Genomic DNA, 1,125,781 nt, shown 5'->3' on the forward strand with positions numbered 1-1,125,781 from the left:
CACACGGTGCCCAAGTCTCCTACGATCGGCAGCATATTTTGCAATCTCCTGGCCTTCAGGTCTGCAGTGAATGTAGAATCTGTGCCTGGCCGTGAGGATGCTCTGTTTTGGTTGTTGTTGGTCGTGAATTAGTTCAGTCAGCTCATCGTATGTCTTATCCTTGGCCTTCGTGGGTGCCAGCAAGTCCCTGACGAGGCGGTAGATCTTGGGCCCACAACTGGTCAGCAGTATAGCCTTGCGCTTCTCCGCCAATGTGTCCATCTCCCCTGCCAGGTCGTTTGCCACAAAATATTGCTCGAGCCTTTCCGTGAAGGCTTCCCAATCATCACCCTCTGCGAAGTCTTTTCGTGTGCCAAAGGTAGCCATAATCGCGTGAAAGTCCGTATTCTCATCTTATTATGTCTGTAATGCACTTATGAATGACTCCACGAGGCAATGTGTTGTGCTCAAACTGTCGTGATCTTGGTCCTTTATTCGTAACTCTAGAGTGAGGCACAAGCATGGTGGGCAGCCTTTTATGCTGGGCCCTGCACAACTATGCAGGTAACCCTCAGGTCTCCCACCGCAGTGCCCTTTTGTGGACAATCTCTGCCACAGGGGCAGGAAACTCCGGTCTCCCCCAGTTGCACCCTCTAGTGGTGCCAGCATAGTATATACACAGTGTAAACCTTATTGATAATAGATCAGGTAAACAAGTCTCCATCTTATGCAACTATACAGTGACTACACAGAGAGTATATCTATAGTCTGCATATATAACACTATGATTAACCAACACAAGTGAATCCTTATTTTCTTGAAATCCTACAGGACAATGACTTTGAGCAAAGAGCTCCAAGCAGATTGAAATGGTTTGCTTTGTTAGCCTGTGACCTTGTATGAGCAAAAAGAAAAGCCAATCCCAACAGGTCAGACTGTGTAATGTCAACCCTCCATCTCCTCATTTCCTCTCTGATCAATCACCATGTTCTTCCACGTGTTCAGGATGGAGCTACGAATCCTTCGCCACCTAACTGTACTGCCCTGACTAAAACCAGCAATATCAAAAATGTCAAAACTCATCAGCTCCTCTGAAGAAACAGCTGATGATTTGTGACACATGCACTCAGGAGATAGTAGACCCAGGTCATATTTATACAGATGTCATATTGTACCTTACAGCTAAATCTTTGTCAGGGAATTTCCGTTCCTTTTCTTCTGATAGCTGTTTGCAGTGCCTGCACTAGACATGAGATCATCATCATCATCATAGGCAGTCCCTCGGAATCGAGGAGGACTTGCTTCCACTCCCAAAGTGAGTTCTTTGATGCTGAACAGTCCGATACAAGAGCCACAGACCCTCTAACAGGTGGGACAGACATTCATTGGGGGAAGGGGTCAGTCGGGCTGGTTTGCCGCGCGCTCCTTCCGCTGCCTGCGCCTAGCCTCTTCATGCTCCTTGCGTCGAGACCCAAAGAGCTCAACGCCTTCCCGGATGGACTTTCTCCACCTCAGGCGGTCTGCGGCCAGGATCTCCCAGGTGTCAGTGGTGATGTCACACTTTACCAGGGAAGCTTTGAGGGTGTTCTTATAACATTTCCGCTGACTTCCTTTGGCTCGTTTACCATGCAGAAGCTCTGCATAAAGCATTTGCTCAGGGAGTCTCGTATCTGGCATGCGTACTATGTGGCCTGCCCAACGAAGCTGATGGAGTATGGTCAGTGCTTCAATACTGGGGATGTTAGCCTGGTCGAGGACACTGATGTTGGTGCGCCTGTCCTCCCAGGAGATTTGCAGGATCTTGCGGAGACATCGTTGGTGATACATCTCCAGCGACTTGAGGTGCCTTCTATACAGGAGGGCGGGTATTACTACAGACCATGTGTTTGGTGATAGATTTGAGGGCCTGGTCTTCAAACACTCTTTTCCGCAGGCGGCCGAAAGCTGCGCTGGCACACTGGAGGCGATGCTGAATCTCCGCATCAATGTCTGCCTTTGTTGATAAGAGGCTCCCGAGATATGGGAAATGGTCCACGTGGTCCAGGGCCGCACCGTGGATCTTGATGATTGGAGGGCAGTGCTGTGCGGCGATGACACGCTGGTGCAGGACCTTTGTCGTATGGATGTTAAGCGTAAGGCCCTTGCTTCCATATGCCTCAGTGAATACATTGACTATATCCTGGAGTTCAGCTTCTGAATGTGCACAGACGCATGCATCATCCGCATACTGCAGCTCAATGATAGAGGTTGGGGTGATCTTGGACCTGGCCTGGACCTGGCCTAGCCATGAGAACACAGGAATTAGATTGTGGTGCATGAAAAAGTAAGAAAAGTTTTAATAACCGTAAATATTAACCTCAAAAGCGTCTTGCTTCTTGTAGAAAGTGAAGCATTTTTATTTTCTTTCACTGTGCTGTGTTCCCCCCTTGCCAACTCCTCCAGTTAATGAAAGACTTTCATTTGTATCGCGCATTTCACGACCACTGGGCTGAAATTGCCCCTCCCAGATCAGGACTCTGGCCGCTACAAAATGGCTGCCGACTCTCCGTGGACGGGTAGCCAATTTAGAAATTGCCCTACCTCAGGAGCGGAGTGGTGTCTGGGACCGGTCATCCCGTTTACCCGCCATGGCGTGCATGCCTTTCTGACTGGCGGAGACCTCCTTGCGAAATTGCCCCTTACCCAAAATTGATCCACAGGAGAGGCCCTGCCACAGCCCTCGATAGCTTTTGCTGTCAGTGCACTCTGTGAAATGGCGGCACGGCTGCCCTTAAAGGGCCACGGCTGCCATGTTTTTTTTGGGGCGGCCGACTGCCAGGTCGGCTCGACAATAATGCCCCCGGGTTCAACCGGGCCACCAATGGTGACTGATGACTGAGCGGGGCCGCAGAGCCGCTGCGAGGTCACATCTGCCCTGCACTCGACCGGAACAAAAATAAAGTGCTAAATTTCTCCGGTATATCCGCTCCATGGACTTAGGTGGAGAAAAACTTAAAAAAATGTTAGGTGCACCCTGTTTCAGGTGGAGCACAATTTCTACCCCATAATTTTCACAGAACTAGCTCCCACAAACAGCGATATGATAATGATCAGATAATCTGTTTTTTTAGTTATGTTGATTGAGGGATAAATATTGGCCAGGACACCAGGGATAACTCCCCAGCTATTAATCGAAATAATACCATGGGATGTTTTACGTCCACCTAAGAGAGCAGATGGGACCTCGCTTAACATCTCATCTGAAAAACGGCACCTCTGACAGTGCAGCACTCCCTCAGTACTGCACTGCAGTGTCATCCTAGACTTTTGTGCTCAAGTCTCTGGAGTGGGACTTGAACCCACAACTTTCAGAGCACAACAGTAGGACAGCTAAGATCATGCGTAACTGACCTGACAGGGGAGTAACCATGACCAGAAAGTGGTTCTTCCTGGATCAGGAAGGTGGTTCTCCTATGCTTTTTGGAAATAGGAGGCGGGTGGGGTGGCTTGACCCATCCACCTCCACGGAGGTGGGTGGGGGGCACACACCCACCTCCATGGCACGAACCTGGTATTGCAGTACTTCCAGGAACGGTGCAATGGCTCTAGGCCTTTTGGCTAAGAGCATTGGCGCAGAGTGATCCTTGACAGGTGCAGGGTGACCTCTGGCGTTTGTGATTTGACAAAGAATTGGAAAGATTGGCAACGAATAAAAAATTAAAAAAAACAGTAGGACAGCACTTGTTCCATGTCGTCACAACATTATGGCATTGTTGCAGTCTTTTGGGTACAGTGGGCGTGTCATAACTGGACTACATTTCATGCAGTTTTGGTTGAATATTGTTTTTCTGTCATAAGTCATAATCAAAAGGGTGGCTTTGGGCTTATGCCTATAACTGACAAGTCTGGTGCCCTCCAGTAAATCCAGAGATCAATCCTGGGGTTGGGAGAGAATTTAGACTACATTGGTGCCTGATCCAATCTGCTTTAGTAAGGATGTATCTACATGAAGTTGAAAAATTTAGTCTGTGTTGCACAGCTGGAAGACTTTAATGGCCATTTTAGTGGGAGGAAGTGAACTCCACACTCGTGATCTAGTTAATGGTAGCATAGCAAATGTGGACAGTATTCTTGCTAGATTGTCTAAAGAGTACCTATTCATGGCTTAGAACTCCTCATCTTGCAATAAAAGAGCTTCCTTTGGTCCATGTGCCAGACCAAGGACCAAGCTATGAGATAGATTTGTGGCAAAAAAAAGGGGAAATGGTTGCATGCAGGGAGGATCTTAGCTGGAACTGACTTTTTATTGGATTTTCTGGAAGAGTGAGATACTTGTCCTTGCTAAAGCTAATCACATGAGGACCTGGATTAAACAATTGATGATGTGATGATGCAGCATTTGACTTGGATGCTTTGTCAAAATTGGCAAACAGGTTCAGAGCGAGTATGGTCCATCCAGCCCACTGAAGTTCCAGTATACATTAACGACTTCATTTTGGCATCTAAGCATATTTTCAATAACTCCCAATGTTTTTGACTTCATTGCTGGTAGATTATTTCAAACATTTAGCACTCTATGATTAAATAACATTTCCTGTATCTGTTCTAAATTAATTTTTCAATAATTTTCAATTACATCCTCTGGTCCTACTATCCTCGTTCTCTTTGAAGTAATAATCTGAGTATGCTTTATCTATACCATTTAACATTTTACATACTTTGATGACGTTCCTTCTATCTAGATTGTAAAGCTTAATCTGCTGTAATCTTTCTCAGAGCTGGGACTGCACATTTCCATTTATATTTGATTAAATTTTATGATCTTTGGAAAGGAGAAATTTCATGCATTTGTTTTAACTGAGTGAAGTTTGTCACCATTGTTTGAATATAGATGCTATGTTTGCCTGCTTCCAGTTCTGTGGAGTATAAGAACATTAGGAGCAGGAGTAGGCCATACGGCCTATCGAGTCTGTTCCACCATTCAATAAGATCATGGCTGAACTTTTACATCAACTCCACTTTCCTGCCCGAACCCCATATCCCTTGATTCCCTTATCATCTTCAGCAATTACTCCATTACGTTGGTCAATGACCGGTCTACCTCAGCACCTTAGTATATCCATCATCTGACCCAAGTAACTTGAATCATCCTTAGTTCCCCCTCTAACTTATAACTACCTCTAAACAAAATTCTCCAAGATGCTGGGTGTATTACAGAAAATTGCTACAGGTTCGACCTCCAAAATCCGGAGTTCCGGAATCGAGAACATTCCAGAATCCGGACACCGGGCTGATCCGTGGCGGGGTCGTCCGGAAACCAGAAAATGTTACAATATCCGGACTCACCCCACCTCGGCAAACCAACTTTGCCCGCCCCGAATTTGCAGGGTCCGACCTCACCCCGACCCGACTTCGCCCCAGCCCCCTCCCTCCCCTTTACCTTGGCTGCCCAACCCCACCTACCTTGGGCCAGACAAGGAACTCCTCCACGGCGGCGGGGCCCTGCCTGAACACTTCCTCGGCGGTGGGCCCCGCCCGAACATCTCCACGGCCGTGAGGCCCCACCCGCCCGACGACCCGAACAGCTCATCGACGAGCACCCCCCCTCTCTTCCCCCCCCCACCCCACACCCTTTTCTGATGTTCCAAAATCCAAATATACCCAAACCTGGGCTCGGGTGTTTCCAGATTCGTGACGTCAGAAAGACGTTCTAAAATCCGGCAAAACGCAAAATCCGGAATGGCCTCTGTCCCGAGGGTTCCGGATTCGGGACGATGCACCTGTATCACGTTATTGTTATTCTCTCTAGTCAATACTTCGACAAAATTATTAAATATTCCAACCTCTGATTGGTCTTTTGTGAGTCCGCTGTTCCTTCACCATATCATTGCTGGCAGAAGCTTCAGCTGCCCCAGCCTTACACACTGTAGTACCTTCCCTAAACCCCTCTATCCCTCCAGTTTCTCTCTACCTTTAACACTTACTCAAATCCATCCTTTCAAGCAAGGTCGGAAGTGCCGTCTTTGAGATGAAATGTTAAACCGAGGCCCATCTGCTCTCTCAAGTGGACGTAAAAGATCCCATAGCACTATTTCGAAAAAGATCAGGGAAGTTGTCCCTGGTGTCCTGGCCAATATTTATCAATCAATCAACATTGCAACAACAACAATTATCTGGTCATTATCACATTGCTGTTTGTGAGAGTTTGCTTGTGCGCAAATTGGCTGCCGCATTTCCTACATTACAACAATGACTACACTCCAAAAGTACTTCATTGGCTGTAAAGCGCTTTGAGATGTCAAGTCATCGTGAAAGGCGCTGTATAAATCCAAGTCTTTCTTTATTTTAAGGTTTTGGTCGCCTCTCCTTACTCTCATGCCACGGTTTGTTTTCTATGTTAAGGGTGCAACATAAATGCGTGTTGTTATCTAATATTTCCAGACTTTCTTGGAAATTTCACTTGTAGTTCACCCAGAATACATAAAATGGAGCATCTGTGACAGTGCAGATCATGTCTGTTCAATATTCTTTTCCCATTGTAAGGTAGAAGTAGATATATACAATCCTCAAGAAAGTTGTAACTCCTTCCCTCCCAGAGATACTCTGATTTTGATAGGTATCAGCTTGCCAAGCATTTCTGTAGGAAACCCTTTTCAAAACAGCAAGTCCGATTTTCTTGTTATGACAGCTGGAGATATTGGCTCGCCTGGGCTGAGCAAACAAAGGTGCAGGGGAAGACCAGCTGGTCCATCAAACATGTCCTTTTCCATGTGCTGCAACCCATTCACACCATTACGCGCCCCCCCCCCATCCCCCACCCAACAATTTACAGGAAAATTGGATGGAGAGTAATGTTCCTCCAGCTATGATCTTATTGAATGGTGGAGCAGCTCGAGGGGCCAAATGCCCTACTCCTGCACCTATTTCTTATGTTCTTACGTTCCTATTTTTTTTTGGTGTGTTGTCCCTTTAACGGGCTGCATGGCCCATTCAAAATTTCACATATTCGCGAAATGTCCCACCAAAAGCCAGTGATTGGCCTGTGCGGGACCTCTAGACAGCACCCAGCTTAGCGGGAATGTTGGTGGAGAGTTGGTGGACACCCCTAATGTCTGATTTTCCATTCATTAGTTTAAATGGATAAAAAGTTGGGCAGGTTCCAATGGGCCTGATATTCCTGTATTCCCTGCGTCTAGGCAATCCAGGTACAAGAACAGTAAATTCTGCCCCTGTATTGATCCTAAAATTTCCTGTAAAGCCCCAAGTACCTGAAAACGGATGATTTATTATAAATGACTGTACGGGCACAGTTCAAAAAGAAGATGGTTCTTTTTCAGCACTTGCATCTCAACTATCAACCAACAGGTAAAATATGCCCACTAATAAAATGAATCTTATTATCACAGTAATCCCTGCTGTTCATATGAGAAAGTTCAGCAAATCAAGACTGTGAGCAAAGTAACAACAGTTGTTTGATTCCGTTTCCCAGTTTAATTCTCGAACAGCTAATGGGCAGTTGACAAGCTAAATTGTTGGACAGGTATATCAGAGAAATAAATAGGTATATTTTCCTCCAGGCAATAAGTATAACAAAAAAAAGACCTGAGTAATTTGAGAGAGAGTATCAAGTAGTTGAGTGAGTTTATATACAGGACGATGGACAGGGAGTGGGTTTAAGGCCGTAATCTTATTATCAGGTTAGAATTGTCAAATTTTGCAGCATAACGGAAGCCATTCAGCCCCTTGTTTTGTGCCAGGTCTTTTCTAGAACAGTTCAAAAGGAATCCCACTATCCTGCTCTCTCCCTGGACCACCTTCTGTTTCAAATATTTATCCAGTTCTCCCTGAAAAGATCCAATAATCTCTGCCTCAATCGCATCTTGAAAATGGAATTCAGATGAATAGAAAGAATATGGTTTCTTGGAAGTACATTGTGGGATATAATTTAAATGAAATTATGGGCTTGAAAACCAATTTTAGGATTGGGTTAGTGTACTTGATGCTGTGGCACTGAGCCATTCCATTCAGGAGGAATCCATCTTTGATCCCTTTTTTGTACTGAGTTATCTGGGCTGCTCTAGAACAATAGTCTGCAAAAGATTCTGCAGTCATTCCCAAAGCTGGTTAGAATGAGGAACTCGCTACCACAGGAAGTGGTTGAGGCAAACAGCTTAGATGCTTTCAAAAGGAAGCTAGATGAGTAGATGAGGGAAAGGGAATAGAAAGATATGCTGAAAGGCTGAGATGAGGTAGATGGAATGGGAGGAGACTTGTGTGGAATGTAAACACCAGCACAGACTAGCTGTGTCGAATGGACTGTTTCCATGCAGTATATTCTATGTCATTCTAATACCTCTCAATTATTCACTCCCATAAATATCAGTCCAATTCTCGCTTAAATTGTTCCAGACTTCCTGTTTACAGTTTACTTCTACAATCAATTCCACACATTCATGACTCTTTGCGTAATTTATTTGAATCTAAACTGTCTGTACATCTTCCTTCTTCTACGTTTGAGCCCATGTCTCCAGGGTTTGAGTATTTGCGGCAATCTCAACATATTTGTATTCCTTTTATTTATTTCCTTAAGAAACTTGAATAATATCTTCCCTGATCCTTCACTTCTCCAGAGTAAACAATCCCCACTTTTCAGCCTCTCCTCCTACTTTGGATGCCTTATACCAAGTACAAGTCTGTTTGCCTTTTACTACACTACTTCCAATACCTGGAATCATGTCGAGTACTCTAGGTATGGCCATCTCGGAATTTTGTATAGATTTATTGGGCTCAAAATTGCCCAGGAGTTGCTCCGTTTTTTTTGGAGCAACTTGCTTTTTCTGGAGTAACCATTTTGCACATTCAATTTGCGCCAGTGTAAGTGAGTTAGTTAGGATTTTTTTAGTTTAGTTTAGTTTTTTTCAAAAGGGGGGCGTTACCAGCCATCTACACCCGTTTTAGCCATTTCGGTCACTTTAGACAGCTAATAGTTACTCCAAACTAACTTAGGCCAGCATATGTGGCCAGTTGTGGCTGCACAGAAAACTCTTGTGGAGAGTTAAGAAATCAGTGCAGGTTGGTACATCGGAGGCCAGCAGAACTTAATGACTTGACTAAAGAATGTGAATAGGATTAAACAGCTATACAGGACATCATATTACAAACTTCGTAAAGTTAATTTACTATACAACAGAAGCATTCATGGAAGCTTAAATTATAAAAATAAACAAGTAGAGAGACAAGACATATTTACTTAATTTTTTCAAAATATCCAAATAAAAAATAGAAGTACCTTCTGCTTGTAATTCTTATGTTCTTATGTTCTCCCAGCCGCCTAAGCTCACGCACCATCATAGAAATATTTTATACCATATAGCCAGGAAATTTACTGTTTCTTTTATGCTTTTAAATATTTTGAAAATTCAAGCAAAATTATTCCACCAAATCTAATGTTCAAGAATTGATTATGATGTATTTGAAAGTATTTTCTGTTAATTTGGTTTGGAAACAAAACATATTGGCAGATGGAATACAATGTTGGAAAATGTGAGGTCATCCACCTTGGAAAAAAAAACAATAAAAGGGAATATTATTTGAATGGGGAGAAATTACAACATGCTGCAGTGCAGAGGGACCTGGGAGTCCTTGTGCATGAATCCCAAAAAGTTAGTTTGCAGGTGCCGCAGGTAATCAGGAAGGCGAATGGAATGTTGGCCTTCATTGCGAGAGGGGTGGAGTACAAAAGCAGGGAGGTCCTGCTGCAACTGTACACGGTATTGGTGAGGCCGCACCTGGAGTACTGCGTGCAGTTTTGGTCACCTTACTTAAGGAAGGATATACGAGCTTTGGAGGGGGTACAGAGACGATTCACTCGGCTGATTCCAGAGATGAGAGAGTTACCTTATGATGATAGATTGAGTAGACTGGGTCTTTACTCGTTGGAGTTCAGAAGGAAGAGGGGTGATCTTACAGAAACATTTAAAATAATGAAAGGGATAGACAAGATAGAGGCAGAGAGGTTGTTTCCACTGGTCGGGGAGACTAGAACTAGGGGGCACAGCCTCAAAATACGGGGGAGCCAATTTAAAACCGAGTTGAGAAGGAATTTCTTCTCCCAGAGGGTTGTGAATCTGTGGAATTCTCTGCCCAAGGAAGCAGCTGAGGCTAGCTCATTGAATGTATTCAAATCACAGATAAATAGATTTTTAACCAATAAGGGAATTAAGGGTTATGGGGAGCAGGCGGGTAAGTGGAGCTGAGTCCACGGCCAGATCAGCCATGATCTTGTTGAATGGCAGAGCAGGCTCGAGGGGCTAGATGGCCTACTCCTGTTCCTAATTCTTATGTTCTTATGTTCTTATGAAAGTATTTTCATCAACAGGGTTAAGGAAAGTCTTGAGTATGCTCATTAAAATTATTGGTTACACAATTATCACCCTCCCCCCCCCCTGGGGATCAAAACTCCCCCCCCCCCCCAACCAGATCAAAACTCTTTCCCCCCCCACCCCTCAATCAAAACTCAACCCCCAACCCCCACCCCCCAACCTCTCCCGCCACCCCCAACGAAAATATAATTGAGTGTGCGGAAAATTAAACTGGCAACCTCATGACGTTTATAATCGTTTTGCTACAAAAATACCTGGATATAACTTTTAAGCTGGATTTCAAAATAAACAATTCTACCTGAACCTTTGAATGGCAATATCCTCAAGTCTTCAAGTTGTGTGTAGAATATTGACATAAAGTGGCAATAATGCAGGCAGTCAACAAAGGAACCAAGTGCTTTGGAAGAAGGCCGGCTTCGCTATCAAAGTCTCATTACTGTGCAGTAGGCCACTCGGCCCGAGATAGGGGTGGGACGCATTGGGTCCCAAGCTGCAGCACGCACACAGAGACTGGGGGCAGGAGCTACTGCGCATGCGCGCATACTCCAACAAGCATGTGCAGAGCTGCCGGCACTGTTTCTGGTGCAGGGCCCTAGCTCTGCCCCCCAATCGATTGGCCATGCGCCGCCAAGCCCCAGGAGAGGCAACACAGTGGCCAGAATTGGGGGAGATTTTTTAGGCGCCATTTTCAGCCCACAAAGTCGGCGCATCTCTGGTGAGTGTGCCGAAAAAAAGGGTGAGCCAAATTTGAGCCCATTATCACCAATTATTAATAGTTGCCCTCGGGGTTCCTGAGATCTTTGAAGGTAAATATCAGTCAGTAATTTCTCATCCGATTGCTGAAAAGTGCATGTTTTGGATAGTATTGGGCTTCTGTTTAATGTTCACAGGGTCAAATATAGTGCCAGCAATCACTGTCTTGGCTCACACGTGAAGAATGGTTCAGTAAGTGAGGTACTGGAAGGCTGCCAGTGCTTCTAGAATTGTACCCAAGCAAAAGTCAGTACCCTGGGATGAGTGGAGAAAAGCCCTGCTACTGCGGGTTTGGAGGCAGGCCCGCTGTCAAAATGGCGTTGATTGACAGCGCCTCAGTGTGAGTTTCTCAACTGTCAGGTCAGCGTGCAGATAGCAGACCCGACAGCAAGCGATGGGACAGGTACTTAACATTATTAAAAGGCACTTAAATGATAGTTAAGATAGTTAAAAGCAGGCACGTACAATTTTATCAACCTTTTGTTGGCTTTGCCGTCCTTCGGGTTTCACGCCATGTAAGTGTGTCGAGTTCTCAGTGAGTCTCCATGGCTAGCACAAGTGGTATAAAAGCTACCATTTTACAGCTGTTCACTTTACAATGTCAGAAGGTGAAGCCTTCAGGTTTTGGAAAAGATTTGTGAACTGTATGTAAACTTTGGAAGTGTCTACAGTGAACTCTCTATTCACTCACCTCCTTGGACCAACATCACTCACCACTGTCAGGGTTCTTCTATCATCTCGACCTCACCTGTCATCTATTCCAGCAGCATCGGTGCCCATTGAAAAATCTCAACTTAGTCCTCAGAATCCCACAACGATCAGCCCCAACACCAATATCACTAAACACACCAACATCACTACCAACAGCACCAACCTTGTCCACAATCACCTGATGCTGCACAGTAGACAGGACATCAGCACCCAACCATAATACTGCCCGGGAGGCCAGTGATGGCCTCAGCTTGGCCACCTTTACTTAACTTTACGCTGTACACCCTGACTGCCACATGATGCATCAGGTTGGCACCACTCCATACAGCATTCCTGCAATGTCCAATCCATTCCTTTCACACTCATCACCATTGTGGAGGTACCCTTATATATTACCATTCACTACAACTTACTAAACCACTTCCAAAGGTGCTTACAAATCTGCCCAAGAAAGCAAAGTCCTGACAATAAATATTTCAATGTTTGACAATATATCAATATAAACTATACATGAACATTGGCTAAAGGACCCAAGTACCTACCCTTGTGTGTTGTTAGTTGATATGATTGGACAAAAATGAGGGAGTGCATGAGGGGTGACTAGTGAAATGGGACACTGATGTTGTAAACATAGAAAAATCGAAAATAGTTGCAGGAGTAGACCATTTGGCCCTTCGAGGCTGCACCACCATTCAATATGATCATGGCTGATCATGCAACTTCAGTACCCCATTCCTGCTTTCTCTCCTTACCCATTGATCCCTTTAGCCGTAAGGGCCACATCTAACTCCCTTTTGAATATATCTAACGAACTGGCCTCAACAATTTTCTGTGGTCGATAATTCCACAGGTTCACAACTCTCTGAGTGAAGAAGTTTCTCCTCATCTCGGTCCTAAATCGCTTACCCCTTACCCTTACACTGTCAGCCCTGGTTCTGGACTTCCCCAACATCGGGAACATTCCTCCTACATCTAACCTGTCCAATCCCATCAGAATTTTATATGTTTCTATGAGGTCCCCTCTCATTCTTCTAAATTCCAGTGAATATAAGCCTAGTCCATCCAGTCTCTCCTCATATGTCAGTCCTGCCATTCCGGGAATCAGTCTGGTGAACCTTCGCTGCACTCCCTCAATAGCAAGAATGTCCTTCCTCAGATTAGGAGACCAAAACTGTACACAATATTCAAGGTGTGGCCTCACCAAGGCCCTGTACAACTGCAGCAAGACCTCCCTGCTCCTATACTCAAGTTCTCTGAAGGCCAACATGCCATTTGCCTTCTTCACCGCCTGCTGTACCTGCAACGTTTTCACTGTGGAAACTTTCAAATCAGGCGTCAGTGGCCGGACACGCCCCCTTTTGAAGAAAAAATTCTGATCCAAAGTAGAACTGTTCTACCTGAATAGAACTGCAGAAAAAAAAATGTGGAGAATTGCGATTTCTAAGATAGTCCGTTCTCCACCAGTTGCTCCTAAAAATCAGGCGCAAATCATGTGGAAACTTGGGCCCAAAGACACTCTCCACCGGTCTTCCCTTCTTTAAGATGCTCCGTAAAGCCTACCTCCTTGACCAAGCTTGTGATCACCTGTCCCAATATCTCATTCTGTGCCTCGGTGTCACAATTTGTTTGATAACGCTCCTGTGAAGCAATTTTAGGGCCTGAAGTTGCCCCAGTTCTGAAGGGACGGGACAGGTTAAATGCGGGTAGAATGTTCCCGATGTTGGGGAAGTCCAGAACCAGGGGACACAGTCTTAGGATAAGGGGTAGGCCATTTAGGACTGAGCTGAGGAGAAATTTCTTCACTCTGAGAGTTGTTAACCTGTGGAATTCCCTGCTGCAGAGAGTTGTTGATGCCAGTTCGTTGGATATATTCAAGAGGGGGTTCGATATGGCCCTTACGGCTAAGGGGATAAAGGGGTATGGAGAGAAAACAGGAAAGGGGTACTGAGGGAATGATCAGCCATGATCTTATTGAATGGTGGTACAGGCTCGAAGGGCCGAATGGCCTACTCCTGCACCTATTTTCTATGTTTCTATGTTTCTATGCCAACTTTCAATGACTGATGAACCATGACACCCAGATCTTGTTGCACCTCCCCTTTTCTTAATCTGTCACCATTCAGATAATATTCTGCCTTCCTGTTTTTGCCACCAAAGTGGATAACCTCACATTTATCCACATTATACTGCATCTGCCATGCATTTGCCCACTCACCTAATCTGTCCAAGTCATCCTGCAGCCTCTTACCATTCTCCTCACAGCTCACACTGCCACCCAGCTTAGTGTCATCTGCAAACTTGGAGATATTACATTCAATTCCTTTGTCGAAATCATTGATGTATATTGTAAATAGCTGGGGGCCCAGCACTGAAACTTGTCTTACACCACTAGTCACTGCCTACCAATCTGAAAAGGACCCGTTATTCCTACTCTTTGCTTCCCATCTACCAACCAGTTCTCTATTGTAGATAGAGAGCGAGAGATAGGGATGAGTGGAGGTGCAAGCTAAGTTAGTATTAGTAAGGATGTGCAGGAGTAGGATAAGGAAGGCAGAGTGATGGGGATGTGATGAGTGGCACAGCAGCATGAGATTGAGTGTGGCTTAGCAGTAATGTTTTGTTATCTGCTGAGATCATTGAAGGGTTCGTGCCTCTGCAGCCTGGTCCTCCTGACAATGTCCCTGCTTGTGTCTTTCTGTGCAGTGTGCAACTAGGCTGCGTTGGTTCCTGGGGAGGTACCTTCCGCCCATGGGAAGGGAAGAGGACCTCCCTGTGTGCTGTGACTCCCTCCATAAGCATCTGGAGGGACACATGGGAGAGCCTGGGTGCAGCCGCACACCTCTGTGAAGTGCTTCTCAGTGTTTGCAGCTCCTTAATGCTGCAGGACACTGATAGAAGAACTGTCAAAACAAGTGTGGGGATGGTCCCTTTAAGGAAACCGGCTGATGACGTGTCATCAATTGACGTTATCTGACCGGATTCCTCTTAATTGGCCTGGAGGCCCACAGGGCGGGCTTAACAAGCACAATCATTGGAAGATTCGGCAGAGACAGTGGCCTCAAGTCGGGAGCAGGCTGTCCACTGCCAGTAACCCCGACTGCATCGATCCCACCGTGTGTGGAGAAATCCCGGCCAAAGTGGGGAAACCCAAAAATAAAAGAAATCTGGTATAATTTCATGATGCAACACAGTTAGTACAATTAATCTTTGATTTTATGTAATAGGTGAGGAGAAAATGGAATTTTGTTCATTCTATATTGGTGAAATTCTTTCTTCCTCCATCTCTGCAGATAGTTAACAGTCCAAGAGGGGGAATTGAAATTCTGAAATGTCTGATGTGCAATTTCCATTTGCAGATGTCTTTTGGATTACATCGGATTACATAAGATATACAGCACAGAAACAGGCCATTCGGCCCAACCAGGCCATGCCACGTTTATGCTCCACTCGAGCCTCCTCCCATCTTTCCTCATCCAATTCTATCAGCATAACCCGCTATTCCCTTCTCCCTCACATGTTTATCTAACTGCCCCTTCAATGCATCTATCCTATTCGCTTCAACCAATCCCTGTGGTAGTGAGTTTTTTTCTGAATTCCCTATTGGATTTCTTGGTGACTGTCTTATATTGATGGCCTCTAGTTTTGCTCTTTGCCACAAGTTTATCTCTCTGTATCTACTCTATCAAAAACCTTTCATGAGTTTAAAGAACTCTATTAGGTCACCCCTTAGCCTTCTCCTTTCAAGAAAAAGAGACCCAGCCTGTTCATCCTTTCCTGATAGGTATACTCTCACATTTCTGGTATCATCCTTGTAAATCTTCACTGCACTCTCTCAAGTACCTCCATATCTTTTCAATAATATGGTGACCAAAATTGCACGCAGTACTCCAAGTGTAGTCTAACCAAGGTTTGATGCACGTTTAGCACAACTTCACTACTTTTCAATTCTATCCCTCTAGAAATAAATCCAAGTGCCTGGTTTGCTTTTTTAAATGGCCTTGTTAACCTGTGTCGATACTTTTAGTGATTTGTGTATTTGTACTCCGAGATCCTTTTGCTCCTCTACCCCATTTAGATTCTTATTTTCCAAGTAATATGCGACCTCTCTATTTTTCTTACCAAAATGTAATACCTCACATTTATCTGTGTTGAATTTCATTTGCCAATTATTTTAATATTAAAAATTGTAATACAATTTACAATTAATATAAAATCATCCTATGGTTCACTGCATCTCCCTAAATCCATTCACTTGCAGATATTTATTAATAGCTTCTTTCACAAAAATCACTCAGTAGGTGTATAACACAAAGGACACGTTTGTGTTGTGTGGTCGTCAGATTAGTCCCCTCATCTTTTTCCATGGGATCAAAGATGAATGTTTTTGTACAATCTTGTACTCGCTGTTCAAGGTTATCGTGATTGATCAGTCTTGCCAGATGAGGTTGTCATGATTTGAAAGAAGAATGGATAAAGCTCCACTTGTGACTCGAGGGACTGCTTTAAAACATTTCGAACTATCGGTGCACCAGAATTAAAGCAAAAAAGTGTCAATTGCTGGCATTTGGTTTGTGCCTTCTTCTTGTGAATAAACATCAGCTCCTGCATATTCATTTCAGTGCTTCCATTCATTTGTATTGGCTTGAATTAGTGTCATCTATCATTTATCACAATCTCTGCCCCTTATCACTCTTTCCTATTAATCAGGCACAGTTGATTGCCCTTTGTCTCTTTGACATTCGCCATCTCTGTTTCCTTCTCCTTATCCTAATGTCTCATTCTTCCTCTCACTTTCCATTCCCTTCTTCTCATAATTTCCTCTTTGCATCTCTCCCTTTCTCTCATCCCTTCTCAGTGACATCTTCTCTCCTTGGTTTCTTTTATGTGTTCCCTTATCAGACTGCAAACACACTGAGCTGGCAGGTAGTCATGCAGAGTGACTTAATTGTGATAAAAATAAAACCCTGTTATTGTCGCTTCTCAGTAAGTCTCGCTGTTTGTGAAAATGAAAGTGACAAGGGGCGGCAAGCCACGTATGAGTCATGTAAGCTGTGTCATTCAGAGAGACAGATGCAGTGGTTTCCTTTTCGGCGAATCTCCGGTTCTCCCCCAAATTAAGATCAATGTTTCGGAATTCGTCGCAAAATATTGATACTTTACAATTCATGCTGCTTTTAATTGGACGTTGCAGCTCAGGAACTGGCTGTTGTCGGTAACCATTTCTCATCAGACTGGGCTAAAGTAGGCTGGGAAAATAGATTAAAGTGTAGGACGGTTGATCAACAGTGGTGTACATTTAAGGAGATGTTTCACAACCCTCAAGAAAAATATATTCCAGTGAGGAGGAAAGAGTGTTAGAGAAAAGAGAGCCATCCGTGGCTAACTAAAGAAATAAAGGACAGTATCCAATTAAAAACAAGGGCATACAAAGTGGCCAAAACTAATGGGAGGACAGAAGACTGGGAAGTTTTTAAAAGCCAGCAAAGAATGACTAAAAAAATGATTAAGAACGGGAAAATAGATTATGAAAGTAAACTAGCACAAAATATAAAAACAGACAGCAAGACTTTCTATAGGTATATAAAAAGGAAAAGAATGGCTAAATTAAATGTTGGTCCCTTAGAGAACGAGACCGGGGAATTAGTAATGGGGAACATGGAGATGGCAGAAACTCTGAACAAATATTTTGTATCAGTCTTTACGGTAGAGGACACTAACAATATCCCAACAGTAGATAGTCAAGGGGCTATTGGAGGGGGGAGGAACTTAACACAATCACAATCACTAAGGAGGTGGCACTCAGTAAGATAATGGGACTAAAGGCGGATAAATCCCCTGGACCTGATGGCTTGCATCCTAGGGTCTTAAGAGAAGTAACGGCAGGGATTGTGGATGCATTGGTTGTAATTTACCAAAATTCCCTGGATTCTGGGGAGGTCCCAGCAGATTGCAAATGCAAATGTAATGTCCCTATTTAAAAAAGGACACAGACAAAAAGCAGGAATCTATAGACGAGTTAGCCTAACATCTGTGGTTGGGAAAATGTTGGAGTCCATTATTAAAGAAGCAGCAAGAGGACATTTGGAAAAGCAAAATTCTGTCAGGCAGAGTCAGCATGGATTTATGAAGGGGAAGTCATGTTTGACAAATTTGCTGGAGTTCTTTGAGGATGTAATGAACAGGGTGGATAAAGGGGAACCAGTGAATGTGGTGTATTTGGACTTCCAGAAGGCATTTGACAAGGTGCCACATAAAAGGTGACTGCACAAGATAAGAGCTCATGGGGTTGGGGGTAATATATTAGCATGGATAGAGGATTGGCTAACTAACAGAAAACAGAGGGTCAGGATAAATGGTTCATTCTCTGATTGGCAACCAGTAACCAGTGAGTTGCCGCAGGGATCGGTGCTGGTACCCCAACTATTTACAATCTATATTAACGACTTGGAAGAAGGGACTGAGTAGCCAAGTTTGCTGACAATACAAAGATGGGAGGAAAAGCAATGTGTGAGGAGGACACAAAAAATCTGCAAAAGGACATAGACAGGCTAAGTGAGCGGGCAAAAATTTGGCACATGGAGTATAATGTTGGAAAGTGTGAGGTCATGCATTTTGGCAGAAAAAAATCAAAGAGCAAGTTATTATTTAAATGGAGAAAGATTGCAAAGTGCTGTAGTACAGCGGGACCTGGGGGTACTTGTGCATGAAACATAAAAGGATAGTATGCAGGTACAGCAAGTGATCAGGAAGGCCAATGGAATCTTGGCCTTTATTGCAAAGGGGATGGAGTATAAAAGCAGGGAAGTCTTGCTACAGCTATACAGGGTATTTGTGAGGCCACACCTGGAATACTGCGTGCAGTTTTGGTTTCCATATTTAAGAAAGGATATACTTGCTTTGGAGGCAGTTCAGCGAAGGTTCACTTGGTTGATTCCAGAGATGAGGGAGTTGACTTATGAGGAAATGTTGAGTAGGTTGGGCCTCTACTCATTGGAATTCAGAAGAATGAGAGGTGATCTTATCAAAACGTATAAGATTATGAGGGGGCTTGACAAGGTTGATGCAGAGAGGATGTTTCCACTGATGGGGGACACTAGAACCAGAGGGCATGATCTTAGAATAAGGGGCCGCCCATTTAAAACTGAGATGAGAAGAAATTTCTTCTCTCAGACGGTTGTAAATCTGTGGAATTCACTGCCTCAGAGAGCTGTGAAAGCTGGGACATTGAATAAATTTAAGACGGAAATAGACAGTTTCTTAAACGATAAGGGGATAAGGGGTTATGGGGAGCGGGCAGGGAAGTGGAGCTGAGTCCATGATCAAATCAGCCATGATCTTATTGAATGGCGGAGCAGGCTCAAGGGGCCGTATGGCCTACTCCTGTTCCTATTTCTTATGTTCTTATGTTCTTATCAGGCTGTGAAAGCTTACAATCGAGAAAGATTCACTCAAAAGGTGACTGCTACCATTTGGAAGAACGATGCATCACAATCGCAACATTTAGCTGCCAATGCAAAGACATTTTGCAGTGTAAATAATGTTATTAAAATCAAATTGCATTTTTGCACTATATATTTAAGAAAAAAATAATAAAAATCCAACATTTCAAGGGCAGCCCAACTTGCATTTAAATAGTACTTTCAACATAGTAAAACAGGAAGGTAATCAGATAAAATTTGTTGACAGTGGTAAACATGGTCCCAATATTTACTAGGAGCTGGGAAGATAGCGGGGGAGAGGATTTTCCTGTCACATCAGACATCATGGGGGATGGGGTATCAGCCAATCGCAGGGGTCTGATCGTGTGGAGGTAAGCTTGGTGGGCCGGGGGAAGCAATCCTGCTCCTCCTGGCCCACATGCTGTGCAATAAAGGCACTTACCACTTGTCTCATGGATCTGACCATTCTCACCTCCTTTGACCTGTCAGGATTCCAGAGGCCTGGGAATCCTGGCCTCCGTGCGTAAAAAGTAACAATTGAGATAAAATGGAGGCACGCAGCCTCCTCAAAAGATTTTAGTGACTACCCCCTGACCAACCTCCGTTAAAACTGGAAGTGGGCGGGTTGGGGTCGGGTTTGAGAATTATAAAATTATTACCTTCCCACCCACTACTCTCACTCCCCCCAACCCAACAGTCCTCGGGGGTTAAAATCCCCCCCCCACCCCCCCGCCAGGATTTTAGATAGAAACAGATTTTCAGATTCTCTTCAATGAACAGACCTATTGTACAGTCAATGCCAATAACATCAGGGTGTAGGTGTCCTATTTTATTTCAAACATTATTTAATCAAGTCATACAATGCCTGCTCAGAGAGCTGTTGCTAAGGTCACATTTTATTTGATTTTGAGTAGTGTCATAACTAACACTGAAATACCACTGTCATCCATTAATGCAAGTCTCAAATCCCCATAAAAGCATTAAGTGACCTCACCAGCTGCAGGCATATCCCTGTGATTTCTAAAACCTTCACTTGCTGCTTTCAAAATGACCCAGTGCCTAATATTTTGTTCAGCATTCAGGCAATACAAATGTGATATGCAGCGACCAGCATTAAGTGGGGGTTTGTCTCAAAGAATCTGAAACTCCAGCCCATGCACAAAACATTACTGGTGGCGAATTTCAATTATGCCTCGATTTCAAAATTCTCATCCTTATTTTCAAATCCCTCACCCCTCCCGATCTCTGTAATCTCCTCCAGCCCCGCAACACCCCCCCCCCCCACACCCCGCGAGATGTCAGTGCTCCTCTAAGTCTGCCCTCTTGAGCATCCCTGATTAAAATCGCTCAACCATTGGTGGCCGTGCTTTCTGTTGCCTCGGCCCCAAGCTCTGGAACTCCCTGCTAAACCTCTCCGCCTCTCTACCTCCCTTTCCTCCTTCAAGACGCTCTTTAAAACTTACCTCCTTGACCTGCGCTAATTTCTACTTATGTGGCTCGGTGTCAAATTGTTTATCTCATAATTCTCCTGTGAAACACCTTGGGACATTTCACTGCATTAAAGCCGCTATATAAATACAAGTTGTTGTTGTGGAATACACTGCATCCTGCTTTGGAAGGTTTTTTTTCCACTATTCATTTTTCTGGTTTTTTTTTGGCAATCTCTGGCAGACGGTTCATTTCACTAATGAGAAGAATTCTAGAAAACGTTCCTCCAAAACTTCTAATGTGCACAGCACCACTATCAGATCGTTGCTTTTTAAAAATGTCAATGCAAATTACTGCAGCTCCCTTCCCCAACCTGCAACAGCATTGTTTACCTCAATGGCCCTAATTTACCATGCCATTTTGAGATGTTTCAGTTGATAGACTTTCAGTCTCATGATCCACTTGAAGCCTTTGTTAGTTTATGTACTCTCTCAGTACCAGATAAATCCCATGGCAACAAGGTCGCTTGAAAGTAGTAACCAAAATACTTTGTCAGAGACCTTAATGCACCATCTTTTCCGGATTTATTTTTCCGTCTCTGTTCCCTTGTTTTCCCCTGTTTATCTTCTTTTTGGGCTCCGTGACAATCGCCCTATGATCATTGGTCACTGCAGCTTTAAGGGAGAACCAGACAAGTTGCTATTGACCTTTCGTGAGCTCGGCTCTTCCATATAAAAGGTTCTGCACTGACCCAGTTACTGCCAAGTAGCATCAGGGATCCTCTTCGGTTTTGTGCATGCATGCAATTCAATGCTAAGTGTCAGCTGTGGCTCAATGGGTAGCACTCTTGCCTCTGAGTCAGAAGGTTGTGGGTTTAAGTCCCACTCCCGGGACATGAGCACGAAAATCTAGGCTGACACTCCAGTGCAGTGATGAGGGAGTGCTGCACTGTCAGCTGAGCCATTAAACTGAGGCCCCATCTGCTCTCTCAAGTGGACGTGAAAGATCCCAATGCACTATTTAGAAGACGAGCAGGGGAGTTATGCCCAATATCCTGGCCAATATTTATCCCTTAATCAACATCACAAAAACAGATTATCTGGTCATTATCACATTGCTGTTTGTAGGAGCTTGCTGTGAGCAAATTGGCTGCTGTGTTTCTGACATTACAAGAGTGACTACACTCCAAAAAGTAATTCATTGGCTATAAAGCACTTTGAGACATCTGATGGTTGTGAAAGGCACTATATAAATGCATGTCTTTCTTTTACAAACAACAGATTCCTTCTGAAACAATATGTCATCCTTGCCGCAAAACAGAACCTGTTGAAAATACTGAGGGCCAGCCTCTCGAAGCCTTTGCACTTGCAGGTGAATGCAGTATTGCCAACATTGGAACACTGGGAGTTTGTGGGAATAAAACAAATCCAATTACTTAAGAAGCATAAAGGAAGAGGTCACCTTTGTCACAAAAGTGAGCATTGACCGATTTCTAGACACACTTTAACATTGAGAAGGGTAGAGACTCATTCACAATATACATTACCCTCGCCATATTTACCCAGTAGGAATCGTATTTGCTGCTGTGTTAGGACAGTGTCTTGTAAAAACTAGGGAACCGCAGGTCATACATCCTGGCAGTCTGGTAAGCTGAAAGGTCACAAAACCTGTCCAAGATATGGCTCGAGAATTTGAGGAACTGACCATCTTTGATCTGGAAAATTGTGTTAAAGGTCCTGGCCCCTCTTTATTTTGTGTCTTTATTATTATTAATGGCACTTTCATACACTTGCATTTCTTGTAACTTAATCAGTGGAGTCTGCTGCATGAAGTGACTGAGACTGAAGGTGGGAGGAAGCTGTACTAAAAAACATGCATCTGACACAGTGGATATATGCTCCCTTGCACTGTCAAGCTTTCCAAGTAAATGTCCCCATTTGAATGTCATCAATGTTCAGCAATTATAGGGAGAGAGTACCTTGTTTCTGCACAAAGATATTTCTTGATAATGCAGTAACATTGTAGCATTACTGGTCACATCCATCCATTAAAATGTGCACATCTTCTTCATTAAATCTCCCGTATGAACATTTGTTTGCCAGACATACTTTTCCAAAAACTAGCACCACTTCAAACAAAAACATTTAATAGACTTGTTTTAAAGGAGGTGCAAATCCCTTTTCAAGGGTTAAGAATCCATCAGTACTGCAGTGCCCTTCCTATCATTGAGCGACTTGACTTATTTTGTTAACAAGTTGAATGATAGTTCACCTAGGATCTATAATTACCAACAGAAATGTTTTTTCAAAAGAAGCTGCTTTCAGAGAATTCTGCTCTAAATGGCTGTTGTTGCCGTAGTAACGTATCTCTCTTGTGCATCATTCGGCGTGATGATATTATTCCATCTTGCACATCAGTGTATGAGTTAAAACTCTAAAAATGGGTGTTTATATACATAAGGATGACTTAACAATAGAGAGGATCGCTATTGTTGACACCTGTCATGTTCTGGGCTTGAAGGACAGTGAGTCAGGAATGAAAGAGAAAAAACTAAAGTCAAATCAGTCCGTTCTTTCCTTGTTCAGAGACGGCTGTCGATGCTTAGTCAAAGTGAAACGAAATAGATGACGCAAAATAGCTTTAAATTGCAAACACAACGAGTCTGTGGATTTGGGGAGAGATGTGGTGTCAATGTGTGTAAAATAATGCTCTCCACTTAGTTTGGGATAGTGTGAACATACTGTGCCAATCCCAGATAAAAGTAGGTTCTTTGGGGATGTTACGGGCTATATTGTTTCCTGGGAGAATAACACGTCAATTCCCACATGAGCATATTAAAACTTTCTTGCAGTCTTAAGAAATGTTGAGAGCTCTCTGATACTGAGTTTAGTTCTTCTCAGATCATTGCAGTGAGCCAATGGATCTTTTCTCATCCTGAGTATATGACATAGCATGATATTACAAGACATGATATAAAATTATGCTTCCAACTGTCTGACAAAATAACACAAAAATGTTCCTTCAGTAAAGAAAGAACTTGCATTTATTTTGCTCCTCATCACTTCATAACTAGAGACCAGCAATAGAAGATAGTCGCCAAGAAATCCAATCGGGAATTCAGAAACAACTTCTTCACCCAAAAAGTGGTGAGAAAGTGGAATTCACTACCACAGGGAGTGATTGAAGTGAATAGTATAGATGCATTTAAGGGGAGGCTAAACAAACAGATGAGGGAGAAGGGAATAGAAAGAAAGAAAAACTTATATTTATATAGTGCCTTTTACGACCACCGGATGGCTCAAAGTGCTTTACAACCAATGAAACATAGAAACATAGAAAATAGGTGCAGGAGCAGGCCATTCGGCCCTTCGAGCCTGCACCACCATTCAGTAAGATCATGGCTGATCATTCACCTCAGTACCCCTTTCCTGCATTCTCTCCATACCCCTTGATCCCTTTAGCCGTAAGGGCCATATCTAACTCCCTCTTGAATATATCCAATGAACTGACATCAATAACTCTCTGCGATAGAGAATTCCACAGGTTAACAACTCTCTGAGTGAAGAAGTTCCCCCTCATCTCAGTATTAAATGGTTTACCCCTTATCCTTAGACTGTGTCCCCTGGTTCTGGACTTCCCCAGCATCGGGAACATTCTTCCTGCATCTAACCTGTCCAGTCCCGTCAGAATTTTATATGTTTCTATGAGATCGCCTCTCATCTTCTAAACTCCAGTGAATACAGGCCCAGTCGATCCAGTCTCTCCTCATATGTCAGTCCTGCCATCCCAGGAATCAGTCTGATGAACCTTCGCTGCACTCCCTCAATAGCAAGAATGTCCTTCCTCAGATTAGGAGACCAAAACTCAAACACAATATTCCAGGTGAGGCCTCACCAAGGCCCTGTACAACTGCAGTAAGACCTCCCTGCTCCTATGAAGTATTTTTGGTGTATAGTCACTGTTGTAATGTAGGAAAAACGGCAGCCAATTTGTGCACAGGAACTGCCACAAACAGCAATGTGATAATGACCAGATAAACTGTTTTGGTTATGTTGATTGAGGAAAAAATATTGGCTAGAACACAACTCCCCTGCTCTTCTTCAAAATAGTGCCATGGGATCTTTTATGTCCACCTGAGAAAGCAAGGGGGGGCCTCGGTTTAACGTCTCATCTGAAAGACGGCTCCTCCAACAGTGCAGCACTCCCTCAGCATTGCACTGGTATGTCAGCCTAGATTTATGTGCTCAAGTTGTTGGAGTGGGATTCGAACCCACAACCTTCTGACTCAGAGGCGAGTGTGCTACGCACTGAGCCACAGCTAACACAATGAGTGATGTGCTAATAGATTTTGATGAGGAAAGACGGGACGAGGCTCGAGTTAGAGGAAAAGAGTGTTCGAAGACCATGCCCTCAAATCTACCACCAAAGCTAATGGTCAATAGGGCTGTAGTAATTCCTGCCCTCCTGTATGGCTCAGAGGCATGGACCATGTACAGAAGATACCTTAAGTTGCTGGAGAAATACCATCAACGATGCCTTCGCAAGATCCTACAAATCCCCTGGGAGGACAGGCGCACCAACATTAGCATCCTCGACCAGGCCATCATCCCCAGCATTGAAGCACTGACCACATTTGATCAGCTTCGCTGGGCAGGCCACATCGTCCGCATGCCAGACACGAGACTCCCAAAGCAAACGCTCTACTCGGAACTCCTTCATGGCAAACGAGCCAAGGGTGGACAGAGGAAACGTTACAAGGACACCCTCAAAGCCTCCCTGATAATGTGCCGACACCTGGGAGTCCCTGGCCAAAGACTGCCCTGATTGGAGAAAGTGCATCCGGGAGGGCGCTGAGCACTTCAAGTATCATCGCCGAGTGCATGCAGAAAGCAAGAGCAGGCAGCGGAAGGAACGCGCAGCAAACCTATTCTACCCTCCCTTACCCTCAACGACTGTCTGTCCTACCTGTGGCAGGGTTGTGGCTCACGTATTGGACAGTTCAGCCACCTACGGACTCATTCTAAGAGTGGAAACAAGTTTTCCTCGATTTTGTGGAACTGCCTATGATGATGATGATGAAAATGCCAGCATGGACTGGTTGGGCCGAATGGCCTGTTTTTGTGCCGTCTATCCTATTTAAACTTCCTCAGTCCTGAAGTGCACCTAAACCAATGAATTACTTTTGAAGTATAGTCACTATTATTCACATTCGGACCGGGGTCAAGCAAGGCAGCGTCATTGCACCAACGCTCTTCTTGGTCTTCCTTGCTGCAATGCTTCATCCCACCCTCGGCAAGCTCCCCGCTGGAGTGGAGCTAAATTACAGGACAAACAGGAATCTGTTCAACCTCTGCCAGATCCAAAGTCGTCCCATGCTCCGTCATTGAATTACAGTGCGCAGACGATGCTTACGTCTGCGCACACTCGGAGTCCGAACTCCAAGCCATCGTCAACACCTTCACCGAGGCGTTTGAGAGCATGGGCCTTACACTAAACATCTGTAAGACAAATGTCCTCTACCAACCTGCCCCCGCCACACAGCACTGTTCCCCGGTCATCAAAATCCATGAAGAGGCCTTGGACAACGTGAAACATTTTCCATACCTTGGGAACCTTCTGTCAACAAGGGCAGACATCAACGACGAGATCCAACACTGACTTTAGTGTGTCGGTGCAGCCTTCGGTCACCTGAGGAAGAGAGTGTTTGAAAACTAGGACCTCAAACCCGACAGCAGTAGTGATACCCACTCTCCGATATGGCTCAGAGACATGGACTATGTATCGCAGGCACCTCAAAACACTGGAGAAGTACCACCAGCGCTGCCTCCGCAAGATCCTGCAAATCCATTGGCGGGATAGGCGCACCAATGTCAGTGTTCTCGCTCAGGCCAACATCCCCAGCATTGAAGCATTGACCACGCTCGACCAGCTCCATTAGATGGGCCACATCGTCCTTATGACTGACACGAGACTCCCAAAACAAGCGCTCTACTCGGAACTTCGACACAGCAAGCGAGCCCCAAGTGGGCAGAGGAAACGCTTTAAGGACATCCTTGAAAAAGTACAACATCCCCATCGACACCTGAGAATCCCTGGCTCAAGACTGGAAAGTGGAGGAAAAGCATCCGGGAAGGTGCTGAACACCTCGAGTCTCTTCGCCGAGAGCAAGCTGAAGCCAAGCGTAGACAGCAGAAGGAGCGCACGGCAAACCAGGCACCCCACCCAGCTGTCCCTTCAACCACTGTCTGCCCCACCTGTGATAGAGACTGTAAGTCTCGCATTGGACTCTTCTGTCACCTGAGAACTCATTTTTAGTGTGGAAGCAAGTCATCTTCAACTCCGAGGGACTGCCTAAGAGAAGAAGTTACTGTTATTATGTACAGTTGGAGAAAGGAATAGGTAATCACCCAAGAAAGAACAAATAACGCCAGTACACATGCTAGGTGTGTATAAAGCTGGCAATAATTTTTCCAGGAGATGAATGCTGTTAATATGAGCAATTACGCCATTTTACATGATGACTGAACCTGACTGTGCTCCAACAATAACAAAGACCACCAGTTCCTCAACTAGCAGGATATCTTGCTGCATACTTCAGTACCGATTACTCCCTTGTGATCGAGTATCACTTATCCATGCATACAGTGCACAGCACTCACAAGAGCATATATGAAAATGCCTGCCTGTGCCCTTAAAAGCTTAGCTTACATTAGACATATGCTGTCAACTCAGAACCAGTGGGAAGCTGTTTAACCTACGCCGCCTCCAGGCCAGGTCCAAGATCACCCCAACCTCTGTTGTTGAGCTATAGTACGCAGACGATGCCTGCGTCTGCGGTCATTCTGAGGCTGAATTCCAGGATATAGTTGATGTATTTACTGAGGCATATGAAAGTATGGGCCTTACGCTAAACATCCGTAAGACAAAGGTCCTCCACCAGCCTGTCTTCGCCACACAGCACTGCCCCCCAGTCATCAAGATCCACGGCGCGGCCCTGGACAACGTGGACCATTTCCCATACCTCGGGAGCCTCTTATCAACAAGAGCAGACATTGATGCGGAGATTCAACACCGCCTTCAGTGCGCCAGTGCAGCCTTCGGCTGCATGAGGAAAAGAGTGTTCGAAGACCAGGCCCTCAAATCTACCACCAAGCTCATGGTCTACAGGGCTATAGTAATACCCGCCCTCCTGTATGGTTCAGAGGCATGGACGATGTACGGAAGACACCTCAATTCGCTGGAGATATATCACCAATGATGTCTCCGCAAGATCCTGCAAATCCCCTGGGAGGACAGGCACACCAACATCAGTGTCCTCGTCCAGGCTAACATCCCCAGCATTGAAGCACTGACCACACTTGATCAGCTTCACTGGGCAGGCCACTTAGTTCGCATGCCAGACTCGAGACTCCCAAAGCAAGTGCTCTATGCGGAGCTCCTTCACGGCAAACAAGCCAAAGGTGGGCAGCAGAAACGTTACCCTCAAAGCCTCCCTGATAAAGTGCGACATCACTACTGACACCTGGGAGTTCTGGCCAAAGACCGCCCTAAGTGGAGAAAGTGCATCCGGGAGGGTGTTGAGCACTTCGAGTCTCAACACCGAGAGCATGCAGAGGTTAAGCGCAGGCTGCGGAAGGAGCGTGCGGCAAACCAGTACCACCCACCCCTTCCCTTGGCGATTGTCTACCCCACCTGTGGCAGAGTCTGTGGCTCTCGTATTGGACTGTTCAGCCACTAAAGAACTCACTTCAGGAGTGGAAGCAAGCCTTCCTTGATTCAGAGGGACTGCCTATGATGATGACTGTCAACTATATGTACTTAAAAGTTTCTTTTTGGCCACCAACATTTCTTCCCACTTTTCAGTGCCCATGATACATTGGTTATCTCGTCCTATTCACTCCCATCCCATTCTCTGCAAACATCACAAATACTGAAGTAATACCAGCAACAACACAAAATATGATTTATGACATGTCAAGAATACCAAAGCCACAGAAATTCCACTTGATTAGCAATGCAGACTGCAAGACCTTGTCATGGTAACAGGGCATCCTTGACTCACATTTAAAGAACAGAAAATAAAAGTTGGGTATGTGGATTATAAGAAAAGCTAATAATATTTTCTCTAACCGGAATGAAAATGTACATTAACATTGTATCAAGGACATTCCCTTTTCTATACTGAACTTAGTGATTTGAGTTTTCAATTGAATATATTGGCAATGAACACAATCTGATACCTTGGAACATAGGTATTTTCCCCAGGTTTTTAGGTATGTTGTTGTGTGTATATTGTTTTTGCACACAGTAGGGTAGAAATTGGGCACCGTTTTGACTATATTTTGGGGATAAAATGGGGGCAAAAATTAGCAATTTTGTACGATTCTGTCCGATCCCCTAAATACTATATTGGCTCGAGTGATATTCAGGCATCCCAGGCAGCTGATTTAAATCGGCCATCGGCCCTTTGCATATGTTAATGAGGGGTCGATCACTTGTTTAAGGACCTTGCTCCGAAATTATTCAAAAACGAGGTGGATGATGCGCTGCGCAAGCTCCAACTAGTTCTTCAGGCTCTACAACAACCTAACAAGCAGTTCTTAACGCAGGGACCACTGGAGGCAACTGACGACACATAGGGGCTGAAATTAAGCCCCACCCCAAAAGGGGCGCACCTACTGTTTTTTGAAAGTGGGGCGGAGATATTGGAGAAATTCACATCTTTGACATTTTATTTTGCCTCGCTGTGCTGTTCCGGTCGGCTGCGGGGCGGAGGTGCCCTTGCAGCGGGTCCACCACCCCAACCATTCATCAGTTAAAGGGGAGGGCCGCCGTGAACTCTGCAGCCACTTTCGTGGCAAACTCTGGGCTACCAGGGAGGGTTTCGGCCCGGCCGAGCCTGCGGCCATAATTGTCGGCTCGACCTGGCAGTCGGCCGACAAAAAAAATATAACATGGCATCGCCGGCAGCGCCACCTCCCGTTTAAGGGCGGCCGCGCCGCCAAGACACGGCAAGTGCACCGACAGCAAAAGTTGTCGGGGGCACCGGCTGGCAACAGCGCCACTCCTGCGGGGCAATTCCGGGAAAGGGGCAGCTTCGGGAAGGTGTCGTCGCCGGTCAGTAAGGGGTCGGCTCGTGCACGCCGCGGCGGGAAAACAGGCAGAGCGGTCCCATACACTGCTCCAAACCTGAGGAAGGGCAATTTCTAAAATGACGGCCCCTTTGCGCAGCAATACGATGAGCCACTGTCGGCCTGCACATGCCTTCCTCCCGTTCGGCTCCCCCTTCCTTGGACCTACCTGAGGGCTACAGTCACCAGCTGATCTTCATCTTCAAAATGGGAACCTAGATTTAAAAGTCAGGCATGGCCTGCGTCGTATATGCATTAAGCAAGCTGATGATGACAAAAGCATTGGTTATTCCTCGCTTATTTATTTTACCTAATGCCACTGCATATCTGCAAATGTCTTGCTGTATTTGGGAGCAGATGTGCAGCTTTCCAATTTCAGTGTGGTTAAATGATACGCAGACTTCATCAAAATCAATATGGTTGTCTGTTTTTTTTTCCTGTTTGAGGAGGGATAAGAGCCAAAAGCCCCACATTGGTTTCAGTGCTGCCCACACAGGTGGCACACTGAAGTTTATCAGTGCCGTTTTCAACAGCATTAAGGGCTCTATAATTGCACATTGGCATAGGAGCAGATGACAGTACAATGCATTCATCTGAAGTTCCTCTCTGCTACTTCAGCAGCAATGTTAACCCATTTATTTTAAATGGACTAGCGCTTCCACTAAAATCGCAGAGAGAGGAATTTCAGACGAATGCATTGAGTGTTCAGCCTCTCCTATACTATGGAGTCGTTTCAGGCACCACATATTGATAAAAATAACAATAACTTTTATTTATATAGCAGCTTTAGCATAGTAAAACGTCCCAAGGCGCTTCACAGCAGTGTTAACTAGACAAAACAGATAAATTTGACACTGAGCAACAAAAGAAGAAATTAAGGCAGATGACCAAAAGCTAGGTTAAAGAGGTAGGTTTTAAGGAGCATCTTAAAGGAGGAAAGAGGTAGAGAGGCGGAGAGGTTTAGGGAGATGTTCCAGAGCTTAGGGCCCAAACAGCTGAAGGCGTGGCCACCGATGGTTGAGCAGTTATAATGAGGGATGTTCAAGAGGGCAGAATTTGAGGAGTGCAGACATCTTGTGGAGTTGTGAGGCTGAAAAAGATGACAGAGATAGGGAGGGGCAAGGCCATGATGTGATTTGTAAACAAGAATGAGAATCTTGAAATCGATGCATTTAACCGGGTGACAATGTAGGTCAGAAAGCACTGGGGTGCTGGGTGATCGTGACTTGGTGCGAGTTAGGATATGCACTGCTGAGTTTTGGATGACCTCAAGTCATCCTCGAGTTTGAAAGCAAGTGGCCAAAAAAGTTTTGAGAAACATTTTTTCACAAGGCCAGTGTCCCTTTAACAAACACCATCAGCGACCACCAGTTTCTTTACAAGCACAGCAGTGATTTGGTTTCAAATGCTAGCTTTTTAGCGGAAAAACTGATCAGTTACAGTACTGCAAAATAACAAATTAATTCCCCCCCTCCTCTAAGTTCTGAAACATTTATAATAGGAGCTCGAAACCAATACATTGGATTTCTTCAGGGAGAATTAGTAAGTCTGAGCCCGAGTATAGAAAAATAGATTGCTGCTAATGTAAACTGTGTATTGTACCAGATTTGAACAGCTGCTGCATATTTTGCGCACAAAGGCACTAGTGCATAAGTGAAAACATACTTGTAGTTTCAAATAACATTCACCTCGTGGGACTATCAGATTATGGAAGTTATATATCTGAGTGAAGCATAACTAAAATTCAGATTTGCTAAGAACACGGTTCACTGATTAGCATTATAACATTCTCGAATCTTTAGATATGGAGCAGGTGCGGCCCAACCAATCTCCCAACTCTGGGTTTAAAGGGTATGTTGTCTCTGTATTGAGGAAATTTCAATCAGACTTGGTCCCTGGAACAGTCTGGTAAGAATCAGCTCCTGAAATGCGCTGAAATTGAGGTTTGTTGACTATTGGAGAGGAGTGGAATTACCACGGCTGCTCCAGTGCCAGCTCTTGTGCTGAGTGGAATTGTGAATGTGTCTGTGTGATTGTGTCTTTAACATTTATTGGGGCTGGTGTGATAATTAAGAACATAAGAAATAGGAACAGGAGTAGGCCATACGGCCCCTCGAGCCTGCTCCGCCATTCAATAAGATCATGGCTGATCTGATCATGGACTCAGCTCCAGTTCCCCGCCCGCTCCTCATAACCCCTTATCCCCTTATCGTTTAAGAAACTGTCTATTTCTGTCTTAAATTTATTCAATGTCCCAGCTTCCACAGCTCTCTGAGGCAGCGAATTCCACAGATTTTCAACCCTCTGAGAGAAGAAATTTCTCCTCATCTCTGTTTTAAATGGGCAGCCCCTTATTCTAAGATCGTGCCCTCTAGTTCTAGTCTCCCCCATCAGTGGAAACATCCTCTCTGCATCCACCTTGTCAAGCCCCCTCATAATCTTATACATTTTGATAAGATCACCTCTCACTCTTCTGAATTCCAATGAGTAGAGGCCCAACCTACTCAACCTTTCCTCATAAGTCAACCCCCTCATCCCCGAAATCAACCTAGTGAACCTTCCCTGAACTGTCTCCAAAGCAAGTATATCCTTTTGTAAATATGGAAACCCAAACTGCATGCAGTATTCCAGGTGTGGCCTCACCATTAAATGACATGGTGTTAGAATCGTACCTCACTTTGCTTTCAAATCAATTGAAAGATCTCCACCAAATCCAAGTAATATTGCTTAATTTTTTTAATTGAATTCGCAAAAGTGTAAGTTGTGTCTATATTGCTTTGGGAGTGAAACTTCACATATATTGAATGAAGCCAGTGCACATTTTGATTGAACGGTACCTGCTGGAGGAGTGCATTGATAATTCAGGTGTTTCAGTCTGACTGTGCTTGCACAGTTACCACTGAAGGTCCAGGGGTTGAGGCAGCTCGATGAAGGAAGCTTGCATTCAAACAGTTGAAAATGCAAGAGCATGCAACTCTTAGCTCGGACTCCTGAGCTTAAGTTCCGTTTGCAGCAGATGTTCACACTCTGGTTTCCCCTGGGAAGGATGGGTCCTGCGAGGTTGAAAATTCTTCGAATTTCAGCTGAGGTGGATAAAACTGCTTGCCATCTTACATGCTGACTTAAGAGCAGTGTTGACCGTCTCCATGGAGATGGCTGCAGGCTGGATCTAACTGAGGAGTACGGTACAGATCCACAGTGTCAACGGTATATATATTTTTTAAAACACATCAAATTTAAAAAGAACTGGCACTTGGATCTAAGTAACAGAGTTTTTAATGTTTCTATGTACCCAGGAATACTTTGCTCGATTTGTTTTGTGATGCAGTGGTCTGTAAGTGTTGACATGCTTCCCGTATATTGAAGATCTATCTTCACATCAAGAATAAGTCACAAGCAGTTCAAAGTGCATTGTCATTTTTTTTGTGGTGATAACAGAAAGCCCATCGGTGCAAACACAATACTGAATTTCCACTTTTCAAGCTGTTCTCAAACTATGAATCCATCGCACACTCCATTTTGAAGATAATAAGCACTCCAATTTTCTGATTAATGATTGTATCCTTCAGCAACAAAGCAACTGAAAACTCCCAATGGTCTGAGGTAGAAATGGGGCGGGGGGGTCGGGGGGGCGGGGGGGAGGAAAATGGAGGAGTTTTTTCCTTCATACAAAGAAAGGGGATGGGTTCAAAGAGCAATCCAATCTTCACTGCTCAGTCATTACCTATCAGCAATTTGGTTCAACAGCAGCTTTCGATAGAACGAGATCTGGAAGCACACCCTTCAGCTTAATGTTTGGGTTTAGGGTTCACAAATGCATTTGGGGCAATGGGAAATGCCATGGTTACGTAACAGGATGGGACGAAACAGCTTACAAAATAGGAGTCTGTATTTTCTGAAATTCAACACTACTGTAAAATAAAATTAATTAAACTGTTCACTGAATTTCATCCTCGTCGGTGAAACCAATTTATAGATGGTCCAACAAAGGGATAAAGCAGGGGAAGGGAGTGTGACGCTAAGATCTGAGCCATCTCCCTCTCAGCCACTGTAGTGATAATTGCCAACAGAAAATACTAAAATCATTTTTGAAGTAGACATTAAAGTATTGATGGATTTCCAATCTTTTTGATTCAGACCAGTGGACATTAATATCTCTTTCACTCTAACTCACTGTATTGTATCAAAAATACATGCCAGTGTGTGCTGAAAGTGTGACAGACAGCAATGCTCTCTCTGTGACTGATTGTTGTGCATTGAGACAGAAAGATGCAAGTATTGGCAATTTATTACTAAATTACGTTATTAACTTTGTATAAGCCATGCTTTTTAAATCTGATTCACAGTCAGAATAACAATGAACCTCAAGTCTTAATAATAAAACAAATGTAAATTAAGCTAAATAAACCTTTATGTGACTGGAATAAAAATTGAAAATGTACAACAAGTTGGAAGAGGACAAACAGGTTAACATTGTGGTCTGTCCCTTTATTGGAAAGAGGGAATTAGCTTGCATTTATATAGCACCTTTCTCATCCTCAGGACCTCCCATAGCCGAGTGTAATCACAGTTACTGTTGTTTTGTTGGTAAATACAGCAGCCAATCTGCACATAGCAAGGTCCCACGAACAGCAGCCAATCTGTTTTTGGTGGTATTGGTTGAAGGATAAATGTTGGCTGTGATAACTCCCCTGCTCCTCTTCAAATTGTGCTGCGCAATTATTCACACCCACCTGAGCAGCCAGCCAGGGCTGCAGTTTAACATCTCATTCGAAAGACAGCATCTCCAACAATACAATACTCCCTCAGTATTGCACTAAATTGTCAGTTTTAGATTATGTGCTCAATTCCTGAAATGGGGCTTGAACCCACGATCTTTTGATTCACTAAACTGAGGCTGACACACATTGCAGCTACAGTGTTGATCTCTTTTTCTCTTTGAGATACCAGTGGGCCTGCTGCGCATTTCCAGCACTTTCTGTTTTCATTTCAGTATTCATGATTTTTATTTTATCTGTCCAGCAACCACATGCTGACTCTAGTCAGAAAATTTTCTGATCTTGATCTGAATCAGATATCCTGCTATTTAACCTGGGCAAGTAATTGGGCTAATCTCGATACAGAAACCTCACTTAGGCCTGTGCCAACATTCTCAGGATAAATTTAAAAAGCATGCATTTGATAGCAAATTACAGTCACTTGAAACATAAATATGTTAAAATATAATTGAACTATTACTTTCCCTGGTACGGGACAGATGGAAATGCATTATATGGACTGTACACTTGTTCTAGTATTGTATGCGCTTCACATTATCACTGGTCCTGTACACATGGCAGTGTAGTGTATGAACTGAACACTTGCCCTTGTATTACACAGGCTAGGTCTAGTTATGCAACAACAATAACTTTATATAGCGCATTTAACACAGTAAAGTGTCCCAATGCGTTTCACAGGAGAGTTGTCAAACATGATACGACATCGCCATATAAGGAGATATTCGGACAGGTGACCTAATTTTGTTTTAAATCCAAGGACCACAGCCTCGATTTCAGTGTTTGCTTTGTCTTGCAGACTCCACAGTCGTCCTTCGCTTTCTTCTGCAGTTCTGTTTAAAAAAAAATACAGTGCTTACTCAATTTGTGAACTGAGTGTTGAGCTCGTAAACATTCACCTCTACTTACCTGGATCAGCACATTCATCAAACCTGCCAATCATTAAACTCTTGAATGTTGAATAACTCATCAAAACTTAGCATATAGTTCTGCAGTATCTGCAGAGACCACAATCGAGCCACTCTTGTAAACTTGTCAATCACTGAAATAATATTTGTTTTTAATTATGGCTTTTCTTTCCTGAATGGAAAGCGGCAGAACTATTTTTAATAGATTCTTGATCTCAGGAAGTTCAGTTTGAGAAGTAGAAAAAAAAAATGTCTCAAAGTGTAGAGTACAAGAAATGATGGCCTAGAAATTCGTCTCAGCCAGTGGCGTAAAACGGGCCACCCATTATATGCAGCACCTGATATTCAGTACCATTGCAGTCAATGGAATTAAATATCTAACACTGCATATAAAGGGCAGCCGATCTGACACCGCTCATTTTGCACTAATTTCTGGCCCGGTGTGTACTTAACTTGAAATAAATGCTAAATTGTGAAAGTTTGCCTACATCACCTTTTCATGTGTATCGGTCAACTCAGCTAGAAAGTCGAACCTGCAACCCTCCCGGCCTATGAGGCTCAGCTACTTGCTGGCTAAGGTTATCAGGGGTGTTCAGAGTGTTCAAATATTCCCCACCAGCATTTCTATGAGTTTTTTTTCTTATTGGACCATTCCTTCTTTCAAAAGAACATCCCTTTAATAGAACACAATAACAGTGGATCTTCTTTCAAAGCTAGCCAGTAGTCTGCAACTTTAACGAGTGAAAGCCAATTACTTGGGCTTGCTTTTCTTAATGTTCACCGGGATATTGCAGTGAATAATAGCAAGGCTATTGATAGACTAGTGGCCCATAACCACGATTAGACTTTGTGCTTTAAAGTTTTGTCTGACAAGAGAGGTTTATTTCTTTTCATTTGCTTTATTTGAATAATTCAATTAATGGAAATAATAATGTTTCTATTAGGGCTTTATTGTGAAAGTCCAATTTGAAAAATAGACCCTTTTGACGCAGTTTTATTTGGTGTGGCAAGTTAATACCCCAAACATCCCAATCTTTCCTCAAAGAAATCCTGCTGGCACCACAGCTTTAATGAACTTAAAACCATTTTTTTCTGAAGAAAATAGGTTGGCACTTGAGATATACTTTTGTGTTTGCTCCACAAATGTTACGGCGCAGCTCCGAGGACATTGTAAGACCAAATTAATAGAACCACAGGAGGAGGCCATTCGGCTCCTTTGCTAATCCACAGCATCCAAAACATGCCGGGCAATCCACAATGTACTTTGAATAACCTACAAAATTGCAGTATGCTCTCAATGTATATTTACTTCCTTTAAATGATAGAGTAGAAATGCTACAGCAGCCCTCAAAGGACCAATTAAAACGGCAGCATTCATACTGTGAGCTCTCCAGTATCAAAACGGTGGAGTCAGGGGCCCTAGTAATCCCGCTTTCAAAGTATCCCCTCTCTCTCCTTGACTCCAAATTGGCACTAATTAATAATTTTTGAAATTGTGCAAATTTTTCATTTTTCTTCTTAATTCTTAGTAAGCAGAAATGCTAATATGACTTAACAGCTCTCTAAATAAATAAAGTGTGGCATATATAAGGTTAGATATTTAAAGGAACGTTACCAGCATACCAACAACTGTGGATAGACTGGGAACAACCTGCTCCAAATATCTCTGCTCAGCTTAGCTATCCTTTGGCGTCTTCATACGTTTTAATATGAAATGTGTACTGCTGCATGTCAAATCATCTCCTGAGAATGTATAACATCCTAGAATAAAATAAATTGTGTAACTACAACCAGGTGCCTATTTTTTAACAAATGTACAGGGATTCTCCCCCGCCTCTCCCTCTGACTACGGGATGCCAGAAGGCTTGCACTCTCACTGGAAATCTCATTTTTAAAGAGGAATCATCGCAAAAAAAGCATTTGGTAAATCTTTTTCTGCTCGGTTGCAATCTAAGATGAATCATGTTGAAACATGCCAGCAGTCACATGGCTTTCCTCACTATCCACTTAAAAATAACATTTGCAAATTCTTCTTGTGAAGACATTGCCACTTTAAGTACATTAACTGGTTTCAAAAAGCGTTCAAAATCTGAGCAGCTCTCACCATTACTAAACAGAAAGAGGGTGCTGGGAGCATTGGGTTAAGTGCTGAAATTCAATGCCTCAGTACTCCCAGTCTGTAGCAACCTGACAAAAGATGAGAAAATGCTAGCTTAAATCCGACTGTCTGCCATATGTAAATGCAGCTTTTGAATTCATTTTCACAAGAAAAATAAGTGCAATAATAGCTAAACTAAACAAAATGTAGGGGTGGTGTAGTTATTTAAAATAGCGTTCATTCTGCTGTGGTTCCTGAATTCAAATCAGCAGAGACTGATAGGCGATGGCTGAAAGCCGCTTCTCTCTGCTGTCGGTAAGGGTCCTCAATGAAATGAGCTTGGGGCCATCTCTGCACAGTTCCTAATGAGTCCAAGTCCACAGCACAAAAATGTCCATAATTTGACATTAAATTGGTGGTTACATTCAGCACAGCTACAATAATGGCCGGTGTGCAAACTGGAAATGTCACACTCATGCAGCAGAGGTGGAATTCTGATGGGGGTTAAAGCATAGTCGGCGATAAAGTACAGGGACCTTTATTTGAATCTAAATTACCCTATTAAAAAGCAACAAAAAAGGGTCTCTTATCTGTTATATTCTCAGATGCATCTATTATATGGCTTTATTTAGGATTCTTCCCTTAAATAACCTGTTTTTCCTTTACATTTGTGGAATCAGGTTATGAATACGGTAGTGGCAAGATGACCTCAATGCAGATGAGTGCTACGTTGCTCGAAATGACATGGTCAAGCTCAAGTACTCCTCTTTTGCTAAATCACCGGCATGAATCCATATCCTGCCATTCAATGACACAATGCACTAAATCTTCAATAGGCAGCCCCACTGCTCTGCTCTTTAACATTATTCATCACTTTTTATTATTATCTTGGGTACCTGACACTTGTGGAAAGTCATGACCATGTTTAAGAGCCTCTGAAACCATGTACGAAGTATCCTAATTCCCAGTGGCAGGTTTACTCCTTTAAATTCCAGTCATAAGCCAAACTGGCTGGTCAATCATCAACAGTGTCCCGTTCTACAGGCCAGGCTGCTTCAGGTATCAGATTAGTGAGTCTGCCGCAGAGAATTGATATGGATCTAAATGCCCATCACTAGGCATGTCATCTTGGAGCCCTTCAACTCCAAAGAGATCCCACTTCGTTAGCAGTAACAGGACATGTGATGTGACTTGATTTGCACTGTAGTAGAATTCGTACTACATAGATAATAAAGCATTTGGACTGTGGCTTTGGCTGTGGTGAAGAAACTTGTAAATGGAGCTTATATATTGAGTATGGTTGAATATGCGCTGCACTGTATTTGTCTGAAAAAGAAAATTTGCTTGAAAAAGCAAATGTTGCCACTCTGGTATGCACACCTGTGTGTGTGCTCGCTCTCATTTACTCATTCTCTCTCATTCGTTTTCTCTTCTCCCTTGCACACACAGACCATGAATTAAGCTACTTTGCAACATTCTTGAATAAAGTTCTGCCAGTCTATTGAATGTTGCAGTGTCTGCAGAAACAATTCTCAGGAGTGTCATTCATTTTTTTTAACCTGATGCATTTGTTTCTTTGGCTGATGATCCTCCAACAGCTTTTTGGAGGTTCACATTTTAAAACTGTTAGGTCTATAATGTACTTATGAATGACTCCACGAGGCAATGTGGTGCAGGCTCGAAGGGCCAAATGGTCTACTCCTGCACCTATTTTCTATGTTTCTCAAACTGCAGTGACCTTGGTCCTTTATTTGTAACTCCAGAGTGAGACAGCTGCATGGTGGCTACCCTTTTATACAGCCCCTGCCACCAGGGCAGGAAACCCCGGTCTCCACCAGTTGCACCCTCTAGTGATGCCAGCATGTATATACACAGTGTAAACCTTATTGAAAGTACATCAGGTAAACAAGTCTCCATCTTATGGAACTATACAGTGACTACACAGACAGTATCTCTATAGTCTGCATATATAACAAAAACAATCATTGCAAAACAATCTTACTCAAAAATTAATCTTGGGTTGACGTATTTTGAACGATTTGTCAACAGGAGCAATCTTACACTCACCAGAGTATAAGAAGGGCCTACGTTGCCTGCATCATTTGTCTTCACAGAAAGATGGCAAAGACAGACTATCTTTAACATTGCCCGGTCAAAACCCATGCCTTGATTCATGTGATAACGTCCGTCATAAAAAATGTGTCGACATTATGGCATTTCCGCAATGCAATGAATTCCCTCGATTTGCTCGACACAGTTTATCTTTTGCTGAAACCTTCATCCATGCCTTTGTTACCTCTAGACTTGACTATTCCAAAGCACTCCTGGCCGGCCTTCCACGGTTCTACACTCCATAAACTTAAGCTCAACCAAAACTCTGCTACCTGTGTCCTAACTTGAATCAAGTCTCTTTACCCATTACTCCTGCGCTTGCTGACCTACATTGGCTCCCAGTTAGGCAACACCTCGATTTTAAAATTCTCATCATTGTTTTTAAATCCCTCCATGGCCTTGCCCCTCCCTATCCCTGTAATCTTCTCCAGCCCTACAACCCTACCCAAGATGTCTATGCTCCATCAATTCTGGCCTCTTGAGCATCCCTGATTTTAATCGCTCCATCATTGGTGGCCTCGGTCCGAAGCTCTGGAATTACCTCCCAAACCTCTCTGACTCTCTACCTCGTTCTCCTCCTTTAAGTTGCTCTTTATAACCTATCTCTTTCACCTGCCTTAATATCCTCTTATGTGGCTCGCTGTCAAATTTTGTTTGATAACGCTCTTGTGAAGCACTTGTGGCTTACTGTGTTAAAGACACTATATAAATGCAATTTGTTGTTGTTATAATTTATGCCGCATCTTTTTTTAATTGCAGTTGGTGCCCTTTTAAGATACCTTGATTTGGTGGTGTGGGCAGTGCAGGTTAAGGAACTGATTCAGTGGAGGATAAAGAATAGGATGTAAATATCAATGTGCCAACCTTTAAAGGCTTAGGTTGTTTTCTGACACTGAAGGGTATGAAGAAAATCAAAATTTGAAGTGCCTGGTGGCTGGATTTTTGAGATGACAAGGGTGAGATTAATTTTTATTTCTCGTGTTGCTATGACAGCATTAAGCTGAAATAGTCTCATCCTCCTGTACTGTAATTAAAGAACAGGACACTGTTTATTATATACTATAAAGTCCTATCAATAAAGTACCAATTGTCACTAATACATAATCTGCAAGCTTCCCATGGGAGTATAGATTTACTCAGATAACAAATTCAGTGCACAGCATATTTAGCTAACATTAGCATTGACTTGAAGGGAAAAACAAGAAAAGACTTAGACATAGACATAGACATAGAAAATAGGTGCAGGAGTAGGCCATTCGGCACTTCGAGCCTGCACCGCCATTCAATGAGCTCATGGCTGAACATGCAAATTCAGCACCCCATTCCTGCTTTCTTGCCATACCCCTTGATCCCCCTATTGCGCTTTTCACGACCTCAGGACATCCAAAAGCACTTTACAGCCAATGGCATACTTTTGAAATGTAGTCACTGTAGTAATGCTGGAAACGTGGCATCCAATTTATGCACAGCAAGGTCCCACAAACAGCAATGCAATAATGACCAGATAATCTGTTTTAGTAATGTTGATTGAGGGATAATGGGTCCAAAATTGCCCAGGAGTTGCTCCGTTTTTTTGGAGCAACTTGATTTTTCTGGAGTATCTTAAAAATCTCCATTTTGCACATTCAATTTGTGCCAGTGTAAGTGAGTTAGTTAGGATTTTTTTAGTTTAGTTTTGTTTTGTTCAAAAGGGGGTGTTACCCATCCACCCACGCCCGTTTTGGCCATTTAAGCCACTTTGGACAGCTAATAGTTGCTCCAAACTAACTTAGGCCAGCGTCACTTGTGGCCGCACAGAAAACCCTTGCGGAGAGCTAAGAAATCAGCGCAGGTAGCCAGAGATAGCGGGGGGGAAGGGAAGCAGAGAGGAACTTGCAAAGCACTAAACACCTTCACAACAACATTCAAGAAGCATAAAAACCATCAATAATAAAAAAAAATAAAACTTAAGTCCGACCTTCCTAACTCGGCCTGGGAAGTTAGCGGGCCAGCCGATGCGAGAGGCCACTCATCTGTGGATAGGTGCAGGCGGGACGACCGGGCGGGAGAGCACAAGGAACTGGCCATAGGCTCGCAGAACATACACACAGGCAGGCTGGGCTGGGCTCACACAACACACAGGCTGCAGGAATCAACAGACAACAGGCCAGGCGGCTAGTGTGAGAGGCCACTCGGCCCGGGATAGGAGCGGGACGCATTGGGTCCCATGCTGCAGCACGCATCATCATCATGGAAGGAGCTCCTGCACATGCGCGAACACTCTAATACGCATGCGGACAGCTGCGGGCACTCTTTCACGTGCAGGGCCCTAGCTCCGTCCCCCAATGGAATCGCCATACCGCGCCAAGCCCCGGGAGAATCGACAGAGTGGCCAGAATCCGGGGACAGCTTTTTTTTGTGCCGTTTTGAGCCTAGGAAGTCGGCGCATCTCACGTGAGTGCACCAAAAAAACGGGTGGACCAAATTTGGGCCCAATAATTGGCCAGCACCTGGTAGGAGAACTTCCCAGCTCTTCTCCAAAATAGTGCCATGGGATCTCTTCTGTTCACCTAAGAGAGCAGGCGTGGTCTGAATTTAACATCATATCTGAAAGACAACACTTCCAACAGTGCAGCACACCCTCAGTACTGCACTGCAGTGTAAGCCTAGATTTTAAGCTCAAGTCTCTGGAGTGGTACTTGAACCCACAACTTTCTGACTCAGAGCTACCCACTGAGCCATGGCTAACATGACAAAGGGAACCCCTTTTCATTTTCACTGAAAGCAGGCTCTCATAAAGAAATAGTAGTCCTGATTTTAACCCTGCACAACCAGACAGGAATGGGATGGGTAACATGGTGGTTGGGGTACATCCTGTTGCATTCCCGACACATTCGCGCCTTTTAATTGGAGTATTTTTTCATTTAAGTGAGGTCACCTCCAAATGCAAATGTAGGGCTCACTTAAGTGTAAAATTTGTATACTGATGATGTCATTCGGATGGACTCCACTGCTATTTTAACTCAAAATTCCAGAAGCCCCACCCATTCTCAGCCCCACCAGTGAAACCTGTCCAGTTTGGTGTGTAAGAGTTACTGAAGTGAGATGGTGAGGGGATCTCATCTGCAGCTCAGTGGATAATAGGGTCTTTTGCGGTCTGTTTTTTCAGGAGAGCTTACAAATTCCAGTTCAGTTCTTGCACTTCTTTTGTCCTTATCACCTCCAATAAACTTCCTGTACTTAATGTGGGTGCAAGTTGCTACTTTATGCACCGTGCAGGTGCAATCAATTTTTTCAGATCCTCAGCACCCAACCGGTGGTCATTAACGGATGCCGCTGGAGGCTGTCACCCGAAAGGTAAGTTTTACATTGGTTTGTGACGAACGATTGCATAAATTGAGCCCATTCTCACCAGAAAACAAAAGGTTGGAAGGTGATATGATGGTTGTTTTTAGGATTCTAAAGGGACAAGATAATGTAGACCATGAAAGCTATTTCAACTTGTCCAGAACAACAGAACCAGAAGACGCAGCCTGTGCTTGAAGGGGGGAAAAGTCAATTCTAATCTGTGGAAACGTTATTTCAGTGAGAGAGTGGCAAATGTATGGAGCAGGCTCCTGAGGGAGATGGTTAAAGCAGGTCATGTTGATTCATTCCAATGCAAAATAGAAAATAATATTTTGGGATCCAGTGCATGAATAATTTGAGACATGACATATGGTAAGTGTAGAATGCTTGAGTGACTTTGGATCTATGATTCGCAAAGATTCCATCACTTAGGGTTTTCCTCACCTCTTGTCTTGGTCTGTTGTAGACTAATTGATTATAGATTGATTGCCATGATTAGTCAACAACTCCATTATTGTTCTATCATGCGACTACCAGGATGGTAGAAGGTGAACTAGATGAACCTTGGGCTTTTTTCATCTAATAATTCAATGTTCCTAATCTGCAGCCAAGCCCTCACAACAGGAGTCCTTGAGGCCGAAATTCAGTCGCGCAAGAAAGCTGGTGCACCGATGATTTTTTAATGTTCTTACTCCATAGATCCATAATGCGGCCGGATGATCGATTTTCAAGACTTTGATATTTTTTCAACGTCCCAAAGGCAATCGGTCATAGTGGAGGCAGGAAATAGACAGGAAGGCAGGCTGAGGGGCTGAATTTGGGTCGGGACCAGGACTCCGCCACTGTCAATCATATCACCTTCCAGCCTTTCCTTTTCCGGTGAGAACTTGCTCAATTTTTTGCAATTGCTCATCATAAACCACAGAAGATGAGTGACTCTTTCAAAGCTCCTATCTAATCGGTTAACCTGTCTCTCGAAATTGGAGCCTTGGGCCTGAATAGCAGCCACCACAGCTGCAAAGCATGCAAACAAGGGGACCGAAAATCAGGGTCTCAGAAGACCCGTTACTGCCCGTTTGCGGCGGCCACGCGTCGGAATCTCGTGGCTGCTGCTTTGTGGTCAACTGGCCGACCCGACCCAAATTCAGGTCGGGGATTTTTCGGCCTGGACCCGATTCCGCCCCGATGCTGATGAGCGCTGCAAGAATTTCATCAGAATGTGCACCACCGCTCTCCCTCACCTGAAAAATGCACCGACCGAAATTCAGGTTGAAAAATCATAGCCCTACTGCACAGTGCACCTTATCCAGAGTGTGTGTGGCCCAGCAACACAGCAGCCCTTCAAGGGGAAGGCCCACTGCCATGGCTGCCATTTATTTATTTTTACTGGCTGACTTCCCGCTCGGCTGGCAAGACAGTGCCCCTCTTAGGTGCCAGGCCACTGGCCCGGCCGAAACCCTCCCTGGTGGCCGAAGATTTAAAATGCCCGATTCTCTCCTCTTTAACGGAGGAGCGTGAGCATTGTGACACACATGCGCTGTGACATCACCACTACTCCACCGCTGATTGACAGTGGCGGAATCCCAGTCCCGACCCAAATTCAGCCCCTCAGCCTACCTTCCTGTCTAACACCCGTCCCCACTATGACCGATTGCCTTTGGGACTTTGAAAAGCCCAGAAAATCGATCATCCGGGTCCCATCATGGATCCCTGCGGTACGAACAGAAAAAAACTCATCGGTGCGCCAGCTTTCTTGCGCCACTGAATTTTGGCCCCAAGAACTCCTGTTGTGAGGGCTTGGCTGCAGCGCCCCTGGAGGTGACCACACTCTTCAGGATAGACAGCAAAGTGCTGATCCCATGCGCGATCCCATGCGGACTCCACCATATGGTGCAGCTAATGTGTAGGAGAACTGTGTGTGTGTGTGCTGTTGGCTACACTTTTATAACATCAAAGTACTTATAGACATCCTAGTGTTTTGCTATGGGATAGACATGCTTTCCATATCTGGTTTCTTATCTGAAGCTGTCAATCATTCCCTAACCAGCTGAGTGCACATCAACATTCATCTGGTACTGCATCAGGAAATGAATGGCAGCGCCAGATCAACATGTAGGAAGAAGAAAGGGATTTCACCAAGCAACAGCTCAGTGACTGAGCCCAGAGTTGGTTGAACGTCAATCAAGCCTCTGCCTGATCTGAAATATCAACATATGTGTGGAGCTATAACTTTGCAAACTTTTCCTCAAAGACCATCCATTTCTTTAAAAAGAAAGCCCAAGTAAATCAATCTCTAATTCCTTTAATTTTTGGAGTTCAGCAATTTCATAAATTGGCATACCTTCAAAAGCAATCAGCTATTGTCAGGCAGGAGGATGCAGCCGCATGCTGACAGCCCCAACGCAGTCTCAACTTCCAAAACTCTTACTAGTAAAGGAAAGAAAAAGAACTTGCATTAATGTAGCTTCTTTCACAACCCAGGGCACAGCCAATGAATTATTTTTGAAATGTAGTCGCTATTTGACTCTAGGAAAATGCAGCAACCAATTTGCAGACAGGAAGCTCTCACAAACTGCACTGAGATGAAGGAACCCATTAAACTGTTTCTTGGTGGTGTTGGTTGCAGTATAAATGTTGGTCAAGATACCTGGAGAACTCTGATGCTCTTCGAGTAGTGACAATGGGAGCTTTTACGTCCACCTGAGAGACATTACACTGAAATGTCAGCCGAGATATTGGGCCAGATTTTGCTGTCACAGGATCTCTAACAGAATCTTCCCAGACTTGCCCGGGCACCCTTCAGCTCAAAAGAAATCCCACAAAATTGCTGAAAATGCGTGCTAATACGTCGCAGCGAGGAAAGCAGGGCATCGGGGACCTGATTGAACAGGGCAATCATCTTCTTAACCAATGAGACTTAAAGATTTGGAAATAAACAGTGGAAGGACTGAAAAGGAAGGTGAATTCAATATTAAATCAAGTCCAGGAAGAGAAATGGAGAAATGAAAAGAAAGACTGGAGTAAGACAGAGCAAAAAGAGAAAGAAAGGAAAAATAAGAGAAAAAAATTAATTTAAAATTTGATTTTATAAAAATCTCCTAAAACAATTCACAATCTGAAGGATCCTTATAATCGTTCATTTCCGGTGCCAGAGAGGTTAATTGGCAGTCATTAAGAATTATCGCGATATTAAAAGAGTACTTACGCTTGTAATTATTAGCCCTAAAGTTCATATCTACAATGCAAAGACAGCAACTTCCCAGCCTTTAATGCATACCAATGGTGAGGCAGACATCAACATTTTCACGAAGCTAACGACGGAGCAGCTCAACTTGGACAACAATTTTTGGTAACCGCACATTAGCCTCTCGCTTAAAGTTGCTATACCATTTACACATAAATAACGGCAAGCACCATTAGCCTCACCATTATTTTAACAGCAAAATTTGGTCCAATATACTCAAGTCTCTGGAGTGGGGCCCGAACCCACAATCTACTGACTCTGAAGCGAGATTGCTACCACTAAGCCAAGGCTAACACTTAAGTATATGCCTTCAGGTCATTGAATTCAAACGGCTATGGAAATCACAATATATATTTTAGGATTAGCGAGATTGATATGATGGAAGGCATATGAATATAAATAACATGGTTACATAAGCTGTGACACATATTGTAGAGGTATATAAATAATAATATTGTAAAGAAATGCCCCAAGGGTTCAGTGGGATAAGCAGTCTTTGTTTCAAAATGCATACACGTTGACAGAAGTGGATTGCAACTCATTTTGTTACTGAAATTGATTTTGGTTGTGCTTGGTTTACCCACCACAAACGATCATGCAATATACAAGATAAGCTACAATTAAATATTACACAGTTTCATCGGGATGTGATTTCAACAGCTCGAGCTGTTAGTTTACTTCACTTATATGCAATCAATACGTCAAATATCGGGGAGTTAAACAATTATTATACCACCGTACACATTAAATCAACACTATTCTCTCAGAGGCTTGGATCTGCTGCTGGTTCAGACCTGGTTCCCTCCTTTCCCAAGTTCCTGGGCTATATCTTTGGGTTTGTCTTTGTTTATTTGCTGGTACACTGCAGAAGCTGACCCCATTGTGCGTTGTGGGCAATTGTAGCACCTGTTGCTGCCTTCCCCTCTTGCATTTTACTGTTAATCAGAAAATATACCTCGGCGCTATCAGGGCAATTTGCCTTATGTTTTTGCAGCATATTGCTTTCCGCTCGTCTGGAGATTTAATATTAACTCAACCTAGTACTGACTCAACAATATGCTTGATCCGCACCCTATGACATTCTCGATGATTTCTTGGCCTCAACTGTTTACACAATATTGAGTGTCCTGGTATTCACCTGGCACTTTCCAATACTATCCACATTCGGTACCTCAGCTGTTGATGTGCATACCTTGAGTAGGAAATGCCTATTTTCTTTTTAAATTTCTCCTTTGCTGTTTCAGGAGACTCATCTTCATTTTGGCTTAGTGGTAGTGATCCCATTTCTGAGTCAGAAGGCCATGGGCTCAAGCATTGATAGAGATGCCATCTATTGCATAAGATATTGACCAAGGCCTGTTCAGGTGGACTTAAAAAGAAAGACTTGGATTTATATAGCACCTTTCACGACCACCGAACGTCTCAAAGGGTTTTACAGCCAATGAAGTACATTTGGGGTGTAGTTCCTATTGTAATGTAGGAATTGCGGCAGCCAATTTGCGCACAAGCAAGCTCCCACAAACAGCAATGTGACAATGACGATCTGATTTTTTTAAATGTTGATTAAGGGATAAATATTGACCAGGACACCGGGGATAACTGCCCTGCTCTTTTTCAAAATAGTGTAATGGGATCTTTTACATCCACCTGAAAGAGGAGAGGGGGCCTCGGTTTTAACATCTCATGCGAAAGACAGCACTCAACTGAGATTGTCATCCTAGATTTTAGTGCTCCAATTCCTGGAGTGGGATTTGAAACCACAAGCTTCTGACTCAGAGGCAAGTGTGCTTACCCACTGAGCCACAGCTGACTTAAACAATCTCTGGGAGAGCATGAGGCATTCTCCTGGTGTCCTGACCAACATTTATCCCTCAACTAATACCACTAAAACACATTAACTGGTCATTTGTCTCATTGTTTGCAAATTGACTGCTATGTTTGCCTGCATAACAACAGTGACTAAGCTTCAAAATAAGTAACTAAGTGTGAAGTACTTTGAGATACGCCTGAAGTACTTTGAGATACACCTAAAGTACTTTGAGATACACCTAAGAACTCATGTTAAGAGTGGAAGCAAGTCTTCCTCGATTCCGAGGGACTGCCTACGGATGACTTTGAGATGTTCTGAGGCAATGAAAGGTACAACAAAAGTGCTTCTCCTTTTATTCCTTCCATCTCTAATTCCTTTGTCGTTTTCCTCTTCTCTCAAACTGAAGGACAACAAACCTAATTGTTAATGCTAAGTGAATGAGAAAACTTACTTTTTGAAAGTATACGATGTAACCCCTTTACCTCTTTATAATGTGGTGAGCTTGCAGCGTTCTCCTAGTTTCAGTTATGAAAAATGATATTGAAAAGAGGCAAAAGATTTTCTATGTACAAAACCCATCAGATTAGTTTGTCATTTTATGCTGCAGAAATAAAGGTGAGCATATTGAAGGAGAAAACTGAAAACTCAAGCTGTGTATAATGCTAGGGAAGGCTCTTAAATTATGTAAGAGCGGATGCAGCCCCCGCCAGCTCTCCTGTATACAGATGATCCCTCTCGCCCATACTCTGTATATGGTCCTGCAATTGCACCTGGTTGCAGTTAACCCCTCTCACTTCTTCTTCCAATATAGGGTTATTGAAATCACAAAGTGTGCTTTGTATGGTTAGTAAACCTGTAATACATTTTGCGCAACAAACACGCCACAATTATGAATGGTCAGCAGTGACCAACAAGGTAGTAACTTATTTGATGAGTTCAGATTATGTCATTAACTACTCGAGCCAAACTGAATCATTTGAGGCAAGAGATTGTGTTGCAGCCTGTAACACTTGATCCAAACCAGTGGTTATTTATATGTACAACTTGTATTGGAAAATTTACATTTAAATCAAACCTTCTTGTTGTGGATCTTTGAGATTGAAGTCAGTTACAGCGATGTGTGATAGGAATGACAATGGAGCAGCTTTTGTGATGCAAGCAGTCACATGATAGGAAAGACAATTATGATGAAGGCCTTTATTAAGAAGGCAGTCATGTGTGAATCTTTGGAATTCTCTGCCCCAAAGTGCTATGGATGTTCAGTCATTGAGTATATTCAAGGCAGAGATAGATTTTTGGACTCCAGAGGAACCAAGAGATATGGGGATAGGACAGGAAAGTGGAGTTGAGGTCAAAGATCTGCCATGATCTTATTGAATGGCAGAACATCCACGAGGGGCTGTATGGCCTACTCCTGCTCCTAATTCTTATGTTCTTATGCAACAGGACTAGCGGTGGGTCAGTATTTATGATGTCACAATTACATGACTGAAATTACTAGGAGGCAACCTTTGTGATGCAGGCAGTAACTTAACAAGTATAACAGTGGAACAGCCTTTGCAATGGCAGGATTAATGTGGGACAGCCTTGATGAACCAGACACACACACATATTACTGGAATGAATGGGGCAGCCTTTGTGATTCAGGCACTCCTGACACAAATAACAATGCTGTAACCTTTGTGATTCATGCAGTCATGTGGATAACAATGGGCCACCTTTGTGATGCAGATACACATGTGAAAGGAATAACAATGGACAACCTTAGTTGATGCAGGTAGTCACATGACATGAATAATAACCTTTGTGATGCAGGTAGTCTGTGACAGATATAGTGTACATGAATAATAACCTTTGTGATGCAGGTAGTTTGTGACAGATATAGTGTACATGAGATGCACTGAAAGATGTTGAAGAACAATCATTGTGGCCAACAAGTGAATGAAACACACTATAATTCATGAGCTATAGTGGGTCTCCTTTATAAGTGATATTCAATTTTACCTGCACAATTTTTCTATGTTACGTAAAAGAAAGAAAGAGTTGGATTTATATAGCGCCTTTCACGACCACCGGATGTCTCAAAGCACTTTACAGCCAATTAAGTATTTATGGAGTGTAGTCACTGTTGTAATGTAGGAATTGCAGCAGCCAATTTGTGCACAAGCAAGCTCCCACAAACAGCAAGGTGATAATGACCAGATAATTTGTTTTTGTTATGTTGATTGAAGAGTAAATATTGCTCAGGACACCGGGGATAACTCCGCTGCTCTTCTTTGAATAATGCCTGGGGATCTTTTACATCCACCTGAGAGAGCAGACGGGGCCTCGGCTTAACGTCTCATCCAAAAGATTGCACCTCTACTGGAGTGTTAGCTGAGATTTTTGTGCTTAAATCCCTGGAGTGGGACTTGAACCCACAACCTTCTGACTCAGAGGCAACTGTGCTACCCATTGAGCCACAGCTGACATTCCATTAAGAATGAAGTCTTGGTTTGTAATAATTTTTCTTTTATGAAGCAGTATGTAAAAGCACTCCAGAATATTCAGGGGCAGTTATGTCATATCTCAATTTGCTATTGAAAATATAAAATGTGGGTGTGGGTGTGGACTTCCCCAGTGTTAGGAAATGGTATGGTCTGTTTTATTCAGGTTGCATGCCTGTGATTTTTTTTAGGTGAGTTGGCTGTAACTCTCATTTGCATAACTTAATCTCCCATGGGAATTGAATGTAGCCAACTCCAAGCATGCTGCGGTGAGGGAAAGGAAACAGATTTCTCATAACATGTAGCAGGAGCACTTCAGGATTTGCTCCAAAGATTATTTAAAGTACTTGCTCCTACAGTAATGTTCCACCTTAATGCTCCAGAAGACTTTGCACTGGCACTGATAACATGCATTCTATTAATGCTTACACTAAAATCAGGGAGGTGGAAACCTAAACTAGCTTTGTGACAGCTTATTAAAACATACAGTTGTTGGGGCTGTGCCTCTCTATAATTGCTAAAACTAATCCCTATTAACAGGATTTTAACATGGGAGAAGACAATCTGGAGAAAGATGAAAGCAACTTCTGCATGTGTGATAACAAAGGAATAAAATAAACTGAATTAATTATACAATCAAACTAAATAGTTTGTACTACATTTGTGCAATAAAGTGAGGGAATCAAGGGATATAGGGATAGGGCAGGAAAGTGGAGTTGAAGTAGATGATCAGCCATGATCTTATTGAATGGGGGAGCAGGTTCGAAGGACCATACGGCCCACTCCTGCTCCTATTTCTTATGTTCTTATGATTCTATGTTGTTTGGGTATAATACAGCCGAGTATATTTGGTTAACTAATATGCTAGGTATTGCTAGGTGTTTCACTCCATGATATAGTCTGTAGTACTGACAGAGCTCCCTTGTCATTGCTCAAAGGATATGGTTTTTTATGAAATATTGTACATTTAATGTAATATTCTGCTGAGAAATGAAAGAAAGAAAAAAAGAAAGAAAAATAAAAAACGCCATTTACGCCATTCACGACCACTGCTGTTGCAATGTGGGAAACACAACAGCCAACTTGCACACAGCAAACTCCCACAAACAGCGATGTGATAATGACCAGGAATTTGTTTTTGTTATGTTGATTGAGGGATAAATATTGGCCAAGATGCCAGGGATAGCTCCCTGCTCTTCTTTGAAATAGTGCCGGGGATCTGTTAGGTCCACCTGAGAGGGCAAAGAGGGCCTCGGTTTAATGTCTCATCCAAAAGATGGTACCTCCGACAAAGCAGCGCTCCATCAGCACTGCACTGGAGTGTCAGCCTAGATTTTTTTTTGTGCTCAAGTTCCTGGAGTAGGACTTAAACTCACAACCTTCTGACTCAGGCAAGCGTGCTACCCACTGAGCCACAGCTGACACTGACATATGATCAAGCTAACTGTATGTGATCTCTCAGCTCTGAGATATGAGGAATGACTGGAGAATCTTGGGCTTTTCAGCCTTGCAACAAGGCAATTGAGAGGTAATCTTATAGAGGTATCTGAGAAAGTTGATAGTAAGTGGCATGGAAAAGATTGTTACAGAAAATGACTTTAACCTTAGTTGCAAGAAGAGTAGGACAAGGGGACGCAGGTTCACATTCATAAAATGAAAATTTAGGACTGATATCGGGCACTTCTGCACAGTTAGTGATCCATACATGAAATGAACTGGCAGGTAGAGAATGCGGGGGAAAATCCTGAAATCATTTAGAAACAATTTGATTCTAGATGGATAAAGTAAGATGGATCCAAGGGCCTTCCCCATCTGTGTGTATCTTATGATCTGGTGACTCTGGACATTATGAACCCAGTGTAGTAATAGCTGCAAGTTTAAGGAAACAATCGTGAGCTTACTGTGAATCAGGTGGCAGATTTATTCTGATACAGAGGCCGAATGTTTGTGAATAGTTGCACTGCATGGTTCTTGGAGTCCTCGCTGTATCAGCTTAGTTAAAGCAACAGGAGTCAAATTGAGTTCTTATACACCAGTTCCTAATTGGCAGAAATTCATGGCACAAAACTACCAGTACTTTGGCACAAATCAGTCTTAAATTGGCCATTTTACTTACAGAAGCCACAACAATGGTTGACGTGGGAAATAAGAATTTAATGTGAGGACAGAAGGATGTATTCTTTTGAGGTTGGAAATAAAGCATATTTTGAGCGATTGCCAATGATGCTATCCTCATCCAACTCATTCTTTCACTTGTATGGGAGTATTGGATCCTGATACCGCATGCTAAAAATAAAAAAATGTTCCATTTCCCCCAACATTGACATCTTTTACCTTAACGAACAAAATATGAATAAGTTACGCAAAAATAAAGAAAACGCAGTCCCGTTGGACTCTTCTCCGGATAACATTTCAGACTGCTGCTTCTGTGTGGATGTTGCATCAGTGAACTGTAAAAGGGCATTTCATTGACAGGACTGAAGCTATTTTTTTTAAGTTGCTTTTTTTACACACACAGCTGCCAGAATCCACAGCGAACATTTTTTTAATAATAAGATGTTTTGTTAATAATCATCTATTAATGGTGGAAAACACTGCTGTAAACTTTAACACCTTGGCAATTATATTTACTCTGGAATCTTTATTTCCAGCAATTTTCACACACTGCATAAATATTTTACTTATAATACTTAACAATGTATGCTGTAGCATTCACTGCTGGTGTGCATAATACACACTCAGTCAGTTACAATACTCTTTGTCCCGTAACACATAACTGTCAGTTGGATTGTTGTCTGCTCTATTCTACACACCGTGTCAATCACACTGCTGTAGGCCCAATAATACACACTGTCAATTAATGCCATTGTGCACAATAGCATATACTGACCATCATGAAGCCATGCTGCATGCTGCCCCTTGGCGACCTCATCCGAAAACACAACGTCAATTTCCCCATGTACGCTGACCACACCCAGCTCCATCTCATCACCACATCTCTCAACCCCTCCACAGTCTCTAAATTGTCAGACTGCTTGTCCGACATCCAGTTCTGGCTGAGCAGAAATTTTCTCCAATTAAATATTGGGAAGACTGAAGACATTGTCTTTGGTCCCCGCCACAAACTCCGTTCCCTAGCGATTGACTCTATCCCTTTCCCTCGCATCTATCTGATGCTGACCCAGACTGTTCGCAACCTTGCTGTCATATTTGACCCTAAAATGAGCTTCCGACCACATTTCAGTGACATAACTAAGACTGCCTATTTCCACCTCCGTAACATTGCCCGTCTCCGCCCCTGCTCACCCGCTGCTCAAACCCTTCTCCATGCCTTTGTTAGGTCTAAACTTGACTATTCCAATGCATTCCTGGCCAGCCTCCCACATTCTACCCTACGTAAACTTTGAGGTCATCCAAAACTCGGTTGCCCGTGTCCTAACTCGCACCAAGTCCCGTTCACCCATCACCCATGTGCTCGCTGACCTACATTGACTCCTGGTAAAGCAACGGCTCGATTTCAAAATTCTCATCCTTGTTTTCAAATCCCTCCATGGCCTCACCCCTCCCTATGTCTGTAATCTCCTCCAGCTCCACAACCCTCCAAGATATCTGTGCTCCTCTAATTCTGCCCTTTTGAGAACCCTCAAGTATTCTGCTCCTCTTTTCAGGCCCCATGTGCCCCGTTCTCATTGGGTGTGGTAGGTTAAATTTGGGACTATTGATTCTGACATTGTGAGAGTACTGATTCGAAACTTGGTTTGAAGATTAAGCTATTTGGTTTATGATTGTATCTGTGTTAATGTTAGTCCTACTCCCTCACATTAGTTGGGCTCAAAAACCCATCCCCTCCAGATGATGATGTTAGCAGTGTTAACCCTTAAAACATTAGGAAAAACCAATCAATCGCATACATGCTAATCACACCCTATGTCAACCGTGTACATTAATGATCTTAGTTTCCTGCCTGGACGTAAAAGATCCTATGGCACCATTTCAAAAAAGAGCAGGGGAGTTCTCCCCAGTATCCGAGACAATATTTATCCCTAAATCAACAGCACTGAAACAGATTATCTGGTCATTCTCACATTGCTGTTTGTGGGAGCTTGCTGTGCGCAAATTGGCTGCCGTGTTTCCCACATGACAATAGTGACTACACTCCAAAAAGTACCTCTGTAGACCGCTTTGGGACATCCAGTGGTCATGAAAGGCTAAATACTTTAGAATCTTTAGAGGAATATAGAAAGTTAAGAGGCAAAATTAAAAAGGATATTAGGAATGCTAAGAGAGAGTATGAGAAATTCTTGGCCAGTAAAATTAAGGAAAACCCTAAGATGTTCTATAAATATATTAAGAGTAAGAGGGTAACTAAGGAAAGGGTAGGGCCTATTACAGACCATGAGGATAATCTTTGTGTGGAGGCGGAAGATGTTGGTGGGATTCTTAACGAAGACTTTGCATCTGTTTTCACGAAGGAAAGAGGTAATGCAGATACTGCTATCGAGGAGGAGTGTGATATTCTGGATGAAATAAATATAGTGAGAGAGGAAGTATTAAGGGGTTTAGCAGCTTTGAAAGTAGATAAGTCCCCAGGCCCGGATGAAATGCATCCCAGGTTGTTGAGCGAAGTAAAAGAGGAAATAGCAGAGGATTGACCATCATTTTCCAGTCCTCTTTGGATATGGGCATGGTGCCGGAGTATTGGAGGACTGCTAACATAGTACCCTTGTTTAAGAAGGGAAAAAGGGATAGAGCAAGTAATTACAGGCTTGTCAACCTAACATCAGTGGTGGAAAAATTATTGGAAAAAATCCTGAAAGACAGGATAAATCTGCATTTGGATAGGCAAGGATTAATTAGGGACAGCCAGCATGGATTTGTTAAGGGAATATCGTGTTTGACTAACCTGATTGAATTTTTTGAGGAGGTAACCAAGAGGGTCGATGAGGGTAGTGCATACGATGTAGTATATTTGGACTTTAGCAAGGCTTTTGATAAGGTCCTGCATGGTAGATTGATCATGAAGATTAAAACCCATGGGATCCAGGGCAAAGTTGGATCCAAAATTGACTTGGAGATAGGAAGCAAAGGGTAATGATGAATGGATGTTTTTGTGACTGGATGTTTCCAGTGGGGTACCGCAGGGCTCAGTACTTGATCCCTTGCTTTTTGTGGTATAGATCAACGATTTAGATTTGAATATAGGGAGTATGATTAAGAAGTTTGCAGACGACACTAAAATTGGCTGTGTGGTTGATAACGAAGAGGAAAGTCATGGGCTTCAGGAGGATATCAATCTACTGGTTAGGTGGGCAGAGCAATGGCAAATGGAATTTGGGTGGGCTAATAAGGAAAGGGTATACACATTAAGCGGTAGGCCACTTAATAGTGTAAATGAACAAAGGGACCTTGGAGTGCTTGTCCACAGATCCCTGAAAGTAGCAGGCCAGGTAGATAAGGTGGTTAAGAAGGTATACGGAATGCTTGCTTTTATTGGCCGAGGCATAGAATATAAGAGCAGGGACGTTAAATTGTATAATACTTTGGTTAGGCCACAGCTGAAGTACTGCATGCAGTTCTGGCCGCCGTATTATAGGAAAGACGTGATTGCACTAGAGAGGTTGCAGAGGAGATTTACTAGGATGCTGCCTGGAATAGAGAATCTTAGTTATGAGGACAGATTGGATAGGCTGGGCTTGTTCTCATTGGAACAGAAGAGGTTGAGAGAAGACCTCATCAAGGTGTACAAAATATTGAGGGGCCTGGACATAGTGGATAGTAAGGCTCTATTTCCATTGGTGGAGGGGGCAATTACGAGGGAGCATAGTTTTAAGGTTGTTGGTGGAAGGTTTAGCGGGGATTTGAGGGGGAGGGGGCTTCTTTTCGTAGAGGTTTGTGGGGATCTGGAACTCGCTGCCTGGAAGAGTGGTGGATGCTGCAACCCTCACCACTTTTAAGAGATGGTTGGATGGGCACTTAAAGTGCTGTAACCTGCAGGGTTATGGACCTAGAGCTGGTAATTGGGATTAGACTGGATGACCTTTTGTTGGACGGAGCAGATATAATAGTTAGTACTGCAGGGAATAGAATACAGTCAGGGTGATCTCCTGGACTAGTTTCGATCGCCTGGATGGGTCGGAGAGGAATTTTCCCAGATTTTTTCTCCCAAAATTGGCCTGGGTTTTTATCTGGTTTTTGCCTCTCCCAGGAGATCACATGGCTCCGGTTGGGGTGGAGTGTAGATGTTTTTTAGTATAGGGGGTATTGCGTGGTGTGGGGCGGACTGGTTGGGCTGGGTGCACTTTGCCTTTCCGTCATTGTTCATGGCTTTGTATGTAACCTTTAGGGCTGCTGATGAAGGGCCGTGCGGCTCTTTGTCGGCTGGCGCAGACATGATGGGCTGACATGGTGGCCTCCTGCCCTGTAAATTTCTGTGTTTCTATATAAATGCAAGTCTTTCTTTCTTTATTTCATCTTTTTGTCTTCTCTCTCTGATTGCTCCAAAATAGAGGCATGTGTATTCCTTAGGATATCCCCATACATACACATGTCCTATTAACTAGCTAGTTTTATTTGTGAGTTCAGTCATTAACTGTAAGATAATACATTCATAGGCAAAGTTTCACTTATTCAAGCTTTAATTCTCCAAATAAGATAAAGTACTTACAACCAAACAAAGCTTAGTTGAGGAAACATTGTCTCTCAACTTATAGTTCTTGAGTTCAATCTTATCAGTTCAAATCCAAATTCACATTGCAAAATGTTGAATTTTATACATTTCCTTTCTTATTTAAATGCCTTTATGTGGCATGTCCAGTGACTTAATCACACCTGGTTCACATTATTTCTTTATTTCTGAGCCAGGGTACATGATTTAATAGTCCTATGATATGAGTGATGCTGACTTGACCGTAAATAATTTTGTTATCAACTTCTCCTACTTGCAAAAGTCCTTTTATCTTTACTTTCTCAGGTCTGCAGACCCATTTTCAATTAAGTTTAGTGACAGTCTGTACCAAATGTGGATAGTTTGAAGGTTCATAGAATGCAGGTGCAAATTTCCTTTTTAGCAGATAGAAAATTGTTTCTGTCCAAATTTGTGTTCTGTCTTTATTTTGCATTTAATCTTTTTCACTCATTTCACCTAATAATCTCTTGCTTGGTGACTTCAAAGCATTTGAGGTCAACATTTAATTTGAAGCATTCCCCCAGAAAATTCAGATTTTTCACTTTTTTGTGCATTTTGGAACCTTCTGTAATTCAGATGTTCAAGCCAAAAATATGATTTTCTGGAAAGGGTGAGAGATTCGGACTGCAGTGGTTCAAGAAGGCAGCTCACCACTACCTTCTCGAGGGCAATAAATGCTGGCCTCCCCAGCGATGCCCACATCCCGTGAATAAATAAAAAAAAGATATTTTAAATATGGTAATAAAAGTTATGTGCAGACTTCAATATGTAAGAATAAATAGATAAGAACATCTGTTAAAGCACCAGATAGAGGAATGTGAAATTAATGCGGTATGTGTTTGTCTGCAATTGTCACCAACAGTAAATTCTAGCTGATTTTGCTCTGTTGAACCATTCCATGTTGCAATAATTAAAATAAATAAAGTGCACAAAAGTATGATTTTGAGGAACACATAGAGGGAAGCTGAATGTTATGCTTTTCCATTATTTGTCTGACTGCCTTCTGTATGGGGTTGGCCATTTTACCCTTATTGCTGATTAATGTCGCTCTTTCTATAAATCCATGGATGTTGACCACTCTAAGATCAGTGGTATGGGCTCTTTTTCCAAAGTAACAAAGTGATCTCAAGCATATAAACAAACTGAAAACAGCTGAGTTACAGAACATAAAACGGGCACCATTACACCAACAGTCTGCGTCACACATTACAGCAGTAAAATCCGAAATATGGGAATCTCTGTGCAATTTGCTTCAGTAAAGCTGATAACCAATTCTACTCTACTATGCAGATAATTTTAAGTTAACCCACCCAGCAGAAATGTAATGGGATTGGATCAGCTGCCCATTGAATTCAATGGAAAATAAAAGGGAGCAGCCAATCCAATCCCGTCAGTTTCCCGCTGGGTGGATAAGGTTAAAATTGCCCCCTACATTTCAGTAGAAATGGTGATGAATTTTACTTAGCTCAAAGTTAACTTACAGTAAAGTGAAAGAATGCTCAGTAAAACTGCAAAATGCATTCTCTTTATCTCAAAAAAGTGGCAGAAACTAAACCTTCAGATGCTCCAAAGCTGCATCTTAGCAAATTAAATAGTTCAATGGGTGATACACACCAAATATAAATTACTTCCCTCACCCCCCCCTTTCCCTGCCTCTGTACTTACTTCAAACCTATTACATCTCTAACCTTTTCCAGTTCTGATGAAAGGTCATCGACCTGAAACGTTAACTGTGTTTCTCTCTCCGCAGATGCTGCCTGACCTGCTGAGTATTTGCAGCATTTTCTGTTTTTATTTCAGATTTCCAGTATCCGCAGTATTTTGTTCTAGTAAATATAAATACCTGTAACTCTGATTCTCAGAAACCATCAACAATCTTACATAGAATCTAGAGCACAGAAGCAGACCATTCGGCCCAACTGGTCTATGCCAGCATTTATGCTCCACACGAGCCTCCTCCCACCCCATCAGCATTATCTTCTATTTCTTTCTCTCTCACGTGCTTAAAACTTTTCCACCTCAAGGTTGTGCACAACCAGCAATTGGAGAAAATAATTGGTTTGTTCAGCCTGCAGTTGTTCTTCCAAGTGATCTGACTGGCTCATATTGACAATCTCAAATCCAGTGGGGAAAAAGCTGATTTTTCATGTGCAGAATGAGGCATGGGTTGAAAAGCTGGCTTATTGGACAGTTGACATGGACGAATGAAAGTTCCCTGATCACCCTCCAGAAGGGGAAAGCCAGGCCAATATGAGAAGAGAACGTAATAACACCGAAAACATGCCCTTGTATAACTTCTTTAACACAAAATAGCCACAAAATGAAAATAATGCTGGGAGAAGAGTGAGGTGTGATTTCTGAAGGCATGATCAAAGACCTAGGTTTTGAGAAGGCTTTTGAAGAAGAGAAAAGGATGCAAGGTGGCGGGCTTTAGGGATAGTTTTTCAGAATATGAGGCTGAGACAAGAAGCCTCATGTAGCAACAGTCGAGGATTCATGTAGGAATAGAAAGAATGCTGATGTCGGAAAAGTGGAGGAAATTGGACTGAAAGAGGTAAGAATATAGAAATATAAAAATTTACAGCGCAGAAGGAGGCCATTCCGGCCCATCGTGTCTGCGCCGGACAACAAAGAGCCACATGGTCCTTGGTCAGCAGCCCTAAAGGTTACATATAAACCTATGAACAATGACGGAAAGACAAAGAGCACCCGGCCCAAACAACCCGCCTCACCACAACTGCGACACCCCTTATACTGAAACATTCTACAATGCACCCCAACCGGAGCCATGTGATCTCCTGGGAGAGGCAAAAACCGGATTAAAATCCCAGGACAATTTAGGGAGAAAAAATCTGGGAAAATTCCTCTCCGACCCATCCAGACAATCGAAACTAGTCCAGGAGATCACCCTGGGCAGTATTCTATTCCCTGCAGTACTTACCATTATATCTGCTCTGTCCAACAAAAGGTCATCCAGTCTAATCCCAATTACCAGCTCTAGGTCCGTAACCCTGCAGGTTACTGCACTTTAAGTGCCCATCCAACCATCTCTTAAAAGTGGTGAGGGTTTCTGCATCCACCACTCTTCCAGGCAACGAGTTCCAGATCCCCACAATCCTCTGCATAAAGAAGCCCCCCCCCCTCAAATCCCTCTAAACCTTCCGCCAACTACCTTAAAACTATGCCCCCTCATAATTGCCCCCTCCACCATCTACTATCCACTATGTCCAGGCCCCTCAATATTTTGTACACCTCAATGAGATCTCCTCTCAACTGCCTCTGTTCTAATGAGAACAAACCCAGCCTATCCAATCTGTCCTCATAACTAAGATTCTCCATTCCAGGCAGTATCCTAGTAAATCTCCTCTGCACCCTCTCTAGTGCAATCACATCCTTCCTATAATACGGCGACCAGAACTGCACGCAATACTCCAGCTGTGGCCTAACCAAAGTATTATACAATTTAACTTCCCTGCTCTTATATTCTATGCCTCGGCCAATAAAGGCAAGCATTCCGTATGCCTTCTTGACCACCTTATCTACCTGGCCTGCTACTTTCAGGGATCTGTGGACAAGCACTCCAAGGTCCCTTTGTTCATTTACACTATTAAGTGGCCTAATGTGTAATACCCTTTCCTTATTAGTCCTCCCAAAGTGCATCACCTCACACTTCTCTGAATTAAATTCCATTTGTCACTGCTCTGCCCACCTGACCAGTAGATTGATATTCTCCACACAGCCAATTTTAGTGTCGTCTGCAAACTTCTTAATCATACTCCCTGTATTCAAATCTAAATCGTTGATATATACCACAAAAAACAATGGTCCCAGTACGGAGCCCTGCGGTACCCCACTGGAAACATCCTTCCAGTCACAAAAAAACCCATCAATCATTACACTGAGGGACATGTAGTGGAGGACAAGGATTTTAACATCCTGACATTGACATTGGGGTAGATTGGCAAAAATAAGGGGGATAGGACAGCAGGGCTTCGTGTTGGATGGGACACAAAAGATGGAATTTTGGTGAGTTGTGTCTTGTGAAGGGCAGAACATGGGATGTTGGCAAGGAGAACATTAAAGTAATTGAATACGGAAATGACAAAGGCATGGATAAATGTTTCTGTGGCAGTGGAAATCAGGTGGAGATCAGCAGGTTTTCAAGAATGGAAATAAAAAGTTTTGGAGGTTGTTACTGTCTATGGAGAGCATTGTCCCTGCATATATTCAACCAGAAATTTTGGAAATGCACCAGGTCTAACACCTGGAAAAACAGAAGACTGGTTGATATTGTGGGTAGAAATTATTTGTCAGTGCAGTCTAAATGCACCAATATGTTCACCCATTGTACAATAAAGTGTCACTGTGACTTTGTATATGAATATTTCTGATTTAAGTTTTGGGATGAAAAACTGGAGGAAAAATGAAGCTGATTTATGATTAAACCTCCTTTTGAAAATGTGCAAAAGCAGCCTGAGGTGGCTGTTGCTCGGATTCTCCAACTCTGCTTACCTCATCGTGCAGATAACATGTTGGCAAACCTGTATTCTCCCGTGTGGGACAGAGTCTAACTGAATATCAACATGCCGTGGTTACATATTGCCAGTTTGTTAAACTGTAGATGAGACGTTCTAAGCAGTGACCTAACCAAGTAATAAATCCTGACTGACACCCAAACAATCAAGTATTCCATTATGAGCCTAATATCCTGCTTAATCAAAAAATAATAAAAATGTAAAAATCTATAGGGAGTTTTAGACTAATTATTTATAGACAAGAATCTGTTGTAGTTTAATTAGACTGATGAACTAAAAGTGAGGTGTCTTGAGAAACAAAAATTATTGGAATGTGGGTTTTTTAATGGGTTTGGAATATCTCAGGTATGCTATTTCCAGTCATGCAGTGAGTTATTTTATTTCTGATTTCCTTGGAGGCATTCTTCTCATTTAACAATCATTACGCAGCCAGTATTTTTAGCATGTAGCTTCTCCCTAAGACAGCCTTTAGATAATGGGGCACTTCAGGAGTCCTGGCTGGTTGACAGCACAAGTCGATGGTAAATTAATCCCACCCTCCCGGCTTTCCTACACAAGACACAACAGCCCAGCAGTGTAGAGTCTGTCTCAGACAGCAGGGAGTTCTGCTATGACCCAGTAGGCAGGCACAAGCAAAAGCTCTTCCTGTCCTTAGGCTACCTAGCAAGGTGTCAATGTGATGTAAATTGGTCTATGTACTCAGTAGCCACCTGAGAATGACTTATTACTTATGTGGCTGCATGTTGACCTTGACAATCACGAACATGTGGGTTTCTTAGTCATTGGTTCTGTTCGAAGCAGAAGACTTTATAATTTTTTTATGTTTTGAGGCAGTTACCTCATCAGTGCGTTGTGTACATTGCTGTGTAAACAGTCTGTAAAATGGACTCAATGACCTGGGTGGTATAAAGTTCCATTCGTGCTTGAAAGGCGATGCTAATGTAGTACAGTATCTGTATAGGAGCTGTATTGTACAAGAACTCACACACAGGGAACTTCTCCCCGGTATCCTGGCAAAGATTTCATCATCATAGGCAGTCCCTTGAAATCAAGGAAGACTTGCTTCTACTCCAAAAGTGAGTTCAAAGGTGACTGTACAGTCCAATTCGGGAATTACAGTCCCTGTTGCAGGTGGGACAGACATTTGTTGGAGGAAAGGATGGGTGGGATTCGTTTCCCGCATGCTCTTTCCGCTGCCTGCGCTTGATTTCTGCATGCTCTTGGCGACGAGACTCGAGGTGCTCAGCGCCCTCCCAGATACTCTTTCTCCACTTAGGGTGGTTTTTGGCCAGGTGTCGGTGGGGATGTTGCATTTTATCAAGGAGGATTTGAAGGTGTCCTTGAAACATTTCCTCTGCCCACCTGGGGCTCACTTGCCATGTAGGAGTTCCGAGTAGAGCGCTTGCTTTGGGAGTCTTGTGTCTGGCATGCGGACAATGTGGCCCACCCAACGGAGCTAGTCAAGTGTGGTCAGTGCTTCGATGCTGGGGATGTTGGCTTGATCGAGAACACTGACGTTGGTGCATCTGTCCTCCCAGGGGATTTGCAAGATCTTGCGGAGGCATCGCTGGCGGTAGTTCTCCAGCAATTTGAGGTGTCTACTGTATACGGTCCACGTCTCTGAGCTATACAGGAGGGCGGGTATCACCACAACCCTGTAGACCATAAGCTTGGTGCCAGATTTGAGGGCCTGATCTTCGAACACTCTCTTCCTCAGGCGGCCGAAGGCTGCGCTGGCGCACTGGAGGCGGTGTTGAACCTGGTCGTCGATGTCTGCCCTTGCTGATAATAGGCTCCTGAGGTATGGAAAATGGTCCACGTTTTCTCGGGCTACGTCGTGGATCTTGATGACTGGGGGGCAGTGCTGTGTGGCGGGGTCAGGTTGGTGGAGGACCTTTGTCTTAGTGTAAGGCCCATGCTTTCGTATGCCTCGGTGAAAACGTTGACGATGACTTGGAGTTCAGCCTCTGAATGTGCGCAGATTCAAAAGTCATCTGTGTACTGTAGTTCGGCGACAGAGGAAGATTTATCCCTTAGCCAACATAGAAACATATAAACATAGAAACATAGAAATTAGATGCAGGAGCAGGCCATTCGGCCCTTCAAGCCTGCACCGCCATTCAATAAGATCATGGCTGATCATTCACCTCAGTGCCCCTTCCCTGCTTTCTCTTCATACCCCTTGATTCTTTTGGCCATAAGGGCCATATCTAACTCCCTTTTGAATATATCCAACGAACTGGCCTCAACAACTTTCTGTGGTAGAGAATTCCACAGGTTAACCACTCTCTGAGTGAAGAAGTTTCTCCTCATCTCGGTCCTAAATGGCTTACCCCTTATTCTTAGACTGTGACCCCTGGTTCTGGAACTCCCCATCACTAAAAACAGATGCTGGTCATTATCACATTGCTATTTGTGGGAACTTGCTGTGTGCAAATTGGCTGCCGGGTTTCCTACATTATAACAGTGACTACACTCTAAAAGTACTTCAATGGCTGTAATGTGCTTTGGACACCCTGAAGTCGAGAAAAGGCTCCATTATAAATGCAAGTTCTTTCTTTGTTTCACATCTAAGGTTTGTAAGAGAGATGTACGATTTCAATAACTGCTGTGCCATCAAATAACGGAGTATCACGCACTCCATCACCAACTGAGCTTGTCACACTGTCAAGTACTGACTCCTCTGCAGCTTACCCAGTTTACCAAGTATCTGTGTAGAAGTTGGCACTGATGAATGCAAAACCTTCAGTATTACTCACTTGGTGAAGCAGGGGGTAGTTGTCTCATGCTGGGACATGAATGCCCTCAAGAGATTGACCAATTCTATTTAATAAGCCCGATAACTTGCAAGAATCAAAAGAGCAGCCAGTCCAGACGATAGTACCTTCAGTATGCTGAGTATTTACAGGGTTTGGTAGCAGTGAGTATTTAATGCATTTTGTAGTCACTGTCACTCTTGAAATGTTTGGGAGAGCTTTTCTGTATTTGTCATTGCTTACTGTCGAAGCACACACTGTATTGAAAAAACATCTTATTGCTTGCATATGGTGTCGTTGTGGTGAAAATGAAGTCCAGACAGCTAATTTTGTGTATTATGTACTGCTAAAATCACTGAGCTAAAAGCTTACCAGCCCATCTTGTATGCTGAGAGGGCACAGTAAAAAAGCAGGAAGCACACACCATGCCACAATATGGCAGTACCCTGTTGTTAGCCCATACTGCTCTTATCTCTGCGTTCGTTATTTTACTCTCTATTAAACGTTGTCACTCACATTCGTCAGAGGCTTTTCTATCCTTCAATTACATTTGCAGCGACACTTTTCATAACAACTTATATTTATATAGCACCTTTAATGTAGTAAAGCATTCAAAGGCACGCCACAGCTGTTGTTATCAAACAAAATTTGACTTGAGCCACATCAGGAGATATTAGGGCAGGTAACCAAAAGCTTGGTCAAAGAGATAGATTTTAAAGAGCATCATAAAAGAGGAGAGAGAAGCTTACGGAGGGAGTTCCAGAGCTTAGGCACAGCCAGCACAGTTGCCAATGGTGGAGCGAAGAAAATTGGGGATGCGCAAGAGGCCAGAATTGGAGGAGTGCAGAGATCTTGGATCATTGTAGGGCAGGAGGAGGTTACAGCGATAGGGAGGGGCAAGGCCATGAAGGGATTTGAAAACAAGGATGAGAATTTTACAATCAAGGCATAAGAAGTATTGTTGCAGTAAAATTCAGTCCTCTGCAAATCTTTCTCATGCACATACCACGAGGTAACACGTGCCCAGGAGGTCACAAACGTGTAATTGAGGAAGAGGACATTTGCCTCCTCGCTTTTATTTGATCTGCTGTAAACAGCCCAAGCAATCCAGTCCAATGACAGAGTTTACAGGCACCGAAGACTGTCCTTGCAGAGAGGCAGAACCTGAGCTTTCTTAAAATTCCTTCTCAAAGTGAGGTGAGATGGGCCAATTAGGTGCAGCTGCTGACTGACATAAATTTGTCATCTGTGTGACAGATGGTGTCTGTGAGGCTGACAAAAAGTCCTCTGTGGCAGGTTTAGAAGGGACCCTTAAACAAGTGAGCGAACAGACGATGCAACAAGGATTCAACATTCCAGAGGAGTGTTAATTAAAGAGGAACGGAAATGTAAGTTTTGCAGAGCAGAGCAGTTCGTACTTTACATTGCGCAGTTCACGCAAGGTCACCCAAGCTCTTTTCTTTTATCTCGAGAACACTAGGCAATATTAAACACTTTTTGCATGCATACCTCTGACAAAATCAGATGGGAATTTACAATGACTACAGTGCGAGTTAAGTGGAGCAGCTCAACACCGGCAGTTGGAACTGTGCGACATCCAATTTGGCATACCCGGCATAAAGTGCATTTTTGGCTGGTGGCGGATTGTTATTTGGATGTGATGATGGCCACTTGTACAATGTGAAGGGGAAGGCATCGGTGTGAACTCTCATTTATTTATTTCTTCTTCTGAAGCTGACATGGTCCAGCTCAGTTTTACACAAAAGCCCATGTCATTCCCCGTGTCAGTTTGAAGTATGATGTACTGTCCTGGTGTGTTTGAGGCCAGTAATAACAGGGTGCAACAAAGCCTGATTAAAGCTTGGTGGCTTTTTGAATTTTAGTCAATGCACAGTGGCAGATTGAGGATCCAAGTGAAATGTTACTTTATCATGCTTAATAAACAGGAACTCTGCACAGATCAAGTAGCACTTACCCTGTTGAGTAAAAAGGAAACCCAGACGGTTGCACAGTGAGGAGCACTCAACCTGCTAGATAAGCATGAATTCCATACAGCCACACAGTAACCCTTACCGTGACAAATCATAGACTCTTGCAGCACAGAAGGAAGCCTTTCGGTCCATCGTGCCTGTGCCGGTTCTTTGAAAGAGCTATCCAATTAGTCCTGCTCCCCCGCTCTTTCTCCATAGCCCTACAAATCTTTCCTTTCGAAGAATATATTCAATTCCCTTTTGAGAGTGACTATTGAATCTGCTTCCACAACCCGTTTAGGCAGTGTGTTCCAAATAAACTGGCCCTTTACACAGTATGCACAGAGAGGGTATCCTTGAAACATTTCCTCTGCCCACCTGGGGCTCGCTTGCGTGTAGGAGTTCCGAGTAGAGCGCTTGCTTTGGGAGTCTCGTGTCGGGCATGCGGTCGATGTGGCTCGCCCAACTGAGCTGGTCGAGTGTGGTCAGTGCTTCGATGCTGGGGATGTTGGTCTGAGCGAGAACACTGACGTTGGAGCGTCTATCCTCCCAGTGGATTTGCAGGATCTTGCAGAGGCAATGCCAGTGGTACTTCTCCAGTGCTTTGAGGTGTCTACTGTATATGGTCCACGTCTCTCAGCCATACGGGAGGGCAGGTATCACTACTGCCCTGTAGATCATAAGGTTGGTGCCAGATTTGAGGTCCTGATCTTCAAACACTCTCTTCCTCAGGCGACCGAAGACTGCACTGGCACACTGGAGGTGGTGCTGGACCTCGTCATTGATGTCTGCCCTTGCTGATAGTGCTGAGGAAACATTTCAAGGGCACCCTCAAAGCCTACTTGAGAGAGTGCAATATCCCCACCGGCACCTGGGAATCCCTGGCCCAAGACCACCCTAAGTGGAGGAGGAGAATCCGGGAGGGCGTTGAGCACATCAAGTCTCGTCGCCGAGAACATGCAGCAATCAAGCGCAGTCAGCAGAAGGAGCGTGCAGCAAACCAGGCTCCCCACACACACCTTCCCTCAATCACTGTTTGCACCACCTGTGACAGAGACTGTAATTCCTGCATTGGACTGTACAGTCACCTGAGAACTCACTTTTGGAGTGGAAGCAAGTCTTGCTCAATTTCGAGGGACTGCCTATGATGCTAATGATGATGCACAGAGAATAATTCTTCCCCCATTGAATAAACTGGTGGCCTGTACAGTTGTGAGGTGAGCAACCCTTACACGATCAAGCCTGATCCTGCCATTCAATGTCCACACACGCACTTTCATAGCAACAAGATAGTGATCAGGTGTGGGAACCCTAGCTGATTTTAGCTCAGGAACAAATGGCCTGGATATTAACAGGGTGGGTTATGTAGGTGGGGAGGGGTGGACAAGCAGCGGAGCTTCGGACAAGAAACCTGGACATCCAAATCAGATGCTGCTGAGATATTATCGTGGGGCCCAGAGAGGCAGAAGTGGCTCACAAAAGCAATTTCAAACTTGGCTTTGCTGGGCCTCTTCAGCACTATCTGGATGAGAGAGTGCACAGTGCATGCTCAAACCAGCCCTCTGCTATAATGGCAATCTGTACATGGGACTCCGATTTGCATATTAATGGGGACCTATTGCCTGAAGCAGGTAGGCATTTTGGTCGCCTTGGTGTCGGCCCCATTCAAAATGGCAGTGGCTGCAATGGAGGCTCAAACAGGGCGGTACGTACTGCACCACCACTTTAGCTATCTTATTACCTCAGCTCTGCCAATTGGGACATGTTAAAATCAGGCCCAATGTCATACCACATGGTCCATTGACCTCTGAGCCATTGGGGTGCAAAGTTTTGGTGGTGGTTGATCGTGATCTCACATGCAAAAGGATCTTTCTATAAACGGAAATGTTATGAACATTCAATTGAAAACATTAAAAACAGGGTTATATTACCCTGCTTTTTTATGATTTTAATGAATGTTTTTCTGAGACGATTGCTAAAAAGAGATAAGTTTAAAAACAGTCGCTTCTCAAGCACCTCTCCTTCCCGATTCTGTGTTGCTCTACCTTTCCTTCAAGCAACTTCTTTGGCATTGGGTTGATCTTTAGCACCAGTACTCTTAGATTGAGGTCCCTTATCTGCTTTTTAAGTAATTATCTTGTCATTTTTTTTTCATGTAAAAGATCTTATGGAATGTATATTTAAAATTAAGTTTAATTTAAGATTTATTCAATGTCTAATATAGGGTGTTGATTATAACTCAGTAGTATAATTAACTAAGAGAGAGGAATATCGTATTCTTATTTGTGCTCTTTCCCAAAAACAAATTCATTCATCTGTTTCTTTCCCCGGAGATCTGCCATTTTGGGTCTCATTGCACTGGGGATCGGAAGGGAGATGCCATACATTGGCGCCGACGTACAACCTGGATGTAATTTCAGAGGGCCTCAAGAAGTTAGCAAATATGCAGCAGTCCCCAGTTTCACAGGGCTGCAATAATACCCACCCTCCTGTATGGCTCAGAGACATGGACCATGTACAGTCGACACCTCAAGTCGCTGGAGAAATACCACCAACGATGTCTCCGCAAGATCCTACAAATCCCCTGGGAGGACAGGCGCACCAACATTCCCGTCCTCGTCCAGGCCAATATCCCCAGTATTGAAGCACTGACCACACTCGATCAGCCTTGTTGGGCAGGCCACATAGTTTGCATGCCAGACACGAGACTCCCAAAGCAAGCGCTCTACTCAGAACTCCTTCACAGCAAATGAGCCAAAGGTGGGCAGCGGAACCGTTTCAAGGGCACCCTCAAAGCCTCCCTGATAAAGTGCGACATCCCCACTGACACCCGGGAGTCCCTGGCCAAAGACCGCCTTAAGTGGAGGCAGTGCGTCCGGGAGGGTGCTGAGCACCTTGAGTCTCATCACCGAGAGCATGCAGAAATCAAGCGCAGGCAGCGGAAAGAGCATGCGGCAAACCAGTCCCACCCACCCCTTCCCTTAACGACTATCTGTCCCACTTGTGACAGAGTCTGTGGCTCTTGTATTGCACTGTTCAGCCACCAAAGAACTCACTTTAAGAGTGGATGCAAGTCTTCCTCGATTTTGAGGGACTGCCTATGATGATGAATTTCAGAGGGCCTCAAGAAGTTAGCAAATATTCAGCAGTCCCCACCACTAAGGTGACCTTCCAAAAGCCACACAGGTCAATCCTCAATGTTCTGCACAGTAAAATATGTTACATTTTGTCTTGTTGTGATAGATTGGAGTTCAGTTTATCTTTTGTTGCGTAAATTTTCTCCTTTAAATACAGTCAGTGTGAAATTAATTATATCCCCCAGAGGGTTTTAATTAAATGCCTTTCATAACAGTGTTGAGTAATTGCAGTCCTGACCATGGTCTCTGCAGCCCATTCTGTGTATTTCTGCCCCTGAACCCTTCTCCCGTTATCCACATCCTTCTGCCCAGGAGTACCCCAGTATCAGCTTGTGTGCTCTGCTTCCTGATTGAGTGTGTGTGAGGGGTGGGAAACTAAAGGTGTTGAGGAACAATTAAAATCAACCTTTTCCCTTCCGAATGTAATCTGACATGTAATTGTTTAAATAAATATAACTTTCAGTTACTTACATTTCTTTCTCCATTAACATACAAAAAGTTGACTTTACTGTTACACTTGTACCAAAGTAAAGGCCTATGTTCATGTTAAGAGTCAGCAGGGCTAAATCTTACCTGATGATAACTTTTTTATTGACTTAATTTTTTCCGCCTACTTTTTTCCCACCAATTTTGTTCCCTCCCCTCAAGAAATCAGTGACTTTTTAGTGGGGTACAATCCCTTGGGCGCTGTGTGAGCCTAGACTGGGAGTATCAGTGGGCTGTTTAACTACATCTACAAGAGCAGATCAGAGGCTGGTTATTCTGCAGCGAGTGTCTCACCTCCTGATTTCCTCAAAGCCTTTCCACCATCTGCAAGGCAGAAGTCAGGATTGTAATGGATAACGCTCCACTTGCTTGCATGAGTGCAGCCTCAACAACTCTCAAGAAGCTCAACATCCAGGGCAAAGCAGTTTGCTTGATTGGCATGCCATCCACCACCTTAAACATTCACTCCCTCCACCACTGGCACACCGTGGCTGCAGTGTGTACCATCTACAAGGTGCACTGCAGCAACTCGCCAAGGCTTCTTCGGCAGCCCCTCCCAAACTCGCAACCTTTACCACCTAGAAGGACAAGGGCAGCAAGCGCATGGGAACACCACCATCTGCAAGTTCCCCTCCAAGTTACACACCATCCTGACTTGGAAGTAAACCACCGTTCCTTCATTGTCACTGGGTCAAAATCCAAAAACTCTAATCTAACAGCACTATGGGCCCAAGTTTCCATATGATTTGCACCTGATTTTTAGGAGCAACTGGTGGAGAACGGACTATCTTAGAAATCGCAATTCTCCACATTTTTCTTTCTGCAGTTCTAGTCAGGTAGAACAGTTCTACTTTGGAACAGAATTTTTTCTTCAAAAGGGGGCGTGTCCAGCCACTGACGCCTGATTTCAAAGTTTCCACAGTGAAAACGTACTCCAAACTAAGTTAGAATGGAGCAAGTGAAGATTTTTGTAGAACTGAAAAAACCTGTTCTACACATTAAAAAATCAGGCGCAGGTTACAAATTAGGCGTCCAGAACGAGGTGGGGGGGGAGGGGGGGGAAGGAAACTCATTAAATTCTACAATAAATCCTTATTTATACTTCTACAAATATTATACAAATAAATCCAACCTGAATAAACATTTATAAGCAAAGAAAAGATTAAATAACCATCTTCCTACCTGTGTGAAAGTGCTTCAGGCACGGAGAATGCTGCAGTCAGCCTGAGGCGCCCGTTCTTCCTGCGGGGGGTGGAGGGGAGAGGAGGCGCCCGTTCTTTCCCGCGGGGAGGGGGGAGGCGCCCGTTCTTTCCCGCGGGGGGGCGGGGGAAGGAGACAGTGAGAAGCCTCAGTGCTGATGTGCTGATGGCAATGTTCTTTTATTAAAAAAATGTTCAAAAATTAAACAGCTACAAAGAACTACAAAAATGGCCGAGTGCCAATGTTTTTTTCACACTGAGCATGCGCGAACGCTCCAACGCGCACGCGCAGCGTTGCTGGCAGGAAAAAATAATAATTTAAATAGTACCCGCCCCCTCCCACTTACAAAATCGGCGCGAGTGGTAGGCTCCGCCCCCCCGGGCGCCACGCCAGGCAGACAAGGAGCTGAGAATGCTCCAGAATTGCGATTTTCTTTTTTAAGCGCCGTTTTAGGCGCGAAAAACGGGCGCCCAGCTCGGAGGGGCACCCGTTTTTTATCGTGTGGAAACTTGGGCCCATAGTGAGTACCTTCATCACATGGATTGCAGCAGTTCAAGAAGGCAGCTCAGAAGGCAATCAGGATGGTCAATAAATGCTGGCCTTGCCAGCGATGCCCATATCCCATGAACGAATAAAAAAAAGTAATAAGTATTCAAGCCCAAACCTGTCCACATAATTACAGCAGGTGTCACTGGGCCGGGATTTACTAGCGGCAACCCTGGCTGAATATTTTCCCTTCCCAAACTGAGGCGCTGAGGCAAATTGGAATGCTTGGCTGAGATCAGTGTAATTAGCAGAGACTGCAAAACAAACCTCGGATCTACAGCAGCCTGAGTGCAGTAGCTAGTCACTGCCATAACCAGCTGAGCATCAATGTGTGTCACTGGTTTAACTTTTGAGATAGACGTGGGGTTGTATCATGAGGCATGTGTTAACTGATTAATGTTACTAGAATAAAGGAGCTTCAATATTTCAGCACTGGTTTCAGTGCTATCTCTGTCCTATCTACACTTCCACCAGGTATGATTCTCTATCAAGTACCAAGCAGAAGCAGAACCAGAAAATCTGTCTATAGCAGCTAAGACCCAAAAAGTGGAGCCCTGCCACTGCTGGAACAAGATTAATCAGCAACTTTATACTATTAACTGTGGTCGACATGAAGTTAAAGTGCCATAGCATTAACTACGATACTGTACTTCAATCATCAGGAGAATAAGAGGGAGCAGTGTTGTAAATTCTGAATCCGTTCTTTTAGTTACTGGTTCTCCTCAGGCCTGAGTGATGCAGTTCATCAGTATCACATCTTTTAACCTCTGGGGCCTGGGTCTAGATCTGATGGAATGAAAGCCTCCTGTCCCTGCTGCATTTTAAGAGGTTGAAGTGAAATGAGTCTGGACAATCTAATGGCAGTGGCTGCATGTCCAGAACACAAAGCTGCCCATGATTCAACAGTAATTGGGTCGTCTCAATCAGAAAGGTCAAAAGGATGTGACAAATGAAAACATGGAAGAAGCTGTGTTCTCTGAGGCTATTGCTATGGCAATCAGTGGTCAGTCATGGCTCAGTGGGTAGCACTCTCACCTCTGAGTCAGAAAGTTGTGGGTTCAAACCCCACTCCAGAGATTTGAGCACATAATCTAGGCTGACACTTCTGTGCAGTACTAAGGATAGCCACTGCCATCAGATTGTCCAGACTTATTTCACTTAAACCCCTTAAAGGCAACAGAGAGAGGAGACTATAATGCCATCAGATCCAGACGCAGGCTGCACTCTTGGTGGTGCAGTCCTTTGCATGAGATGTTAGACCGAGGCCCCATCTGCACTCTCATGTGGACAAAAAAGATCCCACAACAATATTTCAAAGAAGAGTCAGGAAGTTCTCCTGGTGCCTGGCCAGCATTTATCCCTCAATCAAAACCAAAAACAGATTATCAGGTAATTTATTTCATTGCTGTTTGTGGGAGCTTACTGTGCATAAATTGGTGGTTGCATTTCCTACATTACAACAGTGTCTACATTTCAAAAGTACTTCATTGGCTGCAAAGAGCTTTGGGACATCCTGAGGTCATGACAGGTGCTATATAAATCCAAGTCTTTCTTCTATCAATGCAAAAAGATATTTACCATGCGTCTAGTCTGTGCCATACTGAACCTGGAAGTGTGAGATGCTGAAACTGAATTTCCAAAAGTTGTGGCTTAATTATCTCCTGCCCACAAAGCCACCCCTGTGGCCAGAGGCACAGCCACATAGGTAGAGTTGGAGAGAATATCAATAGCAATTCTGGGATATGAAAGAACCGAGACAGAATCCATAGCAAACTAAATTTGTGGGTGGGGAGAACTGATACATACCACCTTCAACCCCCTGATGGTTAGCACCAATGCGGGTAATTTTTCTCAATGTCCATTTTGCAACAATTAGTGTTGAATTACGTGCAGTTTTATGCTGTACACTCGCACCACAAAACTGCCCTAATCTCACACCAGTTAGGATCTTTATAGCCAGCAGAGGGAGGCTGGATTCAGATTTACCCCAGAAGTGAAACAACAATGCCACTCTGGTCTTCCTCATTCATGAACCCTCAGAGTTTAATGTGTTGCACTCCATAGGTTTTTGGAACCGTGGTGCAAATTAAAATCCTAACATTTTGCATTTTAACAGACGACAACATTAGAAATGCAACACGTGCAGTTCATTAAGATAGTTTCTGCTGGTTTGTGAATAATTCCTGAACATGGAACTTTCCATGGCTTTGGTGTCTAACCTGACTGTAGTGCAATCTCCCTAATTTGACCTCTGTTTCAAGGGCATGCATGCAAATTTAATAAATACCACCATTCTGCTGGCTGTCACATGGCAAAAGGCTGTTGAAGTTGTCATTCCCATAGGGAGCCTTAGCTTCTACTCAGCTTTAACGTAACCGTCTCTGGGTCCTAGGGTGCCCTTGAGCACCCAACTTGTATAATCTTTGACAGCTCAGAGCTCCTGTAATATTTTAGAGATCACAGTCTAGTGGGAGCATGTGACTGTTAGAATTCCATGAATTTTAAACCTGGATAGCTGCAATCTTTCAGACAAATTGGAAGAAAGAGAATTATATATTCTGTAACGTTCTTTGATTTATTTTCATTGATTCACAGTTACTTTTTAATGAGTTTCTTTGAACGTGAAGTTACATAAATGTTTTTTTCAAAAAATCGTAGATCTCCATTTGTTTCCAGGGTTTGTAAGTGCGGAGGAGCAGAGGGGGATTATTTGGTGTTCTTTCTTTTTACAAGCCTTGTTTGACTGAACTGCAACTGGAGTCTAAAGCAAATAGTGTGAAGTGAATGACGGGGACTGACTGCCTCTGGCAGAATCTGTGAATCCATCAGTCCAGAATCTGTAACCTTTACGACAGTCACAAACCTGAGTGTCAGTCATTGCCGTTTGCTTCAAGCTGTGAAACTGTGTGTCTCTTTTTTTTTCTCTCGCACCTGCAATTTTTTTCCTCTTTGCTTATCTTTGGTCTCTTTCCCTATTTGTGTTTGTCTCCCTATATCCTCCTCCGCTCTTGTGGTATTTAAGGGGGATAATAAGTGATTAGACATTATTTGGCAGTGTTTCATTCCCTTTGTTTTGTAGCATATTTTGTAGGTGTAAAATTGTTCCCTTTTACAGAGCTTGTACAGCACAACACAGCATCCGATCACTTTCAAATCAGTTTACTTTCAAGGAGCAAGCTTTTATAATCAGTGCACTGATATCACAGTCGGAGTGATGAAAATACAAACTTCATTAATAACTCGCTCTTAGAACATCAACTGTACTTAAAACACAAGGTCCTCATCTTATCTGGATATGGTTCCGCCATTTTGAGTAGTGAAGGTGGTGTGTAATGCCATCATGCTTGACATGCAGTCGCTGAGGATTCTGTCCTGTTGTTCCTATCCAGAAGTCATTCATTAATTATAAGGGGGCTTCTGCTAAATGTACTTTTCAAATGAAACAACATCACTTTGTGAGCCTTTTACAGTGGCAGAAGGCAGCTTTGAGTATTTTAAGTGGAGCCAGGAAGAAATTTTCCTTCCATTCACCATACTAGATTGAAATTGACTCTGATGTAAGAATATTTGGATCAGTCTGGTGTAAGAAACCCGATTTAACTCCCGATGCATCTCCTGTTCCAGGTTAATTCCAGTCAGAGGAGCGCCAACAAATTTTGCAATTATTAAAATGTTCTTTTCATCCAATTATTTCTTCTGCCCACCCCACCCCCACCCCTCTTTCCCAGTATAATTCTCCAGCAGAGTGGTTTGCCAGGCAAACTGCCCGAGGTCCCTGCCAGTCTGTAGGGGGTTTAACAAGTTGCACAAGAATGGAGCATGTTGGCTTGCCTTCTCATATTCTCCCCGGGTGGTGGTCAGAGCAGCTTCCAGGACCCTGGGAGAGCACCACACCTTGCCCCATGGCCTGATGCCGAATGAGAACTCACCGCATGGGGAATTACTGGTGAGAGCCTGCGTTGTACTGTTATTCCTACCTGTCACTTTGATGCTCTGATAGTGTAACAGGTCAGATACAGCTCAACATAAAAGTAGAAAAGGTGATTTAAAAAAAAAACATTTTTCAGATTTAACTTGGTAACGTCACCTGTTTTTTCTAGTGGTTCAGTTTAGTAAAAGTTTTCCAGTTATCTGTTTTTTTGGATTTAGTAGAAATGCACTACCCAGTTCCCACCTCAGCTATCACGTTCCATCCGCATAGCGCTACCAATAAATGTGTCTTTTATAATATTTTCCCACCTATTTACAGTACATACCCCTCCTGCCCACATCCATAATGAATCTAGTGCACACTGTTATTTTAAGATATCTCACGACCCGCTTTAAGCCCAGGGGAGAAATGCATGCTCTGAGATCAGGAGACCGTCCACCTTTTTTCAGCTGCTGTAATCCAACTGAGAAGCTAGGGAAATAAATACTATATTCTTATCACCAGCACAACTCATCCAGCTCTCAAATATCAACTCCTCTGTTACAGTGGGGACATTTACACAGTGTCTGACAGCAGAGCTGGTGCTAACCTATTGAGGTTCAGACATGGATGCGAGATGTTTAGTCCCAGACATTAGAAAATTATCTGCTGGTAGCCAATGTGCATTGTATACAAATTATTTTCTTTTTCCAGAACTGGACATCTAGTGGATGGACATCTAGACTCAAGGCTATGTTTGTATTTTTTGTTACAGGTTACTGTGAGCTGAAAATCTTCTAAAGCACGAGAATACGGTTTGTGAAGTATGGACGTCAAAGACCGTAGACACCGCTCCTTGACACGAGGCAGGTGTGTGAAGGAGTGTCGGTACACGAGCTCTTCACTGGACAGCGAGGAGTGTAGGGTGCCTACACAGAAATCCTACAGCTCAAGTGAGACCCTGAAAGCATATGATCATGATGCCAGATTACATTATGGGAGTCGTGTCACAGAATTGGTCCACAGGGAATCTGATGAATTCTCTAGGCAAGGTAAAGGTGGTTGAGTTTTTTTATGTTGTAATTGAAGAAAAATTAAATATCAGAGACATGTCTCGTCTCACGCAGTTCTCAAAAGTTCATCCCACATCCATGATTTATCTCATACTCAGACTGAAATTTATTGAGGATCTTATAAAGACAGTGAGCAGAAATGAATAATACACTGTATCTTAGAACTGAATCTCAGGAAAAGATTTCTCATATAGCAGGTAAAGGTTTGCAGTAACGTTTGTAAATCTATCTGGAAGGGGAAATGTATATTGTTTTCAAAATGTGCAGTACTTTTAAAGGAAGTGTGGCCCATCTGGGATGAGAGCAAAAAGGATTTGAAGTTCCTCAAGTCCTGTCCCATCGGCCGAGGCACTTTGGGCGAGGTATTCCAGCTGCCAGTCTGCTCCAGTGTTCACCAGTCCTAAATCCTGGAGAAAGACTTATTGCCATTTATGATGCTTACTGGGTGTCTGCCCCATGGAGGACCAGGAATTTCAAAGCAATATTCTGCCACTGTGTCAGGGGGCTTTCGGGACATTACTCAGCGATCAGTTAGCATTAGGAAACCAGCATTTGACCCGACCTGCATGTTTGTCCAGTAAGCATGTCTTCATCATGCAGGCATATTTTCTGTTGGCTGTAAAAAAGTTAGAAGTGCCAATTTTTTTATTGCTGAGGATATCATCCCACCAATCCCACCTCTTTGAGAATAAGATAAATAGAAATGACCACCATTGAATGTAGTGTAATTCTGGAACCATCTTCGTGAATGCAGTATGGTTTCTTGAGATAACCATTGTGGACAGTTAATCTGGACAGATGATATGTGTTAGGATCTGGAGAATGCTATCTGTTCTTTATTTTTTCATTTTCCCCTAAAAGAGCCACTCAAACTGACTGAACGCCAGGTGCAATTCCTTTCATTTCACTACTGTTATCGGTGTTTCATTGTTTAGGTTTCCCAATTTTTCTAAAACACTTTGTCGTGTCAAAAAGCCGCATCCCTAGATTTTAGCAGAATTATTGAGGTAATATTAAGTATTTTAATGGTGCTCGTAATGCTGCTTTAAGAGCGAGCTCTCAAAGTGGTCTTGAAGCAATGTGAGAGCAGTACAGTTTTAGCAAACTGCTGTCATTCCCATTAGACTCTATTGCCTTCCTAAGCAAAAAAAAATGAAGAAAGCCATTGGAAAGGGGGATTGGAAGCAAAGCATCAATTATTAAAATTCTATTAAGGATAAGAAAATAATTACAAGCCTGTGTTTGCAGTTCTTTTACCAGACAGAATAGGTGAAGTGGCAGAAACTAGGTTTGTCATGGGGCAGATTAACCTTCTGTGGGGTTCTCCGTGTGAACTTTTCCCAAACAATACAACAAGATGTGGTAAGCAAAAACTATTTTATAATATTCGAGCCGCCTCCCCTTACTTGTTTCTACAAAGGATATCAATAGAGGAGCTACATGCCTGCATTATTTGGACATCATACTTTAACATAAAGGGAGATTTCTATATTTCTTGTACGTGATTTCAGATCGGTGAAATCCATTTTTTAAATGGCTTCAGACAGCTGTGTCTCTGGGAGGTCTGTATGATAATGCTGCTGTGGAAAAGTTGTTATATGGTGAGCATGTGACTGGCTTCAAGCAATTAGACACAGTTATCATATTCGACAGGCAACATTTAAAAGGGAATTATTTGTTTTTTCAATGTCATTGTTCACAAAACCAATGAAGTCAAAGATTTCTTGGCGGCTAAAACTATTTATTTGAAATTTTAAGTTGTTCAGATTGTGAGGCAGTGGAACAGATGATTCTAATCGTCCTGAATGCTGTATATACCATTTAGGCAAATGTGTGGAGGAAGTGACAATATCCAAACATTTAACATCTCAGCTCATGAGATATGAGATCTGTTAACTATGTTTCTCAGTCTACTTCAAAAGAAATGGCGATAACATAAAAGACACTGCGTGACATAAATCATAGCTCCGGCTGTTGAGCTTTGGTTCTGGCAAGAGATCTGAACTGCTTGGGTAAACTGGAATTTACATCATCGACATGCAACACTGCATCTTAAAGGTTCAGCAAGAGATTAATCTGACTCTTTCATTCGAAAGTATTGTTTATCATTATGCTGTTTAAAAAACACATATTCTAAAAAGGGTGGCCTGATTTATTTTTTTCTGCATTTTAAGTATTGTGCTGTATTAGTATCTTGCTGTTAAATGCATTTTCAGTTCAGAGCGATTTAGTCTGCTTAGAAAACTGCCTTTTAGTTGTACACACAAGGCAAAAATGTTGGATAAAAACCCAAACTGAAATACAAGATATAAACTGATGTGCCTCCATGTTTCTCAGCTACCACTGTTGATGCCCAGAAGGGACTGAATGTCAAGTTGGCTAGTTTTACTTATTTGTTTATGTTGGTGTATTCGCACAGCCTATTTGATTTTTATTATGATGATCAATGTCTAATTGCTTGTGGATGTTCATTTCTTACATTTTTGCTCTGGATCTGGGAAGCAGCAATATGGGAAAGCCTCATTACAACCTTGTGTTTGAGAGCCATCTTAAATAAAATATGAGGAGATCACAAGTTATAAAAGATAAGTTGCAGGGTAGTTAGGAATAGTGAGATTCATGAGTCACTGTGGTTTCCTGCAGCTTGCTTAATTGCCTTAGGGGGTTGGAGAGAAATTTCCCCAGAGTTTATCCTAAATTGGCCACTTTTTTCCCCCCGTTCCCTGGAGATTGCATAACTCAGGGGTTGGTGGGCATCAAGTCGATGGTGTATGTAGCTGCACGATGTCTGGATAGGGAAGGGTTTATGGACCGAACAGTATTTCCTATCCTTTGAGTATATTTATCTAAATTGCTGCAGTGGGAACCATTTTTAAAATACTTCGTCCATGACAGGTTAATTTTCATTCCTTTCCTGCTATTTAATAATAAAGTATATATTCTCTCTCCCTATCCTTCATCCCTCGTGACAGAGCCTAGTTTCTTGCCGAAAGCTTGTGCAGAGTCCTTGCTCTCGGGGATTCCCCATACAGCCGTTAGGAAGTCGAAGATCAAGTCTCAGGCTGAGTAATTCATTGCTGTTTGCTCCGGTTCCTACCCATGAGGAAGCATGTGGCCATCACTATCTGTTTTAGTCCGGTAATAAGGTTGAGATTGCAAACCTCCAGATGCTCTGTGGCAGCCCCCTATGAACAGCAAACTTTCACATCTACTCTCGCTCCAGTTTAAGGCATTCCATCTCCCACACAGCAACATTAATTTGCATCAAGGAGTTAGCTATTATTTACATTTTAGAATCTGATCTCTTTAAAAACCATGTGAATTTCTATTTCCAAAATAGTTAAACTTTTAAAACCCTATTCTGCTTATATTGGGGACCATCTCCAATTCTGAGATTGGTGGACTAATTGGCAAACCCCTTTCAATCCCAAGTCAGCGACAATATCTGACATTCTTGAATTTGAACCTATCCTTCACATCGTGCAGTCATGTTTGCTTTCATCTTCCTCTTTTTTAAATTTTTCCTTCCATTTTTATTTTCATCAGCGATTCACACTCAGTTTCCCCACAGTTCTGGAAAGCTATGTCCACAATATCTGCTCGGTCTTTTGACACTGATTTTAACAGCTTGTGTTTCTTGTTTCACCACTTGAGCACTTGCTTGTTCTTCAGGCGCTGCACCCAACTTCTGAAGACATCCTGCAACATGTCCTTATTTCAAATTATTCTGCTATTCTAAGTGGCTCCACATTTGGGTTAAAGATTTAACACTCACATAAAGCTGTCGACTAAACATGACATTCTATCGTCTTCGATGTTTGATGTTGGACTACACTGCTGCTTGGTCCAGTACTTTTATGTATGTTGAACTTTGGTCACAGATAATATTTTTCCAATTATAAAATCCTTGTGAACATCACTAAAAAAGAAAGAAAGACTTGCATTTATTTCTTCTCTTAGGAAGTCCCTCGGAGTCAAGGATGATTTGCTTCCACACTAAAAATGAGTTCTGGGGCAACTGCAGAGTCCAATGTGGGACCTACAGTCTCTGTCACAGGTGGGACAGACGGTGGTTGAAGGAACGGGTGGGTTGGGTGGCTGGTTTGTCGCATGCTCCTTCCACTGTCAATGCTTGGCTTCAGCTTGCTCGGCGAAGAGACTCGAGGTGTTCAGCGCCTTCCCAGATGCTTTTCCTCCACTTTGGGGGGTCTTGGGCCAGGGATTTCCAGGTGTCGATGGGGATGTTGTAGTTTTTCAAGGAGGCTTTGAGGGTGTCCTTGAAGCATTTCCTCTGCCCACCTGGGGCTCACTTGCCGTGTCGGAGCTCCGAGTAGAGCACTTGTTTCGGGAGTCTCGTGTCAGGTTTGGATGATGTGGCCCGTCCAGCGGAGCTGATTGAGCATGGTCAATGCTTCGATGCTGGGGATGTTGGCCTGAGCGAGAACACTGATGTTGGTGCACCTATTCTGCCAATGGATTTGCAGGATCTTGCGGAGGCAACGTTGGTGGTACTTCTCCAATGTTTTGAGGTGCCAGCTATACAGAGGCCATATCTCTGAGCCATATAGGAGGGCGGGTATCACTACTGCTCTGTAGACCATGAGCTTGATGCGGGGTTTGAGGTCATGGCCTTCAAACACTCTCTTTCACAGACGACCGAAGGCTGCGAGCGTCCTCTGCATACTGTAATTCAATAATGGAGGATGGGACGACGTGAATCTGGCCTGGAGGCGGCGGAGGTTGAACAGATTCCCGTTTGTCCTGTAATTTAGCTCCATTCCAGCGGGGAGTTTGCTAAGGATGAGATAGAGCATTGAAGTGTGGAAGATTGAGAAGAGCGTTGGTGCGATGACACAGCCTTGCTTGACCCCGGAACGAATGTGGAATGGGTCTGTGGTGGATCTGTTGATCAGGATCATGGCTTGCATGTCATCCTGGAGCAGGCAGAGGATGGTGACAAACGTTTGAGTGCAGCCGAATCTGAGGAGGACACTCCATAATCCCTCACAGTTGACAGTGTCGAAGGATTTTGTGAGGTCAAAGAAGGCCATGTATAAGGGTTGGTGCTGTTCCCTGCATTTCTCTTGTATCTGCCGCGCGGTGAATATCATGTCCATTGTGCCCCTTAGTGGGCAGAATCCGCATTGCGACTCTGGAAGGAGTTCTTCAGCCACAGGGAGAAGGCGATTGAGGAGGATTCTTGCAATGACTTTCCCGATGGTCAACAGCAGGGAGATTCCTCTGTAGTCGGACTTGTCACATTTCTTGAAGATGGTCATGATTACAGCGTCTCCGAGGTCTCCTGCCATGATCCCCTCCTTCCAGATAAGAGAGATGAGGTCATGAATACTTTTATGTATGTTGAACTTTGGACACTGCTAATATTTTCCAATTATAAAATCCTTGTGAACATCACTAAAAAAAGAACGACTTGTATTTATATAGCTCCTTTCACAGCCTCAGGATATCCCAAAGCACTTTGCAGCCAATGATCTACTTTTTGAAATGTGGTCACTGTTGTAATGCAGCAGCCAATTTGTGCACAGCACGCTGCCACAAACAGCAATGTGTCAATGACCAGTTAATCTGTTTTAGTGATATTATTTGAGTGATAGTTTCTTAGGACCAGAGTTAACACCCCAGCTCTTCTTTGAAATAATGCCAAGTGTCTTCTGCGTCCACCTGAGAGGACATACAGGGCCTCGGTTTAACATCTTATGCAAAATATGGCACCTCCGACAGTGCAGCACTCCCTCAGTACTGCAACAGAGTGCCAGCCTGGACTTTGTGCTCTAGTCTTCAGAGTAGGGCTCAAACCCATGCCCTTCTGACCCTGAGACGAGAGTGCTACCCACTGAGCCATGGATGACGATGGTGTAAAGATGCAGTATTTGGAGGAATCCGCCAATAAATTTGAAAGTCACAGGATCGCAGCAGCATCGTGACATTGCACAAGTGTGCTTCACAGTGGAGATCCCGCTTCTCCGTGAGCACTCCAGGAAGTTACTCTGTCTGCTCAGAAACACAATGGGGGCTAGTTGGGTTCAATGAGTTTTTATGGACAGCTTTTCTGCTGTATGGTGACACCTATGGTGCCTGGTGGTACCTAAAATGAACCGGATTACTGATGTCTCAGTTGACGATCCATTGCAGCACCTGTGAAGAAGGGCGGGAGACCATGAAACTGAGTGCTAAATGTTGCATTTAAATATGTTGTGGTGGGAAATCGCACCCAGCACTGAGTCATTAGCACAGAGCCAGATTTACTTTGCAGTTTTTTTTAGCTTTTGTGGTTAAAACAAGCTCCCATAGAATGGCAGTATTTCTGATGGAACCGCAGTTGTGCAGAAGCACGGCATACTGCACAGATTTTCTATTTATGATGGGCTGCCATTGTTTTGACTGTTTACAGGAGGTATAGACAGGCAGACTGCTCATTTGTCTCTGTTTAAACGGGGGGAGAGTCAGAGTCGTTTTTTTTTCATAATTTAAAAAAAGGGAATTGCACTGCTTTCCTGGTGCAAGTTGTACACCTCTTGTGCCTCCTGCACCCACAAGAAACCATCCCCGCCACTAAAAGAAATCCACAAATGGCTAGAAAACACCTCTGCGCTGGTTGCTTCTGTGACAGCTGTGATGATGCTGGAACATAATCCTGTTTGTTTCTCTGACTTGACAAACTAATCTTGTTCGTGACCACCTTGGCGTGCCTGACAAACTGTAATGTTGGACGTTCCCTCCGAAACACAACAATCACAGCATGTCACGGTTTTATTGGCACTGCATTCCAGGGTGCTGATCAGTTATCAATGTGCCTCCAACTGGGGTGTAATTGTGTTCGAGTTCCTCCTGAACTGTCTTTATCCAGGCCGTGACAAGCACAAACTGGTTTACCTCCTATCTTTTCATTAAATTCATTAATATCTATTTTGGAAGTATCAAGATTGGCCGTCAAAGCATAAAACACAAATAGTTCATTAGTGTTTTCCCTCAGAACCTACCACTTTTTCATGAATAGTTACTTCTTGAATAGATTGATCCAATAGAGGAATCTAGGCTCTAATGTGTCTCAGCCCAGTATCACCGACTGCACAACCTGGATTTTCCACTGCAGGCCATCTGTTGCCGTGGCTTGTAGTGGAAAATGGATGGGAATTTCATCCTGTTAAGACTCCACCCACTTTATGTCATGGTGTCGTTTCCGGGGAATGGGACCAGCAGCTTTGGAAGTTTCCACTGCCAATAGACAGGACTTCCATTTAAATAGGCATTCGGGATGTGTCCATCTGCAAGCTACTTCCCATTTGAGGATGGAAGACACCAATCCATTCAAAATTGTTAACATCTGCTGTAACACAATTGCATTTCCATGGGATTCCGCTGTGAATTGTAACATGCTGCAATATTGTTTCTTTTCACTGAAATTATGATTAACGTCGCATTGAAGTAATTTGCCTGCTAATATGATATAATTTTCTTCAAACTTTGAGACTGATGTTTGGAATGTGACAAGTCAGGTGGGTTGTTGCATTTTGATTCATCCCACTGCTTATTCCTCACTCAGCTTGTGTTAATTGGCTGTGATAACAAACCTGTCCTCGGGTGCGATTAAAGTTTTTATTTTCGATTTGACTTCTGATTTCCCACCACATCAGCCCTGTGTTTAAATGCTCCAGAAGTATTTATATATCCATCATTTGCAACAGGCACACAGATGTCCTGTTTTGGTTGTAAATGTTCTTTTTTAAAATGAGATGAATTGCTTTTCACAACTTTTGAAGTGACCACTGGCTGTTTTTTTACTGTCTCTCTTTGTAACCACGTATGCGTTTGAATTCTTGTTCCTACTCATCCCTGCGTGACTGGTGTTTGGCAGACAGCCAAAACAGTGCAGTGATGATCAGAAAGCGGGATAATGGAGACATCAAGCCACTTTAAACCATTTCAAGGACACCAGTTATTTATTTATTTTTTAGGTTTTAAAAAAAATTGTTTTCTGAATGATTTGGTGGATGGCGGAGGGATGCACTGCAGTAACACAGAAGTTGCAATATCTTTCGAGGCACTTGCACTGCACGTTAATGCTAAAAGTATGTACTGCAAAGCGTGAGTCCCGTCCCGAGCTGGTGATGAAACTAAGCGAGATGCAACTCCTCCACCAAGGGAGTCTCACACTGCTTCACTCCAGCAGCAGATTTGAACCCTGATGCCGGATTCGGGTTGCATTTACACAATCATTGCAAGTGTTGGTGTGAAAAGAAACCACTTCGCATCAGCCCTACACCTGTAGTGTAAATTCAGTCTGATACAGAAGGGCTAATCTCAACTCATGAAAAAGCAGAGTGCAGGGCAGTAGAAGTTATTCTGCTCTGCCTCTGTTTGGTGGCCAGATCAACTGAAAATTGGCATTTACTTAAATTCTAAAGCCACGATGAAGTCGACTGGATGAACTGATTGGTGTTCAAGTGGTTATCTGTGACCTAAGGCATGCTGATGCCTTGTGAACCTAAGAACATAAGAATTAAGAAATAGGAGCAAGGGTAGGCCATTTGACCCCTCCAGCCTGCTCCGCCTTTTAATAAGATCATGGCTGATCTGATCTTGGGCTCAGCTCCACTTCCCTGCCCGCTCTCCATAACCCTTCACTCCTTTATCGTTCAAAAATCTATCTCCACCTTAAATATATTCATGACCCAGCCTCCACAGCTCTCTGGGGAAGAGAATTCCATAGATTTACGACCCTCTGAGAGAAAAAATTCCTCCTCATCTCAGTTCTAAATGGGCGACCCCTTATTCTTAAACTATGCCCTCTAGTTCTAGATTCCTCCATGAGTGGAAACATCCTCTCTGCATCAATATCTTATATATTTCAATAATATCACCTCTCATTCTTCTAAACTCCAATGAGTATAGACCCCCAACCTGCTCAAACTTTCTTCATAAGACAACCCATTCAAATTAGGAATCAGATAAGCATTTACACTGTCAATCACAATACCCATGTGACTGCTTGTTTGACTAACAAAACACTGGAGAAGTGTTTGATGGATTAGTGCATGTCCATTGAGCTACTTTGACTCTGATCCAGACATTTTTATTTAACATGTCAAATTTACAACATATTGCATTGACATAGCATATTTAACGTGGGAAAGTGACCAACCTCCAATCCCAGAAGCATAATCAGACAAATATTGACACCGAGCCAAAGAAGGAGATATTAGGAGGGGTGACTAAAAACTTGGTCAGAGAGGTAGGTTTTAAGGAGAATCTTAAAGGATGAGAGAGAGGTGGAGAGGTTTAGGGAGAGCATTCTAGCGATTAGGGTTTAGGTGGCTGAAGGCTCCGCTGCCAATGATGGGGTGAAGGGAAAGGAGGATATGTAAGATGCCAGACTTGGAGGAACACAGAATTCTCAGCGGGCTGTCGAGCTGGAGGAGGTTACACAAATAGATAGGAGCAAGACCACTCCATCTCTTCCCCATCAACTAACATTTTAAAGTTGAAAATGTTATCAGTCAACCTGCCCCCGCCCCCCTTTGTAAACACAGTAAGCATGATGATCTTATTGGTGCAAGAGCATTTCCTTTGCTTTGCCAGTTTCATGCATGTTTGGGATCCTTACTTTCACAAATTAGGTGAAGTTAAAAATCAATGAATATGGGGAAACATAACAATGTTATCCCACAGAATGGATACGTTTAGAAAGACACAACATTTCAGGACTGAGATTACATGTAAAAGGCCAAAATGATAACCCTTTAGGGAACATTGTATAAAGTTGTTTAATAAAACTTATCAGGGGTCATAGCAACCATTTGAATAGAGGGCAGTGTATTTAAATAAAATTGTACAGCATAAACAAAACAATACTACCCTGCTCCCCTTCACCCTCTGTTTTGATTATATCTTAACACTGCACTACATGAGCAGTCTGTGTCCTAACTTTTCAATTCGGGATGGGCCATAAATGCTGGTCTTGCCAGTGACGCAGGCATGAATGAATTTTTTTAAAAACTCCATCTTGCAGTGCTGCAGATATTCATTCACATTTTGAATTGCAGAAGGAAAGTTCAGTTTTTGACAGCTACAGTTCTTCTTGGCCCTTCATACTAGGTCCACCCATAGGGGGAAATTCTCAATGAATTTGTGTAACCAACATTTTGGACATGTAGAAAACATAAGGTTTACGTAATGGAGAATTATGGATAAGTGAGTTTGATATGGTTGTGTTTGGTTTCTTAGACTGGTCCATATGATCTTAAGCTGCTCATTTTCAGCACTTTAGATTACAAAAGTCATGTCTTTCTGCTTCAGGGGAAGTTGACATTTTCATTCACTGGCCATATTTGTGATGATTTTTTATTGTTGCAATCTGCCATGTCAATTTGTGGAACTGACCACGAGTAACCAATTTAAAAAAAAATCAATTTCCTAAAGAAGTAGGCCATACGGCCCCTCGAGCCTGATCTACCACTCAGTAAAATCATGGCTGAACTTCTACATCAACTTCACTTTCCTGCCCTAACTCCATATCCCCTAGTGCCCAAAAATCTATCAATCTCAGTCTTGAACCTATTCAGCAACTCAGCATCCACAGCCCTCTGGGCTAGAGAATTCCAAAGATTCACAACCCTCTGAGTGAAGACATTTCTCATCATCTCAATCCTAAATGGCTGACCCCTTATTTTGAGACTATGCCCCATAGACTCTCCAGCCAGGGGAATCAGCCTCTCAGCATCTACCCTGTCAAGCCCTCTAAAAATGTTATACATTCAATGGGATCACCCCATATTCTTCTAAACTCCAGAGATTATCATAATTTCATAACTTGACATGTTGGGATTTGAACTCACAACTACTGAGTTGCTATCATAACTACTATGGCTACTGTATACTCAAGTGTCAAGATCCTAAACCTGTTTATGCAGTTTCCCAACTAAAGGAAAGAGGTGTGAAGTTTAAAAGCTGAATACCAAATGCCAATCTGGTAATGTTGTGGTAAGAAGATAGCTCCATAACATTGCAGATCTATGTTGAAGACCTGGGGCTGTCTTAACACTCTAATCCCAGGCATGCATGCACATATCAGCATGCCCAATTTTATCATATGATGCTTGCTGTTCTACACTCCATAAAACAGTGCTAAACTTAACATTTTCTATCAGTTGCTGTGAGCTTCAGGAAGTGGGAGGTGCCCTCCTTTGTGAACCTACATTTATTAATACAGTGGAACTGAATATTATAACACTCCATTTGTGTAGAACTTTTTGTTCACACAGGGAGGAGGTCTGGTGCAATGATCTGCAGGCAGATGCAAAATCATACAAGAAAGCATGATGGACATTAACAGGCAAAACATTATGTGTGGGCACAGCAGATGCTTTGGATAGGTGTAAAAGACATATTAACATTGCCTGAAACTAAAATGGAATGTGGCAGTGATTTAAAAGGCGAACAGAAAAAGGTGAGTCCATCGTCAGTTCTGAGAAAGAAAAAGCTCCCTACCTCAGACACCAAATAAGGGGGCAAAAGTAAGGCAGAAACAAGCGCTTGAGATGTGAGACTAAGGGAAGGGACAAGAGAGAGGGCAATCTTCTGAGCTGCAACAGAAAAAGCAGCAAGATGGAGGGAAACACTGTAAAATTATGAAATAAAAACGAGTGGCTGTCTAGATCATAAGTAGTGAGGTGAAAACAGCTCATTGAGTATGAGGCAGAGAAAAAAAGACAATGGTTCCATGAGAGATAAAATTAAAAAAGGCAATCTAAGTACTTCCAACATATAGAATTTTGCTCATCACAGAACATTGTTTACATTATTTAAAGGGAGAATATCACTATGCATTAGTGTCTCAGACTGTAGTTTGTTAACAAACCATTAATATCATTATGACTTATCGCTTTTCGATGATGACTTTATTGCAATCCACTGGAATTGTTTTACAGTGCTTGCACTCAAATCAATTTTTATCATCATCTTACTGCAGAAACAGCAGTCAACCAATTTTTGAATAGCTACTATATTTTTGTACTGTAGAGTGCCTCTCTGAATTTCACAAAATGCACAACAGTTATCATTGTCATCTACATATGAGCCTGGAAATTACTTTCGGTGTTGTCAGTAGATGAATGCTTAATGTTCTTGTATGGCACTCCCTGTGCTTTTATAGGGGGGGAGTCAGCCCATTTAAAATTAATGTTTGTGTTAAAATAGCAGACAGAATGTGATATGGGTGTGTTAATCTTTTGTCTAATGCTATCACTAGCAGTAATTTCTCGGCAGGCAAGAAAAAGATGAATCCTGAAATGTTTATGTTAAACTTTGATATCATTCAGCACATTTGCTGGTGAGATATTTTAAAGAATGCTATTATTGGAATGGATGTATGTCAGCCATACCATTTCTAATCATTCAATATATTTATCCCTCTACCTCCAATCCTTCAATGGGTTTAACTCTCTATCTCCAATCCGGCAGTGTGTTTAACTTTCCATATTTGATTCTTTAGTCTGTTTATTCTGTCATTTCAAATTTTATCTCACCATCTCCAATCATTCAATGAGTTGATTTCTCTATCTCCAGTTGTTGGCTGAATTTATCCCACCACCTCCATTCAGTTTATCTCTACTCTAATCCTTCACTCTATTTATCTACCCTTCTCTAATACTTCGCTCTGTTTATCTCTCCTTCTCGAATCGTGAAGGGTTGGATGCAGGGATAATAAATGTACTCCAACCCCTCACTACATTTATTCTCTCTGTATCCAGTCCTACAATTCATATCTTTACATTGCCAATCACTCATTGATTCTTTCTCTGCTTTCATGTAACATCTGACTCTTTGTAACCGCGTTGTTGCTGTTCCCTGATCCATTTTTTGATCAACAGCAAATGTACATTTAATTTTTCTTTCAGATAAAAGAGCTGTACTCACTATATTTTTTATTTCTTCTTAAAAAAAATATTTCAAAAAATATCTTTATATGCAAATAACCAGCCTGATAATCAAAATAATGAGTTTGCTTTTAAGCTTGTTAGATAATATTTCCTTTAAATCAAATGGCCTCACATCCCTACTCCTTCATGTCTCCGAATCAAGTGCACCAATTCATCCAATAATGAGCCTGTCACCTCTGTCATTGTACCATATATTGTCTATAAAATGGGGTCAGGCTTCAAGTGGTCAGCAACTTGTACATACAGTAGTTCCACGTGCCTGTCGTGAGAATATGGACATTTGAAATATTTTCAGGAGTTAAAGGATAAGATTTTGTGCTTTCCTTTCTTAAGATAGACCTTTTAGTTGCCAGTTTGTTGATGGTAGAATCAGAACTCCATTGTCTGAAAGCCATTCACAGCTTCTTTTGATTCAAGTGACAAAATTCAACAAGCAACTTTTGATGAATAGAGGTTACAAGATTATTATTCCATTTTATCCATTTTTACACATTTTGACCTTTGTTGGAATGCCAACAACCAGCTTTCAGGCCTCCATTACTGTTGCTGTCTGAACAGCCATTACAAAATGAGTAAGCACTAAGCTGATTTCTTAGATTCTAGTTGAGGGCGTAGAAAAACGACATGATGTCATTTAGATTGAGGAGTTTCAACTCAGTGTTTTTTTGGCTGAATCAGTGATGTAAAAATGGGCTGGCGTGCTCACATTAGAACATTAGAAGCTCTAGTTAGAACATGGTAATTTTGCCTCTGGGGCCTGAGTTTCAACCTGAGTCAGCTGAAGGGGATCTGTTGGGTGATGATGGCAGGCCCCATTTAATGCTCATCCCTAATGCCCCTGAGAAGGTAGTATTGAACAGTTACAGTCTTTCTAGTGATGGTGCTGCCCCAATATTGTAAGGTAGAGAATTCCAGGAAAAATTATGCAGCCACGCTGAAGGAACATCAATGTAGGTCCAATTCAGGATGGTGTGTGACTTGGAGGGGAATTTTGGAAGTGATGGTGTTCCAACAACATTGCTGCTCTTGTCCTTCTTGGTGGTAGTGTTCACAAGGAAAGGGAGGTGCTGTTGAGGTAACCTTGGTGAGTGGCGACAATGCATCCTGTAGATAGTACATACTGCAGCCATTGTCTAGTGATAGAATGGAAGGATATTGAATACAAAGACAGGGGCGCTAATCAAGCCAACTGTTCTTTCTAGGAAGGTGTTGAGCTGCTTGAATGCTGTTGTGGCTGCACCCATCCAGACAATTGATGAGTATTCCATCACACTCCTGATGAATTTTGTGGAGGAACTTCTGAGTAAGGAGGTGATCCACTTCTTACAGAGTACCCAGCCTCTGCCAGGTTCTTGTAGCCATGACATTGATATGGCTGGTCCAGTTAAGCTTCTGGTCAAAGTCATAACCTATCTTTTTCTCGTTACCTGCTATATATTTCAATTATTTTCTGTTTTTATTTAAGATTTCACCATTTGCAATGTTTTTCTTTTTATTTCCTTGCTTATGCTGTTGTTACCAAATACTAGGAGGGTAAAATTGCCCTCCGCCCCATAAGGGGCGCATCTTCCGTTTTTTAAGTGAAATTCAGCTCTTTGGGTTTTTTTCGGAGTGGGGTGGATGTGGGATTGTCAGTGGGGCGGAAGTGCAGACGGGTCAGAACGGGCATCGCTCCGAGTCATTAGCGATGTGCTGATAATGCCAGCGCGACGCGGAAGTGCCATGTAACACTGAGGTGTCAAAATGTCCCTCTCCTTCAGATAAAGGGGAGGGCTGCTGTGAACTTTACAGCTACTTTAGTGGCAAACACTGGGCCACCAGGGAGTGTTTCGGCCAAGCCAAACCCATGGCCACCATTGTCGGGTTGACCTGCTAGTCGGCCGACAATTAAAATAAAATGGCGGCCGCAGCACTGCGTCCTCCCCTGTAAAGGCTGATGCGCCGCTCAGCCACAAGAAGCTTCCTTGCCAGGGAAAGCTGTTGGGGTCACTGAGCCGATCCACTCCTGCGGGGCAATTTCCCACGCGAGGTGGAAAGGGGGTCGCCGAGGGCCGGTAAGGAGTCGGCGCATGCCCGACAGGGCGGGAAGACGGCCAGGGCAAGTCCTGTACACTGCTCCAAAAATAAAATAGGGCAATTTTCAAATTGCAGCCCTTCCGCGTCGACCGAGCAGTGAGTCCTTACCGACCTGTGACCACCTCTTTGAGGCAGTCACAGCTCTTATAGAAAGCGGCAATTTCAGCCCCTAGATATTCAAGAATGCCATGGGCATATCAACCATCCGCTCTCTTGTTGGGAAGAGAGAGGGCCTTCCTTAATATCTACTTCTACAATCTGTATATAGCATCATTTTTTATTTGTTTTTAGGAAGTGGGCATCGCTGGCAAGGCCAGCATTTATTGCCCATCCCTAATTGTCCTTTAGAAGGTGGTGGTAAGCCGTCTTCTTGAATCGCTGCAGTCTGTGTGGTGAAGGTACTTCCACAGTGCTGTTAGGGAGCGAGTTCCAAGATTTTGATTCAGCGGCAATGAAGGAACGACTATATATTTCCAAGTCAGGATGGTGTGTAACTTGGAGGGGAACTTTCAGGTGATGGTGTTCCCATATGCCTGCTGCCCTTGTCCTTCTAGGTGGTAGAGGTCGTGGGGTTTGGGAAGTGCTGCTGAAGATGCCTTGGCGAGTTGCTGCAGTGCACCTTGTAGATAGTATACACTGCAGCCACGGTGCACTGGTGGTGCAGGGAGTGAATGTTTAACGTGATGGATGGAGCGCCAATCAAGCGGGTTGCTTTGTCCTGGATTGTGTCGAGCTTCTTGAATGCTGTTGGAGCTGCACTCATCCAGGCAAGTGGAGAGTATTCCATCACACTCCTGACTTGTGCCTTGTAGATCGGTGGAAAGGCTTTGGGGAGTCAGGAGCTGAGACACTCATTGCAGGATATCCAGCCTCTGACCTGCTCTTGTTACCACGGTATTTATCGTGCTCTACTTCTGTGATTGGTGGGCTATTCAGCTGTATGAGCCTGATCTTTTTCTGTCCCAATGTCCACATATGTGCGGTTTCTTGCAAGGGTCACTGGCTAGCAATCGAGAGGGAGAACCCCAGCTGATTCTTTTTTTCCTACCTCCCCAGTTCAGCATCCTGGCTGAGAGCAAAATGCAGAAGAGATAGGGAATCAATCTTGAGACTTTCCGGCCAGCAGAGCATAGTGCTGCGACAGACATGCCTTTTCCAACTAGGCCTCCCGGATAGTTCTGCCTGTCTGTTTTTAATAAAAAGTTGTTCAGAGCTGGTGAGAAAATTAGCAGAATAAAAGAAGTCAAAAGGGCTGTATACTTCCATTTTAACTGAATCATTGGGGGTAATTATAATTCCCAAAAATGGGTGGTTTGAGTCGGGAAGTTAAAATGTTAAAAATCTACAGGTACCCAACCTGCCTCGAACCTGCCCACTTCTGGTTTTAACGGAGGCGTGACTGGTTGGGGGGATTGTGTGACCAATCCACTCCCAGGAAGTGAGTCAGTCATTAAAACATTTTATGGATTCTGCGGGCTTCTGTTTTAACAAACGTTTCATTTTTAACTCATGTCGTCTGCGTTTGCCGGACCTCCAAATACCTAACAGGTAAAAGGAGGTGAGAAGGGCTGGATTCATCAAGTAAGTGTCTTTACAGCACTGCTTGCGGAACAGGAAGAGCAGGAGTGTTTCTTCCCAGCCCAACAAGCTAACGTGTAACCCTCCCCTCCCCCATGATCTATCTGACCCCCACCCCGGCCACCATCTCCACCGCTTCGCTATTGGCGCCCCTCGGCCAACATCACCTGCCCCCGACCACCATCTCCACCCCCCCAACATCGATCTCCCCCTCCCGACCATCATCCCCCCAACATCGATCATCCCCCAACCACCATCTCCACGCCCCCCAACATCGATCTCCCCCTCCCGACCACCATCTCCACACCCCTAACGTCGATCAGCCCCCAACCACCATCTCCACCCCACCGTGATCGAACCCACCCCGACCATCATCTCCGTGCTCTCTCCCCCCGCCCCCCGACAAGGAACCCTCCCAACCTGCTCCTTCGCTGCGTGCTGTCGGCTTTCCCACCCGACAGGCCACCAATCCGTCTCTCAGGCAGGCTGTCAGGAGGGAAAACTGGAGAGAAACCTTAAAGGTTCAAAAACTGCAAGATGTTCAGGTTCGGGTTTCCCTTCCATATCACCTCGCTCCTGCTCCGAGCACGCAGCCCCATAAATATTGAGGCCATTGTATTTATTTGGGAACACAAGACTTGGCCCAATCGTGTGGTATGCACCATTCTGCAGTGAGTTCCTGACTTGGTTCCAGACCTCTGGTTTTGTTGTTATGTTAGCGGCTGGCAGATACTTATTTTGCACCATTCTGAATCAGCATATTGTCAGACCCTGTAGTCTCATGTTGACACTGACATGGTGGGAAGGGGTGAGGCTACAAGGTGAGTGTCGTAGAGCATCCTGTCAGATCCTCAATAATGAGCTTGAGTATACACCACAAAACTTGGGTTTAGAAAAAAAACTGCTTTGCTTTTACACAGACATTTGTCTTTGTCACAAAGAACAGAAAAAAGCCTAAACAGTCATACATCATTTTTGGTGCAATAAAATCGTTGACTCGTAACAGAATGATAGGGGCGGATTCTGACTTTGTGCAATTGTGTAAAATGGGTGCTGGCGAGTCGGCAGCCTATTTTATATCTCTTCAAAATCAGGAGCGATGTAAAACGGGCTGCCAACTATTACTGGTTTTATACTATCGCACAAAGTCAAGATCTACTCCATATTTTCAAGGCAATGTGGCACACTGCATCATTGCATTGGTTGTTAGATAAATAAAAGTAGTTTTACCAATTGCTTATGTGAAAGGACAGTTCCTCCTTTAATATATTTTGCTCTCTTACATTTAACTTATATCCATGCACCACATGTTATTCCACAGGATAAGAATGTGGACAGATAACATTCTTCCTAAACCTTTATCAGTGATATACCACATCACACTTCGAGAAGAGACACCAGAGCTGCCCTAAAACGGCATGTTGTCTGATTATCCACCCCGCACCCCGTCCACAGTCCTTCCTCTCTCATGAGGGTCCTCAAGCCACTGCATTTGGCTCCCGTTGGCACGGAGAGGAATGGGAATCATTACGTGAGGAATCCTGTGTAAACTATAGCCCAGCCCCCCGTACTGCAGTGCACTGGGACATCAGTCCACTGTTCCACTTCCCAGAAGTGAACGCTTCAAGTTTCGCTTTCCTCTTTAAAGCTGCGACCAATTCACTAACGCGTACAGACGTTATTTACTCTGTCATCTCAGTCGTGGAACAGATGTTCACAGGATCAGGTTTCATAATTGATTTCTCCGATATAATCATGGTTGTACTGTTAATTGTAAATATTAATATTGCTATAGAACTCTAAGATGAAGCAAATCTTGAACAAAACCTTTGGACATTTTGCCAAACTCTTAAGCCCCTGCAGAATTTCTAAATCACACTATTGATGCTGTGTGATGCAATAACACAGGATATTTTCTGTAAGATTTACCTTTAGTCCCATAGGATATTGAAGGATTACTTGTAAAACACTTTACGAATCCGACAGGACATTTTATTTTTGGCAGAAAGCCTGGTGAGATTTTTTTTGCTGGCAAGGTAAGTGAAGAAGCAGCAAGTACAGGTTTGGTTTGATGGTTTTATCAGTTATCAGTCTGTGAAGAGGGAAAATAGAAATTCATGGGTGAAATAAAAATCTACTGGGAATATAAAAATACGTTCACTAAATTTGGCAGAAAACGTTTAACATGCATTAACAATGGTTCATTATGGGAAGAGGACCTATTGGACTATTCATCTACGTTTGGTGCTATTCTTAATACTACTATTGTCCAAAAATGGGTTCATGAATATTAACAGAAAGTGCGATCATTATTTTTCAGTTTTTAAGGCCTTGTTAAAAGACATTCATGAAAAACTTGAGAAATTACGTGGAGTGAGGGATAATCGAAAAATTACCATTTTGTTCCAAATTGCGACTGGACTCGGCGAGTGTAGCAATAGCTGAACCCTTGATGTATCGGTACAGTAGATAACCGATACATCAAAGAGAACTGGCTTTTTGCACCACAGCAGAGCATAGTGAGCAGGTGCCTAACCGACCAGCAGCGTGAGGAGAACAGGGACCACAGAGGGTCCGGGAGGCACAGCTGGCAATATCCGAGGCAGTGGGGGGGGGGGGGGGGATTATAAACACACTACCAGGGTCAAATCAATGGGAGGAAAACCTGACGTGTTCTACAATGGGTGGGCGATCCGTTCTGACAGATTCCCGCCCAGGCGATGAAACTGAAAATTATCTGTAGAATGTCTACAGCAACACTGTCAGATACCTGGATGAATCATATATGAGTAGATTCAGTCTAAGTATAGAGGCTGAGAGAGTTGTGCCATCTGATCCAAAAAGGCTTGTCAGGACAGTCTTTCATACCTCCTTAAACCTCGCCACCTCTTTTTCCGACGCTCATTAAAACCTGCCTCTTTGACCAAGCTTTTAGTCACCTGCCCTAATATCTCTTTCTTTGGCTCGATGTCAATTTTTATCTGATTATACTCCTGTGAAACGCCTTGGGACGTCTTACTACATTATAGGCGCTATTAAAATGCAAATATGTTTCATTTCCTTCAGTACAACAATTTCTGTTTTAAGCATATTCAACAGCCTATCTCTAGTTTTGTTGTCTCATTTTGAAAATAGTGTGGTTCATTTTAACTATTGCGAAATGTGTAAACGGGCCGATATCAGATCGGCCGCGCGTTCTACACCTGTCCCGATTTTGGTTTGAGAAGTCACATGCAGACGCTGTTCGATTATGAGCACTGAGATAACTTGCCCAATGACTGTGTCTAATACTCAGTTTTCATTTGTTAATCAAAAATGCAGTCTGCATTCACAAGTGGCCACGTGGGGCTAATGCTTTGGATAGCTTTGACTTAAATAACTGGAAAATAGGGCATTTTCTCCCTTTTTGAATTTACTGCTGTGCATGCTGCTAAGTGTTCGGGAATGGTGTGATTCTGATCTAACTCAAGGGTGATTGGCGATAGATTAGCTGCCAGGGCAGCTTTCACAGTTATATCCTACGTATGCGGATGAAGAAAGAACAGAGGCAGAACTCTCAAGCTGCAAAAGCTTCTCATCCTTTCCCCTTCATCCTTCTCTTTTCTCCTCTAATCCTGTGCCTTTGTTGATGCTGGAGGTCCCACATTCTTACATGCAGCTCTGGCACTGGTATAGGTCCAGCATTATATCGGTCTGTCACTAATTTGTAACATATTTTCTTGATGCTGCCAAATATCTCCTGGGAAATAGAATAAGAACATGTACTTTGACAGCGCAATCTTTGGTTTATGATGTCCGTCATATGCGTGGGAAGGGGGGAAGAAAGTGAATCGTACCTCAAAGCTTTGCATAATGATTCGGTTTTTTAATTTTATATTTATGAGCACGATTCTTTGAAGTGTTTATCTGGCAACTTTCAATGACAAAAAAAAATCAAGGCCAACTGTTTAATCCATTCAATGCTTCGAAGTATGCCAGTGCTAGCGGCACACGGATGTGTTATTTTGTTGTTCTGTTTTTTTTAAACCCATACTGTGTGGAGAGGAAAAAAATAACGGCATGAAAAGGAGGATTAACAAAGCTGCAAGAGAACACTACGTTTTTAATTGTGTTCTGTCATTCAACCAAAAATGCCCAATTTTCCACGTTTAACAGCTGCACTGACTGATACCTGCTGTACCAGATATCGCAGATACCAGATGTTGAGGCAGGGCAGCGCTCGCTTTCTTTGAAGCTTCCTTTGGCAGTGTTTGGCTTCAAAGGTTCTTTTTTAATTTGAAAAGCTCAGTTCTTCAGAAGTCAGAGTCTATTTCTGTCTTTCCTTCTCTTTTTTTAAAATCTTCTTTCCCCTGGTCCGAATTCTTTGCTCATCTATGAGTCGCTTATTTCTGTTTGATATGTTTAACTTTTGCTACTGTTATTCAAGACCGGTTTTTACCGTATTTAATTTAAACTGGTCAATGTTTTTCCTTAGCACTAAGAGAGTGTAGATGAAATGTTTGATGCTGGCATTGTTTGATGGTTTTACTGGCGTTTATGTTAGGTGGGTTTGTCGATATATTTTATCAGTTTTGTAGGCTATGTTTGGGGGAGTTGTGCTGGGTTTTGAAAAGCTTTCTTGTCCAAATGCAGTCACAAAATATTCGTAAATAGTTTCTCTTCTGCTGCTTGCGGTTACTTCGTGTGTCACGTGGCTCCATCCTCGACTCTCTGCTGCTCATTTCCATACTAGCCCTCAGCAGCATCATTTGCAACCATAGCTTCTATATGGACAATGATGAGAGCAATTCTATCCTCCTCCACACCTCACACCCCGATTCTGCACCATTGTGGCATCACGTCCGAGCCGAGAAGAGTTGAGACTTCCTATAGTTCAATGCTGCCAAACTGTAGCTGTACTGCTTGGGTATATGCTTCTGGCAAAGACTCCATCAACTTCCTATTCACTTAGGCTAACTCTGGTGTTTCAAAACCTTGGCATTCTTCTCAATTCTGAGCTGATCTCACATCTGGTTCATTGCCAAAACCATCTTCCTTCACTTCTGGCTCATTGACTGCTTACAGCTCGACCTCACTACACTGCTGAAACCATCTTTTCAAGACTTGTTTTCTCTAATGTTCTCCGGACTGATGTCTGCACCACCATCCTTCATCAGCTTAATTTATTTCAGATCTGTGCAGTCCATGTCTACTCCTGCACAATCATACGCATTACCCCATCTTTGCATGACTCCAATGGTCCCCCATACCTTAGCAAATCAACTTCAAGACTGTCGTGTTTACTTTCAAAGTCTTCCAAGGCCAGATAACTAATCAACAACAACTTGTATTTATATAGCGCTGAACCATCCCAAGGCGCTTCACAGAACCACGATCAAACGCAATTTAAAACCGAGCCACATAAGGAGATATTAGGACAGGTGACCAAAGAGATATGTTTTAAAGAGTGTCTTAAAGGAGGAGTGAGAGGTAAGAGAGGCAGGGAGGTTTAGGGAGGGAATTCCAAAGCTTAGGGATGAAGGGATTTGAAAACAAGGATAAGAATGTTAAAATCGAGGCATTGCCAGACCAGGAGCCAATGTAGGTCAGCGAGCACTGGAGTGATGGGTCAATGGCTCTTACACGAGTCGGGACATGGGCAGCATGGTTTTGGACGAACTCAGGTTTATGAAGGGTAGTAGGTGGAAGACCGCCGAGAGAGAATTGGAACAGTCAAGTCTAGAGATACAAAGGTATGGATGAGGGTTTCAGCAGCAGATAAGCTGACGCAGGGAAGAAAATCTGTAATGCTATGGAGATCGAAGTTGGCGGTCTTGGTGATTGAGTGGATATGGGATCGGAACCTTCTAATAGCCTACCTATTTCATTGTGCCTTTAGTTTCTATCCTAGATGTCTTTACCTACTGCTGAACTCCCAGCTTTCCCCCCATATAAAGAGCTCTAAAAATTGTTTCTTTTAATGAGAAGTACTACATACATTTTGAGCAGGAGTGTCGGGCTGTATTTACAGGTTTTCCAGCAGCACTTGGTACAGGTTTGCTGGAGTGCACTTTAAACAGGTGTGCCGGGTGCATTTTAAGGAGTTTGCTGAAGTGCATTTTGTTCAGCTAGATTGTGTATCTTCTGCGGAGTTTACTGGAATGTAGCGTAAGCCGGTTTCCAGTGTGTTTTTGGATGAGTTTACCGAGGTATTTTCTGAGTATGATGCATGTTTTGATTGGGATTGCTAACAGTGTTTTGGGCAGGTTTGCTAAGGTAGGTTTGGGTGGGTTTTTGAGGGGGATGCTGGAACAAATTTTAGGTGGCTTAGCAGCATGTATTTCAGCAGGTTTACTCAGGTGCATTTTACTGAATAATTGAGCAATGATTCTTTGCTGAAATATTCCTGGAGTTCCTATTTTAGCATACCAAGGATATGGTTAATGGCTTATCCAGTAAAAATAAATAAATCACCCTGAATAGTCCCCCTCCCACTGACTTGTCTGTTGTATTTGATCCAGGGCAGTGTAGTTGTGAAAATTCCCAGCCCCATGAAGTGCTATACCACTCGCTGCTGCCATCTTAATTTCCTGCACGTGTGGAATGATCGGTACACATGCATAATCAGCAGGTCGGCTCCCCTGAAATACACAAGTCACATAGAGATAAGAAAATAGAGTGAAAGAGGAAACAGCAGGTGAAGGCTGTCGCTGTGAGACAGGTTCCAGGAAATGGAAAACAGCTGCCGAAAGAGAAGAACAGGTGGTCAGAGCACGGAAAGGTGGATCCAGGGTTCAGATGCTCAGGTAGAGGGAGAAGGGGCAAGGTTTCAAAAAAGAAGTTGCAAAAGCTGACGAGATCAAAATCACTCGAATAATCGGAAACTGAGACATAATTCTGTGGGGAGAGACATCAGTGCGTAGGGACTGAGAGACTGTGGGAGATACTGCTGGATAAAGAAATAGCGGCAGTGAGATAGGGAGTTTTGAAGAAAAGTGGAAGAGATAAAATCTGAAAGACTGAGCTGAAGCAGATGGTTAGATTCCCAGCAAAAGCAGCGAATGCTATGTTATTAACTCCTTCCAGAGAAACTGGATAGATATCTGTAAACAATTGCGGTTTAAGTTTGTAACAGCACCAACAGCAACGCACAAGATGTCCCAATGATCTTAGCATAGGAAAAAATCAGGGGATCTGATGTCAAGACATGAGAGAGATTCGGAGAGATGACCGACAGCTGGGTTGAAAGGAATGAGAAATATTTTAAAGGTCAGAGAAGTGGAGAATTGGAGGGATTTTAGAGGGGATTCCAGAGAGTAGTGCTGAAGTACATAAGGCTCTGGCACCAATTCATGGGGTGAAGGGAAGGGGGATGTGCAAGAAGCTGCAACTGGAGGTGCAGAGGGGAATGCAGGACTGGTGGAGGTTGCAGAGGTCGGGAGGTATAAGGCCTTGGAGAGGTTTGAACATGAGGACAAGGATTTTAAATTGGGTGTAATGCAGTATGGGGAGCCAGTTAAGGTGGGAGTGTTGGGCTGGAGGTCTTGGTCTGGGACAGGATACAAGTGACTGCATTTTGCAGAAGTTCGTGTTTGTGGATGGTGACGGATAAAAAGTCAGTGATGACAGCGATGGACTACTTGAATTTGGAAGTGACAAAAATGTGAATTGGGGTTCTGGTGTGTGGGGAGAGGGTCTGAGGTAGAAGAGACGGGCAGTGTTGCTGAGGTGAATGTAAATGGACGGTGATGGGCAGTATCAAGGGAATGAATCTTGATAAAACAGGATGCTGAGGATATGTTTAAGTACAGAGAGAGTTATTCAAGTACTGCAAGGAAGACTGTGTGTTCAAATAAATGTGAAAGGAAGTCAGACAAGGTTGAATAGTGTGTGGGGGATGGGTAGATAGGTTACGTTTGATTATTTCTGAGAGTTAAAGGAGATCGTTCTCTCTCAGGCGAGTAATGGGCAGGTAATAGTCCATGATAGTGTAAATTTTACATGGTCTGTGGAAGGAACTCAATGGGCCTTTGTCATTTCAAGTTCAATGCTTTCATATGTTTTGTGTTAGAAAATCAAAATCTAGGCTAAGGATGAAAAAGAAGAAAAAGTGATTATGGTAATTCCAAACTATTTGTCCTATAAAGCACTACTGATCTTAAGTGTCCTTCTTGAAAGACAGGAAGATGAAAAACTCATTAGAGCAATGTGTGGGGGAAGGGATCTGGCACAGAGAACAGTAATGAGAGAGAAGGATACAAAGAGCAGAGGTGCAAGAGAGAGGGTGCCGAGTCTGGAAAGCCCTTGAGATATTCAGGCAACATAAATGACGAAGAGAAAGTGAGTCAGATTGTTAGCAGGATACTGGCAGAAGACCTTGGAGATTACAGATACAAATGAGTGTTCAATAAAATATAAATCTGCAAGTTTGAGAAATGTGGATTCACAAATGGTTGCTGTTCATTTGACTGGAACTGAAAGACCAAGATGGTGCAGCTAGAAAACTGTTGGTTTAGAAATGGCCTGTTTTTGCAGAACCTTGTCATTAGAATATTAAAAATGGAAAGATGCTCTACCTCGCCCACCCACCCAATAAAGCAACTTGGAAATGGTAAGATTGGTTATAAACTGTCTCATGATGCTGCTCTGATGAGTCTCAAACAATGTATTTGTCCCCCATCGCCCCCCCCACCCCATTCCCACCATACATACATACACACACACACACATACACACACACACACATACATACACACACACACACACACACACACACATACACACACACACACACATATACATTGAATGAAGCCATCCTGAGGTCTGCCCGACAGCAATCTGAGACATTTACATGAGGATATGATAACCGTGTGAGGCCATCCACAAAACGTCCAATCCTTCAGTAAGGCGTGCACAAGACCCGACTGTACACAAGAGATGGATCCGGCTCTCGGGAAATAAAGAACAATTAATGCTTCTAGAAAGTGGCAAACATAAACTTATTTTTCACCAAGACTTTTGTGTCTTATTGGGAGAGCCTTCATAGCAGAAGATTTATTGCCGCTGTCATCCCAGCTTTGACCTTCATGGTTATCATAACCAAGGCCTGAAGCTGTTAATCCAGGATGAGAAGGGTTAAAATGGATCTCGGCTATCTCTTAAAGAGGAATATAAAGACTTCACATCTAGCTGTTACTCCACACTTTGTCTTCCTTGATGAAGAGGCGGAGCAGAGGAGGCCCCTCCTGCATTGAAGGAGAGTGAGAGTTAAGAATTTACAAGTTACCAAACCATACAGAACACACCACACTTTACCTTCAATTTTCTAAGGATCAATACTTGAGACTCATTCCAAAAGGAAGTGCTCCATGAGTTATGCAGGATCCTCGAACCAGACCTGTAACAATCATCAAGGAATGCCGCTGCTGTTAAGTGGAAGTGAAAATATCCACAGCGCTAGCATTTTATGCATCAAGAACATTCCAATTAAGTGCACAAGCTCTCTACAGTATTTCACAGTCAGTGATCCATCAGGCAGGTGATTTATGCACTGTTCATTTGAGCTGGCCAGTTCATTTCATTTCCCATGGTTGCAGCTTTTCTCCATGAGAAGGCATTGGGATTTTTCAGGGTGGCAGGTTGCTAAAACCAGGATATAAAAGACACACATGTGGCCATCAGATTGCCAGTGGAAGGTAGTGTAGCATATCTTCAGATGGTCTGTGACAACAGGCTTAAGTTACGCCGTGTCAAGTTTTTTGTCTTATAATACGCCTGTGAAGTGCCTTGGGACATTTCTCTACATTAAAGGCACAATATAAATACAAGTTGTTGTTGTTGTGTCAATCTGAGATATCCTGGCAGTTGCTTTGATGCATTTATAATGCAACAGTCTTCTATACCAGACCTTTGTGTCAAGTTGGGTGTCCAGATGGCTTCTGGGAGATAAGGGTGAGCCTATCCAAGCCTTGCTAATGATTTTTTTGAATTCAATCATGGGATGTGGGCATTGCTGGCAATGCCAGAATTTATTGCTAATCCCGAATTGCCCTTTAGAAGGTGGTGTGAGCCATCTTCTTGAACCACTGCAGTCCGTCAGGTGAAGGTACTCCCACAGTACTGTTAGGAAGGGAGTTCCAGGATTTTGACCCAGCGAAGATGAAGGAACTTTGATACATTTCCAAGTCAAGATGATATGTGACTTGGAGGGCAACTTGCAGGTAGTGGTGTTCCCATGCACCTGCTACCCATGTCCTTCTAGGTGGTAGAGGTCAAAGGTTTGGGAGGTATTGTTGAAGAATCCTTGGTGAGTTGCTGCAATGCATCTTGTAGATGGTACACACTGTAGCCACAGTGCACCTGTGGTGGAAGGAGTGAATGTTTAAGGTGGTGGATGGGGTGCCAATCAGGCAGACTGCTATGTATGGTGTCGAGCTTCTTGAGGGTTGTTGGAGCTGCACTCATCCAGGCAAGTGGAGAGTAAGTGGAGATTAAGTTTATCTAGGGGTTAAGTCATGGCAGGAGAGCTCGGACACATGTTATGCTCCTCCTGTACTATGTGGGAACTCAGGAACGCTTCCGGTGTCCCTGACGACTACATGTGCGGGAAGTGTATCTGCCTGCAGATCCTAACGGATCACATTGCGGCACTGGAGCTGCGGGTGGATTCACTCTGGAGCATTCACAATGCTGAGAATGACGTAAATAGCACATTTAGTGAATTGGTCTTACCGCAGGTAAAGGGTACACAGCCAGATAGGGAATGGAAGACCAACAGGAAGAGTAGTGCAAGGAAGGTAGTGCAGGGGTCCCCTGCGGTCATCCCCCTGCAAAACAGATACACCGCTTTGAGTACTGTTGAGGGGGATGACTCATCAAGGGAGAGCAGCAGCAGCCAAGTTCATGGCACCGTGGCTGGCTCTGCTGCACAGGAGGGCAGGAAAAAGAGTAGGAGAGCGATAGTGATAGGGGATTCTATTGTAAGGGGAATAGATAGGCATTTCTGCGACCACAACCGAGACTCCAGGATGGTATGTTGCCTCCCTGGTGCAAGGGTCAAGGATGTCTCGGAGCGGGTACAGAACATTCTAAAAAGGGAGGGTGAACAGCCAGTTGTGGGGCATATCAGTACCAACGACATAGGTAAAAAACAGGATGAGGTCCTACGAGACGAATTTAGGGAGCTAGGAGTTAAATTAAAAAGTAGGACCTCAAAAGTAATAATCTCAGGATTGCTACCAGTGCCACGTGCTAGTCAGAGTAGGAATTGTAGGATAGCTCAGATGAATACGTGGCTTCAGCAGTGGTGCAGAAGGGAGGGATTGAAATTCCTAGGGCATTGGAACCGGTTCTGGGGGAGGTGGGACCAGTACAAACCGGATGGTCTGCACCTGGGCAGGACTGGAACCAATGTCCTAGGGGGAGTGTTTGCTGGTGCTGTTGGGGAGGAGTTAAACTAATATGGCAGGGGAATGGGAACCTATGCAGGGAGACAGAGGGAAATAAAATGGAGTCAGAAGCAAAAGATAGAAAGGAGAATAGTAAAAATGGAGGGCAGAGAAACCCAAGGCAAAAAACTAAAAGGGCCACATTACAGCAAAATTCTAAAGGGGCAAGGTGTGTTAAAAAGACAAGCCTGAAGGCTCTGTGCCTGAATGCGAGGAGTATTCGGAATAAGGTCGACAAATTAACTGCGCAGATAGCAGTTAATGGGTATGATGTGATTGGCATCATGGAAACATGGTTCCAGGGTGACCAAGGCTGGGAACTCAACATCCAGGGGTATTCAGCATTTAGGAAGGATAGACAGAAAGGAAAAGGAAGCAGGGTTAAAGAGGAAATTAATGCAATTGTAAGGAAGGACATTAGCTTGGATGATGTGGAATCGGTATAGGCGGAGCTACAGAATACCAAAGGGCAGAAAACGCTAATAGGAGTTGTGTACAGGCCACCAAATAGTAGAAATGAGGTTGGGGACAGCATCAAACAAGAAATAAGGGATGTGTGCAATAAAGGTACAGCACTAATCATGGGCGACTTTAATCTACATATTGATTGGGCTAACCTAACTGGTAGCAATGCGGTGGAGGAGGATTTCCTGGAGTGCATTTGGGATGGTTTTCTAGACCAATATGACGAGGAACCAAACAGAGAGCTGGCCATCCTAGATTGGGTGATGTGGAATGAGAAGGGACTAATTGTGTGCGAGGCCCCTTTGGGAAGAGTTACCATAATGTGGTAGAATTCTTTGTTAAGATTGAGAGTGACAAAGTTAAATCAGAAACTAGGGTCCTGAACTTAAGGAAAGGTAACTTTGACGGTATGAGGCGCAAATTGGCTAGATTAGACTGGCAAATGATGCTTAAAGGGTTGACGGTGGATAGACAATGGCAAACATTTAAAGATCATATGGATGAACTTCAACAATTGTACATCCCTGTCTGGAGTAAAAATAAAACGGGGAAGGTGGCTCAAGCATGGCTAACAAGGGAAATTAAGGATAGTGTTAAATCGAAGGAAGAGGTATATAAATTGGCCAGAAAAAGCAGCAAACCTGAGGTCTGGGAGAAATTTAGAATTCTGCAGAGGAGGGCAAAGGGTTTAATTAAGAGGTGGAAAATAGAGTACGAGAGGAAGCTTGTCGGGAACATAAAAACTGACGGCAAAAGCTTCTATAGATATGTGAACAGAAAAAGATTAGTGAAGACAAACGTAGGTCCCTTGCAGTCGAATTCGGGTGAATTTATAATGGGGAACAAAGAAATGGCAGACCAATTGAACAAATACTTTGGTTCTGTCTACACGAAGGAAGACACAAATAACCTTCCGGACGTACGAGGGGACCGAGGGTCTAGTGAGAAGGAGGAACTGAAGGAAATCCTTATCAGGCGGGAAATTATATTGTGGAAATTGATGGGATTGAAGGCCGATAAATCCCCAGGGCCTGATAGTCTACATCGCAGAGTACTTAAGGAAGTGGCCCGAAAAATAGTGGATGCATTGGTGATCATTTTCCAACAGTCTATCGACTCTTGATCAATTCCTATGGACTGGAGGGTTGCTAATGTAACACCACTTTTTTAAAAAGGAGGGAGAGAGAAAATGGTTAGCCTGACATCAGTAGTGGGGAAAATGTTGGAATCAATCATTAAGGATGAAATAGCAGCGCATTTGGAAAGCAGTGACAGGATTAGTCCAAGTCAGCATGAATTTATGAAAGGGAAATTATGCTTGACAAAACTTCTGCAATTTTTTGAGGATGTAACTAGTAGAGTGGACAAGGGGGAACCAGTGGATGTGGTGTATTTGGACTTTCAAAAGGCTTTTGACACAGTTCCACACAAGAGATTGGTGTGCAAAATCAAAGTACATGGTATTGGGGGTAATGTACTGACGTGGATAGAGAACTGGTTGGCAGACAGGAAGCAGAGAGTCAGGATAAATGAATCCTTTTCAGAATGGCAGGCAGTGATGAGTGGAGTGCCGCAGGGCTCAGTGCTGGGACACCAGCTCTTTACAATATATATTAATGATTTAAATGATGGAATTGAGTGTAATATCTCCAAGTTTGCAGATGACACGAAACTGGGTGGCGGTGTGAACTGTGAAGAGGATGCTAAGAGCCTGCAGGGTGACTTGGACAGATTAGGCGAGTGGGCAAATACATGGCAGAAACATAGAAACATAGAAAATAGGTGCAGGAGTAGGCCATTCGGCCCTTCGAGCCTGCATCGCCATACAATGAGTTCAAGACTGAACATGCAACTTCAGTACCCCATTCCTGCTTTCTCGCCATACCCCTTGATCCCCCTTGTAGTAAGGACTACATCTAACTCCTTTTTGAATATATTTAGTGAATTGGCCTCAACAACTTTCTGTGGTACAGAATTCCACAGGTTCACCACTCTCTGGGTGAAGAAGTTTCTTCTCATCTCGGTCCTAAATGGCTTACCCCTTATCCTTAGACTGTGACCCCTGGTTCTGGACTTCCCCAACATTGGGAACATTCTTCCTGCATCTAACCTGTCGAAGCCCATCAGAATTTTAAACATTTCTATGAGATCCCCTCTCATTCTTCTGAACTCCAGTGAATACAAGCCCAGTTGATCCAGTCTTTCTTGATATGTCAGTCCCGCCATCCCGGGAATCAGTCTGGTGAACCTTCGCTGCACTCCCTCAATAGCAAGAATGTCCTTCCTCAAGTTAGGAGACCAAAACTGTACACAATACTCCAGGTGTGGCCTCACCAAGGCCCTGTACAACTGTAACACCTCCCTGTCCCTGTACTCAAATCCCCTCGCTATGAAGGTCAACATGCCATTTGCTTTCTTAACCGCCTGCTGTACCTGCATGCCAACCTTCAATGACTGATGTACCATGACACCCAGGTCTCGTTGCACCTCCCCTTTTCCTAATCTGTCACCATTCAGATAATAGTCTGTCTCTCTGTTTTTACCACCAAATTACCACATTTATCCACATTATACTTCATCTGCCATGCATTTGCCCACTCACCTAACCTATCCAAGTCACTCTGCAGCCTCACAGCATCCTTCTCGCAGCTCACACTGCCACCCAACTTAGTGTCATCCGCAAATTTGGAGATACTACATTTAATCCCCTCGTCTAAATCATTAATGTACAATGTAAACAACTGGGGCCCCAGCACAGAACCTTGCGGTACCCCACTAGTCACTGCCTGCCATTCTGAAAAGTACCCATTTACTCCTACTCTTTGCTTCCTGTCTGACAACCAGTTCTCAATCCACGTCATCACACTACCCCCAATCCCATGTGCTTTAACTTTGCACATTAATCTCTTGTGTGGGACCTTGTCGAAAGTCTTCTGAAAGTCCAAATACACCACATCAACTGGTTCTCCCTTGTCCACTCTACTGGAAACATCCGCAAAAAATTCCAGAAGATTTGTCAAGCATGATTTCCCTTTCACCAATCTATGCTGACTTGGACCTATCATATCACCTCTTTCCAAATGCGCTGCTATGACATCCTTAATAATTGATTCCATCATTTTACCCACTACCGATGTCAGGCTGACCGGTCTATAATTCCCTGTTTTCTCTCTCCCTCCTTTTTTAAAAAGTAGGGTTACATTGGCTACCTTCTACTCGATAGGAACTGATCCAGAGTCTATGGAATGTTGGAAAATGACTGTCAATGCATCCGCTATTTCTAAGGCCACCTCCTTAAGTACTCTGGGATGCAGTCCATCAGGCCCTGGGGATTTATCGGCCTTCAATCCCATCAATTTCCCCAACAAAATTTCCCGACTAATAAGGATTTCCCTCAGTTCCTCCTTCTTATTAGACCCTCTGACCCCTTTTATATCCGGAAGGTTGTTTGTGTCCTCCTTAGTGAATACCGAACCAAAGTACTTGTTCAATTGGTCTGCCATTTCTTTGTTCCCCGTTATGACTTCCCCTGATTCTGACTGCAGGGGACCTATGTTTGTCTTTACTAACCTTTTTCTCTTTACATATCTATAGGAACTTTTGCAGTCCGTCTTAATGTTCCCTGCAAGCTTCCTCTCGTACTCTATTTTCCCTGCCCTAATCAAACCCTTTGTCCTCCTCTGCTGAGTTCTAAATGTCTCCCAGTCCCCGGGTTCACTGCTATTTCTGGCCAATTTGTATGCCACTTCCTTGGCTTTAATACTATCCCTGATTTCCCTTGATAGCCACGGTTGAGCCACCTTCCCTTTTTTATTTTTACGCCAGACAGGGATGTACAATTGTTGTAGTTCATCCATGCGGTCTCTGAATGTCTGCCATTGCCCATCCACAGTCAACCCCTTAAGTATCATTCGCCAATCTATCCTAGCCAATTCATGCCTCATACCTTCAAAGTTACCCTTCTTTAAGTTCTGGATCATGGTCTCTGAATTAACTGTTTCATTCTCCATCCGAATGTAGAATTCCACCATATTATGGTCACTCTTTCCCAAGGGGCCTCGCACAACAAGATTGCTAATTAATCCTCTCTCATTACACAACACCCACTCTAAGATGGCCTCCCCGCTAGTTGGTTCCTCAATAAATTGGTCTAGAAAACCATCCCTCATGCACTCCAGGAAATCTTCCTCCACTGTATTGCTTCCAGTTTGGTTAGCCCAATCTATATGCATATTAAAGTCACCCATGATAACTTCTGCACCTTTATTGCATGCACCCCTAATTACATGTTTGATGCCCTTCCCAACATCACTACTACTGTTTGGAGGTCTGTACACAACTCCCACTAACGTTTTTTGCCCTTTGGTGTTCTGCAGCTCTACCCATATAGATTCCACATCATCCAAGCTAATGTCCTTCCTAACTATTGCATTAATCTCCTCTTTAACCAGCAATGCTACCTCACCTCCTTTTCCTTTTATTCTATCCTTCCTGAATGTTGAATACCAATGGCTGTTGAGTTCCCAGCCCTGATCATCCTGGAGCCACGTCTCTGTAATCCCAATCACATCATATCTGTTAACATCTATTTGCACAGTTAATTCATCCACCTTATTATGGATACTCCTTGCATTAAGACACAAAGCCTTCAGGCTTGTTTTTTTAACACCCTTTTTCCTTTAAGAATTATGATGTAGCGTGGCCCTTTTTGTTTCTTGCCTTTGTTTACTCGGCCTTCCATTATTGCTTTTTACCTTTCTACCATCTGTTTCTGACTCCATATTACTTCGCACTATCTTGCTGCATAGGTTCCCATGCAGTATAATGTAGATAAATGTGAGGTTATCCACTTTGGGGGCAAAAACACGAAGGCAGAATATTATCTGAATGGCGGCAGATTAGGAAAAGGGGTCATCAATCATTGAAAGTTGGCATGCAGGTACAGCAGGCGGTGAATAAGGCAAATGATCTGTTGGCCTTCATAGCAAGGGGATTTGAGTATAGGAGCAGGGAAGTCTTACTGCAGTTGTACAGGGCCTTGGTGAGGCCTCACCTGGAATATTGTGTTCAGTTTTGGTCTCCTAATCTGAGGAAGGACATTCTTGCTATTGAGGGAGTGCAGCGAAGGTTCACCAGACTGATTCCAGGGATGGCTGGACTGACATATGAGGAGAGACTGGATCAACTGGGACTTTATACACTGGAGTTCAGAAGGATGAGAGGGGATCTCATAGAAACATATAAGATTCTTACGGGACTGGACAGGTTCGATGCGGGAAGAATGTTCCCGATGTTGGGGAAGTCCAGAACCAGGGGACACAGTCTTAGGATAAGGGGCAGGCCATTTAGGACTGAGATGAGGAGAAATTTCTTCACTCAGAGAGTTGTGAACCTGTGGAATTCCCTGCCGCAGAGAGTTCTTGATGTCAGTTCATTGGATATATTCAAGAGGAAGTTAGATATGGCCCTTATGGCTAAGGAGATCAAGGGGTATGGAGAGAAAGCAGGAAAGGGGTACTGAGGTTGAATGATCAGCCATGATCTTATTGAATGGCGGTGCAGGCTCGAAAGGCCGAATGGCCTAATCCTGCACCTATTTTCTATGTTTCTATGTATTGCATCACTGTTTTGACTTAGATGGTGGAATGTTTTTAGGGTGTCAGGAGGTGAGACACTCAACACAGAATGCCCAGCCTCTGACCTGCTCTTGTAGCTGCAGTATTTATGTGGCGGTCCAGTTAAGTTTCTGGTCAATGGTGAATGTCTAGGAGCGGTGGTTAGACTCTCTCTTGTTGCAGATGGTCAATGCCTGGCACTTGTGTGGTGTGAATGTCATTTGTCACTTATAAGCCCAAGCCTGAATGTCGTCCAGGTCTTGCTGCATGTGGCCACCGACTGCTTCATTATCTGAGGAGTTGCGAATGGAACTGAACACTGTGCAATCATTAGCGAACATCCCCACTTCTGACCTTATAGTGGAGGGAAGGTCATTGATGAAGCAGCTGAAGATGTTTTGGCTTAGGGACACCGCCCTGAGGAATTCCTGCAGATTCCAGTCAAGATTGCTTGCAATAACGATGAGAAGAGATAGAACAAGGCCCATTCGGCCACCAGAGTCATAAGAGAGTAATTGTTTGGAATGCTAATCATAATAGAGCACCAGTTTGTAATGCTAAAGGTACAATTCCACTGTGTGGACAGGTCGAGTGACTAATTCTCCAGCCTGAGTATCCAGAGCTGCCATCATCTACTACATGCTGCATAACTATACACTGGGGACCAGATGCAGGAAGAGGAGGAGAAACCATTATAGGATAGGAAAGAAGATGCAGCAGAGTATAGGGGAATAAGGTTGAAGGACATTGTCTGCCCAGTCCAAGAAATGTCAAGTGCTTTGATCAGGGACACATTGTCTGAGAAATAAGTGACTCATAAGCATATTCATATAAACACCCAGTATCTACTCTCATCACAATCTCCCCCAGTAACTAATTCCCAGTAACTAATTCTCAAAGTCTCGTCCTCCTCCTTATCCCAATAGCTCATTAATGCCAAACAAAAGGTGAAAATTAGCGTCAGTGATGGTGATAGACTTCTCCAGAAGACCAAACAGTAAACAGATGCAGCACAGTCTGGAAAACAGTCTGCAGTGCCTGTACATGATTCAGTACTCTATTAGCATCGTTCATCTGAAAGCAGGGACTATAATTATAATCCTGTACACATCATAGCGGAGGAAGAAAAAATAGGAGAAGCTGCATAATCCTTTCTCAGGTAGGGGGACTAGTTATTTATCGAATGTAAATTCAAAAAAAATTAAATCAAAAGTCAATTGCTTTATATCTTTAAAAATAGCTCTGCAGGAAGGGACTGAAAATCTTCATGTTAATTTTAATAAAGTTGGTGTAAATATAAACAGCACTGCCATTTTGTTCTCCCGCTGACGTTTTCCTCTGAAATTATTGAGAGGAGTTTCATTCTCTAAATATTGAAAGCTTTAGTTCTACATTGATTTTTACAGCCATTCTCTCACTGAGGGACAAAATCAGAGAGAGGATCTTCCCAAGTGGCTGTCGTGCATCTCTGCATGACCATCTATAATGCAATCTCTGGAGTCTCTAGAGCGGTCTCTCACCTGGGATGGTGAGAAGACAGAAAAGTGGAAAAATAATGAAGTTATTTACAAAAAAAAATGCAATACTCCCATCGCTAATCACAACACTTAAAATAAAGTAACTTTAAAACTGTTATTAATTCAGTCTGAATAGTTCACAATGTATTTCCAGTAATGCATTTCTGTTTTCAGCCAGCTGTATTTAGGTGTTAGCTACGGCTCAGTTGGTAACACTCTTGCCTCTGAGTCAGAAGAATTGTGGATTCAAGTCCTACTCTAGCGATCTGAGCACAGTCTAGGCTGACACTCCAATGCTGCACTGAGGGAGTGCTGCACTGTTGGAGGTGCCATCTTTCAGATGAGACATTAAACCGAGGCTCTGTCTGTCCCCTCAGGTGGATATAAATGATCCCATGGCATAATTCCGAAGAAGAGCAGTGGAGTATTCCCCAGTAGCCCAGACAATATTTATCCCTCAACCAACATCACTAAAAAAAAACAGATGATCTGGTCATTATCACATTGCTGTCTGTGGGACCTTGCTGCCTGCAATTTGGTTACCGCGTTTCCTACATTACAACAGTGACTATATATCAAAAAATACTTCTTTGACTGTAATGCAAATTAAGCGCATTGGACACTCTAAGATTGTGAAATGCACTTTATAAATGAAAGTCATTTTTTCTTTAAAAATGCAGAAAGCACAGTTCATGCCTTTACAACACGAGGAAGACGATAGTTTGCATAAGGAACAGTTGAGTGGAGGTGCACTCTGACAGGCTCACTCGTAGGTCAAAATCTAATCCACTGGAAAGGACTTTGATCAGTGCTGCTGGATTTTTTTTTTCAAATCAATCTTCACCACTGCATGCTTACCAAAATTCGTCAGTTGTGTGTTTGTGACTACAAAAAAGGAGCGCTTTCTTGGAACAGAATGAAGAAATGAAAGCAGTGTTGCTTTAGCAATCTGGATCTGCATCTTAAAAGTCGCATACGACATATAATGTTGAGTGTTGTCCTGGTCTCTTTACAAGTGAAATTTAAGACCGAATCCATTCTTGAACATATGTTTTGTCTTGCTAGGAAGCCGCGCTCCCACCGTCTGTATCTTGCTGTACCTGCAAAGGCAATCGATAGGAGTGGTAATATCTCCTCAACATCACTAAAACTCATTGAATTGTTAGAGTAATGGAAAACAAGAATTATGCCAGCCAGAACAGCTGGTAAGAACAGATAAATCCTCAACAGCTGTTCTTAACTGTTTTTTCGTTGGGACTTGACAGACTGGGAGAGATATAAACTTATTATGTGAGCTTAGTGCTCTTCAAAGTCTGAGAAAAGCTTATAGCAGTAAATACTGGCTTTTCTTGCACAGTATCTGGAGTTTGCATTCGGACAGTCGGGAGGCGCCCTCTGACCACTGCAAGTGAATCGCACTCTATTAAGTACTATTTTAATGGCTATATTTTAACAGGGCACTTCACATAACGTCTTGCTTCTTTGGGAACTGTTGTTGAGCAAGACTCAGCTTCGGCAACAACTTGTACAAAAAACATTGCTGATTCTCAACAAAAGATGCTTTTGTCGTAAAATTCCAATCACAAAGCATAAGAAAAGATTTTTTTCGAAATATGTCTTTTTCTATTTTGAAGGTGCTACACAGATGCAAGATGTTGTTGTGGGAAGCTGAGAGTTAGAGGCTGTAACACATTCTTTGAACGCGGATGATTTTTGAGGATATCTGTAAAGTGGGTTACAGACTTATTAAAAAAATCAGCCCTGGTTTATTCTCTATGTAACATGAACCCTTGGCAACGATGACACAGTTCTGAAAACCCATAAGACAGAGCCAATTGAAACTGCCTCTCATCAGCTATATTAAAATGAGGTACATGGGAATAACTTGGTAACCACTCCCAAGTACCGATTATTCTCCATGTAATAAATACAAGACTTGCTGAAGTGTGTTTTCTTTCTAATATTGTGACTGTACATGGGAAAAGTAAATGAGCTAAATGGCGAATTGGAGCTGGTAACGGAGAGAGGAGATTTGCTGGCAGACTGAGTACAACAGCATGGGATGAATTGGCTATTGTTGTATTGTGACATCTTAACTGAAATGATGTCAGATCCATTTATGAGGAAGTTTGGCATGTACTCTGTGATTAGTGAATTGTTTTTCAGAGGTGGGAAAGGCACCTGTCTTCTGTGGTGATCACAAGTATCGTTATTGTTAGAATTGATCTTTAATACCACCCGGCAGCAGAAATAATTGCTAAAAAGTCTAACAATATTTTAAAACAGTCAGCACTGCTGCTTTGGAATATGGATTCCGTGTATGTGGGCTACCCTATGTCACAGTTGGCTTTAACACCATCATAATTTATATTTTTATCACAAAAAAAAATAAACCCTGATTTGTAACATTTCTGACAAAATGCTAAAGAGCAACAATTTGTTCATTTCAAAGGGCTTTTACTCTGCTGCATTCATGGAATGCACTCCTTTAACATGTGCCCTGGTGTTTTGGTGTTTCCTCAATTTATTTTGCTTTACCTCTAATTGCAGTAAAGGAACTGTAATGGCTGATCCACAGAGCTCTCTTTGTCCCCACCTTGACTGATGAATAAAATGTGCTGTACAGTGGGGAAGAAGAGGGGCTGCTATTCCTGATTATTCTTCTCTCCCCTAATCCAGCGCACTCTCCTGTTGTGCCTTATTCCGAGCAGCATGAATGCAGGTGGAATTCTAATTCAGTGGAACGATTTGATGGTGAATGTTAGTGATAGTCAGAGTCCAGATCCACCAATCACTTAATGTGAAGCAAGTGCATGATCTTTGAGGATATGTGGCACAGTATTAATACAATATGAGATCAAAACATTTTGGAGCGAAAATGTGGTATGGATCATAATAGATATTCTTCTCATGGTTAAATGATCCATCTCGAAAGGCAAGATAAGGTTAACGTGCCAGTCACTCTACTTATGGGAGAAAGGGTCTCAAGATAACCAAAACTTATTAGCTGGGCTGCACTTATGAAGCAATGCAGGCCTGTTAAGTTGAGGCCTGAGTTTGAAGGTATGGAGATGCAAAGCAGTATTTGTGCAAGGAGAGAGTCTCAGATCTGCAAGCAAGGGCAATTGACAAGCTGAAGATGTCAGGTTGACAGATACAGAGCCCAAGTTTCCAGGAATGATAATTGGTATGGCTGAAACAGCCAGGAAAGAGCGTGGAATGCCACCAAAACAAAGGTAGCTAGCGGTAGAACATGCTGAGGAAGGGGCAGTTAGAAAAGCACACTGGGCATGAACGGCATCTGGAGAAGAAGAAATAGCCATGAAAAGGCAACTAGGTCCAGAAAAAGACCAGGAAGGGACAGCCGGGGAAAGATATTGGACATAAAAATTAGCTAGGACTTAGATAATAGCTAGGAGGATGCAGTTGGATTGAAAAAATGGTCTGGTGGGGCAGCTGGGAACATATACTGGGTACAAAGGTCGTGGAACTTAGGGGAAAAATCTATGAAGGAGCATCTGGAAAACTCAGGAGAGGAAAACATAAAGAGATATAAAGCAATACCAGTCATGACAGGCAATAACGCCCAGATATGCAAGCAAAAAATTATTTTTCTCTTCAATCAGTCATAAGTACACTTCTTGCTGCAAATACACAGAATTCATCTGTGATAAAACTGAAATCATAGTAACTTTTATTTGAACCATTGATGAGGCAGAATCACTGCCACATGAGATGCCAGACTAATTATTTCTGCAGTGTGAAGATAATGTTAACATTATCTAATCTCAAATTCTGAGGTCAGCACACCTTTCACCTTTCAGATGGGAGCCTTCAAACAGCATTGGTTTCACAGCTCTGCTACATTGAAGGTATTATTAGAAAATACCAATGAACACATTGGAAGGAGAAAATAGCAACATGTGTATTTCAGCAGCAGTACTGAGGATGTAGCTATAAGAGACCTAGGCATCTTCATTGCCTCAATGCTGAACATATCCAGCCAATACAGAGTAGCAATCAACAAAACGAATATAATGTTGAACCAAAAACAGAAAATGCTGGAAACAGTCAGCAAGACAGGCAGTATCTGCAGAGAGAGAATCAGAGTTAACGTTTCAAGCCGATGACCGTCATCAGTTCAAATGAAAGATCATCAACCTGAAATGTTAATTCTGCTTCTCTCTCTACAAATGCTGCCTGACCTGCTGAGTGCTTCCAGCATTTTCTGTTTTTATTTCAGATTTCCAGCAAATGTAATATATTGCTTTTGTTATAATGTTGAACTACATACCCAATACAGTGGAAAACAAATTAAAGGAAGTTGCGAACAAACTGTGCCATTATTATATCTCTGTGATATATTCAGGGATTCAAGAATACAAAAAGTCAGTATACAGGTATAACAAGTGATCAGGAAGGCCAATGGAATCTTGGCCTTTATTGCAAAGAGAATGGAGTATAAAAGCAGGGAAGTCTTGCTACAATTGTACAGGGTATTGTTGAGGCCACACCTGGAATACTGCGTGCAGTTTTGGTTTCCATATTTACGAAAGGATATACTTGCTTTTGAGACAGTCCAGAGAAGGTTCACTAGGTTGATTCCGGAGATGAGGGGGTTGACTTATGAGGAAAGGTTGAGTAGGTTGGGCCTCTACTCATTGGAATTCAGAAGAGTAAGAGGTAATCTTATCGAAACGTATAAGATTATGAGGGGGCTAATAAGTGGGTGCAGAGAGGATGTATCCACTGATAGGAGAGACTAGAACTAGGGGGCATAATCTTAGAATAAAGGGCCGCCCATTTAAAACTGAGATGAGGAGAAATTTCTTCTCTCAGAGGGTTGTGGATCTGTGGAATTCGCTGCCTCAGAGAGCTATGATAGCTGGTACATGGAATAATTTGACAGAAATACACAGTTTCTTGAACGATAAGGGAATAAGCGGTTATGGAGAGTGGGCAGGGAAGTGGACCTGAGTCCATGATCGGATCAGCCATGATTGTGTTGAATGGCGGAGCGGGCTCGAGGGGCCGTATGACCTACTCCTGCTCCTATTTCTTATGTTCTTAATACTCAGCAGAAATGCTCATAGCAAATATAAACTGGTCAGACCACACTTTGAGCACTCTGATCGCCAAGAAACAAAGGAGACGTTCAAGAGTGCTGGAGGCAGTGCAGAGGCTTATCTCCAGTATCAGGGCTCTGAATTATAAGGAAAGACTGACTGCAGAGACGTGAGCTTGTCATCCTGCAAAGAGGGAAGTGTCTGAGAGGTGATATTAAAGAGGTTTTTAAAATAGTAAATGGTATGGAAAAGGACTATCCAGAATACTATTTTAAATTTAAAAAGTGGGACTAGGACAAGGGGACACAGATTCAAACTGGAAAACGCTAACTTTAGGACTGATATCATGAGGTTCTTCTTCATGGAGAGAGTGATTAACTTGGAATGGCCTTCTGAACATCAATCGGGTGAATGTAAGGTTTTTGAGGATGGATGCATTAAGATGGGCCCAATGGCTTTCCTCATCTATAAGTATCTGGTGATCTTGCAAACACTAAAATAGCAGTCTTCATTAGGCATTGAACGTACAGGTGCACCAGCGCCTGGGGGTATCTGGAAGCTGGCCATAAGACTGCAGTTCCTGCTCAGTCACCACAGGCTGTTACGCTACTGTGAGCACTTCATGTCAATCAGATGCAGGTTGATGTTAATCAGCCTACAGTTTCCAACAGCAGATTGTGGAGCAGTGTTAAAACCAAATGGAAGGAGCACTTGACACCATCTGGAACATTTACAGTATATTTTTAAAGCCTCAGAAACTACCAGAGCCTTGCCCTGAACAGAACAGGAGTCTGGCCCTGTGCCTTCCACACAAATCAGCCACAATATATTCATATTTAAAATTGCTCAGCCAAAACCTACCAACCTGGGCTGGACAGCAGAGCTGACCTGCACCAGATTGGTGGAAGGCGATGGCAACCATGGTTTTTGGGATAAAATGCTTGCATCTTACTGACAGATAATTTAACTACGCAAAATGTCTTCTGCTTCACAGCTTGAAATACCCTGGGGCAAAGGCCACTGCTTTCTGGTGGTGGTATTTACACCCATTTGACAGGAAATTGGCCATTGCTAAATAAATAAATACTTGCTTCATAAAATTTGTTGCTAGGTATTTGGTTAATGCACGTAACCCATACAGCGGCGAACTAATGCAGTCGGACCAGTTGTCCACTTTGCAACCCACCCGATTTACTTTCCAATGAAATCTCGAATAGAATGGGGCAGCTTCCCAGTCGGTTTTAAAAAGTAATTCATTTGAAGACTATGCGTAACAATTTTTGAAGTGCTCCTCTTTCCTTTCACCTCACAGATAATGGGGCATTTTTGGTGTTACTATACAATTTGATTAGGAATCAAGATAAAGAGCTCAGGCTGGAACTGGATAAGTTCCTTGCTGCTGCTCACTGTACAAATCTAATACTCTTGAGTATGATTGCACTGTCTCTGTAAGTAGGGAGTGCGTGATATGTATCCTTCTTTTGTTTATGTGCAGGAGCCAATTTCACACTGACAGAACTGGGAATCTGTGAGCCCTCCCCTCACCGCAGCACTGCTTATTGTCCAGACATGGGGCTCCTCCATCGTGGATATTCCCTGAGCGACGCAGACTCTGACACAGAAGGTGCCATTTCTCCAGAGCATGCTATTAGGTTATGGGGGAGGGGCATCAAATCCAGACGCAGCTCAGGGCTGTCCAGTCGAGAAAATTCAGCCCTCACATTGACCGATTCAGAGAACGAGAAGGAATCTGATGAGGAAACAGGTATGTGCGTTTAAAAGCCAGTAATAGTATAGCTTTCAGTCTTGCCACCCCTTGGAAATGAGAAGCTGCTGTTCATTTTGGTGCCTACTATTTTTGATGCAGTGGCACGGTAAACAAGATAAGTTTGTAAATAAATCCATTTTTCTCCTTCTTCAAGGGGACCTTATGTCATTGTATCATGGTGTTCATGATACTTTAGAAGGCATATTTTTATCTCATGGTTTAGGTCTAGAGAAAGATCATAGAGTGGCCACATAAGATAATGAACCGTCAGTGATGAAGTCATAGCACTGGCATCTTACCATGGGCCAATACCCTGTTTAGTGTCTACAGTTTTGAAACAAATTATTAATTTTGCTTATATAAAGAGATTCCATAATAAGATGAGGATCAACATGTGACCTTCTGATGAAGGTATAGCGCTATGTTCCTACTTTCAGGGCACCAAAATATAAACAACTGAGTGTCTTTTTCCAAACATATGTTAAACATAGCCAGTACTGGTGAGGCTAAAATTATTTAATGAATAATTTTAAACTCTTGCACTATTAAAGCACTGACTTGTAGCAATCTAGCTGACTGTAATGTCCTGTGGTAAGATCATAGCGCTATACCTTCACCAGAGGGTCACATGTTGACCCTCTCATCTTATTATGGAATCTTTTTATATGAGAACAACAAAGTGTTTGTATTGTAACTATGGTACCAAGTTTTAGTTTGCTGTGAGGTTTCCTACTTCCACTAGTGAATGTATTAGCACAACATATGTCCAATTTATATGCCAACACCTATTTGCTCAAGGAGAAGCTAATCATTAAAGCAGGATTTGATTATGCTTTAGCTGCATCTTTTGACTTCTGGTTGGTCACATCTTTGTGCTTTTGTGTACTTTTTGTGCATGTTGTTAGAAATAACCAGTTTACGGCTATCTCTGGTCTCTTTAAATAATTAGGTTTGAGTGCAAACCAATATGGTGGATGTGTTGTGTTTAATCAGAGTTTAAGATGGAATATAACACATTAGTTATACAGCAAAAACATACAACCGTGACAAGTAGCTGGTACCGATCCAATCAGACAGAGGGTTGGCGCATGTGAGCAGTCCTCTGAGCGGCCTCTCTTCCTTTCGTCTAGAACCTCTTTAAAGCATAGGACCTCTCTCAAAAATGCGTTCGACCAGTCCAACTTCTGTATAGCTCTCACCTCCACCATCTGTGATCAAGCCCGCAGGAGGTTACTTTTATTCTCTTTTTAGGGATGAGCCTGAAATTAGATATTGACAAGAAATTTTGGCCCATAGAGGTTCCCTTAAAAACTCAGTACCCAATGGGGCTTTGAGTTCTTTGTTTCAATTCTTGAATCAAAGCCCTCTCTAAAGATGTCTCATGATCTTGTTCATATATCTTTCCTTTCTATACTTTCTCAGGGTTCCTTTATTGGAATTCATGTCTTATCTCCCTGGTCTCTATCCTTTCGGATACAATTAATACAAGGCCTGGCCCTGTACCCTCTCAACCATGAGGCCCAAAGCCAGAGCTGTCTCACTTCAATCAGTTGTTACCATCTTTACGATCGAGCAAACGACTCCATTTTGAGATTGTGTTTACCTTAACTTCGCAAACAGTCTTGTTAAACTAACTTCAATCCCTCCCAAGCAGTATACATAAAATACATAAACAAGATTCAAGTCTAAACTTAAAACAACAGATAATCACTTGGAAACAAGGAGATTATATATAGTACAGAATGCTATACCATCCGCAGGAAACCAAAGCACATTAGCCCGAAGAGACTCCTTGTCTCCAGCTCTAACACAATCATATAAACACAGCATTATTTGTGTCAATGTTTTGTTCGCATAACCATATATGTTTAGGTATCCCTAATTTCTTACAATGTGTATGTCCAATTTGGGTTCCCATACATGGTGGATATCAACTCTATGGAAAAATTGCAGGGGAGAATTGTAGAATGATACCTATCCAAAGAACTCGTATGGTGATAGGGTCCAAGATGTGGGGCTGTTTTCGTGGTGATATGATTGAGATTTTTAAATGGATGAATGGATTGAGTCTGTTTGGATAGGTCAGTGAAGATGGATAAGGATCGTTGGGCTAGATGGCATGTATAGAAAATATGTAAACAAAAAGCTAGGTTAGATGCCATGAAGTATTTTTCTCAAAGAGTCATTGCTCTCTGGAAAATAAATACCTAAAATGCAATAGGTGCGGATACATTACAGTGTTTTGAACGGGAACTTGACAAGTTCCTGAGTGAAGAGGATGTTTCTAGTTATAAATGGTAAGCTGCTAGGTAACCGTGAAGAGTTATGAGTCACAATGATCTTCTGGATCCAGTCTTGATTGCCTTCAAGAGTTAGAAAGGAACTTCCGAGAGATTTTCCTGAATTGGCCATTTTTTTTCCTTTTTTCACCTCTGAAAGATAGGTTTAAGTCAGTGGTGTATGTGATTGCAGCATGTCAGGACAGGATTGGCTTGATGGGTCTGAGGTTCTTGCCCCACCTTTCTTTGCATGATTGAGTGTGTGAGACAACCTGTTATATTCTCTGAGGCAGCAAAGCAGAGGTGGGGACAATATGTTTTTTTCAAAACCTTAAAATATTAACAGTAGGATTAAGGTTAACATTGATAACATTTTTATTGTTAGATGAGCACACTGAGTTTCTTCTGGCTATCTGAAGCTTCTTTCAACATACATAGCCGCCTCAGGCCCAAATGTTGATCGCACACATCAAGGTCAAACATACATTAGATCAAACAAGCATAAACAAGCTACAGCATACATTTACATTTCATAGAATCATACAGCACAGAATGAGGGCATTCAGCCCATCATGCCTATGTCAGCTCTCTGAAAGAGTTACCAATAGCCTTGTATTTTTTTTCTTTTTAACTATATATCTAATTCCCCTTTGAAAGTTACTATTGAATCTGCTTCCACCACCCTTTTAGGAAATGCATTCCAGCTCATCATAACACACTGCATAAAATAAATTATCCTCTTCTGTGTCCTCTGGTTACTAACCCTCTTGCCAGTGGAAACAGTTTCTCCCTATTTACTCCATCAAAATCCCTCATAATTTTGAAATAATTTAAATAGAATGAAGATGAAGCTAGTTAGTGAGATATAATTGAGCAGAGTATGTTTTCACTGAATGACTCAGCCTTGCAGTCTTACCCTTCCATTAAAATGCATTCCCTTGGTCAACTGTCTTGTTGGCTTGTTGTCCATTGTTGCTTAAATTGATCTTGATCATTCTTCTGTTTTTGGTACAATAGCTGCACTGATAATATTTTGGAGCAGAAACTCTTTGCTACCACTCTTTGCTACCGCTAGATGTCACTAATTCACTGAACTACCATGCTGCCCTTTGCTGGGATTGCATGTGTTTTTAAAAGTTCACCAACGTAGCAGTGGATAATTGCGCAGCACTGTAGACCTCCAATATATTTTATCCTGGGTCATGCTGCTTTAATGTGAATGGGGGATTTGTTTCTGTCTCTGCCTCTGTCTCTGTTCAATTAGGCGGTATTGGTTGTAGGTGAGGAATTATCTGTCTCGGTGAAAAGTTCGGGGGAGGAGACAGCTGCTATGCAAATGAGTGGCTATCAGTCTCAGTGTAAGTAGAGGAGGAGGACTGTGATTATCTCATTGTGCAGTGAGGCGCGAGTGCCTCAGTGCGAATGGGAGCCCATCGATGTGGGCATGCAGCTGCTTCTATGAAAAAGAACTGTGCCTGGCTCAGCTTGAGTGGAGGCCTGTAGTTATCTCAGTGTGAGTGTGAGCCTGCCGCTGTGGCAGTGCGAACAGGATTGTGCCCCTCATTCTGTGCAAATGCAAATCTGCCCCTGTCTCAGTAGGAAGGAGAAGCTTTCTGTCTCACTAGGAATACTGGCTGTGCTGGTCTTAGCCCACAATGCTCTATTCACATTGAAACTTGTTAGCCTTATTCTGACACTCTTCAGTAATAGATCTTACTTCCTGCAGTCTCAGAAGGCCTTGTTAGCCTTGTAAGATGAAAACGTGGTTTAGGTAGCAAGTCCCCAGTTGAATTTTGGTGGAAATGTTATCCAATACTATGCCCAACAATTGAAAGTGGCCACATCGGTGTCAGAAGCTATGCACACAAAAAAATGCAAATAATGACAAAGAAAGCCAGAGTTAGATAATTGGGTGAAGTTGCTTGTACAGAGCTCCCATGCAGTTTCCTTTTCTTTTTAAATGAGTGTCTTCCTTTGTTTTGTCTTACCATGAGAGTTCTTAATATTATAAACTGTTACAAACATTTGACACGCCTGACTGCCCACAGTTCTGTCCAGAAGTTTTGTTGTAAGGACACTCTAAAAGAACAAATCTTTTACAAATGGGCTGCAGGCCACATCCCTCTCTATACATGCCCAGATCTCACTACCCAGCTTGCCTCGCAATCTGGCCGTGTCAGCACCTGTGTGTGTGCCTTGCTGCTCAACCCTGTCAGCAGCAATCTGTGCTTCACTGCCTAGCCTTGTCAGTAAACCGTGTGCACTTCACTGGTTAGCCCTATTTGTACGTGCTTCTGTCTCACCACCCAACCTCACATTGTGCACATCGCTGGCCAGCCTCCGGCAGTACAGACCAGCATCTTACCACAAGCCCCACAGGAACAGTGTACACCTCACAGGCCAGCCCTGTTGGTACATGCCTCACCGCTCTACTATGTCAGTAAATGCTTGTGCCTCTCTGCACAGTTAAGAAGGAGCCTGTGTCCCACTGCCCTGTCGGTCCTGAATCTCATTGCTTGGCCCTGTCGGTACCAATCTGTACCGGACCAACCAGCCCTGGCAATGCCAATCTCAGCACCCAATCCTGCCTGCACCAGTCTGCACCTCAACACCCATTTATGTGCCACAGGCCCCCAGTCAGCATTAATGTCTGTGTAATAGCAGGAGATGAGAAGACCACTGCTTCAAAAGTAATATTTGCACTGTGTTAATGAAATTATTTCTGAGTGTCTTCACCTAGAAACTTGACTTCATAAAAAAAATAGAAGAAGCTTTTTGGGATTGTTTTAAGAAAATCAGTGGGTAGCTCGGTTAATTGTTACACTGTGATGTCATGTTGTCTATGGGCAACAGTAGAATACCATGTGACTCAAAGCAGAGAGACGGGAACAAGAAGGAAAATTCAACCCATCAAAGTTAATCCCTGTGGAATCTTAACTCCTTCATCAAAGCATCCAATTGCATTTGGAACAAGCCAATGTTTTGCCTTTATCACCCTGACTGTTGGATTATTTGAAACATTTATCATCACCCTTGGAACTGATATTTCAGCAGGACAACATATATTCTATATTTTACAATTTTCACATAATGTGTACTTATGTCAAGCATGGCCACCAGTCACTGAAGGGTGAGACGCTGCAATGATACTATAGCTCTGTCCTTGTGTGCCCATATGAAATGCAGTGTTTATGGAGTGTTTTCCTCGTGCTTGCCAATTTCAGTAAACAACAAGGTAGCAGACAAGAGAAATCAATGCATTTCAATTGATCTGCTGATCCTAAATTAGCTGTAATATAAGATGGTAATGCAGTAGTTTATGTAAAATAAATGTGCAAATCTTCTGTGCTGTAGTAGATTTCCATACAGTGCTCGATCAGTAGGACACCTTGGAAAATGAATTTATTCTTAGAGATACTGGCTTGACAAAATAAGCATTTTGCAATTGGGTGTCATGCCCTTAAATAGTGGTACCAAATTGATGGTGCTTGGTGTAAGGTTCAAGCATTGAGTAAGTGGTTTTATTTGGACCCAGGAACCTTGAAAGCTGTGTGTTGACAAGCTCGCCTGAGAAGTAAGATAAGCCTTTGATTGCTGAGTGGCTAATGAGAAACTGATGGATTTTGTACAATGGTTTATGAATTGCAACCAGCAGTCTCTGTTTTTCTTATCCTTTTCCTTGTTTTTTTTAAGCATAGGAGGTTGCAATAAGTTTGCTTCAAGTCTTCCCTCGTGTTTTACGATCTGTGAAAGGGACCAGGAAGATCTAGGGAGTTTGCGCTATTTCGTAGATTCATCTGTGATCCTGGCTCCATATCAAAACAATCAGTGCATGGTCAAAGCAAAGTACCAAGGAAAGTACCAAGTGTAGAATTGTTAACCCGAGAGAATGGTGCTTGTTAGAAAAAGAAATCAGTTCCAGCGGGAATGCAGAAGTTTCTGTATTGGACAGGGGACGCATGAGATTTGGGAGCTCTGGCTATGGCCCAAACAGAACAGCATTTTCAAAGCTACTTTCCAGCTTTCACAATTTATAAAAGAATAAAAAACTTGCATTTATATTGCACCTTTCATGAGCCCGGGACATCACAAAGCGCATTACAGCCAGTGAAGTATGTGAAGTGTAATCTTTGTTGTAATGTAGGAAACGCGGCGGCCAATTTGTACACAGCAAGCTCCCAGAACAGCAAAGTGATAATGGCCAGATAATATAAGAACATAAGAAATAGGAACAGGAGTAGGCCATACGGCCCCTCGAGCCTGCTCCACCATTCAATAAGATCATGGCTGACTGATCATGGACTCAGCTCCACTTCTCTGCCTGCTCCCCATAACCCTTTATCCCTGAGAAAGAAATTTCTCCTCATCTCAGTTTTAAATGGGCGGCCCCTTATTCTAAGATCATGTCCTCTAGTTCTAGTCTCCCCCATCAGTGGAAACATCCTCTCTGCATCCACCTTGTCAAGCCCCCTCATAATCTTATACATTTCGATAAGATCACCTCTCATTCTTCTGAATTCCACTGAGTAGAGGCCCAACCTACTCAACCTTTTCTCATAAGTCAACTCCCTCATCCCCGGGATCAACCTAGTGAACCTTCTCTGAACTATATCCTTTCGTAAATACGGAAACCAAAACTGCACGCAGTATTCCAGGTGTGGCCTCACCAATACCCTATATAGCTATAGCAAGACTTCCTGCTTTTATACTCCATCCCCTTTGCAATAAAGGCCAAGATTCCATTGGCCTTCCTGGTCACTTGCTGTACCTGCATACTATCCTTTTGTGTTTCATGCACAAGTACCTCCAGATCTTGCTGTACTGCAGCACTTTGCAATCTTTCTCCATTTAAATAATAACTTGCTCTTTGATTTTTTTTTCTGCCAAAGTGCATGACCTCACACTTTCCAACATTATACTCCATCTGCCAAATTTTTGCCCACTCACTTAGCCTGTCTATGTCCTTTTGCAGGTTTTTTGTGTCCTCCTCACACATTGCTTTTCCTCCCATCTTTGTATCGTCAGCAAACTTGGCTATGTTACACTCAGTCCCTTCTTCCAAGTCGTTAATATAGACTGTAAATAGTTGGGGTCCCAGCACTGATCCCTGCGGCACCCCACTCGTTACTGATTGCCAACCAGAGAATGAACCATTTATCTCGACTCTCTGTTTTCTGTTCGTTAACCAATCCTCTATCCATGCTAATCTATTACCCCTAACCCCGTGAACTTTTATCTTGTGCAGTAACCTTTTATGTGGCACCTTGTCAATATGTTGTAGTGGTGTTAGTTGAAGGATAAATATTGGCCAAGATACCAGGAGAACTCCCCTGCTTGTCTTTGAATAGTGCCATGGGATCTTTTGCACCTACCTGAGAGGGCAGACTAGGCCTCGGTGCACTCAAGTATCAACCTAGGATTTGTGCTCAAGTCTGTGGAATGGGGCTTGAACCCACAACCTTCTGACTCAGAGGTGCTAGTACTACCAACTGAGCCAAGGCTAACACCTTGAACGAGCAAAATGTATTTACATAGAAGGTTGTTACAGCAGGAACTCCTTTGCCACAGGAATTGGTTAAGGCACACACGATTGCAATTTTGAAGGAATTCTTGGTAAGTAGAAACAGGAAAATATATGTCCATGGGGAGAGAGTGGAGCTGTGGGGTTATATTTGGACTGCTCTAGAAAAGAGTTAGCACAGATACAAGGGGCTAAGTGGTCTCCATTGGTGTTATAAATTTATATGGTTCTAATTTAATGTAAGTCTTATATGTAAGTTGTGAGGAGGAGGCAAAGAGACTTCAAGGGGATATAGATAAGCTAAGTGAGTGGGCAAGAACATGGCAAATGGAATATAAGGTGGAGAAATGTGAAGTTATCCACTTTGATTGGAAAAATAGAAAAGCACAGTATTTTTTAAATGGAGAGAGATTGGGAAATGTTGGTGTTCAAAGAAGCTGGGTGTCTTTGTACACAAATCACTGAAAGTTAACATGCAGGTACAGCAAGCAATTAAGAAAGCAAATGGTATGTTGACCTTTATTATAAGAGGATTTGCGCGTAAGAGTAAAGATGTTTTACTACAATTATATAGGGCCCTGGTGAGACCGCATTGTGTACAGTTTTGGTCTCCTTACCTAAGGAAGGATACACTTGCCATTGAGGGAGTGCAATAAAGGATCACCAGACTGATTCCTGGGATAGGAGGATTGTCCTATGAGGAGAGATGAGTAGACTAGGTATATTCTCTAGAGTTTCGAAGAATGAGAGGCGATCTCATTGAAACATACAACATTTGCAGGGCTTGACAGGGTAGATGCAGAGAGGATGCTTCCTCTGGCTGGGGAATCTAGAACCAGGGGTCACGGTCTCAGAATAAGGGGTCGGCCATTTTGGACTAAGATGGGGAGACCCTTCTTCACTCAGAGGATGGTAAGTCTTTGGAATTCTCTACCCCAGAGAGCTGTGGAGGCTCAGTCGTTGATTATATTCAAGACAGAGATCAAAAGATTTTTGGATATTAAGGGAATCAAGGGATATGGGGATAGTGCAGGAAAGTGGAGTTGAGGTTGAAGATCAACCATGATCTCATTGAATGGCGGAGCAGGCTCGAGGGGTGGAATGGCTGACTCCTGTTCCTAATTCTTAAGTTCTTATGTTCTTTGGTATGGTATGGAATAGAAAAGTATATTCCAAGTTCAATCGACACTTAGGAGGAAGTAGTATATTTGTCCCTCCCATGTCCCTAGATTAAAAATGGGGAAAGGCAGCATGTGGTCCCACTTATAGTTGCTGCCCAGTGACCCTGGAAGGTTTACTTTTATTAAAATCAGCTAAGAATAGGATTAGGCTTGGTCCACTGTGTACCGTGTAGTTGAATAGCTTGTTCCCCTCGTCCAGACTCGGACAGGTTGAATGACCACTTGGATAAGGGTATCTCAGGCTTACATTGAACTGTACTTGCACTTTCAGGACAGTGATGACTTTGCTGAAATGTGGCTGGATTTTTCAATGTAAAGTTTGGACAAGTCACTGTCACATATGTGGAGATCACTGCTGACTTTGAAAGGACCTCACAGAACAAGCAGGAGGACTGGATGCACTCTTAGATAATTACTTTAATTTATTACGTAACTGTCTCCCAGGTTACCAAAGTTGACACAGTAGCCTAGCTAATGTGAACTGCTCCCATTATAAGGTTGGGATTCTCACTGCCATTTAACATTACTGGAGGAAATTAATTTGAAAGAATGAATGAAATACAGCCTTGGTATGAAGGACAGGAAAAGAAATAGAGTTGAGTAGGAGGCAGAGATGTAACCAAGGATCAGAGCAGCATAAGCAGGCAGAGATGCAGAGAAAGATTGGAGTAAGACAGTTGGCTTTTCAGCTCTCTGCTACTGACAACTAGCTCCTTGCCATGGGGGTTTCCTATTTGGCGTATTCCCGTCTCCTTCCCACAGACAACAGTACCAAGGCTAAGAAAGAGTGACATGTACATGGATGGATTTATTTACTGTGGCTGGCAAAAATGCATTCAAACTGATTTAAAGGAAATGACTAAAGGAAACTTGTGTCTCATGGCTTTAGCACTTTGGGAAATTGCTACTTGGCTGATTTTGGCAGGAGAGATGCTGTGGTCCTTCCAGTGCTCTCAGTATGGTGGGGGCCATGATGATTGAAAATAAGGATTATAAAAAAGCAAAGATGTGTCAAAATATTTCCTACAAAGGATAAAGTAGATACTTCCTCTGGCGGGGAAATCCAGAGTAAGGGGCATAATCTTAAAATTGGAGCTCGGCCATTCAGAAGTGAAATGGAGAAGCACTATTTCACACAAAGGGTAGTGGAGATGTGGAATTCTCTCTCCAAAAGATGTGTATGATGGTTCAAAACTAAGATTTACAAATTTTTCTTAGATAGGAGTGTCAAGGATGTAACTCAATGGCAGGTAAATGGAGTTGAGGTACAGATCCGTCATGATTTTATTGACTGGCGGAACAGGCCCGGCGTGCTGAATACCCTACTCCTTTTCTTGTGCTGCATTAATGGCTCCCCAGCTAAAGGGTTTGAGAATTTCTATTCTTTTCTACTAAGTGAATATCTTACAATATTTTTCATATTCAGGCATTTGCATTACACTACTTACAGTAGCCAATTGGACAGAAGATATTCTGGGAGACACATTGATCAGGAGAGCGACAGAGAAGAATACAGGATTTGAATTCTGTACAACTTGTTTTTAAAAGAAATTCTTCCCGTATGCCATATTTTCAGTGAAATCTCCATGCAATAGGATGGGAGCACTGCATTATAGGGAGTAGGCTGAGATACTACAACTACTTTTTATACTTCACTAAATTTAGAAGTGTACTATACCTGAAAGATGGCAGGAACCTTTTATTTGGCTTGTGTTGGGATCAGTATGAACATACAAGGAAAGAGTGATTCTGTGAATGGTAATACATTCATACCATCACACTTGTGATGTCATCGATTAAATTTGTTCTAAAATTGTGTTTTAAGTGTCTGATATGAAGCATTTTGCGGCTGTTGATTTCAATTTCATTTTCACATTTGTACAATACAATTAGTTGGCACGGCTCAATAATTCCATTACCATTTATCTACTGATGGTCATAATGAAAGATTTCAGCGTGGTTTATGCTGCATGAAAGGACTTGTGCTTTAATCAGCTCTCTGTCCACTATCCTAGCACAAAACACATTAAAGGCATTTCTAAAGGATATCCCAGTTCAGCTTGAAAACGTATGTACAATGAATTCTTGCCCAAGGCCATCAAATGAACACTGTGCAGCACGGCATGGCCGCAAGCAGAGATATAACACAAGCACACAAATAAATGGAGCTGACATAGCACAGTACTCAGAATAGATTGGACACCACATTGCCATACAGGAGATGATAAAGGTATACACACAAGTCACAATAGTATAACTTTCTTATTTCAACATTGTTAGCTCAATGCCACTATCATTTGGCAAGAATGCCTGACCTTTAGTTGACAACTCATCAGGCTGAGCATTGACCCAACACAGATGAGGAGTAAAATTGTCTTAAAAACATTATATGCGCCCAAATTTACTAATGTGTTCAGAGATAAACAGATCAGATAAACACATACTGCTGCCTCTGGCATTCTGCATGAACCAATCTTGAATAAATAGGGACTAAATTATTTGATCGCATATATTGTAAGGAAGAAATACAAGTCCTTGACATTGTTGGTTAAGTTTGGAAAAAGTTATTTCCTGCAAAGTTCTAAAATTGAAAACAAAATTTGGGTAGAGGCCATATGAGGAAAAACATTGATCCAGCTTCAGAGACATCTGCATGAAAATGATCAAATGCCATCAAAGATGAAAATCTGAAATGTTTTTATTTCTACCCATAAGCATCCTTGCGTCAGCTCATGATTCTTGAAAATGTGACTGATTGAACTTGGCATGCCTAGCTGAACAGTTAGTCTCTCACTCAAGCCAACGAATTGAGTGCAGGCTAGGTTTTCCTGTGGGGATGCATAGGAATAATTCTCCTTCATTTAAAAAAAAAAGAATAATTGTTTCATGATCAAACAACTTCTATTATGACTTAGGCAATATACCAACTCACTGGTACCAGAGACAGCAGTTGTGAACTGGCTGGTTCTCTGGGCAATGGGCAATGAAAATAATATGACAGGATATGATCACTGCATATGGGGATGGGGGCCTGCCTTTCCACAACCCTCTTATAAGACATAGCCAATGGTACATACACCCCTAGAAAATGCACAAAGTGCAAATACAGGTTAAGATATTTTGTGATTTTGACTTTGCCTGTGCACTGTATTCAGATTTTGTTTTTCAAATTTATCCCATGATATTGGGACTGAAAATCAATAAACAATGAATTAAAAAACAAGCATTTAAGGGGGCCAAAATTCATGCATGAGAATCCAACGGCTGCCGCTTTGGGGTCAACTGGCCGACCTGATACTGCCCGATTCTGAAGACCGCTGAAAGCGTGTCATCAGAATGCACACCACTGCTTTCCCTGACCTTAAAAATCTTCCGACCAATAGTCAGCTGCAGAAATTGATCCTCCACAGCGCGATGCCCCCGACAGGTTTTTCTGTCAGTGTACCCTCTAAAGACTGTGAGCAGCCTGGCAGCACAGCTGCCCTTAAAGGGGAGGGCCCACTGCCGTGGCCACCATGTATTAATTTTTGCCAGCCGACTTCCCGATCAGCCTGCAAAATAGTGCCCCCGGGTTCGGCCAGACCGCCAACAAGCAGCCTGGCTCCCCTTCTTGGGTGTCAGGTAACAGGCCCGGCTGAAACCCTCCTTGGTGACCCAGTGGGCGAAGATAAAAAAAAAAGACAGAATCTCTTCCCTTTAACGGAAGGGAGAGAGCGTGGTGACACACACACGCTGCGTCATCACCACTACTCCACCGCTGATTGACAGCCGCGGAGTCCCTGTCTGACCTATATTCAGCCACTTAGCCTGGCTTTGAGTCTATGGCCCGCCCCCATTCTGACATATTTCCTCTGGGACTGCTGAATTTCGGCCCCAAGATGTCAAGAGTTCCTCGACCCCTTTTTACTGATGGAAGGGTTGGAGAAGTGTAATAATTGGCATAGCCATGCTGTTTCTTATGGCTGCTACAGATGAAATCTTGTGTATAACAGCACACCTTTCATGGATAAATAGAAAATATCACATGGGTCCTGGTGGAATATGACATTTAAATTGTGAGTGGAGTTAGCCACCTAATAAGTGAACAATAATGTTAAGAATGGGGAAAGTTCAGTTGATTATTTTAAAATTTGTTCATGAGCTTTGGATGATGCTGCCAAGGCAGTACTTATTGTCAGTGTTTCCGGTAAGCTGCACAGCCGTGCGGCGCTCTGGACCACCCTCCCCCCGCTCAGCCGGATCACCGTCTTTTAAATGGGGAAAACCGCACAAGCGTGGTATTTTGAATGGGCCGCGCACCCAAAAAAAATTAAAGGGAATATTGTTTATTATCCCTCCGTTGTTGCACTCAAAAAGAGGTGGTGGGCCCTCTCGTAGAAATGCTGCAGTCCTTGTGGTGATGTTGCTCCTATTATGGTGTTCGGTAGAGAATTGCAGGCTATTGACCAAACAACAATGAAGGAACTGCAATATATGTCCAAATCAGAATTTATGATATTTGGAGGGGCAACTTTGAGGTGATGGTGTTCTTGTCCTTCTCGGTGGTAAAGGTCACAGGGGAGGGAGGTGCTGCTAAAGTAATCTTGGTGCTGCAGAGCAGATTATATGTTCTACAACCACACTGTATCACTGGAGGGTGAAAAAGAAGGGCGGCAAGAGAAGGGATAACCAGCCGTGGATAACCAAGGAAATAAAGGAAAGTATCAAATCAAAGACCAATGCGTATAAGGTGGCCAAGGTTAGTGGGAAACTAGAGGAGTGGGAAAATTTTAAGCGACAGCAAAGAATGACTAAAAAAGCAATAAAGAAAGGGAAGATAGATTACGAAGGTAAACTTGCGCAAAACATAAAAACAGATAGTAAAAGCTTTTACAGATATATAAAACGGAAAAGAGTGACTAAAGTAAATGTTGGTCCCTTAGAAGATGAAAAGGGGGATTTAATAATGGGAAATGTGGAAATGGCTGAGACCTTAAACAATTATTTTGCTTCCGTCTTCACAGTGGAAGACACAAAAACCATGTCAAAATTTGCAGGCCACAGGAATGTGGGAAGGGAGGACCTGGAGACAATCACTATCACTAGGGGGGTAGTGCTGGACAGGCTAATGGGACTGAAGGTAGACAAGTCCCCTGGTCCTGATGAAATGCATCCCAGGGTATTAAAAGAGATGGCGGAAGTTATAGCAGATGCATTCGTTATAATTTACCAAAATTCTCTGGACTCTGGGAGGTACCAGCGGATTGGAAAGCAGTTAATGTAACGCCTCTGTTTAAAAAAGGGGGCAGGCAAAAGGCAGGTAACTATGGGCCGGTTAGTTTAACATCTGTAGTGGGGAAAAAGCTTGAAACTATCATTAAGGAAGACATAGCGGGACATCTAGATAGGAATAGTGCAATCAAGCAGACGCAGCATGGATTCATGAAGGGGAAATCATGTTTAACTAACTTACTGGAATTCTTTGAGGATATAACGAGCATGGTGGATAGAGGTGTACCGATGGATGTGGTGTATTTAGATTTCCAAAAGGCATTCGATAAGGTGCCACACAAAAGGTTACTGCAGAAGATAGAGGTACGCGGAGTCAGAGGAAATGTATTAGCATGGATAGAGAATTGGCTGGCGAACAGAAAGCAGAGAGTCGGGATAAATGGGTCCTTTTCCGGTTGGAAATCAGTGGTTAGTGGTGTGCCACAGGGATCAGTGCTGGGACCACAACTGTTCACAATATACATAGATGACCTAGAAGAGGGGACAGAGTGTAGTGCAACAAAATTTGCAGATGACACTAAGATTAGTGGGAAAGCGGGTTGTGTAGAGGACTCAGAGAGGCTGCAAGGAGATTTGGATAGGTTAAGTGAATGGGCTAAGGTTTGGCAGATGGAATACAATGTCGGAAAGTGTGAGGTCATCCACCTTGGGGAAAAAAAACAGTAAAAGGGAATATTATTTGAATGGGGAGAAATTACAACATGCTGTGGTGCAGATGGACCTGGGGGTCCTTGTGCATGAATCCCAAAAGGTTAGTTTGCAGGTGCAGCAGGTAATCAGGAAGGCAAATAGAATGTTGGCCTTCATTGCGAGAGGGATGGAGTACAAAAGCAGGGAGGTCCTGCTGCAACTGTATAAGGTATTGGTAAGGCCGCACCTGGAGTACTGCGTGCAGTTTTGGTCACCTTACTTGAGGAAGGATATACTAGCTTTGGAAGGGGTACAGAGACGATTCACTAGGCTGATTCCAGAAATGAGGGGGTTACCTTATGATGAAAGATTGAGTAGACTGGGTCTTTACTCGTTGGAGTTCAGAAGGATGAGGGGTGATCTTATAGAAACATTTAAAATCATGAAAGGGATAGACAAGATCGAGGCAGAGAGGTTGTTTCCACTGGTAGGGGAGACTAGAACTAGGGGGCTCAGCCTCAAAATAAGGAGGAGCCAATTTAAAACCGAGTTGAGAAGGAATTTTTTCTCCCAGAGGGTTGTGAATCTGTGGAATTCTCTGCCCAAGGAAGCAGTTGAGGCTAGCTCATTGATTGTTTTCAAATCAAAGATAGATAGATTTTTAACCAATAAGGGAATTAAGGATTACGGGGAGAGGGCGGGTAAGTGGAGCTGAGTCCACAGCCAGATCAGTCATGATCTTATTGAATGGCGGAGCAGGCTCAAGTGGCTAGATGGCCTACTCCTGTTCCTAATTCTTATGTTCTTATGTTCTTATGTTTCCCTTTGATCCCCACTGATCAGTTTTGTTGGGGCATCTTGGTGCCATATTTGGTTGAATACTGCCAAGGGCAGCTATGCTTAGCTCTCCTTTTGGCATTCAGCTCTTGTTTGCATTCCTGGATTAAGGCAGTGATTAAATCTGGAGCAAAGCCTGAACTGAACAGGTTATTAGCAAGTTGGTGTCGCTTGATGGCATTATTGATGACTCCTTCCAACACTTTGCTAATGATTGGGAGGAGACTGATAGGGCAGTAACCGGTTGGGTTAGATTTGTCTTGCTTTTTATAGACAAAACATACCTTGTGTGTTTTCACATCGTCGGTTATATGGCATTGTTATAGCTACACTAGAATAGTTTGGCTCGGGGCTCAGTAATGCCAAACCCACCATCTTATAAACCATGAGACAAACGCTTAGAAATCATGAGATTTGGTAAGAAATCATGAGTTGCTAATTTTTTCAGACATAAATCAATATAGATTGAAATTCATTTATAAACCTTATTGGTGACTTTAATTAATCTCTAACAGGTCACAACTCTTTACAAAAGCTATACTACTGCATCTGAAAATGCTTTTCAAAAAGCGTTTTTTAAAAATCCTACGAGTTATCACCATGCTGCCATTCATCTCAGTTTAAGGTTACGATGACTGATATAAAATTAGTTCTACAATTAAGCATATATATTTATGGCTTGGGCCACGTGCCAGAAGGAAGGGGTGAGCATTCCACCCACTGCCCGCTTGTTTGATGTCTGATGTTAAAATCAAGCCTCAACGTTCCTGTGAACCAAAACCTGCGCTATTATACATGCTGTGTCTGAGATAGTCGAGAAGTAACAATACATTTTATTGTTGTTTTTGGCCACCACCATAAGCTCTGCTCCTTGTCACTGACTCCATCCTCCTCCCCACTCATTCAGGCTGAACCAGCCCATGTGAGACTTTGACCTCTGTTTGACCTAGAGCTGAGCCCCAAACACCACATCCTACCCATCCCCACAACTCCTTGCCTCCACCTCTGCAACACTGCCTGTTTCTGCTTCGACCTCAACTCCTGCATTGCTGCAATGCTTTACCATGCTTTTGTCACTGATGCACTCTTTCTGGCTCTGATTCTCCAAACTGCGTGATGTCTGACTCGTCCAAAACGTAGCCACTCTTACTCTTTTCTGCACTCAGTCCTGTTCACCCATTATCCTCATTTTCACAAACTAGCTTTGGCTGCGTGTCCCCCAACACTGATTTAAATTTAGAATCTTTGTCAGTATCTTCGAATCCCTTCATTACCTCAACCCAACTTTCTGTTACCTCCTCCAGTTTTGTACCCCGTCCTGCATCCTTTAGCCTTTCTTGTGTTCCCAGTCCCTTCGCCTCACCATTAATGGCAGAACCTTTAGCTGCCTTGTCGCTTTCTTTGGAACTCCCTCTCTAAACCCTTTCACCTTTTGCCTCTCTCCCACCTTGAAAAACCAGCTCAATACACTATGTGCAATTTTAGCCAAAATAAAGTGAAGACAATTTAAGAAAATTAATGTCTGATGCCTTTGAACTGATAGATTCCACATTGGATTTTTCAGTACAATATTTATTGCATACTGTGGCCATTGTGCAGGATCTAGTGTAAATATTTTCTACACCTACTTTCATAAATTGTTCCCCTTTATGCGACAACTGTCCTCACACCTTAGTTTCTGGATTTCACACATGGTTTAAAGTAAACCTATTGTTGCACACCTCATAGTTTTGAAGCAGTTATCCCTGCCCCCTCCCTGGACCATCTTGCAGGGTCAATCAGTCAGTGTCTTACTGGCATGGTCACGCTTCCTTTATGCTTTGCAAAGATTCCATTGAAACGCACCTGTCAAATCAATCAGCGCCCAGTTAACGGGGGCCCAGCCCCGTTTGGAATTGGAACATTATATGTAGGGGCACGTGGGGCACGCAGGCAAAGTTTGTTTTTTTCTCATATAGAAGTTGTGGTTTTGAATTAATCAGCTGAAGGTTCTGCCACCAATGGGGAAGTGAAGGGACAAGGAATGCACAGAGGCTAAAGATGCAGGAAGAGGTCGCAGAAAGTTGGGTTGAGGTAATGGGATTTCATCAACTCGTGTTTTCTGGGGTGAATCATGAGATCGCGTGTTGGGGGGGATTTTCATTAAAAATCACATGTCTTGTGACTAAATTGCGAGAGTTGTCATTACTGGGGACTAGCTAATTCTGGTGCAGAGGTCTTAAGCAGTACAGCCAGGGTGTTGTCAGGTTCTATGGGCCCGAGTTTGGTCAAACCTAATTTCTGCCCATGTATCGTTGAAAGGGCCGCTAAGATCCTGACAGGTACTTTGGGCAGAGGTTTGGTGGAAAAATGGGGAAAAATCCGCCCGACGGAAAAATGGGCCTTACACGTCGATGCTGGGCGGCAGCGGGCGGTAGGTCAGATTCTGGGTGGCAAATGCGATCCTTGGCGAAGCAATGCCGAAGATAGAGTCTGGGAGGGAAAAAAAAAACATTTTCAACAAATGGAAAAATAACTTTTACAAATCCTTCAGAGGACCCTATCCATCAAAATCGCTGCAAAAGAAATGAAGAAAACAAGTGCGCTAACCTTTTCTTGTCGGTCTTCGTACTTACCATTCAGGTAAGACCTGCCTCCACGCGGTGGTCTCTTCTGCTGCTGGAGGGGAGGACCGCCCGGACCAATCTAGGGGAGGGAGTGGGCGGGAGGACTTTTGTCGGCGTTGCATGCCAGCGCACACCAGCGGACGCCACCGGACACTCCCCAGCGGTCTTCTCTCCCCACCGACGTGAGGGCCTCACCAAACTCGCTCGGAGGGGAGAGCGCCCAGAAAACAGGGAGATCGCCGAGAAAACTTGGTGGCAGCCGGCGGTAAGTCCATCAAATTCGGGCCCCATATCTCTTGTTGTGCACTTAGCCGCTTCTTAATATCATGTGAAATGAAGTAAACGGAAATTAAATTGGCTGTAGACTGTCATCTATGACGATGAGGGCTTCAGGAGGAGACTGAGGAGAAATGGGTCAAAACAGTTCCAAAATGAGTAGGAATTAAATGGGAATTAAGTGGGAGGAAGGGGCAAGAAAATAAGGGACAGTTAAGATCCAAAATTGTTGAAGTAATGTTCATTGACTTGAGTAATTTATTTATTGACTTCAACAACTCATTCTTTATAAAGGGGTTTATGATTTCATGACATTCAGAGCATAGTGGAAATCTTGCCCAGTGAAGTTATGAAACACACACAAAAATTTAACTTTGAGCAGTAACCAATGATATTTTATTGTAATATCTACTTTTATCAATTCCCTTGAGATAAATTTCCATTATTTAATAAATGTATTAAACCCAGGTTCAATATACTAAATAGAATTCTATATAATGAAAGAAATCACGTAGAAAATGAAATTAAAAATCAAGGCAGTAATTTCAACAGGTTAATGAAATATGCCTGCCAAGGGAACTATAATGCATGTGACCATTTAATGCATAGGAATGCAAAGTGAGAGCTAAAATGGGACTTCAAGCATATCTTACACTGGTCCAGGAAGAGATTATATAAGTCCCAGTACTAAGTCTTCCAGCCCAATAACAAAAAGCAGGCTTCATTGGTTTCCCAGGTTTTCAGGAAGTATAATGTGAACCCGAAATTCTTGAGTTAGTTTTTAAACACATGTCATGCAGATACAGTAAAAGATTATAATCTTGAAACAAACTAAAATGCTTATGAAATGTAATGTCACAACTATATATGTTTCATAATCCTGTTGTAGTCTTAAGGTGCAGTTTTAAACTTGAGCTCATCCAAACCTCTGCATCCTGGATCCTAACTTGCATCAAGCTCCGTTCACCCATCATCTCTGTGCTCACTAAGCCACATTGGCTTCCGATCCGGCAACAATTTGATTTTAAAATTCTCATTCTTGTTTTCAAATCCCGCCATGGTCTTTCCCCTCACTATCTCTGTAACCTCCTCCAGCCCCACAACCCCCCGAGATCTCTGCATTCTACCATTTCTGGCCTCTTGCGCATCCCCAATTTTCATCGCTCCATCATTGGTGACTATGCCTTCAGCTGCCTTGGCCCTAAGTCCTGGAATTCCCTCCCTAAATCCTTCTCTCTCTTCTTTTAAGATGCTCTTTAAAACCAACCTCTTTGATCAAGTTTTTGGTCACCTGTCCTAATATCCTTATGTGGCTTGGTGTCAAATTTTGTTTGATAACGTTCCTGTGTGAGTGCCTTGGAACATTTTACTATGTTGAAGGCACTATATAAATGCAAGTTGCTGTTGTTGTCTTATTTCATGGGTCAATGTATTTTACAAAGTTTTACATTGGTTTCTAATGTGAATTTAACAATAATAAACCAAGGAGTAAAGCAGCAAGTGATGGTATCAAAATATGATGTGAAAGGGCAGCCTCAATCTTCTAAAGGCAGCTTCTAGCTCTTTGAGATACTTGTTTGAAGCACCTTTTCCCTCATTGTAAGGACATAAATGCTGATCAGCCAGTGCAGCCCTAATGGTCAAAAGGACTCCTATCAAACAATTCCATGGAACCTGTTTGATTTTCATTTCCATTTGAAATCAAAGTGAACGGGAGTCGGGAGGGTTCTATAAGGGGCGGGTGATCTGCTCCGTCAGTTTATGCCCCAGCCAGTAAAGATGAAGACTATTCCTGTTGCTTTCACAAGGTAGGTTGAGATGGAGAAGGTCCTTCAGCCTATTTGATCTCATCCTTCCAGGAATACAAAATCTTCCCTCTTCCATTATAGCTTCAGCTGTTTCTTAAATGGATCAAGTCTTGACCTCAGCAATCCTTCTAGCTCATAATCACTCTCTTTCTAAAGAAATACTTTTTGATCTCTGTCTTAAATTTGCCCTTCACAACCCTAAACCTGTGCCCTGTTGCCCTGGAGTGTGTGGAAGTATTGTTTTGGGCCTACTTTTTCTGTTTGATTAAGTATCTCATACTTCCATAAGGCATCTCTTTTCAAAGCTTGTGCACTACATTCAGAAAGAAAGATTCAGATCATAATACTGCAGGGCTTAAAAGCAGAGTGATTTTATTATATAACAGTTGATTTCATCTTTAGACTCCCAGCAACCCTCTCTGCTATAACTTTGCTAGGTAGATCTCACTCGGCTTTACACTGTATTACTGATAAATTGAAATCATTCTTTGCACTAAAAATAAATTATGCAATTAAACAATGCAAATAAAGCAGCAAAGTGGGAATTTAGTGCTAAAAATTGAATTATCAAATAATTTGAATTAAGCAACTGTAAATTAAGAGTAGATCATGTATTGTGTACACAAAGAATTTACTGTTTGGGCATCTGAATATTACAAGAAGAGTTACATTGAGGAAACCCGTAAATTCAGGGCTACAATTAACGAATGCAAACTGAAGCAAAATTACTTACCAATTTCTTCCAGAATAGCTATTAATAGTTCCTTCAACAGTAATGAACAATATCCAACTATCTTCATTGAAATGTTAAAATAAACTCAATCATTGTGCTCTTATTAACTTAATTTTAAATTGTGAAGTTATTAATCATTCTATTGCCAGTAGATTATAATGAGAAAAATGAAATATATCTTCATAAACAAGCAAATGAATTGCTGTTACAATACAAGTGCCTTTATAGATAACATCTCCATGTGATGATTAGGACTGGTTTTGATTACCTGAGAGAGTCTGAGAGGAATTTTCCGAAGTATTTTTCCCCTTGTTAGCCCAGGGATTTTTTTCTGTACCTTTGTGGTGGGCGTGGGGGAGCGGGGGGAGGAGGGCGGGAGCCAGGACCGGGGAGTGGGGTGGGAGGCAGAAAGGGGCGTGGGTGCGGGAGGAAGTGTTGAATCAAGATGCTCCAGGACATCGCTGCAGGAGTTCCTCAGGGCAGTGTCCTCGGCCCAACCATTTTCAGCTGCTTCATCAATTACCCTCCCTCCATCATAAGGTCAGAAGTGGGAATGTTCGCTGATGACTGCGCAGTGTTCAGTGCCATTCACAACTCCTCACGTAATGGAGCAGTCCATGCAGTAAGACCTGGACGACATTAGGCTTGGGCTGATAAGTGGCAAGTAACATTCACACCACACAAGTGCCAGGCAATGACTATCTACAACAACCATCACCCCTTGACATTCAACAATATTAACATCGCCAAATCTCCCACGATCAACATCCTAGTGGTCACCATTGACCAGAAACTTAACTGGACCAGCCACATAAACACTGTGGCAACAAGAGCAGGTCAGAAGCTGGGTATTCTGTGGCAAGTGTCTCACCTCCTGACTCCCCAAAACCTTTCCACCATCTACAAGGCACAAGTCAGGAGTGTGATGGAATACTCTACACTTGCCTGGATGAATGCAGCTCCAACAAGCTCAACACCAAGGACAAAGCAGTCTGCTTGATTGGCACCCCATCCGCCACCTTAAACATTCACTCCCTCCACTACCAGCGCACCGTGGCTGCAATGTGTACCATCTACAAGATGCACTGCAGCCACTCACCAAGGCTTCTTTGGCAGCACCTCCCAAACCTGCGACCTCTACCACCTAGAAGGACATGGGCAGCAGGCGCATGGGAACACCACCACCTCTAAGTTCCCCTCCAAGTTACACACCATCCTGTTTTGGAAATATATCGCCGTTCCTTCATCGTCGCTGGGTCAAAATTCTGGAACTCTCTCCCGAATAGCACTATGGGAGTACCTTCACCTCATGGACTGCAGTGATTCAAGAAGGCAGCTCAACACCATCTTCTCAAGGGCAATTGGGGATGGGCAATAAATGCTGGCCTTCCCAACGATGCCGACATCCCATGCACGAATAAAGAAAAGAAACAAAAAGTTGGGATAGGCTTAATGGACCAGCTGGTCTTTTCCTGCCCATCAATCTTATGTGTTCATGTACACTTTAGCTTGCGACACACTGATTATCAACTAACAGCAGCTTGTTTGCCATGTTTGAAGAGTTGGGTGATGTGTCTATGCCGATAATCTCCCTTGAATGATAATAGATGGATACCAATTCTCTTGTGTGTGGTTTTTCTGGGTGTGGAGAATATATTTTATACATTTAGCAAGAGCCAAGTTGTAGAAACTGATGATAGAACTTAAGAAAAGGGTAAGGTGGTCTGCCTAGTGGCCATATTGATGTATAAACCTGCCATGCAACCAAGTACCCAGGCTATTCTACTGAATGCAGATGGGAAAAGCAACAGCTAGGACAATCATCAACCATCAACCGTCTCATCGAGCCCCTGGAGGCTTGGATCTTGAAATACGTTTCCTTCTTGCCCACTCAATCGAGGAGCCCTTCTCAAAATTGAGAATAAATTAATCTAAAGAAATTGATGAAACAAAGCATGTTTTATTTCGTTTCTCCTAATTTATTGAATTTATCTTGGTGTCACATGACTTTGTGCCAATATGTTCTGAATAATTCATTAAAAGCACGCAAAATCAATGTACACATTTCAGGATGGTGTCAGATCCAGCCATTCATTTGAGGATCCAATGGATAGCTGATGTTGCAATTAAATAAATTAGACATGATCCAGTGAATAGGCTGGTGTAGTATTGAAGTTCTGCCACCAGATGTCACTACCACACTGTATCAATGCTATGTAAACGACTTTATTTATAAGCCACACTGAAGACATCTAGGGGTAGGAAAATATAACTTCATGTTTTCAATTCACATTATAACACTGTCAAATCAAATTATAGCAGTAAATACACTCAGATATTGTGGATAGTTTTATTACTATAAACTATTACAAATAATTTAAAATAAATGTATGATTCATTCTCTTCGCCCTGTTTGTATAGTTCTGTGCTGCCAGCTCTGTAACACGGCAAAGCAATCACTGCTGTCAAACGGATATGTGCAATATAAATGCACCAAAATAGTTGTAAAACACCAAACTTCCACATCCATGACAGTAAATTTGACTTTTGTACACAATAAAATCCAGTGTAAACGTTACTAGTTTTGACACATGATTTTACTTTGATTGAGTTGTTCAAGAATTTACCTACTTGCTCTGGTCTTGCTAAAATACAGAATGTCGAAGCACATGCTACTTTGCAGATTACATGATACTGCAAATAAAAACATTGAGGATCATATCCAGCCAAACGGTTCGACATGCCTGGGTGAAGTTGCTAGTTGGCAGAATCAAGATCAATTTTTTGTCAGGAGACGAAAGTCACAAGGGGAAAGAGAAGAGGGAGAATGAATTTAGGCATTTCTGCACACTGATTTGGGGTATTACTTGATAGCTATGGGAGGTTATGGAGTTGGATGGGAGATGGAATCATAGAATCTTACAGCACAGAAGGGGGGCCATTCATCCTGTTGTGCCTGTGCCAGCTCTTTGAAAGAGGTGTCCAATTTAATCCAACACCCCTTCTTTTTCTCTATAACTGCAAATTAATCCTCTTCCAGTATGTATCTAGGTACATTCCTACAAGGGGGAAAGGAAGGGCAACCAAAGCCAGAGCTCCCTGGATGATGAAGGGATTAGAGAGTAGGATGATGCAAAAAAAAATGAGGCATATGGTAAATGTCAGCTTGATAATATGAGGGAAAATCAGGCTTAATATAAAAAGTACAGAAGAGAAGTGAAAAAATAAATGAGGGGCAAAGAGACAGTGCAAGAATAGATTGGTGGCTAACATAAAAGGAAATCCAAAAGGTCTTCTAGAGGCATATTAACAGTAAAACAGAGGAGCAGTGGGGCCGATTAGGGACCAAAATATAGATCTGCTGGTGAAGGCAGGAGGCGTGGCTGAGGTACTAAATGACTACTTTGCATCGCTGTTTACCAAGGAAGAGGCTGTTACCAAAGCTATAAATGAGGAGGTTGCTGGGATACTGGATAAGATAAAAATAGATAAAGAGAAGGGAATAGAAAGGCTCGCAGTACTTAAAGTGGATACGTCACCTGGTCCAGATGGAATGCATCCTAGGTTACTGAGGGAAGGAAGTAAGGGTAGAAATTGCGAATGTGTTGGCCACAACCTTCCAATCCTCCTTAGATACGGGGTGGTGCCAAAGGACTGGAGGATGAAAATGTTACACTATTGTTCAAAAAAGGCGAGAAGAATAAATTTGGCAATTACAGGTCAGTCAGTTTAACGCCGGTGGTGGGTAGGTTTTAGAAACAATAATCTGGGAGAAAATTAACAGCCTCTTGGACAAGCATTGACTAATAAAGGAGAGCCAGCGCAGATTTGTTAAAAGCAAATCATGTTTTACTAAGTTGATTGAGTTTTTTGATGATATATCAGAGAGGGTGAATGAGGGCAGTGCCATTGATGTTGTGCATATGGACTTTCAAAACGTGTTGACTAAAGTACCACATAATAGGCTTGTTGGCAGAATTGAAGCCTATGAGATAAAAGGGACAATAGCAGCATAGATACAAAATTGGCTAAGGAATAGAAAATAGAGTTATGGTGAATGGCTGTTTTTTAACTGGAGGGAGGTCTTCTTCTTCTTAGGCACTCCCTCATATCGAGGGTGACTTGCTTCCACGCCAAAAAGGGATGAGTTCACAGGTGTTTCAATGAAGGCCCTAATATTCCAGGTCCTGAACTACATGTTGAAGGGTGGAAGATGCCTGTGCATGGATTTTTTTAACGTGTGGTGGCCATTGCACACCAGCCATCACACGAGCTTGACAGAGTTAGGTCTTGGTCCAGTGACAAGGATTAACCAAGATGACTGAAGACCAGCTATGCTGCATGGACCGAGTGCGCACACATATCGCAGTGTGGGTGGGCCCATGCTGCCTCTGGGCCCTCGTCTCTCCTGGGCCCCGATCACAATGCTCTGCAATCTCTCGCCGCTCCTGCAGCACCTGCCCATGCTCCAATCACTGACCTGGGTTATGGTGATGCCCAATCCAGTCACCCACTTCAGTGCCGTCGCCCTCCTGCACCAGCTCGCGCTGCTTCCTGGTGTGGTATGCTCCTTTTAAGGTATCGGCCTGCCGCAGATGTTCCTCGCAGGCATCCAGCATCCGGCATCTAGTGTGGCCCCGTACATCTCGAGGGAGGTACACAGTAGAGTTCCCCAAGGTTCAGTACAAACCACTGCTATTTTGGATATGCATTAATGACTTGGGTGACACAAAACCTGGAAGTGTATTAAACACTGAGGAAGATAGTAGCAGACTCCAAGAGGATATAGACAGGCTGGTGGAATGGGTGGACACATGGCAGATGAAATTCAATGCAGTAAAGTGTGAGGTGATGCATTTTGGTAGGCAGAATGACAGGAGACAATACATGCTAGATGGTACAATTTTAAAGGGGGTGCAAGAAGAGAGAGACCTGGGGTGTTTGTGCACAAATCTTTAAAGTGTCAGGACGGGTTAACAAAGCAGTTAATAAGGCATATGGGATCTTGGGCTTTATAAATAGAGGCATAGAGTACAAAAGCCAAGAAATTATGCAAAATCTCTATAAAACACTAGCTTGAGTATTTTGTCCAATTCTGGGCACCACTACTTTTGGAAAGACATGAAGAGAAGGGATTTAGGAGAAGAGATTTGGGAGAATGGTTTCAGGGATGAGGGATTAGAGTTACATGGATAGACTAGAGAAGCTAAGGTGGTTATCCTTGGAGCAGAGAAGGCTAGGAGGAGATTTGATAGAGGTGGTTAAAATCATGAATGGTTTAGATAGTGTAAATAATCCAATGACTAAAGGGTTGATAATGAAAGGGCACAGATTCAAGGTGATTGGCAAAAGAACCAGAGACGACATGAAGGGAAACCTTTTTATACAACAAGTCGTTAGGATTTGGAATGCACTGCCTGATATGGTGGCGGATACAGATTCAGTTGTAGCCTTCAATCGGGAACCGGATAAATACTTGAAGGAAAAACATTGCAGGGATATAGGAAAGAACGAGGGAATGGGACTGACTGGATTGTTCTTTGAAAGAGCTGTCACAGACTCAATGGGCTGAGTGACCTCCTTCTGTGCTATACTATTCTATGATTCCATGTCCAGTTGTCTTTTGAAAGTTGCAGTGGAATCTGTTTCTACCACCATGTCAGATACTGCATTCCAGGGATAGCCTTGCCGCCAACTGCTGCCCACTGCCGCCGACATTTCTCCTCGTGTTGCGCCCAGTGGCAGTTTCGATTTGGGCTGCAGCGGGCGGGAGTTGAGGACCGCCGGGAACCGCCCGCTGACGTCAGCGGACGGCCGAGTGGCATAAGTGGACTGCCGCCCGCCGAGATGCCAGATTGGTGCGGGTGGGAGTCGGCGCCAGAACGGGTGTAGACCGCTGCGAGGAGGCTGGTCTGTCCCCGACGGTAGGTATGAAGAGCTGAAAATAAAGGTTAGTAAACAATTGTAAATTTTTTTTCTTTACAGCGACTTACCTTCATGGGGTCCCCTGAAGGTCTTCCGATGTTTTCAAACATTTTTTAATGCTTTTTATTTGCAGCTCTTCGACCTCCGCGGGCCCAACTCCATCCTCAACAGCACTTGGCCGGCAAGTGCCTTTGCCGCCGAGAATGAGAGCTCCCATCCGCTGCCACCCAGATTGACGGCGTAAGCCCCTCTTTTGCTGCGGGCTGCCTTTCAAGGACCTATTTGCCGAAAACCCCGTCAGGTATCTCGGCAGCCATCGGCGGTCCTTTGGGCGGCACTTGAGCGGCCCTTGCCATTCACCAATTTCGGCCCCCAGATCTTAACACCCTCTGTGGGGAAAAAACATTTCCTCAATTTCCCTCTAATTCTTTGTTAATTAATTTAAATCTATGAGTTCTGCTTACCGACCCACTTGCCAAAGGATACAGTTTCTCCCCTTAACCTTCTCTGCTCAAAGGGGAACAATCCCAGTTTGTCCAATCTCTCCACATAACTCAAATCCATCATCCCTGGTAACATCCTGGTAATCCTCCTCTGCCCTCTCCAAGGCCTTGACATGCTTCCTACAGTGTGGTGCTGAATTGTATACAATACTTCAGCTGAGTCCAAACCGGAGATTTGTGAAGGTTTAGCATGACTTTCTTGTTTTTGTATTCAGTGCCCCTATTTACAAAACTCAGTATCCCATATGCTTTATAAATTGCCTTATCAATTTGCCTTGCCTCCTTCAAAGATTTGCGAATATGCACCCCCAGGTCCCTCTGCTCTTGCACCCCCTCGATAGTACCATTTAGATTATACTGCCTCTCCCTGTTGTTTCTCCCAAGCTGAAGATGGCAAGGAATGTTTAAATATATAGAATATACAGCACAGAAACAGGCCCTTCAGCCCATTTAGAACCAGTCCATACTGGTGTTTATAGGCCTAACCTATCCATTGAGTGATCAGCCTCGGGATTTCTTCGGTTGTGGCATCTTGCTGGATATCTGAGGTGGACCTGTAGGTGTTTTCTGCTGGTCAAATTAAAAATACAGTCAAAGTGGAAGGTCTGCTAGACAGAAACTTAATTTCAGAGTGTAAATGATCTTCACGAACCTTTCCAACTTTAGCTTTGAGGTTTATGACATCATTTCAAGCCATCAGTAAAATTACATCTCATTTCCTATTCATAACCATCCATTATTGTATCTGATTTTAATTAGGACACTTGGCAAGAGTGACAAAAAGAGTAAAGAAATAAGAGGTTGCCTGTCATTTGAGAGAAAGCAAGATTTTATTTCAACATGACTATATATGTCATTTTAGACCTAATTAGAAGCTGGTTGAAGGCAGTTTTTTATTCTGTCTTATTTTCCTGCATTTTTTGTAGAATAATCAGATTTAGGGTCAGCATTGAGGGGTTATAGATTCCATGAGGGATAATAGATACTGGGAAAATCATAGGAAAGCTCCTGGATTCAATAATATAAGTTTAACCATCCAGATTTAATTCTCTGCTTTATTTCATTTCATTTCTGATTCCCCAAAAGGAAATTGTACCTTTAATATTCTTTATGATCTGAAAAAGACTGCGTTCTGATTGAAGTCTGATTTGATTCCTCTCGCATCACAAAGTACACTTCAGTATGTCTGTACTGTGAAGAAATGAATTGGGAATGTCAGTGCCAACGTAGCTTCAACTTCTGCTCAGAGGTTAGATATTTCAAAAGACTTGGTTGTTCAAAAACATACAGATGAGTTGAATCTAAGAAGTTTTTAATCCAGTTGGCGCAAGGCAAAAAAAATAATAACTTAACTCACAGATAGAATTCCATGTTACACTTCTGGATCCAGGCAATGGGAATCAATATTGCATGGATCTGCCACGTGGAATAATATTAGATGCTCCCCTGTCAGAAATGTTGGTTGTTATCAGTAGAATCATCAATTTCTGATTGGTAAGAGATCTCCAGACAGTACGAAGAGCTGGCTGATTATAATTCAGTGCTTCAGGCATAGCAATCTGTAATGGGATTTCTGTGTTTAAACCTGACACATAAAGGCCACATTCATGCTAACGAGAAAAACAATTTTCAAGTGATTTTTAATGGCTGCTATTGAAAATCTGTGACAGGGTGGGGTAGATATTTAACCCCAGGCATGGGATGGGTGCAGGCGGGGGTGCAGAGGACCGAATGCCTACCCGTTGCTGTGATATATTTTTTGCGACATCACTAAGCACACTACAGTAGTTCATTAGGTGGAGCAGAAGTCCACTAGGGGGAGCTCAATATTACAGTTGCCGCCAAGAAGACGCAGTCTGCTTGGATGGCATAGCCGTCGTACCATGCAGCCAGCAAGCTCCGCGCCCCCCAGAATGGGCATCTTGCTGCGGCTCACTCTGATAGGTCAACAAATTTAAGAACTTAAGAACAAATCAACATAAGAACATAAGAAATAGGAGCAGGAGTAGGCCATTTGGCCCCTCGAGCCTGCTCTGCCATTCAATAAGAACATGGCTGATCTGATCATGGACTCAGCTTCACTTCCCTGCCCGCTCCCCATAACCCTTTACTCCCTTATCACTCAAAGATCTGTCTATCTCCGCCTTAAATGTATTCAATGACCCACCCTCCACAGCTCTCTGGGGCAGAGAATTCCATAGATTTACAACCCTCTGAGAGAAGAAATTTCACCTCATCTCAATTTTAAATGGGCGGCCCCTTATTCTAAGATTATGTCCCCTAGCTTTAGTTTCCCCTATGAGTGGAAATATCCTCTCTGCATCCACCTTGTCGAGCCCCCTCATTATCTTATAAGTTTCAATAAGATCACCTCTCATTCTTCTGAACTCCAATGTGTATCGGCCCAACCTACTCAACCTATCCTCATGTCAACACCCTCATCTCCGGAATCAACCTAGTGAACCTTTCTTAACAGTCTCCAATGCAATTATATACTTCCTTAAATACAGAGACCAAACTGCACCCAGTACTCTTGGTGTGGCCTCACCAATATCCTGAAAAGTTGTAGCAGGACTTCTCTGCTTTTATACTCCACCACCTTGCAATAAAGGCCAACATTTGATTTGCCGTCCTGATTAGTTGTTGTACCTGCATACTAATTTGTTGTGTTTCATGCACAAGTACCCCCAGGTCTCTCTATACTGCAGCAATTTGCAATTTTTCTCCATTTAAATTATAATTTGCTTTTCTATTATTTCTGCCCAAGTGGATAAGCTCACATTTTCCCACATTATACTCCATCTGCCAAATTTTTGCCCACTCACTTAACCTGTCTATATCCCTTTGCAGATTTTTTTATGTCCTCCTCACAATTTGCTTTCCCACCCATCTTTGTATCATCAGCAAACTTGACTACATTACACTCGGTCCCTTCATCCAAGTCATTAATCTAGATTATAAATAGTTGAGAACCCAGCACCAATCCCAACGGCAACCCACTAGCCACTGTTTTCCAACTGGAAAATGACCCATTTATCCCGACTCTCTGGTTTCTGTTAGTTAGCCAATCCTCTATCCATGCTAATATATTACCATCAACCCCGTGTGCTTTTATCTTGTGCAGTAACCTCTTGTGTGGCATATTATCGAATGCCTTCTGGAAATCCAAATACACCACATCCACTGGTTCCCCCTTATCCACCCTGCTCATTACATCCTCAAAGAACTCCAGCAAATTTGTCAAACCTGATTTTGCTTTCATAAAAATATGCTGACTCTGCTTGACTGTGTTATGCTTTTCCAAATATCCCGCTATTGCTTCCTTAATAATGGGACTCCAGCATTTTCTCATTGACAGATGTTAGGCTTAACTGGTCTATAGTTTCCTGCTTTTTGTCTGCCTCCTTTTTTAAATAGGGGTGTTATATTTGCGGTTTTCCAATCTGGTGGGACCGCCCCAGAATCCACGGAATTTTGGTAGGTTACAACCAATGCATCCACTATCTCTGCAGCCACTTCTCTTAAGACCCTAGGATGTAAGGCATCAGGTCCAGGGGACTTGCCCGCCTTTAGTCCCATTATTTTACCGAGTACTACTTCATTAATGATAATGATTGTATGAAGTTCCTCCCTACTATAGCCCCTTGATTATCCACGATTGAGATATTTTTAGTGTTTTCTATCGTGAAGACCGATGCAAAATATTTGTTCAACGTCTCTGCCATTTCCCTGTTCTCCATTATTAATTCCCCAGTCTCATAAGGGACCAACATTTACTTTAGCCACTATTTTCCTTTTTATGTACCTGTAGAAACTCTTATCAGCCATGATCTTGTTGAATGGCGGAGCAGGCTCGAGGGGTTAGATGTCCTACTCTTGTTCCTAATTCTTATGTTCTATCATAGAAACATAGAAAATAGGTGCAGGAGTAGGCTATTCGGCCCTTCGAGCCTACACCACCATTCAATAAGATCATGGCTGATCATTCCCTCAGTACCCCTTTCTTGCTTCCTCTCCATACCCCATAGAAACATAGAAAATCTGTTTTTATATTTCACGATAGTTTACTTTCATAACCTATCGACCCTCTCAATCATTTTTTTAGTAATTCTCTGCTGGCTTTTAAAAATTTCCCAATCCTCTGGCCTCTCACTAGTTTTGGCCACATTGTATGCCTTTGTTTTCAATTTGATACCCTCCCTTATTTCCTAGTTAGCCATGGATGGTTGTCCCTTCTCTTACAGTTTTTCCTTTTCGTTGGGATATATTTTTGTTGCAAATTATGAAATATATCCTTAAATGTCTGCCACTGCTCATCAACCGTCCCATTCTTTAGTCTATTTTCCCAGTCTACCTTAGCCAACTCTGCCCTCATACCTTTGTAACCTCCTTTATTTTAGTTTAGGACCCTAGTTTGAGATCCAACTTTCTCACCCTCCAACTGAATTTGAAATTCAACCATATTATGGTCACTCATTCCAAAGAGGATCTTTTACTATGAGATCATTTATTAATCCTGCCTTATTACACAGTACTAGATCTAAAATAGCCTTCTCCCTGGTTGGTTCCGCAACGTACTGTTCAAGGAAACTATCCCGGATACACCCTATGAACTCCTCCTCAAGGCTACCCTGGCCAATTTGCTTTGTCCAATCAATATGAAGATTAAAATCACCCATTTAATACCCTCCCTTATTTCCTTAGTTAGCCATGGATGGTTGTTCCTTCTCTTACAGTTTTTCCTTTTCATTGGGATATATTTTTGTTGCAAGTTATGAAATATATCCTTAAATGTCTGCCACTGCTCATCAACTGTCCCATTCTTTGCCGTTCCTTTATTACAAGCCTCCATTATTTCTTGATTTATACTCCGCCGAACAGTGTAGCTATTGTTAGGGGGCCTATAGACCACGCCCACCAGCGACTTTTTCCCCTTATTATTCCTTATCTCCAACCAAACTGATTCAACATCTTGATCCTCTGAACCAATATCGTTTCTCACTAACGCACTGATCCCATCCTTTATTAACAGTGCTACCCCACCTCCTTTTCCTTTCTGTCTGTCTTTCTGAGTTGTCAAATACCCCTGAATATTTAGTTCCCAGCCCTGGTCACCTTGCAACCATGTCTCTGTAATGGCTATCAGATCATATCCTTTTGTATCTATTTTGTTACGAATGCTACGTGCATTTAGACAAAAAGCTTTTAAGTTTGTTATTTTACCCTTTTTCCTGCTTGTTTCCTCTGTCCTTCAAACTCACGTTCTACATTTTTGCTTTCTAATTCCAGCTTTATTCCCCTCCCTGCTGAATCTATTCTCAGGTTCCCATCCCCCTACTAAGCTAGTTTAAACCCTCCCCAACAGCGCTAGCAAAATCCCCGCAAGAATATTGGTCCCGGCTCTGTTGAAGTGCAACCCGTCCGGCTTGTACAGGTCCCACCTCCCCCAGAAGTGGTTCCAATGCCTCAAGAATCTAAAGCCCTCCCTCCTGCACCATCTCTCCAACCACGCATTCATCTGCTCTATCCTCCTGTTTCTGTACTCACCAGCTCGTGGCACCAGGAGTAATCCAGAGATTACTACCTTTGAGGTCCTGCTTTTTAATCTCTCTCCTAGCTCCCTAAACTCTGTCTGCAGGACCTCATCCCTCTTTCTACATATGTCATTGGTCGCGATATGGAGCACGAGCTCCGGCTGTTCACCCTCTCCCTCCAGAATGCCCTGCAGCCGCTCGGTGACATCCTTGACCCTGGCACCAGGGAGGCAACATACCATCCTGGAGTCACGTCTGCGGCTGCAGAAACGCCTGTCTGCTCCCCTGTCTATTGAATCCCCTACCACTATAGCTCTTCCATTCTTCTTCCTCCCCGCACCCTTGCACCCCGCCCCCCGTGCAGCTGAGCCACCCATGATGCCATGGTCTTGGCCCCGAGGCACCGTCGCCCCCACTGGTACTCAGAAGAGAATACCGGTTGGAGAGTGAGATGGACTCAGGGGACTCCTGCACCACCTGCCTCATCCTCCTCTTTCTGGCGGTCACCCACCCTCTCTCTGCCTGCACACTCTTAAGCTGCAGGGTGACCACCTCTAGAAACGTGCTATCCACATAGCTCTCAGTCTCGCGGATGCACCGCAGTGACTCCAGCTGCCGCTCAAGCTCCAAAACGCAGAGCTCGAGTTGGTGCAGCTGGAAACACCTCCTGCACACATGGTCGTCCCAGCTGCGCGAAGCATCCAGGACTTCCCACATGCCACAGGATGTACAATCCATGGGACTAAGCTGCCCTGCCATCCTTCTAGTTAGACTCAGGACTATCAAGCAAATATAAACTCTAAATCTTAGCAAAATACCCCCAGCAACTACTCAGCAATCAGCTGATTTAACTAACCTTTATTTAAAGACAAAATACTAACTTAACTAATACGTCCTTACTATACACTATAAATGCACACGAGGCCCATACTTGAGAGAAGGTCACTCTGTGACCAGTTACCTTTATTACCAAGACCTCAAGAGACAGACAGTGGGTGGAGCTTCCCCTTTTATACCGGAAAATCCAGGTTAGGAGTGTCTCCCACAGGTTCGCCCCCTGTGGTCAGTGCTCTCAAGGTGTACAACTTAGGTCAGCTTATACACGGGTTACAATGACAGTTGACACATGACATTAACAGGGGAAAAAAAACACTCATCAATCAGCTACTTCCCTTGTGCCGACGTCACTTTTAAACTCTGACGTCCCTTTCAAATGTTGCCTGTTGAGCCTTGCCTTTTAAACCTCCGCCTCAGCTCCCGCTGCTACTCCCACGCAGATGCGCTGCCTCTGAAATATCAGTTACCTATTTGTAATTTTAAAATTAATCTCCTCTTGTCCAAATTCCCACTCTTTCCAAATTCCCAAATAAACCACTCTGTTTAACTCCACTCCATTTAAGACCTCTCTGTGCAGATCACAATTTAATAAGTGAGCAATTGAGGCATACAAACCAGGGAGACCCAAGGTTTAAGTCCTGTGTTCTGAGGAATTAGCTGACCTCAATCAGAATGGTAGGGGAAAATCGGTCAGGTTTTCCACTCCTGATTGCCCCCCCAACTGGCCCCTGTTGGAAGAACTTAGATTTGCTATGATTGATGAGCCCAACATGAAATATCAGCAGAATTAAGAAGTAAATCTTCACCATTCTCTTGATTCCAGCAATCATCTTCATTTACAACAATGTACTAGAGAAGCAGAGTTGCCTAAATGTCTCTGCTGTTCCACTATCAGCAAATCGCAATCTTTCTTGTCATTGTCACAGCTTCCCTTTTCATGGCCCTTTAAGAGTTTCTCCCTTGCTGGATTTTGCATTCTCCAGTGTGGTGCACTGCAGGCCAAGCTCTATGGGCAAGCTTTTTTTGTGTTTGGACCTTATTCAAAGTAGATGGTACGGCTTATATTGTTGACTTTCAGCACAGCCTATTTGTCATGCTGTGGGTACAGGTCTGTCCCTACAGTGACCATGCACGCACTCAACATTTTCATATTGCAAAATGCTTAGCTATCCAAAGAGAAATATGTTAGGCAGATTCCGTCAGATTGTATTTGGACATGAGTCTATACCAGAATGTTGCCCATAATTAGACATACATTGGCACCATTTTGACTGCCACATGTGGAAAGGTCAAATGGATGGCTTCTATCGAAAGTATAGCAGACGGTGTCCTTCGGGGGTTGAGGTTAATGTCCATTGTTGAGGTAGAATAGAGGGCAGCTTTTAATTTGCATCTAACCTGCGCTGTTTGTGTCATAGAAATGCTTCATGCAGGCACGGAATGTAATATATAAAAAAAATGTTTGACATCCCACATCTTTCAGAGCACAAATTAATAGGGCATCATTAACTGGAAAGTGTCATAATGATAACAGGCATTTACCTGTTTACAGGCTGTAACATATTTGCTTCAGAGACAGAAATTAAAAATTTAAGTGATGGAATTAAAAAATGAATCGGTATGTGACTATACCGAACATGCTACCATTATAATTTCAGACCAAGTGTGCAATATTTGCAGCTGGATTAATTTGCAAAAACACTGTATGGTAAACTTCCTCCTCTCAAAACAGTTTATTTTGAATTGCCACAGAATATAGATTTCTACCACATAATTCAAAAATCTGCTATTTTTACTGCATTATTGCAAAGTGTCCTTGGACAAGGGACATGTACCATATAAATAGATATTAACTAACCTCTTTTAAAAAAAAAATGAGAATCCTGGTTTCTGTGGAGTGGTAGAATACAATTTCTAAATAAATGCCGAGTCAGTGTGATTGTTTTGCAGCTTACCATTCTCATGTTAAACATAATGAGAGTATTAAAACTCTGAAATAAGCAGGCAGCCCTGTGCTTTCATTACATAGATTTATTCAAGTAGTACATGTAACCCCGACAGAATAAATATTAATATTGCACCTACTGTTTGATCTTTAAATGAGTAAAACCTATGGCTGTTCCTTGAACAGTGTCTCCTCCTCCATTGCACAATGTTGAGAATGGGCACCATTATGCGATTCATTGGGTTGCACGATTAAGCAATTTGCATTCGAATGTACAGGATTAGACACACAGCAGAATCCTTCAGCACTAAATGTTTTGCTTTCATTATTTAGCAATGATATTTCTAATGAACGTCAGGAAAATTAAAGAAGGACGCACTTAAGTTCTCAATTGATTTTATTTCTACATTTGTAAGGGGTTTAATTGGTGGGTCCTTCTGTTCTGCCGGATGAGCAGGGATTTTCATTAGACTCTAGTGAAACATAGAGATCAAACCATAAAAAATATAACATAAATAGATGGAATTGCCTTTGAAGATCTAACTATTACAGAAACAGTGCCCAACACATGCATATTCAAGAAAATGAACTCTGTTTAAAAAAAAAAAATTATTTTAAAGAAAACATAATGCAAGTGACTTGCAATGTATTGAATGTAACATTGGAATATTCTGCAAGCCAATATGATTATATACAGTTTGAGTGCAGCTTGAATGTTCTGGGAATTAAACATGCCTTAAATGCCCCTTTAAGCACGGAGTAAAAAATAATCAAGGATTATTTGGTCAAGCCTTGGTTTTCATGGCCATCAGTAGGTTACTGCTGGCCGTGAATCTTACCAATTGGTGGAGATTTTGCACTACTGCCAAAAACCAGCAAATTAAAGTATTCATAAACCATCTGTTGCAATTTGAGCCATTCCCACAATACTTCAAACTTGCGTTTGCAGCAAAAAGACAGTTTACTTAATCCACCGAAGTAGCAGATGAGCAGAAACTTGCACGTTTATGCATGCCGAGAATTAGATACTATGCCGCAGGTCTCCAGTAAATATAGCACAATATATCTGGTAGAGAACATGTGGGATGGTCACCATGCTCTCCAGTCTACTCTGAAAGGTTGTCCATATCACACTGTCAGACTTAAGTTCAGGTTAAAACTAATATTTCAGTTTATTTACAAAAGAATTACACAAACACTCAGGGCCCATGCTACATATAGGACACAGCATAAATTGTGTTTGCCAATAACATAATTATACAGAAGAAGAAAAATGCAGCAACACACTGATAATGTGGGTAGCACACTCACCTCAGAGTCAGAAGGTTGTGGTTTCAGGTCCCACTCCAGGGACTTGAGCACAATATCTAGACTGACACTCCAGTGCAGTGCTGAGGGAGTGCTGCACTGGCAGAGATGTCGTTTTTCAGATGAGACGTTAAACCGAGGCCCCGTCTGCTCTCTCAGGTGGACATAAAAGATCCCATGGCACAATTTATCCCCCGTGTCCTGGCCAATATTTTTCCCTCAATCAACATTACTAAAACAGATTATCTGGTCATGATCATATTGCTGTGAGCAGATTGATTGCCACATTTCCCACATAACAAGAGTGACTACACTCCAAAAGTACTTCATTGGTTGTAAAGCGCTTTGAGATGTCCAGTGGTCTGAAAAGCACTATATAAATGCAAGTCTTTCTTTCTTAATGTAAATTCTTCAGGACGTCCCAAAGCACTTTACAGACAATTAAATACTTTTGAAGTGTATTCACAGTTGTAATGTTGGAAATGCCAAAGCCAATTTGCACACAGCCAGATACCATTAGCAACAATGTGATAATGACAAGATAATCTTTTTAGTTGTGCTGGTTGAGGGACAAATATTTACCTGAACAACATAACACAGTTTAAAATTGATATTCAAGGTTGCAAGGTACTGCTTTGAAGTTAGAAGTAATTTCAAAGGGACAAGCTTATTCAATTGCAGGTGCTATAAAAACCTTACTGTGACACTTTGAATTTTTTTGTTGTTGCCATTACTACCCGAGTTTGTTCTCCAGCTTTGCGCCATTTGCTGAGAGGTTGAGAATGCTCCCTCATTTCAGACAGAGCACGTTGGGCTTCCCATTGGGAATTCCTCTCCAACTTTGCTTGTGGGAAGAAAAGAAGGAGGATGAGAAATGGAGGGAGGCCAAGTTGGTGACACTGCACTTCAGCCAGACAGCAAGCATTCACCAGTTACTCCCACAGCAGTGTATAATGGCTGAAGCTTTGCATTACACACAAGACTATCACAGAGTTACACCGCTTTCTGGAGGACCTGCACCCCAACTTCACTGCATCCATTGCTCTGGAGGTGGCTGTTAAGGTCATTATTGCCTTTAACTTCTGTACTACAGGGCTATTCCAGATTGCCACAGGGGACATCTGTGACATAAGCCAAAGCAGCTTTGCACAGATGCATCAAGCAAGTCATGGTTGCATTATTCTATAGAGCTAGTGGCACAAGTGTTTCACTTGACAATGCTCCATTGCCACCATGTAAAACAAATTGCTGAAGATTTGAGCAAAATACAGGTTGCCGTCAGGAAACTATAAACCCAGGTCTTGAATAAGATCAAGAAGGAAAGTAAGAAGGGGGAGAGATTGCAGTCTGACAAAACTTCAGCAGTAACAACGGATCTGTGTGTGAGAGAGACAGATTAAGTGCTGTAGCATTAGTGTCTCCACAATCAGCCTTTCACAGCAAGGTAATAAAAATGATGATGGCATGTGCTTCGGCTCCTGAAACATGGACTGTAAATTTACAGCAAGCAAATAGGAAGTCACAGCCTGCCCGCATTTAGTTAATCTGCAGCCATGAAAATACATTTCTTGTTCATTTACGAGGTTAAAAGTAACGGCAACTTTCAAACGAGAGCAAAATGGATTTTAATGTGCAATTCAAGTAGTTCTTAATAAACATTTTGAATAACTTACGAGAGAGAACTGCAGGTGCCGCAGGTTGATTTATGCCTGTAACATATTGTGTCGGATGTCTATCAGCTTGATTTCCATGAACAGAATATGGCCGCTTGTTTTTTTTCTTTCTTCCTGTTTTTTTTTGTCTATAGGTGTGAAAAAATAATGGGTTCCTTTGGGAGTAGTCACCATTTCTTCATGTTGTGTTTCATAATTAAGGAAACTCACCATTGCCAATAACCTGGCACAGTCAGTGAAACATCAAGGACACATCTGTAGTTCTCAAAAATGTGCATTGCAAAGGAATCTTATAATGTGCATCAGGTCGCAAACGACAACATAGTCACTTAGCCAGGCCAGCACATCACAGGACTGATTGTCCTATAAGTGACTGTGTCTATAGCAGGACTGACTGTGTTTCTATTAGGACTGGTAGTCTCAATACTGTCTGTGCCTATAACAAGACTGACTGTCTCAGTAGTCTATTCGGACTGTTAATGCTGACTGTCAGTAACAGGACTGGCTGCCTCAGAACTGACCGGGGGTGAAATGTATCTTGGGCTGAAGTGCAAAATGGTTCATAGCGCAGCGGCAGCCATTTTTAATTTCTGCCTGATTTTCGTTTCCATTGAAGTCCATGAAGGACCACCTGCTCCACCGGCGGGCTATCCAATGCTTAAAATTTCCCCTAATGTCTCCTTACTGATTGTTTCCACAGGAGGATTGACTGTCCTCGATTGACATAGTCGATAAATGGATAGGCTGTACCAATGCTGACTGTTTAATTGAAATATAAAAGTTACAGCACAGAAGGAAGTAATTTGGCCCATCATACTTGTACCAGTGCGCACTCATGAATAATCTGCCCTAATCCTATTTTCCTGCCTTTTCCCTGTATCACTTTATATTTTTGGATTTCATGATGCAATTCTCTTCCAAATTATGTTCTAACCTCTGCCTCAGTAGTGCAAAACTATTCCGACATCTAATTAATCTTTGTGTGAAAATAGCTGTTCTAATTTACCCCTTCATCTACGAATGATAATCCTGTGTCCTCCTTGTTATCGATTCAACAATCACTAGAAAAAGTTGATATTTACTCCCCGCAAACCCTTCATATTTAAAAAAAATAACCTAGTTCAAGTCTCTCTATAAACCTCTCTTTTCCAAGTCAAAAAAAATCCTCAATTTTTTTCATTTCTTCAGTCTCCATTCTCATTGTAGTACTTCTCAATGTAGTACATCTTATCTAAGAGTGAATATAAGAAATAGGAGCAGGAGTAGGTCATTTGGCTCCTCGAGCCTGCTTTGCCATTAATAAGATCATGGCTGATCTGATCCTGGCCTCAACTCCACTTCCCTGCCCGCTCCCCATAACCTTTGACTCTCTTATCCTTCAAAAATCTGTCTATCTCCATCTTAAATATGTTCAATGACCCAGCCTCCACAGCTCTCTGGGGTAGAGAATTCCAAAGATTCACGACCTTCTGAGAGAAGAAATTTTTTCTCATTTCCATTTTAAATGGGCATCCCCTTATTCTGAAACTATGCCCCCTAGTTCTAGATTCCCCCAAGAGGGGAACATCCTCTCTACATCTACCCCTGGCAAGCCATCTCAGAATCTTATACGTTTCAATAAGATCACCTCTCAGTCTTCTAAGTGTATAGGCTCAACCTGCTCAACCTTTCTGCATATGACAACCCCTTCATCTCAAGAATCAACCTCATGAAACTTCTTTGAACTGCCTCCAAAACTTTTGTTCACAGTTTTCTCAGATATCCTTCCTTAAATAAGGAGACCAAAACTGCATGCAGTACTCCAGGTGAGGTTTTACCAACGCCCTGTACAGTTGGAGCAGGACTTCCTTACTTTTATACTCCATCCCCCTTGCAATAAAGGACAGCATTCCATTTGTCTTTCTAATTAATTGCAGTACCTGCATGCTAACTTTTTGTGTTTCATGTACAAGTACCCCCAGATCTCTCTGTAACGTAGCATTTTGTAATCTCTCCCCATTTAAATAATAATTTGCTTTTTTATTTTTCCTATCAAAATGGATAACCTCACATTTTCCCACATTATACTCCATCTGTCAAATTTTTGCCCACTCACTTAGCCTATCGATATTCCTTTGCAGATTCTTTGCATCCTCCTCACAACTTGCCTTCCCACCTATCTTTATATCATCAGCAAATTTGGCTACAATACACTCGGCCCCTTCATTCAAGGCATTAATATAGATTGTAAATAGTGGAGGCCCCAGCACTGATCCCTGTGACATCACACGAGTTACAGTTTGCCAACCTGAAAATGATCCATTTATCCCGACTCTCTGTTTTCTGTTAGTTAGCCAATCTTCTATCAATTACCCCCAACCCTGTGAGCTCTTATCTTGTGCAGTAACCTTTTATGTGGCACTATATCGAATGCTTTCTGGAAATCCAAATACATGACATCAACTGGTTCCCCTTTATCCACCCTGCTCCTTACATCCTCAAAAAACTCCAGCAAATTTGTCAAACATGATTTCTCTTTCAGAAAACCATGCTGACTCTGCTTGACTGCATTATGATTTTCTAAATGTCCTGCTACTGCTTCCTTAATGATGTACTCCAGCATTTTCCCAAAGACAGATGTTAAGCTAACTGGTCTATAGTTTCCCGCTTTCTGTCTCTGGCAAGAATATTATTCAGGAGTTATATGTCCTTTTTACAGGAGCTGTTCAGCCTGTGTACAGTAAATGGGTCATTGATACAGCTGCTGAATCTTTTGGAGCTATCGGACAAATGATAACTGATTCTTCCAGCATCAATGTAGCTTGTCCTTCTCAATCCAGTGGCTAAAAAAAACTTACCCAGAAATGTTAGAACAGTTAGTGTTGGGAGACGCGATTGCCACAGAATACTGGATGCAAATCAATTGCCAGCTTTAATTTCATGTACGCTGTACATGGAACTTTTAATTTGTCACAAATTGGTACTGGTGCATATGAAAATATTTTATTAATAATAATGAACACATGGTTCCATCTGTTCATTATAGCTTCTTAACAATCAACTCCACGTTTATATGAAAGTGAATCTCTTTCTTAATAAAACAATTCCTTAAAAATACATAGATTTTCATCTCCAAAAATAATTGTTCCCTCAAGTGTCGACAATCTATTCTACAAGCACAATACTCTCCAGATTACAGAAATACTCGCTGCTATTTTTCAGAGAACAATTTACTCTTCAAAAAAAACATTCTCTTGTGCCTTCTGAATGGGATGTGACATTTCAATTCATGCACAGTAATAGTTTAGATTTCGATTGCGGAGGAAGGAATAGGTATTGTTTTGTAATGGTCTTTTTATTCACTGGTGATTATACTAAATTGACAGGTAAGACTGTATCACACTGTGAAAGTGAGTGTTATGCAAATGACATGTTTACTATCATTCAGCTATGTTTGCGACAACTAAGGAACTGGTGGAGTAGCTGATAGTTTTCTGTTCATGAATCTGCAATGAACCAGACCTGAGTAAGAATGGTGGAATGTCAGAAAAGAGTATCAATGGATTAATTTTCTGTGTTTAGCATACTCTTGACATTCTTACCCCTTGAGAGCAGGATTAAAATTCTAGTGAAAACTTGTCGGGGAGTGTGGGGAATGCCATCTAATATATTAAACCCTTGGTGAAGATCATTGATGAGAATTTTTGCAGCATTTGTCAGCTCTGGAGGTATATTGAATCATGAGTATTTAACGTCAATCTGGCATTAATGGGGACAACAAAGGCAAAGACCAGAATTTTCCTGACCTGGGCGGGTCCGGTGTGGCCGGTGTCCCAAGCGGGTCACGACCCCGCTGCTGGCTCCATCTCATTGTAGAAAGTGAATTTGCCTTAATGGGGCCTTAATTAAGCCAGCTCAGTGTGTTACCCAGCCCAATTAGATGGAGCTGTTCTGATGATGTCATACATGATGTGTTTTAAGCTAGGATCCTTAAAAGGACGCTGACCACATAACATTTTAAGTTTAATCTAACATAGTGGGTGTTGAATCTTTACAATAATAACTTATACATGAATGACAAAGAAATATTAAAATATTATTATCATTAAGTATTATGACTCCATCTACAAGTACGATCAAGAACATAATTTAAAAAGTACATTAATTGTGAAGTTATTGATGCTTTACAGTTAGAAAAAACCTTTTAACAGCTATCTCTGGTCACTTTAAATAATTACATTCGAGTGCAAACCAACATGGTGGGTATTTTGGACTCAATTTTCCCCAGGAGTTCTGTTTTTTTTGGAGTTGGCTGCTTTTTCTGGCCTAACTTAAAAATCCCCAGTTTCCCCAATCAGTTTGCACCAATGTAACTCACTTAGTTACATTTTTTTTAGGTTAATTTTTTATCTCAAAAGGGACGTTGCCAGCTACCTAAGCCAGTTCTGCCCATTTAGGCAACTTTGGCCAGCTAATCGTTATTCCATTTCTACTTAAGCCAGCGTATGTGGCCACTTGAGAAAACCGTTGCAGAGAGTTAATGAAATCGGCGCAGGTAAGTACATCGGAGGCCATTTGGTCTGGGATAGGGGCGGGAAGCAGAGAGGACCTGGACCTGAACCAATCAAGCCTGAGGGAACAACAGACTTGCAAAACCATCCTTCCTTAGGCACAATTAAAATAATAAGAAATAAAAAATTAAAGTCCTACCTTCAGCATCAAACTGCAATTCACCTTTCTGCACTTGGCCCGGGACTCTCAGAACGCATGCAGGAGAATTCACAGAACTCACTGGCAGACAAGAGAACTCAGAGATTGCACCGGGAGGTGAGTCGGCCAGGGCTAGGGGCGGGAGAACTCACCGGCAAGCAGGAGATCTCAGAGATCGCACCGACAGGCAGGAGAAGTCACAGAACGCACGCAGGAGAACTCTCAGAACTCACTGGCAGGCAGGAGATCTCAGAGATCGCACCGACAGGCAGGAGAAGTCACAGAACTCACCGGCAGGCAGGAGATCTCAGAGATCGCACCGGCAGGCAGGAGAACTCTCAGAGCTCACCGGCAGGCAGGAGATCGCAGAGATCGCACCGGCAGGCAGGAGAACTCTCAGAACTCACCGACAGGCAGGAGAACTCTCAGAACTCACCGGCAGGCAGGAGAAGTCATAGAACTCACCGGCAGGCAGGAGAACTCTCAGAACTCACCGGCAGGCAGGAGAACTCTCAGAACTCACCGGCAGGCAGGAGAACTCACAGGTTGCCATGGCAGCCCAATCTTTTTGGCGCAGATCAAGGCTCCACCCCCTCGGGTTAGGCCACGCCAAAATGAAGAGATCCTAAGGGGAAACTTACAACACTTTTTTTTTGGCGTACTTGGGGCACAAAAAATCGGGCGTAACTCTTCAAGTACGCCCAAAAAATGCTTTGGGGAAAATTGAGCCCATTGTGTTTAATCAGAGTTTAAGATGGAATATAACACCTTAGTTATACAGCAAAAACATACCACTGTGACAAGTAATTAATACCGATCCTATTGGACAGACAGTTGACACAAGTGAGCAATTCTCTTCCTTTCGTCTAGAACTTCTCTCTCTCTCTTCCGTCTTTGAGCCTGCTACTCTACAGGCTTTTATTCTATTGTTAGGGGTGGGCCTGAACCGGGATATTGACAAGACCTTTTGACCTATAGAGGTTTCCCTACAAACTTGCTATCCAATGCTGTATCAAGTTCTTTATCTCAATTCTTGTGTCAAAGCCCACGCTAACGATGTCTCATGATTTGGGCCATATGTCTTGTTGTTTATACTTTCCCGAAGATGCTTTCCTGTGGAATTTGTTTCATCTCTCTTTCGTCCCTATCCTGCCTTTGATTCCGTGAGGCCAAACCAGAGCTTTCTGACTCCAACCGGTCATTACCTTCTTTACAACGTAGCAAACTGCTTTGTGTTTACGCTATCTCCTACCAACTTCCTTCCATTATCTTCGCAAGCAGTTCTGTTAAGCTAAGTTCAAATCTTACCTTAGCATTATATATGAAATACATAAACAAGGTTCAGTCTTAACTTAAAAACAACACATAATTGCTTAGCAACAGGGAGAAAGTATGCTCCATAGGGAACCAAAACATTAGCACTTCTAAGCATCTATCTGGTCTGAGAAGACTTTCCCTCTGCAATTCGAACATAAACATTTATACACAGTGTTGTTTGCATCACAGTTTTAATCGCATAACCACATACATTTTTAGGCATCTTTATTTTCTCGCATAAATCTAAAGACTTTTGTATCAGTAACTAGTACAAATAAAAGATGTGTATGTATAGGTAACACATAAAACTAAGCAGATTTTAAATGGAAATGTAAAGGGGTGGATTTACAAACTTTTGCAAGCTCAGCGGAAGAGCTGTGAAATCCCTGACAAACAGTATAAGTGATGCTTACATTGTGTCTCTGGGATTTCTGCAGCTCTTCTGTTTAAGTTAGCAATGGACAAGTGAGAGAACCTCTGCAGAAATTCACCCTAAAGTCTCAGACGGAAAAATTAAATGAGTCATATTCAGGGACTGAAAGCAAATTGAACCACTGGAATGAGTGATAAGAATGAAATTGTTGCGGTTGATGTCTTGATTTAATGTGTAACTCGATAATCACAGTATACTGTGAGAAAACCCTGACCAGAAACAACACAAGGTTATTTAAATGGTATATGTCATTTTTTTATAGTGCAGATCAATTCAATGCAATTACTATTGAGTTGGAAGGCAATAGCCGAGAATGGCCAGTGAAAAATGTATTTCCCTCACCATCCAGGGTAGCACTTACATCCTTTTTGGAATTTCTGAATAAACATTTACCCGTAGCCGTTCAAGTCGAACAAAATCTCCATCAATCTGTTAGCTGATGTAATCAACACATTTTTATTTTGTTTTTTTTCCCATGCTGTCAAGTAATCAGCTGGCACAATGGCCATGGAACTCACACCTCAGATTAACAGACACGGTTCACGAGCTGCGTGAATCCCGTGGCCATGCAAGGAAATTTCAAAAGTAAGGGGAAAAGGCTCTTAACTGCCTGTAAAGTATCTGATAATTATTTAAATTGGGTCCCTGCTGCTGCAGGTCGGGTTGGCTCCACGATGACAGACACACCTGTGGGAAAGGTGTGTGAGAGTGAGATGACAGCGGGTCGGAAAACATTTTCCCACCTGACCCGCTCCCGATCGTGCCCGCTACCACCATGGAAAATTCAGCCCAAAGAGTTTTGAGAAGCAGCAGTGGAGTGAATGTTGCAGTTTTCTGCCGAATCCATTGCCATGCAGTGGCAGAGGCAGTGAGAGGTTCCAGAACTCAGAGAGCATTGTTGACTCCCAAGTCATGGTGAGTATTAACTGAGGTTTACTGTAATAGAGTAGGTCCGCTCCCGCCTATAGGGGGTCAGCTACCTTTGGCACTTTGGAAGAGCAGTATCTGAGAAGGCTCACTCTCACAAGGCAGGCTGTGACTGTGATGTCCCACTGGTGCACAACTATCCATAGAAACGGTCAATGACTACACTGCTTGTGTTAATGAAGGCCATCACGGTCCTCAGCATTTATGTCACATGGATTTCTAAGCATCCTGTGCTTCCTCATCCTTAACAATTTCCTGCAGTACCTGAGTTGATGCCTGCTTCAATTGGGTGTGGTGAAAGGTGGTGCTTAGTTATGTGGCAGTCTTCAGATGTACCTGGTGGTCCATTAGCTTCTTGCCCTGTGAAGATAAATGGTATATTATGAGTACGTAAGCGTACTTGTCAATTTGATGACTGCATTGTTATTGCACATACTGTTATGTGCTTCTATATAGTTAGGACATAGCCATATAACATACCGTGGAAATCATAGAATACCTGACGAATATGGTAATTGCCCCAGTTCCTCTCTCCAATCTCAGAGGAAGAATCCAATTTCAGATCATAATAATCTCTATGTTATATATTTCCATCGGAATTTGGAAGATACCAGCATTTCAACAATGTTAAACTAGATTCTGTGACTGCATTCTGGGAGAGTATTTATTGTTGTTATTTCTTTGTATTGGATGAATATGGGGAATGCACAACCCTGTCTGGTATATTGGTGCCCACTTCAAAACAGAGTGATTTGCCTTCATGCTTAACAAGATTATGAGAATCAAAGCCCGCACAGGTAATAGAAAAGATTAATATTGATAATCTGTCAATTGCATAAACTTACAGTCTGACGTTTGAATTAAATTAAACTACACCTTGTTTGACAATGTTATTTGCTGAAGTTTATGGATTCTTTTTACCTTTGAACTGTCATTGCGAGAAATAATTCAGAGTAAAGCATGTTTGGTTAATGGAGCATGAGATCCTCTTATCTTGCCTTATGCCAGCCTGGATGTCAAAAGGAAGAGAGAGATATGTGAAGGATGTTATGGGGGGTTTCCCAGTTTGCTGTGTCACTATATGGATAGAGATTGACTGAGAGATTGTGTGAGGTTCATTTCTGATGTAAAGCTTTTTGCCTAGTCTCATGATCAAATATTGTTGAAGAGAAGGGAGAAACCATTTAAAGCTAAGTGAAGTGTTTAAATCTATTGCCTTGCTCTTGCTTCTATTTAATCCTGCGTCTTAATAAATGCAAACTAGTAGTTTTAGTCTGAATTAATGGTCCATTAGTAAGGTATTTGAGAGCGTTGACTTTAAACATAAGAGCAATAGGAACTGAGGCATCATAATTTGGTCCATAAAAATTCCTTAATGTGGCACATTCTCCAATCTTTGCATGTACAGTTGAACCTCTCTGGTCCGGCACCCTTGGGACCTGACTGGTGCCGGACCAGAGAATTTTACTAACCACTGGAGGTCAACTAGTGACAACGCTGCCGCCAACGACCCAGACTGCGCAGAAGCCTACTGCGTAGCATTTAGTCGTCCAGAATCACACTGTTTTTTTAAATCCTCAGGCCCCGCTTCAGCGCCTCAGTCAGCGCCTTCCCTTCCCTTCCCTTCCCTTCCCTTGCCCGGCCCGCTTACCTCAATGAACACCAACACCTCAAAAAAACACATACATACACACATAGATAAAGTGGAGGATAAGGTCAAGGAGAGATGCCGACCCTTACCCACGATCCTACTCCCGGCGCCAGTCCGTGCCGTGAGCAGAGCCTGACTGGTGGAAGCGGCAGCCTCCTTGCACTGAGACACACACAGAACAACCCTCACCCCTGAGACCGGGGTGAGAGGCGAAAATATTGGCTCAACCTAACGCTGTACGCCCGCCACCAATCAGGCAAGGAGAGGCCGCCTCAGCAGCGAGGAGCGTGTCAAAGCACAGCACCAGCCAGTGTGTAAAACCTCCAGCTGGCCAGGGCAAGGCTGTCAAGATTTGTCATCCAAAATGCATCACACATACTTTTAACATGTGGAACCACAATCTTTTTTTCAATGGACACCACCCACGGTAGTACTGATGCCGGACCAGGGATGTTTCCAGAATAAAGAGTCCCGGACTGGAGAGGAACAACTTGTATAATATAATTTGCATACCCTTTTATTTTCATTCCTCTACATCTTTTCCAATATTTCTCTGGATAAGTACAATGGTTTTTATCCTTTATAACTAACATTTCCTCATCAGTAAATATCCTGTGCTCCTACATTAAAGTAATATTCATGCATTACCTTCATACTTTCCTCGACATTATGTAGCTTCATTCAGACCTCCAACTAGGTTCCCTGCATTATAGAGTAAGCATTGACATTGGATAGGCTGGGGTTGTTTTCTTTGGAACAGAGGAGGCTGAGGGGAGACCTTATTGAGGTGTTTAAAATTATGAGGGGCCTGGATAGAGTGGATAGAAAGGGCCTATTTCTCTTAGTAGAGGGGTCAACAACCAGGGGGCATAGATTTAAAGTAATTGGTGGAAGTTTAGAGGGGATTTGAGGGGAACTTTCGTCACCCAGAGGGTGATGGGGGTCTGGAACTCACTGCCTGAAAGGCTGGTTGAGGCAGGAACCCTCATCACATTCAAAAAGTACTTGAATGTGCACTTGAAGTGCCTAACCTGCAGGGCTATGGACGAAGAGCTGGAAAGTGGGATTAGGCTGGATAGCCCTTTGTCGGCCGGTGCCAACACGATGGACTGAAAAGGCTTCCTTCCGTGCTGTAAACTTCTATGATGCTCTGATTCTATGACATTGTTTATGATGTAACACCACACTTTATGCCTTCTTTATAATCTGGAGTATTTGCGTCCACCCCAAAAATGACCTTGTGTCACTTGATATGATGATCTTTAGCACGATTTGCAGAAGATCCTTAAACTGCTTTTGTACAGCGACATTTTCACCAGGAATTGAGTGTTCCACGGCTGGACTTTTCAAACTTAAAATGAATCAAGTGATTTATTAGTATCTTATTGAACTGGTCAAAAATCATCCTTTTTCTCACATTTTTTGCAAACAGAGGAATATTGGCCCTCAGGAGACTATTTTAAAGGGTACATATCAAGCGTATCTAACTAAGCTTGTGGGAACATGGGTTTTTAGTTCCTTCAGCTTCCTTAGAGGTGAAGTTGTGCTCCTGCAGTTACAGCAAATTCCCTTGTGCACATGTGATATTTTAATGATCTCACTTAATGATCTGTTTATGTCCCTCTGTAACTTCTTACTTCCATCTGCACAATTTACTCTGCCTCCTAACTTAGGGTCATCTGTAAACTTGGATACACAACTCTCTATTCCTTCATCCAAGTCATTGATATATACAATGAAAAGCTGAGGCCCCGATACAGATCCCTGGGGAACACCACTTGTCACATTCCACCAATCAGAGATTGTTCCTTTTATCCCTACTCTCTATCGCCGAACTGCCAAAGAATTAGCAACCCACATGACAAGGTTACCTGCAATTCTGTGCATTTTCATTTTTGCTAATAATCTCTTGTGTCGAGCCTGATCAGTTGTCTTCTGGAAGTCCATACAGACACCATTCAAAGAAACTCCACTATACTCCATGATGGTGACCTCAAAAAAATTCAACGAGATTAGCCACACATCCCCGACCCTCCATAAATCCATGCTGACTGTCTTTGATCAGCTCATACTTGTCCAACTGCTCTGTCTCTCTGTTTCAGACAATAGATTGCAGTAACTTCCTCACAAGTGATGTTAAACTGATGGGTCTGCAGTTACCAGGTTTCTCAACAACAACAACAACAACTTATATTTATATAGCACATTGAACACAGCAAAACGTCCCAAGGTGCTGCACAGGAGTGTTTTAAGAAAAAACAAATAAATTTGATACTGAGCCAGATAAGAAGAAATTATGGCAGATGACCAAAAGCTGGGTGAAAGAGGTAGGTTTTAAGAAGCGTCTTAAAGGAGGACAGATAGGTAGAGAGGCGGCAAGATTTAAGGAGGGAGTTCCAGAGCTTGGGGCCGAGGTAGCTGAAGGCACAGCGAGCAATGGTTGAGCAGTTATAATCAGGGATGCTCAAGAGGGCAGAATTTGAGGAGCGCAGACATATCGAGAGTTGTGAGGCTGAAGGAGGTGAAATAGGGAGGGATGAGGCCATGTAAGGATTTGTAAACAAGGATGAGAATTTTGAAATCTCCTTCGTTTATAATGGTATAAAATTATAGGTAGACTGGAAGTATCTTAAGTCAAGTAAATTAGCTATTAGAGTTGTGATCTGTTTATTATTTTACCCTTTGGGGAATTTAGAAAATAGTTCTACTGTAATTTTGTCACTCTATTACATCACTGTTTATTCACTTCATTTGTTCATTGTTTATTTTATACATTTGCTTTGTCTATTACATTTTAAACAAGAGCATTGTGAATATAGAAACATAGAAACATAGAAAATAGGTGCAGAAGTAGGCCATTCGGCCCTTCGAGCCTGCACCACCATTCAATATGATCATGGCTGATCATTCACCTGAGTACCCCTTTCCCACTTTCTCTCCATACTCCTTGATCCCTTTAGCCATAAGGGCCATATCTAACCTCCTCTTGAATATATTCAATGAACTGGCATCAACGACTCTCTGCGGCAGCGAATTCCACAGATTAACAACTCTCTGAGTGAAGAAGTTCCTCCTCATCTCAGTCCGAAATGGCCAACCCCTTATTCTAAGACTGTGTCCCCTGGTTCTGGACTTCCCCAACATCGGGAACATTCTTCCCACATCTAACCTGTCCCATCCCGTCAGAATCTTATACGTTTCTATGAGATCCCCTCTCATCCTTCTAAACTCCAGTGTATAAAGGCCCAGCTGATTTAGTCTCTCCTCATATGTCAGTCCAGCCATCCCTGGAATCAGTCTGGTGAACCTTTGCTGCACCCTCAATAGCAAGAACGTCCTTCCTCAGATTAGCAGACCAAAACTGAACACAATATTCCAGGTGAGGTCTCACCAAGGCCCTGTACAATTGCAGGAAGACCTCCCTGCTCCTTTACTCAAATCCCCTAGCTATGAAGGCCAACATGCCATTTGCCTTCTTCACCGCCTGCTGCACCTGCATGCCACCTTTCAATGACTGATGAACCATGACACCCAGGTCTCATTGCAAATCCTCTTTTCCTAATCTGCCCCCATTCAGATAATACTCTGCCCCTGTGTTTCTGCCACCAAAGTGGATAACCTCACATTTATCCACATTATACTGCATCTGCCATGCATTTGCCCACTCACCCAACCTATCCAAATCACCCTGCAGCCTCTTAGCATCCTCCTCACAGCTCACACCACCACCCAGTTTAGTGTCATCTGCAAACTTGGAGATATTACACTCAATTCCTTCATCCAAATCATTAATGTATAAAGTAAAGAGCTGGGGTCCCAGCACTGAGCCCTGTGGCACTCCACTAGTTACTGCCTCCCATTCCGAAAAAGACCCATTTATCCCGACTCTCTGCTTCCTGTCTGCCAACCAATTCTCTATCCACGCCAGTACATTACCCCCAATATCATGTGCTTTGATTTTACACATCAATCTCTTATGTGGGACCTCGTCAAATGCCTTTTGAAAGTCCAAATACACCACATCCACTGGTTCTCCCTTGTCCACTTTACTAGTTACATCCTCAAAAAATTCCAGAAGATTCGTCAAGCATGATTTCCCTTTCGCAATTGCATGCTGACTTGGACCGATCCTGTCACTGCTTTCCAAAAGCGCTGCTATTTCATCTTTAATAATTGATTCCAACTGATGTCAGGCCAACCGGTCTATAATTACCCGTTTTCTCTCCCTCCTTTTTTAAAAAGTAGTGTTACATTTGCTACCCTCCAGTCCATAGGAACTGATCCAGAGTCGATAGACTGTTGGAAAATGATCACCAATGCATCTAGGGCCACTTCCTTAAGTACTCTGGGATGCAGACAATCAGGCCCCGGGGATTTATCGGCCTTCAATCCCATCAATTTTCCCAACACAATTTCCCGCCTAATAAGGATATCTGTCAGTTCCTCCTTCTCACTAGACCCTCGATCCCATAGTACATTCAGAAGGTCATTTATGTCTTCCTTCGTGAAGACAAAACCAAAGTATTTGTTCAATTGGTCTGCCATTTCTTTGTTCCCCATTATAAATTCACCTGAGTCCAACTGCAAGGGACCTACGTTTGTCTTCACTAATCTTTTTCTCTTCACATATTTATAGAAGCTTTTGCAGTCAGTTTTTATGTTCCCGGCAAGCTTCCTCTCATATTCTATTTTCCCCCTCCTAATTAAACACTTTGTCCTCCTCTGCTGAATTCTAAATTTCTCCCAGTCCTCAGGTTTGCTGCTTTTTCTGGCCAATTTAAATGCCTCTTCCTTGGATCTAACACTATCCTTAATTTCCCTTGTTAGCCACGGTTGAGCCATCTTCCCTGTTTTATTTTTACTCCAGACAGGGATGTACAACTGTTGAAGTTCATCCATGTGATCTATAAATGTTTGCCATTGCCTACCCACCGTTAACCCTTTAAGTAACATTTGCCAGTCTATTCTAGCCAATTCGCGCCTCATACTGTCGAAGTTAGCTTTCCTTAAGTTTCGGGCCCTAGTTTCTGAATTAACTGTGTCACTCTCCATCTTAATAAGAAATTCTACCATATTATGGTCACTCTTCCCCAAGGGGCCTCGCACAACAAGATTGCTAATTAGTCCCTTCTCGTTACACATCACCCAGTCTAGGATGGTCAGCTCTCTAGTTGGTTCCTCGACATATTGGTCAAGAAAACCATCCTTAATACACTCCAGGAAATCCTCCTCCACCGTATATGTAAATTAAAGTAGCCCATGATAACTGCTGTACCTTTATTGCACATATCCCTTATTTCTTGTTTGATGCTGTCCCCAACCTCACTACTATTGTTTGGTGGCCTGTACACAACTGCCACCAGCGTTTTCTGCCCTTTGGTATTCCGCAGCTCCACCCATACCGATTCCACATCATTCAAGCCAATGTCTTTCCTTACTATTGCATTAATTTCCTCTTTAACCAGCAACGCCACCCCGCCTCCTTTTCCTCTCTGTCTATCCTTTCTAAATGTTGAATATCCCTGGATGTTGAGTTCCCAGCCTTGGTCACCCTGGAGTCATGTCTCTGTAATGCCAATTACATCATACCCATTAATTGCTATCTGCGCAGTTATTTCATCCACCTTATTCCAAATACTCCTCGCATTGAGGCACAGAGCCTTCAGGCTTGTCTTTTTAACAACTTGCCCCTTTAGAATTTTTCTGTAATGTTGCCCTTTTTGTTTTTTGCCTTGGGATTCTCTGCCCTCCACTTTTACTATTCTCCTTTATATCTTTTGTCTTTGCCTCCCTCTTTTTTCCCTCTGCCTCCCTGCATAGGTTCCCATCCTCCTGCCATATTAGTTTATCTCTTCCCCCACAGCATGAGCAAATACTCCCCCTAGGACATTGGTTCTGGTCTTGCCCAGGTGCAGACCGTCCGGTTTGTACTGGTCCCACCTCCCCCAGAACCGGTTCCAATGCCCCAGGAATTTGAATCCCTCCCTGCTGCACCACTGCTCAAGCCACGTATTCATCTGAGCTATCCTGCGATTCCTACTCTGACTAGCATGTGGCACTGGTAGCAATCCTGAGATTTCTACTTTTGAGGTCCTATTTTTTAATTTAGCTCCTAGCTCCCTAAATTCGTCTCGTCGGACCTCATTCTGTTTTTTACTTATATCGTTGGTACCTATGTTCACCCTCCCTTTTCAGAATGTCCTGCACCCGCTCCGAGACATCCTTGACCCTTGCACCAGGGAGGCAACATATCATCCTGGAGTCTCGGTTGCGGCCGCAAAAACGCCTATTTATTCCCCTTACAATTGAATCCCCCATCACTATAGTTGTCCCACTCTTTTTCCTGCCATCCTGTGCAGCAGAGCCATCCACGTGCCATGAACTTGGCTGCTGCTGCCCTCCCCTGATGAGTCATCCCCCTCAACAGTACCCAAAGCGGTGTATCTGTTTTGCAGGGGGATGACCGCAAGGGACCCCTGCACTACCTTCCTTGCACTGCACGTCCTGTTGGTCACCCATTTACTATCTGGCTGTGTACCCTTTACCTGCAGTGAGACCAACTCACTCAACGTGCTATTCACGTCATTCCCAGCATCGTGCATGCTCCAGAGTTAATCCACCCGCAGCTCCAGTGCCGCAATGCGGTTCGTCAGGAGCTGGAGGCAGATACACTTCCCGCACACATAGTCGCCAGGGACATCGGAAGCGTCCCTGACTTCCCACATGATACAGGAGGAGCATAACACGTGTCCGAGCTCTCCTGCCATGACTTCACCGTTAAATAAACTTAATTTGGCAACAACAATGCTAAATGCTACTTACTGATAAAGAAGGACAAAGAGAAGCTACTTACCAATCACCAGCCAATCACTTACCCCCTTGGCTGTGCCGTCAACTTTCGATTTCTTTCTACTTCTTTATTGCCTTCTCCCTGCAGTTGCACAAGCACGCCTTTATAGGCCTCTCCGATCCCCGGACTCTCGCCTCAGCGACGCACCTCCCGACTCCTGATCTCGCGGCCTTTATAGGCCTCTGCTTATCCGCAGATTCTCGCCTCAGCGACGCACCTCCCGACTCCTGATCTCACGGCCTTTATAGGCCTCTGGCGATCCCCGGACCCTCGCCTCAGCGACGCACCTCCCGACTCCTGATCTCACGGCCTTTATAGGCCTCTGGCGATCCCCGGACTCTCGCCTCAGCGACGCACCTCCCGACTCCTGATCTCACGGCCTTTATAGGCCTCTGGCGATCCCCGGACTCTCGCCTCAGCGACGCACCTCCCGACTCCTGATCTCACGGCCTTTATAGTTATATTTAGTTTTGAAGCTTGAATTGAAATCTTCTCACAGCATACGGTATCTAATAATCATTATCACACATGGTTGGTTAACCCAGGCAAATACCAAAATCTTTCCCAGAGATCCTAATGAAAATAATCTTTCTAGAAGTCTTCAAGAGTTGGAAATCATCCATGAGTGGTTTAAAGCATGAGTGCCAGAGCAATGCAGAATGAAAAGACCCAAAAACTTGGCGTGGATATTTAAATAAAGAACTATTCTGATCAAAGCTGCCCTAGATGAAGATGAAGGATTGTCTTATAGAAACATAGAAAACATAGAAACCTACAGCGCAGAAGGAGGACATTTCAGCCCATCGTGCCCGTGCCGGCCGACAAAGAGCCACACGGCTCTCGGTCAGCAGCCCTGAAGGTTACATATAAATCTATGAACAATGAACAATGGTGGACAGCTAAAGAGCATCCGGCCCAACCAGTCTGCCCTACACAACTGCGATACCCCATGTATCGCAACATTTTAAAGTCCACCCTACCTGGAGCCATGCAAACTCCTGGGAGAGGCAAAAAACAGATAAAAACCCAGGCCAGTTGGGGGAAAAAATCTTGGGGAAAATTCTTCTTCGACCCATCCAGGCGATCGAAACTAGTCCAAGAGATCACCCTGGCCGTATTAGATTCGATGATGTACTTACCATCGTGTCTGCATCAGCCAACAAGAGGTTATCCAGTCTAATCCCACTTACCAGCTCTAGGTCAGTAACCCTGCAGGTTAAGGCATTTCAAGTGTCCATCCAAGCACCTTTTAAAGGTGGTGAGGGCTTCTGCCTCCACCACCCTTCCAGGCAGCGAGTTCCAGACCCCCACAACCCTCTGCGTGAAGAAGCTTCCCCTCAGATCTCCTCTAAACCTTCCAACAACCGCCTTAAACCTATGTCTCCTCATAATTGACCCCTCCACCAAGGGGAATAGGTCCTTGCTATCCACTATATTCAGGCCCCTCAAAATTTTATACAACTCAATGAGGTCTCCCCTCAGCCTCCTCTGTTCCAAGGAGAACAAACCCAGCCTATCCAATCTGTCCTCATAGCTAAGATTCTCCATTCCAGGCAGCATCCTCGTAAGTCTCCTCTGCACCCTCTCCAATGAAATCACGTCCTTCCTATAATACGCCGACCAGAAATGCATGCAGTACTCCAGCTGTGGCCTAACCAGTATATTATACAATTTAAGCATAACCTCCCTGCACTTGTATTCTATGCCTCGGCCAATAAAGGCAAGCATTCCGTCTGTCTTCTTAACCACCTATCCACCTGGCCTGCTACTTTCAGGGATCTGTGGACAAGCACTCCAAGGTCCCTTTGTTCATCTACACTTCTAAGTGGCATACCATTTAATGTGTATACCCTATCCTTATTAGCCCTCCGCAAGTGCATTACCTCACACTTCTCTGAATTAAATTCCATTTGCCACTGTTCTGCCCACCTGACCAGTAGATTGATATCCTCCTGTAGTCCATGACTTTCCTCTTCATTATTAACCACACAGCCAATTTTAGTGTCATCTGCAAACTTTTTTTATCATACCCTCTATATTCAAATCTAGTCGTCCTGGTTCAACCCTTGCCACTGGATAAAGGCCTAGCTCTGTCAAGCCCGTGTGGTGGCTGCTATGCAACGGCCACCACATGTTAAAAAAAATCCACGCACAGGCATCTTCCACCCTTCAATTGGAGTTCAGGACTGGAACATCGGGTTCTTCATTGAAACATCTGTGAACTCTTGTGGAAGCAAATCATCCTCGTTCGAGGGACCGCCTATGATGATGATTTGAAATCTAGATCATTGATGTATACCACAAAAAGCAAGGGACCTAGTACTGAGCCCTGCGGAAATGCACTGGAAATGTCCTTCCAGTCAAAAAACATCCATCAACCATTACCCTTTGCTTCCTACCTCTAAGCCAATCTTGGATCCAACTTGCCACTTTGCCCTGGATCCCATGGGCTTTTACCTTCATGACCAGTCTATCATGTGGGATCTTATCAAAAGCTTTGTTAAAGTCCATCTACACTACATTCTACACACTACCCTCATCGACCCTCTTGGTTACCTCCTCAAAAAATTTAATCAGGTTAGTCAAACACGATCTTCCCTGATTGTCCCTGATTAATCCTTGCCTTTCTATATGTAGAAACATAGAAACATAGAAAATAGGTGCAGGAATAGGCCATTTGGCCCTTCGAGCCTGCACTGCCATTCAATGAGTTCATGGCTGAACATGCAACTTCAGTACCCCATTCCTGCTTTCTCGCCATACCCCTTGATCCCCCTAGTAGTAAGGACTACATCTAACTCCTTTTTGAATATATTTAGTGAATTGGCCTCAACAACTTTCTGTGGTAGAGAATTCCACAGGTTCACCACTCTCTGGGTGAAGAAGTTTCTCCTCATCTCGGTCCTAAATGGCTTACCCCTTATCCTTAGACTGTGACCCCTGGTTCTGGACTTCCCCAACATTGGGAACATTCTTCCTGCATCTAACCTGTCTAAACCCATCAGAATTTTAAACGTTTCTATGAGATCCCCTCTCATTCTTTTGAACTCCAGTGAATACAAGCCCAGTTGATCCAGTCTTTCTTGATATGCCAGTCCCACCATCCCGGGAATCAGTCTGGTGAACCTTCGCTGCACTCCCTCAATAGCAAAAATGTCCTTCCTCAAGTTAGGAGACCAAAACTGTACACAATACTCCAGATGTGGCCTCACCAAGGCCCTGTACAACTGTAGTAACACCTCCCTGCCCCTGAACTCAAATCCCTCACTATGTAGATTTATTCTGTCCTTCAGGAACTTTTCCAATAATTTTCCGACCACAGAGGTTAGCCTGACAGACCTGTAATTATTCGGCCTATGCCTTTCTCCCTTTTTAAACAAGGGTACCACATTAGCAGTCCCGAGTCCTCCAGCACCATGCCTGAATCCAAAGAGGACTGGAAAATGATGGTCAAAGCCTCTGCTATATCCTCTCTTGATTTGCTCAACAGCCTGTAATGCATTTCATCTGGATCTGGGGAATTATCCACTTTCAAAGCTGCCAAATCCCCCAATACCTCCTCTCTCATTATGTCTATTTTGTCCAGAATTTCACACTCCTCCTCGATAGCAGTATCTACATGGCTCCTTTTCTTGTGAAAACAGATACAAAGTATTCATTCAGAAGCATACCAACATCTTCCACCTCCACACACACATTATCCTCATGGTCTCTAATAGGCCCTACCCTTTCTTTAGTTATCCTCTTGCTCTTAATATATTTATAGAACATCTTTGGGTAATGGGGAAATGTAGGGCAGTTTGGGCCTGTACTCATTGGAGTTTAGAAGAATGAGAGATGATCTTGTTAAAATATATAAGATTCTGAGGGGGCTTGACAGGGTGGATGCAAAGAGGATGTTTCCCCTTGTGGGGGAATCTAGAAGTAGAGGACATAGTTTGAGAATAAGGGGTTGCCCAGTTAAGATGGAGATGAGGAGGAATTTCTTCTGAGGGTTGTGAATCTTCGGAATTCTCTACCCCAGAGACTGTGGAGGCTGAGTCATTGAATATATTCAAGGTGGAGATAGACAGAGTTTTGAACTACAGGGGGCTCAAGTTTTATGAGGAGCCGGCAGGGAAGTGGAGTTGAGGGCAAGATCAGATCAGCCATGATCTTATTGAATGGCGGAGAAGGCTCGAGGGGCCAAATGGCCTAGTCCTACTCCTATTTCTCATGTTCTGATGTTTTTATGTTCTTAAACCTCAAATGCATTTAAAGCTACCAATGGATCCTCCGTGGTGCTGTGGTTCCTTTTGTTTGTGGCCCACAGTTGCATTGCACTATACTAGTGCCTTGCAAAACTAAGGAAAGGGTGAAACGGGCTAGCAAATCATAATCATTTTGAGGAACTAGGACAGCAGGCAGAGAATGGATATCCAACCAAAGTCTCGTTAAGCAGGATTTGCATAGCAAGCCAAAAATATGCAAAGCAGGAATGGGGTAGTAGACTATAATCATGTCAAGGAGCACAGCAAGTCACAACCACATCAAGGAAATAGAATAGCTAGGGACGGGCTTGCAAGCCAGAAGTCATTGTGCCCAAGTTTCGGCCTCAGTTGCTCCTGATTTTTTGGAGCAACTGGTGTAGAACGGAGTATCTTAGAAATTCAAATTCTCAGCATTTAGTTTGCTCCAATTCTAGTCAATTAGAACAGTTTCACTTTGGAACAGAATTTTTTTTTCAAAAGGGGGCGTGACCGGCCACAAACGCCTGTTTTCAAAGTTTTGGCAGTGAAAACTTACTCCAAACTAACTTAGAATGGAGTAAGTGAAGATTTTTGTACGCTCGAAAAAAACCTTGTCTCCACTTTAGAAAATCAGGCATAGGTTACAAATTAGGCGTAGGGAACGAGGTAGGGGGGGGAGGGGGGAGAAGGGAAGTCATTAAATTCTACAATCAATCCTTAGTTATACTTATACAAATATTATACAAATAAATCCAACCTGAATAAAAATTTATAAGCAAAGAAAATAAACCATGTTCCTACCTGTGTGAAACATCAGCAGCCTTCGAGCTGCTGTGCTTCAGGTAGGTCTTTCATGTTGGAGACAGGCAGGGGTGTGGCGTCAGTGTCTCGACAGCAGCCCCAACAGCGGCAGCAAGCAGCCTTCGAGCTGAGCTGCTGTGCTGCAGGCAGGCCTTCATTCTGTTAGTGGCTGGCCGGCAGCCGAAGGATCAACACCAGACGCACGCAGCTTTTCAAGGGGGCTGAGGCCATTCGGCCATGGGATAGGAGCGGCGTCAGTGGCTGGCCGGCAGCCGAAGGATCAACACCGGACGCACGCAACTTTTCAAGGGGGCTGAGGCCATTCGGCCATGGGATAGGAGCGGCGTCAGTGGCTGGCCGGCAGCCGAAGGATCAACACCGGACGCACGCAACTTTTCAAGGGGGTTGAGGCCATTCGGCCACGCTTAAGGGCCGGCGTCAGTGGCTCGACGGTAGCCGAGTCCTTTTAAAAATGGCCGAGTGCCAATGTTTGTTTGACACTGCGCGTGCGCGCATGCTCCAACGTGCACGCGCAGGGTTGCCAGCAACACGTTTGCTCATTTAAATTGGACCCGTCCCCCACTACTTACAGAATCGGCGCGAGTGTTTGGCTCCGCCCCCCACTTTGAAGAGCGCGCCGCGCCAAGCTAAGATTGAGCTCCGAGGAGCCGGAGAATATCGAAGTTTTTTTCTAGCGCACTTTTAGGCGCAAAGAACAGGCTTCCAGCTTGGAGGTGCGCCGTTTTCGGCGCGGGCCGAAACTTGGGGCCATTATAACCAGGCAGCCAAGATATAGGATCGAAAACTTTAACCATTTCAAACAGGACATAAGATGGCAACCACACAACATAATGGGCCCAAGTTTCCACATGATTCGCGCCTGATTTTTAGGAGCAACTGGTGGAGAATGGACTATTTTAGAAATCGCAATTCTCCACATTTTTTTTTCTGCAGTTCTAGTCAGGTAGAACAGTTCTAGTTTAGAACAGAATTTTTTCTTCAAAAGGGGGCGTGTCCGGCCACTGACGCCTGATTTGAAAGTTTCCACAGTGAAAATGTACTCCAAACTAAAGTAGAATGGAGCCAGTGAAGATTTTTGTAGAACTGAAAAAAACCTGTTCTACACATTAAAAAATCAGGCGCAGGTTATAAATTAGGCGTCCAGAACGAGGTGGGGGGGTGGGAAGGGAAGTCATTAAATTCTACAATAAATCCTTATTTATACTTCTACAAATATTATACAAATAAATCCAACCTGAATAAACATTTATAAGCCAAGAAAAGATGAAATAAACCATCTTCCTACCTGTGTGAAAGTGCTTCAGCCAGGGAGAATTCTGCAGCCGTTTGTGTCGCTGAGCGGGAGGGGGAGAGAGAGAGAGAGAGAGAGAGAGAGAGAGGGGGGGGGAGGGAGGGAGAGAGAGGGGAGGGAGGGAGAGAGGGAGGGAGGGAGGGAGAGAGAGAGGGGGGGAGGGAGGGAGAGAGAGGGGGGGGAGGGAGAGAGAGCGGGGAGGGAGGGAGAGAGAGGTGGGGAGGGAGGGAGAGAGGGGGGGGAGGGAGGGAGAGAGAGGGGGAGGGAGGGAGAGAGAGGGGAGGGGAGGGAGAGAGAGGGGAGGGAGGGAGAGAGAGGGAGGGGAGGGAGAGAGAGGGGGGGAGGGAGGGAGAGAGAGAGAGGGGGAGGGAGGGAGAGAGAGAGAGTGAGCGGGGGGGAGGAGAGAGAGAGCTGCGGGGGGGGGGGAGAGAGAGAGCGGGGGGGTGGGGTGAGAGAGACAGCAGGGGGGTGGGGGAGAGAGAGGGGGGGTGGGGGAGAGAGAGGGGGGGGAGAGAGAGGGGGGGGGGAAGGGAGAGGTCGGATCGGATCCAGTCCAGGAGTCGGGAGTCGGGTCCAGTGGGGGGGGGGGGGTTCGGGTCGGGGAACAGGAGCACGGGTCGGGTCAGTCGGAGGGGGGGGGGGCGGGTCGGGTCGGGGAACAGGAGCGCGGGTCGGGTCAGTCGGGGGGGGGAGCGGGTGTCGGGTCTTGTCGGGGGCGGGGAGCAGGAGCAGGCCCCAGTGAGGCCATTCAGCCAGGGCTCGGGGCTGCGTGCTTCGGGCCCCTCCCACACAGTTCGGCGCCTGGAGCTACTGCACTTGCGTGCCGACTGTAGCGCGCATGTGCAGAGGTCCCGGCACTGTTTTCAGCGCCGGGACCTGGCTCCGCCCCCCCCACAGCTCGTGCTGGCTGCGCCGAGGGCCAGAGGACCTGTACGTAGGTGGAGAATACCGAGGATTTTTTTAGGCGCCGTTTTAGGCGCGAAAAACAGGCGCCCAGCTCGGAGGGGCGCCCGTTTTTTTTCTTGTGGAAACTTGGGCCCAATGTGCCTATACAAAACAAAACAGGGAAACCACAACATGATTAGAATAGAAAAAAAAACACCTGCATTAAAAATAAGAGTCATGTAGTGCTAAGGAATTAACTCAGTATATAACTGCAGTGTACCCATGAGCTGTGATTGCTAACACTGTACATTTCCAATATAAATGACTAATTTATGCCAATACAAGAAAATCCAGTCATGATTATGATTGTACCACTGTAAATTATTTATGCATGCTGTTATAATACATTCCAGCCTTGAACTGCAGGGTGCCATCACTAACTGACAGAAGAACAAATTTTACTATAAAAGAAGAGTTGCAAACTGAAGCAGAAACAATGCCATATTTGCTTATGATTGTTCACAGTATTGGACAATGCATGAATGCAACACATTTTTTTATGAAGCACAGATTTATCTGATTGTGGTAAAACTAATAAAAAAAAAAAAATTCTCCTCCAACTCGAAAGTCCGGATCCAAAATAGAATCAGCATACACTAAACTGTTGGGGACACCATCGCACACCGGCACTGGAGGTGAGGGATTCTGCTTATCCAATAGCACGAGACTACCAAGTGTTTGGAAGCACATAGTTCACCTATAGCACCACAAGGCCACAGGGAATCAGATACTTTAATGTAATCAGATACATGCAAACTCTCAGGCCAATAGAAGTATGCTCCTGATATGGCCAGGGAAGTAGACAAACAAAACCCCAGATATCACTGACAGAGCCCAATTTTGAGTGTTGCACCATTAGAATTCATTCTGGCTGTTCAGCTGTTTTAAAAAAATTACCAACATCTTTGCTTATAAATCTGCAAACATTGGGTCTATGAATCTCTGATGATGACTGTTCAAAGACAAAGCTGGAGAAATGCAAAGACCCAAAGAACAGTGGGATAATATCGTAACACAATAACAAAAATGTCACCTTGCTGCGTTTTTGATTGGGGGAGGAAAGTGAAGTGTTACTGCAATTCTCAAAGGGTTGGATGCAAAGCATCCGAGTTCTTTAGTTAAACAGTGATTAGATTAGTTCACAACCAACAGAGTGAAGCACCTCAGAATGTATTCAGTAACTAGCACACAGGTAATTAGTAGCAGCACCAAACTGTATATCATCCAGTTTTCTCAAAAACAGTTCAGGGGTGCTAGCAAATTTAGGCACGTTTAATATGTAGAGCCCCATTCAGCATCTTTACTTTTTGTAACAACACATATCATAATCTTATTATTTTAAAGTCTCTGCAGGTACCACATCCATCCCTGGATCCACTTTAACCTGATTCAATTAACTGGCAGACTTTATACGGTGCGAAGAGCCTGATAATCATATTATAGAATTAATATAGTATGATGTATTGTCATACTGAGTAACTGTGACAACCCGAGCAATGTGCACTTACGTCTTCACATTACAGTAATTTGAAAGTCCTGTTTTTTTTTTCTATCAATTTTACAGGTTTGTTTAGCGGTTCAGCATTCTCAGCAGTAGGAAGCAATGGGGGAAGAAGATAAATTGTACTGTAGCATTGCAACGAATGTAGCCACTGCACTGTACGATTGTGAGACAAGTGATGAAAAGCTTTGTCATCATTTACCTTAAACCGCAGTTTAGAACTGTTTCGAACGACTTTGTTTTTAAACTACACTGGGAATGATGAGAAAGGGCAACTTCCTGGTGATCGCTGTTTTATGTTCGTTTCTGCGTCTCCATGAATGTATCCAGGGAATCGCCACGTCTTATACATCAGGTAGGAGCCAGGTTCAATTCCTGGTCTGTGCTAAATGAGCTAATCTCACCAGGGTAGCAGTCGAGGCACTACAATTGGTTCCAATGTCCTTGGGCTATTTAGTGACCCCTGCTGGAAGCATACGGTGATGAGATGAGACCGATATTGAATATAAAAGGAAAGTTTTTTAAGAACAAGAATTAAAATGTGGAAAACAAACATTTATCCAAAATCAAAAGAAGGAAATGTGGTAAGAAAAAGCCAAGGTGGCTGACTGGCTATGTACAAAGACAAATAAGATATAGACAGAAATGTTTCTATAAATTAAAAACATTTAATACTCAAATAATACAGGGTTGAATACAAGGAACAAGTAAAGAAAACGAAGGCTGCTATTAGATCAACAAAAAGGCTAATGGAAAAAAAGGATTGTAGACAACTGTGGCAGTGATGGGTAGAGCTTTTTTAGTTATGTGAAGTGTGAGAGAACTATCAAAGATTGTATTGGGCCACTGACGGGTGTTCAAGGACAGGTTACAAAGGACTCACGAGGCATGGCGGAAATATTAAATGAGTACTTTGCATCAGTTTTCACCCTTGAAGATGATGCTCGAATATTTGTATTTAATAATACTAGTTTTGTTACTAACATTAACATAGATAAACATATTGTTTTAGAAAGAATTAAGAACTTGAAAATAGTTAGAGCAGCCGGGCTGGATGATATCCACCCGAGGGTCCTTCGGGAGATGGGACATGTGCTGTGCAAGCCCCTGGCCTGTATTTTTAATAGCTCACAGCACTCTGGAATGGTTCCTACAGATTGGAAGGAGGCTAACGTAGTCTCCATTTTTTTTAAAAAGGTGACAAGACAGACCTGGGTAACTATATGACTAAAAGAGGCCATGTATCACAAATCTAATTGTATTTTTGAAAAAGTTACAAAGTTGGTGGATGACCGAAGCCAAGTAGACATTGTCTACTTAGATGTCCAAAAAGCTTTTGATAAGGTACTGCATAAGAGGCTTCTCTATAAGATCGGAGAGTCTGGTACAAGTGGAAATATATAACTATATCAGTTTAATATCAGGAATAGAAAGAAAGAAAGACTTGCATTTATATAGCGCCTTTCACGAGCACCGGACGTCTCAATGCGCTTTACAGCCAATGAAGTACTTTTGGAGTGTAGTCACTGTGGTAATGTGGGAAACGCGGCAGCCAATTTGCGCACAGCAAGCTCCCACAAATAGCAATGTGATAATCACCAGATAATCTGTTTTTGTTATGTTGATTGAGGGATAAGTATTGGCCAGGACACCGGGGATAACTCCCCTGCTCTTCTTCAAAATAGTGCCATGGGATCTTTTATGTCCTCCTCAGTTTAATGTCTCATCTGAAAGACGGCACCTCCAATAATGTAGCACTCCCTCAGCAATGCATTGGAGTGTCAGCCTGGATTTATGTGCTCAAGTCCCTGGAGTGGGGCTTGAACCCACAACCTTCTGACCTAGAGGCAAGTGTGCTACCCACTGAGCTACAGCTGACACAAATAGGTAATAGGTAAGATGCTTGAAGGAATCATAAGGGATGCAATATATGAATAAAATAGGGAGGGACATATTCGGGACACCCAATATGGCTTCATAAAAAGAGATCATATATCACAAATCTAATTGTATTTTTGAAAAAGTTACAAAGTTGGTGGATGACGGAAGCCCAGTAGACATTGTCTACTCAGATGTCCAAAAAGCTTTTGATAAGGTACTGCATAAGAGGCTTCTCTATAATATCGGAGCGTCTGGTACAAGTGAAAATATATTGATTTGGATTCAAAATTCATCATCATCATAGGCAGTCCCTCGAAAGAGGATGATTTGCTTCCACATGAGTTCACAGATGTTTCAATTGAGTATATGATGAGACGTACAGTTTTGACCTTGTACAAGACCTTAGTCAGGCCGCACTTGGAATACTGTGTCCAGTTTTGGTCTCCTCACATGGTGGGTGATATTGAGGCTCTGGAAAGGATGCAGAAGAGGACCACTAGACTAATTCCAGTCTAACACATCTTAATTATCAAGATAGGCTAAAAGAGTTGGGACTCTATACCTTAGAGCAGCGTGTACTTAGGGGGAATTTGATTGGGGTTTTTAAGGGAATAGACGGTGTACCAGCTGACGGTTTATTTCAATTAAATAGGTTATGCAGAAATTTAAGTTGTATAGGGCTAGATCTAGGTTAGACGTCAGGGGATGGTTCTTTTCCCAGACAATAGTAGACCTCTGAAACAAGCTGTCGTTTCATGTGGTGGATGCAGACTCGCTGAATTCCTTCAAACTAAAGCTGGGTTTGTTTCTGGCTGCGGCAGAAATCACCTCTTACAGAAGGTAGGTACTGCAGGGAATTCAAGGCCAGAGTGATCTCCTGGGCTGGTTCTGATCGTAAAGATGGGTTGGAGAGGAATTTCCCAGATTTCATTTTCCCAAATTGACCTGGGTTTTTTATCTGTTTTTTTGCCTCTCCCAAGAGATCACATGGTTTCGGGTGGGGTGGAGTGTATATGTTGTGATACACAAGGTATCACAATTGTGTGGGACAGGCTCAATGGACTAGATGGTCTTTACCTGTCCGTCATTGTTCGTATATTCGTATGTAATTTCAATGAGAACAGGGTTTGGTTTGACCGTTAACTCCTAGGATTAAATAGGCTGCCAATACACGCTGCTAAAGCTTCACAAATCATTGAGGGGAGGCGAGGGGTGGTAGTAAAGTGCACCTAACATCTGTAAAACTGTGCCCCAGCAAGGGGTCATTGGCTTGGATTTTGCTCAACCCACCAGAGGAGGGTTGGGGCAGCAAATAGAAGTCCTGCCTGACCCCAGTCCAGTGTTCTCCTTGGGCCTCGTTAAATATGTCGGACAGGCTACCGGTACCATCCCCACCATCAAGAGGGGACCCAATACTTCCAAAGTAGAAAATACATCAGCGATGTGGGAGCGGCAATTAAAGGGACAAAACAATCATTATATTTTACTGAAGGTTTTGGACGGGAGGGAATCCTTCAACAAGTTAGTATTTGGCCCATTATGGAAGGACAGCAGGTCCTACACAAACATAGAAACATAGAAAATAGGTGCAGGAGTAGGCCATTTGGCCCTTCGAGCCTGCACCACCATTCAATATGATCATGGCTGATCATTTTTCAACTTTAGTACCCCATTCCTGCTTTTGTTCCATACCTCTTGATCTCTTTACCCGTAAGGGCCACATCTAACTCCCTTTTGAATATATCTAACAAACTGGCCTCAACAGCTTTCTGTGGTAGAGAATTCCACAGGTTCACAATTCTCTGAGTGAAGACGTTTCTCGTCATCTCGGTCCTAAATGGCTTACCCCTTACCCTTAGACTGTGACCCCTGGTTCTGGACTTCCCCAACATCAGGAAGTAGGGGCTTGCTGTTGATAGCCCAGGGACTACTGCTATCGTGGCAGCAGCCCCTGGGATTGAAAATATCAGGGACAACACAAAAAGAAATCAAGAGGCTAACCGTCATCTATTTAAAGTGGGAAAACTTCTTGACTGGCCTCACCACCCTAGTTTCCCATTTTTCTGCTGATATCCCAGCCAATTTAGAGCAGGAAAGGTGGTGGAAGAAATTGATGGAGTATTGTCCTCCTGGAAGACAAGAATGAATGAAGAGTTCAGAACTAATAAAAGTTGACCTGAATAAAAACTAGCTCTTGACAGACAGTTCATCTTCTCCATTGGGCAATCTCACCATCTCCAACCAAATGAAATGTTTTTTATAGTTTTGCTACTGCAACAACAACAACAATTTGTGTCTATATAATCTCTTCAACGTAGTGAAACATCCCAAGGCGCTTCACAGGAGTATTATGCAATAAAAATTTGACACCAAGCCACGTAAGTAGAAGTTAGTGCAGGTGACAGAAGTATGTTTTAAGGAGCGTCTTGAAGGAGGAAAGAGAGGTGGAGAGGTTTAGGCAGGGAGTTCCAGAGCTTGAGGCCCAGGCAGCAGAAGGCACGGCCACCAATGGTTCAGCGATTATAATCAGGGATGCTCAGGAGGGCAGAATTAGAGGAGCGCAAACATCTCCGAGAGCTGGAGGAGATTACAGAGATAGAGAAGGTTGAGGCCATGGAAAGATTTGAAAATAAGGATGAGAATTTTGAAATTGAGGCATTGCTTAACTGGAAATCAATGTAGGTCAGCAAGCACAGGGGTGATGGATGAGTAGGACTTGGTGCGAGTTAGGACATGGGTAGCTGAGTTTTGGATCACCTCTAGTTTACATAGGGTAGAATGTGGGAGGCCAGCCAGGAGTGCGTTGGAATAGTTAAGTCTAGAGGTAACAAAGGCCTGGCTTTAGCAGTGGATGAACTGAGGCAAGGGCGGAGATGGGCGATGTTAGGGAGTTGGAAATAGGCGATCTTAGTTATGCTGCGGATACATATAATCAAACATCACAATATATCGGATAGCTTTGGAGAGAGGGTGTTTTATGGAATTTCTTTGTGAGGGAACCATCGATCATGTGACTTACAGCAGAGATCACAGTACTATTGTGGTGCTTTGTAGTGAGTGGATACTATAAATAGATAGACAGTTTTAAATATCTTGCTAATTTTTCTCAACGTATTAGTGTAAAAAGCTGTTCTCTTGATCAGGTCAAAAGGGCCATCAAGCATTATAGCTCATCAGCAATTGGAATCAGAAACCAGAGGTATTGACCAGTTTTAAATGATGCTGTCACTTGAGTACTGAAATACACCATCTCTACAATGTGCAGAGCCAGACCCAAAACGTGACATTTTTTGGCACTTGATGAAGGGCACATCAACAGACTGTCACCATCCATTTACCATTTATTATAGCACTGCTGGTGTATCACTCAGGACGTGACTGCGAGGCTGCAGTGTAATTGACAGGATCAGGCCATTTATGTATCAAATAATGAGCACCTAGGAGACATTGTAAGGTTGGAATCCAATCAAGGGTTTTGCTGGTCAAATACAAGGCGCCAAGCTAATTTTGTATGTAGAGCCCTCTATTAACCATACAAGAGGACTGCTGTAAAGGAGGATGCTAAATGCACTGCAAAGAGATGTTTTTGGAACCGCTGTTAATGAGCGAGCCACAAAATGCATGCTGTATCTGGTGTCGGCATTCTTGTCGTGACAAACCTGTTATAAGAGACATAGGGTTAGAAATTGGTATGCCTTTCGGCCGTACCACAAAGCGACAGACCACACAGGAATAGCGCAGAAGTGTGCGCAACGCTATATTGGTTTGGGCGCTCGTTAGGCGAAACAAACCAAGCATCTTTACGTTGGCCCGGATTTTGTGGTTGTAATGACAGTGAAACTGTCAGGGTCTGCCATCATTACTCTGTGAAACTGAAAGCAACTTCTGGCGTCCACACATGCGCAGTTAAACACGGAAATCCAGACGTTGCTGCCAGTGATACCCTGCTCCCCCACACGGTGTGCTGTTGCAGTCTTCGTAATGGAAATCTTTAGCAATAACTTGATTTGAAACAAAGAAGACTTTTATTTATATAGCGCCTTTCAAGACCACCAGATGTCCCAAAGCACTTTACAGCCAATGAAGTACTTTTGACGTGTAGTCACTATTGTAATTTGATGTGAACTTCGGCTTTTTACGCTCTATTCTCGCTGTAAAAATCTTAAAGTTAAGCCTTGTTTAATGAGGTGTAACTGATTTTTTTAACGGCATACTGCTAAACAAACTCCCTGACCCTGAAAAACTAATTTTTTATGTGGAGTCACATTTCCTGCATTACTTTGTAAATAAAATTCCATGATTTTTAAAATAATTTTTTTAAGTTTGTTTATGATATTTCAGTGTCTAGCTTAATCCCATGTGTAAGGCCTAATCTTTATTTCATTCTCTGTAAAAATGATTAAGAAGTGAAAGATAATCAGTGCATTTTACTTGCTGGTTTGCTGTGTGTGAGAATTCTTCAATGTGATTGGCTGCTTAACCGGGTTGATGACATCACCATTAGTGGATGCTGGAGATCCCCTATAGGTGATGCCAGAATAAAATTAACATTGGGAAAGGTAAAATCCATGCCACAGACATTGCTAGAACTTAGTGGGCAGCTTTCTTCGAGATCAGCGGTGAGCTCCAGCACTTTGCCACTGACTGCAAAATCCAGAACAATATGTTGTTCATGGTCCTACGCTTGAATCAGGACCCTCTTGATAAATTGGTGTCTGATGTTACTTCTTAAACCTGCCCAAGAAATCAGGATGGGAACAGTTGGGACCCAACATTCAATGCAACCCACACTTCCATTCAGGTAAGTTGCTGTTTAGTCATTTTAGATCTGTAGGGGGCGTCTGTTTTTTTTTTTGGCTGTTTTGGCTCGTGTTTGGCTGTGAGACACTTTGAGAGTGAGGCCAGTGCACTTGGAATGTCTGTGAGGATTATCATCATGAAGGTGGGCAGGTGAAAGGGCATTTAGGTGCTAGTGGCCATAATTCAGTTAGATTTAAGGTAGTTATGGAAAAGGACGAGGTTAGACCAGTAATAAAAGTTCTAAATTAGGGAAAAGTCAACTTTGCTAAGCTGAGAGGTGATTTAGCCATAGTGTACTGGAAACAGCTACTTGAAGGTAAATCAGTGTCCGAGCAGTGGGAGACATTCAAGGAGGAGATCCGCAGGGTTCAGGCCAAATATGTGCCCTGAAAGAAAAAGGGTGGAACGAACAAATCTAGAGCCCCCTGGATGTCTAAGGACATACAGGATAGAATAAAGAAGAAAAGGGAAGCATATGACAGATACCGAGGGCTAAATACAGCAGAATTTCTCAAGGAGTATAGAAAGTCCAGGGATGAGATCAAAAGGGATATTAGGAAAGCAAAGAGCAAGCATGAAAAATTCTTGGCAAGTAAAATCAATGTTTTATAAATATATTAAGAGCAAGAGGATAACGAAAGAAAGGGTAGAGCCTATTAGAGACCATGAGGGTAATCTGTGTGTGGAGGCAGAAGATGTGGCTATGATTCTTAATGAATACTTTGCATCTTTTTTCACAAAAGAGAGGGCGATGCAGACACTGCTATCGCGGAGGAGGAGGATGAAATATTCGATTAAATAAACATAGTGAGAGAAGAGGTATTAAGGGATTTAGCAGCTTTGAAAATAGATAAGTCCCCAGGCCCAGATGAAATGCATCCCAGGCTGTTAAGTGAAGCAAAAGAGGAAATAGCAGAGGCTTTGTCCATCATTTTCCAATCCTCTCTGACTTCAGGTGTGGTGCCAGAGGACTGGAGGACTGCTAATGTTGTACCTTTGTTTAAGAGGGAGAAAGGGACAGACCGAGTAATTACAAGCCAATCAGCCTAACCTCAGTTGTGGCAAAATTATTGGAGAAAATCCTGAAGGACCGGATAAATTTACATTTAGAAAGACATGGGTTAATCAGGGACAGTCAGTATGGATTTGTTAAGGGAAGGTCATGTTTGACTAATTGGATTGAATTTTTCGAGGAGGTAACTAGGAGGGCCGATGAGGGCAGTGTGTATGATGTAATGTATATGGATTTTAACAAAGCTTTCGATAAGGTCCTACATGGCAGACTGGTCATGAAAGTAAAACTCCATGGGATCCAGGAAGAAGTGGCAAGTTGGATTCAAAATTGGCTCAAAGGCAGGAAGTAAAGGGCAAAGGTTGATGGGTGTTTTTGTGACTGGAAGGCTGTATCCAGTGGGGTTCCACAGGGCTCAGTAGTAGGTCCCTTGCTTTTTGTGGTATACATCAATGATCTAGACTTGAATATAGGGGGCATGATTAAGAAATTTTCAGATGATACAAAAATAGGCTTTGTGGTTGATAATGAAGAAGAAAGCTACAGACTGCAGGAAGATATCAATCAACTGGTTAGGTGGGCAGAATAATGGTAAATGGAATCTAATCTGGAGAAATGTGAGGTAATGCATTTGGGGTGGGCTAACAAGGACAGGGGATACACATTAAATGGTAGGTCATTGAGAAGTGTAGAGGAACAAAAGGACCTGGGAGTGCATGTCCACAGATCCCCGAAGGTAGCAAGCCAGGTGGATAAGGTGGTTAAGAAGGCATACAGAATGCTTGCCTTTATTAGCTGAGGCATAGAATATAAGAGTAGGTGGGTTATGCTTGAACTGTATAAAACACTGGTTAGGCCACAGCTGGAGTACTGCATGCAGTTCTGGTCACTGCATTACAGGGATGTGATTGCACTGGAGAGGGTACAGAGGAGATTTATGAGGATGTTGCCGGGAGTGGAGAATCTTAGCTATGAGGACAGATTGGATAGGCTGGGTTTGTTTTGCTTGGAACAGAGGAGGCTGAGGGGAGACCTCATTGATGTGTATAAAATTATGAGGGACCGAGATATCGTGGATAGAAAGTGTCTATTTCCCTTAGCAGAGGGGTCAACAACCAGGGGGCATAAATTTAAAGTAATTTGAGGGGATTTGAGGGGAAATTTCTTCACGCAGAGGGTTGTGGGGGTCTGGAACTCACTGCCTGAAAGGGTGGTAGAGGCAGAAGCCCTCACCACATTTAAAAAGTATTTGGATGTGCTGTGACCTGCAGGGTTACGGACCTCGAGCTGGAATTTGGGATTCGGCTGGATAGCCTCTTGTTGGCCGGCGTGGGCACGATGGGCCGAAATGGCCTCCTTCCGTGCTGTAAACTTCTATGATTCTATGATCAGTCTTGTATGGTGGTTCCTCAATGTCATCATCTGTGCCCCCTGCAGCTGCCCTATCCTTCTGCCCTTGTTCCTTTGAACAAGCACTAGATGGCAATCTCTATGCAGAACCCTCCAGTCTAGATCGAGTGATGCTTCCTCTTCTGATGTGCTGCCTCTTGTTCTTCTCCACGAGGGTCCTGAAATAGAAGAAAGGGACAAATATTAATAACAAGGGTAATGAGAGACAGATGCATGGCTTCTGAAGACCACAGCAATTTGTCACGGATAATGTGAGAGAAGGGGACATTTAGTTAAGAAGGGAAGGAGTGACGTTCTCTAGTCACTTGTTCCTGACATGACCCCTGCCCATGATGTCCATCACTTGTTCATCCGCAGTCCCCCCCTCCCCGCAGTCCTGTGGTTGCCTGCTTCCTCTTATTGCGTGCAAGCTTGTCCTGGCAGAAAACATTAGTATTAACATAGTGAGATGTTTTGAAGAGGTGAATGTCAGCGTAGAATAGTTTTGGTGGTGTTTGAAAGATGGCAGAGGTGTGTGGAGATGAGGGAAGTAATAGTGAATGAACCATGAACAGCTTGAGTAACGGGCTGACGATTCTCTATCACCTGTTTTGTGCAACCACTGAAGACCAATTTTAACCCCCATAAATGATAGAAAGTAGGTGCATTAGTAATCTCAGTCACTGTTGTCACCTGGAGCTTGCTTTATAGCTTTCAAAGATTGAAAAAGAGAGGAATTGCCCAGTCTTTTTCCTGAAAAATTTTGTATTTTTGTTTCTCCCAGGAGACTGCGTGATTGGGGGAGAGGGGGTGGGTTGATGATACGTGTAGTTTGCAGCCTGTTGGATTGGGACATGCTTGAAGGACCAGTTGATCTTTTCCTGTCTTATTTCACACAATCGAGGAGTGTGATGGCTTTGGATGCAAAAATATCTGAATATTACAGTGAGGGATTTTGTCTTTCAGAACGTGTTTCAGTGAGTGATTTGGTATGTTAGAGAATATTATAGTGAAGGCTGAGGTGACATAACAAAGTGTTACAGAATGTCTCTGTATTTTTTTAATTCCAACTATAAATAACAATAGTTATAGCACAGAGCTCTGAAAAAATTCAACATTTTTTTTAGGTCAGTGACAAATAAGTGGAAAGGCTACTGCAATTAGCATATGAGTGCAAAGAAAGTATGTCATATACGATTTGCAAAGTATAATCTTTTATATGCTGCGTAGATCATTTGTACAATGAGCTTTTTAATCTTCAACATGTATAGGTATTGCAACCTAGGTATTCATACTTCTTGAGCAAAGATTCACCTCAGTGAATTCCACTATAGATTGAGAGCAACACTTATTTGCTAAAGATTTGTTAGATGCAGCTATTGTAAAAATGATAGTGGCTCAATAACACACAACTTCTACCTATGGAACTTTCTCCCACATAGCGTTTGCACCTGAACCGCTGTCAAATCTCAGAGGTTTACTTCAGACTTCCATGGTTGCATATTCAAGCCCAGAGGTCACACTCCAGCCCCCTTTCTGATGGTAATGAGTTTTGTTGCTAAACCTGTCTGTGCTCTCAGCGTATGGTCAACCAATTGAGTGCAATTTATGTTGGAGGATGAAGATGGCCTTGGCAGGTGTCCTGGCATCTTTTTCCTGGACGAAATTGGTTCAGACACAGCTGGCTGTAAAATCTATTGAAAATGAAGGTTAAAATAGAACTTGGTAGTAGCTTGTGAGCTCAATCGCATTAAAATGCCGACGCTGTCATCAAGATGACCAGCTTTGTTGCTAAAGTGGGCATGTGGATTCATGTCATTCCATCCTGACTGAACAGGTAATGATAATTTATTTGATTAAAAATTACTTATTTTCAACTAATCTTTGTAAAGTTCACGTTGAGGGAGAGGGTAAGTACCTGGAGACCATGGTGCCAAAAGTGTTCCTGTTTTCAATTTGAAAATTATAATTATAATAATTGCCTATAAATAACATCTTATTTTGAAACATCACAAAGTACTTCACACATTGAATCATTTTTGAAGAGTGGTGGTAGTTCTGTAGACAGACATAGCGCACCAGCAATATCTGTCATATAATCATGACAGATCAATATGCATTTTTTGATGGTCAAGGTGCCAGGAAAAAATCCTGTCCTTTAGATTTTTTTACGTCCACACAAGCAGCTAAGTAAGTTCTCAGTTCAACAATTCATGCACCTCCAACAATGCAGCACTCCGTTGATATGGCATGAGAGTGTCAGCCTTGATAATGTGACAAGACTTCAGGTATTGGGTTCAGTTAATTAAATAAAAATTTAATAAAAAATTAGTGTCAGTAATGGTGACCATGAAACTACCCGGATTGTCGTAAAAACCCATCTGGTTCACTCATGTCCTTTAGGGAAGGAAATCTGCTGTCCTTACCTGGTCTGGCCTATATGTGACTCCAGACCCACAGCAATGTGGTTGACTCTTAGCTGCCCTCTGAAATAATGGCTCACCACCACCTTTTCGAGGGCAATTAGGGATGGGCTGGCCTTGCCAGCGACGCCCACAACCTGTGAATGAATATTTTTTTAAAGCTCTGAACCAGTGGCAAGAGTAGTACCAACTGTGCCAAACTGACATGCTAAATGGGCTGTTCTTGGCCATTCCAGGAAGTGAGCATTCCAAAAGAACTCCAAAAATGATTATATAGATCTTATCAATAACCAGGAACTAAATGAGATAGAGAAATACATTTTTCTTGAGAGGTAACATAAGACACATGAAACCTAATCAACTTCAATGGGGAAGAAAATTGGCAGATTGCAAAACGGGCTGCTGGTTCGCTATTGTCCATTTTGCCAACCAAGACGGATTTATACCTCAAATGTTCTAGACTAGGCTTTTATTGTTGTTATGAGTAAATATAGTATCACTAATCTAAGGAAAAGAGGCAGGAGTGTCAGTGAATTAGTGTAACAGGTGTATGTGGGTTTTGTTTACTTTCAGTTGTTGTCCGAGGTTAAATAAATCAAGTTGAATCCTGATAAATATGCGAATCGTTTGCCAAAAAATTCTATTTTTGGATTAAGTTGTATGGTTTTTTTTGGAATGAAGATTTTCTATAAATTGCAGATATTAATGGCTAATTTACAGATCTTTGTACCACAACCCATTATTCACTTGGCAATTAGATCAAAACACTAGTATAAAACACTTCATAAATAACATATTTTACACACAAGTGATTGGGCTTCTAAATTGTGCTGTGTCTCCAAATGAGATTTCTGTACGTTGGTTCTTTCTTGAATAATGTAAATAAATTACAGAGGAAACACTGTAAACTGGAATGAGGAATTTTATACAATTGGAGTGAATGAGACGGGATTCCATTGGAAATTTATGCCTGGATTACGTACCCATTTATCTTGAATAGATTGTGTTACTTTATGGATTAGGATAAAAGTGGGTACTGTTTGGCTGAGATTGTTCTGCATCCAAGCATTAACTTTAATGGATAGAAAATCATGAGCAACTTGTACTTGAATTAGAGAAAAATGTTTCCACTCCACCAGGCTCTTATGATTGTTCCCAAAACCCTTATACCTATATATACTTTGATCACTTCAAGACTTCTTACTTATATCTTCCCATTCTCTTCTATCCATTAGCTTCAGTTTGTTCAACACACAGCTGTCCGTATCCTATCTTGCACTAAGTGCTCTCGCCTATCACCCTTGTCCAAACTGATCCATACAGTCTCTTCCCCCCACCCATTGGATTTAAACTCCTGGTCTTCATCTTTAAATCCCTCCACAGCCTCACTCCATCCAATCTTTGCAACCTCCTCCACTCCTACAGCCGCTCCTGCACCCTTCAGTCCTCTGACTCTAGCATTCTATGCAACCCTCCCTCGATTTGTTCCACCACTGGTTGCAGAACCTTTATGCAGAATTTTGATGTCATTGGACAATGCTTAAAGTCCAAGTGAATGGCACATGAGACAACCTGGCATTGCATTGTGCCAAAAGTGATAGTGTAGGTAGGAGACAGGAGAGGAATGGCTGCAGTAAGAAGCAGGTTAGATAATAGCCCATTCTCTTTGAAAAATCTGAATCTCAATTTTGTTTAAATAGAAGTGACGCTAAACTGTTATCAATCGCAGCAAGGAACGAATGCATAAACTGGCAAAGAGGTAGCATGTCAAGTCTCATTCTACTGAGGTTATACTCAGCACCATAGAGAGATATGAAAAAAAGGAAAAGCTGTATGATCTCTCCAGGGAATTCAGAATCCCAGTGCAATTTCTAAGTGACTGGAGAAAAGAAACAAACATCAAGGTTTGGAGTCTGTTGAAGCATGTAGGGAAACTTAAGCCCCTGGGTTAAAGATGTAGACAAAATCTCAACAAAAGCCTTATAAAATATCCTGGAATCTGTCTGATTTTTTTTCTCGTATCCTTGTTAGTATCATGTGCAATTTAAAATTAAGCAACATTTAATGACCGGGAAAATGCATGTTTGGAATTTTACCAAGGCAGAACAGAACATCAAAACAAATCTGTTTTTTTTAAACTACTTGCACATGCTTTGCAATTCATTATGGTCATTAGACGATGAGAATGTTGGGCAAAATTATTAGTGTGTGGTTTACATATGAAAGCAGAGGAATAACTGCAAGAAAAAGAATACAGGGGGACTGTTTGAATTGAGTTATTTTCAGTCCCTTATTAGATTCACACCTTACACCATTTCCAGACCACCATCTTGGCCAGACAGCCTGCCCTCAGGTCTCTTGTCAGTGTGAAGCAGCTCACTGACCCAGTCTCTTAGCCAGGGAATGATGTATAATGTGAGAACAGTCCTTATATAATGAAGAAAGGGGCAACTGGCTGGTATATTAGGCTGTAAGAGTGGCCTTTTACCTCTGGCTTGAAGGTGCCCTCTCTGACTGCTCCCAACGGCCATCATGCACTGAAAACAAAAAGCAAGAGAATTGCAGAATCTGGAAATATAAACCAAAAGACAGAAAATGTTGGAAGCCCTCAGCGGGTTAGTCAGAATCTGTGGAGAGAACAGATGAGTTAACATTTCAGATGTAGATACTTTGTCAGTACTGAACATCTTCCATTTCTGATAGAGAGTCAATACCTGAAACATTAGCTTATCTATTCTCTCCACAGCTGTTGACTGGCCTGCAAAGTGTTTCCAGTATATTGTGCTTTTCGCTTCGTGCATTGAGATTGAGTCTCAATTCAGTTGCATATTGATTGAGTCCACAGTACAGAATTGCCCATCATTAACTCTCAGTTAGCACCCAGACATCACATGGAAGTTTGGTGCGAAAATGAAAATGCTGGGCTCTTAAATTGTTTTGTTACGGTAGAGTGCAGGAAACTTTAAGCTTCATCTAAACATGGCTTTAACTGATCTGGAAATGCTTAATGGGGATACTGGCACAAAATGTGAAAATTGTACCATTCCCCATCAGTAGAATCCTTACCTTTATTGGCACAGAGATATATATAGAATAAAAAAAAATAAACTAATACTCTTTCCAAGTGAAGTCAAATTCTTTTTGAACAATTTCTTCTGTTATTTGATTCCTTTGGCTAGTCTGTTTACTTATAATTTTGTTAAATTATTGAAAATTCACCCTTGTCATGTTAGCACAATGCACAGATGTTGCTTATGCTCAAAGGATTAATTACGAGGTGTTATGAAGTGCATTCTACTTGTTCATGATGACTGGTCCTGCTTCAGAACTGTAATAACCACAGGTAACTCAGACGTGTGTTTGTAGAATGCAGATCAATGTCGAAGTCATTTTTAATATACAGTGGATAAAATATTGAATTTAATTCCAAAAGCTGTGCCACGTTTCATGATGCTAAAACACACTAATTGGCTCAATTCAGTTCAGCTCTGCTGTAGTGAGATTTACAATCGTGAGGTGAAAGGCCACTTGCCTCATTTTGGTCTGTCAGTAGCCTCTTTTTCTCACACTATTGAACAGACAATGCTATTAGCTTCTTCAAGGATTTTTTTCACACTGTGGGAATAAAGCATCAGATAAGGCTGAAAATTACTTTGAGGATGAAAGGTGGCTATATATTCTTACAATCCTGACTGAGGGAGAATTCTTTTTAGTGTCACTGCTAATCCTATTAGGTGCTGTGCCATATTCAGTAATCACGGCGTAAATCCTGTAATGTTCATTTTGTTGAGTATCCCATGGTGTGGTTTATTACAAGGCATTCCCTTCATTTTGGATGTGAGGTCAAGGCAAAAAAAAATACTCAAGACATTGATAAAAGTTAGTAGTTTCACCCACAGCAGCTATAAAAATGGTTGGATACATCATACTTATGTAATAGGGACACTTTGTCTCAGCTGGGGTCAGTGGCAGATTGCTAGGCTATCATGGAAGGACCTTTATTCTTTGACTAACCCATTCTGCACCTTATCTGAGAACAATTAATGTTGAGAAAAGTGGAAAAAGTAGAGAAATATTTGGTTTCTCCACACTAACGTCCCTCATCTTCCTAACCATAAAGTTCCTACCGTTCCCAACAAATGCCTTTCCAAGATAAAATACTCACCATGGGCCCGAAATTGAAGAATTTGCTGCCGACACTCTTTTGCAACATCTGCTCAGTGCCACTTTTGACGTGGCCTGGAGTGGGCTGGAGGAAGCACCCGCCGCCAAGCTGCGATATTGATGTCGGCGGCAGAACGGGAGTGGACCGCTGGCTGGAGGCTGGTCTGTCCCCGACGGTAGTTGAGAAGATAGTGAAAAAAAAGTTAGTCATTTCTTTTCTTTACCAGGTACTTACCTGGATCGGGTCCCCTGAAGGTTTTCAGATTTTTAAAAAATTCTTTTGCTTTTCCGTGGGCCCGACTCCATCCTCGATGGCACTTGAGTGGCAAGCGCCTTTGCCGCCGAGAATGACAGCTCCCGCCGGCTGCCACCCAGATTGGCGGTGTAAGTCACTTATTTGCCACCCGCCGACCTTCGAGGGACCTCTCCGATGAAAATCCCGCCGAAAGTACCTCGGCAGCCATCGGTGGTCCCTTGGGCGTGCCCCATGTGTTTTTGAACAGACCAATTGTCGACCAGTTACATGCTACCACCTTATTTTGGCATGACTGGTTAATTCTGTTCCCATTTCTATCCTCCATTGGATTCTAGTTGTACTGAATCATGAGCAATATTGTGGGGCGATGATGAGATGGCGATATGGCATCTTTTGAATCGAAATAATGGACTCAATTTTCTTTTTAGGGGTGGAAAGATAGGGTAGGTCTTCTCCTCTAACTCCGCCCTGACCCAACCTATTTTTTCATGGATGGGGCCATTAAAAATGCAGGATTGGATTCCAGAGGAATGCAGAGAGACCAGGGAATATTGCGGTGGTGCTAAAGCAGCAAAGGCCCACAGGAGCAGAAGAGCACCAAATATCAAGGAAGCTACCAACTTTGTAGGTCTTGGCAGAGACCGAGGTTCAGAAGGATAGGTGTATGGGAGGCCAAATTGGAGGGAGAGCAAGCCAATGATAGGCTCTCTCTATCTAGTAACAGAAGTTGGGGCCTACAAGTGTAAACCCACTAGGAACCCAGGCCTCATCTCCCCAACAGTATTGGAGAAAGGGTGGCTAGTGAGGGCAAGGGGAGGGACATTTGGGATAGGAAGGCAGAAGTAGGATTCACTGCCCCATTTTTCTGCCATTTCCACACTCCTGCTCAATTTTGAGCAAGGTAATAGAGGAAAAGCATGGGTGGACAATTGAAATTTTCTTGTGTACACCTCCTGAGATATTTTTGATTAACATAGGGCTTCCATTATGCAATCAATTAGTTGGTGTCAATATAAGGACAAGCAAAAGCCATACAGATGTATTTTGGAATAGACAGTGTTCTAAGTATTTCCACAAACCAAAATCAAGATTTTTTTTTGCTTATTGCACATGGACACTATGTTGCAATTTTATTTTTGTAATGTAAAACTAAATAAGGAAATAAGTAACTACCCATTCCAGAATCGCCAAATGCATTTCAAGCAAGCAGTTTAACAACAAACTGACAGTTTTTAACATGGGAAATGTTCAACACCACTGGGCAACTTAAAAGCAAAAACTGAAAATGCTGGAAATATGAAACAAAACCAAAAAAGTCTAGAAAACACAGCAGATTAGTCAATATGTGACGAGAACAGATACGCTAATGTTTCAGGTGTCAGAACTGTAAAAAAAAAAATTACATTCTTGTCTCTGAATCAGAAGGTTGTGGGTTCAGGTCCCACTCCAGGTACTTGAAGACAGAATTTATGCTGACACTCCAGTGCAGTACTGAGGGAAAGCTGCACTATCCGAAGTGCAGTCTTTCAGATGAGACTGAGGTCCCGTCTGTTCTCTCAGGTGGACAGTAAATATCCCATGGCAATAGATAAAGTCAGGAAGATGGATTGAAAGCCTTAAATTTAAACAGAAGCTGGCAAAATAGGATGGGGTCTTCCAGCCCCACATAAGGATGAAAAGCAGGTCAACCAGTAGCTATTTGTTTGCCATACAGATAAGAACTGTTCTCCTTGATGTTCTGTCAGCTGAAAATGTTGTGTGCAAGTGTAGCTGCTGTTGTGACAAGCTCAGTCCATTAGCAATACTTTAAAAAGACTAAAATGGTTTAATTTTGTCTGGTAGTGCACTGGTTAACATGTTTGCATAAAAGCATGTGTTTTTTTAACATGGTTGTTAACCTGTCTAAAGCAAATGTTATAAGCAATGGGCTACCACAGACAGAAAACGGAAGCTTACTTTGACATACTATTGCAATGGCAGCTGAGGATCCCATTTAGACAAGACTGTGGTATTCTCTGGCATTTATAATGAAAGAAAAATTGTCATTTTAAATTTATAAACTTATCAGCAACTTTTAATGAGCTTCGAAGAATTTAATAGAACTTTGGAGACATAACAACCGCTGGGGAAGATTGCCGCCTTTAAAATCATTTGTCAGTTACATTTTTAATCAATTTTGTTGCTCATCAAGGTGAGAGATAGCAGTGCTAGGAAATGAAACATTATTCCTCATTTGGTACCCGATGTCAGTATCAAGTATTGCCAAGCATGAATTGTGTTCAATGCGAAGATACCTCTACATTACTCATCAAATACTCAGAAGTTTAGAACTAACTAGGTGCAAGGTATTGCTCACATTGCATAACCACAACATTGCACATTAAAGATAATTTCAGATTGGCAATCCCTTTCCCACCACCTGTATTCCCTGCACCAGCTATTATTGTGACTCCTGATTCATTGCCCATTTCTGGCAAATTTTAAGTTGGGTTGTGACTACGCATTGGAAACTGAGTTCAGATTGCTCCAAGCACATTTTCCTCGGGCTTCTTATAGCCAACAGTAAGGAAACTGTCATCCCATTAACCCTTGTCGGGTTGAAGCTCAGGTCCCAGAGGTGAAAGGACAAAATGACAGCCCAATGAACTGCCCAAGTCCTGGATGGATTTATTTCAATAGAACGCAACATTGTTCCACAGCAAATTATGGAAACTCCTCTGTCCCCTTATTATACCCCTATGTCATAACTGCTGGTCAGAAATCTTAAAGAAGTCTAAAAAAGGACTGTCTTGGTGTGGTGATGCAACACATTGGCATTTGATTTATTTTGCCATGAAGATGATAGTTTGTGATCTTATTCTGAAATTGGTGGAAGGCCCGACATTTTGAGGATAATTTTCAATTTACTGTTGCAACTTAAAATTGGCATGGGGGGTCAGGAGCCCATTATAGAAACCGTTCAATTTTCCTTTCCATTCCACTCACTTTCTATAACGGGCCCTCAACCTGCAATCCCAGTTTTATCTTCCAGCGGTAAATTGAAAATTATTCCCTTTATTTCAGGGTATTCAGCAGAATCAGACACTGTCTTGTGCGCCTCCTGGTGGCATTTACATGGACTTCAGAGAAAACAGGACATCCAAACTTCTTGTCAGGGCTTGGTGGAAAATGAGGAGAGAAACATTTTTAGCAGAAAATTCAGTAATCTCCTTACTTTATATGGAAGGGGAACCTGCAAATTAGAAAGCTATTTTCTGATTGAATTTGTTTTTCCAACATCATTTTTAAAATATCAACGTGAAAATCAGCTAACCGCGTAAGGCCAAACTGAAATGTCTTGTGACATCCTTCCTCACATCCAAACACCCCCTTCCTTTCTCTCAGAACATACCCATTCCCATCCTAAGCACATCTTCCACTGAAGCCCGCTGTACAAATACAAGTATTATTGATGGTTTGGTAGACTGTCTACAGCTCCCATTAGACTGTATTTTATTTCTGAAATACATTATGCATACTATACCTACCATACGTCTGAGTTTTCATATGCCTTCCCAAACCTTTTAATCCAAAAATCTGTCATAAAAAATATAATTTCGCACTCCCCCCAGTGTCTCACTTATGCACGCAGCAGATGGCGCTGCAATGTGTGTCGTCAGTTAATAATCCATCTTGCTTCTTAAAATATTCATATTTATGAACCAAATAATTTTAATGAGATGAAAACTAGAGGCTAAAGTAGTTTTAACACCCAGCTGTGAATCTGCAGAGACCCTCAGAATGACAATAACTTTGGGCTATTATTTAGACATCTTCAAATATTCCCTTTTTAATTTATAGATTTTTTTTACAGTTAAACATTGTCTCGGCAATTTCATATACAGTACATATGAGGGCACATTTGAATATATAAGAACACAAGAAATTAGGAACAAGGAAATTGGCCAGGCCCTAATTCCTGGCAATCTGGCCATTGAAACCCCAGAAAATCAGCACTATTTGCACCTGTATTTTTTACTCACAGGTTTGTCCTGTTACATTTTGTTGGCTTAAACATACAGATCTGTTAGTTTGAGCAACTTGAAATATATCCTGCAGTGTTCCACAAAGAGAAGGGGAATAGTTAGGGGATTGGGCAGGTGAGCAAAGAATTGGTTGAAGAGGTAGGTTTTTGAAGGTAGGGAGAGGGAAGTAGCAAAGTGATGAGGTTTAGGAAAGAGAATTCCAGAGTGCAGTGCTGTGATGCTGAAGGTTCTTCCACTGGTGTTGGAGCAGTAGAAGAAGGATCATACACTAGGCTAGAGTCAAAAGAGATTTCAGGGATTGGGTGGAATGAGGCTGTGGAAGGATCTGTATAAGCAACAAGGATTTTGAAAATACTGTATATTCAGAAAATATAGCATCTAACCCTGTCATTGGTGTGACATTTAGAAAGTACAGATAGCGGAAATTATATTCAAACCTGCATTCAGTTGGAATGGAACAGCTAATCGCACCCTCACAGAGAGGAAAAATTGAAAATGGGGTGAATTCCCATTTCCGTCCCACCCAGTCTACCCTCTCATACACCTGATGCTCATGGCAGGTGAAGAGCAGTACCCAGAGACCTGCTCACCCAGTCAAGGATTGGTCTTTGCATAATGGGGCAAAGGGAGAAAATAATAACAACTTACATTTATAGAGCACATTTAACACAGCAAAACATCCCAAGGTGCTTAACAAGAGCAATATCAATCAAAAACATTTTTGAACCAAGCCACAGAAGAAGATATCAGGACAGATGACCAAAAGCTTGGTCAAAGAGGTAGGTTTTAAGGAGCATCTTAAAGGAGGAGAGAGAGGTAGAGAGGCGGGAAGGTTTAGGGAGGGAATTCCAGAGCATAGGGCCAAGGCAGCTGAAAGCACGATCACCAATGGTTGAGCAAATTAATTCCGACATTTACAAGAGGCCAGAATTAGAGGAGCGCAGAGATCTTGAAGGCTTGTAGGGCTGGAGGAGGTTAAAGAGATAAGGAGGGGTGAGGCCATGGAAGGATTTGAAAACAAGGATGAGAAGTTTAAAATTGAAAAGTTGTCGAACCGGGAGCCAGTATGGGTCAGCAAGCACAGGAATGATGGGTTAATGAGACTTGGAGCAAGTTAAGATTTGGGGAGCAAAATTTTGATTGAGCTTATGAATTTATGGAAGGTGGAAGATGAGAGGCCGACCAAGAGAGCATTGGAATAGTCAAGGCTGGTGGTATCAAAGGCATGAATGAATGATTCAGCAGCAGCTGAGCTGAGGCAGGGCGAAGTCAGGCGATGTTTCGGAGGTGGAAGTGGGATGTCTAGGTTGAGCGGATATGTGGTTGGAACACAATACCAAGGTTACAAATGGTCTGGATCAGCTTCAGACAATTGCCAGGGATAGAAACTATGGCCAGGGAACGGAGTTTGTTTTGGGGACCAATCTTCCTAATACTTAGTTGGAGGAAATTTCAGCTCATTCAGTATTGAATTTCGGACAAGCAGTGCAACAAATCAGAGACAGTGGAGGGGTCCAGAGAGGTGGTGGTGTGGTAGAGCTGAGTGTTGTGAGCATACATGTGGAACCTGATGTTGTGTTTTTGGATGATATCGCTGAGGGTTAGCATGTAGATGAGAAATAGAAGGGAGGAATAATTCTTCTCCTCTTAGGCAATCCCTGAGAGTCAAGGATGACTTGCTTCCACACTAAATGAGTTCTCAGGTGACTGGTGAGACTGATGATGATAGATTGAGTAGACTGGGTCTTTACTCGTTGGAGTTCAGAAGGATGAGGGGTGATCTTATAGAAACATTTAAAATAATGAAAGGGATAGACAAGATAGAGGCAGAGAGGTTGTTTCCACTGGTCGGGGAGACTAGAACTAGGGGGCACAGCCTCAAAATACAGGGGAGCCAATTTAAAACCGAGTTGAGAAGAAATTTCTTCTCCCAGAGGGTTGTGAATCTGTGGAATTCTCTACCCAAGGAAGCAGTTGAGGCTAGTTCATTGAATATATTCAAATCACAGATGGATGGATTTTTAACCAATAAGGGAATTAAGGGTTATGGCGGGTAAGTGGAGCTGAGTCCACGGCCAGATCAGCCATGATCTTGTTGAATGGCGGAGCAGGCTCGAGGGGCTAGATGTCCTACTCCTGTTCCTAATTCTTATGTTCTTATGTTCAATGTGGGATCTGCAGTCTCTGTCACAGGTGAGGTAGGTAGTGGTTGAAGGGGCAGATGGGTGAGGTGCTTGAGTTGTCATGAGCTCCTTCGCTGTTTGTACTTGGCTTCCGCTTGCTCCTGGCGAAGGAACTCGAGTTGTTCGGTGCCTTCGTGGATGCTTCTCTTCCACTTTGAGCGGTCTTGGACCAGGGATTCCCAAGTGTTGGTGGCAATGTTGCACTTTTTCAAGGAGGCTTTGAGGATGACCTTGAAGCATTTCTCCTGCCCAGTTGGGACTCGCTTGCCATGTCAGAGCTCTGAGTAGAGCACTTGTTTTGGGAGTCTAGCATCAGGCATGCGGACGATGTGGTCTGTCCATCGGAGCTGATCGAGCGTGGGCAATGCTTCGATACTGGGGATGTTGGCTTGAGCGAGAACACTGACATTGATGCGCCTATCCTGCCAATGGATTTGCAGGATCTTGCAGAAGCAGCGTTGGTGGTACATCTCAAGTGCTTTGAGGTGCCTGCTGTACATAGTCCATGTCTCTGAAGCATATAGAAAGGCAGGTCTACTGCTCTGTAGACCATAAGCTTGGTGCCAGGTTTGAGATCCTAGTCTTCAAACATTCCCTTCCTCAGGTGACCGAAGGCTGCACTAGCACACTGAAGGAGGTGTTGGACTTCATCATTGATGTGTGCCCTTATTGATAGTAAGCTCCTAAGGTATGGAAAGTAGTCCACGTTCAGGAATGAACAAGAATTTTAGAATAAGATGGATAGGCAGCACTGTGATACAACACATTGATGTTCCATGGAAAGTGAGAGCGAACCTTGTTCCCCTGATCTCTCCTTCCTTCCTCTCTGAATTGCTGAACTCTTCCAAGCTGCGGTGGGGCTGGAGAGTTAAAGAGACATTCATTTCTGGGACATTGTCAAGCATCTCACAGCAGCCGGGTTAGTACTGGTCTGGGAGACAGTTGGTTGTGTGCCCTTTGGCCACAAAGAGGAAACAGGAGATAGAGAGAAAGAAATAACTAAAAAAAAGAAGTCTTGTCCACAAAAGGTAAAATAAATTATAAATAAGATGCTTGCATTTCTATACTCCAAAGGAATGGTAGTTTCAGTAAGTGTTGTGTGTTTATGAGGTTTTTATTTTTTAAATCATTGGAACAGCTGAATCTTGGATTCATTCCACACGAAGGACTGGATCTTTCATTTTGATCTTCATTTCAAACGTATTCATGTTAAGCAATGGCACACAGATGTCTGCTCTTTGTTAGTAAGCAGCAGCAAGGCCTGGCTTGAACGAGGGCTCTGATCTGACTGATTCTTTGAATCTGACACAACAGTTCAGCAAGAGGACTGAGAAATTAGCTACATCTGTGTTTTCCAGTTGAAAAAGCCACATATTGTTAAATACTCCTTGTTTTAAAATCATAGTTACGCCATCTGGCAGCTCTTGCCAGGAGCCATAATAACCATTTATGTCTGAAAGTTTAAAGCCGAAAAACCTGCCTGCGCTACTAATTTTGTCCAACTGTAGCGTGAGCTCCCGATATAAATTGCATAATGAAAATACATTTTATAACACAAAGGATTTAAAATCTCATTTAGTTACTTCGATTTTCTCGAGGATTCCAGTCATTTTTTCCCCAAAAGAATATTATAAATTAAAGTGACTGGAAAAGTGTCTGTACAGTTTATACATCATCATCATCATCATCATCATCATCATCATCATAGGCAGTCCCTCGGAATCGAGGAAGACTTGCTTCCACTCAAAATGAGTCCTTAGGTGGCTGAACAGTCCAATACAAGAGCTGCAGGCCCTGTCACAGGTGGGACAATAGTCATTGAGGGTAAGGGAGGGTGGGACAGATTTGCGCATGCTCTTTCCACTGCCTGCGCTTGATTTCTGCATGCTCTTGGCAGTGAGACTCAAGGTACTCGGCGTCCCTCCAGATGCACTTCCTCCACGTAGGGCGGTCTTTTGCCAGGGACTCCCAGGTGTTGGTGGGGATGTTGCACTTTATCAGGGAGGCTTTGAGGGTGTCCTTGTAATGTTTCCTCTGCCGACCTTTGGCCCCTTTGCCGTGAAGGAGTTCCAATTGGAGCGCTTGCTTTGGGAGTCTCGTGTCTGGCATGCGGACAATGTGGCCCGCCCAGCAGAGCTGATCAAGTGTGGTCAGTGCTTCAATGCTGGGGATGTTGGCCTGGTCAAGGACGCTAATGTTGGTGCGTCTGTCCTCCTAGGGGATTTGTAGGAACTTGCGGAAACATCGTTGGTGTTATTTCTCCAGTGACTTGAGGTGTCTACTGTACAGTTTATATCATGTAAACGTGCACTATCGTGATATAATCTATATCAAGAAAACTCACTGCATATTCAAACCACATTTGTGCCACTTGTGTGTAAGGTCTTTGTGACAAATATGATGCACAGCTTATCGTGGCGTTGACTATTAGTAGAGTAGATGTTGCTTGAAATGATTAGTTTCTGCGTTCAATAACTGATCAGCAAAGAAAAGCATTATTTGTCACGAAGCGCCCTAAATCTGACATTTCAATTCATTATTTTATTAATAAATGGTTATCCATAGGATGCTGTTTTTTTGTATTATCTTCCAATGGTCAGTATATGGAGCCCATTAACAAATGTGAAAAAGCGAGGAAGGTTAATATTTGGTTGGCGGGAAATTAATAGGTTGAAAATGGTTCAGTGAGAAAGGCAAAAAATGTCAAGCATGATGGTCATTAGGTATGAGGAGATGTCAAAGATCACCATCTTCAGGTTCATGCTTCTTAATCTGTTGTTAATAATGTTTGGTATAAGGGACGAGCAGCGGGAAGCAGAGGCCTCCAGGTAGGTACACATCTCCAAACTCTACCATTTATAAATGGTGCGACACTGACTAGTGCCCTATTCCCATTGTACAAAAAGTCACAAGGTTTTAAAAGTCAGCATGAGGTTTTCATTCCATGGGATACAAGCAAGGGCTTTGAGGGAATGCTTATGAAGATTACAGTGGTCTGCTCCAATTAGGGTCCATTTGTTTCCTTGTTCTACTTCTAGATTTAGTTCAAATTTGATGATTTTACTCGATTGTTCATGAAAAAGAGTGACGATGATGAACAATGTGGATAACTGGAGGTCAATTTGAAAGAAGTAGCCGCATGGGTGTTTTTTTTTTAATGAATTAATTGATATATGTCAACTTGTTAAGAACATTATTCATTAATGTCTGCTTTAGCATCTATTAACAAACTGAAATTTCGTGTCAATTAGCATCTAATTAATTTGAAGTAATGTAATAACATTTGTCTAAGACCATGGGGAACCTTAATGTAATTTTAAAGAGAGTTAATGAAAAGAAAACGAGTGCTTTCGAAAACATAAATAAACCGACTATTGAAAAAGGATTTATAAGCAATTACTTACGTTAATAATTGCAACATATTTTGTCAAAATCCAACTTGGAAGCAGCAAAGGTTACATCGGATACGAGGACAGTGAGATAAAGGGTAGGTGGCCTGAATTACTGTCATACACAGACCTTTGCTCAGAATCTGTATTCATCAGTCAGGCTGGCAAGGTCATTGAAGGTGTTGTATTTTGCTCCTTTTTTTTGTCGCACGTTACATTCCCTTCAAAGGTGCATTCTGCCCCTGGAAAAGTATTGGCAAACCTTTGCTTTTGCACGGGAATGGTGAAGAAACTGCATACCATTTAAAACACAATGAGACCAAGCGTCTGTGCACATGCAAACCATTGCATTACTTGCACCATGTGCAGGCCCAGTGCTTACCCACTGGATTCTGTTCACTGAAGGTTTTGTTGTAATGGAAAAAAAAGAAAAAAATGAAATAACATCCTGACATGGATTTGTGTCACTGTCGCATGTTCCCCCCCCCCAAAATTTCCACTCAGACAGAGCAGCTTTAAATCGAGCAGTGACGCACTTCAGGACCTCAATTGAAACAATTGCAGTTACTCAACACATTTAATTAGTTTGTGCCACAAAAAAGTGTGTGCCTTAAAAGCTTTTGGGCAGTGAATTCAAGGGGTATTTGTGCAATTTGCGGACAGAAGGAGGAGTAATTGTTCTAGAGGTGAGCATGTTATAGATGAAAGTGTCTGTGCTCAACATCTGACATGAAAATGTTTGAACTTTTGAATTTCTAGCTGAATTCTTCTCAATTATTGGTGTTTTGTTTCACTTTTCTCACCTCAGTATTCTTACAAATGTTGCAATTCGAGGCAGCATTATTACCTCAACATGCTCAAGACACTTACTTTGCATCAAGCTCAGAGTGGCTATTTCACCAGAACTTCACTGATGATGTTTTTAAGCAGCTACTCTATCATTCTCAACTTTACACGAAAGGGAAAGAAAAGTACCAGTTGGTATGTGTCCCATCCCACCAGGCCGCTGAAATTAAGTGTAATGTGCTTGAGTGAAAATCACCGACTTCCATTTTTGACATTGATGCAGTGTTTTAAATCTGGCCCCTGCCTGGTGGCCTTGGGCTGTTAATAATTAAATACAGCCAGTATGAAAAATCATTCTGAAAAGGAACACAAGGCAGCATTCCATATCGGTTAATGTCCCTGGAAAGTGAGGGTGCAAAACTGCATTTTATTTGGTCCATTAATCAAAACTAATGCTCAGTTATTGGATATTGGATCACATTTTAATTATTACCTGCTTTCTCCTCCACGTGTGACAAAGAAGCCACAGACCCAAACAACTGTGGATCAAGTAGGAATGCTTCCATGGTCACAAGATGGAGATGATGAAGACCATTGGTCATCCTAGCTCATTCAATAAAAACCCACAACATTCAATTTTATTATTTAATTCTCAGGTTTTACAAGACATCTTGTACCTGTCATATAGTCTGAAGTGTGGGAAGGTTGGCTGGAACAATAATAAATGGGGAAGTAAGTCAAATATTGACAGTTCAGTTAGATGCCAGCTTAATGATAGCACCAGGTGATGCAGACAAGTGCAAGTTTCCAAGATGGCCTGTTGGGTTTTGCCCAGAAATCCTCATACTTTAGCACTCAATTTTGATAGAGTAGACACTTGTGGGGAAGAGCAAAACTAGGGGCCATCAATATGACATAGACACCAAGAAATGAAATAGGGATTCAGAAGAAATGTCTTTACCCAGAGAGTGGTGAAAATATGGAACTCGCTCCCACAGGGAGTGTTTGAAGCAAATAGTATAGATGCATTTAAGGGGAGGCTAGATAAGCATATGAGGGAGAAGGGTTATGCTGATAGATTTAGATGAGGAAAGACAGGAGGAGATTCGAGTGGAGCATAAACGCCGGCATAGATTGGCTGGATCGAATGACCTGTTTCTGTGCTGCATATCGTATGTAATCCTATGTAATACCCAACATATGATCAGTTGGTTTCACGGAGCATAACTGGCTAATCCTGGTGCAAGTGAGACCCACCAAATGTTCACGACCATGTTGCAGCCCCAAAAGATGAAGAGGCCAAAAAGTGTTCGAGGCAGTTGCAATTTTGGGAGGGGAGGAAAATGAGGAGGGGAAAAATATTCTCCAGACATAAAAAGGAAAATTGAACCAAAAAATTGCTGAAGAAAGCGGATGAAATGAACAATATATTGGAATTACACTGATTTCAGTAAATCCTTTTTATTGATGCTTTTTGTTCTGCCAGAAGGTAGAAAAATGGAGGGGAGAGACAAAGATAGTGAGAAAGGAATAGGGCAGAATGAAAGGAGGCAGAGAGAGAGAATAGAAAAGAAGAGGCGAGGAGAGAAATAGGGAAAGAAAAGAGACACACGGAGGGGAGAAGAAGGAGAGGTGAGCAAGACAAAGGAGGGAACAGGAAGGAGAAAAAGAAATATCCCACTGACCTTTTGCCAAGTGGTACAGAAATAAGAATGTGTAATTGTTAGAGTTGATGTACTGTTAGAAAGCTGAAAAATCTATATTACAGATGTATTTGAGATTACCCTTGCTCTTTTGAATGAAGATTTGTGTCATTAGCTTACCATCCTGCTGCTTTGTGTTAATCAACTTTTATTTCACAAAAATAGAATGAGGCAAACTGGGAAGAGAAATTATTTACATGCCATCAAGTCATTTTTTTCTTCAAGGCCATTTTAAATGATGACTCCCAAAATCCCCAGAAACCTTGTAACAGTCAGCTAACTCCTTTATTACATGTATACGTTGCAATTCAGCCATTACACTTCCACCTGTCCTCCCTGAGGCTCAATCTTGATGCATCATGGGACTTGATTCCTCACCTAGGATTCTCAAAAAGCCAAAGGATAGAATTACAAAGGGGCCAAAATTGCCCTCCGCCCCAAATGGGGTGGATAATTCAAATAAATTGAATATTCTCCGCCCTAATTCATGGGGTGGAGAATATAGGGAAATTGCTTTTGATTCTGCAATTCAAAGTGGCGGTGTTTGGGGCGGAAATGATTTTGGAGCGGTGTGGAAGGTGGGTGGGGTCATGAGCGCACGCTGAGCACGCCACAGCATTCCTCCCTTTCATTTAAAGGGGCGGGCCAATGGCCCGGTACCCAAGAAGGGGTGCCAAGCTGCCTGTTGGTGGCTCGGCTGAACCCGTGGTCGCCATTGTCAGGTCAACTTCAGAGTTGGCCGACAATGGTGGTCGCGGCATTGCACCCTCCCATTTAAGGGCGGATACTCCGACCAGCCACTGGCAGCTTCCCACCACGAAAAGCTGTTGGGGCACCAAGCGGCAGTGGCTCCACTCCCGCGGGACAATTTCCCTCGCGGGACGGTAAGCAGTCGCCACCGGGCGGTAAGGGGTCGGTCTGTGCATGACAGGGCGGGTACGCTGGGTGGGGCGGAAACCTGTTTCAGCTACCCCCGCCTCATGGGCAATTTCTGATGGGTCGGCCCATCTGGCTGCCCCTGGTCGGAACGGCCTTACTGCTCCTCTTAAAGAATGCGCAATTTCCCCCCCCTGGATCTCTGTATATAAAAGAGGGGGGCAATTTTGGCTCCAAAGCCTTTTAACTCCTCAGATCTCAAAAATCACAAGAAGCTCAATGGAAATTACTGAGGCATCTGAAGAAATAATAATACATAGGTCACGTATGCTGAAGACACCCAGCTCCACCTCACCACCATTTCTCTCGACCCCTTCACAGTTTCTAAATTGTCAGACTGCTTGTCCGACTTCCAGTACTTGATGGGCAGAAATTTTCTCCAATTAAATATTGGGTAGACCAAAACCATTGTTTTCAGTCCTCGCCACAAACTCTATCCCTGAGCCAATGACACCATCCCTTTTTCTAACATCTGTCTAAGGCTGAACCACCCTGCTTGCAACCTTGGTGTGTCATATTTGACCCTGAAATGAGCATCCGACCACATATCAACGGCATAAATAAAACCGCCTATTTCCACCTCCGCAACATCGCCCGTCTCCACCCTTGCCTCGGCTCATCCGCTGCTGAAACTCTCATATAGGGTCCTAACTTGCACCAAATCCCATTCACCCATCACCCTTGTGCCCGCTGACCCACATTGGCTTCTAGTTAAACAATGTCTTGATTTCAAAATTCTCATCCTTGTTTTCATGGCCTCGCTCCTCCCTATAGAAACATAGAAAGTAGGTGCAGGAGTCAGCCATTCGGACCTTCGAGCCTGCACCACCATTCAATATGATCAGGGCTGATCATGCAACTTCACTACCCCATTCCTGCTTTCTCTCCATACCCCTTGATCCCTTTACCCACAAGGGCCACATCTAATTCCCTTTTGAATATATCTAATGAACTGGCCTCAACAACTTTCTGTGGTAGAGAATTCCACAGGTTCACAATTCTCTGAGTGAAGAAGTTTTTCCTCATCTCGGTCCTAAATGGCTTACCCCTTACCCTTAGACTGTGACTCCTGGTTCTGGACTTCCCCAACATCGGGAACATTCTTCCTGCATTTAACCTGTCCAATCCCGTCAGAATTTTATATGTTTCTATGAGATCCCGGCTCATTCTTCTAAATTCCAGTGAATATAAACCTCTGTATCTCTGTAATCTCCTCCAGCCCCACATCGAGAATTTTTTGAGGATGTTACTAGTAGAGTGGATAAGGGAGAACCAGTGGATGTCGTGTATTTGGACTTTCAAAAGGCTTGTGACAAGGTCCCACACAAGAGATTGGTGTGCAAAATTAAAGCACATGGCATTTGGGGTAATGTACTGACGTGGATAGAAAACTGGTTGGCAGACAGGAAGCAGAGAGTCGGGATAAATGGGTCCTTTTCAGAATGGCAGGCAGTGACTAGTGGGGTGCCACATGGCTTAGTGCTGGGACCCCAGCAATTTACAATATACATTCATGATTTAGATGAAGGAATTGAATGTAATATCTCCAAGTTTGCGGATGACACTAAGCTGGGTGGCGGGCGTGAGCTGTGAGGAGGATGCTAAGAAGCTGCAGGGTGACTTGGTTAGGTGAGTGGGCAAATGCATGGCAGAGGCAGTATAATGTGGATATATGAGCTTATCCAATTTGGTGGCAAAAACACAAAGACAGAATATTATCTGAATGGCGGCAGATTAGGAAAAGGGGAGGTGCAACGAGACCTGGGTGTCATCGTTCATCAGTCATTGAAAGTTGACATGCAGGTACAGCAGGCGGTGAAGAAAGCAAATGGTATGTTGGCCTTCCTAGCTAGGGGATTTGAGTATAGGAGCAGGGAGGTCTTACTGCAGTTGTACAGGGCCTTGGTGAGGCCTCACCTGGAATATTGTGTTCAGTTTTGGTCTCCTAATCTGAGGAAGGACATTCTTGCTATTGAGGGAGTGCAGCAAAGGTTCACCAGACTGATTCCCGGGATGGCAGGACTGACATATGAGGAGAGACTGGATCGACTGGGCCTGTATTCACTGGCGTTTAGAAGGATGAGAGGGGATCTCATAGAAACATATAAAATTCTGACGGGACGAGACAGGTTAGATGCTGGAAGAATGTTCCCGATGTTGGGGAAGTCCAGAACCAGGAGACACAGTCTAAGGATAAGGGGGAAGCCATTTAGGACTGAGATGAGGAGAAACTTCTTCACTCAGAGAGTTGTTAACCTGTGGAATTCCCTGCCGCAGAGAGTTGTTGATGCCAGTTCATTGGATATATTCAAGGGGGCGTTAGATATGGTCCTTGTGGCTAAAGGGATCAAGGGATATGGAGAGAAAGCAGGAAAGGGGTACTGAGGTGAATGATCAGCCATGATCTTATTGAATGATGGTGCAGACTCGAAGGGCTGAATGGCCTATTTTCTATGTTTCTATGTAAACCTCTCCACCTCTCTACCTTTCTTTTCTCTAAGATGCTCCTTAAAATCTTTGACCAAACATTTGGTCATCTGCTATAATTTCTCCTTATGTGGCTCAGCGTCAATTATTTTGTCATAATACTCCTATGAAATGCCTTGGGACATTTTACTGCATTGAGCATAAGAACATAAGAAATAGGAGCAGGAGTAGGCCATCTGGCCCCTCGAGCCTGCTGCACCATTCAATAAGATCATGGCTGGTCTGATCTTGGCCTCAACTCCACTTCACTGCCCTTTCCCCATAAAGGCTCTATATAAATATAAGTTGTTGTTGTTGTATTTCTACATTTAACAACACATCTATCATGTTCAAATAACTACCCCCTTCTTTGAATCGTCCTCACCTAACATGTGCCAGATGGTGCTGTGCTCTGTGTTTGAACGCTAGAACTAACATAAAAGACTCTGGGAAGAGGCTGCTAAATTATTGGCAACAGTTATTAAGTCTCTTCAACAAATTACCTATGCTGCTGTTTGCTAATTATACCATGAATAAAATCCAGTCATTTCCACTGATTGCCTAAGTTTACTATCCCTGATATTGACGATGCCTCCGCAGAAACCCCCAAGAAACTGTTGTTCTGCATATTGAAGCAAATGATCAGTTTTCAACAATTGGTTGACATTATTTATTCAATGCAGTTTTCATCACTCTGTGCCACTCAGCAGAGTTTTGTGCCTTATTTTTGAATGCCATGGAATATTTTTTTTTCCCCAAACACGGCCATTATCTGCATATTATATGAATAATTTAACGGACCTTCTCTTTAGCGAACCTCAGTGGCAATCATACATTAGTGCTGAGCTCAGGTCATCTCATACTGAGAAGCTGGGAGTCATTCGTGGTCGGTAGGAGATGGGTGCCATTCGCAAAAGGAGGCCCTGCTCGTAGACATCTGAACTTTATAAGCTGGATGAAGCGGTGGTTAAGGGCATTAACATGCACACGTCTGTTCACTTTAAGCCGGTTAGTTTATATATATACTGCATAAGGCATCACAAAAGTGGCGATGCTACATTGCTTAACTCAGAAATCAACTGAACAAATATCTGTTTGGGAATGTGATTGAATGTGAGAGAGATAAATATAGGTTAAGTTTATAAAAATCTTTCACAGGACACAATGGTTCTTGTGCTTCTGAGACACAGGGCTAGGGAAATCAGGTTTTAACTCAACTCTTTTTTATCCCAGGAATAGAGGTTTCATTTTCAGGAAAAATATGTTTGTTTTGTATATGTTTTTCATAACTCAGAATCAGTGGGAGCAATTTTTACCAAAACCGCCCATTGGGAAACTACAATGTTGGTTTTACACCCAGTCCGATCTTACTTCCCATTAAAGTTAGTGGAGAGTAATATTGCGCGGGGTGTTAAACCGGCATTCTACCTGTGAAGAGAAAAAAATGAGTAAGTCCCTTGCAGTCAGAATCAGGTGAATTTATAATGGGGAACAAAGAAATGGCAGACCAATTGGTTCTGTCTTCACTAAGGAAGACACAAATACTAGGGGACCAAGGGTCTAGTGAGAAGGAGGAACTGAAGGAAATCCTTATTAGTCAGGAAATTGTGTTTGGGAAATTGGTGGGATTGAAGGCCGATAAATCCCCAGGGCCTGATAGGCTGCATCCCAGAGTACTTAAGGAAGTACTTCTAGAAATAGTGGATGCATTGGTGGTCATTTTCCAACATTTTATCGATTCTGGATCAGTTCCTATGGATTGGAGGGTAGCTAATGTAATCCCATTTTTAAAAAAGGAGAGAGAGAAAAAACAGGGAATTATAGACCGGTTAGCCTGACATCAGTAGTGGGGAAAATGTTGGAATCAATTATTAAGGATGAAATAGCAGCGCATTTGGGAAGCAGTGACAGGATCGGTCCAAGTCAGCATGGATTTATGAAAGGCAAATCATGCTTGACAAATCTTCTCGAATTTTCTGAGCATGTAACTAGTAGAGTGGACAAGGGAGAACCAGTGGATGTGGTGTATTTGGACTTTCAAAAGGCTTTTGACAAGGTCCCATACAAGAGATTAGTGTGCAAAATTTAAGCACATGGTATTGGGGGTAATGTATTGACGTGGATAGAGAACTGGTTGGCAGACAGGAAGCAGAGAGTCGGGATAAACGGATCCTTTTCAGAATGGCAGGCAGTGAATAGTGGGGTACAGCAAGGTTCAGTGCTGGGACCCCAGCTATTTACAATATACATTAATGATTTTGACGAAGGAATTAAATGTAATATCTCCAAGTTTGCAGATGACACTAAGCTGGGTGGTAGTGTGAGCTGTGAGGAGAATGCTAAGAGGCTGCAGGGTGACTTGGACAGGTTAGGTGAGTGAGTAAATGCATGGCAGATGCAGTATAATGTAGATAAATGTGAGGTTATTCACTTTGGTGGCAAAAACACAAAGGCAGAATATTATTTGAATGGTGACAGATTAGGAAAAGGGGAGGTGGAACGAGACCTGGGTGTCATGGTACATCAGTCAATGAAAGTTGGCATGTAGGTACAGCAGGCGGTGAAGAGCAGGCGGTGAAGAAGGCAAATGGCATGTTGGCCTTCATAGCGAGAGGATTTCAGTATAGGAGCAGGGCGGTCTTACTGCAGTTGGACATGGCCTTGGTGAGGCCACACCTTGAATATTGTGTACAGTTTTGATCTAATCTGAGGAAGGACATTCTTGCTATTGAGGGAGTGCAGCAAAGATTCATTAGACTGATTCCTGGGATGGCAGGACTGACATATGAAGAAAGAGTGGATTGACTAGGCTTATATTCACTGGAATTTAGAAGAATGAGAGGGGACCTCATAGAAACATATAAAATTCTGACGGGATTGGACAGATTAGATGCAGGAAGAATGTTCCCGATGTTGGGGAAGTTCAGAACCAGGGGTCACAGTCGAAGGATAAGGGGTAAGCCATTTAGGACCGAGATGAGGAGAAACTTCTTCACTCAGAGTTGTTAACCTGTGGAATTCTCTACCACAGAAAGTTGTTGAGGCCAGTTCATTAGATATATTCAAAAGGGAGTTAGATGTGGCCCTTGCGGCTAAAGGGATCAAGGGGTATGGAGAGAAAGCAGGAATGGGGTAGTGAAGTTGCATGATCAGCCATGATTATATTGAATGGTGGTGCAGGCTTGAAGGGCCGAATGGTCTACTCCTGTACCTATTTTGTATGTATGTATGTATCCCGTGGGATTCCCATCTGCCAAATTAGGTCAAACTCACCCCCAATTAATTTAATTCTTCGAGGATAATTCCAAGCTGGCCAGTGCCTAACTACATGTCATTTTCCAGTCTGTGATCTTTGTGTTAATTTTATAACAATCCTCAATTTAATTTATCTGCTAATGTAATTTTTTTTCACTAACCTGATATTATCTCTGCTTTTATTAATTGTTTCTCTGCCTTCATTGCAGATGTCTTTTACTGTTTCGAATGCGGTGTACTTCTTAGAGTCTTTTTCGTCTTTCTGCATAAATAACCTTGCTTTGTATTCTTTTCCCTGATGGTCATACGCCTTCCATTACATTACACATTCTAAGATCAGACATATTGGGGATGAAGTTCAAATTGGGCACTCACGCAAAATGGGCGATAGCGCATCGACAGCTCTGCCTGATACTCCTTCCCATTGACTCCATTGAATGTTAAACAGACTGGAAAATGTGAATTGATAACTCTCACCCGTTTTCTCTGAGGTTACCTCCTGTTTCTCCTGGCCCACAAGGTAACAAATACATTTTTTAAAATAACTCGTGTTTCTCGTCCTCCCTGTCCCAAATCTTCTTGCCGGCAGATTGTCCTTGTGAGAAAGATACGACGGCTTAGCGGACAAGCCTCAGGTTAAAACTGCAGTCCGACCTCAAGAGCAGCACTCATCCTCGGGCGTCAACTGGATCTGGACCTCTTCCCTGCTTCAGCGACCTTCTCTGGCAATCTGCTCCTTCGACATCGACTCTGCTGCCCCACCCGATCCTCGACGACACCCGGCGAGCCAGGTGAGCCTCCAGCGGCGACCGGACCACCTCCAACGGCGACCGGGCCTCCTCCAACGGCGACCGGGCCCCCTCCAGCGGCAATCAGATCCCCTCCAATGACGATCAGACCCCCTCCAGCAATGACCGGACCCTCTCCAACGCCGACAGGCCCCCACCAATGGCGACCGGACCTCCCCCAACGACGATCGGGCCCCCTCTAGTGACGATGACTGGACCTCTCCTCTTCAGCGATGACGGCTGGCCTCTCCTCCTGCCTCAACGATGGCAGGACCTCAACTCCTCAACAGTGATCGGGCTTTCTTCCCTTCAACGATGACTGGACCTCTCCTTCCCCGCTGATGACCTGGTCTTTTCTCCCCCAGCACGTGGTGAGTACCATGGCTGTGACCACCTGACCTTCCACACTGAACTCCAAGGGACCGCAGATCTCCTCAATGCCTGCCCCCAACCAAACAGCAGGCCACCTACCATCAAGGGCGCTACTCAGCGCCGAGTTTGCGGCTAACATCTCGCCGTAGGCAACTGGTCTCCAGTCCTCTTGGACCCCCTTGCCTCTGGACCAAGACCATGCTCAGCTAAGCCATTGTGGTGGTCGGTGTGCAACGACCACCCCACGTTAAAATAAATCACGCACAGGCATCTTCCACTCATTTAATATGAAGTTCGGGGCCTGGAACGTCAGGACACTAATGGACAATTCAAACAGCGACAGGCCAGAAGGCCACACTGCCATAATTGCCCGGGAACTTAGACTTTTTGACATTGACATCACCGCCCTAAGCGATACCCGGCGGGCAGGGGAAAGCCAGCTTAAGGAACATGCAGCTTATAGATTTTTCTAGAAAGGAAAACCAGAGGAAGAACGCCGTCTTCATGGAGTCGGCATCGTCATCAAAAATGAACTGGTCGGCTGCCTCAAAGACTCCCCCTGTGGGATTAATGAACGCCTGATGACCCTTCGCCTTACCCTATCCCAGAACCAATGCGCCACAGTCATCAGTTCATACGCCCCAACACTCGATGCAACAGATGAGGCTAAAGAGGGTTTTTATTTCAACCTTGAGACATCCTTGTCCTGCGACCCCAAGGACGACAAATTTATCCTCCGAGGAGACTTTAATGCCAGGGTCGGCAAAGACACAGCCCTCTGAGGAGGTGTGATTGGCAGAGAGGGGGTAGGGAAATCCAACTCCAAAGGCACCCTATTCCTGACAAAATGTCTAGAACACAAACTCCTCATCATTAACACCCTGTTCCGCCAGAGGGACAAATACAAGGCATCGTGGCAACACCCTCGCTCCAAACACTGGCACCTGCTGGACTATGTCATTGTCCGAGCCAAGGATCACAAGGATGTACGCATCACCCATGCCATGACAGGAGCTGACGACTGCTGGACGGACCATTGCCTAATTCGATCCATCATCAATATTAACATTGCCCCAAAGCAGAGGGGACAGCAGAAGCAGTGCCACAAAAAAATTAATGCCAGGGCACTTAAAGACCAAGCTAAGAGAGCCCTATACAGCCAGCGCCTCACAGCCAATCTGGCATGCCTTGATGTCCCTGAGGTGCTCAATGCCCACAGCGCTTGGTCTGCCCTCCAGGCCTCCATAACCAGTACCTGTGAAAAGACACTTGGTTACTCAACCAGAAAACACCAGGACTGGTTTGATGAAAATAATCAGGAGATCCAAGAACTAATAGATCGCAAGCGCCGAGCATTTTTGAGCCTCAAGCAACAACCAAACTTGGGAGCTACAAAGCAACGTTACAGACGCCTCAAGGCTGAGGTCCAACAAAAAACCCTAAACAGGACCTAAAGAACAGGTGGTGGATGGAGAAAGCGCAGGTGATACAACAACTAGCCAACAGCCACGACATAAGAGGATTCTTCACTGCAGTCAAGGCTACCTACGGTCCAAACTCCCAAGGCCCCACCCCACTCTTGGCAAAGAACAGGGAAACACTCATCAAGGACACCGAGACTGTCAGGGCCCGCTAGAAGGAGCACTTTGAATATCTCCTCAATCAAGACTCTGCCTTTGACTCGAGTGTTCTCAACTCCATCCCGCAGCATGCAACCCTCCACCATCTCAGTGAAACTCCAACGCTGCAAGAGGTAGACAAAGCCATAAAACAACTCAAGAATAACAAGGCTACGGGTGCTGATGGAATTCCTGCTGAGGTTCTAAAATATGGCAGAGAGGCGCTGTTGGCGTGGATGCAAGACCTCATTTCTCTCATTTGGAGGGAAGAGAGCATGCTGGGAGAGCTCAGCGATGCAGTGGTCGTGTCCATTTTTAAAAAGGGGAACAAATCCGACTGTGGCAACTACAGGGGAATCTCCCTGCTATCAACCACTGGGAAGGTTGTCGCTAGAGTCCTCCTCAACCGTCATCTCCCTGTGGCCGAGGAGCTCCTCCCGAAGTCAGTGTGGATTTCATCCCCTACGGGGAACAACGGACATGATCTTTGCAGAACGACAACTGCAGGAAAAATGCAGGGAGCAGCACCAGCCCTTATACATGGCCTTTTTCGATCTTACAACGGCCTTTGACACTGTCGACCGTGAGGGCTTATGGGGCGTCCTCCTCCGTTTTAGGTGCCCCAAAAGTTTGTCAACATCCTTCGCCTGCTCCACAATGACATGCAGGCCGTGATCCTTACCAGCGGATCCATTACAGACCCATTCCACGGAATCAAACAGGGCTGCATCATTGCTCCAACCCTCTTCTCAATCTTCCTCGCTGCCATGCTCCACCTCACTGTCAACAAGCTCCCCGCCGGAGTGGAACTAAACTACAGAACCAGTGGGAAGCTGGTTAACCTACGTCGCCTCCAGATCAAGAGGCCTACTGAATTTCCCGACGGTAGGCTGCCGGCATGCAAATTGAAAAAAAAAAATGTTTCTGACAATCACCCACACCCACACTTCCCCACTGGTCCCATTGATACATAAATGGTAAAAAAAAATAAACATAACCACTTGCCTTGATTCCTGGATGCTACTGCCCCAGGATCCCCAATGTCCCGCCGCTTTTCCCAGGCTGTACGAAAACCTACCGGTAAGGCCACCGTAATTACCTCATTTTGCAGTCGCGGCGGCAAAGGGGTATTGCACGTTCGATGATGTCACCACGTGGGTAGTGACAGAGCGCGCAGCGGTACGTCTTGGGGCCGCCCCCACCACCCAACTAAATTTACAGTGAACCGAGGAACCTGGTCACTGCTGACGTTAAGTATTTAGCCACCCGTTAGCCGCCGTTAGCTGCCCTTCTCCAGCGGTAACGGGTGGCATTCAAAAATTAATTTTGACCCCTTGCTATTTGGTTGGTGGCTTTAGGCCGCCGGAAAAATCCAAGAAACTGAGCGGAGCATACTCGGCGAGATCCAATTTCGACCCCTTTGAAACATCTGCCCTATTAAAATTGTCTTCAGCTGCACCTTGTTGTTAACCCACTAAATATTTGAAAAAGCAGTTTTCATTCAAGAGGATTTCACAATCTGCGTCTGATTTTCACAGGACTATATTTTTTGCGAATGTTACCATTTCGATGCACAAACATCATCAGCACCAACAGCTTTCCAGTAGCCTGGTTGAGAGGAATTTTCCTATCTTTCCCATTTCAAAGCTGTATCCTTGGTTGCTCAGTGTTCCCTTGTCCCGCTGTTGTCTTGAAGCTGATGTGTTGAATTGTCTGTTTACGGCAGGATGTCATTTTGTAGATTGCCTGTGCATCATGCCCTGTTGTTTTGAGAACCCTTTGATAAGCTTCTGTCTGTAGGTTTCCTTTTTCTTTTCCTGGTAGTTACTGCTTCTACATCTGTGTTTTTTGGACTGTTGTTGCTCTGTTTTTTTTGTTGTGCTGCCTCTCACTTGAGTGGATCTCAGTTGTGGAATGTGTCTCTCGTGCTGTGTACAGTAATTCAATCCAGCCCTTCTGGTTCGTGCACATCAGCAGAGATTGAATTGCTTACTTAAATCCATTGTCAGACATTTTTTCTTTATTTTATATGGTGTTTATTTTTTTTAACGTTTACATTTGAGACGAACAAAATTTGCTCTGAATGTGGCAGAGGCAGCATGACGTAGATGAAAGGGGACTGAAGCTGACAGTGATTTAGTTGAAGGTATAACAGCATTGCACCACTTTTATGATAGAAATAACAGGGTTACAGCAAGAGAATGCCATGAGTTATGTTGTTTAATTTTACATTTAATGCAATTTTTTAGAACGCGATATAATACGATAAGCTATAAACTGTATAATATCCATTATATATCATTTCAACAACAAACACTCTTTCAAGAGACATATGTTTGAATATAGAATTTCTTGATGCATTGAGAATTCCATGTGATAAGTCTGGCTTGCATCTTTTCCCTAACCTTAGAGCTGTGAAGAAAATCTTCCTGGATGTTCCAATTCCCCATCTCAAGTCTTATTCAGCTCTCTGTTAAGTGTTAATGCTCAGGCGCAGGTGGCCATTAAATAATCTCCCACTTTACATGACAATTCTTGTTTGATAAGATGTTAATCTATTGTGTGACCTTGAAGTCAGGAGTTATTGTAGATGTGCTGCAGGTTATCAATCCGAAGGCAACAACAACTTGGATTTATATAGCGTCTTTAGCATAGCATCCCAAGGTGCTTAACAAGAGCGTTATCAATAAAAAGATTTTTGACATTGAGCCACAAAAGGAGATATCAGGACAGATCATCAAAAGCTTACTGGCACCAGAACTGGGGTAAGAGGGAGCAATTCCATTGGGGCAGGCTCCACTTGAACCATGTTGTGACTAGAGTCCTGGTGAATCAAATAACTAGGGCTGTCGAGAGACTTTAAACTAGTGCGGGGAGGGGGAAGGATTCAGGTGAGCAACAATGCAAAAAGTTAAAGAGAAAGGAAAAGGTAATAGAGCAGGGTAGCAATGAGGAAAATGTTACCAGAGTGTGACAGAAAGGGGCAGAATGTATAAACATGAAAACATAGAAAATAGGTGCAGGAGTAGGCCATTCAGCCCTTCGAGCCTGCACCGTCATTCAATAAGGTCATGGCTGATCATTTTCTCAGTACCCCTTTCCTGCTTTCTCTCCATACCCCTTGATCTCTTTAGCCATAAGGGCCATATCTAATTCCCTCTTGAATATATCCAATGAACTGGCATCAACAACTCTCTGCGGAAGGGAATTCCACAGGTTAACAACTCTGAGTGAAGAAGTTTCTCCTCATCTCAGTCCTAAATGGCCTATCCCTTATCCTAAGATGATGTCCCCTGGTTCTGGACTTCCCCAACATCGGGAACATTCTTCCCGCATCTAATCTGTCCAGTCTCGTCAGAATCTTATACGTTTCTATGAGATCCCCTCTCATCCTTCTAAACGCCAGTGAATAAAGGCCCAGTTGATCCAGTCTCTCCTCATATGTCAGTCCAGCCAACCCTGGAATCAGTTTGGTGAACCTTCGCTGCATTCCCTCAATAGCAAGAACGTCCTTCCTCAGATTAGGAGACCAAAACTGAACACAATATTCCAGGTGAGGCCTCACCAAGGTCCTGTACAACTGCAGTAAGACCTCCCTGCTCCTATACTCAAATCTCCTAGCTATGAAGGCCAACATAACATTTGCCTTCTTTACCGCCTGCTGTACCTGCATGCCAAATTTCTATGACTGATGAACTATGACACCCAGGTCTCGTTGCACCTCCCCTTTTCCTAATCTGCCACCATTCTGCCTTTGTGTTTTTGCCACCAAAATGGATAACCTCACATTTATCCACATTATACTGCATCTGCCACGCATTTGCCTACTCACCTAACCTGTCCAAGTCACCCTGCAGCCTCTTAGCATCCTCCTCACAGCTCACACCACCACCCAGTTTAGTGTCATCCGCAAACTTGCAGATATTACACTCAATTCCTTCATCTAAATCGTTAATGTATATTGTAAAGAGCTGGGGTCCCAGCACTGAGCCCTGCAGCACTCCACTAGTCACTGCCTGCCATTCTGAAAAGGACTCGTTTATCCTGACTCTCTGCTTCCTGTCTGCCAACCAGTTCTCTATCCATGTCAGTACATTACCCCCAATACCATGTGCTTTGATTTTGCACACCAATCTCTTGTGCGGGACCTTGTCAAAAGCCTTTTGAAAGTCCAAATACACCACATCCACTGGTTCTCCCTTGTCCACTCTGCTAATTACATCCTCAAAAAATTCCAGAAGATTCGTCAAGCATGATTTCCCTTTCATAAATCCATGCTGACTTGGACCGATCCTGTCACTGCTTCCCAAATGCGCTGCTATTTCATCCTTAATAATTGATTCCAACATTTTCCCCACTACTGATGTCAGGCTAACCAGTCTATAATTACCCACTTTCTCGCTCCCTCCTTTTTAAAAAAGTGGTGTTACATTAGCTACCCTCCCGTCCATAGGAACTGATCCAGAGTCGATAGACTGTTGGAAAATGATCATCAATGCATCCACTATTTCTAGGGCCACTTCCTTAAGTACTCTGGGATGCAGACTATCAGGCCCCGGGGATTTATCGGCCTTCAATCCCATCAATTTCCCGAACACAATTTCCCACCGAATAAGGATATCCTTCAGTTCCTCCTTCTCACTAGATCCACTGTCCCCTAGTACATCTGGAAGGTTATTTGTGTCTTCCTTCCTGAAGACAGAACTGAAGTATTTGTTCAATTGGTCTGCCATTTCTTTGTTCCCCATTATAAATTCACCTGAATCCGACTGCAAGGGACCTACGTTTGTCTTGATTAATCTTTTTCTTTTCACATATTTATAGAAGCTTTTGCACTCAGTTTTTATGTTCCCTGCAAGCTTCCTCGCGTACTCTATTTTCTCCCTCTTAATTAAACCCTTAGTCCTCCTTTGTTGAATTCTAAATTTCTCCCAGTCCTCAGGTTTGTTGCTTTTTCTAGCCAATTTATAAGCGTGTATCAGAAAGTGGTGTCAAAGCAGGGAAAAATGGTAAAAAGACAAAATTAAAAGCTCTTTATCTGAATGCACACAGCATTTGTTGCAAGATAGATGAGTTGACGGCTCGCATAGATACAAATGGGTATGATCTGATAGCCATTACAGAGACATGGTTGCAAGGTGACCAAGGCTAAGAACTGAATATTCAGGAGTACTTGACAATTCGGAAGGATAGACAGAAGGGAAAAGGAGGTGGGTTAGCTCGGTTAATAAAGGAGATCAATGCAGTAGTGAGAAATTATATTGGCTCAGAAGATCAAGATGTAGAATCAGTTTCGGTGGAGATAAGAAATAATAAGGGGAAAAAGTTGCTGGTGGGTGTAGTCTATAGCTCCCTAATAGTAGCTACACTGTTGGACGGAGTATAAATCAAGAAATAATAGTGGCTTATAAGAAAGATATGGAAATAATCATGGGCGATTTTAATTTTCATATTGATTCGACAAATCAAGTTTGCCAAGGTAGTCTTGAGGAAGAGTTCATAGAGTGTATCCGGTTTCCTTGAACAATATGTTGCGGAAACAACTAGGGAGAAGGCTATTCTGGATCTGGTACTGTGTAATGAGAAAAGATTAATAAATTATCTCATAGTAAAGGATCCTCTAGGAAAGGGTGAACATAGCATGATTTGAATTTAAAATTCAATTGGAGGGTGAGAAAGTTGGATCTCAAACCAGTGTCCTGATTTTAAATAATGGCGATTACAAAGGTATGAAGACAGAGTTGGCTAAAGTGGACTGGGAAAATAAATTAAAGCGTAAGATAGTTGATAAGCAGTGGCAGACATTTAAGGAAATATTTCACAACATTAAACAAAAATATATTCCAGTAAGAAGGAAATACCATCCGTGGCTAACTAAGGAAGTAAAGGATGGTACTAAACTGAAAACAATGGCATACAAAGTGGCCAAGATTAATAGGAGGACAGAGGATTGGGAATTTTAAAAATATCAGCAAAGGATGACTAACAAAATAACAAAGAGAGGGAAGATAAATTATGAGAGTAAACTAGCAAGAAATATAAAAACAGATAGTAAAAGCTTCTACAGGTATATAAAAAGGAAGAGAGTAGCTAAAGTAAACATTGGTCCCTTAGAGGATAAGACTGGGGAATTAATAATGAGGAACAGGGAAATGGCAGAGATTTTGAACAAATATTTTATATCGGTATTCACGGTAGAAGACACCAAAATCTTCGCAATAATAGATAATCAAGGGGCTATCAGGAGGGAGGAACTTAAAACAATCACTATCACTAAAGAAAAAGTACTTATTAAAGGTTGACAAGTTCCCTGGACCTGATGGCTGGCACCCTAGGGTCTGAAAAGAAATGGCTGCAGAGATAGTGGATGCATTGGCTGTAATCTACCAAAATTCCCTAAATTCTGGAGTAGTCTCAGCGGATTGGAAAACTGCAAATGTAACGCCCCTGTTTAAAAAACGAGGCAGACAGAAAGCAGGAAACTGTCGACCAGTTAGCCAAACATCTGGCATTGGTAAAATGCTGGAGTCCATTATTAAGGATGCAGTAGCAGGACATTTGGAAAAGCATAATTTAGTCAAGCAGAGTCAGCATGGTTTTATGAAAGGGAATTCATGTTTGACAAATTTGCTGGAGTTCTTTGAGGATGTAATGAGCAAGGTGGATAAAGGGGAACCAGTGGATGTGGTGTATTTGGATTTCCAGAAAGTATTCGATAAGGTACCACATAAAGGGTTACTGCACAAGATAAATGCTCACGGGGTTGGGGTTACAGGTAGAGCATCCGAAATCCAGAAACCTCGGGACCGAAGCCGTTTCGGATTTCGGAACGTGTTTCCAACATTCCAGATCCGGAAATGTCCGGGCTGAGGTTTGGATATTTCTGGGTCTTGGAACGTCTTTCTGTAGTCCTTTGCTGCTCTCCCTATCTTGTGTGTTTGTTAATCCAGAGTCTCCTGTATCTGTATGAAGCTAGTCTGATCTACTGTACTGTTTTGCCCTGCTGAAACTGATTGGACAGTCTATTACTTTTCGGATAACTGTTTTGTTATGCCATTGGGGAGTTTTGGCACGCCTGTGTTCTGGCCGAGGGAAGATACCCAGAGAGGATCAGCGTTGCTGTTCCAAGAGCAGCGGTGCCTGTGGGTGTGAAGACCTGCAAGAAGTGGTGGGTTGGAGTTTTTGTTTATTGATTCTTTTTCAGCGATTTAGTGGGTGGGGGTTTTGTGAGTTTTTGGTTTTTTTTGGAATTTCCCTGGGTCCTGCTCGCGGCGGTAATTGGTTTGGAATGGTGTCTGGGTTTCGAATCTTTTTCCGGATTCCAGCCGGCCCCGCCGCTGATCAGTGCGGTGTCTGGGTTTTGGAACATTCCTAATTTAAGGTGGAGATAGACAGATTGTTGAAACATAAGGGAACAAAGGGTTATGGGGAGCGGGCAGGGAAGTGGAGCTGAGCCCAAGATCAGATCAGCCATGATCTTATTAAATGTTGGAGCAGGCTCGAGCGGCCAAATGGCTTATCCTGCCTTATGTTCATATTGATATGTTCTTCCAGAGCTTAGGGCGTCGGCGACCGAAAGCATGGCCACCAATAGTGGAGCGATTAAAATTGGGGAACACACATGAGGCCAGAATTGGAGGAGCGCAGAAATCTCGATGGCTTGTAAGGCTGGAGGAGGTTACAGAGTTAGGGTGAGGCAAGGCCACGGAGGGATTTGAAAACAATGATGAGGATTTTAAAATTGAAGCGTTGTCAGACTGGGAGCCAGTGTAGGTCAGCAAGCACATGATTGATGGGTGAATGTGAATTGTTGCGAGTAAGGATACGGGCAGGAAGTTTGGATGAGGGTGGAAAATGAGAGGACGTCCAGAAGTGAGTTGGAATAGTCAAGTCTAGAGATGACAAAGATATGGAGGGTTTCAGCAGCAGATGAGCTGAGGCAAGATTGGAATTGGGCAATGTTACAGAGGTGGAAATAGGTGGTTTTGGTGATGGAATGGATATGTGAGGGGAGTCGAAATTCAGTTTTTAACGCCACCCGTTAGCAATAGAGAAGGGCAGCTAATGGGCGGCTAAGGACTTACTGACGCAGCAGAGCCTGTCCTCATCTCCCGAAAACTTTAGTTGGGTGGTGGGGGCGGCACTACGAGGTAGCGCTGACGTCATCACGCATGCAATGGCACCTTGGAGCCGCAGCAGCAATCTCGGCAGGCGCTTTTCCCAACTGGGAAAACTGTCGGTACATTAGAGATCCCGGGACGGTCTCATCCAGAGAGCAAGGTAAGTTGTTAAGTTTAATTTTTTTAGCTTCTTTTTATTTATGGCAACAGTGGGGAAGTGTGGGTGTTGGTCACTGAAATTTTCGCAAACTTTTTTTTTTCATTTTCAGGCGGCAGGGTGTCGGCATCCTCACACCAGAAAATTGAGTAGGCCTCCTGAGCTAGCATTCCGTTGGTGCCCCAGGACGAGTGTGCAATGACTCTTTTAGTGCTCCACTCTCATCTTTGGGGAGAAAAACTAAATTTTGTAATTTGAGGTAGTAATTACCGCCTGGCAGTAAAATCACCGCCCAGGCGGTGTCACAGCCTCAAAATCGGTGGCGTCGAATTTCGACCCCTGGCATTTTTATTTTATTGCAACTTATCTAGCTGTTCCAGAAGGTTACCTTCTGTGCACAATTGTTCTTCTTTTACTTTTGGTGTGGAGCACTGGTCTCTGCTATATAATACAGGGATCCAGTGTGTACACGACAAGACAATTCACCACTTGTACTTTACATTTATACATTTATACCTGGTGTGCAGGCAACAACAGGAGAATGGGCATCATTAGTCTGTAAACTGTAAAAGTGTCTCTCTATGAGATGTTCTGAGAGTTCCTTTATATAAGACATCTTATTCCGAAATCAGATTTAGAGCCCTGTGTTTTCATGGGTCCAAAGCCCACGTAGATATGGAAGGACAAAAATAGTGGTGGAAGCAGGAGACATAATAGCTTTTAAAAGGGAAGATAGATAAATATTACATCAAATTTACAACATAGAAACAGGTCATTCGGCCCAACTGATCCACGCCGGTGTTTATCCTCCACACGAATCTCCTCTCGCCCCTCTTCATCTTCATCATTACAACAGTGACTACACTCCAAAAGTACTTCATTGGCTGTAAAGTGCTTTGAGATGTCTGGTGGTCATGAAAGGCACTATATAAATGCAAGTCTTTCTTTTCACCCTGTCAACATAGCCTTCTATTCCTTTCTTCTTCATGTGTTTGTCTAGTTTTCCCTTAAATGCATCTATGCTGTTCACCTCAACTACTCCGGATGGTAACGAGTTCCCGTTCTTACCATTTTTTGGGTAAAGAAGTTTCTCCTGAATTCCCTATTGGATTTATTGATGATTATCTTATATTTATGACCCTGAATTTTGGTCTTCCCCATAAGTGCAAACATCTTCTCTACATCTACCCTATCAAACCCTTTCACATTCTTCAACACCGCTAAGAGGTCACCCCTGAGCCTTTTCTTTTCCGGAGAAAAAAGCCCCAGCCTATTCAATCTTTCCTGATAGGTATAACCTCTCAGTTCTGATATCATCCTTTTTTGTACCTTCTCCAGTGCCACTATAATATGGGGCTCAAGTTTCGGCCTGAGTTGCTCCTATTTTTTTGGAGCAACTAGTTCAGAATGGAGCATCTAAGAAATTGCAATTCTCGGCATTTAGTTTGCTCCAGTTTTAGTCAGTTAGAACAGTTTCATTTTAGAACAGATTTTTTTTCCAAAAGAGGGGCGTGTCCAGCCACTCACGCCTGTTTTGCAAGTTTAGGCAGCAAAAACTTACTCCAAACTAACTTAGAATGAAGTAAGTGTAGATTTTTGTACGCTCAGAAAAACCTTGCCTACACTTATAAATCAGGCGTAGGGAACAAGAGATGGGGTGGGGGCGGGGCGGGGGGGGGGGGAGGGAAGTTTACAAACATTAAACACTTCACTTTTACAAATAAAGAGCCATTATCAATAATAACTGATAAATAAATCAATAAATCAACCAATAAATCAATCAAAATTTTTTAAAAAAACTAATAATAAATCAATCAATAAATAAAATAATTAAGTTTCTACTCACCTACTGCAGCACTGGGAGCCCTCAAAAAGCGTGCTGTGAAGGGGCCCCCCCAGTGTCTCTCCCTCTGTCTCTGTCAGTGTCTCTCTCTCTCTCAGTGTCTCTCTGTGTTTCTGACAGCGGGGTGAGGGGGAAGAGAGGAGGTGGGGAGAGGGAGGGTTTGGGGGGAGGGAGAGGGTAGAGGAGGGGGAGGGAGGGGGGAGAGGGGGATGGGGAGAGGGGGGCTAGGGCTGAATGGGATGGGGGGGGCTGAACGGGAGGGAGGGGGAGGCTGAACGTGCCCCGCCGACGACGAAGAAGCCGGGCTGCCGCCACCGACACTTCGGGCGCGGTGCGCCCCCAGCGAGATGCCGGGCAGGCAAGCCCCGCCGATGATGTGGGGGTGGGTGGGGGGGGAGGCTGAACGGGAGGGAGGAAGGGAAGTGGGGCGGGGGGGAGGGGGGCTGCTGAACGGGAGGGAAGCCCGAGTCCCGATCTTCAATGCCTGGTGAGCCCATTCGGCCAGAGCTAGGGGCGGCATTCTTCGGGCCCCTCCCACGCAGCCTGCACAGATTCGGGCTGCGAGGAGCTACTGCACATGCGTGCACACTCTAGTGCGCATGTGCAGAGGTCCCGGCACCGTTTTTAGCGGCGGGACCTAGCTCCACCCTCCACGCATTGTGCTGCGCTGCGCTGCGCCAAGGGCCTGGATCGACCGGACTGCGTAGAGAATACCAAGGCGCCATTTCTGTTCAAAAAGGTCGGTGCACCACAGGGAGGTGCACCATTCTAACCCTGGGGACAAACTTAGGCCCATGGAGACCAGAACTGTATTCCAAGTGTAGTCCAACCAAGGTTCCATACAAGTTTAACATAACTTCTGAATATTTGAAAAAGGAAAATGTAAAATGGTAGGCGAGAAGGGCAGAGACATGGACTAATGCCAGCTTGGGGTGAGGGGCCAAATAGCCTCCTTATATGATGTCGCGTTCTCTGATTCTATGGAGGACAACTGGTTGCTTACAGCCTAGCCATTTATACCTGGTGTGCAGCCAACAACAGAAGAATGGGCATCATTAGTCTGTAAAATGTAAAAGTGTCTCTAGGTGAGATGTTCTGAGAGTTCCTTTATACAGGCTCTATTTAGTGTTAATATTGTTGGCCACTGACCAGGAATGGGGCGACGACAGTTTTGTTTTGCAAGATACAAGAACAACTTGGATTTATGGTATATTTTCATCCAGCACTGAAAGCAGATAACTGAATTACATGTGCCGACTTGTCTTTTCTTGATGGTTAAAACATTTCCATCATGTATTATTTACCCATAAAACATTATAATTTATATATTTTTTTAAATATTTCTGACATTCTTATATTGTTTATTCTATCTGCATTTCTGATCTTAATCTTAATGGCTTCCAGCTTAATGCACAATCAAAAAAATAAAACAAATGTATAAAGGTTTAGAATTGTTTTTCTAAAAATATAAACAGTAGGAGTTACAAATACCAGAATTGCCTTTGGTGACTATGTGACGGAAGTGATAATATCGATGTTCAGAAAAGGAAAGGGATTTTGGCGGGGAAACTACTCCTCTTCTGTTGCTTAAGTTAAATAAGGCAATCTGTAAAATAAAAACTCCAAGATGATTTGTCAAATGTAACAGCTGGTGGAGAAATGCTCCATAACAATTGCAGCACTAATATCGCTGAAAGCTCTTCCTGTTTGACATTTATAAGAATAACTGAAATATCTTTTCTTAACTGGCATTAATGTGACAGATCTGTTTGCATTTATTAGATTAAGTTATTCCTCAAAGTAGGACAGAGTGAACTTTCCTTCCTACTTAACAGCAGGCTGCAAAAACATATTAGTGGCTTACCATCTAATCGTTAAGGTTGCTTTTGCAGACATTCAAATGTCTGAGTACAACATGAAAATAGTCTTTGCTGTCAGTGCCTGGTTCACTCAAAGTGTATACAGAAGTAGGAGGTGTGTCAGGTAAGTGGCAGAAAGGTATTTCAATTGCAAAATTGCATTAGTGACAAGGACAGGGTTTGTAGCTGCCATTTTCCACAGAGGTTCTGGATCTTTCTGGTGCTCTTCTTCCAAAGTGCAAGAGGGCGGAAAATCACAAGGCAGGTCAACCTGGTCTACTTTGGCATACTTTCTAATACCAGGTTGCAGAGTGTTATTGATAGACTCTGAGGGGCAGATATCCTGCTGTTTAATTTTTCAGATGAAAAATAGTGGTGATGGGAAAACTAGAAAAGGGAGAAGAAAAATAAAATTAAAATGGAAGGGGACACGTAATTTACAGTTCTTGTCATCCCCACTGCACTTTGCAATACTTTAACCTAACAATAAGCGTCTGAACATCTGGTACTCTGATCAAATAGTTTAGAAACTCAAATAGTCAGTATGCCAAACATTTTAGAACCAATCTGTTGGTACTTCACTGTCAGGTTAACACATTACAGGGTATAGGAGCTGCTGCACTGTAGTAATGATATATTTAAGCATCACTAATTAGGCTTCCTGGATTTTGCTATCTTCAGCAATAATGCAGGTATGTTCTGATTTAAAAAAAACAGAACTATGCTGTCAAGAACCAGTTTGATCAGATACCTGGATCAGGATTTCCATCAACTGCAGGTAAAAATAGCCAATTTGCAAGTCTTTGCTTTGCTGCCTATTTAATCATTAATTCAGCAGTTCAAACAAAATCAACGGGAAATAGTGAACAATTTAAATCAAGTTAGATTTCTAAAATACAGCTGCTGTGCCTTGTTAAAATAAGGAAGCTGAACATTAAAAGGAGAAATACCTGATTTTGCAGAACAAGTGTCATGATGGCTCACGGTATCCAAATGGTAAATGCATTGCCTGTTATTGTACTGAGCCATGCAGACCAGAAAGTGCCAGGTTTAATCGCCGGTCTATGCCGAGTTATCTGATCTCACCCGAGCTATCAGTTGGGGTCCTTCAATTGATCTTAGGGAATCCGTTTTTTTAAATTCCTGATCATTGTGTGTATGTGTATGTTTGGCAGGATAAGATCACACACACACAATACAATAGCAAAATACTGCAGATGCTGGAATCTGAAATAAAAACAGAAAATGCTAGAAATCTCAGTGGGTCAAGCAGCATCTGTGGAGAGAGAAACAGAGTTAACATTTCAGACCTCTAACATTAACTCTGTTTCTCTCCACAGATGCTGCCTGACCCGCTGAGATTTCCAGCATTTTCTGTTTTTAGGATCACACTCAGCTGTATTTCCCCCAACTTGCTGTCGAGGCTCACGTGTGCTTTTTTTTCATTTATTCATTCGCGGGATGTGGACATCGCTGGCAAGGCCAACATTTATTGCCCATCCCTAATTGTTCTAGAGAAGGTGCTGGTGAACCACCTTTTACAACTGAGTGGCTTGCTGGGCCATTCAGAGGGCAGTTAAGAGTCAACCACATTGCTATGAATCTGGAGTCATGTGTAGGCCAGACCGGGCAAGGACATTAGTAAACCAGATGGGCTTTTAATGACAATCAGGTAGTTTCATAGTCACCATTACTGATAATAGCTTTTTATTCTAGATTATTTAATTAACTGAATTTAAATTCCCCAGCTGCCATAGAAACATAGAAACATAGAAAATAGGTGCAGGAGTAGGCCATTCGGCCCTTCTAGCCTGCACCGCCATTCAATGAGTTCATGGCTGAACATTCAACTTCAGTACCCCATTCCTGCTTTCTCGCCATACCCCTTGATCCCCCTAGTAGTAAGGACCTCATCTAACTCCTTTTTGAATATATTTAGTGAATTGGCCTCAACAACTTTCTGTGGTAGAGAATTCCACAGGTTCACCACTCTCTGGGTGAAGAAGTTCCTCCGCATCTCAGTCCTAAATGGCTTACCCCTTATCCTTAGACTGTGACCCCTGGTTCTGGACTTCCCCAACATTGGGAACATTCTTCCTGCATCTAACCTGTCTAACCCCGTCAGAATTTTAAATGTTTCTATGAGGTCCCCTCTCATTCTTCTGAACTCCAGTGAATACAAGCCCAGTTGATCCAGTCTTTCTTGATAGGTCAGTCCCGCCATCCCGGGAATCAGTCTGGTGAACCTTCGCTGCACTCCCTCAATAGCAAGAATGTCCTTCCTCAGGTTAGGAGACCAAAACTATACACAATACTCCAGGTGTGGCCTCACCAATGCCCTGTACAACTGTAGCAACACCTCCCTGCCCCTGTACTCAAATCCCCTTGCTATGAAGGCCAACATGCCATTTGCTTTCTTAACCGCCTGCTGCACCTGCATGCCAACCTTCAATGACTGATGTACCATGACACCCAGGTCTCTTTGCACCTCCCCTTTTCCTAATCTGTCACCATTCAGATAATAGTCTGTCTCTCTGTTTTTACCACCAAAGTGGATAACCTCACATTTATCCACATTATACTTCATCTGCCATGCATTTGCCCACTCACCTAACCTATCCAAGTTGCTCTGCAGCCTCACAGCATCCTCCTCGCAGCTCACACTGCCACCCAACTTAGTGTCATCCGCAAATTTGGAGATACTACATTTAATCCCCTCATCTAAATCATTAATGTACAGTGTAAACAGCTGGGGCCCCAGCACAGAACCTTGCGGTACCCCACTAGTCACTGCCTGCCATTCTGAAAAGTACCCATTTACTCCTACTCTTTGCTTTCTGTCTGACAACCAGTTTCAATCCATGTCAGTACACTACCCCCAATCCCATGTGCTCTAACTTTGCACATCAATCTCTTGTGTGGGACCTTGTCGAACGCCTTCTGAAAGTCCAAATATACCACATCAACTGGTTCTCCCTTATCCACTCTACTGGAAACATCCTCAAAAAATTCCAGAAGATTTGTCAAGCATGATTTCCCTTTCACAAATCCATGCTGACTTGGACCTATCATGTCACCTCTTTCCAAATGCACTGCGATGACATCCTTTAACAATTGAATTTAAATTCCCCAGCTGCCATGGAGGGATTTGAACTCCTGTCTCTGGATTGCTAGTCCAGTGACATAACCACTATGCTACCATACCCAGACCACTTCAGTGACGTATCAGATGATGGCCAGCAATGATAGAATGATATCTTGGATAATTGTTGCCTTCAGGAGAAAAATGGAGCAAATTGGCAAATAAAAAGCTGCAGTTGGATCAAGAATTTTGTACAATATATAAGCAACCAGGAAGGGCCAAATTCACTATATCTGTAGTGGGAAAAATGCTTGAAACTAGTTTAACATCTGTAGTGGGAAAATGCTTGAAACTATCATTAAGGAAGAAATAGCGGGACATCTAGATAGGAATAGTGCAATCAAGCAGACGCAGCATGGATTCATGAAGGGAAAATCATGTTTAACTAATTTACTTGAATTCTTTGAGGATATAACGAGCATGGTGGATAGAGGTGTACCGATGGATATGGTGTATTTGATTTCCAAAAGGCATTCGATAAGGTGCCACACAAAAGGTTACTGCAGAAGATAGAGGTACGCGGAGTCAGAGGAAATGTATTAGCATGGATAGAGAATTGGCTGGCGAACAGAAAACAGAGAATCGGGATAAATGGGTCCTTTTTGGGTTGGAAATCGGTGGTTAGTGTTGTGCCACAGGGATCGGTGCTGGGACCACAACTGTTTACAATATACATAGATGACCTGGAAGAGGGGACAGAGTGTAGTGTAACAAAATTTGCAGATGACACAAAGATTAGTGGGAAAGCGGGTTGTGTAGAGGACATAGAGAGGCTGCAAAGAGATTTAGATAGGTAAAGCAAATGGGCGAAGGTTTGGCAGATGGAATACAATGTCGGAAAGTGTGAGGTCATCCACCTTGGGGAAAAAAACAGTAAAAGGGAATATTATTTGAATGGGGAGAAATTACAACATGCTGAGATGCAGAGGGACCTGGGGGTCCTTGTGCATGAAACTCTTTTTGGAGTTCACCTGCAAAACATAAAACATTAAACGGTGCCACCCGACCTGGGTGACACTCCAGACATTTACAAGGCCCTTTTTTGTTTTTTTCCCCCCTTTTTTTTGTTTTTTTTTGTGTTTTTCTTTTTTTGGTTTTTTTTTTGGGCACTAAAATCACAATTTTCCCCAGTGCCCCCTATAAAAGGGAAGGGGGACACTAAAAGCACCGGCAATTAAAACAAATTAAACTTAAAAAATGTAAAATCAAATAAAAATTTGGTTGCCGGGCGTGATGATGCACTCCAGTCCCTCCGGTGCCCACCTCTCGCGGAAGGCCGCGAGCGTACCGGTGGACACCGCGTGCTCCATCTCCAAGGACACCCTGGACCGGATGTAAGAGCGGAAGAGAGGCAGGCAGTCAGGTTGAACGACCCCCTCGACCGCCCGCTGCCTGGACCGGCTGATGGCACCCTTGGCCGTGCCCAGGAGCAGTCCTACGAGGAGGCCTTCGGACCTACCCGCTCCCCTCCGCACAGGGTGCCCAAAGATCAGGAGAGTGGGACTGAAGTGCAGCCAGAATTTCAGGAGCAGCCCCTTCAAATAATGGAACAGGGGCTGCAACCTTGTGCACTCCATAAAAACATGGAACACGGACTCCTCCAGACCGCAGAAATTGCAGGCGGCCTGGGAGTCCGTGAACCGGCTTAAAAATTTATTGCACGGCACTGCTCCGTGCACCACCCTCCAGGCCAAGTCCCCGATGAATAGTGGGAGGACCCCTGCGTAGAGTGCCCTCCATCGGGGACCCCCGCCTCCTCCGGACGGCAAGATGGTACGCCATGGCGTGTCCGGACGGCCGGCGAGGATGGCAAAGTTGAGGGTGTGCAGGAGCAGCCCGTACAGGAAACCCCTCCGCGCGGAACTGAAAGGCACGGAGGGGATTTCCCCGAGGCGGCTCAAGTTGTGAGGCGCCGGCCCCCGAGGGAGGTTCCGGGGTTTGGCGCCGATGAGGAATTCCGTCCGGACGGGGGTCAGTTCGGACGGGATCTCCCCACGTGCTTGAGCCTCCTCGATGCACCTAACGGAGTCAGGGCCCAGAGCTGTTTTTAGCGACTCGATGGCATCGGCCGCGTGGCGGACGTTGGCAGAGTTTAGGCGCCGCGCCAGCGTGTCTGGCGCCATCCAGCCCGCTCCTCCGCCATCGAGCAGGTCTCTGACCCTGGTCACCTCACCAGCCACAGCCCTCTCTTCCGACCGCCACATAAAACCTCGGCCGTGGAGGTACGGATTCCCGAGCAGCGGTTCCTGCAGGACGGCCGCCACTCCAGCCGGCGGAGAGCTGCGCTTGGTGGAGACTTTGTTCCAGACCCTGATGAGTTCCCTGTAAAAGACAGGCAGCTCCCGGAGGGCGGTCCTGGCACCCCCCAAGTTCACAAACAGGAGCTGCGTGTCATAATTGAGGTCGCGCTGCTGGCGGAAGAAATACCTCGCCAGAGCACACCACCTAGGAGGGGGCTCGACGTAAAGGTATCTCTGCAGGGTCTGAAGACGGAAAGTCGCGAGCTGGGCGCTGACGCACACCAACGACTGACCGCCCTCCTCAAGCGGGAGACTCAAGACCGCGGCAGAGACCCAGTGCTTCCTGTTGTTCCAGAAGAAGTCCACCAGCTTCTTCTGTATCTTGGCGACAAACGCAGGGGGAGGGGTCAAAGTGACCAGCCGGTACCACAGCATTGCGGCCACCAGCTGGTTTATGACTAGCGCTCGACCCCTGTAGGACAGCACTCGGAGCAGTCCTGTCCAGCGCCCTAGGCGAGCGGTGACCTTGGCCTCCAGCTCCTGCCAGTTCGCCGGCCAGGCTCCCTCGTCGGGGCTAAGGTAGACTCCCAGATAGAGGAGATGGGTCTCCTTGTGCATGAATCCGAAAAAAAAGTTAGTTTGCAGGTGCAACAGGTAATCAGGAAGGCGAGTGGAATGTTGGCCTTCATTGCGAGAGGGATGGAGTACAAAAGCAGGGAGGTCCTGCTGCAACTGTATAGGGTATTGGTAAGGCTGCACCTGGAGTACTGCGTGCAGTTTTGGTCACCTTACTTAAGGAAGGATATACTGGCTTTGGAGGGGGTACAGAGACGATTCACAAGGCTGATTCCGGAGATGAGGGGGTTACCTTATGATGATAGAATGAGTAGACTGGGTCTTTACTCGTTGGAGTTCAGAAGGATGAGGGGTGATCTTATAGAAACATTTAAAATAATGAAAGGGATAGACAAGATAGAGGCAGAGAGGTTGTTTCCACTGGTAGGGGAGGCTAGAACTAGGGGGCACAGCCTCAAAATACGGGGGAGCCAATTTAAAACCGAGTTGAGAAGGAATTTCTTCTCCCAGAGGGTTGTGAATCTGTGGAATTCTCTGCCCAAGGAAGCAGTTGAGGCTAGCTCATTGAATGTATTCAAGTCACAGATAGATAGATTTTTAACCAATAAGGGAATTAAGGGTTACGGGGAGAGGGCAGGTAAGTGGAGCTGAGTCCACGGCCAGATCAGCCATGATCTTATTGAATGGCGGAGCAGGCTCGAGGGGCTAGATGGCCTACTCCTGTTCCTAATTCTTATGTTCTTGAGAAGGCAAGACACTTCCCTCGAAAGAAGGAGAATAGGTCACTGCATGAGGTCTCTCTCATCTGCCTTCTCATGGTTAATCACAAAATGGCATTGCTAAAGACTGGTTCGAAAAAACATTTCCTCACCCTATAGACCTGATGGACAACTTTGAATGAATAAGAATTTTTGCCACAGGGTTGCAGGTTAATGAAAATGACTTCCACCAAAAAAGTTGTGTCAATTAGCTTCCTGAAAGGGGAGCTTCAAGAATATTTGGTTATGGAAGGAATAGAGGCAGTAGGGATAAATTTAGGCGCTGTTGACAAAGTGTACTGTGACTCTAATCGAGGTTAGACCACCAGATTTATTATCTGTGGAATGCAACTAGTCAGACTTGGAAAACATAGATGATCATTTTAGACTGATACCCTAAAGTATTTGTGGAATTACCGACTGGGGTCAGTGAGAATTTTTATCGTGTTCTTTTCTTGAAGGTTTTACTATGTGTTTTTCACCTCCCTCAGGAGATTCGATGAATTGGAGAGAAATCTTGGCTGTGCAAATTTCACTCTGTCTTTGGAAGGACTTAGCTCAATGGACCAAATGGACATTTGTTATGCAAATGGACTTTCTTATGCTAGTGTCAGCTGTGGCTCAGTGGGTAGCACATTTGCCTCTGAGTCAGGAGGTTGTGGGTTCGAGTCCCATTCCAGAGACTTGAGCACATTAATTTGGCTGACACTTCAGTGCAGGGTTGAGGGAGTGCTGCACTGTCGGAGGTGCCATCTTTCAGATGAGACGTTAAACAGAGGCCGCGTCTGCTCTCTCAGGTGGATGTAAAAGATACTGTGACACTATTTCAAAGAAGAAGAGAGGGGAGTTATCCCCGGTGTCCTGGCCAATATTTATCCCTCAATCAACATCCCTAAAACAGATTATCTGGTCACTATCACATTGCTGTTTGTGGGAGCTTGCTGTGTGCAAATTGGCTGTCACGTTTCCCACATTACAACAGTGACTACACTCCAAAAGTACTTCATTGGCTGTAAAGCATTTTGAGACATCCGGTGGTCGTAAAAGGCGCTATATAAATGCAATTATTTCTTTCTTTAATGCCATTCTTGTATACCAATGCAGAATAGAGAGTAGATTATCCCTCTACACCTTATCAACAAAGCTGAGCAAGAATACCTCTGGCAAGTCATTCATTTACTGTCATGCGAGTGCTTTGCTTGCTTGTTTTAGTGGACTGTGTGCTTAAATTTATGATAGCATGTGAACTATTGTAACCCATTCCTGTCCCATTTCTGTTTTTATGCCCCCATACTATCTATACTGTGGACCAGTCAACTATTTACACTCAAATGTTTGACCTGCTAACACTTCAGCAAATAGAATCCATGAAGTTAATGAATTTAAACTGTATAAGCACTGGGAGGAATGTTGCAACATTCTTGCAGTCGGACTGATTCAGTCAAAGCAGTGAATGTGACCCAGAACCATAATGCATAGGGCACATTTGGAGTTATTTGTTGGGAATGTTTTACTTTGGGGAGAGGGGAATAAAGCACACGGCACAGATACATTGCAATACACCAAGTTAGAACAAAATGGGTTATCCAAGCAACACGCCAGAGAGAAAACAACCCTACTCTTGAGGTTGGGGAATTGAGTTCATTTCTCTCAAATCTGCAGCTAAATTACTTCATCTAACACCGGCAAAGAGTGTAATTTGCAAAGTGCATATCATATGAAGTGAAGCCACACTGCATAAAGTACATAGTGTGTGCACCTAAAGATACAATTCACAGGCAAAACTAAGCTTTTTCTGATTTCATGATCATAGAATCATACAGCACATGAAGAGACCATTCGGCCCAATTATCCAATGAGTTCCACTCCCCTGCTTTTTCCCTGTAGCCCTGCAAACGTTTCCTTTTTAAGTATATACATTCCCTTTTGAAAGTTACCATTGAATCTCCTTCCATGCAGTGCATTCTAGATCATAACAACTCGCTGCATTAAAAAGTTCTCCGCATCTCACCCCCACACTCACACCCCTTCCTCCCGCCCCCCCCCCCACCCACCCTGAGTTTTTTGCCAATTATCTTAAATATGTGTCCTCTGGTTACTGACTCTCCTGCCAGTGCAACAAGTTTCTCCCTATCTATGCTATCAAAACACCTCATAATTTTGAACACATCTATTAAATCTCCCCTTAATCTTCTCTGCTATAAGGAGAAAAAACCCAGCTTCTCCAGCCTATCCACATAACTGAAGTCCCGCATCCCTGGTACTATTCTGTAAAACTCCCATGTACCCTCTCCAAGGCCTTGACATCCTTCCTGAAGTGTGGTGCCCAGAATTGGACACAGCACTCCAGTTCAACCTAACTTCCTTGCTTTTGTACTCAACTTCGATGGGAGCACTTCGAGAGCATTGAAGTATTGCTTTCAAAGTTATATTCTTTATCTTATTTCATTTACATTCCGGTAACAAAGTAATCATGAAATCTCATAATTTTTTTAACAAAGAGCCTAAGACATAGAACTGGTGAACAGTTTACTACTGAGGGACAATTTTTAAGGTAAAACCTCAATTAGTGAGAGATCAGAATAGTGGATTGTGAAAAAAAGAAAGACTTACATTAATATAGCGCTTCTCATGACCAACGGACGTCTCAAAGCGCTTTACAGTCAGTGAAATACTTTGAGTGTAGTCACTGTTATAATGTGTGAAACGCAGCAGACAATTTGCACAGACAGTATTGTGATAATGACCAGATAATCTGTTTTTGTTGTGTTGATTGAGGGATAAATATTGGCCAGGACACTGGGGATAACTCCCCTGCTCTTCTTCGAAATAGTGCCATGGGATCTTTTACATCCACCTGAGAGGGCAGACAGGGCCTCGGTTTAACGTCTCATTTGAAAGACTGCACCTCTGACAGTGCAGCACTCCCTCAGCCTAGATTTATGTGCTCAAGTCCCTGGAGTGGTATTTAAACCCACAAACCTCTGACTCAGAGGCGAGTGTGCTGCCCACTGAGCCACAGCTGACACTTATGATTGTGATTATGATTATGTTTGAAGAATGTTTTTCTAAAAGTCATTTTTGTTCTAGTTTCATCCATGACTTCAGAGGGATTTGGGGGGTAAGCATTGCACAGCTCTTGGCTTAGTCGTATCATTTTCAGAGTTCTGTATGTAGGTACCATCCTGTCACTCTCATCTGCAGAAAGATGCATTCCACAAGAGCACTAAAGAAGGGAAAAATACATTAAAAATGTATCTTATTGCATGCTGCTTTATTTTATAGTCACAAAATTGCATAACTATGTATTTTGGGTATATTTCTGCGCAGCGTGGTAATACAAAAGAATTTCTTTGCAGCTCCTGGGCATAGTCAATTGTTGTAATCTGCCAGGCTCCTGGGCATAGTCAATTGTTGTAATCTGCCAGGCTAGCATGGCCTTGGGCTACTGAGCTGGGATTGTCAATCTAACACCATTGGGGTACTTTACCAAGTGGCTGTTGGTAACAAGTTAAGACACCGATTGAATCTAATCTGTCAGGATTGGAATAGTCAGTCAGGAGAGATGTATGACTAATGATTTGCAGTTGTAGCATGGAGTCATTTGATGACGCAAATATATACTGTAGAATACACAAGCCAGGCTTTGCAAAATGGACTATTATTTGCATTATTGGTTACATTTACTTTGATTTTCCAAGTATGAAAGCAGTGGGGCGAGTGTATTGTGTGTATGGTTTCTTCTTCCCCACTCCAAAATAAAACAAAATACTCCCAGTGGACAACTCCAAATGTGCTCTGTACATTATACTTTTAGGTCACATCCAATATTTTGACAGAAATATTCTGACAACATGAATGTTGTGACATTCCTCAAAGTATTTCAACAATTCTAATTCAATAAGTGCATGGAATCAATTTGCTGAAGTGATTCCAGCTCAAATTTTGAATGGGAGTTAAAGGGATAGAAATTGTGGTCGGAAGCTTCCCGCAGGCAGATGCATCCGACGTTCAAAAAATCTTCCAACTTACTTGATGGGCCGGGAGATTCAGCAACTTGGGCTCCTGGGCCTGTACACGTAGGCCTGCACAGAGGCCCATGTATCCCAGGGATGTAGGCATTTCGCAAGCGTCCCTGGGATCATGTGGACCGGCCCAATCAATAAAAGAAGGGAATCTCCATTCTTGTTTGAACGGAATCCTCATAAGTATGAATGGGAATCACTTAAAAAGTACACAAACACATGAAATATTTTTTTAAATTACATATTTAAAATTAATTAAAATGCCATTTAATTAAATATTTTAAACAAAATTCATTTTTTGATTTTTTCAAAATATATTTTAATGGGGCTAAAATAAACTTACCTTATTGGACAGGATTTTTATTGTACAAATAAGTGCTAAAATTTTATTTTTCTATTTTTTTAAAAACCCTTGCACTGGTAAAAGCAGGCATAAGAATTTCAAGGCTATTCGCTGGACAGAAGTTGGGCAAATAGCCCAACTCTCCACCAGAGAATGCTCTATTCCCGGATGTCGTACGACCTGTCAAGAGGATTCTTGACAGATCGCAAGTTCCGGGTTTCAGTGCATTCGCAGTGCATGCCTAAACCCGGAACTTGTGGGGCCTCAATGGGTGCGTGTGCACCTTGTATTCACATGGAGGGGCTGCAAATTCAGCCCCAATAGTTGACTGATCCAAAGTATAGATTGTATGGTAGCATAGAAAAAAAATTCACTGGGACTGGGTCTTAATCAAGGAGTGGAAAATCAAGGGCAGTGCACACATGATTTTCCAGTGTGCATTGGCAGGGTTGCACCCAGCTTGCGCTTAATTAGAACATTTTTCTTCAGGCATACACTTGGTTTAGTAACATCTTTGTTAGCAATAATAATATAAACAATAAGTACTCTTTCAGTTTGGTAACAATTAGTTCATAGATTATCAGCAACAGACCAGAGCCAGTACAGACAAGGCTGGAATCTTACCAGCCCTGCGAGTGCAGGTTTGGAGGTGGGCCCGCTGTCAAAATGGCCGTGATTGACTGTGGGGCGGGATCCCGCTCTGAACCCGCCTCCTTGTAAGTTTCCACAGTGGTGGGTCTGGCTGCGGTTCACAGACCCGACACCAAGCGGCGGGTCAGCCAATTAACATTATTAAGAGGTGCTTTAAAGGTATTTAAGAAGAATTTTACCAGGTACTTACCATTTTTCCAAGTTTTTACCGGGTTCACTTCCCATGGAGATCACGTCAGGTGAGAGGGTCGGATTCTCAATGATTCTCCATTGCTTTGACTAGTTGACCACTGCAGAAGTGGAATAAAAGCTACCATTTCATAACTGTTCACTTTCCAATCTCAGAAGCTGAAGCCTTCAGGATTTAGAAGACACTTTTGAGCTGTATGCAGGTGGTAAACTGTAATGTATGCACCTGTGAGTATACTCACAGGTTTGTAGAGCTGTTGCATATGGAGGGAGTCATGGGAGAGCCTGGGTGCAGCCGTGCACCTTTGTGCAATTCTTGTTAGTATTTGCAGCACTTCAATGCTGTGGAACACTGACAGCACAAATATCAAAATCAATGCGGCCACAGTCCCTTTAAGGAAACCGGTTGATGACGCTTCATCAAATGACGTCAACAGACTCGCTCACAGGGTAGGCTTAACAAGCCCAATGTAGGAAAGATTCTTTTTACAGTGCGGGCTGTATCCAAGACTGGGTTCGCAACCTACCACAGACCCGGGCCGCCACAGACCCGCCACGGTTGGTGAAATCGCAGCCTAGGTTTGGTGGTGATACTTTCGCACATTTCTTGTGTGGAAATTATTAGTTAATATTGGTTCTGTCTCGACATACACTTAGTAAAAAGTTTAGTAATACTTCTTTTGTTGGGAATACATGCTTGGTTCAGTAACAGCTTTATTGCCATCAACTATGTGAACAATGGGCAGGTGCTTGGTTTTTTAAAAATTTGTTGATGCCTTTGTTACCTCGAGACTTAACAATTCGAATGCACTCCTGGCTGGCCTCCCACATTCTACCCTATGTAAACTTGAGGTAATCGAAAACTCGGCTGCCTGTGTCCTAACACGAAACAAGTCCCGCTCACACATCACCCCTGTGCTCGCTGACCTTCGATTTCAAAATTCTCATCCTTGTTTTAAAATCTCTCCATGGCCTCGCCCCTCCCTATCTCTGTAATCTCCTCCAACCCCACAACCCCCCCAGAGATATCTGTGTTCCTCTAATTCTGCCCTCGAGCATCCCTGATTATAATCGCTCAACCATTGGTGGTCGTGCCTTCTGTTGCTGGGACACAAAACTCTGGAATTCCCCCCCTAAATCTCTTCACCCCTCTAACTCACTTTCCTCCTTTAAGACACTCATTAAAACCTATCTCTTTGACCAAGCTTTGGTCATCTGTCCTAATTTTGCCATATGTGGCTCTGTGCCAAATAATTTATCTTATAATACTCCTGTGAAGTGCCTTGAGAAATTTTACTGCGTTAAAGGCACTATATAAATACAAGTTGTTGTTCTTTTGATTGACAGTAATAGACAGTATAATGAACACACATATTGGTAATGATTAGCTGGTAGTTTTAAGTATGCATTTTATTTTATCTCAATGGAAAAACAAGTCAGAAAAGTCAGGAAGCCTCAGTAGCAAGAAGATGGTTAAATACTGAGGTCCTGAAATTAATGCTGTGGAATATTAGAATTTGAGCATTTAACACATTTAGATAGAAAGTACTTGTGTTTATAGTGTGCTGGTCACATCCTCAGGAAGCCCCAGAGCATTTCACAGCCAATTAATTGCTTTTGAAGTGTAGTCACTGTTGTTATGTCGGGGTACACCACAGACAATTTGCACACACAAAGCTCCAACAAACATTAAATGACCGGTTAATTTGTTCGTGGTGATGTTGGTTGTATTTATATGGCTTATATTTATATAGTATTGTTAACATAGAAAATGTCCCAAGCTGCTTCAAGAAACAGAATCAGTCAAAAATGGGCACTGAGCCAAGGAAAACAATATTAGATGAGGTGGCCCAAAGCTTGGTCAAAGAAGTGGGTTTTAAATGAGGAGTGGGAGGTGGAGAGTCGAGAGGTTTAGGAAGGCAATGCCACAGCATAGGGTCTAGAAGGCTGAAGGCACATTGCGATTTGTAAGGCAAAGAAATTTTGGGGTCAAAAGAGGTGTTGGAGAGGTCGAGTTGTCAGTGTATATGTAAAAGCTGAGCCCAGATCTTCAGATGATATCGCCAAGGAGTAGCATGCAGGTGAGGAAGAGGAGAGAGCCAATGACAGATCCTTGGGTGACTCCAGAGCTAACAGTGTGGGTGCAGGAAGACAAATCATTGCTGGAGATGCTCCGGCTACAATTGGATAGGTAACCAAGCGAGGGCAGCCCCACTGAGCTGTACAACGGAGGAGAGGCAGTGGAGGAGGATGGCGGTAGTTTTCCGGCATAGGCTGAATGGCCTCCTTCTGTGCTGTAACCATTCTATGATTCTACATCTTTGGGAAGCAACAACATGTTCAAGAACTTTGGAGAGGAAAGTTTTGTAAAGAGAAAGAGGCCAAGGATAGATTGCGGGATAAATATTGACTAGAATACTGGGAGAATGTTCTTACTTTTCTTTGAATAGTGCCACGTGATCTTTTATGTCCACCTGAATAGACGATTTGGTATCAGTTGAATATTTGGAAGATGGCACCGCTAGCTCATCATTATAGGCAGTCCCTCGGAATCGAGGAAGACTTGCTTCCACTCCTGAAGTGAGTTCTTTAATGGCTGAACAGTCTAATACGAGAGCCACAAACTCTGTCACAGGTGGGACAGATAGTCGTTGAGGGAAGGGGTGGGTGGGGCAGGTTTGCCGCACGCTCTTTCCGCTGTTTGCGCTTGATTTCTGCATGCTCTTGGCGTTGAGACTCGAGGTGCTCAGCGCCGTCTCGGATGCATTTCCTCCACTTAGGGTGGTCTTGGGCCAGGGACTCCCAGGTGTCAGTGGGAATGTCGCACTTTATCAGGGAGGCTTTGAAGGTGTCCTTGTAGCGTTTCCGCTGCCCACCTTTGGCTCATTTGCTATGAAGGAGCACCGAGTAGAGCACTTGCTTTGGGAGTCTTGTGTATGGCATGTGGACTATGTGGCCTGCCCAGTGGAACTGATTGAGTGTGGTCAGTGCTTCAATGCTGGGGATGTTAGCCTGAATGAGGACGCTGATGTTGGTGTGCCTGTCCTTCCAGGGGCTTTGTAGGATCTTGCGGAGATATCGTTGGTGGTATTTCTCCAGCAACTTAAGCTGTCTACTGTACATGAGCCATACAGGAGGGCAGGTATTACTACAGCCTTGTAGACCATGAGCTTGGTGGCAGTGTTGAGGGCCTGGTCTTCAAACACTCTTTTCCTCAGGCGGCCAAAGGCTGCACTGGCACACTGGAGGCGGTTTTGGATCTCGTTGTCGATGCCTGCTCTTGTTGATAGGAGGCTCCCGAGATATAGGAAGTGGTCCACGGTGTCCAGGGCCGCACCATAGATCTTGATGACTGGGGGCAGTGCTGTGTGGTGAGGACAGGCTGGTGGAGGACTTTTGTTTTACGGGTGTTTAGCGTAAGGCCCATGCTTTCGTACGCCTCAGTAAATACGTCGACTATGTCCTGGAGTGCAGCCTCTGTATGTGCGCAGACGCAGGCGTCGTCCGCGTACTGTAGCTCGACGACAGAGGTTGGGGTGGTCTTGGACCTGGCCTGGAGACGGTGTAGGTTGAACAGCTTCCCACTGGTTCTGTAGTTTAGTTCCACTCCAGCGGGGAGCTTGTTGACTGTGAGGTGGAGCATGGCGACGAGAAAGATCGAGAAGAGGGTTGGGGCGATGACGCAGCCCTGTTTGACCCTGGTCCGGACTTAGATTGGGTCTGTGATGGATCCGTTGGTAAGGATCACGGCCTGCATGTCGTCGTAGAGCAGGCGGAGGATGGTGACGAACTTTTGGGGGCTTCCGAGCAATACAGCACTCCCTCAGTATTGCACTAAAGCACCAGCCTAGATTATGTGCTCAAGTCCCTGAAGAAGAGCTTGAATCCACGACCTTCTTACTCGGGCAAGAGTGAGCCAAGCTAGCATTTGGCTGAGACCTATATTTTAGCTGAGGCATTACACATGCATTTTAAAGCAAAATACTGCGGATGCTGGAAATCTGAAATATAAACAGAAAATATTAGAAATACTCAGCAGGTCAAGCAGCATCTGTGGAAAGAGGAACAGAGTTAACATTTCAGGTCGATGACTTTTCTTTTAACTTACGGAGTCACTCCTGCCAATGAACCGGAAGATACTGGAAGCTGCGCAGAAGCGCATAACTGTCAGGTTCCAAATTTAAAAAATAACGTTCACCACAACGGACAGAGGATCTGAGAAGTGCTGAAGCTCATCACTAATAAAGTTTTATTCATGTTACTAGGTTGGGTTAATGTTACTAGGTTGGGTTAATGTTACGGGTGATTTTTCCAGTTTAAAAAACGCTGCCTCGAAGGACAAACAACAACTTTAAAAAAATAAACTCACAGTTTGAATTTTATTTAAAATTAACGGTTCGAACAGAATTCTCTAAATCTGCTTCTTTATTCCACATTTTGGGAAGTCCGGCGACAACAAAAAAACCCCACTGGAACTGCACATGTGCAGCTACCTTTGGTTCACTGGCAGCAGGCAGGTCCTTTATTTTAAGTAGTTTAACACCTCCACTAAAAGTGCAATTTCAGATTAACTAATTTGGGTTTCGTGTGGTAGTATCCACAGCATAATTCAGATCTTACCACAGTTATTTGTTTATTTTACCTGAAATGTAAGATTTGAATTCAATGAATACACAACTGACATAATTTAAAGTCAAAACTAGACTAGTATTTCACATTTTGCAAGCCCATTTCTGTCAGGAGATAAACTCACCCATGGCTAAATTTGTGAATATATTAGACTTTATGCAGTGGAGGTGGTGAGGTTGTCAAATTTCCTGTGATCTAAATGAAGCAGATTTATAATTAGGCCTCTTTTATAGGGAGGGGTTAAATAGAAACTGCTCTTCATTGACATCTTTGTTAATGAGATTCCTTTGGTCAGAGGTGGAGAATGTATTCAGAATGGGTACAATGACTCAGCTTCATTTGATCCCCTTTTTCGCATGTTTCATCCTCCAGATCACTTCTAAATTCCCATTAATCTGACTGCACAATTATATCATTTTGTAGGAAAACTCATTCTGAATCTTAATCCAAAGTTAAGAGGCTTTGAGTATGGCAGTTTAATGCCAGAGATGTTGAGTATTAAGAATGTCCTTTGCTTAACTCAGAGAACTAGATAGGAACATTTAATGTAATGTAAAACCTTTCTTTTCCTCTGTGCAGCTCTTACCATTTTTAACCAGCTGACTCGGGTTTTTTTTTTAGGGAACTATTAAAAAAAGCATTCCCAGCAACCCTTCCAAACTCTGTGAATTAATAAAAAGCAGTGATGTCTTAAGATACATATGATGATAATATACAGTAATGTCTTAATATACATGTAAGAGAATCAAGGAATATGGAGATAGGGCGGGCAAGTGGAGTTGAGATAGAAGATCAGCCATGATATTATTGAATGGCAGAGCAGGTTCAAGGGGCTGCATGGCCTACTCCTGCTCCTATTTCTTGTGCTCTTATGCCTATTATAGGTTTAGGCATTTTAAACAGATAGACTTTCTGGGTCAGCCCGTAAGTAGGAAGTGTTAAAGGTTGCCTGCAAGTAAAATGTATCCTTTTGATATTATAGGAACCTAATAATAACCAACGCAGATTATGTAACAAGGCTGCAATGTAAGGGGAGATTAAGTGATATCCCAGCTGTTTCTTAATAATAAGCACATTGTACCTTATTCTTCTCATACTCTCAGTTCAGCTATGGCTGGGTTTTACTGCAGAGTAAAGTGCCAATATGCTTTCATCCCAACTTCAGAAAAACCTTATTGCACTCGTGTGATAATTCTTTTGCACTTACACATGTTCCAGTGGCTTCTTTTAGTGAGACTACCAATCTAATGTGGGGTTGTGCCAGACTGTGAGTAGTTTGGTGCTGTGAACTTGTGGGAATGGAAGTATTCAAATTAACTTCACGTTAGGACTTCACAGTCAGTGTGGAGACAGAGGGTACAATTTCATCTCATCAATCTGGGCTGGATTGTAACTCGGGTCCTGCAGGTGAAAGGACAATACAATAACTGACTCTGCCACTCAATCCTCCTCTTTAGTCGATATTAGCTATGTGTCTCCATCTAATTATTTCTTCTTCGTGTTTTTCTTTTGATTACCATGAGGTAATTTCAGTTGCACCATGGGTTTACTTGACATTTTCAAAGATCAGGGAGCACTCAAACAACCTTTTCATAAATCTCCCTGGCGGTGGGGTCTAGTCAGTAATTGATATGTAAGTATAAACAATAGAACAACACCAGAGCATCTGCGACCTGCCTGAGCCGTGCTGTCATATTTAAAGCTCTGATAACTATACGAGAGTAGATGATGTGCTCTTTAAAGACCCACTCTGTCTTTTCATTAACCCTTTCACTGCCCAGTTCTGCTCAAGCAGATGTTCGCAGAATGATGCCCAGCTGTGGTTGCTTCGAAGTTATCTCCAGTGCTATTTTTCTTTCCCTGTTTACTACTGCCAAGGACAATCATTTCCTTCCAAAAGCCTTCATTGCTTTTATACCTGTTTCAGTCACAAAATGTTTCAACATTGTGAAATGTCATTTGAACAAAAAGGTGGAGAGCAGTGCAAACCGAGATAAAGAATATTGCAATCTTTAAAGTAAATTTTTCGAGCTTCGGTACGTAACATTAAAGCACATTGGTCTGAACTAAATTTTTGATCATCTTTCGAAAACTAGGTTTATAATTGTGTCTTAGTTTTTAAGTTCTGCAAACACAATTCTTTGGAAGTAATTGCTGAATGCTTTGGGCACTGGCTGTAAATTGATTTCTCATGATTGTATAGATAGTATAATGTTTGTACTGTTGGTGCTGTCTCAGACTAAAACATGTAGAAGAAGCATCTGTAGCTCATCAACTTTTTTTGTGCTTGTTCCAACGTAAAGAATAACCCAACTTTTCCTCTATCATTTTTTGTGCAATTTTGTTTAAACGCGAGAGAGTTATTTTGGAAGGCGAAGCTCTTAGCATGAGTGTAGGTTGGAGATAGGGGTTTCACACTCACTATCTGATTGTCTGACCAATGCTGATTGCTCGCCTTGCAAAATTACCAACATTGAGATATCCATTTGAGAGAGTGCTTGCGTCTGATTGTATGAGTAATGACATAAGTGTACAAATGACTGAGGTACCACAAAATGGACTAAACTAAATGTATTAACATTCCTATTAAAATAGTGAACAATAACTATTTGTGTATTATCACATAATGTAACTCCCAGGCTGTAGTCATCAGTTGTGAATGCTAACATCTCATCCATCTTTCGGATGAGATGTTAAACCAAGGCCCCACCTGCCCTCTTGGGTGGATATAAAAGATTCCATGGCACTTTTCGAAAAAGAGCAGGAGAGTTCTACCTGGTGTCCTGGCCAATGTTTATCCCTCAAATGACAGAACAGTGACTACAATTCAAAAGTACTTCATTGGCTGAAAAGTGTTTTGGCGCATCGTGAGGTCATGAGAGGTGCAATATAAATGCAAGACTTTTTTTTCTTTCTTTTTAACTGAACTGTGTCACACAATTGGGACTCAGTAACTCCTCTAAGCCAAATAACACTCTATCGCTCTATCGGCACCCTATCCACCACATTAAACATTCACTCCCTCCACCACCAGCGCACCATGGCTACAGTGTGAACCCTCTACAAGATGCATTGTAGCAACTCACCAAGGCTTCTTTAACAGCATCTCCCAAACCCACAGCCTCTTCTGCCTAGATGGAGAAAGGCAGTAGGCACACAGTAACACCACCACCTCCAGGTCACACAGAATGCTCTCTTGGAAATATATCACAGTTCCTTCATCATCGATGGGTCAATATCCTGGAACTCCTTACCTGTGGGAGTACCTTCATCATGCAGACTGCAGCAGTTCAAGTCGACCATTCACCACAATCTTCTCAAGGGTAATTAGGAATGGGCAATAAATGCTGGCCTTGCCAGCGATACCCACCTCCTGTGAATGAATTTTTTAAAATCCAAATGCGTGCAGGAACTGGGGAACCTTACCAGCTAAGATCACGTAATGGTGGGCAGTTTGCCCGCAATTATCCAATTTGCACTGCTTGGAAGGAAAGGATATTGAGGAGGATTTTGAAAGCAGTGAGGGGGATGGTACAATGGATGGGGCCTAGGTAAGGAGCTCCAGGAGACAGGAGATGAATGAACTAACACCAGAGAAGGGGTTGCAGGAGTGGAGGACAAGGAGTAGGCTCGAGTTAGAAGAGTAGAGGGTCCAGGTGGGGAGATAAAGCTGAAGAAGATCACCAAGGTAATATTGGGTGATGTTCTTAAAGGATTTGAAACAAAAAGGTGCAACCAGCAGCAGAGATGAAAGCAGTTGGAAGCTGCTTTTAAATCTGACGGTATATTAATTGTATCTTCTGGACACTCCTAATGTTTACATTTGGAATCAACTTCAACAAGACTGGACTTCCACAATGTGTTCTGATGGTGCTCATGGGTCACAGATGAGTAGAAATACAGCTATTCTGACTGATAAACAGTGCAAAGCAACTTTAGAAAGAGAGAAACCAGATTGAAATGATTGGAAATGAAAATAGGAGGGTTTCTCTAACTAGAGGCTGATCTGTAATGCCAATTTTACACCCGGGTGGTAAGTTGAAAATCTACCTCAAACATAGTTAGTTTGTAGCTAGTTTTATGAATATATTCAAACTTTGAGCCATTAAAATAAAAAGGGAAATGCATCCAACATGGGAAATAACGGAAACTGGGAGAATCCAGATTCTTTAGAGTACAAAGGCCAGGTTTGAAAGCTTTTGTTGGAAATAATACCAACGGCTGTAAGTGAGCCAAGCTCCATGCTTTGGTCTGCTGTTAATATTTTAAATAAAATATACCATTACCAGTAATCTATGAGTCCAATTAGCAAATATTACCTCAAAAGGAACTCCGGGAGCCATTGCACAGTGTAATGTGCGTTCCTTGGTTGGTGCTGGAAATTCCTCATTGTTACTAATATTTCAAGCTTCATTTTTACCGCATTTGCATGACATATTGCCATGCCCAGAGGAAACATTATTTCTCTGTAAATCTCACTGATAAGTTTCTGCTGGGCCATCTGGCATGGCACTGTGTGTAAAGGTCTTTTGGAAAGTTAGATTTTGATTTGGTGTTCTGCCAGCTTTTAGAAATGTTCAGTAAAACAGCGGTTTCCATCAACTATTGCAGATAAAATGTAGACATTGAACTGTCTACTACCCAAACTGGGGTTGAAGAGATGGAAAGCAATGAGTGGAGAGGGAAATTGTTTTTCCACAGAGAAGGGGAAGTAACATTTTGCAGGATGGATCAATCTCTCAGAAGCTCACTGAATAGTGGCAAACTCGCACCTTTGAGAGGTCAGTTGCCCGAGTGCTCATCTGGAATATAGATGTTTGACATTGGTGATGAGGATTAGGGAACGAAAAAGGAACAATAATTTGAAAGCAAAGATTAGAAATCTATTAAAGCACTGAACTTCCAATCATAAATTGTAGCTTCAGACAGACATTCGTGAGGTTTGACTGGTTTATCTGGGGCAGGGAAGTAAATGTGGTTGGGGGCAGAGGATAGTGTAGATATAATGTGAGTTGGGAGAGGGCAAAACATGGAAGAAAAGAAAAATCAGTCAAATCTCAACAGATATGCAATGCCCAATATAAGCATCTCTGAGAATAACAGGAAAATTCAAGTGTTGAATAATCCTGGGACTGTTTTTGTTGAGAGTCACGACATAACACAGCAAATATTGAAGCACAAAATATGCCTTTGTCATAAATGCTTTATTTTTGCTCCATTGTGAAGAATGATTTACTTCTATCTTCATGGACACATTGTAGTCCATATACCTGAATGTTCCCCATGAATATGTCTGACAATGCTGCCATGATGGTCACTTTTGCGGAGTGTACATCATCAAATTCTATGCGGCACAGTAATCTAATGTTTTGAATAGGCATTTGCCAAATGCAAGGTAAGCCTGACTGTCAGAGTTGTTTTCCCCCCTTCCTGCTGGCTGTCCAGTCAAATTATCAGAGAAAGGTCAGCTAAGTATTGGATCATATCAGCTTTGTTCTTGATCAATTGTCCACTGGAAAGAATTATATTGAATACCTGAAGTGGTACAAAATTCTCCTGGAGAAAAGGAGGGAGAAGGAAGCTTTCCTACTCTAAAAGAAAACAGGAAGACTTGCATTTATATAGAGCCTTTCATGACCACTGGATGACCCAAAGCGCTTTACAGCCAATGAAGTACTTTTTGAAGTGTAGTCACCTGTTGTAATGTTGGAAACGCAGTCGCCAATTTTCACACAGCAATCTGATAATGACCAGATAATCTGTTATAGTGATGTTGAGGGATAAATATTGGTGAAGACACTAATTAATTCTTTCCCAAACGCTCCAAACAATGGAATACCTTACTTACTTCTTTTCCTCAGGCAATTTACACAGTGGATTGCCACGTAGCACTTTGAGTGGAGACTTTACTGAATCATTTGAAAATTAAGTGGTTAGCTTTCTGATTCAGTCAGAATGAAAGGATAGAGCTTGTCATGAAGGTTGAAGGCCAATGAGCTGAATGGTCATTTCTTGTTCCTACCCTTTTAAGTCCTTATACAAAAAATGTTTTCCTCATGTCACCTAAAGCTACACTGCATGTTACTATGTCTTGCAAATCATTTTTACCTGTATATAGAGGGCAGCTCAGTGACATAATCAGTGACATAAAAAGGATGACTAATCAACAGTAACAGAACAAATTACTGATTTTGTTGTAAGTCAGGATAAAAGGGTAAAATTACAATTCAAAAAATGGAATAGGGTAGCATTAGGGAAGGTTAAGCTGGTAGGGTTAGAAGAAGTAGGTTGGGAGGAGGCTGGTGTGGAGCATAAACACTGGCATAGAGCAGTTGGGCCGAGCGGCCTATTTCTGTGCTGTAAATTCTTTGTAATTACTGTCTGCTGTGATGTGAATGGAGGCTGACGGAGTGAAACTTTTTTCTGGGAAATCTAGATCAGGGGTGAACACACATTGTACAGGATAGCATGTGGGTTTGAGACAGCAGGACTGAAGATGAGGCAAATCACAATTGTGTTATCCTCCCAATGGATTATATGAAGTGAAAGAGGAGGAAGATAGAAGAGAGGTACCACAGTTTAAAGGTCCTAGGAAAGAGTGAGTGAGAATAATAAACTGCAACAAATTGTGCAATGATCCTTCAATATAACACAATAATAATGCAGAGAGGAGGAAGTGTTTGTAGGTTGGTGTCTGTAGCTTCAAAGCAACTAGCGAGGAATGTTCAGAGAAGCAATGACCGAAGCAAAGGACACGAATGATCGCGATGGAATGAGAGATTGGAGGTTAGAATTCAGAGGGAGAAGATGACTATTCTATATGATTCATGAACCAAGCGTGGTCAAGAACTCTCCATTTCAGAGACATTAGAGGTAAAATCCAACTTCGACAAGGGTGCAAAAGGGACGGCAGCGGATTGGCTGCCTGTTATATACCCTGCCTTACCATGGAAAGGAAAATCTAGCAGAATGTATAATGGTGGCTGATGTGCCTCTTCCCGATTTGCACCCCCATAAAAGTTTAATTTTATCCCCATTGTGCCTTAACTAGACCAAAGACATTACTACTGTAAAGATAATTGCAGTGTGATCATCTAATCCTGATTGTCAAATAAAACATGTTGAAAGCAAAGCTGTTGTATTACAAGTCAGACATCTCCATTGTCAGTTTAATGACTGAGTATAACTACTGTAATTATTCATTTAATTTCTCACTATGATTGATATTTGCGATTTTATGTTCATATTATTACTATACTTCAGTTAAATACTATAAATTACAATTATAAATTCTTATTAAGCAGTACAAAGAGCAATTTTACTTGATATTGGATTTAAGAAGGGTTTTGATCAGCTCAGAATTGTTCCTTTCCCAGATAAAAGCACATAATTTATCCCCGATGAGTTGCAAATGATGGGGAAGTCTTACTTTGTTTGACATAGTCTCACAGTCTCTTTGGTTTCCTAAATCAGCATGAAAACTCATAACCTTCCATCAAAACTGTCACTGCAGACCTGGGAGGATCGTAAGCGGTTGTGTGAGGTTAAAAAGTAATAATTAAATTTAATGAACAATAAATCCTCTAATGAGTGGCAGGTTTGTGTGTGCATCTAGGATTTAGCACAATTTATTTTAGCAATCAAATTGGTTCGCGTCAAAATGGCAAGAGCCCAGTGACAAAGCAAGATGTTGCTCTGTCTCATGTATGATAAGATGCAGAGTTTCGATCCATGACTTGTCCATGCGGTGAATTCTCAATCATTGACGACCCTTTTGGGGTGGAGGAAGAGGGGAAGAAGTGGAATTGTATCCGAGAGCAGTTGGAAATGATTCATCAGCCAATTCCCCTCCTCCTCTTGTGTGAAAAATCATGCAATGGAGGTGGAGTATATTGGATAACAAACTGGAGCACGTCACAAAGGAATAATGTATTGAGGGGTTTAGCGATATGTCATAAACGGCCAGAGTGCACAGTGAAATACAATTTAGTCTGTGCTGTTCCTGTTGAAGCTTTGTAGTAAAAATATAGTGTTATTATGGACAATTTTACAATTTTTCTTAATGATTTGCAACCATAAAAATTAACATGACCAAATTCATTCAATTAATTTGAGTGAGAATATTGAACAAGGCCCACTTTACACTGGAAAAAAAGATGGAGATGTTAGGGACTAAGATCATTATTTGTGTTCTTTATGAGAGATGAATTCTCCAGCCAAATTGTTTGATTTTATATATAAAAAATCTATGGTACAGAAATTACACTGCACTCTCCATGCATAAAGATAGTATGCAGTTTTTGAAAAATCTGTGAGATCTGAGATATTCTCAGTGAGGTTGTGAGAACAGTCCCAAACCTACAAGACTACATCCGTCTATAGATGAGAGAAATTGGGTGCGATCACTGAATGGGTTAATATTAAACAGAGGCTGCTGATTTATCAAAGGCTTGATCACACTAATTAAAATGTCTGTCGCTTGCATGAAAATATCAGAGCTGGAATTCCAGATTGATTGTTTATCAAAGCTCGTCAAGTACACATTCTATTTTCTTTACCGTACTGGAGAAGGCAGTGTGATGCTAGCTAAAGAAGGTATAAAACGGAAGAATATTGATGTCTTATTTAAATCCATGTATATTTTTTTAAATGGAATTATTGAATATCTGTGTTCCTGGTCAAGGCTAGATGAGTGCATCCACCCTAGAAAGCTAAGCTCCCCGAGTGCTGTGACTGAATAAAGCACAGCTGGATTGCATAATAGCAATGTGTACACAGAGAAAGAAACATTTCAATTCATTAAGTGGTGCAACTGTCTGTAATACAATTTTGCATAGGAACCAGCTTGCATATCAGACATACGCCGTGCTACCACGTAGAATCATTTTTATTGTGTGGAGAATTAGATGGCTGTTGCCCTGGTACAATTAAAGTAAACTCTAGTCATCTAGTTCTTCCCTCAGCAAGTCTGCCCCTTTTTCTCATTAATATACGAACAGAATTTTATTCTCGGAACTGAGTTCTTGTTAAGGATAAATCTCCCAATTTTATCCTATGTTTTTACTAATTCAAGATGAATTATCTTAATTCTTCTGGGATAATTCCATCCCTGATTAGTACCTAACTACATATAGTTTTCTTATTTTTATTCATTGTATTTAATTTTTGACTCGTCCATTTTCATCAACATTCTGTTCACTGACCTTGTTTACTATCTTCCTTTACTAATTCTGCATTTTTTTTCTTCCTGTACTGCAGACTTTCATTCTTACTTTCAATTTTAAAAGAAATCAGATTATTTTAAGCTTTCTAATTTTTCTAACAATGTCTGCCATTCAAATAATTTTTTCTACATGAACGCCTTCTATGTATTCCATTCCCTGGCCTTTGTACTTTTTTCCATTACGTCTGTTTCTTACTGCGTAGCACTGACGGCCAACACTCACCAGGGACTTGTGCCCCTCTTGCAATCGCCTCTTTCTTGGTCTCATCAATGTCACTGGCTATCTTGGCTGCCCTCTGGTTTTGCTCATTTAATTATTTGCTTTTGCCTCTGTGGATTGCTGTCCAACTTGTATCAAATCCCATTACTAACTGAGTGACATTTTGTGTGCTTCAGAAACTGGTTGAGGCACTGCTAACTCACTCTGCTAATTCTCAAGTTGGAGTTCTACATCCAAGTGAGAATTTTTTGGAGGGTATAACTTTCAACTCATCCAGGTGTTGGGAATCTCAGCGCTGGCGACCACAATTGTTTTTCCATTTTTTTGTAACTATTATCAGGATCAGCTACTTCTAAGGATAATCTGACATTGAATAGATGCTGAGTGGACCTTGTATTCTTTTCCAAGTATTTTCCTGTTCATATTTTAAATGAAAAAGTACAATTCACAGAAGCAGCCCTTAACAACACCAGTGTGAATTTTAGGTTACCCATGCCAGCCATTCTTCTATAATTACAAATATTTACAGCACAGAAATTGGCCATTCAACCCAACAGGTTCATGTCAGTATTTGTGCTCCACACATGCCTCCTCCCACCCCTCTTCATTTAACCTTCTATTCTTTCTCCCTCATGTACTTATCTAGCTTGCCCTTAAATGCATCTCGGCTATTCGCCTCAACTACCCCTTGTGGTAGTGAGTTCCACATTCTAACTGCTCTTTAGGAGAAGAATTTTCTCCTTAATTGCCTATTGGATTTATTAGTGACTATCTTGATATTTATGGCCCCTAGTTCTGGTCTTGCCATATTCTCTACATCTATCCTATCAAGAGAAAAGGGCCCCATCCTGTTCAATCTTTCCTGATAGGTATAACCTGTCAGTTCTGGTATCATTCTAGTGAATCATTTTGTATCTTTCTCCAGTGCTGTTATATCCTTTTTATAATATGGAGACTAGAACTATTCTCCATATGTGGTCTATCCAAAGTTCTATCCAAGTTTAACATAACCTCTATTTTACATTTCTATCTCTCTAGAAATGAACCCCAGTGCTTAGTTTGCTTTGTTAATGGGCTTATTAACCTGCTTCACTACTTTTAGTGATTTGTGTACCCCAAGGAGTATGTGGCCTCCTTATTCTTCCTACCAAAATGTATTACCTTGCACTTATCTATATTGAAGTTAATTTGCCAATTATGTGCCCATTCTGCAAGTTTATTAATGTCTTCCTGTATTTTGTCGCAGTCCTTCTCTGTATTAATTACATCCCCAATTAAAAATAGAAAATGCTGGAAACACCCAGCAGATCAGGCAGTATCTGAGGAGAGAGAAACAGAGTTAACGTTTCAGGTTGTTGACCTTTCGTCAGAACTCCATTGTTTGGTTCAGGCTGAATGAGAATTCTAGTCAATGTTCTTTCGTAGCAAATTATAGTTTGTTTTGTGCTACGGCTTTGCGCCCACTAGGAATTGGGTTGGATTTTGTCCATTTGAATTTCCCATTGGATTTTGACTGTCCACTCAGCTTCTACCGGACTGAGCCATGTTCTAACCAGTTATCCCATCACTCCCCAAATTACATTTTAAACTAAAATCTGGGAAAGTGCAAATCCATACTGCCTATTGGTTGCCAAACAAAGGCATTGAGCCCGATAACAACCAACACACTATCACTTCAACTTGCTGTACTTGCTCTCTTTGATACCTCAATTCTTCCATTAGACTGAGGGCATTCTAAATCACTGTGAAAATGCAGCACACATCTAAAATGTAAAATGTAGAGCATACTGTTCATTTCTCGTGCATGACACAGGATTTGGATATGATCATTCTTTTTCATTTTTATGTAAGTCAGTTGATTCTGGAGTTCACAGCTCCAGGTTGCCATGACTGTGACAAGGCCCCTAATGTAACTGAAGCCTGGTGTAGTTCTACCATAGCAGATCAAGAGGTTCAGGATGCATCACAAACCTTGACAACTGAGTTTGTGTTGTTACCGACAGCCATCCAAAGCAATGATATCAGATTACAGGCTACAAATTACTCAGCTAACATCATCTGAACCCTGAGAAGAAGTTAGAGCCTCAGAATCACTCCAGGGGATCCATTATTTTTATAATATATACTGTGAAGCTCATGGGATGGTTTAATTTAGTTCTGTCCATTTTTTAAACTGACGGTGGATCTCCATTGGAATGTCAGTGACTAGTCAACATGTTATTGATGCATGATAACATTCACGCTGAAGGATTAAAAATGGTGACGCTTCAAGTTTATTTTAAAAATTCAGTTGATTATTATATAATAACATTGCTTGTGCATATTATAGAACACATCATTGTCATTTCCCATGGTGGCATAACTTACTTGAAAGTTACAAGCAGAGTAGTAGTACATTCATGTGTTCATTTACAGGAAAGATTATGGTATGATCAGCCCAGCCCCACAGATTATATTATTGCCCTTTAACATTGCAGTATCTGATTCCTAATCGATCTATTTGTCAATTCCAGATCATAATTACAGAAATTCAAACAAAAACCACATACTGTTACAGTTTCTTATAGATTTTATGCACAGAAAAAAAAACACAAGAAACCCCCGCTTTAATGTTTCGTGACTTTTTGTGTCCATTAAAGTGAGCATTGTTGGCAAATAGAATATTTGTTTTCTCATTTTGCACCCAGTGTCAGCATCAAGGTTATCTCAGGTGCTATATTGCAGGAATGAGCTACCAGGCAAATCATTTACAATATTGCCACCTCATGTGTTCTAACCTTAAATAGAAGAATCCCTCCTGTAAAGATGTGACAGTTTGCAGTTTCCATACCAGACATTTTGTAGCCTTTCTGAGGGAGCCTACCAACTTAGTGCCAACTGATGTCAAATTTTGAACTGTTCTGTGCCATTGACTCACTTCTTCAAAGAAATTGGGGTTTAGCTGGGCCAAACCTGTTTCACGTGGAAGCATTCAAACTTTCAGAAAAGGGAAGGCAACAATAACACAAAAAACCCTCACAGTGCAGGCACAATGGGCATTAAGGTGCCAATCACTTCAATGTGCTTTTCTCTGATTACATCCAAGAATCTTTTCTTTTATGACTCTTGTCGCTTAATATGTGCAATTTATAAAATTGCATTTATGGTTTTTTTTTTGTCATAGTATCCTGTTCTCCTCCTTTCAAAATTACTCTAAATTCTTGCAAATGAAAGCCAGGTCATTAAAGTCTGTCAGGGTTTCTGCCATCAGGGCAATCTCAGCCTTATGGGTTTCTGCAGCTTAAATGTAACCACCTATGAATCCATTCCAACAGCTCCTCTGTGGAGACTGCATTATATATATATAATATAACTTATTTATGAACTTTGAAGGTTATAATTTTGGACACTTCTTGTTCATTAATGAAATAAAAACCTTTTGACTCCGTAATTGCTCCTTGAAGCCCAACGCACCTCAGTCAGTTCTTCCAACAAATTCTTGAGTGTATTTCCCTTACTTTACATGTCTACACATCTATGTCCATTGCCACACTTTTATTTTTTCATTTCTTTTATCTACAGAAGACACTGCCCTTCATCTGTCTGAAGCTAATCTAATAGTACCTCACTATCATCCTGGAGGAGTGCTTTATACAGTCAACAGTCCCAACCTAAACTCAGGTACCTACGTTTTTATTCCAGAGAGTTGTAATTCCAATCCCTCACACGCTCCTATTCCCTCTCCCTCAAGTTGAACACGGTTACCTAAATTTCAAAGAGTCCATCTACTTTTCAAAGCCTTGCCTACCTTTCTCCTCCATTCTCTCCACCTCCTCCAAAATCAAACCGAGCATAAGTAGATTTGAATCACAATCTGAACCCAACTCTCTCAAAACTATTGCACACATTCCCTCCGCATAGGATATTTGCCCTCACTAAACCTTCATTGACTCTGGGGACCAAGTAAAGTAGTCATTAGGAACATTGTTCTTGGTTTGAATCTAGCTTCATCCAATTGGAAACAGCGTTTGCCATTTCTGATGGTTTTAAGGGTTCTGAGTGAAATTGGTCTTGGATAGTCCATAGCTCAGAACTGCCTATAATTGGCTATAAATGTTGACTGATGGTGATATATTATAGAGAGCACTTTACTTTGTAACTAATAATGGATTGTTATACACTGTATTTAGTGCTAATTTCCCCAGGAATGACATCCTTCACCTGGCAGGCAGCAAAAATAAAATAATTTATCGTGGCAAAATTAGCCCATAATTGAGCAAACAGCCATCTGAAAATCAAAACTTCTGTCTGGCAATCAAAATTGGCCAAGTTATCTTGGCCAGGTTGGTGCCCGTTTTGATCCATATTCACCCCAGGCAGCACTTGTACTGTTGCCAAACCAGATTTGTGCCGATCTAAACAGGATAAAAGAATTGTGATCAACTTCCACCTGGGGTAGTTGTTCCTCTGCATGCACTTTGCTCTGCCTGCCTTACATTCCCACTGTCATTTCAATAGCATCGTATCTGGGAAAAAACGTGTTCACACTTGCTCACAGAATGCGTGCGAGATGGGCATGTATACATGTGCTCGTGCATCTGTAAAGCTGTAACGTTGAGAAGTATTTGTTCATGCACAGTGGCATATTTGCAACTTTAGATATAGAACCCAGATCATGTCATTTATTAATATACACAGGACTTCAAAGTGGCATTAAAATGAGGATTATATTTATTATCACTAACTTCATCCCCCTTTGACAATTCTGCCAAACCTGCTTTGAAACCTCATTTGTTACTGTATGTAACCTTATTCCTTTTATCTATCGATATCTGAATTAGAGCTGGGCAAATCAAACCTTCCACAGAAGCTACAGAAATGAGTGGCACTTATTCAGGCTGTTAGCTCCACAGATGCTAATGAATGCCCCCTGGGAGCAGAGACAGGTGCAAGTGTCTTGAAAGTAGATATGATGACACCTGTGGTCATGAACTGCACTGTAGTTGTTATTGACATTTTCTGACAGTATATTCCTCGTGTCCACTGTACTTTTCTGTTGCTATTTGTCTGGTCATTCTCCACTCTGCCAAAGTGTGTTTTTTGCTCTTGTACTTTTTTTTGTTGTTGCACTGAATGTGATCCTTACACGGCCCTTTTTTTTACTGCTTTGTGTTTGCGCATCGTGCATTCAGGAATAGTCTTGACATTGTTGCCAATTTGGTTCAACGTAAAATCTCTATTGTGTACAGTTGATGTCATCTACAGTGCATTCCAATATTAGAGATGACTGAAAGGTCTTTTACTTGTGCATCTGCAAGCTGTTTAGGACAGTGTCTTGTCAATTTGAACTTCAGCCCATTTATATAGAACGTATAAAGATCTAAAGAAGAGGGCTTTATTAGGCTGTAATTTGTGTGTGGATGTGATGACATCCTAAACTGTGAGTGATGCTCAAATTGTTTATAGAGTCACCTGGATCATGCTGGTTAAATCCTCCAATTTCACCAAGGTATTTGCTATTTTATAAAATGTGTACTTTAGCGTTACTAAAAACAAAATGGATCGAGTATATCAGCTATGGATCATTTTCAATATTATGATACAATACACAAGATGATGCATTTTAAAGTGATTTATATCATGTCTTTATAAACAAGGAGGGAAAAATTGGCAAACAAATTTTAATAAGAACATAAGAACAAAAGAAATAGCAGGAGTAGGCCATTTGGCCCCTCGCGCCTGCTCTGCCATTCAATAAGATCATGGCTGATATGATCTTGGCCTCAACGCCACTTCCCTATAACCCTCGACTCCCTTATCATTCAAAAATCTATCTATCTCCACTTTAAATATATTCAATGACCCAGCCTCTCTGGGATAGAAAATTCCAAAGATTCACGACCCACTGAGAGAAGAAATTCCTCCTCATTTCCATTTTAAATGGGCGACCCCTTATTCTGAAACAATGCCATTTAGTTCGAGATTCCCTCACGAGGGAAAACATCCTCTCTGCATCTACCCTGTCAAGCCTCCTCAGAATCTTGTATGTTTCAATAAGATCACCTCTCATTCTTCTAAATGATTAATGATTACAGTATCCTCTAATAAAAATAGGCAACAGCCAGAAATGTTCCATGGAATGTATGAAATATCACAACACTCAATAGAGTTTGAGAGAAGATATTAAATTAAATACAAATGGAATTAAGTGACTATTTTACCAGAAGTGCTCTTGAAGGTTAAGATGCAGTCTGATCGGTTACATAAGTATTGAACCCAAAGAAAATTAAGCCACAGTACATATTCACAGCTTTATAGCTTCTGATATATATTGGCCCAGAATGTTCAGTCCTGATGACGGCGAACTGGCAGCGTTTGCTGTCAATTCACCATTGAAACTGACCGCAGCTTCATGATTTAGCGCTGCACAGCCTATCACAGAAATCCTGAAGTTGCAGTCTGTGATTCACTGCTCCTACACAGGCTGCACTATGCTCCCACTCCACCAACCCCGCTCTCACACCCCCCCCCCCCCCCCCCCCCCCACCCCAGAGCCTGAATCAGTAAAATCTCTCAAATCACGGAAACTGATGAAAACATCGGCTCTTTCACAATAAGTACGCTGTTAAATTCCCCACTAAAAGTTGGACCCAGAGGTATAACTGAGGTTTTAACAGCTAAACAAAAGTTATGATCCTGAAAAACAAATTTTAATTTTGAGCAGTGTCAAATTTATCCATTTTAAGAAAAATTTAATTTTTTTTTTAAGTTTGTTCATCTTTATATCCCCATGTGAGAGCTTCAATCTTAGTTTTGCGCTCCCTAACATTTGCTTAAAAGTTAGAATTTTAAGAGCTTACCCACTTCCTGGTTCACTATCTGAGAATTATTTGGGGGAGAAATTGGCCAGCCCTACGCACGTTTTTTTGGCGATATTTTGCCTTTTTTGTTGGTAAAAGGTACCTAAATTGGCCAAAGTTAACAAATGGCGGTTTTGAAATATCGCCGAAAAGCAAATCGACCATGTGCAACGCCCCCAAAAAATACACCAAAATTGGCTGTTTGGCGAACCCATACTCAGGGTGAAAAAAAAACACTTGAGAAAAGCCTGCGTTGAAGCCCCAGAAACAGTGGTAGGTATGAAGACCTACAAAAAAGGTAAGTTGAAATTTTTATTTTTTAATTGTTTTTCAGCGATTCGTTAGTTAAGTGTATAGTGAATGTTTTCTGATTTTTTATTTTTTTACTTGTGCAATTTTTTTTGTGTTTTCTGCCCTCCCAGGGCCTGTATTTTTGGTGGTGATAGGCCTCAGGCTAAAGTTGCCGAGGACCGCGGTTTCCACCGCGAATCCTCATGCAATGCCGATTTTTACCGTCGGGTGCATTTTTTTGCGGGAAAAAAACGATGATCGCCAAAAACTGATTTTCTAGCCCTTTGTATTGATTGGCTGCTTAGACAGCTTATTGACCCTTGCGCGAGAGGTTCCCTACTGTACTACTTTGATGTGAATAAAGCGTCGCAAAACCCGAACTTCTCGCCACTGAGATCGCGAGATCTTTGTGTGAAACTTAATTCAGGGCCAGTGGAGAACACCTTTGCTTCGCCGCTGACTGCAAATTCCGGGCCATTATATTTAGTGCTCCATGTTGATGATATTTATTATATTTTTTGGTTAATATTCCTGCAGCACGTTTAATATTTATTGCTTTATATTTTCCACACAGCAGCAACATATTTACTTGGTTAAGACACCATAGTATATATGTATTGGGTTAATGCCTTGCAGTATACATCATGTTTTCTAGGTTATGCCCCTACAGTATGCATTAACTGGGCTAAACCTCTGTCGTATCTATTGTATTACTAGGTTATGCCCCCATAGTATATGTTCACTGGGTCAAGCCTCTACAGTGTCTGTAGAATTTATTGGGTTATACATTTACAGTTATAAATGATGTGTAATGAATTATTCTCTTACAGTATATATTCACAGGATTTCATCTCCACAGGATCTTTTCCATCCTGCCCCACAGTGTATATTTTCAGTGTTAATTCACCACAGTATGGATACTATTTACTGTGTCTGTCATGCCATGACAGATTAATACACAAAGGCATGGTACAGTGGGAAATATTTAAAGGACTCTGAGCAATTTGTAAAGACAAGTATTAAAAGTCTGTTCAGGTTTTTTTTGTTCATTACACTTTTCAAAGTGTCACAGCAGTCTGCTCTGAAGTGCCATGCTGTGGGTTTCTGTTTTTCGGCCTTCCACTCTCTGTAAAATGCACACTGTGCACACAGGGCTGCAAATTGAGATTTTTATTTATTTATTTAAATGATTTCCAGAAGGTCTGTTCACAGATTTTTTCATCATCTCCTTTGAATCTTAAATTGGTTTGAGTGCAGTGCGCTAAAAAGAAATTGGAACATTATCCTGCTGTACCAGGGAGTGGTGGGATCCACTCACTCGGCAAACAATTCCCCACACATCAAATTGCAATTTTGACAGTGATGCCGATGAGGAATGGATGATGGAAAAAAATCTATTGCTGCTGTTGTGCAGCTCATGTGATTGTCTCAGATTGGCACTACCAGAGGCCCAGGAGTTGGTTGCCTGACTAGGCTAGGAATAGTGCACAGTGTCTGACAACTGAAAAGAGGATAAATGCACAAGAAAAGACAGACTTGCATTTATATATTGCCTTTCACAATCTCAGGACGTCCCAGAGCCCACAGCCAATGAAGTACTTTTGAAGTGTAGTCACTGTTGTAATGCAGGAGACGCGGCAGCCAATTTACGCCCAGCAAGTTCCCACAAACAGCAATGTGATCATTGGCCAGATCATCTGTTTTAGATGTTGGTTGAAGGATAAATATTGGCCAGGGCATCGGGATAACTGCCACGCTCTTTCGGAAATAGTGCCACGGGATCTTTCACAATTAGAATTATAAATGATTATAATTATGTACCTGGGAAAGCAGATGGGGCCTCGGTTTAACGCCTCATCTGAACGACAGTACCTCTATCAGTGTAGCACTCCCTTAGTACTGCACTGAAGTGCCGGCCTAGATTATGTGCTCAAGTCTCTGAAGTGGGGCTTGAACCATCAACCTTCTGACTCTCGGGTGAGAGTGCTACGACTGAGCCAAGCTTTGCATAAAAAGGACATTAGGAGGCTTTACATCAGTTCATTCAGTATAATTTTACAGATGCTTTGGTGCCATATAGTGTCCTTGATAGTATTCTGATATCATTCCATTTATACTGCCAAACTTTATGTAATGCATGAAAACAATGTTGAACTCAACAACAACTATTTGAATTGCTTTTAGTGTACGGAATGTCTCAAGGCACTTGATAAAAGGAGAAAAGGAACAGCCGTTGAGCAAGAGTATAGCAGAGGTAAAGAGATGGGGGCCGAAATTGCCCCCTGCCGGAAACGCGGCAGACCTACCGTGTTTCGACTGTTTTCTCCACCTGCGGTAGATGTGGTAACCATTTGCACGAAATTCCGTTCTTTGGCTTTTTTTTCGAGCTACCCGAAAGTTGGTCATAATGTGGGCGGAAGTGCGGCGGTGAGTAGAAGATGATGTCATCATGCTGGCATATCACCACGTCTCTCCCCTTCACTTAAAGGGGAGAGCCGCTGCGAGCTCTGCGATTTTTTTAAAGTTAGGTCCACTGGGCCACCAGGGAGGGTTTCGGCCGGGCCAGCGGCCTGGCACCCAAGAGGAGGTGCCAGGCTGCCTGTTGGCAGCCCTGCCGAACCCGGGGGCATAATGGTTGGCCTGACATGGCAGTTGGCCAACAAAAAAAAAATAAGTTGGCGGCTGCGGCAGTAGGTGCTCCCCTTTAATGGCAGCCGCACTGCCATTTTAGAAGCACTCCAAGTGCAGCGCACTGACAAAAAAAGCTGTCGGTGGCACCGTGCGGTGAGAGCAAGGTTTTCTGTGCGGAATTTTGCATTTGGGGGGGGGGGGTGGGGCACATCGGTGGTGTGAGCTCTGATGATGCACTTAGGATGGATTGGCAGCAGCGGAGCGGTAGTGGGGGGAGCAGGTCACCGCCGGGATACCACAGAAGCAGAATTTTCAAAATGGTGGCCATTTGACTAAAAATCGGTGGCCATTGCACTCTGCAGCGTGGTCACCGATTTCCGGCGGTAACAGGCCTTAAGGGAAGGGTCAATTTTGGCCCCATGATATTTGAGAAGGCTTTTAAAGGTGGGAAGAACGGTAGAAAGAGGGAGGATTTATGGAGGGAGTTCCAAAGAGTAAAGCTGACGTGGCTGTAGGCTCTGCCACCCAAGGTAGAGAGGAGAGTGAACAGGGGGCCATAATTTGAAGATCAAAGGATACAGGGAGGACATAAAGCTAGAGATGGTTGCAGAGGTGGGAAAGGACAAGGCTACAGAAAATTTGTAGAGGATTGTAAGGATTTTAAAGTTGTTCCAGTTTGGGCATTACAATTTTATGATCAGCCATGATCTTATTGAATGGTGGTGCAGGCTCGAAGGGCCGAATGACCTGCTCCTGCACCTATTTTCTATGTTCTATGTTTCTAGACATTGGCCAGAATTTTCCAGGGTGGTAGCAGACGGGACGGGTGGAAAATTTGAAACCTGCCGTCATCTCACCCCCACGTGCCTTTCCCTTGGGCGGATTTGCCGGTGCGACAGCGACCCGACCAGCAGAGGTGGGCGACCTAATTCAAATCATTATCAGGTAGTCTACAGGCACTGAAGAGCCTTTTCCCCCCGACATTTCAAATTTCCCAGCACGGGATTCACGCAGTTCAGGAAGCACGTCTGTGAACCTGATGTCAAAGTTCCGTGACCATTGCTCCAGCTGATTATTTGACAGCATTAAATGTACAGTAAAAGCTCCCACCTGACAGATGATCACTTTCCTCAGGCAGAAGCTGTTGCTCAGTCCATTTACAGCACAGATTCTGCAGGCTTCAAGTGTTTCCAGCGAAGTCTCCATCCAGTGTCGCCTCATTGGAAGATCTCTCTCACCATTGACAGAATGCTTCTGGCATCTGTACTTCAGCTGGCATCTATTCCATCAACATGGGTGCCCTTTATACTGTCTCACCTTGGCCCTCAGAATCGGATCATGATCAGCCCCAACACCAGCAGCACCAACAACATCAATCTTCTCTGTAATCACTTAATTCTGCACAGGACACAGAAGCATCTGAACACATTGCTGCCTGGGAGGCTAGGGATGGCCTCACCATGGCCAGCTATAGTTCATTGTACACACATATGGCTGTCACATGATGTGCCAGGTTGGCACCACCCCACACCAATACCATAAAGCACCCCTACAATGCCCAAGCCATTGCTTTCACACTCATCACCATTGCAGGGTGTGCTGTTATGTCTCACCATTCACTGCAATTCACTAAGCCACTGCCAAAGGTGCACACAAATCTATTCAAGACCAGAAAGTGTTGCAAATAAATATTTTTATGTTTGACACCACATTAACAGAATCTTTATGTAAACATTGAATAAAACACCCAAATGGCTACCCTTGTGTGTTGTTAGTTTGTATAATTGCACTAGGATGAGGGTGAGTACAAGGGGTGACTAGTGAGATGTGGATGTGATAATGTAGATAGAGAGATGGGTGGATATGCAAGGTATGTTGGTGCAAGTAAGGATGTGCAGGATAGGTTAGGAAAGGCAGAGTGATGGGGATGGGATGAGAGGTGCAGCATGATGAAGTTGAGTGTGGCTTTGTAATAATGTTTCCTGATCTAATGAGATCATTTGCGACTCTGCACCCAGGTCCTCTTGACCACATTCCTGCTTGTGACCTCTTTTGCAATCTGCAACCAGCCTGGGGTGGTCTTTTCCAGCCATGATAAGGGAAGAGGACCTCTCTTTGTGCTCTGACTCTGTCCATAAGAGGAGGCTGGACACGCATATGAGGTAGAAGGGAATAGAGGGTTATGCTGATAGACTTAGATGAGGAAAGACAGGAGGAGGCTCAAGTGAAGCACAAATGCCGGCATGGACTGGTTAGGCTGAATGGCCTGTTTCTGTGCTGTATATCCTATGTAAGCTATTTATAACATAAAATTAGACTGAAGAAATAAATATGCACCCATGAAGATGGGTTGAATGAATTTTCACAGGTAAAAGAAAATTCACAATATGTCTTATCACTTATAAGTATGTTTATCTTGACATATCAGATACACAAGTCAGAACATTTGTGCTTTATATATATATATATATACTGTATTACTGTGAGAACAGAAAGGACAGTTCATGCTCTCAGGATTGTAAAAGTTTGGAAGCTGCACACATATAAATCATTTGTCTAATTGTTTTAATTAATTCATTGGATGTGGGCATCGCTGGCAAAGCCAGCATTTATTGCCCTTCCCTAATTGCCCTTGAGAGGATGTTGGTGAACCACCTTCTTGAACCACTGCAGTCCTTGAGGTGAAGGTACTCCCGTAGTGCTGTTAGGGAGGGAGTTCCAGGATTTTCATCTCGTGACGATGAAGGAACAGCGATATATTTCCAAGTCAGGATGGTGTGTAACTTGGAGGGGAACTTGAAGTGATGATGCATCCATGCACCTGCTGGCCTTGACCTTCGAGGTGGTAGAATTCGTAGGTTTGGGAGGTGCTGTCGAAGAAATCTTGGCCAGTCAAGGATGATAGGAAGTGGGCAGGGAAATGGAGTTGAGGCCAAGATCAGATCAGCCATGATCTTATTGAATGGCGGAGCAGGCTCAACGGGCCAAATGGCCTACTCCTGCTCCTATTTCGCATGTTCTTATGCTGCAGTACATCTTGTAGATAGCAGCTACAGGGAGAAGGCAAAAAAGAAGTAGAAAGAAACAGAAAGGTGACGTAACAGCCAAGGGGGTAAGTGATTGGCTGGTGATTGGTGAGTAGTTTTTCTTTTTCTTTCTTTTTTTATATCAGTCAGTAACTTTTAACATTGTTGTTGCCAATTTAAGTGTATCTAAGGGTTAAGTCATGGCAGGGGAGCTCGGTCACGTGATATGCTCCTCCTGTACCATGTGGGAACTCAGGGACACTTCCGGTGTCCCTGATGACTACGTGTGCGGGAAGTGTATCCGCGTCCAGCTCCTGACGGACCGCGTTGCGGAATTGGAGCTGAGGGTGGATTCACTCTGGAGCATCCACGATGCTGAGAATGACGTGAGTAGCACGTGTAGCGAGATGGTCGTACCGCAGGTGAAGGGTCCACAGCCAGCTAGGGAATGGAAGACCAGCAGGAAGAGTCGTGCAAGGAAGGTAATGCAGGGGTCCCCTGTGGTCATCCTCCTGCAAAACAGATACACTGCTTTGAGTACTGTTGAGGGGGATGACTCATCAGGGGAGGGCAGCAGCAGCCAAGTTCATGGCACCGTGGTTGGCTCTGTTGCACAGGAGGGCAGGAAAAAGAGTGGGAGAGCGATAGTGATAGGGGATTCAATTGTAAGGGGAATAGATAGACGTTTCTGTGGCCGCAACCGAGACTCCAGGATGGTATGTTGCCTCCATGGTGCAAAGGTCAAGGATGTCTCGGAGCGGGTGCAGGACATTCTAAAAAGGGAGGGAGAACAGCCAGTTGTCGTGGTGCACATTGGTACCAACGACATAGGTAAAAAAAGGGATGAGGTCCTACGAGACAAATTTAAGGAGCTAGGAGCTAAATTAAAAGGTAGGACCTCAAAAGTAGTAATCTCGGGATTGCTATCAGTGCCACGTATTAGTCAGAGTAGGAATCGCAGGATAGCGCAGATGAGTGGTGCAGCAGGGAGGGATTCAAATTCCTGGGGCATTGGAACCGGTTCTGGGGGAGGTGGGACCAGTACAAACCAGACAGTCTGCACCTGGGCAGGACCGGAACCAATGTCCTATGGGGAGTGTTTGCTAGTGCTGTTGGGGAGGAGTTAAACTAATATGGCAGGGGGATGGGAACCAATGCAGGGAGACAGAGGGAAACAAAAAGGAGACAAAAGCAAAAGACAGAAAGGAGATGAGGAAAATTGGAGGGCAGAGAAACCCAAGGCAAAGAACAAAAAGGGCCACTGTACAGCAAAATTCTAAAAGGACAAAGGGTGTTAAAAAAACAAGCCTGAAGGCTTTGTGTCTTAATGCAAGGAGTATCTGTAATAAGGTGGATGAATTAACTGTGCAAATAGATGTTAACAAATATGAAGTGATTGGGATTACAGAGACGTGGCTCCAGGATGATCAGGGCTGGGAACTCAACATCCAGGGGTATTCAACATTCAGGAAGGATAGAATAAAAGGAAAAGGAGGTGGGGTAGCATTGCTGGTTAAAGAGGAGATTAATGCAATAGTTAGGAAGAACATTAGCTTGGATGATGTGGAATCTATATGGGTAGAGCTGCAGAACACCAAAGGGCAAAAAACGTTAGTGGGAGTTGTGTACAGACCTCCAAACAGTAGTAGTGATGTTGGGGAGGGCATCAAACAGGAAATTAGGAGTGCATGCAATAAAGGTGCAGCAGTTATAATGGGTGACTTTAATATGCATATAGATTGGGCTAACCAAACTGGAAGCAATACGGTGGAGGAGGATTTCCTGCAGTGCATAAGGGATGGTTTTCCAGACCAATATGTCGAGGAACCAACTAGGGGGGAGGCCATCTTAGACTGGATGTTGTGTAATGAGAGACGATTAATTGGCAATCTCGTTGTGCGAGGCCCCTTGGGGAAGAGTGATCATAATATGGTGGAATTCTGCATTAGGATGGAGAATGAAACAGTTAATTCAGAGACCATGGTCCAGAACTTAAAGAAGGGTAACTTTGAAGGTATGAGGCATGAACTGGCTAGGATAGATTGGCGAATGATACTTAAGGGGTTGACTGTGGATGGACAATGGCAGACATTTAGAGACCGCATGGATGAACTACAACAATTGTACATTCCTGTCTGGCGTAAAAATAAAAAAGGGAAGGTGGCTCAACCGTGGCTATCAAGGGAAATCAGGGATAGTATTAAAGCCAAGGAAGTGGCATACAAATTGGCCAGAAATAGCAGCGAACCCAGGGACTGGGAGAAATTTAGAACTCAGCAGAGGAGGACAAAGGGTTTGATTAGGGCAGGGAAAATGGAGTACGAGAAGAAGCTTGCAGGGAACATTAAGACGGATTGCAAAAGTTTCTATAAATATGTAAAGAGAAAAAGGTTAGTAAAGACAAACGTAGGTCCCCTGCAGTCAGAATCAGGGGAAGTCATAACGGGGAACAAAGAAATGGCAGACCAAGTGAACAAGTACTTTGGTTCGGTATTCACTAAGGAGGACACAAACAACCTTCCGGATATAAAAGGGGTCAGAGGGTCGAGTAAGAAGGAGGAACTGCGGGAAATCCTTATTAGTCGGGAAATTGTGTTGGGGAAATTGATGGGATTGAAGGCCGATAAATCCCCAGGGCCTGATGGACTGCATCCCAGAGTACTTAAGGAGGTGGCCTTGGAAATAGCGGATGCATTGACAGTCATTTTCCAACATTCCATTGACTCTGGATCAGTTCCTATCGAGTGGAGGGTAGCCAATGTAACCCCACTTTTTAAAAAAGGAGGGAGAGAGAAAACACGGAATTATCGACCGGTCAGCCTGACCTCAGTAGTGGGTAAAATGATGGAATCAATTAATAAGGATGTCATAGCAGCGCATTTGGAAAGAGGTGACATGATAGTTCCAAGTCAGCATGGATTTGTGAAAGGGAAATCATGCTTGACAAATCTTCTGGAATTTTTTGAGGATGTTTCCAGTAGAGTGGACAAGGGAGAACCAATTGATGTGGTATATTTGGACTTTCAGAAGGCTTTCGACAAGATCCCACACAAGAGATTAATGTGCAAAGTTAAAGCACATGGGATTGGGGGTAGTGTGCTGACATGGATTGAGAACTGGTTGTCAGACAGGAAGCAAAGAGTAGGAGTAAATGGGTACTTTTCGGAATGGCAGGCAGTGACTAGTGGGGTACCGCAAGGTTCTGTGCTGGGGCCCCAGCTGTTTACACTGTACATTAATGATTTAGACGAGGGGATTAAATGTAGTATGTCCAAATTTGCGGATGACACTAAGTTGGGTGGCAGTCTGAGCTGCGAGGAGGATGCTATGAGGCTGCAGAGTGACTTGGATAGGTTAGGTGAGTGGGCAAATTCATGGCAGATGAAGTATAATGTGGATAAATGTGAGGTTATCCACTTTGGTGGTAAAAACAGAGAGACAGACTATTATCTGAATGGTGACAGATTAGGAAAAGGGGAGGTGCAATGAGACTTGGGTGTCATTGAAGGTTGGCATGCAGGTACAGCAGGCGGTTAAGAAAGCAAATGGCATGTTGGCTTTCATAGCGAGGGGATTTGAGTACAGGGGCAGGGAGGTGTTGCTACAGTTGTACAGGGCCTTGGTGAGGTCACATCTGGAGTATTGTGTACAGTTTTGGTCTCCTAACTTGAGGAAGGACATTCTTGCTATTGAGGGAGTGCAGCGAAGGTTCACCAAATTGATTCCCGGGATGGTGGGACTGACCTATCAAGAAAGACTGGATCAACTGGGCTTGTATTCACTGGAGTTCAGAAGAATGAGAGGGGATCTCATAGAAACGTTTAAAATTCTGATGGGTTCAGACAAGTTAGATGCAGGAAGAATGTTCCCAATGTTGGGGAAGTCCAGAACCAGGGGTCACAGTCTAAGGATAAGGGGTAAGCCATTTAGGACCGAGATGAGGAGAAACTTCTTCACCCAGAGAGTGGTGAACCTGTGGAATTCTCTACCACAGAAAGTTGTTGAGGCCAATTCACTAAATATATTCAAAAAGGAGTTAGATGAAGTCCTTACTACTAGGGGGATCAAGGGGTATGGCGAGAAAGCAGGAATGGGGTACTGAAGTTGCATGTTCAGCCATGAACTCATTGAATGGCGGTGCAGGCTCGAAGGGCCGAATGGCCTACTCCTGCACCTATTTTCTATGTTTCTATGTTTACAGCCACATTGCGCTGGTGGTGGAGGAGATACCAATCCACAAGTACAAAGTTATGTCAGCAACAGGAACAGAGTATTATCAACCATTTGGCTCAGCAGACCTATGCAAAGAAGGTTTCAAGACAAAAATGGCTCCATACTATAAATATAGTGTTTGTTTTCGACAAACTATAAGAAGCTTGTTTGTAAGATTATATTGTTCTGAATAAAGGAGTCTTTAATTAAGTATAGACTAAAATATGCATTAAATGTCTCGGGCATAATTTTAAATTTCTGCACTTTACCTGTTCCTGCATGGACTGCAAATTTTGGTGGGTAAATTCCTCACTGTCAACTTGAGTTCCCAGCAGCAAACATTGCGTAAGCTGAGCAAAATCCACAACATAGTGTGAGATCTAGCAGCTAAAATCAACTGATTAGTCAACAATCTTAACAATAGATGGAGATGAAAAATGGCCTTGGGGTTTTCAATGTCTCATTCAACTAAAGTGAAGACAGTATTTGCAAGTAAGGTGTTTACTTGTAGTTAAATTGAATGTACCAGGAAATTTACTCAACAACGTACTGCTGTTCATTTCTCTCTGTCAAGGGAGAAGAGAATCTCCAGGAGATTGATAATGAAAATTCAGCTCAGGCTGGTTATTTTTTATAAATGTAAGGATGTCTGAATTTGGTCAGAGGCAAGGAACAGGACATATTTGTATTATAAGGTTGAATCTGAATTAAAGTTTCATTAGAGACGCATACAAATTAAAAAGCATTTTGTGAATTGAGGTATACGATGCCTGTAGCAATTGGACTGTTAGCATTTTAATAGAAATCAGTCATTAATTTGAAAAACAAAAGTAGTACTGTATCCCAGCACTTACGAAGAGCTGGTAATTGGACTAACAAGTTCTGAATTTCCAAATGCTTTGGTGAAACCAATTACCATCCATTTCATCAAAAATTCTGTTGTGTATAGAGACATCTGGTGTATCGTTCACAAAGCCCACTACCACACAACGCTGTGGTTCACATTGGTTATCACCACAAGGATGAGAAACGTTCCTACATTGGATACGAAAGATGAAGCATTTTCCAAAACAAAATGGGCAAGCTCACCGGCTCCATATTGTTCGATTATGCTGTCACTCTATTTGACTCCAGGTGACTCAAATACAATCATGCAGCACTTCAGCTTCACTTGGGGACCAATCAGCTGTTTCAATTTTCGCCGTCAATTGGGTTTTCCATTGCAGACACGGGAATTCAGAATTTAGCAAACTTACCTCTATTCAATAGCCCTGGCACAGGGGTGGGGAAGGGGGAAATTCTGTATTCTCATCAGCTAATAATTATTTTATCTTCACCTGAGGTTTTCTCAGCTTGTTTGAGGATGCCTTTCCAATTCGGGCCGAACATCTCACTACACTGCTCCATGTCTGACAAGAAAATACCTCAGTTCTAAATGGCATAATCTCTCCTGCTTCTTCTAAGGACTAATTTTCTTCAATGTTTTGAAAGGCAGATTTTACAAGAATGACATGCACTGTGTACTGCAGCAGATGAATTGAGGAAAGAGCAGTCAATCAAATGATAAAAGCCACCCTTTCATTTTTTTTATCCTCCATTTCAGTTTGAACTGTAATCTATTTATTCTTTATTGTGCCTTGCTCTCATTCATCTCAGCATCCATGGTTGTTATGAGATCTATGTTTCTGCTCAGAATGACACTATTGAGATCCAGTACTTCCCTGTGGATCTCCTGGCTTCTATCATATAATTTCCCATAGATAGCATTGTATTTTATGGAGCTCTTCTCCGCTTTTGTGTTATGGCTGTCCACATAAATGATCTTGAATGTGATGGACTCGGCATCTATTTTTACCTCATTGGTGAAGTAGTAATATGTAATGACTTTAATCATACATGATTTATAGCATTGTGCTGATGCATCAGTTGATTTCTTTTAATATGAGACAGAGAAGAAAAGGGTAGAATTGCCAGGAATTTCCAGGGGTTCTTCCAGTCTTCTGCCGTAACTTTGTTTATGCTACTTCTCTGGGGATCCAGACGATTTTTCTTCTGACGTCATAGTGGGAGATCAGGGAACTCGCATGGAAATTCTACCGCAAATTGTTTGTTGCTGGCCTTAACAGAGCTAGAGCACATGTACAAAAGCACACCTTCAAAAAGGTAACATTTTGCTTTCAGAATGACTTCCAAGAGTCCGCTTATTCTCTTGTGCATCCCTCATTTCCGTCGCCTTCCCATTGGCGGCCGTGCCTTCAACTGTCTAGGGTTGGCTCTCAGCTCTGGAATTCTCTCACTAAATCACTCTGCCCCTACACCCCCATCTCCTCCTTTAAGATGTTCCTCAAATCCAACCTCTTGGACCAAGCTTTTGGTCAATAGTAAGTGAACAGTCTAGGTGCATGCAGATATGGTACATTCTCGATGGAAGTCCCTTGATGAACTTTGAACTTCAGTCAACAGATGGGCAAGAATAAGCAGGTCTGCATTAATCATAAAGAAAAGAAAAAGTCCACTGTAAAGCTGTTTACTAATTTTGATTGAACTATATTAACATACATTGAACCCTAATAAATCAGAATAAGTGCAGTATGAAACTGTACAGTGTTGTAAGAAAAAACATATTTTAATTGGAACTGTAATAATGCACAATGAACCTTAATACAGTAATGGCCAAAAACAAACAAGCCAACGAAATTAACTCAACAGAGCAAGTGAAAAATCACTCGTCATGCTGTTACAAAGTAGCTCCCAGGAGTAAGAAGGAACTAAAGGAGATGGACTCAGCAAACAGATATTCACCCTACCCTTTTGACACACCTTGGGGCCTATTGGTCAAGTTCTCTATTGCATCTAACTCTATCCTTGGAACCATGAAGGTGCAAAGTGGGGTCTTCTGACAATAGAAGGGTCATGGAGTTGAGGTGGTTCTTGACTTACGACAGCTGGTTCCTTTGCAGCCTGGGGTTGCCTGCCACATTCCACTGGCATGGTGATCTGAGGTGGGGGGTAGGAAAGGCCGGAGCCCTTGTAAGTTCTGTCATGCTGAGAGTCGGCAGCATCAGAGACGTGGATTGCAACCATAGCCCTTCCACTGGGCCCTGGATCTGCAGCCCCAGTCATTAACTGGTGTGATGGCAGCCACCAGATCGTGGAAGCTCCGAGTCACCGCAGAGGTCAAAGACATGGAAGGCAAAATTCAAGATTTCCTCCAGTGCCGCAAAAGCTGCAGCCTGAGATTCCATGGAGGTGGAGAATCCGACTGGTCCCTGTCTGCCTCCTACCTGAAAATCCACTGCTGGCCCCAATGTAGCTGCTACTTGCTGGATTAGTTCATATCGAGCTGACTTCGCCTCCACAACGTTGCTGTATATCAGAGCTGTGCGCTCTGAAGTCAGAATTGTGAGCTGCCAGATCACTTGTGGTGTTCCTGGAACATATGTCTCAGGGGAGTGCTTCCTGGGCCAATATTTATCTCCTAATCAACATCACTAAAACAAATGATCTGGTAATTATCTCATTGCAGTTTGTTTCCTACATTACAACAATGATTATACTTCAAAAATACGTCATTGGCTGTAAAGCGGTTTGCGACGTCCTGAAGTCGTGAAAGGCGCCATATAAATCCAAGTCTTTTTCTTTCTCTTCTTTCTTTCTCTCTCTCTCAATGCTCTCACTCATAAGGTCTGGGTATCATGAGTCTTAAATTCTTGGCTGTCTTCCACTCTTGCCCCTGTGGAGGATTAGTCACATCCCCATCCCTTTCCTTCAGAGGACTTTTCCTGATCCCTGACCTATCGGATTCAGCCGGCAGGCTTACCTGATGACATCAACCTGGCTGCCCCCGCAGGCCTGTCTCTACATCGGTGCCTGGAACAAGTGAGCTAGTTGACACTCAAGAATGAGATCGAAAGGCTTGCAGGTGGTGTGGAAGGTATGCTCCCAGAGAAGAGAAGAATAGAGCTGTTACAGGATTATGTGGTACAAAAAGAAAGACTTATATATCACCTTTCACAACCTCAGTACGTCCCAAAGAGCTTTACATCCAAAGTACTTTTGAAGTGCAGCTGCTGTTATATCGTAGGAAATGCGGCAGTCAATTTGCAGATAGCAAGTTCCCACAAACAGCAATGTGATAATGACATGATAATCTGTTTTCAGTGATGTCAATCGAGGGATAAATATTCGCTCGGAAACCGGGGGTAACTCTCTTGCTCTTCTTCAAAATAGTGCCGTGGGATATTTTACATTCACCTGAGAGAGCAGCCGGGGCCTCAGTTTTAACTTCTCAACCAAAAGACGGCATCTCCGACAGTGCAGCACTCCCTCAGCAATGAGTGTCAGCCTAGGTTTTTGTGTTCAAGTCTCTGGAGTGGGGTTTAAACTTTCTGACTCAGAGGCAAGAGTGCTACCAACTGAGCCACGGCTGACACTGTGGTGCCCTTTAGTCAAGTGCAGTCCAAAGTGTCATGTGTGTGAGTGTTGTTTTGAGACCACTTGGAATGTGGTCGTGCCCAGGACGGTCAAGGAAGAAAGGGAGAGCATGATGAGTGATTAAGTTTCAGTGGTTAGGTTATTACATTTTCTGCACTGAGGTCCTGGGAATTACAGAGGTGTCCTCACTGTCTGTGCCACCTTTCTCCAGGAAGTGGTCTCATTTGATCTCCTCCAAGACAGCCTGCAGGCCTTTATCTGAAAAGTTGCAGGTCCTCTTCCTGCTAGCCTGGCTTCTCCCAGTTCTCCCCTCAGTTGCCATCTCTCAGTGAAAATTGAGACACTGGAAACACACTGAATCAAAACAAATTGAACCTCCAAACCTCACGCTGAAACCTCCTCATTTTTCTTTGTTCCACGTGTTGAAACTATCCTTATTATCAGGGGCCTCTTTGTGGAACTCTATCTATAATTTCTTGCTGAGACAAAATGTGAATCAGCATACTGAAGTGACGAGGAGTAGAACTCCTCTTGGCGACAGGAAACAACTCTTTTAGAGACAAAATAAAACATTTAAATCAAGTACCCCCCAATCTGGGGGGCCACTCCAAACATTTTCCAATGCCCTTTTTTTTTGTATTTTTGTAGTTTTTTGGGGGTTTTTTTGGGCATTAAAATCGTGAATTTTCCAAGTGCCGCCTATAAAAGGGGAGGGGGACACTAAAACCGGCAATTAAAACAAATTAAACTGTAAAATAAATAAAATCAAATTAAAATTTGGTTGCCGGGGGTTATAATGCACTCCAGTCCCTCCGGTGCCCACCTCTCGCGGAAGACCGCGAGCGTACCGGTGGACACCGCGTGCTCCATCTCCAAGGACACCCTGGCGCGGATGTACGCGCGGAAGAGAGGTAGGCAGTCAGGCTGAACGACCGCCCGCTGCCTGGACCGGCTGATGGCACCCTTGGCCGTGCCCAGGAGCAGTCCTACAAGGAGGCCCTCGGACCTACCCGCTCCCCTCCGCTCAGGGTGCCCAAAGATCAGGAATGTGGGACTGAAGTGCAACCAGAATTTCAGGAGCAGCCCCTTTAAATATTGGAACAGGGGCTGCAACCTTGTACATTCGATAAAAACGTGGAACACGGACTCTTCCAGACCGCAGAAATTGCAGGCGGCCTGGGAGCCCGTGAACCGGCTTAAAAATTTGTTGCACGGGACTGCTCCGTGCACCACCCTCCAGGCCAAGTCCCCGATAAATAGTGGGAGGACTCCCGCATAGAGTGCCCTCCATCGGGGACCCCTGCCTCCTCCGGACGGCAAGATGGTACGCCATGGCATGTCCGGACGGCAGGCGAGGATGGTAAAGTTGAGAGTGTGCAGGAGCAGCCCGTACAGGAAACCCCTCCGCGCGGAACTGAAAGGCACGGAGGGGATTTCCCCGAGGCGGCTCAAGTTGTGAGGCGCCGGCTCCCGAGGGAGGTTCCGGGGTTTGGCGCCGATGAGGAATTCCGTCCGGACGGGGGTCAGTTCGGACGGGATCTCCCCACATGCTTGAGCCTCCTCGACGCACCTAACGGAGTCAGGGCCCAGTGCTGTTTTTGGCGACTCAATGGCATCGGACGCGCGGTGGATGTCGGCCGAATCTAGGCGCCGCGCCAGCGTGTCTGCCGCCATCCAGTCCGCTCCTCCGCCATCGAGCAGGTCCCTGACACTGGTCACCTCACCAGCCACAGCCCTCTCGTCCGACTGCCACCTAAAACCTCGGTCATGGAGGTACGGATTCCCGAGCAGCAGCTCCTGCAGGACAGCCGCCACTCCAGCCGGTGGAGAGCTGCGATTGGTGGAGACTTTGTTCCAGACCCTGGTGAGTTCCTTGTAAAAGACAGGCAGCTCCTGGGCGGCGGTCCTGACGCCCCCCCAGCTCACAAACAGGAGCTGCGTGTCGTAGTTGAGGCCGTGCTGCTGGCGGAAGAAATACGTCGCCACGCACGCCACCTAGGAGGGGGCTCGACGTAAAGGTATCTCTGCAGGGTCTGAAGAAGGAAAGTCGCGAGCTGGGCGCTGACGCACACCAATGACTGACCGCCCTCCCTAAGCGGGAGACTCAAGACTGCGGCAGAGACCCAGTGCTTCCTGTTGGCGACAGGAAACAAACTTGCTGAGTTTTTTTCCAGCTGCAAATCAGATCAATTCCGTTAACATTACATTTAAACAGACCAATTCATGATTGCAGGTTGCAAACAGAATAATCCCATTGACAGCAATGTTTAAGACAGGTGCCGGTATTAAATCGACTGCAAACAGACTGAACCCATTGCTTCTAATGTTGAATAGATCAACCCCATTGATTCTATTATTGAACCAACCAATCTCATTGACAGCAATGTTGAACAGCCCAATCCCATTGACACCAGTGTTAAATAGATTGATCCCATTGACAATGATGTTGAGCATCCAATTCCATTGATATCAATTTAAAACTGATCAATGCCATTGACAGCAATATTAAACAGACTAACCTCATTGATACCAATGTTGAACAGCTTAATCCCATTACACCAATGTTAAACCATCCACTCCAATTGATACCAATGTTAAACAGACTGATTCCCATTGACACTGATGTTGAATAGCCTAAATGTATTGACATGACTGTTAAGCAAACTATTCTATTGACACTAAAATGACCTAATTCCATAATTTCTACACCGTTGTGCTGCTTTGTATTTAGCTAGGCAGGTTTTACAGTTATTGACCCAAAATTGGGGTTCCTGAAAAATTTATATGTCGATTTGCTGTTTCTGTGTTGTATAGCTTAAACAATTGATCAGGCAACATACTCTGCCAACAAACCCACCCCTGTATAACCACACTCAAAAAGTTTCATAGTCTGAAGTATACAGAGCTTTAGTTGACTTCATCTCACCTTTCCAGTTACTTGCAGAATCATTGTTTACTTGATGTGGTCTTTGGGCACTTGAGAACATCATGAATTGTTTTGAAACATGCATTGCAACACAAGGATGAGCATTGTATCTTGTTCCAGGAACGTGGTTTTCTATTCTGGCACAGCGCAGTGTAATGCCGAAATGGCTATGGAGCAAAGTGGAACCCACAAGTGTATAGTTATACCTCCCTTTATCCCACGTCACATCTTTAGTGCAATAGATATATGGAAAGATATTCCCGTTCTCTTGTTGTCCTGTGGTTCAAATGAAAAGATAGTAGCTTGTTCTGCCAAGTGTGGCAGATATATCCAGTTCAAACCATCGACCGATTACAGACCTATTCTGTGGGTCTTTATTTTGAATACATTCCTTCTTTCCTATTTGTACCGAGGTAATAAAGCTAATTATCTGATTGCAGCTTTCCAAGGTAGAACATTGCTGTGTTGGACAACAGAAAAGCTCAGTGATCTCACAGGAGTGGGTGGCCATTTTGCAACACCTGAATGTAGTCTCATAGCAGATTAAAGGAAGAGCATACACAGTGTCAGCAATGCTAACAACACACTTAAACATGATACAACTTTCTGGTCTGGCAGAGGGATTCACAGTAACCTTGTAATTGGAGTTGTTTCTTAAAATGCTGTTGTAACTTTGCACCCAATTACTTTTCCAATTAAATCATTCTTGTTCACCTCTTCATATCATCAAACGAGATCTAGTGCTAGCTTTAATTGCTTTCCTGATGAGGGCAGAATTATTCAGATAGAACAGCCTTTATCTTTTTTCCGACTGTTCTCAGCCATTTAGTGCCCATTGGCACCAAATGATCCTCTTCTTGCCAACTTATGGCACACACTGCCCATTGTTATCAAAAATCCTTGTTAGTGTTTAATCAGTTTACACATGGTTACTTTTCGACTGAAACGTTGCTTTGTTGGCATTTACTGAAAATTTCAGACAGTTTTATCCTGCTCTACTGTGGCTTTAATTTTTATTGTGCAGTTATTAATCGGGGCCCTCCTGATCTTACCTATAGCCACTTGTTATAAAGCCACTGAGCTAATCCAATATAGTTATTTTGTTAAAAGGATACCTCAGAATAAGGCCCTATTACAGCTTTATCCTTGACTATGACAAAAATACATTTCAGTGTCTTATTCTAGAATATTCCTTCATTAATTTTTAATCCCCAATTAAATAATCATATTATCTCCTCTGACACACTTATGGTATCTGAATAAAGGACAGGCCTGTTGGCCTGTGACCTTTTGCCCTTGGATGGTGTAAGGCACAAGAAGACTTTCAAAGGGGCAAAATGGTTAAAATGATAAATAGAAACATAGAAGAAACATAGAAATTTACAGTGCAGAAGGAGGCCATTTCGGCCCATCGTGTCCACGCCGGCTGACAAAGAGCCGCACGGCCCTCGGTCAGCAGCCGTAAAGGTTACATATAAACCTATGAACAATGACGGAAAGGTAAAGAGCACCCAGCCCAACCAGTCCGCCCCACACAACTGCGACACCCCTTACAATGAAATATTCTACACTCCACGCCAACCGGGGCCATGTGATCTCCTGGGAGAGGCAAAAACCAGATAAAAACCCAGGCCAATTTGGGGGCAAAAAATCTGGGAAAATTCCTCTTCGACCCATCCAGGCAATCGAAACTAGTCCAGAAGATATTCGATTCCCTGTAGTACTTACTATCATATCTGCGCAGGCCAACAAGAGGTTATCCAGTCTAATCCCAATTACCAGTTCTAGGTCCATAATCCTGCAGGTTACGACACGTTAAGTGCCCATCCAACCATCTCTTAAATGTGGTGAGAGTCTCTGCATCTACCACTCTTCCAGGCAGTGAGTTCCAGTTCCCCACAACCCTCTGCATAAAGAAGCCCCCCCTCAAATCCCCTTTAAATCTTCCACCAACCACCTTAAAACTATGCCCCCTCATAACAGACCCCTCCACCAATGGAAATAGGCCCTTGCTATCCAGTATATCCAGGCCCCTCAATATTTTGTACACCTCAATGAGATCTTCTCTCAACCTTCTCTGTTCCAATGAGAACAAACCCAACCTATCCAATCTGTCCTCATAACTAAGATTCTCTATTCCAGGCTGCATCCTAGTAAATCTCCTCTGCACCCTCTCTAGTGCAATCACGTCCTTCCTATAATATGGCAACCAGAACTGCATGCAGTACTCCAGTTGTGGCCTAACCAATGCATTATATAATTTAAGCATGACCTTCCTGCTCTTATATTCTATGCCTTGGCCAATAAAGGCAAGCATTCCGTATGCCTTCTTAACCACCTTATCTACCTGGCCTGCTACTTTCAGGGATCTGTGGACAAGCCCTCCAAGGTCCCTTTGTTCATCTACACTATTAAGTGGCCTACCACTTAATGTATATACCCTTTCTTTATTAGCCCTCCCAAAGTGCATTACCTCACACTTCTCTGCAAAATTCCATTTGTCACTGCTCTGCCCACCTGACCAGTAGATTGATATCCTCCTGCAGCCTATGACTTTTCTCTTCATTATAAATCACACAGCTAATTTTAGTATTGTTTGCAAACTTCTTAATCATACTCCCTATATTCAGATCTAAATCATTGATATATACCACAAAAAGCAAGAGACCCAGTACTGAGCTCTGTGGAACCCCACTGAAAACATCCTTCCAGTCACAAAAACATCCATCAACCATTACCCTTTGCTTCCTACCTCTAAGCCAATTTTGGATCCAACTTGCCACTTTGCCCTGGATCCCATGGGCTTTAACCATCATGACCAGTCTACCATGTGGGACCTTATCAAAAGCTTTGCTCATGTCCATATACACTACATTGTATGCACTACCCTCATCGACCCTCTTGGTTATCTCCTCAAAAAAATTCAATCAGGTTAGTCAAACACAATCTTTCCTTAACAAATCTATGCTGACTGCCCCTAATTAATCCTTGCCTTTCCAAGTGTAGATTTGTCCTGTCTCTCAGGATTTTTTCCAATAATTTTCCCACCACTGAGGTTAGGCTGACAGGCGTGTAATTACTCGGCCTATCCCTTTCTCCCTTCTTAAACAAGGGTACTACATTAGCAATCCTCCAATATCCGGCACCACGCCCAAATCCAAATAGGATTGGAAAATAATGGTCAAGGCCTCTGCTATTTCCTCTTTTACCTCGCTCAACTACATGGGATGCATTTCATCCGGGCCTGGGGACTTATTACTTTCAAAGCTGCTAAATCCCTGAATACTTCCTCTCTCACTATGTTTATTTCACACAGAATATCACACTTCTCCTCAATAGCAGTATCTGCATTGCTCCTTTCCTTTGTGAAAACAGATGCAAAGTATTCATTAAGAATCATACCAACACCTTCCGCCTCCACACAAAGATTACCCTCATGGTCTCTAATAGGCCCTACCCTTTCTTTAGTTAGCCTCTTACTCTTAATATATTGATAGAACATCTTCGGGTTTTCCTTACTTTTAGAAGCCCAGAATTTTTCATGCTCTCTCTTAGCATTCCTAATATCCTTTTTAATTTTGTCTCTTATCTTTTTATATTCCTCCAAAGATTCTATAGCATTTAGCCATTGGTATATGACATAAGCTTCCCTTTTTTTCTATGTCCTCCCCTGTAAGTCCCTAGACATCCAGGGCTCTCCAGAATTGTTATTCCCACCCTTTTTCTTTAAGGGCACATGTTTGGCCTGAGCCTGCTGGATCTCCTCTTTGAATGCCTCCCACTGTTCCAACACCCATAAGTAGCTGTTTCCAGTCCACTGTGGCCAAATCACTCCTTAACTTAGCAAAATTAGCTTTTCCCCAATTTGGGACTTTTATTCCAGGTCTATCCTTGTCCTTATCCATAACTAACTAGAATCTGACTGAATTATGATCACTGGCACCCAAGTGCTCTCCCACTAATACCCCTTCAACCTCCCTAGCTTCATTCCCCAAAACTAAATCCAAAACCGCCCCCTCTCGTGTTGGGCTTGTTACATACTGACTAAAAAAGTTCTTTTGAATGCATTTCAAGAATTCCGCACCCGCTGTACCCTTCACACTACATTTGTCCCAATCAATATTTGGATAGTTAAAATCCCCTACTATTACTACCCTACGGTTTTTGGACTTCACAGCAATTTGCCTACATATTTGCTCCTCTATCTCCCTCCCACTGTTTGGGGGTCTATAATACACGCGCAGCAGTGTGATCGCCCCTTTTTTATTTTTCACTTCGACCCATATGGCCTCATTTGATGATCCCGCTTACATATCATCCCTCCTCAATGCTATAATATTTTCTTTAATCAGTACTGCAACGCCCCCCCCTTTTTTTAACCCCCCTCTCTGTCTTGTCTAAAAATCCTGTAACCACGAATATTGATCTGCCAAACCTGCCCCTCTTTCAGCCATGTTTCTGTAATGGCTATAATATCATACTCCCAAGTATCTACCTGTGCTCTTCGCTCATCAGCCTTATTCGCTATACTCCTTGCATTAAAGTATATATCATTTAGCATAGGAAGACCTCCTTGATTACTACTTACTAACCCTTGTTTCCTCTATCTTACAGATTCACTTTCTAAATTCTTGCTATCCACTTTCTGCTTTACTTCCTTCCCTATTGAATTTGTTCTCAGGTTCCCATCCCTCTGTCAAGCTAGTTTTAACTCTCCCCAACAGCATGGGCCAAACTCCCCATGAGGATATTGGTCCCGGTGCTGTTGATGTGCAACCAGTCTGGTTTGTACAGGTCCCATCTCCTGCAGAAGCGGTCCCAATACCTCAAGAATTTAAAACCCTCACCCCTACACCAACTCTCCAGCCACATGTTCATCCTCTCGATCCTTCTATTCTATTCTTGTACTCAATAGCACATGGCTAACATGTCTAAAAGTAACTCAAGTTATATATCAGAAAATCTTCCTTTCAAGAGTAGACAAATAATTGTACACTGAATGTTTCTCTGAATTCCTCGTTGGTGAATAAATATCCAGGCAAGCAAGTTCCTCCAGAAACAGCACCTGAAAGTAATTTCCCCAGTAAATCTGGACTTCTTACTCCGTGAATCAGAAATGAGAAGTAGCCTGTATTGATGGCTCCTGCAGTGAGTCTTGTGGCCCGGGATGCACCAAGGGACCTGTAACCTGCTGGCAGCATCATCCTGCCAATATACATGCCCTGTGCTGCATCTGGACTTATAGAGCCATTGGATTTGCAAAACCGAGGCAGCTGACAGTTTGAGTTGATATTTACTGTATTGTTTTTACAGAGATTAAGCATAACTGTTCGTCCCTTTTTGAAAAACATAAATAAAATTCCATGACTATCATTTTGCCAAAGCTTAAGACGGCCCTTGGTTTCAGTGGTGATATGGCTCTTGTGGTAGTTGCATTCACAGCTGTGAGAGTCACTGCAGGAACTCTAAAGACAAGTGTCTCTAAACCATTGGGAATCTGATATCTGAAAAGTGTAAGTGCAGTGGATTAGACCCAGATTAACAATCAATGCCAGCCGTGGCAGTTCATGATTCTATTGAGTAGATACGTGTAGCAGTAGCTTGGAGGAGAATGTATTATGGCACAGCCTCACAGTCCACTCAATGCCAACTTTATTGTCTTGTCATTGTCAATGACACTGTTAATCCGATATCCTGAACAGTGAGCTCCTCCAAACTGTGCTTAAAAAAAAATTCGGGAAAGGTGATGAAATTATGGGTCCAAGTTTCGACCGACCCGTAGAACGGCGCACTTCCGAGACGTCCGCCAACTTTCTAGAACGAAAAGCGCGCCTAATATTTACCTCGGTATTCTCCACCATGATCAGGCCTGCTTTGGACTCGGCGCAGTGAGGGGGGGAGGGCGGAGCTACAGCCTTGCGCCGAAAAGAGTGCCAACAGCTGCGCGCGTGCAGTAGAGTCTGCACGCATGCGCAGTAGCTCCTGGCCCTCCCAGCGTGTCCTGTCTCCGGATGACCCTATCCCTGGCCAAAGGGATGATGCGATATTCGCCACCCCTATCACGAGCCGAGTGGCCTGTCGCTGAACAGTTCCCATGGCAACACGGCAGTATGGAGCATGAACACAGGGAGATTTAGGCCACTTTGTTTGCAGTGCTAAGGAAATAATATTGGCAGTCTATATAATATACTCCAGTACATAAACTTAATTACTTTGAGCATGCATATATGACATATTTACCTAGCACTCTTTTCAGGAGGCAGGACCCTTTATTCTTGGATTAGCAGCGCTACCAGAACTTACCCCTTTGATGTCTATGTATCTCAAATAGTATCAGCATTTTACACGATGACTAAGTATGCTGCAGTCGGTGAGGTAGGAACTTTAAATTTTTTATTTATTGATTTATTTATCATTTATTATTGATGATGATTCTTTATTTTTAAAAGTGAAGTGTTTAATGCTTTGGAAAATCCTCTAACTTCCCTTCCCCTTCCCCGCCCCCGCTCCCCTCCCCCCCCCCCCCCCCCGGCCAACCATCTCTGGCTACCTGCGCCTGATTTCTAAAGTGTCCGCAAGGTTTTTCTGAGCGTACAAAAGTGGACACTTACTCTGGCCTAAGTTAGTTTGGAGTAACTTTTCCCTGTCTAAACTTGCTTAAATGGTCAAAACAGGCGTAAGTGACTAGTAACTACCCCTTTTGAAAAAAAAAACTGAACCAAAAAGAAACTGAACTCACTGACTGAAACTGGAGCAAACCAAATGTGGAGAATTGCGATTTTTAGGATACTCCAAAAAAAAACTAGTTGCTCTAAAACAATAGGAGCAACTCCTGTCGAAACTTAGGCCCGATAAACCTTTCTCGTCTCAAACAGAAGTGGATCCAGAATGGTCTGTTCCTTTAAGAAGGGATAGTTATCTGGTTTTGACTTTTTTGGAGCACATTAAATGTTGTTTTTTAATTTTATTGGTCATTTTATTTTTAATTGTTATGTTATTTCCACTCCTGAGCCCCAGATGGACTCTCACCTCTGCTCCATCAACCAGCGCTTACTGTAATGCAATTTTGAATAGTGAGATCAAAAGATTTAGCTTTGAAGGCGATTTCAAACAATTTTTGATCTTTTTAAAATTTTATGTCACAATGCACAACAATCTTTCTCTCCGTTCACAATCTGACAGTATGACTTTGGTAAAACAGAGGTGTCAGAAACATCTGGTAATCCGACCACTATTTAAACAGGAATCAGCAAATGGCCGGGTGCATGTTACAAGGATGTAAAACACTCGAGGGGTTTGGATGACATTATAAACCAGTTTATAAATGATCCTTCATGTGTTATAACCTTGACTATTCTTTCAGCCATTTTTGGGTTATAATTTCTAACATATTGTTCTTGAAAATCTTGCTCAGTTGCTTCCTATTTCTTGAATATATTTTTTGATTATAATGGCAGTTTGTATTCATTCTTTTTTCCACTGTTAAGAGCATTTAGCTTTGCTGTGAAAGGAATCCTCACTGTTTAATGTTCCTCACTGCAACAGTCTATTTGACGTCAACAGTCGAATTTCTCATAGCATGAATGTATTTTTTTTTCAGTTTCAGTTCGTGACACTAGACCGGGTTTATAATAACAGCATCTTACTGAATGGTAACACGCTCTATTTTTAAGTTGAGTATATATTATATTGAGAATAAATAAATACCTGGGAGTGAGTTTCATAACATCCAGCTAGGAGTAGGCTGCAATTAATTGAGAGATTTAGGTGATGCCGTAAACTATAAAGTCATGTAATTAAAAAAAATAATTTATATTTTGCATTACCACATCAAAATATATCCAAGAACTTCACACAATTAATTATTTTTAGAGTACAGTGACTATTCTTAATAACGCAAATGTGGCAGCCACTCTGTACCAGCGATGTTCCACAACAAAGCAGTTAAATTAATGACCAGTTAGTCAGTGGTTTTGGTGATATTGGTTGACGGATTAGTGGTACCATAAGATTTTTAACGGGCATTTGAACAGGTAGGCAAGACCTTGGCTAAATACTGAATAAATAGATAAGCTAGCAGAATGGGCAGACAAGTGGCAGATGGAATTTAATACAGAGAAGTGTAAGGTGATGCATTTTGGCAGAAGTGATGGAGAGGCAATATAGACTTTGTGGCAACATTCTAAAGAGTGTGCAGGGACAGAGGAACCTGGGGGTTCAGGTGCATAGATCTTTGAAGGTGGCAGGACATATTGAGAGAGTAGTTCGCAAAACATGTGGGATTTTGGGTTTCATAAATAGAGGTATTGAGTACAAAAGCAGGGAAGTTATGCTGAACCTTTATAAAACTCTGGTTAGACTACAACTAGAGCACTGCATCCAGTTCTGGTCACCACACTTTGGGAAGGATGTGAAGGACCTTGAGAGGGTGCAGAGGAGATTTAGCAGAATGGTTCCAGGGATGAGGGATTTTAGCTACACGGTTAGGTTGAAGAACCTTGGGTTGTTTTCCTTGGAACAAAGGTGGTTGAGGGGAGATTTGATAGTGTACAAGATTATGATGCATTTGGATAAGGTAGACATAGAAAGGCTGTTCCCATTAGCTGATGGTACAAGGACAAGAGGATACAGATTTAAAGTTTTGGGCAAGACATACAAGGGGGATGTGAGGAAGAACTTTTTTATGCAGCGAGTGGTAATAACCTGGAACTCGCTACGGACTGAGGTTATGGAAGCGGAGATGATCAATGATTTCAAAAAGAAATTGGATAGGCACTTGAGGGAAATAAACTTGCAGGGCTATGGGGATAGAGCAATCAATGGGACTGACTAGATTGCTCTACAGAGATACAGCATAGACTCGATGGGCCGAATGGTTTCCTTCTGTGTCTTAATAACTCTATGGGCCCAAGTTTCCACACGATAAAAAACGGGCGCCCTTCCAAGCTGGGCGCCCGTTTTTCGCGACTAAAACAGCGCCTAAAAAAAAACTTGCGATTCTGGAGCGTTCTGCAGCTCCTTGTCTGTTTGGCGCGGCATGGAGCCGGCAGGGGCGGAGCCTACACTCACGCCGATTTTGTAAGTGGGAGGGGGCGGGTATTATTTAAATTAGTTTTTTTCCTGCCGGCAACGCTGCGTGTGCGCGTTAGAGCGTTCGCGCACGCGCAGTGTGAAAAAAACATTGGCACTTGGCCATTTTTGTAGTTCTTTGAGGCTGTTTAATTTTTGAACATTTTTTTAATAAAAGCACATTGCCATCAGCACATCAGCACTTGCAGCCTTCTCACTGTTTCCTTTAACCTCCCCCCCACGGGAAGAACGGGCGCCTCCTTCCCCCCCCCCCCGCGGGAAGAACGGGCGTCTCCTCCCCCCCCCCGCGGGAAAGAACGGGCGCGCCTCCTCCCGCCCCCCGCGGGAAGAACGGGCGCCTCCTCCCCCCCCCCGCAGGAAGAACGGGCGCCTCCTCCCCCCCCCCCCCCCGCGGGAAGAACGGGCGCCTCCTCCCCCCCCCCGCAGGAAGAACGGGCGCCTCCTCCCCCCCCCCCCCGCGGGAAGAACGGGCGCCTCCTCCCCCCCCCGCGGGAAAGAACGGGCGCGCCTCCACCCCCCCCCGCGGGAAGAACGGGCACCTCCTCCCCCCCCCCCCCGCGGGAAGAACGGGCGCCTCCTCCCCCCCCCCCCGCGGGAAGAACGGGCGCCTCCTCCCCCCCCCGCGGGAAAGAACGGGCGCGCCTCCTCCCCCCCCCCGCAGGAAGAACGGGCGCCTCCACTCCCCCCCGCGTGAAAGAACGGGCGCCTCCTAACCCCCCCCGCGAGAAGAACGGGCGCCTCCTCCTTCCCCCCTCCCCCCCCCCCGCGGGAAGAACTGGCGCCTCAGGTTGACTGCAGCATTCTCCGTGCCTGACGCACTTTCACACAGGTAGGAAGATGGTTTATTTAATCTTTTCTTTGCTTATAAATGTTTATTCAGGTTAAATTTATTTGTATAATATTTGTAGAAGTATAAATAAGGATTTATTGTAGAATTTAATGACTTCCCTTCCCCCCCTCCCACCCCACCTCGTTCTGGACGCCTAATTTGTAACCTGCGCCTGATTTTTTAATGTGTAGAACAGGTTTTTTCAGTTCTACAAAAATCTTCACTTGCTCCATTCTACTTTAGTTTGGAGTACGTTTTCACTGTGGAAACTTTGAAATCAGGCGTCAGTGGCCGGACACGCCCCCTTTTGAAGAAAAAATTCTGTTCCAAAGTAGAACTGTTCTACCTGACTAGAACTGCAGAAAAAAAATGTGGAGAATTGCGATGTCTAAGATAGTCCGTTCTCCACCAGTTGCTCCTAAAAATCAGGCGCAAATCATGTGGAAACTTGGGCCCTAAGACTCTACTTTGGACAATGCACTGAAAGTGAACCTAAATTATGTGCTCGGACTGGAGCTTCAACCCAGCCATCTAGCCCAGAGGTGAGAGTGCTCACAACTGCAGCAAGGTAGTAACATCTGACTCCCAGCAAGTATTAAGTCCCTGGAACACATTTTGGCTTCTCTCCGCCACCACCCATTCCTCGGCAATCTTCATTTGGTGGAACAGCTTAAACAGTCAGTAAATCTCTTTGCTTTGCCACTTCCCACCCCACTTTTAAAGGCCTCCTTAAAACCTACCTATTCAACCAAGTTTTTGTCAAATTTCCCAATTGTTCCTATTGCTCAGTCTCTTCCTTTGTGTACAGTGCCTTGAATGTTTGATTAAAGGTTTATTACAAATGCAAATTATTGATGTAGCCTGCATTATTATTTATAAAATAAACAGGTGGTGTTTTTTGAGGGGCACAGTTATTCAGTTTTTGCAATTTTTTTGTTTGTCAGTGGCAGATGCCATTGCAAGATATTAGCCTAGGCATGCAAGGTACAATTCCTGCTCCTGAATGTTTTTCGCGAGCCAACGAGCTGTGCAGGGCTGCCAGCAAATCAAGACTGAAGCTCGGGCCACAAGATGAAAAAGGATGAGCAATTGGGCCTCAGGCTGGAGTGGCAGGGTGAGCAATCGGTGAATGGAGATTGGGCGATCGTTGGCCAGGGAGTGAGGTAATGTTGGTAATAATGGCTGGGACCGGGTCGGGGGTGTCAGTAGCTGGGGGTGGGTGGTGGGCAGCTTGTCCCGACTCCATTTTTGGATCATTTTGGGGCTTTGCTGTGGGTCAGCGCTACGTTGTGCTGTGCAAGTTCAGCACGTGGCGAGAGAAGCTCTGGGGTATTCGAAGATCGATAATGGATCCTGCAAGAAGTGCCAGACTTTAATTTAAATAAATTATTTCCCAATTTAGATGCGACAGCTCAACTACCGTATCCAATGTGGCGGGCTGTGCATTCCCAGCCAGAAATGTGTGCGCAAATCCTGCCTTAAATATTGGGAGCATAGTAGGCCATTTAGTGCCTGAAAGTGGTGCTGCACAACCAAATATCCAGGCCGTTGTGTTGAGCACTCATGTTCGAATCAAGTGATTCAAACTGGTGACACTGGGTTCTGTTTCACTCTAGTATAGTATTAGGCAGTCCCTCATATTGAGGATGACACGCTTCCACATCAAAAAGGGATGAGTTCACAGGTGTTTCAATGAGAGACCTGATATTCCAGGTTCTGAACTACAGCCTGAAAGGTGGAAGATGCCTGTGCATGAATTCTTTTAATGTGGAGTGACCGTTGCACAGCAGCCACCACACGGTCTTGAGAGAGCAAGGTCTTGGTCCAGTGGCAAGGGTTAACCAAGACGACTGTAGACCAAGCTCTGCTGCACAGACCTAGTACGTACACATACTCCTACTGTCCATAGATCGCAATGTGGGCTGGCCAGTGCTGCATCTTCCCTGCCCTGACCCCACTGTTGTTATACGTGGTGAGGCAGAGGCCCAGGAGTGGTGCACACTATAGTGGAGTAACTAAGGAGGTTACTTTATAATCATTATCCAAATGTCAGTATATTGTTTTTGCTGGTTTTTTCCTCTAGTATTTTACATTAGTTTACATAGTTGTACAGGTATAATATTTCCTTACATGCAAGAACACAAGAAATAGAAGTAGGAATAGGCCATTTGACCCCTTGAGCCTGCTCCGCCATTTAATAAGATCATGGCTGATCTGATCATGGACTTAGTTCCCCTTCCCTGCCCGCACGCCATCCCCTTATCACTCAAAAATCTGTCGATCTCCACCTTAAATAAATTCAATGACCCAGCCTCCACAGCTCTCTGCGACAGAGAATTCCACAGTTTTACAACCCTCTGAGAGAAGAAATTCCTCCTCAACTCAGGTTTAAATGGGCGGCCCCTCATTCTGAGACTAAGCCCCCTAGTTTTAGTTTCCCCTATGAGTGGAAATTTTGGGCTCAATTTTCCCCAAAGCATTTTTTTGGTGTACTTGAAGAGTTACGGCCGATTTTTTGGGGCCCAAGTACACCAAAAAAAATATTCTAAAGTTTCCCCGTTGGATTTCTTCATTTTGGCCTGGTGTAACCCGACCTTTAGTTTTGGGGGTGGAGCCTTGATGTGCGCCAAAAAGATCGGGCTGCCATAGTAACCAGGGACACAATGTGAAGCCTACAGTCAGTTCCCAACAATTAAAATAATTGAAAAACAGATAATGGCAACTTACCTCCAACCCTGCCGGAAGGGCTTGCCAGTCCAGTCACATTCTCGATCCCGACCGGTGCATTCTCCTGCATCTAGGCTTGGCCGAAGGGCTTGCTGGTGAATTCTCCTGTAGGTGCGTTCTCCTGCCGGTCCGCTCCCCCGCCCCTAGCCCAGGCTAAGTGGTCTCCTCCCTCCCGGTCCCCGCACCTAACTATACCCGGAAGGCTCCCCCCACCCCCTCTCCCTTCCACTACCTCTCTCTTCCTCCCCCATCTCTCTCTCCCCCTCTCTCTTACCTTTCCTGCTGCTGCTGTCTGGGTATCTGCTGCACTTACCTGCACCAATTTCCTTACCTGCACCGATTTTTTAACTCTCCACAAGGGTTTTCTCAAGAGGCCACATATGCTGGCCTAAGTAGAATTGGAGTAACTATTAGCTGGACAAAGTTGCCGAAATGGCCAGAATTAGCATAGGTGGCTGGTAACGCCCCCTTTTGAGAATAAAAAACTTAGCTGAAAAAAACATAACTAACTGAGTTACACTGGTGCAAACTGATTGGGGAAATTGGGGATTTTTAAATTAGGCCAGAAAAAGCAGCCTACTCAAAAAATATTGGCGTAAATACTGGGGAAAATTGAGCCCATACTCTCTGCATCCAAATTGTCGAGCCTTCTCATCTTATATGTTTCAATAAGATCACCTCTCATTCTTCTGAACTCCAATGAGTATAGGCCAAACCTACTCATCCTATCTTCATAAGTCAACCCCCTCATCTCTGGAATCAACCTAGTGAACCTTCTCTGAACAGCCTCCTATGCAAGTATATCCTTCCTTAAATAAGGAGACCAAAACTGCACGCAGTACTCTAGGTGTGGCCTCATCAATACCCTGTACATTTGTAGCAGGACTTCTCTGCTTTTATACTCTATCCCCCTTGCAATAAAGGCCAGCATTCTATTTGCTTTCCTAATTACTTGCTATACCTGCATACTAACTTGTTGTGTTTCATGCACAAGGACCCCCAGGTCCCTCTGTACTGAAGCACTTTGCAATTTTTCTCCATTTAAATTATAATTTGCCTTTCTATTTTTTCTGCCAAAGTGGATAACGTCACATTTTCCTACATTATATTCCATCTGCCAAATTTTTGCCCACTCACTTAGCCTGTCTATATCCCTTTGCAGATTTTTTGTGTCCTCCTCACAATATGCTTTCTCACACATCTTTGTATGATCAGCAAACTTGGCTACATTACACTCGATCCCTTCATCCAAGTTATTAATATAGATTGTAAATAGTTGAGGCCCCAGCACCGATCCCTGCGGCACCCCACTAGTCAATGTTTGCCAACTGGAAAATGACTCATTTATCCCGACTCTCTGTTTTCTGTTCGTTAGATAATCCTCAATCCATGCTAATATATTACTCCCAACCCCTCCCAACTTTTATCTTGTGCAATAACCTTTTATGTGGCATCTTATCGAATGCCTTCTGGAAATCCAAATACACCACTTCCACTGATCCACCCTGCTCGTTACATCCTCAAAGAACTCCAGCAAATTTGTCAAATACGATATCCCTTTCATAAAATCATGCTGACTCTGCTTGATTGAATTATGCTTTTCCAAATGTCCTGCTACTGCTTCCTTAATAATGGACTCCAGCATTTTCCCAACAACAGATGTTAGGCTAACCGGTCTATAGTTTCCTGCTTTCTGTCTGCCTCCTTTTTTAAATAGTGGCATTACATTTGCGGTTTTCCAAACCGCTGGGACCTCCCCAGGATCCAGGGAATTTTGGTAGATTACAACCAATGCATCCACTATCTCTGCAGCCACTTCTTTTAGGACACAGGATGCAAGCCATCAGGTCCAGGAGACTTGTCCGCCTTTAGTCCCATTATTTTACCGAATACTACTACTTCTTTAGTGATAGTGATTGTATTAAGTTCCTCCCTCCCTATAGCCCCTTGATATTTTACATTATTACACATTATTACATGACATTTGAAGAAATATTTGTTGATACAATTCATGTATTGGCATAATTCATGTAGTGATATAGGACCCAAATTTCCCCAAACCCTTTTTCCGGCGCATTCACCCGAGATACACTGACTTTGTGCGCTCAAAATGGCGCCAAAAAACTTACTCACGATTCTGGCCGCTCTGCTGTGTGTCCCGGGTCATGGTGCGGCATGTATAGTGGAGTGGGAGGCGGAGCTACAGCCCTGCACCGAAAACAGTGCCGGCAGATGTCCGAATGCGCAGTGGAGTCTGCGAGCATGCGCAGTAGCTCCTCGCCCTCCCAACGCCTCCTGCAGGCTGTGAGCGGGAATCGATGCTCACCGCCCCTATCCCTGGCTGAAGGGACAACCCGATGTTCGCCGCCCCTATCCCTGGCCGAATGGTCTCCCACATCAGCCCGCGAGCTATTGAACAGATGAAACCTGCTGTGCTAACTTGTTTCTGGCAAAAATATGGCGAAGTTGTTTCTATTTTACACATTTTTTGGGAGTATCTCGGCATAAAGCCTTTGGAGCCAATTACTTAGAGAATGGAAACATCGCTCAGCTTAACTTGTTTTAGGGAGATCCCTGTACAGGTAAAAAAAATGATTGTGAAGGAGACCTGTAAAAATGTGTAATTAGTGACATGGAAAAAGCCCTGTGCATGTGAGTGGTTGCTTGTGTTGCTGCAACTACTGTGACTGTGTGTTTGCAGAGTTCCTTTATTTTCTTTTAATCTTTCCTTAAAACTTTGTCAGTCTTGGTGCTTTAGATGCAGGTCTTCTCCGCTTCCATCAATTTTGTATTTGTTATTGAATGCTTTTTGTGCTTTGTAAGTCTTGGTGCTTTAGAATGTACTAACCTGTGCTGATTTCTTAATTCTCCGCAAGAGTTTTTCTGTGCGGCCACAAGTTGCCACATACGCTGGTCTAAGTAAGTTTGGAGCAACTATTAGCCGTCCAAACTGGTTTAAATGGCCAAAACGGCTGGTAACGCCCCCTTTTGAAAAAAAAAACAAAACTAAAAAAAATCCGAACTAACTCACTTACACTGGCGCAAATTAAAGGTGCAGAATGGGGATTTTTAAGATACTCCAGAAAAATCAAGTTGCTCCAAAAAAAACGGAGCAACTCCTGGGCAAATTTGGGCCCATAGTAACGTGTCGCTTTTTACTTTCTCATGTGTATTGTTTTAGACAGTGTATTCTCAGGTTTATTTTCTTGCCATTGCACATTAGCTATCCTGAAAGGGTGTTTGAGGGTTTAAGGCCCCATAATGCAAAAGCGGAGGGTTTACGCTTAAATATCTTATCGGAGGAGAAGGCACTTTATCATGTAATGGGATCTGTGGTGTTATCTGTTTTACCCAACCGATGGATCCTATGCTATTTATAGTTTGTTTCAGAAGCTGTTAAATTGCTAATGAAAGTTTTTAATAAATTTCTATGCTTTCATTGTTTTCTGCATGAAAATATATCCCTTGGATATTATTTATGCGGTACCCTTGCACAGGGATTGAGGCTAGCTACATTGATCATTCAGTGCTGTAAGCCTGCTGTGTTATCTCAGCAGTCAGTGGATTAGGGGTGAGCATCATCCTCAGCAAAGCCTGAATAAATATTGCCATTAATTTCACCCACTGTGTCATTTGCAGAAGGTCTAGTTCTTGATGTAATGATCTGGGGAGTGCTGAGAAGCAGCGTGTGCTTAAGCAGTCCCACAGGTACCCCATACAATTCAGAGCAAGGCAGTATTTTTGGAAATGGCGTACACGAGTAATGAGAACTGTGGCTCATCGTGTCCAAGGGAACAAAAATGAATGAAATATCTCACGGGTCTACTTGTATGGCCAAAGTTTCACAATTTCCACATGGTCATGTTGTATTACACTTCAGTTATTCAAGATTGCATTTAGCCTAAATAAACTGTTGCAGGCTAGATATTCAACATTACTCCCTTTAACTGGTTTGAGCATTGTTGTCCAGTTAAAGTATTTCCAACAGCAGCAGTATGAATATGCCCTCAAACATGATTGCATCTGCCTATTTTATTTGTTCTGCACCCATCGAACCTGTATAAAAGCAAGATTAATTGGTGATAAATAGATTTAATATTCATTCACAGATTCGAGGATCTCTGGACTTTATTGTATTTAAATGCACTTTTAAAAAATTAGCAAAGTATTTTTGACGTGTTTCAGATATATTGCAATATATTTTCTTTTTACATGAAATAAGGGGAAGACTTGAAAGTGGCGACATGCTGGTGGCCAGAAATATTGGTCAGATCATGTTGTATATTTGGTGTTGTACAGAGAAACCCTGTGTTAATGTACGAGAGTATTCTATCCCAGTAAAATAACCTATCATATTCAAGAATGTTGTACTAAATAATGTATTGTATTGTATAGTATAGGGAAAATACTATAAATGCTGGGAATCTAGAGATAAAAACATTAAATGCAAGAAACACATAGCAAATTTGTTAGCTTCTGGAAAGAGAAAAGCTAGATAGTTGTTCATGATGCTTACTCTTTGTTAATACCACAATATACTGAATAATATCTGCAGGAGTATTGAACTCCAGTATTATGGAGTATTTTATATAGTAGTGGTGTACCAAGCAACGAGGTATATTAATTTACAATATGTACATCATACCTCAGTAACACACATTATCTGCATGCAGCTACTACAACACATCAACAGAGTGTATTATTATGTAAGATTTGCAGAGTATCCTTGTGAGAGGCAACTGAATAAAGTCCAACACCATTGCAGTTCAGAACATACATGATTTGATCTTGGGAGCCATTTGCCGTTACACTGAAGGCCAGCAAAAATGTTATTTCACCAACAATGAACTAAAGCTTTCCCCAAAAGCTCCGCCACTGTATAGAATGATACAGACTGGAGTACTTTTGGAGGATGTAATCCACCATGGGATTCAGATGATGTTGATGAATCCTTCATTTGTTACAGACATTTGACATATTCAATGTATTATCCTGTGTAAGATGTATGCAGGTGTGTTATAACCAATTAATACAGAGCATATTATGTATAAGATTAATGTTTAATGGAATCCAGTGACATGTTATTACATACAGGTGTATTGTAATCCGGGTAACAGATGGAGTATTTTGTTAATATATATGTACAGGAAGACACAATTGTTGAATTCAAAACCAGTGTAAAATACATGATCAGTTTGGTTGTGTTGGAGGAAAAAAAAACAATGTTATCTAACCAGGATCAGCTGTCCTTTCTTTCTCGTTATTCCATGGAAGAAAATGGTCTTTCACAAACCAGTCAAGTGATTAGTGAAAAAAACAGGTGTGACATGTCACTTGACAGTTGACAGCTGTGTCCAGGAGCTTATAAATAGCTGCAAGGACTAATATCCGAGTTCCAACTTTATTTTTAAAGGGGCATTCTCTAATGGTGAATTGCCCGGCAGGACATCTTGCCAAGTAAACAGAATAAGAGTGTAATGATTTGAACAGCAATGTGATGGGGACACCATGCCCCTGATTGGATCGTTGCAACAACAACAACAACTTGTATTTATATCGCACCTTTAACATAGTGAAACATCACAAGGCGCTTCACAGGAGTATTAGTACAGAAGTGCAGAAGACCAACTACCTCTTTCTGACTTTTAGTCGCACTAGCTGTACCAAGCTCCCCCCACGATCAACATCTAAGCCGATGAATGTGCATAGACCATGGAATTTTAAACTGGGATCCCTTATTTAAGGGTCCGCAATGAAATCCTGGGGTGGGACGTGCTACAATTTTGGATATTGCCCTAGCTACCTTCTGGGGTTCAGTATCGTTAATTGGCTCCTGTAAGCAACAACGACAACAGCAACTTGTATTTATATAGTGCCTTTAACATATAAAGTGTCCCAAGACACTTCAGAGGGGTATTATAAGACAACAAATCTGACACCGAGCCACATAGGGAGAAATTAGGGCAGAGGACCAAAAGCTTGGTCAAAGAGGTAGGTTTTAAGGAGCGTCTTGAAGGAGGAAAGAGAGGTGGGGAGGTTTAGGCAAGGAATTCCAGAGCTTAGGGCTTGGCAACAAATAGCACAGTGAATATGCACCATTTCCAAAAGAAGTTGTGTCAGCACATCTGAAGTTTTTTTTGGTAATGTCCAAAAAGTGTACCATTGTTTCATAGACATAAGAACCATAAGAATATCTATGTGGATTTTTCAAGATGCATAACTTTTCCAGGATAGCTTAAGTGCTACATTTTAGAGTGGATGCTAAAAATATTGGCCCGGAATTTGCAGTCAGCGGTGAAGTGATGACGCCAAATCAAGTGAATGCTAAGTGTGCAGCAACAGTGAGATCATCAAGCTGGCTAAGCAGCTAATCACACTGAAGAATTCTCAGGCAGCAAACCAGGAAGTAAAATTCACAGATTCTAAATGACTTTTTATAAGTTTTACACAGAGCAAATATATGATTAAGGTAGAAGCTGAAATATCATAAATTAAAAAAATATATATTATATTAAAAACTTGTAATTTTTTTTCAGGGCCAGAACAGTTGTTCAGTAGTCGGTATGCTGTTTAAAAACCCAGTCACATCTCTTTCAACAAGGCTTAAAGTTTTAAGGGGGATTGAATAGCGATATTCCATCATAAAAGGGGAAGTTTTTGTCCTTGTATGGGATTTAAACTGATTTCCGGCTCTGGAGAGTTCCACAGCGCAACCTGTGGCGGAGCAGTGAATGACAGTCTGCAACATCAGGATTTTCACATTTAATTGCGGTCAGTTTTAGAGGGGTAATGATGGCGAACGCTGACAGTTACCCTGTCATTACCACCACAAAATCCCAGCCATTATTTTTATTTTTTATTTTAACAAATCTGCTGCATTACAAAATATAAAATAGACAACATGACCAACTTTGGGATGTGATTGCTTGAGTATTCTTAACGTAGGACATGTTTTTTTTAAAACTTTGTCATACCTCCTGCTAACTTAAATATTTGGGTCACCAAATATTCTTCAGCAAAATATCATCAGAGCAATTTGTTTGCTTCTTGATGTATTCTCACGAAAGGGAATTTACAGGGAAAATGGTCAGAAGCTTGTAGGGAAAGCACAGGAAGAATAGCACAATATACAAGAGAGACATAATCATGATCTGTGAGTCCTAATATCAGAAGAGATGTATCACTCTACCACAGTGATTTGTGCATTGAGATATTGCCTGGGATTTATGGCAAATTCAATCATCCAATTTACTATCTCACTTTCTGCAAATTTCCTCATTGTTGACATAGTACACTCCTGAGGACGTGTAGACGTGAAACACATGCATTAAGGAGACAGAAAAAGAATCTAGGTGTCTGACAATACTTTTCTTTCTGGTAACTTGATGATTTACTCTTCAGTTATATAACTGTATGTGTAGGACCGACCGTCTTATATTTGTCTATGATGTAAGGTACTCACTGTAATGGTAACGCACTGCAACACCAGCGATAGATTTTCTTTGTGCTATGTGTAAATAAAATTGTAATTCTGCTTATAAAAGAACAGGTTTACAATTTTTCATAGTACACAGAGAAAATCTTCTCCCAAAATGTTACTATAACTACAGAGAATTTCAAACCTAAGGAAGATTACAGGTCCGCATTATACTGTGGTACATCACAGCATGAATTCAGACTGGTTACTCCACACACACTGAGCTGCTGATCTCTACAGTGTTGACATAGGCAGGTTCCAAGTGGGACACAAACATTTCCCCAGGGGGAGAGAGGGAAAAGAGGAAACTCAGTCACTCTGGACATTCTCCCACACCATGTAACATCTGGTTACAGTCTCGAGCAGCATTGACAAAAATACCAGGCAGCAGGTCTCCCAGGCAATCCTATCGTCTGGGGAAGGTGCTCAGCATGAAACTTCAAAAAGGAAATAGGACGAAGAAGATAGAAAAGTTGGAATCACATTAAATTGATCAAATATACAGGGTCGAAATTGGTTGTCTGCCCATTTCTCGGCGGTATGCCGTTTCATACCGCCGGGTACCGCTGGGGCGGAGTGTATGCGATTTTCGTCACTTTTTTCTCAGCAAAGTGCAGCGGGCGGAGCAGAGTGCAGCCAGCGGTGTGTGAGCGGTGAGTCATTTTCACTCGGGAATCTTTGGGTCCCGAGTTGTGTGCACACGCATGCTGCTGCGAAACTCCGCTCCCCAAGAGGCACAGACGAGAATCCACAGAGACTGCCGGCCTGAGAGCGATGTGCGGGGGGATCAATGTTGTGGAGGCAGATCGCTACTTGGGGGTCGGGGGGGGAGATTGCTTCTTGGGAGGGGGGAGATCGCTTCTTATGTGGGGGGGGGGGGGGGAGATCGCTTCTTGGGGGGAGATCAATTCTTGGACGGGGGAGATTGATTCTGGGGGGGAGATCACTTCTTGGGGGGCGCTGGAGGAATCGCATCTTGAGGGGGAGATCGATTCTTGGGGGGGGAGGGGAGATCGATTCTCTGGGTGGGGGGGGAATCACTGCTTGGGTGGGGTGGTGGGGAGATCGCAGCTTGGTGGGGGGGGGGGAGATCACTACTTTGTGGGGGTGGGGGGGGGAAGAGACTGGGGGTGGGAGAGACAAGGGGGCTGGGGGTGAGAGATAAAAAAGTTTTACAGATAAAGATGCATACCGCCGACTGAAGATCGACTTAAAACCACCTTTTCCAGCGGTCTGCAGGGTCGGCGGTATGTCGGTGGCAAGTGATCGATTTGGCAATTTTGGGCAGTGTGCAAGGGCGGACGGTATGCATACCGCCCGGTCGTATGTGGCTGATGAATTTTCTGCCGGTCAGTATGTAGGTATTTTTCGATCAATTTGGTGATTTTGGGCGGTATGTTGGCGATCCGTAGGCGGTATGTCCACCAATTTCAGGCCCATAGAATATCTCACCAATAGCAGCACATTCCCAGTAGTAAGACTTTGAATTCAGTCATGGCTGTGGTCCTTGAAAGTTATGGCCCTGTGACCTCTGCTCATGACTAGAGATGAGTACACAATCAGTAAGCCTCAAGCGAGGCTGGAGATTATTGGGGGAAGAATTCTTCTGCATTATGTTATCAATAGATTTTTGATTAAAAGTAGCCAATACATTGTAAATTAACTTTTAAAAAGGACTTGATTCTAAAAGGGATTGGAGAAGGATAAATTCATATCAAATACACTCATATATAAGGCAGTCCATGTATTAGACATCATATATATTACTTAATCTGCCAAGAAAGTTGGGTTTTATTTTACTGGACATTGGCTTTTCCATGTGATGCCAGCACCACAGGACACAGATAGCGAGCAGGAGCCTGAGAGAGGGCACCAAATAATGGGGAGCCTAAGAGAGAAGACTGGGAGCTTGGGGGAAGGAAATAGACTATGATGTAAAAATTCATCTGGGCTTGATTTTGGGCCAGATTCAGCACTGCACAGGGAGCGCACGCCCCAACCAAGAGGCCCAGAGCCGTTCTGAAATTGGGCCTTGTGCCACATAACAATAGCTTCAATAACACCCACATTCAGCTTGCACATCTTCAAAAATGAATTTCAGGCCTTTTGCCTCACAGCAACAACCCTCAGATAACAGTTGTGAAGAGGAAAGGAGGACAGTGGGAATGGGATCAATCACAGCCGGTAGTGGCCACCAGGAGTGCCATGGAACACAGAGGAGCACTCGTGCTCCTCCTGCCCTCACATCATTCTTAAAATGAGATACATTTACTTACCTTTTGGGTGATGAGCACTGGCTATCCACACCTAGAAAACCTAAGTGGAGCAGGCCTGAAGCCTGCTCCGATCGGAGCAGCCAATGTCCTGGAGAGTTCCTGAAACAGGTGCTGGGCTTTTTATTAGCATATGTAAAGAGCCTAGCACCTGTTTTAGGTGGCCGTTCCAGGCGCCTGAAAAATTGCCCTATCCAATTTCAGGTCGGATGTTTTTCAGGCATCCTTGAGGGATTAGGACATTAGTCCCTGAATTGGGCATTCTCGTGCCCATTTTATGCCTGTAAAATGGGTACAGCAAGGTCCTATTTCTATTCCAATGGCCGAGGAGATGATTAGCACGAGAGAGTTTTGAATAAACAAGGGTGTGGGACCAGGCCTGGAGCATGGGTTTCCAAATGAGGTCCAGATGCATCCAAAACAATGACTCACATATAAGATGACACCCTTGCTTTGAACTCTCACTCAATGACCCAGATTTTGAGTTGTATACTCTGGTATCTACAGTATTTTATTCTAGTGGAAGCAGCTCTGCAATGTACCCAATTCTATAAAATTCACCTGACTCGATTTGGTTGACACTCTTTTTGGCTTACATTGTTTTAAACAATTAGCCCAATTAAACAGATTTAAACAGTAACATCATAACCAGTGTCAGAGGAAGGTAGTACAGTCCAGCATTACCTTTGCCACTGACTTGCTTCTAGAGACAGGAAACAAAGCCACCTCGTGAGGCTTGCAGCTAGCTCATTTATGTTCTCGGCGGAGGTGGGTGGGGTGGCTTGACCCATCCACCTCCACGGAGGTGTGTGGGGTGGCTTGTCCCATCCACCTCCATGGCACGAACCTGGTATTGCAGTACTTCCAGGAACGGTGCAGTGGCTCTAGGCCTTTTGGCTAAGAGCATTGGCGCAGAGTGATCCTTGGCATGTGCAAGGTGACCTCTGGCGTTTGTGATTTGACAAAGAATTGGAACGATGGTTAAGAATTTATAATTTAAAAAAAAAAAAAAAAATTTATGTTCTCGGCCTTTCGCTTCTCGGCCTTTTGGCTAAGATCATGCGTAACTGACCTGACCAGCCACCATGACCTCCGGGTGGTTTCTCCCTGGTTAGGAAGGTATATGCTTGCTTTTTTGGAAACAGGAGGTGGGTGGGGTTGCTTGACCCATCCACCTCCACGGAGGTGTGTGGGGTGGCTTGACCCATCCACCTCCATGGCACGAACCTGGTATTGCAGTACTTCCAGGAACGGTGCAGTGGCTCTAGGCCTTTTGGCTAAGAGCATTGGCGCAGAGTGATCCTTGGCATGTGCAAGGTGACCTCTGGCGTTTGTGATTTGACAAAGAATTGGAACGATTGGTTACGAATTTATAAAAAAAAAAAAAAATTTATGTGCCAACAGGAGGTGGGTGGGGTGGCTTGACCCATCCACCTCCACGGAGGTGTGTGGGGGACCTGACCCATCCACCTCCATGGCACGAACCTGGTATTGCAGTACTTCCAGGAACGGTGCAGTGGCTCTAGGCCTTTTGGCTAAGAGCATTGGCGCAGAGTGATCCTTGGCGTGTGCAAGGTGACCTCTGGCGTTTGTGATTTGACAAAGAATTGGAACGATTGGCTACGAATTTAAAAAAAAATAAAAAATTATGTGCCAATAATTCCTCCAGTGGCTGTAACACAAAAGGGGCAGTAGACAGATGTGATTGAATACTCTCATGAATATTATGGTTGCAGTCCTGTTCTGGCCACAGGAATTTCATCTGCAAAAAGCAACAGGTCAAAGCTGAGTTATGGTAGATTCTGAAGAGTTTTGCCCAATTGCTTTTGGGCTCAAATCAAAACTTCCACAGTTTTCTCTTGACGGTGTTTCCTGTAGTTATTTGCCTCCCTCAGGAAACAAAGTAAACTGTGGAGAGAGTTCATGACAGTGCAAAGTGTGTGTGATTAATTGCACTGAATGAACTTGATGGTCCAAATTACCTTTTTGTTTCAATATGTTCTCATGTCCTTATGCTACTTTAATCACTGCAGAATAACCATCCCTATCTAACCTGCACCGATGCACCAGTGATCTATCCTCTATGTAATGCTGCCATCACTGGAGAGTGACTGGCATCTCAGCAACATAAAAGAAACTTAATAATGTCTCAGCTGACTGCAGCTGAATAGTATAGTAAGCAGAAAGAACTGGAAGCATTAATGTATACTGAGAACAAAAACTCCCCTCAAAAATTGGTGAACAGCACAACATATAAAATAAATCCTTGCCATGCTTTTCTTTTTCTTTCACTGGCAGTACAGTACTGAGTTTGTAATGCACACTGCAGACTGCTCAGACCTTTCATTAATCAGCATACACATGGGATGCTGTAAATGAACCTCGACCATTGTACCGAGCATCCCTGTATGACAGAACTGCTTGCCCCTTTGCCTCATAGTTCCATGTGGAATCTCGATTTGCACGGATACTTTAAAGTTGCTAAGTTTGATTTTTTTCTAATGAACATTTTAGTGCTGATTAACAGAAGAATTATAGTTTATGCTTCCCTATTGTGACATGAAAAATGCTGGTGAATTCATCATAACGGCTGGTAAATGGGAGGGTTTTGAGGTTTGTTTACGATGCTGCACTAGACCATTAAGAACTGATGGGCAGCACTGCTTTTGATTAGCAATGGGCCTTTTACCAGGCATTAAGCCCACAGTGAATCAGACCACTCCCTTCAATTAAAGAACTGGTTCACACCTCGATCAGGGGGTTTCTCAGTCAACAATGACATCTTGCATTTATATAGCGTCGTTAATATTGTAAAACGTCCCAAGGCACTTCACAGGAGCATTATAAAACAAAATTTGACACCGAGCCACATAAGGAGAAATTAGGGCAGATAACCAAATGCTTGATCAAAGAGGTAGGTTTTAAGGAGCATCTTTAAAAGAGGAAAGAGAGGTAGCAAGGCGGGCGCCACTGCTGTGTTGTACAGTGGTGAAATGTCTGGCTGATAAGAAATGCTATGTTTAATGCACCACAAACTTTTACAGCGCTTAAAAAAAAATTTCACCTTGGGTTGTATCAAAATTGAAACAACAAAAGTAACAAACTGCAGTGTAAAGGAGGTCAGCAATGCACTGACATTATAGTAAAGCTGAGTGCTTTCACCTGGATTATGCAATTTAAAAATAACAGTCGTAATTTTATAAATAAGGCAAAGTTTACTGCAAACTATTTACCACAACAAATCCTGTCATTTTTATCTCTCCAACTCTAATCGTATTAGTCCTGGGTTGGTTCTGTCTTAAACTTAAGGCAGGCTCCTGAATCCAAGGTGAATCAAAAACTTATCCCCAAGAGAAATGTAGTCAGAAGTCCTCCTTCCCACTGTTGCTGACTGATTCACAGATTGGTGCATCAATGGTAAATGCTAAGCCACTTGCACTAACTTGTAATCAGCAATCCATTACTTTAAAAAAACTTTTTTTGGATAGCACAGTGCAATTATTCAATTTTTTTCCCTTTCCTTGCCTCTTTCCTAAAGACAGCCACTCATCTTGAGTGTGCTTCACTAGGCACCTGTTGTTATCTGGTTATTAACTCAAATAGCCATTCTTCACCTGTGATCTTAGATAGTGAGTGTCATCAGACTATTCGCTCGTGGTTAAGTCAGCACAGACTAGGGACTGAACCTGTCATGTTTTCAATATGTAAGGCTAGGTACTAGAGTTTAAATGGTAAAAATAGCTTATAATGTAAAAATGTCAAGTGTTACAGCGCAGACTATAGCCTAGAAATCCCGGTTGCCTGCTTCCTGCGGGCGATCGGGTAATAAAGTTTAAAAAGATGCGCACTTAGCTGAAGCTGCTGCGCCCATGAGGATCCCGGTCCTGAGGCCTCCACTCACTGCGCATCGGAGCGCTGCACGTCAGTACGTCCGTAAGCTGGAACTGGAGTCACATGGCTCTGGACAGCCAATCCAGGTAAAGTATTTTCTCATTCATAATAATGGGAATTCCGAAAGTTGGAGTTCCCATTATTATGATTGAGAAACCCCCCCAAACACCCAAAACACAAATAAAAAAATAGAAAAAATACACCACATATTTTTATTAATTTAAATTAAAGTTACTTATGTATTATAAAAATATATATTTTTATGATTTAAAAAAAAAAGGTTTTTAAAATTATGGTTTAAAATAAACTTACCATAGTGGGGAGGGTTTTTAAACAACAAAATGTATTTTTTAAATTTTATTTTATTATGTTTTTGTGTATTTTAAAACCCTTACACCTGTAAAAATAGGCTATGCACCTGCTTCTATCAGGCGCAAGAGTTTTCAGGCCTTCCGCTGGGCAAGATATGGGTAAAGACCGCAATCTTGCCCAGGCAAATGTCCTGGCTGTGGGGATATGGAGGATCTGTCAAGTTCCAGCTTGACAGATCGGAAAAGCCGTTTTTCATTGCATGCGCATTGTGCGCTGAAAACCAGCTTTTGCGATGCCTTCCCGGGTCCGTACACACGCCGTACGGACCTGGGAGGCCGGAATTTCTGGGCCATAATTTTGGAGGGTGTATATTTTGGACGGGGATATAAATCCTCTTATTTTGTGTTTTTCTCTTTGCTGCCCCATCGCCTTTTCTAAGCTTTTCCTTTTGCTTTTTTGCATCAGCACATCCGTCAGAGGGTGCCCTAGATTTTCTGATCTCCGTTATCTTAACACTGGCGGTAACCCACTTACTTTAAATGGTTACCGCCGACATTAAAATAACGCCGATTGGAAAATCTAGGCTTGTGTGTTATTCAACCAATGTCATCGAGTGATTGGAGAGGGCCTGGTCTCAAAGAAGGAATCAACCTGTGGATTAGTCTTACAACACTTGCCTCTGCTTCCTGCTGCAGTACAGCTGTCTGTTATTACTGAAATGTTGTTTTGTTTCATCACTTTGCCTTTCACGGTATGTAACACTTTTTAGTTGAGTATCACTCTTGTAGATGATGCTCTAAGTGCCATGGGGACTTCAGTACTCAGAGGGCTAATGTGCCTGAAACACTTCATAATTTTGAACAGATAAAATCTCGCTCTGCTTCTTTTTGACCTAACTATGCTGTTGTCACAAAAAAATTAAATCCTCTCACCATGTCTTATTAAATTTAAATTGACAAATCTTTGGGGAGAAAAGGAAAGACAGTTTAGTTTCAGTAAATATTCACTCTGAGAGGTAAAATGTGAGTTTGATGGGCCTGCAGACAGAGATGGATGGTTGGTGTCTGAAGCATTCTGATTTTGATTAAAGGCAGCAATGTTTTTAATGGATATCGTTAGCATATTTGGGGAAATTTCTAGAACGACTAAATTGCCGGAGCAGCCAGGTAGTCTCTACTAAGAAAATGCAGCTGAAAATCTGTCATATTAGTTACCAGAATAGTCCGTGCTGTGGTAGGTACAATGGTTAATTTAGTAAGAACTTGTCTGATACATTTTTTTCCCATTACTTAGAATTCAATTTAGACTTGTAGGAATGGACCCTGGGTGGCACAGTGGGTATCAATAATATTCATTTGCCTGTGAAGCCGAGGCAAATCCAGCCCAGATAGTCTCCTCCCACTAATGATGAGAGTTCTATGTAAAACTAGTTTAGGCATTACAAACTAAGTTCTTAATGACTGGAGGCCCGCAGTACAAGACTGGCTTTGATTGTCTCAAATTGGGACAAAATTAACAACCTACTTCAGATCACCAGGATAGCTGGTATATGAAGTGAAAAAATGACACTGGTGTTGTGGGAGATACACTTTAGAGACTGCTGTTCAGACATGAAGCATACACGCTTATAGCACAGAAGGAAGCCACTTGGCCCAGCGTTTCAATGCCAGATTTTGCAAGAGCAATTCAAAACTAATCCCCTTGCTTTGATCTCTCCCCAGTCCTGCATTTTCTTTACTTCACATGTTTATCTGCTATTCCCTTAAAAGACTCAATATCTATGACAAGGCACTCCATGCTCCAACATCATCATCATCATAGGCAGTCCCTCGCAATGAGGATGACTTGCTTCCACGCCGAAAAGTGATGAGTTCACAGGTGTTTCAATGCAGTACCTAATATTCTGGATCCCGAAGGGTGGAAGATGCCTGTGCGGGATTTTTTTAATGTGTGGTGGTCATTGCACACCAGCCACCACACGGGCTTGACAGAGCTAGGTCTTGGTCCAGTGGCAAGGATTAACCAAGACGACTGGAGACCAGTTCTGCTGCATGGACCTAGTGCGCACACAATCGCAGTGTGGACTGGCCCGTACTGTCCCTAGACCTCGCCTTTGGGCCCCGAACTCTTGCCTCTCCTGGGCCCCAATCACATCCCTCTATGAACTCTTGCCACTCCTTTGACCCGACCTCGTCATTCCTGCTATACCTGCCCGCATTGCAATCAGCCGTCGCCCTCCTGCAGCAGCATGCGCTGCTCCCTGCAGTGGTATACCGCCGCACGCTGTTCGCTCTAATGGTCCCGGCCTGCTGATGGTCTTGCAGGCCGGGACCATGCCGATTTCCGGGCCGGGCCGCCACACGCTGCTCACTCTAATGGCTCTGGCCTGCTGATGGTCTTGCAGGCCGGGACCGCCGAGATCAACAATGCTCTGGATAAAGACATTTCTCCTAACCTCTCACCTCACTATTTTATTTTACTTCACATATAACCTATAACAACAACATGTATTTATATAGCACCTTAACCTAGTAAAATGTCCCAAGGCACTTCTCAAGGGTGTTGGAAAACAAAATTTGACACGAAGCCACATAAGGAGATATTAGGGCAGATGACCAAAAGCTTGGTCAAAGAGAGAGGTTTTAAGGAGCATCTTAAAGGAGGAAAAGGAGGTAGTGAGATAGAGAGGTTATGGGAGGGAATGCCAGAGTTTAGGGCTTTGGCAGCTGATGGCACAGCCACCAATGATGGAGTGATTAAAATCAGGGATGTTCAAGAGGGCAGAATTAGAGGAGCACAGATATCTCAGAGGCTTGTGCAACTGGGGGAGATTACAGAGATAGAGAGGGGCGAGGCCATGGAGGGATTTGAAATCAAGGATGAGAATTTTAAAATCGAGGCATTGCTTAGCCAAGAGGCAATATAGGTCAGCAAGCACAGGGGTGGTGGGTGAACTGGATTTGGTGTGAGTTAGGACATGGGCAGTAGAGTTTTTGATCACCTCAAGTTTATTGTGGGTAGAATGTGGGAGGCCAGCCAGGAGTGCATTGGAATAGTCAAGTCTAGATGTAACAAAGGCATGGATCATGGTTTCAGCAGCGGATGAGTTAAGGCAGGGTTGGAGTAGAGCCATGTTCCAGAGATGGAAATAGATGTTCTTAGTGATGGCGTGGACATGTGATCGAAAACATCATTTGTTTTTAATAAAAATGTAGAAAAATATTTTTCTAAAATAGAAATTCCTTCCGTAAAATATGACACCAAGTTTGCAAACAGTCTGATTCAGCTTCAGACAGTTGCCAGGAAGAGGGATGAAGTCGGTGGCTAGGGAATGGAATTTGTCACGGGGAAATTTCTGCTCATCCAGTACTTGATGTCAATCAAGCAATCTGACAGTTTAGAAGGGATTGAGTGAAGTGGTAGTGAGGTAGATAGAGCTGAGTGTTGTCAGCGTACATGTGGAAACCAACGCTGTGTTTTCGGATGATGTCGCCAAGGGACATCATGTAGATGACAAATAGGAGGGGGCCACGGATAGAACCTTGGGGGACACCAGAGGTAATGATGCAGGAATGGGAAGAGAAGCTATTGCAGGTGATTCTTTGGCTACGATTAGATAGATAAGAAAGGAATCAGGTAAGTGTAGTTCCACACAGCTAGACAATCGCGGAGAGGCGTTGGAGGACAATGGTGGGTCAACTGTGCCAAAGGCTGCAGACAAGTCAAAAAGGATGAGGAGGAATAGTTCACCTTTGTCACAGTCACAAAGGATGCCATTTGTGACTTTGATGACAGCGGGTTTGGTGCTGTGGCAGGGGTGGAAACCTGATTGGAGGGATTAAAACATAGAGTTCCGGGAAAGATGGGCACAAATTTGAGAGACGACAACACGTTCAAGGACGTTGGAGAGGAAAGTGAGGTTGGAGATGGGGCGGTAGTTTGCAAGGATGGTGGGGTCAATGTTTGTTTTTTGGAGAGAGCCTATGACGGCAGATTTAAAGGATAGGGAGGCAGTACCTGAGGAGAGAGCATCATTAACAATATCAGCTAACATTGGAGCCAGGAAGGGAAGTTGGGTGGTCAGCAGTTTAATGGGAATAGGGTCAAGGGAGCAGGAGGTGGGCCTCATGGACAAGGTGAGCTCGAAGAGGGCATGAGGGGAGATATGAGAGAAACTTGAGAAAGATGCAAGTTCAGGGCTAGGGCAAGGGGGAACCTTAGTGAAAATTTGGCCTGGTGGGCTAGGGGAAGGAGGTGAAGTGGCAGAGGCAGTTGAACAGATGGTCTCAATCCTAGTGACAAAGAAGTTGTTGGAGGTGAGGGTGGAGGAGATAGGAAGAGGGGTTTAAGAAGATGGTTTGGGTTATCTTTGCATTCCAGGATGATCCTCAAATAGTGAGCAGTTTTGGCAGACGAGAGCAGGACCCAATAGTGCTTTATGTGGTCCAGTTACAACTGGCAGTGAATAACTAAACCAATTGTCTGCTATATCCGTTCAGATCTGTGTCCCTTGGACGTAAGGGAGCTAAGATGAGGGTCATACCCATGGAATGGCCAGGGTGAGAGAGGGTAATGGTTTTAATGGGGACAGGGCATTGAAGATGAAGGTGTGAGTGTGGTTGAGCAAATTGGTAGCTGCAGAAACGTTGTGGTGAATGGAAGGCTAAAGGCTAGACAGCTGTGATTTTGAAAGTGCAGTTGTAAATGAATTGGGAGAGGGTTTTTTTTTCCAGGGGCGGGCACAGAAGTAGGGTTGGGAGGGGGAAGGGGATCGGGTTAGAGAGCAATACAAGGAAGTGATCAGAGATGGCCTTATCTATGGTAGTAGCAAGGCCACGTGAGATGGCAAGGTCAAGGGAGTGGCCGTGAATATGGGTTGGGAATTTACATGGAGGGAGAGCTTAAGGCAGGATAGGAGGGCAATGAACTCAGAGGGGAGTGAGCATGATGAATTAAGGTGGAGATTGAAATCACCTAGAATGAGAAATCACTCAGTGCAAAGGCTGAGGGAGGAAGGCAGTGAGGATCTCACGGAGAGAAATTTTTTTATGGTACTTGGGGGAACAGTAGAGAACAAGAATTTTAAATGATGTGAGAGGAATAGAATGCAGTGAGATGCTTAAAGGAGCAGAAAGTGCCAGAGGAGTTGGGGGATAGACCAAGGTTGATTTGGTGAAAAAATCCACACTGCCACTGCAACAGTTTGGGCAGGGTAAGTGGTAGAAGGTAAAGCCATAGTATATCTAACTTGACAGTGCTTAATACAAATAATGTTTGTCGCAATGGAAAAATGTTTCATTTTTCAGCACTGATATCACACGCCTTGACGAGTGCAATAATTTGCTGGTGCTATTTATGACATGGTCAGTGAGTGCTGCATGTTTCTCTATTGAGACACGTGTAAGGTGTCTTCAAGAACTCTGTGTACGGGAAATGTTGGTATGCAAACTCGCAACCTCCCATTCCACAGAAGCTCGAGCTGCCAAATGTTCTGCATCATTGCAGCACCCAACTGTGACATTGGCCCCAAGTTTCCACATGATTTGCTCCTGATTTTTAGGAGCAACTGGTGTAGAACGGAGTATCTTAGAAATCAGAATTCTCCATATTTAGTTTGCTCCAGTTCTAGTCAGGTAGAACAGTTTCACTTTGGAACATAATTTTTTTTTCAAAAGGGGGCGTGTCCGGCCACTTACGCCTGATTTCAAAGTTTCGTGAGTGAAAACTTACTCCAAACTAACTTAGAATGGAGTAAGTGAAGATTTTTGTACGCTCGAAAAAACCTTGTCTACACTTTAGAAAATCAGGCGTAGGTTACAAATCAGGCATAGGGAATGGTGGGGGGGGGTGTTTAAAGGGAAGTTTACAAACATTCAACACTTCAGTTTTACAAATAAAGAGCCATCATCAATAATAAATGATAAATACATCAATAAATCAACCAATAAATCAATCAAAAAAAATCAATAAATAAAACATTTTCTACTTACCGACTGCAGCACCGGGATCCCTCCAACAGTGTGCTGGGATGCCCCCCTCAGTGTGTCTCTATCAGTGTCTCTATCTCTCTGTCTGTGTGCCTCTCATTCTCAGTCTGTCAGTGTCTGTGTTTCTGACAGCGAAGGTAGAGGGAGAGAGGGGGAGGGAAGGGGGAGAGAAGGGGGAGGGAGAGGGGGAGAAGGGGGAGGGATGGTGGAGAAGAGGGGGAGAAGGGGGAGGGATGGCGGAGAAGGGGGGGGAGGGATGGCGGAGAAGGGGGGGAGGGATGGCGGAGAAGGGGGGAGGGATGGCGGAGAAGGGGGGGAGGGATGGGGGAGAAGGGGGGGAGGGATGGCGGAGAAGGGGGGGAGGGATGGGGGAGAAGGGGGAGGGATGGGGAGAAGGGGGTGGGGGGGAAAAGGGGGAGGGATGGGGAGAAGGGGGGAGGGGGGAGAAGGGGATGGGGTGGGGGAAAGGGGATGGGTGGGGGAGAAGGAGATGGTGGGGGGAGAAGGAGATTGTGGGGGGAGAAGGAGGTTGGGGGGTGGGGGGGGAAGGAGATTGGGGAGGGGGGAAGGAGATTGGGGGGGGTGTGGGGGAAGGAGATGGTGGGGGGAGAAGGAGATTGTGGGGGGAGAAGGAGATTGTGGGGGGAGAAGGAGGTTGGGGGGGTGGGGGGGAAGGAGATTGGGGAGGGGGGAAGGAGATTGGGGGGGTGTGGGGGAAGGAGATTGGGGGGGAAGGAGAAGGGGGAGGGAGGCTGAACAGGCCGGGCCCGAGACTTCGGGAAGGGCCCGTCCCCAGCACCAGATTTACAGGTAGGTGGCGTTGGGTCGGGGGAGTTGGTGGGAGGGAGGTCGGTTGGGTTCGGGTCTGGGGAAGGGAGAGAGAGGTCAGGTCGGGGGGAGGGAGGTCGGGTCGGATCCAGTCCGGAGGCGGGGGGGGGGGGGGGGGAGCGGGTGTCGGGTCCGGTCCGGGGGCGGGGGGGGGGTAGCGGGTGTCGGGTCCGGTCCGGAGGCGGGAAGCGGGAGTCGAGTCGGGTCGGGAGGAAGCAGGAGCTGGCCATGGGAGGAGCCTTATTCACGCAGCCCCAGTGAGGCCATTCGGCCAGGGCTAGGGTTGCGTGCTTCGGGCCCTTCCCACACAGTTTCGGGCGCCTGGAGCTACTGCACTTGCGTGCCCACTGTAGCACGCATGTGCAGAGCTCCCGGCACTGTTTTCGGCGCAGGGTCCTAGCTCCGCCCCCTACAGCTCCTGCTGCGCTGCGCCGAGGGCCAGAGGACCTGCAGGGAGGTGGAGAATACTGAGGGTTTTTTTAGGCGCACTTTGTGGCGCGAAAAACGTGCGCCCAGGTCGGGACTGCGCCGTTCTAGGCGCGGCTCGAAACTTGGGCCCATTGTACGGTTCTGTTGCATCTTGCAAATGTGCTGTTACAAATTTTGCAGACTAATATTTTTCTGCAATTCAGAGGAAATTGTTAACTATTTAAGTGCACTAGCTTTGAAATTACACTGTGATTACTACTATATGAATACTCATTCGTACAAATTTATTTTGTGCACTATTATAAGAGACAATATAACATAAATATCTGGGTTAAAATAGTGGACAAAGGCATTTTATGCAAAAGTGTTAAGTGTTCATCACCTGATATTGACGCAGCACAATTTCAAGTCTTATATTAATTATCAATCTAAGTATATAAGGTATTGAAAGGGTTAATTAATTACCTGCATGTGACTGTGAAGCTATATTCTGATAAAAATGTAATCATCAGCTAATACTAAACTTGCATAGTTACGGATTGGTGTCTGTGTTGCAATTACTGCAATTAAGTGACTGCTATTGTTTGTAATATTTGTTTCAACTCTATGTGCACGTGTTTGCCTGGGTGGGTTACACTTTAGCCACATTTTGTGCTGGTAGTCAGGGCACTCCATATTCTCGATGCATAATGGGGTTCACACAATGGTTATTGATTGTGATATAATTTCTGACTTTATAGAGGAATGATCCACAGATGATTATCAACAAAATCATTACGTAGTATATATCATCATGTAGATAAAAATCTAAACCAGGGAATAATTATAAAGCATGACATTTATTGAGGGGTTAACATGAGCTCGTAAACCCCAAGAGCAAAGCTCTAGTGGATTATAACCACTTTTCTCGTATGGTTTATGATTTTAGCAGGACCCTGAGATCTTTATTGCAGAATAGAATATTGTTCCCATCTCCCCATTACATTGTGGAGTTGTTAAGAGCATATTTTTGGCAACAGGTATCATAATGGACTTCATTGGCCAAGATGCTTCATGTAGTACAAACGCAAAAGACTGCGGATGCTGGAATCTGAAATAGAAACAGAAAATCTTAGCGTGGAGAGATTGCCTGACCCGCTGAGATTTCCAGCATTTTCTGTTTTTGCTTCATATAGTTGCCGCTTACTGAAGGATTAGTGATTGCAGTAAAATCATTGCAAGTTTGTTGATAATCTGGAGTTGATTATCATAAAATAATACATGTAAAAGTATAGAAAATAGTAAATACCAGGGACTGGTAGCAAGGAAATACATTAGCTTGGAGGTTCAAGTAACTTTTTAACCTGTGAGGAGAAATGCAAGTTATTTGTCATCTGGGCCCAGAAATGAAATGACAACCTTGAAAGTACTCGAGCATCTTATTATTATTACATACGATGACGTTGATAACTTGCTCTATTTTGTTTAGCTCTTTGTCAGCAGCAACTATCTTGGCAGATACCAATGGCCAATTCACTCTGTAGGCAAAGCCTAATTATGTCCAATGTAACAATAATGTATTTGCTTGTAAGTTTATCATCCCTCTGTCAATTCCAACAAATTATTTTAAGCCTGAAATTTTGAAGGTTTTTCTAGTGACAATTAGAAACTGCTCAGAATTCACCTCTCATGGTTTATGGGATCACCTGAACCCATTGCTTAAATCAATGTTTTGAAATCACTCCCAAATATCTTGTATTATTCATTTAAAATTGTATATACTCCATAACTATGTTTTACTGCAGCTAGAAGGAGCTAGGTAAAAAAAAAGGGTGGGTTGGGATTTACTCATATCTGTTCGGAAGATACTTAAGGAGTGATCTGTGCAATGTGTGGACTGCACTGCTGACCTCCAAGCGTTTGTATTTCTGCCTATAAGGGACCCAGTCAATCACCCCTGCAAAAAAATGGATTATGTAATGAACAATGATATTTTCACAGGAATGGTCGGTGTTCCTCTCAGGTTAGGGGGGAATTGAATTATAGAACAAATGCTGCTTTAAAATACGATCAGTATTATTGGTAGAGAAGTATGCAATGGAGAAAAGAGAATGTAATGCAAGTTTAATTGCTGATAGATTTTACTTCAACTCTCTAAATAATGACAGAATAGAAACGAATCTTTTCTGGCATAGAATGAATGCGATGTGTGGTCTAAACATGCATGTCTGTTTAGAGCTGTCAATTCCCTCCACTAGTCTGAATTTGTTGTTGTTGAGTAAGTAGGAGTAAAAGTGTCTATTTTAGAATACTGGTTTAACGCTTGTGATCTGCACCGTGGTGGTGAGTGGCCAATCTCCTTTTTGCCACCATAAGGAGACACCAAGCATATTCTAAGCACTTCTCCACAGTGAGAGAGCAAAACTCAGGCAGCTAGTAACATTTGTTTTGTGCACATACTCATGGCTAACAGTAGCATTGGTGGAGATCCAGGAACAGGTCTCCAGCTCGTTCTGTCACCCGGGGAATATATTTGATGCTGATAGACTGTGGAATCGAGATAATAGTAAAAGTTATTCCAATTGCCACCCATTCTGAAGATTACTATCAGGAAATGTGCTATTGTGCACTCCGACAACTTTTTTGCTCCAGGTTATTTTGTGACTATTAGGAATCCCCCTGAAGTGGTGGTGGTTAGAGGGAGGGGGAGACGGAAAGCCATGGATGTGACTGCACTAATCCTGCATTCCTCCAATTTATCTCAATTGGGAGAATCTCGATATCTTTCATGACAGATGTTGTTGGGGGAACTTTTTGTTTGTTTACTGAATACACTGGTTTGTTCCTGACTTTAGGTCAAGGATTTGAGGAGGAGAGGTATTTTTGTGGCTTTAAATTTACTGTAACTGAGACATACCTGAGATGTTTAATCTCACACGGTTAACTGGGGATGGGGGGGGGGGGGGGCGGGGGACCATTGGGAAGGGAAAGGGAAAGATTGTGTAAGTACAGTGAAAAGCTCTCATGTTAACAGTAGAGTGGATCCAAACCGAGACTCGATATTCCACAAAGATACAAGGAAGCTTTCGCTCCCGGCATCTTTCATCGCCAAAAAATGTTTCTCCTTCACACGTCAGATGCTAATTAGCAAATATCTAATTAGGAATAGAAGATTAATCGCTCCTGGGAGCAGTTCAGTCTTTGAGGTCTGGTGGTTGTACGAGTGTCTGCGTGTGTGTGTGTGTGTGTGTATGAGAGAAATAGAGATTGACTCTCACACACTGTCTGTCACACGAGCATCGAGCGGTTGCCAGGAAAGCAAAGCGCGCGCACACACACACACATATATATATATATTTCTGTGGGCGCGGAGTCGATGTAATGTGTTGAATTTGTATCATTTTTGGATCGAGGATCAGACTGATCTGGCCGTGGTGGAGAGGGGCAGAGTTGAGAGTGTTAAAGGCGGGCGGGGGTGCGGGGAGAGCATCAGATCAAACTGTACTTTGCCCTGCCTCGGCTGCCGTGTTGTGTGTGTATGTGTGTGTGTGTGGGGGGGGAGAGGTGCCGGGGGCCCGGGCACAGCTGCCGGCCAAGTGTCTGCTTGTGGCTGGGCGGTGGTTCCAGGGGGAGGGGGACATCTGCTGAATGTACACCTGTCTGGTTGGCAGCCGTCAGTTGTCACGGAGTCACCAGTGTAGGCATCAGCGGTCTCCGAGAGAGAGAGAGGAGAGGCTCGCACACAGCCCGGGTCCTGCGTTTTTATTGTCGTCTATTCTCAAGTTCTCCAAACCGCGGACTTATTTATTTTGCCCCCGCCGTGTTGCCAGCTATTTCTGCTCTCAGACCCTCCCTCCTCCTGTTCCCCGAGATGAAAGACAAGCCGAGGCAGGGCTAGCCACCTCTTTCTCTCTCTGACGTTTGGCTCTCTCCACGATATTCGGCTTTCCTTTTTTTTTTGCTTTTCTGTTTATTTTGCCTTCCCCCCCTTCCTCCCTTCATTCTCCGGGTTGTCAGAGCGAAGTACCCGAGTTATAGTCTTCTGAAGCCGGCTCCGGGCATGTCCCAGCCTCCAGTAAAGCTCACCATCGGACTGCCTGGCAGCCGGAGACGGTAGGATCGGAGCTTGCCTCTCCACAAGCCCTCTCTCTCCTCATCCACTCCCTCCCCCTCCCTCTCTCTCTCTCCCGTCTCTCTCTTATTTCCTTCGTTCCTTTCCGCTCTCCTTCATTTCCTTCCTTCCCTCTATCCTTCCGTCCCTCCTTCCCTCTCTCTGTCTCTCATTTCATTCCTTCCTTCTCTCCTTCATTTCCTTCCTTCCCTCTCTCTCCTTCATTTCCTTCCCTCTCCTTCACTTCCTTCTCTCCGTCCCCCTCTTTCTTTTAATTCCTTCCTTCCCTCTCTCTCCCTCATTTCCTTCCATCACTCTCCATTTCCTTTTTTCACTTCCTCTCTTTTATTTCGTACCTTCCTTTCCTCGCTCTCCTTCCTTCCCTCTCTCCTTTATTTCTCCCCCTCCCCCCCCCCCCCCCCCCCCCCCGCGTCTCTCCATCGCCAGTCGAGAGGAGCGAGGTCAGAGCCCGGACTTGTATCTCTAACCCAGGGCGGCCACTAGCGTGGGATTCGGTGGGGCTGGCGAGAGCTGGCAGCTTGTGGACGTTCTCTCATCATCACCATCACCATTGCGGTCGGAGGGTGAGGCGAGCCCCCGGGGGCACTCTGCCCCCAAGCCCCGGACATGCTGCTCTCCAGCGCGGTCAAGCCCAAGAAGTTCCCGGCAGAGACAGGTAGGTGCGAGCTGGGACTACCACCCATTCATCCATCAGTCCGCGGATCATCCATCATTCTGTTAGACATTCATTCACTCGCTCCGGCTGCAGGGCAAACTGTTGGCTATTAGAGGGGAAGCGGGAGTGTGCTCACTTTAAAAATATTAATATTCATTCTAGGAACCATATCGTGTACCATAAAGTCTCATTTTATTGTACCAAATAGTAGGTTTACAGGGGCTTGAAAAAAGATAGACTTCGAGGAGTGTTTCCTCTTGCTCTAAAAAGTTGAATAAGAATTACCAGCTCGCTGTGCTCTCCGATCTTCCCATTTTGCTACTTGTATTCTCTCAAATGCAGAGCTGTTAGATTTGCCGAGTGTTCTCTGTATCTCAGTTCCGTACCATGTGTGTGGGGGGCGGGGTGCTTCACCCATTGACTCCAGTATACTGACCATGTCAAGAGTTACATGTTTAACTCTTTCCTGCCATTCCATTTTAATCTTTTTTTTTCAATCCCTCAAAATATCAGCAGTTCATTCAACAACAAAAAAGTGATTTTATTCTAAGTGTCGATTCCCGTCCTTTTCTGGGAGGTAAAATACATTTTGAGCCTGTTTGCGGCTGATAGCAGCCAGTTCTGTGTCTGTGCCGCGTTGTCTCTGAGTGCTGCAAGCGCTATTTGCAATCCGAAGTCGTGTTGTTAATGTGCTTGCTTTCCTTTCCCAGCCCAGTGCCGGGCTGTCAGTGCCCAATTTCAATTTGCAGCATTTGATTTTCCAATTGTCGAGCAATTTAGAGTAAGAATACACCGAGGTAGCTGTTTCTAAATGGCTTTCTGCCTTTTGTACCATCCTGACAAAGCATGGGGCAGCTTCAGGTCACACCGAACTTGAAAGAAACGTTTGGGCAAGAGGGAGAAATTCTGCTGCTTTAGTGAGGAAGTACCTGTAGTAATTTTAAAGCTTTAAAACCATCCTCAAATACTTCCCAACCTGCCTTCTGTTCCTTTAAATTCTTCAATTATTTGATTTGAGCTAAAGAACAGCTTCCCATCGGTTTCGTTGGCTTCTCAGTTTGGTACAAGTCTGTTAAATGTCCCTTCTGTTAGTTTACAAGTCCCTGTTTCACCAAACTTGTTTGGGTTAAATCATTCATTTACTAACATTTGGGAGAAGAAATCTAATACATAAGTAGGAATAAATTATAGCAAATGTGTTTGTTTTCCCATATTGACTCTTAAACCACTCTGAACGTTGATTCTCTGGTAACTTTAAAAATATGACACAGTTTGCACCCCACAAATTCTGCTGATGGGTCCGAGATGTCAAATACGAAATATTCTAAGATAGAATTAAGGGAACAGGACTTTCTATACATCTAGATTTACAATGTGCTTGGTCCTTACAAAACTTGTAAGAAACTTATTTTTTTCCCCAAATGTTTTGGGTTGTGACAATTCTGACCTAGCTCACAATCTCTTTTCTCATATACAACATCGCAAGGAATAGAACATTCAAGCCTCAGTGGTGTTATCAAAATGGTAACATCTGTTGTTTTTATTTGATGACAAAGATTTACCGAATAACTGAAATGACAGTATTGGGTGATTCTGAACATGGCAAATGTGATGGTGTGTTTTACCCTTGTACAGGAATAGAGGAGAATCATTGTTAAGAGTGATATACTATCAGGGGAAATCTTTGATATTGATACAAAGAATATTCTGATCTGTTCTTTTTAAGCAATTCTGTCTGTTTGAAAATGTTCAGAACATATTTTTAAGGCTATTCTTAACTGAAAACATTTTAGTAAATTAACAAGCGTGTGTCTCGTAATAATGTCTTTCAAATCAACTTTTACATGTTAAGGAAAACACGGCAGCTTCTAAAGCAATTCAATCTTAATGAATAAAATCACTTCAGAATACACATATATTCTACGATATTATTCTTGACAAAAATCTTCACTGTGCCCTTACCTACTATCAGCTCGGAGTGGAAAAGTTTATTTTGCCTATGTAAAAAAAATCCATATAACTCACAATTTCCCTACAGTTCCATTCCAGTTGTCTGGAACTGCAGAATGAAATGGTAGTTTTAATGCACATTTTACTGAGGAAGTGGCTGACTGGCTAAATTTCTTTTTTGGAAATACTGGTTATAATATTCCACTGACAGAATAGTTGCACATGCAAACACTATGATACTGGGAGATTATGGAGAAGCAAAAATGACTTTTTTACGGTTGGAGAAATGATTGTCATGTGAATGGGGCTTGATATAGTTTAGATTATCTTTTGTTTTTCTCATTCACAATATAAAGTTTACTTTCCACTCTTTACCATTTATTCTCCCATGATATTGACTGTAGTGGCAGTGAAATTCATTTTGTAATCCATTATATCCTACCTCTGTTTTCAACGTACCTGTAGTCTTGGGAGCTGGTGCTAAGGGCATACTGATGGATGTAATAAGTTTTTATATAATTTGTGGAGTTTTTCTCATCACCTTTCCAGTTTTGTGTGTGTCTCTCTCTTTTTATCCCTGCTGCTGGTAAATTAGATGCCTTCAACGTTAGCGTGCAAACGCTTAATGCATTTGCATCAAATTTGTCCACTATTTTAACAGCAGCATTAATCAATTTAAAATAAGCATGTTAAAAATATTATGTACTTGTACACTAATTGTCAAAGAGCTTAAATTGCATAACATGTATGTTTCCCAATATGCTTGGACCTCCGTCTCAGGCTCTAGCTTTTAGCTTTACTCTCACTCTCTCATGCTCTGTTTCTTGTTTATTAATTTGTTCTTTTGTCTTTGCATGCAGCATATACATTGATGTAATTCCCATATCACTCTAGCATGAAAAGTCTATGGCTGCAGTTATGCTAAGGCTACCTATCTCAGTACCTGCAGAATCTGATGTACAGTGAGCAGACCTGAGCTACTGCCAACTGCTTAGCCAGAAAGTTGATCTGTGCATGCATGCTAGTTTTTAATGTTAGGGTGTGAATGAGAGTACAGTCTCTCATAACATTAAAACATCAAAAAATGTAAGGTTATTGACCTTCCAAAAGACCCAGTGGATTTCCAGGACACTTTTAAAATGCGGATTCTCGCTGGACAGGAGTTCAAGTGGTGGTGAGACTACCTACAAGAGATAGTGTCTCTCTCGAGCGCACTTGAATTATGTTGCTAACCTGACTGCTGAGTTATACTACCACTTTTGCATCGATGTGTGTTCAAAACCACTTTGAATTGGCGTGAAAGTGGCATTATAACTGCCCAATCCAAGCTGATTTGTACTCAAGTCTTTAATGTTGTCAATGCATAAAAGTTTGCTTGTGAAGATGTTATACCTTCCACATGCATCAACACAACTCACAGCGCCTGCTTATGACAGCTAGCTTTAGTAAAACTTGAACCCATGGATCCACATAAAGGGTTTTGGGACTGCAGTCACAACACATTGACTTCTATGTGTGTGACTTCTATAGGTGAAGTACAGACTGCATACAGACTGCATACATGTAGCTGTCTAGATGTAATAACTGTTGCACTGTACCTCATTATTGATTGAAATTTATAATAATCATGAACACCTTTATGCTGGCAGTCTTGCTAATGTTGAAAATGTAGATCGCTTCAGCAGATGTGCAAACTTTTACCTGTGTGAATTTTAACAGATAATTCATAATTTTCATTTCAGGTGAGACTTTGGTGCTTCCCATTGTTAGGCTGCATGCATTATTGAAAGGAAAATCAATTTGCAGTAAATTCAACATTCCCCCCCACCACCCGACCGAGAAAAAGTGTTTGTAAAACTATATCAAATTAAAATCATACGCGATAAGAAGCCACTGATTTAGTTTTCTCGTGAAAAATGGATGGAAGTGCAGAAAGCAAACCCATAAGAGCCTGTAAGAATTTCTGAATCCCATATATGTAAAGTATAATTTGATTTATTGACTCATCATAACCCAGTGGCCTTGAAGATTACCAGAGGGAAATCTTTCCAAAAGTTCAATGGGTGAACGGTCCAAATAGTGTTGTGCTGTGGTAAAATGTTATCTTGGCAGAGCAAGCGTGATAGGATGATTCGTGTTTCCCCACCCCAATTCCTATTTATCGAACCATGAGAATGGCTTACTCACGAAGAATGGCCTCGTCAACGAGGTACCAGTGGTCTGCTGTTGCCTGTGAAACCATACCCCATATTGAAACAGAGGTAGAGTAAGGTGGAGAAATTAGAGAAAGAAAGGAAATTACTTTTTTAAGTGAAAAAAAATCTTCTAACTTTCACCATGCCTCACACTATTTCTCAGCCAAGGGGTGGTGTGGTGTGATGGGGTGAAATAAACTGTCATACTGGACCCAGGGATTGCTCCCTTGAACCTTTGCGACAAATAGCGCAACATATAGGTGCAGTGAGAGGATAAGAAAGTGTCCCATGAGAAGCGAGAAAATGGAGTGGGCAGGAAGGCAAATGAGAGCGACTGGAGGGGGGTGTGTGAGAGCAGCGAAAATTAAATAGAGACAGTGCATGCGTAGCACAAAGAAAGCAAGCCAAGCACAGGTTGCAGTGATCTTTATATATGTATATATATCCTAAATGAAAATGGTTGTATGTTACACCCCATATCAACAAGAGCAGCCCTTCATTTTCAAACAGATCAACATGGCGAATATATTGACAAATCATTTGACATGGTGAGAATAATTCTTGAATACAGGTCTTCAGTCCCGCTCATGCAGGTCAGCATTGTGGCTTTCCATTTCTATCCACAGACATTCCACTGGGGGAGGGGAAGGTACATGACCAGAAATGAAAGTTGTGACTGTGACTTTCAAACAACGTTTGCTGCCACTGCTGTGAAATTGGCCGTCAGCACTCACAGCCCCAGCATATTGCAGAACCATTTCTACTCGAAATAATCCTGTAATGTAACATAGTATGCCTTTAACATAGTGAAATGTGTCATGGCAGCTTCACAGGAGCGTTATCAGACAAAATTTGACACTGAGCCTCATAAGTAGATATTACGACAGGTGACCAAAAGCTTGGTCAAAGAGGTAGGTTTTAAGAACCATGGGCTAGAAATTGCATTGGTTCACCGCCCGGTTTCTGGGCGGTACTGGCTGTTTTGGGTGATAACCGGGTCGGCGAGAAATTGCCCACCTGAGTTCTGCCAGTGCTTTCGAGGTACAGCTGGGAAGCGGACCGCTGGCGTGCACTGGCATCAGATCGCCCTGGCATGATATTTGGCTCAGCGGTGATCCGTAGGTAAGTTTTAAAAACAACCCCCACGAGAATCAGCGGAGCTGGGCGGTAGGTGGGTAGCTCTGCAAGAAAAAGGAAAGTAATTTTTTTTATTAATTATTTTTAAATTCTGTTGTGGTGATTTAAGTTAAAAAGGTCCAGAGAATGTATGAATGATTTTTTTATGTTCTGTTTTTTGAAAAAATATTTTTAGTGCTTTTCCTCAGGGTAAAATTTTAGTGAATTTTGACATTATTGTCCATTTTCTTTAAGAACTGCCCAATTGACCCTAAATTCCACATTTTCTGCCGAGAATCGGGGTGCAACGGCTATTTTTTTCGCTGGGCAGATTTTTTTCTTTTTTTGGGGTAAGTTTTCGGCGCCAATAATCTTGGGAATCTCAGCGGCCTTTTGGGCAGCAATCGGGCCCTGGCGGGCTGTGAGAAAATTCTAGCCCATAAGAATTTGGGCCTGCTCTGCCATTTAATAAGATCATGGTTGATCTGATCATGGACTCAGCTCCACTTCCTGCCCGCTCCCCATACCCTTTACTCCTTTACCGCTTTAAATACACCTGGGATAATCTTTGACTGGTATGAAACTACAAGGAGTGTCTTAAAGGAGGAGAAAGAGGTAGAGAGCTTTAGGGATGGAAAAATAGAAAGGCTTACATTAATATAGCAGCTTTCATGACCACTGGACTTCTCAAGGTGTTTTGCAGCCAATGAAATACTTTTAAAGTGTAGTCACTGCTGTAATGTGGGAAATGCAGCAGCTGTAGTGTACCGCAAGCTCCGACAAACAGCAGTGTGATAATGACCGGATAATTTGTTTTTGGTATGTTAATTGAGGGATAAATATTGGCCAGGACACTGGAGATACCTCCCCTGCTCTTCTTTGAAATAGTGCCATAGGATCCGTTATGTCCAACTGAGAGGACAGGGCCTCAGTTTAACATCCACTCTGACAGTGCAGCACTCCCTCAGCACTGCACTAGATTTATGTGCTCAAGTCCTTGAACCCACAACCTCCTGACTTAGAGGCGCGTGTGCTACCAACTGAGCCACGGCTGACACAAAGCTTAGGGACTTGGCAGGTGAAGGCATGGCTGCCAATGGAGGAGTGTTGAAAATCGGGAGATATGACTTGAATTTGTGCCTTGTAGTTCCATACCAACCAAGGATTATCCCAGGTGTCATCTGGAAAGCAGTTGTAAAGACATGTATAAACTATACAATATAGTAATAATTGCTTTAGTGAAAACAGCTGTGGTAGACTTTTAGCTGATTCTGAAGAAACTGTTTTCAAGAGCCACAAATAAATTATTAAATATTTTCAGTACACTTTCAGCAATTTTGAAAATTTAATTTATATAGGGGAGAAATTCGGGTCGTTTGTGCCTCCCATTATCGCATCCAGGAGCGCTAACATGGCTCAAACGACTTCTCGCCTGGGGCATGGCTCCACCACCGACTTCTGCGAAATTCCGCGGTAGTTAGCGGCGGCACTAACCAGTAGCACTCAGCTTCTGCCATTAGCACCCGGGAGCAGCGACCCGTTTTCACCCCTGAGCGGAAATTCAGTCGCGCCCCGTGAGCCTGCCGTGAGCAATGCCCGCACCAGCTTTGCGAGGCGCGTGTTGGGCTTCAATTCTGCTCGTGGGACGAAAATTAAAGGGGAGGTGCCACGCTGACATTTTTTCAAATGGCCGATTTTTTCAAATGACCAACGTTGCAGCCCTGCATTCCGCTTCTGTGCCGGGCTTCTGCCACGGCACCCCGTTCCCCAGTGGTGCAATGGTGGCCCCTACTCCCCAATGCAGAGTTCACACCGTGCCTACCTTTTTAATGCAAAGGGAGGGCCCTGTGCTCTTGCCAGTGCTGCGAGCCTTTCCGCGTAGCGCTGGAAAATTCCAGAGGTTAGTGCCCCAGTCCCACCCCTGAGAGAAAGTGGAGCACGAGAATTTGCACTTCACCTCCTCTCGGGGGCGGTACGCTCAATTTAGCTGCCGGAGCGGGACACGACATCTGGCTCAGGAAGTCCCGCCTCGTAGCTGTTACTGCCCCCAACCGGGGCGATACGTGATTTCGCCCCCTATGTTTCTTACACTGATTTGCTATGAAAATGTATTGATTGCAAGATATTGTCAACTCCATGTATAAAAATTCCCGTTAAATAAGTGGTATTCTGAGATCAGAAACCATCTTGTCTCGGCATTTACTTTATCATCATCATAGGCAGTCCCTCGAATCGAGGATGACTTGCTTCCACATCAAAAAATTCACAGGTGTTTCAATGAAGGACCTAAAATTCCAGGTCCCGAAATAAATCTTGAAGGGTGGAAGATGCCTGTGCGTGGACTTTTTTAACGTGTGGTGGCTGTTGCACACCAGCCACCACACGGGCTTGACAGAGCTAGGTCTTGGTCCAGTGGCAAGGATTAACCAAGACGACTGGAGACCTGCTCTGCTGCACAGGCCTAGTGCGCACACATTGCAGTGTGGGCTGGCCTGTGCTGCCTCTTCTGGGCCCACTAACTATACAGTCCTGCTAACTATATAACTTTTTAACTGTTTACTGCTGTTAAATAATGGGGCTGAATTTGCGGTCCCTATCATTGTGTATGAGGTACGCATGCGCCCATAGGGACCCGCAAGTTCTAAGCTTTAGGCATGCACGACGAATGCGCTGAAACCCGGAACTTGTGATCTGTCAAGAATCCTCTAGCCAGATCGTATGAATCCGAAAGAAAAGGCATTTGTGGGTGGAGAGTTGGGCTATTTGCCTATCTCCTGCCCAATGAATACCCTTGAAATTCTTATGCCTGGTAAAAGCAGGTGTAAGGCCTGCTTTAACCAGCGTAAGAGTTTTAAAAAATAGAACAATAACATTTTATTACTCATTTATACATTTAAAAACCCTGTCCAACAAGGTAAGTTTATTTTTTAGCCCCCTTAAAACATATTGGGGCCGAAATTGATGAAACACAGGGTCCGCCCGTTTTTCGCCGGTCCCCGGGCGGTGCATCATTTTTTACCGCCCGGTACCGCTGGGGCCGATTAGGCGGGAACTTCATCCCACTTTTCTCGGCAGTAAGCCGAGCGGAACACAGTGGGCGGAGGCAGAGTAAAACCGGCGGTGTGCGGCAGAGGAGGCCTTTTGACTTGGGATCTTCGGCTCCCGAGTTGTGTGCGTGCGCGGCTCTCAGGCTCCACCCCCCGAGAGGCACCGATGAGAGGCCAGAGACAGCCGGCCTGAGATCGCTGTATGGTGGGGGGGGGGGAAAAAGAGAGATCGCTGTGTGGCGGGAGGAGATCGCTGTGTGCGGGGGGGAGGGAGAGATCGCTGTGTGCAGGGGGGGGGGGAAGAGAGAGATCGCTGTGTGCAGGGGGGGGGGAGAGATCGCTGTGTGCGGGGCGGGGGGTGGGGGGGGGGAGAGAGGAGAGAGAGATCGCTGTGTGCGTGGGTTCGCTGTGTGGCCCGGGGGGGGGGGGGAGGATCACTGTGTGGCCGGGGGGGAGTGGCGGGAGGAGATCACTGTGTGGCCGGGGGGGGTGGGGGGGCGGGGGGAGAGATCGCTGTGTGCGGGGGGAGAGAGAGATCACTGTGGGGGGTTGGCGGGGAGATCACTGTGGGGCGGCCCAATATCGCTGTGCGGGGGAGAAGAGATAGCTGTGGGGGTGGGGGGGGGGGAGAGAACGCTGTGGGGGTGGGGGGGGTGGGGAGAGAACGCTGTGGCGGGGGGGGAGAAGAGATCGCTGTGTGGGGGTGAGAGAGACTGCGGATGGTGAGAGAGAGAGAGACTGGGGGGGGGTGACAGAGAGACTGGGGGGGCGAGAGAGACTGGGGGGCGAGAGAGAGAGTGACTGTGGGGGGGAGAGAGAGCAAGACTGGGGGGTGAGAGAGAGACTGGGGGGTGAGAGAGAGACTGGGGGCGCGAGAGAGAGAGCGACTGGGGGGGGTGAGAGAGAGAGAGACTGGGGGGTGAGAGAGAGAGGGGGGGTGAGAGAGAGACTGGAGGGGTGAGGGAGGGACTGGAGGGGTGAGAGAGAGACTGGGGATGGTGAGAGAGACTAATAACATTTTTATTATTGTTCATTAATAAAGGAGTAAATAAGGCTTTATTAGACCATATGTATTATTGCCTAACACTACAAAATACTACAATTCATTAAAAAATACATCAAATTGTGGAGAACGATAAAGATCTGTGTAACATCAAACAAACCTCTCGGCTCCATGTACATATCGCCCACTTAAGATCCACTTAAAAGCACCTTCTCCAGGATGGTATGCATTTCCGGTGTTATATCGATGGTCTACATGGGCAGGCGGTGTGCATATCGCCCGGCGGTATGTCACTGATGAATTTTCCACCGGACGGTATGTCGGTGTGTAGATTTCTTTTCACCAAAATTGCATTTTTGGACGGTTAGTCGATGAATTTCGGGCCCATTAAAAAAAAATTCAAAAAATTAAATTTTTGTTTAAAATATTTAATTAAATGGCATTTTAATTTATTTCATGTGTTTGTGTATTTTTTAAGTGATTCCCGTTCATACTTATGGGGTTTCCGTACAAACAGAAACCCCAAAAATATGAATGGGGATTCCTTTCTTTTATTAGTTGGGCCGGCCCACGTGATCCCAGTTGTGCTTGTGAACCGCGTGCGCCCCTGGGATATGTGGGCCATTATCCGGAGAGGCCCACGCACGCGACTCTACGAATCTCCTGGACCACTAGGTAAATTCGTAGATATTTTGCAGGTCGGAGGCATCTGCCCGCGGGAACACGCAAATTAATCCCATTCTTATAAGAGCACCCATTCTATATAACATCAGTTTCCCACACTGTCAATCCCTATAGAATCGCTGAGTGAGGCAATATATTTTAGTGCCCAATTATGGACAGTTTTGCTTTGAACTCGTGCCCACTGGAAACTGGATTGAGATTAACGCAAGCTAAATTTAATTTTGGAATGTTGATTTGACCTAGATCCCAGAGGTGGAAGAACAAAAGTTCTGACCAGCTATGGCACCCAGTTCCCCTGAGGGTATGAATTCAATAAGGCAGAGCAGTAAAATTCTTGAGCATTGTTAATTTAATTTCAGTTTGATTATTTATGGGTCATATTTTTCCCTAAGTAAATTAGAATAATCACTAGGCAGATATTCGACCATCCAAACTGTACTTCTCTATGTATGTATGTATGTATATGCGCACACACAGTATGCAGTATCACCAGATATCAGACAAATTGCAACATGAAAATGTTAAAGAAAGAAAGACTTGCATTTATATAGTGCCTTTCACGACCATCGGACATCTCAAAGCGTTTTACAGCCAACGTACTTTTGAAGTGTGGTCACTGTTGTAAAATGTGGGAATGCGGTAGCCAATTGGTGCACAGCCAGCTCCCACAAACAGTAATGTGATAATGACCAGATAATCTGTTTTTGTTATGTTGATTGAGGGATAAATACTGGCCAGGACACCGAGGATAACTCCCCTGCTCTTCTTCAAAATAGTGCCATGGGGTCTTTTACGTCCCCCTGAGAGAGCAGACGGAGCCTCAGTTTAATGTCTCATTTGAAAGACGGCACCTCCGACAGTGCAGCACTCTCTCAGCACTGCACTGGAGTCCCAGCCTAGATTTTAGTACTCAAGTCCCTGAAGTGGGACTTGTGTCCACAACCTTCTGACTCAGAGGTGAGGGTGCTACCCACTGAGCCACAGCCAATACAATTGCTGAGCAATTATGCATTTTAATATTAGTCAGATCAATGTTGAGTATGTTAATTTAAGACCCATACACTATGCTGATTATGGTTATTCAGAAGAACATTTTTATAGTAACCACAGTAAAACTGATATTGGAGCCAGTCTAATTAGTGAGCACTCCTAACTAACAAGACCTCTCTCCGTGTCAGGGGGAGCACTGCCGAGTTTTTTGGTGTTCTCACAATTTTCTCTCTCCATTTTGTCCTGATCATATAGCCGTATTAAAAGGACATTTTGTTTCTGACACTTATAGTCAGTAGAAAAGATTTGCCATCGAGGTAGAAGGAAAGTTAAATATGAGTGCTGGAGTGGATCCATCTGGTGATTTCTCCTGATCTGGCTGCCAGCAGTGTGGTTTATTTTAAAGACAGGTGATCGTTTTTATGTATCGAGGTGGGCCCAACAAGACAAAGCAATAGAAGTGTACAGCTTTTTGTTAGTTAATCCGAGGCAGTGGCTGACCTTATTTTTGATCAAAACCAGATTAAAATATGAAAACAATTTTGAAAACGAGAATAAAAATCAACGACCCAGCAGTTAAAGCTTTTGCCACAGTATGAACGCACTCCCGTAGCCAATTCTGGATGTGCATGGAGTGCACCAGACTGGCTTGGTTTCACTAATGACCCACTCCAAAACTACCTAATATGGCAATGCTGCCCTTTAAGGTTTCGATAAGCACGCCAATGATATTGGCCGCCCATCGGCAAGTGCAAAAAAGTAATTACTCTCCTTTTTTTCCTCCTGTATTCATTGAGAAACCGCTCCGAGTTTGCATGGGGACGTGCTCGTTACATTTCACAGTAGATTAATTGTCAGGGAGTGCTGTCAGCATAACTGAAGATATTTTGATAATGAATTGGTAGCCTCTCTTCATTTAGTTTCTTCCCCATCTGCTTTTCTGCATAAGTATAAGTACACCTTAGTTTTCCCATTTTCAGAGTTTTCCTGACCCAAGCAATTGTTTTTCTGCGGCACACTATCCATCTTCATGCAATCTAAGTATCCTTTCAGCCTGCAAAAAAATAACTCCTTAGACTATTGTACAGAGTACAAAATCGGTTCTTTCCAGCATCCTCTGCTGTAATCCTTGGTCTACGAGTTGGAACTTGACTTAAGCCCTTTTTTCCCCAGACATTGCCATCCTTAAAATGCTGTGTTCTTTTCTCCCCCGCCCGCTATGCTCCTTTCTGTCTCCTGAGGGAAAGCATATCCTGCAGCTGATTAAATGTGGGATAGATAACCTGATCAGGCTCTACCAGTGCTGTTCTTCAGCTCGCCACTAGGAGGAGCTAAGAGAATAGCACTCTCCAATTTTCCTACCCCGATACCACAAACTGCAGCAGAGTAGACGATGGAGATTTCATCCTCCCAGTGCTCAATGTCATTATGTTGATGCTCTGACATGCTTTACTGTCCAAAATGAATAATTAGCTAATTGATTTTAAAATGCTATTTAAAAAAAAAAGTGATCCTGAAACAGCAAACCATTGTGCAATAATAATTGTGCTGATGATTACTTTGTTGACTAGTTTTCTGGCTTTTGACAACTAATCCTTCAAATTATGCAATGCAAAGCGGAGGCTGGCAAAAGAGTTACTTTGTCATCAGGATCAAGAAAAAAAATCAGATGTCATGAAATTGCAGAATTGATTGTATGCCAAAATATGTCAACAAATCTTTTGACACAAACACAATTGAACAAAACATTGACACGATGTATAATAATATATAGCTGGACTTTAAATTTTTTTTAACTCCTTCATTGCTGAGATTTAATCCGGCCTACAAAGAAACCAGAGTGTGAATGTGTAATAATGTTGTCCAGAGTATTATCACAAAAAAGCATTGTTTTTTTCTTGCCTCACATTCAGTTAAACCCACCTCGTAATATAACATGCTGCACACCATTGACCTGTGCCAACAGAGCTTCTGCAGTTGCCACTTCTCCTGTGCCCATGTGATCATTGCTGTTGAGCCCCAAGGCTCCGTCCTTGACCTGCCCCTGCTCCTTGCCTCTTAACAACATTTTTCATAAGCGTGCGGTCAGCTTGCACATGTATAGTGACGATGCCCAGCTTCACCTGTTCATCATTCTCAATTGCACCACAGCTGTTGTGCGTGACATCGTCATTGAAGAGCCAAAACATTATGCCAAATACAAAATAGGATACTGACATGTTGTACACAAAATAGGACCCTTTCATGTTACGTATTTCTAAATATGTTTGGGTGAGGTAAATAATGCAGGAGAAAAGTTTTGGTGGTGTTCCTTTTAAGGGGCGAGGGACACTTGATTGTGTTCCTGGTGGGTCAGGTTGTCTAGCTCTAAATACTGACCTATCATCCTTCTATTCACTGAGCTATTCACTGGCTCCCTGTACCTCAGCGTATTGTTTACATAATCCACTACCTTCTTTTTCCCTTTGACCCTGCTGAAACCCTCTGTTATAATGACTCTGGTCTACTACATGTATCTCCACTTCACTGTTAGCAACAAAAACTTTCATTCAACACTCCGAAATTCTTGACCTAAAGCCATGATTTATCTTTTTCCACCTTCAATACTCATGATATACATAAAAAATCCTATGAAGAAGAGCAGGGGAGTTCTCCCTGGTGTCCTGGCCAATATTTATTCCTCAATCAACATAATAAAAAAATATGGTCATTATCACACTGCTGTCCGTGGGAACTTGCTGTGCGCAAATTGGCTGCCACGTTTCCCACATTACAACAGTGACGACACTCCAAAAGTACTTAATTGGCTGTGAAGCACTTTGAGACCTCCGGTGGTCATGAAAGGCGCTATATAAATGCAAGTATTTCTTTCTTATAATTTATTTGTTTTTGGGATGTGGGCAAATGCTGCCAAAGGTTCATTTTATTGCCCATCCCTCGATGTTAGAAGGTGGTCATGGGCTTAATTGAACCACAGTAGTCTTTGCAGCGATGATGCTCCCATCATGATCTAAAGTAGGGAATTCCAGGATTTTGTCTCGGCAATGATAAAGGCTTTATTGGCATCCTTGAAACCTACAGCTATCCTCCCTTCGCACTTGTCCCAATTTCTGTTTTGGTCGGATCTCAAATTTATGAAGTGGCTTAGTGCATTTCACTCCATTAAAGGCACTGTGTAAGCGCGGGCTGTAATTTTAATACTGTTGCTGAGAAGCTGCTGTCTTTAGTAATAAAGGCACAATTTTATGATTTTGGAATGCAGCCTGTTATTCTACTTTTAAACTTGTGTTCTGCACTCTTTGAGAAACGGGTCCATTTTTTTTTAAAGCAACCGGTTCCACAAAACTGTAAGGAAAGAAAGCACAGATTATGAAGCCCTATAAAAAGATGGCAGGTCAGATATGGAAATATCAAGTAGCAAGATGTGAATTTGTGTGTTTCATTTCCACTCTTGCCCAAGGCTGGATAATTACCTCCCTCCCTGCCCCACAGGGAAGGAGGGGAGAAAAAAATCAGGGTGTGACTTAGCAAATGCTGAGAGCAGGTTGCCTCCCCGCCTTTCCATCCAAATAACTTGAGATAGCAGTGGGAGATGAGGGGATGAATATAAAAACCTAAAGAAATCAATGTGAAAATCAAAAGATAGCTATTCCGTTTGATGTAAGGACTGATCATTCAACTTGGACTTAACAGTTGGCTTTTTCTAGCATCCATGCAATGAGCATTTTTTTTAAAATTCTTTAATGATATACAAAAGCATTGTGTTGGCTATCACACGACACCGTGAAAAGATGCAGCACATGTGTCCCTCTGTTGATAGAATTCTTGCAATAAAATAGAAAGCAAGATTGTATTCTCCTTTAATATATTTTGATTTTGTGCAGGAAACCATTTACATCGTCCTAAGGCCAAGTTCTATTTAAATTTAAAGTCATTTGTGAAGAGTCGAAGATTTTCAAAATGTTGGTTATGGGGTTTTCCTGTTTTTTATTTTAAAAAAAGGAATCCATATATTTAGAAGATTGGTTTAAACTATCGCCGCCCCCTACTGGTATCACAACTGGCATTTATGACAGGATAATCTCCTGGCAATGAAGAGAGGATCTGTGAGTGATGAGATACTGCTCACTCGCGAGGAGAACATTAAAGCAGATATGTACGTGCCAACAAAGACCCTTTAAACCTTTGCAGAACTGAAGGACTTTAATCGAAGAGGGCAGCCCTTTTTATACAGATATTCCTTTTTCTTTGCATTTGGCAACACAGAAATACAATGACTGTGAACAATGCATCGTGTTCTGCAAAATAAATTAATAGATTAGAATTCTGCTTCTTTTGAGAGAAATGCACTAAAATATGTAAAGCAAAATAAATAAAATGAAGAATTTTGCTATCTTCATGGCGGTTTGTGGTTTTAAATATATGTATAAATGCACGGCTGTGATGTGTACATCAATTGAGATTTTAACACCTTATTTATTTTTGTCATAAAACGGCCAACCTGGACGCAAAGCTTAAAACTGACTGTGAGGTTTCCGAGTTACTTTTGCATAAGATTTGTTTTTCCTACAATATTGCTGTGTATTTTTACAAGAGGCAAAAACGAGCAAGAGAGAGAGAGAGAGAGGGAAGAGAAAGTGGGCCAAGCAAATTAGCTGCTAACACAATCGGCTCCAGGAGAAAGCCATTTGGGTCTGCCTCGCTTCACAGTAAATGACCTTGGCTGAGGATGATGACAAAGTATCATCTTGCTGATCCTTGACAGGATGCCATTCCTTGGAAGTTGACAAATAGTTCACATTAAAACCAGAGCATTTTAGGAATCAACCCCCATCGCAATTCATCAGTTCTGATTACAACACAAATGCCAACACCAGCTCGAAGCAGATTTCTCAAACAGTGTAAAAACTGTCGTTAGCGAAAAAAAAGAAACAACAACACAGCGGCTTGTCACATAAATGTTGTATCGCACATTGCTACCAGCCTTCGCAAGCACCAATGGAAATATCGTACAAGTACAAGAGCATACCCTGGATGAACACCAACTGATCCAGGCACAGAAGAAAGCGGGTATACTGGCCCATTCCATTAATTCCCATTAGAGGTGACGTTACGATCGAAGCGTTAAATATTCCTGGCAAATTAGTTATGCGTTTATCAAGATTTAAGCTATTTTGCTTTCATCTCACTGCAAAAAAAGGATTACTGTCACTAAGCTTACCCGTAAAGCTCCCGCAGTCATTCTTGTTGCTTCAAACACGGCTCTGATACGCTGGCTGTGTCGCCAGGAGTTGCCAGTATAATACAACTTGAAAAATTCTTTGTTCATGTTCATTTTCAGTGGTAAGAGCAATGTTTCGAGAAGAATTCCTTCAAGGAGGGGGTGGGGGTGGAGGGGCTGTATTGCATAGATTTCAATAACTGTCAGATAGGCGGGTACATCAGCAGCTATGTTTCAAGTCTAAGATATGTGGGTGGTACAGTGTGTTAAAAGAGTGCCTTTTTTCCCTCTGCAACCAAGGTTTAAATCCAACCCAGACAGATGGGATGAAAGCCGTCTCTCTCTAACAGCTGTTAAGGGCCATTAAGTAAAATGACTTTGGGCCAACTCGATTCCTCTTGCACAAGACAGAAGGCCACAGCACAAAACAAGCCTCGGGTTTGGCAAAATAGTGCCAAGTGTGCCAATCTCTCACAAAAGGGTCAAACACTCCTCCACAGGTAGAATTGTTACCTGGGGTGGCAGTAAATGGTCCATAATCTTTCAAAAGAGAGTTGGGACAAATTTAGTCGAGTCCTTTTTGGAAGATTTGGAATATTTGTTGAAGATGGAAATATTACATTGGTGGATCATGGTTGAAAAGGAACTGGAAAAACTCTTTGATGTTGAGGGTCTGGGATTTAGCACAGATTTCCATCTGTTCAGTGCTACATGTCTAATCTAGATGTGTTCAGTAATGCCCCTGGGTACAACACAGAACATCTCCCTTAACAGCATTGTTATCTCTAGGCGAAATCACATCTACCAAAATAAAATAAAATCTGATTGCAGGGAATTAAGCTGACAAGTCAGTGAAGAGGATAATGTTTGCTACATGTTGAATAGCTGAACATTTTCTTTACTGTAGAGTCCTTTATGGTTAGCTTCACTGAATCTTTTCCCAGCTCTCCTAAAGGTGCTGGGGTACAGTTCCCTATCCAGTGCCCTATCCAAATGACCATTCTTCAGGTATAAGCTTAGAAGAAAGGAAGAACTTGCATTTATATAGCACCTTTCATGACCTGAGGACGTCCCAAAGTGCTTTATAACCAATTAAGTACTTTTGAAGTGCAGTCACTGTTGTAATGTTGGAAACGCAGCAAATTTGCACACAGCAATGTCCCCCAAACAACAATATGATAATGACTAGATAATCTGTTTCAGTGAAATTGGGTGAGGGATAAATATTGGTCTGGACAGCAGGGAGAACACCCCTGCTCTTCTTCAAAATACTGCCATAGGATCGTTTATGTCGACCTCGGCTCACTTGAAAAATGGCACCTCTGACAGTGCAGCATTCCCGCAGTATGACCATGAACCCACAACCTTTTGATTCAGAGGTGAGAGTCCTACCACTGAGCCACAGCTAACACCAAATGGTGAGAGTCAGCAAGTTATTTTAATAGTGGGGTACACTATCCCGGGGACAGTGATCCAGTCCTCATTTGACAATAAATCAGGAGCAATAACCTTAGAAATAGATCATGTAGTGAAATACTGAGTCACACAGATCAGGAACACCCCAATTTTGACCTCTGCTCCATGCTAAATTTTCAGTCAAAAAACTATACACCAACAAGCAGTCTCATGAAAACTGAGATCAAAAAAGGCAAGAATGATGAACAATTCTTCAGTTGAGCAGTGTAATACATCTGAAAAGATATAAGCTACTCCTACACATTAAATAATATTTGGTTCCTATAGGAACTAGGCCAGCAGCCAAGTTCATGGCACCGTGGGTGGCTCTACTGCACAGGAGTGGGAGAGCTATAGTGGTAGGGGATTCTATTGTAAGGGGAATAGACAGACGTTTCTGCGGCCGCGATCGAGGCTCCAGGATGGTATGTTGCCTCCCTAGTGCAAGGTTCAAGGATGTCTCGGAGCGGCTGCAGGACATTTTGAAGGGGGAGGGTGAACAGCCAGTTGTCGTGGTGCATATAGGTACCAACGATATCGGTAAAAAACGGGATGAGGTCCTACAAGACGAATTTAGGGAGCTAGGAGCTAAATTTAAAAGTAGGACCTCAAAAGTAGTAATCTCAGGATTTCTACCAGTGCCACGTGCTAGTCAGAGTAGGAATTGCAGGTTAGCTCAGATGAATACGTGGCTTGAGGAATGGTGCAGAAGGGAAGGATTCAAATTCCTGGGACATTGGAACCGGTTCTGGGGGAGGTGGGACCAGTACAAACCGGACGGTCTGCACTTGGGCAGGACTGGAATCAATGTCCTGGGGTTGTGTTTGCTAGTGCTATTGGGGAGGAGTTAAACTAATATGAGAGGGGGATGGGAACCTATGCAGGGAGACAGAGAGAAGTAGAATGGGGGCAGAAGCAAAAGATAGAAAGAAGAAAAGTAAAAGTGGAGGGCAGAAAAACCCAAGGCAAAAAGCAAAAAGGGCCACATTATAGCAAAATTCTAAAGGGGCAAAGTGTGTTAAAAAGACAAACCTGAAGGCTCTGTGCCTCAATGCAAGGAGTATTCGTAATAAGGTGGACGAATTAACTGTGCAGATAGCAGTTAACGGATATGATGTAATTGGCATCATGGAGACATGGCTCCAGGGTGACCAAGGCTGGGAACTCAACATCCATGGGTATTCAACATTCAGGAAGGATGGACAGAAAGGAAAAGGAGGTGGATTGGCGTTGCTGGTTAAAGAGGAAATTAACGCAATAGTAAGGAAGGACATGAGCTTGGATGATGTGGAATCGGTATGGGTGGAGCTATGGAATACCAAAGGGCAGAAAACACCAGTGGGAGTTGTGTACAGACCATCAAACAGTCATAGTGAGGCTGGGGACAGCATCAAACAAGAAATTAGGGATGCATGCAATAAAGGTACAGCAGTTATCATAGGCGACTTTAATCTACATATTGATTGGGCTAACCAAACTGGTAGCAATGCGGTGGGGGAGGATTTCCTGGAGTGTATTAGGGATGATTTTCTAGACCAATCTGTTGAGGAACCAACTAGAGGGCTGGCCATCCTAGACTGGGTGATGTGTAATGAGAAAGGACTAATTAGCAATCTTGTTGTGCGAGGCCCCTTGGGGAAGAGTGACCATAATATGGTAGAATTATTTATTAAGATGGAGAGTGACACAGTTAATTCAGAGACTAGGGTCCTGAACTTAAGGAAAGGTAACTTCGATGTATGAGACGTGAATTGGCTAGAATAGACTGGCGAGTGATACTTAAAAGGTTGACGGTGGATAGGCAATGGCAAACATTTAAAGATCACATGGATGAACTTCAACAGTTGTATATCCCTGTCTGGAGTAAAAATAAAACAGGGAAGGTGGTTCAACCGTGGCTAACAAGGGAAATTAAGGATAGTATTAAATCTAAGGAAGAGGCATATAAATTGGCCAGAAAAAGCAGCAAACCCGAAGACTGGGAGAATTTTACAATACAGCAGAGGAGGACAAAGGGTTTAATTAGGAGGGGGAAAATAGAGTTTGAGCGGAAGCTTGCTGGGAACATAAAAACTGACTGCAAAAGCTTCGATAGCTATGTGAAGAGAAAAAGATTAGTGAAGACAAACGCAGGTCCCTTGCAGTCAGATTCAAGTGAATTTATAATGGGGAACAACGAAATGGCGGACCAGTTAAACAAATACTTTGATTCTGTCTTCATGAAGGAAGACACAAATAACCACCTGGAAATACTAGGGGACCGAGGGTCTAGTGAGAATGAAGAACTGAAGCAAATCCTTATTAGGTGGGAAATTGTGTTTGGGAAATTGATGGGATTGAAGGCCGATAAATCCCCTGATAGTCTGCATCCCAGAGTACTTATGGAAGTAGCCCTAGAAATAGTGGATGCATTGGTGATCATTTTCCAACAGTCTATCAACTCTGGATCAGTTCCTATAGACTGGAGGGTAGCTAATGCAACACCACTTTTTAAAAAAGGAGGGAGAAAGAAAACGGGTAATTATAGACCGGTTAGCCTGACATTAGTAGTGGGGAAAATGTTGGAATCAATTACTGAAGATGAAATAGCAGCGCATTTGGAAAGCAGTGACAGGATCGGTCCAAGTCAGCATGGATTTATGAAAGGGAAATCTTGCTTAATATATCTTCTAGAATTTTTTGAGGATGTAACTGGTAGAGTGGACAAGGGAGAACTAGTGGATATGGTGTATTTGGACTTTCAAAAGGCTTTTGACAAGGTCCCGCACAAGAGATTGGTGTGCAAAATTAAAACACACGTTATTGGATAGAGAACTGGTTGGTAGACAGGAAGCAGAGAGTCTGGATAAACGGGTCCTTTTCAGAATAGCAGGCAGTGACTAGTGGGGTGCTGCAGGTCTCAGTGCTGGGACCCCAGCTATTTACAATATACATTAATGATTTAGATGAAGGAATTGAGTGTAATATCTCCAAGTTTGCAGATGACACGAAGCTGGGTGGCAGTGTGAGCTGTGAGGAGGATGTTTAGAGGCTGCAGGATGACTTGGACAGGTTAGGTGAGTGGGCAAACGCATGGCAGATGCAGTATAATGTGGATAAATATGAAGTTATCCACTTTGGTGGCAAAAACACGAAGGCAGAATATTATCTGAATGGTGACAGATTAGGAAAAGGGAAGGTGCAACGAGACCTGTGTGTCATGGTACATCAGTCATTGAAGGTTGGCATGCAGGTACAGCAGGCGGTGAAGAAGACAAATGGTATGTTGGCCTTCATAGCTAGGGGATTTGAATATCGGAGCAGGGACGTCTTACTGCAGTTGTACAGGGTCTTAGTGAGGCCTCACCTGGAATATTGTGTTCAGTTTTGGTCTCCTAATCTGAGGAAGGACGTTCGTGCTATTGAGGGAGTGCAGCAAAGGTTCACCAGACTGATTCCCAGGATGGCAGGACTGACATATGAAGAGAGACTGGATCGACTGGGCCAGTATTCACTGGAGTTTAGAAGGATGAGAGGGGATCTCATAGAAACGTATAAAATTCTGACGGGACTGGACAGGTTAGATGCGGGAAGAATGTTCCCGACGATGGGGTAGTGCAGAACCAGGGGACATAGTCTAAGGATAAGAGGTAGGCCATTTAGAACTGAGATGAGGAGAAACTTCTTCACTCAGAGAGTTGTTAATCTGTGGAATTCCCTACCGCAGAGAGTTGTTGATGCCAGTTCATTGGATATATTTAAGAGGGAGTTAGATATGGCCCTTACAGCTCAAGGGATCAAGGGGTATGAAGAGAAAGCAGGAAAGGGGTCCTGAGGTGAATGATCAGCCATGATCTTATTGAATGGTGGTGCAGGCTCGAAGGGCCGAATGGCCTACTTCTGCACCTATTTTCTATGTTTCTATGTTACACACGTTATTTGTCCCTTTGTGACATTGCTTAACCACAGAAACTATCGCAGACATCTCTGCTTCTCAGAACTTTGATAGAATTGCACAAGGATTAAAGAATAGGCTGCGTCTATTTGTACTAACTGAAAGGCAGCCATTTCTCTGATTGGCTCTCCATTTTCATATGACCTATTGCTAATTGGCCACCTTGGAGGATAAGCCACACCCTGAAGTTCCTCTGGAATGTGTAAGTGGAACTGCCAGCCCAAGTTCTGAGTTACTTCCCAATTTGTAATTCGATCCATTTTGACTTCAGAAGCTACAGAGGATAGATCTCCCCAAAAGCCACCAAGTTCCAGCCAAAGTCCTTTACCCCAGTGCAAGTGCATCCCTCCGCCAGCTGAAGTCTCTTAACCCAGCACATGTGCTGCCTCTTACAGCCAAGTTCCTGCCAAAGTCCCTTACCCCAGCGCAAGTGCATCCCTTCCCCAGCACATGTGTGAGACTCCCAAAACAAGCGCTCTACTCGGAGCTCTGATACGGCAAGCGAATCCCAGGTGGGCAGAGGAAATGCTTCAAGGACACCCTCAAAGCCTCCTTGAAAAAAATGCAATATTTCCTCCGACACCTGGAAATCCCTGGCCCAAGACTGCTCAAAATGGAGGAAAAGCATCCAGGAGGGCGCTGAGCAAGCCCCGCTCACTCTTCCTCCCGCCCCACCTCCCAAGCAGATGCTTGCGGTGTTGCAGGCGGCTTGGGGCTCGGGTGGCTCGGCACTGTGGGTGGCTTGGGGCTCGGCGGATGCATGTGACTGCTCGGGCCTCGGGACTGATGCTGGATGGATCGGAGGCACCGTGGTGTTGGACGCATGCACAGAAAAGGATTAGTGGGAAATGCGCTGTGGGGGGGTGGGGTGGGGCGGAGTCGGTGATACTGACTTCTGACCTCCTCACTCTAATGGCACGAAGGCACATTCACAAAGACTTCCAGCGAATGCACTATGGAATGTCAGATAGTGGACCTCACTGTTGCTTCTGCGCATGCGTCGGGTGACGCATGCACAGAAGGGAGACTTCGTACAAATAGTTACTCCATAAAGAATAATAACGCACACATGGAAGGAGTGAGTTACCGGCTGTAATCTAATTGACGGATTCAAAGGTATATATAAAATAATAGATATCTGGGAACATTGAGGGATTCACATATTCAATTCATAGACTAATTGGTGGGTAAAAGTGATTACAAGAAAATTATCCATTTAAGGGTTTCAAACAACATCATAATCCACGAGAGTATAGCAATTTATAAGAAGATAAGACAGATGAAGGAGAAAGAAAGAAAGACTTGGATTTATATAGCGCCTTTCACAACGTTCCAAGCGATTGACAGGGTAGACACTGAGAGGTTGATTCCCCTGGCTGCAGTGTCGAGAACTAGGGGGCATAGTCTCAGGATAAGGGGCAGGCCATTTAACTCAGAGATGAGGAGGAATTTTTTCATTCAGAGGGTTGTGAATCTTTGGAATTCTCTGCCCCAGAGGGCTGTGGATGCTCAGTCTCTGAATATATTCAAGGCTGAGATAGATAGATATTTGGAGTCCAGGATTATGAAGGGATATGGAGATCGGACGGGAAAGTGGAGTTGAGGTTGATGATCAGCCATGATATTGAATGGTGAAGCAGCTTCGGGGCGCCATAGGGCCTACTCCTGCTCCTATTTCTTGTATTATTTACAGCCAATGGAATGTAGTCACTGTTGTAATATAGGAAACTCGACAGCCAATTTGCGCACAAGCAAGCTCCCACAAACAGTAATGTGATAATGACCAGACCCATCAAAACTCATCCCTGTGGTGCCCCAACTCTTCCTTTACTACATCCAGTTGCATTTCGAATGTCCCTAGTTTTTTTTTTTGCTTCTACTACCCTGTCAGGCAGATTACTTCAGATATTTATCGCCTATTCAGTAAAAATATTCTTCCCCACACCGGTTTTAATTTGACTTTGTACTAATTTAAATTTGGTTTCTGGATCTACCCTACTGGTTAAGTTTGAAGTAATGAAGGTTTATTAGGTAAGTACCATTCAATGTACCTCACTGAGGTTCCCCTTATACTCCCTTCTGGATTTGACTGCTTAGATTTCTCCAATCTTTCCCCAAAGTTCATCCCTTTTGTACATTGGATAAATCCTGTTGCTGTTTTCCCTTCCGTCCTAAATGCAAGTCACTGTTTTTTATGCCATAGTAACTGGAAATTAATATAGTACATCAATGGGATTCTGATCAGTGCATCGTAAAGCCTTAACATAACCTCTGGAGACTTGGGGCTGGGCTTTCCTCCATTTTGACACCCAAAATCAGAAGGTATCGTGGCAGAAAACCAGGGACAATTAGGCAGTGAAGCTTACCACCACATCCCTGTTCAAGTTGAACTTCCTGGCCTCTTCTCCAGCAAGGAAGGTCACCGGCAGCCCATTTACCCCCCCCCCCCACCCACACCACAGCGGGGCCCGGAAACCAACCTGATTTCCCTGTCTTCTGTCGCAGGCACCACCGACCTCTGAGACCGCCAGTGGTGGCTGCAGTCCCTGGAACTGCAATAGGAGGCCCCGTTTGAAGGGAAACAGCCCAGTAGTGGGTATGTCTACCTCTCCCCAGGCCAAAATAATTACCTGGTTTAGCATTTGCATAAAAAATAATTCTAATTGTAGATCTTCAGGGCTCTCTTGCCCCCTTTAAATTGGCTCTTCTATTCTGGTGCTGCGCTGATTAAGCACTGCCTATATTAACCTCAGTGATCATGGTTGACGCCCTCGTGGGGGCAGAGATCCCACCGAGAGCTTGTTCTGCAAGAGAAATGATCTTGGACTTCGGAAGATGGATCAGGGAGATTGGGGAAGTGAACAACAGTTCCTCCTCTGGTGGGAATAGGGAAATCTGATGCCTCAATACTATTTTTCTCTCTAGATATCTGAATGTTACTGTTTTAACTGTTTTGCCACACAGATATTATAAGAAATGCACCAATTCCTTCTGGTCCAGTGCTCCCAGCTCCAGCATCAATACTCCACAAAATGTATGAGTGTTAAATGTAATAAGCTACTTTTCTGCCTGATGGATAAGACACTAGTGTTATGTGAAAATATGTGCAGCTTGCATTTGATTTCAATATCCATACACTGACCCTGATGGACTCTACCCAAAACCAGTATTTCAGAGGATTGTCTCAAGGACTGGAGCTTTGGGGTTGTTCTAAGATCAGAGTTGACAGGAAATGTGGTCTGGTGTTTCTGAGCCCCTCAGGAGGAGTGGGGGAAGCCTGGAGAGGAGCATCTTGGGGTCCAGCAGGATTGGGAAGGGGGTTTTGAGGGAAATTCCTAATCTTTTGTGGTATAAGCGATTGCTGGGATTTGGCAATATTAGGACGGGCAGCAAAGTCTATCAGCTTTGTGTGCGGAGGCAGTAGGGGTGGGGCTGGTTTGGGAGTATGGAAACGGGTCTCTTTTAAACCTGTCAGCTTTTTCCTTGACTAATCCGTAGTCCCTTGTGCACCCTCAGATACTCCTGCACTGTTTTGCCCATTGTCAGCAGGTTTCTGTTTTTATGACCTTGCCTTTACGGGTGATATTTCTTAAAATTAGGAGATGAAAATCATAGACAGGGGACATGTAATTTCCTGATGAGTGCTCCTGGCATGCAGCAGGAGCACAGAAGCCTTTTAGTGCACTATCAGTAAATTTGCCAACATACAGTCTTTAGCAAACATAAATTCCCATAAACATATATTATGCCTCAAAATTGATCCAAAAAAGAGATTTTATTAACTGGATTTTCAGTGGTAAAGGTGTGAGAGACTGCAAAAGATTCCTGATAAGCAGTGTCGTTCTAACGATCAATAAAGAAATCGTAATCACAGGTGTGCTGCGAATCGCAAGTGTTGCTGATCACAGATGAGTCTATCAGCAATTCATAACGGAACACAATGGAGTTGAAATTGCCCCCCGACCAAAACAGGGCACACCCACTGTTTTCTTTGTGGATTTACTGCCCCAGTCATGTCCAGGAGAGGCATGAGTCTGGGGCCCAGAAGAGGCGAGGGCCCAGGGAAAGCATGGGCCAGCCCACACTGCTATATCTGTGTGCGCTAGGTCCGTGCAGCAGAGCTGGTCTCCAGTCATCTTGGGTAATGCTTGCCACTGGACCAAGACCGAGCACTGTCAAGCCCGTGTGGTGGCAGGTGTGCAACGGCCACAAAACGTTAAAAAAATCCACGCACAGACCTCTTCCACCCTCCAATATGTAGTTCGGGATCTGGAATATTAGGTCCTTCATTGAAACACGTGAACTCATCCCTTTTTGGCATGGAAGCAAGTCATCCTCGCTTTGAGAGACTGCCTATGATGATGACGTTGGGGCGGTGTCGAACGATTTTGCTGTCTCTTCGATGTTCTGGCGGGGCAGTGAAGTCGGGCTGCGGTGGTGCGGAAGATGGGCGGATTCATGAGCGCCGTGCTGACCATGCCAGCGTGATGCTTATGACATAGAAACATAGAAAATAGGTGCAGGAGTAGGCCATATGGTCCTTCGAGCCTGCACCACCATTCAATAAGATCATGGCTGATCATTCCCTCAGTACCCCTTTCCTGCTTTCTCTCCATACCCCTTGATCCCCTTAGCCGTAAGGATCATATCTAACTCCCTCTTGAATATATCCAATGAACTGGTATCAACAACTCTCTGCGGTAGGGAATTCCACAGGTTAACAACTCTGTGAGTGAAGAAGTTTCTCCTCATCTCAGTCCTAAATGGCCTACCTCTTATCCTTAGACTATGTCCCCTGGTTCTGGACTCCCCCAACATCGGGAACATTCTTCCTGCATCTAACCTGTCCAGTCCCATCAGAATTTCTATGAGATCCCCTCTCATTCTTCTAAACTCCAGTGAATAAAGGCCCAGTTGATCCAGTCTCTCCTCATATGACAGTCCAGCCATCCCTGGAATCAGTCTGGTGAACCTTTGCTGCACTCCCTCAATAGCAAGAAAGTCCTTCCTTAGATTAGAAGACCAAAACTGAACACAATATTCCAGGTGAGGCCTCACTAAGGCCCTGTACAACTGCAGTAAGACCTCCCTGCTCTTATACTCAAATCCCCTACCTATGAAGGCCAAAATACCATTTGCTTTCTTCACCACCTGCTGTACCTGCATGCCAACTTTCAATGACTGATGAACCATGACACCCAGGTCTCGTTGCACATCCCTTTTTCCTAATCTGCCGCCATCCAGATAATATTCTGCCTTCGTGTTTTTGCCTCTAAAATGGATAACCTCACATTTATCCACATTATACTGCATCTGCCATGCATTTGCCCACTCACCTAACCTGTCCAAGTCACCCTGCAACCCCTTAGCATCCTCCTAACAGCTCACACCGCCACTCAGTTTAGTGTCATCTGCAAACTTGGAGATATTACATTCAATTCCTTCATCTAAATCGTTAATGTATATTGGAAAGAGCTGGTGTCCCAGAACTGAGTCCTGCGGCACTCCACTAGTCATTGCCTGCCATTCTGAAAAGGACCAGTTTATTCCGACTCTCTGCTTCCTGTCTGCCAACCAGTTCTCTATCCATGTCAGTACATTACCCCCAATACCATGCGCTTTGATTTTGCACACCAATCTCTTGTGTGGGACCTTGTCAAAAGCCTTTTGAAAGTCCAAATACACCACATCCACTGGTTCTCCCTTGTCCACTCTGCTAGTTACATCCTCAAAAAATTCCAGAAGATTCGTCAAGCATGATTTCCCCTTCATAAATCCATGCTGACTTGGACCGATCCTGTCACTGCTTTCCAAATGCGCTGCTATTTCATCCTTAATGATTGATTGACATCAGCATGATGTGGACGTGCCGCATTGCGCTGACACGTCACAAAGTCCCTCCCCTTCACTTAAAGGGGAGGACCGCTGCGAGCTCTGCATTAACTTTAATAGGAGGGTTTCGGTCAGGCCAGTGGTCCAGTACCCAAGAGGGGGTGCCGTGCTGCCCTGTTGGCAGTGCGCCCGAACCCATTGTTGGGCTGACTTCAGAGTTGGCCGACAATTAAAATAAAATGTCAACCAGGGCAGTGCAGGGGAAGGACGTTGTGACGTGTCAGCGCAACGCGACACGTCTGCATCGCGATGACGTCATAAGCGTCACGTTGACATGGTCCGCCCACCCGGGGAAAACTGTAGGCGGCACCGAGCGCCGGCCGATCCGCTCCCATGGGGAAATTTCCCATGCAGGGCGGAAAGGGGTTGCCGTGTGCCCGACGGGGAGGCGTCGTCCACCGCCAGAAAAATAAAGGAGGGCAATTTACAAAATATCGGCATTTCCCCCCCCAACTGAGTGGTAGCTGCTGACTGACCCCTTTACGCCTCTTTGAGGCGGGAACGGCTCTTTACAAAAGTGGCTATTTTGGCCCCCAGTTGTGAAGTAAAAAATATCCAGCTGATGCCCAGATTTTTGAGGTAGGTGAGAACTTGGAGGTTAAAAAAAAGTTAGAGCTAATATTTTCCACATCTGCGGGTTGCATGTGAGGTTTGACTCATTGGTCAGTTCCTTGTGTCCTCGGCGATGGAGAAATACCACCAACGATGCCTCCGCAAGATCCTACAGATCCCCTGGGAGGACAGACGCACCAACATTAGCGTCCTCAACCAGGCCAACATCACCAGCATTGAAGCACTGACCACCCTTGTTCAGCTCCGCTGGGCAGGCCACATTGTCTGCATGCCAGTCACGAGACTCCCAAAGCAAGCGCTCGACTCGGCAAACGAGCCAAGTGAGGACAGAGGAAACGTTACAAGGACACCCTCAAAGCCTCCCTGATATAGTGCAACATCCCCACTGACACCTGGGAGTCCCTGGCCAAAGACCGCCCTGAGTGGAGGAAGTGTATCGGGAGGGCGCTGAGCGCCTCGAGTCTCATCGCCGAGTGCATGCAGAAAACAAGCGCAGGCAGTGGAAGGAACGCGCGGCAAATCTGTCCCACCCATCTTACCCTCAATGACTGTCTGTTCCACCTGTGGCAGGGACTGTGGCTCTCATATTGGACTGTTCAGCCACCTAAGGACTCATTCTAAGAGTGGAAGCAAGTCTTCCTCGATTGTGAGGGACTGCCTATGATGATGGTGTCGACTAGCAGTCAGGGAATAGGCGTGGGTCTGACAGCATTGTTTGCAGGGGGGTGGGAGATGGAGTGGGAAGGTCCCATGTATGGCAGCAATGCTTTGTGACTTTCACACGGTCACAGCTCTGGACAAAAATATAAAATGCAAGCCCAAGCTTTTGGAAGAAGGCCTTCAAATAAATACTTCAATGAAGGCATTGAAAGACACAAAAGACAATTGAATGGATAAATGTAATCATGTTACTGTGAAATATATATATATTTTTTTTTAATTTTAAATTGCTATTTTGGACTTTGGAAATTTTAGTTAACAAGGGGAAAGAAAATGGTGGATGACAGAAATTTTCAAAAAGCAATTTGTGGGAACCAGGTAGCCAGATTGTGCCTTAGACTGGTGAATTTACATAGCAAATCCCATACTAAGGGCCCAAGTTTCCACACGCGCCTAGAACGGCGCAGTCCCGACCTGGACGCCCGTTTTTCGCGCCACAAAGTGCGCCTAAAAAAATCTTCGGTATTCTCCACCTACTTGCAGGTCCTCTGGCCCTCGGCGCAGCCAGCACGAGCTGTGGGGGGGCGGAGCCAGGTCCCTGTGCTGAAAACAGTGCCGGGACCTCTGCACATGCGCGCTACAGTGGGCACGCAAGTGCAGTAGCTCCAGGCGCCGAACTGTGTGGGAGGGGCCCGAAGCACGCAGCCCCTAGCCCTGGCCCAATGGCCTCACTGGGGCTGCGTGAATAAGGCTCCTCCCACGGCCATCTCCTGCTCCCCCCCCACCCCCCCGACCAGACCCGACACTCGCTCCCCGCCCCCCCTGCCTCCGGACCAGACCAGACCCGACACCCGCTCCCCCCCCCCCCCCGCCTCCGGACCAGACCAGACCCGACACCCGCTCCCCCCCCCACCCCCGCCTCCAGACCAGACCAGACCCGACACCCGCTCCCCGCCCCCCCCTACCTCCGGACCAGACCCGACACCTGCTCCCCCCCCCCCCTACCCCCCCTGCCTCCGGACCAGACCCGACACCCGCTCCCCCCCCCCTGCCTCTGGACCAGACCCGACACCCGCGCCCCCCCCCCCCTGTCTCCGGACCAGACCCGACACCCGCTCCCCCCCCCCTGCCTCTGGACCAGACCCGACACCCGCGCCCCCCCCCCCCCCGACTGACCCGACTCGACCTGCGCTCCTGTTCCCGCTCCCCGACTGGACCCGACCCGACCCACGCTCCCGCCCCCCCGACCCGACCCCCCCCCACTGGACCCGACCCGACTCCCGCTCCTGAACTGGATCCGACCTGACCTCCCCCCCCCCTTTCTCTCTCTCTCTCTCTCCCCCTCCCTCTCTCTCTCTCTCCCTCCCCCCTCCCTCTCTCTCTCTCCCTCCGCCACCCCTCTCTCTCTCTCCCTCACTCCCTCTCTCTCTCTCTCTCCCTCCCCCCCTCCCTCTCTCTCCCCCCCGACCCGAACCGAACCTCCCCGACCCGACCCGACCCAACCCAACGCCACCTACCTGTAAATCTGGTGCTGGGGACGGGCCCTGCCCGAAGTCTCGGTCCGGCCCGTTCAGCCTTCGGTCCCGAAAGGCCTGCCTGAAGCACTTTCACACAGGTAGGAAGATGGTTTATTTAATCTTTTCTTTGCTTATAAATGTTTATTCAGGTTGGATTTATTTGTATAATATTTGTAGAAGTATAAATAAGGATTTATTATAGAATTTAATGACTTCCCTTCCCCCCCCCCCACCCCACCTCGTTCTGGACGCCTAATTTGTAACCTGCGCCTGATTTTTTAATGTGTAGAACAGGTTTTTTCAGTTCTACAAAAATCTTCACTTGCTCCATTCTACTTTAGTTTGGAGTACGTTTTCACTGTGGAAACTTTCAAATCAGGCGTCAGTGGCCGGACACTTTTGAAGAAAAAATTCTGTTCCAAAGTAGAACTGTTCTACCTGACTAGAACTGCAGAAAAAAAAATGTGGAGAATTGCGATTTCTAAGATAGTCCGTTCTCCACCAGTTGCTCCTAAAAATCAGGCGCAAATCATGTGGAAACTTGGGCCCTAAAATGTGGACATGGGAATTTCTAAAATACTTTGACACAAATTTTGGCAATAACTTGGCAATAGGAAATCAGGTTGTGCAAGTCGGAAGTGATGCTCAGATGTTAATTATTTTCAATAAGATGCAGATCTATGCATATGTATATATATATATAGGAGCTTTGTTTACAATTCTAAGCTGAAGGTCTTGTGTTTCTTGTATCATGGCTGATGTTGAGAAGTAACCCAATTCAGCTATTGCACATTGACATTCCCGGTGAAATTTGTGCTCTATAATCACTGGAGATTTTGGGAATTTAAGGAACCACTATCTTTAAAAAGTCTTTGGCAAACATTTGCTCTATGTTTACCAAATACTGATGTGCCTTGATAGAAATAGCATTGAAACGTGTCACTGCATTGCAAAAACATCATTACAGGTGAAAATGACAGTGCATTTTTTGTTGTTGTTCCTGTCCCACAACCAAGATATCACTTTTCCAATCTTCAGTAGATTACTGGAAAATAAAACTGTTCTCTATATAGATTATGGATATATGGTAGTTATTCCAATGCTATAATCTAATCAAGGGTTTCAGGTAGCTTATGCTTTGCAATGGATACCTAGGATCATGTTGCATTCTGTAATCTGATTGAGGGGTTCAGATACGGTTATATCTTAGTTGAATTTTGAGATGGGATTACAGCCCTGAAATTGCTTTAGGGTATCTTTTTTTTTTATACATATACTGCAAAGTCAGTGCTCCAATATCATGATCATACTTTTCCACTTTACTGTATTTTTTTGTGATGTGTTTCTTCTTTTGTTTTCCTTTATGTGCACAAATGTGAATACCTAAGTTCCCATATTATTTCCATAACCTCCATGCGTGTATGACGCTCGCATTTGGATAATTCAAATTCTCAGATCAATAGCTTATTTCAGTTATGCTTTCAGTTAATGTCAGCCGTGGCTGAGTTGGTCGCACTCTCATGGGTTCAAGTCCCAGTCCAGAGACTGAGTACAAAAATCTAGGCTGACATTCCAGTGCAGTACCGAGGGAGTGCTGCACTGTCAGAGGTGCCGTCTTTCAGATGAACTGAGGCGCCCTCTGCCCTCTCAAAAGATCCCATGGCATTATTTCGAAGAAGAGCAGGGGAGTTATCCCCAGTGTCCTGGCCAATATTTATTCTTTAACCAGTATCACTATAACAGATTATCTGGTCATTATCACATTACTGTTTGTGGGTCCTTGCTGTGTGCAAATTGACTGCCGCGTTTCCCACAGTGCTAAGGGGAATGGGCAAGGGAGTGGGACTAGCTGAAATGTTCTTGCAGGGAGCCGGCATGGGCTCAATGGGCCTAATTGCCTCCATCTTGCTGCAACCATTCTATGATTCTATGATTACAACAGTGACTGCGCTTCAAAAGTTCTTCATTGGTTGTAAAGCACTTTGGCACACCTTGACGTCATGAAAGGCGGTATATAAATCACATCACACAGAATGTTGAAGGAAATTCAGGAATCTTTTATAACGTCTAAAACATTTCTAAATCATTGGGAATATTAAGGATTTGGATACGACTATTGGTCACATTGAAATATTTCATATAAATAGGGGCATCCTATTGTCAGAGGGATCGAAGAAAATATGTAAATGGAAGTAACATTGGCAGATTTTGTCCAGTACAGACAAGTGCAAGGTAATGCACATTGGCAGGAAGAATGAGCATGACACAAATGCTGTTGATGGCATAGTTGATGGTAAAGTTGAAAGGGCATCCTCAGAGGATGCTGGTAAATTTGGTATTTAACATGTTAAATCACTGTCAAAAATCAATAAGCAAAACATATAGCATGCTACATTATATTGCTAGATTCTCAAACTTGCTTTCAATCTCTCCATGGCCTCGCCCCTCCCTATCTCTGTAATCTCCTCCAGCCCCACCGAGATATCCACGCTCCTCTAATTCTACCTTCTTTGTCACCACTCCACCATTGACAGACATACCATCAGCTGCCTCAGCTCTAAACTCTGGAGTTCCCTCCATAAACCTCTCTGCCTTTCCCCCTCTCTCTTTAAGGCGCTCCTTAAAACCTATATCGTTGAGCAAGCTTTTGGTCACCTGTCCTAATATCACCTTATGTGTCAACATTTGTTTGATAATGCTCCTGGGAAGCACCTTGGGACATTTTATTATGTTAACGGAGCTATATAAATGCAAGTTGTTGTTGTAGATTGGTAGAGTCTAAGTCAGAAGACATCATCCAATTCCTAGCCAGACCACAGTTATGTATTGTGTATGGATTTTGTCACCAAGAGATAAGGGAAACATTTGTGCCATGGAGGAGGTGCAGAAAAGAGAGTCATCCCACCAGTCACAGGTTTGAATTACCAGAAACACTTGAAGGATTGATCTTGAAGAAACACTGGGGCTCTTCAGCCTTAAAATAAGATGACCTGACTGGAAAATTTAAGAAGTATGCTCAAATTTTAACTGACATTGGGGCAGAGGGACTTTGGTGTGCAGATACGAAGTTCATTGAATGTGGCAGCACCACAGATGGAAGAAAGCCTCATCACAGTCTTGATGGAGCAAGTCAACTGTTTCTCTGCTCTCATGTTCTATGATTTTTGGTAAGTATACAAAATACTAAACAATGTTAGTCAGGCAAATCCAGAACATGAAAGCAGGGTGAACCAAGGCACTTGAACAAGTGGGTATGTGCTAAAGCTGTATGAAAGGACAATTCAGAACAGATATTATGGAAATTTTCAGACTAAGGTCGATCAACACTTGCAATGTCTACCATATTCGGGTACTCTGAGAGTAAACCTTAATTTCTCCCAAGATGCAGTTAGATGATGTGATAGGGGACTGTTATGTTTTTCTCTGTTCTGGGTGAAGAGGCTATGAAGGGCCAAATAACTTCTCTATTTTTAACTAAATGATCTTGTGAAAGTTGTTGAAGGGGATTCAGGGAAGAGAGATGGGTAATTAGAACTATAAATTATGATAAAAAACTCAGAGTAGAATTAAGTGTGTTTTTATTCATGAAAAGATGATTAAGAAGGACCATGAACCAGGTCTTAAACTGCAGAGAGGCTTGGATAATTTGGATGTAAGCAGGTTATTTGACTTGGACTGTGATCACAGTACCAGAGGATATGCATACAAATTAACAGGCCTCAAGCAAAGCAGATTAAAAGAATTTATTCTCCCAGAGTGACAGATATGTGAAACAGATTGTGTGCAAAATCACTAATGCAGTGTCAATTAACTCTTTCAAGGAAGAGATGGATAATATCTGTTTAAGAATGTGATTTAAGGTTAAAGGAATAAGTATCAGCTGTGATGCTCTAATAATCCATGGAACACAAAGGTCTCTGTTCTGTTGGGACCATAGATATGTCCAGGGCTGAATAACACAATATGTTAAAGGCACTATACAAATGCAAGTTGTTGTTCTTATCACTCTTATTCTGTCTATGTTCCAATCATTTATTTGAATCAAAACTAAAAGGAGTCCCAGTACAAATCCCTGGGAACACCAGTAGCCACAACCCACCAACCCAAAGAACGTCCATATACCCCTACAGTATGGTGTCTGGCGCCTGGATAGCCCTATATCCAAGGAACTGCATTCAGCACCTTATCAAATGCCTTTCGAAAGTCCATTTATGCAAATACACTGAATTCCCTTTATCTATACCAATAATGGCAACCCCACCGTCTCATAAATCACGAGGCATACTCTTAAAAATTAGGAGATTTGGTAAATCCTGAGGTGCTACTATTTTCAAACATATTGATTGACAGTTCATTTATAAATCTCATTAGTGGCTTTATTTCATCTCTAACAGGCCACAGTTCTTTACAAATACTATATTACTGCATCTGAAAATTCTTCATAAAATTTTTTTTGAAAAATCCTACCTGTTATCACCACATTGCTATGATTGGGTACTCCTCGAGTTTCGGATGGGTGATTTTTCAGTATCAGATAAGCACAAAATTATTGTATTCTGAACAAAAATTGCCAAATCTGTACACAGTCTATTAAGTACCTACTTCCACATTCATGCTGGTGTTGTACCTTAGGGGAGGGATATTAGCAGCACATGTAATGTACATTCCAAGAGATTGGCAATTAGGGGCAGGATATACAGTGTTTAAGAGGCCACCTTGACTTGTATTTACCAGAATCGGGCTGGTTTTGCTTAATGTTTTCAGGGTTTTACTTTTCTATTTTATTTTGTATCCAGGGATCCTTGAGATCTCTTAAATACGAAACCAATGCAAACTTAATCTTGGTTAGAGATTAATTTTCCTTTTATAAGTGGTACACAAGCATTCAACTGGGTGAAAACAAGTCCGATTGTTTTTGCAATATGAATAATATTGACAAAAGCAAACATCCCTCAGTTACATCTCTAATTTAGATTGTATGAAACCTGAATCTAATCGACTGCTCCCACCCTACAGTGCTTCCTTTCCCTCAAAAGCATTGACCACAGTGCTTGGTTTGTATGGTTTATTGTAAAACCAGCCAATCACTTTTAAGGGCTATGCAGAGTTGCCTGCAAAGTAGCCAATGAGCACGGTCAAAGAGTGGAAGCTCGTTATCATGTGTTTGATATGTTATGTGATTCAAAGAGACTTTTCAGGGCATCGTGCAAAATCCACAGAGTAAATGCTCGCACAGTGCAGCCTGTGGTCCTGGTGAAACAAACTCCACATTACATTTCCTCTCAAAACCCAAGTGCTTTTGTGACTGGGAGGCTGTTTCCAGTAATGTTACACGGGGCTCAGTACCAGGTCCCTTGCTTTTGGTTATGATTAAGAAGTTTGCAGATGATACAAAAATTGGGCGTGTGATTGATTGTGAGGAAGATAGTTGTAGACTGCAGGAAGATATCGATCGACTGGTCAGGTGGGCAGAAAAGTAGCAAATGGAATTCAATCCGGAGAAGTGTGAGGTAATGCATTTGGGGAGGGCTAACAAGATAAGGGAATACACAATAAATGGTTGGACACTAAGAAATGTAGAGGAACAGAGGGACCCTGAAGGTAGCAGGACTGGTAGATAAGATGGTTAAGAAGGCATAAGGGATACTTTCCTTTATTAGCCGAGACATAGAATATAAGAGCAGGGAGGTTATGCTGGACTGTATAAAACCACAACTAGAATACTGCATAGCGTTCTGGTCACCACATTACAGGAATGATATGATTGCATCAGAGAGCACACAAGAGATTTACGAGGATGTTGCCAAGACTGGAGAATTTTAGCTATGAGGAAAGGTTGGATCGGCTGGGATTGTTTTCTTTGGAACAGAAACCCTCATCACATTTAAAAAGTACTTGGATATGCACTTGAGGTGTCGTAAACTGCAAGACTAGGACCTAGAACTGCAAAGTGGGATTAGGCTGGATAGCTCTTTTTTTGACCAGTGCAGACATGATGGGCTGAATGGCCTCCTTCTGTGCTGTAAATTTCTATGATTCTATAATTTGATCCCACCTTCGGGCCTATATTTTCATTTCAAAGAATGGCTGTTACCAATTTAAATGTGATAGTTGCTGCTCCCTTTTTTTTTTACTTGATCCTTTTTATTTGTATTATCATCAATACCATCAAAGGGCCCGTTCATGAGTTACAGGAAAAAGGCAGCTTTCCCTTAGATACCTCAGTATAAGTTCTCCCAAGTTCTTTTGTGCTTCCACCAACCAAATTCTGTTCTGTTACAGTTGCCTCCAGTAGTACCCTGTTGAAATGATTCTTAATATTAAAAAAAACTTGTGGAACACCAAAATTATTCATATACCTGATGGGGGCACATAACATAAGGCAATTGCAGTATTACTTAGGATTACATAGGGTATACGGCACTGAAACAGGCCATTTGCCCCAGCCAGTCCATGCCGGTGTTTATGCTCCACTCGAGCCTCCCCCTGTCTCTCCTCATCTAAATCTATCAGCAGAACATAAGAACATAAGAAATAGGAGCAGGAGCAGGCCATTTGGCCTCTCAAGCCTGCTCCGCCATTCAATAAGATCATAACTGATCTGACTTGAGTAACCCTCTATTTCCCTTCTCCCTAATATGCTTGTCTAGCCTCCCCTTAAATGCATCCATACTATTTGCTTCAACCACTCCCTGTGGTAGCGAGTTCCACATTCTCATCACTATTTGGGTAAAGAATTTTCTTCTAAAATCTCTATTGGATTTCTTGGTGAGTATCTTAAATTGACGGCTTCTAGTTATGCTCTTCCCCACAAGTGGAAATATTCTTACTGTGTCCACTCTATCAAAACCTTTCATAATTTTACTGATCTCTATTAGGTCACCCCTCAGCCTTTTTTCAAAAGAAAAGTGACTCAGCCTGATCATCCTTTCCTGATTTGTGTACCCTCGTATTTCTGGTATCATCCTTGTAAATCTTCTCTGCACCCTCTCCAATACCTCTATATCCTTTTTATAATCGGGCGACCGGAGCTGTACGCAGTACTCTTAAGGGTGGTCTAACCAAGGTTCGATACAGGTTTAGCATAGCTTCCCTACTTTTCAATTCTATCAACTCTTTTCAAATTATAAATGGTACCTTCTAATATTCATGGCTATCTGTCACTCTAGGGTATCAGGGTAGCAATGTTAGAAGGTGGGATTGCATGGTCTTTCCTCCCTCATATTGCATCATCATTTACTGTGGCTGTCAGTGATGTGGAAAGGATCTTGCTCTGTGTGCGTTGCTGATGACTGGATCACACATCCAGCTCCCCTGCCAGCTGTGTCCTGGTGATCTTCCAGGTGGTAGGAATTCCTGCAGGAACAGTGAGGACAAGCTCTTTAGTCTGAAAAGTAAATTTATATCTAATTTTGGAAATCGAATTTTGAAACATATGGTAAAGATTTGTGCATTTCTAGGAATGCAATAAATAATTCATATTACTTTTAACTACTTGTACATACTGAATTTCAGTATAGACCTGCTTGAAGTAACCTCAAACTCATAGGCTCAAGAATTGCATCATTTGCCTCTTTTGTTTAATTTGTCCTGTATGTATGCTAAAAATAATCAGTATTTTAGTATGCATTTATACTGTAGCTACTGGTCTGAGACTGGTAGCTACATGGGCTCCAGCCAGGCAGTACCTTATTTACACTGCCAGCCAGGACATAGCTCAGTGCCGGCAAGTTAATATACATATACCTCTGTTCACAACCATTGCATTGAAAATATTTTGAAAGTGTGTGTGAGAATCCAGGAGGTCCCCGAAATCCCCCTGAAATTCTTTTAAGCCTGATTTGAAAACAAGTATGAGACTTTTAAAATCGGGGCGTGGCTTAACAAGCAGCCAAGATAGGTCAGCGAGCACAGGGGTGATGGGTGAACGGGACTTGGTGCGAGTTAGAATACGGGCAGCAGAGTTTTGGATGGGCTTAAGTTTATGGAGGATGGAAGATGGGAGGCCGGCCAGGAGTTCATTGGAGTAGTCAAGTCTAGAGGTAACAAAGGCATGGAGGAGGGTTTCAGCAGCAGATGAGTTGAGGCAGGAATGGAGTTGGGTGATGTTAGGGAGGTGGAAATAGACGGTCCTAGTGATGGCGTGGATATGTGGTCGGAAGCTCATCTCGGGGTCAAATATGCCACCAAGCTTGCAAACAGTCTGGTTGCAAACAGCCAGGGAGAGGGATGGAGTCGGTCACTGGTATTTATTGTCGACATCTATTAATACAACTGAGTGGCTTGCTTGGCCATATCAGAGGGCAGTTAAGTGTAGGACTGGAGTCACATATAAGCTGGATTGGGTAAGGACAGCAGGATTCCTTCCCTAAAGGATATTGTGAACCAGTTGGGTTTTTACAACAATGGTCACCAATACCAGTGTTTTTATTTAAATTTACTTTTTAACTGAATTCAAGTTCTCACACTGCCTTGGTGGGATTTGAACTCACATTCTCTGGATTATTGTTCCAGGTCTCTAGATTCCAGTGACATAACCACCTTCTGTATTCGAGTAGTGTCTGCTTTGATGGTGTGATAGAAGTGAAAACCTGTACTTTTTTGAACTTAAATCCATTCAGCAAGTTTGAAAACAATTGCTGGATTTTTTATGCTTTGATGGGGTGGAGGGATTTTACTATGCATATGTAATCTATTCCCACCACTCATGCCCGAGAGAGGAAACAGGCTTTGTCAATTATGCACAACAAAAGTTGTTTATGTGAAAAAAGTAACCTCCTTCTAGGTGTTTCCGTGTGTTTCAAAAATTTTTTTATGAAACCTCTCTTTTTGTTTGCAAACTGTGTCACTGTTACTCTCAAAAACCTCTTTGTTTCCAGTAGTGTAACCTTGACAAAGAATATGAGCAGAACTGTTTCTAACAGCTTGAGGCTACATGAACGAATGGCCTAGTTGGGTGTGAAAATGACAAGGTTCACTTCAAATATAAAACACATTTTATGAACTACTTGGCAGAAACTTAAATTGGTCTGTGAACCACTCAAACTCAGAGTTGACTCTAATGCTTCCAAATGGATGCAGTACAAGGTCACATAACTGCAAATAGCAAGTAAATTAATTGATTTTTGGGAAAAAAGCACATGGCTCCACAGTTGCCTCAGCTGCTACAATAAAGAATGAATTTATATTTACATAGGTCCTTATCATTTCTCTCCTAAATGTTTATTGCTCACAGACAATGAAATACTTTGAAGTGCAGTCACTGTTATGTAGGCTAGCTTTACTGGCTAGGAAGGTGGCAGGTTTGATCTCTGGTTTGTACTGAGTTAGTTAATCTTCATTGGGACATTGATGAAACACTGGCATTATAACACTGGGCTCGGAAAAGGAAGAATTAGAATGTGCTTCTGTCTTTCTGATCATGACCTTATAGATGGTTAACCAGATCTCTGGCATGCATCATGTTTAAGATTTATAAATAAAATGAGTAAGAAATGCTTATTTATAGTGCTGTTGTTTGCCTGGTGTTAAGTGCACTTTCTCTCCCCATAAAGATTAATCTAAACCCAGGGAACTCAGATGTAGATTGCCAATATCTAGGACTTAGGGACCCCCTCGTGTGTGGAAACTGAAACAACACAGTTTACCCTGCACAGACCACTGGTCAGACGCTTGCTGATTGTCCAGCTAGGTTTACCCTACCCATTTAAAGCATTGGCTTGCAGAGTTTTCTGGAACAGAGTGCAAAGAATCCCAATTGTAGTGGCATGCCAAAGGTACCAAGTAAAATATCCTGCTCAGCCTCCTTTTGAGGTTTCCGCCATCATAGACAGCAATATCATGTTCATTCAGTTCACTCCACAGGACATTAAGAAACTACTGTGTCCATTGGACATATGGAAGGTTATTAGACCTGATAACATCCCAGCTGTAGTGTTGAAGACATGTGCTTCAAAACAAGCCAGTCCCCTAACCAAGTTCTTCCAGTGCAGATGTAACACTGGCATCTAACTGACAATGTGTAAAATTGCCCACATCTCCAAAAAGCAGGATGAATCTTACGCAGCTATTTACTACCTGATCAACCTTCACCCAATCATCCAATCATCAGTAAAGTAATGGTAGAAGACATCAATGTTGCCATCAAGCAATCCCCACTAATCCACTGATGCGCTCAGTTTGGGTTCCGGCAGATCTACTCAGCTCCAGAACTCATCACAACTTTAATCCAGACATGGGCACAAGACTGAATGTTGCAGAGAGCAGAGAATCACTGCCCTTGACATCAAGGCTGCACTCAGCCAAGTATTGCAACAGAGGGGCCTGAGCAAAACTGAAATCAATGGGGATCACTGATAACATTTGCACCACATGAATGCCAGGCAATGACCATCTTCAATGAGAAAAGACCCAACTGCCTCTCCTTGAACTTCAATCACCTCACTGAGTCCCCAATCATCAATATCTTGTGGGTCACCAATAACCGGCACTCACCTGGATGGATTCAGGCATAGCAACACTCTGGAAGCTTGACAGCATCCTGGAAAAAGCAGTCTGCTTGAATAGTGCCTCTCTGCTACTGAATTTGATACTCAACCCTTCACCACTGTTGCAATGTAGCTTTGCCAGGTTGTGACTAGTGGTGTACCCCAGGGATAGGGGAAACTAAAACTAGGGGACATAGGGCTCAATTTTCCCCAAAGCATTTTTTTGGCGTACTTGAAGAGTTACGCCTGATTTTTTGGGGCCCAAGTACGCCCCGTTAGATTTCTTCATTTTGGCCTGGCATAACCCGACCTTTAGTTTTGGGGATGGAGCCTTGATCTGTGCCAAAAAGATCGGGCTGTCAAGGTAACCAGGGACACAATGTGAACTGAGGCTGCAAAGTGAAGCATACAGCCAGCTCCCAACACATTAAAATAATTGAAAATCACATAACAGCAACTTACCTCTAACCCTGCCGGAAGGGCTTGCCAGTCCGGTCCCATTCTCGGCCCCCACCGGTTCGATTGTCTGATCTCGTTCTCTCTTTATATCTGGCCGAAGGGCTTGCCAGTGCGCTCTCCTGCCCCGAGCCCAGGCCGACTGGCCTCTTGGTCCGCTCCTCCGCCCCTAGCCCAGGCTGAAGGGCTTGCCGGTGCGTTCTCCCACCCCTAGCCCTGGCCGAAGGGCTTGCCGGTCTGCTCCCCCGCCCCATCTCAGGGTCTCCTCCCTCCCGCTCCCAGCACCTAACTACATCCATAAGGCTTCCCCCCCCATCCCCTACCCCAGCTCTCTCTCCCCCATCTCTCTTACCTTTCCAGCTGCTGCTGTCCGGGCATCTGCTGCACTTACCTGCGCCGATTTCCTTACCTCTCTGGAAAGATTTTTCTGTAGAGACCACATACGCTGGCCTAAGCAGAACTGGAGTAACTCTCAGCTGGCCAAACTTCCATAAATGATCAGAATTGGCGCAAGTGGCTGGTTACGCTCCCTTTGGCTGAAAAAAAAATTGACCTAAAGAATTCGTAACGAACTGAGTCACACTGGTGCAAATTGATTGGGGAAACTCTGGTTTTTCAACTTAGGCCAAAAAGAGCAGCCTGTTCCAACAAAACGGCGCATATCACTGGGGAAAATTATAGTCTTAGAATAAGGGGCCACCCATTTAAGACTGAGATGAGGAGAAATTTCTTCTTTCAGAGGGTTATAAATCAATGGAATTCTCTGCCCCAGAGAGCTGTGGAGGCTGGGTCATTGAATATATTTAAGGCGGAGATAGACAGATTTTTGAACGATAAGGGAGAAAAGGGTTATGGGGAGCAGGCAGGTAAGTGGAGCTGAGTCCATGATCAGATCAGCCATGATCTTATTGAATTGCGGAGCATGCTCGAGGGGTCAAATGTCCTACTCCTGCTCCTATTACTTCTGTAAATAGTGTAGGTGAGAGCAGAAAGTTGCAGTGGGACATCGATAGCAAAACTGGCAGATGGAGTCCAATGTGGGAAAGTGTGAAGTCATCCATTTTGAAGTAAGAAAGATAGATCAGAGTATTTTGTAAATGGCGAGAAGCTAGGAACTGTGGAAATGTGAATGAGAATTAGGGGTCCAAATACAGAAATCACTAAAAGCCGGTACAAAAAATAATTAGAAAGGTGGCTGGAATGTTGGTCTATCTCAAGACAAAGAGGTAAGAGAGGTAAGAGAGATGGGGGAGAGAGATGGAAAAAAAGGTTCCTACCGAGACCACCGGGGAGCGGGGCTGCCGATCGCGGCACAGACCCCATGTTCAAAGCGCCAACAGGACGCCCAAAAAAATCATGGATTTTTTTTTAACAGCAGCACATCTCCACTTAAAATTTCACCCCACTAGCGGCCGGCCACCCGGTACGTATCCCCTGAAGCTGTCACTGTCATCGCCCGGTGCAGCTTCAGGGCGCAATACCCAATTTAGCGTCTGGGGCACTAACGGGGCACTGCGTACGGTGATGATGTCAGTATTGCTGGCGCAGCAGAGCGAGGCACTATGGGTTACTGCTGTTGAACTTAGCGGGAGTCATTAGTGGTGCCGCGCCCCGTTGGCAAAGTCATTTGCGCTCCGTGAGCGCCCACCCCAGGGGCGACTATGCTTCCCACTGAGCCAGAGCTGGCAATTAAGAAAAAGATTTGTCCTCCAGGTCTTTAGGAACAGAAATAGGCCATTCAGTCCCGTGAGCCTGTTCCGCCATTCAGCCAGTTAATGCCTGATCTGTATCTCAACTCAATTTTCCTGCCTTTTCTCCATATTTCTTGATACCCTTACCTAATAAAAATCTATCCATCTTAGTTTTGAAAATTTCATTAGCCCCAGCATCCACAGCCTTTTGGTGGAGACAGTTCCACATTTCTATTACTCTTTGGGTGAAAAGTGCTTCATTCTTAAATGGCGCAGCTCTAATTTTAAGTTTGTGCCCCCTTGTTCTGGATTCCCCCACCAGAGGAAATAGTTTGTATGTCGCCGCTTTATCGAATTGCTTAATCAATTTAAATATCTTAATTAGATCATCCCTCAACCTTCTAAACTTGAGGGAATACAAACCATTCATACAACCTGTACTCATAATTTAACTCTTTAAGCCCCCAGTACCCTTCTGGTCCCAACAATAAGCCAGGTGCACTCGTCAATCATCAGCTTTGCTCTGGAGTATTGTGGATCTGCTTGACTCGGATGTCAAATTATCAAGTCTGGTGCAAAGGATTGATTCTGCTCCAATCTCCCATCCCAAAGTGTGTCATTTTGAAGCCAGCTCAACCTCGAAGAGGCACTGTCCCTCGAGGTGGTCCACACTCACTCAGACCTCACACTGAGACTGAGGCCATTTTGGTGTCTCCAGGTACTTTTCTCCTCATGCTTATTACTGCAACATTTCACTGGCTGTAAGGACTTTGGAATTTTCTCAGCATATGAAAGGCACGAACGACATCAATACAAATTCTTCTCTTTCATGCATCATGTTCCAGGAGGGCAAAGTCCCCTTTCCCTGTTCTACTTTTACATTTGTTTTGGGGAGCGGTGTTCTTAAGATCACCGGCATCTGTTTTGATATGGGACCAGCCCTCTCTTCTCTTCTTAGACAGTCCCTCAGAGTGGAGGATGACTTGCTCCCACACTAATATGAGTTCTCAGGTGACAGATGAGTCCAATGCAGGACCTACAGTCCCTGTCACAGGTGGAGCAGACTGTAGTTGAAGCGATGAGCGGGTGGAGTGCTTGGGTTGTCGTGCGCTTTTTCCGCTGTTTGGCTTCCGCTTGCTCCCGGCGAAGAGATTCGAGGTGTTCAGCGCCTTCCCGGATGCTTCTCCTCCACTTTGAGTGGTCTTGGCCCAGGGATTCCCAGGTGTCGATAGGGATGTTGCACATTTTCAAGGAGGCTTTGAGGGTGCTCTTGAAGCGTTTCCTCTGCCCATCTGGGACTCGCTTGCCTTGTTGGAGCTCTGAATAGAGCGCTTGTTTTGGGAGTCTAGTATCGGACATGCAGACGATGTGGCCTGTCCATCGGAACTGATCATGGTCAATGTTTCGATGCTGGAGATGATGGCCTGAGCGAGAACACTGATGTTGGTGCGCCTATCCTGCCAATGTATTTGCAGGATCTTGCCAGGGCAGCGTTAGTGGTACTTCTCCAGTGCTTTGAGGTGCCTGCTGTACATAGTCCATGTCTCTGAAGCATATAGGAGGGTGGGTATCACTACTGCTCTGTAGACCATGAGCTTGGTACCAGGTTTAAGATCCTGGTCTTCAAACACTCTCTTCCTCAGACAACCAAAGGCTGCACTGGCACACTGAAGGCGGTGTTGGACTTTGTCATCGACGCCTGCCCTAGTTGACAGTAGGCTCCCGAGTTATGGAAAATGGTGCACGTTGTCCGAGGTGTCTTCTTGGATCTTGATAATCCGGGGGAGGGCGGGGTGGGGGGTGGGGGGGGGCAGTACTGTATGGCGGGGGCAGGTTGGTAGAGAACCTTTGTCTTACGGATGTTTAGTGTAAGGCCCATACTATCGTACGCTTCGGTGAAGGTGTTAATGATGGTTTGGAGTTCGACCTGAAACTGAATTCTTTACACTATGGAGTGAAAACTGAGGGAAGAAGGCCCATGAATTTCCAGCCAGCTGCCCTCCATAATATAACTGCTCCTCTTGCCAAATAGACTGGTGCATGAACTCCACTCTCATGTCTTGCACACTTAAAAGAAGTGTCACTGTTCCGATCCTCCTACTGCCAGCCTGCATTCTGTGCAGCAGCTGCCTCCCAAACAACATTGGCCATTTTGTGGGGACTGTCTGAAGAAATCTAGGATTGGAATTTCTTTAAAAATAAATACTATGCGCTCATTGGCAAGGTAGGGAGAGTCACCTGGATGCCTGCAGATATATAGTTTTTTCTAATTATTTTTTAGATTTTGTTAAATTCCTCTTTGTTGGGTAATCAACCATGGAAGAAAAAGAAATGCTGGCATTGGTATTAATTTTAATCTCCTGTCAGTTCATAAAACCATTCCAAATTTAGTTTAGGGAAGCTTTGATCTCGGAACAAACGGAAGATTTCTCTGTGAATTTGGCTAGATCCAAGGCTTGTTGAAACACCAAACATTGAGCTAAAGATAAATGTAACATTGTTTAATGGCACATATAATTATATCATATGAATAGGGTGTTGATAGCTTCAACGTTAAACTATTAACACCTCCAGCTAAACATCAGCAAAACAACAGCTATTCGCTTTGTTTCACAGAAATTTCAGTCAGCAACGGAAAAGTAGGGCACGGAAACTGCATCATATTGGTTTTCAGTCTAGAACAAATGTGGTATTCAGATCAAGCAGGGCTAGAGGGCCATGGATAACTGGATCTAAACATGGGGAGATGATGGGAGAGGGCTAAAGAGAGAGTGTGGGAGCAATAGAACAGAATCAGGGAATAGAGGTGGAATGGGGAGAGGGTGCAATGAAGAGGGGGATGGGAGAATAGGGGCATAGGAAAAGTAGAAAGCTAGAGGGGTAGGAGAGAAAGAGCATGAGGAGAGGGTTAGTGGGTGTTTGGAGGTTTAGTAGTGGAGAGAGCAACAGTTTCCCAGTGATGTTGTGCACCAGGAATGATTTCCCTGCTCAGTGGGAAGGTGAGGGTTGCAGGGATCTTTGCTCACTTCAGTGCAATGGGAGCGAGAGGCAAAATGTTGCTCATGGATGGAGGAGAAAGGCCGATAAACTGGTCAGTGTTCTATAGTGCTCCTTAGTGGAAGGGGAAGGGAGACCTGTAATGATTCTCAGTCAGTGACAGCATTTAGAAGACGATGGGGAGAAGGGGGTAGTTGTTAATGTAGGGGCCAACTGCTGTTCTGTGATTTGGAATGGGGATTGCACTGCCAAGGGTCTTAGGTAGGGATCTACAGGCTACAAAGCATGAGTCAGTGGGAGGGGGAGGAACAGAGGTTCGAAAGGGAGATCGGAGATTGATGGGATTGGATCAGAGAGAGAGAAAGGGATTGGAGAGAGAGAGAGGGGTCAGAGAGAGGGCAGAGAGAGAGAGACAGGGGGCAGAGGGAGAGGAGAGAGAGAGAGACATGGCGGTCGGAGAGAGGGGAGACAGAGAGAGAGAGGGAAAAAGATAGAAGGTGTGGGGGTCGGAGGGAGAGGGGGGAAGTGGAGGGAGGGAGGAATGAGAGAGAGAGGGAGAGGGGAATCGGAGGGAGAGGGGGGATCGGAAGCGGAATTCCAGAATTGTTTACGAGGCTTGTAAACGCAAATTAGGGATTTTAAAAACTCAGCATTCTTTTGTGGACGTGCTTATTTGTAACATCTAAAGCTCTGATTGGGTCCCCTTGATCACATGACTGATTGCTGATTGGTTTCCTTGGAGGATAAGACACACCCAGCAGTTTCTCTGGAATGTGTAATTAGAACCGCCCTGTTTACGTAATCAGTGACTTTGCAAAGTGTATTTCGAGCCATTCTGACTGACTCCAGACAGAATAGAGCTCACTCTCACAGGGAAAGTCCTTCTCCCCCAAACAAGTTCCTGCCCCACCCCCCTCGTCCAACTTCATGACCTAATCCCCCACACCCTTCACCCAAGTTCCTGATCTACTCCATCCCACCCCCTACACACCCAGCCCAAGTTCCTGACTAATCACCTCCCACCACCCAAGTTCCTGATCTTTTTCTCCCACTGACCCCCCCCCCCCCCCCACCCCCGGTTCCTTTCTTCTCCCCCTGTCCAGTTCCTCCCCCACGGATTCATGACCTCCCCCCACCCCTCCACAACAAGTTCCTGATCTTCTACCCACCTCCTTCCCAGCCGTCGAGGGGCATTGTGTGTGGGTCACGGATTGTTAACCGGTTTATTGGGTATAAAGTGACCTGTGACAATGTCGTGACTTCTGTATTTCGTCCAGTCCTACCATCTGGATCACGTTCTCAATTCCCTCCCCCCCCCCCCCCCCCCCACCTTAGACCTGGATCACATGCGTTCACCATCCCCACTGTGCACTCCGTACTCCTTACACCCACCCCCCACACTGAGTTCGACCTCCTCTCCCTTCCCACCTGATTGCCACCCCTCTCCCTCCGATCACTCCTCCCTCTCTCTGATCCCCCCCTCCCCCCCATCTCTTTCCCCTCTCTCTCTCTCTCTCTGTCTTCCCTCTCTCCGGCCCCCAGTCTCTCTCTCTCTCTCTCTCCCTCCGCCCCGCTCTCTCTGTCTCCCTTCTCTCCAATCCCTCTCTCTCCTCTCTCTGTGACCCCTCTCTCCGATCCGACCCCATCTCTCTCCGATCTCCCTTTCAAACCTCTGTTCCTGCCACAGATCCAGTGACGGGCCTCCTCCCACAGAGCTGAGGAAAGTATGGTCCACGCTGCACTGCAGCTGCAACTGTGGGGTACTCGGTGACGTTGCGCATGCGCAAAAAGGGGCGAGCCGACCGGGCTCATGCACAGAAGGACACAAAAATGTTCTTGCAGATAATCACTCTGTTGTTTTGTATCTATGACTCAGTGTCATACCACTTACGCATTGAGCTATCAGAATAGCACTTCAAGCCTGTTTTTGAACTGAATACACATTTCCACAAATGAGCGACTTCATTTCAAATTTAGTGTTCAACCTAAGCACCGATCAATTGTGAGTTTTGGTCCGTTGATGGTCGTGCCTTGTTTTGTGTCTATAACATGGAGTGATTTGAAATCTAGATTTAGACTGAGGCTTTGCTCAGTTATGCTCCATTGTGGAATGGTCGATACATTATTCCACACAGTTGCTGATCTCAACTATGTTTCTGCGTGGCACTAGAACATAATTCAGAGAGAGGAGGAGGGAAAATCAGAGGTCCATTCATCCCAAAGTTCTCATGTACATCTTTCAGCAGCAAGTTATTGTTGAAGGCCTAGAAAGACTGAGGGATGGGACTGAGAACAAATTAATTTTAAAAACCTGTGCACGATTGTGTTAAACTGGAGTCACTGATGCAATGAAAGCAGAATGGTATTTAGTAACTGAAAAATAAAGATGATCACTATATTAGAATCGACGTATAAATGTTTTGAAATGTTGCAGTTTACACTTTTTATATGAGGCACGGTACGAGGTTTCCTCTCACCCAAAAATACTACCCACCTTGCAAGAGATTAAATCGAGCTTTGCTTGCTCGATCTGCCTGGCACAGTATTCACTCAGTCACACTGAATGGAGAATGTGTCTCACATCCTCATTAGATTAATGCTGTTCCCCATATATAGGCTGCATTCATTGAAGGGCCACATCAACGATGTGAATAAAATGGCAATTACCATGTATAAGTAAAAGTGTTTTTTGTCCCGTTGCTCATTTCTTCTACAACTGGATTATGCATTAATGCTCCAATTAAATTAACTTCCCACTGTTGAAAGAAATTTAGATTTATTTTCTTGGTGGTGGGGGAGAGGGGGAGCTTGTTTCTGTACCCTAATTTTACAATATTACTGTTTGTTCTAATAATTTTGATGATTGCAGTTCTAAAATGTTGATTTGTTGAAAACTCAAACTGAAATGTGGATGCTCTATTTAATTTTTTTTCACAAAGCACTTTCATCTGAATCCTTTTGTTTCCAATTTATTAAAAAACATGGGAATATGTCAATTGTGACTTCCATCCTTATTTTGTGTATGGTTTCAGGTGAATAAACCTTGCTCATGTAATGAAAGAAGAATGCTTTATTCGGTTCCATGTGGCATGGTTGCCTGTGATGATGGGAGGGCTATTTCTCTGCATCAACAGCTGTTTCCATGTCAACTGTTGCCAAGATATATTTAATTGTGAAAGATTTCTTTTTAATTATGATTGAACTCCCTCTAGTTTTAGTGAGGCATCTGGGAATTTCTGATTCTCCTCTTCAGGAACCACTTGGAGAGATAAAGGGCAGTTTGAGCTGAAAGTGCAGCTGCCCGACTGTTTCCCCTTGTGTCCTCCTGCTGTTGATGAATGTCACATTGAAATGCAAAATTTCTCTGAAGTGTTTAATGGCGAACCGAGGGTGGCACGATGATAAGAGTTTTTTTGCTAATGTTTTGCTAACTTTCCTCATGATAATACGATCATAAAACTGTCATCATCTATGATAACATCAAAATGACCTGCCATTTCCCGAACATGTCCTTGGTGCGAATGATGGCAGTCTGCAAACAGGACTGCTGCTCCTTATGCTGGCACGGGGCTGAGTCTGGGCGCAGTCCTGAAGACTGGTAAAAGCATCAAGCGAAATGCACTGTGGTTGGAATACAAGCGTTTACCAAGTCTGCCGAGTGCAACAATACAACGTAGAAGGATGACCGTTTGACTTGTAAATGAGATTAGAGAATCTCACGCCACAGCAGATTTCAAGGTGTTTTGAGTCATTAAGAAACCTTATCAGCAATCATTTCTTCCCATTGTTGTGCTCTCAAGCATTTGTGAAGTGAGCAATGCAGCAGTTGAGAACATAATAGTGTGACTGGCACTGTAGGCGGAAAATGAACAATGCCGCAGAAAAGTCTCACGGGTGTAATTAATGTTTGGTTGATGGCAGTGGGGCCGGTGGGCGGGGGCAGGGGGAATGGTTGTCAGAACATGCAAGCTGACCGCCAAGTTGGTGCAGGGGGAGGACCATTTCCAGGGCTAGGATTCATTTGAATAGAAGCGGCAAGCTGCCCGCTCGCGATGCGTAACACATTGCAACTTGCCAGATTCAGGCTGGCACAATATCAGGCCCAGCCGGCAGAGAGGTACATCCTGGGGTGGGGGAGCTCACGGTCATGTTTTTTCTGTGAGGCTCAGAGGAGTGCTCCTGCTCCCCCGGGCCTCCACAAAAATATTTTTCTCACCTACCTTTTGAGGTCTTCTGCTTCTTGGTTTATAAGTTCTACTGAGTGGTACATCCATGGTGGGCACTCCACCTATTGAACTAGCAGTGGGAAGATAGCGGCAGGGCAGCAAATCAATGGTTAATCTACCACTTTGATTTGAACTTACAATGCTGCCTTTTCCTCTGGAAAGCCCCCTGCTCCCCCATTCAATCTGAAAATATCTGCTAGTGAGGGAATAGGAGTAATTACAACTCCAGATGTTTATAAATTATTTGAGCACCTTCTCAAAATGAATACTCTTTCAGTGATTGTCTCTTCTTGCCCTTGATAAATACCTCCAATGCCATGTGTGATGGCTCTCATTGTAGGGGATGGTGTTCCAATGCGAAACCTCTGCTGATGCTAATGTATAAAGAGCTGCTGGCAGGTTGGAAAAAGCAGGAAGGGATGACTTGCCCTCCAATTTTCTGTAATTCTGTATATAAAAGAACATCGGCTTGCTCTGACAACAAGGCTAAAATCGAGATCTCAAATTGTGGGACACTGCAATATTATGTTTTATATCTGTTAATCTGAGTGATATTATCATATAATCACTTGGCACGCTTGTATCAAATTTCTCTTGGAGCTGATTGAACAAGGTTTTCGTCCATTTAGAATAAAAATGGTTGGCACTTCTGTTAATAGAGTGGAGAGAGGAATTTTTTTCAAGAGCATGAAGCATTCGGATAACATTTTTCACAATCATTTCCAACTTGTATTTTTCTTCTGAAGTTGGTGCTCATCCAGGTATGAAATGTTTGTACTAAGCAATGGAACAGTTTTCATTTGGACACTTAATGTTGTGATCAAGCACTAGCAGGCTAGGCGTAGCATGGTTCAGTACAGAATAAAGCTCATAAAACCACAGATGCCTGGAAAAGTAGCAAAAGCATGCTATTAGCTTCAGAAAAGCTGACGCAGCATCAAAAACCTGGTAACTCAAAAGCAGTCGTGAATATAGGCTTATGACATGTAGTTGCACGGGACTTGTCAAGATTAAGCTGCAGGCAAATCTGACCTTCTGTCACTTGTACAGCAGAAGATTGTGGCAAAAATTGAATGGATTTGTTCTCATTTCTTGTGGAGAAATTGCAAACTATTGTGGATGTGTGCTGGTAGTCTCTTTTGGTAAATTTGATAAATGATTTTCAAATTGTCACAGTGACGGGCACTGTCTTTTTTCCTGTCCTCCAGCTTGCAATAGCTCTTGGGATATAGGTACAGGAGGAGTAGGCCATTCAGCCCCTCAAGCCTGCTCCACCAATCGGTTAGATCGGGGCTGATCTATACCCAACTCCATTCTTCCTCCCTTGGCGCCCTAGTTCACACTGGGACTCTCCTGTTGCCGCTCTTCTACCCTCCCTCTCCAGTTCACACTCGGCATTGTTTTGCCCGAATGCCTCACCCCATCCCCTCACCTCTACTCCTGGCTTCTGTCTGATGTTGTAACTGGAAGATCGAACTCTGCAGGATGTGGTGAGTGGGAGTTCCTGATCTCATAAAACAATCACGAGAATTCCTCCCAGCTGCATTCATAACTCTTATATCTCCTGGAACAGGAGCAACATCAGTTAGGGTCTGGGGATGGTGTTGATGGGGCAGAGCTGGGAGTGGTGCTGATTTTTGTCACACACCATCCTGACTTGGAAATATATCGCCATTCCTTCATTGTCGTTGGGTCAAAATCCTGGCACTCCCTCACTAACAGCACACTGGGAGTTCATTCACAAGGACTGCAGTGGTTCAAGAAGGTGGTTCACCACCACTTTCTCCAGGGTAATTAGGGATGGGCAATAAATGCTGGCCTTGCCAGTGACGCCCAAATTCCATGAATGAATTAAAAAAAGCAGATATTGGCTATGAAATGCTGATGTTTGTGTGAAATGTACAACCCATTCCCATGCTAATTTGGAGTCATGGGGCCATAATTTGCTGTGGCGTATATTTAATGGTGTTCGACATTAGTTCGACTTGACCTTACACATTGAGGTTTTTAAATTTTTTGCATGGCAACTTGCTGAAAATGTGAGCTGATAAGGTCGCAGGAAGAGAAACCAGGCATCTGGGACATGAGTGAATAGGAAAAGCAACTGTGTACTTCCTTAACCAATCAAATTGAAAGATTGTGAAATTAACAGTGCACAGATTGAGAAGGGAAGTGTAAATCAGAGTGGCTGAATTTAATGGTAAATCGGGTACAGAAGAGACATAAAGGGAGGGAAAGAAAGATTGAATTAAGAGTCAGAAAAAAAAGACAGAAAGGAAAAGTAAAAAAAAAATGAAAATTTAAACCCTCCCAACAATAATTCATTCCTGAAGGAATGAAACTCCATACTTGTAAGTTGATTTTCAGTGCCAGAGAGGTTGACTGACAGTTATTAACATTTGCTTGTCATTAAAACGGTACTTAGACTGAAATGGACAAGACTTAACTTTCTGTGGTGAGGTTAGAATCTTAGAATCATATAAAGTTACAGCACGGAAGAAGGCCATTTCAGCCCATCGTGTCCGTGCGGCCAACAAAAAGCTATCCAGCCTAATCCCACTTTCCAGCTCTTGGTCAGTAGCTCTTCAGGTTACAGCACTTCAAATGCGCATCCAAGCACTTTTTAAATGTGGTGAGGGTTTCTGCCTTCAGGCAGTTAGTTCCAAACCCCCACAACCCTCTGGGTGAAGAAATTTCCCCTCTAAACCTTCGACCAATTATTTAAATTTATGCCCCCTGGTTGTTGACCCCTCTGCTAAGGGAAATAGGCCCTTTCTGTCCACTATATCTCGGCCCCTCACAATTTTATACACCTTAATGAGGTCTCCCCCTCAGTCTTCTCTGTTCCAAGGAAAACAAACCCAGCCTATCCAATCTGTCCTCATAGCTAAAATTCTCCATTCCTGGCAACATCCTCGTAAATCTCCTGTGGACCCTCTCTAGTGCAATCACATCCTTCCAATAATGCGGTGACCAGAACTGCGCTCAGTACTCCAGCTGTGGCATAACTAGTGTTTTATACAGTTCAAACATAACCACCCCCTGCTCTTGTATTCTGTGCCTCAATTAATAAAGGCAAGCATTCCATATGCCTTCTTAACCATCTTATCTACCTGACCTGCTATCTTCAGTTCCCTTTGTTTCTCTACATTTCTCAGTGTCTTACCATTTAATGTGCATTCCCTTTCCTTGTTAGCCATCCCCAAATGCATTACATCACATTTCTCCGGATTAAATTTCATTTGCCACTGTTCTGCCCACCTGATCAGTTGATTGATATCTTCCTGCAGTCTATAGCTTTCTTCTTCATTATCAGCCACACATGCGATTTTAAAATCATCTGCAAACTTCTTAATCGTACCCCCTATGTTCAAGTCTAGATCATTGATGTATACCATAAAAAGCAAGGGACCTAGTACTGAGCCCTTCGGAAGTCCACTGGAAACATCCTTCCAGTCACAAAAACACCCATCAATCATTACCCTCTGCTTCCTGTCTTTGAGCCAATTTTGGATCCAACTTGCCACATTGCCCTGGATCCCATGAGCTTTTACTTTCGTGACCAGTCTGCCATGTGGGTCCTTAACTAAAGCCTTGCTGAAATCCATATGCACTACATCAAAAGCACTACGTTCATTGACCGTTCTTGTTACCTCCTCAAAAGGTTTAGTTTGTATCTACCAGGCAAATAAAGCAACTTCACACCGTTCAATGCGAGATGCTGTTTTTTGCAAAGCTAGTGGCAGAGTGGCTCAGACAGCAATTGTTTGATATTTGAATTTACCCGCACAACTGTTCCTCGCCTGAAGCTGCTATCCCATTTGGCCATAAGTAACGGCGAATGCCATTCGCTTCACCATTATTTGACAGCAAATTATACCGCATTGTCTTTTCCTTTTTTTACAAACCTCAGAATGACTTACAAGCTAGTTTATCAGGGCAGTGTCCCTTTAACAGCAAGTTGAATTTGCCAGGAAATGAAAACACTAATCTCCTTTTCCAATGTTACTGGCTAATCACAAAACTGATCCATGTAGATAAATTGCTTCCGACCCAGAGACATTTATGTGGAGAAACCTATAAAGCTCAGTTCAATGACTTTTTGAAAGCTACAGCAAAATGAGTCAGACAGTGAGAATTCGACCACTCAGTCAGACAATTCTACTTTCCCACCATTGCTGTGTACATTGAAATCAAAGAATATGCTCACTTATAAGAGGAACTTATAAGATATATTATTTTGAATACTGTTGGGGGAGATGGCTCATCAGGGGAAGGCAGCAGCAGCCAAGTTAATGGCACCATGGGTGGCTCTGCTGCATAGGAGGGCAGGAAAAAGAGTGGGAGAGCTATAGTGGTAGGGGATTCTATTGTAAGGGGAATAGATAGGTGTTTCTGTGGCCGCAATCGAGACTTCAGGATGGCTTGTTGCCTCCCTGGTGCAAGGGTCAAGGATGTCTTGGAGCGGCTGCAGGGCATTCTGGAGGGGCGGTGGGTGGGGGACGGGGCGGGGGTGAACAGCCAGATGTCATGGTGCATATGGTTACAACGATGCAGGTAAAAAATGGAATGAGGTCCTACAAGCTGAATTTAGGGAGCTAGGAGTTAAATTAAAAAGTAGGACCTCAAAGGTAGTAATCTCAGGATTGCTACCAATGCTAGTCAGAGTAGGAATAGCAGGATAGCTCAGATGAATGCCTGGCTTGAGGAATGGTGCAAGAGGGAGGGATTCAAATGCCTGGGATATTGGAACCGGTTCTGGGGGAGGTGGGACCAGTACAAATCGGACGGTCTGCACCTGGGCAGGACCGGAACCAATGACCTAGGGGAGTGTTTGCTAGTGCTGTTGGGGATGGTTTAAACTAATATGGAAGGGGGAATGGGAATCTATGCAGGGAGACAGAGGGAAGTAAAATGGGGGCAAAAGCAAAAGGTAGAAATGAGATAAGGAAAAGTGGAGGGCAGAGAAATCAAAGGCAAAAATAAAAAAGGGCCACATTACAACATAATTCTAAAAGGACAAAGAATGTTTAAAGAAAAGCCTGAAGCTCTGTGTCTCAATGCGAGGAGCATTCATAATAAGGTGGATGAATTAACTGTGCAGATAGCTGTTAACGGATATGAGTAATTGGGATTACGGAGACATGGCTCCAGGGTGACCAAGGCTGGGAACTCAACATCCAGGGGTATTCAATATTCAGGAAGGATAGACAGAAAGGAAAAGGAGGTGGGGTCACATTGCTGGTTAAAGAGGAGATTAATGCAATAGTAAGGAAGGACATTAGCTTGGATGATGGGGATTTTGTATGTGTAGAGCTGCAGAACACCAAAGGGCAGAAAATGCCAGTGGGAGTTGTGTACAGACCACCAAACAGTAGTAGTGAGGTTGGGGATGGCATCAAACAGGAAATTAGGGATGCGTGCAATAAAGGTACAGCAGTTATCATGGGTGACTTTAATCTACATATAGATTGGGCTAACCAAACCGTAGCAATACGGTGGAGCAGGATTTCCTGGATAGTATAAGGAATGGTTTTCTAGACCAATATGTCGAGGAACCAACTAGAGAGCTGGCCATCCTAGACTGGATGTTGTGTAATGAGAGAGGATTAATTAGCAATCTTGTTGTGCGAGGCCCCTTGGCGAAGAGTGACCATAATATGGTAGAATTCTTCATTAAGATGGAGAGTGACACAGTTAATTCAGAGACTAGGGTCCTGAACTTAAAGAAAGTTAACTTCGATGGCATGAGATATGAATTGGCTAGGATAGACTGGCGAATGATACTTAAAGGGTTGATGGTAGATAGGCAATGGCAGACATTTAAAGATCACATGGGTGAACTTCAACAATTGTATATCCCTGTTTGGCGTAAAATTAAAACGGGGAAGGTAGCTCAACCGTGGCAAACAAAGGAAATTAAGGATAGTGTTAAATCCAAGGAAGAGGCATATAAATTGGCCAGAAAAAGCAGCAAACCTGAGAATTGGGAGAAATGTAGAATTCAGCAGAGGAGGACAAAGGATTTAATTAGGAGAGGGAAAATAGAGTATGAGAGTAAGCTTGCAGGGAACATAAAAACTGACTGCAAAAGCTTCTATAGATACATGAAGAGAAAACGATTAGTGAAGACAAATGTAGGTCTCTTACAGTCAGAATCAGGTGAATTTATAATGGGGAACAAAGAAATGGCAGACCAATCGAACAAATACTTTGGTTCTGTCTTCACTAAGGAAGACACAAATAACCTTCTGGAAATACTAGGGGTCCGAGGGTCGAGCAAAAAGGAGGAACTGAAGGAAATCCTTATTAGTCAGAAAATTGTGTTCGGGAAATTGATGGGATTGAAGACCGATAAATCCCTAGGGCCTGATAGTCTGCATCCCAGAGTACTTAAGGAAGTGGCCCTAGAATTAGTGGATGCATTGGTGGTCATTTTCCAACAGTCTATAGACTCTGGATCAGTTCCTATGGATTGGAGGGTAGCTAATGTAACTCCACTTTTTAAAAAAGGAGGGAGAGAGAAAACAGGTAATTATGTTAGCCTGACATCAGTAGTGGGGAAAATGTTGGAATCAATTATTAAAGATGTAATAGCAGCGCATTTGGAAAGCAGTGACAGGATCGGTCCAAGTCAGCATGGATTTGTGAAAGGGAAATCATGCTTGACAAATCTTCTAGAATTTTTTGAGGATGTAACTAGTAGAGTGGACAAGGGAGAACCAGTGGATGTGATGTATTGGACTTTCAAAAGGTTTATGACAAGGTCCCACACAAGAGATTGGTGTGCAAAATTAAAGCACATGGTATTGGGGGTAGTGTATTGATGTGGATAGAGAACTGGTTGGCAGACAGGAAGCAAAGAGTAGGAATAAACGGGTCCTTTTCAGAATGGCAGGCAGTGACTAGTGGGGTACCGCAAGGTTCAGTGCTGGGACCCAGCTATTTACAATATACATTAATGATTTGGACGAAGGAAATGAATGTAATAATGTAATATCTCCACGTTTGCAGATGACACTAAGCTGGGTGGCAGTGTGAGCTGTGAGGAGGATACTAAGATGCTGCAGGGTGGCTTGGACAGGTTAGGTGAGTGGGCAAATGCATGGCAGATGCAGTATAATGTGGATAAATGTGAGGTTATCCACTTTGGTGGTAAAAACATGAAGGCAGAATATTACCTGAATGGTGACAGATTAGGAAAAGGGAAGGTGCAACGAGATACATCAGTCATTGAAAGTTGGCATGCAGGTACAGCAGGTGGTGAAGAAGGCAAATGGCATGTTGGCCTTCATAGCAAGAGGATTTGAGTATTGGAACAGGGAGGTCCTACTGCAGTTGTACAGGGCCTCGGTGAGGCCACACCTTGAATATTGTGTACAGTTTTGGTCTCCTAATCTGAGGAAGGATATTCTTGCTATTGAGGTAGTGCAGCGAAGGTTCACCAGACTGATTCCTGGGATGGCAGGACTGACATATGAAGAAAGACTGGATCGACTAGGCTTATATCCACTGGAATTTAGAAGAATGAGAAGGGACCTCATAGAAACATATAAAATTCTGATGGGATTGGACAGGTTAGATGCAGGAAGAATGTTCCCGATGTTGGGGAAGTCCAGAACCAGGGATCACTGTCTAAGGATAAGGGGTAAGTCATTTAGGACCAAGATGAGGAGAAACTTCTTCACTCAGAGAATTATGAACCTGTGGAATTCTCTACCACAGAAAGTTGTTGAGGCCAGTTCGTTAGATATATTCAGAAGGGAGTTAGATGTGGCCTTTATGGCTAAAGGGATCAAGGGGTATGGAGAGAAAACAGGAATGGGGTACTAAAGTTGCATGATCATATTGAATGGTGGTGCAAGCTCGAAGGACCGAATGGCCTACTCCTGCACCTATGTTCTATGTTTCTATGAACAATTTGCTCTTATTAGGTCTTCAACGTTAAAATGTTGTAGGGAATCCATACAGTGAGCAGATTGGTGCCACTTCCTTGATACTTAAAGGGACATTATCTTCATTCTTACTCAGCAGAATAAAGATAATATCCAAACCAAAGTCCTGGTTAGCCCACACCTGGTGTACTGTGAGCAGTTTTGGGCACCACACCTTAGGAAGGATATATTGGACGTGGAAGGAGTACAGCATAGATTTAACAGAATGATACCTTTACTCCAAGGGTAAAATTAGAAGGAGCGATTACACAAACTATTGTTGTATTCGCTGGAATTTAGAAGGCTGAGGGGTGACTTGATCAAAGTTTTCAAGATATTAAAGGGAACTGATAGAGAGAAACTATTTCCGCTGATTGGGAGTCCAGGACTAGGGGGCATAGTCTAAAAATTAGAGCCAGACCTTTCAGGAGTGAAGTTGGTTAACACTTCTACATGCAAAGGCTGGGAGAAGTTTGGAACTCTCTTCCTCAAGTTGCAATTAACGCAAGATTAATTGTTAATTTTAAATCTGAGATTGATAGAGTTTTGTTATCACAGAATCATAGAATGGTTACAGCACGGAAAAAGGCCATTCGGACCGTCGAGCCCGTGCCGACTCCCAGCTAGTCCCACTCCCCTTCCCTTTCCCCATAGCTCTGCAAATGTTTTTCCTTCAGATACTTACCCATCTCCCTTTTGAAAGATAAGAGTCTATCTCCATCACCCTTTCAGGCAGTGCATTCCAGAACCCAACAACTCACTGTGTAAAAATGTTTTTTCCTACATCGCCTTTGGTTTTTTATGCCAATCATCTTAAATGTGTGAACCTCTGGTTCTCAACCCTTCTGTCAATGGAAACAGTTTCTCTCTATCTACTCTGTCCAGACCCCTCATGATTTTGAACAGCTCTATCAAATCTCCTCTCAATCTTCTGTGCTCCAAGGAGAACAACCCCAGCTTCTCCAGTCTACCAGGGTAACCGATGTCAATCATTCCTAGAATAAGAACATAAGAAATAGGAGCAGGAGTAAGCCACCTGGTACCTTGAGCCTGCTCCCCCATTTAATAAGATCATGGCTGATCTGATCATGGGCTCAGCTCCACTTCCCTGCTCGCTCCCCATAACCCTTTATACCCTAATCACTCAAAAATCTGTCGATCTCCGCCTTAAATATATTCAATGACCCAGCCTGCACAGCTCTCTGGGGCAGAGAATTCCATAGATTTACAACCCTCAGAGAAGAAATTGCTCTTAATTTCAGTTTTTAATAGGTGGCCCCTTATTCTGAGACAATGCCCCCTCGTTTTAGTTTCCCCTATGAGTGGAAATATCCTTTCTGCATCCACCTTGTCGAGCCCCCTCATTATCTTATATGTTTCGATAAGATGACCTCTCATTCTTCTGAACTCCAATGTGTAGAGGCCCAACCTACTCAAACCTATCTTCATAAGTCAACACACTTATCTCTGGAATCAACCCAGTGAACCTTCTCTGAACAGTTTCCAATGCAACTATATCCTTCCTGAAATACGGAGACCAAAACTGTACGCAGAACTCTCAGTGTGGCCTCATCAATACCCTGTACAGTTGTAGCAGGACCTCTCTGCTTTTATACTCTATCTCCATTGCAATAAAGGCCAACATTCCATTTGCCTTCCTGATTACTTGCTGTACCTGCGTACTAACTTTTTGTGTTTCATGCTCAAGGACCCCCAGGTCCCTCTGTACTGCAGCACTTAGCAATTTTTCTCCATTTAGATTATAATTTGCATTTCTATTTTTACTGCCAAATTTGATAACCTCACATTTTCTCACATTATACTCCATCTGACAATTTTTTTGCCCACTCACTTAGCCTGTCTATATCACTTTGCAGATTTTTTGTGTCCTCCTCACAATTTGCTTTCCAACCCATCTTTGTATTACCAGCAAACTTGGCTACATTACACTCGGTTCCTTCATCCAAGTCATTAATATAGATTGTAAATAGTTGAGGACCCAGCATCGATCCCTGCGGCACCTCACTAGTCCCTGTTTGCCAACCGGAAAATGACCCATTTATCCTGACTGTTTTCTGTTAGTTAGCCAATCCTCTATCCATGCTAATATATTACCCCCAACCCGTGAACTTTTATCTTGTGTAGTGAACCTTTTATGTGGCACCTTATCGACCCTGCTCATTACATCCAGCAAATTTGTCAAACATGATTTCCCTTTCACAAAACCATGCTGACTCTGCTTAATTGAATTATGCTTTTCCAAACGTCCTGCTACTGCTCCCTTAATAATGGTCTCCAGCATTTTCCCCACACAGATATTAGGCCAACTGATCTGTAGTTTCCTGCTTTTTGTGCCTCCTTTTTTAAATTAGGGTGTTACATTTGCGGTTTCCCAATCCGTTTAGACCACCCCAGAATCCAGGGAATTTGATAGACTACAACTAATACATCCACTATTTCTGCAGCCACTTCTTTTAAGACCCTAGAATGTAAACCATCAGGTCCATGGGATTTGTTCACCTTTCGTCCCATTATTTTATCAAGCACTACTTCATTAGTGATAGTAATTGTAATAAGTTCCTCCCTCCCTTTTGCCCCTTGATTATCCACTATTGGGATGTTGTTAGTGTCTTCTACCGATACAAAATATTTGTTCAATATTTCCCTGTTCTCAATTATTAATTCCCCAGTTTCATCCTCTAGGGGACCAACATTTACTTTAGCCACTCTTTTCCTTTTTATGTACCTGTAGAAACTCTTACTCTCTGTTTTTCTATTTTGTGCTAGTTTACTATCATAATCTATCTTCCCTCTCTTTATCATTTTTTTTAGTCGTTATTTGCTGGCTTTTCGAAGATTCCCAATTCTTTGGTCTCCCACTAGTCATGGCCACATTGTATGCCCTTGTTTTCAAATTGATACCCTCCCTTATTTCCTTAGTTAACCACGGATGGTTATCCCTTCTCTTCCAGTTTTTCCTTCTCATTGGGATATATTTTTGTTGTGAGTTATGAAATATCTCCTTATGTTAATCTATTTTCCCAGTCCACTTTAGCCAACTCTGCCCTCATTCCTTTGTAGTCTCCTTTATTTAAGGTTAGGACACTGGTTTGAGATCCAACCTTCTCACCCTCCAACTGAATTTGAAATTCAACCATGTTATGGTCACTCCTGGAAGATTCTTTACTCGGAGATGATTTATTAATCCTGTCTCATTACAGAGTACCAGATCTAAGATAGCCTGCTCCCTGGTTGGTTCTGCAATATACTGTTCAAGGAAACTATTCCGGATACATGCTATGAACTCCTCCTCAAGGCTACCCTGGCCAATTTGCTTTGTCCACTCAAAATGAAGGTCAAAATCGCCCATCATTATTGCCATTTCTTTATTACAAGCCTCCATTATTTATTGGTTTATACTCTATCCAACAGTGTAGCTACTGTTAGGGGGCCTATAGACTACACCCACCAGTGACTTTTTCCCCTTATTATTCCTCATCTCCACCCAAACTGATTCAACATCTTGATCTTCCGAGCCAGTATTGTTTCTCACTAATGCACTGATGGCATGATCTTATTGAATGGTGGTGCAGGCTCGAATGGCCGAATAGCCTACTGCTGCGCCGATTTTCTATGTTTCTATGATCTCATCCTTTATTAACAGTGCTACCCCACCTCCTTTTCCTTTCTGTCTGTCCTTCCGAATTGTCAAATACCCCCTAATATTTAGTTCCCAGTCCTGGTCACCCTGTAACCACGTCTCTGTAATAGCTATCAGATCATACCCATTTGTACCTATTTCTGCCGTCAACTCATCTGTTTTGTGATGAATGATACGTGCATTCAGATAAAGAGCTTTTAAATATGTTTTTTTTACCATTTTTTCCTGCTTTAACCCCACTTTCTGATGCACCTTTATGTTTATACATTCTGTCCCATTCTGGCATGCTTGGTTTTCACTTCCCCCAGTCCCATCCTGCTCGATTGCCTTCTCCTTATACATTGACTTTTTAAAATTTTGCTCAGCTGAATCCTCCTCCACACTAATTAGTTTAAAGCCCTCTCTACAGATCTAGTTATTTGATTGGCCAGGATCCTAGTCCCAGCACGGTCTAAGTGGAGCCCGCCCGAACGGAACAGCTCCCTCTTACCCCAGTACTAGTGCCAATGTGCCACGAACCAAAACACATTTCTCCCTCACCAGTCTTTGAGCTACATGTTTAACTCTCTGATCTTATTTATCCTTTTGCTTGTGGCTCAGGTACTAATCCAGAGATTATTACTGTTGTGTACCTGTAAAGCATGCACTCCCATGTTCCCCCACCAGGGAGCGCATCCCCTGAAGTCCCAAGGGATCCCAGCATCCCTTGGGAGCACTGTATATAAGCCGACCCCAAAGGCCTGTGTCTTAATAAAGACTGAGGTCACTGTTACTTTAACCTCCCTGTGTGCAGTCTCATCTGTGTTAGGAACACAATAACTGGCGCCGAGTATACGAATCCAACGCAAAGCTGCAGCAAACTGTGGGCATCCTGGAGAAGTTCTCGAAAGGTGAGGACTGGGAAGCCTATGTTGAACAGCTACACCAGTACTTTGTAGCCAACGAGCTGGACGGAGAAGGAAGCGCTGCAAAAAGGAGAGCGGTTCTCCTCACGGTCTGCGGGGCACCGATCTACAGCCTCATGAAGAATCTTCTGGCTCCGGTGAAACCCACAGATAAGTCGTATGAGGAGCTGTGTACACTGGTTCTGGAGCATCTTAACCTGAGGGAGAGCGTGCTGATGGCGAGGTATCGGTTCTACATGTGCCAGCGATCTGAAGGTCAGGAAGTGACGAGCTACGTCACCGAGCTAAGGCGACTTGCAGGACAATGTGAGTTTGATGGCTACCTGGAGCAAATGCTCAGAGACTTTTTTGTACTGGGCATCGGCCACGAGACCATGCTACGAAAACTTTTGACTGTAGAGATACCGACCCTCAGTAAGGCCATTGCGATAGCACAGGCATTTATCTCCACCAGTGACAACACCAAACAAATCTCTCAGCACACAAGTGCTAGCAATGTTCATAAATTAACTGGAACTGCATTTGTGAGCAGAAATGTACAGGGCAGAACCCACGAGTCTGCAACTGCCAGCAGGCCTCAGGTGACTCAGATGACTCAGAGTCCGTAACAAAGGATGAATGTAAGACAGTTCACACCTTGTTGGCGTTGTGAAGGCTTCCATTCAGCCTATTCATGCCGCTTCAAAGAGTATATTTGCAAGAGCTGTGGAACAATGGGGCACCTCCAACGAGCTTACAGACGAGCTGCAAACTCTGCAAAACCTTCTAACCACCACATGGCAGAGGAAGATCAGTCCATGGTGGATCAAAGCAATTTCGAGCCTCAGCGAGAGGAGGCAGATGCTGAAGTACACGGAGTGCACACATTTTTGACGAAATGTCCACCTATAATGCTAAATGTAAAATTGAATGGCTTACCCGTAGCTATGGAACTGGACACTGGCACTAGCTAATCCATCATGAGTAAAAAGATGTTTGAGAGACTGTGGTGCAACAAGGCGCTCAGACCAGCCCTGAGCCCCATCCACACGAAACTGAGAACGTACACCAAAGAGCTTATCACTATCCTGGGCAGCGCCATGATCAAGGTCACCTATGAGGGCACGGTGCACGAATTGCCACTCTGGATTGTCCCGGGCGATGGCCCCACACTGCTTGGAAGGAGTTGGCTGGGCAAAATCCGCTGGAACTGGGATGACATCCAAGCGCTATCACATGTCGATTCGGCCTCATGTACCCAGGTTCTAAACAAATTTCCTTCCCTTTTTGAGCCAGGCATTGGAAACTTTTCCGGGCGAAGGTGCGGATCCACTTGGTCCCAGAGGCACGACCCATTCACCACAAGGCGCGAGTGGTACCTCACATGATGAGGGAGAAAGTGGAAATCGAGCTGGACAGGCTGCAACGCGACGGCATCATCTCCCCAGTGGAATTCAGTGAGTGGACCAGCCCGATTGTTCCAGTACTCAAAAGTGATGGCACAGTCAGGACTTGCGGTGATTATAAAGTAACTATTAATCGTTTCTCGCTTCAGGACCAATACCCGCTACCTAAGGCAGACGACCTATTTGCGATGCTGGCAACAGGCAAGACATTCACCAAGCTCGACCTGACTTCGGCCTACATGACGCAGGAGCTGGAGGAGTCTTCGAATGGCCTCACCTGCATCAACATGCACAAGGGACTATTCATCTACAACAGATGCCCATTTGGAATTCGGTCTGCTGCAGCGATCTTCCAGAGAAACATGGAGAGCCTGCTCAAGTCGGTATCACGCGCGGTGGTTTTTCAGGACGACATATTGGTCATGGGTCCGGACACCGTCGAGCACCTACAAAACCTGGAGGAGGTCCTCCAGCGACTGGATCGCGTAGGGCTGCGGCTGAAAAGGTCGAAATGCGTCTTCATGGCAACCGAAGCGGAGTTTTTGGGGAGAAAGATCGTGGCAGACGGCATTCGGCCCACAGACGCCAAGACAGAGGCTATCAGGAATGCGCCCAGGCCACAGAACGTCACAGGGCTGCGGTCGTTCCTGGGACTCTTCAACTATTTTGGTAACTTCCTACCGGGGTTAAGCACCCTCTTAGAGCCCCTACATGTGTTATTGCGTAAAGGTGAGAACTGGGTATGGGGAAAAAAACAAATAATTGCTTTTGAGAAAACCAGAAACATTTTATGCTCCAACAAGCTGCTTGTATATCCCGTGTAAAAGACTTGTGCTAGCATGTGATGCGTCGTCGTACGGAGTCGGGTTTGTATTACAACAAGTTAACATTGCGGGGAAGTTGCAACCTGTCGCCTATGCCTCCAGGAGCTTGTCTAAGGCCGAGAGGGCCTACTGCATGATTGAGAAAGAGGCATTAGCGGGTGTGTTCGAGGTAAAGAAAATGCATCAGTACCTGTTTGGCCTCAAATTTGAGCTGGAAACCGATCAGAAGCCCCTCATATCCCTGTTCACTGAAAACAAGGGGATAAATACTAATGCCTCAGCCCGCATACAAAGGTGGGCACTCGCGCTATCAGCGTATAACTATACCATCCGTCACAGGCCAGGCACCGAGAACTGTGCGGATGCTCTCAGTCGGCTACCATTGCCCACCACGGGGGTGGAAATGGCGCAGCCTGAAACTTGTTGATGGTGGCGCAGCCCACAGACTTGTTGATGGTCATGGAAACGTTTGAAAATAATAAATCACCTGTCACGGCCTGCTAGATTAGGACTTGGACCAGCCAAGATCCTCTGCTGTCACTAGTACAAAACTGTGTATTGCATGAGAGCTGGGCCAGCATCCCAGTTGAAATGCAAGAGCCAATCAAGCCGTTCCAGCAACGAACGGACGAGCTGTCCATTCAGGCAGACTGCCTGTTGTGGGGTAACCGCGTAGTGCTACCCAAAAAAGGGCAGGGAGACGTTCGTCTAGGATCTCCACAGCACAAACCCAGGTATAGTAATGATGAAAGCGATAGCCAGATCCCACGTGTGGTGGCCCGGTATCGACTGTGACTTAAAGTCCTGTGTAAGGCAATGCAGCGTGTGTGCTCAGTTGAGCAACGCGCCCAGAGATGCACCACTAAGTTTGTGGTCCTGGCCCTCCAGACCATGGTCGAGGATCCATGTCGACTATGCGGGCCCATTTCTCGGTAAAATGTTCCTGGTGGTGGTGGATGCTTTTTCAAAATGGATTGAATGTGAAATAATGTCGGGAAGCACCGCCACCGCCACCATTGAAAGCCTGAGGGCCATGTTTGCCACCCACGGCCTGCCTGACATACTGGTCAGTGACAACGGGCCATGTTTCACCAGTGCCGGATTTAAAGAATTCATGACCTGCAATGGGATCAAACATGTCACCTCGGCCCCATTTAAACCAGCCTCCAATGGGCAGGCAGAGCGGGCAGTACAAACAATCAAACAGAGCCTTAAACGAGTCACAGAAGGCTTACTCCAAACCCACCTGTCCCGAGTACTGCTCAGCTACCGGACGAGACCCCACTCGCTCACAGGGGTGCCCCCGGCTGAGCTACTCATGAAAAGGACACTTAAAACCAGACTCTCGCTGGTTCACCCCAACCTGCATGATCAGGGAGAGAAGGCGGCAGCAACAAAATGTAAACGATGGTGGCACCATTGTGTCACGGTAAATTGATCCGAATGACCCTGTGTATGTGCTAAACTATGGACATGGTCCCAAGTGGATCGCGGGCACGGTGATAGCTAAAGAAGGGAGTAGGGTGTTTGTAGTCAAACTAGACAAGGGGACAAATTTGCAGAAAGCACCTGGACCAAATGAGGCTGCGGTTCACAGACTGCCCTGAACAACCCACAGCAGACACCACCTTTTCGAGCCCACAACACACACCCAAAGGATCAACGACATCACCCCGGACCAGAAAATCAAACCCATCACGCCCAACAGCCCAGCAAGGCCAGGCTCACCCAGCAGCCCTGCAGGGCGAACAACACGTCAGCCCAGTGAGGGCACAGCCAACACACCAGAACAGACATTTGTACCGAGGCGGTCCACCAGGGAAAGAAAGGCTCCCGACCGCCTCACCTTGTAAATAGTTTTGACTTTGACTTTAGGGGGGAGAGTGATGTTGTGTATCTGTAAAGCATGCACTCCCATGTTCCGCCACCAGGGAGCGCATCCCCTGATGTCCCAAGGGATCCCAGCATTCCTTGGGAGCACTGTATATAAGCCGGCCCCTAAGGCCTGTTCCTCACTCTGGAGTGTCTTATTAAAGACAGAGGTCACTGTTACTTTAACCTCCCTGTGTGCAGTCTCATCTGTGTTAGGAACACAATAATTACCTTTGTGGCTCTGCTTTTTAATTTGGCCCCTAGCTGCTCATAATCCCTCAGCAGAACCTCTTTATTTGTCCTACCTATGTCGTTGGTACCTACGTGGACCACGACAACTGGATCTTCCCCCTCCCCTTCCAAGTTCCTCTCCAGCCCTGAGAAGCAGGCAAAACAGCCTTCGGGACTCATGCTCACGGCTGCAGAGAACAGTATCTACCCCTCTAATGATATTGTCCCCTTCCACCACAATGTTTCTTTTTACCCCCCCCCCACTTGAATGGCCCCCTGTACCATGGTGCTGTGATCAGTTTGTTCATCTTCCCTGCAGTCCTTGCTCTCGTCCACACACAGTAAGAGCCTCGAACAAGAGCAAGGGCTGAGGCTCCTCCATCACTCCATCCTGGGTACCCATACCTTCCCCACTCATAGTCACACCCTCCTGTTTCTAACTACGGATCAAATTTGAATTAATTAATTCTAATTGGTGTGACTGTCTCCTGGATCGCGGCGTCCAGGTAACTCTCCCCCTCCCTGATGTAGTTTCTGCAGCTCAGATTCCAGCTCACCAACACAGAGCAGAAGTTCCTCGAGCTGCAGACACTTGCTGCAGATGTGGTTAATGGGGTCAACCAGCTCCCACATGTTGCAGCAGAAACACATCGCCTGTCCTGCCATCTCTAATGTATTTCATTAATTAGATTTAGTTTTTAGTTATTAATCCCAGCCCCTAATCGAAGGCCCTTAACTTAAAGCAAGAAAAGAGAGAGAAAAACTCACCAACCAATCACTTCCCTGCTTTCCTGAGACGTCGAATGTAGTCGCCCTCTCTCACCTGCTCCCTGCAGTGGCTGCTCGTTCTTTTAAGCTCTGCTCCTCCTCAGGTGTTCCCTCCTAGGTCAGGAGTATCGGCGCTGTAAATCTTTTCTGCACCCAAAGCCTTCACATCCTTCCGAAAGTGTGGTGCCCAGAATTGGACACAGTACTCCAGTTGGGGCCGAACCAATGTTTTATACAGGTTCATCATAATTTCCACACTTTTGTACTCCATACCTCTATTTATAAAGCCCAGGATTACGTAAGCCTTTTGAATTGCTTTCTCAACCTATCCTGCCACCTTCAAAGTTTTGTGCGCACATACCCCCGGGTCTCTCTGTTTGTGCACCCCCTTTAGGTTTGTACCATTTAGTTTCTATGTCCTCTTCTCATACTTTCTATGAATGTATATGGAGTTCGGTCACAGATCAGCCATGATCGCATTGAATGCGGAACAGGCTCGAGGGGCTAAATACCCGACTCCTGTTCCGATGTTCCGATGAGAAAGTGTATAGCATACCTTTTGGGTGCAGAACCAAACCTCATTTAGTTTACAGTTACTTTGCTCACAAGTGAAGGAATAGCAGGGGTGCTAACACGGCACAAACCATTTCTCGCCCAGGGCGTGGGGACGCTAACTCCCCCCGCGAAATTGCGTGGGAGTTAAAGGAGGTGCAAACCGGCAGCACCCTGCTCCCTGGCTGCTGCACCGATGATGATGTCATCACTGTGCACAGTGATTCGCGTTCGCCTGGAGTGGAAATTGGATCGCGCCCCGTGCAGCCGCCTCGTGAGTCGCGAACCGGTCCACATCCCGCTCGCGGGGCAAAAAGTAAAAGGGAGGTGTGTGCCGCCATTTTTTTTCAATTGCCGACTTACCGGTCCGGCTTTTCGTTGAAGATTTTGTGCGGTCTGTGCCGCGATGGTGCAGTCCGACACTCCGCTTCTGGGCCAGGCTGCGGCCACGGCACCCCTTGCTTTGGTGGCATAGTGGTGGCCCCTCACCTCACAGCGTGCTGTCCCCTTTAACAGAAGGGGAGGGTCTTGTGCTCGCGCCCCGCTTAAAACTACACGACACTCCGCATAGTGTTGGGAAATTCACGCGCTTACCGCTCCATCCCGCCCGAGAGGAAGTGGAGTGCCCAACATTGCGCTCCACGTCCTCTCGGGGGCGGTAACCCCAATTTCACGGTCAGAGCAGGACTTCCATGCCGGTTGCAGGAGGTCTCGCCTCGCCTCATTTTCCGCCCCCAAACGGGGCGTACCCGAATTTCAGCCCTGGTATTATTCAACAGGATGGATATCTTCTATTGTGCTTTTAAAAACAAATTAAAATAGCTTTGCCAAATACTAATAAAGGCAATTCATCTTTAAGTGATGTGATTGGTGTGTTTGTTTATATCAATACAAAAATCTCCTTCCATTGCTGGTTGTAATAGCCCTGCAAGAAATTCGTTTGTACAGTCTCAACTAGGTTCACTATACACCACAAAACAGCCCAAGGCGAGGGACCAAGTCTAACAGTGCAGAAACCCCAAGGTTGGAAAGAGTAAAAGGCAAATTAGAAAAGAATTGGGTGACACCAAGCTTGGATTTTAACATCCTGAAGTTTGTCGGAAGAAAGACAGGCTGAACGAGATAAGAAGTTTCACAGCTTGGTAAGAATATCTTGGAGTAAGAGACTGCAATAAATCTTGATTCAATGCAGTAGAGATGTAAGGAGAAGGAGAACCTTGTAGGATGGTGTGTTGCCAGATTAGGAAGAATGAGAGGAAAAGGGCACTAACAACAGCAACAACTTGTATTTATATAGCGCCTATAACGTAGTAAAACGTCCCAAAGCACTTCACAGGAGTATTTTAAGACTAGAAAATTGACACTGCGCCACATAAGGATAAATTGGAGCAGGTGACCAAAAGCTTGGTCGAAGAGGTAGGTTTTAAGGAGTTTCTTAAAGGAGGAAAGAAAGTTAGAGAGTCGCAGAGGTTTAGGCAGGAAATTCCAGAGCTTGGGGCCTAGGCAACAGAAGGCATGGCCACCAATGATTGAGCGATTATAATCAGGGATGCTCAAGAGGGCAGAATTAGAGGAGAGCAGATATCTTGGTGCGGTGGGGGGAGGGTTGTGGGACTGGAAGAGATTACAGAGATTGGGAGGGGCGAGGTCATGGAGGGATTTGAAAACAAGGATAAGAATTTTTAAATTGAGACATAGCTTAACCAGAAGCCAATGTAGGTCAGTGAGCACGGGGTGATGGATGAGTGGGATCTGATGCGAGTTAGGACTCAGGCAGTTGAGTTTTGGATGACTTCTAGTTTACATCGGGTAGAATGTGGGAGGTCAGCCAGGAGTACATTGGAATAGTCAAGCCGAGAGGTAACAAAGGCATGGATGAGGGTTTCAGTAGCGGATGAGCTTAGGCAAGGACAGAGACAGGCAGTGTTACAGAGGTGGAGATAGGCCGTTTTAGTTATGCTGCGGAAAAATAGTCGGAAGAAGATTTCAGGGTCAAATATGACACCAAGGTTGCAAACAGTGTGGTGCAGCCTCAGATAGATGTTGGGGAGAGAGATGGAGCCAGTGGCTAGGGAATGGAATTTGTGGTGGGGACTGAAAATGATGGCGCTGGTCTTCCCAATATTCAACTGAAAAAATTTCTGCTCATCCAGAACTGGATGTCTGACAATGTAGAGACCATGGAGTGATCGAGAGAAGTGATGGTGAGGTAGAGCTGGATATAGAAACATAGAAACATAGAAAATAGGTGCAGGAGTAGGCCATTCGGCCCTTTGAGCCTGCACCACCATTCAATAAGATCATGGCTGATCATTCCCTCAGTACCCATTTCCTGCTTTCTCTCCATATCCCTTGATCCCTTTAGCCTTAAGGGCCATATCTAACTCCCTCTTGAATATAGCCAATGAACTGGCATCAACAACTCTCTGCGGTAGGGAATTCCACAGGTTAACAACGCTCTGAGTGAAGAAGTTTCTCCTCATCTCAGTCCTAAATGGCTTACCCCTTATCCTAAAACTGTGCCCCCTGGTTCTGGACTTCCCCAACATCGGGAACATTCTTCCTGCATCTAACCTGTCCAGTCCCGTCAGAATCTTGTAAGTTTCTATGAGATCCCCTCTCATCCTTCTAAACTCCAGTATATAAAGGCCCAGTTGATCCAGTCTCTCCTCATATGTCAGTCCTGCCATCCCAGGAATCAATCTGGTGAATCTTTGCTGCACTCCCTCAATAGCAAGAACATCCTTCCTCAGATTAGGAGATCAAAACTGAACACAATATTCCAGGTGAGGCCTCACCAAGGCCCTGTACAACTGCAGTAAGACCTCCCTGCTTCTATACTCAAATCCCCTAGCTACGAAGGCCAACATACCATTTGCCTTCTTCACCGCCTGCTGTACCTGCACGCCAACTTTCAATGACTGATGAACCATGACACCTAGGTCTCGTTGCACCTCCCCCTTTTCTAATCTGCCGCCATTCAGATAATATTCTGCCTATGTGTTTTTGCCCCCAAAGTGGATAACCTCACATTTATCCACTTTATACTGCATCTGCCATGCATTTGCCCACTCACCTAACCTGTCCAAGTCACCCTGCACCCTTTTAGTGTCCTCCTCACAGCTCACACCGCAACCCAGTTTAGTGTCATCTGCAAACTTGGAGATATTACACTCAATTCCTTCATCTAAATATTGTAAAGAGCTGGGGTCCCAGCACTGAGCCCTGCGGCACCCCACTAGTCACTGCCTGCCATTCTGAAAAGGACCCATTTATCCCGACTCTCTGATTCCTGTCTGCCAACCAGTTCTCTACCCACATCAGTACATTACCCCAAATGTCATGTGTTTTAATTTTGCACACCAATCTCTTGTGTGGGACCTTGTCAAAAGCTTTTTGAAAGTCCAAATACACTGGTCCTCCCTTGTCCACTCTACTAGTTACATCCTCAAAAAATTCCAGAAGATTTGTCAAGCATGAATTTCCTTTCATGAATCCATGCTGACTTGGACCGATCCTGTCACTGCATTCCAAATGCGCTGCTATTTCATCTTTAATAATTGATTCCAACATTTTCCCCATTACTGATGTCAGGCTAACCGGTCTATAATGACCCATTTTCTCTCTCCCTCCTTTTTTAAACAGTGGTGTTACATTAGCTACCCTCCAGTCTATAGGAACTGATCCAGAGTCTTTCGAATGTTGGAAAATGATCACCAATGCATCCACTATTTCTTGGGCCACTTCCTTAAGTACTCTGGGATGCAGACTATCAGGCCCCTGGGATTTATCGGCCTTCAATCCATCAATTTTCCTAACACAATTTCCCGCTTTATAAGGATATCAGTTCCTCCTTCTCACTAGACCCTCAGTTCCCTAGTATTTCCGGAAGGTTATTTGTGTCTTCCATCGTGAAAACGGAACCAAAGTATTTGTTTAACTGGTCCGCCATTTCTTTGTTCCCCATTATAAATTCACCTGAATCTGACTGCAAGGGACCTACATTTGTTTTCACTAATCTTTTTCTCTTCACATATCTATAGAAGCTTTTGCAGTCAGTTTTTATGTTCCCAGCGAGCTTCCTCTCATACTCTATTTTCCCCTTCCTAATTAAACCCTTTGTCCTCCTCTGCTGTATTACAAAATTCTCCCAGTCCTCAGGTTTGCTGCTTTTTCTGGCCAATTTATATGCCTCTTCCTTGGATTTAACACTATCCTTAATTTCCCTTGTTGGCCACCTTCCCCATTTTATTTTTACTCCAGACAGGGATGTACAATTGTTGAAGTTCATCCATGTGATCTTTAAATGTTTGCCATTGCCTATCCACCGTCAACCCTTTAAGTATCACATGCTAGTCTATTCTAGCCAATTCATGTCTCATACCATTGAAGTTACCTTTCCTCAAGTTCAGGACCCTAGTCTCTGAATTAACTGTGTCACTCCCATCTTAATAAAGAATTCTACCATATTATGGTCACTCTTCCCCAAGGGGTCTCGCACAACAGTGTACATGTGGAAACAGACGCTGTGTTTTCAGATGATGTCGCCAAGGGACAGTGTGTAGATGAGAAATAGGAGGGGGTCAAGTACAGATCCTTGAGGGACACCAGAGGTAACATTGCGGAAGCAGGAAGAGAAGCCATTGCAGGTGATTCTTTGGCTACCATTAGATAGATGAGAATAGAACCAGGGGAGTGCAGTCCCACCCAGCTGTACCCCCTTCTATAGGAAGGGGGTACTGAAGTTTCATGTTCAGCCATGAACTCATTGAATGGCAGTGCAGGCTAGAAGGGCTGAATGGCCTGCTCCTGCACCTATTTTCTATGTTTCTATGGTGAAAAGGCATTGGAGAAGGATGGAGTGGTCAGCGTGTCAAAGGCTGCAGACATGTCAAGAAGGATGAGGAGTGATCATTTGCCTTTGTCACAGTCACAAAGGATGTAATTGTGACTTTCTTGAAAGCCGTTTCGGTACTGTGGCAGGAGCAGGAACTGGATTGGAGGGTTAACTAACCAAAGTATTATGGGTAAAATATAGACAAGAAAGGTTGTAATAGCAAGATGGACAAGATTGTGATAGATAGCTGTGAAATTCGGGGTGAAAAAGAGCTCTCTTATCAGAATGCAACTTCTTTTATAACCTATCTAGGAGTGCAAGATAGATATTAGAACAGACTCTCGATAAATGGGAGCAGAATTGAAGTTTTTGGAAAAAATGTGATCTTTACACCGAGTGAAAGTTGTTGAGGGGAAAAGTGTTTGGCACAAAAGGGGATATGAAGCTTGGGCCAATCATATGAGTGAGTGCTTCTGCTTCTGACTTTACTGTACCTGACCTGGGGATCATTGATACACTGGCTACCTAGTGAACTGGTTATTTTGCACAGTTCGCACATCTCTCACCTTGATGAGCATAAATATTGAACAAATCTATACATTTATTTAATTCACAATGTCATATGGTGTTATAAGAATCCTTTATTCAATCAATGTCTTATGCCTCACATCCCATCTGCTGTGCTATGTGCACCTGCATGTAATGTATAATTTATATCAAATCAATAAATTCTGTGTATAGTGTAGCAAAGATTGGGTGTTTTACAGGAACTGAGTGACGCAAAAGACCTGATTGACCTAGTTAGCAGGGCTGTGCTAGTTGACAGCCCTCGTAATTGAATATTATATTGATCACTGATGATGATTAACATTGCAGTATAGTCTTTTCAGTATTTGCAAAATCATTCATCTCAGTGAGCTCAACTCCTAATGAACATAGTTTTGGGGGGAAAAAATCCAATTTACTTACTCCAGACCTGATGCCAGTTTTGTGAAATCTCCTGCAATTTGCTCCATTTTAAAATGAGTGAAAATATGAAATCAGCGGTGCCCAGTCAATGCCTGATTGATCTGATATCTGTATTGATGGAATCGTGGTGCAGTAACGGGATCCAAAATTCCTGGGGTAACCCTGTTGAGGTGGGGCGGGGATGGGGAAGGAGATCTGGGGTGGGGTAGAACTTCCAACTGACCCCCATCCCGAATCCTGGGGTATTTGCATATAGTGGGCAGGAACTTGCACCGTTTGCAGCACTGATAAGGAATTCGGTTCAGCTGGTAGAGAGATGGAGGGAATGGTATTTAGCAGTCACTGCATAAATGGGCCAGCACTGTTAGCCCTAAAAGATTTGCATCTTAAAAATTGTGCTGTTTTTTGTGGAGGTTGGTTTCCTGAAAACAATCAATTGCTTATAGATGCGCTCACCCCCAAATCCACTGAATATTTTGCTGGGTGCATAAAGCTGCAGGCACTAGATGGAATAATCCTGCTGCAGAAACTCTAGAGGAGTATAAGAAGTGCAGGGGTGCAATTAGAAAAGATATCAAGAAAGCAAAGAGAGAGCATGAAAGAATGTTGGCAAGTAGAATGAGGGAAAACCCATAGATGTTTTATAAATACATTAAGAGCAAGAGGATAACTAGAGAAAGAGTGAGGCCTATTAGAGACCATAAAGGAAATCTGTGTGTGGAGGCGGAAGATATGGGTAGGATTCTTAATGAATACTTTGCATCTGTTTTCACAAAAGAGAGGGGTGATGCAGACTTTGCAATGAGAGAGGAGGAGTGTGAAATATTAGATGAGATAAACATAGTGAGAGAGGAAGTATTAAGGGGCTTTGAAAGTGGATAGATTCCCAGGCCCAAATGAAATGTATCCCAGGCTGTTAAGAGAAACAAAAAAGGAACTAGCAGAGGTTCTGACCATCATTTTCCAATGCTCTCTGGCTACAGTGTGGTACCAGAGGACTGGAGGACTGCCAATGTTGCTCCTTTGTTTAAAAAAGGAGAAAGGGACAGACCGAGTAATTATATGCCAGTCAGTCTAACCTGTGTGGTGGGAAAATTATTCGAAAAATCCTGAGGGACAGGATAAATCTTCATTTGGAAAGACATGGATTAATCAAGGATAGTCAGCATGGATTTGTGAAGGGAAAGTCATGTCTGACTAACTTGTTTGAATTTTTCAAGGAGATAACCAGGGGGATCGATGAGGGCAGTGTATATGATGTAGTATATATGGATTTTAGCAAAGCTTTTGATAAGGTCCCACATGGCAGACTGGTCATGAAAATAAAAGCCTATGGAATCAAGGGCAAAGTGGCAAGTTGGATCCAAAATTGGCTCGGAGGCAGGAAGCAAAGGGTAATGGTTGATGGGTGTTTTTGTGACTGGAAGGCTGTATCCAGTGGGGCTCCTCAGGGCTCAGTGCTGGGTCCCTTGCTTTTTGTGGTATATACCAATGGCTTGGACTTAAATGTTGGGGGTATGATTAAGAAGTTTGCAGATGACACTAAAATAGGCTGTGTGGTTGATAATGAAGAAGAAAGCTGCGGACTGAAGGAAGATGTCAATGTACTGGTCAGGTGAGTAGAACAGTGGCAAATGGAATTCAATCTGGATAAGTATGAGGTAATGCATTTCGGGAGGTCTAACAAGGCAAGGGAATACATATTAAATGGTACGGTACTGAAAAGTGTAGAGTAACAAAGGGACCTTGGAGTGCAGGTCCACAGGTCCTTAAAGGTAGCAGGCCAGGTAGGTAAGATGGTTAAGAAGGCATATGGAATACATGCCTTTATTAGTCGAGGCATGGAATACAAGAGCAAGGACATTATGCTTGAACTGTATAAAACACTGGTTAGGGCACAGCTGGAGTACTGTGTGCAGTTCTGATCACCACATTACAGGAAAGATGTGATTGCACTGGAAAAGGTACAGAGGAGATTTACAAGAATGTTGCCTGGACTGGAGAATTTTGGCTATGAGGAAAAATTGATGATGCTGGATCTGTTTTCTTTGGAACAGAGGAGGCTAAGGGGAGACCTGATTGAGGTGTATAAAATTATAAAGGGCCTGGACAGAGTGGATAGGAAGGATCTTTTTCCCTTGGCAGAGGGGTCAACAAGCAGGGAACATAGATTTCAAGTAATTGGGGGGAGATTTAGAGGAGATATGACTTCACCCAGATGGTGGTGGGGGGTCTGGAACTCACTGCCTGAAAGGGTGGTAGAGGCAGGAACCCTCAACACATTTAAAAGATACTTGGATGTGCACTTAAAGTGCCGTAACCTGCAGGGCTACAGACCAAGAGCTGGAAAGTGGGATTAGGCTGGATAGCTCTTGGTCAGCCGGCGCAGACATGATGGGCCGAAATGATCTCCTTCCGTGCTGTAAATTTCTATGATTCTATGATCAGGTCCCACCCCAGATTTCATCCCCACCCACTCTTAAACTGCTCTTTATGCAGTCCTAGAGCAGCAAGGTTTCAGTTCTAGAGTGTATGTACTACTGGCACGAAGATCCAATTCTATTGGAAGTGAGTTTTACTGCAGATAAGGTTTGTTTCTCCTTCGCTATCAGTGAAGGTTGATCGATTCAAGATATTTTTGAGCAATCTCAGATATTTATCTTCATGTTACACCCTGTGATGATTTGAAATAGTGATTGAAAAACATTCTGAAGAAATCTTCATCAACACAAAGGACGGGAACTGCTCAGGAAATGTTTGGATCTAATGACACTTCGGTGTCCGGTAGGATTTTTCTCTGTCAGGTTTTTGACACAAACTATATCTTGCATGGTTATGCTGCTGCTTTTCAATGGAGCAGTGTGTCTCACCAACCATAATTCCAACCAAAGTGTTGTTTGAGAGCCATTTCCCAGAATGCTGTACCATGGAATAATGGGTTATGGGCCTGCACCTGCAGTTTAGTCCACCGTGAGCCCATGATATCATTCATGCCATAAGGACATAAGAACTAGGAGCAGGAGTGAGCCATACAGCCCCTTGGGCCTGCTCCGCCATTCAATAAGATCACGGCTGATCTTCTAGCTCCACTCGTTTCCCACCCTATCAAGATTGTGGCCAATTGTCAAGTGAAGGCCGAGCACTTCCCTCAGGAAGAGGAAAACACCATAGGTCCAATAATTCAATTTAAACCATTTTATATTAATGGTGCCCTTTCACTTGCTAAATAGAAGCTGGTATAACTCTGCCTCCTAATATAATTGTCTTGATTTCTTAAGTGGATAAGAGTTAAAGGAAAGCAGACAGCGCACAACTTAAAGTAGTTATTAGCCCTGCTGTGGTTATTAGTATTGGATTTTGTTTTGCAAAGTAGAACTGGTAACTTAGCATCACCAGGCTAATTCTTATTCAAGAATGCCGAGGGCATTGACTTTAAAGAAAAAACTTCTTTCCATAAAATTTATTATTTTGGGTGACTGAGTTATAAATACAGTATGAGAGGTTGCTAAATATAACTATAACATTTATCACACAATGCAAACTGTTCGAAAAAATCGAACAAGTTCTGTTTTACTGAGACATTTGGTGACTAAATTAGTGCTCACCTTTTTAAATTAATGCCCATGGGTGATCTATGTGTTGGTTAGTCTTCAGAAGAAAATAGAATTGATTACATGTATTCGAAATGTGTCATCGGGTGGCTTTTCGACACTTCTTGTGTGGGCTTGGTGTTTTTCGTTATTTCTCAATCACTGGATCATTTGTCAATACTTTGTTTTCTCTTTTTTCTATTTCCCCATCTTTCTTGTCTTCTTTCCTGAAGGCACAGCATAGACTCTCGTTAAGGTACAATTCTCTGGTTCCTGACACATTATCCAAGTAGCTAAGCTTCTATCCAAAGCAGCGAACGTCAGTGGGCTATTTGACTGTAGAGAGCATCGCAGCTGAGTCTGCTTGGATCCTTACCGAACATTCAAACAAATGCACTATCCAGCAGCAGTCACTGCATAGTGGTCAGGAGCAGGAATACTGGCTGATTTCACCCCCCCGGCCCCACCTGTTCTCCAGCCCTGGGGGCTTGTGACTGCTACCACACTGAGTGTTGCCCTAGCTAAGATCAGCTAATTCAGAAGAGTCAAAGGGCTGGATTTTCGGCTTTTATGTTTTCGGGGCGAAAACTGAGGCGGGGCGGGAAAGTTACCTGCCGGGAATAGTTTGCGCTTTAGTCTGCAAGTTTGGGCATCTGGCGTCAAGGGACGCAGTGCTAAGGGAGGCGTTGTACACCCCTCGTAGAGCAAGGAAGGGAAACTCCCGAGCTAAAGAGCTGGGCTGTGTGCGCTCCGAGAGAGGCCTGGGAGGGTGGAAAAAAAACCTAAAAAAACGTAGCGAAACATTCCTAAAACATTGCCCACACCACCGCAACACAAATCGCATAAAAATTAAATACAAAAAACACTCGCACTTACTTTTGGGGAACTTTACCTTCCTCACCGCTGCTGTCATGGCTGGACCACTCTGATTTCCCAGGTGGTCATTGCAGGTGTACTTCTGGGTGGACGGATCGGGCAAGAGTCAAAACTTGTGCTGGTGTCGCAACCAGGGGCATTGCACATCGGGTGCAGCTCTTCCCAGTGGTCCTGCTGGGTGCCGCCACAAAACCCAACCGGAGGATTGCGACGGGGCGCAGGAGAGCTCACCGCCGCCTTTCACGTCACTCCGGGCCGAAACCCGGAGCGCAAAGGACCAGAAATTCCAGCCCCAAGGGTTGCACCTTGGATCTTCTTGAGGTTCTGGGCAGTAATTTGACCTAGCAAGTTATCTGTGGAATTGGCATTTCATTGCAACTTTCGTGGCCCTTTAACGATCTGAGGGTAGGTCGCAGTAGACTTGGTAAAAACTGAGTGGAACATGCTCGATACATGCTCCGAGTTTGGCAACAGGTTTGCGGGATTTAAATGAGGCCCAGTAGTGAAAATAGCCCAGGCTGGGGGCAGTGGTGGGGGGCGGGGGGGGGGGGGGGGGGGGGCGAGGAAGGACGGTTAATGTTCACTCTACCACCGCAAAACCCAATGCCAGTTAAAATGCCCCCATGATGTTTGTAGTCAGTGTTTACAAACTAACAGGAACTGTGCGACGTGGACAACCCAGCTTCTTGTAAACAATTAAACCAAATGTAGCTACACAGTAAGGAAGCATTATGGTCTAATTTCCAGCAATATTGCTACCACCTCCTGACTGCTGTACTTGTGTTCGGCCCTATGTTATTTTGTGATTATATCTTCCTCTGGGAGCAGAATTTTGCCCACACTTGACTTGCTTTTGAATAATTTGCTGCACTATGCAAAGATGAAAATGTAATGCAGCGTGAGCCTGTTGTGAGGCAATGAGATGAGTTCAGGATGCTAAGAGCCCGGTGAGTGCTGAGCTCTGCATCAAACCACATTGGGGATTGAATGCAAGAGATCAGTTCAAGGATTGTAAAGAATACATGTGGAAAAGGGACTTTTAGCTTTTCCCCGCTGGCTGGGAATGGAGTGAGCTTGCAGTTAAATGGAGCGGCTCTATTTCCTGCTCAGTTCCTGCCCATCTCCGATTTCTATTGGTATTGGCAGCTGATGAGGTGCCCACCAAACCCAGGCAGGAGCCTTGTGCCTAAATTGGAAATTGGGGGGGGTCCCGTGACATCAATAAGACGACGCCAGCCTTTTAACTGGGGACTGAGTGGGGAGAAGCGAGCCTGGAGTTGCTCTGAAGGGACCCTTAAGGTAAGTGTAAAACACTCCTTTGTGGGATCACGAGAGACAGGTATGCTCTTCTGGGTCCACAAGGAACATTGCAGCTTCCTCTGTCCCGGATTTCCCCTCCCACTTCCCTCCCGCAAGACCATTCCGAAATACCCTCTCCGTCACTTAAATGGAAACCATCAAACAGCCGAGGACAATCTTCGCCTGCCCGATTTGGCTGCTCTGAACCCTCTTCACGCCTGTGCTAGGCGGGAAGTCGAGCGGTGACATTTAAACAAGTTAAAATTGCCGTGGCCTCCTTCTGCCTCTGCCGGGCGAGAAATCAACCCGCCTGAAATCCACACTGAATTAAAATCCACCCTATGATATCCGCTGCCTTCTATTTTGAGAGCCAGTCAAAGAGAGTAACTGTGTTCAAAAGCATCGGGTGGTCAACTCACTGCCTGATCCCTCTGGTGGGAGCCCCGGTCCATTCATATGGCGGTGCCTCATTAGCATGCTGCAGGCCAGCTGCATGTCCCGAACTGGAGTCCCGCTGCAGCTCACTGGCCCCGGGCCGATGCAATCTTCGAGCAACTCGGAGGCCAACCTGCCAGATTGGCAGATCTGTGGGGACGTTCATGATGACAGTGGTGAAGCTCGGGCGACAGTAGCCCAAATTATTCTTGTGGGGGTCCCAGAGCACCTGCTCCTCCTGGCTTCACAAAAATAATTTTAGACTTGCCTTTCTCTTCCTCTTGACCAACAGGTTTTACTGAATGGAGCGTCTGTGGTACACGTCCATCCAGTGGACCCTCTAAATTGTATTGGGGTCCTGCATAGGTCGCAGGCCCCTGATGTGCATAGATTAATGTTGCTCCCGCTTGATTCAGGTGGACGCTTGGGCCACCTGACTGAAGCTGCCAGTCAAACTGATGGTGGAACAGGATGGTAAGTCAACCAACCACCTTGATTTTAACTCCTCTGCTGCCCCGTTTCCACCAGGTGGAGCGAGTTAAAGTCACTCCTGTATTTTCTCCCATTTTCTCTCTGCAGTATTTCTAGAACATTTACAATGCCCACAAGAAAGAAAACATGTAGGTCATGTGCTCCCCAGCTTAGGCCAGTGGAACTTCATAGCTAGCATGACTCACCAACAGTTTTCCCACCTGCCCGCAAGGAAGTGCCTGGCCTTCATTCTGTAGTCCCCACATTACAACACGTGGACCCGTGCACTGTATATTTCAGGGAATCATATAGCACGGAAGGTGGCCATTCAGCCCATCGTCTCTGTGCCAACTCTTTAAAAGAACATCAGCCGTGGCTCTGTTGGTAGCACACTCGTCTCTTAAGTCAGAAGGTTGTGGGTTCAAGTCCCACTCCAGGGACTTGAGCATAAAAAATCTAGGCTAACACTCCAGGGCAGTGCTGAAGGAGCACTGCATTGTCGGAGGTGCCGTCTTTTGGATGAGACGTTAAACCGAGGCCCCATCTGCTCTCTCAAGTGGACGAAAAAGAACCCATGGCACTTTTTCGAAGAAGAGCAGAATAGTTATCCCCGATGTCCTGGCCAATATTTATTCCTCAATCAACATAACAAAAACAGTTAATCTGGTCATTATCACATTGCTTTTTGTGTGAGTTGCTGTGCTATAGCTGACAGATCCCCTGGGAGGACAGACGCATCCTCGACCAGGCTAACATCCCCAGCATTAAAGCACTGACCACACTTGATCAGCTCCGCTGGGCAGGCCACATAGTTCACATGCCAGACACGAGACTCCCAAAGCAAGCGCTGTACTTGGAACTCCTTCATGGCAAACGAGCCAAAGGTGGGCAGAGGAAACATTACAAGGACACCCTCAAAGCCTCCCTGATAAAGTGCAACATCCCCACTGACATCTGGGAGTCCCTGGCCAAAGACCGCCCTAAGTGGAGGAAGTGCATCCTGGAGGGTGCTGAGCACCTCGAGTCTAACGCTGAGAGCATGCAGAAATCAAGCACAAGCAGCGGAAAGAGCATGCGGCAAACCAGTTCCACCCACCCCTTCCCTCAATGACTGTCTGTCCGACCTGTGACAGAGACTGTGGCTCTCGTATTGGACTGTACAGCCACCTAAGGATTCATTTTAAGAGTGGAAGCAAGTCTTCCTCGATTCCGAGGGACTGCCTATGATGCTATATAAATGCAAGTCTGTCTTTTTTTTTCTATCCAATTAGTCCCACTAGCCTGCTTTTTTCCCATCGCCCTGCAAATTTCTCCTTTTCAAGTATTTATCCAATTCCCTTTTGAACGCCACTATTGAATCTGCCTCCACCACCCTTTCAGGAAGTGCACTCCAGATCATCACAACTTGCTGCTCAAAACAATTCCTCTCATTCCAACCCGCTCCCCCCGCCCCCGGATTTTTTGCCAATTATCTTTAAATTATCTGTTTTTTTTCTATTTAAATAAAATTAATTACAGAAAAATCATTTTTAGAAAAAGGTATTTGGAAAACAATTTTAATGCAGGATTACATGATATTTATGCCATATGGAGCTGATTATGTGAGTTTAATTTGATGATGATGATGTTGATGTTGTCACAAGAGACTGAATAATTGATGTCTATTTTGAAACTGTTTAACTTACAAGCCCAGCTTTCAGGTAAGTATGTCATGTTGTGCATCACTTTATTCGGCATGATCTGTAAATCGAATAATTCACAATGCACATTTGGTTCAACATTATACAATGTATTATAATGCTGTTAACATTAAAAGAGCAATTATTAAGATGCACTTAATTTAAAATAAACAAACAGTCATTACACCCCATTAGCTACAGTGTTGGAGTGGTAGGCCTGTACACTTCGAATCCCAGTAAAAACAACCATTTACACTGGACTTACAGTTCAGATTTTTGTCACTGGGATTGTGTCACTTTGTGCACCACTAATGCACCTCCAGGCTGGCCAACGACTCAGCAACAGCCTTTATGAATGCATCTGGGAGTTGCACTATAGTGGTCGATAATATTCTGGTCACCACATTACATAAGAACATAAGATCATAAGAATTAGGAACAGGAATAGGCCATCTAGCCCCTCGAGCCTGCTTCGCCATTCAACAAGATCATGGCTGATCTGGCCGTGGACTCAGCTCCACTTACCCGCCCACTCCCCAGAACCCTTAATTCTCTTATTGGTTAAAAATCTATCTATCTGTGATTTGAATACATTCAATGAGCTAGCCTCAACTTCTTCCTTGGGCAGAGAATTCCACAGATTCACAACCCTCTGGGAGAAGAAATTCCTTCTCAACTCGATTTTAAATTGGCTCCCCCGTATTTTGAGGCTGTGCCCCCTAGTTCTAGTCTCCCCGACCAGTGGAAACAACCTCGCTGCCTCCATCTTGTCTATCACTTTCATTATTTTAAATGTTTCTATAAGATCACCCCTCATCCTTCTGAACTCTAACGAGTAAAGACCCAGTCTACTCAATCTATCATCATAAGGTAACCCCCTCATCTCCTGAATCAGCCTAGTGAATCATCTCTGTACCCCCTCTAAAGCTAGTATATCCTTCCTTAAGTAAGGTGACCAAAACTGCACGCAGTACTCCAGGTGCAGCCTCACCAATACCCTGTACAGTTGCAGCAGGACCTCCCTGCTTTTGTACTCCATCCCTCTCGCAATGAAGGCCAACATTCCATTCGCCTTCCTGATTACCTGCTGCACCTGCAAACTAACTTTTTGGGATTCATGCACAAGGACTCCCAGGTCCCTCTGCACCGCAGCAAGTTGTAATTTCTCCCCATTCAAATAATATTTCCCTTTACTGTTTTTTTTTCCAAGGTGGATAACCTCACATTTTCCGACATTGTATTCCATCTGCCAAATCTTAGCCCATTCGCTTAACCTATCTAAATCTCTTTGCAGCCTCTCTATGTCCTCTACACAACCCGCTTTTCCACTAATCTTTGTGTCATCTGCAAATTTTGTTACACTATCTGTCCCCTCTTCCAGGTCATCTATGTATATTGTAAACAGTTGTGGTCCCAGCACCAATCCCTGTGGCACACCACTAACCACCGATTTCCAACCCAAAAAGGACCCATTTATCCCGACTCTCTGTTTTCTGTTAGCCAGCCAATTGTCTATCCATGCTAATACATTTCCTCTGACTCCGCGTACCTTTATCTTCTGCAGTAACCTTTTGTGTGGCACCTTATCGAATGCCTTTTGGAAATCTAAATACACCACATCCATCGGTACACCTCTATCCACCATGCTCGTTATATCCTCAAAAAATTACAGGAAAGATGTGTTTGCACTAGAGAGAGCACAGAGGAGATTTACGAGGATGTTGCCTGGACTGGAGAATTTTAGTTATGAGGAAAGATTGGATTGGCTGGAATAGTTTTCTTTGGAACAGAGGAGGCTGAGGGGAGACCTCATTGAGGTGTATAAAATTATGCGGGGCCTAGATAAGAATGGATAGGAAGGACCGATTCCCTTAACAGAGGGGTCAACAACCAAGGGCCTTAGATTTCAAGTAATTGGTAGAAGGTTTCGAGGGGAAATTTCTTCCCAAGAGTGTAGTGGGGGGTTCAGAACTAACTGCTTGAAAGGGTGGTAGAGGCAGAAACCCTCACCACATTTAAAAAATACTTGGATGTGCACTTAAAGTGCTGTAACCTACAGGACTATGGACCAAGAGCTGGAAAGTGGGATTCAACAGGATAGCTCTTTGTTGGCTGCGTAGACACGATGGGCCAAAATGGCCTCCTTCCGTGCTGCAACTGTTTATGATTCTATGTATGATGCTAATGTATAGACGCAGGTTAGCAGTTGTGAGACGAGAGCTGCTAATTACTGCACTGGGAGAAAATCAAAATAGGAGGCAAAAGTTATCTTCGTGTAATAATTTTTTTAATGAATATCATTTTCATCATGATAAAAGTCAGAAACCTGCAATTTTCAGATGTTTTTGGCAGCCTGTCCACCAGCCGAAGAGTTGAATCATGAAGGTGCAACTTTCAGGAATGTGCAAAGGGGTTGTCACAGCGAGGCAGGTGGAGCTGTGCCACAGAGCGGGTAGGTGAGAGTTTGCACCAGGGAGTCCAAGCAAGAGAGTTTGCAATTGAGCTGTACCATCAGAGGAAGGATGCTGAGCCGAATCTCAACATTGAGCAGCAATGTGATGCTTCACCAAAGCGTGAATGAAGTGATACCCTCAGCAGCAAAAGCCTTTCTATATTTTCAATAATGGCGTAAAACCTGTATGTCCCACTTTAACAAAACTCGTGGAGGACAATCTTTTCTCCGTTTGGGGAACAGATTAATGACTTGCGCTAATTGGATCAAATTGAACTGTGAAAATGAGTTGATTAGAAAGTAGACTTTCTCTTACAACTCAGAAGCCATCTATCTCCTATCTATGCAGCGCTGAGAATATAATTTTTATGCTACTGGGGAAAGCCGATTAATGATTTATGTTAATGAGACCTAACTTACACAGACAAATTCTGTATAAGTGTCAGTTATTGAAAGCAAAATATGCAGGAATCATGCTAATTACACCGATCCGTTTCTTTCCCCGGCAACAGAAGGGCAGCAACAGCAGCTCCAGATTCATCAATGGTCTCCATTAAAATTGTTTAAAAACACCAAAGTAAGTCCAGTCAGAGGGTGCATCAAAATATCTGCTGTGTTGGTTCAGTTTATTCCCAGCCCCCGCAGTGTTTCAATTGTTTAACATGTCTATTAAGAATTTTTTTTAAATTATTGCTGCAAGCTGAATTTCTCCAGAGCAAAGTTGGTGGTGGTGAGTAGTAGCATTGAAGCTTAGACTTCATGGCCTAGAAATTTGAGCGCGCAGGAGGCCCTGGGACAGTCACCATACCTGAATGGCTCGGCACGAAGTGCACATAATATTTGGCCTCAATATCATCTGGTGAGCTGCCTGAGAATGACCATTAGGTGTCTGCAGCTTGCCAGAGAAGTGGACTGAAGAACAGGCCACTGCACTGCTAGCAGCAGCTCTGCGCTCAGTCCTTGAAGGGAACCGGGAAGGGGGGTCGACCGCTTGAGAGGGCAATCGGCAAGGTGGAGTATGGGTGATCAAGAGGGAAGGAATGAGGTGATTGAGAGGGAGGGGAGGGGCGATGGGGAGGGAGGGTAGGGAAATGGGGAGGGAGGGTTGGGGTGATGGGGAGGGAGGGTAGGGGGGCCGGGAGGGAGGGTGGGGGACACACGAGGGTGGGAAGGTGGGACAGGGAGGGGGGGGATGGGGAGGGGGGGGTGGAGAGACGGGGTAGGAGGGGCAATGGGGAAGGAGGTGAGGGGGATGGGGAGGGTGAGGAGGGGCAATGGGGAGGGCGGGTCGAGGAAGTCAGGGAGGTTAAAGCCTGGATTGAGGAAGATATAGGCTGGGATGGTGAGGGGGGCCTAGGTTGCGATCGGGAGGGAAAGCCCAGTAACAGTCCGCATGTTTTGTCCTGTTTCTCCCGGCTCCACAATCAGAAAAGTATATTTTCAACACTTACCTTGTTGGTTGCGCTCTGCACAGTTCCCTGTAAGGACCTTGGATGTATTAAATGGTAATGTGGCAGCAGAATATTCAATGCTTGCAATCTCATGAGATGATAATGATGTTCATCCCCCATACACAATTCAATATATTTGCTCGAAGAAATAAGACTCATATCTTTGAGACATAAAACACTTAACAGAAACATTCTGGCAAATTGCAGTAAGCGCAGAAGTAAATTGAAAAAAAGTATTGTCATTAAACACCACAGATAATCTCGCAAATATGTTGAATCCATCCTTTTAATGGAGATGGCTTCTGAAGTATAAATGCTTTTAGATAGGTCACTCAAGGCATTTCCTGTGCCCGTCTTGTGACATGTGGGCCCGAGAATTGCGGTCGGAGGCTTCCTGCGGGCGGATGCCTCTGATGGAAATTTTTTTAATGAAAATACCTGGTGGTCCCGGAGGAACATCAGATTGCACTCCAAGGCCTAGTTGCGCAGTCCAGGGTACGGGAACATGTCTTCCAGGAGCGTATCCTGGGGTCACATGGGCCTGGACCACCAATCACAATGTAATATTCTTATTCATAGTAATGGGAGCTCCGAGCTGCCACTACTATCAATGAGAATACCCCTAGAATCAAATAAAACATCTACATAACTTAAAAATAAACATTTACTTTTAAAAAAATTAATAGATATTGTGTTTAAATGTTTTAGAGAAAAATTTATATTTTTAAAATTTGTTTTAATAGTGTTAAAAATAAACTTACCTTCATCGACAGGGTTTTTAATATAAAAATAATTATAACATTTAATTATTCTATGTTTTAAAACTCTTACGCTGGTAAAAAATAGGCTATACACCTGCTTTTGACAGGCGTAAGAGTTTGAAGGACATTCACTGGGCAAGAGTTGGGCAAATAGACCAAATCTCCGCCCGCAACTGTCCTTCTCCTGAGGATCAGTTGGAACTGTCGAGAGAAATTTTGACCGATCGCAAAAGACGGTTCTCGGTGCATGCGCACTGCGCACCATGAGGCGGCGTTTGCAAGGCCTCTTCCGGTGTGTGCGCACATCATACACACCCAGAAAGGCCGCACTGTTCAGGCCAATATTTCTGCTAAGTTCATAAAATCTGAAAGACAGAAACCGCTCCCTCTGCACGGATTGCGCTCATTCTCATTAGCTGATAAACGTTTGCAGTAGTTTCTTGTCAGTTGTCCAAATTGTCCATTCAACCAGTCGACATGATCGACACTTCATCATTAGCCTAAACATCCACCCCCTCCACCACTGGCATACCATAGTTGCTGCAGGGCAAGGCTTCTTTGGCATCTCCTCTTAAACTCACGACCTCCCCATCTAAAAGGAGAAGGGCACCAGATACATGGCCCCGAACTTGGTGGAAGCTAAGTTCCGCCCAAAGGACCACTGAGATCCTGACGGTACTTTGGGTGTAACTTTCATGAAAAAGTCCTTAAATGACCGCCCGGCGGCAGAAAAAGGACTTACGCTATGAATCTGGGCGGCAGCGGGCGTGAGATCCCAATCTCAGTGGCAAATGCAATCCTTGGCAAAGTACTGCCGAGGATTGAGTCGGGCCCAGGAAGGGGGGAACAGATAAAAATAAAAATTTCCAAAAAGTAAAAAAAACTCTGGAAAACCTTCACGTGAATCGCTGGAAAAAAAGTAAAGAAAAGGAGTGGACTAACCTTTTTTTGAGGTCTTCATACTTACCTGCCTCCACCCAGCAGTCCTTCCCCCTGCTGCAGCAGACTCCCGCCCGGACCAAATTGGCAGCTTGGCGGGCGGGAGGACACTTGCATGTGTTGCACGCCAGCAGATGTCAGTGGGCAGTCCCCAGCAGTCTTCTCTTCCCGCCAGAGTGGAGACCATCCAGAAAACTCGGCGGCAGCAGGCAGTGAGTCCACCAAGTTTGGCCTCACCATCACTTCCAAGTTCCCCTCCAAGTCACACACCATCCTGACTTGGGCATATATTGCTGGGTTCAATTCCTGGAACTCCCTACTTCATAGCATTGTGGGAACACCTTCATGTAACGTCTGTAAGCTTGTAATGTTTGTAGCTCCACACTATGGATGTGAACGTATTGCGTACTGCAATTGCACAGTTAATAATTAAACAGAACCAGGCAGATTTCCGGAGGCTTCCGAGAGACCTGCCTGCCATGTTAGGAGTGTGTGTGCGTGAGCTCTGTGAAGATATCACATTTGGCGATTGAGATGGAATTTTTTTCAGATGATTTAAAGCTTAAATTTTGTTGGTGAAGGATTCAGCCAGCCGACAGAGAGACTTCGAAAGTTTCTGTCTTTGGAAAAAGCTACAAAATCCAAAGTAAAATACAGCACACGGTGTGAACAGCTAGAGATTAAAATGGCAGGTGTAATCGGACATTTTATGGGAATATAAACATGACCGGGAACATTTTAAAGTGTATGTGGATCGGCTAGAAATGTATTTCACAGCAAATAACATAATTGAAGTTCCAGACAATGCAGTCCGAAACCGGGCTGAGTTGGAACGTAAGAAAGCAATCTTCTTATCGGAGGCAGGTCCGGCATTATATGAAACCCTTGTAAATCTGCTTGTGCCTGACGAGCCAAAGGACACAACGCTTAAAGATATTTTAACAAAGCTGGAGCAGCACTATAACCCCAAACCGTTAGAAATTGCTGAAAGCTATAATTTCGGGATTCGGAATCAAAAGGCTGATGAAAGTATCAGTGATTACATCATAGCATTAAAAAAGCTAGCGATGCACTGCAACTTTGGAAACTTCCAAAACCGAGCATTACAGGATCGTTTGGTTTGTGGGATGAAAAATGATGCAATCGGAAGGAAGTTATTGACGACAGATGACTTGACTTTTGAGATTGCTTGTCAGACAGCGAGGTCGATGGGCATGGCCGAACCATATTCCCGAGAATTAAATAATAATTACAGTCGTCAGCCAACTGAGGTAAATCACCTGCAGGTTCAAAGTAAAAGACGGTGGGGGCCCAAAGTCTCAGAAACTGGAAATTCTAACAGAGCGTCGAAGTTGTGCTATAGGTGCCTGGGACAACACATAGCTCAAAGTTGTCCATACGTGAAGGCAGAGTGCTTCTTCTGCAGTAAGACTGGGCATCTTGCGAAGGCTCGCTGATTGAAGGGTAAATCAGTTTTTAAAGCTCTGAGTCCAGCATTCAAAGCTATGAGTAGAAATCCCAAGAGACGACATAGCATGGAAGAACAACAACAGGATGAGGAGATGTTAGAGTTACACATCATCAGGAGCACGAGGTTAACGGACAGCGATTCAGAAAGCATCAAAATCCACACACATGTTGCGGGATTCAAGATACCAATCGAAATTGACATGGGTGCATCTGTGAGTGTAGTACTGGAGTCACTATACCGCGAGAAATTGCGTGATTTCCAACTGGAGAAATCCAAGATAGAGCTGCAAGGCTACTCGGGAGAGAAAATTCCTGTGGTAGGTCGTATCACCGTACCGGTGAAATATAAAGATCAATTTCAGAACTTGCCTCTAATAGTAGTGAAAGGAGACAAGTCTGCCTTACTTGGAAGAAACTGGTTGAGCACACTGAAGCTGGATTGGAGTAAGATTTTCTGTGTGTAAGCGAGATTTTCATCAATGGATGAGGTTATCAAGGAGTATCCGAAGGTGTTCTGCGAAACGGGCAGTCCGATCCAAGGCTTCAAGGCGAGTGTCAGGGTACAGAAGGACGCTAGATTAGTTTACTACAAGCCACGTTCCGTACCATATGCACTCAAAGAAAAAGTTGAGCAAGAACTCAAAAGACTAGGGACTGAGAACATTATTTGTAAGATAGATCGATGTAATTGGGCTGCACCCATTGTTGTTGTACCTAAGTCCGATGGTAACGAAAGATTGTGTGGTGATTATAAAGTAACTGTAAACAAGGTTCCAGAGGGTAATGTCCCCAATACATTGTCGAATATAGAAGATTTGTTCACAACACTGACAGGTGGTCAGATCTTCTCAAAACTGGATCTTACGAATGCCTACTTACAGCTTGAACTAGATGAGGAGTCCAAGTCATGTTTGACTATAAATACTCATCTAGGCCTATATCAATTTAAAAGGCTACCGTTTGGAGTGTCTTCCACCCAAGGGGTAATGAACCAGATTTTGCAAGGTATTGAAGAGGTAGTATGTTATTTGGATGACATATTAATTTCAGTACCAAATAGGCAAATTCATAATAACACATTGAATGAAGTCCTCAAACGGCTAGAGAAGCACAGAGTACGAGTGTCTGCTCATAAGTGTGAGTTATTTAAAAACTCAGTAGAGTACTTAGGGTACAGAGTGGACAAAGATGGTTCACATCCAACCATGGAAAAATTGGATGCAATTAGAAATGCACCCACTCCCAGGAATTTCACTGAACTTCGTTCATTTGTTCAACTATTATGGGAAGTTCCTACCAAATTTGGCTACAGTATTACATCCACTGAATGAATTTTTGAAAAAAACAAGTGCATTGGAAGTGGTCAAAAGAATGCGATACAGCATTTAAGAAGTGTAAAAGCAAATTGGTAGAGAGCACCATGTTAGTTCCCTATGACATATCTAAGAAGATTAAGCTAGCATGTGATGCCTCTCCGTATGGAGTTGGGGCAGTGATCTCTCATGTATTAAGTAGTGGGGAGGAGAGACCAATTGCTTTTGCTTCACGCACTCTCAGTGCTAGTGAGAGTAATTATGTGCAAATTGAAAGGGAAGCTTTGGCATGAATTTTTGGGGTCAAGAAGTTTTACAAATACTTGTATGGTCGTAAGTTTACCATCGTTACGGACCATACGCCCCTAACAGCAATCCTCCATCCAAAGTCCCCAGTTCCAACATTAGCTGCAGCCCGAATGCAGAGATGGGCTTTGATTTTGTCAGCATATACATATGATATTGAATATAGACAATCAGCTGATCACAGTAATGCTGAGGCAATGTCTAGATTGCCTTCCCCATCACAGGTTACATCCGATAGGGAAGAAGTGTTTTATTTTTCATACATTGATGAACTGCCAGTCACAGCTGAAGAGATTGGTAGAGCAACCAAATGTGACCCAGTGATGTCAAAGGTGTATGATTATATTGCAAATGGATGGCCAAACCAGGTAACAGACAAAGATATTCATCCATTCTTCATTCGTAGGAATGAATTATCAGTCGATAAAGATTGTATCATGTGGGGTGCAAGAGTGGTTATACCAAATAAATTCAGGTCCAAATTATTAGGAGACCTCCATGACCAGCACCTGGGAATGTGCTTGACCAAGAGTTTTGCACGCAGTTATTTATGGTGGCCAGGTCTTGATAAAGATATAGAGTACATCGTGAGTCAGTGTACGACATGTCAATCGGTAAGCAAGCAACCACCACCAGTACCATTACAGCCATGGAAATGGCCTCCCAGGGTGTGGCAAAAGCTACATATTGATTTTGCTGAGTTAGAAGGACAACAATTGTTCATTGTGATTGATAGCCATTCAAAGTGGGTTGAGATGTTTCCAATGTGGAAAATAACAAGAAGTAAAACATTGGACATTTTACGAAAATTATTTTCTTCATTTGGCCTCCCTGAAGAAATTGCTTCGGATAATGGACCACAATTTCGTTCAGAAGAATTTGCACAATTCACGAGCAAAAATGGTGTGAAACATACCAAGGTTCCACCATACCATCCTGCTTCGAATGGTGCAACAGAGCGCACTGTACAAATTGTAAAACATGCCCTCATAAAACAAATGTTAGATCCAAATCCAAGGAAACGACAGTTGTCATTGGATCACAAATTGGCTAAATTTTTGATTACATATCGAAATACTCCTCATACAACAACTGGTAGAACACCAGCAGAGTTGTTTCTCAAACGACAGTCACGAACCAGATTCTCGTTGTTAAAGCCAAATTTGGCACAGTCCGTAGAAGAGACACAATTAAGACAGAAAGAGAATCATGATAGAGGTAGAGTAAAAGAGAGAAGTATGAAATTAAACCAGAAAGTGAGAGTGAAGAACCATCACCATAAATGGTTAAAGTGGCTACCAGGAAGAGTGGTGAAGATATGTGGTCCTCACACATATTTGGTAAAGATGTTTGATAATGGACAGGTTAGGTTTGTTCATATTGATCATATTTTACCTACAGACATGGAAGGAGTTGAAGGTGGGAATGATTCAATTATTTCTGACTCATCAGATAGTTTTGATACACCAGTAGCAAATCCTAAATCGAATGTACTGGAAAGAAATCCAGGAGAGAATCAGAATGAAAGTCTGAGTCCGAGTCAGGAAAACAAAGAGCCTGAAGTTAGAGTGAGTTCAAATGAAAATCAAGGAAATTCCGTGGAGGAAAACATTCCTCAGGATGAGCCTCGAATGAGTTTAGATTCGACACCATGTTTGGAAGGTTCTGTTCGAGAGCGAAGGTATTCTCTTCGAAACAGAAAACAAGTGGTAAAGTTAAATTTGTAAATGTGGAAAAAAAATAAGTTTATATCCTGTGTTATGTATAAACATGAAAGTTATGTATGATGTTTGTTGTAATAACTTCTTCATTCAGGAGGGAGAAGTGTAATGTCTGTAAGCTTGTAATGTTTGTAGCTCCGCACTATGGATGTGGATGTATTTGTACTGCAATTGCACAGTTAATAATTTAACTGAACCAGGCAGATTTCCGGAGGTTTCCAAGAGAGCTGCCTGCCATGTTAGGAGCTGTGTGTGTTGTGCTGTGTGAATATATCACACTTCACTGCATCGATTCAAAAAGGCGGCCCATCAGCACCTGCTCAAGTGCAGTTAGGGATGGGCAATAAAAGCTGACCTTGCCAGTGATGACCACATCACATGAATGAATTTTTATGAAGTTAGGAAAGATGTAAAAGCCTGTCAGTGCTCACTGGAGTAAACTACAACGTGTATCTTTGTTTGAAATAACAGTGTCAGCTAGATATTAAAAATGATTTCTGCCTCTCGCACACTCTGTATCTGTTTCCTTACATATATCTTTGGAAAACTTACACATTTTTTTAATTGGATTTTTGCCAGGTTTGGGCTTCAAACGTTTGCTTTGGTTATTTACTGTTGATGAGCTGACGTTTTATTTGGTTAATGGGTTTCTTTTTATAGCTTACAAATTACTGTTGGCAATACTAGCGGATGATGCTTAACACTCTCAGATGGCATTCATCTGTTATTTTAATGGCAATGTTAAATCATTTATTTTAAATGGGTTAACATCTCTTAAAAAAGCAGAGTATCATGGAAATCTGTTAAATCTTTGTCCACTAATATCAGCCTAATGTTTATCCTTCAGTATCCATCACTTCTGTGAGAACATAGGAACAGGGGCAGGCCATTCAGCCCCTTGAGCCTATTCCACTGTTCTATTCGATCATGGCTGATCTGTACCTCCTCTCCAGTTACCCACCTTTGCTCCATAATCCCTAACAAATATATGTTGATGCATATCATTGCAAATAGGGTGTTGCTCAGATATTTAATCTTCCCTGTATTAAAAAAATATATTTCCATACTCTGATCCTTCCTACCCCTATGGTCGCCTCCCGCCCTTCCCTCTGTATCCAAATTGCAGGTGACTTACTTTTTTGAACTACCAGATTGGAGTGCAACAGAACAGTGGCCTGATTCACTTTTTCTAAATTAATTGTTCTTCCTTTTCTTGCTTTCTTCTGAGGAAGTATCTAGTCCCCATGTCCCATTTGGTCTCTAATACCTTTGACATACTTCAAGAAATTATTTAGTAAGTGAGTTATGGGAATATCAACTGTGTTCTATCACTGGATATCAAAGCAAGTCAGTACATCATGCAGTATCTTTAGCTAACATTAGTAGACAAATGTGCTGTCCTAATCTTATCCAAATAGACACTTTCTTCACTAATTTTCTTTTAATGCTTCCCAGTTCATTTGAAGCAAGTTCAAAGCTTTATTTTTCTCTTTTTATAAAACCATGAAGTAATGTTTATAATTTTGTACATAAGAAAGAATTTGCATTTTTAAGTGTCTTATACCACTCACAAACATCTCAAAACTGAAGTGCAGTTATTGTTGCTATGTCGATGGTGTGGCAGCCATCTTGGACACAGCAAGGTCCCCCAACCCACACTAAGATCAATGACCAGTTCATCTAAATTTAGTAATGCTGATTTGGAAAGTATTTTGGCCAGGATACTGGGAGAATTCCCACAGTGTCTTGCGGTCTTTAAGGTTTACTTAACAGAAGGGCCCTTGATGAAATGTTGTATCTGAGGGATAACATCTTAGATAAGGCAGCACTGCATCAGTATTGCACTTTTGGGTGGAATTTGAACCCACAAACTTTTGACTTAGATGTGATTGCCCTGCCAACTGATACAAATTGATACTTTTGTGTTACGTGGACTGTTGCACTGCTTTGTGCTTCATCGAGTTCTTTGTGGAGGTAAGACATTTTTAAAGCGTAGCATTTTCCAAAATTATTTTTAGTCATTTTTAGTCGGACCTCAGTGAACATAGGATTTAAATTTTTTTTCTTACAAGTCCAGAGGATAATGCATTGAGTGGGAGTTCAAAACCTATTGTCTGAGGTACATCATTATACCACAACTTTCATTTTAAATTAATAATTAATCTATAGACTGCAATATTAGATCTCTGACTGGTAAATGTACAGAGCAATGCACAGCCTGCAGAAAAATGTTATTCTGTCCTCAGTGTGGATCATACTGAGCTCAGCAGCAAAGGTGTCTGTGTATGCATATTTGGAAGGATACACAGACCAATGCACATTGATGCAAAAGTGGGAGTGTAACGTAAGAGTTTGAAAAGCACTACTGTACAGCACCAAACATTGATGAACTATCTGCTTTTGCTGCATTGTAAAATATAGCAAAACTTAGTTAAGAATTAATACGATAAGACAAAATCCCACTTAATTCCGATCTGATTACTGAAGACATTAAAACCGTTCGCAAATGGGGTGACATCTAGTCAGTAGTCTCATGCTGTTTGAGCTTTTCACTCCTTTGGGTAGTGTCGTTCCTCTGGGTTATCAACCCATATTTTAAAAGTGATCTGTTGGAACTCTGGGGAACTTTTTAACCTCAGTATGGAATCTTTGCAAAGGAGTGACACCCCTGCCTGCATTCTCATAATGTACAAATTTAGTCGCCCGCAGATATAACTCTGTGTCCAGATCCAAGCTCACATGTGCAAAGCGGCTTTGTCACCGAGGTCGGTGTGATCCACAATAACTTGTGTCTGCAGGCTATACATTGCACTGTATAAATACTGCTCTGAGACGGGTATCAATAGCATTACAGCTGCCCAATATTACCATCTGCAGATTAAGATAATACGGGGGTGAAATTGCCCTGTACCTCGACTGGGGGCGGTAACCTTCCAGGGCCAGGACTTTTAGCAGCCACGACGCGGAATTGCCCTTACCATCACTAAAAGCGATGCTCCATTCCTTTAGGTCCCAAGGCACTACTGGGGCGCAGTGTTCAGCGCGCTGATGCGCTTCAATGCCCCTCCCTTCAATGAAAGGGGAGGGCCGCTGTGCACTCTGCACGACCTCTGATGGCCTCCGCTGGGCCACCAGGAATGCGTGCGACCAGGCCAACAGCCCAGCATCCTAGATGGAGTGCCGGGCTGCACGATGGCAGCCTGGACCACGCGAGGGCCACCATCATCGAGCCAACCTGAGAGTCGGTCAACTAAAAAAGATTGTGGCCTGGGGTGCTGGCGCCCTCCCCTTTAATCATTGCCCCGAGAGCGGATGTCGGCCAGCCTCGTGACCTGCGAGGGGTGGTGAGGGATCGCCGCGCATGGTGATGACATCATCGGCGGTTGCACGGCGGCTCGGCGCGCTAACTGCAGGGCGCAGCACTGCCATGGCAGCGCCTCCGCAAACTCCCGGGCAATTTCCAGGGGAGCGGTAGTGCCACCCCTTCCCTGGGCAAAAACTGTCTTGCGCTAACCGGAGGCGTTAACGGGATTATAAAAAGGGTCAATTTTGCCCCCTACATGTGTAAACTGTGCGATTACCAAGAGTTTTTGGGTTAGATCACCTCTTCTTGACTATCGTGTCTGATTTTCATGTCATGAATTCTGATGGTGCAGGTAGGATGAGGTTGCTCGAGGACTAAGCAGAATTGTACCTTCTTATAACTAACCTTAAGTAGGCTCTGCTATATCTTATAGTGCAACAAAAACAGCTGGTTCATTTGTTTGGTACTGTACAGCAGTGATTTTCAAACTTTTATATGAATGGGATTCCCTGCAAATACTGTCAAGACTCCTGGGCATCTCCTCCAAGTATGTTAGCATACTCGCAGATACTTACTGCTCTAAGTGATGAAAGGTAGTGTCGGCTATCCAATGGGAATCTGTGCTATCATTGCAGAAAGTATTCTTTTGTTAGTGCACAGCAACAGAATAAACATGTTTGTTATTCAACAAATACAGAAATTGAATGTCAAATGGACAGAAACCTAATGAGCTTGCATAACAGTTAAGAACTCCTCGCACAACCCTCGGGTCCAGGGACCCCCATTTGAAAACTTGTGCTTAGGGCACAATACACACCAGGTAAAAGGAAACATTTCACTCACATCCGCTACTGTATAATTTGCATATGTAAGTGGAGTGAGTTGTATTCTCACAATAGAAGAAATCGGCGCTTGGAACGCCGCCCAAAGACTGCAGCCCGAGGTTCACTGAAAGCTGGACTTCGGGCCTCATCTGCCTAAAACCGGCGAGCTGCAGACACCAATCGGGGCCTCTGGGAATCCAGCTCTGATGCTGAGCTGCCGCGCAGGTAGCTCCTGGAAGCGGGGAGCCAAACCAGAAGCAGGTGAGCCCAGGCCGGCCGCACATGCAATACAGAAGTCAGGAAGAGCACTCCTGCTCCTTCTGGCTCCGCATAAACGGAAGTTTAAAAAGAAAATATTTAACCTTTTCGTCAGCAGCCTCCAGCGATCCCTTTGTACTGCATTTGAGTGTCCGCCAGTGGGTAGCACACTCGCCTCTGAGTCAGAAGGTTGTGGGTTCAAGTCCCACTCCAAGACTTGAGCTTAAAATTCTAGGCTGACACTCCAGTGCAGTGCTGAAGGAGCGCTGCACTGTTGGAGATGCCGTCTTTCGGATGAGACATTAACCTGCACGCTCAGCTGTACGTGAAAGATCCCATGACACTATTTCGAAGAAGAGCAGGTGTATTTTCCCTGGTGTCCTGGCCAAGATTTATCCCTCAACCAACATCACTAAAACAGATTATCTGGGCATTATTGCATTGCTCTTTGTGGGAGCTTGCTGTGCACAGATTGGCTGCCGCGTTTCCTACATTGCAACAGTGACTACACTTCAAAAAGTACTTCATTGGTTGTAAAGCACTTTGGGATGTCCGGTGGTCATGAAAGGTGCTTTATAAATGCAAGTCTTTTTTTTTTTCTTTGCCTCTTTAAGGATTGTTGGTTGGGCTGCAGTTGATCCTGCTGTAAAACAGGTGTTGGGACCCTGATTAAGCATGTTCAAGGGACCTAACGTTTGTTTTAGGCAGACGCGCTGGACATGTGGAAGTCACCAGCTGCGCCGCACTTCCGAGGGAGATCGGATGCATGAGATTGTGCCTAAAATTGGTTCCCCCCCAACGCTAAATCTTCGCCAAAAAACAGGTGCCACGGCAACCAATTTCTCCCCCATTAAGTTTGAGAGCAGGATAAGTCGTGTTGTGTGACGGGCGTTCTCAATGTATCAAGCATCTTGGATAAATATCGTCACTATCACTATCTCATGATCCCATGCACCTTCCTCTTTGAATATAATTCTGTGATCAAGCTTTTGGTCACCTGCGCTAATTTCTATTTATGCGGCTTGGTGTCAAACTTTTAATCTCATAATACTCCTGTGAAGCGCCTTGGGACATTTCACTACGTTAAAGGCGCTATATAAATGCAAGTTGTTGTTGTTGATCCATTCATCCTGTCCAGTTGGCATACATCCCCAACTTGACCCGTGCAATCCTTGTACCAATGTATCGCGGTTCCCCATGCAGGGCGTGTTATATGATGCAAGGGTCATACTGGATGAGAAGCAGTTAATAAAGACAGCTTGTGTTCCAAATTAACCCATGTAATGATCAGATGGCTCCGTTAGGAATTGAAGGCTGCTGGAGTTGCTTAAAAATCTGTTTGAAGTGAGCCTCTGTGAATTGCTTCATCTGACTATGTTCTTTAGCTGATGTCAGCTGGGTGGTTGTACAGGAGACTAACATCAGAGGATGAGATTTGATATGATTCCCATTGGATTTCATGTACCCTTTTTCTCTCTTTTTCTTGAGAATTAGTTAATTCATTGCATGCAGTTTCTTTGGGAGGGGAAGAAGAGATACGAAAATCATTTGAAGATTCTGATGAAGGTCTGAATCATTCGATAGGACTATTTTTCTTAAAAATCTTTAATCTCTCGCATTTGAACTTCAAAGTGCGGGGGTGGTGATTTTTGAATTATTTTGGTTGTTGTAATTAAAGCAGCAGTAGTGTTTTATATGTTGGCTTAATGTGCTCCAAAAGCATCAAAAATACATTAAACGGAGTCTCCTTTGAACAAACGGACATCATTCCAGAGGTTGTTTTGACTTTGAATGTAGCGATCGCATTGTGCAAATACCTTTGATCGGAATGTGTATGATCATATAGCTCTCTCCCTAATCATTTTTAACATCCTTCCCTAGTCATTCATTGCTGATCCATATGCATCCTGTGTGTTGGGTGTTTAATCACATTTGATTGGTTAGTTAAAAATGTGCTCTATCATGGAATTAACAAGATTTGGGATCTGAAACTGTTGTTTATTTGCTCAAAATGTTTCACTTTTTTTAATGCACCATCGCGTTACCTCCATCCCGATCTCATCCATCGAGCAGTAGTCACTTTTCAAGCAAAATGGTTCTCTTGGACTTTTAGGCAGAAAAATACAAACAAATGTTAAGATTATTGTAACTGTTACTTTTCTAACTATTTGATTTTAATAAGAGGTTCCATTGCAAAATCTACTTTTCAAGAGGGATCCAATGTTTTTCTCTTGCAAGGTTGTACAGGACAGGCTGAAACGAGTCGGAGAATATACAAGGTAAACATAGGAGTTCATCAGAACATAACATAAGAAATAGGAGTAGAAATAGGCCATTTGGCCCCTCGAGCCTGCTCTGCCACTCAATAAGATCATGGCTTGATAGTAGTGTTAGATGACATCATACTTGCATGTTCAAAAGCTGTAGATTACAAGAAGAAAAGACTGGGAGATGCAGAGTGCAGAGAGCCTCCTTGATAAAATGCAACATCCCCACTGACACCTGGGAGTCCCTGGCCAAAGACCGCTCTAAGTCGAGGATGAGCATCCGGGAGGGCACTGAGCATCTCGAGTCTCATCATCGAGAGCATGCAGAAAGCAAGCGCAGACAGCGGAAGGAGCTAGTCTTCCCACCCACCCTTTCCTTGCAACGATTGTCTGCCCCGCCTGTGACAGAGACTGTATTGGATTGTTCAATCACCCGAGAACACACTTTTAGAGTGGAAGCAACCTCGATTTCAAGGGACTGCCTGTGATGATGACAGTTCAAGAGAATGAGTTGGAGTAAGAAATGACACAATAAACTCTGAGATCAACTCTGAAGATGGAGGAATGCAGGAAAGTAGGATTAACCTCATGTACAGTATTTGGAGCCATCAGAGAGGATTTTGCTCCTTGCACAAGTAACCTGGACTGTTTTCTATGAATTGAAAGTACAGTACATGTTCTGAATGTGCAGGGCCTACTTACAGGGTAGTAATAATTGAATGAATGAGGTCAAGTGGCGGTTCTATGGTAGTCTTGCATGCATAAAGAGCCAATTCTGAAGAACCTGTAATAAAGAAAGACTAATTAATGAATTAAATATTTTCAGTTGTACTGACAGCAACCTTTGGAAATTAATGTTCCATGAACAGATCTGACATGAGATGGGATGAGTACTCCGTACAACCCATGAAGAATTCAAGGTGTTTGTTAATAGAAGTATATTACTCCTGATAGAGCCAACCACATGTATCAGTTGAAAATAAAGAATATATTATTCCTTTTAATCTCAGTAGCACTGTTCCTGTCTAACGGTATGGAATAAGGACTGTTTTCCTCCCAGCTGTGTGTTAGTATAGAATAAAGAGCATTTTACTTCTTTACTCCTCACAATGTTGTCTTGAGTACTGCTATAGAATAAGGAGCATATTCTGTCTTTGTGTACAGATGCAAGGTAAGAAATATATTACTCCTGATCACGCTGTCCCTGTATACTGGTACAGAATAAGAAGTGTATTATTATTTACACTTAACAATGCAACCCCTGTGTACTAATACAGATTAATGAATATAGTACCATTTACAACACATCACAACACCTTTGCTAGTGTTGACCTGCGAAACTTCTCCCTTATCTCTCCTTTGACACCTCATAATCAACAAATCACTCACTGTCTTGCATTCATGTTGTTCCTGGGCACAATCAACTTCTTTGCTCCCTTAATTCAGAGGCATAAATTTCAGCATACTTGGATCACAACTGGCCTAGTTATTCATTGCCAGATCTGGTTTAACCATATCAAGCATACCTCACCATATTTTGCTCTCCACAGCCAAAACTGCCAATGACCAGGATAATCCTGGAGAACAAGGGCAACCCAAGCTATTCTTCTCCATGACCAACTTCCTCTGCAAAGTCCTTTTGTCTCTTTCCCGCGACCTTAAACTTCAATATCAAGTGTGAAGAGCACATGAATTTCTTTGTCTCCACGATTGAGACAACCCATGTGTGCAGCGGCCTCTGCTGCTACCTTCCTTTCTTCTACTTTCGACTTCCTCCACCAGTATCCCACGCACTGCAATCCAATCCCCACTTTGGGATTCCCTGCCCATGGCCCCACCCCAATTATGTCGATGGCCCTGTAAGGACAAGCAGAGGCTACACTCGCACAAAACCATACAGGGAAATTATTTCTTAAGGCCAGGACCTGTCATATATAGGCCCCAGTTAAATTTGCTGTTGTTTTTATCTCAATGCCTGGCAGACGCTTAACACCGTTTACTGATCTCGAATAAGGAGTATATCATCCTTTGCTCCTGGTCTGCTGCCTTTGGCCCTGATTTCAAAATTCTCATCCTAATTTTCAAATCCTTCCATGGCCTCGCCCCTCTCTATCTCTTTAATCTCCTCCAGCCCCACAACCCCCGAGGTATCTACGCTCCTCTAATTCTGCCCTCTTGAGCATCCCTGATTATAATCGTTCAACCATTGGTTGTCGTGCCTTCTGTTGCTTAGGCCCTAAGTTCTGGAATTCTCTGCCTAAACCTCTCCACCTCTTTACCTCTCTTTCCTCCTTCAAGATGCTCCTTAAAACATACCTCATTGATCAACATTTTGGTCACCTGTGCTAATTTCTACTTATGTGGCTCAGTGTCAAATTTTTTTATTCTCATAATACTCCTGTGAAGCGCCTTGGGATGTTTCAGGCCTATATAAATACAAGTTGTTGCTGTTGTCTACAAAAGGCAAGACAGTTGTCATGGAAATAGAGTACGAGTTACATTTATTGATTCAGAAAAAAATCCTGTATGTTGTATGTATATTGTTTGCAGCAAATAAGCTAAAATCCATTATTCTATTTCTATCCTTCAAAGAACTGTGGCAGTTAAAGGATGAAGAAGGATTAATGATCCAGTAACTTAGCTGTTCTGTTCTGTGGTGCTCCTTCAAAGATTTGAATTCAAAGGAGATTTTTAATGGTATCTGAGATAAAGGCACAACCCTCAGATTATTTTTAAATGAGGATTACATTTACATTTCTGATAACTAGGACATGAAGAGGACTGTATTTAAAGGAAAGTTAGAATTTTATATACACACGTATTTCAGACAAATATGCTCAAGATTTCAAGAGTTTGTGTATTCCATATGCTCAGCCTAGTTTTGAACTGATGTGCATCCATCAAAGCTCACAGCACTAAACAATGATGCATTGTAAAACCATCAAGCTTTCAAATTCATTGCATTTATAATTAAAATATTTTTGTCCAGATGTTTACAAGTTGACTTCCTTCCAATCAACAATTAATGATAGAGTCGGATGTCTTCACATAAATCTGATGTTTAGACTGGGTAGTTTTAGCATTACTGGCGCCGTGTCTTTAATGATGCTCAGTCAATCTGCTCATGGCTCGGTGACATAGTTTAGCTCTGAAAACTAGAAAGGAAGTGGCAAATGTGCTGTCGACTAAATTTGTCTTAAGACATAGGCTGGCATTGAGACTAAATATGTGTCTCAAAATCTAGAGAAATCATATAACGAAAGAAAGAACTTGGAGTTATATAGCGCTTTTCACCACCTCAGGACGTCCCAAAATGCTTCACAGCCAATGAATTACATTTTGAAGTGCAGCCACTGTTGTAATGTCAAGAAACGCAGCCAATTTGCGCACCGCAAACTCCCACAACCAGCAATAAGAATAATTATCAATTAAACTGATTTAACAGTGCAAGTTGAAGGATAAATGTTGGCCAGGACACTGGGAGAACACCCCTGCTTTCTTAAAATAGTACCATGGGATCAATTTGCGCCCACCTGAGAGGGCAGACTGGACCCCAGTTTAATGTCTCATTCAAAAGACAGCGCCTCCAACAATGCAGTACGGCCTCAGTACTTAATGAGTGTGTTCGCCGAGATTATGTGCTCAAATCTCTGGAGTGAGACACTCGAGAGACTTGAGCACATGATCTTCTAACTCAGGTGAGACTTCCCTGGAGTGTTTATCACTGAGCCACGACGGACACCTGCAATTGATCTGTGGCACTGCACATGGGAAGTCAAGACCAAGTGTCGTCTTCAAGTGATTTGTGGTTAGAGGGCAGAAGATAATGGAACCAGGATGCTGAGACGTAATTCAATCAACATTTTAAAGTTATACATTCTGGCCATATCTTTATCTATTTTCAAAAATGTTGTATCATCATTTGTATTTAAATAGAAATACTTATGGAAATTTGAGAAAGAGAGAAGTAGGACTGGATTTTAGGCTTTTCTATTTCGGGGCGAAAACAGAATTGGGGTGGGAAAGTTACCGGTCAGGAATAGTTTACACTTTAGTATCTAGGTTTAGGAATCTGGGCCCTGCATCAGGGGGCACAGCAATAAGGGCGGCATTGTAAACCTCTCATGGCGCAAGGATGGGAAACTCGCAAACTAAAGAGCCGGGCAGTGTGCACTTCAAGAGGGGCCTGGGAGGAGGTAGTGGGGGTGGGGGGCGGTGGGGAGATGGAAAACCTAAAACAAAAAACAGCAAAACATTCCTAAAACATTGCCCACGCCATCGCCACACAAATCGCACAAAAATTAAAATCAAAAAGCACTCAGACTTACTTTTATAGCACATTACTTTCCTCACCGCCGCCGGCATGGCTGGACCTCCCTGATTTCCCAGGCGGTCATTGCGGGCGTACATCCGGCCGGATGGATTGGGCAAGAGTCACAACTTGTGCCGGTGTCTCAGCCAGAAGCATTGCATACCCGGCGCAGCTCTTCCCGGCGGTCCTGCTCAACGCTGCCCCAAAACCCAACCGGAGGATCACGGCGAGGCGCAGGACAGCTCACCACCGCCTTTCACGCTGCTTTGGAGTGAAACCCAGAACGCAAAGGACCAGAAAATCCAGCCCGTAGAATTAATTAGAGCATCAAAACATAGAAAATAGGTGCAGGAGTAGGCCATTCGGCCCTTCGAGCCTGCACCACCATTCAATAAGATCATGACTGATCATTCACCTCAGTACCCCTTTCCTGCTTTCTCTCCATACCCCTTGATCCCTTCAGCCGTAAGGGCCATATCTAACTCCCTCTTTAATATATCTAACTAACTGGCATCAACAACACTCTGCAGTAGAGAATTCCACAGTTAACAACTCTGAGTGAAGAAGTTTCTCCTCATCTCAGTCCTAAATGGCTCACCCCTTATCCTTAGACTGTGTCCCCTGGTTCTGGATTTCCCCAACATCAGAAACATTCTTCCTGCATCTAACCTGTCCAGTCCCGTCAGAATTTTATATGTTTCTATGCGATCCCCTCTCATCATTCTAAACTCCAGTGAATACAGGCCCAGTCGGGAATCAGTCTGGTGAACCTTCGCTGCACTCCCTCAATAACAAGAACATCCTTCCTCAGATTAGGAGACCAAAACTGAACACAATATTCCAGGTGAGGCCTCACCAAGGCCCTGTCCAATTGCAGCAAGACCCCCCTACTCCTATACTCAAATGCCCTAGCTATGAAGGCCAACATACCATTTGCCGCCTTGACTACCTGCATGCAATGACTGATGTACCATGACACCCAGGTCTCGGTGCACCTCCCCTTTTCCTAATCTGCCGCCATTCAGATAATATTCTGCCTTCGTGTTTTTGCCCCCAAAGTGGATAACCTCACATTTATCCACATTATACTGCATCTGTCATGCATTTGCCCACTCACCTAACCTGTCCAAGTCACCCTGCAGCCTCTTAGCATCCTCCTCACAGCTCACACCGCCACCCAGCTTGGTGTCATCTGCAAACTTGGAGATATTACACTCAATTCCTTCATCTAAATCATTAATGTATATTGTAAATAGCTGGGGTCCCAGAACTGAGCCCTGCGGCACCCCACTAGTCATTGCCTGACATTTGAAAAGGACCCGTTTATCCCGACTCTCTGCTTCCTGTCTGCCAACCAGTTCTCTATCCACGTCAATACATTGCCCCCAATACCATGTGCTTTAATTTTGCACACCGATCTCTTCTGTGGGATCTGGTCAAAAGCCTTTTGAAAGTCCAAATACACCACATCCACTGATTCTCCCTTGTCCACTCTATTAGTTACATCCTCAAAAAATTCCAGAAGCTTTGTCAAGCACGATTTCCCTTTCATAAATCCATGCTGACTTGGACTGCTTTCCAAATGTGCTGCTATTACATTTTTAGTAATTGATTCCAACATTTTTCCTACTACTGATGTCAGGCTAACCAGCCTATAATTACCTGTTTTCTCTCTCCGTCCTTTTTTAAAAAAGTGGTGTTACATTAACTACCCTCCAGTCCATAGGAACTGATCCAGAGTTGATAGACTGTTAGAAAATGATCACCAATGCATTCACTATTTCTAGGGCCACTTCCTTAAGTACTCTGGGATGCAGACTATCAGACCCTGGGGATTTATCAGCCTTCAATCCCATCTTTTTCCCGAACACAATTTCCTGCCTAATAAGGATTTCCTTCAGTTCCTCCTTCTCAATAGACCCTCGGTCCCCTAGTATTTCCGGAAGGTTATTTGTGTCTTCCTTCATGAAGACAGAACCAAAGTATTTGTTCAACTGGTCTGCCATTTCTTTGTTCCCCATTATAAACTCACCTGATTCTGACTGCAGGGGACCTACGTTTGTCTTCACTAATCTTTTTCTCTTCACATAGCTATAGAAGCTTTTGCAGTCAGTTTTTATGTTCCCAGCAAGCTTCCTCTCATACTCTATTTTCCCCCTCCTAATTAAATCCTTTGTCCTCCTCTGCTGAATTCTAAATTTCTCCCAGTCCTCAGGTTTGCTACTTTTTCTGGCCAATTTATATGCTTCTTCCTTGGATTTAACACTATCCTTAATTTCCCTTGTTAGCCATGGTTGAGTCACCTTCCCCATTTTATTTTTTATTCCAGACAGGGATGTACAATTGTTCAGTTCAGGGAGAGGAACTAGGAGATGCATTTCTGAGGTGTTATATCAGTACTTATAGTTCCAGCAGAACTCGTTCATTTAGGCAGTTTCCATTATATATGTGGACATAGGAATTTGGGTAATGGAGAAAAGTGTGAGAAAAACATGATGACAGGAAGTGCATGCAGGCATAAGATTTTTAACATATTATAGAGTTTGTGCACTAAAACAGAGTTGTCTAAACTCATGGTTCAGATATTCACAATCTATTTTTACTTTCAAGTATAATAAATATAATACTTCACTTGTATAGTGCCATATCACCTTGAAATATGTCAAAGCACTTCACACATTTAATGACTTTTGAAGTGCAGTGATTGTTGTTATGCAGGCAAACACAACAGCCATTCTGTGCCAGCAACATCTCACAACCAGTTATTAGATGCATGCCCAGTTAATTTGGTTTATTGATATTTGTTAATGGAGGAATGTTTGCCAGGTCACAGGGAGAGATATCCATGCTCCTCCTGTAGCTATATGGCATCTCTAACATCCAGCTGAATCACTGAAACAGGTTGATGGCACCTCTATTTAACAAATATTAGATGAGACCTTTTTTTGATTGCTGCCTCATGGGTATGCAATTAAAGTGCTGTCTTTTAATTCACCGCTCTCCTACTCATGAATTATTATTGCTGGTTTGTATTTTCTGAAATATATAAGGCACAGATGGCACACCAAGATGGCTCCTTTTAAGAAAACTGATTTGCATTTACAAAATCCTTTAATGTAGAAAATGTTCTAAGACTCTTTATAGAGTTAGGAGAGATGATGAAAAGAATCATCAAGTAGTTGAGTTTAAATGAAGTTTTTAAGGGTGAAGAGAGGGGTAGCAATGTGAAAGGTTTTAGGTTGCGAGTTCTATAGAGTAGAGCCAAGATGATTAAATGCTAAGTCGCTGATGATAGTACGGAGGGAAGAAACAAATGTTCAGGGAACCAAAGGGCACGAGTAAATTTCCAGAGAAATCCAGAGGTAAACTGGAGCAAAGTAATGAAGAATTTTGTAAATAAGGATGAGTATTTTGACTTTGATCTATTGGGGGAGAGGCGGGGGGGGGGGGGCAGCGGGGGCGGGTGTGATGGGTGAGTAGAACTTAATGGGATTAAGCAGAATATTGGACAAGTCACAATTTTTGAAGTCTGAAACTTGGTAGGTCAGCAAAGCAGGCATTGGAAAAGTCAGATCTCGACAGACTGAAATCATAGAATAAAGCTTTGGTGGCAGTTAGAGAGGTGGAGGCAGAAGGGGAAGTAAGTGGTTTTGATGTTGGTTAGGATATGGTCCCTGAAGCTCAGGTCTGGATCAACAGGCCACCAAGGTTATGCAGCATCTGATCAGTCTCACTGAGAAGTCAGGGAGGTCGATGGAAAGAGAGGCAAGGGTATGGAATTTTTGATAGGAATCGAATATGATGTCTTTGCTTTTCCCATTGTTCAGTTGGAGAATGTTGTGGCTCATCAATGACTAGATGTCAGAAGGGCACTTTAATAGCACATAAGAGGTTGTGAGTCAAGGGAAGTAGTGAAGAGATAGAGCTGGCATCATTGGCACATGCAGGGATCCCATATTAAAGATGATTTTACCAAGGGATCATATCTAAACAAGGAAAAGGAACGGGCCACGGATGAAGCCTTGGAGGATACCAGAGGGTTCAGGAAGAACAGCCATATTTGGAAATGGCTTGACTGCAATGGGAGACTTAGGAGTACAAGCAATGAAGATAATCTGCTAAGGAGGAAAGGCAGAGTACTATTGTGTATTTGACCATGTCAGGAGCCACAGAGATGGAGAACAAGAAGTGATGGCATGTTGTAGTCACAGTCAGAGAGAATATTGTTCATAATTTAAATTGGATGGTCTCAGTGCTGTGAGCAGGGTGAAACCCTGCCTGAAGGATTGGGAACCATGAGTCATGTAAAAGGTAGTCATAGAGCTGGGAGACTCGTACAAGGGCTTTGAAGAGGAAGGATAGATTAGAGATGGAAACAATAGTTGGAGAGCATGCAGAAGTCAAGAGTGTGTATGTTAAGAAGGGAGTTGATGATGGAATTTTGAAAGGGAGAAGAAAGCCACTTAAGCAATTGCAGGCTTCAGCACTTTTATTGGGGAAGGAAGTAATTGAGTGATCAGGAGTAGGGTGGGTAGAGGGCTCAGGGAACAGGATGTGGACATTGTGAAAGTGCTGACTTTAGAGAGGAGGAGCTGCTATAGTGATCGTGTGTTCGATCCAGAATGATGGAGTGATTATGGGCTCAAGGACAGCGGGCGGAGAATGACAGCAGAGGTAGCTGCATAGATGGTCTCGATCTTTGAGACAAAGAAGTCAATAAATTCCTTACACCCTGTCTCAGATATGAGGGTGGAGGGGCATGGGCAAATGATTAATTGTTTACAAGGAATCTAGGGTTGTGCGTTCATTCCAGGAATTATCTTTTTTTAATAAAATTTGGTAGTAGTGAGTGAAATTCAGTTTTGCTTGAGATGGTCAAGACCTGTCTTTGAACAAGGAGGCCTGCCATCTACCAGCTGTACTAAAGTCTGAGACCATAGAGTTAAAAGTTTGTTTCCCTGCGACCACAGGGTTGAAAGCTGGAAACTATACCAAAAGATTGTAGACGACCAGTAACTTGATGGGGATGAAAGCACGGAAGAACATAAGAACATAAGAAATCGGAGCAGGAGTAGGCCATCCGGCCCCTCAAGCCTGCTCCGCCATTTAATACGATCATGGCTGATCCAATAATGGACTCGGGTCCTAAATATGACCTCCAAGAACCCATATATCAGCCCCACAACCCCTTATACCAGCCCTATACCCCTGCGTGACCCCCCAATAACCCCATACATCAGCCCTATACCCTGTGTGACCCCAATAACCCCATACATCAGCCCTATACCCTGTGTGACCCCAATAACCCCATACATCAGCCCTAGAACTCTGTGTGGCCCCTCAATAACCCCATACATCAGCCCTATACCCCTGTGTGACCCCAATAGCCCTGTATGCCCCCCCCCAATATCCCCTTATACCAGCCCCATACTCCGTATTGCCGCCAATAACCCCATGTATAAGTCCATAATCCTATATGACCCCCCAATAACCCCTTACACCAACTCTGTGTGACCCCCAATAACCCCATGAATCAATCCTATAAGACCCCCCAATAACCCCTTATACCATCCCTACAACCCTATATGACCACTCAAATTCCATACATCAGCCCTATAACCCTGGATGACCCCCAATAACCCATGAATCAGCCCTATAACCCTATATGGCCCCCAATAACCCTTTATACCAACCCTATAAACTTATATGACCCCCCAATAATCCCATGAATTAGCCCTATAACCCTGTGTGACCCCAAATAACCCCTTATACCAGCCGTATAAACCTATATGACCCCCAATAACCTCATGAATTAGCCTTATAACCCTGTGAGACCCCAATAACACCATACATCAGCACTATAACACCGTGTGACCCCCTATAACACTGTGACCCCCCCTATAACTCTGTGTGACACCCTATAATGCTGTGTGACCCCCTGTAACCCTGTGTGACACCCTATAACCCTGTGTATCCCCTATAACCCTGTGACCCCCTATAACCTTATATGCCCCCATAACCCTATAAACCCCCCATAAACACCTTATACCAGCCCTATAACCCTAAATGAACCCTATAACCCCATGAACCAGCCCTATAACCCTGTGTGCCTCCTAGAACCCTATATATCCCCCTATAACCCTGTGACCCCCCCATAACCCTGTGTAACCCCATATAACCCCATGAACCAGCCCTATAACCCTGGGTGACCCCAATAACCCCTTACACTAGCCCTATAACCCTGTGTGACCCTCTATATCCCCATGAACCAGCCATATAACCCTGTGTGACCCTTTATAAGGTAGAATCAAGGGAACATTTGAGCAGGTCAGCAGTGTCATGGAGGGTAGATGGAAACTCAAAGAGGCCAAAATTGCCCTCCGCACTTACCGTTTTTTAAATTCCTTTCTCCGCCCCAATGCATGGGGCGGAGAGTAGAGTGATAGTCAGCTATTTAATATTTATTTTGTGTCGGTGCGGCTGCAGTGCGGAAGTGCCGTTGGATCGGGTCAGCCGCCGCTCCGAGTCATCAGCGCTGCGCTGATGTATCACAACGTCCCTCCTCATCAGTTAAAGGGGAGGGCCACTGCGAGCTCTGCAGCCACTTTAGTAGCACCCACTGGGCCACCAGGAAGGGTCTCAGCCGGGTCAGTGGCCCGGTACCTAAGAAGGGGTGCCGGGATGCCTGTTAGTGACTCGGCTGACAATTAAAATAAAATGGCGGCCGCGGAAGTGCACCCTTCACGTTAAGGGCCGACGCGCTGCCCAGCCACAAGAAGCTTCCCACTGGGGAAAGCTGTCAGTGGCACCGACCGGTGGCTGATCTGCTCGCCTGTTGCAATATCCCTTGGGGCAATTTTCCACGTGGGGCGAAAAGGGGGTCGCCGCCGGTCGGCAAGGGGTCGGCGCGTGACCAACAGGGTGGGAAGGTGGCCGGGGCCCATACACTGCTCTAAAAATAAAGGAGGGCAATTTAGAAAATGTCGGCCCCTCCGCGCCGACCGAGCGGTGCGTGCTTTCCGCACCGTTGCCGCCTCTTAAAAAAGAAATGGGCAATTTCGGCCCCTGAATGTCAATAGTCTCATCCAAAAGAAAGTTGGGGATGGTGAAGCCTTGTTCACTGGAGAGCAAATGTTTTGTAGGGTTATACATGGGCATGAACATTGTGCTGAGCTTTATTTTTAGAACTATGCCTGGTTCCTACAGGCTATCATGTATTTCTAGTTTGTAAGCTATGTTGCCCCATCCCATAGAGCAAGCTTGAATCCTCGGAGTTTAGCCATGTACTTCTCCCCATCTTGGGATCTTTGGATGTTCTATTGAACTGGTCACCAGCCTGCACATAAGGATCTGTCACTTCAGACTAAAATTCTATGGTCCCACCACCCTGATAAACAACTCATTGCTGCTCTTCTTCCAGGGGAAGAAAAATGTCACCACACCTATGGTGAAAAACTGCAATGTCACAAACTGAGGAGACACAAAACAAAATATTTCCAGTGACCTCATTATTATGAGCTGTGCTGTTGCAGACTAACCTCTTCACTAGTACTGGTGGAAATGGTTTTCTGCCATCCCCATAGGTTTGTAATGAAGATGTTGGGTCGTGAAACGGGACAAGAGGAGTGCAGGAGCTCACACGGAGATTTAACACATGGAGATTTAACACTATTAAAGTAGTATGGATTCTCCTGGAGCTCTAGTCTGACATACTGGTTAACACTTTACTAATTGGATTTAAAATATGCAGTCTTCATCTGGTAAAACATCTACCTCCAATTTTCCCCTGGAGTTGGTTACTCAAAGTGAGCAGCAATTTCATGCATGCCAGAAACACATTGGTATCTTGTCAAACTGACTGATCTTAACGTGTGAGCTTGGGCAGCCAGTGTCAGCAGGCCATATACCTGTGGGTGAGGGAGCACTGTAGGTCAGCTTGACCCTGGCATTCACATAACATCATGTCAATTCACATTCACTTTCACCAGATGACAATCCGGAGAGGGAAGTCAGGCTGATTTCCTTCCCCATCCAGCGCAGAGATGTTTGAAGCCAGTTGTCATGCCCTCACCACTGACGTGGCTGAAAATGTACCTATTTTGAAGTATAAGTATTTGTTATAAATATCACTTCATTTTTTGGTGCTATTATGACCAATTTTCTCTATCAGTTATTCTCCTCCGCTCCCCATTGCATAAGGTATTGACTCCAATGTTAAGTACAGTTCCAGGGCATCTGATGTCCTCTTGAGCCTTTTGGCCATCCAGCCCAGCCAGCTAGTGTCAGCAAGCAGCTTAACCCAAGAAGGATCACAGCCCAGCCTAAACATGCATCGTCTAATGCCCACTGGTACATCCTCCAGCATGCTGTGCTCAATAGTGATCAAAAGCACAAACCTTAACCAATCCTCCCCTTTGAACACAAGATCCCGGCCAAGATTGATTAATTCAGCACAGGTTGGTGAGCGAACCTGGGCCCCATCTAGTCTGCATGGCTCACCTATCACTGGGGAGCCATATCATTTGATAAACTGGTATTTTGATGGTGGGTAATTGGACCAGTCACTGTAGTACTGACTTGTATAGATCAGGAAGGTCTTAAGTTTGATCTCGGGCCTGTGCTGAGTTAGCAATGGGATATTACAATTAGCCTAGGCGTCCCTGCAATAGGGAGAGGGAAAAACATCAACCAAGCTTCTTACTCCTGATTATTATCCAAGGATTCCTGTTGAAATGTGCGTGTCTGTGGCTATAAGATTGGAGTCAATTGTGACGCCCAGTATAGTTCACTAAAAAAATGACCGCTTGGCCAAGTTACCAGAGGGCTGCCAGTGACTGTGAATCACGCCCAAGGACAAGTTGCTGCTTTCAGGAAGGGAACGCCTCTGTTGCTATCATTTCCAAGTGGGAGGCAAATGTTCGCACCATGGTCATTTTCCATGCCCTTTTTCAATCCACTGTTCTGGGTTGTGTGAGAGCAACACTACATGGCACTGAGCTTCATTCCATATTTCCTTTCTCTTCCTCACTGGTGTTGGAGGGTCTTGGAGAGTTATCCTACCACCGACCTTCAATACATCAGTACAGGAGCCACCTAAACCAGAATGCTGCATTTCAAGAAAGGAGAGTCACAACACACAACGCTCACAAAATAACATGCCCTGAGATTCCCAGGGAGGCAGTATTTGAGCCTGTATTAGCATGAACTTAACCAAAAGCTGCTGAACCATCTGTGTGTTCAGAGTAATTTACATACGAGATTGGAAGAGGGGAAACGCAAGTATTATTAGGAACAGGAAAAGGGCATTTGGCCAACAAGTCCATCCTTTTTTCAAGGATTGACACCACCTACCCAGTTCTCTCTATATCCCTCAATCCTGTCTCTGTCCATAAATGCATCTAATTATCTCATCAATCCATTTACATTGTGTGCTTCAGTGGCCTTTCCTAGTCACTATTCACTGACTCTATTGCCCTTTGGGTGAAAAGTTGTGTTAGACTTTCCTTTTTTATTGCAGTTGCTCTTTTGCTACAATACAATATGATAACAAATACATTACATTTGTGGGATACAACAACAACAACAACTTGTATTTATATAGCGCCTTTAACGTAGTAAAACGTCCCAATGTCTTCACAGGAGTGTTATAAGACAAAATAATAAATTTGACACCGAGCCACATAAGAAGAAATTATGGCAGATGACCAAAAGCTTGGTCAAAGAGGTAGGTTTTAAGGAGCATCTGAAAGGAGGAAAGAGAGGTAGAGAAGAGGGTTATGGAGGGAGATCCAGAGCTTAGGGCCCAGGCAGCTGAAGGCATGGCACCAATGGTTGAGTAGTTATAATCAGGGATGCTCAAGAGGTCAGAATTTGAGAAGCGCGACATCTCGTGGGGTTGTGAGGCTGAAGGAGATTGCAGAGATGAGGAGGGGCGAAGCCATGGAGGGATTTGTAAACAAGAATGAGAATTTTGACATCGAGGTGTTGCTTAACTGGGAGCCAATGTAGGTCAGTGAGCGCAGGGGTGATGGGTGAGCGGGACTTGGTACGAGTTAGGACATGGGCTACTGAGTCTTGGATGACCTCAAGTTTACGTAGGGTAGAATGTGGGAGGCCAGCTAGAAGTGCGTTGGAATCGTCAAGTTTAGAGGTAACAAAGGCATTTATACAATATGTAAGGTGTACCTGATGCGGAGTAGCGCTGAGTCTGCCTTGATGAGTGATTTGTGGATAATGTTGGAGTTTGATTGTGAAGGATGGTTGTGATGTTGCTGTGTGCTCTGTTGAATTTGCCCATTGATTCAGTTCTGATTTAGGTTTATAAGTACATCCTTGGCATTGTGAGTTGTGATACTCAGGTAGGGTGAAGCAGGTCCTCTTGTGTTATCATACACTTGTACATAGACAATGTTGCTAGGGTGACAGCCAGTCACTGGCAGAAGATGAGGAGCTATAGTTTGAGTTTTAAAAATGTTGCCTAATTCAACCTCAGTGAAATGTGATTTTCTTGGACCGGCCTATTATCCATGGGCTGGAAGCCCAGTTTGATTGGGTTAGATGGGGATGGGGATCCCTGTTACCAAAAGATTTAGGGGGCGAAATTACCCCGTGCCCCGTTTGGAGGCGGTAACCTTCCGGGGCCGGGACATTTATCACCCGGCCTGGAAGTTCTGGCCTCGGCGCGGAATTCGGCCCTTCTGCCCCTCAAAGGAGGCGGAGCGATATCGGAGGAGCTCCACATCCATGGAGGTTTGCTCCCAGGGCGGCAGAGTGACGCTGAGTCCAGCGGCGCACTCCTGAGTGCCGCGCTCCTGGGCCCCACTGGCAACGTCAATGCTGCGCGGCGGCAGAATGTCCCTCCCCTTCATTTAAAGGGGAGGGCGGCTGCATGCTCTGCATTCCCTTTGGCAGCTACCACTGGACCACCAGTGATGCCCTCGACTGGGCCAACAGCCCGGCACCCATAATGGAGTGCCGGGCTGCAGGATGGCGGCCCGGTCGAGGCAAGGGCCACCATTGTCGGGCTGACGGATGAGTTGGCCAACAGAAAAATATGGCAGCCCACGGCACAAAGGGCCTACCCTTTAAGGGGCGCCCCGGGGGCGGATGTCCACCATCTTCACAATCCGCAAAGCTGGCGGTGGCATCGGACGGCGACATCCTTACCACCCACGGGGAAATTTCCCCTGCAGGGCACAAAGGGGTCAGCGAGGGGCAGTGAGGGGTCAGCGTGTATGCCAATGAAGTCATCGCTGTGTGCGCGCCAACCTGCGACGCAAATTGTGGGGCGCGGCACTACCGGCACAACACCCTCCCCACCCCCCCCCAAACATCCGGGGCAATTTTACCGGAGGTGCTATTGACCCCTTCTCCCAGGCAATAACCTCTTTACACTCCATTAGCGCCCGCACCCCCGGAGGCGCTACTGGGGCTTTAAAAAAAGACAACTACGTCCCCCTAATATCTTCATCATCAATGAGCTGCACCATACTGCAACTGGTTTCTCTCATCCTTAATTTTCACATATTTATTTTATTATCCTCTGGTAAATTAATAATTTAGATTAAATTTGATTCTTCCCTTGATAATCTTGAAAAATATAGGTCAGAAACTGTCTTTTGATTTGGACTTGGTGAAAAAAGAATTGTCTGTGTCAGCCAGTTAGACCATTGTTTCAGCTGGTTGAGACAGATTAATGTGCTTTTTTGTTGTTATTAAAATATTTAAAAACTACATGAAAAATGTATATTTTTATTAGGAAAGTGGAGTGCTTCTAAAAAGGCATAGATCATAACGTGCGACAATTACTAGCCACTCAGGTTTCAGTCAGGCTCTCCATATTCCCGGGTGACTGAAGTTTCTAGTAAGCTCTTTATGTCGACCATCAAGACATCCCAGCACAAAATTTCTTCTGCAGCATTTTCAAAATTCAGATCATAATAAAAAATTTACAGTCCCCAAGGTTTTTTTTTGTCTTTGATATGTTCTGTAAGGTCATACAGTAATTATAGCAATGTACATCCCAGACTCATTTTTGTAGTAGCATATCCCGTGTATGCTTGCAACTGCCTACCCGATTCTTGGTCAGCTTTCGAGATTCGGGGTATCATTTGGAAGGAGTTGAATATTGTACAAGCTCTGATGCCAAGCAGGACGTTGAATGTAATTACTGTGATGGGGAATCTCCGTTGCAAGGAGGTACTGAAAACATCTGCCAGCATCGTGGTCATCAACAAGAGTGGTTGGGTCCAAGGGCTCCACCTCGTCAATAATGTGGGTAAGCATAAACCCATTCAAATGCATCTGGAGACTTACAGCTAGGGGGCTGCAATCCGATACTGATTCATTGTGATAGTTGTAACTTATGTGATTATGCAAAAATGTGATGTACCTTGCTTCAAGGGCAAGATGACCTGCTAATGTACGATAAGTTATTTTTCATTCAAGTAGGGCCTCGTTCGAGGTTTGAACTGGTAAGTTCAGTTTTGGAGATGGCCACCCATTATTCTCATACCGACAACCAGACAGCATTTGTAGTTTGTCATCCTTGTATTAAAATAAGATGCTTCAATCTATGCAGATGCAGGTCAACCCTGCAATCTAGTTTTGGACCGGGGAAAAAAGTAGTGACCATACATGATGATTGCGGATTAACTGTGATGTTGCAGAACCTAATGGGCAAAGCATCGAATTGCAACCCTTTAGTCCCATCTGAAGCCCTGTCCTTGTTCAGTTTTAAGCTGGGCAAAAGGTGGCAGTCATACCCCAATCCAAGGATACTGAGATCTGTTATGTATCCTAACCATTGCCTTGGCTGATATTAGCTGCCCCAGTATAGCTTATCAATTTTTATCAAAAGTCTTTCACGAGCACTGTGTCTTCCATATGTTTGTTAAAACACCTCATTACTTTAAAAACAAATCACCTCCATTTATACTGAGCATATGCATTGTCTGCAATACAGGGTATTTTTATAAATATATTTTTATTTCATTGCGGCATTGAAGAAAAATTGGCCGATATGGGGTGTCTTTAAAAGCGAGGAGCTTGAAAGTGTCAACGTAACTGAACGCAGGAAGCGATACTCGTTTGACCAGCATTTGTTGAGTAAATAAAGCCGCCAGTGTACCATGGAGACAAAAAGTTAAATAAGTGTCCTACGAGGTTAATATAGATGAGAAGGTGAGCCACGTATTGACGGATATTGATTTAACAGCCCATTTTCTCTCTGTATACATTTTCTGCTTTTCTTTCGCTGTGCCATTATTTCTGGATGAAAGTTCTTTCCATGTCATAGTTGGCCACTGTATTTATCATATACTTGAGCTCCAAATATGAAGTATGGTTGGTTAATGGGTTGTCATATTGCAGAAGATAGTAGCCACACATTGATTGCGAGGGTTGAGGATTACAGTTGGAAGTAGAGATAAGCAAACTAATGTACAAGTGTGTATACCTGTATACATTGAGAAGTCTTGATATGGTGCACATTTCCTGTGAATACACCTAACTTCCTGTTGTCGCAATTTTCTATCACTGTTTTGATATTAGTGTTTTGTAATGGCAAAGCCCCATCTCAGCACATCAACATTTTATATGGCAAAAAGATATGTCAACATTTTTATAATGGAAAAAGCCAATCAGCTTGTCATGCCACTAGGTGACACTGTTGCATCTCAACCCTTACATTGTCTATCTGCTCATATATTTATTAAAAATCAATCTTCGCTTCAGCAAGTTCCCTGCTTAGTTCCCATTAAATTACATTTTATTAAAAATTGTTTAAAAAAAATAGCCCCACTCCCAGGTTGCTCTGCCCCACCATTAGCTGAGGCAGCCTTTGCTGCTGGTCTCCTGCTCCTGGCTGAATAGAATCATAGGGCCCAAGTTTCGAGCCGCGCCTAGAACGGCGCAGTCCCGACCTGGACGCCCGTTTTTCGCGCCACAAAGTGCGCCTAAAAAAACCCTCCAGATTCTCCAGCTCCCTGCACGTTCTCTGGCCCTCGGCGCAGCGCAGCAGGAGCTGTAGGGGGCGGAGCCAGGTCCCTGCGCTGAAAACAGTGTCGGGACCTCTGCACATGCGCGCTACAGTGGGCGCGCATGTGCAATAGCTCCAGGCGCCCAAAACTGTGTGGGAGGGGCCGAAGCACGCAGCCCCTAGCCCTGGCCGCATGGCCTCACTGGGGCTGCGTGAATAAGGCTCCTCCCACGCCCAGCACCTGCTTCCTCCCGACCCGACTTGACTCCCGCTTTCCGCCTCCGGACCGGACCCGACACCAACCCGACTCCCGCTTCCCCCCTCCCCCACCGCCCTCGGACCGGACCCGACCCCCCGGACTGGACCCGACCCGACCCGACCCAACCAGACTCCCGCTCCCCCCCCGCCTCCGGACCGGACCCGACACCGACACTGACCCGACTCCCGCTTCCCCCCGCCCCCGGCTGGATCCGACCTGACCTCCCTCCCCCCGACCTGACCTCCCTCTCCCTCCCTCCCCCCGACCCGACCCGACCCAACGCCACCTACCTGTAAATCTGGTGCTGGGGACGGGCCCAGCCCGAAGTCTCGGGCCCGGCCCGTTCAGGCTCCCTCCCCCTTCTCCTTTCCCCCCCCCATCTCCTTTCCCCCCCATCTCCTTTCCCCCCCCATCTCCTTCCCCCCCCATCTCCTTCCCCCCCCATCTCCTTCCCCCCCATCTCCTTTCCCCCCATCTCCTATTCCCCCCCCGAAGTCTCGGGCCCGGCCCGTTCAGGCTCCCTCCCCCTTCTCCTTTCCCCCCCCCATCTCCTTTCCCCCCCATCTCCTTTCCCCCCCCATCTCCTTCCCCCCCCATCTCCTTCCCCCCCATCTCCTTTCCCCCCATCTCCTATTCCCCCCCCGAAGTCTCGGGCCCGGCCCGTTCAGGCTCCCTCCCCCTTCTCCTTTCCCCCCCCCATCTCCTTTCCCCCCCATCTCCTTTCCCCCCCATCTCCTTTCCCCCCCATCTCCTTCCCCCCCCATCTCCTTCCCCCCCCATCTCCTATCCCCCCCCATCTCCTATCCCCCCCATCTCCTTTCCCCCCCATCTCCTTTCCCCCATCTCCTTTCCCCCATCTCCTTTTCCCCCCCATCTCCTCTTCCCCCATCTCCTCTTCCCCCATCTCCTTTCCCCCCATCTCCTATTCCCCCCCCGAAGTCTCGGGCCCGGCCCGTTCAGGCTCCCTCCCCCTTCTCCTTTCCCCCCCCCATCTCCTTTCCCCCCCATCTCCTTCCCCCCCCCATCTCCTTCCCCCCCCATCTCCTATTCCCCCCCCATCTCCTATTCCCCCCCCATCTCCTATTCCCCCCATCTCCTTTCCCCCCCCATCTCCTTCCCCCCCCATCTCCTTCCCCCCCCATCTCCTTTCCCCCCATCTCCTATTCCCCCCCCGAAGTCTCGGGCCCGGCCCGTTCAGGCTCCCTCCCCCTTCTCCTTTCCCCCCCCCCATCTCCTTTCCCCCCCATCTCCTTTCCCCCCCATCTCCTTCCCCCCCATCTCCTTTCCCCCCATCTCCTATTCCCCCCCCGAAGTCTCGGGCCCGGCCCGTTCAGGCTCCCTCCCCTTCTCCTTTCCCCCCCATCTCCTTTCCCCCCCATCTCCTTCCCCCCCCATCTCCTATTCCCCCCCCATCTCCTATTCCCCCCATCTCCTATTCCCCCCCATCTCCTTTCCCCCATCTCCTTTCCCCCCCATCTCCTTTCCCCCCCATCTCCTTTCCCCCATCTCCTTTCCCCCATCTCCTTTCCCCCCCATCTCCTTTTCCCCCATCTCCTCTTCCCCCATCTCCTCTTCCCCCATCTCCTTTCCCCCCGTCTCCTTTTCCCCCCCATCTTCTTTCCCCCCCATCTCCTTTCCCCCCCATCTCCTTTTCCCCCCATCTCCTTCCCCCCATCTCCTTTCCCCCCCATCTCCTTTCCCCCCCATCTCCTTTCCCCCCATCTCCTTCCCCCCCCCATCTCCTTTCCCCCCATTTCCTTTCCCCCCATCTCCTTCCCCCCCCCCATCTCCTTTCCCCCCATCTCCTTCCCCCCATCTCCTTTTCCCCCATCTCCCCTTTATCCCCTTCTCCCCTCCCCCCTTCTCCCCATCCCTCCCCCTTCTCCCCCATTCCTCCCCATCCCTCCCCCTTCTCCCCCATCCCTCCCCCTTCTCCCCCATCCCTCCCCCTTCTCCCCATCCCTCCCCCTTCTCCCCCATCCCTCCCCCTTCTCCCCTATCCCTCCCCCTTCTCCCCCATCCCTCCCCCTTCTCCCCTATCCCTCCCCCTTCCCTCCCTCTGCTCCCCCCCTCTCTCCCTCTACCCCCCTCCTCCCCCTCCCCTCGCTGTCAGAAACACAGACACTGACAGACAGAGAATGAGAGACACACACAGACAGATAGAGACACTGACAGAGACACACTAGGGGGGCATCCCAGCACGCTGTTGGAGGGCTCCCGGTGCTGCAGTCGGTAAGTAGAAAATGTTTTATTTATTGATTTAAAAAAAAAATTATTCCTTATTAATTTTTTTTGATTGATTTATTGGTTGATTTATTGATGTATTTATCATTTATCATTGATGTATTTATCATTTATTATTGATGATGGCTCTTTATTTGTAAAACTGAAGTGTTTAATGTTTGTAAACTTCCCTTTAAACCCCCCCCATTCCCTACGCCTGATTTGTAACCTGCGCCTGATTTTCTAAAGTGTAGACAAGGTTTTTTCGAGCGTACAAAAATCTTCACTTACTCCATTCTAAGTTAGTTTGGAGTAAGTTTTCACTGACGAAATTTTGAAAACAGGCGTAAGTGGCCGGACACGCCACCTTTTGGAAAAAAAAATTCTGTTCCAAAGTGAAACTGTTCTAACTGACTAGAACTGGAGCAAACTAATTGACGAGAATTCCGATTTCTAAGATACTCCATTCTACACCAGTTGCTCCTAAAAATTAGGAGTAAATCATGTGGAAACTTGGGGCCATAGAATGGTTACAGCACAGAAGGAGACCGTTCAGCCCATGGAGCTCGTGCTGGTTCTCTGCAAGAGAACCTCAGCTCGTCCCACTCCCCCGCCCTGTAAATGTTCTTCTTTCAGGTACTTATCCAGTTCCCTTTTGAAAGCCACAATTCAATCTGCCTCCACCACCCTTTCAGGCAGTGCATTCCAGATCCTAGCCACTCGCCGTGTAAAAAAAAGTTTTTCCTCATATCGCCTTTGGTCTTTTGCCAATCACCTTAAATCTGTGTCCTCTGGTTCTAACCCTTCCACCAATGGGAACAGGTTCTCTCTATCTTCTCTGTCTAGACCCCTCAAGATTTTGAACACCTCGATCAAATCTCCTCTTAATCTTCTCTGCTCTAAGGAGAACAATCCCAGCTTCTCCAGTCTATCCACGTAACTGAAGTCCCTCATCCCTGGAGTCATTCTCGTAAATCTTTTCTGCACCCTCTCTTAGGCCTTCACATACTTCCCAAAGTGCGGTGCTCAAATTGTACACAAAACCAGTGTTTTATAAAGGTTCATCATAACTTCCTTGTTTTTGTAGTCTATGTCTCTATATATGCTCAGGATCCCGTAAGCTTTTTTAACCACTTTCTCAACCTGCTCTGCCACCTTCAATGCTTTCTGCATTCATACCCCCAGGTCTCTCTGTTCATGCACCCTCTTTCGGATTGTACCCTTTAGTTTATATTGGCTCTCCTCGTTCTTCCTAACAAAATAGCTTTCTGCGTTAAATTTCATCTGCCACGTGTCCGCCCATTTCACCCGCATGAAGTCTATCACTATCCTCCTCATGTTCACTATTTTTCCAAGTTTTGTGTCATCTGCAAATTTTGAAATTGTACCCTGTACACCCAAATCCAAGTCATTAATGTATATCAAGAAAAGCAGTGATCTTAGTATCGACCCCTGGGGAACACCACTGTACCTTCCTCTAGTCTGTAAAACAAGCGTTCACGACTGCTCTCCATTTCCTGTCACTTTGCCAATTTCGTATCCAGGCTACAGTTGCCTTTGGCCCGCCAGTGCCTGGCCCTTCTCCCTCTGCTTCTATCCTCAGATGTTATTAAATCGCACACAGTGGTTCTTAAGTTTCAAGAGCACAATTGTACTATTTCCTGAGTTATCCTTCTACTTCTGCCCCAAATTCCAACTGCAGTGCCCAAGCAATGGCTATTTTTTTGTGGTTTTAATGTTCCAGCTTCATCCTCCACGTGCTGCTCTTCTCTGCTTTCTTTGTGGGTCTGGGGGCAAATATACAACAGCTCTACTTAGTACATTTTACTGTCTGCCCAAGTATTGTTATGTTTATTTTCTCTGCCTTCCATTAATGCCATTAGAGTGCCCATTCCTCGGTTGTTCATTAGTCATGCCAAGCAATATAAGACAGAGTAATTTGAATAAAGCACAGACCTATATTATATTACTACAGTGGTGCCTGTTTCATCATTAATGTATTATTTTGCTGGTGCCCACTGCAGTATTAATTTATTAATTCACCACTGCTCACTGCTATATGAATTTCTTAGTTCACTGGTGTGTGAGACTGTTAATTTATCGATTTGCTGACATGCCTGCTGTTCTATGAATTTATCAATATACTGATGCCCACTGCTCCATTAATTTAGTAATTCACTTGTGCCCCACTGCTGTGTTAATTTACTGGTGAATACTGCTTGTGAATTCATTGCTTCAGCTATGGCCAGTGCTTTGTTAATTTATTAATTCACTGGTGCCTGCTTAGTTGTGCTACAATGTTCATTAGTCGCATTTTGTCACCATGTCTGAGTGGCCATGCATGTTGTTTCACTATTTGTTATTTTTGTCATAATTTATCTTCTCCATTTTAATCCATTAATTTTTAATCTCCATGTCATCAAAGTGCCAGCTCCTGTCCACTGTTTTAGGCTTTGCTATCATCCTATTCTTTTGAGACATGGAGATAAAACTTGGCACGACTGTATAGACCTTGGCTTCTCACGTGCCACAGGAGATTGATTTGTGTATATAATAACTCGCATACCGCTAGCACCTGTGTGCATCACATCTCGTGCATCACACTTGGGAATCATTACTTTTACATACAGATTTTTTTTTGTTATACTTGCATCTGATTGAAAGAAGTTTTGTGTTCATAAAACAGCAACAAATCACCACCAGACAGGTAGGGAATATGGGAATCAGAAAGTACCAAACAGGAATGAAACTACCAACGTGAAGTCCCAACAACTATAACTTAAAAAATGGGCAGTCAGTAACAGCCACCCATGAATATAAGGAAAAGCTGAATTAATCAAAATATTCCCAAAAAATGTTCGTGAAGTTGGTTTGAGCCCCATCTTGAATTTCCCAGCTGAAAATGTACAGGTTGAAGTAATGTTTATAACCTTCAAACTTGATTCCCGATCCAAACGGTGTATCCTCTTTTAGAGACACCAAGACGAGAGAGAACGGGAACAGTGAAGGAGACTAACGGCTGAGTGGATTGCAATTCCATCCTGGGTGATTGTAAAGGAGAGAGATTGAGAGGTTAAAACAGGGGTAGGACGTCTTTTCAGTTCTCTTCAGATTTAGTTTTGCTTTCTGAAGAGGGAGTGAAGGAATTCACTTTAACAGCAACATTATGCAGATTTGGTGCAAATCTGAAAACAGAGCTGGTCTGAGACTGTTGATATAGTTTATACAAAGCAAACTGTTGGATCAACGGATCAAATCAAGCAATCGTGGTGTAGCATTTTTTTCTCTCTATGATTTTTGAGCAGATACAGAATAAACCGGGACTAGCAGTACAGCTCTTTTAAACAGGCACAGAAACCGCCTGAAATCGTTGCCGTGCTTAATACGTTTTAAGCAATGCCTATGGTACTGGCAAATGATTGGCACCCTTTGCCCGATAAAGGCGACTGCCTGGGCTAAGAGTGGACAGTCGTGGGGACTGCACTTACAAACACCTTCCTAACAGTGAGTGTAAGGCTTATAAGTCTATAATTTGATGATTCATTCTCTACCCCTTTTTTGCTATTTTTGCACATTTGCTATTTTCCAATCCTTTGGGATTTTGCCCGAGTCCCGAGAACTCTGAAAAGTAGCCGCAAAACTCACTCAATCATTTGAGCCAATTCCTTCAGAACCCTGGGATGAAAGCTGTCTCACCCAGGAGCTTTATCTATCTTGAGTGTCATCAGCCTGTGTAATATGCCCACTCTTGTGATTTTTAACATTTCTCAGTCTGCATTTACTTTTAAACTGTTCCTTTTGTGAACATTTAAAACAAATTGTATACTTTCTCTTTCACCCTATTGTCTTTCACTTTGTTAGTAATCCAAACTGGTCTTACTCTTTTATTTTGTTCCTGCACATCTTTTCTTATCGGTAATTCGTCCCATTTTATCATTCCCATGCATTCTCTCAAAATCAACTGTTTTCAAATTTAGCTTTTTAATTGGCTTCCCTTTGTTCCCTGAATGTTAGAATATTATGGTCACGAGATCCCAAATGTTCCCTTATTTCTACTTTGCTTATTGTTCCCTCTTCATTCATTAAAATTAAATCCAATATTGCATTCCTCTTGAGGGTTCCTCAGTGTACTGTTTTAGAAACAAGTCTTTCGCAATTGCAATAAAATTGTGCACATATGCAGACGGTCCCCATCCTGCACTCCAGCCAATACAAGGAAGATTGAAATCCCCCAGGGTGACTCGACTTGGAACTCATCTGTCTTATTGGCTCTCTGAAAGCTGTCTCAACCTTCCTTTGATTATTTGGTGGCTTGTAGCATATTCCTATTACTAACTTTTTCCTTTATCGTCCTTTCATTCTATCCAAAGAGACTCAATGCCACTTCCTACGTCCAACTGTAACGAGCCTCTCTCTAATAAATACCACCACACCACCTGCCTACCTTCCCAGTCCTTCAAAAAACACACACAAACCTGCACGTGAACTCGCCAATTTTAATGCTTGCTGTGTGACTGCAGCCATGTTTCCTGTTCATTGTGCTGCCACAGCTTCTGCTGTCTCTCTGATTGTGGCTATTTTTAAGCCTGGTTTTGTGCCCTTGGTCACTTTCAATCGTGCCACTGTGCTCCCCTCCAGTTGCTTCACTTCTCCAGTTGCAGTTCAGGCCACTCCTCCAGTACTGCTAAGCCCTTTCATTTCTCCTCTTTCCCCCCCCCCCCGCCAACTCCCCACCCCAGTGCCAAGGCAAATGCTACCACCTCAGCAGCAGAGTATGCGTTGCATATTATGTGGTACAACAGTATTATCCTTTACAAAGCAACCTATGATCTGACTCACATGAGCAATGCCACGGGAGACCCATGAGCATATCAACAAGATTTGTGACATGCCATCATGCTTCAGATGTCAGACGTTATATAAAACTTCAAAAAATTGAAGCAGCTAAAATGCTGGAAGCCAACGCTTGCTCCTTTACCTGTTGTTTTCAAAATAGCGCCATCTTGGTTATACAGCTGAATGGATCCAATTCTAAGTGGAAAGGATTTGAGAAAATGAACAGTGGTAGAAGTCTGCAAACTGTGGGGTTCGTAATTGTTCACTGTGTGACTCAGTGGTTCTGGAAATAATTTATTTTCTTTCGATATTGTTCAATATTTACGTTCAGTTTCATTGCAGTAATTTTTTTCTGCCTCTTTTGACTCCCACCCTGGCACCTCCACAACACGCACAACCATAGAAAAATTACAACAAAGAAGGAGGCCATTCGGCCCATCGTGTCCACGTCGGTCGAAAAAGAGCTACCCAGCCTAATCCCACCTTCCAGCATTGGCCCGTAGCCCTGTAGGTCAATCTGTCAACAACCCTTCGAATCTGTGAAAAAATGTGTATGAGCAAGATAATCCAAATAAATGTCAAAGGCATGAGGTGTTGCAAAATTGTCTGGGGATTCAGCGGCTGCTTTAGGCCCCAGAAGCTGTGGATTGTCACTAACTCTTTGTTTACTGTCAAATATATCAGTAAACAAAGCGGATAACTCTGTGTATATTCAAGAAAAGGACTTTTCAGAAATGGGGGTCTTGTCCTTAAAATGAGAGTGTGTTAATTGGTCTGCATGTACAACCAGGTGGTGGGGAAGGGGTTGTAAGTTATGTTCCTAAGCCTCTGCCCTGCACTGCTTTCAATGTTTGTGCTGAGAGCAAGGTGACAGCATTACCGGTTAACATGCCATTCATTTTTCTACCCGCGCTCTCTCTCTGGGGAACATCTGCTAGAGTAAAGATTGGGAAGCTGCAGGTTGGGAATATGGGAGAGCTGTGAAAGAGGGGATTTTGAACCCAGCATCTTTATCATTTCATGTCACAGCGTGTCTGTTGTTCTGCCATTATTGGTACTGCCTGGTTGGTGTTCTGGATGCAAACACATAACTCGTTAAAAATGTATTTCAAACTGTCTCCCAATCATCACCCTTCCTGTCTCTTTGCCAAGAGTTTAGAAACATCAGGAAGAGTCTGCTGAATTGCTGTTAAAGTTTAAAGTTGGTCTCCTTATTATGGAGAGAAGCACCCAGGCACGAAACTCCTGAGAGATTAATTTTCACTGCTGCCGTTTAGAATGTCGGCATTTCAATGGCTGTCAATCACTGGCAGTGAAATGCTGGTGGTGAAAATCAATCTCAGCAGAGTCCTGAATTTTAATGAGTTTTTCGCCCTGATTTGTTTTTCTTCTTTCTTTTTTTTGCTTTTCTCCTTTCTAATTTCAGCCCGAGGAAATGGGAAGCAGGTGCTCAGTGACTTTACTGTGCCACGGTAGTCCCTCCTTCATGTGGAAATAGAATTTTTATTTCTTGGGCTATCCCTCCCAATGAGGGTAAAATACATTCCGAGCAGTATCCACTGTACAGCGCCCTTATATCTCGGTGACACACTTGTCCCCAGCTTTCAGAAAACGTGCAAGAGGGATCCCAAGTTGGCTTGCCTTGTGAATTTGTCTCCCTGTGGCAGGGAGGGGTCGAGCTGGGCCTTTGCTTGCTTCCCTCAACCTAATTGGTTGAGATTATCAACCTAATGTATGTAGAAACACAGATATCAATCTACATCACACCACTCCATAGAACATGGTGCTTGTACTCGGTTGCTGTAGAAACTTAATTGGGCTAGCCACATAAATACTGTGGCTACAAGAGCAGGTCAGAGGTTAGGTATTCTGCAGTGAGTGACTCACCTCCTGACTTCCCAAAGCTTTTCCACCACCTACAAGGCACAAGTCAGGAGTGTGATGGAATACTCTCCATTTACCCAGATGAGTGTAGCTCCCTCAACAATCAAGAATCTCGATACCATCCAGGACAAAGTAGTTTGCTTGAACAGCACCCCATCCACCACCTTAAACATTCACTCCCTCCACCACTGGCGCACTATTGCTACAGTGTGTACCATCTACAAGATCAACATTCTGGAACTCCCTACTGCACTGTGGAAGTACCTTCACCATATCGACTGCAGCGGTTCAAGAAGGCGGCTCACATTCACCATCTCAAAGGCAATTAGGGATGGGCAATAAATGGTGGCCTTGCCAGCAATGCTCGCATCCCATGATTGAATGAAAAAAATGGTACTACCCCAAATACTACATATAGTTTTGTAAATTCAAAATATATTAAAATGCTTATAAATTTTACAGTTATACTTCTTTTCCACTTGGTGTCCCAGTATCAATTCCTCTCTCCGAAGAGGAGGAGAGGCAGCTGCCTGCATTTCTAGAGATGCCCTGGTTCCTTTCACATTATTTCCCTTTCCAGAACATTTTTTCAATTTTCTTTCCTGTAGTAAAAACATACAACTGATCATATTTTGACATTTTGAATTATAGAAATTCAGATGTTCAGGCTGTTACATTGGGAATGTTATGCCCAGTAACAAGGACTGTTATACCTTAGAAGAGTGCATTGTTGCAACCCATTTACACACTTACTGTCAGCTAACATTATTCTAATGCTACTCCAGCATCGCAGTTTCATAAATAAACAAATTTAAAACATTTTTCTGTCGTGTAGCAACACTTGGTGATTGTATGAGAAATATGTGACCATCTTAACAGAAAATATACAGAAAACTGTGAGCGCTGGAGCTTGAAGCACTTGCTGAGATTTTTGAAGGTTACAGGCCAGATTAGGACAAGGGGAATACTGTGGGGTCGAAATTCGGTTTATACCACCACCTGTTACCACGCGCGGGAAGCGGCGTCCACGCCCCGGCTGAAATTCAGTTAACTCTTTGGCAGAGGCGCCAAGAGACAACGCTGCGCCGGCTAGCACCACTCACATGGCGACATCATCCAGCATGCAACGCCTCTGTCGCGATATTTAGTTTGTACGGCTGCTGTACCAGCAGGCGGCCATAGAGCCGGATAAAAGTGGTGGTTAAACAGCGGAACTCAGGCGGAATTGGCCAGAGAGCAAGGTAAGTTTTTTTTTCTTTCTTTATTTATTCTTTTTTTCATGAGTTTTAACAGTGGGGAAGTTTGTGTGTGGGTCGGAGAAGTTTGAGGTTTTTTTCTTTATTCCCTTTTCTTCCCGTTTCCCAGTTAGCTTGGCGGCAGCCTCCCGAGGTGAGATTCAGTAGGCCTCCTGAGCTTCCGCCTGAGGATGAGTGTGAACCGCCACTTTTTAGCGCTGCTCTCTCATCTTTGGGCGTAAAAACTGAATTTAGCAGTTGGAGCCTGCAACTAACGCCTGGCGTTAAAATCAGCACTCAGGCTCTGACACCGCCTCAAAAAACGGCGGTACCGAATTTCGACCCCTGTGGTTCGGGAGTATTGGGGAAAGGATCCTGAGGTTTGGCTGAAATGGAGGTTCCTGGAGTGTGACAGACACGGGGAGGATCTGAAAAGACTTGGCAAGATACCTGGATGTTTGGGTGGGTTGGAGTGATTTGGTAGAAGTGGGCAGAATCTCTGAATGTGTAAGCATTGAAAGGGATTGCGGGACATCTACGAAAGGATTCCAGAGTCTGTGAGTATTGTGGATGTGTATGAGGGAGAGTTTTCAAGGCTCAGGGCCTGTGAGTAGTGGGAAGAAAAGATCTGTTGGTGTCAGAGCAATGGGGACGGCTTGTCCAGAGTATGGAAGGACGAGGGGATCTTGGATACGACCTTACTGGGAGCAGGATCCTGGCAGTTGGAGCTAACTTGTCCAGGTGTCCTGGTGTCCAGCAATTGTGATAGAGGCTCCCTGGATCTGGAAGCAGTGCATGAGGAGCTCGGGGAGCACTAGGAGTGGTCCCAGAGAGCAGGGGTACTGGGGAGAGCTGCACTGCATCCTTGGGCAGAGCAGATCTTTAGGCTGGTAAAAATAGGTGGCAAGGGATTGGCATTATTAACAACAGCACCTTATATTTATATAGCGTCTTTAACGTAGTAAAGCACCCCAAAGCGCTTTAAAGGAGCGTTATAAAACAAAATTTGACCGAGCCACATAAGGTGAATTTATGCCATATGTCCAAAAGCTAAGTCAAAGAGGTAGATTTTAAGGAACATCTTAAAGAGAAAAGAGCGGTTTAGGGAGGGAATTCCAGAGCTTAGGGCCTTAGCAGCTGAAGGCACGGCCATCAACAGTTGAGCGATAAAACTCAGGGATGCTCAAGAGGCCAGAATTAGAAGAGCGCAGGGAGGTTGTGGAACTGAAAGAGATTGCAGAGAAAAGGAGGGGCGAGGCCATGGAGGGATTTGAAAACAAGCATGAGAATTTTAAAATTGAGGCGTTGCTTAACCGCGAGCCAATGTAGGTCAGCGAGCACAGGGGTGATGGGTGAACAGGATATGATGCGAGTTAGGATATGGGCAGCCAATTTTTTGATGATCTCAAATTTACGCAGGGTAAAACTTGGGGGTTCCAGCCAGGAGTGCGTTGGAATAGTCACGTCTCGAGGTAACAAAGAAATGGATGAGGGTTTCAGCTGAGGCAGGGGTGGAGTCAGGCGATCTTACCGAGGTGGAAATAGGCTGTCTTAATTATGGCATGGATATCTGGTTGGAAGCTCATTTCAGGGTCAAATTTGACACCAAGGTTTCAAACAGTGTGGTTCCATCTCAGATCAATGCTAGGTAGAAAAATGGAGTCGATGGCTAGGGAACGGAGTTTGTGGCGGGGATTGAAAACAATGGCTTTGATCTTCCTAATACTTATTTGTTAAGGGAGAAAACTAGCCAAGGAAATGAGGCCAGGCAACTTCACCTCTCCTCAAACCCTGATTGAGTCCATAGACCAGGAAGAAGCTCCTTGTATACAGTCAACATCTTCTTCTTAGGCAGTCCCTTGTAGTCAAGGGTGACTTGTTTCCACACTAAAAGTGAGTTCTCAGGTGACTGAAGAGTCCAATGTGGGCCCTACAGTCTCTGTCACAGGTGGGGCAGACAGTGGTTGGAGGAAGGGGACGTTGGGGTGCTTGGGTTGCCACCGCGCGATAACTACAAGAGAAATGCAGGGAATAGCACCGACCCTTGTACATGGCCCTTCTTTGATCTCACAAAGGCCTTTGACCCTGTCAACCATGATGGACTATGGAGCGCCCTCCTCTGTTTTGGCTGGCCTCCAGAAGTTTGTCACCATTCTCCACCTGCTCCATGATGACATGCAAGCCATGATCCTGACCAACAGATCCACCATCGACCCAATCCACATCCGGACCAGGGTCAAACAGGGCTGCCTCATCACGCCGATGCCCTTCTCGATCTTCCTCACTGCAATGCTCCATCTCACTCTCAACAAGCTCCCCGCTGGTGTGGAACTGAACTATAGAACCAATGGGAACCTGTTCAATCTTCATCGCCTCCAGGCTAGATCCAAGGTCGTCCCATCCTCTGTCATCGAACTACAGAATGTGGACGATGCTTGCATCTGCGCACATTCAGAGGCTGAACTCCAAATTGTTATGTATGTAACTATGTAATACTTGCCACCAGAGGGCGCGACTGTTGGAGTCCTAATGGTCACCTGCACACACGTGCAGGGCCAGTATAAAAGTTTGGCTGCCATGTTGTTTAGGCACTCTGGAGTTGTAGTAAAGAAGAGTAAGGTCACACTAAGTTTAGCTCACAGGACTCAGCCTCGTGGAGTTCTTCTATACACAACAATTGGCGACGAGTAACAGAATACGAACCTTCACGCAACCATGGCTGCCGTTGGAATATTAGTTTCATAGAGGGTGACGATTGGGAAGCCTTCGTCGAGAAGCTCAACCAGTACTTCGTGGCCAACGAGCTGGAAGGAGACACTAACGCAGCCAAGCGCAGGGCTATTCTCCTCACCTTCTGTCAGCCTAAAATATACGGCCTCATCAAGAATCTGCTCGCATCAATAAAACCAACAGAGAAGGAATATACAGAGTTGGTGCACGCTGGTTTGGGACCACCTCCAGCCGAAGGAGAGTATCCTCATGGCCAGGTATCGTTTGTACGCACTCGAACACTCCGGGGGCCAGGACGTGGCGGATTATGTCGCCGACCTGAGACGCCTCGCGGGACCTTGTGATTTTAGAGCTGCGTTGGGGCAAATGCTGCGGGACTTTTTCGTGCTGGGCATCAGCCACGAGGTCATTGTTCGAAAGCTGCTGGCTGTCGAAACCCTGGACCTGAGCAGGGCCATTGCGATCGCCCAGGCATGCATGGCCACGGACAATAACACCAAACAGATATCTTCTCAACATCAAAGCTCACTGGCAGGAACAGTGCATAAAATGACGTCGCTAGCAAGCTGAACTGCATATGGCAGGGTCTATACGTCTGCCGCTGCAAGATCTGTGATGACTCAGAGTCTGCCATCAGAGGTGAATGTGAATCCATTAGCACCGTGTTAGCACTGCAGGGGTAATCACCGGGCCCATCAATGTCGATTCAAGCACTACGTGTGCAAAGGCTGCACAATGATGGGGCACCTCCAGCGAATGTGCAAACATGCTGCGACATATCACGTGGCAGAGGATGATCGATCAGGCGTGGATCATCGAGCACAGGCAACTCAACCCGAGGAAGAAGTGTATGGGGTACATACCTTCACCACTAAGAGCCCTCCTATAATGCTGAAAGTCAAATTAAATGGAGTTCCAGTATCCATGGAGTTGGACACGGGTGTGAGTCATAGAAATATAGAAAATAGGTGCAGGAGTAGGCCATGCGGCCCTTCGAGCCTGCACCACCATTCAATAAGATCATGGCTGATCATTCACCTCAGTACCCCTTTCCTGCTTTCTCTCCATACCCCTTGATCCCTTTAGCCGTAATGGCCATATCTAACTCCCTCTTGAATATATCCAATGAACTGGCATCAACAACTCTCTGTGGTAGGGAATTCCACAGGTTAACAACTCTCTCAATCAATAATGAGCCAGAAGGCTTTCGAGAAACTGTGGGGCAATAAAGCACAAAGGCTCAAACTGAGCCCGATTAATGCAAAGCTGCGTACCTACACCAAAGAGCTCATACCAGTCATTGGACGTGCGTCAGTGAAGGTATCGCATGATGGAGCTGTGCATGACCTATCATTGTGGATTGTTCCAGGCAATGGCCCAATGCTGTTCGGCATAAGCTGGTTAGAAAAGATTAGATGGAATTGGAACGGCACCAAAACACTATCTTCAGTGGATGATGCCTCGTGTGCTCAAGTGCTGAGCAAGTTTCCCTCGCTATTTGAAGCAGGCATCGGCAACTTCACAGGCTCCAAGGTACAGATCCATCTAGGCCCCGATGTACGGCCCATCCATCACAAGGCTCAGGCGTTTCCGTACATGATGAGGGAGAAAGTCGAGATCGAACTGGTCCAGCGCGAAGGAATCATATTGCCAGTTGCGTTCAACGAGTGGGCCAGTCCAATTGTTCCGGTGTTAAAAAGCGATGGCACGGTCAGAATCTGCGGAGACAACAAGGTAACGATTAACCGAGTCTCACTACAGGACCAGTACCCGCTGCCCAAGATGGATGACCTGTTCCCAATGTTAGTGGGGGAGGGGATAGTAGTTCACCAAGTTGGACCTAACCTCCGCCTGCATGACACAGGAGCTGGCTGAATCTTCGAAAAGACTGACGTGCATCAACACACACAAAGGGCAGCGTTCGTTCCTGGGACTGCTCAACTATTTCGGTAACTTTCTAACTGGGTTGAGCACATTATTAGAGCCTGTGCACATGTTGCTATGTAAGGGTGATAACTGAGTTTGGGGCAATTCTCAAGACACAGCCTTTGAGAAGGCTAGGAACCTGCTATGTTCAAATAAGTTACTTGTACACTATTACCCATGTAAACGTTTAATGCTAACTTGTGACGCCTCATCGTACGAGGTCGGCTGTGTTACAGCAAGCCAATGTATCGGGTAACCTCCAACCAGTTGCATACGCATCTAAGCCGTTTCACCGACGCAAAGATGAAATGTCCATCCAGTTGGATTGTCTCTTATGGGGTAATCGCGTGGTTTTGCAAAAAAAAGGCAGAGAAACATTTATACGTGACCTACACAGTACCCACAGGCATTGTCTTGATGAAAGCGATTGCCTGGTTGCATATTGCCTGGTGGCCCGGCATTCACTCGGACTTGGAGTCATGCGTGCATCAATGCAACACTTGCTCGCAACTGAGCAATGCACCAAGGGAGGCTCCACTGAGTCTGTGGACATGGCCCTCCAACCGTGATCCAGGATCCACGTAGATTTTGCTGGCCCCTTTCGAGGAAAGATGTTTTTAGTAGTTGTGGACGCTTACTCCAAGGGGATTGAATGCGTAATCATGTCATCCAGGATGTCCACAGCCACCATTGAAAGCCAGCCATGGTTTGCCCGACGTCCTCGTCAGCGACAATGGACCGTATTTCCCCACCTCGGAATTCAACGCGTTTATGACCCACAATGGCATCAAGCATGTCAGGTCTGCTCCGTTTAAGCCCGCGTCTAATGATCAAGCGGAGCGGGCAGTCCAAACAATCAAGCAGAGCATGAAACGCGTGACGGACGGCTCCCTGCAGATCCGCTTGTCTCTCATTCTGCTCAGTTACCAGACGTGACCCCACTTGCTCACCGAGGTTCCCCCTTCAGAATTGTTAATGAAGAGAGCCCTCAAAACCAGGCTCTCCCTAGCCCACCCGATCTTAATGATCAAGTGGAAACCCGGCGACACCGGCAGAAGATGTACCACGATCGTGCGGCTGTTTCACGTGACATTGATGTTAACGACCTTCTCTTTGTCCTAAATTACAGTCATGGTCCCAAGTGGGTTGCTGGCACTTTTTTGGCCAAGGAAGGGAATAGGGTGTTTATAATCAAACTGTTAAATGGCCAAACGTGCAGAAAGCATTTAGATCAGACCAAATTGCGATTTACTGACAACCAGGAATGACTTGAAGAGGACATCACTATCAACCATTCACCAATTCACACCCAACCAGCAATCGACCTTGCTGTCAATCACGAGGATGAACCCACCATTCCTGACAATCCGGTCAGACCAGCCATGGTACAGTGCAGCTATGGTCCGGCCAACTCACACACGCCAGGGTTTGAACTTAGACGATCAACCAGGGAGCGAAGGGCTCCGGATCACTTCAACTTGTAAATAACTTGTACCAAAGACTTTGAGGGGGGAGTAATGTTATGCATATAACTATGTAATACTTGCCACCAGAGAGCGTGACTGTTGGAGTCCTAATGGTCACCTGCACACACATGCAGGGCCAGTATAAAAGGTTGGCTGCTATGTTGTTTTGGCACTCTGGAGTTGTAATAAAGAAGACGAAGGTCACACTAAGTTTAGCACAGTCCTCAGCCTCGTGGAGTTCATCAACACCTTCATCGAGGTATACGAAAGCATAGGCCTTACCCTAAACATCCGTAAGACAAAGGTCCTCCACCAACCTCACCCGGCCTCACAACACTGCCCTCCCGTCATCAAAATCCACAGCGCAGCATTGGACAACGTGGATCATTTTCCATATTTTGGGAGCCTACGATCAGCAAGGGCAAATCTCGAAGACGAGGTCCAACACCGCCTCCAATGTGTTGGCGCAGCCTTTGGTCGCCTGAGGAAGAGAGTGTTTGAAGACTAGGACCTCAAATCTGGCACCAAGCTTAGAGTCTACAGAGCAGTTGTGATACCCGCCCTCCTATATGGCTCAGAGACGTGGACCATATACAGCAGACACCTCAAAGCACTGGAGAAGAACCACCAGCGCTGCCTCCGCAAGTTCCTGCAAATCCACTGGGAGGATAGAAGCACCAATGTCAGTGTTCTCGATCAGGCCAACATCCCCAGCATCGAAGCACTGACCACACTTGACCAGCTCTGTAGGGCGGGCCACGCCACATTGATCGAATGCCCGACACGAGACTCCCAAATCAAGTGCTCTACTCGGAACTCCTACACAGCAAGCAAGCCCCAGGTAGGCAAAGAAAACTTTTCAAGGACACCCTCAAAGCCTCCTTCATAAAGTGCAACATCCCCACTGGCACCTGGGAATCCCTGCCCCCAGATCGCCCTAAGTGGAGGAAGAGCATCCGGGAGGGCGCTGAGCACCTCAAGTCTCGTTGCTGAGAGCATGTAGAAACCAAATGCAGACAACGGAAGAAGCGTGCGGAAAACCACACTACCCACCCACTCTTTCTTTCAACGACTGTCTGTCCCACCTGTGACAGAGACTTTAATTCCTGTATTGGACTGTTCAGTCATCTGAGAGCTCACTTTTAGAGTGGAAGCAAGTCTTCCTCGATTTCGAGGGACTGCCTGTGATGATGATGATGATGATGAAGAGTCCAATGTGGGACCTACATTCTCTGTCACAGGTGGGGCAGATGGTGGATGGAGGAACGGGAGGTTGGTGAGCCTTGGTTGCCGCTCCCTCCGCTTCAACGCTTGGCTTCAGCTTGCTCTCGCTGAAGAGACTCGACATGTTCAGTGCCTTCCTGGATGCTTTTCCTCCACTTTAAATGGTCTTGGGCCAGGGATTCCCAGGGGATGTTGCACTTTTTCAAGTAGGCTTTGAGGGTGTCCTTAAAGCGTTTCCCCTGCCCACCTGGGGTTCGCTTGCCATGTCGAAGCTCCAAGTAGAATGCTTGTTTTGGGAGTCTCGTGTCAGGCATGCAGATGATGTGGCCCATCCAGCGGAGCTGATCAAGGGTGGTCAATGCTTTGATGCTGGGGGTGTTGGCCTGAGCGAGAACACTGACATTGGTGAGCCTATCCTGCCAATGGATTTGCAGGATCTTGGGGAGGCAGCGTTGGTGGTACTTCTCCAGTGTTTTGAGGTGCCTGCTGTACATAGTCCATGTCTCTGAGCCATATAGGAGGGTGGGTATCACTACTGCTCTGTTGACCATGAGCTTGGTGCCGGGTTTGAGGTCCTGATCTTCAAACAATCTCTTCCTCAGGCGATCAAAAGATGCACTGGCACACTGAAGGCGGCGTTGGACCTCATCTCCGATGTCTGCCCTTGTTGACAGTAGGCTTTCACATATGGAAAATGGTGCACGTTGTCCAAGGCCTCGTCGTGGATTTTGATGACCGGGGGGCAGTGTTGTGTGCATCATTGTAAGCAGGGAGTGACAGCAGAGAAAAATGAGAAAGGCACAGAATCTGAGTTGACCTGAGACCTACCGTACAATTTTGTCCTATCCTGTGCTATCTCCCCAATATTTCCAGATGCCAGAAATCCTCCAGTAGACTAATCCCCAATTTCCAGCCCCAGTACCCCAAATGCCAGACCCTCCCTCTGTCGTACTGCAATACCACATAATCCCAGCCAAGTGAAGCCACCCCACTCCCCCTCCCCCCACCCCCACCTATATCTGTTACTAAATATCCTCCCCAAGACTCCAAAACCCTATATAAATACCACCAATCTGCTGCATGTTCCCTAACGTCTTCCTATGTATCCTTGGCTTTATATAAGGCAAAAGCTAAAAATGAAATACATAAAGGAATGTTTTGTAATAAAGGCCACTCATTAAAGATCATCATGGAAAATTTAACAGTCGGGAACTCAATCCGCAAAACACTGATAAAAGTACTATATAATAAAAATAGAATTTAATTTACTCAGTCACTGTAAACCAGTTGTCCTCATGATACATTGTGTATTACATGGAATAATATCCCTATCATTATAAAACAGTGTGTTCCCAACTCACCCTGAGCAGCGTCATTTACAGGTACAATAAATCTTCAGGTCCTATACCTGTCATCAGTTTTTTTTTAGATATTTTGTGTATTGTCTCACGCCCCACTATGTAACTTTCACAAAAGCTATTTTTAAGTTTTTGAGGAAAAAAATAACATTCACTTTAGTATTTTTAAGATTCGCAATCATGTGGAAGTGTACTTAAGGCAATCATTCAATCTCATGACTCTGATGATGATTGTAAATCACTCAAGCCTCACTCCTCGATATGTTGCAGAATTGTAACATGCTCATAGCTGTCAGCTCATTACATATATATGTGACAGAATAATCAATGTCTGACAGCATTTTACAGGCCACACTCCTGAGAAATGTGGATGACATCAGGAAGTGCAGGAATGCAGCTGAAGTGTGTGTTTATGTTACAGCCTTGAGCCTGCTCCAAAAACATGGTTCAGGCTGTGAAACATAAAACAGTTCTGCCCAGTTCATCATCTTTCATGTTTTCAGTTCATCATTCTGTTAACATAGGAACATCGAGAAAACGGTAACAGCGCCATTATGGTGCTGAGTTTTTCCCTGAAGCTTTATGAAAGGAACAAGTATATTTGACAACATTGGGGGAGTTGACCAGGATAAGGCTTGGCTGACAAGTGTAGTTTGCCTTTAAAACTGAGAAACAATCAAATCTGTTTAACATCAGTCTTACCCTCATGTGTATATGTATATGTATGGATGTGTATGTATGTGTGGTGGTGACTATCTCTTTATAAGAGGGTCTGTTTATTTTCTGCTGCTGTTAATTCCAAACAGCAGCCAGTTACTCGGGTCAGCAGACAGGAGTATGGTTTGCTAGATCATTACTATTTAATATCCTATTAACAAAATAACTTCAACCTGCCACTGTGGTCTGAAGTAAGAGCGTAAGCCAACACTTTGTGTCAGAGTGGTCTGTTATGAACAGAGTGCATCTGTTGCAAGTACAGCTATACTTTGCACATTCAGCATATCGTTCAGCTAATGGCGAGGCGTTGTGTGGTGCTTTTTCTTTATTGACCAATTAACACGGTGCAAAAATGTAATTGCTGTATCAATAATTAATAATGCAATATATTGTTAATGGAGGGCAAGGACAGTGCTGAATCAGATAATAATTCTAAGGACAGGTTTAGAATGATTTGACATTGGTTCTGTGATTCTATGGTTGCTGGTGGATTGAAAGAAGAAAAATCCCAATGCTGTAATTCCTCACTGTGACTATGTGAGGCACTGTGCCCCCTCTCTGTGACTTATTACGGCCCCTTTCCTGTGATATATCGTGCTCCTTTTGCTGTGGTCCACTATGCCATCTCACTGTGATGCATTATTCGCTCCTTGTTGTGACACAACGTGGTCCTTATAGTGAAGCTTTGTGATGCACTATGCCCTCAGATGTTATGTGCTGTGATGTGCTTCTCTTCTATCAGAGCAAAATTAGCGAAAACAAATTCTCTGAAAAATGCGCCTCTCAAACGGTGATTGAACCTGGATTGCATATGACCCGCTCAGTAGTACACACACCATGTTGTAACCCCAATGCTGCAGCTCTTCACTGTCACAATCCCAACATCATAACACTTTGTTTCTCTGGATGCCAAAGACAGCATAATGGAGGGCTGATCGTCATGCAATGTGACATGATGGCATCATTCATCAGAGCACCAACCAGCAGTGCATGGTGGGAATGCCCCGTTCTGAAAGATAGAGCTACATTTATGTAGTGCAACACTTGCAAATGGCAAAATGTTTCATGCTGTGAATTAGGATGGAGTACAGCAGCAAATGTTATGCAGCTCTGCAGAGTTCTTGAGTCATGCCAAGGGGAGGGGCAGGAGGGTAAGGGGGAGGGGCAGGGGCCCAAGGGAAGCCCACCCTTACCATGCACCCGAGAGGGCAATTTGGATGGGGAGTCTCCACTGGTTCAATCTCATGCCTTCCGCAGGAGCTCGGCATTCCTTTTCAATGAAAACTGAGAGCATGTCCATTATTCTCCATAATAAACAATCTGCTAATGGAATCACGGGGGCATGCAACTTTGAAACATGTGGGACCCGATAATTACTGCGAGGGGGGAAGTGGTTGGTGGTGGGGGGGTGAACTTTAAGAAGACATAAACAGGCTGGTTGAACGGGCTGCGCATTGGTCGCAAGGTGAGTTGGACATCGGAGGTCAGGGTTGGAGGCTGGAGTTGGACATCAGAGGTTGAATATTGGGGGTCGAACATTGCGCGGTCAGACATTGGGGGAGTTATGGGGGGGGGGGGCGGTGGAGGCTGGCTGAGCAATTGGGTTCGATCGCTGGGTGGTTAACAGGGTTGCTTGGTGGGGTCTGGGGAACACTCCTGCTCTGCCTGGGCCACAAGAAGTGCTGAAAAACCACTAACCTCGTCCATTCAGCCCATCCCGCCTCCCTTCGGCTGCCGATTTTCCTGAGCTCCGGGAAAACCCTGCTGGAGAGGTTAAATTCGAAGCTCAGTGTAATTCAATTTAAAAAGACCTAATTAACATCTCAGAAGGATATTAATTGCTGCAATACGTACCCGCTCACCTGCACTAATTGCGATGAGTGAGTTACTCATAGGCATCCAAACATGCCTCCGCTAAACCCGAAAGTGGGCGTGTTTGAGCCCGGGTTGCAGTCGTGAACCAAAAATCAATTACATTGACTCCCCACCTGCCCCCAAACCACCCGTTCTTGGCGATTAAAATTCCTCCCCCGATGTCTGTGAATGCCTTCTGCAGCCAGTCAACCAAATGCACTGGCGATAGCCTAAGAGCAGCCCAGCCGAGCCAGGAAGGGAAAGGCAGCAAAGGAAAATGTGAGGCAACAAGGGGCTGCAAGCTTCACAGGAGGGGATGTACCACCAAACCATAATTGTAACAGTCATTTCATTTTTACACGCAGTTGCTTTCTTTAAACAGTTGGTGAGCTAATTTCCTCTGCTCTTTTGTTTCATCATCCCCAGCATTATATTGCTGTAACATAAAATAAAGCAAAATGATTTGATTTTTTTTTCCCACCTCTCCTGAAGGCAATGACTTATGCTGGAATATGATTGTATGGACACTGGCAGCCCTGTGGTGCCTCACTCAAATTGGTATTTTCACACAGGCCCAGACAATGAATATCACTGAGTTACGACTGCCTCGCGAGCCATAATCTGTTATAAGTCACCACCTACAAGAGGAGAAGAGAAAGATTGCAGGGCAGGGGCTGAGGATTTGGCAATGAATAAGGGAGGATAAACTCACACGTCAGTGAAATCGCAGTAATTTAATTCTGGATTACAAGCATTACCATACATTAATGGTACATAACAAATCGGCGGTTGGCGTCCAAATTGACTGATCCTGCGAAAAACAGAGTCAAAGTTAAGCAAGAGCACCCATGTGAAGTTAAAACTGGATATTATAATAAAAGGTAATGAAGCAATTGTAAAATGCTACTCTAACTTGATGTTCAGATGACTCTTAGAAATCACCTGAGCTTAAGTTTTGTTGTTGAGGACATCATCTGAATCACTTCATTAAATTGCAGTATTGCCTTATATAGAGGACAGTGAGTTGTTGTATCATTGAACTTGGAAAACGACATAATATTTTACAAAGTACTGCCTACCACCAAAGGAACATGAAATCTATTATACAAGCAAAATACTAACGATGCTGGAATCTGAAATAAAAACAGAAAATGCTGGAAATCTCAGAGGGTCAGGCAGCATCTGTGGAGTGAAACAGAGTTAACATTTCGGCTCTGTGACTCTTGGTCAGAACTGGAAAAGTTTGAGATGTAACAGACTCTTAAGGAAGTGCAGGGGCACTGAAAGGGGGAGAGGAGGAAAGAACAAAAGGAAAGGTGTGTGATCGGGGGGAAGGCAGGAGTGATTTGAGAGACAAAAAGGATGATGGGCAAAAATGAGATGGCAATGGCACAAGTTAGGAAACAAAAGATGAGTGGAGATGGGGTGTGAATGGCAGAATCACCACCAGCTGCCATGGGAAAGAGAAAAAAAAGAGGGAGTTTGTCAAAAAAAAAAGTGTGGAAAGGGAAAAAAATTATGGGCAGAGGTTATGATCTGAATTTGTCTGGTGGTCACCGACTTCCCCTCTACCTGCACGCCTTTAAGCTGCGGGGTGACCACCTCCTGAAATGTGCTATCCACGTAGCTCTCAGCCTCGCGGATGCATCGTATTGACTCCACCCGCTGCTCCAGCTTCAAAATGCGGAGCTCGAGCAATTGAAGCTGGAGACACCTCCTGCACACATGGTTGTTTAGGCTGCGCGAAGCGTCCAGGACTTCCCACATGCCGCAGGATGTGCACTCCACGGGACTGAGCTGCACTGCCATCCTTCTAGTTCGCCTTATGTAGTTTAAAATCTACTTAAAAAGAAAGAGAGAAAAGAGAGCTTACTCACCAACTCACCTCACCGACCTCCGAGGCCTCCGAACTCCCAACTCGTTGACCTCAGGGCCTATCGACTCGCCGACCTCACAGGACCTACCTACTCGCTGACCTCGGGGTCTACCGACTCATCGACCTCATCGGGCCTACCTACTTGCCGACCTCAGGGCCTGCTAACTCGCCGACCTCACAGGGCCTACCGACTCACCGACCTCTGCGGTCTCCCGAAGTCACCGACCTCTGCGGTCTCCCGAAGTCACCGACCTCTGCGGTCTCCCGAATCACCGACCTCTGTGGCCTACCAAACTCACCGACCTCCCGAAGTCGGACTCCTCCGGAACTCAGACTCTCCCGAACTCAGACTCCCCTGCTCTCCGACTTTCCCGGAACTCCTGACCTCTTGACCTCTCGGAACTCCCAAACTCTCGACCTCTCGGAACTCCCGAAATCACGACCTCTCGGAACTCCCGATCTTGGCTAAGACTTCAGTGCTGCACTTTTAGATGAAATGCTAAACTGAAGCAGAAGAGCACAGAGTGAGAAGCAACAAAGAAAACACATGCTCTGGGAACTCCGCCCCCTCTATATCCTTCACACTAATTTTGTCCCAATCAATATTTGGATAGTTAAAATTCCCTATTATTACTACCCTATGGTTTTTGGACTTCACAGCAATTTGCCGACATATTTGCTCCTCTATCTCCCTCCCATTGTTTGGAGGTCTATAATACAAGCCCAGCAGTGTGATCACCCCTTTTTTATTTTTCAATTCGACCCATATGGCCTCATTTGATGATCCCTCTAACATATCATCCCTCCTCACCGCTGTAATAGTTTATTTAATCAGTACCGCAACCTCCCCCTGCCCCTTTTTACCCCCCTCTCTATCTTGTCTAAAAATCCTGTAACCAGGAATATTGATCTGCCAAACCTGTCCCTCTTTCAGCCATGTTTCTGTAATGGCTATAATGTCATACTCCCAAGTATCTACCTGTGCTCTTAGTTCATCTGCCTCATTCACTATGCTCCTTGCATTAAAGTATATACCATTTAGCACAGGAAGACCTCCTTGCTTACTACATATTAAGCCCTGTTTCCTCTATCTTACGGATTCGCTTTCTAGATTCTTGCTATCCAATTTCTGCTTTACTTCCTTCCCTTTTAAATTTGTTCTCAGGTTCCCATCCCCCTGCCAAGCTAGTTTAAACACTCCCCAGAAACACGAGCAAAACTCCCCGCAAGGATATTGGTCAAGAGAACTTTTTTAGTCAGTATGTAGCAAGCCCCACACGAGAGGGGGTGGTCTTGTATTTAGTTTTGGGGAATGAAGCTGGGCAGGTTGAAGGGGTATTAGTGGGGGAGCACTTGGGTGCCAGTGACCATAATTCAGTCAGATTCAAGTTGGTTATGAATAAGGACAAGAATAGACCTGGAATAAAAGTTCCGAATTGGGGAAAAACTAATTTTGCTAAGTTAAGGTGTGATTTGGCCATAGTGGACTGGAAACAGGGGGCATAGTTTTAAAGTGGTTGGTGGAAGGCTTAGAGGGGATTTGAGGGGGGGGGGGGGGGCTTCTTTACGCAGAGGGTTGTGGGGATCTGAAATTCGCTGCCTGGAAGAGTGGTAGATGCAGAAACTCTCACCACTTTGGATGGACACTTAAAGTGCAGTAACCTGCAGGGTTACAGACCTAGAGCTCATAATTGGGATTAGACTGGATGACCTTTTGTTGGACGGAGCAGATATAATGGTAAGTACTGCAGGGAATAGAATACGGCCAGGGTGATCTCCTGGACTAGTGTCAATCGCCTGGATGGGTCGGAGAGGAATTTTCCCAGATTTTTTCTCCCTAATTTGGCCTGGGTTTTTATCTGGTTTTTGCCTCTCCCACGAGATCGCATGGCTCCGGTTGGGGTGGACTGTAGATGTTTTCAGAATAAGGGGTGTCGCAGTTGTGTGAAGCGGACTGGTTGGGCTGGGTGCTTTTTGCCTTTCCGTCATTATTCATAGATTTATATGTAACCTTTAGGGCTGCTGACCAAGGGCCGTGTGGCTTCTTGTCGGCCGGCGTGGACACGATCGGCCAAAATGGCTTCCTTCTGCGCTGTAAATTTCTATGTTTCGATGTTTCTTGCATTGAGCTTCATTGGAACAGTGTAGGAGGCAGAGGACGGAGAGGTCAGAGTGGGAATTGAGCGGAAAATTAAAGTGACAGGCGACCGGAAGCTCGGGGTCGTGCTTACTGACTGAACGATGGTGTTCTGCAAAGCGATCACGCAATCTACGTTTAGTCTCGCCAACATAGAGGAGACCACATCATGATCTATTATCACTGGAATTAGAATTGACAATGGTATTTTTTTTAAATCACCAGCCTCCATACGTTATAAATAACACTGGATGCCTATCAATGGTTTAGACAGAAATCGAGCCAAAAGAGTTCCAGCTAAAGTGCAAACCCAACTTCTCTCTCTCTCTCGGTTTATAATGGCATCTAACCCTTATCTTGGATCACTGCCGTGTAATATGCTGATAGCCATCCAACATCCTTGTAATCTCTTTCAGGTATCAATTAGCTCCTGTGTAATCCTGTTACAGTTTACATTCTTGATGCAAAATTGCCAAAAGGTTAATGAGCAAAGCTCTTAAACTGCCTTGTTAAATACCAAATGCTTCAGCAATTTGTCAGCTTATTTTTGGACGAACTTGTCCCAGATGTTGCAGCTGTTTGGGCTGCCTTGCCCCCATGTATGGAAAGGATGTTTCTGCTGCATGTGATAGTGTTGCGGCAGCTGAAGACTGGGAGGTCTCAATAATGACTTTGTGAATTTCCACAGACATTCATGTGACGAAGACATGATAATGTGATTGCTGAAGTTATGAAAAATGCACAACGCAATTAGATGTGACAGCAAGCAGACAGCTTCATGAATCTATTTATCTAGTGCATTTATCTCGACCACCTTATCTGTCTATCTGTCCAGTTTCAATCCTCCCAATGGTGTTTTGAAGGACAAGAGTGCTGAGGAAATAGAAGAGGAAACCTTTTTCTGAAGTACAGGGCTGTAATCTCGATGAGCAGATTTTAAATCAATTTTTCCCTCTTTCTGAAGCCTTGTTATAATCTCGTAACCGGGTTGCTGTGCTGAGTGGCTTGACTGTAGAGGCCCATTCAGTTTGTCTCATAACCATCAAAGAATGTTCGCTTTCACCCACCTGTTAGATGTTTCACTCCTAAATTACTCTCGTCCTGTCACATGAACTAATCTCTGAAGCTGAGCAAACTTTCACCTGCACAATGGACACTATCACAGCACATCCTACCTGAAGCAATCTTGTCTAACCAGACTTCAATTTATTTTATTGATATATATATATATTTTTCACAAACCTTGATGTAATCTTTTCAAAGGTCATGGATCTGAGGAATTGGATAACAAAAAGTCCAATAATTTCTTTTGATGACTCCTTGGCTTATTCTTGGTCTGAGTGTTTCATCTACAAAGCCAATCGGTTCTACTGCCAGTGCAAAATAATCCTTTTGATTTGACAGTGGTTGTCTGCCGTCTATTTGTTATTGTTGTGTCATTCAGGTGGCCAACTACATTGTGTGATGTTAGTCTTTTTTCCTCTTCTCTTGTTCGATCAAAGGAATTTTTTTTTAGGAATCCAAGTATTTTTTTTCTTCTTCTCCTGGTTTCTCTCGGAGGCTAAGTATCAGCAGCCCTGGGAGATTCTCCTTCCCTTTCCAGTTACAGTTTTCACCCTGCCTTGAAATGCCTCTCTTCAATCCAGGGGTACTCACTATGCAGTCTGTGAATTAGCTGTGGCTTGTGCAACCCTCTGTTGTGGCCTTCAGCTGTCCAGCCCCACTGAGCGCTGCCTACAGCAGGTGGCCAAAAATCTGGTTTTCAACCAGAAAGCCTGTTTTAACATCAGACAGGAAAAGTCTGATTTTCAGCAAGCTTGTGAAATCCGACGCTGGTCGCGCATGTGTGGGTATTGGTTGAGGACAGGATCTAGCTTGGTTCCTGTGATTGAGTGATCTGCCAATGCTCAAGAATTGCCACTTGGCAGAGATGCAAGAGAGTAACTGGCACCTCTAAAACCATTTTCCAGAAATAAACCAACACCATCAGAAAGTTAACACTCCAGTAAAAAAAAAAGTGGCTTCTCTTCTTTCCCCTTCCATCTATTCCCCCACCACCATCATTCCCAGAAATCACAATGTTGACCATCTGGGATGATATCACTTGGGCTCAATATATCCTCCTTGTGTTCACAGGCAATGTTTATATTCAGAAACTATTGGGGAAAAGATACCAAACCAGTCAAATCTATTCAGAAGTGATATACACCTGCATGTGATAGCAGTGATTATCAATGGTTTGACAAGAGGCCCATGTCTTTGTGGTGCAAGTGTGAGAAAGTCCTTTTCTTTTGTGGTGTTTATTTTCTTCCATTTCTGTTAAATCAGTGTTTAGCTTAAAATTGGGTTGGGCCAAATGCATGTGCATTGCCTCAGATTGCTTTCCTGTTTAAGGGCTGAGTGTGCTAAACAGTGACACTTTAATAATTTGTTTTTAGCGTGTAAGAAAGAGAACTGAGTGAAACTGATTTTTTTTTAACAAAACCCGATAGATTATTAATATAGTTTGGTACTGACATCTTTAAAAGCTGTGTTTGCTCGAGAACATAATGGCAGCACCATGTCTCTTCATGTATCAACACTGAAGTTGACAGTAATACATTTGGATCCCTTGATGGGATATATCACAACTCTCACTATATAAAAGGCCCTTCTTTATAAACCTTGTATTAAATTCTGTAAAGATCCCATGAGGCAATTTTTTCTCTCTTTTCTTGAGACTGTTTTGTGCCTCGAATATACAGAGATGCGAGATGTTTTTATAAACTCTATCAAATTAGAAACAAAAATCTTAGTACAAAGCACAGCAGCGTGTCTGGAAACATCATGTCAGTATAATGGGCACAATGGTGTACACTAGTTTGCACTAGTTAGCTGTCCAGCTAAAGATGAATCATTACCAGTGCATAAGTTACAGTCTCAGTTATTCAGCTCAGGTAAAAACCTGCAAAAAGGTGCAATTATACACCAGAGTATACAGTACTTCCCTCCCACCAGCTACTGCCATAAATCTGCTGTATTCAGGCTTTTTGCACCAGTTGCACGAAAGTTACTGATGGCCATCGGGAATTGAAGAAACCATTGTTTTGTGTGGAAGGCAATGGAGAATTTGACAACAGATTTGCAATGTTCTGTCTTCGTTTGGACTGATGAAATTAAATATTCACACCGGCCCCACGACTCACTCCAAAAGTTTTATTTTAGACTCAAATAGTCCATTGTATCTGTATAAAGAGGTTTATCAAGATGCTAGTCACATCTGGAGAGAGACAAAAGGTATCCGTACAAGATTATGGGTTAGTATTAAAGCACTCTGACTGAAATCCATATTATAATGGAATAAATCTTACATATTTTATTCAAATCATAATTTCTCCAAAGCCTGTGATATAAAGAAAATATACAATTGGGAACAGCATGATACCCAAATCCCTCCAATCAAGTAGAAAAACCGTTATAATTCGCATATGACCTTGTTCTTTGCAGGATAACTGTAATATATGCTCCTGTGAGTATAGTCAGATGTTTGTTGTAGAGCTGTCAAAAAAACAAAAAAAACCCACAAAAAATGGCCTTGAAAAATGTTTGGAGTGTCCCCCAGATTGGGGGCACTTGATTTAATGTTTACTTTTTCTCCCCAAAAAGAGTTGTTGTAGAGCTGTTGCATTATGAGTGCCTTAGCCAGTCAAGTGATGTTCACAAGACTCAATAAAACCCCAGTCAGCTGAGTCTAGGTCATCCATGAGGTGTGCAGTTGTAAGCCTAGTGGGTGAACTGGTAATGCGTAGTGTGATTGTTAAACTTTTGTTAATAAACCAATTTGTTCTTAATAGCAATATGTTGCTATGCATTCTTAAGCAAAGAACCCATGAAGCAGATATATTACAGTAACCTTTCATATTTATTTTGTAAACTATATTTATGTTAATATAATCTATACATACTATATTTAAGTCAATGGGGCCTTATGTCACGTGAAGGATATGTAATTTCTTTCGTGCCCATCAAAGTGAGGAATATTAATTCAAGGAATATAATTTTCACAAGGCCTCGTTAGTCAGGTGCAGCAGGGATTTAGATGCAAAATAAAAACCCCCATCCCACACTGCCCCGAATAGAAACATAGAAACATAGAATGATGTGCTTTAACCTGAATCTCAGAAGAACATCAATGTAGCATTTCCATTGTCCACACCCACAATCTTTATAAGCCAAGTGACTGATACTGATAGTTTTATGTCATTTAGTGCCAAATGATATGCAACTTTGTGTTGTGGGATATACTTAGAACTGTGTTCGATTGACCAAGCTAATTACTATTGGGACTATTGCAACTAGCAAAGACAGGAGACTTTCACCCTTTCGGTTGGGCATGATTTGGGTCAAATCGCACAAATGAAAAGAGGTATATTAATCAACAAAAACTTTGGTTATTGCAGGCGATTTTTATATGATTACACTTGAAAATGATCATTTTGTATTTAAATTAGCCACATCTCATTTAACCATATCACTGGGAATCCAACAATTTTTGTCATGTAATAAATGTCACTGTTTCTGTAAATGGCCCTATTAATATTTTTAGACTGCTAGAAAATTATACTGCTCATGAATATAAATTTTAAAATAACCCTGTAAAATTAGCTGGGATGGTAGAGTACTTGGGTATAGCTCAAAGGTTATGGATTTGAATCCCACTGAGTTCCAACGAGTCTTGCAACTTCTCAACATGGGTGAAGTTTGGCCCACCAATGAGAAGTCTTGGTGGAATCCAACCTCTTGTTCTAGAAAATGAACCCTACAAACATTCGACATAAGTAAGGTCCGTGGAAGTTTGCAAATTAAGTTCCCTAATCAAGGTCAAAGAAACAGATAGGCACTTCCCCTGAAAGTATGCAAAATGGTAAGAGATTGCCGAGGACACCAGCATCAAATATCATTGAATTATGTTTCTACATCGATTGGGGCATTTTCACCAATTCTCATCAGGACTGTTCTGCTTTCAATAGTTTAATCTGGTAACAAAGAATCATTTTTGCAGATATTGATCTGACAATACTGTTTTTTTTGAAATTTTTCATCTTTATGTTTCCCCTTTTGTCTTGATAGAGATTATAATCACAGATTTGTGCTGACCCATTATATCATGTGGCCTGGTGCTTGCCTTGATTTCAAATGACACTGCAATATGGAAAATCCTCTTGCTGTATTGCATTACCAGGCTGCAATAGTCTTTTTTTTATCTGAACCATTGGCTTGAATATAGCAATTAATACTAACCAGGGCTCTGGATGGTATCAAGAAGAACATGAGCTTGTCATCTTCCAGCTCTGGAATTAATTCCAGTCCCGACAGATGAAAAGATACAATGTGAAATTAGTTTTCAGGAAGTTTCGCCCTGCACTTCCTCATAGGCACAGATCCACTGTACAAAAGTGCTTGCAATCTGGCAGATTGCAGTAAATTAATAGTCACATGGGCCATGTGACTTTGCAGTGGGAATCGTCTGAGATTAGAATTAAAACGTACTCTTTCAGCAGATTTGAATGGGCATTATCCTGGAACTGGCCTCTGATATTAAGGAATAGCATTCCATTCCCTAGCATTTAAAAGCTTCCTGTTGATTAGCATGCAAAGGCCTACAACAGGACACAAGAGCAGCGCCGAAGGGGTGCTGCATTGTCAGAGGTGCCTTCCTTCCCATGAGATGGACAATGATTTCTTTGGATGTTCAAGATCCCATGACACTGTTCAAAGAACAACAAGGAGATCTTCCAGTGACATGGCCAGCATTCCTTTCTCAATGTGCATCACCAAAGACCAATTAACTGGTTCAAAGCCAAAATACTACAGATGCTGGGAATCTGAAAGAAAAATAGAAAATGCTGGAAATGCTCCACAAGTCAGGCAGCATCTGTGGAGAGAGGAACAAAGTTAATGTTTCAAGTCAATGACCTTTCATAAGAACTGGAAAAAGTAAGACATATAACAGATTTTAAGCAAGGGCAGAGGTAGAGAAATGAAGAGAGGAAAGAACAAAAGGAAAGTCTGATTGGATGAAAGGCAGGGGTGATTAAATGACAAAAGGTATGATAGTACAAAGTAAAAGGAGATGGTAATGGGACAAGAAAAGAAACAAACGAAGAAGAATGAGAGGTGATCTTATCAAAACTTATAAGATTATGAGGGGGCTTGACAAGATGGATGCAGAGAGGATGTTTCCACTGATGGGAGAGACTAGAACTAGAGGGCATAATCTTAGAATAAGGGCCGCCATTTAAAACAGAGATGAGGAGGAATTTCTTCTCTCAGAGGGTTGTAAATCTGTGGAATTCGCTGCCTCAGAGAGCTGTGGAAGCTGGGATATTGAATAAATTCAAGACATAACCCCTGGAGCGGGCAGGGAGGTGGAGCTGAGTCTGTGATCAGATCAGCCGTTATCTTATTGAATGGCGGAGCAGGCTCGAGGGGCCATATGTCCTACTCCTGCTCCTATTTCTTATGTTCTTATTAAAAGATGAGTCTGGAAGAGGTGTAAATGGAAATGGCAGAATCATCAACACTGCCATGTGAAAAGATAGGTTCAGAGATTATGGTCTGAAATTGTTGAAAGGTGGAGGAGGATTTCCTGGAGTGTATTAGTGATGGTTTTCTAGACCAGTGTGTCAAGGAACCAGCTATAGGGCTGGCCATCCTAGACTGGGTGATGTGTAATGAGAAAGGACTAATTAGCAATCTTGTCGTGCGAGGCCCCTTGGGGAAGAGTGACCATAATATGGTAGAATTCTTTATTAAGATGGAGCGTGACACAGTTAATTCAGAGACTAGGGTCCTGAACTTAAGGAAAGGTCTTACCGCAGGAAAAGGGTCCTCAGCCAGATAGCGAATGGAAGACCAGCAGGAAGAGTAGTGCAAGGAAGGTAGTGCAGGGGTCCCCTGTGGTCATCCCCCTGCAAAACAGATACACTGCTTTGAGTACTGTTGGGGGGGATGACTCATCAGGGGAGGGCAGCAGCAGCCAAGTTCATGGCACCGTGGCTGGCTCTGCTGCACAGGAGGGCAGGAAAAAGAGTGGGAGCGCGATAGTGATAGGGGATTCAATGGTGAGGGGAATAGATAGGCGTTTCTGCGGCCGCAGCCGAGACTCCAGGATGGTATGTTGCCTCTCTGGTGCAAGGGTCAAGGATGTCTCGGAGCAGGTGCAGGACATTCTGAAATGGGAGGGAGAACAGCCAGTTGTCGTGGTGCACATAGGTACCAACGACATAGGTAAAAAAAGGGATGAGGTCCTACGAAACGAATTTAGGGAGCTAGGAGCTAAATTAAAAAGTAGGACCTCAAAAGTAGTAATCTCGGGATTGCTACCAGTGCCACGTGCTAGTCAGAGTAGGAATCGCAGGATAGCGCAGATGAATACGTGGCTTGAGCAGTGGTGCAGCAGGGAGGGATTCAAATTCCTGGGGCATTGGAACCGGTTCTGGGGGAGGTGGGACCAGTACAAACCGGACGGTCTGCACCTGGGCAGGACCGGAACCAATGTCCTAGGGGGTGTGTTTGCTAGTGCTGTTGGGGAGGAGTTAAACTAATATGGCAGGGGGATGGGAACCAATGCAGTGAGACAAAAAGGAGGCAAAAGCAAAAGACAGAAAGGAGATGAGGAAAAGTGGAGGGCAGAGGCAAACCCAAGGCAAAGAACAAAAAGGGCCACTGTACAGCAAAATTCTAAAAGGACAAAGGGTGTTAAAAAAAGCAAGCCTGAAGGCTTTGTGTCTTAATGCAAGGAGTATCCGCAATAAGGTGGATGAATTAACTGTGCAAATAGATGTTAACAAATATGATGTGATTGGGATTACGGAGACGTGGCTCCAGGATGATCAGGGCTGGGAACTCAACATCCAGGGCTATTCAACATTCAGGAAGGATAGAATAAAAGGAAAAGGAGGTGGGGTAGCATTGCTGGTTAAAGAGGAGATTAATGCAATAGTTAGGAAAGACATTAGCTTGGATGATGTGGAATCTATATGGGTAGAGCTGCAGAACACCAAGGGGCAGAGAACGTTAGTGGGAGTTGTGTACAGACCTCCAAACAGTAGTAGTGATGTTGGGGAGGGCATCAAACAGGAAATTAGGGGTGCATGCAATAAAGGTGCAGCAGTTATAATGGGTGACTTTAATATGCACATAGATTGGGCTAGCCAAACTGGAAGCAATACGGTGGAGGAGGATTTCCTGGAGTGCATAAGGGATGGTTTTCTAGACCAATATGTCGAGGAACCAACTAGGGGGGAGGCCATCTTAGACTGGGTGTTGTGTAATGAGAGAGGATTAATTAGCAATCTCATTGTGCGAGGCCCCTTGGGGAAGAGTGACCATAATATGGTGGAATTCTGCATTAGGATGGAGAATGAAACAGTTAATTCAGAGACCATGGTCCAGAACTTAAAGAAGGGTAACTTTGAAGGTATGAGGCGTGAATTGGCTAGGATTGATTGGCGAATTATACTTAAGGGGTTGACTGTGGATGGGCAATGGCAGACATTTAGAGACCACATGGATGAATTACAACAATTGTACATTCCTGTCTGGCGTAAAAATAAAAAAGGGAAGGTGGCTCAACCGTGGCTATCAAGGGAAATCAGGGATAGTATTAAAGCCAAGGAAGTGGCATACAAATTGGCCAGAAATAGCAGCGAACCCGGGGACTGGGAGAAATTTAGAACTCAGCAGAGGAGGACAAAGAGTTTGATTAGGGCAGGGAAAATGGAGTACGAGAAGAAGCTTGCAGGGAACATTAAGACGGATTGCAAAAGTTTCTATAAATATGTAAAGAGAAAAAGGTTAGTAAAGACAAACGTAGGTCCCCTGCAGTCAGAATCAGGGGAAGTCATAACGGGGAACAAAGAAATGGCAGACCAATTGAACAAGTACTTTGGTTCGGTATTCACTAAGGAGGACACAAACAACCTTCCAGATATAAAAGGGGTCGGAGGGTCTAGTAAGGAGGAGGAACTGAGGGAAATCTTTATTAGTCGGGAAATTGTGTTGGGGAAATTGATGGGATTGAAGGCCGATAAATCCCCAGGGCCTGATGGACTGCATCCCAGAGTACTTAAGGAGGTGGCCTTGGAAATAGCGGATGCATTGACAGTCATTTTCCAACATTCCATTGGCTCTGGATCAGTTCCTATCGAGTGGAGGGTAGCCAATGTAACCCCACTTTTTAAAAAAGGAGGGAGAGAGAAAACAGGGAATTATAGACCGGTCAGCCTGACCTCAGTAGTGGGTAAAATGATGGAATCAATTATTAAGGATGTCATAGCGGCGCATTTGGAAAATGGTGACATGATAGGTCCAAGTCAGCATGGATTTGTGAAAGGGAAATCATGCTTGACAAATCTTCTGGAATTTTTTGAGGATGTTTCCAATAAAGTGGACAAAGGAGAACCAGTTGATGTGGTATATTTGGACTTTCAGAAGGCTTTCGACAAGGTCCCACACAAGAGATTAATGTGCAAAGTTAAAGCACATGGGATTGGGGGTAGTGTGCTGACGTGGATTGAGAACTGGTTGTCAGACAGGAAGCAAAGAGTAGGAGTAAATGGGTACTTTTCAGAATGGCAGGCAGTGACTAGTAGGGTACCGCAAGGTTCTGTGCTGGGGCCCCAGCTGTTTACACTGTACATTAATGATTTAGACGAGGGGATTAAATGTAGTATCTCCAAATTTGCGGATGACACTAAGTTGGGTGGCAGTGTGAGCTGCGAGGAGGATGCTATGAGGCTGCAGAGTGACTTGGATAGGTTAGGTGAGTGGGCAAATGAATGGCAGATGAAGTATAATGTGGATAAATGTGAGGTTATCCACTTTGGTGGTAAAAACAGAGAGACAGACTATTATCTGAATGGTGACAGATTAGGAAAAGGGAAGGTGCAATGAGACCTGGGTGTCATGGTACATCAGTCATTGAAGGTTGGCATGCAGGTACAGCAGGCGGTTAAGAAAGCAAATGGCATGTTGGCCTTCATAGCGAGGGGATTTGAGTACAGGGGCAGGGAGGTGTTGCTCCAGTTGTACAGGGTCTTGGTGAGGCCACATCTGGAGTATTGTGTACAGTTTTGGTCTCCTAACTTGAGGAAGGACATTCTTGCTATTGAGGGAGTGCAGCGAAGATTCACCAGACTGATTCCCGGGATGGTGGGACTGACCTATCAAGAAAGACTGGATCAACTGGGCTTGTATTCACTGGAGTTCAGAAGAATGAGAGGGGACCTCATAGAAACATTTAAAATTCTGACGGGTTTAGACAGGTTAGATCGAGGAAGAATGTTCCCAATGTTGGGGAAGTCCAGAACCAGGGGGCACAGTCTAAGGATAAGGGGTAAGCCATTTAGGACCGAGATGAGGAGAAACTTCTTCACCCAGAGAGTGGTAAACCTGTGGAATTCTCTACCACAGAAAGTTGTTGAGGCCAATTCACTAAATATATTCAAAAGGGAGTTAGATGAAGTCCTTACTACTCGGGGGATCAAGGGGTATGGCGAAAAAGCAGGAAGGGGGTACTGAAGTTTCATGTTCAGCCATGAACTCATTGAATGGCGGTGCAGGCTAGAAGGGCTGAATGGCCTGCTCCTGCACCTATTTTCTATGTTTCTATGAAAGATAACTTCGATGGTATGAGACATGAATTGGCTCGAATAGACTGGCGAATGATACTTAAAGGGTTGACGGTGGATAGGCAATGGCAGACATTTAAAGATCACATGGATAAACTTCAACAATTGTACAGCCCTGTCTGGAGTAAAAATAAAACCGGAAGGTAGCTCAACCGTGGCTAACGAGGGAAATTAGGGATAGTGTTAAATCGAAGGAAGATGCATATAAATTGGCCAGAAAAAGCAGCAAACCTGAGAAATGGGAGAAATGTAGAATTCAGCAGAGGAGGACAAAGGATTTAATTAGGAGGGGGAAAATAGAGCATGAGAGTAAGCTTGCAGGGAACATAAAAACTGACTGCAAAAGCTTCTATAGATATGTGAAGAGAAAAAGATTAGTGAAGACAAACGTAGGTCCCCTGCAGTCAGAATCAGGTGAATTTATAATGGGAAACAAAGAAATAGCAGACCAATTGAACAAATACTTTGGTTCTGTCTTCACGAAGGAAGACGCAAGTAACCTTCCGGAAATACTAGGGGACCGAGGGTCTAGCGAGATGGAGGAACTGAAGGAAATCCTTGTTCGCCAGGAAATTGTGTTGGGGAAATTGATGGGATTGAAGGCCGATAACTCCCCAGGGCCTGATAATCTGCATCCCAGAGTACTTAAGGAAGTGACTCTAGAAATAGTCGATGATTTGGTGATCATTTTCCAACAGTCTATTGACTCTGGATCAGTTCCTATGGACTGGAGGGTAGCTAATGTAACACCACTTTTTAAAAAAGGAAGGAGAGAAACAGCAGGGAAATATAGACCGGTTAGCCTGACATCAGTAGTGGGGAAAATGTTGGAATCAATTATTAAAGATGAAATAGCAGCGCATTTGGAAAGCAGTGACAGGATCGGTCCAAGTCAGCATGGATTTATGAAAGGGAAATCATGCTTGACAAATTTTCTAGAATTTTTTGAGGATGTAACTTGTAGAGTGGACAAGGGAGAACCAGTGGCTGTGATGTATTTGACTTTCAAAAGGCTTTTGACAAGGTCCCACACAAGAGATTAGTGTGCAAAATCAAAGCACATGGTATTGGGGGTAATGTATTGACGTGGATAGAGAACTGGTTGGCAGACAGGAAGCAGAAAGTCGGGATAAACAGGTCCTTTTCAGAATGGCAGGCAGTGACTAGTGGGGTGCCACAGGGTTCAGTGCTGGGATCCCAGCTATTTACAATATACATCAATGATTTAGATGAAGGAATTGAGTGTAATATCTCCAAGTTTGCAGATGACACTAAGCTGGGTAGCGATGTGAGCTGTGAGGAGGATGCAAGAGGTTGCAGGGTGACTTGGACAGGTTAGGTGAGTGGGCAAATGCATGGCAGATGCAGTATAATGTGGATAAATGTGAGGTTATCCACTTTGGTGGCAAAAACAGGAAGGCAGAATATTATCTGAATGGCGACATATTAAGAAAAGGGGAGGTACAACGAGACCTGGGTGTCATGGTACATCAGTCATTGAATGTTAGCATGCAGGTACAGCAGGCGGTGAAGAAGGCAAATGGCATGTTCGCCTTCATAGCTAGGGAATTTGAGTATAGGAGCAGGGAGATCTTGCTGCATTTGTACAGGGCCTTGGTGAGGCCTCACCTGGAATATTGTGTTCAGTTTTGGTCTCCTGATCTGAGGAAGGACATTCTTGCTATTGAGGGAGTGCAGCGAAGGTTTACCAGACTGATTCCTGGGATGGCAGGACTGACATATGAGGAGAGACTGGATCGACTGGGCCTGTATTCACTGGAGTTTAGAAGAATGAGAGGGGATCTCATAGAAAGATATAACATTTTGACGGGATTGGACAGGTTAGAGGCAGGAAGAATGTTCCCGATACTGGGGAACTCCAGAACCAGGTGTCACAGTCTAAGGATAAGGGGTAATCATTTAGGACTCAGAGAGTTGTTAACCTGTGGAATTCTCTACCACAGAAAGTTGTTGAGGCCAGTTCATTAGATATATTCAAGAAGGAGTTAGATATGGCCCTTATAACTAAAGGGATCAAGGGGTATGGAGAGAAAGCAGGAAAGGGGTACTGAGGTGAATGATCAGCCATGATCTTATTGAATTGTGGTGCAGGCTCAAAGTGCCAAATGGCCGACTCCTGCACCTATTTTCTATGTTTCTATGTTTCTAACTTGATGTTGAGTCCAGAAGGCTGTAAAATGCCTCATCGAAAGATGAGGTTCTGTTCCTCGAGCTTACGTTGAGCGTCATTGGAACAGTATAAGAGGCCGAGGTCAGAGTGAGAGGTCAGAAACAAAGAGACAGGCGTCCGGAAGCTCAGAATCATGCTTACAGGCTGAACGGAGGTGTTCCACAAAGCACTCACCTACTCTGCTTTTGGTGTCCCCACTGCAGAGGAGACAGCATCGTGCGCAATGAATACAGTGTACTAAATTACAAGAAGTACAAGTAAATAGCTGATTCACCTGGAAAGGGTGTTTGGGATAGTGGACAGTGGGAAGGGAGTTGATAAGTCAGGTTTTGCATCTCCGGCGCTTGCACAAGAAGGTGTCGTGGGAAGGGGAGAGGATGTTGGGGATCAGGATGTCGCAGAGGGAGCAGTCCCTTCGGAATGTTGATAGTAGAGGGAAGGGAAAAATGTATTTGGTGGTGGGATCACGCTGGAGGTGGGGGAAATGGTGGAGGATGATCCGTTAAATGTGGAGGCTGGTGGGTTGACGGGTGAGGACAAGGGGAACCCTAACGTGGATCTGGGAGGGAGGTGGAAGGGATGAGATCAGAAGTGCGGGAATTGGAACGGACACGGTCGAGGGCCATGTCAAACATGGTAGAAGGGAATCCTTGGTTGAGGAAAAAGAAAGACATATCGGAAGAACGGGTATGAAAGGTGACATCATCAGAACAGATGCGACAGAGACGGAGAAACTGGGAGAATGGAATAGAGTCCTGACAGGAAGTGAAGTGGGAGGAAGTGTGGTCCAGGTAGCTGTGGGGGTCACTGGGCTTATAGTGGATGTTTGTCGATAGCCTATCCCAGAAATGGAGACAGGCAAGACAAGGAAGGGATGAGTAGTAGATGAACCATGTGAAGGTAAGGGAAGGATGAAAATTGGAAGCAAAGTGAATCAAATTTTTTAGTTCAGGGCAAAAGCAGGAAACGGCAGCGATACAGTCATCTAGACACTGGAAAAAGTGTTGAGGGTGGGGACAAATTATGTTCCACATATCCTATGAAGAGGCAGGTAGCTATGTGGGTTCCCATGGCAACACCTTTAATTTGGAGGAAGTGAGTGGAGTCAAAGGAGAAGTTGTTCAATGTGAGAACAAGTTCAGGAGGGTGGTGATGGATGGGGACTGGTTGGGCCTCTGGTCAAAGAAAAAGCGGAGCACCCTCAGGCCATTCTGGTGGGGAATAGAAGAGGAGAGGATAGTGACAAGGAGATGGTTAGGGCCAGGAAACTGGTTACGGTTAAAGTGGCGGAGGGCATCAGAAGAGTTGCGGATATAGGTGGGAAGAGATTGGACAAGGGGAGAAGAAATAGTCGAAATCAGTTCTGTAGGGCAAGAACATGCTGAAATGATGGGTCTACCAGGGCGATCCTGTTTGTGGATCTTAGGAAGGAGGTAGAAGCGGACTGTGCGGGGTTGGGAAATTATGAGGTTGGCGGCATGGAGTGAAGATCTCCAGAGAGATGTCTTGGAAATGATGGCTTTATGTTCGTTAGTGGGGTTATGGTCCAGGTGGAGGTAGGAGGAGGTGTCAGAGAGTTGGTGTTCAGCCAAATAACAACAGCGTGACCCTTGTTAGCAGGTTTAATGACAGAGTTGGGGTTGGATCTGAGAACTGGTTATTCGTCTTATTGTTATCTGTGGCATCGCACTGTACACAGAGAATGGATGCTGCATTTTCCCACATAATAGTAAATGTATTTCAAAGTAATTCATTGTAAGGTGCGAGATGTTTGAGAGATATGATCAGGCACTATTTAAATGCAAGTTTTTCTTTCTTATTCATCCAATGATAGATATTATTGTAAAAAAATGGGTATAGATGTTAATGTTGAGTATAGAATGCACTATTATCTTCTACTGAGGGAGCAAACTTTTAGAGAGAGTGAAGCAGAGGAAAAAACTGAGAGAGATTTCTGTCAGTCCATGGAGATCTACGGAACTTGAAAGATGCATTAAGCAGTACAACTATAGAATTCCCCTTGTCCCTGGCAGTGAAGAACAGCACTCGAGTGAAGAAACCATGTACTCTTCCCTCTTATTCCCTTCCCCCTCTCAATAAAAAATCAAAAGCATAAAATAGTTGGTAATATGATCCTGGGTAAAAAATTCTAATCATAAAAGTATTATTAGCATTGTGCATTGTTTTACCCTTTGCTGCGGATGCTGGCACTAAAAGCTAATAATAAATTATGGCCCAGATTTTGCGGTAGAAATAATGGTGAGCAGTCACCGTTATTAAAATGTAAGAACGTAAGAAATAGGAGCAGGAGTCGGCCATTTGGCTCCTCGTGCCTGCTCTGCCATTTAATAAGATCATGGGTGATCTGATCATGGACTCCACTTACCTGCCTGCTCCCCATAACCCTTTATTTCCTTATCGCTCAAAAATCTGTCTATCTCCGCCTTAAATATATTCAGTTACCCAGCCTCCACAGCTCTCTGGGGCAGAGAATTCCATAGATTTACAACCCTCAGTCTTAAATGGGCGGCCCTCTATTCTAAGACGATGTCTCCTAGTTTTAGTTTTCCCTATGAGTGGAAATATCCTCTCTGCATCCACCTTGCCGAGCCCCCTCATTATTTTATAAGTTTCAATAAGATCATCTCATTCTTCTAAACTCCAATGAGTATAGGCCCAACCTACTCAACCTATCCTTATAAGTCAAACCGGCTCATCTCCGGAATCAATTAAACGTTCTCTGAACAGCCTCCAATGCGAGGAAATCCTTCCTTAAATACGGAGACCAAAATTGTACGCTGTACTCTAGGTGTGGCCTCACCGAAACCCTGTACCATTGCAGCAGGACTTCCCTACTTTTATATTCCATCCCCCTTTGTAATAAAGGCCAACGTTCCATTTGCCTTCCTTACTTGCTGTACCTGCACACTAACTTTTTGTGTTTCATGCACAAGGACCCCCAGGTCCCTCTGTACTGCAGCACTTTGCAATTTTTCTCCATTTAAATTATAATTTGCTTTTCTATTTTTTCTGCCAAGGTGGAGAACCTCACAACCTCCAACAACCGCACATGTTAAACCCGGAAATCAGGATGTTGTTGTCTGAGTTTCCCTGCTCCTCCAGAAGCTGTGCTATACCGGTATCTCGCCGAAAGACTCGGCATTGAAATATATAGAAGGGTGTGAAGTTGCGGTACTTATGTGATAGATACCCAATAAACTCGGCAGAAAATGTTGTGGCTTGTCCATTCTAATGTAAATATATTTTTAATGCCGTGTTATGTCATAACTTAGCAGTCACGGTTTTTTAATCTGAAGTGTTAAGGAGATACACATTTGCTTGCCCTGTTCACCTAGGTCCCAGATCCCCTGTCGAGGGCCCGGTGCCGAAATGGCTTTTGAATCACAGCAAGTTTCAGTGCAAAAGCACATAGAAAGTCTATGGGCAAGTACCAGTGTAATGAACGGCTGTCACTGTTCATTCAGCACTGTGAGCAAAAACGAGCCTTACATCATCTATGCTGGAAGAGATAATGGATGATGCCATCTGTGTTGTATACATAGCTGAAAAGTAACAAGATTGTCAGTTTGGGGTTAAGGCCAATCTCACAAATAGCACATTTGAATCTCATGGGAAATCACTCATATAAAATCACTTCAGCCCAAGAAATGTGGTCAATGGAAGCTAATGTTGCCAGTATGAAAGGGTTAATATACATTTCTATATTTTTACATGCAGTGATTTATCATATTAAGAATTCAGCTATCTCAGCTTTCCAGTAACACTCTTGGAGCATTCCTTTGCACTGATGCCAAATAACTGTGTCTATTTTGCACTTAGACACTTATATTAATTTAAAAGACTGCTCCACAATCACATTTAGCTGGGCATGCTCAGTGTTAATGCTGTTTTATTCATTGTTTTGAAATTATGAATGTCGAAAGATCTTCCACTCAACAATCAAGTCTCTTCCCACTGAGTACCAAGGGTCTGGCAAAGAAATTGAGTTAGTTAGAGTGAATGAGCTTACTTTTAAATTTCAATTTTTTTTACATTTTATTATGCATTACTGTTTGTTTGAGATACCACTGACAAAGAGAGACTCATATTTCTACAATGCTTTATCACATCGCTAAGAAATGTCTCAAGCATCTCACCTTTTTTTAAAGTGCTGTCATTGATGTTATGCAGCTAAATGCTGCAGCCAATTTGCACAAAGCAAGAGTCCCACAAATCACAGTGATCAGTTAATACATTTTGCTTGAGGAATAAAGTTGGCCCAGGATACCAGGAAAATGCCCTTCTCTTTTTTGGAAAGTGTCACGTGTCTGTAACATCCACCCAAGCAGGCAGGCATAGCCTGAATTTAATATTTCATCCAACACTGCAGTGTACCTTCAGTACCGCATAGGAATATCATTCGATATTATGAGCTGAAGTCTTGTAGTAGGAGTGTACTCATAAACTTCTGACTCAGAGGTGAGAGTACTACAAATGAGCCAAGCTGACTAACGAAGTCTGAGAAAGTAATGGAGAGATGGAGCTATCCTTTTATCCACATCCCCTATATAAATATAACCTCACTTGCAATTAATGCTCCCATTAATTCTTTTTGGGTGCGTGGGGGGTCCAGGGAGGGGACAATATAGACACACACTTTCTGGCCACGATATTATTTACCGAGGCTGGCTAAGTGCAATCAAGGTAAGTGGTGGACTGCGACCCCACTCTCGCTTCCATGGAGCTCCGTTGAACTTAATTCTACATTGATGGGGCTTGTTAAGCCCGCCTTGCGTGGTTCCTGGCCAAGTAACAGGAAGCGGGTCTGATGACGAAATCTGATGAAGGGACCATGGACCACTTTTTTTTGACCGTTCTGTCAGTATTCTACAGCATTGAGGTGCTGCAAACACTGATAAGCAAAAAGGTACATGGCTGCACCCAGACTCTCCTATGATTCCGCCCAGATGCTTATGGAAGGAGTCACAGCACGCAGGGAGGTTCTATTCCCTTCCAATGGATGGAAAAGACTTCCCCAGGACACCAACGCAGCCTGGTTGCACATTGCACAGGATGGCACAAGCAGGGATGTTGTCAGGAGGATCTGGTTGTAGTGGCACAAACCTTTCAATGATCTCAGTGGATCACGAAACGTTACTGCAAAGCCACATTCAACCTCATCCTGCTGTGCCACTCATCACATCCCCATTACTCTGCTTTCCCTACCCTACTCCTGCATATCCTTACTCACAGCAACTTACAACTCCACCCACCCCCCTCTCTATCTACCTTACTACTTCCCCATCTCACTAGGCACCCATCACACTCACCCTCATGCTTGTCTAATCATATCAACTAACAACACACAAGGGTAGGCACTTGGGTCTTTTAGCCAATGTTCATGTAGCATTTCTGCTCATGTGTTGTCAAACATTCAAATCTTTATTTTGAACACTTTGTGTTCTTGGACAGATTTATGTGCACTTTTGGAAGTGGCTTAGTGAGTTGTAGTGAATGGTCAGATGTTAGGGTACCCCGCACAATGGTGATGAGTGTGAAAGGAATGGCTTAGGCATTGCAGGGATGCTTTATGGTGCTAGTGTGGGGGAGAACATTGGAAAGTGAACAGATGTGAAATGGTAGCTTTTATACCACTTCAACTAGCCAAAACAATGGAGAGCCACTGAGAACCCGACACACTTACCTGACCTGAAACTCGACGGACAGCAAACACATTGAAAACTTGGAAAAATGATAAGTGCCTGGGTAAAATCATTTTAAATACTTTTAAAATTACCTCTTCAGCATCTTAATTGACTGGCCTGTCGCTTATTGTCGGGTCTGCGATCCGCAGGTAGACCCGACAGTTGAGAAAATGACACGGGGCGGGTTCAAAATGGACTTCCTCCCCGCTGTCAATCAGGGCCTTTTTGACAGCAGGCGCAGCTCCAAACCCACACTCGCAGGGCTGGGAAAATTCCGGCCTGTATGTGAGGCGGTCGCCTTGGTAATAAAATATTCCTTCTTATCAATAAGAGAAAAACTTTTAAAATTAAATCAATAAATGAAGTACTTATAACATTGAGGGTGGTATTAGGATCTCAGTCACCTTGCAAAAGTATTTTTTTCCACATTTAAAATCTAACATCAGTCATAGAACGACACATAGATCTCGTTTGAACTCCATGAGAAAATGCCATCAGGCCCATGCTCACTTGTCCCATTTCTTGCTGTTTTCAACCTCAATATCCTAGCCTTCCTTCTCTCCCACCTCCTATGGATGGCAAAAAAAGAGAGACCCATGGCCAATTCAAGAAACCTCTTTGAAAAATTCCTCTTCAATCCTGCAAAGATATTCAGGCAAGCACCCGGAGGCCACAAACTCAATGATTATTACCTGGAATCTTACCTTCCTTCTGCCATGATCACAGAGTGGAAATTTCAACTTTGCCGACATTGGATCGACGACCATTTTCCTTTCCCTGGATTTCATCAGAAAAGGAAATCACGCAGTCTGTATAATGGGTGGCAGATTCAATCCTGACCATTTTACTCGCCCACCGAAGTTGAAAGTTCGCCCATAGTTTGGGCATCCAGTGCTCCCTCGAAGGACTGCAAGGACTTGGTCCTCACCAATGCTGCTCCACGGGTCGGTCGCCCTTGAGAAAAATAAAACTTTTTTACACCCAACCTTACTCTCTGGTTTCTCAAGTTGAATGTATGATGTATACAAGACAATTTACATTTCCCCTTATCAGGCAGGAACAGGGTGATAACATGATGAAAGTTGCAGCACTTACCGCACCGTTCTCCACCATTTTAATAAGGGCGGTCTTGAAATAAGTGGCCCAAGAACCCACCCGGACACAGGCAGGCACCTAATTAGCCCATTCAAATCGGGGTCCTATGATGATTGTAGGACCCTGATGCAACTTTGAGATACCTTAAAAGGACCCTTCCGATTGGCTGCCAGTTTTCTTATTGATGAGAAGGAATATTTTATTGGTTCCCAAAGGGAGTGTCTGTCTGTGTCTTCCCTTCCTATTGAGAGCGCAAGGCTAAGTTAAGTTCTCCTGGTATAATGTAGTGTTTGAGTTATGGGAAAGGACTGAAGAAACTTGGGCATTTCAGCCTGGAAAGGATGTGTCTGAGGAGTGTTCTCATGGAGATTTATAATATTGTTAAGGAAATGGAAAAAGTAAGCCCACCATATTACAGCATAATACTGAGAGTAGGACAAAGAGATATAGATTTAAACAAGTATATGATAAATTTGTAACTCAGGAAATTCTTTTTTACACAAAGAGGGATCAACATATGGAATAGACTTCCAGAACATGTTTCAGGGACCTGGAGTATTGTGTGCAGTTTTGATCTCCTTACCTAAGGAAGGATATACTTGTCATAGAGGGAGTGCAACGAAGGTTCACCAGACTGATTCCTGGGATGGGGGGGGAGATTGTCCTACGAGGAGAGATTGAGTCGACTAAGCCGAAATTCTCTAGAGTTTAGAAGAATGAGAGATGATCTCATTGAAACATACAAAATTCTTACAAGGCTCGACAGGGTGGATGCAGGGAGAATGTTTCCCCTGGCTGGGGAATTTAGAACCAGGGATCACAGTCTCAGAATAAGGGGTCGGCTATGTAGGACTGAGATGCAGAGAAATTTCTTCACTCCGAGGGTGGTGAATCTTTGGAATTATCTACCCCAGAGTGCTGTGGAGGCTCAGTCGTTGAGTATATTCAAGACAGAGGTCAATAGATTTTTTGAAATTAAGGAAATTAAGGGATATGGGGACAGTACAGGAAAGTGGAGTTGAGGTTGAAGATCAGCCATGATCTTCCTGAATGGCAGAGCAGGCTCGAGGGGCCAAATGGTTTACTTCTGCACCTATTTCTCATGTTCATAGGAGAACATTGGAATTTTTTCAGAAACAATTGAGTAATGAAATGACTTTTAGGATCTTTCAAGGTAGGTGAACTAAGCTGAGCCGATTGGCCTCCCTCATCTGTAGCTATCTTGTGACTGCACTGATACATTGGGCTCAAGTTTGCCCCGCTGGTTAAAACGGCGCACCTATCTGAGTTGCGTCAACTTTGTAGACGAAAAACAGCGCCGAAAACTTACCTCGGTATTCTCCCCGCTCCTTGGAATGTTGTAGGCCTTGGCATGGCGCAGCAGAAGCAGTAGGGGCATGGAGCCAGGTCCCAGTGCTCAAAACAGTGCTGGGACCTCTGCACATGCACGCTAGAGTGCGCGCATGTGCAGTAGTTCCTCGCCCCAAGAATCTGTGTGCGTGTGCTGCAGGCTGTGCGGGAGGGGCCCGAAGCACGCCGCCCCTAGCCCTGGCCGAATGGGCTCCCAAATCAGCAGCCAGTGTGTGCAGAGTTTGCTATAGACTCTGTGCAACAGTACCCAGCTGCTAGTGTTTTTCTGCAGTAAAGCCTTGCTAATTTATTTATTTATTTATTGATTGATTGATTATGTGGTTCTAAATTCTTGTTTGATTTACATTTAAGTTTACTCTTCATCTGCTTTCAAAAGGAATTCTGTAAAATAGTTTGGCTGAAACTCTTATTTATAGGACTTGCTATAATGTATTTGCTAGTTTACCAATCCATTTTTAATCTAGTTGTTTAGTGCTTTGTAAGTCTTGGTGCTAGGTGCAGGTCCTCTCAGCTTCCTTGTATTTCTTATTTGTTATTGAATGCTTATTTTGTGCTTTGTTTAGTGTTTAGTGCTTGGTGCTTTAAATGTACTCATGCTTCTTTAATGTTGTGAAGGTGTTTAGTGTTTTGCAAGGTCCTCTCACTTCCCTTCCCCACCATCCCCATCTCTGGCTACCTGCACTGATTTCTTAACTTACCGCAACGTTTTTCTGTGCAGCCACAAGTGGCCACATACACTGGCCTAAGTTAGTTTGGAATAACTTTTAGCTGTCTAAACTTGCTTAAATGACCAAAACAGGCGTAAGTGGCTAGTAACGCCCCCCCTTTTGAAAAAAAAAACTTTAAAAAAAAGCATAACTAACTCACTTACACTGGAGCAAATTAAATAGGCAGAATTGCGATTTTTAAGATATTCCAAAAAAATCTAGTTGCTCCAAAAAAAACGGAACAATTCCTGGGCAAACTTGGGCCCAATATGTGTACTGTTTCCCAAATCAATTAAAGTGCCAGATCCAAGTATCTAATATTTATTGAACAGAATAATTAATTGTAATTAAAATAATCATGAATTGGTTTGCCATGATCTCTTTTATGTAACACTATCTTTTACCAAGTTGTTTATTGAAATTATTTCTGTTTTAAGTTGCAGCTTACAAGCGTTCTAAATATCGGAAGTTTTTAGCCTGATGGCATAAGGTGCACTTGGGTTATTGTGACAACAAAAAAGTTATGTTCATTTAGAGCACATTTTAGTCAAATGGTAAATTCCAATAAATCTAGAAGCAGAAATGAAAATGCTTTGTAAGCTTATTGCTACAATGAAAGGTTTGTGTTCAAAGATGAAGTTTGTTTATCTAAGTCCAACAATAAATCCTTTTTTCACACAAAAATAAATCAGAGAGCAGGAAGAAATAGCACCTGCAAGAGTTAACATCTAGGTGTAGGACTTCGCAAAGCATTTTTCCCCCCAGAATTAAACACGGCAAAGTGCAAAGGAGAAAGATTTATATGAACGTCCATTTTCATCTGAATAATTTTGTTTGTTGAATTGAATATGCATTTAAGAGGGATTTGCTGCAGTAATGTGTCTTTTGCTCAGCCTTTGCAAATCGTCTCTTGACAGATCTATTTATGTAGCAACCTTGTCACATCTTGATCGGGCACAGGAATGATATGTGGGATTTTCATACTAAGCACAAGAAATGACAGGATCGTCCATTGTAAAATGACAATTTTTGACACAGATGTATAGCACATTTGAGTCTTAATGGAAATCAGATGCCAACCATTGGATGGAGACTGGAAAAGTTTGCTGTGCTATGCACATTCAGGTTACAGCGAGTCTAGGTTCAACAAAAAGATTATTTCACAGATTATTTTTATTTTAATAATTTTATTTTCCTGAAGTGCGTTTGTTTTAAAAACACACTGCATGTCATGGATGCTGAGGTTTATAAATTTGAAGAATGCCAGTGGTATTTTATTGACAGTACAATGCTTCAAAAGCTGATAATCCCCTTAAGAGCTTCAAACAGTGGTTTGTATTTGTCAGGGGAAGACACACAATAAAAATTCACTTTGTTTCTTTTTTTAATCCCTTCCCACCACCACCTTTTTTTATAACAATAGTTCACAACTCAAATCCTCCAGCTTCAGTGTCTCGTATGTTTTAAATCCTAGGGTTTTGAAAGATCTGCAGCCAAAAATAACTGCACATTCTACAAGCTCCGAAGGTTTATATTGTGAGTGTAGGAGAAGTAAACATTAATTTATCAACAAGTCAGAATAATCTTCAACCTTATAAAGGCTGTGGTATCTTTGCTGAAATGAAATTGAATCAGTGAATTAATCAGTATTTTTCCAGTTGTCTAAATTGTATTGTATATTTTACCTCAGGGGTACAACACCTCACACCCCATGTTGTTGAATGCAACATATCTATAGCTTGCTTTACTAAAGCACAATGGTATAGTTACCGGGCACAAATTTTCATTCTGAATTCCCACATTCTTGTCCACAAGAAAAGGGATGAAAAACGATAGTACAAATTTCTTCTCCTACCCTGGGGCCACTCTGCACTGACTGGTTACGGACTGGAATTGACAGGACTAGGAGCAATGATGCATGACCCTTAAGGATCTAATGAGGAGGAATAATACAATTAAAAAAATGGGGTGAGGGAGAAGCAATGAAGACCATTTAGCACTCAGCATGAAAGTAAGTACTGATGCTTGTACTGTAAATTATGTATCAGACTAAAGGACCAATATTGTCTTTGATACTCTTAATGTGCGAGGGTGATCATCGTAAGATTTCAGTACCTTGTGCTGTTGACAGAAAAATGCATTGAGTTTAAATTCTGTGACTTCCCAGCAATCAATTTATTTCAGAGTGATTAAGAAATAAAATCACAGTCATTATTACTGTGCTGAATCGGGCTAGAATTTCCCCGATGGTTTAATCGGCAAGTTATACCAAAATTTATGCCGGTTTCTATGCCAATTTTGGTCAGTACTTACGCCGAAATTTTCTGCCAATCTCATTAGCATACAGCAGTCTCTGCAACTGTGGGTGGGGAGAAACAGCAACTTTGAGAGTCAGGCAAGATCCAAGGCAGCAGGGAGAAGCTGCAGTATCATGGCTCAGGAAGTGGGTAGAACCAACAACAACAACTTGTATTTATATAGCACCTTTAGCGTAGTAAAATGTCCCAAGGCGCTTCACAGGATCGTTACCAAATAAAATTTGACTCCGAACCACAAAAGGAGATATTAGAACAGGTGACCAAAAGCTTGTTCAAAGAGTTAGGTTTTAAGAAGCATCTTAGAAGAGGTGGAGAGATTTAGGGAGGGAATTCCAGAGCTGAGGGCCAATGGTACAGCGATTAAAATCGGAGATGCACAAGCAGCCAGAATTGGAGGAGCACAGAGATTTTGGAGGGTTGTAGGAGGTAACAGGGATAGGGAAAGGTGAGGCTATGAAGGGATTTGAAAACAAGGATGGGAATTTTAAAATTGGTTCCTGGTCCAGGAACCAATATAGGTCAGCGAGCACAAGGGTGATGGGTGAAAGGGACTTGATGTGAGTTAGGATACAGACAGCAAGGTTTTAAGTTTATAGAGCTTGAAAATTGGGAGATCAGCCAGGAGAGCATTGGAATAGTCAAGTCTAAAAGGTATGGATGAGGGTTTCAGCAACAGTTGAGCTAAGACAGGGTCGGAGACGGGTGATGTTACCTAAGTGGAAGTAGGCAGTTTTGGTGATGGCAGCATTTAGACTCAGGCAATCGAGGAAGTTAGAGGCAGCAGAATTGGTGGCTATTGCATCTGAGCATGGCGAGGAGGACACTAGAGCCACATATGCTGGGATTGTGTCTGAATGTCTCCATTTAGTATCTTCTGTGGTGGATTCTGTCCATTGGGGGAGCAGAGGTGAACCTGCAACAACTAGTTGCTCCAAGGTGAGCTACTCTCCTTCCCATCCTCGACCAGTACAGAACCATGGAAAATAATCTTGATACATAAAGGAAGGGATTAAAAGAAACATTTTCACCAAAGTGGTGTTGGAAAGTGAAGTGCATTGACATGAGTGCTAAATTGTAAACAGCATTCAAAAAAGTACTGGATAATTAATTCAAGAAGAATTTAGTTTGGGTATACAGCAGGAAATTATGACTGCGTAAAATCAGCCGAAAAAGGCCCAGGACTCTTTAAATGCAACCCCAAAAAGGGATCTAAGTTCATTGTAGGCAAGAAAGGCTGAATGGCATCTTCTCTGCTAAGGCTTTGATGTTAACCCCTCCACAACGGCAGGAGAGGGACGCAGGCGGATGGGGGTTAAAAAATGAATTATGGGGAACGCGAGCCCAAATCTGCGTACATGCGCCCGCCACCTTTTTTGCGGCTGCAATAACATCTTTAAATTGGGCTCCCACAGTGAAATTCAGAGCCTGATTTAAAATGTACCCTTGCTGCCTGGGTTTCCCGCAGTGAAAGGGAGGCAGGAGCTGCTGGCTCCACAAGGTAAGGGCCTCTTTCAGCATTCCATGTAGGCCAGGAGGAGCAGGAGTGCTCCCTGCAGCCCCTCAAGGAAGCTTTTGTCTTTCCCCCACACCCGATTGCCATTAAGAGCGGCAGGACCACCACATCCCCAGCTTTGCCAGGTTCTTGGGCCACTTTTGGCCTCACCCGCACTGTCCCCGCCTCCCCTGTAAGTATCAGGGCCTATAATTCTATTGATGAGCTCTATTAATAAAAAGTGCTCACCTCTGGAAAAAACATCTGACAGCAAAAAGCTAAAGATTTTTTTTTTAATTGCTGACAGAACTACTGACTTTTTTAGCTGGAATGCGCTGGATTTACACGTGCCTCCCACTCAATCCGTCGTCTTGTCCACCTTCAGTCTGGTCCTGGCCAAGCATTGACAACACAGCAGGTCCTAACTGAAGTGCTGCTGGGAGTGCGAGGCATATCTTGACCCAGTGTGCTCCTAGTGAGAAAGCCTACTGACGTTTCTGACCGCAAGAGAGATGTGTGGACCAGACAAATTTGGGAAGTGGGTCAGATTCAGCCTGCAGGCCAGGGGTGATATTCCAGTGCAGTACTGAGCGTGTGCAGCATTGGTGGACCTGCTGTCCTTCAGGTGACATGTTAAGCCGATCTCTCCTCTGTCTGTTCAGATGAATGTTCACGATCCCATAGCTCTATTTGAAGAAGCACTGCAAGTTCTTCTGGAGGCCTCGCTAATTTTCCTCCCTCAACTAGTCACACCTTTGAGACATTGCTGCTGCAGTATGACTGCCAAGTTGCCCATGCAGCAAGTCACTGTGCATTGAAAATTAATTCTTGAAACACTTTGAGGTATTTCAGTCTCTATAGAAATGAGAATATTGTATTATTCATTATTGTACATATAAAGCATCTGAACTGCTTGATTAGATTCGAGCCTGTAGATCGCTATCAGGTGTCCATTATATATATATATATATAAAAACCATCTAAACTGCTCAATTAGATTACAACCTGTAACTCACTGCCAGGTATCCATTCTTTTATATATATATATATAAACCATCTGAAACTCTTGATTAGATTACATCCTGTAACTCACTGTCAGTTATCCATTATTCTCAATGTGGCACATGGTTAAAACCAAATTGTTTAAAAAAAATATTTAACATTATTATTCTCAAGAACACCAGTCCTGTTCGCACTGTACTGAGAGAACGTGTTTCTCTAGAATCATCAGATGATCCCAACTTTTCTCAGCTTTCATACTGTAAAACGCAGGGAAAGAAAAGAGCTTGCATTTATGTAGCGCCTTTCACATCCTCAGGAGGATCCCAAGTCCTTCACAGCCATTGAATTAATTCTGAAGTGCCGTCACTGTTGTTTTTGTAGGCAAACATGGCAGCCAATTTGCTCTTAGCAAGGCCTCACAAACAGCAATGACTAGTTGTGGTGCTGTTGTTTGAGAGCTGACTGTCAACTAGGATATTGGGAGAACGCCTTGTTCTTATTCAAAAAACAATGCCTTAGGATCTTTTATATCCACCTGAACAGCAGAGTGGGTCTCGGTTCAAGGTCTCATCTGAAACATGGCACTTTCGACGATGCAGCACCCCCTCATTACTGCGCTAGATTGTCAGCATACATTTTGTGCTTAAGCCCCTGTATTGGGACTTGAACCCAAATTTCTGGCTTAAGAGGCGAGAGAACTACTGCTGAGTTGAGAGGTCATAAATCAACTCATATTTTGTGTGAAACAATCCGTTGTGATGTCATGTGAACGAAGACTGAAATCTGCTTTCTGGAAACAGTGGGACACTGATGGTAAGCTGCATTAATTATGTCATCATAGCAGAATGTTCTGCACAAGATGTCTGCTGACAGCTAGCCTTCCAGAAACTTTTATAACCAAGCATCAGCGGTTATTACCGATATTCCTTTGCAGTAAACGGGGCAATTTATCTGCTCAGCAAAAGAGCCAACGTTCAGGAAGAGGCAAAAGTCTGCAGGTGATGGAGAAGCCAATGTTCATTTATCTGATGCCTGTTTACACACGGTACACTTGAAGCATTCTTGGGCATTTGGTTATCTTGTGAGATGGTTACATAACCAATAAAAACAATTTCAATATCTGTACTGCAACTGTTGAACAGATATTTTGAATATAAAGAAATTTCCCCATGCTTCACTCCAAAATGATGCTTATTGGTGGTTACTTAAATTTAGAACCCAACCAAAAAGATAATACGGGCTCTGTGGTTTTACCTAACAAGTGGAGTAAACATTTTACTGTTCCTACAAAGGCATGGGCACTTTAAGGCTAAAGCTTCAAGTGCTAAATGATGTACTCCCAGCCTCACTTGTGCTTACCAGCTTCCTTAATGTTCCTTTCAGTCACTGAGAGATGGAGCAGCCCAGGCAGTGTTTGAAAGCTATTTCTGTAGCACTAAAAATCACGTTAATAGAACAAAATTGTGAGAAATGCCTGAGAGAGAGATTCAGCGGCTTGAAACTATGTTGTATGAATATTAATGAATATTAAAATGTTAGTACTCGAATATTCGCACAGTGTAATTTCAGGGCTATCGTTTTTTAATTCTTCGTTTTTCAATTCCTTAATGCTCAGTTACGACCCAGAAGTTAATTTTCATCTATGATATATATTTTAACCTAGTTGGAAGGCATACATCAGGGATATTACTGATATTAAACCCACACTCAACCAAGTTTTAGGCCAGATTTGAACTCGTTCATCTTCATTCTTAACATTTACTGAAAAAGTTGTAAAATAACCCCAGATTAATTGTAATTATTATCTCTCCACTCCATTGCAACTGCGACTTAGGAACAGATTCAGTGGCATAGATTTTCAACTTTCCGCCCCAGCTTAAAACTGGCGAATGGATTGACCAGCTACAATACAGACTGTCCCAATTTTCATTGACATTGATGTAAAAGGATATGAAAACAGGGCAGTTGTTGATCTGCAACACCAGTTTTATGCCTGGGCAGTGTAATGTATGCACCTGTGAGTATGCTCACAGGTTTGTAGAGCTGTTGCATTGTGAGTGGCTTAGCCAGTCACGTGATGTTCACGACTCAATAAAACCCCAATCAGTTGAGTCTAGGACATCCACAATGAGTCATACAGTTGTGAACCCAGTGGATGAATTGGTAATGTGTAGTGTGATTGTTATACCTTTGTTAATAAACCAATTAGTTCTTAATAGCAATGTGTTACTATGAATTCTTAACCAAAGAACCCATGAAGCAAATACATTACAGGCGGCAAGTTAAAAATCTACCTAGTCTTTCAAAGGTCATTGTGTTTTATTTTAAAAGGAAATTGGATAAATATTTTCTGAAAGAAAAATGTTGAAACGTATTGCATGGAGCTGGAGAATGGGACTAAGCTCTTTCAGAGACCCTGCAGAGGTACTATGGGCCAAACGGCCTCCTTCCGTGCTGTCAAGCTACCTGTGGCTTAGTTTTCATCTTCGGTGTATGTCGGACAGGTGATGGTGGAGTGATCGCAACGCTTGCCCGATGTCACCAGCCACAAGCCCAATCATTTAAATGGTCAAGCCGTATTTCCATTCAATTGGTCAGCTGAGAGCACATTCTGACCGAGGATAGATAGCTCGCCATTTTATTGGGGTGGGGAATCATCCACAAAGCTTAGTCCTGCAGTAGCAGATTAACGAGGACGTCAGTTAAAGGGCTGATAGAGGGAGGGGAAAATAGCAGCAAGATATATGGAGAGCAATTGTGTCCAAAATTGCTCTCTTAGAAAGTGGCAATTAAATTAAATGTTTATTGCTTCCAGAGCTGCTTCCAGCGATCGCTTTAAGGGATGCTGTTTCTAGATGTTAACCGCTGTATGTAGTGGGCGTTTCCAGGCACCGCGCTCAACTGCGGCAAAGCAGCATCGGGGTGCTAAAACCATCATGGGCCCCTTATTTGCATTGAGTATTGAGGCTCCTGCCTGTTTCTGGATGGAGCACTGGTGGCCTAAATCGTTGCCTGCTCGAAAATGACAATGGGGCAGGTTTCAAGCGGTAACTCTTTCTTTGCCATTTTGGTCTCGCTACCTCTCCATTCCCCCTGAAAAATGAGGCAATAGAGAAACCAAAATTGAGACCAATGATTCTACATGATAATTATTTATTCTGAGGGGAGGTGTTATATTAAAGGTTAGCGAAATGATGCCAGTGCTTGCGAATAAAATATTTTCCCCTCTTTTATTTTTACACTCACTGTCAGTATCAAGCAGTGCCAGGCCTGGAACGATATAGGTTATATGCAGAATAATGCTCCCAGGACTTTTCCACCAAATTTATATTAGTAGCAATGCAAAAATCCTGCTTGTAGAGCAGTCAAGTCAAACCCTAATTCATCGATTTCATTTCCAGCAAGACTAGCTAAGTAGGTGGATGAACAGTGGTGGGGCGGGGGGAGAAATATTGCGGACAGAGGCTTCCTTCGGACAAACGCTTCCGATCTGAAAAAAATCTACGAAAATATCTGTTGTTCCCAGAGGAACGTAGGATTCCGGTCTGAGGCCTTCATTTGCTGTGCAGCGTACGGGAACGTGTCTTTCACATACGGATTCATATGCTGGAATCTCGTGGGCCTGGACCACCAATCACTATCTAGTATTCTCATTGATAATAATGGGAACTCTGTTTTTACAAGCTCCCATTACTATCAATGAGAATATTCCCCCCTAAAACAAAAAACACAACACAATAACTAAAAAAAACACCTCACATATTTAAAATTAATTGAAATTAAATGTAATTAAATGTTTTAGAAAACATTTTTTTTTAAATGTTTTTAATGTGTTTTTATAAGGTTAAAAAATAAACTTACCTTAATGGGCTTTTAATATGAAAATGAGTGATTAAATTAAATTTTTCTATGTTTTAAAAATCTTATGCTGGTAAAAATAAGCTATGCGCCTGCTTTTACCAGACGTAAGAGTTTGAAGGACATTCGCTGGGCAAGAGTTGGGCAAATAGCCCAATCTCTGCCCCGCGGATGCCCTTCCTGCGGAAATGCGTTCAATCTGCCAAAAGAAATTTTGACAGATCTGAAAAGGTGGTTCTTGGCACATGCGTATCGCACACTGAGAACCATCATTTGCGAGGGCTCGCGGGGGTGCGTGCGCACATCGTACGCACCCGGCGAGGCCGCAACTTTCGGCCCATGGTTTTTAAATAAAGTACAACAACTAGAATCAGTAAAGCTTTCCAGAAACGGTTGTGCATCATGACCTAATGTGTATTGTGGAACAAGTATATTCCACATGACTCGTCTTCTCCTTGTAAGGAGATTTAAGTGCACATGGACATGTACAGTGGGCTGCATTCACTGGATCCTCCAGTTTGTTCTAAAATTAGAGTATGATTGTATATGTACGAGCACATACGCGTGGCATCATGTGGCACACATACATGCTTGTGCAGTCACAACTCTAAACTTCAAAAGAAACTGCAACGATGTTGCCAAGGATAATTGTAACCATATCTGTACAGTGATGGCCGATGTGCTTCATGCATCTCGCCCGTGCTGGGGCCCTTAAAAGAACACAGCCTTCAGTTTTGCTCCATTATCTTGCTTTGCCCCTGACTGAATCACTGTGACACTTCACTTCATTATTGCCATCCTGATAACTCTGAGTGAAGGTGTCAGTAAGTGCCACATTCTGCTTTAGGCGCGCACTCACTTCAAACTGGGTCCATAATCTTTAGTATCGTATAGCTTAGGACCATTGTGTCAACAGACAGACAACAACATCAGCCCATCAGTCTTATCTGGAATTTTACCCTGCGTCTCAAAGTGGAAAGGCTGATGTTCAAACCACCTCGATCTCTGAGGCCCCATTTTTATTTAATTCAGCTTGAATGTGCCATGAATGACTAGCCCCATCAGAGTAAACACAGGGTGACATTACTTTTTAACATGGAGCATTATTTATCTGATATTACCCATTAGAGTCAATTAATAGAATTCAGATCCTTCATCAGTCAGGTATAACAGTGTGTTTAAGAGGTTCTTGTAGAAAATCTGCTTATTAGAATTCTGTCTTTGATGCGGAAATGGTTTCCGGATGTTACTGATATATTTTATATAATGTTAAAGCTTGGTAATTGCTCTACAAATACTTAACTGCCACAATATTGCTTTAATCTGATTAATACTGATCCTATTTAACACGCTGGATGTAATATTAATCCAATTCATAACTGTTACCTCAGCATTTGCAATATATTCCTAAAAAAAATCCTCTGGTAATAATCACGATAACACAATGAAGTTGTATTTGAAACACCATTATTCAAATTAGTGTACCTATTATTAGTATGAGCTTCATGCTGCTGTATTGTCAATGATTAAAAATACAGTACAGATGTTTCACGACCATATTTTACACCATTTGAAAAGCCAGGTCGCTCATTAAATTCCATGTGAAAGCAATTTTTTTTCTTTTACGCACAACTTTCAGTTTCAGCTGCTGCCAAATGTTGTTATGACAGATGTAGGCAGTGTGGTTTAGACTGAGGATGCAAACCTAGGCCATTACCTGACTGGGATACCTTTCCATTTCTTCTGCTTCAAAAATTCATAAAGTCTGTCAGATTTCCCACTGCATCAATTAGGTCGAGCAGTGTCCACTTCAGTGAAAGAGAGGCAGCATGAGAGGTGAAAACTGGCACACACTGGGGGCCAGTGCAAGCTCCACGGGACTCCAAGCTGAAGCGCATCGCCTGTTTAAATTAGCACAGAAAGAGCTGCTTATTAATTATAGCCCCACAGAAGATGACAGCACAACACCATTGGGAACAACTCGCCTTCTGATTCCATTACACAGGTTGGTGTAGATCACACAAGAATAGTGTGGGTCAATTTCAGGAGTAATAGAGGAGCAGTTATTTAGGGTAGGTCATTTTACCCATAAACTCAAGTCCTGCATTTCCCCATCATCATAGCTATAGTTAGGGACACTGCTCAGAAACCTGAGATTCCATTCAGAATCTGATATTTTGATGCCAAATTTGGCTTAACGTGGAGAAAAATCCATTGCAGCAATAATATCCTGCACCAAGCCTTTGTAATGTGTTAAGGCAGAAATTTCAGAAGTCTCACTCCATCGTCATAAGTGTAGCTGGGTGGGATTTCTGCCCGCTGCTTTGCCCTTTCCTGTCCCAAATCCAGGGGACCTAGTCACTTGAATAATAGGGCTGGCAGTGATGGCAATTTTGAGGCACCTGCCCAGTAAAGGTAGCGGGTTTTCAGAACTGTACCTTGCCATTCCACTGGATGGGGGTGGGGAGATACACAGGCTGGTGTGGCATAATCCCAGAATGTTGAATAGTTTACCCGCCACCATTTCTGCTGGGACAAGCTAACTGAATATAGGCAACTGATCAAATCTGGAGGCTCTCGGGCCTATATGGCTGAGTGTACACCATGTAATCTGTCTATCCACTCAGCATCAGGCAGCAGATTTGTTCTGCACCAGTCTTTATTTTGATTGTTATTACACTTGCAGACCACTCAAATTGGATAAATACATCAGTTGTATGGGGGGGATCATTTTAACTTTTGATGATGGTGTACAACAGACGATAGGGGATTGGTCACACATTTGACACCACTGCGTGTGTATAATGGGCAGCCAATCCAATATCACCTGTTTTACAGCATCGCCACAAGTTAAATTTACCCCCATGGTGTCTTAAATGTAGCATAAAATGTCAATTGGTCAATTGAACTTATCACGAGACCGAACAGTGCTCATTGATACAAAGTCCATTATCATTGGAGGCTTAGTTGGCACGGTTTTCATCTTGAATAACAAAGTTACAGATTAAAGCCCTGCCTACAATGATTTAAACTTATTTCATCTGACTGCTTCTTGTAACAGTGTTAAGCTCTATGATGTACTGTACCTGGATTTCCAAAAACCTTCAATAAAGTTCAACGTGAAAGACAGCTCCTCAAGCTAACGGTAGCTGCACAAACTGACATCTATGGATGCCCCAAGCAAATTGGAATTGGATACAGCTGAAATAAGGAAAGCAGTAGATGTTGGTTAAGGGAGGATGTTGGGGTGAGGTGATGTACTAAATGGCATGAAAGGTAGTGAGGCAGAGAGGTTTAGGGAGGGAATTCCAGAGCTTAGGGCCCAGGCAGCTGAAGGTACGGCCACCGAAGGTTGAGCAGTTATAATCAGGGATGCTCAAGAGGGCAGAATTTGAGGAGTGCAGATATCTTGTGGGGTAGTGAGGCTGAAAGAGATTACAGAGATGGGGAGGGGCAACACCATGGAGGGATTTGTAAACAAGGATGAGAATTTTGAAATCGAGGCGTTGCTTAACAGGTTTGCGAGCACAGGGGTGATGGATGAACAGGACTTAGTGCAAATTAGGACATGGGCTGCCGACTTTTGGATGACCTCAAGTTTACGTAGAGTAGAATGTGGGAGGCCAGCCAGGAGTGCATTGGAGTAGTCAAGTCTAGAGGTAACAAAGGCAAGGATCAGGGTTTCAGCAGCAGATGAGCTCAGGTAGGAGCGGAGACGGACAATGTTATGGAGGTGGAAATAGGCAGTTCTAGTTATGCCGCAGATATGTGGCCGGAGGCTCATTTCCGGGTCATATATGGCACTTAGGTTGCGAACAGTCTGGTTCAGCCTCAGACAGATGCTAGGGAGAGGGATGGAGTCAGTGGCTAGGGAACAGTGTTTGTGATGGGGACCAAAGACTATGGCCTGGAAATCCCGGCCTCCCCGGGTCCGTATGAAGTTTCTATGGACCCGGGAAGACATCGGAAAAGCCGGTTTTCAGCGCACAATGCGCATGCGCTGAAAACAAGCTTTTCCAATTTGTCAAGGTGATCTGCAGATCGGGAGCGAGGACATTTGTTTGGGCAAGATTGCAGGATTTATGCATATCTTGCCCAGCAAATGTCCTCAAAATTCTTGCGCCTGAAAAAACAGGCACATAGCTTACTCTTACAGGTGCAAGTTTTTAACAACATACATAAACATAATAAAATTAAATTAAATAAACACAATTTATTGTTTAAAAACTGTGCCCACTAAGCTAAGTTTATTTTTAACCCGAATTGCAAAACTTTTTTTAAAAATCGGAAAAATATTGTTTTTTTCCAAGGCATTTATTAACTTTAATTTCAATTAATTTAAATTATGTAAGGTCTGTTTATTTTTTATTTGTTAGTGTTTGTTTTTTTTTCCATTAATAGCAATGAGAACTCATAGATACGGAGTTATCATTGCTATTAATGGTAAACTGTGGAATACTTTATCTGATTGGCTGAGCAGTCACACGTGACTGCATCTTCTGCGTGGGAACGCTCCGGATGGGAACGCGCTTTGCAGCGCGGAAAGAGAACGCCTCCCCAGCGGAATCCAGGGCGCTTCCAAGACCACCAGGTAGATTCATAAAAATTCTCCGGTTGGAGGCAATTGCCCGCGGGAAGCCTCCGATCGGAATTGCAGGGCCAATGGCTTCGGTCTTCCCAATATTTAATTGGAGAAAATTTCTGCTCATCCAGTATGGGATGCCAGACAAGCAGTCTGACAATAAAGCAACCAACAAATGATAGAAAGGCCTTGAAAATATTTGAAAGGGAATATTGCAACTGAACTTCAAAACATGCGAATCCAAGGTGTTAAAACATTAAAAGAAAAGAAAGTGATGACATATTCAATGGGTGGTGTCAAACTGACTAGGTGACAGTCTGAAATATATCAAAAAGTGATTGTAGACACAGCAGTTACCACATCCAATCATTGTCAAACAAAATCAACAAACAAGCAGAATATATAAATGTGAGGCCATCATGCTGAAATGGTAATCATCTCTGGTCAGGCTGCACCTTGAAAATGATAGCCCTGAGTATTACTTCAAGTTAAACCATGCCTACAGTAGTGGAAAACCTAGGCACAAACTAGTAAAAGGTTGAATGTAATGAAGTATTCGAGGTAGGGTAGTGAAGACATTTGGGTTGGATTTTCCTCATCAAGGTGGAATTCTGCCTTGACCCGGACCCATATTTCTGGGTCAGGAGTCATTCACAATACACAGGATTCACGCCTCCAAAATGGAACCCATCAGTTGGAGAATCCCAATGGGGCACCACTGTGGCACCAACAAAAGGTGGCAAGGGATCTTACAGGGTTGGAAGCACCCTAAATACTGCACTAAAGCTTCCACTGATGATAGGGTAAGATTTGGGAGAGGAGGCCTCATCAAGGTCCTCTCCCTCGATCCTAGGACCTCGGGGCCGCTTATCAGCAATTACTGTCATTTTCCACATGACAGCAATAGGAAATAGTGGTAAGTGAGGCAGACAAGACGGAAATCCACCAGGGACCAAAGCCTTGCCTCCATTTGCATGCAACAGATGGGGAAGGAGCAGTTAGTGGCAGGGTTGAGGTGGTGTGATGGCAGTCGGCCACTCTGCTTGAATTTTCTCTCACGCTCCACTTCTACCCTGCCTGATTTTGAGCTAGATCATGAATCCAACCTCAAAAACTCAACAACCTGTTGGATTCTGTGCGGTGACACTGTAGTGGGTGGGGTGGCGGGCGGCAAGGTAAAATTCAAATTCTGCAGATGCACAAAACCCAATGGGAAAGAAAATCAGGCCAGGTGTAAATGTCAAATTGCTACAGCCCGTTTGTACTGCAAAGTAGAATTTCACCCCTCGGTTTCTATAAAAGGATGGCCTCCCTCATTTGTACTTCCGTTTGCTAATCTTTGTGAGAAATTCTGCTCTTTAATGAAAATTAGCCATAGTCCCCATTAACTCCTGGCCAAAATCCCTGACACAAGAAAATTCTTCCCAAATGCTTTGCCTCCTTGTGGTCTGTGAACTCGCACTGCTGCTCTATGCACTTTGCTCCGCGAGTTCTGCCTTGGTGATTGACATTGGGAAGCTTGCTGAAGCTAAAGCTGTGTTTGAAAACTAATTTTCAAAGACTGATGTCAACGTAGCTGAAAATACTTAAGTAGTAAATTAGTAGGCACATGGCGTCTCTCCAGTACAGTGCTCATGTAGTACCCTATTTACAATGTGTGAAAATTAACAGCATCTGCAACACTGCTGTACAGGAGCATTCAGTGGAATGCAAACCCTTCTGCAGTCTCAGTCTGTTGTTTTTGATTGGATTGCCAAAAGTTTCCATCATTATATCATCAAGGAGAGGAACTAAACAGGAGCTAGCCAGTTCTCCACATGGTTAGAGGAGCTAGATTTGCAACACTCTATGATGGTGTCCCACACCACAGTGTCAGCTGTAGCTCAGTGGGTAGCACTCTCACCTCTGAGTCAGAAGGTTGTGGGTTCAAGTCACACTCCAGGGACTTGAGCACAAAAATCTAGGCTGACACTCCAGTGCAGTGCTGAGAGAGTGCTGCACTGTCGGAGGTGCTGTCTTTCGAATGAGACATTAAACCAAGGCCCTGTCTACTCTCTCAGGTGGACGTAAAAGATCTCATGGCACTATTTCGAGGAATAGTAGGGGAGTTATCCCAAGAGTCCAGGCCACTATTTATCCCTCAATCAACATAACAAAAACAGATTATGTGATCATTATCATATTGCTGTTTGTGGGAGCTTGCTTGTGTGCAAATTGGCTGCTGCGTTTCCTACATTACAACAGTGACTACACTCCAAAAGTATTTAGTTGACTGTAAAGCGCTTTGAGATGTCCAGTCGGTGTGAAAGGCGCGATATAAATCCAAGTCTTTCTTTCTCATAGAAACCAGTTACAGGGTGGTGATATAGCATCGTCCTGTCTGCAGCCAATAGATCAGGTGCAGTGTCTTAAAAAGCATTTCACCAGTTTACAGTGTTGCTTTTATATGAAGCCTACACTATGCTTTCGGGCACAAATTGATTTAAAGTATCCACTTTTTGCACCTAGTGATAGTATGAAGTCTTCTCAGCTCGGGTTCAGCATGATCTGAGCCTCAAGCTAAGTGATCAATATACCTATATCCAAGTTTCAGAAGTGCACCCGCCTACTGTAATGCTGCGCTCTTTACTGCGAGATTCCATTGTTAGGGTAGGCTCTACTTACTCATTTGTCAGCATTTTCGATTTCCCACAATCATCACAAGACTCATGAAATTTCAATTTAATGTCTCAAACGCACAGCATTTAACTCCCAGTGTCTGTGCTGCAATAGAAGATGCTTGCACTTGTAGTATTTCAAGAGTTGGTCGATGTTTTGTTGACTTTCTAGGAAATGATGCAGAGTAACGGATCACTTCATATATAATTTCTCTCTGTTTCCAGTTTCCCCGTGTTCCTCCTCTTCCTCTCTCTTGAAAGCATTAACTCCTCGCTGGCGTCTGATTACGCAGATGCGAGTGCCCTCCAGTGCCTCATTCAAGTGGCCATTCTGCATGTGTGAACCTTGATGGTAACTGCTGGAAGGCAATTCAACTATGAGTGGCATCACAGCAGACCTTATCCTGCCCATACCCAATGTCCACATACTCTTTCAGCAGGAGGGCCAGTGGAAAGCAGTCAGGAGCAGAAAACCTAGCTGATTTTTCCTGCTAAATCTAGGGGAATTGAAGCCAATTGGAGTCACCACTGTCCCCATTGAGGTTGGTATATTTAACAAAGAATTGATACTGAGATTTTCCCAGTCAAATGGTTCAGCTACTCATTGCCTTAGCTGGTTGAGAGATTGCGGCAGTTCATAATTATTTTTAAAGAGATATTTTATCTGCGTCCTTCCCTCCTCTCCTTCTCCCCGCACCCTCCCCATTCTTCTCCAAGCAGCTCCTTTTCATGATGGTTAATCTGAGATTGAGGAAGTGCTGCCATAAATTCATATGCTGGGCTACGGCAGCATATGTTACTGGTCTAGTAATCCAGAGGTCTGGACTAATTATCCAGAGACACAAGTCGCGTCAGCTGGGGAATTTAAAGTCAGTTAATTAATTAAATCTGGAATAAAAAGTTAATGTCAGTAATGGTGACCATAAAACTGCCAGATTGTCACTAATGTCCTTGAGGGCAGGAAATCTGCTGTCCTTACCCGGTCTGACCTACATGCGACACCAGACTCTTATCTGCCCTCTTAAATGGCAGCTCACTACCACTTTCGCAAGGGTGATTAGGGATGGGCAATAATTGCCAGCGACGCCTACATAGAAACATAGAAAATAGGTGCAGGAGTAGGCCATTTGGCCCCTCGAGCCTGCACCGCCATTCAATAAGATCATGGCTGATCATTCAACGTAAGTACTCCTCTCCTGCGTTCTCTCCATACCCCTTGATCTCTTTGGCCATAAGGGCCATTATCTAACTCCCTTTTGAATATATCTAACGAACTGGCCTCAACAACTTTCTGCGGTAGAGAATTCCACAGGTTAACCACTCTCTGAGTGAAGAAGTTTCTCCTCATCTCGGTCCTAAATGGCTTACCACTTATTTTTGGACTGCGACCCCTCGTTCTGGAATGCCCCAGCAACGGGAACATTCTTCCTGCCTCTAACCTGTCCAACCCCGTTTGAATTTTATATGTTTCTATGAGATCCCCTCTCATTCTTCTAAACTCCAATGGATACAAGCCCAGTTGGTCCAGTCTCTCCTCATATGTCAGTCCTGCCATCCCGGGAATCAATCTGGTGAACCTTCACTGTACTCCCTCAAAAGCAAGAATGTCCTTCCTCAGATAAGCAGACTAAAACTGAACACAATATTCCAGGTGTGGCCTCACCAAGGCTCTGTACAACTGCAGTAAGACCTCCCTGCTCCTATACTCAAATCTTCTAGCTATGAAGGCCAACATTTACCTTCTTCACCGCCTGCTGTACCTTAATGCCAAACTTCAATGACTGATGTACCATGACACCCAGGTCCCGTTGCACCTCTCTTTTTCCTAATCTGTCACCATTCAGATAATATTCTGTCTTCCTGTTTTTGCCACCAAAGTGGATAACCTCACATTTAGCCACATTATATTGCATCTGCCATGCATTTGCCCACTCAACTAACCTGTCCAAGTCACCCTGCAGCCTCTTAGCGTCCTCCTCACAGCTCACACCGCCACCCAACTTTGTGTCATCTGCAAACTTGGAGATATTACATTCAATTCCTTCACCTAAATCATTGATGTATATTGTAAATAGCTGGGGTCCCAGCACTGAACCCCACTGATCACTGCCTGCCATTCTGAAAAGGACCCGTTTATTTTGACTCTCTGCTTCCCGTCTGCCAACCAGTTCTCTAACCACGTCAATACATTACCCCCAATACCATGTGGTTTAATTTTGCACACTAATCTCTTGTGCGGGACCTTGTTAAAAACCTTTTGAAAGTCCAAATACACTACATCCACTGGTTCTCCCTTGTCCACTCTACTCGTTACATCCTCAAAAAATTCTAGAAGATTTTTCAAGCATGATTTCCCTTTCTTAAATCCATGCTGACTTGGACCGATCCTGTCACTGCTTTCCAAATGCGCTGCTATTTCATCTTTAATAATTGATTCCAACGTTTTCCCCACCACCGATCGTCAGGCGAACCGGTCTATAATTCCCTGTTTTCTCTCTCCTTTTTAAAAAAAGTGGTGTTACATTAGCTACCCTCCAGTCCATAGGAACTGATCCAGAGTCAATAGAATGTTGGAAAATGATCACCAATGCATCCACTATTTCTAGGGCCACTTCCTTGGGTACTCTGGGATGCAGCCTATCAGGCCCTGGGGAGTTATCGGCCTTCAATTTCCCGAACACAATTTCCTGACTAATAATGATTTCCTTCAGTTCCTCCTTTTCACTCGACCCTCGAACCCCTAGTATTTCCAGAAGGTTATTTGTGTCTTCCTTCGTGAAGACAGATCCAAAGTACTTGTTCAATTGGTCTGCCATTTCTTTGTTCCCCATTATAAATTCACCTGATTCTGACTGCAAAGGACCTACGTTGGTCTTGATTAATCTTTTTCTCCACATATGTATAGAAGCTTTAGCAGTCAGTTTTTATGTTCCCTGCAAGCTTCCTCTCATACTCTATTTTCCCCCTCCTAATTAAGAACATAAGAACATAAGAATTTGGAACAGGAGTAGGCCATCTAGCCCCTCGAGCCTGCTCCGCCACTCAACAAGATCATGGCTGATCTGGCCGTGGACTCAGCTCCACTTACCCGCCCGCTCACCATTACCCTTAATTCCCTTATTGGTTAAAAATCTATCTATGTGTGATTTGAATACATTCAATGAGCTAGCCTCAACTGCTTCCTTGCGCAGAGAATTCCACAGATTCACAACCCTCTGGGAGAAGAAATTCCTTCTAACCCCGGTTTTAAATTGGCTCCCCCGTATTTTGAGGCTGTGCCCCTGAGTTCTAGTCTCCCCGAACAATGGAAACAACCTCTCTGCCTCGATCTTGTCTATCCCTTTCATTATTTTAAATGTTTCTATAAGATCACCCCTCATCCTTCTGAACTCCAACGAGTAAAGACCCAGTCTACTCAATCTATCATCTCCGGAATCAGCCTCGTGAATCGTCTCTGTACCCCCTCCAAAGCTAGTATATCCTTCCTTAAGTAAGGTGACCAAAACTGCATGGAGTACTCCAGGCGCAGCCTCACCAATACCCCTGTACAGTTGCAGCAGGACCTCCCTGCTTTTGTACTCCATCCCTCTCGCAATGAAGGCCAACATTCCAATCCCCTTCCTAATTACCTGCTGCACCTGCAAACTAACTTTTTGGGTTTCATGCACAAGGACCCCCAGTCTATCCTCGCCAATTCACGTCTCATACCATCGAAGTTACCTTTCCTTAACATCCCAGGAACGAATTTAAAAAACTGCACACTGAAGTTTCACGATGATGCCTGTAATAATGCTTGAATCATCATGGGATGCACATGCACCATTTCACAGAATAACCTCTGCCTGGTAATATCATACAATATATTACATATTGCTGACGGAATTATATGTGTCTGTTTTGCAAATATTTCTGGGTGAAAGGGAAGTTGTTTATGGACAGCTAGACATAGTTGTGACAGTTCGGGGGCTTGAGAGCACAAAATGAAGTGGAAGACGATGAAAGGAAGTGACAGACAATGGCAGCAAATTGTTGCAGCACAGTGATGAGGAGTGGGCTGAGGATTAGTGTAATGCACATGCAGCTGAGGAATTGCTGACATCTCCTTTCAATTTGTGCCACTGAGAATTACAAGTCACAGCACAAACACAACAATGGAAGCAATTCCTACCAGAGAGCGAGGGAGAAAGCTAGAGAGAGAGAGAGCTCTTCTTAAGCATTATTTTTACTCTCATCCTTTTGCAGCCCACCTGGCGAAAGTGGCTAAGAGCCAGAGGAATTAAATGTTCCTCAGCAGAAAGCAGAGTGAGCCTCGCAAGATAAAAGCATCTGGCATTATCCTTCTGAGAGTGCTGTTTAGCCAGTAGATGCAAGAGACGGGGCATAGTGAAATGAATTTGTGGTGCTATTCCGCGAGTACTGCAAGCTTAAAAGAGCATTTGAGATTGCCACAGGGGCTGAGTGGCACAATGCAACATCGCAAAGCAGCAGAAATGGATATATGTATTTCTGATCTAGGGCATCATCTCCCCCAGTGGTGCAGTGTTTTAGCTTCATTTGAGTGATAGCTAGCCATTAAATTAATATTTTTTCCCCTTAATTGTCGGTGAGTTGCAGAGAAAGTGTAATGATTTCAGAAATCCACCTACTTTTCAATAGAAATTGGAATTTGTATCTAATGTGATGTGCATGTGCTTCACTTATTCAGGACACAGCTCTCCTTAACTGTTCGTCAATGGTGTTGTTTTAAATATATATAGCAGGTGGTCTTCAAAGAGAAATGAGCACAGGAGCCTCTTTATGTTCTATGACCCAAAGAAATGGCAGCTGAGAGCAGTAAGCTTGTAATTAAAAATAGGGGCTGTATAGTTTATTTTGCAAAAAATGTCCCCAAGCAGTCTTTATAGATTCTAATTTTCTTTCCCAGCATTTATTGGACGGTTTTCCTATATTTATGTATATCAACACATAAGTGAGAACACTTCGGGTACTTTTACTTCAGGTGTTTGCTGCAAACTCATGAAAAAGTGGCATTTACAAGAAATGGATACAATTATTTAGAATATACTTTGTTTTCTTTTACTCTGTGTCGCCATTATTTTTGTTCCTGACCCTTGGTGTTTGTTTCTTCCATTTGAGTTTCTCTCTTTGCTATAGTGCTACTTCTCATTTCTTTTTTAAAATTGCGCCATTAACCCTCATGTCAACAAAGAGAGAGAGGGAGAGAACAAGAGACCATGGCAGTGAGGCTTGCTGTTCTTCCTATCTGGTGCTCACTCTGTCCACTTTGTCTTGTGCTCTCATTCCTTGTTGTCATATGCTCTCCCTCCGTATTGCTTCTGCTTGTTATCTGTCTTGCCCTCTGTCTGTATGTCCCTCTCCATCTTCCCTAACCTTGCTAGTTCTTTCACATCAGCAATTGTCACCAACCCAAGTCCTATTGCAGAGATGCAAGAGAACCCGAAAATCCATAGACTATCCGGATTTTCCATTTTTATCGCACATCTGATGATATGACAAGATTTTTTAAATTCTGAATTAGAGAGAAGATTTAGCATAATTTAGCATTTGGAGAACTGAAGGGACATGGGTAATTAAAGTTAATTTAACTTAAAATGGTTCATTATATTCATCGCATTATATAAGGAGGATATCTGAAAAAAGTCTAACTGGAGAGGAGGCAGGAAACATCACTGAGAAGCTGCACAAATGAAGTATTTTAGAACAATTTGGGCTAATTGACAATATGACCTCTTGAGCAACTGCAAGTGCTCACCAAAATGGTTCGGTGTTGACTATCTCCAGTGGAACTCACTGTCTATAACTCTCTGCTGTACCATTTGAAAAGTCACTCAGCCACTTTTATTCATTCACAGAAAAGGTAACTGGTCAGTTGTGATGATAAATATTATAAAGAATAATTGGAGCAATGTGCGAAAATCTACAACTTGTTAATTAGCACTTATCAATCTATAACCTTGATTGATTCTAATGTATTAAAAGCTAGGTTCATTATCAGGATTCCCTTCATAAATGTAAGGTACAAACACACAGGGCCCGAAATTGGTCGACATACCACCCACTACCACATCCTTACAACCTGCTTACTGCCCAAATATGGAATTTTGGTGAAAAAAGCACCTACATACCACTGCCATACTGTCCGGCGGAAAATTCATCAGTGACATACCGCCGGGCGGAATGCACACCGCCCGCCCATGCAGACCGCCCAAAAGTGCAAAATTCATGACATACTACCGACTTACTGCTGGAAATGCATACTGTCCTGGAGAAGGTGCTTTTAAGTGGATCTTAAGTGGGTGGTATGTACACAGAGCTGTAAGGTTTGTTTGATCTTTATAGTTCGCCACTGTTTGATGTTCTTTAAATGGATTGTAGTATTTTTTAGTGTTAGGCAGTAATATAAATGTTATAATAAAGCCTTAGTTAGTCCTTGATTAATGAAATATAATAAAAATATTACTAGTCTCTCTCACACCTCAGTCTTTCCCATACCCCAGTCTCTCTCTCGCTCTCTCTCAACCCCCCCAGTCTCTTCCCTCCCACAGCGATCTCTCTTCCCCCTCCCCCACAGCAACAGTGATGTCAGGCTGCCCCACAGTGATCTCCCCCCACCTCCCACCACAGTGATCTCAGAACGGCAGTCTCTGGCCTCTCATCGGTGCCTCTCGGGGGTAGGGGGGCGGAGCGGAGCGGAGCTTCACAGTAGCCTGCGCATGCGCATAACTCGAGAGCCGAAGATTTCCGAATCGAAAAACCTCCTCCGCCACACACCGCCGGCTGCACTCTGCTCGGCATACTGCCGAAAAAAATTCGATGAAATTCCTACCCACTCAGCCCCAGCGGTGCAGAGCGGTAAAAAATGATGCACCGCCCCCGGGGACCGCCGAAAAACAGGCAGACCTTATGTTTGACCAATTTCGGATCCCACAGAGTTTATGTCAACAGAGACAGTTATTCTCCAGGGGTTAATAACAATTCAACTTTGCATGTGTTCATTCAGTCCCTAACACTACTGTAATCAGTAACATTTCCCAGCCAGTTGCACAATGATGCTGTCAACACTCAATGTATATATTTTTTTTTTAAATTCTCCATTAACAATTATTTTCACTTCTCAATGCTCTGACTCTCTGGTACCTCAGCCAAGTGACCAGTCTTCATCTGTTAGCTCGGCAAAGAGTGTTAGCAGACTGTTTGACCATGGTTGCAGGGGAGGGTTGGCCTGTACTGCTGAGTCCCATTTTGTCTTCGTTCCACATTCACACACTTGTACTTTTCAGTAAATAGTAGACTCCCTAGCCCAGAGGCACAGATACAAATTCTGAGCCTAATACACTGAAGTCAACAACTGCAACAATAGAATTAAAAAGCTGCCTGGTCATTATGGCTCAGTTCCACACAGGTTGGTGCAGTTAACATCGGGGCAGCTCTGCATTAAAATGTTATACAGGTATAAGAACAGACAGAAAAATAACACAACTGATGTTGAAGTCACTTGACCTTTGTGACATTGTTAAAATGGGACAGTGCTGATGGCATTCTGATAGTCGTTTTATTTTGTGGTAAATACGGTTGTTCTCAGCAGCGCTGTCACTGCATTGAAATGAAATATGTGGTACAATCTAATCACTCATGTAAAGAAAATGCTATTCACTTAAGAAGGCTCTAATTCTTTGCTCTATATAGTGTCTGCATTGCTTCACTTTAATCATTTGCTGAATACTTACCAATTAGGCTTGATATAATTAAGTGCCACCATTATCTATTGTTACTAAATTGTGATCAAGCTTTTCTGTACAAATATTCTTCTTACAATTTACACGCTTTTCCTCTATACACTTGACCAAAGTTCATGTACACAGGAACAGAACATTGCATAAGATTCAGAAAAACGTAAGTTAACGGGCTCAATTTTCCCCGAAGCCATTTTTTTTGGCATATTGCCAGAGTTACGCCCGTTTTTCTAGGCCACAACTGCTCCAAAACTAAATGTGGCAAGTTTCCCGATTCTATTTTTGAAATTGGTGCCGAACAGCCAGTCCTGTAGCCTCGGGAAGCGTGGAGTCTAATGTCTGTGCCAAAAAAACGATGCCGCCCCTTCTGAACATGCGCGAAAAAACCCAAATGTTTTTGATGTGATTCCGATGGGTGCGCATGCGCAGTACAGCTCCCGGTCTGCAATTGGCCATTTTTAAACAACCAGTTGTGTGTGTGAGAACTTTGAGTGCTGTGTGGGAACTTGGAAAAATCGGAGCTGCAATAAAAGATGCAACGCGGCGCAAGGACCAAGAATTTCTTACAGGATGAAGTGGAGGCATTAGTTACTGTGATTGAGGGCAGATGGCAGGGGCTGGAAACCAGCAGAGGTCACATAAAAGTTCCACCCAAAGAAATGAAGAAACGCTGGAACCAACTTGCACAAGATTACTGTGCAATGGTGACCACCCCGAGGTCTGGAGGCCAGTGCAAAAAGAAGTGGCAGGACCTTGGTCAAGTAGCCAGTGTAAGTAATATTTTCATTTTCTAATGGAATTGCAATTGTAAATGTGACCATCTGTGTATGTCCCACCCAGCAGAAAGACTCTCTCTAAAAAGTTATATTTTCATCTTTGCAGAGGAAAGTGGCACACCACAAACGAGAAAGAACTCGAACAGGAGGAGGCCCAGCAAACTTGCACCCACTGACACCCTTGGGAGAGAGGGTCGCTGCTTTGATGGGTCATGTCGGGAGGAAAGCAACCACCACTGCACAAGCTGGGCCCACATTCGAGGGAGAAAGTAGGTCCACAGTCTGGCTTTCTTAAATGTTAAGTGCTGTGCGGGCTCGCCATGCTTCGATTCATGGGGATGTCTCCCTCAACTACGCTTTGCTTGATGCAATGTGCTATCATTCATCGTGGTCATTCAAATCAGCCTGCTGCCTGCACTGTGTGAGCCTACTCATGCCACCCACCCTGCCCCCTCCTCTGCTGCTTACCATTTGTCTGTTCTGTTATATTTTGCAGAACTTGAGGCCAACCCTGACGATGCAGAAGAAGATTCAGATGAGGATGAGCCTGGAGAGGAGAACATTTTACAATTCCACCTTCCAGACCAAGAGCATTGGGGTGAGAGGGAGGGGGAGGTGGAGGTGATGGATGAAGCCCCTACTGTTGTACTCACTTTGGAGGAGGTGCAGGTGCCGCCCATTGAGGTACTAGCCCCTTCCCTGAGTATTGGTTTGAGTGTTGGTGAGACATTCCATGGTTTCCCACCGTCCGAGGCTGGGGATTCCAGTGGGGTGCAGTGAGGCACACCCAGGGCCCCACAGTCCAAGGCTGCGGGTCCCAGTGGGATGCAGCAAGGCACACCCAGGGTGAGGAGGGGAAGGAGAGCTCGACGGCGCTCTCCTGAGGTGCAGGATATAACAGATGTGGTTCACATGATGGCAATGAGAGCAGAAAGCATTGACCTTACCCAATCACTCCCTGACACCATCAGTGGGGTGGGTGATGAGGTATCGGGACTGTCGGGAGAAGTAACAACACTCTCATGAGAAATGGGAACGCTGTCCGGGAACATGAGGGGGTGAATATCTCAGTCAGCAGAAACAAACAAACAATGTCGGTGCACATGAGGCGGGGAATGTCGCAGGTAGCTGATGCGTTCAGTGAACATGAGGGATGGAATGTTGCAGGTAGTTGACACATTTTGCTCAATATGAGGGCGGGCATGTCAAAGGTAGATGAGACACTTTTGGCGAACATGAGGGAGGGAATGTTGGAATTAGCTACTGCAAGGAGGAAACATGCCTCGATCCCGCGCCCATTGACAGAATCAACAGCCACTAATAGAAACATCGAAAATAGGTGCATGAGTAGACCATTTGGCTATTCGAGCCTGCACCACCATTCAATAAGATCATGGCTGATCATTCCCTCAGTACCCCTTTCCTGCTTTCTCTCCATACCCCTTGATCCCCTTAGCTGTAAGGGCCATATCTAACTCCCTCTTGAATATATCCAATGAACTGGCATCAACAACTCTCTGCGGCAGGGAATTCCACAGGTTAACAACTCTCTGAGTGAAGAAGTTTCTCCTTAACTCAGTCCTAAATGGCCTACCCCTTATCCTAAGACTTCCCCAACATCGGGAACATTCTTCCCGCATCTAACCTGTCCTGTCCCATTAGAATCTTAAATGTTTCTATGATATCCCCTCTCATCCTTCTAAACTCCAATGTATAAAAGCCCAGTTGATCCAGTCTCTGCTCATATGTCAGTCCAGCCATCCCGGGAATCAGTCTGGTGAATCTTCGCTGCACTCCCTCAATAGCAAGAACATTCTTCCTCAGATTAGGAGACCAAAACTGAACACAATATTCCAGGTGAGGCCTCACAAGACCCTGAACAACTGCAGTAAGACCTCCCTGCTCCTGTACTCAGATTCCCTAGCTATGAAGGCCAACATACCATTTGCCTTCTTCACTGCCTGCTGTACCTGTATGCCAACTGATAAACCATGACACCCAGATCTCGGTGCACCTCCCCTTTTCCTAATCTGCCGCCATTCAGATAATAATCTGTCTTCGCGTTTTTTCCCCCAAAGTGGATAACCTCACATTTATTCACATTATAATGCATCTGCCATGCACTTATCCACTCACCTAACCTGTCCAAGTCACCCTGAAGCCTCTTAGCGTCCCCTTCACAGCTCACACCGCCACCTAGTTTAGTGTCATCTGCAAACTTGGAGATATTAGCCCAATCAATATGTAGATTGAAGTCACCCATGATAACTGCTGTACCTTTATTGCATGCATCCCTAAAGTCTTGTTTGATGCTGTCCCCAACCTTACTACTATTGTTTGGTGGTCTGTACACAACTCCCACTTACCTTTTCTTCCCTTTGGTATTCCGTAGCTCCACCCATAACGATTCCACATCATCCAAGCTAATGTCCTTTCTTACTATTGTATTAATTTCCTCTTTAACCAGCAATGCCACCCCACCTCCTTTTCCTTTCTGTCTATCCTTCCTAAATATTGAATACCCCCGGATGTTGAGTTCCCAGCCTTGGTCACCCTGGAGCCACGTCTCCATGATGCCAATTACATCATACCCGTTAACTGCTATCTGCGCAGTTAATTCGTCCACCTTATTCCGAATACTCCTTACATTGAGGCACAGAGCTTTCAGGCTTGTCTTTCTAACACACTTTGCCCCTTTAGAATTTTGCTGTAATGTGGCCCTTTTTGCTTTTTGCCTTAGGTTTCTCTGCCCTCCACTTTTACTTTTCTTCTTTCTATTTTTTGCATCTGCCCCCATTCTACTTCCCTCTGTCTCCCTGTATGGGTTCCCATCCCCCTGCCATATTAGTTTAACTCCTCCCCAACAGCACTAGCAAACACTCCCCCTAGGACTGCCCGGGTGCAGACTGTTCGGTTTGTACTGGTCCCACCTCCCCCAGAACCGGTTCCAATGTCCCAGGAACTTGAATCCCTCCCTTTTGCACCACTCCTCAAGCCACGTATTCATCTGAGCTATCCTGTGATTCCTACACTGACTAGTACCTGGCACCTGTAGCAATTCTGAGATTACTACTTTTGAGGTCCTACTTTTTGATTTAGCTCCTAGCTCCATAAATTTGTTTTTTTACCTATATCGTTGGTACCTATATGCACCACAACAACTGACTGTTCACCCTCCCTTTTCAGAATGCCCTGCACCCACTCCGAGACATCCTTGACCCTTGCACCAGGGAAGCAACATACCATCCTGGAGTGTCGGTTGCTGCCGCAGAAACGTCTATCTGTTCCCCTTACAATTGAATCCCCTATCACTATAGCTCTCCCACTCTTTTTCCTGCCCTCCTGTGCAGCAGAGGCACCCATGGTGCCATGAACTTGGCTGCTGCTGCCCTCCCCTGATGAGTCATTCCCCCCAACAGTACCTAAGGCGGTGTATCTGTTTTGCAGGGGGATGACCGCAGGGGACCCCTGCACTACCTTCCTTGCACTGCTCTTCCTGTTGGTCACCCATTCCCTATCTGGCTGTGTACCCTTTACCTGTGGTAAGACCAACTCACTAAACGTGCTACTCACATCATTCTCAGCATCGTGGATGCTCCAGAGTGAATCCACCCGCAGCTCCAGTGCTGCAATGCAGTCCGTCAGGAGCTGCAGGCGGATACACTTCCCGCACACATAGTCGTCAGGGACACCGGAAGTGTCCCTGAATTCCCACATAGTACAGGAGGAGCATAACACGTGTCCGAGCTCTCCTGCCATGACTTAACCCTTAGATAAACTGAATTTGGCAACAACAATATTACTTACTGATAAAAGAAAAAGAAAAACTACTTACCAATCACCAGCCAATCCCTTACCCCCTTGGCTGTGACGTCACCTTTCGATTTCTTTCTACTTTTTTGCCTTCTCACCCTGCTGCAGCTGCACCATCTGGCCTCTCCAACCACGAACTGCTGCCGGGTCTTTTATAGACCTCCCCCACACTGCCTCATGAACGACTGCTGCTCCCCGCTCCAATCCCCAGACCAATCTCTGAAGAGGCCCAAGCTGGGGCCTCCATATTACTGGCTGCAAACCCCCCATCAAGAAGTATGCATTACCCAAGATGTTCAAAAGAATAAGCTTGGTACCAACCCGAGAAACACTGCGCCACCGTCTGCGGGTAGGGGTGGTGCAGTCACCAAGACCAAGCACAGCGGGCGGTCTTAGAATAAGGTGGAGGAGAGATGGGTGCAGCCTTTCTTTGCTGCTGTTGTTGTTATTATTGTTGTTACTGTTGTAACTGTTCTCAAATTAAAAGCTTTTGCAAGTTATGTAAATTTACAAGTTTAAAAGTTAGTAAGTGATCTTAAAGTTTGTAAGTGATCTTAACTGAAAACTTTAAAGTTTGATACAAGAATATGTTTATTAAAGTTAAGTTAAGTACAAACAAATGTTAAACTTTTGAATAAAATATATTTTAAATTATAACTGAATCATTTACATTATTTGTTCCATTATTAACACAACTTTTGAAATTCAAAAAGAATCATTTCCATTATTTGTTTCATTATTAACACAATTTTTTTGAGTAAACAAGAATCATTTCCATCACAACACAACACAACGGAACAGGTCCAAACAGTAAACATGGTCCATGTGGAATAGTTGCCACTGAGCCTTCAGGCAACAAAGCCTTCACGGATGAGCTGCTGGTCAAGGCTCGAGCAATCGTTAAAGGGTGCCCGCTGTCATGCTCCGGGTTCAGGCAGTTGCATGACTTCTTCATCCTCTTCTTCCTCCTCCTCGTTATTTGCATCTTCCTCATAATTATCATCAGACACTCTCACCTCAGGTGGGCCTTCTACTACCAGCTGCTGCTGCCTCATGATGGCTCAGTTATGCAACTGCAGCACACAACAGTGAACTGACCGACAATCTCAGGGGAGTATTGCAAGTAGACTCCGGAATGGTCCAGGCATCGGAAATGCTGTTTCAAGATGCCAATGGTCCTTTCTATGATACTGCACGTCGCAATGTGCGACATGTTGTATTCCCGGTCAGCCTCCATCCGCGTTACGCGTAGGGGCGTCATGAGCCAGGTGGCGAGGCCATACCCTTTGTCTCCCAGTAGCCAGTTCTGGCCTTCTGGCTGCTGCTGAAACATGGCAGATATAACACTCTTGCATAGGATGAACGCATCATGGGTGCTCCCAGGGTATCTTGCATCGACTGACATGATGCGATACGCAAAAGCTGCACATTAATGCAGTCGAAGCCTTTTCCTGTATATCACAGAATCCTCCAATGGTGCTCACAAGACGATGTGGGTGCAATCAATGCAGCCCTGTACCTTGGGAAAGACAGCAATCCTGGAGAAGCCCACAGCCCTGTCAGGCATTGCCTGGGCGGTCATGGGGAACTTTATGTAGTCATTCCTCCGGGCATATAGTGCAGCAGTCACCTGCCGAATTCAGATATGTGTTGCATGTTGAGAAATGGTGCACATATCCCCAGTTGTAGCATGGAATGATCTAGATGCATAGAATGAAAGTGCAGTTTAACCTTCACTTCAACTGACAAAGCAGTCCTCCTGACGCTTCTAGGTTGCAGGTCTGCTTTTACTAACTCACAGATCTCAGTTACAACTTTGCGGAAACACAACCTTCTGACACGATCTGCATCAGCTGCAGGTATGAACGCCTGTCTCGATATACCCGACGTGGGTAAGGCCTCCTGCCCATCACCCTACGGGCTCTGAGGTTCCTCATGCGATGACGTCGAATCAATTGTCTCCTCTGCAGCACCATCATGCAGAAGGCTTGCACAAGGTATGGCATTGTCAGTATTGCCCCCATGATTAAATTTTATCTTTGCAAAAAGCTCAAAACGGCAGGCAGGCAGGACAAGGTTCTTTGTTCTCTCTACCCACAGGTCTGTATGGACCACACCCAGGTCTGAGCAGGTGCAGTGATCGGGAACCCCCCCACCTTCCACCCTGGGCTACATTTGATGCGTAGTGCAGGCTGCTGATGCCTTCTGTATGCCTTCCACAGCCTCCCACACCCCCTCAGGCTTCTTTTGCAGCCGAGCCCTTGTGTCCGGGCGAGTATCAGATTCTGCCGGCCAACGCTCCAACCCTCGAGCCCTGTTTGCAGACGCTCGGTGATGGCATATTAGTTTATAAAAAATGAAAACTTACAGATTTCCATCAAACTTCCATTTACTGCGTTTTAAGGTAAAAGAATATAATCTTTATTATGTATATTTAAGTTTTCCTCGCTCCCTCCAAAACTTCGCTGAAAAACAATGGCGTCTTTGTGCACTGATTTTTCAATGCGCGCTGGTTATCCTTAACTCACCAGAAGGTTTTTCGGGAGTGGTCACACAGCCGACCTAAGAGAAATTTTTTTGAGGCAAATTTACATAATTGAGAAAAATTGGCGCAGACATCAGGTTACGCAAAAAAAAAAACGAACCTAAAAGAATAATTACTGACTGAGTTACTCTGGCGCACATTCATTGGGGGAACTTTAATTTTTTAACTTAGGTCAAAAAAACGGCGCAAATCACTGGGAATAATTGAGCCCTGTATAATTTCTATCTAACTTTGCTTATCTCTGCACCTTTATTTTTGATTTTCCTCTCCTTGGACTCAATTTTCCCGGGTCATTTGCACCGTTTTTTTGGCGCACGCCGTTTTTTTCTGCTGTAATTATTTAATTCAAAGTTTCCCCCTAGAATCTGTGCCGGTGTAACTGCTTTAGTTACGATTTTTCTACGTTATGTTTTTTTTGACCTTCCCTCATGTCTGTGCCAGTTTTCAGCATTTTTTGCAGCTTGCCCAAAAATGTTTTAATCTAGGTCGGCATATCTGGCCACTCCCGAAAGACCTTCTGGTGAGTTCACAGAAAGCAGTGCACATTGAAAAATCGGCGCTGAAAGACACCATTGTTTTTCATCGAAGTTTTTGGAGGGAGTCTAAAACTTTTTTTTAACCTTTCAATGGAGTACGTGGGAGTTTCATGGATTTCTGAAATTTTCATTCTTTTCTTTACTCACATGCCATCACCGAACGTCTTCAAGCAGGGCTGGAGGGGGGTCGTAGCGTCGGCCGTCCGAATTGGCCCCGCACCCGGACACAGGGGCTCAGGGCTCGGCTGAAAAACAAGCCCGGCGTGGGGGAAGGGAGGCGTCGATCGGAAGGCTGCTGCACCAGGCACAAGGCTGCAATGAGATTGGGGGAGGGGGGGGGGGGGAGAAGGGAAGAAGTCACAAGAATTCAATTATTTGGCGGAGGAGGGGAAAGAGGGAGGAGAAATCACAAGACCTGGGTGTGGTCCGTCCATACGGACCTCTGGGAAAGAGAACAAAGAACCTTCCTGCCTCCCTTCGTGCCATTTTGAGCTTCTTGCAAAGGTAAAATTTAACTATGAGGGCAATACTGACAATGCCAGACCTTGTGCGAGCCTTCTGCATGATGATGCTACATAGGAGACAATTGATTCGATGTCATCGCATGAGGAACATCAGAGCCCATAGGTTGCTGGGCAGGAGGCCTTACCCATGTCGGGTATATCGAGACTGACATTCGTACCTGCACCTGAGTGATGCAGACTGTATCAGAAGGCTGCATTTCTGCAAAGAAGTTGTAACAGATCTGTGAGGTGGTGAAAACAGACCTGCAACCTAAAAGCGTCAGGAGGACTGCTTTGTCAGTTGAAGTGAAGGTTACAGCTGCACTTTCATTCTATGTCTCCGGATCATTTCAAGTTGCAACTGGGGATGTGTGCGCCATCTCTCAACATGCAACACATGTCTGCATTTGGCAAGTGACAGCTGCAGTACCTGCACGGAGGAATGACTACATAAAGTTCCCCTTAACCGCCCAAGCAATGCGTGAAAGGGCTGTGGGCTTCTCCAGGATTGCTGGCTTCCCAAAGGTACAGGGCTGCACTGATTGTACCCACATCGCCTTGTGAGCACCTTTGGAGGATTCCAAGATGTACAGGAACAGAAAAGGCTTCAACTCCATTAATGTGCAGCTCGTGTGTGACAACATGCATCGCATCATGTCAGTCGATGCAAGATACCCATGATGTGTTCATCCTATGCAAGAGCATTATATCTGCCATGTTTCAGCAGCAGCCAGAAGGGCAGAGCTGGCTACTGGGAGGCGAAGGGTATGGCCTTGCTACCTGGCTCATGATGCCCCTACGTGTAACTCGGACGGAAGCTGACCGGGAATACAACATTTCGCACATTGCGACGCGCTGCATCATAGAGACGACCATTGGCATCTTGAAACAGCGTTTCAGATGCCTGGACCATTCCAGAGGCTACTTGCTATACTCCCCTGAGAATGTCGGTCAGTTCACTGTTGTGTGTTGCATGCTGCATAACTTAGCCATCATGAGGCAGCAGCAGCTGGTTGTAGAAGAGCCACCTGAGGTGAGAGTGGCTGATAATAATGATGAGGACGGTGCAGATGACGAGCAGGAGAAGGAGGATGAGGACGAGGAAGCCATGCAAGTACCTGAACCCGAAGTATGATGGCAGAGGAGGGCGGGCCATCGTGCCCCTTTAACGGTTGCTCGAGCCTTGCGCCAACAGCTCATCCATGAATGCTTTGCTGCCTGAAGCTTCAGCGACAACTATTCCACATGGACCAAGTTTACTGTTTGTACCTGTTCCGTAATGTTATGTTGTGTTAATGAAACAAATGATGGAAATGATTCTTGTTTGCTTCAAATAATGGAAATTATTCAGATTTAATGTAAAATATATTTTATTCAAAAGTTCAATGAACAGTTCTTTGTACTTAACTTTAATCATATTATTCTTGTATCAAACTTTAAAGTTTTCTGTTACGATCATGTAAAAACTTTAAGATCACTTACTAACTTTTAAACTTGTAAATTTACATAACTTACAAAAATCTTTTAATTTGAAAACAAACGTTACAACAGCAACAATAATAATGACAGCAGCAGCAAAGAAAGGCTGCACCCATCTCTCCTCCACCTAATTCTAAGACCGCCCGCCACACTTGTTCTTGGTGACTGCACCACCCATGCCCCCAGGCAGTGGTGCAGTGTTTCTGGGATCAGTACCAAGCTTATTCTTTGTAAGTTCTCGGGTAGTGCGCACCTGTTGTGGGGGGGGGAGTGGGGGGGGGGAGGGGAGTGGGGGGGGGGGGGAGGGGAGGGGGGTGGGGTCGGCAGGGGCAATGTGGAGGGCCCAGCTTGGGGCTCTTCAGAGGCTGATGTGGTGATTGAAGTGGGAGTAGCAGTTGATGCTGTCAGTGGGTGCGGGGTCTGGGCGTGTTCCCTTATTGCAGCTGCTAACTCCAACATGCCGTCCCTCAGGCGCCCTGACAGTGTCTCAGTGACCTGCAACATTCCCTCCCTCATGTTGAGCAAAACTGTCTCAACTACCTGTGACATTCCCTCCCTGATGTTCACTGACAGCACATCAGCGAACTGTGACATTCCCTCCCTCATGGACACTGGCATGGTTTCAGCTGACTGAGATATTCCCTCATTCATCGTCCCGGACATCATTCCCATTTCTCGTGAGATTGCTGTTACTTCTCCCGACAGTCCCGAAACCTCATCACCAACCCCACTGATGATGTCCAGGAGTGATCGCATAAGGTCAAGGCTCTCCCCATTCATTACCATCATCTGAACCACATCTGTTAGATCCTGCATCTCAGAAGAGCGCGGCCGAGCTCTCCTTCCCGTCCTCACCCTGGGTGTGCCTTGCTACATCCCACGGGAACCCGCAGCCTTGGAAGGTGGGGCCCTGGGTGTGCCGCACTGCACCACACCACTCAGACTCGCAGCCTCGGACGTTAGCAATCCATGGAATGTCCCACCAACACTCAAACCACGAGTCACGGAAGGGCCTGGCACCTCAATGGGCGGCACCTGCACCTCCACCAATGTCAGTAAAACAGTGGAGGCTTCATCCATCTCCATCCCCTCCCCTCCCCCTTCCACTCTCCCTCACCCCCATGCTCTTGGTCTGGAGGATGGGATTGGAAGATGTTCTCTTCTTCAGGCTCGTCCTCGTTTGAATCTTCTTCTGCATCATCAGGGTTGGCCTCAAGTTCTGCAAAATATAACAGAACACACACAGCACAGGCAGCAGGCTGATTTGAAGGACCACGATGAATGATAGCACATTGCGTCAACCGAAGCGTAGCTAATGGCGACATCCCCAGGAACCAAAGTGATAAGTCCTTACTATACAGTATAAATGCACACGAGGCCATACTTGAGAGAAGGTCACTTTATTACCAAGACCTCAAGTGATGAAGGTGGGTGGAGCTTCCCCTTTTATGCCTGAAAGTTCAGGTTAGGAGTGTCTCCCACAAGTTCGCCCTTTGTGGTCAATGTTCTCAAGGTGTACAACTTAGATCAGCTTATACATGGGTTACAATGATAGTTGAATACATGACCCAAAGCATGGCTAGCCCGCGCAGTACTTAACATTTAGCAAAGCCAGACTGTGGAATTTGCAGAACTTACCCTCTCCCTTGAGTGTGGGGCCAGCTTGTGCAGTGGTGGTTGCTTTTCTCCAGGCAGGACCTGTCATGTATGTATGCTTGGGGTTACTAGCCACCAGGTGGCGCCACTGTCGGAGATCATTGGGCTGTGCGCACGTGTATACAGCCCAGGTATAAAAGGCAAGCCATCATGTAATGTAATCACTTTGGGCCCTATTAAAGCAGAGCCAGGTTTGTACCGTGTTAGTTTACAGTATTCAGTCTATCGAGTTATTACATACATAACAGGACCCATCAAAGCAGCGACCTTCTCTTCCACGGGTCAGTGGCTGCAGATTTGCAGGGCCTCCTCCTGTTCAAATTCTTTCCCTTTTATTATGTGCCACCTTCCTCTGCAAAGATGAAAATGCAACGTTTTAGAGAAGGTGTCTTTCTGCTGGGTGAAACATATACAGCTGGTCACATTTACAATTGCAATTCCATTGAATAAATGAAAATATTACTTACACTAACGACTTGATCAAGGTCCTGCCATTTCTTTTTACACTGGCCTCCAGATCTCGTGGTGGTTACCATTGATTGAACATTAATCTTCTGCAACTTGGTTCCAGTGTTTCTTCATTTCTTTGGGTGGAACTTTTATATGACGTCCGCTGGTGTCCAGCTCCTGCCATCTGCCCTCAATCACAGTAACGAGTGCCTCCACATTATCCTGTATGAAATTATTGGTCCCTGCACCGCGTTGTATCTTGTATTGCTGCAGATCTGATTTTTTTTAAAAGGAGGAAGAGAGAAAACGGGGAATAATAGATCGGTTAGCCTGACATCAGTCGTAGGGAAAATGTTGGCATCAATTATTAAAGATGAAATAGCAGCGCATTTGGAAAGCAGTGACCGGATCGGTCCAAGTCAGCATGGATTTATGAAAGGGAAATCATGCTTGACAAATCTTCTAGAATTTTTTGAGGATGTAACTAGTAGAGTGGACAAGGGAGAACCAGTGGATGTGGTGTATTTGGACTTTCAATAGGCTTTTGACAAGGTCCCACACAAGGGATTAGTGTGCAAAATTAAAGCACATGGTATTGGGGGTAATGTATTGACGTGGATAGAGAACTGGTTGGCAGACAGGAAGCAGAGAGTAGGAATAAACGGGTCCTTCTCAGAATGGCAGGCAGTGATCAGTGGGGTGCTGCAGGGCTCAGTGCTGGGACCCCAGCTATTTACAATATACGTGAATGATTTAGATGAAGGAATTGAGTGTAATATCTCCAAGTTTGCAGACGATACTAAGCTGGACAGCAGTGTGAGCTGTGAGGAGGACACTAAGAACAGCAGGATGACTTGGACAGGTTAGGTGAGTGGGCAAATGCATGGCAGATGCAGTATAATGTGGATAAATGTGAGATTATCCACTTTGGTGGCAAAAGCATGCAGGCAGAATATTATCTGAATGGTGGCAGATTAGGAAAAGGAGAGTGGCAACGAGACCTGGGTGTCATGGTACATCAGTCATTGAAAGTTGGCATGCAGGTACAGCAGGTGTTGAAGAAGGCAAATGGCATTTTGACATTCATAGCTGGGGGATTTGAGTATAGGAGCAGGGAGGTCTTAATGCAGTTGTACAGGGCCTTAGTGAGGCCTCATCTGGAATATTGTGTTCAGTTTTGGTCTCTTAATCTGAGGAAGGACGTTCTTGCTATTCAGGGAGTGCAGCGAAGGTTCACTAGACTGATTCCCATGATGGCGGGCCTGACGTATGAGGAGAGACTGGATCGACTGGGCCTGTATTCAATGGAGTTTAGAAGAATGAGAGGGGATCTCATAGAAACATATAAAATTCTGACGGGACTGGACAGGTTAGATGCAGGAAGAATGTTCCCGATGTTGAGGAAGTCCAGAACCAGGGGTCACAGTCTAAGGATAAGGGGTAAGTCATTTAGGACCGATATGAGGAGAAGCTTCTTCACTCAGAGAGTTGTTAACCGCTGGAATTCTCTGCCGCAGAGAGTTGTTGATGCCAGTTCATTAGATATTTTCAAGGGGGAGTTAGATATGGCCCTGACAGCTAAAGGGATCAAGGGGTATGGAGAGAAAGCAGCAAAGGGGTATTGAGGTGAATGATCAGCCATGATCTTATTGAATGGTGGTGCAGATGGCCTACTCCTGCACCTATTTTCTATGTTTCCAATGCTCTCACACAGCACTCCTTCTCACACAACTGGCTCTTTAAAAATGGCCAATTGGCAACCCAGAGCTGTACTGCACATGCGCGTCCATTGATGTAACATCAAAAATTTCATTTTTTTTGTCACGTATGCGCAGAAGCTGCGGCATCATTTTTTCGACGCAGACAGCAGGCTCCACCCCCCGAGATGACAGGACACGCTGCACGGCGCCAAATTTGAATTATACATGGGGAAACTTTGGCAAAATATTTCTGCTGCATTTCTAGCCTATAAAAACGGGCGTAACTCTGGCTATGTGGCAGAAAATGGGCTTGGGCAAAATTGAGCCCCTTGTTTTTACTTCTTAATGATTCTTGTTTCTTAGGAGTCAAATTTGACCTGGAGTATATTTTGGGCGGATGGGAGGGAATGGGCAAGAGTAAAACACTCTCGCTGGCTAAGTTTTAGGCCCGGAGTATTTTAACTCACTGTCCTCATTTAAATGCCACCAGCCCACTTACTACAGTGAGAAGGCACAGACTGGCTGCCGACAGGCAAAGATTAGGTGGGCTCTGGCCGACTTTCTGCTTCAAAAAGGAGTTTGGTAAATATTTGTTTGGGAACAGGATTGGGTATTAAAGGGCTAAGAATAGACTCAGGTAATCAAATGCCACAGGACATAATATTTCCTGTACAGTTGATGAGGAAAGATAGAATAAGAAAGGCTTGCATTTATATAGTCAACGAAGTACTTTTTTGAAGTGTAATCACTGTTATAATGTTGGAAACACAGCAGTCAAATTACCGCAGCAAAGCCTCAGAAATAGCAGTGTGATAATGACCAGATAATCTGTTTTAGCAACATTGCTTGAGAGATGGGCCAAGAGGGAAAGGGTGTATTTTTCTTGAGTGCAACAGTTCAGGTTTGAATGGTGGAGGTGGATTAAGTTGAATATTCTGGAGGTCTGCTTGATTACACTTGGACTATTTATGTAAACTTTCCCTCAGGAGATTAAGTAGGTAGCGTACGAATGGACATGGTCTAGGAGGTGCTTGCTGATGGGCCAAATGGAGGATTCCCATTCTGTACTTTCTAATATTGTTGCATGTTGCAGAACAGTTTGAGGATTTTTGTCATGCAGTAGTCCGGTAGAAAAGATGATCCTCATTGTAGGCCATGCATTCAGCAGTAGCATTTGAGCTGTGCGGTTCTGTGTCAGTGAAGACCCAAAAAAGGCATCGCTTATGGATTTTTGCTAAGTCACTAGTTTTTTCATCTTGTATTTTTTTTATGCCTGAAGCTTTGATCCTTCAACTAAATAAATGCACGTTTTGTCAAACCAAACCACTAAAGGTTTGTTTTATACCTTGGCCAAAAGGGAGTTTGATATTGAAGTCAACAGGAGTATGAAGCGGTGTGCGGTGGAAGCAAAGTTAAGGATGAAAAGGGAGTGTGTGATAAGCAATAGAACAAAGCAGGATTTTATGGGGCGGTAAAGGGGGGAGGAACAAGACTGGGTAGAAGAGGGTCAGAACAAACATTTTTGTAAGGTGCATTTTTAAGCTTTAAATGCTGGGGGAAAAACAAGCACAAGTTTTTGAAGCATCCAGAGTTACCAGATGCAGCTCTGTTGTTCCCACAGACTTTCAAATGTGGCTACATTCTTCCTCTGTTTGTTCCACAAGCTCCAACTGTAGGAAACCAAAGATTGGCCGCTGCTGTGTTTTTTTATAACAGATTTTTTTTTCTAGGAGTTACGTTAACATTTATTTGCTCAAACTGAGGATTTATTTATTTATTTATTTGCTCGCAATACTGATAAAATGTAACCTGCAGGGGACTGACAGATGTCAGGATTTGATGGAAAACTCGGTGTAATAATCTCTTTTGAAAGAAAAAGCTTTTATTTATTTTGGTGCGCTGTGTACCTGCTCCATTTACAGATGCCAATTTTGACTTGATCTGCTATCTTTCACATTCAGCCTCCCATTTATCATTCTCCCATAGTGTTCTGATGTGGTTCGGTGTTTTCTTCTTAAATAGCAATGTGTTCTGAAATGTGCTTAATGCTGATAGCAAATGTCAAAGCTGCCACGCACAGAAGCATGCTAGCCTACTGATACTTGAAGAAAATGGACTGCTTGTCTCAACTAAATATGACGATCTGCGCACCTTTCCCCCTCCCCACGGTCCACAATTACACTGATTCACAGAGTGAAAAGATCACCTATGTTTGTCCATTTATATTTTTCATTTATTTGTCTACTTCCTCTGCTATTCCATTCTGGGCCATTCCTAGACTGAGATAACAGGTGGAAGCCCCGCTCCATCACCTCTTCTGCTCTGTGACCAGCTGCGAGCAATGTGTGAGAGCAGCCCAGGGTGAGTTGAACAAATGTACTTTTGTTTTTTGTCTGTGGCAACCTCCAAAACTAAGTCTCATCAATGACCTGAATGAAACCAGGAACCTGCCGTAAAGCAAACCACAAACACAAAACCGTGCTGCGGACAGTGTGTGATGTTGAATTTACTTGAAACCTGGAGACAGAGTTAATGCTCGGAAGGAAAATGCATTTGTCAAGTTTTCTCATCGTAATTTCAGGCTGCATTTTCTTGTAAATTTTAGGGAGAGAACTTCACATCGTTTGTGCCTGCCGTTAGCGCCCCAGGGGGCATAAACCGGGCGCAAATGATGTCTCGCCCCCGGGGTGCGGGGCCACTACCGCCGCCCATGAAATTGTGCTGGAGTTGGCTGAGGCGCAAACCAGCAGCGCCCGCTCTGGCCGGGAGCATCCCGGGCCGCTGCGCCAGTGATGATGACATCTTCGCCGTGCACAGTAACCCGTTTTTTGCCCTGGAGCACAAAATAGGTAGCGTTCTGTGAGGCCGCCGCGGGCAATGTTCACGTCTGCCTTGCGGGTCATTTTCCATTCGCGGGATGAAAATTAAAGGGGAGGGGCGTGGCATCATTTTGGTTCAATCGCTGACTGACCGGTCCAGCCTTTCGGTGAAGATTTCGCGGAGTCCGTGTTGCAGCCCAGCTGTCCACTACTGTGCCCGGTTGCTGCCACGGCACCCCGCTCCCCAGGTGGAGACGTGGTGGCCCCCTCACCCCATTGCAGAGCTTGCAGCGTGCCCTCCCCTTTAATGGAAGGGGAAGGCCCTGTTCTTCTGCCAGCGCTTCGCAGCACCCCGTGTAGCGTTGGTAAATTCCCATGGTTAGCACCCCAGTCCCGCTCCCCGAGAGGAAGTGGAGCGCCCGACATTGTGCTCCACTTCCTCTCGAGGGCGGTAACCCCAAATTCATGGCCGGGGCGAGACTTGCGTGTCGAGCGCAGAAAGTTCCATCTCGCCTTGGTTACCAGCCCCCAAACGGGACTTACTGATTTCTGCCCCCTTAAAGTTTCTATAAAGTTTTTGGGGGGCAGGGAATATGTTGCACTTTCATTTGTAAAACTTTCATTGAACACGACGGAAGAAAAACAACTTATATTTTCTCTGCAATCAAACCCTGAAGAGACTACTATCACGTGATCTCTCAAATTTCATCATCTAGTTAAAAACTGACTTGCGTAGATTCAGATTAGTCAAGCCTGACCTTTGTCACTGTTTCTGCAATGTCCCAGAATATCATTTTTCCCACTCTCACTTATATCTGATTTACTTTGCTAATTTAAGTAGGTGGGCTGGAATTCATTTCATGAAATATTATTTGTGCTGGTTTGTTTGTTAAATCCACGAGGCTTTTTGTGATTTGCGACACTGGCCCTATCATTCTTCCAAGAGGAATATCCTCATGGCACATTGCTTCAAAATGGCCACCGGGTGTCATTTTAAATGTGGAGAGAGGTAAAAGGACAATGCAAACCCTAATAAGGGAGAAAGACCATGTAATTACATAGCACTTTTCACAACCTCAGGATGTCCCAAAGCGCTTTACAGTTAAACATTGCAGGTAGGAGAGTGAAACAAGCTTTGAAGCGGGAGGGAGGATTTATATAAATCTGTTTGGAAGAGTCAGTGCCTAGATAATAATTTGGTTTGGGAGTGGTCAGTAACCAGGTAATGGTTCTGTTTTTGAGGGTGTCAGTGCCCAGTTAATAATTTTCATTGGTGTTAGGTAGGAAAATTCAGGATTCTGAAAGTGTAGTCTTGTTGTAATGTGGGAAACACAGCAGCTAATTTGCGCACAGCAAGGTCCCACAAACAGCAATGTGATAAATGACCAGATAATCTGTTTTAGTGGTGTTGGTTGAGTCAAAATATTAGCTATGACACCAAAGAGAACTCCCGCTGCCTTTCCTACAATAGTACCATGGGATTTTAAACACCCACCTGAGAGGGCAGACAGGGCCTCAGTTTGACGTCTCATCTGAAAGGTAGTGCAGGACTCCGTCAGTACGAAACTGCCAGTTTAGATTATATACTCAAGTCTTTGGAGTAGAACGTGAACCCACAACCTTCTGCCTCAGAATCATGGAGGCAACCCACTGAGCCACAGCTGACACCTGTAGGTTTGCAATGGTTTATAATTTTCTTCTCTGTATTTCACTTGTTGGTCTTGAAACCTTGGTAGATCTGGAAATGCACTATCCATGTGAACTAGTTCAAGTAAGATAATTTTTGTCATTATTTTGTTTTATTATTATTATTTTGCCTGGTGGAAAAGAGAACTTTTTTTATGAAGTGCACTTGTATGTTCATAGAATGTTGTTGCACTATGGCACCAACAGGCTGTGCAGCAGAATGGTTGATGAGATTGTCAAGCACAGCAAGTTTTCTGATGTTGAGCCGTTGTTCTGGGGGATTGGGGGGGAGGAGTTGCAGATTGGGGCCTGTAATTTCCTGCATATATGTGCCCAGAGACACGTGCAATTTTTATTTTTTATTCGTTCATGGGATGTGGGCGTCACTGGCAAGGCTGCAAAAAAGGTATGTTAAAGTTTATTTTTATTTTTAAATTATTTTTCAGAGCGTTGCTAGCTATGGATTTTGTGAATGTTTTTTGCAATTTTTTTCTCTCCCCCTCCCAAGGCCTCTCTCGCAGCGCTCCCGGACTAAATTTGGTGAAATTCGCATTTGTGCGCCACGAATCCTCGTGCAACGCCCCCACGACATAAAACCCAAAAGTTCGGCCGAAAAACAGTCGTGCAACGTAAACTTTAATTTTTACATATAGCTACCGTTTTCGCTGAAAAAACTCAAAAGCTGAAAATCCAGCCCAATGTGTGTAATTACAATACGCTCAAAAGTCATTATGATCTTCTATCAATCAATCCTCCCAAATGCGGTCAATAACCAGGGGGCATAGATTTAAAGTAGTTGGTAGAAGGATTGGAAGGGAGAGGAGGAAACATTTCTCCACCCAGAGGTTGATGGGGATCTGGAACTCAATGCCTGAAAGGGTGGTGGAGGCAGAAACCCTCATCGCAAAAAAAAAGTACTTGGATGTGAACTTAAAGAACCGTAATCTACAGGGCTATGGGCCTAGTACTGGAAGGTGGGATTAAGCTCTTTATCGACCAGCACGGAGACGATGGGCCGAATGGCCGCCTCCTGTGTCATAATTTTTCTATGATTCTATAATTCTATGAATGCATCTGCACACATAATAAAGTCCCTGACCACATGTTACAGAGTCCTGTATGCCATTTTCCTGCAATTGCACTTGCTCAGAGGCTCTGTTCAAATTATGATCTGATTTTCAGGCGCAGCAGGAAACAAAGTTATTTTGTTGGTGTTTTATTGCAATTATTTGAACATTTCTATCCTTACTGAGACCTGTTATGTAATTTCTGTTTCTTTTGATGTATTTTTATGGCATAAGTAGAAGTCACATTAAAAATTGAAAAGCTTCCCCGATTGCAGGATCTTAAGCATGCTGTGCCTAATGTGCATGAATGATGGTTAAATGAGTTGAAACTTTAATTTTCATACTTTAAGTAGGAATATATGGTGTGAATTTGATGCTTCCCTTGAGCCACGATTGCTTCCGCCAGTTTTTACGTTCCGGATTATACTCATGAGATCGACAGGAAATCTGAGTGTAACTTGACACCAGCAGACTGGGCATGGGGATGGGCGCATTTTCAGACGTAATTTCTGGGTGACAGCCACAGAAGGAATTCTAGGTCCCAGAAGTGAGGCAACACCTCTGACAATCGGGGAGAAAACCCCAAAGGATAGTCAAACATGCACTGTTGTTTCATACAGCAGTTGTGCCGAATAGCAATATTTGCAGAGGCCAAAGTGGCTCAGTGCTTGCCCCTACCCTTTCCATCATAGAAAAGTAGGGGAAGAATTTAAATAGACAAGAAAAAATTACTTTAAAAAGTGTCATGGTAAGGAATGAGCCATAGTTTGAAGCATAAACTTTGGGCAGTAGTAAAAAAAAATCTATTGAGGAAATGCTGCAGATTAATAGTGTGCTGTCAAAATAAATAATTCCATTGATCCCTAAAGTAATCGGCATCTCACCTCAATTATAGAAGTTTTAGGATGGAGAAATGAAAAATTCTGCAATGAAAATACATCCAGGTAAGAATAGCAGTTTTTTTAAATAAGGTCACGGTACAAAATAGGAAGATGGTGGTTTTGAGCTGTGGATGATAAATTGCTGTCATTGCAATTGTAATTTGTCACAGTTCCATGCGAGTGCTTCCCAGCTGTCACTTTTTTGTCAACATATTACACAGTGGACATATGTAGACAAAACCGGGGATGATGGAAGGGTCCATGAAAGAAGATAAATAGCATAATGGCATCTTGGATGCCTCTAAATATGCGGGGCAAATATGTTTCAACGTATAGTACATCCCGTGCAAAACCTGACAATTCAATCATCTGGTCCTGTACATCTCCTTCAGCTTGTGTAACTGTAGAATACCCGCCAAGTAAAAACCTGACACTGTACACCTTAAATGACTCATTTTTAACTCTGGGTTAAAGGCAGAGAATTGGCCCACGCATGGTGCTAATTGTGTGCTTTTGTCACGTTCCTGTACACAAACAGTATACAATGAATTCAGCTCACTAACAACTGTTACTGGTTATTTAAATTCGCGTATCACCGCCTGTCCTGTATGCTGTAAATAATATAAATTATAGCCAGCCATACCGAATGAGCTAGTATTTGAGAGACAAATTGTTTTTGGTGGTACAAAAACCTATTTATTCATGAAGCATCCTGGATAGATATATTAGCTGTGCAAATATGTGAACCTTCTGTGTAAATACTATAAGTCTCCCATTTGAATAGCACACAGGTCTCCTGATGCATTTGACAGTGTCTTTTTATATCTGTAGTGTGAACTGCAGCTTCAAAAATTGGGTAAACTTCAGAAAATACAGTGAATGGATTACTTTGCCCTGTGGTCTTTTGCAAAGCTGATTGTTATTTTTTACTAATTACTGTAATTAACATTTTAAATGGCTCAATTTATAATTATTATTTTTTTATTTTCTTTGGAGTTCAAAAAGACGATTATTTCTGCAGTTTCCATGGAATGGAATCAAACTGAATCCAGGGATCAGTTCCAAATCAAAAAGTGACAGAATTTGAAATGAGCATTCACTTTGGCTGGTGGTGCACAGGTGTAGTGTGCCAAAACACCCCATGAATCACACGGTTCAATCACCATTTGAGAGCACTGCAAAACAGAGCAGCCTTTAATCTTTCGTTTTATCTAAACTCTTTTAATTCTAACATTTTTATGTAATTTTTTTCAAGTTAGAATCGTAGAAACTTAAAGCACCAAGGGAGGCCATTCGACTCGTCATGCCTGTGCTGGCTCTTTGAAATAGCAGTCGTATTTAGTACCCGCCCCCACCCCCCCCCCCCATCGCCGCTTTGTGTCCCTATCCCTGTAAGTTCCTCATCTTCGAGTACCTGTCCAACTCCCTTTCGAAATTATTCAGAGAGTTGGCATCCACCATCTTTTCAGATAGAGCATTCCTGATCCGGACAACTCTCTGAGTTGGGAAAAAATCCTCCTCATCCCAACGGTCTAGATCTTTAGCCAATAACATTAATTCTATGATGGCTGGTTATTGACCCACTCACCTACCTACTCTATCAAAATCTCGAATCATCTTCATAACTTCTATTAGCTTCCCTCTTAGTTTTTAAAAAAATGCTTCATTACTGCTAATCGTTAAATCTGCTCGAAAGCAAGCAAGGATTTTAGCATGGGCAGGTCAATCAGACAGTTACCTTTCAATTAATCCTGTCAATGAATTATGGAAACGATTTCCAAAATGGTGGTTCATTGAATGGTGATACTGTGGTCCCTATTTTTTCCGTTGAGTATTTTCATGAGGGAATGTGAGAAGGTAGCGGTTTCTCACCAATATTGCTTCAAATTTTTTTGTGGCCCCGCGGCACCTCTAACGGGTGCATGGCCCGTGCATGCGCAGTTTTTTCAATTTAAAAGCCAGCTCACAGGACCTCCAAAGCGCTACACAGCCGGAAGATTGAAGAGAACATTATTCCCACTTCTCAAAAAACTGTAATATCAAGTCAGTTTCAGAATTTTATAATGAGTCATTTTTCTAGAGTTAAAAATATTTTTCTTTGAAATTATACAAAGAAATTCCTGTCGATGTATGTTTATCAGACCATTGAGTTCCTGATCTCAGCTGTGCTGTACTGGGGAAGTGACAAGCAGAGACCCAGAATGAATAGCAGAAAGCCGGGTTAATTTTCCATTGAATAGCAATGTTACTCACAGTTCCAGAGAAAGCCTTCAGAATTTAGTCTCAGTATTAAGTGTGTCTGACTGCCAAACACAGAAATATGATTATAGTTAGAGATTTAGAAACGTTTTGTCACAAATTTTCAGGACCAATTACAAAATGTAAAAATGAATGCCAGCAAAGCTTTCACAAGGTCGAGACCAGTGCAGCCATATAGCTTGGGGTCACTTCAGATTTCTGTTTCTGCATCTTTATAGATATCTCAGAAAATAATCTGAAACCTATTTTAAGAATAAATTTACCTTTAATATGTTATTAGTGATGATAATTCCAATCCCATTAGGAATACAAATACCCTCATCGACATTGATTGACTGAAGGTAAATTGCTTGGTATCAGGCAGAGTGTGCTGCAGATAGAAAAACAGCAATCAATGTAAATGTTCTGGAAATTGATTGGCAAGACCCAGAAGATATGTTACACTGTTATAAATTGACCAACGAGACAGAGTTTGACAATGTCAAGGATTTAAAAAAAAGTTCTGGCTGATTTGTCTGGGGACGATTTAATTTGATGTTCAAAGTGACATTTAATTTTTACTGGCGTCTGATGAATTGTAAAAAACACTATTAACAAGGATGAAAGCAGTGAGCTTTGCCCCAACATATGAAAAATAAACTCTATGGAATTTGAGTGCAGAATGAAAATAGGAATTAAAACTTTTGGGGAACTGAAGCTCCACACTTTGGATGCTTCACATAAGACGATTTTGGGGCTTCTTCTCCAACTCAATCAAAACAATATGGTGCTTACAACTCTTAACAATGGGACTTTTAGCATTTGTTTTCCTCTTTTCCTCCCAGCACCCCCACCCCCCAAACCCCTGCCAAACATCATATCCATGCAGTCCTCAACCTTATGCACAGGTAGTACCTTTTTCATTGCTATCAATGTTGTTCCTTGCTCAATGCTCCAGGAGGTACACTCGAGTGATGAAGGAAGCTTGCTCTTGGATGCTCAGGCCACAAAATTCGGCTCCATAATGTGGGTAGTTTTGGCCGGTTTTGAAGAAAAATTGGCACCCAGCTCGCTTCCGCCCACTTCCATCATGGCCCACACTGAACGCAGCAAACATAGAAACATAGAAAATAGGAGCAGTAGTAGGCCATTCGGCCCTTCGAGTCTGCACCGCCATTCAATATGATCATGGCTGATCCTCTATCTCAACACCATATTTCCGCTTTTCCCCCATACCCCACGATGCCTTTTGTTTCGAGAAATCTATCTATCTCCCTCTTAAATAGATTCAGTGACTCGGCCTCCACAGCCTTCTGTGGTGGAGAATTCCACAGGTTCACCACCCTCTGAGTGAAAAAATGTCACCTCATCCAGGTCCTAAGTTTCCTACCCCGGATCCTGAGATTTTGACCGCTTGTTCTAGACTTCCCAGCCAGGGGAAACATCCTCCCCGCATCCAGTCTAACCAACCCAGTCAGAATTTTATACGTTTCAATGACATCCCCTCTCATTCTTCTAAACTCTAGTGAATACAGTCCTAGTCGACCCAATCTCTCCTCATACGACAGTCCTGCCATCCCAGGAATCAGTCTGGTGAACCTTCGCTGCACTCCCTCTGTGGCAAGTATATCCTTTCTTAGGTAAGGAGACCAAAACTGCACACAGTACTCCAGGTGCGATCTCACCAAGGCCCTGTATAACTGTAGTAAGACATCCTTGCCCCTGTACTCAAATCCTCTTGCAATGAAGACCAACATACCATTTGCCTTCCTAACTGCTTGCTGCACCTGCATGTTTGATTTCAATGACTGGTGTACAGGGACACCCAGGTCCCTCTGTACATCGACACTTCCCAAGCCATCACCATTTAAATAATACTTTGTCCTTTTGTTTTTCTTACCAAAGTGGATAACTTCACATTTATCTATGTTATACTGCATCTGCCATGTGTTTACCCACTCACTCAACCTATCTAAATCGCCTTGCAGTGTCTTTGCATCCTCACGACTCACAGTCCCACCTAGTTTTGTGTTGTCAGCAAACTTGGAAATATTCTATTTGGTTCCCTCATCCAAATCATTTGTATATATTGTGAACAGCTGGGGCCCAAGCACTGATCCCTGTGGTATCCCACTAGTCACTGCCCGCCACCCCGAAAAAGACCCGTTTTTCCTACTCTCTGTTTCCTGTCAGTTAACCAATTTTCAATCCACGCCAATATATTACCCCCAATCCTACATGCTTTAATTTTGCACACTAACCTCTTAAGTGGGACTTTATCAAAGGCCTTCTGAAAATCCAAATACACTACATCCACTGGTTCTCCCTTATCTTTTCCATCATTACATCTTCAAAAATCTCCAGTAGGTTTGTCAAACATGATTTTTCTTTCATAAATCTATATTGACTTTATTTAATCTCGTTGATATTATCTAAGTGTGCTGTTATCACATCCTCTATAATAGACTCCAGCATTTTCCCTACTATTGATGTCAGGCTAACCGGTCTGTAGTTCCCCGTTTTCTCTCTCCCCTCCTTTTTTAAATAGTGGGGTTACATTTGCCACCCTCCAATCGGCAGAACTGTTCCATAATCTGTAGAATTTTGGAAGATGACAACCAATGCATCTACTATTTCCATGGCTACCTCTTTTACTACTTTGGGATGTAGATCATCAGGCCCTGGGGATTTATCTGCCTTCAGTCCCATTAGTTTCTCCAGCACTATTTTCTTACTAATAATCATTTCCTTTAATTCCTCTTGCTCATTATACCCTTGGTTCCCTAGCATTTCTTGAACGTTATTTGTGTCCTCTTCCGTGAAGACAAAACCGACGTATTTATTTAATTGTTTTGCCATTTCCTTGTTCCCCATTACAAATTCTCCCGTTTCTGTCTGTAAAGGACCTACATTTGTCTTCATTAATCTTTTTCTTTTTACATACTTGTAGAAACTTTTGCAGTCGGTTTTTATATTCCTTGCAAGTTTACTCTCATACTCTATTTATCCCCTCTCTTGGTCCTTTTTTGCTGAATTCTAAACTGCTCCCAATCCTCAGGCTTGCTACTTTTTCTGGAAACTTTATATAACTCCTCTTTGGATCTAATACTATCCTTAATTTCTTTTGTTAGCCATGGTTGGGCCACTTTTCCTTTTGTGTTTTTATTCCAGAAGGGAATGTATAACTGTTGCAATTCATGCATTCGTTCCTTAAATATTAGCCATTGCCTATCCACCGTCATGCCTTTTAATGAATCTTCCCAATCTATCATTGCCAATTCATTCCTCATACCTTCGTAGTTTCCTTTGTTTAGATTTAGGACTCTAGTTTCAGATTGGACTACTTCACTTTCCATCTTAATAAAGAATTCAATCATGTTATGGTCACTCTTCCCTAAAGGGCCCCAAGCAACAAGATTGTTAATTAACCCTTTCTCATTAAACCTGAGGACTGAGAGAAATTTAGAATTCAGCAGAGGAGGACAAAGGGTTTAATTAGGAGGGGGAAAATAGAGAATGAGAGGAAGCTTGCTGGTAACATAAAAACTGACTGCAAAAGCTTCTATAGATATGTGAAGAGAAAAAGATTAGCCAAGACAAACATAGGTCCCTTGCAGTCAGAATCAGGTGAATTTATAATTGGGAACAAAGAAATGGCAGACCAATTGAACAAATAATTTGGTTCTGTCTTCATGAAGAAAAACCCAAATAATCTTCCGGAAATACTAGGGGACCAAGGGTCTCGTGAGAAGGAGGAGCTGAAGGAAATCCTTATTAGTCGGGAAATTGTGTTCGGGAAATTGATCGGATTGAAGGCCAATAAATCCCCAGGGCCTGATAGTTTGCATCCCAGAGTATTTAAGGAAGTGGCCATAGAAATAGTGGATGCATTAGTGATCATTTTCCAACAGTCTTATCGATTCTGGATCAGTTCCTATGGACTGGAGAGTAGCTAATGTAACACCACTTTTTTAAAAAGCAGGGAGAGAGAAATCGGGTAATTATAAGCCAGTTAGCCTGACATCAGTGGTGGGGAAAATGTTGGAATCAATTATTAAAGATGAAATAGCAGCGCATTTGGAAAGCAGTGACAGGATCGGTCCAAGTCAGCATGGATTTATGAAAGGGAAATCATGTTTGACAAATCTAGAATTTTTTGAGGATGTAACTAGTAGAGTGGACAAGGGAGAACCAGTGGATGTGGTGTATTTGGACTTTCAAAAGGCTTTTGACAAAGTCCCACACAAAAGATTGGTGTGCAAAATTAAAGCACATGGTATTGGGGGTAATGTACTGACTTGGATAGAGAACTGGTTGGCAGAGAGTTGGGATAAACGGGTCCTTTTCAGAATGGCAGGCAGTGACTAGTGGGGTGCCGCAGGGCTCAGTGCTGGGACCCCAGCTATTTACAATATACATCAATGATTTAGATGAAGGAATTGAGTATAATATCTCCAAGTTTGCACATGACACTAACTGGGTGGCGGTGTGAACTGTGAGGAGGATGCTAAGAGGCTGCAGGGTGACTTGGATAGGTTAGGTGAGTGGGCAAATGCATGGCAGAATCAGTATAATGTGATAAATGTGAGGTTATCCACTTTGGGGGCAAAAACACGAAGGCTGAATATTATCTGAATGGCGGCAGATTAGGAAAAGGGGAGGTGGAACGAGACCTGGGTGTCATGGTACATCAGTCATGGAAAGTTGGCATGCAGGTACAGCAGGCGGTGAAGAAGGCAAATGGTATGTTGGCCTTCATAGCTAGGGGATTTGAGTACAGGAGCAGGAAGGTCTTACTGCAGTTGTACAGGGCCTTGGTAAGGCCTCACCTGGAATACTGTGATCAGTTTGGGTCTCTTAATCTGAGGAAGGACATTCTTGCTATTGAGGGAGTGCAGCGAAGGTTCACCAGACTGATTCCCGGAATGGCAGGACTACATATGAGGAGAGACGGGATCGACTGGGCCTGTATTTAATGGAGTTTAGAAGGATGAGAGGGGATCTCATAGAAACATATAAAATTCTGATGGGACTGGACAGGTTAGATGCAGGAAGAATGTTCCCGATGTTGGGGAAGTCCAGAACCAGGGAACACAGTCTAAGGATAAGGAGTAAGCCATTTAGAACTGAGCTGAGGAAAAACTTCTTCACTCAGAGAGTTGTTAACCTGTGGAATTCTCTACCGCAGAAAGTTGTTGAGGCCAGTTGGTTGGATATATTCAAGAGGGAGTTAGATATGGCCCTTACGGCTAAAGGGAGTCTGGCGAGAAAGCAGGAAAGGGGTACTGAGGTGAATGATCATCCATGATCTTATTGAATGGAAGTCTCGAAGGGCCGAATGGCCTACTCCTGCACCTATTTTCTATGTTTCTATGTTTTTATGTTAGTGAGGGTGATAGTGCAGGTGGTAAGTGCTTGTACCAGCAGTCTGCAGAGTAGGCAGATCATGACATAATTCAATGGGGGGAAAATTTCAGTTGGAGGCTTCCTTTGGACAAACGCCTCCGACCCGAAAAAACTTACGGAAATACCTGGTGGTCACTGAAGTATCGTCGATTCCAGTCGGAGGTCTTCATTCGATGCGCAGCGTACGGGGAGATGACTTCCCTGTACGTACGGAAATGCTGAAGTCACATGGGCCTGGACCACCAACAACTTGGTAGTATTCTCATTGATAAAATTGGGATCTCCATTTGTGCGAGATCCCATTACTATCAATGAGAAAACCCTCCTATAACAAGAAACACAGCATAATAAATTTAAAAAACACCTCAGATATTTAAAATTAATTGAAATGAAATGTAATTAAATGTTTTAGAAAAAATTATATTTTGGGGAATTTTTTTGTGTTTTAATAAGGTTAAAAATAAACTTACTTTAATGGACAGGGTTTTTAACATAAAAATGAATGATTGAATTTAATTTTTCTATGTTTTAAAACTCTTACGCTGGCAAAAATAAGCTATGTGACTGCTTTTAGCAGGCGTAAAAGTTTGAAGGATATTCACTGGGCATGAGTTCGGCAAATAGACCAATCTCTGCCATGGGAATGTCCTTCTCTTGGGGATGCGGAAGATCTGTCAAGTGATATCTTGACAGAACAGAAAAGCCGTTTTTTGGCGCAAGCGCATTTCGCCCCGAAAACCGGCATTTACGAGGCTTCGCCGGGTACGTGTGCACTTCATACGGACATAAGAACATAAGAAATAGGAACAGGAGTAGGCCATACGGCCCCTCGAGCCTGCTCCGCCATTCAGTAAGCATGGCTGATCTAATCATGGACTCAGCTCCACTTCCCCGCCCGCTCCCCATAACCCCTTATCCCCTTATTGCTCAAGAAACTGCCTATTTACAACTCTCTGAGAGAAGAAATTCCTCCTCATCTCTGTTTTAAATAGACGGCCCCTTATTCTAAGATCATGTCCTATAGTTCTAGTCTACCCGACCAGTGGAAACATCCTCTCTGCATCCACCTTGTCAAGCCCCTTCATAACCTTATATGTTTCGATAAGATCACCTCTCATTCTTCTGAACTCCAATGAGTAGAGAACCAACTGCTCAATCTTACCTCATAAGTTAACCCCCTCATCCCCAGAATCAACCTAGTGAACCTTCTCTGAACTGCCTCCAAAGCAAGTATTTTATTTCGTAAATATGGAAACCAAAACTGCACACAGTATTCCAGTTGTGGCTTCACCAATACCCTGTATAACTGTAGTAAGACTTCCCTGCTCTTTTTCTCCATCCCCTTTTCAATAAAGGCCAAGATACCATTGACCTTCCTGATGACTTGCAGTATCTGCATACTATCCTTTTGTGTTTCATGCACAAGTACCCCCAGGTCCTGCTGTACTGCGGCACTTTGCAATCTTTCTCCATTTAAATTAATAACTTGCTCCTTGATTTTTTTCTGCCAAAATGCATGACCTCACACTTTCCAACATTGTACTCCATCTGCCAAATTTTTGCCCATTCACTTAGTCTGTCTATGTCCTTTTGCAGATTTTTTGTGTCCTCCTCACACATTGCTTTTCCTCCCATCTTTGTATCATCAGCAAGCTTGGCTATGTTATACTCAAGTCATTAATATAGATTGTAAATAGTTGGGGTCCCAGCACTGATCCCTGTGGCACCCCACTAGTTACTGATTGCCAACCAGAGAATGAACCATTTATCCCGACTCTCTGTTTTCTGTTAGTTAGCCAATCCTCTATCCATGCTAATATATTACCCCCAACCCCGTGAACTTTTATTATGTGCAGTAACCTTTTATGTGGCACCTTGTCAAATGACTTCTGGAAGTCCAAATACACCACATCCACTGGTTCTCCTTTATCTACCCTGTTCATTACATCCTCAAAGAACTCCAGCAAGTTTGTCAAACATGACTTCCCCTTCATAAATCCATGCTGACTCTGCCTGACCGAATTTTGCTTATCCAAATGTCCTGCTACTGCTTCTTTAATAATGGACTCCAACATTTTCACAACCACAGATGTTAGGCTAACTGGTCTATAGTTTGCTGCTTTTTGTCTGCCTCCTTTTTTAACTAGGGGCATTACATTTGCAGTTTCCAATCTGCTGGGACCTCCCCAGAATCCAGGGAATTTTGGTAAATTAGAACCAACGGTGAGGTCGGAATTTTTGGCCCAATGTTTTTTCGTGTCCAATCCAATTCTTCGCCCCAAATCTCTCATTTTCTCTCCGTTCCATTCCCACTGTTTTATTTTATCTTGCTTGTCAGTTTCCTTTTCATGCTCACCCTCACTCAAGCCCTGTTTCTAACCATTGTCCCGCATTTTGTTCACAAAAGCAGGACAAGTCCAATCCGGTCAATTACCGCCCCATCACTGTACTCTCAACCATCAGCAAAGTGATGGAAGGTATTGCCGACAGTGCTATCAAGTGGCACTTACTCACCAATAACATGCTCACTGATACTCTGTTTGGGTTCTGCCAGGACTTCTCGGCTGCAGACCTCATTACAGCCTTGGTCCAAACAAAGAGCTGAATTCCAGAGGTGAGGTGAGAGTGACTGCACTTGACATCAAGGCAGCATTTGACCGAAAGTGGCATCAAGGAGCCTGAGTAAAACTGAAGTCAATGGCAATGGGGGAAAATGCTGCACTGGCTTGAGTCATACCTAGCACGAAGGAAGATGGTTGTGATTGTTGGAGGTCAATCTTCTTAGCCCCAGGATATCGCTGCAGGAGTTCCTCAGGGCAGTGTCCTAGGCCCAACCATCTTCAGCTGCTTCATCAATGACCTTTCCTCCATCATAGGCTCAAAAGTGAGGATGTTCGCTGATGATGGCACAGTGTTCAGTTCCATTCACAACTTCTCAGATAATGAAGCAGTACATGCCCGCATGCAGTAAGACCTGGACGACAATCAGGCATGGGCTTATAAGTGGCAAGTAACATTCGCGCCACACAAGTGCCAGACAATGACCATCTCCAACAAGAGAGAGTCTAATCACCGCCACTGACATTCAACCGCATTACCATCGCTGAATCCCACATCATCAACATCCGGGGGTCACCATTGACCAGAAACCTAACTGGACCAGCCACGTAAATATGTGGCTACAAGTGCAGGTCAGAGGCTGGGTCTTCCACAGTGAATGTCTCACCTCTTGACTCCCCAAAGCCTTCCCACCATCTACAAGACGCAAGTCAGGAGTGTGATGGAATGCTCTCCATGTGCCTGGATGAGTGCAGCTCCAACAACATGCAGGAAGCTTGACACCATTGAGAACAAGGCAGTCCGCATGATTGGCATCCCATCCACCACCTTAAGCATTCACTCCCTGCACCACTGGTGCACTGTGGCTGCAGTGTGTACCATCTAAAATGATGCACTGCAGCAACTTGCCAAGGTTTCTTCGACAGCACCTCCCAAACCCGCGATCTGTACCACCTGGAAGGACAAGGGCAGCAGGCGCATGGGAACACCACCACCTCCAAGTTCCCCTCCAAGTCACGCACCATCCTGACTTGGAAATATATCGCTGTCCATTCATAGTCGCTGGGTCAAAATCCTAGAACTCCCTCCCTAACAGCACGGTGGGAGTACCTTCACCACACGGATTGCAGCGGTTCAAGACAGCGGCTCACCACCACCTTCTCCAGGGCAATTTGGGATGGGCAATAAATGCTGGTCTTGCCAGCGATGCCCACATCCCAGGAACAAGAACAACTTCTCAAAGTTCCCTCTTGTGTGCTTATTCTTTCTCTTGGGCACTTTTTCTAGTTACTTTTTGTCTTCTCTAGGTCTCTTCCACTTTTCTTCAGCGTGCTCCTCAACACTTTCCTCTTTTCTCTATTAAATCCAGGTTAACCTTTTAGATGCTGTAAAATAAACGAGCAAGGAAGAATTGCTGATGGTAGAAAATGACTGTGCTCTCTTTGTACTGATGTCCAGTTGTGCTACATCCATATTAGATTTAATGGCCCATTTTAAATTGTTATGGCCGAAATTATGCAGCCACATGAGGGTGAACTCGAACTCTCTTTCTGCGCCTGCTGTGCGTTTGAAGCTGGCAATATGGTTCCACAAAGTAACAGAGCACGTTCCAGTACTGTGATACTAGGGGAGATAAAAGCAAATAGTACACTAAAATTTCTGCCTACTTCTCTTTTATGCACAGAAGTCTGAGCGCACCAAGAGCAATTATTGAAGGAATAAACGGTAACTATCTACAAATGGTAATAGCATGCCTAGGAGTGACCCTCAACTATCTGGGTACTGGCGATTGACTCCTGGTTTGGCAGCCAGTAGCCACCTAACTAAAGCAATGTAGGAGTGCTGAAGAGAATGCAACGGGGTAAAGTTGGTCTTCGCCAGTTGCGTGAAACACACTCATAATGAATTGGCAGCCCGTTTTGCACCACGCCAATGAAAAATCGGGCAGAATGTAAAACAGGTTGCCGATTTGGTATGAGTGCAATTGCACGATTGGCACAGACCAATCTTTTCCCTCTCTGAAAGTCAGCTCCGGTCTGGGACCACTTATTTCCTGCCTGCTCTGTCTGTAACTTGTTTTAAAAGGCAAAACGGACCAAAAAAATGTTAATACATTATTAATATTCTTGAAACATTCTGCCCATATGAGACTTTTAGTATTACCAAGTTTTTGGTACTGCATAGTGATGTGAATGATTTACATAATAATTTCGCTCCTTTGAACAGTCATTAAAGGAATGGCTGTGTTTGACTATCGTTGATGAGTATTACACAAACGTTTCGGCTGAAATGAAAGCCTTTTTAATGAGACATTGGCAGGATTGAATGGTTTGAGGGAGTGATAGAAAGAATGCCTGCTGTTAATTATGGCATGCCCTGTATTTTCACACAAAGTATTCATCATTCAAAGTGTGATATTTCTTCAGAATGTGAATTTTATTTTTAAACTTAATTCTTCTCCCTCCCCATCTCCACAACTGTGCTGACCTTTTTTCGTTCTGCAGTGTTAATTGCCAAATGAATCAACTGGGTCATTTTCTTCCTGTGCCCTCCGGAAACACAGTGATAATTCCAAGGATGGTTTGACATGTTCACCTAAAGCAGCAATGTTCATTTCTTTGCTTCTCGGGATAGATCAGTGCTCATAAAGAAAGCTGGAAGTCTCTTTGTTTTTGTTGAGATGAAAAACTCTGCATCGCTGTTAGATCTTGGGTTCTGAAGCTAGAATGTCTCTAGATATCTGAAATTCCAGGTAGAAACTGGTGCAGCTGTGTTAATTTTCTGTCCCGACATAAAATAATGGGCCGGATTTTGTGATAGATCTAACGGTAAGGCTGCCAGCCCTCACCGTTATTTACGTGGAAATCGGACAGCATCTTCCAGTGACCACACACGCGCAGTTAAATGCGCAAATCAGGTAGCTGCTGTCCGAGTTGCCCTACTCCTCCAAAAGCTGCGCAATAACGGTACCTTGTCATCTGAGTCACCATTAAACTACATTGAACGGTGTGTTGCCGTTGTTACCTCATAGATATGGACTAACCTCGGCAGAAAAAGATGGGGCTTGTCCATTCCATTGTAAGTATCTTTTTAATGCCGCAATAAGTCTTAATTATTGCCAAGATATTTCTCTGCCACTGAAAATTAACTTTTACAAGCGTGGAATCTCATTACTTCAGATTTTAATTATTGTTGGAGATTTTTTTAAATTTACATTTAAATGAACTTTTTATTTCTGTCTCTTTTATCTCTCTCTCTCTACTTATCAAATCTTTCTTTCCCTCTTTATTTTGCTTCCTGTACCTGATTTGACATTCTAATTGACACTTCCTGGTTCAGACTCTGCGCTGCTCATTATCAATTCTTTAATCTGATTGGTTAAGGAGACGAACAGTTGCTTTTCTTATTCACACAGGCCCCAGATGCCCTGTAGAGGGCACCATGCTGTTTTGATAATTGGCTGACAGGAGTATCCAGTGCGAAAGTCGATGGGCAAGTGCAAATGGCACTGCTCATTCGCCACTCATCTCAAAATCCGGCCCATTATTTATTACACATGCACAAGTGAAAGAAAATTAACGTTTCATCAGCTTTTTTTAAAAAATAGTTTTCATAGGCTACCCAACTTGGTCAATTCTCAATCTTTTCATGGTATCAGAGTGGAACATCAGTTCTTGGATATATGTCTTTACAGTGTTTTGATTTCACCATCCATCACTTGAAAGATGTACACCCACAGCAGAATCATTACTTTTTATTTTAATTATACGGGGAAACACATAAGTGACAGGTGTGAAAGGTGAGTGAGCTACCCAGGAGTGAAACGTCATTTGGAATTCTTGTCCATGTGCTTTCTTTTTGTTTGATATGTGGAAATTGCATTTGGTAATCCACAAGCCCCCACCCAATCATTTATAGAGTAAAGTTTTTTTTGCCAATAACGTGTTTTGTTAAGATAAATCTTTGGATTTGTTTCGCACAAATTTGTCCTGAAAGTGTTGTTATTCAAATGATTAATGGTTCATTGTCTCCCTCATGACTGTAGCCAATAACTATCTTTACTCATCAAGGGCACACATCTCATGGTGCAGAAATGGGGTTAATATTTTTGGTTCCCATCATGAAGTTAAGAGTCGTAGCCAACAACAGCTTGCCTTTAATATAATGCCTTCAATATAGTGAACACCCCATGATGAAGAGTTTTGGGAGGTAACCAAGGTATGGCTGAATACCTAGATTTTAAGGAAGTTTTGTAAAGGTGGGGAGAAAGTTAGCAAAGCAGAGGGTTTAGGGAGAGAGTTCCCGAGACTAGAGTAGAAATGGCTAAAGGTATCTGCTGCTGATGGTGGGGTGCAGAGAGGGCAATGCACAGGAGGTCAGAAAACTGGAGGATGCAAGGTTAGAACAAAAAGATGGAGCACTGTACAGGGGTAGAGTGGGACAGATTTGTAAATGAGGGCAAGTATTTTGAAACCATTCTGTTGAATGATGTGGAATGAATAGAGATCATCAACATGGGTGATTTGTGAATATGAATGAGAGTGTTTTGGACAAGTTGGAATGTTCATAGCCGCCAACCTTTCCAGAGCCCTTGATAGAATATCGAGGCCTCATTGTGAAGTTAGCTATTATTACATAACTGTTCAGCGGCGAAGCAATTTTCTGCATCGATCTAGCCTACCCTTTGTATTTATTCGTCTGGCTGTCACTGGCAAGGCCAGCATTTATTTCCCATCCCTAGATGCCCTTGTAAGAGTTTGCCTTCTCACAAGGGAGTTCAGACCCCAAGACTTGCTGAAGAATACCCTGACAAAATCAAATTTGAGCCAACTCTAACTTTATTAGCAATTGATCGATAGTTCTTGCACTTACTATGCTCAAATAAAAAACCTATAGGGCCAAAATTGCCCTCAGTGAGAAATTGGGGTGGGTACTTTGATTTAAGTGGAAATTTACTACCTGGAGGAAGATGGAGGGAAGGGCTAAATATTTGACTCATTAACTCTGACACCGCCTCCCAGTGCTTTGGGGAACTGTTGGCGGTGAGATCGAGTCGGGAGGGGGGCAGTGTCCATCACCGCTGCACTGACCATGTCAGCGCGGTGGTGTTGACGTCAGCGCGACGCAGATGTGCCGCGTCGCGCTCATGCATCGCAATGTCCCTCCCTTTCACAAAGTGGAGGGACGCTGCGAGGCCTACGTCGAGCCCACTGGGCCACCAGGGAGGGATTCGGCCACCAGGGAGGGATCGGCCACCAGGGAGGGGTTCGGCCACCAGGGAGGGGTTCGGCAAGGCTAGCGGCCCAGCACCCAAAGAAAGGTGCCAGACTGCCTGTCGGCCGACAATTAAAGCAACACGGTGGCCATGGCGGTGTGCACTACCCTTTATGGCGGCCGCACCGCCCAGCCACTGCCAGCTTATCGCCGCGCGGAGCTGTTGGGGGCAGCGACTGGCAGCAGCCGCTTTCTGTTGGGCGGTAAGGGGTTGGCGCGCAGCCAACAAGGGGTCAGCGCGATGGGAACACGGGGCGTGGCAGAAATCCGGTTCCGCAATCCCCGGTCCGGGGGCAATTGTGGAAGGATCGGCCCCACCTCCTATCCCAATCAGAAAGACCTTACGGTAACCGGCCTTAAAGAAGGGAGAAATTTCAGCCTCCTATGGCTTTACACAATAATTACAATAATCGTTAACTTATACATACAATCGCCCACGAGCGGTCAGGTCATGTTGACTGTAGTTCCTCTGGTTTCGATTTGACCAGATAGTCCTTTCTTCTTCCAACTGCAGTACCAAGGGTTGATTGCTCATTCCTTATTTTCCGTTTGACCTCTTGCTGAGTCATTCACGTTTGGCGCCTTTTTCCCTTATCCTGTCAGCAGGAACTCTCAAGTATAACTTTGAATCTGATAGACTCTGTCTCTCGGGAAACACTTTGAGCTGACTCATTCTGTGTTGATGTAGCTTTATCTGGTGCTGAGTTATTCTGTATGGTGGATGATTGACGTCCCACGTTTGTTTCTGTTCATTCTTGGAATTTCGGCCTCAACCACGAGCATGCGATTAACTATCTGCATCCCACAGCTGTTCCATGTGTCAGTCCATTTCTTACACCCTTGAGAATATTGATGCAACTGAATGATTTTAGAGGGCAGTTAAGAGTCAACCATGTAGGTGTGGGACTATAGTCAGATATGAGACAGCCCAGATAACGACAGCAGTTTTCCTTCTCTAAAGGACGGTCTGCACCTGGGCAGGACTGGAACCAATGACCATTTTATTTCCCTCTGTCTCCCTGCATAGGTTCCCATCCCCTTGCCATATTAGTTTAACTGCTCCAAAACAGTGATTGCTAGTGCTGTTTGGGAGCAGTTAAATTAATATGGCAGGGGAATGGGAACCTATGCAGGGAGACAGAGGGAAATAAAATGGAGATAGAAGCAAAAGATAGAAAGGAGAATAGTAAAAGTGGAGGGCAGAGAAACCCAAGACAAAAAACAAAAAGGGCCACTTTACAGCAAAATTCTAAAGGGTCAAAGTGTGTTAAAAAGACAAGCCTGAAGGCTCTGTGCCTCAATGCGAGGAGTATTCAGAATAAGGTGGACGAATTAACTGTGTAGATAGCAGTTAATGTATATGATGTGATTGGCATCACGGAAACATGGCTCCAGGATGACCAAGGCTGAGAACTCAATATCCAAGAGTATTCAGCATTTAGGAAGGATAGAGAGAAAGGAAAAGGAGGTGGGGTTGCGTTGCTAGTTAAAGAGGAAATTAATGCAATTGTTGGGAAGGTCATTAGCTTGGATGATGTGGAATCAGTATGGATGGAGCTACGGAATACCAAAGGGCAGAAAACGCTGGTGGGAGTTGTGTACAGGCCAACAAACAGTAGTAGTGAGGTTGGGGACAGCATCAAACAAGAAATAAGGGATGTGTGCAATAAAGGTACAGCAGTAATCATGGGCGACTTTAACCTACATATTGATTGGGCTAATCTATTTGGTAGCGGTGGAGGAGGATTTCCTGAAGTGTATTAGGGATGGTTTTCTGGACCAATATGTCGAGGAACCAACCAGCGAGCTGGCCATCCTAGACTGGGTGATGTGTAATGAGAAGGGACTAATTAGCAATCTTGTTGTGCGAGACCCCTTGGGGAAGAGTGACCATAATATGGTAGAATTCTTTATTAAGATGGAGAGTGACAAAGTTAATTCAGAAACTAGGGTCCTGAACTTAAGGAAAGGTAACTTTGATGGTATGAGGTGCGAATTGGCTAGATTAGACTGGCAAATTATACTTCAAAGGTTGACGGTGGATAGGCAATGGCAAACCTTTAAAGGTCACATGGATGAACTTCAACAAGTGTACATCACTGTCTGGAGTAAAAATAAAACGGGGAAGGTGGCTCAACCGTGGCTAACAAAGCAAATTAAGGATAGTGTTAAATCCAAGGAAGAGGCATACAAATTAGCCAGAAAAAGCTGCAAACCGGAGGACTGGGGGAAATTTAGAATTCAGCAGAGGAGGACAAAGGGTTTAATTAAGAGGGGGAAAATAGAGTATGAGAGGGAGCTTGCCGGAAACGTAAAAACTGACTGCAAAAGCTTCTATAGATATGTGAAGAGAAAAAGATTAGTGAAGACAAACATAGGTTCTTTGCAGTCGGATTCGGGTGAATTTATAATGGGGAACAAAGAAATGGCAGACCAATTGAACAAGTACTTCAGTTCTGCCTTCACAAAGGAAGACACAAATAACCTTCCAGATGTACTAGGGGACCGAGGGTCTAGTGAGAAGGAGGAACTGTAGAATGTCCTTATTAGGCGGGAAATTGTGTTAGGGAAATTGATGGGATTGAAGGCCGATAACTCCCCAGGGCCTGATTGTCTGCATCCCAGAGTACTTAAGGAAGTGGCCCTAGAAATAGTGGATGCATTGGTGATCATTTTCCAGCAGTCTATCAACTCTGGATCAGTTCCCATGGACTGGAGGGTTGCTAATGTGACACCACTTTTTAAAAAAGGAAGGAGAGAGAAAATGGGTAATTATAGACAGGTTAGCCTGACATCAGCAGTGGGGAAAATGTTGGAATCAATCATTAAGGATGAAATAGCAGCGCATTTGGAAAGCAGTGATAGGATTGGTCCAAGTCAGCATGGATTTATGAAAGGGAAATCATGCTTGACAAATCTTCTGGAATTTTTTGAGGAAGTAACTAGTAGAGTGGACAAGGGAGAACTAGTGGATGTGGTGTATTTGGATTTTCAAAAGGCTTTTGACAAGGTCCCACACAAGAGATTGGTGTGCAAAATCAAAGCACATGGTATTGGGGGTAATGTACTGACGTGGATAGAGAACTGGTTGGAAGACAGGAAGCAAAGAGGTGGGATAAACGGGTCCTTTTCAGAATGGCAGGCAGCGACTAGTGGGGTGCCGCAAGGCTCAGTGCTGGGACTCCAGCTCTTTACAATATATATTAATGATTTAGATGATGAATTGAGTGTAATATCTCCATGTTTGCAGATGACACTAAACTGGGTGGCGGTGTGAGCTGTGAGGAGCACGCTAAGAGGCTGCGGGGTGACTTGGACAGGTTAGGTGAGTGGGCAAATACATGGCAGATGCAGTATAATGTGGATAAATGTGAGGTTATCCACTTTGGGGGCAAAAACACGAAGGCAAAATATTATCTGACTGGCGGCAGATTAGGAAAAGGGGAGTTGCAACGAGACCTGGTAGTCATGGTTCATCAGTCACTGAAAGTGGGCATGCAAGTACAGCAGGCGGTGAAGAAGGCAAATGGTATGTTGGCCTTCACAGCTAGGGGATTTGAATACAGGAGCAGGGAGTTATTACTGCAGTTGTTCAGGGCCTTAGTGAGGCCTCACCTGGAATATTGTGTTCAGTTTTAGTCTCCTAATCTGAGGAAGGATGTTCTTGCTATGGAGGGAGTGCAGCGAAGGTTCACCAGATTGATTCCAGGGATGGCTGGACTGTCATCTGAGGAGAGACTGGATCAACTGGGCCTTTATTCACTGGAGTTTAGAAGGAAGAGAGGGGATCTCATAGAAAGGTATAAAATTCTGACGGGACTGGACAGGTTAGATACGGGAAGAATGCTCCCGATATTGGGGAAGTCCAGAACCAGGGGACACAGTCTTCGGATAAGAGGTTTTTAGGATAAGAGATATTTAGGACTGAGATGAGGAGAATCTTCTTCACTCAGAGAGTTGTTAATCTGTGGAATTCCCTGCCGCAGAGAGCTGTTGATGCCAGTTCATTGGATATATTCAAGAGGGAGTTAGATATGGCCCTTACGGCTAAGGGGATCAAGTGGTATGGAGAGAAAGCAGGAAAGGGGTAAATCAATATCATTTACTGAGGGAATGATCAGCCATGATCTTATTGAATGGCGGTGCAGGCTCGAGGGGCCGAATGAACCAGTTCTATGAACCAGTTGTGTATTTAAATGACAGTCTGACATATACCCCGAAGGCACACACCTTGTGAATCAGACTGTTATATGGGACACTGCCAAGTGCCTTTTCGAATTCCAGTTAGATATTATCCACTGACTCACCTTTACCCACCAGAAATTGGCCAGGCACAATCTACCCTCTTCTCAATTCAAGTTGGTTCTTTCTAATAAGTCTCTGTCATTCCAGATTATCTCTTGTGCTATCTCTCATCAAAGTCTCAAATATTTTGATCATGATAAATGAACATTCATCATCTTATTACATTGATATTCTTATTACATCTGTGCAAGTATCACTCAGAGAGTGTAAGGGGAGCTTGGGGTGTGGGTTCGAATCCACACTCCCCTGAGGTTCTGTACTTGCGATTTATGAGGATGGGTGAGTAATGAGGCACCAGACACAGTGGGTAAGAGTGCAAAATGGCTAATGTTGTTTATTTAGAATAGTAAACACAAAGACAGGGGGCATAGGAAGAGGTCGTAAATAGCAGTAATGGCACAATCTCACTCAACAACACGAAAAATTCTCGCAACAGGGAAGGGGAAGATACGAGGTTGAAACATTCCACTCACACACAACCCCACCTCCCACTTCCACCCTTCTTACCAATTCCTATCCTAAATTGAGTCTGTGAGGGGGTTTGGGCTCTACTCACAATCCTATCAACTCCGGGGTTCTGGGGGGGCACTTATTTCAGCTCGGGGTCCCTCTGGGGTGGGTTTTACGTTGTTGGTCAGTTCGGTTTTCCTCCTCGATCTTGAGTTGGTTTCTTCTATTTGCCTCTCTGTTGGCTCCTAACTGTTGGAGTTAAGCACACCTTCCCCAGAGCGAGGGCCCTGTGAAGAGCTGACTCAACTCCCCTTTAACTCAACTCAACCACAACGAAAACTGACTCCCACCTTCTTAACTCAATTCTACAACTCAATGCAAAAGCTGACTCCAACCTCCAACATCCAACATCCAACTTCCAATCCCCAACCTCCAACAACCTTGTGTGTTTTTGCAGCATTTTCTTATAGTCTGTTCATCTTCGCGCCAAAACTGCATGCCATTGTCTTGGGTCTTCCTTGAATAAAATGGGGTGCGAATGGCAGTTCGATGTGTATCGATCTGTCTGGAATGGGAGATTAGCCACACCTGTATCCTGTCGCTCGCTGATGGGGTGAATAAAGATGATTGTTCACTAGCTCGTCAGAGGTGCCACTCTGTCTGGGCTGGCCAAAATGATTGCATCAGACCTGTTGGCCTTGGTTTAATTATTCAAACTGATACCCTTTGTGTTGCCTTGTGTATTATTGGGGAGATTTTGCCTGAACATGTTGCCTCTTCTGTGAGGGTTTTACACGAAAAGCTGGAGAAATGTCCTTTTAAAATATAAAGTTGCCTTGTATCCATTTTCTGGAAGAACCGAATGTACACTTTTCCCCCTTACGGTAGCTGGCTCATCTCCCATCCGATTTCGTGCCCCTGCAACACTGTCTATTACTGTACAGGGTGGCCAGAGTCCCATCATCCTCCGCGGTTTACAGGCTGTTGGTCATTTTAAACATGGCATCTTCCCATTCTCCCTGCCACATGTCTCTGTGGTTGGTTTTGCAGAACCTTACAAGAGGGATTCTTGTTTCTGTTCTGTTTTATGTCCTCTCCAATGACCTGATGGATATCATCAAATTGACATCAGCTGTGACACCATTTTCTGCAATGCGGTTCATCCCCATCTAAAAAAGAGAGTTTCTGACCACATCATTGTGGGCAGCTGAAAAAAACTGAACAGAAGCAAAAAACAGTGTTATGTTATCTTCAGGGCTGAAAATAGGATGACAATAACTGTTGAGAGAGATTGACCAGCCATCTTTCGTAAGGGATGCAAACTCTCTTTCGTTACAAACAATCATCTCTCTACTGTGATAATCACATCTGATCTCATGTGGGGCAAACAGTGAGTGAAGGTGGATGAAAGTGGGTATCCTCAAGAAAAATTGTAAGCCTACTTGTCATTGCAAATAACTTGATTTCCTATATCGGCCTTATGTTGGAGCAGGAAGAAAATCTGCAAATTTTAGAAATTGGGGGAAAAAATAGAAAATACTGGAAAATGCTCAACAGATCTGTCAACACCTGAAAAGAGAAAAAATAGGTTAATGTTCAGGTAAACAAACACTACATCAGAAGGGTTGAACAAAATGATGGAGAAAGAAGAATAATGGACTAAAATCAAGAGATAGGTATGCTCAATCCTGGCACCAAGGGACAACTCCCTCTTACCTGTGCTGTCACCTGGCACTACTTACCTTGCATCAACAAGTTAAAATGTAAAACCATGGATGGCGTAGTATGCATTTAGCCACCAGGAATGCGACCTGCTTGTTGATACTCAAGAATAGTGTCTCCAAGTCTTTCTTTGTTCCCAGCAACCACCGGGTCAAATTTGCAAAACGCCTGCCTTTGTCTCAAACTAACCCACGTTGCCACGGGAACTCCACAAAGATTTTTAAAATAATTAAGCGCCACTCAGTAGCTTTTCCTACCGTATCCAGGGTCTTCCATTTATGTTTGAACAAATACACTTCCGTCAGCTGTTAAGATTTGTGTTTTGTTGTAAGACAAGCCCCCGGTTCTGATTTCACCCAGCTGTGTCCTGATTTTTAGAGCTCCATGCTTAGATGCATTTAAAATGTCATGTAATTTCAAATGAGCTGTCATCGTATTTCCCCACTCTCAAATATCACTGCAGAATCTTGCAGAGCTGAACATTTCCCTGCTATCCCCTCCCACTCCCACACTAAAGTCAGTGATGTGTGTCCTCAGATATCGTCTTCCAAAACCAATCTCACCTATGGAAATGCGTATGTCGTGACTGAATTATTACTCGTGTATTTATTATAAATTGAAGTGTAACCAGCCTACAATATACTAAACATAAATGCAACTCTTGGGCATTTAGAGAAGGCGTTGAAATGAAATCTCAAAGCCTTAATGTGACTACATTGTTGAGTAATTCTAACAAATTAAAAATAAATATTAGGGAACAAAGGTGACAGCTGGTTCTGCACAATCAAGTGTCACCCATTTTAATTGGGTCCCAGAGAAATCGCTTTGTACTTTTAAAAATTAATATTTTAAACATTCTGTAGGATGTACAACCAACGCTGATGTTTGAGTTTACTTTTGAGTCATGAGCATATTAAGGTACAATTTAATTAAAGCTACAAAAAGTTAGACTGCATTTTATGGAACCATTCTTCCAGGACCGATTCTATTAATGATTTATATGATAACTATGTCTGACTGCAGAGCCTTAATGTAACAGTTACAGAGTTAGGTTTATTTTTGACCCTTCCAAGTGAAACCACTGTAATGTACACACTCTTGCAATTTGCACAAAAGGTGTTCTTTTATAAGCTGGGGATTTTTCTTCCAAGCAAGCACAGTCTGAACATTCCCATATGAGCCACATGGATGAGCTAGGTCAAACATACAATCCTCAATCTGTGCTAATTCGGCCAAGACTACAAATGATTTCAGTATTCCCAGGCTACGGAGGAGAAAAAATATTGCTGAATGACTTCGAGGGGAAAGACAATTGGGAGGGTGTAATACGGGCAGCCTATCGCCTATTTTGTGCTACCAGCCAAGATAAAAACACCCTAGAAGTTTTCATTTATTTATTAGCTTCCTTGATTGGCTCAAAGTAAAACAGCAGCAAATCTAAATTGAAATAGGTAACATATGAATCAACAACAACAACTTATATTTATATAGTGCCTTTAACATAGTAAAACGTCCCAAGGCATTTCACAGGAGTATTATGAGATAAAAATTTGAATCAAAAGCAGAGGATATGGCTAGGTAACTACCATTGCTCATATGTTCCCCAAAAGCAACCCATGCCCCCCACCCCCACCCCCACTTTAGTACTAGCTACTTCTTTCATAAGTATTAACTTTCCCTTTAAAACTCTATCCTAAGTACCTGCTATATTCCAAATCCGCTCTATTTTCCATGTCCAACTGCTAACTTCCCCCTCCCCTTTCAAATACTTATAAAGCCAGCATCAGAATATCAACTTAGTTACAAAACAGTGTTCACTCATTTCCCATACGCACCACCAGAGGAGATGAACTTATAGGTGTAAAAAGGAGCACAGGGATTACTTTTCAGGCATTGAACTTTGTTACAAATGCAAAAAAATATTGAGATGCTATATGAATTTGAGCTAGTTCCTGAAATGGGAAAGTAAATTCCAATTTGCAAAATCCTCCTGATCAAAAAACAATTGAACTCTGAATGACCTATGTCTCTGTTTACTTAACAATTACACTATGTGGTCATAAAGAAACACAGATCCACCTCACCAGCAGAATAATACATTATGCATTACATAACACTCCTGCCCTTATAAAACCGTGCAGCATCCAACTAACCACGAGCAATACCGCAGAGGATCCTTGTGTGTCTCTGTGTATGGTTATATGCACACTTATGCATGCATGCGTGTTTTGAAACATTTCAAAGAAAATCAACAGCACTATTTGTTTCTCCACCAGATACTACCTATTGCAGTTGAGGCAGCACATTTTTCTCAGGAAAAATATAGTACTGGTATATTTGGAGACCAACCTGAAGTATTGTGGACGGCTTGGTTCGTCTTACCTAAGGAAAGAGGGAGTGTAATGAAGGTTCACCAGACTGATTCCTGGGATGAGGAGATCGTCCCACTGTTACCCCTTTGGGGTTTTGTTTTTATTTCTTTTTTGTGGATTGCATTCAATAAAAAGATTTCCTCTTGGAAAATTTGAACGTGTAACATAATATTTCCTTCCCAAAAGTATTGAAACAGTGTAGATCTGAGCAACAGGATTCTTGCATAAAATCTTGTTTGAAACGATAGCTCTCTGATTGTGACTTTAAAGCCCCACTGCTTGAAGATCACATTAAACAACAGTGTGTACTCATTAGATACAATGCAATATACAGGCCCTATAAAGATGTCAGAGTTCCTTTCAATTTTCTCTTCAGATTATTTCTGTCTGTGGAATAATGAGACTGTCAGGCACTTACACTGGGTGAAGTTAATTGGAGAGAGCAAAGGGGCAACGTCATGGTTATGGAAAAGGGTAAGGGTTTGGAGATTGAAGACTCACTTCAGATAGCGAACTAAATCAGTATCCTGTTCTTTCGTCCCATGAATATGATTCAGGTTGGGGTTGGGGGTATTGCCTCCTCTGTGGTGTCTTCTCTCTTTATCTTCCCTTTCCACCAACCGTGTCAGAACATATTAATGCAATACTATATGAATAGTCGAGTTATTTTTTTTCCATGCAAGAGTAGATTTTTTTCAACTGCAATTATGAAAATTCACCATTTGAAAATGACTTTATTTGCAAAGATGCTCCTTGCCTTTCAAGGATAATAATTGCAAATAAAACAAAAAATATCATGGTACATCCATGGGGATGAGTGATTAATTAAAATATTTGTTTTACCTGCTTGTTTTGTTTCATTGTTCTTTGAAAGGGAATAGGATGAGAGCCTGTCTCATGATTGGAACCAGATTGTATTTGTGGAAAATTAGCTTATGTAAACAGGCAGAGATGCAAAAAGCATCATGTGGTTCAGCCTAATTGTTGAAATACAGATTTAGCAAATGCCTAAGCTGTCAGGACCGAACAGTTAACATGACCTGATATCAGCTGCTTTTATTAAGATTGCATGGAAGTATGAGCTTGGAAAATGTGGCTTAATACAATGAAGGCGACCTGCCGCCTTGACTCCAGTGATTTCAGGGGTTTCCAGAAAAAAGGGGTTGTTAGACTTGCAACCTGTAGAGAGAAAAAACGACCACACATCATATTAATGTTAATCTGCAAAGCAGTATTTTACAAGTATTTATATTCCCATTTTTTGTTCATTTTGCATGTAGCCCCTTCCCTCCTCAGTGCCCCACTTTGCACCACATATCATTTCCTCACTGAGGGACGAAAGCCGATCACCAAATCTCTGCAAGCTAGACCACCCTTGAATTGTCTGCTGAGTGCATTTGAAAACCAGCATGAATCACCACCACTCCTCCCCACTGAGTGAGAACCCACAGAAAAAAGGTTAATTTAAAAAAAATAGATTTGAATGCGAGATACAATTTTAATTGCTGACTCAGATGAGAAAACAAAGTGTTCTGTTCTTCCGAGAGTATTATTAGCTAGCTACAACTTAACTCTTTGAGTACGGAGCTTCCTTTTGTAGCTTTATAATGTACATATTTTCTATTTGTGTAGCTCTGTATTGCACATCTTAAGTCACTGCTGCTCTTGACAGGTTTTCTATCCTGTTTTAGACACCCCAACACCAGCAGCAGTACATGAGACATAAATTCTAACAAAGCAAAGTGGATGTTTCCTGAATTGCAATGGTGTAGCCCTTAAATCACTTGCTCAGAAAGAGGGTCTTTTCATATGAAAGCTCTATACCAAGATAACCGATAGTTGTCAACCCTCCAGGATTGTCCTGGAGTATCCAGGAATGAAGGATCGATCTCCTGGATACTGCTGCAAGTAATCCAGGAGAAAACTCATCGGGGCATGAAACAAAATGGTGTGATTCTTTTCTTTCATTTTCTTTGAACACTTTTGTTTATTAGCTATAATAATATTGGAGATGGAAAAAAGACTATCTGACTGGGTGTGGCAGTCAGAGGTGGGAGATCATGTGATGAAATGTCCAGGAATATGTCCAACTAGAGTTGGCAACCCTATGATAACCCCATGTGGTGTGTTCGGAAAAGTGTCAAGCCCATATGTTTTGAGAGATGGCATAATCTTCCTTTGCACATTCGTATTGAGCTTGTTAAGTAATTCAAAGATGTTCTGAAGGGTAGGAGTATCGTGAGACTTTCCACCCTAGACCATTGTCGGGCAGGAGAGATAAACACAAAAGGACTTACTACCAAATGTGATGGTAGTTGTAAACAAAAAGCAGACAGTAGCAAATCTAATTACTCCTCTGGGTAAATGTACTTTCAGCAGGTAATTGTAAATGGACTGAAAATCAAATGAGGAGATTTGTGCCAAAGGAGTGAAGCACATAATGTTGGTTCACAAGGCAACACTGCACATACTGTAAGCAGGTATAGGAGCAGACCACTTCCCCAGGGCTGGTGACTGGTGGAGAAAAACAAAAAGGGAAAGAGGAAATATAGCTGAAGAAAGATTGGTTTCCACCAAATGAAGAATAAATAGTTACTGGTTTGAGTAAATAAACTTAAAATTTGACATCAATCAAATGATCAAGTAGCTTTTGATGTCATTTTTTAACTGATCAAACAATGAGGCAGTCATGGATTGTTCACATGCTGATCAAGATCATGGAATTGGTGACTATTTTCACTAATCTAGTTAATCAATTAGTTACTAAAGTTTGTTTACAGGAAATTGGCTGCTTGTGATTACATGGTGACAAATGCTGCAATTTGTTTACGGGAAAAATAAATTTGCATAATTTTTCCATACACCAGATATTGAGAAATTCAGGATTTGCCAGCTTTAATATTGACTATTTATAAAATGGTTAAGTTGAAGATTTATTTTAATTAATGAAAAAAGTCAATGTGGGAGCTAACCTTCGCAACTTTAATCAGATGGCTCCTTCAACTTCTTTGCTCGAAGTCGATGTACTTTTGGGATTTAAATGCTGGAAATCTGAAAAAATAAAAGGAACAGCAGGTTGATCAAGGTAGCACGCCTTCCCTCCACCCCCACCGGGCGAAAACTGTTTTGTACTCTGTTAGCACCCCCCGGAGGCACTAACCGGCATTGCAAATCAGGACAATTTTGACCCCTGGAAGTGTTCGCATTTTTTCAATAAATTTTGAAGAACCAGTTTGTCATTAAATTAGGAACTTGTCTTCACATCTGTGGCTGCAGAATTAGCCAAACAGCCAAATACAATCTGCTGACACAAATGTGGATAATAAAATGTATGTCAGAAGGTGCTATGACATATTCGGGCTGAAATCAACTGGATATTGTTGGGGTTAACATCACTTGCTAGTGCCTGAAGTGAAGTGTCTGTTGCTTTTTCATGTGCAAACAGTAAAGATAGATCACTGCACCTATCCGTGAGAAATCTCAGCTCTAATGGGCACCAAGAACAATGCGATTGTGGTCAGCAATCAAGTCATAGTTGCTCTGTTGTTCCTTGTGACCAGAATAAAAAGCATTTGAAACTTGTAGAACATTCAAAGAAAGATTTGTATTAGTACATTTATAAGTGCAAACAGATACAATGTTGCATTAATGATACATCTCACAGCAATATCTGAACTTTACAAGAGTTAATATATGTATATAAATTGTTTGTGGGAAGGCAATTGCTTAAAGCAGTTACATATATTACATCAAAATTATTCAAACTTTTTAATGCCCAGAACCAGTATAATCGTTCTGCAATAGGATTTTTATTATTCCAGTAACTTTTATAAAAAATGATTTTATTGATCTGTATCCCTAACATTGTCAGGATCATCATTTTGGAATCAGGTGCTCAAATAGATGGGACACCCGATCATTCATTTGTTATAGGACTGTAGTAGGAGTGGTAGGGGCCTTTAAAATTGGTGTGGCATTCCTGGGTTAGGAAGGGAAAACTCGGACAGGGTCCCAATTTTTGATCCCTGTCCAATTTTTGACCCGGCTGGAAGTGTACATGCGTGGACATCAGGTAAGGCAGATTTGGATTCAATTATGATGCCCCTCACAGTCAAATAGTCTGCCAGTGTTCACCATCAAAGCTCACACAATAATAATGGCCACTTGGCAAGGAATCCAAGGGCAACTGGTACCCTGTGGAGCCATATTCAGCAAGGAGTCAATACTTTCAGGAGTGGGACTTTGACGAGAAAGTTGGCACACAAAAAAACTTTAATAGTAACCTATTTCATATCTATAAAATAATAGATTCTTCTGTTGGAAAGTGCTCAGCACTTTTCATCAGTTGAAATAATCTTTGGGAAAAACTGTTCCCATCTATTCCTTGTATGAAGCATACTCTCGTTCTGAACGCTTAGCTTCTGGGTGAATCAGATTGTTGAACTTGGCCTGCCTCACTTCTCAATCTGTTTTATACACAAACAGGCCAATTGAGAAAAAGATAGTCCCTCACAGCGCTGCTTTTTTGGGCATTGCACAGTTATGGTTTTTGATGCACTTTAACTGAAAAATTGTGCATCATGTGATTTAACACCATTCAACAACTGACCCTCTTTTCCCCAGGTCGTCCCATCCCACATTCATCATCGCCCAGCCATCCATTTGCCCAGCAGACCAGCACCCATCTTTCATCATCTAGTGTGAAAGACTACCAAATGCCATTGCTTGACAGCAGCGTCTCTCATCCAGCCCTCGAGTCCAACCCCAATGAGGAGTTCGCCATAAACTCATACCTATTGCGAGCGGGTTCTGGTGCACTGCCACCTCCCAGTAATGGTAAGAACATATACTTATATCTGCCTAAAATCAAATTCAATGCTAGCTTGTTCTTTTTGTGGGTGGTTTGTCCTCTCAGTCTGTCTGTGTGTCCTTCTTTTACTTATATTGTAGTCACTTTCTCTCCTGCATGTTGATTGGTCTTGTTTGTTGTTAATCAGCAGGCGAAAGCCAGTGAGTTATTGAAATTCCCTGTTGTTAAATAAATTGATAATACAACATATTGGGAGATATGTAGAAATATCTTTTCTGCTGGAATAACATTATAGTAGGGTATCATATTCCAGAAATGTGTTCTTATTACAAATTTTAAAAAATTCTATTTCTTTGTTTTCTCTCTCTATTTAGCAGTTCTGAGTTTTCTTGTTCATTAATGACATTTTCCAAGATTCCCTTCATCAGTGATGCTGTTTCCTATTTTGAACCCACTTTCTTCTTTGTGATAATTCAGAGTGCAGATTGGAAAGAAATATAATTACGGTTCTTCTAAGGACCCATTACATCATTGTGGTAATTCATTTAGTATTTGTAGAAGGGACATCAATCATAGCTGCAGTAACTGTCCAGGCAAATGAATTTAACTGTTTTAAGGCAAAGTAATTGGGAAAAGCAACCTTGAAATTGAATTGGTAAATGGAAGATTTCCACTCATGTTAGGATAATGGAATACTTTCCCCAAAAACGCACAATTTCAAAACATCATTAAATAGTAAACTGCTGCATAAACCGTCTCAATTTCTGACCAAAACTGACATTCCAGTGAGTCAGAAAATGGGATGTGCCTATCATGTTCCCTCCTTCCCTTGTTACATAGAAAATAGGTGCAGGAGCAGGCCATTCAGCCCTTCTAGCCTGCACCGCCATTCAATGAGTTCATGGCTGAACATGAAACTTCAGTACCCCCTTCCTGCTTTCTCGCCATACCCCTTGATCCCCCGAGTAGTAAGGACTTCATCTAACTCCCTTTTGAATATATTTAGTGAATTGGCCTCAACTTCTTTCTGTGGTAATAATGTTTCTGCCCGGGATCGAACCAGGGACCTTTTGTGTGTAAAGCAAACGTGATGACCACTACACTACACTTGCCCCTTGCCCACAACTTCCTATTTCCTGAGTTCCTTTTGCGTGAGAGAATTTATTTTTTGAACTAGTGACCTAATGGCCTCTTCTTCGTCCCCTTTTCATTGCATCATCGAATCATACAGAACAGAAGGAGACCATTCGGCTCATCATGTCTTTGAAAGAGCTATCCAATTAGTCCCACATCCCTGCTCCTTCCCCATAGCCCTGCATTTTTTTCCTCTTCAAGTATATATCCAATTCCCTTTTGAAAGTTATTCTTGAATCTGCTTCCACCGCCCTTTCAGGCAGTGCATTCCAGACCAAAACAATTCACTGCGTAAAAAAATGACTCCTCGTTTCCCCTCTGGTTCTTTTGCCAATTACCTTCATTCACACTCACAATTATATTATCTTGTGGTCCACTGCAGCAGCTAGGAATGTATATACACAAGTCTGAAAAATAACTCAAAGGAAGGAAAATTGAGCAACTCTCTCTCTGGAGAGTTTCACATTTAAACAATATTGCTGACTCTGCATTTTAATAAAATACAGTATGAAATTGAATGTAATTAATTGTGGTGGTCAGCAAATCCTATAACGTTGACACTGGAGATGATGTAGAGACCATTTTAAATGTATAGATGATGGCTTCAAACATTGCAGCTTGCCGGTAAGGTCCTTTCACCATCCATCTCAAATGAGTGTGCAATGGAAAAGCTGGACTCATTTGTTTTTAATTGCAATTGTTCTGCATTAAAATGTATAATCAGTGATGCAATTACACATTGGCATAGTGCACAGAAAACATGATTTAGCGCCTATGATACCGAGCTCCAAATGGCCCATGGGACTGTAAAGCGGTATTGGTTTTTATCTGCACTGCAGCAATGTCTATGAACATTGGATGTTGGATTCTATTTTATCATTTATTTTTGAGATTTTTACACTCCTGACTGTACTATATGCTGTTGAAGCAGATGTCACAATTTTAGTGCTCTTCCATTGTGTTGCAAAAGGGAATATACAGTAATCTGCTTTTACAACAGAATCCCAATAGGGTCAGATGCTGCTATGTTCTGATGAAATATCTCAATATTCTCAATCATGCATTTTTTTTTACAAAAAGCAATGTAAATGTGTTCAACAACTAGAACCTATGCAATGTTGGTTTTGTCAACTGAACTGATTTAATCTGAAAATTCTTCTTGGAAAAATGTTCTTATACTGTCTCCTCCACCCCCCGCCTCCATCACCCCTACCCCAGTAAGAAGATATTGAATAAGAAAAGGCCATTTGGCCCATTAAGCTTATTCCTCCAAGTACTATTTGCTCTCATCGTCTGCACTCAAGCAATTCAAGTCAACCACAGGTAAACTGACAAGAAGGTAAACCTGTTTTTCTCTCGTACATAATGTAATCAATCAAAGCCGCAGAATAATCCAGTCTCTCAACCCAAACTAGTTAATCCTGACCAGTTACTTTCAAGAGATGAATCCTCACGGACCAGCAACATACCTGTCTTGCACTAGTGGACAGGATATAAACTGGGCTATGCCTCACTCACTTCTAACCTCTCTCGTCATCACAACTTTTCTTGAGTTTCTTTCTTTTGTTATTACCCTGATCAGTGCTCCTGAGCTTTCCTCTCTTGTGCCAAGTAAACTTGAAATATCTCTTTTGCATTCTCAGTGTGTTGAAGTCCAGAATCATCTCACAGATTTGAATTTCTTCCTTCTTACCTGCTTACCAAAATGTCTTGCCTTCATACTACAAGCTTAAGGTTTTTAAAACCTGAACTTAGTGTCATCTCGTTACAGTCTCCTTATTTAACAGCTTCTATCTTATTCTTCTGAAACTCGGTGGTGTCCTGCACTATGATCCTTGCCTTTTATTTTGATTTGTCAATTTAAAAAACAAAGAAACATCATCTGCATTACACATTATCTTCATAAGCGTCCTTAAAAATTCCCTTTTTAAACAGATATTTAGCCCTCTATTTTTCTAAAAGAGTTTGTAAGAATATAGTTATCTATCTTATGAGGTCTCGGTCAACATTATAAATCCCATGACAAGACGATTTGAAGCAAAGTAGGGAATTCTCATACAAAAGCAAAAAACTGCTGATGCTTGAAAAATGAAATAAAAACAGAAAATACTGAACATACTCAGCAGGTCAGGCAGCATTTGTGGAAAGAGACACAGAGTTAATGTGTTAGGTTGATGATGATGGGCCATCTACCTGAAACGTTTTCTCTGTTTCTGTCTCCACAGATGCTGCCTGACCTGTTGAGTATTTCCGGTATTTTCTGTTTTTATTTCAGGGAATTCTCATGGTGTTATGACCAATATCCTCACTCAAGCATCTCCACCAAAAATGGACTTGGTAGTCATTCATTGAATTGCTGTTTGCAGGATCTTGCTATGTGTAAAATGCTTAAGAAATTTCACCAAATCACAATATTTTTCACATTTCAAGTAATTCAGTGGCTTAGAAATGTGCCTCAAAAGGCCAGCAGCAGGGCTATGTCAAATTTGTCCGTCGGCCTCATTCGCTTCTTGCTGGCTAGCTGCAGACACCAGTCGGGGCCCCTGAGGCAGCTTATCAGTCCCAAGATTGTAACAAGAGTCGAGGAGGCAATCAGGAGGGGGCAGAGTGGTTGTTGGCTACGGCTTGCAAATATAATGTGCTCACAATAAGGTAAGGAAACAAATTTAAAACTGACCTTCCCAGCGACCCCAAGCGCCAGAAGAACATGACTGCAGCATGCACAATCCAACTTTATGAACGGGGCCTCAAACATGTGCCAGGCCCCCTATTTGCATTTGAAAGGGTCTAACACCAGTTTCAACCGCACGCCCTGAACAGCTATGCAGGAGCCTTTACCAAAATGGCAGGCAACCCACTTCCGGGGCAGAATGAATGTGGACTCGCCGTTGAACCATTTGCCACCTGTTTTACACCTTCCAGTGTGAACCAATTTCTAGGCCATTGTTTCGAGTAATCAGCCTGTAATGTGGAATGTTGTCATGAATCAACAACATGAAGCCATATACTTGACAGTATATCTGTATATGAGACGTATAAAAATATAAATACTCTGGAGTAATTCGGTCTCAAATTTCAGACGAGTGCTATTTCTGATTTATGCTATCATCTGAATCCCTCGATCAAATTACTGCACTGAAACAACTCCCAGATTGTCAATATTCTATACCTAATTCGAATGCACTTCGCAATGACTGTGAAGTCTGTGCAAATGCAGAATAATATTTCATTGTAGTGAGGCATACTTACTATTCATTCATTCTTGGGTTCAAAAAGGGCCACTGGAAGAATGATTGGAGTGACTAGCTTGCTGTGATTGTCAGCAGTGTTATCTGGATGCTCTGAAGGCCAATACACAGTGAGGTATTTGATCTGCCTTTTATTTCACAAAAGAAGAAAAAAAAGCCTGGATAAGGTATTCACGTTTGTGAGTTACACATTTTCTTTGCTCATGAAATCAGGTGAATCACACTGCTCAGCAATGCATAATTCTCTCTGTGCTCTGTAATATACATGCAGGGTGGCTGATGGCCAACTGTTCTTGCACCTGTAACTGTGAGAAATACTGAAGATTGTTTTGACTTGAACTGCCAGGAAAATCCCGGTAGCATTGTTCCACATAATGGTTTTTTTTTTCATTCCTGCTTTACATGCCAGTTTTCTCCCCTGTCCTCATCCTCTCTCCTGAAGGCTTTTACTCCATGCTGGTGTACGATTAACAGTGCCAGCTGCCCTTTGATGCCTTGACAAAGTGTATGTCTAGGTAGTGAGAGACTGCAGGCAGGCTCTTTTTTCACAGGGAATGTCACAGCTGAGCCCTTTCCTGTGCTTAACCCAATGCCCAAGCTTTAGCGGGGGGTCCCTGGCCAACTTTATCCCTGAGGGTTGAGGCCAATTGTAGCCCCCTGACTGCTGCTGAGATTATTTACAGGGATTATAAACAGGGATTGTGGACTTTGCTGGTCCGTGGTGGTTCAACTGACATTGCACCCCCTGCAAACCTTAGTCTGTCCAATATCTAAGTGTATATACAACAACAACTTATATTTATATAGCGCCTTTAACGTAGTAAAGCATCCCAAGGCGCTTCACATGAGTGTTTTAAGACAAAACAAATAAATTTGACACCAAGCCACATAAGTCGATGGCTAGGGAACGGAGTTTGTGTTGGCTTCGGTCTTCCAATATTTAATTGGAGAAAATTTCTGCTCATCCAGCACTGGATGTTTGACAAGCAGTCTGACAATTTAGAGACTGTAGAGGGGTCGAGAGAAGTAGTGGTGAGGTAGAGCTGTCTTCAGCGTACATGTGGAAACTGACGCTGTGTTTTTGGATGATGTTGCCAAGGGGCAGCGTGTAGATAAGAAATAGGAGGGGGCCAAGGACAGATCCTTGGGGGACACCAGAGGTAACAATGCAGGAGTGGGAGAGAAGCCATTGCAAGTGAAACCCAGGGCTTAAACAGGCAAGAGTTGCCATTGTACTCCAGCTTATTGGAATATATCACGTCACCCATGTGATCTCAGTAGGTGGCAGAATATATCTTGTAGCACACTGTGACTCAGGCTGTATTTAACATTATGATTAAACAGATAAATGTACTGTGTTCTGTACAAACAATATGTCTAGAGTAATTACAAACTTTACTATTCATCTCAAAATGTCAAAACAACTAAGATACTTAACCTGCACTCATTCTCAACATAAAATTAACCTTGATTGACGCTTGTTCACTTCTTAAATGGCAAAACACTACCACAGAGCTCTGAACAGCTCTGTACTTCTGTGTGCTTCAGATTGACTGCTCAGGTAAGTACAGGTGGCCAAATATAAGCCCACAATTGGAAGCAACTAGACACATGACAGTCCATCATAAAGACTACAAAGAATCACTGCCTTGCCCCTTTTACAGACCTGACCCACATCTTCACCCCCAACACAGCTGTCAGTCAAGCCCTATACTTGTCTCTGCCTCACCCAGAGTTAGGAATATCAGACAGACTGACATGTATAATGTTTGAAAAATCAGCAAGCAGCAATCAATTTTAAATAAAAATGCTTCATTTTTGTTACCATCATATCCTTTCATAATGGTGTAAGCCATTTCATTACTACCTTATTTGTAACTTTTAATAAACGGTGTCATCCGTGGTTCAGTGGTAGCACTCTTGCCTCTGAATCAGTGGGTTGTGTGATCAAGCCCCAATCCAGAGAGTAGGCTGGCATTTCAGTGCTGAACTAAGTGAGTGCTACACTGTCAGATGAGCCCCCTCTGACCTTCCTGGGGTGAATGTGAAAGATCTTCTAATACTTTTCAACACAGAGCAGTGGAGGAGGGGGGGGGGGGGGGTGGTCCCCTGTGTCCTGGCCAATATTTATCCCTCGAACAACATCACTAAAAACAGATTATCATTTTATTTATTTCATAACTATTTGTGGGATCTTGCTGTGCACAAATTGTCTGCTGTGTTTCTCTGCATTACAACAGTGTCAAAAGTACTTTGTGGTTGTAAAACGGTTTTGGATTTTCTGAGGTCATGAAAGGCACTATCTAAATGCAGTTCTTATATATACATATATATTCTTACATATTTTTATACATCAACATATCTATCGATTCAGAAGAATAGTTTGTATAATAGCAAGAGAGCAAGCTCAAAAAACCCTTGATCTGTTACGCAGCGTGCAAATTACTTCTTTAAAGCTAGATCACAAGATAGATTCAGATAAAGAAGGTCCTTAAGCCCATTTGATTTAATCCTTTCAGAATTTTAGCTGCACCCTCTTCCTGCTAAGGAGGTTCAGTGCTCTGGTCTCTACTAGCCTCCCTGCTAACCTGTTTCAGCTGTTGAACATCCTTTGTGTTTCAAAAAAGGTCCTTAGTTTTATCCTAAATATGCCTTTTGCAGTGATACACCTCTATCCTCTTCTCCTGTTTCCTTAAATGTATTTTTGAATTTATTATTTCTAACCCGTTGCGTAACTTATCACCTCTGAGACATTTCTTTTCGAGGCTAAAGAATCATATAATCATAGAATAGTACAGCACAGAAGAATGTCATTCGGCCCATAGAGTCTGCATTGGCTCTTTCGAAGAGCAATCCAATTAATTCCACTCCCCCACTCTTTCCCCATATCCCTGCATTTTTTTCTCTTTGGCCCTGAGATGAGCTTCCAGCTAAATATCCGCTCCATCACCAAGACTGCCTACTTCCACCTCCGTAACATCGCCTGACTCCGCCCCTGTCTCAGTTTATCTGCTGCTGAAACCCTCATCCGTGCCTTTGTTACCTCCTAGATTTGACTATTCCAATGCTCACTTGGCTGACCTCCCATCTTCCACTCTACATAAACTTCTGCTCATCTGAACCTCTGCTGCCCGCATCGTAACTCACTCCAAGTCTTGTTCACCCATCATCCCTCCGCTTACTGACCTACACTGGCTCCCAGTACAACAGCGCCTCAATTTTAAAATTCTCATCCTTGTTTTCAAACCCCACCGAGGCCTTATCCCTCCCTATCTCTGTAACCTTCTCCAGCCCTACAAGCTTTCAAGATCTCTGCGCTCCTTCAATTCTGATCTCTTGCATACCCCACATTATAATCGCTTTCAGCTGCCTTTTGTCCCAAGCTCTATAATTCCTTCCTTAAACCTCTCTGTCTCGCTACCTCTCTCCTCCTTTAAGGTGCTCCTGTAAAACTATCTCTTTGACCATGTCCTGATATCTCCCTTTGTGGCTCTGTGTTAAAAATGTTTTTATTGATATCGCTATTGTTAAGCGCCTTGGGATGTTTTGCTGTGTTAAATGCACTATATAAATCTAAGTTGTTATAATTCTAGCTTGTTAAATTATTTCCTCCTTGTTTTTCCCTCTCACTGCAGGGAATCATCCTTGTAGCTCTGCTGTGCACCATCTCCAGGGCTTGGTTGGCTTTCATATATCACAGTCACCTCACACTGTTTACAATGAACAATGAAACAACTTTACAGTGGAGGTTCTTTTCAACTTTGCCTTTGGCAACTCCAATCCCACCTTTGGAGTGCCACTCAAACTTCTACTTTTACTTCCCATATGCCCTGCATTGCATTCATAGATATTGAACATAATTTGCCGCTGATCAGCTGCACTTCCAAACCTTGTTGAGCTCTCTTTTGAAAATATTTTCTATCTCTGCTCTGTTCACTACCTTTCTCCTACCAGCTTTATTCTACAGTCAGGTTAAATGTACAGAGAAATCGTTATGATTAGATTCACTTAGTTCAATCCATACGACTTAATCTGTATATTATATTAAAATAATGAATATGCCACACGAACCCACTTCCATGATTTATCTTATCTTAAACAGCTTCTCTGTTGCAAAAGCTGGACAACCTGGTAGCTGTCTGTAGCCCTGTTTTATTCCTGACAATTCACTCATAAGCAGATCAAAAAGCTTCCAACAGAATGGGGGTGGGTACGGTGGGAGTGGTGGGTTTCCGTGGTGGCTCTTTGTCTACCGTAACTTCAGCAAAACTCCTTGAAAAATGGCATAAACATTTATTACGCAGTTTTTCCAGATTTTCTGCAGCTCTTCCATCCAAGTTACAAAGGATGATCTGGAGACCCCCTCATGGAAATTCATGTCCTGTGAATACGAGGTGTTTATCAATTACAGAGACTCATTACTGCATCACTTCTTGTTTGTAGTCAATGAGGAAGCAACATCATTTGCATCTTAACTACTTACTGTCTCCGACGCTGTTATTTTTATTTGCAGGAATACACTATGGGCCTGGATTTTCGGTTTTGTCGTTTTCGGGGCAAAAACGGAGGTGGGGCGGGAAAGTTACTGGCCGGGAAAAGCCTGCGCTCTGGGGCGAAATTTTTGCCATCTGAGCCCTGCACCAGGGGTGCAGCGTGAAGGGAGGCGTTGTACAACTTTCGCAGCACAAAAATGGGAACCTCGCCAAGTAAAGTGCGGGGCCGGGAGCGCTCCGAGAGAGGCCTTGGGAGGGGAAAAACAAAACAAAACAAACAAAATCACAAAAACATTCCAAAAACATTGCCCATGCCACCACAACACAAATCGCAAAAAAAATAAATAAAAGAATAAACACTCGCACTTACCTTTTCTGCACTTTATTTATCTCACCGGTGCTGGCATGGCTGGATCGCTGTGGTTTACCTGGCGGTCATCGCGCTTCGGGGCGTACGGGTCGGGTGTGATTCAAAACTCACGTGTTGCACACCTGGCACGGCTCTTCCTGGCGGTGCTTCTAAGCGCCACCGCCAAACCCGACCGGAGGATCGACACCGGACGCAGAAGATCTTGCCGCCCCATTTGTCGCTGCTCCGGAGCACAAAGAACCCGAAAATCCAGCCCTATGGGCGTAATGGATCAGCCGCCCATTATACAAGTTTCAATGAGTTCAATGGCAAGCAATATCAGACAGATTGTAAAACAGGCTTCTGATCGATTGCTCTTTTGGTGCCCTGATAACGTTGAATTTTACTATCATAATCAGGCTAATGGGTCTGTCATTGGTCAATGTGGCTCCATCACTCCTCTTCAACTTAGAAACTATATTTGCCTGTTTTTTTAGTATGTTGGAACCTCCCCAGTGTTACTTGATCATCTATGCCTCATAATTCCCCCCTGCCCCCTCCCCCACCTTTTGTCTCTCTCTACCCTGGGGTATAGATCATTCGTCGCAGGCATTTATTCATTTTCAATCTCTTCAACCTATCTGGAATCTCTCTTTCTCTAATGTTAATGTCCTGGAGTGTGTAGGAAATGACGTTTTCTATTGGATGGTATATTATTAATGACCTTACTTGTTAAAAACCTCCAAGCAGTAATCATTTAGCATATTAACTATCTCCTGTTCATTGTCATGTTTAACTCCAAAGGTTCGTAGGATATTAAATTCCTCCCTGACTGGCCTCTTTCTGTTATAGCACTCGAAGAAGTTTTAGCATTGCATTTTGCACCTGCTGCTATCAGTTTTCTGTTAGTGCACCTCTTTTTATAAACTTGCTGTTATATCAACTTGTACTCAGCTCAATTATTACTTTCTGCCATTTCCTTTTTTTTTAAGTTTCCCGTTGATAATCGAATACTCACTAAAATACAGAGGATGTGGAATTTGTAATTCTATATAATTATGGTTATATACCCTGTGGTTTGCTTTCTGAGATTACTGTTTATAAAATTTAGTAGTCATAAGAAAAAAAATAGTTTTTCTTTTTAATTCTGATGCCTGACAGTCTGAGACATTACAGGTTATTATTAAAATGTTCTCACCATATGAAATTGTGTGATCCCAAAAGCTTCTGCATTTTAACTCATATGCAAGAAGTAATGCAATTCAGGATTAATGTAATCAGACAAAATAATCTTGGGAGTCTGTCTGTCTCTTTCGCTGACTCTCTCTCCCTACCTGCACAAACATGGATTACAGTTCATTTTTCATTTCAGAAGTAGCTCAGTTCATTATGGCCAATTGTTTACTGCACATCAGTGACTGTCACATAACTGGTGCATCACAGTGAATTATCTTCATGCAGTTAGATATCATCTTGAAAGCTGTAATATTGATTCCATCATGTTCTTGCTATCGCAAACACTGCAGTTTTTTTTAGAAATGGCACTTTGTCAGCTGTGGCTCAATGGGAGCACTCTCACCTCTGAGTCAGAAGGTTGTGAGTTCAAGTCCCACTCCCAAGCTTCAGTACAAAATCTAAGCTGACACTTGAGTGCAGTACTGAGGGAGTGCCGCATTGTTTGAGGTGCTGCCTTTTGGATGAGACATTAAACCAAATTCCTGTCTGCCCTCTGAGGAGGACGTAGAAGATCCCATGGCACTATTTTGAAGAGCAGGGGAGTTCTCCCCGGTGTCCTGGCCCAATACTTTCCCTCAACCAGCATCACTAAAATAGATTATCTGGTCATTATCACATTGCTGTTTGCTGAACCTTGCTCTGTGCAAATTAATTGCTGCGTATCCTATATTACATTAGTGACTTGGCTGTAAAAACGCTATAAAAATGCAAGTCTGCTTTTACTTTGAGTGAAAAACTGTGATACAGCCACATTTGGAAATCTCCAGTCAATCTTGTGCAGATTTTATTAAATGCTGTGCAAATGCAATCAGCTTTTAGGTTCAATGAACAAAAGACAGATTTGATGTGCAAGGATTATTATCTTTCAGTATTTGTACAACACGGCATCTTGTAATGCATGCACAATTCAGGAAGGTTAACATTTAGGTGGAGGAGTTAGTCTAATATTAAGGACTGCATCATTTAGTCTGGGAGATAACACGTGCGCATTTATCGTCAGAACACTTCTATCTATATATTTGTCGAGGCAGCTCACTGCGCTGACTTAAAATTTGAACTGGTGGTACCAAAGCATCATTGTATTAAAGTTCTCAACCCACTGCTCCAGGAACATCCTGAAAAGCAAAGATAACCCCCGGCTTCTTTTGACTTGCTCTGACTGCAGCCTCTTATGTATCTCTTCCTCACCATGCTTTCAGCTACCTACTAATTTCACTCTCTGAAATTCCCTCCACCTCTCCCTCTCCCCTTAAAATGCTGCCACCATGTTGCCAATGATGGGGCCCAGAGGCAGCACGGGCCAGTCCACACCACGATATGTGTGCGCACTAGGTTAATCCTTGCCACTGGACCAAGACCTAGCTCTGTTAAGCTGGTGTGCAACGGCAGCAACACATTAAAAAAATCGACGCACAGGCATCTTCCACCCTTCAAAATGTAGTTCGGGACTTGGAATATCAGGTCCTTCATTGAAACACCTGTGAACTCATCCCTTTTTGGTGTGGAAGGAAGTCATCCTCGAGATGAGGGACCGCCTAAGAAGAAGATTAAAAAAACAAATGTTGCCTTGACAATGCTGCAGCTCTGCGTGACATCACTACCGCGCTGCATTGAGTCTACCATAAATTTATTATTTTTTCAAACATTTTCACATTTTAACCCTGCAGTACAAATGCAAAGTCATGGCTGGCTTCCACTGGATAAGATATTGTACGACAGAGAGACAGGTTATCATAATGCTGTCCTGAATCTGTCACTCACTTCATATTCAATCAGGTTTCTCCCACAGTAAAATATGATAACAAAAGCATGTCTGACTTATATCCTTGATTTGTGCGAGTTCTTTTTTCCATTCACTTTTCTCCCCTTCTTCTCTAAAAGCTATGACTCATGCTGGGGTTTGTTTCCACAACCTTCTGGTACATTTGTCTAAATGGCCATTCTAAACTATATGAGCCAAAGCAGAGAATATTGGCACACTATTCAACAATGGAGGCTTTCAATGCCATGCCTGAACCTATTCATGGAAGATTCAGGAAAGAGTAAATTTAAAAGCAGCAAGAGAAATGTCAAGGCTCTAGAGTGGAGTAAGGTTTGGGACAGAGAGAGTAAAAAGGTAATAAAGCATCAGCGGCGAAGATGATATCAGGGAAGAATTGAAATAAGTCAAAGCTAAAGGTACTATATCTGAATACATGAAACATTCAGATATAGTGCCTTCAGCTTTGACTTATTTTTATTCTTCCCTGATGTCATCTTCGTCATGAAGCATTCACAACAAAATAGATGAATTAATAACGTAGATAGAAATTAATAGGTTTGATCTGATAGCCATTACGGAGACATGGTTGCAAAGTGACCAAGGTTGGGAACAAAATATTCCGGGATATTTAACTATTAGAAGAGATAGGCAAAATGGAAAAGGAGGAGGGGTAGCCCTCATAATAAAAAATGGGATAAAGAAATAGAGAGAAAGGATCTTACCTCAGAAAATCAAGAAGTAGAATCAGTTTGGGTGGAGCTAAGAAACAGCAAGGGGCAGAAAACATTGGTCGGAGTTGTTTATTGGTCCTTAAATAGTGGTTGTATTGTAGAGCAAAATACCTCCTGGAACTAGTGGAGAACCAAGTTTTTAGCAGGAATGAGGAACTGAAAGAAATTAGTATTAGTCAAAATATGGTCCTGGGGAAATTAATGAGACTGAAAGCCGATAAATCCCTTGGACCTGATGATGGCCTACATCCTAGGGTTTTGGCTAGAGAAGTAGTGGATGCAGTGTATTTGGATTTTCAGAAGCCATTTGAGAGGTACCACACACAGGTTATTAAACAAAATTAGGGCTCATGGGATTGGGCATAATATACTAGCATGGATTGGGGATTGATTAATGGACAGAAAGCAGAGTGTAGGAATAAACGGGTCATTTTCAGGTTGGCAGGCTGTAACTAGTGGGGTACAGTAAGGATCGGTGATTGGGCCTCAGCTAGTCACAATCTATATCAATGATTTGAATGAGGGGACCAAATGTAATATATCCAAGTTTGTTGATGAAGCAAAGCTAGGTGGGAATGTAAGTTCTGAATAGGATGCACAGAGATTCAAGGGGATATAGACAGGCTAAGTGAGTTGGCAAGAACTTGGCAAATGGAATATAATGTGGAGAAATGTGAAGTTATTCGCTTTGGTAGGAAAAATAGAAAAGCAGAGTATTTTTTAAATGGTGAGAGATTGAGAAATGTTGGTGTCCAGAAGGACCTGGTGTCCTTGTACACAAATCGCTGACAGTTAACATGCAGGTACAGCAAGCAATTAAGAAAGCAAATGGTATGTTGGACTTTATTACAAGAGGATTTGAGTATAAAAGTAAAGATGTCTTACTGCAATTATATAGCGTCCTGGTGAGACCATACCTGGAGTATTTTTGTACAGTTTTTGGTCTCCTTACCTAAGGAAAGATATACTTGCCATAGAGGGAGTGCAATGAAGATTCACCAGACTCATCGCTGGGATGGGGAGATTGTCCAATGAGGAGAGATTGAGTAGACTAGGCCTATATTCTCTCGAGTTTAGAAGAATGAGAGGTGATCTCATTGAAACATACAAAATTCTTACAGGGCTTGACATCATAGATGCAGGAAGGATGTTTCCTTTGGCTGGGGAGTCTAGAACCAGTAGTCACAGTCTCCGAATAAGAGGTACGACCATTTAGGACTGAGATGAGGAGACATTTCTTCACTCAGTGGTTTGTGAATCTTTGGAATTCTCTGCCCCAGAGGGCTGTGGAGGCTCAGTCGTTGAGTATATTCAAGACAGAGATCGATAGATTTTTGGATATTGAGGGAATCAAGAGATATGGGGATAGTGCTGTCAAGTGGAGTTGAGATAGAAGATCAGCCATGATCTCATTGAATGTTGGAGCAGGCTTCAGGGGTCAAATGGCCTACTTCTGCTCCTATTTCTTATGTTCTTATTCTTTCTCAACAACATAAATGTTTTTTGTTTTTTTCTTCCCCAGTTTAGAGGTACTGAGGCTAGTTATAGTTAAGGTTGCCAATCCTCCAAGATTGCCGTGGAGACTTCAGGAATTAAATATTAATCTCTAGGACACTTTTCCGAGCAAGCCAGGAGAAAAATCAGAGGGCCATTAAAAAATAAATTATGCGCCTATTTTCATTTTCTTGGAATGTCACTAGTTATAAAAATATATGGGACGGGATCAAATGGCTATTTGACTGACAGCGAAGCATCCTGAGTCGGGCAATTTAGAACCTGTTCGCTTTCCAGTTGGCGTGGGAAGGCAGTACGCTGTAAAGATGGATGTGACGGGCGATCAATGGCAGGTGCGTGGGGGCGGGGCGGTTGGAGGCAGGAGGTCATGTGATGAAACCTCCAGGCATACGTCCGACCAGAGTTGGCAACCTGAGTTCGAGTGCCCCTGCCCTGACTGAGATTGACTAACTCCAACCAGGGGCATAGATTGAAAGTAATTGGGGGGAGGTTTAGAGGGGATATGAGGGGAAATGTCTTCACCCAGAGGGTGTGGAGGATCTGGAACTCACTGCCTGAAAGGGTGGTAGAGACAGAAACCCTCACCACATTTAAAAAATACCTGGATGTGGACTTGAGGTGCCATGACCTACAGGGCTACGGACCAAGAGCTGGAAAGTGGGATTAGGCTGGATAGCTCTTTGTCGGCCGGCGCGGATACGATGGGCCAGAATGGCCTCCTTCCATGCTGTAAATTTCTATGATTCTATGAACTAAGCACAGAAGAAGAAAATTTTTGTTTGATTCAAAATCATAAATAGAGTTGGCTGCAGGCATCATATCTGAGCTCAGTTTGTACATGTTTTGGAATCTTCCACTGGACCCAATAATTTTCATTTTTGAGATTATCTTAGTTTGTTGGAGAAAGGTGTGGTCCACAGCAGCGGCCTTGGAAATAGTTGTAGCTGAGTCACATCACTGCAAATTCTTACCCAGAATGAGGAGAGTCAAGGTAACCTTCACTTGCAATAATTGAGAGTTGAGTTCGGTTTTTTCTGAGTCCCATTACGCTTAAACCCGTGCTTGATCAATTTTGACAATAAAAAATAAATGATTTGTTTTTAAAGGCCTATATATTGATGCACTAAAATGTTTTCCATGTACTTGGATTGCAACTGAAAAAGGACTAAAATAAGCAACAAAGCACTTGGGAGAAATCCCAGGACTGGCTGAGAGAAAACGTGTCAGAAGATGCTGCCGTCAGTTCCAATTAGCATCAGCTGCTTTTATTTTTAGTCCAATATGGAAGGTTTAGTTAATGCATACAGTTCAAAGGTGTTGCACAAACTTAACAGTACAAAAGTGGTTTATGACATTTTAATAACGAGAGGATACACACCCAGGACTGGGTTTACACAGAATAAACCACAGCATCACGAAATACTTAACTCATTCACAGCAGTCATGACATGAGCAGCTTGTTTTGCAGAGGCCACCAATTCCTTGATATGCATCCAGTACCTACAACATATAGCGTCAGATTTGTTTGTATCAAAAGTTTTAAAATCTATTTTCAGTTACTTTAGCTTTCGGTTACAATCCAAGTACATGGAAAACATTTTAGTGCATCAATATGTAGGCCATTCGCCGTTCCTTTCTTGGGGTCCATGCATCAATCGTGCCGCCCAGCACTCCGTCTCGGTGCCGGACTGTGGTCATGGCACCCCTTTAGCCCTGGTGGCCCAACGGCGGCCTTCAAAGGGCCTGCAGAGCTCGCAGCGTCCCTTCCCTTTAACGGTAGGGGATGGACGTTGAAACGTTACATTGCTCCCGAACCCGCCCGCGCAGCGCCCCCGAACCCGCCTCAAAAGGAAGTGGAGTGCGCGACATTGCACTCAACTTCCTGTGAGGGGCGGTAACCAGAATTTCGCCTGGAGGTGCCAGAACAGGACAATTTCGGCCCCTGTTGAATAATCAATCACTTGCTTCAAGGAAACTCTCCATGGTTCAAAGTGTTGCTTTAAAATTGTGTCAATGAGTTTCCAATGATGTGAGGAAAACAGCAAATAAGGCCAATAATTGGTGGATAGATTGAAGTGTACATATTTTACAGTTTCCAAATACTTATGTGGCCTGCACACAATGAGTATACACCAAGCACCAAGTTCTGAGCTGTTCTTTATAGGATAAACATTTCACCAAAAGGAGAACTTCATAACATTTGCTTCTGTTGTGGCTGCCAACATCCTTTCTAAGAAGGAACAAGGCACAATATTGGCAGACTCTGAAGAGCAAGCCATACCGGGGCCATAAGGTCATATCTAATATTAACAGAGGAGCAGTGTCCATGAAGACTGAAGCTTTGCTTGAAGCAAATTATTAGTTTAGCAAATGGTTGTAGATGACTTGAAGCTGTGCCATGTCACTGGTCTGCTTTACTTATGGCTGTAAACTGTTTCCATGTTGAATTATTCCAGTCATCTGAAGGTGCTTTCTCTAAATTTTCCAACACTCCTTAGATGTGGGAGGGGTGCCAGAGGACTGGAGTATTGCAAATGTTACACCCCTGACAAAAATGGGAGAGGGATAAACCCAGCAATTATACCCCAGTCAGCCCAACATTGATGGTGGGGCAACTTTTAGAGACATGGGAGCGGATTTTCGGCTCCTCTCTGCTCTGTTTTTCACCCCGGAGCGGCGGCAGTTGCGGCGGTGAGGTGTTCTGGCCGGGCAGTCAGCCTCCAGCGCCCCGCAGCGATCCTCGGGTCCGGTTTTGCGGCAGCGTGGAGCAACACCGCGCGGAAGAGCTGTGTCAGTGTGCAACATCTCCGGTTGTGACACCGGCGCGAGTTTTGAATTTTGTCCAACCCGTACGCCCCAAAGTGCGCCCTGCAGTGAATGCCTGGGAAATCATGCAGTGTAATGATACCGACAGCAGATAGGTAAGTCATGGACTCCTAAGGTATTTTTTTTAATGATTTGTTTTGTGTGACGTGGCAATGTTTTGGGAATGTTTTTGGTGGCTTTTGTTTAAGGTTCCCCCCCCTCCGCCAGGTGTCTCTCGGAGTGCTCCCAGCCCAGCACTTTAGCTCGGGAGCTTCCCATGCTAACGCCCTAAGAGAGGTGTACAATGCCTCCCTTAGCGCTGCACCCCTGACTCAGGGCCCAGCAACCCTATGTTACTTACTGAGGCACAAACTGTTCCCGGGCACAAACTTCAGCGCCTGCCGCCATTACCGCCTCAGAAAGATCAAAGCCGAAAATCCAGCCATTAGTCCGGGGCAGTCCAATTGATGTTGTGTGCATCGACTTTCAAAAGGTGTTTGACAAAGTACCAAATAATAGACTTGTTTGCAAAATTAAGACCCATGGGATTAAAGGGGCAGTGGCTGCATAGATACAAAATTGGCTAAGGGACAGAAAGCAGAGATGAGTGGTGAATGATTGTTTTTCAGTCTGGAGGGAAGTGTATAGTCGTGTTCCCCTGGGGTCAGTGTTGGAACCACTGTTCCTTTTGATAGATATTAATGACCTGGATTTGGGTATAAAGGGTATCATTTCAAAGTTTGCATATGAAATGAAATTTAGAAATGTAGTTAACAGTGAGGACTTCAGGATGACAAAGACAGATTGATGAAATGGACAGACACATGGCAGGTGAAATTTAACGCAGAGAAGTGTGAAGTGATTAATTTTGATAGGATAAATGAGGACTGGCAATATAAACGAAGTGATATAATTTTTAAGGGGGCGCAGGAATAGAGAAAAAAAGAAAGAAAGACTTGCATTTATATATTTCCAATTTATATATTGGCAATTTCCCCCATGGGGCGCTAAGGGGTCGGCGCCAGGAGAGACCTGGGGACGTATGTACACAAGACTTTGAAGGTAGCAGCACAAATTGAGAAGGCTGTTAAAAAGGCGTATAGGAACCTTGTTTTTTTTAAATAGAGGCATAAAGTACAAAAGTAAGGAAGTTATGCTAAGCCTTTATAAAACAATGGTTAGGCCCTGGCTGGAGTGTTGTGTTCAATTCTGGGCACCATATTTTAGAAAGGATGTGAAGGCCTTAGAAAAGGTGCAGAGGAGATTTGCTAGAATGGTACCAAGGCTGTAAAAGACTTTAGTTTCATGGAGAGACTAGAGAAATTGGGGCTGTTCTCTAGATTTAAAATACTTAATTGGAGAAAGGCCAATTTCAGTGGGTCAAGAATGGATCTGCCTGGGTAAACTGGAATCAAAGATTGGCAGGCAAAACTGTAATTGAACAATGGGCTGCCTTTAAAGTAGAGATGGTTCAGGTACAGTCGAGGGACATTCCCACGGGGCAGGGGGAAAGGTAGGACAACCAAAGCCAGAGTTCCCTGGATGACGAAAGAGGTAGCGAGTAAGTTGAAGCAGATATAGGGTGCCTATGGAAGATGTCAGGTTGAGAATACAAGTGAGAATCAGGCGGAATAAAGAAAGTTCTCCACTTGTCTGGATGAGTACAGCACCAACAGCACTCAAGAAGCTCATAACCATCCAGGACAAAGCAACCCACGTGATTGGCATGCCATCTACCACATTAAACATGTGGTAGATGGCATGCCATCGACCACATTCCATCCACCACCAATGCACTGCAGCAACTTGCCAAGGCTTCTTCGGCAGCACCTCAAAAACCTGCAACCTCTACCATCAAGATGGACAAGGGCAGCAGGCGCATGGGAACACCATCACCTGCAAGTTCCCCTCCAAGTTATATCGCCGTTCCTTCATCATCGCTGGGTCAAAATCCTGGAACTCCCTCCCTAACAGCACTGTCAGAGTGCCTCCACCATACGACTGCAGCGTTTCAAGAAGGCGGCTCACCACCACCTTCTCAAGGGCAATTGAGGATGGACAATAAATGCTGGCCTTGCCAGCAATGCCCAAATTCCAGAATGATTTTTTTTTTAAATTGTATTTCCTTGACTTCTCATCACCTGAATTTAGAGCTTATTCTATGCCAAGACAGAATTGCATGTAACAGAGAGAACAAAATGGTGATTTAAAAGGATATGTTGTGCCCTTTGAATGTTATGTCTGCCTACAGTGCACACTTTGTGGTCGTCTCTTGTGATCCCCATATACTTCCCACCTTGTGGCCATGTATTGTGCACTCCTGTACTCATACCTCATGGTGGTGAAGTGTGGCTCATCCAAAAGAAAACTTTCATTTTGTTCTGAGAGAATGGAGAAGATGGGATTCATGCAGCTGGTTATCTCCTCTCTTGCTTCTTGGTTTGTAGATTGCCCTGTTCATTACAATAACTGGTACTTCGGTCAGCCTTTTGATTATAGAAGCCATAGCTCTCATGTTTCTGATCAATATGTATGGATTGCCGGACAATTTGGTTTCATACAGTGGTCATGTTGATTAAAGTGCTATGATTATCATGACAGAACTCTGATTTGGTAGGTTAAGTCCCTAGTGTCAGGTATCAAGGTACTCCTAACAGGAAACTGCTCTGTTCTTGTGTGTTCATGCATTAAGTGGCTTTCACAAGCGATTACTCCATTAAGCGTCCTAATGGGTAGCACCCAATAACTTGAGGCTGAGGATCTGGAGAGTATGACTGCATTGAGTGAAATTTCTGCATGTGCATATTGTGCTTCAGCACCTGCTGACAGCTAATAATAGCTACGATAGTAACAGTACACTAACTGTGGACCTTTCTGGTCATTAAATGCAGAGTTGTATTTCATGATCTTTTGTGACAGCGCTGTAATGTTTGAAATGCTGTCTGCAGTGAAACATGCATATTAGCTCCCTTTCATATCAACAGAGTTCCTGTCCTCTCTCTCATGCATTACTTTGAAAGAAAGCTGCTCTTACACACCAATTTTCCTTCTGAAAATGTATTTCGCCAACTGCGTTGCAGCATCTTCTGACTGTGGGAGCCACAAAAGTCAACGCTGAGCCTTGGTGCAGTCTTGAGGTCAGGTCCTTGCCCATGGAATGTAGGGGAAGGCAATTGTAACAGGTATTGTGCCTGGCCACTTAAGAGTTTACTCCTGGCCAAGTCACAGCAGCATTGATGCAAGCCTTGGGAACAAAATAAAGAGATTCATAGAGGACGAAATTGCCCCTTTTTGAGAGGCCCGTTAGCATCTCTGAGGGGCGCTAACGGTGTGCATAACACTTTGCCCAGGAGTTTGCGGAGGTGCTGTCACAGCAGCGCCATGCCCCGCGAGTTGCGAAGCTGGCTGACACCTGCTCGCAGGGCAGAAGTTAAAGGGGAGATCGCCAGTGTCCCATGCCGCCATCTTAGTTTTTTTGCTGACTCTCAGGCCAGCTAGCCGATTTGTTTTTTTCCGTGGTCCGGGCTGCCATCGTGCAGCCCCGTCACTCCATTTTGGGTGCCGGGCTGCAGGCAAGGTGCCATGCTGCCCCGGTGGTCCAGCGGAGGCCATCAATGTCCTTGCAGAGTGCACTGCGGCATTCCCCTTTAAGTGAAGGGGAGGAGCGTTGAAGCATCCGCGTAGCGCTGCATAACTCTCCCCGTTAACGCCGCTGAAACCGCCCCCAAAGGAAGTGGAGCCCGCGAGATTGTACTCCACTTTTTTAGAGGGGCAGTAAGCCCAATTTAGCGGCTGGGGCGGGACTTCTGCACCAGGCACAGGAAGTCCCGCCCCGAACAGGTTACCGCCCCAAATCAGCAAATTCGCCCCCATAGATTCTCTAATTTCCTCCAAATCCTCCATTATAGCCATACAACCTTGATAAGATAGGCCCTTTCTCTACTCCCCCCGCCTCCCCACCCCACCCCAATCCCACAAAAACTGCTCTCCTATTCCCATAAAGGTGGAAATAGGCGGTCTTAGTCATGATATGGCATAATTATTATCACATTGCAACATTTTTGGCTCATTTCTGGGGAGCCATCAAGGCACAACTTTAGATGCTTGTTCAAAAAAGGCTAAGCGACTTACTTCTATAACTGTTCAAATACACAATGATTTCACCTGCAAAAGCCCCAGCAAATGTGAGTTACTCTTCTTGTCTGTCTCCATTGTGATATAAGATTAGACGTTCCATTATTCAGTCAGATGTACAAACATAAGTATCACATAAATGATTATACTCAATCAACCTTTCACTTTCCTGTATAATCAAGTCTTGCAGTTCCAATTAACAGAGCATTCTGCTGCTAAAAATGTAAGTGAACAATGTCAACATTTCCCCTAATTGCTATAAACAATTGCCCACAACCAATATTTCCTGGTTAGCTGACTGATTTAAAATTTAAAAAAAGTGATGGAGTACATTTAATGTTATAATATTAAAGCACTTCAAGCTGTCTCAAGTGACCTGAATAAAATGTAAAAGCACCTAAGCTTGGTGGACTAGAGACATATTACAGTCTGTGAGTGCTTAATATCGGAGCACAATAGTGGAGAGTTGAAAACCCATTTTATTCCACAGAGTGAGGAGAATTCAGTAAATCCAGAATAAAATGAAATGTTCCTCAATGTGTAATGTAAGTGTGGGCTTTTATATTAAATTTTAGATCATGCCCCAATGACTACTTCAATGCTGAATGTTCATCTCTGTTATTCAAGGCGAATACCCCCCTCAAAACTAATGAACAGTGCTCCCCCAATGGCCCAGCGAGTTAATCCAATACTTGAAGGGGAGAAAAGTGCAGGTCTATTGGGTACAAGCTGGGTTGTGGAGCTAATTGGATAGCTCTTTCAAAGAACCAGCACAGGCACGATGGAGCAAATGGCCTCCTTCTGTGCTGTGCTGTATCAGTTCCACCCACCCTTTCCCACAACGGCTATCTGTCCCACCTGTGACCGGGACTGTGACTCTCGTATTGGACTGTTCAGCCACCTAAGGACTCATTTTTTGAGTGGAAGCAAGTCTTCCTCGATTTCGAGGGACTGCCTATGATGATGATAATTCCATGATCCAGTCAATAGATGAGCCATTCCTACCAGGAATGTCTTATAAACTATCCCAGATATCCCACTGCGGTGGCAGTGTGGCTCTCATCACCAAATCTGTCTGACCCCAACTCCTCTGACACGTTCTCCTCTTTTGACCACCTCATCTTGTTCCACCCCTCTCACCTCTCATTTAAAATTCTCATTCTCTACCACGCACCCAAGTACCATAAACATTTTATCAACAAAATATCTTAACTGCTTTCCTCCTGCAGCCTCTGTGCCGAGCGACTTCTCATCCTTGGTGATTTCAACCACCATCTCAATTCATCATGCTCTCTTGCCTCTGAGTTCAACTATTCAAATTGTGTCAATCACGGATAAGGCCATCTTTGACTACTTCGTTATATCACTGTCCACCCACATCCCCCTTCTCCCCCCTCCCCCCACCCCCACCTACTTCCTTCTGTGTCCGCTCCTGGAAAAATCTCACAACTGCACTTATGAAATCCCAAATGTCAAGCCTTTGGCCCTCCATTCATCGTGTCATTTCTACACAATCCCACCCTCACCACCAACTTTGATGCCATAGTTCCTATGAAAATCTTTACTCTCACTCTCACCTTGGCCGTTGCCCCTAGAGCAGCCCTCATCTTCGCTCCCTTAAGTCAAAGGGACGCAGACTTGAATGGATATAGCTATCAACTGGTTTAGCCATTCTCCGCCAGATCTGGCTGGACCACATAAAGAATTATTGGGTCCTGCTCTCCCAAAACTGCTCACTATTCCAGGATCACTCTGGAAGGCAAAGATAAACCCTGGCTTCTTTGCTCTACTGCCAACCGTCTTCTTAAATCCCACTCCCCATCTCTTCCACCCTCACCTCCAACAACAATTGCAAAGAGCTCATGGAATTCTTTGTCTCCAGGATTGAGACTATCTGATACGCTGCCTCTGCTACATCCCTCCTTCTCCGAGCACACCGGGCCAAACGTCCTCTAAGTTTCGCCCCTGTCCTCACCCTGAACTCCCATCTTTCTCCAGTTTCTCTCCAATCCTCCCATGACCTCTTCGTGCTCATCTTGTCCATGAGACCGACATCTTGCTCCCTCGACACTATTCCCACCAAACTGCTGACCACCCAACTTCCTTTTCTGGCTCCTCAGGTATGGTCCCCCTCTCCGTCAAATCTGCTGTCACCACCTCCTCGATATAAAAACTAACCCTTGACCCCTCCGTTCTTGCAAACTACCGCCCCACCTCCAACCTTCCTCGCCTCTCCAAAGTGCTTGAACATGCTGCCGCCTCCATTGACCATCTTTTCCTGTTTGAATCCCTCCAATCAGGTTTCCGCCCCTGCTACAGTATCGAATCAGCTCTTATCGAAGTCACAAGTTACATCCTATGTGACTGTAACAAAGATATACGATCCCTCCTCGGCCTTCTCGACCTGTCTGTAGCCTTTGACATAGTTGGCCATCTATTCCTTTCCAACGCCTCTCCACTGTTGTCTAGCTGGTGGGACTGCACTCGCCTGGTTCCATTCTTATCGATATAACCATAGCCAGAGAATCACCTGCAATGGCTTCTCTTCCCAATCCCACTCATTACCTCTGGTGTCTCCCAAGGAGCTATCCTTGGCTCCCTCCTATTTTTTCATGCTGCCTCTTGGTGACATCATCCAAAAACACAGCATTAGTTTCCATGTGTACGCTGGTGACACCCAGCTCTACCTCACCACCACCTCTCGACCCCTTCACTGTTTCTAAATTGTCAGACTGCTTGTTTGACATCCAGTACTGGATGCGCAGACATTTCCTCCAAAAAAATATTAAGACGACCAAAGCCATTATCTTCGGTTCCCGCCACAAAATCTGTTCCCCAGCCACTGATACCATCCCTCTCCCTAGCTGATGAGGGTGAACCAGAATGGTGTCATATTTGACCTTGAAATTCACATATCCACACCATAACTAAGGTCGTCTATTTCCACATCCATAACATTGCCCATCTCCACCCTTGCCTCAGCTCAGCTGCTGCTGAAACCCTCATCCATGCCTTTTTTACCTCTAGACTTGACTATTCCAATGGCTGGCCTCTCACATTCTACCCTACATAAACTTGAGGTGATCGAAAACTCGACTGCCCGTGTCCTAACTCGCACCAGGTCCCGCTCACCCATCACCCCTGTGCTCGCTGACCTACATTGGCTCCTGGTTAAGCAACAACTCGATTTTAAAATTCTCATCCTTATTTTCAAATCCCCCCAGGGTCTTGCCCCTCCCTATCTCTGTAATCTCCTCCAGCCCCACAACCCCTCCCTCCCCCCGCCCCCCCCCCCCCCCCCCAGATATCTCCACTCCTCCAGTTCTAGCCTCTTGAGCATCCCTGATTACAATCATTCAACCATTGATGGCTGTGCCTTCAGCTGCTAGACTCCTCTATCTGGAAATTCCTCCCTAAACCTCTCTGCCTCTCTATCTCTCTCTCCTTAAAATGCTCCTTAAAACCTACCTTTTTGAACAAGCTTCTGGTCATCAGCCCTAATATCTCATTATGTGGCTAGTCAAATTTTGTTTCATAATATTCCTGTGAAGTGCCTTGGAACATTTTATTATGTTAAAGGCGCTATATAAATACAAGTTGTTGTTGTTCAGTCTAACTTGAGTTAGCTGATTTCACTTAAGGCAAAGTTAGGTTGCGACTGCCCTTAACACTTCTGGATTAAGGAGGAGAAAATTACTCCAAATTTCTCCGGTAGTCCTTCGTGTGTGTGTGTAAGTGTGTGGCTATTGGGTGAGGATGGAAGCTAGCTGAGCTGCGCTGGGCTCTTTGACTGAATAGTTTGCTAACGCCCACCGTCAAGCCTCACACATGACTAATGTCCATCATCATCATAGACAGTCCCTTGGAATCGAGGAAGACTTGCATTCATTCTTAGAATGAGTCGTTAGGTGGCTGAACAGTCCAACACGAGAGCCACAGTCCCTGCCACAGGTGGGACATGCAGTCGTTGAGGGTAAGGGAGAGTGGGACAGGTTTGCCGCACGTTCTTGCTGCTGTCTGCACTTGTTTTCTGCATGCACTTGGCGATGGGACTCAAGGCGCTCAGCACCCTCCCGGATGCAATTCCTCCACTTAGGGCAGTCTTTGGTCAGGGACTCCCAGGTGTCGGTGGGGATGTTGCACTTTATCAAGGAGGCTTCGAGGGTGTCCTTGTAATGTTTCTTCTGTCGTTTGCCATGAAGGAGTTCCGAGTTAAGCACTTGATTTGGGAGTCTTGTGTCTGGCATGTGGACAGTGTGGCCTGCCCAGCGGAGCTGATCAAGTGTGGTCAGTGTTTCAATGCTGGGGATATTGGCCTGGTTGAGGACACTAATTTTGTTGCGTCTGTCCTCCCAGGGGATTTGTAGGATCTTGCGGAGGCATCGTCGGTGTTATTTCTCCAGCGACTTGAGGTGTCTACTGGACATGATCCATGTCTCTGAGCCATACAGGAGGGCAGGTATTACTACAGCCCTGTAGACCATGAGCTTGGTGGTGACTAATGTCCAGCAAGCAGGCAGCAACGTCTTCTGGAAAAGAAGAGGAGGAGGTGTCGGTGAGAAAATGGGAAGGAAAATTGATCGTTTTGCCATTGGTCACTTTGGCTATATACAACATACAGAAGTACAAAACTGTTGGTATTAAGCAGCTGAATATGGCGTTCGCCTCAATAGCAAAGAGATGTAAAGGTGGAAATCACGCTGGTAATGCTGCTGTTGCACATATATGCGTTAAACGTGGTACAGTCTGCTAATATATAAACATGGCCATTTAATCAATCAGTTATGATATTTACAAGATCCAGTCTCTTTTCTTATTTTTCCTTCATTATTCAAATGTATCGTTTTTTTTTCAAACTTGCTTTCTATTCCAAACCATATTCTGTTGCCTACCTGAGAGGGTAAGCAGGTGATCTGCTCCCTCATTTCTGCTGATGCTTTTCTGTGGTAGCTACATTCGATTATCTTTCCTCCTCCCTGCCTGTAAACATGATTGGTAGCTCACTATGTTCCCGATTGCTGGAGTGAGCTCGTGTTCTGCTGCGATTCCACTGGCTTGGAATGTGCAGTATGTTCATTGAAAATTGTAGGCACACGTCACCTTGTCACAAAGTAAAGCCCATTTCTTTTGAAATAATTGGAAGGGATCTGCGCGAGTGTATTTGTCAATTTATTGAGATTGGATGGTTGATGATTTTCTTTATGAAGTTACATGGGTAAAATTGGTATTGTTGATGGCTGATTCAATGTTGATGAACTGGCTTTAATGCAATATTAGTGCTAAATGTGGAGTTAACAAAGTCTTATTTATAGCGGGTTGATACAAAGAAACTATGGAACAACTGCTAAGTAAATTAATTAGCTTGATAATAATGGTTTACACAATGACATCAATTGTTTTTTACTGCTCTCGAACTAAGAACTGTAAGCCCACTGCATGTTTAAAACATGATCAATTGTCCTGCAGGATAGTTTGTTCATGAGAAGGACACTACAACATCATTGTGTTAAAGTCACAACTGCCAGTACAATTTGTGTAACTTTCAGTGAGAATGAAGATGAAAATGGGAAATGTTGCAGTACAAAGGTTTGCAGTGGGACAGGTATTTCAGCTGCTAAAGCACAGGTTTTCCACTGTGATGGTGTTTATTAAGTTTTCTTTTGAGGTGCAGATTGTGCCCGAGGTTAGAGTTTCCGCTAGTTGGAACCAGTTTTATCAGCGCAAAATAGGTGAAATTGACTGAACCAGCTCAAAAGAGTGAGGAATTTTAACTGTAAATTACGTCAAGTGTGAATTGAGTTTCCGTGATCGTCAACACGGGTTTAAAAATCGTTTTGCTTGAAGCTGGCCCCGCCTACAAAATTGGCTGCTCCCTCGGATCGAAATAACGAGGCTGCTGAGTTTCTGCCGATTGCGCCCATTTATGGCCGTTCGAGGAGGCTCTTCAAATTGAACTCGTTGTTTAGACGCACAGGCACTAGCAGACATGTTTTAAAAGATTTTGGGCTGTAATTTCCGCTTGTTGCCGCCTCTCTTCTTGCCCCAGAGGGCCGGCAATGGCGGCAGTAAGCTCTTCCGGTCGGGCAACCAGCTTCCAACGCTTTGCCGGGGTTTTCGGGGCTGGTTTTGATGGGGTGTGGAGCATTACCACCCGGAATAGACGAGCCGGTCTGCAATGCCCCTGGTCACGACACCACCTCGATTTTTGCCTCCCGCCCAATTCGTAGCGCTCTGTAGAGTGCCATGCGAGGACTAGCTGTGAAAGCGGGCAGTCCGACCTGTAGTGAGGTATGTAATGTCCACCTCAGGTAAGTGTGATTTTTTAATTTTGTTTTTTTTTGCGATTTATGTTGTGGTGGCATGAGTTACTTATTGGGAATGTTTTTGGTGTTTTTTTTCAGGTTTTTTTCTCCCCAGGCCTGTCTTGCAGTGCTCCGAGGCCGGCTGTTTAACTTGAGATTTTCACATGCTCAGCCAGCCTAGCGCCCAAAGAGAGGAGTGCAATGCCTCCCTTAGCACTCCGACCTGCACTCAGGGCCCAGCTGGCCAATTTTGTTGACTGAGGTGCAAACTGTTGCCTGCCGCTATCAGGACCGCCCAGCCGACATTACCGCCCCGAAGCCAAAATCCAGCCCTCTACATATTAAAAAGTATTTTAATTATTAAGAAACTAATTGGTGTACCCCAATGAACTAGTAAATGGTTCAGTATATTTTTTTAAGTCATTTTCAGTTATTTAAAATCGGGTTACTCACAGGTGGTAGACTAGACACTCTTATTAAAAATGCTTATTGTTTTGTGATGAACCCATTTTCAGCTGTATTAATAAAACTGCACCATGATATTACTCTGAAATATATCAATGCATATTTTTTAATGCAAAAGAAAAAAATTATACTAATCTGTTACGCCGAACAAGCTGGTTCCTGAAAGATCTGGCGTTTGTGATTATGCAAATGAGTTTGGGCGGAAACTTGAACCATAATTTCACTTTGGAAAAACAGCAATTTCAAGCGCAATTTGCACCCAGTTTCCCGATTGTGCCTAATGCAGAAACTCTACCCTCTTCCCCCTTCCACCTCCTACCCCCGCCACCCCTCAGTCTAATCAAAATATGGTCAAGTATGGTGAATCTGGAAAGAGCTCAGGCGAAGTAGTAAGATATATTTAGGAGCAATTTCCAGTTAAATGATACGATTAGGGAACATCTTCTGATGATGGGCTGTAAATTTGGTAATACTCATCATCCTGCGATGCAGTATAATTGCCATGCATGTTCAAACCATTGCTCAACCTGCTCAGGCCTAGTTTTAAACAGACTGTGACTTGCTGCATGCCAGTCAACTTAGCATGATCCTTTCTGAAATCGTGTCTACTTAATATTGAAAATAAATTAATGTCTTCACTGCATTTAGGCTTGTGTGAAATAAAAGTGTAGCTACCTCTAAAGAATGTCCTTTGAAGTGCAAGATTCATTTTATTTCTTTTAAAGCAAAAAGGTATTTTCACCAGTTCTACTTTCATGGTGGGTGGGTAGCCCCCTCCCAGGCCTCTGGCAATGCAATTTTTATGCTGATTACCAGGAGATTCAAGAGAGCCATTAAAGATGCCTATATTCCCCCCCCCCCCCAACCCCATTATTGAGCGGAGGGAGGAAATTGTTCCATTCAGTTCATCCCAGTGGCAATGTGGCTGAGATCAAGACTTTACATGGAATTACATCAGAGTCTACAGCACAGAAACATGCCTCCTACCACCCCTTTTCATTTAACACTATCAGCATATCCTTCTGGTGTAGATTTAAAGTAATTGGTAGAAGATTTAGAGGGGATTTGACGGGAAATATCTTCACCCAGAGGGTGGTGGGGGTCTGGAACTCACTGCCTGAAAGGGTGGTTAGAGGCAGAACCCTCACCACATTTAAAAAGTACTTGGATATGCACTTGAAGTGCAGGAATAAATCCATAGTTTGGTGTGGCACAGTAAACATTGTACTGGTACGTTCTGTATATTATTTTCAGTATTTCTCATATATGTCGAGATGTAGCAGTTTGGCCCGGCATTGTAGCTGTGTTATCCATGATATCATAGATTGGTGAGTCATGGGTTCTCGAAGACAGGCTGTTGTCTGCTACTTTTCTAATCTTGGATGTGTTGCCGTGGAGCATCCACAGAGAGGAAGTCAAATGATGGGAAAGTTAGCACAAGGTCAGAGAATCATAGAAATTTGCAGCACAGAAGGAGGCCATTTTGGCCCATTGTGTCCGCACCGGCCGACCAAGACCTATCCAGCCTAATCCCACTTTCCAGCTTTTGGTCCGTAGTCTTGTAGGTTACGTCACTTCAGGTGCACATCCAAGTATTTTTACAATGTGGTGAGGGTTTCTGCCTCTACAACCCTTTCAGGCAGTGAGTTCCAGACCCTCACCACCCTCTGGGTGAAGACATTTCCCCTCAAATCCCCTCTAAACCTTCTACCAATTACTTGCTATCTATGCCCCCTGGTTCTTGACCCCTCTGCTAAGGGAAATAGGTCCTTCCCGTCCACTCTATCTAGGCCGCTCATAATTTTATACACCTCAAAAAGGTTTCCCCTCAGCCTCCTCTGTTCCAACAGAAACAAACCCAGCCTATCCAATCTTTCCTCATAGCTAAAATTCTCCAGTCCAGGCAACATTCTTGTGAATCTCCTCTGTACCCTCTCTGATGCAATCACATCTTTCCTGTAATGTGGTGACCAGAACTGCACGCAGTCATCATCATAGGCAGTCCCTTGGAATTGAGGATGACTTGCTTCCACTCTTAACATGAGTTCTTAGGTGGCTGTACAGTGGTGCGCAGTACTCCAACTGTGGCCTAACCAGTATATTATAAAGTTCAAGCATAATCTCCCTGCTCTTGTATTCTATGCCTCGGCTAATAAAGGCAAGTATTCCGTATGCCTTCTTAACCACCTTATCTATCTGGCCTGCTACCTTCAGGGATCTGTGGACATGCACTCCAAGGCCCCTTTGTTCCTCTACACTTATCAGTCTCCTACCATTTAATGTGTATTCCCTACCTTGTTTACCTTCCCCAAATACATGGGCCCAGAAATTCCGACGTCCTGGGTCTGTAGGAAACAGATCCGGAACGCATCGGAAAAGCCGGTTTTCAGCACGCAATGTGCATGCACTGAAAACCGGCTTTTCCGATCTGTCAAGCTGGAGCTTGACAGATGACCCGCAGATCGGGAGCGAGGATATTTGTACGTGGAAGTTTGGGCTATTTACCCATATCTTGCACGGCAAATGTCCTCAAAACTCTTGTTCCTGAAAAAGCAGGCGCATAGCCTACTTTTACAGGCGTAAGAGTTTAAAAACATATAAAAAACACGATTAAAATAAAAATTTAAAAAACACATTTATGTTAAAACCCTGCCCACTCAGATAACGTTATTTTAAACCCTAACCCTAACTTTTTTTAAAAATTGGGAATTTCTTTTCTTCAAAAAACATGTGTAACATTTTTAATTTCTATTAGTTTATTGTGTGAGGTGCTTTTTAAATGTTTTATGTAGTGTTTGTATGTTTTGGGGGTTTTCTCATTCAGAGTAATAGGAGATTCATAACTTACGAATCTCCTATTACTCGGAATGAGAAAATACTTACCTGTGATTGGGTGTCCAGGCCCACGTGACTCCTGCGGACGTCCTGACGTGCACGCACTGCCGTCGCAGGGAGAGGAGGCCTGTGGATCGGGAGTTCCAGTGGGCGCAGAGGCTTCTGGTAAGTGCGCATTTTATTTCTATTTTTTCTTGATTTGCCCGAGGGACGCCCTCCTTGGGATTTCTGCCCCATTATCTCAAACTTCTCCGGATTGAATGCCATTTGCCACTGTTCTACCCACCTGACCAGGTTATTGATATCTTCCTGCAGTCTGCAGCTTTCTCCTTCATTATCAATCACATAGCCGATTTTTGTATCATCTGCAAACTTCTTAATCAAACCCCCTACATTCAAATCTAAAGCATTGATATATACCACAAAAAGCAAGGGACCTCGTACTGAGCCATGCGGCACAGCCTTCTGGTCACAACAGCACCCATCAACCATTACCCTTTGCTTCCTGCCTCTGAGCCAATTTTGGATCTAACTTACTATTTTGCCCTGGATCCCATGGACTTTTACTTTCATGATCAGTCTGCCATGTGGGACCTTATCAAAAACCTTTGCTAAAATCCATATGCACTACACAAACGCACTACCCTCATTGACCCTCCTTGTTACCTCCTCAAAAAATTCAATCAAGTTAGTCAGACACGACCTTCCCTAACAAATCCATTCTGGCTGTCCTTGATTAATCCGTGTCTTTCTAAATGAAGACTGATCCTGTCCCTCAGAATTTTTTCCAATAATTTTCCTACCACTGAGGTTAGGCTGACTGGCCTGTAATTATTCAGTCTATCCCTTTCTCCTTTTTAAACAAAGGTACCACATTAGCAGTCCAGTCCACTGGCACCACAGCTGTAGACAGAGAAGATTGGAAATTGATAGTCAGGGCCTCTGCTATTTCTTCTTTTGCTTCTCTTAACAGCCTGGGATACATTTCATCCAGGCCTGGGGATTTATCCACTTTCAAAGCTGCAAATCCCCTTAATACTTTTTCACTCACTGTATTTATTTCATGCAATATTTAACACTCCTTCTCCCTGATTGCAATGTCTGCATCGCCCCTCTCTTTTGTGAAAACAGACGCAAAGTATTCATGAAGAACCATACCCACATCTTCCGCCTCCACACACAGATTACCTTCATGGTCTCTAATAGGCCCTACTCTTTAGTTATCCTCTTGCTCTGGAAGTATTTATATAACATCTTTGTGTTTTCCTTCATTTTACTTGCCAAAATGTTTTCATGCTCTTTCTTTGCTTTCCTAATTTCATTTTTAATTGCACCCCTGCACTTTCTATACTCTTCTTGAGTTTCTGCAGTATGGAGCCCTCGGTATCTGTGATAAGCCTCCCTTTTTTTCTTTATCCTACCCTGTTATGTCTTTAGATGCTCTGATAATGACGCCACGAGGCAAAGTATTGCACTTGAACTGTAGTGACCTTAGTCCATTTAATATAACTCCAGAGTGATCATTACACATGGTGGCCAGCCTTTTATACTAGGCATGGCACATCTGTTCAGGTAACCTACAAGTCTCCCACTGCAGTGCCCCCTGGTGGCACACCTTAGTGACCATACAGCTGGTGGACAAGTTTCCCATATTAGTGCCCTCTGGTGGCACATCATATGTAATAGTACAAGCAGTAAACATGTCTGGATACATGACATCACTCTCCCTCAAGTCCTTAGTGCAAATCGCCTTCATACATTGACTGTGCTCTGGGCTTAGCTCTATCTGGTTGACCCTTGGTGGGTCGTTCCCATCTTGGGTGAGTAGGTGGTGTTTCGTTGACAGTAGAGGTGCTGGTGGTTTCTGTTTGTGTGTTCGTGACCACTACGTTGTCTTCTCCCCCACACATATAGATTATGCCGGTGGCTCATTACATTCATATACATTCAAGTCCAGAAAAAAAAAATTGCATTTACATCATTAATTTGTGGTACAGTGTGAGGCAAGTACATTTGACTGGTGAGATACATTCTTAATACATACTTGGAATCAGTACTGGTGTCAGCACCGGTGCATGAGGACAAACTAGTTCCAGATCTTCTGGATGGTGTCCAGGTAGTCTGGTGGCGGCGCGGTGCCCAGTGCTGGCAGTGGGAACCCGGTTGGCTCGAGTTGCCTGCTCTTGGGGCCTTTGCCGTTGCTCCTAGCGTCGGGCAGGTTCATAGATGCCTGTGACCTCCCTGTCCTTTCCTTGTGCCCCGGATCGCTGCTGCTCCCTAAGGAGCAGTCGTCTGGCAGTGCAAAGGGAACTGCTGACTCGCTTGCCTTATTTGGTTTGGGATCCCGGCTGATCCCGATCCCATTTGGGAGAACCGTTGCGGGTGACCCTTCGTTCCTGGGTGTAGCCTTGGTGGCGATGGGGTCTGGGGGCTGCACCTTAGCGCAGTTTGCTCTTTCAGGCTCGTGGCGGTTGGTGCCATTGGGTGCCTGAGAGGTGGAGCAGATCGGGGCAGGGTATCGATACTGGTGCCGTTGCCCTCCTGAGATCACTTGCTCTGCAGCTTGTCTATGTTAGCTGCTTGTGGCCACATTCCGTGGTGCATCACTGTGGTCCCAGGGACGCAGGCTACAGCATTGGGTAGCTCGCTGGACCTGTGTGCTCCCGATGGGTGTTTGCCCGCTACATTATCTGAATACGGTTCAAATCCTGCATCGCACAACGTTTCATTACTCATTGTAGATAAACTGTAACTCCGATCGCAATCACACGACTTTTCTTTGCATATCACATGTATAAAACTCTGATCATCAATTACAAACTTTACATTTAACTCACAGTTGCTGTTACATTGAGTGAGAATGTGGGACTGTCCCTTTAAGTGTGGTGGGTTGCTGGCCTCCTTTCAGAGAGCCTTGCTATCTTTACCCCAACCATCTTCGCTTGGTACCACATGTTGCTCCATCACTGTTGCACCTCGTGGTCTGGCCACCACCATCTTTTTCTTCAGCGCTTCACCTCATGGTTTGGGCACCATCTTTTTTCCATCCATGATGTCAACTGCTGTGATCCACTTCTCCCCGGGTTCTGCCACCAAAACTGGGAAGTCGCCTTTGGATCCGATTTTCTTCCTGTGGAGCCCTGCCACTGGAGCCTGGAAGGTGTGTTTGGGTCGTCTCAGCTGGATCATCTCCACGCAGTCATGCTGAGCGGTCTGTGCCTCGGGTGCTGTGCTAGTCTGCTCTCTGGTGCCGGATCCAACCTCAGGTGGGGGCTTGCTTTGCCTCTGAGCGTGGGGGATGTCGATCGCTGGAGGGATGAAATTTTCCCAGCTCCAATAGATCTTCTCCATCCACCTTCTTCTGAGTAGTGTTGGTCCATCACCTGCAACAATCCACAGTGGTAACTTGTGCACCGCGCCATCATGGAGTATCTTTACATCCATACTACCAACGACTGGGATAAGTTCATTGCTGTAGGTGCATAGCTTTGCCTGAACCGGGACCAACTTGGGTCGTTCAGCTTGATTGTCCCATAGCCTCGCAAAAGCTTCTTGATTCATTACTGACTGGCTCACCCCCGTGTCCATCTTCATGAAGACTGGAGCACCGTTTATCTCGACTTCCATTCTCAACGGGGAACATTCTATGATGCAGGTAAACATTCCGTACACCTCATCGTGGGGCTGAGCTGCCTCTCTGACCGTCTCTTCATAATCCGCGCTGGATTCATGGCTCTCTGCAGACTCTTCATCAACACGGTGAGTCCTATTTCTTTTACACACTCGCTGGAGGTGGCCCTTTGTGGTGCACACTTTTGCACACGTAGTCCTTAAAACGGCACTGGTGAGCCCGGTGCTTTCCTCCGCAACGCCAGCATGGTGCTAACCGATTAGCCCCCCTCGGCAGACTCAGTGTTACGGGACTCGGGGGCCTGTTCTCTCTCCCCTGAGGAGATTCACGTTCTACAGTCCAGCCTCTGAAAGGCGCCATTCTGTGCACAGTACTTGCCGGGTTTGAGTTCTGAGGATGAGTCATCCGCCTAGAGCCGCAGGTCGAGGTCATGAATGCCTGGCTCATGGTGATGGCCTTCTGCAGTGTGACTGTGGTATCTGCAGATAGTAGCCTGTGAAGAAGGCCCTCATGGCCGATTCCGATGACAAAGATATCCCGCAGCGCTTCGGTGAGGTGTTCACCGAAATCACACGGTGCCGCCAGCCTCCTGAGGTCTGCAGCATATTTTGCGATTTCCTGGCCTTCGGGCCGTCGGTGGGTGTAAAACCGGTGTCTGACTGTGAGGATGCTCTCTTTGGGCTTGAGTTGTTCCTGGATCAGTGTTACAAGCTCCTCGTACATAGACGGTGGGCCCACAACTGATGAGCAGGATAGCTCTGTGCTTATCAGCCAGTGTGGCCGGATCATCGCCTGCCAGGTCGTTTGCTGTGAAGAAATGGTCGAGCCTCTCCACAAAGGTGTCCCAATTATCCCCATCGGCGAACTGCTGCAACGTACAAAAGTTAGCCATTTTTGCGTGAAAGTCAGTAACCTCTTCGCCAATTGTTGTGACTTTAAATGCTCTGATAATGACTCCACGAGGCAAAGTATTGCACTTGAACTGTCGTGACCTTTGTCCGTTGAATAATAACTCCAGAGTGATCATCACACATGGTGGCCTGCCTTTTATACTAGGCCTAGCACAACTGTACAGGTAACGTACAAGTCTCCCACTGCAGTGCCCTCTGGTGGCACACCTTAGTGACCATACAGCTGGTGTACAAGTTTCCCATAGTGGTGCCCTCTGGTGGCACATCATATGTAATACTCGATGCAGTAAACATGTCTGGATACATGCCATACCCTGCATGTCTCTTGAAATCCAGGGGTCTCTAGATTTGTTAGTCCCTTCGTTTTTCTTTAAGGGAATATACTTGCTCTGAACCCTCAGGATCTCCTCCTTGAATGCCTCCCACTGCTCTGACACTGATTTACCTTCAAATAGCTGTTTCCAGTCCACTATGGCTAAATCACCTCTCAGCTTATCAAAATTGTCTTTTCCCCAATTGAGAACTTTTATTCCTGGTCTATCTTTGTCCTTTTCCATAACTACCCTAAATCTAACTGAATTATGATCACTAGCACCAAAATGCCCTTCCATCTGCCCAACTTCATTCCCTAAAACTAAGTCCGGAGCCGCCCCATCCCTTGTTGGGCTTGCTACGTACTGGCTAAAAAAGTTCCCCTGAATGCATTTTAGGAATTCTGCACCGTCTGTACCTTTCACACTAATTGTATCCCAATTAATATTAGGGTAATTGAAATCCCCTATTATTACTGCTCTATAGTTTTTGCACATCTCAGAAATTTACCTACATATTTGCTCTTCTATCTCCTTCTGATTGTTTGGTGGGGGCTCCATAGTACACTCCCAGCAGTGTGATCGCCCCTTTGTTGTTCTTCAATTCAACCTATATGGCCTCATTTGATGATCCTTCCAACGTATTATCCCTCCTCACAGCTGTAATTATTTCTTTCATCAATACTGCGACCCCCCTCCTTTTTTACCCCCGTCTCTATCCCGTCTGAAAACCCTGCAACGAGAAATGTTGTGCTGTCATACCTGCCCTTCTTTCAACCATGTCTGAGTAATAGCTATAGTATCATACTCCCATGTGTCTATCTGCTCTCAGTTCATCTGCCTTATTCCTTATAATAATTGCATTGAAGTATATACCATTTAGCACTGACAAACTTCCTTGTTGTCTATTTTCTAGCCCTTTTTTCGTATGTCTTCCAAATTCACTTTCTACTTTTTTGCTTTCCAATTCTAGCTTTGCTTTTCTCCCTACTGAATCTATTCTCAAGTTCCCATCCCCCTGCCAAGCTAGTTTAAACCCTCCCCGACAGCACTAGCAAAGCCCCCCCCCCCCACTGCAAGGATATTGGTCCCGGCTGTGTTAAGGGTGTGTCTCTCATTGACTGGCTCAAGAACAGTAGTGGCATAGGCCTAGTGACAGCTAGCTACCTGTCCTCTTGGCTACAGCTTCCATGTGGTGCAGGAAACCTAAATAAGGTGAGGGAGAAAATAGCTTCAAAAAAGTAGAGGAATATTTACCCTTGTTCAATAAAAAGATTGCAAGCCACATACGTTCAATTATAGACTGCAGGTAGTCTTGGCAGCAGTGACCAAATAGTCATGCTGCTTAACAGCTTTCAGTCGATTCAAAGGGAGACGGTTGGAACCCATATACCTTCCACCAGAGAACATTCTGTTTCCATGCCAACTCTCATTTAAATTTCTCCAGTGCATAATTAAATTAGAAAAGGAGTTAGTATATCATTAACTGCAAAATTATTTTATGCTATGTTGATGGCAGTATAGTTAAATAATAAAAAAATTCTAACTTCACATGGAATCACTATTAAGTTCAGTTTAACTAAAAAAAAGTTAAAAAGGAACAATATCCAATCTATCAACACATTAGAATTCCAAATATTCAGTTTGCTATCAAATTTGTACAATGCATTCTGAGGTAATCTCACCATTTAGTCTTATCCTTATATATCCTGCAGTCACAAGTTATTTTGACTTTTTCAATTTGTTCTGCACACTTCTCTGTACCTACCCACAGCAACATGGCTGAGCAAAAGGGGAAATACTTTTAGTCCCGTATATTTCTCGCCTCGTTTAAGGCACTCCTTAAAACCTATCTTTTTGACCAAACATTTGGGGGCCGAAATTGGTCATCCGCCCATTTCTCGGCGGTATGCCGATGGTATGTTGTTTCATACCACCAGGTACGGCTGGGGCGGAGTGCTGGCAACATTGGTCCAGACGGTCTTGAGCGGTGCGTCAGCGGAGTGCGACGGACGGTCTGCTCCGGCAGTGCAGAGTAAGTTGTCTGGGACTCGGGACTCTTTGGGTCCCGAGTTCTGCGTACGCGCGCTCTTCCATCAACCTCCGTTCCCCCCATCCCCCCACTGAGAAGAGCAGTCCAGAGGCCAGAGACTGCTGACGTCAGGTCGCAGGTAAGAGTCTCGAGGTATTTTTAATTGTTTTGTGCAGTGCTTTTGATTTATTTATAATACTTATATTGTTATTTATTTATTTATTTATTTTCACGTTTTTCTGAGGGGGGGGCCGAATAGATCTCTGGTGGGGGGGAGGAATAGATCTCTGGGAGGGATTAGATCTCTGGGGAAGGACTAGATCGCTGGGGGATTAGATCTCTCGGGGGGGACTAGATCTCTCTGGGGCAGGAGGACAAGATCGCTACGGGGGAGGATTATTTCTCTGGGGTGGGGGAGGGGAGAGAAATAGATCGCTGGGGGGAGGAATAGATCTCTGGGGGGGATTAGATCTCCGGGGGGGATTAGAACTCCGGGGGGGGGGGATTAGATATCTCTGTGGGGAGGACTAGATCACTGGGGGGGATTAGATATCTCTGTGGAGGATTAGATCGCTGGGGAATTAGGTCTCTCTGGGGGGGGGGGGATTAGATCTCCGGGGAGGGAGGACTAGTTCGCTGGGGGGGGGCGCGAGAGAAATAGATCGTTGGGGGGGCGGGGAGGGGGGGTGGGGCGGAGGAACATTATAGTTTACTGACAAATCCCGACATACCACCGGCATAAAACTGCCTTTTTTCAGATGGTGTGCAGCTCCAGTGGTGTGTCGGCGGTATGCTACCAATGTCAGACTTTTGGGTGCTCCGTGTGGGCGGACGGTATGAATTTCCCTGCCGGGCGATATATTAGTATTTTTCGATTATTTTTGTGATTTTGGGTGGTATGTCTGCGGTGGCACACCACCAACTTCGGGCCCTTGGTCCTAATATATCCTTATGTGGCTCGGTGTCACATTTTGTTTTATAACGCTCCTGTGAAGCACCTTGGGATGTTTTACTACGTTAAAGGCACTGTATAAATGCAAGTTGTTGTTGTTGAGAGCTGTTTCCTCCTTGAAGGAGCTATTCTCTGTCTCATCTTAAAAGGCAGGTGCCAATTTTCATCTACATTTTCAAGATGAAGCATAGTAGTAGTGAGCCAAAAATCGTGATGCACCATTTAACACCCTGTTCCTGCTGACATTTGGCATGCCACAGTTTGGGAGCATGGATGATTTTACACTGTCTGTAGGACCCCAATACAATTTAGGTGTTGCACTCAGCATAATGCTCTGCCAAGTGAAATTGAGTGTAGAGTAACCAAACAAGAGGTCCTTAGAGAAGCAACAAAACAACCTGTGCCATTGATTTTTATGGGGCCAAACATCTTCCCACCCACTGCCAGTCTCTCGGTTCCCCACGGGATTACCTCCCTCCCCATTTATAGAATCATAGAATGATACAGTACAGAAGGAGGCCACTTGGCCCATTATGCTTGTGTCGGCTCTTTGGTAGAGCTGTCCAATTAATCCTACTCCCCTACTCTTCTACTATTTTCCCTTCACGAGTTTATCCAATTATTTTTTGAAAGTTACTATTGAATCTGCTTCCACCACCTTTTCAGACAGTGCGTTCCTGATCTCAACAGCTCACTGTGTAAAAAAAAATGTTTCCTCATGTCACCTCTGGGTTTTTTGCCAATTACCTTAAATCTGTGTCCTCTGGTAACCGACCCTTCTGCCACTGGAAACAGTTTCTCCTTGTGTACTCTTATCAAAACCATTCATGATTTTGAACACCTCTATCAAATCTTCTCTTAACCGTCTGTGCTGTAAGGAGAACAACGCCAGCTTCTTTAAGGACATACTTCTGGCTCAGCTCTGCCAATTTCCCATACAATCCCTGTCCCTCGCTGCCCCTCCCCTGCCTCCCCCCTCAAACATTCAACACTGTCAACTCGCCAAAAGTATTCTAATGGAGGCTGACCATGTTAATGGTTCAGGCCTCCTGCTGGTGCCATTGGGTGGTCAGTGCAATTGCCCTGTCAGATGTCCACCCCAAATTAAAATTGGCGCAAAGAAGGGAGATGGGGTGTGGCAATGTCCATCCTTAGCTCAGCATTAGTGGGCCGTCAAACAGTTCTGATATTCTCCATCATCATCGTAGGCAGTCCCTCAGGGTCGAGGATGACTTACTTCCACACTAAAAATGAGTACTCAGGTGACTGATGAACTCATTTTAAACAGTGGAAGATGCCAGTGCGTGAATTCTTTTAACGTAGGGTGGACATTGCACACCAGCCACCACACGGGCTCTGACGGAGCAAGGTCTTGGTCCCGTGGCAAAGGGATCCAAGACGACTGGAAACCAGGCTCTGCCGCATGTGCCAATACATACACACAAACTCAAACATACTCCTACTGTCCTCCTTCCTGCCTCCTTCCCACAGGACCTCTCCCAACGTGGAATTCATAGTACGCAATGTGAGCCTCACGACCTCACAGCCTCACTACTGTCACGCGCTGGGCCTTCCCTTGGTCTTGTCCACGCTGTTCCACCACTGGGCTCCGACCTCTCTGCTCCTCCGTGGCTTGGCTGTCCTCTCCTCTCCGCTTCCGATCTCCGGACCTCGCCAGTCCCGACCACCGGACCTCGCCCATCCCAGTCTCCGGACCTCGCCAGTCCTGACCTCCGTTCCTCGTTGGTCCCTCCCTCCACTCCTTGCCCACTCTGACCTCCGCTCCTCGCTGCTTCCAACCTCCGCTCCTCCCCGATTCCGACCTCCGCTCCACGCCACCTCCGACCTCCGCTCCTCGTCGCTTCGGACCTCTGCTCCACGCCGTTTCCAACCTCCGCTTCTCGCTGCTTCCAACCTCCGCTCCTCCCCGATTCCGACCTCCGCTCCACGCCACCTCCGACCTCCGCTCCACGCCACCTCCGACCTCCGCTCCACGCCACCTCCGACCTCCGCTCCACGCCGTTTCCAACCTCCGCTTCTCGCTGCTTCCAACCTCCGCTCCTCCCCGATTCCGACCTCCGCTCCACGCCACCTCCGACCTCCGCTCCACGCCACCTCCGACCTCCGCTCCACGCCGTTTCCAACCTCCGCTTCTCGTTGCTTCCAACCTCCACGTTGTTCTTGCTGCTGATGCGGTGGCTAGCTTTTTTAAATATCATCCACAGTCTGGATAAAGGATGAAAATATAAGACTTGCCAAAGGTAAAAATCAACAAAGGAGGTCTATAATAAAGAAGATAGTTATAAATAATGAAGGTTGAACGTAAATTTAAAATGTACCCAGAGGAAAGAATCAACAGGAAATCTACTAGCTGAGCAATTAAGATAGGCTTTTCAAATCTAGGTGTTGATAGGTTCAAGTCCCAGAGCTGCCCACAGGTAAATCTTAGTTGCTGGTTGGAACAATTACCTCAATGTCACTGTATCACACAGCCTAAATTTGAGGTTTATTCTAATACAGTCATGGGGCCGGATTTTGCTCTGCGGCAGCTTTCCTGCCGGAGGAAGGTTGAGGTGGAATTTTTGCCTGCCTCACTGACCTTGTGTTGACTCAAACCCTTTTTTCCAGGTTCTAGGTCATGACTCATGCAGGGCTTACATCCAGTGGCGATTCTGCTCTGTGCAGGGAGCCCACCACTTGCCAGCAAAAGAAATATGGCCAGTGCTGAAGCAATGACATCTGCTGTAGCATCGGAAGAGGGAGGATCTGGTATTGAAGGTTGCGGGGGCGGGCGGTAAAAGCACCCCAATTTAAAATAAAAGCTTTCGATGAGCCAGAGTCTTCCAGAAATAGGTAAAGGGCCTGAAGTCCTTTCCCTACAAAAGGGCCTTTGGAAGGGCTTTCTGCCACTGCTCGAAGGATGTACCACCACCCTTTTCTGATGGTAGTTGGGGTTGGCAGTACTTGAGGTGGAGGCAGGGAAGTCAGTCTCCCTGCCCCTCCCCCCAGCCCATTGTAACATAAATGCGATTGGGTAGTCAACATCGGGTGTCAGGTTCCTTACCATGGGAACTAGAAAAATTGCTGATAGTGCTGTCAGGGACAAGGATCTAAGCCTCTCTACCCCGTTACCCGCAGTTTGTCACTATACTGCCTGACTTCAGATGGCAAAAGGCAGGAAAATCCAGGTTTCCACCCTACTTTAGCCATTTGTAATTTCTACTGTGGTTCTTTAGTTGAAATTAGCTGAAGGCAGGGATTTGCAATTTCTCAATCAGTAAAGTTCATGTTTCTCAATAGCTTTTTCACACCGTCGACCTCACTAACTGCTTCACACTAGTTTTCCCAAAAATATCATTAATCAACACTATTCAAATAATAGAATCAAAAATGAACAGCTCTTCTGAGGTTAGGGTTGAGGCATAAGGTTGGGCCAATGGAAGGAGCTTTACTCTAACTAACGTGTGCTGATGTTGACTGTAAAGTCCTGTCCCTGCAGTACAGATTCACACGAGGCACATACTGAAGTCAAGGTCACTCAGGACCTGCACCTTTATTACACTTGCCTGAGACCTGTCCTTATATACGTGTCTGGGACAGGTATCCAGTGTCTCCTGCAAGTGCACCCCTGGTGGTAAGGTAAGCTAGTGGTTACAGGTCATCTCTAGTTACAGTCATGTGTAGCATGGTAAGATACAGTTATGTACAGTAGTGTGAGATACATGACATCACCCTCCCCCAAGGTCTTATTGTCTTTATAGGTTCAGTCTCTCAGGTGATCTACGCTCTCGCGTGGAGCGTCTTAGTTGTGGTTCAGTTGTTTGCCTTGGTGTCTGTTTTTCTTTCGGTGTGATTGCTGGTATCTCGCCTGGGCTGTCTGTTTCGTTCAGTATGATTGTTGGTGTCTTGCCTGGACTGTCTGTTGGGATTGCCCTTTCCTCAGGTTGTTCCCTCTGTCTGTCCACCAGGTGTGGTGTGAGTTCCATATTGTCGTCTGCTTCTGGTTCAGCAGTGTTGTTGGTAAATCTGTTTTTGGCTTGGTCGACATGCCTCCGGCAGGTTTGGCCATTGTCCATTTGTATCACCAGTAGCCTGTTTCCCTCCTTGCCTGTTACTGTCCCTGCAAGCCATTTGGGACCCTGCCATAGTTTAACACCAACACTTTGTCCCCTATCTCATTCCACCTCCCCCTCGAATTTCGGTCATGGTACTCTGTTAGCTTACGGCGCTTTGCCTCAACGATTTCATGCATGTCTGGGAGGATTAATGAGAGCCTTGTCTTTAAGGTCCGTTTCATCAATAGTTGCGCAGGGGGACTCCAGTCAATGAATGCGGACGAGATCTGTATGCCAGCAGCAGTCGCGACAGGCAGCCCTGCAGCGTGGGACCTTGGATTTTGAGCATGCCTTGTTTAATGATCTACACTGCTCGCTCCGCCTGGCCGTTGGAGGCCGGCTTGAACGGTGCCGTCTTAACGTGATTTATGCCGTGGTCACTCATAAAATCTTGGAATTCTGCGCTGGTGAAGCACGGACCATTATCACTGACCAATATGTCAGGAATGCCGTGCGTTGCGAACATAGTTCCAAGGCTCTCCACATTGGTGGTGCTCGAGTTTAAAATGGTGCATTTGATCCACTTTGAAAATGTATCTACAACTACGAGGAACATTTTGCCCATGAATGGGCCCGCGTAGTCTACGTGCATCCGTGACCACGGTTTGGCGGGCCAGGGCCAAGGGCTCAGGGGGTCCTCCCTGGGGGCATTACTGAGTTGGGCACAAATCTTGCACCATCGGACGCAGAGCTCCAAGTCCACGTCAATGCCAGGCCACCAGACGTGGGATCTGGCTGTGGCCTTCATGAGAACGATCCCCGGGTGCTCGCGGTGGAGCTCCCAAACAAATGCCTCTCTGCCTCGCAGAGGGCATAACAACTCGGCTGCCCCACAGCAGGCAGTCTGCTTATAGTGACAGCTCATGCATGCGCCTATGGAAAGGTTTGATCTCCTCGGGGCAGGCATCGCGAGCCTCTGCCCAGTCACCAGTTAGGACACATCTTTTTACTAGGGATAACGTGGGGTCGCTGGTCATCTAGGCTCTGATTTGGCGAGCCGTCATGGGCGAACCTGTGGACTCAAAGGCATTGATTGCCATGACTATCTCACAGTCCTGTTCGTCAGACCCTTCCGTGGTCGCCAGGGGTAGCCTGCTAAACGCGTCGGCACAGTTGTCTGTGCCTGGTCTGTGTCTTATGGTGTAATCGTAAGAGGCCAGCATGCGTGCCCACCGTTTAATGCGCGCCGAGGCGTTGGCGTTTATTGCCTTGCTCTCGGATAGGAGGGACGTGAGGGGCTTGTGGTCGGTTTCTAACATGAACTTGGCCCCGAAAAGGTATTGGTGCATCTTTTTGACACCGTACATGCACGCGAGCGCCTCCTTCTCCACCATTCCATACCCGCGCTCCGCCCGTGAAATTAAGCTATGGGTTGTAATTTACCCGCACTATTGACATGTTGTAAAACGCACCCGACCCCGTACGCTGACGCATCACATGTAAGAACTAGCTTTTTACCTGGGCCAAAGAAAGCCAAAAAACTGTTGGAACACAGAAGGTTGTGTGCCTTGTTGAAGGCGCATTCCTGGGCGTCCCCCCAAAACCAATCGCACCCCTTTCTGAGTAGCACGTGGAGAGGCTCCAGCAGCGTGCTTAAGTTCTGCATAAAGTTCCCAAAGTAATTGAGCAGCCCGAGAAAGGCGCGCAGTTCTGAAACATTCCGGGGCCTGGGTGCCAGGCGAATTGCTTCGGTTTTGGACTCTGTTGGGCGGATTCCATCAGCGGCAATCCTTCTGCCCAAAAACTCAACCTCGGGCGCAAGAAACAGACACTTGGATTTCTTAACTCTTAGGCCTACCCGATCCAACCGCTTTAGTACTTCCTCCAAATTGCGGAGATGGGAGTCGGTGTCCTTGCCCATGATAAGTATGTCGTCTTGAAATACAACCATCCCCGGGATGGACTTGAGCAGACTCTCCATGTTGCACTGGAATATAGCAGCTGCCAACCTGATGCCGAATGGGCATCGATTGTACATGAAAAGGCCTCGATGTGTGTTGATGGTGGTGAGTAGCTTAGACTCGTCGGTCAATTCTTGCGTCATATACACAGATGTGAGATCTAGTTTTGAGAAAAGTTTTCCTCCAGCCAATGTGGCAAGTAAGTCCTCCACTCTGGGCAGCGGGTATTGGTCCTGTAGGGAGACTCTGTTTATGGTAGATTTGTAGTCCCCACAGATTCGTACGGATCCATCAGGCTTCATGACTGGGACGATGGGACTTGCCCAGTCGCTAAATTCCACGGGTGAGATAATGCCTTCCCGCAGAAGTCTGTCCAGTTCATGTTCAATCTTTTCCCTCATCACATAGGGCACAGCTCTAGCCTTGTGATGGACCGGTCTAGCATCCTGTGTGATGTAGATTTTGACTTTAACCCCTTTGAAGGTGCCCACACCTGGTTGAAAGAGATGTTCAAATTGACTTAGAACTGTTGAGCAGGAGGTTCGTTCTCCTGACGACATGGCGTGAACATCATCCCATTTCCAATTTAGTTTTGCCAGCCAGCTTCTCCCCAGCAGTGCTGGGAGATCTCCTGGGACAATCCACAGGGGAAATCGGTTCACTGTCCCTTTGTGTGTGACTGAGAGCATGGCGCTTCTAAGGACTGGGACGATTTCTTTGGTATAGGTCCTTAGTTTGGTGTTGACCCTTGTGAGTTTTGGTCTGTCTCTTTTATGCGGCCACAGCTGTTCAAATTATTGAGCGCTCAGGAGAGATTGACTCGCTCCCGTATCCAGCTCCATGTTGACAGATATCCCGTTGAGTAGGACCCTCATCATTATTGGAGGTGTCTTGTTGTAAGAGCAGTGGCCATTGATCGTGTTGACCCTCTGTACCTCGGTGTACCGGGTACTGTCCCCACCGTCTTCTGGTCCGCTTTCCGACCCTTCCGATTCGTATACCAGCCGAGGTACCGTTTTTCTGCACATGCGGGCCAGATGCCCTGTATAGTCGCAGTTTCTGCAAACAGCATGCTGAAATCGACACCCCCTTGATGAGTGCCTTCCCCCACATCTCCAGCACAGACCGCTTCCATTGTTTCCAAAGGATAAGCTGCGTCGAGCTGATCTCTCTTGAGCTTCTCTCAGTTTGTAGTTGATTGCTTGCATTGTGGGTTGATGAGGTGTGAACGACCGTTCATGTGGCCCTTGATGGCTTCTGGCGCCACTGCCTGCTGTTGAGGGCCTGTTATCCTGCCTTTGTCTGTGTGTGGGGGTAGCGGCTTGTTTCACGCTGTGAACCCCTTGTTCCGATGTTTCGTTAGTTGTCGTACTTGCAGTGTCGATCAACCTCATTTCTTCTTCTCCTGCCAAGAATGTCTGTGCAACCAGTGCTGCTGCCTCTAGGGTCAAGTTCTTGGTCTCTATGAACTTTCAGAATATGCCTGCGTGGCCTATTCCTTCAATAAAAAAGTCTCTCAGTACTTCTCTCCTTAGTTCATCGGAGAACTCACATAAGCTAGCCAACCCTCCGAAGATCCGCCACGAAGTCGGGTATGCTCTGGCCCACACAGCATCTGTAGTTGTAGAACCTGTGACTGGCCATGTGTAGGCTGCTCGCTGGCTTCAGGTAGTCTCTTACCAGTGTGCTCAACTCTTCAAACGACTTGCTTGCTGGTTTCTTGGGTGCCAGCAGGTCCTTCATCAGGGCGTATGTTTTCGAGCCGCAGCTGATCAAGAGATGGGCTCTTCTCTTGTCTGCCTTATCGTCGCCTAACCAGTCTTTGGTTATGAAGCTTTGCTGGAGCCTTTCTATAAAGTCCTCCCAATTATCTCCAGCATTATATTTTTCATCTGAGCCGTTGGTCGTCATTCTGTGGATTCTGTAATCCCATAACTTGTCGCCACTGTAAAGTCCTGTCCCTGCAGTACAGATTCACACGAGGCACATACTGAAGTCAAGGTCACTCAGGACCTGCACCTTTATTACACAGCTCTCGAATGCCACACTTGCCTGAGACCTGTCCTTATATACCTGTCTGGGACAGGTATCCAGTGTCTCCTGCAAGTGCACCCCTGGTGGTAAGGTAAGCTTGTGGTTACAGGTCATCTCTAGTTACAGTCATGTGTAGCATGGTAAGATACACTTATGTACAGTAGTGTGAGATACATGACATTGACGATAGCTGCTGAAAGTGGGAAATTATCCTCTTCCCCCAGCACTAACATTCCCCACTTTGAAGAGTCTAAAACAAGGCAAGAGTATTATCAACTGTGTCAGCTTGGATCAGTTAATAGCATTCTTGCTTCTGTTTTTTTTTGTTCTTAGGATGTGGGCGAGGCTACATTAATTGTACATCTACTTTTCCCAAGACGGTGATGGTGGTATTGGTGGTGGTGGGTGTTATGTCCTTGGATGTTCTGATAATGACTCCACGAGGCAATGTGTTGCACTTGAACTGTAGTGACTTTAGTCCTTTATTGATAACTCCAGAGTGAGGATCACACCTGGTGGCCTGCCTTTTATACTAGGCCAGGCACACCTGTACAGGTAACCTACAAGTCTCTCACTGCTGTGCCCTCTGGTGGCACACCTTGTGATAGTACAAACAGTAGCCATGTAGGGCACATGCCATCACTCTACCCCAAGCCTTTAGTGCAAATCGCCTCTGCATTGACTGTGCTCTGGGCTGAGCTCTATCTGGTTGACCCTTGGTGGGTCGTTTCAATCTTGGGTGAGTGATTGGTGTTTCGTTGGCAGTAGAGGTGCTGGTGGTGTCTGTTTGTTAGTCCATGACCACTCCATTCTCTTCCCCCCCACACATATAGATTATGCCGGTGGCTCATTGTATTCATATATATTCAAGTCCAGAAAAACAAATTTGCATTATATTTGTGGTTCAGTTGTGAGACAAGTACGTTAGACTGGTGAGATTTATTATCGATACGGTAATGGGGATCGGTAACCGTGCATAAGGACAAGCTAGTTCCAGAACTGCTGGATGGCGTCCAGGCAGTCTGGTGGTGGCGCGGTGCCCAGTGGGAATCCAGTCTGGCAGTGGGAATCCGGTTGCCTGCTGTTGGGGCTGTTGCCATTGCTCCTAGCGTCGGGCAGGTTCACCGATGCCTGTGACCTCCCTGTCCTTTCTTTGCACCCTGGGTCGCTGCTGCTCCCTGAGGGGCTGTCGTCTAGCAGTGCACAGGGAACTGCTGACTCGCTAGCCTGGGCGTTGTTTGGTTTGGGATCCTGGCTTGTCCCTGTCCCCTTTGGAAGGACTGTTGCGGGTGACCCTTCGTTCCGGGTATGGCATTGGTGGCGATGGGGTCTGGGAGCTGCGCCTTAGCACAGTTTGCTCTTTCAGGCTCATTGCGGTTGGTGCCATCGGGTGCCTGAGAGGCGGATCCAATCAGGGGCAGGGTATCGATACTGATGCCGTTACCCTGCTGAGATCGCTTGCTCTGCAGCTCGTCTGTATTGGCTGCTTGTGGCCACACTCTATGGTGCATAACTCTGGTCCCATGGATGCAGGCTACAGCGTTGGGTAGCTCGCTGTTTGACCGCTGCATTGGCTGTGTGCAGTTGAAATCCTGCATCGCACAACATATCATTACTTATTGTGAATACCCTGTAGCTCCAATCGCGATCGCGCGACTTTTCCCTCCTTGTTGCATGTACACAATTCTGATCATCAATTACACATTTTACATGATCGCAATCGTGCGACTTTTCCTTGCTTATTGCATGTACACAACTCTGACCATCACTTACACATTTTGTCTCTAACTTACAGTTGCTATTACATTGCTTGAGTGCGTGGAACTGTCCCTTTAATTGTAGTGGGTTGCAGGCCTCCTTTAAGAGAGCCTTGCTTTCTTTACCCAATCCTCTTTGGTGCCACGTGTTGCTCCATCAGCGCTGCACCTCGTGGTCTGGCTGCCGCCATCTTTTCCTTCAGCGCATCACCTCATGGTTCAGGCGCCATCTTTCCTCCATCCACGATGTCGACTGCGGGGATTCTCTTCTCCCCGGGTTCTGCCTCCAAAGCTGGTAAGTCTCCTCTGGATCCAATTTTCTTCCTCCGGAGTCCTGTCATTGGAGCCTGGAAGGTGCGTTCAGGTCATCTCAGCTGGATCATCTCCAAGCAGTCGTGCTGAGCGGTCTGTGTCTCGGGTGCTGTGCTGGTCTGCTCTCTGGTGCCAGATCCAACCTCAGGTGAGGGCTTGCTTTGTCTCTGAGTGCAGAGGACGTCAATCGTTGGAGGGGTGAAGTCTTCCCACTTCCAATGGATCTTCTCCATCCACCACCTTCCGAGTAGCGCTGATCCATCACCTGCAACAATCCACAGAGGTAACTTGTGCACCGCGCCATCATGGAGTACCTTAACATCCTCACTACGAACGACTGGGATAAGTTCATTGGTGTAGGTGCGCAGCTTTGCCTGAACCGGGACCAACTCGGGTCGTTCAGTTTGATTGTCCCATAGCCTCTCAAAAGCTTCTTGATTCATTACTGACTGGCTCGCCCCCATGTCCACTTCCATGAAGACTGGAACGCCATTTATCTCGACTTCCATCCTCAACGGGGAACACTCGGTGGTGCAGGTAACCATGCTATATACCTCGTCGTGGAGCTGAGCTGCCTCTCTGCCTATCGTTTCATAATCCGTGCTGGATTCATGGCCATCTGTAGACTCTTCATCGACACAGTGAATCATATTTCTCTTACACGTTCACTGGAGGTGGCCCTTTGTGCTGCTGTCTTTGCATACATGGTCTTTAAAATGGCACTGGTGAGCCCTGTGATTCCCTCCACAACGCCAGCATGGAGCTACTCGATTAGCCCCCCTCGGCGGACTGTGAGTTAAGGGACTCGGGGGGCCTGTTCACTCTTCCCTGAGAAGGTTCGCGTCCTACAGTCCAGCCTCTAAAAGGCACCACTCTGTGCACAGAACTTGCTGGGTTTGAGTCCTGAGGGTGAGTCATCTGCCTAGAGCCGCAGGTCGAGGTCATGAATGCCTGGCTCACAGTGATGGCCTTCTGCAGTGTGACTGTGGTATCCGCTGACAGTAGCTTATGAAGAAGGCCCTCATGGCCGATTCCAATGACAAAAATGTCCCACAGCGCTTCGGTGAGGTGGTCGCCGAAATCACACGGTGCCGCCAGCCTCCTGAGGTCTGCGGCGTATTTCGCGATTTCCTGGCCATCGGGCCGTCGGTGGGTGTAGAACCAGTGTCTGGCTGTGAGGATGCTCTCCTTGGGCTTGAGTTGTTCTTGGATCATTGTTACGAGCTCCTCGTACGTCTTGGTCGTTGTCTTCGCTGGTACCAGCAAGTCTCTGAAGAGGCCATAGATGGTGGGCCCACAACTGGTTAGCAGGATAGCTCTGTGCGTGCCAGCCAGTGTGGCCGGATTGTCACCTGCCAGGTCGTTTGCTGTGAAGAAATGGTCGAGCCTCTCCACAAAGGCGTCCCAATCATCACCATCAGCGAACTGTTGCAACGTACCAAGGGTAGCCATTTTTGTGTGAAAATCCATAATCTCGTTGCCAATTGCTATGTCCTTGGATGCTCTGATAATGACTCCACAAGGCAATGTGTTGTTCTTGAACTGTAGTGACCATAGTCCTTTATTTGATAACTCCAGAGTGAGGATCACACCTGGTGGCCTGCCTTTTATACTAGGCCAGGCACACCTGTACAGGTAACCTATAAGTCTCTCACTGCTGTGCCCTCTGGTAACACACCTTGTGATAGTGCCAACAGTACCCATGTAGGATACATGACAGTGGGCCTTTTCCTTCACCTGCTGCAGTTCGTGTGGTGACAGTGATCCCAAAGTGGTGTTAGGTATGGTAATTCGAGGATTTTGACCCAGTGGCAATGAAGGTTCCAACATCATACCAAGGTTTGAGCTGATCCAAATCTAAACTGATAATCCAGTACAATAATGAAAGAGTACATTATTGTCATTTGTGCTGTCTTTTAAATGAGAAGTTAAATTGAGACCACTGTGCTAGTACTGGTGGTTCAGAAGCTTGTTACAGATTACATGGCACTGTGTATTTGAAAAAGTGCAGAGTTCATGCAGTGTCCAAGCCAATTGTACCTCCCTCAACCAATAAAATTAAAAACACGTATTAACTGGTGATACATCGCGTTACTAATTTATTTTTTCTTCCCCCGCTTCTGGGGAGACACCTTTCTTCTTGGTGCCTTTCCGAATAGTATGATCCAGATTAGGTTGGAGGCAATCACAGGAGCCATTCACTCAGTATTAATTAGAGAGGAAGTTAGTGGTACAGAATGATTACTACATTTCTGACATAAAAATCACAAAAATTCAAAATAGTTCACTGTGTGTGAAGCACTTTGAGACATTTCAGTGTGATAAGCACAATATACACACATATTATTTATTATTAACAGGACAAACCAAAAACCTACTGACAGAAATTCTTTCTTCACGAACAAAAAATCAACCAAAGTGAATTTTAAAAGGGCCCCTGATAGTGAGACTTCCTCTCGAATATAATCAAAACAGAGTTACTGGCACCTTGCTTCTGTCATTTCCTTAAACTTGATCATGGTTATATTGTGGGGACAGACACAAAAGAAAGACTTGCATTTATATAGCGCCCTTCACGACCACTGGACGTCCCAAAGCGCTTTACAGACGACCTTTGGAGTGCAGTCACTGTTGTAAACATAGAAACATAGAAAATAGGTGCAGGTGTAGGCCATTCGGCCCTTCGAGCCTGCACCGCCATTCAATAAGATCATGGCTGATCATTCCCTCAGTATCCCTTTCCTGCTTTCTCTCCATACCCCTTGATCCCCTTAGCCATAAGGGCCATATCTAACTCCCTCTTGAATATATCCAATGAACTGGCATCAACAGCTCTCTGTGGCAGGGAATTCCACAAGTTAACAACTCTCTGAGTGAAGAAGTTTCTCCTCATCTCAGTCCTAAATGGCCTACCCCTTATCTAAGACTATGTCCCCTGGTTCTGGACTTACCCAACATCGGGAACATTCATCCTGCATCTAACCTGTCCAGTCCCGTCAGAATCTTATACATTTCTATGAGATCCCCTCTCATCCTTCTAAACTCCAGTGAATAAAGGCCCAGTTGATCCAGTCTCTCCTCATATGACAGTCCAGTCCCTGGAATTAGTCTGGTGAACCTTCGCTGCACTCCCTCAAAGCAAGAATGTCCTTCCTCAGATTAGGAGACCAAAATTGAACACAATATTCCAGGTGAGGCCTCACTAAGGCCCTGTACAACTGCAGTAAGACCTCCCTGCTCTTATACTCAAATCCCCTAGCTATGAAGGCCAAAATACCATTTGCCTTCTTCAACGCCTGCTGTACCTGCATGCCAATCTTCAATGACTGATGAACTATGACACCCAGGTATCGTTGCACCTCCCCTTTTCCTAATTTGCCACCATTCAGATAATATTCTGCCTTCGTGTTTTTGCCCCTAAAATGGATAACCTTACATTTATCCACATTATACTGCATCTGCCATGCATTTGCCCACTCACCTAACCTGTCCAAGTCACCCTGCAGCCTCTTAGCATCCCCCTCACAGCTCACACCGCCACCCAGTTTAGTGTCATCTGCAAACTTGGAGATATTACACTCAATTCCTTCATCCAAATCGTTAATGTATATTGTAAAGAGCTGGGGTCCCAGCACTGAACCCTGTGGCACTCCACTAGTCGCTGCCTGCCAATCTGAAAAGAACCCGTTTATCCCGACTCTCTGCTTCCTGTCTACCAACCAGTTCTCTATCCACGTCAGTACATATCTCCAATACCATACGCTTTGATTTTGCACACCAATGCGGGACCTTGTCAAAAGTACGGGACCTTGTCAAAAGGCTGGAGGGTGCTGACCTCTTGCTCCCAGTGCTGGCCCTGGTGGCCAGAGGGGTAGGGCCGATCTGGGGCCCCTCCGCTGATCGCTGGCCCTGCAGTGGTTAAGCTCTCACTGTGTGTGGCCACACTCCCTGGGGCATCACCTTGGTCCCGGAGGCGCAGGCTACATGATTGGGTAGCCCGCTGGACCTGGGTGCTTCAAACGGGAGATTGCCCTTGGTTTTGTCGGCATGTAATGTGGGAAGAAGTTACCAAGAAGAATGTAAATGCTCTCTCACGGTGGGGGCGGGGGATTGTCACCAAGACGAAGGTACAGGCAACTCTCGATTATCCGTGCACGGATCCAATGGGAAACCGTTGTAATGGGATTTCAAATTCTGTTGCTGACAAGTGAAAAGACAGTTCCAAATAATTTGGAAAAAATCGCCTTCCAAACACTGTGCTCATTTGTATTTGCTCATTCTCTCTCTCACACACACATTCTCTCTCTCTCTCTCTCTCACACTCGCATATTCTTTCTCTCTCTCTCTCTCTCTCACTCACTGTAAAAATCACCCTCCTCTGCCCTTGCTTTGCTGGTGTATGTGTGAGTGCTGCTGCAGCCGCTGTCTCTCGCGGCCGCCGCTGACGTTGGGAACGGGGGCAGTGCCGGCACCGGGTTCCAGGCACAGAACCTGTACACGCATGCTGGTAATGTCCATCTTTTGTTACTGTTTGTAGCTGATTGTATTGGTTCATTAAAGTTTTACCTTATAAATGTAAACTCGCCCTAACGATTGTATTTATTCATTAAAGTTTTAACTTTAAAATGTAGACTCACCCGAACGGAAAAATCGTTTACCCGGAATAGCCCAATCTCCGAGGGACCCGGATAATCGAGAGTTGCCTGTAAATGCTTTCTTACAGTAGGGGAGGGGGGAGAAAAGCAAAACAGGTGGGACTTGATCATCACAAGCCGTTTTCAGATACTTCCTTGTGACCAGCAAATTAATATCATTGTCAGTGGCCTGCGAGCAGCTTGTTTGGCCACTGTCTTGGCCAGAGAATTGTGCATTGTGCCGGTAACCCAAAAATGAGAGAAGTAAAATAACTTAAAATATGAGGCATTTTATTTAATAACTAGAAAGCACAAGTAAATATTGTAAGCAGTTCAACAGTATCTTTAGGCACTTTAAATTGTGTCAATGTTAGTGTTGTATTTTAGATGTAGCTTGGCTTCTCAGACCCTCTCATGCTAGATGCTGTGGGGGCGAAATTGTCCTGCGCCTCGATTGGGGGCGGTAACCATCTGGGGCAGGGACTTTCTGTGCCCGTGCAGTAGTCCTGCCCCCGCTGCAGAATTGCCCTTACCTCCCCACAATCTCGTGTGCTCCATTTCCTTTGGGGGCAGTTACCGGTGCACTACTGGTGAACTGAGGGACGCGTTACGCGAATGAGCTGACGCACTTCAACGCCCCTCTCCTTCACTTAAAGGGGAGGGCCGCTGCGCACTCTGTAAGGCCTTTAATGGCCTCCAGTAGGTGACCAGAGCAGCATGCGATTGGGCCTGCAGCCCGGAACCCATAATGGAATGCCGGGCTACATGATAGCGGCCCAGACCACGCTAGGGCCGCCATCGTAGAGTCGACCCAAGAGTCGGCAGGCAAATAAAGATGGTGGCCTGGGGCGCTGGCGCCCTCCCCTTTAATCAGTGCCCTGAGAGTGGATGTCAACCAGCTTCGCAACCTGTGGCAATTTCCCCCGGCGAAGGGTCGCCACGCACGATGATGTCATCACCGGTTGCGCGACGGCCCGGGTCACTGACCGCGGAGTGCGGCGCTGCCATGGCAGCGCCTCCACAAACTCCTGGGCAATATCCCCCTCCCCAAGGTGAAAAGTCTCCTCCGCCCCGCTAGCGGCACTAATAGGGTTATTAAAAAGGGGGCAATTTCGCCCTCTGTATTCCTTTTACCTCTTAGTGAAGGATTTTCCATTCTGTTTCCTAACAAACTTGCATATCCATGGTTACTACAAGCTGTGAGCTAACAGTCATTTACATAGCACATTCACAACAGTCATGTTGGATAATGACCCTCTGCGCTGAGGACACCATTTATGCAGCTTGCGCTCCTTAAATGCTGACCCATCCATTATCTTCTTTCAGGCTATCAAGTTATTTGGAGACCCGAAAGCTCTCCTCCACTCAATCTCCCCTCCTTTGTATCCTGTCAGCCTTTCGAATAACGGGTATCTTAAATACCCCTCTAGGCGTTGCAAATTGAAAGAGGGAAAGAACGAAGACTGCAGGAAAATGTGACCTTTTTTTTTTTAAAGAGATTTTGAAAATACAATAGTTGGTACCGAACCTATTAAGGCACTCTCGGGTTGGGTATGAATAAAAAGCAATGTCGCGTTTCATTTTAATAGTAATGTTTATACCAGCCTCAGCAAGTGAACAACACCAGATTCCTTTGGACAAATTGCTGAAGAATATGTGGATTTTCATAAGCTTTCAAAATACTAGACCATTGTGATTCTTTTTTCCTTCTTGAAAGATTGCAATGATTCCTCTCTCCGCCCCGCCCCCCCATTCCACACACACATACACATCCAATTTAATTTGTTATTTCTTGCATATAAATTTTATTCACTGTTTTCAGCTCCTTGTACAAGATCCAGACTCCAACATGACCAGCTTAACCAGCCCTTTGCATCTACCTGAATGACCAGTGTTATTGTCATGGTTACATACCTTGATTCACCGCACTTCTGGTTTTCTCAGGAGAACGTGCTTCCGTTCTGCTCTTAAGCTTCCTGAGAGAACTGGGTTTCGTTTCCAAATTCACAGGTTTGAACCTGCACTGTCGGCAGTGCACCTCCCCACAGAGCTGCCTTCTCATACAAATGTACAGTCTTTGCCACTTAATGTAAAAAAGAAGCATGTACATTTATTTCGCAAATATATTTGTGACATTCATGAATAAAAGTGCCCGCGATGTACAGTACCTATATTGCAGAAGAAAAGTTAAACTGGAGTGATTCCAGATATGTAATCTCATCTCAAGGGGCTCGGATGACAGATTTATGAAGCCTTTAAATGTGATTACTGCCTTGTAATCACTGCCGGGTATCCATTATTCTATATATAAACCATTTTAAGCCCTCGATTAGATTACAGCCTGAAACTCACTCCCAGGTATCCATTATTCAAGTAAAATGTGATTTCAGCCAGCTACAGTATCTTTTTTTGTTATGACTATTGCTTTACAGTATTTGCCTACATTCCAAAAGTGACTACATGCCAAAAGTACTTCATTGGCTGTAAAGCGTTTTGAGATGTCCGGTGGTCGTGAAAGGCGCTATATAAATCCAAGTCTTTCCTCCTTTCTTTTACAAAAGGTACTTTTGTGATTTAGCACATATTTTTAGACATGGCTTTGAGAAGTAGTTACAAAACATGTGGGATCCCGACAAACTAGGCAGACGTATCTTTTAACAGTAGCATATTTACTCTGTGGTATACATACTCAAGCAGAAGGATAACCACTTGAGTGATGGTGGAAGTTAAGAAAGGATTAGATTGGGCTCTTTGTGTTTCAATGTATTTTCTTGAATGCATACACAAGGCTTGTATTGCTCAGGTAGTCTCCTACAGACAAGTTTCAAATCTGTTTGTTGTGACTTGGTTAACTTTTGGAGCCCTGACTGGACAATTTGGGTGTTATAGGTCTTCAGTGCTGAAGACTTTTCCTTACATCCGAACATTTTGTCACCCTCCCATTGCACCAGCAAACATTGTAATCATGCAATTGATCTTCAATTCTGCTAAGATTCTTCCAAGAGTAGACTTTTGAGAACAGAAGTCCCAACACGAAGCTTAGTTTATTCTATTTCCGATGCTGTCGCAGGATAAAAAAGTATTTTTGCATATTGAGAGAGCCGCAACGAAAATTCATTCCTCAGAGGAGAAACATATCTGAAGAAAGCTTCAGGCTCAGACAAAAGTGCGGTGATATTCCAAACAGGAGTATTTTTCCATGTAATGTTTCCTCTCCCTCCACTGAAATAATCTATTTTGAAATAAAAGGGAGAAAATATATCATTGCCTTGTTCGAACAAGAAAATACACAATATAATCTAATTTATGGATTACCCCCCAAAGGTGAAAATCTATCCCGTTGACTTTGCGGCTGCCATTTTCAGGAAATACCTATGTTCCCCAAGCCATTACCCTATATTTAGAGCTTGAAAAATATATTGAAGGTGCGATTTACACACTGGATTTATTTAGCTGTTGCACGATAGCTTCAAATCAATACTTTTGTTTGTATTTCCGAGCATGTATCAATATATCAAGTCAGCATTTTTGTTTAGTTTAGGATTGTGCACCCTGCACATACTGAATTTCTCTGTTCAACTATTCTGTATGCTTCTAATAAGAACATAAGAACATAAGAAATAAAAACAGGAGTAGGACATACGGCCCCTCGAGCCTGCTCTGCCATTCAATAAGATCATGGCTGATCTGATCATGGACTCAGCTCCACTTCCCTGCCCGCTCCCCATAACCCCTTATCCCTCAAGAAACTGTCGATTTCTGTCTTAAATTTATTCAATGTCCCAGCTTCCACAGCTCTCTGAGGCAGCGAATTCTACAGATTTACAACCCTCTGAGAGAAGAAATTTCTCCTCATCTCTGTTTTACATGGGCGGCCCCTTATTCTAAGATCATGCCCTCTAGTTCTAGTCTCCCCCACCAATGGAAACATCCTCTCTGCATCCATCTTGTCAAGCCCCCTCATAATCTTATACGTTTCGATAAGATCACCTCTCATTCTTCTGAATTCCAATGAGTAGAGACCCAACCTACTCAACCTTTCCTCATAAGTCAACCCCCTCATCCCAGTAATCAACCTAGTGAACCTTCTCTGAACTGCCTCCAAAGCAAGTATATCCTTTCGTAAATATGGAAAGCAAAACTACGCACAGTATTCCAGATGTGGCCTCACCAATAACTTGTATAGCTGTAGCAAGACTTCCCTGCTTTTATACTCCATCCCCTTTACAATAAAGGCCAACATTCCATTGGCCTTCCTGATCACTTGCTGTACCTGCATACTATCCTTTTGTGTTTCATGCACAAGTACCCCCAGGTCCCGCTGTACTGCAGCACTTTGTAATCTTTCTCCATTTATATAATAACTTGCTCTTGGATTTTTTTTCTGCCAAAGTGGATAACCTCACATTTTCCCCACATTATACTCCATCTGCCAAATTTTTGCCGACTCACTTAGCCTGTCTTTATCTCTGCAGATTTTTTGTGTCCTCCTTACAATTTGATTTCCCACCCATCTTTGTATCATCAGCAAACTTGGCTACATTACACTCAGTCACTTCATCCAAGTCATTAATGTAGATTGTAAATAGTTGAGGACCCAGCAACGATCCCCGCGGCACCGCACTAGTTACTGTTTGCCAACCGGAAAATGACCTATTTATCCCGACTCTCTGTTTTCTGTTAGTTAGCCAATCCTCTATCCATGCTAATATATTACCCCCAACCCCATGAGCTTTTATCTTGTGCAGTAATCTCTTATGTGGCACCTTATCGAATGCCTTCTGGAAATCCAAATACACCATATCCACTGGTTTCCCCTTATAGAAACATAGAAAATAGGTGCAGGAGTAGACCATTCGCCCCTTCGAGCCTGCACCGCCATTCAATGAATTCATGGCTGAACATGCAACCTCAGTACCCCATTCCTGCTTTCTTGCCATACCTCTTGAACCCCCCAGTTGTAAGGACTACATCTAACTCCTTCTTGAATACATCTAGTGAACTGGCCTCAACAACTTTCTGTGGCAGAGAATTCCACAGGTTCACCACTCTCTGGGTGAAGAAGTCTCTCCTCATCTCGGTCCTAAATGGCTTACCCCTTATCCTTAGACTGTGACCCCTGGCTCTGGACCTCCCCAATATTAATAAGAACATAAGAACATAAGAATTAGGAACAGGAGTATGCCATCTAGCCCCTCAAGCCTGCTCCGCCACTCAACAAGATCATGGTTGATCTGGCCGTGGACTCAGCTCCACTTACCCGCCCGCTCCCCATAATCCTTAATTCCCTTATTGGTTAAAAATCTATCTATCTGTGATTTGAATACATTCAATGAGCTAGCCTCAACTGCTTCCCTGGGCAGAGAATTCCACAGATTCACAACCCTCTAGGAGAAGAAATTCCCGACCAGTGGAAACAACCTCTCTGCCTCTATCTTGTCTATTCTTTTCATTATTTTAAATGTTTCTATAAGATCACCCCTCATCCTTCTGAACTCCAACGAGTAAAGACCCAGTCTACTCAATCTATCATCATAAGGTAACCCCCTCATCTCCGGAATCAGCCTAGTGAATCGTCTCTGTACCCCCTCCAAAGCTAGTATATCCTTCCTTAAGTAAGGTGACCAAAACTGCACGCAGTACTCCAGGTGCGGCCTTACCAATACCCTGTACAGTTGCAGCAGGACCTCCTTGCTTTTGTACTCCATCCCTCTCTCATTGAAGGCCAACATTCCATTCGCCTTCCTGATTATCTGCTGCACCTGCAAATTAACTTTTTGGAATTCATGCACCAGGACCCCCAGATTCATGCACTGCAGCATGTTGTAATTTCTCCCCATTCAAATAATATTTCCTTTTACTGTTTTTTTTTCCAAGGTGGATGACCTCACATTTTCCGACATTGTATTCCATCTGCCAAACCTTAGGTTAAGCGAATGGGCTATCTAAATCTCTCTGCAGCCTCTCTGTGTCCTCTACTAATCTTTGTGTCATCTGCAAATTTTGTTACACTACACTCTGTCCCCTCTTCCAGGTCATCTATGTATATTGTAAACAGTTGTGGTCCCAGCACCGATCCCTGCGGCACACCGCTAACCACCGATTTCCAACCCGAAAAGGACCCATTTATCCCGACTCTCTGCTTTCTGCCAGCCAGCCAATTCTCTATCCATGCTAATACATTTCCTCTTACTGTACCGTGTACCTTTATCTTCTGCAGTAACCTTTTGTGTGGCATCTTATCGAATGCCTTTTGGAAATCTAAATACACCATATCCATCGGTACACCTCTATCCACCATGCTCGTTAGATCCTCAAAGAATTTCAGTAAATTAGTTACACATGATTTCCTCTTCATGAATTCATGTTGCGTCTGCTTGATTGCACTATTCCTATCTAGATGTCCCGCTATTTCTTCCTTAATGATAGCTTCAAGCATTTTCCTCACTACAGATGTTAAACTAACCGGCCTATTGTTACCTGCCTTTTGTCTGCCCCCTTTTTTAAACAGAGGCATTACATTAGCTGCTTTCCAATCCGCTGGTACCTCCCCAGAGTACAGAGAATTTTGGTAGATTATAACGAATGCATCTGCTATAACTTCCGCCATCTCTTTTAATACCCTGAGATGCATTTCATCAGGACCAGGGGACTTATCTACCTTGAGTCCCATTAGCCTGTCCAGCACTACCCCCCTAGTGATAGTGATTGTCTCAAGGTCCTCCCTTCCCACATTCCCGTGACCAGCAATTTTTGGCATGGTTTTTGTGTCTTCCAATGTGAAGACCGAAGCAAAATAATTGTTTTAGGTCTCAGCCATTTCCACATTTCCCATTATTAAATCCCCCTTCTGATCTTCTAAGGGACCAACATTTACTTTAGTTACTCTTTTCCGTTTTATATATCGGTAAAAGCTTTTACTATCTGTTTTTATGTTTTGCGCAAGTTTACTTTCGTAATCTATCTTTCCTTTCTTTATTGTTTTCTTAGTCATTCTTTGCTGTTGTTTAAAATTTTCCCAATCTTCTAGTTTCCCACTAACCTTGGCCACCTTATGCGCATTGGTTTTTAATTTGATACTCTCCTTTATTTCCTTGTTTATCCACGGCTGGTTATCCCTTCTCTTACCGCCCTTTTTCACTGGAATATATTTTTGTTGAGCACTATGAAAGAGCTCCTTAAAAGTCCTCCACTGTTCCTCAATTGTGCCACCGTTTAGTCTATGTTCCCAGTCTACATTAGCTAACTCTGCCCTCATCCTACTGTAGTCCCCTTTGTTTAAGCATAGTACGCTCGTTTGAGACACTACTTCCTCACCCTCAATCTGTATTACAAATTCAACCATACTGTGATCACTCATTCCGAGAGGATCTTTTACTAGGAGATCGTTTATTATTTCTGTCTCATTACACAGGACCAGATCTAAGATAGCTTGCTCCCTTGTAGGTTCTGTAACATACTGTTCTAAGAAACAATCCCGTATGCATTCTATGAATTCCTCCTCAAGGCTACCCCGTGCGATTTGATTTGACCAATCGATATGTAGGTTAAAATCCCCTGTTCCTTTTTCACATGCCTCCATTATTTCCCAGATTATTGTCCGCCCCACCGTGAAGTTATTATTTGGGGGCCTATAAACTACGCCCACCAGTGACTTTTTCCCCTTACTATCTCTAATCTCCACCCACAATGATTCAACATTTTGTTCATTAGAGCCAATATCATCTCTCACAACTGCCCTGATATCATCCTTCATTAACAGAGCTACCCCTTATCCACCCTGCTCGTTACATCCCAGCAAATTTGTCAAACATGATTTCCCTTTCAAAAAAGCATGCTGACCAGGCTTGATTGAATCATGTTTTTCCAAATGTCCCGCTACTGCTTCCTTAATAATGGACTCCAGCAATTTCCCAATGACAGATATTAGGCTAACCGGTCTATAATTTCCTGTTTTTTGTCTGCCTCCTTTTTTAAATAGGGGCGCTACATTTGCTGTTTTCCAATCTGCTGGGACCGCCCCAGAATCCATGGAATTTTGGTAGATTACAACCAATGCATCCCTGCCGCCTCGTCTCTTAAGACCGTAGGATGTGAGCCATCGGGTCCAGGGGACTTGTCTGCCTTTAGTCCCATTATTTTATCTATTATTATGTTGCAGGTAGAAGTAAGTTAGTGTACCATCCAGGAACCAGATATTTCTATATAAACACAATTAAAATGATTATAAACCTCTTTCTATTTTCATGATAAACATAAAAAGGGAAGCTTTCATAATCTTATACATATGTTGGACTAGTTTCCTTCCTTCCATCCGTTTCTCCTCCCTTTTATCATTACTGTTTATATATATCGAGGGCTGTGTGCCTCTTGGTCGGCCGGCGCAAACACGATGGGCCGAAATGGCCTTCGAAACGTTTCTATATTTATTTTTAAATCGAAAATTTTCTGGTTTTATATCTTACCATAGGGCAGAACCCTGGAAGCAAACCTGTAATGCTAGTAGTATGATGGCTGTTTGCCATGCTGACCACTTTGTTCTTTCTCTCATATTCCTGTGATTGATTCACTGAATTTTACACTCGTACTGTATTGAAAATAGTATCGATTTCATTCTGTGTGATTTCAAGTGTAAATTCCCAAGCAGCCACGAGAGTATAACATTGAATAATCTTTGTCCATTAATAATTTGTTTTAGTTGAGCATTATTTACATTGTACAATTCTGCTGGATACTCACACCAAGTTAGACTCATGTGGGAAATCAGGAGTTTTCTCAAGTGCCCCTGTGAATGGTGTTATGGTGCCGAATTATCAGCCTTCTACCCCCCCCTCCCCCACCCCCGCATGAATCCCAAAGATTTACCTGGCTTCGGTGCCTTATTCTGGCTCTGCCACAAAGATCAAATTGCTTCCCCATCATCTGGAACTACCTCAGCTGCATATGATAATGTGGATTCTTTTTCCTCAATCTGGTTCAGCGAAATTACTGAGTCGAATACCGTTTCTGCATTAAACAAAGCAAGCTTTTATTTCAAAGCAAATCCCGATCGGGGACTTTATCAGACAGAAGGAATGCTTTCTGATAGATCGCACCCACTTCCTACGGACAAAGTGACGTTACATTGTAAAGGGACGACGGTTATACATTTTCGGTAAAAGATAACAAGATACAATTAGAGTGACATCCTAGTTCAGCCTATCCTCTTTGACCCTCTTTCCCTTTGTCCACTCATAAGCCGATCTAAGAATGGTCTGATTTTACACAAAGGCCCATTATTCCCTTATTGTTAATGTTTCAGGTTAGCAATGTGAGTTAATACGACCTTGAGGTTTTTTGCAAGCTGTGGGTTTTTTTTTAAACTGTGTTAGTATTGTAACATTTTGCAGTCTCGAGTCTGAGATGTCATGGCTATTCCTCCATGAATTCTTTGTTAGCTTATACTGTCCATATATAATTCCCACGTTCTAAACTTCTCGACTTAAATGTCTGTATACATTTAATATCCATGTTCGGTATGCATTCTCACATATATAACACCTCCTGCCACGATGAGGATGATTACCAGTTGCTCAGGTAATTGTCAAGCACAAGATTGCACCAGTAGCAAGAGCTCACCATAAAATGGAAACATGTCATGTCCCATTAAAGAATGGGACATCAGTTGGAAATAAGGAGCTTACACAGCAGCCACTTCCTCTCCACAACTCAATCAAGGTATACACTAAAGCCTGGATATATGAACAGATGTTCACATACCCAACCTCCAGATAGCCCTTTCATCAGCTCAGAGTTCCCTTATCAACTATGTGATGACATCTGCCTTCAGTATCAAAGAGCCTCTGCAGGACAGCTTGCAATTGCCCACTTACCCTGATGTTCTACCCCTCCAAGTTTGATGCCACGTTCCAGACTTATTGATCCAGGTCCTCACTTTGGCAATCTTACAGCTTGATTCTGGATCTTGCACTTGGACTGAAGACAGCCTGGAAGCACCAAGTTATGAAGGAAAACTGTTTGGACAAACGCCTTATATGGCATCTGCATTGGGACTTTCCTCAAGAGAAATGGGAAAGACCACTTTGTCCATCGTCCTGTCCCAGCTTGGTCCTCAAGGATTGTGTCCAAGCTTCAGACACCAAGGTGACGAAATTGCCCCCTTTTAAAGGCTCGTTAGTGCCGCTGGGGGATGCTAACGGGGCGGAGCAGAATTTTCGCCCGGGGGAGGGCGGTGCGGAGGGGCGCTACCATCTTGTGGGAAATTGCCCAGGAGTTGGCTGAGACGCTGCTATGGCAGCGCGGCAGCCCGGGGTGCTAACTGCCTTGCGCGGCGACCCTTCACCGTCCCACGCCGACCACTTAACGCCCCCCCACGGGCCACGAGGCTGGCTGATATCCACTCTCGGGGTGCTCCTGAAAGGGGAGGGCACCACTGTGCAGCCCAGCACTCCACTTTGTGTGCCGGGCTGCAGGTCCGGTCGCACGCTGCCGTGGTGGCCTAGTGGAGGACAACAGAGGTCTTGCAGAGTGTGCAGCAGCCTTCCCCTTTAAGCGAAGGGGAGGGGCGTTGACTGCGGAGCATCCGTGTACCGCTTCCCTCAACGCCCCAGTAGCGCTCCGGTTACCGCCCCCAAAGTAAATGGAGTGCGCGAGATTGAGCTCCACTTCCGATGAGGCGCAGTGAGGGCAATTCCGCGGTGGGGGCGGGACTTCTGCGCCAGGCTCAGAAGGTCCTGGCCCCCTGATAGTTACCGCCCCCCAATCCAGGTGCAGGGCAATTTCGCCCCCTAAATATGGTCAATCCAGTGAAATTTTCAACTAAAGACATCCACATGCACTGAAAGTTTAATCACTTTTATGCAAAGGTGGAAAGTTTTTTCAGTTTTGTTTGAATAGAGTTGCTGAGTGAATGATTAAAAAGACTATGCAACAAAGATCTGAAAATTGGCTGTTATTAAATGCAGTTTATAGAAGATTTGCTTAAAGCATAATCCAGATGTAAATATAACATCAATTGTAAAACTAGTAATACATTTATCAAGATGTTGTGGGTTTGAAAGTGATGGCCAAAAACTATTTCTGCACTTGATTAGGTGATTGCATCTGGCATGGCACTGAGATTTATTTTCTTTTTCATCCGTCAATCAGCCTCCTGTTGCTCAGGATATTGCTTCAGAGCACTCTGCTCTTTATGTTGGCGTATCAATCTGTGTGCAATTTCAGGAGAGCAATGATAATCATCACATTCTTCTCCTCAGATCGAGCTTTGATTGTGTCTTCAAAATCAATGATTTTGTCCGTTTGCAAATTTGTATCTTGTTACTCAGACTTGGACAGTCCAGGTATCTCATATTTGAAATTATCATATTTTTTCTTTTTTCTTTTGTCACTTAATACCTGAGTTATAGTTAACACCTGCAGGTATTGGTCTAGAACAGAGACCAAAGGCTAAAACTAATATGAAGTGTTGCCAAGTAGAAGGCACATTGGTATTCATTTATGTGTGGATTGTAAAGATGTCGCCCCAGAAATTCAACCTGCCCAAAACAGGTGCAAATTCAGTGGACCAACTGCTCTGCCCACCGGCTCCTGCTGGCATGAGACCTGAACTAAACTTTGGTTCGGACCTCATTTAAAAGCTATCAGCAAGCTGCTGGCACCAAGTAGGCGCCCCCCTGGTTGTGGGAGGGTGGAAAATCAGTTGGTTCCTCCACTGAGCCGGATAATAGGTAGGTCAGAGAGCTAAGCTGGGGAGTGGCTCGAATGCTGGCAGCAGCCTGTAGTTTTTTGTGGGGCCCGGAAGAGCACTCATACCTTTCCTGAGCCCACAAATATAAAAGCTCAAAATTTTCCAGGCCTTCTTCTGGGCAGCTTCTCTTTAAGCAAATCTGGTTAGACTACTCAACACCCAGTAGAACGAGGTGGAGCGCACGCTCCCTCATTTGAACCTGAATTTTGCTATCGAGGCCTTACAACCAGTGTATATCCCCAATTTGCTTATTCAAGCAGCCTTTCGGCTGTTTCCGGCAGATGGAGGCTGCTTTTCCAGTTTCAGGCCCGCCTGTGTATTGCATCAAGCGACCCTTGGCGTCAATGGGACGACCAAGATAGCCCGTTGAATTTTTTCCAGGGCTTACCATTTTCTAAGCGCAAAACAGTGAGTTGAATTTCTGCCTCATAAATTGTCACTGACAGTTATCCACAAACTGCTTGTGGGGAGAGAGCAGAACAGACACCAATTGAGAGGTTAGCTCATTCACCAGAGAAAGGGGGACAAAAAATCAAGAGTAGACCACCTCAGCCTTTTAATTTTGAAAATCGTGAATGGTGGCTGGAGAGAAGAAGTGATGCTGGCCTTTGAGCGATTTGTATGTCTCTTTTTGGCCAGTGAGACAGAGATCAGGGGGGAGGTAAAGTAAAGGAGGAGATGGAAATGATAAATTCAGCACTCCTGGCATTGAAGTGCACTCAAATGAAACTTAGATTTAGGGCTTGTTAGATCTCTTAATTTCCAATGAAATACGAACTCTGATTGTAGTTTTAACTTCTTTATTTTTTGGCAGACAGCAGGAACAAGTTCTTGGCTTTAAGCCAGGTCTTTGTCCTTCTGAAACCACATGGTCAAAATGGTTGTACTTATACCTGGATCAATTTACAGAAAAGAACTCGCCTTCTTTGACCTTATTGGCTCAATTAATAGTCTTTTAACCTTTTAATTAGCTCGCTACCCAAGGGTCCTAAAATGTCAAGTTGATTGATGACTTAATGCAACATGCTGAACTGCAAGTAGCAGCCTTGACTTGGGGGTCTATGAATTTTCACAGTCTGTCTAAATGCAGCCTGTTTGAATTCTCTATCAATCCCCCCTTTGATTCTGTCACAAACTGAATCATAAAACATCAGGTATCACTGGTTAAACATTCTACAAAATAATTTCATACATGTTAATTGAGTTTCCTTCTAAAATTTGTTGATGTGTTTCGCCACATGTCCGGACTAGTAGCTTCCACACAAATTTACACCAACCCGAGTTCCATCGTGGCCACAATGGAAGTCTGGTTTTAGTAGGTTAATTAACCTTATTCCAATTTAATCCAAATCAATATCTTAATTCAACCAGTAAGCAACCTTCCCTTAAGCATAACATACCCCTGTGCCACGTACAGACGGTCTGCTGGGACCTGCAAGGTGTCTCACCTGCGGGACAGCAGCTACAGCCGCCTGGTCGCAACAACATTTAATCAACATAAACAAACAATATAAAAGTAAAACAATTACAACAAATAGAATGAAACCTTCCACCAATGAAGTTCCTATTGAACCTAGCCATTCAGTGGCTCCACCCCACAAAGTGAATGATGGGGGTTGCTTAAGTTTTTCTACCTCCTTTTGGATATGCTCCGCTAAGTGGGTAATTTCTTCGGAGATATCTGGGATATATGTGCAACACTCAGTTCTGAGTAGGGCGCAAGTACCTCCCTTTTCAGCCAGGATGTAATCAAGGGCCAGTCTATTCTGTAGGGCTACTGTGCGGATTGCTACCATTTCTGCATTGATTTTAACTAGGGCCTCTGAGGTATCATTGGCTACCCGTTCCACAACGGATGCCATGTTAATGGATTCCCTTGCCAGTCTGGCGGTCCCATACCTGGGGATCAGAATGGCAAAGAACCTCTCTGTTTCTGTGATAGCTCTTAGGATGGTGTAAATGTTCCGACAGTGACTTTATATGATACATATAAGGCACAATGTAGGCTAAATAGCAGGATCCCATCCAATTCTGGTGCAGCTAAGGGTAGGCCTTGTGGCCACACACCCAATAGATGCCATTATATGCAATGAATGTTAGCTGTTTCTTTGTCAGCAACACTCCGGGGCCTGTCCAGGCTTTTCCATCTGTTTTATTCAGAATCCCCGTTACGTTAAAAATTCCCACATCGGCCCAGTTTGGACGGTTCCGTGGCTTGATTATATTATAATTCCGGGAGCAGTTACTATACCCCATATTTTGGCCTCCTTTGATGTTTCTAATCAGACAGACCGATTCCCCCGGTCTTCCTATTCCCGTTGTATTAGTGATAACAAAAAATGGGGGCCGTTTGGAATTATTGTAGCACGGTTGGTATCCCCCTTCAAAGGTAGTCATCTTAGATTGTAACCTGCTCACTTCCATTTACATGCCCAGTTTTCCGTATCCTGAAACGCATTGCCTGTTTTGTTTTGATTAATTATCCACTCAGCCATTTCCGAGATATTCAAGGGAATTGGCCTCAAGGGAATCCCTCCCTTTGAGTGAATAGGAATATGCGCACACACCCAACAACTAGAAATGTTACCTTGTTTGGCATAAATGTATGACATATATAAAAAGGTATTTACATGTAATTCCCTTGCTACCCTACTATTTCCCTTTGGTGCAGAAAGTCGGCTAGTAAGAAGTAGGCCTATGCCTAGAATACCTACAATCAATAATACAGTACATTTATACATTTTCGCAAAAAGTAATTGTCCTTATTAGATTTCAGCTTCAGTTCGGGTGCTCGTTTAACGTGTGAAGCGTGGATCCAGGCTTTCTTTCCTTGGACTTTAACAGCTGCCTGGGTGGTCAATAACACTTGATAAGGTCCCTCCCACTTGGCACCCAAAGGTTCTTTATGCAACTTTTTCACATACACCCAGACTCCCGGGATGATGTCGTGTCCTCCTTCGGGTGGATTACCCCAAGCTGCCGATATCTGTCGGGAAACAGAACTAATAGCATTGGTTAAGTTCTGACAGTATGATAACAAAGTGTCACTCATTAAGTGAACATCAGCTTTCCGTAAATCGATAGTTCCTGGCAGCGACATGGGTCTTCCTGTTATAATTTCAAATGGGCTTAGACCTGTAGTTCTGTTCGGGGTTGCCCTAATGCTACATAGCACTATTGGTAGTGCCTGGGGCCATGGTGTTCCTTCTTGGTGATATTTGGCAAGCCGTTGTTTCAAAGTTCGATTCATTCGCTCTACTTGTCCTGATGATTGTGGATGATAAGGACAGTGTAAATCCCACGTAATGTTCAGTAACCTACAGACTTCTTGACAGACAGCACCTGTGAAGTGTGTTCCCTGATCTGAGTCAATGCTACTCGGGACTCCCCATCGGGGAATGTAATCCTTACACAAGACCTTTGCAGTGTGATTGGCTGTGGCTCTTTTAGTTGGGACAGCGTCTATCCATCTAGAGAATCTGTCGACCATGACAAGAATGTTAGTGTATCCTTGGCATGAAGGAAGAGATATATAATCAACCTGCAGATGCTGGAATGGTCTGACAGGGGCAGGGGGCCTCAGTTGGGGCATTACCGTGATGGATCCAGAATTATTTTTCTGGCAGACCACACAGCGGTCTGTTACCAGCTGGGCATGTTTTTTAAATCCCTGACCCCACCAGCTTTTCTGGAACCATGCCATCATCTGTTGTGAGGCCAAGTGTCCCCACGAGTGGATCTGTTGGGCTAAAAAAGGCATAAGTGCTTGTGGCGCGACTGGCTTGTCGGTAACTCTTTGTCTCCAGACACCATCTTCGCATAGCTTAATTCCTGCCTCAATCCATGTCCATTTTTCCGCTCGGGAGCACTCGCCTTGCATTGTTTGAAGGTCTCGTGTCAGAGTCCTGAGTGCTTTCAATCTGCACATCTGTGTTGGTTCTTCTGGAGGAACGCCCTGTGAGGCGGCATCTTTAGCTGCCTGGTCGGCTAGAGCATTTCCCTGTGCTTCCGTGGTATTTTCCTTGGTATGGGCCTTACACTTCAGGATGGACACTTCCTGAGGTAATTGTATGGCCTCCAGTAGGTCTCGGACTTCTTTTCCATTTCGGATAGGTGTACCAGCAGCAGTGAGGAATCCTCTTTTCCGCTATAACAGACCAAAGTCGTGAGCGACTCCAAAAGCATAACGTGAATCTGTGTAGACATTAGCTGTCTGTCCTTCTGCTATTCGACATGCTTCTGACAGGGCCCGTAACTCGGCCTGTTGTGCTGAAGTTCCTGAGGGTAAACATCCTTTTGCCACTACCTCATATACGGTTGTAACTGCCCATCCTGCTTTTCTGGTACCATTGTCAACAAAGGAGGAACCATCTGTAAACAGGATGAGGTCTGGGTTGTGCAGAGGCTCCTCTGCTGCTAAGGCTGCTTCTTCTGTTTCTTTTAAAATCTCCATGCAGTCATGCTCTTCACATTCTCCCCACTCTTGCTCCCTCGATTCTGACATCGGCAGCATAGTTGCGGGATTAACCGGGCTGGCCCGGACGATATGGAGATTAGGAGCTTCCAAAACTGCTGTCCAGCGCGTCCATCTAGCTGCCGTCACCTGAGACATTCTATTCATAGACAGCAAAGCGTGTACGGTGTGCGGACTCTTGACAATCAGCTTTTGGTCGAGGACTAGACCCGCAGTGGTCATTACCGCTCGACATGTAGCTTCCATGGCCCTTAGGCAACTTCCCCATCCGAGGGCTACCGCATCCAGTTTTGCTGAATAATAGCCAATAGGTCTTTGCCAATCCCCATGTTCTTGTGTCAGTATAGCTGTCATATATCCTTCTTTCTCATGGACAAACAGGGTAAATGGCTTACCACTGTCGGGGATTCCCAGAGCCGGTGCTGAACACAAAACCTTTTTCAAACTCAGGAAGGCCTCTTGCTGTTCTTTAGTGAGGGTGATGGCTTCTTTAGAGGCACGTTTCCCCTTTAAAATATCATTCAGTGGCTGAGCAAGCTGTGTGAAGGAGTCAATCCAATTTCTGTTAAAGTTACACAATCCCAAAAAAGACCTTAGTTCCTGAATAGTGGTGGGTTTTTTAGCAGCCCGAATGGCTGCAGTTCTATCCTGGATAAGTTCTCTCTTTCCTTGTGAAATCTTTTGTCCCAGGTATACAGCCTCTTCTTGGGATATTTGTGCTTTATCGATGCTGGCTTTATGTCCTTTCAGCCGAAGGTGATCCAGCAAAGCTCGTAAATCTTGTTCATGCTGGTCTTCCGTGTTTTAAGCTAGCAGGATATCGTCTACATATTGGATGACTGTGGATGACAGGGGAGGTAATTCTCGCAAATGGCTTTGTAAAGCCATGTGGAATACCGTAGGGCTGTTGTGGAAACCCTGCGGTAATCGGGTCCAAGTATACTGTTGGCCTTGGACCGTGAAAGCAAACCACTGTCGAACCTCCGGTGCCAGAGGCACCGATCAAAATCCGTTGGCCATATCTATAACCGAGAAATATTTATGTTCCGGTTTGAGGGCATTAAAAATGGTGGAGGGATCTGCGACCAAAGGAGCTTTTTGATCAATACACTTGTTAGCTTTCCTATAATCGACAGTCAAACGCCAAGTCTCATTAGATTTCTGTACCGGCCACACGGGGCTATTGGAGGAGCTATGCATTTTAATAAGCACCCCTTGTTTCTCCAATTGCTGAATAACCGGTAAGATTCCCGCGATGGCAGTTGGACTGATGGGATACTGTTTAGTGCATGGAGGCTTGGTCCCTGTAAATGACGCAGGCTCCATCTGGAGTAGGCCACAATCATTCTTATCTTTAGCCCATATCGGGTGTTCCTTCAATTCTTCATTCTTCAAAGTTCTAATTGACCATGTCACCCGACCATCCTCGAAATGCAACGATGAATCTACTTGGATTAGAACGTCCATTCCCAAAAGGGGTTGATCTACTCGGCCTATCCAGACCAGCGTGGTTAGTTCATGTGGATCCAGCCCTATAAGTACCGGTGTTGTCCTTTTAATTTTCATTTTATGGCCCCCAACTCCATAGGCTGTACGTGCCCTACCATCCATCGGCAAAAAGTCTCCATATTGTAGGGGTAAGCATGTTAATTCCGCCCCTGTGTCTAAAAGACAGTCCACATCCTTATCGCCCACCCTCACAGTTATAGATAGCCCATCTCCCCTTTGTTGTATTATTGCGAGGAGGGGGGCCAGGGTGGGCTCTAATCGTTTTTTGCTATCCCAAGTAACTCCTTCTGTTGTTGTATTGTCAGTCGCTTAAATGCTTCTATGAGGTAATTATCTTGTGACAAGCCTGGTTTGTTGGCTGAATTGTATCCCTGGCTGCGTCCTCTTCCCCAGCCACGACCTTTCTGTTTTGCCCTGCACGTCTTGGCCCAGTGACCTTCTTTCCCACAATAATGACATTTTCCGGGTAATTTTCCGAATGACTGTTTATCGGAATCCTGGGATTTCCATCCCATAGCCTGTACAGCTCGGACTTTAGTTCCCATATCCCGGTCTAATTGGTTACATCGATCCACCAATGCTGCAAAGGTAGTTCCTCTACCTTCCCAGTCCGGTAACACTACTGTAAGCATTTTGGACAGTTCTGGCTTTAGACCTGCCACGAAAGCTGCTTTCAGGGGTCCAAACACTTGTTCATCCATTTCCTCATCCGTATTATTCATACCCGAATGTTCTAGCCACGTGCATCTAAACCGCTCGTCATACTCCAGGACCTCCTCTGTTCCTTTCTGTTGGCAGGCTGCAATTTTTCCCCAGTCTGTCTTAGCTGGACTGAAGGCTTGCAGCCAGTGTTTAATCGCCTCCCATCCTGCATCTAAATCTTGCTCATCCTGCCCCAAAGCTTCTTCTACCTTGTCGTGCAATTTTCTTCCCTGTGTTTTTGGCACCATTATGGCCAAAATTTGCACTCCGTCCCAGGGATGAAGTTGATATATATTTCTTAAGCGATCCAATTAGTCCCATGTTTTTACTCCCCCTTTCTTTGGATTGGGCAATTCCTTGGACCATTTATCAATTTTCTCTGGGTCTGCCGGAGCATGAACTAAGTATTCTTCGTACACCCTTCTCTTTGTTTTTTTGGTTCCGCCCTCATCCGCAGTCTTTTCTGATTTGACTACAACTCGTCTTTTTTTAAACGGGGCAAAGCGCACCCCTAATTCGTCATCCTCCAACCCTGTATCGTCGGAGGATTCAGAATCCGTATCTATTCCTCGGTCGTGTCTTCGGGTTTGCGCTTTTAATTTATTCAAACATGGGTACCCTGGGAATTGATCAATACATTTTCCTTTTCCTATTACAGTCTCTTGACCTAATGATTTTTTCCATTCTTTAATTTCACCTTTAAGATCTTTAACTTCCGGTTCCAGCTTTTCAAGTTCAAGCTTTTTCTGTCGCAGCTGCGCACAAACAGCTTGTAATTGATCCTTTGTACTGGTCAGTTCTCGATCATGTTGGGAACGCATTATGATTTCATTCCGCTTTTGAATCTGGCCCATAACCGCTAGGGACCATCTAGTTCGCTCTTTATTTTTCATACGGGTCGTTTTTCCCTCGACCCTTTTAATCTCGTCCAAGGACCATTGTCCTTTGGAGGTTCCGTACTTTTGTTCGATCTTAATACAGGTTTTAGATAAGTTGAATTGTTGCTCTTTGTATTCTTTCAACTGTTCGAGAATTAAATCTAGCGAAACTTCAGATGGTGCTTGCCCACCTTTAACAGTTGTAGGCAATTCTTTGCTCTTATCTCCTGCTGCCATAATACCGATTTCTTTACTGGGGTCTCGAGTCGTAGGCTTTCCAGCCGATCAATAGGTCGGTGATTAATTAACTAACACACCGCCGAAGTTTAGATGTCTATGGGACCTCGAGCCGACTACCAAACGGAGGGTTCGCAAACCGGAGGCTTTCGGAATCGCGTAGAAGGAGAGGCGAATTTCGACTTTTGACCGAGGACTTTTTAAAAAAAGAGGTGTCCTTACCTCAGTATGTAGGTCCGATGTCCAAAATTCAGTTTCTTTCCTCAGTGATCCTGTTCGTGACGCCAAAATTGTTAGATCTCTTAATTTCCAATGAAATACGAACTCCGATTGTAGTTTTAACTTCTTTATTTTTTGGCAGACAGCAGTAACAAGTTCTTGGCTTTAAGCCAGGTCTTTGTCCTTCTGAGACCACATGGTCAAAATGGCTGTACTTATACCTGGATCAATTTACAGAAAAGAACTCGCCTTCTTTGACCTTATTGGCTCAATTAATAGTCTTTTAACCTTTTAATTGGCTCGCTACCCAAGGGTCCTAAAATGTCAAGTTGATTGATGACTTAATGCAACATGCTGAACTGAATGTAGCAGCCTTGACTTGGGGGTCTGTGAATTTTCACAGTCTGTCTAAATGCAGCCTGTTTGAATTCTCTATCAGGGCTCCAGTCTTCTAGCCCTATCTTTGACCCAAACTCCCTTCAAGCGCACTTTAAAAGCTGCCTTATGGAAAAATGAACAATGTTTTCCCATGTATTTATTTTTTTTCCCCCCTTCTTTTGACTCCCTGCCCCACATATTGGCTGGGAGTTTGCCAACAGGGGTGAGTTCGATGTGGGTGGCTTTGGTGCAGAGTGGGAACCCCGCTCCGAAGTGCAGTCCACCCCCTCCCTTCAATCTTCCATGTCTGGGCTTGTTAAGTCTGCCCTGCGGGTCTCCCAGCCAGTTAACTGGAAGCCAGTCTGATGACATCATTTGATAACACATCAGCCGGTTTCCGTAAAGGGACTGTTCCCAACATTGAGCTCATGCAAACACTGACAAACACTGCACTAAGGTGCATAGCTGCACCCAGGCTCTCCCATGACTCTCCAGATGCTTATGGAGGGAGTCACAGCATGAAAGCAGATTCTCTTCCATCCCAATGGAAGAGACCTCTAGAGGAGACCAATGGGCAGCCTGGTTGCACATTGTACAGGAGGGCACAAGCAGGGATGTCGTCTGGAGCTGTAGTGGCACAAACCTTTCAATGATCTCAGTCGATCACAAAACATTACTGCAAAACCACACTCAACCTCATCCTGCTATACCGCTCCTCACATCCCCATCACTCTGCCTTCCCTACCCTACTCCTGCACATCCTTACTCACACAAACTTATCTTAAACCTCCACCCAGCCCCCCCCTCTCTCTCTATATATACATTATCATTTCCTCTTTTCACTAGCCACCCCTCACACTCGCCCTCATCCTTGTTCAATCATACCAACTAACAACACACAAGGGTAGGCACTCAGGTCCTTTAGCCAATGTTCATGTATAGTTAATGTTGATGTGTTGTCAAACATTGAAATCTTTATTTTCAGCCCTTTCTTGGACAGATTTGTGAGCATCTTTGGAAGTGGTTTTGTGAGTTGTACTGAATGGTGAGACATAAGGGTATCCCCGCAATGCTGATGAGTACGAAAGGAATGGCTTGGACATTGCAGGGGTGTTTTATGGAGCTGGTGTGGGGTGGTGCCAACCCTGGCGCATCATGTGGCAGTCAGGGTGCACAGCGTGAAGTGAAGTAAATGTGGCCATGGTGAGGCCATCACTGGCCTCCCGGGCAGCAATGTGGTCGGGCGCTGATGCCTTGTGTCTTGTGCAGCATCAGGTGATTGTGGAGAAGGTTAGTGTTGCTGTTGGTGCTGCTGGTGTGTTTTTGATACTGTTAGTGGGGCTGATCGTGGTGGAATTCGAAGGACCAAGGTGAAACGTTTTCAAGGGCACCGATGCTGCTGGAATAGATGGCAGGTGAGGTTGAGATGACTGAAGCGCCCTGTAAATGGAGAGAGAGGTTGATCCAAGGAGGTGACAATGAATAGAGAGTTTACTGCAAACACTTCCCAAGTGCATACAGCTCAAAAGTCTCTTCCAAAAGCTGAAGACTTATGCGTCTGACATTGGAAAATGAACAGCAATAAAATGGTAGCTTTTATACCATTTCTGTCGCTGTCAACTAGCCAAAGCAATAGAGAGTCACTGAGAACCCGTCTCCATTTATCTGACATGAAACCCGAGGTACGGCAAACCCGTCAAAAGGTTGGTAAAATTGTGAGTGCTTGCTTTTAACCCTCTTAACTGCCATTTAAGTACCTTTTAATTATGTAAATTACCTGTCCTGCTGCTTGTTGTGTAATGAGAGAGGATTAATTAGCAATCTCATTGTGCGAGGCCCCTTGGGGAAGAGTGACCATAATATGGTGGAATTCTGCATTAGGATGGAGAATGAAACAGTTAATTCAGAGACCATGGTCCAGAACTTAAAGAAGGGTAACTTTGAAGGTATGAGGCATGAATTGGCTAAGATAGATTGGCTAATGATACTTAAGGGGTTGACTGTGGATGGGCAATGGCAGACATTTAGAGAACGCATGGATGAATTACAACAATTGTACATTCCTGTCTGGCGTAAAAATAAAAAAGGGAAGGTGGCTCAACCGTGGCTATCTAGGGAAATCAGGGATAGTATTAAAGCCAAGGAAGTGGCATACAAATTGGCCAGAAATAGCAGCGAACCTGGGGACTGGGAGAAATTTAGAACTCAGCAGAGGAGGACAAAGGGTTTGATTAGGGTAGGGAAAATGGAGTACGAGAAGAAGCTTGCAGGGAACATTAAGGCGGATTGCAAAAGTTTCTATAGGTATGTAAAGAGAAAGAGGTTAGTAAAGACAAACGTAGGTCCCCTGCAGTCAGAATCAGGGGAAGTCATAACGGGGAACAAAGAAATGGCAGACCAATTGAACAAGTACTTTGGTTCAGTATTCACTAAGGAGGACACAAACAACCTTCCGGATATAAAAGTGGTCAGAGGGTCTATTAAGGAGGAGGAACTGAGGGAAATCTTTATTAGTCGGGAAATTGTGTTGGGGAAATTGATGGGATTGAAGGCCGATAAATCCCCAGGGCCTGATGGACTGCATCCCAGAGTACTTAAGGAGGTGGCCTTGGAAATAGCGGATGCATTGACAGTCATTTTCCAACATTCCATTGACTCTGGATCAGTTCCTATCGAGTGGAGGGTAGCCAATGTAACCCCACTTTTTAAAAAAGGAGGGAGAGAGAAAGCAGGGAATTATAGACCGGTCAGCCTGACCTCAGTAGTGGGTAAAATGATGGAATCAATTATTAAGGATGTCATAGCAGCGCATTTGGAAAATGGTGACATGATAGGTCCAAGTCAGCATGGATTTGTAAAAGGGAGATCATGCTTGACAAATCTTCTGGAATTTTTTGAGGATGTTTCCAATAAAGTGGACAAAGGAGTACCAGTTGATGTGGTATATTTGGACTTTCAGAAGGCTTTCGACAAGGTCCCACACAGGAGATTAATATGCAAAGTTAAAGCACATGGGATTGGGGGTAGTGTGCTGACGTGGATTGAGAACTGGTTGTCAGACAGGAAGCAAAGAGTAGGAGTAAATGGGTACTTTTCGGAATGGCAGGCAGTGACTAGTGGGGTACCGCAGGGTTCTGTGCTGGGGCCCCAGCTGTTTACATTGTACATTAATGATTTAGACGAGGGGATTAAATGTAGTATCTCCAAATTTGCGGATGACACTAAGTTGGGTGGCAGTGTGAGCTGCGAGGAGGATGCTATGAGGCTACAGAGTGACTTGGATAGGTTAGGTGAGTGGGCAAATGCGTGGCAGATGAAGTATAATGTGGATAAATGTGAGGTTATCCACTTTGGTGGTAAAAACAGAGAGACAGACTATTATCTGAATGGTGACAGATTAGGAAAAGGGAAGGTGCAACGAGACCTGGGTGTCATGGTACATCAGTCATTGAAGGTTGGCATGCAGGTACAGCAGGCGGTTAAGAAAGCAAATGGCATGTTGGCCTTCATAGCGAGGGGATTTGAGTACAGGGGCAGGGAGGTGTTGCTACAGTTGTACAGGGCCTTGGTGAGGCCACACCTGGAGTATTGTGTACAGTTTTGGTCTCCTAACTTGAGGAAGGACATACTTGCTGTTGAGGGAGTGCAGCGAAGATTCACCAGACTGATTCCCGGGATGGTGGGACTGACCTATCAAGAAAGACTGAATCAACTGGGCTTGTATTCACTGGAGTTCAGAAGAGTGAGAGGGGACCTCATAGAAACGTTTAAAATTCTGACGGGTTTGGACAGGTTGGATGCAGGAAGAATGTTCCCAATGTTGGGGAAGTCCAGAACCAGGGGTCACAGTCTAAGGATAAGGGGTAAGCCATTTAGGACCGAGATAAGGAGAAACTTCTTCACCCAGAGAGTGGTGAACCTGTGGAATTCTCTACCACAGGAAGTAGTTGAGGCCAATTCACTAAATATATTCAAAAGGGAGTTAGATGAAGTCCTTACTACTCGGAGGATCAAGGGGTATGGCGTGAAAGCAGGAAGTGGGTACTGAAGTTTCATGTTCAGCCATGAACTCGTTGAATGGCGGTGCAGGCTAGAAGGGCTGAATGGCCTGCTCCTGCACCTATTTTCTATGTTTCTATGTTTCTATGCTGTCAGGTCTGCGATCTGAACTCAGACATGACAGTTCAGAAACTCACATGGAGGCGGGTTTAGAGTGGGATCCTGACCTGTCAATCAGGGTCATTTTGACAGTGGGCCCGCCTCCAAACCCGCACTCACAGGGCTGGGAAGATTACGGCCATTGTTTTTCTTTGAGAAGACAGGTGGTCTGTTCCCAAATCTCCACCACTAGTCTAGGATGAGACTGGACCATCTGGCCCACTGAATCTCATTCCTCTAGCCACATTAACTCTCACTTCACATTATCTAAATGTATTGCGAATGGTTTTTGCCTCCGCAACCTTGTTTGTAAAGATCATTCTAAAAAATATATATCACTCTTTGGGGTTCATCTTGACTTTGTGCGATAATGAAAAATGAAGTCAATGGAAATAAAAATCAGGAGAGATGTGAAATGGGCTGCTGACTTGTTATTCAACACTATTGTACAAAGTCAAGATCTACCCCTTTAAGTGAAGGTTCTTTCTGATATCTTTTTATTTTTAGATTTCACTAATTTCCTTCTTTCCCCTGTCCTATTTTTCAAGCTCATGGTGAAGTCCTGATCTGGATGCATGTACCTTATCTATACTCTTATATCCCTTATATACTTGGATGATGAGTCCCCACTCCCTCACCCTGCCCCCCCCTCCCCTTCCACCTTCTTCCGAGACTGTAAAACTCAAGCTTCTATAATCATTCCTCATCGTAAATCTCTTTGTACTTAGGATCAATATTGTTGCTTTTCTCTGTATTTTATCCAATGCATCGATATCTTCTGTGGTGTGATGATCAAAACTGAACACAGTGTTGTAAATATAGTGTGAACAATGTATTTCAAAGCTTTAAGCTAACTTCTAAAGATCTGTATTGACACTAGATTGATTCCTGGGATAAGAGGTCTTAAGTGGTTTCTCTTAGTGCTTTCGATGCACCCCCACGTTACAATAGTTCTAGACCTGGGAGTGATTACTGTACTGAACAGGTGAATGCGTCACGGACAAATACCTCGGTCTCAACCGGCAATGCTTTTATTAAAGCAAAACAAGTAAACACAGTGATGATGTAGTACAATAAAATACTCTGGCGTGTCTAAACCATCCCTATCGCGAAGTACCCAACGTCTAAACCCTCTGCTCGGATCCACAGTGTACGCCCCTATGGTCCTTGCAGCAAAACCTCCCCACTAAAATCCTTACTAAGGCTTGGTTGGGAGAACCCACTACACCTCCTCACACAGTGGCTGTGATCTTAAAGATGCATGGGCAGGGATGATGCTCACCGATTTGTTGGCTTACTCACTGCTTCTCCTAGTGAAAACGTGTCTCTTCTGGTTCCGTACTGGTTTCTTCTCTCTGTCCCAGATGGGCTGCTCAGTTCTTGTAGAGACAAAGCAAGCAAGAGCAAAGACAGAGAGATATGTGGCCACACGGCTCCTTTTATTTGCAAAAACTGTTTGCCTTTTCTGGCTCAATAAAGTTTTCCTTGTTTCGAGGCTTCCTGTTTTAAGTCCAGTGATGTATTTTTGCTTCCGACTGGTCTGGGGTTTAATGGCTTTCTATTGTTCTGGTTTCCCGCCTCTTGGGGTTACCTGTGGTGAGTTGCCTTATCCTGGCCATTGTCTTTCCAGACCACCCCTGCCCATCAGGTGTGGATTTCAAGTACAACATGGAAAGGTGCCTGGGCCCTTCCCACAAACAGGCTTCCAGTTTTTTCTGCAGTGAGAAAATATTAAAATGCAATGTACAAATAACAATCCTTGGGGAGTCGATGCCTAGAGAGGGTTGTCCTATGAGGAAAGATTGAGTAAACACTCTCTGGAGTTTAGAAGAATGAGAGGTAATGTCTTTGAAACATATAAGATTCTGAGGGGAATTGACAGGGTAGATGCTGACGGTAGAGTCTGGAACTCAGCGACATAGACACAGGGCTACGGGGTCGGCCATTTAAGATTGAAATGAGGAGGAATTTCTTCACTCAGAGGTTTGTGAATCTTTGGAATTCTCTATTCCAAAGGGTTGTGAATGCTGAGTCTTTGAGTATATTCAAGGCTGAGATAGATATATTTTTGGATTCAAGGGGAATCAAGGGATATGGGGATTGGGCAGGAAAGTGGAGTTTAGGTCAAAGATCAACCATGATCATATTGAATGGTGGAGCAGGTTCGAAGGGCCATATGGCCTACACCTGCTCCTAATTCTTTTGTTCTTATGTACTCTACTGTTCTGCCAATGTACCTTTGTATTCTATTACCTTTTTTAATTGCTTTATCACATTAACTAGACATTGAAAGGAATGTGCCTTGTTTGCTCCCGGGTCCCTTTTTGTGCCCCTGAACTAATTCAGTTCCTTTCATTGTATACTTGTGACCTACATTTTCTCAACCTTTTTCGCAGTGTTTTACATTGATATGTCTGTTAAATTCCATTTGCTATTTGTCTGCCAAACTACATAATCAATCTGAATCCTTAGCTGTATTTCCCCCTCTCGATTACTTTTCTTAATTTGTGTCATCAGTAAATTTGGCAAGCCCACAGTTCGTGTTTGTATCTAGGTCATTCATGCAAATTAGAAATAACAGGAGTCCAAGAACTGACCCTGTGGAACGTTATTTTTTTACTGTCCCCTCTCCCCAGTCTGACATTACATCTCTGCGGAGTACCCATCAGTTTCCCATTTTGCAATGAGCTTCTTATCTCGTCCCATGTTCCACGCTAATTTCCTTTGGCCTTCAATGTAATTGGAAGTCTTTAATGTGGAATTATGTCAAAAGCTTTCTGAATGTCTAAAATAACTATATTATTACACAGAATTACATAGAATTTACATCACAGAAACAGGCCATTTGGCCCAGCTGGTCTGTGCCTGTGTTTAAGCTCCACAACCAGCCTCCTCCCACCCGATTTCATCTAATCCTATCAGCATATCCTTCTATTCCTTTCTTCCCCATGTACTTAACTAGCTTCTCCATAAATGCATCTGTGCTTGTGCCCTCCACGACTCCATGTGATAGCGAGTTCCGCATTCCAAACCACTCTCTGGGTAAATAAGTTTTTCTTGAATACTTTATTGGATTGATTGGTGACGATCTTATATTTATGGCCCCTAGTTTTGGACTCCCTGACAAGTGGAAAGATCTTCTCCATGTTATTATTATCTATTTACTTTATCTATAACATCCTCAAATATTTTCCTGAAACGGGCTGCAGGGAGCTACCCCACAGCAGAACAGGGTGACTCTTCTGATTTTACTCTTCAGCTCTGGTGGAGTGGCTGGACTGCATGCAATGGCAAACCTGAGATCAGTAAGCATTTCATGGAGCATCCTGTTCACAGGCTGACCTGCTATGTCACCTGTTGAAAAAAAAAAGGGAAATTTTATGCAAGAAAGACAATTGGTAACCAGAGGACATAGATTTGCTATAATTGGCAGAAAATCTAGGGGGGAAAATGAGGAAAATATTTTTTATGCAGCGAGTTTTTATGATCTGGAATGCACTCCCTGAAAAGGTGGTGGAAGAAGATTCAATATTAATTTTTAAAAGGGAATTGGATATATACCTGTAAAGGACAAGTTTGCAGGACTATGCAGAAAGAGCATGGGAAGTATGACTAATTGGACAGCTCTTTCAAAGAGCCGGCACAGACACAATGTGCCGAATGGCCTCCTTCTGTGCTGCATGATTCCATAAGACACAAAGTTAAAGTTAGAGCTTTAAATAGAACCCGAATTTACCCAGGAACTAGCGTTTTAAACTATTGTTAGAATAAGTGATGATTAAACCAAAAGTTGGAATTGCTGTTGGAGAAAAGCTGCTCATCGCTTGTGGTTGAAATCTACGTTTACTATTAATGCATCTCTACAGCTTCATTAGTGCTGTTTTTATGATTCCTTTGAGTCTCATAGTATATGTATGAAATTTTTAATTAGACGTTATGCATGACCCAGTAATGAAATCTGTCCCAGAAAATGGCTATGATTCTACATTTAGTAAATTAAAGAGCATAATTTAAGTTGACCTGGTAATAAGGAACAGTTAAGGTGTGTGATAATTAGTACTTTTCTTCTAACAGGTGGTAATTAAACCTGATGCTCCCTGCATGTTGATTACGCTGAAACAACCTGGAGCTGCGCTCGACTTACTTCACTTACATCATCAGTAACCGTTGGTTCTTTGAGACTTCAGTTAAATGAGGAATACCTACAGTAGTTTTTTTTTTACCCCATTTCCTCCTCAAGTTTTAAGCCAGAGATAGGATTGATAAAACTTGGAGCAATTGATTTTGGAACCATATTTTATTGTCGCTTGTTTAAAATATATGGCCTTTTCTATGTTGTGACGAAGTCAAACATGTCAGTCTGCACTTTTAAACCGATGGACTTTTACGTGTTGTATGTTGCACTTTCTATTTAGCTGGCTGTAGAATTAGGATTTGAGGAAAGGGATGCACATCAATGTACTATACATGGAAGAGGCAACTTGGTGACATATTCAGACAGAATGCTGCCCTTTCATCTCTGGGACCTTGGTCAGAATCCAGTATCAAGCTGATGAGATGCAAATCTTCACTCGTTCTGCTAGCTGCAGGGTTTCAAAGTGAAATTAAATTGTGCAGTTTCAACCTTTACCATGTATGTGCATTCAAAATAATATTGAAGATACATAATTTCTTCTACAAGAGCTCTTTCTTTATACCTATTCAGATTTTTCCATTCAACAGCATACCTGTTAATCCTCTATCCATCAGCCAGAAATTTACAAAATAAATTATAACATTAGCTTCAGAACTCAGCTTTGTCTGTTGCATACTTGTCTAATTACATAATATATAATGTTAAACACTACAGTTCCTAGCAGTAATGAGTCCATAGCCCAAAACAATACATAATTTGTTGCTAATTTGAAGTAAATCATTCTGCTCTACTGAGCATCCCCAACATAATGATGGAGAGAGCTGACTTGCTCCCAATGCCATCCTATACCAGCTGGCACTGTATAAGAGCAGCCCCAGAGTGACCAGCAAAGTAGTCTCCTTGATTGCCTCTTTTGTTTGTGAGGAGCTTTTCCTCTACTCACCGAGTTTCTCATTGAAGGCATAGGAACAAGAGTGGCCATTTAGCCCCTTGAGCCTGTTCCCCCATTCAATGAGATCATGTCTAATCTGTACCCTAACTCCATATACCCTTTGGCCCATATCCATTAATACTTCTGGTTAACAAAAATCTAGCAATCACAGATTTAAAATTAACAATTGACCTAGCATCAACTACTGTTTGCCGAAGAGAGTTTCAAACTTCTATCAACCTTTGCATGTGGAAGTATTTCCTAACTTCACTCCTCAAAGGCCTGGCTCCATTTTTAGGCTATTGCTCTAGTCCTGGTCTCCCCAAGCAGCAGAAACAGTTTCTCTCAATCTACCCTATCAGTTCCCCGTAATATCTTGAAACTTCGATCAAATTACCCCTTAATCTTCTACCGGGGGATACAACCCCTCGTAATTTAACCTTTGGAATCCAGGTATTATTCTAGTAAATCTATACTACACACTCTCCAAGGCCAATATATCCTTGTGGTACCTAAGAACTTACTGGTGGAGAATTGCAAATATAAAGCCACATCCTGCCATTCTATTGTGCAATCTGGAGATGTGGGAAGAGAGAGAGAGAGAAATAACAAAACTTCACTTTTGACTGGGAAGAAACCTTTTCAATTTGCAAGAGCACAGTTGTTGCATCTAACCATGTAAACCATTGGCAGCATCTTTAGGGCTTTCCTGACAAGACCTTTCAATGTCTTTGAAGAAGAGCAGCGGTGTTAATCCCGGTGTCCTGGCCAATATTTATCCCTCAATCAACATAACAAAAAAAACAGATTATCTGGTCATTATCACATTGCTGTTTGTGGGAGCTTGCTTGTGTGCAAATTGGCTGCCGCTTTTCCGACATTACAACAGTGACTACACTCCAAAAGTACTTCATTGGCTGTAAAGCACTTTGAGACTTCCGGTGGTCGTGAAAGGCGCTATATAAATCCAAGTCTTTCTTTCTTCAAATTAAACTGTGATTGGTCCCTAAATTCAGTTTTGGATTGTTGCTCATTATTGAGTTCATTAGGTTAAAAATTCAGCAATCAGATGTAAGAATCAGTTTACATAAAAGGCTTTAGAAGTTTTATGACAGTCCAGTGAGACAACAAACCAGATTTTTGTATCAATCTTCAGCACATTGGCCTAGAAATCCGTCTCGGGTGTTGCCACAAAATGGGTGATATCGGATCGCTCGCCCGTTATACGCAGCACGTGATAATCAGTTTCATTGACTGCAATGGTACTTAAAACCAGGCACTGCATTTAACGGGCGGCCAAACTGATACCCCAATGGCCAGTTTTATGGCAATGCCCGAGACAAATTTCTAGACCTCAATGTCCTGGGAAAATCCAGTTCAACGAAACTTGGAGCAGGTCCAGTAGTAATAATATATCGCTCTCAACAGAATTGTTCTGCAGATTTCTCCATTGAATTTTGGCCCATCTCCAAATATATCTCCAATGTAAGTCAAAAGTGTAGGATTTTAGATTCTGCTCCAAATTAGAGCAAATACTTTCCAAATATCCAAGGCTTAATTTAGTTTTTTTTTACCCAAGGCATGAATCTAATGTGAAACTGATCAATACCCACAGCTTTCCCATTAACTTCAAGATGGGAAAGACATGTGTCGGATGTTTCAATGCATTAATTGTGGAGACAAAAATTATAATTTAGAAAAGTAATTTGAAAAGAAAAATTCTGAAAATATCTGATTTAGTCAGTGGACTGATGATGAGCAAATAATAAAAAAAGGCTAATGGAATGCTAGCCTTTTATAGCTAGAGGACTTGAATACAGCTATACAAAGCTCTGGTTAGACCTCATCTGGAGTACTGTGAGCAGTTCTGGGCACCACACCTTAGGAAGGATATATTGGAGTGCAGCATAGATTTACCAGAATGATACTTGGACTCAAAGGGTTAAATTACGAGGAGAGATTACACAAACTAGGGTTGTATTCCCTGGAATTTTAAAGGTTAAGTGGTGATTTGGTTGAAGTTTTCAAGATGTTAAGGCAAACTGATAGGGCAGATAGAGAGAAACTATTTATGCTGGTTGGGAGTCTAGAAAGAGGAGGCATAGTCGAAAAATTAGAGCCAGGCCTTTCAGGAGTGAAGTTAGGAAACATTTCTACATACAAAGGGTGGTAGAAATTTGGAACTCTCTTCTGCAAACAGCAATTGTTGCTGGGTAGATTGTTAATGTTATATCTGAGATTGCTAGTTTTTTGTTAACCAAAGATATACAGGGATATGGGGCAAAGGCAGTTATATGGAGTTAGGTGACAGATCAGCCATGATCTCAGTGAATGGCGGAACAGGCTTGAGGGGCTAAATGGCCTACTCCTGTTCCTATGGGTCCAAGTCTGCCTCCTCTGCTGAGGTGCGCGGACTTTGTAGTACAGAAAGGGCGCCGATTTCTTACCTATGTATTCTCCTGTGGCCTGTGGCGCAGCGCATCGGAATGCGTGGTGGGCGGAGCTACAGCCCTGCACCGAAAAGAGTGCCGGCAACTGCGCGCATGTGCAATGGAGTCTGCGCGCGTGCACAGTAGCTCCTGGCCCTCCCAGTGCATCCTGGCTCCGGGTGACTGGAGGGGCGACACGATGTTCCCCGCCCCTATACCTTCCCGCGCTGAGGGCTGCAAGAGACAGGTTGGTGGGGGGAAGAGTTTTGATTGGGGAGGGGGGGTGGGGGGCAAGAGTTTTTGATGGGGTGGGGAGGGGAAGAGTTTTGATCTGGCGGGGGGGGGGGGGGAAGAGTTTTGATCTGGGGGGGGAGGGGAAGAGTTTTGATCTCGTGGGGGAGCAGGGAGGGTAAGAACTTTGATTAGGCAAGGCGGGGTGGGGGGGGGGAGAAGAGTTTTGATCCGGTGGGGGGGGGGGGAGGGGAAGAGTTTTGATCTGGGGGGGGGGAGGGGAAGAGTTTTGATCTGGCGGGGCGGGGGGGGGAAAAAAGAATCTTCAAAGATTTTCCAGTACTTTAATATCTAGCTATCTCCAGTAAAAATATACTCAGTTTAATCAGGCTGATAGCACCTACACTCTATCCAGTCTCGCTGTTTGTGATTTAAAAAAAAAACCTAGCATTCCTATCATAACACTGTCATTTAGAGGCTACCTGCGCTGATATCTTAACTCACCACAGGGTTTTTTTGAATGTACAAAAGTGGCCACTTACTCTGGCCTAACTTAGGTTGGAGTAAGTTTTAGCTGGCTAAACTTGTTTAAATGGCCAAAACAGGCATAAGTGGCTGGTAACGCCCCCTTTTGAAAAAAAAACTGAACTGAAAAAAAAACCGAATTAACTCACTTATTTTTAAGTTACTCCAAAAAAATTTAGTTGCTCCAAAAAAAACGGAGCAACTCCTAGCTGTAGGGGTCAAGCAGGGCTGATTCATCGCGCCAACGACTGTAATTCCCGTATTGGACTGTTCAGTCACCTGAGAACTCACTTTTTGGAATGGACGCAAGTCTTCCTTGATTTCGAGGGACTGCCTATGATGATGATGATGTAGGAACTAGCAAGGTTCCAGATTCAATCCTGGCAGAGTTAAGCAGTTAAGGCAATGAGTTTGCTGTAATCTGTTTTACCAAGCTGGGAAGGGGGAAATCTGCAAGGTTCCCCATTCCTGTAGTTTTCATGAAAACAGATAATGTACTAAAGATCCACTAAAAAAGAGAGGATTATTGGAGTTAATAGGGTTTTGCATTCCTAAAAATACTTGTGCAGTGATGTTGGCTCCATGGATAGAACCTATACATCAGGGAATGGTGTCCAGAAGAATTTCAGCTATTGCTCCCTAGAAATGAACTTCTTCAATCTCTGCCCCTGCCATCACCGCCAAAATAAATCTGACAGCTGCCGTTTCAAAAATGGATAGATTATATTTCTGAAAAAAATTAAATCATAATCTTCATTTGAAATTGACATTTATGTCTTCTGTTCCATTATTTTCAAGCAGGGGACAGTGCTTGACACTGGTGATATTCTGCGATTTGTTTTAACCTGTGACAATTCGTTCATCTTCCCATACATGGTTCATGCTCCACTTTATGCTGTTTAACCAACACAAATATCACATTCATTGAATGTGCTGTTGCTGCCGATAATAATCTTGATGCAGTGGCTTTTTTTCCCTAATTTACTTCTTTTATTGTGATATTTTTCTTCTATTGTCATCTAACTTATATACTCTGGCTTTTGAAATGTCAAGTGAGTCAATAGCTCGAGCGAAGACCGCAGGGAGGCTCTTCTCTGATTGTGCCACGTACATAAACCAGTCTTTCATTTCAGGACATACACATTCTGTTGACAAGATGATGGGTATGCCAACACATTGAATTGTTACGAAGCAGGCTTGGAACCCTCAATCTCCCACATGGGAGTTCCCATTCTTGTCTGTGTAGTTGTGGAATCACAGTGAGTAAAGGCCATGCACTTCCTTCTCTGTTTCCCTCTCCAAAGGAGAAGGAAAGAGGAGAAAATCCAATAGCAAGTCATGCAGAGCACATTCAGATATACCTCCAGGCAGCTAGTAACTGTAACTTTGGCAGAGGCCTGAGACCAGACCATCTATCTTCTTGACTTGGGAAGCCCTGGGGAGTCGAAAAGGAGGAAAATAGGAAATGTCTCTCTGTTTCCCCCATCCCCAGCTCCCCATGTCTCAACTCAGTATCTAATGGGTCAGATGCCTCTGCCAACAATTCAGCACTAATTTGCAATCTCAACCAGAGCATTTCTTGTGGGAAGTTGAAAAATGTACAGCAGAGGGTGCTCTTCCACAATTTCGTCAAGCAGAAATTGCTCGTCGCTGTGCCCGTTCATGGGGAAAACAATGACCAATTTCACAGGGCTATGCCATTCGCCCCAATGATGCCTGAAATACATCCAATGCTATAATGGCATCAACCGATTTTCAGGCCTCTGCAGCAGCTGCCTACAACAGCCATTAGGACCTTTGCATTTGCTAATGAGAAGCCTCACGCCAGTTTTAAAATTCTTCAGGTAAGTTGAGCTGCCCTGAGCGGAGCAGGCATCGGGACTGCTTTGTTCAGCTGTTCCAGACACGGATGCGGCCTAGGAAGTGACTGCCAGCAAAAAGCAATAGTGCTCCAATGGCTCCAAGGCAATCACAACGGCTGCTGTTGGATCCCGTGGGCCCCTATCCGGCTGCCCCCCTTCCCAGCCACCCCACCTGCTGCACTTATCTGGGCCGCTTGTTCAAAGGGGCCCCATTTTCTACCCCATTGATGGAGAGAGTAGAAAGTCTTTATTCTCAGGCCTGCAAGTGTATCATGCTGACGCTGGGTTTCCAAAACAGAAAAAAGTTATTTTTGCGGCAACAACAACAACTTGCATTTCTATTGCATTAATGAAGAAAAACTTTCCAAGGTGCTTCACAGAGACGTCATCAGAAGTAAATGGATGCTGAGCCGAAGGAGATATTGGGAGGGTTGACTAAAACTTTGGTTAAAGAAGTAGGTTTCAAGGAGGAGAAGGAGTTTGAGGGACGGAGGGGTTGGAGGAGGGACTGTCGGGGTAGGTGGCTGAAGGCACAGCCGACAATGCTGTGGCAAAGGGAAGGGGGATGCACCAAAGGCCTGAGTCGGAGGAACAGAGAATGGCGGGGGAGGGGGGGGGCGAGGTTTGTTGTAAAGCTGTAGGAAGTTATAGAGATAGGGAAGGGTGAGGCCATGAATTGATTTAATCACGAGGGTGAAAATTTTAAATTGTAGGATTTACCACCTTCACTCACTGTGATGAGCACAAAACAATCACCTAAAAAAAAACATGAAAGCAACAAAAAGCAATTAGTGAGTGCTGATAATTTCCTCAGGGAACGAGCTAGGAGGAGTTACTGGCTCCAAGACACTGGCAATCGAAAAAGCTTAATCCCCAAAGCACTCTGGGTTAATGACGATAGCTCTGAATACTGTCGGGCTCAGTAAATTCTCAAGTTATTACCACCTCCAAAAATATATTATTTTTACAATCCACCAGAATGCCGCAAATTAAAATAACAGCATTAAACCATTCTTTTATATTTTTTCAAATATCAAACTACAGTTATAAGAAACTGTGGAATAGAAAGGGTTCACTAATATTTTACACTGACTTCTGATCAATTAATTAAATTCTCCAGCAAGGAAATCATTCGCTAAACAGAAATTGCTTAGAACCAGCAGTGATTCTCTCAATGAATGGACCCATCACTATGGCACTGTCATATGCAATATTATCCAGTGGTTGGATTCTACTGAATACTGCAGTGACTGGTGCATTATGATGGCGGGTCTGTCCTCTAAATAAATATTGTATCCAATGGGTTACCCATGGGTATAAACTAAAAGAATTGTTTAAAAATACCAGAAAACTGCTGGGCTACTGGATCTAGAAGCCCTGAAGTGATATAACGTGTTGTGATATTATGCAATTTTCTGCAGTGTGGTGACAGTGGGAATGTCAGTGACATTAGTTCTGTTGTGCACAAATACTTTGGGGACAGCTGTTCTTGTGTTTCAATATGCTGTATAATCTTGCACCCCACTACCAAGTCCACTCATCTCTGAATAGCACCAATGTTACATTTTGATTTGTTACATCAAGTGTAAGGCCTTGTGGTTTCTCTCAGTGGAATGAAAAATTCACTGTAAGTCAGTGCTAAATTATGGGCCGTTTCGTACTGTCAACGTATGGCCATTTCGGAATTAGAATCATAGACTGGTTACAGCATGGAAGAAGGTCATTCACCCTGTCGAGCCCGTGCCGGCTCTCTGCAAAAGAGCACCTCAGCTCCCCCGCCCTTTTCCTGTACCCCAGCAAATGTTTTTCCTTCAGATACTTATCCAGCTCCCTTTTGAAAGATAAGATCGAGTCTGCCTCAATCACCCTATCAGGCAGTGAATTCCAGATCCCAACCACACACTGTGTAAAAGTTTTTTCTTACATCGTCTTTGGTTCTTTTTTTTGCCAGTCATCTTAAATCGGTATTGTCTGGTTCTCGATCCTTCTGCTAATTGGATTAAGGTCATAAAAATAATTTCACATACATCCGGCCAAACGTCTGTCTGGACTGAATTTATCCCAAAGATGGAGGACAGAATTCTAACTGGTGCATAATCTTTCTATTTCTATAATGTTATTTTACAAATGTCAGAGATGTTAGGTGTAAATATAAATATCAGTCAGTCTTCCCCACCCCACTCCATCCCAAAAAGCTATAGCTGTCATTAGTAACAACGACAATGACTAAAATTTAATATCTCATTTCAGCTTGGCTCACATTGCAAGCACTCTTACCTCTGAGCCGTAAGTTTGTAGGTTCAAGCATTAACTCCAGGACTTGAGCGCAGAATCTCGGCTGACATTTCAGAGCAATACTGAGAGAGCATTGCATTGTCAGAGATGCCATCCTTTGGGTGAGATGTTAAACTGAGGCCCTATCTATCTATACAGGTATATATAAACAATTCTGTATTATTTGGTGAAGAGTTGGGAGTTTTCTCAGTGGCCTGGCCATCATTTAACCTCACCAAAATAAATTAACTGGTCAAATATCTCATTGTGTTTGCAGGATCTTGTTGTGCATAAATTGGTGACCTTCATAACAAAATTGATTACACTGTAAGAGCATAAGAAATAGGAGCAGGAGTAGGCCATTGGCCCCTCGAGCCTGCTCCGCCATTTAATAAGATCATGGATGATCTGATCTTGGGCTCAGCTCCACTTCCCTGACCACTCCCCATAACCCTTGACTCCTTTATCATTCAAAAATCTGTCTATCTCCACCTTAAATATATTCAAATAAAAGTAATTCTTTGCTTGTGTAGCGTTTGGAACATTCTGAAGAAATACAATTTATTTCTTTATCTCTTGCAAGTCCAGAGAAATTTGACTGTAATAAAACTCTTGTGATATAGCCACCATATCTAATGCATTTTTTAAACGAGTTAATTGCCAAAGAATAATCATTTACTAATTACTAAGTCGTGAGCTTAAAATTATTGAATTGTTCAGTGCCCTGCGTACCTGAAATTCTAAAAGAATTTGTTTTCTCTAGGTGTCTGAGATGTATTGAATACAGTGGGAAAGCAATTTGAATTCATTAAACTGAAAAAAAGCCTTTTAAATAAAATTTGTTTCATGGAGATGGGGGTTGAAGGGCTTCACAGCAGATAGGACATTTTCAGTGTATTTTTTGAATTATCTACCGTTGACCACTTTGAGGGCTGCCAAGTGCTGCATTTAAGCAAGATGAAGCCATCAGAAACAGCAGAAAAGAAGCTGAGATTGTTTTCCATGTCATTTGATGCTGTACGCTGAGTACACTGTTTGTGTTATTGTGCATCCAAACTCCAATTCCTGCAATATCTTATGAAGGTTTATCGGCTCAATCTTATTTTTTTAAGTAGCCATTTAAAGAATGCAATGCATGAATTGTTATTTTATTGTCATTTCCTGTGCTTGTGTCTGGCTCTAAAACCCATCAAATGAGTCAAGTGATCCTTCCCTGTGAAGGATTGATCTATCACCTTCCAGCTGTTCAGAGCTAGGGTGCTGATTATGGGCTAGATCTTGAAATACCAAGATTTTGCGAACTATTTGATTTGTGTCATTTTTTTGTTTCTCTCATTTTTGTGTTATGTATTTCCTCTTTCAGATTCTGCATCTTATGTTCTCTCCATCTTTCTGTTTCTCTACCTCCCTCACTCCCTTTTGTAAATCGATGAAGAAGAATATGGTGGGAGGTGAGGGAGTTTCCGAGTGCATTTTTCCCCATCCTCCTTCTCCCATCAGTGCCATCAAGTAATTCCAGCTCTGGTACAAAGCACACTTCCTCTATATTGCCTTGTCAATATGCCAGCCTAAAACTAGCAAAGCTTATCATGTTTGCAGCAGGTGGCATGTTGGCATCTGCTGGGACTTGTACCCATGATGACAAAAATGCTAGCTAAGTGGGCTCAAATTGTTCCACCCTCGATGAGCTGCTTCAGTTTTTTAAAAGCATCCTGTGGGATTTGAAACATGTCGCAGATAGCAAAACCCAGTGGTGCATGGATGAGTCATTGTAAGGCCCATGTAAATTTTGGTTGTGTTTTATTTTGCTTATGCAATTTATTATAAATAATTTTGTATCATAGTTGACAACTACAAGCAACTGCGATCTGGGCCTGCAGTTTTTACATGAGAACTATTAGAACATTTGCAGATGAGAATCATCTATTAGAACCTAGCAGTGCATTTTGCCACTTCAAAATGGCTCTTGCAATCCTTGCCTTAAAGAAACTGATCCTCTGGAAGCAAGGGTATATCTTATTTGAAGAAAAAGCTATAAGCCATCCCCCTCCTCAAGTCAATTCAATCAGTGAGTGTAACTGTTGGCCCATCGACCGAATTAGAAACATGTGGGACAAGAAAAGATGTCACCTCAAATACAGAGAGACTCTATTAAATGTACAGATATTTTCGTGTATAATATTTGACAATTCAGATGAACAGAGTTCCACTTCAAGATTAATACTTATATATACTATGTTCAATAAGTTGTGTTCTTTACACTGTACCAGTATACAGGGACAATGCTATCTGGTACAAATGGGTAATATTCCTTATTTTGTACTGGTCTTCTAGTGTTACTGACAGTATTTAGAGTGAACAGGGCAGTATGCTCGTATAATTAAAACTATTCAAAAGGATCACTACAGTCTCTTTGTTACATTTTCTTCAGAATCTGCTTATTACCCTGACGTCTACCTCAGCTTGTTAAGTATAAGCAGGTCTCCTCATTATCGCAATTGTTGCTTCACTCTGTGCAGTCCACACAATTTAATTTGAGTACTCTTTAGATTTCCATGGTGTAAAATTAACTGCTATACAAATTTCAACTGGAACTCCTGCAAATATCCATTGGTGGCAAACACTTACTGGAGGATAAAAGACAGCAAGGAATTTGTTACAAGTCAGTAACACATGAAGGAGTTCTGACATAAACCACAGGTGCGAAGCTCAAACAGTTTATTAACGTCATCTGAACCCCCAAGATACGGAGCTGCCTTGAAACAAACTCTTAAATAGGCTATTATTTATGATATAGATTAAAAGATAAATGCTTAGCATTGAAAAAAACAGCATAGCAGAGTTGAACGGCAAGTTCCCAGATGTGGGAAACAAAAATGGATGAACGCAGCAGGGCTGTGATTACATGTCTTTACTGCAATGCTGGGAAGCTTTATTTGACTGAATTGCAGGGAACAAGCTTTCAGTATATATAATGGAAACAAGATATGTGAAGCTTGTGGTAATTAGATGCCATTTTTCCCCATTGGAATAAGTGTCAACAGATTTATGAAAGGTATTTTTTTTAATCTTGCCCACTTAACTTAGTGAAAGAACAGTGTGTATATAACAGCATGCTGATGATTGTGATCTTCCCTTCTCTGCAGGCCCTCCAAACCATCACAGCCAGTCCACCCTCCGGCCACCTCTTCCACCACCTCACAACCAGACACTCTCGCACCACCACTCGTCTGCCAACTCCCTCAACAGAAACTCTTTGACGAACAGAAGGAACCAGATTCACGCCCCTTCCGTTGCACCCAATGAGTTGCCCACCACACCAGAGTCTGTTCAGCTGCAGGACAGCTGGGTTCTGAACAGCAACGTGCCACTGGAGACGAGGTATTGTAAAAGAAGGTTTATTCTTATCTTGTATTGCTCAGGCTTGTTGGCTTTTATTGCACCTGATAACTTCTCAATCTGTTACCCAAGCCATTTCACCAAAACACTGTAGCACCTCTTGCTATGCCATGTCTTTTCCTGACTCAGTTCAGAACCTTGCACTGTGGGGAATGAGCTTCCTCTTCCTCTTTGTTATCATGGACCAGTATGTTAGCACACTGAAATCAATCAACTTTCAGCTCAAGCTTCCTCATGACATGTTCCGTGGCTCAACACACCATGGAGAACTTCAGGAGGCAGACCCCATGCAACTAAGCTCAGGCATATGTGAAAAGTGCTGCTCACAAGCCTCCCAGCAGCAATTTGATTTTTAATGAGTGAATAATAGAGCACCAGAGTTTGTTTTTAACTTTTTTGGGAAGGTTTCACACTAGGTGCTTCTGTACACCTGCCCACGTCCACTCTTATAAGTGTGAGATCACCTCTTCCAGATGTCTTTGCTAACACATTTGCCAATTTTACTATGCGCTTTAGTTGTTGGGCTGTGCCCAAGGTGAGAGATTTCAAATTGGAGCTCAATATTAGCCTGAATGAGCGATAGGTGAATAGTCAGAAGGATGTGCCTGATTTTTGTGGGTTATTTCTCTGTTTGACTGGTTCAGAGATTGAGAAGTATATCTGGAGATGGCAGCACATTTTCGAAACGCATCCCCTTAATATAGTTTCTCATTTTTCTTCACGTTGGATTGTTGAAGTTAATGACTTACAAACTGGTGTTTTGGTTTTTTTCTTCTGTATTCTATTGAAATCCTCCCAGATGCAATTCTGAAATATCTTGTAAAAATAAGTTCATGCTAGTTAAAAGCAAAACTGTTAAGATTCAACTACTTCAGAAAAATGTTGCGAGCGGGAGCAATGAGTTAGTGTCGTGGTGCCATGGCGATCAATCTCTGTACAGTGCTGGCGTGGGGAATTGAACAGTGCAGCTTTCACAGAGGTGTAGGCTCTTGACAGCACTTGTCCAGTGATTGAGCTTTAATCAGTTAGATTCTCATCCCGGTTGCGGTGCTTTGGTTCACGTTGGTTTTCCCAGTCGGAAAAGAGTATTCGCTGGGGAAATGCCATTGCCACTTGAATGGAAAGAAAATAAATTCTGTAGCTGGGAAAAAAATAAGTTGCATTTGAGCTCTGCATGACACTATGGGCCCAAGTTTCCACAGGATAAAAAACGGGCACCCCGCCAAGCTGGGCGCCCGTTTTTCGCGCCTAAAACGGCGCCAGAAAAAAAACGCGCTATTCTCGAGCGCTTTGCAGCTCCTTGTCTGTTTGGCACGGCGCCCAGGTGGGCGGAGCCTACACTCGCGCCGATTTTGTAAGTGGGGGGGGGGAGCGGGTACTATTTAAATTCGTTTTTTTCCTGCCGGCAACACTGCGCGTGCGCGTTGGAGCGTTCGCGCATGCTCAGTGTGAAAAGAACATTGGCACGCGGCCATTTTTGTAGTTCTTTGTAGCTGTTTAATTTATGAACATTTTTTAATAAAAGCACATTGCCATCAGCACTGAGGCTACCCTTCTCACTGTCTCCTTCCCTCCCTCCCCTCCATGGCAACAAACTGCTGTCTCCTTCCCCTCCCTCCCCTCCACGGCAACAAACGGCTGTCTCCTTCCCCTCCCTCCCCTCCGCGGCAACAAACCGCTGTCTCCTTCCCCTCCCTCCCCTCCGCGGCAACAAACCGCTGTCTGCTTCCCCTCCCTCCCCTCCGCAGCAACAAACGGCGGTTTCCTTCCCCACGGGAACGAACGATGGCTGAAGCACTTTCACACAGGTAGGAAGATGGTTTATTTAATCTTTTCTTTGCTTATAAATGTTTATTCAGGTTGGATTTATTCGTATAATATTTGTAGAAGTATAAATAAGGATTGATTATAGAATTTAATGACTTCCCCCCCTCCCCCCCCCACCTCGTTCTGGACGCCTAATTTGTAACCTGCGCCTGATTTTTTAATGTGTAGAACAGGTTTTTTCAGTTCTACAAAAATCTTCACTTGCTCCATTCTACTTTAGTTTGGAGTACGTTTTCACTGTGGAAACTTTCAAATCAGGCGTCAGTGGCCGGACACGTCCCCTTTTGAAGAAAAAATTCTGTTCCAAAGTAGAACTGTTCTACCTGACTAGAACTGCAGAAAAAAAAATGTGGAGAATTGCGATTTCTAAGATAGTCCGTTCTCCACCAGTTGCTCCTAAAAATCAGGCGCAAATCATGTGGAAACTTGGGCCCTATATTACCAGTTAGTTCCAGCGGCATTCTCATTTCAGGCATCGGGGGCTGCTAAGCACTTGTTGGGATGGCATTGCTGTGTTCGTGGCCATTTGTAAGCATAGGAATTTCTCAGATAAGGTTCTAGAGAGACTGTGCAGCAATAACCAATTGAAATGATAAATCGCCCACTGCCACATTTAAAATCCATCTTGATGCTTTACTGACACCATCAGTGGGCAGAAGTCAGCTTTCAGGCAGTGGCTGATCTTCGTCCCTTAAAATAGGTTAGTTTTCTTCCATATGTTTTAACTTTTTGTTTGCTTATGTTTGCTGTTGTGTAAAGCACATTGAAATCCTCGCTTTATTTTCTAAAATCAGAATTTGCCAGGTCGTTAGATAAGATGTGTGCAGTGCATCATGCGAAGGGAAGGGGAGGAAAGTGGCTCACCCTCCCTCACAAATGCTGCACACTACATTCCTGATCTCAGTTTAGGTCGTCCTGGGTGAGAAGAAGGTGAGGTGCTTTCCTGAAGACAGATGGACTAAGTGTTACATCGAGTCTGTAGTGCAGAAACAGGCCATCCGGGTAATTGGTCCATGCCAGCGTTTGTGCTCCACATGAGCCTCCTCCCACCCCTCTTCATCTAACTCTATCAGCATAACCTTCTATTCCTTTCTCCCTCATGTGCTTATCCAGCTTCCCCCTAAATGCATCTATGCTAATTGCACAATTTAGTTGTTTGTAGAAAAATATCACCTGCGAACAGAGGCCCTTGTGATTAGAGATTCCATATAAAATCTGATCTGTGCTAATAGATCAACATTCTGTAGTCTGTTACCAGATAAATATTAATAAAGTAAAGCTTTCTCCCACATGTTCACACAATAAAACAGTGCCTCGTATAATAGAGGTTGTTTATGACTCCCTTTCCAATAGACTAATCTTATAAAACTTGCATAACACTCTTTGATGTAATGCACTTTGATGTAACTTCCATTGATTGATAATGGTTCTGTATCCAATAGAGTTGCTAAATAAAAACATTAGTTGGAATTTTCTTCACCTGGGCAGTTGCCGAGGCGGGTCACGACTCCGTTGCTGCTTCCATCCCATTCCAGAAATCGACTTTGCACGAATGGGGCTTATTAAGCCCGCCCAGCGCGTCACCCGGCCCAATCAAATGGTGGGTCTGATGACATCATCCATGACACATTTTCAGCCAGTAGGTTTAAAGAAGCCATGACCACATTGCATTTGAAGGTTCATCTGGAAGTGTGCAGTCACTGCAGTGGAACATTTGATTGTTCCAAATACTAGGAAACCTGACTGCACAGAGGCAGAGGGCTGCCCCAGGTTCTCCAATGACACCCTCCATATGCTTGTGTCATATGTGTGTGGGTCACAGATTGTTGACAGGTTTATTGGGTATGAAGTGAATAGTGATAGTGACCTCCGGATTGCGTCCAGTCCAATAATATCACTTGCCATACACGCACCGAGCTTTCTGAGACATCAACCAGGGGTAGAGGTAGGAGAGAGAGAACGTGGTGCGGTTGGAAGAATGTGATCCGTCTTACCATCTGTATCACGTTCTCGCTCTCAACCGCCCCGCCCCTCCCTCCCCTTTAGACCTGGATCACGATCCTCCCCCATCCCCACTGTGCTCTCTGTGCTCTTTACCCCACTCCCGCACTCCCCAACCGAGTTCCTGACCTCTTCACCCCAGTCTCTCCCCACCTCTCTCTACCCCATCTCTCTCCATCCCCCCTGTCTCTCTCTCTCCCCCCCCCCCCCCTCGTCTCTCTCTCTCTCTCTCTCTCTCTGCCTGTCTCTCTGCCTGTCTCTCTGCCTGTCTCTCTGCCTGTCTCTCTGCCTGTCTCTCTGCCTGTCTCTCTCCCTGTCTCTCTCCCTGTCTCTCTCCCTGTCTCTCTCCCTGTCTCTCTCCCTGTCTCTCTCCCTCTCTCACACTCTCTCTCACTCTCTCTCTCTCTCTCTCCCACCTCTAATTTCCTCTATCTCTCAGAAGGCCGCGAAAATGTTTGTGGAGATAATTGTAGGCAAAAGCCCTGGGGATAACCCAATAGCAGGCTTAGGCTCGAGCAGCAATGAGCTCCACGTGGTTCGTGGTTCAGCCCCACTTCCAGCTTCCTCGTTTATTGTACATGAGCGACTGGATCGAGTGCGCATTCGCAAATAGGGGCGGAGTCCAATGCACGCATGCGCAGATGAACACACATATTTTGTGCAGATAATCACTCCATAATTTTATGCCCACTAGTTATGACTCACCAGACAGTGGAAATAATTTGTCTGGATTTACCTTACCAAAGTTTGTTCTAATGACAAGAGCCAGAATTTCTATAATCTCACTTTATATTTCCTCTTTTTAAGTCTCATTATAATTTTAATTTCTCCAAATTTGTGACATTACAAATGCAATCTCAAGCAATTATAGAACATGTTTATATTTATAAAACAATTTTAACTCCATCTTAATTGTGCCTTGGTGATTTTTGACATCAGGCTACTAACTTCATCTTATCAAGTATTTGACGCACTTTCTCCAGCTTGTGCCAATCTTCAGGTGAATAAACATGACTCGTGTCGAAAACTGTTTACCACAGTGTCATCTAGGCAGGTACTTGTGCAGTTACACGCTATTTAAGGACATGCTTTTCCTGTTGAAATTGAAACTAGACATTTAGCCTTAAACACAGTGGGAAACATAGAAACAGAGAAAATAGGGGCAGGAGTAGGCCGTTCGGCCCTTCAAGCCTGCACCACCATTCAATAAGCTCATGGCTGATCATTCACCTCAGTACCCCTTTCCTGCTTTCTCTCCAGACCCCTTGATTCCTTTAGCCGTAAGGGCCTTATCTAACGCCCTCTTGAATATATCCAATGAACTTGCATCAACAATTCTCTGCGGTAGGGAATTCCACAGGTTAACAAACTCTCTGAGTGAAGAAGTTTCTCCTCATCTCAGTCCTAAATGCTTAGCTCTTATCCTTAGACTATGTCCCCTGGTTCTGAACTTCCCCAACATCAAGAACATTCTTCCTGCATCTAATCTGTCCAGTCCCGTCAGAATTTTATATGTTTCTATGAGATCCCCTCTCATCCTTCTAAACTCCAGTGTATAAAGGCCCAGTCGATCCAGTCTCTCCTCATATGTCAGCCCTGCCATCCCGGGAATCAGTCTGGTGAACCTTTGCTGCACTCCCTCAATAGCAAGAATGTCCTTCCTAAGATTAGGAGACCAAAACTGAACACAATATTCCAGTTAAGGCCTCATTAAGGCCCTGTACAACTGCAGTAAGACCTCCCTGCTCCTATACTCAAATCCCCTAGCAATGAAGGCCAACATACCATTTGCCTTCTTCACCGCTTGTTGAACCTACAAGCCAACTTTCAATGACTGATGTACCATGACACCCAGGTCTCACTGCACCTCCCCTTTTCCTAATCTGTCGCCATTCAGATAATATTCTGCTTTCGTGTTTTTGCCACCAAAGTGGATAACCTCACATTTATCCACATTATACTGCATCTGCCACGCGTTTGCCCACTCACCTAACCTGTCCAAGTCACCCTGCAGCCTTTTAGCATCCTCCTCACAGCTCACACCACCACCCAGCTTAGTGTCATCTGCAAACTGCAAAATTAAAATTAAACCATAAGAAAGCCAGAGCTGAGGGTTATAGCTATTTGAAGTACCAATAGCATAGCAAAGGTCGTACACAAGTGCAGGCCCCCTGCGCTGGCAAATTTAATTGCTGTGGGCACTGGTCAAGCAGAGGCTAGGTGCTATTGCACAAGGGGAGGAAAGTGTGAAGGAAGAATCATTTAGCTCAAGGGGGCCTTTTAAAAAGACCTGGGAGGAAAATTACCATCTCACCCGCTAAGGTCAAGATGGTGCATGGTCCACAAATACCAGAGGAGAAAATGGAGGAATTTAACACCCTAACAAATAAAAAAAAAAATTAAATTTGAAAAAAGTCGTTTCTTAGCTTATCACGTCAGCACAAAGAACCTCTCTGCATTCATGGCACCGTTCTCCTGTGTAATCCTACTGCTACTCTTATCTAGAACAGGCAGGAATGTCAAGTAGAATTTGAATAGATCTTGAATTCAGTGAATTCAAACAGTCCCAATTCCATTTGACCTACTGCTTCAAAAGCTCACCCCTACAGACATTGAGTCACAGCAGAAACTTCTAAGTAGTAAAATTGAGCAAGCACTCAGCTCCCAGTGTATCAAATTTAGCTGCCTGATAGTAACATGTTTTTCTTGTTGAAAAGATGATGATATACAGCTCATGCATAGTTTGAAACCTGTAAAATGATATATACACTATAATCAGAAACCACCACATATGCAAGGCAAGATATTACCACTGCAGTGTCAAATTCAGATAAAATTATTTCTGATGTACGTGAAGAGTTCCAACGGGCCAGTCAGTCCCATGTTACAGAATTACAATGGATTAAACCTTTCCAATTCAATCGCATTTACACAGAATTTCAGTGTACCAAACCCCTTCCCACTCAGTCTCATTTTATAGAATCCGAATCACCCCCTTTCCCAGTCAATCCTTTTCCATGGAACACATGACTGAAGTGTAACACTTACGTTCACCAGTTATTTGGTTTATGGTCTAGCAACAATTAACTGGCAGTTTTAATCTAGAACCAGGAAATGCTGACTTTTGTTCGTTTCTTTTTCTGTTTTTGTTTCGATTCAATTGTTGAATTAATAATCAGACAGACTGTGGGGCAAATATTTTGAAACTGGCAGTTTTTATCTGCAGTTTACGAAAATCCTTCCTCATCTGAGCATAACATTTCTTGGCAAACTAGTTATGCATTTACTAAAATTGAGCTGTATCCAAAAAGCCTTTTTGTTATTTTTTTCTCACTAAATCCCACGTGCATCTGTTGACACCTTTAAGATAATCTTGGTATACCTTTGAAGTTAAGTTTGATGGTTCCTGAACTTTTTTTAAGCTGCTTGGCAGATATATCCAGTTTCGTATTTGTGTTAGCATTCTTTCATATTGTTTTTTTCCCCATAAGATTGAGACTGACTCGGCTAAAGGATCAGGTCTGAGGAAACATCCATTTATACCAGTTAATTTATTACTGGTCTGAGGAGACGAGTATATTTAACACAGACCAATTACTGACATTGTAGCTCAAATATAGCACCTGACAACATGACCCCGCTACAGTTGGGTTAAATTTTACTACTTTGACCCCATTTTTCCTGTCTTTCTGTAGGATGTGGATTACATTCATGGCCAAAGTTTAACTGTCCTTGTCTTTTTTAACAAAAGAAAACTATTTAAAATCTTCCAGTAATCTGAATCAGAATGCAGCTTACAGTGCCAGATCATGTTCAGTCAGAAATTACTGCTGATTTGTAGTGGTTATTTATGTAAATAGGACAGAATTATTGGATTAGGTATTTGCTTTGCAGTGATTCTCCCAACGCTGATTAGTACAATCAAGTTAAAAGCAAAGGAATATCCCATGTATTATTTTTGTTTTACTTCTAAAATTCAATCAAGATATATTTTAAGAGTTCCTCTTCAGAGCCCAAAATGTTCACTGCTTGCTGAGGGTAACAGTCAAGCGGGGATACTCCACTGATATCATTTACAGTCATCCCTTTGAAAAGAAAAAAGGAAGACTTGCATTTATATAGTGCCTTTCATGACCATCGGACATCTCACAGCGCTTTACAGCCAGTGAAGTACTATTTGGAGTGTAGTCACTGTTGTAATGTGGGAAACAAGGCAGCCAATTTGCACACAGCAAGCTCTGACAAAAAGCAATGTGATAATGACCAGATAATTAGTTTTAGTGATGTTGATTGGGGATAAATATTGGCGAGGACACCAGGGATAACTCCTCTGCTCTTCTCCGAAATAGCATCACAGGATCTTTTACATCCACCTGAGAGAGCAGACGGGTTGTCTCATCCGATAGACAGCACCTCTGACAGTGCAGTGCTCCCTCAGCACTGCACTGAAGTGTTAGCCTAGATTTATGAGCTCAAGTCCCTGGAGTGGGACTTAAACCCACAACTTTCTTGACTCCAAGGCGAGTGTGCTACCCACTGAGCCACTGGCTGAAAATTTGGAATGATGACCCTACTTCTTTACATTTTGTACATTCTTGTTCAGTTTATTCCAGGTCCATCCAAGCAATCTTTAAAAAAATTCTGTCTCCATCACGTTTTTATAAATATTGACCATTCTGTCAGCCGACTAAGAACCTCCTCCAAGTTCTGCAAATGCTCTACTGTGTCCCGACCTGTAACCAAGATGTCATCCTGGAAGACCACGGTGCGCGGGACCAACTTCAGTAAGCTTTCCATGTTTCTCTGGAATATTGCCGCGGCTGATTGAATCCCAAACGGGCATCTGTTGTAAATGAAAAGACCTTTGTGCGTGTTGATGCAGGTGAGGCCCTTCGATGATTCCTCCAGTTCCTGCGTCATGTAGGCTGAGGTCAAGTCCAACTTCGTGAACATCTTTCCTCCCGCCAGTGTCACAAAAAGTTGTCTGCCTTTGGTAGTGGGTATTGATCCTGCAGGAAGAAACGATTGATAGTTACTTTGTAATCACCACAGATTCTGACGGTGCCGTCTCCCTTGAGAAGTGACACAATCGGATTGGCCCACTCGTTGAATTCGATCAGCGAAATGATGCCCTCTCGTTGCAACCGGTCCAGCTCGATCGCCACCCTCTCTCTCATCATGTACAGTACTGCTCTCGCCTTGTGATGGATGGGTCGTGGAATTAGGTGGATCTGCACTTTTGCTCCTTGGAACTTCCTGATGCCTGGTTCGAATAGCGAGGGGAACTTATTTAAAACCTGGGCACACGAAATGTCGTCGACGGACGAGAGCACTCGGACGTCGTCCCAGTTCCAGCATATCTTCCCCAGCCAGCTGAAGGCATGTGAGGCCTGCCCTGTACATTGCGATTCGAAAACAACATTACTTAGTTCACAGTACTTGTAACAGCACTCGTGTGCTGAGAGATTTGCTTGGTATTGTCACTTGTGGCAATGAACACCTGGGCTATCGCTGTGGCTTTACTCAAGGTTTGGGTCTCTACACTCAAAAGTTTGCGAAGTATCACTTCATGGCAAATGCCAAGTACAAAGAAGTCCCTGAACATGAGCTCCAAATGTCCTTCAAATTCGCAATGTCCTGCAAGGTGTCTTAGCTCGGCAACATGGCTCGCCACTTCCTGGCCTTCAGACCTTTTGTACATGTAGAACCGATACCTCGCCATCAGAACGCTTTCCTTCAGGTTAAGATGCTCCCGGACCAGTGTGCACAAATCATCATACAATTTCTATGTGGGTTTCGCTGGAGCAAGCAGATTTTTCATGAGGCCATATGTTGTTGCCCCGCAAACGGTGAGGAGAATCGCCTTTCGTTTGGCAGCGTTCGCTTCTCCTTCCAGCTCGTTGGCCATGAAGTATTGGTCGAGTCGCTCCACAAAAGTTTCCCAATCATCTCCCTCCGAAAATTTCTCCAGGATGCCCACTGTTCTCTGCATTATTGCAGTGGGGTTCGTCCTCTGTATCTCGTTGCCAGTTGTTATGTATGAATAAAGAGTCATACCAGATACTGTGAGCTCAAAGTAAAGTATGACCGTAGTCTTTTATTACAGGTCTCCAGAGTGCCTCTACAGCCTGTGAGGCCTCCTTAAGTACAGGTGCTGCCAAGGGATTGTGGGATCCCTTGGAACTCCAGGGGATGAGCCCTCTGGTGGTTACACAAGTTATTTACAGGGTTACATATATAACAACTTCCATGTTAGTTTTAAAAAAAATATACATTTGTATTGGAGGTGGTTGAAACAATGGTGTCATTCCATACCCTTCACTGTTTACAAAATTTGGCAAGATGTGGACATCCCACAAGAGACATCACTGAGCCAACAGTCATCCTCTCCCAGGGCCGCACGAGAATTTCATTAAATCTTCTGCCAGAAAATTAGAGTTGGGATTGTGCATGGGCTTACAATTTGCTAACTGCTGATACATGAACTGGATCAGAAAGTATTGGCAGGTCAGTCAGCATCTGTAAAGAGAAATGCCTGGTTATGACATGACAAAGAACCATAGATGTTTACGGCACAGAAGGAGACTATTCTACTCATTGTGTTTCTACTGGCTTTTGCCAGAACAATCGAAAACTAATGCAACTGCCCTGCGCTCTACCCATTGCCTTGTTCCTTTCTCTGCTTGAATGTTCTCTTAAAATAATCAATGGTCTCTGCCTCAACCACTTCAGAGAGTAAAGCCTTCCACCTTCCGGCAACTCTCTGTGTAAAGAAATTTCTCCAAACCACTTTACTCATTCACTTAGTGACAATCTTAAATTGATGAGCTCTTCAACCAGAGGAAATAATCTTTTGCAATTTACTCTATCATAGAAACATAGAAAATAGGTGCAGAAGTAGGCCATTCGGCCCTTCGAGCCTGCACCGCCATTCAATGAGTTCATGGCTGAACATGCAACTTCAGTACCCCATTCCTGCTTTCTCGCCATACCCCTTGATCCCCCTAGTAGTAAGGACTACATTTAACTCCTTTTTGAATATATTTAGTGAATTGGCCTCAACAACTTTCTGTGGTAGAGAATTCCACAGGTTCACCACTCTCTGGGTGAAGAAGCTTCTCCTCATCTCGGTCCTAAATGGCTTACCCCTTATCCTTAGACTGTGACCCCTGGCTCTGGACTTCCCCAACATTGGGAACATTTTTCCTGCATCTAACCTGTCTAAACCCGCCAGAATTTTAAACGTTTCTGTCATGTATTCAACCAGCATTGTAACCATTGTATAAACTGACCTAAGTTGTACACCGTGAGAACACTGACCACTAGGTGGGAGACACTCCTAACCTGGACCTTCAGGTATAAAAGGGGAAGCTCCACCCACCTTCATCATTTGAGTGCTAAGGAATAAAGGACAGGTCACAGACTGACCTCTCAAGCATGGGCCTCGTGTGCATTTATACTGTGTAGTAAGGACGTATCAGTTTCTATGAGATCCCCTCTCATTCTTCTGAACTCCAGTGAATACAAGCCCAGTTGATCCAGTCTTTCTTGATAGGTCAGTCCCGCCATCCCGGGAATCAGTCTGGTGAACCTTCGCTGCACTCCCTCAATAGCAAGAATGTCCTTCCTCAAGTTAGGAGACCAAAACTGTACACAATACAAACTGTACAAAACACATCATCATTCCAATACTCACAATTAAATTTGATCTCATCTTCTCTGTTACAGTGGAAATAGTCCCAGCACTTCAAATCTTTTCTCTCTGGCATCATCCTTCTATAGCTATACTGAATGTTCTCTGTGGCTTTAATGTCCTTTCTATAACAATGTGCAGTCAGTACTTCTAACTGTGGCCTCACTGATGTCTTGTATAAATTCATCATTATGTATTTACACATGTGCTCTATGCACTACTTATAAAACTCAAAACTCTATTGGCCTGTTATTATGGCTTCATCTACCTACACTCACATTTTCAGGGAATTATGCATTTAAATATATTTCCAAATCAGGATGGTGTGACTTGGAGGGAACTTTGAAAGGATTTCATCCTGTGAGACCCACTGTTCTTTTATTCAGTGTGCTTAAACCAAAATGAGCTGGTGGTTGGGAAAGGTGGGGCACTGTAACCTGATGTGGACCTCAGTGGATAAAGGAGTACAATCCTCATCCTCACCTTCAACTTTATCTGATGTAACGTCAAAATAAATTTGGGCTTCCTTTTTCCAAATTTCCTGATCGTAAATCAGGAACTCACAAACCCTTGATCCACTAACACACTAACTTACAGGATTTGGGACTTGCTACTAACCCCAACTAATCAATATGCCAAAAGCATGGCCTTCAATCCACACACAAGAGAGATGAAGGGAGCGTAGGGCTCTCAGTGACAGAGAATGCTGTCAGCGCAACCCTCAATCCAGGCAAGTGCTGAAATGAAAGAAATTAGATAAATGGTGTCTGGACCTCTTGAAGTAAAAGACCAGCTAACAGAACAAACCTGCATTATTGTCCTTGATCCACAAGCACACAGAATAAAGGGAGAGTGGGTCTCGCAGGATGAAGTCCTCACCAGCACAGTGATCTGACCATGTGACTCTTGATCTGAAAAGGCAGTTCGATGAAGGGTACCAGTTGTCATGTATGTATGCTTGGGGTTACTAGCCACCAGGTGGCGCCACTGTTGGAGGTCATCAGGCTGTACGCATGTGTGTGTGGCCCAGGTATAAAAGGCAAGCCATCATGTAATGTAATCACTTTACGCCTTAATAAAATAGAGTTAGGTTTGTACCTGTGTTAATTTACAGTATTCAGTCTATCGAGTTATTACATATATAACATTTGGTGACGAGGTAACTTAAGAACCTTCGCATGCAAAAATGAGCACAATTGGAATTCTGGAGAGATTCATGGAGGGAGAGGACTGGGTAGATTTTGTAGCTCGCCTGGACCATTACTTCATGGCTAACAAAATGGAGGAACCCATTGACGCAGTTAGGCGCTGGGCAGTCTTCCTCACGATTTGCGGTCCGAAAATCTATGGACTCATAAAGATTCTTCTCTCACCTGCAAGTCCATTGGACAAGGACTATGAGGAATTGTGTGCTCTGGTACGTGACCATCTCAAACTAGAAGAAGGCATCATCATCTCACGATATCGATTCTACAAGTACGTTTGTTCTGAGGGCCATGTGTCGGAATTCATTGCTGACCTAAGACGACTAGCTGAACCGTGTAAGTTCGAAAACACGTTGGGAGACATGCTGCGGGACGACTTTGTAATCGGCATCAACCACGAGGTGATCCTGCATAAGCTACTGGCGGCGGAGACACTGGATTTTAGCAAGGCCAGCAGAATTGCCCAGGCATGCATGACGACGGACAAAAACTTAAAGCAGATATCATCGAAAAATCGGAACTCAGCAAGTACTGTAAACAAGATTGTATCGTCATATGGCAGGGCCTACTCGATTGCGTATGCAAAACCTGTGGCTGCGCAAAGTCCGCCAACGGGAACGAATCCGATTTCACCATGTTGGCGTTGTGGGGGCAGTCATCAGCCTCATCAGTGTTGGTTTAAACAGTACATTTGTAAAGGCTGTTCGAGACTGGGGCATCTCCAGCGCATCTGTCCGCAACTGAGCAAAGCATGCTGCGACACCACATGGAGGACGATGACCAGTCTAGCATGGATCCGGATATGCAATCCAAGATACCAGAGGAAGAAGTGTATGGACTGTATTCATTCCTAACAAAGAACCAACGGATAATGATTAAAGTGAAACTTAACAGTGTGCCGGTACCAATGGAATTGGACACGGGTGCGAGTCAATCAATAATGAGCCAGAGGACATTCGACAAGCTGTGGGATACTAAAGCTGTGAGGCCTAAGCTGAGTCCAGTCAGTGCCAAGTTGCGTACGTACACTCAAGAACTCATAAAGGTGATTGGCAGTGCAATAGCCAAGGTGTCGTATGATGGTGTGGTTCATGATTTACTATTATGGATTGTTCCATGCAATGGTCCAATGCTGTTCGACAGGAATTGGCTAGAAAAAAATCAAATGCATTTGGAACGAGATCAAAGCAAAGTTGTTGGAGGATGATATTCCATGTGCTCAAGTACCGAGCATGTTCCCCTCGCTGTTTGAACCAGGCATCGGCAATTTTACAGGAGCCAAGGTGCAGATCCACGTAAACTCGGATGCAAGACCCATCCATCATAAAGCTCGGGCAATTCCGTACATGATGAGGGAGAAGGTCGAAATCAAACTGGACAGACTCCAGCGTTAAGAGGTCATATCACCGGTCGAATTTAACGAATGGGCCAGCCCCATTGTTCCTGTGTTGAAGAATGATGGCACTGTCAGGATTTGTGGAGACTACAAGGTTACGATCAACTGAGTTTCGAAACAGGATCAATACCCGTTACCGAAGGCTGATGACCTGTTTGCAATGCTAGCCAGGGGGAAGTCGTTCACGAAACTGGATCTGACGTCTGCCTACATGACACAGGAGCTGAGCGCGACATCGAAGAAACTTATGTGCATCAACACTCATAAAGGACTGTTTATCTACAACAGGTGTCCTTTAGGAATTCGCTCGGCTGCAGCCATATTTCAGAGGAAAACGAAGAGTCTACTGAAGTCCGTCCCTAGAACCGTCGTGTTCCAAGATGACATCCTGGTCACAGGTCATGTCACCGCCAAACATCTGAACATCCTGGAAGAGGTTCTACATCGTCTGGACAAAGTGGGACTCAGATTGAAACGTTCAAAGTGCGTCTTCATGGCCCCGGAAGTTTAATTCCTGGGGAGGAAAATTGCTGTTGACGACATCAGGCCTAAGGACTCAAAAACCAAGGCCAGCAAAAATGCACCCAAGCCTCAGAATGTGATGGAGCTGCATTTGTTCCTTGGTCTACTCAACTACTTCGGTAATTTTCTTCCCAGATTGAACACTTCATTAGAGCCACTGTACATGCTGCTAAGAAAAGGTGACAACTGGGTTTGGGATGCATCTCAAGATAGAGCTTTTGAGAAAATTACTAATCTGCTTTGCTCTAACAAGCTGCTGGTACATTATGATCCATGTAAGCGTCTAGTATTGGCCTTCGTCATATGGCGTTGGTTGCATGCTCCAACAAGCTAATGAGTCGGGTAAACTGCAACCTGTTGCGTATGCTTCCAAAAGTTTGTCAAAGGTGGAAAGAGCCTACAGCATGGTAGAAAAAGAAGCATTAGCCAGAGTGTCTGGGGTTAAAAAGATGCATCAGTACCTGTTTGGTCTTCGGTTTGAACTGAAAACAGATCACAAGCCACTCATTTCATTCTTTTGCAAGACTTGAGGCTTGGGTGCATTTTTGCTGGCCTTGGTTTTTGAGTCCTTAGGCCTGATGTCGTCAGCAGCAATTTTTCTTCCCCAGGAATTCAACTTCCGGGGCCATGAAGACGCACTTTGAACGTTTCAATCTGAGTCCCACTTTGTCCAGACGATGTAGAACCTCTTCCAGGTTGTTCAGATGTTTGGCGGTGTCATGACCTGTGACCAGGATGTCAATGCAAGATACCAATGCAAGGTCCCGCATCCAGAGGTGGGCGCTGACATTATCTGCCTCTGATTATGTCATTTGCCATAGACCTGGCACCGAGAATTGTGCCGATGCACTGAGCCGTCTGCCGTTTCCCACACCGGAGGTGGAGACGCCACAACCGGCAGACCTACTGTTAGTCATGGATGCTTTTGAAAGTGAAGGAACCCCTGTCACGGCTCAATAAGTTGAGACCTGGACCAGCCAGGACCCGATATTATCGGTTGTGAAACATTGTGTTCTTAGTGGTGATTGGTCTGCCATAACCAAGCAAATGGGTGATGAGACCAAACCCTACAACCGTCACAAAGACGAACTATCCATTCAGTCAGATTGTTTACTGTGGGGTAATCGTGTTGTTATGCCTAAGAAAGGCAAAGAGAAATTTGTACATGATCTACATAGCACTCATCCCGGTATTGTCATGATGAAAGCCATTGCCAGGTCTAATGTATGGTGGCCTGGAATTGACTCTGATCTGGAATCATGTGTGCATCAGTGCAACACTTGCATACAACTAAGTAAAGCACCAGCGAAATCGCTGCTGAGTCTCTGGTTGTGGGCATCTAAACCATGGCCCAGGATCCACATCAACTTTGCACGCCCCTTCCTGGGAAAGATGTTTTTAGTTATGGTGGATGCATATTCCAAGTGGATAGAGTGTATAATCATGTCATCCAGTACATCCACAGCTACCATTGAAAGCCTTCGTGTCATGTTTGCCATTCATGGTCTGCCCAAAATCGTTGTAAGCAACAATGGACCTTGCTTCACTAGTTTGGAGTTTCAGAGTTCATGAAATCAATGGTATTAAACATGTGAGGTCAGCACCATTCAAACCCGCATATAATGGTCAAGCAGAGCGTGCTGTCCAAACCATCAAGCAGAGTATGAAAAATGTAACTCAAGGTTCACTGCAGACTCGCTTGTCATGCATCTTGCTTAGTTGCAGGACAAGACCCCACATGCTGACTGGGGTCCCCCCTGCTGAACTATTGATGAAGAGAAACCAAGCTCTCTCTTGTCCACCCTGACTTGAATGATCATGTTGAATACAGACATCAACATCAGCAGTGGTATCATGATCGCGCTGCTGTGTCACGCGGCATTTCTGTTAACGATCCTGTGTATGTACTATGGTCAAGATCCCAAGTGGATCGCTGGTACTGTTACGGCCAAGGAGGGTAACAGAGTGTTTATCGTCAAGCTCAAGAATGGGCAAACATGCAGGAAACATGTTGATCAGATAAAGCTGCGGCACACGGATGAACCGGAACATTCTGAGGAAGACACAATCAGTGACCAACCAACCTACCCTCAGTCATCAGAGGACCCCGCTGTCATCAATGAATCTGGACTTTCAATCCCTGACATGGTCATTGCCACTCCCATCAGATAGGCTACCCAGCCCCCAGTCATAACAGACTCAGAACGCTCGTCCAAGGCTGGTGTTGAACTGAGACGATCAACTCGGGAGCGGAAAGTCCCGGACCATCTCAGTTTGTAAAAAGACTGTTACCAATATCTTAAAGGGGGATATTGTCATGTAAGTATGATTGGCGTTACTAGCCACCAGGTGGCGCCACTGTCGGAGGTCATTGGGCTGTACACACGTGTGTGTGGCCCAGGTATAAAAGGCAACCCATCATGTAATGTAATCACTTTGGGCCCTAATAAAGCAGAGCCAGGTTTGTACCTGTGTTAGTTTACAGTATTTACTGAACACTGTATTGAGTTATTACATACATAACACCAGTGAAGCCTGAAACAGCAGGGAGCCTATTTACAAAAGTAAGTCAAGGCACTGTGCCATATTCAAGATTCCAATGCAATCTTGGTCTGCTGCTGGACGTAACGCATACTCGATGAATTCCCAAACTAGCAACCCTTAACGCTGTAGTCCTCTCAGAAAAATATTTTTGGAAAAAGCTTTGCCAATGATTTTTGTCAGGCCAAAAGAAGCATTAGTCATCCTCCTGGCCCTATAAAAATTTTCTTGCGAGCTGCTGGAGCCCCTCAGGATTGCCTGCCCCTCCCTCTCCCCCCCCCCACCCCCCAAATCAGCAAGCTGCCTGCCTGCACTCATTCAGTGCTGAAGGCTCGCCACTATTATTGCAATCAGGCCCAACTGTGGAAAAACAAAAATCACCCCTGTAGATTGCACACTGGTAAATTGCCCTAAAATCCAATGTGGCACTCATCTCACTCGTGAAAATGGCACATTGAGAAACGTGCTATTGGCAAACTGCAAACGAGTGATAAACAGTCTTCCTGCTATTACTGAATGGTACAATGGGCCGATGTTGAGTTTGTAAGCTCCAGTTTTTAAGCTTGTGTAGTCTGTCAGGCCCGAGATAGTTGACAGATTCTCTGCCTATCGCTAATACAGCCCAGTTCTGTGGGCTGGTTAATTTGATGTATGATGTTGAGAGCTTATTGGGTTGAGCTGAACTCCCTCTCAGAAATGTATGTTATGTAATGCAACACATTTGAAAGGATCCATTAGGTACACCTTGCCGCTCTGTTGAGATTGCTTCCGTTAGTTTTGTCCATATCCAAAATCCCACAAGATTGCAACATGCAAACTCAATATCCTGCAGGATTATGTCACTTTGTACATAACTGGTTGAATCTATGGGAATGAAAGACAGGATTTTTAGAGAAACATTCAATATTTTTAACAGCTTAACAGCATACTTTTGATTGAGCTAGCAGCTCCCCTTTTAAAACCAGTGTTGAAAACCTTGCCCTTTAAAATGTTGTGATTCATTTAATGCTGTGGCTTGTCTGGGGCACAAGTGTTGGGAACTGTCGGGCACCCCTCAATTTACTGTCCTTTGTGCTTTACCACTTGGCGCAAGTCATTCTGATTTCATGAATCACGTGGGCAAATGACATCTTCAGTTAGTATTTAATTGCAAAGCATTTTATGTTTATTGAAGTAAGGGATGCCAATACTTATGGAACAGAATATTTAGTTTCTTTTTTGCACCTTGTAGTTGGTGGAGCCACCTCTTTGGTTTCAGGGCTGGACAGATTGCTTTTCAATTTCCCTTTGTGAGTGTGTGTGTAAAACCAGGTAGCAGAAGTATGGTTTTCTAGGTTTGTGTCCACTTCTTGGAATTCACAGTAAAAAGAAACACACAGATTAAAATCCAAGTGTCCCTGCAGGTGCAAAGAACGACGAGGGTATCAAAGTGAAGTTCGGCATCACCGACAGGTACACAGGCAAACTGGTTCTGGGAGTTAAAATATTAGCTCTGCATATAAATCTCATGCTTCTAAACAAACAGCGGGGAAACAGGCAGGAGCCGGGAAATCTTGCAGCTGTGAAACAGAGACACTGCATTTAAATAAATGTACATTACATCAATTGAATGCCAAGGTATCACAGTAGCTGAAATAATTACGTCAATACAGTTTTTGAAAAGTCTTTTCATAGTCTTCCACCCTTCTGGATGTAGTTCAGGTCCTTCATTGAAACACCTGTGAACTCGTCCTTTTTTTGGCGTGGAAGCAAGTCATCTTCGTTCAAGGGACCACCTATAATGATGAGTCTCCCACTCCACTGTCCAATTTAAGACCTGGTAAAAGGTGGTTCCCCTCCCCCACCCTCTCCACTCCCCTCCCCCTCCTCCCGCCCCCAACGGTGCAAGGTAGCAGGGCTTATAGAAATTTAGCAGGGATTATAGAAAACTTTTAAAATAAATCATCTCCTTTCAATCCATGAAGAAATATTTAAGATCATGCATCACAGTTCAATCTTAGAAGCAGGCGATGTTTATAATGATGTGGCTGACCTCTGCTCTTTGCCTCTGTGACCCCAGAACAAAGAGCAAGGACCAGAAACGTCATGCGGGTACAGACAATGTGGTCGCCAAATTGACCTCTGCTGTTTAAAAAAAAAAAGATTTTTGCAGTGATAAATTTGTGATTTTCATAAATTTGGATATTTATTTTGTCAGCTTTTGTCTTGTGTGTTGGGAAATATTTTTTGTATTAGCAATGATGACGAGGCTTTTAAATAAGTACTGAAATAACAGGAATACACTGAACCAGCAGCCACAAAGGAGAATTGTTTCATATTGCTATGGTGCTGTATCTTAATCAGCCAACAGTTCTGCCTCTTCAGCAATTTACAGCAGCTTCTCAGAGTAATAACTCATCTATCCAGTTGCCATTGGGCTACAATAAGTGCAGTAGTAGGGAGCAGGGGAAAAAAAGATCAATATTTGACTCAGAGGGGGTTTTATTTGTACTAATTCTCATTTGAATATAATTTTGCCTGCATTCAGACAAAATGTACTGTGCAGCCTACAATTGGATAGGATATCCATTTCACCGTTCTCGGAGTACGGATCTTTAACTTAGTTAAAAGCTAAATTGCAACAGCTAGCCTTCATTTGCACTTGGAGCTAATTTTTGTGGACTTTTTTTAATTCACAAAATTAGCAGAAATGTAAATCCCATGGAAGTGAAGTGTTTTTCTGTAAGTTCGAATGATGATGTGCATTGGGTCCACTTTGAAAACATGCCCTCTGTCATAGTGCTCTTTCAACACTTACAGTCATGTTACCAAGGTTCTGAAAGAGATTGGTTCTGCCTATTCTACTCTTTTTTTAGTGTACGCCAAAACAGAACAGTTTAGTGCATTTCCCCTATTTGCCTCTGATCCGCATCTTGCACTCTTGTTGCAAGAGTGGTCGAGTAACCAACAGCCATGTCTTGCCTTGTTCTGATGCATAAACAGTCACGTGGGGCTGGGTGATGCCTCTGTGAGGTTTGGCAACTCTTCCTCCAATAGTCCCACCATTCCTGTGAAAGAAAATTCTGATCATCTCCCCTCCTCCAGCATGGACCCGTGTTCTCTCGCTCTGTGGCAAAGCTTGTTGTTGCTGAGCTGGACGTCCCCCACTGCCCCGACCCCCGCCCCTACCCACCCAATTCACTTTGCCCTCCCATCAACAGTTTACATTTGCCTTTTAACCACTTTATGTGCTTCATTGGAATGTCATTATTGTTATTGTTATTTTCTTTATAAATATGTCTCCAGGGTGACTACGAATAAATATGTTGTCATTCCATAAGAGATCAATCATTAGCACAGCCTAACTCGGTGCTGAAATATGTCACGTCCATACCATCTGGAGCTCAAGGCTGTTGCTGTAATGAAACTCGGATCTCCACAGGGTAAAAAAGAAAACCTCCAAAAATGTGTCACTCTTTTTAGCCTGTGGAGATCATTACTGAAGTGTAGCCTGTGACTGCAGAAGAGCTCAATAGGCTGGTGTCAGTCAGATTACATATATTTTTTGGCAGGTTACCAGTTTTGATCAGTCCATACATTTCCAAATCTCCCAGAATATTTGGTAGTTTCAATCAAATTAAAGACAGAGCCTTACCATCAGCATATCTTTCTAATGTCTGGCATTGCAATTGTACTCCTCAAGTTGAAGACTGTCAGTGTTGGGCATCGGAATATATTTGTTTTTACTTTTCATGTCCAATGTCAACATCAAGTGCCCGAGGTTAGGTTACAGCAGAGATTTTATTTAGAGCAAAAGAATGTTCCATAATATGTGTCAACCCTAACCTCAGTTAAATACCCAACACACCTGCACATGCATCAGAATGACATTTTAATTTGCTGCTCCAGCCATTCTAATGCCTTCGCTGTGTAAGATTACCAATACAGTGTCAATTAGTGCCAAACTATGAGCTGTGGATTCCTGCCCACAAGGAATTGGGTTAAGATTTTTCCCAATCTCATTATTCTTAAGACCTTACTGCTAATAATGAGAAGAAATGTTCATGCCATCAGTCTAGCCTTGCTCCAAATTCATATCACGGAGTTTAACTGACACTGCCGCCTAATTTTCTGCCATCAAAGTACCTTACGAAAATTAAGCTTTCCATATGTATTGTACTTAACTTCATTAAACAGCGAAACTAGCTCGGAGGAGTTGCTTTGCTCAACCCTGTGAGGGAGGTGAATTAATATCAGCAGAGACCTCATTAACCCAGGTGCTTCAGGGATCATGTCACTTCAGCTGAGTGAATAGAATTTAGCACCCTCATACTGTCAGGCTCAGTAATCCCTCCAGTTCCTGCAACGATTCCAACGTTCACTATTTAAACAATAACATTAACAGGTTAAAAAAAACCAGAAGATGCACTTCACTTCACAATTACGTTATAAGACTTCAGTAATTGGAATAAGTAAACTGAAAATGGTTTGGTTTTAGAATTCTCATTCAAGTGAGTATTGTGTCCAAATTAATTTGTATTCCTTAAAAAAAAGTCTGTGTGCTTCTTCTACAAGCTGTTCTGAAACATAGACATTTAAAGTAACAGATGGGTGACAGTCAGTTCAGAGACAGTAACAAATGGCAAGAGGGGTTTGTGGGATCTTCCGAACCCAGTGCTTGGTTGCACTCACTCCAACCAATACTATGTACAGCGAAAGCAAAATATTGCGAATGCTGGAAATCTGAAAAATAAACAGAGAATGTTGGAAATACTCAGCAGGTCAGGCAGCATCTGTGGAGAGAAACAGCAATATCATTTCAGGTCGCTGGCCTTTTGTCAGAACTGGAAGATGTTAAAGATATAACAGTTTTTAAGCTATTTTGTACAGTATCTGATAGTCGCGATTTTCACAAGTGGATTTATAATTCAACAGCACAGGATAGTAGTCGATAGACATAGGCAATAGACAGCAACAGGTTCTTAAGTCACATGAATGGACAGAATGTGTAAAGAAGCAGTAATATGCCATCAAAGGTTACCGTCGGATACCACAGCACCCAGCACTCACTCATTCTTCAGGTTCGCGCTGAATTATTCTGACATCTGTCACTGGGGCAAAGCATGAGGTGAAAAGTAATGAATGCTTCTTCACCAAAGGGCACATCCCTGACATAGTGCTATTGATGCATTTTAATACTCGCCAGCATTTACAAAAAATAAAAGCAGCTTAAGAGACTGATGGAAAGTTGTATTTAAGGAATTGGTGAACATTTCAAAATATGAATGAAGCTGTTGATTTTATTTTGCATAAATATATATATGTGTCTGTATATATCCATAAATATACTACATATATATCTATACTGTGTGTATATATTATATACACTTGAATTGCAGTGGAGATATTTTCAGTTGTTATTGAAAGTGCTTTTGAATTATTTATTCAACCAGTTTGAAACTGCTTCTGAAGGCAACAAGCTGATGAGGTGGTGGGAATTTGACTTATTCTGTATTTTTTATATGTGGATGAAAGCTACATTTTTTTTTCTTTTTCAATTTGTTCATTTTTTTTCCAGAGGAGGTTGGAGTCCAAATGTATTTCCTATCTAGATATTTTATCAGTGTTTGGCACCAAGGTGATAAGGGGTCAAAGGTATTTATAAAAACAGACATAATTATGAGTCAGCGCCAATTCTGTATAAAAATAATCTCCCTTGATAAGATAATTGTTATGTTCTCCCTTCCCTTTTTTTGGCCCACGCTAAACATCATTCCCAAAGATGTACTGGCCTCTGTCAGCAGTGTGCTGTGATAGGAAACCAGAATGGTGTGCAACAGCAGCTCATGTGGTGACACTCCCAGCAATTTCCCCTCCCACCCTGTGCAGACCGACAGATCAGGAGTGTCATGTATGTAACCTTCATGTAACAACACTGCAGTACCATATATACTTGAGAAATGCACACATTCACCACAAGGGGCGAACGTGTGGGAGACACTCCTCACCTGGTTATCCAGGTATATAAAGGGAGGTCCCACGCAGGGTCATCACTTCTTGGTCTTGTGAATAAAGGTGACCTTGTCCATAGAATGTGCCTCGTGTAGATTTGTGGTATTGTGTAAGGACTTTACAGTGGCGACGAGAAACGGGAATCAACGACCCACGAGAATGGCCACCGGTAGCAAAAAGGAACGATAATGTGTTGGTGAGGACTGAGACGATTTCATTGAGAGGGGCTTCAGCAGAGCTTTGTCACGAAGGACTGGCTGGGAGATGCAGCGGCCGACAAGCGAAGGGCTCATCTACTGAGCAGCTGTGGATCTAAGACTTACGCGCTCATGAAAGACCTGCGAGCACCCGAGAAGCCGGCAGACAAAACCTTTAAAGAGCTCAGCAAGCTAATCGGTGAGCACCTCAAACCGGCGAGCAGCATACACATGGTCCGACACAGATTTCATACCCACCGACGTCGAGAAGGACAGAGCATACCGGACTTCGTTGCGGATCTCCGGCGCTTGGCCAGCTTCTGTAAGTTCACAGACACCTGCAGGGGGGAGATGCTAAGGGATTTCTTTATTGAGGGCATCGGTCATGCCAGGATTTTCAGAAAGTTAATTGAGACCAAGGTCTTGACCCTGGAAGTGACGGCGTTGCTGGCTCAGACTTTTATGGCAGGGGAGGAAGAAACCAAGATAATATACGTGCGCAACTCTGACTCCAACGATGGATCAGGGGGTCAATATCATAAACGCGACTCATAACCCAGCAGGCAGGCAAGGGCAGTTTGACACACCCCAGGCAGCAATAGACCCCAGAACAGGTTTTTAACACAGACAATGGCAGGCTGAACGGACATTTACGCGCCCCCCCCAGTGGACAATGCATTCTGGGATGGGGCCATTGACACCCACATTGACATTAACAGGGTGCTCAAGAACAGTCAAAGGGACAATCAACGAGGAATGCCTGGTAACAGCTCCTTTGTTCACAACAATGGGAATCTCAGTTCTTGCTGCTAAGACTTGCAGGTTTCAACAGTTCGCCTGCAGAAATTGTAACCTCACTGGCCATTTAGCTAGAATGTGCAGGAAGCCGGTGACCAGGCTAATTTACGAGGCAGATGGACCAGAAGAGGGGTCTGCGATATAGGATGGCGCGTGGGGCAAATCACTGGACGCTGAAGTTCAGCGGGTTCATGTAGCAAACATTCACAACTCATATACCAAAACGTCACCTATGATGATGAAGGTCCAATTAAATAGCATCCCGGCACACATGGAGCTGGACACGGGGGTCCAGCCAGTCACTCATGAGCGTTCAACAATTCGAAAAGCTATGGCCACTCAAAGCCAGCAGACCCAAACTAGAATGCATTGAGACTCAATTACGGACGTATACCAAAGAAATCATTCCAGTGCTAGGCAGTGCAATGTTGGCTGTCACACACAATGGATCAGTGAACTGGCTGCCGCTCTGGATTGTCCCAGGCAATGCTCCCGCACTGTTGGGGAGGAGCTGGTTAGCTGAGATGAACTGGAAATGGGGGGATGTGCATGCATTGTCATCTGTGGAGCGAAGTTCATGCTCACAGGTCCTACAGCAATTTGAGTCGCTATACCAACCTGGCGCGGGACGTTCAAAGGTACTAAAGTAGTGATTCGCATCATCCAGGACGCAAGACCAGTGCACCACAAAGCCAGAGCTGTGCCGTATGTGATGCGGGAGAAAATTGAAAGCGAATTGCACCGTTTGCTGAGAGAGGGCATCATCTCGCCCGTTGAATTCAGCGACTGGGCAAGCCCCATCGTTCCTGTCCTAAAAGCGGATGGCTTGGTCAGGATCTGTGGTGACTACAAGGCCACTATCAACCGGGTGTCCCTACAAGACCAATACCTGCTTCCAAGAGCGGAGGATCTTTTGCCACGCTGGCAGGCGGCAAGCTGTTCACCAAGTAGGAGCTCACTTCAGCCTACATGACCCAAGAACTGGCCGATGAATCCAAACTACTGACCACAATCACCACGCACAAGGGACTGCTTGTTTACAACAGGTGCCCATTTGGCATTCGATCAGCGGCCGCGACCTTTCAAAGAAACATGGAAAGCCTGCTTAAATCCATTCCTGGAACGATCATATTCCAGAACGATATCCTCATCACGGGTCGGGACACCGAGGAACACCTCCACAACCTGGAAGTGGTGCTACGCTGACTGGACCGGGTAGGCCTGCGACTCAAGAAACCTAAGTGTGTTTTTTGGTTCCCGAAGTCGGGTTTCTGGGCAGGAGGGTTGCTGCAGATGGGATTCGGCCTACCGAATCCAAAACAGAGGCGATTCGACGAGCGCCCAGGCCCTGCAACACATCGGAGTTGCGTTCATTTCTGGGACTCTTGAACTATTTTGGGAACTTTCTGCCGAACTTAAGAACATTGTTGGAGCCGCTACACGTGCTCCTGCGTAAGGGTTGTGATTGGTTTTGGGGGAACTGTCAAGAACGGGCTTTCAATCGGGCGCGTAACCTACTCTGTTCAAATAAGTTGTTGACCCTGTCCAACCCCTGTAAGAAATTGGTTCTGACAGGTGATGCATCGTCCTATGGGGTTGGGTGCTTATTGCAGCAGTGCAATGCTGAGGGGCAACTCCAACCTGTGGCTTATGCCTCCAGGTCGCTCTCTCAAGCTGAACGGGGATATGGGATGGTTGAGAAGGAAGCACTCGCATGTGTCTATGGGGTGAAAAAGATGCACCAATATCTTTTTGGCAGGAGGTTCGAGTTAGAAACGGACCACAAGCCGTTAACATCCCTGTTGTCAGACAGCAAGGCTGTCAATGCCAATGCATCAGCTCACATACAGCGATGGGCTCTCACGCTCGCTGCGTATGACTACTCCATCCGGCATCGGCCCGGCACTGAAAATTGCACTGACACGCTCAGCAGGCTTCCACTGGCCACCACTGAGGGGGCAGTGGAGCAAAGCACTGAGATGGTCATGGCTGTCAATGTCTTTGACAGCGCAGGCTCCCCCATCACAGCCCACCAGATCAAAATCTGGACCAACAGAGATCCCCTCCTATCTTTGATTAAGAAATGTGTCCTGACTGGGGATTGGGCGCCCGCACACGGAGCATGTCCTGAGGAGGTCAGTCAATTTCACAGGCGAATGGATGAGCTCTCCATCCAAGCCGACTGCCTCCTATGGAGCAGTCGGGTAGTCATGCCCCAGAAGGGAAGGGAAGCATTCATCAGGGAACTCCACAGCGAGCACCCAGGCATCGTGCTAATGAAAGCCATTGTCCGGTCACATGTTTGGTGGCTAGGAATTGATTCAGACTTGGAACACTGTGTTCGCAGGTGCACGACGTTTGCTCAGCTGGGAAATGCCCCCAGGGAGGCCCCACTCAGCCCGTGGCCCTGGCCCTGGCCCTGGCCCATCAGGCAATGGTCACGCATTCACGTAGACTACGCGGGCTTGTTCATGTGGAAAATGTTTCTCATCGTGGATGATGCGTACTCGAAATGGATCGAGTGGATCATTTTGAATTTGTGCACGACATCCACCACTGTGGAGAGTTTACGACCCACGGTTTGCCGGACATCCTTGTTAGCGATAATGGCCCACGTTTCACTAGCTATGAATTCCGGGAGTTCATGTCGGATAATGGCATCAACCATGTCAGGACAGCACCGTTCAAGCCAGCCTCCAATGGCCAGGCGGAATGTGCGGTCCAAATCATAAAACAAGGCATGCTCAGGATTCAAGGACCCTCCCTTCAATGCCGCCTATCGCACCTCCTGCTAGCCTATAGGTCTCGACCGCAATCGCTCACGGGGGTCCCGCCCGCGGAGCTCCTTATGACACGTACACTAAAAACTCGGCTGTCCCTCATTCATCCTGTATTCTCCGACATTGTTGAAGGCAAGCGCCAGTCCCAAAATGAGTACCATGACCGTAATTCAAGGGGGAGATGTATAGAAATTGGTGACCCCGTATTTGTTCCCAATCACGCTTTGGGGCCCAAATGGCTTGAAGGTACTGTAATAGACAAAGGGGGGAATAGGATCATCGTGGTTAAACTTAACAATGGGCAGATAGGCCACAAGCATCTGGACCAAGTAAAAAAAAAGGTTCAACATGGACTCTGAGGAACCTGAAGAAGATCATGAGATGGTATTCACACCACCGCCAGTGAACGAGCAACAAGAACATTCAGCAGCATGCACAGTCCCTGCGGTCAGCCCGGACAGGCTGGAATCACCACAGGGAACAGACACGCAGACCAAGGCTCAACAGCCAGAGCCCCAACTGCAGCGCTCCACGAGGGAGCTCAGACCACCCGAAAGACTTAACCTGTGATCCCAATAAGATGTTGCGGGGGGCGGGTGGAAGTGATGTCATGTATGTAACCTTCATGTAACAACACTGCAATACTGTATATACTTGAGAAATGCACACATTGACCACAGGGGGCGAACTTGTGGGAGACACTCCTCACCTGGTCATCCAGGTATATAACGGGAGGTCCCACGCAGGGTCATCACTTCTTGGTCCTGTGAATAAAATTGCAGGTCACAGAGTGACCTTGTCCATAGACTGTGCCTCATGTGGATTTGTGGTATTGTGTAAGGACTTTACAAGGAGCTCCCCAGGTGGACAAATGCAGGCATGAAAAATAACATCCTGCGTCTTGGTGGTGCAGCACACATCATACAACACTAGACGTCCAATCCAGTCGCCCTCTTCACTGCCACCGCTCTCCTGCACCAGAGGGCGACTGAATTGGACGTCACCATAATCCAGGTTGGTGATTGGAGCGTGGGCAGGTAGAGCAGGAGTCGGGGTGAAGGAGCAGCGAGAGATTGCAGAACGACGTGATCGGGGCCCAAGAGAGGCGTGAGTTCAGGGCCCAGAAGAGGCGAGGGCCCAGGGACAGCACGGGCCAGCCCACACTGCGATGTGTGCGCTCACTAGGTCCATGCAACAGAACTGGTCTCCAGTCATCTTGGTTAACCCTTGCCACTGGACCAAGACCAAGCTCTGTCAAGCCCGTGTTGTGCAACGGCCATCCTCGATTCGATTCGAGGAACCGCCTAAGAGAGAGAAGAGACAACACTAGACCGGTGTACAGAACTTGAAGGGACAATGCCGTTATATGACATTGTGTCATGTTAAACACAAAGGGAGAAGCACTGATGTGGGTTGGAAACACACCGGTCATGCTGAGGGAGCCTGACCTGCTGCAGCTATCACATCTGCTGCAAGCAGGAATTACCAGCAAAAAAGTGACTTTGCGAAGGGTGCAATTACAGGATTGGCTGTTCTCAGCCTAAAATCGAGTTCAAAAATCCCTAATAAGGCAAACACCTACAAACAGATGAAAATGATGGGGAGGAAAAGAGCAGCTGGTCCTTCAAACATGCCCCACTCTCATATTAGCAGGAGCTTCAGGACTAAATGCTTCCCCCCCCCCCTCCCCTGCAGCTATGTAATCTGGTAGGAGAGGGAGAGAAAATCAGAGAAACACCCAGGGTCAATGAGGAAAAAATACATTGGAAAATTCCTCTCCGACCCTCTCAGACAACCAAAACCAGTCCTGGAGATCACATGGACCTCCTTCTCTTTATCTTATACTATGAATAGTGTATGTGTGTGTAAATAGATACTGTCCACATGTTGAGTGTGTCTTTACTTGTATTGTGGTGTGGGTGGATATGTTCTTGTGTTGTGAGTCGTGTGTGTTTTCTCCCTATTGCCAGTTTTGCTTTGACTTTTAGATTTACTTTAACCACAAGTTCAATCATTTTTAATCATATAAGCAGTAAAAGCAGATGAGTATTCGCGTGCTTTTGAGTTGTCTCTATTTTTAGAAAATTAAGAGCAGCATGTTCCAAAAGATTCCGGGTGCGAAATTGCCCTTTTGTATAACCCCATTAGCACTTCCAGGGGGCACTAATTGGGCACAATGGCATTTTCGCCAGGGGAAGAGGACGCTACCGCCTCCCGGGAAATTGCCCGGAGATTTGGGGGGCTGCTGTCCCGGCATTACCATGCACCGCAGTTAGCACACTGGGCTGGCGCACAACCGGCGATGACGTCATTGCCTTGCACACCGACCCCTCACTGCCCCACGCCGCCCCTTAAAATTGGGGAAATTGACACTCGGGCCGCGAGGTTGACATGGGTGGATGTCAAAGCTAGCTTCGCAGGTCGCGAAGCTGACGGACATCTGCTGCCGGGGAATCCCTTAAAGGGGAGGCCTTTAGTGCCCCAGGCCGCCATTTTTATTTGTTGGCCTCACATCGACCAGGTCGCCATCGTGCAGCCCGGCACTCCATTTTGGGTGCCGGGCTGCTGGCCAATCAATCACATCCCTGGTGGCCCAGTGACGGTCACCAAAGGACCTGCGGGAGTGCTCAGCGGGCCTCCCCTTTAATGGAAGGGGAGGGGTGCTGTGCTACTGTTTCCTTTGAGGGGTGTATGGCCCAATTCCGTGTCGGGCAGGACGTCCGACCCGGGCACAGGAAGTCCCGGCCCCGGTACAGTAGGTCCTGGCCCCGGAAGGTTACTGTCCCCAATCAGGCCGAGGAGCAATTTCTAGCCCTCCATTTCCACAACCATCGCATGCAACCAGGAAAGATTGCATTGTGACCGACACAAAATCTACTGCAGCAAAACCAAATGTGTAGTGCCTTTTGTGGGAAATACTTCACAACTCATCTTACCAGGATGATAAAAGTCCTTTAAATGCAGAATTATGGAAATTGATGTTTAACTGTTTAATATTTATGAGATATATAACCTTGTTCTGACCAAGACTTTCTGATGTAAGTCAATTTGCTAATTAAGCACTTTCATGTAGATTAAAATTGTTCAAAAATAAAATAAAAGTGAGTGATGGAATTGGCAGGGGAGCATGCTACTGAAATCAGGACATTTGATACCATTTAGGAGCCAGTTGATTTGTTTAAAACAGACCAAATTATCCAAAATGGAGCACAATTTCTATTTCGAGTTTCATACAATCATAGAAAATTACGACACGGAAGGAAGCCATTCGGCCCATCATGTCCGTGCCAGTCGAATAAGAGTTCCCCAAACTCATGCCACCTACCAGCACTAGGTCCGTAGCCCTATAGGTTATGGCTCTTTAAGTGCATATCCAAATATTTTTTAAATGTGGTGAGGGTTTCTGTTTCTACCACCTTTTCAGGCAGTGAGTTCCAGTCTCCCACCACCCTCTGGGTGAAGAAATATTTCCTCATCTCCTCTCTAATCCTTCGACCAACTACATTAAATCTATGCCCCCTGGTTATTGACCACTCTGCTAAGAGAAGTAGGTCCTTCCTATCCACTCTATCTAGGCCCCTCATAATTTTATACACCTCAGTTAAATCCACCCTCCGCCTCCTTTGTTCCAAGTAAAACAATCCCAGCCTATCCAATCTTTCCTCATAGGTGAAGTTTTTCAGTCCTGATAACATCCTTATAAATCTCCTCTGCACCCTTTCGAGTGCAATCACATCCTTCCTGTAATGTGGTGACCAGAACTGCACACAGTACTCAAGCTGTGGCCTAACTAATTGTCATGTATGTACTTTTGGAATAACTAGCCACTAGATGGCATCACTGTTGGACGCCATTGGGCTGCACGCACGTATGTGCAGCCCAAGTATAAAAGGCCAGCCATTTTGTATATTTTACACTTTGGGCCTTAATAAAGCAGAGCCAAGGTCATAAATCTTGGAGTTAAACAGTACTCAGTCTAACACTTATTGCATACACAACATTTGGCAATAAGGCAACAAGAACCTTTGTATGCAAAAATGAGCACAATTGGATTGTTGGAACGATTTGTGGAAGGAAAGATTGGGCAGACTTTGTGAGCCGTTTGAACCAGTTCTTCGTGGCCAACAAAATGGAAGAGGTCAGTGACGCAGATTGGCGCCGGGCGGTGTTCCTCATGGTTTGCGGTCCAAAAATTTATGGTCTGATAAAGAATCTACTCCTGCTTGTGAGTCCAACAGAGAAGACGTACACTGGTACAGGACCACCTTATGCCAGAAGAAGGCATCACCATCTCGAGATACAGATTTTACACACACACGTTCACTCAAAGGGCCAGAATGCGGCAGAATTTGTTGCTGACCTGAGACATCTCGCAGGACCGTGTAAGTTCGGGGCTGTGTTGGCAGACATGCTGCAGGACTTCTTTGTAATTGGCATCAACCACGAGGTGATCCTGTGTAAACTACTGGTGGTGGAGACGTTGGACTTGAACAGGGCCATCACGATCACTCAGTCATGTATGACGACGGATAGAAGTCTAAAGCAGATATCAGTGAAAAATCGAAACTCGGCAAGTACTGTAAATGGGATTGATTTGGCGTTCGGCAGAGCGGCACATGGGAGGGCCTACTCGACTGCGTACGCGAAACCTGTGGCTGCCCAAAGTCCGCCAGCAGGAATGCATCCAATTTCTCCGTGTTGGCGTTGTGGGGGAAATTATTGGCACCAGCAGTGCCGATTTAAGCAATATAGTTGCAAAGGCTGTCTGAGAGTGGGGCATCTCCAGCGCGTGTCCGCAGATGAGCAAGTGTGCTGTGACACACCATGTGGAGGATGATGGTCAGACTAGCCTGGATCCGGATACACAATCCGAGAGAGGAGGAAGTGTATGGACTGTACTCATTCCCAACTAAGAGTAAACCAATAATGATCAACGTTAAATTTAATGGGGTGCCAGTATCGATGTAACTGGCCACAGGGGCGTCAATCGATAATGAGCTAGAGGGCATTTGACAAGCTGTGGGATACTAAGGCTGTGAGGCCCAGGCTGAGTCCAATCAATGCCAAGTTGCGCACGTACACCAAAGAACTCATAGCGGTGATTGGCAGTGCCACAATTAAAGTGTCGTATGAAGGTCAGGTTCATGAGTTACCGCTATGGATTGTCCCAGGCAATGGCCCAACACTGTTCGGCAGGAACTGGCTTGAAAAAATCAGATGCGATTGGAATGACATCAAGGCGTTATCGTCGGAGAAAGCTACATGTGCCCAAGTACTGAGCAAGTTACCCTCACTGTTTGAACCAGGCATTGGCAACTTCACGGAAGCCAAGGTGCAGATCCACGTGGACTCGGATGCAAGACCCGTCCATCATAAAACTCGGGCAGTTCTGTATATGATGAGGGGGAAGGTCGAAATCGAACTGGACAGACTCCAGCGTGAAGGGATCATATTACCGGTTGAATTTAATGAATGGGCCAGCCTCATTGTTCCTGTGCTGAAAAGTGATGGCATAGTCAGAATCTGTGGCAACGACAAGGCTACGATCAACACGGTTTCGAAACAGGATCAGTACCCATTACCGAAGACTGATGACTTGTTTGCAACGCTAGCTGGGGGGGAGTCGTTCACCAAACTGGACTTGACATTGGCCTACATGACACAGAAGCTGGTCAAGACGTCGAAGAGACTTACGTGCATTAACACGCATAAAGGACTGTTTATTTATCACATGTACCCTTTTGGAATTCGCTCGGCTGCAGCAATATTTCAGAGGAACATGGAGAATCTACTGAAGTCCGTTCCCAGAACCATCGTGTTCCAAGATGACATCCTGATCACAGGTCATGACTGAGGAACATCTGAACAACTTGGAAGAGGTTCTACCTCGTCTGAACAAAGTGGGATTCAGACTGAAACGCTCGAATTGCGTCTTTGTGGCGCCAGAGGTCGAATTCCTAGGGAGGAAAATTGCTGCTGACGGAATCAGGCCCACGGACGCGAAAAAGCGAAAGGCCATCAAGAATGCACCCAAGCTGCAGAATGTGACGGAGCTGTGCTCGTTCCTCGGTCTACTCAACTACTTCGGTAATTTCCTACCTAAACTGAGCACCTTATTAGAATCACTGCACATGCTGCTAAGAAAAGGCGACAACTGGGTGTGGGGTGCATCTCAAGGCAGAGCTTTTGAGAAAACCACTAATCTGCTTTGCTCTAACAAGCTGCTAGTACATTATGAACCATGTAAACGTTTAGTATTGGCCTGCGATACTTCGTCATATGGAATTGGTTGCGTACTCCAACAAGCTAATGACGGTGGATAGGCAACAGCAAACATTTAAAGATCACATGGATGAACTTCAACAATTGTACATCCCTGTCTGGAGTAAAAATAAAAAGGGGAAGGTGGCTCAACCGTGGCTTATAAGCGAAATTAGGGATAGTGTTAAATCTAAGGAAGAGGCATATAAATTGTCCAGAAAAAGCAGCAAGCCTGAGGACTGGGAGCAATTTAGAATTCAGCAGAGTAGGACAAAGGATTTAATTAGGAGGGGGAAAATAGAATATGAGAGTAAACTTGCAGGGAACATAAAAAGTGACTGCAAAAGCTTCTACAGCTACGTGAAGAGAAAACGATTAGTGAAGACAAATGTAGGTCCCTTACAGTCAGAATCAGGTGAATTTATAATGGGGACAAAGAAATGGCAGACCAATTGAACAAATACTTTGGTTCTGTCTTCACTAAGGAAGACATAAATAACCTTCCGGAAATATTAGGGGACCAAGGGTCTAGCGAGAAGGAGAAACTAAAGGAAATCTTTATTAGTCAGCAAATTGTGTTCGGGAAATTGATGGGATTGAAGGCCGATAAATCCCCAGGGTCTGATAACCTGCATCCCAGAGTACTTGAGGAAGTGGCCCTAGAAATAGTGGATGCATTGGTGGTCATTTTCCAACATTCTATCGATTCTGGATCAGTTCCTATGGACTGGAGGGTAGCTAATGGAACAGCACGTTTTAAAAAATGAGGGAGAGAGAAAACAGGGAATTATAGACCAGTCAGCCTGACATTGGTGGTGGAGAAAATGTTGGAATCAATAATTAAAAATGTAATAGCAGCGCATTTGGAAAGCAGTGGCAGGATTGGTCAAAGTCAGCATGGGTTTATGAAAGGGAAATCATGCTTGACAAATCTTTTAGAATTTTTTGAGGATGTAACTAGTAAAGTGGACAAGGGGGAGCCAATGGATGTGTATTTAGACTTTCAGAAGGCTTTTGACAAGGTCCCACACAAGAAATTAGTGTGCAAAATTAAAGCCCATGGTATTGGGGGTAATGTGTTGACGTGGATAGAGAGCTGGTTGGCAGACAGGAAGCAAAGAGTAGGAATAAACAGGTCCTTTTCAGAATGGCAGGCAATGACTAGTGGGGTACCGGAAGATTCAGTGCTGGATCAGTTTCTATGGACTGGAGGGTAGCTAATGTACTGAGCCCTGTGGAACCCCACTGGAAACAGCCTTCCAGTCACAAAAACTCCCCTCAACCATTACCCTTGGCTTCCTGCCATTGAGCCAATTTTGGATCCAATTTGCCACTCTCCCTTGGACCCCATGGGCTTTTTTTTTTGATCAGCCTACAATGTGGGGTCTTGTTAAAAGCCTTACTAATGTCCATGTAAACTACATCAAATGCACTACCCTCATCGACCCTCCTTGTTACCTCCTCAAAGAACTCAATCAAGTTAGTCAGACACGACCTTTCCTATCAAATCCATGCCGACTGTCCTTGATTAATCTGTGTCTTTCTAAATGAAAGTTTATACTGTCCCTCAGAATTGATTCCAGTCATTTGCCCACCACTGAGGTTAAACTCAGTGAGGTTAAACTAACTGGCCTGTAATTGCTTGGATTATCCCTTCCTCCCTCTTTGAACAATGGTACAACGTTAGCAATTCTCCAATCATCAGGCACAACTCCTGCAGCCAGGGAGGACTGAAACATGATGGTCAGAGCTTCCACAATTTCCACCCTTGCTTCCTTTAGTAGCCTCAGATATATTTCATCCGGTCCTGGCAATTTTTCTACTTTCAAGGATGCTAAACTCCTTAAAACTTCCCGTCCAATATTTCACTATCTTAGCTTCTTATAGTATTGTCAGGGCCATTGCTCCTGGAAGAAAATGCCTATTTTTCAGCAAGGTAATATAACTCTGTCCTCCTTCGTAGTTCCTGGATTGTGTATCAAATTACACTGCTTAACAATTGAATTGGCCACCAAGCGGAGCCCAGAGATAACTTGATGCCCCGACCAGTAGTGAAAAATGAACCATGGGATGTCATGAGGTCATGAAAGGTGCTATATAAATGCAAGTCATTTTTTCAACTATGCAGTAGGAACATTTCCATTTTCCAGTCCTTTTGGCCTCCCATGATAAAAAAATGTGAAATATGGCAGTTTTGTGTTGTGGCCTGTTCCCTAATGATTGTGATTACCCAAAACAAATTTAACGTCGGACCCTTAACACCAGCAGAGAAGACTCATCATTTGGTTTTGATTCATACTTGGGTCCGAGGTGAAAGGACAGTGTATGAATTAATTATGACATCTGCACTTAGGCCTGGACTAATGATCCAGCGATGTGAGTTCAAATCCGACCCCAGCAGCTGAGGGAATATAAATTCAGTTAATAAATAAATTTGGAATTAGAAAGCTAGTACAGGTATCAGTAATGGTGACCATGATTGTTGGAAAAACCCAACTGGGTCACTAATGCCCTTTAGGAAAGGAAATCTGCCGCCCTCGCCTGGTTTGGCCTATATGTGATTCCAGACCCACAGCAATGTGGTTGACTCTTAACTGCCCTCTGAAATGGCTGAGCAAGCTACCCAGTTGTAACAAACCGTGACAACAAATTCGGCACTGTGGGAGTACTTTCACCACACGGACTGCAGCGGTTCAAGAAGGCGGCTCACTGCCACCTTCTCAAGGGCAATTAGGGATGGGCAATAAATGCTGGCCTTGCCTGCGACACCCACAACGCATGGACGAATAAATAAATAAATGTAATTCGTAAGCTCTCAAATACAGTGGAATAGAAAGCGCCAACACTTTCATATTTAGCTGTAATTGGCCACAATGAGTCACTGCAATAAAAATAATTTTATAAATCAGTATAAATTAATTTCTGCCATATGTTGACAGAACCTAATGGTATTTTGAGTTTTTTTGTTTTTATTTTTGTTTCAATTATGCCAAACACACTGTTACAGCATTAACAATTTTAGATCAACAGACTGGCATTCTGAGAGAATTAGTTGTGAAAGGCAATTACATTTTCTTTTTTGACCAGAATGTTTCATGGTGCACTTCAGGATGTTTTTCTTTACTTTTAATTTTACTTTCAATAGCCAGTTTGTAGAGCAATGAGTAAATGAAGACGGTAATCTCATGCTGACAGCTTCTTTGGCTTTGAATTTTATTTTGCTGTGTTTTGTGTGTTTTAGTATTGTTGTACAGTACAACAGAATCTTTAATTACCAGACCAAGATAGAATTTTAATGTGCATAAATGTAAGTCAATGCATATTGGAACAGCAAATTGCACATAAGTGTACACGATAAAGGGATGGCCAGTGGAAAAGCTGATGAATGTAAAGGGCTGGGCATAATTTATTGAGCGCTCAATGAAAGCATTTAGTCTGTGTGAAGCTGTTATCAATGAGGCAAATCAAGAAATGGGATTTGTCCCAAAATCATTTGGTTGCAAGTCAAAACAATTTATTTTACCCTTGTATAAACCATTGGTGAGGTCAGATTTGGAATATTTTGTTCATTTGTATACACTCTGAGGGAGAAATTGGGCTCCGTAGCGCCCACTTTTTAGGCACTACGTGGCCTCTTAATGCTTGTAAATAGGGCCCAAAATGCTTGTGCACACTTCCGACAGGAAGTGCACCAGACACCATCTTGGTAAAGAGGTTGCATCTAGTGACCGCTGGCAGCATGCAGAGCAGGCAGATTATGACGTCAATCAATGTGCATTGCTAATTTGACAACTGCGCTGCCATTTTCAAATGCCACGTTCGAACCTAGCTCTTAACCTCAAACAGCTGAACACGCTCCCTACCAGTACTATTTAAAAGGCTTGGGAACTAATTACAGGTTAATTGCTGGGGCGAAGGAGAGAAGAGCTCTCAGCAGGAGGCCATATCGGTCAAGGGACTTTCGGGAGAAATTCTCTTCCCTCAATTTCAGCAAGGACCAATGCTTGAGATGTCTTCTCTTCACAAAAGAGGTTGTGACTGAAATCTGTCAACTGTTGCAACCACAACTGCCATTGACTGCACGCACAATGCATTCCATGTGCCTCATATCAACTAGACCGTTTTCACCAATATGGATTTCACTCCCTCAATGCAGCTGTTGTGTGACCACAGGCAGCTCATCATGCAGGTGAATGCCCGTTATCCTGGCAGTTGTCATGATTCCTTCATACTACAGCAGTCCTCTACGTCACCTGTATTTGACCCAGCTCGGTAAGTCAATGGCTGGCTATGAGGAGTTAGCAGGGAGAGAGTATGCTGGCTACTCATAACATGGCTCATGATTCCGGTCCAGAACCCACGGATACATGCACAGCAGGCATACAGTGAGTGCCATGCTTCCGCTGTCTGGACCGCTCTGGAGGAGCCCTGCAGTACTCAGTGATCAGGTATTAAGATTTGTAGTAGTTGGCTGCATGCTGCCAAACCTTACCATTATGAAGGAACAGCCCTTTCCACCACCTGTCAGCAACAAGCTGAGGAGGGAGTGCAGCAGGAAGTGGAGGAAAATGAAGAGGAAGGGAGGATACAATGTTGACAGCCCCTTACTTCCCGGGCTCTATGTGATCAAATAGTTCATGAGCGATACCAGTAACCTCAACCACATCTCCCTATTCACCAACAGTCCCACGCTTCTTTCCTTTCCTCTATCACTGACCATCACTTCGTCCTCTTTCTCACTACACAAAAATAAAAACCATCAGAAAATTCACATTCCAATCCGATTTTATAAATTCAATCATGACATAATGCATACAAAAATCAACTAATCACCCTTGTGCATTCCCTTAGAGCCTGTTCCATGTGCCTTTGCCTCTCCTAGTGCTCTTACAAGATGCTTCTCCAGTGGCTGTAGCATGGGTGCTGGAAGGCTGCTGACCTTCAATTGAGGAATGTAAATGGCCTTAGAGAGTGGTGTCTAGCAGCTGTGGACCTCGAGGGCCTGGCTTCAGACTGCACCTTCTCGACTTGGGCTGCAGCAGTCTGGGTGGGCTGGCTGACAGACAACAGCAAGGACATTGGTGGAGTGGCAGGATGGGAGCACGAATGTGTCATCCTGAGAGAGGACAGCAGGTTTGTGCTCCAGGGAGCCACTACCCCAATTCTGGGGTGATGCCTCAGTAATCATGCTGATCTGTTGGAGAGAAAATTGATGGTCTACTGTGATGCCCTTGAATCACCTTGGAACCGTGGTATCTAAAGCCATGGTGGCAGCAGTCTGAGCTTGCAAGGCAGCAGTCTGAGCTTCCACTGCAGCACTCGGATCTTTAATGGAAGCTGTTTGTGCCGCATTGGAAGCTGTGACATTGGCCATCCGACCCTGCATCATGCTGGGTTCCACAGGTGTGCTGATGGGGGGTGACCACTCATTCCATGTTGGAAAGGATGGGCTCCAAGCTCTGCACAAGGACCTGTGCCAAGTTGGTGTTGCATTCCTCCATGCTCCTTGACATTGAGCGCAGGGTTTCCAGTGCACCCAGCTTTTGGTGATGTACACTCATCAGCCTTCTGCTGTAGCCTGGCCCATCAGGCTCTCATTTGACTCCTTTATAGCAGAACTAGTGTGCAACCTCGTCCTCCAGAAAGCTGGCACCTATGCTATTCTTTCTGCCTGCTCCCCGCCCTTGCTTCTGCACACTTGTGTCCGGTATCTTACCACGTGCAGATCTCTCTTCTATCCTCGCCTCTAAAATGCATGCAGCATCAGTGTCTGAGCTGTTAGCTGCGAGTGGAAGTCCTCCACTGACTGAGAAGGTTCCAGTTCTTGGGTGTCTGAAAGGAAACAGCAATAAGGGTTGGGTTGTGGTGAGGAAGGAAGAGAAAGTGCGGTGCTTACACCATCTACAGCTTGTGAGAATATAAGAACATAAGAAATAGAAGCAGGAGCAGGCCACCTGGTCCATTGAGCCCGCTCCGCCATTTAACAAGATCATGGCTGAACTGATCATGGGCTCAGCTCCACTTCCCTGCCTGCTCCCCATAACCCTTTACTCCCTTATCGCTCAGAAATCTGTCTATCTCCACCTTAAATATATTCAATGACCCAGCCTCCAACAGCTCTCTGGGGCAGTGAATTCCATAGATTTACATCCCTCAGAGAGAAGAAATTCCTCCTCATCTCAGTTTTAAATGGGTGGCTCCTTATTCTGAGACTGTGGGCTCAAAATTGGCCAGGAGTTGCTCCGTTTTTTTTTGGAGCTACTTGATCTTTCTGGAGTATCTTAAAAATCCCCATTTTGCACATTCAATTTGCGCCAGTGTAAGTGAGTTAGTTAGGATTTGGCCATTTAGGCCACTTTGGACAGCTGATAGTTACTCCAAACTAATTTAGACCAGCATATGTGACCGCTTGTGAAAACCCTTGCTGAGAGTTCATAAATCAGCGCAGGTAGGTACATCGGAGACCATTCGGCCAGCGATAGTAGCGGCTAGGGAAGCGGAGAGGTCTTTGCAAAACACTAAACAAAGCACAACAAGTAGTAAGTATTCAAGAAGTCACAAAAACATTCAAGAAGAAATAAAAAATAAAACTTAAGTCCTACCTTCATATCAAAAACTTGGCCCGGGAAGTCAGCGGGCGGGCCGGTGCGGGAGGCCACTCGGCCGGGGATAGGTGCGGGACGATTGGGAGAACCCAGGGAACTGCCTGCCAACATTGAAGCACACACAGGCTGGCTGGCTGGCTGCAGGAATCAACCTCACGGACAAGCTGCAATAGAAGTAAGTAAGTCTTACCCTACCTTCATCTTCAGCCCGGGAATATTACAGATGACTATAAACACTGACAGCAGCCAGTGACAATCAATCAAACCAAATGAAGATCCAGAATGGGTGTTGTTTCTGAATGAATTCTCCCAGCGACGCAGCAAGTCCAGTTTCCAGTCCCAGGGATCTTCACTTCAGGATCAGCCTCAGGCCTGGGCTGATGAGTTCGAGGATGATTCTCCTTTTTCAGCAGGGTTTGCAGGGCTGTAATTTCTTCTTTCCTCCTCTCTTCTTCCACATAACACCACCGATGACCAGAGCAATCAGGGCGACGGCAGCAATCACAATTCCAACAATCAAACCAAGATTTGTTTCCCTTTGGAGATCCTGGAGTTACTCGGAACATCCCGTCCCAGTCTCAGCCTGGGATAGGGGTGGGACACACACAGAGAGGCCACTCGGCCTGGGATGGGGGCGGGACGCACACAGAGATGCTGGGGGGGCGAGGAGCCATTGCGCATGCGTGAACACTCCAATGCGCATGTGGAGAGCTGCTGGCACTGTTTCTGCCGCAGGGCCATGCTGCGCCAAGCCCCTGGAGAGGCAACACAGTGGCCAGAATCGGAGGACATTTTTTCGGCGCCCTTGTCATCCTACAAAAGCGGCGCAACTCCGGTGAGTGCACCAAAAATCTGCAGGGGCCAATTTTGAGCCCAGTGTTCCCTAGTTTTAGTTTCCCTTATGAGTGGAAATATCCTCTCTGCATCCACCTTGTCGAGCCTCCTCATTATAGAAACATAGAAAATAGGTGCAGGAGCAGGCCATTCAGCCCTTCTAGCCTGCACCACCATTTAATGAGTTCATGGCTGAACATGAAACTTCAGTACCCCCTTCCTGCTTTCTCGCCATACCCCTTGATCCCCCGAGTAGTAAGGACTTCATCTAACTCCCTTTTGAATATATTTAGTGAATTGGCCTCAACTACTTTCTGTGGTAGAGAATTCCACAGGTTCACCACTCTCTGGGTGAAGAAGCTCTCCTCATCTCGGTCCTAAATGGCTTACCCCTTATCCTCAGACTGTGACCCCTGGTTCTGGACTTCCCCAACATCGGGAACATTCTTCCTGCATCTAACCTGTCTAAACCCATCAGAATTTTAAACGTTTCTGTGAGGTCCCCTCTCATTCTTCTGAACTCCAGTGAATACAAGCCCAGTTGATCCAGTCTTTCTTGATAGGTCAGTCCCACCATCCCGGGAATCAGTCTGGTGAATCTTCGCTGCACTCCCTCAATAGCAAGAACGTCCTTCCTCAAGTTAGGAGACCAAAACTGCACACAATACTCCAGGTGCGGCCTCACCAAGGCCCTGTACAACTGTAGCAACACCTCCCTGCCCCTGTACTCAAATCCCCTCGCTATGAAGGCCAACATGCCATTTGCTTTCTTAACCGCCTGCTGTACCTGCATGCCAGCCTTCAATGACTGATGTACCATGGCACCCAGGTCTCGTTGCACCTTCCCTTTTCCTAATCTGTCACCATTCAGATAATAGTCTGTCTCTCTGTTTTTACCACCAAAGTGGATAACCTCACATTTATCCACATTATACTTCATCTGCCATGCATTTGCCCACTCACCTAACCTATCCAAGTCACTCTGCAGCTTCATAGCATCCTCCTCGCAGCTCACACTGCCACCCAACTTAGTGTCATCTGCAAATTTGGAGATACTACATTTAATCCCCTCGTCTAAATCATTAATGTACAATGTTATCTTATATGTTTCAATAAGATCACCTCCCATTCTTTTGAACTCCAATGAGTATAGGCCAAACCTACTCAACCTATCTTCATAAGTCAACTCCCTCATCTCCGGAATCAATCTAGTGAACCTTCTCTGAACAGCCGCAATGTAAATATATCCTTCCTTAAATGCAGAGACCAAAACTGTACGCAGTACTCTAGGTGTGGCCTCACCAGTACCCTGTACAGTTGTAGCAGGACGTCCCTGCTTTTATACTCTATCCCCCTTGCAATAAAGGCCAACATTCCATTTGCCTTCCTGATTACTTGCTGTACCTGCATACTTACTTTTTGTGTTTCATGCATGATGACCCCCAGTTCCCTCAGTACTGCAGCACTTTGCAATTTTTCTCCATTTAAATTTTAATTCGCTTTTCTATTTTTTCTGCCAAAATAGATAACCTCACATTTTCCCACATTATACTCCATCTGCCAAATTTTTTCTCACCCACTTAGCTTGTCTATTATCCCTTTGCAGATTTTTGGTGTCCTCCTCACAATTTGCTTTCCCACCCATCTTTGTATCATCAGCAAACTTGGCTACATTACATTCGATCCCTTCATCCAAGTCATTAATATAGATTGGAAATAATTGAGGCCCCAGCACCGATCCCTGCGGCACCCCACTAGTTACTGTTTGCCAACTGGAAAATGACCCATTTATCCTGACTCTCTGTTTTCTGTTAGTTAGCCAATCCACTATCCATGCTAATATATTACTCCCAACCCTGTGAACTTTTATGTTGTGCAGTAATCTTTTATGTGGCACCTTATCGAATGCCTTCTGGAAATCCAAATACTCCACATCCACTGCTTCCTGCTTATCCACCCTGCTCATTACATCCTCAAAGAAATCCAGCAAATTTGTTAAACATGATTTCCTTTTCATAAAATCATACTGATTAAATTATGCTTTTCCAAATGTCCCGCTACTGCTTCCTTAATAATAGACTTCAGCATTTTCCCAACGACAAATGTTAGGCGAACTGGTCTACAATTTCTTGCTTTTTGTCTGCCTCCTTCTTTAAATAGGGGTGTTACATTTGCGGTTTTCCAATTCGCTGGGACTGCCCCAAAATCCAGATCATTTTGGTAGATTACAACCAATGCATCCACTATCTCTGCAGCCACTTCTTTTAAGACTCTAGGATGTAAGCCATCAGGTCCAGGGGACTTGTCCACCTTTAGTCCCATTATTTTACTGAGTACTACTCTATTAGTGATCGAGATTGTATTCAGTTCCTCCCTCCTTATAGCCCCTTGAATATCCACTATTGGGATGTTTTTAATGTCTTCTACCGTGAAGACCGATACAAAATATTGGTTCAATGTCTCTGCCGTTTTCCTGTTCTCCATTATTAATTCCCCAGTCTCATCCTCTTGGGGACCAACATTTATTTTAGCCACTCTTTTCCTTTTTATGTACCTGCAGAAACTCTTACTATCTGTTTTTATATTTCATGCTAGTTTACTTTCATAATCTATCTTCCCTCTCATAATTTTTTTAGTCGCTCTTTGCGAGCTTTTAAAAGTTTCTCAGTCCTCTGGCCTCCAACTAGTCTTGGCCACATTGTATGCCCTTGTTTTCAATTTGATACCATCCCTTATTTCCTTAGTTAGGCACAGATGGTTATCCCTTCTCTTACAGTCTTTCCTTCTCATTGGGATATATTTTTGTTCCGAGTGATGAAATAACTCCTTAAATATCTGTCGCTGCTCATCAACCGTCCCACACTTTAATCTATTTTCCCAGTCCACTTCTCAACTATGCCTTCATTCCTTTGTAGTCTCCTTTATTTATGCTTCGGACACTGGTTTGATATCCAACTTTCTCACCCTCCAACTTAATTTGAAATTCAACTATGTTATGGCCACTTATTCCTAGAGGATTCTTTACTATGAGATCATTTATTAATCCTGTCTCATTACACAGTACCAGATCTAAGATGGCCTGCTCCCTGGTTGGTTCCGCAATGTACTGTTCAAGGAAACTATCCCGGATACACTCTATGAACTCTTCTTCAAGGCTACCTTGGCCAATTTGCTTTGTCCAATCAATATGAAAGTTAAAATCACCCATGATTATTGCTGTTCCTTTTTTACAAGCTTCCATTATTTCTTGATTTATACTCCGTCCAACAATGTAGTTACTGTTAGGGGGCCTATAGACTACGCCCACCAGCGACTTTTTCCCCTTATTATTTTCTTATCTCCACCCAAACTGATTCAACATCTTGATCTTCTGAGCCAATGGCCTTTCTGGGTCCGTACGGAGTTCCTACGGACCCGGGAAAGCATCGAAATGCCGGTTTCCAGCGTGCAATGTGCATGCGCTGGATACCGGTATTTCTGATCTGTCAAGTTTCTGGCTTGACAGATCGTAGCTAGATCGGGAGCAAGGACACTTGTAAGTGTACATTTCCGATATTTATGCTTACAAATGTCCTCAAAAATCTTGTGCCTGAAAAAGCAGGCGCATAGCCTACTTTTACAGGCACAAGTGTTTTAAAAAAAATACAAAAACAAATAAAAATAAAGTTATTAAAACATACATTATCATTAAAAACCCTCCCCACAATGGTAAATTAATTTTAAGCCACTTTAAAAAAAGCGGGAAATTATTTTTTTAAGACATTAATAACTTTAATTTAAATGAATGTAGTGTAATTATTTTCGATTTTTTATTAATGTTTTGGGTGTTTGGGGCTGTGTTTTGGGTGTTTCGGGTTCTATCACAATCACAGTAGTCGGAGTTTAGGATCCTGCGGAACTCCTATTACTATGATACCTTAACTGATTGGCTGCCCAGAGCCATGTGATGCCAGCTCCAGCACTGTGCACGTCCCCACGTGCACGCGCTGCGACTGGCAGTCAGCTCAGGCCACAGGCTCGGAAGTGCGGACGTGGGCAGCAGCTTAAGATAAGTGCGGATTTTTTCTCTAAAATGCCCGTGGGAAGGCCAAATCGGAATTTCTGGGCCATTATCATTTCTCACTAATGCACTGAACTCATCCTTTATTAACAGAGCTACCCCATCTTCTTGGAAAAAGTCCCCTGGCATTGACCTCCGCCGCTATTTCTTCCCACTGTCTCCTGAGCATATGTCTGGGGTGCCTTCTGCCCTTCTCCAGACATAAGATGTTGTTCCTTCTTACCACCTCTTCCACCAAAACCACCAGTGCATTTTCTGAAAACCTTGGTGCTCGCTTCCTCAATTTTTTTTTCTTTGTTCATTCTTGTCAGATCAACTCCAGCACCAAAGATCACTTTGCGTTACTACATTTGATCTTAGCCAAAAGGCCGAGAGGGGAAGCTGCACCGTTCCTGGAAACACTGCAATACCAAGTCGTTGCGTGGAGTGGACGGAGCAAGCCCCTGTTCCATCTCCCTGTTCCAAAAATCAATTTAATATTTGGTCCCCAGATAGGGGATATTAAACTGATAAGAACAGATACTACACTTGATCTTAGCCAAAAGGCTGAGTCGCTTCCTCAAATGTTGAGCCACTGCACAAAGTATCAGAGCCCAGATTGACTTCTGAAAAAAATGGCCATCACTTCTTGCAGCCACAATGTACCTCCCCTTTAAGAGGTACTGGCTGCCTTTAAGTAGTACTAGCTACTCGCGATATCGGGCACCCTGCTGATGCGTGCCGTCAATGAACAGCGCGGGTCGTGCTGACTGTACGCAGAAATGATTTAAAAGAGCAGGCACCAATTTAACCCGCTCCCTGCAATGCAAGAAACGGATGCCGGCTAATTACATACTGCGATTGCCATGCTTGTTTTCAGGGGTTATCCAATTTTACCTCCTTTACCTTCAAAAAGTATTGATTTGAGAAGTTTAACATAAAGTAACAAGGATGGCTCCTAAACATAAAGTTCTACGTATGAACAACTTGCTATTTTTGGAGGGTAGAAGATTGAGGGATACATGATTCAGGTTTTTAAAATGCAAAAATATAATGTTTTAAGCAGGCTTTTAACTTCGACAGTGAGCACAGAAATAGAGCACGCAAGTAGAAACATAACTTGTCTCGAGCAAGCCTACGGAATAGAACTTTTTTCCAATAAAAGTAACAAATATGTGCAACATATGTCCATCAAAAGCCATTAATATTGTGTAGATAAAGAAGGAAACTGGATAAATATTAGGCTGTGAATGGATTCATTATAGGATAATTATTGAATAATCCATGTGAGAGAAAAGATCATATGCCTCTGTGAGCAAAAAAAATGTCATCTGTGGAAAGCACCCAGCCAACATTGAACAGTAGAGATGTTTTTTTTTAATTTATTCACGGGATGTGGGTATCGCAGGCAAGGCCAGCATTTATTGCCCATTCCTAATTGCCCTTGAGAAGATGGTGGTGAGCCGAGGGACTGCCTATGATGATGACGATGACTTGAACTGCTGCAGTCTGTGTGACGAAGGTACTCCCACAGTGCTGTTAGGGAGGGAGTTCCAGGATTTTGACTCGCGACGATGAAGGAACGACGATATACTTCCAAGTCAGGATGGCGCGTGACTTGGAGGGGAACGTGCAGGTGGTGGTGTTCCCATGCGCCTGCTGCCCTTGTCCTTCTAGGTGGTAGAGGCCGCGGGTTTGGAAGATGCTGTCGAAGAATGTGATGATGTTCTGGCCATTTGCATGTTTCCTTTACAACCAGACCAAATTTTGTTGAACTTTGCTTTGAGATTTAATTAATGTGATGGAGTCCATGTTAAGATAGACCGTGAAAAGAATGGGCTTGATCGACGTAAAAGCATTTTCATGCTTTTTTGTGTTATGCATAATGTTCAGACTTTCTGCCTTGGGACTGGATGGCCCACCAACACTGCAGGCTGATTCCCTGATGAGCTCATAAACAAAATGCCTTTGCTCTTGATGATGGCTACAGTGCGGGTCAATCAATCTTGAAATAGTGACTTGTTTTAGAATTCCCTGGCATCTTGTGTGTACATAATGGCAGAAAACCCACAACTAATGTCTGACGCAAACAAAATCTGTCAGCTTCATGATTGGTTTCCAGGTTTTGTTGACACCATGTTCATGCAAGTAGCCAACTAATCTTGACGGGGTATCATTGCCATTCTGAGGATGCAAAAATATTCAGAAGAGTCGCATATTACAGTGACACTGTATACAACTACCATAAAGACATCAAGTGACCTCATCACATTATATGTTGATCAGTGCAAACAGAAAGTTTGCCTTGTGAGTTTCCAAGTGAATGGTGGCTGTTTAGTGACGAGTTTAACCCCCAGCTTTAGAATTTGTTGAACAAGCTCTCAATCTTAATGGCTAAATAGTGAACAAACCACCTTCCACATATTCCAGTAGACTAGTCAGAAAGCAAGAAGTTAGTCAATAAAAACAAAGGGCCAACGACCTGAAATGTTAACTCTGTTTTTCTCTCCACAGATGCTGTCTGACCTGCTGAGTATTTCCAGCATTTTCTGCTTTTATTTCAGATTCCAGCATCCGCAGTATTTTGCTTTTGTGTTGAAGTTAGTCAATAAAGTAGTCAACAGCAAATTTTGTCGACAGAATAGTTTCATACAAATGCAATCAATGTTACTCAGTTTGGGACAGGAGTAGGCCATTCATCCCCTCGAGCCTGTTCCCCTATTCAATTAGATCATAGCTGATGCGTATCTTAACTCCATCTATCCACCTTAATTCCGCAACCCTTAATACCCTTGCCTAACAAAAATCTATCAATCTCTGTATCACCTCCAGTTTACAGGTGTGAGATTAGTTGGCAGCAGCAAGAGCTTGTTTTGCTTGAGCTGGCTGTGTAAATATCTAGAAAGCAACTGCGTGTCATTACAAGCTCCGAGCAGAATGTTGCACGCAACTCTCTGCCCAATGAATTTGAATCCTGCTGTCTTTGGGCTTTTGCCCAACAGTGTGCAATTATGAACTACCACTCTCTATGCAGAAATCAAATGAAGCGCACACCAGTGACATTGCAGCTAAGTCTTCCTGTTACTGGATACATTTTTTAAATATTGGGAGGAGATTTTCTCTGTGTACTGGTTGAACATGTTTATAAATGCAGCACACAGAGCAATTCTTGGCCCATGGAGTAAAACTACGCAATGGCAATATTACTATTTTCAAATTAAAGCTCCCCACCCCACTTATTTCTGAAAAGACGATTTTGATTGCACAAGAATGATGCTCGAAACAAATAAACAGTGAAAATGTAGAACAAAAAAAGTGGAAAATGTAATTCTTTAAAAATCGCAGACGGTATGTGTCTTGTACGCTTTGCTGACTGGCCAGGCGAGAAATACAAAAGCAGTTTTAGTCACATGGGTATACCAGGCCGTAATATCTTTTCTGAAGACTGTTCTTTCTCTCTTTCAGGCACTTTCTTTTCAAGACCTCTTCTGGGACAACACCTCTGTTCAGCACATCCTCGCCAGGCTATCCTTTAACCTCTGGTACTGTCTACTCTCCACCTCCACGGCTTTTGCCTCGAAGCACCTTCTCTCGGAATGCTTTTAAACTCAAGAAGCCGTCCAAGTACTGTAGCTGGAAGTGTGCTGCCCTGTGTGCTATCGCTGCCTCTGTGGTTCTGGCTATACTGCTGGCATATTTCATAGGTGCGTATCTCAGATTTAACACTGGCTTGACTCGTATAGAAGTTCAATGTATTTTTTTGTACTAAACTATCAATGAATCCCACTGTTTGAAATTTTAATAGCTTTAATTCCAATCATGGCTCCTATCTCAGGCAGGGTATGGAAGGGGCAGAAGGGTGGGAACTGGGGAAGAAAGTGACTCGAGCTGAAGGCAGTGAGCTTCCCCAGAAGGAGAAAGGGAAAATCAGAAGGCAGGTTGACCAGGCTACTTTCTGGCAGCCACCAGCAGAAGACGAGTAGCAGGTGGCTTGTTTGGTTCATAGCTAAGAGGAAAAAGTATAAATAGAAAAATAGGGAAGGGGAATAAAACATTTTCTTGAAGATAATTTATCTCTCTAGAATCAAAGTTCATCCGGTCGGTGCAGGCCCCCATTCGAAATCCCCGAACAGCAACTCGTCTGCAAATTCTTCGCAGTTGACAATTTTATTCCTCCCTCCTACTAAAGAACGATGGCGAGATCGAAGGCAAAAATATCTTGACTTTCAAATTGAGATTGTAGCTACCTTAATGAAGGCATCAATGCTGATTATAGTGTCAATTAGTTTTAAACTATTTGACAAAGTAAGATAAATGAATCCGTCGGTATGTTTACAGGAATCAAAAGCCTGTCCTCATTTCAGAGCAATGACTAATTTGAAAAGCACTTGGTTTCTGGTGTATTGGGGAAAGCCACAAATGCTATTGACAGATCCCTGCCACAAGCAAATTTTGGCCATCCAATCAATAAATTAATTGTTAAATTGTGCTTGCAAACAGGTTTATTACCAGGATTTCGAGTTTCCTGTACATATCAGAAATCAAGTGCTTTATAAATAGTCGTAGTAATGAAATTATATGGATAAATGTTGGATTCCCAGAATTTATTGATTAAAGGGGTGACATCTTGCAAAAATATTCAGCAAACATTTGTTCGATTGTCTACAAGCTCAGTGACACAAATTGGACTGGTTGGCCTCATCACGTGATTTGCATGCAGCAAAAGTCATCAAACATTTTTTCACGATGACCGTGTGCCTTTAAATATTAAATAAATCCCCATTGTCACTCTGTTATTTAATTAATTGAATGAAGTAAAAACAAAACCAAGGTAAGAAACTTGGCAATATAATAGCAGTGACTTGGGTTGTGAGATGGGTAGTTGTTCTCAGTCAGACTTATCCAAACAAGTCTACCTAAGTGATACCATATAAGTGAGAAATCATGAAGCAACAGTTTCCAACATTACCACAGCCAGTATTGAGCATTAGTTGTATTTTTGCTTGATTACTTAGCTTTCCACCTCCCCTCGGTTAACATGTGCCTAGTTCTTGAGCCAGGAGGGAAGAGAACTATTGGACATCTTAAGAGTGGGGCACATACCCACAACTGGAGTTCCACCAAGGACTGGCAAGAAGCCTGTTTCTACAGAGAAAACATTGGCAAATGTTTTTTTTTTCCCAGCTTGTATTCATACTCTGATCTCCCAGTGAAGCTATGATTACAGAGCCATCATAAAGCTGCAGCCTTTAAATCTAACTAAATGTTCTTTGGTGGGCAAAATTACAAATTACTTAAGAATCTGTTAAACTCCTTCTGCCTGCCCTAAACTTGCAATAAGAGCCCCATGAATCGGCACTAAAGCAGCAGGCTGCCTGCAATAGTGCTGCAATTGACTGAATCATCATGCACTGGTCTATTCATAATTGTCTATGCACGACAGGGGGCATCATAGTTGAAGTTGATTTGATGCTGCACAACCCCAACAAAAAAAGAACAACAAAATGAAAATATTGGTTTTTTCCCCCCAATTTAATTTACGTTTTTCTCCCCGCCCCCACCCCCCCCACACCCCCCTCAATTTCATTTACAGTGTTATGTTACACAAGTACCATTTTTCTCATGCCTTGCATTAAAATGGTAACAGCTGGTTGAGAGCAATGCTGTAGCAGATGAAAGAAATGAAAAGGCTCGTGCAAGACTGCTGTGTTTGAATACAGAGGCAGAGGCAATGATGTGCGATGCAGTAATATTTTTGCTTCAGCAGTCATGTTTGACACTACAGATTAATTTTTTTATATCAGAGTTTTAATCCATTGCAGATGGTCCTCGGGGACCAGCACTGGCATTTTCAGGGTAAGCTGCTGTTGGCCATTCCAGGATTGAGCCTGCCCATTACAAAAACATTCCCCATTTCAAAATTGCAGTTTACAGATTAATCTTTTCCAAGTATCCATTATTCTCCGAGTAAACCATCTGAGGCTCTTGATCAGATTACAGCCTTCAACTCACTCCCAACAATTCATTATTCTGGATATAAAATGTGTGAACCCCGCAGCTGGTAACAGTTCATTCCATAAATCAACAGCTCCGAAGGATTAAAGGCTGGAACGAATCCAAGTACCTGAAATAATGATGAAGGGAACAGATAACGTGGATGTTGAGAGAGGCATGTTGTGCAAAATTAACATATAAAAATCAGAGGACATGATTGGAATCTGATGATGCCTCAACGAGACTTCAGAAATAACTTCTTCACGCATGGCGTTTTTGATTTATGGAATAGGCTGGCACCTAGCATAGTAAATGCTGACTTAGTTGAAGTATTCAAAAGGGAATTGGGTCAATTACTGATTCAGCGGAAAGTGAAAAGATGTGGGTACGAGCTGAAAAAGATGAAAAATGATCAAATCAGGTCCTGAAACCAGATGAGGCTAACTGAGTGAATTGGATGGTGTGAATGGCCATTTCTATTTCCCAAGTTTCTCAGTTCATGCGTCCTATTACTGCGTCGTAAAACTTGAGTCTTTAGACATTAAAGTACTAAACTGGTTGACAGGCAATTAGTCAAAGATGGCATTACCTTGTAACTGATTTTTCTTGTTTAATATGCTTATAAATGTTTTTTTTCAGCAAGGCATGAATATAATTGGAATTTTATCAAAGGTGCTGTACCTTTGTACTAATCATCCCCAAACATAAAGCAGAGTAATTTATTTTTCACATTTTGCACAATAACAGTGAGAAACATAGATACATAGAAAATAGGTGCAGGAATAGGCCATTCGGCCCTTCGAGCCTGCACCACCATTCAATAAGATCATGGCTGATCATTCCCTCAGTACCCCTTTCCTGCTTTCTCTCCATACCCCTTGATCCCTTTAGCCGTAAGGGTCATATCTAACTCCCTCTTGAATATATCCAATGAACTGGTATCAACAACTCTCTGCGGCAGAGAATTCCACAGGTTAACAACTCTCTAAGTGAAGAAGTTTTTCCTCATATCAGTCCTAAATGGTCTACCACTTATCCTAAGACTGTGTCCCCTGGTTCTGGACTTCCCCAACATCGGGAACAATCTACCCGCATCTAACCTGTCCCGTCCAGTCAGAATCTTGTATGTTTCTATGAGATCCCCTCTCATCCTTCTAAACTCCAATGTATAAAGGCCCAGTTAATCCAGTCTCTCCTCATATGACAGTCTAGCCATCCCTGGAATCAGTCTGGTGAACCTTCGCTGCACTCCCTCAATAGCAAGAACGTCCTTCCTCAGATTAGGAGACCAAAACTGAACACAATATTCCAGGTGAGTCCTCACTAAGGCCCTGTACAACTGCAGTAAGACCTCCCTGCTCCTATACTCAAATCCCCTAGCTATGAAGGCTAACATACCATTTGCCTTCTTCACCGCCTGCTGTACCTGTATGCCCACTTTCAGTGACTGATGAACCATGACACCCAAGTCTCGTTACACCTCCCTTTTTCCTAATCTGTCACCATTCAGACAATATTCTGCCTTCGTGTTCTTACCCCCAAAATGTATAACCTCACATTTATCCACATTATACTGCATCTGTCATGCATTTGCCCACTCACCTAACCTGTCCAAGTCACCCTGCAGCCTATTAGCATCTTCCTCACAGCTCACACCAGTTTAGTATCATCAGCAAACTTGGAGATATTACACTCAATTCCTTCATCTAAATCGTTAATGTATATTGTAAAGAGCTGGTGTCCCAGCACTGAATCCTGCGGTACTCCACTAGTCACTGCCTGCCATTCTGAAAAGCAAATAAATTGTGCGGGAGAGTGGGACCTTGATCTGTGAAGCAGACTGTTTGCAATCTTGGTGTCATATTTGACCCTGGAATGAGCTTTCAACCACTTATCCGCAACATAACTCAGACCGCCTAGTTTCACCTCCATATCATCGCCTGTCACCGCCCTTGGCTCAGCTCATCCGCTGTGAAGCCCTCATCCAAGACTTTGTTACATCTAGAGTTGACTATTTCAACACACTCCTGGCTAGCCTCCCATATTCTACGATATGTACATAAGAACATAAGAAATAGGAAAAGGAGTAGGCCATACAGCCACTCGAGCCTGCTCCGCCATTTAATAAGATCATGGCTGATCTGATCATCGACTCAGCTCCACTTCCCCACCCGCTCCCTATGTAAATTAGAGTGATTCAAAACTCGACTGCCCGTGTCCTAACTCGCACCAAGTCCCGCTCACCCATCACCCCAGTGCTCACTGACCTACATTGGCTTCCGGTTAACCAATTCCTCGATTTCAAAATTCTCATCCTTATTTTCAAATCCCTTCATGGCCTCACCCCTTCCTACCTCTGTAATCTCCTCCACCCCTACAACCCCCTGATATGTCTGCACTTCTCTAATTCTGCCCTCCTGAGCATTACTGATTATAATCGCTCAACCATTGGTGGCTGTGCCTTCTGTTGCCTTGGCTGAAGCTCTGGAACTCCTTGCCTAAACTTCTCCGCCCCTCTACCTCTCGTTCCTCCTTAAAACATACCTCTTTGACCAAGCATTTGATTTGCGATAACTTCTACTTATGCGGCTCGGTGTCAAATTTATATCGCATAATACTCCTATGAAGCGCCTTGGGATGTTTCACTATATTATAGGCGCTGAATAGTTAAATTAAGTTACAGGATAGTTCCATGAATTGCATATGGTGAGTTACTGAGCCATGGAGCATGGTAGCGAGGAAGATTGAGAAGAGGGTTGGAGCGATAACGCAGCCCTGTTTGACCCCGGTCCGGATGTGGATTGACATGTCCTTACTACAGTACAAATGCACAAGAGGCCCATACTTTAGAGAAGGTCACTCTGTGACCAGTAAGCTTTATTCCAGCACTGAAGTGAAGAAGGTGAGTGGAGCTTCCCCTTTTATACCTGAAAGTCCAGGTTAGGTTTGTCTCCCACTAGTTCACCACCTAGTGGTCAGTGTTCTCACGGTGTACAACTTAGGTCAGTTTATACATGTATTACAATGACAGTTGAATACATGACATCACCTCCCCCCCAAAGTCTTATTGGGATCACAGGTTAAGTCTCTCTGGTGGTTTACGCTCCCTTGGAGAGCGCCTGAGTTGGGGCTCCAGTTGTTGGGCGCTGGTCTGCTGTTTGCGGTGCCTCAGGCCTGTCCGGACTGCCCACAGTGACTGGGCTCTCCTCCACTTGGTTCGGGTGTTCGGTCATCTGTGGTGGAGTGAACTCTACATCGTGTTCTTCTATGGTGTTGCTGAACCTCCTTTTTGTTTGATCCATGTGTTTGCGGCAGATTTGTCCATTGGTAAGTTCAACTACCAGAATCCTATTCCGCTCTTTGGCAATCAGAGTGCCTGTGAGCCATTTGGGCCCTGCAGCGTAGTTGAGGACAAAGACATGGTCATTGACATCAATATATCGTGCCCTCGCATTCCCGTCATGGTAGTCACATTGTGACCAGCGCCTGCTCTCAACAATTTCTTTCATGGTGAGGTGAATGAGGGATAACCTGGTTTTGAACGTCCTTTTCATTAGCAGCCCTGCGGGTGGAACCCCTGTGAGCAAGTGTGGTCGGGATCTATTGGACAACAGGAGGCATGATAAGCAGCTTTGTAGGGAACCCCCTTGGATTCTGAGCATCCCCTGTTTGATTATCTGCACTGCTCATTCTGCCTGGCCATTTGAGGCCGGCTTGAACAGTGCCGTTATAACATGGTTGATACCATTTCCTGCCATGAAGTCCTGGAACTCAATGCTTGTAAAGCACAGGCCATTGTCGCTGACCAAGACGTCCGGTAGACCATGGACGGCGAACATTGCCCATAGACTTTCTACCGTGGCAGAGGATGTGCTTGAATTGAGAATGTCACACTCGATCCATTTGGAGTAGGTGTCTACTATAACCAAAAACATTTTTCCCATGAAAGGACCTGCGTAGTCCACATGGATGCGTGACCATGGCTTGACGGGCCAGGATCAGGGGCTAAGGGGGGCTTCCCTGGGCGCATTGCCCAGCTGGGCACACGTGTTGCACCTGCGAATACAAAGTTCCAGGTCTGCATCTATCCCTGGCCACCAAATGTGTGACCTGGCAATTGCCTTCATCATGACAATGCCCGGGTGCTCCTTGTGGAGTTCTCGGATGAACGCCTCTCTGCCCATCTGGGGCATGACTACTCGGTTTCCCCATAGTAGGCAATCGGCCTGAATCGAGAGTTCATCCTTGCGCCTGTGAAATGGTTTAAATTCCACAGGGCATGGCCCGTACGTGGCTGCCCAGTCCTCATTCAGGACACATTTCTTGATTAAAGGCAGTAGCGGGTCTCTATTCGTCCAGACTTTGATCTGACGGGCTGTCACGGGTGAGCCTTCGCTTTCGAAAGCTTCAACAGCCATAACTATCTCCGCAGCATGCTCGGTTGCCCCCCTTGGGTGGCTAGTGGGAGCCTGCTGAGTGCATCGGCGCAGTTTTCAGTGCCTGGTCTGTGCCGAATTGTATAGTCATGGCGACTAACGTGAGTGCCCACCTCTGTATGTGGGCCGACGCATTTGCATTTATGGCCTTGTTGTTGGCCAAAAGGGACCTTAAGTGGTTGTGATCTGTCTCCAGCTCAAATTTCCTGCCAAACAGGTACTGGTGCATTTATTTTACTGCATATACACATGCAAGCGCTTCCTTTTCTACCATCCCGTAGCCCCTTTCTGCCTGGGACAGACTTCTGGAGGCATAAGCTACCGGCTGTAACTGACCCTTGGCATTAAAATGCTGCAACACACACCCGACCCCATAGGACGACGCATCGCACGTTAAAACAAGTTTCTTACATGGGTCATATAGTGTTAACAGATTGTTGGAGCATAATAAATTACGTGTTCTATCAAAAGCCCTTTCCTGGCTGTCCCCCCAGACCCATTCGCGACCTTTGCGTCGGAGCACTTGTAGCGGTTCTAGCAGCTTGCTCAATTTGGGAAGAAAGTTACCAAAATAGTTCAGGAGCCCCAGGAACGAACGCAGCTCCGTCGTGTTACGGGGTCTGGGTGCTCTCTGGACCGCTTCCGTTTTGGACGCAGTAGGTCTGATCCCGTCTGCTGCTACCCTCATCCCCAGGAATTCTACCTCTGGAGTTAGGAAGACACACTTCGCCTTTTTCAGTCGCAGACCTACCCGGTCCAGTCCGCATAGCACCTCCTCCAGGTTGTTCTTCAGTATCGCAACCCGTGATGAAGATGTCGTCTTGAAAAACCACCATCCTTGGAATCGACTTGAGGAGACTTTCCATGTTTCGTTGAAAGATCGCGGCGGCCGAGCAAATCCCGAACGGACATCTGTTGTACTCAAACAACCCCTTGTGTGTCGTGATGGTGGTCAGCTTCTTTGACTCACTCGCCAGCTCCTGGGTCATGTAAGCTGAGGTCAGGTCCAATTTTGAAAAACGTTTGCCACAGGATAGCGTCGCAAAGAGGTCCTCTGCTCTCGGTAGCGGGTTCTGGTCTTGGAGTGACACCCGATTGATCGTGGCCTTGTAATCACCACATATCCTGACTGACCCATCCGCCTTGAGCACTGGCACAATCGGGCTCGCCCAGTCACTGAATTTGACTGGCGAGATGATGCCTTCCCTCAGCAGGCGGTCCAATTCGCCTTCTATTTTTTCCTGCATCATGTACAGCACCGCTCTGGCCTTGTGGTGTACTGGCCTGGTGTCCGGGTTTATGTGAATCACTACCTTGGTCCCCATGAAAGTGCCAATGCCGGGTTGAAATAGTGAGTCAAATTTGTCCAGGACCTGTGAGCATGATATTCGCTCCACAGAAGAAATTGCATTGACATCGCCCCATTTCCAGTTCATGACAGCAAGCCAACTCTTCCCCAGCAGTGCGGGACCGTCCCCCGGGACAATCCAGAGTGGCAACCTGTTCTCCGAATCTTTGTGGGTCACGACTACTGTGGCAGTGCCTAGCACCGGAATGATCTCCTTTGTATATGTCCGTAGCTGAGCGTCAATCGGCAATATTTTTGGCCTCCGGGCCTTGGACGCCCACAACTTGTCGAACTGTTTGATACTCATCAGGGACAGGCTGGCCCCCGTGTCTCGCTCCATTGATACTGGGATGCCATTGAGGAGCACTTTCATCATTATCGGTGGCATCCTGGTGTATGAACTGTATATGTGCTCCACATGAACTCGCTGAACTTCAGCTTCCAGCGATTTCCCCCAGTGTCCATTTGGCCTCGTAGGGCTTACATCGGGCCCGTTCTCCTCGTACATCAACCTGGCTGCAGGCTTCCTGCACATATGTGCCAAGTGACCGCTGACGTTGCAATTCAGCAGGTATATTGCTGATACCTGCAAGCTCTGGCTGTGTGTTTGCCTCTACACCTCCAACATGAGCCGTTGTTGGAAACAAAAGGTCCATTACCAGTCGATTGTTTCTAACTGTCTCTGTAACTGTCCTTAAACGCAACATTGACAGGTGTTGATGGCCCCATTACTGGCCGCATTGTCCCTTGCAATGGCATGAGTCGCCGTTCAGCTAGCCATTGTCTCTGTTGAATTCCCCCTTTGGGTTCGACTACATGCTCGGGCATGTCCGATTGCCCTTGTCTGCCTGGAGAACTGTGTGCCGCGTTAACAATGTTGACTCCCTGTCCATTTGCTGCATTTAAACCAAGATTTTTGTCAAACATCATTCTGGTCTCTTCCTCCCCTGTGATGAATGTCTGGGCCATCAAAGCCGCCGTTTCCAGGGTCAAGTCTTTGGTCTCAATCAGTTTCCTGAAAACCCCAGTGTGCCCGATGCCCTCAATAAAAAAAGTCTTGCAGCATCTCCGCTCTGCATACTTCTGGGAACTTACATAGGTTCGCCAGCCGCCGGAGGTCTGCCACGAAGTCTGGAACGCTTTTCCCTTCTCGCCGCCGGTGCATGTAAATCCGGTGTCTCGCCATGTGCATGCTGCTTGCCGGTTTAAAGTGTTCCCCGATCAACTTACTGAGCTCTTCAAATGTCTTGTCCGCCGGCTTCTCTGGCGCTAGAAGGTCCTTCATCAGGGAATACGTTCTGGATCCACAATCCGTCAGGAGATGAGCCCTGCGTTTGTCGGCCGAATCCTGTCCCAGCCATTCCTGAGTGACGAAATTTTGCTGTAATCTCTCAATAAAATCGTCCCAATTATCACCAACATAGTACCTCTCATCTGTGCTACTAGTGGCCATGCTCATGTGGTTTAAATCCCAGTTTCTCGTCGCCAGTAGTATGTCCTTACTATGCAGTACAAATGCACACGAGGCCCATACTTGAGAGAAGGTCACGCTGTGACCAGTAACCTTTATTCCAGCACTGAAATGAAGAAGGTGGGTGGAGCTTCCCCTTTTGTACTTGAAAGTCCAGGTTAGGAGTGTATCCCACAAGTTCACCACCTAGTGGTCAGTGTTCTCACGGTGTACAACTTAGGTCAGTTTATACATGGATTACAATGACAGTTGAATACATGACATGGATTGGGTCTGTAATAGATCCGTTGGTAAGGATCACGGCCTGCATGAAGCAGGCAAAGGATGTTGACAAACTTTTGGGGGCATCCGAAACGGAGGAAGACGCTCCATAGACCCTTTCGGTTGACAGTGTCAAAGGCCTTTGTAAGATTGAAAAAGGCCATGTATAAGGGCTGGCGCTGCTCCCTGCAATTTTCCTGTAACTGGCACGCTGCAAAGATCATGTCTGTTGTGCCCCGTAGGGGACGGAATCCACATTGTGATTCCGGGAGGAGCTCCTCGGTCACAGGGAGAAAACGATTGAGGAGAACTAGAGCGACAACTTTCCCAGTGGCTGAAAGCAGGGAGATTCCCCTGTAGTTTCTGCAATTGGACTTGTCCCCCTTTTTAAAAATGGTCACAATCACTGCATCTCTGAGATCTCGCAGCATGCTTTCCTCCCTCCAGTTGAGAGAAATGAGGTCATGTATCCGTGCCAACAGCGCCTCTCCACCATATTTTAGTGCCTCAGCTAGGATTCCATCCGCACCCGTAGCCTTGTTATTCTTAAGCTGTTTTATGGCTTTGCCAACCTCATGCAAAGTTGGAATTTCACTGAGGTGGTGGCGGGTGGCATGCTGCGGGATGGAATCGAGAACACTCGAGTCAAAGGCAGAGTCTTGATTGAGGAGATCTTCAAAGTGCTCCTTCCATCGGGCCCTGACAGCCTCAGTGTCCTTGATGAGTGTTTCCCCGTTCTTGGCCAGGAGTGGGGTGGGGCCTTGGGAGTTTGGAATGTAGATGGCCTTGACTGCAGTGAAGAATCTTCGCATATCGTGGTTGTCGGCCAGTCCGGACCGGGTTCAAACAAGGCTGCGTCATCGCTCCAACCCCCTTCTCAATCTTCCTTGCCGCCATGCTCCACCTCACAATCAACAAGCTCCCCGCTGGAGTGGAATTAAAAGTACAGAACCAGTGGGAAGCTGTTTAACCTATGCCGCCTCCAGGCCAGGTCCAAGATCACCTCAACCTCTGTCATTGAGCTGCAGTATGAGGACGATGCCTGCGTCTGTGCACATTCAGAGGCTGAACTCCAGGATACAGTCAACTTATTCACTGAGGCATATGAAAGCATGGGCCTTACGCTTAACATCCATAAGACAAAGGTCCTTCCCCAGCCTGCCATCGCCGCACAGCACTGCCCTCCAATCATCAAGATCCACGGTGCGGCCCTGGACAACGTGGACCATTTCCTATATCTCGGGAGCCTCTTATCAACAAAGGCAGACATTGATGCGGAGATTCAGCATCACCTCCAGTGCGCCAGCGCAGCCTTCGTCCGCCTGCGGAAAAGAGTGTTTGAAGACTAGGCCCTCAAATCTACCACCAAACTCATGGTCTACAGGGCTGTAGTAATACCCACCCTCCTGTATAGGTCTGAGGCATGGACGATGTACAGAAGGCACCTCAAGTCGCTGGAGATATAACACCAACGATGTCACCGCAAGATCCTGCAAATCTCCTGGGAGAACAAGCGCACCAACATCAGTGTCCTTGACCAAGCTAACATCCCCAGTATTGAAGCACTGACCACACTCGATCAGCTTCGCTGGGCAGGCCACATAGAACGCATGCCAGATACGAGACTCCCTCAGCAAATGCTTTATGTGGAGCTCCTTCATGGTAAACAAGCCAAAGGAGGACAGCGGAAACGTTATAAGGACTTCCTCAAAGCCTCCCTGGTAAAATGCTGACACCTGGGAGATCCTGGCCGCAGACCGCCCGAGGTGGAGAAATTCCATCCGGGAGAGCTTTGAGCTCTTTGAGGCTCAGCGCAAGGAACATGAAGAGACCAGGGGCAGGCAGCAGAAGGAACGTGTGGCAAACCAGCCCTAACGACCCCTTCCCCCAATGAATGTCTGTCCCACCTGCAACAGGGTCTGTGGCTCTCATATCGGAATGTTCAGCCATCAAAGAACTCACTTTGGGAGTGGAAGCAAGTCCTCCTCGATTCCGAGGGGCTGCCTATGATGATGATGACTGAGCCAAACAGACCATAAAGGTCCTACATTTGGTACCTTATCTGTGGTGACTTAACCAATCTCAACCAGCAAGGAAGCAATGGAGCACCATAGATCTTCTCAGTGCCCCTGGCCTAAGGAGGGGAAAATCAGCCAACATATCTGCCCTATAGCAAGTAAGGAAATTTTAGTCTTACTTATTGGGGCCACTTGGTTAAATAGACTGCCACCACTGAATGTCCCACCTCACACATGAAAAATAAGCACTTGGTTGATGATCCAGAGCGAGACACCACCTATGGAATTGTACCCTAGCTGGAGAAACTGGGGTAGAGTTTCCACTTCGGATGCAATCGGTAATTCCGGCGCAAATTGCTCCCAAAATTGTGCCTATTTTGAACATAAGAATTTAAGACGTCACAGCCAAGAGGATAAGTGATTGGCTGGTTGAGTGGTGAGTAGTTTTCTTTTTCTTTATCTTTCTTCTTGTTCTTAGCAGTAAGAAGTCTATGGCATTGTTACCAAATTAAGTAATTTAAAGGTTAAGTCATGGCAGGAGAGCCCAGACCCATGTCATGCTCCTCCTGTGCTATGTGGGAAGTCAGGGACCTTTCCAGTGACCCTGACAACTACAAGTGCAGGAAGTGTATCCAGCTGCAGCTCCTGACAGACTACATTGTGGCACTGGAACTGCGCATGGATTCACTCTGGAGCATCCGCGATGCTGAGGATGTCATGAATAGCACGTTTAGTGAGTTGGTCACACCGTAGGTAAAGGTTACACAGGCAGATAGGGATGGGTAACCATCAGGAAGAGCAGTGGAAGGAAGGTAGTGCAAGGGTCCCATGTGGGCATCTCCCTCCAAAACAGATACACCACCTTGGGTACTGTTGGGGGAGATGACTCATCAGGGGAAGGCAGCAACAGCCAAGTCCATGGCACCAGGTGTGGCTCTGCTGCACAGGAGGGCAGGAAAAAGAGTGGGAGAGCTATAGTGACAGGGGATTCTATTGTAAGGGGAATAGATAGGCGTTTCCCGAGTAGTGCAGGAGGGAGGGATTCAAATCCTGGAACATTGGAACTGGTTCTGGGGGAGGTGGGACCAGTACAAACCGGATGGTCTGCACCTGGGCAGGACCGAAACCAATGTCCTAGGAGGAGTGTTTGCTAGTGCTGCTGGGGAGGGGTTAAACTAATATGGCAGGGGGATGGGAATCTATGCAGGGAGACAGAGGGAAGTAAAATGGGGCAGAAGCAAATGATTGGAAGAAATTTAGAATCCAGCAGAGGAGAACAAAGGGTATAATTAGGAGGGGGAAAATAGAGTATGAGAGGAAGCTTGCTGGGAACATAAAAACTGACTGCAAAAGCTTCTATAGGTATGTGAAGAGAAAAAGATTAGTGAAGACAAATGTAGGTCCCTTTCAGTCAGAATCAGGTGAATTTATAATGGGGAACAAAGAAATGGCAGATCAACTGAACAAATACTTTGGTTCTGTCTTTACGAAGGACGACACATATAATCTTCCGGAAATATAAGGGACCGAGGGATAAGCGAGAAGGAGGAGCTAAAGGAAATCCTTATTAGTCAGGAAATTGTGTTAGGGAAATTGATGGGATTGAAGGCCGATAAATCTCCAGGGCCTGATAGTCTGCATCCCAGAGTACTTAAGGAAGTGGCACGAGAAATAGTGGATGCATTGGTGATCATTTTCCAACTGTCTATCGACTCTGGATCAGCTCTTATGGACTGGAGGGTAGCTAATGTAACACCAGTTTTTAAAAAAGGACGGAGAGAGAAAACGGGGAATTGTAGACCGGTTAGCCTGACATCAGTAGTGGGGAAAATGTTGGAATCAATTATTAAAGATGAAATAGCAGCGCGTTTGGAAAGCAGTGACAGGATCGGTCTAAGTCAGCATGAATTTATGAAAGGGAAATCAGGCTTGACAAATCTTCTAGAATCTTTTGAGGATGTAACTGGTAGAGAGAACAAGGGAGAACCAGTGGATGTGGTGTACTTCGACTTTCAAAAGGCTTTTGACAAGGTCCCACACAAGAGATTGGTGTGCAAAATTAAAGCACATTGTATTGGGGATAATGTATTGACGTGGATAGAGAACTGGTTGGCAGACAGGAAGCAGAGAGTAGGGCTAAACGGGTCCTTCTCAGAATGGCAGGCAATGCGAGTGGCGTGCCGCAGGGCTCAGTGCTGGGACCCCAGCTATTTACAATATACATTCATGATTTAGATGAAGGAATTGAGTGTAATATCTCCAAATTTGCAGATGACACTAAGCTGGGTGGCGGTGTGAGCTGTGAGGAGGATGCTAAGAGGCTGCAGGGTGACTTGGACAGGATAGGTGAGTGGGCAAATGCATGGCAGATACAGTATAATGTGGATAAATGTGAGATTATCCACTTTGGTGGCAAAAACATGAAGGCAGAATATTATCTGAATGGCGGCAGGTTAGAAAAAGGGGAGGTGCAATGAGATCTGGGTGTCATGGTACATCAGTCATTGAAAGTTGGCATACAGGTACAGCAGGCGATGAAGAAGGCAAATGGCATGTTGGCCTTCATAGCTAGGGAATTTGAGTATAGGAGCAGGGAGGTCTTAATGCAGTTGTACAAGGTCTTGGTGAGGCCTCACCTGGAATATTGTGTTCAGTTTTGGTCTCCTAATCTGAGGAAGGATGTTCTTGCTATTGAGGGAGTGCAGCAAAGGTTCACCAGACTGATTCCCGGGATGGCAGGACTGACATATGAGGAGAGACTGGATCGACTGGACCTGTATTCACTGGAGTTTAGGAGAATGAGAGGGGATCTCATAGAAACATATAAAATTCTGACAGGACTGGACAGGTTAGATGCAGGAAGAATGTTTCCGATGTTGGGAAGTCCAGAACCAGGGGTCACAGTCTAAGGATAAGGGGTAAGCCATTTAGGACCGAGATGAGGAGAAACTTCTTCACTCAGAGAGTTGTTAACCTGTGGAATTCTCTACCGCAGAGAGTTGTTGATACCAGTTCGCTAGATATATTCAAGAGGGAGTTAGATATGGCCCTTACAGCTAAAGGGATCAAGGGCTATGGAGAGAAAGTAGGAAAGGGGTACTGAGGTGAATGATCAGCCATGATCGTATTGAATGGTGGTGCAAGCTCGAAGGGCCGAATGGCCTAATCCTGCACCTATTTTCTATGTTTCTGAGACTTAGGAGCAAGATTAGGCCATTCGGCCCATTGAGCCTGCTCCGCCATTCAATAAGATCATGGCTGATCTGATCATGGACTCAGTTCCACTTCCCTGCCCACTCCCCATAACCCTTTACTCCCTTATCGCTCAAAAATCTGTCTATCTCCACCTTAAATATATTCAATGACCCAGCCTCCACAGCTCTCTGGGGCAGAGAATTCCACAGATTTACAACCCTTTGAAAGAAGAAATTCCTCCTTATCTCAGTTTTAAATGGGCGGCCCCTTATTCTGAGACTATGTCCCCTCGTTTTAATTTCCTCTATTAGTGGAAATATCTTTCCTGCATCCACCATGTTGAGCCCCCTCATTATCTTATCTGTTTCGATAAGATCATCTCTCATCCTTAACTCCAATGAGTCGAGGCCCAACCTACTTTACCTATCTTCATAAGTCAATCTCTGGAATCAACCTAGTGAACCTTCATTGAACAGCCTCCAATGCAAGTATATCCTTCCTTAAATACGGAGACCAAAACTGTACGCAGTACTCTAGGTGTGGCCTCAGCAATACCTTGTACAGTTGTAACAAGACTTCTCTGCTTTTATACTCTATCTCCCTTGCAATAAAGGCCAACATTCCATTTGCCTTCCTCATTACTTGCTGTACCTGCATACTTACTTTTTGTGTTTCACGCACAAGGACCCCAGGTCCCTCTGTACTGTGACACTTTGCAATTTTTCTCTATTTAAATTGTAATTTGCTTTTCTATTTTTACTGCCAAAGTGGATAACCTCACACTTTCCCACATTATACTCCATCTGCCAGATTTTTGCACACTCAATTAGCCTTTGCAGATTTTTGGTGTCCTCCTCACAGTTTGCTTTCCCACCCATCTTTATATCATCAGAAAATTTGGCTACGTTACACTCGGTCCCTTCATCCAAGTCGTTAATATCGATTGTAAATAGTTGGGGTCCCAGCACTGATCCTTGCGGCACCCCATTAGTTACTGATCGCCAACCTAAAAATGACCCATTTATCCCAACTCTCTGTTTTCTGTTAGTTAGCCAATCCTCTATCCATGCTAATATATTACTCCAAACTCCATGAACTTTTATCTTGTGCAGTAACCTTTTATGTGGCATCTTATCGAATGCCTTCTGAAAATCCAAACACACCACATCCACTGGTTCCCCCTTATCCACCCTGCTCATTACATCCTCAAGGAACTCGAGCACATTTGTTAAACATGATTTCCCTTTCATAATACCATACTGGCTCTGCTTGATTGAATTATGTTTTTCCAAATGTCCCACTACTGCTTCCTTAATAATGGATTCTAGCATTTTCCTAACCACAAATGTTAGGTTAACTGGTCTGTAGTTTCCTGCTTTTTGTCTGCCTCTTTTTTAAAACAAGGGCGTTACATTTGCAGTTTTCCAATCAGCTAGGACCACCGCAGAATCCAGGGAATTTTGGTAGCTTACAACCAATGCATCCACTATCTCTGCAGCCATTTATTTTAAGACCCGAGAATGTAAGCCATCAGGTCCAGAGGACTTGTCCGCCTTTAGTCCCATTATTTTACCAGTGCCACTTCATTAATGATAGTGAATGTATTAAGTTCCTCTCTACCTATAGCCCCTTGATTATCCACTATTGGGATGTTTTTAGTGTCTTCTACCGTGAAGACCGATACAAAATATTAGTTCAACGTCTCTGCCATTTCTCTGTTCTTCATTATTAATTCCCTAGTCTCATCCTATAGGGAACCAACATTTACTTTAGACACTCTTTTCCTTTTTGTGTACCTGTTGAAACTGTTACTATCTGTTTTTATATATCGTGCTAGTTTACTCTCATAATCTATCTTCCCACTATCATTTTTTTCGTCGTTCTTTGCTGACTTTTAAAAGTTTCCCAATCGTCTGGCCTCCCACTAGTCTTGGCCCTTGTTTTCAATTTGATACCCTCCTTTATTTCCTTAGTTAGCCACGGATGGTTATCCCTTCTCATACAGTTTTTCCTTCTCATTGGGATATATTTATGTTGCAAGTTATGGACTATCTCTTTAAATGTTTGCCACTGCTTATCAACCATCCCACACTTTAATCTATTTTCCCAGTCCACTTTAGCCAACTCTGCCCTCATACCTTTGTAGTCTCCTTTATTTAAGCTTAGGACCCTGGTTTGAGATCCAACTTTCTCACCCTCCAACTGAATTTGAAATGCAACCATGTTATGGTCACTCATTCCGAGAGGATCATTTACTACAAGATCATTCATTCATCATGTCTCACTACACATTACCAGATCTAAGATAGCCTGCTCCCTGGTTGGTTCCGCAACGTAGTGTTCAAGGAAACCATCCCGGATACACTCTATGAACTCTTCCTCAAGGCTACCCTGGTCAATTTGCTTTGTCCAATCAATATGAAAGTTTAAAATCGCCCATGATTATTGCCGTTCCTTTATTACAAGCCTCCCTTATTTCTTGATTTATACTCTGTCCAACAGTGTAGCTACTGTTAGGGAGCCTATAGACTATGCCCACCAGCTACTTTTTCCCCTTATTATTCCTTATCTCCACCCAAACTGATTCAACATCTTGATACTCTGAGCCAATATAATTTCTCATTAACGCACTGATCCCATCCTTTATTAACAAAGCTACCCCACCTCCTTTTCCTTTCTGTCTGTCCTTCCGAATTGTCAAGTACCCCTGAATATTTAGTTCTCAGTCCAGGTCACCTTGCAACCACGTCTCTGCAATGGCTATCAGATCATACCCATTTGTATCTATTTGTGCCGTCAACTCATCTATTTTGTTACGAAAGCTACGTGCGTTCAGATAAAGAGCTTTTAAATTTGTTTTTTTTACCACGTTTTCCTGCTTTGACCCCACTACCCCACTTTCTGATTCACCTTCATGCTTATACACTCTGTCCCTTCCTGGCATGCTCTGGTTTTTATTTCCCCCAATTCTACCCTGATCTATTGTCATCTTGTTATTTAACTTTTAAAATTTTTGCTCAGATGAATCCTCCCACCCCCCCCCCCCACTAATTAATTTAAAGTCCTCTCCACAGATCTAGTTATTTGATTCGCCAGGACCCTAGTCCCAGCACAGTTTAAGTTGAAAAGTGCTTTTTCCCCCCCCAAGTTTCCGATTAAACTCATTTACATATTACTGAATGCAGAATCTGCAATGACCCATTGCAATAGGGCAGAGTTTTAAAACATAATTGTTTTTTGTATTTGCTTTAAAAAAATATTCCTTGATATACTTAAGAATAGTAACTTAGTAAAGTTTGTTTAATAAAGTGGAAAATGGGTTGATTAGACAAAATAAGCATTGTTAAACACAGCATAACTTTTAAAGCTTTCTTGAAGGCCCATAAATGAGTGCAATTCGTGGAAACTCCCAATAGTGATTAATTTACCCTGGGGGTGTGGCCAGTTTTGGGGATGGGGTTTAATTCTGGGACGATGCTTTTGAAATTAGTACCAAAAATTGCGGAAACGCAAGTTGCACTGAGCACAATTTATGCTTAGAATTCCGCGATCAAATTGTGCTGAAAGAACCAGTGCAATTGAGCGGAATCTCTCAGACACTAACTTCCATAAGGGAAAAACATTGGAGAAAAATAACTTGGAACTTATTTATGCCGCATTTCATTCTAAAAGTATTAGTTATCCAAAAAAATGTTGGATCACTCTGCACCTTCATCCTATAGCAAAGGAAATAAACAAACAGGATTTACAAGTAAAAGAGACGTGAGGCATCGAGAGACCAATTGAAGTTGGAGGTGAAAGCAGCAATTCTCCCAACACTGTGAAAGCCAATCCCTGCATTGACTGCGACTACTGATTCCACCGTGACCCAGTGGTAATATTCTTTCCAGTTTGTGAATTAGTGAGTAGGTTTGGCTGGCAGTGATAATGTAGGCTCAGTTCACAATGGCTGTGCCCACAGCTTATCGAGTTACTGCCTTGAATTGGCACATACCCTCGAAAGGCCTAAAGTTTACAGTCTTGGAATTCTGCTTAAAACCTTTCCTCCTGTCATTTTTGCAAAAATGTTAGTTGATTTAAAGGCTCCATTAGACTAGTGGAAAGAACTCTTTTTGCACAATTATTTTATGCAGCAGTTTCTGGACCTGTGCGATTAATTGTGTGACAACAACTTGCATTTATATAGCACCTTTAACGTATTCAAACGTCTGGCATCTGTCTCTCATCTGTTGCATAAACCTTCTGCCCCCCCCCCCCTCCTCCCAGACTGGCACATATTCCCTACCAGCTGCCAGGGAGCTCACCTCCTGGATGACAATGACTTCGAGGCTAGAAATGCAACCGGGGTCAGGCGGGCATCGTTGGGTCCCACCCCACTTCCCTCCCCCGCTGTTCTGCCACAGTGGCTGAGTGGAAACCCCAGGCTTTGAGGCCCACCTGAAATAGCAGGTCAGACAGACATCTGGGTGGGTTTAAGGGTGGGTTACAGGACTTTTCTGCGTACCCTTTAGCCTTTTGTTTTCTAAACGTTTACATGTTGGCGGACCTTGCCTAGCCAGCAGTGAGACGCACAATAAATATCGCTGTAAATAAGGCTGGTTGGTTAAGTCACAAGTGACGAAGTCTCGAGTGAGTTATGGTCAGCTCCTCAACTGGAGGTATTTATCACAGTTCACCGCTGGCCCTGACAAAATCCATTTATACCATGCGTTTAAAAATGTAATTCATAAATAAATTGATGTTTCATATCAAGTTAAGTGTGGCAGGCTGAAAAAAATAGCTTCCAGACCACACAAAGGGTGTAAATACTGCATGTATTAATGGAGGAAATAGGAAAGACACGGTCTTTTTTTAACCCACTGGAATCAGTTGAGCTTTCAGAGCAGTTCCCACAACAACTGTTAATAGTCGAGGATTGCAGCTCATTATCAGAACCTGCTTAACAAAGGGATGGTCAGCGCACAGATGGGTTGAAAAATTATCCCAGGAAATTAAAACATGATTGTCCTCATCTTGAGGTTCTTTTAAAATGACTGCAGCAGTGCCCAGTAGTACAGAACACAGCATCCATCTCCTTCTTTAAGGACCAGAAAAAAACAACTTTGTGACATTGAAACTGGATTATTTCACTGAAAGTTTAAGTAACTTTAATGTTTTAGTTACTTAATGCACTTTTAGTTTTTTGACAATTTTAAAGGCTTGCCTTAAGATTGGGGAGCCTTTGAGAGAAAACAAGCCATGTTTTTTTTTACAAAGAACTCCTACCAACATTCCCTATAAGCTGCGCAGCCGCCCGGCTATCTTCCGGTGCTGCACAGCCCTGGACTGGCTTTTACAATGTGAGATTTCGCGCAAGCGCGCAACTTTGAATGGGCCGCATAGCCCGTTAAAGGGACCACTCACCTCAAGTTTAAATTTGGGGAACATTGTACAACAGTCCGAGAACTGGCATCTTCTGCATCCCTGACTTCCCTCATCCCACCATTGACAGCTGTGTCTTCAATTGCCTCGGTCCTGAGCTCTGGAATTCACTCCCAAAACCTCTCTGCTCTCCATTTCCCTCTCTTCCTATAAGAGACTCCTTAAAAGCTACCTCTGACCAAGCTTTTAGTCACCTGTCCTCATGTCTCCTTTCGCTCGGTGTCAATTTCCGTCTGATTACAGTCCCATGAAGCGCCTTGGGATCTTTTACTATGTTAAAGATGCTATATAAATGCAAGTTGTTGTTGTTACATTATATTTGTTCTCCATTAGTTCTGTGCCTTTTCTGTCTTCCTACATTGGAATGTTCTGCATTATAAATACACAGAATTTTTTTTTACGCTGTTTATTTTCAATGTAAACATCAGCACAGAAGCTGATGCAAGCACTGTTCAAACACTTGAGTGCAGGGTATAAGCACATACACGTGATCAGATTATACTGATGCAGTGTTTGAGATCAGAGCAGCACAAACGATAAAGTAACTGTAGAAAAAGGGGTTCATTGTACAACTTCCTTTGATATCAAGTTTTTAATTAAATATCACATTTTTAAAAAAAAATAGTGAAATGAAAGTATCACTTGGGCTGAAATCCTGACGTTGATTTTACCCCTGCCCGGCAGAAAATGGGCGAGCGGGCACTTAAAATTGGCCAGAGAGACTTACCCGCTGATATCCAGCTCCCTTCCGCAGACTTTTATATTAACCTGCTATTCTGAGCATGTGGCAAGTCACCCGCCTAAACCTCGGGTCCTTTCTTCACTATGCAGATCAGGACCTGATGACACCACCAGATCCTGACTGCTATTTTACCTGGTGGCCTGAATGGAGAAGCCATTTTACTTTCCTGCCAGGTAAAACTAGCTGCAAGTGGAGCCAGAAGAGGCCCAAACAGGATTTATTCTACTATCCTTGTGGGACCAGGTGCAGCTGGAGTCCATGTCCTGGGCTCCACCCTCCCTCCCCCCCCCACTACCTTCCCGATTGTGAGACCCTCCCAGAACCCTCACCGCATGAGTTACCTCAGTTCCAGGGACTGTTCCTTTGGTCCCAGCCGGTGGTCTTCTGGTGCCCTACATTCCCCTGCCAACCCACTAGTCAGCTGCCTCTATCCCACCAGCCTTGGCCAAGCAACTGAACCTCATGTAGGTGAGGCCCGGGTCTTCAAATCTCACGGGCCTCATGCTGCCAAAGTCAGGGGGCTTTTACTGCTTAATCAATTTCTGCCCACCCAATTCCTGCTCCAAGTTAAAATTGGCACTCTTATTTAATTTGTTGCTGTGTCTGGTCAGGGTCCGGTTATGCCGTCGGCTCCTAGTTCCAGTTGAGACCATTTATAATCCGCTTCAAGCATGCAATTTTTGAGATACTAAAGACAACTGACTCCATGATTGTCACAAATCCAAACCCACGCTCCAACATAATGGTTCTGAAGTTCTGATGGTTAATGGCTATGTTGTTGAAGGGGTATCACATACCAGGACTGTGATGTTGTTTTCCCAGGATTGTAGTGAATGCAATTTCTGGAATGCTGTCACATAACTATCACTGTGGGTATTTTTCACCTTCACCACTTGAGTTGTCAAATGCCAGAGTGGATCACCTCATAACAGAAATCAATGAGATCCCCTTTGCCTCATGAATCCTACACTGCGAAGGTGAAAATTGGCCCCATTGGATCGCGCTGCATCCATTTTATAGCTATAACATGGGCGCCCAAGGGTCCAAAATGGCAGGCAGATGCTTATTCCGTGCCGGAAGTGTTTCACCCATGCTATTGGATCGGGCTGTTTGGTATCCATCCAGGGCATGCACCTGCAATAGATCCATTACATATGAAAATCAGGGAGGGCCTAACACCTGTTTCAGGCTCTTCTGTGAAATTGGTCTGTGATTGACCGCTGGAAGCTTCCACCCAAAAGGAAGGTTTAATGTTTTATACGTGCGTTATTGTTGATCCATGAAGAGCAGGAGTGCACCTCCAGGCTCCAGCTTAAAACTGTGGACCACTGCTGGCCATTGCTCACCCCACTTTTGATTGCCTTCCCCCACCGACTCTCGGCTGAGCTCCTTCTGGAGTTATAACTCATCGATATGATATTACTGAGGCCAATCGGCCGTGGTCCTGCCATTGGCCTCATTAGCCAAATGTGCTGTATTGGGATCATGTCCCGATTTGGATGCAATTCAGTTTGTAGCCATTTGCTATGAAAACTGCATCCTGATGGTTTTTATTGCAGCATTATGATTGAATGTGCTGCAGAGATAACGGGGGCTGAATTTGCAGTTGGAGGTTTCCCGCAGGCAGATGAGTCCGACCAGCAAAGTATCTACGCTCTTTCCTTCTGCCTCAGGATCCACGTAGACTTGCGCTCCTGGGCCTGTAGGCATAGGTCTGCGTAGAGGCCCACATATCCCAGGGATTCATGTGGTTTGCAAGCGCCACTGGGATCAACCAATCAAAGAAGGGAATCCCCATTCATGCTTATGGGGATACCATATGCATAGCTATGTTTAAATGAATGAAAAACATTTTTTTAATGTTTTTTAAAACTCTTACATTGGTCAAAGCAGGCCTCTTGCCTGTTTTTACCAGGTGTAAGAATTTCATGGGAATTTGCTGGGCAGAAGTTGCACAAATAACCCAACTCTCCTCCCGCGGAGGTTCTTTTCCCAGGGATGCGTGTGATCTGTCAAGAGCTCCAGGTTTTATCACATGCACAGCACAAGCCTAAACCTGGAACTTGCGCGGACCCTACAGGCACATGCGCAGCCTGTACGTGCCCATAGAGGCCGCAAATTATGGCCCAATGTTTCCACAGACCAGTGCTGGAGATGGAACTTTTGGAGCGGACTGTGGCTGCCTTCCAGAAAGCAAGGCATGTTCTTTGTCCCCCATCTTTAGGTGCGAGTTGTTCCATTTGATGAGGTTACTGGGTCAGCAAATCATGCACTAGGCATTGGCTGAGATTTAACCTACGACCTTGAGTGTTGGGTAGTTTGGTCACTGAGAGGCAAGGGAAACATTCAGATTCTGGGAATGAGCAGAGAATAGTCACAAGGCCGATCCTAAGTGTCAGAGGTCTGAGCTATGAGGAAAAGCTTAGATATTCATCCATAAAAGGACATGACGAAGAAAAAAGAAAGAAAGACTTGCATTTATATGCCGCATTTCACGACCACCGGATGTCTCAAAGCACTTTACAGCCAATAAAATACAATGAAGAAGAGGCATCATAACAACATAAGAAAATAAGAAATAGGAGCAGGAGTAGGCCCCTCGAGCCTGCTCCGCCAATAAATATGATCATGGCTGATCCGATCATGGACTCAGGTCCACTGCCCTGCCTGCTCCCCATAACCCCTTATTCCGTTATCAGTTAAGAAACTGTCTATCTCTGTCTTAAATTTATTCGATGTCCCAGCTTCCACAGCTCTCTGAACAGCGAATTCCACAGATTTACAATCCTCTGAGAGAAGAAATTCCTCCTCATCTCTGTTTTAAATGAATGGCCCCTTATTCTAAGATCATGCCCTCTAGTTCTCGTCTCCCCTATCAGTGGAAACATCGTCTCTGCATCCACCTTGTCAAGCCCCATCATAATCTTATAAGTTTCAATAAGATCACCTCTCATTCTTCTGAATTCTAATGAGTAGAGGCCCAACCTACTCAACCTTTCCTCATAAGTCAACCCCCTCATCTCCGGAATCTACCTAGTGAACCTTCTCTGAACTGCCTCCAAAGCAAGTATATCCTTTCTTAAATATGGAAACCAAAACTGTATGTAGTATTCTCGGTGTGGCCTCACCAATACCCTGTATAACTGTAACAAGACTTCCCTGCTTTTATACTCCATCCTCTTTGCAATAAAGGCCAAGATACCATTGGCCTTCCTGATCACTTGCTGTACCTGCATACTAACCTTTTGTGTTTCATGCACCAGGACCCCCAGGTCCCGCTGTACCGCAGCACTTTGCAATTTTTCTTCATTTAAATAATAACTTGCTCTTCGATTTTTTTCTGCCAAAGTGCATAACCTCACACTTTCCAACATTATGCTCCATCTGCCAAATTTTTGCCCACTCACTTAGCCTATCTATGTCCTTTTGCAGATTTTGTGTGTCCTCATCACACATTGCTTTTCCTCCCATCTTTGTATCATCAGCAAACGTGGCTACGTTACACTCGGTCCCTTCATCCAAGTCGTTAATATAGATTGTAAATAGTTGGGGTCCCAGCACTGATCCCTGCAGCACCCCACTGGTTACTGATTACCAACCCGAATGAACCATTTATCCCGACTCTCTGTTTTCTGTTAGTTAGCCAATCCTCTATCCATGCTAATATATTACCCCAAACCCCAAACCTTTTATATGGCACCATGTCAAATGCCTTCTGGAAGTCCAAATACACCACATCCACTGATTCCCCCTTATCCACCCTATTTGTTACATCCTCAAAAAATTCCAACAAATTTGTTAAACATGACTTCCCCTTCATAAGTCCATGCTGACTCTGCCTGACTGAATTATGCTTTTCCAAATGTCCTGCTACTGCTTCTTTAATAATGGACTCCAACATTGTCCCAACCACAGAAGTTAGGCTAACTGGTCTATAGTTTCCTGCTTTTTGTCTGCCTCCTTTTTTAAATAGGGGCGTTACTTTTGCAGTTTTCCAATCTGCTGGGACCTCCCCAGAATCCAGGGAATTTGGGTAAATTACAACCAATGCATCCACAATCCCTGCCGCTACTTCTCTTAAGACTCTAGGATGGAAGCCATCAGGCCCAGGGATTTATCCGCCTTTCGTCCCATTATCTTACTGAGTACCACCTCCTTAGTGATTGTGATTGGGGGCCTCTCCCCCTATAGCCCCTTGACTATCCACTGTTGGTTTATTTTTAGTATCCTCTACCGTAAAGACTGATACAAATTATTTGTTTAGAGTTTCTGCCATCTCCATGTTCCCCATTACTAATTCCCTGGTCTCGTCCTCTAAGGGGCCAACATTTACTTTCGCCACTCTTTTCGTTTTTATATACTTGTAGAAACTCTTGCTATCTGTTTTTATATTTCATGCTAGTTTACTTTCATAGTCTATCTTCTCTTTCTTAATCATTTTTTTAAGTCATCCTTTGCTGGCTTTTCAAAGCTTCCCAATCTTCTGTCTCCCATTAGTTTTGTCCACTTTGTATGCCCTTGTTTTTAATTGGTAACCATCCTTTATTTCTTTAATTCGCCACGGATAGCTATCTTTTCTCTCACACTCTTTCCTCCTCACTGGAATATATTTTTCTTGAGAGTTATGAAATATCACCTTAAATGTACACCACTGTTCATCTACCATCCTACACTTTAATCTATTTTCCTAGTCCACTTTAGCCAACTCTGCCTTCATACCTTTGTAATCTCCTTTATCTAAGCTTTGTACGCAAGTTTGAGATCCAATTTTCTTGCCCTCCATCTAAATTTGAAATTCAACCATGCTATGGTCACTCATTCCAAGAGGATCCTTTACTAGGAGATTGTTTATTAATCAATCTCATCACACCGTACCAGATCAAAGATAGCCTGCCCCATGGTTGGTTCCGTTACATACTGCTCAAGAAACCAGTCCGTTATGCACTCTATGAACTCTTCTTCAAGGCTACCCTGACCAATTTGATTTGTCCAATAATTAGTTACTACTGTTAGGGAGCCGAAAGACTACGCCTACCATTGACTTTTTCCCCTTATTATTCCTTATCTCCACCCAAACTGTTTCAATATCCTGATCATTTGAACCAATATCATTTCTCACTATTGCAGTGATTCCATCCTTTATCAACAGAGCTATCCCACCTCTTTTTCCTTCTGTCTGTCCTTCAGAATTGTCAAGCACCCCTGAATGTTTAGTTCCCTGTCTTGGTTACCTTGCAACCACGTCTCTGTTATTGCTACCAGATCATACCCATTTGTAACTATTTGTGCCGAAAGCTCATCTAATTTGTTATGAATGCTGCGTGCATTCAAAGAAAGAGCTTTTAAATTTGTTTCCTTACCATTTTCTCCTGCTATGGCCCCAGTTTCTGATACTCTTATGTTTATAGATTCTGTCCCTTTCTGTCACGCTCTGGTTTTTGTTTCCCCCAGTGCTACCCTGCTTTATTGCCTTCACCTTGTTCTTTGATCTTTTAGGTTTCTGCTCCCTGAACCACCTCCCCCCCCCCCCCCCACTAATTTGTTTAAAGCTCTCTCTGCAGCCCCAGCTATTCGGTTCACCAGGACGCTAGCCGCAGCACGATCCAAGTGGAGTCCGTCCCGACGGAACAGCTCCCTCATAGCCCAGTACTGGTGCCAGTGCCCCAGGAACCAAAACCCATTTCTCCTACACCAGTCTTTGAACCACGAGCTTAGCTCTCTGATCTTATTTAATCTATGCAAATTTGCTCGTGGCTCGGGTAGTAATCCAGAGATTATTACCTTTGTGGTTCTGCTTTGCAATTTGGCCCCCAGCTGCTCATAATCCCTAAGCAGAACCTTCTTGTCTGTCCTATCTATGTCATTGGTATTCATGTGGACCACGACAGCTGGATCTACCCCCTCCCACTCCAAGTTCCTCACCAGCCCTGAGGAGATGTCCTTAACCCTGACACCGGGCAGGCAAGACAGCCTTCGGGACTCATGCTCATGGCTGCAGAGAACTGTATCTATCCCCCTAATGATACTGTCCCCTACTACTAAAATGTTTCTTTTTACTCCCCTCGCTTGAATGGCCTCCTGTACCATGGTGCTGTGGCAAGTTTGCTCATCCTCCCTGCAGTCCCTGTTCTTGTCCACACAGGGAGGAAGAGCCTCGAACCTGTTGGACAAGAGCAAGGGCCGAGGCTCCTCCGTCACTACATCCTGGATCCCCATACCTTCCTCACTCGTAGTCACACCCTCCTGTCCTTGACCGCTAGCCAAATCTGAGTTAGTTAACCTTAAGGGGTGTAACTACCCCCTGGAACACAGTGTCCAGGTAACTCTTCCCCTTCTTGATGTGTCGTAGTGTCTGCAGCTCAGACTCCAGCTCATCAATGCAGAGCCGAAGTTCCTCGAGCTGCAGACACTTGCTGCAGACGTGGCCACTGTGGACCTCAATGGGGTCCACCAGCTCCCACATGTTGCAGCACTGACACATCACCCGTCCTACCATCTTAATATATTTAATTAATTAATTACATTTTATTTTTAATTCCACCAATGCCACATAATTCTAACCCTTAGTAAAACACAGATTACTGCTGTTTAGTAAACAATTGATTAAATAATTATGCAAGAAAAGCAAGAAAGGAGAGAGAATTCACCGACCAATCGCTTCCCTGCTTTCCTGTGACATCTAATGTAGTTGCCCAGTTGCACCTCGTCGCAGTCACCAACCTGCTCGCGCTGCTCCCTGGAGTATCTAGCCGCCGCCACTACCTTTAAGCTGCCTGTGGCGGGGGGTAGGTGCTTACCTGAGGTCGCGGTGATCATGCGGGTATTTACGATAGGATTTTGTAGAAAAGCTAGATCGAGAACCCGAAATCAAGCTAAATTGCAAAGGTAGGCCGGGGCAAAGTTTTAAGCTAGTGATTAAGATTGTTGCCAGGAAGTTTTTTGTGCAAAGAGTGCTCAACACATGGAGGTGAAATCATCTGAGAAACAGATTGATGCTGTGATAGGGGAACTATATTTCTTTCTGGATGGATAAGCTGAGATGAAGCAAATGTATCTATTGGATTACATAGGATATACAGTACAGAAATAGGTCAACCAGTCCATGCCACCTGATCCTCCTCCCGTCTTTCCTCATCTAACTCTATCAGCATAACTCTAACTATCAACGTAACGTTTCTGTCGAGTTTAAAGGGTGGACTAATCGAGGCCTTCAAAATGACTAAGCGATTCGACAGGGCAAACACAGACAAACCATTTCCTCTGGTGGGGCAAATCCAGTGCAAGGGGGCATCCCAATCCCCTTGATATATAAAGGCCAATTTTCCATTAGCCATTTTGATTACAAAAAAAGTTTGCATCTCCAGACATTCAATTTAATTAGAAGGTCAGGTACGACCAGTGGAAGAACCCAATGAGAACAAGAAAGCAAAAGTCGGGTCGATTTTAACCCTACTCGCTCAGCGAAAACCTGGCGGGCGGGCAGTTAAAATCGCCATGGCTCTTACCTGTCCGAAAGCCACCATGTTCGCAATATCTACAGTTTTAACCTGTTCTCCTGAGCAGGCAGCAAGGACACGGGCCCGGAGCCAACACATGCATGTTGCTGCCCTTTGACATCATTGAGACCCGACTGTAATTCTAACTCAGGCCTGAGCGAGGAATCCACCTGGAGTTAAAATCAGGGACACTGAACATATAACAATCAGGATGCCAAACATTTTGAAGATTCTGATTATTGTAAAAGGATTCATTAGCTCTCAGAGTTTAAAACATTTGCCATTCGTATGTCAGGCTAGGGAAATAACTTTAATGATTTGGCACAGGTTTCTACAGAATGTCATTTCTCTCTTATTTTCCTGTTTTTTTTGTGCTTAGCGCTGCTGTGAAGTAGGCTGGGGCCCAATTAGTTCCCACCCGGTTAATTTTATTACCTTTTGGCCCAGAGAAGTAATAAGGTCTGAGCTACTTAGAAAAGCAGAAATAAAATTGTAGATCATTATCAAATCTCATAAGAAATATTTAAAAAAATTAAGTTAATTGCTCCTGCCCGTTTATGTTTTATTATTTTTTAAACAAATACATTCTTGTTTGTATATGTAGCTGTGTAGATGGTACTGTAGAGGACTAATTATAAATGATCGTGGAGCTCTGACCCAGCCAGGACTTTGCTTTATATAGAATAAGAAGGCCATCAGGTGAGGGGCACTGGAATGTAAGTTTCCATGCAGTTAAAGGGATAAATAAAGGTTGCGAGAAGCACATGGTAAAATCTAGCGGTGCTTCAAATAATAAGTTCCATCACAATATAAATGCACTGCAAGGCCAGCACTGCGGTGGAATTTAGTGAGCAAGTTGTTTCTAGTTTTTCCAGGAACTGAGCCTGACCAAACAGTCCTGAAAGGTTCTGAAAAGGATTGACAGGATAGATGCAGAGAGGTTGTTTTCCCTGGCTGGAGTGTCTAGAACTAGGGGGCACAGTCTCAGGATAAGGGGTCAGCCATTTAAGACCAGCTGAGGAGGAATTTCTTCACTCAGAAGGTTGTGAATCTTTGGAATTCTCTGCCTTAGAGGGCTGTGTATGCTGAATCTTTGAGTATAATCAAGATTGAGATAGATAGAATTTTGGACTCTATCAATGGAAATTCTAACTCAGGCCTGAGCGAGGAATCAATGGATATGGAGATCGGGCGAGAAAGTGGAGTTGAGGTCGATGATCAGGAATGCATGATCAGCCATGATCATATTGAATGGTGGTGCAGGCTCGAAAGGCCGAATGGCCTACTCCTGCATCTATTTTCTATGTTTCCATGTTTCTGTGATGTTATTGAATGGTGGAGCAGTCTCGAGGTGCCAAATGGCCCACTTCTGCTCCTATTTCTTATGTTCTAACAGTGAAACCTGGAGACATGTACAACATGGAATGCAAAATTAAATTTCCATTTCTTAACCTGACACTGGAAACAAAGCTTCGAGGAAGCCAGTGCAATAGTCGGGCAATTTGGTTCTGGGCATCGCATTGAAGGCGCACATCTGAACGATCCAACCAATAGCTGGATTATGACAGCTCTACAGCTTAACAGTGTTGTTCAAGGTTACAGATAACATTTATGCAAAACAATTCTTAAAATATTACCATCTGAACTTTTATCACAGTAGGAGTCTTCCTTCTATCCAGCACAGTTTGGTAGTGATTTTAACATTACCACTTGCTGTGTTCCATTAATGTGCAGTATTGGAATATTATCCCACCATTACATTCTGACAGTGTTGATCTCTGTCAACTTGCAAAAAATTACTCCTCAGTTCCCACAATTCCATACCCTAGAAATAATCTTATTTTTAATCAATATAAGACTACAACAAAAACAACAACTTTTATTTATATAGAGCCTTTAATGTACTGAAACGTCCCAAGGCGCTTCACAAGGGTATTGTAAGACAAAATAATTGACAGTCAGCCATATAAGGAGAAATAAGGGCAGATGACCAGAAGAGGTAGGTCAAAGAGGTAGGTTTTAAGGAGTGTCTTAAAGGAGGAGAGAGAGGCAGAGAGGTTTAGGCAGGGTACAGAATGGGTGGGTACAGGTCTGACACAGTACAACACTGGGATACAGCACTGGAGTGACAGACCTGTACCCACCATACAGTACCCCAGTGTTATGCAGTAACAGACCAGTACCCTCCAGTACTGTACCCCAGTGTTATACATACAGATCTGTGCCCATCAATACTGTGCAGTAGTGTTAGAGTGACAGACCTGTACCCAGCAGTACTGTACCCCAGTGTTCCTGCCCATGCTCCAAATGGCGACCAGGGTTTTGATGACGTCACCCAGTCGCCCACTTCAAAGCCATCGCACACTTGTAGTAGCTCGCAGGTACAGCGGAGGAGCGGGAAGGTCCGGATGGATGAGCGGTGAGAGATCGTGGCGGAGACGTAGCAAATGTTTTTGTGGCAGAGGAGCGGTGAGAGATCATGGCAGAGGAACGGCGAGAGATTGTGGCAGAGGTGCGGCGGATGTTTGTGGCGGAGGAGCGGCGAGAGGTCGTGGTAGAGGAACGGTGAGTGATCGTTGCGGAGGCGTGGCGAATGTTTGTGGTGGAGGAGCAGCGAGTGATCGTGACGGAGGAGCGGCAAGAGATCATGGTGGAGGTTCGGCAAATAAGGGTACGGTGCCCAGAAGAGCCGAGGGCCCGGGGCAGCACGGGCCAGCCCACACTGTGATATGTGTGCGCACTCGGTCCATGCAGCAGAGCAGGTATCCAGTCATCCTGGTTAACCCTTGCCACTGGATAAAGGCCGTGTGGTGGCTGATGTGCAATGGTCACCACACATTAAAAAAAATCCACGCGCAGGCATCGTCCACCCCTTCAAATGGAGTTCAGGACTGGAATATCGGGTCCTTCTTTGAAACATCTGTGAACCCATGTGGAAACAAGTCATCCTTGTTCGAGGGACTGCCTATGATGATGATGGGTGAATGGGACTTGGTGCGAGTTAGGACACGGGCAGCTGAGTTTTGGATGACCTAGATTCCATTTCTATATAAAGGTTATTGAATAATTTATTGTGCTCTTCAAGGCTTTATCATGTGGTTACTTATGGATGATCCACTAACTTGCTGAAAAACCCTTGAAGTGCATAAGAACATAAGAAATAGGAGCAGGAGTAGACCATTCAACCCTTCGAGCCTGCTTCGCCATTCAATAAGATCATGGCAGATCTTCTACCTCAACTCCACCTTCCCGCACTATCCCAATATCCTTTGATTCCCTTAATATCAAAAAATCTATCGATTTCACTCTTGAATAACCTCAAGAACTGAACATCCCCACAGCGCTTTGGGGTAGAGGATTCCAAAGATTCACAACCCTCTGTGTGAAAAAATGTCTCCTCATCTCAGTCCGAAATGGCAAACCCCTTATTCTGAGACTGTGACTTCTAGTTCTAGACTTCCCTGCCTGGGTAAGCAAACTCCCAGCATTTACCCTGTGAAGCCCCTTAAGAATTTTGTATGTTTCAATGAGATCGCCTCATTCTTCTAAGGCATATAAACCTAGTCTACTTAATCTCGCGTGATAGGACAATCCCCTCATCCCGAGAATCAGTCTACTGAACCTTTGATGCACCCTCTCTAAGGCAAGTATATCTTCCTTAAGTAAGGAGAACAAAACTGTACACAGTACTCCAAGTGTTGTCTCACTAAGGCCTTATATAATTGTAGTAAGACTTCTTTACTCTCATACTCCAGTGCCTTTGTAATAAAGGCCAACACACCATTTGTTTTCCTAATTGCTTGCTGTACATGCATGTTAACTTTCTGTGATTTGTGTACAAGGACACCCAGGTCCCTCTGAATACCAACATTTCCCAATCCTTCACCATTTAAAAAATACTCTGCTTTTCTTAACAAAGTGGACAACTTCACACTTCTCCACATTATATTCCATCAGCCATGTTCTTGCCTACTCACTTAACCTGTCTGTATCCCTTTGCAACCTCTTGGCGTCCTCCTCATAGCTTACTTTCCCATCTAACTTTGTATCGCCAGCAAACTTGGATACATTTCACTCAATCCCATCATCTAGCTGAGGCCCAAGCACTGATCCTTGCGTTACCCCACTAGTTACAACTTGCTAACCGAAAAATGGCCCGTTTATTCCTACTCTTTCTTTTTTGTCCGTTAACCAATCCTCAGTTCATGCTAATATATTACCCCCAATCCAATGAACCCTAATTTTGTGTAATAACCTCTTGTGTGGCACCTTATCGAATGCTTTTTGAAAATCTAACTACATTACATCCACTGATTCCCCCGTATCTACCCTGCTAGTTACAATCTCAAAAAATGAACAAATTTGTCAAAACACTTTCCCTTTCATAAAACCATGTGGACTCTGCCTAATAATATGATGATTTTCTAAGTGCCCTGTTCACATTTCCTTAATAATGTATTCCAACATTTTCCTAATCACTAATGTCAGGCTAACTGGCCTGAAGTTCCATGCTTTGACTCTTCATCCTTTTTTGAATAGCAGTGTTACATTTGTTCCAATCTTCCAATCTACTGGGACTGTTCCAGAATCTAGAGAATTTTGAAAGATCACAACCAATGCATCCACTGTCTCTGCAGCCACCTCTTTTAGAAGCCTATGATGTAGGCCATCACGTCCAGGGGAATTATTGGCTTTTAGTCCCATTAATTTCTCCAGTGCTTTTACTTTACTATTATTAATTAGTTTAAGTGCCTCACTCTCATTAGACCCTTGACTTTCCACTATTTCTGGTATGATTTTTGTGTCTTTACTATGAAGACAGAAACAAAATATTTGTTTAATGTCCATGCCATTTCCTTATTCCCCATTATAATTTCACATGTCTCAGCATCAAAGGGACCCTTCTTTACTTTGTCTACTCTCTTCCTTTTTACATACTTGTAGAAGCTCTTGCAATCTGTTTTTGTATTTCTTGCTGGTTTACTCTCATACTTTATTTTCTCTCTTTTTATCTATTTTTTGATCATCCTTTGCTGGTTTATAAAATACTCCCAATCCTCGGGCTTACTGTTTGACTTGGCAACATTATAAGCCTCTCTGTTAATCTAATGCTATCCTTCACCTCTTTAGTTAGCCACAGATGGATCATTTTTCCCGTGGAGTTTTTATTTCTCAATTGATTATATATCAGTTGAGAATGAGGAAATATTTATTTAAATGTTCACCATTGCTTATCTACTGTCATACCTTTTAATCTGATTTCCAAATCTACCTTAGTCAATTCACCACATATCTATGTAATTGCCTTTATTTAAATTGAATACTTGGTTTGTATTTTAAGTATGTCACTCTCGAACTCAATGTGAAATTCTATCATATTATCATAACTCTTCCCCAGAGAATCCTTTACTATGAGATTACTAATTAACCCTGTCTCATTACACAAGACAACATATAAAATGGCCTTTTCCCTGCTTAGTTCCATGATGTATTGATCTAGGAAACTGTCTCAAATGTATTCCAAGAATTCGTCCTGCAAACTACATTTGCCAATTAGATTTTTCCAGTCTATATAAAAATTAAAGTCTCCCACAATTATTGCATTACCTTTGTTACAAGCTCCTTGCATTTCTTGATTAATATTCTGTCCAACAGTGTAGCTATTGTTATGGTGCCTATAAACTATTCCCACCAGTGTTTTCTGCCCCTTCTTATTTTTGATCTCCTGATTCTACTTCCAACTGTTTCAAGCCAAGATCCTTCTTCAATACTGTCCTTATGCCATCCTTTATTATTCGGGCTTAACTCCCTCCATTTCCATTTTGTCTGTCTTTTCGCAATGTCAAGTACCCTGGAATATTAGTTCCCAACCTTGGTCACCATGCAACCACATTTCAGTTGTGGCTATTAGATCAAATCCATTTATCTCTATTTATGCTAATAATTCATCTATCTTGTTAAGAATACTTTGTTAAACATGATTTCCCTTTCATAAATCCGTGCTGTCTCTGCCCAATCATATGATTTTCTAAGTGCCCTGTTACCATGTTCTTAATAGATTCTAGTGTTTTTCCTACTACTGATGTCAGGCTAACTGGTCTATAGAAGCTATAGAAGCTTTTACAATCTGTTTTTATATCTCTTGCTAGTTTACTCTCTCCCTCCTTTCTTGTATAGCGGGGTTACATTTTCTACCTTCCAATCCATGGGAGCCATTCTAGAATCTAGGGAATTATGGAAGATCAAAACCAATACATCCACTATCTCTATAGCCACCTCTTGTACATTCAAGACAGAGATCGATGGATTTTTGGATTTTAAGGGAATCAAAGGATATGGGGATAGTGCAGAAAAGTGGAGTTGAGGTAAAAGATCAGCCATGATCTCATTGAATGGCAGAGCAGGCTCAAGGGGCCGAATGGCTCCTGCTCCTAATTCTTATGTTCTTATGTTCTTTTAAAACCCTAGGGTGTAGGCCATCAGCTCCAGGTTATTTGTCCACTTTTGGTCCCATTAATTTTGCCAGTACGATTTCCTTACTAATACTAATTTCTTTACGTTCCTCATTCTCGCCAGATCCTTGGTTACCCACTTTTTCTGGAATGTTATTTGTGTTTTCTACCATGAAGACAGATATAAAGTATTCATTTAATGTCTGTGCCACTTTCTTATTCCCCATTGTAATTTCTCATGTCCCTGCCTCTAAGGGACCTGTGTTTACTTTCGCTGATCTCTTCATTTTTACATATCTATAGAAGCTTTTACAATCTGTTTTTATATCTCTTGCTAGTTTACTCTCGTATTCTATTTTCTCTTTCTTTATCAATTTTTGATCCCCATTACTGCACATGTGCTGCATGGGTTACAGCACAGGGCAAGCTGATGGTGTGCCACGTTTTGTGTATTATTTAGCTGCACAATTTGTTTTGTTATTGAGCTAATAGCCAGAACTTGACTATTGAGAAAAATAGGAGAAAATGTGTAACTTTAAGGTAAGCATGGAATATGGCTGTCCATGTCATAATACCCTGGTCTAAGCCCAGTCTGCCTCAGATCATCATGTGATACAGCACAGAAGGAGGCCATTCAAATCATTTTGCCTGTGTTTGCTCTTTGGTCGAGTTATCTAATTATTCTCACTCCCCTGCTCTTTCCCTATAGCCCTGCAATTTGTTTACCCTTCAAGTATTTATCCAATTCCCTGTTGAAAGTTACTATTGAATTTGCTTTCACCACCCTTCCAGATCACAACAACTCGCTGTGTCAAAAATGTTTTCCTCATGGTGGTTCTGTGCTAATTACCTTAAATCTGTGTCCTCTGATTACCGACCCTTCTGCCACTGGAAACAGTTTCTCCTTATTTACTCTATCATGACCCTTCATCATTTTGCACACCTCTCTCAATGCTATGTGCAGAGGGGGAGCAGGGGTGGCACAAAGGTGGCAAGGCAAATTCCCAGAGAGGGAAATAGAAGAACAGAGGGCAAGCTAGTCTGTACCAATCTCATTAAGCTCCCGGCAGCTAGTTCAAAAACAGAGGGCCCAGAATGGATTGCTTGCCCAATATCTTGCTTGAGAGTGAGAAAGAGAGAAGGATAGGGAGAGAGAGAGAGAGGGATAGGGAGAGAGAGAGAGAGAGAGAGAAGGATAGGGAGAGAGAGAGAGCAGGACAGATAAAGAGAGAGATATGCAGAGGGAGGCTGAACCTAAAGAAGGGAAAGGAGTAAATCATTAAATAGGGAAGGGGAAAGAATGAATTTTATAAGTATTACTCACTTAAGATCACAAAGAATCAAATATATGCCTTTTGTCTCAATAACACTGCTTTTCTGAATGCCGTTGATTGCGAATTGACAAAGCCCTGAATATCCCATTGATTCATGTGTCGTAGATATAGAAAAAGAGTATGATTGTTAAAACGAATAAGACCTTGACTCCTACAGTGAACAATCGCAGAAGGCAGGCAAAGACGAAGCTTGGGAATGAGGAGTGGTGCTTTTGAAATACAATTGAGTTTTTCCATTACATGTGGGATTACATCAGGCTTCCGGTTTTAGACTTTATTTTTGAAGGACACAGCTGGTGGTAGGCTGACTGTAATTGCCTTGGTAAATACCATAAAACAAAGGTGCAATAACAGCACTTTTCTCTCAAAATCTCTCCCCCAAAAAATGACTTAGTTTGAAGAGAGATCTGTAATTTCAAAAGCAAAAAAAATCTGCATGTCAGCTATCGTACAGTAGAACAGCCAAAGCAACAAGGAGACAAAATGTTGAATTGCTGGTTGCTAGGAGTGAGAGGTAGGAAGGGAGATCGGTATGTGCTGTTTTTGTTTCCTTGAGATTAGCGACTTTCTTACATTTAAACCTCTTGGGGAACCTCTTGCGATGAACCTGTGTGAGCAATTAGACATTAAACTAGATGCAAACTAATTTCTCTAATAGCGAATAACAGCAGCTACCTGTGAGTAATTTGTTTTTGTTTTGTTTCCTTAATTTGTTGCTTTTTCCATCAATGTTCATTTTATTTGAAGAAAACTACAGCACAAATGGGGTAATTGAGGAATGTAATCTCGTTAATTTTATATGGATGGTGAATACATTTATAATTCATTGTTGAAAGAGCAGAGTATTCTGTGAGGTCCCATTTTATTTTATTTTGAGACCCAGTATTCTGAGTTCCCATAATGTTGCTTATCACCTAAGAGCAGCAGTCATAGTAAAATATTGGCAATAGTCGAAGTAAGATCCATATGTATAAGATTTTAAATACCAGTGTCTGACAGAGGACAATGGGCAATAATCCAATGTGATTAACAAACTACTTCAGCTTTGCTATTCCAAACCCCTGAATTCAATTACTCCCTGGTAATCCACTCCTGTCCCTCCTGTATATAATATATGTGATACACAATTGTCTATATCATGCAGTGAAATAAAAACCAATGGCACTTCACTTCAAATCGCATATGTCAACACGTGAGCTCCAGTTTGCCATTGCCCACCATCACTGGACAAGGTGAACAGACACTTGCCACAGGGATTATGGATGCATTGGTTGTAATTTACCAAAATTCTCTGGATTCTGGGGAAGTCCCAACAGATTGGACAACTGCAAACGTAACGCCCCTATTTAAAAAAGGAGGCAGACAAAAAGCAGGAAACTATAGACCAGTTAAAGAAACGGTAGCAGAACATTTGGAAAAGCAAAATTCGGTCCAGCTGAGACAACATGAATTTATGAAGGGGAAGTCATGGTTGACAAATGTGCTGGAGTTCTTTGAGGATGTAACAAACAGGGTGGATAAAGGGGAACCAGTGGATGTGGTGTATTTGGACTTCCAAAAGGTACCACATAAAAGGTTACTGCACAAGATAAAAGTTCACGGGGTTGGGGGTAATATATTAGCATGGATAGAGGATTGGCTAACTAACAGAAAACAGTCAGGATAAATGGTTCATTCTCTGGCTGACAACCAGTAACTAGTGGGGTGCCACAGGGATCAGTGCTGGGACCCCAACTATTTACAATCTATATTAACGTCTTGGAAGAAGGGACTGAATGTATGTAGCCAAGTTTGCTGATGATACAAAGATGGGAGGAGAAGCATTGTGTGAGGAGGACACAAAAAATCTGCAAAAGGACAAAGACAGATTAAGTGAGTGTGCAAAAATTTGGCAGATATAGTATAATGTCGGAAAGTGTGAGGTCATGCACTTTGGCAGAAAAAAAATCAAAGAGTAAGTTATTATTTAAATGGAGAGAGATTGCAAAGTGCCGCAGTACAGCGGGACCTGGGGGTACTTGTGCATGAAACGCAGAAGGATAGTATGCAGGTAAAGCAAATGATCCGAAGGCCAATGGTATCTTGGCCTTTATTGCAAAGGGGATGGAGTATAAAAGCAGGGAAGTCTTGCTACAACTAGAGAAGGTATTGGTGAGGCCACACCTGGAATACTGTGTGCAGTTTTGATTACCATATTTACGAAAGGATATACTTGCTTTGGGGCAGTTCAGAGAAGGTTCACTGGTTGATTCCGGGGATGAAGGGGTTGACTTATGAGAAAAGGTTGAGTAGGTTGGGCTCTACTCATTGGAACTCAGAAGAATGAGAAGTGATCTTATCGAAATGTATAAGATTATGAGGGGTCTTGACAAGCTGGATGCAGAGAGGATGTTTCCGCTGATGGGGGAGACTAGAATTAGAGGGCATGATCTTAGAAAAAGGGGCTGCCCATTTAAAACAGAGATGAGAAGAAATTTCTTCTCTGAGTGTTGTAAATCTGTGGAATTCGCTGCCTCAGAGAGCTGTGGAAGCTGGGACCTTGAATAAATTTAAGACAAATAGACAGTTTCTTAAACGATGAAGGGTTATGGGGAGCGGGCAGGGAAGTGGAGCTGAGTCCATGATCAGATCAGCCATGATCTTATTGAATGGCAGAGCAGGCTCGAGGGGCCGTATGGCCTACTCATGTTCCTATTTCTTATGTTCTAATGTACAAGCAGTATAAGCCCGTCCTCTCACAAACCCCGGCTTGTGTGTTATACAGAATCACAGGCTTGAGCACGCTTCAAGAACATAAGACACTTCAATATTGAAACAAAATTGATAAACCATTCAAGCTTCACTTTTGGGGTTTTGTTATTTTATCCCAACCCTCCAATGTGTAGCTGCCCTTTATCACACTTCGTCATTTTGCATTATCACCCAATGGCAGTGGAACAAAAGAAACAGTTGACAGCAAAGGCTGATAACTAGATATTAAGAAACAAAGATGGCTTTGGATGGCGGTAGATCACAGGCATTAATCCAATCTGCGGGCTCAGAAGACTAACAAATGAGTTTGTCTGAAGCTCCCAATCGAACTGCCATTGTAACCAGCCATTCAATGTTTATGTCACTCATCAGGGATAGAACAGGGAAATTAAAATTCTGTTTCCACAATTACAAAGTGGTATCAAAAAAATATGTCAGATGATCATCCTGGGTTACCCAAAAAAAAACTGCTCATTAGAATCACAGCAGCTTAAAGTACTTTTCAGTTGAAAATCTGTTACAAGTAGAATGCAGTTGGAGCAGTCTTGGTATTGAAGTATACCTGTACCTCCATTTTGAGGTCGCCATTCTGGGGAATTATCTGGTCAGCCTCACAGAGGGAAATATGGGCCTAGAAATTCAGGTCATTTGCCCCCGGGGTCAGTAATGACTTTGCGACCGGGTGAGGCGTTGCTAATGCCTCCCGATACATTCGACAGGGGTTTAGTGGCGATGGTAACCCATAGTTCGCCGCTCCGCTGCACCGGCGATGCTGATGTCAGCACCGTGCGCAGTGCTCTGTTAGCGCCTCGGAATCTAAATTGGGTATCGCCACCTGAAGCTGCGCCGGGCGATGACAACGACAGCTTCAGGGATTGCACATCGGGTGGCTGGCCGCTCCCGGGTGAAAGTTAAAGGGGAGGTTTGCTGCTGTTTAAAAAAAAAAAAAAAAAAAAAAAAAATATCGGCAACTTTTTTGTGCACTTTGAAAGTGCGGTCCGTGCCGCGATCGGTGAGTCCGGCACTCTGCTTGAGTGCCGAGCTGTTGGCATGGCAACCCCGCTCCCCCGTGGTCCAAGTAGGACCCTTTTTTGCTGCAGAGTATGAAGCTTGGACCCTTCCCTTTAATTCAGGGAAGAGCCCTTCCTATGTGGCAGCGTCCGCCCCGCCAGCGCTCCAGAAAGGAAGTAGAGCATTTGATTTAGCGCTATACTTCCTTTCGGGGGCGATAACCCCAATTTCTCGCGACAGACAAGACTTCTGCACCTGGTGCAAAGTCTCGTGCCTCATGAATGTTAACGCCCCCAAATGGAGCGGTACCGAATTTTCCCCTGATGATGTTATGATAGCCGTGGCGTTTCTCCTTTCAGAAACACTCCATCTGTGATTTGCCCGATATATTTAAGGAGGATCAATGTTCACCTCAATTGAACAATACCCTTTGAACAAAAGCTGATTAATTACTGTATGATAGGTCTGTCTTTTTCATCTAAATTAATTGTAAATTCAGACCATTGTGTTTTTATCCTTCCCTAACTTCGATTTTTCCTTGCAATCTTCGCTTCTTATTTGTTCAAATGAATTTTTCCATGAAACATGGCCTCTCTTTATAATGTGTCTAGGGGATGTGGCATGTTTGCTCCTAAATGGAATAGCAACAAGCAGAATCCTGCTATTTAGTTGTTTGAGAATATTCTGGTCAATACCATTGACTCATCATTTTTTTTCCAAGCCTCTGATCCCTTCTCCTTTTTCTTCTCTGCCCCTACCCTCTTCCTTGCTCCATGGTTCGGAAGTCTTTCTTGTGCCTCTGATGCCCTTTTGTCAGCCGCAATCCTCTGAGCCCAACCCCTCTCCACCACCCTACTGACCATACCATGTGCCTATGAATTCTTACCCCCCAAAAAAGCTGGCTGAAGGGCCTCTATCAAAATAATGTTACTCCCTCCTCCTCTCACGGTTATAGCAAGAACCATGAGACAGACAAAACAAGGCGGGACTATCCCAAGCTGCCATGAACTCTCAAACTAACGTTGTACTAATATCGGTAATCAGCAGATGACGCAGTGCAGGGACGCTGTGATATCAAAAACGATTTTGAATGGTTCCTTTGCTCACCGGTTTGGCCACAACCGTTGTGTGGTTGCCATTGGGTTCGCGTCTGAAATTGGTATAATTTAGCAACAAAGTTTTAGAGAACTATTACACCTTAAAAACACACAGTATTATATAGATGGGTGTATTATACTGCAGCACTTGAGTACTTTACATGTAAAAGTGGAGGATGGGATTTGAACATGTTCACCTTTGACTGTTCAGCTCTCAAATAGAAACTGGAAACAAGGCCTGACCTGGATAAACCCATCCTTTAACCCAGGCCCATCTGCACTAGAGTCCGACCTGCGACAAGGGATTTGAGATAGTATTGTAATACACTGTATCTCGCTCACTTATTATCAGGGTTGTGTTGGTTGGCAATTGGAACACATGAAATACCTGCCTGGTGGGCAGACCATTAATGGTCCTGCCCATTCCATTTGCTTTTGGTTTTAAACCAGGGCCTATCCAAGCTCGGACAAAGGATTTAAACCCTGACCCTTCTGGATAGAAATCCAACTTTCAGCAGGGGATATGAGCCCAGGTCCATCTGGACGAGGATCTCTTGTTCTGGTGAGGATTTGATCGCAGAGGCCCCAAGTAGGAGTCTGGCGCTTGGCCTGCAGTTAGAATGCTCCTGCTGTGTTTGACAATTTTCATGGAAATGAATGCGTGAGGTTACAAGTGCAAAAAAACCCAGGAAGTGAAAAGCTGCCAGTCTGTCATAAAATAAAATTTACTTTGTGAAATGGCACAATTATTCACCCATAGTGTTTTCAATTATTACCTCATTTCTGACACAGCGATTACAAAATGATGTACTATCCAGCCTTTTACTCCAAGGAATTCATTACTGCTCAAACGTCCTCTTTCTCCCAAATTAACTTTTTACGAGTCGAGCCAACTAATCATTTTTAAGCAGGGTGTTTGGTTATTTTACCCGTTGAAATATGCACTTCTTCAAAACGAGTGCAAAAGAGCACCATGATTCTGAGGATGTCTGTTAATTATTTCCTTTGGGTGCAGTGAGCAAAAAGGTGTAAATACAGAGATCCCAGAATTGTATTTGCAGTTGTCACGTCTAGATTTACCTAATTTTGCCTTTTGATGACCCGAACATTACAAGGTATCAACCCAAGTAGAGTTCATTCACCCTCACTGTTTCTCATCTATGTTAAGCAGCTCCTTTTGAAAAAAAAAATTCTTATCACGACACTTCAATTTCTTTTTTTAAACATTTCATTTAACAAGTTGAGGTGAATCAGGCTTGAATCATGGACAGAGCAAGCATCTTGAAATGTCAACAATACGTGTGTATATTTTGTGGAAGCAATTCCACTTGGAATTCTGGAAGATTGAGCCTGAGACAGCAGTGACATCGCCCTTCCTCAGTCCTTCTTCCCACTGCCTCCTTACAGATTGAAGGACCTTGTAACCCAGGCATCTTGTGGTTTTAGTGAAATTCCCAGGACACATTGCTGTACAATCGATGACTGTCCTCATTGTCTTTGTGAGTGTTTATTGTGTATGGATAGGGATGATGAAGGGGGCAGAGAGACACTGTGTAGGCAATGGCACTGTACCGTGTGTGTATGGGGTGGGGGAAGAGACACTGTGTAGGCAATGGGACTGTGCCTTGTGTGTATGGGGGGTGGGGAGGGAGAGACACTGTGTAGGCAATGGGATTGTGCCTTGTGTGTATGGGGGGTGGGGAGGGAGAGACACTGTGTAAGCAATGGGACTGTACCATGTGTGTATGGGGGGGTGGGAGGAGAGACATTGTGTAGGCAATGGGACTGTACCATGTATGTATTGGGTGGGAGGAGAGACACTTTGTAGGCAACAGGACTGTGCTGTGTGTGTATGGGGGGGCGGAGGAGGAGCCAGGTGTTTGGGGGCAGGGGGTGGGGTGGTGGTGGATGAGAGACACTGTGTAGGCAATGGGACTGTGCCTTGTGTGTATGGAGGGGAGGAGAGATACTGTGTAGGCAATAGGACTGTGCTGTGTGTGTATGGTGGGGAGGAGAGACACTGTAGGCAATAGGACTGTGCTGTGTGTGTATGGAGGGGAGGAGAGATACTGTGTAGGCAATAGGACTGTGCCTTGTCTGTATTGGGGTGGCGGGTGGGCAGGGGGGAAAAGAGACCCTATGTAGAGAATGGCACTGTGCTCTGTGAGTATTGGGGGGGTGGGGGGGAGTGACATTCGGCAATGGGACTGTGCCTTGTCTGTATCAGTGGGGATGGGGGGGGGGGAAGAGAGACCCTGCGTAGAGAATGGCACTGTGTGAGTATTAGGGGGGCTGGGGGAGAGACACTGTATCGGCAATGGGACTGTGCTGTGTGTGTGTGGGTAAGGGGGAGGTGGAGGTGGGGTTGGATGAGAGACACTGTGTAGAGAATGAGGCGAGTAGGTAGGAGTCGGATGAGTGCAGAAAGATGCTGTGGCCAGGAACCCGCGTGGATTGGGGTGGGGGAGGCAGGTGGAGGCAGTAGGCGACCGCACTTGTGGGAGATAAGAGGGAAGCCTGGGCTCGGGGAGGCCCTAGGTCTTATTGTGAGGCCCAGAGGAACACTATTTTTAAAAAAAACTTAACTTCACGGCCCTCTTCTGAGGCTGCTGTGTCTTGGCGCCGGATTGCCCGGACCTGGTTGGCACCAGGTGCCAACTCACAGCACAGAGTTTAAAATAATATCAGGGTCTGATTGGCAGATACCAGCTTTTGAATGTCAATGATGCCTTGCCTGCCTGCCTGGAGCAAATGCTTTGCCCACTGACCAAAAAACATCCCTGTTGTGCTTGGTGCGAGGTCGTCGAGTAGACGGTGAGTTGCATGCTGCCGCGATCGTAACCCCCCCCTCCCTCCCCCCTCCCCACCCCTGCCTCCGCACACCAGTCTTGCTCAGTTATGGGGTCTGAAGGGATAAACTTGCCACTGGGGCTACAATTCTTTCAGCTGCAAGCTAAAGCCCTCACAGAGTAGTCCCAGCCAGACAATCAGGGAGAAGCTAGCCACTGCTCCACGCTGGGAGGATGTGTGTGTTTTTCTCCTCCCTGACAAGTGTTCCCTGAAGTGCCCAGTCTATATTTTCCGCAAAGTATCCGGAACACTACTCAGGCATTCAAACCAAATTATGAGGAACCCCTCATTTGTATGAGTTTTGTGGCTTGATGGATCCTTGTGCATGGTTGCGGCAATTGCTCCCAGCACCCGAGGCACTGCCTTCAGCACATTATACTTGTAGGAGGTGCCTGGCACACAATAATACAGAATCCCAGCACTTGAAGGTACTACAGAGTGGTTAAGCTAAAAGACAGCAATATCGAGCATAATGTAAAGCAGCAATCTCAGCATGTGGCTGGGGCGTGGCTACGTTTATGGAGCAGAGTAGGGACTGATTGCACAGGTGGTTTGTCTGATGTGTTGGTGCTCTTTTTAAAAATGGGATATTGCTACCAACTGGAAGTGGTGCTATAAGTCCCTCTGACCCGCACCACCACCCCGCCCCACCAGTGATCAACTCGACTTCAAGATTTATCGTTCAATATTACAGCTGTCGAATATATCCGGGTATAAAGTCTCAAAAAGGGAGAAAGGGATACCGAAAACATTGTTACACTGTCAAGTATGTAACCTTCATATAACTGTAACCTTCATAACAACACTGCATACTGTATACACCTAAGAAATGCACACGTTGACCACAGGGGGTGAACTTGTGGGAGACACTCCTCACCTGGTCATCCAGGTATATAAAGGGAGGTCCCACCCAGGGTCATCATTTCTTGGTCCTGTGAATAAAGGTTCAGGTCACAGAGTGACCTTGTCTGCAGAATGTGCCTCGTGTGAATTTATAGTAGTGTGTAAGGACATTACATTTGGCGACGAGAAACGGGAATCAGCGACTCACGAGAATGGCCACTGGTAGCACAGAGGAACGGTACTGTGTTGGTGAGGACTGGGACGATTTCATTGAGAGGCTCCAGCAGAGCTTTGTCACGAGGGACTGGCTGGGAGCGGCAGCGGCTGACAAGCAAAGGGCGCATCTACTGACCAGCTGTGGACCTAAGACGTACGCGCTGATGAAAGACCTGCTCGCACCCGAGAAACCGGGGACAAAACCTTTGAAGAGCTCAGCAAACTGATTGGTGAGCACCTCAAACCGGCGAGCAGTATACACATGGCCCGACACCGATTCTATACCCACCGACGTCGGGACGGACAGAGCATACCGGACTTCGTTGCGGACCTTCGGCGCTTGGCCAGCTCTAAGTTCACAGATGCCTGCAGGGGAGAGATGTTAAGGGATTTCTTTATTGAGGGCATTGGTCATGCCAGAATTTTCAGAAAGCTAATTGAGTCCAAGGACTTGACCTTGGAAGTGGCGGCATTGATGACTCAGATGTTCATGGCGGGGGAGGAGGAAACCAAGATAATATACGCGCGCAACTCTGCTTCCAACGTAGCGATGGATCAGGGACTCAGAACCCCGCAGGCAGACAAGGGCAATTCGACACCACCCAGGCAGCAACAGACTCTAGAGTGGGTCCTCAACAGAGACAATGGTAGGTTGAACGGACATTTAAGCCATCACGGTGGACAATGCGTCCCGGGATGGGGCCATTGACACCCATTAACAGATTGCTCAAGAGTAATCAAAGAGACAATCAGAGAGGAATGCCTGGTAACAGCCCTTTTGTTCACAACGATCTCAGCTCACGGTGGAGGTACGGGGGCAGACATGCTGCAAAAACCTGTAGGTTTCAACAATTTATCTGTAGAAATTGTAACTTCAGTGGACATTTAGCCAGAATGTGCAGGAAGCCCGCAGCGAGGTTAATTTATGAGGCAGATGAACCAGAAGAGGGGTCTGCAAGGCAGGTTGATGCTTGGTTCAAAGCAATGGACGCTGAAGTTCAGTGGGTTCATGTGGCAAACATCCACAGCTCATATACCAAAACGCCACCTATGATGATGAAAGTCCTATTAAATGGCATCCTGGTACGCATGGAGCTGGACAAAGGGGGCAGCCAGTCACTTATGAGTGTCCAACAATTCGAGAAACTATGGCCACTCAGAGCTAGCAGACCCAAACAAGAATGCATTGACACCCAAACAAGAATGCATTGACACGCAACTACGGACGTACACCAAAGAGATCATCCCAGTGCTAGGCAGTGCAATGTTGGTGGTCACACATAATGGATCAGAGAACCGGCTGCCACTCTGGATTGTCCCGGGAAATGGTCCCGCGCTTTTGGGGAGGAGCTGGCTAGCCGAGATGAACTGGAAATGGTGGGATGAGCACGCCATTTCATCTGTGGAGCAAAGTTCTTGCTTACAGGTCCTACAGAAATTTGAGTCACTATTTCAACCTGGTGTCAGGACTTTCAAAGGTACCAAAGTAGTGATACGCATCACCCCGGACGCCAGACCAGTGCACCACAAAGCCAGAGCTGTGCTGTATGTGATGCGGGAGAAAATTGAGAGTGAGTTTGACATAATTTGAGGGAGGGCATAATTTCACCCGTTGAATTCAACGACTGGGCAAGTCCCATCGTCCCTGTCCTAAAAATGGATGGCTCGGTCAGGATCTGTGGCGACTATAAGGCCACTATCAACGAGTGTCACTACAAGAACAATACCCGCTTCCGAGTGCGGAGGATCTTTTTGCCACGCTGGCAGGCGGCAAGCCGTTCACCAAGTTGGACCTCACTTCAGCCTACATGACCCAGGAATTGGCCGAAGAATCCAAGCTACTGACCACCATCACCACGCACAAGGGGCTGTTTGTCTACAACAGGTGTCCATTTGGCATTCGATCAGTGGCCGCTATCTTTCAAAGGAACATGGAAAGCTTGCTCAAATCCATCCCTGGAACAATCGTATTTCAGGACGACATCTTTATCACGGGTTGAGACACCGAGGAACACCTCCACAACCTGGAGGAGGTGCTACGCCGACTGGACCGGGTAGGCCTGCGACTAAAGAAGTCCAAGTGTGTGTTTTTGGCCCCAGAGGTCGAGTTTTTGGGCAGAAGGGTTGCCGCAGACGGGATCCGGCCTACCGAATCCAAAACGGAGGCGATTCGTCGTGTGCCCAGGCCCGGCAACACATCGGAGTTGCGTTCATTTCTGGGACTCTTGAACTATTTTGGGAACTTTCTGCCGAACTTAAGCACATTGTTGGAGCCGCTACACATGCTCCTGCGTAAGAGTTGCGATTGGTTTTGGGGGGACTGTCAGAAACGGGCTTTCAATCGGGCACGGAACCTGCTTTGTTCTAATAAGCTGTTGACTCAGACCTGGAACAGTGTTCGCAGGTGCACGACATGTGCCCAGCTGGGCAATGCATCCAGGAGGCTCCACTCAGCCCGTGGCCCTGGCCCACCAGGCCATCGTCACGAATTCTCGTAGACTACGCGGGTCCGTTCATGGGAAAAATGTTCCTCATTGTTGTTGATGCGTACTCGAAATGGATCGAGTGCATAATTTTGAATTCGTGCACGACATCCACCACCGTGGAGAGTCTGCGTGCGGTCTTTGCGACCCATGGCTTGCCGGACATCCTGGTTAGCGACAACGGCCCGTGTTTCACTAGCTATGAATTCCGGGAGTTCATATCAGGTAATGACATCAAACATGTCAGGATGGCACTGTTCACGCTGGCTTCCAATGGCCAGGCGGAACATGCGGTCCAAATCATAAAACAGGGCATGCTCCGGATTCAAGGACCCTCCCTTCAATGCCGCCTATCTCGCCTCCTGCTGGCCTATAGGTCCCGACCGCATTCGCTCACGGGAGTCCCGCCCGCGGAACTACTCATGAAATGTACACTTAAAACTCGGCTGTCCCTCATTCATCCTGTCCCGTCAGACATTGTTGAGGGCAAGCACCAGTCCCGAAATGAGTGCCATTACCATAACTCAAAGGGGAGATGTATAGAAATCGATGATCCTGTATTTGTTCTTAATCACGCTTTGGGGCCCAAGTGGCTTGAGGGTACTGTAATTGGCAAAGAGGGGAATAGGGTCATAGTGGTCAGACTTAACAATAGACAGAAATGCCGCAAGCATCTGGACCAAGTAAAATAATGGTTCAGCATGGACACTGAGGAACCTGAGGAAAATCATGAGATATTGCCCACACCACCGCCAGTGAACGAGCAACAAGAACATTCAGCAGGATGCACAGTCCCTGCGGCCAGCCCGGACAAGCTGGAATCACCACAGGTGACAGAGACGCATGCCAAGGCTCAACAACTAGAGCCCCAACTGCGGCGCTCCACGAGAGAGCGCGACCGCCTGAAAGACTTAATCTTTGTCCCCATAAGACATTGGGCGGGGGGGTGGGGGGAGGTGATGTCATGTATGTAACCTTCATGTAACTGTAACCTTCATACCAACACTGCATACTGTATACACCTAAGAAATGCACACGTTGACCACAGCGGGTGAACTTGTGGGAGACACTCCTCACCTGGTCACCCAGGTATATAAAGGGAGGTCCCACGCAGGGTCATCACTTCTTGGTCCTGTGAATAAAGGTACAGGTCACAGAGTGACCTTGTCTGCAGAATGTGCCTCATGTGAATTTATAGTAGTGTGTAAGGACATTACATACACAATGTGAAATGCACTTTGTGCATTTCTGATTCACACTAACAAATGAAGGAAGGATGCTGTTTCTATGAGGGAAGAATCTCATAGCTGCATTGTCTAACAGTACTTCACGGTGGATTACAATGCCTCCAACAGTGCCTCCTGTCTGCTTTGCATTACATCTCAGGCTGACTCCCACATTTCACACTGCAACACCTACTTGCATTTATATAGCGCCATTAATGCAATAAAACATCCCAAGGTGCTTCACAGGAGCGTTATCAAACAACATTTGACACTGAGTCACACAAGGAAACATTCGGATAGATGACTGCAAGCTTGGTCAAAGAGAGAGGTTTTAATGGGTCTCTTTAAGGAGGAAAGAGAGGTGAAGAAGTTTAGGGAGGGAATTCCAGAGCTTGGGGCCCCAGGCAGCTGAAGGCATGGCTGCCAATGGTGGAGTGATTAAAATCGGGATGCGCATTGTATCTGAGTCTGACTCCCACAATATCTCAAGCTAAATCACATGTTTTGCCCTGCACCTCAGTTTGACTCACACTTCTCACGCAATACATAGGTATCACTTCAACTTCTTGCACAGTGCCTTTGGCTGATTCCTGCATATGATGCAGTGTCCCAGGCTGACTCTCCTGTCTCACACAATAGCACAAGCTGACACACTGCCTCGTGCTAAATCCCATGATCTGCAGTGTCTTGTTTTGGACTTGTGGCTGATAGCACTTGCGTCTATTAACCAGTCATGAAAAATTGAGGCTTTCGCTTCTGCTGCTGAACAGTGAAATATTTTTGGAGGAGCGGTGTTTTTGACAATGCAAGCTTCAGGATCAGGCCACTGAACCCGGTGAAAACCTCAATTTCATGGAAACCAAAGCCAAGCCCTTATGAGTAATAAACAGTGTAGTGGTTCAATGTGGAAGGATAGCAAGCTGCTTCACAGCTAGTTTATTGACTGATAAACAATAGTTCATTACAATGAAGTAGCACGGTCATTCTATAATAGATATATCTTTAAACACCATCTAAATATTAATGAGCACTTTTAATATTTTTCCCTCCCTTCCCTACTTAAGCAATGCACCTCCTTGGTCTGAACTGGCAGCTTCAACCGGCTGAAGGACAGATGTTTAAAAATGGCGTCAGAACAGGAGGTCCGAGTGATGTAACAATAGCGCCATCTGGTGGCAGAGGTAATATATCTTTAGTGTGTTGTTCTGTGAAACACAACTGTGCTATGATTTAATTCCCACCCGGATAGATTTTGGCACAGCGAAAAATTATTGATTTTTTTGTTCTCCTTTAGGAAAAAAAGTTCCCCCCCCCTCCACCACTCTTTGGGCCCACACATCCACTTCCCCTTTTCTGGTTCACACACATACTGTGGACCTTAGTTGTGCCCCAACTGGAAGCATGAACAGATGATTTGCAGTAAGGCTTTTCTGTAACTGGCTTCTATCAAGCGCTCAGGAGCTTGCTGATTTTTTTTCCCTTTGCTCATTGCCATTCTCTCCCCCGCGCACCCCCTTTTCTTCCTTCAGTTTGCAGCCGAAATCAGAAGCACACCAGGCTGGTGCTGGTCTGGTAGCTCACTGCACCATCAAGTCACTGCCAAAGCATCAAAGTAAAGCGGTGAGAAGTTGGTGCAACACTATTGCCTCTCTTTACCTCTACTTATCTCCTTTGCTTCCAATGGGAAAATAGTTGTGCCTTATGTGGGCTCCTTGTCAGGCATTCAACTGATGTCTGCGCGTTAGGACTGGTTGTAGGTGCATTAATCAATTCTGAACTGGGAGGGTGAGGAGAGTGCAGGGGATTATCCATCTGGTGAGATTGAAGACATCACCAACATGAGTGGTCGCACTTATTTCCTGTATTCAGATTTTGGCTGGGACAATACTGTCAACCGTACTAGTCACATCCGAGGTACACTATCCGAGCCAATGCTATCATTCTGTGCAACTGGTGTTCCGCCCCACCCTCAGCCCCCACCTCCCCCCCCCTCCCCGCCCCCCAGTCCCCTTTAACACAAATTAAAATATTAAATAAATGGGTGTTTTGTTGCTAAGACCTGAAAACATCACAGCTCTCCATTGTGAGCATTATTTATTCATGTATTTGTTTAAGTTGTTCAAAATATTTCTTTTAAAATTCTAATAAAGCAGTTACTTGTGCAGCTGCCGATTGTGCCGCAAGGAAAAGAGCGGAAATTGTGTTCCATTAAACATATAATTATCTGAGATCTGTTCTAACATTTTATACTCCATACAAGAGCAGACTTAATTAAATGTTTTTGGTTGTAGAAAATCAAGGACTCTCGTTGCAGTTAACCCTTTTTTCTGTGGCACTGCTAGTTTCACATTAATTTTTTCTGTCGAGTACTCTTCCCTTCCCAGCTGATAGGTTAGGCAAGTTACCTTCTCCCAGGCCTTAGGCCTTTCCAAGTACTACATCTTCTTTTAAGGAAGTTCATCTATTGAAACTAAAACATAAATAGAAATAGTATCCAAAAAGTGGAAATATATATTAATTTTTGTGTGTTAGCTTCGCGGTTCTCTATCAAGTATCTCTAGCAACAGATGGCCAGTCAGGGTGCACCTGTTGCTGAGCTGGCTTCGACCTTCTCAAGGTAAGAAAAGTCAATGTTGGTCAGAGATTTTTGTATGCCCTCCTTCATTTAAATGCCCCATCACCAGCCCGTCTCTGCCCATCTGCTGCTGAAACTCTCATCCATGCTTTTGTTACTTCCAGACTCAACTATTCCAGTGCTCTCCTGGCTGGCCACCCATCCAAAACTCTGCCGACCTTACCGTAACTCACGCCAAGTCCCCTTCACCATTCACCCCTGTGCTTGCTGACTTACATTGGCTCCCGGTCCACCAACATCTCCATTTTAAAATTCTCATTCTAGTGTTCAACTCCCTCTATGGCCTCGCCCCTCCTCCAGCCCTACAACCCTCCGAGAACTCCTCGTTCCTCTAATTCTAGCCTCTTGTCCATCCCCCATCATTGGCGGCCGTACCTTTAGCTGTCTGGGCGCTAAGCTCTGGAATTCCCACCCAAAACCTCTCCACCTCTTTTAAGACGCTCTTTAAAACCTGCCACTACCTGTCCTAATGTCTCCTTCTTTGGCTCGGTGTCAACTCTTGGCAGATTATGCTGCTGCAAAGCACCTTGGGAAGTTTTACTACCTTAAAAATCCTTTATAAAATGTTGATGTTGATTGCATCCCAATTACTAGGCCTCCGTTCACTTCCGCTACCAGACTTCAGTTCGACCGCTCACCACAGCCCTTGGCTCTGTCTCTCATTTAAGCCGTTAGTTGAACTCCTGAGGGAGTTGCCAGTTGGACTCCCTGTGACAGCCCACACATGGAGATGAATGAAGTTGCAGCTGAGTTGTTAGCTGACTTGTTTTTGTATGCAAGTCATTTATTGATTTCTTTAATCCTTTGTTTCTGAAACAACCTTTTTAAATGACTTCCTCCTCTCGATATTAAGAATAACTGATGTGTCAGCGAGTTTATAGCTGAGAAATCAGTCATTCTTAAAAGGTGAGGATTGCCATGAATGGCAAAATAAGTGTTAATTTCAGAAGCATATCAATGAATGACTTACACACAAAGGAGAAACTGTTTCCACTGGCAGGGGGGTCGGTAACCAGAGGACGCAGATTTAAGATCGTTAGCAAAAGAACCAGAGCGGAGATGAGGAGAAATGTTGTTATGCGCTGGAATGCACTGCCTGAAAGGGTGATGGAAGCAGATTCAATAATACTCTCCAAAAGGGAATTGGATGTAGACTTGAAAAGGAAAACAATTACAGGAATATGGGCAAAGAGCATGGGGGAGTGGGACAAATTGATAGCTCTTTCCAAGAGCCAGCACAGGCACGATGGACCAAATGGCCTCCTTCTGTGCTGCACGATTCCATAACAGACAAGTCAGCTGCGACTTTGTTGATTCAGGTGTGTTGCTGGAAGTTGGTTGGTGTTGTCATCGGGGTAATGCAGGGGGCTCCGCAGGGTGGGTTATGCGGAGGGCTCTCTTGGAGACTTGTGCTGCGGGCAGTAGCGGGGTTTGACCTTGGGCTGGGGGCAGTTGGCTAATGGCTGCCACTGACAGCTGTCAACACAGCAGTTGCTGCCTTCTGACTGCACGTGACCTATTCCAGTGCCCACGGCACCTGACTGCAGGCCGACTGCAGCTGGCGGCAGCCCCAAAGTAAGTTGGCCACTAAGAGCAGCAGCCAGGAAGGCTTGAAAAAAAATATGGGCCTTGCTGCCTGCTGGCCTCAAGGAACCCTGCAGGTTTGCTTTGGGGCTGGCACCGGCTGCACACAGCCCCTACCATAAGGAGCTGATGGCACTGCACCACATTATGCTGAAAGTGCCATTGGTTGCACAGTCCATTCCCACCATAATCTCTGGTCGGGCTGAATGAAGAAAGCTTATTAAGATTGCAGGCTGAGGAAATCAGCACAAGTTGCAGGGAGTTTACCTTTGAACAAAGCCATCAGCAGCACCACAAGCTTTCAACAAGGTCAAATGCAAAATACTGCGGATGCTGGAAATCTGAAATAAAAACAGAAAATGCTGGAAACACTCAGCAGGTCGGGCAGCATCTGTGGAGAGAGAAACAGAGTTAACGTTTCGGATCGATGACGTTTTCGAGTTCTGATGAAAGGTCATTGACCTGAAACATTAACTCTGTTTTCCTTTTTTGCCATTGTTCCTTAATTTGCCTTTTAACCCTTAATGCTTCAGAGGTGTTATCCTGCGAATGGTGCTAAGAGCACATTTTTCATTCCGTTTTCACCAATTAGACTCCTTCTTGAATTGTTAATGCAAAACTAAATTTTCATTAGCCTTACGGAGTGATTATTTGCAACAGTTTTTGTGTGTCCATCTGGGCATGTGTGCCCTGGACTACGCTCCGATATGCTACACATGAGCACGACCGCCCTTGACTCCGCCCCCCTTCGTCCTGAGCATGCGCAGACTCCTCAAACTCAAAACTGGAAGTGGGGCCTGTATCGTGACCACGTTGCTTTGCTAAGGAGCCCGGAGTTGCTGCGCTACTGCCGACTACGTTGCTTTGCTCATTTAGACTTTTGCCTAAAATATCGCTGTGATTATCTACACGAACATTTTTGCGGCCTTCTGTTGGAGAGAAAAAATCCAAGGTAGTGAGAGACTCGGGGAGAGTGAGAGCGACTGGAGGGAGAGTGAGAGCGAGACTGGGGGAGAGTGAGAGCGAGACTGGGGGAGAGTGAGAGCGAGACTGGTGGAGAGTGAGAGCGAGACTGGGGGAGAGTGAGAGCGAGACTGGGGGAGAGTGAGAGCGAGACTGGGGGAGAGTGAGAGCGAGACTGGGGGAGAGTGAGAGCGAGACTGGGGGAGAGTGAGAACGAGACTGGGGGAGAGTGAGAGCGAGACTGGGGGAGAGTGAGAGCGAGACTGGGGGAGAGTGAGAGCGAGACTGGGGGAGAGTGAGAGCGAGACTGGGGGAAAGTGAGAGCGAGACTGGGGGAGAGTGAGAGCGAGACTGGGGGAGAGTGAGAGCGAGACTGGGGGAGAGTGAGAGCGAGACTGGAGGGAGGGAGAGTGAGAGAGAGACTGGAGGGAGGGAGAGTGAGAGAGAGACTGGAGGGAGGGAGAGTGAGAGAGAGACTGGAGGGAGGGAGAGTGAGAGAGAGACTGGAGGGAGGGAGAGTGAGAGAGAGACTGGAGGGAGGGAGAGTGAGAGAGAGACTGGAGGGAGGGAGAGTGAGAGAGACTGGGGGAGAGTGAGAGAGACTGGAGGGGGAGTGAGAGAGAGAGACTCGATGCGGAGGTGGGGGGGCGCAGGGAAGAGAGAGACCCGGGGCGAGTGAGAGAGACTCGGGGCGAGTGAGAGAGACGGGGGGGGGAGAGACAGAGAGACTGGGAGGAGAAAGAGAGACTGGGGGAGAGTGAGTGATGGGGGAGAGTGAGAGAGACTGGGAGAGAGAGAGAGACTGGTGGGGTGACAGAGAGACCGGGGAGGGAGGGAGAGAGAGAGAGACTGGGAGACTGGGGGCGAGAGTGAGAGAGACTGGGGAAGAGAGAGGGGATGAGAGAGATTGGATCAGAGGGGAGAGAGAGAGAGAGGGAACTCGGGGAAGACGGATCAAGTTTTTCCAACCCCACCCCCTTTACATCCACGCCCAATTTCTCAGAATTCTCGCTGCGTGTTGGACAAGTGACATCATTGGAGTGGATGAAATCTGGAAATCACGACACTGTCACTATTCATTTCATACCCAATAAACCTATTAACAATCTTTGGTGCGGTGGGGGGATAAGGAACTTTGGTCTGGGATGGGGCAGGAACTTAGGCTTGGGGGAAGGAACTCGGGCTAGGATGGGGCATGAACATGGGCTGGGGGGAAGGAACTTGGGCAGGAATGGAGGGATTAACCTGTGAGAGTGAGCTCTCTCCTGTCTGGAGTCGGCAGTCAGAATAGCTCGAATTACACTTTGCAAAATCACTGATTAGGTAGGCAGGGTGGTTCTAATTACACATTCCAGAAAAACTGCTGTGTGTGTCTTATCCTCCAACAATTAGGTCATGTGATTAAGGGGACCCAATCAGAACATTTTTCTGTTGTAAATAAACGCGTCCTTGGCCTTAACGCCATAAGGAAAACACAGGCTCAAGTCAATAGAGCGCTGCATGACAGATGATTCTCTCTCAATGTTCCCCTCCCTGTGTGAAAGTGTTGGGACTCCAGCCTATTACTGCCTCGGAGCAGTGCAGGCCCAGATAGGGAACTTCCTATGGGTCAAATGAGCAAAGCAAAGCATGCCATCTTTGTCAGCTTTTGCTCAGACGGTAAAATGTCATAACTGTTTATAATTTTGTGAATTAAATGATGCAATTCAATTGCAATTTTAGCAAAATAAAAGAAAAAATTCTCAGTAATTAACAGACTGAAAGCAACATTTGCAGTGAATGTGGCGCCATCCTGAGAAATTGTGTGTGATCACAACTACCCAGGTGAAAGGGTTAAGTGTGAAATGTTCCACTTATCTGTCACCGTGTTTCTCAACCTGTGTATTACATATCTGAAATGTTGCCAGAGACATTAATTTGTTTGCATTCTGTGTTTGTATTGTGTGAGACAGAAAGCTTAAGTTCTTTTGCAATAATATTGGAGCTTTTCAGTGCAGCGAAAGGTGCAACTAAATTTGCTGATTGGTAAATGTCACGGATGCAGCATTTTGAACAAGAGAGGGACAAGCTGACAGTTCAGTTCCATCCGTTTCTGCCACTCTTTCACTTGTGCTTATCACAATGCTAACTGTGCATGCACAGTGCACAATGGATAAAAGGTGACAATTCACATTTGGTACTGCACAAATCATCGATGTCGAGGTGTCAACTCCTGTACATGTAGAAAAGTGGGCTTTCTGGTACTACACGGACTTTACTTGTACACTGTAAATTGAGTAACCCAGCAGAGCTTGATAGCTGAGAGCAGCGACAAACTGTGTTGGTGATGAAGGAATTGGTGTTCATTTGCTGAAAGGCCTCCTGCTGTGCTGAAATTTCTCTGATTCTACTCAATGATCACAGACAGGTACAGCAGCCATAATCAGACCACCCTTGTACAAGTGGTGCATGAGTGTGATAGTTGTTCCAATCAAAGCTTTTCTTGCTGTGTGCTTTAGTTCATGTGATATATTCACAGAGCGCAGCACACACAGCTCCTAACAGGGGAGGCAGCTCTCTCGGAAGCCTCCGGAATCTGCCTGGTTCTGTTTATTATTAACTCTGCAGTTGCAGTACACAATACATCCACATCCACAGTGTGGAGCTACAAACATTACAAACTTACAGACATTACACTTCTCCCTCCTTAATGAAGAAGTTATTATAACAAACATCTTACATAACTTTCATGTTTATACATAACACAGGATATAACTTATTTTTTTTCCATATTTACAAATTTAATTTTACCACTTGTTTTCTGTTTCAAAGAGGATACCTTCGCTCTCGAACAGAACTTCCAAACATGGTGTCGAATCTAAACTCATTCGAGGCTCATCCTGAGGAATGTTTTCCTCCACGGAATTTCCTTGATTTTCACTTGAACTCACTCTAACTTCAGGCTCTTTGTTTTCCTGACTCGGACTCAGACTTTCATTCTGATTCTCTCCTGGATTTGTTTCCAGTACATTGGATTTAGGATTTGCTACTGGTGTATCAAAACTATCTGATGAGTCAGAAATAAATGAATAATTCCCACCTTCAACTCCTTCCATGTCTGTAGGTAAAATATCAATATGAACAAACCTAACCTGTCCATTATCAAACATCTTTACCAAATATGTGCAAAGACCACATATCTTCACCACTCTTCCTAGTAACCACTTGAACCATTTATATTGATGGTTCTTCACGCTCACCTTCTGGTTTAATTTCACACTTCTCTCTTTTACTCTACTTCTATCATGATTCTCTTTCTGTCTCAATTGTGTCTCTTCTACGTACTGTGCCAAATTTGGTTTTAACAATGAGAATCTGGTTCGTGGCTGTCGTTTGAGAAACAACTCTGCTGGTGTTCTATCAGTAGTTGTATGAGGAGTATTTCGATATGTAATCAAACAATTAGACAATTTGTGATCCAATGACAACTGTCGTTTCCTTGGATTTGGATCTAACATTTGTTTTATGAGGGCACGTTTTACAATTTGTACAGTGCGCTCTGCTGCACCATTCGAAGTAGGATGGTATGGTGGAACCTTGGTATGTTTCACACCATTTTTGCTCGTGAATTGTGCAAATTCTTCTGAACGAAATTGTGGTCCATTATCCGAAACAATCTCTTCAGGGAGGCCAAATGAAGAAAATAATTTTCGCAAAATGTCCAATGTTTTACTTGTTGTTATTTTCCACATTGGAAACACCTCAACCCACTTTGAATGGCTATCAATCACAATGAACAATTGTTGTCCTTCTAACTCAGCAAAATCAATATGTAGCCTTTGCCACACCCTGGGTGGCCATTTCCATGGCTGTAACGGTACTGATGGTGGTTGCTTGCTTACCGATTGATATGTCATACACAGACTCTTGATGTACTCTCTATCTTTATCAAGACCTGGCCACCATAAATAACTGCGTGCAAAATTCTTGGTCAAGCACATTCCCAGGTATTGGTCATGGAGGTCTCCTAATAATTTGGACCTGAATTTATTTGGTACAACCACTCTTGCACCCCACATGATACAATCTTTATTGACTGATAATTCATTCCTACAAATGAAGAATATAAGAACATAAGAACTTATGTTCTTATGTTCCCTATCGGATGTAACTAGTGATGGGGAAAGCAATCTAGACATTGCATCAGCATTACTGTGATCAGCTGATCGTCTGTATTCAATATCATATGTATATGCTGACAAAATCAAAGCCCATCTCTGCATTCGGGCTGCAGCTAATGTTGGAACTGGGGACTTTGGATGGAGGATTGCTGTTAGGGGCTTATGTTCTGTAACGATGGTAAACTTATGACCATACAAGTATTTGTAAAACTTCTTGACTCCAAAAATTATGCCAAAGTTTCCCTTTCAATTTGCGCATAATTACTCTCATTGGCACTGAGAGTGCATGAAGCAAAAGCAATTGGTCTCTCCTCCCCACTATGTGATACATGAGAGATCACTGCCCCAACTCCATATGGAGAGGCATCACATGCTAGCTTAATCTCCTGAGATATGTCATCGTGAACTAACATGGTGCTCTCTACCAATTGGCTTTTACACTCCTTGAATGTTGTATCGCATTCTTTTGACCACTTCCAATGCACCTGTTTTTTCAAAAGTTCATTCAGTGGATGTAATACTGTAGCCAAATTTGGTAGGAACTTCCTATAATAGTTCAAAAGACCCAAGAATGAACGAAGTTCAGTGACATTCCTGGGAGTGGGTGCATTTCTGATTGCATCCAGTTTTTCTTTGGTCGGATGTAAACCATCTTTGTCTACTCTGTACCCTAAGTACTCACTGAGTTTTTAAATAACTCACACTTACGAGCAGACATTCGTACTCTGTGCTTCTCTCGCCATTTGAGGACTTCATTCAATATGTTGTTATGATTTTGTCTATTTGGTGCTGAAATTAGTATGTCATCCAAATAACGTACTACCCCTTCAATACCTTGCAAAATCTGGTTCATCACCCCTTGGAATATGACAGGGACAGAGGACACTCCAAACGGTAGCTTATTAAATTGATGTAGACCTAGATGAATATTTATAGTCAAACATGACTTGGACTCCTCATCTAGTTCAAGCTGTAAGTAGGCATTCGTAAGATCCAGTTTTGAGAAGATCTGACCACCTGTCAGTGTTGTGAACAAATCTTCTATATTCAGCAATGTATTGGGGACATTACCCTCTTGAACCTGGTTTACGGTTACTTTATAATCACCACACAATCTTACGTTACCATCGGACTTAGGTACAACAATAATGGGTGTAGCCCAATTACATCGATCTATCTTACAAATAATGTTCTCAGTCTCTAGTCTTTTGAGTTCTTGCTCAACTTTCTCCTTGAGTGCATATGGTACGGAACGTGGCTTGTAGTAAACCGATCTAGTGTCCTTCTGTACCCTGACACTCGCCTTGAAGCCTTAGATCGGACTGCCCGTTTCGCAGAACACCTTCGGATACTTCTTGATAACCTCATCCATTTCCACACAGAAAACCTCACTCCAATCCAGCTTCAGTGAGCTCAACCAATTTCTTCCTGGTAAGGCAGACTTGTCTCCTTTCACTACTATTAGAGGCAAGTTCTGAAATTGATCTTAATATTTCACCGGTACGGTGATACGACCTACCACAGGAATTTTCTCTCCTGAGTAGCCTCGCAGCTCTTTCTTGGATTTCTCCAGTTGGAACTCACGCAATTTGTCGAGGTACAGCAACTCCGGTACTACACTTACGGATGCACCCGTGTCAATTTCCATTGATATCTTGAATCCCGCAACATCTATGTGGATTTTGATGCTTTCCGAATCGCTGTCCGTTAACCTCGTGCTCCTGATGACGTGTAACTCTAACATCTCATCGTCCTGTTGTTGTTGTTCCATGCTATGTAGTCTCTTGGGATTTCTACTCATAGCTTTGAATGCTGGACTCAGCTTTAAAAGCTGGTTTACCCTTCAGTCGGCATGCCTTTGCAAGATGCCCAGTCTTTCTGCAGAAGAAACACTCTGCCTTCACGTATGGACAACTTTGAGCAATGTATTGTCCCAGGCACCTATAGCACGACTTCGACGCTCTGTTAGCATTTTCAGTTTTTGAGATTTTGGCCCCCACCATCTTTTACTTTGAACCTGCAGGTGATTTACCTCGGTTGACTGATGACCGTAATTACTATTTAATTCTCGGGAATATTGTTCGGCCATGCCCATCGACCTCGCTGTCTGACAAGCAATCTTAAAAGTCAAGTCATCCGTCGTCAATAACTTCCTTCTGATCGCATTATTTTTCACCTCACAAACAAAACGATCCCGTAATGCTTGGTTTTGAAATTTTCCAAAATTACAATGCATCGATAGCTTTTTTAATGCTACGATGTAATCACTGATACTTACATCAGTTTTTTGATTCCGAATCCCAAAACAATAGCTTTCAGCAATTTCTAACAGTTTGGGATTATAGTGCTGCTCCTGCTTCATTAAAATCTCTTTAAGCGTTGTGTCCTTTGGCTCGTCAGGTACAAGCAGATTTACAAGGATTTCGTACAATGCCGGACCCGTATCCAATAAGAAGATTGCTTTCTTAGGTTCTAACACAGCCCGGTTCTGGATTGTATTGTCTGGAACTTCGAATATGTTATTTGCAGTGAAATACATTTCTAGCCGATCCACATACGCTTTAAAACGTTCCCGGTCGTGTCTATATTCCCCCAAATGTCCGATTACACCTGCCATTTTAATCTCTAGCTGTTCACGCCATGTGCTATATTTTACCTCGGATTTTGTAGCTTTTTTCCAAAGACAGAAACTTCCAAAGTCTCTCTGTCGGCTGGCTGAATCCTTCACCAACAAAATTTAAGCTTTAAATCATCCAAAAAATCCCATCTTATCACCAAATGTGATATATTCACAGAGCACAGCACACACAGTTCCTAACATGGCAGGCAGCTCTCTCGGAAGCCTCCGGAGTCTGCCTGGTTCTGTTTATTATTAACTCTGCAGTTGCCTGGAAATTCTGACCTTCCAGATGTACTAGGGGACCGAGGGTCTAGTGAGAAGGAGGAACTGAAGGATATCTTTATTAGGCGGGAAATTGTGTTGGGGAAATTGATGGGATTGAAGGCCGATAAATCCCCAGGGCCTGATTGTCTGCATCCCAGAGTACTTAAGGAGGTGGCCCAAGAAATAGTGGATGCATTGGTAATCATTTTCGAACAGTCCATCGACTCTGGATCAGTTCCTATGGACTGGAAGGAAGCTAATGTAACACCACTTTTTAAAAAAGGAGGGAGAGACAAAACGGGTAATTATAGACCAGTTAGCCTGACATCAGTAGTGGGGAAAATGTTGGAATCTATTATTAATATGAAATAGCAGCGCATTTGGAAAGTGGTGACAGGATCGGTCCAAGTCAGCATGGATTTATGAAAAGGAAATCATGCTTGACCAATCTTCTGGAATTTTTTGAGGATGTAACTAGTAGAGTGGACAAGGGAGAACCAGTGGATGTGGTGTATTTGGACTTTCAAAAGGCCTTTGACAAGGTACCACATAAGAGATTGGTGTGCAAGATCAAGGCACATGGTATTGGGGGTAATATACTGGCGTGGATAGAGAATTGGTTGGCAGGCAGGAAGCAGAGAGTCAGGATAAACGGGTCCTTTTCGAAATGGGAGGCAGTAACTAGTGGAGTACCGCAGGGCTCAGTGCTGGGACCCCAGCTCTTCACAATATACATGAATGATTTGGATGAAGGAATTGAGGGTAATATTTCCAAGTTTGCAGATGACCCGAAACTGGGTGGCGGTGTGAGCTGTGAGGAGGATGCTCAGAGACTGCAGGGTGATTTGGACAGGTTAGGAGAGTGGGCAAATGCATGGCAGATGCAGTATAATGTGGATATATGAGCTTATCCACTTTGGTGGCAAAAACACGAAGGCAGAATATTATCTGAATGGCGGCAGATTAGGAAAAGGGGAGGTGCAACGAGACCTGGGTGTCATGGTTCATCAGTCATTGAAAGTTGGCATGCAGGTACAGCAGTCAGTGAAGAAGGCAAATGGCATGTTGGCCTTCATAGCTAGGGAATTTGAGTATAGGAGCAGGGAGATCTTACTGGAGTTGTACAGGGCCTTGGTGAGGCCTCACCTGGAATATTGTGTTCAGTTTTGGTCTCTTATTCTGAGGAAGGACGTTCTTGCTATTGAGGGAGTGCAGCGAAGGTTCACCAGACTGATTCCAGGGATGGCTGGACTGAGATATGAGGAGAGACTGGATCAACTGGGCCTTTATACACTGGAGTTTAGAAGGATGAGAGGGGATCTCATAGAAACGTATAAGATTCTGACGGGACGGGACAGGTTAGATGTGGGAAGAATGTTCCCGATGTTGGGGAAGTCCAGAACCAGGGGACACAGTCTTAGGATAAGGGGTAGGCCATTTAGGACTGAGATGAGGAGAAACTTCTTCACTCAGAGAGTTGGTAACCTGTGGAATTCCCTGCCACAGAGAGTCGTTGATATATTCATTGGATATATTCAAGAGGGAGTTAGATGTGGCCCTTACGGCTAAAGTGATCAAGGGGTATGGAGAGAAAGCGGGAAAGGGGTACTGAGGTGAATGATCAGCCATGATCTTATTGAATGGTGGTGCAGGCTCGAAGGGACGAATGGCGTACCCCTGCACCTGTTTTCTATGTTTCTATGCAGTACACAATACGTCCACATCCACAGTGTGGAGCTACAAACATTACAAGCTTACAGACATTACAGTTCATCAACAACAACTTGCATTTAAAGAATGCTTTTAACATAGTAAAATGTCCCAAGGTGCTTCACAGGAACATAATTGGACAAAAATTAACATCACAGCTGCTCAATCCTTGTCCAACACTTTCAGCAGAGTCCTGAACATCTGACTCTATTCCTTGCAAAACTCGTGCAATTGCAAGATTGACTCACATATTTAATGGGCTGGATTTTCGGTTTTGCCATTTTCGGGGCGAAAACGGAGGCAGAGCGGGAAAATTACCGGCCGGGAAACGTCTGCGCTCTGGGGAGAAATTTTTGCCATCAGGGCCCTGCACCAGGGGTGCAGCCTGAAGGGAGGCGTTGTACAACTTTCATGGTGCAAAAATGGGAACCTCGCCAACTAAAGTGCGGGGCCAGGAGCGCTCCGAGAGAGGCCTGGGGGGGCGGGGAGGGAAAACCTCCTTTAAAAAAAAATCACAAAAACATTCCCAAAACATTGTCCACACAACACAAATTGCTAAAAAAATAAAAGAATAAACACTCGCACCTACCTTTTCTGCACTTTACCTACCTCACCGCCGCCGGCATGGCTGGACCGCTCTGGTTTCCCTGGCGGTCATTGCGAGGCGCACTTCGGGGCGGGTGCGAGTCAAAACTCGTGCTGGTGTCACAACGAGAGGCGTTGTACACCCGTCGCAGCTCTTCGCAACCCGACCCGAAGCTCCCGACCGGACACAGAAGACCACACCGCCCGATTTCTCGCCGCTCCGGGGCGAGACCCAGAGCGCAAAGGACCTGAAGATCCAGCCCAAAAATGCAATTTTCAATGAATCTGCCTTCTCATAAGTATGATATTAACAACATTAAGGGGCCGAAATTGCCCCCCGACCAAAAAGTGGCACTCTCACCGATCTTGAGGATGTTTCTTGACCCTAATCCAATGGGTGGAGTATCAAGCGAACTTCAGCTTTTTTTTAATTTTTAGCTTCCGGGTTGAGGGGGCGAAAGTCGAGGTGGAGCAGAGCCATTAGGAACCATGTCAGACGTGTCGCATATTACTGACGCGTCACAACGTCTATCCCCTTCAGTTAAAGGGGAGGGCCACTGCGAACTCTGCAATGAGTTTGGTTAGGCCCACCGGGCCACGAGGGAGGGTTCGGCTGGGCCAGCAGCATGGTACCCAAGAGGGGGTGCCGGGCTGCCTGTTTGCAGCCCGGCCGAACCTGTGGCCATCATCGTCGGGCCGACCTCGCAATCGGCCGACAATGTAAACAACATGGCGACCACGGAAGTGGTCACTTTAAGGGCGGACCGGGGGAAGCTGTCAGTGGCAGCACAACTTCCACAGGGTAATTTCCCACGGGGGTCGGAAAGGGGGTCACCGCCAGTTGGAAAGGGGTCAGCGCATACCCGACATGGCGGCGCGGAAACCCGTTCCCGCCACTCCCAGCCCAGAGGCAATTTCGGGCGGGTCGGCCCATCCATCAGTCTCCAGTCGGTGAGGCCGAGCTATTCGGCCCTAAGAATGTTCCAGACCCAGACCTCTTCTCATTTGTGGATAATCACCGTAATACTTTACGACCAGTAATATTTTTCATAATTAATATGAGAGAACCCTGACTTACCAGACTTGACTTCCTAAATGTCGCAAGCCGTGTTCTCTCCTGTTGACACCCCTTTGTATCTGACGGTGCTGACTCCTTGCTGCGAGGTAGTTCGATGGCACTGGTAGCTCTTTTGTACCTTATCCAAGTCTGTGAGCCTCACAGCCTATTGTTACCCAACCCTCACACATAAAAAGAAAGACTAGCGCTTTCCACGACCTCAGGACATCCCGAAGTGCTTAACAGCCGATGAAGTACTTTTTGAAGTGTAGTCACTGTTGTAATGTAGGAACATGGCTGGTGATCGGGAAGGGTGGCTGTCCCTGGCTAATTTATCCCGCCCCCCCCCCACCCTCTATAGTTATCACAAGAGCTCTGAAGTCAGTTCGAGCACCCCAAATATTGCTCCAGCTGAAACCGGCTACTTCAGTAGAGAATGAAATCTGAGACCAGTTTGGTCTCAGCTGTTGTGGCCTCCACCGTTTGTAAAAATGCAATGCTCAAAAATGTGAGAAATGGACTTGGATTTACGTTAGGACATGTTTAATTTTAGTGAGTGAGCATGCCACTTCCACTACAGGTTGCAGAACTCTGGTTGATATTCCCATGCATTACTGTGCAGTATACAGGTAAACAACTCAGATCTGAGCCTAAAATTGAAATGGACCAAATTTCTTCCCAGTCCCTCCCAATTCCTGATGCAGTATAAATATAACATAGCTGGGTTTTAATATTCTGCCCACAATTTAGTTAATCCGTTGCCAAATCGCATCTGGAGGCAACAGCACCTTGCAGAGTTATTTGTAAATAAAAAGGGTACTATTAAATGTTTCCTTCTGGTTGACGGAGTTGCTGAATGAACAGTTAAACGGGCTGTTAGACAAAGATTCCGTTTCTCTTAACATTGCAACTAAGCATATCTTGTTAGGCTCCCGGAACAGGTCAGCAGGCCTCAACCATATTCCTTTAGACTTCCGAAGTATCATTTGCTGATCAGTAATATGCAGAGCTAGGGAGTGGGGTGGGGGGGGCGGAGAGAGGGGAGAAAAGCAGTTGGCGTGTGTGACCTCTCAGTATTAATGAGCTTCTTGCAGGCAAGTTCCCTTTTAACACCGTGCTGCCATCTCTGTTGCTGCTATTTCGGTCAATGCTCGGTGTCGTTTTGTAGTGAGTGAGCTGTTCTGTGATTGGACTTTGTGGATTGCCTGCACGCAGCAAATATAGGAAAAGCAGTGCACGCGCCTGATGGAGCCCACCTGATTTTTTTCATCCATTCACTTAAATGGAAGGAAAGTCGAGCTTGATGCCTTACTGGAGTGCATTCCTGCCCGCTCGAGTTTCCTGCATTCTCTGCACCCAGCCGATCCAGTAGCTTGCAGATTCAGGTAATCTGTCTCATATATCACTTCAGCAATGGATCATAGTACTATACGGTTTGAATCAATATTAAATGGATGGTCATTTTCTTTACGATTTCATGCTGTCCACTTCTCATCTGAAGGAGACTGAATCACCTCTGTGATGCCAAATGTTCTTCAAAAAATAAGTCAGCCAAATGCCGCAATGTTTTAATAAATCATTGCCCAACTCCTGACTAATAGGATCCATTGTCCTTCTCTGTGAGACACGTGCACAAATCAACCACAATTGACAGAACAAATGGACAGCCTTCCATGACAGTGACTGCTTGCCTGTTACCTCGTTACCTGTCCAATGTGAGACGAGCTAATTTGAAGGATTTCTTTGGGGAGGCTGGGGAAATTTACTGTCCGCACAGGCTGGCAGACAGTCTGACTGATTGCAAAATCTTTGAACAGAGTTAGAACCGCACCACATATATATCACCCACATTCTCCCAGTGCTAAACTGCAATTGTTTATCGATAATGCTAAATTAATAACACCTCAATCTCATGTGCACATCATTGTGCATCGCAGATATGGGATGCACTGACAGGTGCTGCAGTCCTATCAGGCCCATTAGTATGCAAGTCCAGTTTGTCCGAGACCATGAGTGGAATTGTATGCAAGCGAGAATGGTGTAGTACATTTCCCATGTTTCCCTCCACTCTTCTGCCCCATTCTCAAACCCACCAAGTCTGCTGTCTGTGCCTCAACTTTGCTCTCATCCCATTGTCTTCCAGAGAGAGAAAGCAAGAGAAGGGAATCTATCCCACCAGCCATCAGATGAGTGAACAAGCTCTGTAAAAACTACAGTTCAATTACAGTTAATGGGGCTTTTCCTTCAGCTACAGATGATGGGATAGGCCTTTTAATAAGGTTCTCTTGTTTACTTTCACTCGGAAGTGAGCAGGCGATAGGGAACAACTGTGTTGAGGTAGAAGATCAGCCATGATCTTATTGAATGGCGGGGCAGGCTCAAGGGGCCGCAAAGCCAACTGCTGCTGCTATTTCTTTTGTTTCTTGTTTAACAGTGATCCTCCACCTATGTAAATGTGATCAGACAGACAGGATAAACCTGTAAGGTGTTTAAATTGATTGGGGTAGATACAGAGAAACTATTTTCTCTGGTGGGGAAATAGTGGACAAGGGGGCATAATCTTACAATTAGAACCAAGCTATTTAGGAGTGAAATCAGGAAGTACTGTTTCACACAAATGGTATTGGAAATCTAGAGCCCTGCCCCCCTCCTCCCCCACCAAAGCCTATGGATGCTGGGCATTGTTCCCTCTCATTTCTTTTGGCCTGCACGAACCCTTGAAGGTCTTGTTATCACCCAGTAATGAGCTGGTGATTGTTTCTCAATCAATTTGAAATCAGTTTGTTGAGCCTGCTCTGCCATTCAGTTGATCCCTGAACAGGATACACCAGTTGTTGGTGGTCACTATGACCAGTATACAGTGTATTAAAAAACATATTACCTGAGCTAATTTCGAGACTCCATCCCAGTTTGTGGTTCAGATCACTGCTATGATCCACTCAAACTTTACTCAAGCTGTTTATAATGTAACATGAACTCTTCAGTGATTTGTTGCGTTGGATTCATTCCCAGGTTTCCATTATTCAGTGTACAGACCACCTAAATCCCTCAATTAAATCACTGCCTGTAAATCACTCCCAGGTATCCATTATGCGCTGTATGATAAGAAAAACTTGTTGACAACTCATTTTAAAGGAATTGAAAACATGGTTTGGAGGGTATTCTCTGTGGTTTAGGTGTGTGCTCCCTCGACTTCCTTAAACATCATACAGCTGCTTTGATGACTCTTCACAGTTCAGTTGGTGTGAGGGAGTCTTGAGATTACATGATTACAGTGTTAGAACCCCAGAGAGTTATTTCCAACTGACTGATGTTGTGAAGTTTCATAGTAACAACGCAAATTTGAAACCAACAGAGAAACACGTTCGTAGCTATGATGAGATCTTCACCTAGGGAGGTGGTCAGGTTGGGAATGGGGCTACATGTGAGCATGTTCAGCCACTACACTGTCGAAAAACACAAGGCCCAGGGGCTCCATTCTGTCCGACTGGATCATTTGATCTGGTCCATGATGTCGCTTATAATCCTTCAGATGAGACTGGCTCACCAGTGGTGCCACAGGCAGGTGGCGAGGGCATGTTTCAGCTGAGCCCCACAACTTGTTCTTGTGAAGGCTGCCACAGACAAGATACCACTGGACCAGGTGGTAGAAGAAAGATTTCTCAGTTATTGCAGCACATGGTAAACTTAGCCTTCACACAGGAGTGCTATCTATAAGCATAATGTCCAAGCCATGGTAACATCAGGGACCCATTTAGGCTGTTACTTGGCATTTGCAGAATGAACAAGTTGCAGGTCCTGAGGTCAGAGTCGGGGCCTACTAAACTGTTTACAGAATAATGTTTATTTGATATTTTTTAACCTCTGTCAGTGTCATTGACCCAGAATTTCCTGAAGAATTACACCATTGTGTAAGATACCCTAGTTCTGTGTAATCATGTCGGATTTGATTTAATCTCATATAATTGAGGTTTTTGCTTTACTTTTACTTATAAATGGCTTGTAGATTTGTACTGTAACTAGAAATAATGAAATGGTTATAAGTTATACATTCCCAGGATGTTTCGAGGTTTAATTTGTCAGGGTACAATTTAGCTGATATTGTGATTTAAATGTTTGCTGAAACAACAGGATGTATAAGATCTGTGTCTCTGACTTGTTTTCATGGCCACCGTGTGAAATGAGTTAACGAAGACAGTTTTGAGGTAAGAAGTGAAACAATGGAAGACAGGATGAAAACAGTTGGCATCTGTTGTTTTGAAGGAAACACTTCCTTTCTGAGGGTCTTGTTCATAATAACACTTGTCTTGCCATCATTAATTATCACTGACAGTGTTAGTGAGAAACAGACTAGAAAGATCATAAGCTTTTCTTCATACGTTGTCGAGAGAATTAGTTCGGAAAGGAACAAGAAAGATTACATCTCTAACTGTGAAAAACAGGTTAATTTTGTTTATTTCTATGTAAGTTTATTGCTTAGAGACATTGCATGTGTCAAAGACTTGATCAAACACAATAACCAGATTTTGTGGCAACCAAATTTGGTTTGCCAGATTCGAATTGTCTTGCAATAGTAAATCTGCATTGCAGGGTCCAAGTGACAGGGCAAAAGTCCCAGAAAACTATAGCGCAAGTAACTTCAGCCATTACTTAGGCCACGCCATAGTTTCCTGAGAATTCGCACCGCCCCTTCTCTGCTCCCCATTAACAGCAGTGACGAGATCGAGTTTACTGTGAATGCCGCTGTGATCGCCACAGCCACTTAGACTATTACACAATGGGGCTGGAGGGCTCAGTATGTTTGTGTAATTACAGGAATCATAGTTTACTGTTTAACTTAAGAAATTATTGCGTTGCCCTCATTAAGTGCTCTATTTTTAATTCATTGGTGGTGCAGTTCTGTCAGTGTCTAGGTTTACTGATGCAAAGTGAAAAGCAACAGGAATTTTATATATATCTGCTGGGTGTGGGCTGTCGTTTCCTAGCCTTAAACGACCATCCGACTGTGACTTTTCTTCTATGTAATTGGGTTTGTTAATCCTATGCGTTGTAAATGTGGTCGTTCTGATCACAATGTGCCCATTTACGCCTTATTACAATCCAAGTAGCAAGTCAGAAATAGCACAGGGCTAAAAGCAAAGGGCTAATGTTTCCGCATTGTTCATACAACCTCAATGGGAAGGGGTAGGGGGAGTCACTGTTCCATCCAATGAACTAACCAGATAGATATATTATCAGTTCTTAAGGCGAATCAGCATTTTATAATTTAAATTGATATTTGTTTCTGACCATTCAGCCTTTAAACATCTATTTTAAATGCATCCAGGCTTGAGTAGCATCACATTGAAGTGTGTTTTTACTTTGGCCATTGGCATTGTCGAACCACCGATATGCTCGCTGTGGCGTATTCTAATTATTTTTCCAGCAAATTGTAACGTGAATACGCCACTGGAGGATCGGAGCATGTAACAGGCCAAATGTTTCCATTGCAGCGGATAGTTTTTAAAAGTCTAAAACATAGAAACATAGAAAATAGGTGCAGGAGTAGGCCATTCGGCCCTTCGAGCCTGGTCCACCATTCAATATCATGGCTGATCATTCACCTCAGTACCCCTTTCCTGCTTTCTCTCCAGACCCCTTGATCCCTTTCGTCGTAAGTGCCATATCTAACTTCCCCTTGAATATATCAAATGAACTGGCATCAACAACTCTCTGCGGTAGAGAATTCCACAGGTTAACAAGTGAAGAAGTTTCTCCTCATCTCAGTCCTAAATGGCTTACCCCCTTATCCTTAGACTATGTCCCCTGGTTCTGGACTTCCCCAACATCGGGAACATTCTTCCTGCATCTAACCTGTCCAAACCCGTCAGAATTTTATATGTTTTTATGAGATCCCCTCTCATCCTTCTAAACTCCAGTGAATACAGGCCCAGTCGATCCAGTCTCTCTTCATGTCAGTCCTGCCATCCCGGGAATCAGTCTGGTGAACCTTCGCTGCACTCCCTCAATAGCAAGAATGTCCTTCCTCAGATTAGGAGACCAAGACTGAACACAATATTCCAGGTGAAGCCTCCCTAAGGCCCTGTACAACTGCAGTAAGACCTCCCTGCTCCTATACTCAAATCCCCTAGCTATGAAGGCCAATATAGCATTTGCCTTCTTCACCGCCTTCTGAATCTGCATACCAACTTTCAATGACTGATGTACCATGACACCCAGGTCTCGCTGCACCTCCCCTTTTCCTAATCTGACGCCATTCAGATAATATTTTGCCTTCGTGTTTTTGCCACCAAAGTGGATAACCTCATATATCCACATTATACTGCCTCTGCCACGCGTTTTCCCATTCACCTAACCTGTCCAAATCACCCTGCAGCCTTTTTGCATCCTCCTCGCAGCTCACACTGCCACCCAGCTTAGTGTCATCTGCAAACTTGGAGATATTACACTCAATTCCCTCATCCAAATCATTAATGTATATTGTAAATAGCTGGGGTCCCAGCACTGAGCTCTGCGGTACCCCACTAGTCACTGCCTGCTATTCTGAAAAGGACCCATTTATCCCGACTCTCTACTTCCTGTCTGCCAACCAGTTCTCTATCCATGTCAGTACATTACCCCCAATACCATGTGCTTTAATTTTGCACACCAATCTCTTGTGTGGGAGTTTGTCAAAAGCCTTTTGAAAGTCCAAATACACCACATCCACTGGTTCTCCCTTGTCCACTCTACTAGTTACATCTTCAAAAAATTCTAGATTTGTCAAACATGATTTCCCTTTCATAAATCCATGCTGACTTGGGCCGATCCCGTCACTGCTTTCCAAATGTGCTGCTATATCATCTTTAATAATTGATTCCAACATTTTCCCCACTACTGATGTCAGGCCAACCGGTCTATAATTACCCGTTTTCTCTCTCCCTCCTTTCTTAAAAAGTGGTGTTACATTAGTTATCCTCCAGTCTATAGGAACTGATCCAGAGTCGTAGCTCATTTCTAGTTCTTGTAAAATCTGTTTCACTCAGTGTGAAATGTCATTTCAGAAGCAGTCTTTCTTTTTCTAAATCTTCCTTCTCGTCATTCAGTCACTTTTCATCCCGTACTCCATTCCCCTCCACCCATCGCCGCAGCAAGTTCCCCTTCTCTCCCTTCAGTTCTTTTCCCTTGCTCTCACTCCAGTTCTTTTCCCCCTCTCTCCCTCAGTTCTGTCCCCATCTCTCCCTCCAGTGCTGATCCTCTTCTCTCCCCAGAGATCTTTTCCCCAGTTCCCTTGCCGGTTATTTCTAAATACCTCTGCTTTTTGTACTAGAACACGCTCCAGATCAGTTGTTCTTAAAAGCATTTTCGAAAGAGTTGTGGAAAATCTGCTCAACATTTAGAAGAACTGTAGGGAAAATTGGCCAAAAGACCACAGCATTCCTGGAGTTACTCTGTCCCAAAGCTTAGATCTAGACTGATGTCTGGATAAAACTGAGCTGCACTAATTTGTGAGGAATCAGTCACACTGTCTGACTAGCCCGAGGGAAGTGTGGCTTGTGTAGCAGTGCACAGCTGTGCAAGTCGTTCTGTTTATAAATGTGCTGTGGAAAGTGGTGTAGAAATAAAGCAGCTCATGATCTCTCCTGCCGATCACAATGAAATTATTCATCAGAGTCTCTTCACTGTTTAACTGCAAGGACCGCGGTTAAAGTCAGAGATCAGGCAAATTGAGGAATGGAATAAAAGATATATATATATTTTTAAACCTTTGTCAGAGTATTTAGGGTTTTATATCTTCCAGCAACAATGAAGAAGGAAACAAGCAGAAAAAGCACAGCACTGTGGAATGTATCTTGCATAAGAAATATTCAGAAAATAATTTACTATTTTATATCAGAAATGCTTTATGCAGAAACTGTTTAATGTGATTATACTCAGGCACTTTACTATTGGTCATGTTAGCTCATCAGTAAGTCAGCTATATTGGTGCTTGTGAGGGGGAACAAGCCATTAAACATACAGTGATTAATAGAAGAAAAACAGCACTTCAGTACTGGCAAAATGAGCTATTGGTGAGTCTCAGTTACTGAGCTCCATTGTTACTGACCTGAACAGCTGACCCATACCCACCAACACACTGCAATAGGGACGGTCTTGGTGTACCAAATGCTCTTCTCTCCAGCTCCATTTTTTATTCCAATATTCTGTCTTGTAGTTTTAGATATGCTATTGTCACATTGAGGAGTGTTCTGGCAGGCTGATTTCCTGGAAAAGCTGGGAATAGCTTCTCCCAAAAACTACCCTCAAATGTCACTAGGTTCTGGTGTGACAGACATTGCATCTGTTGCTTCATTAACTTTTCTCGTAGGTTTTTTTTGCCTGCCAATTTTTTTGTTCAAGTTTTCACAATCCAAATCTTTTGGAAGATGAGGGAATGTCATTCTTAGGAATGGAACATTTGGCCATTCTTAGCATCAAATGCTTGTAGCTCAAGTATAGGTAAGATGCAGGGTAAAGTTCCTTCTACAATATGCTTTAACTGCACATCTTGAAGATCAACTCAACTGCGCCGGCATGATTTTTCCATTCCGACATCAACTATCTAAGGAATAACCGAGAGTGGCTAACAATTTAGTCTTACATATTGTGTTGGCAATTCATCCACATCAGTTGTCCCCAAATTTATTTCACCTAGGACCCTTCTAGTCTGCAGAGACGTTCACCCTATCCAGTCCAAGCCAGATTGGAACACGTGTTTCCAGAGGTCAAAAGCTAGGATCTCACTAACAACCACGTCCAGTCTTCAAATGATAATCACCCTGAAATCTGAAATATCAGGAATTTGATCTTTACCCTCCTTCCTTCTCCCAATGTCACTTGCCTGCTTTGTCCAGGAACACATTCAGTTGCTTCTCGAGCCCAATTATATCATTTCCTTCAATGGCTTCAGCTAATACCTCATCCAATGGAGATTATTTTTACCTAAGCCAGCTGGCAGGATAAGATCGGCCACCCATTTTACACCTCACCCAATTTTACTTTCCAGTGACTTTGGTAGAATATAAACTCCGATGGGGTATACAACAGGAGGCCGAATCATTCCCATCAGTTTTCCACCAGGTGGGTTACATTTATACAACCCCCCCTTATATGATTACCCCTTGTGTGGAATAATCATGTTTGAATTCCCGATTTACCCCCTCATTTTCTAAGTTTCTTTATTACATGAGGGGAGAATGTGTCCTTTGCACAAATAGTTCAGAATTTCAGGGTTAGTACAATCTGTACTCACCCCTCACCCCAATCGGTGGAGATAGTGGTGGTAATCATTTCACTACAATAAATTCACCCAGTCAGACTGTTATCCATCTCATGCACTATTTTGCTTTGGCACTAAAGAGGAAGGTGAAGACAATACAGCAAACAGATCTGTGCTTTCCTAGGATGCAACTGCCGTGAAATGAGCAAATATAATGATGAATCTCCTATATCTACAGTTCCTTGTTTTTCCACTGTTAGCCTGTCCAAATATAGGTGCTGGATGTTACCCTGAAGCTTCACTCTTTATTTTTATAGGGACAGTGGCTGTTAAAAACAGCAGCATTGATTTGGGAGACGTGGACATCGGTCGAAGAGTGTCACAGGAAGTACCTCCAGGAGTGTTCTGGAGATCTCAATTGTACATCGATCGACCACAGTTCGTAAAGTTTAACGTCTCATTGGGGAAGGACGCACTTTTTGGGTTATACATAAGGAAAGGCCTTCGTCCTTCGCACACTCAGGTAAAGATGCTGCTGAAGGTACCAACTTCTCATCTTGCAATTTGTTCTTTTTTTAAAAAAGAAGTTGTTAAAAAATGTTTACATTGAAAATGGCACGCCTAAGTGATAAAAGAGCTTGCTGTTGTGGGGGGAGTGCATTTGGTGATGTGGGGAGAGTGGTGTGGGAACAGTGGGGGCAGGGGGGAGTGTATTTGGTAACGTGGGGAGAGTGGTGTGGGAACAGTGGGGGCATGTATTTGGTGATCTGGGGAGAGTAGTGTGGGAACAGTGGGGAGATGGGGGAAGTGTGTTTGGTGATTTGGAGACCGTGGTGGTGAGTGCATTTGGTGGTGTTGGACAGTGCGGGGAGTGCATTTGGTGTGGGGGGAGTGGGAGAAGTGTATTTAGTGTGGGGGGAGTGTATTTAATGGAGTGGGGAGAGTGTATTTAATGGTGTGGGGAGAGTGGGGGGAGTGTATTTAATGGTGTGGGGGGAGTGTATTTAATGGTGTGGGGAGAGTAGGGGGAGTGTATTTAATGGTGTGGGGGGAGTGTATTTAATGGTGTGGGGGGAGTGTATTTAATGGTGTGGGGAGAGTAGGGGGAGTGTATTTAATGGTGTGGGGAAGTGTGGAGGGAGTGTATTTAATGGTGTGGGGGGAGTGTATTTAATGGTGTGAGGAGAGTAGGGGGAGTGTATTTAATGGTGTAGGGAGCGTGGGGGGAGTGTATTTAATGGTGTGGTGGGAGTGTATTTAATGGTGTGGGGAGAGTAGGGGGAGTGTATCTAATGGTGTGGGGGGAGTGCATTTAATGGTGTGAGGAGAGTAGGGGGAGTGTATTTAATGGTGTAGGGAGCGTGGGGTGAGTGTATTTAATGGTGTGGTGGGAGTGTATTTAATGGTGTGGGGAGAGTAGGGGGAGTGTATCTAATGGTGTGGGGGGAGTGTATTTAATGGTGTGGGGAGAGTAGGGGGAGTGTATTTAATGGTGTGGGGAGAGTGGGGGGAGTGTATTTAATGGTGTGGGGGGAGTGTATTTAATGGTGTGGGGGGAGTGTATTTAATGGTGTGGGGGGAGTGTATTTAATGGTGTGGGGCGAGTAGGGGGAGTGTATCTAATGGTGTGGGGGGAGTGTATTTAATGGTGTGGGGAGAGTAGGGGGAGTGTATTTAATGGTGTGGGGAGAGTAGGGGGGAGTGTATTTAATGGTGTGGGGGAAGAGTGGAGGGAGTGTATTTAATGGTGTGGGGGGAGTGTATTTAATGGTGTGGGGAGAGTAGGGGGAGTGTATTTAATGGTGTGGGGAGAGTGGGAGGAGTGTATTTAATGGTGTGGGGGGAGTGTATTTAATGGTGTGGGGAGAGTAGGGGGAGTGTATTTAATGGCGTGGTGGGAGTGTATTTAATGGCGTGGTGGGAGTGTATTTAATGGTGTGGGGAGAGTGGGGGGAGTGTATTTAATGGTGTGGGGGGAGTGTATTTAATGGTGTGGGGCGAGTAGGGGGAGTGTATTTAATGGTGTGGGGGGAGTGCATTTGGTGATGGTGTTGGACAGTGGTGGGGAGCATGCTTGCTGCTCTCAGGATCGCGGTGAGCAGTGCACTTGCTGGTTTTGGGACGGTGGTGAGAAGCAAGCTTACTGTTCTGAGGACAGTGGTAAGGAGGGTATTTAGTATTAGGATAGGAGTGAGGAGTGAACTTGGTGCTCTGAGGATAATGGGGAGGAGCATGCATGCTCGTCTCAGACCAACGATGAGGAGTGTACTTGTTGCTGTGGAGACAGTGATGAGGCGTTCATTTGCTTATGGGGGCAATTGTGAGGAGCGCACTTGCTGTGGGCATAATGATCAGCATGCCTAGTGAAGGGATAATGATGAGCAGTGTGCCTGCTGTTTTCAGGACAGTTGCGAGGAGTGTGCTTGCTGTGGGGCCATTAATGACGATGTTTGCCACTCTCGGTAGTGGTAAGGAGCATCCTTGCCGCTCAGGACTATCATGAAGAGCCTGCTTGCTGCCGTGGGAACAATGGGAAAGTGTGCACTTGCTGCTCACCGGACAGTTAGCAAGGAGCACTTGCTGTGGGGGCACTGATGAGAAGAATGCACGCAGCCTTCAGGACTGTCATGAGGCGTTTGCTTGCTGTCGTGGGAACAGTGGTGAGGAGAATGCTTACTGACAGACAGACGACAAATGGAAGCTGTCTCATTTTGTCATGAAGAGGCTAGAAGTGCGCAGTCAATTCTGTCACTATTTTCTGCAACTTTAGAAAGGAAACAAGGCAGCATTTACTTTGACATTCTGGCATTATTACATGAGTGCATGAGCCGAGGCTTTGAATGTGTGAGTCTTGCACACAATAAATGAGAGCTGACAAAGCTACTCATGACATATAAACTATGGGCTCAATTTTGCCCAAGCCAGAGTTACGCCCGTTTTTCTAGTCCAGAAATGCGGCAGAAATAATTTGCCAAAGTTTCCCCGATGTATAATTTAAATTTGGTGCCGCGCACCGTGTCCAGACGCCTCGGGGAGTGGAGCCTGCTGTCTGCGCTGAAAAAACAATGCCGCACCTTTTGCGCATTGCTACAAAAAAAGTGACATTTTTGACGTTATTTCAATGGACGCGCAATCGTCCATTTTTAAAGAGCCAGTTGTATGAGAAGGAGTGCAGTGTGAGAGCATTGGAAAAATCAGATCTGCAGCAATATAAAATGCAACACGGCGCAAGGACCAATAATTTCTTACGATGAAGTGGAGGCACTAGTTACTGTGATTGAGACCAGATGGCAGGAGCTGGACTCCAGCAGAGGTCATACAAAAGTTCCACCCAAAGAAATGAAGAAACACTGGAACCAAGTTTCAGAAGATTACTGCGCAATGGTGACCACCCCGAGATCTGGAGGCCAGTGTAAAAAGCCAAATGCAGACATGTGTTGCATGTTGAGAGATGGCGCACACATCCCCAGTTGTAGTTTGAAACGATCTGGAGGCATAGAATGAAAGTGCAGTTGTAACCTTCACTTCAGCTGACAAAGCAGTCCTGCTGACGCTTATAGGTTGCAGGTCTGCTTTCACCAACTTACAGATCTCAGTTACAACTTCTTTGTGGACACGCAGCCTTCTGACACAGTCTGCATCACTCAGGTGCAGGTACGACCACCTGTCTCAATAAACCTGACGTGGGTAAGGCCTCCTGCCCACCACCCTATGGGTTCTGATGTTCCTCATGCGATGACATCGAATCAATTGTCTCCTACGTAGCACCATCATGCAGAAGGCTCGCACAAGGTATGGCATTGACAGTTTGCCCCCATAGTTAAATTTAACCTTTGAACGAAGCTCAAAACGGCAGGAAAGCAGGCAGCACAGATTCTTTGTTCTCTCTCCACAAGTTCTATGGATGGACCACACCCAGGACCCAGGTTTTGTGACTCCTTCTCCCCCCCCCCGCCCCCCCAACTCATTGCAGCCTTGTGACTTCTCCCCTTCTCCTCCCCCTCCCCCAAACTCATTGCAGCCTTGTGACTTCTCCCCTTCTCCTCCCCCTCCCCCAAACTCATTGCAGCCTTGTGCCCAGCGCAGCAGCCTTCCGATCGGCACCTCCTTCCCCGGGCTCAGTGCAAAAGCCTTCCAATCACCATCTCCCCCGCCACCCCGGGCTTGTTTTATCGCCGAGCCCTGAGCCCCTGTATCTGGGCACGGGGCCGATTCTGATGGCCGACGCTACGAGCCCCCCTCCAGCCCTGCTTGAAAACGTTCGGTGGTGGCGTGTGAGTAAAAAAAAATGAAAACTTCAGAAATCCAAGAAATTTCCATGCACTCCGTTGAAAGGTAAAAAAATGTTGAACTTTATTATGGATATTTCAAGTGGTAGAGACTCCCTCCAAAAACTTCGATAAAAAACAATGGCATCGTTCAGCGCCGATTTCTCAATGTGCACTGCTTTCTGTTAACTCACTAAAAGGTTTTTCGGGAGTGGCCAGAGACGCCGAGCGAGGATTAAAAAAATTGGAGCAAACTGCGAAAAATGCTGAAAACTGACGCAGACGTCAAATAAACCGACGCAGATTCCAGGGGGAAACTTTGAAGTAAATACTGACACCAGAAAAACGGTGCGCGCAAATGACCTGGAAAAATTGAGCCCAATGATTTGATCTCTGCACCACTGATTCTCAATCCTGAAAACTGTTATAAATCCAGTTGCTGGCTTGAAAATGTGTCATTCTGTTGATCGCTGCAGATTCAGGTTTTATTGAGGTTCCTCTCACAGATGTTCCAGCATGTAATCAAGGTGTCAGCCCAAGGAGAGATATTTAAACACAGGGAAGAAGGCAAGGTAGTAGCTCAAAAAAATAATAGAGAGTGTTATTGAAGATTTACAATAAGAAAGAAAGCTTAGCATTTATATAGCCCCTTTCACGATCTCAGGACTACACCAAAACGCTTTACAGCTAATGAAGTACTTTTGAAGTGCAGTCATTGTGGTAATATAGGAAACGCAACAGCCAATTTGCACACAGCAAGTTCCCACAAGCATAGAAAAATGGTGCAGGAGCATGCCATTCAGCCCTTCGAGCCTGCACTGCCATTCAATATGATCATGGCTGATCATGCAACCTCAGTACCCAACCCCTGCCTTCTCTCCATACCCTCTGATCCCTTTAGCCGTAAGGGCCACATCTAACTCTCTTTTGAATATGTCCAACCAACTGGACTCAACAACTTTCTGTGGCAGAGAAGTCCATAGGTTCACAACTCTCTGGGTGAAAAAGTTTCTCCTCATCTCGGTCCTATATGGCATACCCCTTACCTTTAGACTGTGACCCCTGGTTCTGGACTTCCCCAACATCGGGAACGTTCTTCCTGCATCTAACCTGTCCAGCCCCGTCATAATTTTATATGTTTCTATGAGATCCCCTCTCATTCTTCTAAATTCCAGTGAGTATAAGCCTAGCTGGTCCAGTCTTTCCTCATAAGTCAGTCCTGCCATCCCGGGAATCAGTCTGGTGAACCTTCGATGCACTCCCTCAATAGCAAGCACATCCTTCCTCAGATTAGGAGACCAAAATTGCACGCAGTACTCAAGGTGTGGCCTCACCAAGGCCCTGTACAACTGCAGTAAGACCTCCCTGCTCCTACACTCAAAACCCCTCGCTATGAAGGCCAGCATGCTATTTGCTTTCTTTACTGCCTGCTGTACCTGCATGCCTACCTTCAATGACTGATGTACGATGTACACCCAGGCTTCGTTGCACCTCCCCTTTTACTAATCCGTCACCATTCTGATAATATTCTGCCTTCCTGTTTTTGCCACCAAAGTGGATAACCTCACATTTATCCACATTATACTGCATCTGCCATGCATTTGCTCTTTCACCTAACCTGTCCAAGTCCCCCTGCAGCCTCTTAGCATCCTCCTCGCAGCTCGTACTGCCACCCAGCTTAGTGTCATCTGCAAACTTGGAGATATTGCATTGAATTCCTTCGTCTAAATCATTAATGTTTATTGTAAATAGCTTGGGTCCCAGCACTGAACCCTGCCTGCCATTCTGAAAAGGACCCGTTTATTCCCACTCTTTGATTCCTGTCTGTCAACCAGTTCTCTATCCACGTCAATACATTACTCCCAGTACCATGTGCCTTAATTCTGCACACTAATTCTTGTGTGGGACTTTGTCAAAAGCCTTTTTAAAGTCCAAATACACCACTGGTTCTCCCTTATCCACTCTACATCCTCAAAAAAACTTTATTTGTCAAGCATGATTTCCCTTTCATAAATCCTTGCTGAGTTGGACCGATCCTGTCACTGCTTTCCAAATGCGCTGCTATTACCTCTTTAATAATTGATTCCAGCATTTTCCCCACCACTGATGTCAGGCTAACCGGTCTATAATTCCCTGTTTTCTCTCTCCCTCCATTTTTAAAAAGTGGGGTTACATTAGCTACCCTCCAATCCATAGGAACTGAACCAGAGTCCATGGAATGTTGGAAAATGACTACCAATGCATCTACTATTTCTAGGACCACTTCCTTAAGTACTCTGGGATGCAGACTATAAAGCCCTGGGGATTTATCGGCCTTCAGTCCTTTCAATTTCCAAAATACCATTTCCTTACTAATAAGGATTTCCCTCAGTTCCCCCTTCTCGCTGGACTCCCGGTCCCCTAGTATTTTCAGGAGGTTATTCGTGTCTTCCTTAGTGAGGACAGAACCAAAGTATTTGTTCAGTTGGTCTGCCATTTCCTTCTTCCCCATTATGAATTCACATGATTCTGACTGCAAGGGACCTACATTAGTCTTCACTAATCTTTTTCTCTTCACATATCTGTAGAAGCTTTTGCAGTCAGTTTTTATGTTCCCTGCAAACTTACTCTCATACTCTAGATTCCCCCTCCTAATTAAACCCTTAGTCCTCCTCTGCTGAATTCTAAATTTCTCCCAGTCCTTAGGTTTGCTGCTTTTTCTGGCCAATTTATATACCTCTTCCTTGGATTTAACACTTTCCCTAATTTCCCTTGTTAGCCACCGTTGAGCCACCTTCCCTTTTTTATTCTTATGCCAAACAGGGATGTACTGTTGTTGTAGTTCATCCATGTGATTTTTAAATGTCTGCCATTGGCTATCCATGGTCAATCATTCTCCAGCCTATCCTAGCCAATTCACGTCTTATACCGTCGAAGATTCCTTTCTTTAAGTTCAGGACCCTAGTCAGTGAATTAACTGTGTCACTCTCCATCTTAATGAAGAATTCTACCATATTATGGTCACTCTTCCCCAAGATTGCTAATTAATCTTCTCTCGTTACACAAGATCCAATCTAGGATGGCCTGCTCTCTAGTTGGTTCCTCGACATATTGGTCGAGAAAACCATCCCTAATACACTCCAGGAAATCCTCCTCCACAGTATTGCTACCAGTTTGGTTAGCCCAATCAATATGCAGATTAAAGCCACTCATGATAACTGCTGTACCCTAATTTCCTGTTTGATGCCATCCCCAACCTCCCTACTACTGTTTGGTGGTCTGTACACAACTCCCACTAACGTTTTCTGCCCTTTGGTGTTTCGCAGCTCTACCGATATAGATTCCACATCATCCAAGCTAATGTCCTTCCTTACTATTGTGTGAATCTCCTCTTTAACCAGTAACGCTACCCCACCTCCTTTTCCTTCCTGTCTGTCCTTCCTGAATATTGAATACCTCTGGGTGTTGAGTTCCCAGCCTTGGTTATCCTGGAGCCATGTCTCCGTAATCTCAATTACATCAGATCCGTTAACAGCTATCTGCGCAGTCAATTCATCCACCTTATTACGAATGCTCCTCGCATTGAGACTCGGAGCCTTCAGGTTTGTTTTTTTAATACTCTTTGTCCTTTTAGAATTATGTTGCAATGTGGCCCTTTTTGATTTTTGCCCTTGATTTCTCTGCCCTCCACTCTTACTTTTCTCCTTCCTACCTTTTGCTTCTGCCCCCTTTTTACTTCCATCTGCCTCCCTGCATAGATTCCCATCCCCCTGCCATTTTAGTTTAAACCCTCCCCAACAGCACTAGCAACAATGATAATGGCCAGATCATCAGTTTTTAGGTGTTGATTGTGCTTGTCCTCCACCTGGAAAATAGGCTAGTATGCCAATTGTAGCACTCAGCCTGTGACCTTCTCCCTTGTTTTCTTGCCTGATCCCACATTTCTACGACGCACTAACTCACGCTGAGATACATTTCAACCCATGCTGGAACTCTTCTGGCACCTCACCTAAGTTGACATTCTTGATGTGTGAGCTTAACCCGAGACATTGAGCTCTGACAGCCTGTTCATCCATGGGGGCCATCGCAACTGAACCTGATTTTGAGCTCACCCAATATCAATCTGTGTGCTTCCAATGACCAGGAGTGATAGTCTACACTTCACATTGTGGCTGGACAAAAGTATGTGCAACTAGGGAAAGCAATCTGTTCACTTTATCCATTAATTTCTATTCAGCAAGCTCCAACACGTAATATGTCCTGAAAGAGCTTGCGAAAACCTGAGTCCAAAAATCCAATGCTTGCAAGGATCCATGCCTGTAAAGCACCAATTGTTACATTAAAGGCATCATGTAGATATTTCTCTGGTGCTCTACAATAACAACTTGCATGTATATTTAATGCAGTGAAATGTTCCAAAGTGCTTCAAAGCAGTGTTATCAGACACCATTTTATACCGAGCCACATAAGGAGATATTAGGATAGACGACCAAAAGCTTGCTCCAAGATGTCGATTCTAAGGAGCAACTTAAATGAGGAGAGGAAGGTGGAGTTTCAGAGAGGTTTAGGGAGGAAATTCCAGAGTGCAGATCCTCGACAGCAGAAGGCATGACCGCCAATGATGGGGTGAAGGAAATTGGGGATGCACAAGAGGACAGCATTGGAGAAATGCAGAGTTCTCAGAGGATTGTAGGGCTGGAGGAGGTTACAGACATAGCGAGGGGCAAGGTCATGGAAGGATTTCTACATGAGGATGAGAATTTTAAATTGAGGCATTGCTGGACTTGGAGACAATCTCTATGCCAAAGATCACTCCTGTAAGCGAGTCCTCACTCCCTATGAACCCAAAGTGTGACTGTACACATCCAATACCTGGTAATGTTGCATTGCTCGGGTGTTGAACAGAGTCTCTTGTTACTCTACAGGTATTCAGCTTACTAGGTATGACTTGAACCCTCTTGTGAGTTCCTAGACTTCAGAGAGCAGACGAATAAACAAGTGATGAGATTCTGGGTTGAGTTATAAATTACAGAACAAGTTCATTAGAAATCACAAATAAACAACAGTAATGGATTATACCACAATCCTAAACTGTTTTTACAGAACTTTTAAGTCATGCTCCTTCAACAATAAGAAAAGATGACACTCTCCTGTTACTTTAAAAAAAAGAACAACATAACATAGATGCAGGAAATCTGAAACAAAATCAGAAAATGCTGGAAATAGTCAGGTCGTATCTGTAAAAAAAAAATGGAAAGTGATGCCATTACAGGTACAGCACTGGTCAGAAATGATTCCAGTCCTGACAAAGGGCTATGCCTAAAACATCAATATTTCCCTTTCTTTACTGGTACTTTTACACTTGGCTGTTTATAATGGCCCACAATGCTCCATGAGTTGCATTACAATAATAGAACTGGTGAACTCGGATTATGCTGCTTGGGATAAACCCTTCAGGGCCGTAATTGCCCCTCGCCTCAAACAGGGCTCACCTTCCATTTTGGACGGCAGCGCCACTCCCGTGGGCGGAAAAGGAGTCGCCACTGGTCGGTAAGGGGTCGGCGCATGCCCGACGCGGCAGGAAAGCGGGCTGAGTATTCTGCGGCGAGTGTTTCACCTCCTGACTCCCCAAAGCCTTTTCACTATCTACAAGGCACAAGTTAGGAGTGTAATGGAATACTCTCCACTTGCCTGGATGAGTGTAGCTCCAACAACACTCAAGAAGCTCGACACCATCCAGGATAAAGCAGCCTGCTTGATTGGTGCCCCATCCACCACCTGAAACATTCACTCCCTCCACCACCAGCATACTGTGGTTGCAGCATGTACCATCTACAAGATGCACTACAGCAACTCACCAAGGCTTCTTCGGCAGCACCTCCAAAACCCGTGACCTCTACCACCTAGGCATGGGCAACAGGCGCATGGGAACACCATCACCTCCAAGTTCCCCTCCAAGTCACACACCATCTTGATTTAGCACACACCATCTTGACTTGGAAGTATATCGCCATTCCTTCATCGTTCCTGGGACAAAATCTTGGAACTCCCTTCCTAACAGCACTGTGAGAGTACCTTCACCACAAGGACTGCAGCGGTTCAAGAAGGCGGCTCACCACTACCTTCTCAAGGGCAGCTAGGGATGGGCAATAAATACTGGCCTTGCCAGCGATGCCCACATCCCATGAATGAATTTTTTTTAAAGTCCTGGGATTGGGGGAGGGTGCAGATTGGGAGGGGGCCAGCAGAGGCCTGCAGGAGTGCACCTCCCTGATCTACATGAACAAAACTATGTTTAAAAAACCTTACCTTTTCGTTGGCAGTCACTGATTAGGCCACAACAAATGCAGGAAAACCTGAGTAGAGCATGCTTGTCTCTTTAGGAGATGGGTTCTGAAGCAAGCGTTCATAAGAACATAAGAAATAGGAACAGGAGTTGGCCATACGGCCCCTCGAGCCTGCTCCGCCATTCAATAAGATCACAGCTGATCTGATCATGGACTCAACTCCGCTCATATTAGCATATGCAAGCGGTCTAACACCTGTTTTACGTGGATACCAGGGGTGCCTGAATATCACCTGATCCAATGGGGTAGGGCACATTTCAGGCTTCCTTGAAATATAGAACATAGCTCTACAAAACTGATCAACTTTTCCTCCCCTATTTTACACACAAAAAATGGACAAAACAGGTTCCAATTTTCCCGCCAATGTCTTTGAAGTTATATTTTGCAAATCACACTGTAATATTTTTCATTGCAGATGGGAGAAAGCAAGCATGTAGTATCCCAATTTAAAGTGACCCATCACATCTCACAGATCGATACTAGAAATTATATCATTTTTTAGGAGTTAAATTGTGATGGATCCCATATTTGTCAGAGACCTTCTCTTTCAATCTGGGCTATCTCTATCAACCAGAAATGTGTGAAGAAAGTGTGCTTCTAACCAAACGTTCCTATTAATTGACCACCAGCTTCCCAAAATCTGCTACATATCTCTTATTCCCTGGTCGCAAATTCCTCTGCATTATTTTCTTTTGTCAAAGTTAATATTTGACCGTGTCCATCTCCTTCCATCCCCTCTGGCTATTGTTTAACGCCTCTGGGCAAAATGCAATATTAGCCTTGAGAGATGATGAGAGATTTGAGAAGGTCATTGAGGAGAAGCTGCAAAATGGATTGTAGGAGCAAATGAATATTACACATTGTCAGCACAGTGTAGTCAGACCTCAGTGTGACAAATTGGTGGGATTAGATTTTTCTTATCAGATATTCAGACTTCTCTATTGACTACTGTGGACCTTCTAATAGGAAAAGAGAAGACTGAGAAGTTAACTCATAGAGATCTTTAAAATTATGAAGGGGTTCGACAGGCTAGACATAGAGAAGACGTTTCCACTTGTGAGGGAATGAAAAAATAGGGGCCATAAATATAACATAGTCACTAATAAATCCAATAAGGAATTCAAGAGAAACTTCTTTACTCAGACTGGTGAGGATGTGGAACTTGCTACCACATGGAGTGTTTGAGGCAAATAGCATAGATGCATACAAAAGCAAAATACTATGGATGCTGGAAATCTAAAATAAAAACAGAAAATGCTGGAAATAGTCAGCAGCTCAGGCAGCATCTCTGGAGAGAGAAACAAAGTTAACATTTCAGGTCGATGACCTTTCGTCAGAACTGGAAAATGTTCGAGAAGTAACAGGTTTTAAGCAAGTATAGGGGCAGGGAATGGAGGGAGGGGAGGAAAGAACAAAAGGGAAGGTCTGTGATAGGGTGGAAGGCAGGAGTGATTAAATGACAAAAGGGATGATGGTGCAAGATGAAAAGAGATGGTAATGGGCCAAGAAAAGAAACAAAAGATGGGTCCAGAGGAGATGTAACTGGGAATAGCAGAATCATCAGCAACAGTTGATGTCTGAAAAATGGGGGCAGAGGTTCTGATCTGAAATTGTTGAACTCAGTGTCAGTCCGGAAGGCTGTAAAGTGCCTGATAGAAAGATGAAATGCTGTTCCTCGAGCTTACATTGAGCTTCATTGGAACAGTGTAGGAGTCCAAGAACAGAGAGGGAGCAAGGAATAGAAGAATATGTTGATGGGGTGAGATGAAATAAATAGCATAGAATCACAGAAATTTACAGCATAGAAGGAGGCCATTCCGGCCCATCGTGCTCACGCCGGCCAACAAAGAACTATCCAAACTAATCCCACTCTTGGTCCGTAGCCCTGTAGGTTACAGCATTTCAAGTGCACATCCAAGTACCCTTTAAATGTGGTGAGGGTTTCTGCCTCTGCCACCCTTTCAGGCAGTGAGTTCCAGACCACCCCGGCCCCCCCCTCCCCCCCCACCCTCTGGGTGAAGAGATTTCCCCATAAATCCCCTCTGAACCTCCAACCAATTACTTTAAATCTATGCCCCCTGGTTGTTGACCCCTCTGCTAAGAGAAATAGGTCCTTCCTATCCATTCTATCTAGGCCCCTCATAATTTTATACACCTCAATGAGGTCTGCCCTCAGCCTCCTCTGTTCTAAAGAAAAGAAACCCAGCCTATCCAATCTTTCCTCACAACTAAAATTCTCCAGTCCAGGCAACATCCTCGTAAATCTCCTCTGTACCCGCTCTAGTGCAATCACATCCTTGTAATGTGGTGACCAGAACTGCACGCAGTACTTTAGCTGTGGCCTAACTAGTGTTTTATACAGTTCAAGCATAATCTCCCTGCTCTTGTATTCTATGCCTCGGTTAATAAAGGCAAGTATTCCGTATGCCTTCTTCACCATCTTATGTACCTGGCCTGCTACCTTCGGGGATCTGTGGATATGCACTACAAAGTCCCTTTGTTCTTCTCAGTGTACTACCATGTAATGGGCTGGATTTTCATCATTTAGCCCTACCATTGGTTTTCTGGTGGTATTTCAGTGCTATTTAAAAAATTAATGTTTTTTTTAACCACCGAAACACCACTCTCACTCAAAAGATGCTATTTTCATCAAATAAAACCAGTGGTAGGGCTAACTGTATTCCATTCTTATTTTTCAACGTGCAACACTGAAAGAAAAATGGGTGTTATTTTTGCGCATGCATCATCAGTACCCGCCCGCTCCTCCTCTCCCTGTCATGGCCTTACCTTGGGCCGGTCACTCCTCTCTCCACTGCCTCTGGTGCTTTCTCCGAGGCCGGGGCGGCCCCCCTACCACCACCAGGTGCTTATGAAGCCCACCCGCCGGGTGCATTGCTCCCCTGCACCCTTGCTGACTCGGTCCCTTCGACCAGCCGGCCCGGCCCAGCGGCATCCACGGCATCCCTTGGGGGATGGGGATATGGGACACTGTGGGGACTTGGGACACTGTAGGGACATGTTCTTGAATAAACCTTCTTCCAGCTCTATTCTGCATCATATAAGTAGTCAGCAATATTGGCAGAGATATTTTAGGCCCCATTCCTTTAAATGTCCTGCAAATGTTCTCAAAATGTCCTCCAAATTTCTTAACTATCCTTAAAATGGCCTCCAATTTACTCAAATAACCTTAAAATGAAACTCTGAACTCACATAAAGATGTCTGCGTAAAATTCAGCCTTCTTTCATGTGGACTGGACTGCAGCGCCGTTTTTTTAAATGGTGCCCGTAGCATTGGATTCAATCAGATAAGATCAGATAAGACTGCATTTTTCTCGGTGGTAATTTAGGCCAGTGGTAAAAATGGTGGTATTGATGGATTCATCTCTGGTGGTAATTTTCGGTGGTATTTTGGTGTTGCACACTTAATGATGTCATAAAATGGAAAAAAAATAAGATCGGTGGTATTTTTTACCACCAGTGGTCAATCACTGATGAATTTAACACCGGTGGTATTTCGGTGCTAAATTATAAAATTGATGGTAATCTGTGATGAATTTACCAGCGGTGGTATTTTTGGTGTTAAATGATCGAAAAAATGACAAAAAATCCAGCCCAATGTGTATTCCCTTGCATTGTTAGCCCTCCCCAAATACATTATCTCACATTTCTCCGGATTGAATTCCATTTGCCATCGTTCTGCCCTCCTGACCAGTTCATTGATATCGGCCTGCAGTCTACATCTTTCTTCTTCATTATCAACCACACAGACGATTTTCGTATAACCTGCAAGCTTCTTACTCATAACCCCTACATTCAAGTCTAAATCATTGATATATACCACAAAAATCAAGGGACCTCGTCCTGTGCCCTGCAGAACCCCACAGGAAACAGTCTTCCAGTCACAAAAACACCCATCACCCAGGCATTAGCCGTGACTTAGTGGTAGCACTCTTGCCTCTGAGTCAGAATGTTGTGGGTTCAAAATCCCACTCTGGAGACTTGAGTAAGTAATTAAACTGACACTCCAGTGCAATACTGAGGGAGTGCTGCACTGTTGGATGAAACATTAAAACGAGGCCACGTCTGCCCTCTCACAAACGTAAAAGATCCAATGGCACTATTTTGAAGAAAAACTGGGGAGCTTTCCCTGGTGTCCTGGCTAATATTTTTCCCTCAACCAACATCACTGAAACAGATTATCTGGTCATTATCACATTGCTGTTTGCCGGACCTTGCTGTGTGCAAATTAGCTGCTACATTTCACTACAGCACCACAGGGACTATGCTTCAAATCGTACTTAATTGGCTGTAAAGCACTTTAGGACATTCTGAGGTCATGAAAGGCACTATATAAATGCAAGTTATTTCTTTCTTAACCTTTATCTCAGCCAGGTGGCAGTAAGCCTGAAGGGAATGCAGTAACTCCTGCCTTGTGTTCTATTTTTTCTGTCCTGGGTCTTTAGGGATCCCTTTGGTTTCCCTTCAATAGCTTCGCAACTAATTATCACTCAGCACACAGTTGTATAATAACAAGTACTATGTGAAATTTAGAAATAAATATGAAATGTGAATGATTAATACAGTTGGTATTTTTTCTGGAGATCCAGATGGCATCAAAAGTTGTGAGGGAAAAACTTGAGTAGTTTATGGAAATCATCTGAAGTCCATGATTAAATAATAGCTTCACAGTAACTCTCTGTCATCTGTCATGTTTGTAATGCATGCTAATTGTTGAATAAAACATAAACAGTGCTATCACATTGAATAAAAGCAAGAGATCTAATTGTGTTCTCATTGCCATAGAATAATACTGCCACAAAATTTACAGGAGGGTAAGGATTATTATGTATTATCTAGGGTTAGCATGGTAGCCATTTCTCTTCTGAGTCAGAAGATTGAGGGTATTAATTTTGTTTCATAACACTCCTGTGAAACATTTTGGGACGTTTGTACTGCATTAACGGCGCTCTATAAATGCTAAATCAAGCAGAGCCAGCATGGTTTTGTGAAAGGGAAATCATGTTTCACAAATTTGCTGGGGTTCTTTGAGGATGTAACGAGCAGGGTGAATAAGCGGGAACCAGTGAATGTGGTGTGTTTGGATTTCCAGAAGGTGTTCGATAAGGTGCCACATAAAAGATTACTGCACAAGCTAAAAGTTCATGGAGTTGGGGGTAATATATTAGCATGGATAGAGGATTGGCTGATTAACAGAAAACAGAGAGTCAGGATAAATGGGTCATTTTCCGGTTGGCAAACAGTAACTAGTGGGGTGCCGCAGGGATCGGTGCTGGGGCCTCAACTATCTATATTAATTACTTGGATGAAGAGTGTAATGTAGCCAAGTTTGCTGATGATACAAAGATGGGTGGGAAAGCAAATTGTGAGGAGGACACAAAAAATCTGCAAAGAGATATAGACAGGCTAAGTGAGTGGGCAAAAATTTGGCAGATGGAGTATAATGTGGGAAATTTGAGGTTATCCACTTTGGCAGAAAAAATAGAAAAGCAAATAATAATTTAAATGGGGAAAAATTGCAAAGTGCTGCAGTACAGAGGGACCTGGGGGTCCTTGTGCATGAAACACATACAGTGAGTATGCAGGTACAGAAAGTAATCATGAAGGCAAATGGAATGTTGGCCTTTATTGCAAGGGGGATGGAGTATAAAAGCACCAAAGTCTTGCTACTACTGTACAGGGTATTGGTGAGGCCATACCGAGAGTACTGTGTACAGTTTTGGTCTCCATATTTAAGGAAGAATATACTTGCGCTGGAGGTTGTTCAGAGAAGGTTCACTAGGTTGATTCCGGAGCTGAGGGGGTTGATTTATGAAGATAGGTTGAGTAAGTTGGGCCTATACTCATTGGAGTTCAGAAGAATGAGAGGGAATCTTATCGAAACATATAAGATAATGAGGGGGCTCGACAAGGTGGATGCAGAGAGGATATTTCACTCATAGGGGAAACTAAAACTAGGGGACATAGTCTCAGAATAAGAGGCCGCCCATTTAAAACTGAGATGAGAAGGAATTTCTTCTCAGAGGTTTGTAAATCTATGGAATTCTCTGTTCCAGAGAGCTGTGGAGGCTGGGTCATTGAATATATTTAAGGCAGAGATATACGGATTTTTGAGCAATAAGGAAATAAAGGGTTATTGGGAGCGGGCAGGGAAGTGGAGCTGAGTTCATGATCAGATCAGTCATGATCTTATTAAATGGCGGAGCAGGCTCGAGGGGCCAGGTGGTCTCCTCCTGCTCCTATTTCTTATGTTCTTATATTCTAAATTGTTGTTGTTCAAACCCCACTCCACGACTTGTGCACATAACTGAGGCTGACAGTGTAGTCATCATCATCATCATAGGCAGTCGCTCAAAATCGAGGAAGACTTGCTTCCACTCTAAAAGTGAGTTCTCAGGTGACGGTACAGTCAATACGGGAATTACAGTCTCTGTCACAGGTGGGACAGACAGTGGCTGAAGGAAAGGGTGGGTGGGACAGGTTTGCCGCATGCTCCTTCTGTGTTTGGTTTCTTCATGCTCTTGGCAACGAGACTCGAGGTGCTCAGCGCCCTCCCGGATGCTCTTCCTCCACTTAGGGCAGTCTTGGGCCAGTGATTCCCATATGCCGGTGGGGATGTTGCACTTTATCAAGGAGGCTTTGAGGGTGACCTTGAAACGTTTCCTCTGCCCACCTGGGGCTCGGTTGCCGCGTAAGAGTTCCAAGTAGAGCGCTTGCTTTGGGAGTCTCGTGTCAGACATGATGTGGCCCGCCCAACGGAGCTGGTCGAGTGTGGTCAGTGCTTCGATGCTGGGGATGTTGGCCTGAGCGAGAACACTGACATTGTTGCGTCTGTCCTCCGAATGGATTTGCAGGATCTTGCAGAGGCAGAGTTGGTGGTATTTCGCCAGTACTTTGAGGTGTCTGCTGGAAATAGTCCACATCTCTGAACCATATAAGAGGGCGGGTATCACTATTGCCATAAGCTCGGTGCCAGATTCTAGCTATGACTTTCCCAGTGGCCGACAGCAGGGAGATTCCTCTGTAGTTGCCGCAGTCAGACTTGTCCCCCTTTTTGAAGATGGTCATGATTAAGGCATCTCTGAGATCTCCCGGCATGCTCTCCTCCTTCCAGATAAGAGAGATGAGGTCATGCATTCGTACCAATAGTGCTTCTCCGCCATACTTTAGTGCCTCAGCAGGGATTCCATCTGCTCCTGATGCCTTATTATTCTTGAGCTGACTGATGGCCTTTTCTACCTCATGCAGGGCTGGGGTTTTGCTGAGATGGTGGTGGGTAGCTTGCTGTGGGATGGAGTCAAGGACACTCGTGTCAAAGGCAGAGTCTCGATTAAGGAGATCTTCAAAGTGCACCTTCCAGCGGGCCCCAATTGCCTCGATGTCCTTAATGAGTGTCTCCCCATTCTTGGCCAGCAGTGGGGTGGGTGAGGCCTTGGGTGCTTGGGCCGTAGGTGGACTTAACTGTGGTGAAGAATCCTTGCACATCATGGCTGTCGGCCAGCTGCTGGATCTCCTGTGCTTTCTCCACCCACCATCTATTCTTTAGGTCATGGGTTTTTTGTTGGACCTCGGTACTGATTTAAGCGCTGCATTGTTGGAGATGCCATTCTTTGGCTGAAGACATTCAACTTGTTGTGGTGAATGCAAAAAGTCTCATGGTACTATTCGAAGAATATTATCCTCGCCCTCATTTGCCATTTGAAGGACCTTGCAGTCTAAATATTGGGTGCCATGTTTGCCAAATGAACAGTGATTGCAAGTAATTCATTGAACGTGAAGCACTTTGGGATGTCTTGAGAGAAGTGATGAAATAATGGCCCTGAATTTGCGGTCGGAGGCTTCCCACGGGGAAATGCCTCTGATCCGCAAATAAAATGGCGAAGTAACTGGTGGTTGGGGAGGTACGGAGATTTGTGGTCGTGGAGCTCTCTGGGTACGCGTGGGGAAAGGCCTACATATCCCAGGGCGCATGCGGCTCGTATGACAGAAGGGAATCCCCATTCATACTTATCAGGATTCTGTATGTATGGAATCCCCACAAGTATGAATGGGAATACCCCCAAAAATACCTCTACACTTAAACTAATTTGTTTTAAACTATCACATATTTAAAATGAATTAAAATGTAATTTTTTGAAAAAACATTTCAAGAGGCTAAAATTAAACTTACATTATTTCACAGATTTTTAAATGTATAAAGTATTGATAAAATGTTATTTTTCAGTTTTTTAAAACTCTTGTGCTGATAACCAGGCGTAAAAATTTCACAGGGGTTCGCTGGGCAGAGGTTGGGCAAATAACCCAATTTTCTGCCAGTGAATGCCCTTTTCCCGCGGATGCGGATGATCTGTCAAGAGAATTCTTGACAAATCACAAGTTCCGGGTTTTAGCGCATGCGCAGCGCTTACCTAAGCCCGGAAGTTGCGCAGCCCCTACAGGACATGTGCACACCTCGGTCATGGGGCTGCAAATTATGACCCAATATATAAATGCAAATTCTTTCTTTATAGGGTAGTATTCCAAGCAGCTGTTGCTTCTTGATCATTTTTATTGTAGTTTGCGGAGAGCAGTTGTGTTTCATATTCCTACTAATAAAAATTGCCATTAAGGAAAGACACTTGGAACGGAAATAAAAATCTGCAGAGATGTACAAAGGGCTACCGATTCACTGACGCCCGATTTACACTATCGCACAAAATCAAAATTACCTCGCCTTGTGTGGTTGAAGTGTAATGGCATCTACATAGAATGATTAATAACATGACACAATCAGTCTGATTATCAAGTGATAATCATCAGATTAATTGGAAGCAAGCACTCTGGAAATTATGTAGGAATTACTTCGCAGTTCTAAAGCAGAATTAGAAGAGAGTGAAGAGTTTGCCAGCTGATTCAATTGCTTCCTTCAGCTATAACTCTTCAATTAAGATGATCGTTAAGAGGATTATCTCATTTGCGAAGGTAAATCTGAGCTGATTTGAAGCAGATTTTACACTGCAGCTATTTTTGTTTACTGCTTTCAGTATGATTTCATGGAGCGTCTTGATGGCAAGGAGAAGTGGAGCATGATGGAATCACCACGCGAGCGGAGAAGCATCCAGACCTTGGTCATCAACGAAGCTGTATTTGTTCAGTACCTGGATTCAGGAACATGGCATCTTGCTTTCTACAATGATGGAAAGGAAAAGGAACTGATTTCCTTTAATACTGCTGTCCTAGGTGAGTAGAACTGGTACACAGTATGTGGACTTCCTGAGATACAGTAAAACTTTGTGCATATGGCTCCTCTGTTCTTTTTAGTTGCCATTTTAATAAAGCTAGAAGTTGCAAATATTTAATGGGAATAATATAAAGGAGCTGCAACATCAGTGCTGAGGACCAGACTTGCTGGAAGGCAGTGCCCATGCTCTCTCACCACCTGCCACAATCCGAGTCTGGCAGCTCGGTCCCTCAGGAGTACTGATTCATCCATTGAGGCAATACAGGTGGTAGTAATCCACAGGAGTTTTCTTTTGCCCATGTTTGACCTAAAGCCATGAGATTTCATGGGAGCAAAGTCAATATTGAAGATTCCCAGGGCCATTCCCACCCATCTGTGCCCCTACCTCTGGTGGATCTATCCTGCTGGTGGGACAAGATGATGGAGGAGTCTGGACCTTGGTTAATAAATGTTGTCATTATGACTATATCAGACCGTTGCTTGACTAGTCTGTGGGTGGGCTCTCCCAACTTTGCTACCAGTCCCCAGATATCAGTGAGGAGGACTTTGCAGCGTCGACTGGGCTGGTGTCCTGATCCAAAGCTTAGGTTACAACCGAATTGTCCATCCACTTCTATTCTTGTTATTCTTTGTAGTGTTTTGATACAACTGAATGGATTGCTGGAGCACCTCAGAGAGCAATTAAGAGTCAACCACATTGTTGTGTGTCTGGAGTCACATATAGGGCTGACTGGGTAAGGAGAGCAGGTTTCCTTCCCTAAAACACATTAGTGAACCAATTGGGGTTTTACAACAATCTTCATGGTCACTTTTTTATTGAAAACAGATTTTTTTTTAAATGTCAAGTCTTATAACTGAATTCAAATTTTCAAAATGCCATGGTGGGATTTGAATGCACATTCTCTGGATTACTACCTTAATAACATGTCACTTCTGTATTGTACAGTTCTGGGCTTTACACAGAATTAAGAGTCACTGAGGGAAAAAATAAATTTTGGTAACAGCTTTAGCAATAGAGGAGACCTGGGAGTTCCACTTGAAGTCAAGAGAACTAGTTAGAGCCAATGAGCTTGTTTTAGCTGAAGGTGGTAAAACAACCAAATGTAGTTGTTGATGAGATTTGTGAAGGACATAAAAAATCTTTGAAGAATTAAAATCAAGAAGATTTTCAATTCCTAACTAAGAAACATGAACAGATCAAGAAATAAAGGAAGAAATTATTTTAAATTGGTTCGCTCCTTTGATAAAATAGCGGAGAAAGGAATTTAAAATGAGTGTTTTAATCACTCATAGGATAACCTTGCTGACAGCAATTTCTAGCCAATAGCGATTAATCCATTGCTGAGCAAGAGGACCGAGGAAATTATGTTCACTGAGGGCATGCGATGGAATAAAAGTGGAGTCTGAAATCATCAGCAAGAGAGTGGATAACATTGGGTGATAAGTGGAGAAGGTCACTGATATGAAGGGAAAACAGAGTGAAAGAGGACAGATCCCTGGGGAGCCCTTCCATCAATGGAAAAGGAGTCAGAGCTTGAGCCACTAATTACAGCACAGCTACAGCAATTTGAGAGGAAACTAGATAGCCATGAACATAGATTTGGTGGAAGGTTGCATGATGGTAACTTGCTTACAACTGCATGATGCTGGATAATATCATAGACTTTTGAGCTGATCAAGACACTAACAAATGAGTCACCAAAGCGTTCAGGGGCTGAATTCCATAAATCCATAAGTTAGGCACCAAGATTGCCAGTGAAACAGCCATGCTGAAAACAATACTGCCAAGTATAGAGTAAGCCAAACTTTTTAAGATGATGGAATATTTGGAAGTTAACAGCAGCTTCCATAACTTATAAGAAGTATTGCTGTCAGGACAATGGGGAGGTGGTGGGAAAGGTGAGAGAAATCATCTTTCATAGAGATAGGTGAAGATGAGCACATTTCAGAGGAGAAGGAAAGGTAATTTAGAGTGGATTCATATTCAATGCAGGAGTCTGAAAATATATTTCTACACCCAGGAAACTGTTAGAATCTATTGAGTTTTTTTTTGACAGAAGCATATTGTGTAGTTTTATTTCCCCTTCCATGTTATCAAAAACTAGTGTTTGTGTGGCACTGTTTAGCCTTGCCCAAGGAATTATTGGCCTCTTCAGGTGCCTGAAAAATTGCTAACCAGCACTCACTGCTACTCTCGAGATAGCTGTTTCCAATAAGCAGTACGCCACACACTCAGTGCCAAATTCTTCTCGCATTCCAACGTCAAAAATGCCAGATTTAAATAACACCCTGAAGGCTTAAAGGACATTTGGAGTGCTGTTGCTTCTGTATCAGGAGATACCTTGAGATATAGCTCAATGGCATCAAAAGAAATTAGGGGGGGGGGTCGAAATTGCCCCCTTTTATAGCCCCTTTAGCGGCTCCAGAGTGCCATAGTTTTCTTTTAAAAACTTATTCTCGCCTGTGCCACTGTCTTCAGAAGAGGTGGAAATTATTTTAAAAGTGAGTGTTTGAACAAAGATTGGAAACCTCTTATCATACAATGATGTCGAGATTAGAAGTTATTTGCTCCACATGGCAAGTATAGGGTTTGTAAACAAATGTCTCACCGCCAGTCAGGGAAAGATATCTTGCTGACTGTAGCCAGTGGTATTGGATCTTGAACACTAGCAGCTTGCTGACACCAAATTTATTTCATTTGCATCAGTCAATAAGTAATCACTGTGACTCTTGCACCTTCTGGTCTTTATTTATCTCTGGCCCGGTTTCCAGTGGTGCAGTTTGTCTTTCACTATAGGAAAAAAAAGATGTCTCATTTTCAGTTGTCACTAATCATTTCAATCCTCTGTTTAAAATTTAATACTCTATCCCTGCTAAAACAAGATGAATTGTCCAGCTATCAAGACTTCGGTCGATAGATTTTTGTTAGATAAGGGTATCAAGGGATATGGAGAAAAGTCAGATAAATTGAGTTGCGATACAGATCAGCCATGGTCTAATAGAATGACAGAACAGGCTTGAGGAGCTGAATGGCCTAATCATGTTGCCATTTTCAAACAGTTGCTGTTATAATTGCCTGAAATTTTGTGCAAAGTTATGAATTCATTTTTGTTATATTTATTGCCATTCTCCTACATTTTCATCTTTGAAGTAAATGCCACAATGTGTGGTGTTGGTTAGGTGCCCAATGTTTTTCATATGGCGAGCTTCTGATTTAAGCTATACCATGGGATGGGGGAGGTGAAACAGTAGACAAAAAGAAAAAGAAAGGTGCTAACAGCTGACAAAGAACTTCCTGTTCCTCACAAAAAGGGAAAGGAAATAAAAAGTGAAACTACTCACGCAGTCCCTCAATCCTTCTGGCTTTGGACCACGAACAGCATTGGCAATAGGACTGTTGTGCTGGAAATTGTAGATGCTGTGGAGCGACCTAGCAACAACAGCTTGCTTCGACATAGCACCTTTAATGTAGTAAAGCGTTCCAAAGCACTTCACAGGAGTGTGATCAAACAAAATTTGACATTGAGCCACATAAGGAGATATCAAGACTGCTGACCAAAATCTTGTTCTGAGGTACTTTTTAAGGAGTGTCTTAAGAGAGGCAAGAGAGAGAGGTAGCGAATCAAAGAGGTTTAGGGAGGGTATTCCTGAGCTTAGGGCCCAGGCCGTTGACGGCCCGGCCGCCAGTGGTGAAGAGATAAAAATTGGGAATATGCAAGAGGCCAGAATTGAAGAAGTGCAGAGATCTAGGAGCATTGTTGGGCTGGATGAGGTTAGGATAGGGAGGGATGAGTCCATGGAGGGATTAGAAAACAAGGATGAGAATTTTAAAACAAGGCGTTGCCGGACCGGGAAGGAAATGAAAGAGGATATAAATATTTTTCAGAGAATATATAAACTGCAGAATGTCGGCCAGCAAATGGTAAAAATTCAATTGAGCTTTATTCTACAGCTGATGGTTGCCCATTTAACAAGGAAGAGAGATCACCATTTACTGTTTTAACAGAAAATTGTCGCCATTTTGGGAAAGGAGCTAACAGTTGTGTCAGTTTGTGTAACCACCATTATCCAATGTGTATTTTGTCAATGCTACACTTCTGGAATCTTTTTTAAAAAAAAAATAAGCAGAGCAGTTACTTTTTGTTGATACTCTAAAGATTTTAATGTTGTCCTTTGGTGCACAGAGGTAGGATCAATGGCAGGTTAATAACATTGGTGCTTTGCAATCTATCAGAGGTCAGTATCCTTGGAAGCTCTCTTTTTGATTGTGAGTCACATTGATCACATCAGGGAGTTCCGTCATGTGAAATGGAGAGCAGGAGAGAGGAAAAGTTGTCAGGAAAGGTAGACAAAGGTCATGAGAAAAATAGATAAGCCTGATGAGGGATCTATACAGGATTTCTCATGACCCTCCTTCCCCAGAAAAAGTAGGCCAGGCAAAAAACACAATGGTATTTAATTTCCACTGATTTATCTGGTCAGGTAGTGACTGCTTTAAATAGCCAATAAAGTAATGTTACATGAAAGCGCTAAACAGTGTGATGCCCAAGGAATTCAAACCCAAAGTGCCAGGACACTAACTGAGGAACTGTCAGCCCAACAACAGAAGGAAGTTGAGGTATGTACACTGGCAATAATGTGCAAGGCCCTTAAACAGCAGACATTAACTGTTATATATGCGGACTTGTATTTACTCTGTACAGCCACCAGAGGGCTCTTCCCCAAGAGTCCCAAGGGATCCCATAATACCTTGGGAGCGCAGGTATTTAAAGAGGCTTCAACAGGTTGGAGAGGCAGTCTGGGGACCTGCAATAAAAGACTACGGTCACACTTTACTTTGAGTTCAGAATGTTCAGTCTACTCTTTCTCCATACACAACATAAACCATTGCTGTGAACCTCCACCTGTGATATAAGCATATCAATTGGACAGAATAGCATTATGCAGCCGTCATAAAATCAAACCATTCTAACACAAGACTGGTGCTTGCGTGTTTATAAGCAGTTTACTTAATTCATCTGAGCCCCGTGATTGTGTCATAGCTCGCAACTCCTTCCATCCTGTTCCTTTAAATAAATATATTTTCTATAGTCTGTTGAAGAAGGGAGAGAAGAAGAAACATGATAATTGTCGACCTTATAGACTAAAGTCAGTTGTGTTTTCATTCTTAGAATACATAAGTTCAAATCAAATTAGTGAGCATTTACAGTTGCAGGGGATAATCAAGGACAGCAAGTCATGTTTGAGAACTTTAATGGAGTTTTTTTCAGAAATGACTGATTGTATAGATAATTTGGTCCTCGAACCTGCCTCATCTACATTTTCACGGGGAGCTGTTGGCACCTGGCGTGCCTCGACTGAATTTCATACACATACACATTAGCGTAAAGCGCACTTACATGGTTACCCAGCCATGCCAACACCTCATGCACACATTTGCCCGCATACGCACCTATACGTCCTCTAGTCTACTGTGGACGCTGTTCTATGTTCAGGCACTTCACTCAAATCATTTCTGCAGCCAGTACAGGAGACATAGTCATGTTCATCATGGGCACTGCTTTGTTAGGATCAGAGTCGGCCACTTACTATTGAAGATTTCAGAAGCTGACAGTACCATCACACTGTGATAAGTTGTGAGGCTCAGGTAGTAGTGAGCTTTTGACTGCAGATGCCTGCCTTCTGAGGGAGACGAAGCCCATTAATGTAATGGACAGGTCCGAGCCACAGGGAGAAACCGTGACAGCATGGTAATTGGGCTAGAAGAGAGATACGAAGAGTAAAACACTGTTCAGAACTTCTATTATGGGCATTCATTACCAGTCATTAAATATCCGGAGAAGATATAATGGTTTAAATAAGCAGTACGTCATGTTAAATATGAAAATGCAATTGAGAATTGGCAAAGAGGCAACAAAGCATAGGATTGTATTTTGTGACAGGTGATTGAGTCAAAACCAAATTATTCTTTGCCATTTAAGGTTATTGCTGCTCCTGTATTTAAAAAATTTGATATATTTGTTTTTGAAACACTAATTTCTAATTTGCTGTGATGACACTTTGAGACAATTGTATGCTATAAATTGGAAATTTAAAAGTTTGATTTGTATTTCAATCCAATTTGTTTAATTTTAAGGGTGAGCTGGTGGTTATGAATCCAAGATTTCTATTTGAGTAACTCAATATTCCAAATTGAACATATCATTGTTCCTTCCTCATCTCTGGGTCAAACATCCTGCAATACCCTACCAACTGCCATTGTGGGAACATTATGACCAGAAGTACAGCAGTTCATGAAGCTGGCTCATCGTCACCATTTCTTGTTGATCGGTGATGGACAATAAACGTGTCCTTACCACACGTCCTGAGAACTAAGTTGAGAAAACCAATGTCAACCTGCAGGCTGTCATCATGTAATTAGCTCAATCAGATGTGCTGCATTTACGAGTAATTTTCTTTGACACTCATGAATCAAATATAGTGCTGGAGCATCATAACTGCAACATATTACTACATATTTAGGCATTGTACTTTTTGTTACTTTACGCCCTCCCCCCCCCAAATTCAGCATTATTTTGAGCTCTTTTTAATTGTGTTTTTAGAGTAAAGAGAAAGCCTATTCTGAAAGAACAGCAGTTCAGAAAAGCAGCAGCAGTGTTTAGGGAAGCAAGCCGAGCTCTGAGGAATGGGTGAGCACGTGTCAATAGGAAAGAGTAGCTTTGAGGATATAATGGCAGCACGTTTTATTCAGTGTTTTTAATTTAAATGCTCGCTTTAAATGCGTCTGCTGGGATTTGAATGGTTAATTTGGAAATCCGGCAACCTTAGCCCCCAGACTTCCCCTTGAGGGCCTTTAGACAAAGATCTGGGGCAGATCAGAGCTTCCATCCACCACATGGAGGTGCCATCCTAAATCCCAAGGTTAGAGCTATTTTCAGTTTGGGTGGAAGACAATGCCATTTTTAGCACAGTTTGGGCACTCGCCTCGATGCAAGTGAGGGATGTTGCTGACGCAGCTCATTGAAGCATAAACAGGGCCACTATGCTGGCTGAAGATCAAGAGTGATTTTCAAATCCCTCCAAATGTGAATTAATGCCAGCCGTGACTCAGTTGGTAGCACCCTCGGCTCTGAGTTCAAAGGTTGTGGGTTCAAGTCCCACTCCAGAGACCTCAGCAGAAAAAACTAGGCTGACACTCCAGTGCAGTGCTGAGGGAGTGCTGCGCTGTAGGAGGTGCTGTCTTTTACAGGAGATATTAAATCGAGGCCCTGTCAGTTCTCTCAGATGGAAGTAAAAGATCGAATGGCATTTTTTGAGAATTTTGAAGAAGAGTGTCCTGTCCAATATTTACCCCTCAATCAACATAATTAAAACAGATTATCTGGTCATTATCACATTGCAGTTTGTGGGAGCTTGCAGTGTGCAAATTGGCTGCCGCATTTCCTACATTACAGCAGTGACTATGCTACAAAAGTCCTTCATTGGCTGTAAAGTAATTTGGGACATCCTGAGTTTGTGAAAGGCGCTATATAAATGCAAGTTTTTCTTTTCTCACCTCTACCAAGATCAGGTACTGTCAAGCAAGTGCAGCTTTTCTTGCAGCTATGATCCAGCCAGTCCTGCCTCTGTAATGTCCACTTTGAAGTTGGATGCAAAAAGCAACCGCTCCCATTTCTGTTGGAATTTGGAAATCCAGAAGAAAAGTGATGAAGATAATCAGGTCCTACCCCAAATTTAGACCCCGCCAAAATATCTCGGGGTAGAAATTGTCCCCCACCCGATTGGCTACCACCCCGTTTTGCTGATTTTTTTTACCACAGCTGCGGTTCAGGTCGCCTCTTGAGCGACATTCGGCTCGTTGTTGTTTTTTTTTCTTGGATTTGTAATGCGATCATAATGGGGGTGGTGACTGCACCTGAGGGGTGGATACGCAGCAGTGACAGCATCTGAGGAGCGGATGTTGGATGCGGAGCGGAGTGACTGCCGTGGTGACGCCATCATGGCACCAAGTCACCACGACTCTCCCCTTCGATTAAAGGGGCGAGCCTGCGCGATTATAAAACTTCAGGCCACTGGGCCACCAGAGAAGGTTTCGGCCAGGCTGAACCCTGGGGCATATTTGTCGGGCCGACACGTGACGGCAGCGACAGTGCATCCTCCCCTTTCAGGGAAGTCGCAGTGCTGCTGCAGAAGGCCTCAGCTTCACTAGACCTCTGGGAAAAAGCTTGTTTCGGCACTGCCGGGTGGGCCGAAGATTTTCGGAGAGTAATGTCGCTGTTGGGGGGGATAGATCGGTGGTGTGCATGGTGATGACCCGCTTAAGACGGATAGGCAGCAGCGGAGCGGTAGGGGGGGGAACTGGGGCACCGCCGGGGAAACATGGAAGGGCAGTTGGGCTATCAGCAGCCACTCCACTTCGCAGCGTGGCTGCTGATTGGTGGTGATAACAGGCCTTAAAGATAGGGGCAATTTTGGCCCCCGAGATTCATATCTGAAAGAAAGGCTTTTTTATCTTTTATATTCTTTTCACAACAGCATTTCTAAGTCGGCTTTGCTATCTTTACTTGTAATTTCTATTTCCACCCGTGGAACATTATGCCCAAAAGTCACCACATTTGGAGAAGACAGGAGAAAAGGCAAGAAATTAGAGGCAGAAAGAAATGGGTTTGGGGGCTGAGTCATGCAATGGATCAGCTTTGCACCTCACTCCTCTACAATCTGGCTTCACATTCAGCCAGAGTTTCATGCCAATTGCTAAGTATCTGGTGGAGAATGGAATTGAAGGTTATAAAGATAAATATAAGAAGTGATCAAATACTGCATCCAGTATATTAATTGGAGTACTGCTGAGATCATGAAAATATCATCTGTGGAAAGTAGCTGATTACGACTGACTAATGTAAATTGTAACATTAGCAAGATATTCTGGATTTTTACTCAATTGGAAGCACAGGGAACAATTTTGCAGAATGTTTCCTTGGGAGATTAGATCAGTTGGATGGAGTCGACAGTAGGGCAAATTGTACATGGTCAGTGGACGGAACAGATTTGATGAGCTAAATACCTTTTATTTTACTGAATTTAGGGAACTAGGAGTTATATTAAAAAGTAGGACCTCAATGTGAGGAGCATTCGTAATAAGGTGGATGAATTAACTGCGCAGATGGCTGTTAACGGATATGATGTAATTGGGATTACGGAGACATGGCTCCAAGCTAACGAAGGCTGGGAACTCAACATCCAGGGGTATTCAATATTCAGGAAGGACAGACAGGAAGGAAAAGGAGGTGGGGTAGCTTTACAGGTTAAAGAGGAGATTAACACAATCGTAAGGAAGAACATTAGCTTGGATGATGTGGAATCTATATGGATAGAGCTGTGAAACACCAAAGGGCAGAAAACATTAGTGGGAGTTGTGTACAGACTACCAAACAGTCGTAGGGATGGCATCAAACAGGAAATTAGGGACGCATGCAATAATGGTACAGCAGTTATCATGGGTGACTTTAATCTGCATATTGATTGGGCTAACCAAACTGGTAGCAATACTGTGGAGGAGGATTTCCTGGAGTGTATTAGGGATGGTTTTCTCGACCAATATGTCGAGGAACCGACTAGAGAGCAGGCCATCCTAGACTGGGTCTTGTGTGATGAGAGAGGATTAATTAGCAATCTGGTCGTGTGGGGCCCCTTGGGGAAAAGTAACCATAATATGGTAGAATTCTTCATTAAGATGGAGAGTGACGCAGTTAATTCAGAGACTAGGGTCCTGAACTTAAAAAAAGGAAACTTCGACGCGATGAGATGTGAATTGGCTAGGATAGACTGGAGAATAATACTTAAAGGGTTGACGGTGGATAGGCAATGGCAGACACTTAAATATCACATGCATGAACTACAACTATTGTACATCCCTGTGTGGCATAAGAATAAAAAAGGGAAGGTGGCTCAACCATGGCTAGCAAGGGAAATTAGGGAAAGTGTTAAATCCAAGGAAGAGGCATGTAAATCGGCCAGAAAAAGCAGCAAACCTGAGGACTGGGAGAAATTTAGAATTCAGCAGAGGAGGACTAAGGGTTTAATTAGGAGAGGGGAAATAGAGTATGAGAGTAAGCTTGCAGGAAATATAAAAACTGACTGCAAAAGCATCTATAGATATCTGAAGAGAAAAAGATTAGTGAAGACTAATGTAGGTCCCTTGCAATCAGAATCAGTGGAATTCATAATGGGGAAGAAGGAAATGGCAGACCAATTGAACAAGTACTTTGGTTCTGTCTTTCTAAGGAAGACACGAATAACCTCCTGAAAATACTAAGGGACCGAGGGTCTTTCGAGAAGGGGGAACTGAGGGAAATCCTTATTAGTCAGGAAATGGTGTTAGGGAAATCGAAGGGACTGAACGGCAATAAATTCCCAGGGCCTGATAGTTTGCATCCCAGAGTACTTAAGGAAGTGGCCCTAGGAATAGTGGATGCATTTGTAGTCATTTTCCAACATTCTATAGATTCTGGATCAGTTCCTATGGATTGCAGGATAGCTAATGTAACCCCACTTTTTAAACAAGGAGGGAGAGAGAAAACAAAGAATTATAGACCGGTTAGCCTGACATCGGTGGTGGGGAACATGTTGGAATCAATTATTAAAGATGTAATAGCAGTGCATTTGGAAAGCAGTGACAGGATCGGTCCAAGTCAGCATGGATTTATGAAAGGGAAATCATGCTTGACAAATCTTCTAGAATTTTTTGAGGATGTAACTAGTAGAGTGGATAAGGGAGAACCAGTGGATGTGATGTATTTGGACTTTCAAAAGGCTTTTGACAATGTCCAACAAAAGAAATTAGTGTGCAAAATGAAGGCACATAGTATTGGGGGTAATGTATTGACGTGGATAGAGAACTGGTTAGCAGACAGGAAACAAAGAGTGGGAATAAACGGGTCCTTTTCAGATTGGCAGGCAGTAACACGTGGGATGCCGCAGGGCTCAGTGCTAGGACCCCAGCTATTTACAATATAGGTTAATGATTTAGACGAAGGAATTGAACGTAATATCTCCAAGTTTGCAAATGTCACTAAGCTGGGTGGCAGTGCGAGCTGCGAGGATGATGCTAGGAGGTTGCAGGCGGACTTGGACAGGTTTGGTGAATGGGCAAATGCATGGCAGATGCAATATAATGTGGATAAGTGTGAAGTTATCCACTTTGGTTGCAAAAAACGAAAGGCAGATTATTATCTGAATGGTGACAGATTATTAAAAGGGGAGGTACAATGAGACCTGGATGTCATGGTACATCAGTCATTGAAGGTAGGCATGCAGGTAAAGTAGGCAGTAAAGAAGGCAAATGGCATGCTGGCCTTCATAGCGAGGGAATTTGAGTATAGGAGCAGGGAGGTCTTACTGCAGTTGTACAGGGCCTTGGTGAGACCACACCTTGAATATTGTGTGCAGTTTTGGTCTCCTAATCTGAGGAAGGACATTCTTGCAATTGAGGGAGTGCAGCGAAGATTCGTCAGACTGATTCCTGGGATGGCAGGACTGACATATGAAGAAAGACTGGATTGACTAGGCTTATATTCACTGGAATTTAGAAGAATGAGAGGGGACCTCATAGAAACATATAAAATTCTGACGGGATTGGACAGGTTAGATGCAGGAAGAATGTTCCCGATGTTGGGGAAGTTCAGAACCAGGGGTCACTGTCTAAGGATAAGGGGTAAGCCAGTTAGGACTGAGATGAGGAGAAACTTCTTCACTCAGAGAATTGTGAACCTGTGGAATTCTCTACCACAGAAAGTGGTTGAGGCCAGTTCGTTAGATATATTCAAAAGGGAGTTAGCTGTGGCCCTTACAGCTAAAGGGATCAAGGGGTATGGAGAGAAAGCAGGAATGGAGTACTGAAGTTGCAGGATCAGCCATGATCATATTGAATGGTGCAGCAGGCTCGAAGGGCTGAATGGCCTACTCCAGCTTCTACTTTCTATGTTTCTATGAGCTCAAGTTTCAGACCCCTGCTAGAATGGCGCACATCAGAGAGGTCCGCCTAATTTGTACAACTGAAAAAGCGCCAAATACTTACCTCGCAACTCTCCGATATCTGTAGTGCCGTTTCCAGCTCCGTGCGGCGCAGCAGGAGCTGCTGGGGGCGGAGCTACAGCCCTGCACCAAAAACAGTGCCAGCAGCTGCGCACGTGCGCAGTAGCTCCTGGCCCTCCCAGCGAGTCCTGTCTCCAGGCGATGATCCTATCCCTGGCCGAAGGGACGTCGCCCTATCCTGGGCCGAGTGGCCTGACAGTACTTACCTCTTCCGTGGCGGCCCATCCGGCATCTCCTGGGGGCAGGCCCCACCCGAAGTCCTCATCAGCAGCGAGCCCCTCCCGAAATCCTGGTCGGCGGTCCGTCGTTGGCTGGGGGCGGACCCTCGGCGTCGGCGGCGGTGCCTGCCTGGGCAGCGGGTTATCTGCTGGGTGCGGGCCCCACTCGAAGTGGCATCCTCCTCGCCGGCGGGGCCCTCCCGAAGTCCTGGGCAGCGGTTATCTGCTGGATGCGGGCCCCGCCCGAAGTGGTGTCGGCGGCGGCAGGGCCAGCCCGAAGTCCTGGGCGGCGGTCCGGCATCTCCTGGGGGCGGGCAGTCCTCGAAGTCCTCGACGTTGGCGGCGGGCCCGCCCACCTGGCATCTCCTGGGGAGCCCCATCCCAGCAGGCTGTTGGAGGGCTCCCGGTGCTGCAGTCGATGAGTGGAAACTTTGAATTTTTTATTTATTGATTGATTTTTTATTATTTTTTTTATTTTTTATTTTTAAACTTTTTTTTGATTGATTTATTGGTTGATTTATTGATTTATTTATCATTTATTATTGATGATGGCTCTTTATTTGTAAAAGTGAAGTGTTTAATGCTTGTAAAATCCCCTAACTTCACTCTAACTTTCCTCCAGCCCCCACCCCCCGCACCCCATCTCTCGTTCCCTGCACCTAATTTATAAGTTGTAGGCAAGGTTTTTCTGAGCGTACAAAAATCTACACTTACTCCATTCTAAGTTAGTTTGGAGTCAGTTTTCGCTGCCTAAACTTACAAAACAGACGTAAGTGGCTGGTAACGCCCCCTTTTGAAAAAAAAACTCTTCTAAAACGAAACTATTCTAACTCACAAGAATTGGAGCAAACTAAATGCTGAGAATTGCAATTTCTAAGATGCTCCATTCTAAACTAGTTGGTCCAAAATAATAGGAGCAACTCGAGCCAAATCTTGAGCCCATATGTTTCTATGTTATTATCCAATACTTTCTAATGTCCTTAACTTGACATTTTCAGTCAAACATAGCAAAGTTATCGGAAATGAAAATGTCACATTAGTGCATTAGTGAGAGCTGTTCTTCAGCTGAGTTTGTTGAAGTGGACTAAAGGGACTGTTAACTCGATGTCTGTTTCACGCTGACCTGTCAAGACTTGAAACGCATGCCAAAATGTTAAAGATGTTCCATTCTTCAGCACCGACATCCATCACCTTGATGAGCATAAAAGATAATTTACTCAAAACAAAAATAAAAACTAAAATGCTTTTGGATCTTTCAGCAGAAAGACTCAGTTATTGAATATTCACCTAAATGGGAACTGATTACTAACCATGCTTCTGATCTTATCAGATTCTGTGCAGGAGTGTCCTCATAATTGCCATGGCAATGGAGAGTGTGTGTCGGGAGTTTGTCACTGTTTCCCAGGATTCCACGGAGCTGACTGTGCAAAAGGTACCGTTTGATCTCTTGTTCATAACTGAAGGCCGCTCACCTCAATTTCTGTTGCAAATATAATGAAATCAGTCCATGGACAGCAGTGTGTGGTATCAGTAAAAGGGAACTATATTTTAGAAGTAACATTAGGCATTACAATTACTTATTCTCAAGCTAGACTTTGTTCTTAGTAATTTGTTATTGAAATAGTGCGAAGCATTTTATTCAACTATTTCTGGCAGACCTATCAGTAAGGGAAACCTGTTGGAATAGGTCCAGCCTATAACATTACTGTCAATTGTATCGATCTGCACCAAGATGGTGAGCTGCTTTTTTTTTTAGGATGGTGGTGTGTGGGGAGGGCAGATAGTGTAGGCTTCATGGAGTAGTTTCTATTCTTGTTACATGGCACTAATTAGCACTAAATTAGCAATCACATTTGCACACATCATAGAAATGGCTGGTGTGGGGAAGAAAAAACATTTGTAGTATGGGGTGCCCCTCTGAGTTAGGGTTAATGCATGTTGGTGATAACTGAGTCGAGGGAACTTCAGCTTTTATAGAACCCATGCTATACCTCACCTGGGAATGTTTGATTCTGACAATGGTTGTAAAAAAAAGTTATTCACTACTCAAAACGCTGACTCTTCATCTTAATAGACACAAAAAGAAAATCACCAAGGGAGAGCAAGGAATCATATATTGGAAAACCAGCAGAATTAATTCCTCCCAATTCAGCACGAGAAAATATCAATTGTTATTCATTTTAGCCCTTGAAATGATAGTCCGAGCACTTGTTGTTGCTGTATGGAGTTCCAGTCTGTTCAGCAGGCTAATGGTCAACACAGTCAATGTAAGATTGGTAGGATAGGATAGCATGGAAACTGAATGCTACATAGATATAGATACAGAGGTATTGACCCAGCTAGATAATGAATAGGATTGGGTAGAAGATGTTTATTTCTGTCATTTTTTTAACTATCAATTTTCCCCCCAAAAGCAGGCAATTATGGCAGAAAAGAATATTTATCTTGAGGCAGTTTGTTTTTGCCTGGGTGACATTCAGTTGTGAAGTATCAACATGTGTGCAGCTCAGAAATCACACAGCAAAGCACCTTCTCAATAGATAAGTCATATTTTTAAAAGGAAAATCTTTATCACGCTCCACAGAAGTTTACAGCACAAAGGCGTGCCATTCATATGTATCCTGGTTCTTTGTTAACCTTTGCTAATTCTACTAACCTCTCTCCGCATTCTCTTTGTGGCAGTTTTAAACTGATGGCCCTCATCACTAACTCCCCAGTGGAATAAAAGTACTCCTATCCACCATATCAAAACGCTTCATCATTTTAAAAACTTTCATTTAATCTCCTCTTATCCTTCTCTGCTCCAGTGGAAATAGTCCCATAACCTTAAATTCCTCCTCATAACTATAACTTCCCATTTCTGGTGTCATTCTAGAACACCTACACTGTAGGCTTTCTATCGCTTTAATGTCCTTTCTATAATGGGATACCCAAAATTGCACATAGTACTTTAACTGTGCTCTAACCGATGTTTTATACAAAATAACCATTACTTCCTTAGTGTTGTACACTATGCCCCTATTTATAAAACCCTCTTGTCTTTCATTATGGATTTATTTACCTTAACTCACACTTCCAAGAGATTATGTATTTGAACTGCTTGTCTACCCTTCAGTATCTTCCATTGAATATCTGCTCTGTTCCTTAGATTTCCTCCCAAAATCTATTACCTCACTTTTATCAACATTCAGTTGCATCTGCCACCTTAGTGCCTATTCCGCAAACCTATTACAATCTTTTGTAACCGACACTTGACAATGAATACTTAGTTAAAAGCGTAAAGTGCCAACTGATTTGAACCGACCAAATTGTAAAACTATCAAATGGACCAGTTGGAAGAGGAAGAAGCAAGGGGGTGGTATCAAAATTGACCAACAAACAAGACAGTGACAGTGATGAGTACTAAACATGATCCATTCAGCCAACATGCTCCCAGTGCTATTTAGAAGCTATGATGGATGAATATAGTAGTTTACACAGGAGCTTTGTAAAGAGAATTATTTTAACCTGTTTTAAAAGTAATAAATAATTATCATAAGAAATAACACCAATATTTGATGGTTTTTTTTACTCACATAGCTTTCCGTCGTGATTATAACTGGCCGGAATTTTCTCAAGGGAGGTCCGAAGCGGGCAGGAGACACGGGAGGCCAGGTTTCTCACAGGCCCTGCCAAATTTAACCGCAGGGCCTGATTTGAATGTGAGGCCTCGGATTCCCACCTGCAGCCAGCCAGATTGAGAGGCTGGCTGGCTGTGGGCGGGTAAGTCTCAAATGCGAGGGGCCGGTCTGGGGGAGGAATCGCGGGGTCAGCATGGTCAGGGATCGTGGGGCGGGGGTGGGGGACAATCGCGGGGTCGGCATGATTAGGGATCGTGGGGGGGGTTTGGGGATCGGCATGGTCAGGGATGTTTGGCGGGATCGGCATGGTCGGGGATAGGTGCAGTGAGGTCAGGGATCGGGAGCGGGGGCACTATCGAAGATCGGGAGGGTGCTGGAGGATCAGCAGGGGATCGGGGATCGTGGGGATCAATGGGGAGGTGTGGTGTCAGCCGGGGATCGGCAGAGGAGGAGAGAGGATCGGGGCCTGCCACTGGAGGATTGTGGCTGGCCTGAGCATAATCGGTGGGATGGGCAGACAAGAGGCCTCATGGTGGGGATCAGATGCCAGGGGAGATGAGCGGATATCTGGGTCTCAGTTCGCGGGGGGTGGGTTAGGTAGGGACCCTGGATGCAGGAGATAGGTATAAAGCCACTTATTCCCTGGATGCAGCAGTCCCCACCTCGGTTTAACTGCCGGGTTTCCTGAAGTGTGTAAAACCCGTCCACATGCAGTTGAACTCAAAACAGAGGTTAAAAAAGAAGCTCCCAGCCTCATTACAATATTTAAATTGACATACCGCCCCCGAGGATAGGGTTGGCCGCCCGCCCCCATCCCGCCTCTGGTAAAACCGGAAGTGGGCAGATTGGAGGCGGGATCAAGTCGGGAATCCCAATTTTTAACATTTTAACTGTCCCCACACTCCAACCTCACCCGTTTTTTTAGGGGAAAATTCCGGCCACTGTGTCCAATTGTAAATTCCTTTAGTTCAAAATGAAATAAAAAAGCATTTAGTAAAAAATAAAACAGAATCCACTTGTAGCAATCACCACTTGTGGTGAGAAGGCAAGATACCTAAGGCTCAAATAATTAAATACCAAAATCAGTTGGTATAAAACATGTAAGGTTTCCATTGATTGAACTGGTCATTTTGTGCTGCTACTTTTAAACCATTGCAGGTTGGCGGCACTACTCAGCTGCCGGGTACTTTAAGCCGCTGATGAACTAGCTACTCACCTCTCATCTCAGCCTCTAATCATAACATCAATGCTGTGTTTATCAGCTGATTTTAATATCCCTGCTACTTTTTCGTACATTTATTTAGGTGGGTTAAAATTAAGTCCCATGTTTTCCTATAGAAGGTGAGACCTTGCTGATATGTCTGGATGGCACAAATACAGAAACGAGCTGTGACAAGCTAAAATACACCACCTACCTGTGTGAAGAAGTCCATAGATCAGACTGTCAAAACTTAACCTAACCTCTCAACTGAGGAGGATAACATAAATGGTGGTAGAGAGCTCTGCTTTAAAAAAGAAAAGAAATTAAGCAATAGTAAATTGTTTTATCTAAACTCTGTTGGTTTTCGAGCAATGATGAACCTAGCTGATTGCACAATCCACCAAGGAGATACTATTATAGTGACTTGTGTAGTAGTCAGTTAATTCTGCTTGTCAAAGAAGACCTTTAATTTACAGGACTGTCAAATTAAAGAGTGAAGATCTTCCCCATGAGTGGATAAACTGAGATTTCAGGACCTTAGTGCACAATACATTCATTGATGCATTAAGTGCAAGGTCAATTCTTCTTATACGTATTTGTTATATTCATTTTTATTAATGAGGATTGTTACAAGTTTGGACAGCTAGATAACAGACACATTGTATCCTGTAAGCAGCCTCTATTCTCTCTCCAGACATACACCAGCAGAGTATCCTTTTACCTAGGAGTGGAAGCAGGCCCCAATTAATGGCAATTTATAAGTCAGTCTCGACTTAATATTTATCATTGGAACAATTCATACAAGGACAATTTTTTTTCCAAGCATGCCAAATTAGCTAATTGTCATTGCACACAAATGTAACATTGTTACTAGGTCATTTGTGTCTGGGTGTCTACGAATAGCTTTATGACTCCCATAAAATATGTGACTATCATCATCATCATCATCATCATAGGAAGTCCCTCGAACGAGGATGACATGCTTCCACATGAGTTCACAGATGTTTCAATGAAGGACCCGATGTTGCAGTCCTGAACTCCAAATGAGGGGTGTGCATGGACGATGCCTGTGCGTGGATTTTTTTAACGTGTGGTGACCGTTGCACATCAGCCACACATCACGGGCTTGACAGAGCTAGGCCTTTATCCAATTGCAAGGGTTAACCAGGACGACTGGAGACCTGCTCTGCTGCACGGACCTAGTGCGCACACATATCGCAGTGTGGGCTGGCCCGTGCTGCCCCTGGGCTCTCGGCTCTTCTGGGCCCCGTACCCTCATTTGCCGCACCTCTTCCACGATCTCTCGCCGCTCCTCCGCCACAAACATTCGCCGCACCTCTGCCATGATCTCGTAGCGCTCCTCCGCCACAAACCACTCGCCGCACCTCCGCCACGACCTCCCGCCGCTCCTCTGCCACAAACATTCGCTGCACCTCCGCCACGATCACCCACCGAATCTCAGCCACAATCCCTCATCGCTCCTCCGCCCCGATCACTCACCGCATCGCCGCCACGTCCTTCCCGCCCCACCGATGCTCCTGCCCACACTCCAAACGGCGACCTGGGTCCTGATGAAGTTGCCTAATCACCCGCCTCAAAGCCGTCGCACACTTGGAGCAGTTTGCGCTGGAAGTTGTAGCGGTATGCTCCAGCTCTTTTACTTCCCGACCTGTAGAGGTATTCTCTCGCAGGTCAGGGGGCCACGATGCTCCAGGGCCTGTCGCTCCAGCTCTTATAAGAATGTGAATATGGCAAATTTACAGCAGCAGTTGGGGCAGGATTAGATTCAGTCAATGGTGACGTTACATTCTTTTAGTATACAGTTAAGTTTAGACAAAAGTGTACTTGATCCATGTGTAGCATTCCATGGAAATAATGAACTTTCCATTTTCCCTATTGTGTAGAATTTCTCAGTCATTCCCATGATATCTATATGTAGGAAAGTTTTACAATGCATCCGTTATACACCACCAAATCACATCTGAACATTCTTAAACAAATCGAGAATTTCTGCTGTTTTTTTTCTGACCTCATGATGAACTAGTATCTGCCCAAAAGCTACTAATCTAGAGAAACTACATAAGAACATAAGAAATAGGAGCAGGAGTAGGCCATTTGACCCCTCGAGCCTGCTCCGCCATTTAATAAGATCATGGCTGATCTGATCGTGGACTCGGCTTCACTTCCCCACTCCCCTTAACCCTTTATTCCCTTATCATTCAAAAATCTGTCTATCTCCGCCTTAAATATATTCAATCACCTAGTCTCCACAGCTTTCTGGGGCAGAGAGTTCCACAGATTTACAACCCTCTGAGAGAAGAAATTCCTCAGTTTTAAATGAACAGCCCCTTATTCTGAGACTATGTCCCCTAGTTTTAGTTTCCCCTATGAGTGGAAATATACTCTCTGCGTCACCTTTTTATTTCCAGATTTTCTTTTCAAAGATAATTGACATTTTCATGCTGCCATGGTGGTATGCGTTCGCTGGATTATTATTCCAGACCTCTGGATTATTAATCTAGTAACATAACCAGTAGACAACCATATCTTCTTGATCTTGTTATCCTTTTCTGTAATGAATCATAAAATCATAGAATAGTTACAGGACAGAAGGAGGCCATTCGGCCCGTCGAGCCCATGCCAGCTCTCTGCAAGAGGACTTCAACTAGTCGCACTCCTCCACGCTTTCCCCGTAGCCCTGCAAAGTATTTTCCTCCAAGTACTTATACAATTCTCTTTTGAAAGCCACGATTGAATCTGCCTCCACAATCCTTTTATGCAGTGCATAACAGATCCTAACCACTCGCTGCGTAAAAAAATGTTTCCTCTTGTCACCTTTGGTTCGTCTGCCAGTCATCTTAAATCTGTGTCCTTCCACCAATGGGAACAGTTTCTCTTTATCTACTCTGTCTAGACCCCTCAAAATTTTGAACAACTCTATCAAATGTCTTGTCAATCTTCTCTGCTCTAAGGAAAACAACCCCAACTTCTCCAGTCTATCCACATAACTGAAGTCCTTCATCCCTGGACCATTATCGTAAATCTTTTCTGCATCCTCTCTCGTGCTTCTCATCCTTCCTAAAATGTGGTGCCCAAAATTGGACACAATACTCCAGTTGATGCTGAAGCAATGTTTTATAAAGGTTCATCATAACTTCCTTGCTTTTGTTTTATATGCCTCTTTATGAAGCCCAAGATGCCCTTTGCTTTTTTTAACAACTTTCTCAACCTGCTCTGCCACTCTCAACGATTTGTACACATATACCCCTAGATCTCTCTGTTCTTCCCCACAACCAAGGTTAATTCCTCTAGAATTGTGCCCTTTCATTTATATTGCCTCTCCTCATTCTTCCTACCAAAAGGTATCACTCCACACTTTTCTGCATTAAATTTCATCTGCCACTTGTCCGCTCATTCCACCAGCCTTTCTATGTCCCCTTGAAGTCTATCACTATCCTCCTCACCGTTTACTATATTTCCAAGTTTTGTGTCATCTGCAAATTTTGAAATTGTGCCCTGTACACCCAAGTGTAAGTCATTAATATATATCAAGAAAAGCAGTGGTCCTCGTACCGCCCCCTGCGGATCACCACTGTATACCTTCCTCCAGTCCAAAAAACAACCGTTCACCACTACTCTCGGTTTCCTGTCACTTAGCCAATTTCGGATCCATGTTGCCGCTGTCTCTGTTATTTCATGCGCTTCAACTTTGCTAGCAAGCCTATTATGTGGCACTTCATCAAACGCCTTTTGGAAATCCATGTACACCACACCAACCGCATTGCTTTCATCAACCCTCTGTTACCTATCAGAAAACTCAATCAAGTCAGTTAAACACCATTTTCCTTTAACAAACCCATGCTAGCTTTCCTTAATTAATCCACACTTGTCCAAGTGACTATTAATTTTATCCTGAATTACCGTTTCTAAAAGCTTCCCCACTACCAAGGTTAAACTGACCGTCCTATATTTGCTGGGTTAATCTTTACACCCTTTTTTGAACAATGGTGTAACATTTGCAATTCTCCTGTCCTCTGGTATCACACCCCGTATCTAAGGAACATTGGAAGTGTGAGCACACTAAACATAATTCACAACCAAATCTCACCTAGAGACATCAAGGTATTCTACATGCCAAATTAAGTTGGCTTTAGTTTATTGATTTCATGTTGCTTTTGTTTAGATTGAATTGATGAAATGAACAAATGATCTGTGGTATAAAAGTATGAAAATAGTTGCTTTTGTCTGCAATTTATAGAGCACCTAACCCACCAAGAACATGGCTTGACAAAGTTGATATGCATTTATTAGGATTCAGTTGTACATAATTAAAAATATATATTTACTGGGCCCCTGACGGTACACTGAGTAAGTGCAATGACTGGTAAAGAACCATAAAAGAGTAGAAAGTTCCAAATACTGGTCCTGGCCTGTCCTGAAATAGCGAATCTTTTCCTGGGTGGCAGTGGGGGCATCCAGTTGACAGTGTCCCTAGATTAGGAAAGGAAATAAAAGTCCATCGGTTGGTTCAAGCTCCCAATCATTAACCAGTGAGCGCTATTGGAAAGTGTGTAAGTGCGGATATCTGGTGGGGACTGAATCAGGCTTGACTGCAATGCCCAACTGCCACCAACCCCCGCCTCCCCACCCCCCACAGCTTAACAGCCTGCCAACAATCACTGCCTAGGCCCACACAAATAGAATAGCTACATGGGTGAGGGACTGGAGGGTTGCCATTGCCACTGAGACCATACTCCAGCATCAGAAGAGGAGGAGAGAAAGGTGGGGAAATAGATACCATGTAACAGATCTGGTAAATATTTACACTGTTTAGGCCTTAGGCACTTCAACAGCCCATGATGTGATACCTTGCAGCAACTTAACCCGGCAGTAGCTGGGCAAACATGGTTATCGAACTGAATGATTTTAATTTGCATATCCAATCAAACAGTCATGACCAAAATTTCAAATGCTTTTATACGGATAAATTCCATATCTTGAAAGGGGGAGGTTCTCCTCTGCCAGGTTGAGCTGTTTCCAGGTACAGTTGTGTATAAAGCTTCATCTTTTCAGATATTGGTTCTCATTCTGAGTTTGCTGTTTTATTTTTGTTGTGCATTCTTGTTTGTTTATGGCTTTCTACTCAAGGACGACGACATTTTTCTAAATTTAAACACAAGGGTAGGTTTTCTTTTTGTATTATTTGCCTCCGTATTATTTATGTCACACTTTTCCCAAATTATATAAATCTATTTTGATAGAATTGCATACCCCTTCCCTGCCACCCCACCCCATCCCACCCTGGCAAGGAGCACTTGTTAAAGAGCACATGGCTGATGATACAACCGCACTGGTACAATGAACAAGACATCAGTCAGGGAGCAGCTGTTTACTACGTCCATGCCAAAACACAAATAGCTTACATCAAACTTTCCCTCTCCCCAACCCCCCCAAAAAAACCACAAGCAGTAAGGACATTGCTGGGTAATAGAGCAATGCTGGGTAGATGTGTGAGCCACCTGATATCGCAATTGAAATTAATTTGAGATGACTGAATATATACAAGCATAAACAATGCTAAGAGACTGTTAATGCTCGTGTCCCCAAATAGACCGGTGTGTTGGCTTATCAGCACTACTCCCAGGTCCAAATACGTCAGTGGCTGAGTACATCCCCAATGGTGGTTGCAGGCACCCAGTTGGGGTGAGAGGTTGCCCCCAAGACCCTGGGATGCCAATATTTGAGACCACAGTCATGGGAGGGAGGAAGGAATTAGCATATTGGTCACAGAATCACTGGACTTTTTCCAGTCCCACGTCATGCGCTGCCTGTACTGGTCCTGTATTTGTACTTATCTCTCAGTAACTTCCTAAACCTAAGGGTGTCAGTGGAAAAAGGTGAGTACTTTGCCCGCTCTACCACTCAGCTACTGTTGCACAAAGCCCTGATCTGGTCCGTCGGCGGCAGATGTAAAAAGCAAAACTATTTGTTTGACAACACTTTTTATTTTAAAAAGCGGCATGAATGAAGTATTGTTGGCAGATGAACCCACTTACAGGTGTATAAAATTATTATCCTCATCAATCACGGATAGCATCTTCAAAAAATGTCAAGCAACTTTATCGAAAGTTTAATTAAGCAGCTGTGTATTTTAATTTGTTGATCTCTCCAGGGTCACCTGTCATGTTTTTAACATACATCAGCATCCTTTGGTTCAGTTTAAAAAAAAATCCGATTTCCTTTGAACTAAATCAATTATAATGCACAGCGGGTTAATTACATGTTGTGAGATTTGCTGCATTCCTGAAGGTTCATGAGGACAATGACAGCACACACCTGGCAATGACCCTTCCTTCTGCTAGGACTGCCTCTTGAATTTCTGCCTTTCACTCAATTCGAACCTTAGCTGTTACTTTTGTTTTGTGTTCCTTCGAAAGCGAGGCCGGCAAGGCTCCATAGCTGCTCCCGCCTGTCTGTTTATCTGCTTCTGACCACAGCCTTGATGTCTCTCCCACTCTCACTGATGCTCAGTGCAGCGCCAGATCAATAGGCACAAAAAAAACGACAAGTTCAAATTTTTATGATTCTGGTATCAGAAGATGTCCAATTCAATGCAAAAAAATTGGGTTTTTTTTAATAGAAAATGCCTAATTGGAAGTAGCAGTGAAAAACGATTGGATATGGATATAAACCATTTGCTTATAGCGCAAGGAACAAAAACGAATTATTTGTAAAAACTGCAACTTGATAATTTTGTCGTGTGCTACATGTGGTGATGTCATTTCCATGAGAATATGATTTTGAATATTTCATAATAAACCATAAAATATGAACATCATCATCATAGGCAGTCCCTCAAAATTGAGGTAGACTTGCTTCCACTCTAAAAGTGAGTTCTCAGGTGACTGAACAGTCCAATACGGGAATTACAGTCTCTGTCACAGGTGGGACAGACAGTCGTTGAAGGAAAGGGTGGGTGGGGAGTCAGGTTTGCCACACGCTCCTTCCGCTGCCTGAGCTTGTTTTCTGCTTGTTTTCGGCGACGAGACATGAAGCTATATGAACATGAAGCTAAAAGCTACACTTTGTGAATAAACCAGTGGAGAGCTGAGCCGGACCACGAGAAGCTTAGTCACGGTGCAGAAAGAGGGCAAAATGTTCCTGTTTCCAGCACACATTACCTTGATGAGTGCGAAATGTACCCTCCAAACAGCAAGAAAAATCCTTTTTATCAAAGCAGATAAACACATATTGCAGTTCGAAGCATCACACTATAATTATACCTTACTGTCAGCTTTGAATCCCAAGTGATGACACTCTCAGAGCACATTTCACCAGCGATTTTTCTTTTCACCCCTGCAACTTTGTCTGGAATTAGCATCGCGCCACTCAGAACCTTCACAGCTGACAGAGAAAGGTGACTTTCATCCTCCTCAACTCTCCATCCGGACTGAATCTAGACCTTGGTCCCAGAGGTAAAATGGTTTGGCTCTGACAGGGGTCGATTTTAACCCCACCCCATCCTTCCCTCGGTGCCAACAGTGAAGGGCTTAAAATCGACCAAGTTCACAAACCGATCCAAGATCGCACCATTCCTGCCCGGCGTCGTTTTATCCTCACCGACTCTGAAGTCGGCCAAGGCTCCTGCTGCAGGCAGGCGCAGGTCTAATTCAAGTCTCAGCCTGATGACATAATTGGCGCCTCAAGAGCACTTTAACTTACATTTGCTTGTGGCCAACCCCAGCACCTTGACCAAAGCGGGAAACTATTACTTGTGTAGAGGCTTTGTGGGCCAGGAGGATACCTTGGGCCTTACCTGCCTCGGCTACCCTGCCTCCCTCTGATTATTCCAGATTTCATCCCCCACCCCCCTCCCTTGCTTGATGTTTCCGTGGGTTCCCAGGAGTGGCCTGATCCCCTGTGACTTGATATTCCTGCTCGCCATCGTTGACATCATTCCCACTGGCTTCGGGCAGGGGTCAATTTTTGGAAATTCAAATGTGACTGAGGAATTAAAATCTCGCTGGCCTGATGCTCTGGGCCGCCTGACAATTTGCCACCTAGTTCTACCCTCGCACCCCGATTTCCGTCCCTGTTAAAATTGATCCCTTAGTGTCTTCCCTTGCCCTTTCCCAATATAGCAGTCAGTTTTCATGAAGTGCCGGAATTCAGTAAAAGTACCCTTACATTGTACCTTTCATATATCACGCCCTGCTTCCTCTCAATATTTTCCTCAAATTTCACTTTAAAATGTATTGAAAACCTTGCATTATTGTACTAAACGTAAATACATTTTAAACAAGACAGCTTTGCGTTGTAAAGAAACCTCAATATATTAAAAGAAATTTGATCTTGATGTTCAAGCATTAATACCACAATTGTGCTGCGATTTCAAACATAATTTACTAATGGTCTTCCTCCAGACTCAATTGTCCAGTTTAGTATCATAACCACTACATACTGTACCCACAGAAAATGACTCGTGGTACAAACATATTTTGCATTGCAGTCTAAGGGACCATTGGGATGTCAATATTTGCAATGCACACACGGAATTCAAATTCGTGCCCGCAACTGCCTGTGCATCAATTTGCTAATCTGGGGAGGTTCCAAGTAGAGCAACAAAAGAACATGAGAAGATAGTAAGAGCAATAGATCATTCATCTCCTCAAGCCTCTTCTGCCATTCAATAAGATCATGCGTGATCTGTACCTCAACTCCATTTTCTGACCTTTGATCCATATCCCTTGATACCCTTACCTAATAAAAATCTGTCAATCTCAGTCTGGAAGATTTCAATTGACCCAGCATCCACAGATTTTTGGGAAGATAATTCCAGATTTCCACTGGTGGTTCTTGATTTTTACTTCTGAGTGGCCTAGCTCTAATTTTAAGATCGTGCCCCATAATGTTCCAAATTCCTCCAACAGCAGAAATAGTTTATTTGTATCAACCCTATTGAATCCTGAGCACTTTAATTCGATCACCCCTCAACCTACTCAAGGGAATACAAGCAATGTTTATGCAATCTGCCCTCTTAATTTAACGCTTTAAGTCCTGGTGTCATTCTGGTGAATCTGCTTCAAGGCCAGTCTAGCTTTCTTGTGTCTCAGTGCCAACTCTATTACTCCAGATGGAGTCGGGCAAGTTATCATCTTAACTTAGGAGCTGTTTCAAGAGCGCCAAATCTGAGATATTGGAGCAAGCCACCCATCGAAAGGGGATGGTGCGGCACCCACGGAGACCAGAAGTGAAAGAGAAAAATGACTATGAAATGTGGAAGGAACAATGTAAGCGCACTTAAAAAATGCCCGTTACTTTTAAGTATGTGGAAACACTGAGAGCAGCTTTATGTTACTGTGAGGAAACTATTGTAACATCAAATAGTTATTGTAACTTCACAGGAGATCACAACGGGGTAAGAATTCTTCTATCCACTGTGCTTAGTGATGTGGTAAATGTGTTTGTGAAGACTTCCTCTGTTCAATACTCCAAGCAAAATTAGAAACATGTCTCTTAGAACAGAGGAACTCTATAAAAGCACATTTGAGATGTCACTGGACAGAGCAGTCAAAGGAATTCTTACCCCCAATGTCAAAAAATAAACCCATGGAAATGACCCTGTCACATGAGAGACATTAGATCCTCTTTATATGCTCTTAATTTTGAATTTCAAATTTTTAGGAAGTTCACAGCATAGATATTTTTTAAATATGGATTTTATGATGGAAGTGTACGGCTACCACAGAAAAAAGCTTTTATTTTTCTCTCTCTCTCTTTGTCTGTCTGTCTGTCTGTCTCTTGTTTTTTTCTTTGTCTGTGTCTCTCCAGCTGCTTGCCCTGTACTATGCAGTGGTAATGGTCAATACTCCAAGGGGAACTGCATCTGCTACAGTGGCTGGAAGGGAGCCGAGTGTGATGTGCCCGTCAGCCAGTGCATTGACCCTGCATGCGGAGGCCGTGGGACCTGCACCGCGGGAACCTGTGTCTGCTCTGCAGGCTTCAAAGGCGAGAACTGTGAGGAAGGTAAAAAGGCAACAATAAAAACTGGCCCTGCAGAAATGCTTCCAGTATATGAAACTCACACAGTAATACAGTCAGAAAGAGTTACTTCCATTAACCCATTAAGATTTTAGGAGGGTTAAGTTGGATGACCCTCAGAAATGATCGTGGGATCGTGGTACGCCTTGATTTTAAAATTCTCATACTTGTTTTCAAATCCCTCCATGGCCTCACCCCTCCCTATCTCTGTAACCTACAACAACCCTCCAAGATCGCAGTGCTCCTCTAATTCTAGCCTCTTGCGCATCTCCAATTTTATTTGCTCCACCATTGGTGGCCATGCCTTCAGCAGCCTAGGCCCTGAGCGCTGGAATTCCCTCCCAAAACATCTCTGCCTCTCTACCTCTGTCTCCTCCTTTAAGGCACTCCTTAAAACCTACCTCTTTGACTAAGCTTTTGGTCACCTGTCCTGATATCTCCTTATGTGGCTTGGTGTCAAATTTTGTTTGATAATGCTTCTGTGAAGCACCTTGGGATGGTTTACCAGAGTAAAGGCGCTATATACATGCAAGTTGTTGTTGTTAACTCACGCCTGTTCGTTGTGTTGCAGGCATCATGTTAAATTGGTTCTGCCTGATTGCCGCATGCAGCCAGTGAGACCTTCGCTGTTCAATGGCTGCAGGCATCAGCAGGGGTCCCGATATAGTGGGAGGCTAGTGCGACTTAAAGGCAGTCTGCACCTCTTAAAGAAGAGGTGCAATCTAACTGCAAGAAGTAATGGGAGTCTTTTGTGAATGGAATCTGTGTTGTAATATATTGAAGAATGGCTGAACATGCGAGAGAGACAAGTATAGTAAACCTCCAAGAACACGTACAATTCCACCGGCAACTCACTTGTAAGTACATCATGATCCCTTTCGATATCACTGGTGATGGTTCATTCATTCCATTTAACGTGGTGTTCAGCCGTGCAAGGTTAAGACAGGGCATCGGCTGGAGTTGAAAAATGGCAGCAGTGGATTGTAATCAGGGTTGCATACTGGTTCGCATAATCATCTCGCTACTCTTTCTGTTGCAAGTGGCTGTTAGGTGCGCGTGCATCTTGGGGCACATTTTCGGGTCTCAGTTGGCCACGTAGCACCTAAAAAAAAAAAAGGGCACCCCATGGCCCAATTTAGATCGCCCTCTTTATTATGGGACTTTGTCCTTTTCTGTCCCCTTTGATATAGTACTAAAGCTAAAGAAGTGGAGACAGTTTATATTTCATTGGTAACCTTTGCAAGTTAACTGTCGTTAAGGGTTGTGTTGGCCATTGGGTTTATTTGAATGAGAGATAGTGTGTTACATAAAGTGTCCAACTATCACACCACCACTTACCAGCTATACGACTTGTACAGCATATCTGAAATGTTAGCATATCACTCTGGCACTCATCAGCTACCCAGTTCTTACACTGACTTTGGAAAGTGTCCCTGCATCAAACCAAAACCCATCAAATATCGGGGCCAAAATTCAGTGCAGCCAGAAAGCTGCTGGTGTTAAGTCCTTTGTCCCCGATTAGCGCCGCAAAGTTTGCAGCAGCCATTGGATCCAAATTCAGCTTTTTGACCACAAAAAAGTGTTCCAGTCTTATTAGCCCTTCAACCTGAAAGTTTGCAGTCTTAATTGGGGCATTATTCCCACGGGAAATTCACCCTTAGGGTGATGTGGCAGCTGCCATTGTAGCACAGGAACGAGGGAATGATGTATCGGTGCTGCTTTGGAGAGGATAGCCGCGGCTCTGCAAGAGTCGACAGAGCGTCGAAGTGCTGTCATATCTGTTAGCTTTCAGACTGCGGTTGCTCACATGCAGTCTCAGCTGGATGCCCCCCCCCCCCGCCCCGAGACCTCAGTGTTGCTTTAGCGGCTGGGTCCACCACGGGCTACGAGGGGACCTTCCGGTGTGGCGCCACAACACCGATCTGAGCTGGTATTGTGCCGCCCCTGGTGAGTTACTCCGGCTCCTCGATCCAAAATACGGATGATGTGCTCCCTCCGGCTCGCGGCATTCCTGGCCCCAGACCTGTCACTCTGCCAGTGCCTCCACGCATGGCCTCACTCGAGCCAAGTCAGACCGAAACCTCCCAGGAGGATGTTAACCAGTCTCCAGCCGGCCCTTCCAGGCCCAAAGCTGCTCAAGTTCGTCCTAGAAGGACATCTGCAGCTTCCACACAGGGAACACAGCAGTCTTCCCACACCCATGAGGCAGCCACAGGGGAGATACTGAGGCAAAGTCACAGGTTAGGCATGCGTAAGATCATCATAGGCAGTCCCTCGAAGTCGAGGATGCCTTGCTTTCACTCTAAAAGTGAGTTCTCAGGTGGCTGTACAATCCAATGCGGGATCTACGATCTCTGTCACAGGTGGGGCAGACAATGCTTGAAGGGATGGGTGGGTGGAGAGCCTGGGTTGCCGCACACTCCTTCCACTATCTGCGCTTGGTTTCTGCAAGCTCTCGGCGATGAGACTCAAGGTGATCAGCGCCCTCCCGGATGCTCTTCCTCCACTTTGGGCGGTCTTGGGCCAGGGATTCCCAGGTGCCGGTTGCACTTTTATCAAGGAGGCTTTGAGGGTGTTGTTGAAGCCTTTTCTCTGCCCACCTGGGGCTTGCTTGCTGTGTCGAGGCTCCGAGAAGAATGCTTGCTTTGGGAGTCTCATGTCAGGCGTGCAGACGATGTGACCCACCCAGCGGAGCTGATCGTGCATGGTCAGTGCTTCGATGCTGGGGATGTTGGCCTGAGCAAGAATACTGATATTGTTGCGTCTGTCCTCCCAATGGATTTGCAGGATCTTGCGGAGGTAGAGTTGGTGGGACTTCTCCAGTGCTTTGAGGTGTCTGCTGGAAATAGTCCATATCTCTGAGTCATATATGAGTATATGGGTATCAATACTGCCCTGTAGACCATAAGCTTGGTGTCAGATTTGAGGTCCTGGTCTTCAAAAACTCTTCCTCAGGCGACCGAAGGCTGTGCTGGCACACGGAAGGCAGTGTTGGACGTCGTCATCGATGTCTGCCCTTGCTGACAGTAGGCTCCCGAGATATGGAAAATGGTCCACGTTGTCCAAGGCCTCTCCATGGATTTTGATAACCGGGGGTCAGTGCTGTGTGGCGGGGTCAGGTTGGTGGAGGACCTTTGTCTTACGGATGTTTAGTGTAAGGCCCGTGCTTTCGTACGCCTCGGTGAAGGTGTTGATGATGGCTTGGAGTTTGGCCTTTGAGTGTGCGCAGACGTAAGCGTCGTCTGCGTACTGTAGTTCAATGACAGAGGATGGGATAACCTTGGATCTAGCCTGGAGGCGGCGGAGGTGGAACAGATTCCCATTTGTTCCCGCTCGGAATGCTGAGCTGGGGCGACGTTTCCAGTCTGAGCCCCTGGATTGAGATTTCAGTTTTCTCTCTGTGAATCTCGGGATCTCTATTTCTCTCTCTCTAGTTTTTTTTCCCTTTTTCTCTTTATTCCTATTTCTCTATCAATCAAATTTTCTCATTCTGTTTCTCATTCCCTTTCCTCACTCCTATTCCTTTCTCCTTTCTCTTTTGCTCCCTTCTCTCTCTCTCTCTCCCTCTTTCTCTTTCCCTCTCCCTCTCCCCCCTCCCTCTCTCTCTCACCCTTTCTCTCTCTCTCACCCTTTCTCTCTCTCCCTCTCTCCCACTCTCTCCCTCTTTCTCTCTCTCTCCCTCTCTCACCCCTTGAGTGCGGGTTCTGTGCTGATCTCCTCCGGTCCATTGAAGAGGTTCCTGGACTTGTTGCTGAGCAATACGGAGCTGGCTCCGGGATCTTGCCCCGTCCGGAGCTCGCTGATCTCCCCCAGATGATCTCTCACTTGATTTCTCTGTGGGACCGACTCAGCTGCGATTACTTCGAGGACTCCAGCGATCTTCCGACCCACCCTCATGTTTGGATCTGACCTTCTCGTCTCTCTCTGCTCCCACAGCTCCGAGATCTCTGCCACTCTGCACCGGCCCTAAAAGCTGGCGGGAGCACCGTCAGCTAAAGGGCCAGCTTTTTCACGCTGAAAATGGGTCCGGGGGCGGAGCGGCAGCGGTGCGCAGTTTTACTGCGTCACTACGGTCATAAGCCCCACATCGCCACCGAGTCAGTGGTGGCCCACAACGCTGCAAAACCTCCCAGGCCGAATATCTGTCAGTGCGGCCAGTTGAGCGGTGCGGCCGTCGCAAACGGGCAGCAATGGTCCTTCCCCGGGACCGTGAATTCCGGGGCCGTCATGTTTATACAGCTACTGTAAGAAATATTGGTCTGTCACACTAGGACCTCTCAGCTATTCTCTAATGCTCAGGAACACTGGTGCTTTTATTGTTTGCAATCAGATTTTTTTCTTTGCCACATTAAGTTATAAAATTGAAAGTTTGGAGATTTCTACTTTAGTGGAGCCGATCAATGCACTTTGAGTCATGTACTGTTGCTGTGGTAGATTGATAAGAGTGTTTCTTGCTCCCATTAGACATTGTTTAATGCCAATCTTGGGGCCGGTTTCTTTGAATCAATAAGGTGCATCCTCAGTTAATCAATCATCCTTGCCAGCGCCACATCAAAATAATTGGAAGTGAGGCAGGTTGTGGCAATAAAAGGTCAAGTTACATATCAAGCGCAAGTAGTCAGTATGTGGACTGCTGTGAACAGTGAAGCTAGGTCCACAGTGAAGGTGAGTGATGAAGTGCCAAGAAATGCAGAAAATAAAACCCCCTGATAATAGCAACTTCACAAGGAACTTGGCAGAATTTTGTCACGATGAACAAATTAGAATCTAGACATGGCGGAGCCGAAATTCAGGGTCCGAATAAGGCCCGTTATCGCCGTTTTGCGGTGGCCATGTGGCGTAATCGAGTGGCCACCACGTTGCAGTCCATTAGCTGCCATGACCCCAGCTCGGGAATTTTTTGGCCTGTCCCCATTTCCGGCCTGCTGCTACCGACCGCCGCAAGCGTGACAGCAAAGCGTGCTCCGCCGCTATCCCGCACCTACATCGCAATCCTCTCCAAATTTACCTCCAAAAATCTTTTTCTGTCGGGGCACCTTGCTTTTTGTGTGTGCGGCATGGCTGCGTGACGTCCCTTTAAGGGGAGGGTGCACTGCCGCAGCCGCCATGTTTATTTTTTGCCAATTATTGCCCTGGGTTCAGCGGGGCCGCCAACTGGCACCCCCTCTTGGGAGCCTGGTCGCTGGCCCGGCTGAAACCCTCCCTCGTGGCCCAGAGGCCGAACCTACAAAATCGGCAATTCTCTCCCCTTTAAATGAGGGGAGAGACGCGGTGACCCATACGTGCACTGACGTCACCACCGCTCCGCTGCTGAGTGACAGTGGCGGAGACTCGGTCCCGCCCCAACTTCCGCCCCTCACCAGCACTTACTGCCGCACTTCCGTCCCGATTATGACTGACTTCCGGTCCTTTGCGAAAAAAAGTTCAAAGTGGAGAAAGTCAATCGGAAGCCCGCCTCATCACATCCGGTGCTTAAAAACAGGTTAAAAAATCGTCAGTGCGGCAGGTTTCTGGCAAGCCTGAATTTCGGCCCTGGCATGTTTTCAGCTGTAATATTCAGTGAAATAAAACCCAATGTTGCTGCTGTTTGAATCATGTGGTCTGACTGCATTGCAATTCAAACAACAATGTGAGTTCACTGCTTTTTCAAATAACGACAATGGCCCAGAAATTCCGGTCTCCCGGGTCCGTACTGTACAGAGCCAGGAAGGCACTGCAAAAGCCGGTTTTCAGCACACATTGCGCATGCGCTGACAACCAGCTTTTCCGATCTGTCAAGCTGGAGCATCACAGATCCTCCGTATCTCAGCAGCCAGGACATTCGATAATTAAAGAAACGTTTTTTAAAAATCGGAAAAATATTTTTTTTTATAATACATAAATAACTTCAATTTAAATTAATAAAAATATGTGGTGTATTTTTCTGTTTTTTATTTGTGTTTTGGGTGTTTGGAGGGAATTTCTCATTCATAATAGGAACTCCAACTTACGGAGTTCCCATTATTATAAATGAGAAAATACTTTACCTGGATTAGCAGCCCAGAGCCATGTGACTGCAGCTCTAGCCCTGCGCAGGTCCTGATGGGCACGCGCTCCGATGCACAATGAGTGGAGGCCTCAGGACCGGGATTTCTCGTGGGTGCTACAGGTTGACGTAAGTGCGCATCTTTTTTTAACTTTTTTACCCGATCGCCCGCGGGAAGCAGCCGACTGGGATTTCCAGGCCCTTGACTTGCATTTTAACAGCGCCTTTAAAGTACTAAAAAGTCGCAAGGGGTTTCACAGGAACATAATCCGACAAGAATTGACAACGAGCCAAAGAAAGAACCATTAGGACAGATGACCAAAAGCTTGGCCAAAGAGGTAGCTTTTAAGGAGGGTCTTAAAGGAGGAGAGAGAGGTGGAGAGGTTTAGGGTGAGAAGTCCAGAGTTTATGGTTTAGATAGCGGAAGGCACAGCCTTTAATGGTGAGGCAAAGGAAGTCGGGGATGCAGAGGAAATGAAACAACTTTCAAATCAGACTTGTCTCTGCTGCAAATCTGGTTTAAGCAGCATTAAATTACTCTTTCTTTCTACATATCAAAAAGCATGTGTTGGTAATGTGCTTCACTGTATCAAGATGTTTTTTTATGATTTCCTTGGTTGTTTTTAACTTCTTTCTAGGTTACTTCCTTATAACACATGGCTAGCTACATGTTATCCCGTATAAAAACACTGTGAGCTATGTGTTAACCTGTGTTAAGACTTTGCTAGGTGTGTGCTTTATTGTATAAAGATAATGCGAGTCGTGTGTTATCCTGTAGGACATTACTGGTTTTCCTGTACAAACACACCACTAGCTAAATGCTTTCCTGTGTAAACACACCGCTACGTTTATTATTCTCCGTGTGACACATTCCCAGGTTTTCATCATTCTCTCTTGCTACATAGTACAGCAGCACTTGATTTCTAATTATTATGATTTGCTTATAGGAGGCTCCAGTGCATTACGGTCCAGTAACTCACTCTGTGCTGGTAAACAAAAATCTATTGACAACATAATACACTCATTAATTCTACCCGTATATTATTTTAGAGCAGCACACATTTTCTTTTCAAAACAGCAGTGTCTTCGTTTTCATATACTGTGAATTATCTGCTTGTTTTTTTTATAGTACCCAAGCCCTTTGATATTTCACTGCTGCATCACACAATCCAACCTGTATGTTATCTTATATACAGTATGCCTCTAACATTTTATTGTTCTTTATGTAACTCAAGATTGAGTTGCATTTCAGGTTAATTCAACCTTACTGAAGCAATAGCTCTCTTTATTATATTTGGATTGATAGAATGAATATGGTTGTTCACATCTACTGACAAAAAGATCCGTGAGTGGAATTCCTCCCCTTTCCTCCACAGCCGAATTAAAGTCAGTGGGCGAACTTTTTATCCTGTTGATCTGGTGTCATATTTTAACATGCCCTAAAGATCTGAGAAGAGGACTGCTGGAAATTTCTACCCCTAATTCTAGATGTGTTGGGGGTAATTGTAACCTGACGGACCTGGTGGGTAACTGAGTGTGTCGGAGCGGCTGCTCGATTTACACCCTGTGAATAATTGCACCACCGTGTGTGGTTCTGAGCCATACAGACTAGGAAGGCCTCAGGCTTCATCTGTGGGTCAAACTGGTGAAATGTATGTGCTGCGCTACCAGATCGCAGCTGGGACAGCAGTACAGCTGAAACGATTGGCGCCAGTGTTCCTCGTCTGAGGAGCAGCAAATTTAGGCAGAGTTGACTTTCCTGATCGCTCCTCATTGCCCCTTACTGCAAAATGCCCTGAATGGATGTTTAGTGAGGAGAGGATCAGTCTTTCCTGTGGAGTAGCTCACTGTCTCTGAAAGCCCATTTGGTTGAGGTACCAGAGATCTACTGTTACCAGTGGAATTGTCTTGCAGGATTGTGTTCCATTTTCTTTGGGACAGGAGAGGAGAAAAGAGGAGTAAATTGGTGAATAAAGTTTTGATAATGGTTGCACTCAAACTTGCTGCAATGTGAATGCTGTTCTTGAAACAGAGTCTGCCTGGAAGCTCCCTCTGGTATCAATAACATAATTTTAATCTTGCCTCATGATGTACAAAAACACTCCTGCTGTCCTCCCAACATGATTGCTGGTGTGTGTGTGCTTCATTTTTATAAACTCTGCATTCCGAATTTTTGAATAGAGTTACGGATGAATTCGTTTTGTTTCTGGTGTTTAGGTGCTGCATTAATTCACTAATACAGCACTCTCCGTGACGTTGATCAATACGAGAGCCACTGATTCAGCAAAATTGAAATTGAAAACCGAGTACAAATCCGAAAGCTGCGTTTTCTCTCCAGGGAGTTCTGTGCAAGCCTTCTTAAAATATGAGATTTGATGGTTTAGCAGCCTAAGTGATAAGAGTAAACTGCTGCAAATATATCAGAAATTTTATTAAAGGATGGAAATGATTTTATTGATCTGTGTTTCTAAAAAGAATGGACTCAGCTGATTTGTATACAATTCTAAGCTGTAGAGCTTTAAGGAAATGGAATTGGAAATAGCTGAACAAAGAAAAGAAAATTCACCGGTTAGCATTCATGCCCTGAACATTGTGTTTATCATATTTAAGTTGTTCATAATATTTGCCAACGTACAGTGATGGCATTGGATTTGATCATTGTGATTAACAATTTTATGCTGCTCAAGTATTAATGAGCCAAATACTCTCTCAACACAGTGAAAACATCTTGTATTTTTTTGGCAGGGTTACCAACTTAAACTCACATGCTGAGCTTCAAAACTGGCATGCTGAGATTCAATGATAAGGCTTTCTTCAGGGTTAAGATTCCATCAGGTCATTTGTATTCGCCATTGTTTTGTTTCTTCCTCTCCCTTTTTCACCATTTATCAAGACCTTTATTCCACCACAATTCTCTGTGCAAATCTGTACATGCTAATTTTCCATGTGATCTCCGGTAGGCTGTTAGAGGGTGCAGATGGAGGAAAGGTTAGTTGACCTGTATGTTCTCGCACATTGCCCAACTGTCAGGAATACATCAGCAAGGCAGTATTTTGGGAAAGCAATAATGTTTAAAAGAAATATGTCTGCATCCATACTATTCAATTCAACCAAGCCTTGGCTTCAATAGGACCAATTTTCCTAACCTTACCCCAAGGAAATATTCATTTCCACAGGTCTGGGGAATTGTCTCTGGGCTTTTACATTGCCCTGGATTCTCAGGGCTTTTCTGTTTGGATGGGGGAACATGCCTCTGTGACCTGCCTCTGAACCTATGCCCATTGAAGGGTCTGTATGGGATCCCAGGAGCAGGCCAAAGACTTTAAGATAGGCATTTTTTAAAAAACTTTGACAAGCCCCAAAGATGTTCAAGTGTAATTGGAAATTCATGGGTGAGAATAAGTGGGTAGTAGAGCATGATGTGACAGGCAAGAATCTCCAATGGCTATTAATTGCAGTTGGAGTGAGGCTTGCAAAGAAAATAATCCTCAGAAGCTCCCTCCCAGCTCCTTCTCTAGTCACTCATACTTTATCCCACTTCCTTGTCGTATGACCCAATCCCCTTTCCTACCATCCCTTCAATCCCACCATTACCACTATGGCTTCCCCTTTGAAATATCCACTCCCCTCCTCCTTGATCCATTGTCACGCACCTCACCATTACCCTACATTCACTCCCTGCCCCAACTACCACTCACTCCCTGCCTCAACTACTGCTCACTCCCTCCCAACTACCACTCACTTCCCTCTCAAATACCACTTCCCTGCCTAACCACCACTCCCCCAAGGGGTTTCCTTCAAGGAGGCTTTGTTTTCTTGCTTTAAACAAAATTGAATTAGAATAAGGAAAGAAACTGCTTTTTTCTGTGTCTTTCTGTCTTTCTCTCCTATCTCGTTGGTGTTAGTAATTAGAATCCCTGTTTCACATGTGTGTGCAATTATCATTGACCTTTTCTGGCCATTAGCAAAACACAGATAGTTAATTGGCATCAAAATTTAAATGCTGGGTTTTATTTGAATATTGAAGTTACATTAAATGAAGAAAGACTTCATTTAAGATATCTTCTCTCTATCTCTATCGATCCTTTCTCTTTCATTCCTCCATCTCTCGCTGACCCCAGTCTGTGTTGCTCTCTCTCTCCAACTTAATATGCTTTCTAAATTCTATAGAATACAAAGTAAAAACCGACAACATACGTGTTATTACAAGACTGTAATTTCTCTCTCGCACATGTACACGCAGACACTTATAGCGACTCTTTAAAAAAAATCATTCAATATAAGCTTTTGAAAATGATTCTTTTGTTTTTTTTCAAAATTATTCTATCTGCCTCCAGTGATCATTTTTTTAAAAACTTTTTTTTGGAAATGCTCCAACTCACTGTGACCAATGCCACAGGACAGCACAGGTAAATACATAAAAGCCTTTCATCTAGCAAACAGTCGTCATACTTTAAATGTTACACATTGTCACTTACGCAAACTTCCGTGTCATATTTGAAGAAAAGTATTGATGAAGAGGAAGAAAACCAGTTATTTCCTGCTGGTTTATTTCGACCTTAGGAAAGAGTTGCTAATAATAATAATAATAAGTGGCTGCTAATTCAAAATGCAACTCCCAGAAAAATTAAACCCATCTCCTCAAATTTCCTCTCATGGTGGTAGCATAATGTTGGAAGAGCAAATGCAAGTGACAATATTGAAAATTCTCAGATTATAATTTCCTTCTAATTAACTTCAAGATAAAACTCATAATAATTAGCGTCTAATTGACCTCACAACATGCTATTTTAACAAATAGACCTGCACATGTAACACTTATACTCTTAAAGTTGCCATAACTGATATCCTATAACTCTACTTCAATGGAATATTTTACGTGGTGCAATGCTTGTGTTTTTATGAACTGGCAGATCATTTGCCTTACCATGAGCAATGACAAAGGAGATAGGAACATGGGAACAGGAGTAGGTCATGCAGCCCCTCGGACCTGTTCCACCATTTAATTAGATCATGGCTGATCTGCATCTTAACTCCATTTACCCGCATTGGTACTAGATCCAGTAGTACATAAAAATTAAGGATGCAAAATATAGTGTTGTAGAAGTCAATAACAACACAGCATATGATGTGTCACCTTATATTCTTCATGATGACGCCTTTCCTCCTTTTAATACACAATATCAGTCCTATGTATATTCTTTAACATTGATGACAATTTTTTTCCCACCATATTGATGCTTATAAAAAATTCCTTACAGACCCAAGTCGTCTATTACCTCGAAGGACAAGGGCAGCAGGCGCATGGGAACACCAGCCCCTCCAATTCCCCTCCAAGTCACACACCACTTTGACTTGGAAATATATCGCCGTTCCTTCATCATCATTGGGTCAAAATCCTGGAACTCCGTACCGAACAGCACTGTGGGGTACTTTCACCACATGGACTGCAGCAGTTCATCACCCCCTTCTCAAGGGCAATTAGGGATGGACAATAAATGCTGTGAATGAATTTTTAAAAATTCAGTTGGGAGTAAAATTTTCTTTTCAGTCAGTACATAATGTAAATAAGGATGTTTATTCTTTCACAGTGACATTTGAAATTCTGATAATACCTCCAAAGCACTCCTTACTGTAGAAGACGAGATGTCAGTAGTAATAGCTTTATCCTGACAGAAAATTGTGAATATTCACTGAAAACAAGTTTTGCTGCAGCCAAACACCCTCTCTAGTGCTTTATTTTGACAGGTGTGCATTACTTTGCCTCTGATCAAGAATTATATTTCCAAGGGATCTTGGCAGCTGGAGCCTTTTAACCACAGCCTGTATTTACCTGTACCCAGTGTTTGCTTCAACAAGTACAGGGAGCCAGGGCACAGCTGATGCAGTGGGTTAGGTTGTTGCCCGTCTCCGAGAACAAACTTAAATCTTCATCTTCGAGACCTGAGTTTAAATCTGGCCTACGCTGACAAGTGAAATGATCCTTTGTTTGGTCGTTGGTCTTTGGACATCTTCAAACCAGTGCTTAGTTTGACACTAATTGTTGCTAACTTGGCATTCTCGCTCAGAGAGGCTACAGGATTGTTGTAGGGGGCAAAGTCATCTTCATAATGTGCCCTGCAAGAGAATTTGCCATGCAACATACAAGGGTACACAGTGACAATGTTTGGTGACACACTAGCTGGACTAACATTGGTACAGATAAAGCATTTAACCTATGGAGTTTCAGTGGCAATATAATTTCATTAGTGCCCATTATTTTGGCTCACCTACATGTAACCTGCTCAGTAATTCCTCCCAGACAATTCCTCAATGATGACATTGCTGCTCATTGTTCAAGTAAAATATTCAAACAATGTCAACATGCAATAAATAGCATCAATGCCAGTTCTTTGTAACTCCTTTCTGAAAAGAATGATCAGATTTCCATTTTAAAGTTCAGGTGTTCATTTCATTTAATCAATTAAAATCCAATTAAACGGCAATATTAAAGGCCTTTCAATAAATATATTTTTTAGCATATATATTCAAGTAAACTCTTCTTCCTAAAGGTGCAATATGACCTTGTCCAAACATTTTTCACAAATGATATTAAAAGAACCATAACCTTGCAAATAATTATCCAATCTATGCAATTCTAAAAGTATTGAAACCACCACCAAAACCGCTTGCTTCTGTCTCCACAACATCACCTATCTTCTGCCCTTACCTCATGCCCACTCAAACTTTTGCTGTTTTTTGTCATCCCTTCTAACTGTTGCTCATTGTCTATTTCTTCTCTGTGAAGTGCTTGGAACATTTTCAGTGATGAAGATGCTTTATAATTGCAAGTTGGCAAACTATTTCCGAAAAGAAAACAAATTAAGATATATTCCAGATATAATAAGTAGGACTATAAGAGTTGCTGTATTCAAGACATTTAAGGACATTAAGTAATTTGTTTACAGCTGGCTTGTGGCCTATCAACTCAGTTAGCTGCTGTCATTAGAATCTGCTATTGCTCCATCACTGTCTCTTTTGTGTGCATTTGAATATGTGAATTTTAAGAAAATGTTGAACTATATAAGTTAAGATTTATGAACAGCTGAAGTTTCCTCATAACCTTTTGTAGCTGTTCCATGAGTTTTTTTCTCTATTGATATCTTACAGTGGACTGTCTGGATCCAACATGCTCGAATCATGGAGTATGTGCCCAAGGGGACTGTCACTGCAGCCCAGGTTGGGGTGGATTAAATTGTGAAATCCCTAGAGCCCAATGTCCAGATCAGTGTACGGGACATGGCACCTACATTCCAGAAACTGGCCTCTGCAGCTGTGACCCAAGCTGGATAGGCCCAGACTGCTCAGTTGGTAAGGAAAAGCACTTAGTTCTCTGTATGACTGTAACCAGGAAAAGGTAGGTGTAGCTAAGTTTACCATTGGATATTTACCTTGTCCCTGGAATGACACCGTGGGATTTTGCCTTGTTAATGCAGTCATCTGAAATTCCTCTTACCGTTACTTTGATGAAAGCATTAAACATTTATTTTAATTGAGCTACCACTGTGCTAAATAGAAACTAGGAGCCTGAATTTGGTGAAAGACAAGGCCCGCCCAATTTCCACCCAAATGACAGCCAATGGCCGCCGAGAGACCGGGCGGTACTTGGTCAGGAAGTTCCCTCTAAAAGAGATGGCAGTACCATCCGGCGGCCAAATAATGGCTTACGCTGTCCCTCTGTGCGGTAGCGAGCAGGAGATCACAATCTCGGCGGTAAATGCATTCCTCGCCGAAGTGCCGCTGAGGATTGAGTCGAGCCCAGGGAGGGGGGGGGGAACACTGAAAAATAAAAATATTCACAGTAAAAAAAAAACTCATACAGGTAAAACCCTGAAAGAAAGAAAATTAAAAAATGTTCACTAACCTTTTTTTGCAGGTCTTCTTACTTACTGTCGGGGTTAGACCTGCCTTCACACAGCAGTCCTTCCCCGTGCTGCCGCCGACTCCCGCCAGTACCAATATGTCAACTCGGTGGGCGGGAGGTCACTCACGCGACTTGGCCGCCAGAGGCCTTCAGCGGGCGGTTCCCGGCGGTACTCCCCTCCCGCCGCATGCAGACCTGGAGGAATCTGTCACCGGGGGGAGAGCGGCTAAAAAACTCGGCAGGAGCCGGCGGCAGGGGGTGGTAAGGCCACCAATTTCGGCCCCTAGGAAATTCAGACAAATGTTAACCCAGTGTCCTACTATATAATTTCAGTGCCCCGGTTGCTGAAGGATTAAATTGAGAATTTCTGTTCAAAGGAAAAAACGTTATTATTTCTTTGTTTTGTTTTCAGGAAGGCTATATTTGTATTTTCTACGTCTTATTTCTGACTTTAGAGAGGTTTTCAGTAGTACCTGAGTTGTAATTGTGAGGGAGGAGTTCTTAGTACGTTGCATGTCGAACAAGGTAAGGTACAGTGCTGCAGCTGTTTCTGGGTAATGAAGATATAAGAACATTTGGAAACACTTGGGAAATACCTCATGGATAAAGAAAAAGAGGAGTTCAAGATAAAGGTCTTGGACTGACAATTAGCCAGTTTCAGTGGGATGAAAAGTGACTTAAACTGGATTAATTTATTGGGAAAAATGGCAAATCAAACAGCGGAACAGCAGTGGGAAATATTTAAATACAAGACGGATAAAGTACAGTATAAATACATTCCAACTAGGTGCAAAGGAGGCACATCAAATGCAGGGACCGGTTCCATGGATAAATAGACAGACAATGGAAGCAAAACGTGAAATCAGGAAAGTGTATCAAAAATACAGGTGGTCAACATTAAAGGAAAATAGGACTTTTAATAGGACAAAAATGGTGGTCAAAGGGGGCCGACACCTTAGAATTGAAGTGAAAGTGAAAGATTGTACTTTTAGTTGTGTTTTCTGCTGTCTGTTTAATTTGCTGAATTAATGAATGATTCAATGGGCTGTGGTACCTTTGATGTGTGACTTCCGAGAAATCCAAATGAAAGCAGGATCTTGGGGCTCGATTTTGACCTCCCTGGTGGGATTGTGGCAAAGTGAGCAGTGTGCCCCTCCTGGAGCGGCAGCAGGCAGGCTCGGTTGATGTTACCGGATGGGCCTCATTAACATGCCACTTGCTGACTTCCCGTCCAAAACGGCCAGGAAGTCAGTGGGAAGTGACTGCCCAGTTGTTAAAATCGAGCGGCAGAAGGCTGCTGTCTAGGTCCCAAGGGTATGGTCCCTGGAACAAGGTACATGCTCCAGGACAGAGACGGGAAGGGGAGGGGGTGGGAGCCTGGGACAGGGGAGGCCCAAGCTTTCCTATTGGGGCCTGGAAGAGCCATTCCTGCTCCTCCTGACCAAAAAGGAAACTAAAAAACAATTTAAAAACTTAGGTTGCTGATCCTCTTGTAGCCCTATCTGCTATCCCAGGCAGGCTTTGCCACTGTTCCCTCACTCAAGCCTCATGTTAAAATGACAGATCAGGCCCCACTGACATCATTGGCGTCCAATCTGCATATTTAAAGAGGACCCTGCAGACTGGGGTGGATGTCTTTGCTGCCTGAAATGTTAAATTACAGTTGGCCAGATCAGGGCTGGAAAGGAGTAAGTCATATGCTTCATTTTAACTGAACACACGCCCCTGCTGTGCCCCTCCCCCCCCCCTTCCCCACGCCTAGTTATGTCTTTATGCAGTAAAGTGCAGAATTTTTCATTTTCAATTTCAAAGTAAATGTGCCTCAATATTAAGAACTCACTTAATACATTGCATAAGTTAAGAATCAATAGCCTATATAAGAGAAAAGGGGGACTTTCAACATTCCTATCGCCCTTGTTTGACCTGAAGGCAAAAGTGTCTCCATATTCAACTCAACATTAATTGAGAACAGCTTGTTCTGGCCTAGAATCTCAATCATATGGGGCTGTGTAGTACATCTGCCCTGCATCTGTGGTTGAAAGGTTTTCCTTTGTAAGCGTTTCAAAACCTAATAAAAACTCAGCTTCCAATATCTCACATGGCTGTGACTACAAAATGCACTGTTTACTTGTCGTGTCACTTGAATTTCTGTTTCCTATCTTTAGAAGTGTGCTCGGTGGACTGTGGCACTCATGGCGTCTGCATATCTAGTGTATGCCGGTGTGAGGAAGGTTGGACAGGTGTGGCGTGTGATCTGAGAGTTTGTCACCCTCGCTGCGCAGAGCATGGATCCTGCAAGGATGGAAAATGTGAATGCCGAGAGGGCTGGAATGGAGAGCACTGCACCATTGGTAGGGAACAAGGTTGATTATTCCTTTCCAATACAAACTCAATGTGCCACAAACACGATCAATAGATTTGTAAAATAATATTATCTGTATGAATACTATTGCAATCTCAGCTTTTGTGGGGTAGGAGAGGAGGGGAAGGGAAGGAGAGAGTTGGAGAGCTGTTTCACCTTCAGAAAGAAATGGGAAGTTCAGAGGACAAGTCAATCTTAAGGACTCCGATATATCTCCTGTGGCTGATTGCAGAGCAACAGTCACATTCTTAGTCATCTGCCTCTCCCCTGGATGAAATGATGATTGTGGGGCGAAAGAAAGGAGAAACTTTGCTTGAAACAGGGATAATCCTTTTTTATAATAAAAGAAAATCCTCTTTACCTAATGTAGATTTTTGACAGAGGAGCAATTTTGAAAATAGCAGGTTGAAAAATTCTGCCTTTATTTTCCGTCACTTTTCTCTTCATATACTGTATTCTATTTTCTCCTGACAGAAAATACTTTCCTCCCAGTGATTTATCACTAGAATAGGAATAATTCATTGATAGAAATCTGCTGCTGCTATGCTTTCTTTTTACCTTCTCCCCATCTATTTACTGATCTGATGAATGTCTGCAAGCCAGAGCTTAAAATAAAAGAGCAAATAAAAACCACGCATCTGATTCTGAAGTAGGTGTAATGTTAGTCCCCGGTTTTCCTACTTTTGTCTGAGTAAACTCACAAGAATTCTCATGTTGTTGGGCTCCCTTTCAGGGTGGTTGGTGCTGTTTCATTGTGTCATGTCTATTTTTTCCATCGATGTTCACTAAAAGTTGTCATTATTCCAATTCAGTGACATCTCATCGGTATTTGTGTTTTGTTTATCAAGCACACTATTTGCATAAAGTAGGGAAAGTGCTGTCGGCTTGGTATTCACTTTATTTAATTTCTTGCAGTCTTCTGCAGCATTGCAGCCCAATTACATAGAATTACTTGGAACTACATAGAATCTATAGCACAGAAACAGGCCATGCGGCCCAACTGGTCTGTGCCAGCGACTATGCTCTGCATAATTGCCTCCTAAAGTGGCTTTATATGATCTTGGAGCATGTTTAGCAAACTCGTGGATTCTTTCTCTGTTGTGTGGAGCAAGATAAAAGATCAATTTGGAGATTTGACTTCTTTTTTTGTTCCATTTTTACTTCTGGCATCGTAGAAACAGAAGTGAGAGGAATTGAGTTCAGCTAAGTTGTTTGTAGTGCGCCTGGCTGTGTCTGGGGAGGGAGGGTTGTGTTAGTGGCTGATCCTCAGCTCCTATAACAAAACGCAGTCTATGCCTTGCAGTTTGTGATGAAAAATTGTTAACCTTTCAAAATCAAGACCTTGACATTGTATGATGTGTTAAACCTCAAAAACAGAAAAGGAATTGTCGTTAAATAGAATATGACTGAGGGCTAACATACACAATCAGCTGCACAGCCGAGGTAACTAAGCCAACTTGTCCTTTAACGTGGCAAGGAATTTTTGCAGTTGGTGTTGCAACTGTGAAGAAATAAGGTAAGCCAAAGGTCTATGCTATGGAGAATGATGCAGGGTTGTGCTTGCTGCCTCTGCCATGGTGAGCTCCTGAGCTCAGGAATTATATTTAAGGGGAAAATTGGAGCAAGAGGCCAGGTATTCATCACCGGGAAGGAAATTAAAAGTGCGGCACCCTGGAACCGCTGAGCAATTCGAAGCAGAGGATCACAAAGTGGCATTGTCAAAAGCTGATTGCTTCTTGCTGGATTGGATAGTGAAGGTTTGTTGAGTAGAGAGACATAAAAAAAGGGGAAAGTAGAGGTGAGCAGTGTTCCAAGTACGCAGTGGGGATGAGGATCCTTGCCACCCTCAGTGGATCGCTGGCAGTGCCGGTAGCAGCAAAGGAACTTGTACTTGCAAAATGACCCCCCATAAAGTAATACACCTTTATTTTTGTCAGTTTAGCATTGGGATTAGCAAAGCTTGTAAACTGACAGAGTGAGTAGGCAGATAATATTTTGTTTGGAAGAGCAGATGGGCTAGTCTGTACTTTTACAAAGTCATAAGAAACTTGATATTTATTTTGAAATTATGAACCCCCAAGCCACAATTCTTCATTTTCTTTTAATTGAAATGAGTAGAAAGTGTAAGTGTTTTTTTAAGAGGAAAATTAGCTGTAACTATTACAAATTGCAATGAAACTACTTTACAGGGTGTGGACAATTCTGAATTGGCTAAGTAGGCAGAGCTTTGAAAAATGGTCATTAGGCCCCTGGCTAACTGTAGTAACTCAGAGGAAAAGGAGCTTCCGCACATGCTTGAAAACCAAAACATTACATTCGGTTGTCAACGGCGCTGGGGTGTAAAACTATTGTTGCGATTTGACTGCCCGTTTTAGAGACCACATTCTGATTGACATCAATGTAAATTAAAGTTGGATGGTTTCTACAACAGGCGACTAGGTTAGGTGACAATGGCCCCGATATTTGCGGGGAGGATGCAGTGAGGCTGAAAATGGCCAAACAACCCGGCAAGGCCAGAGATGCGGAGTTCCTGCCGAATTTAACTGCAGGACCTCCTTATAATTTTATTTTCTGTTTCCCGCCCGGCAGCTGACCAGATTGACAACCTGGCCGGCGATGAGGTGTGAAAACTAGCGGCAGGAGGCCGCAACCTGGGGACGGTCCCCGGCAATCAGGAGGGGGGATATAGTCGACGTTCGAGGCTTGGAGAAACAGCCATCGGAACTTGGGGGGGTGTGGGGGTATCTGCGATCGCAGCAGGTGGAGTGAGAGGCTGGGATCAGCAACCGATGGCTTTCTTGAGGGGCCGGGGGAGCGTCAACTGTGGCTCAGGAGGGAGCACCCTCGCTTCTGAGTCAGAAGGTTGTGGGTTCAAGTCAAACTCAGGGACTGGAGCACAAAAATCTAGACTGAAACTCCCGTGCAGTGCTGAGGGAATGCTGCACAGTCAGAGGTGTCGTCTTTTGGATGAGACTTTAAACCGAGGCCCCGTCTGGCCTCTTAGATGGACGTAAAGATCCCATAGCACTACTTCAAGTTATACCTGGTGTCCTGGCCAATATTTATCCCTCAATCAACATAACAAAAACAGATTATCTGGTCGTTATTGCATTGCTGTTTGTGGGAGTTTGCTGTGTGCAAATTAACTGCCGTGTTTTCTACCCACAACAGTGACTAAACTTCCGAAAGTACTTTGTTGGCTGGAAAGTGCTTCAGGACATCCAGTGAAAGGCTCTATATAAATGCAAGTCTTTCTTTCTCCTGGTCCACAAGTAATCCTCAGAAAGGAACTTACCGTATGGAGCTGGCAGCTCCCATCTCCCTTTCACTATCGGGTTTTCCGACCCCTGAGAAATCCGCACAGCAACTATAAAATTTAAATCGAGCTCCCAACTGCACTGTTGGAGCCCGATTTTAAATATGTTAATGAAGTGTCCCTCCTTTCCATGGCTGGTCACTCGAATGCCACGAAATCCAACATCGTTAAAATGGCAATGGTCGCGTGTGTGGCAGTTTGAGCCACGTTCCACATTTTATTGTTTTTAACCCCCTGCCGACCCTCTCCCACCCATCGTGGCGGGCTGGGAGGGTGGTTAATATCGAGGCTGGCGTGATAATGAGCTGGCTTCCTGTCTCTGTTGAATGCACATTTGAATCTCAACACCGTGGTGTTCCCAACCTTCTTATCAGATGGGTGATGAGGGTTCACTGTTTTCTGAATCTTTGATGCAGCGGTTTACATTTGAAAATACTGATACTCTCTTCCCCCATCCGCTGGTAACAGCTTCAGTACATTGAAGATATTTGGCCTCGTTCACAAAGCATTGAGGGTAATTTTGACTTGGTGCAAAACTGTAAAAATGGACGATTGTGAATTGGCAGCCCATTTTCCATCTCTCTCGATTTTTATTTCTATTGATGTTAATTTAATTCGTTATCCCCTGTTTTATACAATCGCACAGTGTCAAATTTACCCCCATTGTTTTTAAAAGGAATCGTGAAGGAGTTTGCTGTTATGATTTTTTTTTTTGCTTATCCTGCTCTACCATTTGGGCAATCGTAATAGGGGAGAAAGACAAGTAGTGAGGGAAGGAGGGGAAAGAGAATGAGCTGCGCCACAGTATTTCAGCAGTGTGAATCGGGTTTAATCATCAAGCCAGATGGTTTACGAGATTCCAGGCATTGCTAAATATGTGTTACATGGATATGGTTACGTTTGATTTCCCTCTGCCAACCATCATTTTAGAATACAACATGTTGCTTAACTTGAAAGATAAAGGGCATCACCATATCAAAGTTTTGCCTTTTGTGAGCATTTCTTTGGCCATTTTTTCCTCCTGCACAGTAGTGAAGGAGGCAGATTTGGGTTGTACAAGGAGACAAATTTAACCTGCTTCCATATAATGCAAGTTCTTTTTCTTTTTACCTCGTCTTGTTCTATTTATCGTTATAGAACCATGATGGTTTTCTTTTTGAACTTATTTTTATTCGTCCAAAAGATTTTTTTTTCAAAGAAGCGTATTTATTTTTGAAAAGGTATTAAAAAAGATAGGATCTAAAAGGAATGGTACTAATTAGCAATTCTATAATTTTTTTATCTTTGCGTGTTTTTTTTTAATGTTCCCTATCTGCGACCGAGTCTGTCACCCTTTTCCTTAATTATCTATCTGGTTGCTGTCAGTGATGCTAGATTGTCTTCAGTCTGTCACACATTTCCATCTTTAGCAACTGAATTTTCAAAATATAATTACCACATCAGTCAAAACAATCTGTCTTAACTCAGCAGTCTTTAAAACTACCCAAAGTAAATATGATTTTTATCTATCAACGGTATATATAACAGATTGAGTCTCACTATTAAGCACCCTTTTAACAAGAAGTCGGAGCTAATGTTTGAATTTAATATATTTAATTCCCAATAGACCGTTTTGGTTATAAGGTGAATATCAGTCCCATTATTAGGGAAACTGGTTGGCAAGAGTTATTGAACAATACAGTGTGAGAAAGCAGAATTAATATAGGCAAGTAATTTCTGCGTTCCTGCTCTGTCGCCATGACGATGAAAGAGCAGGACTTTCTCGAAGCCAGCAACTGAACAGCCTGCCCCCTTCAGAATTCCCAGGGTCAAGCGGTGATGAAGTCGACAGGTGCCAGAACCAGTAGTGGTGCAGATGCTGTGCCCACTAGGTGGGGTGTTGGGGGGGGAGTGCATGGAGGGTAGAAATAGCAGTGTTGGCAAGTTGCTGGAAACCAGCTCCAGCAACAGAAGGAAGATTTGAGCAAACATTTTTCCAGAAAGGCTGCTTTCTTTACAGAAGACAATCAGCTGCTGTAAAGAGACTGGCCTTTCAGAATCTGGTGGGTCCCACCTCTATCTTCAAGCAGGAGCCAGAGGCGAGACTGGCAGAGATTCTAGCAAGCAACCTCATCCTGCCAATCCTACCTCCGATTATGTTAAGTTGAAATGAGGTAGACACAGAAACCATGTGTGTCTACCCCATGCCCTCCCCCCACCCCCAGGAACAACCAAGACTGCAGAACCAACCTAATTGGTTTCTTTGGCAGCACCTCCCAAACCCGCGACCTTGACTTCCTAGAAGGACAAGGGCAGCAGGCGCATGGAAGCACCCATCACCTGCACATTTCCCTCCAAGTTTCATACCATCTTGACTTGAAAATATATCGCCATTCCTTCATCGTCGCTGGGTCAAAATCCTGGAACTCCCTCCCTACCAGCACTGTGTAAGTACCTTCACCACAAGGACTGCAGCAGTTCAAGAAGGTTGCTCACCACCACCTTCTCAAGGGCAATTAGGGATGGGCAATAAATGCTGGCCTTGCCAGCGATGCCCACATCCCAGGAACGAATTTATTAAAAGTTACGTGAAGTACTTTAAAGTGAATTAAAACCTGATCACAATGGAGTTGGGTCTGTCCATTCTGGGTGTGTGTAAGTTTGAAACACTGTGGATAGGTATGATAGACATAAGGGGAAGGAAAGTAATTATGGGTGCATGATGTAGACTAGCAGGTCAAGAGGAAGGATTGTAAATAATGCAGGAAATAAGGGGAAAAATAGAAATTGTTCCTGTAGTATAAAACCACTGAAACATAGAAATATAGAAATTAGGTGCAGGAGCAGGCCATTTGGTCCTTCGAGCCTGCACCGCCATTCAATAAGATCTTGGCTGATCATTCAACCTCAGTACCCCTTTCCTGCTTTCTCTCCATACCCCTTGATCCCGTTGGCCGTAAGGGCCATATCTAACTCCCTCTTGAATATATCTAACGAACTGGCCTCAACAACTTTCTGCGGTAGAGAATTCCACAGGTTAACCACTCTCTGAGTGAAGAAGTTTCTCCTCATCTTGGTCCTAAACAGCTTACCCCTTATTCTTAGACTGTGACCCCTGGTTCTGGAACTCCCCAGCAAAAGGAACATTCTTCCTGCATCTAACCTGTCCAATCCCGTCAGAATTTTAAATGTTTCTATGAGATCCCCTCTCATTTTTCTAAACTCCACTGGATACAAGCCCAGTTGATCCAGTCTCTCCTCATATATTAGTCCTGCCATGCTGGGAATCAATCTGGTGAACCAACACTGTACTCCCTCAATAGCAAGAACGTCCTTCCTCAGATTAGGAGACCAAAACTGAGCACAATATTCCAGGTGTGACCTCACCAAGGCCCTGTACAACTGCAGTAAGACCTCCCTACTCCTATACTCAAATCCCCAAGCTATGAAGGCCAACATGCCATTTGCCTTCTTCACCGCCTGTTGTACCTGCATGCCAAACTTCAATGACTGATGTACCATGACACCGAAGTCTCGTTGCACCTTCCCTTTTCATAATCTGTCACCATTCAGATAATAATCTGTCGTCTTGTTTTTGCCACCGAAGTGGATAACTTCATATTTATCCACATTATACTGCATCTGCCATGCATTTGCCCACTCATCTAATCTGCCCAAGTCACCCTGCAGCCTCTGAGCATCCTCCTCACAGCTCCCACCGCCACCCAGCTTAGTGTCATCTGCAAACTTGAAGATATTATCTTCAATTCCTTCATCTAAATCATTGATGTATATTGTAACTAGCTGGGGTCCCAGCACTGAACCCTGCGGCACCCCACTCGTCACTGCCTGCCATTCTGAAAAGGACCCATTTTTTCCGACTCTCTGCTTCCTGTCTGCCTACGAGTTCTCTATCCACGTCAATACATTACCCCCAATACCATGTGCTTTAATTTTGCACACTAATCTCTTGTGTGGGACCTTGTCAAAAGCCTATTGAAAGTCCAAATGTACCACATCCGCTGGTTCTCCCTTGTTCACTCCACTAGTTACATCCTCAAAAATTCTAGAAGATTTGTCAAGCATGATTTCCCTTTCATAAATGCATGCTGACTTGGACCGATCCTGTCACTGCTTTCCAAATGTGCTGCTATTTCATCTTTAATAATTGATTCCAACATTTTCCCCACCACCGATATCAGGCTAACCGGTCTATAATTCCCTGTTTTCTCTCTCCCTCCTTTTCAAAAAAGTGGTGTTACAGTAGCTACCCTCCAGTCCATAGGAACTGATCCAGAGTCAATAGAATATTGGAAAATGACCACCAATGCATCCACTATTTCTAGGGCCACTTTCTTAAGTGCTCTGGGCTGGAGCCTATCAGGCCCTAGAGATTTATTGGGCTTCCATCCCATCAATTTCCCTAACACAATTGCCTGACTAATAAGGATTTCCTTCAGTTCCTCCTTTTCGCTAGACCCTCGAATCCCTAGTATTTCCTGAAGATTATTTGTGTCTTCCTTAGTGAAGACAGATCCAAAGTATTTGTTCAATTGGTCTGCCATTTCTTTGTTCCCCATTATAAATTCTCCTGATTCTGAGTGCAAAGAACCAACATTGGTCTTCACAAATCTTTTTCTCTTCACATATCTATAGAAGCTTTTGCAGTCAGTTTTTATGTTCCCTGCAAGCTTCCTCTCATACTTTATTTTCTGAATCCTAATTAGACCCTTTGTCCTCCTCTGCTGAATTCTAAATTTCTCCCAGTCCTCAGGTTTGCTGCTTTTTCTGGCCAATTTATATGCCTCTTCCTTGGATTTAACACGATCCCTAATTTCCCTTGTTAGCCACGGTTGAGCTACCTTCCCCTTTTTATTTTTACGCCAGACAGGGGTGTACAATTGTTGAAGTTCATCCATGTAATCTATAAATGTCTGCTTTTGCTATCCACTGTCAACCCTTTAAGTATCATTCGCCAGTCTATTCCAGCCAATTCATGTCTCATACCATCGAAGTTACCTTTCCTTAAGTTCAGGACTCTAGTCTCTGAATTAAAATTGTCACTCACCATCTTAATAAAGAATTCTACCATATTATGGTCACTCTTCCCCAGGGGGCATCGCACAACAAGATTGCTAATTAGTCCTCTCTCATTACACAACACCCAGTGTAGGATGGCCAGCTCTCTAGTTGGTTCCTCGACATATTGGTCTAGAAAGCCATCCCTAATACACTCCAGGAAATCCTCCTCTGCCACATTGCTACCAGCTTGGTTCGCCCAATCTATATGTAGATTAAAGTCACCCATGATAATTGCTGTACCTTTATTGCATGCATCCCTAATTTCTTGTTTGATGCCATCCCCAACCTCACTACTACTGTTTGGTGGTCTGCACACAACTCCCACTAGTGTTTTCTGCCCTTCGGTATTCCGCAGCTCTACCCATACAGATTCCACATCATCCAAGCTAATGTCCTTTCTTACTATTGTGTTAATTTCCTCTTTAACCAGCAGCGCTACCCCACCTCCTTTTCCTTTCTGTCTATCTTTCCTGAATGTTGAATACCTCTGGATGTTGAGTTCCAAACCTTGGTCACCCTGGAGCCATGTCTCCCTGATACCAATTATATTACAATTGTTAATAGCTACCTGCGTAGTTAATCCTTCCACATTATGAATACTCCTCGCATTGAGGCACAGAGCCTTCAGGCTTGTCTTTTTAACACTCTTTGTCCCTTTAGAATTTTGCTGTAATGTGGCCCTTTTTGATTTTTGCCTAGGGTTTCTCTGCCCTCCACTTTTACTATTCTCCTTTCTATCTTTTTCATCTGCCCCCATTTGTCTCCCTGCATAGGTTCCCATCCCCCTGCCATATTAGTTCAACCCCTCCCCAACAGCACTAGCAAACACTCCCCCTCGGACATTGATTCTGGTCCTGCCCAGGTGCAGACTGTCCGGTTTGTACTGGTCCCACCTTCCCCAGAACCGGTCCCAGTTCCCAGGAATTTGAATCTCTCCCTCTTGCACCACTCCTCAAACCATGTATTCATCTTAGCTATCCTGCTATTTCTACTCTGACTAGCACGTAGCACTGGCAGCAATGCTGAGATTTCTATCTTTGAGGTCCTACTTTTTAATTTAACTCCTAGCTCCCTAAATACAGCTTGTAGGACCTCATCCCGCTTTTTACCTATATCATTGGTACCTTTATGGACCATGACAACTGGCTGTTCACCCTCCCCCTCCAGAATGCCCTGCAGCCGCTCCAAGACATCCTTGACACTTGCACCCAGGAGGCAACATACCATCCTGGAGTCTCGGTTGCGATCGCAGAAATGCCTATCTATCCCCTTGCAATAGAATCCCCTACCACGATAGCTCTCCCATTCTTTTTCCTGCCCTCCTGTGCAGCAGAGCCTGCCACAGTGCCATGAACTTGGCTGCTGCTGCCTTCCCCTGGTGAGCCAGCTCCCCAACAATATCCAAAGCAGTATATCTGTTTTGGAGGGAGATGACCACAGGGGACTCCTGCACTGCCTTCCTACTCCTGCTCTGCCTGATGGTCACCCATCCACTATCTGCCTTTGTAACCTTTACCTGTGGTGTGACCAACTCACTTAACATGCTATCCACGACATCCTCAGCATCGCGCATGCTCCAGAGTGAATCCATCCGCAGCTCCAGTGCTGTCATGCGGTCTAACATAAGAACATAAGAACATAAGAATTAGGAACAGGAGTAGGCCATCTAGCCCCTCTAGCCTGCTCCGCCATTTAACAAGATCATGGCTGATCTGGCCGTGGACTCAGCTCCACTTACCCGCCCGCTCCCTGTAACCCTTAATTCCCTTATTGGTTAAAAATCTATCTATCTGTGACTTGAATACATTCAATGAGCTAGCCTCAACTGCTTCCTTGGGCAGAGAATTCCACAGATTCACAACCCTCTGGGAGAAGAAATTCCTTCTCAACTCGGTTTTAAATTGGCTCCCCCGTATTTTGAGGCTGTGCCCTCTAGTTCTAGTCTCCCCGACCAGTGGAAACAACCTCTCTGCCTCTATCTTGTCTATCCCTTTCATTATTTTAAATGTTTCTATAAGATCACCCCTCATCCTTCTGAACTCCAACGAGTAAAGACCCAGTCTACTCAATCTATCATCATAAGGTAACCCCCTCATCTCTGGAATCAGCCTAGTGAATCGTCTCTGTACCCCCTCCAAAGCTAGTATATCCTTCCTTAAGTAAGGTGACCAAAACTGCACGCAGTACTCCAGGTGCGGCCTCACCAATACCCTATACAGTTGCAGAAGAACCTCCCTGCTTTTGTACTCCATCCCTCTCGCAATGAAGGCCAACATTCCATTCACCTTCCTGATTACCTGCTGCACCTGCAAACTAACTTTTTGGGCAACCAAATTTTAAGTTGACTTTATGTTTTTAAGTTAATTTGTTTTAATTGTCGGTGCTTTTAGTGTCCCCCTCCCCTTTTGTGGGGGGCACTTGGAGAAAAAAATATGTTTTTGTGCCCAAAAAAAAAAACCCCCAAAAAACCACAAAAAAAATAAAAGGGCCTGTAAATGTTTGGTGTTTCCCCCAGATCGGGGGGGCACGGTTTAATGTTTTTTGTTTACTCCCAAAAAGAGTTTCATGCACAAGGACCCCCAGGTCCCTCTGCACCTCAGCATGTTGTAATTTCTCCCCATTCAAATAATATTCTCTTTTACTGTTTTTTTTCCCAAGGTGGATGACCTCACACTTTCCGACATTGTATTCCATCTGCCAAACCTTAGCCCATTCACTTAACCTATCTAAATCTCTTTGCAGCCTCTCTGTGTCCTCTACACAACCCGCTTTCCCACTAATCTTTGTGTCATCTGCAAATTTTGTTACACTATACTCTGTCCCCTCTTCCAGGTCATCTATGTATATTGTAAACAGTTGTGGTCCCAGCACCGATCCCTGTGGCACACCACTAACCACCGATTTCCAACCCGAAAAGGACCCATTTATCCCGACTCTCTGCTTTCTGTTCACCAGCCAATTCTCTATCCATGCTAATACATTTCCTCTGACTCCGCGTACCTTTATCTTCTGCAGTAACCTTTTGTGTGGCACCTTATCGAATGCCTTTTGAAAATCTAAATACACCACATCCATCGGTACACCTCTATCCACCATGCTCATTATATCCTCAAAGAATTCCAGTAAATTACTAACAGGAGCTGCAGCTGGATACACTTCCTGCACACAGCATCCCTGATTTTCCACATGGCAGAGGAGGAGCATGACATGGATCTGGGCTCTCCTCCCATGACTTAACCCTTAAAATAACCTAATTTGGCAACAATGCCAAAAGTTTGCAACTGACAAGGTTAGGAAAAAAGAAAAACTACTCACCAATCAACCAGCCAATCACTTACCCTCTTGGCTGTGATGTTACACTTCATTTTGTTTTCCTCCCAGGTCGGGGAGTCAGCACTGGTGGGGAAAACAAGACAAAGCAACACCTCCTGCTCCCACTTGCCCGAACTCTCCCACTGACCAAACTCTTACTTTGCAGTTTGAGCTGCTGCTGCACTCCGTGCAGGTCTGCACAAAGCCCTCTCTTTTTATACTGTTTCTGGCTGACTCACCACTGGCCTGCTCAGGGAACCAGGTAACATGATGGGCTGAGAATATTGTGACCATAAGGTAAAAGCACTTAAGAATCTGCTCTGCAGTCTTTTTCAGTCCTGTACTTTCCTTTGTTCCAAATCCTGATGTATGCTGAGTTAACTAAGTGGTAGTGTAAGCATGACATTGCCTCTCTGGGTTAGTGAGTGGAAAAACTAACCAGAATTCCTGATCTTGGTCACCATTCAATGGTCCCGATTGGAAAGTCTAAGGCCCCGAACTTGGTACACACACGCCCGCTGCCGCCGACTACCGCCGAGTTTTCTGGATGGTCTGCCTTTGGTGCCAGTTTCCTCTAGGTCTCCCATTGGCAGGGCGGGGGGTGGGGGAGGGCAGGACCGCTGGGAACCGCCCGCTGACGTCCGCTAGCGCGCAAGGCGCGTAAGTGTCCTCCCGCCCGCTGAGCTGCCTGATTGCTCCGGGCGAGAATCGGCGGCAGAAGGGGGAAGGACTGCTGTGTGGAGGCAGGTCTAACCTCAACGGTAAGTATGAAGACCTGCAAAAAATGTTTAGTAATCTTGTATTTATTTTTTTTTACAACGATTCAGGTGGATGGGGTCCCCTGAAGATTTTCCAGTGTTTATTTTTTTTTTTGCAAATTTTTATTTTTACGTGTTCCCCCCCTGCCTGGACCCGACTCAATCCTCAGCAGCACTTTGGTGAGGATTGCATTTGTCGTCGAGATTGGGAGCTCCTGCCCGCTGCCGCCCACATTCAGGGCGTAAGTCCTTTTTTTGCCGCTGGGCGATCTTTGCAGGTCTTTTTGAGGAACCTCCCTGCCAAAGTACCGTCAGGTATCTCGGTGGTCCTTTGGGCGGCACTTGGGCGGGTCTTAGCTTCCACCAAGGTCGGGCCCTAAGTGTGTGCATGTTGGAGAACAAAATGAAGCCCAGTTGTTGATACACATGACAAATATTATTTTAGACATGGTACTAGAGAGCAAAGAGTCTCAGGAGACTCGGAAGAGGAGAGGAGGGAAAAGATTTAAAAATGCATACTAGTGGATCTCTCTCTATGCAAAAATATTCCTTCTAAGGGCCATGGATTGATTAATAAGATCAAGAGGGTGAAATTGGACTTTGATGGCAGTGAAAAATGGGCATTAGCGAATCTGTAACCCATTTTGCATAATGGAAAGAAAATTAGGCGTGGTGTAAAACAAGCTGCCCATTCACTATCGCCCGTTTACTGCGACTGCTGAAGACCAATTTTGCCCTGAAAATGCAGCAACTGGGATCATGATGCTTATCCTCAGGACTAATAGGAGGGAAGTCACAACAACATTTCTCTTTGCTGCTATGACTCCTGCTAAATTGGCGCATAGAACAAATCCAGACCATGACCAAGCCATATTCATTGTCCAAGTCACCGATGAAGAATAGTCATGTTAGGCAAGGCAGCATTTCCACCCATGCAACCCTAGCCCAACATAAGTTGCTAAACTGAGAATATTAGAGCTGGTGGAAAAAAGTTCAACAAAGCAACCACTGTTGTATAAATCCAGCAGCAGCAATAATAAGCTTTACCTAATTACTCCTAATTTAAGCTGTGGCCAAAAAGGTTGGAAGGTACTATGTAATTTTCCCTTTTGGTTCACAAACCAAACTTTTAGTTTTGAAAATTGGTTTGCCTCCTTCATCAGTGACTCTAATATGGATTACTTTATGGTCAAAAGGTATTACATTGGAGATTTAGTTTAATAAGTACTAAAGTCACGCTTTATCCTTTTTTAGCATCAAATCATTGAATAGCTTTAGCAACTGAAGATTAGATTCATACAATACTAACTGGCAGACCCAAATCAATCCTTCATATAGATTTTGCTGCCTTAATGTGTTTTCAGCTTTCAGATGTATTAAGAAGTGCTAATAGGCACTTTGGATCTTGCAACTGAATTTCCGTTCATAACAATTTTTTTTAATCTCTTCTTTTTAAAAAAAATAACAGATGGCTGCCCTGATCTGTGCAATGGCAATGGGAGGTGCACCCTCAGCCAGAACAGTTGGCACTGCGTCTGCCAGACTGGCTGGCGAGGACCAGGATGCATTGTTGCAATGGAGACATCTTGTACAGATGGTAAAGACAATGAAGGAGGTGAGTCTGTGATGGGGAAAATGACGTTGGGTTACAAGTGAGAAATTTATACTGAGTTGCAGAATGTTCCCTCCCAACCCTTCTCCCCCACCATGATGAATTGGAAACTGGACTAACGTTCTGTATTGTAATGAGATGCAAATGATGCTTTGAATCACAGCCCTCAGGCAATCCAATTATTGCCATCCATTTTTCTCAAGAGAATTCCAGGACTGTTCTGAAACATTTATTTAAGGAGCTCTGCACTGAGTTCGGGCAAAATGAAATGGTGGGTTTGTGCGTTCACACTCTAAAATTCTCTATATTTTTAACTGTGTTGGCATGGCGAGAGAACAAGTAGAGAACAAGAAGATGGCAGAATTGCATAATTTTTATTGCTTGATTCATTCGAATTTTATTTCTGTACATTTCACCATTTTGGCTAGGTTTCTTTTTGTGGGTAATCTGTCCTGACTGTCCCATTTCAGGATCTTGTTTTACAGTGTTATGTTTCTGTTTTGTTTCTCAACAAGCTCTTACCATTATGACTCACTCCACAATTACCTCATTTTATATTCCATAGGCATCTTCTCTGCAATTGTCTCTGATCCCTTCCCCCTTCTCCCTCCATCTCAACAGACCTTGGTTTTATTCCTCCATCTATTAATAATGATCTCCAGTGCTTTGTTCTTGATTCGATATGAAAGAGACAGCTTGTATTTTACTACTTCCCTTAATAGTTTTAAACACTTGAATCTTCTTTCCCGCCTCGCTCCAAGCCCATCATTATCATCTTCCAGGGTGCAGCATCTCATCAAACTTGTAATTGACAAGAATGATGCTCTCAGCTATCTTCCATGTGAATTCCCTGGCCTGTGAATTAATCTTTTAATCCATTCCTGGACTTGCAAACACTAAAATGCAATTTCCACCTTATTTTTGCTGATCTAACACATTCTTTCATCACTTTCACCATTAATCCCTCTCCCTTTGCTGTAGTATGTGCTTTTTATTCTTTTTTTAATCTGTAGGTCTTGTTTTCAGAAATGTGCTTATTAAAGAGGTATTCTCACCACAGAAGCCCCTCTAAAGAAATGGTGTCAGCAATAGGCCCCTCTTCTCCCGTATACTTAAAGAGGGTGTCTCATTTATCATGTGATGCTACCAATTTAGCTGTTCTCCCGTTATTTTTATTTTCCTCTTTCTCCTGACCTGCACCAAGCTACACACTAACCACAGCCGACAGTGCAAGAGACCAGCTAATCGAAATCATCTAGGAATAGGGTCATCAACTCCATTGGCCACATTCCTGGATGTTTTGTCACATGACCTCCTGCCTCCAACCGCCCCGCCCCCACATTCCCGCCATTGGTCGCCAGACATGTCCATTCTCTTGGTGCACCACCTTCCTTCACCAAGTGAATAGAATCTTCATTAACAGATTGGATAATTCTTCACTGTCAGTCCACATGTCTGATATTTTTATAACTAATAAACAAAAGTGTTCAAAGAATTTTTTTTTAAACAATTTATTGGCCCTACAATTTTTCTCCTCAGTTGCTCACAGCAGTGTCTTGGAGATTATTCTTCAATTCCTGGAGACTCCAGGGCAATCCTGGTGGGTTGGAAACTATACCTAAGAGAAACTGCATGAGAATGGTCCAGTGATAATTCTCCTATCTGCCTGTGGGCAAGTGTTTGGCCTCAGCTTCCTAATAATGTGACTCAAATCAACAATTCCAATGTTCTGGGATGTATGTCAACCCATACCCCACCACTTTCTAGTGGTGTGCGTTTATACTCCAATGCTAGAACACTTTTCTTTTCAAAAACAACCTGTCAATTGTAAAGAATTGTGATTAATTTCAGCATTTTTTTAAATCTATGTGTGTTCATTTCTTTGATTCATAAATACAACATTGCCTACACTCACTCTTCGATAACAAGCCTAGTGATTTGTGTAAGTATTTCCAATGCTCAATGTTAATGTGGGAAACTTCAACATGTCGGGCTGAATTTTCTGTGGTGGAAGTGGATGTGATCGGTGGCGGGTCAGGTGGGAAAGTTGTTTTTTTCGACAGCGGGTCTGGAACCTGCTGTCAACTCACTCCCACACACCGTTCCCACAGATGCATCTGTCATCGTGGATGCGATCCAACCTGCAGCAGCAGGGAACTCAATTGAAATCATTTTGAAGTATGTTACAGCCACTTAAGAGCCATTTTCCCTCATTTTTTAAAATTTCCCTGCATGGCCACGGGATTCACACAGCTCGGAAACCTTGTCTGTTAACCTGTGATGTGAGTTCCGTGGCCATTGCTCCAGCTGATTACTTGACAGCATGGAAAACAAATCAAAATAAAAACATGTTGATTATATCAGCTAACAGATTGATAGAGATTCTGCTCCACTTGAAAAACTGCTGGTAAATGTTAATTTTTCACTGGCCATTCTCGGCTGTTGCCTTCCAACTGAACAGCAATTGCAGTGAATTGATCTGTACTATGAAAAATGACATCTCCCATTTTAATAAATATTTGTGTTGTTTCTGATCAGGTTTTTCTCACAGTATACTGTGATTATCGAGTTACACATTAAATCAAGTCATCAACCATAACAACTTAATTCTCATCACTCATTCCACTGGTTCACTTTGCTTTCAGGCCCTGAATATGATTAATATTTCAGTCTGAGATTTAGGGTGAATTTCTGCAAGAGGTTCTCTCACTTGTCCATTGTTAACTTCAACGGAAGAGCTGCAGAAATCCGGGAAGTATATTGTAAGCACCACTTACACTATTTGCCAAGGATTCCACAGCTCTTCCACTGAACTTGCATCAGATTGTAAATCCAGCCCTTTAAAATTACATATAAAATCTGCTTCATTTTATATATTACCTATACAAAAACATATTTTATTTCTACCAGTTACTGATATAAAAATCTATAGATTTGTGACTAAAGCACCAATAACTTCACAATTAATGTACTTTTTAAATTATAATTTTAATTGCATTTGTAGATGGAGACATATTAATAATTATTTTATTTAAATATTTATTTTTCATTCACATATAAATTTTTTAATATTATTGTACAGTGAAGATTCAAGACCTAATATGTTAGATTAAACTTAAAATGTAATTCAATGTGTCCAGGGTCCCTTTAAGGATCCTGGCTTAAAACGCATCATGAAAGACGCTACCAGATCCGTTCCATCTAATTGGGCCGGGCAAAATGCTGGTGGCTCAGTAGACTCCATGAAGGTAAGTTCATTTTGTACAGTGAGACGGAGCCTGCAGCGGGGTCGCGATGCACCATGGACACTAGACCCGATTATGAAACGGAAATCATGTTTGACAAATATGCTGCAGTTCTTTGAGGATGTAACGAGCAGGATGGATAAAGGGGAAGCAATAGACATTGTGCATTTGGATTTCCAGAAGGCATTCGATAAGGTGCCACGTAATATAAGAACATAAGAAATAGGAGTAGGAGTAGGCCATTTGGCCCCTCATTCCACTGCTCCATCATTCAATAAGATCATGGCTGATCTGATCTTGGGCTCAACTCCACTTCCCTCCCCACTGCCTTATCGTTTAAAAATCTGTCTATCTCCACATTAAATATATTCAATGACCCAGCCTCCAGAGCTCCCTGGGTCAGAGAATTCCACAGATTTACAACCCTCTGAAGGAAAAAATTCCTCCTCATCTCAATTTTAAGTGGGTGACCCCTTATTCTGAAACTCTGCCCCCCTAGTTCTAGACTTCCCCACAAGGGGAAATATCCTCTCTGCATCTACCTTGTCAAGCCCCCTCAGTATCTTATGTTTCAAGATCACCTCTCATTCTTCTAAACTCCAATGAATGTCGGCTCAACCTGCTCAACCTTTCTTCATAAGTCAACCCCTTCATCTCAGGAATCAACCAAGTGAACATTCTCTGAACTGCCTCCAATGTAAATATATTCCTCCTTAAAGAAGGAGACCAAAACAGTACACCGTACTCTCGGTGTGGCCTCACCAATACACTGTATAGTTGTAACAGGACTTCTCTTCTTTTATACTCCATCCCCCTTGCAACAAAGGCCAACATTCCATTTGCCTTCTGATTATTTGCTGTACCTGCATGCTAACTTTTTGTGTTTCATGTACAAGGACCCCCAGGTCCCTCTGTACTGCAGCATTTTGTAATTTCTCTCCATTTAAATAATAATTTGCTTTTTTATTTTTCCTGCCAAAGTGGATAACCTCACACTTTCCCATATTGTATACCATCTGCCAAATGTGTGCCCACTCACTTAGTCTGTCTATATACCTTTGCAGATTTATTTTGTGTCCTCCTCACAACTTGCTTTCCCTCCCACCTTGGTATCATCAGCAAACTTGGCTACATTACACTTGGTCCCTTCATCCAAGTCATTAATATAAATTGTAAATAGTTGAGGCCCAAGCACCGATCCCTGTGGCAACCAACTGGTTACCGATTGCCGATTGGAAAATGACCCATTTATCCCGACTCTCTTCTTCTGGTTGGCCAATCCAATATCTATGCTAATATATTACCCCATGTACTTTTATCTTGTGCGGTAACCTTTTATGTGGCACCTTATCAAATTCCTTCTGGAAATTCAAATACACCACATCCACTGGTTCCCCCTCATCCACCCTGCTCATTACATCCCCAAAGAACTCCAGTAAATTTGTCAAACATGATTTTCCTTTCATAAAACCATGCTGTCTCTGCTTGACTGTATTATACTTTTGCTAATGTCCTGCTAATGCTCCCCTAATAATGGACTCCAGCATTTTCCCAATGACAGATGTTAGACCAACTGGTCCAGTTTCCTGCTTTCTGTCTGCCTCCTTTTTTAAATAGGGGCGTTACATTTGTGGTTTTCCAATCTGCTTGGACCTTTCCAGAATCCAGGGAATTTTAGTAGATTACAACCAATGCATCCACTATCTCTGCAGCCAATTTTAAGACACTGGGATGCAAGCCATCAGGTCCAGGGAACTTGTCCACCTTTAGTAAAATTATTTTACTGAGTACTTTTTCTTTCGTGATTGTGATTGTTTTAAGTTTCTCTCTCCCTATAGTTCCTTGATTATCCATGATTGGGATGTTTTTAATGTCATCTATCGTGAAGACCGATACAAAATATTTGTTCAAAATCTCTGCCATTTCCCCGTTCTCCATTACTAATTCCCTAGTCTAATGCTCTAAGGGCCCAACATTTACTTTAGCTAATCTCTTCCTTTTTATATACCTGTAGAAACACTTACTATCTGTTTTTATATTTTTTGCTAATTTACTCTCATAATCTATCTTCCCTCTCTTGATTATATTTTTAGTCGTCTTTTGCTAGTTTTTAAATGTTTCCCAATCCTCTGGCCTCCCACTAATCTTGGCCACTTTGGCCCCAAGTTTCCGCCCTCTGGAAAAACGGCGCATCTCGATAAGGTGTGCCGACTTTCTGGAAGATAAAGGGCGGCGAAAACTTACCTTGTCATTCTCCGGTCTCCTCAGGATGTCTTCGTGCTCGGCGCGGCGCAGCACAAGGGGTCGGGGGCGGAGCCAGGTCCCGGCGCTGAAAATAGTGCCAGGACCTCTGCACATGCGCGCTAGAGTGTGCCCGCATGTGCAGCAGTTCCAGGCCCCCGAGGCTGCGTGGGAGAGGCCCGACCCTAGTCCTGGCCAAATGGGCTCACCGGACGAAGATCGGACTGGACCTCCCTCCCGTTCAGCTTCCTCCCCCCTCCCTCCCCCCTCTTCTCTCCCCACCTCTTCTTCCCCCCACTCTTCCGCCCCTTCCTCTTCTTCCCCCACCCCCTCCCCATCAGCGGCGGGGCCCGCCCAAAGTGTCGGCGGCGGCCCAGCCCGGCCCGTTCAGCCTCTCCCCACCTCCCTCCCGTTCAGCCTTTACCCCCCCCCCTCTTCTTCCCCCCTCCCTCCCTTCATGTCGTCGGTGGTGCCCACCCAGCATCTCGCTGGGGGCGGGCCCTGCCCGAAGTGTCGGTGGCAGCGGCGGACCGACCCGCCGGTTCAGCCTCTCCCCTCTCCTCTCTCCCTCCCTCCTTCCTCTCTCCCCCTCCCTCCTCTCTCCCCCTCCATCCCTCCCTCCTCTCCCCCCCTCCCTACCTCCTCTCTCTCTCCCTCCCTCCCTTCTCTCTCTCCCTCCCTCCCTCTTCTCTCTCCCTCCCTCCCTCCCTCCTCTCTCCCCCTCCCTCCCTCCTCTCTCTCTCTCCCTCCCTCCCTCCCTTCTCTCTCTCCCTCCCTCCCTCTTCTCTCTCCCTCCCTCCCTCCCTCCTCTCTCCCCCTCCCTCCCTCCTCTCTCTCTCTCCCTCCCTCCCTCCCTTCTCTCTCTCCCTCCCTCCCTCCTCTCTCTCCCTCCCTCCCTCCTCTCTCTCCCTCCCTCCCCCCTCTGCCTCTCTCCCTCCCTCCCCCCTCTGCCTCTCTCCCTCCCTCCCCCCCTCTCCCTCACTCACCCCTCCTCTCCCTCCCTCCCTCCCCCCTCTCCCTCTACCTTTCCCCCCTCCCTCCTTCCTCCCCTCCCCCTCTCTCCCCCCATACCTTGCTGTCAAAAACACAGAGACACTGACAGAGACAGAGAGAGACACTGGGGTAGGGGGGGGGGGGGCTGGGTGGCGGGTGGTGTGCCCATCCCAGCACGCTGTTGGAGGGCTCCCGGTGCTGCAGTAGGTGAGTAGAAATAATATTTTATTTATTGATTGATTTTTTATTATTTTTTTTATTTTATTTTTTTGGTTGATTTATTGATTTATTTATCATTTATTATTGATGATGGCTCTTTATTTATAAAAGTGAAGTGTTTAATGTTTGTAAACCCCCCCCCCCCTTCGACCCCCCCCATTTTTCGTTCCCTACGCCTGATTTCTAAGTGTAGGCAAGGTTTTTCTGAACATACAAAAACCTACACTTACTCCATTCTAAGTTAGTTTGGAGTCATTTTTCGCTGCCTAACTTGCAAAACAGGCATAAGTGGCTGGACACGCCCCCTTTTGAAAAAAAAATCTGTTCTAAAATGAAACTATTCTAACTGACTAGAACTGGAGCAAACTAAATGCCAAGAATTGCAATTTCTAAGATGCTCCATTCTAAACTAGTTGCTCAAAAAAAAATAGGAGCAACTCAGGCCGAAACTTGAGCCCTTTGTGTGCCATTGTTTTCAATTTGATACCATCCTTTACTTCTGTAGTTAGCCATGGATGGTTCTCCCTTCTCTTAAAGTCTTTCCTTCTCATTGAGATATATTTTCGTTGAGAGTTATGAAATAGCTCCTGAAATGTCCATCACTGCTTATCAACCTCTTGCACTTTAATCTATTTTCTCAGTCCACGTTAGTCAACTCTGCCTTCATATTTTTGTAATCTCCTTTATTTAAGCTCAGGACACTGGTTTGAGATCCAACGTTCTCACCCTCCAACTGAATTTGAAATTCAACCATGCTGTGATCACTCTTTCCTGGAGGATCCATTACTATGAGATCATTAATCCTGTCTCATTACACAGTACTAGATCTAAATTAGCCTGTTCCCTGGTTGATTCCGCAACATACTGTTCAAGGAAACCATCCCGGATACACTCTATGAACTCTTCCTCAAGGCTACCTTTGCCAATTTGATTTGTCCAATCAATATGAAGATTAAAATCGCCCATGATTATTGCCGTTCCTTTTTTACAAGCCTCCATTATTTCTTGATTTACACTCTGTCCAACAGTGTAGCTACTGTTAGGGGGCCTATAGACTACACACTTATTATTTCTTATCTCCACCCAAACTGATTCTACATCTTGATAATCTGAGCCAATATCATTTCTCACTACTGCACTGCAGCTTTAGAGCTACCCCGCCTCCTTTTCCTTTCTGTATATCCTTCCGAATTGTCAAATACCCTTGAATATTCAGTTCCCAGCCTTGGTCACCTTGCAAAATGTTACTGCACAAGATAAGAGCTCACAGGGTTGGGGGTAATATATTAGTATGGATAGAGGATTAGCTAACTAACAGAAAACAGAGAGTCAGGATAAATGAGTCATTTTCAGGTTGGCAAACAGTAACTAGTGGGGTACAATAGGGATCCGTGCTGGGGCCTCAACTATTTACAATCTATATTAATGATTTGGATGAAGGGACCGAGTGTAATGCAGCCAACTTTGCTGATGATATAAAAGATAGGTGGGAAAGCAAGTTGTGAGGAGGATGCAAAGAATCTGCAAAGCGATATATATAGGCTAACTGAGTGGGCAAAAATTTGGCAGATGGAGTATAATGTGGGAATATGTAAGGTTATCCACCTTGGTAAGAAAAATAAAAAAGATTACAAAATGCTGAGATACAGTGGGATCTGGGGTCCTTGTACATGAAACACAAAAAGTTAGTATGCAGGTACAGCTAGTAATTAGGAATGCAAATTGAATCTTGGCCTTTATTGCAAGGGGGATGGAGTATAAAAGTAGGGAAGTCCTGCTACAACTGTACAGGGCATTGGTGAGACCACACCTGGAGTACTACGTACAGTTTTGGTCTTATTTAAGCAGGGATATACTTGCATTAGAGGCAGTTCAGAGAAGGTTCACGAGGTTGATTCCTGAGATGAAGGTATTGTCTTATAAAGAAAGGTTGAGCAGGTTGGGCCTATAATCATTGGAATTTAGAAGAAAGAGGTGATCTCATTGAAACATATAAGATTTGGAGGGGGCTTGACAGAGTAGATGCAGAGAGGATGTTTCTCCTCGTGGGTGAATCTAGAACTAGGGGAGCATAGTTTTAGAATAAGGGGTTGCCCATTTAAAATGGAAATGAGGAGGAATTTCTTCTCACAGAGGGTCATGAATCTTTGGAATTCTGTACCCCAGAGAGCTGTGGAGGTTGGGTCATTGAATATATTTAAGGTGGAGATTGACAGATTTTTGAATGATAAGAGAGTCAAGGGTTATGGGGAACCGACAGAGAAACATAGAAACATCGAAAATAGGTGCAGGAGTAGACCATTCGGCCCTTCGAGCCTGCAGTGCCATTCAATGAGTTCATGGCTGAACATGCAACTTCAGTACCCCATTCCTGCTTTCTCGCCATACCCCTTGATCCTCCTAGTAGTAAGGACTACATCTAACTCCTTTTTGAATATATTTAGTGAATTGGCCTCAACAACTTTCTGTGGTAGAGAATTTCACAGGTTCACCACTCTCTGGGTGAAGAAGTTTCTCCTCATCTCGGTTCTAAATGGCTTACCCCTTATCCTTAGACTGTGACCCCTGGTTCTGGACTTCCCTAACATTGGGAACATTCTTCCTGCAACTAACCTGTCTAAACCCGTCAGAATTTTAAACGTTTCCATGAGATCCCCTCTTATTCTTTTGAACTCCAGTGAATACAAGCCTAGTTAATCCATTCTTTCTTGATATGTCAGTCCCGCCATTCCGGGAATCAGTCTGGTATCAAATGGAGTTGAGGCCAAGATCAGATCAGCCATGATCTTATTGAATGGCGGAGCAGGCTCAAGGGGGAAAAATGGCCTATTCTTATGATCTGCCAAAGTAAAGAAAATTCTGGCCGAAAAACTTTAATTTAATTTACCCTCGTGAACAACAAGCATTATACATCTTCCATAAATTACATGGCTCACAAGTGAATTTCAAATGCTGGCAATGATTTAAATGGTGGCATCATTCAAGGAACTTACTGGGAGGGAGTTGCTGAGTCTGACTGGTGTGAGGCCTAAGTGATTGAGGCCTGAAGCGCGAGGGAGTAGAACTGCTATATCTAACAGTGCAAGAGAGCTAAGCCAAACCAACCAGACTGGCCCTGCCTTCCTTCAATTGTGCCCCAGATTAGATTCAACGACAAATATAATACTGAGCACTGTTGCATCTGCCCTGTACCTCGCTGCTGCCAGGGAAGTGTGGTCAGATCACACATAGGCAGGGATCCATTCCCAGCTGTTCCTCCAAAGCAGTCCAGATTGAAGATTGTGTCCCAAGTGTTCCTGGGCTTCTAATTTTAAAATAAAGTTGGCAGACTGTTAATGTTGGTGATTATGCTGACATCACTATCAAATTAAACCATGCTGATCCTTCAAGACAAAAGATGTGATGCTGTAATCAAAACAAAATACAATAATATTGTACCCATAAATAAGCAAGTAACAAGGCTGATGGGATTCTGATTCTCTGGGGCGACAGCTGTGCCTGAGAACATCAAGCCTTCCCTTGTAGCTGATTGCACACGACTGAGAGTTTGCTGATAGTGCTGTCGAAGGAGGCTATAATATCACGTTTTCAGCCTTCTGCTTCCTGATGTGGCAGTTCTTCACAGTTTGATGAGTACTTGATTGTTTGCAAGATAAATGTTCAATTGGGTGGCAGATTAATGTATTGGAGATTGTTGTGCAACTATGTCTCTGATGGGCCTGACTGACAGGTAAATGTACTTGAGTTGACTGACAGTCTCGCTGGGAGACTTTCATGAGAATAAAATGGGCAGATGAGTTGTCCACTAAGTGTCTAACTGTATGAAACCCTGCCAGGTTTGCCCAGTAATGAGAATCTAGAACAAAAATAACTATAACACCAATCTTTTTGCTGTCGAGATCAATGAGGTGTTGGTAGTGTGCAATATCTTACCATTACTTGTCATATTTGCTGTAGAAAAGGGTTTAATGATGCTTTGGAGTATGGTATTTATTACAGATTCAGTTTGACTCATTAAAAGAACCAGCTTACTTCAATATTTATGTACATGTCCCTTGGAAGGTTATGTGGACATACTTTACACCATCATGTAACATTGGTAATGCAGATAAACCCTCTTCACCACTTTGAATACTGCAAAACCTTTTCAGATTGGTATCTTCTTTCAATTCATAATTACAACAATAACTTTGTATAAATTTACAATAATTTGAGAAGCACACAGTATCAAATAATTTTTTTTTAAAGAGGCAATTTTCACAGAAGTGTTTTGGAAAGAAGGACCATGAAGGGGAGAGAGTATTTCTGTTTGCTTGATGTAGCAATGTCATAACTGTATTTTTTTTTAAATATTTATTTCGCTACACAAAATGATAAAATTTTTTCTGCCACACCTCTCGCCAACCCGGCCCGGTCATTTTTATCACAACTTCAGCATCTGTAAGTTATCCAATGATGCATTTCAACACAGTTTATGTCATCATGAAAATGATATTCTTTAATCTGCAAGATGGAAATTCACAAGCTAAATCTGTTTGAGCCATACCCCGCAAAGGAGCTGATTTAATAGTAACATTGACAGAGGCCTCAGAGTAAGTCACGTAGAACCTCTTCAACCAGTCAGTAGTATGTCAAAGAAGCACTTGCACTTTCATTACATCTTGGGTCTCTCAGAAACATCTCAAACCACTTCACAATTAATTACTTTGAAGTGCATAACTGTTGTTTTATGCACAATAAGGCCACATCAACAGCAATGGGCTGATTGACCAATTTTTCTTTTCATTGTAAAGGTTGAACCAGGGAGAATTCCTAGCTGTTCTTTGAATAATGCCATGGGGTCTGTAATATGCACCTGAACTGGAAGATAGAATATTTTCTGAAGGACCAGCATCTCCAACAATGTGTGATTAAAAATAAAAAAAGGAGCTAATCATATGGTACAATGTTTGCCATGACCAGCCTTGTAATGTGCCCACTCGTGAGAAGGTAACCATAGGATATAACCATCATGCTGCAAAGTTGAATTTGACATCTGCTGACTAAATGTATTCTTCTTTCTATTAATGTAGATGGGCTGATAGATTGTCTGGATCCGGACTGCTGCCTTCAATCCAGCTGCCAGTCCAACCCGCTGTGTCATGGGTCACATGACCCCCTTGACATCATCCAGCAGAACCAATGGGCACTCTCCACTCAAGTTGTGAAATCTTTTTATGATCGGATTAAGCTCCTCGTGGGCAAAGACAGAACCCACATAATCCCTGGGGATAACCCTTTCAATGACAGGTAAAGAAAGTTCTCTTTCATTGAGATAAGCAGGCAGGTATAAGAGCATCATTGTGCTAAAATTGGCTTTTGAACCAAACTTAATTTCTGGTTGAGCTTTACATCCAAAAATTGGTTATTTATTTTTTATTAGCATAATTAGAGGTAGTCAACCAGTAACCTTACATCAGGATATACATCAAGTTCATACCTTGATTCAACCTGACAAAGAGAATCTGTATTATCACTGTTGCACGTTTACAGATATATTGGCCCTAATATTTACTTCAGGCCGTGAACAGAGCAGGGAGGAGGATTTGCAGATGGAAACCCTGAAGTAAGTTTTTTCTAAATATCCTGCAAAATTTAAGTGCAGGATGTCTTTTACATTTTTTCAGCAGGTTTCCCACCCGACAGCCAGCCTGATTGACAAGCTGGCTGCCTGTCAGGCAGGAAAGTAGCTGAGGAGTGAATGGCAGGTAAGTGGGGGGAGTCAAAGATCGTGGGGTGAATTGGAGATTGTGATGGGGGGGAAGTTGGAGGTCGTGGGGTGAATCGGAGATTGGGGTGGTGGGGAGTTGGAGGTCGTGGGGTGAATCGGAGATTGTGCATAAAATTGGCTTTGAACCAAACTTAATTTCTGATTGAGCTTTACATCCAAAAATTGGTTGTTTATTTTTTATTGGCATAATTAGAGGTAGTCAACCAGTAACCTTACATCAGGATATACATCAAGTTCATACCTTGATTCAACCTGACAAAGAGAATCTGTATTATCACTGTTCGTGGTTGAATCGAAGATTGTGATGGGGAGGAGTTGGAGATCATGGCGTAAATCGGAGATTGTGGTGGGGGGAGTTGGAGATCATGGCGTGAATCGGAGATTGTGATGGTGGGGGAGTTGGAGATCATGGCGTGAATCGGAGATTGTGATGGTGGGGGAGTTGGAGATCATGGCGTGAATCGGAGATTGTGATGGTGGGGGAGTTGGAGATCATGGCGTGAATCGGAGATTGTGATGGTGGGGGAGTTGGAGATCATGGCGTGAATCGGAGATTGTGATGGTGGGAGAGTTGGAGATCATGGTGTGAATCGGAGATTGTGGTGGGGGGAGTTGGAGATCATGGCGTGAATCGGAGATTGTGGTGGGGGGAGTTGGAGATCGCGGGGGGTGGGGGAGAATTAGCTAATCGAGTGCTGTGTAAGCTTGTTGGACCTGGAGGAAACATTCCTGCACCTCCTGGCCCACAAGCAATGCTGTAAATGCACCTACCTCATGGATCCAGCCCTTCTCGCCTCCTTTTACCTGCCAGGATTTATGAACCCGGCCGACATGAGTTAAAAAATTTAAAAACTGTTAAAATGGAGGCACTCAGCCTCATTAAACACTTTTACTGACTGCCCCACATCTCCCACTCCTCCCCGCCCTACCCCCATTAAAACCAAAGTGGGCAGTTTGGGATCGGCTTTGAAAATGTAAAGATTTTTACTTCCCAAACATTCCCAGCCTTGGGGGTTAAACTGACTCCCATCAGCTCTATGATAGCTGTGGATGATGCCACATTCGGGAGGATCAGTGGTCTAGCTCAGATGTGGGATTGACTGTGGCAAATTAAAGTCTTCTTTATTCAAGTATCTGCTGCATTCCCTTTTCTCTGCACTAAACCCTTTCAAAACTGCATGCTTCTGCCACCAAACATTTTCATTTATCCAATATCTTACAAGAATATGTTTAACACTTGCTGAAGATGGTCAAGAGTTCGGTTTTTACTTTGTTAAATGGAACTAAACCCTAAGAATTACAAGGATGGATGAGGAGCTCTCTGTCTACATTAAGTCAGAGATACCTTCCTCAATCCTATGCCAGGAGGTTAATTGGAAATAAAACAAACCCAATGGACTAATAATTGGTCTAACCCAGTTTGAGGTCGCTAACTTTAGCACTGGTCGATGTCTAGCGCCTCCAACTGGGATATTCCTGTTTTGCACTCCAAGAGAGGAGTGGAGTTCGAAGGGAAGCGTTCCACAATCCTCTTGGGGCGCTAAAGGTCCATTGCAGGGCGGTTGCGCTACTCAAGTTGGGGCGCTAGGATACCGGCGTCCTAGTGCCTAAAGAGGAGGTGAGGTTGACCATGTGAAACGTGCAAAAAAATGGAATGGAGGCTACCAACCTGCTTCCACAGGTAAGAGAGGTAAGTAAATTGTTAAAAATTTGATGCTCAACACTTAACTCTTCATTCCCTGCGATATTGCCCCGGGATCCTCTGTACACTGACTGCTTCCCCCTGTTGGGAATAGCGCCAGTCAATTTCAGGAACGCACCACAAAGGAGGTGTTGCACACTCTTGACGTCATCAACTGTGTGGTGCTAGAGTGTGCGGCGCTAAATGACAGCGCCGTCGCTAAACCGCCAGTGAAGTTCGCGGCAGGCTGTCATAGCGCGGCGCTCGAGCAATAGGTGCTTAGCAGCCTGTTAGTGTCCCTCTCAGGTGCTATCGGGTGGCATAAGCCAACTAATTTTTAGCCCAGTGGCTTTACTATAAGGCCGTTGAGCTTTATAACTCAATAGCAGTCCACAAGTTTCATATCTTGGGTTGAGGGAGAATATCTTTCCTTGTATGTCTTCCATAATTACTGGTTATTGAGTTTAAGATTAAAAGTAACATTTTGGTTCTGACAGATTGTCAATAGATAGGTGAATAAAAGCAAAACACAGCAGACTTGAATAAATTTACCTTTTTAATTCCAGTGCGTGATCACTGTGACAAAAAATAAGTATTTTTGTCTACAGTTTAACAGGATATTCTTTAACTGTGACTGCATGTAAGGAGTGAAAAAACAGACCTTCATTCAGAATTTTTTTTTTAACTATAATACAAATTATTACAGATTACATCTCAGCCAGGAGTCCGATAGAGGTGCCAAACCATTCAATTCAAATCTAAACATCTTGTAGAATTTGTTTTATTGGGCATTTGATTGGCAGCTTTTTTTGGCATGAGGAGAGTGGTATTTATTTAAATTGGTTTTGCCTCAGTTATTTTCTGGGAATTATTTCTCAACCTGATTGGTTCAATGGGGAATCTGTCTGAAGCTTTTAGTCATAGATAATCGAGCAAGATAGCTTCTGTGAATCGTAACAAAATACATGTAAATTGCATTACAGTGGTTGCAATTATTTGTTATTTTGTACTTACTTGAGATGGTTGAGATTAATAACTACAAGAAAATGTACTTTGTGTCAGTGCAATATTTATTTATTCTTTTACTGTTTGGTAAATTTGTTTGTCAGTTAAAGCCTCAGTCACCATCTAGAAAAATGATATTCTGCTGCCTTCTAAAATCAACAAAGATTACGTGAAGGTACGTGATAAAACCAGTAAACTGAAGTAAGATGCAAAGGGGCCGAAATTGGTGAAGGCCAAGGGCTGCCCAAGTGCTGCCCAAAGGACCGCCGATTGCCGGCGAGATACCTGACGGTACTTTGGGCAGGAGTTTCAGCAAAAAGGTTCTTGAAAGGGTGCCTGGTAGCAAAAGAGGGACTTACGTCATCAATCTGGGCGGCAGCAGGCGGGAGCTCTCAATCTCGGCGGCAAAGGCTCTTGCCACTCAAGTGCCGCTGAGGATGGAGTCGGACTGACGGAGGGTCAAAGATCTGAAAAGAAAAATCAATGTAAATAAAACGGAACACCTTCAGGAGACCCCATGCTGTAAGAAATTAAAAAACAAAATGTTCACTCACCTTTTTTTGCAGGTCTTAATACTTACTGTCGGGGATAGACCAGCCTCCAAGCAGCGGTCCTTCCCCGTTCTGGCGCCGACTCCCGTCTGCACCAATCTGGCATCTTGGTGGGCGAGAGGTCACTTGTACCACTTGGCCGTCCACTGACGTCAGCGGGCGATTCCCGGCGGTTCTCACCTCCCATCTACTCCAGCCCAAGTGCAAACTGGCACAGGGCGGAACCTGAAGAGGAATGTCGGGGATCTCGGCGGTAACGCCATCAATTTCGGCCTCAAAGTGTTCTCTGTTTAATTCCTGGATACACTACACGTTTACCGAGATATCTGGGTAAATGAAAACATTATCTAGGACAGAAGAAGCAAGGGCTCACATCCAAAAGCGGGCTGCAATGCTGAATCAAAAAATATCTACAGAAAAACAGATTATCTTAATTTTTAAGTCCTATCTTAATTACATACTTTCTTAAGCCCTATTTTATTTCCTACTTTCTGGTTATTGTCTAGTTGTTGAAGATTGGAAGATTGGAATTAAAATGACGGTCCTTATAGATTGCAGATACTTCAGTGGGAAAAAAGTAAAAATTCAGCAGGTTTGAATAAATTAACCCTTTTAATTCCAAAGACGTAATTACTTCCACCATCAACAAATTGAAATATGAAAGGAACTTCAGAAATCGCTACACTTTCAGTCCTTCATACAGAGAATAACATTCTGTAACTCTGTGTTTTCATTTCTTCTAGAAATTCTGCAAATGGGCTTGCATACTTTATATTATGCCAGCAATCAAAAAATATGAGATGTGCTCTAAAAAAAAAAATCATCATTTGTGTTTCCAATGGTTACAACTTTTGTTATTAATTCATCTATCAGCTGTTCACTTTTTTTTACAAATTGGAATCTAGCGATTAAGTGCAGTAATGTAAGATGAGTCACCCTGAATTTTTCCTCAAATCTAAAGTCTGAGACATGCTTTTTCATTGTTTTCTAACGACAGACAGAAAATATTAACGTTCAGATAAGCTGTGAAAATGTTGGCCTACAAGGCTCCTGCAACTAGGCAGAGCTCTACTATCTGCGTAGCTCATGTTAGATTAAGAGTACAAACGGAGGTTCTTTCCTTACATTACTGAGGTACAGTGAAGAACTGTTACTTTGTTGCACGGTGGAGAAATGCATGTTATTTGATGTATCAGAATGTTTACAGAGCCAATAGTGACGTGCTATTGACCAACTATTGATGATCCTCAGCATTTTCGGAGGGGAGGTGGAGGAGATAAGTGTCCTCCGATGCTCTCCCAACTCCCACACAAACATGCTTACATACAAAGGGCACAATTTTCCCCAGTGATTTGCACCGTTTTTTTTGAGCAGACTGCTCTTTTTGGCCTAAGTTGGAAAGCCACATTTTTCCCAATCAATTTGCACCAGCATAACTCAGTTAGTTATGAGTTTTTTAGGTAAGTTTTTTTTTCAGCCAAAGGGGGCGTAACCAGCCACCTATGCCAAAACTGGCCATTTAGGGAAGTTTGGCCAGCTGAGAGTTACTCCAGTTCTGCTTAGGCCAGCGTATGTGGCCTCTACAGAAAAACCTTCCGGAGAGTTAAGGAAATCGGCGCTGGTAAGGAGATTGGTGCAGCAGATGCCCGGACACACTAAAAGAATTGAAAGACACATAGCAGCAACTTACCTCCAACCCCGCCCGAAGGCTGTCCGGTCCCATTCTCAGTCCCCGGTTCAAAGGCTGTCCGTTCCCATTCTCGGTCCCTGCAGAAAGAGAAACAGAGAGAGAGAGAGAAAGAAATGAGAATTCGAAAACCAAACCGGGGACCGAGAATGGGACTGGACCGGGAGAATGGGGACCGAGAATGGGACTGGACTGGGAGAACGGGGACTGAGAATGGGACCGGACCAGCAAGCCCTGTGGGCGGGGTTGGAGGTAGGTTGCTGCTATGTGTTTTTCAATTCTTTTAACGTGTTGGGAGCTGGCTGTATGCTTCACTTTGCAGCCTCAGCTCGCATTGTGTCCCTGGTTACCATGGCAGCCACGCCAAAATGAGGAAATCCAATGAGGAAACTGAGAATATTTTTTTTTGGTGTACTTAGACCCCCAAAAATCAGGCGTAACTCTTCAAGTATGCCAAAAAAATGCTTTGGGGAAAATTGAGCCCATAGTGAGGTGTGTTAATGCAATAGGCACTGGCCTGTGGCCAGGTCATTCCCCTCAAGGAGGGAACAACAAAGGCAGGTCCTGAGTCTCTCGGTGGCTTTAGATAAGGACTGTCAGAGATCTACGGAATATTGGCGAGCCATCTGCTTGACCAAGGTAAATTATGAACTTTATGGTCAAGTTGGCTCCAAGATGTCGTATTAAGGATTGAAAGACATCTTCTTGGAAGACACAGCAATCTATTGCCTAAGCCAGGCAGATCTTATTATTAAGCAGCCAGCCTGACTTACTGGTGGTACCTGGAAAAATAGCATATCACTGGGGGCCATTTTGCCGCAGATACTCATGAACACCAATCCTTACAGATAGATTGGTCTTGATTGGACAAGCAGTGGGATACCTACCAATGTTGTGTGCTTAGTTTTAACTGGTTAAACTCCAGCAGTACCCCATCACATGCTTGGGGATTCCTCGACCTCGGTGTTTGTTTAGTTAAATGGGATGTATCCCTGCAGGGAAAGACTGTGCAGTCCATTATCAGATAAATTGGAATTGTGGAGATCTCAGTACTTTAGTTCAGAGACTCATGCATCGTGATGGGTTTTTGCATGTGTTGAATACCTGGCTGACTAAAATATGATGCCATAGAATAAAAAGAAAATATTATGCTTGTTTTTCTGCATATTAAGATACCATGAAAAAGGAAACAGCATTTCAAAAATTATTCGTTTTCCCCTCAGCCTCAACTTCACAATTTACCTTGGTCAAGCAGGTGGCTAGCCAATATTCCACAGGCCTCTGACAGTCTTTATCTGAAACCACAGAGAGACTCAGGACCTGCCTTTGTTGTTCCCTCCTTCAGGGGAATGACCTGGCCTGAGGCCAGTGCCGACATTAGCACTACTCACTATGCACGTGTGCATGTTTGTATTGGAGTGGGGAGAGCAGGAGGTTGCTGTTACGTATCTGCACCTCAGCTTTCTACTGCTCAGAGTATTCGATCCGCAAATGTGTTACCATACCAGCCTTTCATGTGCTCTTTTGTCATTTAATTTTAAAGCAAATTTGCAATCTTCTGTTTTATCACAGCTTAGCTTCGCTAATCAGAGGACAAGTCTTTACAAAGGATGGGACACCATTGGTTGGAGTAAACGTGTCGTTTGTCAAATATCCCCAGTATGGATACACGATTACTCGTCAGGATGGCACGTGAGTCAATAGTCAGACTTTCTCATTGGGATACCTCCAGCAGCATGACCCGAGCATTCATGGATTCTAAATATTTAATCTTCAGTTAAATAATTTGAGCCATTCCATTGATTTATCCCTCCAGTTTTCATCCGATATTTCTCCTCTCTTAAAGAAGATGGCCTGTTCAGGAGTGTAGTTTCAAGGTACAAGAGGAATTTGGAGTGGGAGGGGGAAGATCTAGTTGTTGTGGTACATGTAGGTACCAATGACGTATGTAGAACAAAGAAAGAGATTCTGCTGAGGGTTTATGAGCAGCTAGGGGCTAAATTAAAAAGCCGAATCACAAAGGTAATAATCTCTGGATTACTACTTGAGCCATGAGCAAATTTTGCTTCGGGTAAATAAGATCAGAGAAATGAACACGTGTCTCAAAGACTGGTGTGGGAGAAATGGGTTTTGATTCATGGGGCACTGGCACCAGTACTGGGGTAAGAGGGAGCTGTTCCGTTGGGATGGGCTTCACTTGAACCAGGCTGTCCTGGCGAATCGAATCGAATAACTAAAGCTGTAGAGAGGGCTTTAAACTAAGTAGTGGGTCCAGGTGAGCGGAAATTTAAAAAGCCAAAGAGCAAGAAGGCGGCAATAGAGCAGGGTAGTACTGGGAGAAATGGTAACCAGAGTATGAGAGTAAACGAGTGAGAAATATAAAAACAGTCAGTAAGAGCTTCTACACGTATATAAAAAAGAAGAGAGTAGCTAAAGTAAACGTTGGTCCCTTCGAGGATGAGATTGGGAAATTAATAATGGGGAACAGGGAAATGGCAGAGATTTTGAACAAATATTTTATGTCGGTCTTCACAGAAGACGACACGAAAAACATCCAAAAAATGTATTGTGTTCCTAACACAGATGAGGCTGCATACAGGGAGGTTTAATAAGACACTCCATAGTGAGGAACAAACCTTAGGGGCCGGCTTATATACAGTGCTCCCAAGGGATGCTGGGATCCCTTGGGACTTCAGGGGATGAGCTCCCTGGTGGCGGAACATGGGAGTGCATGCTTTACAGATACACAACATCACTTTCCCCCCAAAGTCAAAGTGAAAATTATTTACAAGGTGAGGCGGTCGGGAGCCTTTCTTTCTCTGGTGGACCTCCTCGGTACAAATGTCTGTTCTGATGTGTTGACTGTGCCCTCGCTGGGCTAGCATGTTGTTGGCCCTGCAGGGCTGCTAGGTGAGCCTGGCCTTGCTGGGCTGTTCAGCGTGATGGGTTTGATTTCCTGGTCCGGCCTGGTGTCGTTGATCCTTTGGGTGTGTGTTGTGGGCTCGAAAAAGGTGGTGTCTGCTGTGGGTTGTTCAGGGCAGTCTGTGAACCGCAGCCTCGTTTGGTCCAGGTGCTTTCTGCAAATTTGTCCATTGTCTAGTTTGACTACAAACACCCTATTCCCTTCTTTAGCTATCACCGTGCCCGCGATCCACTTGAGACCATGTCCATAGTTTAGCACATTCACAAGATCATTCAGATCAATTTCCCGTGACACAGTGGCGCGACCATCGTTTACATTTTGTTGCTGCCGCCTGCTCGCTCCCTGATCATGCAGGTTGGGGTGAACCAGTGAGAGTCTGGTTTTAAGTGTCCTTTTCATGAGTAGCTCAGCCGGGGGCACCCCTGTGAGCGAGTGGGGTCTCGTGCGGTAGCTGAGCAGTACTCGGGACAGGCGGGTTTGGAGTGAGCCTTCTGTGACTCGTTTAAGGCTCTGTTTGATGGTTTGTACTGCCCGCTCTGCCTGCCCATTGGAGGCTGGTTTAAACGGGGCTGAGGTGACCTTTTTGATCCCAGTGCGGGTCATGAATTCTTTAAATTCGGCACTGGTAACACATGGCCCGTTGTCACTGACCAGTATGTCAGGCAGGCCATGGGTGGCAAACATGGCCCTCAGCCTTTCAATGGTGGCAGTGGCGATGCTTCCCGCATTATTTCGCATTCAATTCATTTTGAAAAAGCATCCACCACCACCAGGAACATTTTACCGAGAAACGGGCCCGCAAAGTCGACATGGATCCTCAACCATGGTCTGGAGGGCCAGGACCACAAACTTAGTGGTGCCTCTCTGGGCGCGTTGCTCAACTGAGCACATATGCAGCATTGCCGTACACAGGACTCTAAATCAGAGTCGATACCGGGCCACCACACGTGGGATCTGGCTATCGCTTTCATCATTACTATACCCAGGTGTGTGCTGTGGAGATTCGAGATGAACGTCTCCCTGCCCTTTTTTGGTAACACTACGCGGTTACCCCACAACAGGCAGTCTGCCTGAATGAACAGCTCGTCCTTTCGCCACTGGAACGGCTTGATTAGCTCTTGCATTTCAACGGGGATGCTGGCCCAGCTCCCATGCAGTACACAGCTTTTTACTAGGGACAGCAGAGGATCTTGGCTGGTCCAAGTCCTAATCTGGCGGGCCGTGACAGGTGATTTATCATTTTCAAACGCTTCCATGACCATCAACAAGTCTGCGGGCTGCGCCACCATCAACAAGTTTGCAGGCTGCGCCATTTCCACCCCCGTGGTGGGCAATGGTAGCCGACTGAGAGCATCCGCACAGTTCTCGGTGACTGGCCTGTGGCGGATGGTATAGTTATACACTGATAGCGTGAGTACCCACCTTTGTATGCGGGCTGAGGCATTAGTATTTATCCCCTTGTTTTCAGCGAACAGGGATGTGAGGGGCTTGTGATCGGTTTCCAGCTCAAATTTGAGACCAAACAGGTACTGATGCATTTTCTTTACCCCGAACACAGACGCTAATGCCGCTTTCTCAATCATGCTGTAGGCCCTCTCGGCCTTAGACAAACTCCTGGAAGCATAGGCGACAGGTTGCAACTTCCCCGCAACGTTAACTTGTTGTAATACACACCCGACTCCGTACGACGACGCATCACATGCTAGCACAAGTCTTTTACACGGGTTATACAATACAAGCAGCTTGTTGGAGCATAAAATGTTTCTGGCTTTCTCAAAAGCAATTACTTGTTTTTTTCCCCATACCCAGTTCTCACCTTTGCGCAATAACACATGTAGGGGCTCTAAAAGGGTGCTTAACCCCGATAGGAAGTTACCAAAATAGTTGAAGAGTTCCAGGAACGACCGCAGCTCTGTGACGTTCTGTGGCCTGGGCGCGTTCCTGATAGCCTCTGTCTTGGTGTCTGTGGGCCGAATGCCGTCCGCCGCGATCATTCTTCCCAAAAACTCCACTTCTGTTGCCACAAAGACGCATTTCAACCTCTTCAGCCGCAACCCTACGCGATCCAGTCGCTGGAGGACCTCCTCCAGGTTTTGTAGGTGCTCAGCGGTGTCCCGATCTGTGACCAATATGTCGTCCTGAAAGACCACCGTGTGTGGTACCAACTTGAGTAGGCTCTCCATGTTTCTCTGGAAGATCGCTGCAGCCCGACCGAATTCCAAACGGGCATTTGTTGTAGATGAACAGTCCCTTGTGTGTGTTGATGCAGGTGAGGCCCTTCAAAGACTCCTCCAGCTCCTGCGTCAAGTAGGCCGAAGTCAGGTCGAGCTTTGTGAACATCTTGCCTCCTGCCAGCATCGCAAATAGGTCGTCTGCCTTAGGTAGCAGGTATTGGTCCTGTGCGAGAAATGATTAATGGTTACTTTATAATCGTCGCAAATCCTGACCGTGCCATCACTTTTGAGTACTGGAACAATCGGGCTGGCCCACTCACTGAATTCCACTGGGGAGATGATGCCCTCGCAGTGCAGCCTGTCCAGCTCGATTTCCACTCTCTCCCTCATCATGTGAGGTACCGCTCGCGGCCTTCTGGTGAATGGGTCGTGCCTCTGGGATCAAGTGGATCCGCACCTTTGCCCCGGAAAAGTTTCCAATGCCTGGCTCAGAAAGGGAAGGAAATTTGTTCAGAACCCGGGCACATGAGGCCTCATCGACATGTGATAGCGCTCGGATGTCATCCCAGTTCCAGCGGATTTTGCCCAGCCAGCTCCTTCCAAGCAGTGTGGGGCCATCGCCCAGGACAATCCAGAGTGACAGTTCGTGCACCGTGCCCTCGTAGGTGACCTTGACCATGGCGCTGCCCAGCACAGTGATAAGCTCTTTGGTGTACGTTCTCAGTTTCGTGTGGATGGGGCTCAGAGCTGGTCTGAATGCCTTGTTGCACCACAGTCTCTCAAACATCGTTTTACTCATGATGGATTGGCTAGCACCAGTGTCCAGTTCCATGGCTACGGGTAAGCCATTCAATTTTACGTTTTAAATAGGTGGACATTTCGTTGAAAATGTGTGCACCCCGTGTACTTCAGCATTTGCCTCCTCTTTCTGAGGCTCGAAATTGCTTTGATCCACCATGGACCGATCTTCCTCTGCTACGTAATGGTTAGCAGGTTTTGCAGAGCTTGCAGCTCGTTTGCAAGCTCGTTGGAGGTGCCCCATTGTTTCACAGCTCTTGCAAACATACCCTTTGAAGTGGCATGAATAGGCTGAATGAAAGCCTCCACAATGCCAACAAGGTGTGAATTGTCTTGCATTCATTCTTTGTTGGGGACTCTGAGTCAATTGGGTCACCTGAGGCCTGCTGGCAGTTGCAGACTCGTGGGATCTGCCCTGTACATTTCTGCTCGCAAACACAGTGCCAGTTAATTTATGACCATTGCTAGCACTTTTGTGCTGAGAGATTTGTTTGGTGTTATCACTGGTGGACATAAACGTCTGTGCTATCGCAATGGCCTTACTGAGGATCGGTGTCTCTGCAGTCAAAAGTTTTCGTAGGATGGTCTCGTGGCCAATGCCCAGTACAAAAATGTCTCTGAGCATCTGCTCCAGGTAGCCATGAAACTTACATTGTCCTGCAAGTCGCCTTAGTTCAGCGACGTAGCTCGCCACTTCTTGACCTTCAGATCGCTGGCACGTGTAGAACCGATACCTCGCCATCAGCATGCTCTCCCTCGGGTTAAGATACTCCTGAACCAATGTACACAGCTCCTCATACGACTTATCTGTGGGTTTCACCGGAGCCAGAAGATTCTTCATGAGGCTGCAGGTCAGTGCCCCGCAGACTGTGAGGAGGACCGCTCTCCTTTTTGCAGCTCTTCCTTCTCCGTCCAGCTCATTGGCTACAAAGTACTGGTCTTGCCGTTCGACATCGGCTTCCCAGTCCTCACCCTCCGAGAACTTCTCCAGGATACCCACAGTTTGCTGCATCTTTGCGTTGGATTCGTATTCTCGTCGCCAGTTATTGTGTTCCTAACACAGATGAGACTGCACACAGGGAGGTTAAAGTAACAGTGACCTCAATCTTTAATAAGACACTCCAGAGTGAGGAAGAGGCCTTGGGGGCCGGCTTATATACAGTGCTCCCAAGGGATGCCGGGATCCCTTGGGACTTCAGCGGATGAGCTCCCTGGTGGTGGAACATGGGAGTACATGCTTTACAGATACACAACATAATGGATAACCAAGGGGCTACAGGGAGAGAGGAACTTTAAACAATTACTATCGCTAAAGAAAAAGTACTCGGTAAAATAATGGGACTAAAGCTGGACAAGTCCCCTGGACCTGATGGCTTACATCCTCGGGTCTTAAAAGAAGTGGCTGCAGAGTAGTGGGCGCATTGGTTGTAATCTACCAAAATTCCTTGGATTCTGGAAAAGTCCCAGCAGACTGGAATCTGCAAATGTAACGCCCCTATTTAAAAAAGGAGGCAGACAGAAAGCAGGAAACTATAGATCAGTTAGCCTAACATCTGTCGTTGGGAAAATGCTGGAGTCCATTATTAAGGAATCAATAGCGAGACATTGGAAAAAACGTAACACAGTCAAGCAGAGTCGGCATGTTTTATGAAAAGGAAATCATGTTTGATGAATTTACTGGAGTTCTTTGAGGATGTAATGAGTAGGGTGAATAAGGGGGAATGAGTGGATGTGGTATATTTAGATTTCCAGAAGGCATTCGATAAGGTGCCACATAAAAGGCTACTGCTCAAGATAAAAACTCACAGGGTTGGGGATAATATATTTACATGGATAGCAGATTGGCAAACTAACAGAAAACAGAGAGTTGGTATCAGTGGTTCATTTTCCGGTTGGCAAACTGTAACTAGTGGGGTGCCACAGGGATCGGTGCTGGGACCTCAGCTATTTACAATGTATTTTAATGACTTGGACGAATGGACTGAGTGTAATGTAGCCAAGTTTGCTGATGACACAAAGATGGATGGGAAAGTAAGTTGTGAAGAGAGCACAAAAATCTTCAAAGGGATATGGACAGATTAAGTGATTGGGCAAAACTTTGGCAGATGGAGTATAATGTGGGAAAGTGTGAGGTTATCCACTTTGGCAGGAAAAATAATAAAGCAAATTATTATTTAAATGGAGGAAGATTACAAAATGCTGCAGTACAGAGGGACCTGAAGGTTCTTGTGCATGAAACACAAAAAATTAGTATGCAGGTACAGCAAGTAATCAGGAAGGCAAATGGAATGTTGGCCTTTATTGCAAGAGGGATAGAGTATAAAAGCAGGGAAGTCCTGTTACAACTGTACAGAGTAATGGTGAGGACACACCCGGAGTACTGTATACATTTTTGGTCACCTTATTTAAGGAGGGCTATACTTGCATTGGAAGCAGTTCAAAGACTGTTCACTAGGTTGATTCCTGAGATGAAGGGGTTGACTTATGAAGAAAGGTTAAGTAGGTTGGGTCTCTGCTCACTGGAGTTTCGAAGAATGAGAGGTGATCTTATTGAAACATCTAAGATACTGAGAGGGCTTGACAAGGTAGATGCAGAGAGGATGTTTCCCCTCGTGGGGCAATCTAGAACTAGGGGGCATAGTTTCAGAATAAGGGGTCGCCCATTTAGAACTGAGATGAGAAGAAATTTCTTCTCTGAGGGTCGTAAATCTGTGGAATTGTCTGTCCCAGAGAGCTCTGGAGGCTGGGTCATTGAATATATTTAAGGTGGAGATAGACAGATTTTTGAGCAATAAGGGAATGTAGGGTTATGGGGAGCGGGAAGGGAGGTGTGGAGCTCAGCCCAGGATCAGATCAGCCATGATCTTAGGAAATGGTGGAGCAGACTCAAGGGTCCAGATGGCCTACTCCTGTTCTTATTTCTTATGTTCTTATGTATGGGGATGGTGGTCTGGTCACTCATCAACTGGTTATTGTTCATGTGTGAACCTGGATAGTGACCCTCACTAGACTATTATTCCATTATGTCATCATAGCCAAGCTCAATACTGTCCTCACCCCATAACCCACACGTACATATTTCCAGCAAGGATCACTGGATAGGAATAAACTGTGGAAATCCAAGTTGACATTTTTCCTTGCCCGTACAGGAATGTTGAAGCCAATTACGGCCAAACTCCTTCCTCCTTTCCCCCACTTTCAGCCCTCCTTTCAGTCTTTCCCACCTCCATTCAGACCTTTCCTGACCTCGCTCAGTCCACTTGTAGCAGCCTTGTGGCCCCAATTGTTGGTTTATCTTCGCCCTTCTCCAACTTTTGCTACAGGTTTCCCCCTCTCATATCATGCACGGCTTCACTTCCATCTGTGGTAGCCCTATGTGGGAATTACCAGCCCCTCTATAGCCATGGTCCCACTTTGATCTGTGGTGACCTCACACTGGAAACACTGCACCTACAATCTCACTTCGCAATGTGTGGCCACCAGTGGCCGATCCCACTCACATTCCTCCCTCAATAATTCCATATATAATTCTCACATTGGCCCATCCGGTATGTCTCCAAGCTTCATGGTCCAGCAGCACACTTTTTTCATATTTTTAATTTAATTTATTTGAAATATGAAATGTACACTTATTGGGCCCAAGTTTCCACACCCGCCTAGAACGGAGCAGTCCCGACCTGGACGCCCATTTTTCGCGCCACAAAGTGCGCCTAAAAAAATCCTCGGTATTCTCCACCTGCCTGCAGGTCCTCTGGCCCTCGGCGCAGCCAGCACGAGCTGTGGGGGGGGCGGAGCCAGGTCCCTGCGCTGAAAACAGTGCCGGGACCTCTGCACATGCGCGCTACAGTGGGCACGCAAGTGCAGTAGCTCCAGGCGCCGAACTGTGTGGGAGGGGCCCGAAGCACGCAGCCCCTAGCCCTGGCTGAATGGCCTCACTGGGGCTGCGTGAATAAGGCTCCTCCCACGGCCAGCTCCTGCTCCCCCCCCCGACCAGACCCGACACCCGCTCCCACCCCCCTGCCTCCGGACCAGACCCGACACCCGCTCCCCCCCCCCCCCTGCCTCCGGACCAGACCCGACACCCGCTCCCCGCCCCCCCCGTCTCCGGACCAGACCCGACACCCGCTCCCCCCCCCCCTGCCTCCGGACCAGACCCGACACCCGCTCCCCCCCCCCCTGCCTCCGGACCAGACCCGACACCCGCTCCCCGCCCCCCCCGTCTCCGGACCAGACCCGACACCCGCGCCCCTCCCCCGACTGACCCGACCCGACCCGCGCTCCTGTTCCCGCTCCCCGCCTGGACCCGACCCGCGATCCTGTTCCCGCTCCGCCCCCCCTGACTGGACCCGACCCGACCCGCTCTCCTGTTCCCGCTCCCCGCCCCCCCGCCTGGACCCGACCCGACCCGACCCGCGCTCCTGTTCCCGCTCCCCGCCTCCCCGACCCGACCCGCGCTCCTGTTCCCACTCCCCGACTGGACCCGACCCGCGCTCCTGTTCCCGCTCCCCGACTGGACCCAACCCGACCCGCGCTCCCGCCCCTCGACTCGACCCCTCCCCCCACTGGTCCCGACCCGACCCGACCCGACTCCCGCTCCCGGACTGGATCCGACCTGACCTCCCTCTCCCTCTCCCTCTCCCTCTCTCTCTCTCCCTCTCCCTCTCCCTCTCCCTCTCGCCCCCCCACCCGAACTGAACCTCCCCGACCCGACCCAACCCAATGCCACCTACCTGTAAATCTGGTGCTGGGGACGGGCCCTGCCCAATGTCTCGGGTCGGCCCGTTCAGCCTTCGGTCCCGAAAGGCCTGCCTGAAGCACTTTCACACAGGTAGGAAGATGGTTTATTTAATCTTTTCTTTGCTTATAAATATTTATTCAGGTTGGATTTATTTGTATAATATTTGTATAAGTATAAATAAGGATTTATTATAGAATTTAATGACTTCCCTCCCCCCCCCACCTCGTTCTGGACGCCTAATTTGTAACCTGCGCCTGATTTTTTAATGTGTAGAACAGGTTTTTTCAGTTCTACAAAAATCTTCACTTGCTCCATTCTACTTTAGTTTGGAGTACGTTTTCACTCTGGAAACTTTCAAATCAGGCGTCAGTGGCCGGACACGTCCCCTTTTGAAGAAAAAATAATGTTCCAAAGTAGAACTGTTCTACCTGACTAGAACTGCAGAAAAAAAAATGTGGAGAATTGCGATTTCTAAGATAGTCCGTTCTCCACCAGTTGCTCCTAAAAATCAGGCGCAAATTATGTGGAAACTTGGGCCCATTGTTGCTGTGGCTATGCTACCCTGCACACATTTTCACTATAGTTATACTGGCAGATATCCAAAACCCATCCAGCTGACAGGAGAATTATTTTTGTTTTTATTCAAAGAATAATAATGTTTTAATTCTTCAACTGATTGTGAGCAATGCTATCGGCAATTTACTAATATTAGAAACAATTCTGAGCCCATCACAGTTCAGACATCACATTTCAAAATATCAAAATTATGGAAAAGGCCAATAATTGTTAAGCTGGTTTCTTCTAACCTGAGCTGAGAATTTAGAAGTACCTACCAATCTTCAGAGTTTCCTTGCTAACAGCAATTAACCTCTAATTGACCTCATTGTTTTTATTTACAGCAATCGCACTTTGTCACCTTGAAGGGAGATGTGAGAATACACACAGCTTCATCTCAGCACTAGAATAATACATTGTACATCATATTTTGTAACACTTCTGCTCTTCTAAAACAATGCATCATCTGGCTTGTGAACAACGCCATGGGACATACACTGATTGTTGAGTGCACTGTGCATCAAATACAGCATGAAGTAAACTATGGAAAAAATAAACCTCATATTGCATTTGGGATGCAGAAAATAATTCATTGGTGTCTTGAGATCATCAGAAGTTCTTGACTATTTCACTGCTCTCAAGTGCATAATTCTATTTGCATGGTCAAGCAATAAACGAGGGGCTAGAAATTTGTTCCTCAGCGATAATTGTATTTTTTCGCCAAAATTATCGTTATCGCAATGCTATCGCTATGAGGCTGTAAATTCAAGGTTTAATTTGTGCAGCGGTAAAAATCGGCGTTGCACGAGGATTCGCGGCACAAGCTGCGATCCTCGCCAACTTTAGCCTGAGCCCGATACTGCTGCGAGTTGGGCCTAGGGAGGGCAGAAAAACATCTAAAAATAAATTGTAAAAAAGAAAAAAAAAATTCACAAAACTTTTACCAGACACTTATCTAGCGAATCGCTGTAAAAGAATTGAAAAATAAAAATGTTAACTTTTTTTTACAGGTCTTCATACTTATCGCTGATCCAAAGGCTGCAACACAGCTTTTTCCTTGGCGTTTTTTTTCATCCGAAATACGGGTGTGGTCAGAACCAAATTTTGGCAAAAGTGATATTTCGAGTCTTGCATGGCGCTCTTCTCTCCAGCGGTGTGTGAATAGTGCCGCCGCAAACCGTCTCCAAATTTTCCGCCGACCAGGTTTTCGCCAAAATCGCCGAATTTCTAGCCCATAGAATTTTGTAGTTTAAAATGCTTTGATGGTGATGATAATGATGCTTGAGGCTATGTGATGTCAATAATTGAGTTTTTTGATGAAGTAACACATTGGGTTGATTAAGGCATTGCAGTTGATGTGGAGATGGACTTCCAAAAGGAGTTTGATAAAGTATCACATAATAGGCTTGCCAGGAAAGTTGAAGCCCATGGAATAAAAGGGACAGTGGCAGCATTGTCTAAGTGACAGAAACAGTGAGTAGTAGTGAACGGTTGTTTTTCAGACTGCAGGAAAGTATACAGTGGTGTTACCCGGAGGTCGGATCTTGGACCACTGATTTTCTTGATATATATATTAATGATTTGGATGTGGGTGTACAGGGCACAATTTCAAAATTTGCAGATGATACAAAACTTGGAAGCAGAGTGAACAGCGAGGAGGATAGTGACATACAGGCTGGTGGAATGGGCGGACACATGGCAGCTGAAATTTAACACAGCAAAGTGAAAAGTGATACATTTTGGTAGGAAGAATGAGGAGAGGCAATATAAACTAACGGGTACAATTCCAAAGGAGGTGCATGAACAGAGACCTGGGGGTATATGTGCACAAATTGTTGAAGGTGGTAGGGCAGGTTGACAAAGCAGTTAAAACAGCATACAGGATTTTGGACTTCATAAATAGAGGCATGGAGTACAAAAGCAAAGAAGTATGAAGAACCTTTCATAAAGCACTGGTTCAGCCTCAACTGGAGTATTGTGTCTAATTCTGGGCACTGCACTTTAGGAAGGATGTGAAGCCCCTCAGTTACGTGGATAGACTGGAGAAGCTGGGGTTGTTTTCCTTAGAGCAGAGAAAGTTGAGAGGATAGAGGTGTTCAAAATCTTAAGGGATCTGGACAGAGTAGATAGAGAGAAACTGTTCTCATTGGCGGAAGGGTCGAAAACAAGAGGACACAGACTTAAGGTGATTGGCAGAAGAACCAAAACCGAGTGGTTAGGATCTGGAATGCACTGCCTGAAAGGATGGTGGAGGCCGATTCAATCACAGCTTTCCAAAGGGAATTGGATAAGTACCTGAAGGAAAAAGATTTGCAGGGCTACAGGGAAAGGACAGGGGAGTGGGGCTGGCTGAAGTGCTCTTGCAGAGAGCCGGCACAGGCTCGACGGGCTGAATGGCCGCCTTCTGTGCCGTAACCATGCGATGCTGCTATGATTCTAAAATAGTGTAGTTAGATGTCAGGTTGGCTTTTGTTGCAATTATGGCTTTTTTATTTTCCCCTTAGATTTGATTTGGTTGCAAATGGTGGTGCATCGCTTACATTGCACTTTGAGCGTGCTCCATTCCTAAGCCAGGAGCGCACAGTCTGGCTTCCGTGGAACACTTTCTATGCTATGAACACCCTAGTGTTGAAGACCGAGGAAAACACCATTCCAAGCTGTGATCTGAGCGGATTTGTGCGGCCTGAACCAATCCTTGTCTCTTCGCCACTTTCGACTTTCTTTAGTTCCTCTCCCGGGCAGAACCCTATTATTCCTGAGACCCAGGTAAGTGCACGGTAAAGACTGTGGAAAGCTAATCAAACACCGGGTGGAGGGGGCGAGTATGGGGGAAGAAGAAATCCAGCTCACAGCCACGTGTTTTGTGGCAGCAGTTGAAGGTTGTGGGAGGGATTCAAATTCCTCGGACATTGGAACCGGTTCTGGGGGAGGTGGGACCAGTACAAAGTGGATGGTCTGCAACTGGGTAGGACCAGAATCAATGTCCTCGGGGGAATGGTTGCTAGTGCTGTTGGGGAGGGGTTAAACTAATATGGCAGGGGGATGGGAACCTATGCAGAGAGACAGAGGGAAGTAGAATGGGGGCAGAAGCAAAAGATTGAAAGAAGAAAAGTAAAAGTGGAAGGCAAAAAGCAAAAGGGGCCACATTACAGCAAGTTCTAAAGGGGCAAAGTGTGTTAAAATGACAAGCCTGAAGGCTCTGTGCGTCAATGCGAGGAGTATTCGTAATAAGGTAGACGAATTAACTGCACAGACAGCAATTAATGACTATGATATAATTGGCATCACGTAGCCATGGCTCCAGGGTGACCAAGGCTGGGAACTCAAGATCCAGGGGTATTCAACATTCAGGAAGGATAGACAGAAAGGAAAAGGAGGTGGGATAGCATTGCTGGTTAAAGAGGAAATTAACGCAATAGTAAGGAAGGACATTAGCTTGGATGATGTAGAATCTGTATAGGTGGAGCTGTGGAATACCAAAGGGCAGAAAACGCTAGTGGGAGTTGTGTACAGACCATCAAACAGTAGTAGTGAGGTTGGGGACAGCATCAAGCAATAAAGGTTCAGCAGTTATCACGGGCGACTTTAATTTACATATAGATTGGGCTAACCAAACTGGTAGCAATGCGGTGGAGGAGGATTTCCTGGAGTGTATTAGGGATGGTTTTCCAGACCAATATGTTGAGCAACCAACTAGAGGGCTGGCCATCCTAGACTGGGTGATGTGTAATGAGAAAGGACTAATTAGCAATCTTGTTATGCAAGGGCCCTTGGGGAAGAGCGACCATAATATGGTAGAATTCTTTATTAAGATGGAGAGTGACACAGTTAATTCAGAGACAAGGATCCTGAACTTAAGGAAAGGGAACTTCGATGGTATGAGACATGAATTGGCTAGCATAGACTGATACTTAAATGATACTTAAAGGGTTGACAGTGGATAGGCAAGGCAAACATTTAGAGGTCATGTGGATGAACTTCAACAATTGTACATCCCTTTCTGGAGTAAAAATAAAATGGGGAAGGTGGCTCAACCGTGGCTAACAAGGGAAATTAAGGATAGTGTTAAATCCAAAGAAGAGACATAAATTGGCCAGAAAAAGCAGCAAACCTGAGGACTGGGAGAATGTTGTAATATAGTAGAGGAGGGCAAAGGGTTTAATTAGGAGGGGGACAATAGAGTATGAGAGGAAGCTTGCCGGGAACATAAAAACTGACTGCAAAAGCTTCTATAGATAGGTGAAGAGAAAAAGATTAGTGAAGACAAACATAGGTCCCTTGCAGTCAGATTCAGGTGAATTTATAATGGGGAACAAAGAAATGGCAGACCAATTGAACAAATACTTTGGTTCAGTCTTCACGGAGGAAGAAACAAAAATCTTTCCGGAAATATTAGGGGACAGTGGGTCTAGTGAGAAGGAGGAACGGAAGGAAATCTGTATTAGGCGGGAAATTGTGTTCGGGAAATTGATGGAATTGAAGGCCCAATAGTCTACATCCCAGCGTACTTAAGGAAGTGGCCCGAGAAATAGTGGATGCATTGGTGGTCATTTTCCAACAGTCTATCGACTCTGGATCAGTTCCTATGGACTGGAGGGTAGCTAATGTAACACCACTTTTTAAAAAAGGAGGGAGAGAGAAAACGGGTAATTATAGACTGGTTAGCCTGACATCAGTAGTGGGGAAAATGTTGGAATCAATTATTAAAGATGAAATAGCAGCGCATTTGGAAAGCAATGACAGGATCGGTCCAAGTCAGCATGGATTTATGAAAGGGAAATCATGCTTGACAAATCTTCTAGAATTTTTTGAGGATGTAACTTGTAGAGTGGACAAGGGAGAACCAGTGGATGTTTTGTATTTTGACAAGGTCCCACACAAGAGAATGGTGTTCAAAATTAAAGCAGATGGTATTGGGGGTAATGTACTGACATGGATAGAGAACTGGTTGGCAAACAGGAAGCAGAGAGTGGGGATAAATGGGTCCTTTTCAGAATGGCAGGCAGTGACTAGTTGGGTGCCGCAGGGCTCAGTGCTGGGACCCCAGCTATTTACAACAGACATTAATGATTTAGATGAAGGAATTGAGTGTAATATCTCCAGGTTTGCAGATGACACTAAGCTGGGTGGCGGTGTGAGCTGTGAGGAGGATGATAAGAGGCTGCAGGGTGACTTGGACAGGTTAGGTGAGTGGGCAAATGCATGGCAGATGCAGTATAATGTGGATAAATGTGAGGTTATCCACTTTGGGAGCAAAAACACGAAGGCAGAATATTATCTAAATGGTGGCAGATTAGGAAAAGGGGAGGTGCAACGAGACCTGGGTGTCATGGTGCATCAGTCATTGAAAGTTAGCATGCAGGTACAGCAGGCATTGACCTTCATAGCAAGGGGATTTGAGTATCGGAGCAGGGAGGTCTTACTGCAGTTGTACAGGACCTTGGTGAGGCCTCACCTGGAATATTGTGTTCAGTTTTGGTCTCCTAATCGGAGGAAGGACGTTCTTGCTATTGAGGGAGTGCAGGGAAGGTTCATCAGACTGATTCCTGGGATGCCAGGACTGACATATGAGGAGAGACTGGATCGACTGGGCCTGTATTCACTGGAGGTAAGAAGGATGAGAGGGGATCTCATAGAAACATATAAATTTCTGACGGGACTGGACAGGTTCGATGCGGGAAGAATCTCCTGATGTTAGGGAAGTCCAGAACCAGGGGTCACAGTCTAAGGATAAGGGGTTAGCCATTTAGGACTGGGATGAGGAGAAACATCTCAGTTTCTGAGTTCATTGGATATATTCAAGAGGGGGTTAGATATGGCCCTTACGGCTAAAGGGATCAAGGGGTATGGAGAGAAAGCAGGAAAGGGTGCAGGCTCGAAGGGCTGAATGGCCTACTCCTGCACCTATTTTCTATGTTTCTATGAGTCCTTACAGCAACGGGATAAGAACAGGCTGGAACGATGATTCTACCAGGGCAGTCCTGTTTGTGGCTCTTGAGAAGGATGTAGAATCGGGCTGTGCGGGTTTGAGGAACGATGAGGTTGCCGGCCGTGGAGCGAAGCTGTCCAGAGGAGATGAGGTCAATGATGGCTTGATGTTCGCTCGTGGGGTCATGGTCCAGGGGGAGGTTGCAGATGTCAGGGAGTTGACATTCAGCCTCCGCAAGGTAGAGGTCGGTTTGCCAAACAACAGCAGTGCCACCTTGTCAGCAGGTTTAATGACAAAGTCGGGGTTGGAGCTGAGGGAGCGTAGTGCTGCAAGTTCAGAAAAAGAGATCTGAGCAGCAGATTGGAGTGAGTCAGGGAAGCAGAGAAATTGAGACGACCAATGTCATGCTGGCAGTTCACAATGAAAAGATCTAGAGAGGGTAGTGGACAGAGGGAGGGGTCCGTGTAGAATGAGAATTCTGAAAACGGGAGACGAAGGTCATGCTGAGCTCGAAATTCATTGAGGTGGAGGCATAGAAACATAGAAAATAGGTGCAGGAGTAGGCCATTCAGCCCTTCGAGCCTGCACCGCCATTCAATGAGTTCATGGCTGAACATGGAACCTCAGTACCCCATTCCTGCTTTCTCGCCATACCCCTTGATCCCCCGAGTAGTAAGGACTACATCTAACTCCTTTTTGAACACATTTAGTGAATTGGCCTCAACAACTTTCTGTGGTAGAGAATTCCACAGGTTCACCACTCTCTGGGTGAAGAAGTTTCTCCTCATCTCATTCCTAAATGGCTTACCCCTTATCCTTAGACTGCGACCCCTGGTTCTGGACTTCCCCAACATTGGGAACATTCGTCCTGCATCTAACCTGTCTAAACCCGTCAGAATTTTAAACGTTTCTATGAGATCCCCTCTCATTCTTCTGAACTCCAGTGAATACAAGCCTAGTTGATCCAGTCTTTCTTGATATGTCAGTCCCGCCATCCCGGGAATCAGTCTGGTGAACCTTCGCTGCACTCCCTCAATAGCAAGAATGTCCTTCCTCAAGTTAGGAGACCAAAACTGTACACAATACTCCAGGTGTGGCCTCACCAAGGCCCTGTACAACTGTAGCAACACCTCCCTGCCCCTGTAGTCAAATCCCCTCGCTATGAAGGCCACCATGCCATTTGCTTTCTTAACCGCCTGCTGCACCTGCATGCCAACCTTCAATGACTGATGTACCATGACACCCAGGTCTCGTTGCACCTCCCCTTTTCCTAATCTGTCACCATTCAGATAATAGTCTGTCTCTCTGTTTTTACCACCAGAGTGGATAACCTCACATTTATCCACATTATACTTCATCTGCCTTGCATTTGCCCACTCACCTAACCTATCCAAGTCACTCTGCAGCCTCATAGAATCCTCCTCACAGCTCACACTGCCACCCAACTTAGTGTCATCCGCAAATGTGGAGATACTACATTTAATCCCCTCGTCCAAATCATTAATGTACAATGTAAACAGCTGGGGCCCCAGCACAGAACCTTGCGGTACCCCACTAGTCACTGCCTGCCATTCTGAAAAGTATCCATTTACTCCTATTCTTTGCTTCCTGTCTGACAACCAGTTCTCAATCCATGTCGGCACACTACCCCCAATCCCATGTGCTTTAACTTTGCACATTAATCTCTTGTGTGGGACCTTGTCGAAAGCGTTCTGAAAGTCCAAATATACCACATCAACTGGTTCTCCCTTGTCCACTCTACTGGAACTGAGGGAAATCCTTATTAGTCGGAAAATTGTGTTGGGGAAATTGATGGGATTGAAGGCCGATAAATCCCCAGGGCCTGATGGACTGCATCCCAGAGTACTTAAGGAGGTGGCCTTGGAAATAGCGGATGCATTGACAGTCATTTTTCAACATTCCATTGACTCTGGATCAGTTCCTATCGAGTGGAGGGTAGCCAATGTAACCCCACTTTTTAAAAAAGGAGGGAGAGAGTAAACAGGGAATTATAGACCGGCCAGCCTGACATCAGTAGTGGGTAAAATGATGGAATCAATTATTAAGGATGTCATAGCAGCGCATTTGGAAAGAGGTGAGATGATAGGTCCAAGTCAGCATGGATTTGTGAAAGGGAAATCATGCTTGACAAATCTTCTGGAATTTTTTGAGGATGTTTCCAGTAAAGTGGACAAGGGAGAACCAGTTGATGTGGTATATTTGGACTTTCAGAAGGCTTTCGACAAGGTCCCACACAAGAGCATAAGGGTATGAAGCTCAGGCCTTTGCTGAGGATTTATCTTTCGGGCTGAGCGAGGAGAAGGTCAGAGGGGATAGTTTTGGGTTAAATACCTTGAGTTAAACATATATATAAATGTGGCAGGATCGGAGTTTGGAGATGTGGTCACCCCACAGGTTGCTCGGAGTAAAGATGTTGGCAAAGGAGATTGGATGAACATCAACAAAGGGTAGGAAGCGTTAGGTGAGGGTAGACTGGGGTTCATCTGTGGATTTGTTTAATAGCTATACCTATTTCGGTACCAGTGATGTGTACAAAGGAGGTTAACCATGAATGACTACAAGGCAGTAAACATGGGGGAAACAGTATAGGTGGTAAGAATAGGCGAGTGATGATTGTGAGGGATTCTGTAGTTGGACGGATAGATAGTTTATTTTATAGGCATGATCCAGAGTTCTAAATAGTATGTTCTCAGGTGTCAGATTTTTGCACATCGCAGAGTGAATATAAAAGATTTTGGAATGGGAAGGCAAGCAGCCGTAGGTCATGATTTTTGTGGGAACCAATGACATTAATTGGAGTAGGTTTGAGGTTCTTTAAAGGTATTTCAAGTAATTTCAAGTTCTGGACTTAGGACAAGCACCTCCAGGGACATAATCTCTAGATTACTCCTAGTGCCACATGCTGGACCAGACAGGGAGCGAAAGACTAAGATTGTCAACATGTGGCTGGAAGGATGTGTAGCGGGAGGGTTTCTGATTCCTGGGACACTGGGGTCACTTGTGGCTCAAGGAAGGCTGCACAGTCAGGATGGCATTCACCTAAACTGGAAAAGCACCAGTCTCCTTGCAGAAAAGGTAAGTTAGGGCAGTGTGGAAAGATTTAAATTTGTTAGGGGACTGGGAGGGAAAATCCACACTGTAAATCAAAAAGACTGCCATCACTTCTGAAGAATTACCCAGAGGAGTTCAGTGCATGAATTCACAGTGTAAGAAATAAAACAAGTGAGTTAGAAGCCCAACTTCAGCTTAAGTTGTATGACAACTTAGCTATTACAGACACCTGGCTACAAGCTGAGCATAATTGGTAGCTGAATATTCCAGGTTCATAGGATCTTGAGGAAGAACAGGGAAATTAGCAAAGGAGGAGTAGCAATGTCAATGCAATTATCACAGTAGAGAGAATGGATTTCAGTAAGGATGATTGGGCCTTAGAAACAGTATGGGTAGAGTTAAGGAACAGTACAGGATGCAGGACTGTGGCAGGAGTCATCTACAGATCTCCTGATATTGTGATGTAGCGGGGTATATATAAATATCGAGATCAGGGAAACATAGCAAAAACATGATTATAATGGGAGATTTTAATGTTCACATTAAAGAGTGAGACTGGGGGGAGAGAGAGAGAGTAAGACTCGGGGGGAGGGAGAGGGGAGGGAGAGAGACGCAGGTAGTAGAGAGAGTCAAGGGCAGGGAGAGAGAGACTGGGGGGAGAGAGAGAGAGAGATTAGGAGGGAGAGAGAGAGAGACTGGGGTAGAAAGAGAGAGAGAGAGAGAAACTGGGGGAGAAAGAGACTGGGGAGAAAGCAGGGAGGGGCAGAGGGGATCGGAGAGGGGGGAGAGAAGGAACTCAGGGAAGATGGATCACGTTCTTCCAACCCCACCCCCTTTACACCCGCACCACTCTCCCTCTCCTCCTGGTTGATTTCTCGGAAAGCCCGATGCATGTGTGACAAGTGATATCATTCGAGTGGATGAAATACGGAAGTCACGAAACTGTCACTATTCACTTCATACCCAATAAATCTGTTAACAATCCGTGACCCACACACAGTGCCCCATCTATGGTGCAGCGGGGGTGGAGGGGTAAGGGCAGGAACTTGTTGGAGAGAGAAGGTCATGAATCCGTGGGGGAGGAACTTGGGCAGGGGGAGCAGGTCAGGAACTTGGACAGGGGTGGGAGGGGTTGGTGAGGATCTTGGGCTGGGGCGAGTTCAGAAACTTTGGCAAGGGTAGGGTGGCGTGAGGGAAATCTTAACCTATGAGAGTGAGCTCTCTCCTGTCTGGAGTCGGCAGTCAGAATGGCTCGAATTACACTTTGCAAAGTCACTGATTGCAGGCAGGGCAGTTCTAATTACACATTCCAGAGAAACTGCTGGGTGTGTCTTATCCTCCAAGGGGACCAATCAGCAATCAGGTCATGTGATTAAGGGGATCCAATCAGAGCTTTTCGTTGTTACAAATAAGCGTAACCAAAAAGCAACAAAGGGAGACAAAGAAAATAATAAGAGGTCCAAAATGGGAATACAGAAAAACCTTGCAAGGAATATCAAAGCTAACAGCAAAAGTTTTTATAAATATATTAAAAGCTCTCACTGGAAACCAAACATGTTAAATGGATATTAGAGAACCACAGATATACAAATAAACACATGAGCAGTCCTCATTAAACAAAGTGGGAAATGTGCACCATCTGTATTACATCTGCGGTGGATCTAAATCTATGTATTGTATCTAAATCACATAAATCACATCACTGTGTTTACATACTGACATGTGCCTCATACAAGATAGATGCCGACAAGATCGGCCATTCGGCCCATCTTAGTTCATTCATCCAGAATGACACCACAACAATTAAAGGGGAATGTGATCTCATTAAAGATGGATGCAAGCGAGACTATAATGGTTAATAAGCAAATGGACAAAATACAAGCAATACAAGGAAATCTAAAAATAAGTAATGGGGAGAAATTTAGTGTGATTTAATATAAGTAACAAAAAATGCTAATGCGACCTAAGATAGACAAGCCTTCAGGACCTAATGGTTTCCACTCCAGGGTTAAAAAAAATAGGTGAGGAAATTGCAAATATATTAGTTATAATTTTCTAAAAGTTCAGGAATTGTGCCATTGGATTCGAAAATTGCAAATGTCACTCCATTATTTAAGAAGGGAGGTAGGGAGGGAGAGCGAAACCAGGGGCTAGATTTTTCACTTTTTTTGCATGCTTAACGGTCACTTAACGTCCATTTTACTACTGAAATGATGTATAATGCCCATATATCGGCCATTTAGCCACAAAATGGAAACTGACGGGCAATTTTTGGAAACTTATCACTAAGTGTTACTTTCCCCATGTGCGTAACGCCAGGTAAAAATAATATCGCCCGCCCACTTTCTTTCGTCGTAAAGATCACATTTGCCAAAACTAACGGCCTGGAGATCGCCCAAAGTCACTTTCACCACCTCGCACACATATTGCACACAATATTGCTCATCCAAAAAACCACCTGGAAAAAGTGGAACTAATCGGAACTAATCACAGTGTTATGGATGCCATTTTCTACATCACATGCATTGTCGCATAATTTAAAAGCCTGCTTTGCTTCAACCTCGGGGGAGTTCGGATGTACTCTGGAGGTCTTTGGAGGTGATGTGAACATCTGTGCAAACATTTTATCATACTGTGAATGATTGGAATTTAATAGGTATCTTCGTCGGGACATTCATTCTTTGTGACCAATCGGTGGAAAACAGAGAGCTATCTTGATGACCAAGTAAATGCTGCAGACTCGAGATGGCCGAAGGTACGCTCCACAGCATTATGTGCCCAATGTAAGCTGTGACAGGCTGATGAGGAGGACCAGACGTTACACCCCCCGCAAGTACTGGGAGAAGAGGTCTTACCTCGACTTGCCCGACACCACCTGCCTTCGGAGACTGCGCTTCCACAAAGAGGTTATCACTGAGGTATGCCAGATCATAAGGGGAGATCTGCAGCCTGCCAACCCATCAGTACTGCACTGTCTGTCGAGGTCAAAGTCACCGCGGCACTGTCGTTCTATGCCTCGGGTTCTTTTCAGGCCACAGCTGGTGACATTTGCGGACTTTCTCAGCATGCCACACATTGCTGCATTAGACAGGTCACTGCAGCCCTGTACGCATGCAGGAGGGATTTGATCAGTTTCCCTATGACCAGGGAGGCACAGACTGAGGGCTCGATGATTCTCCAGAATTGCAAACTTCCCCAGGTGCAGGGAGCAATAGACTGTACGCACATCGCGATGCGGGCACCTTTTCAGGATTCAGAGGTTTTCAGAAACCACAAGGGATCCCACTCCCTGAATGTCCAACTCGTTGTTGACCACCAGCAAATTATAATGGAAGTGAATACTAAATTTCCAGGCAACATCCATGATGCTCACATCCTGCATGAGAGCACTGTATCTGACTTATTTAACAATCAGCCACAAGGTCAATGCTGGATACTTGGTGACAAAGGATATGACCCCCCTGTATGACACCCACTCCGAAGCCGTGAGGCGATACAACGAGAGCCACAGAGCCACTTACAATATCATGGAGAAAACCATTGGAGTGCTTAAGCAGCGCTTTAGATGCCTGGTCCACTCAGGAGGCGAGCTCCAATACCACCCTGAGCAGGTAGCTCAATTCATGGTGGTATGCTCCATGCTGCACAACTTGGAGGGGACAAGAATTGCCTGAAGAGTCTGACAGTCCACCTCACCAGAGAGAGGAAGAGGAGGACGAGGAGGCGAAAGCTGACATTGGCCCAGACAATCAGGCTGACACTGAAGCCATGCCCCGGTCCCCCTGTAGACTGCATGGAAGTGCCTGTGGTGGCATGATAGCTGCAAGAGCCTTACATCAGGAGCTCATCAATGAGCGCTTTGCCTGAAAGAACGTTGGTGGTATTTACAAAATTGACACACTGCTGAGTGTGCAGCTCATACATCAATGGTGGGCATCACCTTGATGACAGTTAAAGTTTAAGTTGATTGAAGTTCAGTGTAATTATACCCTTTTATGTTAAAGAATCAGCGTGTAACGGTTCAGCTACCTGAGCTAATGCGCAACAAGGTTTTTTTAAATAAAAAACATTTAAACCAGACATTTGTCTTAAATCATAAGTATTTCTGTCAAAACCAACCCTCTCCCCCTCCCCCCACCCGCTTCTCCTCCCCATCTCTACCCCTTCCCCTTCCCCTCCTGACCCCAAGCTGCCTGGCCGAGGAGCTCCTCAGGCGATGCTTCATTTGCGGAGGGTGGGGGGGATGACGGCCGAAGCGCTGCTTGGACCGATACGGGAGAGGATGGTCCCAAGGTGGGAATGTGCTCCGAGCCAGAAGCAAGATGTTGCTCCTGGCTCTGATTTGTCATTGGCAATGGGGGCGTGGCACCTTGGGGTGCAGTGCCACGCTCCGGGACCACTGGGAACCCTCTGCCACCTGTGTTCCTGGCTACCAGCTCCAGGGCCTCCTCCATCCCTTCCATGTTATATCGTATTTGTTGGACAAAAACTCAGTGCCAACTTGGAGGGGACTTGGTAGGCTTTTTGCTGCTGGGAAACCTCCCTCGTGCCTCCCACAACAGCCAAACAAGCACACACCACAGCCACACACGCTTTCAGTCCCTCTCAGCTCTCTGTCTCTTTTGCGCATGTCATGCTGACCCTTGACCTCCTGAATCACGGGAATCGAACGTTGCCAAGCCATTGCTAAGGATAGTGACACTTTACAGCAGAAGGTCAGAGAGATTTAACGCTAGCGCCCATTTCATATCGCTCATGGTAATGCTCAATTTCAAAAATGGAAACGAGGTGCTTTGAGAATGAGCGAGAAGCCGGCGATCTGAAAACCCATTTGTACCGCCCACGCTGGAAATAACGCCCATTTTTGGCCGATCTGCACAAAAGTGTAAAATCTAGCCCCAGGTAACTGCAGACCTGTCAGTTTAGCCTCAGTTTTGAGGAAGTTACTGGAATCTATCATCAGAGACAGTAAGTGACTGAGCACTTGGATAAGTATCAGTTAATCAAAGAGAGTCAGCATTGATTTATGAAGGGTAGGTCATGTCCGATTAATCTAGTTGAATGTTTTGAGGAGGTCACTAGCATGGTGGATGGGAAGTGTCAATAAATGCTGCCTGTATGCACTTCCAGAAGGCATTAGATAAGGTTCCCCACAAGCGACTATAAAAGGATTCACTAGTGCAAGTAAATGGAGTTGCAATACAGATCAGCCATTATCTAATTGAATGGTGGAACAGGCTCCAGGATCTGGATGTCCTACTTCTGTTCTTATGTATTATATAGTTGTGAGTGCCCCTATCAGTAATTATTGTGGTTCCTCGTTTATATCTCCCATTGCATATATTACACTAAATAGCTGACATCCCCTGTACAAAATACAATATATTTATGACATTCGTATTTGTAAAGAAAGAATATACTAATAGTTATCTGTCATTAGATCAGCCTTTGAGAACATGCCGGAAATGATCTTTTACTGTCCCTCTTTTGTAAAATAAGATGAAAGGAAACGTTTCTTTTAACAGATTACAATAGAGAGCGTAACCTAAGCACAATGAGCACATAAATGATTACTCTGGTGTTGTTTTGTAATGGGCCAAGGTAATTCACAGTAATTGCTGATAGTAGACAGCATTTTGTACTGCATTAAATGATGGATGATAATAATGAGTCATTAACGGAGATGCATTTCACAACCTTTCAAATTATGCCATAATAATTGCTTTACCATGCAGGTATTTCACAATGTTTGTGTAATGTGTTCAGGTTCTACATGAAGCAGTTGAAATCCCTGGCTCCAGCTTGAAGTTGTGCTACCTGAGCTCTCGCACCGCTGGCTACAAATCCCTTTTGAAAGTCACAATGACTCAGTCCATTGTGCCAATCAATTTAATTAAGGTTCATCTGATGGTGGCTGTAGAAGGACATCTCTTCCAGAAATGGTTTCATGCATCTCCTAACCTGGCTTACACTTTCATATGGGATAAAACCGATGCCTACAGTCAGAAGGTCTACGGTCTCTCCGAAGCTGTTGGTATGATTTATTATTTTACTTTTATGTTGTACAATAAAGAGAACAAAATACAGTAAGTAACAAGGAAGATGATTGCTTGATCAGAAAGAGATACAGGGAGAATAGCTATTGACCGAGATTGACCATATCATCATCATAGGCAGTATCTCTTGTTGAGGATGACTTGAGTCCACGCCAAAAAGGGATGAGTTCACAGGTATTTCAATAAAGGACCTAATATTGCAGGTAACTCATCATCATCGGCAGTCCCTCGGGATTGAGGAAGACTTGCTTCCATTCTAAAAATGAGTCCTTAGGTGAATGACAGTCCAATAGGAGAACCACAGACTCTGTCACAGGTGGGACAGTCGTTGAGGGAAAGGGTGGGTGGGACTGGTTTGCCGCACGCTCTTTCCACTGCCTCTCGGCAATGAGACTTGAGGTGCTCAGCGCCCTCCCGGATGCACTTCCTCCATTTAGGGCAGACTTTGGCTAGGGACTCCCAGGTAACTAACTACATGTTGAAGGGTGGAAGATGCCTGTGCGTGGATTTTTTTTTTAACGTGGGGTGCCCGTTGCACACCAGCCACCACACGGGCTTGACAGAGCTAGGTCTTGGTCCAGTGGCAAGGATTAACCAAGACGACTGGAGACCAGCTCTGCTGCACAGACATATCACAGTGTGGGCTGGCCCGTGCTGCCCCTGAGCCCTCGTCTCTTCTGGGCCCCGAACTCTTACCTCTCCTGGGCCCCAATCACGTCGCTCCACGATCACTCGCTGCTGCGGCGCCCCAACCTCGCCACTCCAACTGTACCTGCCCACGCTTCAATCAGCGACCTGGACCTTGGTGATGTCCAATCCAGTCGCTCTCTTCACAGCCATTGCTCTCCAGCTCGCGCTGTACCTTGAAGTAGTATGCTCCTTTGAAGGTCCCGACTTGCTGATGGTCCTTGCAGGTTGGGGCCGCCGCGCTGAATGCTGGGTCGGGCCGCACCTTTGAAGGCCCTGACCTTTGAAGACCATAACAGGGTTGATGTAACACAGCTCATGTAGCTTGTGAACATCTGACTCCCAAGGTTGTATTTAGATTCCTGGCTCTCCTTTAATACAACTGTTACTTTGTATAATGCACACTGGTTGGGTTATTTTTCTATGTGCAATTATGCAACTGTGAAGTAAGCTGCTGTGGACTCCATACATTGTATTGCACTGAACACCTGTTCTGAGGATTTCAGTGATTGCGACCTTGTGTGAATGGCGAGGGGCTTGACAGCAGTTATAACTAAAATATATCCTGTAATGTAATGGGAAAAGCTACAGTTACAGACTGTAAGTCTCTAGTAGTAATACATTCATTCACTGGATGTAATACAGGCGAGGTCAGCTGGTAAGTGCAAGTACATCCTGTGAACTGTATCTGAGTGACTAGAATGCATCCATATGGACTGATTCAACTAGACTACTCAGTTAGACTATTTCCGGTGAAGGATGTTACCATTTGATGAGATTATTGGCAATGTTTCTGGATGGTCACAACCCAAGTGTGTGGAGATCATAATATCTGTGGACCAGACTATAGCTTGGATCCACCTCAGCATTCATCTACCTGCTGTCAACAATGGGTGGTCTTGAAATTGGGCTCCAGTCAGAAACCTTAATCGCCAATATATTGCATTTCGCTAAAAGTGCTTTCCGTGGAGAATCCTATTGTCAGTGTAACTCGCAGAGAAATGTTTCCAGCTGTGCTCGGCCTTGCCTTCACTTTTTCAGCAATGCTGTCACGTAATGCTGACAGGGAACTCAAGTACATCCTCCTCGCTTTCACTTCATGCCTTGTGTTTAGTTCATTTGTGTGTCAGGGCCACCTGAAGACGCGATTTAAGAGAATGCTACAATTTTCAGGAATAATTTCAGTCACGTGAATTAAAAAAAAAAAATCATTGTTTTTGAATAAAGCTGAATATGAAACTGATCGCCGTATTATAGGAACTGTGGGTTTAATTTTTACTTTTTAAACTAAAGACATCACTGGAATGCATTGTCCAGTAACATCACCAGGTTTTTATTCGGTAACTTTTTGAAGAGAAAAGGAGGCAGACAAACAGGGAGATACAATGATTTTATACAGTAATAGTTACAGAGAAAGAAATAATTGCTTTAACCTTTATTCATGAGCAACTGCCATTGTGATGGTACTTTAAATACATGATGACACAGCTTGGGTGTTTGGAGACCTGGTTGCAAAGTGTCACTTTTAGCAATGTCACTGCACATTCACTTCACTGAACAGCCATGGCAGTCGCACAAGAAGCAGTAAAGTAGCGTATATAAAAAAGCTGGCTTCAGCGGGGCCAAGACTAACCTAAAGATGGGGTGGAGGGCAGTAAATTTAATTTCCAGCATAAATCTGGGGCGGTGGGCAGGGTGTGCACTGTGCCCATCCGAGAGCTGGTGTGGGGCACAGGCCATTTTCGTGGTCGAGCCTAATTTAAATGAATTCAGCGAGCTAGTAAAGCCAGCAGTGTCGCTGATTTTGATAGAGCCAGCAGCACCTTTTACAGGGGAGAGTTGGAAGTGTCGAGAGTGAAGGAAGCACCAGACTTAAGGAGACAAACTTTCGCAGCAGCAGGGGCGTTAATTGTGCATGCATTTTAAGCCTCAAACTTGGCAAGCAACTGCAAAACATGCCTCCAGCTTTCACTGACAGCAGCTGAGGATCCCTTTACTGTACACTCAAAATGGCCACCTCCCGTCTTCTACCAGCAGTGTTTGGTGGATGGGACTGAAACTGGTGATAATCCAGCAGGCAGAGATGAAAATGGCATCGGTGCGGGGGGGGGGGGGGGGGGGGGGGGGGAGGGGGCGGGGGCTGGGAGGGGGCGAGGGTCATAAATGTCATCTGACCCTATTAATCATATATTCTTGAGACTCTCGTTTGGCAGTAGCTCCAGCTGTCAGAACAACCTGCATTTATATAGCGCCTTTAATGTAGAAAAATGTCCCAAGGCAAGGTGCTAAGCAGTATTGGCGAAAACTCTGTGTTTCTGTTTCCCTTGATATTTTTTGGATCTCACTAGCCCCCCACTTCTACATTCGAGCTGGTCATTGGGGAGACGAAAATCACCCTTGTGAATACATAATGCTTCTGAAGACAAGCTGCTACGATGACAATGCAAATATTTCATGTTTGCTGAAAACATGCAGGCCAGCATAGCTCTGGCTAATCAACACAGACTTTCCTCAGTCACTGCAAAAGTTATTTTGGCCAGAAAGAAAGATGTAAATAATGACTTAAAAGCTACTGAACGTCTTTCAGTTAATGCATGTGCAGTTTTTGTTCTGGCTGCTGCGAAATCCACCCTTAACTATAAACTGGGCCATTTTCACACCATCAGTCACCTGAAGCAATAGGCAGAATCATAAACATAGCATTTGGAAATCACAGCAATAAAACAGATGTTCTCAAAGAACTGTAAGTTTTTTTTTAATGGGTTGCTTTGGCAGGGTAAAATAAGTCGTTTCTGAGATTTTACTTGTCAAGTATAACACCTTAAAATGATCCAACTCAAAGACAATTTGCAGCTGTTATACAGGAAAAACATAGGAATAAGGACATTTAAATGCTATGGCAAAACATCAGTACATAATGTTAGAAATATGCCAAGTTTAAGCCAATTTCTGGTCATTTTAATCATCAAGATTGACTGTAAAACTAATCTGATGGATATATTGTATTTAATCAGTGTTTACGACGGAACATAAAATATTAGTTATATAGCAAAAACATACAACCGTAACAGATAGTTAATAACCATCCCGATCGGACAAATAGCTGGTGCATGTGAGCAGCTCTCTGGCTTGCAGTCTCTTTCCCTGTTTACAGCTTCCTTCAGTAAAGTATGGGATCACTCGAAAGTGTTCGACCAGCTCAACTTCTGTTCCGCTCTCCCCTCACACCATCTACATGGTCAATCTTGATTAGGCTACTTTTATTCTCTTTTTCGGGGTGGGCATGCACCCTGGATATTGATAAGACCTTTTGACCTATAGTGGTTTCCCTAAAAAGTTAATATCCGATGAGGCTTCTAGTTCTTTGTCTCGATTCTCGAAACAAAGCCCGCCCTAAAGATGTCTTACGATTTTATCCAAATGTCACCGTTTATGCCTTATCGAAGTCGCTTTTCTGTAGAATTTCTTTCACCACTCTCTCTTTATTCCCTTGGGTACAATCAATACCTCGACCTCTATCCTTTGAACTATGAGGCCCAAACTAGAAAAGTGCTCACTTTAGAATGATCTCTTTTACGACGCAGCAACATGTTTACGTTAACTCTCTCAAATTCCATCCATTATCTTCGCCAGCAGTTTTGTTAAGCCCTTCGCATTATACATAAAATACATAAACAGGATTCAAGTCTTAACTTAAAAACAACAGGTAATCGCTTAGCAACAGGGAGATTGTATATAATACAAAGAACCATACCCAGTTGTAGGAAACCAAGACATTAGCATTTCTCTGATCCAAATAGACTTTCCGTCTGCAGTTCAAAACAACGATTTAAACACAGCATTCCTATCAGTTTTATAGATTCATATCAGTTTTATACATTCGTAGGCATCACTGATTTCTAACAATAAAGAAATAAAACCATTAAGAACATTTGGAATTATTTGGGATTTATTTATTTTGTTGTATAAATATTTTTGTGTGAATGAGTGCTGAATAATTCCTATGATAAGGGAGCATGCTCATGATTTACGACAAGGAATTGAATTAACCTAAGGGAGATCATCATTAATCTGGGGTGCTTCTATAGTCTTGCTTTGTCAGCTGTGGCTCAGTTGGCAGCACTCTCGCCTCTAAGTCAGAAGATTGTGGTTTCAAGTCACACTCCAAAGACTTGAGCACATAATCTAGGTTGAGACTGAGGGTTGAAGGGCTGCACTGTTGAAGGTGCCTCCTTTTGGATGAGACGTTAAACCGAGGCCCCGTCTGCCCCCTCAGGTGGATCTAAACAATCCCGTGGCACTATTTTGAAGAAGAGCAGGGCAGTTCTCCCTAATGTCCTCGCCAATATTTATCCCTCGAACAACATCACCTTACAAAAAAAACAGATGGTCTGGTCATTATCACATTGCTGTTTATGGGACCTTGCTGTGTGGAAATTGGCTGATGTGTTTCCTACATACAACAGTGACTACAGTTCAAAAGTATTTCATTGGCTGTAAAACGCTTTGGGATGGCCTGAGGTCGTGAAAGGTGCTATATAAATGCAAGTCTTTCTATTCCTTGTTTTAACTCTGTGTTTTAATTCAGCTCTCCTAACACCCATCGGTTTCAGTAACTCCTCCCAGTTTACTCTTTTGATGTCAAAAGAGCTCACCATTTAAACAAATTCCACAAAAATCCATAGAAATCAATCTATTAATATTCTATTTGCAGCAACATGTCAGTGTTAACCTTTCACTTAATTGAAGACCAGTTGGCTTATTGTGTTAATGGACTGGTGAGATTATGCATTTGTTTTGGGGGGATAAAAGATATGAAAAGTGATTATTGGTTCAAAATAAAATTGCTAATCGGCTTGAATTTAATAACAAATTCAGCTGCAAGTCTATTTTGTTGTCATGTTTATCAAAAAGATACATTTCTTCACCACGCAGTCTGTTATGTGTGTTCTTCAGCTGCCAGATCAATCTTGTGTCCCCTTCAGCATGCCTTCAGACAAAGATCACTTTGGTTATGCGAAGAATTGAAGAGCATCAGTCTCCTTCCTCTCGCCTTGATTCTTGCAGAAGAAGCTGCTTAAGCTGAGGCTCATACTGCCACCTTCAGCCTGTGACATTAACACCTTGATGTGTTATTAGAAGTAATAACTAAAGGAATAACTAATAAATAAAGGAAATTAAAATGGAGCGGAAAGAGGAATTTGTTTCGCCCGTTTTTTGAGCAAAAAGTTTAGGTTTGGAGGTTCGAATTTCAAGTCACAATCTCTTGTGGCCAAATTGCAAACTGACGACTTCTCAGCAGGCAATGTCACTCACCTCAATATGCAAATTGGGGTTGTAGTGCTGGTTTTAAGCCCACAATGTAAATGTGATGAGCTTGTGCTCAGCTTGCCCCATCCTGTGGTTCTGGCTCTTCAGAGGCCTTTAAGGGACCATTGAATGCCACCCACAAAAAGGGTAAGCAAACTTTTTAAATAGTTTAATTTCCATGGAGCCAAAAGGAGCAGGAGGGCTACACCTGCCTTTACAAAAATACTGCAGGCCATTGCTGATCCGGGCTTGTCCCTCTCTGCATCGCTCCCCTTCCCCCTCCTCTTCCCCCACCACCCTTCAACCCGCCCCCCCACCCCCCCAGGATCTAACCTGGTCTGCTTGCTATCGGAGCTGGTCGAAATTCCTAAGCCCCTGACCCACAAGCTGTATCCAGATGCCCAATTGGTGTTCACAGCTCAGCGGTTTAATTGAACTGAGGACCAGGCCTCTTGCCAAGGTCTTTGGGCACATGTTGGAATCGCACCACCCACTTTGAGTCGGAAACCGGTGTGAATTGAATTTCTCCCCCTGTAAGTGAAGATGATGAATCTGGTTAAATTCTTTAGTCCTTGCCTGTTGTTCCATTCTTACAAGGTGAATAATGTTGATGGACAGGAAAGGGCAATTGATGTAGAAAGCTGCAAAATTATTGATTCACTGTTATCTAGATTCCAGAGTTAATGAATTTTACTCAGTTACCAAAGTCAAAATGACTCTGTTGGGGAGGAGGGCTGAGTATCATAGTTAGTGACATTTGCCTGGAAATCACAATATTAGTGACACGCACGTTGATGCATTCATATGAAATGTTCCTGTTCAGTATTTTAGAAAAGGCATTATTTTGTTTAAAGTAAACAGGAAATGTTTGTTATGAATATTATACAACGTGATTTCAAATCAACTTTCAAGTTTTACCCTTGGGATCTGGGTTTGAATCCAGCCCCTGACTGATAGCAAGTCTCCTGTGAAGTTTCTCAGCATGGATAGTGTAACAGGAAGTTTCTGATCAGGCAAATATCCCCAGCAGAGGCTCAGAGCCTGCTTCCATTAGGCTAATAATGCTCTAAAATGTCCGCTCACTCGCAAACAAGGCCCTTGCCATCTGTGACATTATTATGACTGAAACTTGGCTCATGGATGGCGACACCTTGCCCCTGACTGAAGCCTCCCCACCTGGCTATGCTTTCCACCTACTGTGATATCTTCCTTACGACATCATAAACACACACCTTTACAAGATGGCTTCAACTCAGGAACTTGTCAGGCGACCTGACCCTTTTATTATATACATGAGCAATTGCATTACCACAGTAGTCCACTAAGTTGAGCAGTAATCCACTAGATGGAACTATATATTACACCTATCCCACCCAAACTTCACAGTGGAGGTGTGTCCCTTACCACCAAGTCAAACCTTGGTCTCTCCCCCCTGCCTTTCTGGCACCTTCTCCTCCAAACACCTCACCTAGTTCCAACCCTCTCATTTCTCCTTTAAAATCCTTCTTGTCTACCACCCCTTCAAGCCCCATTCCATGTTTTTCACCGAGATATCAACCCTTCTTTTCTCTCGGTCATTGCACTGAGAGACTCTCATCTTCAGTGATTTCAATCTCCATCTCAGCTCCGTTTGCTTCTGAAATCACTGCCCTCCTGTCCTACCAAACCTCTCCCTCCATATAAACTCTCCGTTCCATATTTACCACCATCCCATCAACCTTGCCACATCCCATGGCCTCTCCACTTCCGTGGTCTTGATCACTGACCAGGTCCTCTCGGACCTCTTGTATCTCTCACTACCCACCCATACACTTCTTCCAATCTAATTTTCTTCTGCACCCACCACTTTCAAACTCCCAACTGTTTAACCTTTGACCCTCTATTCCCCACAATACTTCTGCAACCATCAATGTGCTTAATCACTCCCTCACCTCCAACTATCCTCAGAGAAATATTTGCTGTCTCTCATCCTGGACGGTTCCCCAGGAATGGCCACCATCTTCACTCTTTCAAGTCCAAGGGATGAACACTTAGGGGTATCATGTACATAACTCGCTTAGCCATCCATCACCAGAGCTGGCTGGAGCATATCAAAATCAAGTGGGCCACATCAAAATCTTCCATGGGACTTACCTGAAGGCCATTGCCGAGCGAGGCACGTGACCCCCAAAATTCGATTCTTCAGTCGGGCAAGCTAAATGGCAGACGTTTGTGAATTGAGCCTCAAATGTGCCAATACAATTAAAATAAAGGCTTCAACACTTCAAATAATGTGCTCTGATCAATAGAAGCTCATGGTTTACTTTCACAGATCCTGATGAAAGCAATATTGAAAAACATCTGAGTGAAAGGGGAAGTCATGTTTGACAAATTTGCTGGAATTCTTTGAGGATGTAACGAACAGAGTGGATAAGGGGGAACCAGTGGATGTGGTGTATTTGGACTTCCAGAAGGCATTTGACAAGGTGACACTCAAAAGGTTACTGCACAAGAATAAAAGTTCACGGGGTTGGGGGTAATATATTAGCATGGATAGAAGATTGGCTAACAAACAGAAAACACAGAGTCGGGATAAATGGTTCATTCTCGGGTTGGCAATCAATAACGAGTGGGGGCCACAGGATTCAGTGCTGGGACCCCAACTAGTTACAATCTATATTGACGACTTGGAAGAGGGGATTGAGTGTAACGTAGTCAAGTTTGCTGACGATACAAAGATGGGAGGAAGAGTAATGTGTGAGGAGGACATAAAGAGGCTGCAGGAGGACATATACAGACTAAGTGAGTGGGCAGGAATTTGTCAGATGGAGTATAATGTTGGAAAATGTGAGGTCATGCACTTTGGCAGAAAAAAATCAGAGCAAGTTATTATTTAAATGGCAAAAGATTGCAAAGTGCTGCAGCACAGTGGGACCTGGGGGTACTTGTGCATGTAACACAAAAGGATAGTATGCAGGTACAGCAAGTGATCAGGAAGGCCAATTGAATCTTGCAAAGGGGATGGAGTATAAAAGCAGAGAAGTCTTGTTACAGCTGTACAGGGTATTGGTGAGACCACACCTGGAATACTGCGTGCAGTTTTGCTTTCCATAGTTACAAAAGGATATACTTGCTGTGGAGGCAGTTCAGAGAAGGTTCACTAGGTTGATCCCGGGGATGAGTGGATTGACTTATGAAGAAAGGTTGAGTAGGTTAGGACTCTACTCATTGGAATTCAGAAGAATGAGAGGTGATCTTATAGAAACGTATAAGATTATGAGGGGGCTTGATAGGGTGGATGCAGAGAGGATGTTTCCACTGGTGGGGGAGACTAGAACTAGAAGGCATGATCTGAGGATAAGGGGCCACACATTTAGAACTAAGATGAGGAGAAATTTCTTCTCTCAGAGGGTTGTGAATCTGTGGAATTCGCTGCCTCAGAGAGCTGTGGAAGCTGGGACATTGAATAAATTTAAGACAGAAATAGACAGTTTCTTAAACGATAAGGGGTTTTGGGGAGCGGGCAGGGAAGTGGAGCTGAGTCCATGATCAGATCAGCCATGATCTTATTGAATGGTGAAGCAGGCTCGAAGGGCCTTATGGCCTACTCCTGCTCCTATTTCTTATGTTCATATGCTAAACCCTTCCTATTAATATGCATCATTAATCTTTGCAGGGTGAATTAAGTCTCAGTGAAAGTTTGTGCCTGTGATACCCTGTAAACCTCTGATAATCAGAATGCAAAATAAATAACAGAAAGCAAGAATGTGCTTGATGATTTCAATCTATTTCACTCTTTGTACAACTCTGCTAGCACTCCAGTCTTTGTGCAGTGATTAAGATTGAATATGAGCCTCCCGAAAACACAGCTTGTTCTAAATTTATTCTGCCCCATTTTGGACTTGGTTCATAAAATGTTTACACCTTATATAGTAGTGTGATGGGAGCAGTGCCCTCTGACTAATAAGACATGGAGGTCAGGAGGAGATCAGCAGGAATATTCACACTCACCGCTCTCCCATACCTCCTGAAGGCCTGGCTCAAGAAGAGTTCTGGCAAATTGCCTGGGAGCAGGTTGCATGTGCAACCTCTCAGCCCAGGAAATCTAATGATGTGGCGCTGGAAGAAAGTTTTCTTTTTAAAATATTACCAAATTCTTCTATGCTCTGCGAGCAGCAGGGAGAAATTCCTGCGATGCCGCCTGACTCTGCTGCAGTTGGCTCTAATTCAATCTTTTGTTTGTTTTTTTGCGTGACCTACCAACACAAGCATGGAACATCAGCTCCAATTTTGCAAGTGCAGCCATGCACACAGACTAATCTGGCAGATCCTCATAAGAATATCCCCTGACGCTCTAATCTTGGAAATAAAGCTGCTGACATCATGCACAGATATCCAAATGAACGCAAAAACTAGTTACATTGGAACATAGGTAACTACAGGATTGTAAAAATTCTGCAGTCCGTTTGACGAGTTCCAAAAAATAATATTGCACAATCACTTATTCTCTCAACTATTTATCCAATTCATCTTTTACATGTTTCCAGTCTATCAGACTTCATTTCCTCCCTCGTGTTGATTAAACTTTCTGCATAAAATAATTAAATCTAAACTGTCTGACTGAGCATCTTGCTTATTCGAAGCTAGAGCCCATGTCTCCTGCCTCTAGAGTTGGAAGCAATCTTGAGCATGTTGTGATTTTTATCTATTTGCTTCAGAATAATATCTCGGCTGAATTTTCTCTTCAAAGTTTCAGGCATTTAGGCCTCTCTTCATTACGCAGATGCTTTAAGCCAAGTAAGCGTTTGGTTACCCTCTTCTGAACTTCCTCCAATGTCTGGATTCCTTGCTGTAATATAAGCTGTGATTTTCCCTACCTTGACCAGTCCGTTACGGGTTGCAGGCTCGCTGCTGGCTCCATCCCGGCCCCCGACATGACCTTCCAGCGATTGGGCTTGTTAAGCCCACCCAGCGCATTTCCAGGCCAATTGAAGGAAGCGGGTCTGATGACATCACTTGATGATGCATCGTCAGCCGGTTTCCTTAAAGGGACCATGCAAAAATTTACATTGACATTTGTGCTGTCAGTGTTCTACAGCATTGAGGTGCTGCAAGCACTGACAAACACTGCACAGACTTGCAGGGCTGCACCCAGGCTCTCCCATGACTCCTTCCAGATGCTTATGGAGGGAGTCACAGCACCCAGGGAGGTTCTCTTCTCTTCCAATGGGCGGAAGAGACCTTCCCAGGAGACCAACGTAGACTGGTTGCACATTGCACAGGAGAGCACAAGTAGAGATGTCGTCAGGGGAATAGCTGCAGTGGCGAAAACCTTTAATTGATCTAATTAAATCACAAAACGTTACTGCAAAGCCATATTCAACCTCATCTTGCTATGCCATACATCACATCCCAATCACTCTGCCTTCCCTACCCTACTCCTGCACATCTTTACTCACACCAACTTACCTTGCACCTCCATCCATCCCTCTCTATCTACATTATCACTTCCTCATCTCACTAGCCACCCCTCACACTCACCCTCATCCTCGTCCAATCATACCAACTAATAACACACAAGGATAGGCACATGTTTGTTTTAGCTAATGATCATGTGAAGTTTCTATTAATGTGCTGTCAAACATTGAACTCTTTATTTTCAACACTTTGCTTTCTTGGACAGATTTGTGTGCACCTTTGGAAGTGGCTTAGTGAGTTGCAATGAATGGTGAGACATTACTGTACCCCCCCACAATGCTGATGAGTGTGAAATGAATGGCTTGGGCATTGTAGAGATGCTTTATGGTGTTAGTGTCGGGTGGTGCCAACCTGGCGCATCAATTGGCAGCCAGGGTGTGCAGCATCAAGTAAAGTAAATGTGGCCATGGTGAAGCCATCCCTGGCAGCAATGTGCTCGGGTGCTGATGCCCTGTGTGCTGTGCAGCATCAGGTGATTGTGGAGAAGGTTGATGTGGTTGCGGCTGATCGTGGTCAGATTCTGAGAACCAAGGTGAGAGTGTATAAACCGTACCAATGCTTCTGGAATTGATGGCAGGTGAACTTGAGATGACAAGCAATCTTTCAATGGTGAGAGAGGTTATTCCAATGAGGTGGCACTGAATAGAGAGTTTGCTCCAAACACTTGCAACCTGCATAAAGCTCAATCTGTTCTCCAAATTCAATAAGCAACAGCTTCTGAGCTTGGAAAAAGTGAACAGCTGTGAGATGGGAGCTACTATAGCACATTTCAAGCTGTCAAGTATGAGATGATTCCATGGCCATTCCATTCCATGCCGACCTGCATGCCTGACGTGATCCCCGAGCAGCATGGACCCCATTGGAGAGTTGGTAAATTCTAAAGGTAAACTCAAAATTGTTATTAACCCTCTGTTAACAAGGTCATAATGACTTGAATTACCTGCCCCACGGGTGTGTGTCAGGTCTGCTCAGCACTAACAGACCTGACATTTGGTAAAGGCGCGTGGCGGCGGGTGTCCCGACCCACTGGGGAAATAAAAACGTTCCCACCCGACCCGCCACCCAACGCACCTGCTGACCCCTGGGAAAACTCTCCCCATAGCATCCAGAATTGTACATAGTACTCCAGGTGTGCTCATAGCAATGCTTTGTACAGACTTCTTATCACCTGGGGATTGTGCTCAATTCCTCTGCCAATAATGTCCCAAGATCTAGTTAGATTTCCTTGCTGCCGCTCCATACTGCGTTGCTGACTTCTATGAGCTGTCCACCAGTACCCTGCGATCCCTCTCCTGAGCTATATCCTATAGCCTAGAATTACTGGGGGTCATCTTCAGTTTAGGCGCTTATGTAAAACTGGCAGTTGTGAATCGACCACCTGTTCGTTGTACGCCCTGCCCAATATTCCTTTTCATTGTGGAAAGGAAAAATGAGTCGGGTGTATAACATAAAAGAAAGACAGACTTGCATTTATATAACACTTTTCCTGGCCTAAGGACGTCCCAAACAGTCAATGACGTACTTTGAAGTGTCGTCACTGTAGTGGCTTCAGTAATGACTGGTTAGAGAAGGAAAAATGTGCTCAGCTTCAGCTTCTGATTTCTGTCCAGTAACGGCTGCTGAACGTGTGTATTTCTGGATATTGGGTAAAGGGAGGGATGGGGCTCAGCTGTAACACTCCCTGCCATTCAACAGACTCTTGGAGAGAGAGACTTGCCTCTTCTGACTAAAAGGCAACTCTTTGGTTTCGATTTCAAGGCTCATTCATAAAGAATGGCCTCTTGGTAAATTACGAGAAGGGAACTGTTCCCCAAGGAAGCAGTTAATGCCATGAGGGGAGAAAACTGAGAAAAATCACCACGAATTATACCCTTGCTGTATTCTGCAGGTTAGGGTATTTCTGACTCAGAAGGTTTATGTAAAATTAGGTTGCTTCCCCGCGCCCCCCCACCCCCACTCTTCCTCTTCCCTCTCTCTCCCCTACCACCCCCCCCCCCCCCCCCCGCAAACCACCCATGTATGATTTTTGGTACTTGCTGTATTTTAACCCTGGGAATAAGAAACTTGTTTCTTCTGACTAAAAGACACCTCTTTGGGCCCCTAACACCGGGCGAGTGGTTGGAGAGGTAAGTTGGAAATTCACCCGCTGCTGCAGAACTCAAACTTACATCAACTCCCAGGGTCCATTGGAGTTGCTGGTCCACTTCCTGCCAGGATCAGGTGGGAATCTGCTGCCGGCGTCCGGAAACCATCTGCCGGCATGCAGATAGGTGTGGGAAAGGTGTTCTTGGAGAGTCTTATGAGGGGGAGGAGGGCATGGGTATTGAGACGGGAGCAGTGAAGTCCTAAATTTTCTTAAACTTCTGCTCCACCTGACCACACAAACACAAATGATAAAGTTACTCATTCAGGGCCTCTTCATGTCCCACTCCTCTTCTGACCAGCTTCAGCCTGCTAGGAAAGCCACATACACTTCCCCATGCAGACCCCAGTTTAAATTGCAGTCAAGGCGCCATCTGCATATTTTAAAGAAGGACCCCACCAGCTTCAGGCAGGTGACTTTGCTACCTGCTCAGAAGAGCAGGTTAAAAAATTAGGATTGGAGCGATGCAGGCGAGAAATTGGTAGATAAGTCAGCATTTTAACTGGCCATACACCCGGTTGTCGTCAGGCAGGTACGGTTAAAATCCTCCACTTGGAATTCATTAGTTTTAATCAAGTTGATGCTGTATGTTATATTTTATTCCTGTCAAAAAAAAGAAAAAAATTGAATGCTTGAATAAGTCCTCAACCTGTCACAGTTTTCTATGTTATAATTGCATTTTAAGCCTATCTCCTGAATTATCTAAAAGCTGAATTTGTCTTTGAGGGAAAAGCTTTTCATATGAGATGAACGATTTAATTGACTTTGCACAGTCTTACACAGACTCTTAGATAATAGGATAACATGATGTGCATTTTTGGACAAGAAGAATCCATTTTTGCAGTGGTTATTATCCTCTTAACCTGGACAGTCACCTTTTCTCCTGGCAACTGGCTGTGGCTCACAGTAATTAAGAACCTATAAAAATGAACAAATACTGGTGTATTTACCACACTGGGTTATTGTGGTAAAGCACATATATGGAGAGAGACTACTGTCTTGTGTATTTTATCTCCAGAACTAACATTAGACTTTTTGATATTTCCATTTTGTCTTTGATTGGGTCAACAACTCCATAAATAGATCAAGTATCGATCTCACACTATTTTTCAGCCAAGGGAGAGCAGATGGGCAACCAATTTTGTACCAGATCTCAGTCATTTCGGGAACTTGCAAGAGTAGGCGGTTTGTTCCTCTATACTCTCCTTGACATCTTACCCAGGCTTCTAGGATTTGCAGTGCAACATGTTGAATCACTGTGGGAAACGGGAAGAGAAGGGAGGACATATGTACCTTGAATTTTGACACATGATTATGATTGTGAAAACCGCAAATATTGTAAGTTGAATTTTTTTTCCTTTGCTTGTTTTTTCCAGTATCAGTTGGTTACGAATATGAATCTTGTCCGAATCTTATACTGTGGGAGAAGAGAACTACCCGACTGCAGGGCTATGAACTGGATCCATCCAATCTGGGTGGTTGGTCACTGGATAAGCACCATGCATTGAATGTAAAGAGTGGTGGGTTAGCCAATTTCTAGTAACTTATTCTGCATGTTTCTTTGGAATGCACAATCCTTTCAAATACCTATATTACTGTGACAACCTAATGTAGATTCTGACAGGAATTACAACTATTTTAAGTGCATAAGATGTACACAATTACTTTTTGGAAGTTTACAGCACAAAAGGAGACCAGTCACCCCAGTGTGTCTGTGCTAACTTTGCTGCAGCAATCCACTGTCCTGGATTCTCCCCATAGTCCTGTATCTTCCTCTGCTTCAAATATTTAGCCACTGTTTCCTTGGAAGATGCAATTTTCTCGGCCTCACATATTCCCTGTGGTAAAATATTCCATTCTTCAACAACCCTCTATGTAAAGAAATATCGCCAAGCCTCTCTCCTTATTCTCTTAATAAAAAATTTAAATTGCTGACCTCCTCGTCTCCAACCAGAGGAAATAGTCTTTCCCAGTTCACTATCAAAACCCTTCATAATTAGAAAAAACCTCTGTTAAATCTCCTCATAGCATTGAACCAGAGAAGGGAAATAGATTGTGTTTTATATTGATTAACCTTTTAGGGACTAGACAATTATATATTTTTTTGAAAAGAAACATATGTTCTGTTATCTTTTATGTTAATATGCATGTAGTCAGGGTTTCTCCTCCAGGGCACATGGTTAATTGTCCGCTTTCCAAGATGCTAGTGGGCTACAAGTCTGTCACAGCCAAATCAATTTTTATTGCTAAGGTTAAAATATACATAATATTTTATTTGAGGGCATAAATGATGTACTCGGTTTCAAAGTGCTAAAATAGGCCCAAGTCAGCCTCAGTTCAAGTTCCAATGGTGTGGATCAATTTCTGCTCATTCCAATCTTTCAATCCAGATTGAGGGAGTTGTTTCTCTTTATACTTTTGATGCTGAATGCCTTCTTGGCACTGATCACCCCAATAGCCTCCCAATGCTTAACACCCCGCATGACCTTCTCATACCTTCCAGTCGCTCCTCCTCGCTTATTATTTGTCTGTAAGTTCTATACTGCCCGAGATGAATCCAAGTTAACCTTCCAGCGCAATGCGCCTGCATAAATATATGTCTTACATATAATTACTCATGAGGAAGGCCATTGACCCATCTTAACTCATCCATCCAGGAAGTCCCTTCAGTGCCCTCCCCTCCCACTGCCCCCCCGCCCCCCCCCCCCCCCCACCCCCATTGCTGCATCTAATTGCTTCTTTAAATGCTTCCAGGAATTGTTCTGTTATTTTGCTTCTTTCAGGAGATTGTGTGACTGGGGAAAGTGGGGGTGTGCTCTTAATGGTACAAGTAAGCTGAATCATGTCTGGATGGGACAGGTTGGATGCCCCAGTTGGTTTTTTCATATCCTTTGTCTTACATTTGTATGTAATTCATGCCTTTGACACTAGAGACTAGCCTTATGCCTCTTCTTTGCACTGCTTCCGATGTTTGAATGCCTCCCTTGTTTCTCTGCAACATGAACTGGACACTGTACTCAAAGTGTAGTTTAACCAAAGAATTAACGACTTGGCCAAGAGTGATTAACTGATGAAGTCACAGAATTTTGAGTCACAAGGGTAATGCAGGTCACCAGCCTTCATTTTTATTTTTTTGACTGGGTGGTATAAATAGAATAATCAATTTGAAAATGGTGGCATGCTATAAAAAAATTCAACCCCATAATTCACTCCCACCCCGCCATCCCCTTCCCCCCACCCCCAACAAGCTTTTGGAAACACATTTTACGATGAACCCTATCATTCTCTGGTGTTCTACTGTTGGCTATCATTCAGTCTGTAGAGATAAATGTTCATTGTAAAATGGTACTGCTCACCCATTCTATCTCTGCACATCAGGTGTCTTGCACAAAGGAAATGGAGAAAACCAGTTTTTATCCCAGCAGCCAGCAGTGATCAGCAGCATCATGGGGAATGGACGCAGACGCAGCATCTCCTGCCCTAGTTGCAATGGCCTTGCTGATGGAAACAAGCTCCTGGCCCCTGTGGCCTTGGCTGTTGGTATAGATGGCAGTCTGTACATTGGAGATTTCAACTTTATCAGACGTGTTTTTCCTGCCAAGAATGTCACCAGTATCCTGGAGCTGAGGTAGGAGACATGGTAATAAATCACTGTCACCTGGAGGTTTCTGGTCTGCTGCATTATTGGCTTGAGCACTGTGACTGAATATGCTTTTGATTATATCTGGAATATAAGCTGAACATTTGAGGAAAAACCCAGCATTCATTACAGTGCCTTTCTACTTGTTAGAAATGCTGTTGCTATTTCTTCTTTATCATTATAATTTTGAAGTTATTCATTTGATTAACCCACTGATTTCCAACTCGTGGACCTCCCATAATATTTTTTTAAATACAAAAAATATTCTTTTGCTGATTCCAACTTTTCTCTCTCATCAATCCACAACAAAAATACAATAAAAACAATAGACCAAATATTTAACAGAAAGTTATGCCCATGAACTTGACTCTGGCTCACTTATCAGGGATTATGGGCTCAAATTTGGCCCTCCAGTTTTTTCTGCGCACCTCCGAGCCCCCCGCCGAATTTTTACCCCAGAAAAAACTCCCTGCGATCATGGCCGATTCTCGGGCCATCTGTGGAGCTGGCGTGGCATACAATTAAGAGAGAGGGGCGGAGCTAGGTCCCAGCGCTGAAAACAGTGCCGGGACTTCTGCACATGCACGCTAGAGTCTGCGCGCATGTGCAGTAGCTCCTGGCAGGCCGTTTCGTGCTTGGTAGTGCTTTAAACGTAGTTACTTGCACCGATTCCTTAACTGTAAGTAAGGTTTTTCTGTGCGGACAAAAATGGACACATACGCTGCCTTAAGTTAGTTTAGTACAACTTTTTTCTGGCCAAATTGGCATAAATGGTGTAAGTGGCTGGGAACGCCCCCTTTTGAAAAAAAAACTGACCTAACAAAAAACCTAAATAACTCACTTAAACTGGCGCAAATTAAATGGCCATATTTGCAACTAAAAAGATACACCAGAAAAATCAAGTTACACCAAAAAAAACGGTGCAACTCGTGGGGAAGTTTGGGCCCTATGTTAGGTGGCCCCAGTGGCCATTCAAATTAAGCATGAGTGGCAATTGTTTGAACTAATATGTACTGGGAAGCATAGATTCATTGTCTCTGTACCCTTCTCCGGCATAAGCTGTGTATGACATTGAAATGATGTAAACTATGTTTGGTCCTATATAATTTTTAGAAAAATAACTGGTTTTCCATTGTGGTATGGTTTTCTCCAACAGTTATTTTTATGAGAAGTCTAGAAGCCTATCCATCTAACAGTTTAATGTAATGATTCATTGCTAAAAACATATTGAATTTTAAAACCAGTAGATGAGCTTACAAAGTTATAAAGGAAGAAACTAATAGGTCACATTGCACGCAGAAAATCACCTTGGTTGATATCACGAGAACAATTATCTTTCAAATGCTAGTGCAGTTCTTCATTCATACAGTTGTTTTCAGGGCTATTGAGAGGGGCCCCTCAAATACCAATCTCTCGGAGAAATAAAAATAATTTAAGTAGAAAATAAATGTGTGTGACATTTTCCTGCAACTTGTAGTAAAATAAAGTTCAGATCTATATTACTTCAGCTGAAATGACAAAATTCAATATTGGAAGCCGAACAGCCTTTGCTGTCCACTATGAAACCCATTATGAGCAAAACAAAATATCAAAGACACTCATTAAAACACCCCCTCCTTCTCCATGGCCTTCATTTGTGTTTTTATTTTATAAAAGAACATAGACTGGAATGTAGTCATGGAAATAACACATCTTGAACTTGGCATGGTGTCTTAACTCACAACAAGTTTTGTTCACCCATCATCCCTATGCTCGCTGACCTACTACATTGGCTCCCAGTCGGGCAACACCTCGATTATAAAATTCTCATCCACATTTTCAAATTTCTCCGTTGTCTCACCCCTACCTATCTCCATAACCTTCTCCAGCCCTACAACTCTCTGAGATCTCAGTGCTCCTCCAATACTAGCCTCTTGCGCATCCCCGATTTAAATCGCTCCACTATTGGTGGCTGTGCCTTCAGTTACCTCGGACCTAAGCTCTGGAATTCCCTCGCTAAGCCTCTGGAAATGCCTCCCTAAACCTCTCCGCCTCTCTACCTCTCTGTCCTCCTTTAAGACACTCCTTAAAACCTACCTCTTTGACCAAGCTTTTAGTCACCTGTTTGATAACACTGCTATGAAACATCTTGGGACATTTTGCTACGTTAAAGGCATTATATAAATGCAAATTGTTGTTGTTAGTGTTAAACTGCTCAAAGTTCTTGCAGTTTTTGATGCTATGTGAACCGCTTTGACAGATTACTGTATTTTAACTCCAGTTATGGTATTATTCTGTATATTTACATTGATTCAAACATTTGCATTGCCCACATTTTTCTATATTCCCTTTTCCTTTATAATTTTCTGAAATACTGTACTGGTCAAAATTAACTGCTGTCCTTTGTCCTTCAGGGGTCCTGGTAGTTGGGTGAAATTCCTGCACGCAATTCAAAGCACAATTATTTCCCATTAACCACATCCCCATTTTAGTCCCAACAAATATTGGGAAGATATGCTGACTGCTGACAGTTAAAATGCCTCTGAAGAGAAGAATGTAATGTGACAAGTAATGTGGTGATGCAACACATTGGCGAATCAATGCATTGTGCGCTAGAGTATAGCCTGCAGATTCCACGCCTGCAATTCACCCTCAGCCAACTCTTTTTGATCTCAGCAATGCCATTAGGGTAGCGGCTGAGTGGGGCCAGGTGCTTCCCTGCAGTAGGTGAGGAGAAAATGAAGTATCATTCTCACCTGGTGCTGCACTCATACAGCCTCTAGCAGGTGGCCAAAGGGCATCTTTGGCAGGAGTCATGGAGTGAACCTTCAGTTCTTGTGCTTGGCAGACGTTGTTATGTGGAGCAGGGAGACTCAAAAGAGGAGCATAATAATAACTTGTCAGCAAAATCAAATGGAAATATATGGTTCCTGGTAACCTGCTTACAGAATTTAATTTTCTTTCCATAAGTGAGGAAGACATAGATATATATATAGAATGTATAGCACAGAATCAGGCCATTTGGCCCCATTCGTCCATACGTTCATGCTCCACACGAGCCTCCTCCCACCCCTCTTCATCTCACCCCATCAACATAACCTTCTATTCCTTTCTCCCTCATGTGCTTCTCTAGCTTCCCCTTAAATGAATCTATGCTACTCGCCTCAACTACTCCTTGTGGTAGCAAGCAAGGTTCCCTTTAAGCTGCGCGGCTGCGTCGCGCTCTGCAGCTGCCGCGCAGCTGGCTGACCTGTTTTTAAATGGTGAAAACCGCACGTGCGCGGTATTTTAAAGAGGCCACACACCCCCAAAAAAAATTAAGAGAACATTGATAGCAAGTTCCACATTCTAACCACTCTCTGGGTAAAAAAGTTTCTCCTGAATTCCCTATTGGACTTATTGGTGACTATCTTATATTTTGGTACCTAGTTTTGGAGTCTCCACAAGTGGAAACATCTTCTCCAAAACCTGCCTCATCACTTCTAATTTAACCAGACATCCTCAACTTTGGTCTAAAAATAGTGATTCATCAAGTGTCCTGTTTATTCAAAATGTGTCTGAGATTTATAGCTTAAACTAAGAGCGAGTTTCAAAATTTGGTGCACAGAAGAAGTCTGTTGAACAAGAGATCTGTTGAATTACAACTCGGAGGGAGATAGAATTCCAAACAAAAAAATAAGGCTCATTGATGTAATTTTGAATATTAGATATTGTATGTCACTGCAAGAATGCCTGAACTCATTTGAGCCCTTCTCTGCTCAGAAACTGTATGAGCTTATTATCAGCTCAAGCAGTGGACTGAATGTCAATGCATGAATAAAAGTGTTCTCTGATCCTAGGCCTGAGAGAAAACAAATTTGGTGTTTATCAGTGCTAGGAAATTTTTGTTTCCATTATATTTATTTTTATATGATTCACTTCTGTTATCGGTTCAAACGTGTCTGTTCTCGCACTCAATACAATCGAAAATCCCCAGTACAAACATTTCACTTCATTATTGCTATTTGCATTCCTCGGAAAAAAGATAATTCCAACAGGTAGAATTACAGAATTATGTGGCTCTAATCTTTTAGATGTCACAAGCAGATGCAATCTTTACAGTGCAATTGGAAAGTGTGGATGGTGCATTTAAAAATTCCAGCGTACCAATCTCTTTGATTATATGAATAGTTCCAGGAACATTGTGCTAGCCACAGTGGTGATATCAATCTCGCCTTGATCTCTAGTAGCAATTTTGCCGTTACCTCTGTCAGTGTTTAATAACTTCAGCAATCATTGAACAAGCTAATGATGTAATAATGTATGTCTCGGATAATTTTTACCTATTCCTCTTTCTCTTTCGCTTTCTTTCCGCAAAGAAATAAAGATTTTAGACATAGGTAAGCCAATCACTTTAACCTGCCTTCTTCAGAGAGAGTATCTTTTCTCTTTTTTGTCTTGTTACTGTTTATTTAGCCTGCTATAGACAAAGGTAACTCTGTGACTAATTATTATCAATGGTAAGTACTATCAGTGGTTATTACTTACCTGTAGATCACTCCTTCTGAATGTTTATAGTTCATCAGTAGATGAGCTGTGGGAAGAGGGATCAACCTCTGGGCTGCATCACTATCACCCAATTTTTCCATGGCTTTCGGGAGGGAAAAAGTGAAGAAAAAATCTCCCTTTGGAACAAGTACACTCATGTCTTTGGAACAGCAAGACTACCAAGGCTGTGGGTTCAAGCCCCTACTCCAGAACGTGAACACATAATCTAGGCTGACACATCTGTGTAGCACTGAGGGAACACTGCCATCTTTTTGGATAAGATACTAAATTGAGGTCCCATCTAGCCTCTCGGGTGGTTATAAAAGATGCCATGGCACTGTTCGCAAAGGGGAGTTCACCAATGTCCTGGGCCAATGTTTATTTCTCAACGGACACGATCAAAAATGGATTACCTGGTCATTTATCCCAATGCTGTTTGTGGAGCCGTGCTGTGTGCCAATTGGCTATAGCTTTTGCCTGCAACATTCAAAGTAATTCATTGGCTGTAGTGTGCTTTGAGGCATCCTGAGGATCTGAACAGGACTATATAAGTACAATTCTGTAGACTATAACTATTGACCATCCGTGGTAAGCCCGACTACAATTACACATAACAATTCCTCTATGTAAATTTGAGAATACAGGTGTCTAGAGACCTCTTCAATGTTGCTCTCTTTATCCAGAAGCAACGATGGCTTTACACGCAAGCTCCTGGTTAAAATACCAATCGGACCCCGATGATGTCAGAGGGCCTTGATTTGCATGTTTAAAGAAGGACCCTGCCGGGTCTTTGCGGGTGTCCCTTTTGCCAGCTCAATCGAAAATCATAACTAGCGGGATTAGTGTGGGACCATGGTTGGTGATTTTAACTGCCCATACACCCAGTTTAAAGTCACCACTTATATGTTACTAAATATTAGTTCACGTTAGGAATGAACAAAACTCTCTGTGATTGGTCTGTAACCCAGTTAAATTCCCTGGCGCCATGAATGAGTGGGATCCCCTTGATGTAGGTTCCATTGTTTGCTTAACAAATTAAAAGAGCAGTTGTCCTCTCCCCCCCCTTCCAAGTTCACCAGTGTTTAGACAGGGAGTAGTTGAGCTGTACAGACCAGCGAGGTCTTCAGTTAGTATTGAGTTAGCTGCTCTCAACTCAGGCAATAAATTAGTGCTGTAATTTGCTTCAATTAGAGAGTGAAAAATCAGGCAGGGTGCCTGCTGTCCGGCAACCCCTACTTCAAGTGGGTAAGTATGGATTGTGAGTGCTTGCAGGATCAGGCTCAGATTTGATGTCCCTGTGATTAAATAGGCTGCTGACACTGACAGCAAGTCCAGAATTACTCCTGGACAATGGCCACTTGGGCAAAGTACCAGAGAGTGATCAATATCTGTGGAATCTTATCCCAGCATGGTTTCAGTTATTTCTGGAAATGCAAAGGAGGAGGGAAGAGAATTGGTGAGGAACAAACAAAATGGAGAAATATAGAAACATAGAAAATAGGTGCAGGAGTAGGCCATTCGGCCCTTCGAGCCTGCACCGCCATTCAATGAGTTCATGGCTGAACATGCAACTTCAGTACCCCATTCCTGCTTTCTCGCCATACCCCTTGATCCCCCTAGTAGTAAGGACTTCATCTAACTCCTTTTTGAATATATTTAGTGAATTGGCCTCAACAACTTTCTGTGGTAGAGAATTCCACAGGTTCACCACTCTCTGGGTGAAGAAGTTTCTCCTCAGCTCCGTCCTAAATGGCACACCCCTTATCCTTAGTCCGTGGCCCCTGGTTCTGGACTTCCCCAACATTGGGAACATTCTTCCTGCATCTAACCTGTCTAAACCCGTCAGAATTTTAAACGTTTCTATGAGATCCCCTCTCATTCTTCTGAACTCCAGTGAATACAAGCCCAGTTGATCCAGTCTTTCTTGATATGTCAGTCCCGCCATCCCGGGAATCAGTCTGGTGAACCTTCGCTGCACTCCCTCAATAGCAAAAATGTCCTTCCTCAAGTTACTCCAGCTGTGGCCTCACCAATTCCCTGTACAACTGTAGTAACATCTCCTTGCCCCTGTACTCAAATCCTCTCGCTATGAAGGCCAACATGCCATTTGCTTTCTCAACCGCCTGCTGAACCTGCATGCCAACGTTCAATGACTGTTGTACCATGACACCCAGGTCTCATTGCACCTCCACTTTTCCTAATCTGTCACCATTCAGATAATAGTCCGTCTCTCTGTTTTTGTTTGAGGACTACATGAGGAGCTCTGTAACCATAAGTTAAAAATATAATTATTTTTAAAAATACATGGAAAATTCATTTAAGCATATGTATTTACTGTTGGCAGTACTTAACATTGATAGTACTTACCCATAGTGCTACTGACTCCTTTATGATGTTTGTAAATCGACTTCCATTGTAGTGTTTTATTGAACTGGTCATATTGTTTAGTCTTCTCAATCTAATGTTTATAAATGCTTTATGCTCTTGTGGAATTAAATAATTTGTGAATATAAGTTTTTAGTTTGAGGTTTTATTAGAAAAGCACACATGTCCTTCAACGAATCAGCTGGGATACCAAATACACAAGAGATTATAAATGAGTTACACGACAAGTCTTTCAATTATGCTTCTTGAGCAAACCTGAAATCGTCAGCAGAATCAAGATATTGCTATTCTTTATCATGACACATTGTTTATATTTTACAGCCAGGTTACGCTAGTTTTGTTGTGCAGTCGGCATTGTTGAGGCAACAAAGCCTCTGAGATTGGTGAAAAAGTAATAAAGAAGAGAGACATGGGAGCGGAAGGTGTTCTGTTCCGAGTGCTGGAATAAGGGCTATAGTGTATATGGTGATATGGTGAGGGATCTGGGGTATAAAGTGCATAATCATAAGGAGTACCAGGCATCTCAGAATCTGTTCTAGTGAGGAAAGTGTGGTTTATCAAAGTCTGTTGCAAAGCAAATCTGTTCTATCAATATTTGTTGGCTTTCCACTTTAAAGACGTAACTGTGAATATAGTGTGGATGATTAAAATCAAGTACTTCAAATTAGAATTTAGTTTCAGATCATCTGACTGTGTGCAAAGCAACATTTCAGATATAAAATAATTTTCAAATGGAATCTGGTTCTCATTAGCACTTAACTCCATTTTCAACCTCATTTAAAGGTATATTGACATCCTGTTGTGAGAAGTTCATGTCCTAATGAAATAATCAGGAAGGCCCAGAACCTTAAAACACATTAGCTGATTTTCGTGGACCAATTCATGTAACAGCAATAAAATGATAATATTTATATTTTTAGCATTTCATTTGAATTACAAATTATGTTGCCACACATTCTTTGATGCCTCCTTTGTCCTTAATGTTGATAAAGTTATAAAGTGCTTTGCTTGCAGACTAAGTGGTGCAGTCTTAGAACACCATCACTAGAGCCCAGATTGATGAGATGATCTTGCACAGATGTAAAAGTCCTAAATGCAGTTAGTTGTGGGCAATGTCAATCCAGCTACCTGTGGACATGAGATAAAGAACAAATAAAACTGACATGATTTTGGTAGTGAACTGTCAGCCTGACTCAAAGAAGCTACAAGAATGACTGATATAGGAAATGAAAATGTCAGATTGTGTAGTAAAGGATATTGTTCTGATACTGTGTTTACAGAACGTTGTTGGAGCAGCTTAGGATGAGTTACAAGAGTATGGTATATCTGACCATACACTTAAAGCTATTTTTCAAAAAATGTTACTGCGATGAAGATGCTCTTTTAGCTTTGGAAACAGAATCTCAGACATGTGAACGTCAACCTAATTTGTCTTTTTCTTTTGTTTTGAAGCAACAACCCCGCCCATAAGTACTTCATGGCGGTTGATCCTGTCACAGGGGCACTGTTTGTTTCCGATACAAACAGTCGTCAGATCATCCGCATTAAGTCTCTCAATGGAGCAAGGGATCTTGCTGCCAATTCAGAGGTGGTAGCAGGGACTGGAGAGCAGTGCCTGCCATTTGATGAAGCCAGATGCGGTGATGGAGGGAAGGCAGTCGAGGCTACGCTGATGAGCCCCAGAGGTATTGTCTTTAAAATGACCTTCCCCAGTATCCAAGTGTGCTTACTTTCCATTTGCTTCATTTTCTTAACTGGAAGTTAATGTGCCCATCAGCAACATTTGAATGGCAATGCATTCAGTGGCTAAACAGGACAGTTTGTGGAAAAAAAACTACCAGTTTCACATTGAAAGGTAAAGTTCTGCTCCAGAGCCTAATGAAGGCAATTTTGTGTACATAATCTAAGTGAAATGATGAGAGGTGTTTCAGCACATATATCTGCTCCCAAGGTAGAAGTATATATGGAACAGCGTTGCGTGGGAGAACTTTAGTTAGAAAATTACATTATAAGATCCTACTTCATAGTAGATCCCCCTGAAACTATCAGCTGTTGATTTAAGGATAGACAACATGGGCTGCAATTTCCCCTACCTCAGCGGGTCCAAGGCGAGCGAATTCGGTGGTGGGTCCCGGCCCCACTGTTGGCTCCATCCCGGCCTCTGACATGACATTCCCCTGATTGGGCTTGTTAAGGACGCCCAGTGTGTTTCCCGGCCAATTGAAGGAAGTAGGTCTGATGACATCATTTGATGACGCATCATCAGCCGGTTTCCTTAAAGGGACCATGCGCAAATTTAGTTTGACAATTGTGCTGTCAGTGTTCTACAGCATTCAGGTGCTGCAAACACTGACAATCACTGCACAGAGGAGCAGGGCTGCACCCAGGCTCTGCCATGACTCATTCCATATGCTTATGGTGGGAGTCACAACATGCATGGACGTTCTCTTCCCTTTCAATGGGTGGAAGAGACGTCCCCAGGAGACCAATGCAGCCTGGTGGCACATTGCACAGGAGGGTACAAGCAGGGATGTCATCAGGAGGACCTGACTCCAGTGGCACAAACCTTTCAATGATCTCAGGAGATCAAGAAACATTACTGCAAACCAACATTCAACCTCATCCTGCTGTGTCACTCATCACATCCCCATCACTCTGCATTCGCTAACCTACTACTGCACATCCTTACTCACACCAACTTATCTTGCACCTCCATCCATCCCTCTCTATCTATATTATCACTTCCCCATCTTAATAGCCACCCCTCACACTCACCCTCATTCTAGGCCATCATCATCATAGGCAGTCCCTCGAGTCACATAGAAACATAGAAAATAGGTGCAGGAATAGGCCATTCGGCCCTTCAAGCATGCACTGCCATTCAATAAGATCATGGCTGATCATTCCCTCAGTACCCCTTTCCTGCTTTCTCTCCATACTCCTTGATCTCTCTAGCCGTAAGTGCCATATCTAACTCCCTCTTGAATATATCCAATGAACTGGCATCAACAACTCTTTGCAGGAGGGAATTCCACAGGTTAACAACTCTCTGAGTGAAGAAGTTTCTCCTCATCTCAGTCCTAAATGGCCTAAACCTTAACCTAAGACTATATCCCCTGGTTCTGGACTTCCCCAACATCAGGAACATTCTTCCCGCAGCTAACCTGTCCAGTCCCATCAGAATCCTATACGGTTCTATGAGATTCCCTCTCATCCTTCTAAACTCCAGTGAATAAAGGCCCACTTGATCCAGTCTCTCCTCATATGTCTGTCCAGCCATTCCTGGAATCAGTCTCGTGAACCTTCGCTACACTCCCTCAATGGCAAGAACGTCCTTCCTCAGATTAGAGACCAAAACTGAACACACTATTCCAGGTGAGGCCTCACCAAGGCCCTGTACAACTGCAGTAAGACCTCCCTGCTCTTATACTCAAATCCCCTAGCTATGAAGGCCAACATACCATTTGCCTTCTTTACCGCCTGCTGTACCTGCATGCCAACTTTCAATTACTTTTTCTAATCTGCCATTCAAATAATATTCTGCCTTTGTGTTTTTGCCCCCAAAATGGATAACCTCACATTTCTCCACATTATACTGCATCTACCATACATTTGCCCACTCACCTAACCTGTCCAAGTCACCATCTTAGCATCCTCCTCACAGCTCACACCGCCACCCAGTTGAGTGTCATCTGCAAACTTGGAGATATAACACTCAATTCCTTCATCTAAATTGTTATGTATATTGTAAAGAGCTGGGGTCCCAGCACTGAGTCCTGCGGCACTCACTAGTCACTGCTTGCCATTCTGAAAAGGATCCGTTTATCCCGACTCTCTGCTTCTTGTCGGTCAACCAGTTCTCTGTCCACGTCAATACATTAGCCCCAATACCATGTGCTTTGATTTTGCACACCAATCTCTCGTGCGGGACCTTGTCAAAAGCCTTTTGAAAGTCGTAATACACCACAAGGTTCTCCCTTGTCCACTCTGCTAGTTACATCCTCAAAAAATTCCAGAAGATTCGTCAAGCATGATTTCCCTTTCATAAATCCATGCTGACTTGGACCGATCCTGTCACTGCTTTCCAAATGCGCTGCTATTTTATCCTTAATGATTGATTCCAACATTTTCCCCACTACTGATGGCAGGCTAACCGGTCTATAATTACCCGTTTTCTATCTCCCCCCTTTTTTAAAAAGTGATGCTACATTAGCTACCCTCCATAGGAACTGATCCCGAGTCGATAGACTGTTGGAAAATGATCACCAATGCATCCACTATTTCTAGGGCCACTTCCTTAATTACTCTGGGATGCAGACTATCAGGCCCCGGGGATTTATTGGCCTTCAATCCCATCAATTTCCATAACACAATTTCCCGTCCAATAAGTCTATCCTTCAGTTCCTCCTCACTAGATCCTCGGTCCCCTAGTACATTCGGAAGGTTATTTGTGTCTTCCTTCGTGAAGACAGAACCGAAGTATTTGTTCAGTTGGTCAGCCATTTCCCTGTTCCCCATTATAAATTCACCCGAATCCGACTACAAGGAACCTACGTTTGTCTTCATTAATCTTTTTCTCTTCACTTATCTATAAAAGCTTTTGCAGTCTGTTTTTATGTTCCCTGCAAGCTTCCTCTCGTACTCTATTTTCCCCCTCTTAATTAAACCCTTAGTCCTCCTCTGTTGAATTCTAAATTTCTCCCAGTCCTCAGGTTTGTTGCTTTTTTTAGCCAATTTATATGTTTCTTCCTTGGTTTTAACACTATCTTTAATTTCCCTTGTTAGCCACGGTTGAGCCACCTTCCCCGTTTTATTTTTACTCCAGACAGGGATGTACAATTGCTGAAGTTCATCCATGTGATCTTTAAATGTTTGCCATTGCTTATCCACCGTCAATCCTTTAAGTATCCTTTGCCAGTCTATTATAGCCAATTCACGCCTCATACCGTCGAAGTTACCTTTCCTTAAGTTCAGGACCCCAGTTTCCGAATTAACTGTGTCACTCTCCATCTTACTAAAGAATTCTACCATATTATGGTCACTCTTCCCCAAGGGGCCTCACACAACAAGATTGCTAATTAGTCCCTTCTCATTACACATCACCCAGTCTAGGATGGCCAGCTCTCTAGTTGGTTCCTCGACATATTAGTCTCGAAAACCATCCCTAATACACTCCAGGAAATCCTCCTCCACCGCATTGCTATCAGTTTGGTTAGCCCAATCAATATGTAGATTAAAGTCGCCCATGATAACTGCTGTATCTTTATTGCACACATCCCTTATTTCTTGTTTGATGCTGTCCCCAACCTCACTCCTACTGTTTGGTGGTCTGTACACAACTCCCAATAGCGTTTTCTGCCCTTTAGTAATCCGCAGCTCCACCCATACCGATTCCACATCATCCAGGCTAATATCCCTCCTTACTATTGCATTAATTTCCTCTTTAACCAGCAACGTCACCCCGCCTCCTTTTCCTCTCTGTCTATCCTTCCTAAATGTTGAATACCCCTGGATGTTTTGTTCCCAGCCTTGGTCACCCTGGAGCCATGTCTCTGTGATGCCAATTATATCATATCCGTTAACAGCTATCTGCGCAGTTAATTCGTCCACCTTATTCCGAATACTCCTCGTATTAAGGCACAGAGCCTCTCATGCTTGTCTTTTTAACACACTTTGCCCCTTTAGAATTTTTCTGTAATGTTGCCCTTTTTGTTTCTTGCCTTGGGTTTCTCTGCCCTCCACTTTTACTATTCTCCTTTCTATCTTTTGCTTCTGCCTCCATTTTATTTCTCTCTGTCTCCCTGCATAGGTTCCAATCCCCCTGCATTGTTGGTTTAACTCCTCCCCAACAGCACTAGCAAGCACTCCCCCTCGGACATTGGTTCCGGTCCTGCCAGGTATTCATCTGAGCTATCCTGAGATTCCTTCTCTGACTAGCACGTGGCATTGGTAGCAATCCTGAGATTACTACTTTTGAGGTTCTACTTTTTAATTTAGCTCCTAGCTCCCGAAATTCGTCTCGTAGGACCTCATCCCGTTTTTTACCTATATCGTTGGTAGCTATATGCACCATGACAACTGGCTGTTCACCCTCCCTTTTCAGAATGTCCTGCACCCGCTCCGAGACATCCTTGACCTTTGCACCACGGAGGCAACATACCATCCTGGAGTCTCGGTTGCGGCCGCAGAAACGCCTATCTATTCCCCTTACAATCGAATCCCCTATCACTATAGCTCTCCCACTCTTTTTCCTGCCCTCCTGTGCAGCAGAGCCACCCATGGTGCCATGAACTTGGCTGCTGCTGCTCTCCTCTGATGAGTCATCCCTCTCAACAGTACCCAGAGCGGTGTATCTGTTTTGAGGGGGATGACCGCAGGGGACCTTCCTTGCACTGCTCTTCCTATTGGTCACCCATCCCCTCTCTGGCTGTGTACCTTTAACCTGCGGTAAGACCAACTCGCTAAACGTGCTATTCACATCGTTCTCAGCATCATGGATGCTCCAGAGTGAATCCACCTGCAGCTCCAGTGCCACAATGCAGTCCGTTAGGAGCTGGAGGCGGATACACTTCCCGTACACGTAGTCGAGGATGACTTGCTTCCACGCCAAAAAGTTCACAGGTGTTTCAATGAAGGACCTAATATTCCAGTTCCAGAACTAAATCTTGAAAGGTGGAAGATGTCTGTGCATGGATTTTTTTTACGTGTGGTGGCCATTGCACACCAGCCACCATATGGGCTTGACAGAGCTGGGTCTTGGTCCAGTGGCAAGGGTTATCCAAGACGACTGGAGACCAGCTCTGCTGCATGGACCTAGTGCGCGCACACATCACAGTGTAGTCCAATCATACTAACTAAGGGTAGGCACTTGTGTGTTTTAGCCAATGTTCATATGAAGTTTCTGGTAATGTGCTGTCAAACATTGAAATCCTTATTTTCAACACTTTGTACTCTTGGATAGATTTCTGTGCAGCTTTGGAAATGGCTTAGTGAATTACAGTGAATGGTGAGACATAACGCTACACCCGCAATGCTGATGAGTATGAAAGGAATGGCTTGGGCATTGTAGGAATGCTTTATGGTGTTAGTGTGGGTTGGTGTCAACCTGGCGCATCATTTGGCAGCCAGGATGTGCAGCATTAAGTGAAGTAACTGTGGCCATGGTGAGGCCATCCCTGGCATCCCGGGCAGCAATGTGGTTGGGTGCTGATGTCCTCTGTTCTGTGCAGCATCAGGTGATTGCGGAGAAGGTTGGTGTGGTTGTCGTTGCTGCTAGTGTGCCGGGTGATGTTGAGGTTGGGGCTGATCATGGTCAGATTCTGAGGCCCAAGCTGAGAGAGTATAATGTGCTCCCATGCTGATGGAATAGATGGCAGGTGAAGTAGAGATGACAGAAGCGATCTGTCAATGCTTGGAGAGGTAGTGACGTCAGACTGCATGGAGACTTATGTAAAATCTTGCAGCATCCTGAATCTGTGGTGGGAATGCAGTTTTGAGATGCTAATGCTGAAGGGAAGATATCTGAATCAGCTGGGAGCTTTCAGTTGACATTTGAAGTTGTCACCTCATCAGCTGATTCAATGGCCACTGACCTCCTGCCTCAACTTGACTGACGAGATCTAGCCACAGTAGGAAATCCGCAGGAGACCTGTGAAAGTTAAAAAGCTGGGGGAAAAGCATTGTTAAGTGGCTGTAAACACGCCACTAATGATTTGAATTGGGTCCCTCGCCGCTGGCTGTTGGGTCTACCAGCGCTGAGCAAACCCGCTATCGAGAAATGCAGGTGTGCGTGTTTTGACAGTGGGTTCCCGACCCGCTGTCAATCATTTAAAATTCCACAGTTGACCCACCACCCATCCCATCCACTGAGTGCCGGCAAAATCGCGGCCATGGTACTGTGTGTGGATTCTTCTTTGCGTGATTAAATTGGCCGGAGACGTATAATTGGCATGGGTCAATATATGGAATATGCAACATTTTATTGCTCCTATATACCATATCACACAGCTAATGGAGTGAAAAAAAATCAAGGACACCAATTAGGATGAAGGCAAACAATGTTCAAACAAAATTGTGTGAAGTCGAGGTGAATTACATGAGAGTGAGTGAGTTACAGTGGTGTTCAGATGGTTTATATGTTGAATATTAGATACATGGAATGACTTTCAGGGCTTAATGTAATTGGGGAATTTAAATGGTTTGTAGCTTGAACAATAGATGCACAAGAATGATTTACAGAAGAGTTGAAATGATTTATATCTTAAACAGTAGATACCTATCTGGAAGTGAGCCGATGGGTTCTAATCTAACAAAGAGGTTTAAATGGTTTAATTAGTCTATGAATCAAATCTGAACTTGGGTTAGATTATAAACCTCAATCATTTCAGTTTTTTTTAATATAGTGAACACTGGAAAATTAAGAAATAATCTGAATAAATTAATCACCATGCAGATCTATAGAGAAATAATTTGCAGATGATCTACGATCTCTGAATAATTGCATCACAATCAACTCACTTCTTACTAACCTTCTTCCATCTGAGAATCATTGAAAAAATATTCAGTAACTCAAGCATTGTTAAGTAAAATGAGTTTCCGAAAGAACGAACCATCCAGTTCATAGGTTTATAATAATGAGGTTTGACTGTATTCCACCTTTGAGAATTGTCTGGATCTAATGCACAGAAGTGAATAAAACAAGTTATTTTCAGATAATTACAGTATAAATACATGTGCTCAATGCACCTTCATTATTTAGGGACCATTATTTTGGATTTTAACTATCCAAATATTGATTGGGACAAATTTAGTGTGAAGGGTACAGAGGGTGTGGAATTCTTGAAATGCATTCAAGAGAACTTTTTTTCGTCAGTATGTAGCAAGACCAACACGAGAGGGGGCAATCTTGGATTTAGTTTTGGGGAATGAAGCTGGGCAGGATGAAGGGGTATTAGTGGGAGAGCACTTGGGTGCCAGTGACCATAATTCAGTCACATTTAAGTTGGTTATGGATAAGGACAAGAATAGGCCTAGAATAAAAATTCCGAATTGGGGAAAAGCTAATTTTGCTAAGTTAAGGAGTGATTTGGCCACGGTGGACTGGAAACAGCTACATAGAAACATAGAAAATAGGTGCAGGAGCAGGCCATTCAGACCTTCTAGCCTGCACCGCCATTCAATGAGTTCATGGCTGAACATGAAACTTCAGTACCCCCTTCCTGCTTTCTCGCCATAACCCTTGATCCCCCGAGTAGTAAGGACTTCATCTAACTCCCTTTTGAATATATTTAGTGAATTGGCCTCAACTACTTTCTGTGGTAGAGAATTCCACAGGTTCACCACTCTCTGGGTGAAGAAGTTTCTCCTCATCCCGGTCCTAAATGGCTTACCCCTTATCCTCAGACTGTGACCCCTGGTTCTGGACTTCCCCAACATTGGGAACATTCTTCCTGCATCTAACCTGTCTAAACCCGTCAGAATTTTAAACGTTTCCATGAGGTCCCCTCTCATTCTTCTGAACTCCAGTGAATACAAGCCCAGTTGATCCAGTCTTTCTTGATAGGTCAGTCCCGCCATCCCGGGAATCAGTCTGGTGAATCTTCGCTGCACTCCCTCAATAGCAAGAATGTCCTTCCTTAAGTTAGGAGACCAAAACTGTACACAATACTCCAGGTGTGGCCTCACCAAGGCCCTGTACAACTGTAGCAACACCTCCCTGCCCCTGTATTCAAATCCCCTCGCTATGAAGGCCAACATGCCATTTGCCTTCTTGACCGCCTGCTGTACCTGCATGCTAATCTTCAATGACTGATGTACCATGACACCCAGGTCTCGTTGCACCTTCCCTTTTCCTAATCTGTCACCATTCAGATAATAATCTGTCTCTCTGTTTTTACCACCAAAGTGGATAACCTCACATTTATCCACATTATACTTCATCTGCCATGGGTAAATCAGTGTCGGAACAGTGGGAGGCATATAAGGAGGAGATCCTGAAGGCTCAGGCCAAACATGTGCCCTTAAAGAAAGAGGTTGGAAAAATAATTCTAGGGCCCCTTGGATGTCTAGGGACTTACAGGGGAGGATTAAGAAAAAAAGGGACGCTTTTGTCATACATCAATGGCAAAATATTATCGAATCTTTCGAAGAATATAGAAAGTTAAGAGGAAAAATTAAAAAGGATATTAAGAATGTTAAGAGAGAGCACGAGAAATTCTTGGCCAGTAAAATTAAGGAAAACTCTAAGATGTTCTTTAAATATATTAAGAGTAAGAGGGTAACTAAAGAAAGGGTAGGGCATATTACAGACCATGAGGGTAATCTTTGTGTGGAGGTGGAAAATGTTGGAAGGGAATTTATAATGGGGAACAAAGAAATGGCAGACCAATTGAACAAATAATTTGGTTCTGTCTGCACGAAGGAAGACAGAAATAACCTTCCGAAAGTACTAGGGGACCGAGGGTCTAGTGAGAAGGAGGAACTGAATGATATCCTTATTAGGCGGGAAATTGTGTTAGGGAAATTGATGGGATTGAAGGCCGATAAATCCCCGGGGCCTGAGAGTCTGCATCCCAGAGTAATTAAGGAAGTGGCCCCAGAAATAGTGGATGCATTGGTGATCATTTTCCAACAGTCTATCGACTCGGGATCAGTTCCTATGGACTGGAGGGTAGCTAATGTAACCCCACTTTTTAAAACGGGAGGGTGAGAGAAAGTGGGTAATTATAGACCGGTTAGCCTGACATCAGTGGTGGGGAAAATGTTGGAATCAATTATTAAGGATGAAATAGCAGCGCATTTGGAAAGCAGTGACAGGATTGGTCCAAGTTAGCATGGATTTATGAAGGGGAAATCATGCTTGACAAATCTTCTGGAATTTTTTGAGAATGTAACTAGTAGAGTGGACAAGGGAGAACCAGTGGATGTGGTGTATTTCGACTTTCAAAAGGCTTTTGACAAGGTTCCACACAAGAGATTGGTATGCAAAATCAAAGCACATGGTATTGGGGATAATATACTGATGTGGATAGAGAACTGGTGGGCAGACAGGAAGCAGAGAGTGGACGATAAACGGATCCTTTTCAGAATGGCAGGCAGTAACGAGTGGAGTGCCGCAGGTCTCAGTGCTGGGACCCCAGCTCTTTACAATATACATAACGATTTAGATGAAGGAATTGAGTGTAATATCTCCAAGTTTGCAGATGACACTAAACTGGGTGACGCTAAGAGGCTGCAGGGTGACTTAGACAGGTTGGGCGAGTGGGCAAATGCATGGCAGATGCATTATAATGTGGATAAATGTGGGGTTATCCACTTTGGGGGCAAAAACGCCAAGACAGAATATTATCCGAATGGTGGCAGATTAGGAAAAGGGGAGGTGCAACGAGACCTGGGTGTCATGGTTCATCAGTCATTGAAAGTTGGCATACAGGTACAGCAGGCGGTAAAGAAGGCAAATGGTATGTTGGCCTTCATAGCTAGGGGATAGAAACACAGAAAATAGGTGCAGGCGTAGGCCATTCGGCCCTTCGAGCCTGAGTATAGGAGCAGGGAGTTCTTACTGCAGTTGTACAGGGCCTTGCTGAGGCCTCACCTGGAATATTGTGTTCAATTTTGGTCTGCTAATCTGAGGAAGGACGTTCTTGATATTGAGGGAGTGCAGCGAAGGTTCACCCGACTGATTCCCGGGATGGCCGGACTGACATATGAGGAGAGACTGGATCAACTGGGCCTTTATACATTGGAGTTTAGAAGGATGAGAGGGGATCTCATAGAAACATACAAGATTCTGACGGGACGAGACAGGTTAGATGCGGGTAGATTGTTCCCGATGTTGGGGAAGTCCAGAACCAGGGGACACAGTCTTAGGATAAGTGTTAGACCATTTAGGACTGAGATGAGGAGAAACTTCTTCACTCAGAGAGTTGTTAACCTGTGGAATTCCCTGCTGCAGAGAGTTGTTGTTGCCAGTTCATTGGATATGTTCAAGAGGGAGTTCGATATTGTCCTTATGGCTAAAGGGATCAAGGGGTATGGAGAGAAAGCAGGAAAGGGGTACTGAGGGAATGATCAGCCATGATCTTATCGAATCACGGTGCAGGCTCGAAGGGCCGAATGGCCTACCCCTGCATCTATTTTCTATGTTTCTATGTTTCTTACTGGATACTTTGCATCTGTTTTCACAAAGGAAAGGGGCAATGCAAGTTCTGCTATCGAGGAAGAGTGTGATATTCTGGAGGAAATAAATATAGTGAGAGAGGTAGTGAGAGAGGTTTAGCAGCTTTGAAATTATATGAGCCCCCAGGCCCGGATGAAATGCATCCCAGGCTGTTGAGCGAAGTAAAGGAGGAAATAGCAGAGGCCTTGACCATCATTTTCCAGTCCTCTTTGGATCTGGGCATGGTGCCGGAGGATTGGAAGACTGCTAATGTAGTACCCTTGTATAAGAAAGGAGAAAGTGATAGGCCGAGTAATTACAGGACTGTCAGCCTAACCACAGTAGTGGGAAAATTATTGGAAAAATCCTGAAAGACAGGATAAATCTGCATTTGGAAAATCAAGGATTAATTAGGGACAGTCAGCATGGATTTGTTAAGGGAAGATCGTGTCTGACTAACCTGATTGAATTTTTTGAGGAGGTAACCAAGAGGGTCGATGAGGGTATTGCGTCCAATGTAGTGTATGTGGATTTTAGCAAAGCTTTTGATAAGCATGGTAGACTGGTCATGAAGGTTAAAGCCCATGGAATACAGGGCAAAGTGTCAAGTTGGATCCAAAATTGGCTTAGAGGTAGGAAGCAAAGGGTAATGATTGATGGATGTTTTTGTGACTAGAAGGATGTTTCCAGTGGGTTTCCACAGGGTTCAGTACTGGGACCCTTGCTTTTTGTGGTATATATCAATGATTTAGATTTGAATATAGGGAGTATGATTAAGAAGTTGGCAGATGACACTAAAATTGGCTGTGTGGTTAATAATGAAGAGGAAAGTCATGGGCTGCAGGAGGATATCCATCTACTGGTCAGGTGGGCAGAGCAGTGGCAAATTAAATTTAATTCAGAGAAGTGTGAGGTAACGCACTTTGGGAAGGCTAATAAGGAAAGAGTATACACATTAAGCAGTAGGCCACTTAATAGTGTAGATGAACAAAGGGACCTTGGAGTGCTTGTCCACAGATCCCTGAAAGTAGCAGGCCAGGTGGATAAGGTGGTTAAGAAGGCATACAGAATGCTTGGCTTTATTGGCCGAGGCATAAAATATAAAAGCAGGGAGGTTATGCTTAAATTGTATAATACTTTGGTTAGGCCACAGCTGGCGTATTGCATACAGTTCTGGTCGCCATATTATAGGAAGGACGTGATTGCACTAGAGAGGGCACAGAGGAGATTTACTGGGATGCTGCCTGGAATGGAGAATCTTAGTTATGAGGACAGATTGGATAGGCTGGGTTTGTTCTCATTGGAACAGAGGAGGTTGAGAGGAGACCCCATTGAGGTGTACAAAATATTGAGAGACCTGGACATAGTGGATATTAAGAGTCTATTTCCATTGGTGGAGGGGTCTATTACGAGGGAGCATAGTTTTAAGGTGGTTGGTGGAAGGTGTAGAGGCGATTTGAGGGGGGGCTTCTTTATGCAGAGGGTTGTGGGGATCTGGAACGCGCTGCCTGGAAGAGTGGTGGATGCAAAAACCCTCACCACTTTTAAGAAATGGTTGGATGGGCACTTAAAGTGCAGTAACCTGCAGGGTTATGGACCTAGAGCTGCTAATTGGGATTAGACTGGATGACCTTTTGTTGGACGGAACAGATATAATGGTAAGTACTGCAGGGAATAGAATACGGCCAGGGTGATCTCCTGGACTAGTTCCGATCACCTGGATGGGTCGGAGAGGAATTTTCCCAGATTTTTTTCTCCCTAAATTGGCCTGGGTTTTTATCTGGTTTTTGCCTCTCCCAGGAAATCACATGGCTCCGGTTGGGGTGGAGTGTAGAATGTTTTAGTATAAGGGGTGTCGCAGTTGTGGTGAGGCGGATTGGTTGGGCTGGGTGCTCTTTGCCTTTCCGTCATTGTTCATATGTTTATATGTAACCTTTAGGGCTGCTGACCAAGGGTCGTGTGGCTCTTTGTCGGCCGGCGCAGACACGATGGGCCGGAATGGCCTCCTGCGCTGTAAATTTCTCTGGCCCCAAGTTTCCACATGATTTGTTCCTGATTTTTAGGAGCAACTGGTGTAGAACGGAGTATCTTAGAAATCGGAATTCTCCACATTTAGTTTGCTCCAGTTCTAGTCAGTTAGAACAGTTTCACTTTGGAACAGAATTTTTTTTCCAAAAGGGGACGTGTCCGGCCACTTACGCCTGATTTCAAAGTTTCGTGAGTGAAAACTTACTCCAAACTAACTTAGAATGGAGTAAGTGAAGATTTTTGTACACTCGAAAAAACCTTGTCTACACTTTAGAAAATCAGGCGTAGGTTACAAATTAGGCGTAGGGAACGAGGTGGGGGGGGGGAGGAGGGGGAAGGGAAGTCATTAAATTCTACAATCAATCCTTAGTTATACTTATACAAATATTATACAAATAAATCCAACCTGAATAAAAATTTATAAGCAAAGAAAAGATTAAATAAACCATCTTCCTACCTGTGTGAAAGTGCTTCAGGCAGGCCTTTCATGTTGGAGACAGGCAGGGGTGTGGCGTCAGTGTCTCGACGGCAGCGGCAGCAAGCTTCGAGCTGAGCTGCAGTGCTTGAGGCAGGCCTTCATTCTCTTCGTGGCTGGCCGCGAAGAAGCAGCACCGGACGGACCCGAGGCCATTCGGCCATGAGATATCAGCGACGTCAGTGGCTGGCCAGCAGCTGAAGAATCAGCGGACCAATGTGAGGCCATTCGGACATGAGATAGCAGCGGCGTCAGTGGCTGGCCGGCAGCCGAAGAATCAACGCAGGACACACGCAGCTCATTAAGGTTCTTGAGGCCAATCGGCCACGCTTTAGGGGCGGCGTCAGTGGCTGGCCGGCAGCCAAAGAATCAGCAGCGGACGGACATGAGGCCATTCGGCCATAGGATATCAGCAGCGTCAGTGGCTGGCCAGCAGCCGAAGATACAGCAGTAGCCTTCGAGCTGTGAGGGGGACTGAGGCCATTTGGACAGGGAGAGGTAGCCACATCAACAGTTTTATATTTAAATTTGCAGAATGGGTGCTGCATTGTCAACACCACGTATTATTGCAAAGTTGAATTGGCACTCTTATTTCTCCAAACACACAGTCCTTAATTTGCATGCACCAATGCAGCACCGGTTCTGCAAGTTTAGCAGTGAAAAGCTGAACTCACTGATTTCAGCAGGTGATTTATTCAGCAGTGCTACTAAAAGCACTCCCTCACACACAGAAATATCAAAAAAAATTAAATCACAAGCCTTTGCAGGGGTCCAAGAAACAAATCTTCACTTTTTCTGCAGTATTTTAAAAAATGGCCGAGTGCCAATGTTTGTGTGAGACTGCACGTGCGCGAACGCTCCAACGCGCACGCACAGGGATGCCGGCACCACGAAGGCGAATTTAAATTGTACCCGCCCCCTGCTACTTAGAAAATCGGCGCGAGTGTTAGGCTCCGCCCCCTGCTGCGAAGAGTGCGCTGCGCCAAGCAGACATCGAGCTCCAAGGAGCTCGAGAATATCGGACTTTTTTTTAGGCGCAGTTTTCGGCGCGAAAAACAGGCGCCCAGCTCGGAGGTGCGCCGTTTTCGCCGCGGCACGAAACTTGGGGCCTGTGTTTCTATGTTAATTCGATAAACCCAATGTGTATGTTGTTACGTGGAACTAGCCAACGCTAATTGATAAATAGTTGAGGAAATCTATGATTTCATTAGTTGGTTGGCAACCAATAACTCTTGATAGGGGCTTTAGCAAACAGCATTAAAGAACAGAACAAGCCTGTCATTCCTAAATACATACTCATAAGTATTAAGTAACAAGAAGCAGAACAAAAATGCTTATCTTTGATCCATATATTAATTTTACTAGTGAAAGATCTATTGAGTTCTGTGCTGGAATATAGGATATCGCAGGGTAATTAAAGCACGGTGCCCTTGGTTTAATTAGCTCCCAAACTCATATTCCCTCCTCATCCACCCCCATAGAACCTATTGGATAATACATTATTATTGTTTTTCACACATCTGGTAGCACTGGGAGCAGAAATGGTTCCAATTGTTTTTTTTTGTGCTGGTCAATGTGAGGGAAGTCCATGCTGGGAGTTTGAATATTTTCCATTCTTCCATCCAATAACAGCATCCGAGATTCCCAGCTGATTTATGGTCAATTTCAGGATAAAATTCCTTCCACACCACCCCACCAACATGTTAACATCTGCCTCAAGATTTCACCATCTGCAGCACCACTATGAAATTTAACACATCAGCCATCCTTATGGCATCTTTGAGTGAGACTGCCAGCTTAAGGGGTACTGAGGGAATGATCAGCCATGATCTTATTGAATGGCGGTGCAGGCTGGAAGGTCCAAATGGCCTACTTCTGCACCTATTTTCCATGTTTCTATGTTTCTATGTTGACGTGAATTGGTCCTTTCTTGTGAGCAGTTTTGTGCTATGGATTGATGGCTCCCAGAAAAAGGATTGAGAATGCCTAGCTTTATAATAATAAGGACTCTTTGAGCGGAATTTGTACTTGGGTCCCTGAAAGGGCAGTATTCAAACCCTTTGTAAGAGTTTATCTCAATGATCCTAACTCTTCTTGTGCTCTTCCCAGGGATAGCAGTGGACAAGAATGGATTGATGTATTTTGTGGATGCAACAATGATTAGGAAAGTCGACCAAAATGGAATCATTTCCACGTTGCTCGGTTCCAATGACTTAACAGCAATTCGTCCTCTGAGCTGTGATTCCAGCATGGATGTAAGCCAGGTAAAATCTTATAGAAAAGGCAATATCTGTCTTCCATAGGATTTGTTAAATTGATCTGGCAATCCTTAATTTAGTACTCTGGTTAGGTAGAGTATTACCAAGCTGAAAAGTAACTGAACATCTTGTATTTCTTTGGATGTATCTTATTTTAAAATTGGCGTTCAGGATAGCCACTGTGCAGTGACTGAGCTTATACCAACAATGGCTCATCTAAAATTGTAGGCATTTATTACTGGCTGTATTTAAAATGAAAATTCCAAAACCTCCTCACCCATCCCCATAGAACCTATTGGATGATACATTATTATTGTTTTTCACACATCTGGTAGCACTAGGAGCAGAAATGGTTCCAATTGTTTTTTTTTGTGCTGGTCAATGTGAGGGAAGTCCATGCTGGGGGTTTGAATATTTTCCATTCTTCCATCCAATAACAGCATCCGAGATTCCCAGCTGATTTATGGTCAATTTCAGGATAAAATTCCTTCCACACCACCCCACCAACATGTTAACATCTGCCTCAAGATTTCACCATCTGCAGCACCACTATGAAATTTAACACATCAGCCATCCTTATGGCATCTTTGAGTGAGACTGCCAGCTTAAGGAGTACTGAGGGAATGAAATCGAGGAAGACTTGCTTCCACTCTAAAAATGAGTTTTTAGATGACTGTACAGTCCAATACAGGAATTACAGTCTCTGTCACAGGTGGCACAGATAGGTCACTGAGGGAAGGGACGGGTTTGCCGCACGCTCCTTCCACTGCCTGCGCTTGGTTTCTCTATGCTCTCGGCGATGACACTCGAGGTGCTCAGCATCCTCCCGGATGCACTTCCTCCATTTAGGGCAGTCTTTGGCCATGGGCTCCCAGATGTCGGTGGGGATGTTGCATTTTATCAAGGAGGCTTTGAGGGTGTCCTTGAAATGTTTCCTCTGCCCACCTTGGGCTCGCTTGTCCTGCAGGAGTTCCGAGTAGAGCGCTTGTTTTGGGAGTCTTGTGTCAGGCATGCGAACTATGTGAGCCGCCCAGTATTCACTACTACAGGGAATAAGTAACATGTGTTTTATCAGAGTGTAACAATAAAGGTGTGATATAAATTATGAAAATGGATGTGGCATAGTCTGATTTCGATTATTAAGGAAGCCATAAATAATCTGCATTATCTCCGAGGTTGTGCTTTGTCAGAAGCTGTGAGAGTGAGGGAAAATGCAAACAATGTTTGTGTTATGGTGCTAAGTGAGGCCTGGCTGTTGTGGAGAGAGTGTTTTATAAAGTTCATGTCTCAGATGGAGAGTGACCAGCAACAGGCATTACATCAGAAAAAGTTTTAGTCAGAGGCAAGAGTTAGTGGGACCATTGAAGACGAAAGTTCAATTTTAAGTCTAGATGACCTCTAATTAAATTGAAATACATTCATAATGTGAAATATCTACCTAACTGCAGTATGCATTCAAAAAATAAAAAATGACCTTAAAAGCCATGTAAGCCATATAATGCCTTTTCATTGAAATTCGTTTTTTTTGCTTAAACTACCACATTCAATGCTGCATATTCCCATTTTCCTCTACTTAGGTACGATTAGAATGGCCAACTAACCTTGCCATCAACCCAATGGATAATTCTCTCTATGTCCTGGAGAATAATGTCATTCTGCGGATAACTGAGAACCATCAGGTCAGCATTATAGCTGGCCGACCCATGCACTGTCAGGTTCCTGGCATAGATTATTCGCTCAGCAAGCTGGCCATTCACTCAGCACTGGAGTCTGCCAGTGCCATTGCTGTCTCCCACACTGGCATACTTTACATTGCAGAAACTGATGAGAAGAAGATAAACCGTGTACGGCAAGTGACAACCAATGGGGAAATCTCCTTGCTGGCGGGGATGGCCTCGGACTGTGACTGTAAGAATGATGTCAACTGTGACTGCTTCTCAGGGGATGATGGTTATGCCACAGATGCCAAGCTGAATTCTCCATCTTCACTGGCAGTCTCGCCAGATGGGACCATTTTCATAGCTGACCTGGGGAACATCCGCATCCGAGCAGTTAATCGAAACAAGCCACAAATGAACCCGATGAGTTTCTACGAGGTTGCTTCAGCAGCTGAGCAGGAGCTATATGTTTTCAATTCAAATGGGATACACCAGTATACAATGAGCCTGGTCACCGGTGACTACATATACAATTTCTCCTACAGCCCAGATAATGACATTGTGGAAGTGACTGACAACAATGGAAACACTTTAAAGATCCGAAGGGATAGCAATGGGGTGCCACGGCACTTACTGATGTCAGACAACCAGGTGTGTTCTCTGACCATTAACGCTAATGGCGGACTAAAGATGGTGTCACTCCAGAATCAAGAGCTAGTTGTACTGACATACAATGGAAACACTGGCCTCCTGGCGACTAAAACAGATGACATTGGTTGGACCACTTTCTTTGAGTAAGAGTTATTTACTTAATGAATACATGTTCTTACCAAAATGTGAAGTATGTACATGATTGTCAATTGGAAATTATTACTCTTGGGGTTCCATCATCTCTCATGGATTTGTGGAAACTAGCCAGTGAAATAGCACCACATAAAGTGGGTAAACTGTTCCATTTTCATTAAAATAAGGAACCAGCAGAAACACTGGGCCATACATCTATTTTGTAACCTCACCTACTTTAATTAGTGTAATGATTAGTATGCAAATGAATGCCAGTAGACAAGTTCAGGCGACATCTTAAGTGATTCCAGTAAAGCTAAAGTAATGAGTATTACATTAAATCTAGAAGATCTGGTGATTCATTGGAGCTGCCTAATATTTGATCGCTTGAGTTTTGAAACAAAGGTGGTGTTTGTGCTAAGGGTATAAATTACACTTTTATCTGAAAGTTAAACGCTAGTTTTTCTCCCCAAGAATTGTTGAAAAGTTAACATTTATATTTGAAAAAACATAGGTAAGAATTCCTCGCTATGTATAATGACATCACAAATCAAACTGTGAAGACGTCCTCTGTTCTTTATTTCCAGCACATTTGTGAATACTTTATAATGTTCACAAAGGGTTCTGAGATCTGTTACTGTACTGTAGATATGAGAAATATAATACAATATTTTGTTAAAGTTTAAAAAAAATCAATCTGGGTTGTTGCTAATGGGCCATGTGGATGAAAGTCAGTGAGGAAGGTCAACCGCTACTTAGTTGCAAGGAAACCCTTGACAGTTACATTGTAATGCATATGTGATGGTGATTGTTTCTGCAATTAACTATCTGAAATAACATGGTAATATTAGAACTCCTGCATCACAAAACTAATATTACTTCAGAATTTATGTGGTCTGTCAATTGCAGTATGATCACTGAAAGTACAACATCTCCCATGACACACAGCTCAACACCAGCAGAAGTACACAAAACATCATAAAGTACAGGAAAAAAAATTACTGTATGCACATATTATAAATGATAACTAGCTCCAGTATTCCCTGTATAATTTTAAAAGGAACATTATTTGCCTCTGTATAACCCAATTCTTGGTATTCATTATTCTCTGTGAAGCTCAACATCAAGTATCTTTTACTTTCTCAGTAATTCAATCTTAAATATCCATTGTTCTTGTGTCACTCATTCACAAGTGTTCACTGGTTCTCTATGTAACTCACTCCCATTCATCTGATTCTCGCTATAACATTGATGGGGTCTATATGTAAGATATAGGTTGACCTGATATCATTTATTTGTACTTAGTTATGACAGTGAAGGACGACTGACAAATTTGACCCGTCCCACTGGTGTAGTGACCAGTTTGCATCGGGAAATGGAGAAGTCAATCAATATTGACATTGAAACTTCCAACCGAGAAGACGATGTTACTGTCACCACTAATCTTTCTTCAGTAGATGCATCTTATACCCTGGTTCAAGGTAAACAATTTGGTATATTAAAAAAAACCCTGTGATCTGCAACGACAAGGTGATGAGTTAGGTAAAAACACACAATTGTGGTTTCAGTGATTACTTATCTGTAATGAAATTGATAGCAGCATTTTGTAAAACCTGGTACTTATGGTCTATTGTGAAGCATTCGTGGTAGAGGTTGCCTTATACATCAGTTTGACTTATCGTGGAAGCTTATTGTAGCAACCCTATTGCTACAAATCTCTTTGCTGTTAGCTCTAGACTTCTGAAAATAGGAGCTGGTTTTACATTCAAGGATTGAAATAATTTTTTTTTAAGTTTGATGCAGTGTTAATGTTCTACTTGGTCTGTAAATATAATGTAAATATGATTTGATAATACCGACTGAACATCGAGTGACAGAAAATCATATCGTTCTCCAACTTTTATTTTAACTTTGCCAATAGGCTATACAATTCGGACAGCTTGAATCTATCCTTGCTGTACAATTAGAATCTTGCACTGCCTCTCACTTTTCCCAGCATAGTCAGTAATGAACTGATCATTGTTCCTAATGTAGTAAAATTCCTTTATTTTGACACAAAAATTGCTTGTCTGCATTTGAAACTGGAAATACAATTGAAAGATCATTGTCAGAAAAAAACAAAATGAAATGTTGAGTCACTCTAAAAACATTTTCACATGATGTGTGGTATACATTAGACTCCAAGGTTTACAGGGAAAGAAGCACTGAATCATGCTTGCATAATTTACTTGCCTTTAGGCTCCAGGTTATGTATTAAATGTATACTTGATTTATTTAAGAATTATTTAAGAAACCACCAATCCCAATTGTGTAACCAGCAGTATTCAAAATGTTAGCTGGTATTTATCAAAGCGAACAGCTTTCTTATTATTGCTGTAATTCTCTCAACAGATCAAGTGAGAAACAGTTACCAGCTTTGCAACAACGGCACCCTTCGAGTGATGTATGCCAATGGAATGGGTGTCAGCTTTTACACTGAACCTCATATTCTCGCTGGGACCATAAGTCCAACTGTCGGACGGCGCAATATCACACTGCCGGTAGAAAATGGACTGAACTCAATTGAATGGCGCCTCAGGAAGGAACAGACCAAGGGAAAAGTGACCGTGTTTGGAAGGAAGCTTAGGGTAGTTCATTATAAATGCATTCATTGTAAATTGCAGGGATCAAAAGCTATTTAGGCCTTGTGCTTCAATAATCTGGTTTCACTGGGCCCAAGTTTCCCCAGGAGTTGCTCCTTTTTTTTTGGAGCAACTTGATTTTTCTGGACTATCTTTTTAGTTGCAATTCTGGCCATTTAATTTGCACCAGTGTAAGTGAGTTAGTTAGGTTTTTTTTTAGTTCAGTTTTTTTTTTCAAAAGGGGGCATTCCCAGCCACTTGCCCCTGTTTTAGGCGTTTGGCCAGCAAATAGTTGCTCCAAACTAACTTAGGCCAGCGTATGTTGCCACTTCTATCTGCACAGAAAAACCTTACCTAGAGTTAAGGTGCAAGTAACTACATTTAAAGCACCACCAAGCATCAAACAAAACAGAAACAATAATAAGCAATCAATTAACAAATAAAATAGAAGGAACCCGGCCCCTAAAGCACGGACCAAAGTAATCAACATCATAGGCAGTCCCTCGGAATCAAGGAGGACTTGCTAACACTCCTGAAGTGAGTTCTTTGGTGGCTGAACAGTCCAATACGAGAGCCACAGACTCTGTCACAGGTGGGACAGTCATTGAGGGAATGGTTTGACGCACACTCTTTCTGCTGTCTGCGCTTGATTTCTACATGCTCTCGGCATTGAAACCAAAATAATAAGCAATCAATAAATAACAAATAAAAAATAGAAGGAACCCTGCACGTAAAGCACCAAAATCAATCAGTAAATAACAAATAAAAATAGAAGTCCTACCTTAGGGGAACACAGCAGGCCACCGATGAGGGAGCCCATTTGGCCAGGGCTCGGGACGGCATGCTTCGGGTCCCTCCCACACAGTCGTACTCACAGATTAGCCCTGCCAGGAGCTACTGCACATGCGCGCAGACTCTAGCGAGCAGGTGCAGAGATCCCGGCACTGTTTGCAGCGCTGGGACCTGGCTCCGCCCCCAAACCATTGACCATGCTGTGCCACGACCGAAGAGAGGCTGGGGAGCGGCCAAAATACCAACGTCTTTTTTCGGCGCACTTGGAGGCAGACAAAAGTGGCGCACCTCAGGTGAGGGCACCAGAAAAACAGATTAGGGAAACTCTAGCCCAGTGTTTCAGTTTTTAAATTACTTCTGGAATGTATGTGCCTTTAGACATCTTATTGCATTGCAGGATGCCTGCAAGGAAATACAACCAAGCTTCAGGCCACAGCTGACCACTATTGTCCCTGATTTTTTAAAAAATGTGTTCATGGGATGTGACGTCACTAGCAAGGCCTGCATTTATTTCCCGTCCCTAATTGCCTTTGAGAAGATGGTGCTGAGCTGCCGCCTTGAACCGCTGCAGTCCGTGTGATGAAGGTACTCCCACAATGCTGTTCGGGAGGGAATTCCAGGATTTTGACCCAGCAACAATGAATGAATGGTGATATACTTCCAAGTCAGGATGGTTTGTGATTTGGAGTGGAGTTGGTAGTGTTCCCATGCTGCCCATGTCCTTCTAGGTGGTAGAGGTGGTGGGTTTGAGAGGTGCTGCCAAAGAAGCCTTGGCATGTTGCTAGAGTGCATCTTGTAGATGGTACACATTGCAGCCATGGTGCACCGGTGATGGAGGGAGTGAATGTTTAAGGTGGTGGATAGGGTGCCAATCAAGCGGGCTGCTTTATCCTGGATGATGTCAAGCTTCTTGAGTGTTGTTGGAGCTGCACTCATCCAGGCAAGTGGAGAATATTCCATCATACTCCTGACTTGTGCCTTGTAGATGGTGGAAAGACTTTGGGGAGTCCGGAGGTGAGACACTCGCCACAGAATACCCAGCTTCTGACCTGCTCTTGTTGCCAAATCTTTATGTGGCTGTTCCAGTTAAGTTTCTAATCAGTGGTGACCCCAGTATGTTGATAGTTAGGGATTTGGTGATGGTAATGCCGTTGAATGTCAAGGGGTGGAGGTTAGACTCTCAATTGTTGGAGATAGTCATTGCCTGGCACTTGTGTGGCGCAAATGTTACTTGCCACTTATCAGTCCAGGTCTTGCTGCATGCGGGCATGGACTGCTCCATTATGTGAGGAGTTGTGAATGGCACTAAACACTGTGCAATCATCAGCGAACATCTCCACTTCTGACCTTATGATGGAGGGAAGGTCATTGATGAAAGAGCTGGAGATGGTTGGGCCAAGGACACTGCCCTGAGGAACTCCTGCAACAATGTCCTGGAGCTGTGATGATTGACCTCCAACCACCACATCCATCTTCCTTTGTGCTAGGTATGACTCCAGCCACTGGAGAGTTTTCCCCCTGATTCCCATTGACTTCAGTTTTACGAGGGCTCCTTGATGCCACACTCGGTCAAATGCTGCTTTGATGTCAAGGGCAGTCACTCTCACCTCACCTCTGGAATTCAGCTCTTTTGTCCAAGTTTGGACCAAGGCTGTAATGAGGTCTGGAGCCGAGTGGTCCTGGCAGAACCCAAATTGGGCATCGGTGAGCAGGTTATTGGTGAGTAGGTGCCGCTTTCTATTACATGGTAGCCACATGTGTCCTTACTGCAGATGGCACATGTCAGCATCTAACTCTTCACTGACCCAGACCCTGAGAAAACAGATCCCTACAGTCATTGGCAGGTAGGTGTGGCAGAGCCACAGAAGTGGTTGGTGGTTGCAGCTGACAAGATTCCATTCAGGCAATGCAGGCTGTTCATTTCCCTGGCATGCCTGCTTTCATGCACATAAGCATGACATGCTGTTATTGGGATGTTTTTGAAGAACCATTCATCATAACAGATAGTAAGGCATTCACATATAATGGCAATGACATCGAAGGCTGTTGTCACAACGTCATCGGAGGTAATTTCAGCTTAATCTGCAGATGCGAGTGTGTGGGTACCTGCAGATGGGCATGGATTTCAATTCAAGCAATCTAACCTGCGTGGCATCCCTCTGGTCATCCTCTTCTTCCAAGCACATCACCTCAGATGATTCCCATTGGCAAACCCATTTGTGTCAGAAACAGCATCTGGAGCAAAAAAAACAAATTAATTAACAGCAACTTGCACAAGAGCTCATGGAAACTCAAATGCCAGCAGGAAATAAATTTAACATGTTAACACGATCAGACCAGAAATTTCTAAAAGCATGAATTGTGGGCTATTTAAAGACCCTCCCAGCTGAACAGGCCACCACAGGCCTCTTCCTGCCAGGTTTCCTGGTTATATTGGGGACTTGGCATCCAGCATGGCCACTGCATCCAAAATGGAGCAGCATCCTTCCTTGCCTTTATTTGAATATACAGGTACGACGTCCGAAATCCAGAATCCTTAGGACCAAATCCATTCTGATTTTTGGGTTTTTCCGGATTTCAGACAAGAAAATCAATAGTCTGAAATGCGTAATCCTCGATCGAATTCATGCCGGGTTTTGAGCAGCGAGGTCCGAAATCTGGCAAAACCCAAAATCTGGCACGTATTCAGACGGGGATTCCGGATTTCAGACTTGATTTTCTTGTTTGAAATCTGGAATCCTTGACTGAATCCGTGCCGGATTTCGGGTTTTGCCTCAAAAATATCCAGTTTTCGGACAATGATTCCGAACGACTCCATCAGCTATGTGCAAAATGTCCATTTTTTGCACAATTCCGGTTTTTGGAGTTCCGGATTCGGGACATTGCACCTGTAGTAATGAATTTCCTGCCTGCTTTAAGTGGAAGTTTAGATGCCTCGTCTTCAGCCTGACCAGAAATCGGATCAGGGTCAAAATTTGGTGGAACTAATTTTACATAGTATTTGCAGCACAGAAACAGGCTGGTCAGCCCAACAGATCCATGCTGGTACGCTCCCAAATGCAGTTGCAGATGGGAATACAGGACACTAAAATCAGCCCCACATACACTGGGGTGAAATTTGTCTTAGTCAGTAGTGCAATAGGGAACTAGTGAATGGTTAGCCCCTTTTACACTCAAATCAAATGTCAATGCATTTTCACCTCTCTGGTCATCCGTGCTCTCTTCATGGCCCCCATACCAAACAACGTACCCTGACCAAGTACAGGAAAAAGCAACCTTTTCATTCTGCAATTTGGCTACTAGTAGGTACAGAGGAGCCTCAGGCATTGACTCATTCTTTCATTTCTCCCTTGGGAGGAATCACAGGTGCAAACCAATTTTATACACAGCACACCGTGGCCACCAAGAAAGCATTTTTTTTAAACAGCAAAACAAAATTGTGATAAGATCACAATATATTTCATTTGGATAATGAAATTACTTCTTCAAGCACCTTGGTGCTGTGTATCTCTCTCATGTTGTTTTATGTTTCCATGTTTTAAACTTATAGAAAATATGTTTTTCGTGATCCTTCAGGGCATAATGCACGCATGGCTTTTATTTTAAATATATTTTAAATGTGTACTTTCTTTAAAATTTCATATGAAAGATCTTTGAAGAAAAATTGATAATTAAATTGTTAATCGTGGTGTTCATGCTCATTAGCAAAGGCTGAATGAATGCAGTTTCTTTGAACTCATGCCAGATTGCAATCACTTAAATCATATTGATGATAATGTCATTTGAAAGCTTTCTTCTGTATTGGCAAAGGCACAAAATTCAATCATCTACGCCAGACATAAGCCATTATAATTAAAATGAAATAAATTGCCCCAGTAATCCCACGCTCGGTCTGTTTAAAGTAAAGCGAGACACATTTATGATTGTGGTTCTTCAATTTTAAACAGGTGCATGGACGAAACTTGCTTTCCATTGATTTTGATCGCAATTCCCGGACAGAGAAGATTTATGACGATCACCGCAAATTCACATTGAGGATTATTTATGATACATTGGGTCGCCCCACGATCTGGCTCCCAAGCAGTGGTCTAGCTGCAGTTAACGTCTCCTATTCTTCCAGTGGGAAAGTGATTGGAGTTCAACGAGGTGCGATGAGCGAGAAAAGCGAATATGATGAACAGGGCAGGATTATATCCCGAGTTTTCTCCGATGGAAAAGTCTGGAGCTACGCTTACCTTGACAAAGTATGTTTGGAAATAATAGCGTTAATAAGACATTAACGGGGAGAAATTGGCCTCGGTGGGGTGGGGTGGGGGGAGGGTGTGATAACAGGGCAATATTGGCTCTGCAACCGGGCATGATGAGAGTACCGATGCCTGCGAAATTGCCATGGAGGTTTGCAGCAGTGGTAACCCCTAGCGCCACGATCACTTGCGCCCCGAAGATCGTGCCATAACCCGGCTGCGCAGCGCCCCAGATGCAAACTTTGGTTCCGTCCCCCCTGCTCCATCAACAGGCGTTAACACTGGCTGCTGCAGGAGGCATTGGAAGGGAGGCCGGCCGCTTGGGGAGTGGTATTTAAAGGTAATGCCACTCAGGTAACTTTAAAATTTCTTTGCCGCCCTTAGGTAAATTTTTTCCCATTTTGCTCTGCCGTGATTGAACAGCCCAGAGTGCTTGGGGCTGATTGTCGCGGATCACGGCTGCAGTTGGAGACGAGAGGTATCGTTGTAATGAAGAATCTGCAGCAATGGCCCTTCCCTTTAAGGGAGGGAGGAGCCTCGGATCCCGGCAACACTGCCCTCAATATTGTGCAGCACTGCACCGCTACATAAGAACATAAGAAATAAGAACAGGAGTAGGCCTTTTGGCCCCTCGAGCCTGCTCCGCCATTCAGTAAGATCATGGCTGTTCTTCTACCTCAACTCCACTTTCCTGCACTATCAGCATATCCCTTGATTCTCTAAATATTCAAAAATCTATCAACCTCTGCCTTGAATATATTCAAAGACTGAGCCTCCATAGTCCTCTGTGGTAGAGAATTCTAAAGATTCCCCACCCTCTGAATTAAGAAATTTCTCCTCATCTCAGTCCTAAATGGCCGACCCCTTATTCTGAAACTGTGACCCTTGATTTTAGACTCCGCAGCCAAGGGAAAGATCCTCCCTGCATCTACACTGTCAAGCCCTGTAAGAATTTTGTATATTTCAATGTGATCATCTCTCATTCTTCTAAACTCTAGAGAATATAGGCCTAGTCTACTCAATCTCTCCTCATAGGACAATCCCCCCATCCCAGGATCATCTGGTGAACCTTCGTTGCACTCTCTCTCTGGCAAGTAAAGCCATCCTTAGGTAAGGAGAACAAAACTGTACACAACACTCCACTTGTGGTCTCACCAGGGTCCTGTATAATTACAGTAAGACATCTTGGGGCAGAAATTGCCCTCCACCTGAAACGGGGCACACCTACCAATTTTTAAGTGTTCTGTCCGCCTCAATGCATGGGGCGGACAATCCGTCGATTTTCTGCACTTTATTTCTTGTTTCCGGTCGGAGCAGAGTTGGTGTTGGGTGAGGGGCAGAAGTGCAGGTGGGTCAGAGTGGCCATCATCAGCGGGACGGAAGTGGGGGCGAGTCGGAACAGCCATCGCTCCAAGTCATCAGTGCAACGCGGATGTGCCACGTCACGTTGAGGCGTCACAACATCCCTCCCCTTCAGATAAAGGGGAGGCCTGCTGCGAACTCTGCAGCCACTTTAGTGGCAAACACTGGGCCACCAGGGAGGGTTTTTGCTGGGATAGCAACCTGGCACCCAAGAGGGGGTGCCAGGCTGCCTGTTGATGGCCCGGCCAAACCAATAGGCATAATTGTCGGCCCAACCTGGCAGTCGACCAACTATAAAAAATAAAATGGAGTCGCCGGCAGCGCGACCACTCCCGCGGGGCAATTTCGCTCTGGGGTCAGAAAGGAGGTCGCTGCCGGTCATTAAGGGGTCGGCGCGTGCCCGACGCAGCGGGAACACTGGTGGAATTGAAACCCATTCCCACCGCTTCCGGCCCGAGACAATTTCAGTCAGGTCAGCCCATCCGTCTGCTCCTGGTCGGTCAGGCCTCTCCGCTCCATTCCTGCCTCTTAGAGACATTAATGGAGCTTCTGGAGGGGGGCAATTGCGGTCCCCTTTACTCTTATACTCAAATCCTCTTATAATAAAGGTCAACATACCATTTGATTTCTTAATTACTTGCTGCAGCTGCATGTTAACTTTCAGTGATTCGTGTACAAGGAGACCCAGCTCTCTCTGAACGCCAACATTTCCTAATCTCTCACCATTTAAAAAATACTCTGCTTTTCTATTTTTCTACAAAAGTGGAAAACTTCACATTTCTTCACATTATATTCCATTTGCCATGTTCTTGCCCACTCATTTAGCCTGTCTATATCCCCTTGAAGCCTCTGCATCCTTCTCACAACTTACATTCCCACCTAGCTTTGTAGCTTTGTATCATCAGCAAACTTGGATAGATTACATTTGGTCCTCTCATCCAAATCATTGATATATATTGGCTTAGAAATCCTGGTCGGCTGCTTCCCACGGATGAGCAGCTGAAAAAGTTTTTAAAAATGCGCACTTACCTGTTCCTGCTGCGCCCATGCGCGTTCCCAGTCCTGAGGCCTCCATTCACTGCGCATCGGAGCGCGTACACGACTGGACGTCCGTAAGTTGGAGCTGCAGTCACATGACTCTGGGCAGTATTTTCTTATTTATAGTAATGGGAACTCCGTAAGTTGGAGTTCCCATTATTATGATTGAGAACAGCCCCCAAATACCCAAAACACTAATAAAAAAAATAGAAAAAATACATTTAACATTAATTTAAATTAAAGTTATTTATGGTTTATAAAAAAACATATTTTTTCAATTTTTAAAAAAGTTTTCTAATTATGGTTTAAAAGAAACTTACCTTAGTGGGCAGGGTTTGTAACAAAATGTGCTTTTAAAATTTTATTTTATTATGTTTTTGTGTGTTTTAGAACTCTTAAGCATGTAAAAGTAGGCTATGCACCTGCTTTGATCAGGCACAAGAATTTTCAGGACATCTGCTGGGCAAGATATGGGTAAATACTGCAATCTTGCCCATGCGAATGTCCTGGCTCCCAAGATGTGGAGGATCTGTCATGTTGGAGCTTGACAGATCGGAAAAGCCGGTTTTCAGCGCATGCGCATTGTGCGCTGGAATCCAGCTTTTACAATGCCTTCCCGGGCCTGTACACACTCAGTACAGACCTGGGGAGGTCAGAATTTCCAGGCCAATGTGAATAGCTGAGGCCCAAGCAGCGATCCTTTGCGGTACCCCACGAGTTACAGCCTGCAACCTGAAAATGACTGTTTCCTGCCTGTTAACCAATCCTCAATCCATGCTAGTATATCACCCCCAATCCCATGAACATAATTTTGTTTAATAAATTCTTGTGTGACACCTTAGCGAATGCCTTCTGAAAATCCAAATACACCACATCCACTGGTTCCCCCCCTTATCTATTCTGCTAGTTATAACCCCAAAAACTCTAACAGTTTTGTCAAAAATGATTTATTTTTCAGAAATCCTATTATTACTTTCTAAGTCCCTGTTGCCATAACCTTAATAACAGATTCTAGCATTTTCCCTACCACTGATGTCAGGCTAACTGGTCTGTAGTTTCCCATTTTCTCTCTTCCTCCTTTTTTAAATAGTGAGGTTATATTTGCTATCTTCCAATCTGTGGGAACCGTTCTAGAATCTATTGAATATTGGAAGATGACAACCAATGCATCCACTATCTCTGTAATCACCTCCTTCAAAACCCTAGGGTGTAGGCCATCAAACCAGCTTTCGGTCCCATTAATTTCCAGTATTATTTGTTTACTAATACTAATTTCCTTCCGTTCCTCACTCTTGCTAGACCCTTGGTTCTCCACTACTTCCGGGAGGTTTTTTGTGTCTTCTTCCATGAAGACAGACACAAAGGGGTAGAAGTTGCCCCCCGCCTGAAATGGGGCGCACCCAGTCCATTTCGATGGTTTTTACCACAGCTGCGGTTCAAGTTGCCTCTTGAGTGACATTCGACTCTTAGTTGTTTTTTTTTCCTTGGATCCGGAAGTCGCTCTTAATGGGGGCGGTGACAACAATTGAGCGGTGGATATAGGGAGGTGGCAACACCAGAGGGGCGGAAGTTGGGGGTGGTGTGGAGTGACCGCATGATGATGTCATCACGGTGCCGTGTCACCACAGCTCTCCCCTTCAATTAAAGGGGAGAGCCTCTGCGATTTAAAATCTTCAGCCCACTGGGCCACCAGGGAAGGTTTTGGCTGGGCTAGTGGCCTGGCACCCAAGAGGGGCTGCCAGGCTGCCTGTTGGTGGCCAGGATGAACCCGGGGGCAGAATTGGCAGCCTGACCGAGTAGTCGGCCGACATAAAAAAACATGGCGGCAGCGCATCCTCCCCTTTAAGGGAAGCCACACCGCTGTTGCAGAAGACCGCAGCCTCATTGGACCACCGGGAATAACCAGTTTTTGGCACCGCCGGGCAGGCCAAAGATTCTCAGAGGGGAATTTCACTGATGGTGGTAGATCGGCAGTGCGCACGGTGATGACGCATTTACCATGGATCGACAACAGTGGAGTGTTAAGGGGGAGATTGGGGCATCGCCGGGAAAACTCGGGAGGGCAATTGGGCTATCAGCGGCCATTCCACGAAAAGTCGGTGGCCACTCCACTCCGCAGCGTGGCCGCCAATTTGCGGTGATAACAGGCCTTAAGGAGAGGGGCAATTTCGGCCCCAAAATATTTGTTTAATTTCTCTACCATTTCCTTATTCCCCATTATAATTTCTCTTGTCTCAGCCTGTAAGGGACCCACATTTATTTTCGCTAATCTTTTCCTTTTTACATACCTGTAGAAGCTTTTACAGTCTGTTTTTATGTCTCTCGCTAGTTTACTCTCATATTCTATTTTCCCTTTCTTTATCAATATCTTGGTCCTCCTTTGCTGAATTCTAAAATCCTTCCAATCCTCAAGCTTACTGCTCTTTTTGGCAACACTATAAGCCTTTGATCTAATACTATCTTTAATTTCTCTTGTTAGCCACTGTTGGACCACTTTTCCTGTGGGGATTTTTGTGCCTTAAAGGAATGTATATTTGTTGTGAATTATGTATTAATTCTTTAAATGTTAGTCATTGCTTGTCCACCATCATACTTTTTAATGTAGTTTTCCAATTTTCCTCAGCCAACTTACCCCTTATACCTATATAGTTTGCTTTGTTTAAATGTAAAACCCTAATTTCAGATTTAACCAAATCACTTTCAAACTTAATATAAAATTCGATCATATTATGGTCACTCTTACCTAAAGGCCCCTTTACGACAAGGTTATTAACTAACCCTTTCTCATTGCACAATACTAGATCTAAAATAATTGTTCCTAGTTGGTTCCTCAACATACTGATCCAGAAAACTATCTTGTATACATTCCATGAATTTGTCCTCCACATTATTACTGCAAATTTGGTTTGCCCAATATATATGTAGTCTTGCTACAGCTATATAAGGTATTGGTGAGGCCACACCTGGAATACTGCGTGCAGTTTTGGTTTCAATATTTACGAAAGGATATACTTGCTTTGGAGGCAGTTCAGAGAAGCTTCACTGGGTTGATTCCGGGGATGAGGGGGTTGACTTATGAGGAAAGATTGAGTAGGTTGGGCCTCTATTCATTGGAATTCAGAAGAATGAGAGGTAATCTTATTGAAACGTATAAGATTACGAGGTGGATGCAGAGAGGATGTTTCCACTGATGGGGGAGACTGGAACTAGAGGGCATGATCTTTGAATAAGGGGCCGCCAATTTAAAACATAGCTGAGGGGAAATTTCTTCTCTCAGAGGGTTGTAAACCTGTGGAATCCGCTGCCTCGGAGAGCTGGGACAGAAATGATAAGGGGATAAAGGGTTATGGGGAGCAGGCGGGGAAGTGGAGCTCAGTCCATGATCGGATCAGCCATAATCGTATTAAATGGCGGAGCAGGCTCAAGGGGCCATATGGCCTATTCCTGCACCTATTTCTAATGTTCTTATGTTATTTTTAAAGTCCCCCAAGATTACTGTGTTAACCTTGTTACATGCACCTCTAATTTCCTGATTTATACTGTGTCCTACATTACCACTACTGTTTGGGGGCCTATAAACAACTACCACCAATGTTTTTTGCCTCTTGCTGTTTCTTAGCTCCACCCAAACTTATTCTACTACTTGATTTTCTGAGCTAAGATCCTTTCTCTCCACAGTCTTGATCCCATCCTTTATTATCAGGGCTAACCCTCCTCTTTATCCATTTTGTCTATCTCTTCTAAAAGTTAAATATCCTGGAATATTTAGTTCCCAACCTTGGTCACTTTGCAACTACATCTCCGTAATGGCTATTGGATCAATCCTGTTCATTTCAATCTGCGTTATTAATTCATCAATTTTGTTGCGAACGCTTCGCGCATTCAGATATAGTGCCTTTAGCTTTGACTTTTTTCTGGTGAATAGCACCTTAGTCACTGATGCTCTATATTACCTTTGTTATTCTCTCTGTCCTTTCCTGACCCACTCTGCTTATTTTCATGCAAATCTCTGCTCTGTTCTAGAGCGTTGACATTTCTCTTGCTTCTTTTAAATTTGCTCTTTCCTGAATCCTCCTACACCCCCTTCATTAGTTTAAATCCCTGTGTACTGCCCCAGTAATTCGATTCGCCAGGACACTGGTTCCAGCCTGGTTTAAGTGGAGCCCGTCCCAATGGAACAGTTCCCTCTTTCCCCAGTACTAGTGCCTGTGCCCCACGAAGCAAAACTCCTGCCTCCCACACCACTCTTTGAGCCATGCATTTCACCTTCTAATCTGCTTGGCCCTATATTAATTGGCACGTGGCTCAGGTAACAATCCAGAAATTATTACCTTTGAAGTTCTGCTATTTAATTTGGACCCCAACTCCTCAAACTCTCTCAGCAGAACCTCATTCCTATGTCTACCTATGTTGTTGGTTCCTATGTTGACCACGACAACTGGATCCTCCCCTTCCCACTCCAAGTTCTTCTCTGGGCAGGCAGCATAACCTTCGGAACTCCCTGTCGTGGCTGCAGAGAACAGTATCTATCCCCCTGACTATACTGTTCCCTACTACAACTATATTTCCTTTCACTCCTCCCACTTGAATGGCTCCTGCACCATGGTGCCATAGTCAGTTGCTCATTGCCCCTCTTTCCGGCTTTAATGCTTCAAGGGAAGTGGTAGCGCTTGATTTAGCGTTCCACTTCCTTCCTGGAGTGTTAAGTTTGCATCGGCTTCACTTGCGTGGTGCCCGGCAATACTTTTGTTGCCCTAATTCTTCCAGGTTCCCCTCATTGCCTTGTAGCTATTTTAGATGATGTGAAGAGTAAGTACGATTGTGGAGCTTGATTGCGAAAGCATCTGATAATGTAATAATACATTTGGGAGATAGGTAGAATTTATTAATAAGTAACAATTGGAATTGGAAGATTTGCTTCACTTTGAAGCAGACTTTATATGCCACTAGTTATCCTTGTGAAGAATGATGTGAACAGTGGAAAAGTTGCTCTACGTTTTACTACTACCAATGTGCAAAATAGCAGCTATCCTCACTGTCACACTCACACTCAGTCAAATTGTGAAAACCATGTCAGATAACAGACACATGTGCAAAAAAAGTGCAGTACAAATAGTTGCATCACTTTTTTTTAACCAATTCACCACAATTAAGGGAATAAATCTGACTTTGATATCTGCTTACAAGGCTTTGTTGTGGATCACAGGGCTAATTTCCCAAACACGTTAGCCAAATCAATGAACTTTCCATGCTGATCAATGCACGGTTTTATTTTACTTCTTCATGGTTTCAAGCGACATATCTATATTTATCTGGGACAGTTCCTTGCCTGAGAGCATTGGCTTCCTAGAATTGCAGTATTACCCAATGGATTTTCTCAGAATTCCATAGTGTGGTTCAGAGAGACCACTGCAAGCATCAGTTACCTTCTCTTACCCCCATGTCATGAATGGCAGCAGACACCTCCTTAAGAGCCTCAGCATCACTTCTGTTTCTCATGAACAGTGTCAGCTAACCCCATTGCTTTTCTTCCACTTTAGCCCTCTTCCACTTCCTCTGAAATGTAGCACAGGTACCTCCAGTGAATAAATAAATATGCATCAGTTACTCACTCTTCAATATTCTTATTGCCATTATTCTTATTACCAAGGAGAGACCATGTCATAATTTAAGAATAGGCTGGATAGGTGGTGAAGGAAGGGGCAATAAAGGAATATGGCAACATAGTGGGCACATGGGATTCATAAGAACATAAGAATTAGGAACAGGAGTAGGCCATCTAGCCCCTCGAGCCTGCTCCGCCATTCAACAAGATCATGGCTGATCTGGCCGTGGACTCAGCTCCACTTACCCGCCCGCTCCCTGTAACCCTTAATTCCCTTCTTGGTTAAAAATCTATCTATCTGTGACTTGAATACATTCAATGAGCTAGCCTCAACTGCTTCCTTGGGCAGAGAATTCCACAGATTCACAACCCTCTGGGAGAAGAAATTCCTTCTCAACTCGGTTTTAAATTGGCTCCCCCGTATTTTGAGGCTGTGCCCCCTAGTTCTAGTCTCCCCTACCAGTGGAAACAACCTCTCTGCCTCTATCTTGTCTATCCCTTTCATTATTTTAAATGTTTCTATAAGATCACCCCTCATCCTTCTGAACACCAACGAGTAAAGACCCAGTCTACTCAATCTATCATCATAAGGTAACCCCCTCATCTCCGGAATCAGCCTAGTGAATCATCTCGGTACCCCCTCCAAAGCTAGTATATCCTTCCTTAAGTAAGGTGACCAAAACTGCACACAGTACTCCAGGTGCGGCCTCACCAATACTCGATACAGTTGCAGCAGGACCTCCCTGCTTTTGTATTCCATCCCTCTCACAATGAAGGCCAACATTCCATTCGCCTTCCTGATTACCTGCTGCACCTGCAAACTAACTTTTTGGGATTCATGCACAAGGACTCCCAGGTCCCTCTGCACCTCAGCATGTTGTAATTTCTCCCCATTCAAATAATATTTGCTTTTTCTGTTTTTTTTCCCCAAGGTGGATGACTTCACACTTTCCGACATTGTATTTCATCTGCCAAACCTTAGCCCATTCACTTAACCTATCTAAATCTCTTTGCAGCCTCTCTGTGTCCTCTACACAACCCGCTTTCCCACTAATCTTTGTGTCATCTGCAAATATTGTTACACTACACTCTGTCCCCTCTTCCAGGTCATCTATGTATATTGTAAACAGTTGTGGTCCCAGCACCGATCCCTGTGGCACACCACTAACCACCGATTTCCAATCCGAAAAGGACCCATTTATCCCGACTCTCTGCTTTCTGTTAGCCAGCCAATTCTCTATCCATGCTAATACATTTCCTCTGACTCCGCGTACCTTTATCTTCTGCAGTAACCTTTTGTGTGGCACCTTATCGAATGCCTTTTGGAAATCTAAATACACCACATCCATCGGTACACCTCTATCCACCATTCTCGTTATATCCTCAAAGAATTCCAGTAAATTAGTTAAACATGATTTCCCCTTCATGAATCCATGTTGCGTCAGCTTGATTGCACTATTCCTATCTAGATGTCCCGCTATTTCTTCCTTAATGATAGTTTCAAGCATTTTCCCCACTACAGATGTTAAACTAACCAGCCTATAGTTACCTGCCTTTTGTCTGCCCTGTTTTTTAAACAGAGGCATTACATTAGCTGCTTTCCAATCCGCTGGTACCTCCGCAGAGTCCAGAGAATTTTGGTAGATTATAACAAATGCATCTGCTATAACTTCTGCCATCTCTTTTAATACCCTGGGATGCATTTCATCAGGACCAGGGGACTTGTCTACCTTGAGTCCCATTAGCCTGTCCAGCACTACCCCCCTAGTGATAGTGATTGTCTCAAAGTTCTTCCTTCCCATATTCCTGTGACCAGCAATTTTTGGCATGGTTTTTGTGTCTTCCACTGTGAAGACCGAAGCAAAATAATTGTTTTAGGTCTCAGCCATTTCCACATTTCCCATTATTAAATCCCCCTTCTCATCTTCTAAGGGACCAACATTTACTTTAGTCACTCTTTTCCGTTTTATATATCTGTAAAAGCTTTTGCTATCTATTTTTATGTTTTGCGCAAGTTTACCTTCGTAATCTATCTTTCCTTTCTTTATTGCTTTCTTAGTCATTCTTTGCTGTTGTTTAAAATTTTCCCAATCTTCTAGTTTCCCACTAACCTTGGCCACCTTATGCGCATTGGTCTTTAATTTGATACTCTCCTTTATTTCCTTGATTGTCCACGGCTGGTTATCCCTTCTCTTACCACCCTTCTTTTTCACTGAAATATATTTTTGTTCAGCACTATGAAAGAGCTCCTTAAAAGTCCACCACTATTCCTCAATTGTGCCACCGTTTAGTCTGTGTTTCCAGTCTACTTTAGCCAACTCTGCCCTCATCCCACTGTAGTCCCCTTTGTTTAAGCATTGTACGCTCGTTTGAGACACTACTTCCTCACCCTCAATCTGTATTACAAATTCAACCATACTGTGATCACTCATTCCGAGAGGATCTTTTACTAGGAGATCGTTTATTTTTGCTGTCTCATTACACAGGACCAGATCTAAGCTAGCTTGCTCCCTTGTAGGTACTGTTCTAAGAAACAATCCCGTATGCATTCTATGAATTCCTCCTCCAGGCTACCCCGTGTGATTTGATTTGACCAATCGATATGTAGGTTAAAATCCCCCATGATTACTGCCGTTCCTTTTTCACATGCCTCCATTATTCCCTTGATTATTTCCCGCCCCACCGTGAAGTTATTATTTGGGGGCCTATAAACTATGCCCACTAGTGACTTTTTCCCCTTACTATCTCGAATCTCCACCCACAATGATTCAACATTTTGTTCATTCGAGCCAATATCGTCTCTCACAACTGCCCTGATATCATCCTTTGTTAACAGAGCTACCCCACCTCCTTTCCCTTCTTGTCTATCTTTCCGAATCGTCAGATACTCCTGTATGTTTAATTCCCAGTCTTGGCCACCCTGTAACCACGTTTCTGTAATGGCCACCAAATCATACCCATTTGTAATGATTTGTGCCGTCAACTCATTTACTTTATTTCAAATGCTGCGTGCGTTTAGGTAGAGTGTTTTAATACTAGTTTTTAAACCATGACTGGTTCTAAGAAACAATCCCATATGCATTCTATGAATTCCTCCTCCAGGCTACCCCGTGCGATTTGATTTGACCAATCGATATGTAGGTTAGAATCCCCCATGATTACTGCCGTTCCTTTTTCACATGCCTCCATTATTCCCTTGATTATTGCCCGCCCCAACGTGAAGTTATTATTTGGGAGCCTATAAACCACGCCCACCAGTGACCTTTTTCTCCTTACTATCTCTAATCTCCACCCACAATGATTCAACATTCGGATTACTGCTCATGTGGAGGATGAACAACAACACAAGCTGGGTAGTACTGAATGGCCAGTTACCGTGTGGTAATATCTATGTGGCAGTAGCCTAATGATGTGTATCATTTGGTGCTCTAATGCTTACTTCCATGGAATAGGAAGAAGTAGGTTTAATTCACATTCCATTCAATTCAAAATCTGCTCTGTGCTGAATAGGGAGACACTGAATGGAGGTATTGCCGTCTCCATGCAACGGGGAAGGTAAATCAAGCAGTGATATCTTGATCAGCTGATAACTCATGCCTCTTTGCAGCACGCTAAAGGTAGCAATGGCAGGAGTCGCGCAGCAGAGATTTGAAACAAGAGAATTAGAGAGGTTCAGGAAAAATATACAGGGGAAAGATTACAGGAAAAAATGTAAAACTCAAGTCAGCTGATTCATGAAATCAGTCAAGCAGACAAAAAGCAGGAAACTATAGACCAGTTAGCCTAACATCTGTGGTTGGGAAAATGTTGGAGTCCATTATTAAAGAAGCAGTATCAGGACATTTGGTAAAACATAATTCAGTCAGGCAGAATCAGCATGGATTTATGAAAGGGAAGTCATGTTTGACAAATTTGTTGGAAATCTTTGAGGATGTAATGAACAGGGTGGATAAAGGGGAACCAGTGGATGTGGTGTATTTGGACTTCCAGAAGGCATTTGACAAGGTGCTACATAAAAGGTTACAGCACAAGATAAAAGTTCATGGGGTTGGGGGAAATATATTAGCATGGATAGAGGATTGGCTAACGAACAGAAAACAGAGAATCGGGATAAATGGTTCATTCTCGGATTGCCAATCAGTAACTAGTGGGGTGCCACAGGGATCAGTGCTGGGACCCCAACTATTTACAATCTATATTAATGACTTGGAAGAACGGATCGAGTGTAACGTCGTCAAGTTTTCTGATGATACAAAGATGGGAGGAAAAGCAATGTGTGAGGGGGACACACAAAATCTGCAAAAGGATATAGACAGGCTAAGTGAGTGGGCAAAAATTTGGCACATGGAGTATAATGTTGGAAACTGTGAAGTTATGCACTTTGGCAGAAAAATCAAAGAGCAAGTTATTATTTAAATGGAGAAAAATTGCAAAGTTCTGCAGTACAGCGGGACCTGGGGGTACATGTGCATGAAACATAAAAGGTTAGTATGCAGGTACAGCAAGTGATCAGGAAGGCCAATGGAATCTTGGCCTTTATTGCAAAGGGGATGGAGTACAAAAACAGGGAAGTCTTGCTACAGTTGTACAGGGTATTGGTGAGGCCACACCTGGAATACTGCATGCAGTTTTGGTTTCCATATTTACGAAAGGATATACTTGCTTTGGGGGCAGTTCAGAGAAGGTTAACTAGGTTGATTCTGGAGATGAGGAGGTTGATTTACGAGGAAAAGTTGAGTAGGTTGGGCCTCTACTCATTGGAATTCAGAAGAATGAGAGGTGATCTTATCGAAACGTATAAGGTTATGAGGGGGGCTTGACAAGGTGGATGCAGAGAGGACGTTTCCACTGATAGGGGAGACTAGAACTAGAGGGCATAATCTTAGAATAAGGGGCCACCCATTTAAAACAGAGATGAGGAGGAACTTCTCTCAGAGGGTTGTAAACCTGTGGAATTTGCTGCCTCAGAGAGCTGTGGAAGCTGGGCCACTGAATAAATTTAAGACAGAGATAGACAGTTTCTTAACTGATAAGGGAATAAGGGGTTATGTGGAGCGGGCAGGGAAATGGACCTGAGTCCATGATCAAATCAGCCATGATCGTATTAAATGGCGGAGCAGGCTCGAGGGGCCATATGGCCTACTCCTGCTCCTATATCTTATGTTATGTTATTAAAGAAGTTATGTTATGAAAAATGTTTATTTAACTCATCAAGGCTGCTCTTGCTAACACTCCAGATGCATTTTACATTGCCTTGGATCCTTTCAACTTATCTACTCTTTCTCCATGACCTCCACACTAAACAATCATACAAATAGTATTCTGGCTAGGCAGCAAAATATTTAGTTTGTTTTAAAGTTTGAGATTGAGCAAAAAATACAGGGTTGGAAATATGTAGCATCTTCATATACAAGTGCAAGGAATTTACCTACAAGTGCAAGACTCAAAATAAAGAAAATTTTTTGCCTACAAGGAGACGAAAAAAATGGAGGAGATGTGACTTATTAATAGACCATTCTAGGTTCTAGTGCATTTAAAAATGGAGCAATACAAATTACAGAGAGTGGAACAAACAGGATATGTTCATCCTCCATGAGGACATTAATGGACATGACAACACTGAGTAATTCTCAATGGAGGTAGGGGCCATTGTGAAGTGGAACCTGCAGCTTATTAAAGTATGTTGGTGTTAAACCAGTGTAAGTGTTGCATTTGTTCATTAGTTATCAAAACATGATAAAATTTCTGCATGATTCATGTTGTATTTACTATCATCAAAAAACTGCAACAAAACCATTGGAATTTGGGCTGGGGAGCCAATCCCAATTTTTAGAAACAGGTCAGATCTTTCCATAGTGCACTATTATCTTCCAACTGTGCTCTGTAATACTGTCTTCCATCCCGATGGTGACAATGTTCCTTCCCTGCTGCTGAGCAATTGTTCGCACTGAATTAGTTGACTCCAGTAAATCACGAGTATCCCTTGTGTCTTCTAGACAAATAATGTAATCAGGTGAGGTTGAATGATTAATTGAGGAAAATATAAGCACTGCAGAAATGTGAATCTCAGAAGACAAGAAAGTGAGTAGCTATTTGGGTGCATTGTGTTAGAGTACTCATGTGCTATGTTATCAAGTGGCAGGACACTACTTCATATTCAAAGATTTACCACACAGTGAGTTCCTGATTTCAACTGCATTGGAAGCAACATAGGTCAACAGCACCCTGCAGGTACATGGAGGAAAATTGGACATAATCTCAGTTAAAGTCCAGGTATTAAACATCAGTGGGCCAATCTTTTAATTGAGCCTGCAGAGAACTGGGTAGACCATGAGGGTAGGTTGAGTTGGTTGGGCTTATACACATTGGAGTTCAGAAGAATGAGAGGTGATCTTATTGAAACTTATAAGATAATGAGGGGGCTCAACAAGGTGGATGCAGAGAGGATATTTCCACATAGGGGAAACTAAAACTAGGGGACCTAGTCTTAGAATAAGGGGCCATCCATTTAAAACTGAAATGAGGAGAAATTTCTTCTCTGAGGGTTATAAATCTAAGGAATTCTCTGCCCCAGAGAGCTGTGGAGGCTGGGTCATTGAATATATTTAAGGCGGAGATAGACAGATTTTTGAGCGATGAAGGAGTAAAAGGTTATGGGGAGCGGGCAGGGAAGTGAAGCTGAGTCCACGATCAGATCAGCCATGATCTTATTGAATGGCGAAGCAGGCTCGAGGGGCCTTATGGCCTACTCCTGCTCTTATTTCTTATGTTCTTATAACTGGGGACTGGAAAATGGAGTCAAACCCAGTTAGTTCCGCTGTGATACCACGCTATGTTATCAATGCAGCCACGTTCGGTTGGCAGGCCATAGGAAATATCAAAACACGGAAACATACAAAATAGGTGCAGGAGTAGGTCATTCGGCCCTTCGAGCCTGCATCAACATTCAATATGATCATGCAACTTTAATACCCCATTCCTGCTTTGTCTTCATAACCCTTGATCCCTTTCGCCGTAAGGGCCACATCTAACTGCTTTTGAATATAACTAACGAACTGGCCTCAACAAATTTCTGCGGTAGAGAATTACACAGGTTCACAATTCTCTGAGTGAAGAAGTTTCTCCTCATCTCGGTCCTAAATGGCTTACCCCTTATCCTTAGACTGTGACCCCTGGTTCTGGACTTCCCCAACATCAGGAACATTCTTCCTGCATCTAACCTGTCCAATCCCGTCAGAATTTGCTCTGTGTCTATGAGATCCCCTCTCATTCTTCTAAATTCTAGTGAATATAAGCCTAGTCGATCCAGTCTTTCTTCATATGTCAGTCCTGCCATCCCGAGAATCAGTCTGGTGAACCTTCGCTGCACTCAATAGCAAGAATATACTTCCTCAGATTAGGAGACCAAAACTGTACACAATATTCAAGGTGTGGCCTCAACAAGGCTCTGTGCAACTGCAGGAAGACCTCCCTGCTCCTATACTCAAATCCTCTCGCTATGAAGGCCAACATGCCATTTGCCGCCTTCACCGCCTTCTGAACCTGCATGCCAACTTTCAATGACTGATGTACCATGACACCCAGGTCGCATTGCACCACCCCTTTTATTAATCTGTCACCATTCAGATAATATTCCGCCTTCCTGTTTTAAATACCAAAGTGGATAACCTCACATTTATCTACATTATACTGCATTTGCCATGCATTTGTCCACTTACCTAACCTGTCCAAGTCACCCTGCAGCCTCTTAGCATCCTCCTCACAGCTCACATTGCCACCCAGCTTAGTGTCATCTGCAAACTTGGAGATATTACATTCAATTCCTTCGTCTAAATCATTAATGTATATTGTAAATAGCTGAGGTCCCAGCACTGAACCTTGCGGTACCCCACTAGTCACTGCCTGCCATTCTGAAAAGGACCAGTTTATTCCTACTCTTTGCTTCCTATCTGCCAACCAGTTCTCTATCCATGTCAATACATTACCCCCAATACCTTGTGCTTTAATTTTGCACACTAATCTCTTGTGTGGGACCTTGTCAAAAGCCTTTTGAAAGTCCAAATACACCACATCCACTGGTTCTCCCTTGTCCACTCTATTAGTTATATCCTCAAAAAATTCTAGAAGACTTGTCAAGCATGATTTCCTTTTCATAAATCCATGCTGTCTTGACCGATCCTGTCACTGCTTTCCAAATGCGCTGCTATTTCATCTTTAATAATTGATTTCAACATTTTCTCCACCACCGATGTCAAGCTAGCTGGTCTATAATTCCCTGTTTTCTCTCTCCCTCCTTTTTTAAAAAGTGGAGTTACATTAGCTATCCTCCAATCCATAGGAACTGATCCAGAGTCTATACAATGTTGGAAAATAACCACCAATGCATCCACTATTTCTAAGGCCACTTTCTTAAGTACTCTGGGATGCAGACTATCAGTCCCTGGGGATTTATCGGCCTTCAATCCCATCAATTTCCCGAACACAATTTCCTGACTAATAAGGATTTCCTTCAGTTCCTCCTTCTCGCTAGACCCTCGGTCCCCTAGTATTTCTGGAAGGTTATTTGTGTCTTCCTTAGTGAAGACAGAACCAAAGTATTTGTTCAATTGATCTGCCATTTCTTTGTTCCCCATTATAAATTCACCTAATTCTGACTGCAAGGGACCTACATTTGTCTTCACTAATCTTTTTCTCTTCACATATCTATCGAAGCTTTTGCAGTCAGTTTTTCTGTTCCCTGCAAGCTTAGTCTCATACTCTATTTCCCTCTCCTAATTAAATCCTTTGTCCTCCTGTGCTGAATTCTAAATTTCTCCCAGTCCTCAGGTTTGCTGCTTTTTCTGGCCAATTTATATGCCTCTTCCTTGAATTTAACACTGTCCCTAATTTCCCTTGTTAGCCACAGTTGAGCCACCTTCACCGTTTTATTTTTACGCCAGACAGGGATGTACAATTGTTGAAGTTCATCCATGTGATCTTTAAATGTCTGGCATTGCCTATCCACTGTCAACCCTTTAAGTTTCATTTGCCAGTCTATCCTAGCCAATTCACGCCTCATACCATCGAAGTTACCTTTCTTTAAGTTTTGGACCCTTGTCTTTGAATTAACTGTGTCGCTCTCCATCTTAATGAAGAATTCTATCATATTATGGCCACTCTTCCCCAAGGGGCCTCGCACAACAAGATTGCTAATTAATCCTCTCTCATTACACAACACCCAGTCTAGGATGGCCAGCTCTCTAGTTGGTTCTTCGACATATTGGTCTAGAAAACCATCCCTTAAACACTCCAGGAAATCCTCCTCCACTGTATTGCTACTAGTTTGGTTAGCCCAATCTATATGCAGATTGAAGTCACCCATGATAACTGCTGTACCTTTATTGCACGCATCCCTAATTTCCTGTTTGATGCCATCCCCAACCTCACTACTGCTGTTTGGTGGTCTGTACACAACTCCCACTCGTGTTTTTTGCCCTTTGGTGTTGTGCAGCTCTACCCTTACAGATTCAACATCATCCAAGCTAATGTCCTTCCTTACTATTGCGTTAATCTCCTCTTTAACCAGCAATGCTACCCCACCTCCTTTTCCTTTCTGTCTATCCTTCCTGAATATTGAATACCCCTGGATGTTGAAATCTTCCACCCCCCACATCAATATCACTGGAGTGTATCTTGGTGGATCCCTGGGCTACTCCAGGAATTTCACCCGTAAAAGGTTGCAGCTCTCCACTGGCACAAGTCTTTCTTTGGCCCCAAAACTTTAACTGCCTTTAAACAATCCTGTACAAGAAAGTGCCATATAGCTTCCAAGGAATTGAAGACTGGAAGATCCATTGGGCCCTGTTATAATATTCTGGGCCTCCATCCAAGTAGGTGGAATAGCCCCTACTGGTACGATGTACCCACCCCATGCATGCAAATGATCCCATCTCTCAACCCAATCTACCCAACGTCCAACAGCAGAATAAGAGCTCCAAAATTTCCAGCGTTTTTTTATCCAAAACACAGAATACTTATCCAAGATTTAGTTAACAGGCCAAGTTAATTTCTCATGTCGACAAACTGAATATTAGAATAGATGTTTTCAAGTTCTTGATTGCTATGGTTTACATCTACATCTTCAATCTGGTGTCACACCAGTCTTTTTGAATGTATTTTTATTTTATTTTAACAGAGTACAGGATTATCATTCTCACACACAACTCCTTTTCTGGTTTGTCTATTTTTATGAAATCTGATTTTTTTAAATGTTGCTGCTAGGTTTTTTTTATGTATGTTCATCCCTCAGTGTTACACCATCACGATTGTGCCAGAGGTAGAGCTCCATCTCACTTCAATCTATAACGTTCCTTCATTATGTCTTTTTCACATTAATTTTTTATATAGGGTAATGTATAGAATAGAATATTACAGCACAGAAGAAAGCTATTTGGCCCATCATACCTGTGACAGCTCTTTGAAAGAGCTATCCAATTAGTCCCACTCCCCTGCTCTTTCACCATAGCTCTGCACATTTTCCTTTTCAATACCCTTTTGAAAGTTACAATTGAATCTGCTTCCACCACCCTGTCAGGCAGTGCATTCAAGAACGTAACCATTCGCTTGTTAAAAAGAAATTCTCCTCTTCTCCCTCTGGTAGTATATTGAAAAAATTACTTTGGGGAAGAAAATTATTAAGAAACGTTATACTAAACATAAGCTGGCTTGAGTCTGCAGGTATTCTTTGTAATCCTCATTGTGTCAAATGATTTTGTGAACTGTTTTCCATTTAACTCATATGCTGAATTATCACAACCATATTTGGCAATCTGGTAATAAGTACATTGTCTCAATCATATTTCAACAAAATACTAGCATGTGATTCTACAAAGCGAGAGTAAGCCAACATTTGACTAAAGCAGAAGTGAAAGTCTCCTGCTTTAATAAGCTGAAAGTTCAAAGGCAGTTTACATTGGAATTTTAGCATGCAGAGTGAATGGACACAGGTTTCGACTTCTCCTGTTCTATTTCAGACCATTCATGGTCTTAGCTGCCCTAATAAAGAGGAAGAGACAGCTTGGAAACCAGGTAGACCTCTTTATGCTCTAGAGTCCAGATGCAAAACATGACCTGGATGGTAGAAAAAGGGAAAAGATATAAAGTTCCTTACAGCCAAAATTTATAAAACAATGAACTGAAAACCCCCTATTCCACACTGAAGTCTTTCCAGTTCACATTTTGCTTTTGTACCAAACTCAAACTACTGATGCTGAAACTTGAAAGGTTCATAGAATCTTAAGCATTTTAAACATGTTTTTGAGAATGCCAGCATACTGGTATGAGCTAATGGCTGCAAACTATCTAATCAAAGATCACAGAACCTAATTTTCATAGTATATTTCTATCTAAGCATAACACATTACACAATCATTCTATTTACACAAAAATCCAATCCATTGATTTGCTGTCAACAAAAATGATGATGCCTATGAAGCAGTTTACAAATGGAGAAACTGGGCTCCTCAAGGTTCAACATCCTTATCATAGAATAGTACAGCACAGAAGAAGGCCATTCGATCCATCATGCCTGTGCCGGCTCTTTGAAAGTGCTACCAATTAGTCCCACTCATCTGCCTTTTCCAAAGAGCCCTGCAAATTTTGCCCCTTCAGGTATTTATCCAATTCCTTTTTGAAAATTATTATTGAATCTGCTTCCACCACCATAACAAAATCACAGAAACATGGGCTGCGACTTAATTGCTAGGTTCGCTCCATTAGCGGAAACCACTTTTAGTATCTGGCTGTAAGTTGCTGAGCCATACAAACCAAAAAGATCATAGGTTCGATCTGCAGTCTGTCTTGAATTAGTTGATCTCATTGGGCCGTGGTAGAGGTGCTGCCAGTGTCCCTCAGTTAAAAAAGGAAAACTTTATAACCCAGAGTTCCCACTTCTGGTTACTCTGCAAAGACACCTGCTGGAAGTGGATGTGTGGGGGAACAAGACCAGTTGTGGTGCTCCCTTCTGGTCTAATTGCCTGAAGACACTCATTGCTCAGCATCACAAATGATGATCGTTTACCTTGTCATGGCACTGCAGGACAATTAGCATCTGCGGAATTGTATTATCGCAAAAAGTTAGTCTTTTCAAGAGACATGGAGGAGATGGGAGAAAATAGCTAGGAAAAAGATATTTGATTTCTGAACTTTTCTCTTTTTTTCACAGTCTATGGTGTTACTTCTCCAGAGTCAACGTCAGTACATCTTTGAATTTGACCAAACAGATCGTCTCCATGCAGTCACAATGCCCAGTGTAGCTCGACATACCATGTCTACTCATAATTCTATTGGTTACATCCGCAACATCTACCATCCTCCCGAAAGCAACGCATCGATGATTTTCGATTTCACCAAGGATGGGCGAATACTGAAATCTGCCTACTTGGGCACTGGACGGCAGGTGTTTTATAAATATGGAAAGTTGTCAAAGCTCTCAGAGGTCCTTTATGACAGCACTGCCGTCACATTTGGTTATGATGAGTCAACAGGTGTGCTGAAAATGGTCAACTTGCAAAGTGGTGGATTCTCTTGCACGATCCGATACAGGAAAATTGGTCCTCTGATTGACAGGCAAATCTATAGGTTCTCTGAGGAAGGCATGGTAAATGCACGGTTTGATTACACATATCATGATAACAGCTTTCGAGTTGCCAGTATGAAGCCCATTATCAGTGAAACACCACTTCCTGTTGATCTGTACCGATATGATGAGATATCGGGGAAGGTTGAGCATTTTGGGAAGTTTGGAGTCATATATTATGATATAAATCAGATCATTACCACAGCTGTGATGACTTTGAGTAAGCATTTTGATACACATGGGCGCATCAAAGAGGTTCAGTATGAGATATTCAGGTCACTCATGTACTGGATGACCGTGCAGTATGACAGCATGGGGAGAGTGATTAAGAGAGAGATTAAGCTCGGCCCTTATGCGAATACTACTAAATATACATATGACTATGATGGAGATGGGCAGTTGCAGATTGTTGCTGTGAATGATAAAGGAACCTGGCGCTACAGCTATGACTTAAATGGCAACCTGCATCTGTTAAACCCTGGAAGTAGCATTCGTCTCATGCCATTGCGTTATGATCTAAGAGACCGGATTACCCGGCTGGGAGATGTACAGTACAAGTTGGATGAAGACGGCCTTCTTTCTCAGCGAGGCTCTGATATATTTGAATACAACTCTAAGTGTCTGCTTATCCGCGTTTACAGCAAAACCAATGGGTGGAGTGTTCAGTACCGTTATGATGGTCTGGGACGCAGAGTCTCCAGCAAAACCAATTTTGGCCAACATCTGCAATTCTTCTATTCAGATCTAAACAACCCAACTAGGGTAACCCATGTTTATAATCACTCCAGTTCGGACATCACTTCCCTCTACTATGACCTCCAGGGACATCTCTTTGCTATGGAGATCAGTAGTGGAGAAGAATTCTATATTGCTTCAGACAACACTGGAACACCTTTGGCAGTCTTCAGCAGTCGAGGCCTAATGATCAAGCAGCTTCAGTATACTGCCTATGGTGAAATATATCACGATTCCAACCTGGACTTCCAACTTGTAGTGGGATTCCATGGTGGCTTGTATGACTCTCTGACCAAGTTGGTACACTTTGGCCAGAGAGACTATGATGTCTTAGCTGGACGTTGGACAGCTCCTGATTATTCCATATGGAATGATATTGGCAAAGATCCTGCCCCCTTTAACCTATACATGTTCAAAAACAACAACCCTCTTAGTAACGTGCAGGATGTTGAAGATTACGTTACAGGTAAGATTGGTAAGATCATTGACAAATTCAAAATGTAATGACAATGTACTTCACACAGATAACTTGCATTACAATGAACTTCAAACTTGTATCAAACTTTTAGCAAAGTCTGTTAAAGAAGCATTAATGTATAACTGGATAATTCACTAATTGATTGATATCTGTTTCAACAGAAGGGAAATGTTTGTTGGAATTGCATAATGTAGATGTGGTTCAAAGTTCTACAAGATTTTTCTCCTTTTTTTCAGTTTTGTTTCTGGGTAGGGGTTTAAGACATTTATATGTTTTCCCTTTTACCCTCTTGGTCCCCAGTTCATCCAGGATTCCCGTCCTGAGAGTACTGGTAAATGACCTGTTCCCAGACCTTTGCCAATGCCGCATGGTAAGCAGTCAGGACAATGCAGCTATAGTTTAAAAATCACAGTGTGTGGAACCATGGCCATGAATATACATACTATCAATCTAGTGCTCCAATGAACTGTGCCTCATTCATTAAAAAATGGCATTAGTTTGAAAAATGGTAAACACGTTTTTGAATGTTTTCTTTTTGGCTGAATTTGGTTGTTTAGAGTAGTAGCGTGGGGGAGACATTGGAGAGAATGGATCACTTTTTCAGCAATCCCTGGTCAACTGCGGCATTAGTTTGATGCATTATAATTCTCCATTGTGCCCCAATAATGTGCCCTAAACCAAATGTGCTCTTGTACATTACAATACACCATTCCCCACTCAGGCATCCATGTGGCCTTTCTATTGAGTTGTTATTACATTGCCAGTAAGTACTAAATTATGGCAGCTTGTTGCTGGAGGGTTGGCAAAAAGGGGAACTTGCATTTCATTTGGATGTAAAGAAAATCTGTGAGCTATGCTTGCTGTTTCTGCATTTCTTAGATTTAACCTAAATTGAGTGCTCTGGGCAGTCAGTCATAGAATAGAATCATTACAGCACAGAAGGAGGCCATTTGGCCCATCGAACCTGTGCTGATTCTCTGGACGAGCACTTCAGTTAGTCCCATTCCCCAACCCTTTCCCAGTAGCCCTGCAAAATGTTTTCCTTCAGTACCTATCCAATTCCTTTTTGAAAGCCACGATATAATCTGCCTCCACCACCCTTTCAGACAGTGCATTCCAGATCCTAACCACTTGCTGCATAAAAAGGTTTTTCCTCATGTCGTCTTTGGTTCTTCTTCCAATTACCTTAAATCTGTGTCCTCTGGTTCTCAATCCTTCCGACAATGGGAACAGTTTCTCTTTATCTACTCTGTCTAGACCCCTCATGATTTTGAATAACTATCAAATCTCCTCTCAACCTTCTTTGCTCTAAGGAGAAAAGCCCCAGCTTCTCCAGTCTATCCATGTAACTGAAGTCCCTCATCCCTGGAACCATTCTTGTAAATCTTTCCTGCACCTTCTCTAAGGCCTTCACATCCTTCCTAAAGAATTGTGCCCAGAATTGGATACAATACTCCAGTTGAAGCCGAACCAGTGTTTTATAAAGGTTCATCATAACTTCCTTGCTTTTGTACTCTATGCCTCTATCTATGAAGCCCAGGACCCATTATGTTTTTTTTTTAACCACTTTCTCAACCTGCACTACCACCTTCAACAATTTGTGCACCTATACCCCCAGGTCTCTCTGTTCAAGCACCCCCCTTTAGAATTGTACCCTTTGCCTCTCCTCATTCTTCCTACCAAAATTTATCACTTTGAACTTTTCTGCTTTAAATTTCATCTGTCAGGTTTCCACCCATTCCACCAGCCTCCCTATGCCTTCTTGAAATCTATCACTATCCTCCTCAGTGTTCACTATACTACCAAGATCTGTGTCATCTGCAAATTTTGAAATTGTGCCCTTTACACCCAAGTCTAAGTTATTAACATGTAGCAAGAAAAACAGTGGTCCTAGTACCAACCCTTGGGAAATGCCACAGAAATACCTTCCTCCAGTCCAAAAAACAAACGTTCACCATTTCTCTCTGTTTCCTGTCACTTAGCCAATTTCATATCCATGCTGCCACTGTCCCTTTTATTCCGTGGGCTTCAACTTTGCTGGCAAGCTTATTATGCAGCACTTTATCAAAAGCTTTTTGGAAGTCCATTTACACCACATCAACTGTGTTGCTCTCATCAACCCTCGCTGTTACCTCATCAAAGAACTCAATCTAGTTAGTCACATAACAATAAGTCTGGGCTATTATGTGCTTAGTCCTACTCAAACAGAAATAGATCTAGACCAACATGAAGTCAATCAATGACACAATACATTTGCACTAGCATAGAGCTAGTCAAATAGCAATAGAATTTCTGCTAATGTGTCCTGCCAGAAGCTTTGATGCAGGTTGCTTGCCCGTCTCAGTCAAGAAATGGGTGCCTGGTATGGGGAGAAATAACTTGCAAAATACTGGAGGAGAAATAATTCTAACAAATATACATCAAGTTTAAATTATGTCTTCCTGCAGATGTTAAAAGCTGGCTGGTGATGTTCGGATTTCAGCTGTACAACATAATTCCTGGATTCCCTAAACCAGCTGTTCGTTTTGCACCACCTCCTTATGAACTAGTGGAGAGTCAAGAGCGTGACAATGTACAGGTATGGAAACAAACTGAAATTAATTTATTATCTGTCTGCTTGTCCAAATGACCATCATTGTCTATCTGCCAACTTGTTCACATCGCTAATCATATACCTTTCTAACTGCTTGTGTGCCTGTCCTACCATGTGTCCATCTGTCTTCTCTCATGCCCTACAGATAAGTACAGAAATTAGCAAGTCAACAAATACTGAAAATTGATTACATTCATGTCATTATTAAAAAACAATACCTCGATCTGTTTTTTATATTCCCTCACATATACTACTTGATGCCCTTATCCTCAGATAACCCTTTACTGCTCCTCATCGCAGTCTTTCCCTCTGGTACAGTCCATATCTCCCGCAAGTCTAATAGGCGCAGATTTCAATGTAACTGGCACATTAGCTGAGACAGATCTAGCTGTGCTATGTCAAGCTCTAATGGGCCTCACGCTCATCTGCCAAAACCATGCACTACTCTAGGATTATCCTGGAAAGCATGGATAACCTTTCCTTCTCCACCACAAACATTTCCTTAAACCTATTTTCCCACCCCATCACCTCTAACAACAAGTTACACCCTTGACCCCTTTGCCCTTTGCACGCTAAAACCCATCTAGGGAGAAGTAGAGAAAAATAATAAATACCCGATGAATACAATAAATAATGCCTGAGCTGCACAGAGTAGTCAAGTGCAAGTTCACCGCGACAAATCTGTTTATAGCCAAACCAGGCACTCATATTCTTCTTGTGTACCACTATCTCCAAGCATTGATGGCAGAAGCCTTGGAGCAGATTGCTTGCCAGCTATTCTTTGCAGAGGAATCACATGTGTGACTTTCGGAGGTAGAACCTAAATGCTAATTAAGGAAAATATTGTTTAAAATTTGTAGGTATGAGGGGTGGGGGAAGTTCTTGTATTTTGTCCTTTGAACTGATGGACAGAAAATATTGGCATTTAAGCAAACTCCCAGAGGAAAGAAAGGCTGTACTTTCTTTAGTACAGCAACAATTTTATCATTTTCCATACTGGAAAGGCTAACTATATTTTTTATGGTTTGATTTTCAGTTTGTTTCAGGGGTTCAGCAGGCAGCAGAAAGGCTCAATAATGCCTTCATGGCACTGGAAGGATGCTCACTACCCAAATTTTCCAGAGTAGGCCACAAGGACAGGCCAGGACACTGGTTTTCAGCCACTAATTCCATCATTGGAAAGGGAGTTATGTTTGCTGTCAAGGAAGGCAGAATAACAACGGGCGTGACTACCCTTGCAAGTGAAGACAGTCGAAAAATAGCATCCATTCTTAACAATGCTTACTATTTAGACAAAATGCATTACACTATCAATGGGAGAGATTCACACTATTTGGTGAAAATTGGATCATCGGATGGAGACCTGGCAACTTTGGGCATGACAAGTGGTCGAAAAGTGCTGGAGAATGGAATTAACATCACAGTTTCGCAGCCGACAATTCTGCTTAATGGAAGGACTCGAAGGTTCACAAATATTGAACTTCAGTATAGCGCCCTGCTGCTAAATATTCGCTATGGAATTACACCAGATACGCTGGAAGAAGAAAGAGCACGGCTGCTAGACCAGGCCAGGCTAAGAGCTCTAGTAAATGCCTGGACTAAAGAGCAGCAGAAGGCAAGAGATGGCAAGGAAGGAAGCCGACTGTGGACAGAAGGAGAAAAACAACAATTGCTGAGCTCTGGCAGAGTTCAAGGTTATGATGGGTACTATGTGTTGCCTGTGGAACAGTACCCGGAGCTGGCAGACAGTTCCACCAATATTCAGTTCCTGAGACAGAATGAGATGGGAAAGAGGTAACAAACCGAACTGCTGTCATCTCTGGCAAGAGCTGGAAGGGTGAACACAATCACTATCTCCTCTCCTAAGGAGATGGAAACTCTAAAGGGGGTGCTGAAAGTAAGTTACTTTGGGAACTGAAGAGAAGAACCAAATTCATGTTCAATGAGTTTGCACCTTTTTCTTCAGCATTTGAGGACTCTCTGGAGTGGACTGGAGCCCAAGGAGAAAACTGTTTACTTGACAAGTACCCCTTTTTATAGGATAGCTTAGGTCCTCTGGGCTTACATTTAAAAAAACAACTCTTCTTGACTCAGTAAACTTACTGCCTCATGGGTGTCTCATTTAAAAGACTTGAGTCCAAAATGCCCATCTTGAACGAAACAGGAACTTCATGGATGCAACCTTTTGTAATATAAGCCCCTAAGGAAAATATGTTTGAGCATACCGGAAATGTACTGATTTGTCGAAGCCTGGGCCAGACTTCTTACACTGATGTATTGTTTTGTTTATTGCCATAGCAACTGTAGTGGACACAGTAAGCCTTGGAGGTTATAGTTACTGCATTCCTATGTGGGTGGGGGTGGGTGGGCCATAATGTTTCTGAGGACGTGACGTAATTAATAAACAAAATATGTTATTGTCATACACACCGTCGTACTCTTTTTAAAAAGAAATTTAAATAAAACTACGTTGTGGACAGGTTGACGTGTGCAGGGTGTAGTCTGCATAGTTTTCTTAAAAGTAGTCGTCAGTCATGGTTTATGGTAGAGTTGTGGCCAATGTTTCACTGCTACAAATGGCACTGCTTTTCACTGACCCTGTTCACTGAGGCACGGGGGAGGGAAGGGGAAGGGGGCAGGAGGCACAATTGCTGCTAACAAAGTTAAATGAACGATGATGGTACCCTGCTCGCTTTTTACTTGCCTCTTAAATTACGACAATCACGCTGCAGTCACCAGAAGGCAAATTGAGAACTTTATTATTACTTTTTTTTTGTAATACTGTATCTGGAATAATTGTCCATGGAGGTTTTTATATTAATTTCTGATTTTGCTGCTCAGCAAATATTAGTCACAGGAAATAAAAAAAATAATTTATGTAAAGGTGTTTCAAAAATGTTTATATACTTTAAAATAAAGTCTTTAAAACTGAAACATGTCTGATACTGTGAACCCATATTTATAGAATACTACAACCATGTCCTTGAGTATTCAAATATTTTCAAAATAAAGTTAGAGCTGTGATCTACCTTTGTCGGTAATGTTGTTTCGAATTAGTTGTAACAAACATCGATAAAGGATTGTGAGTAATCAGAGATTGTCAATATGGTAGTGTCTACAAATCCAAATGATCACCAGGTACTTGCGAATTAAGCTTTAACATGAAGAATATACTCTACCGCAGTTCATATTTCATCACAGGCTGCTATTTTGAAAAATAAGAGGGGTCAATTCCCAGTCCTCGGTGCTGGACCCCATATTGTAGGTTGTTGCTAACTGATCATCAAAAATGTTGGTTTTAAGCAGTATCTTAAAGGAGGAGAGGGGCTGGAGAGGTAGCAGCGTGATCTAAGGGCGTCATCAGCATACATGTGGAAGCTGACTTCATGTTTGCGGATGATGTCACCTGGAGGTAGCATGTAAATGAGGAAGAAGAGGGTGCCAAGGATGGATCCTTGGGAAACTCTGCAGATGAAGGTGTAGGGGTGAGAAGAGAAGCCTTTGCTAGATGTATTGTGGTTACAATCTGATAGAAACATAGAAATCTACCGCGCAGAAGGAGGCCAATTTGGCCCATCGTGTCCACGTCGGCCGACAAAGAGCCACACGGCCCTCGGTTAGCAGCCCTGAAGGTAACATATAAACCCATGAACAATAAACAATGGCGGAAAGGTAAAGAGCATCCAGCCTAACCAATCTGCCCCACACAACTGCGACACCCCCTGCACCACAACATTCTACACTTCACCCCAACCGGAACCATGTAATCTCCTGGGAGAAGCAAAAAAACATTAAAAACCCAGGCCAATTGGGGAAAGAATTTGGGGAAAATTCCTCTCCGACCCATCCAGGCCATCAAAACTAGTCCAGGAGATCACCCTGGCCGTATTCTATTCCCTGCAGTACTTACCACCGTATCTGTGCCAGCTAACAAGAGGTTATCCAGTCTAATCCCACTTACCAGCTCGAGGTCCATAACCCTGCAGGTTACAGCACTTCAACTGCCCATCCAAGCACCTTTTAAATGTGGTGAAGGTTTCTGCATCCACCACCCTTCCAGGCAGTGAGTTCCAGAGCCCCCACAACCCTCTGTGTGAAGAAGCCTCCCCTCAAATCCCCTCTAAACCTTCCACCAACCACCTTAAAACTACGCCCCCTCATAATTGACCCCCCCCAACCAAAGAAATATTATCCACTATATCCAGGCCCCTCAAAATGTTATACACCTCAATGAGGTCTCCTCTCAGCCTCCTCTGTTCCAATGAAAACAAACTCAACCTAGCCTCATAGCTAAGATTCTCCATTCCAGGCAGCATCCTAGTAAATCTCTGCACCTCTTGAGTACAATCACGTCCTTCCTATAATACGGCGACCAGAACTACACGTAGTACTCCAGCTGTGGCCGAATCACTATTATACAATTTAAGCATAACCTCCCTGCTCTTGTATTCTATGCCCCGGCCAATGAAGGCAAGCATTTCATATGCCTTATTAACCACCTTATCCACCTGGCCTGCTACTTTCAGGGATCTGTGGATAAGCACTCCAAGGTCCCTTTGTTCATCTACACTTCTAAGTGGCCTACCATTTAATGTGTATACCCTTTCCTTATTAGCTCTCCCCAAGTGCATTAACTCACACTTCTCCGAATTAAATTCCATTTGCCATTGCTCTGCCCACCTGACCAGTAGAAACATAGAAACATAGAAAATAGGTGCAGGAGTAGGCCATTCGGCTCTTCTAGCCTGCACCGCCATTCAATGAGTTCATGGCTGAACATGCAACTTCACTACCCCATTCCTTCTTTCTCACCATACCCCTTGATTCCCCTAGTAGTAAGGACTTCATCTAACTCCTTTTTGAATATATTTAGTGAATTGGCCTCAACAACTTTCTGTGGTAGAGAATTCCACAGGTTCACCACTCTCTGGGTGAAGAAATTCCTCCTCATCTCGGTCCTAAATGGCTTTCCCCTTATCCTTAGACTGTGTCCCCTGGTTCTGGACTTCCCCAACATTGGGAACATTCTTCCTGCATCTAACCTGTCTAACCCCGTCATAATTTTAAATGCTTCTATGAGGTCCCCTCTCATTCTTCTGAACTCCAGTGAATACAAGCCCAGTTGATCCAGTCTTTCTTGATAGGTCAGTCCCGCCATCCCGGGAATCAGTCTGGTGAACCTTCGCTGCACTCCCTCAATAGCAAGAATGTCCTTCCTCAGGTTAGGAGACCAAAACTGTACACAATACTCCATGACTTTGCTGTTCATTATCAGCCATACAGCCAATTTTAGTGTCATCTGCAAACTTCTTAATCATACTCCCTTTTTTCAAATCTAGATCATTGATGTATACCATAAAAAGCAAGAGACTCAATACTGAGCCCTGCGGAACCCCATTGGAAACATCCTTCCAGTAACAAAAACATCCATCAACCATTACCCTTTGCTTCCTGCCTCTGAGCCAATTTTGGATCCAACTTGACACTTTGCCCTCGATCCCATGGGCTTTTACCTTCGTGACCAGTCTGCCGTGAGAGACTTATCAAAAGCTTTGCTAAAGTCCGTATACGCTACAACATACGCACTACCCTCATCGACCCTCCTGGTTACCGCCTCAAAAAATTCAACCAGGTTAGTCAAACACGATCTTCCCTTAACAAATTTGTGCTGACGGTTCCGAATTAATTCTTGTCTTTCTAAATGTAGATTTATCCTGTCTTTCAGGAATGTTTCCAATAATTTTCCCACCAGTGAGGTTAGGCTGACAGGCCTGCAATTACTTGGCTTATCCCGTTCTCCCTTCTTAAACAAGGGTATCACATTAGCAATCTTTCAGTCCTCTGGCACTATGCCCAAATCCAAAGAGGACTGGAAAATGATGGTCAAGGCCTCTGCTATTTCCTCTTTTACTTCACTCAACAGCCTGGGATGCATTTCATCTGGGCCTGGGGATTTAACTACTTTCAAAGCTGCTAAACCCTTTATTACCTCCTCTCTCACTATGTTTATTTTATCCAGAGTTTCACACCTCCTCGATAGGTGTGGTCGAATGCAAAATACTACAAAGAGCTTAATTATGGCCAGGGGGGACAATTCACCATGTAGCTAGCCTTGGTGACACTGCATCTGGAGTACTGTGTTCAATTCTGGTTTCTGTATTGCAAGAAAGATGCTAAAATATTGGATAGAATCCCAAAAAGTGCTGTGGCCTGATTCCTAAAGTTAGAGGGCTGAGTTATGAGGAAGAATTTGTCTACCTGGGACTTTACTCTTCGGAGAAGAGAAGGATGAGGGACATTAGATGGAAATGTTTAAGATTTTCATGGGTATGCAGAACTTGAATTCAGGAAAATATTTCTGTCAGGCACAGAATTCAAGATCTAGGGAACATGGTTTAAAGTTAAAGCTATCAAAAGAAAATAGGAAATATCGACAACTTATATTTTTAATAAGCAGTCAGTACTAATGGCCTAGCTCAGTGGCATTAGACTGAAAGCGCTAAGCAATATCAGATGTAGTCTAATCGCAAGTCATCATTGCCACAGGCTCTTTCCAGTTCTTAAAGAGGAGGTTCATTGATGCTGCCGAACCGCATTCTAGTGTAGCACTTTGATATGTTGTGAGAATAAAAATGTCACTAATTTTTAGTCGCCACAGCACTCTGGAGAGTAAATATCATTTAGATGACTGAATTTAACTGCGGAGATCGGAGAGGAGCAGGTCGGGAGCAGCGAGGCCCATAAAAGGGGCCCAGCAGGCGGGAGAAGCAGCGAAGGCCAGAGGGGAGCAGCGAGGCTTATAAAAGAGGCCAAGAAGGCGGGAGAAGCAGCGGAGGTTGGAGTAGAGCAGGTCGGGAGCAGCAAGGGGGGCCCAGAAGGCGGGAGAAGCAGTGAAGGTCAGAGTGGAGCAGGTTGGGAGCAGCTAGGGGGGCCCAAAAAGCAGGAGAAGCAGCGGAGGTCAGAGTGGAGCAGGTCGGGAGCAACGAGGGGGGCCCAGAGGGCGGGAGAAGCAGCGGAGGTTGGAGCGGAGCAGGTCGGGAGCAGCGAGGCCCATAAAAGGGGCGTAGCAGGTGGGAGAAACTAGCTGGTGCAGGGTCAAAAAGCAAAAAGCAAAATAGAAGTAAAAAGAAATCGAAGTGTGACATCACAGCCAAGCAGGTAAGTGATTGGTTGGTTGATTGGTGAGTATTTTTCTTTTTCTTTTATCAGTGGGAAACCTTTGGCATTGTTGCCAAATTAAATAATCTAAGGGTTAAGTCATGGCAGGAGAGCCCAGACCCGTGTCATGCTCCTCCTGTGCTATGTGGGAAATAAGGAACACTTCCAGAGTCCCTGACTACTATGTGTGTGGGAAGTGTATCCAGCTGCAGCTCCTGTCTGACCGCATTGCGGCACTGGAGCTGCGCATGGATTCACTCTGGAACATCCGCGATGCTGAGGATGTGGTGAATAGCACGTTTAGTGAGTTGGTCACACCGCAGGTAAAGGTTACAAAGACAGATGGGGAATGGGTATCCATCAGACAGAGCAGGAGTAGGAGGGTAGTGCAGGGGTCCCCTGCGGTCATCTCCTTCCAAAACAGATATATCACTTTGAATACTGTTGGGGGAGATGGCTTATCAGGGGAAGGCAGCAGCAGCCAGGTTCATGACACCATGGGTGGCTCTGCTGCACAGGAGGACAGGAAAAAGAGTGGGAGAGCTATAGTGGTAGGGAATTCTATTGTAAGGGTAATACATAGGCGTTTCTGCGGCCACAATCGAGACTCCAGGATGGTATGTTGCTCCCCTGGTGCAAGGGTCAAGGATGTCTTGGACAGCTGGAGGGAGAAAGTGAACAGCCAGTTGTCATGATGCATATAGGTACCAACGATATAGGTAAAAAACGAGATGAAGTCCTGCAAGCTGAAATTAGGGAGCTAGGAGTTAAATTAAGAAGTCGGACCTCAAAGGTAGTAATCTCAGGATTGCTACCAGTGCCACATGCTAGTCAAAGTCGAAATAGCAGGATAGTTAAGATGAATACATTGCTTGAGGAATGGTGCAAGAGGGAGGGAATCAAATTCCTGAGACATTGGAACCAATTCTGGGGGAGGTGGGACCAGTACAAACCAGACGGTCTGCACCTGGGCAGGACCGGAACTAGGGGCAGTGTTTGCTAGTGCTGTTGGGGAGAGTTTAAACTAATGGCAGGGAAATGGGAATCTATGCAGGAAGATAGAGGGAAGTAAAATGGGGGCAGAAGCAAAAGGTAGAAAGGAGATAAGGAAAAGTAGAGGGCAGAGAAATCAAAGGCAAAAATCAAAAAAGGACAACATAATTCTAAAAGAACAAAGAGTGTTAAAAAAAAACAAGCCTGAAGGATCAGTGTCTCAATGCGAGGAGCATTCGTAATAAGGTGGATTCATTATCTGTGCAGATAGCTGTTAACGGAAATGATGTAATTGGGATTACAAAGACATGGATCCAGGGTGACCAAGGCTGGGAACTCAACATTGAGGGGTATTCAATATTCAGGAAGGATAGACAGAAAGGAAAAGGAGGTGGGGTGACGTTACTGGTTAAAGAGGAGATTAACGCAATAGTAAGGAAGGACATTAGCTTGGATGATGTGGAATCTGTATGGGTAGAGCTACGGAACACCAAAGGGCAGAAAACGCTCATGGGAGTTGTGTACAGACCATCAAACAGTAGCAGTGAGGTTGGGGATGGCATCAAACAGGAAATTCGGGATGCGTGCAATAAAGGTACAGCAGTTATCATGGGTGACTTTAATCTACATATAGATTGGACTAACCAAACTGGTAGCAATACCATGGAGGAGGATTCCCTGGAGTGTATAAGGGATGGTTTTCTAGACCAATATGTCGAGGAACCAACTAGAGAGCTGGCCAATCAAGACTGGGTGTTGTGTAATGAGAGAGGATTAATTAGCAATCTTGTTGTGCGAGGCCCCTTGGGGAAGAGTGATCATAATATGGTAGAATTCTTCATTAAGATGGAGAGAGACACAGTTAATTCAGAGACTAGGATCCTGAACTTAAAGAAAGGTAACTTCGATGGTATAAAGCGTGAATTGGCTAGGATAGACTGGCGAATGATACTTAAAGGGTTGACGGTGGATAGGCAATGGCAGACATTTAAAGATCACATGGATGAACTTCAACAATTATACATCCCTGTCTGGCGTAAAAATAAAACGGGGAAGGTGGCTCAACCGTGACTAACAAGGGAAATTAAGGAGAGTGTTAAATCCAAGGAAGAGGCATATCAATTGGCCACTAAAAGCAGCAAACCTGAGGACTGGGAGAAATGTAGAATTCAGCAGAGGAGGACAAAGGGTTTAATTAGGAGGGGGAAAATAGAGTATGAGAGTAAGCTTGCAGGGAACATAAAAAGTGACTGCAAAAGCTTCTATGGATAAGTGAAGAGAAAAAGATTAGTGAAGACTAATGTAGGTCCCTTGCAATCAGAATCGGGTGAATTTATAATGGGGAACAAAGAAATGGCAGATCAATTGAACAAATATTTTGGTTCTGTTTTCACTAAGGAAGACATAAATAACCTTCCAGAAATACTAGGGGACCAAGGGTTTAGCGAGAAGGAGGAACTGAAGAAAATCCTTATTAGTCAGGAAATTGTGTGAGGGGAATTGATGGGTTTGAAGGCCAATAAATCCCCTGAGCCTGATAGTCTGCATCCCAGCGTACTTAAGGAAATGGCCCTAAAAATAGTGGATGCATTGGTGGTCATTTTCCAACATTCTGTAGACTCTGGTTCAGTTCCTATGGATTGGAGGTTAGCAAATGTAACCCCACTTTTTAAAAAAGGGAGAGAGAAAACAGCGAATTATAGACCGGTTAGCCTGACATCAGTAGTGGAGAAAATGTTGGAATCAATTATTAAAGATGTAAGAGCGCATTTGGAAAGCAGTGACAGTATCGGTCCAAGACAGCATGGATTTATGAAAGGGAAATCATGTCTGACAAATCTTCCAGAATTTTTTGAGGATGTAACTAGTAGAGTGGACAAGGGAGAACCAGTGGATGTGGTGTATTTGGACTTTCAAAAGGCTTTTGACAAGGTCCCACACAAGAGATTAGTGTGCAAAATTAAAGCACAAGGTATTGGGGGTAATGTATTGACATGGATAGAGAACTGGTTGGCAGATAGGAAGCAAAGAGTAGGAATAAACGGGTCCTTTACAGAATGGCAGGCAGTGACTAGTGGGGTACCGCAAGGTTCAGTGCTGGGACCCCAGCTATTTACATTAATGATTTAGACGAAGGAATTGAATGTAATATCTCCAAGTTTGCAGATGACACTAAGCTGAGTGACAGTGTGAGCTGTGAGGAGGATGCTAAGAGGCTGCAGGGTGACTTGGACAGGTTAGGTGAGTGGGCAAATGCATGGCAGATGCAATATAATGTAGATAAATGTGAGGTTATCCACTTCGGTGGCAAAAACAGGAAGGCAGAATATTATCTGAATGGTGACAGATTAGGAAAAGGGGAGGTGCAACAACACCTGGGTGTCATGGTACATCAGTCATTGAAAGTTGGCATGCAGATACAGCAGGTGGTGAAGAAGGCAAATGGCATGTTGACCTTCATAGCGAGAGGATTTGAGTATTGGAGCAGGGAGGTCTGACTGCAGTTGTACAGGGCCTTGGTGAGGCCACACCTTGAACAATGTGTACAGTTTTGTTTTCCTAATCTGAGGAAGAATATTCTTGCTATTGAGGGAGTGCAGCGAAGGTTCACCAGACTGATTCCCGGGATGGCAGGACTGACATATGAAGAAAGACTGGATCGACTAGGAGTATATTCACTGGAATTTAGAAGAATGAGAAACATATAAAATTCTGACGGGATTGGACAGGTTAGATGCAGGAAGAATGTTTCCGATGTTGGGGAAGTCCAGAACCAGGAGTCACAGTCTAAGGATAAGGGGTAAGCCATTTAAGACCGAGATGAGGAGAAACTTCTTCATTCAGAGAATTCTGAACCTGTGGAATTCTCTACCGCAGACATTTGTTGAGGCCAGTTCGTTAGATGTATTCAAAAGGGAGTTAGAAGTGGCCCTTATGGCTAAAGGGGTCAAGGGGTATGGAGAGAAAGCAGGAATGGGGTACTGAAGTTGCATGATCAGCCATGATCATATTGAATGCTGGTGCAGGCTCGAAGGGCCGAATGGCCTACTCCTGCACCTATTTTCTATGTTGTACAACGTCAAACTGACAAGGAAGCAGTGAATCAGCACCAGCCTGTCAGTTGCGACTCATTACTTATAATCCCTTTAAGTAGCACCCCTGGAGCTGGCATCCATCTGTTTGACGCCTTCATTTCTTGTCGCTGTCGGGGCGAGGTGCTAAGGCAGGGGCGACAATGAATTTTGCCAATGGCGCGCCCAACGAGTGTTGCACGCTCACTGACGTCATGATCTGCCTGCCGCTGAAGTCCACGGCACTAACTCGTAGTGGCAGCGCTACGGGGGAGCCGGCTTTGGCGTGCATTGCTGGATGCGCCCGTTAGCACGTTCGCTAGGCGCTAACCAAATTCTTCACTCGCTGTCTTTAGGTATGCTGACAATTTTACGACAGGCTGGAAAAAGTTCAGTTGCTGGTAGTTATGGCGAGGCTGCAAGATGGGATGTCTTTCTCGTACATAGATATTCTCAATCCAGTTGAGTTATTCAAATCAAATTGAAAGGATGGTTAAGAGCAAATCAGAATGTAAGATTACCCACAGGTATGATCCGACTATTGAAATCTCTACAAATGGTGCGACTGTAGATTCTCTTTATTTCAAAAATGAAAACAAAAAAATCTTCTATAATAAAAACTGAAAATGCTGGAAATGCTCAGCAGATCAGGCAGCATCTGTGGAGAAGAAACACAGTTAACATTGCGGGTCAATAACCCTTCGTCAGAACTGGAGAGTGTTTGAAAAGAACAGATTCTTAACAAGCACTGAAAGGGGGAGGGGAAGACAGAACAAATGGGAAGGTCTATGATAGGTTGGAAGACAAGAGAGATTAGAGACAAAAGGGATGATGGCCCCAATTCAAATGTAATGCCAGGAGTTAGAAAAACATTAGCCAAGATAGGGTTCGTGCAGTTATTAGTTTTGTTTTCTCACTCATTCTGTTGTCCCCCAAATTTCTCTTCACTTCATATCTCTTTACCGTTTCTCTCCCGTTCTTTTTCTTATCTTCAGCGATACCCTTATTGTTCTGTCGAGTAGAAAGTACAGTGAAACATACCATTTCAAATTGCTCAAGAACAAGCATTTACATTGCAAGATTTGGGGATTTGTGCTGAATATGTAAATAAATACACAGACCAAATCGGTTTTACAAATTGCTTGACCAGTGGAATTAATATTCACTGGCTGGCTGCATTCTCCTTCAGTTCATTTTATTGTTAATTTATAATGCATGCTTTTAACAGATTCTTTGGTACAGCTTGCATACAACAACAACTTGATTTATGTTGGGCGTTAAACGCAGTAAAATGTCCCAAGGCACTTCATTAGTGTTATCAAACAACATTTGACACAAATCCACATAAGGACCTATTAGGACAGGTGACCAAAAGCTTGGTCAAAGGGGTTGGTTTTAAGGAGCATCTTAAAAGAGCAGAGGTGGAGAGGTTTTGGGATGGAATTCCAGAGCTTAGGGCCTCGATACCTGAAGGCACGACCTCCAATTGTGGAGCAATGAAGATTGGAGATGCGCAAGATACAGACTATGGGATAGAAATTCAGTTTTTGGCAATATCAGTTTTTATCCATTATTTTTTTTTATATGACAAAATACTGCGAAAAACATCACCATTTTTTAAGGGGGTAAAATTGGCCAAAAAATGCGCCCGACGGTAAAAATCGGCATTGCACGAGGATTCGCGGTAGAAACCGCGTTCCTCGCCAACTTTAGCCTGAGGCCTATCATTGCCAAAAATACAGGCCCTAGGAGAAGAGAAAACACAAAAAAATTGCAAAATTAAAAAAATAAAGAATCAGAAATCATTCACTAATGAATCGTTGAAGAAAAATTTAAAAATAAAAACTTCAATTTACCTTTTTTGTAGGTCTTCATACCTTCCACTGTTTCTGGGGCTTCAAAGCAGGCTTTTCTCAGGCATTTTTTTTCCACACGGAGTATGGGTTCCCCGAATGGCCAATTTTAAGCGGTGTGTTTTTTTGGGAGCGTTGCCGCTTTTCGGCAATATTTCAAAACCGCCATTCGTTAACTTTGGACAATTAGGTGAGTACCTTTTACTTGCAAAAAAGGCGAAATATCGCCGAAAAAACGTGCGCAACGCTGGCTAATTTCTTCCCCTATAAATGTACAGATTTTGCTGTGCTTGGTTTTCTAAGTGTGATTTGCCTTTTATTATTGTGGTGGAAGGCATGCATAGAGTTTTGAATGCTTTCCAGTTCAGAATTCACAGAAGATACTATTTGAATACTTAACGGGAAGCCTAGGAAGCACAAGATGCTGCTGATCTGGAAAATGGGCAGTAAAGGTAACAAGGTTCACCATCTGAAATAAGGTCAGTTAAGATTGAAAAGGCTGGCTGAACTTTGTGAATGACATTCTTTTATGTTCTTGATTCTAGTTATTAATTGAAAGAAATACAAAATAGAACTTCCTCCTTCTTGAAGTTTTAGTCAACTATTTAATTATATTATTGCACCCCAGTGGTTCAATGGTTAGCAGCACTGATTCGTGTTGGTACTGAATCATACATACAGAACAGGAAGGTCCCAGGTTTGATCCTTAATCCAGGCTGAGTTAGTTGATCTCAGCTGGACAGTTTGTATTCTCTGCTACTGAAGGTCATCGGAATTATGATCAGCGTGCCTAGGCCAGGTAGAAAATAAACTAAGCCATGGCTCCGACTTTTGACAGCTATCTACCGATCTCTGCTAGAAAATGTGTGTGTGTGTGTGTGTGTGAACATTCAGTTCTTTAAAAAAGAAACTTGTAACACAATCTACAAGCAGTAGTAGCTAACTACAATGAACACATTTAATAATGACTGACCACATATGCAATTAATCTTTCTGAAAGGAACATAATCAGGCTAATTGGATGGGTGTTTACAGGTGAAGGATGTTTTCACTTTAAGGATACTAGTACAGTATCAATAGTATCTTTCAAAAGCAAATTGGATATATACTAAAGAATGAAATAAATAACTTGCATTTATATAGTGCTTTTCATGACCTCAGGACATCCCAAAGTGCTTTACGGCCAATGAAGTACTTTTGCAATGTTGTCACTGTTGCAATGTAGGAAATGCAGCAGCCAATTTGCATACAGCAAGCTCCCATAAACAGCAACGTGAAATGTTTGTAGGAATATGGGGAAAGAGCAGGGAAGTGGGGCTAATTGAGTAGCTCTTTCAAAGAGCCAGCACAGACACTATGGGCCAAAAGGCCTCCTTCTAGATTGTATGATTCTATGATTCTACAGATATGCACTGAGCTCACTGACAAAGGAGCTTTGCTTATGGGTGCAAAATGCGCATCAGATATCACTTTGCGGTATCAAAGAATAAAGAAGCCTCTATACGGTAGGCAAACTCATTTTTTTCTTCATTCTATAATCCTACCAGAATTTTGAAAGTGTTAGCTTCAAGAGATCAAAGGTTGAACCTTTCAATTAAGTTGAGGCAGCTGCATTCAAAACAAATCAAAAAGAAATTTTATTCCACAGAGAATCTCAGCTGTGGTATTGGATTAAACATATGGGCCCCAAAATTCCTTGGCACATGATCCCAGCAGTTACACTGGGATTCCACTCATCAGTGCTGATCCTGCTAGAGTTTGTAGGGCCAGCAGAAGGGTATCTCATTTATACGGGACAGTTGGGCGCAAGCGTCAATTCAGACGCATCTATCTCCACTGCCCACCTGCTCGTGACTGCTGGAAACTCTGGTACCTGCCCAGACTTGGAGGTCCCTTCTCCAGACATTATTCATGGTTCCTTTTTTTCTCCTTGCTCAGGATGCTGATTGATGACAAAATTCTTAAGGATTCCAGGCTGAATCCCTGGTCTGGACCCCACCACTGGGGTCCACATCCACTATTGTGGAAGCTAGTACACCTCTACTTGCCCGTTGTTCGCTAATATGTTGGATCCGATTGGAACTTAAGGAATGGGAACTCCCAACATAGGAGTTGACCATTCAGTCCCTCATGCCTGTTCTGCCATTCAATAAGATCATGGCTGATCTGTGACCTAACCCCATTTACCCGCCTTTGGCTCATAATCCCTTAATATCTTTGGTTAACAAAAAGCTAGCAATCTTAGATTTAAAATTAACAATTGATCTAGCACCAATTGCCATTTGCAGAAGAGAGTTCCAAACTTCTTCCACCCTTTGTGTGAAGTAGTGTTTCCTAATTTCATTCCTGAAAGGTCTGGCTCTAATTTTTAGACTATGTCCCCGAGTCCTAGAATCCCCAACCAGCGGGAATAGTTTCTCTCTATCTACTCTATTTGTTCCTCTTAATATCTTGAAAACTTCAATCAGATCACCCCTTAACCTTCTAAATTCTAAGGAATATAACCCCAATTTGTGTAATATCTCCTCATAACTTAACCCTTGAAGTCTGGGTATTATTCTGGTAAACCTACGCTGCACTCCCTCCAAGGCCAATATATCCTTCCAAAGGTGTGGTACCCAAACTGCTCACAGTGCTCCAGGTGTGGTCTAACTAGGGCTTTGTATAGTTGCAGCATAAATTCTACCCCCTTGTATTCCAGTCCTCTAGATATAAAGGCCAACATTCCATTAGCCTTTTGATTATTTTCTCTATCTTTTCATGATATTTCAATGACCTATATAGCTGGACTCCCTAGTCTCTTTGGACCGCCATTGTTTTTTAGTTTTTCAGCATTTGGAAAGTACTCTATTCTATAATTTTTAGGTCCAAAGTGCATGACCTCACATTTGCCACATTGTAATCCATTTGCCCATTCACTTCATCTGTCAATATCCCTTTCTAATTTTATGCTTTCATCGACACTGCCTACAATATCGCCTATCTTTTTTGTCATTGGCAAATTTCGATTTATAACTTTCTATGCCATCATCTAAGTTGTTAATAATGACAGTGAATTGTTGAGGTCCCAACACAGATCCCTGTGGGGGACCACTAGTCACATCCTGCCAAATAGAATACCAACGCATTATCCCTTTCCATCTCCTGCCGCTCAGTCAATTTCCGAACCAGGTCAATAATATGTCCTCAGTTCTCTGGGCTGATATCTTAGTTAACAGGCTCTTATGTGGAACTTTATCAATGCCTTCTGGAAGTCCATATAAATAACATCGTGGACATTCCCTTCCACTACTTTAGTCACCTCCTCAAATTATTCAATCAGGTTTGACAGGCATTATCTACCTTTCACAAGTCCATGCTGTCTCTCCCTGATCAACTGAAAAATGTTGAGGTGTTCAGTCACCCTATCCTTAATTATAGACTCTAGCAATTTCCCAACAATGTTAGGCTAACTGGTCAATTCCCTGGTTTCTCTGTCTCGCCATTCTTAAACAGCGGAGTAACATGCACAATTTTTCAATCTAAAGGAACGGTTCCTGAATCAAAAGAACTCTGAAAGATTATAGTTAGGGCATCTGCAATGTGCTCAGCTACTTCCATTAAAACCCTGAGGTGTAAACTATCTGGTCCTGGGGATCTGTCACTCTTTAGTGTCATTATTTGTATCATTACTGTTATTTTATGTAAGTTAATTTTATTGCGTCCCTGTCTGCAATTCAATATTAGTTTCCTTGGGAATTCTGGCATGCTATCCTCTTGTTCTACTGTAAATACTGATGCAAAGTAATGATTCAACATGTCCGCCATTTCCTTATTATCATTGACAATATTACGGCTTTCAGTTTTTAGGGGCCAACATTGCTCCTGGCTACCCTTTTTTTCTTCATATAATTGTAAAAATTCTTTGTATTGATTTTGATACACTAGCAAGTTTCTTTTCACAGTCCCTTTTTATAGCTCTTACTCTCTATTTTGTGACCCTTTGCTGTTCTTTGTATCTTTCCCATTTGCCAGGGTCTGTGCTATTTTTTGCATTTTTATATGCTTTTTCTTTTAGTTTTATCTTGTCCCTTACCTCTTTAGTCGTTCATGGCTGTTTCGTTTTAGCAAGGAGAGCTCTTGCCCCTCAGGGGTATAAACTGGTTCTGTATCACATTAAATTATTTTTGAACATCTCCCACTGATCTTCTGTCATTTTACCCATTAACAGATTTGCCCAGCTTATTGTGAACAATCTTTGCCTCGTCCCGTTGAAGGCGGCCTAACCTAAATCTAGAATCTTGTTAGCTGATTTGCGTTTCTCCCTTTCAAATATTATGTTGAACTCGATCATGTTATGATCGTTATTGGATAAATGTTCACACACAGTTAGGCTGTTAACTAAATCTGGCCCATTACTCATTACTAAATCTAGGGGTATGTGGGCCTGCTGAGTGTTTCCAGCATTTGCTGTTTATTTCGGATTCCAGCATCCGCAGTAGTTTGCTACTGGCCTGTTTCTGTGTATAGCGGGGACATCGAGGGAGAAGGGTCTCCAGCCCAGCGGAGCTCCAGGGACATCAGCCGCGCCCAGACCAGCGGCACCAGCACCTTCAAGCCGGCTCGCCTTTCACCTTCAGCGGGATATCGACCAGGGACGCGGTCCAACCTCAGCAGCTGAGCCAGAGATTGACTGTGACCTTCTATCCTTGGCCGAAGGGACTCTGTACCGGCCCGGACCAAAAGGTCTCTGCTGGTGTTTTCGCATCGTCTTCACATCACAAAGAGCGGCTCCGGTCTGGCCGGCCGAGGGGACTCCGGGACGACCTGCCAAAGGGACTCGAGGATATGGGGCCGGCCGAAGGGACTCCGAGACTGGTGGTCAATCCGCCGAAGGGACTCCGAGGCCGGCGCCCAACCGGCTGAAGGGACCGAGGCATGGCGTCGTCTCATACTCCCAACCAACTTTTAATTAATTTTTTAATTTTTAGCCAACTTTTAAACTTATTAAACAATTTGGGAGAACTTTTAAAACTTACATTTTAGACTCCCAACCGAAATATTTTTAAACATCTATTATTAACTTACATCTTTGACTTTTAACAAATTTTAGAAACTTTTTAAATTGGGGAAACTTTTATAATCTATTATTGATTTACATCTTAGATTTTAAACAACTCTTAGAAACTTCTTAAAACGTTTTATCAAATCTTAGGAACTTTTGAAATAAATTGGGAACCTTTATCAACTTTTAATCTTTTAAAATAACTGTGGAAGTCACCTTCCTAATGCCTGCCCCCCAACCTACCATCAAAGGCGCTACTCGGCGCTGAGCTTGTGGCCAACACTTCACTGTAGGCAATTAGGCTTATAGAGCTGTGCCTGGTCTCCAGTTGTCTTGGACCCCCTTGCCACTGGACCAGGACCTTGCTCAGCTAAGGCCGTGTGGTTGCCGGTGTGCAGCGGCCACCCCACGTTAAAAGAACTCACGCACAGGCATCTTCCATTCCGTCAGGAACCTGGGACTCTCATGGACAATCCCAACAGTAACAGGCCGGAATGCCACACCGCCATAGTTGCCCGGGAACTCAGACGTTTTGACATTGACATCGCCCTAAGCGAGACCCGGCGGGCAGGGGAAGGCCAGTTGAAGGAACATGGTGGAGGTTACATCTTCTGGAAAAGGAAACCAGAGGCAAAACGCCGCCTTCCTGGAGTCGGCTTTGCCGTCAAGAATTAGGTGGTCGACCACCTCAAAGACTCCCCCTGTGGGGCCAACGAACGCCTCATGACTCTTCGTATCACCCTATCTCGGAACCATTGTGTCACAGTCATCAGTGCATATGCCCCCACGCTCGATGCAACGGATGAGGCGAAAGAGGGTTTTTATTCCAACCTCGCGACATCCTTGTCCTGTGTCCCCACGGGCAACAAATTGATCCTCCTGGGTGATTTTAATGTCAGGGTTGGCAAAGACACAGCTCTCTGGGGAAGCATGATTGGCAGAGAGGGGATAGGGAAAGCCAATTCCAGCGGTACCCTACTCCTGACAAAATGTCTAGAATATGAACTCCTCATCACCAACACAATGTTCCGCCAGAGGGACAAATACAAGGCATCGTCGCAACACCCTCGCTCCAAACCCTGGCACCTGCTTGACTATGTCATCGTCATGACAGGAGCTGATGACACCTGGACGGACCACCGCCTAATCCGATCCATCATCAACATTAACATTGCCCCAAAGCAGAGGGGTCAGCAGAAGCAGTTCTTCAAAAAAGTTAATGCTGGGGTACTTAGAGACCCAGCTAAGAGAGCCCTATACAGCCAGCGCCTCATAGCCAATCTGGCGTGCCTTGATGACCCTAAGATGCTGAATCCCCATAGCACTTGGTCTGCCCTCCAGGCCTCTATAACCAGTGCCTGTGAAGAGGTACTTGGTCACTCAACCAGAAAACATCAGGACTGGTTTGATGAAAATGATCAGATCGAAGAACTAATAGATCACAAGCATTTCTGAGCCTCAAGCAACAGCCCAACTCGGGAGCTGCAAAACAACATTACAGATGGCTCAAGGCTCAGGTCCAATAAAAAACTTGGGACCTAAGGAACAGGTGGTGGATGGAGAAAGCACAGGAGATACAACAACTGGCCGACAGCCATGATATGTGAGGATTCTTCACTGCAGTCAAGGCCACCTACGGTCCAAACTCCCAAGGCCCCACGGCCAAAAACGGGGAAACACTCATCAAGGACACCGAGACTGTCAGTGCCCGATGGAAGGAGCACTTTGAAGATCTCCTCAATCAAGACTCTGCCTTTGACTCGAGTGTTCTCGATTCCATCCCGCAGCATGCGACCCGCCACCAACTCAGTGAAACTCCAACGTTGCGCGACGTTGACAAAGCCATAAAACAGCTTAAGAATAACAAGGCGACGGGTGCGGATGGAATCCCTGCTGAGGCGCTAAAATATGGCAGAGAGGCGCTGTTGGCGTGGATACATAACCTCATCTCTCTCATCTGGAGGGAGGAGAGCATGCCGGGGGATCTGAGAAATGCAGTGATTGTGACCATTTTTAAAAAGGGGGACAAGTCCAACTGTGGCAACTACCTGCTTTCAGCCACTAGGAAAGTTGTTGCTCGAGTTCTCCTCAATTGTCTTCTCCCTGTGGCCGAGGAGCTCCTCCCGGAATCACAATGCGGATTTTGTCCCCTACGGGGCACAACAGACATTATCTTTGCAGCGCGCCTGTTGCAGGAAAAATGCAGGGTGCAGCGCCAGCCCTTATACATGGCCTTTTTCAATCTTACAAAGGCCTTTGACACTGTCAACCGTGAGGGTCTATGGTGCATCCTCCTCCGTTTCGGATGCCCCCAAAAGTTTGTCAACATCTTTCGCTTGCTTTACCAACGGATCCATTACAGACCCAATCCACATCTGGACTGGGGTCAAACAGGGCTGCGTTATCGTTCCAACCCTCTTCTCAATCTTCCTCACCGCCATGCTCCACCTCACAATCAACAAGCTCCCCGCTGGAGTGGGACTAAACTACAGAACCAGTGGGAAGCTATTTAACCTATGCCGCCTCCAGGCCAGGTCCAAAATCACCTCTGTCATTGAGCTGCAGTATGCGGACGATGCCTGCGTCTGTGCACATTCAGAGGCTGAACTCCAGGATATAGTCAATGTATTCACTGAGGCATATGAAAGCATGGGCTTTCATGTATCTCACATTACTGTATGTAACTGTATCTTATCATGCTATACATGACTGTAACTGAATATGACCTGTAACAATAAACATATCTTACCACCAGGGGTGCACTTGCAGAAGACCACTCCATACCTGTCCCACTGTGGTATATAAAGGAAGGTCTCACGCAAGTGCAGGACTGGAGAGCTGGAATTAAAGGTGCAGGTCCTGAGTGACCTTGACTTCAGCATGTGTCTCGTGTAAGTCAGTACATTAGAGTCAGGACTTAACAGTGGCGACGAGTTACAGGATCACAGAATCCACAGAATGGCTACCAACAGCTCAGATGAGAAGTACAATGCTGGAGACAATTGGGATGACTTTATAGAAAGGCTCCAGCAAAGCTTTGTGACCAAAGACTGGCTGGGCGACGATAAGGCAGACAAGAGAAGAGCCCATCTCTTGACCAGCTGTGGCTCGAAAACATACGCTTTAATGAAAGACCTGCTGGCACCCGAGAAACCAGCAAGCAAGTCGTTTGAGGAGTTGAGCACACTGGTGAGAGATCACCTTAAGTCAGTGAGCAGCCTACACATGGCCAGACACAGGTTCTACAACTACAGACGCTGTGTGGGCCAAAGCATACCCGACTTCGTGGTGGAACTTCGGAGGCTGGCTAGTTCATGTGAGTTCCCCGATGAACTAAGGAGAGAAGTACTGAGAGACTTTTTTATTGAAGGAATAGGCCATGCAAGCCTATTCCGAAAGCTTACAGAGACTAAGAACTTGACTCTGGAGGCAGCAGCACTGGTCACACAGACGTTCTTGGCAGGGGAAGAAGAAACAAAACTGATCTATACTTCGGGTACGACAATCAACGAGGCATCGGAACAAGGGGTTCACATTGTGAAACAAACCGCTACCCCCACACACAGACAAAGGCAGGAGAGCAGGCCTTCAACAGCAGACAGTGGTGCTAGAAGTCATCAAAATCAAGGGCCACATGAACGGCCGATCACACCTCATCAACCCACTATGCGAGCAATCAACAACAAATTGAGAGAAGCTCAAGGGAGATCAGCCAGACGTAGCTCATCCTTCGGAAACAATGGAAACGGTATGTGTTGGAGACGTGGGGGAAGGCACTCAACCAAGGTGTGTCGATTTCAGCATGCCATTTGCAGAAACTGCAACTACACAGGGCATCTGGCTCGCATGTGCAGAAAAACAGCAGCTCGGCTGGTATACGAATCGGAAGGGTTGGAAAGCGGACCATAAGACGGTTGGAACAGTGCACGGGACGCTGAGGTACAGCGGGTTAACACGATCAATGTCCACTGTTCGGACACCAAGATGCCTCCAATTATGATGAGGGTTCTACTCAACGGGATACCCGTCAACATGGAACTGGACACGGGGGCCAGTCAATCCCTCATGAGCATTCAACAATTTGAACATCTGTGGCCACACAAAAGCAACAGACAAAAACTCTCAAAGATCGACACCAAACTAAGGACCTATACTAAAGAAATCATCCCAGTCCTTGGCAGCGCCATGCTCTCAGTCACACACAAAGGGATGGTGCACCGACTTTCCCTGTGGATTGTCCCCCGGGATCTCCCAGCCCTGTTGGGGAGAAGCTGGCTAGCAGAACTTAATTGGAAATGGGATGATGTTCATGCCATGTCGTCAGAGGAACGGATCTCCTGCTCAACAGTTCTAAGCCATTTTGAACATCTCTTTCAGCCAGGTGTGGGCACCTTCAAAGGGGCTAAAGTTAGAATCGACATCACGCAGAATGCTAGACCGGTCCATCACAAGGCGAGAGCTGTGCCTTATGTGATGAGGGAAAAGATTGAAAACGAACTGGACCGGCTTCTGCGGGAAGGCATAATTTCGCCCATGGAATTCAGCGACTGGGCAAGCCCCATCGTCCCTGTCATGAAGCCTGATGGATCTGTGCGAATCTGCGGGGATTACAAGTCTACCATAAACAGGGTCTCCCGACAGGACCAATACCTGCTGTCCAGAGCGGAGGATCTATTTGAAACGTTGGCTGGAGGAAAACTTTTCTCGAAACTTGACCTCACATCTGCGTATATGATGCAAGAACTGACCGAAGAGTCTCAGCTACTCACCACCATCAACACACATCAAAGCCTTTTTGTGTACAATCGAAACCCATTCGGCATCAGGTCAGCAGCTGTTATATTCCAGTGCAACATGGAAAGTCTGCTCAAGTCCATCCCGGGGACGGTTGTGTTTCAAGATGACATACTCATCATGGGCAGGGACACTGACTCTCATCTCCGCAATCTAGAAGAAGTACTAAGTCGATTGGATCGGGTAGGCCTAACAGTTAAGAAATCCAAGTGTCTATTTCTCGCGCCTGAGGTTGAATTTTTGGGCAGAAGGATTGTCGCTGATGGAATCTGCCCAACAGAATCCAAAACCGAAGCGATTCGCCTGGCACCCAGGTCCCGGAATATCTCGGAACTGCGCGCCTTTCTCGGGCTACTCAATTACTTTGGGAACTTTATGCAGAACTTGAGCACGCTGCTGGAGCCTCTCCATGTGCTACTCAGAAAGGGGTGTGATTGGTTTTGGGGGGACGCCCAAGAACGCGCCTTCAACAAGGCACGCAACCTTCTATATTCCAAGAGTGTTTTCGCCTTTTTTGACCCAGGTAAAAAGTTAGTCCTTATGTGTGATGCGTCAGCGTACAGGGTCGGGTGCGTTTTACAGCACGTCAATGATGCGGGTAAATTGCAGCCCGTTGCTTATGCCTCCAGGTCAATTTTTGCGGGCGGAGCGCGGGTATGGTATGGTTGAGAAGGAGGCACTCGCGTGCGTGTACGATGTCAAAAAGATGCACCAATACCTTTTCGGAGCCAAATTTGCATTCGAAACCGACCACAAACCCCTCACGTCCCTACTATCCGAGTGCAAAGCAATCAACGCCAATGCCTCGGCGCGCATTCAGCGGTGGGCACCCATGCTGGCGGCTTACGACTACACGATAAGGCACAGACCACGCACAGACAACTATGCCGACGCGCTTAGCAGGCTACCCCTGGCGACCACAGAAGCGTCCGACGAACAGGACTGTGAGATGGTCATGGCAAGCAATGCTTTTGAATCCACAGGTTCGCCCATGATGGCTCGCCAAATCAGAGCCTGGATGACCAGCGACCCCACGTTATCTCCAGTTAAAAGATGTGTTTTAACCGGTGACTGGGCAGAGGCTCGCGATGCCTGCCCCGAGGAGATCAAACCCTTCCATAGGCGCATGCATGAACTCTCACTACAGGCAGACTGCCTGATGTGGGGCAGCCAAGTAGTTATGCCCTTACGAGGCGTTTGTCTGGGAGCTCCATCGTGACACCCGGGGATCGTCCTTATGAAGGCCATAGCTAGATCTCATGTTTGGTGGCCTGGCATTGACGCGGACTTGGAGTTCTGCGTCTGTCGGTGCACCATTTGTGCCATCAGTAATGCCCCCAGGGAGGCCCCCCTAAGCCCTGGCCCACCAAACCGTGGTTGCGGGTGCATGTAGAGTATGCGGGCCCATTCATGGGCAAAATGTTCCTCGTAGTCGTTGATGCATTTTCAAAATGGATCGAGTGCACCATTTTAAACTCGAGCACCACTCCACCACCATGGAGAGCCTTAGAACCATGTTTGCAACGCACAGCATTCTTGACATATTGGTCAGTGATAATAGTCTGTGCTTCACCAGCGCAGAATTTCACGATTTTACAGTTGACCATGGGGAAGAGTGACCATAATATGGTGGAATTCTGCATTAGGATGGAGAATGAAACAGTTAATTCAGAGACCATGGTCCAGAACTTAAAGAAGGCTAACGTTGAAGGTATGAGGCGTGAATTGGCTGAGATGGATTGGCGAATGATACTTAAGGGGTTGACTGTGGATGGGCAATGGCAGACATTTAGAGACCGCATGGATGAACTACAACAATTGTACATTCCTGTCTGGCATAGAAATAAAAAAGGGAAGGTGGCTCAACCGTGGCTATCAAGGGAAATCAGGGATAGTATTAAAGCCAAGGAAGTGGCATACAAATTGGCCAGAAATAGCAGCGAACCTGGGGACTGGGAGAAATTTAGAACTCAGCAGAGGAGGACAAAGGGTTTGATTAGGGCAGGGAAAATGGAGTATGAGAAGAAGCTTGCAGGGAACATTAAGACGGATTGCAAAAGCTTCTACAGATATGTAAAGAGAAAAAGGTTAGTAAAGACAAACGTAGGTCCCCTGCAGTCAGAATCAGGGGAAGTCATAACGGGGAACAAAGAAATGGCGGACCAATTGAACAAGTACTTTGGTTCGGTATTCACGAAGGAGGACACGAACAACCTTCCGGTTATAAAAGGGGTCGGGGGGTCTAGTAAGGAGGAGGAGCTGAGGGAAATCCTTATTAGCCGGGAAATTGTGTTGGGGAAATTGATGGGATTGAAGGCCGATAAATCCCCAGGGCCTGATGGACTGCATCCCAGAGTACTTAAGGAGGTGGCCTTGGAAATAGTGAATGCGTTGACAGTCATTTTCCAACATTCCATTGACTCTGGATCAGTTCCTATGGAGTGGAGGGTAGCCAATGTAACCCCACTTTTTAAAAAAGGAGGGAGAGAGAAAACAGGGAATTATAGACCGGTCAGCCTGACATCGGTAGTGGGTAAAATGATGGAATCAATTATTAAGGATGTCATAGCAGTGCATTTGGAAAGAGGTGACATGATAGGTCCAAGTCAGCATGGATTTGTGAAAGGGAAATCATGCTTGACAAATCTTCTGGAATTTTTTGAGGATGTTTCCAGTAGAGTGGATAAGGGAGAACCAGTTGATGTGGTATATTTGGACTTTCAGAAGGCGTTCGACAAGGTCCCACACAAGAGATTGATGTGCAAAGTTAGAGCACATGGGATTGGGGGTAGTGTACTGACATGGATTGAGAACTGGTTGTCAGACAGGAAGCAAAGAGTAGGAGTAAATGGGTACTTTTCAGAATGGCAGGCAGTGACTAGTGGGGTACCGCAAGGTTCTGTGCTGGGGCCCCAGCTGTTTACACTGTACATTAATGATTTAGATGAGGGGATTAAATGTAGTATCTCCAAATTTGCGGATGACACTAAGTTGGGTGGCAGTGTGAGCTGCGAGGAGGATGCTGTGAGGCTGCAGAGCGACTTGGATAGGTTAGGTGAGTGGGCAAATGCATGGCAGATGAAGTATAATGTGGATAAATGTGAGGTTATCCACTTTGGTGGTAAAAACAGAGAGACAGACTATTATCTGAATGGTGACAGATTAGGAAAAGGGGAGGTGCAAAGAGACCTGGGTGTCATTGTACATCAGTCATTGAAGGTTGGCATGCAGGTGCAGCAGGCGGTTAAGAAAGTAAATGGCATGTTGGCCTTCATAGCAAGGGGATTTGAGTACAGGGGCAGGGAGGTGTTGCTACAGTTGTACAGGGCATTGGTGAGGCCACACCTGGAGTATTGTGTACAGTTTTGGTCTCCTAACCTGAGGAAGGACATTCTTGCTATTGAGGGAGTGCAGCGAAGGTTCACCAGACTGATTCCCGGGATGGCGGGACTGACCTATCAAGAAAGACTGGATCAACTGGGCTTGTATTCACTGGAGTTCAGAAGAATGAGAGGGGACCTCATAGAAACATATAAAATTCTGACGGGGTTAGACAGGTTAGATGCAGGAAGAATGTTCCCAATGTTGGGGAAGTCACAGTCTAAGGATAAGGGGTAAGCCATTTAGGACCGAGATGCGGAGGAACTTCTTCACCCAGAGAGTGGTGAACCTGTGGAATTCTCTACCACAGAAAGTTGTTGAGGCCAATTCACTAAATATATTCAAAAAGGAGTTAGATGAGGTCCTTACTGCTAGGGGGATCAAGGGGTATGGCGAGAAAGCAGGAATGGGGTACTGAAGTTGAATGTTCAGCCATGAACTCATTGAATGGCGGTGCAGGCTAGAAGGGCCGAATGGCCTACTCCTGCACCTATTTTCTATGTTTCTATGTTTCTAAATCACGTGAAGACGGCACCTTTCAAGCCGGCCTCCAATGGCCAGGCGGAGCGAGCAGTGCAGATCATTAAACAAGGCATGCTCAAATTCCAAGGTCCCACGCTACAGAGCCACCTGTCGCGACTGCTGGTGGCACACAGATCTCGTCCACATTCGTTGACTGGGGTTCCCCCCGCGTAACTATTGATGAAAAGAACCTTAATGACCAGGCTCTTGTTAATCCTCCCAGACATGCATGAAATTGTTGAGGCTAAGCGTCAAAAGCTAACTGAGTACCATGACCGAAATTCGAGGGGGAGGTGGAATGAGATAGGGGACAAAGTGTTTGTGCTAAACTATGGCCGGGAAAATCAGACAAAGAGGGAAACAGGCTACTGGGTGTACACATGGACAATGGCCAAACCTGCCAGAGGCATGTAGATCAAGTAAAAAGTAGATTCACTGATAACACTGAAGAACCAGAGGCAGACGACAATGTGGAACTCACACCACACCTGGTGGACAGACAGGTGAAACAACCTGAGGAAAGGACAGTCTCAACAGGCAGCCCAGGCGAGATAACAGCAATCAACCGAACGAAAAACAGACACCAAGGCAAACAACTGAACCACAACTAAGATGCTCCACGCGAGAGCGCAGACCACCTGAGAGACTGAATCTATAAAGGCAATAAGACCTTGGGGGAGGATGATGTCATGTCTCTCACATTACTGTATGTAACTGTATCTTACCATGCTATACATGACTGTAACTGGATATGACCTGTAACAATAAGCACACCTTACTGCCAGGGGTGCACTTGCAAGAGACACTCCATACCTGTCCCACTCTGGTATATAAAGGGAGGTCTCAGGTAAGTGCAGCACTGGAGAGCTGGACTGAAAGGTGCAGGTCCTGAGTGATCTTGACTTCAGCATGTGTCTCGTGTAAGTCAGTACATTAAAGTCAGGACTTAACATGGGCCTTACGCTTAACATCCGTAAGACAAAGGTCCTTCACCAGCCTGTCATCGCCGCACAGCACTGCCCTCCAATCATCAAGATACACAGCGCGGCCCTGGACAACATGGACCATTTCCCATATTTCGGGAGACTCTTATCAACAAAGGCAGACATTGATGCAGAGATTCAGCATCGCCTCCAGTGCGCCAGCGTAGCCTTCGGCCGCCTGCGGAAAAGAGTGTTTGAAGACCAGGCCCTCAAATCTACCACCAAACTCATGGTCTACAGGGCTGTAGTAATACCCGCCCTCCTGTATGGGTCTGAGGCATGGACGATGTACAGAAGGCACCTTGTCGCTGAAGATATATCACCAATGATGTCTCCGTAAGATCCTGCAAATCTCCTGGGAGGACAGGCACACCAACATCAGTGTCCTCGACCAGGCTAACATCCCCAGTATTGAAGCACTGACCACACTTAAACATCGATAGAAACATAGAAAATAGGTGCTGGAGTAGGCCATTCGGCCCTTCTAGCCTGCACCGCCATTCAATGAGTTCATGGCTGAACATTCAACTTCAGTACCCCATTCCTGCTTTCTCGCCATACCCCTTGATCCCCCTAGTAGTAAGGACCTCATCTAACTCCTTTTTGAATATATTTAGTGAATTGGCCTCAACAACTTTCTGTGGTAGAGAATTCCACAGGTTCACCACTCTCTGGGTGAAGAAGTTCCTCCGCATCTCGGTCCTAAATGGCTTACCCCTTATCCTTAGACTGTGACCTCTGGTTCTGGACTTCCCCAACATTGGGAACATTCTTCCTGCATCTAACCTGTCTAAACCCATCAGAATTTTAAATGTTTCTATGAGGTCCCCTCTCATTCTTCTGAACTCCAGTGAATACAAGCCCAGTTGATCCAGTCTTTCTTGATAGGTCAGTCCCGCCATCCCGGGAATCAGTCTGGTGAACCTTCGCTGCACTCCCTCAATAGCAAGAATGTCCTTCCTCAGGTTAGGAGACCAAAACTGTACACAATACTCCAGGTGTGGCCTCACCAATGCCCTGTACAACTGTAGCAACACCTCCCTGCCCCTGTACTCAAATCCCCTTGCTATGAAGGCCAACATGCCATTTGCTTTCTTAACCACCTGCTGCACCTGCATGCCAACCTTCAATGACTGATGTACCATGACACCCAGGTCTCTTTGCACCTCCCCTTTTCCTAATCTGTCACCATTCAGATAATAGTCTGTCTCTCTGTTTTTACCACCAAAGTGGATAACCTCACATTTATCCACATTATACTTCATCTGCCATGCATTTGCCCACTCACCTAACCTATCCAAGTCGCTCTGCAGCCTCACAGCATCCTCCTCGCAGCTCACACTGCCACCCAACTTAGTGTCATCCGTAAATTTGGAGATACTATATTTAATCCCCTCATCTAAATCATTAATGTACAGTGTAAACAGCTGGGGCCCCAGCACAGAACCTTGCGGTACCCCACTAGTCACTGCCTGCCATTCTGAAAAGTACCCATTTACTCCTACTCTTTGCTTCCTTTCTGACAACCAGTTCTCAATCCACGTCAGCACACTACCCCCAATCCCATGTGCTCTAATTTTGCACATCAATCTCTTGTGTGGGACCTTGTCGAACGCCTTCTGAAAGTCCAAATATACCACATCAACTGGTTCTCCCTTGTCCACTCTACTGGAAACATCCTCAAAAAATTCCAGAAGATTTGTCAAGCATGATTTCCCTTTCACAAATCCATGCTGACTTGGACCTATCATGTCACCTCTTTCCAAATGCACTGCTATGACATCCTTAATAATTGATTCCATCATTTTACCCACTACCGATGTCAGGCTGACCGGTCTATAATTCCCTGTTTTCTCTCTCCCTCCTTTTTTAAAAAGTGGGGTTACATTGGCTACCCTCCACTCCATAGGAACTGATCCAGAGTCAATGGAATGTTGGAAAATGACTGTCAACGCATCCACTATTTCCAAGGCCACCTCCTTAAGTACTCTGGGATGCAGTCCATCAGGCCCTGGGGATTTATCGGCCTTCAATCCCATCAATTTCCCCAACACAATTTCCCGGCTAATAAGGATTTCCCTCAGTTCCTCCTCCTTACTAGACCCCCCGACCCCTTTTATAACCGGAAGGTTGTTCGTGTCCTCCTTCGTGAATACCGAACCAAAGTACTTGTTCAATTGGTCTGCCATTTCTTTGTTCCCCGTTATGACTTCCCCTGATTCTGACTGCAGGGGACCTACGTTTGTCTTTACTAACCTTTTTCTCTTTACATATCTATAGAAACTTTTGCAGTCCGTCTTAATGTTCCCTGCAAGCTTCTTCTCATACTCCATTTTCCCTGCCCTAATCAAACCCTTTGTCCTCCTCTGCTGAGTTCTAAATTTCTCCCAGTCCCCAGGTTCGCTGCTATTTCTGGCCAATTTGTATGCCACTTCCTTGGCTTTAATACTATCCCTGATTTCCCTTGATAGCCACGGTTGAGCCACCTTCCCTTTTTTATTTTTATGCCAGACAGGAATGTACAATTGTTGTAGTTCATCCATGCGGTCTCTAAATGTCTGCCATTGCCCATCCACAGTCAACCCCTTAAGTATCATTCGCCAATCCATCCCAGCCAATTCACGCCTCATACCTTCAAAGTTAGCCTTTAAGTTCTGGACCATGGTCTCTGAATTAACTGTTTCATTCTCCATCCCAATGCAGAATTCCACCATATTATGGTCACTCTTCCCCAAGGGGCCTCGCACAACGAGATTGCTAATTAATCCTCTCTCATTACATAACACCCAATCTAAGATGGCCTCCCCCCTAGTTGGTTCCTCGACATATTGGTCTAAAAAACCATCCCTTATGCACTCCAGGAAATCCTCCTCCACCGTATTGCTTCCAGTTTGGTTAGCCCAATCTATGTGCATATTAAAGTCACCCATTATAACTGCTGCACCTTTATTGCACGCACCCCTAATTTCATGTTTGATGCCCTCCCCAACATCACTACTACTGTTTGGAGGTCTGTACACAACTCTCACTAACGTTTTTTGCCCTTTGGTGTTCTGCAGCTCTACCCATATCGATTCCACATCATCCAAGCTAATGTCCTTCCTAACTATTGCCTTAATCTCCTCCTTAACCAGCAATGCTACCCCACCTCCTTTTCCTTTTATTCTATCCTTCCTGAATGTTGAATACCCCTGGATGTTGAGTTCCCAGCCCTGATCATCCTGGAGCCACGTCTCCGTAATCCCAATCACATCATATTTGTTAACATCTATTTGCACAGTTAATTCATCCACCTTATTGCGGATACTCCTTGCATTAAGACACAAAGCCTTTAGGCTTGTTTTTTTAACACCCTCTGTCCTTTTAGAATTTTGCTGTACAATGGCCCTTTTTGTTCTTTGCCTTGGGTTTCTCTGCCCTCCACTTTTCCTCATCTCCTTTCTGTCTTTTGCTTTTGCCTCCTTTTTGTTTCCCTCTATCTCCCTGCATTGGTTCCCATCCCCCTGCCATATTAGTTTAACTTCTCCCCAACAGCACTAGCAAACACTCCCCCGAGGACATTGGTTCCGATTCTGCCCAGGTGCAGACCGTCCAGATTGTACTGGTCCCACCTCCCCCAGAACCGGTTCCAATGCCCCAGGAATTTGAATCCCTCCCTGCTGCACCATTGCTCAAGCCATGTATTCATCTGAGCTATCCTGCGATTCCTACTCTGACTAGCACGTGGCACTGGTAGCAATCCCGAGATTACTACTTTTGAGGTCCTACCTTTTAATTTAGCTCCTAGCTCCTTAAATTCATTTCGTAGGACCTCATCCCTTTTTTTACCTATGTCGTTGGTACCAACGTGCACCACGGCAACTGGCTGTTCTCCCTCCCTTTTTAGAATGTCCTGCACCCGCTCCGAGACATCCTTGACCCTTGCACCAGGGAGGCAACATACCACCCTGGAGTCTCGGTTGCGGCCGCAGAAACGCCTATCTATTCCCCTTACAATTGAATCCCCTATCACTATCGCTCGCCCACTCTTTTTCCTGCCCTCCTGTGCAACAGAGCCAGCCACGGTGCCATGAACTTGGCTGCTGCTGCCCTCTCCTGATGAGTCATCCCCCTCAACAGCACTCAAAGCAGTGTATCTGTTTTGCAGTGGGATGACCACAGGGGACCCCTACACTACCTTTCTTGCACTACTCTTCCTGCTGGTCTTCCATTCCCTCGCTGGCTGTGGACCCTTCTCCTGCGGTAAGACCAACTCGCTACACGTGATACTCACGTCATTCTCAGCATCGTGGATGCTCCAGATTGAATCCACCCTCAGCTCCAACTCCGCAACGCGGACCGTCAGGAGCCGGAGGTGGACACACTTCCCGCACATGTAGTCGTCAGGGACACTGGTGTTGTCCCCGTGTTCCCACATGGTACAGGAGGAGCATATCACGTGACCGAGCTGTCCTGCCATGACTTAACCCTTAGATACACTTAAATTGGCAACAACAATGTTAAAAGTTACTGACTAATAAATAAAAAGAAAAACTACTCACCAATCAGCAGCCAATCACTTACCACGTTGGCTGTGACGTCACCTTTTGATTTCTTTCTACTTCTTTTTTGCCTTCTCTCAGCTGGAGCTGCACCGGTACCCGGACTGCTGAGCCTTTTATAGGCCGCTGCCTCTCTCAACTCCCGCCTCTCTCGACGCTCCCCGGACTGCTGAGCCTTTTATAGGCCGCTGCCTCTCTCGATCTCCCGCCTCTCTCGATGCTCCCCGGACTGCTGAGCCTTTTATAGGCCGCTGCCTCTCTCAACTCCCGCCTCTCTCGACGCTCCCCGGACTGCTGAGCCTTTTATAGGCCGCTGCCTCTCTCGATCTCCCGCCTCTCTCGACGCTCCCCGGACTGCTGAGCCTTTTATAGGCCGCTGCCTCTCTCGATCTCCCGCCTCTCTCGACGCTCCCCGGACTGCTGAGCCTTTTATAGGCCGCTGCCTCTCTCGATCTCCCGCCTTGATCAGCTTCGCTGGGCAGGCCACATAGTACGCATGCCAGATACAAGACTCTTTAAGCAAATGCTTTATGTGGAGCTCCTTCATGGTGAACGAGCCAAAGGAGGACAGCGGAAACGTTATAAGGACACCCTCAAAGCCTCCTTGGTAAAGTGCGACATCAGGAGAACCTAGCCGCAGACCGTCCGGGGTGGAGAAAGTCCATCCGGGAGGGCGTTGAGCTTTTTGAGTCTCGACGCAAGGAGCATGAAGAGGCCAGGCGCAGGCAACGGAAGGAGCGCACGGCAAACCAGCCCTACTGACCCCTTTCCCCGATGAATGTCTGTCCCACCTGTAACAGTGTCTGTGGCTCTCATATCGGACTGTTCAGCCATCAAAGAACTCACTTTGGGAGTGGAAGCAAGTCCTCCTCGATTCTGAGGGACTGCCTATGATGATGACTAAATCTAATATGGCATGCCCCCTTGATGCCTCTAGGACATATTGTTGTAGAAAACTATCCTGGATACACTCAATAAATTCACTACCTTTCTGACAGGTGCTAGTCTGTTTATCCCAAACTCAATGTAAGTTAAAATTCCCCCATTAAAACCACTCTGCCTTTACTACACGCTTGTCTAATCTCTCCATATATACAATCTAGCACTTCCCAACCCTCCCAGGGCTGATACACAACTTCCACTGCAGTCTTAAATCCATTTCAATTTCTTAAATCTACCCATAAAGTCTCCATTGCCTGCTTACCTCTCCTTATATCCTCTCTTATAAAGAGGATATATCTTATCATGGGGAGACCTCAAATCTAGCAGTGCCCCCTATATGTCATTTGCCTTGCAAGAGGAGGAAAGAAGTTCTGCCCCTTTAAGGTCAACTCGGAAAACTCCTGGAAATGGCAGAAATCTGGCACAACCGGCTCTCTGCCATTCTCTGGAAGGGGTTCTGCCCATCTCCCACCGGAGTTACGGAAAATGGGCAAAACCCATGAAAACTGCTCCAAACATCACTTCCCCCAATGCTTTTTAAGATTGGTTAGAGACGTGAAATGAGATACAAATTGAATAACATTAAAATTTCTTGTTGCTTTCTTCCCTACAAAATGGTATCAAGGAACACTAAATTCCATTGGCCTTTTGTAAATCTCTTGAGTAAAAATCTTACCCTCGAGATCATGTGCTCTGTTCAATGAAATCAATTCTTTGGTTTTGTGACCTGTCCAGCTCTGCCATTGCAGTTAAAGGTGAAATTCTTGTCAGTAAAATGGCAACAGCATGAGGGAAAAACAGGGAGAAATTTCACCTCATTAATATTTACATCATATAAGGATTTCTGAAAGTTGAGGTGATGATTAAAAAAGCTTAGTCATTTTCAGAGAATTAGAATCAGAATCTGATTTAGAGAAATACTTAAGACGAAGTGCTTGAATACCCTTCTATTGCCAGATGAGGTAGACTTAGTCAACCATTAATAGCTGGAATTTGTTTACTCCTACCTGAAACAGGATTCTCATGTAAAAGTTGAAAAGTAAGATCACATGAAATAGCTGGAAAGGCAGATACTGTCGCAGGTGAAAATTGAAATTCAGATCCCACACAGGCATTGAGGGATGTTTGTTGGGTTTGTTCTCCTTCAACGAATCCACCGTGCACTTGAATTTTAAACAGTTGCTTTTAGATTTAACACATGCCATAGATGTCGGGCATGATTATAGTGTTAAGTTTGATCTGAACAGCAGAAGACAAATTTGTATCATTTGTTTTTTTTATACATTATAGTAAAACTTCCAGTTCTGAAGGTAGACCATTCTGTTAAAAACGATGTTTAATCACTAACTAGGCCCTCAACTGAAAGCTGCCCAAAGGTATCAATTTGGTCCTCTCGTGCACAGAAAGTCCATTCATGCTGTCAGTGTGAATAGATTTGTTGGACACATCTTCAGTGTCAGCTGTGGCTCAGTGAGTAGCACTCTCTAGGTGGGAGGGGCTATGAGTGAGCAGGTGCTGCTGGTTGTTTGATTAATGCTGATAGTTGGAGTGAGTTTTTAAAAAGTTGGTGGTGGGTTTTTGGGTTGTTTTTTTCAGGTTTTGGGACCGTTTTGGCCCATAAACAGCAGTCAGGTAGCTGCTGGGCCCCTCCGAGGACAATATTCCCAGGATGAATTTAATCGGGGAGAAAATGTTGGGGAAAGGGGGAATAAAAGGCCCAAAGATTTGGTCCGGGACCCCAGGAGGTTTTGAAAAAAAAACACGGTGGTTGTTCAGTGCGAAGATAAGAAGATACGAGCAAGGGATATTATCCATGCAGTACATGAGGACTGCGGTGAGGAAAGCTGCTTTGCCTGCCAACCAAAGCCAAATGTTGGGTTCAACATGACGGTCAGTGGCCATGAGGAGTTGGAAAGACTTTAACTGAGTTTGAAGGTTGGTGATAAGTTCTTGGATGTATCTCTACTGTATTCTGACGAGGTGGTGGTCTCATTCTTAAATCTGCCAGTTTATATTGAAGACAAAGTCCGAATAAAAAAGTTGGAGTCGTGGGTAAAAAATGGGATGAGGTCCAACAAGACGAATTTAGGGAGCTAGGAGCTAAATTAAAAGGTAGGACCTCAAAAGTAGTAATCTCAGGATTGCTACCAGTGCTAGTCAGAGTAGGAATCGCAGGATAGCTCAGATGAATACGTGGCTTGAGGAGTGGTGCAGCAGGGAGGGATTCAAATTCCTGGGACATTGGAACTGGTTCTGGGGAAGGTGGGACCAGTACAAACGGGACGGTCTGCACCTGGGCAGGACCGGAACCAATGTCCGAGGCGGAGTGTTTGCTAGTGCTGTTGGGGAGGAGTTAAACTAACATGGCAGGGGGATGGGAACCTATGCAGGGAGACAGATGGAAATAACATGGAGGCAGAAGCAAAAGACAGAAAGGAGAATAGTAAAATTGGAGGGCAGAGAAACCCAAGGCAAAAAACAAAAAGGGCCACTGTACAGCAAAATTCTAAAGGGGCAAAGTGTGTTAAAAAGACAAGCCTGAAGGCTTTGTGCCTCAATGCGAGGAATATTCAGAATAAATTGGACAAATTGGACGAATTAACTGCGCAGACAGCAGTTAACGGATATGATGTAATTGGCATCACGGAGATATGGCTCCAGGGTGACCAAGGCTGGGAACTCAACATCCAGGGGTATTCAACAGTTCGGAAGGATAGGCAGAGAGGAAAAGGAGGCGGGGTGGCGTTGCTGGTTAAAGAGGAAATTAATGCAATAATAAGGAGGGGCATTAGCCTGGATGATGTGAAATCGGTATGGGTGGAGCTGCGGAATACAAAAGAGCAGAAAACACTAGTGGGAGCTGTGTACAGACCACCAAACAGTAGTAGTGAGGTTGGGGACAGCATCAAACAAGAAATAAGGGATGTGTGCAAAAAAGGTACAGCAGTTATCATGGGTGACTTTAATCTACATATGGATTGGGCTAACCAAACTGGTAGCAATGCGGTGGAGGAGGATATCCTGGAGTGTATTAGGGATGGTTTCCTTGACCAATATGTCGAGGAACCAACTAGAGAGCTGGCCATCCTCGACTGGGTGATGTGTAATGAGAAGGGACTAATTAGCAATCTTGTTGTGCGAGGCCCCTTGGGGAAGAGTGACCATAATATGGTAGAATTCTTTATTAAGATGGAGAGTGACACAGTTAATTCAGAAACTAGGGGCCTGAACTTAAGGAAAGGTAACTTCGACGGTATGAGGGGTGAATTGGCTAGAATAGAAGGCTACTGAAAGGGTTGATGATGGATAAGCAATGGCAACCATTTAAAGATCACATGGATGAACTTCAGCAATTGTACATCCCTGTCTGGAGTAAAAATAAAACGGGGAAGGTGGCTCAACCGTGGCTAACAAGGGAAATTAAGGATAGTGTTAAAACCAAGGAAGAGACATATAAATTGGCCAGAAAAAGCAACAAACCTGAGGACGAGGAGAAATTTAGAATTCAACAGAGGAGGACTAAGAGTTTAATTAAGAGGGCGAAAATAGAGTACGAGAGGAAGCTTGCAGGGAACATAAAAACTGACTACAAAAGCATCTATAAATATTTGAAGAGAAAAAGATGAGTGAAGACAAACGTAGATCCCTTGCAGTCGGATTCAGGTGAATTTATAATGGGGAACAAAGAAATGGTAGACCAATTGAACAGATACTTCGGTTCTGTCTTCACGAAGGAAGGCACAAATAACCTTCCGGATGTACTAGGGGACCAAGGGTCTAGTGAGAAGGAATAACTGAAGGATATCCTTATTAGGCGAGAAATTGTGTTCGGGAAATTGATGGGATTGAAGGCCGATGCAAGAGACAGGTATATAAGGACAGGTCTCAGGCAAGTGCAGCATTCCAGAGCTGTGAAATAAATGTGCAGGTCCAGGGTGACCTTGACTTCACTACATGCCTCGTGTGAATCTGTACTGAGGGGACAGGACTTTACAACCTTCATATATGTGAAGACGCACCCTCCCAGGAGGGTGCTGGCCAGTCTGCACCCGGCCCTTCCAGGGTGGCGATGGGTCGACATCTCCTAGCTCTGGGACGAAGGGGATCCTCCTCCTCCTCCTGCACTCCTCCTCCTCCTCCTGCACTCCTCCTCCTCCACCTGCACCTGCTCCTCCACCTGCAACTCCTCCTCCTGCGCCTCCTCCTCCTCCTCCTGCACCTGCTCCTCCACCTTCAACTCCTCCTCCTGCACTCCTCCTACACCTCCTCCTCCACCTCCTCCTCCTCCTCCTGCACTGCCTCCTTCTCAGGTGGTAGTTGGCTTTACCTCCAGCAGCTGTCCCCTCATGATGGCTAGGTTGTGTAGCATGCAGCAGACCATGACGATGATGGAGACCCATTAAGGAGAGTTCTGCAAGGTGCCATCAGAGCAGTCCAGGCACCGGAACCTCTGCTTAAGGAGGCCTATGCACTGCTCAATGAACGTCATTGTATGCATGCTCTGGCGCTGTCCTGAGGTTCCGCAGTGGAGTGAGCAGCCAAGTGGATAGAGGATATCCCTTGTCCCCAAGCAGCCAACCGCTATCCTGATTCGGGCCGCTGAAGACGGTGGACACGCTGGTCTAGCGCAGAATAAACGAATCATGGCTGCTGTCTCCCTTGCCCGCTGCCTGTCTGCACAGTGCTGATGGCGACGTCTTCTCCTGCGTGCCGCCCTGCTTCTGACCAGATGTCGCCCTCCCAACACTCCTCCTATCCTCAGGGTGAACCCTGCCAAGTAGGTCTCTGCAGTCCACAGGACTCCACTAAAGAGTCAGACCTGAAAGTTGTACAAAAGTATGTGCAAACCTCCGAGCAGCACTCAGCAGGTTGAATGGAGCCAAAACAATTAATAAACTATTAAAAGATGAATGCAGTGAATGCTGCAATCTTAAATAAAAATTCTAAATTAATAAAACTATTTCCGTACCAAAGTTCTGATCGCGGCAACACTCCAGCGGTGTCCCGTTCGAGCACCGACTCGAATACCTCGTGGGGGCACCAGTGGGAAAAGGCTTACTTTTGTGCAGTTGAAAATCCCTGTCCTTGCCGCTTTCCAGCGGCCCGCACCTGCAAAGCTCACCACTGGAAAGTCTCCTTTATAGCGGCTTCCGGACCATTTCTGGCGGAAGTGCACACCACTCAAATCCCCCCTGAGCTGAATATGGCTTAGGGAGGGAAAATAATCTAACCGCGGCGGCCAATCGATTTTATCGGTTGCACGTCCAAACTCCGCGGTCACCGTTCCTTTGGGGATGGTGAATTTCGACTCCTATGTCCCCTAGTTTTAGTTTCCCCTATGAGTGGAAATATCCTCTCTGCATCCACCTTATCGAGCCCCCTCATTATCTTATATGTTTCGATAAGATCACCTCTGATTCTTCTGAACTCCAATGAGTATAGGCCCAACCTACTCAACCTATCTTCATAAGGCATCTCCCTCATCACCGGAATCAACCTAGTGAACCTTCTCTGAACAGCCTCCAATGCAAGTATATCCTTCCTTAAATACAGAGGCCAAAACAGTACGCAGTACTCCAGGTGTGGCCTCACCAATACCCTATACAGTTGTAGCAGGTCTTCACTGCTTTTATACTCCATCCACCTTGCAATAAAAGCCAACATTCCATTTGCCTTCCTGATTACTTGCTGTACCTGCAGACTAACTTTTTGTGTTTCATGCACAAGGATCCCCTCTGTGCTGCTGCACTTTGCAATTTTTCTCCATTTAAATTATAATTTGCTTTTCTATTTTTTTCTGCCAAAGTGGATAACCTCACATTTTCCCACATTATACTCCATCTGCCAAATTTTTGCCCAATCACTTAGCCTGTCTATATCCCTTTTCAGATTTCTTGTGTCCTCCTCACAATTTGCTCTCCCACCTATCTTTGTATCATCAACAAACTTGGCTACATTACACACGGTCCCTTCATCCAAGTCATTAATATAGATTGTAAATAGTTGAGGCCCCAGAACCGATCCCTGCGGCACCCCACTGTTTGCCAACCAGAAAATAACCCATTTATCCCGACTCTCTGTTTTCTGTTAGTTAGCTAATTCTCTATCCATGCTAATATATTACCCCCAACCCTGTGAACTTTTATCTTGTGCAGTAATTTTTTATGTGGCACCTTATCGAATGCCTTCTGGAAATCCAAATACACCACATCCACTGGTTTCCCCTTATCCACCCTACTCGTTACATCCTCAAAGATCACCAGCAAATTTGTCAAAAATGATTTCCCTTAATAAAACCATGTTGACTCTGCTTGATTAAATCATGATTTTCCAAAAATCCTGCTACTGCTTCCTTAATAATACATTCCAGCATTTTCCCAACGACAGATGTTTGGCTGATTGGTCTAGTTTCCTGCTTTCTGTCCGCCTCCTTTTTTTAAATAGGGACGTTACATTTGCAGTTTTCCAATCCGCTGGGACCTCTCCAGAATCCAGGGAATTTTGGTACATCCACTATCTCTGCAGCCACTTCTTTTAAGACCATAGGATGCAAGCCATCAGGTCCAGGGGACTTGTCTGCCTTTAGACCCATTAATTTACCAAATACTTCTTCTTTCATGATAGTGATTGTATTAAGTTCCTGCCTCCCTATAGCTCCTTGATTATTCACTATTGGGATGTTTTTATTGTCTTCTATCTTGAAAACCGATGCAAAATATTTGTTCAGAGTCTGTTCTATTTCCCTGTTCCTCATTATTAATTCCCCAATCTCATCCGCTAAGGGACCAACATTTACTTTAGCCACTCTTTTCCTTTTTATGTACCTGTAGAAACTCTTCCTATCTGTTTTTATATTTCGTGCTAGCTTGCTTTCATAATCTATCTTCTCTCTCTTTATTATTTTTTTCGTCGTTCTTTGCTAGCTTTTAAAAGTTTCCCAATCCTCTGGCCTCCCACTCGTCTTGGCCACTTTGTATGCCCATGTTTTCAATTTGATACCATCCCATATTTCCTTAGTTAGCCACGGATGGTTATCGCTTCTCTTACAGTCTTTCCTTCTCATTGGAATATATTTCTGTTGAGAGTTATGAAATATCTCCTTAAATGTCCATCAATCCTCATCAACCGTCCCATGCTTTTCCCAGTCCACTTTAGCCAACTCTGCCTTTATACCTTTGTAGTCTCCTTTGTTTAAGCTTAGGACACTGGTTTGAAATCCAACTTTCTCAACCATCAACTGAATTTGAAATTCAACCATGCTATGATCACTCATTGCTAGAGGATCCTTTACTAGGAGATTGTCTATTAATCCTGTCTCATTACACAGTACCAAATCTAAGATCGCCTGCTCCCTGGTTGGTTCCGTAACATACTGTTCAAGGAAACTATCCTGGATACACTCTATGAACTCTTCCTCGAGGCTACCCTGGCCAATCTGCTTTATCCACTCAATATAAAGGTTAAAATCGCCCATGATTATTGCCATTCCTTTTTTAGGAGCCTCTATTATTTCTTGATTTATACTTCATCCAACTGTGTAGCTACTGTTAGGGGCCTATAGACGACGCCCACCAGTGACTTTTTCCCCTTATTATTCCTTATTTCCACCCAAACTAATTCAACATCTTGATCTTCTGAGCCAATATCGTTTCTCACTAACACATTGATCTCATCCTTTATTAACAGAGCTACCCCGCCTCCTTTTCCTTTCTGTCTGTCCTTTCGAATTGTCAAATACCACTGAATATTTCGTTTCCAGCCTTGGTCACCTTGCAACCATGTCTCTGTAATGGCTATCAGATCATATGTATTTGTACCATCAACTCATCCAGTTTGTTACAAGTGCTGCGTGCATTCAGATAAAGAGATTTTAAATTTGTTTTTTCCCATTTTTTCCAGCTTTGACCCCACTTTTAGATTTACATTTATGTTTGTACATTTTGTCTCTTCCTGGCACACTCTGGTTTTCATTTCGCCCCCCCACCCCCTCCCCCCCGCCCCAGTGCTACCCTGCTCTATTGCCTTCTACTTACTCTTTGACTTTTTAAATTTCCACTCACCTGAACACTCTTCCCCCACCTCCACCCCGCCCCCCTCTAATTAGTTTAAAGCCCTCTCTACAGCCCTAGTTATTTGATTTGCCAGGACCCTAGTCCCAACATGGTCTAAGTGGAGCCCATTCCAACGGAACAGCTCCCTCTTACCCCAGTACTGGTGCCAGTGTCTCACGAACCAAAACCCAATTCCTCCACACCAGTCTTTGAGCCACGTGGTTAACACTCTGATCTTATGTACCCTATGCAAATTTGCTCCTGGCTCAGGTAGTAATCCAGAGATTATTACCTTTGTGGTTCTGCTTTTTAATTTGGTCCCTAGCTGCTCATAATCCCTCAGCAGAACCTCTTTCTTTGTCCTACCTATGTCCTTGGTACCCACGTGGACCACGATAACTGGATCTTCCCCCTCTCCTTCCAAGTTCCTCTCCAGCCCAGAGAAGATGTCTTTAACCCTGGCACCGGGTCGGCAACACAGCCTTCGGGACTCACGCTCTCGGCTGCAGAGAAGAGTATCTATCCCCCTAATGATACTGTCCCCTACCACTACAACGTTTCTTTTTACTCCCCCCACTTGAATGGCCCCCTGTACCTCGGTGCTGTGGTCAGTTTACTCAGCCTCCCTGCAGTCCCTGCTCTCGTCCACACAGGGAGTAAGAGCCTCAAACTTGTTGAACAAGAGCAATGGCTGAGAACTTAAACAATTATTTTGCTTCGGTCTTCACAGTGGAAGACACAAAAACCATGCCAAAAATTGCTGGTCACGGGAATGTGGGAAGGGAGGACCTTGAGACAATCACTATCACTAGGGGGGTAGTGCTGGACAGGCTAATGGGACTCAAGGTAGACAAGTCCCCTGGTCCTGATGAAATGCATCCCAGGGTATTAAAAGAGATGGCGGAAGTTATAGCAGATGCATTCGTGATAATCTACCAAAATTCTCTGGACTCTGGGGAGGTATCATCGGATTGGAAAGCAGTTAATGTAACGCCTCTGTTTAAAAAAGGGGGCAGACAAAAGGCAGGTAACTATAGGCCAGTTAGTTTAACATCTATAGTGGGGAAAATGCTTGAAGTTATCATTAAGGAAGAAATAGTGGGATATCTAGATAGGAATAGTGCAATCAAGCAGACGCAACATGGATTCATGAAGGGGAAATCATGTTTAACTAATTTACTGGAATTCTTTGAGGATATAACAAGCATGGTGGATAGAGGTGTACCGATGGATGTGGTGTATTTGATTTCCAAAAGGCATTCGATAAGGTGCCACACAAAAGGTTACTGCAGAAGATAAAGGTACGCGGAGTCAGAGGAAATGTATTAGCATGGATAGAGAATTGGCTGGTGAACAGAAAGCAGAGAGTTGGGATAAATGGGTCCTTTTCAGGTTGGCAATCAGTGGTTAGTGGTGTGCCACAGGGATTGGTGCTGGGATCACAACTGTTTACAATATACATAGATGACCTGGAAGAGGGGACAGAGTGTAGTGTAACAAAATTTGCAGATGACACAAAGATTAGTGGGAAAGCGGGTTGTGTAGAGGACACAGAGAGGCTGCAAAGAGATTTAGATAGGTTAAGCGAATGGGCTAAGGTTTAGCAGATGGAATACAATGTCGGAAAATGTGAGGTCACCCACCTTGGGGAAAAAAAACAGTAAAAAGGAATATTATTTGAATGGGGAGAAATTACAACATGCTGCGGTGCAGCGGGACCTGGGGGTCCATGAATCCCAAAAAGTTAGTTTGCAGGTGCAGCAGGCAATCAGGAAGGCGAATGGAATGTTGGCCTTCATTGCGAGAGGGATGGAGTACAAAAGCAGTGAGGTCCTGCTGCAACTGTACAGAGTATTGGTGAGGCCGCACCTGGAGTACTACGTGCAGTTTTGGTCACCTTACTTAAGGAAGGATACACTAGCTTTGGAGGGGGTACAGAGACGATTCACTCGGCTGATTCCGGAGATGAGGGGGTTACCTTATGATGATAGATTGAGTAGACTGGGTCTTTACTCGTTGGAGTTCAGAAGGATGAGGGGTGATCTTATAGAAACATTTAAAATAATGAAAGGGATAGACAAGATAGAGGCAGAGAGGTTGTTTCCACTGGTAGGGGAGACTAGAACTAGGGGGCACAGTCTCAAAATACGGGGGAGCCATTTTAAAACCGAGTTTAGAAGGAATTTCTTCTCCCAGAGGGTTGTGAATCTGTGGAATTCTCTGCCCAAGGAAGCAGTTGAGGCTAGCTCACAGAATGTATTCAAATCACAGATAGATAGATTTTTAACCAATAAGGGAATTAAGGGTTATGGCGAGCGCCAGGAAAGTGGAGCTGAGTCCATGGCCAGATCAGCCATGATCTTGTTGAATGGCGGAGCAGGCTCGAGGGGCTAGATGACCTACTCCTGTTCCTAATTCTTATGTTCTTAATTTTGTTCTAAGGACTGAGACTCCTCCATCACTACATCCTGAGTCCCCATACCTTCCTCACTCATAGTCACACCTTCCTGCCCCTCACCACGGATCGAATTTGAATTAATTACTTTAATTGGTGTGACTAGCTCCTGGATCATGGCGTCCAGGTAACTCTCCCCCTCCCTGATGTGCCGTAGTTACTGCAGCTCGGATTCCAGCTCGTTAACGTAGAGCCGAAGTTCCTCGAGCTGCAGACACTTGCTGCAGATGTGGTCGCCGTGTATCTCAATGGTGTCCACCATTTCCCATAGTATTAGTATTAGGCAGTCCCTCGTATCAAGGATGACCTGCTTCCACACGAAAAAGGGATGAGTTCACAGGTGTTTCAATGATGTCTCCAAGATAAGAGGAAACTAATTGATGTCCTGTTTCTGACTGCTCCATTTTTGATTGGGGCGAAGAAGCAGTGAGAGATCGGGGCCCAGGAGCATCGTGATCGGGGCCCAGGAGAGGCGAGGGCCCAGGGGCAGCACAGGCCAACCCACACTGCGATCTATGGATAGTAGGAGCATTTCCCATATGCAACAGTAGAAACACACCACCTACCCTGCCATCTCTAATGTCTTCAATTATTTAAGATTTGAAGTTTTGAACGTTTAGTTTATAAGCCCAGTTCTTAATTTAAACCAATGCCCAAGAAAAGAGCGAAAAACTGACCAAACTGATCAACCCAGCAGCTAGTGAAATAACACTTACCTATGTTTACTTTTTAAATTGATTTTAATCTTCCCCCTCTTCTCCGAATTCTCACTCTTTTTCCAAATTCCTGAATAAACCACTCTTTTAACTCCACTCCATCTGTGCAGATCACAGGCCACTACCCCCCCCCCCCCCCACTCCGCCACCCCCCCACTGTGAGTGTGAGGCAGAAGGAAGCCTCTTGAGTGACAAGGAGATGGGATAAGGAGCAGAAGGTGTGAGCGGAGTGGCCAGAGGAGCAGAGCAGGAGGAGGACTTAGCCGGTGAACGGAATGAGAAAAGAGCACATGAAGAGGCAGAAAATTGCGGAGCCGAGAACAAGATGGAGACAGTGGAAAACATACCAAGTACGGTGGAAAAGGACAAAGAAAGCTGGAGGGAACGGCAGGACGGGTAAAGGGCAGAGTTGAGCCATAGTCGGGCTCTGCTGTCTCTAAAGAATCCGGTGTCCATGGAGAGAGTGGAGGTGAGAGAGGGATGCGGGGTTAGTGTAAGCACTCCAAAGAAAGACGGGGAGTTGGACATCTTGGGGAGAAAGAGGGGGCAAGGCAAGGAGTGGGTGCAAGAGACAGGAGCCTTGAAAGGAGTGGGGAGACAAAGATGCCTAAAGAGAGCAAGGTAGGTGAATACGTGCCATTAAAGCCAGTGAAAATCACTCCCTTTTTTAATAATTGTTCCCAAATTAGTACTCTTCAAATACATGTCCATTTGGCGTTTAAATATCTCTATTAGGTTTTCCCTTAACTTTCTCTGTTCTGAAGAGCACAATCCCAGACTCTCCAATCTCTCCAGATAACTGAAGTCTCTCATCCCTGGTATCATCCTCATAAACCTCCTCTGCACCCTCACCAAATCCTTCCGAAAGTATGATGCCTGGAATTGTGCACTATACTGCAGCTGAGGTCTAACTAGTGATTTGTAAAGGTTTAGCATAACTTCCTTGTTTTTGTATTCAATGCCTCTATTTACAAAGCCAAGTACACCATGCGCTTTCTTAACTGCCTTATCAACTTGCCCTGTCACATTCAAGGATTTGTGAATATTGCACCCCCAGGTCCCTCTGCTCTTGTACTCCCCTCAAAATAGTACCATTTAGATTATACTGCCTATCCATATTGTTCCTCGCAAAGTGCATAACTTCACACTTATCCACATTAAATAACCCTAAATCCACATCTGCCATCTATCTGCACATTTTACCAGTCTGTCTATGTCCTCCTGAAATCTGCTGCGAACCTGCTCACTATTTACTACGTTGTCCAGTTTTATATCATTCGCAAACTTCTAAATTGTACTTCCCATAACAAGAAAAGTAATGATCCTATTACCAATCCCGAGAGGACTACATTGCTTATTTCTCTCCAGTCAAAAAAAGATCCATTCAGCACGACTCTCTGCCTCCAACCCTTAGCCAATTACAAACCCAAGTTTACCACCATCCCTTTAATACCATGTGCTTCTTTTCCATATAGGTTCTCCAAGGATCTAGCCCTGCTTTCTCCTCTTCCTCAGTCAGTGTCAGCTGTGGTTCAGTGGGCTGCACTCTCACCTCTGAGTCAGAAGGTTGTGGGTTCAAGCCCAGGGTCTTGAGCACATAAAATCTAAGCTGGCACTCCAATGCAGTGCTGAGGGAGCGCTGCACTGTCAGAGGAGCTGTATTTTGGATGAGATGTTAAACTGAGGTCCCGTCTGCTCTCTCAAGTGGACGTAAAAGATTGCACTATTTTGAAGAAGAGCAGGGGAGATATCCCCGGTGTCCTGGAAAATATTTATCCCAAATATTTATACATAACAAAAAAACAGATTACTTGGTCATTATCACATTGCTGTTTGTGGGAGCTTGCTTGTGCGCAACTTGGCTGCTGTGTTTCCCACATTACAACAGTGACTACACTTCAAAAGTACTTAATTGGCTGTAAAGCACTTTGAGACATCCGCTGGTCGTGAAAGGCGTTATGTAAATCCAAGTTTTTCTTTCTTACATGTTGCTCCTCAGTGACATCATCTGTGGGCATGGGGTCGGCTTCGATGTGTAGGCTGAACAGCCCCAAATCTGCCTCGTTCAACCTCTCAAACTGTGATGTTAGACTGCGTGTCAGACATTAAGTTGTGTTTATGCCTGAATTTACTACAATTGAACATCAGGAAGACAGAATCCATCATTTATTTCCCCTGTCAAAATATCTTTGTTATCATCTCCCTCCACCACCGTGGCTGCTCGCTCAAGCTGAACTAGGCTTTACAAACCTCAACATTCTATAAGAACATAGGAACAGAAGTAGGCCATTCAGCCCCTCAAGCATGCTCTGCCACTCAATGAGATCATGGCTGATCTGCAACCTAACTCCATATATCTGCCTTTGGCCCATATCCCTTCATACCTTTGGTTAACAAAAAACTATCAATCTCAGATTTAAAATTAACAATTGAACTAGCATCAATTGCCATTTGCAGAGGTGAGTTCCAAACTTCTACCACCCTTTGGAGAAGTGTTTCCTAATTTCACTCCTGAAAGGTCTGGTTCTAAATTTAGACTATGTCCCCTAGTCCTAGAACCCCCAACCACCTTTTTATCTACCCTATCTGTTCCCCTTAATATTTTGAAAACTTTGATCAGATCACCCCTTAACCTTCTAAATTCTAAGGAATACAACCCTAATTTGTATAATTTCTCCTTGTAATTTAACCCTTGGAGTCCAGGTAACATTCTAATTAACCTACGCTGCAATCGCTCCAAAACCAATACATCCTTCCTCAGGTGTGGTGCCCAGAACTGCTCACAGTACTCCAGGTATAGTCTTACCAGGGCTTTGTATAGCTGAAGCATAAATTCTACCCCCTTGTATTCTAATCCTAACAAGGGAAATTAGGGAATGTGTTAAATCCATGGAAGAGGCATATAAATTGGCCAGAAAAAGCAGCAAGCCTGAGGACTGGGAGAAATTTAGAATTCAGAAGAGGAGGACTAAGGGTTTAATTAGGAGGGGGAAAATAGAATATGAGAGTAAGTTTGCAGGGAACATAAAAACTGACTGCAAAAGCTTCTATAGATATGTGAAGAGAAAATGATTAGTGAAGACTAATATAGGTCCCTTGCAGTCACAATCAGATGAATTCATAATGGGGAACAAGGAAATGGCAGACAAATTGAACAAATACTTCGGTTCTGTCTTCAATAAGGAAGACACGAATAACCTCCCAAAAATATTAGCGGACCGAGTGTCTAGCAAGAAGGGGGAACTGATGGAAATCCTTATTAGTCAGGAAATGGTGTTATGAAAATTGAACGGACTGAAGGCCAATAAATCCCCAGGGCCTGATAGTCTGCATCCCAGAGTACTTAAGGAAGTGGCCCTAGAAATAGTAGATGCATTGGTGGTCATTTCCCAACATTCCATAGACTCTGGATCAGTTCCTATGGATTGGAGGGTAGCTAATGTAACACCACTGTTTAAAAAAGGAGGGAGAGAGAAAACAAGGGAAATATAGATCGGTTAGCCTGATATCGGTGTTGGAATCAATTATTAAAGATGTAATAGCAGTGCATTTGGAAAGCAGTGACAGGATTAGTCCAAGTCAGCATGGATTTATGAAAGGGAAATCATGCTTGACAAATCTTCTCGAGTTTTTTGAGGATGTAAATAGTCGAGTAGATAAGGGAGATCCAGTGGATGTGGTGTATTTGGATTTTCAAAAGGCTTTTGACAAGGTTCCACACAAGAGATTGGTGTGCAAAATTAAAGCACATGGTATTGGGGGTAATGTATTGATGTGGATAGAGAACTGGTTGGCAGATAGGGGGAAGCAAAGAGTGGGAATAAACGGGTCCTTGTCAGAATGGTAGGCAGTGACTAGTAGGGTGCCACAGGGTTCAGTGCTGGGACCCCAGCTATTTACGATATACATCAATGATTTAGACGAAGGAATTGAATGTAATATCTCCAAGTTTGCAGATGACACTAAGCTGGGTGGCAGTGCGAGCTGCGAGGAAGATGCTAAGAGGTTGCAGCTTAGGTGAATGGGCAAATGCATGGCAGATGCAGTATAATGTGGATAAATGTGAGGTTATCCACTTTGGTGGCAAAAACAGGAAGACAGATTATTATCTGAATGGTGACAGATTAGTAAAAAAGGGTAGGCGTAAAGAGACCTGGGTGTCATGGTACATCAGTCATTGAAGGTAGGCATGCAGGTACAGCAGGCAATAAAGAAAGCAAATGGCATTCATAGTGAGGGGATTTGAGTACAGGAACAGGGACGTCTTACTGCAGTTGTACAGGGACTTGGTGAGACCACACCTTGAGTATTGTGTGCAGTTTTGGTCTCCTAATCTGAGGAAGGATGTGCTTGCTATTGAGGGAGTGCAGCGAAGGTTCACCAGACTGATTCCCGGGATGGCAGGACTGATATATGAGGAAAGATTGGATCGGCTAGGCTTATACTCACTGGAATTTAGAAGAATGAGAGGGGATCTCATAGAAACTTATAAAATTCTGGCGGGACTGGACAGGTTAGATGCAGGTAGAATGTTCCCGATGTTGGGGATGTCCAGAACCAGGGGTCACAGTCTAAAGATAAAGGCTAAACCATATAGGACCGAGATGAAGAGAAACTTTTTCACTCAGAGAATTGTGAACCTGTGAATTTCTCTGCCAGCCACAGAAAGTTGTTCAGTCCAGTTCGTTGGACATATTCAAAAGGGAGTTAGATGTGGCCCTTACGGCTAAAGGGATCAGGGGGTATGGAGGGAAGGCAGGGGTGGGGTACTGAGGTTGCGTGATCAGCCATGATCATATTGAATGGCGGTGCAGGCTCGAAGGGCCACATAGCCTGCTCCTGTACCTATTTTCTATGTTCCTATGTTTCTAATCCTCTAGGTAAATGGAGATGAGAAGGAATTTCTTCTCTCAGAGGGTCATGAATCTTTGGAATTCTGTACCCCAGGCAGTTGTGGAGACTGGGTCTTTGAATATATTTAAGGTGGAGATAGACAGATTTTTGAAATATAGGGTAGTCAAGGGTTATGGGGAGCAGGCAGGAAAGTGGAGTTGAGGCCAAGATCAGACCAGCTATGATCTTATTGAATGGCGGAACAGGTGTGAGGGGTAAAATGGCCTACTCCTGCTCCTATTTCTTATGTTCTTATATAAATACCAGCATCCCATTAGCCTTTCTGGGTTTTTTCTGTACCTGTTCATGACATTTTAATGATCTATGTACCTGGACCCCCAAGTCTCTTTGGAGCACCACTGTTTCTAGTCTTTCACCATTTAGAAAGAACCCTGTTCTGTCCTTTTTAGGTCCAAAGTAGATGACTTCACATTTGCCTACATTTCCATTTGCGACAATTTTATCCATTCACTTAATCTGTCGATAAAACTTCGTAATTTTATGCTTCCATCTACACTGCAATTCCGACGATCTTTGTGTCATCGGTAAATTTCAATATATGACTTTCAAATGTCATCATCTAAGTCGTTAATAATTACAGTGAATAGTTGAGGCCCCAACACAGATCCCTGTGGGGGACCACGAGCCACATCCTGCCTATTTGAGTACCTCCCCATTATCCCTACTGCCTGTTTCTTGCCGCTCAGCCAATTTCCTAACCAGGTCAATAATTTGCCCTTAATTCAGTAGGCGTGCACCTTAGTAAACAGGCTCTTAAGTGGGACTTTATCAAATGCCTTCTGGAAGTCCATATAAATAACATCCATTGACATTTCCCTGTCTACTACTTTAGTCACCTTTTCAAAAAATTCGATCAGCTTTGACCTACCTTTCACAAATCCATGCTGGCTCTCTCTGATCAATTGAAAATCTTTGAGGTGCTCAGTCACCCTATTCTTAATTATAAATTCTAACAATTTCCTGACAACAGATGTTAGGTTAAGTGGTCGATAATTCCCTGGTTTCCCTCTCTTGTCATTCTTAAATAGCGGAGTTACATGGGTAATTATCCAATTTAAAGGAATGGTTCCTGAATCGAGAGAACTTTGGAAGGTTATAGTTAGGGCATCTGCAATGTGCTCACCTACTTCCTTTAAAATTCTGGGATGGAAACCTTCTGGTCCTGGGGATTTGTCAATGTTTAGTGCCATTATTTTCTTAATTACTGTTATTTTAGTTATATTAATTTCATTGAGTCCCTGTCCCTGGGGCCAAGTTTCGGCCTGAGTTGCTCCTGTTTTTTTGGAGCAACTGGTTTAGAATGGAGTATCTTAGAAATTTGAATTCTCGGCATTTAGTTTGCTCCAGTTCTAGTCAGTTAGAACAGTTTCACTTTGGAACAGAATTTTTTTTCAAAAGGGGGCGTTTCCAGCCACTTACGCCTGTTTTCAAAGTTTAGGCAGTGAAAACTTACTCCAAACTAACTTAGAATGGAGTAAGTGAAGATTTTTGTACGTTCGAAAAAACTTTGTCTACACTTTAGAAAATCAGGCGTAGGTTACAAATTAGGCGTAGGGAATGAGGGGGGGGGGGGTTTAAAGGGAAGATTACAAACATTAAACACTTCAGTTTTACAAATAAAGAGCCATCATCATAATAAATGATAAATACATCAATAAATCAACCAATAAATCAATCAAAAAAAATTAATAAAAATAATTTTTTTTTTAAATCAATAAATAAAACATTTTCTACTTAATTGACTGCAGCACTGGGAGTCCTCCAACAGCGTGCTGGGACGGCCCCCCCCAATGTGTCTCTGTCAGTGTCTCTCTCTGTCTGTCAGTGTCTGTGTTTCTGACAGCGAGGGGAGGGAGGGAAGGGAGGTAGGGGGTGGGGGGGGAGGTGGGGGGTGGGGGGGAGGGTGAGAGGGGAAGTGGGGGGGGGAGAAGGGGGGAGGGGAAGTGGGGGGGGGAGAAAGGGGGAGGGGGAGAAGGGGGTGGGGGAGAAGGGGTAGAAGGGGGTGGGGAGAATGGGGAGGGGGAGGGGGAGAAGGGTGGGGGGAGAAGGGGTAGAAGGGGGGTGGGGGGGAGGGGAAGAAGGGGGGTGGGGGGAGAAGGGGTAGAAGGGGGTGGGAGGGGAGAAGGGGGTGGGGGGAAGAGGAGGTTGGGGGGGAGGAGGGCTGGGAGGGGAGGTGGAGGGGAGGTGGGGGGGTGGGAGGAGGAGAGGAGGGGCGAGGAGAAGGGGAGAGGGGGAGAAGGGTGGAGGAGGAGGGGTGAGGGCTGGGAGGAGGAGAGGAGGGGCGAGGAGAAGGGGGGGAGAGGGGGAGAGGGGGAGAAGGGGGGAAGAGAAGGGGGGAGAAGGGGGGAAGAGGAGAGTGGGAGAAGGGAGAGAGGATGTAGGGAGGGAAGGAGAGGAGGGAGGGAAGGAGAGAGGAGGGAGGGAGGGAAGGAGGGAGGGAGGGAAGGAGAGGAGGGAGGGAGGGAGGGAAGGAGAGAGGAGGGAGGGAGGGAAGGAGAGAGGAGGGAGGGAAGGAGAGAGGAGGGAGGGAGGAAGGGAAGGAGAGGGGGGTGGGGAAGGGAGAGAAGGAGGCTGAACGGCCGGGCCCAAGAACTCGGGCTGGATTTACAGGTAGGTGGCGTCGGGTCTCGGGGGGGGGTCGCGGAGGTCCGGGGGGGGGGGAAGATTCGCGGAGATCGGGGGGGGGGGGAGAGAGTCGCGGAGGTCCGGAGGTGGGGGGTGCGGAGAGAGTCGCGGAGGTCCGGGTGTGGGGGGAGAGCGGAGATCGAGTCGGGTCCGGTCGGGTGGAAAGAGCCTTATTCACGCAGCCCCAGTGAGGCCATTCGGCCAGGGCTAGGGGCTGCTTGCTTCGGGCCCCTCCCACAGCTTTGGGCGCCTGGAGCTACTGCACATGCGCGCCCACTGTAGCGCGCATGTGCAGAGGTACCGGCACTGTTTTCAGTGCAGGGACCTGGCTCTGCCCCCAACAGCTCGTGCTGCACCCCTTCCCGGCTCCAGAGGACCTGCAGGGAGCCGGAGAATAGGTAAGTTTTTTTTAGGCACACTTTCTGGCGCGAAAAACGGGCGTCCAGGTCCGGGCTGTGCCGTTTTAGGCGCGGCCCAAAACTTGGGCCCCCTGATTCAATATTAGTTTCCTTGGAATTTCCAGCATGCTATCCTCTTCCTCTACTGTAAATACTGATGTAAAGTAATTATTCAACATATCCGCCATTTCCTTTTTATCATTGATCATACCACCACTTTCAGTTTTTAAGGGGTTTTTAAGGGTTTTTCCAGGCCAGAACTACTCCAAAAATAAATGTGCCAAGTTTCCCCACTGTATATTTCAAAACTGGCACCGCGGAGCCTGTCCAGTAGCCTTGGGGTGGCTGGAGCTTACTGTCTGCGCCGAAAATCGATGTCGCCCCTTCTGCGCATGCGCGGGAAAAAAAGGAAGCTTTTGACGTGATTCCTATGGGCGCGCATGTGCAGTGCCGCTTCTGGCTTGCAATCGGCCATTTTTAAAGAGCTAGTTGAATGCTGTGTGAGAACTGTAATTATCATTCGAAAAATCAGAGCTGCAATACAAGGTGCAACGTTGTGCCAGGACCAAGAATTTCTTACAGGATGAACTGGAGGCACTCGTTACTGTGATTGAGGGCAGATGGCAGGAACTGGACACCAGCAGAGGTCACATAAAAGTTCCACCCAAAGAAATAAAAAAACGCTGGAACCAACTTGCACAAGATTATTGTGCAATGGTGACCACCCCGCGGTCTGGAGGCCAGTGCAAAGAGAAGTGGCAGGACCTTGGTCAAGTAGTGTTAGTAATATTTTCATTTTTCAATGGAATTGCAATTGTAAATGTGACCACCCAGCAGAAAGACACCCTCTCTAAAAAGTTATATTTTCATCTTTGCAGAGGAAAGTGGCACACAACAAATGAGAAAGAATTCGAACAGGTGGAGGGCCAGCAAATCTGCACACACTGATACCCTTGGAAGAGAAGGTCGCTGCTTTGATAGCTCTGCCTGGAGAAAAGCAACCAGCACTGCACAAGCTGGGCCCATACTTGAGGGAAAGGGTAAGTTCTGCAAATTCCACAGTCTGGCTTTGTTAAATGTTAAGTCATCTTCATCATAGGCAGCCCTTCGGAATCAAGGAAGACTTGCTTCCGCTCTAAAAATGAGTCCTTAGGAGTCCAATACGAGAATCATAGTTTTTGTCACAGGTGGGACAAATAGTCATTGAGGGAAAGGGTGGATGGGACTGGTTTGCCGCATGCTCTTTCCGCTGCCCGCGTTTGTTGTCTGCATGCTCTCGGCGATGAGACTCGAGGTGCTCATAGCCCTCCCGGATGCACTTCCTCCACTTAGGACCATCTTTGGCCAGGAACTCCCAAGTATCAGTGGGGATGTTGCACTTTATCAGGGTGTCCTTGTAACGTTTCCTCTGCCCACCTTTGGCTCATTTTCTGCGAAGGAGTTCCAAGTAGAGCGCTTGCGTTGGGAGTCTCGTGTCTGGTATGCGAACAATGTGGCCTGCCCAGCGGAGCTGATCAAGTGTGGTCAGTGCTTCAATGCTGGGGATGTTGGCCTAGTCGAGAACGCTAACATTGGTGCGTCTGTCCTCCCAGAGGATTTGCAAGATCTTGCGGAGACTTAGTTGGTGGTATTTCTTCAGCGATTTGAGGTGTCTACTGTACATGGTCCATGTCTCTGAGCCATACAGGAGGGTGGGTATTACTATAGCCCTGTAGACCATGAGCTTGGTGGCAGATTTGAGGACCTGGTCTTCGAACTCTCTTTTTCTCAGGCGGCCGAAGGCTGCCATGGTGCACTGGAGGCGGTGTTGAATCTCGTCATCAATGTCTGCTCTTGTTGATAAGAGGCTCCCAATGTTAAGTACATGCTTCGGTTCATGGGGATGTCTCCGAAAGCTACGCTTTGGTTGATGCAATGTGGTCATTCATCGTGGTCCTTCAAATCAGCCTGCTGCCTGCACTGTGTGAGCCTACTCATGCCACCCTGCCCCCTCCTCTGCTGCTTACCATTTGTCTGTTCAGTTATATTTTGCAGAACTTGAGGCCAACACTGACGATGCAGAAGAAGATTCAGACGAGGACGAGCCTGAAGAGGAGAACCTCTTCCAATCCACCTTCCAGATCAAGAGCATGGGGCTGACGGGAAGGGGAATAGGAGGGGATGGATGAAGTCCCCACTGTTTTACTGACTTTGGAGGAGGTGCAGGTGCCGCCCATTCAGGCGCCAGCCCCTTCCCTGACTAGTGGTTTGTTGATGGGACATTCCATGGTTTCCTAACATCCGAAGCAGGGGATTCCAGTGGGGTGCAGCGAGACACACCCAGGGCTCCACCGTCTGAGGCTACGGGTCCCAGTGATGGGGTGCTGTAAGGCACACCCAGGGTCCCACCATCTGAGACTACAGCTCCCACCGGGATGCTGCGAGCCACACCCAGGGTGAGGAGGGGAAGGAGAGCTCGACCGTGCTCTCCTGAGGTGCAGGATTTAACAGATGTGGTTCACATGATGGCATTGAGTGCGGAGAGCATTGACCTTACGCGATCACTCCTGAACACCATCAGTGAGGTGGGTAATGAGGTATTGGGACTGTTGGGAGAAGTAACAACACTCTCACGAGGAATGGAAACACTGCCCGGGAACACAACGGAGGGAATATCTCAGTCAGCTGAAATCATGTCGGTGCACATGAGGGAGGGAACTGGTAACTGATGTGCTGTCAGTGAACATGAGGGAGGGAATGACGCAGGTAGTTCAAACACTCTCAGTGAACATGAGGGAGGGAATGTTGCAGGTAGTGACACACTTTTCCTCAACATGAGGGAAGGCATGTCACAGGTAGGTGAGACACTGTCGGTGAACATGAGGGAGGGGATGTTGGAGGTAGTTGAGACACTGTCAGGGCACATGAGGGAAGGAATTTTGGAGTTAGCTGCTGCAATAAGGGAACATGCCCAGACCCCACACCCATTGACAGAATCAACTGCCAGTTCCACTCCAATCCCCAGACCAGCCTCTGAAGAGCCCCAAGCCGGGCCCTCCACATTGCCGCCTGCCCCCGCCAATCAACAGGTGCGCATTACCCAAGATGTTAGAAAGAATAAGGTTGGTACCAACCCGAGAAACACTGTGCCACCGCCTGCGGGCAGGGGTGGTGGAATCACCAAGACCAAGTGCGGAGGGCATGCTTAGAATAAAGTGAAGGCAAGATGCGTGCAGCCTTTATTTGCTGTTGTTGTTATTATTATTGTTGTTACTGTTGTTCTCAACATAAAAGTTTTTTGTAAGTTATGTAAATTTACAAGTTTAAAAGTTAGTAAATGATCTTAAAGTTTTTAATTGATCTTAGAGTTTGCAAGTGATCTTAAGTGAAAATTTTAAAGTTTGATACAAGAATATGTTTATTAAAGTTAAGTACAAACAAATATTTGTTAAACTTTTGAATAAAATATATTTTAAATTATAACTGCATCATTTCCATTATTTGTTTGATTATTAACACAACTTTTGAAGTAAACAAGAATCATTTCCATTATTTGTTCCATTAACACAACACAATATTACGGAGCAGGTTCAAACAGTAAACATGGTCCATGTGGAATAGTTGCCGCTGAACTTTCAGGTAGCAAAGCGTTCACGGATGATCTGCTGGCGCAAGGCTCGAGTAATCATTAAAGGCTCCGGGTTCAGTTAGTTGCATGACTTCGTCATCCTCATCCTCCTCCTCCTCATCATCTGCATCTTCCTCATCATTATCATCAGCCACTTGAACCTCAGGTGGGTCTTCTACTACTATCTGCTGCTGTGTCATGATGGCTAGAAACATAGAAACATAGAAAATAGGCACAGGAGTAGGCCAATTGGCCCTTCGAGCCTGCACCACCATTCAATAAGATCATGGCTGATCATTCACCTCAGTACCCCTTTCCTGCTTTCTCTCCATACCCCTTGATCTCTTTAGCCATCAGGGTCATATCTAAGTTACGCAGCATGCAGCACGCAACAGTGAACTGACCGACAATCTCAGGGGATTAGAGCAAGTAGCCTCTGGAATGGTCCAGGCATCGGAAACGCTGTTTCAAGATGCCAATGGTCCTCTTTATTATGCTGCGTCCGGGTTACGCGTAGGGGCATCACAAGCCAGGGGGCGAGGCCGTACCCTTTGTCTCCCAGTAGCCAGCTCTGCCCTTCTGGCTGCTGAAGAAACATGGCAGATATAACGCTCTCGCATAGGATGAATGCATCATGGGTGCTCCCAGGGTATCTTGCATCAACTGACATGATGCGATGCATGTCGTTGCACACGAGCTGCACATTAATGGAGTGGAAGCCTTTTCTATTCCTGTACATCTCGGAATCCTCCAAAGATCCTCCAAAAGTGATGTGGGTACAATCAATGCAGCCCCGTACCTTTGGGAAGCCAGCAATCCTGGAGAAGCCCACAGCCCTGTCACGCATTGCCTGGGCGGTCATGGAGAACTTTATGTAATCATTCCTCCAGGCATATAGTGCAGCTTCACCTACCGAATGCAGACGTGTGGTGCACACATCCCCAGTTGCAGCTTGGAAGGATCTGGATGCATAGAATGAAAGTACAGCCGTAACCTTCACTTCAACTTACAAAGCAGTCCTCCTGACGCTTCTCGGTTGCAGGTCTGCTTTCACCAACTCTCAGTTCTCAGTTACAGCTTCTTTGCAGAAACACAGCCTTCTGACAGTCTGCATCACTCAGGTGCAGGTATGAACGCCTGTCTCGATATACGCGATGTGGGTCAGGTCTTCTGCCCATCACCCTATGGGCTCTCAGGTGCCTCATGCGATAACGTTGAATCAATTGTCTCTTCCATAGCACCATGATGCAGAAGGCTCGCACAAGGTATGGCATTGTCAATATTGCCCCCATGCTTAAATTTTACCTTTGCAAGAAGCTCAAAACGGCAGGCAGGCAGGACAAGGTTATTTGTTCTCTCTCCCCACAGGTTTGTATGGACCACACTCAGGTCTGAGCAGGCGCGGTGATTGGGAACCCCCCACCACCCGGGCTACATTTGATGGATATTGCAGTCTTATTATATCTTCCAATTGCCTTCCACAGCCCCCCACCCACCCGCACTTGATTTGATGGATAGTGCAGGCTTGTGATGCCTTCCGATTGCCTTCCACAGCACCTCACCTCCTCCCTCAGGCTTTTTTTGCAGCTGAGCCCTGAGCCCCTGTGTCCGGGCACAGGACCGATTCTGCTGGCTGACGCTTTGACCCTCGAGCCCTGTTTGCAGATGTTCGGTGGTGCCATGTCAATTGATAAAATATGAAAAGTCACTGAATTCCATCAAACTTCCATTTACTGTATTATAAGTTAAAAAAATTAATCTTTATTATGTATATTTAAGTCTTCTTGACTTCCTCCAGAACTTCGCTGAAAAACAATGGTGTCTTTCTGCACCGATTTTTCAATGTGCGCCGTTTTTTTTTTAACTCACCAGAAGGTGTTTCGGGAGTGGTCAGCTACGCCGACCAAGGAGATTTTTTGGGGGGGCAAACTTCCATAATTGACAAAAACTGGCGCCGCCAATATTGCAAAAAAAACTAACCGAGAAAATCATAACTACCTCAGTTATGCTGGCACAGATTCCTTGGGGAAACTTTAATTTTTTAACTTTCGCAAAAAAAAGCAGCGCGCGCCAAAGATATGGCGCAAATCACTGGGGAAAATTGAGCCCATTATTTGTTTTGTGACCCTATGCTGTTCTTTGCATCTTTCCAATTCGCCAAGATCTGTGCTATTTTTTGCATTTTTCTATGCTTTTTCTTTTAGTTTTATGCTGTCCCTCACCTCTTTAGTCGCACATGTCTGTTTTTTGGTAACTAGTGGTCTTGCTCCTCAGGTGTATAAACTGTATCACATTAAATTATTTTTGAACATCTCCCACTGATCTTCTGTTATTTTACCCATTAACAGATTTTCCCAGTTTACCATGGACAGTCTCTGCCTTATCCCGTTGAAATCGGCCTTACCTAAAATCTAGAATCTTCGTAGCTATTTCACATTTCCCCCTTTCAAAAGCTACTGTTCCACACAGAGCTGACCATTACCAAGACTGCTTCCTTCCACTTTCACAACACTGCCTGCTACTGCCTCTGATTTACTCACACTATTGCTGAAACCTTTAACTCTACTGTCTTCACCTCTAGACTAATCTTCTTCAATACCCTTCTTGTCAGTCTATAAACTCCAAATCATCCCAAACTCCAACCTGCACTTACCAATTCCTCACCTCCCAATAGATCAAATATTTCTATAGCCTCACTTTGTCTTCCCACTGCAACAATCTCTAGCCTTGTATCCCCTCCTATACTCTCCAGTCATTTGCCTCTTGCTTTTTATGCATCGTTCCCTCCTTCCTTTCCACTTTTGATGGCAGAGCCTTTAGCCGTCTTGGCCCTACTGTCTGGAACTCTCTCCCTAAATCTCTCTACCTCTGTACCTCTCTCCCAGCCTTAAAATGTGTTCTCAGAATTCATCTCTTCAAACAACTAACAACTTTATTTATAAAGTGCCTTTAACATAAAAAATATCCGTAGGCATTTCACAAGTAGTCATAGAAAATGGATACCAAGCCTGGAAAGGATTCATTGTCTAGATTTACACAGGGAGAAAGAGCAAGTTAGGAAGGTACTGGAGGGCTACCAGCACTTGAGAGTGTAGTGCTAGAGGTGGTGACTTCAAAAGAGAAAGGGGAAAAAAATTGGGGGAGAAAGGAAAAGGAAATTACTTTGTATAGTTTCAGGTGCAACAGTAGATATTTATTTACCTGCTAGATGTAATAATAAGAAAATGCAATCATTATACGAAAGATGACATCATGCATGAAAATTACTGAGTGGATGTTTTTGCATTTGATTTTTTTTTTAAAGGTACAGTAATATTCAAACCTGGAGTACCTTATGTGAGTCATATTTAAGTGTATGACAAATTATCTGGAAGCGTGCAGCTTTAATATATACAATAACTAAAAGAAAGACTTGGATTTATATAGCGCTTTTCACAACCACTGGACATCTCAAAGTGCTTTACAGCCAATGAAGTACTTTTGGAGTGTAGTCATTGTTGTAATGTAAGAAATGCAGCGCCAATTTGAGCACAAGCAAGCACCCACAAACAGCAATGTGATAATGACCAGATTATCTGTTTTTTCGTTATGTTGATTGTGGGATAAATATTGGCCAGGACACCGGGGATAACTCCCCTGCTCTTCTTCGAAATAGTGCCAAGGGATCTTTTACGTCCACTTGAGAGAGCAGATGGGGCTTTGGTTTAATGTCTCATCCGAAAGACGGCACCTCCGACAGTGCAGTGTTCCCTCAGCACTGCACTGGATTGTCAGCCTAGATTTATGTGTTCAAGCCCCTGGGGTGGAACCCACAACCTTCTGACTTTAAAGAAGGGTTATTATGTCCGAATAAACATTCAAATTAGTGGTAAAACTAAGTGTTTTTTTTATTTCCACGATCTCCAGAATATTCCAGTCGAAGAATACAAAAGCAATACAAGAGAGAATACTTTAATTGCTACACTGTGCTAACTCATGTCAGGGCACCATCTAGTGTTCAGTTAACAATATACAAGTACTATACATATCAGATACGTACTTTACAAATGATCTATTTTGCTCAAACTATTTCCATAATATAATCATACATAATTGGAAAATATAGAACAACAGATTTCTGAAGGGATGTCACAAGTCAGTAACATAATTGAAGGGTTCAGATGATGTCATAAACTGTGACAGTTTTGTTTTAATAGTGTATCCTATTTATTTAATTCTTTCTGTTTTTCTTCATAAGAACATAAGAACATGAGACAATAAGAAATATTGAGGAGCAGGAGTAGGCCATGCGGCCCCTCGATCCTGCTCCGCTATTTAATACGATCATGGCTGATCCGATCATGGATTCAGGTCCACTTCCCTGCCCGCTCTCCATAACCCCTTAGTCCCTTATCGTTTAAGAAACTCTCTATTTCTGTCTTAAATTTATTCAATGTCCCAGCTTCCACAGCTCTCTGAGGCAGCGAATTTCACAGATATAGAAACCTCTGAGAGAAGAAATTTCTCCCCATCTCAGTTTTAAATGGGCGGCCCCTTATTTTAAGATTATGCCCTCTAGCCTCCCTTATCAGTGGAAACATCCTCTCAGCATCCACCTTCTCAAGCCCCCTCATAATCTTATACGTTTCGATAAGATAACCTCTCACTCTTCTGAATTCCAATGAGTAGAGGCCCAACCTACTCAACCTTTCCTCATAAGTAAACCCCCTCATCTCCGGAATCAACCTTGTGAACCTTCCCTGAATTGCCTCCAAAGCAAGTATATCCTTTCGTAAATATGGAAACCAAAACTGCACGCAGTATTCCAGGTGTGGCCTTACCAATACCCTTTACAACTGTAATAAGACTTCCCTGTTTTTATACTCTATCCCCTTTGCAATAAAGGCTAAGATTCCATTGGCCTTCCTGATCACTTGCTGTACCTGCATACTAACCTTTTGTGTTTCATGCACAAGTACCCCCAGGTCCCGCTGTACTGCAGCACTTTTCAATCTTTCACCATTTAAATAATAACTTGCTCTTTGATTTTTTCTGCCAAAGTGCATGACCTCACACTTTCCAACATTATACTCCATCTGCAAATTTTTGCCTACTCACTTAGCCTGTCTATGTCCTTTTGCAGATTTTTTGTGTCCTCCTCACACATTGCTTTTCCTTCTATCTTTGTATCGTCAGCAAACTTGGCTACGTTACACTCGGTCCCTTCTTCAAATCGTTAATATAGATTGTAAATGGTTGGGGTCCCAGCACTGATCCCTGCGGCACCCCACTGGTTACTGATTGCCAACCTGAGAATGAACCATTTATCCCGACTCTGTGTTTTCTGTTCGTTAGCCAATCCTCTATCCATGCTAATATATTACCCTCAACCCTGTGAACTTTTATCTTGTACAGTAACCTTTTATGTGACACCTTCTGGAAGTCCAAATACACTGTTCCCATTTATCCACCCTCTTCGTTACATCCTCAAAGAATTCCAGCAAATTTGTCAAACATGACTTCCCCTTCATAAATCGATGCTGACTCTGCCTGACCGAATTTTGCTTTTCCAAATGTCTTGCTACTGCTTCTTTAATAATGGACTCCAACATTTTCACAACCACAGATGTTAGGCTAACTGGTCTATAGTTTCCTGCTTTTTGTCTGCCTCCTTTTTTAAATAGGGGTGTTACATTTGCAGTTTTCCAACCTGCTGGGACCTCCCCAGAATCCAGGGAATTTTGGTAAATTACAACCAATGCATCCACAATCCCTGCCGCTACTTCTCTTAAGACCCAAGGATGCAAGCCATCAGGTCCAGGTGATTTATCTGCCTTTAGTCCCATTATCTGCATGCCACACGTCATCCCCTAAATGAGAGGACAGCTAGTCAATCTGCTCCAAGGCCTCTACCAACATTGATCTGAACCATCTTCTAGCAGGTTCAATAGATGGACTGCCAACCAATTGGGCCACAAAATGGCAAAACATGGGTTTGTGGTCACAATTGTCTATGCAGACCATTACTGATCTTAGACATTGGGAGGTGCAGGGTGAGGTTGAGGAGCTTCCCAACAAGGAAAATAAAAGTGGAGGAAGAGTCACTTGTGTCTCTCTCATAGATCTCTTAACTCTCAGTTAGAGTTTGGTATCAGCAGTGACTTGGGAGCACATGTTCTCCCCTACACTGCCTCTGGGCCATAAATGTTGTGTGCTATAAGGTGATCTAGAAGAAGAAAGAATAATGACACCTAAAAATTGGGTTGGTTGTTGATGCCATTTGGTGTTAGTTGCTGTATGTGTGATAACAAGTTCCCAGTTTACTGTAAAGAAATACAATGACAGTTCCTTATGTGTGGTAGCCAGTTCAAAGATGCTGACCAGTAACATCACCCTGTCCTTAGAAATGTAAGTTTCTGTTATACAGGAGGTCTGTATGAATCAAATTTGTGAAAATGATGTCCCATTGTATTAACACAGCAGCTGGTAATGTCAGCCTGGATATAAACTGCATGTATTCTTAAACTGGCAATTTGCACACATCAGGTTTTTCTAACATACAATTATTTGGTATTAGTCTGTCATTGTCAGGTAAGAGGCTGTAATTTCCTGCCTTAGGGTAGTAGTTGTTATTAATAGCATAAATAGATAATTTCAAAGACAGAACAAACAGCTGATGAATTCCCAAAGGTAATTTTGAGATCATTGTAATTTCCATAATTAATAACAACTTTTGTTGTTATCTGTTCCATACTTTTTGGTCTTTTATCTTATTTAAAGAACATTAGAGAATATTTGTTCCATTAACCCTCTAAGTACCAAAAGGTCATTTTCAGGTTTCACAATACTCAATTAACATTTGCAAAAAAAGCACTAAATTTCGAATAAACAATAGTAGAATAATTGAAATTCAAGTCAACACCAACTTCTAATTTTCAAGCGCCTCTAACGTAGTAAAATGTCCCATGGCGTTTCACAACAGCGTTATCAAACAAAAGTTGACACCAAGCCACATAAGGAGATATTAGGACAGATGACCAAAAGTTTGGTCTAAGAGGTAGATATTAAGGAGCCTCTTAAAAGAGGTTCCGGGGGGGAATTCCAGAGCTTAGGGCCGAGGCAGCTCAAGGCACAGTGGAGCGATTAAAAGCGGGGATGAGCAAAAGGTCAGAATTGGAGGAGTGCAGAAATCTTGGAGGGTTGAAGGAGGTTACAGAGATAGGGAGGGGGCGAGGCCATAGAGGGATTTTAAAATAAGGAGGAGAATTTTAAAATTGAGGCGTTGATGGACTGGAAGCCATTGAATACTTTCTACGTCATGCATTATACACCATGGGCCAGAAATTCAGCGACATACCGCCCACTAATTGCCGACTTACTGCTCAAAAATGCAAGTTTGGTCAAAAAACATGTACATACCGCCGACATACCGCTCAGCGGAATATTCATCATTGACATACTGCCAAGCGGTATGCACACTGTCCGCCATGCAGAACCGCCCGCATACCGCCCAAAAAGTGCAATTTTTATTACTTACCGCCGACACACCACCAGAGCTGCATACCACCCTGGAAAAGGTGGTTGTACTCGATCTTAAGTGGGTGGGAATGGGCGGTAGTGCTCGGAGCTGCCATTTTGAAATCGTGAACAGTCAGCAAAAGCAGCACCTCAGTATTTCTGAGGTGAACAGTGACTTTACAGTGTGATACAGTGGGAAAGGTATTTTTATTGGTACTGAGTACATTATTAAGATCAAAGGCATTTTAGTTATATTTTTTTAATTGAAAAATCTTCTGGAGATTTAAAAAGAATGGGGCCTGTACTCTCTCAGCCTGTATTGCTGACTACCTGTCTAATGCAGAATCCAGATGGGAGAAGGTTTATTGAGCAGAGTTATCAGGGTAATGGAGGAGGTCGCAAATGAGGAGGAGGAGACCTTACCCCCAAACGATTTTCAGGGAGAAGCGCTCATACTTGGACCTGACCGATCGACAGTGCGTTCGAAGGATGCGCTTCTGAAAAGAGGTGATCAATGAGATTTGCCAGCTCATTAAGGCAGATCTGCAGCCCAGTACCACCAACATTACTGCACTCTCTGTCGAGATGAAAGTGACTGCGGCACTTTCCTTTTATGCATGCGGCTCTTTTCAGGCATCAGCTGGGGACATATGCTGCATTTCTCAGTAAGCTACTCATCACCACATTCGACAGGTAACCGAAGCACTATATGCACGCCGGATGGAATTTATAAACTTCCCAATGACCAGGGAGGCACAGAGTGAGAAGGCTTTGGGATTTGCACACTTTACCGGCTTCCCCAAGATGCAGGGTGCTGTTGACTGTACCCATATTGCCTGCGAGCACCATTACAGGAGGCGGAGGTGTACTGAAACCGTAAGGTATTCCACTTCCTCAACGTGCAGCTCATATGCGACCATACACAGTGCATAATGGAAGTGAATGCCAACTTTCTAGGGGGCATCCATGATGCACATATCTTGCGTGAGAACACAGTGTCTGACCTGTTGAAGTCTGAGCCACAAGATAAATGCTGGATGCTGGCTCTTGACCCCCAGTGTGGAACCTTCAGACAGAAGCCGAGCAACATTATAATACGAGCCATATAGCCACACATAATATTATCGAAAAGACAATCGGGAGGCAGGCTGCAATGCCAACCTGAGCAGGTTGCTCAGTTCACAGTGGTGTGCTGCATGTTGCATAATTTAGCAATCATGCGGGGACAGGAATTGCCACAGGGGACTGCGGGACCACCTGAGGAGAGAGTGCAGGAGACGGAGGAGGAAGAAGAGGAAAATGAGGGGGAAGAGGATAAGGAGGAGCTTCCAGATAAACCCATGGCACCAACCCAACCACCCACCCCCGCCCCCCAACACCACAGCGAAAGGCACGTGGAGCGTATGCCACTGCAAAATTGTTATGTCGGCAGCTCATAAATGAACGCTTTGCTTGAATGTGGAGAGCTGCGTTTTGGGACCCTGATGATTGTTACCCGAAAAGTTTGACACTGTACAAAAATGCTTAAATTCAATTCAAACGTGTATGTAAAAATGTAAAAATATACAACAATTTTAAAACTTTGCAAAACTTATAATTATACTTGAACAACTTTAACAACAACTTTAACAAAACTTTTACAACTTGAAACCAACTTTTAAAAATCAAACTTCAATTATTTTAAATGAACAACTACAACAAAAGACCCTTACTGTCCTCGACCTCGATCGAGTGCTCCACCACCCTTGGGACTCACCCCCCTTTTGTTACTCCCACCCTTCCCTTTCCCACTGCCCCTGAGCCTGGACCTCCCCGTAGTGGTACCAAGCTGGTTTGCAGCACCACACCCCGAGTGCTGTTGCTGTCATTGGGAATGGGGCCGCAGGAGAAGCTCGTAAATTGGAAGGCTAGAATCTGCTTCAGGGCTGGAAGCTGCTGACAGCTCCCTACTGTAAGAATAAAAGGGTTTATTAATGATTAAAATTGATTATGTGTATGCATAAATGTTAAAAGTGTAGATACGGAAAAGTCTGTCTGTGTTGAAACAAAATGGATGCCCACAGATATGCCGCAATGCTTTTGTGTATCGGCCTCCAGACAGCCGCATGTGTGAGGAGAGCCAATAAGGAGCTGCCCTGGAGCCAAAATATAATCATGAGACTTTCTGAGGACAATAGCCTTGAGGAATATAAAAAATGCAAGCCAAAAACTTTTCTCTCTCTTCTCTCCCTGCTGGACACATGGCAAAAGACCTCCTGTTGAAGACCAGCCAAATCAGCATGCCATGTGTTCAAACCAGCCAGCAAAAGGGGCGTAACGTATATCGCTTTTTATTATAACCTCATTGTATCTCTGATGCAACTAAGGTAGAACTATAGGATATTTGACAACTGCTGTTAAATGCATGTGCGTGTTTTTAATAAACTGTGCCAATTGTTCTGAAAGAATCGACTCACTGTCAAATGTAAACCCAGAGAGACTCAGAAATCTTACAAAATTAGTGGAGAATGTGGGCAACTGGCGAGACAGCTTTTTGATGATTATTTTGAACAATTGGAAATCTCAGGAGTTGCGATTCTAACCTGTGTCGCGATTATAATTGAAACAATTAAACGGATTGGGAGTTACGTCTTAGGGGAGCATTCGTCTCAATAGATGTAACTGTTTAAGTAGGGTGGGTTGGAACTTGTAATATCTGTAAGCTTGTAATGCTTGTAGCTCCAAACAGTGGATGTGGATGTATTGTGTACTGCAACTGCATAGTTAATAATAAACAGAACCAGACAGATTTCCAGAGGCTTCCGAGAGAGCTGCCTGCCATGTTGGAAGCTGTGTGTGCTTGTGCTCTGTGAATATATCACATTTGGCAGCGAGATGGGATTTTTCAGATGATTTAAAGCTTAAATTTTGTTGATGAAGGATTCAGCCAGCCGACAGAGAGACTTGGAAATTTCTGTCTTTGGAAAAAGCTACAAAATCCGAGGTAAAATACAGCACACGGTGTGAACAGCTAGAGATTAAAATGGCAGGTGTAATCGGACATTTGGGGGAATATAGACATGACCAGGAACATTTTAAAGCGTATGTGGATCAACTAGAAATGTATTTCACTGCAAATAATATAATCGAAGTTCTAGACAATGCAGTCTAGAACCGGGCTGTGTTGGAATGTAAGAAAGCGATCTTCTTATCGGAGGCGGGTCCGGCATTATACGAAACTCTTGTAAATCTGCTTGTGCCTGACGAGCCAAAGGACAGAACGCTTAAAGAGATTTTAATGAAGCTGGAGCAGCATTATAACCCCAAACTGTTAGAAATTGCTGAAAGATATCATTTTGGGGTTCGGAATCAAAAGGCTGATGAAAGTATCAGTGATTACATCATAGTATTAAAAAAGCTATCGTGCACTGTAATTTTGGAAACTTTCAAAACCGAGGATTACGGGATCATTTTGTTTGTGGGGTGAAAAATGATGCAATCAGAAGGAAGTTATTGACGACGGATGACTTGACTTTTGAGATTGCTTGTCAGACAGCGAGGTCAATGGGCATGGCCGAACAATATTCCCAAGAATGAAATAATAATTATGATCGTCAGTCAACCGAGGTAAATCACCTGCAGGTTCAAGGTAAAAGATGGTGGGGGCCTAATGGAGCACGCGGTGTCCACCAGTACGCTTGCGGCCTTCCGCGAGAGGTGGCCGCCGAAGGGACTGGAGTGCATCGTCACCCCCGGCAACCAAATTTTAATTTGATTTTATATGTTTTAAAGTTTAATTTGTTTTAATTGCCGGGTTTTAGTGTCCCCCTCCCCTTTTATAGGGGGCACTTGTATATATCTCTTGTTTTACTGCCCCCCAAAAAAAAAACACACAAAAAAAAAGGGCATGTGAAAAGTGTTGAGTGTCCCCCAGATCGGGGGGCACTTGATTTAATGTTTATTTTGTGTCCGCAAAAAGAGTGGTGGGGGCTCAAAGTCTCAGAAACTGGAAATTCTAACAGAGCGTCGAAGTCATGCTATAGGTGCCTGGGACAACACATTGCTCAAAGTTGTCCACATGTGAAGGCAGAGTGTTTCTTCTGCAGAAAGACTGGGCATCTTGCAAAGGCATGCCGACTGAAGGGTAAGAGTCCAGCGTTCAAAGCTATGAGTAGAAATCCCAAGAGACTACATAGCATGGAAGAACAACAACAGGGCAAGGAGATGTTAGAGTTAGACGTCATCAGGAGCACGAGATTAACGGACAGCGATTTGGAAAGCATCAAAAACCACATAGATGTTGCGGGATTCAAGATACCAATGGAAATTGACACGGATGCATCCGTGAGTGTAGTACCGGAGTTGCTGTACCTCGACAAATTGCGTGATTTCCAAATGGAGAAATCCAAGATAGAGTTGCGAGGCTACTCGGGAGAGAAAATTCCTGTGGTAGGTCGTATCACCGTACCGGTGAAATATAAAGATCAATTTCAGAACTTGCCTCTAATAGTAGTGAAAGGAGACAAGCCTGCCTTACTAGGAAGAAATTGGTTGATCTCACTGAAGCTGGATTGGAGTAAGATTTTCTGTGTGGAAGCGACATTTTCATCAACAGATGAGGTTATCAAGAAGTATCTGAAAGTGTTCTGCGAAACGGGCAGTCTGATCCAAGGCTTCAAGGCGAGTGTCAGGGTACAGAAGGACGCTAGATCGGTTTACTACAAGCCACGTTCCGTACCATATGCACTCAAGGAGAAAGTTGAGCAAGAACTCAAAAGGCTAGAGACTGAGAACATTATTTGTAAGATAGATCGATGTAATTGGGCTACACCAATTGTTGTTGTACCTAAGTCCGATGGTAAGGTAAGATTGTGTGGTGATTATAAAGTAACCGTAAACCAGGTTCAAGAGGTTAAATCTCCAATACCATTGCCGAATATAGAAGATTTGTTCACAACACTGACAGGTGGTCAGATCTTCTCAAAATTGGATCTTACGAATGCCTACTTACAGCTTGAACTAGATGAGGAGTCCAAGTCATGTTTGACTATAAATACTCATCTAGGCGTATATCAATTTAATAGGCTACCGTTTGGAGTGTCTTCCGCCCCGGTCATATTCCAAAGGGTGATGAACCAGAATTTGCAAGGTATTGACGGGGTAGTATGCTATTTGGATGACATACTAATTTCAGCACCAAATAGGCAAATTCATAACATATTGAATGAAGTCCTCAAATGACTAGAGAAGCACAGAGTATGAGTGTCTGCTCGTAAGTGTGAGTTATTTAAAAACTCAGTGGAGTACTTCGGGTACAGAGTAGAAAAGATGGTTTACATTCAACCATGGAAAAATTGGATGCAATTAGAAATGCACCCACTCCCAGGAATGTCACTGAGCTTCGTTCATTCTTGGGTCTTTTGAACTATTATGGGACGTTCCTACCAAATTTGGCTACAGTACTACATCCACTGAATGAACTTTTGAAAAAACAGGTGCATTGGAAGTGGTCAAAAGAATGCGATACAGCATTCAAGGAATGTAAAAGCAAATTGGTAGAGAGCACCATGTTAGTTCAATATGACATATCTAAGGAAATTAAGCTAGCATGTGATGCCTCTCCGTATGGAGTTGGGGCAGTAATCTCTCATGTATCACGTAGTGGGGAGGAGAGACCAATTGCTTTTGCTTCACGCACTCTCAGTGCCAGTGAGAGTAATTATGCGCAAATTGAAAGGGAAGCTTTGGCATGAATTTTTGGAGTCAAGAAGTTTCACAAATACTTGTATGGTCGTAAGTTTACCATCGTTACGGACCATAAGCCCCTAACAGCAATCCTCCATCCAAAGTCCCCAGTTTCAACATTAGCTGCAGCCCAAATGCAGAGATGGGCTTTGATTTTGTCAGCATATACATATGATATTGAATACAGATGATCAGCTGATCACAGTAATGCTGATGCAATGTCTAGATTGCCTTCCCCATCACAAGTTACACCCGATAGGGAAGAAATGATTTATTTTTCATACATTGATGAACTGCCAGTCACAGCTGAAGAGATTGGTAGAGCAATCAAACGTGACCCAGTGATGTCAAAGGTGTATGATTATATTGCAAATGGATGGCCAAACCAAGTAACAGACAAAGATACACATCCATTCTTCATTCGTAGGAATGAATTATCAATCGATAAAGATGGTATCATGTGGAGTGCAAAAATGGTTATACCAAATAAATTCAGGTCCAAATTATTAGGAGACCTCCATGACCAGCACCTGGGAATGTGTTTGACCAAGAGTTTTGCATGCAGTTATTTATGGTGGCCAGGTCTTGATAAAGATATAGGGTACATTGTGAGTCAGTGTATGACATGCCAATCGGTAAGCAAGCAACCACCACCAGTACCATTACAGCCATGGAAATGGCCTCCCAGGGTGTGGCAAAGGCTACATATTGATTTTGCTGAGTTAGAAGGACAACAATTGTTCATTGTGATTGATAGCCATTTGAAATGGGTTGAGGTGTTTCCAATGTGGAAAATAACAAGAAGTAAAACATTGGACATTTTACAAAAATGATTTTCTTAATTTGCCCTCCCTGAAGAAATTGTTTTGGATAATGGATCACAATTTCGTTCAGAAGAATTTGCACAATTCACGAGCAAAAATGGTGTGAAACATACCAAGGTTCCACCATACCATCCTGCTTCGAATGGTGCAGCAGAGCGCACTGTACAAATTGTAAAACGTGCCCTCATAAAACAAATGTTAGATCCAAATCCAAGGAAACGACAGTTGTCATTGGATCACAAATTGGCTAAATTTTTGATTACATATCGAAATACTCCTCTTACAACTACTGGTGGAACACCAGCAAAGTTGTTTCTCAAACGACAGCCACGAACCAGATTCTCGTTGTTAAAGCCAAATTTGGCACAGTCCGTAGAAGAGACACAATTAAGACAGAAAGAGAATCATGATAGAGGTAGAGTAAAAGAGAGAAGTGTGAAATTAAACCAGAAGGTGAGAGTGAAGAACCATCACCATAAATGGTTAAAGTGGTTACCAGGAAGAGTGGTGAAGATATGTGGTCTTCGCACATATTTGGTAAAGATGTTTGATAATGGACAGGTTAGGTTTGTTCATATTGATCATATTTTACCTACAGACATGGAAGGAGTGGAAGTTGGAAATGATTCAATAATTTCTGACTCATCAGATAGTTTTGATACACCAGTGGCAAATCCTAAATCCAATGTACTGGAAACAAATCCAGGAGAGAATCAGAATGAAAGTCTGAGTCCGAGTCAGGAAAACAAAGAGCCTGAAGTTAGTGAGTTCAAATGAAAATCAAGGAAATTCCATGGAGGAAAATGTTCCTCAGGATGAGCCTCGAATGAGTGTGAAATCGACACCATGTTTGGAAGGTTCTGTTCAAGAGCAAAGGTATCCTCTTTGAAATAGAAAACAGAAAACAAGTGTTAAAGTTAAATTTGTAAATATGGAAAAAAAAATAAGTTTATATCCTGTGTTATGTATAAACATGAAAGTTATGTATGATGTTTATTATGATGGATTCTTCATTAAGGAGGGAGAAGTGTAATGGCAGTAAACTTGTAATGTTTGTACCTCCATACTGTGGATGTGGACGTATTGTGTACTGCAAAGGCATAGTTAATAATAAACAGAACCAGGCAGATTTCCGGAGGCTTCCGAGAGAGCTGCCTGCCATGTTGGAAGCTGTGTGTGCTTGTGCTCTGTGAATATAGAAACATAGAAAATAGGTGCAGTAGACCATTCGGCCCTTTGAGCCTGCACTGCCATTCAATGAGTTCATGGCTGAACATGCAACTTCAGTACCCCATTCCTGCTTTCTCGCCATACCCCTTGATCCCCCTAGTAGTAAGGACTACATCTAACTCCTTTTTGAATATATTTAGTGTATTGGCCTCAACAACTTTCTGTGGTAGAGAATTCCACAGGTTCACCACTCTCTGGGTGAAGAAGTTTCTCCTCATCTCGGTCCTAAATGGCTTACCCCTTATCCTTAGACTGCGACCCCTGGTTCTGGACTTCCCCAACATTGGGAACATTCTTCCTGCATCTAACCTGTCTAAACCCGTCAGAATTTTAAATGTTTCTCTGAGATCCCCTCTCATTCTTCTGAACTCCAGTGAATACAAGTCCAGTTGATCCAGTCTTTCTTGATATGTCAGTCCCGCCATCCCGGGAATCAGTCTGGTGAACCTTCGCTGCACTCCCTCAATAGCACGAATGTCCTTCCTCAAGTTAGGAGACCAAAACTGTACACAATACTCCAGGTGTGGCCTCACCAAGGCCCTGTACAACTGTAGTAACGCCTCCCTGCCCCTGTACTCAAATCCCCTCGCTATGAAGGCCAACATGCCATTTGCTTTCTTAACCGCCTGCTGTACCTGCATGCCAACCTTCAATGACTGATACACCCAGGTCTCGTTGCACCTTCCCTTTTGTTAATCTGTCACCATTCAGATAATAGACTGTCTCTCAGTTTTTACCACCAAAGTGGATAACCTCACATTTATCCACATTATACTTCATCTGCCATGCATTTGCCCACTCACCTAACCTATCCAAGTCACACTGCAGCCTCATAGCATCCTCCTCGCAGTTCACACTGCCACCCAACTTAGTGTCATCCGTAAATTTGGAAATACTACATTTAATCCCCTCGTCTAAATCATTAATGTACAATGTAAACAGCTGGGGCCCCAGCACAGAACCTTGCGGTACCCCAGTAGTCACTGCCTGCTATTCTGAAAAGTACCCATTTACTCCTACTCTTTGCTTCCTGTCTGCCAACAAGTTCTCAATCCACGTCAGCACACTACCCCCAATCCCATGTGCTTTAACTTTGCACATTAATCTCTTGTGTGGGACCTTGTCGAAAGCCTTCTGAAAGTCCAAATACACCACATCAACTGGTTTTCCCTTGTCCACTTTACTGGAAACATCCTCAAAAAATTCCAGAAGATTTGTCAAGCATGATTTCCCTTTCACAAATCCATGCTGACTTGGACCTATCATCTCACCTCTTTCCAAATGCGCTGCTATGACATCCTTAATAATTGATTCCATCATTTTACCCACTACCGATGTCAGGCTGACCGGTCTATAATTCCCTGTTTTCTCTCTCCCTCCTTTTTTAAAAAGTGGGGTTACATTGGCGACCCTCCACTCCATAGGAACTGATCCAAACCTATGGAATGTTGGAAAATGATTGTCAATGCATCTGCTATTTCCAAGGCCACCTCCTTAATTTCTCTGGGATGCAGTCCATCAGGCCCTGGGATTTATCGGCTTTCAATCCCATCAATTTCCCCAACAAAATTTCCCGACTAATAAGGATTTCCCTCAGTTCCTCCTCCTTACTAGACCCTCTGACCCCTTTTATATCCGGAAGGTTGTTTGTCCTCCTTAGTGAATACCACAGAACTGTTTAAGTGGGGACCCAACAGTAGTTAAATTCAAAAGACACAGGATGAAGGGATCGGTCATGGACAGAAAACCAACAATAAAAAGTAATGTTGAGCTAGTTTATCAGGAGAGGTTGTCCAAAAAGCTCCCGATAGAAGACGCAGAAGAGTTAAGGGCACAGCACAGTACAAGGGTGGACCTGCCTCATGTGGGGAGATGGTGAGAATTATACAGGAGAGGGTAGATAGGGGAGAGCTGAGATCAAAACGGGCAAACAGTCTCATGCCGTTTAACGCTTTTTATTGTGCCAGGAGAGATGAGGAATTAATGAGGGAAGACGCAAAGTGATACAAGATTTGAAAGAATTTCAAGTTAAAGAGATTCAGTTAAAAGAGAGATTGAATGTATAAAACAGCAAAAGGAAGAAGGCCTCCAACTTGTGAAGCAGTTAAAAAAGGGAGAAATACAGCATTTAAGACAAGAAATTGGCCACTTAAACCACAGTATTAGGCAATTAGAACGAGGGGCCGAACAGGCAGCTTCACTGCTGCAGCAACAAAGCCTTTCAAACTTAAATGCCACCTCAGCCGTTGTTGAAGCAAATGAAAACAAATTAGAGTTAAAAAAATATAAATTGGAAAACTTGAGACTCCAGCAAGAGATAGAAGATGCTGGAGCTGCATTAAGAGAAGTCATTAAGAAGCCACATAGGGAGGCAGATCACTCCGAGTGCCAACTAGAAATAGCGAGGCTAAAAAGTAAGTTAGGAGAGCAGCAGGCCCTGGTATCCGCAGTAACACGGGGAGCCATAAAAGAGACAGCAGAAGGGGAAAAGGGGGAAACAGATTGGGAAGAGGAAGGAAGTCAGTATAATCTCCAGGAGAGTGGTGGAGGATGCAAAATCATTTACCGGTGCATGCAATCGCTGATAGAGGGACCCATTCAAGGATTGACCCTATGACTGGTTTGGCCCCAAAGATTGGTCGGAAGTGGGGTTTCGACATGATGGTAGCGGGAGACCAGTAGTCTTTGTTGTCTTAAAAGGGGGCAGGCAACAGATTATGCTTATCGATACTGGTTCAGCTGTTACCATCATCCACACCCCATACCCTGAATGCCATGCGGCAGCAAGCAAGGGTTATATGACTCTTAAAGGGTTTAACGGTGATACAACCACCGCGTATACAGGGAAGGCCACTGAACTTCAGTTGAAAGGCCTCACCTGTAAGGTCCCAGCATCGATGCTGATGACCACCCCCGATGGAAGGGGAATTTTAGGGACTGATGTGTTGGATCAGTATGGCACGGTGGTCGATTATAATCAGGACTGTGTTTGGATGGGATTGGGAGATAAGGCAGAAGTGATCGCTTCTCGGCCTTTTGGCTAAGATCATGCGTAACTGACCTGACAGGGGAGTAACCACCATGACCCCAGGGTGGTTCTCCCTGGATCAGGAAGGTATATGCTTGCTTTTTAGAAATAGGAGGTGGGTAGGGTGGCTTGACCCATCCACCTCCACGGAGGTGTGTGGGGGGCCTGACCCATCCACCTCCATGGCACGAACCTGGTATTGCAGTACTTCCAGGAACGGTGCAGTGGCTCTAGGCCTTTTGGCTAAGAGCATTGGCGCAGAGTGATCCTTGATGTGTGCAAGGTGACCTCTGGCGTTTGTGATTTGACAAAGAATTGGAACGATTGGCTACGAATTTTAAAAAAAAAGATAAGGCAGAAGTGAGAAATTTCAGATGCTCACTCAGTTTTTACTATTAAAAAGCCATCTGAGCATGACACTCAAGGAAAATGAAGCTGTGGCGAAATTAATTCGGGAACACCTAGCGGTGTTTGCCACATGCAAGCATGACTGTGGAAAAATGGCAGGCGAGGAATCTATTGAGGGACCCCCCCCCCCCCCCAACTCCAGTCAGTCGAGGAGGCGGGAGCTCGGAGCAGCGCGAGTCCGGGGTCGGCGAGAGGCCTATAAAGGCCAGCGGGAGTCGAGCGTTCGAGCAGTCAGTCGAGGAGGCGGGAGCTCGGAGCAGCGCGAGTCCGGGGTCGGCGAGAGGCGTACCGGTGCAGCTACAGGGAGAAGGCAAAGAAAGAAACAAAGGTGACGTCACAGCCTAGGGGGTAAGTGATTGGTGAGTAGTTTTTCTTTTTCTTCTTATATTAGTCAGTAACTTTTAACATTGTTATTGCCAATTTAAGTGTATCTAAGGGTTAAGTCATGGCAGGAGAGCTCGGTCGGGTGTTATGCTCCTCCTGTACCATGTGGGAACTCAGGGACACTTCCGGTGTCCCTGATGACTACGTGTGCAGGAAGTGTATCCACCTCCAGCTCCTGACTGTCCGCGTTGCGGAGTTGGAGCTGAGGGTGGATTCGCTCTGGAGCATCCACGATGCTGAGAATGACGTGAGTATCACGTGTAGTGAGTTGGTCTTACCGCAGGGAAAGGGTCCACAGCCAGCTAGGGAATGGAAGACCAGCAGGAAGAGTAGTGCAAGGAAGGTAGTGCAGGGGTCCCCTGTGGTCATCCCCCTGCAAAACAGATACACTGTTTTGAGTACTGTTGAGGGGGATGACTCATCAGGGGAGGGCAGCAGCAGCCAAGTTCATGGCACCGTGGCTGGCGCTGCTGCACAGGAGGGCAAGAAAAAGAGTGGGACAGCAATAGTGATAGGGGATTCAATGGTGAGGGGAATAGATAGGCGTTTCTGCGGCCGCGACCGAGACTCCAGGGTGGTATGTTGCCTCCCTGGTGCAAGGGTCAAGGATGTCTCGGAGCGGGTGCAGGACATTCTAAAAAGGGAGGGAGAACAGCCAGTTGTCGTGGTGCACGTTGGTACCAACGACATAGGTAAAAAAAGGGATGAGGTCCTATGAAATGAATTTAAGGAGCTAGGAGCTAAATTAAAAAGTAGGACCTCAAAAGTAGTAATCTCGGGATTGCTACCAGTGCCACGTGATAGTCAGAGTAGGAATCGCAGGATAGCGCAGATGAATACGTGGCTTGAGCAGTGGTGCAGCAGAGAGGGATTCAAATTCCTGGGGCATTGGGACCGGTTCTGGGGGAGGTGGGACCAGTACAAACCGGACGGTCTGCACCTGGGCAGGACCGGAACCAATGTCCTAGGGGGAGTGTTTGCTAGTGCTGTTGGGGAGGATTTAAACTAATATGGCAGGGGGATGGGAACCAATGCAGGGAGACAGAGGGAAACAAAAAGGAGGCAAAAGCAAAAGACAGAAAGGAGATGAGGAAAAGTGGAGGACGGAGAAACCCAAGGCAAAGAACAAAAAGGGCCACTGTACAGCAAAATTCTAAAAGGACAAAGGGTGTTAAAAAAACAAGCCTGAAGGCTTTGTGTCTTAATGCAAGGAGTATCCGCAATAAGGTGGATGAATTAATTGTGCAAATAGATGTTAATAAATATGATGTGATTGGGATTACGGAGACGTGGCTCCAGGATGATCAGGGCTGGGAACTCAACATTCAGGGGTATTCAACATTCAGGAAGGATAGAATAAAAGGAAAAGGAGGTGGGGTAGCATTGTTGGTTAAAGAGGAGATTAATGCAATAGTTAGGAAAGACATTAGCTTGGATGATGTGGAATCTATATGGGTAGAGCTGCAGAACACCAAAGGGCAAAAAACGTTAGTGGGAGTTGTGTACAGACCTCCAAACAGTAATAGGGATGTTGGGGAGGGCATCAAACAGGAAATTAGGGGTGCATGCAATAAAGGTGTAGCAGTTATAATGGGTGACTTTAATATGCACCTAGATTGGGCTAGCCAAACTGGAAGCAATACAGTGGAGGAGGATTTCCTGGAGTGCATAAGGGATGGTTTTCTAGACCAATATGTTGAGGAACCAACTAGGGGGGAGGCCATCTTAGACTGGGTGTTGTGTAATGAGAGAGGATTAATTAGCAATCTCATTGTACGAGGCCCCTTGGGGAAGAGTGACCATAATATGGTGGAATTCTGCATTAGGATGGAGAATGAAACAGTAAATTCAGAGACCATGGTCCAGAACTTAAAGAAGGGTAACTTTGAAGGTATGAGGCGTGAATTGGCTAGGATAGATTGGCGAATGATACTTAGGGGGTTGACTGTGGATGGGCAATGGCAGACATTTAGAGACCGCATGGATGCATTACAACAATTGTACATTCCTGTCTGGCGTAAAAATAAAAAAGGGAAGGTGGCTCAACCGTGGCTATCTAGAGAAATCAGGGATAGTATTAAAGCCAAGGAAATGGCATACAAATTGGCCAGAAATAGCAGCGAACCTGGGGACTGGGAGAAATTTAGAACTCAGCAGAGGAGGACAAAGGGTTTGATTAGGGCAGGGAAAATGGAGTACGAGAAGAAGCTTGCAGGGAACATTAAGGTGGATTGCAAAAGTTTCTATAGGTATGTAAAGAGAAAAAGGTTAGTAAAGACAAACGTAGGTCCCCTGCAGTCAGAATCAGGGGAAGTCATAACGGGGAACAAAGAAATGGCAGACCAATTGAACAAGTACTTTGGTTCGGTATTCACTAAGGAGGATACAAACAACCTTCCGGATATAAAAGGGGTCAGAGGGTCTAGTAAGGAGGGGGAACTGAGGGAAATCTTTATTAGTCGGGAAATTGTGTTGGGGAAATTGATGGGATTGAAGGCCGATAAATCCCCAGGGCCTGATGGACTGCATCCCAGAGTACTTAAGGAGGCGGCCTTGGAAATAGCGGATGCATTGACAGTCATTTTCCAACATTCCATTGACTCTGGATCAGTTCCTATGGAGTGGAGGGTAGCCAATGTAACCCCACTTTTTAAAAAAGGAGGGAGAGAGAAAACAGGGAATTATAGACCGGTCAGCCTGACCTCAGTAGTGGGTAAAATGATGGAATCAATTATTAAGGATGTCATAGCAGTGCATCTGGAAAATGGTGACATGATAGGTCCAAGTCAGCATGGATTTGTGAAAGGGAAATCATGCTTGACAAATCTTCTGGAATTTTTTGAGGATGTTTCCAGTAAAGTGGACAAAGGAGAACCAGTTGATGTGGTATATTTGGACTTTCAGAAGGCTTTCGACAAGGTCCCACACAAGAGATTAATGTGCAAAGTTAAGCACATGGGATTGGGGGTAGTGTGCTGACGTGGATTGAGAACTGGTTGTCAGACAGGAAGCAAAGAGTAGGAGTAAACGGGTACTTTTCAGAATGGCAGGCAGTGACTAGTGGGGTGCCGCAAGGTTCTGTGCTGGGGCCCCAGCTGTTTACATTGTACATTAATGATTTAGACGAGGGGATTAAATGCAGTATCTCCAAATTTGCGGATGACACTAAGTTGGGTGGCAGTGTGAGCTGCGATGAGGATGCTATTAGGCTGCAGAGTGACTTGGATAGGTTAGGTGAGTGGGCAAATGCATGGCAGATGAAGTATAATGTGGATAAATGTGAGGTTATCCACTTTGGTGGTAAAAACAGAGAGACAGACTATTATCTGAATGGTGACAGATTAGGAAAAGGGAAGGTGCAATGAGACCTGGGTGTCATGGTATATCAGTCATTGAAGGTTGGCATGCAGGTACAGCAGGCAGTTAAGAAAGCAAATGGCATGTTGGCCTTCATAGCGAGGGGATTTGAGTACAGGGGCAGGGAGGTGTTGCTACAGTTGTACAGGGCCTTGGTGAGGCCACACCTGGAGTATTGTGTACAGTTTTGGTCTCCTAACTTGAGGAAGGACATTCTTGCTATTGAGGGAGTGCAGCGAAGATTCACCAGACTGATTCCCGGGATGGTGGGACTGACCTATCAAGAAAGACTGGATCAGCTGGGCTTGTATTCACTGGAGTTCAGAAGAATGAGAGGGGACCTCATAGAAACGTTTAAAATTCTGACAGGTTTAGACAGGTTAGATGCAGGAAGAATGTTCCCAATGTTGGGGAAGTCCAGAACCAGGGGTCACAGTCTGAGGATAAGGGGTAAGCCATTTAGGACCGAGATGAGGAGAAACTTCTTCACCCAGAGAGTGGTGAACCTGTGGAATTCTCTACCACAGAAAGTAGTTGAGGCCAATTCACTAAATATATTCAAAAGGGAGTTAGATGAAGTCCTTACTACTCGGGGATCAAGGGTTATGGCGAGAAAGCAGGAAGGGGGTACTGAAGTTTCATGTTCAGCCATGAACTCATTGAATGGCGGTGCAGGCTAGAAGGGCCGAATGGCCTGCTCCTGCACCTATTTTCTATGTTTCTATGTTTCTATTCACTAAACAGCACCCCATCCCAAGGGAGCGTCACCCTTACATCCGAGACACCATAAAATCACAAGTCGAGCAGGGTGTTCTTAGGACAGGCACTTTCACAACCAATTCAACCGCATGGCAGGTTAAAAAGCCTGCTAGCAGCTGGCGACTGACTATTGATTACAGAAAGTTAAATTCTGTAAACTCCCACCATATTATCTCAAATTCCTGCTGGTTCCAAGTACTTCTCGACCCTCGACATCACCAATGGATTCTGGAGTATCCCTGGAAGGGGAAGGCCAGTACAAATTTGCATTCACATTTGAGGACCAGAGCTGCACCTGGACATGCCTCCGGGGTTCCACAATGCCCCAACGATATTCCACAAAAGAATGGCTGCAATTTTAAAAGACTTTTCCCGCCCTACCTGCTTGCTGCAGTATGTAGACGACCTACTGCTGGCAACCAACAGCATGGAGGAGCATCACTTTTGACATTGTTGGCTCAGGCGGGACTAAAGGTGAATCCCCGTAAGGCTCAATTAGTAAAAGAACGGGTCACCTTTCTAGGAGTGTCCATTTCCCCCGACTCTCACAAGGTGGAGATAATACAGCGACTGTCATTACCCACTTCTAAAACAGCCCTATGATCATTCTTGGGTTTGGTGGGGTACCAAAGAAACTTTATCCCAGACTTTGCAGAGTGTGCAAAGCCCCTGTATGATTTAATAAAACTGCAGGATGATGACATAAGCCTGGAATGGACTGATACCCACACCCAGTCTGTGGCTAAATTAAAAACTGCGGTGATACAGGCCGCATGTCTGATCCATCCTGATCCCACGCAGCCCTTCCATTTGGGGCCACAGAGCAAAGCCTCACTGTGGTTCTGTGCCAAATGCGAGCTGATCGACTACAGCCCATTGCATATGCGTCTCGAATCCTACAGGGGGCAGAAAAGACATATACCACATGCGAGCGCCACCTACTGGCCGTCTTCTGGTCGGAACATCACTATACCTTTATTATTGGGTTACAGGCTACAATCCTGCACAGTGGACACACACCTCTGAAAGTACAGATGAAACCTGGAGATTCGCTAGTTTCCTCGCAGCACCTCAGCAAATGGATATTAGAATTTATGGAAAGAGACATTGATACCATTTCCAAACCCACCACCTTGCTGCCACAATTTCTGATCTATGAGGGGGACCCGCATGAATGTCGTTACCCCTGATTAACTTTGAGACCCATCCTGTGCAGAAAGAGCCCATACAGGGTGCCCCAGATGTCTATATCGATGAGTCCTCATATCACATTGAAGGATCCCCTCACACCAGATATGCTGTGAGATTGCCAGAAAAAACCATCCAGTGAAGATGCAACAGTCTTCACAATATGCAGAAATCGCCGCACTTATAACTGCTGTGAAGGAAACCTCAGATAGACCCATGAATATTTGGTCTGATAATGCCTATGCTATAAACACCATGCTCTCCTTGCCCTTATACCACAAAAATGACTATTGTACGATAGACGGTAAGGCCCTGGTCCTTGGGCTCTGGTTACGCTTGCTCTGGTCATACCTTAAACAGTGATCCCAGCCCTGCTTCATAGGAAAGGTAGCAGCCCACAGAAAAGAGGGTCCATATGGTGAGGGAAATTCCAGAGCAGACAGAGCAGCCAAGGATACTGTGATTGATGGGGAGATAGAGGATATCGTTGTTGAAATATTTCTCACCACCCCCAGTCGTCCGGAGGGGTCGAAAGGGGGAACAGGACCCTCAAGTTAATGTTAAAAAAATTGTGCACAGACCACCCCACTCAATGGGCTAACCTGCTGCCAATGTGCTTAATGGCAATGAGGTCCACACCTCATAGAACAACAGGGGTCTCCCCATATCAGGCCATGACAGGGAGACTCATGAGAACACCAGGCCAGCTAACACTAACAGGGATGAGTCCCCTGACAATGAAAACATGTAGTTCCAAGTGGCTGGAACAAGTGGAAGATCATACCGATCAGATCAATCAATTTGTGGCCACCAAATTGGGGAAGTCAAATAGAAAAATTAAAAAATACTTTGACAAGAAAGTACGTCCCTTTGAATACGAGGTGGAAGACTCAGTAATGATTCCAAATTAGGAGAAAATGAAGCTGCCTTTGAGCCCGGGTGGTGCGGACCGTATAAGATTATAGACCGATTGAACCCTGCGGTTTATTTGATTCAGTTACCGGGGAAAAAGGGTGTTAAGTACAAGAAGTGGTTTCACATTAATCAGTTAAAAACTGCCAAAGAGTAAATACTGCACTGATCTTGTTTCCCACCGACCATGATACGGATCCTCACGATTGTCAGAACGATACTGGCCACGACCGAAGCTGAGGGAAGATGGAGAAGCGAGAGCTGCAGCATGACTCATGAACATCATCAATCATCAATGTGCTTGGAGAAGCGACGGTGCACTGAAGATAGGGGAAGGGGAGAGTCTCCACTGGAGATGTTATCAGACTGTTATTAAATCTCCTACACCTTACGAGGTGGGGACCAATACAGGCCACCCACTTTTCTTCCTCTCCCCTTCAATGCTTACGATATATGAGGGTCAATAAGGATATTTCCCCCTCAAGGTGGGGAGTTTGTAAGAATAAAAGTGTTTATTAATGATTAAAATTGATTATGTGTATGTATAAATGTTAAAAGTGTAGATACGGAAAGACCTGTTAGAGTTGAAACAAAATGGATGCCCACAGAGATGCCGTGTGGCTTTTATGTATGGGCCTCCAGACAGCCACATGTGTGAGGAAAGCCAATAAGGAGCTACCCTGATGCCAAGATATAATCATGAGACTTTCTGACGACAATGGCCTTGAGGAATATAAAAAACACAAGCCAGGAACTTTTCTCTCTCTTCTCTCCCTGCTGGACACACAGCAAAAGACCTCCTATTGAAGACCAGCCAAATCAGCATGCCGTGTGTTCAAACCAGCCAGCAAAAAGGGCGTAACGTATATCACTTTTTAATGTAACCTCACTGTATCTCTGTTGTAACTAAGGTAGATCTATAGGATACTTGACGACTGCTGTTAAATGCATGTGTGTGTTTTTAATAAACTGTGCCAATTGTTCTGAAAGAATCGTCTCACTGTCAAATGTAAGCCCAGAGAAATTCAGAAATCTTATACCACTCTCAGGTGCTGTCGACCCGACTACTATGGCACGGGGGGATTCTGCGTCATGTCCCGATCTGTCGATTGCCGCGTGGCATCGACAGAGTCGGCGGTTCACTCCATCGCAGTGATCAGATGCAACATATCATCCGACTACCGTTCTGATAGCGCTGTGATGTTTCTGGCTATAGTAGCCATGGCCTTGAGCAGCTCTCGACCTATGTCGACACTGGCCTGTGACAGACACACCATGCCCTGGTACGCGCCTACCTGTCGTGCAGCAACAGACGTTTTCTGCACCAACCTCCGTCGCTCTGCACCACTTTGTCCCGCAGAATCATAGGAGGCATGGAGGAATCCCCTGCATATAGACTCAGTGGTGGAGGATGTTCCAGCTGGCGTATCCTCCTCCGTCTCCACCGGCTCCAGGATCAGCAGCTCTTCTCCCTCTTCTTCTTCGTCTCCATCATCTCTGGCAATGGTAAGGTTGAGAGAGGGCTGGATGACGCCAGAGATGGAAACAGTGGGTCTGTCGTCTGGTCTCTCTGTGGAGGTCTGGTCTGAACAGTCCGAGTCTGAAGTACAAAACAACATTTAAAAATGCTTGGCACCAGGGGAGGGGTCAGAGTTACATGAGTACAGTGACTTAGCGCAGTCTTACTTAAATGTCCACCGCTGCTGCATTACATATCGCGGACAAACAATACATATATGCATTGCGTTACATGCCCCCAACATTGTAGTACATCACATGAGACCAACATTACAGTTCCATAAACTTACATTACATTACATGAGGCCAACATTACAGTTACAGTTACATTACATGACATTATAGGACTGCAACACAGACCGGGGATTGTATTGAACTGATGTGTGGGTGGGTCAGCTCCAATGCCGGTGGTGGCACAGTTGCTATCCCCAACCTGCGACATGGCGTGGATCTCTATCTCTGTCAATGATCCTTGGGTTGTGGATCCTCCCCCCATATGCCACTGATCTGCTGCTATTGAACATGTCTTCTTCTGCAGAAAGTGAAGTAAATGAAAATTTAAATCTTCAATCCATTTAATATCGCAGACACACAGGTTCACACACACACACACACACACACACACACACATACCAAAACACCGCGTTGATCCTCTTGTCATTGCCTGAAAGCACAAATACATCGGCGTAATCTTGATAAATAACATCATCCGTGTGACTCTGAACCTACATTTACATGGTACATGGCACAAATGGGGGTGCATAAATAAAATCATTATTTACTCTTGCTACCCTCACAAAATTGTTCCACCTCTTATGACATCTTTCCCCGGTGCGTACTACTGTACTTGTAGAGGAGACAGCCTCTCTGATCTTGTCCCATATTCTGTTGTACGCCTTTGGTGGGGGGGCATTCCATGAACTCCCTTCGTTAGGTCAGAGTATCTCTCTGTAATATTCTCCAACTGGGCAGGAAGCTCCATCTCGTTGAAGGCGGGCGCCCTCAACCTCCCGTCCTTGTCAATGTTCCTGCGCTTCTACTTTTTTTTGAGCATTTCCATTATATTTATATTATTATATGAATTTTGTTTTATAAAATATGTCTTATTATTGTTGATATTGTCTAATTATTATTTGTTATGATATTTTTTAACTCTACAATCTGTGATTAAACCAACTGACCCTTGAATAGCTTGCTGCCCCTTCTCACTCTCTCTCCCTCGACTTCAACTCACTGCGCATGCATGGGTGACCCCTGACCCCCGAAATCGCAAGTAAAAAGCTTCTCTGAAAAAAAAGGAAAAAAAAATTTGCACATGTGCAGTGCAATGCCACACTGTCCATCGACAAGAAAGTCGATCTGGATTGACTACAATGCTACCTACCGCCTGCTGCACACCGCTCGCATACCGCTGAAAAGAAATCCACCAAAATTGCGCTCCTTGGTCTTGGCGGTATGCCGGAGGTTTGAAACGATGCACCATCAGCATACCGCCAAGAAATGGGAGGACCTTACGTCCTAACCAATTTCAGGCCCCATAAGTCATGACAATTCTGCCACCCATCTTCTCTCTTAGGCAGTCCGTCGGAGTCGAGGATGACTTGCTTCCACACTAAAGATGAGTCCTCAGGTGACTGAAGAGTCCAATGCGGGACCTATAGTCTCTGTCACAGGTGGGGCAGATGGTGGTTGGAGGAACGGGAGGTTGAGGTGCCTGGATTGCGGTGCGCTCCTTCCGCTGTCGACGCTTGGCTTCAGCTTGCTAGACGAAGAGACTCGAGGTGTTCAGTGCCTTCCCGGATGCTTTTCCTCCACTTTGGGTGGTCTTGAGCCAGCGATTTCCAGGTGTCGATGGGGAAGTTGCAGTTTTTCAAGGAGGCTTTGAGGGTGTCCTTGAAGCATTTCCTCTGCCCATCTGGGGCTCACTTGCCGTGTCGGAGCTCCAAGTAGAGCGCTTGTTTTGGGAGTCTCGTGTCAGGTATGTGGACAATGTGGCCCATCCAGCGGAGCTGATTGTGGTCAATACTTCGATGCTGGGGATGTTGGCCTGAGCGAGAACACTGACATTGGTGCGCTTATCCTGCATGGATTTGCAGGATCTTTTGGAGGCAGCGCTTGTGGTACTTCTCCAGTGTTTTGAGGTGCCTGCTGTACATAGTCCATGTCTCTGAGCCATATAGGAGGGTGTGTATCACTACTATGTAGACCATGAGCTTGGTGCCGGGTTTGAGGTCCTGGTCTTCACTCTCTTCCTCAGGCGACTGAAGGCTGCATTGGCACACTGAAGGTGGTGTTGGACCTCGTCGTCGATGTCTGCCCTTGTTGACAGTAGGCTCCCGAGGTATGGAAAATGGTTCACGTTGTCCAAGGCCTCATCGTGGATTTTGATAACCGGGAGGCAGTGCTGTGTGGTGGGGAGCAGGTTGGTAGAGGACCTTTGTCTTACGGATGTTTAGTGTAAGGCCCATGTTATCGTACGCCTCGGTGAAGGTGGCTTGGCGTTCGGCCTCCGAGTGTGCGCAGACACAAGCGTCGTCTGTGTACTGTAATTCGATGATGGAGGATGGGACTTCATTGAATCTGTCCTGGAGGCAGCGGAGGTTGAGCAGATTCCCGCTTGTCCTGCAATTTAGCTCCACTCCAGTGGGGAGCTTGCTGAGTATGAGATGGAGCATTGCAGCAAGGAAGATCGAGAAGAGCGTTGGTGCGATGACACAGCCTTGCTTGACCCCGGTCCGAACGTGGAATGGGTCTGTGGAGGATCCTTTGCTCAGGATCACGGCTTGCATGTCATTGTGGAGCAGGTGGAGGATAGTGACAAATTTTTGAGGGCAGCCAAATCTGAGGATGCTCCATAATCCCTCATGGTTGACTCACAGATATCCCTGATATCCCTGTGATGCTAGCTAGTTTTCCAGCCTGGAGGTCATTAACATATTGGGGGTAGTCTCCTTGGCCTCTGGAGAGACACCATGCTGCACTGGAGGAAGATGAAATGTAAGGCCCCAAGGACCTGCTCATGCAACAAAAATAGGTGACCAGTGGACAATCTGCCTTTAATTTAAAAACATGGAAAATCTCCCTTTAACCTGATGGCTCCTGTGCAATAGCATGCCTGCTATGTGCTATCAGACTGCTTGTCTGACATCTAAGAGTTAATTTTAACTCCCCCCATTTAGTGAAAACCAGGCCGGGGGGCAGTTAAAATGGAGCTCCAATCTGTCCGAGTGCAATTTTAAATCGCAGGTGCCAAGGACACTCTTATTCAACACCAAGCTGAGTTTCTGCACTTATTTCTTCTTTGTCCTCTCTGCCTTTGTCTCTACTTGAGCCTATGTGCCTCTGAAATCCTCATTCGTACCTTTGTCATCTGCAGACTCAACTGATCTCGTGACTGGTCTCCCATCCTCCAACCTCTGTAGACGAAGAGAGGGCGAAGGATGGATCCTTGGGAACTCCCGAGGAGCAGGAAAAAAAGCTATTGTTAAAGATTCTCTTGCTGTGATAGGACGGGTAAGAGTGGAACCAAGTGATAGCAGTCTAACTGAGCTGAGGCATTGGAGGAGGATGGTCTGATTTGCCATGTCGAAGGCTGCAGAAAAGCTGAGAAGGATGAGGAGGGATAATGCTCCATGGTCACAGTCACAGAGAATGTTATTTGTGACTATGGTTAGGGTTGTATTAGTGTTGAGGGAAGGGCAGATATCTGATTGGATGGATTCAAACAAGGAGCTGTAGGAAAATGGGCCAAAGTCTGAGAGATAACAAAACATTCGAGAACCTTGGAGATGAAATCAAGACAGAGGATCAAGGATTTTTTTTTTTGATGGGGATGATGATTACAGTTATGAAATGGGGCAGAATAACACCAGAGAGAGGAAAACATTTACAATGTCATTGTTCATCGGTTTATATGTAACCTTCAGGGCTGCTGACTGTTATGTCTGTAATGTACCTATGAATGACTCCATGAGGCAATGTGCTGTACTCAAACTGTAGTGACCTTGGTCCTTTATTCATAACTCCAGAGTGAGGTAACCGCATGATGGCTTCCCTTTTATACAATCCCTGCCACCAGGGCAGGAAACACCGGTCTCCACCAGTTGCATCTTCTACTGGTGCCAGCATAGTATATACACACAGTGTAAACCTTATTATTGATAGTACATCAGGTAAACAAGTCTCCATCTTATGCAACTATACAGTGACTACACAGAGAGTAGATATAGTCTGCATATATAACATCACTCTCCCACAAGTCCTTTGTGCCGATTACCTTTGCACTATGTGCTCTGGCTTAGCTCTCCCCAGACTTAAGTGCCAATAGCCCTTGTACCTTGGCTGGGCTTTGGCTTGGCTCTCTCCGTGAACCCCCAAATCCTTTTGCCACAACGTTGGGTAGTGGTTACCAGTTTGGATGGTTTGATGATGCAGTGGAGGTTCCAGTGGGTTCTGGGCGCGATCCATGTATGTGTCCATGGCTACATACATCCATTCCCCGCTCCCCCCCCACCCCCACAGTGAGATCATGCAGCTGGCCCGTTACATTAACATACAGGATCAGACACAGTCTAAGTACAAAGAAAGGAAGAAAAAAAAGTTTGTATCATGGCACCTTGGTTCAGTGACTTATATTCGTTACGTTTTATAGTCGTGCACCAGGATTGGGTAGATTGTACTCATGGTTCAGTCATGGTCAGTACTGAGGTAGCAGTACAGGTATGCGAGGATGCTAGTTCCAGAGTAACCAGACGGAGTCCTGGTCATCTGATGGCGGCGCTGCGCTCCCTGCTAGCGGGGTGGGCTTGGTTCTCTCACCTTGCCAGGACTCAGGGCCTTTGCCGTTGCCTAGTGGTGTGCAGGGCCCCAGATGTGTGGGACTTCCCTATCCTCCTTTGAAGGCTGCAGAATCTTCTGCCTGCTCTCTAACGGTGTTGGGAACCTGGCTGTTCCAGGTCCCATTTGGGGAACTCGTTGCTTCTGAACTTTCGCTCCCGGACATGGCCGAGGTAGCGACTGGGTCTGGGGGCTGCGCTATTGCCACCCGGGTTGTGGGCGACGGCTGCCGACTGCGCGTATTGGCGCCGTTTTCATTTACAGGTCCGTGGCGAATAGTGCCATCGGGTGCCTGCAGCGTGGGATAGATCTGGGGCAGGGTATCAGGATCAGTGCCTTCACCCTTCTGAGGTCGCTGGCCTATAACTTGTGGGGACACCTGGGGCAGAGCATCAGGATCAGGGCCTTTACCCTCCTGAATTCGCTCGCTTGCTACTTTTGGGGACACTCTATTCCCAACATCTCGCTACAACATTTTGTTCACAATCTTAATCGGTTCGTTACATTGATTGCCATGCATACAATGTCTCTTTAAGTTCAGTTGGTTGCAGGTCTCCTTTAAAAGAACCCTGCTGGCTTTACGCCAATCAAATCCTTTGTTAGACACCCCGTGTTGGTCCCTCAGCGTTGCACCTCGTAGTATTGCCGCAGCCATCTTTTTTTTCAGCCACGCTGCACTTCGCTGCAGCAGGGACGCCATCTTGCCTCTGTCCTCGAGGTCGACTGCCTTGATCCTTCTCTCCCGTGATTCTGCCACAAAAGCTGGAAGAGTGCCTGTGAATTCGATCTTCCTCCCCAGGAGTCCTGCCACTGGAGCCGGGTAGGTACTTTTAGGTCATTCCGGTCAGATCATTGCCACGCAATCGTGGTGGACGGTCTGTGTCTCAGGTGCTGTGCTGGTCTGTTCTCTGCTGCCTGGCCCAAGCGAAGGTGAGGTTTTGCTCTGTCTCTTGAGCACGGGGGACATCGATTGCTGGAGTGAGGAGGTCTTCCTATTTCCACTGGATCTTCCCCATCCAGCTTCTTCCGAGTAGCGTTGGACCATCAACTGCAACAATCCACAGAGGTAACGTGTGCACCACGCCATTATGGATTACACTTACATCCGCACTACCAAGGACTAGGATCAGCTCCTTGGTGTAGGTGCACAGCTTTTCCTGTACTGGAACCAGCTCGGGTTGTTTTTCATTCCACAGCCTCTCAAAGGCATCCTGGCTCATCACCGAGTGGCTCGCTCCCGTGTCCATAGAAACATAGAAACATAAAAAATAGGTGCAGGAGTAGGCTATTCGGCCCTTCGAGACTACACCACCTTTTGATAAGATCATGGCTGATCATTCCCTCAGTACCCCTTTCCTGATTTCTCTCCATACCCCTTGATCCCTGTAGCCGTAAGGGCCATATCTAACTCCCTCTTGAATATATCCAATGAACTGGCATCAAAAACTCTCTGCGGCAAGGAATTCCACAGGTTAACAACTCTCTGAATGAAGAAGTTTCTCCTCATCTCAGTCCTAAATGGCCTACCCCTTATCTTAAGACTGTGTCCCCTGAGTATGGACTTCCCCAACATCGGGAACAATCTACCCGCATCTAACCTGTCAGACTATTGTATGTTTCTATGAGATCCCCTCTCATCCATCTAAACTCCAATGTTTAAAGGCCCAGTTGATCCAGTCTCTCCTCATATGTCAGTTTGGCCACCCCAGGAATCAGTCTGGTGAACCTTCGCTGCACTCCCTCAATAGCAAGAACGTTCTTCTTCAGATTGGGAGACCAAAATTGAACACAATATTCCAGGTGAGGCCTCAACAAGGCCCTGTACAACTGCAGTAAGACCTCCCTACTCCTATATTCAAATCCCCTAGCTATGAAGGCCAACATATAATTTGCCTTCTTTACCGCCGGCTGCACCTGTATGCCAACTTTCAATGACTGATGAACCATGACACCCAGGTCTCGTTGCATCTTCCCTTTTCCTAATCTGCCACCATTCAGATAATATTCTGTCTTCGCGTTTTTGCTCCCAAAGTGGATAACCTCACATTTATCCACATTATACTGCATCTGCCATGCATTTGCCCATTCACCTAACCTGTCTAAGTCACCGTGCAGTCTCTTAGCATCCCCCTCACAGCTTACACCGCCACCCAGTTTAGTGTCATCTGTAAACTTGGAGATATTACACTCAATTCCTTCATCTAAATCATTGATGTATATTGTAAAGAGCTGGGGTCCCAGCACTGAGCCCTGTGGTACTCCACTAGTCACTGCCTGGCATTCTGAAAAGGAGCCATTTATCCCGACTCTCTGCTTCCTGTCTGCCAAGCAGTTCTCTATCCATGTCAATACATTACCCCCAATACAATGTGCTTTAATTTTGCACACTAATCTCTTGTGTGGGACCTTGTCAACAGCCTTTTGAAAGTCCAAATACACCACATCCACTGGTTCTCCTTTGTCCACTCTACTAGTTACATCCTCAAAAAATTCCAGAAGATTTGTCAAACATGATTTCCCCTTCATAAATCCATGCTGACTTGGACCAATCCTGTCACTGCTTTCCAAATGTGCTGCTATTTCATCCTTAATAATTGATTCCAACATTTTCCCCACCACTGATGTCAGACTAACCAGTCTATAATTACCCGCTTTCTCTCTTCCTCCTTTTTTAAAAAGTGGTGTTACATTAGCTATCCTCCAGTCCATAGGAACTGATCCCGAGTCGATAGACTGTTGGAAAATAATCACCAATGCATCGACTATTTCTAGGGCCACTTCCTTAAGTACTCCGGGATGCAGACTATCAGGCCACGGGGATTTATCGGCCTTCAATCCCATCAATTTCCAGAAAACGATTTCCCGCCTAATAAGGGTATCCTTCAGTTCCTTCTTCTTACTAGACCCTCGGTCCCCTCGTACTTTCGGAAGGTTATTTGTGCCTTCCTTCGTGAAGATAGAACTAAAGTATTTGTTCAATTGATCTACTATTTCTTTGTTCCCCATTATAAATTCACCTGAATCCGACTGCAAGGGACCTATGTTTGTCTTCACTAATCTTTTTCTCTTTACATATCTATAGAAGCTTGCAGTCAGTTTTTATGTTCCCGGCAAACTTCTTCTCGTACTCTATTTTCCCCTTCTTAATTAAACCCTTGGTCCTCCTCTGCTGAATTCTAAATTTCTCCCAATTCTCAGGTTTGCTGCTTTTTCTGGCCAATTTATATGCCTCTTCTTTGGATTTAACACTATCCTTAATTTCCCTTGTTAGTCATGGTTGAGCCACCTTCCCCGTTTTATTTTTACTCCAGACAGGGATATACAATTGCTGAAGTTCATCCATGTGATCATTAAATGTTTGCCATTGCCTATCCACCGTCAACCCTTTAAGTATCATTTGCCAGTCTACTCTAGCCAATTCACACCTCAAACCATCGAAGTTACCTTTCCTTAAGTTCAGGACCCTAGTTTCTGAATTAACTGTGTCACTCTCCATCCTAATAAAGAATTCTACCATGTTATGGTCACTCTTCCCCAAGGGATCTGGCACAACAAGATTACTAATTAGTCCTTTCTCATTACACATCACCCAGTCGAGGATGGCTAGCTCCCTGGTTGGTTCCTCGACATATTGGTCTAGAAAACCATCCCTAATTCACTCCAGGATATCCTCCTCCACCGCATTGCTACCAGTTTGGTTAGCCCAATCAACATGTAGATTAAAGTCACCCATGATAACTGCTGTACCTTTATTCCATGCATCCCTTATTTCTTGTTTGATGCTGTCCTCATTACTGTTTGGTGGTCTGTACACAACCAGCGTTTTCTGCCTCTTGGCATTCCGCAGCTGCACCCATACCGATTCCACATCATCCAAGCTAATGTCCTTTCTTACTATTGCATTAATTTCCTCTTTAATCAGCAATGCCACCCCGCCTCCTTTTCCTTTCTGGCTATCCTTCCTAAATGTTGACTACCCCTGGATGTTGAGTTCCCAGCCTTGGTCACCCTGGAGCCATATCTCCGTGATGCCAATTACATCATATCCGTTAACTGCTATCTGCGCAGTTAATTCGTCCACCTTATTCCGAATACTCCTCGCATCGAGGCACAGAGCCTTCAGGCTTGTCTTTCTAACACACTTTGCCCCTTTAGAATTTTGCTGTAATGTGGCCCTTTTTGCTTTTTGCCTTAGGTTTCTCTGCCCTCCACTTTTACTTTTCTTCTTTCTATCTTTTGCTTCTGCCCCCATTCTACTTCCTTCTGTCCCCATTCTATTTCCTTCTGTCTCCCTGCATAGGTTCCCATCCCCCTGCCGTATTAGTTTAACTCCTCCCCAACAGCACTAGCAAACACTCCCCCGAGGACATTGGTTCCAGTCCTGCCCAGGTGCAGACCGTCCCAGTTTGTACTGGTCCCACCTCCCCCAGAACCAGTTCCAATGTCCCAGGAATTTGAATCCCTCCCTGCTGCACCACTCCTCAAGCCATGTATTCATCTGAGCTATTATGCGATTCCTACTCTAACTAGCACATAGCACTGGTAGCAATCCTGAGATTACTACTTTTGAGGTCCTACTTTTAAATTTAGCTCCTAGCTCCCTAAATTTGTCTTGTAGGACCTCATCCCTTTTTTTTACCTATATCGTTGGTACCAAAATACACCACGACAACTGGCTGTTCACCCTCCCTTTTCAGAATGCCCTGCACTCGCTCTGAGACATCCTTGACCCTTGCACCAGGGAGGTAACATACCATCCTGGAGTCTCGGTTGCGGCCGCAGAAACGTCTATCTATTCCCCTTACAATTGAATTCCCTATCACTATGGCTCTCCCACTCTTTTTCCTGCCCTCCTGTGCAGCAGAGTCACCCACGTGCCATGAACTTGGCTGCTGCTGCCCTCCCCTGATGAGTCATCCCCCTCAACAGTACCCAAAGCGGTGTATCTGTTTTGCAGGGTGATGACCGCAGGGGATCCCTGCACTACCTTCCTTCCACTGCTCTTCCTGTTGGTTATCCATTCCCTATCTGCATGAGTAACCTTTTCCCGCGGTAAGACCAACTCACTAAACGTGCTATTCACGTCATTCTCAGCATCGTGCATGCTCCAGAGTGAATCCACCTGCAGCTCCAGTGCCGCAATTCGGTCCATCAGGAGCTGCAGCGGATACACTTCCCACACACATAGTCGTCAGGGACACCAGAAGCGTCCCTGATTTCCCACATAGTACAGAAGGAGCATAACACGTGTCCGAGCTGTCCTGCCATGACTTAACCTCTAGATAAACTTAAATTGGCAACAACAATGCTAAAGGTCACTTACTGATATAGAAAAGAAAAAGAAAAACTACTCACCAATCACCAGCCAATCTCTTACACCTTTGGCTGTGACATCACCTTTCGATTTCTTTCTACTTCTTTTTTGTCTTCTTACCCTGCTGCAGCTGCACTGGCTGGGCTTTTGTAGGCCTCACCCATGCTGCTGCTCCGCCGCTCCCACTGCCGCCGATCCCCGGACTCCCGCTGGGCCTTTGAAGGCCTCACCCACGCTGCTGCTCCGCCGCTCCCACTGCCGCCGATCCCTGGACTCCCGCTGGGCCTTTGAAGGCCTCACCCACGCTGCTGCTCCGCCTAACCAACTGCCACCGATTCCCAGACTCCCGCTGGGCCTTTGTAGGTCTCACCCACGCTGCTGCTCCACCTCTCCGACAGCCGCCGATCCCCGGACTCTCGCTGGATCTTTGTAGACCTCACCCACGCTGCTGCTCCGCCTCTCCGACAGCCGCCGATCCCCGGACTCCCGCTGGATCTTTGTAGACCTCACCCACGCTGCTGCTCCGCCTCTCCGACTGCCACCGATCCCCGGACTCCGCTGGGCCTTTGTAAGCCTCACCCACGCTGCTGCTCTGCCTCTCCGACTGCCGCCGATCCCCGGACTCCCGCTGGGCCTTTGTAAGCCTCACCCACGCTGCTGCTCCGCCTCTCCGACTGCCGCCGATCCCCGGAATCCCGCTGGGCCTTTGTAGACCTCATCCATGCTGCTGCTCCACCTCTCCAACTGCCATGAAGATTGGAACACCATTTGTGTCGACTTCCATCTTCACTGGAGGACAATCGGTGGTGCAGGTATACACTCCATACACTTCTTCTTGAGGGTAAGCTGCCTCTCTGGCCAAATCATCATACTCCCCACTGGACTCAAAGTCATTTACCGACTCCTCTGCTAGACGGTAAGTCATATTTCTTTTACACATACGTTTTGCATATGTACTCAGCAAACCAACACTGGTGAGCCCTATGGTTTCCTCCGCAACGCCAGCATGGTGCTACTCAATTAGCACCCTTCGGCTGACTCTGAGTTCTGGAACCTTGAGGTCTGTGCTCTCTGCCCTGGGCAGAGCCATGTTCTACAGTCTTGCCTGTGAAAGGCACCATTCTGTGTACAGTACTTGCCAGATGTGAGTCCACATGAATAATTTGCTTGGTGCTGCAGGTTGAGGTCATGAATGCCTGACTGATGCTGTTGGCTTCTGCAGGTTGACTGTGGTGTCGGCGATACTAGCTTGTGAAGGAGGCCCTCGTGGCCAATTTCTATAACGAAGATGTCTCGCAATGCTTTGTTGAGGTGCGTGCCAAAATCACGCGGTGCCACACATCTCCTGAGGTCGGCAGCATGTTTTGCAATCTCCTGGCCCTCAGGTCAGCGGTGAGTGTAGAATCTGTGCCTGGCCGTGAGGATGCTCTCTTTTGGTTTTAGTTAGTTGCGAATTAGTTCAGTCAGCTCATCGTATGTCTTATCCTTGGCCTTTGTGGGTACCAGTAAGTCCCTGACAAGGCGGTAGACCTCGGGCCCACAACTGGTCAGCAGTATAACCTTGTGCTTCTCCCCTGATGCGTCCGTCTCCCCTCCAGGTCACTTGCCACGAAATATAGCTCAAGCCTTTCCGTGAAGGCATCCCAATCATCATCCTCGGCAAAGTCTTTTAGTGTGCCAAAGGTAGCCGTGAAATTCCGTATTCTCGTCGCCAGTTGTTATGTCTTAATATACGTATGAATGACTCCATGAGGCAATGTGCTGTACTCAAATTGTAGTGACCTTGGTCCTTTATTCCTAACTCCAGAGTGAGGCAGCCACATGGTGGCTTCGCTTTTATACAGTCCCTGCCACCAGGGCAGGAAACTCGGTCACCACCAGTTGCACCCTCTAGTGGTACCAGCATAGTATATACACAGTGTAAACCTTATTGACAGTACATCAGGTAAACAAGTCTCCATCTTATGAAACTATACAGTGACTACACAGAGAGTATATCCATAGTCTGCATATATAACACTGACCAAGCGCCGTGCGACTCTTTGTTGGCCAGCATGGACACGATGGGCCAAAATGACCTCCTTCTGTGCTGTAGATTTCTATGTTTCTATGTCAACTAGCATGGGACCAGGAAGCATGTAATGTACAAAATCCACCATTAATGTGTTCTATTAAGTTTAGAAGGTGGAATTGCTCTGCATTCTTGAAATAAATGCTCTGGTCAATTACAGGTAAACTTGCAGTTGAGAATACTGGGTGTGTCTGATTGACCATCAATTAGCAATGTAGGATAGTATGGAACTATTAGTATGAAAGAAAATGAGCAAAATACAAAGGGCGAGAGGATAATCAAGGTCGGGTTAGGACCACAAAGAGATGATGGAGGGAAGCTTGCAGTGGAGAGTGAAAGAACACCTGAGATACTAAGTAAGTATTTCACTTTAATTTTCAGAGGTGGGATTGTAGAACCACCAGAGGTGAGTGTAAAGCAATCAGTAGGATACGGTAGCATAGTCATTATGGTACTGGACTAGTTTCAGGCCTGAGTTCAAATCCCAATGTGGCAGTTTGAGAATTTGAATTCAGTTTTTAAAAAACTATAAATATAAAGCTGCTATCAGTAAAAGTGACCATGAAGCTGTTGGATTGTTGTAAAAAGCCAACTGGTTTATTAAAACTCTTTTTGGAGTTTATCTGCAAAACAAAACACATTAAACCGTGCCACCCGACCTGGGTGACACACCAGACATTTACAAGGCCCTTTTTCAACTGGTTTATTAATGTCCTCTATGGAAGGAAACCTGCCGTTCTAATCAGATCTGGCCTATACAGGACTACAGTCCCACACCAGCATGTTTGACTCTTAACTGCCCTCTAAAGTGGCCTAGCAAGACACTCAGTTGTAACAAACCAGGGTAGCTAGGGATGGGCAATACATGCTGGCCTTGCCAGTGATGTCCACATCTCATGAATAAGTACATTTAAAAAAAAGGTTACTATTCAAAGAGAAATGCTACAAAAGAAGTGCTCAAACTTATGGTGACTAATCACTGACACCTGATGGTTTATATCTAGGGTTGCCAATCCTCTCGGATTGCCCTGGAGTCTCCCGGAATAGACACCTGATCTCTCGGGTGCTGCTGTCGGCAAGCCGGGAGAAATGTTCCTTGCTCCAGCCATGCATTCCCTGACTCCTACTGCAATGTCCTCATGGTTGGTTGCCCGCGGTGGTGGTGGGGGTGCTGCTGCAGAGAGCGCAAAGTAAAAGACGAGGGTGAATGGAGACGGATTCGCAATTTTAGAGGAAGACACAGAGAAGTGTATGGACCTGAGCCGGGAGTGCCTGGAAGGATGGGGAAAACATCTCTGCTCTACATGTAGCCAGTCCAGAGGATAAATACCTAACTGTCCTCTGTGGAGTTACCAACCCTCCCGGATTGTTTGGGAGTGTCCCACAATGTGCGATCAATCTCTTAGTTCCTGCTACGTTCCTGGTCGAGCCTGTTGCGACCCACAACCCGAACCATCAATTCCCGACCCGTACTATCCTACCTGCCTCCGTGGAGCTGAAGGTGCTATCATCAATTGGAGCGATTTCCCCGCTGGAATATCCCTCGTGCTTGGCCGCTGGTCCCGCCTCTAGTGCCCTCAGGCTCCCCGGTGCTTGCCGCACTTGCTGTGAAATTATGTCTGTGGGGTGGGACCAACCATGAGGAAATTCGCGGTGCCAACAGCAGCCTGCCTTATTTCTTTGATTGCCGTGAGCCGGCAGCAGGAGAACGACCCGTACCCAGCGGATGGGCCAAGTGACAAGGAGGACACGGTCTCCAGCTCTGAAAACGAGTCCAGTGATGATGGATTGGCAAGGTAAGTATTAGATTGTCAGGTTACGAATATAACAGAATATGCACTGCCATCCTTGAGCTTCAATTTCAGCACTATCATTCTGAAGCCAGTCGCTTAAAATTATAGCCCACACAGACACCCTCAACAAAGCATCGATATCAAGCCATTAAGTAAATGCAATATCATCATCATCATAGGCAGTCCCTCGGAATCGAGGAAGACTTGCTTCCACTCTAAAAATGAGTCCTTAGGTGGCTGAACAGTCCAATAAGAGAACCACAGTCCCTGTCACAGATGGAACAGATAGTCGTTGAGGAAGAGTGGGTGGGACTCGTTTGCCGCACTCTTTCCGCTGCCTGTGTTTGATTTCTGCATGCTCTCGACGATGAGACTCGAGGTGCTCAGCATCCTCCTAGATGCACTTCCTCCACTTAGGACGGTCTTTGGCCAGGGACTCCCAGGTGTCGGTGGGGATGTTGCACTTTATTAGGGAGGCTTTGAGGATGTCCTTGTAATGCTTCCTCTGTCCACCTTTGGCTCGTTTGCCATGAAGGAGTTCCGAGTAGAGCGCTTGCTTTGGGAGTCTCGTGTCTGGCATGTGAACAATGTGGCCTGTCCAGCGGAGCTGATCAAGTGTGGTCAGTGCTTCAATGCTGGGGATGTTGGCCATGCAATAACATTTGCAGTGAATGTCATGTGATCGAATGTTACAAGACCAACCCTCCAGGAATAAGTCCCAACAGAGTTGGTAAGCCTAGCTGGTGCAATATGAAGATTGATTTTTGAGTTGTCATTAAATCTTGCACTTCTATAACCATTCATACATGGCTCAAACTTCAGTCTCAGAAATTCTGGCTTGCAAATCATTAATGATCATCAATTATCCTGTGTAACTCATTGTCTGCCAGCTGTTATATTCCAGCCAACTTCCCAGCCAGTCATCAATTATATGTAATGTAGCTCTTATTCTCTGTGTTCTCCTCCATGAGACTTTGTCATCCTTTATATAATTCATTATATTTTTTGTTTAAGTAAGTTTTAAACATTGGATTCTTTTTTAATTTGGTGAAAAAATATCTCAGCCCTCCAAGGACTAAGAATGGGTAATATTGTTGTGCCTGTTAAAATATATAAAATAAGTGTAAAAATGCTCAGTAAGTAAATGGATGATGAAATATTTGGACTTTAGGGTAGAAGTATAAGATGTAGCCTCATATTTAAGGTCGGTAAGTATATGGTAATAATTTAAATACTTACACAGGTTGAGGATTTTTAAAATGAATCTCCAACAGCTTTTTAATGGGAATACCTCTGTTCATCAAGCTTGGGTCACCTTGACCCTACTTTCTGGAAATCCCTCCCTAAAATCCATCACCTCTCTACGAATCCTTTGGTCATCTCTCTTAACTCCCACACAAAGATTCACAGTTTGGTTCTTTCTTCCTCAATCAACCTTTTTTTTTTAAAGGCAATCAAAATTATATTAAATTTAATTTAAAATTATTTATTTTTTATTTTTAAATGCCCTTTTGGATAAAAAATAAAAAGCAAATGGAAATTTCAAGTCAGCCACTAGGTGGTGATATTGTTTCTATCCATTAAAGGATTCCAGTGTAGACTTGACTACCAAGTATACTTCCGCATTCTATGGATTGGGCATGTTTAAAAATTGGAATACAACTGAACCAACTTTGATACAAATAGACAATAATTCACAGAATAAGTAGATGGCTCAGTTACAATTGAATACAAACCCTTTAAAAGTTAACATTTTCACCTGTGTTTCATTATTTTCCCTTTCTCCACGTATTTTCTCCGGACATAGCTAGCACCCAGGCAACCTGCCATCTCTCTCTCGCCATTCCATTCTTGTGCTAGTTTAGTGGGAGATGCATTGGTTAAGATCAGAAACTCGCTATGCTGGTTCTTGTGGTTAAATCAGGAGTGGGGTGGAGAGAGACACCGCATCCTATTACATTGTTGTGCAGTGCACGTTTGCCAATATGTTGCTTCACTGACGAGATTACATGATTTTTGAAGCACATCTGTACATATTTATAAAATTATGTATTTTCATATTTTATGGATGTTACACCATTTTATCATTAGAATTACTGGAATAATTTTTCCTTTGAAAATTATTTGGAAGAAAATGCTCAGCTTAAACATCACAACTATGCACCACAGGATAAATTAGAAGTCACATTGTTCCCAGGTACAAATATACCAATCTACAAGTATACTGTAAAATTAAGAATAATTTAAACTACTTTACCTACTATACTAGTAATTTTAATATAGTATAATGAAGATACAGGGATATGGTTTATATCCCACTTCAACAGACTATAACACACTCACATCTTCAACACGTGAGGTAACAGGGGACTGCGTGGATCTTAAAAAGGCATCTTCTATTTATGCCACACATGTGGTCTGAGAAGTAATAGTAATGGGCCAGAAATAATATTATTCACATGTAGCTGTATAAAATATTAAATAGTGGTATCCTGTCTGGGATGGCTGGAGACTAAATAGTAGTTAACTTTATTGTGCATTGTTGTCTATTATCTTTGGACTATGGTTTTGATCAAGCTTAAAGTATCTGTATCTAGGCAAATTATTACAACTATTATTATAATAATAGGAACCAAAAGGAAAACAAATAACATTCAAAGCAGAGGCTAAAATACTGCATTTCAATTTACCTGTAATTTACAGTGAACAAATTGTGAGCTTTAGCCAAATACTACAGCTTGTAATGTGCAAATAATGTGATACATATATCCTATCCATATTATATGTATAGTACAAGCGCTGTAAGCCATGTATTCAGAAAACCTACTTCATTTATAAGATTGCTATACTTGCCTGTAGGAAAACATGTTATCCTAGATAAACTAGAGGCATTCTGGGAAAGCTAAAAGGTTGATCCTTGCCTGTTGGGAAATGCTGAGCACAGAGAAAGGATTCACATGCTGGTACAGCAGATGTTTCCAATTAAAATTCTGGTACTACACTTGAATAGAGTCTAACAAAGAAGCAGACCAACAGATTGATTAATGCGCTATTGTCCTCAAGTATGTGGCCTAAAGATCACTTGGATAACCCATGTATCATGAAAAGTATCTCCCTTATCATGATTTAAGCATTATAAGCCAGTCAAAGACAACCAAAGATTATGATGATTCACTGCAGGCAACCCCAGAGTTTAGCCCAGGCATCCCAGAGGAAGGCAGAACTGTCCAATACCACATCAGTCACCATTTCAACAGAAGGGATTCTATATCTTATATCTCATGTCATGGAGGGTTAGTCTTAATACTGGAACTCATCAGTGATACATTGAAGTCAGACTGTAAACCTAAACTTCTTAAGACATACTATAATCTTGGACATTGATCTTAAATTGGTCCTAAGCAAAACCCAGCTGGAACTGAGATGTTGTGATGCACTGAATTACTGTTAAGTCTGTGATGATGTGGATCCTGTTGATCGATATTAAACATCCAATTGATTCATTGTAACCATCAATGCTTAACTTTGAGATTACATTAATTGTGTTAAATAGAAGTTATTGTTAATGCATTTCTGTGTTGAATTTGGTCTTTGATGACTGGTAAATGTGAGTTAATTTACACTTGACTGACTATTGTACTGTGATTGATTTGGCTTAGTTTAATTGTCGATATGATTTGTACTGGGATACACAGCGTAGTCCAAAAGCAGGCTGATTTTGGCATCATATATAAAAATGATAGATCCCAATCAAATTTTCTGATGTGTATGTATCAGGAAAGAAAGGCAAGAATTGTCTGATACTCTGACAAATATAGATTACATATTAGAATTGTTGATATTTTCCTTACAAATTGTGCAGGATTTAACATCCATCTACTGTAATGTAATAGGTTATTACAGTTTCTCCGCGCTGTGAATGGTGCGATGTTTTTTCAGGCTGCGTAACTGGTTAAAGCTCTTTCCACAGGCAGTGCACTGGAACACTCTCACTCAGGTGTGTGTGTCTCGGTGCTTCTCCAGTCACACTGATGTTTGAAATCTGTTCCCACTGACAGAACAGGCAAACATTTCTCCTTCCACATCCAAAGCCCAATGATAGTAAGATCCTGAGGAATCGAGTGATTCCGTCAGATCTTAACCTGTTGTGTGTGTGGACGAGGCTTCAACTGATCGTCCAACCTGGAGAGACACAAGGACACCCGCACCATGGAGAAACCGTGGAAATGTGGGGACTGTGGGAAGAGATTCAATTATCCATCACGGCTGGAAATTCATCGGCGCAGTCACACTGGTGAGAGATCGTTCACCTGTTGTGTGTCTGAGAAGGGATTCACTCATTCATCCCACCTGCTGAGACACCAGCGAGTTCACACTGGGCAGAGGCCGATCACCTGCTCTGAGTGTGGGAAGCGATTCACTTGTTCATCCACCCTGCTGAAACACCAGCGAGTTCACACTGGAGAGAGGCCGTTCACCTGCCCTGAGTGTGGGGAGGGATTCACTCAGTCATCCAGCCTGCTGACACACCAGCAAGTCACAAGTGACTGCAGGGTTTGGATTCTGCTGTTATTGCTGCTGTTATTCACATCCTACTGAATCGTCTTCATTCTGTGAGTTGCCGTTTGTTTCTGCTGATAATAATTCTTCAACTAGGCTGGAGTTTATTATTTTGATATTTCAAATAACAGTGTTGATATTTGATGTCTCCAAGATAAGAGGAGACTAATTGATGCCCTGTTTCTGACTGCTTCATTTTTGATCATGGCGAAGAGTGAGAGATCGGGACCCAGGAGCGTCGTGATCGGGGCCCAGGAGAGGCGAGGGCCCAGGGGCAGCACGGGCCAACCCACACTGTGATCTATGGATAGTAGGAGCATGCATGCGCACTAGGTCTGTGCAGCAGAGCTTGGTCTCCAGTTGTCTTGGTTAATCCTAGTCACTGGATCAAGACCTAGCTCTGTCAAGCCCGTCTGGTGGCTGGTGTGCAACGGCCACCCCACATTAAAAGAATCCATGCACAGGCATCTTCCACCCTTTAGTATATAGTTCGGGACCTAGAATATCGGGTCCCTCATTGAAACACCTGTGAACTCATCCCTTTTTGGTGTTGAAGCAAGTCATCCTCGACACAAGGGACTGCCTAATACTAATAGGTTATTCAAATGAAGATTGTCTCCTCTATCAGCAACACAACTTGTCATGTTTTCAAATAGCTCCAATTATGGTGATTCTTGTTCATACAATCGTAGACTGTTTTAGTGCAGAAGGAGGCCATTTGGTCCATCATGCCTGTGCTGGCTTTTTGAAAGAGCTGTCCAATTAGTCCCACTCTTAACATAGCCCTGCAATTTTTTTTCCTTTAGCGAGGGTGCAGACAAGATTTACTAGTATGGTATCAGGGATGCAGGACTTCAGTTACATGGAGAGGAGAAGCTGGCTTGTTCTCCTTAAAGCAGAGAAGGTGAAGGGGAGATTTGACAGAGGTGTTCACAATCAAAAGGGTTTTGATAGAGTAAATAAGGAGAAATTGTTTCCAGTAGCAGAAGGGTCGGTAACCAGAGGACACAGATTTAAGGTAATTGGCAAAAGAGGCTAGATGAGAATATTTTAATACAGTGAGTTGTTATAATCTGGAATGCACTGCCTAAAAGGGTAGTGGAAGCAGATTCAAAATAATATATTTCAAAAGGGAATTAGATGATTACTTGAAGAGGAAAATTTGCAGGGCTATGGGCAAAGGACAGGACAGTGGGATTAATTGGATAGCTCTTTCAATGGCACAGGCACAATGGGCCGAATGGTCTCCTTCTGCGTGTTGTATCATTCTATGATTCTAATAGCTTTATCAACTTGTCCTGCTGCTTTCAAAGATTTGTGAACGTTCAGTTTATACGTATGGGAGTTAATGCACAAAGTAAAAATGCACATGATACAACTGAAACTGCCATCTTTGATCTTGGGTAAAATGTATAAATATAAGAGTTGGCACATTGCATACAGTCATCATCATCATCATCATAGGTAGTCCCTCAAAATCGAGGAAGGCTTGCTTCCACTCAAAGTGTGTTCTTAGGTAACTGAACAGTCCAGTATGGGAATTACAGTCTCTGTCACAGGTGGGACAGACAGTTGTTGAAGGAAAGGGTGGGTGGGACTGGTTTGCCGCGACTGGTTTGCCGCGACTGGTTTGCCGCACGCTCCTTCCGCTGCCTGCGCTTGTTTTCTGCATGCTCTCGGCGACGAGACTTGAGGTGCTTAGAACCCTTCCGGATGCTGTTCCTCCACTTGGGGCGGTCTTTGGCCAGGGACTCCCAGGTGTTGGTGGGGATGTTGCATTTTATCAAGAAGGTTTTGAGCGTGACCTTGAAACGTTTCCTCTGCCCACCTGGGGCTAGGTTGCCGTGTAGGAGTTCTGAGTAGAGCACTTGCTTTGGGAGTCTTGTGTCAGGCATGCGAACAATGTGACCCGCCCAACGGAGCTGGTCGAGTGTGATCAGTGCTTCGGTGCTGGGGATGTTGGCCTGATCAAGGACGCTAATGTTGGTGCATCTGTCCTCCCAGGGGATTTGCAGGATCTTGCGGAGACATCGTTGGTGGTATTTCTCCAGCGATTTGAGGTGTCTACTGTATATGGTCCACGTCTCTGAGCCAGTGTGGATTCCGTCCGCTATGGGGTGCTTACAGTACCTGGTGACTGAATTACCATCTTTCTCTGTCTGCCAAATTGTGTGCAGAAATGCAAAGTTAACCGTCACCCTGCTAGTGTATATTTGGTGAGAGGCCAGAGGACACTGCAATGCCGATTTCCTGGGTCCTTTTGCATTCTCAGTAAACGATCATTTGCATCTGACGTTATCTTATTATTATACTGCCTAGTAAACAAGAAAGGCAAACAAAAGCTTTAGTAAGTATTTGCTCAAGGAATGCATTGTGTATTCCCCTCTCTGCTTTTACTCTCACTACATAAAACCTTGCTTCTCAACTATCATCTTCAAAATGCAGGGCCTCACTTTATAAATAGTGTATGCAATACAACCACTTTACAAACTGGTTGTGGTTTCTTACATACTGCAAAGGAACAATGTACTACACCATAACATTTCCCAGCTGCCCAGTCCAGTGCTTTGTTGCTACATTGTCTCAGAATAGTCTCATTATGAAAATGTTCTATTCAATGTGAAATGTGTCACATGATGCAGTCAGACACAAGGGCTTTTCTGTTTAATCCATGATGTATGCAAAGTGCACTACAACATGAGAAGAGGGGCACCGTCTGGGTCACTGACTCTTTAGTCTGTTTTCAATTCTTGACAGAATTTGATGCCTTTTGTATATAGCTGACCTCCTGCAGATTCATTACACATCTTATTTTAACATGTTTGAAAACTGTCAAGGCATTAATGGTGACTTCCATAAATTCTGCCACACAGCAGCCCTATCTGGAGATGCCATCACGTCTGGTAGTGCACCTGAGACAGACACAAAGAAAAGGTGTCCAAAAATGGTTGGCGGTAATATAGCCATGGAGGAAAGGTCATGGGTTCATGCCTGTGAGTCGCGACACAGTAAGTTACTGATCTTAGATATTGTGGAAAGTTCTAAGTGAAACAAAATATTTTGTTTTTCCCTTCACCTCTGCACCTTTCCTTCCTCACCTCTCCTTTCCCTCCACCCTACTCATCGCCTCTTTCTCCCTTCCCCCACTCCTCTCCTCCATTTCACCCTGCTCTCCGCCTGGCCTCCACCTCTTCTTCCCCTCCCCTTCCATTCCCCCTTGTTGTCCTCCTTTACTTCTCTTCCCTCCGCCCCTGTTCCCCTAGCTCCTCCACTTCTCTTCTCTCCTTTCCCTTTTCGGTCTTCTTTTTATCCTCTTTTCTCCTCCCCTCTTTTCAATACCTGCTCCTTTCCTTTCACCTACTCTCCTTGTCCTCTCTCCTTTCCTACCTCTCCCCACACATTCTCCTCTCTTCTTGTTCCATTGTCTCCTCCTCTCCTTCCGAGCTCGCTTCTCCTCTTCTTCCCCATTCCTCATCCTATACAACCCTCCTCCTCCCCTTTCCCCTCCTCTTACCCACATCCCCTTCGTCCTCTCCTCGGCCTCCTCTCCTCCCCTCCACCACTCCCTCTGCGTCTCTTCCTCCTCCCCAATCTGCAAGGCTCAAACTGCTCAGGCAGCACGACCCTGCTAAATCAGGCAAGGTCAGTGGGCCACTCCAATGTGCTGGTGCACGCAGTAGTGGAAAAACTGCAGCCTGTCCCCAGTTCCATGTTTTCAAGCATTTTGTGTTGTGCCACAAAACAGCCATCATTCATTATAAGTTTTCGACTGCAAAGTAACATATTATTAAGCAACAGTAATGAATGAGGCTGGCCTCCCTCATTTGCAACAATGTTAAAACCCAAAAGCTTCCTAAATTACTTCATATATTTGCTACCCTTTTCAGCTGGACCTTTGTTTTAGTTTCCCAATGAACAGTCAAAATTAAACGGTTTTGATTGGCTAATGCTGGTTTCATGTTCTATAACTCACAATAAACCCTGTCACATTATGGTTCCCAAAAACATTTGCACTTGAACCATTTTATTTCCATACAGTTTATGATAGATAGAAAGATAGAACGATAAAAATTTGCTTTGATTTTAGAGTCTGTTGCCACATCTACCCATATCTCTTTCCTGTGTATTACTGAACACAGCCATGCTTTCCATAAAACTGCAATATGCAAAGATCGTTCTACTTTTCAAATCTGATTCCATGCTTTCCATACACAACTGTAAACCAATTTCACTCTTATCAGTACTTTCTAAAGTACTGCAATAAATGGTTTATGATTGCAATCAGACCTTAACCCCTACACAAACTGGTTTTACCTTCAATTGTTCCACATTATCCACACGAGGAGAATTCTGAGATTTACAGTGTTATTGATGGACTTTTAAACACTAGTGAACTTCTCTCTAAGCTCGGTGAACAACAGATTCTTTGAATCGTTTGACCAGAGGAAACTTACGTGTATCTCCTTCTAGAGGTCACCAGCAGATACAATCTTTTTTTAAGTGTGCAACAGTGGTGCAAGTCATTTTGATGAATTTGTCTCAGCTGGTAGCATTCTTGAGAGTCAGAAAGCCATGAATTCAAGCGTCCTTCCTGATTTTCAGTAAAAATCTAAGCTGACTCTCAAATGCCATACAAAAGGAGTGCTCCATTATTGGAGAGACTGAGACTCCTGCTTCTCACTGATATATAATGATCTTTGTTGAACTGTGTGCTTGTATGTGGGCTAGAACTGGGCTCAACTGTGATTTGTTCCATGGTAGGTTAGCCTTCTGATGCTCACTGACGTGTCCCACAAATTTTTACGGTACAGGTTGAACCTCTCTTATCTGGGACCCCGTTATCCAGCACCACCCCTCGTCCGACACCATTCCCAGCAGGGGGTCGGGTCTGTGCGTGAAAGCGGCGGGAGCTGTTGCAGAGTCGAATGTGGGATGGCCGGTGATCCGGAGAATCAGTGCCGGCCTTTCCCCCCCACCAGCCCCCCCCCACACCCACAGCCCCCGAGAGAGAGTGAAACAACCCGGCACTCACACAGACAACTGCAACCATCGAACTGCACAGCGCCTGCCATTTTGCAGAATTCCAGCATTTGCAGAATCTACCTGGGTGGAAGCAGCCAGGTCTCTTGGTGCGAGGTCAAGCCCAGCGGTGGGGTTGGAGCCCAGGTCAATGAGCAGTGGGATGAGAGGAGGTTGGCGAGTAGCGGGAGATGAGGAGGTCGGTGAGTAGCGGGAGGAGAGGAGGTCGGAGAGGAGGTTGGTGAGTAGCGGGAGGTGAGGTCAGCGAGCAGCGGGAGGAGAGGAGGTCGGCGAGGAGCGGGAGGAGAGGAGGTCGGCGAGCAGCAGGACGAGAGGAGGTTAGTGAATAGCGGGAGGTGAGGTTGGTGAGTAGCGGGAGGAGAGGAGGTTGGCGAGGAGTGGGAGGAGAGGAGGTTGGTGAGTAGCGGGAGGTGAGGTTGGTGAGTAGCGGGAGGTGAGGTTGGTGAGTAGCGGGAGGTGAGGTTGGTGAGTAGCGGGAGGAAAGGAGGTTGGCGAGTAGCGGGAGGAAAGGAGGTTGGCGAGGAGCAGGAGGAGAGGAGGTTGGCGAGGAGCGGGAGGAGAGGAGGTTGGCGAGTAGCGGGAGGAGAGGAGGTTGGTGAGTAGTGGGAGGAAAGGAGGTTGGCGAGGAGCGGGAGGAGAGGAGGTTGGTGAGTAGCGGGAGGTGAGGTTGGTGAGTAGCGGGAGGTGAGGTTGGTGAGTAGCGGGAGGTGAGGTTGGTGAGTAGCGGGAGGTGAGGTTGGTGAGTAGCGGGAGGTGAGGTTGGTGAGTAGCGGGAGGTGAGGTTGGTGAGTAGCGGGAGGTGAGGTTGGTGAGTAGCGGGAGGTGAGGTTAGTGAGTAGCGGGAGGTGAGGTTAGTGAGTAGCGGGAGGAAAGGAGGTTGGCGAGTAGCGGGAGGAAAGGAAGTCGGTGAGCAGCAGGATGAGAGGAGGTTGGTGAATAGCGGGAGGTGAGGTTGGTGAATAGCGGGAGGAAAGGAGGTTGGCGAGTAGCGGGAGGAAAGGAGGTTGCCGAGTAGCGGGAGGAGAGGAAGTTGGCGAGTAGCGGGAGGTGAGGTTGGTGAGTAGCGGGAGGTGAGGTCGGCGAGCAGCGGGAGGTGAGGAGGTTGGTGAATAGAGGGAGGTGAGGTTGGTGAGTAGCGGGAGGAAAGGGGGTTGGCGAGTAGCGGGAGGTGAGGAGGTCGGCGAGCAGCAGGAGGAGGAGAGGTCGGCGAGCAGCAGGAGGAGGAGAGGTCGGCGAGCAGCGGAGTTGAGGACGTAGGCCCGAGGACACAACGTGGGTGTTGTTGGTGCCCCAGGTCAGCAGTAATTGGTAAGTCTCGGGGGGGGGTCAGCGTGACCTCCTGTCGTCCGGCAAAATCCCTTATTCGGCACAGGTCAGGTCCCGAGGGTGCCAGATAAGGGAGGTTCAACCTTCACCTGTTTTGGAGGGTTTGAGCTGTATCATTGCAATAGTCAGCTGGGGAATGGCCAATTTACATTTTATTATGTCTGTCATGTACCTATGAATGATTCCACGAGGCAATGTGTTGTACTCAAACTGTAGTGAACTTGGTCCTTTGTTCCAAACTCCAGAGTGAGGCAGCCGCATGGTGGCTCCCCTTTTATACAGCCCCTGCCATCATCATCATCATTATCATAGGCAGTCCCTTGGAATCAAGGAAGACTTGCTTCCACTCCTGAAGTGAGTTTTTTGGTGGCTGAACAGTCCAATACGAGAGCCACAGACTCTGTCACAGGTGGGACAGATAGTCATTGAGGGAAGGGGTGGGTGGGACTGGTTTGCCGCGTGCTCTTTCCGCTGTCTGCGCTTGATTTCTGCATGCTCTTGGCGTTGAGACTCGAGGTGCTCAGCGCCCTCTCAGATACACTTCCTCCACTTAGGGCGGTCTTGGGCCAGGGACTCCCAGGTGTCAGTGGGGACGTTGCACTTTATCAAGGAGGCTTTGAGGGTGTCCTTGTAGCATTTCCGCTGCCCACCTTTGGCTCGTTTGCCATGAAGGAGCTCCGAGTAGAGCATTTGCTTTGGGAGTCTCGTGTCTGGCAAGTGGACTATTTGGCCTGCCCAGCGGAACTGATTGAGTGTGGTCAGTGCTTCAATGTTGGGGATGTTGGCCTGAGTGAGGACGCTGACGTTGGTGTGCCTGTCCTCACAGGGGATTTGTAGGATCTTGCGGAGACATCGTTGGTAATATTTCTCCAGCAACTTGAGGTGTCTACTGTACATGGTCCATGTCTCTGAGCCATACAGAAGGGCAGGTATTACTACAGCCCTGTAGACCATGAGCTTAGTGGCAGTCTGGAGGGCCTGGTCTTCAAACACTCTTTTCCTCAGGCGACCAAAGGCTGCACTGGCGCACTGGAGGCGGTGTTGGATCTCGTCGTCAATGCCTGCTCTTGTTGATAGGAAGCTCCCGAGATATGGGAAGTGGTCCACGGTGTCCAGGGCCGCACCATGGATCTTGATGACTGGGGGGCAGTGCTGTGTGGTAAGGACAGGCTGGTGGAGGACCTTTGTCTTACGGATGTTTATCGTAAGGCTTATGCTTTCGTACGCCTCAGTAAATACGTCAACTATGTCCTGGAGTGCGGCCTCTGTATGTGCGCAGACGCAGGCACGTCCGTGTACTGTAGCTCGACGACAGAGGTTGGGGTGGTCGTGGATCTGGCCTGGAGATGACGCAGGTTGAATAGGTTCCCACTGGTTCTGTAGTTTAATTCCACTTCAGCGGGGAGCTTATTGACTATGAGGTGGAGCGTGGCAGCGAGAAAGATTGAGAAGAGGGTTGGGGCGATGATGCAGCCCTGTTTGACCCCGGTCTGGACGTGAATTGGGTCTGTGATGGATCCATTGGTAAGGATCACGGCCTGCATGTCATCATGGAGCAGGCGGAGGATGGTAATGAACTTTTGGGGGCATCCGAAACGGAGGAGGACATTCCATAGACCCTCGCGGTTGACAGTGTCAAAGGCCTTTGTAAGACGAAGGCGGCCATGTATAAGGGCTGGCACTGTTCTCTGCATTTTTCCTGTAGCTGTCGCGCTGCAAAAATCATGTCCATTGTGCCCAGTAGGGGAAGAAATCCGCACTGTGACTCCGGGAGGAGCTCCTCGGCCACAGGAAGAAGACGGTTGAGGAGGACACGAGCGACGACTTTCCCCGAGGAGCAGAATGCCCACAGCGCTTGGTCTTCCCTCCAGGCCTCCATAACCAGTGCCTGCAAAGAGACACTCGGTTACTCAACCAGGAAACACCAGGACTGGTTTGATGACAATGATCAGGAGATCCAAGAGCTAATAGATTGCAAGCGCATAGCATTTCTGGGGCACAGCCTCAAAATACGGGGGAGCCAATTTAAAACTGAGTTGAGAAGGAATTTCTTCTCCCAGAGGGTTGTGAATCTGTGGAATTCTCTGCCCAGGGAAGCAGTTGAGGCTAGCTCATTGAATGTATTCAAATCACAGATAAATAGATTTTTAACCAATAAGGGAATTAAGGGTTATGGGGAGCGGGCGGGTAAGTGGAGCTGAGTCCATGGCCAGATCAGCCATGATCTTGTTGAATGGCGGAGCAGGCTAGATGGCCTACTCCTGTTCCTAATTCTTATGTTCTTATGTTCTAAACAACAACCCAATGCAGGAACAGCAAAACAGCATTTCAGACGGCTCAAGGCTGAGGTCCAACATAAAACCCGGGACCCCAAGAACAGATGGTGGATGAAGAAAGTACAGGAGATACAGCAGCTGGCCGACAACCATGATGTACGAGGATTATTCATCGCAGTCAAGGCCACTTACGGGCCAAACACCCAAGGCCCCACCCCACTGCTGGCCAAGAACGGTGAAACACTCATCAAGGACACCGAGGCAGTCAGGGCCCGCTGGAAGGAACACTTCGAAGATCTCCTCACTCGAGACTCTGCCTTTGACTCGAGTGTTCTTGACTGCATCCCACATCATGCTACTCGCCACCACCTCAGTGAGACCCCAATGCTGCACGAGGTAGAAAAAGCCATAAGACAGCTCAAAAACAACAAAGCTACGGGTGCGGATGGAATCCCTGCTGAGGCATTGAAGTATGGCGGAGAGGCACTGCTGGCACGAATACACGGCCTCATCTCTCTCATCTGGAGGGAGGAGAGCGTGCCAGGGGATCTCAGAGATGCAGTAATGGTGACCATTTTTAAAAAAGGGGACGTCTGACTGCGACAACTACAGAGGAATCTCCCTATCAGCCACAGCCCCTGCCACCAGGACAGGAAACTGCGGTCTCCACCAGTTGCACCCTCTAGTGGTGCCAGCATGCATATACACAGTGTAAACCTTATTGACAGTACATCAGGTAAACAAGTTTCCATCTTATGCAACTATACAGTGATTACACAGAGAGTATATCTATAGTCTGTATATATAACATCACTCTCCCCCAAGTCCTTTGTGCCAATTACCTTTGCACTCTGTACTCTGGCTTAGCCCTCCCCAGACTTAAGTGCCAATAGCCCTTGCACCTTGGCTGTGCTTTGGCTTGGCTCTCTCCCTGTTAACCCCCAAGTCCTTTTGCCACAACGTTGGGTAGTGGTTACCAGTTTGGATGGTTCGATGATGCAGTGGGTTCTGGGTTTGATCCATGTGTGTGTCCATGGCTACATACATCCATTTCCCCCCACCTCCCCTCAACAGCAAGATCATGCAGCTGGCCCATTACATTAACATACAGGATCAAACACAGTGCAAGTACAAAGAAAGGAAGAAAAAGAATATATTTTTTTACAATTTGTATCGTGACACATTGGTTCAGTTTGAGTACAACACATTGCCTCGTGGAGTCATTCGTTACATTTTACGGTCCTGCGCCAGGATTGGGTAGATTGTATTCATGGTTCAGTCATGGTCATTACTGAGGTAGCAGTACAGGTATGTGAGGATGCTGGTTCCAGAGTAACCGGACGGAGTCCTAGTCGTCTGATGGCGGCGCTGCGTCCCCTGCTGGCGGGGTGGGCTTGGTTCGCTCACCTTGTCAGGACTCCAGGCCTTTGCCGTTGCCTATTGGTGGGCAGGGCTACAGATGTGTGTGACCTTTCTGTCCTCCTTTGAAGGCTGCAGAATCTTCTGCCTGCTCTCTAACGGTGTTGGGAATCTAGCTGTTCCAGGTCCCATTTGGGGAACTCGTTGCTTCTGACCTTTTGCTCCCGGACATGGCCTAGGTAGCGACTGGGTCTGGGGGCTGCGCTGTCTCCACCCGGGTGGTGGGCAACGGCGGCCGACTGTGTGTATTGGCGCCGTTTTCGTTTCCAAATAGTGACATCGGGTGCCTGCAGTGTGGGATAGACCTGGGGCAGGGTATCAGGACCAGTGCCTTCACCCTCCTGAGGTCGATGGCTTGCTACTTTTGGGGACACTCTATTCCCGACATCTCGCAACATTTTGTTCTTTACATTCTTAATCGGTTCGCTACATTGCCATGCATACAATGTCTCTAAGTTCAGTTGGTTGCAGGTCTCCTTTAAGAGAACCCTGCCACGCCACGCTACCTCTCACTGCAGCAGGGACGCCATCTTGCCTCTGTCCTTGAGGTTGACTGCCTTGATCCTTCTCTCCCGAGATTCTACCACAAAAGCTGGAAGAATGCCTGTGAATTCGATCTTCCTCCCTCGGAGTCCTGCCACTGAAGCCGGGAAGGTGCTTTTAGGTCGTTCCGGTCGGATCATTGCCACACAGTCATGATGGACGGTCTGTGCCTCAGGTGCTGCACTGGTCTGTTCTCTGGTGCCTGGCCCAAGCGAAGGTGAGGTTTTGCTCTGCCTCTGAGCACGGGGGACATCGATTGCTGGAGTGAGGAGGTCTTCCCATTTCAACTGGATCTTCCCCATCCACCTTCTTTCGAGTAGTGTTGGACTATCACCTGCAACAATCCACAGAGGTAACTTGTGCACCACGCCATTATGGATTACACTTACATCCGCACTACCAAGGACTGGGATCAGCTCCGTGGCATAGGTACGCAACTTTTCCTGTACTGGAACCAGCTCGGGTCATCTTTCGTTCCATAGCCTCTCAAAGCATCACTGACTGGCTCGCTCCTGTGTCCACTTCCATGAAGACTGGAACGCCATTTATCTCGACTTCCATCTTCACTGGAGGACAATCAGTGGTGCAGGTATACACTCCTTCTTGGGGCTGAGCTGCCTCTCTGGCCAAATCATCATACTTCCCACTGGATTCAAAGTCATCTGCCGCTAGATGGTGAGTCGTATTTCTTTTACACATACGCTGGAGGTGGCCCTTCGTGTTACAGGCTTTGCATACGTATTCAGCAAACCGACACTGGTTTCCTCCGCAACGCCAACATGATGCTACTCGATTAGCACCCCTCGGCGGACTCTGAGTTCTGGAACCCTGAGGTCTGTGCTCTCTCTGCCCTGGGCAGAGCCACGTTTTTACAGTCTTGCCTGTGAAAGGCACCATTCTGTGTACAGTATTTGCCAGGTCTGAGTCCACAGGATGAATAATTTGCTTGGTGCTGCAGGTCGAGGTCATGATCGCCTGACTGATGCTGATAGCCTTCTGCAGGTTGACTGTGATAGCGGCAGATAATAGCTTATGAAGGAGGCCCACGTGGCCAATTCCTATAACGAAGATGTCTCGCAATGCTTCGTTCAGGTGCGTGCCAAAATCATACGCTGCCGCAAGTCTCCTGAGGTCGGCTGCATATTTTGCAATCTCCTGGCCCTCAGTTCTGCGGTGAGTGTAGAACCTGTGCCCGGCTGTGAGGATGCTCTCTTTTGGTTTTAGTTGGTCGTGAATTAGTTCAGTCAGCTCATTGTATGTCTTATCCTTGGCCTTCGTGGGTGCCAGCAAGTCTCTGACGAGGCGGTAGACCTCGGGCCCACAACTGGTCAGCAGTATAGCCTTGCGCTTCAGCGCCAATGTGTCCGTCTCCCCTGCCAAGTCGTTTGAAATGTAGCTCGAGCCTTTCCGTGAAAACATTCCAATCATTACCCTCTGTGAAGTCTTTTAGTGTGCCAAAGATAGCCATAATCGTGTGAAAGTCTGTATTCTCGTCGCCAGTTATTATATCTGTAATGTACCCATGAATGACTCCATGAGGCAATGTGTTGTACTCAAACTGCAGTGACCGTGGTCCTTTATTCCAAACTCCAGAGTGAGGCAGCTGCATGGTGGCTCCCCTTTATGCAGCCCCTGCCACCAGGGCAGGAAACCCTGGTCTCCATCAGTTGCTCCCTCTAGTGGTGCCAGCATGTTCTACACAGTGTAAACCTTATTGAGAGTACATCAGGTAAACAAGTCTCCATCTTATGCAACTATACAGTGACTACACAGAGAGTATATCTATGGTCTGCATATATAACAGATTTCACTGGCACATTTGCTTAACACCATAACTTATATGAACAACATACTGTTGTTTCTTTCTGTTTTTACCTTGACTTTATCTCTTCTTTTCTTTTTAATTTTTCCTTTTTAACCCAATTTTCTCCTTTTCTGGTTCTATGCTGGGGTAGGGCAATTTCCAAAATGGCGGCCCTTCTGCGGCGAATTGGACAGTCTGCTCCAACCTGTGGCCGCCGCTTTCAGGCGGCCAGAGGCCTTATGGAAAGGGGCAATTTTGGCACCATTAACTATTAATTTATTAAAGGTCAAGGAGGGTGAAATTCCTAAACTGTGTGCAGGAGAACTTTCTTAATCAGTATATTTCTAGCCCAACGAGGAAGGAAGCAGTGCTGGATCTAGGTCTAGTGAATGAAGTAGGGCAAGTGGAGTGTGTTTCAGTGAGAGAACATCAGGGTAATTATGATCATCATATAAATAGGTTTAAAGTAGTTATGGAAAGGGACAATGAAAAATCAACGGTGAAAATATCCAACTGGAAGTGAGCCAATTTCAGTGATTTGAGAAAGGATTCAGCACAGGCAGACTGGAAAAAAAGATTGGCCAAGAAAACATTAAATGAGCAATGGAAGACCTTCAAGGCGGGGATAGTTTGGGTACAAACCATACATATTCCCATAAGGAGGAAAGATAGGACATCCAAAGTTAGAGCTCCCTGGATGACAAAGAAAATGCAGGTTAAAATAAAACAGAAAAAGGTTTATGACAAATATCAAATAAAGAATACAGTAGAAAACCAGGCAGAATATAGAGAGAACAGGGGGAAATTGAAAAAAAGGTTATAAGAAGGGCAAACAGCGAGTGTGAGAGAAGATTAGTGGATAACATAAAAGGGAACCCAAAAATCTTTATACACGTATAAAAAGTAAAAGGATAGTTAAAGGAATAGCAGAACCGATTGGGGATAAAAAAGGAAATCTTCTTTTGGAGGCAAAGGGTATGACTGAGGTATTGAATGAGTACTTTTCATGTGTCTTCACAAAAGCAGATTAATTTAATGTTGCAGTAGATGGAATAGAGATATTGGATAGGATAAAAATAGAGAAACGAGGTGTCTGGGATGTTTTATTACATTAAAGGCACGTCATAAATATAAGTTGTTGTTGTTGTTGTAAATAGGTTGGCTAGTCAAAGTTAGCAAGTCACCCGGTCTAGCTGGAATGCATCCTGTTGAAGCGGGAAGCAAGGGTGCAGATAGCAGAAGCTCTGACCATAATTTTTCAATTCTTCTTGGATATGTGAGTGGAGCCAGGCGATTGGAGGATTGCAAATGTTACACACCCTCTATCCAAAAAAGGGGAAAGGGATAAACCTGGTAACTACAGGCCAGTTACTCAAACATCAGCAATGGCAAAATTGCAAAAGACCATTGACATGGACAAAATTAATTCTCACTTGGAGAAGTATGGATTAATAAGGGACAGCTGGCATGGATTTGTTAAAGACAAATTGTGTCTGACTAACCTGCTTGAGTTCTTTGATGAAGTAATAGACGTTGATAAAGGTAGAGCAGTAGATGTTGTGTGTATATATATATATATAGACGTTCAAAGGGCCTTTTATAAAGTACTAGATAACAGATTTATTTGGAAAATAGCATATGGGATTAAAGGGACAGTGATAACTTGGGTATGTAATTGGCTAAGGTAACTGAGTGGCAGAGAGTAGTGTTGAATGGATTTTTTTCCTGACTGGAGAGAAGTATGCAGTGCCATTCCCCATGGGTGTGTATTAGGACCATTGCTATTCTTGTTAAATATAAATGACCTGGACTTGGGTATAGGGAGTAAAATTTCAAAGTTTATGGATGATACAAAACTTTGCAACATAGTAAATAGTGGGGAGGGTATTAGTAGACTTCAAGAGGACTTAGATAGGCTGGTGAAATGGGCAGATAGATGGAAGATGATTTATCTACTTTAAGTACAGCCAGCCTTTCTAATACCTCTTTTTTTAATTCAATTTTTATCCTATCAAGTGTCTCCACTACCACTTCCTTCACTATGTCTATGGCAACATCCTCTACGTTGGTGAAGACAAATGTGAAGTACTCATTTAGTACCTCAGCCATACCCTTTGCCTCCATGCATCGGTCCCCTTTTTAGTCCCTAATCGGTCCCACCCCTCCTCTTACTATCCTATTACTATTATATGCCTACAGAAGACTTTTGGATGACCTTTTATGTTGGCCGCCATTCTATTCTCATACCCTGTTATAGCGAAAATTCTCCCCTAGGGCAGCGGTACCTGTAGCATAAGGTTAGAACTAAATATGTAACTCTAATACCATAAAAATGGCTACCCGTGAAGCCTCAAGGGATTTCTGTTAGCTGACATAGACTGCATTCCTGGAAACTGATAATTGTTGTTTCCCACACACAGGACTAACAAGCAAACTTTGCAGATGTCTCTAATCAGCCAGGCCTCAGACAAAATGTTCTGGTGAATGTTAGGACAATACAACTCTGTAACAGGATTAAGATAAGGAGGCTACCCAAAGACAGCACCCAAGGACAGTAAGATAAGGGATGCCTGGACCATGTTACAAGATACATGAGTCATTCCTAGCAACACACCCCTTAGCAACACATCTCTTGGCAACACATGAGCCACTTTACGTTTAGAGACTAACTCTATCTATTGGTCTAATTGAATCTATAATCAGTATGATTGGATAGTGTCCAGCCGAAATGGGCTGATGTAACTGTAGTAAACTGTTGTAAAACATATAAAAATCCATGAAACCCTTTGTTCGGTGGAGAGTGGAATGCCTGGAGTTAACCAGAGGCTCTCTCCCCACCGGTGTAATAAAGGCCGCATTGGCGTTGGAACCGACTCCGAGTGTTGAGTGATTCTTCTGATAAAACACTAACACTAACACCCCCTCTTTGTCCCTTTTATTATCTTTTTCACTTCTCCTCTGACCTTTCCACATATAACCTGATTCTCAGATGTATCTGCAACCTGACATTTGTCATACGTGCTCTTTTTCTGTTTGATCATATTGGCTATCTGTTTCGTCATCCAGTGAGCCCTGACTTTACCCTACCTTTCCCCCTAGTGGGAATGTACCTCAACTGTACCCAAACTATTTCTTCTTTAAAGATAGCCCATTGTTTTCTCTACAGTTTTGCCTGCCAGTTTACCTGGGCCAGCTCCCACTGAAATTGGCCTTCCCCCAGTTAAATACTTTTACTCTAGATTGCTCCCTGTCATTTTCCATAGCCAATCTAAACTTTATGATACTATGATCACCGTTCCCTAAAAGTTCACCTACTGAAACTAGCTTCACTTGACCTACCTCATTTCCCAGAACCAGATCCAGCAATGCCTCCTCCCTCATCAGGCCAGAAACATACTGATCAAGAAAGTTCTCCTGAACACACTTCAGAAATTCTTCTCCTCTGCCCTTTACACTATTACGATCCCAGTCTATGGCCCCAAGTTTCCACATGATTTGCTCCTGATTTTTAGGAGCAACTGGTGTAGAACGGAGTATCTTAGAAATCAGAATTCTCATCATTTAGTTTGCTCCAGTTCTAGTCAGCTAGAACAGTTTCACTTTGGAACAGAATTTTTTTTCAAAAGGGGGCGTGTCCGGCCACTTACGCCTGTTTTCAAAGTTTCGTCAGTGAAAACTTACTCCAAACTAATTTAGAATGGAGTAAGTGAAGATTTTTGTACGCTCGAAAAAACCTTGTCTACACTTTAGAAAATCAGGCGTAGGTTACAAATCAGGCGTAGGGAATGGCAGGGGGGGGTTTAAAAGGAAGTTTACAAACATTAAACACTTCAGTTTTACAAATAAAGAGCCATCATCAATAATAAATGATAAATACATCAATAAATCAATCAATAAATCAATCAAAAAAAATTAATAAATAAAACATTTTCTACTTACCGACTGCAGCACTGGGAGCCCTCCAACAGCGTGCTGGGATTGCCCCCCCCTCCCCAGTGTGTCTCTGTCAGTGTCTCTATCTCTCTGTATGTCTGTGTGTGTCTCTCATTCTCTGTCTGTCAGTGTCTGTGTTTCTGACAGCGAGGGGAGGGGGGTAAAGGGAAAGAGGGGGGGAGCAGAGGGAGAGGGGGGAAGCAGAGGGGGAGAAGGGTGAGGGATGGGGGAGAAGGGAAGGGTGAGGGATGGGGGAGAAGGGAAGGGGGAGGGGGAGAAGGGGATAAAGGAGATGGGGGGGGGAAGGAGATTGGGGGGGGGGAAGGAGATTGGGGGGGGGGGAAGGAGATTGGGGGGGGGGAAGGAGATTGGGGGGGGGGGAAGGAGATTGGGGGGGGGGGGAAGGAGATTGGGGGGGGGGAAGGAGATTGGGGGGGGGGAAGGAGATTGGGGGGGGGAGAAGGAGATTGGGGGGGGGAGAAGGAGATGGGGGGGGGGGAAGGAGATTGGGGAGATGGGGGGGAAGGAGATTGGGGGGGGGAAGGAGATGGGGGTGAAAGAGATTGTGGGGGGGGGGGGGGAAGGAGAAGGGGGAGGGAGGCTGAACGGGCCCCGAGACTTCGGGCAGGGCCCGTCCCCAGCACCAGATTTACAGGTAGGTGGCGTTGGGTCGGGTCGGGGGGAGGGAGAGGGCCGGGGGAGCGGGAGTCGGGACTGGTCCGGTCCGGGGGGGGGGGGGGGGTGGAGTCGGGTCGGCGGGGGTCGGGTCGGGAGGAAGCAGGAGCTGGCCATGGGAGGAGCCCTATTCACGCAGCCCCAGTGAGGCCATTCAGTCAGGGCTAGGGGCTGTGTGCTTCGGGCCCCTCTCACACAGTTTCGGGCGCCTGGAGCTACTGCACTTGCGCGCCCACTGTAGCGCGCATGTGCAGAGGTCCCGGCACTGTTTTCAGCGCAGGGACCTGGCTTCGCCCCCTACAGCTCCTGCTGCGCTGCGCCGAGGGCCAGAGGACCTGCAGGGAGGTGGAGAATCTGGAGGGTTTTTTAGGCGCACTTTGTGGCGCGAGAAACGGCATCCAGGTCGGGACTGCGCCGTTCTAGGCGTGGCTCGAAACTTGGGCCCTATATTAGGATAGTTGAAGTCCCCCATTATTACTACTCTATATTTCTTGCCGTCTCTGTAATTTCTCTGCAAATTTGCTCCTCCATATCTTTCCCACTATTTGGTGGTCTATAGAATACATCGAATAGTATAATGGCACCTCTATTATTTCTTCTTCATTATAAATTCTGTCCTTGACCCCTCCAGGACATCCTCCCTCTCCAGCACTAAAACGTTATCAATTAACTAATACTGCCACACCACCTCCTATCTTCCCTTCCCCATCTTTCCTGAACACTTTATAACCAGGAATATTTAATACCCCAATCCTGCCTTTTTTTGAGACAGGTCTCAGTTATTGCCACATCATATTCCCATGTGGTTATTTGTGCCTCCAGCTCAGTTACCTTGTTTACTACACTTTATACGTTCGCATACATACACTGTAAATCCATCTTAGACCATCCTATATTCTCTCTTCGTTGGTTCCCATCAAATACCTATTTCTTACTTTAGTGCTCTCTGCATCCCAATCCTTTGAGCACTTTATTTCCCCTTTTTAATGTTACATCCTGGTGCCCACCCCCCTGCAAAATTAGTTGAAACCCTCCCCAACAGCACCAGCAAGCCTCCCCGCGATGATATTAGTTTCGGCACTGTTGAGGTGCAACCCATTGGCCTGTACAAGTCCCATCTCCCTCAAAGCCGGTCTCAATGCCCCAGGAATCTGAAGCCCTCCCTCCTGCACCATTTCTCCAGCCACGTATTCATCTGCTCTATCCTCCTATTTCTATATTCACTTACGTATGGAACCAGGAGTAATCTGGAGATTACTACCTTTTGAGGTCCTGCTTTTTAATCTCTTTCCTAGCTCCCTAAAATCTGCCTGCAGGATCTCATCCCTCTGTCTACTTATGTCATTGGTACCAATATGGACCACGACCTCTGGCTGTTCATCTCTCCCCCCCCTCCCTCAGAATGCTCTGCAGCTGCTCAGTGACATCCATGGCCCTGGCACCAGGGAGGCAACATACCATCCTGGAGTCATGTTTGCAGCCACAGAAACGCCTATCTGCTCCCCTATCACTATTGCTCTCCCACTCTCCTTCCTCCCACCGGTGGTGCAGCAGACTTGGCTCTGGCTGTACTCCCGAGAGGAACCATCACCCTCACCCGTACTCAGAACTGAATACTGGTTGGAGAGCGAGATGCACTCGGGAGACTCCTGCATTCCCTGTCTGGTCCTCCTTTTCTGAAGGGCGGTCACCCATTCCCTCTCTGCCTGCGCACTCTTTAGCTGCGGGGTGACCACCTCCTGAAACGTGCAATTCACGAAGCTCTCAGCCTCATGGATGCACCTCAGTGACGCCAGCTGCTGCTCAAGCTCCGAAACCCGGAGCTCGAGCTCCTCCAGCTGATGACACTTCCTGCACACATGGTTGTCTGTGTCCTGGATTTCCCACATGGCACAAGATGTGCATTCCACAGGACTGAGCTACCCTGCCATTATTTATTTGACTATTGACTAACTTACAGAAACTGAAGACTAAGATTTATCTGATTCAAGTTATTAATATAAATTACTAATTTAATACAGTATTAACTGTTACTAATCTTCAAGTTTCTCCTTAATTCCTAGTCAGCTATTTAACCCCGGCCCCTAACTTGAACAGTAAAACAAAACAATGTGACCGTTACCAACCAATCAGTTACCAGCTATCCTGTGATGTTACTACTTTTTTTTGGTCGCGGGGCCCCGCTTTTGCTACACTCGCACTCAGGTCTGCTCCTTCTGTGTTGTAAGATTCTATGATTCCATACTCTTTGCTGCAATTTTTAAAAATGTATTTGCTAAATGTGGACGTCGCTGGCAAGGCCAGCATTTATTGCCCATCCCGAATTGCCCCAAGAAAATGGTGAGGAGTTGCTTTCTTGAATAAAACTGCTCGGCCATTTCAGAGAGCAGTTAACAGTCAGCCACTGTGGGTCTGGAGTCCTTCCCTAAAAATTAATTAGTGAACCAGATGGCCTTTTAAAATCCAGTAGTTTCATGGTCACCATTACTGATACAGCTTTTTATTCCAGATTTATTTTATACACAAATCATTGAAAGTAGCGACACAGGTCAACAAGCCCATAAAAAAGCAAACCAAGCATTGGGGTTTACTTCTAGAGGGATTAAATTGAAAAGTAGAGGAGTTATGTTAAACTTGTATCAAACCTTGGCTAGACCATATGTACAATTCTGGTTGCCTTATTATAAAAATGATAGAGGCACTGGAGAGGGTGCAAAAAAGATTTACAAGGATAATATCAGAAATGCGAGTGTATACCTATCAGGAAAGGATGAACAGGCTGTGTTTCTTTTCTCTTGAAAAGTATTTCCATTTGTGGGGAAGAGCAAAACTAGAGGCCATTAATATAAGGTAGTCACCAAGAAATCAAATAGGGAACTCAGAAGGAACATCTTTACCCAGAGAGTAGTGAGAATGTGGAAGTGCTACAGCAGGGAGTGGTTGAAGTAAATAGTATAGATGCATTTAAGGGGAGGCTCGATAAGCATATGAGGGAAAAGGGAATAGAGGGTTATGTTGATAGAGTTAGATGAGGAAAGACAGGAGGAGGCTCAAGTAGAGCATAAATGCCAGTCTGTTTGTGTTGTCTATCCTACGTAAATTCTCTAGCTGCCATGGTGGGATTTGAGCTCATTAAAAATGGATTTCTAACACAGAAAATATGAGTAAGTGCGTGATTTACCTCCATTTTGAAAGAGGGCCGGGGATGGGGGCAGACAATTTAAAGAGTATTACGGCCAGTGCTATTTATTGCGGCGCTCCTTTTGTTGTAATTACGGTAGAAAGGTACCTGACTGACAACCTGGATGACGTCAGGCGTTAAGTGCCGAGCGCTCGGAAGCGGTGCTTTTCGGCAGCGGCTGAGAAACAAAAAGGAAAACGTTGCACAGGAAAATAAACATTTACTTTTATAATATATTAAAAAAAAAACCCAGAGGGGGCTGCAACAGGAAAGTCAGCACCCAAAAGAGTGTTTTTTAAAAAAAAGCAACGGACGGGAATTCGGAGAGGATTTGTGTTGGTGGCGGAGTGAACGGGCGGGGGGGGGGTGGTGCGCGAGCGGTGGTTGACTCTGGCGGTTGGGAGTCTTCGGCCGGCGGCAAGGAGGGAAGTAAGAGGGAAATGTTTCCAGGAGCAGCGCCGCCGGCGCGCAGCAGCCGCCGCCGCCACTCGGCGTTCCTAATTCTTCACCGTCAGCCGCTCACTCGCCGATGGAGCAGTCCCTGAGTGTCTAAGAACCGCTCGCTCGCTATGCCCAAGTCGGGCAAGGGGAATGGAGAACTGCCCCTGCCGCCCGGTTGGGAAGAGGCCACCGATTACGACGGGAAGCTGTACTACATCGACCACAATACCAAGCAGACGAGTTGGGTCGATCCTCGCGACAGGTGGGTAGGCCCCGGTTAGCAACCCAAACACAGCGCCCATTTTTTTTAATTACTTGCCAAATAAGGTCCTGGCGAGTGGAGCACTGCGCACGCGTAATATAAAACAATCAGGCGGCCGGGCGGAGGGGGTGAAAGCGTCACGGACCAGCGCCCACACTGCGCGTGCGCGGCATTCCAGTATCGTTCGTCCCATTCCTTTCTGCCAGTTTTTTTTATTTTGAGGTCATTCCAGTGCGCATGCTTCACATTCCTGGTTTGGTTGCCCGCCTAAGAAAGGGACACGGCAATTTTAAAAGAGAATGACATTTGCCAGAAACTTTTTTAATCACCTGCAGTAGAATCAGTTTAAAAAAAATCTATATATATATATGGTTAGTACAGGCGATCTTTTAAAGCACTTCAGATATATTCAGGCTCCACAATTTTCTTGATATGAAACGAAATAGATTAGCAAAATACTGCAGATGCTGGAAATTTGAAATAAAAACAGAAAATGCTGGAAATACTCGGCAGATGTGGCAAAGAAACCGTCAACGTCTCCGGGCAATGGCCTTTTGTCAGACCTGTTTTTATGAAGCGAAATAGTCTGCGGTTGATTAAAAAAAAATGTCAGTTTTCAAGCAATTTCAGTCTTGTGTGGTTTATGCCTTCTTGCAGCTTAAATAATTTGATAAAGGATGGGATAAAGACAGTAGAGAGAAAGGATCTTATTTTGGACAATCATGATTGATGTAGAATCAGTTCGGGTGGCACTAAAGGTCCCTGAAGATAGCAGGCCAGGTGGTTAAGAAGGCATGCCAAATGTTTGCTTTTATCAGCAGAGGCGTGGAATACAAGAGCAGGTGGGTTATGCTTGAACTGTATAAAACACTGGTTGGGCCACAGCTGAAGTACTGCGTGCAGTTCTGGTCACCACATCACAGGAAGGATGTGATTGCACTGGAGACGGTGCAGAGGAGATTTATGAGGATGTTGCTGGGAGTGGAGAATCTTAGCTTAGCTATGAGGACAGATTGGATAGGCTGGGTTTGTTTTCCTTGGAACAGAGGAGGCTGAGGGGAAAACTCATTGAGGTGTATAAAATTATGAGGGGCCTAGATATAGTGGATAGAAAGGGCCTATTTCCCTTAACAGGAGTCAACAACCAGGGGGCATAAATTTAAAGTAATTGGTAGAAGGTTTAGAGGGGATTTGAGGTGAAGTTTCTTCACGCAGAGGATTGTGGGGTCTGGAACTCACTGCCTGAAAGGGTGGTAGAGGCAGAAACCCTCACCACATTTAAAAAGTACTTGGATGTGCACTTAAAAGTGCCGTAGCTTGCAGGGTTACGGACCTAGAGCTGGAAAGTGGGATACGGTTGGCTAGCCTCTTGTTGGCTGGCGCTGACACGATGGACCCAAATGGCCTCCTTCCGTGCTGTAAACTTCTATGATTCTAAGAAACAACAAAGGGCAGAAAACACTGGGGGAGTAGTTTATAGTCCCCCTAACTGAGTTGTACCTGTAGTATAAATTGGGAAATTAGAAGTGTATGTAACAAGGGTAATACAGTAATCATGGGAGACTTTAATCTTCCTATAGATTGGGCAAACCAAATTTGCAGTACCTGTAATAGTAAGAAAGAAAGACTTGCATTTATTTTTGCGCCTTTCACAACCACAGGACATCCCAAAGCACTTTACAGCCAATGCAGTACTTTTTGAAGTGCAGAGGACAAGTTCATGGAATGCATTCAACATAGTTTTCTGAAAAGAAAAAAAGAAAGACGTGCATTTATATAGTGCCTTTCACGACCACCGGATGTCTCAAAGCATTTTACAGCCAATGAAGTACTTTTGGATTGTAGTCACTGTTGTAATGTGGGAAACGCGGCAGCCAATTTTCACAGCAAGCTCCCACAAACAGCAATATGATAATGACCAGATAATCTGTAATTCCAGATCAGTATGTCGTGGAACCAACTTGGGAACCGGCTATTTTAGATCTGGTAATGAGACAGAGTTGATTAATAACCTTGTAGTAAAGAATTCTCTGGGGAAGAGAATTTTATTTTGAGTCTATCATATGATAGAATTTTATTTTGAGTTATTAGATATGTCCGAAACCAGTGTCTCAAATCCAAACTAAGCAAATTATGTCGGCATGAGGGGCGAGTTGGCTAATGTAGATTGGAAAATTAGATTAAAATATATGATGGTTGATAAGCAATGGCAAACATTTACAGAAATAATTCCTAATTTGCAATGAGTATACATTCCCTTAAGGAATAAAAACTCCACAGGAAAAGTGGTCCAACCGTGGCTAATAAGAAGTTAAAGATAGTATTAGGTTAAAGGAAGATGCTTGTAATGTTGCTAGAAAGAGTAATAAGCCTAGGGATAGGGAGGATTTTAGAATGACTTAAAGAAGAATATAGTTGTGTTAGAGGGAGTGCAATGAAGGTTCACTTGACTGATTCCTGGGATGAGGGGATTGTCCTAAGAGGAGAGATTGAGTAGAATTGGCCTATATTCTCTTGAGTTTAAAAGAATAAGAGGTGATCTCATTGAAACATAACATTTTTAGGGGATTGACAGGGTAGAAGCTGGAGGATGCTTCCCTTAGAACATAAGAAATAGGAGCAGGAGTAGGCCATTCTCGAGCCTATTCCCTTGGCTGGTGATTGTAGACCTAGGGGGTCATAGTCTCAGAATAAGGGGTCGGCCATTTAGATCTTGGATGAGGAGAAATGTCTTCACTTAAAGGGTTGTGAATCTTTGGAATTCTCTACCCCAGAGGGCTGTGGCTGCTTAATCATTTAGTGTATTGAAGACAGAGATTGATAGATTTTTGGATGCTAAGAGAATCAAGGGATTGCGTGGGAAGGTGAAGGGAGTTGAGGTAGAAGTCACCCATGATCTTATTGAATGGCAGAGCAGGCACGAAGGGTCAAATGCCAAATTCTTTCTCCTATTTCTTATGTTCTTATTAAGAACATAAGAAATAGGAGCAGGCCATACGGCCTCTTGAGCCTACTCCGCCATTTAATACGATCATGGCTGATCCGATCATAGACTCGGGTCCACTTCCCTGCCCGCTCTCCATAACCCCTTATTCCCTTATTGTTTAAGAAACACTCTATTTCTGTCTTAAATTTATTCAATGTCCCAGCTTCCACAGCTTTCTGAGGCAGTGAATTCCACGGATCACACAACCCTCTGAGAGAAGAAATTTCTCATCTCAGTTTTAAATGGCCGGCCCCTTTATTCTAAGAGTATGCCCTCTAGTTCTAGTCTCCCCTAATCACTGGAAACATCCTCTCTGCATCCACCTTGTCAAGCCCCCTCACCATCTCATATGTTTCGATCAGATCACCTCTCATTCTTCTGAATTCCAATGAGTAGAGGCCCAACCTACTCAACCTTTCCTCATAAGTCAACCCCCTCATCTCCAGAATCAACCTTGTGAACCTTCTCTGAACTGCCTCCAAAACAAGTATATCCTTTCGTAAATATGGAAACCAAAACTGCATGCAGTATTCCAGGTGTGGCCTCACCAATACCCTGTACAACTGTAGCAAGACTTCACTGCTTTTATACTCCACCCCCTTTGCAATAAAGGCCAAGATTCCATTGGCCTTCCTGATCACTTGCTGTACCTGCATACCAACCTTTTGTGTTTCATGCACAAGTACCCCCAGGTCCCTCTGTACTGCAGCACTTTGAAATCTTTCTCCATTTAAATAATAACTTGCATTTTGGCAGAAAAAATCAAAGAGCATAACCTCACACTCTCCAACATTTGTACTCCGTCTGCCAAATCTTTGCCCACTCACTTAGCCTGTCTATGTCCTTTTGCAGATTTTTTGTGTCCTCCACATCCATTACTTTTCCTCCCATCTTTGTATCGTCAGCAAACTTGGCTATATTACACTCGGTCCCTTCCGCCAAGTCATTAACATAGATTGTAAATAGTTGGGGTCCCAGCACTGATCCCTGTGGCACCCCACTGGTTACTGATTGCCAACCCGAGAATGAACCATTTATCCCGACTCTGTGTTTTCTGTTCGTTAGCCAATCCTCTATCCGTGCTAACCTATTACCCCCAACCCTGTGAACTTTTATCTTGTGCAGTAACCTTTTATGTGGCACCTTGTCAAATGCCTTCTGGAAGTCTAAATACAGCCCATCCACTGGTTCCCCTTTATCCACCCTGTTCGTTACATCCTCAAAGAATTCTAGCAAATTTGTCAAACATGACTTCCCCTTCATAAATCCATGCTGACTCTGCCTGACCGAATTTTGTTTTTCTTAATGTCCTGCAACTGCTTCTTTAATAATGAACTCCAACACCTTCCCAACCACAGATTTTAGGCTAACTGGTCTGTAGTTTCCTGCTTTTTGTCTGCCTACTTTTTAAAATAGGGGCATTACATTTGCAGTTTTCCAGTCTGCTGGGATCTCCCCAGAATCCAGGGAATTTTGGTAAATTACAACCAATGCATCCACAATTCCTGCCGGTACTTCTCTTAAGACCCTAGGATGCAAGCCATCAGGTCCAGGGGATTTATCTGCCTTTAGTCCCATGAGTACCACCTCCTTAGTGATTGTGAATGTGTTAAGTTCCTCCCCCCCCCCCCCCCCCCCCCGGCCCCATTGCCCCTAGACTATTCACTGTCAGAATATTGTTATTGTCCTTAGTGTCCTCTACCGTAAAGACTGATACAAAATATTTGTTCAGAGTTTCTGCCATCTCCATGTTCCCCATTACTAATTTCCTGGTCTCGTCCTCTAAGGGACCAACATTTACTTTCGCCACCCTTTTCCTTTTTATATACCGATAGAAACTCTTGCCATCTGTTTTTATATTTCGTGTTAGTATACTTTCATAGTCTATATTCCCTTTCTTAATCATTTCTTTAGTCATTCTTTGTTGGCTTTTAAACGCTTCCCAATCTTCTGTCCACTCACTAGTTTTGGCCACATTGTATGCCCTTGTTTTTAATTGGATACCGTCCTTCATTTCTTTAGTTAGCCACGGATGGCTATCTTTTACGCCCTTTCCTCCTCACTGGATATATTTTTCTTGAGAGTTGTGAAATACCTCCTTAAATGTACACTACTATTCATCAACCGTCCTATACTTTAATCTATTTTCCCAGTCCACTTTATATGTTAAAATTTAGATTTTCTCGCACTGACCAACATTCATGCCAGATGCCCCTGTTACTTGTCAGGGATGTCAACCAACACCTAAAACAGATGATCTGTTCGTCATCATATTGCTGTTTGTGGGACCATGCTGTGTGCAGATTGGCGGCCGTGTTTTCAACATTACAACAGTGACTAAGTCAGAAGTATTTCATTTTCTGGGACGTCTTGAGGTTGTGAAAGGCATTGTATATATCTTTTACTTTTTTGCAAGTCTTTTACTTTTTGTAAACTTGTTCTAGGTGTTATGCATCCACCCTGTATCTTTCTCTGTCTTTTCAAATTAAGCATTGCCTTCCTATTCACTGGCTTTCTGGTTTGCAGTCTAGTTTATGCCTTGGGACTCTTGTGAATGTCTTCAAATGAAATATCATGGTAGTGTAAGGGTGCATTTACACTAAAGGTTTATAATCCTAAACTTGTATCGTATAATTCATGTACAGGTTGAACCTCCCTTATCCAGAACCACCCCTCGTCCAGAACCATTCCCGGCCACCAGGGTGGCATATGCGCAGAATTCCGACATGAACAAATTAAAGTTCTTCCTCGCTGCCGACTCCCGCAATCGTTGGCCTGACTCCATAATCCATTGCCCCCCCCGCCCCATGATCTCTCTGGCACACTCACAGCCCCAAGCCAGCTAGCTCTGATATCCCCTTGCTCAGTACCTGTACCATCCAATTTAACGTGACCACCCCTCGTCCAGAAAAATCTCTTATCCACAACAGGCCAGGTCCCGAGGGTTCCGGATAAGGGAGATTCAACATATAATAAGGCCCAACCTGACACCAGAATGAAGTGATGTGAGACTTCCCCCTACAGGGAATTTTACTTTAGTGTCATGTTGAACCCTTACTCAGAATTCAGGTATGTTCAAACTGCTGAGCCCTCCATTTGCCACAGTACTTCTGCAGCTGTTGGTCTGGTCAACCAGTCCCTCACTTTGGATGCTCTTGGCCCCAGAAAAATCTTTACTCTATCCCATCCCATTGATGACTCTCGTATGACCTTTAAGTTCATGAGCGCAGACTTGAGAGTATTTGGCGCACAACTGGTTCAGCCATACATCACCAGACTGCCTGAAGTGCTATCAGGCCTCACAATTCTCTGCCAAAACAGCCCACTATTTATATTCCAGGATCATCCTGGAGAGCAAAGATGACACGTGGCTTCTTTTCTCCACTACCAACCGTTTCCTCCCCTGCCGCCATCACCCTCGCCTCCAACAAGCAAGGAGCTCATGGGTTTCTTTGTCTCTAAAATTGAGAACTTCTGTTCAGCTGCCTCTTTCCCTTCCTCACCAAGGCAACTTTTCCCCCAGACACTGCCCTGCTCCAGTCTTGAACCCTCTAATTTCTCTTCTATTTTCCCCTTCTGCTTATGCCCACTTGGAGATCATCTTGTTCATGAGACCCACCTTCTGCTCCCATGACTCCATTCTCCTTAAACTGTTGACCACTCAAATTCCCTTCCTGGGCTCCATGACATTTTAAATGGTTACTCTTTTTACAGGTTTGACCTCTCCCTTTTAAAGCCATCCTTATCATCCTCTCCAAAAAAAAAAACAGCCTTGATCCTTCTGTTCTGTAAAATACAGCCCCATCTCCACCCTCCCTTTCTTCAAGTTCTTGAACCGGTACTCCCTTCCCAACCCCATGTTTAAATCTGTAATCCGGTTTCCAGACTTATCATAACACCGAAACAGCCCTAATCACAGTCACAGATAACACCTTCTGTGATTGATCACAGTGCATTATCTGCTTTGTCTCATTGATCTCTCTCCACCTTTTGACATGATCTACCACACTATCCTCCTTCAACGCATTTCCTCCATTGTCCAGTTCATTGGGATTGCCCTCGCTTGGTTCCATCTGGCCTATCTGATCATACCTAGAGCATCTCCAGTAATGCTTCGCTTCCCTCACCATTAGCTCCGGAATCCACAAGGGTCCATCCTTGGCCACTTCTGTTCCTTAACTATATCTTGCCCCTTAGCAACATCATCCAAATGTCGACTTTCACATGCATGTTGTTGAAATTCAGTTCTGACTCTTCATTACCTCTACTGCCTCTGTTGTCAGACTGCTTCTTGGATATTCGGTCATGGAAAGCCGCAATTTGCTGCAGTTAAAGATTGGTAAAGACAGAAACCAAAATCTTTCAACCCATGCCAAAACTCCGTACCTTTGCTGTCAATTCCATCTCTCTTCTTGGCCATTGTCTTGGGCTGAACCAAGATATTTGCAATTGCTGCATCCTATTTAACCCTGAAATGATCTTCTAACCCCATACTTCTCACTCACAAAGACTGCCTACTTGCACCTCCATAACATTGCCCACCTCCACCCCTACCTCAGCCAATCTGCTGCTGAAACCTTTGTCCATGCTTTTGTCATGTGGCGATACAACAATGCTCCCCAAACCGGTAATCTCTAAATCTTCAACTCTTCCAAAACTTTGTTCCCCGTATCCTACCCCACACTAGGCCCCGCTAACCTATTACTAATGTTGCCTCTGATTTTTTTGGGTGCGTGGTCCCTTTAAGTGGCTGCGCAGCTCATTCAGATTTTTGCACATGTGTGGATTCTCCCATTTAAAAGCCAGTGAGTGGCCTGCCTGGGACCTTTGGACCGCCAGGTGGCTGCGCAGCTTAATGGCAATGTTGTCTATTACCCTTGTCTTTGCTAGCCTATTGTCCTTATCTTTTCTAACCTATTGCCCTTGACTTTGCTGATTTACATTGGCTTCGCGTCCTCCCAACACCTCCAATTTAAGATTGTCATCCTCGTGATTAAATAAATCCCTTTATGGCTTTACCTCTCCATATCTCTAACTTCCTCCAAACTCTCTGTTCCTCTGGCACTGGCCTTTCCCTTCGGCCCATTATTGGTGTCTCTGCATTCAGCCATCTAAGCCCATGCTCTGGAATTCCTTCAATAAACTCCCTGCCTCTCCACCACCCTCTCCTTCCTTCGAACCCACACCTTTTATCAAGCTTTTGTTACCTCTCCTTACCTTTGGATCGGCATCCATTTTTATCCATGATTATAACTGAACTGCATTGGGGATATTTTTCTATGTTAGAGGTGCTATATAAATGCAAGTTGTTAAATGCAGATTGTAACTGCAGTGAAATGAAATATGTATCCTGAGATATTTCAGATAGAGTGTCCATGGATGCTGTTATAGCTAAAATATACTAAATTCAGATTTACTGTCTGAAAAATCTTTGGGGATGAAATCTCTTTTTGTTATCTGCTTGTGCTGAACAGTTTTCCTGGGCCTGATAAAAGGGTCATGTTTCCCAAAATTCCTGATTTCTTTGTGAAGATACTTTATATGGTCTTTGAGTCACTGGATTCTGCTGCCTATTTCTAATGTAAATGGCTCTTATTTTTCCTAGGCCTTTTCTGCTTCATCTGTTTATTCACTTTCTTTTAGGGTCAATTTGTTGAGAAAGAGCTCGTGACAAAAGGGAACGGTAGCATCGTGGTTATGTTACTGGACTAGTAATCCAGAGACGTGAGTTGAAATCCCACCATAGCAGCTGGGGAACATAGATTCAGTTAATTAAATAAATCGGGAATAAAAAGCTAGTATCAGCAATGGTGATTGTGAAACTATTGGATTGTCGTAAAAACCCATCTGGTTCATTAATGTCCTTTTAGGGAAGGAAATCTGCCGTCCTTACCTGGTCTGGCCTAATACGTGACTCCAGACTGTCGAAATCTCGACCTCCGATAAACGACTCAGACACCTTCAGCTCCAGCAGAAGTTTCTTTAATTTACTTGCTAGCAAGGGAAAGGTCACAGTCAGTGGCTAAGTGAACACCTCTGAAATGGTACAGTTTCACGAGATATTTATACAGTAAAACCCAAGTTATGGCCTCTCCCTGTGTATTGGCTCTGTCTCGCAGTCAGTGAATACAGATAAAGAGTTAATTACTACATCCTTGTCCTGACGTGGTTTCCAGATATTTTCTTTTGTCAGGGTTATTAGTTGGCCAGCCGGCCATCACTCGATGAAAGTGTGGTAATGAGCTATTACCTGCATTGCATTGTGTCAGGATTGTCCAGTTTCCTAGTCAGTTATCTTTTTGCATCAAATGGACGAGGTCTCGAAAAAGGTGGGGTGGAGTGCAACTGGTGTTGTATAGACAATAGGAGAGCACCATGGGGGGTACTTGTCTCAGCAGGACTTGCCTCCTAGCTGTCTGGTGGCTATCAGCCATTTCAAGCCAGGTTTAGCTGTTTTTGCAAGCCGACTGCTTTATGCAGAAATTTCTGGAAGGACCAGGACTCCATTTTGTTATATATTGCAAAGGGCACAAAAATACCGTGTGGTATCAGCTTAGATAAAAATACATTTCCACAAGACCCACAGCAATGTGATTGACTCTTAACTACCCTCTGAAATAGCAAGCCACTCAGTTGAACCAAACCAATACGGAAAACCCAGCATTGACCTAGGCATTAGCTTTTAACATGACGCGGCCCACCCCACCCTGGAAAATCTTCTTCACTAACATCTGGGGACTTGTGCCAAAATTGGGAGAGCTGTCCCACAGACTAGTCAAGCAACAGCCTAACATAGTCATACTCATCAGAATCATACGTTTCAGCTAGTTTCCCAGACTCCTCCATCACTATACATGGGTATGTCCTCTGGTGGGTATGTGGTGGGATTGGACATACCCAGCAGAGGTGGCGGCACAGTGGTATACAGTCAGGAGGGAGTGGCCCTGGGAGTGCTCAACATTGACTACTGACCCCATGAAGTTTCAAGGCTTCAGGTCAAGCATGGGCAAGGTCACCTACTGCCCTCCTGAGCTGATGAATTGGTACTCTTCCATGATGAACACCACTTGGAAGAAGCACTGAAGGTAGCAAGGGCATAGAATGTACTCTAGGTGGGTTACTTCCATATCCATCACCAAAAGTGGTTCGGTAGCACCACTACTGACCAAGCTGGCCGAGTCCTGAAGGACAGCTGCCAGACTGGGCCTGCTCCAGGTGGTGAGAGAACCAATATGAGGGAAAAACCTACTTGACCTTGTCCTCACAAATCTACCTGCCGCAGATGCATATGTTCACGCACAGTCCTTGTGGAGACGAAGTCCTGTCTTTACACTGAGGACATCCTCCATGTTATGTGGCATTACAACCGTGCTAAATGGGATAGATTCAGAACAGATCCAGCAGCTCAAAACTGGGCATCAGCAGCAGCAGAATTGTATTCCACCATAATCTGTAACCTCATGGATCTGTAACATCATGACCCAGCATATTCCTTACTCTACCATTACCATCAAGTCAGGCGACCAACCCTGGTTCAATAAGGAGTGCAGAAGAGCATGCCAGGAGCAGCACCGGGCGTACCTAAAAATAACATACCATCTGTGGGAAGCTGCAACACAGGACTATGTGCATGCTAAACGTGGAAGCAGCATGCTATAGACAGGGCTAAGCGATCCCACAATCAACGAATCATATCAAAGCTCTGCAGTCCTGCCACATCCAGTCGTGAATGGTAGTGGACAATTAACAACTAATGGGAGGAGGAAGCCCCATGAATATTCCCATCCTCAATAATGGCAGAGCCCAGCCGCGAGTGAAAAAGTCAACACTAAAGCGTTTGCAACCATCTTCAGCCAGAAATGGCGAGTTAATGGTCCACATCAGCCGCCTCCTGCGATCCCCACCATCGGAGAACCCAGTCTTCAGCCAATTTGATTCACTCCACGTGATATCAAGAAACAGCTGAGTGCAAAGATACAGCAACGGCTATGGGCCCTGACAACATCCTGGCTGTTGTGCTGAAGACTTGTGCTCCAGAAATAACCACGCCTCTAGCAAAGCTGTTCCAGTACAGCTACATTACTGGCATCTATCCTACAATGTGCAAAACTCCCCAGGTACGTCTTGTCCACAAAAAGCAGGACAAATCCAATCCGGTCAATTATTGTCTCATCAGTTTACTCTCAATCATCAGCAGAGTGATAGAAAGTGTCATCGACAGTATTGGTGGTTGGAGGTCAATCATCTCAGCCCCAGGACATCGCTGCAGGAGTTCGTCAGGGCAGTGTCCACGACATAACCATCTTCAGCTGCTTCATCAATGACCTTCCCTGCATCATAAGGTCAGAAGTGGGGATATTCACTGATGATTGCACAGAGTTCAGTTCCACTCACAACTCCTCAGATTATGAAGCAGTCTGTCTACATGCAACAAGACCTGGATGACATTCAGGCTTGGGCTGATAAGTGGCAAATAACATTTGCGTCACACAAGTGCCAGGCAATCACTATCTCCAACAAGTGAGAGTCTAACCACCTCCCCTTGACATTCAGCGACATTACCATGGCTGAATCCCCCCCACCATCAACATCCTAGGGGGTCACTGTTGATCAGCCACATAAATACTGTGGTAACAAGAGCAGGTCAGAGGCTGGGTATTCTGCAGCTTTTCCACCATCTACAAGACACAAGTCGGGAGCATGATGGAATACTCTCCACTTGTCTGGATGAGTGTAGCTCCAACAACACTCCAAAAGCTTTAAATATCCAGTACAAAGCGGTCCGCATGATTGGCACCCCACCCACCACTTTAAATATTCACTCCCTCCACCACCAGCGCACTGTGGCTGCAGTGCGTACCATCTACAAGATATACTGCAGCACCTCCCAAACCCGCAACCTCTACCATCTAGAGGGATGAGGGCAGCAGGCGCATGGGAACACCACCACCTCCAAGATACATCATTCTGACTTGGAAATATTTTGCCATTCCTTCATGGTCGCTGGGTCAAAATCTGGAACTATCTCCCGAACATAACTGTGGGGTTCACCACATGGATTGCAGTGATTCAAGAAGGTGGCTCACTACCACCTTCTCCAGGGCAATTGGGGATGGGCAATAAATGCTGGCCTTGCCAGCGATGCCCACACCCCAGGAACAAATAAAAAAAAAAATCTTAGATTTTCACTCCTGTCTAGATGTTATCATGAAACCATTTTTACTATTCTTGGTTCTCATCAACTGTTTTGCATACATCAACAAATCTCTCAAGAATCGTAAGGGTCTGTCATTTCCTCAAACCAGTTTCCCAATTCAGTTCCCATGTAACCTCATGTAAAGACCAAACAAAAACTGAGAAATGAAGAGGGGTGAAAAGTTAGATTTCAGTTGTAAGATTGCATTATCCAAAGCACTTTGTGCTCATGGGGATATAGCATCCTGTGTCAGAATTATAAAGTATAAGTTAGTGCCTGTGATTCTCTACATACTGGGTTCCATTATACTATTGTGGTGACATGCAGAACTTGGGTAAGGCGCTGGTTTCTCGTGAAACAGGTGGCACAATTCAAATGCGTACCTGTAGACATTGCCCTGGGGTGTAATCAAAACTGAACTAGGGCTTCATCTACAAGAACTGTGGATGCCAATTGAGCATCCTGATATAGCTCGCTAGTCGGGGCCTTCCAGTTAAGGACCCCTAGTTAGATTGCTGAAGACCCGGAGCAACTGGGTGGAGCATGTGTGATGTAAGGTCCGATCTTTTGATGACCAATTTTACAACCGGAATTAGGACCTCAATTTACATATACAAGATGCCCTTAGTCTGTTAGAGGCAGGCACCTATATTCTTAGAAGTCATTAACTTGCAATTTTGCAAACGGCGCACCTCCAGGGGATATCGTGCAGGAGAAATCTTACAGCTGTGCCTGGAAATCTTGGCCACCGCCCCCCCTCCCCCAAACAATTCTTTTTTGTCCAGACAAACTTCGGATGCAGTGATATTCAATTTCTTCCCATGTATGTCTATGGGTGTTCTCCTTTGGTCAGACTGCATCTTGAGCATCACATATTGGTCTAGTCACTGAGGCACAAGGGAAATATCCATTCACTGGAAGTGGTGCAGCGAAAGGCCGTAAAGCTGATCCCTAATGTCAAAGGAATAAATTATGAGTAAAGGTTGGAAAAACTAAGACTTGAAAGCAGGCTAATGATGGAAGCCTTTATAGAGGAGTATGAGATAAATAAGAGTCATGGGATACTAAACTATAGATAGACGTAAGTAAATGGGACAGCTGAGACTTGTTGCTTGCAATTCCTGTGCCATGTGGGAACCCCAGTGGATAACAAGTAGTGCAGGAAGTCACTCTGGTTGGTCAAGCTCAGGGTTTCTGGAATCACTGCAGGGGTTACAGAAGGATGAGGATTTCCTGGATTGCACGCTCCAGGAAATGGTTGCCTGCAAGCACAGACAGTTCAGAAGGATAGTGAGTAAATGGCCATCTGGCAGGGTAGGAAGAAGAGGAAGGCCGTGCGGGAATCCTCCAGGAGTTTGGCGCTCAACCAATGTTGCCTTTTAAGGAGCCGGTTTGCTTGCTTTTCAGTGCAAAAACTGCGCGTGCATGGTATTTTGAATGGGCTGTACAACCCCTTAAAGGGGCCGCGCGGAGCCAAAATAATTCCAGGGAACATTGCTTACAGTCACAGTCTATTTTTTTTAATGCTGAATACTGATGAGGCTGACAACACCTCGAAGGAGTGCAGTACAGAGCAAATCCATGGCACCGTGGGGCAATTTATGTCAAGTTTCTGAATCCAAATCATTGATTTAACTTAAACAATTGTGGTTCCAATACTGACCCCTGGGGCTCCATATTCAACACTCTCACCTCCCAACCCTGCATCCTCCCCCAACCTCTCTTTCCTGACTGTTTCTCTAACTTGATGCCAGTTCAGTGGATATATTCAAGAGGGAGTTAGATATGGCTCTTACGGCTAAAGCGATCAAGGGGTATGGAGAGAAAGCAGGAAAGGGGTACTAAGGGAATGATCAGCCATGAACTTATTGAATGGTGGTGCAGGCTCGAAGAGCCGAATGGCCTACTCCTGCACCTATTTTCTATGTTTCTATTATTCATTCAGAACAGTTCCACTTTTTCTGAGCGGTGTTTTGGACAAGCGATATTGTGGGCGAAATGTGTGTGAGGTGGTGAAAGTGACGCTGGGCGATCTCCTGGGCGTTACTTTCGTACTTTCGGCAAATGTTATCTTTACGACAAAAAAAAGTGGGCTGTTGATATTATTGAATGTCGGCGTTAATTACGTGCGGAAACTAATGCTGGCCAATATAATGGGCGTTGATTTCGCCCATTCTGATGATTCCGTCCAAAAAAAGTGGGCGGGCGGTATTTTTTTTGGCGTCACGCATATGGGGAACGGCGATCAGTATCTGAAAAATGGGCGTCCGTTTCCATTTTGTGGCTAAATGGGTGATATCTGGGCGTTGCACGTCATTTCACTGTTAAAATGTATGTTAATTGGGCGTTATGCATGCAAAAAAAAGTGGAAAATCTAGCCCCACATCTTTTGCTGAGGCACTTTACAGCCTTCTGGACTCAACATCGAGTTAACAATTTCAGACCATAATCTCTGCCCTTATTGAAAAAATAATTCAGTTTTTTTTTGGCTTTTCCATGGCAGCTGTTGATTATTCTGCCATCTCCATTTACACCCTATCTGGACTCATCTTTTGTTTCTTAACTTGTCCCATTATCATCTCCTTTTGCCTTGCACCAGCACCCCTTTTGTGTCTTAGTTTCTTCTGCTTTCCACCCTATCACAGACCTTTCCCTTATGTTCTTTTCTCCCCTCGCCCCTTTCCCTGCCTCTACACTTGCTTAAAAACCTGTTACATCTCGAACTTCCAGTTGTGACGAAGGGTCATCGACTTGAAACATTAACTCGTTTTATCTCTCCAAGATGCTGCCTGACCTGCTGAGTATTTCCAGCATTTTCTGTTTTTACTCAGATTGATTATCTCACTGCTCCAAACATGTTTGCAGAACTAGAACAATGTAAATAATAGGCTTCAGGTTTATTGAATCAATGGAATGTGACAGATGCTGTGGTGCACTATGCTGAACAGGGTGTAAGTATGTGCCTAAAGTTGAATTCTAGAAATAGTATGTTATTAAATACTTAAGGGACTGCATGCAATCTTGGATTGTGTATTATAATTTAAAGGATGCGTGCCATGATCTAATCCTTTAAATGATGCCATTTTTTCTTTTAATAACATTCATTTTAAAAACAGGAAATAATATAGATGTCTATTTACATACATTTTATAAATATTATGAAGTTGCACATACTTTTTAATTTGAGGGTGGTGGTGGGTGTGGGGGGGGGAGTTTTTGAAACATGTGAAGTGAGGATTTGATTTTAAGAAGATTAAATGGACAAAGTACCCATTATAGAATTATAATGCAAGTCTTGGAAATGTACTTATTGCAGAATTGCGTTGCTAATAAAAAAAAAAGCTTCAGCTAATTCTCTCAATCTGGATTTTACATTATTTTTTTATTGATGCCCACAATGGTGATACATATTTATTTATCTTTCTCTCACTCTCTCGCTCATCTATCTATCTATATCATATATATCTATAAAATCTATATCTCTCTCTGACAGCAGAAATTTCCTAGAACTGTGAATGGAGGCCCAGATAACATGGAACAGCATGTTTACTAAAGTCCATCCGTGAACTGCAAGTGCTCCAAGGCCTGCATTATAAATGCCTAATGGTGCAGGTTGATCCTGTAAGGTGTAGGATCAATGCAAGCTTATGTTCTGATGCAGATGGAAATATAAGTCCGAGGAGATTACAAGGCAGAGTCCGAGTTGTCATTGAGCTTTGGGCCTGAGATGCTGATGGTTTGGTTGAAAAGTCTGAAATAAATACATAAAGGCATAGTTTGCAAATCAAATGTGCAATAAAGTCATATTGTTGATACCCGATGGTACCATTTTGAGCATGGTGCAGGCAGACAGAATAGATTTGTAATGTTTGCTTGCATAACATGTCAACACACCTGATGTCCACAAACGCGCGTTTCTAGCGATCTGGAATATGAACCATGGTCAATTTTCCTCTTTCTGACCTGCGGGCACTGAGGCCAATTATAATGTCACTGTCACTGCAATCACCTTGACTGATTGATCTGCTTTGAATGAACTATCATTGAATCTGAGACCTTTATATTGAGTTAGTCAGTGTGTAAACTTACTGACCCAGCAACAGAGTAGAAAAAAATAAGTTTATGAATAAAATTTGGTTATGCATCTCACTTCAAATTGGACTAGTAGAAAAGACATAAGAAAAGCAAACAAAGTTATAGACCAGAACTTGGGGCAATTATAGGGAAGATATGTGAAGGTGCAAGTTAAACCATAGGGTGAATTAACAAATAATAAATATCCTAGAACAGGAAGTAAAGGTGTTTGGCAAAATTATGCCAATGGACAAAGGACTAAAATGTCAGCAGGTTTATCCAGAAAATAATTAGGTACAGCATTGAAGGTGTTTAGTTACTTCCAGACAATGCTGTACAGTTCAATTTGGAGTTTAAGCCAATCTCATGTCCATTAAGCTGATTTTATATTTTAGTTTTATGTTTGAAGGAGAAAATGGAAGGTGTATGTGTGTGTGTATATGTATAAAAGATATAGGGAGCAAAATTGCGGTCGGAATCTTCCTTGGGACGAATGCCTCCAACCTGAAAAAATTACAAAAATACCTGGTGGTCCCGAGGAACGTAGTATTCAGGTCGGAGCTCTTTGTTTGCTGTGCAGTGTATGGGAACATGTCCTCCAGATAGGAATATGTGTCCTGGAATCACGTGGTCCTGGACCACCAATCACTACCTAGTATTCTCATTAACAATAATGGGAGCTCTGTTTTTACGAGCTCCTGTTACTATCAATGAGAATACCCCTCTAAAACAAGAAACACAACAATAAATAAAAAAACACCTCACATATTTAAAATTAATTGAAATTGTATGTAATTAAATGTTTTAGAATTTAATTTTTTTAAATAGGGTTAAAAATAAACTTACCTTAATGGAAAGGGTTTTTAATATAAAAATGAGTGATTCAATTTAATTTTTCTATGTTTTAAAGCTCTTTTGCTGGTAAAAGAAGGCTACACGCCTGCTTTCGCCTGGTTTTACCAGGCATAAGAGTCTGAAAGACATTTGCTGGGCAAGTGTTAGGCAAATAGCCCAATCTCTGCCCCGCAGATGTCCTTCCTGCGGGGATGCGTAGGTCTGAAAATAAATTTTGACAGATCGCGAAAGCCTGTTCTCGGCGCATGCGCGTTGTACGCCGAGAACCAGCTTTTGCGAGGCCTTGCCGGGTGCGTGCGCACATCATACACACCCGGAGAGGCCGCAATTTTCAGACCATCATTTCTGATGCAAAATGATTTGCCTGTTGATGCTCCCCCTAGAATTCAGTGAAGTATTCAGTTGACTAATACTGACATTGTGGCTATGATAGTAATTTTGTTGAAAAGAGATTTCAGATTTTAATACCATGAAATGAAGCATGTCTAATCTGTCTTGAGAACCATGTGAGATTTAGTGGCTGTGTAATGCTGTTCCAATCATCTCAGAATCCTATTAATCACATTTTTCTCTGATTGTTCTGTGTGTGTGAAAGGATAAGCAATCACTTAACCTCCAGGGCTAATATCTCCATTACTATTCATTAAAGTAGATCATTAGAATGCACTCTTTTATCCATTTCAATTAATTTTGAACAGCATATTAATATTAAAACATTAGAATACAAAAAATGCTTCAAAGCTGTGCCATAGCTTTAATTTTATTTTCCACTGTTTTTGTGTATTCTAAATGTTTTTATCATTGTAGTATAAACATAGACAGATTCTTAATTCATCCTGTGGAAAAAAAACTGAACATTGTGCATGTAGGTTGAACAATAATGGACAGGGTTGTAATGAGCTTAACACATCACTACAGTACTTTTTTGTATTTTATCTTGTTCCAGCTGCCCAAAACTCAGCATCATTCTGTGACTGAGATGTTGGGTAAGCTGCTAGTTGCCAGGACTTAATTTATGCATTGTGAGAATGTACATTAGCCAGGTTGTCTTTCCCCCTTGTTGTTCTACTGGGGCAACTCACTTGATAATCTCAGAGATTGGGAGCTCATCTGACGATTTCATTTGCTATGTGCATTAGAGCAAGCCAATGTGCTGATTGTGCATTTTAGTTTCAATAATTTTGTGAATTGGTGTTAATGAAATGAGCTATAACTTTTGCTCATGCTCCTAAAATTGCTCTGGGGTGTAAATGAGTCTTAACACATTGACCTGGTAATGACACATTTTTTGCAGCAATTAACAGAATGATGTGCAAATATACTCAGGATTTACTTAATTTGCATATCATGTTAATTTCTCACTTATCTGAAACTGGAGTTAAAGCACCAGAAAGACAAGGGGAAGAGCAAAGCAGTAGATGGATAAAATAAGTTATCAAATAGTCTTTCAGTGAAAATAGCTCCATAGGTGTACAATTAAGGCTTTCTTTCCAAGCACTGGAGGAAGAGAAGGGACAAAAGGAGATCACCGCCTGGGACATTTGGGAGCATGGGAGGTAGATCTTCAGAACTCACTCCAACATCATCATAGGCGGTCCCTTGAACGAAGATGACTTGCTTCCACACCAAAAGGGACGAGTTCACAGATGTTTCAATGAAGGACCCAATATTGCAATCCTGAACTCCAATCGAAGGGGTGGAAGATGCCTGTGCATGGGTTTTTTTAAACGTGTGATGACCGTTGCACGTCAGCCACCACACAGTACCATAGACATGCTAACTCCCTTCACCTCACTGCAGAATGGTATGTACACAGGTTTTTCGTTGACAAGGAAATAATCTCTTGACGTGTCGGCTCCTGCAACCAGATCTGCAGCTCATGTAAAAAAAAAGACCACTGCACTAAACCTTTACACCATTGGGTCTTATTCTTAAGGCTTCCTCCAACTACCTTTTCTGTCCCTTTATCATGTGATCAATGAATGACCCAGTCATCTTACCTCAAACTTGCGAAGACCCTCTGAAGTGTCTCCAGCTGGAACCTTATTCAGTGATGTGAGTGGCACAGAATACCAAGCTGTGTGTGATAGTTCAGTTTTAGTATTATATGGAGATTTGAAACAAAAACAGAAAATTCTGGAAACTCTTGGCAAATCAGGCACAGCATTGGTCTTTTATTTGCTAAATGGCATAAGTTCTGTCCTGGTGTGGTAGTGCCTGTTGAAGGAAGAAAAGAAAATGGTGCAAAGAAAGAGTGCTGCACAACAGTATATATTCTGCTAGGCTAAATAGAATAAAATATCAAATACCTTGCTAAGTAAAGTTGGAAGAGCAGAGTAGCAACGTTGTCATTTCTGTCTGTCATATAACCGTGAAAGGGGGCGGGGGGAGGGAGGGAGACGGGATGTGGGGAGGGGGGGGGAGAGAGACTAGCGGGGGGCGGAGGGGTGGATAGACACAGAGACTGTGGGGGTGGGAAGAGAGGGAGCTCTATTCTGTCTAGGGTCTGAAGTCAGAATGGCTCGAATTACACTTTGCAAAGTCACTCAGAACTTGGGCTGGGCGGTTCCAATTACACATTCCAGAAAATGTGTGGCTTATCCTCCAAGGGAACCAATTAGCAATCAGGTCATGTAATCATGGAGTGCCTATCAGAGCATTTTCTAGTGCAAATAGCCAAGTCCATTTTGGGGGATTCAGGGTCACGGGTTACTCCTGTAATTAGAACCTGCATTCCCTACAATCTGGAGTGCATATTTTCCTGCACAATATCTAGATAGTCAATAGTAGGATTGTAACAGAACCCTTAATTTGTACACCTGCTACTGGAATTTATTACGTGTTGCCAAAGTGAATTCTCCATTTTTTAGAAGAATATCATAAGAATTAGGAGCAGGAGTAGGCCATACGGCCCCTTGAGCCTACTCTGCCATTCAATAAGATCATAGCTGATCTTCAACCTCAACTCCACTTTCCTGCCCGATCCATGCCTCTGAGTAAATAGCAATTTGAGATACAGGCTTGAACCAATAGTTATTTTACTACAGATAGATGAATCAGCAATACACAGTTGAAGATAGTGAAAATATATATTTGCCAGCACTCCATATATATAAAAAAACAAAAATGCAACTTGCTTTCTCTCTAAAGATGGACCTTTAACTATACGTTTACTTCCTAAAACCTGAAACTAGTCTAATTTTGCTGTGGAACTAGTCTAATTTTGCTGGTGTGGAGCATTGAACTGCTCAGCCTTGCAGCTCCTTGCTGACTTCGTGTTACAGATGTGTGGACTGCCCTTTTTCTGAGAATGATCAATATCATTCTTGAGACTAAGTTTCACTGAGATGTCACAGAGGGCTCCAGCCAATCAATGGCTCTTCCCATTTTTCAAATGACTTAAAAAGCTGTCAAAGTTACGACCCTTTCAACTGTGAGTAGAGGGCATGTGAATACTTCTTCACCACCACTGCAAATCTTGAAACAAAGGCCGCAGACAATACACCTCATGCCATAATTAAATCGAAATAGTAATTCATCAATATTGAATGGAATCAATCTATTAATAGCCTAAGATGCTTGTCAATGAATGTGACATTCCAGTTAATTGACCTCTGGAGCTTCCTATTCTTCTCAATTTTATTAATCTGCATATGTAATGAATTTCATACAACTTGTCTTTGAGACTGAACTGATATATTCCTGTTTGAGAATTACCTTGGATGATACTGACTTAACTCTTGCATGTTGATTCTCGCAGTGCAGAAATACAAGCTTAAAACGCTAACATAGCAAGGGTTAATTGCTGCAATAAATCATTCTCCTGCTGATACGAAGCATGTCTGCTTTTTGTAGTGGGTTGTAATAATTGATATATCATTATTACTTCTTGTGCTTCACCTCCAACACTAACATGGATATGTAAAGTTTACACAGTAAACAATTCAGGCATGGCTGACGCAACCTCTTTGGATAGCCATTTCTGCCAATATATAGTTGTGGAGGATAATTGACTTTCATATTAATTTATTATGTTGGCACTTTTTCAGGTTAAATACTGTACGAAATTTTAATAACTATGGTGAGTTGTGGATCATTTCCTAATTTTCCATACAATTGTTTCTGATGTCTGCTTGACGTTTTATTTAATGATGATTTGCCCTTCTGACCTGCAAAGGCCATTTTACTGTTCCCTTGTGTTGTCCCATGATCGGGATCCCGTTTGTTAACTCCTTGCTTCTTCTATGTGTTGCCTAAATGTGTGCTCCATAGTGGGATTGATAGGATTCATGCACTAATTAATGTTTATAATTCCCCATATTACATGCAAGTTTTATTTGTGTAACTGTTGGATATGAGGGAAACAAATGTATTTATTTTTCTTTCTGCAGTAAGCTAGCAAAATACTATTTATTTTCCAGGAGCCAATGACAAAACATTTTCTTCACTGCTTCTGAGACAATCTATTTTGTCCAAATCCTCAGTGGAGATGTGCACCCATAACGATAATCTCTGACTGGCCGCAGGATATTTGCCAGTCTCTACGTAGGGTCTAGTGTGCTTTTGTACACTACACCTCGAAATGTCAAAAGTAAAAAAGAAAAAGGTTGTTCCATGCTAGTTTCTTCACACCAGGCAATTTACAATTTGCAAATCTTCCTCACCAACAGTAACTGACCTCAGAATATGCCTGTTCACAGCATTTAGCCTTTGTGAGCTAAAAGAAAAATGAAAGATTAAATACAGTTGTACCTTAGCAGTAGAATAATATTGTGTTTCACATGGTATAGTGCTGCTTTCATTGTAAAGCAGCACACCATGCATGACACCCAGGTAGATCAGCCAGTGTTTTAATATGATCAGTAGACAGGGTGAGATGAAGAAGACGCTTTAATCTATTTCTTTTCTGGAATATCAACTCTACCATCTTCTCATTATGGCATCTGACTGTTTCTTAAATGTGTCCAGTGTCCTGGCCTCAACCACCCTTTCTGACTACCTGTTCCCGTTGTTGATCACTGTCTATGTAAATAAATTCTTGATATCTATCCTCAGTTTCTTTCATAAACCTGAACATAGGTCTATTTTGCTGCCCTGGTGTAACTGACAGTTTTATTTTGGATTTACTTTATCTGTACTATTAAATATCTTGTGTATCTTTTTATGGTTCTCTCTGAAGTGTCTCTTTTTATAGCTGGAGATTTTCAAGTTGTTCCTCATGTCTCTCCTCAAACTCTGGGGATCAGCTTCACTGCTCCACTCTGTCTTGGGCTTAGATGGCCTCCTTTTGTTGTAGCAGCCAGAACTGTATACAGTATTCCAGGTACAGCTGCAGCTTGCTCTCTGAGTTGCTTTGTTTATTGATACCTCACATGGTGAGTGATAATTAAAATTCAATTCGTTAGGTTTCTGAGCTTCCCAATTGACGAGTTCTATCCCACCCATGGAGTACATGTGCGTCCTTTTTTCGTTATGCAATTGCCTCGCATTTGTCCAGTTTGAGCTTCCTTTCCCACTGATCAGCCCATATGAAAATCTGCCAACTTCTGTCCTCTGACTGCCCTTCAGCTCCCAATCTTCTTTCTCAAGCAAGTCTTTACCTATTCCATTTTTAAAATTATTTTCTCCTCTGTACACCCAGCTTGTCCATTAAGCTGAATATTTGTTCCCTTGATTCCCTTCCCATCCAAGCCCCTGACCACTTGACTTCACCTATTCATCGCCAGCTTGCTGACATCATCAGTCAATCCTTAAACCCCGCTACTGTATTTCCTTTACCTTTGTCCTTCAAAAAAAATCACTCTTAAGTTCTCCATTCTCTCCAACTTCTATCCTATCTTTAATCCTCGTATTTGTTCAAAAGTTCTGGAACAACATATCGCCTTAGAATAACTCTCCTTGTGTATAATCCTACATTCTGGCTTCTTCCAAACCCACAGCACTGAGACTGCACTAATCGAAGTTACAAATTAATGCCTGAATGATTGTGACCCCCATCTTCGTTCCTTCAGGTCCAAGGTGTCAAGCGTGGCTCAGTAGTCAAAAGCCTTGCTAAAATCCATTTATACCACATCAAATGCACTGCCCTCATTGACCTTCCTTGTTGCCTCCACAAACAATTCAATCAAGTTAGTCAGACACGACCTTCCCTTAACAAATCCATTCTGACTGTCCTTGATTCATCCGTATCTTTCTAAATAAAGACTTATCCTGTCCCTGAGAATTTTTTCCAATAATTTTCCCACCACTGGGGTTAGGCTGACTGGCCTGTAATTACCCGGTCTATACCTTTCTACCTTTTTAAACAATGGTACAGCGTTAGCAGTCTTCCAGTCCTCCGGCACCACACCTGTAGCCAGAGAGGATTAGAAAATTATGGTCAGAGCCTCTGCTGTTTCCCCTCATGCTGTTCCTCTCTTGTTTCTCTTAACGGCCTGGGATACATTTCATCTGGGGATTTATCCACTTTGAAAGCTACTAAACCCCTTAATACTTCCTCTCTCATGTTTATTTCATCTAATATTTTACACTCCTCCTACCAGATTACAATGTCTGTATTGTCCCTCTCTTGTGAAAACAGATGTAAAGTATTGATTATAAACCATACCCATGTCTGCTGCCTCGGGTTCCAGCTTCATTCCTGAAAACTATGTCCAGAACCGCCCCCTCTCTTGTTGGGCTTGCTACATACTGGCTAAAAAACGTTTCCTGAATGCATTTTAAAAATTCTGCTCCCTCTATACCTTTCACAATAATTCTATCCCAGTTAATATTAGGGTAGTTGAAATCCCCGACTATTACTGCACTATTGTCTTTGCACTTCTCAGAAATTTGCCTACTTGGTTGCTCTTCTATCTCCCTCTGACTGTTTGGGAGTCTCTAGTACACTCCCAGCAGTATGATTGCCCCTTTTTTGTTCTTCAATTTAACCCATATGGCCTCATTTGATGATCCTTCTAACATACCATCCCTCCTCACAGCTGTAATTGTTTCTTTAACCAATAAACCCTGTAAGAATTTTGTATGTTTCAATGAGATCACCTCTCATTCTTCCAAATAGGCCTAGTCTACTCAATGTCTTCTCATAGGATAATATCTGCATCCCAGGAATCAGTCTAGTGAACCTTTGTTGCACTCCCTCTATGGCAAGTATATCCTTCCTTAGGTAAGAAGACCAAAACTGTACACAATAAGAATTTGGAGCAGGAGTAGGCCATTAGGCCCCTTGAGTCTGCTCCGTCATTTAATAAAATCATGGTTGATCTGATCTTGGGCTCAGCTCCACTTCCCTGCCCGCTCCATATAAACCTTCACTCCCTTAAAGATCGAGAGAAGAAATTCCACCTCATCTCAGTTCTAACTGGGCGACACCTTATTCTTAAACTATGCCCCCTAGTTCTGGATTCCCCCACGAGTGGAATCATCCTCTCTGAATCTACCTTGTCCCCTTCAGTATCTTATATGTTTCAATAAGATCACCGCTCATTCTTCTGAACTCCAATGAGTATAGGCGCAACCTACTCATCCGTTTTTCATAAGTCAACCCCCTCATCTCAGGACTCAACCTAGTGAAACTTCTGAGCTGCCTCCAATGCAAGTATATCCTCCCTTAAATATGGAGAGCAATACTGTATGCAGTACTCTAGGTGTGACCTCACCAATAGCCTCTACAGTTGTAGTAGGACTTCCCTGCTTTTATACTCTATCCCCCTTGCAATAAAGGCCGATATTCCATTTGCCACCTTGATTACCGCATATTAACTTTTTGTGCTTCATGCACAAGGACTCCCAGGTCCCTCTGAACTGCAGCATTTTGTAGTCCCTCTCCATTTAAATAATAATTAGCTTTTTTATTTTTCCTACCAAAATGGATAACCTCACACTTTCCCGTATTATACTCCAACTACCAAATGTTTTCCCGCTCACTTAACCTGTCCATATCCCTTTGCAGATTTTTTGTGTCGTCCTCACTATTTGCTTTCCCACATATCTTTATCATCAGCAAACTTGGTTATGTTACACTCGGTCCTTTCATCCAAGTCATTAATATAGATTGTAAATAGTTGAGGCCCCAGCACCAATCCCTGCGGCACCCCACTAGTTATTGTTTGCAAACCGGAAAATGACTCATTTATCCCGACTCTTTTCTATTAGTTAGCCAATCTGTTATCCATGCTAATATATTACTGCCAACCCCTTCAGCTCTTATCTTGTACAGTACCCTTTTATGTGGCACCTTATTGAATGCCTTTTGGAAATCCAAATACACCACATCCACTGGTTCCCCCTTATCCACCCTGTTCGTGACATCCTCAAAGAACTCCAGCAAATTTGTCAAACATGATTTCCCTTTCACAAAACCATGCTGACTCTGCTTGACTGTATTATGCTTTTCCAAATGTCCTGCCACTGCTTCCTTAATAATGGACTCCAGCATTTTCCCAACAAAGATGTGAGGCTAACAGGTCTATAGTTTCCTGCTTTCTGTCTGTCTCCTTTTGCGTTACATTTACGTTTTTCAATCCGCTGGGACCTCTCCAGAATCCAGGGAATTTTGGTAGATTACAACGAATGCATGCACTATCTCTGTAGCCACTTCTTTAAAGACCCTAGGATGCAGGTCATCAGGTCGAGGGGACTTGTCCACCTTTGGTCCCATTATATTTCCGAGTACTTTTTCTTTAGTGATAGTGATTGTTTTAAGTTCCTGCCTCTCTATAGCCCCTTGATTATCTATTATTGGGATGTTTTTAGTGTCTTCGACCGTGAAGACCGATACAAAATATTTGTTCAAAGTCTCTGCCATTTTCCTGTTCCCCATTATTAATTCCCCAGTCTTATCATCAAAGGGATCAATGTTTACCTTAGCTACTCTATTCCTTTTTATATTCCTGTAGAAGCTTTTACTATCTTTTTATATTTCTTGCTAGTTCACTCTCGTATTCTATCTTCCCTCTCTATTACTTTTTTAGTCCTTTGCTGATTTAAAAAAATTTCCAATCCTCTGACCTTCCACAAATCTTGGTAGCTTTGTATGCCATTTTTTAAAAATTTGAAACCATCCTTTACTTCCTTAGTTAGCCACAGATGGTTCTCTCTTCTCTTAAAGTCTTTCCTTCTCACTGGAATATATTTTTGTTGAGAGTTATGAAATATCTCCTTAAACGTCTGCCACTGATCATCAACCGTCTTACACTTTAATCTATTTTCCCAGTCTACTTTAGCCAACTCTGCCTTCATGCCTTTGTAATCACCTTTATTTAAGATCAGGTTTGAGATCCAACTTTCTCACCCTCCAACTGAATTTGAAATTCAGCCATGCTATGGTCATTCTTTCCTAGAGGATCCTTTACTGTGAGATCATTTATTAATCCTGTCTCATTACACAGTACTAGATCCAGAATAGCTTGCTCCTTGATTGGTTCCACAACGTACTGTTCAAAGAAACCATCTCTGATATACTCTATGAACTCTTCCTCAAGGCTACCTTGGCCAATTTGATTTGTCCGATCAATGTGAAGATTAAAATCGCCCATGGTTATTGCTGTACCTTTCTTGCAAGCCTCCATTATTTTTTTATTTGTACTTCATCCAACAGTTTAGCTATTGTTGGGAGGCCTATAGACTACTCTCACCAGTGACTTCTTCCTCTTATTATTTCTTATCTCCACCCAAACTGATTCTACATCTTGATCTTCTAAGTCAATATCATACAAAACCAAAATATTGTGGATGCTGGAATCTGGAATAAAAACAGAAAATGCTGGAAATCTCAGCAGGTCAGGCAGCATCTGAGAGGAAGCAGAGCCAATATCATTCCTCACTACTGCACTGATCTCATTCTTTATTAACAAAGCTACCCCACCTCCTTTTCCGAATTGTCAAATATCCCTGAATATTCAGTTCCCAGTCTTGGTCACCTTGCAACCACGTATCTGTAATGGCTATCAGATCAAACTTACTAATTTCTATCTGTGCTATTAATTCATCTATTTTGTTGCGAATGCTTTGACTTATCTCTCTTTTTTCCCTGATGTCACCTTAGACACCTTTGTTACTCTCTCTCTCCCTTCCTGACCCACTTTGCTTATTTTTTACCCAAAACTCTGCTCTAGAGCCTTGACATTTCTCTTGCTGCTTATAAATTTTCTCTTTCTTGAATCGTCCCCCCACCCGCTATCAACTGCCCTAGTTATTTGGTTCGCCAAGACACTGGTCCCAGCCCGGTTTAAGTTGAGCCCATCCCAGCCGAACAGCTCCCTCTTTCCCCAGTACTGGTACCAGTGCCCCATCAACTAAAACCCCTTCTTCCCACCCCACTCTTTGAACCATGCATTTAAACCTCTAATCTGTTTGTCCCTATGCCAATTTGTGCACGGCTCAGGTAGCAATCCAGAGATTATTACCTTTTGAAGTTCTGCTTTTTAATTTGGATCTGAGCTCCTCAAACTCACTCAGCAGAACCTCATTCTTGGTTCTACCTATGTCATTGGTTCCTACGTGGACCACGGCAACTGGATCCTCCCCTTCCCACTCCAAGTTCTTCTCCAGCTGCGAGGAGATACCTTTAATACTGACATCGGGCAGGCAGCATAACCTTTGGAACTCCTGTCACGGCTGCAGAAAGCAGTATCTATCCCCCTGACTATATTGTCGCCTACCACTACCTACCACATTTCTTTTTACTCCCCCCACCCCCCTTGAACGGCCTCCTGTACTATGATGCTGCCGTGGTCACTTTGCCCATCCTCCCTGCAGTCCTTGTGCTCATCCATAGAGGCAGCAAGTACCTCGTATCTGTTCGACAAGGTCAAGGGCTGAGGCTCCTCCATCACTATCCTAGGTCCCCATATCTTCCTAACTCTTACTCACACTCTCCTGTCCTGACAATTGATGAACTCTAAAGTACTGCTTAGCCTAAGGGATGTAACTGCCTCCTGAAACAAAGTGTCCAGGTAACTCCCCCTCCCTGATGCATCGCAATGTCTGCAGCTTGGATTCCAGCTCAACAATTCTGAGCCGAAGTTCCTCAAGCTGTAGGTACTTACCGCAAATATGGTTGCTTGGGATCTCACTGGTCTCCACCAACTCCTGTCGCCTACCACTACCTACCACATTTCTTTTTACTCCCCCCACCCCCCTTGAATGGCCTCCTGTACTATGATGCCGCCGTGGTCACTTTGCCCATCCTTCCTGCAGTCCTTGTGCTGTCGTTACAACACAACACAGCACCTGCACTGCCATCTCATTCAGCCTTATTTTATTTATATAATTAGTTACAGTATTAATTCAAATGATTATTTTTACTTTTAATTCGTAGTTTTAATTAGTTAATTTAGTTTAAGATATTAATTCAATAAAGTTATATTAGTTAATACTCTCCCAGTTCTGAATTTAATCCACTTGCCTAGAGAGCAAAAGAGCTGTAATACTCACAAACCTATCACCGACCTGTTCTGTTTTTTTAACTCTGTTCAGCTCCTTTTTAGCTGCCACCGCTCTTGCTCCGGTCCACTTGTTTTCTGGGTCTTCTCCTCTCAGCTCTCTTTAACCGCTCCCACTGCCTCTGCCCCCGCTCAGTTCTGCCTGAGTTCTGGGCCTTCTCTTGGCTCTCTAACCGCCACCACTCCCACTGCCTGCGCTCCCGCTTAGGTCTGCTTGTGTGGATTCAAGTCCCACTCTAAACACTTAAGGACAAAATCTAGTCTGACACTCCAGTGCCACACTGTCTGTGGTGCCGTCTTTCAGATTGCACACCAAACTGTGTCTCTGTCTGCTTTCTCAGGCGGGTGTTAAAGGTCTGGTATACATTATTTCAAAGAAGAGCAGGGGAGTTCTCACTGATATGCTGGCCAATATATTCCCCTCAAACAACATCACTAAAAGAGATGATATGGTCGTCATCACATTGCTATTTGTGGGACCTTGCTATGGGCAAGTTGACTGGCACGTTGTCCTGCATTATAACAGTGACGACACTTCAAAAGTATTTTATTGACTAAAGTGCTTTGTGATCGATACCATACCACCACCAATAAGTGCGAATGGACTGATTTCTGATTGATACACTCGGTGAACGATGGTAACGTAGCCAAGTTCGCTGACGCTACAAAGATGGGAGGACACAAAAAATCTGCAAAAGGACATAGACAGGCTAAGTAAGTGGGCAAACATTTGGCAGATGGAGTATAATGGAAAGTGTGAGGTCGTGCACTTTGGCAGAAAAAAAATCAAAGAGCAAGTTATTATTTAAATGGAGAAAGATTGCAAAGTGCCGCAGTACAGCGGGACCTTGGGGGTACTTGTGCATGAAACACAAGAATAATATGAAGGTACAGCAAGTCATCAGGAAGGCCAATGGTATCTTGGCCTTTATTGTAAAGGGGATGGAGTATAAAAGCAGGGAAGTCTTGCTACAGCTATATAAGATATTGGTGAGGCCACACCTGGAATACTGCGTGCAGTTTTGGTTTCTATATTTACGAAAGGATATACTTGCTTTGGAGGCAGTTCAGAGAAGGTTCACTAGGTTGATTCCAGGGATGAGGGGGTTGACTTATGAGGAAAGGTTGAGTAGGTTGGGCCTCTACTCATTGGAATTCAGAAGAATGAGAGGGGGCTTGACAAGGTGGATGCAGAGAGGATGTTACCACTGATAGGGGAGACTAGAACTAGAGGGCATGATCTTAGAATAAGGGGCCGCCCATTTAAAACAGAGGTGAGGAGAAATTTCTTCTCTGAGGGATGTAAATCTGTGGAATTTGCTGCCTCAGAGAGCTGTGGAAGCTGGGACATTGAATAAATTTAAGACAGAAATAGACAGTTTCTTAAACGATAAGGGGTTATGGGGAGCGGGCAGGGAAGTGGAGCTGAGGCCATGATCAGATTAGCCATGCTCTTATTGAATGGCAGAGCAGGCTCGAGGGACCATATGGCCTATTCCTGATCCTATTTCTTATGTTCTTATGTTCAGCTGTTATTTCCCCCTCTTTCCTTTCCCCTTCCCCCTGCCCTAACTCCGATCCTGTGTTTTTCTCCTATTTTCCTCTTATGCCTTCTCTGAACTCATCCATGAGGCTCCCCTCCTGCTCCCTTGACTCCTGTCACACTAAAATGCTGACCACACATCTTCCCTATGCTAGCTGACATTGTAAATGATTTCCCCTCCCCAGGTACTCTCTTCCCCCTTACTTTCCAAACTCCCCTCATCAACCCCCGTCTTAAAAAAATCCACCCTTGACACCTCTGTCCTTTCAAACCACTACCCCATCTCCAACCTCCCTTTCATCTGCAAAGTCATTGAACATGTTGTCACTTATCAAACTCCATGGCCATTCTTGCTGAGGTTGCCCTCATTTAGTATCTATATCCGAACGTTATCCGACTATCTGGCAAAGCCTTCCCTTCTTCCCCCACTCTTCCTCGAGAGTACCCCCAAGAGCTATTCTCAGCCCCCTCCAACATAAATAAAACAGCACAGGATAGCATATGTTGCTCTCTAAGTGACATCATCCTCAGAGGTCAGCTTCCATTTGTATGTTCATAACACTCAGCTGTACCTCTTTCAATCCCTCCAATGCTATTTTGTTTTCAAACTGTTTGTCCAATATTTACTCTCTTGAGCCGCAATTTCCTCTAGTTAATCATTGGGAAGACGTAAGCCACCATCTTCGTTCTCCTACATTACTCCTAACCACTTTCCAATTCCCTTCTGCTTGGCATCAACTATTTCTTCTCCTCTAATGCAAAGTGCTTTCTCTACTAATATGGGCAGAAGAAACACAATTGCTGTTCATTTTAGCCAGTACTAATCCAGGTTTGGTCAGGAAGTCCTCATGGGAATAAAACATTTCATCCCCTGTGTACCCATCATATCCAACAACAACAACACCTTGTATTTATATAGCACCTTTAACGTAGTAAAAGGTCCCAAGGCGCTTCACAGCAGTGTTGTAAGACAAAACTGATAAATTTGACACTGAGCCATGTAAGAAGAAATTACGGCAGATGATCAAAAGTTTGGTTAAAGAGGTAGGTTTTAAGGAGCATCTTCAAGGAAGAAAGAGAGGCGGAGAGGTTTAGGGCCCAAGTTTCGAGCCGCGCCTAGAACGGCGCAGTCCCGACCTGGACGCCCGTTTTTCGCGCCACAAAGTGCGCCTAAAAAAAACCCTCCAGATTCTCCACCTCCCTGCAGGTCCTCTGGCCCTCGGCGCTGCGCAGCAGGAGCTGTAGGGGGCGGAGCCAGGTCCCTGCGCTGAAAACAGTGCCGGGACCTCTGCACATGCGCGCCACCGTGGCCTCACTGGGGCTGCGTGAATAAGGCTCCTCCCACGGCCAGCTCCTGCTTCCACCCGACCTGACCCGACTCGACTCCCGCCCCCTTGCCTCCGGACCGGACCCGACACCGACCTGACTCCCGCTCCCCCCCCCCCCCCAGCCCCCGGACTGGACCCGACACCCGCTCCCCCCTCCTGCCTCCGCCTCCGAACCCGACACCCGCTCCCCCCCCCCCCCCCCCCCTCCCCCCCCGGGAATAGAAGGTTTGAGGGGGAGGGGGTAGGGAAAGGAAATTTGGAGAGGGAAAGGAAATGGATGAAGAAGAAAAAAAAAAACAAAAGATTTGAGAAGGAAAAAAAAAAAATTGAGAAGGAAAAAAATTGTTGAGAAGGAAGAATTGAGAAGGAAAAACAAGAATTGAGAAGGAAAAAAGAATTGAGAAGGACAAAACGAATTGAGAAGGAAAACAAAGAATTGAGAAGG

The 1,125,781-nt window shown here is 44.1% G+C and overlaps 3 protein-coding genes, 1 long non-coding RNA gene, 3 other non-coding genes and 1 pseudogene across 13 annotated transcripts in view; 5 read left to right on the plus strand and 3 right to left on the minus strand.

Annotated features, from left to right (window-relative positions):
- Positions 1-76,613: 76,613 nt before the first annotated feature.
- Positions 76,614-161,023, plus strand: LOC139262438 (teneurin-2-like). Its single transcript, XM_070877629.1, has 5 exons — positions 76,614-76,839; positions 119,058-119,327; positions 137,583-137,671; positions 143,897-144,053; positions 160,896-161,023. The coding sequence occupies exons 1-5, from the start codon at positions 76,614-76,616 to the stop codon at positions 161,021-161,023; spliced, it is 870 nt and encodes a 289-aa protein (XP_070733730.1).
- Positions 161,024-306,060: 145,037 nt separating this feature from the next.
- Positions 306,061-306,252, plus strand: LOC139263600 (U2 spliceosomal RNA). The gene has a single exon (XR_011593172.1). It is a non-coding gene; the product is annotated as a U2 spliceosomal RNA (small nuclear RNA).
- A 14,902-nt stretch (positions 306,253-321,154) lies between these two features.
- Positions 321,155-973,900, plus strand: tenm2a (teneurin transmembrane protein 2a). 6 transcript variants are annotated; one of them, XM_070878095.1, is made up of 29 exons: positions 321,155-321,242; positions 558,971-559,183; positions 652,594-652,828; positions 701,002-701,240; positions 751,246-751,362; positions 775,315-775,520; positions 794,633-794,828; positions 808,471-808,572; positions 817,110-817,142; positions 821,793-821,987; positions 835,177-835,377; positions 838,096-838,281; positions 852,208-852,354; positions 864,122-864,338; positions 871,316-871,435; positions 883,436-883,697; positions 895,699-895,966; positions 910,962-911,105; positions 912,964-913,213; positions 917,563-917,583; positions 921,569-921,801; positions 936,886-937,040; positions 938,612-939,486; positions 940,781-940,956; positions 941,867-942,102; positions 946,836-947,132; positions 967,340-968,954; positions 971,414-971,544; positions 972,596-973,900. In XM_070878095.1, exons 1-29 carry the CDS (start codon positions 321,194-321,196, stop codon positions 973,355-973,357), a joined length of 7,881 nt encoding a protein of 2,626 aa, XP_070734196.1. In that variant the 5' UTR covers positions 321,155-321,193; the 3' UTR covers positions 973,358-973,900. The 6 variants fall into 6 exon arrangements, with proteins under 6 accessions (XP_070734196.1, XP_070734197.1, XP_070734198.1 ...); XM_070878096.1 differs by having other exon boundaries at positions 936,886-937,031; XM_070878101.1 differs by lacking the exon at positions 321,155-321,242 and adding an exon at positions 526,915-528,057.
- LOC139262873 (uncharacterized) lies at positions 357,661-368,859 on the minus strand. The gene is made up of 3 exons (XR_011592986.1): positions 368,781-368,859; positions 358,617-358,835; positions 357,661-357,778 (listed from the first exon to the last, which is right to left on the minus strand). It is a non-coding gene; the product is annotated as an uncharacterized lncRNA (long non-coding RNA).
- trnav-uac (transfer RNA valine (anticodon UAC)) lies at positions 560,197-560,265 on the minus strand. Its single transcript has one exon. It is a non-coding gene; the product is annotated as a tRNA-Val (tRNA).
- On the minus strand, positions 697,934-698,115 carry LOC139263524 (U2 spliceosomal RNA). The gene has a single exon (XR_011593162.1). It is a non-coding gene; the product is annotated as a U2 spliceosomal RNA (small nuclear RNA).
- Positions 973,901-1,045,902: 72,002 nt separating the features above from the next.
- LOC139263578 (U2 spliceosomal RNA) lies at positions 1,045,903-1,046,140 on the plus strand (annotated as a pseudogene).
- Positions 1,046,141-1,093,377: 47,237 nt separating this feature from the next.
- wwc1 (WW and C2 domain containing 1) overlaps positions 1,093,378-1,125,781 on the plus strand; it is a 197,511-nt gene continuing 165,107 nt past the window's right edge. Inside the window, exons 1-2 of one of the 2 annotated variants that reach the window (XM_070878103.1) lie at positions 1,093,824-1,093,910; positions 1,102,540-1,102,620. Coding sequence is in view for 1 of the 2 variants with exons in the window: in XM_070878102.1 (XP_070734203.1) it covers positions 1,093,777-1,093,910 (134 nt within the window). In the remaining variant the exon portion in view is untranslated. Of the gene's footprint in view, positions 1,093,911-1,102,539; positions 1,102,621-1,125,781 lie in introns of both variants that reach the window. The other variant, XM_070878102.1, reaches the window with a different exon arrangement.

The sequence above is a fragment of the Pristiophorus japonicus genome, chromosome 4, assembly GCF_044704955.1.
Source record: "Pristiophorus japonicus isolate sPriJap1 chromosome 4, sPriJap1.hap1, whole genome shotgun sequence".
Lineage (NCBI taxonomy): Eukaryota > Metazoa > Chordata > Chondrichthyes > Pristiophoridae > Pristiophorus > Pristiophorus japonicus.

Excerpts from the sequence above, each read along its gene's own strand:
- LOC139262438 (XM_070877629.1), top strand. The coding sequence starts at position 76,614 with ATGGACGTCAAAGACCGTAGACACCGCTCCTTGACACGAGGCAGGTGT. Across the intron at positions 76,840-119,057 it reads TGATGAATTCTCTAGGCAAG|GAGCCAATTTCACACTGACA; the intron begins GTAAAGGTGGTT and ends GTTTATGTGCAG. Across the intron at positions 137,672-143,896 it reads TCTTCGTACTTACCATTCAG|GAAGAGGCTGTTACCAAAGC; the intron begins GTAAGACCTGCC and ends CTGTTTACCAAG.
- tenm2a (XM_070878095.1), top strand. The coding sequence starts at position 321,194 with ATGCTGCTCTCCAGCGCGGTCAAGCCCAAGAAGTTCCCGGCAGAGACA. Across the intron at positions 794,829-808,470 it reads CTTTAATACTGCTGTCCTAG|ATTCTGTGCAGGAGTGTCCT; the intron begins GTGAGTAGAACT and ends TGATCTTATCAG. Across the intron at positions 968,955-971,413 it reads TGTTGAAGATTACGTTACAG|ATGTTAAAAGCTGGCTGGTG; the intron begins GTAAGATTGGTA and ends GTCTTCCTGCAG.